This window comes from Geotrypetes seraphini, chromosome 2 (genome assembly GCF_902459505.1).
Source record: "Geotrypetes seraphini chromosome 2, aGeoSer1.1, whole genome shotgun sequence".
Taxonomy (NCBI): domain Eukaryota; kingdom Metazoa; phylum Chordata; class Amphibia; order Gymnophiona; family Dermophiidae; genus Geotrypetes; species Geotrypetes seraphini.
In genome coordinates this window covers 396,827,891-397,981,323 of record NC_047085.1, presented here as the reverse complement: position 1 = coordinate 397,981,323, position 1,153,433 = coordinate 396,827,891, and the positions used below count along the sequence as shown (strand labels likewise).

At 42.8% G+C, this 1,153,433-nt stretch overlaps 5 protein-coding genes across 13 annotated transcripts; 3 read left to right on the top strand and 2 right to left on the bottom strand.

Annotated features, from left to right (window-relative positions):
• Positions 1 to 146,822: 146,822 nt before the first annotated feature.
• LOC117354077 lies at positions 146,823 to 155,480 on the bottom strand. The gene is made up of 3 exons (XM_033930903.1): positions 155,288 to 155,480; positions 154,031 to 154,347; positions 146,823 to 148,042 (listed from the first exon to the last, which is right to left on the bottom strand). The coding sequence occupies exons 1-3, from the start codon at positions 155,297 to 155,299 to the stop codon at positions 147,754 to 147,756; spliced, it is 618 nt and encodes a 205-aa protein (XP_033786794.1). The 5' UTR covers positions 155,300 to 155,480; the 3' UTR covers positions 146,823 to 147,753.
• Positions 155,481 to 155,619: 139 nt separating this feature from the next.
• SP4 (Sp4 transcription factor) lies at positions 155,620 to 278,664 on the top strand. Of its 3 annotated transcripts, none has more exons than XM_033930900.1 (6): positions 155,620 to 155,784; positions 156,711 to 156,796; positions 157,169 to 158,702; positions 197,310 to 197,541; positions 254,561 to 254,760; positions 276,539 to 278,664. In XM_033930900.1, exons 1-6 carry the CDS (start codon positions 155,754 to 155,756, stop codon positions 276,784 to 276,786), a joined length of 2,331 nt encoding a protein of 776 aa, XP_033786791.1. In that variant the 5' UTR covers positions 155,620 to 155,753; the 3' UTR covers positions 276,787 to 278,664. The 3 variants fall into 3 exon arrangements, with proteins under 3 accessions (XP_033786791.1, XP_033786793.1, XP_033786792.1); XM_033930902.1 differs by lacking the exon at positions 155,620 to 155,784 and adding an exon at positions 155,810 to 155,983; XM_033930901.1 differs by lacking the exon at positions 155,620 to 155,784 and adding an exon at positions 155,996 to 156,371.
• LOC117355833 (xenotropic and polytropic retrovirus receptor 1-like) lies at positions 241,027 to 246,388 on the top strand. The gene is given in 3 exon segments (XM_033934893.1): positions 241,027 to 241,125; positions 245,205 to 245,403; positions 245,406 to 246,388. Coding segments are annotated over 3 exon segments (1,281 nt in total).
• Positions 278,665 to 295,437: 16,773 nt separating the features above from the next.
• Positions 295,438 to 892,434, top strand: DNAH11 (dynein axonemal heavy chain 11). Of its 5 annotated transcripts, XM_033930891.1 has the most exons (83): positions 295,438 to 295,656; positions 295,847 to 296,089; positions 316,641 to 316,784; positions 347,524 to 347,714; positions 353,138 to 353,324; positions 357,171 to 357,270; positions 359,986 to 360,197; positions 378,773 to 379,006; positions 380,393 to 380,560; positions 402,394 to 402,510; positions 405,109 to 405,246; positions 406,516 to 406,640; positions 429,919 to 430,105; positions 442,046 to 442,150; positions 444,156 to 444,551; positions 445,512 to 445,844; positions 451,542 to 451,796; positions 451,891 to 452,060; positions 469,079 to 469,301; positions 478,935 to 479,051; positions 480,747 to 480,833; positions 482,955 to 483,113; positions 485,776 to 485,859; positions 495,331 to 495,489; positions 502,163 to 502,285; positions 504,115 to 504,237; positions 509,439 to 509,663; positions 517,853 to 517,944; positions 528,190 to 528,316; positions 533,641 to 533,793; positions 538,157 to 538,390; positions 547,810 to 547,941; positions 554,488 to 554,648; positions 559,060 to 559,216; positions 562,189 to 562,334; positions 562,428 to 562,544; positions 564,179 to 564,317; positions 572,028 to 572,120; positions 596,496 to 596,690; positions 604,971 to 605,048; positions 605,812 to 605,944; positions 609,053 to 609,180; positions 624,754 to 624,902; positions 630,812 to 630,965; positions 632,203 to 632,334; positions 633,774 to 633,944; positions 636,195 to 636,399; positions 647,688 to 647,853; positions 650,143 to 650,245; positions 652,219 to 652,458; positions 654,606 to 654,767; positions 658,528 to 658,721; positions 661,986 to 662,148; positions 674,911 to 675,034; positions 679,642 to 679,784; positions 686,671 to 686,832; positions 739,377 to 739,610; positions 746,833 to 746,979; positions 749,092 to 749,205; positions 752,170 to 752,313; positions 753,635 to 753,817; positions 759,925 to 760,026; positions 764,141 to 764,275; positions 780,161 to 780,334; positions 787,246 to 787,481; positions 795,864 to 795,986; positions 810,146 to 810,350; positions 820,494 to 820,658; positions 822,398 to 822,538; positions 824,284 to 824,454; positions 833,361 to 833,483; positions 842,298 to 842,491; positions 845,326 to 845,474; positions 848,009 to 848,136; positions 850,629 to 850,856; positions 852,011 to 852,202; positions 868,929 to 869,048; positions 871,900 to 872,142; positions 883,612 to 883,794; positions 883,880 to 883,995; positions 884,268 to 884,380; positions 885,571 to 885,711; positions 892,155 to 892,434. In XM_033930891.1, exons 2-83 carry the CDS (start codon positions 295,859 to 295,861, stop codon positions 892,400 to 892,402), a joined length of 13,398 nt encoding a protein of 4,465 aa, XP_033786782.1. In that variant the 5' UTR covers positions 295,438 to 295,656; positions 295,847 to 295,858; the 3' UTR covers positions 892,403 to 892,434. The 5 variants fall into 5 exon arrangements, with proteins under 5 accessions (XP_033786782.1, XP_033786783.1, XP_033786784.1 ...); XM_033930892.1 differs by lacking the exons at positions 295,438 to 295,656; positions 295,847 to 296,089; positions 316,641 to 316,784; positions 347,524 to 347,714; positions 357,171 to 357,270 and having other exon boundaries at positions 353,187 to 353,324; XM_033930893.1 differs by lacking the exons at positions 295,438 to 295,656; positions 295,847 to 296,089; positions 316,641 to 316,784; ... (4 more) ...; positions 378,773 to 379,006; positions 380,393 to 380,560 and adding an exon at positions 398,595 to 398,727.
• Positions 892,435 to 892,775: 341 nt separating this feature from the next.
• Positions 892,776 to 1,045,526, bottom strand: CDCA7L (cell division cycle associated 7 like). 3 transcript variants are annotated; one of them, XM_033930899.1, is made up of 10 exons: positions 1,045,265 to 1,045,526; positions 966,739 to 966,885; positions 947,562 to 947,675; positions 941,971 to 942,330; positions 933,447 to 933,521; positions 933,167 to 933,355; positions 922,341 to 922,475; positions 908,907 to 909,056; positions 904,500 to 904,636; positions 892,776 to 893,904 (listed from the first exon to the last, which is right to left on the bottom strand). In XM_033930899.1, exons 1-10 carry the CDS (start codon positions 1,045,310 to 1,045,312, stop codon positions 893,874 to 893,876), a joined length of 1,386 nt encoding a protein of 461 aa, XP_033786790.1. In that variant the 5' UTR covers positions 1,045,313 to 1,045,526; the 3' UTR covers positions 892,776 to 893,873. The 3 variants fall into 3 exon arrangements, with proteins under 3 accessions (XP_033786790.1, XP_033786788.1, XP_033786789.1); XM_033930897.1 differs by lacking the exon at positions 1,045,265 to 1,045,526 and adding an exon at positions 997,556 to 997,713; XM_033930898.1 differs by lacking the exon at positions 1,045,265 to 1,045,526 and adding an exon at positions 997,556 to 997,713 and having other exon boundaries at positions 947,562 to 947,672.
• Between the last annotated feature and the right edge of the window lie 107,907 nt (positions 1,045,527 to 1,153,433).

Here is a 1,153,433-nt window from a genome sequence, read left to right as displayed (position 1 = left end):
CAAAATGATCTACCAACAATAAAATTAAAAAACACAAAGCACACTATACGCTGAGAAAATGTTAATTATCATTCCTATTCTGGGTTTTTTTTCAAAGAGGTCAAGGCAGATGACTCTATGCATTGTCACCTCAGTAACAACCATACAAAAATAGACAAATATACCCCCTTTCCTTTTTATTAAACCACAATAGCAGTTTTTAGCGCAGGGAGCTGCGCTGAATGCCCATAGAATAACTTATAAAATCTGTTTACTTACATTTAAAACACTATTATATAACACTCCTTCTTTTATTCATAAACTTCTAATACCTTACCATCCTACTAGAACATTAAGATCTACTGATCAAAATTTACTAACAATACCCTCATTGAAATTGATCAGTACAAGGCGACAATTTATATTTTCCATAACAGCCCCTCAAACCTGGAATGCTCTTCCAATTTTTATACGGAATGAACAAGATTTAGTAAAATTTAAATCATTATTAAAAACATTTCTTTTTAATGATGCTTTTAATTCCTGATTTAATGATGTTTTTAATTCCTGACTTTTTAGTTTTTATTTTTCCTAATGTGTTTTCCTATGTTTAATCTTTTATATAACGAATGTATTTCTTAACCCTATTTTTACCTAATGTTGTTTAATAAGTTTTAACCTATGTAAGAATTGTAAATCCCTGTAGTCTGGTTTGTCTGTCTGTTTACTCTCTTTTAACTAAATTTGGATTTGTACATCGCTTTGAATTAGAGAATGCGATTAATCAAGAATAAATAAAAAACTTGAAACTTGAAACTTGAAACCCAATGCTGCTCTTGACGCTCATAGGCTCCCTGCGCTAAAAAACACTATTGTGGTTTAGTAAAAGGGGGCCATAGTGCAAAATATAGACAGCATATATAAATTCAGACACATTTTGATCACTAAATTTAAAATAAAATCATTTTTCCTACCTTGTCTGGTGATTTCATGAGTCTCTGGTTGCGCTTTCATGTTCTGACTGTGCATCCGATCTTTCTTCCCTTCTTTCAGCCTGCATGCTTCCTCTCCTCCAGACCTCATTCCCTCCCCCAACTTTTTCTTCCTCTCTCCCTGCCCTTTCTTTCTTTTTTCTCTCTTGATGCCCCCTTTCTTTTTTTCTGTTTCCCTTCTGTCTCCCTGCCTGCCCCCTTTCTTGTTCCATACCCTCCACAAAGCCACTGCTGCCACCATCAGGGGAAACAGGCCCCAAAGCCACCACCGCAACCATAGGGGGAAACAGGTCCCAAAGCCACCGCCGCGGCTGCCCCAAGCTCTCTCTGCTTCCCACCGGGCCGACCAGCAATCCCCCGACGTCAATTCTGCCATCGGAGAGGAAATTCCACCCAGCCAGGCAGCAATTGGCTGGCCCGAACTTCCTCTCCAACTGCAGCCTTAGGGCAGGTGCACAGCCAGGGCGGACTGCCCCCCCCCCCCTTTGGTATGACACTGAAGACATGGCAGCGGCTCCTCTCACGAATCCCCACCTGCGTCGGAAGTCCGATGCAGTCGGGGATCTTGAGAGGAGCTGCCGCTGCATATTTCAACTTTAAAATACAGGCCACCGCCTCTTCCTCTCACCTCGTCCTCGAGTGAGCGACAGGAGACAGCGTATGGGCGACGCCACTGAAAATAGTGAGCAATCGCTCATGCGCTCGGCTTAGAGGGAACACTGCGAGTCGAGACATGTCATAACTTTTAGGTGTACCCATTTAGGCCAAGGAAAACCAGGCATAAATACCTGCTTCTAAGTTGTGTGCAGATCGGGCATATTCTATAACACTGTTCATAGGTTTTAGGAATGCCCACGATCTATGCATGCTTCTCCCTATCCATGCCCTGTTTTCAAATTCATGCACTGGAAATGGCATGCACTACTTTGTAGAACAGTCTATTGTAAACTGTGTGCTGCGGTGCAGTAGGGTGCCACGGCGAGATTCCGGGTGTGTTGCGAGAGGCACATCGGGTAGGCAAGTCAGCCGGTGCTTCTCCTGCTCTCCACACCTCCCCGCCAGCAGAGTCATTTCAGGGTTAACAAACTCAGGGCCCCATCTGGAGGGCCTCCACACATGAGCGGAAGCCGGCGTGATGATGTCACAGATGTGTGTGATGTCATCACATTGACATTTGCGCACGTGCAGAGACCCTCCAGCTGCAGCCTCGAGGTTAATGTGCCGTGGCCTGGAAAAGTTTGCCAGACACTATTATAGAATGTGCCAACTGGGTTGTGTATGTGGCTTCTAATTAATGTAAATTATCATCAATTAATAGGTGTTAATTGGCACCAATTAGGCTTGTTAAACAATTAAGTTGTGCGCACAAATTATCTGTGCATACTGATTTTCAAGCACAATTTAAGGCGCCATATACAGAATTTGGGGGTTAATGCACTAACACCCAAAACAGGTTACCTCATGTTAAAGATTTTTGTGGTAGTTTGCTTTTTATCACTTGTTAAAAAAAGACTAAGAGCTGGGATTCCAAATTGTAGGTCCCCTGTCTAGTGGTCCCCAACACTGAAACTTCAGAATGTTTTTCCACTGAAGTAAATAGGAATTGAAAACTTCCCTGCAACTTTAGGACAGCTGTTAACAAGCAGAGCTAAAAAGAGAAGAGCAACTAAACTAATAAAGGGTGTGGGGGACCTCTCATATACTGACAGACTGAAAAAGCTGGGGCTTTTCTCGCTGGAAAAGCGACGACTTAGAGGAGACATGATAGAAACCTTCAAGATCATGAAGGGCATAGAAAAAGTGGACAGGGACAGATTTTTCAAACTATGGGGAACCACAAGTACAAGGGGACACTCAGAGAAATTGAAAGGGGAGAGGTTTAGAACAAACGCCAGGAAGTTCTTTTTCACCCAGAGGGTGGTGGATACATGGAACGTGCTACCGGAGGATGTGATAAGCAAAAGCACGCTACAGGGCTTCAAAGAAGGTCTGGACAGGTACCTGGAGGACAAAGGGATAGAAGGGTACAGATAAGAGTAGAGGTAAGGTTATAGGGATAGGATTAGAGGTAATTTATAAAATTAATCAGAGACCACTGTTCAGACAGTGGGCCTGATGGGCTGCCGCGGGAGCGGACCGCTGGGCGAGATGGACCTCTGGTCTGCCTCAGCGGAGGCAACTTCTTATGTTCTTATGAGAAGTTAAAAAAAACCCAAAAAAACCCTACATTATTAAGCACACTGTCCTGCTTTGGAAGTAATTCCACAACCAGGTCTTTTCCAGGCATTTGTATAGAGCGTGCAGTAAACTAAAACTGCTTTTTATATAAATATGTGAGCTAAATTGGTGTTCAGAAATGTGCCATTGAGACGTGAGTAAAAATAGTGCCCTACAGATGGCGAACTTCATGTAACTCATCTTGAGGTGATGTAGGACTCAAAAGGCATGAGCTAAATCCAAATGAATCCAAAAACAAAACATGGGTTTAACACATTTTAGTTTAAATCTTTTTTATTAGTGACAAGTGAATACAAATCCAAACGCTGAATTAAGAACATGAGAATAGCCATTCTGGGTCAGACCAATGAGATGTCTAGCCCAGTATTCTGTTTCCACAGCGGCCAATCCCGGCCACAAGTACCTGGCAAAAATCCAAATCATAGCAACATTCCATGCTCCGATCACAGGGTAAGTATTGGCTGCCCCCATTCTGTCTCAATAGCAATGGACTTTTCCCCAAGATTTAACATGTTCTCTTTCAACTGTTTATTAATTTTATAAACATCATACAGAAAGTGCATAAAATATATTACATTAAAATCCATAAAAGCACTTCTATTCTATATATGAAACAATAAGTCCCTTATCCTCCCTCCCAACTCTTAATCTGGATACTTCTTTGGAATTTCAAAGTTGACAGGATCATATAAACCTTATTTAAAGATCTTTATATGTAAAGTTCCAATGGTCCTCAAATCTCCTTAAATTTCCTGGAATCACCTAATTCCTCTGCTAATGTTTTCTCATACCGATAATACAAGCAAAGAGTCTCCCACCAGAAAGGAAAATTTAATCAATCCCATTGTTTCCAATTCCTCATAATCATTTGTAAGGCAACTCCAGTCATAATAAGGGGAAGATGATCCTTATGTTTTTTAAGTGGACTCTTAGTCATGAGTGAGGTTCCAAACAAGATACAAGATTTAACATGTTACTATTTAGAGCAGGCCCCATGCTAATTTTTACAATAGCATGTGCGACTTGCAAAAAAAATTAACAAAATAGGTTCTAGCTGCTCCTGCCTTGTCTGCATTAAGGGCTAGATTTATCAACCTGTCCAATCAGGCCCGATCCGAGCCCGATCTGGGCAGGTCCGACAAATTCTGAAAGGAAAAATATGCAGATGGGGGCGATCAGAGGAATGCCCCCATCTGCCTGCACGGATTGCTGTTATGTCATCCACCCGCATGCGCAGACCATCTTCTTTTTTTCTAGGGCAGAGGGAAAGGGAATGTGAAACAGGTAGGTTTCAGAGAAAGGGTGTTTGGAGCCCGTGGTTTTAACCCGCTTAAGCCTGTGGGTTAAAACCATGGGCTTGCACCACAGGGAATCTAGCCCTAAGATATTGGCGGTGCTGGAGCAAGACGAGGGGCCTGAGAGAGACCGAGCGACGGGCGTAGGACTCGCCAGGACACTACTGTTCCCTCTTCTTAAGGGAGGGGTTTTGTGCGCACACAGGGTAGGGTAGACGAGTCGGGGCGGCAGGAGCAATTGGGCTGCAGGAGTTCGGGGCAGTCAGAAGTTAATAATAATAATAACAGTTTATATACCGCAATACCGTTAAGTTCTATGCGGTTTACAGAAGATTAGTAGAGTACAAGTTGAGTTGACGTACAAGTTGAGTTAACTTAAGGGATGTGGGAACAATGGGGAGAAAGGGCAAGAGAGGGGAAAGAGGGAAGTGGGTCAGCTGTCTAGATATTTCAGGAATAGGTGAGTTTTGAGGCGTTTCCTGAATACCTCATAAGTGGTGGACAATAGGAGTTGTTCTAGGTCTTTACCCCATAGAGCAGCCTGATGTGAGAGAAGATGCTCATGGTGTTTTTTTAGTTTGCATCCTCTAACCGGGGGAGAAACGAAGTGCGAGTGGGAGCTTCTCTTGTGTTTGTTGGCTGAGAAGGAGAATAGGTCAGTGATGTATTTAGGGGTTAGACCGTAGAAAACTTTAAAACAGAGGCAGGCGAACTTAAACTTAAAGATCGGGGCTGACAGGGCAGAAGCAGAGCGACAGAAGGCAGGGCAGCCAGAAAGGGAGTGATCGGCCAGCCCAGTCGGTGTTGCAGGGTTTTGGATAGTGAGTCGGGTCCCTGCCTCATTTGTATGTGCGGATCGGAGGATGGTCGGCAGAAAGGTAAGTGAATTGGGCCGGAGTCGCTAAGGGGTCGCAAACCGATTGGTATACGATCGGTTTGCTTGGTGAATCTAGCCCTAAGTGTATTATCCAGTTAGCATGCACTAATTGAGAATGTGCTAGCTAACTCTTCTACACCCATTCCCCACCCATGGCAGGCCCCCCTCCCAAAAATATTTATAATGTGCAAATAAATAAATAAAACAACCGTTTCTACACATGCATGTTAGGGCACAACACCCTTTGCTAAAAAGGCTCCTAAGTTTGTAAGTACATTTATTACTTCAGAGATGTATCATAGTTCAGTATTATTAGTTGTGCCCTGTATATTGTGCTCATCACATCTTCAAGGTCATTTAATTTGGAGTTCCCATTAAGTACTACTTTTCAATCAATTGACTTTGATGCTACAAGAGCTTCTGCCAATTTTCTTTGAACAAGTATTGCATAATTTACTCTTGTTACAACTCATCCCCTTTCCACAGCTGCCCAAAAGCAGCAGTCATGGTATTTCATGATATTAGAGACACCATGTAATTTGCAAAATAGTCTCCATGTACTTCTGTTTAAAGTGAAGGAAGCTGTTTATTACCAGACTTGGAAAAACAAGGGAAACGAGTGTCTGAGTTTCATTAAGACTGATTCAAATCATTTTCATCCTGCACTGGTACCTAACTCTTACATCTCAAGATTACACTATTCACACAGCCAAGGCATAAATACAGGATCATTGCACTCCCTTAGTTCAGCTATAATTAAGAGATATTTGCAAGATACGTTCCTTGAGTATTTAATTTAGAGATTTAAAGGGCTGAAGGGGAAGTTTACTATGAGTGACAGATATAACACATTTCAAAAACTGTTCACATGTTGGTATTATTAAGTAATCTGAACTGTGACTTTAAACTTGGGAATGAGGAAAATATAAGAACTGTGAGACACCTATTTTAATAAGACTTGGCTATCTCATCAGTCTCCATATTGGAATAAGACTGAAGGAGGGACTTTTTCTTGAGCAAGCCGTAGGGTGAAACATGTCAAATTGACATGTCCCTTCCCAAAACTCATGGACTTCCTGCCGGGGATCCCTGCTGAAGCCACCACTGCCGGGGATCCCTCCCTGCCTCCTTGTCTGCCTGCCCACTGCACCATCCCAAATCGCTGCCTGGCTGGCCCAGAACCTTCTCTCTGATGTCAGAATTGATGTCGGGGGAGGGCTTCTGATCTGGCCGCATGCAGTGTGTGAGTCGCTGCACGCTCCAAGGCACGACCCTGCGTGGAGTTGCTGCTGGGGGGGGTGGAGTGTTTCAGTTCCGTTGAGGTGGCAGGGTCAGCTTTGGGGGTGGGGGAAGATGCAGGGGATGGGCAGACAGTGAGGCAGGGAGGGATCCCCACCAGTGGTGGTGGCTTCAGTGGAAGGGTCGGCTTCAGGGGAGAGAGCAAGAACTCAACACAGAAGGAAGGGAAGGGGCATGAACTTTGGGGCACTAACTTGGGACATAGGAAGGAGGGAATAGAAAGGGAGAATTGATGGGCATGAGTATGTGAGTGACAGATGGTGCACATGGGGAAAGGAAGAAAGAAAAATTGGGCATTGAGAGAGACGAGTGAGGTAGAGATGCATGGGGAATAGAAGAATGAGAGGGAGAAATGCTGGATATGGTGGGGGAGGGCAGATTGAAGGGGATGTAAGGGGGAGGAATGTTGGACATAGTGATGAGGGAGAAATTTGGCATTGTACTGGAGAGGGGTGATAGAAGGAGAAATGGGCATGGGGCTGGTGGGCAGTGGTGAAAAATGCTGCGCATGGTCCAGGGGATGAGAGAAAGAAATGATGGATATGGCAGTAGAGGGGGTGGGAGAGATGCCTGGATATCTCAAGACAGATGGACAGTGAGAGAGAGGGAGACATATTGCCAATAGGGGTAGAGGAGAGAGGAAGTTGAACTCATGGAGGGACAGAGAGAGAGATGTTGGTTGGGGAAGGGAATGGGGTCAGGATTCGTGCAGGAGGCAGAAAGAAAGAAATATTGGAAATGCAACCAGAAACTCATGAAATCACCAGACAACAAAGGTAGGAAAAATAATTTTATTTTCAATTTAGTGATCAAAATGTGTCAGTTTTGAGAATTTATATCTGCTGTTTATATTTTGTTCTATATTTGTCTATTTTTCTATAGTTGTTACTGATTGCATATTTTAAAGTCATCTGCCGTAGCCTCTTTGAAACCCCCCCTATATAAATGATAATTAACATTTTCTCTGCGTACAGTGTGCTTTGTGTTTTTTTTAATTTTGTGGTTACCATAGTAACATAGTAACATAGTGGATGATGGCAGATAAAGACCCAAATGGTCCATCCAGTCTGCCCAACCAGATTCAATTTAAATTTTTAAAATTTTTTCTTCTTAGCTATTATGTATTAATAAGATTATATTGTGAGTATATGAAAAATGGATGGAAGAAATTGTGTTACAATTAGTACTATTAAAGGGATGGGATCAGGGGCGGAGCTTGGGAGGGCAGAGCTTGAGCGAGGGGTACTTGGTTGGTATTTGTTGGGCTTAGGGGGTACTTGGCTTGAAGAAGTTGAGAAACACTAATCTAGAAGAACCCCTACCCCAACATACAGAAGCTTTCCTGTTGGCTAGCTGGGGACAAGAGTGATCCCAGGACACTCCTGCCCTGTCATGACCTGAGTTCAAAATGGTGCTTCTGTCTAGCTGTTCTTTTGCGCTACTACCACTGTTGGTCAAGGTGCCATAGTGGGACTGGTGGTGAGGAGGGTATTTTCACTTTTAAAAAATACCATAGTACTGCCATAAGCACAGATAGAAGAACAACACAGCGGCAGAAGCAAAGGAACAACCCCCATTGCTTGAAAAGCAAGCCAATAGAGCAGACTTTCAGCACCCTGAACCAATTCCTAACTGGTTTACCTTTTGAGCAGGCCCTACATACACCCCCCACCCACCCCCCCCGTCCCCCATCCATCCAGAGCAACTGCAAGACTTACACATGCTAATTAAGGAGTCATAAAGCACTCTCTTTTAAGTTGCCTCACAAAACTACACTTGTTTTTCCTTTGAATTTATTTGCAATGTTCCAATATAAGACTATAGAACATTTTTACAGAATATATTTCTTGACTGGCACATTAATTACATGATGTAGATTGCTTAATTGGTAGGCCTACGTGACCCGAAGGACATCGCTACCCCACAGAGAACAATTCAGGCACAGGCCACAGAAAATGCAGACAACGGACTTTAACACTATTAGAAAAAGGAATATTGATTCTCATCTTCCTATTTCTAAAATATTTTTTAAAAAGTTTTAAAAAGCTGAAATATTTCTTAGAATGTCCTTTCATTTCATACAGCTTGAAATTCATTCTGGTATGTCTTTGAATGAAAGAGAACTGGAAATCACACGTTGGTATTTCGTATAACCTTTCAATTTATTCTTTTTTAACAGAAGCCACATGTTTAAATGTTCATATCACAATTAAGAATCCAGTTACATAGCTACCTGTCTATGTATATATATATACTGTATATGCTATCTGTGACACAATATTGAGAAGAATGTAAATGGTGTGAGATAATTTATTTTATAGCACATATTACACATTCTTGTTTTGCTAAGAAAATTAGGTGGTACATTAATGCTGAATTACTGTGAACATACTTATGACAGCTTATAGGAATAGCAAATTAGCTTATTATTAGTTATTATGATCAGTGTTATTACAGTGAATACCAAATGAATTAATAATACTGGGACACTTAAAACAAAGTGTTACCTAGTATTGTGGAATATCATGTGTAATTAAATGCTAAGGCCTCAATTTTGCAAACATCCTGAGTCATCCACCTGGTCAAATATGCAGAGGGATTCCACCCCGGGTGTTTTCTTTTATGCTACAAAAATTTGTGCTTGAGCCAGTCTGGAGAATAGTTAACTCTATCCATTCCCATGCATGACTTCTTAACACCTCCTGAATCTCACAGAATAAAGGCTTACATTTTAAGAATATAAGAATTGCCATACTGCGACAGACCAAGGTCCATCAAGCCCCAGTATCCTATTTCCAACAGATTTTATGCTGCTTATCCTAGGAATAAACAGTGGATTTCCCCAAGCCATCTCAATAATGGCCTAACAACTACTCTTTTAGGAATTAGCCACACCTTTTTTTAAACCCTGCTAAGCTAACTGATTTTATTACATTATCTGGCAACGAATTTCAGAATTTAATTACACATTGTGTGAAGAAATATTTTCTCCGGTTTGTTTTAACTCGACTACTTAGTAGCTTCATCGCATGCCCCCTAGTCCTAGAGTTTTTGGAAAGAGTAAACAAGCGATTCATATCTACCTTTTCTGCTCCACTCAGTATTTTATAGACCTCTATCATATCACCCATAGGTACAAGCTCTGTGAGTGCTGTGGGTGGCCAAGCACCCCCGATATTTTTGGGACTTCATGTGACCAGAGCCAGCATGCAGGCCAGGCATCTTTTCCCCTTTTGTCCATCTCCCTCCCTTCCCCTCACCATTCCTGTATCCTTTCAAAACTGAAATCTTCTTTTTCAGAGGGGCCCCAGCAGCCATTCTCATCTGATGCAACTTTCTGTTTCCACCTGGACAGATCGAGGCAGAGAGGGATTCCTGTGCGAATGTCGCTGTGCCAGGGCCCCTCTGAAAAAGAAGATTTTGACTTTGAAAGGAGACCAGGAAAGTGAGAGGTAGGGAGGAAGAGAGATGGACAGATGAGGAAGAAATGTTTGGACCGCGGGGCCCACCCTGGAGCTATTTTAAGTTAGCCCAAGGGTAGAGTGGGGGTAGAGAGGAATGAGGGCAGGGGAAAATGCAGACCAGGGGCAGAGGGAAGGAGAGAGAGAAATGCTAAGATGTGGGAAGTAGAAAGATGCCAGACCATGGGGGGGAGGGGAAGACCACAGTAGATGGAAAGAGAGGGAGGAGGTAGTGCACAACGATAGGTGTGGAAGGGAAAAGAGATAAAAGAAATGCTTCTTATAGATAGATGGGGAAAAGAAAGATGGAGGAGATGGTATACATGGATAGATTGGCAGGGAAGACATGGAAAAGTAGATAGATTTTGAAAAGAAAGCAGAAAAATGGAAGAAAGGTGAATGTTAAAAGTTAATGCCAAAGATTGATGTAAAACAAAACACAAAAGACCCCCTCTCATCAATACTGGACAAGTTTCTCAAATAATATCATCAAATAACATTTAAAGGCTTTTAAATATTTAAATGTGCTCATAAGCTCTTCAGCAAGGCGCCACAGCAGCGGTACAATGTCGCTGGAAAGGTGCTTGAATTTTAATCATAGCACATTGCATGGAGCAAGGATTCTCGCTTCTACTGGAGTGGCAAATGTTATGGCTCTACAAAAGCTGTTTAACAGTAGACCACTTATCTGAAAAGGTCAGTTCACGGCTCCAACACAGTCTGTGTTTCGTTATGCTACATCAGGAAGCCGGAAGAATAAGCTTTTTATATTGATTTTATTTGCAGTTTGCAGTACCTGAGTCCTTTAGTCTAAACACTTTATGTTGAAAAAAGACGCCCTGGGGAATGATACCAAACAGAAGCTGCAAAAAAAAAAAAACAGCCCAGCTGCCTCTGTTTGGTGCCGTTCCCCAGGGTGTCTTTTTTTGCTACTTTAGCTTGTCTGCGGTGTTCTTTGCTCACATGTTTAAAAACAATAAACTGTTTTCAGTCCAATTCTTTATATGTGAGTTTGCAAACCATTGGACCCCTGAGGAAGGTGTGTTCGCCGAAACACGGTAGGGTCCGGTTGGATTTTTACCACTGTATTTTTTTATCATTGTACTTTTTTCATTTAATTTTCATGTTTTTATATTTCAGTGTAAAATAAATTATCTCCGGAACATCTGTATCCACAGATTTTTGTTTTTGTTTTCATCAGTAGAAAAATAAAATCACCAGACAACAAAGGTAGGGAAAATGATTTCATTTTCAATTTAGTGATTGAAATGTGTCAGTTTTAAGAATTTATATCTGCTGTCCATATTTTACAATGTTCAGGAAGTAATTATTTTCTTTCTATTTCTATTTGAAAACACAATATTGAAGCACTACCCTCCCCCCCCCCCCCCCCCTCCCCAGCAGCAATACAGTTGGAAGACTTCTCCTCAGCTTAGAGAGAACAGTGCCCTTCCCCAAAGGTCCTTTCACCATCTTTTAAGAGCTACCAGCAGTATCCCTGGTGGTTCACTGGTCTCCACAATGATGACACTTCTGCTAGGGTGCCATTTTACCCAAAGAACTTGCAATCTGAGGGTACTGAAGCAGCAGCTCTAACCACTAGGCCACCTTCACTCCAAGAGACAGTGCCAGCAGGGCAGGAATAGCTAGGAATTGATCCTGCCTAGAGACCACTGGATCACCAAAGATACTGCTGGTAGACCCTTAAAAGATAAGGGGGTGTCTTTAGAGTGAGATTAATTAGAGGTGGAGAGCTTGATCTGTACGTAAGGGTGTGATTGGGGAGGGAGCTTGATCAAGGGGAGGGATCAACACCAGCCCTTTAGTTTCTGGTCCAGCAGCATCAGGCCACAGCTTTGAGGCATAGTACAATAGCCCCAGCTTTTAGCTTTTGTCTGGAATTATTTTATTGTTACACCGCAAGTCATATTCTGATTTTTACATAATAATAAGCTGCTCTAACATACATTCAGTGACTTGCCCAGGGTCACAAGGAGCAATGCAGGGTTTGAACCCACAACCTGAAGGTGCTGAGGCTGTAGCTCTAACCACTACACCACACTCTCCTCTAGTTGCAATGGTTAAGGGTCATTTAACAGCAGACCCGTGAGGAACAGCTTAAAGTATTGTAACTGGGAGGTGATAAGAGAGAGGTCAATGGTTCTAGTTCTAGCACTATGAAAACAAAAGAATTGATTTTTAACACGTTTGGAGAAAAGTTTAATGCTTCTTAGCAGTCTTGTGAATAAGAAAGGAGAATGGAAGAGGACCACAAGATTTTAGGCCTGGGGGACACTAAAGAAGAAACAATGCTTGAGAAAGGAGGTGGGCGGAGGAGGTTTAGGGGGAAGAATAAGAAATTGTGTATTGGCCCTGTTAAACTTGAAGTGACAGTGTTGAAGCTGTTATAAGCTTTGGAGTCCCAGCAAGATAAAATATCTCTTGTTTTAGCAAGCCAGAGTATTAATAGACTCAGTCTCCCACCATCCTACATTCTAAAGGGTGTGGGTTATTATATGTAAAGAATACAGACATTATTTTTTTTTCTAATGTGGTCTGGGATTTAAAAAAAAAACCACAAAAAAATCCCCTGTTAATTACTTCAACTGAAATTTTACATTCAGTTAAAAAGGCTCAGACCCGCTTTTGCTGTCTTCCTTTTTCTACCTTCTGCAGTTTATTATCTTTTGTGAGAGCATAATTCTGTAATACATGCATTTTAGTCAGACAGAATGGCCAGGAGCTGCTGCTCTGACAGTCCTGTTTCCGCACCAGACATTCTCTCCCTGTTTTTGAATATGTTAATTAAAAGAAAATGTCACAACTGCACCTAGAGAAGTTATTACTTCACAACCTTCTAAAGATAACCCAGTCTGCACTGTACCTCATTAGAACATTTATTCACATAGATATAACACTTCGTAACAATTCATATCTGTTATGGATTTAGTAAGACGTGAAGGCATAAGTGGATTTAATCAGACATGCAATTATTTTATGCCTACATCTCAAAATATGCATAAATGAATTTATGGTTAGTTGGCAATCAGTGGGAATAGTATTTATAAATATTGTAACATCTGCTAGCAACATATATTTGCAAAAGCAATACAAAAAGGTTGAAAATGTACTCAGCATTACCGTAAGTCTGTGCCTTCCTGTTATTTGTTTTCAGTCTTCTGCTTTCCAAACTATCATTTGCATAACTTCACTTTCAAGGCTCAATTCAAATTTTCTGTGGTCTTGCAAGAGCAAATTTTCATACAACAAGGCTTCCACCTTCTTCTACTTCTCGGTTCCTTTTTCCCCTCTGTTTCCCATTCCCTGACATTCACCTGCAATATTTGCACTGCTACGCTCTTTAGCAAGAGGCCTCATTAGACACTTTTGGACTCATTGAAAATAATGGGGATGATAAGTCAAATATATTGACCGTGGTATCTACCGTAATTGAATTTTAGGAATAAGTAAATACTGTACATAAAATACTATGACAATTTTCAAAGTTTTAATCTGTAACAAATGAAAGCCAGTCTTATCAATTTCAGACTTTATTTTGTAAAAATGGTGGAAGTCAGACGGTACAGACTATGTACAGGACTTTGCCCATTGCCCCCAAGAAATGCTTGCTTAGTTTGACAAATTTTGCTAATATGAATTTAGCACATGTATAAAATGAGGATTTGGTACGATTAATTAAGAAAGCAATTCCATGATATTATTATTAGCAGGACAAGATGAAGAGTTAATCTGCACTGCTGTATTTATGCATGCCTTGGCCACTTTTGAATCAAATGCTGAGCAGTTGTTTTATGCCAAACTGTTCACAAGAACAACAAAAATAATAACAGTGTTAACATAGGAAAAAGAGAAGAGATCAGAAACATAGCACTTTCTGCACAGTTTAATTTTTCACATGTCTATTTCTGGTACTTCACTGAGCACCTGGAATACCTTTTATTTCTACATTTCATTGTTCTGCAGCTATCTGCAAAACCCTTCTGAGACTTTGAAAAAGGCTTGCCTCCAGATCAAGAAGTTCTCTGCCATTCATGCATATTATTCCAGGGAGCAGTAACATTTATTATAGTTTATAATTTGACCATCTCTGAGATCTGCTGTCTGTAATCCAAAATGGTGAGTTAAAAGACTTGCTCAAGCCATACAAGTTATTAAGCTCTTTTGGAAACTATAGAGTGCCCTCTGTTGATATTAAACACTAGATAGAATAACATGACTTAAAACTATGCCTGCATAAATATACAGTATATATTTATGAAGTGACTATGGATATATATATGTATATATATTTATTTATTTATTTATTTATATAATGCATACAGAATATTTATTGCACAGAAAATCTTTTTAAAAACCAACTTTATTTTCCTGATTCTTCAAATGCTCAACACTCAGAAAAGAACATAAGAAGTTGCCCCCGCTGAGTCAGACCAGAGGTCCATCTTGCTCAGCGGTCTGCTCCCGTGGCGGCCCATCAGGCCTAGTGCCTGAACAGTGGTCCCTGATTAATTTTGTAACTTACCTCTAATCCCATCCCTATAATCTACCTCTACTCTTATCTGTACCCCTCAATCCCTTTGTCTTCCAAGTACCTATCCAAAGCTTCTTTGAACCCCTGTAGCGTGCTCCTGTTTATCACATCCTCCGGTAGCGCGTTCCATGTATCCACCACCCTCTGCGTGAAAAAGAACTTCCTGTCGTTTGTGATAAACCTCTCCCCTTTCAATTTCTCTGAGTGCCCCCTTGTACTTATTGATCCCCTTAATTTGAAAAATCTGTCCCTGTCTATTTTTTCTATGCCCTTCATGATCTTGAAGGTTTCTATCATGTCTCCTCTAAGTCTCCGCTTTTCCAGGGAGAGTGAGCCACACTGAAAATGGAGTAGCATAATATGTTTCCTATGGCTAAGTACAGTCGTATGCTACTTACAGAGGGACAAGGACACTAAGGGCTCCTTTTACGAAGGCGTGTTAGGGCCTTAACACGCAGAATAGTGCGCGATAAAATGCCGCGCGCGCTAGCCGCTACTGCCTGCTCTTGAGCAGGCGGTAGTTTTTCGGCTAGTGCTAGACCTCATCTGGAATATTGTGTACAATTCTGGAGACCACATTACCAAAAAGATGTGCTGAGAGTTGAGTCAATTCAACGAATGGCCACCAGGATGGTCTCAGGGCTCAAAGATCTCCCGTATGAGGAAAGGCTGAACAGATTACAGCTGTACTCACTCGAGGAACGTAGAGAGAGAGGAGACATGATTGAAACGTTTAAATATATCACGGGCTGTATCGAGGTGGAAGATGATATCTTCTTTCTTAAAGGACTCTCGGCCACAAGAGGGCACCCGCTGAAAATCAGGGGTGGGAAATTTCATGGTGACACCAGGAAGTTTTTCTTCACTGAAAGGGTGGTTGATCATTGGAAGAACTTCCACTTCAGGTGATTGAGGCCAGCAGCTTGCCAGATTTTAAAAGGAAATGGGATACACATGTGGCTCTCTAGGGGGCAGACTTGATGGGCTTTGGCCCTTTTCTGCCGACATCTTCTATGATTCTATGTTTCTAATAGCATGCGCTAATCCGGTGCATACGCTAAAACCGCTAGCACACCTTCGTAAAAGGAGCCCTAAGGTAAGGTCATATTTATTATCTCCCTTTTATGTTCAATGACCTTGCAAAATTTATCTCAGATCAGGCCATCTAATTAGAGGTACCCAATTGTAGAATTACTCCCCACAACAATATCAGGCAGTCCAAATGACTAAAAACACTGCAGGTCTGATAGTCTGCTGATGTAATTATTCCCAGATATTCAAAGCTGGGACTTGTGCAGGCTTCGGCTTTGACTATCTAGTTATTTTTAAGATGGCTAACACATAGCCGCTTAAGTTGATATTCATCACTTAAGCAAACTTGGATTACCGCACACAAATAGGACATACTTTTAAGCAGTCTTATTAATGCAGTAAACCTGGCCTCTTAAGGGTTGACTCCGCCTCCGGAACACCCACAACATAAGGACCTTTAAGTTCAGTGCTAACCACGATAGTCATCACCACTTAGCCAGTTAAGTGCTTCTCAATTTAAATAGCTAGTCCCAACTAAGCAATTTAACCAGTCAGTGGCTGGCTAAGTCACTTAGAATACCGGAATCTGCACTTTTAAAACATCAGTTTAAAAAGACCACCAATACGTATCTTTTATATAAGCAAATACAATAGCATGATAACATAGACACAGGTTAAAACCAGAAAAATATCTCACTCAACAGCAAAAAACATGAATCTGTTACTAAAATGTGGATAAGTCACATGCTTATGGACATGGTTCATAGTCAAATGCATGCAAGACAAAAGCACGTGGACAAATGGGTGCAGACAAGTGAGCGCAAGACAAGTGAGCGCCAAGACAAGTGGGCCCAAGACAAGTGAGTGCCAAGACAAGTGAGCGCAAGACATCTGAGCGCAAGACAATTCAGCGCAAATGATTTCTAGTAAAAAGCACGAGCATGACATTTGAGCGCAAGACATCTGAGTATTGACAACTGAGCGCCGGCCACGCGCTTTTGTCCCATCACCAGACCGTCAGGTTTTCAGGATTTCCCCAATGAATATGCACATAGATCTCAAGGAGGGACTTTGACACCCCTGTTATAGTGGGTGTTTTCAGTGGGCTCATAGTCAAATGGGTGCAAGACATACTGTTCTGATGCCCCTAGAGCAGTGGTCTCAAACTCGCGGCCCGGGGGCCACATGCCCGCCAGGTCCTATTTTGAGGCCCTCGGTATGTTTATCATAATCACAAAAGTAAAATAAAATTGTTTTGATCATAAGTCTCTTTACCTATAAATTATAATATTATTATTAAAACTTAGCCAAAAGGAAAGATTTATAAACTATAAAGTGTTTTATCTCATGCAAAATTGTCATTTCTTTAATAAGAAGAAATTAACTATTCTTTCTGTGGCCCTCCAAGTACCTACAAATCCAAAATGTGGCCCTGCAAAGGGTTTGAGTTTGAGACCCCTGCCCTAGAGCCTTCTTCCTATGCAGTGTCTCTATTCCTCTGATCCAAGCTAACCTGATTCATTCCTCTTGTCTCCCAGTTCATAGTCAAATGCTAATGTAACCAAGCCTCCTACTAGAGGTGTGTAACATTCAGTATTTTAAGTTTAGCACCTGTAATTATTTGTGTTTGTCTTGAAGGATATTTTTGTTCTATGAATTCTCAAAATGTGTTAAAGCTAATGGATACTTACATTTGCATAATAATCTTTACATGACAAAATATATTTTTTAAGTGTTTATGAAGTTCATTATCTCATTGTAGTTTTTGAGGTTAAAATAAAATAAATTCTGGACTCAGTAGTTTTATAGTAATGTATTTATTTCTGGTTAACTGTGTCATTTAACAAAGCATAATACAGTGAATATGTAGAATGGACAAAACAGGTCTCCCAGGGCAAAGTTAAATGCAATATAAGTATTAATGAACACAATTAAACATGACGTGAACAGTGAATAATAACATTGAAATGTTACCATATGACCACCACATAATAGTTTACAAATTAAATTATAGTACTGTTAAGCATTTTTGCACCAATGTAATTTGCTCAATGGCACTTATGAAGTTTTATTTATTGTTAGAAATACAAGTTGAAAGCTAGGTAATGAAAGGAAAGATGATAACTTAAAATGGTAAGGGTGGTGACAGACTAATATGTCTGCTCCCATTTGTCTTTGCGCTCACTTGTCTTTGCGCTCATTTGTCTGTGCTCATTTGTCTTGGCGTAGTTATCTTGCGCTCACTTATCTTCACGCATTTGTCCGCGCGCATTTGTCTTGCGCACATTTGACTTGCCACCTATGGACATTATCACAAAATTACCTTTTTTGTGACATTACTTTTGCAAAACAATTTTTGCATGTAGTTAAATTGTCCACTGCTTTTTTGCAGAGTTTTGCATCCCTGTCACTCATTTATATTTATTTTGTATAAAAACTGGAAGAAAAGCACCATATATACTTGAATATAAGTCGATCTGAATATAAGTCGAGACCCCCTTTCCCCCCCCCCAAAAAAAAGAGGAAAAATGATTGACTCGAATACAAGTTGGGTGGCTTAATATTCAAGTGTCCTGCCCTGTCAGGCTCTATACCCAGCACCCTCCCTGACAAGCTCTGCACCTAGCCCCCTTCCCTCCATCCCTCCCCTGTCAGGCACTGTACCCAGCCCCCTTCCTTCCTCCCCTCCCCTGTCAGGCTCTGCACCCAGCACCCTCCATGCCAAGCTCCGCACCCAGCCCCCTTCCTTCCTTTCCTCCCCTGTCAGGCTCTGCACTCAGCATCCTTCCTTCCTTCCCCTGTCAGACTCTGCATTCTGCCTCCCAGGCTCTGCCCTCTGTCCCCTCCCCCTCCTCCCTACCCTATCTTCATACCTCTGCCAAACCCTGGTGGAGGTGCAGCGGGCAGGAGCAAGCTTTCTGAACTCCTACCCCGCTGCTAACCGGCTGCGTGGATCCACTTTGTTCATCTCAGCGATTTGGTGCTGCTTCTCGGCGCTGAGCGACTTCCGTACTGGCTCCCACGAATTCTCTGCTGTACACTGTGATTAGGTTATTCCTCCTCATAAGAAATTACATTTAGAGTCTATGAGAACTAGTACTTTCTCATGCGTGGGACCTGTAGAGTGGAATAAGCTTCCAGTATATATCAGGCAACAAAAAAATTTGTGCAAGTATCAAAAAATTGTTAAAACGTCATCTGTTTTGTAAAATGAAGTATAATGGTCGATGCCTTTTATATGAACTGATAATTTGATGTCTGTTTTTATTATTATTTGTTTTAATTACGTATGTGTGGTTGTAATCCACCTTGTTTAAAAGCAGAATATAAATAATAAACTATAAATTATACCCCCCTTGCTAAATGTGGCAGGGAGGTGTGTATACCCCCTTGCAAGTATGTACTGTATTTGTTAAATGGATATTTACAGAAAAGCTATTATGCATATTGCTATAGCTTACATGGGAATATGTAAACCACTTAGGAGGAAATTCTGTATAAGACACCTGTTTCTGAGCCGCCTAAGAAACAGCTGAGAATCGCACACCAGCTTCCTATACAGAATTGTGTCTGCTCTAAGGGACAAATGCCCAACCCCGCCTAACTGGCCCGATTCTCTAACCGGATCTTACAGGTGCCGGTTAGAGAATCATGCCTGATCCTTTACAATCAGCTGATCGTGGCAAGGGAATCTTCCTGCCACAATCAGTTGAGAAGCTGTGGCAGGGAATCCCCGAGTCCCCTACCCCATGAACTTGGCTGGCAGGAGGGATGCTCAATTCATCCCACTACCCCTGAACCCCCCTTAAAGTTCCTCAGCAGGAGGGATGCCCACTCCCTTCTTCCACTGGCCCGTCAATTTTCTGAACCTCCAACACATCCCTTATTTTCCCAACACCCCCCAATACTCACTCAACATTCCCCAACACCCACCTGACACTCCCCAACACTTCCCAATGCTCAACCAACATTCCCCAATACACCCTCACACCCCAACATCCTCCCTGACACCTTCCAAACCCCCTCCCATACCTTTAAATGATGGCCGGCAAGAGGGATGCCCACAACCCCTGGCCAGCAGGCCTGTCTCTTCCAAAATGGTGGGTCTTCCCAGTGCATTCTAGGATGCACTAGGGAGGGGCCTAAGGCTCTAATTAGCCCAGGTGCCTAAGACCCCTTCCATAGGAAGGACCTTAGGCACCTGGGCCAACCGGAGTCTTAGGCCTCCTTCCCAGTACATTATGGGATGTACTGGGAGTGGCCTAAGAATCCGATTGGCAAGATACCAAAGGCCCCTCCCTTGGTATCTGGCCGGAGTCTTAGGCCACTCCCAGTGCATCCTAGAATGTACTGGGAAGGAGGCCTAAGAATCCGGTTGGCCCAGGTGCCTAATGCCCCTCCTTTACTTTGGGTGTCGAGGGGTGTCAGAGTGTGTTGGAGAGATGTTAGGAACTGTTGGATGGGTGTCGGTTGGATGTTGGGTAGTGTCGGCTGAGTGTTTAATTTAATTTTAATTTTAATTTATTTCTTATATACCGCTGTACCATGAGGTTCAAAGCGGTTTACAATAAAGATACATTAAAGATACAATAAAATAAAATAAATAAAGATAGGTACTTGGAAGTTCTCTCATTGTTGGGAGTGTCAGTGTGTTGGAGAGTGCTGGGGAGTGTTGGGGAATGTCAGGTGAGTGTCGGATGGGTGCTGAAGAGTGTTGGGTGTGTGTTGGGGAATGTCGAGTGAGTGATGTGGAGTGTTGGTTGGGTTTTGGGAAATGTTGGAGAATGTCGGGTGGGTGATGGGGAGTGTCCGGGGTTCGGGGGATCGACAGGGCCGGTGGCAGGAGAGAGTGGGCATTCTTCCTGCCAATTGGATGGGGGTGTTGTGAGTGTCAGGTATTCAGGGGATTGATGGGGTCAGCAGCAGGAGGGAGTGAGCATCCCTCCTGCCATCCAACTTCGAGAGGGGGAGGGGGCGAGTTCTCTGCAGCAGCCTCTCAGCTGATCACGGCAGTGAGATTTCTTTGCCATGATCAGCAAAGCGGCCACATCTATTTGAAATGTAGACCAGCTTTTGTTGGCCTACATTTCAGGCACCTATCACAACCCTAGGAAGACACCTAGGACCGCTTAAGTTGTCCCAGGGCAAAACTACACCGCTTAAGTTGTTCCAGGCAAAACTACACCCACGCTCAGCCTTGGGTGAGCTTAAGCATCCCTACACATCTCCCTCAACCACAACAGATGCCTACATAGTAGGCGGCCTGCCCCAGGGTGGTTTTTAAAAAAAAATGTGTCCCAATTGGCTGATTAGACAGCGGTAGGACGCCTACCACTGCCTACAATCGGGATGCTGTTTATAGAATTTGGCTTAGGCTGTAAGTGGTTTATAAATGCTAAAATAAATAAATATATGCATAAATATTAATGGCCAGTTTATAGAAATGCCCTTTTAGTTTGTTTGTTTGGGCTAGAAGTGCCAAAAACTGGAGTGTGTGGCTCAAACATGTATGCTAGTTTTATAAGCGCCCAATATTTGTGGCTATACATCTATAGTAGGCATGTGTTTTAATCAGTGCACACTATATATATTTCAACTGTCTTAGCAAATGTCACTGGATGTCTACACATATTTATTTTACCCAGCAGATTTATATGGGAAGAATAATAAAACTTTAAAAGCATATTGCACAAAACAATGGCAGGATTCAAATCTGCCTATAATAACAATAACAATAACAAACTTTGCCTAAAATGCCTGCTTCAGTGTTTCCAGGCATATGCTACAACTTGTTTCTGCTGTGACAGACTACATTGCACATTTCCTGATTCCAGCATTAAATGGTCTTAACTTTTATTATAGTCAATATAATACAAACTAGCCACCAGAGGGCAGTATCTTTTTACTGCAACGCCTAATTTCATGAATATATTTGTATGTACTTTAAGACTACAGCTTAATGAGCACTGTTCTTTTGCTTGAAATTCTGCATTTATATTGATGATACAATGAACTGCTAAACTTTGGGGAAGCTATAACAATGTGTCTAAGTCTAAAAAGACAGGGGGAAAAATTCCAGTGCTGGTTTCATTCTTTGCTCCCAGAACATTGCCTAGAACTGGATTAGAACAATTAAAACCAGTTTCTTTTATGGGTCTCCAATGAATTAAAAATAATGAAAGAGAAAACTATACAAAGTATATACAGGATGACAGGATTTCCACTTCTGAGCCCAAACTTAGAGCAACAGCATCAGAAGAATGTATTCACCTTCACAGACATTAATGGCATCCCTTTCACCAGCATTAGAATGACTCCCACCATGATTACCACAGAAAGAAATATCCACCAATAGTTCTGTGAACATTTCTGTGGCATGCATACTGGTGGCATGATTGACCACGGATTTTAATAGGTGTCCTACCACATGAAAAATGGAAAGTGACAGAACTCACCAGATCTTGCCTTTTATTAAAATGGGAAGTGTGAAAATGCAGAGAAAAGGATACATTTTGCCTTTTTTTTTTGTTTGTTTGTTTCCTCTAAAATTTCCCATTATTTATAAGGCTTTTAAAATTGTTCAGGACATACATAAAAAAGTAGGCACAAGGAAAATTGCAAAGAAGTACCTGGGATATGAACGTAAGAACATCAGAATAGCCTTATTGGGTCAGACCAATGGTCCATCAAGCCCAGTAGCCCGTTCTCACGGTGGTCAATCCAGATCACTAGTACCTGGCCAAAACCTAAAGAGTAGCAACATTCCATGCTACCAATCCAGGGCAAGCAGAGGCTTCCAAAATACCTCTCATATATAATCTTCAATGATCTTAAAAAATAGAGACAGTGATAAGTGTTCTACTATTACACTTATCTCCGACAAACTTATGCTTACAAAAGTTAATAATTTTAGTAAAGAGGAGAGGCTTCAGATCCCCGTGTGTTGTCAGTGAATTAACTCAACAACCACACTAGATAGGGAAAATACCTCATTAGCGCTCTCCCCCTCCTGCCTATTGGTATCACAAAAATGCTGAAAAATTCTTATATGATTCTTATAAAGAACTTAGCTCTATTAGGCAGGGAAATTCTTATCCCATTCACTTCCTTCTTGTTGTCGTTGCCTGGTCCATTCCCACCAATGTGAAGCTAGCTGGCGTTTTGCTGCGTAGCTGCGTCAGGGCCAGTGAAACTGACAAACAATCACCATTTTACAAATTAACAAATAGAAATAAAACAAAAATTGAAAATAAGAATATACCATTTTATTGGACTAATCCATTTTTCAATTAACTTTCAGAGGCCATAGCCTCCTTCTTCAGGTCAATATAGTATACTGCTGTTACATTATACTGTCCTGACCTGAGAAAGGGGGGTTTTGGTCTCTAAAAGTTAGTTTTAAAAAATGTATTAAAATTAGTCCAATGAAAAGATTATCTTATAAAAGTTTTATTAATACAACTACAATACTATTTTATTCTAAAGCAACAAAAAATCTTTTTTCTACCTTTTGTCGTTTCTGCTTTAATTATCTTGTCTTCACTCTCTTCTTTCTAGCTAGCATCTGTCCTCCCTCTGTCTTCCATGCAACATCAGCCCCTTCCACCCACTGTCTGCCCTCTCTCTCTGCCCCTTGCATCCACTATCCACCCTCTCCCCGTTCCATATGGCACCTTCACTCTTTCTTTGCTCCTTCCATAAACTGTCTATCCTGTGCCCCTTCTCTCCTTTGTACATGATTGATTTCAGCTCTGCCACCTCTCCATTTTTCTTTCTCCCTGAGCATCCATATGTTTTTAATACCTCTGTAATATGTACATTCTGCTCAACGTTGAAAGTTAGTCATAATGTCAGGACTGGTATATTTTAATTCATTTTGCTGTGTAAGAATGTTACATACATTTGGTAATAAGTGACCAAAACAAGCTCCATATTTTGGAAGCCAAACATTATATAGTCTCTTCTGTTCACTAAAGTTACTTATTAGAGAATGACACGGTGACAAAATTCATCACTGTTCCCGTCCCCGCGGATAACCGCGGGAAACCATCTTCATGTCATTCTTTAAGGAGAGAGGGAAGAATCAGAGTATGAATGGCCACAACCACTGACCCGCAAGCTTTGCTTTGAAGAATGCTGGTGTAGAAGAATTGAAGTTGAGATAGACACTACAGAATGACAGTCTCTGGTATCCAGAGCAGATATTGTGATGTCATAATGCCTCATTCCACCAGTGCCTAAGAGCCAATCACATCAGTGATGTCACAATGGCTTCATTATCCTTGGCTCACATAAGAATCAGAGTATGAATGGCCACAACCACTGACCCGCAAGCTTTGCTTTGAAGAATGCTGGTGTAGAAGGACCGAGGTTGAAATAGACACTAGAAAATGACATGGGATTATTTCCCGCAGTTATCCACGGGGACGGGAACGGTGATGAATTTTGTCACCGTGTCATTCTCTATTACATATGTCAGCCACACCCTGGATCCCAGTCCCGTCTCCCCCACCCCCCAATTACAATTAAAAAGCAAAAATGATTTACAAGCCAGTGAAAACATTCCCCCATTCCCTCCTCCTGCTAACCCTGAAATATTTTGATATTGGCAAGGTGTGCTGGACTGAACTCAGAAGTGTTCCCAGACTTCCTCCACTCCATTCCCTGGTATATATTCTAAGGAATAGAAAAATAAAAAAAGCAGAATCCCATCAGTGGCATAAGAATAGCCATGCTAAGTCACGTCAATGATCCATCTAGTCCAGTTTCCTGCTTCCAACAGTTGCCAATCCAGGTCAAAAGTACCTGTCAGAAACACAAAAAGTAGCACCATTCCATGCTATCAATCCCAGGCCAAGTAGAGGCTACCCAATATCTGTCTCTAGGAACTTGGCTAAACCATTCAAAACCCAGCTACTTTAACCACTGTCACCATATTTTCCAGCAACAAGTTCCAAAACTTAACTGAGTGAAAACAAATATTTCCATGTGAATTTGTACTTTTTGAAAGAATTTTAATAAATGATTCACTTTTATCCATTCTACCCCACTCAGGAGTTTGTAGACCTCAATCATATTCCCACTCAACAGTCTCTTTTTCTAAACTGAAGAGCCCTAACCTCTTTAGCCTTTCCACATGAGAGGAGTTCCATCCCCTTTATCTTTTTGGTCGCTCTTCATTGAACCTTTTCTAATTCTATCATATCTTTTCTGAGATACAGTGACCAGAATTGAATATAATACTCAAGGTAAGATAGTGAAAACCCCGGCAGCTCCCTCTGGGGTTCAGCGCTACCCTGATCCAATGCAGCAGCTAATTAGTTCAGGTCACAGCCTCAGGTAGTAAGTGGAATTTCTCCTGGGTCAGAGGACACTTCCTCCCAAACACACAGCAGTAGCATAAAACTTTGCAAAAGTCTCTGGATGGTGCGAGTCTCAGTGTACACCTGGTAAAGGAACACAACTTCACAAGTGCCAATTCAAAATAAATTAAATATTTATTGCACAGAAAGAAACCCAAGTGCTTTGTATAACATTAAAGTGCTTTCAACATGTTCAAAATTTCTTTGAAACAGAATTAAAACATTCTCAATTAAAGTGCAGTATTTGTTACTCTAATTAGAATATTTCTCTTAAAATCACTTTAAAACTTCTCCGTAGCAACTCTACTGCCATAAAGTGCTTTAACAGTTTGCCTTTGTCTCTTAAAGGTCCCACTTGAAAATTTAAAACTACTCAGAATCCTTTCAGGTGAGTACCCTTTTACAACACTTTCCCACGTCTTAAATTACTTATTTCCATGTACTGTGTCGCTGTGTAAACTATCCTGTCTTTTTGCCCACAGGTAATCAACAAGGAGTTCCTGTTTCTCCCTCTTTATCTAATGTGTCTTTCCTTGAAGCTCTGCCCAGTATTAATGTTTGTTTCTTTCCTTTGCGGGAATCTATCAAAAGGCTCGTCAGGTAAATTACTTAAAAGAGATAGGCAAAAATGTAATGTAAACTGTGTGCACACAGGGGGGGGATAAAAAAACCTTTAAATAAAGTAAAACCTTTGGTTTTCTTTAGGCCCTCAGATGCTAGCTTGCGTTGGGTACCAGGAATCTGCTGGACTGCTGCACTGGAACTGCATTGCTGGCATGGGGAAAGCCAGAATCTCAGGATCCAGATTACCTACTGTATTGTCTTAAATAAATAAAGAAGGCAAGACTCTCACTTCCTATGTATGTGCATTCTTTGGTGGAGAAACATAGTAACATACATAGTAACATAGTAGACGACGGCAGATAAAGACCCGAATGGTCCATCTAGTCTGCCCAACCTGATTCAATTTAAATTTTTTTTTTTTTTTTAATTTTAATTTTTTCTTCTTAGCTATTTCTGGGCAAGAATCCAAAGCTTTACCCGGTACTGTGCTTGGGTTCCAACTGCCGAAATCTCTGTTAAGACTTACTCCAGCCCATCTACACCCTCCCAGCCATTGAAGCCCTCCCCTGCCCATCCTCCACCAAACGGCCATACACAGACACAGACCGTGCAAGTCTGCCCAGTAACTGGCCTAGTTCAATCTTTAATATTATTTTTTGATTCTAAATCTTCTGTGTTCATCCCACGCTTCTTTGAACTCAGTCACAGTTTTACTCTCCACCACCTCTCTCGGGAGCGCATTCCAGGCATCCACCACCCTCTCCGTAAAGTAGAATTTCCTAACATTGCCCCTGAATCTACCACCCCTCAACCTCAAATTATGTCCTCTGGTTTTACCATTTTCCTTTCTCTGGAAAAGATTTTGTTCTACGTTAATACCCTTCAAGTATTTGAACGTCTGAATCATATCTCCCCTGTCTCTCCTTTCCTCTAGGGTATACATATTCAGGGCTTCCAGTCTCTCCTCATACGTCTTCTGGCGCAAGCCTCCTATCATTTTCGTCGCCCTCCTCTGGACCGCCTCAAGTCTTTTATGTATTTCTACCTATTAAAATAAAATTAAGTAAAATACCCTAAACTAAACCTCCCTCCTTGCATATCCAAAAGAACAGTTCCTTGCGTTCAAGCACTTCCAGCCTACACCACATTCAGCACTCTCTAGCTTCCCAGTCTATTCAAAATATACATTAAATTGAATGAAATTCCATTTTTCTATGTCACTAGAGCAGCACTGGAACATTGAGGGCTCCTTTTATCAAGCCGCGCTAGCGGGGTAAACGTGTGCCACTTTTCATCACGTGTTAACCCCCGCGCTGGCCTAAAAACTACCACCCACTCAAGGGACGCAGTAGCGGCTAGCGCGGCCGGCGGTTTAGCGTGCGGTATTACGCGCGTTAAACCGCAAGCGCGGCTTGATAAAAGCAGCCCCGACTTCAAATCTTTAGAGCCTCTGTAACTGAACTCAACAGTGTTCCTCAAGGTTCCGTGACAGCTCACACTTAAAACTTTCTCTTCCCATAGTTTAATTCACAAAATCAGTATTAGAAATAAACCTTCAAAGGAGATGTTAATTTAACAACTCCTTCTCAAAGGTTTTCACAAGTAGCTCCACATCTTTCTACAGTCCTAGCTTGAAAAGGACCCAATTTAAAGGTAAAACTCTCCCATTTCTCTTAACAAAAATGTTACCAGTAAGAAAATGTATTAATACTCTCGAGAACCTCCCTTACATTACTTCTTTTCAGATTAAAGCAAATTTAATGGTCAGAAAATTATTTTTACTATAAGTTTCTTCATTAAAAAAAAAAAAAAATCCCTTCCCCAAACTTCTTTTCACTAAAGAAATCCACCGTGGCAAAACTTTTAGAATTAATTAATTTAGATTAGCTCCCTCAAAACAACCTCTAAGTTCCTGTAACCATTAGGACCAAACAGTACCAACAACAAATCTCAGCTATTTTATCTAAAATCTCTCAAAACAGCAGTACAGACAGCCTCAATTGAAATCAAAACCCCACTGACCATTGCCTAAATGTAAAATTCCCATTTACTGCCTCAAATATTCCTCAAATCTGTACTCATCTTCTCTAGACAACCGTCAGCAGCCACCCAGCTCTAAGGAACATCTCAAATGCCAGAAAAACGTTTTTGGGGCTGTTGTTTTTTCCTTCTGGAACTCTCACATGCACACTCTTCTAAAGAACTCATGCACTCTGCTCACAAACACATTAACAGACACCCCTAAGCACCAAACTTCATAGCTTTCAGCAGCCTACCTTTACCCCTCTGACCACCTGTAATTATTCTCTGATCATTTACAGCTCAGAGGGCCCTAAAAATTCAGCTGCAGCCAAAATAAGGCTGTGCCTGTATCCCTCTCTCATGTCTCTGTGCATGAGAGCTACCTGAGCTCCCTCTTCTTTGTGCTGCGGTTCCACCAATAGGAGAGTGCGCTGTCCATATTTCCCCCTCCCCAGGTGGGTGATTTTTTTTTTTTTAATTTACCTGCATTCAGTAGCACCATAGAGCAATACAGATGCATTATAATATTTTTGGTCTTATTTGCCATCCCTTTCCTAATAATTCCTAACATTCTGTTTGCTTTTTTGGCTGCAACCACACACTGGGCAGAAGATTTAAGCATATTGTCTACAAAGAAAACCAGACTGATCCAATTAAACTGAACTTAGGGCTCCTTTTACGAAGGTGCGCTAGTGGTTTTATTGCACGCACCAGATTAGCGCTCGCTATAGCGCACGCTAGCCAAAAATCTACCACCTGCTCAAAAGGAGGCGGTAGCGACTCTCGTGTACGGCAATTTAGCTTACGCTATTCCACGCGTTAAGCCCCTAGCGCACCTTCGCAAAAGGAGCCCTTAGTCAATATCTATAACTGCTTATTTACAGCGAGTCGTTGGTTAACCACCAACAAATAATTTCTAAACATTGATATGTGTTTCTTCTGCTGGATCGCAGGACTCAGGGCCAGATTCCCTAAGCTCCTGCACCCTGAGTCCATCCCTTTCGATTGTGATCAAAATTAAGGGGTTTGAGGCATATGGATATACAAGCCTAGGGGAAGGGATGCAAAATATCTGTGTCCCAGCAGATCTCCAAGAGGTACATATCAGGGTGTAACAGCATGAATGGGATTTAGATTTAGGCCTGTGTCCAAACAGCCAGACCCAGGCACAGGGGTCTCTTATAGAATCAGGGTGCAAATGCTCACCTCTACATCATAATTTTAAAAAAGTTTAAAAAAAAGCCAGGAAACAGAAACAGGTAAATTCTAAATCCCTAATTCTATCAAATTATTGTATAAATAGAAATCATTGTGGGGGGGGGAGGGGAGGTACACTGCAAAATATACAATTTGTGATAAATTTAATCCAGATAGTGTGACAAAATAATATTCCATATAATGAAATGTGGGGGTTCGAGGTTTGCACAAACTAGTAATTATGGATTGGCTGGTGTTAATGAAATATTTGCTTCTAGTGGTACTTTTTAAAAATGATGCAATGGTTAAGTGGATGACCTGAAAAATTTTAATGTGTTGAATATCACAATGTTATACTAGAAAGGAAAAAGCATTTATACTTTTAGAAACTATTAACATTACCATCTATAATAAAATTATACTCTTTACCTTTTCTTGGTGAATAAAATGCACTACTGCCCTTATTGTGGAAAGATAGTGAGGAATCAAGCAAACCATTTCTGTTCTGAGACTGCCATAAACACTTTTCCTTCTCTATTAATAAAGGTAAAAATATATTTTGTATTAACTTATCTTTCAAACCATCAGTTATTAAGAAAGACTATCTGAATATGTAACAGATGTACAAGTGCACCTGGGGATGACTGCATTATATACAAAATTGTCATCACACACCTCATAATTACATTTCATCTGCTCCGGTGGGTTACACCTGTGGCTTACTGGCAAGGTACTTGATTCCAGTGTGGGAAATCACACGATTCAAAGGCAATCTGGCTTCATATTGTTCTTCCCCCCCCCCCCCTCCCCCATCACTTACGCTTTGTTTCTGCCCTTAAAACTATGCTCATGTTTCTGGATTGGGGGAGGGGGGGGTGTTTACCTCTAAACACAAACACATACCAAGCCCATATTTTGAATTGGCTACATTTTGTATTTTTAATTTTATGTCTTTTAAATGTAACAATAAAACATCTCATACCTTGATAAGGCAGAAAAAAAAAGGCTACAAACAGAAAAGGTTAATGACAAATCATCTTAATCCTAATCCCAAGGAAATAGTGAAACAAAAAAGAGGAATAAGGACCTGAAGCCTAACTATCATGCCCAAACTGAATCCCCCGACTGCAACACGCACTCCTGTGCTCCAAGGATGGCAGAACGTTATGGAGGAGGCGCTCGAACAATATACTGACCTGGAATTGGTCAGCTAGAGCCGTCGGGGAATTCAGCATCTGTAGAGAATCCCTTGATGACTCAACACTGGCATGAAGCTCAGGACACAGTACAAAGGTAAGGAGGAGGAGCCACAGTTTGTGGTCAGGGCTTTTACTGAATCCCTTGAAGGCCCTAACTGCATGCCTATCCTGAACAGATCTAAAAAGAAATTGGTTTTGTGATAGTCCAGTAAGGTCCTCCAGCATCATTCTCATGGTTGTTTTCAGCGTGTCCAGCCATCTGATTGCAGGTTGCCCTCTTCGCCTGGTTCCTTCAATCATCCCAAACATGTTGTCCTCCAGTGATCTTTCTCTCTCTTCTGACTGTGTAATCAAAATAAGAGTCATAACTCCATCATTTGGGCTTCGAGTGACATAGCCAGTTTGATCTCTTCCAGAATCAATGTGTTAGTTCTTCTGGCAGTCCACAGCATGCATAAAATGCTTCTCCAGCACTATTACTGTCAAAAATAAAATAAAATAAAATGCACGAGTACTTACCACCTCCTATTTAGGGGGCGCTAAGAACTTAATTCAGTAAAGGGTGCTAAAACTTAGATGCCAAAAGTTTGGGCACCCTGTGCCAATTCTATAATGAAAATATTGCACATAGTTACCATTTTGATGCGTTTTGATGCGTTCCTCAAAACACTATACTACAGTATAATCGCATTATAACGGACTTCAAGAGACCTGGAAAAACAGTTTGTTATATCCAGAGTTGCATTTTTTAAAAACTTTATTTAGGTCTACTTGAAACAACGTACAATCAAGGAACAACAGTCACTGCACAAGCATATCAGAAATATCAATAACAAAATTCAGCAAAACATTGGTATGGTACGAAATGATTGCAAAACCAGAACACTATAAGATGTTCTAAAGAATTATGTCATAATGTACTGGAAAGAAAAATATTCTGTCATTTTCTTCTGGGCTGCATTTTGCTACTGTATCACCGGCACGGCACGCGCCTTGTAGGCGGAGCCTGCATGTCCGTTATAGCTGAACAAAACTACAGCTAAAAGCGACTCTGGGGACCAAATTGTTTGTCCGTTATATGCAAGTCTGCTATGTGCGGTATTTTCTGCATGTTCATAAAGGCGCACGGCCAAGACCAGTGGACCTCATCCACTATAGATGATAGTCCGTTATAAGCAAGTCCGTTATAACGAGATTATACTGTAATCACATCCACAAAAGCTTATATTGGACTGATTAAATAGTCAAACACAGTACACAATTACTATAGCATTACATTTTAACTTTTTTCGTGGATCCTCAGATGGCTTAATGAGCTGGTTATCTCAAGCTCAAATTGTACGTATGTTTTCTTCATGATCGAGGTACCACACTCTCAATCAGAATCATTCCATGAGCACTTACACCGTGTCAATGACTGGTGTAAATGTTAGAAAGCTTAAAATAAACTGTCAGTATTCAGGGAGAATTCAGTAAAATTCTCAGTTTGTCATTATATCATTTTAAATTAATTTGTGAGTGATAGAGAGCCTTCAGTTTACTGTGCCATTTTTAGAAAAGCAGATGCTTTCTAATGGGAATCTTTCTATCTCGTCTGTTCCCCCATTTTCCAGAACATGCCCTTGACTGCCTCACTGTTGTAGTGGGTTCCTGAAGAGGAATTACAGTTTCCAAAACGGAGCTCTGTTGAATCTGAAGAAATCTACAGGAACATTGATTCTAATTTAAATATTGACTCAGGTAAGTGATCTCTATTGGATGAAATTTTGAACACATAAATTTGAAATTGAAACTGAATTGAATGTGTTTTTAAAAGGGAGCTTCTATGCCAGGGGTGTCAAACTCAGACCCACGGGCCAAATTTGGCCTGCAGAGTAATTAGATTTGGCCTGAGATTTGGCCCTCTGTTCCTTCCCTCCATCTTGGCTTCCTGGTCTCACATTAAAGCAGCCTGAAGAGGATCGCTGGTCAGCTGTAGCGATCCTAGCAGGCTGCTGTAGCCTCAGCAGCACGTTCCCTCTGCCACTGTCCCATATGTCAGAGGAAGGGCGGGTCTGAGGCAGAGGGAACGTGCTGTGGAGGCCAACAGCAGCCTCTTTGGATCACTGCAGGCTGCTTAAAAGTGAGCCCGGGAAGCCAGGATGGAGGGAGGGCCAAAAGGAAAGATGCCAGGCCTCCGGGGAAGGGAAGGGAAATGGAAGAGGAAGACAGAGATGGAAGATGGATAGTTAGCACAGAGAAAGAAGAAAGAAGGAGACCCTGGCAAGCGAGTTATCAGAAGACAACCAGAGCCTGGGACCAACATGATTTGAATAATGACCAGACAACAAAAGGTAAAAAAATAATTTTATTTTATGTTTTGTGATTACAATATGTCAGATTTGAAATGTGTATCCTGCCAGAGCTAGTGTTAGACAGCAAGCGTGAACTAGGACCTAAAAGAGAGGGAAAGTCTTTTTTATTTATTTTGTTTACATCACAGAGCCGGTGTGAGGTTGTTGAGGTTGTAACACTATACTTCTACTAAGACTAAGGGGTCCTTTTATTAAGGTACACATTTAGCGTCGCTAAATCTGTTAGCGTACCTTAATAAAAGGACCCCTAATTATCTAAATAAAAAATTCAGCCCGCGACTTAGCCTATGTTTTAGATTTCGGCCCCTTATGTGATTGAGTTTGCCATCCCTGTTCTATACTAAAAAAAAAAATTGCATTGGAAACTAGGATTATGAGACCATGTTATTAACTTATGACAGTATTTTGGGACTATTTGGCTATGTAAATATGGAAGTGGAGATTTTTTTCACAAGACTAATTTTTGAACACGTTAAAAATCAGAGAGGCCTGCTGATGTTCACAGTGGCCATCTCCTGGTGTGGACGGTCCAACAGGAAGGCTCCTATGAGAGATCATCTGTTTTTCTAAAAAAGGCACTGAAGGCTCTCTATCACTCACAAATTAATTTAAAATGATATACTGAGAAATTGAGAATTTTACTGAATTCTCCCTGAATACTGACATAAGAATTGTTCAAAGTGTTATAGTGATTTGTTTCAATTGTAGTGTTATTATAGTGTTTTTCATCATGAGGGGTTTTAATTAGTGGTGTAAATGTTATGCACGTAACTGACAGTACTCTATAACTTAGTGCCTAATTGCTTGGCATGGGCTTGTTGTGCCACTGGGGCTTGCACACATCTGAGAAGCTGAAAGCTATGCCGTCGGTAGTTTCACTACCAGCAAGGCCTCCCAAGATGAACAGGTTTCAGCGGAGATGTCAGATTAACAATGTACCACCCATCTGGGCAGTAACAGATTAGCAGTGTTGGAGGTGGGGGATCACATTTGATGTGACAATGGCAACATCGAATTTATACTGCGCAGAAGAAAGGCCTGGCAATCTACTTCTGTATTCTGCCACGAAAGCTTGATGATATCAAGTTGCTAGGACTCAAACACGAGTAGATTGCACCTAACAATAATTTAGCAGAGCTGGACACTGGAATTGGCACTAAGAACTCTTCTATATTGAGCATGTACCCTTTATTGAACAGTACTGATCTTTTCTGGCTCCCATTATTGAGCCAAAAAAAAAAAGAAAGTGGGGAGATAACTGTACACATCAACCTATGACAGTGTTGAGTTTCAAATCATTTATTCAATACAACACACATATAAATAAATATCAGTCCATATAACGTATCCTGTTGTGGGTCCTTTCAGACTCTCTTGCATCCGATATGGTCTATGTTTCAGCTATAACACTGAAGCCTGCATCAGGGGTATAGGTAAACAAATTAAAATAATACATATATGACATAAATAAAAACATTAAAAAATGTATTAATAACAGGTTACTAGGAAAGCTGGCAGATTAGTGACATAGAAACATAAAAACATGATGGCAGATAAAAGCCTAATGGCCAATCTAGTCTGCCCATACACAATAACCATTATCTCTTTCTCTCTCTGAGAGATCCCACGTGCCTAACCCAGGCCCACTTGAATTCAGACACAGTCTCTGTCTCTACCACCTCTTCCGGGAGACTGTTCCACGCATCTATCACCTCTTAAATTCATCCTATGCCCTCTCATTGCAGAGTTTCCTTTCAAATGAAAGAGACTCGACTCATGCACATTTATATTACATATTTAAATGTCTCTATCATATCTCCCCTTTCCCGCCTTTCCTCCAAAGTATACAGATTGAGATCTTTAAGTCTGTCCCCATATGCCTTATGATGAAGACCACATATGATTTTAGTAGCCTTCCTCTGGACCGACTCCATCCTTTTTATATCTTTTGAAGGTACGGCCTCCAGAATTGTACACAATATTCTAAATGACACCTCACCAGAGTCTTATACATAGGCATCAGTACCTCCTTTTTCCTATTGGCCATACCTCTCCCTAAGCAACTTAGCATCCTTCTAGCTTTCGCCGTCACCTTTTCAACCTGTTTGGCCACCTTAAGATCATCACATACAATCAAACCCAAGTTCCGCTCTTCTGTCATGCACATAAGTTCTTCACCCCCCTAAACTGTATCGTTCCCTCTGGTTTTTGCAGCCCAAATGCATGACCTTGTATTTCTTAGCATTAAATTTTAGTTGCCAAATCTCAGACCATTCTTCAAGGTTCGTCAAGTCTTTCTTCATGTTATTCACAACATCCGGGATGTCTACTCTATTGCAGATTTTGCTATCATCCACAAAGAAGCAAATCTTTCCCGACAACCCTTCAGCAATATAATTTATAAAAATGTTAAAAAGAACAGGCCCAAAACAGAACCTTGAGGCACACCACTGGTAACATCCCTTTCCCCAGAGTGATCTCCATTGATCATTACCCTCTGTCACCTTCCACTCAACTAGTTCCTGACCCAGCATGTTACTTTGGGACCCATCCCAAGGGCACTCAGTTTATTTATCAGACATCTGGGTGGAACACTGTCAAAGGCTTTGCTAAAATCTAAATATACCACATCTAGCGCACATTCTCTATCCACCTTTAAGCCGTGAACACAGAACAGAAATATTTGTTAAGCAATTCGGCCTTTTCTTTATCAGCTTCTACATATTCCTCCCCTTCACCTTTGAGTCTTACAATGCCACTTTTGCACTTCTTCCTATCACTAATCTATCTAAAAAATGTCTTGTCTCCCCATTTTACCGTGTCAGCTATTTTTTCTTTCATTTGCATCTTTGCTTTCCTGACTACACGACCACCTTCTCTTAACTTTTCCAGATATTTTTGCCTGCCTTTCTCTTTCTGCGACCTTTTGTAGTATATGAAAGCTAACCTCTTATTCATTACCTTCTCAGCTACTACTTTTGAGAACCAAAGCGGCCTTCTTTTCCTCTTACTTTCACTTACTTGCCTCACAAAAAGGTTTGTCGCCCTTACAATCGCTTCTTTCAGTTTTGCCCACCACATTTCCACTCCTTCCAGACATTCCCACCCACACAATTCCTTGATGTAAATCCCCATCTGAACAAAGTTAGTTTTTTTAAGTCTAGAACCTTTGCTTTTGAATGAGCTCTCTTTATACCCATTTTAATATTAAACCATACCATGCAGTGATCACTGGATGCCAGATGATCACCCACTGTAACTTCAGAAACACTTTCCCTGTTAGTAAGCACTAAGTCCAGTATGACCCCATCCTGCGTGGTTTCCATTACCAACTGCTGGAACAGTTCTCCTTGTAGAGAATCCAGAATCTCCCTACTTCTTGAAGACCCCGCAATAGGGTTACCCCAATCAACATGCTGCATGTTAAAATCACCTATTAGCAAGACTTCCCCTTTTTTAGATATATTCTGAATGTCTACTGTTAAATCTCTATCTACTTCTTCCGTCTGTGAAGGAGGCCTGTATATCACACCAATGTAAATATATTCACCATTCCTTCTTTCCAAATTGATGTACAGTGCTTCTTCCTAGCCCTGCTGATGCTACAATTGTGTGACTTTAATATGATATTTAACATATAACGCTGCTCCTACCTTAGATTTCCTGAACAGATTATAGCCCAGTATAACTACATCCCAGTCATGGTTCTCCGTGAACCACGTCTCCATGATCGCCACTATATCCAACTCCTCTTCTTCAATCACAGCTTCTAGATCCAGAATCTTGTTTCCCATACTTTGAGCATTAGTATATACTGCTTTTCAAACATTGCCCCCTTTTACCATCCGTGTAGAGGTATTCAGTGATTTACTTACCTGAGGGCTTATACTCATCCGGGAACTTTGATCACCCTGCCCCATCACTTCTAGTTTAAAGCCCTCTTCAGTAGATTATCCAGCTTGCCTGCAAAGACACTTTTTCCCTTTTTTGCACACCATCCCTGCTCACCATCCCTGCTCAGCAGCCCAGTCAAGGATCCAAAACACTCTTGACACCATCCACCTAGCATGCATTCATCTCCTGGATGCAAGCTTCTCTGCCCTGGCTTTTACCCTCGACAGGGAGGATGGACGAGAATACCACCTGCGCACCTGACTGCTTCACCTTCTCTCCCAGAGCCACAAAGTCACTTTTGACACATTTTGCAGGGATACCTGGCAGTATCGTTAGTGCCAATGTGGATGAGCAGCATCTGTAACATCTTGGATTTTGGCACCAGGTAGACAGCATACCTCTGATGACATCATGTCTGGTCTGCAGATGGCGATTTTCTTCTAAGGGGTAGAGAAGCATCCAACTACCACTACCTTATACCTCCTTGTGGTCACTGATCCAGTAATTTTTGGGATATCAAGCTTTGGTCCTTCCTCTCCTTGGGATGCTCTCATCTCCTCCACTTCCAGGACAGCATACCGATTCTTCAGTTCAAGGGTGGGGGAGTCACAGTAGCAATCTTGCAGTGTTCCGTAATCTGAGTCCAGCTGCCTTCCCTCAGCCTCTTCTTCCCCACTGCTGGAAATTTTTGACGCCTCATGAACCATTTTATCAATGTACCTCTCATTCTTGCGGATGCTTCTTAGTCTTGCCACCTCCTTTCTCAGTTTTTTTTTTTACTTCCTTCATGAGGGATTCAAGCTGAAGACATCTTGTACATGGAACTACTCCCTCTGCCTTGGTAACATTTTCTGTCTGCACAGAGACAGAAGTTGTAACCTGAGCAGCAGCTTTGGTGATATGATGTTTCCCAGCCATACTGTGGTGCAGAAGTACACCTGGAAGAAAAAAAAAAAAAGAGAGAAAGGGCAGAAAAATCCTACCAAAGTAATTCCCTATTCCTGGTAGGCTGGAGAGCCCATAAATCAAAAACCTTGGGGTCGGTGGGAGAGAATTAAAATAACACCAGAGCCTTTCCTCAACAGCTATTTGTGCCCTAATCTTATAATATAGAATTTTCCCCTATGCGCAGACTCTCCCTCCAAGTGCACCCCAACCTAAATATCAATGCTGGCTACAGGAATTATAAAGCTCGACAATGTCCATTAAACCATCACTGGACTTGTTTTGCACTGTTAGATAAACCTGAGGCTTTCCCTTGTGGTAAACCATTGTTCTTCCTGTGCTGCTCAGGAGCCAGATGAGGAGGTCAGTATCCTGCTTCCAGATCAGATGCCATCATGGTCCTGCCCCTTCCATTTTGTATAATTCTTTTCAACTTCAATAAATTGACTTGCAAACATTTTGTGCTTAATTGCACTACCTTTATCATAAAACATATATCTGGCCATTAATCTTTTAGGCTCCAATTTAAAATTTATTTAATTTGTTTTATATACTGCTCTCCCCAATGAGCTCAGAATAGGTTACAGGTTAAACATATATAATATACAGTCAAGATGGGCTATAGGTTAAATATACATAAAATACAGTCCAAACAGCTACAATATGTCTTGTTTACGATACAATGCGTATGTCCTAGTATGCCTTATACAGAGTGTCAAGTTCCAATATATATTTCTTTTTTTCTTAATCATATGGTAGTAGGCAAGGTATTAGGTGAAGAGGCGTGTTTTTATTGCTTTCCTAAAGTTCAGGATCCCTTCGAGGGATCTGATCTGTGGGGGTAGTTGGTTCCAATAGGTTGGTAAGAAATGGGAGTAGGATCATCTGGCATTCTGTAATTGAAGGGCATGGTCTAGGGGTGTTTGGAGGTGTGTTTCTTCCTGGGAGTGGCGTGGTCTGTTCAGTACAGATGGAGTAAGTTTGGTTGACATGTAGCCTGGCGCTATGTTGTGCAGGGATTTGTACGCTAACAATCAAGCCCTTAAAGACACAGCATTTGGCTGTGGGTAGCCAGTAGGTTGATGATAGATCCTGGGATACAGGGTCATAGGAATGAAGGTTCTTTAGAAGTATGATTGCTGCATTTTGAATACGTTGGAGACGATGTATATTTTATGCTGTGAGACCGTTGAACAGTGCATTCGAAGGCATAGAGAAGTTGGGTGAAATCAGATTCTGAGAAGTAGTTCCTTATTTTCCAGAGTTGTCGCAGGTAGGAGAATGAAATAGAGACCACCTGAGAGATAGATTGGAGAGAGATAGGTTGGAGAGTGATAGATTGGAGTCAAAGAGTATCCCTTGGCTGCATGCTTGGTCTTTTGAAGTTATGGTAGTTGATTCCCATAGTAGAGAGGGGCAGGCTCCAAAGGAGTTCCATTTTGGAGGCATTCAGTTGCAATTTGTTGATGGGCATCCAGTTTTTGATTTCCAAAACAAGTTTTTGAGTTCATGAGTTTCATGATCTGGGCCTTTGAGGTATCCATTTGTACATGTAGTCCCATGTGATTGTTCTATGGACCAGTGCCTACATTTGAGTGGAGTAGTAGCTTAATGGTTTTGTGCAGCAGCCTAGGAAACAGGGCAATTCCCACTGCAGCTCTTTGTGACTTTGGGAAAGTCACATAACACTCCATTGACTCAAGTACAAAAATAACTACCTTTATATAATATTTAAACCACAGAGTATCAAGTCCTATCCCCCTTATCTGTTTTAGTTGTTTCAGGGATATTCCAGAATATCAAATTTCTATGAAATAAAGAATGAGTTAAAGTAACAGAACACCTTTATGGTTGGAGGGGGGGGGTTAGTTTGTCAAACAAAGCAGTCTCTGCTCTTGCTTTCCCAAGCCCCCTAAGTGTTAATGCTATATAGGCCAATGGCCCTAGTGTCCCCCTCCATCCCCCATTCCACTTTTGCTTTGGGTTATTTCATCCCTGTAGTACAGTAACCTCCTGCAGCATGGACTGTAAGTTTAAAACGATTCCTCTCTATATATTAACAAACAGCCAAATGCAAAACTCTGGCTACTTTGAAAATGAAATTGGCAAGATGGGTCACAGCTGATGTGTCACAGAGCGTTTAAATGATATATGATAACTGTGAACATATGGACCTATAAAAAAAATAATGTATCTGCTCTTTTCTTAAACTGCTGCACTCCTGGAGGCTTTGTTTGACAGTTGTTAACAGTAAAAGCTCATATTAGTTGGCTTGTGCCCGAACTGTGTTTTGAGAGAGTTTTAATGTACTCTGCCATGGAGAAATTTACCATCTGTCTATCTTCATGAGTCACATTTGTTGAGAATAATATTTGAGATGATGCTGTCAACAAGACTCAGTAATTTGTAAATGAAAATTACTTATGCTGTCAGGAAAGTTAATCCCTGGAAGAGCTCAGAAAGAGAGAAAAAAAAAACAATGTATAAAAAGGCACAGAGTTAGAATATCACATTAATGTATGGCAATATTATTATAATGGCATTTTATTTTGATCTGTTTTTTTAAACATTTTCATGGAACTATTTGGGCTGTCATTGTTCTTTTAAACATTTGCTTAAACAGAAATTCAAAGGACAGCAATCAGAGAAAGAAGCCTGGGCATAAAATCCAATCTTCCCCCCCCCCTTTACTTTTTGATCCCTAGCAAAATATAGGAAACATTTGTTATGTTACAGCACATCATTTCACCTCTGTCCCAAGATTTCAGGCTTACTCAGTTTTCTCACTGCTAGTAACAAAATGGACTTGCAGGGATGTCCTCCAGTCAGGTTTTCAGGATTTTCCCAATGAATATACGTGAGATATTATTTGCATGCACTACCTCCATTGTATGCAAATAGATCTCATGTATATTCATTAGGGAAATCCCGAAAACCCGACTGGGTGAGGCTGAGGTTGGACACCCTTGTACTAAAGTATGTTGTGTGTCACAAAATCATTAATGCATGACTGTGCGCGTGGCTAGCAGAGGCAGTTGGAATTGGCGACATAAAAACTTTATTCTACATGCAGCGATAGTCAGTGAAAGTGGTAGTCAGTGACTCTGCAGTCAGAGAACAGTGATAAGTTTAAAGAATACTTCCAACCTCATATAGACCTTCTCTGCTATTAGTACGGCATAATACACAGCTGCCCGCCCCAAACCCTGGCCCTACAGGAGTTCCTCTATCAGGCTATTCAAGTCTCTGGCCAGCCTATAAGGTAAATCACAAGAAAAGGAAAAAGGAAAACCAAATCCTTTTCTTTTAAACCTGTATGGTTTTACCTGTATCCATGTCTTTTAATAGCTTCAAGTGACCCACTTCTCTCTCTTTGGCCTGCCTTCTGCACCTCTCTCTTTTCCTTAAGAACATAAGAACATAAGCAGTGCCTCCACCGGGTCAGACCATAGGTCCATCCTGCCCGGCAGTCCGCTCCCGCGGCGGCCCGAACAGGTCACGGCCTGTCTGAGTCACCAGAAGGGGCCCCCTTGCCACCTTGGTTTCCCATTGAGTTCTATCTTCCCATCGAAGTCCTAACCCTCCGGTCTTGCACATGCACGACCAGAGCAGGCCGCGACCCCTGGTTAGCTTTCTATACCTGTGTTACATCTCAGCACCTCTCTCAGTATCCCACGATCCCCCTATCCCTCAGGAATCCGTCCAATCCCTGTTTGAATCCTTGTACCGTACTCTGCCTGATCACTTCCTCCGGTAGCGCATTCCAAGTGTCCACGACCCTTTGGGTGAAAAAAAACTTCCTTGCATTTGTTCTGAACCTATCTCCCTTCAGTTTCTCCGAATGCCCCCTCGTGCCTGTTGACCCCTTCAGCCTGAAGAATCTGTCCCTATCCACCCTCTCTATGCCCCTCATGATCTTGAAGGTCTCTATCATATCTCCCCTGAGCCTCCTTTTTTTTCCAGAGAGAAGAGCCCCAGTCTATCCAACCTCTCGGCGTACGGGCAGTGTTCCAGCCCTCTTACCAGCTTCGTTGCTCTCCTTTGGACTCTCTCAAGTACCGCCATGTCCTTCTTGAGGTACGGCGACCAATATTGAACACAGTATTCCAGATGTGGACGCACCATCGCTCGATACAATGGCATGATGACTTCCCGCGTCCTGGTTGTTATGCCCCTCTTTATGATGCCCAGCATTCTGTTGGCTTTTTTCGAGGCTGCTGCGCACTGTGCAGATGGCTTCAGTGATGCATCCACCAGCACACCCAAGTCTCTCTCAAGACTGCTGTCTCCCAACATTGCCCCCCCCAATTTGTAGTTGAACAACGGGTTCTTTTTCCCTATATGCATGACCTTGCATTTTTCCACGTTAAAGCTCATTTGCCATTTGTTTGCCCAGTCTTCCAGCTTGTCCAGGTCCCTTTGCAGGTCCTCACACTCCTCCCTGGACCTAACTCTGCCGCACAGTTTGGTATCGTCTGCAAATTTTATAACCTCGCACTTTGCCTCCTTTTCCAGGTCATTGATAAATATGTTGAAGAGTAACGGCCCCAGCACCGATCCCTGTGGCACACCGCTCGTGACTCCCCGCCAGTCAGAGTATTGTCCCTTTACTCCGACCCTCTGCAGTCTACCCGACAACCAGTGCTCGATCCATCTGTGCACATCCCCTCCCACCCCGTGGTTCCACAGCTTCCTAAGCAGCCTTTCATGTGGCACCTTGTCGAAAGCCTTTTGAAAATCAAGGTAAATGATGTCTATAGGTTCCCCATTGTCCACCCGACTGCTTATTCCCTCAAAGAAGTACAGAAGGTTCGTTAAGCATGACCTTCCCTTACAGAATCCATGCTGGCTTGTTCTCAGTAGGCCATGTCTCTCGATGTGCTCGCAAATACCGTCCTTGATCATAGCTTCCACCATCTTCCCTATAATTGAAGTCAGGCTTACCGGCCTGTAGTTCCCGGGGTCACCCCTCGATCCCTTCTTGAAGATAGGTGTGACATTCGCCAATTTCCAGTCCTCTGGTACCTCTCCAGTTTTCAAGGATAGGTTGCAAACATGCTGGATTGTGCCCGCTATTTCTTGTCTTAGTTCTTTCAGAACCCTTGGGTGGATCCCGTCCGGGCCCGGCGATTTGCCGCATTTTAACCTGTCTATCTGCTTGAGGACATCCTCCTTACTTACCTCTATGTGTTCTAATTTTTCAGCCTGTTCCCCACTCATGAGCTCCTCTGAGTCCGGTATATTAGATGTGTCTTCTCTCGTGAAAACCGACGAGAAGAACGTGTTCAACCTCTCAGCTACCTCTTTATCCTCCTTAATCACTCTGCCTTTTATGTTTTCTATGGGCTGCTTCTTGGTCTCCTCCTCACCTCTCTTCCCCTGCCCCTGTGACAGCCTCAATGTGGCTGTAGCTATATGAAGGAGTCTCCAGCAGGGGGGAATGGCAATGTTCTATAAACTCCCTCACAATGACAAAATGCCAAATACTGTACACTGTTCTGTTTATAAAATTTGGCATGTTACTTTCTTTGGTTTGTCTCTATTATTTAACAATTGCAAAGCTCATCACAATATCTGTACAACAAAATAGTGAGCCTCATAATTATGTAATTCAGCTTATTAGCTATGTTGATATGACTTAACATCATGCAAAAAAGGCACACATTGAAAAATGTAGGGCTCATTTTACATAGCTGCAATAAAAGTTTCTACTGTGGGCCAGTTTAGTACTGAAATAGAAAAACAAGCTATTCTTAAGCTATATTTTGCTAATAAAAATGCACTGATTTGTGGGTAACAGCTATATATATTTCCAGATGTCTCTAAACAGACACAGTACAGGAGGAAACAGTTCTTACAACTTAAGATTCGTGTCTTGGCTGTGGGAGCTTTATTTTTTCTGAAGTTTCCATGTGAATGTTTGGTGACTTATCAGAATAACAAATGTTTTTTGTTGATCCAGCTCAATTAGAAATATTTCTTCAAGATACACCTAAATTAGATATATTACCTGTAACTAATGCAGAGGTTGAGAATGAGTGAGCTATTTAAAATATATTTTTGCCTGACATGAGAAGTTTATAATATTTATGATTTATCTATTTTCTTTTTAATTGTGGGACTCCTTCTGGAGATAATCAGCCCTAATAATGTGGACTTGATATATACTTTTAAGGTTGTTATTTTTATTTTGTACCTTTTTTTTGTAATTACCTGAAGTTGTTATATGTTGTAATAACTGAATAAACTGATAATAAAAAAAAGATATCCAGGCAGTCTAGCTTAAGTTTTTTTTTTTAATAATGGCCACAGGAAAGTGTGAAATTTGACATATGATATTTAGGAGCAACCTAATAGTTAGAGCACCAGACTGAGAATAAGGGGAGCCCAGTTCATATCCCACTGCAGCTCCTTTTGATCTTTATTTAAAATATTTAATTAAACGCTTATCCAGCAGTAGAAAGCGTTGAACAAAATTTAAAAATTACAGAAAGACAGATGTATCTGCAATATAAAACATATATGTTTTAAATTATTGGACAAACCAGGACTAAACAGACAAACACTAATCTTTGAAACAATAGGAGAAGGGGCGGAAATACAATTTTATAGAAAGAATATATAAAAGGAAAATACAATAGGAGAAGGGAATTAAAATCATGAAAATGATTAGAAAATTAGTGGCATGAAAATAAAAAAACATTTGGATGTGTTAAAGTAGGTAGCTAACTCATTAGCAATTATATGCATCCTTGAAGAGAAAACATTTTAAACTACTCTTAAATTTTTGCAAATTACATTCTGCTCTTAGATATAAAGGAAGAGAGTTCCAAGTCAAAGGGGCGGTTACTGAAAAAATAAGGGAGCGACGAGTGCACCCTCCACTGTTTTAGGTGAAAATTGAGATTTTGAGCCCTCCAGGGACAGAAAACTGCCCTCTGTCTGAACGTACATCACCTACAGGTAGTATATAAGGCATATAGGAGCGCTAACCAATTTAGTGTGCACTAACTGATTTAGAGCATGCTAATGATTAGTGTGCATTAAATACTAAGACGCCCATTATATTTCTATGGGCAACTTAGCATTTAGCACGCACTAAAGCGGTTAGTGTCCCTTGATAAATTCCCTCCTAAATAAAACATTCATGAGATTATGCATGACACTAGCCCATGCTATTGCATCAGTTTTAAGCTGTGTACTAATCTAAGTACCAAATCTGGATCGTGCTGCTACATATCCCCGAGAGCTGCACTATGGTAAAATCATTTTTAATTTGTCTGTAAGTTAATGTGCATTTTGTGTAAACTTAAGTATATTGAAATTGTTTGTTTGCACTATGGTAGTTTGGAAATTTAATAAAGATTTACCAAAAAAAAAAAAGACTGTGGCTATAGATGTCTTGAAAGATGATTTATTATTCGCTCTTCGCAATAAAAAACATAAAAATGCAAATATAAATCTATAGTACATATGTAATAGTCCAACCGGACCCTACACGGTCTGTGTTTCGGCGAAGACGCCTTCCTCAGGGGTCCAGATGATGTAGGGTACACAGATAGAACAGTCTAAAAACAGTGTACTTGTCTTAGAGCAGATAGACTTATATTTGCATTTTAATGTTTTTATTACGAAGAGTGAATAATAAATCATCTTTCAGGATATCTATATCCACAGTCTTTTGTTTTTATTGTTGGATTGTTCTCACTGTGGAATATTGGGTCTTCTTTTTCTTTTTTGTTGAGCTGCACTATGGAACATACCTGGATAATTATACAGTTATCCAAATATTTCCCTTTGAATATTGGCCTGTGCATTCCTTTCCAAAGGTGGAATGAAAACTACTGAGTATTCGGTATGTTCAAAATTCAAAGAATGCCAAGATACAGAAAGAACTTTCCTTGAAAATTTGTTACAAATTATGTTGTTTTGTTGTATACTGTTTAATACTATAGTAAAGGTGGTATCCTCTATAATAAAACCCTAAGCGCACATGCGCACTTAGGAGACCGTGAACCCAGCTGCCGTGATGTGTGCCTCCGTACGAAATTCGATTTGAGGCATGTGGGGCGGCTTGCGGCGCGTGGGGCAGAAGGAGGCAGAAGAAGGAGAATGCGACTGTTTTGTTCAGCGGTTTCCGCAAGCGCAGTAGAGCGTATGGCAGTTTCCCCATCAGTAGGAGCCTGCGGCGGTTTAAACATTGCCTTTCTTCCACGACGCTGCAACCCCAAAACCACTGCAGACAACCACGAAAACTGGGTAAAAGGTAAAATGAAGGGAGAAGGGGAGAAGGGGAGAAGGGCTACTGCTGGACAGGGGGAGCAGGGAAGGGGTGCTGATGGACAGGGGGGAGGTAAAAGGGAGAAGGGCTACTGCTGGACAGGGGGAGCAGGCAAGGGGTGGTAATGGACAGCTGAGGAAAGAGAGAGACAGAAAGAAAGACAGATAGACACATCTATTCTAGAACCCGTTATTGTAACGGGCTTAAAGACTAGTATCATATAATCTAATCCAAATCTAATATAGTATGAAATAACTGAGAGAAAAAAAATTATGAGAATGAAAAATAAATGCATCAGTTAAAAGCAAAGTAGCAGCTCAATCCGGTTTATGGGACATGGGTTAGAAAAAATTCTGCCACTGGATTGAAAAATAACCTAAGTCTCCACCCAGCAACAATTACCCTCCACTCCTTCCCAAACTCAGGAAGCTAATGTAGGTGGGAGAAAGAGTGACTAGATGGTGCCAGGTTGGGCCTTTTGGTTTAGTGCCTGTTATAAAATTACTAGCATAGTCTATTTTTTAAAAAAATGTATGCATTTTTAATTTACAAACTGAGCAATATCTCTTGTACAGAAAAGCCATTCAAGATAATGTCACAGAAGCAGACACACATAAACAGTAGCAAAGGGACACACCTAGGTGGAGTCACAAAACACACACAAACACAGGTACAGGGAGAGGGAGAGAATTAGAGCTTTGAAGTGAGAGAGGAAGGCAAAGATGGGGTTGTAAAGAAGGGGAAGGGAGGAGAGATGGTTTTATTAGTGGAGAAGGTCTTGGGAAGAAAGGGCAAGAAGACAGCAGGGTGGATAGGAAAAGTGCAGTAGAGGCTTCAGGGAAGTTTACTGAGAGCAGGAGTTAAGAGAACGAAGATGAGTGTTGACTAATCATGCATTGAGATGCTGCATAGCCACACTAAGCATCAGATTCAACTTCCAGGTCATAAGAGCATCTTTGTTCCATTCGCGTTCCTACTTATTGGAACTCGAATGCTGTGCTCAGTGTAACTTGGATGGTTCTACCTACTGTAACTACCCGCTATCAGAATATGTCTTGTCTTTCACCTATACTGTGTATGTACTCCTGTAAAGCGTTCTGGGCTCCTTTGGGAGGACGGGCTAAAGAAATGAATAAATAAATAAATATTTGTTTATAGAAGGTTTAAATGTGCATGTAGCCTTTTGGTCCAGCAACAACAGAAGAGAAAACCACCGATTCATGGAGAAAACAAAAACCAAAGAAAACTGTAGACAAGATGTTCCTGATGCAGGTCTTTATTCAAACGATTCAGAAATGCAATACAAGTCCAAATCCAATAAAAATTCACATATGCATAAAATAAGGACCCAACATGGTCCGTTTTTCGACAAACACGTCTTCTTCAGGGGGCCAATTTGGAAGTGTATGATCAGAGAGAGCAAGTGTGGCTATAAATCCAAAACGTTTGCTGCAGGGGCTTTCACTGTGTCGAGACAGACTTTTGGTGACATGAGCACACCTGACACTTATGGCATGCGTCAAATGCATATACTTTCCAAACCCGTTCAGTGCTCACCCATGCTCCACCCCAAACATGGCTGGCACATATTTTGAGTTTATCAAGTTTCAAGTTTATTAAAAATTTGTTATACCGTTTAATCAGACTTCTAAGAGGTGTACATTTGGCAATAATGGAGTAAAAATACGAATGAAAACAAAACAAAATAATTATTAATAAACCAAAAAGACAGGAATGACAATACAGACAAACGGGAACAAAAGGTATGAATTAGAACTGCAATATTGATAGGAAAACACGAAAGGATTGGGAATTAAATTATATTGTGTATAAGCATGCCCATTTTCCTTCCTTTTAGCATCCCACTCAGTGAGATCCCTGCTGAATGTGTATGTATCTTCATGAGCACCAATGGCATAGCGAGAGCGAGAGGCACCCGAGTCAGTAGCGTCGCATCCCTACCCTTTCCTTTACCCCATCTGCTCCTTCCTGCTGCACGCGCGTGTCCCTTCCCTTCCCCCATAATATTCATGGCGTGAGCTACAACCCCAACCTGTGGCTCACGCCAGCGTCAGCTCTTCTTCTAGGTGCAGGTCCAGGAAGTGACATTAGAGGAGGGCTGATGCAGGCGCGAGCAGCTGGTTAAGTTTGCTGCTCGCACCGCAAATGCTATAGAGGCACGAGGGAAGGGAAGCACGTGAAATAGTGCGGGGGGGGGCAGAGAGGAGGTTGGTGCCAGTGCCGGTGCCCCCACCAAGACGGTGCCCAGGGCGAACCGCCTCCCTCCTTACTATGCCACTGATGAGCACCATATATGTCCAGTGTGTCCGTCATCCTTCTATTGTAAGCTCTTTCGAGCAGGGGCCATCTCTTGCGTTTTTAATGTACTGCACTGCGTGCATCTGGTAGCACTATAGAAATAATCAATAGTAGTAATAGTAGTTGTATCTGCACAATCTTGGAGTGCATTTGGCACCTACTGTACCTGGAGGGTAAGATAAGCACAAACTCCTGCAATAAAGAGAACTTTGGATTCATTCCTGGACTCTGACAAAATAATGTTTACTATGGACTGATAGAGAAAACATTAGATACAAAAGCAAAGAAATTCACTAAGCAAACTTTTGTAACAAGATCCTATATTAAGATTAGCAAAATGTCTAACCGCTAGCATGTCATAGCTTGGCTTACTTTACAAGAATTTATTTCACAATCTAACCTAGCTTTAAAAACATATGAATTAGTTAGCCTTGCTCTTCCTTATGTCCAAGACCAAGGTCAGGCAGGTCAGTCCAAAGAATCAGTTGGCTCATGCTGAAGTTTCTTTTGCGGCTAGGCCCTTAGTCAATATATAGTCTTTTCCTCTCTATCAGCTTCTATTTTCCTTCTCCTGTCCTTCCTTCTCTCTTGTTTTTTTCTTCTTCCCTTCTGAAGTTTCTTCCTGTCTTGCAGTATGATGTGCACACAAGGCAAAACCCTAGTAACAGTCTCTCTGATTGGTTGTTGCATGGCACTTTGGGTCTTCCCCATACCATGCATAGGGATCTTGATGATATGAGCTGGTAACCATGCTTGGTTCCATGCCACTGAAAATAATGACAAGAATGTTGAAGGTCCAAAGTTTGCAAACCTAGTCTCTGTACTAAAGGTTCTAAACCCAATTCACTTCACATACATAGTCGAACATAGACCAGTGTGTCTTTATACCTTGGGTACTGGTCAAAACTGAAGTGAAATGAGTTCTTAGTAGGTTGCAATAGAGTTCATAACAGTAGCTTGGTACTATTCTGTCTGCATAAGCACACAAAGGATTGGTGGGGCTGACCTACATATCTTAGGGGCAATGTCTCCAAATGGATTAGTTACTTTTGCACATACTATGTATGACAATACTGAACTCACTTCTAAGCCAGGGTATGTGGAATATGATCTCATTCCCTAAAATTTACGGCCAACTCTCTCTGTAGTATTAGAGTTCATAAGATAAGTTACATGTATAGGCAACTTATACAGGCGTGCTTGAAAATTCCTTTTAATCAAGCCTGTAGCACCCAAAATGATGTAAAATAAATTTTCATCTACCACATTTTCTTGGTCTTGGACTGCATTTCTTGGTGCATGAGGATATTTTCCTTCTACACACAATTCACAGTATAATCACTTGGGCCTGATACCTCTATTATCAATACCATTCTAAGGTCTGTTTTTATCACTATATCTGGTTTCCTCACATCTAGCTTTTAATTGGTCTAAATAATGATTCTCTATGTGATCATAACCTCTTTATTCGCCATAATTCTCTTAAGTCATAATCCCAGTCCTTTTCTAATACAGTGAAGTTGTAATGTTTACAGTACACGCTGAGTTTTACTAAACAGCGCTAGGTTTTTAAGCGCAGGCCAGTGAGGTAAATGCTCCGATGCGCAGAGGAATTCTATGAGCTCGGAGCATTTACCTCACCGGCCTGCGCTAAAAACCTCCTGTGCCATTTAGTTAAAGGAGCCCACAGTTTCCAATGAATGCCTTTTTATGATTTTCTCTTTAGAAATGTTTTGCCATCAGAACTTTGCAGCCAGCTACATGATGAGTGACCATTTCCAGATTTTTTTTACTGAATCTTCAGATGTCTGTATTATTTGTTGTTTTTATGCTTGCTAGAAACAATTTTGTCCATAATCCACTGTCCTGGCCTGCAACTATCAATTCACGCTTAAGTTTTGTTTTGTTTTTATTATTATAGTAACACTGGCTTTTACAAAGCTGTGGTAGAGGTTTCTACCCTGGGCCAGTGAGGTAAATTCTCCAATGCCATTCAACAAATTACGTATAATTGGAAAAACTGGAGTAGATTAAATTATAATTTCTGATGGAATTCCTTATGTCATATTTATAAAATGGAAAGATTTATTGCAATACAGCGAGGATGTTTTAGGAAATTTCAAGATGTGTGGGAGCATAAGAACATAAAAAGTTGCCTCCGCTGAGGCAGACCAGAGGTCCATCTCGCCCAGCGGTCCGCTCCCGCGGTGGCCCATCAGGCCCATTGCCTGAGCAGTGGTCCCAGACTATCCCTATGACCTACCTCTACTCCTATCTGTACCCCTCAATTCCTTTATCCTCTAGGAACCTATCCAAATCTTCTTTGAAGCCTTGTAACGTGCTCCGGCCTATCACAGCCTCCGGAAGTGCGTTCCATGTATCCACCACCCTCTGGGTGAAAAAGAATTTTCTGGCATTTGTTCTAAACCTGTCCCCTTTTAATTTCTCCGAGTGCCCCCTTGTACTTGTGGTTCCCCATAATCTGAAAAATCTGTCCCTGTCTACCTTTTCTATACCCTTCAGGATCTTGAAGGTTTCTATCATGTCTCCTCTAAGTCTCCGCTTTTCCAGGGAGAACAGCCCCAGCTTTTTCAGTCTGTTAGTATATGAGAGGTTTTCCATACCCCTTATCAGTTTAGTTGCTCTTCTCTGGACTCCCTCAAGTACTGCCATGTCCTTCTTGAGGTACGGCGACCAGTACTGGACACAGTATTCCAGATGCGGGCGCACCATTGCACGATACAGTGGCAGGATGACCTCCTTCGTCCTGGTCTTGATACCCTTCTTAATGATACCCAACATTTTGTTTGCTTTTCTTGAGGCTGTGGCGCACTGTGCCGACGCCTTCAAAGTTGTGTCTACCATCACTCCCAGGTCTCTTTCAAGGTTACAAAATATTGTACTGATTAGATGACATTTTTTCCCTTAAATTTTACAGGTTCAATTATGAGGGGGGAGGAGGGGTAATTTTATTATTACATATTGTACAAGATATTTGATTATATAATAGGAAGAGATGGGAAGGGTGGGAGATAAGAGAATATCATTTGTACTATTGATGATTATTAAGTGATATACTTATTGTTAATTTATTTTAACATATTGACACACTTATTGTAAGTTTGAAAATGAATAAAGATTTAAAAAATAAAAAATACATTACAGCATAGTACTAAAAAGAAAACAGAACAATCAATCAATATCATGAAGGATCATGAAGGATTTGATTTTGTGTCTGGGCTCAAAAACAAATGTTAAATAGTTATGAGAACTTTAATCTCCACCTAAAAAAAAACCCAAGGTAAAAAAAAAAGAAAAGAAACTGAGACAATCTTAAAAACAGGTTAAGCCACTATTTATTAAGGAAAAAGGTTCCGACCTAAAAATGATCTAGAAAAACATAATTGGCTTTTGGTTATGAAATTAAACACTTACAGGGAAAGCATAAGAAGAATATTCTGTTTAGGACCCTTTTTACAAAGCCACGGTAGTGATTCTTCTGCAGCAAATGCACCAAAGCCCACAGGAATTGAATGGGCTTTCTTGCATTTGCCATAGCTTTGCATAAAAAGGGCCCTTAGAGCCAAACCACAATTCTTAAATTGCTATGCTAACTGCCAAATATGTACACACTAAGCAGGTGGTAAAAATGTTTTTTGAAGGGGCGTGCCAGGGTTGGAGTTCCTGTACTAAACACATAGCACTTCTACTTTCGTGTGTGCGCGCTAACAAGCTAGCACAGGAATACTGCTTGAGCCCTTACCACCTATAGAATGGGTGGTAGTAACTGCTCACATGGTCATTTTTTTTTTTTAATGTGCATGTGCAAAGGCAATATTGGCGCATGGCCATAAATACAAAAAAAAAATAAAAATTGAAAATTATCCTTTTACAGCTGAAGTAAAAATGGCTTTAGCATGGGATAAATTCATGTATGGTCTGAAGAAGTTCGACCCCCCTTTTACCGAGAATTACACTGACTTCCTGTGGAAGCTCATATAATCTTTAAATTGAGCTGTATCTATTACAAGGTCGCTTTTGGTCATGCCCCACTTTACCTAGTTGATCGATTTTCATTAGCTTCTCAAAGGAAATTTAGAAGATTTCATTCCCTGTTCGTATTTCCTCCCATTAAGGGCTGTACAAGAAATATCATGATCATGCTCTTTCATTTCAGGCAGCTTTCTATGATAAGGATTTTCGACACTTAGGGCTCCTTTTACAAAGCCACGTTAGCGGTTTAACGTGCGTACTAGCATGCGCTAAACTGCCGGCCTCGCTATACGCTAACGCCAGCATTGAGCTGGCGTTAATTCTAGCCACGTAGCGCGGGTTTAGCGTGCGCTAAAAAGCTGCGTGCACTAAAACCGCTAACGCAGCTTCGTAAAAGGAGCCCTTATTGTTTTCATCTCATTCTTATGTACATTTCAGAAAACAACTGAAAACTTATCTTATTTTCAAAATATCTTGTTGATTAGACCTGATTAGTTCTCATCCGGGAAGATATGAAAGCTGCTAATCAGGTGGAGAAAGCTTCAGCGAAGGTCAGACAAATGCTGGGTTGCATCAGAAGGAGCTTTATCAGCCGGAAGCCGGAAGTCATACTACCGTTATACAGATCCATGGTGAGACCTCACCTGGAGTACTGTGTCCAATTTTGGAGGCCACATTATCAAAAAGATGTGAAGAGAATGGAGTCGATAAAGAGAATGGCCACTAAGATGGTCTCAGGACTTAAAGATATCCCATATGAAGAATGCCTGATCAAACTGCGCTTATATTCTCTTGAAGAAAGGGGGGACATGATAGAAACATTTAAATACATCATGGGCCACATCAAAGTGGAGGAGGAAATCTTTTTTCTAAAGGGTCCCACGGCGGCAAGAGGGCATCCACTAAAACTTAAGGGAGGAAGATTTCATGGTGACACCAGGAAATACTTCTTCACCGAACGGGTGATTGATCGATGGAATGATCTTCCCCACTAGGTGGTCGAGGCCAGTAGCGTGCTCGACTTCAAGAGTCGATGGGACAAACAGGTGGGAGTACTACGGAGTTATGCTCAATCGATAGATACTCCAGGGAAGAAGGGTCCTTGAGTAGGCAGACTAGTTGGAGGGAGGGTTCTCGAGTGGGCAGACTTGTTGGGCCATCATGTCCTATGTTTCTATGTTCTATGTTTCTATGTTTCTATGTTTCACGGCCCCCTTCCTTTGTTATTATTTAATTTTTTGTAAACCGCATTGAATTTATGGTTATGCGGTCTAGAAATTCATTTTTATGTTATGTTATGTAAGGCTGCACTAAGGTCAACTTTTATCGCAGCTTACTAAAAGGGCTACTAAACTTTTAGCCACATCAGTTGCTCTAGATTAGAAGAGTAGCCTAGCGGTTAGTGCACGGACAAAGAACCTGGAGAACTGGCTTTAATTCCCACTGCAGCTCCTTGTGACTCTGGGCAAGTGACAACGCTCCATTGCCTCAGGTAAAAAAATAAGTACCTGTATATAATATGTAAACAGAAAGGCGATATATCAAGTCCCATGCCTTCTCTCTTTCCCTAGAAGATATGAGATCCTGTGAAGATTCCAAGAAATCTGTTAAATTAGTTATAGAAGGATTCTCACTTGGTTGGCCATTAAGCAAATTAGAAACACAGGAAACATAAAACACCTTAGAAATCACCATAGTATCAGAATTAGCCAATTGCAACACATCTTTCAATTAGTCTCAACAAAATCATAGGTGAGAGAAAATTCTTAGGAAAATTTAAAAAAACCCAGAGATTTCATGTCCTAAATAATTTTTTCAGGTTCTCCACTTGTTTATATATGGTTAAAGTATCTTTAATACAGGCTACTCTCACAGCCTGTACTGCTGGCACTTGGGCATTTAATTTCTGAATTATCTTCTCAGTTTGTTGCAACCTAAAGTCCTGAACATGCAGTTTACCATATACTTTTATATTACTGGACTTTTGAAACAAAATCCAAACATCCTTTAAGGTAGCATCCCTCAGACTCAGTATCCATTCTCTCCCGCTGGGAACACTGTATTAGTACTTTGGGGTTTTGGTCCCATATTTGCGAAGGGGTTATCTGTGTTCTGGTAGGAATGAATGTTGAGAAGCATAGAAACATAGAAATAGACGGCAGATAAGGGCCACGGCCCATCTAGTCTGCCCACCCCAATGACCCTCCCCTACCTTTCTCTGTGAATAGATCCCACATGTCTATCCCATTTGGCCTTAAAATCAGGCACGCTGCTGGCCTCAATAACCTGAAGTGGAAAACTATTCCAGCGATCAGCCACCCTTTCAGTGAAAAAGAATTTCCTGGTGTCCCCGTGCAGTTTCCCGCCCCTGATTTTCCACAGATGCCCCCTTGTTGCTGCGGGACCCTTGAAAAAGAAGATATCTTCTTCCACCTCAATGCGGCCCGTGAGATACTTGAATGTCTCGATCATATCACCCCTCTCTCTGCATTCCTCGAGTGAGTACAGCTGCAACTTATCTAGCTGTTCCTCGTACGGGAGATCCTTGAGTCCCGAGACCATCCGGGTGGCCATTCTCTGGACCGACTCCAGTCTCAGCACATCCTTACGGTAATGCGGCCTCCAGAACTGCACACAGTATTCCAGGTGGGGCCTCACCATGGATCTATACAATGGTATAATGACTTCAGGCTTACGGCTGACGAAACTCCTGAGTATGCAACCTATGATTTGCCTTGCCTTGGATGAAGCTTGCTCCACTTGATTGGCAGTCTTCATGTTCTCACTGACGATCACCCCTAAGTCTCGTTCTGCTTCAATTCTTGTTAGGTTCTTGCCATTAAAGGTGTAAGTCTTGCATGGATTATGGCTGCCCTGGTGCATGACTTTGCATTTATTGACATTGAAGCTGAGTTGGCAGGACCTAGACCAGCGCTCCAGTAGGAGTAGGTCGTGCATCATGTTGTCGGACATTGAATTTATGTCTGTTGTGCTTTTGCCCACTACATTGCTTAGTTTGGCGTCATCGGCGAATAATGTTATTTTACCTCGCAGTCCTTCTGCCAAGTTTCTTATAAAGATGTTGAATAGGATCGGGCCCAGGAAAGAGCCCTGCGGCACTCCACTGATTACCTCCGTCATTTCGGAGGGGGTGCCGTTCACCACTACCCTCTGAAGCCTACCTCCAAGCCAGTTCCCAACCCATTTCGTCAATGTGTCACCCAATCCTATAGAACTCATCTTGCTCAGCAACCTGCGGTGTGGTACGCTATCGAATGCTTTACTGAAGTCCAGGTATACGATGTCTAGGGACTCCCCAACATCCAGCTTCCTCGTCACCCAGTCAAAGAAGCTGATCAGGTTGGATTGGCAGGATCTCACCTTAGAAAAATCCATGTTGACGGGGATCCCATAGATTCTCCTCGTTCAGGATCGTATCCAATTGGGGTTTGATTAGAGTTTCCATTAGTTTGCACATATTGATGTGAGACTCACCGGTCTGTAGTTTGCTGTCTCCATCTTGGAGCCTTTCTTGTGGAGTGGAATGACGTTAGCCATCTTCCAGTCCAACGGGACGTTACCCGTACTAAGGGAGAGATTGAAGAGCGCGGATAGCGGTTCCGCCAAGACATCACACAACTCCCTGAGCACCCTGGGGTGTAGTTTGTCAGGCCCCATTGCCTTGTTAACCTTAAGCTTTGACAGCTCGCAGTAGACACCGCTGGGTGTAATCTCGAAATTACTAAACGGGTCATCTGCGTCAACCCTTGTCTGTAGCTGAGGGCCGAGTCCTGGCACCTCGCGGTTGAAGACTAATCAGAAGTATTCATTTAACAGTTGGGCTTTTTCCGAGTCCGCTTCTACATAGTCTCCGTCTGGTTTCCTAAGACGTACTATCCCGCCTGAGTTCTTATTTCTGTCACTGATATACCTGAAGAAGGATTTAGCTCCTTTCTGGATGTTCTTTGCTAGAGACTCCTCCATGCGGAATTTGGCCTCCCTAACTGCTGTTTTGACGGCTTTTGACTTGGCCAGATAGACCGTGTGCTTTGTGTACTTTAATTTTGTGGTTAACCATTGTGTTGTTAATAAGATTATATTGTGTGTCTATATATGAAAAAATGAATAGAAAAAGTAGTGTTATAATTAGTACTATTATGGGGGCGGGGTCTGGGGCGGAGATTGGGCAGACATGGGTGGGGTCTGGCCCATGCGTTAGCCCAGTGTTCTTCAATGGTCCACAAACCGGTGCCGGTCCACAATATAATTCTTTTATATTCGCCGGTCCATAGGTATAAAAAGGTTGAAGAACACTGGGCTAAACCATCGGAAAACAGTTTAGCGATGGCGTTAAACTTTTGAGAATCTGGACCTGAGTGTTATTTTGCCACCGTAGCTGAAAACTGTGTTATCTTATTTCATTAAGTGCTAATTTGCAGAAACTAAATTCTCTGTTTTGACATTGTTTCAGATTGAACCATATCTACATCATTCTCTTCTTGGTTGGGCTGAGAACCTTTCAGCACCCCTTTGTACAATTGAGGAATGGGAGAGGGTAGCATGCCAACATGCTGCTGTGTGCACCTACTGTGAGTTAAACAGGTGATCAATTACACACTACAGTAAAAGCACTAATTCTAAATGAAGTATTGCTGTGTCTGAGGATATGACATATGTTTTAATTGCTCTTAGAAGACACAGTGACAGGCTGTAAAAGAACAATGAAAATCTAAAATAAAATAAAAATACAGCACTTTTTATTCAGCAGACAAATGAAGAGATAGCTCATGACAGTCTGTAAAACTTTAAAATTAATATTTCTACTCCAGAAAAGCTTTGAAAAACTACAGACTTTGGAGGGCAAATGAAAATTATTCCATATTTCCATCACAATATAGCATATGATTATAAGGCCCATCCAGTTTGCACAAATTGTTAATTTTGTTATATCATATACCACTGGCGTCAACAATTTGATGTAAATATTAAACCTGCCTTTTGCACGTGTGCCTGCTAGCTGAAGAGAATTCAAGAAAGGGCGCAATGCAGTCAGAAACTAAACGGTGAGTTCAATGAGGCAACTTGTCTCAGGACTAGACAGCTGCATGGGAATGAAGATTTCGGAAATTCCACAGAACCTGTAGGAATCCTGTGGGGATGGAAGATGTTGCCATTGGATTCCCATAGGGATGGAAGAAATGGCAATGGGATGCCTGTGAGAGTGAATTCAAAGTTTCTGGTAATGCCAGAGTCTTGAAATGAACTGAGTGAAGCATTTGGAGTGGCAGAACTCTCATTGGTTGCTAGAGTCAGTAGGAAACAGAGGGCTGTGAACAAATAAGTAATAGCATCAACTCCTATGAGTGAGGGTTGGGATAGAGAATAATTGCAAGGGTGGGTGAAAATGGAATGGATCTTAGCAGGCTCTTACTTGTCAAGAGGAAGTCTTTAGTTGTGAGGAAAAGGGATGTTTACTGTCAGGAGGTGGGAGGAGCAATAACACCTTGCTGGGGAAGAAAGGTGAGGACATAGAACCATGTGCTGGTCAGTGCCAGTATTGGAAGTTATGTGAGTGCCAGCTGATATTGTCAGCACCTGAATAGCACAAGGGCAAAATGCACAAAACAGGATCACACGGTCACTAAGACTGTGCGAGTCGCCGTGAGCTGATTTTTTAGCTGATACTGAAACAGCGACCGATGTTCTAACAAGTTTGCATGCAAATGATTTATGCAGAGGTTCGTTGTAATCCCGCTCAATTGATCTCTTTGAGAGCAACTTTGACACATGTACAGAGCCAGTTTGGGAAAGCCCAAATAGCTGAGCGGCAGGGGAAGCCCCAAAGCAGTTTCCTGCCACTCAACTGTTCGTGGCATTTTTTTATTTTTTTTTAATGGCACAGATGTTGTATGTGTGTTACACATGAACAATATCTGCCCCGAGCCACCTCCTCCCCGATAATGGTCCCCCCCCTTCACCCTGACAACACCTGGTACCAAAATATAGGCAGGAGGGATGCCCACTCCCTCCTGCTGCCACAACCCGGCCCCCCCATGCTATCCAAACCATCTCCCAAAGCACTTCAATGAAAATCAGAAGGGATGCCCACTCCCTCCTGCCGCCATGACCCCCCACTCCCCCAACTGACCCCTCCAAACCGACCCCTCCCCTTCCCCACCTTAACAAAAATCACAGGAGGGATGCCCACCCCCTCCTGCCACCAGATGCCCCCTGGCTCCTTGAACCACTCCCACACACACCCAAATTTCCCCTGGATGACAGCAAGAGGGATGCCCACTCCCTACTGCCATTGGATGTCCCGGCTCCCCCTGAATCACACTCATACCCTCTGAACCTCCCCATACCTCAAATAAGGATGACAGTAGGAGGGATGTCCAGTCCCTCCTGCATGCAGGCTCACCACTCCAAAATGGTGGGCCTTCTTCTTTCCAGTGCATTCTGGGATGCATGGGGAGGGTCCTAAGGCCTAAAGCTGCCTAAGGCTGAGGGGATGCTGGCAGAGGGCTCCATAAAGTATTTCTTTAGTTTGATACCAGAACTGGGACCAATTTATGAGCTGGAGTCCCATAGCAAGCCAGCACCAGACACTCGTCTCACCCCTGCAAATAATGTAGAGCACACCAGGATTTAAAGTCTAAACTCCAACTTTACTTCTTCCAGTGAACAAGAAGCAGCACTCTCTTGAATAATGAAATTGAACAAGAAGCAGCACTCTCTTGAATAATGAAATATAAACATTGAAAAACAAAGTCCAATTCCAAATTCTCCCCTTAAACATTCAGTTGTGCAATCCAGATCCTAAAAAAATACCAGACTAAGAATCCACCTTGTTGGATGTATTCTGATCAGATGGAGGAAATTTCGAAAAGACAAATTTGCTGTCATCTCCCAGTCCTTAAATCCCCTCTGGATTCCAACTAGCCCTCCCCCATCAGAGATTCAAGCACTGAGGCCCATATGCATTAAATTGATGACCATCTAATAATTGTCGCTAAATCAGTGTGGATGGTTTAGTGACAAACTAATTTGCCGACCCAATGTTCCAAATGTCTCACTGTGAGATTTTCTGTGTTCATACATTCTCCAACTCTGCCATGCAAATAACCTCATTAGTTTTAAAATGAGGTCACTGATATTAAAATGAGCCCTTCGATCGATGGCTTAACATTGCAAAGGCATGCACTAAATTTAGCAACGGCTAATAACGATCCCAAAAAAACAACAGGTCTTGACTGTTTCCGACAGGTCTGCCATATTTCTTCTTTTTTTTTATGGGTACAGATGTGTGTGTGTGTGTGTGTGTAACACATGCACAATATGTACCCAATTTTTAAAAGGTTGTGCCCCCCCCCCCAATAATGGATGCCCTAATGACACCCCGGAACAAAAATGCTCCCTCTCTCCTGCCACCAGGTGGCCTACCATGGAATCAACTCCCAATGCTGTGACCCCATGCCATGAACTCCCCATGCCGCAAACCACCTTCCCTTTCCCAACCTCAAACTTTGAAAAAAATTAGCAGGAGGTATGCCCAAACCCTTCCTGCCACTGGGTCTCCCCCCATGTAACTGACCTCCCCATGCCAGGACCCCTATCCCCTTCCTCAGTCTCCGTACTAAAATAAATCAGGAGGGATGCCCACTCCCTCCTGCCTCAGCCCCTCCCCCCCAGCTCCTCGTACCTTATCTGAAGATGATAGCAGGAGGGATGCCCAGGCCTTCCTGCCCACAGGCCCACCAATCCAAATTGGCGAGCCTTCCCCTTCCCAGTACGGCATTCCATGGAAGTAGCCTTAGGCTTCTGAGCCAATAAGGGCCTTAGTCTCCTCCCTGTGCATTCCAGGAAGTGGAAGGCCCATTTTGGAGAGGCGGGTCTGTGGGCAGGAGGGACTGGACATCCTTCCTGCTGTCTTCTTCAGATAAGGTACAGGGGCGGGGCAGGTGGGGGGGGAGGAGCTGGGGAGCCGGGTGGCTGAGGCACGAGGGAGTGGGTATCCTTCCTGCTGAATTTTTTTTAAGTACGGTGAGTCAGCAGAAAAAGTCATGGTCACAGTGTTTTGGGATCAGGAAGGTGTTGTAACATCTATCTTCCAAGGGGCCAGTTTATGCAGAATACTACTATAACTTGCTGTGCTGATTAAAGGAGGCATTGAAAAAACAAGGGAGAGGAAAGCTGCCAAAAGGAGTTCTCTTTTTGCAAGACAATGCATCTGCTCACAAGGCTGGCAAAATGATAATGTTTGACATAGTTGGGGTTTCAGACCATTCACCCTACTCACCAGACCTTGTTCCATCTGACTATTTTCTGTTTCCAGACCTTAAAAAGAGTTTGAAAGAGCAACCATTTTCAAGTGATTTGGAGATGATTGCAGCAGTGGAGAAGTATTTCAGTGACCAGACATCAAGAGTATTTTTGGAAGGGTTAAAGAAACTTCAAACAAGATGTGTTAAGTGTGTTGAACTTAGGGGTGACTCCATATCATTCCCTTCTTGGTTAGGCTGAGAATTTTTCAGCACACCCTTGTACACAGGGGTAGATTCAAGAAAGAACTAGAGAGTTGCGCGGGGACAGAAATCCCACCTAGGAAAAGGGAGCATCATAAACACTGCAGTGAGCATTAGAACATTAATATACCCATTGTTAAACTGAAGCCAGATTAATACAGATTGATCCTGCACAGTCAACGCTAAAAGAAAACAGTCCTTTTCATACATACAGAACACAACCTCCCTACCTCTCACACTGGACCACTTGCTTCCTTGTCACCATCACTACACTCTCCCTAGCCCTGATCCTGTCACCATCATCTCTGTACCCCTTTATGCCTGTTCCTGTCACCAGATTCTCTCCCTTCCCCTTCACCCCTTCTAGCCTGCCACTTCAATCTCCCTACCTCTCTCTCTGCCCAAGGTGGAAGGCTATAACCTTGGCTGACCTGTCTGCCACCTTATACTCTAGCCACCTGTCATCCTATGCTCTATGTCACCATTGCCTCATTCTCCCTACCCCTCATGATGGTCATCACCTGTCCCTTTTGCTAGTTCTCATATTAGCCATACTGCCTGCTTGTCTCTGCTATCTTGTGCGCCCCCCTCCTCTCCCTGTCATCTCACTCTCTTCCTTCATGCTAGCTCTCACTCTTTATTCTCCTCACCCTGGCCTGCCTGTCACTTCCCTTTCCCTTCCCCCTAGCTGTCTCCCACAATCCCAAGCCCATCTCTACCTAACCTGTGGGCCAAATTGACTCTCCTCTCTTTCCTCCCCCACTTGTCATATGCATGCCAAGTCCCAGCACCCACCAAGCCTTTCCCCCTCTACCACCCCCATGAACCTGACCTCAGCAGAACCAGCCAGCTCCTGCGAAGTGGTTTGGCAGGGGGAGTAGGCCCAGCCAGCCACCCCAGTGCATAGGAGCTGCAGCCACCTTCACCACGGCAGCGGGGAGCCGTGGAGGAAGAGGTTCAGGGTTCTGCTCACCCCGCCCCCGAGATCCTATCTTCCTCCAGACCCAGTGCCCACACTTACCCCACAAAACTATGGCCAGCTCAGGTGAGGCCAGGGCAGAATGTAGCTGGGAGCCAGAGAGCCATCCTGCTCCTCGCTCGGGCGGCTGCACAAAGGCAACGAAAAGTGAAGCGCCGCAGCTCCCCAGAAGCAGCAACTCAGCCACCGGCTCTTCCTGCTCTGGAGCTCATCACGTAGGCAGTAAGCTCAGCACAGGCACAGCTCAGCACAGCAATGGGCCAATCACAAACGACCTTAGAACTCTGAGGTCATTTGTGATTGGCCTTTTGTGCTGCAGCTGAACCAATATGTGCCTGTGCTGAGCTTACTGCCTACGTGATGAGCTGCATGCCTACATGACATGCTGCTGATTCATCAGAACTTGGAGCTTAGTGCAGCGCCGGACAAGAAATAAGGTAGACCTCGAGTCAGAATAGGAACCCCAGTTCCATCCCCGTGGGAATCCTGTTGGCCTTGGAGGTGTCCCCGTGGAAGTCCTGTGGGCCTGGGAGGAGTCCACGTGGGAGTCCCATTAACTTAGGGGGGATCCCCGCAGGACCCACGGGATTCCCGTTCCCATGCAGACCTCTAGAAAGAACGCCATAATTTATCTTTTAGAGTGTAAGCTTGTTCCCATATTCCGTATATACATTTGTACTGGTACTTATGAGAAGTTATCTGACTAGTGTTATTGTTCTCTACCACCTTGTGTTAGGTGTCATCAACTCGTGTTCGAGTCCTAATGACTTGAGGAATTACAGATCTAAAAAGAAATCGGTTTTGTGCTAGTCTGGTAAGATCCTCTAGCATCATTTCCATGGTTGTTTTCAATGTATCCAGCTATCTGATTGCAGGTCACCCTTTTCACCTAGTTCCTTCTATCTTTCCAAACACTTTAGGCTATAATAAGGATATTTTTTGAAAGAAAAAAAAAAGCACCAGGATGATGCACGCTAAGGGTAAATTCTGTAATGACAATTGTGCACAGAACTGCCATTATAGAGTACCAGCTTTGTCCACAGTTTCGTGACTAACTTTAAGTGCAAGCATTTATGCTATGTCAAAGCCTGGTGTAAGTGCCCATGCCTAACTGTTGGCCCCTAACTCCTAGACACACCCCTGACACTTTCCCTTCTCTAGAAGTTGTACATGATAGAATCTGTGCACACAGCTTCTAGAATAGCAAATAAGGGCAGTTACATGTGCAACTGTTAATTGAAACATAGAATATGACGGCAGAAAAGGGCCATCGGCCCAACAAGTCTGCCCACTCTAAGAACCCTCCCCCTAAGCACTTCCTCGAAGTGAATCCACATGCTGATCCCATTTTTTCTTAAAATCGAGCACGTTGCTGGCCTCAATTACCTGAAGTGGAAGATTATTCCAACGATCAACCACCCTTTTGGTGAAGAAGTACTTCTTAATGTCACCATGAAATCTCCCACCCTTGATTTTTAACGGATGCCCCCTTGTTGCCGTAGGTCCTGTAAGGAAAAAGATGTCTTCTTCTACCTCAATACGGCCAGTAACATATTTGAACGTCTCTATCATGTCTCCCCTCTCTCTGCATTCCTCGAGAGAGTATAGCTGCAACTTACTTAGACGTTCTTCATATGGGAGATCCTTCAGGCCTGAGACCATCCTAGTGGCCATTCGCTGAACCGACTCCATTCTCAGCACATCTTTTTATAATGTGGCCTCCAAAACTGAACACAATATTCCAGATGAGGTCTCACCAATTAAAAGCCAATAATTGATTTAACTCCAATTAACAGCCAATTATTAAATTAAGTTGTGCGTGCAACTGAACTTATTCTGTACACTGCGGCTATGATTCTATAAAATCCATCTAAAGTTAGGCGCCGCTATCAGTGCCGATTCTATAAAACTTAGGTGCCCATTATAGAATCATGCTCAGTGTCGCCTAAGCTAACATTTAGGTGTCCCCAATTTATGCCAGGATTTTCTATGCCTAAAGTTAGGCACTGATATCAGTCTAATGGCACCTGATTCCCAAAGAGGCACCTAACTCAAGAACATGCCCATGATCCCACCTTAACCATGCCCACTTTTATTTGTAAATCTTTATTAAATTTTCAATGCTAATACCACTTTTAATGTAGGCGCTGTGGGCTAGGTGCCTACTTTTAATAGAATCAAGATTTTTCGAGTTATGTGCTTTTCAACTGAGTCCAATTAAGGCCAACTGTGAAGTGTTGAGTGCCAATATCAGCACTGATTAAGTCTATTGCTCAATTAAAGTAGGCACCTATTTAGGCAGGCTTTATAGAATCAGGACCTGCATGTGCATATTTGCAATCTAAGCATAAATTTGGGTGCACAAGTTTATAGAACTAGGGAGACAATCATTACATTTTCTATATCCCTGGTTAACATAAAATATTCACAGTATATCTTAGGAATGGAAAGTTATCCTTCATATTTCTACTGTGGCAATAAGCAAACTGAGGTCATGCTGAAAATATCATAAAATGCAATATTGGCCAATTGGTTTTATTATGCAATTGATGGCAAATAACTCATTGTGAGTAAGGTAGCATACAAACAATGTGAAGAGGTAGATATTCTGTTGACCCAACAACAAGGAAGTCAGCATAGTCCCGAATGTGCAGGCAGAGGGGGCTAAGTAGCAACATTTGGCTCTGTGTCTATGTGACAGGATGAAGGTTTGCAAATTGCTGGGAATTAGAACAAGGAAAGCAACAAATAACTTTTTTAATCTATTTGCTAGAACAGCTGAATAAGAACAGGGAAAAACAAAGCATGCAGGGTATAAAAAGGGGTGTAGCACATATAGAAATTAGGAATCTCTGGACCATATCACTGTGAAAGTGTTTGGGTTGTAAGACTCCTTGTGCAGAATATTATAGCTGATTTAGCTTCTCACAATAAGGCTGATACTTATAATTTGATTTGATTGATTTTAAGTTCAAATTACTAATAAAAATGGAATGATTTTCTGCATGAGTGCATCTATGTGGTTACTCTGTTGAGAGGGTTAGCAGCCCCTTCTCAATTTGTGACCCCAACGTGATTTCATTACTAGGTGGTGCTCTTGTATTTCTATTCATTTCAGTAAGTCTTGTATTTCAGAAAATCCTCACTGGATGATCATTTGGTAAACCTGGTCAGATGATTTAACTCCTGTAGAAGACATAGTGAGCATAGCCTGGGTAGACAGTTATCTTATACAGAAGATGCACATGGTATACAGAAGATGGTAAGATGCACATTTTATTTTTGTACATATTTGTAAGTAACTATCTTCCGTTTTGAAGGTTTTAGGTCCATATGCACTAAAACCAGTGATCGTCGCTAAACCTGTTTTAACAGCTTTAGCAATGATCGCATTTGCCGACCTGATGCAGAAAATGGCTCACCGTGTGGTTATCTGCACGATCGCTCATTCCCCGATCCAATCATGCAAATTAGCTCATTAATTTTGAAATGCCATATAAACTGGTAGAGCAATTGATGCTCTAATATGGCTTCTCGATGCACTAAAATAAGTGATCGCTTTTAGCAATCCAAAAAAAGCAACTAGTCAAGATCAATCGCTTACCTGTCTTTTTTTTTCTAATGAGCACAGATGTTGTGCATGTTACACATAAGAACATAAGAATTGCCGCTGCTGGGTCAGACCAGTGGTCCATCGTGCCCAGCAGTCCGCTCATGCGGTGGCCCCCAGGTCAAAGACCAGTGCCCTGAGACTAGCCCTATCTGCGTACGTTCCGGTTCAGCAGGAACTTGTCTAACTTTGTCTTGAATCCCTGGAGGGTGTTTTCCCCTATAACAGCCTCCGGAAGAGCATTCCAGATTTCTACCACTCTCTGGGTGAAGAAGAACTTCCTTATGTTTGTATGGAATCTATCCCCTTTTAACTTTAGAGAGTGCCCTCTCGTTCTCTCTACCTTGGAGAGGGTGAACAACCTGTCTCTATCTATTAAGTCTATTCCTTTCATTATCTTGAATGTTTCGTTCATGTCCCCTCTCTGTCTCCTCTTTTCAAGGGAGAAGAGGCTCAATTTCTCTAATCTCTCACTGTACGGCAATTCCTCCAGCCTCTTAACCATTTTAGTCTCTCTTCTCTGGGCCCTTTCGAGTCGTACTATGTCCTTCTTCATGTAAGACGACCAGTGCTAGATGCAGTATTCCAGGTGGGAGCATACCATGGCCCAGTATAGCGACATGATAACCTTCTCCGATCTGTTTGTGATCCTATTCTTAATCATTCCTAGCATTCTGTTCGCCCTTTTCGCCGCCGCCGCACATTGCGCAGACAGCTTCATTGACTTGTCTACCAGTACTCCCAAGTCTCTTTCCTGGGGGGTCTCTCCGAGTACTGCACCGGACATCCTGTATTCGTGTTTAAGATTTTTGTTACCGACATGTATCACCTTACACTTATCCACGTTAAACCTCATTTGCCATGTCGCAGCCCATTTCTTGAGCGTGTTTATGTCACATTGCAGGTCTTCGCAATCCTTCTGTGTCTTCACTGCTCTGAATAACTTTGTATCATCTGCAAATTTAATCACCTCGCTCGTTGTACCAATTTCCAGAAAAAAATTTTTAAAAGCACACCCCCCCCCCCCCCCGGCCGATGATGGCCCTCTCCGACAAACCAGCACCTGGAACTGATCCTCACCCCCACATGAAAAAAATGGCAGAAATGCCCACTCCCTCCTGCCATGGTAACTCTCCTCCCCTGCTTGAGAGAAAATTGGAAGGAGGGAAGCCCACTCCCTTCTGCCAATTGAGGCCCCCCCAACCGTTCCCTACCCTACCCTTCCCCTCCCCCAAGAAAAGGCAGGAAGAATGCCCACTCCTTCCTGCCACCGGATGCTCCCCCAAACTCCCTGAATCTCCGTACCTTTTCTGCTGGATGCAGGAGGGAAGCACGATCCCTCCACCTTCATGGCTCGCCAATCCAAAATGGCAGACCTTCCCTCAGTGCATCCTGATATACAGGGAGGGACCCAATACTCTGATTGGCTCAGATACCTAAGGCCCCTCCCAAGGGGCTCCTCTCTCTGTATCCCATGTGATGTACAGAGTGGGGCCTAAGGCCCTGAATGGCTCAGATGCCTAATGTCATAATAAATTTGGTATTTTCACCAATTTATTTAGCTAGTCATTAAATGTCATTAAACCCCAATTTCATAGCAGGCCATATAAGTTTGGGAAATTTATGAGAAGTTTTGTATTCATTGTATATACAGTACATTTTGATGTGCATGATGGATGTTTATTCTTATTTTTCTTTTGGGATTATGAATGAGAGCAACCATATAAACTCCCTGAGCACAAATGAGGTGAAACATATCATTGCATTGGAGCACATTATTACAGAACAGAAAAGAGGGTCCCATGTATGTTTGTTTCCACAATAAAATAAGTCTACGGTTACTTTTATTTTTCAAATTAGTATGTTGATTAGATTCTTAATTTTTGTTTTGGCATGATGATACATATGCTAAAGACGTTTTTTCCCCACAATGATGAATAAAATTTGCCACAGATAATTTTTGGATGGCTCGGATTTGAGTCCATGGTTTTTCCTTCGCACTTGTTTAACTTGTGAAGTATTTCAATTTTGCATTGTCTAGTAGTCTAATTAAGTAGTGATGATTTTGCAACATCCATGTTTAACCACCAGCACTTACATGTCTAGTTGACCACGCTCATAGAACTGCATGTATAAGTGGCAGCAATTACTGTTTAAAGCCGTCAAAGGTTTTGTTTAAATTTTTGAGCCATAAATTAAAGTACACCTCCTTGAAATCTCTCTATTCTGACCATCTAATAAAATAAAAGCCTAAGCGCGCATGCACACTCTTACCAGCGTGTTCCCGTTTTCCGTGTGCTGTAGGTCCCTGCAGGTAGGAGTGCGCATGTGCGCTACCACACATATCTCTCTCTCTCTCTCCCAAGGCGGATGTCGGCTTCAGGCGGCGCAGAGGCTGTCGGCCCCAGCGGCTGTCGACAGCTTCAGGCCACGGCGGCGGGCAGATGCGAGGTATGGGGAGCTGCTGGACAGGGGAAGAGATGGAGGGAGAAAAAGGAAGGGAGGCCTACTGCTGGACAGGGGGACAGGAAAGAGGTGCTGCTGGACAGGGGGAACTTGGAGGCGAGGAGGATGGCAGTTTGAGTGCAGAGCTCCTCTCCCTGGACAATCTGCCTGCTTTTGGGTATCAGCAGCAGTGGGAGATCAATTGCTTTTGTACCTAAGCAGCAACGGGACCAACCCACCAACCTCTGCAGTCCATTGGAGAGATCAATCTACCTGCTTTTAAATATCAGCAACAGTAGGAAATCAACTGCTTTTTTACACCTCAGCAGCAGCAGGACCAGCCACCACTACCAAGAGCCCTTTGCCCTGATCCAGCCAGGAATGTGAGCTCCTCCCTCTGCAGTCCATTGGAGAGATCAATCTACCTGCTTTTAAATATCAGCAACAGTAGGAAATCAACTGCTTTTTTACACCTCAGCAGCAGCGGAACTATCCGCAACTACCAAGAGCCCACAGATTCAGTCCAGCCAAGAGTTTGAGCTCCACCTCCCCCTGCAGTCCACTAGGAAGATCAACTGTTTTTTACACCTAAGCAGCGGCAGGACCGGCCACCACTACCGAGAGCCCTTTGCCCTGATCCAGCCAGACAAGTAAGCTCTTCCCCCAGCATTCCGTTGGAAAAATCAATATGCTTGCTTTTAAATATCATCAGAAGTAGGAGATCAACTGCTTTTACACCTAAGCAGCACCAAGACCAGCCGCCACTATCGAGAGCCTTTGTCCCAATCCAGCCAGACGTGTGTGCTCTTCACCATACAATTTGTTGGAGAGATCAATCTACCTGCTTTTAAATATCAGCAGCATTGGGAAAACAACTGCTTTTACACCTAAGCAGCAGCGGGTACATCCGCAACCACCAAGAGCCCACAGACCCGATCCTGCCAGGAGCGTGAACTCCTCCCCCTGCAGTCCATTGGAGAGATCAATCTGCCTGCTTTTAAATATCAGCAGCAGTGGAGATCAACTGCTTTTACATCTAAGCAGCAATGAGACCAGCCACAACCACCGAGAGCACTCAGACCCGATCCTACCAAGAGTGTGAACTCTTCCCCCCCTGCAATCCGCTAAGAAGATCGACTGTCGGCTCCGGGCGGCTTTCCCGCAGAGGAGAGAATCCTGCATTCACCGTGGACCTCATCTGGGGCAGCCTCCTTGGAGCGGCTGGGACATGGGCAGTGTGTCTGGGAGGGAATGCATGGATGGGAGAACATTGCAGGGGAGGAGACATAGGCATCCTGGGACTGTCGGCCAGAAGAAGTCCTTTCTGGATACGTCAATCGCTCCTCCTAAACTTACTTGCTCCACTTCATCACTGACGCTGACCCATTCTGCTTCTATTCCTTTCTCTCCTCTCTTCTACCTTCCAAAGTATTTAGATCAATGCTGTCTTTTTAAAATGTTTATTTTATTTTTATTTTTCCTCTAACTCTACTTTTCACTTCACTATTACCCTCCAGGTACTTTAGTTAGATTGTGAGCCTTCGGGACAGTAAGGGAATTTTCCAAGTACCTTTCTTATTTCTAATCTTAATGTATATTTTCTGTAAACCGCTTAGAACCTAACGGATGTAGCGGTATATAAGAAATAAATTACATTACATTACATTACATTACATTACATTAAAAAAAAGGAGAAGGGCTGCTGCTGGATAAGGGGAGCAGTGAAGGGGTGGTGGCGGACACAGGGAAGGTAAAAGGAAGGGAGAATGGATGGACAGCCGAGGAAAAAGAAAGACAGAAATACAGAAAGTGGCTAAGGAGAGAGAGAGAGAAAGAAAGAAAGAAACACACACACACACATATATTCTAGCACCCATTAATGTAACAGGCTATAAGACTAGTCTATACATATATCTGTAAACAGCATCTTTCTGAAAATGCCATTTACATATATAGGTGTTTTAAAAATGATTTCCTGTCCTTTGTACAATACAATTTGTCCCATCCTGCCTTCTAGCTCGTTCTACCCCTCCTACTCAGTTTTTTTCCCGTATCTGTAACCATTTTTGCACAGGATTAAGCATAGGATAGATCTGTCCTGTTATCTCCTGCTGCTACTATCTTTTAAAATTAATGCTGTGTACATTCTTCTGCACAACAGCTGAAGCACTGCCTGTTTTCTTATTTAATTTTGCACATATTATAGTGTATGGTGTCTGTCTGCTGCTTTTTATAATAAGTGCAAAAGAGAAACTATTATCAGGAAATAGAAAGAAAGCTCTTCAAATCTCAAGTGTCTAGCAATTCCACCATGTTTGTCTGTTGTAAATTGCCAGCCAAAATATCTACTACAAAGCAGAAAACCATAATAAAATAATGATGATAATAAGATTTCTCATTTGGTACCTTGAAAAGGGAATGTATGCAATTGATACTCAGAATTTTTCTGTCACTTTTAAATAAAAGAGGTTGATAATCTGCAAGTGGCAAAACAGCGTACAAAATACCAGCAGCTAGGTGAAAGTACTGTAGCAGCAATCAGTAAATGGCATCTTTAGAACATAAGAGTTGCTATACTGGGACAGACCGAAGGTCCATCAAGCCCAGTATCCTGTTTCCAACAGTAGTCAATCCAGGTCACAAGTACCTGGCAAGATCCTAAAACAAATGTGATCCTGCTTATCCTAAAAAAAAATAAGCAACAGATTTCCCCAAGTCCATCTTAATAATGGCTTATGGACTTTTCTTTTAGGAAATTATCCAAACCCTTTTTTTTTTTTTTAAACCTGTTAAGCCAACTGCTTTTACAACATTCTCTGGCAACAGATTCCAGAGTATAATTACATGTTGAGTGAAGAAATCGTTTCTAAATCTACTACTTAGTAGACTGAAAAGGAGCAAAGATTTAGCTCTGCCGTGAGCCCCCCAGCAACATTTCACACAAGAATTCTGTAGCTGGGGTGCTGTTACCATGCCACATCGTTACCTCCTGCTACTTACGGATGTAATGGCTTCCTATTCAATACCGGAACTCTGTGTGCACTTTCCCCTTAATGCTAGTGTCTTCTGCAGAAGTTTTACTTCTGTTCACCTCCAGCTGTTTTCTGTTCAAAACTGCCAGCAGTCTGCCTGCAATATCTGTAGGAGGAAGGTCATTTTGCAACATGCAGCCTAACTTAATGTTGCAGTTTTCAAAGAAATTATTCTCATGCTTTCTCCAGCAGGGCTACATGCACTCGTTTTACCAGAAACAAGCATGCAAACGATTCTGCCCTTGAAACACCTCTATTCATTCTAGGTAAAGAGATAGGTGAAATACTATCATATGAATGCTTTTACTAGCATATACTCTGGGTAACTTTATAATAAGCTATTTCCATGCATAAAACTCTCAAAATAGCTTTTAAAATGACCCACTTTATGGCTCCAAATAGGATAAAAAAGAAACATTTCACTCATGAATATTATCAATAACTGAATGTAAAGTCCATACAAAAGTTAAAGTTCACCAATTCTCAGTTCTTTCAAGGAATAAACTCATTCCACATCTGCAACCAGAAACATGACAACTAAAGACAGACTCCGGGGCAGGAAAAAAAAATGGTATCATTATACTTCTTTAGAACAGAGCAGTCAAAGGCAGTCCCGTGATTCAGACAGTAAAGGCCAGCCTCTATAAACACCGCTGTAAGTTAGACGACAGTAGATGTCCTATTGCCGCCTAACTTAATTGCTTTAATTGGTTTTAATCGGTGTAGTAATTGATCGCAACATTAAAAAAAATGATTAAAAACTCATTAAAATGTAGGTGTCGTAATTACATCTAAGCAGGCGTATACTGGCACCTAAGTTAGAACATAAGAATAGCCTTACTGGGTCAGACCAATGGTCCATCAAGCCCAGTAGCCCGTTCTCATGGTGGCCAATCTAGGTCACTAGTACCTGGCCAAAACCCAAGGAGTAGCAATATTCCATGCGGAATCCCCAAAGAGTAGCAAGATTCCAGAACTCAAAGAGTAGCAACATTCCATGCTACCGATCCAGGGCAAGCAGTGGCTTCCCCCATGTCTAGCCACTGCTAGCCCTGTATCGGTAGCATGGAATATTGCTACTCCTTGGGTTTTGGTCAGGTACCAGTGACCTGGAATGGCCACCGTGAGAATGGGCTACTGGGCTTGATGGACCATTGGTCTGACCCAGTAAGGCTATTCTTATGTTCTAACTTAAGTTCCAGTATACGCCTCCTTAGACATAATTACGACACCTACATTTTAATGAGTTTTAATCATTTTTTTAATGGCGCAGTCAATTACTACACCGATAAAAACCAATTAAAGCAATTAAGTTAGGCGGCAGTATGGCATGGTTAGGGGTGGAGATGACCTTAAGCACCATTAGATCTGATTCTCAAGAAAAACTTAAGCATCTGTAATGTAGGCCAGTAAAACCCTGGCTTATATTGCAGACGCCTAAGTTTTGTGGTAGGCGCCGTTAGCTGTGATTCTTTAAACGGCACCTAAGAGTGACTGACACACCGCCGGCGCTGTTTTTGTAGGCGGCTGCCAATTTAGGTGCCCATTTACAGAATCTGACCCTATTAAGTAACATATGTCATTTTAAAATGGCACCGTTAAGGCACCTACCGCTACCTATATAATATGTGCCGTAATCACACCTATGTAGGCACTTTAGGCTGTTGAATGCCACTATGGGTGTGGATTACACCAGAAGCGGTGTTAGGCGGCCTAAGAGCCTACATAGGCGCGATTCACGACATAAGACAGGCGTCGGAAATGTAGGCCTGGAAAAGCCCGGCCTACATTTCCGGCACCGATCTTTTATGGAGATGCGATTCTCTATATGGTGCCATCATGTGATTGGCAGTCACTTTTAAGGCAGCCATCGATATTGGCGTCCCATAGAGAATCCAGGCCAAAGTGTAGTTCAGTGCCATGCAGAAAACTCCTGGTCTGATTCCCTCCTAAGGTGCTCTGCTGCACCTCACTGCTGACCTGCTGCCTACATCTTCAGATTAGTGGGCTGTTAATTAGGGCTTTATAAAGTAAAATAAAGTCCTTTAAGCTTACTAGTTATTTGTTATGCTAGTTTAGGCTAACCTTAGCGACCTAAAAACACAGTATGGCTAAGAGTTAATTACTAGCTAATGTAGGTACCCCAATTAAATCTTGTATGCTCCTAATTGGGTGAAAAATCCTATAGAGCAAAGATTAAAACTGGGATGAGGGAGAGTGGGAATCAAACACTAACTTTAATAAGAGCTATGCTACTGTCTAACTGCTTTTTAAATTAAAACCAGTGATTTTAATGACTGCTTCACTAGGTGCTACGAGGAACTGCTTTTATTAATCAAACACTAAGCAGTCACTTTAATAACTGATATGCTAAGCTCTAACTACTTTAAACGGCAATGTTAATGGCTAAACTATACTATAAACTGCTTTTATTAGAACTGGGAACCCCCCCAGTTTACTTAATAGACATCGCGCCGGCGTTATGGGGGGTTTGGGGGGTTGTAACCCTCCACATTTTACTGTAAACTGAACTTTTTCCCTAAAAACAGGGAAAAAGTTAAGTTTTCAGTAAAATGTGGGGGGTTACAACCCCCCACACCCCCCACAACGCCCCCACAACGCGGCGCGATGTCTATTAAGTAAAGTGCGGGGGTTCCCCCCCATGCCCCCCCCCCGTCGGAGCCCTAAAAACAGTAATTTAGAGCGGCGCGCGCCTCCGTGCTGCGCTCAATTGTCTGGGCGCGCCTTTGTCCCGGCGCGCTTTTGACCTGACACCAGTCCTACTTAGGTGATTCATGAGGTCCAGTGATAAAAGAATGAAGGTGACCAATGATGCTAAGGACACTTGATTCTTCTATTAAATGATTCTGCTTTATTTTTCAATTATAAAACTTGACACGACCGTATTTTGTTTAAATTAGGAAATTTGTGTTTACTAAAAAGCAAAGTATTGTCTACAATGACACCCAGATCCTTTTCTACGGCACTAACCCCCAAGGTAGACCCTAGTATCCGATAACTATGATTCAGGTTATTCTTCACAATGTGCATCACTTTGCATTTGTCCACATTAAATTTCATCTGCCACATGGATGCCCAGTGTTCCAGTTTCCTAAGGTCTGCCTGCAATTTTTCACAATCTGCATGCGATTTAACAACTTTGAACAGTTTAGCGTTATCTGCGAATTTAATCATCTCATTCGTCATTCCAATTTCTAGAACATTTATAAATAAGTTAAATACTACTGGCCCCAGTACAGATCCCTGCAATGTTCTACTGTTTACTCTTCTATCAAATCAGGTGAAAGTGGGTAATAAATAATGATAATTAGACTAACTAGTGCTCTCAGTTAGAAAGAGTGGAGTTAGACTACCGTAATTATCACTGTTTACTCTTCTTCATTGAGAAAAATGATCATTTAACCCTACCCTCAGTTTTCTATCCGATAACTAATTCCCTAATCCACAAATGCACTTTGCCACCTATCCCATGACACTTTCATTTTCTCAGGGGCCATGAGGAACTTTGTCAAAAGCTTTCTGAAAATCTAGATACACTACACTACATCAACTGGCTCACCTTTATCCACATGTTTATTCACACATTCATGATGCCCCTTATGAGAGCTAGTAACTCTAATCCACACTTACAATATATATGTGTCATACATCTCGGGAATTATCTTTAGAATGTGGGGTAACACAGGGGTCGGCTCTATCGCCGATCCTATTTAATATATTTCTGAGTCCCCTCACAAGACTAATTCAGGAAATGGGAATTAGTACTGTACATATATTTATGCAGATGACATTTTATTGATTTATAGGTTACCCCCGCAAACATTAGATTTGGATCCATTGTGGCAATGTTTAAAAAGTATAGAAGGTTGGTTGGAAGGACACAAACTGGTGTTAAATATGACAAAACCAGTAGCATACTGTATCTCAGGGGATAAAGAAATGCCCAAAGTAAATTTATCCTTGGACCAACACTGCATTAAAATGGCGAATAGCTTTAGATACATGGAGATTATGATTGATTGCCATCTGAATTTTGAAGAACTGGTCTCTTCTGTGGTTGCTAAATGATTCGGTGCATCTCAGAGATATACAAAGTTTTCTAGATGAGAAATTTTTATATACCTTAATTCATGCTTTTGTTCTATCTAAATTGGATTATGGAAATTAGTGTATGCCGAAATAACAGCAGGGCAACTAAAACGTTTACAAACATTGCAAAATGCTGCAATTCGGATGTTATGTATTATACATATTAGGGATCATGTGACCCCTTTGTATTTGAAATTCCATTAGTTAACTTAGAACCTGATAGGGGGGGGGGCAACTGTTTGTTAGAACTCAGTCCATAAATACCAAATTCAGTCAAATAGGCAATTTGAATGAAAAAATGGTTATTTACAGGTATTTGTGATGATGTGAAATATTTCTCAGATTTTTATTTTGTTTGTTTGCTTGTTTTTTTAATAATCCACCTTTATCAAAGCGGAGTACAGAATAAACACACAGGGCTCCTTTTACAAAGGTGCACTGGCGTTTTTAACACACGCACCGGGTTAAATCTACCGCCTGCTCAAAAGGAGGCGGTAGCGGCTAGCACGCGTGGCAATTTAGCACGCACTATTCCGCACGTTATGGCCCTAGCGCGGCTTTGTAAAAGGAGCCCACGGTAAAATACACATACTACATACAAATACATCCAAAACAAGGATTTCACATTGCATAATCCAAATCCATAAAATCCACATAACTGCACAATCACCAGCTCATCTTTTCTATGACAAATGTCTGCAGCACAATTCTAAAATAATTACAAACTCAGCTAGCGTACTTCATAAGGCAAAGCAGGTAGCGTTTCAACAGGTTGGTTTGTTTTTTTTAACTCGCTTATCCTTCCCTGTTGCCTAATGTAAGATGGAAGTTTATTCCACTCTTCTGGTGCTCCCACCGTGGGCATCAAAGCAGTTTATACATTAAAACTTTATGAAAACAGAGTAAGCAAAAAGACAAGAGATTAGGATTGTGCAGGAGGGAAGGGCTATAGGAAGAGAAGAGTTCTGAGTTCTTTCTTAAAGGCTGTGAGGGTGGGATATCTGTTCCATATAACATTATCCCTGTGCATAATTTCTGTCCCCCTCCAAATTTCTGAGAGAAAAGGCCTGAGTGAATAGGCCGATACTTGAAATACAACTGCCTCTTAACATTAAGGCAGCACACCTTACCCAGCAGTTCGACGCAACCTTTCCCATTAAAGACAAAGAACAAGGAAACTGTACTCTACACTATGATTATCGTCATCCCCTGAGCTTAGGAAAGCACGTTAAAGCAGTTTCTCAATGATGACATTATCCTTCACTTTCATGAATCTACCACTTTGAGCACCTGCTTATACATATCTTTCTAACAGAACAGCTCTTAGGAAAGGGAAACCTAGCAGGCTCAAACACCAATTCACCAATGCATGTAATATCATCATTACTAGTAGTAGTCATGTATATATTTTATCAAGATTCAGTATTAAACTACTTTTGACAGTACTTGTAGATGCTAGATGCTATCTGTGAAACAGAAAGAAAAATGTGTGTTTAATTAAGCTAAACTATAAACTCCTCTAAGTTTGCCGAAAGGTGCTTAAAAAGATAGAGTCCTCTATGAGTGGGTTTTCAGTTTGATTCACTCTCTCACTAGTTCACTGTTGTGACTTATTTATTGTTAGTATTTCTGCACAGTTGATTTTGCACACTAGGGACGCCCGATGATGGTGTGCAGGCGGGGTAATTCACCTCCGTCTTTGTAAGTGGAAGCGCTGGAGTTTGTTCTCCCGTCGCTAACAACCTCACACTGAGAGCGCCCCTATTCTTCAATTGACATTTGGCACCTGTGTGGTTTGGTTTGTTAGGAGTGATTAGCTGATAGACACACTCATAGAGTCCTTATTGACATTTTTTGCCTCCTGTTTAATTAAGCTTGCATAAGATAATGTTGAACAAGCTCACTGGTTTTGGGGAGGACAATTTTCAAAGCAATCTAGCTGTATTTACATAGGATGGTGTACCAAGATTGCTCTGTCTGAAAAATGCCCAATTCAGTGAAGCACAAAGTATGCTTTGGTCCTCATAGTACAGTAGTTACCAAACCTGGTCCTGGAAGCACCCAGCTAGTCAGGTTTCAGGATATCTATAATGAATATTCATGAAAGAAATCTGAACGTAGTGGAGGCAGTGCATGCAAATATCTCTCATGAATATTCATTGTGGCTATCCCAAAAACCTGACTGGCTGAGGTGCCTCCAGGATCAGGTTTGGGAAACACCTGCCATAGTATGTGTAATTTTAGCCACCCAGTGGGGGGGAGGCATTCCCGAAGGTGCGTTTAGATCGGAGGAGAAAAAGAGTACATATCGATGACATTCCCAAAGGTATGCAGCCCTTTTGGCTGTCTATAAAATAGCAGGTGACAGTAAACAGACGCTTTCACTGTGTTTATTTTACATCAGTTTTGAAAAAGAAACCACACAGGCGCTTCCTCTTTCAAAATTAGCATACAGAACATGTGTCACACGTATCAGGTGCTTTGCACATACCATTTTGAGAATCATTTGTGTCGCAATCTAAGAAAAGGTACCAATTCTTAGTGTACGCTTACTTGAGAAACGAGGCGACAATGTCAGTTGGGTTCTATTTATCAGATGCAACAATTTGTTAACTGAAACGCTATATCTCTGGCAAATGAAATGATTGAAAGGTGTGGTTTGTTAGAACATAAGAGCTGCCATACTGGGACAGACCGAAGGTCCATCAAGCCCAGTATTCTGTTTCCAACAGTGGCCAACTCAGGGCCCAAATACCTCCTAGCTAGATCCTAAGGAGTAAAACAGATTTTAGACTGCTTATCCTAGGAATAAGCAATGGATTTCCCCAAGCCATTTAGAAAGATGTGGTTTGTTGCATTTGAATCAGCATCATCTTTTTTACAACTTGGTCCCTTTTCCTGGATTATGACACATTTGGTGATAAAGGGTGATGTTCACGACATGAAAATTTTATTTTAAAAGATTCATTTTAGTACCTTAAGGAGCAACAGAACAAATCTTAGTTTTAGATATTTGCAGCTCATAGACCAGTTACATTTTGTCCAGCCAACTCAAATATTGGTAATGATCCTCACTTTTATTGGATGATCAATTCAGTAAAATCTATTAAAGCTTTTCTTAGACACATTTTAAATCAGGGTAAATGTAAATGTCTGTCTGAATCAGGGCAACCTCAGTCACAAAGAGGACTAGGTATCCACCTAGGGCAACAACATTTAAGGTGTGTGGGGGGTGAGGTGACAGGAGAGCAGTATCTCACTTTCACCCTGTTCCCTTGCACCTAATGCCACTGCTGACATCAACATTGTGCAACCTCTTCCCGGGTTAAGGCTGCACACAGTGCAGGATTAACCAATAGGCCCACTAGGCACGTGCCTAGGGCCCGAAATGGTCATGGAAGCCCGATGAAGGAGGGCATCAGCATTGTTTTTTCCAAACAGCGATGGGCCCCTCCAGCATCGATCGGCAATGCGGGGCCCTCCCCGATCGGCAACGCCCCCCCCATCTCCCCCCAATCAATGGAAAGCAAGACAAGCAAGCAACACGGGTAAGAAAGGCAACGGGAACTGTAATTTTGCAAGCGGTGCTGCTTGCCCAAAGCTTCCCTCTGACGCAACTTCCTGTTTCCACCTGGGTGCATGGTGGGGTGGGGCGGGGCAGGTGGCCCAGTGTAATTGTGTGCCTAGGGGCCCTCGACGAATTAATCCTGCCCTGGCTGCACAAGGACACAACTCTTATATAAGGCTTAAGAACAGACCTGCATTCAAGGTCTGTCTCCCTCCTCCCTCCCAACAGGAAGTCCTGCATCAGAGGAGGAGTGGGGCAAAACAGCAGTTGAGTGCTGAATGCCTTTGCAACTCTGGCCTGGTAAAAGTTAAGGCAGCACCAACAAGGGCACAAGCCCACCAGAGGGAAGAGAAAGGGGAAAATACTAGATGGGGTGATAGGGAAGGGAAGATAAGATGTTGAATATTGGGGGGAGATTAGAGAGGGGAAAAGGAGATTATGTCCACCTGGTAAGATTAGGGAGTAGAAGGGAGAATGCTGGCCAACTGAGGAGATAGAGAAGGTATGGGGATGCTGGCCACCTATGCGAAGGGAAGATATGTACTAGCCACCTGAGTGGGTATGAAGGAAATGTTAATCACTGAGGGGCAAGGGAGGATAGGAAGAGGAAGGCGAGATGCAGCATTAACAGACAGGAGAGCTCTTCACCTGTTTCACTCGATTTTGTGAACCATTTGGTTCCTGATATTCTACATACCGAACAACTTCGACCCCTGAGGAAGAAGTGTTTTTCGAAACACAGACTGTGTTGAGTCCAGTACACCTTACAACAAGAACCAGTTTTACATAAGAACATAAGAACTGCCATCTCCGGATCAGACCATCGGTCCATCAAGTCCAGTGATCCGCACACGCGGAGGCCCAGCCAGGTGTAATTCTAGTCACCTATATCTCTCTATGCCTCTCGTAAGGAGATGTGCATCTAGTTTGCTTTTAAATCCAGGAACAGTGGATTCCACAATAACCTCCTCTGGGAGAGCATTCCAGGTGTCCACCATTCATTGCGTGAAGCAGAACTTCCTGATATTTGTCCTGGACTTGTCCCCCCTTAGCTTCAGTCCATGTCCTCTTGTTCATGTCACATTGGTCATTGTAAATAACTTTCTTTCCTGCTCTATTTTGTCGATTCCTTTCAGTATTTTGAAAGTCTTGAGCATATCCCCTCACAGTCTCCTCTTCTCAAGGGAGAACAATTCCAGTCTCTTCAGTCGTTCCTCGTATTCCAAGTTCTCCATACTTTTTATTAGCTTTGTTGCTCGTCTCTGCACCCTCTCCAGCAGTTTTATATCCTTCTTTAGGTTGGGAGACCAATGTTGGACACAGTATTCCAAGTGTGGTCTGACCATTGCTCTATAAAGCGGCATTATAACTTTCTCCGATCTACTCGTGATTCCCTTCTTTATCATGCCTAACATTCTATTTGCTTTCTTTGTCGCTGCCGCGCATTGTGCCAATGGCTTCAGGGTCCTATCTATCAGTACACCCAGGTCCTTTTCCTGTTCACTCTTACCCAGAGTTGCACCTGACATTCTATACTCGTGTTCCTTGTTCTTTCTACCTAAATGCATTACTTTGCACTTTTCCACATTAAACATCATCTGCCATTTTTCTGCCCATTTCTTTAACTGACATAAGTCACTCTGGAGTTTCGCGCTATCCTTCTGCGATCTGATTACCCGGCATAGCTTTGTGTCATCTGCAAATTTGATGATCTCACTGGATGTTCCTTCTTCTAGGTCATTGATGAAAATATTAAATAAGATGGGCCCAAGTACTGAGCCCTGGGGTACACCACTAGTCACTTTCTCCCAGTCCAAGAACTTCCCATTTATGCCCACTCTCTGTTTTCTGTTCTCCAGCCATTTGCCTAACCATCTTAGTATATCTCCCTCTATTCTATGGCTTTGTAGTTTCCTGAAAAGTCTTTCATGTGGAACCTTGTCGAAAGCTTTCTGGAAGTCCAAGTATATTATGTCCACAGTTTTGGGATATGATTATTTTTTTCATGTTTTTATGACTTTTATTGAATAAATTTCTGCACTTTGTACATTTTCTGCACTTTTGTTTTATTTTTTGCATGTAATGTTGCTGGGTACTTGTGACCTGGTTTGGCCTCTGTAGCTAGATGGACAATTGGTCTGACCCAGTAAGGCTAGTCTTATGTTCTAGAAGACATTGGACTATGAGGGGATGGATCTTTCAGCTGCCACTGGGTGAGGTGGGAGTTGTACAAGGTTAAATGTTCACTCTAAGTACCACTATAATTGAAATCATAGCAGTTAACAAAGTTGGGATGAATTCAATCTATTTTCAGATTATTTTGGAGAGAACATCTTGCCACTGAAATTTCAGACAAAACAATTGGGGTGATTCTCAATTCTCATCTTAATTTTGAGAGCTATGTTGCCCAGATTTGCAAAAAGATTTGGTTATAACGTCATCTTAAAAAACCTGTCCTCTTTTATACATACAGAATATAGACAGACCGTCACCAAATATAAAATAAGAAAAAAATAGTAATACCATATATACTCGAATATAAGCTGAGATTTTTGGACCAAAGAAAGGCCCAAAAATGGGACTCTCGTCTAATATTCGGGCCATCGCCTACCCGGCCCCCTCCTAGACCTATTGCAAGCCTCCACAGGGCCTGCCGCAAGACTTGTCTCCCGCCCCAGCCAAATCCAAAAAAAAACCAACTCCCCTGCGCACCCGACTCCCCAGCAGCCTCATGGTGGGTGAGACAAGAGGAATCTCTTCTGCCTCCTGTGCCTGCCAAAATTGGACATCCACACCTCCCTCCCACTTCACCCACATACCTTTTGGGTCCCATGTGGCCAGCCGGTGCACAGAGCAGGAGCGATCTTCCTGCCTTCCTGCTCCATTCGAGGCCGCTGGCTGATTCCACCGCCCCCGCGTTCCTTTCAGGTCCCTCGTAGCCAGCCGGTGCACAGAGCAGGAGTGATCTTCCAGCTCTCCCATTCCATTCGAGGCTGCTGGCTGATTGGTTGCTGCAAGTTCTGGGGGACAAAGTTGGGTCAGTTCTGGGCTGGCTTTGTCCTTGAGCCAGGTTTCCGAGAAGAACGCAAGGCCTAGGTCGTTGGTAGTTATCAATTCATTCAGTAGTAGTAATTTGTTGACTACCGATCTGGCATTGATATAAGTGCATGGTATAGGGATAGCTGCACTTTTGTATGCATGGTGGTGAGCTGTGAGGATGTGTCTCAAGTTGAGTGGGTTTTGGTATGAGAACTGGGTTTCTTTTTGTATGTGGGATGATTGCTGGGGATAGTGGAGATGGGATTGTAAGTTAGGATGGAGTGGTCTGTGAAGTGTGAATTTGTTTGCCAGGGGGTTTCATAGTGTCTAAGCATGTAGTAATTAGGGAACCATGCATTAAAAGGTTCTGCTGGTAGGTTGGCTGCAGTTAGGCTGGAAAGGGTTAGGAAAAGTATGAGTAGTGTATGGAGTCTCTTCATGGCTGTAATGTGATTTGTAATCTATGGAGTCTGTTGAGGCCTTAGGAGGAATTGGTTGGACTGGTTGTTGGGTTACCTTGCTAATATAGGATTTTCGGTGGTGGAATTTGGAAAGGAGGAAGAATATGTTTAGTTTTGAGTTCTTTCTTTTTCATGGGGGAGGTGTCTTATTCCTGGGGATGGTGGGGTGCTGTTTTCTGTTCAGTCCTCCTCAGTCCACATGAAGGGCCACAGAAAGGGCCCTTCAGCGGGGCCTGCCGGCAGGAGGGGCCCGCCTGTTTGTCGGCCCTTTAAAGGAATAAAGATCAGTCGGGTTGTGTCTGGGGGGTGGAATAAAAAGCCCCGAAGCAAATGATAATGACCACATCAGAGAAACCTCTCCGAATCAAGGTCTGGCACTCAAGAGCCATTCCGTAAGACCAAAGCGCTGGGGGTTCTCCATGGGAACTGAACCCTGAATGAGAAGATTGTGATTAAGAGGGAGCTTGAGCTTCCTGCCCCGCTGAACTAAACTAAACTAAACCTTAAGTTTGTATACCGCATCATCTCCACAGAAGTAGAGCTCGACACGGTTTACAGGAATTACTAAAGAAAGGAACTCCAATAGGAAGAAGAAGGGCTTGCTAAAAAGGAAGGAAAGAGGGGACTAAGTAAAGTGGAGAGGGAGGGAGTGGTTACATTTTAGAGAAAAGCCAAGTTTTCAAATGTTTTCTGAAGTGTTGGAGGGAGGACGAACTCTGAAGAGGGGCAGATAAGCTGTTCCACAGCTCGGTGATCTTGAAGAAGAGGGATGTTCCAAGTTTTCCTGTATGGGAGATGCTGAATTCAAACAAGATCCACATACCATGGATGCAAAACCAGTCTGGAGCTACCAGGATCACCAGGCCCATTTGAGTGGCTATGCTGCGAAATACTCAACCCATCATGGGCTAAGGTGGGAAGATGTAAAGGAGATCCTGAGTTGGCTAGGGCTAAACCAAGATGTCTAAGCCTAACTTCCTTGCTATGTTCTGTGACTGAAGAAACACTTGAATTTCAAATTCTTGGCTGAAGCCAACAAGTCTCCCTTCAGCCTGCCCCAATGATGCACAATGAGATAAAACACTTTATGCGCGAGAGACCACTTTCCCGATCCAGGACTTAGCAACTGAAAAAGTCTGCTTGCACATTTTCCACTCCAGCCATGTGTGCCATGGAGAGAGCCTGAAAGTGTAGCTCCACCCATTGGAATAGCATCCAACCCTCCTGGCTAAAGTGAGCACTTCTGGTGCCTCCCTGTCAATTCACACATGCCACTGCTGTCAGAAAACACCTTTATCGCTTTTCATTCCAGGGTGTTTTAGAGAGCTCTCAATGCCAATCATAAGGCTTTAAGCTCTAGCCAGTTGATTGACCAACCCTTTTGATGGGAAGTCCACTGGCCCTGGATGGAATGATCTCCACAATGAGCACCCCAGCCGGAAAGACTGACATCGGTCGTGAGAGTAATCCATTCCATGACTTGAAGAGGCATGCCCTTCCCTAGAGCTTCTGCTTGAAATTACCAGGGCTGGTTGCAGCATGCTGGCTCAGTCCAAGGAAGGGTCATCTGAAGAGGATGTTGCTAAGAGGACCAAGATAGGAGGGACTTCTTCAGAGGCTACATATGTGCCCTAGCCCAGGGAGGCCACCATGGATCCCAATACTTGAAGGTAATGCCAAGCAGTGGGGTTTGGAAGTGCCAAGAGATCCATGATCTGTTTCTGTAGCTTCCAGGTGTCATTGGGACTTCTTAGAAGAAGTGTTGGTGCGAGACCCTGAAGCCAGTTGGTGTCTGGTATTGCTAAAGCACTATCTGTAATCCTGAGAGTATCTCTGGACAAAGGAGCCCACTGAATTATGACAAAATCTGCATGAGGGATGAAAATTATTACGACTGCCCTGGAAGATGGCATTTGCCATCCTGGAGAGACTTAGGATGGTGGTCTGCCACACTAGCCATGAGGTCATCCAGCCCCTTGCTAAAAAGCATTTGTCCCCTGAAGAGGGGCCTGCTCAAAGTCACCTTAGAATCCAAATCTCCAGCCCAGTGGCAGATCCAAAGCATCCTGTGAGCTGACACTGCATAAGACCTTGCCTACAACCTTTATGAGGTCATACAAGGCATCTCCTACATAGTCCATGCCCTCCAGCCCTGCTGCAGCTTAATGCCCAAAGGAGCCACTTCAAACAGCTTCTTTAAGACCATGTCCACCCTGCGATCCTGGGACTCTTTAAGCATCACTCTTCCTTCAATAAAGAGGGCTGTGCGCTTGATAACCTGAGCCACTGCTGAATCCACCTTCAGCTGCTCAAACAGCTGCTGAAACTCTAGCACCATAGGATAAAGTTTAGACGTAGCTTTATTCAATTTGAAAGAACTCTCTGGCGTCTCCCACTGTTCTGTGACTACAGCAGTGAGATCTGGATGCACAGGTAGAAAGGACTTCAGAGCATTAGAATGGCTCATGACAGTGCACTGAGATGTGGAGGACTGGCCTTCCAACTTCAGTTCTTTCATGACATCCGTATTAAAATGGTGGACTGAGATCCAGGTTTATTCCTGCAGAGTACTCCCCCCCTTAACACTGAGACCCTCTTCAGCACACACAAAGCTCTCACTGGAAATTTTCCTTAAACAATACCTCTCTCCTTGCATGAACTCTAGATATAAGCTCTTATTTTCTTTCACTCCTCTGCTAGTAACTCAAACCAGAATATCCACATCTCACTCCTTACACTGCAGTCAGTGTAGAGGAATGGATATCTCTGACTTCTCACATGTACTTCATAAATGACACAAATTAAAACTCAGAGGTTCTTCGGAAAACACAAAACTACAGGCCCAGGCAGAGCCAAAACAAATTGATTCTGCCTCACAGAGAAACCAGAGGCAAATCCACACTGCCACCTAGAGGTCACTAGCTAATATATATTTTAGCAGAATTTTTGTAGCAAGTTGTTCAATCTGTACCTACGGAATGCCTCTCACCCCCTCATTATGCTAAGGTGGTATGGTCCCAATCATGACATTATAAGCTAGTGAGAGTCCTAAAGGGATCCCTTACATATAGGTGTGACCAAATTGTATTCCCTTGAAATTCATAAGGTCTAAGCAGATGACTGGAAACAGTGAGACAGCATACTGATCATTAGAACATGGATGTAGCCAGTGGGGTGCAGGGGGTGCAGTTGCACTCCCCCTAACCAACCAAAAATGATTGCAATGCTAAATACTTACAACAAGGTTTGCCAGGGCTTTTCCTCTGCCGCATCACTTCCAACATGACAGAGGAAAGGCCCTGACAGGGCTGGCCACAAGCAGCCTGTTTACATTGTTTCCTCTGCTGACCGGCCACCACTGCTGTTTGGGAGGGCCCACGGGTAAGAAATACTGGCTTCACATGAGGAGGGGGATTGACTGGAGGCCAGACTACATGGGGAAGGAAGGGGGTTGTTGGGTCAAGAGAAGGATGGCAGGGAGATGTCACCGGGGGTGGGGGGGGATGGAGCAGAGAATGAGAGAGAGTAGACCCACAGAAGGAGGAGGGGAGGGAAAGGTGAATGGCAATTGGGAGGGAAAGAAGGTGACATGGATGGTAGACCCACAGGGTGAAAGGGAGGGGAGGGGACAGAAATGGATGCTAGACCCATAAGTGGGGGGAGGAAGAAAGTGACCCAGACCAGAAAGGAGGGTTGGCAGGGAGGAAGACATGTGAGCAAGAGTGGGGGTGGGGTAGGGTGGGGTGAGGGGACATGGATGCTTTTATACTCTGGAAACTTGGTTGCGCTCAACAATGACAGAGAATTACTTGAATAGGCTGTGTATGTTTAATGTGCCTTAAACGCTGGTTAGGGAAAGAAGAATAAAAATAGAAAAGGAAGTTCTGGAAAGGCTTAGCGCAGATAGAAGAAAAATTATTTTAATGTAAGTTGAAAACTAAATTTAAAATAAAAACATTTTTTCTTGAACAAAAGTCTGCTTACTTAGCTTACACCCATGTATTGAAGCTCAAGTCCAATCCCAGTGTAGTTCTCTCACTGTAACATCATTTGCAACCCCTGACTCGGATCCTGATTATGCCCATGCATAAGAACATAGGAATAGCCTTACTGAATCAGACTAATGGTCCATCTAGCCCAGTATCCCATCTTCATGGTGGCCAATCTAGGTCACAAGTACCTTTTAAAAACCCAAATAGTAGCAACATTCCATGCTACTGATCCAGGGCAAACAGTGGCTTCTCCCATGTCTATCTCAATAGCAGACTATGACCTTTTCCTTCAGGAACTTGTACAAACCTTTTTTAAAACAAACTACATTAACCACTCTTACCACATCCTCTGGCAATGAGTTCCAGAGCTTAACTATTCTCTGAGTGAAAAAAACATATTTCCTCCTTTTGGCTTTAAAAGTATTTCCCTGTAACTTCATCATGTGTCCCCTAGTCTTTGTAATTTTTGATGAAGTATAAAACATAATCAAAATGTATCAAAATAATTGGGGATACTAAAGCCAATAGAAATTACCCTTCCTGGCACATAGTCAATGGAATTTGCTCAATATTGCAGGTGTTCAAGCACCCACAGTACTCGCATAGCTGACTGCCATGGTGCTGATATCATTTCAGGGCAAGAGCATCCTAATTGTGCAAAACTACCCAGAAGCACTAAAATGTCACATTAGTTTAGCCTACTTAGGTTAGCTAAACCACACCATGAGGAGAGCACTGCTGACATTGACGATCAAGTAAATTCTTGGAGGAACCTGGAATTTTGCCTACAACTTACTTGTCGACCATTATTGCCCCATAATGGAGGAATAAGTTTTGGATGCCATATCTTGCTAAGGATTTTAAAAGATTTGAAGCAGTTCAGAAGAAAGCAAAAAAAATGGTATTGGGTTTACACCAGAAGCATGTGAGAAGAGACTTGAAGACCTGAATATGTGTGCCTTGGTTAAAGTTATAGTTAATTTAATTTGCTATATGGCTTAATGATAGAAACAGGATGGCAGATAAAGACCAAATGGCCTATCCAGTCTGCCCATCCACAGAATCCACTATCTCCTCTTCTCTCTAACAGTTCTCTCGTGCCTGTCCCAAACTTTCATGAATTCAGACAGTCTTTGTCTCTACCACCTTTACCAGGAGACTATTCCATGCATCTACCACCCTTTCTGTAAAAAAGTATTTCCTTAGATTACTCCTGAACCTACCACCTCTTAACTTCATCCTATGCCCTCTCATTCCTGAGCTTCCTTACAAACAAAAGAGACTTGCCTCATGCATATTTATGCCACATAGGTATTTAAATGTCTCTATCATATGACAGGCGGACCTTAGGAAATTAGAAGATTGGGCATCCAAATATCAGATGAAATTTAATGTGGACAAATGCAAAGTGATGCACATTAGGAAGATTAATCTAAATCACAGTTACCGGATGCTAGGGTCCACCTTGGGGGTTAGTGCCCAAGAAAAGGATCTGGGTATCATCATAGACAATATGATGAAACCTTCAGCCCAATGTGCGGCAGCGGCCGAAAAAACAAACAGGATGCTAGGAATTATTAAAAAAGGAATGGTAAACATGACTAAGAATGTTATAATGCCCCTGTTTCGCACCATGGTGCAACCTTATCTGGAGTACTGCGTTCAGTTCTGGTCTCCTTATCTCAAGAAAGATATAGTGGCACTAGAAAGGTTCAAAGAAGAGTGACCAAGATGGTAAAGGGGATGGAACTCCACTCGTATGAGGCAAGACTACAATGGTTAGAGCTCTTCAGCTTGGAAAAGAGACGGAGTGGAGTAAAACGGGTACAAGTGAATTGATTTTTCACTCCGTCAAAAATTGCAAAGACTAGGGGACACTCTATGAAGTTACAGGGAAACACTTTTAAAACCAAGAGGAGGAAATTATTTTTCACTCAGATGATGTGGTAAGAGCAGATAGCGTAACTGGTTTTACATAAGAACATAAGAATTGTCGCTGCTGGGTCAGACCAGTAGTCCATCGTGCCTAGCAGTCCGCTCATGCGACGGCCCTCTGTTCAAAGACCATCACCCCAACTGAGACTAGCCCCACCTGCGCACATTTTGGTTCAGTAGGAACTTGTCCAATTTTGTCTTAAATCCCTGGAGGGCGTTTTCCCCTATGACAGTCTCCAGAAAAGCATTCCAGTTTTCTACCTCTCTCTGGGTGAAGAAGAACTTCCTTGTTTGTACGGAATCTATCCGCTTTCAATTCTAGAGAGTGCCCTCTCGTTCTCCCTACCTTGAAGAGGGTGAACAACCTGTCCTTATCTATGAAGTCTATTCCCTTCAGTACCTTGAATGTTTCAATCATGTCCCCTCTCAATCTTCTCTATTCGAGGGAGAAGAAGCGCAGTTTCTCTAATCTTTCGCTGTACGGCAACTCCTCCAGCCCCTTAACCATCTTAGTCGCTCTTCTCTGGACCCTTTCGAGTAGTACTGTGTCCTTCTTCATGTACGGCAACCAGTGCTGGACGCAGTACTCCAGGTGAGGGTGCACCATGGCCCAGTACAGCGGCATGATAACCTTCTCCGATCTGTTCGTGATACCCTTCTTTATCATTCCTAGCATTCTGTTCGCCCTTTTCGCTGCCACTGCACATTGCATGGATAGCTTCATTGACTTGTCGATCAGAACTCCCAAGTCTCTATCCTAGGAAATCTCTCCAAGTACCGCCCCGGACATCCTGTATTCATGCATGAGATTTTTGTTACCTACATGCATCACTTTACACTTATCCAGGTATGGACAAGTTCCTGGAGGAAAAGTCCATAGTCTGTTATTGAGAAAGACATGGGGGAAGCCACTGCTTGCCCTGTATTGGTAGCATGGAATATTACTACTCCTTGGGTTTTGGCCAGGTACTAGTGACCTGGATTGGCCACCGTGAGAATGGGTTATTGGGCTTGATGGACCATTGGTTTGACCAGTAAGGCTATTCTTATGTTCTAGTAATTGACTGCAGATAAAGACCTGAACAGTCTATCCAGTCTGCCCATTAGTATCTCCCCTCTCCCGCCTTTCCTCCAAAGTATACATATTGAGATCTTTAAGTCTATCCCCATGCGCCTTAGAATGAAGACTACCAGACATTTTAGTAGCCTTTCTCTGGACTCCATCCTTTTTATATCTTTTTGAAGGTGTACAGTAGTCTCAAGACTTCTACAAAAGACAAAGAAGATATAAATAACCCACAGTAGGCAGCCAAGCAGTCAACAAAAGTGGTAATCAAAAATAGGCACACATGAGGGTGATGAAATATAATAACGTCTGGAAGCTCTTTATTATTACAATTCATACATAGGACTGAACACAAGCTGTGTTTCAGCTAACAAGCCTTCATCAGGAGTCCTCATCTAGCTAATATATATACACAAATATAATACAATAAACTTATTATGAAACAATTATTTTATTTTATTGTTTCACAATATGTTCATTGTAATTTATTTATTAGGTGCCTGTGAGGAATACTGTCAAAGGCTTTGCAAAATCTAAATACACCACATCTAATGTACTCTCTCTAAGCAATTCTGTGGTCACCCAGTCAAAGAAATTGATCAGATTTATCTGACAAGACATGGCTCTAGTGAATCCATGTTGCCTCAGGTCCTGTAATCCACTGGATTCCAGAAACATCACTAATAATGTGGTATACAAAATAAAATCATCATGAAAAAAGAATGCCAAATGTTATAAGAATGCATTTATTATATAGCTATGGCTATTCCAATGCTGGAATGAGACAATATGCAACACTATATCAAAATTCCAGCACACACTTTTAATTACTTTCAAAAGTTATTTATAAGATTCTTTGATCCTCAGAGGGCTATTGAAATGCCTCTATAGGTTATACGAAATAATTGCAAAAACCTGATTGTCACTGGATCAGTTTTGGGGTTGTTTTTTTTTACATGTCCATGTTTCAAGAACTCTTTCTTCAGGGTTGAGGATCCCGATATCAAAATCTAAAGTGAAAAACAAAAATCTCGTAAGGGCAATAGCAAACACTGAGAATATCATCCTACTAAATCAACGTTAAACAACTTCTAAAAACTCTGCTAAGGACATATTGTTTCTATAACTTGTTGTATGTATTCTTCACAGATAATAGTAACTTACTATTGTACTTCAAAGGTAGTAGCTCCTTTCTATATGATTTCCTTCATTTGGAGTGTCTGTCGTTAGTTCCGGTGTCATATACTGATTGACAAACTGAAACAGTTCTGCTGATTGGCTCTGTTTCCCGCCAAGCCACACTTGTTGACAATTCTCCATAGTAACCAAATTCATGGTGGTGAAAACCGGAATACAATATAGAAGAGTCAGATTAAAGACATCCAGTCTATTTCCTCATTAAGTCCCTCGGGTGCCAGTGTGTTGAGATAGTACAGTGACGATTGGGTGTTTGCGATTATTTCGCATAACCGATAGAGGCATTTCAATAGCCCTGAGAATCAAAGAATCTTATAAATAACTTTTGAAAGTAATTAAAAATGTTATAAGAAAGCATACTCAAAACATATCAGCCAAGCAATTAGGGTTACTATATGGTTCCAGAAAAAGGAGACCCAAATATATGTTCAGGAATAATTAATTGCCCCAAGTGCACTAAACTGCAAACAGATATAAACTAATGTGCACACAAGTGATTATATAACACACACTTTCTAACACTTCTCAGTGCTCAGAGAACTGTTTTTAGCTTATGAGACCGCTGGGTAAGCAAAATTTTTTAGCCCACTACTGAAACGGCTCAATTCTCAATCATTGCACTGGTCCCTGTAGTATCTATAAGTATAATACTCTCTCACTTTTTTTGATCTTTTAAAATTACTTTTTGTCTTTTTAAATGCTCAACTTCAAAACAGACTTAACTTTTAATGCAGGGGTTCAACGGTCTCTGACGCGTTTCGCCATACTGCCTCAGAGAACCTGCATCAACACGAACTTAATTCTGCCCCCACCGTGTCTGTTTTTACTTCAACCGCTCTTGCTAAGGTCTTGTTTTGTTTAGTCCTGCATGTGAAATGGGGAACATTTCCAAAAATGCTACCCTGAAGGATCTGAATTTCAGCTCTCTACCTAAGAGCTTAAATTTGGCTTTCAGAACCTATGCAATTACTACCCAGTTGTACCAAGACAGCTGGATGCTCCCCAGCACTATTTAAAATCCTATCTACAGTAGGTGACGAGTTAGGTCCACCACCTTCACACTAGACAGGCAAATGACCAGACAATCCTCATGTCCACCAGCCATACAGCTATCTATGTGCCTAATGGTTGAATCACAAACTACAACAATTGTCCTAACCCTTCTATCCTGGGCAGAAGCCCCTCGAGACATACTTGGTATGAGAGGATATTGTATCCCCCGGTGGCCAGGTCCTGGCTACATGATTACTTCCTACTTAATCAGGGTGATGCTCTCCTTTAAAGTGACCTCCCTATTCCAAGGTGGTGCAGGAGTTGCCAAACTAGAGAGACTTCATTACAACTTCCTTGTAGGTTTCTTCTATGTACCTCTGTCTCCCTCAGCTCTTCCAAGTCTACTACTCTAGTCTCATTCTCTGAAAGCTAGGAGCTCTTTACATTGAGCACTCACATATAACCTCTTGCCAACTGAGAGATAATCACACATGTGACACACAGTGCTAAAGACTGGATAGCACCTTTCTTGCTACTTGACTGATGTCTGCATCTTAGTACTACTGTGGTGTTTAATTAATTAAAACTTGTTAAGGTACTAGGGATATTAGACTAATATAAAAAGCAGTGATATTTATGGTATATTGTATGATTTATTTAATGTTTGCTTCTCAGCAAGAAATGAAATCTAGTTAAAACTGTACTGAAAACTCTCCTCTTATTATCCCTAATTAAAATAATTGACTATAAATGATGAGATGTCCAAGGGATGGGCAGGAGTTGGGGTGAGGGGGGGGGGAGTGAGAAAGAAGACTGAACAAGATGCTATCTGTTAATACTGTAGGCTCTGACAGTTTAAATTTCTACCTCTGGTAAAAAGTTCAAGTTTAAAACTATGGGAGAAACTATGTTAACGAGTTAATAAATAAAGTTTGCTATTTTAAATTCAAACTATCTTTATCAATAAACCTACATTTTCTCTTTCATCCCCATTCTTTAAATCACCAAAGCACAGAGCCAAAATTTTCACTTGCCCATGGAAATGTCCTCTTCTCTCAGAACTTCTCAGAAAGGTTACCTATGATTTTTATTTAGGGCATCTATTTTAAAATTTTATGTTCCACATATACATTTCCTCTCTATAACGTTTTGATTCTTAGGTGCCAGCTTCAAACAGACCCTTTGGAAGTTAACACAGTAATCTGAATGCCCTAGTGGCCTTTGCAGTATCTTAATTAACACTTAATTCAGGTCAGTAGCACTGCTTGCTCTCCACCCCAAGAAATGTCCTTTTCTCTCAGAACTTCTCAGAGAAAAGATATGATATGATAAACAAATAAAAACGTTTCCAAAAGGAAAAACTACAGTAGATTACATGAAATGAAGTTGCAGGGAATTAGGAGTAGGGGGCAACATCAGGAAATATTTTTTTCATGGAAAGGGTGGTGGATGCATGGAATACCCTCCTGGTGGAGCTGGTGGAGACAAAAACAGTGCTGGAATTCAAAAGGTTGTGGGATAAACACAGAGGATCTCTGTATCTACATAGAGCGGCAGGTGCAACCCTATACAAAGGCAGGAAGGAAGTAACTCCTGCATGGAGTACTGGACAGACTAGAGATGCACCATAATGGTTTTTATCTGCTATTATTTACTATGCTACTTTGTTACTCTGGAAGTCATTTTGTAGGGGTTTAGGATGGGTTGTTCTAAGGAAGGAATCAGTCATAAAAATAGCAGCATGAAGTGATTTGTATTACAAATGTTATCATTTCCTTTAAGGGCTCAGGTACTTCAGCACACTTAGATTTTCAAACTTGTTGAGACGGAGTACAGGAAAAGGGTGGAGAAAAATAGGTGTGCTGTAATTCAGCTCTACACAGAAACTTGAAGGGCTTCAAAGCAACAGCATAAATCAGTAGAAACCAGTTATTTAGCATCACATTAGCAGGCATCTACACTCAAATAGGTCTACCTTTCAAAGAATCATATGTAAACAGCTGTCAATCAAGATCAATCAATGGCTTTTCAAATACAGGAAATGCTTCCGACAAAGAAGAGGAATATATTTTACTTGTGTTGTGGATGAATAAACTGTCATTTTTCCTGTAGTCTGTGGATTCTGAGGCCCACAAGTAATTTTCTTTCACTCCAGAAAGATCAGTTGTGTAGGAAAAATGAAAAAGTCTGATGGGTAGAGCATAGGCAGGCCCCCCTCCCCCAAGATTCTCACTGTCTGACTTGGAAGACCATGTTCCAAAAATTAGCATCACACTATTTAGTAAAATTCAGTATACAAGCTGTGCGATTTTAGTAAAAAATCACCTCCTTTTAGAGACATTCCCAAACTTTTAATTTTGAGGAAAAAAAATAAAGCACTGATAGTTCAAAGACCTTTCCAAATTACCAATTAAGTTTCAAGTAGATCTTTTCTACTTGCTGTTGTTAGTCTGATGCCTCAGACACAGGAGCCAATTTTTCAGAATGACTGGGGCTGCTCAATTCAGCAGGAACACTCATAAATAATCTATTCTAGAAAACCAACTAGTAGAAAAGTATGCACCATGTTTTTATGGTGTGTACATAACATAAGAACATATGAAGTGCCTCTCCTGGGTCAGACCAGAGGTCCATTGTGCCCAGCAGTCCGCTCGTGCGGCAGCCCAACAGGTCCAGGACCTGTGTAGTTGTCCTTTATCTATACCCTTCTATCTCCTTTTCCTTCAGAAAAGTGTCCAATCCCTTCTTGAACCCTAATACCGTACTCTGTCCTATCACGCCCTCTGGAAGCACATTCCAGGTGTCCACCAGGTGGGTGAAGAAAAACTTCCTAGCATTGGTTTTGAATCTGTCCCCTTTCAACTTTTCCGAATGCCCTCTCGTTCTTGTAGTTTTCGAGAGTTTGAAGAATCTGTCCCTCTCCACTTTCTCTATGCCCTTTATGATCTTATAGGTCTCAATCATGTCCCCTCTAAGTCTTCTCTTCTCCAGGGAAAAGAGCCCCAGTTTTTCAAGTCTCTCAGTGTATGAAAGGTTTTCCAGACCCTTTTATCAAACGTGTCGCTCTCCTCTGAACCCTCTCGAGTATCGCCATATCCTTCTTAAGGTACGGCGACCAATATTGGACGCAGTACTCCAGATGCGGATGCACCATCGCCCGATACAACGGCAGGATAACTTCTTTCGTTCTGGTTGTAATAACCCTTCTTGATTATACCTAGCATTCTATTCGCTCTCTTGGCGGCCGCTGCGCACTGTGCCAAAGGCTTCATTGTCTTGTCCACTGTTACCCCCAAGTCCCTTTCTTGGGTACTGTCACTCAATAGTATCCCTCCCATCGTATAACTGTACCTCGGGTTTTTGCTTCCTACATGCAAAACTTTACATTTCTCTACATCGAACATCATCTGCCATCTCGTCGCCCATTCCCCTAGCTTGTTCAGGTCCCTTTGTAATTCTTTGCAGTCCTCTTTAGTCCGAGCACCACTAAATAGTTTGGTGTCGTCTGCAAATTTTATTATTTCACACTTTGTCTCTGTTTCTATATCATTTATAAATATATTGAATAGCAGCGGTCCAAGCACCGACCCCTGCGGAACACCACTCGTGACCCTCCTCCAGTCCGAGTAGTGGCCCTTCACTCCTACCCTCTGCTTCCTACTCGCCAACCAATTTCTGATCCATCTGTGCACGTCTCCTTCTACCCCATGGTTCTTCAGTTTCCGAAGTAGGCGTTCATGGGGTACCTTGTCAAAGGCTTTATGGAAATCTAAATATATGATGTCTATGGGGTCCCCTTTGTCCATCTATTTGTTAATTCCTTCGAAGAAGTGCAGTAAGTTCATTAGGCACGATCTCCCCTTGCAGAAGACATGTTAGCTTGTGATTAGAAGTTTATTTCTTTCAAAATGCTCGTCGATGCTGTGTACTTTCCCAGTAGGCATGCACATGGGTGGAGATCAGGCAAAGCATGAATGGAGTATGCAACTACACAAGTAATTATAGTATTGTATAATTTACATATATTCTGGCAAATATCTAGGCATAAGCATTTATATCAGCCATAGGTAGGGTTACCAGATGTCTGGGAAAACCTGGACATGTCCTCTTTTAAGTCCCAAACGGACTTTCCAAAACCTGGAAGTTTGTCCAGGTTTTAGAAAGCCCTGATGAGCTCCAGCCGCATCTGGAGGGCATCTGAACATGGTCCTTCAGATGCAGCTGGAGCTTGTCAGGAAGAAGACAGGAGGTTTGTGGGGATGGGGATGGAGGTTGAACTAGGAGAGGCTGGGGCAAAACAGGGCAGAGCTGAAGATGGAACTGGTTGGGACCAGGGTGGAACAGGGCAGGGCCAGAAGCGGAACAGGGCAGGGCCATGTATTCGAAATTTTGTGGCCCAAAAAATGGTAACCCTAGCCATAGGGCTGGTATAAGTGATTGAGCTTTAAATGTAGGCATATTTTCTGCCACTAGTATTCTGTAGAGGAAAGTAGATACCTACTTTTCTTGATAGAATAGGTGTCTGCTTATCAGGGGCAGACTGACTATATGGGCAACTAGGCAATGCCCGAGGGCCCAGAGCAGTTGGGAGGCTAAGCATTTCCCACTATTTTCCACCAAGCTCATGGTCTGCTCTCAACTTGTATTGCCCCCTTCAGATATATAGAAACATAGAAACATAGAAACTGACGGCAGAAAAGGGCCACGGCCCATCCAGTCTGCCCACACTGACCCACCCCTACCTACCTCTATGAAGAGATCCCACTTGCCAATCCCATTTTGTATTAAAGTCTGGCACGCTACTGGCCCCAATTACCTGTAGTGGAAGGTTATTCCAGCGATCAACCACCCTTTCGGTGAAGAAGTACTTTCTGGTGTCACTATGAAATTTCCCACCCCTGAGTTTCAGTGGATGCCATCTCATTGCCGTGGACCTTTGAGAAAGAAGATATCTTCTTCCACCTCGATACGGCCTGTGACATATTTGAACGTCTCGATCATGTCACCCCTCTCTCTGCATTCCTCGAGTGAGTATAGCTGCAATTTATCCAGCCGTTCCTCATACGGTAGATCCCTGAGACCCGAGACCATCCGAGTGGCCATTCGTTGAACCGACTCAACTCTCAGCACATCTTTATGGTAATGTGGCCTCCAGAATTGTACACAGTATTCCAGATGGGGTCTCACTATGGATCTGTACAATGGCATTATGACCTCGGGCTTACGGCTGACGAAACTTCTTCGGATACAACCGATGATTTGTCTAGCCTTAGACGAAGCTTTCTTCACTTGGTTTGCCATCTTCATGTCTTCACTAATGATCACCCTACTTCAGCAAGGGCAGGTTGCAGCAAAGAGAAAGTTATAAGCTGGGTGTCAGGTAGCTGGCAGGAAGCACTACTGTCACCTTTCTGGTAAAGAAAAAGGTATTTGGGGGACAGCCCAGGAGCCATATTGCTCGGGACCCAGATCCCTATCAGTCTGCCCTGCTGCTTAGTCTCTTATGTTAGGCACCCTGTTATAGAATTACCTGATATTCATCCAGCAGAGGTGAGCATTTTGTTTACCCCTGCGGAGTTATTCCTGGATTCCAAGTCAGGACCTGTCCAGGCTTTGGCTTTGATTATCCAGTTATTTTTGAGCCAGTTAACACATAGCTGCTTAAGTCGATGTTCAGCACTTAATCAGCCATGAGGTAGCACATAAAAATAAGATGGACTTTGTCCCATTTATGCATTAAACTTGGCCACTTAAGCAGCCAAGTGCTGACTCTTCCCCTGGAATGTGTCCAACATAGTGAGTTTTGAGTTAGATTCTACCTGGTTAAAAATTAGCTGCTAGCCCCACCCAAAAGATTTAACCAGACAGCAGACAGCTAAATCACTTTGAATATTGGTTAGATTGTACTAAGTGAGACCAAAAAAATAACCCGCAGAGTTTTTTATTGTTTTCTCAACAAGCATTTGGAATTCCAATGTGAAATAGTATAGTCTTATTTGTTGTTACTATCAAAATTTATGTTCTAAGTGGAATGAGATTATCTTTAAACATAGTGAAATTACAGATTTTTTAGCATGACCACCCAGCAATTTTCACATGTTCAAAAATGTTTACATTGTAAATCTGCTGTAGCATGATTTGATTAATTTTGTTGGATTTAAAGTATACATTTTGATGGATTTAAAATAAAGCGTATTTCTGACTTTGACTTCTGAGAAACTCCAGCCATCTGCTGTAAGTTAAGCACCTTTCAGTGGAGAACACATGATGGCAGGGTGTGTTTGCCAGTATCCCCTCACACCACATTCAACTAAGGACAGTGTGAACCTCCAATACTCAGTATTGGGACACACTACATAGCAGATCCTAGACCACTCAAGGCTGAAATGATGACCATTTGCCTGGGATTCTATCAGCAAAGGCCTGCATTATTGTGAGTAACTTTTAACCCAGCTAAATTAATCATTCTGCTTTAGCAATATTTTATCTAGTGGCACATTTTTTCCTTGTTCAAAGATCCTAATTTGCAACTGCTCTACCCGCCTGCTTTTATAAGTAATTCTGCAACCGGAATTAGCCCAGTTGCCTTAGGCCCCTCCTGTGGGCGGGGCCTTAGGCACATGGGCTGGGTAAGTCCATGTGCCTAAGGCCCCACCCACAGGAGGGGGCCTAAGGCAACTGGGCCAATTATGGTTGGCCCAGGTGCCTAAGGCCCCACCTGTGGGTGGGACTTGAGATGACTGGGCCAATTAGGCAATAAGGCCTGCCATTCTAAGGATGGCGGGCCTGCCAGCTGGACGGACTTGGGACCCATCCGTCTGGCCAATGTTGTTAAGGTATGGGGGGTGTTGGGGGAGTGGGGGGGGCGGCAGGTGGGGGGTCTCGGGCTTCGGGGGGCCGAGTGGGGGTTCAGGGGAGGCAATTGGGGGGGCTGCATCTAGGGCAGGAGGGCCTGGGCTCCCTCCTGCCCTGATCATTGCTGGTGGGGTGTGGATTGCAGCAGAAGAGATGAGCCCCTTATTCCTCAAGCAATGGTTCCTAATGGACCAGGTGTCCCTTAGGCAACCCTTGCACAAGTGATCCCTTATCAGCCTAAAGATCGCTTACAGAATCACACAGTCCACTCAAAGCAGCAATTGCCAAACTCAAGGAAGTGCTGCAGATGATCTGAGACAGTCTGCCACAGGGACCAATTGACAAAGCTCTTAAGAACTTCTCAAAGTAACTGAAAACATAGTAAAACTGGGAGGTGGACACTTTGAGCATTTACAGTTACTGCAAAATTCTGACATATTAATTGTATCATTTGAATGATTTTATTTTACTGTGTTTTAGCATGAACATTTTTAACATGCAGAAATTGCTAGGCATTAAAACTAAAATGTTAGCCTTCTAATGCAGTCTTAGGAAAACATGCAAAGGTAAATCAGTCATTGTGAAGAAGGGGGATGGAGAATTTTCCCTCTAACCTGAAACATGTGGGATCAATTCAGAGATTCCAGCCAGACATTGTACAAGCCCAGAACCCATGTACACAAAGAATAATCACTAGGCAGCTGCCTACTTGGGGAGATTTAGTGAAGAGGAAGATAGTTCTGAGGAGTTTAAGCATAATCATGACTCTAATCCTAGTAACTTCCCCATGGGAGTAGTTAAGCCAAACAGAGCTATCACTGTTGGCAGTCACCAGATAAAGTTAATGTTTTAGAATTTTCACTGTGTTCGTGGGATAAGAGATGCTTGGGTCAGAAAAATAAATCCTGGCAGAGACCAGGGAGCTATGGCAAACACTAACAAGCTGAAAACCCCAAAGAAATAAAACAGAAGTACTATTTCAAGATCGGAAAGTAATTATCTCTTTTCTTTTCACTATATAAACAACAAGGTTAACTTAGGGTTTAAATTTTAAAAAAATAACAGCACTCTATATCACAGAAGCTGGATAATTTAAGGGTTTTCTCTACAAAGAAATTGTAAACCCTATTTTGTTTTACTAACAACAGTATTTAGCTAGCAAACTGATAGATTCACTGACACTTTACAGATGTTTTTTGGAAAAATCTAGCCGCTGCCATAAGGCAGAATATGAACTGAGGGCAAACATGGTTAATTAGTCTTCATATTGCTGGGTTTGTGCTATAAAATTTGAGTGATCAGGGGGGTGGGGGTGGATCTATCCCTCTTTCATCACAGTAAAGTGGAGGAGATATCTCTGGTCATACTAGACTAGAATGAAATATATCTTTATGCTATAACCTTTTAGTTCTTGAGGCTCCCCAGGTAGGAGTCTCTTGATTTTTTCCCAGGTAAAAGTTGTGCATTTGAAATTTTTTTTAAAAAAAGAATTAAAACCTATGGTCCCTGAGAAGCTTTTGGCCGATGGTCGTGTGAATTATCTTTAGTGGTGGATTTACAGTTCACCCACTAAAGCCTTATTTATAACTGACAAATTACCACTCTTTAAACTTTATGGTGAAGTGACCTGGTGAGCTTTGCATCTAATATTCTAGTGTATAAGCCTATGAATTTAAAAGCAAGTGTAAGAGTTCAGGAATGAACTATTTTTTGTATAGACAAAAATAAATTCTGGGTTTAAATAAAAATCTGAATATATTTTTACAGAAAGGCTGTATAATAAATGCACTGGAATCCCTGTTTAAGATGCAGTATGGTTGGGGTCTTATCCTGTCCACTAGGCTAGTTAAATTCATGAAAAATTCAAATGAATGCTGAAAACTGATTATGAACAAAATTGTCCAGAATGAAATAAATTAAATGATGCTGATAATAACAAGAATTATGGAGCAAAATATTGACTAAAGGAAGCTTAAATAATTACCATGTTATCTAATATTGGTTAGATGAGTGGGAGTTTGTTCTTTCCTTTGCCATCACAGAGGGGGCAATTGTCTGTACTCAATGAAGATGCACCTTTGGGATCATATACAGTTCAGTCAATTCTACTGTAAAAATATATGGGTTATTGTTTTATGGGTTGATGAAAGATTGCATCTTGAGTTCCACATCAACCACAAGAACAGCATCCCTTCTAGCAGGGGGTTGGCAGGTCACTCGCTGGGATGGAGAGGAGATTTTCAATTACCTTAGGTTGGAGTGTATATCAGCCTATTTACCTATATTGCCACCATAACCTGAAATGGCCTCCCTATAACCATCAGGACCAAGATGATCTACCTCAGTTTAAAAAAAACAACAACCTGAAAACCTTTTGACAGACATCTACAACCCAGCAATGGAACCTCTCCTCTAACCCAAGAACACCACACAATTATAGCAACCCTAGGATTACCAGATGTCAGGGAGAACCTGAACATGTCATCTTTTTAGAGGGGTTGGGCAGAGCTGGGAGCAGAATGGGACAGGCCACATGTCCTTTTTTTTTATAATGAGGAAATCTGGGAATACTAGGCAATCCCATTCCCATCAATTGTCCTATGCAACATAACAACACCACAAACTGAGTCCACTATCATCACACGTCCCTAACTAATCTTACAAGCTGTATTTTAGCATATTAATATCACAGAAACTCCTAATTTTTGTACAGACTTCTTGCTTGCAAAACGCCATAAACCTGTACCTGAAATCTTATGATGCTAATACTGCCATAAACTCTCCACCTCTCTGTGCAAATCTCTTGAACTTATACCTGAAATCTTTTAAGTAAACTCAATAAAAATACTAGTGAACCATGTAAATGTAATTCCCCATATCTTATATGGGTCTCTTTGATGTAGATCCTGTGTAATCTCACAAGATACACCCTGCAAATTATGTAAACATAAATCTCCATATTTATGTGTGGGCCTCTTCGGTTGTATTAAAATCCAGACTCGAAGCCCATTACTTTGAAGCTGCTTTCAATTCCAAACTCCAGCCCACCTGCTATGCACCAATATCTGTCTTATCATTCCCTCTGTAATTCCCCCACCTGAGCACAGTATATAGATGCACCTTCTTGTCCAGTTTGTCTGTCCTGACTAGATTGTAAACTCTTTTGAACAGGGACTTTCTCTTCTCTTTTTTTTTTAATGTACGGTGCTGTATATGTCTAGTAGCACTACTGAAATAATTAGCAGTAGTAAATTGTCCTCTACTGGATAAATTGTGATACAGAAACTCAGATTAGATTAGATTAGAAATATTAATAACTCATCATTGTAAAATATTCTGAGAGCAATATAGAATTTATATATTAAGAACATCTGGATTAGATGTTGGCTGATGAGAATTTTCTGGCACGTAACTAATTAAATTATCTACAGAGCATTCTTGATAGCTCTGAAGTCTTTGTACAAGCTTTGAAAAATTTAGAGGTTCTTTTACTAAGGCGCGCTAACCGATTTAGAGCACGTTAAATGCTAATGCGCCCATTATATTCTATGGGCGCCTTGTCATGTAGCACAAGCTAATCTTAAGCTCGCACTAGATTGATTAGCACATGTTAAATCGGTTAGCGCGCCTTAGTAAAAGGACCCCTTAGTGAAAGCAAAATTTTCTAGGTATATTTTGAGATTAAGTTGTGACAATTTTCCATATGGACAGCTCACTGGATAACCACTTCAATCCGCTAATGAATTGCTGCTAACACCATAAAGTACAAAAGTCCCAGATTCACCCACCAGAAATCTGGTAACCTTACTCTAATACTAGTACACCTGTAAATAGTCTTCAGACACTTAAAAAGTTAGTGCTGGCAGAAATGTCAAGCCTATAAAAGTCTCCATTAGAACCTATTGGGGGAAAAAGGAAGCGAAGGACTGCAAAGGGATCATGTGAACAAGACAGCAAAACAGGTTAACACCAACCATGAACATTTCAATATCTTTCTGCCACATTTTCTTGGCTTCTGATTGCATTTCTTAGCATCACAAGATCTCCTCTCTTTCCACACAATGTACATAACAGCTACTTGACACTGAAAGTTGCATTATTAATGTCATTCTCGTGTTTTTCTCCTCTGCTACTATATGTCTGGTTCTCTTGCAAAAGCTTCTCACTGGCTTCAGGGAGGATGTCCCAGGTGACCACAACCTCTTCATCCTTCACAGTTCTTTTAAAGGTGCAACCACAATGTTTTTCTGCCTTACTTTCAATGCTGGCTGTCAGTTATCTCTTTGGTCCTGCACTATATTTTTTTTGTGGGCTGTTGTGTGTTGATCTTTATATTACCTGTACTACTTGGATCAGCTTCATCTGTTACGAACAATTATAATAAACTTTACATCAAGAACATTGTTTCCACAGCCCGTCTTTGTTCTTGGTTTTTCCTTTGTTGTCCTGTGGAACTTCTTGGTGTTTTCGTTGTTGTGGACTTTTGCCAGCCATCTCATTCATAATACAATGTATTGGACTACTATTATCAATCTCTCATCTTTAGCTTTAGCATTAACCTCTCTATTACCATTCCTGTGTTCTAGGTTTGGTCAACGTGCATTTACTATCTGCTCTATCTTGTTTCCTGATCTAACTTGTTGAAGATATTTATGTGATTTTTTGTAAATTCTGTTATTTCCTTTCTTCCCTCATTGGTATATAGTTGAATTCTCCCTCATTCCTTCCACTTTTTAGAATGCTTGCCCTAGTGTATAGGTAGAGATGTTTAATTTCACACTTTAGCAGCTTCTGCATAGTTGATCTGTTGTTGCTATTAAGTTGTTAACTTTTTGACTGGAATCATTGATTTTTCATCCAGGTTTTGGTGAGCTGCTGAGCACAATTCTCTCTGTGTCCATGCTGAGGTCCAGGAGGGGGAAAGGAGAGCATGCTAAGGTCAGAAAAACTGGGGAAGCCTGGTATTGGTCCTGGGTGGGGAAGGTGATTTTGAGGACAAGTGAAGAGTAGAGTATTGGAGATGTGAGGGGAAGGAAGTGGACAATCATAAGTTTGGAGGGGATAGGAGAAAGACTTTACTGAAGATGTGTGAGAGAAGGAGTTACAGGATCTCCAGAATCTAGAAACAGAGAAAAATGAAGGCAGATAAAGGCCATATAGCCTATCTAGTCTGCCTATCCATGTCATCTACTATCCCTTCATCTCCCTTAGAGATACAATGTACTTATCCCAAGCGTTCTTGAATTAAAATGCAGTTTTGGTCTCCCCTGGGAGGCTGTTCTAGGTGTTCACCAACATTTATTTGAAAATGTATTTTCTGAGGTTACTTCTAAATCTATCCCCTTTTACTTTCATCCTATGCCCCCTTATTCCAGAGTTTCCTTTCAATTGAAAGACTCACCTCAGGCACATTTATGCCACATAGTTGTTTATACATCTCTATCATATCTCCCCTCTCCTGCCTTTCCTCCAAAGTATACATTTTGAAATATTGAAGTCTGTCCACTTATATTTTATAACAAAATCCATTGACCATTTTAGGAGCATCTTCAGGACCAATTCTAACCTATTTATATCTTTTTGAAGATGTGGTCTCCAGAATTGTACACAAGACTCTAAATGAGGTTTCAGCAGAGTCTTATAAAGGGGCATCATTACTAGAGCTGCTCAATTCAGGTAAAAAGCGTTTGATCTGATTCGATTCAATTTGGCCTTTTGAATTGATTTTTCGATTCAATTCAATTTGCTTTCAATGACACAGCATTTTTAAGTTTAAAGTTAAATCAATTGTATTGTAAAACTAAATAAGCCAGGTTTATAGAGATCAATCCTGCTCAGTCAATGCTAACAGAAAACCATGTCCTTTTCATACACACAGAACAAAGATACACCCTCGCCCAGTATGGAATAAGTAATCACAAACTAAAAATAGAAATATGTAGATAAAAGTTAACCAGCCAAGAAGCCAGACTCTGCATACAATGCAGCACCAAAGAAACAGTAACGCATACCCCCTAATACTGTGTAAAATATAAAGATAGCAGATGTAAATTTGAAAAAAAATGACAAATATCAATCACTACTTTACAAATTAACAAGTAGAAAAAATACAAAATTGGAAAATAAGAAAATACCATTTTATTGGACTATTCCATTTTTGAATTAGCCTTCAGAGGCCAAAACCTCATTCTTCAGGTCAGTACAGTAAACTGCTGTTACAGTACCCTGTCCTGACTTGATTAGTAAAAAATGTATTAAAATTAGTTTAATAAAAAGATTACTTTATTTCCATTTTATAGTTATAAACATTTATCAGTATAGCTACAATAAAGCAACAAAAAATAAGGGAGAGAGGGGACATGATCTGGGACAAAGGGAGAAAGGAGGGGGAGCACATTGGGACATGGGAGGAGCACGATTTTGGGACAAAGGCTGGAAGGCAGGGGGCACGAACTCAGGACATAGAAGGAAGGGAGGGGGCACTAATTTGGAACATAGGAGGAAGGGAATAGAAATTGAGAATTGTTGGTCATGAGTGTGTGAGTGAGAGGTGCACATGGGGAAAGAAAGAAAGAGGAAAACTGGGCATAGAGAGAGAGAGGAGTGAGGTAGAGATGCATAAGGAATAGAAGGATGAGAGGGAGAAATGTTGGATATGGTGGTGGAGACAGATTGAAGGGGATGCAAAGGGGAGGAATGTTGGACATAGTGATGGAGGGAGAGATGTGGCATTGTGCTGGAGAGAGGTGATAGAAGGAGATGTTGGCATGGGGCTGGTGGGCAGTGGTGAGAAATGCACATGACCTGGGGGATGAGAGAGGGAGAAATTTTGGATGTGGCAGTAGAGGAAGTAGGAGATATGCACCCTGGATCTCTCTCTCTCTCTCTATTTCCCCACTCCCTTTGCGGCAAGGGAAGGAATAAGAGAAGGACAGTGAGAAAGAGAGGGAGACATGTTGCCAATGGGGGTGGAAGAGAGAGGAAGAAAAGTTGGACTCATTGAGGGATAGAGAGAGATGTTGGTTGGGTGAAGGGAATGAGGTCCAGAGGAGAGAAAGCATGCAGGAGGCAGAAAGAAAGAAATATTGGATGCAAAGTCAGAAGGAAGTACAACCAGAGACTCATGAAATCACCAGACAGCAAAGGTAGGAAAAATGATTTTATTTTCAAATTAGTGATCAAAATGTGTCAGTTTTGAGAATTTATAGCTGCTGTCTATATTTTGCACTATGTCTATTTTTCTAAAGTTGTTACTGAGGTGACATTGCATATTTTAAAGTCACCTGCCTTGACCTCTTTGTAAAAAAAACTGAATATAAATGATAATTAACATTTTCTCTGCATACAGTGTGCTATGTGTTTTTTAATGTTGTGGTTATCATTACGTATTAATAAGATTATATTGTGTGTATAAGAAAAATGGATGGAAGAAATTGTATTACAATTAGTACTATTATTATCAGGGTGGGGTCAGGGGCAGAGCCTGGGTGAATCTGGGGTGGAGCTTGGGCGGGAGTACTCAGTTGATATTTGTTAGACTTAGGGAGTACTTGGTTTGAAGGAGTTGAGAAACTCTGGTCTACTGTACTAACCACTAAGCTATTCTCTCACCAAAAGCCTAAAGCCATCATTGCAACTTGTAGAACATTTGAATATATCACCAAGTGTAAGGGGAATAAACTCGTGAACTAGAGAACACAAAGAAACTGATAAATATATATATAAATGATCTCACTTGTGTATAAATAACTAATAAAGTTTTTTTTACTCATGCCATGTGCTCAGAATTATGTAGCCCAGCCAAAGATCAGAGATCCATATAGCTGGACCCACCATCCGATCACTGCATATGTGACAAAGCACAAACTAAACGTGATAAACAAAAAAAGAAAAAGGATTTTAAAGCTGGTGTAATTCCAATAATTTCATATATTAAAGGTGAGTTCACTTAGCTGAAGAGTCCATGAGGGTCCCGACGCAAACCACGTTTGGAAATTCTTTTTCAAGGAACCCAACACTTATCATTGAAGAATTGTTTAGAATGCAAGTCGTTATGGTGAGTATTATTCAAACCACCATCGTAGTAACTGTCAATGCGCCTCTGAATAGAACTTGCCAATTATTGGAATTACACCAGCTTTAAAATCTTTGTTATTTTTTTGTTTATCACGTTTAGTTTTTGCTTTGTCACATGTGCAATGATCGGATGGTGGGTCCAGCTATAATTCTGAGCACATGTTACGAGTAAAAAAACTTTATTAGTTATTTTTATACAAGTGAGATCATTTATATATATAGAACATTTGAATATGACAGCAGATAGGAAACATAGGGCTCCTTTTACAAAGATGTATTAGGGCCTTAACGTGCGGAATAGTGCGCGCTAAAATGCCGTGTGCACTAGCCGCTACCGCCTCATTTTAAGCAGGCGGTAGTTTTTGGCTAGCACACGCTATAGCGTGTGCTAATCTTGTGCACGTACTAAAAACGCTAGCGCACCCTCGTAAAAGGAGCCCATAAAATCCATCTAGTCCTCCCAAATTACTTTCTGTTGCAGTGCAACTTCAACTCAGATCTTTCAATCTTTCAGTCTTTGCTGAAACAGGGCTAACAGCTGCACTTCCCCCATTAACTTAGATCTGAAAAAAACAACCACACAAAAAATCTGTACTTAAAAGCTAACGGCTGCAGCCTAAAAATAAACATAGATTGGTATGTAGCACAATATTTCAGCACTGTACTAGAAAAATTGATACAGTTAGATAATGTGAAAGCGACATACAATCAGTAAAAGAAGTGGAGGGGCATAATCGAAAGGGACGTCTAAGTCCGTTTTCATCTAAGTCGCAAGTCGTCCAAAGTAAAAAACAGTCTAGGACACATTTTCGAAAAATACGTCCAAAATTTTTTTTCTTTCGAAAATCGTCTAATTATACGTCCTGCAGATCTGATCGTCCAAGTCGCTAAATCGTCCATCTTTATACCACATTTTCGTTCAACTTTTCGTCCAAGTCAAAAACGCCTAGAACAAGCCCTGTTGGACGTGGGAGGGGTCTGCAAAGTGATGGATTGAACACCCAGACATGCCACTTAAATAGTGGGGTACCTTACAGGGCACTGCTGTGAACGTCACAAAAAGGGTGCCATGTCTTCTCCTCACTACAGCTCTCTTATAGGTCATGGTGAGCCCCCCAAACCACCTCCAGAATCCCCTAGACCCACTTATCTACCACCCCAATAGCCCTTATGGCTGCAGGAACCACTTATATGCCAGTACAAAAGGGTTTTGGGGGTGTATAGGGGAGTGCACATGTTTCATTATCAATGCAGTGATTACAGGGGCTTATGGGCATGGGTCCTCCTCTGCATGAGTCCCTAACCCACCCCCAAGACGACTTAAGCTGCCTCTGTGCAGGACGACTAGGCTTTCCTATGCCAAGTTGCCAGGTGATGATGGTCTGGAGGCTGAATTTTAAAGGTGTGATTAATATTTTTATGCAGGTGGGGGGGGGTCAGTAATCACTGGGGTAGTGTGGGGGGATCTGTTTTATGTGTTTGCAATGCTTATCTGGTGACTTTAGGTGGGTTTTTGTGACTTAGACCATGTTTTACATGGTCTAAGTCACAACATCCAAGTTCCGTCAATCCTGGGCTGTATAACTTTCGGTTATACATGCTATACGACTAAGTCTAAGCCGGCCCACGTCCTGCCCAACTCCCGCCCTTGACACTCATCCTGAAACGCCCCGTTTAGCTTTGGTCATTCAGCGGCACTATGAAGGCCTAGGTCATTTTTAAATATGTCCAAAACCCGGTTTTAAGTATGATCGTCCAAGTGCTGACTTAGGCCGGTTTTTGGACGTTTTTCTCTTTCGATTATGAGCCCCTTAGACTTCACTTCAAGCTGCATTTCTTCATATTTATATAAAATATAATATATATTTTGTACTGTATGTTGGTTCTAAGAGCAAATTATATTTGCATGAAATAATTATTCCAGATTACTCAAAATTAGAAAATTATAATAACTGAAATATTTGCTACTTGTTTGATTACTCCTGTAGCCTCCTAACCTCCTAACCATTGAAGGTGACAAAAATGATAAAAGGGATGGAACGACTTTCCTATGAGGAAAGGCTAACGTGGCTAGGACTCTTCAGCTTGGAGAAGAGACAGCTCAGGGGTGGTTTGCTAGAGGTCTATAAAATACTGAGTGAAGTGGAAAGGGCAAATGTGAATCGCTTGTTTAATCTCTCCAAAATTACTGGAACTAAGGGACATATGATGAAGCTACTAAGTAGTAGATTTTTATTGACTAATAAAAAACTGGCAGAACCATAGGAAAACAATAGGTTACATAAGACAGCAAACATAGGGCTAGATTCACTAAGCAAACCGATCGTGTACCGCTCAGTTTGCGCTCAATTTCCAACCCAGGCTCGATTCATTAAGCACCCTCCAGACCTCATCTGCACTGTATGCAATCAGTGCATGCAAATGAGTAAAAATGCATGTAAATTTCTTAACGCGTCAATTCATGAAACCATTTCCTCCAAACCGACTGGCCTTTCCGTTCCAAAAAGTTACGACTGCTGAGGACCAGTCATTTACATCCTCGCCGGCTATTTCTGCCTAGCAACTGATGCATGCATGTTAAGAACCCCATCAAAAAATATATATCTACTCCTCCAAAAATCATAAATATATCAAAATTTTTAAATATATGAAAACCTTCATGTACATAAGCATTAGAAATAATTTTTTTTTTCTTTTTTGGAATGTGCATAGCGAGCGCGGGAGTGAATCTCATATTTGTAATGCGCATTGCAAAAAAATTGCAGATTAACCCTGTGCTCTCCTTGCGCATTGTACATTTCAAATATCAATTCCAAATAACCAAAAAAAACAAAAATCAAATAAAACTTTTATGGGACAGCAATCCCTCCCCCCTTCCATCCAGCTGGATTGTTGCGTGCATGTGACGGTAGGCGCATTCGGAGCCCACTAATGACATCCGCGATTAAACCACGCCCCATATCTACGTAGTGAATTCCTATAGCTAGTGCATGCGTTATGAGCTTCAAAACCAACCAGGATACAGTGCGCACATGCATTGATTGTTATTTCAGCGCTAATAGCGGCGTGTTTACGACTGGATCATTTGCAAGGACAAGCTGTACTGAATCGATTGGCTACAATGACTTGGAAACGGATAGGATACGAATAGGATAGATTTTGGGACTTTAGTGAATCCTGCCCATAGGCGGGAAATCCACTTAACAAAGCACTTCAGTACAAAGGCATGCGTCATTTACAGTCACCCACGAACCCCCACACCCAGGGCCTAAGTACTAGATTTAAAACAAACCGGAGGAAATATTTCTTCACTCAGTGTGTCATTAAACTCTGGAATTTGTTGCCAGAAAATATGGTGAAATCAACTTATGTAAAGAGATATGTGGGAAAAGAGGTATAATAGCTGGCCTACTTAATTTTTCCAGGCCTACCTAATGTTTCCCAGCACCATCTCTGCTACAACTTTTTCTTTTTTTTTTTCTAATCCAGTGGTGGAAGAATCAGGCACAGAACTGACACCCCCTTGGCTATTGAAGCTGAGATAATTGGGAAAAAGAATGTGTTGCTTGCAGCAAGATAAAGACTAAGCACTGAATCAAGACTGTGAGGAAAACACAGGCCTTGTTCTTTTCTGTTTTTCTTCTCTCCTCTTTGAAGCTTGGCCCCGACTCTCACTATTTCTCTTTATAATTAGCTGCTTATCATAAATAAGACTATCTTACGCTTTCTGACTTTTCCTCCCTTTCAAGTTCTCACTTGTTTTATTCAGATAAGACACGATAAACCTGTGTTATTAGCTGGCATGATACTGGGCCCCAATTTGGGCCTCATTCTGCAAGCTTCTCAACATTTGATTCACACCAAGTGGGTACATGGGTAGGGTAAAACTAGACATCTGGAGCATAATATAATAAGCCCGACATCTCTAGTGCCCAAACTCCTCTGCTCACTTGTCACTATAGATAAGGCATTATAATAAGCCATTACTGTATTAGCTTGCGAGATGCCCAGTTTAATTCTCTAAAAAAAGTCCCAGAATATTATTTTTGTTTTGTTTGTATTCCTTCCTGGTAAGACAAACCACATGACTAAGTCAAGACAGGATAAGGAGCCACCTGCAGCTGTAAGGAGAGTGCCAAGAATACATCATTCATTGTTCTTTAATTAAGAGCTCCAACATAGGGCTAGATTCTCAAAGCTTTAACGTCATCACTAAACTGTTTTCCGGCAGTTTAGCAGCCTGTATGCAGTTTAGCAACAGATTATCAAAGGGGCTTATCTTCCTCTTTAGCGAGGATTCTAGCAGTCTCTGACACTGACATGCAAATGGGATCTTCAACACTGAAATGAGCCCTCCGGTAGATTTTTTAAAATTGCCGAGCTATTTTCTAAAAGTGGCGTCGGCTTTTTGCTACAAAAAAAAGAGAGTGGTCCAGGGGTGCCAATCAGTGAGACTGCTAGAACACCCCTTGCCTTAAAATCCTGGCCACGACTCCCCCTGCAGCAGGAGAGATGCTCACTCTCTCCTGCTTGCAGCACGTTTAAAAAAGTCCTGCCGCGACCCCCCCTGCAGCAGGAGAGATGCCCACTCTTTCCTGCCTTCAGCACTAAAAGTTAAAAAAAAAAATCCTACTGCAACCCCCCTCCCCCCACTCCCTACCCCCCCTGGCAGCTGGAGAGATGCCCACTCTTTCCTACTGCAGTAAACTACCTGCAGTGACAGGACCCCGGACCCCCCTCCCCCTTACCTCAAGAGCTGAACCAGAGGGACGTGGACATCATCTTCTCAGAAGCAGCTACTGCTGCTGCATCATCTAAAATGGTAATTTCCCTCCCCGGTGTATCAAGGGATACACTGGATGCCTAAGGTCCCGCCTATGGGATGTCCAGGCCAATCAGAGCCTTAGGACCCTTCCCGATGCATCCGGGGAGGGGACTGAGGCTCTGATTGGTCCAGAGTGTTTAAGGCCCCGCCCATGGCCCTCCTAGGGGTAAGTGCTTAACTTTATACTCAGAATTTCACTAAAATCCTAAATTTAGAAACAGCAACAGGGATGGATTTAGGGCAAGAAAGGTAGGAACTTAGCACTAATTTTCAGCAATAAGAGGGTGCATAGTAGAAGCTTATTCTATCAGGGAACCAGGGAACCAACATTCCATGTTAGAATACTATTGTAACCTGATATCAATGTGCCTGACATTTAGGTGTGTGCATTTACATCAGCCATAAAGCAGCATGTAAGTGGAAGCCTTGCCTATTTCCTGCCCACAGTCCCCCTACGAACACACATTATGGAAGCTAGCAGGTATTTACAGAACAGTGCTTAGGTAGAATATTGACATGTATGCACATATGTGCACACATACACACATATATGCTAGTATTCTAAACATTTATTCTTGTAACATGAGTTTAAATGTTAGGACCTAAATCATAGACTTACCCTCTAAGCTCATAAATTAACTCAAATTTAGACAAATCAATGTCAGACATACCACTGAGCCCTATAATAAACATCCCAATACCCTAAGAACCCCCTTTTACAACACCAGCACAACCAATCCACCCCTTCCCTAAACCCTACCCCTTGGACCTTAAAACACCATCGAACTGAGTTCTACCCTTTTCCCCACTCCAAACATTCCTGTGACTTACTCAGGGGGTCAACATCAGTGGTTGAGTGGACCCAGGTGGCAACAATCCCCCTCCGCTACCACCCAGGTTGTTGCCCAAATCAAAAATGGCAGCAACAATCTCTAACAGTAACCTCACAGTACTACCACTAGGGAGCATTCCTCCATAGAAGGTTGAGTGCTCCCAGGTGGCAGCAATTCATAATGATGGCTGATGACCACTAGTGGTAGTCTCACAGTACTACTGATATGGGGCATTCCTTCATTAAGGTCCAGTGTTCCCAGGTGGCATCAATCTCCCCCCATTGTCACTTAGGTCAGCACCCTATACCAAAATGGCAGTACTACCACTTGGGGGCATTCGTTCATAAAACAAGTTATGGAATGTCCCTTAGCACTAGTATCACAAGACTACTGCTATGGGTGTTTCCACCATTTTGGAATTGGTGCTGACCCAGATGATAGCAAAGAAGTATTGCTGCTGCCTGGGACCATTTAACCACCAATGTGGACCCCTGTGTTAGATATGTTAGTAAATAAAACAGGGGAAACAAAACCACAAACTCAAACGCAAAAAGGCAAAGTGAAATTGTCCCAATCAGAATGGTGAGCACTAAAAAAGTGTCCTTCAACTCATCTGATGAATACAAATATCTTTATTGGTTCAATATCTTGTATATATATACAAAGACTCAACGACCCGACATGTACATGTTTCGGCCCAACCGGCCTGCCTCAGGATTCTTATGAGCCTTTAAAGGTTGTATGAGAAAATCACATGGGATACAAAGTAGCACACACTCTCTACAAAACGAGTGACTCTGGAGCATGGATAGCGGGTGAACGACATGAATGTGCTGTAAACTCTTTTTCGAGTTTACAGCACGTTCATGTCGTTCACCCGCTATCCATGCTCCAGAGTCAGAAGCTAGTTGAATGATACAAAAATGTGTAGTCTTGTATTGAGACTATATGAAAAGTGATATGTTCAGTTAATCACAGTAACTTCTATTAAAGCTGTTAAATGATTTTTGCCTTTACTTTTTTATTTACCCTGGTATATATTGCAATATACAGGAGGAAATGTGAGGGGGTACTTCATGTGATTAATTGCATGATTATAAATTTTAATCGTGATTAATCATGCAATTAAATTTTTAATCGATGTACATCCCTAACATATATACTATGGGGATCATAATCGAAAGAGAAAAACGTCCAAAAACCGGCCTAAGTCGGCATTTGAACGAACATTGTCAAAATACGTCCAAGTGCCAATAATAAAAACGTGTTTTGAACGTATTTCTAAGCGACCTAGTGCCGCTGAACGACCATAGCTAAATGGGGAATTTCAGGAGTATCAAGGGTGGAGTTGGGCGGGACGTGGGCCAGCTTAGACTTAGTCGTACTACATGTACTGTATAACCGAAAGTTATACAGCACAGGATCAATGGAACTTGGACGTTGTGACTTAGACCATTTAAAACATGGTTTAAGTCACATAAACCCACCTAACGTCACCAGATAAGCACTACAAAATATAATATAGACACCCACACACTACCACAGTGATCACCGACACCCCCTCAACCCCATAAAAATCATAATCACACCTTTAAAATTCAGCCTCCAGACCATCATCACCTGGCAGCCTGGCATAGGAAAGCCTAGTCATCCTGCACAGAGGCATCTTAAGCCGTCTTGGGAGTGGGTTAGGGACCCATGGAGAGGAGGCCCCATGCCCATAAGCCCCTGTAATCACACTCCCCTATACACCCCCAAAACCCTTTTGTACTGGCATATAAGAGACTCCTGCAGCCATAAGGGCTATTAGGGGGTAGATAAATGGATCTATGGGATTCTAGAGGTGGTTTGGGGGGCTCATCGTGACCTATAAGGGAGCTGTAGTGAGATGATGACATGGCACCCTTTTTGTGAAGTTCACAGCAGTGCCCTATAAGGTACCCCACTATTTAGGTGCCATGTCTGGGTGTTCAGTCCATCACTTTGCAGACCTCTCCCACATCCAACAGGGCTTGTTCTGTTTTTGACTTGGACGAAAAGTTGGACAAAAATGTGGTATAAAGATGGATGATTTTGCGACTTGGATGATCAGATAGGCAAGGACAAATTTTGGACGTATTTTTCGAAAATGTGTCCTAGGCTGTTTTTTTACTTTGGACAACTTGCGACTTAAACGAAAACGGACTTAGACGTTCCTTTCGATTATGCCCCTCCACATATATAAATATATATATATATATATATATATCATATGTTTCTTACATAATTGAAATAAAGTGGATTGGAAAAAAGTATATGTAGATGTCAGATGTCATGACAAACTAAAATTACATTAAAGTTTTGACGTCACAATCCCTCCACTGTAAAATACAATACACTAACTTATGAAAAAATACATTTAGAACATTTTTACACCATACCAGCACTAATTCACAGGAAACAACCTTATTCATGAAAAGGCAGCATTGTGAATATTACACTTGGCTCTAAAACACCAATACAGCATCTAGTGAGAAAAAAAATGGGACCGTTATAGATCTCTAACTAGAAATTACATGCTAGCAGAATACTGTGCCTTGGTCAGACAGACAGACCCTCAGCAGACATGTAACAAGCCACAGCAGATCAATAATAGAGACATAAAAGCAAAGAACATAAGAACATAAGAAGTTGCCTCCACAGAGGCAGACCAGAGGTCCATCTTGCCCAGCGGTCTGCTCCCGCGGCGGCCCATCAGGCCTATTGCCTGAAACAGTGGTCCCTGACTAATTTTGTAATTAACCTCTAATCCTCTAATCCTATCCCTATAACCTACCTCTACTCCTATCTGTACCCCTCAATCACTTTGTCCTCCAGGTACCTATCCAAACCTTCTTTGAATCCCTGTAGCATACTCCTGCTTATCACATCCTCCGGTAGCGCGTTCCATGTATCCACCACCCACTGGGTGAAAAAGAACTTCCTGGCGTTTATTCTAAACCTTTCCCCTTTCAATTTCTCCGAGTGCCCCCTTGTACTTGTGGTTCCCCACAAAGCAATGAACTGAAAACCTCAAGAAGTCAGATTTTGCATAAACGAGAATACAGCAACAGTAAAGAAATAGTAACAAAAATGCTAGATATTAGAGATGCGCATTTCCAAAACCTCCCAAAACTGTACAAGGAAAAATACTTGAACTCTAAATAATTGGCACAACAAAATACAAGTGCACCAATTCCTATGAGCTTCAGAGCAGCATTGAAGCATTTATTGCCCCGGACCATGGAAGAAACCTCTATCGTTGCTTAGTAAAAGGGAGGCCTAAGTATCACAAATTGGTTGTGGTTATCTTTTGCTGGTGAAAAACCTCCACTTACCCCCTCTTTTTCAAAGCCGCACTAGCGTTTTTAGCACCAGCTGCTGCAGTAATAGCTCCAACGCTCATAGAATTCCTATGAGCGTCTGAGCTGTTACCATAAAAATGCTAGTGTGGCTTTGTAAAAGAGGGGGTTATGTTTAAATATTTTTATTAAAGGTTTCAAGAAAAAAGTGCAAGGAAAAAGTCATAGCAGTGTAATCCAGAAACTCTCACATGTGCATAACTCAAACCCCCACCATCCCTCCGCCCACACCCTCCCCCCTCCCACCAACAACAGTAGTGTCAACATCCAACATTCTGACAAGTAGTGTGTGACCCCCTTCACAAGTTCAGCAATCGTCCATGGGCCTGAGGTGTAAGGTCCATCCAAAATCATTCCCAAATCTGACAGAAGCGGCGGCCTGGGCCCCGGACAAGGTCACCAGCCTGTCTCCGCTCCAAAGAGGCTTGCACTATCATCAAAGATCTCCACTGACTGTAAGTCGGGAGATCCTGTAATATCCAGTTTGTCAAAATGGCTTTCTTTCCCAAAAGCACAGTCCGCGTTATAAAAGCTGTCATCCCTTTCAATTTTGGTGTAGCAATAGTATAATAACCAAATAAGGCTCTGGGCATAGGAGACCAACATCTACCCCAGAGGGATGATATAGTTGCCCAGATCACGTCAGAATTGGAGAATCAAAGGACAAGTCCAAAGCATGTGTCCCAATGAAGCATGAGCCTGTGCGCACTTGGGACAATTATGAGTGAGAGTAATTCCCATCCGAGCTGCCCTTTCAGGGGGAATGTAGAGCCGCAGAACCACCTTCAATTGTAATTCCCAATGAGTAACATTGGCAGACACTCTCTTGATGGTTTTCAGCACCTGTTGTATCTGTTGAGCTGTCAAAGAGCACTGCAGGTCTTCCGCCCAAGAGGCCGCCAAAATGTCCAAGTTAGGTCCCGCTTGGCAATCCCGGAGGCCCAGTAAATGAAATTTAAGAGGGATCCTCTGTTGAGCTGATAGACTAAAGAGCTCAGAAATGTTCAACTGGCAAAGACTGTACATAATGTCATATCTGGTAATCAGCAAATATGTCTGAAGCTGGTAAGTCAAACGTACGACATAAAGTTGGAAAGGAAGCCAAGATTCTATCCTCCGAGTACAACTGAAATAAATATCAGAGGCCCTTTACAGCCCATCATTGAAATGAAACATTTTGTAAAAGAGGGGGTTAATATTTTATGTTATTTTAAAAATAATTTTGTGTTTGTACTCAAGAGGCTCCATGGGGGGAAGGGGGGCAATGGAGCCTCTGAGTACAAAGACAATTCAGAATAAATTATCTTGTTCTACCTTAATTAATAAATTCAGAATAAAATATCTTGTTCTACCTTAGGACCTGTTTTACAAAGCCGCGCTAGCGGCTGCAGCACAGTAACGGCCCCAAAGCCCATAGACATTTAAAGGGCTTCAGGGCTGCTGCCAAGCGGCAGCCGCTAGTACGACTTTGTAAAACAGGCCCTTAGTTGTCTGAGAATTTTCTTTTTCTTTTTTTTTTTTTTTTAATATTCTTTATTCATTTTCAAAATTACATTAAGTGTTAAATATATTTATTCAGATTAGCATTAACTACATCACTTACAAACAATCATTGATATATTACATAAAAACATATCCCTTCCCTTTTCCCACCCCACCCACCCTTATTTTATTTTTCTATTCATGATGGTCCAGCATCTATTTTTTTCTCCAAATTTTTGGGGATGCCCTTTCCATTTGATATTTCTTGTTTCCTTTGTTTCCATGTCCACCATTCATCTCACTTCTGTGTCCCTCCATTCAGTATCTGCTTAGTGCGCTCTATCTTTCCTATATATTCAATATCACCACTCTGTGTCCCTATCTTGCCCTCACTTGTACTGCCACTGTGTGTCCCTATCCCTTCTCCATTCAGCATTGTCAGTCTGTGTCCCTGTCCCTATGTTCTTTCCATGCCCTGCTTCTCTTTTCTGTATCTCTGTCCTTCCTCCGTGGCAATCTTGCAAGACTGCAGGAACTCACAGAAGCCATTTTTGATTGCCATTCTGCATAGGGCAGGAGCATAGGAAGATCACTCCTGCCCCACTTCACCACTGGACCATCAAGCTTTAAAGGTAAGGTATGGAGAGGTCCAGGAGGTAGAGGGAGGCGGGGTGGATTAGACTCAAGAGCCCTAAACCTGCAAATATGGGAGGGGGGGGGAAGATCTGTATTTAGATTTCAGCAAGGCCTTCAACATAGTTTCATAAATGTGACTTGTAGTAAGATTTATGGTCTACTAATCAGTTACATAAACAAGTTACGTGCCTGTCTTAGTTTTCTAGGGAAAACCACAATATCTCATCCAGGTTCCGCAAGCTTTGCCTACTGGTACATACCCAGAGTGCATCAGGGATCATAAACAGCAAAGATGTTTTCTTCTTTCATGGTTCAGGCTGGAATGATGGTTCAGGCTTTATGATGTCAGAGAGGCCTAACCTTCAGGTGCAAATAAGGAAACACCCCTACAGACTCATAAATAAACTAAGCACCCTATCTATTGGGTCCTAAAGTGACTAACTTAGTTAGAATCTGGTTAAGTTTTGGTAAATGGAATTCATGCACAGGATAAGGGCATTAACATTAGAATGTCACAGGAATCAGTCCTTGATCTGGTGCTTTTTAACATGTTTGTAGAAGGGCTGTTGGGTAAGATTTGCCTATTTTTGTAGGTGATACCAAAATCTGCAATAGGGTAGAAACTCTAGAACAGTGTCTCGCAAACTTTGCGAGCAGGTGGCACACTAAATTGGGGGGCTGTGGCTTGAGGACATCCAGAAGTGCGTGGACGTTGATGCAATGGCATCAACCACATGCGTGACATCATCATGTTGACTTCCACACATTCATGGAGGCCCTCCAGATGGGGCCCTGAGGCCAGTAGGGGGGAGGGGTGCTGAAAAAGAAAAGGTGCAGAGAGGAGAGGCGCTGGTGCAGGCTGACTGCCTACAGGATGTGCCTCTCACCATGAGGCACATCCTTTGGGCAGTCAGCCGGCACCAGCGCCTCTCCTCCTCCCTGGCGTCTGGTGGCACACCTGGAATCTTGTGAAGCACACTAGTGTGCTGCGGCACACAGCTCATGATACACTGCTCTAGAAGATACAGAAAGAACGAGAAGGGATCCTTACATCTTTTGTGTAGGAGCTATGGGGCAACACTCACCACCTACTGAGAGGCCAGCTGCAATTCTGAGATGTAAGTCAATCTATTTTTTTAAATGTTGACAGTGATGGCTGTCCCTCTGTTGTTTGATCACAAAATAGGAAGTGAATCAAATAAATAAAAAATAAAGAGAAACTTTGCACTGCAGGTATAGAACTAACCCCACCCCTTTTTACTAAGCTGCAGTAGAGGTTTCTACCACAGCCTGGGGCGCTAAATGCTCCAATGCTGCTCTGATGCTCATGGAATTCCTATACGCTTTGGAGCATTTAACTCTACCACAGCTTAGTAAAAGAAGGCCTAAATTTTCTACTTATGACACAGGCTATATTTTGTGTGTAGCTAGTGTTTCATTTCATGAAGATATGAGATCTTCATATATCTTTACAGCTTCATGATAAAAAAGAAATCCAAACATAATTTGACTACAAGGCCCAGATTTTGGTGCAGTCATATATTACTTCAGTTTATTACTGCAAACATCTTTAAGCAGGAAACCACATCAGGTGAATTCCAGCTTCCTGTTTTGCTCAGAGTTGCTAAAAGCTATCAGACTTGCTGCACCACCTTTACAGGAGACAAAAAGAAACCCTGACATACTTTTGTTTGAACTGAGAGGTTTTACATTATGTGTTATTATGATTTGTATTGCAATTCAGTCTGGAATCTTTCTAAGGGAAGATCCTCAGGTCTGGAATACTACACAGCATATAAATATGAAATTGAATTACATATAAAGACTGCAGCAGTTTATCATAGGAAATGGAGAAGGTTGTGTCTCATTTAGTGGCATATTCTTTAAAAATAATTATGGAATATTGGGACCAAATTTAAATTAACTCAAAAAATGGGAGATAGTTATACTACTTCGTACAAAACTTTATGAGATGAGAGCTCAAAAGCATTGATGCATTCAACAGATATACTAGTGGCCTAGGCTTCATTGCCTCTCAATCTCTCAGTGATCCACTCATTTAATCAAAATTGCTGCATTGCAAAATCTCAAACTGTTATCAAATCAAGCAATGTGTACTGAATATTTATATTATTATAAAGTTTTTCAACAATTGAAATTCAAAGGTATTCACCTTTTTTTAATATCTTTATTCATTTTCAAACCAAAAACAGTGAATACAAAAATTCATTTTCAAGTTATTTGAAAAACAGCACTTACATCCAACAATAAAATACTTAAGAATCATTTTCACTCCCCTCCTCCCTCCCCCCTCCCGATTTCAATGTATTCAAAATAATCATACATTAATACTTACAAACCATTAATAAACCAGTCCCTATACACTAACCTTCTCCCTTCCACCACCACCCCCTTCCCTGGGAAAAACCATTCAATTAGAATCAATAAAATTGGTCAATGGGCCCCACGTCAGATTAAACAATTTATTAGTCCTTTGCTCCAAAAAACATTTTCTCGTATCTATAACACAAGTATAACGAATTCCATCAAAAAATGAAATTTAATTGGTCACAATTCTTCCAATTTTTCATAATCATTTGGATGGCTACCCCAGTCATTATACCCAATAACCTGTTTTTATGTCTGTCTACTGGAGATGTATAAGACAACAACGTCCCATATATTACTGCTTCATATGATAGCGGAACCGCAGTCTCCAGAATCAGAGTAATATGCTGGGCACGATGGACCACTGGTCTGACCCAGCAGTGGCAATTCTTATGTTCTTATGTTCCAGAAGTTAAGTATCAAAGGACAATAGAACAACAAACGATCCAGTGTCCCTATGTCTAGATGACAGTGCCAGCATCTATTAGATTTTGAACTATCTAACTTTTGTAATCTAACAGGGGTCCAAAAACTTCTATGCAACAAAAAAACAAACAAACATGTTTGTCTCATAAATGCTGATGCTGTACATCTCATCCTTCAAGTCCAAATCCATGGCCATTGAGTCGCAGAAATCTGCTGCTTAATCTCAATGCTCCAAATATCTCTCAAGCCTGTTTTGGGTTTCTTATTCATATAATCAGATATTAATTTATACCACTTGGCTGCCTGATACCATAGCAAATCTGTCTGGAAGCATGGGCCCAGCAAGCTATACTGATTATTTAGATTTCGCCAATCAGGGAACCCCTTCTGAATGGCCTGCTTCAACTGCAACCACTTATATACTTGAGACTTTGAAATACCGAATGATTGTTGCAGTTGTGAAAAATCAAGCATTTTCCTATTGGATAACACATCATCTAAAGTACATATTTGAGAGCTGCATGGGAACGGGGACAACGGGAATCCCACGGGACCCGCGGGGATCCCACGGGTTCCCCCTTTGGGACACGGGGTCCCATGGAGACACCCCTTCGGGTCGCGGGATCCCGTGGGGACCCCCCTCGTGGTCATGGGGATCCCGCGGGGTTCGATGCAACTCAAGCCGCAAGGCTCGTCTTCTTTTCCTACCTGCCTTGATGTCTTCTATTTTCTGCCTGCTCTGCAGCATGTAACCGACCGGAACTCTTCCCCGATGTCAGCGCTGAAGCGGAGGGAGGGCTTTGCGTCAGTTACATGCCAGCATGTAGGAGAACGAGCCCTGCATGCTGCACATGACTGACGCAAAGCCTTCCATCCGACATAAGTGCTGACCACGGGGGAAGACTTCCAGTTGGCTACGTGCTGCACAGCAGGCAGGAAATAGAAGACATCAGGACAGGTAGGAAAAGAAGATGAGCCTCGCAACTCGAGCTACCTCAGAGAAAGTTGCTGAAAGGAAATTTGCTGGAAGATGAGGGCTGGACACGAACGTGGGAAGCAAACGTGGGACAGAAGATGGTCGAACATGGGAGGCAAACACAGGACACAAAAGGGGGGAGGGAGTGCGTTTTTGGACACAAGGCATGAACTTGGAAGAGAGGATGGAGAAAGAGAGGGAAAGAGGTGGGGGAGGGAGTGCGTTTTTGGACACAGAAGGCATGAACTTGGGAGATAGGAAGGGAGGGAAAGAGATGCTGAGGTGGGGGAGGGAATGCGTTTTTGGACACAGAAGGAATGAACTTGGGAGAGAGGAAGGGAGGGAAAGAGATGGTTGTGTACATGGGGAATGGAAGAAAGGAGATTTTTTGGTCATAGGGAGGGAGTGAGGTACAGATGAGAGGGAGAAATATTGTAGTGGAAAGGAAACAGTGGGACAGATTGAAATGGATGCAAGAGGGAGGAATGCTGGACCTAGTGGTGAAGGGAATGGAGGGAGAGATGTGGCATGGTGCTGGAGAGGGGTGATAGAAGGAGAAATGTTGGGCATGGGGCTGGTGGGCAGGGGCGAAAGATGAGAAAGGGATAAATGCTGGACTATGGTAGGAAGAACCAATGGACAGCAACAGAAGAATTTACAGAAGATGGGAAAGTGGAAAAAAGAAACTGGGACCAACTTTATGGAAAAATAAGTCTCCAGACAACAAAGATAAAAAACGGAATTTATTGATTAAAATATGTTAGCTTTGGGAAATGTATATAGCAGATGTCTTTGTATTGTGTTCAAAAGAAAAGGAAATGCATTTTTGGTTTTATTTCTAGTGTTGAAGTACTTGCTGATCCTTGCTGTGACTGGTGGGGATCCCCAAGCACCGCCAGCAGAGGACCTCCTCTAGAGACAGCCAGAACTCCCCTCCACCAAGCGCTCAGTCGCTGGCAGCATCCATGAGCCACTGAAGTGCCAGCATCTGTGACTCAAGGACGCTACTGCTGCCGGCCAAACTTGACAAAAGGGACCCCCCAGCCAACTGCAAAGGAAGTCCTCAGCTGACAGCTTGGGGGGGTTCTCATCATAAGAACATAAGAAATGCCTCTGCTGGGTCAGACCTGAGGTTCATCGCGCCCAGCAGTCCGCTCACGCGGCGGCCCAACAGGTCCAGGACCTGTGCAGTAAATTTCTATCTATACCCCTCTATCCCCTTTTCCAGCAGGAATTTGTCTAATCCTTTCTTGAACCCCAGTACCGTACTCTGCCCTATAACGTCCTCTGGAATTGTATTCCAGGTGTCCACCACACGCTGAGTATTTATATTTTATATTTACATTAGATGCTCTGGTAGAAACCCTTTTACAAAATATGTATTCTTCCCAATTAATATTTCCAAATTAATAAAGTGTCTTTGCTTATTTGTAAATGGGTCTCTACCAGAGCCTTTAATTCAGTAGTATAATTAAATGAAATAACTATTTCTGAAGTTTATAGGGACGGGCAGGGATGGAGGGGATTCCTCACGGGGACGGAAGGATTCATCACGGGGACGGGTGGGATTTTGGTGGGGACAGGTGGGATTTCTGTCCCCGCGCAACTCTCTAGTACGTATACCTGCCTGCAACCAATGTTTCCAGAGGATCTTAGACTCGCCAATTTGAATTTTGGAGTTCAACCACAAGGATTGACACGTGGATTTTCCTACTGGAATATCTGTTAAGTTATTAAGAAATTTTAAGGTGTTCCATGTGACAAATAAGATATTATTGTCCTTATAAATTCTAGGCAATTTGATACTTACCATATGACATAATCTTAATGGGTTAATGCAAGATCAAGAAATTCAAATAAATGTAATTGAACTAGAGACCTTGGATCTCAAGTACCTGCTAAGATAAGGGTAAAAAGATGAATTGAAGAAATAAATAAGTATATAAAGAAAAAGTTTGTATATAAAACAATGTAAACAATTTAAAAAGTGAACAAAAAAGACATACGCAAATAAGTTATTAGCCAAGACTCGTTCTAATGGCAAAATAACAGCGGGCACTTGAGATCCAAGGTCTCTAGTTCAATTAAATTTATTTGAATTTCTTGGTCTTGCATTAGCCTATCTTTAGGAAGTTAATAGTGAGTTTCACTGGCAAATAGAAGGGATTATAATCTTAATGGGGACATAAGTTGCCATTCTAAGTAAAGCCAATCAGGGAGATGTTCCATGAGCTCAGGAAGGATTCAATACATACCCTGACGCAGTATAAAAGTTTGATGGTATCTATAGAAATTTGTAAAATTTACCCCACCCTTAATTGGGTTTTACAAAGATACTAAAGCTATTCTAGCCATTTTACCTAGCCAAATAAATGTAGTGAGTATTCCATTCAATTTCTTATAAAAGGACTCCTGAAAATAAACTGGCAACATACTCATTTGGTAGCAAACTACAGGCAAAATCATCATCTTGACAGTTTGGACTCTCCCCCACCAAGATTTTTCATTTACTTTCATTGTATCTTCCAGCATTTTTTGAATCATAATTCTTTAATATTTATACCCTCTTCCTTCCAAAGGAAAGGGAATGAATCAAATAGTCCTTTTGCAAAATGAAAATTTAACGGAAGAACCTCCGATTTGCTCCAATTTATTTTATATGCAGAAAATTTTCCAAATCCGTCAATCAAATCTAGTAAATGCAGAATAGTAAATTCAGGATTCTTCAAATGAAGCAAGATATCATCTGCATAAGCAGAGACCTTATATTCCTGACCTGCATAAGGAATACCCTGTATCTCCTTTGCCTGTTGAATAGCCAATAATAAGGGTTCCAGAACAATGCCAAAAAGCAAAGGGGATAGTGGACATCCTTGTCTAACTCCCCTCTCCAGATGAAAACATTCTGAAAAAGTATTATTCATATATAATCTGGCAGAAGGGGAACTATACAAGATTTGAATCATTTGAATAAATCCAGATCCTTTACCAAACCAATCCGTTGCTTGATACATGAAGGTCTATTCTACACGATCAAAGGCCTTCTCTGCATCCAAGGATACAGAGAAGGTCGGATCTTCCATGGCTTTCATTAAATTTAACATGTGAAAAGCCAGCCTAGTGTTATTTGAAGAATATCTTTGAACAACGAAACCCATTTGGTGCATATCGATAATATAAGGGAGAGCCTTAGCTAAACATAAAGCCAATAATTTAGCCAGGAGTTTTCTATCTACATTAATCAAAGAAATAGGCTTGTAATTTGAAACCATCATGGGATCTTTATTTAGCTTTGGCAAAACAATAGTTAAAGATTCTGCCATAGTACCTAATATACAACCTTTAATTAGTTGTGACTGATATAAATTTAAAATATGAGATAGTAATGTAATTTGGAATGATTTGTAAAACTCCACAGTGTAATCCATAACCACCTGGAGAGGATCCAACTATAAGGGACTTCAACACTGTCTGAAGTTCTTTAAGTGATATAGGCAATTCAAGAATCCCTTTTATATGGTTGGGAATTTTAGGCCCCTTAATTAACTTTAAAAAAATCCAATCCTTCTATTTCGTTATTGGAATAAAGCTCAGAAGAATATAAAGCTTTGTAATAGTTCAAAAATGGATTTAAAATATTTCCAATTTGAGAATGAATGTTATCCTTCTTATCTTTAATAGCCACAATCTTTACTTTTCTTTTTTGGCTTTGAGCTAATTAGCCAATAATCTTCCTGCTTTATTCGAGTTTCCATAATATAGAGCCTGCCGAGAAAACAAATCTTTCATAGCCAATTGTGAAGAAATTTCATTATATTTATATTTAGCTTTCAAAAGGGCCTGCAATGTATTTGTTCCCATTTTGAAGCCAATTGTGACTCTAAATTCTTAATAATTTGTTCCAAATTAGAAAATTCCATTTTTAACAATCTCTTAATATGTGCCGAATACAAAATGATTTGCCCTCTCATAGTAGCTTTGAAAGCATCCCATAATATGCAATCCGCCTTGAACCGCAAGGTAAAGGCGAAATAGAAGTCACTAATGTAATGTAATAATGTTTCTAAAGAGATTTCCTCTGAGGTATTGAGTTGAAAGTACTCATTCATTTTCATTTGAAATTCCTCAAGAAAGTTTGAATCTGCAAGCAATGTATTATTGAATCTCCAAACAGGTCTACTACAGTCTTTTTCAGCAAATTGAAATTCAATCCAAACTCCAGCATGATCCGACAAAATGATCGGGTCTATGCTGGCTTTTGTAACCTGCTGAACTAATTGATCTGAAACAAAAATGTAATCTATTCTTGAAAACGATTTATGTACATGGTAGCAAGCATTAAATTCCCAAGCATTAAAATGAAGAATCTGCCATATATCTTTCAAATCACAGGACTGTATTAAATTCTCTAAACCCAATGATTTTAGTATCTTACTTGGTTGTTTATCCAACAATGGATCTATAACAGCATTAAAGTCCCCTGCTACTATTAAATTAGAAGTAGCCAGTGGCAGAATAAACTGCTGAAGAGTTTTGAAAAATTCAGTCTGATTTGAATTAGGGGCATAAAAATTAAGAAGTGTCAGACTATCTTTTCCTGAGCTCATGTCTACTTGAAGCCATCTTCCAATAGGATCCGCAGTCATTGCACCAAATGCAGCTGAGCATTTTCTATTTACTAGGATAGCCACCCCAGCCTTTTTCCCCTCTGCAGGAGCGAAAAAACAATGTTTTACCCACCCCCTTCCAGTTTGACCGCCTCATTTGGGGACAGATGCATTTCCTGTAAGAAATAAACATCAGCATCTTGACTTTTCAAAAAAATCAGTATTTTTTTCCTTTTTATGGGATGGTTAAGCCCATTGACATTTAATGAATAAACTTTTATATCCATTTTAATTGATTAAAATCTAATATCAAATAGATCTTAAGTTCCCTTTTAAATATTGTGACAGGGACCCCTGCACTGCGCACCCAGACCCTGAGATAATGGACTTTGAGCCTGAACCAGTGCAGGTTAGTCCTACCCCTGTGCCTAGAATAGGAGCCAGGCCAGCACAGCCTAGAAAAGAGAAATATTTCTATGCTGCTCCTTTTAAGTCCGGCCCTTTAAGAAGAGGCTCGAGTGTGTTTGAAACAGGGATCAGCTAGCTTAGCAAACCTGCACCTGAGTTAATGAGGGGGGAAGGGCGTAGGTTGAGAGAGCCTTTTTCCCACAGGAGAGCTCAGGCAGAGGGGGAGGAGCTGGGTAAGAACATGAGAGCTGAGAGCAGCTGGGATTCCTCACACGGAGGTGGAGATATCTGCATGGAGGAACTGCAGCCAGCTGAAAGTGAGGATTGCTTGTCTCACATGGACTGGGAGAGTTGCCCAAACGTAGAACAGCCATCTGAGACCATGGAGTTTTAATGGAGCAGCCTGGAACAGGTCAGAGTTTTGTTTTTGCCTCTGAGGATTTTTGTAAAGCCTGTTGCCTTGTTTAATGTGTTCTAGAGGGCCAAGTGAGCTCAGGACTGAATGTTTTGCCCTGCTGGGGAGGGGCACCTTAATAGAATCATAGCAGAAGCTTAAGTTTGGACTTCCTATGCTGGGACAACATGATTCAGTTTTCTCTCCCAAATCCTGTAAAGGTTTTTCCTTTTCTTCCAGTGAAGCAAGCATAAGGCAGTGTTGTTTGCTCTTGTTGCCCTGAACCCTGGCTTGGGGAGAAGACCGGGACATGGCTGGGCTGTATAAAATGAAATCACAGCTTTGCAGTTTGGCGGGTGGGCTAGTGAAAGTAAATTGGGACAGCCGACCCAGCCAGGCTAGTGGTGCACAGGCCCGGGTGCCACATAGCAGTGCAAGAGCCCAGTATTAGCAAAGAAGGAACTAAATAAATTGATAGTTTGTATTCTGGAAAGAATTAAAGAGCCTTATTGAACCCAAGGAGTGTTTGCTCCACCAGTGTAGTGGGGGAGGGGAGGAGAAGCCTTCCAAATCCAAATCCTTCAGGGGGAGGACATTATTGGGGCCAGTCCAGTCCTTGTGGATTACAAAAGGGATTTTTTTGTTCCTGAATTATGTTTGGACATTAGCCTGAGAACTATAATCCTGATAAGTATGAGTATTTTGAGGGTGAATGAAACCTGGATAGTAAAGCAGGTTGGTTTTTTTTTTTTCATTAAAATACTGAGACTGCTTGAAGTTTCTTTTTCTTCTGTGGGGAAGTTTGATGTTAAAGCCTAGTCCAATAGTGTGTATGGGAGGCACTGAAAGGGACAACAATCATAGTCATACATGGAACTGCTCGGCCAGGCGGAGCTACGGGGTGCCTAAACGGGGTCAGCCAGGAGTCCCCACCACAATATATAAATATATAAACTTTCCATACACATCCAGGACCCAAAATATAGAATACCCCCACCCTCACCCCTAACCCATCCCAACTTATAACATGACAGCTTGTATGCAAACCTCCCGGTCATGTGAAAACCAGCCTCCTCCAAGCACCCTAATTCATCTCAACATTAATCTTCAATATAACAAATAAAAACATTAAATTTTCTTAGCATATCTTATAAAAATATTCTAATATGGAAACTAACAGGAGAAGTAAATAACTCCATTCATAAAACACCCATTTCATAACTATCATAAGAAAATCAATTTAATAGAAATAAAAGAAAGACCCACTTCATTTTCAAATACCCCATATAAATTACTTTATATCATTCTAAAGAGAAAAATTTTTAATTCCTACCATAAAAATAATAAATATAATTTAGGTCATATTATATAGCTCAATAACTTAAAATTAATTAAAATACAAATTAAATCTATCATAAATAACATTCCCATTTTGACAAGTGCATCACAAGCAAATCTTTAGTATTAACAGAGAAACTGACTCCGCATAACAAATCACTACCCACCAGCTATGCATATATATAAACCTTAAAGCAATTTCTGTATATAAGGAAAGGCCAATTAAGGTCTCTTTCCTTAAGGAGCAGTGCGGACCACCAAAATTCACTCATGGAAAACCTTTACATGAATTATCAGCATGTCTATGACTAGGACCTAAACTTACATTTAGGCAATGCTTGTGCAGGTGTGGAAAAAGGCCAAGGTTGAGTAGGCTGCCTGAGGCAAAGACACGGAAAAAACAATTAAATACCGGATCATCAGTTATGAAAGAGTCTTGCTGATTCCTACAAAATCGGGGTAGAAATCCTAGATTCTTTACAGCTGATCCAATTGTTCCTGTAAACGATCACACTGATCATGCCACTACTCTCAAACCGTTCTTTTCATGTAGTGCTGGCAGCTCTAACACCTTCTCTCCTCCTTCCTATATGTCAGTCTGAAAGATTACACAGACATGACAGAAGAAACTTCCAGTGACAGTAATACAGAAGCCAACAGATAGCAGTGAGAGTTGAATGTGGTCTCGGTGGCAACGCTTTAACTATCCTACCTTGCAGAGTGAGGTATGGGAGATATAATATACAATAACAGAATTATCCAGCTGCTAAGACTGGCATCCACTGCCCATTCAGGCAAGAACAAAGAGGGGTGCCTCCTGCAAGCGAGTGTTCATGTCACCACACCAAGCTGAAACCATAGCCTACAGCACAGCCAAGATTTCTTCTGGCTTTCTTCTCTTGGGATTCATGCTGGTGCAGAGGAAGTCTCTTTAAAAGTAACACTTAAAGCTACTCCTACTCTCTGAGTATAACCCATGCAGGAAAGAGGCTGGCTGTTATATAGAGAGGTGAGTTCTGAGGCAGGCCCACTAATAATGTTAGTCTGGGTACTGTGGCCACTGGGCCCTGGACTAGGCTGATAGCGCCCTGAGTGGACCACAGGAAAACTGTGCTGGCGTGCTGCTCACTAAGGAGACAATCCCCACAGGCATAATATCAAATAAAACAGTCAAAAGGAAACCAGGTAATTAGTCAGAGTCCTATCCAGGGTTCTTTATTCCTCCAAAACAAAATCAGAATGGCAAACAAGAAACAAAAAGGAAAAATTCAAAGCAAAAATCCTGGTCAGTGAATCAGGATATACACAGTCCTTGTGCTATAACAAGTGCAGCACAGCTTTCTAAAGCTAGGCCTCACCTGGGCCTAGGCTTTACTCTAGAGATAGTTAATCTCACCTAGCACGGGATAATAATTTCCACCACACACACAAATTCAAAACAAGAAAAGTTCAGGAGGCCCTCAGCTCTCTGCTCCTGAGCTGGGGCAGGAGAACTGCCAAGTTTGTCTTCCAACAAATATCAAATATTCCCACCCGATATCTTGACAGACTTCTCCCTCTTAGAACATTTCTCAGTCCCTTTGAATTACTTTATTCGAAATAAGCATCATAATCTCACAAGGCAAAAACAAAACTGTGAGAGTTCCAGCAACAGTCCTTTATAACATTTCAGCTAAACAGCCCTGCCCCCACCTGGGGCCTTGCATTGGGCCTCACTACTGCTGTGAAACTAGGTAGCAGAAAAGAGAAAGAAAAAAACCAAAACAAAAAACTCTTCCTCTCTAAGCTGCAGGCTGCAACCCAAGCCCTGGTAATTGTCCATGCAAAACTACAAAACAGCATTCAAAAACAGTTCACTTCAAAACAGTGGCTTGCTTGGAAAACTTCACAAAAAGAAAACACAGTTTTTCAGTTACTAGCCTTGCAGGCAATACCAATTTCCATTGCTTCATGTTCTGGAAATATGTGTTCACAAACCTCCATAGCTTCCCCTTGAAGTGTGGCCTCAGCTTCCTGGCAAGGAGCTACATTCTCCACTTCCAAGGGTTCCAGGATATTCAGTTGCTCTGGTCTGGCTGGCTGCTGAGCACAAGAGAGAGGACACTTTCCCTTCCTTGTCCTCTCTAACTCTGAAGGGAAAGCAGCTGTCTTTTCAGAGGGAGAGCCAAGCCCTGCTCTCAGTGTGCCTGCACTCATCTGAGGCTCTCTGTGGATGTTTTGGTAACTACAGGGTTTTCTCACAGGAGTATTCTGTCTAAACCTAATACAAAGAATGCCTCGGAAAACTGGGATTGTTCACGCTCGAGAAGAGAAGGCTACGAGGGGGTATGATAGAGACTTTCAAAATACTAAAAGGATTCGACAAAATAGAGCAAGAAACATCGTTATTCACATTGTCAAATGTGACTCGGACAAGAGGTCATGGACTGAAACTGAGGGGCAACAGTCCCAGGACAAATATCAGGAAATTCTGTTTCACACAACGAGTGGTGGACGCATGGAATGCTCTCCCAGAAGAGGTTGTGACGGAGACCACCATTCTGGGATTCAAGGGCAAGTTGGATGCACACCTTCTTGCAAAACACATTGAGGGATACGGGTAAACAAGGTCTTCAGCAGGGAACACCTGGATTGACCTCCGCGTGTGCGGGTCGCCGGACTAGATGGACCTAGGGTCTGATCCGATGAAGGCATTTCTTATGTTCACAGATTTGGGAGCAAACCTAGCAGAGCTGGGCTGAGTTTCCATGTCCTCAGCTTCTGAATAGACAGATAGGACCTCATCTTCAGCAGAGTCCTCCCTAGTGTACTCAGGGAACATAGGCTGCTGGGCTTTGTGGGGCTTGGGAACAGCTTTCCTAGCCCTATTTCTGCCTCTACTAGGGTTTCTAGCTGGGAACATGTCAGGCACAGAGTCTGACTGGTCACAGCACCTTGTGCTTATTCTGGGCTCCGGACGAATTCACAGTGATAACTAAGGTCTGAGCAATGGGAGGAATCTCCTTAAAGCTAACAGTGACAGTGGAGAGCAATGTTGCACTTAGGGAGGTGATTCTGTGCTTTGCAGTCATTAAATACCTTCCCAAATTGGGGTTTCTTGAGCTTGCTCGTGCCATGCATCGATCTCTGACATCCGTGCTGACTAAGCCCTCATACACCCGATAATCCCTCAGCCATTCATCTCGTGCCTCAGATTGATAATTTTAAATGGGAAGGAACTATTCTCCCTCTCCCAAAGTCAATTTTCAACACATCAGTTCACATACCTCTCACTCCATTAGTCAGTCAAATAGCCTCCCAATCCTGTAACACATATAGCTGCAATCCCAACTCCCATTTGGAAGCAAAAAATTCAGCAAATTGTAGCAAAAGCACTTTCACGAATTGCTAAAAAAACCAAACCCAAATTCAATAAAATACATAGAACTATAACTCTTGTATAAAAATATTTGCTAAATAAAAGAAATAATCATTTATTATACTATTGTCCCTTGATACTTAAATTTTGGAGGTCCATATGGGATCAAGTGAACAACATATTGAAAAATCCAGTGGCATTAACGTATGACACCATTTTATTTGGTACACTGATGAGAGCTAAAAGCCAAATATCTAATCGAAATAACAAACTTCTATTTATAATGGCAGGGGTTGCCATACAGCTCATTTTAAGGAATTGGAGGAATTGGGATCGATTAAGTTACAATTTGTGGTGGTAATCTCTGTGTTACATTTTAAAAATGGAATGTTTCATGGCCATACAGCAAGGGCGTTGCAGAACATTTATGGATGTTTGGGAACCATTGGCTAAATTTTGTACGGAAGAATAATTGATTTTATTTTATAGACTTGTAAACATACACATCCAGGGTGGGTTGGGGAAGGGAGTTGCATTGGAAATTGATTCAGGGTATATATGGATAGTTTTTTGTGGGTTTTATTTTATTTGAGTATTGGGTGGGAGGGTGGGGAAAAATTTAATTGTATATTAATGTCTGAAAGTTTATTGTGCTTGTCTTGTGATATTTTATATATATGAATTACTTGTTGCACAATTGTAGTTTGAAAATCTAATAAAGATATTAAAAAGAAGAGAAAGAAATCTTCAGCAGTCTCTGAAGCCGGAGTATTTAAATACAGCTTAGGACATTGGATCTTGATAACTGCTGATGAATTCTTGAAGCTTAGCTGGCTCCTCAAAATGGGAAGTCTTATTATTAAAAGTAATCCTCATAGTCGATGGATACAGAAGCCCATACTTGACTCCCATCTGTTGCAATAGAGGTCTGAGCAACAAAAATTCCCTTCTCCGCGCAGCTGTTACCTTTGCAAAATCAGGTACGATGTGGATTTTGTGTTCTTGCCATTTAAGGTTTTGTAACTGTTTGGCCTTATTCAAAATGTCCAGTGCTTGCTGAAATCTTAATATTTTGCAGATAAGAGGTCTAGGTCCTGCTTGGTCTTTGAGAACTCTGGATGGGATTTTGTGGACCCTCTCAATTTCAAACGGATATTTCAAAGACAGTGAGAGGATCTTTGGCAGCAGGTCTTCTAGAAAGAAAATAGGGTTATTCCCTTCTGCCCTATCCAGTAATCCCAAAATCCTGACATTACATCTCTGGCTTCTGTTATTTGCATCTTCTAATTCCCTCGAGATGCAAGCTCTCTCTTTATTTGTAGTTTGAACTGAAACCAACCGGCCCTCCACCTCAGTCGCTCTGTGGTCTAAAACATCCGTTTTGGTTTTTTTCACAACTGTCAGCTGCTGGGACAGAGTGTGTACTTCTTCCTGCAGCAAATTTAATTTTGTAGTATTATCCTGTAGCAAGACTGCAATATTATTTAATTTGTCCATCAGTTGCTCAAATTCACATGTCTCCTTTAGTAGGGGGATTTTAGATGGGGTTGGTGGGTCAGGCTTGAGCTGCTTTGTATTTCCCACCGCAGCGAATGCAGCTTCCACCTTTGACTGCCTCCCTGAAGCCATTTTCAAACCTGTGATACTTAACAAGTGAATTTGCTCGTTTTTGAAGAAAAATCTTTCAATTTACTTCAAGTAATCAGCTTACAAGTACATATGGAGGAGGAGCTGTGGAATCACACGACCATCTTGGCTGCAGGCAAGCCATATTCCCCAAAGGTATTTATCTTATACTGTATACGAGGGTCCGCTGAAAAGTTCTCAGCCCAACCAAGAAGAGAATGATGTGGAGCCATTAAACTTACAAGTTATTGCACACTTTTCTTGACACTTTTTGGTTCAATGATATGAAATGAAAAGTGTCAAGAAAAGTGTGGAATAACTTGTAAGTTTCATGGCTCCACATCATTCTCTTCTTGGTTGGGCTGAGAACTTTTCAGTGGCCTCTCATATTGTGATGTCATAATACATGTCTAAGAGTCAACTTCCTCAGTGATGTCATAATGGCTTGGTTTCCCTATACTTCAGCCCATTTGCTAGATGCATGTTGTGACAAATCCAAGTCCGTTTCGGGTCTTGTCTTTAACAAACCCGAATCTGTCCTGGGTTTTGTCCCAGAAATGAAAAGAAAACATACTGAACCTAGATGTAAGAGAGCTGATCAGGTGGCATACCAATTGACAGAGCTAGCTTACTACTGCTCAGATAGTGATATGGCGTCAGAGGAGGCATGGCAGGAAAGGGATAGGCCAGAAAGCTGTACCCAGTTTAAACCTGTTCCTGCCCTGAGAGAGGTGTGCTACCTTTTAGAACTAGGGCTAGAAAGATCTCTGCCAGTAATCATAGGGAGCAGGCTAGTATGGGGGAAAACCCTTCCCCCACCCAGTCTGAGAGAGTGGCTCTCCACAGGATAAAACAAGTCTCCTCAGAACAGGAAGAAGGAGGAGGCGAACAGAAGAGAAGCAGCCAGGAGAGAGGCAACCAGCAGAGGAGAATAAGTTCCTCTCTTCCTGCTAGCGGTGGCTGGGGATACAAATTGGCTAATGGCTGAAGCAGAGGACCTGGGTTCTCCCTCTGAGCTTTGGGAGCAGGATCTTGAAGAAGACATGGACATTCAAGAAAGCCGGGTAGGAGTTGAGTCTTACCCCATAGCCATGGAAGTACAGTGAATCACTGGAGTTTTGAGTTCCCAGATAATCTGTATTTTTGTGCAAGAATTTAAGGCTCTCTTTAGGAATTAACTTTGCATCTTACCTTGAAACCTTGAGTTTTGCTGCCTTTAAACATGTGTATGATTTTCCAGCTACTTGCCAAGCTAGGCAATTACGTTACTCCTTCTCAGCTGTGGGTGGTTGCTACAGCAACGTTTCAGGAGGGAACTGATATAGGAGTCTTGCATTTAACCAGGACAGTGATTGTATATGCTAACTTCACTACAGGAAAACTTGAGATAAGTTTATAGTACCCATGCCTCTGTGCTAAAGTGGAAATAGTGTGCTTTGCCACTCAAACTGCTGGGAGGTTTGTTTGGTTTGTTTGTTTGTTTTTCTCTCTTGTCTGTTCTTATTCAGTAACAGAGCAAGTTCAAGCAGTGGTTATTGTGATGTATGAACTGTGAGTAAACCCTGCAGGGATAAAATATAACTGCTCTGGTGAAGAGGACTGAGTTACATTACCTTGATAAAGCCCAGAAGCAGGGGACTGCACTTAGTCTAGTGCTGCCAAACTGAAACACTCTGGATTGTGAAGTTTTGGATCTTTTTATATCATTTCATGAAATGTATGTTTTCCTGCAACTGCTAGCCTGAAGCCTGTATTTTGATTTATTGGGTCAGTGGCCAGAATAAAGTGATTGTTTTTGCCATATTTGACTGGATCTCATTCCCTGCATGCTCATTAGGCAGATACCTTGCCCGAATCAAGTCCTGAAGGGTCCCCTAGTAGCAGGGGACACACTGGATCAGAGGTTTTGTCATGTTCCCGTGAGCTCGCTGTGCATTCCAGGGGCGCGGGTGGGACAATGTGCTCCATTGAAATAAAAAGAGTCAAGATAAGTGTGGCTCCACATCATTCTCTTCTTGGTTGGGCTGAGAACTTTTCAGTAGCCCCATGTATTCCTTCCAAATGGTGTATTGCCACTATAAAAACTTACCCAATCTTTTTCCCCTTCACAGGCTGCACCAGTCACACTGCTCCTTTATAAGCTGTTCCAACCTGCCTGATGGTTTCACCCCTATCTTGGTTATTTCAGGAGATTCAAATTCCGAACAGAGAGCAAAGAGCAAACATCATGGCAAACAGCAAGTATCAAACCCCCCCCCCCCACACACACACACACTGTTTGCCCCTTGTTTGGAATTTTAAGCTCCTGATGAAGCCTGGAATAGGACTGAAACTACCAGGCAGGTCAGACCAGCGTATAAAGGAGCAATGTGACTGCTGTCACCTGTGAAGGGGAAAAGTTTTGGGCAAGTGTTTATAGTGGCAATATAACATTTAGAATGTAATACATACGATAAGTGTTTTTGAATTTCAGCTGTTGATGACAAACTTTATACTAATATAGATATACACATTGCTTGATTTGACCACTATTTGAGATTTTGTAATGCAGTGATTTTGATTAAACGGATGGACTGTTGAGAGATTGATAGGCAATGATGAAAAGCATTTTAGCTTGAAACCTGGCCTACTAGTATACTGTATGTGTGAGTGCAACAATACTCTTGAACCCTCATCTCACTGTATAAGTGGTTATCTCTTATCTTGAGGTTGATTTAAACATGGCTTGGATACAAATCAAGTGGATAATTGGAGTATATTCCACAATTATGTTTATAGAGTGTTCTTTAGGATAAGATTTGAAGTATGTTATGGCCAGTCCTACTACAGCAACAAGAAGGTTCCTGGAGTAGCCTACTGGGCGGTATAGTCAACCATAGAGATGGGGACTCGGGCCCATATCCCATTCTAACTACTACACTTATGGTGGAATATATGAGCCATCCAAAACCCACCCAAATCCCACTGTACCTACATATAAGTGACACTGTACTCCAGTAGGTTTTGAGTGGGTTTTGGAGGATTCACAGTATCCTTTCAGAGTGCTAAGGTGACATGTGTACCTGGGCCTTTTTATGTGAAGTTAACTGTAGTGCCCCCTAAGATGTCCCACTGCTCTGCTGGGATGTCTGTGTGGCCAGTCTATTAAAAATGCTAGTCCCTCCTACATCCCAATAGCTTGTTTTGTGTGTTTTTCTTTTGGATGTTATTTTTTAAAATGGTTCAAAAGATAGAAGTACCGAGGACAAGCACATCTGAGAAATGGCCTTTTTCAAAACAAAAATACAGTACTCCCATGATATTTGCGGGGGTTACATTCTCAGAGAGCTGAAAAACTGTGAATATCGGAAGAGTATTGTAATCGGCACTCCCCTCTCCTCCTCTTCCTTTCTTGCTCCGGCCCAGCCTGCTGTGTTTGGGGGTTTTCTGGAGCTCAGCACCCCCTGCCTTCACTCCCAGCCTAAGCTGCGCCGCATACCTGGTTGTGGTGGCCTTTGTCAGCGGCACCACGCATGAGCCGGGAGATAGATGCAAAAGCAAACCCCGGAATCTGTATGCGGGCAGCGCAAAGTATGGGAGAATGCACCAGAGAGCAGGAGAGGGGCTGAGCTGTTACTACACTGGCAGTGAGATGGTTTGCGTCTCGCCGGAGAAGAAATGCTTAAACCTACAGAACAATTACAAAGGAAGGAGGGTTTAAAAGAACAAACCCCCCCCCCCCACACACACACACACGAATTACTGAGTTGTGAATTTGCAAGGGTTTACTGTATAGATGTTTTTTTCTTTTTTTGAAAATGGTCATGTTCGTTACTGGATTTTTGTGTGTGTTCCGCAAAATGTCCAAATTCAGATTTGACGATCCTCATATCAAAAACGTCCCTCCACGTGTACTAGGGCTCTGAAAGTCATGATGCAGCCCTGTTGTATTTTATCAGAGAGACTGAATGCTATTTTCCTGCATCACACGTAGTAGCACATAGTTTGCAGGAGCATTGGAAACCAATTTTTATTCTTTCCTCACGCAATATCTAAGCCTTCACAGAGAAAAGTGAAGAAGTTTGTCATTATTTCTTTTGTTTGTTTTTGCACTGTGCAAGTGAATTATAGTAATCTACATAAAGAGCCTTGGAAAACAGAAAAACACTTCAACCACAAGACATAAAGGAAATAAAACATGACCATTGTTAAATGATGTTATTATTTTCTGTCCATTGACAGCTGTATCACAGTTGGAATAAATCAGTCAATTCCCCATTCTCCTCTACTATCTCACACATCTCATAATCATATGAAATTAAAAAGAAAGTAGAACAAAACAGAAGGAATACTAATTCCCTGCCAGCAAAAAATCAGCTTCATCAATCAAGCGATGACTCCTGCTCTCCTTACAGCACCTCACTAAGGGGACATTTGGCAATACCATCCAGGGACCTTTCTCAGTTTATCATTACAGGATACCTCCATATATCAGCTCTTCACCTTTCTGGTCAATGAAAGAACCTAAACTTTGGGAGGGGGAAAGGGGGTTGAGTCTGGATGGCCACAGTTTTCAAAAAACCAAGCATTTTAAGAAGGCCTAGATTCACTAAGTGCACGGATTGGATCCGATCCGTGTCCGGGAGGCTGATTCACAAATCGCCCTCATGCAAATGAGGACAATTGGAATCATGCCCCCAACCGACCGCCGGGATTGCTCTGTAGCGATCCCGACGCATGCGCAGACCATCTGTAGATGGTCTGCACATGTGTCGAAGAGCAGCAAATTTTTTAAAAAACTTTTACCTAGCCCAGCGAGCCCATGGTTTTAACCCATTTTAAACTCACGGGAGAAGGCCCGGGCAGCGCTTAGGGCAGAGAGGAGTGTCAGGGGCAGAGCGCTGCACAGGAGATTCGGGGCAGAGCAGGTTGGCAGGAGAAAAAGACAGAGTTGGGGCAAGGAACAGGAGAGGAGACTCAGGGCAGAGCAGGGCAGCAGGAGAATATCGTGGCAGAGAGTGCATGAGAGTCGGGGCAGAGAGCTGGAAAGTCAGGGTAGACAGCAGGCAGAGAGCAGGAGATGGCAGTTGGAAAGCAGTAATCGATTAGTCCCCAGCAGTTGCTTGTTTGTGATCGGCCAGCCCAGTCGGTATTGCACATTTTTTGTTAGTGAATCGCTGCCTGCCATCATTTGAACGTCATTCCCCCTCATTTGCATACGCGGATCGGAGGATGATTGGGACAGAGGTTAGTGAATCGGGTCAGAGGGGAATTGGGTCGCAAAAGGGTTGCAAACCATCAGTTTGCTTGGTGAATCTAGCCCAATGTAAGTTGATTGAGTTGTCAATATAAATTGAACTAATCTCTTGATGGAGCTAAGATAAGGAGTCTAAAAAGGGATACGGAGCGGGGAGAATCATGAGATGATAACAAGCTGAGTGAATGCTTTGAAGATTGGCTCTGGGCAGAATTGCCACAGAAAAAAAATCCCTATTTGCTCAAAATAGGCCACACAACTACACAGAATTTCATCTCTGAGGGTTCTTGGCCAATTTGGGGAAACAAAAGAAGAGGTGCTAAGTGAATCATCCACAAGTTATGTTGAGTAATTTGCAAAGAATGATGAAAGACAAACACAGGCAGAGGATAAAATGGCTACCAATCCTTACCCTATAAAAAGAAGCAGAGAAGGGAGAGTTTGTTTGTGAGAGGTGCTAAAAGAGGGGCTGTCTCCTACCTCCTGGAAAGTTCAGTGCTCTGCCTAACACCATCAGAGGAGGCGATTTCAGGTGCTGTTTCCCTGTGGGCACCCACGGAGACAGACGCTCCTATGTCAACGGGGCCTTTCACCTGCAGGTGAAAAGTGAGCTGCCACTGGGTGCACGGCCAGAGGAGCGTGCCCTGAGGAGCATGCCAGGCCCCTTAGGAGCACCTTTGGAGACACGGGAGATATGTAGAGTCTTTAAATTGAAGATGTGAGAACTTATTTTCCTTTTCTTTCAATGGGGAAGAGAAAAGTGAGGGCTGAAATTTTGACAGCTATCTTATCTGGCCCCTTGGATAGACTACCAACTAATGTGACTGGTCAAAATGTGAACACTGATTCTTTTTCAGGGGCATCTTTCAGCCCTTTAGAGTGTACTCCACCTACTCCTCAAAATATATCTGGAGGTAGTGACCCGACTGGGTCAATTTCTCTTCCAACAGGCTCTCCCGTGTAATTGGCATCTTCCCTATTGACTTTTGGGGAGATGCCTGAGGCCTTTTCCCTTCAGAATGAGGCCTTACTTGCACAGGAGCACCGGGAAGAGCCTCAGGATGTTTCCTTAAAAGATTTGTGGACGATTAACACTAGAGTGGAGGGGCTATTGAAGTCAGTGGTAAATCGGAATATTAAATTTTCAGAAGTAGTAGTACATAAATTAGAAAATGTGGATGATAATTTGAAAGTTTTGGAGAATGTATCATAACAACTAAATCCCAAATTACAACTTTACAAGCAGTTTCTTCTTCATCTGTTAAGGATTCACATCTTATTTATACTCGATTTGAACTCATGGAAAATATGTTGAGGGCAAAGAATCTGCGCCTAGTCAATTTTCCAAAAACTAATTTGTTAACATCTGATATTTTTGTTACGTAAATATTTTAAAGAAGTTTTGAAATTGACAGAAGCAGAAACAATGCTCATTGACAAATTCTTACTATATCCCACAGAAGAAAAAAGTTTCTGCTGATCTGGGAACAGATCAACTAGAACCAATAGAGTTTGATCTGATGGGTTTCCTGGAAGATTCTTAGGATACGATACATACTAGATCAACCCTATTGGTGACATGTGCAAGGGAAATAGATAAATCTTCAATAATGAAAGCTTATTTTCAAAACAAACATGTAAAATTCTGTGGAGATAGAGTTTTAATTTTTACAGATGTCACCAGGGCAACTCAGTTGAAAAGGAAGGCTTTTTTGGATCTGAAACCTAGAGTACTAGCCTTGGAAGCTACGTTTTATCTTAAGTTTCCATGTAAATGTATCTTGAAATTTAAAGATTGTGAATATATATTTTGGGATTTAGTACAGCTTGAATAATTTTTGCAATTGCATGAAACTAATAAATAATTTCCATTAGACCTGAATAAGAAAGGAGTTCGGTGAAATATTCAGGCACCATTGATAGCTGATTTGTTTAATCAGGATTATCTTTTAATTTCCTTGCTGATCAGGTTACTCTTCCATAATGTGGACTAGAGGTTTTGTAATTAGGAATTTTATTTCTTTTTGATTTGTCTGTAATATCCTTTCCTTGTAATTATGTTTAATAATAATGTTTAAATTCAATTTATTTATTTATTTATAGAATTTTACAATATTACCAAGCATATACATCTTGTACAGTAAAGTGAGATCAAACAATATACTAAACTAAGATTCAAAAGTTAAGATATACCACGATCATAATTCCATTTAATTAAAAAATAAAAATAAAAATAGATAAATAAAATAATAATAATCTAGCTAATCTCACACTAGTCCTCAATGTTTATTGGATCCAAGATTAAAGAGTAGAATAGGTATAATTCAAATTAATTAAAAGAAAATCCATGTCTTACTAAAGTGCAGGGAGCTAACTTTCCATGGATGCTGTTATTCCTTTTTCAAGACGTTTCACTGAGAGAGAACTAATCAATTGAGATGGCTCTGTAAAAATATACTTCAATGATAAATATCTAACCACACATTTACATGGATATCTCAAGAAGAAAATACCCCCTATTTGAGTCACTCCAAGTTTTAGGAGTAGAAATTCTTTCCTTCTTTTTTGAGTCTCTCTAGAGACATCAGGAAAAATCTGAATATGTTGTCCCAGGAAGTCTTTGGACCTATTTTTAAAGAAAAGTTTTAATATCCAATCCTTGTCTGGAGCCAAAGCGACAGACAACAAGAGAGTGGCTGGTACAGCCAATTCTCTATCTGATTGTTCCAGTATTGCGGAAATGTCCAATGACCTCTCCTGGGGTTCCTCAATTTTTTCTTCTTCTTTGGATTGGGGCTTGGCAGGAAGGTAATACACTCTTGTAAGAGGAGGTAAGGAGCTTTCAGGAATTTCCAATATTCCATAAAATATCTTTTCACCATTTCTCTAGGAGAAGTTGACAAGATCTTTGGAAAATTTATAAATCTCAAATTATTAATTCGACCATTATTCTCCTGCATTTCCAACTTCTTCCTGAGTATTATATTATCTTTAACCAACAGATCTTGATTTTGTTTCAAAAGCATTAGCTCCTTATTTGTATTTTGTGACTCTGTTTTAAATTGTGACATATCCTGCTTTAAGACATTTATTTCTTTTTTGTTCTTTTAATTCCTTATCCAAACTTTTTATTTGAGGATTTAGAGAATTCCCCAAATTCACTACCAAGTCCCATAATGCATCAAGTGTGACTTTAGGGGGTTTTGTGGGTGAAAAAAGTTGTAATGATGTAGTGTCTAAATGTTCTGAAATTAGCTTTACCTCAGTGGCGTCTTGTATTCCCCCAACCTCTGTTGTCCCGGTCGCAAGTCCTTGCAGAGAGAACATGTCACTCTGCGTTGTCATATTCGGCGAGCCCTCCATGCTAGCCTCTGGGAACAAAGAAGAAACCACCTCCTCGGGTGCATTCTGGTTCCGTGGAGAGCTAGCTGCTTGCGGCGTCGGTTGAAGGGGTGGCATCCTAACGTCGGGGCTAAGAGTGACATCGAGCTCAGGGGATCTCCCCACCGCACTACTCTCCGGCGGTGTCCCCAACGAGCTAGCACCCGACTCTTCTTGCTCCCGTTGTAGGCGTCGGAGAAAATCATCAATAGTAACCACTGGGGTTAAGGGTCGCCGGAAGGCTCCTCCGGCATTCCTTCCCCGTCTTTTCGGCATTGTTAAGGAAAATTTAGACGACGTCCTCACTGCAGCAGACGTGCAACGACCATCTTAGATCCAATTATGGAGAGCAGAGTCCGACTCAGGTCTATATACCCCAAATAAAAGTTACCCACAATTGACTCCCGGGCTCCTTGTGGCTCCTAAGGGGCTCCCAAGGGGCCTTGCGTGCCCCTTAGGGCACGCCCCTTCGGCCACGCCCTGCGGCTGCAGCCGCAACCGCAGCAGCGGCTGCTTTTTACGATGTTGGAGACGGACCCAGTGACGTCAGGGGTCCGTCTCTGTGGATGCCTGTCAACGCTGCCAACAGGAAAGGAAGCCGCTGCTGCTGGAATCCGAGACCAGCAATGAGTCTCACCACAACTGTCCTCTAGTCCGGTAACTGCTCCCAGGTTTACTGCAGCAGCGGCTGCTTTTTACGATGTTGGAGACGGACCCAGTGACGTCAGGGGTCCGTCTCTGTGGATGCCTGTCAACGCTGCCAACAGGAAAGGAAGCCGCTGCTGCTGGAATCCGAGACCAGCAACGAGTCTCACCACAACTGTCCTCCAGTCCGGTAACTGCTCCCAGGTTTACTGCAGCAGCGGCTGCTTTTTACGATGTTGGAGACGGACCCAGTGACGTCAGGGGTCCGTCTCTGTGGATGCCTGTCAACGCTGCCAACAGGAAAGGAAGCCGCTACTGCTGGAATCCGAGACCAGCAACGAGTCTCACCACAACTGTCCTCCAGTCCGGTAACTGCTCCCTAAATTCAATTTTTAAAAAAGAAGCAGAGAACTGATTTAGATTCACCTAGCAGTAATTGAGGATAAGTATTCCAAAATGCAATCTTCCGCAGATGAGATCAAGGAGGGTATGGAAAAGTAAACAGCTAGGATCCAGCGAATGGAAGAGAGGATCTTATGCCACGAGGACTGGATAACAATGATCAAGACAAGGTTCAGAAACCTGTAGAAAAGTAAACATCTGCTTAAACAGATCAATGGCCAAGAAAACTAAGGGGCCCTTTTACTAAGTAGTGCGGGTCCTTTCACACACTGAAGCCATTTTTAGTGCAGTGGTAAAATGGCCCCATTTTTCTCACTAATAGCCATATGCTAAGTTTCCCATTAGCATGAGAGTCCTTACCACCTATTTTGAAGGTGGTAAGGACTCATGAGCTAACCACATGCTAATTGGTTAGTGCCTAGCAATGTAGCTGAGCTAACTAATTAGCACAGAACACGCCTTCTCTCCACTCCTAGACATGCCCCATAGGGTTTTTAAAATAACAGACTACTGCGGTAAAAGTTCCAGTGCTCATAGGAATTCAATGAATGTCGGAGCTTTTACTGCAGTAGCCCACAATAAAAAACCCTAACACAGCTTGATAAAAGGGGGCTATAATAAAAGAAATAATCAAAATCCTTTCCATATTTAGAATAGAATTTTACTTGTGGAAATCCTGGCTTTGACCATTACCCATCCTCCATGAGGAGAAAAAATATGTGTGCTGTTCTACAATGCATTTATTTTCCCCCACATTGTAAATAGAAATTCATGAGGAAAGCAGAGGGAACTATGCATAACTTTGTGATAAATCTAGCTCTCCTCTGAGCTGTTACAAGATTGACTAGAAAGAAAAGTAAACCCCTATGCAGGAGAGCTGACCAGGTTAGCTCTGCTGAGTATAGTAGCACTAACCTCACTTGAACCAGTCATGATAAGCTAGATAGAAACTGCCAGGTAGAGCTCAGACAAGCTATAGTTCACTCTACCAAGCCTGCTTTTAGCTCACCTAAAACCTCAGGAGCAAGGAGACATTTCCCAGAAAGGCAGAGAACCAGCAGGAAGCTGACACATGAGCAGTCACAGCTGCAAAGGGAGCTTTCTCCCTTCCTCCTCTTCAGAGCAGGGAGGGGTGGCTTGGAGCCAGTTAAAACGAGGCAGCTCAGAACCAGACAGGAGGAGGAGGAGCAAAGAGGCTGAGAACAAGAGCCTCAGAGGCAGCAGGGTTTGACTCCCCAGCTGAATGCTGATGAGCGGGGAAAAGATTGTGAAATGGTGGACATTTCACAGGTGCCTGTTCCCACAACTGAGAGGCAGCTGGACAGCTGGGAACCCATGAGCATTGGTGTGTCAATTATTCCTGGTGGGAGATTGGTAGCAATGGACACAAGCTAAAAAAGGTTGGAAGTGTTTTGCTATTTTTGATTCTTACCTATTTCCTGAAAGTTTTGGGACTAAGTTTATTTTTGGTGTTCAGAATTGTTTAAGCTTCCCAGAGCTAGGCTCTGAAGAATTCATGCACATAGTATGGTGCTTGAACTGCCTAACATTTACAAACTAGGCAGCGCTTGTTTTCTCTCCTCTCCACACAGCTGGAGGCTAATTAGCTGTAGATAAGCTACTGCAGGAAATGTAAGCCACAGAGGAGCTCCGTTTGTATGAGTTCCCTAGCTGCAGGCAGTCTGTGTGAGAGCTTCAAGTTTAGCAGTTTCCTTTTTGGTTTTTGGAAGGTTTTATTTTTCATACAGCAAGTATTTTGTTTGCTCCTCTCTCCTGCTCTTTCACAGGAAGAGAACATTGTTAAAACTATCTTAACCATTTAAGGCTGGTGAAGAGGACTGAGTTAGAAAGACTAAAGTCCAGCCACAATTCTGGTGGTTTTTTTTTCTGTTTTTGAAATAAGAACCAGGCTATTGTTTGTGAAGCCAGTGTGGCCAGGTTGGCCCAGCGTTTTATGTTTTGGTTCCTGAACAAATATATTGAAAAGTACTGCATCCTGCTAACACCAGAGCAACCTGACCAAGGGTCAGAAATAAAAGTATATCTTTATTTTGGGACATTTGTGGGTGGGTGTGGTTTTCCTTGCCTACTTCACTGTGGCCATTTACCTGATGTTGTCACCCTAGGCCGGTGCCTAGGGAGCCTGAAGGATTCCGTAGTTGGAAGGACCATGCTAGGAGCAGTATCAGTCACTGTGCTTATCAGGAGCCCAGGTTGTGACAACTTTTATAATAAAAACTTTGTGCACTAATTTACAAGAAAGAGAAAAAAAAAGGTGGATGTTATCAATGTGGCTAGTCAAGTCAGTATAATTTACTATACTGGGTTATTTTAGCACAGGGTCTCATTCATATAATAACAGTAGCTCATCTTGATAACTTCCCCCCAAAATGTGTCCGACAATTTGAGTAGTTTGATTATTGTCCCTAAAGTGATAAAAATTCTTACATAACACATGGGACTTGCACTTACCTTCCCTCCTCCTCAAACTGAAATCCCCGAATGTGCTTTTCTTTCTCTAATCTAAGCTCACCCTGTCTTCCCTGTTGGCAAACACACACATACTTTTATGTACAACACTGTGTTTGTGAGCTGTGGTGGAGAGACATTTTTCCACAGAAGAGCTTTTCACCAGCATAATAAGTTTTGAAAATTACCCTCTAAATTTGTAGCTCATTACAATAAATTTGTGAAAAGTGGACTTAAAACATGTCTGCTTCTGAATGGCACATCCAGCTAGTTAAAAAGTGTCTCATAATATATGTAACACTGCCACAGTGAGAAATTTAACCTTTTACCTTGAACTGCTCATACTGTTTAACTTAATGGTGGAGACCATGTAAGTGCTTTAACAGTGTGAATTCCCATTTGTCCTTGACAAACGGTCCAAGATATCAGTAGGAGTCCTGCAGATGCTGAGAGCAGAGCAATCTTTTTGCACTACCTGGCAATGTTAGTTAGCTGACAATTCTTTGTCTACATCTCTAGAAACTATTCTGCCTATACCCCCATTCTCAGCTGCTGAATGGATGTTTTAGAAGGAGTCACAAGGCAATTTGTTTTTACAGCTGGCACTGCATTTGAATTATTTCTTTCCCTTCAGACTTTTGCTGCCTGGATTTGCTTGTGTTTCAGCATTTCTGTTTTTCAGTGACCTCCAAAACAACATACAAAAACAAAGTGCCTTATTAAATGGTGTTTGATATGAATAAGTAATGTTTTGAAGATTTTGCTGAACCATTGTGGAGCAGCTCATTTCAATGAGACTGTTGTTTTTCAACAGCCAGAAAGCCACACATAGCAATAATTCTTAAAAAAAAAAAGAAAAAGAAAAGCTCTGCAATACTCTGAACTGGAAATCTGCCAGAATAATTTTCCTTTTTGTTTTTATTCACTTCATTTATTAAATTTTACAAAAATACAAAGACAAAGTAATAAGAGTTAACTGAAGAAGAATAATACAAGATAAACAAGTTAACTCACTGTACATGAAATCAGCATAATATTATTAACTTTTTAAACCCAATTTTTATTTTTTTTAATTCTTTATTAATTTTTATTACTAAGAAAAGTGCAACACAATGTTCACATCAGTAATAATAAATAAGCACTTAAATACAATCAGTATTAGTACAACAATATATGCCCTCCCCCTCACAATTACCTTAAAGATCACCCTAAAGATACATCCCCCCTCCCCCCCGGATGTGTCTGAATTACACCAATAAAAGAAGGCTAAACGAACTATAACAATTGTACAAAAGATGTTAATGGACCCCAAACTAAGTTAAATATCTTAAAATGCCCTAAAATGTCAGCATTCATCTTTTCATACCTGTAACTTACACATAAGCTTGCCCGCCAAAAGGAAAAATTAAAACGATCACAGTTTTTCCAATTTCGAGTTATCTGTATGGTTACCCCAGTCATAATCAGAAAAAGCCGGCATTTATAACGATCCATGGGGGGCTTAACATACAGTAGTGTTCCACATATAATTACCTCATAAGTCAAAGGGATTGTAGATTCCAATATGAGGTTAATCTGTCCCCATATTGACTTCTAAAAGTTGAGTATCAAAGGACAATAAAACAACAGATGATCCAATGTCCCGATGTCTAGATGACAGTGCTAATTTTTAAAAACAATTTTTTATCTTTTAATAAATTGCAATTAGTAGTAAAATCTGAAGTATGAACTATACAAATGCTAACTTTATCAATTAGGACCTCTACATCTTCTTCACTTACAGCCTGTAGTGTAGTAAGAGCAGAATGAGGAAGAAACCAGTGGAGTTCATTTCTGTCCCTTAAGATTCTGCTTCAGCACCAGGCCTTCCTAAGTTAGGCCCAGGGATGGCTTACTGGAGGTAGGAGGGTTTGGAAAGAGAGGGGCCTGCTGCAGGAGGGGTGGGGGAGTCAGCCCATCTAGGCTCAGCTCCTGAAGGGGTACTTTTTTGATCAAGCATGTGGGGGGGGGGGGAAGAGTTTTGTTTATGGTTTCAATTTTTGTCACATCCTAGCAGCCAGTTTTGGTCACAGATTCGGTTTTGGCAGAAACTGAAGATTGTGAGTTCAGTTGGGTCTACATTTAAAACATAGCTCCTGCAACTGTATGGAAAAATACAATTCATGGTGATATCTGTATGCTTGAGAACAAGTGATGAACAAAAAAAAAAGGGTAATGAAATTCATCCAAAATAAGACAAAAATCAATATATAAAGGCAGATATTTTAAAGGACCCAGTACTTAAAACAAATCTCAACAAATATGTGAGTTATATATATTTATTCTCAAAAGAATAATTGTTACCATACAATTTTTTCTTCTATACCGCAAATTTCAGCTAGGATTCAATGCGGTTTACAAGATTAAGAACTGAGTTCATGAATATTGAATGATTTCGTTATAGGTCCAAGGAGAAAAGGGGGGGTCCTTAAGTTTTTTCTGAAGATGTAATACTGGCATTGTTGTCGTAGCTGGAGAGGGAGACCATTCCATACCTTGGGTCCCTGGTACGCAAACGTTGATTCATGCAGCTTCTTCCTAAGTATGTGTGAAGGGAGGAGGCTAGTTTGTACCATTGGTGTGTCCTTGCATTGAGGAAGGAGTGCATAACAGCAATATCTGGGCTAAGTCCTGCGGAGTTATCCACACAGATGGCTTTGTGGACCATGCAACCTATCTTGTATTATATTCTTTTCTTCATGGGGAGCCAGTGTAACTCCTTCAGGAGTGGAGAGATGCTTTTATATTAGCCCTTTTGGAAAATAAATCTACCTGCTGTGGTTTGGAGCAGTTGCAATCTTTTGTAATCGTATTCTGCAATACCGATGTACAAGGAGTTGAAGTAATCCAGGTATGGGAGGAAGACCACTTATGCGATTATTTTGAAGTTGGATTGGCTTAGCAGTGATCTGATCACTCTTAATTGCCCGAGTCTGAAGAAGAATTTCCTGACCAATGTGTTTATTTGGTCCATGCAGGTGAGATCTGAATTGAGGATCACACCTAGGGCCTTTGAGGACCGTTCCAGTTTAAGCGATTTGCCAGTCATCAGTACAAGGTCTGTGTAAGGTAATGTGCTGTAGTTCCCAAACCACAAGACTTTTGTCTTTAGTTTATTCAGTTTCAGGAAGTTCGCTGTAGATCATACACTGATGTCGTTAATCAGTCATCCTATGTGTGCTGTGGTATCGGCGAAGGTATCCTTAACAGGGGTTAGTATAAAGATGTCATCCGCATGGGAGAGCACGTGGGTTTGAGGATCTGTGAATCTCCTGCCAAGGGCACTTAGATATATATTACATAGTGAGGAGGATAGTGGCAAGCCTTCTGGGACACCGCAGGTAGCCTCCCAGATTTGTGATCTGTCGTTGTCCTTTCTTACCTTGTAGGCTCTGGTGGAGAGGAATTCTGTGAACCACTTCAGTATTGTGCCTCCTATGTCTAGCTCGTTGAATCTGTATAGTAGAAGCAAATGGTTCACATCATCAAATGCTGCCAAAATGTAAAATTGTAGAAAAGACTGTGTGCCTTTGCTTAGGTATGTTTTGGCCTTCAAGGTCAGCTTTAGTAGTAGTGACTCAGCGCTATGCATGGATGTTATTTATGAGCCCAATATAAAAAAAAAAATAGCTGTGCTCCTAGTTTAGGCTCCTACATTTGTGCCCTATTAAAGGTTCATAGACAAAACCGAGGAAGACAAAGGCGCGCGCCGACAACTGAGCGCAAGACGGAGGTGCACGCCAAAGAAAATGATAGTTTTTAGGGGCTCTGACGGGGGGATTTGTTGGGGAGCCCCCCCACTTTACTTAATACAGATCGCGGCGGTGTTGTGGGTAGTTTGGGGGGTTGAAACCCCCCTCATTATACTGTAAACTTAACTTTTTCCCTGTTTTTAGGGAAAAAGTGAAGTTTACAGTTAAATGTGGGGGGTTACAACCCTCCAAACCCCCCATAATGCGGCACGATCTATATAAAGTAAAGTGGGGGGGTTCCCACCCACAACCCCTCGTTGGAGCCCCTAAAAACAGTTATTTTCTTCGGCACGCGCCTCCGCGCTGCGCTCAGTTGTCCGCGCGCGCCTTTGTCTTACGTGGTTTTGACCTGACACCCTATTAAGTGCTCATTTTCATAGAAAAATAATGGCAGATAAAGGCCAAATGACCCATCTAGTCTGCCAATATAGATGTCCCAAAGTGCTGAAAGCGACATCTGTGTGCTTGGAATGTCCAAAAACTGATTTTTCAAACAGTCACACAATGTATAACAGATTGATATCTAGGGATGGATATGAGAATGTTCATCATGATATAAAAAGGAACAAGTGAAGCTGTTACCTGTCTTTTGTGACCCAGCTGTATTGTTGTTGAGTATAGGAGAATGGAGAGGTGGACTGTGGATTGCTTGCTGTCTCTGTATTACTCCTGTCAAAATTCTGCACCGCTGCAGAATTTCCACAGAATTGCACAGTCACGTAGAATTTACCATTTCTGATGCAGAATCTTCTTCCTCAGTGATGTCCCTCCCTAAAGCATTGCTTTAACGGGTCACAGCAGTGCACTGAGAGGCCTCCGAGTTAGCTGCAGGTAGCGTGTGAGAATTGTTCCCAATGCCACTGCAATGACTCACTGAAGCAATGCCTTAGGGAGGAAGAATTGCAAATTGGGGAGGGAAGGCGAGGAAGGAAATATTGTGCACATGGGAGGGAAATAAATGTTGGACATGGGTTGGAGAAGAGGAAGGAAGAGATGCAACAAGAGTTGTCAGTGGGGTAGGGGGATGGGGAAGGGAAGGAAAGATGCTACACATGAGGGAAGAGAGGAAGAAGTGTTGGACGAGGTGGAGAGGAAGGGAGAGATGAAACAAAGAGTTGTCAGTGGGAGTGGGGCAGGAAGAAAGGAAAGATGATACATATGGCAGGAGGAGAGAGGAAGAAGTATTGGACATCGGGTAGAGGAGAGGAAGGGATAGATGCAACAAAGTAGAAAGGGGTGAGAAAGGCATAGAAGGGAAGGAGAGATTTTTTATGTTTATTAAGAACTTTATATACTGCATAACAGCCTAAAAGGACCTAAGCAGTTTACAATACATAGTTCATAATCATCAAGAAAAGAACTCCATTAAAAATAGAAAAGGAAAGATTAAGAGCAAAAGTTAAAAAGGTTATCTTTAACAACTCTTCTTCTGAACCTTCTTCCACTGGATATGGGATTCCTCAAGGATCTATCCTGTCCCCTCTCCTCTTCTGATGGTGGGCTAATCTATTGGCTTCACCACTTTCGCATATGCCGACGATGTACAGTTAATTCACCCGATTGATTTGAATAACATTGGGGAAGATACCTCAATCAACCTAAAGCTTGAAAAAATCAAATCATGGCTCGATGCAAATATGTTATCACTCAACATTGATAAATCCAAACTTAAGATTTTCCCTCTTAAAGAGGGGCTAACTCTCCAGGCCCCCTTGAAACTTGAATCCCTTCCAATTAAAATGGTTCCCACCTTGAAACTTTTAGGAGTTACCTTTGACTCTAAATTTTCTTTCCATGATCACATCAGTATGGTGGTTCAGAAATGTTTCCACCGCCTCAGAATGATTCGCTCTCTTTCCAAACTCTTAGACCTTTCCTCCTTAAATACGTTAATCCATTCTCTAATCATCTCTTGTATAGATTACTGTAACTCCCTCTATAAGGGTATCACCAGAAAGGAAATAAGACGTCTACAGATAATACAAAACACTGCTATTAAAATTATTTATGGTGCTAGAAAATATGATCATGTTTCACCTCTTCTAATTGATGCTCACTGGTTACCGGTTGAACATCGAATTAACTATAAAATCTTGTTATTAACTTTTACTACTAAATCACTCAATCAACCAGCATTTATTGATCAACTTCTTACTCCTTATCACCCAGCTAGATTTCTTCGTTCCACATCGCAGAATCTTTTAATTGTTCCATCTCTCAAATTGATCAACACTTTGCGATCCAATAATTTTGCTGTTACTGCTCCTACTCTTTGGAACTCATTGCCTCCCCATTTGCGGATGGAACCCTCTCTTAAACAATTTAAAGCTAAACTCAAAACTTTTTTATTTGAGGATGCTTTTGGATAAAACTGTCCTTTTTAGGACTAAACAATTGTTAGTCTTTCCCTTCCTACTGTTTTTTCCCTTTTAAATGTACTTTATTTTAAATATTGTAGTTCTTCCCTTTTCCCTATTTGTGTGGAGTTTACTTTTCTGTCTTCAGTGGTCTTTCGTTTGTGTAATTTTTAATGATTTCCCCTTTTTATTATTACTGTACACCGCCTAGAAATTTGTATAAGCGGTATAACAAACTTTTTAATAAACTTGAAAAACATTTTTTTCATAAAATATCATAGCGAACATCAACAAAAACAATTCTAATAGTAAAACAATCGAATCTCAATGAACCATAATTAATACATACAGCTAAAAATTTTCCATTATAGAATTAATCATTACATAAACACAGATCACAGTCCCAAATTCTGTTCTATGTCAAGAAAGCCAATTGGAAAAAATGTGCTTTTAAATGTCTTTTAAAGTTTATATAAGATTCTTCTTTTCTCAAATCTATGGGCAGAGTATTCCATAACCGCAGAACTAAATAAAAGAATGCACAATCTCTAGATGATGCAAGATGTACTTTCGAAATGTGACAACTACCCTATTGTCATTCAGAGATCGTAATAAACGCCTTGGGGCGTAAAATAGCACCAAATTAGAAAGATATGAAGGCTGTAGCTGAAACAATGCTCTATGTGCTAACATTAGGATCTTAAATTTGATCCTAAATTCCATTGGTAACCAATGGAATTTTAACTACAAAGGTGTCACATGATCACGAATAAATGCCCGGCCTAATAATCTAATTGCAGTATTCTGCACTGTTTGCAAACGCTTCAACTGTCCTGACCCAATGCCTGCATATATTAAATTACCATAATCCAACTTTGCCAGTACAAAGGCATAAATTAATGTATGCAATGATTTCTCATCCAAAAATATCTCGAATGGCTCTAAGCTATCTTAATGCCCCAAAACCTTTAGCACCTGTTCCTGAAAATGTAAGTGACAATCTATTATAACTCCCAAATATCTGAAACTTATTTACTAGTCTTATACTGCAATTATTTAATGAAAAATCTAGTTGAGGTATTGCTTTATCTCCAGAGATACAACAGTCTATGGTCTTTAGAACCAGTTTATGATCACTCAACTATTCCTCTATTCTATTTAAGCCGGCTAAAAGAGGACCTAAATCTAACTTAGCAGGTGATAGTCTATAGACTAGTAAGAAGTCGTCTGCATAAATATATGTACTAATTCCTAGTTCCTGGATTTGTCTTGTCAAAGGGCTCAGGAAAATATTAAATAAAACTGGCGATAAGGGAGCCCAAGCCCTCCTGCCCCAGCGACCTCCCCCCTCACACAACAACGAACTGGGCAGGAAGGAGCCCAACCCCTCCTGCTCAGATGACCCCCCCCCACACTAAGATACGGACGAGGGATCCCAGGCCCTCAAGTCCCGACGCAGCCCCGAACCCCCGATTGGCCCAAACACTCCCTACCCGCGAGACTCCCCCACCTCTGACACCCCTGTACCTGTAAAAAAGTTGGACGGATGGATGGGTCCCAAGCCCATCCATCAGGCCCGCCATCCATCAAATGGTGGGCCTTAGGGCCTGATTGGCCCATGTGCCTCAAACCCCGCCCACAGTTGGGACCTGAGGCACCTAGGCCAACCGGAATTGGCCCAGTAGCCATAGGCCCCTCCTGTGGGCGGGACCTTAGGCACATGGGCTCAGTGGGGGGGGGGGGTCGCTGGGCAGGAGGGATTTGGCTCCCTCCTGCCCGGATCTTGTCGAGGTGGGGGGTGAGGGATCGCTGGGCAGGAGGGGTTGAGCTCCCTCCTGCCCGATCTTGTAGGGGGGTGATGCATCGCAGCAGGAGAGATTGGCTATTTGTTCTGCCGCGATAGCGATCCGAAGTGCCGCGGTTGATGGCACTTTGGGATCGTTATCGCGGCAGGAGAGATTGAAAAAAAAAAAAAAAAAAAAAAAAAAAAAAAAATATATATATATATATGGTGGACAGTAGGAAACAGATATGTTGGTTATGTCAGAGGGAGAGAATGCTGCATGGGGGGAAGGGGGAGAGATATTGGACCCAGGGAGAAAGGGAGGGAGAGAAAGAGAAGGGGTGGATAAGAGGGAGGGAGAAATACACAGAAGGTGGAAGGAGAGAAAGAGGGAGATGGATTCAGGAGCAGAAGGAAGTAGTAGAGAGATGCCCGACAATTGGAGTGAGAGAAAAGAGTGGGAGAAATGCTGGACCATGGGAGAGAGTACAGGAGGGAAGAGAGAAGAGACAGGGAGATGCCAGACTATAAGGGTGGGGAGGGAAGGAAGAAAGAGCTGTTGTTGGGCTATAGGGTGGAGGAAGGACGATGCTGCGAACCCTGAGGGAGAGGCCAGGAGAGGAATGAAGGGTTGGCAAGGAAATAGATGAGGGTAAAAATATGGTAATTAGGAGTGTGTTGAAGATGAAAAGGAATGAGCGAGCTGGTGGAAATTTGATAATTTAAAAGCGAAAAAGAACAGAAGGGTGAGAAAGAGATAAGAGCTAAAAAGAAATGATCGACATGTCAGAGGCAGGTGTAGTGAGAGAATAGACAGGAGATAGGACAAAAGACAAATGGACAGCAGCAGCTTGAATGGGCAGGAAAGCAGAAAAGAGAAACTGGAACCAACATAATGGATAATTAAAACAACCAAACAACAAAGGTAGAAAAAAAGCATTTAATTTTGAATATTATCCTTATTCCATTTAAAACAATTATCAAAATTATTGTTTAAATTTTGACAAACTTGCAAAATTTGTTATTTTTTTGTAAAGAATTTTGAATTTTTTTTTTCTTTTGCAAAATCAAGCTGAAGCGCTGGAAACGGGACCACAAAGACTAACATGAATAGGGATGGAAGAGTGGTAGACCCTGATCTATTTTCTGAAGGATGAATTTGTAAGGAGCTAGCTAAAACAAAAGTAGACAAAGTGATGGGGCCTGATGGTGTACATCCGAGGGTGCTGAAAGAACTTAGGGAAGTTCTAGTGGTTCTGCTGATTGACCTTTCCAATGAGTTTCTAGAGTCGGGAGTGGTACCGGAGGACTGGAGAAGGGTGGATGTGGTCGCTCTCCATAAAAATGGAAGTAAGGAAGAAGTAGGGAATTACAGACCAGTAAGTCTGACTTCTGTGGTAAGCAAATTAATGGAAATACAATTCGTTCCAGAAGCATACTCGTAATTCAAAGTACTCATATATCAAAGCATGTGTCCCCATAGGCCACAATGTAAACTGAAACAATTCGTTCCACAACCAAGGTTTACTATGGTGGCCCAGGGGTGGGTACCTGCCTGTGGGTGCTGCAGCCCTTGTAGCGTAGTGGCTTCCTTTCCTCGGGATCCCCATGCGGCTCTCCTCCCTCTTCGGCCGATGCCTTTTCCATTCACCAGCGCCTCCTGGCTTCTGATTCAAGCCGGCCGCCATCCTTCTGATGCATACGCAGGACCTCTGAACTCCCCCTTCAAGCCAGCGCCACTCCAACAACATGCGCACCACGTACAAAGCGTGGCTTTGTAAAAGAGGCCATAAGTCTTGAGATCCCACATGACTATCCCAGGCTTTCTTCAGATCAGACAGTCTGTCTCCACCACCTCTACCGGGAGACTAGCATATGGAATATGGAAGGGACATAACAGGAAAAGGCCTTTATAATTAGCTTTTGAAGGCAACCCCCTTCTTCAGATTAGAAATAATCAAAGTAATCTGCCCCTAGTCAGACTGAAATTCTTTCTAGCCCAAAAGATGTTGGAAAGAAATTTTGTATAAGAGTGAGAACATCAAACACTGTATTTCTTAATCACCAAATATATGTAAAATTCATGAAAATATTCTACATATTTAGCACAGAATTTTGAAAAAATTATCAAAGAATTTGCAAATTGGTAAAGAATGTTTAACAATCTGCCACAGAGATCTATATCCAGACCAGATTATTCATTACCTAGTGTGATTTGTAGACCGCTTTGGGTGAATCTCTTCATGAAGAAGGCAGTTAATAAATCCCAATAAACAAATATATTTATAAATTTGATAGGATTACCCAGTTTAAAAAAAGTGGAAAAGTATCTTGCATTACCGTATATATGTAACTAACATCTGACATTATCACGCTAGCAAAACTTCACTGAAACATCATGTGCATTTGGGCAGATGTACCAGAGAACTGAGTAGATGCACGGAAGCAATTGTAACTTCCCCCTGATGCTCTGGGCCAACAGGTGCTTAAAAGTTAAATGATTTGTAGATTAGAGCAAAAAAAAATGCAAAGCCAAGACGCGTTTTGTTATAGCTGCCTTGCTTTAGCCACAATCTTGCTTACTCGATTCCTATTTATCTTATCCTCGAAAATTATTCATACAGCACTTCCTTATTATAAAAAAAAAAAAAAATCCACCAAATGAGGTTATCTAAATAATATCCCAATCCTAACAACATAAATTAAATACACTGTAAGCTACCCAACTGTATTTGAACCTTAGAAAGTATAGACCCCCTGAGAATGTCATTCTCCAGAGTCAGGATTATTCTCCTGCATCCTACTTACATAAGGGTGCATTGGGGAAAGCGAGAGAGTGTAACAAGAAGGGAGAGAAAGGAAGCCGAACAAAACAACTATTCCCCTCCCTCGACCTCCTCTCTCTCTCGTTCCCCACTTATAGCCCGCCAAAAATAAGGCTTCCAAACACCACGTCCTTTTCTAGATCTCACCCCCGGAGTCGTCGGCCGAAAGAACTATAAGTCCCGGAATGCTCTAGCCAGCTACTTACCTCCTCCTCCCTTTCAGCCAATAGAAAGCAGTGGGAGGATACGTGCGTGTATCCGGTGGCTTCTACTAAAATATATTGAGGGGGAGGGGGGAGGAATTTATCAAGTCACCTTGGTGGTGGGGAAGGGAAGGGAAGGGGAGGGGGCGATAGATCAACTCCCCAAGAACTGTGATCCTCTTTTTCTTACTAGACACAGGGTATTTCCCCCACGACATCTTCCCGGCTTGTATCCTGCCCTCCCAAATGCGGGAGGAGGGACTTCCTCGGGCAGCAGGTTGCAGTGTGTTTGTGTTTGTATGTGTGCGCGCGCTCTCGAGGTGGGGGAGGGCGAGGGGCCGACACCAGGCGAGAGGCGCGCGGCGGTCACGTCCTTACACGCCCGGGCACAGTACCGGGGAGGAGACAGTGGCGGGCCGCACCGCCAACATCAGCCAGCTCCCCCCACAAGACAGCTAGAGCCAGCCGGCGGGCGGGTAAGCCGGGGGCAGGGCGGGTCTTCCCCGGGAGAGGGCGGCGGCGGAGGGAGGCGCAGGGGGCCGCTCCCCGCCACCTCCTCCTGCAGCCCCCGCGGCTTAGGGCAGCGAGAGATGGGCTCCCTGCGGCCGCTGATGCCGCCTCCTGTCGCCGCCCTGCCTCCGCCGGGCTGGGCCGCGCTGTCAATCAGTGCGGCGAGCCGGGTTCGTGGGCCGGGCTGCGGGTGGGAGCCGAGCTACGCCACAGCCCAGCGGCGGCCATGCGCGGAGAGATAAGCCGTCCCTCTGCCAGCCTCTGCTCCTGAGCGGCCGGCCTTCCCCCCTTCACCCACTCCCCTTCCCCCACCCCTCTCACTGTTTGTTTTTGATTAGATATGAGGGATGAGCGGTACGTAAATCTCCACCCCCTTTCTTCACCCCTCCCATATTTATTCTGTTGTCTTTATATTTATTTTTAACTGACATTTTGACTTTACGTTCTTCTTCTTTTTAAATTCCTCTTCCCCACTTCCATTTTTCACGCCCTCCTCCACACGCCCCCCCCTAAACCAGAATGTATGCATGAAAAGACAGCCTCCTTTCTGGGTGTTCCCTTTTAATCTATTGGGTTGGGTTTCAAACCACGTTTTGTTTTTAATCTTTCAGAAATGGATACTTTAAATCTTTGAAAAACACCAGATCTAGTATGCTTATGATTCTTATATAACTGTGACGTTATTTTTTACAGATCAAAAGGAGGAAGCTATGGCCACTGAAGGAGGGAAATCATCAGATGCTGATTTTAGTAAAAAATGCAAAACATCAGGCTCCCAGGTAAATCCCTCAGGTCTTGCAGCATTTAGGGTTAAGGCCCAAGTTTCTGAAGTGTAATTTGAACTATAGTTTGTAAAACCCAAACTTTCAAACCATTGTTCCACAAAATGTAATAATATATAAACCTGCAGTGGGAAACTATTTAGTTCACCTTCAGTGGTTACAATAAAGTTTATTATTATTATATAGCTGTCTTTTAGGTCAGAGCCTTTGTATTTAAAGTTGGGTTACTAACTTCCTTATTTTGTATTGGCAATTTAGAGTAATGTGCTGCATATGTATTCCGCTTCGGTAATACATTATGGCCATAAAGATTAACACAATTGTTATCTTCTGCTGCACCATTCCATTTTCCTTTTTGTCTCCAAATAGGATTCCCAGCCTTCTCCTCTGGCCTTGCTAGCTGCAACTTGCAGTAAAATAGGAACAACTGGTGAAAATCAAGCAGGTGGACAGCAACAGATTATTATAGATCCAAGTCAAGGTTTGTTGCAACTTCCAAACCAACCACAACAGTTAGAATTGGTAACAACCCAGCTTGCTGGTAATACCTGGCAAATTGTTGCTGCTGCACCTCCTAGTTCCAAAGAAAACAATGTCACTCAACCTGGAGTTACTGTTTCTACAAGTACAGCAACTTCATCCAGTGGTAATAGTGGGAACACGTCTCCGACAAAAAACAAACCTGGTAATTCACCTTCCACCCCTGGGCAATTTCAGGTGATTCAAGTTCAGAATTCAGGTGGTAATGTACAGTATCAAGTAATTCCACAGCTTCAGACTGTGGAAGGTCAGCAGATTCAAATCAGTCCTGCCAATACCACAACTTTGCAAGATTTGCAGGGTCAGATACAATTAATTCCAGCAGGAAATAATCAAGCTATCATCACAGCTGCAAACAGAACATCTTCTGCCAATATTATTGCTCAAAATTTAGCAAACCAAACTGTTCCAGTCCAAATTAGGCCTGGTGTATCAATACCATTGCAGCTCCAGACTATCCCTGGCACTCCAACCCAAGTGGTGACAACTTTGCCTATAAACATTGGAGGAGTTACTCTGGCATTGCCTGTGATAAACAATGTGGCAGGAGGATCAGGGCAAATTATTCAGCCCACAGATAGTGGGGTTTCCAATGGGAATCAGTTGGTGTCAACACCCATCACTACTGTCGGTACCATGCCTGAGTCTCCCTCCTCCACTTGTACAACTGCTGTTGCCACATCTCTGACCAATAGTGACACACTAGTGAGCTCTGTAGAGACTGGTCAATTTGCAAGCACAGCAGCTGGTACAGAACGTTCCACAGAAGAACCCCAAACATCTGTTTCAGATTCTGAAGCTCAGAGCACGAGTCAGCTTCAGTCTAATGGAATACAAAGTGTGCAAGATCAGTCAAGCTCACTTCAGCAGGTACAGATACTTGGTCAGCCTGTTTTGCAGCAAATACAAATCCAACAACCTCAGCAGCAGATTATCCAGGCCATTCCTCAGCAGTCATTTCAGCTACAGCCTGGACAGACTTTCCAGACTCTTCAGCAGCAGCCTTTACAGAATATTCAGCTTCAGGCAGTAAGTCCAACTCAGGTGCTCATCAGGGCTCCAACCATAACACCATCAGGGCAGATAAGCTGGCAAACTGTGCAGGTTCAGAATATTCAAAGCCTACCAAATTTACAAGTCCAGAATGCTGGGCTACCTCAGCAGCTCACCATTACTCCAGTGTCTTCAAGTGGTGGCACTACCATTGCCCAGATTGCACCACTAACTGTTGCTGGCACTCCAATTACTTTGAATGCTGCCCAGCTTGCTTCAGTGCCTAACCTGCAGACAGTAAGTGTCGCTAACCTGGGTGCAGCTGGTATGCAGGTGCAGGGAGTTCCAGTAACTATCACTAGTGTAGCAGGTAAGTTGTATTTTTTTCCTTTTTCTAAATTGGTTTACCTATGTTTGCACTAAAGGATTTGTTCTAGTTCTGTCAAATCTGTAAATTTTACAAGATTCATTTCAAAGAGTTTGTGTTACTGTTAGTCATTGACCACTTCAAAGTATAAAATAGGAAATAATGCAGAAATAGCATAGAATAGTAAACAAAAATCTAACTAGGGTAGCTGAATTGTATTCAACTTAAATTAGATTGTAGAAACAGAATGTAAATTCTAAAGCAGCAGTAGAAGTCCAAAAATCACGGTTTATATTCGAGTATATACAGTAAGTGAGGTTGGTTTAATTGGCAATTTGCTTTAAAGATTTTAACATAACGTAACCTAGTGTATCAATTCTTATACACCATGTCGGACCCAAAGGATCAGAACGGTTTACTTTTACTTAATATATTATTGATTTGGATAATTATTAGTGTCCAATTTTAAACAGAGCCTGGGATAGGCACGTGGGATCTCTCTGAGAGAGAAAGAGATAATGTTTACTACGGATGGGCAGGCTGGATGGGCCATTTGGCCTTTACCTGCCATCATGTTTCTATGTTATTAGGCTACCGCTGATAAAACATCCCTAATTGCAAAAAGTTGACACACCACCTCCCCTTTTTATGAAGCTGCGTTTAGTGGTTTTTATCACTGGCCGCAGTGGTAAAAGTTCCGATGTTTACTGCCGTGGCTGGTGATAATTCCTAACGTGGCTTCATAAAAGGGGGGCTAAATTAGGTCTTTATTCAATATAAACACCAGAAAAAACACACTTCTCATACTCTCTCACTTGTCTAATGCATTCTTACTCATGTTTAGCCTTTTCTGCACTACTGATCAACACTAAAGCACATATTTGATTCTACTATAAAAGATAACAAATAAGCTGTGGTACAAAAACACTGATAAAATACCAAATATTTTACCTTTAACTCCAATTTAATCCGCTTAGAATTGTAGATTTGCGGGTTATAAATAAATAAATAAATAAATAAGATAAAACCATCCTAAATTTACAAATTATATACATCTCTGAATAGAAGCCCTAAATATAATACAGCAGCCAGAGTTGAAAAATGGACTCAATGAAGGAAATTATAGCAACATAGCAGTAGGAAAATGGTGTTTACTTTTAATTAAAGTAAAATATATATATAAGGAAGGTCTCCTTCTTGACTCTGTACAGTGTCTGGTAACACTATAGAAATAATAGTAGTAGTTGTAGAAGGTATAGAAGAATAAGAAAAAAGAGTGAAGAAAAAAATGGGTTGACATTTTGAAGACCCTGACTAGTACACCTGTAGATGTTTGGATATTAATATTTTGAAATCCAGTTAATAAATGAGAACTTGTTTAAAAAATAATTTGTTGCTCCAGTTGCAGATATGTTGTACTGTTAAACTCCTTTCTGTTCTTCTGTTTTTAATGCTTTGCTTTCTTAAATTGTTTATTTGTAATGCCTTCGGGAACCACAGTTTCTAATGCTCGAACTAAACTTGGGATTGCCTAGTTACTGTAGCTAACCAGCAAGGCTTTGATAGCAGCCCCTTCTGATCAAAGTAAAGCTTTTCTTAAAATACAAATTTAAGTGTTTTGTTTTGTAGATCTCCTTTGCACTTTTAGACAGAAAATATGTCCTTGGAAAGCTGTTGCTAAGGAGGTAGAAGATATTTTCATCAAGAAAATACTAATATTGAGGTAGTTAACAAGTACAGGAAGCAAATTTATTTCAAGGTTTCAAAGTTTTTCATTTGATATTCTGAAATGAGCTATATGTTCTACTAGTTTCTTGTGGTGGATTTCTGACTTGGAAATAGATTATAATTAAGTTTACTTGTGTATATAATAATGTTAGTCATTACAGGGAATGTTATGGTATTGCACTGTTATTCATGCCTGAGATTTGTTCATTATCTCTGTTGCATATTTTTAACAAGCGTGAATAATTTTCTATATTTGCTTAGAGACAAGTGATAAACAGATTTGATAAGCACATATGCTAGCAGTAGAGTAGACATGGCACAAAAGCATGCCATGTTAAAACTCCAACAGCTATTATTACAGAATTACCACAAAAGAGCATGAGAACATAAGCAATGCCTCTGCTGGGTCAGATCTGAGGTCCATCGTGCCCAGCAATTTGCTCATGCAGCGGCCCAACAGGTCCAGGACCTGTGCAGTAATCCTCTATCTATATACCCCTCTATCCCCTTTTCCAGCAGGAAATTGTCCAATCCTTTCTTGAACCCCAGTACCGTACTTTGCCATATTACGCCCTCTGGAAGCGCATTCCAGATGTTCACCACATGTTGGGTAAAGAAGAACTTCCTAGCATTCGTTTTGAATCTGTCCCCTTTCAACTTTTCTGAATGCCCTCTTGTTCTTTTATTATTCGAAAGTTTGAAGAATCTGTCCCTCTCTACTCTCTCTATGCCCTTCATGATCTTGTAAGTCTCTATCATATCCCCTCTAAGTCTCCTCTTCTCCAGGGAAAAGAGACCCAGTTTCTCCAATGTCTCAGCGTATGGAAGATTTTCCATCCCCTTTATCAGATGCGTCGCTCTCCTCGAGTGACGCCATGTCCTTCTTAAGGTACGGCGACCAATATTGGACGCAGTACTCCAAAAAATTACCTATTTGTTATCAATCTTAGTATATTCTCTCATGCTCTCTCATTTCCTAGTCACTGTTCCCCTTTTGTGCTCTCTTCTTCACTCCCCCAAGTAAATCTCTAGTGCCATGTGTCTAGGGTTCTGTATCTCAATTCACAAGTTGCTTGCAGAAAACTGTCAATCATGTTTTCAACTCTGCCTCTTTCCAGGGAGCTGCTCCTGCCCCACATAGTTTTTCTTCAAGCAAGTTGCCCAGAAGTGTTTCTGATCTGCTCTACAGTTTATTATTTTGGGGTATTTTTTCTCATTGTTTGTTTGGAGGCTCTGTTCCCAGAGGTTCTCACTTGTTGGGACTTCTGCGTCGTGTCATGAAGGTATGCTGCTAGCAGGATCAGCCCTTAGGGACACCTAGCTAGCTAGCCTTCTTTTATATTTTTTTGAGCTCAAGGGCCATCCCCTACATAGCTGCTCACATCCCTGATTTACTCAAGGACTTGAGCACAGGCTTGGGTGTGATTGTATGTGATGATCTTAAGGTGGCCAAAAAGGTTGAAAAGGTGACGGCGAAAGCTAGAAGGATTATAGGTTGCATAGAGAGAGGTATGGCCAGTAGGAAAAAGGAGGTATCAGATGCCTCTGTATAAGACTCTGAGACCTCATTTAGAATATTGTGTACAATTCTGGAGGCAGCACCTTCAAAAAGATATAAAAAGGATGCAGTCGGTCCAGAGGAAGGCTACTAAAATGGTGTGTGGTCTTCGTGATAAGACGTATGGAGACAGACTTAAAGATCTCAATCTGTATACTTTGGAGGAAAGGCGGGAGAGGGGAGATATGATGGTCATTTAAATACCTAAGTAATATAAATGTGCATGAGTCAAGTCTCTTTCATTTGAAAGGAAACTCTGCAATGAGAGGGCATAGGATGAAGTTAAGAGGTGATAGGCTCTGGAGTAATCTGAGGAAATACTTTTTTACGGAAAGGGAGGTAGATGCGTGGAACAGTCTCTTAGAAGAGGTGGTGGAAACAGAGACTGTATCTGAATTCAAGAGGGCCTGGTATAGGCATGTGGGATCTCTCAGAGAGAGAAAGAGATAATGGTTACTGTTTATGGGCGGACTAGATGGACCATTTGGCCTTTATCTGCCGTCATGTTTCTATGTTTCCTGGCTCAGCCGGGACAAATGGTGGACCGGCTGAGTAGTCTTCCCCACCTACCTACATGGTGAGGTTTTCTGGGGATTGAGGCTCAGTCTGACCTCAATCTAACTGACAGCCAGAAGACTAGGTTTGTCTAGCGAATCTGTGAGCATTCTCTGTTTGTTCCAGCTGAAATCATATGCTGAGGCAGGCATTGCATGGCACAGTGAGTAAGGCTATTATAGCTTATGGGGAAAATTTGGGGGGGTTCCTTCAAACTCATTTTTGAAGGTTTCTGCAGCAAGAGCCTAAGCTCTCGTACCTCTAAAACCCCTTTCCCTGCATTTTTTTTTACTTTCAGAGAAGTCTCCACTGGTCATTTATGACGCGATTTTATTGGCAGTGGCCATCTTGGATTTTAAACAATTTTTTTTTTCTGAAGTCGCCACATTCCTCAAACCCCCTCAGTTTTGCTTAAAATTGACAGGGATGGACTCCTCAGTCCTTCTTACCCCAATATTATGCCCGGTTTGTGCTGAATGGCTGCCTGGGGAGCGTCCATATTCCACGTGTGACGTAGCATATGAGGGAAGGGGGAGCCTTGTGCTTAGCTTCCTCTAAGACCTTCAGGACTGGGAATCTGCAGGAGGTGTGTTCCCAGGAGAAAGTCCGATTCCATTCCACTTTTGTCTCGGGATGAAGTTCCTCTGGCAGAGTCCACCTCTTTGCATGAGAGCGGCAGTGGCAGCCCTGGATCAGGGGGAAGACCCTACAGTGTGCAGGCTGTTCAAACCTCTGCATTCTCGGGCATTATTTTCACCTTGCTGTGAGAATTTTAGCTGGAAATCCCTCCAGATTCCTAATCTTAGTGCTCAGTTATGAACAGCTCCGTGACTCAGACTACATTGTTTCCCTCACATCCACCAGACATCACCAAGCTGATCACGGACCACTGGGAGTTACCAGAAGGATCCCTGTGAGTGGTTAAGACTATGGCCCAGCTTTATCCAATGGCGTCAGATTTTCAGTAGCTCTTTGTTCAGCCGAAGGTGGACTCACTGATGGCATGGGTCACTAAATGAACCTCCCTGCCTAATGAAGGAGGGGTTATGCTGAAGGATACTCAGGATCACAAAGAGGACTTGATCCTCAAGTGACAATTGGAAGCTTTGGTTCTAGGGATTAAAGTGACAGCTGCATCTTCCTTTTTGGCATGTGCTTGCCACACTTACCTGTCTCAAGCCTCAGACTCGCAGGATGATGAGGTCCCCAAATGCTCCTATCTGGAGTGAATTATATAGCAGACACTCTGTATGATATCAGAGTTATGAGCAAGGTCTTAGCACATGCTTTTTCCGCCCAATGGATTCTGTGGATTAGACAGTGGATGGGTGACTCTGCCTCTAAAGCTATGCTAATCAGGCTTCCTTTTCAGGGGTAGATTCTCTTGGCAAGGGCCTAGATGACCTGATGGCCAGTGTTGTGGACCATCGCTCCAAGGCCTTACCAGATAGCAGATCCTGGACGGCCCGGAGTTTGGGACAGAGCAATTTTCAAGGCTCTTGAAGATTCTGTCCTTATGTAGGAGTGTAGGAGGCCAAGCGACACAGAGGTCCTTTCAGGGGTCATGTCAGAGGTTCAGTGGGGACAGGAGACAGCAAGCCTTGCACTTTCACTCCTCCTCAGCCCCTAAGAAAACACAATGATGCCAGGACAAGGACTGAGCACCCCCAGTTAGGGGGCAGGCTGTTGGCTTTTTGGTTGGTCTGGTCTCAGATGGGTGCAGACTGTTGGGTCCCAGACATTGTCCGGCAGGGATACAAAATAGAGTTCTGTGCCCCCCTACCAGACTGCTTTGTAGGTTCTGTGGCCAGCCAGATGAGAGAGCTCTCAAAATTTGGGCTGCAGTAAAAAGACTACTGGCTCTCCGGGCCTAAGAGCCAGTCCCGAGCACAGACTTGGACTTGGGTAGATAGTCCATATACTTCTTCATGCCAAAGAAAGGCTCAGACGACTGGAGGCCGATTTTAGTTCTCAAGTCGGTCAATGTGGCACTTAAGGTACTGCGCTTAAACATAGAGACCGTTCAGTCGGTTGTGGCAGTGGTACCGGGGGAATTTCTCACATCGCTTAATCTGGCGGAGGCCTATCTTCACATTCCCATCTTCCTGGGCCACAGGTAGTACCTATAATTTCATGTGTTGGAGCAGCATTTCCAGTTTTCCACTCTCTCCTTCAACCTGGCCATGGCACCTTCAACCTTTACCGAGGTGATGGTGGTGCTGGCGGTAGCACGCCTCCACAAAGCGGTGATACAGTTCAAACTCTTCTTAATGACCTACAAGTGTATTTGCTCTGCAGCTCCTCAGGATCTCTCTTCTCTCCCCACGCTCTCCCCTCCCCCTAACCACAAGGGCACTCAGATTATCAGGTGAGTCTCTTATCTATACCCTTCTCCTCTACAGCCAACTCCAGACTCCATCCCCGTCTGCTTTGCTGCACTGTATGCATGGAACAAACTGTATGTCAAGCTCCGTCTCTGTTAGTATTCAAATACAGACTCAACTCTTATTTCTTTGAAGCTCATTTCAATTCCAAACTCCATCCCACCTGCTAAGCACTAATATCTGTCTTGTCTTATTCTCTCTGTAATTCCCCCACCTGAGCACTGTGTATAAATGCATCATCTTGTCCAGTTTCTGTCTTGACTAGTTTGTAAGCTCTTTTGAGAAGGGACTGTCTCGACTATATTTTGATGTATAGTGCTGCATATGTCTAGTACCCTGCTTCCCTGAAAATAATACAAAACACGAACCCAAAAAAATGTAAAGGGAGGAAAAAATAACTGTAGCAAAACCTCCCCAACCCCAAGAAAAACAACCGACAAGGGGGAGAGACAAGAGAACTCTGACCACGACCTAAATTAACCTACAAATTATATAATGTGAAACAGGAAAACCCTCAGTAACACAGCCACCCGCTTGGGGAAAGGCTGTCACCGGCTGACACTCAGAAAGAGTGTAAACTGTGAAACATCCCCGGGTTTTTCCTGTGCAATCAATGAAGTGCACCCCCAAAAAGTGCTACGTGTGAAAAAAGATTAGTAAATCAAAAAAACACACAATGTAAATAGTCGAGAAAACTCTTGTCTCTACTCCTTGTCAGGGGGGCCAAACAAGGAAGGAAAGTGTCCAAATCTGTCCAAATCTGAACCAAGCCAGTCAAAAAATGGAAGTACTTAGCTTCTCTGAGCAGTAGAACAGCCAGCCGATGTGAGACATCATCCGTCCAACGGGACTCCGTTTCGGGGGTGTACACCCCCTTCTTCAGGAACAACTGGACTGTATTAGGACTGGTGATTCCTCCGACGTAGCTTGGAAAGTGAGGCAGAAAATGGCACTTAACGGAGGAGAACGCCTCCGATTTAAACTGCAGCCATTGATGTTATTGGATGAAAAAGTCAGATGACAAGCTGATTAAGGGAATGGGTAAAATTCCTAAACGCAGGAAAAAGATGCAACAAATGAAAAAATGCAAATTATCAGCACAATTAGGCCCCAAATATCAAATAAACCAAATTGCAAAGGGGAAAATATGTTCCAAAATGAGTCCACAAAAACTAGTACTTAAGATGCCATTCAATGTAGTCGTTATGTCCATTAGGGATTAGGGTCTGGAGTTCAAATATCCAATATTGTTCTCTTCTTTGTAACCACTTGACTTTGTTTCCCTGATAGTCCGCAAACACATGCTCAATGATGAACCAGCGCAGATCTCGAAATGTATGTCCATATTGAATGCAATGGGGGACCATGGGAGAGCTTAGTGATTGAGTGTTGATCCGTGATCTATGCTCTATTAACCGGGTTCTAACAGTTCTTTGAGTACGACCTACATAGATCATGGTACAGGGACATATGATGATGTAAACAGCCCACATAGATTTACAGGTGGTATCGGACTTCAAAGTGTACAATCTGCCAGTTTTAGGATGTTGCCATTGATTGCCCTGGATAGTAGTCTGACAGATGTCACATGTGTCGCTACATCTTGTATGACAACCTTCCCGTAAAGAACTGTTAGAACCCGGTTAATAGAGCATAGATCACGGATCAACACTCAATCACTAAGCTCTCCCATGGTCCCCCATTGCATTCAATATGGACATACATTTCGAGATCTGCGCTGGTTCATCATTGAGCATGTGTTTGCGGACTATCAGGGAAACAAAGTCAAGTGGTTACAAAGAAGAGAACAATATTGGATATTTGAACTCCAGACCCTAATCCCTAATGGACATAACGACTACATTGAATGGCATCTTACGTACTAGTTTTTGTGGACTCATTTTGGAACATATTTTCCCCTTTGCAATTTGGTTTATTTGATATTTGGGGCCTAATTGTGCTGATGATTTGCATTTTTTCATTTGTTGCATCTTTTTCCTGCGTTTAGGAATTTTACCCATTCCCTTAATCAGCTTGTCATCTGACTTTTTCATCCAATAACATCAATGGCTGCAGTTTAAATCGGAGGCGTTCTCCTCCGTTAAGTGCCATTTTCTGCCTCACTTTCCAAGCTACGTCGGAGGAATCACCAGTCCTAATACAGTCCAGTTGTTCCTGAAGAAGGGGGTGTACACCCCCGAAACGGAGTCCCGTTGGACGGATGATGTCTCACATCGGCTGGCTGTTCTACTGCTCAGAGAAGCTAAGTACTTCCATTTTTTGACTGGCTTGGTTCAGATTTGGACAGATTTGGACACTTTCCTTCCTTGTTTGGCCCCCCTGACAAGGAGTAGAGACAAGAGTTTTCTCGACTATTTACATTGTGTGTTTTTTTGATTTACTAATCTTTTTTCACACGTAGCACTTTTTGGGGGTGCACTTCATTGATTGCACAGGAAAAACCCGGGGATGTTTCACAGTTTACACTCTTTCTGAGTGTCAGCCGGTGACAGCCTTTCCCCAAGCGGGTGGCTGTGTTACTGAGGGTTTTCCTGTTTCACATTATATAATTTGTAGGTTAATTTAGGTCGTGGTCAGAATTCTCTTGTCTCTCCCCCTTGTCGGTTGTTTTTCTTGGGGTCCCTGAAAATAAGACAGTGTCTTATATTCATTTGGGGCCCAATAAAGGCACTAGTTCTTATTTTAGGGTAGGGCTTATTTTTTCATATACATGATCATCTCTCCCTTCCTTTTCTTCACCCCAGTTCTTCCTCTTTGCTTTCCCCCACATATGCAACATCTGTCCTCCCCTCTCACCCATCCCCTTATGCTTTCCCTCTGCAGCATCTTTTTATACCTAAATCCCTTCCATCCCCATGTGCAGCAGAACCCTTTGCCCAGCTTCCATTCTTCCCTCCCTCCCATCCCCCTGTGCAGCAGAACCCTTTGCCCAGCTTCTAGCCTGTGAGTGCTACTGGCCCGACGTTTCTCTGCAGCAAGGTATTTATGGTCATGGTCTGCGGGGATCGGTTGGGATGGAAGGATGGAGGGGTCAGTAGGGGTTCGGCTGTGTAGCGGGGGCGGGGGGAAGCGCAGCTGCCTACGACTAGGGCTTATTTTCGGGGGTAGGGCTTATATTAAGACCTACCCCAAAAATCATGCTAGGGCTTATTTTCGGGGAAATACAGTAGCACTATAGAAAGGAACCCCACTACATGCCCTTCTTTCTTGAATATATTGTTAATTTAACACTACTCGTTTTCTCTCTTAACAAGTTTTTAATCCATAACACAAGCCAACAAAAAATTTTTGGTGCCTTGGGTGTGTTTTTACCTGTTCCTGGGGTTATTTGGAGCGCTGATTCAGAAAATTGCATTGGATAGACCGCATCAGCTCTAGTTTCTTAGAGATGGTTAAATTGATTGATTTTTATGCCTTTGGGATAGTAGAGCCAAACATGAACATTGGGCAAAGAAAGATTGGCTTCCGAGGGAATATATGGTGGTTGAAGATTTTTCAGGATGCTTGCATCTTTGCATCCTCCTCAGGTTTCCAGTTCGTTCTTGGAGTCTCTATGTTTTGTGTTTCCCTTTTCAGTATTACTGGTCCTCAGGACAGTTCTTGTAGTTCTTCGGGAACTAAGGGACGTTGTTCCACTTACTGCATGGTGCCCGAGACGGGGGGCATTGGGCAGGCTGGATCCCATTCTGCTGAATTAGTTTCTCGGGGTTACACATTTCTGCAGACAACCTGGAAGTATATTTACATTTTCTCTATGGACTCCGAATCGGCACTTGGTTTGCCTGCCTCTCTTGGAGCAGGGCTTTCAGTTTTGGCACATGCCATTTCGCCTACCCAAGGCTTCACGAACGTTTTAGGTGATGTGGGCGGTGGTACCATTTTGGTGCTACCAGGCGATTCATCTAATTTCTTCTTGACTGCCTGATTGATTCGGACAACTTCCAGTCGTGCCATTTGACTGACACGAAAAGGGTGGTATCTTTTCCTCAGTTCTTTACACGTGCATCTTCGAATTTGCACAGCACTCTTTTCTCCTGTACTATTTATAGGTATATCGGGGTAATGTTTTTATTCATATAGGAGAGACGTGTTTCTTTCCGGAGACTTGGGCGTGAGGTCTCGATCTCAGATTGGTATTCTTCGCTTACCATGACCAAGAGTATGGGATTCTGTACAGTTTCTGGGATCCATATTGCTGACTCTACTGGGAACTTCGGCTTGCTTTCCCCTTCTTACACTACAGCAGTCGCTTTTGTTCCGGTGGTTCCCGGTATCTCAGGGCTCCAATTATTTGGTATGCTCCTCCTGCATCGCTCTGTATGATTTGGTGGCTCAGCGCAATTTCTCTTTTCAAGGCATGCCTCGGTCTTTGCTGGACTAGCTCATGACCACCGACCATCCCGGGCTGTCGGGTTGGGGGGCTCGGTGGCTTCCATCCTCAGCTCCAGGAGTCTGGTCTTCAGAGGCGACTCAGTACTTGTTCATTCTTCTACTCTTTGAGCAGGGTCAGGCTACCTTTCTGGAGCTTCAGATCATTCTTCCGTATTGCCGCTGAGGGTCCTGTTGGTCAGTATTAGGATGGGGGTATTTCTCTACAGCTTGGGCAGTAGGTGTTGTACTCAGTTGGCAGGTGAAGTTGGTCTGCTTCAATGGGTGGACTCTCATCTTTGTCTTCTGTTGGCAGATCCTTTTATGGATCAGGATAAGAGTTTGGATAGACTTTCTCTCCGCGGAATCTGAGCATTTCTTGTATGTTACAGTGTACAGCGCTGTGTACGCTCTGGAAAGTGTGCATGTTAGTAATAGTGTAATCTTCTGCATCCTGGATATTGAGATTTGTGGCTCAGGCGTTCTAGCTCTTTTTATGGACGTGAGATCTCTTTGACCTAGACCTCATGGCCTCGTCTCTCAATTCTAAGCTTCCTAGCTTCTTCAGCGGGCCCAGGGAGTGGGAGTTAGAGGGGGTAGCTGCATGTCTCTTTTCTCGCCTCTGCCTTCTCTTTTTCAGTGTTTTCCGCTGGCTGATGATGGCTTGGATTTGCCATCTCAAGCTCGCTTTCCAGGCACAGTATTTGTAGAATCTCTGGATTGGCGGCGCCATCCTTACTATGCGGATTTGATGAGTCTTTCGACAGCCAGACTAAGAAGTTTCCTGGTATCTCCGGCTTTGCTCGCCTAGGGTCCGATCAACATGGATATTTGTACTACTTTAGTATTACGACCTAGTTTTTTGAAAAATCTTGGCTGACGTGTAAGGGTTATGCGAAGCAGGTTGTTTCTTCTCTTATCCAGGTGCTACGGACGTCTTCTCCTGTGGCTTCGGCTTCCTTTTGGAGGTTTTTCTTTTCTTGGGTGCTTCTTAATGTTTGAACCATTCCAGAGTTCCTTTTTGGCACAAGTGTATTGCCGAGGGCTTAGCGTTCAATTCCCTTCAGCTTCTAGTGCCATTCTTGGCTTGTTACAAGGGCTAGGTATATTGCTCTTCGCTTACTTCTCAGCTTCATGTAGTTCAGTTCCTAAACAGAGTGCGGTATATTCATGCGCCTCTTAGAAAGCCCGGTTTGGAGTACAATCTTCACGTACTTCTTCTCAGTTTACCGAAGGCTTCATTTCATCCTTATCTTTTGGGACTCTAAAGGGCTGTGCCGTTGAACATGGGGTTTCTTGTGGCCATGGCTTCAGCTCTGCAGTTTTCTATGTTGCAGGCCTTGTTTAATGGGGATTCCTATTTCTGATTTCCGAAATATGGGGTATCAGTTCGGATGGTACCACTATTTCTTTCTAGGGGGGTGTCATCCTTTCTTTTATGTCATGCTCACTTTTCCTTCCTTCTTCCTGGGAGGAGAAATTGGGAGCAGTGCTTTTATTCACTGCATTTTTTGATACGTACGTAGCGTTCTCCGCGAGCTCGGTTTCTAACGACTTTTAGTTGTTTATATCTCCTTTTTGTATTCTTCAAGGGACGCCTCAAACGTATGGCGGCGTCCGAAGCCTCCATCGCTCAATGGGTCCAGGAGGACATTCTTTATGCTTGCTTGCTGGCAGGGAAGCGGTTGGCGAAAGAACTTCATGACCATTCCGCCGTAGCGATGGCTACTTCTTGGGCTCGGCCCAGAGGTTTTTTCCTTGGAGGAGATTTGTCTCGCAGCTAATTGGTCTTCCGAGAGTGCTTTCTCTCCACATTTCTGCTTGGATGTGGGGGCGCATGCGGTAGGGGCATTTTGTGCTTCTGTTGTTGCGGAGGCAGCGTTTGCTTCCCACCCAGATTGAGGATTGCTTTGCTACATCCCATTGGTCTCTGGATTCATCTGCTGCTGTTGCTATGGAAGGAAAAATTATGTTCTTACTTGTTAATTTTCTTTCCCTTAGACGCAGCAGATGAATCCAGAGCCCCATCCTTTCTGGATATTGTCTCTCGGTTTTTTCTTTTGCAACTTTCGCAGTTTGTTATTATGGCAGGTTGTTTTCTGTATTATTGCATTTTGAGATTTGTTATGGGAAAGAAGTTTTTTACATGCTATGCCTATTGCTGGTTACGGATGCTTGGGCAAGGAGCTATACTGGATAAACAGGAGGAGTGCCAGCCAATAGGACCACCTGTTAATCAGTTTCTCTATCTCCGCCTGCTGGTAGATATGAGCTATCCCATTGGTCTCTGGATTCATCTGCTGCGTCTAAGGGAAAGAAAATTAACAGGTAGGAACATAATTTTTCCATATGCCCACGCTTCCTTGGACCACAAAAAAATATGTGGGCATAAAGCAGGTAACGATAAAAAGTTAATCGAAAAAGAAAAAAACAATGAAAGGCTATAGCATAATCTGCGTTATTTTAACTCCATTAAACAGCAATTTTCTTCAGCTCCAGAAATGTTCTTAGCTTCTCCGGCTAAAAAAAGACATACTTAACTTGAGCATACTTTACAATGCACTTACAGGGGTACGCCAGTAAAAAAGACATCCCCAAAGCCTTGGTAACCTTAGTTACATCCAAGAATACCCATATCTTTTTTCTATAGTACAATTCCATTGACAAACGAAAATAAAGTTTCATAAAGGAATCCAAGTCCTGCTGAAAAATGAAAGAAGTCAGAAATGTCATTCTTATTGAAGAGTCTGAAATAGACTCCTCCAAAATAGCTGATATGTTATTAATGTCCAATTGCGGAGTTTGCGGTTTGTCTTCCTCCATTGTTTCTTGGGTTTTAGTGGAAAGTGGAAGATAATATATTTTATTTAACAGAGGAATAAGATCTGAAAGTACTTTTAACACTTCCACTAGATACTTCTTAAACATCTCATAAGCAGATGTCCCAGGTACTTTGGGGGACGTTCATTATTCTAACATTAAGTCTGCAGTTAAAGTTCTCTATGTTTTCAATTTTTCAATGAAGCAATATAGTGTCCTTAATCGCAGCTATTTTAAAATCCTGTAAAGATTTAATTTCTGACTGTACTTCTTTAATTGTATTTTTCACTTCAAGATTAGACTATTCCAAAGCTTTAGAGATGTCATCAATCTTACCAGCCAAGATTTTTACCTCTTCCGATGTCTTCAAAGCAGCCTTGTCCAAAAATAAAATATATTATCTTCCACTTTCCACTAAAACCCAAGAAACAATGGAGGAAGACAAACCGCAAACTCCGCAATTGGACATTAATAACATATCAGCTATTTTGGAGGAGTCTATTTCAGACTCTTCAATAAGAATGACATTTCTGACTTCTTTCATTTTTCAGCAGGACTTGGATTCCTTTATGAAACTTTATTTTCGTTTGTCAATGGAATTGTACTATAGAAAAAAGCACCTCACTGGAGGGGATTATCTCTCCAATGTTAATCTCCATCGGAAGAAGCTCATCTGCCCTGGACGCTTCCTCTAGGAATTCCCGGCTCAGCTTCAGCAACACTGTTGTTTCCCACTTCCAAGGCAGTTGCGTCTGCCGGACAGGGAGTTGAATCAATATGTGGAGGCGAAAGCGAGATTCCATGCCCCTGTGAGGTAAGGCCTTCTTTACCCTCTCCCATCGCGGGGCCAGTTCCGCCGATTTTTACGCAGATTCTAGGCAACAACTGCTCAATTGTCTGCTTCCAAGTTGGTGCAGGCGTCAAGGAGGTAGGCACCTTACCACTCCCTTTTCTCTTATGCGGCATAATTTCTTTAGCGTTTAAACACTCACAGCCACAAAAAGAATGGAAGCCAGATACCAAGGAAGATGGGATGCACACATGATGGCAGACTATTGTTGGAATCTTATGCGAGATTATCTTGGCAGATCCCACTTTTGGAAGTCTTACAAAAGGAGCTTCTTGTGTGTCGAATGACTGGAAAGTTTGTATCATAAACTTGTGCCTTTGATATGAAATAAGTAGATTTTCATGCTGTACACTTTTAATGTTTAATATGTTTCCTTCATGCTTGAAAGATATTAATTTAAACACTACATTAAAATATCTGGATTTTTTAATGGGCGAGCAGAGTGAAGAGTAGTATATGGCACATGTTCTGTATCTCAGAAACTAGAGCACACAGGAGAAAACTAGTGCCATTTTTGGAATCAGCAGGTCAAATAAACCTAGAAACAGGTCTTAACATTTGAGGCACCAAAATGAGTGTTGGCCAGTGTAATTGGACATTACTTCCTATTCCATGACATTCTAATTTCCTCAGAAGTTTTTCATGAGGTATCTTGTTGAATGCCTTTTGAAAATCCAAATACTGTATACAGTATCGGCTGACTCACCTTTATCCATGTTATTCACCCCTTTGAAGAAATGCAGTACTGTATTTTTCGCTCCATAAGATGCACTTTTCCCCCCCAAAAAAAGTGGGTGAAAATAAGGGTGCGTCTTATGGAGCGAATACCCCCTCCCCCCAGTACCTTTTTCTACTCCCGGTGCTTCCCTCACTGGACAGCTGCGGCAGTGACCTTTTTGGACTCCCGGCGCTTCTCCTGCTTGGACAACTGTGGCAGCGAGAGGCAGAGCGGCCAACAAGGCAGGTGTGAGTTTCTTGCGCGCCTGCCTGGTCCTTTGCCGCTGCGTGAATGGTTGCCGTCAGTTCTCGAGGGACCAGGCAAGCATGCAAGAAGCTCGCGTCTGCTTTGTTTGCTGCTCTGCCTCTCGCTGCCGTAGCCATCCAGCGTGGGAAGTGCCAGGAATCGCGGCGAGCTCGGCGCCTGTGTGGTGCAGCTGAGGAGCACACAGGCATGTCGGTCTCGCGTTGGTGGCCTTTCGCTTTCTGTCTTGTTTGCGCTTCCGGGAGTAGAGGCGCCGTATGGTCTCCGCAGCCTTCGCCGCCATGCTGATCACGGTGTACCTGTCCGAGGTCACCTTCTCCCTGGAAGTGGCCGCATTACCCCTCTGTGTCCATATACCACCCCTAGGCAGATGCAGCATTCCCCTTTTTGTCCCTGTTCCTATGCTCTTATCCATGTCCACCATCACTCCTCTTTTTGTATATCTCCCTGTGTCCAGCTTCTCCCCTCTCTTACTACCTTACACCAATGTCTCTCACATTCTTTCCTCCCTCCCTCCGCTATGTTCAATATTTCACTCACTCTTCCTTCATCCCCTTGGTTCAGCTTTTCTCTTTCCCTTCCCTCCTCTCTCTCTTACACCTTGAAGGTCTTGCACCTCTTTCCCTTCCCATGGGTCCCTTCTCTCCTCTGTCTTACTCCCTAAAGGTCCTGCATCTCTCTCCCTTCCCTCTAGCTCCCTTACCATGGGTCCAATACCTCTATCTCCTCCCTTTAGCACCCAGGTGTGGGTTTGGCACTTCTCCCTTTTCCCCAGCTCCAGTCCCCCACAACATCGGCCCAGCACCTCTTTACCTCCCCCCCATCCCCAACCCAAATCCAGCACGTCTCCCATCCCTTCAGCTCCAGCCGGTCCAGCCTCCCTATCATGGATCCAACAGCCACCCTCCCTCCCGATCACAGGTCAAAACCAGCAAAACCCCTCACCCAAAACCTGCGATTCCCCTTGGTCAGCCCCTTTGTACCTCCTGCCTGGGGCCTACCAGCCTCTTAGAAGCTTTGTCGATGAATAGGCAACATCACAGGCCTCCTCCAGGATCTTCCTCAGACTCCCTCCTTCTGATGTAGCTTCTGTCAAAACCAGGAGGGAGGCAGCTGGACCTCTGATTGCAAGGGGTGGAGGCTGGCTCCTCCAATGTCAGAGGGAAGGCTTCCAGCCTTGGCTGCAGGCCGCACATAGGAGCCGCTGCCCATGGCTTTGTGCTGAGAAACGACTGCAGCTAGAAGGAAGAGGGAGCTAGCCAGAAGGTAAACATCTGCTAGAGGGAGAATACGTACTTGGGGCACAGAATGGAAGGAGGAAGGGAAAGGGATGCGTTGGGACTCAGGAGGGAAGAAGGGAAAGAGGGTGCATTGGGACTCTGTAGGGAGGAAAGGGGCACGTTGGGTCTCGGGAGGGAGGAAGAGGGGCGAGTTGGGTCTCGGGATTGAGGAAGAGGGGCGCGTTGGGACTTGGGAGGGAGGGAGATTTGATTGTCTAGGTGTCTCCTGAGGACTGGATTGAGAACCCCTAATCTAGAGGCTAATTCACAACAAAGTTGTGTGAATTTGCTGATGGAAGTTGGCTCACATCTTTCACAGATGTAGACCGAGGGCAGAGGATAGAGAAAAAAAAATCAGTTAACCCCCAGACTAGGAAGTAATGATTAGAAGGGGAGAGACAATTGAAGACTTTGGATAAGTGACTTCTCAATTATGGGTCGTGTTTTAATGGCAATTTTGATTAAGTGAAATGATGGTGTTATATGGAGACTTCTATGGTCTGTAGATATTTTAAATTAATTTTGGAAAATAATCTGAAAGTTAGAAACTTTAATGTATCTTTACAGGCTAGCCTACCTTATAATTAGGCATAGTATAGGGATGGATATAATGACACTTTTTTTAAATGTATGTTAACTTCATATAACATTGTATGATTAAACTATGCCTTTTGCAATCCATACAGGTTTTCATATGCCAACATTTACTGTGTTACCATGAATGTAAACTCTTTTCTGTTATGTTTGCTATATTTTTGTTTAGTGTGGGTGTCACCTTTTTTGTTTTAGGTTTTTATCATTATTGCATCAGATCTTAGGTGGAATATAAATAAAATGAAAATAAATGCACAGTCTGAGCGTTAATGAATCTTTGATAGCGCTTTATTCCAGGCTGCTCTTCTGCATGGACAGTTGTCCTCAGAACATCTGTTACAGGTAAAAGTAACTGTATTTAACTGCTAGTAATCCTTATTGCTACGATGTAAGTGATATTTAAAAGGGTTTTTACATAAATCTCAAATGTAGCAGGCAAGATGCAATCATTTGCAAGTATTGTGTCACATTTCTAATTATATCTTAAAAGGTATAGTAAAATCCCTAGGCTTTTAGAGTTGCTGTTTAATGAGGTACACAGGCTAGTTATTAGAGCTATTGATAAAATCAAGCTTATATGTTCATCTGGGTTTTAACCAAGTGTTCACAAGGACTTGATTATTGTGCATGCTAATCTTGCAGCTGTCAATTTTGTTATCTAAAGATGGGTTTCTTAGCTTGGCCTTAGATATAACATATCTTTTGGAGGCTGTTGCTGAAATGCATATAGAGAAGCTCCCTGTCTGCTTCGATGCAAAATGTTCCTTAAGTTTGGATAGCTATTCAATGGATACTAGAGCTGTGCTAGTGGAAAAACATGCTTGATTTATTCCTTTATTTTGGTCACTGAATCAGAAGATTTTATGCAGTACTTTGAGGTTTTAACTGCAGTAAGCTTACTAGGCAACATGTTGAAATTGAAGGCTCATCGGGCGCACAGGTATTCCACCCTCAGGTAAAATCATGGTGAACATCCAGAAAATCCTAAAGCTATTATCTTAATTAACACAAAAAGACGTTTAAGTAATTTTTGTCTGTATAAAGGATAATTGTTTAGATAAACTGCAAGACTGTACCTGAGAGAGCTCTAGAAATTATGTTTGAATCAAGTTTTTAAGTGCATATAGCAAACATTTTAAAAATATGAAATCCATGGAAAAATCTGTTTTTCAGCTACTATGATTAGTAGAGATATTGGATGTTCTATAAGGAAAAATAAATTTGGGGCAGCTTCTGTATTCTGCAATTTAGGAGACCCAAATTTGATTATGTGACTATTCCTATCTGTGACTATTGATTCTGTGACTCTGTTCCTCTTTATTTATGTTGACATTGTACTTGAAATAGCTGTATATTCTTAGACCAGACTTGACCTTTTTTTGATAGATTTTGTGTGGTAAAAGAACATTGAAGTGAGATTATGCCATGTTTTAAACTTTTTCACTGATGGCTTTTTTTTTTTTTAATTTCAGTTGGATTTTATATTTTGCCCATTTTCTGTGCTTTGAAATTCTTATGTCTTCTTATTCAGTTAGAGACGGTATTGGAAAAATATTTAACTATGAGTGACTGATTTTCCCTGAAATTTTTGTTCCTTTACTTTATGCATATGGTACTGTTTTATTTTATTTTATTTTTTTTTTGGGGGGGGGATTGTACGGAACTTTTCTTTTCTCATTTGGTTTAAGATCCAGAATTAAAAGTTCTTTACCCAACAACATATAAATAAATATGCTGAAGTATCTCATTTGCTGTATGATCAGTTGTTTACTATTGCACACCAAAAAATCACAGAGTCACAAAAACAGTCTAGTTCAACTATTCATGAAGAATATCCTTATTGAGGACTGTAAGGGGTATCAGACAACCTGACAAACAGCATAGTTTGAAGGGAGAACTTCTTCATTTGCCCCTCGGAACCTCCTCCTCCGTTTTATCGTTTTTACTTTACTTATTGCATTATAAGTTATTTTTTGTCAATGTGAATTATCTTATCGTTTCATATGAACATATATAAGGTTACTTAGCTTTCAGCATTTAGCTTAAGATCAATCCCCTGAATGCCAACGCGTTTCGGATGTCTTTGTCAAGGCGACATGGGGAGCTGAAAAACCAAGAAACAAATCATTAGGGATAAGGCCTCCGACCAAACTATTAACAGGTTTTTAAAGTTTTTTAATATTTTAGGATGGCCCAAACCCACCCATTATTCAACATTACTTACATTCATAGCAAACATGCACAGCGTACCGCCAACCAGCTAGAAAAGCAAGCCGCGGCGTTCTGAATCTGGGATTTAAATACCCCTCCCAAATGACGACATATCCGGGGACACAAACTACATTACCTCATGACATTTAAAGAGAAAAGAACCTCTTTAAACCAAAGCTACCTCTATACCTATTAAGGAGACCCTAAAGTTAGACTTAAAGGTCAGCTTGGGCTAACCAGTCCGAAGATTCGTTTAACCCCTTAGGGGACATCGAGTCTAGTATGAACATCCACCGGAGCTCACAACGGTTAAGCCTCCGGACAGTGTTCCCACCCTCCCACCCTACATTAATATGGTCCATAACACGCCATTTAAGATCTTTAAGGGTATGGCCGCAGCTAATCCAATGACGGACCAGCAGAGAAGATTCAGTATGAGTATGCACTCTAGATTCATGCTCGGTCAAACGGACCCGTATGGGGCGAGTTGTTCTGCCCACATACAGCTTGGGACAGGGGCATTAAATAACTTAAATAACGTTATCCGAATTACATGTGGTGTTATGTTTGGTCTTATATATGGCCCCGGTACTGGGATGAGTCCAACATTCCCCCGGGATAGTGTACGCACACCACTGGCATTGACCACAAGGTAGGTGATTCCCACTCACGAGTAACGTTCTCTCCTGAAGTTTATGGTGATTTAACATTTCACCCAGGTTTCTTCTTCTTCGGTATGAACATAACGGTTGATCATCGAGAGTGGGAATGACCAACCTAGGGATATGCCAGTGCTTCTTCACAATTTTTGAAACTCGGTGGGCAAGGGTAGAAAACTCCTGAACAAAGGCCACCGTATCAAGGGAGTTATCGTCCCTACTCATATCCTGCAACAACCACTCTCTATAAGCATTTTTAGCTCTTTTATAAGCTTGTTTAACAGTGGCATAAGGATAGCCACGTTGGTAAAATCTAGTTTTCATCTGTTTTGCTTGAGAGCTAAAGTCATCTAAAGAGTGGCAAATCCTTCTCAGCCTCAAAAACTGGCTAATAGGTAAGCTTCTTTTCAGGTTCTCAGGGTGGAAACTATGAAACCGCAAGAGGCTATTGCGGTCAGTCTCTTTTCTATACAAAGAGGTTTGAAGATGAGTAGTCCCCTTCATAACCAGAATATCCAAAAACGGAATCTCCTGATGTTTTATAGTGGCTGTGAATTTGATGTTATTATCCAACCTATTCAACTCCTCTATGAATATTATCAGCTCTTCCTCAGTTGAAGTCCATATGCAAAATATATCATCGAGGAACCTCCTCCAGATTTTAACATTTTTGAAGCCCGGTAAAGGGTAAATCCGGCTCTCCTCCAAATCTGCCATAAACAAAGCTGCTAAGGAGGGGGCTAAAGACGCTCCCATGGCAATGCCATGCTTCTGCAAGTAGAAATCATTGTGGAACCAGAAATAACTTTTGGTTAACACCAAGGTGGCCATTTCCATCAAAATATCTAAAGATAGATGAGGTCTGATGGTTTGTTCCATACAGATACGCCTTATTAGAGCAAGGGCACTGTCCATGGGGATCATGGTGTATAAAGCCATTACGTCCAATGTAACCAGTATCCAGTGAGGTTCATAAGCATCCATTTCAGCTATTATTCTGAGCATATGAGTCGTATCTTTAATAAAAGATTTGATTGAGGAGACCTGCTTCTTCAAAAAAATATCCAAAAATTTGGACAAAGGCTCTAAAGGAGAGTTATGCATCGATACAATGGGGCGTCCAGGGGGGTTAAGTAGATTTTTATGAATTTTCGGGAGAAAATAGATGGTAGGAGTAACATAGAAACTGGGATTAAGGAAAGCTGCTTCTTTTGAGGTGATCATTTTCAGTTTATATGCCTTAGAGATCAATTTTGAAATAGTACATTTTAGTTCAATAGCTGGATCTTCCGATAACCGTTGGTAAAAAAGTGTGTCATCTAATTGCTGATGGGCCTCTCTTAAATATTGTTCTTTGGACCATAACACGATGGCTCCTCCATCAGCTCGGGAAAATATGACCGAAGTCTCATCCCGTAATTCCTGCAAGGCACTCCATTCGGCATAAGTCATATTGAACTGAGGAGACATGTGGGCTACTTGTTCTTCCATTTGTTCCACTTCAGACAGCACTAGATCACGAAAAGTAATCAAATTCGGGTGCAACGGGGATGCAGGGCACCAATTAGATTTATTAGAAATCAGCATCCCATCATTCACAGGCTGATGATCTTGAAAAAATGTCTTCAGATGCAACTTCCGAAGCAAACTGTATATAGATAACCGAGTATTAAACGCCTCATATCGGGCAGTTGGAACAAAGCCCAGTCCCAGATTTAAAACTGTTTCTTGTATTGGGCTGAGCTCTGTATGTGGGCAGAACAACTCGCCCCATACGGGTCCGTTTGACCGTGCATAAATCTAGAGTGCACACTCATACTGAATCTTCTCCGCTGGTCTGTCATTGGATTAGCTGCGGCCATACCCTTAAAGATCTTAAATGGCGTGTTATGGACCGTATTAATGTAGGGTGGGAGGGTGGGAACACTGTCCGGAGGCTTAACCGTTGTGAGCTCCGGTGGATGTTCATACTAGACTCGATGTCCCCTAAGGGGTTAAACGAATCTTCAGACTGGTTAGCCCAAGCTGACCTTTAAGTCTAACTTTAGGGTTTAAATTGTCTCCTTAATAGGTATAGAGGTAGCTTTGGTTTAAAGAGATTCTTTTCTCTTTAAATGTCATGAGGTAATGTAGTTTGTGTCCCCGGATATGTCGTCATTTGGGAGGGGTATTTAAATCCCAGAGTCAGAACGCCGCGGCTTGCTTTTCTAGCTGGTTGGCGGTACGCTGTGCATGTTTGCTATGAATGTAAGTAATGTTGAATAATGGGTGGGTTTGGGCCATCCTAAAATATTAAAAAACTTTAAAAACCTGTTAATAGTTTGGTCGGAGGCCTTACCCCTAATGATTTGTTTCTTGGTTTTTCAGCTCCCCATGTCGCCTTGACAAACACATCCGAAATGCGTTGGCATTCAGGGGATTGATCTTAAGCTAAATGCTGGAAGCTAAGTAACCTTATATATGTTCATATGAAACGATAAGATAATTCACATTGACAAAAAATAACTTATAATGCAATAAGTAAAGTAAAAACGATAAAACGGAGGAGGAGGTTCTGAGGGGCAAATGAAGAAGTTCTCCCTTCAAACTATGCTGTTTGTCGGGTTGTCTGATACCCCTTACGGTCCTCAATAAGGATATTCTTCATGAATAGTTGAACTAGACTGTTTTTGTGACTCTGTGATTTTTTGGTGTGCAGGACTTTTGAGATTATCTATTAAAGGACTATTTCAGTTGTTTACTATGTCATTTATTGCTTTTCTTGTTAGCATTGGAAGAAACCTATTTCACTTTTTAGGAGTTGGAGGACTTCAGAGTGAAGTGGTATGTTGTTGCCTGAAAGCAAAAGTATTATATATGCGCTTAATGTGAAACAGAAAATGAGAAGTGAAGTTTAATATGCTGACTATAAATGACCAATGTGTTTCCCTGAAAATATAAAAGTGTCTTATATTAAATGTGGGCCCCAAAAACACACTAGGTCTTATTTTCAGGATACGTACATGATCATCTCTCCCTTCCTCTCCTTCACCCCAATTCTTCCTCTTTCCTTTCTCTCCCCCACATGTGCAGCATCTTTTCACCCCTCTCTCCCTCCCATCTCCCTCGTGCAGCAGAACCCTTGCCTAGCTTCTATCCTTCCTTCCCTCCCATTATCCCTCTCGTACAGCAGAACCCTTGCCCAGCTTCTATCCTTCCCTCCCTCCCATCCCCCTTGTGCAGCAGAATCATTGCCCATCTTCTATCCTTCCTTCCCTCCCTCCCATCCCCCTCGTGCAGCAGAACCCTTGAGCACCTCCCTCCCCCACAGCTGAATCCCCAATGACCCTCCACCCTTCCCTCCCATCCAAACCCCGCCGACCGCAAGCAAGCCCTACATTATCCAAAGCAGCGTCGGGCCGGCAGCACTCTAAACAGGCTTCTTCGGCCTTGTCCACCGGGGAATTCACTCTGCCGCGTTACTGATAATGTCATCAGAGTGCAGTAGAGTGAATTCCCTGGCGGACAAGGCCAAAGCAGCCTGTGAGTGCTGCTTTGGATGAAGGTATGTGGGGCTTGCTTGTGGTCGGCGGGGTTTAGATGGGAGGGAAGATGGAGGGTCAGCAGGGTTCGGCTGCGCGGGGAGGGGGTGGTTTGAAGAGTTGCTGCCGGCGAATCCTGGGATAGGGCTTACATTTGGGGTAGGGCTTATATTAAGACCTACCCCAAAAATCATGCTAGGGCATATTTTCGTGGAAACATAGTATATTAAATTTTAACAGTAATATAATAGAGCATCAGAACATCTTGGTGTTCAAGACTCTTACAGCAGTGTACTGAAATATGTCTTTCTCATTTCATGCAAAATTTTCACATAGGATACTTTTTCTTTCAGGAAACAATATGGGAGAAGGTAAATCAATCAGTTTTGTACTCACTTGAAGTTGTAGCTGAGAGAGGTACTTGAAAGGTTTCTAGTTTTCTTTCCAAACTTTAATCTACCCTCATTCTCTCTAAGTAGATGTCTTCCACAAATGAGTAAACGTGGCTGCTTTCTATTTATAGTGGATTAAAACACTTTAGAAATTTTGTCACACCAGTATTCCTTGTCCCTTTTGATGTGTGCCCAGTAATAAAATACAAATGTTTTAGCTAATTTTTTTGTGTTCTGGCTGGCTTGAATTTGAAACAGCATACATATATATCCATATTATTTAAATTGAGAAAATTTCTGTATATTGAAAATTGCTATGGTTTTATTAGGTATGCGAATGAATATGTAGGCATTTTGACTTTCTTAATGAAAATGAGCAATGTTCATTGTTTGAAGGTACTAAAAGAGAATACGTTTAGAAGCAGAATCAATATCTAAGCCACTGCTCTCCAAACTTTTATCAAATATGACCATAGATGATGTTGAAAACATTAATTTTTCCTCTGTCATTCATTTCCTTCTCCCCCACTTTCAAAAACATGAAGGGGAACAGCAGCAGTAGCAGCAGCAGCACTAAGCACAAGATTCTGTATGCTAGTGTAAGTTTAAATCACTATTTTAGAAGACCAGACCAAATGTATTGAAATATTAAAAATTAGAAGGAATGTAAAAAGATTTATCCCAGGACAAGCAGGCAGCATATTCTTGACTGATGGGTGACGGCACCGACGGAGCCCCGGTACGGACAATTTTAGAGTGATTGCACTCTAAGAACTTTAGAAAGTTCTAGCTAGGCCGCACCGCGCGTGCGTGAGTGCCCTCCCGCCCGACAGAGGCGCGCGGTCCCCAGTTTTCTTAATTCCGCGGAGCTAAGAAGACGCGTGTTTCCAACGGCTGTTGGAAGTTTTTTTCTATTTCACTTGCCTTCCCGCTCGCGCGTATTTTTTTCTTCATATTTTATTTCTTTCTTTCTTTTTTACCCTTTGTGTAAAAAAAAAAAAAAAAAAAAATTATTATTTTTCATTTTTTTATCGAATCTGACCCGGCGGGGCTTGTTGGCACCATCGAAGCCTCGGGCTTCGATTTTGCTACAGCAGTATTTCCCTTCATGCCCCCGTCACCGGGTTTCAAAAAGTGTCAGCGGTGTGCGCGCCCTATCTCCCTTTCCGACCCACACAAGTGGTGCCTCCAGTGTCTGGGTCCGGACCATAGGGCTGAAACCTGCACCCGCTGTAGTTCTTTACAAAAAAGAACTTAAAAAAATCGACAAATTCAGCAGCGGATCCTTTTCGGTACCGCTATGGAAGTTGCACCGGTATCGACGTCGACGACTTCCTCCAAGTCGACTCCGACTACCTCGGCACCGCCAGATCCATCGTCGGTGTCGACTCCTGTAGGTAAGCCGGCTAAGAAGCCTTCCCCTACTGTTCTAGGCCCGCCAGTCGAGCATGCAGTGAGCCAAGTCCTGCAGACTGAGCGCCGGCCCCGTAAACGCTCCGCTCCCATTGAAGTCTCTGCATCGTCATCGGCATCGACTTCACCCGAGCGTCGAGCGGCACCGAAGGTACCGAGCAAGAAAAAACCGGTACCGGTGCCATCGGGACCAACGTTGGATGAGCGCATTGCCTCTATCCTCCAGGTCCAGCTTAAGCAGCAACTACAACAGTTGCTCCCGGCTCTATTGTCTCCGAACCTTCCAGTGTCGGTACCGACTGAGCCTTCGGTGCCGTCTGTCGAACAGCCTCTGTTATCGGCATCGACTGTTTCGGCACCGCAAAAATCTTTGTCCATGCCTGTTCTATCAGCAGAACCAAAACGGCGTGCTACTCCTACGGTGTCGGAACCGGTACTGGTCTCTGAACCCCGTACCGTACTACATTCCCCAGGTACCGTCTCCACTCGGTCTGGTAAATCGGTACACAAGACTAAACATACTGATACATCGACTCCACTTTCCCAGGGTCGTTTACAATCGGTACGGGACCCTGACTTGTGGGACGATTCAGATGATCCCCTCGGTACCGAGGAGGATTACACATCTGATGAGGAGGAACCATCGGTGCAGGATACTACTGCTAAGCCAGAGCACTCCTCCTTCACAAAATTTTTAAAGGAGATGTCAGACACCCTGTCTATTCCTTTAGAGTCTGACTCTAAAAAATCCAAGGCATTTTTGGATGCCTTGGATTTTGACCAACCTCCTAAAGAGTTTTTAAAGTTACCCCTCCATGACATCTTGAGGGAAACTTTTTATAAGAATCTGGAAACTCCTTTGACAATCCCAGGAGCCCCAAGAAAACTAGAATCTCTATATAAAGTGATTCCAATACCTGGATTTGACAAACCCCAACTTCCTCATGAATCCCTGTTGGTAGAGTCAACCCTAAAGAAGACTACAGGAGCCAGTATGTATGCCTCTGTCCCTCCTGGTAGGGAAGGAAAGGCCATGGACAAATTTGGAAAGCGTCTTTACCAAAATGCAATGCTGGCCAACCGTTCAAGTAATTACGCTTTCCACTTCTCGTTTTACCTGAAGCACCTCATTCAACAGGTAACCTCTTTTCAAAAGTATATTCCGGACCGTAAACTTCCTGCTTTTCAGCAATGTACCTCTAGTCTTCTGCAACTCAGGAAGTTTATGGTCCGTTCTATTTATGATACTTTTGAACTGACATCTCGTGCTACTGCTATCTCTGTAGCAATGAGAAGATTGGCATGGCTACGGACCTCAGAACTGGACGTAAACCATCAGGACCGGCTTGCCAATGCTCCTTGCCTAGGGGATGAGCTGTTTGGGGAGTCCATGGATACCACCACCCAAAAGCTCTCCGCCCATGAAACTAGGTGGGACACCTTGTTGAAAAACAAGAAGAAACCTCCTCCTCCTCGTCCATTCAGGCAACAACCTTCATACCAAAGGAGGTTTTCTGCTCGACCGGCGCAGTCCCATCCTCCTCAACCTCGCAGGCAGCGTCAGCAGCAACAACAGACTCGTCAACAACAGCAGCCTGCTGTCAAACCGGCTATTCAACCTAAGTCGACACAGCCCTTTTGACTCCTTTCTCCAGGACATTGCCAGTCTTCCTCCCTCGTGTCCTCTACCTCAGCCCATAGGAGGTCGACTACAAGTTTTTCTATCTCGCTGGGAAGCAATCACCTCCGACCAGTGGGTACTTGCTATCATCGCCCACGGCTACTCCCTAAATTTTCAGACTCCTCCACCTCTAAGTCTGCCAAAAGAGTCTGCTTCCAACAAGGCTCAATCCCTCCTCCTCGCTCAGGAGGTTCACTCCCTCCTTCTTCTCAATGCCATCGAACCGGTTCCTCTGGACCAGCAAGGCCTGGGATTTTACTCCCGGTACTTTCTTGTACCCAAAAAGACCGGAGATCTCAGACCAATATTAGATCTCAGAGATCTCAACAAATGTCTGGTCAAGGAGAAGTTCAAGATGTTATCTCTTGCCACCCTATATCCTCTTCTTTCTCAGGAAGACTGGCTATGTTCCCTCGATCTCAAGGAGGCGTATACTCACATTCCAATTCATCTGATGTCCAGACAATATCTGCGCTTTCTTGTCAATCAACATCATTACCAATACAAGGTGCTACCCTTCGGCCTAGCCTCCTCGCCCAGGGTATTCACCAAATGTCTGATTGTGGTCGCAGCTTATCTCCGCTCCCACAACTTTCAAGTCTTCCCTTACCTGGACGACTGGCTCATCAAGGCTCCTTCTCCTCAGTCCGTTCACAAAGCCACGGATCAGACCATTTACTTCCTTCGACTGTTGGGGTTCGAAATCAATCTACCCAAGTCGCACCTCATTCCGACTCAGCGGCTTCAATTCATTGGAGCCATTCTGGATACTGTTCAGATGAGGGCTTTTCTTCCTCTAAACCGCCTTCACACCATCCTTCATCTCTGTCAGCAGGTGTTCCAGCAACCTTCCATCTCTGCGAATCACATGATGGTGCTCTTGGGACACATGGCCTCCACAGTACATGTCACTCCCTTCGCACGTCTCCACCTGCGTACTCCTCAATGGACCCTAGCGACTCAGTGGTCACAAGCGACGGATCCTTGTTCACAACACATATCTGTGACCTCGTCTCTTCGACAGTCGCTTCTTTGGTGGTTGAAATCATCAAATCTATCCAGAGGTCTACTGTTCCATCTACCTCCTCATCAACTGGTCATCACCACGGATTCCTCCCCCTATGCATGGGGAGCTCACTTGAACGAGTTTCAAACTCAGGGGTTTTGGACCACCCAGGAAAAGAAACACCACATCAATTTCCTGGAACTCAGAGCGATATTTTACGCTCTCAAAGCTTTCCAACATCTCCTTTTTCCTCAGGTTCTTCTCATTTGCACAGACAACCAAGTTGCAATGTATTACATCAACAAACAGGGAGGGACGGGATCCCGTCCCTTATGTCAGGAGGCTCAAAGGATTTGGACCTGGGCGACTGCTCGTCACTTATTCCTGAAGGCAGTCTACATTCAAGGGGAACAGAATTGCTTAGCAGACAATCTCAGCAGAATTCTTCAACCTCACGAATGGACTCTCGACCCTTCGACTCTCCAGTCCATTTTCTCTCAATGGGGCACACCTCAAGTGGATCTTTTTGCAGCTCCCCACAACCATCAACTGCCCCTGTTTTGCTCCAGACTTTACTCTCCTCACCGTCTGGAACCCGATGCATTTCTCCTAGATTGGACCAATCGCTTCCTTTATGCATTCCCTCCTCTTCCGCTCATGCTGCGCACCTTATTCAAGCTCAAGAGGGAACAACCCACCATGATTCTCATCGCTCCACGGTGGCCCAGACAGCATTGGTTTTCCCTTCTACTTCAACTCAGTTCCAGGGAACCCATACCTCTTCCTCTGTTTCCTTCACTGCTTACACAGCATCAGCAAACACTGCTTCATCCCAACTTACAGTCTCTGCACCTGACAGCTTGGTATCTCTCGGGCTGACTCCAGCTCATGCTCTCCTGTCTCAGCCTGTTCGTTCTATTATTGATGCCTCCAGGAAACCGTCCACTCTTCAATGTTACCAACAAAAGTGGTCTCGCTTTTCTTCCTGGTGCCGGTTACATCACCACAATCCCATATCTACAGCAGTGGGACTGGTGTTGGACTATTTATTGTCCTTATCTGACTCTGGTCTGAAATCCTCTTCGATAAGGGTCCACCTTAGTGCCATTGCAGCTTTTCATGAGCCGATTCATGGGAAACCCCTCTCAGCTCATCCCTTAGTTTCAAGGTTCATGAAGGGCCTCTTCAATGTGAAACCACCTCTTAAAGCCCCTCCTGTTGTTTGGGATCTCAATGTGGTTCTTTCTGCGTTGATGAAGCCTCCTTTCGAGCCGTTGGCCTCAACGCATTTTAAATTTCTCACTTGGAAAGTGGTCTTTCTAATAGCTCTCACTTCTGCCAGGAGGGTCAGTGAGCTTCATGCGCTGGTGGCGGATCCACCTTTCACGGTTTTTCACCATGATAAGGTCGTCCTCCGCACACATCCCAAATTCCTTCCTAAGGTTGTGTCTGAATTTCATCTTAACCAATCCATAGTTCTACCTGTTTTTTTCCCAAAGCCTCATTCTACTCCAGGTGAACAGGCTCTGCATACCTTGGATTGTAAACGTGCTCTGGCTTACTATCTTGATCGCACCAAACCTCACAGATCATCTCCTCAACTATTCTTGTCATTTGATCCTAACAAGTTGGGTCATCCTGTCTCTAAACGCACTCTATCCAATTGGCTTGCTGCTTGCGTTTCTTTTTGTTATGCTCAGTCAGGCCTGACACTGGAAGGTTCTGTCACAGGCCACAAAATTAGAGCTATGGCAGCGTCTGTAGCTTTCCTCCGTTCCACTCCTATTGAGGAAATCTGCAAGGCTGCTACTTGGTCCTCAGTTCATACTTTTACATCTCATTATTGTCTGGATGCATTCTCCAGACGGGATGGACACTTCGGCCAATCTGTTTTGCAAAATTTGTTTTCCTAATGGCCAACCTTCCCTCCATCCCTCTTTTTGTTAGCTTGGAGGTCACCCATCAGTCAAGAATATGCTGCCTGCTTGTCCTGGGATAAAGCACAGTTACTTACCATAACAGGTGTTATCCAGGGACAGCAGGCAGATATTCTTGCGTCCCTCCCACCTCCCCGGGTTGGCTTCTTAGCTGGCTTATCCTAACTGGGGACCGCGCGCCTCTGTCGGGCGGGAGGGCACTCGCGCACGCGCGGTGCGGCCTAGCTAGAACTTTCTAAAGTTCTTAGAGTGCAATCACTCTAAAATTGTCCGTACCGGGGCTCCGTCGGTGCCGTCACCCATCAGTCAAGAATATCTGCCTGCTGTCCCTGGATAACACCTGTTACGGTAAGTAACTGTGCTATCTGGCATGGTTAAAAATTGAGGTGAAAGAGGGGTATTAGAACTAAAAGAACATTTTTCAGAAAAGGGATCTGAATAAAGGAAGCAAGACACAAACACCGGCAAGTTAGATGCAAAGCATTATGGAATATTAAAAGAGAATCTGTAAAGAAGATTGCATAAAGGCAAAAATTTGTGCTGAAAATTTTTTTTCAGGTACAATAGAAGCAGGAAGGTACTTGGGTGGATAAGGTCCATAGCACACAGACTAATTCTTTGCTTTGGTCTTCACTGAGGAAGTTGTGAAGGATGTCAAATGGTATTTAAAGGTGATAATGGAGGAACTGAAACAAATGTTGGTGAACCTGGAAGCTGTAATAAGCCAAATCAACAAGCTGAAGTGCAAAAATCTGGATCGGATGGTATACATCCCAGAATACTGAAAGAACTCAAAATTACAGATGTACTATTAACAATCTGTCATTAAAATCATCTAGTTTGGTATCTGAAGATTGGAAAATAGCCAATTTTTTAATAAAAGGAACCATAGAAATCTTGGAAACTACAGATCAGTGAGCATGATGTCTCTGCTGGTCAAAATGGTACTGTTATAAAGAATAAAGTTGTTGAACACAGACAAATATAGTAAATGGGACAGTCAACATAGGTTTAATCAAGGGAAGTTGTATCTTACCAGTCTAACATTTTTTTTTTTTAAGGCATGAATAATATGGATAAAAGTGAGCCCGATAAACAATGTATCTAAATTTTCTGAATGCTTTTGCGAAGTTACAGTATTCATGAGGCTCCTGAGAATTAAAATAAATAAATAAAAATACAGGAGGCTTAAGAGCTTGTTGAAAGCAGAGTAAGGTAAATGATCAGCACTTTTAGTGGAGGAAGGTGAATAGTGGAGTACCAATGGGATCTGCATTAGGACCAATGCTTTAACATATTTATAAATAAGAAATGGGAATGAGTGAACTGATCACATTTGTGGATAACAAATTGTATTGTATTGTACATGAGTATTAAGCGATTTACAAAATTAATACGGTAGGCACATTGAACTACCTCTCTGTCCCAAACGGGCTCACAATCTAATTAAAAGTGCCTAAGAGAAAAACAACATTTGTATAATAAAGATAAAATAGAAAGGAGAAAGAAGTGAAGAACACACCCAGAGTAATCTTCAGAACATTAGTAGCACTTACCCAAGAGATCCAAGAAACATAGAAACATGATGGCAGATAAAGGCCAAATAGCCCATCTAGTCTACCCATCCACAGTAACCATTATCTCTTTTTCTCTCTGAGAGATCCCACGTGCCTATCCCAGGCCCTCTTGAATTCAGACACAGTCTCTGTTTCCACCACCTCTTCCGGGAGACTGTTCCACGCAATAGAAACATAGAAACAAGAAGACTGTGATTACTTTGCAGAGAAAAGATAACAGTAGATCTAACAAATATATATATGTTACAATACCAGCATAATCTAAGCTAAAATGTTTAATATGAAAGATATAAATACAATAGCAAATAGAAAAAATAAAAAAGTAAAAATAAAGAAATAAAACAGGAAAACAAGATTAAAAATATAACCTAGCAAATAAAGTAGAATAAAATATAAATCAAAAATAAAATAAATTACAGTCTGTAGAAAAATCAAGCTTCAGTCTGGTCCAATAGAGCACCATCTTCATTCTATGCAGGGCCTTAAAACGAACATCACAGGCTAACAGATCGAACAGATATCAAACAGATGAGGAAGGCAAATTCTTGCCGAGGCCATTAGGCAAGGCCATGAACAAACACCGAGCTGAATCAGGAGGCAACTCTAGGCCAGGATCATCAGTCAAGGCCACAGCGATGGTAGCGGCTACAGAGCAGATCAAGTCCCTCTGCTGGCAAGAACATTAGTCAGCCTTCGTCGCAGAGCTAGGCCCCCGATGCCAGATCCTGCCAGTTGCCGCCACCAAAGCAAACTCTGCCTCAGTATGAAGAGCAAAGCTCGATGCTGTGTCATCCAACAATGCAACCAGCAGCAGTAGGAGAGAGCCAGCAAGAAGTAGGTGAATAAGCCCCACACCACATGCCAAACAGTCATGTCATATCACCAGAACAAGGGATGGGCCTGATCCTCTGATGGACATCAACAAACATGGCAGGTAGGTTAGAGGCTTTCTGCTGTTAACAGTCAAATAAGGCCCAATAAAGGAAATGATGACCAAAGCCTTTCATCCATTCAGATCAGATCAAAATAAACAATGCAACCTAAAAGTAATAGAGAGCTGAAGAAAAATAGAGTAAAAAACAAAACAAAAATAAAAAGGGGTGAGAGGCACCGTAGCACACCACCTAGTCAGGCGCCATGTTGAAAAAAAATTCAAAACTTGTTTGTTTATTTATTGGGATTTGTTAACTGCTGTTTCGTGAAGAGATTAACAAAGTAGTAGCAGTCCATGACGGGTTTTTACAGAATGGGTGGTAGATGCATGGACTAATCTCCTCGGTAAAGACAAAGGCTGTGTCTGAATTCAAGAAAGTGTGGGACAGACATGTGAGATCTCTTAGGGAGAGGTGGAGATAGTGGATGCTGCAGATGGGCCATTTGGCAATCTGCTGGCATGTTTCTATGTTAAGTGACTTGCCCAGACTTACAGGAAGGAGGCTGGGATTAAACTCGCAACCTCATGGACTGTGAGAACTTAAAGCAGGACCTTAGGAGACAATAAGACATGGTATCCAAAATGGCAGATGAAACTGAATGTGGACAAGTGCAAAGGAGGTTAGCGCAGAGAATATAACTCAAATTATAGCTATATCAATCTGCTGTCAGTGTTAGTGGTGGCAACAATTGCAAATTGTTTTTCTACAGCACAGTGGCATAGTGACTGAGGGAGCCTTAGGAACCTGGAACCCCTGACATTGGGATCAGGCCACCTCTAAAACACAATTGGAGTCACCACTGAGGAAATGGATTTAGGTGTCACTTTGGGTAATGCATTGAATCTTTTGCTCAATGTGTTGCTGCAGCCAGAAAAGCAAATAGGAATTATTAGGAAAGGAATAGAGAACAAAACAACACATATCATAATGCCTCTGTATAACACATAGGAATGGCACAATTACTCTGCAGGAGTAGTAGAATATTAATGTCTAGTTTGTGCTATCCCAATCCTTCTGGATTTAGGATGAAATGACTGGATTATGCAAGCTCTGATGCAGGTAGTAAATGTTTTATTGTACAGATTCGCCTCACTTAACAATTAGGTTGAAAGCACAAGCGGAAGAGCAAATGGCTAAATGTAAATAAGGAGACAATTTTTTTAGATATATTAGTGAAAGGAGGAAGATGAAGAATGGAACTGTGAAACATAAAGATGCTATGAACCGATATGTGGAGAATGACAAGGAAAAAGCAAACGTGCTAAACACATATTTCTGTTCTGTGTTCATGGAAGAAAATTCCTCTTAGGAATCTGAGCTCCCTCCAACTCTTCCGTAAACATCTGAAAACCTGGTTATTTTCAAAAATGTAACTCTTCCTCTCTCTGGTTACTCTGTCCTAAATTTTCTCTTCATTTTGTCTTTTCCCTTCACTGGAGTTCCTTTCTACCCTAACCCTTGTTAACCATGTCGAGCTTTGCGAATGTAGAGATGATGCGGTATACAAACATAAGGTTTAGTTTAGTTTAGAAGGACTGAGATTCTCTGGTAAAGTTGGATATGAAAATGGAGTAGATTCTGCGCCGTTCACAGAGGAATGTGTTTATGAACAACTTGAAAAATTGAAGGTGGACAAAGCAATGGGGCTGGACGGGATCCATCCCAGGATACTGAGGGAACTCAGAGAGGTTCTGGCGAGTCCTATTAAAGATTTGTTCAACAAATCTCTGGAGAAGGGAGTGGTTCCTGGGGATTGGAGAAAAGTGGATGTCCCTATTCACAAAAGTGGTCGCAAAGATGAATCGGGAAACTACAGGCTGGTAAGCCTTACTTCAGTTGTTGGAAAAATAATGGCAGTGTTGCTGAAAGAGAGGCTAGTGAAATTCCTAGAATCTAATGGGTCACAGCAGTGTTTCTCAACTTCTTCAAGCCAAATACCAACTGAATACCCCGCCCAAGACCTGCACCAAGCCCGCCCAAGGTCTGCCTATGACTCCACCCCCATAATAATCGTACTAATTGTAATGCAGTTTCTTTTATCCTTTTTTCATATACACACAATATAATCTTATTAATACATAATGGTAATCACAATATTTAAAAAACATAAAACACACTGTACGTAGAGAAAATGTTAATTATCATTTATATTCGGGGTTTTTTCAAAGAGGTCAACGCAGATGACTTTAAAATATGCAATGTCGCCTCAAATAACAACTATAGAAAAATAGACAAATATAGTGCAAATTATACAGCAGATATAAATTCTCAAAACTGACGCATTTTGATCTTTCTTTCTTTCTTTCTGCCTTTTGGCTTTCTGTCTTCCAGACCTCATTCCATTCCCCAACCAACATCTCTTTCCCTCTCACTCACACATTCAGGGCCAACAATTGTCCCTTTCTATTCCCTCCCTCCCTCCTTCCTATGTCCCCCTCACTGCCTTCCAGCCTTTGTCCCGCCCCCTCCTTCCCTCCCCCAAAGCTGCACCAAAGCCTGCCTGCCCCCAAGCTGACCCGCCACCGATTCTTTCTCCCTCCGGTCCACTGGCACCCACCACTTCATTTAGTTACGTCCCGCTGCTGCCGCAACTCCAGGAAGGGCCAGGCACTTGCAGTGATTGCACGCCATCGGCCCACAATCCTTCCTCCTGATGTTTATTCTGACGTCTGAGAGAAGGTCCGGGCCAGCCAAGCAGTGATTGGCTGGCCCGTACCTTCTCTGAGACATCAGAATTGATGTTGGTGGGAAGCCTTGTGGACCAGCGGTGTGCAATCGCTGCATGCAACTGGCCCTTTCTGGAGCTGCGGCAGTAGCGGGGGTAATTAAATTAAGTGGGCAGGCATCAGTCAGCCTAAGTACCCCCAACAGGCGGTCCGCTTACCCCCTAAGGTATCCGTACTGCAGGTTGAGAAATCCTGCCCTAGAGGAAAGGAGGAACAGGGGAGATATGATTCAGACGTTCATATTCTTGAAAGTTATTAACGTAGAACAAAATCTTTTCCAGAGAAAGGAAAATGGGATAACCAGAGGATATAATTTGAGGTTGAGGGATGGTAGACTCAAGAGTAATGTTATGAAATTCTTCTTTATGGAGAGGGTGGTTGATAGTTGGAATGTGTTCCTGAGGGAAGTGGTGGAGAGGAAAATGATGACAAGAGTTCAAAAAAGCATGGGATGAACACAGAGGATCTCTAATAAGAAAATAATGGTATATATTGAAGACCTAAGACCAGACTTGCACGATCTGTGTTCAGTATATGGCCATTTGGTTGAGGATGAGCTGGGGAGGGCTTTGGCTGGGATAGTTTAAATGGGCTGGAGTGAGCTTTGACGGAGACTTCAGTAGATGGAACCTAAGCACAGTACCGGGTAGAGCTTTTGGTTTCTGGCCCAGAAATAGGAAAAAAGACAATTTAAATTATATTAGTAATTTAAAGAGAGGGTATGGTTGGGCAGAATGGATGGACCATTTGGGTCTTTATCAGCTGTTGTACTGTTACTATGTAAGTGAATTGGTCGATAAGCGAGGAGCCCTATATTAATGCCCATGCTGCAAATTGTGTCTCCCTCCCTTCCCACTACACCAGCCCCAGGGTAGGCAATTCCGGTCCTCGAGAGCCACAGGCAGGTCAGGTTTTCAGGATATCCACAATAAATAGGCATGAGATAGATGAGCATCTCAAGCATGCAAGTCCATCTCATACATAGTCATTGTGGATATCCTGAAAACCTGACCTGCCTGTGGTTCTCGAGGACTGGAATTGCCTATCCCTGCTCTAGCCTTTCAGGTTGCTTGCAGCGGTTCCTACATGCTGCTGCTACTATTATTTATCATTTCTGTAGTGCTGAAAGGCATATGCAGCACTGTACATTTAACATTCAATAGACAGTCCCTGCTAAGAAGAGCTTACCATCTAATTTGGACAGACAGATAGGACATTTCAGGGTTGGGGAGTTTTTAACAGAAGAAATGATACAATGGGTATAAGTATCTTACAGTGAGTGGGAGTTAAGAGTTGAAAGCAGTTTCAAAAAGTGGACTTTTAGCTTGGATTTGAATACTGCTAGAGACAGAGCATGAGATATTGACTCTGGCAGCCTGTTCCAGGCATACAGTGCAGCAAGATAGAAAGGACGGAGTCTGGAGTTGACGGTGAAGGAGAAGAGTACAAATGAGAGGGACTCACCCAATGAACAGAGTTCCGGGGGGCATAGGGGGAGATAAGTGAGGAGAGAGATTGAGGGGCTACAGAGTGAATCCACTTGTAAGTCAGTAAGAAGAGTTTGAACTGTATTCAGAAACGGATGGGGAGCCAATGAAGTAACCTGAGATGGGTAATGTGAGCATGGTGGCTCTCGTGAAATATGAGTCGTGCAGCAGCATTTTGAACAGATTGAAGGGAAGAAAGATGGTTGAGTGAAAGACCTGAGAGAAGTACATTGCCGTAGTCTAAGCGATAGGTGATGAACTTGAATAAGGGTTTTGGTAGTGTGCTCGGAGAGGATAAGTCTGATTTTGGAAATATTGTAGAGGAGGAAGCGATGGGTTTTAGCGGTTTATTGGATCTGAGTGAAGAAGGAGAGAGAGCTGCTGGCAACTGACTTGAACATCTTCCCTCTGTAGCAAAACACAAATGCATCAGAGGGAAGGTTTCTAGATCAGCCACCAGCAGCGTGTAGGAATGTAATGTAATGTAATTTATTTCTTATATACCGCTACATCCGTTAGGTTCTAAGCGGTTTACAGAAAATATACATTAAGATTAGAAATAAGAAAGGTACTTGGAAAATTCCCTTACTGTCCCGAAGGCTCACAATCTAACTAAAGTACCGTTACTTTCCGTTAACTAAGGAACCGTTGTCGGCGGCCTGTAGCATACAGATTGGTCTGAGAGCTGGTTGTAAATCTGTGCGTTCATTGAACAAGTAAGTCGTTAAGTGAGGAGAATCTGTATATAACAAGGATCAGAGGTTATATTATATTAGAGGTTCCGTCTTATCGTAAAATAAAATTGGAATGTTTAAAAAAATCTTTACTCCAAGTTGTGGGACCTATTTTATAGAACTCATCTTTTGAAACTTATGCTGTTTCAGACGTTCAAATATTTAAAAAGGAAATAAAAACAATCTTATTCATGCAAGCATATGGTACTCCTTATTTAGCAAATCCTTCTTAGATGATGAATGTAGTACCTTGCGACAAATTTAAAAGAATGACTCGATTAAATGTATCTGTATGTCTATATTTGATTTATTATGCATGTTCCCTTGTGAACTGCCAAAAACTTTGGATTGTGCAATATAGAATATATAAATAAATATGTATAAAAATAAAGCTAGTCTGCAAAAATATTTCTCTGGCAACAATCACTAAATAGATCTGATTTGATAAAAGCAGTAATTCATGAGAGTTAAAAATTGTTTTTCCTTAGAGAAACTACACTTCCCCCTCCTGATTTGCGGTTTTAGGACTCGCAATTTTGACATGATTTCCTAAAACCAGAATCATCTCCACCTCCCAGACCTCCCCGGACCTTACCTGGTGGTCTAGCAGTTGTTCAGGGCAGGAGCGATCTTCCTACGCTCCTGCCCCGTGCAGATCAATCTCCAAAATGGCGGTTCATAGACATAATCGCGGAAGACAAAGGCGCGCGCTGACAACTGAGCGCAAGACAGAGGCGCACGCCGAAGAAAATTACTGTTTTTAGGGGCTCCGACGGAGGGTTTTGTTGGGGAGCCCCCCCCAGTTTACTTAATACAGATCGCGGAGGCGTTTTGGGGGGTTGTAAGCCCCCACATTTTACTGGAAACTTAACTTTTTCCCTAAAAACAGCTCTGAAAGTTATCCGCAATATTTCAATATTCACGGGCTGGCTCTGCCCCTAACCCCCGCGAATATTGAGGATGTGGACACCTGCTGTATTCTCTAAATGAGTCTCTTTATATAAATGCCTTTATAGTTAGCAGAATTCACCTAGAAGTATATTTAGTTGGGATTGCATCCATACATGCGCCTACACATCCTGTGAATGGCAAGCCAATCTTTTCCATTGTTCTAAAAATTTCTTTAATGTTCATATTGCTTTTCTATTTTAGTAGTTTGAGAATTACATGGATGTATGTTTGTTTATGCAGGTCAGCAGCAAGGACAGGATGGAGGACTGAAAGTTCAACAAGCAGCTATAGCTCCTGTAACAGTAGCAGTGGGAGGTATTGCTAATGCCACAATTGGAGCCGTCAGTCCTGACCAAATAACACAAGTGCAGTTGCAGCAAGCCCAGCAAGTTTCTGATCAAGAGGTGCAACCAGGGAAGAGGTTAAAAAGAGTTGCATGTTCATGCCCTAATTGCCGGGAGGGAGAAGCAAGGTAAACATAAAAGTTTCTTAGCAAATCTTTGGTTATACTTGGGTATAGTGCTTGACGTTTATAATTTTTATTCGTTTTTACAACTTACATCAAGTGTAACAAGAAATAACATTTGAATTGGAAAACATCACTTGAATTTCTATTAATATCATCTGAAGTTAATAAAATTTAACCTCCCTTCCCATCCCTATCACACAAAAATAATCATTTATTATATTATACAATATACATTTTAATAAAATATAAAAATATATATATAAAAAAAATACCATCCCTCCCACCCATCCCATCCTGCATTTCATATTATTAAGGGAAAATGTTTATTATTCATTACAAAAGTCTGTTAATGGTCCCCATATCTCTCGAAATTTACCAAAATATCCTCTCTGTATTGCTAATGTTCTTTCCATTTTATATAGATGACATACAGAACTCCACCAGAAACTGTAATTTAATCTGCTCTGATTTTTCCAATTGAATGTTATCTGTTATCTCCAGTCATAATAAGTAAAAGCTTATTGTTTTTTTGAAGAAATCTGACTTTTCGCTCTCATTGATATGCCAAATAAAATAGTATCATATGTCAAGGCCACCGGATTTTCTAACAACTTATTTATTTGGCCCCAAATTGATTTCCAAAAAGCCAAAATAAATGGACAAAAGAACAATAGATGATCTAAAGTCCCAGCCTCAAGATGACAGTGCCAACATCTATTCGACTTAGAGCTATCTAATTTTTATAAACGAACAGGGGTCCAGAAAGCTCTATGTAAAAGAAAAAAACAAATTTGTCTCATGGATGCAGACTCTGTACATCTCATCCTCCAAGACCAAATTCGTGTCCATTGAGACGCAGTAATTTGATGCTTGATCTCAATGCTCCAAATGTCCCGAAGACCAGTTTTTGACTTTTTATTCACAAATCCAGATATTTTATACCACTGTGCGGCCTTGTGTCCCAGAAAATCTCCCTGGCCCCCTGCCTACCTGTATTTCTCTGTTGCGCCATGCCTGCCTGTCTCTCCTTGGCCCCCTTCTATCTCCCCCCCCCCTCCCAGAGCAAAGCATGATTGTTTTCTGCCCCCCAGCACACCCCTCCAGCAGCCCCCTTTCCCTCTCCCCCTGTTGTGCCATGCCTGCGTGCTCCATGGACCCCTTCTGTTTCCCCCTGATGATTGCTGTCTGCCCCTCTCCCCCTGGTCCACTGTTGTGCAATGCCTGCCTGCCCCGTGGCCCCCTTCCGTTTCCACCCTCCCTCCATCCCTCCAACTGGAGCTGGTGTCAGTCTAGGACAGGGGCTGCATCGTTCACCTCTCGGCCCAGATCGTCGAGCAGGTTCTCCTGCTTAATGGCGGTGGGCGGGGCTGCAGGAAGACTGCGAGTGTGGCAGCAGCGGCAACCCCGGCTCCTTCTTCAGCACCATGTCGGGAAGATGGAGAGCGGCCTGCGAGGTTCACCTCGCGAACCTCAGCAGGTTCACCTCGCGAACCTCAGCAGGCCGCTTTGTTCTGCACACTCGCGCCTCCAGCTAGCGCAGGTGCCGTGAGGACTGGCACAGAAGCACACCTCACGCCACATATATATATATATATATATATATATATATATATATATATATATATATATATACACACACACACATTAACAGGTGCTAGAGTCTGTCTGTCTGGGGTTTTTTTTCTTTGTCTCTCTCTCCTTGGACACACACATATATATACATATCAACTATAATAAAAGACTAAGCGCGCATGCGCTGTTGAAAGATCGTGATTCCTGGTGGCGTGAGGTGTGCTTCTGTGCCAGTCCTCACGGCACCTGCGCTAGCTGGAGGCGCGAGTGTGCAGAACACGCCAGCGACTCCTCCCTCCCGCTCCTCTTCAAAGCGGCCTGCTGAGGTTCTATATATATATATATATATATATACACACACACACACACACACACACTAGTGTTTAAGCCCGTTACATTAACGGGTGCTAGAGTAGATGTCTGTCTGTCTGGGGTTTTTTTTCTTTATCTCTCTCTCCTTGGATGCTGTCTATCTGTCTGTCATTATTTCTGGCTGTGTCTCTCCCTGGCCCCCTGTCTGTCTGTCTTTCTTTCTCTCTCTGTCTCCCTGCCTGCCTGTATTTCTTTCTTGTGCAATGCCTGCCTGTCTCTCCGTGGCCCCCCTTCCTATGTCCATAGTGTCCCATCCTATGTCCTTAGTGCCCTCAGTGCCTCCTTCCAATGTCCTTAGTGCCGTCAGTGCCTTCTATGTCCTCAGTGGCCTCAGTGCCTCCTTTCTATGTCCTTAGTGTCTTTCTGCCTGGCCCCCTGTCTTTCTTTCTTTCTGTCTGTCTCTCTGCCTGGCCCCCTATCTCTCTGCCTGACCCCCTGTTTTTCTTTCTGTCTGTCTCTCTACCTGGCTCCCTGTCTCTTTCTTTGGCCCCCTGCCTGAATTTCTCTGTCTCTTCTGGCACCCTTCTGTCTGCCTCCTAGCACACCCCTCCCTCCAAAGCAGCCCCCTTTCCCTCTCCCCCTCCACTTCCCTGAGCAGTAGTTTTTTGTTTTTTTTTTTTAAATCAGCATGGTTATTTTTTACCTTATAGCAGCCACTGCACACCCTCCTGCCCATCTTCTAAGCAAAGCAGCACCACAACCGACACTCTCCAGCCCCTACTATCAAGAGAAAAACTGCCTGCGGCGCCGTTGTCAAACTGCAACCGCAACCGCGACTCTCCTGCCGTTCCTCTAGGCCAGGGGTGTCAAAGTCCCTCCTCGAGGGCCGGAATCCAGTCGGGTTTTCTGGATTTCCCCAATGAATATGCATTGAAAGCAGTGCATGCAAATAGATCTCATGCAGATTCATTGGGGAAATCCTGAAAACCCGACTGGATTCTGGCCCTCGAGGACCGACTTTGACACCTGTGCTCTAGGCGCAATGCCGCCGTTGTCAAACCGCAACTCCTGTCGGTCCGACAAACCACCAAACACAGCCGCACGCGCTTGAAGCTGGCCGCCGTTGAAAGAGCTTTACACTCGCGTGCCTCCAGCCACCGTTCGCACCTCCACCTACCGCAGGCGCCATGAAGTGTCAAGTAGAATATTGCCACAGAAGCATACCTCACGGCGCCAGGAATCACGATGTTTCAACAGCGCATGCGCGCTTAGGGTTTTATTATATTAGATATACACATACAGTGTTCTCCCCAGAAATTTTTTCCAGCTGGTTGACATGAAAAAGTAGCCGGGTGGGGCGGGATGGGAAATTTGGTGGTGGGGAAAATTAACCCGCTCTTTTACTAAGGTGCGCTAACATTTTTAGCATGCACAAACTCCCGTGCTATGCGGGAAAACTAACGCCAGCTCAATGCTGGCATTAGCGTCTAGTACGCGTGGTAATTCTGTGTGCGCTAAGCGCACGCTAAAACCATTTTCGCAACTTAGTAAAAGGAGCACTAAATGTGTACTATTTTTATTAGTTAATTATTATTTTCCAATGCTCAATATGACTTCATTTTTTAAGGTTTGACACTTGTGCCAGAATATTTTTACTAAATTTAAGAAGCATCCAATGCTAGAAGGGAATAATTAGATATTTGCCCTCTTTCAAATGGTATAGAGGTTTAAAAAAGCGAAAGGCTTTAATGAAGTCATTAGGTTCAATCTAGCCATTTATTTCTGCATGAATTTAAACAACTAAAAAAAAAGATAAATATAGCTCATCCAGTCATACAAGAATGGCTCTACAGTAGGAGTGGCCACACTTTTTGGGCTTGCGAGCTTCTTTTAAAATGACCAAGTCAAAATGATTTACCAACAATAAAATTTAAAAAAACACAATGTTAATTATCATTTATATTCCGCGGGTTTTCAAAGAGGTCAAGGTAGATGACTTTATGCAATATCACCTCAGGAACAACTATACAAAAATAGACAAATATACCCCCTCCCTTTTTACTAAACCACAATAACGGTTTTTAGTGCAGGGAGATGCGCTGAATGCCCTGCGCTGCTCTCGATGCTCATAAGCTCTCTGTGCTAAAAAATGCTATTGCGGTTTAGTAAAAGGGGGCCATAGTGCAAATTATAGACAGCAGATATAAATTCTCAAAACGGACACATTATGATCGCTAAATTGAAAATAAAATCATTTTTCCTACCTTTTTGTCTGGTGATTTCACGAGTCTCTAGTTGCACTTCCTTCTTCTGACTGTAAATCCAATATTTCTTTCTTTCTGTCACTTTCCTTTTCTTTCTGTCTCTTTCTTTCTCTCCCCTCCTGACTGCCTGTGTCTCTCTTCCCCTGCCCCCTCTTTATTTCTGCCTTTCTTTCTTTCTCTCTCTCTCTCTCTCCCCCTGCCTGTCTTTCTTTCTCTCTCCCCCTGCCCCCCAAGCCATCACGCCTATTTCTCCACTTCCCCGATTCTTTCTGTACCCCCTAAGCCACCACGCCGATTTCTCCCTGCTGCTTCCCTGAGCTAGGCCAGACACGTACAAGTGCCGGACTTGCAAGACTTCACACCTCTGACGTCAATTCTAACGTCGGAGAGGAAGTTCCAGGCCAGCCAGGCAGCGATTGGCTGGCCCAGAACTACCTCTCCGACGTCAGAATTGACGTTGGAGGTGAAGTCTTGTGAGTCTGGCACTTGTATGCGCCTGGCCTGGCTCGGGGAGGCAGGAAGAAAAAGATTGCAATGGCAACGCAATCGACTCACATTGCTTTTGCGATCTACTGGTCGATCGCGATTGACCATTTGGGCACCCCTGCTGTTATGGTATCCTGTCCTGACCTGAGGAAAGGGGTTTAGTCCCCAAAAAACTGCCTTATTTCAATTTCCTATTTATAAACTTTAATTAATACAGTTACAATACTACTTGATTCTACGTAAAGCAACAAAAAAATTTTTTTTCTACCTTTGTCGTTCCTGCTTTAATCATCTTCTTTTCGCTCTCGTCTTTCTATTCAGCGTTTGTCCTCGCTCCCTTCCATGCAACATCTGTCCTCTGTTTGCCCTTTCCACCCAGCTCTCTTATTTCTATTCAGCGTTTGTCCTCGCTCCCTTCCATGCAACATCTGTCCTATGTTTGCCCCTTCCACCCAGCCTCTGCCCTCTCTCTACCCCTTCCATCTACTGTCCACTCTCTCTCTGCCCCTTGCATCCACTGTCCACTCTCTCTGCCCTTTCCATCCAGTGTCCGCCCTTTCTCTGTTCCATATGGCATCTTCCCTCTTTCTATGTCCCTTCAATAAACTGTATATCCTGTGCCCTTTCTCTCTTTTGTACATGATTCATTTCAGCTTCACCCCCCTCCCCTATGCTGTGGCATCTCTCTCTTCTCCTTTCCTTCCTTTCTTCCCACTCCACCCCATGGTCTGGTATCTCCCTCCTCCCCTCCCTCCATATGCGCTGACATCTCTCCCCCCTTCCCTCCATGGTCTGGTAACTGTTTTCCTTTCCCTCCCTCCCATAGTCTTGGTGTCTCTTGCCTCTCCTCTCCCTTCCCTGGTCTTCCTTCTCCCCTCTCTCTCCCCAATTGGGTCTGCTGCTGCCGCACTTTTCTTCCCCTCCCCCCTCCCCAATTGGGTGCAAAAGCAGCAGCACTTCTCTTCCCCTTCCCCCTCCCCAATTGGGTATAGCAGCAGCTTTTCTCTTCTCCTCCCCCATTGGGTGCACCAGCTTTTCTCTTCCCCCTCCCCCCAAAAAATTGGGTGCAGCAGCAGAATATTTCTGTTTTCCCCCTCCCCTCCCCTATTCGGTACAGCAGCAGCATTTCTCTTCCCATCCCTCCCAGCTCATAAACCCGTCGGTAGAGTCGCTAGGCAAGTTGTAAGCTTCCCTCCATCGCTGACCTATCTTTCATAGGTCAGTGATAGAGGGAAACTTATAACTTGCTGCTTTTACTTGCTTCAGGCCTTTCTCGTTGCCGGGTCCTGCCTACTTTCTGTTTCCGCGAAGGCAGGACCCGGCAGCGAGGAAGGCCCGAAGCAAGTAAAAGCAGTAAGTTGTAAGCTTCCCTCCTGGGTTCTATCGTGTGCATGCCAACTTCCCTTCTCTTTTCTCCAAAACTTGAAGTTGCGTCCTGTGGGGGGAAGAGAAGCAAGCCGGCACGCACACGTTAGAGCCCCGGAGGGAAGCTTACAACTTACTACTTTTACTTGCTTCGGGCCTTCCTCGCTGCCGGGTCCTGCCTTCGCGGAAACAGAAAGTAGACAGGTCCCGGCAACGAGGAAGGCCCGAAGCAAGTAAAAGCATGCTGGCAAAAAAAAAAAGGCAGGCGTCAAACAAAATTTTCGGCAGAGAGTCAGCCTGGGAAGGAGCATCGGCAGCAGCAGAAGGCTTCGCTGGGCGGTCATCTAAATTAGCTGGGCGGTGCGCCCGGCTAAAAGGCCCTGAGGAGAACACTGTGTTGTGTGTGTGTGTATATATAGAGCAGGAAACACACAGTTTGAGGTAGCTGTACAAAAATCCAAAATATCGGGGACATGATATATATGGTATAGTGCTTGACAAATCCTGGGCACCAGGTTACCATGGGGTCTAGAAATTGGATGCTGGTGCCTTGTGTTTCATGTCCCCAATATTTTGGATTTTTGTACAGCTACCTCAAACTGTGTTTCCTGCTCTAGCACCACAATGCAATTCAGTATCTTTTAAGTTTCAGCCATGTGGAGCAAGACATTTGGGAAGTCTCATGGGACTTCAAACAGAGATACTGGTAAGCCTAAATTTCCTGTTCCATGTAGCTGAATCACAATATGAGAAAGGGAAGTAAGCTGTTCTGTGAATGTAGCCTGTAAAGTGAGGGGAATAAGTGACAATTCAGAGAGAGAGACTAGTGGAAGTGCAAGCCATGACAATAACATGAAACAAGAAAGCAAATTCCCCTTTGCATCATTATTAAGAGGGTGCTGTCACACAGCTTGGCAGCATGCTTTTGGAAAGGGAGACTACTGACTTCTGACAATGATTTGCAGAAACACCTTAAGGAACTGATTTACTAAAATTTCTTTGCTCATAAACACAGAATAGGAAAATAACTTTTTAAGTCAGTTTCTGAAAGAGTTACTAATGCTGATCTGGGAGGGGATTCTACCCTCCCCTTCCAAACTTCACTGGGGACAATATTGCATGGGTGAGAAAGGAGAAGCAAGAGAGATGTCTCCTCTGCTTGCACCTATGTTTTTGGGCTGGCTTCTAGATTTAATGAAAATCCTGGAAGCTTTGCTTGAATATTTTCTTTGACTAAATTAAGCTAATTAATAACTAAACTACTCTTTGGGCTCCAATAAAATGTGGCATCAGGCAAGGATTCATAGATTTTCGCCTTACCTGTTCAAACTTTATGACAAAAGCCATCTTCAGAAAAGCAAATTTGGAAGAAAAGAGCATTGGTGTCCGAAATATAAACAACCTGCGCTATGCAGATGATACAATGCTCATCACCAGCAGCAAAGAAGACAATCTGTATCTACTGAGAAAAGTCACTGCCGAAAGTCATAACATGGAATTAGAACTGAACATAAGACAAAGATCATGAACACAGAAAATGATGAAGATTTTGAGCTCAAAAGTGATAAAATAGAAGCTTTAAAGGATTTCAATCTCCTGAGCTCTTTTGTAAACAAAGAAGCAACTAGCAGGGAAGAAATACTCTGCAGAATAGTACTAGGTCGTTCTTCAATGAAGGCTCTTGACAAAGTATTCAAAGGCAAGGAAATAACACTCCAAACGAAGATCAGACTTGTCCACACACTCATTTTCTCAGTACAGTTCCCCTACCATATTTGCGATTTCAGCGATCGCAGTTTTGACTATGCAATTTTTTTTGACTGCCCCCCCCCTCCCCCGAGAATCACATCGACCAGGACCGGCCCCGGGACTTGGATCGGGGCAAGGTGGAGGAGGAGGCAATCGGAGGCACCTTCATGCAAGGACCTTACCTGGTGGTCTAACGGTGGTGCGGGGCAAGAGCCATCTTCCTACACTCCTGCCCCGTGCAGAGCCGTGCTGTGAGTTCCCGTGGTCTCATGAGACTACAGCGGGAGTTTCCATTGTAGTCTCGTGAGACCACGGGAACTCACAGCACGGGTGCACAGCACGGCTCTGCACGGGGCAGGAGTGAAGGAAGATCGCTCCTGCCATGCGCCACTGCTAGACCACCAGGTAAGGTCCAGGTGTGGGTCAGAGTCAGCCCAAAGGTTAGTCACAAATTTTCCTTATTCGCGGGCTAGCTCTGCCCCTAACCCCTGCGAATACAGAGTTGGAGTGTACCGTATTTTCGCGGATATAACGCGCACCTGTGTAAAACGCGCACAGGGGTATAGCGCGCAGAAATCACGATGATATGTACCAAAACTTTTCTATACCGCGCTCAGGCATATAACGCGCATGATGCCCGACGCTCCTTTCGCCCGCCCTGACTTTCCGTGCGCTGTCCCGACTCTCCGTTCACCCCCCTGACTTCCGTGCACTGCCCTGACTTTCCGTGCGCTGTCCCGACTCTCCGTTCACCCCCCCTGACTTTCCGTGCACTGTCCCCCCTTGAAGTCCTGTCCCCCTTGAAGGTCTGTCCCCATTCTGAAAGCCTGATGCCCCCCCCCCCGACGTCCGATACATCCCCCCCCCCGGCAGGACCACTCGCACCCTCACCCCGAAGGACCGCCGACTCCCCAACAATATCGGGCCAGGAGGGAGCCCAAACCCTCCTGGCCACGGCGACCCCCTAACCCCACCCCGCACTACATTACGGGCAGGAGGGATCCCAGGCCCTCCTGCCCTCGACGCAAACCCCCTCCCCCCAACGACCGCCCCCCCCCAAGAACCTCCGCCCGTCCCCCAGCCGACCCGCGACCCCCCTGGCCGACCCCCACGACCCCCCCCACCCCCCTTCCCCGTACCTTTGGAAGTTGGCCGGACAGACGGGAGCCAAACCCGCCTGTCCGGCAGGCAGCCAACGAAGAAATGAGGCCGGATTGGCCCATCCGTCCTAAAGCTCCGCCTACTGGTGGGGCCTAAGGCGCGTGGGCCAATCAGAATAGGCCCTGGAGCCTTAGGTCCCACCTGGGGGCGCGGCCTGAGGCACATGGGCCAAACCCGACCATGTGTCTCAGGCCGCGCCCCCAGGTGGGACCTAAGGCTCCAGGGCCTATTCTGATTGGCCCACGCGCCTTAGGCCCCACCAGTAGGCGGAGCTTTAGGACGGATGGGCCAATCCGGCCTCATTTCTTCGTTGGCTGCCTGCCGGACAGGCGGGTTTGGCTCCCGTCTGTCCGGCCAACTTCCAAAGGTACGGGGAAGGGGGGTGGGGGGGTCGTGGGGGTCGGCCAGGGGGGTCGCGGGTCGGCTGGGGGGGCGGTCGGAGGTTCTTGGGGGCGGGCGGTCGTTGGAGGGAGGGGGGTTTGCGTCGAGGGCAGGAGGGCCGGGGATCCCTCCTGCCCGTAATGTAGTGCGGGGGGGGGTTAGGGGGTCGTCGTGGCCAGGAGGGTTTGGGCTCCCTTCTGGCCCAACTACACAAAGGTACGGGGAAGGCGGGTGGGGGTGTCGTGGGGGTCGGCCAGGGGGGTCGCGGGTCGGCTGGGGGACGGGCGGAGGTTCTTGGGGGGGGGCGGTCGTTGGGGGGAGGGGGTTTGCGTCGAGGGCAGGAGGGCCTGGGATCCCTCCTGCCCGTAATGTAGTGCGGGGTGGGGGTAGGGGGTCGCCGTGGCCAGGAGGGTTTGGGCTCCCTCCTGGCCCGATATTGTCGGGAAGTCGGCGGTCCTTCGGGGTGGGGGTGCGAGTGGTCCTGCCGGGGGGGGGGGGGGGGGGATGTATCGGACGTCGGGGAGTCGGCCGGGCAAGAGGGCTTGGGCTCCCTCTTGCTCCGATCGTGGATGCGGGTGCGGGTGGGAGCGCGTGCGAGCGGTCGTTCGGGGTGGGGGTGCGAGCGGTCCTGCTGGGGGGGTGAATCGGGCGTCGGGCGGGGTGGGAACTATGTTTAAAAACTTTTCTATACCGCGCTCAGGCATATAACGCGCGAGGGGTATGCGCGGTACGTAAAATCACGTATAACGCGCGCGTTATATCCGCGAAAATACGGTAGTCACTTATGGATGCGAAAACTGGACACTGCAGAAACAAGACAGAAAGAAGATTGACTCTTTTGAACTTTGGTGCCGGAGAATGATTTTTTGTAAGCTGTGGACTGCCAGAAGAACTAACAAATCAGTTCTGGAAGAGATCAAACTGACTGTCACTCGAAGCCCAAAAGATGAAGTTACAACTCTTATTTTGGCCGCACTGTCAGAAGAGAGAAATCATAGGAAAATGATATTATATTTGGGAAGAATGAAGGAACTAGATGAAGAGGGCGAACTGCAATCAGATGGCTGGACATGTTGAAAACAACCATGCGGATGACACTGGAGGACCTTGAGCACGAGTTGATGGTACCTAACTCACTCACTCCTTGGGCTCCTCGCTTGGAGGATTTTTGAGGTAGTTGTAAAGAATACATTTGAAACATGTTTGCATACAGTAGAGCAGTGTTTTTCAACCGCTGTTCCGCGGCACACTAGTGTGCCGCGAGATGTTGCCTGGTGTGCCGTACGGTCAGGGCCGCCATCAGGGCAGTACCACCAGTCTAGGGAGAGGGGCGGTCCGCCCCACGTGGACAGGAGAGAGCTGGACGGGGGACCCGCGGAATTCAATACATCTCGAGCCGCGAGGCTCGTCTTCTGTTCCTGCCTGCCCTGTAGCTAACATATAGCCGATCGCAAGCGTTCCCCGATGTCAGCGCTGACGTCGGAGGGAGGGCTTAAGCAAAGCCTGCCCTCCGACGTCAGCGCTGACGTCGGAGAATACTTCCGTTCGGCTATTTGTGCGCGGCAGGGCAGGCAGGAAGCAGAAGACAAGCTTTGGAGGCTTGAGCTTCGTTTTGCTGAGAAAGTTGCAAAGATGGGCTGGGAGGCAAACACGGAACACAAAAGGGGGGAGGGAGTGCATTTTGGACACAAGGCATGAACTTGGGAGAGAGGAAGGGAGGGAAAGAGATGCTGAGGTGGGGGAGGGAATGGGTTTTTGGACACAGAAGGCATGGACTTGGGAGAGAGGAAGGGAGGGAAAGAGATTCTGAGGTGGGGGAGGGAATGCGTTTTTGGACACAGAAGAAATGGACTTGGGAGAGAGGAAGGGAGGGAAAGAGATGCTGAGGTGGGGGAGGGAATGCGTTTTTGGACACAGAAGAAATGGACTTGGGAGAGAGGAAGGGAGGGAAAGAGATGCTGAGGTGGGGGAGGGAATGCGTTTTTGGACACAGAAGAAATGGACTTGGGAGAGAGGAAGGGAGGGAATGAGTGTTTGGACACAGAAGGCATGGACTTTGGAGAGAGGAAGGGAGGGAAAGAGATGGTTGTGTACACGGGGAATAGAAGAAAGGAGAATTTTTGGTCATAGGGAGGGAGTGAGGTATAGATAGTGGCATACCAGGGTGGGGGGGGGGGGGCGGTCTGCCCCACCCTGGGTTTACGTCCCAAGGGGGTGCACAGCTGGCCACCCTCCAGTGTTGTCCCTAGGCCGGCAAACTGCGGCTCTTTAGCCACTTGAGTGCCACCGCCGCCAACGGTGTTGTTGGCGGTGGCAGCATTATAAAATACTTTCTTTGTGTTTATTTGAGTCCTATTCAAGAGAATTACTTTATATATAGTCATTATAGGCACAGAGTTAAATTTTTTAACATTTTCTAATGGTGGTGTGCCTCGTGATTTTTTTCATGAAACAAGTGTGCCTTTGCCCAAAAAAGGTTGAAAAACACTGCAGTAGAGGTTAATGCCTTCAGAAGACTTAAATGTTCAGTGTTTGTTTAAAGTGGTTATTAATGTTTAATTGTAAACCACCTAGGTTTACAATTAAATAAATAAAACAAATCTTGAAAACCTAACCAGTTGCTGTTGTACATGTGGCATTAAGATTTTGATTATGGGTTGACTGTTCAAAGGAATGATCAATTCTGATTTTGCATAAGAACAATAATCCATACAGATGAGACTGAACCTATCATGTCACAAAAGATTTATTTCATGGCCACTTTGAAAGTTTTAGGTAGGTGAAAGAAGCATCTCATGCTCTTCAGCTTTCTCCCTTGAGATCATGAGATAACATCTAGCCAGAAGGTTTCCATTGCCATTCTAAGATGCATTTATGCAGTGTTCAACCTTTTCCTTCTGGTGCAAAAGGTACATCAGATTTGACCTGTGGTTTATTTTCCTCTGTAACTGCAAGTTATGCAGAAGATGTCTACCTTTTTTTTAGCTCTGCTGCCTCCTTCACTGGGCTGTGCTATAGCTCCTCAGTCTTTCCTTCTACACACAAGCTAGAAGATATCTTTCTGATCTGCTCCGAGTGTATTTTGTGGTTTTTATCCATATTTGGAGGCTTTCATATTTGGAGGCTATCCATATTTGGAGGCAGTTCTCAAGAGGTCCCCAGCATCCCTGGGATAGCTCTGCCTGGGAGAAGACACAGCCTCTCTAAAGTCTGTAGTTTCAAGTTTATTTAAAAGTTTGATTTGATCACAATATTACAATCCAATGTGATTTACAAATACAATCAGGGTAAAAGTAAAAAATAATTAAGAATAAAAACCACACAATTAATAAAGGTAAGACACTACAGGACACGAGAGGAGGATAGGTTTAAATACAATTCATAGACAAATAAAATGAACATAGGTGTTAAGACAATAGGCTGGGAAAGAGTTACCCATTTAATTTTCTTTTAAATTTTTAGTAAGCTATAGGATGTTAGAGTTATTTGGAATTCAGGCATCTCAGTTGAAAGCATCCTTAAAAAGCCAGCTTTTCAGATGATCTTTGAACTTACTAAGTAATTTTTCTTCCCTTATATAAATTGGAAGCAAGTTCTAAGTTTGAGGTGCCGTAACAGAGAAGATCGTATCTCTCCTTGAATAAATGAATCTTAGTGAGGGGACTAAGGAGAGATTTATCCTCATCTTAAAGATCTTGTTGGAACGTAAGGGATTAGAAGCTTTTCTAAGAATGCAGGAGCTTTATTCATTACCAAAACCATACTATTCAAGAAATTTGTCAAATGATCTAACCAAACCGTATCAACCATTCCCAGATCCCGATGCATACTATGGCTATCAACCTTGTAATCTCCCTGGGAATGCCCAGGCTAATTTCTTGTTGTAAACCGCCTAGAACTGAAAGGTATTGGCGGGATAGAAGACATCAATGTAATGTAATGTAATTACCGTTTTGTGTGTAAGTAACGCTATTTTATATGTAATTCTATAATGTACAGGTAACCAATGTTTTTCCTTTAGGGGAGTCACATGTTCTAATTTTTTCCTTTTGGTAATAATTTTTATTGCAGTATTTTGTAGGATTTGTAATCTACGTATTTCTTTTAAGATTATTCCATTGTACAAGGCGTTACAGTAATCTATTTTTGACATGACTAATGAGTGTGTTAAGATATTCAATGATGTTTCTTCAAGGAATGAGGATAATGATCTAATCATCCGTAGCTTATAAAAATAGCTTCTAATCAGTGAACTTATTTGCTTGTGATAATTCAATTCATCCCAGGACAAGCAGGTAGCATATTCTCACGAATGGATGATGTCGCCGACAAAGCCCCGGTACGGACCACTTTAAAAGTGCATCGCCACTTTAAGTCTTTAGAAAGTTTGCGATAGCCCGAACCACACGTGTGAGTACCTTTCCGCCCAACGTAGGGCATGCGGTCCCTCAGTTTCTTAGTTTCGCTGCCTTCCTGCTCATTCGGCTTATTTTTTATTTTTTTAGTCAGTTTTTGTTTTCTTTCTTTTTTATAGTTAAAAAAAAATAATTTTTTTTAACTTTTTCGCTTTCGTGAGTTTGGCCCAGTGGGGCCTGTTTCCCTTCTTGCACCTCAACTTTTGATTTTGCCGAGGCCATTTTTCCCTCCATGTCCTGTCCTCAGACAGGTTTTAAGAAGTGCGGGCGGTGTGCTCACCCAATTTCCATCACAGATCTGCATCGCTGGTGTCTCCAGTGTTTGGGGCCGGAGCATAAGGCTGAATCATGTACTCGTTCCTCACTCCAGAAGAGGACCCTTAAAAATCGTCTGATTCAACAGCGTCTCCTCTTTGTTTCCGCTATGGAGGGTGATTCAACACCAGCGCCAACATCAGGGTTAACACCGAAATTGACATCGCAACACCCGACATCGATAGATTCATCTTCGGTGTCGCATGCATTGGGTAAGCCGGCTAAGAAGCCTTCCCCCACCACTTCGGGCTCCCAGGTCACTTCAGCAGTGAGCCAAGTCCTGCAGACCTTGAAGAGACCCAAGAAATGATCAGCTTCTATATCAGTGAGTGCCTCAACATCGGCCTCCTCATCGCCGGAGTGCAGATCGGCACCAACGGTACCAGCGAAAAAGCCAGTGGTACTGGTGCCCAAACTCAGGCAACAAATTCAACAATTGCTGCGAGAGGAGCTAAGGGAGCAGTTAAAGATCTTACTCCCTGTTATGGCGACACCGGCTCCTCTGGTGCCAGTCCGGTCTGAGTCTTCCATATCTGCACCGAAAGTTGTAGTCTTGGCATCAACATTGCAAAAATCTTCCTCGGTGCTGTCTGAGTTGCCTGAAAGCTCGATGTCGGAGACAGCTCGGCACCGTTCTTCTTCCCAAACATCTCTCTGAACGATGTCGGTCAAATCGGGTAAGGCTTTGAGGAAGATGGAAACATATGGAATCATCGACACCCAGTGCTTGACACTCACTCGAGGCTTGGACCTCCGGGGTGATTCTGAAGAGCGTGTTATATCTGATGAGGATGTCTCCTCAGATGAAGACTCAACTTCCATCTTCTCAAGAACCTTCTCAACGAATGGATAAGTTGTCTTTTTCAAAATTTTTGAAAGACATGGCAGAGACGCTTTCTATACCTCTTGAAGCTGACTCAAAAAAATCTAAACAACTTTTGAATGTATTAGATTATGAGCAGCCACCTAAGGAGTTTCTTCGGCTTCACCTTCATGACATCTTCCGGGAGACCTTTTACAAGAACTTAGAAATTCCTTTGACTCCTCGCAAGCTGGATTCGCTATATAGGGTGATACCCATTCCATGCTTTGACAAGTCTCAGCTCCCCCATGAGTCTCTCCTAGTGGAGTCCACACTTTAAAAATCTGCTGGAGCCAGTGTCTATGCTTCTGTACCTCCTGGCAGAGAGGATAAGGCAATTGACCGTTTTGGCAAATGATTATATCAGAATGTCATGCTTGCCAACCGTTTGGTAACTATGCTTTCCATTTCTCCTTCTATCTCAAGCATTTAGTTACCCAAGTGGCCACTTTTCAGAACTACTTACCTGATCGCAATATACCTGCTTTTCAAAGTTACATTTGGCTAGGTCTGTGGAAATGCGACACCTAGCCTGGCTCGCAGTCTTGGAGCTTGATGTTAACCATCAAGATCGTCTTGCTAATGCTCTTTGTTTGGGCGATGAGCTTTTTGGAGCTTCCTTAGATACAACCACCAAAAAGTTATCAGCTCACGAAACCAGGTGGGATACTTTGGTTAAAAACAAGAAAAAGCCTCCACCTGTTCGCCCTTTCAGACAACGTCATATCAGCGTTTGCGTTTGCAAAGCCTCTGCCGACTCCTGCTCAACCTCACAGGCAGAGGCAGCAACAGCAGCAACCCCAGCAAAAACAGCACGCTGCTCCACCTAAATCTACACAGCCTTTTTGACCTGTTTTTCAAGAGCATAGCCAATCTCGGCATTTCACATCCTTTGCCTCAACCCATCGAAGGTCATTTTCAGCTTTTCATCAGTCGTTGGGAGCTTATCACATTGGACTTATGGGTCCTCAACATCATTCGTCAGGGCTACTCTCTTCATTTTCAGACTCTTCCCCCAGACAATCCTCCAAGAGAGTCTGCTTTGGACCCTGCTCAGTTGTCCCTTCTTCTGCTGAATGCCATCGAGGAAGTTCCCCTCAATCAGCAGGTCCAGGGATTCTACCCCCGTTACTTCTTAGTCCCCAAGAAGACTGGAGGACTGAGGCCCATCCTGGATCTCAGAGCTCTCAACAAATTTTTATCAAGGAGAAATTCAGGATGTTGTCACTCACCCTGCTTTATTCTCTCCTCAATTAGAATGACTGGCTATGCTCCCTAGACCTCAAAGAAGCCTACACACATATCCCGATTCATCCGGATTCCAGGAAGTACCTCCGGTTTCAAATTAATTGCTGTCATTACCAATATAAGGTACTTCCCTTTGGCCTGGCATCTTCTCCCAGAGTCTTCACGAAGTGCCTAATTGTGGTGGCTGCCTCTCTCCGATCACACGGCCTTCAAGTCTTCCATTACCTGGACGACTGGTTGATCAAGGCTGTCTCATCTCAGGAAGTGGTCCAAGCAGCATCTCAGACCATCTCTTTTCTCCAGATTCCAGGATTCGAAGTCAGCTTCCCCAAATCACATTTCATTCTGACCCAACGTCTGCAATTCATTGGGGAAATCCTAGACACCACTCTCATGAGATCGTTTCTTCCTCCAGATTGACTTCAGATTCTCATCTGTCTCTGTAAGCAATTGCTTCCTCTTCAAACCATCTCTGCCAGACACATGATGGTTCTTCTAGGCCACATAGCTTCAACTGTCCATGTCACACCACTGGCAAGACTACATTTTCGCACTCCTCAGTGGACTCTGGCTTCCCAGTGGTCTCAAGTGATGGATTGTCTCTCACAACATAATCTGTGAAATCATCTCTTCTGCAGTTGCTTCAATGGTGGATGACCTCATCAAATCTATCCAGAGGTCTTTTTCATTTACCCGCTCATCACAAGATCATCACGTAAGATGCATCTCTTTATGCCTGGGGGACTCATATGGACAATCTGCAGATTCAGGGGTTTTGGACCGCCAGGGAATGGAAATTTCACATCAATTTCTTTGACTAATTTTATTACGTTATAATTAAAATTATGATTCTTTCTTTTTTTTTTTTTTCTTTCTTTCCGTTAGATTCCTTTACATATCCAGGGAGGGTGTGGGGTGGAATATTTATTTGAAAGAGTAAAATTAATTCTTTTTTATTATATTGATAGTATAATATATAATTTTATTGTTTATAATTAGGATAAGAAGGGGATAAAAATTGTTTAATGTAATAATTGTGATGATTACAATGTATTTTGATATAGTTTTTTTCTGATTCTTCAATTGTATACATTATAAAATTTGGAATGTCAATAAAGATTAAAAAAAAAAAAAAGAACTCAGAGCGATGTTTTATGCCCTCGAGGCTTTTCATCATCTTCTTTGCCCTCAGGTCCTCCTCCTTTGCACGGACAATCAAGTAGCAATGTACTACATAAACAAGCAAGAAGGCACGGACTCTCCTGTTGTGTCAGGAATCCCAGAAAATCTGGACTTGGGCGACAGCTCGCAATCTGTTCTTGAAGGCGGTCTACATTCAAGGGGAGAAGAATTCCCTAGCAGACAACCTCAGCAGAATTCTTCAACCTCACGAATGGACTCTCAACTCTGCAACTCTCCAGTCCTTCTTTGCTCAATGGGGCACTGCTCAAGTGGACTTGTTTGCGGCTCCTCACAATTACAAGCTGCCTCAGTTTTGCTCCAGACTTTACTCTCCTCTCCGTCTGGCAGCAGATGCCTTTTTCCTGGATTGGACGGGTTTGTTTCTATATGCATAAAAACATAGAAACATAGAATACGGCCCAACAAGTCTGCCCATTCAAATAACCCTCCCCTCTAAGTTCTTCTTTGAAGTGAGCCCACGTGTTGATCCCATTTGATCTTAAAGTCAGTCACGTTACTGGCCTCAACTACCTAAAGTTGAAGATCATTCCAACAGTCGACCACCCTTTCGGTGAAGAAGAACTTCCTAGTGTCACCATGGAATCTCCCGCCCCTGATTTTCAGCAGATGCCCTCTTGTTGCCGTAGGGCCTGTAAGGAAGAAGATATCTTCTTCCACCTCAATGCGGCCAGTAACGTATTTGAACGTCTCTATCATGTCACCCCTCTCCCTGCTTTCTTCGAGAGAGTAAAGGTGCAACTTACCTAGTCGTTCTTCATAAGGGACATCCTTGAGCCCTGAGACTATCTTGGTGGCCAATCGTTGAACCGATTCCATTCTTAGCACATCCTTCTGATAGTGTGGCCTCCAAAACTATACACAGTACTCCAGATGTGGTCTCACCATGGACTACCTCCTCACCACCTCGAGCTTTCGGCTGACAAAGCTTCTCCGGATGCAACCCAGCATTTGTTTAGCTTTAGATGAGGCTTTCTCCACCTGATTGGCTGCCTTCATATCTTCACTAATGATTACTCCCAGGTCTTGATCTACCACAGTTCTGGTTAAGGTCTCACCATTCAGAGTGTAGGTTCTGCATGGGTTTCTGCTACCAAGGTTGGGCATGGTATCTCCGCCCACTATGTTGCACAATTTAGCATCATCGGCAAATAATGCAATTTTATCCCAAAGTCCCTGAGGCAGATCTTGTATGAAGATATTAAATAGGATTGGACCCAGAACCGAGCCCTACAGTACTCCACTGTGCACTTCTGACTTTTCAGAGGGGGTACCGTTTACCACCACCCTCTGATGTCTACCACTGAGCCAGTCTTTAACCCATGCAGTTAATATTTCTCCTAGCCCCAATGAACTCATCTTGTTCAAAAGTCTACGGTGTGGGACGCTATCAAAAGTCTTGCTGAAGTCCAGATACAACACTTCTAGGGACTCCCCTTTATCCAGTTCTTTTGTTACCCCATCGAAGAAGCTGATCAAGTTGGATTGGCAGAATCTCCCCTTTGTAAATCTATGCAGGTGTGGATCCCTCAGTCTCTCGTCGTCCAGAACCATATCTAATTTGTGTTTAATCAATGTTTCCATAAGCTTGCACACTATTGACGTGAGACTTACCGGTCTGTAATTTGCAGTGTCTAACCTGCATCCATTTTTGTGGAGCGGAATGATGTTAGTTGTTTTCCAGTCTAATGGAACTTTTCCCTTGCCCAGAGAAAGATTGAAGAGCGCGGCTAATGGTTCTGCCAGGACATCTCTCAATCAGTGCTCCCTCTAAGCGGGCGGGTGGTGTGAGCAAAATTTTTTCCCCGTGCGCTAAAAATATCGGGCGCCAGCGCCAACTCGCCCGATTCTCCTCTCGCCGCGGCCTGCCATCTCCGTACGCCGTGCGCTGTGACGTGACATTGTGCGCTGCGAGGCAATATTTTGTGCGCCAGCGCACGCCAGCGCAGCTTAGAGGGAACACTGCTCTCAATTCCCTAAGCACTCTGGGGTGCAAATTATTTGGTCCCATGGCTTTATACACTTTGAGCCTTGACAATTCTTGGTAGATGCTGCTGGTGGAAAATTCAGAATTCCTGAATGGGTCTTCTGAGCTCTCTCTTGTTTGCAGCTGTGGGCTGGATCCTGGTGCCTCACAGGTAAATACTGAGCAGAAGTATTTATTCAGTAGTTCGGCTTTATCGGGGTCCGATTCTGCAAAGTTGCCGTCAGGTTTCCTTAGGCGTATTCCTCTTTCTATCACTAACATACCTGAAGAAGGATTTATCCCGTTTTTTAAATATTCCTAGCTAAATCTTCTTCCATCTTGAGTTTGGCGTATCTGACCGCCGTTTTGACAGTTCTAGATTTTTCTAGATAAGCTTCTTTGTCTTCTGGTTGTTGTGATCGTTTGTGGGATACAAATGCTCTTTTCTTCTGTTTTTATGAGTTCTGAGATCTCCGCAGAGAACCATTGGAGTTTGTTATTTCTCCGCTGTTTACTCATGGTCCTTATAGAGAGGTTGGTTGCTTCCTGCAGGGTAGATTTCAGAGCTGACCACATGACCTCCACATCATCTGTTGCAGCGCCTCATAGACTAAATTTCCCATGCTCTAAGTCAGTGCCCTTAAAGTTAAGGACCTTCGTTGACGTGTTCGACCTCGTGGATCCCTTCCTGAGGTGAAACCACACCATGTTGTCGCTGGAGGCCAACGCCTCACCTACCGAAACCTCTGTGATGCTATCTCCATTGGTGAGTATCGGGTCCAGAATTGCCGGATCCCTGGTGGGCTCCATTACCATTTGTTTGAGTCGTGTTCCTCATATAGAGGTTAGTAGCCTTCTGCTGCTGCTGCTGAAAGTTTATTCCAGTTTATATCTGGCATGTTGAAATCCCCTAACAGTACAGTATCTCCACGCAGAGTGAAGGTCTCAATGTCTTCAATTAATTCTTTGTCTATGTCGTCCTGTTGTTTAGGAGGCCTCTATACAATGCCCAGATACAGGCATTTGCCACTTCCCCTGGCAAGGTTCATCCAGAGGGACTCCCCTGTATACCTGACACCTGTGATTCTGGTAACTTTGATTTCTTCCTTGATATATAGTACAACTCCTCCTCCTCTACCTTCTCTGTCTCTGCGGAGTAAGTTATAACCCGATATAGCCATATCCCATCCATGGGAATCCGTAAATCAAGTTTCAGATATTGCCACCACATCTAGGTCAACACTCCTCATTTCCGTCTCTAATTCCAATATTTTATTGCCTAAACTGTGGGCATTGATGTACATAACCTTCCATACTTCGTGTATGCCCAGTCTGCGCGAAGATTTTCCCGCTTGACTTAGTATTCCCTTTATTTCCTTGTTTGAGTTAGTTCGTCCCTTCTGAGTTGGTGTGTCCCCTGAGGTACTGACTGTGGCGCAAGTACTTGCCTCAGACTCAATAATGAAATATTTACTTACCATACAAGGATGGTTACTTACCTTACCAGGATGAGAAAGGGTTCCCTCCCGCAACTCACCTAGTTTAAAGCCCTTTGGAGCAGGTGAGCCAGTCGTCTACCGAAGACATTCTTCTCTCTTCAGGTTAGATGGAGCCCATCTGATCCCTGTAGTGCCTCCCCATGGTCCAGGAAACCGAAGTTCATCTCCCTGAACCATCCGTGTAGCCATTCGTTTGTCTTCTGGATGCGATCTTCCCTGATTCTACCCTTACCTCTCACTGGAAGGATGGAGGAGAAGACTACCTGTGCTCCCATTTGCTTCAGCTTCTCACCCAGGGCTCTAAAATCTTCAGGTATTTTCTCCGGGGTGTTCCTGGCGGTGACGTTCGTCCCGACGTGGATGAGAAGCATAGGATAGTAGTCTTGGGGCTTCCTCTCATGTTGCGAACCTTATTCAAGGTCAAGAGGGAAGCAGCCACCATGATTCTCATTGCTCCACGGTGGCCCAGGCAACATTGGTTCTCTCTTCTCCTTCAACTCAGCTCCAGGGAGCCTATGCCTCTTCCAATATTTCCTACTGTGCTCATTCAGAATCAGGAATCGCTTCTACATCCCAACCTGCAATCTCTACACCTGACAGCTTGGTTTCTCTCGGGCTGAATTCATTTGTCTTACATCTTTCTCAGCCTGTTCATCAAATTCTTCATGCATCCAGGAAACCAGCCACTTGCAATGTTACCAACAAAAGTGGACTAGATTTTCTTTCTGGTGTCTTCTTCTTCATCATCATGATCCAATATCCTTTGCAGTGGAATTGGTGTTGGATTATCTTCTTAAGAACATAAGAAGTTGCCTCCACTGGGTCAGACCAGAGGTCCATCATGCCCAGCAATCCGCACCCGTGACGGCCCCATCAGGTCCACGACCTGTCAGGTTTTCTTGATTTAGCCCTATATCCCTCTCTACCTCTATCTGTACCCTTCAATCCCCCTATCCTTCAGGAATCTATCCAATCCCTCTTTGAATCCCCGTAGTGATCTCAAGTCTATATCTATCAGTCCATCTCAGTGCTATTACTGCTTTTCACATGGTAGTCGAGGGAAAACCTCTCAGTGCTCATCCTTTGGTTTCCAGGTTCATGAAGGGGCTTTTCAATATTAAACCACCTCGCAAGCCTCTACCTGTCTTCTGGGACCTTAATGTGGTTCTTTCCAGTTTGATGAAGCTTATTGCTCTCACCTCTGCCAGGAGGGTCAATGAGTTACAAGCATTAATAACAGATCTGCCTTTCACAGTTTTTCATCTTGACAAGATGGTTCTGTGTACACATCCAAAGTTTCTTCCAAAAGTTGTCATTGAATTTCATCTCAATCAGTCAATTGTTCTACCAGTGTTTTTTTCCCTAAACTTCATTCTCATGCTGGAGAAACTGCTTTGCATACTTTGGATTATAAGCGGGCTTTGGCCTACTACATTGACCGGACAAAGCCACAACGAGCATCTCAACTTTTCATCTCTTTTGATCCAAACAAGTTGGGGCATCCTGTTTCCAAGAGAACAATTTCCAACTGGTTGGCTGCCTGCATTTCATTCTGTTATGCTCAGACTGGACTGGCACTGGAGAGTCGTGTCACTGTCACAGCCCACAAAGTTAGAGCTATGGCAGCTTCTGTGGCTTTCCTTAGATCTACGCCCATTGAGGAAATCTGTAAAGCTGCCACCTGGTCCTCAGTTCATACATTCACTATTGTCTGGAATCAGATGGGATGGGCACTTCAGCCAATCTGTATTACAAAATTTATTTTCTTAGGCCAACACTCCCACCATCCCATCTCTATTAGCTTGGAGGTCACCCACTCGTGAGAATTTGCTGCCTGCTTGTCCTGGGATAAAGCACAGTTACTTACCGTAACAGGTGTTATCCAGGGACAGCAGGCAGATATTCTCACATCCCACCCACCTCCCCGGGTTGGCTTCTTAGCTGGCCTATCTTAACTGAGGGACCGCGCGCCCTACGTTGGGCGGGAAGGCACTCACACATCCGCGGTTCGGGCTATCGCATACTTTCTAAAGACTTAAAGTAGCGATGCACTTTTAAAGTGGTCTGTACTGGGGCTCCGTCGATGATGTCACCCATTCGTGAGAATATCTGCCTGCTGTCCCTGGATAACAACTGTTACGGTAAGTAGCTATGCTTTCTGGTCCAAAATGACCCCTAGTATCTTAACCTTTACAACTTCCTTTATTATTGTTTTGTTTATGTTTATGCAGGATCCTAGTTTATGTCCCTTCCTACATGGAAATAGCATGACCTCTGTTTTAGATGTATTAAGAGCTAATTTATCATGTAACCAATTGTAAATTTTCAATAATTTCTCATTGACTAATAAGATTTCTTCGGTTGAGCTTGAATCTAGGGGATACAAAAGTTGAACATCATCAGCATATGCAAATGGTGTAAATCCAATTGATTGACTAAGAGTTAACAGAGGAGCCAAAAATACATTAAACAATAAGGGTGATAAAATTGAGCCTTGAGGAAACCCAAAACTTGTTAAGATTGTATTGGAAGATGAGTTATTGAATATTACTTTTGATGAGCATTCCGAAAAATATGACTGAAACCACTGAAAGACATTATCAGTTATTCCTAAGGATCTGAGTCTACTTAGAAGGAGATGATGATTTATAGTGTCAAATGCTGATGATAAATCTAAGGCTATGAGGAGAACAGATTGATGATGATCCAAAAAGTAAAGAACAGAGGATGTCAGGCCTATTAGAGAGTGTTCAGTCGAATGATGTTGTCGAAAGCCTGTTTGATGTGGGTGCAGAGCTCCCTTTTTCTCAAAGAATTCAGAGACCGGATTAAAAACTATTTTTTCCGGATGAAAGTTAGTGGGATATTTCAAATTTCCTTTTGGATCTTTCGGTATTGGTAAACGATCTGGAAATGGGTACGACGAGTGACGTGATTAAATTTGCAGATGATACGAAGTTATTCAGAGTAGTGAAGACGCAGGGGGATTGTGAAGATCTGCAATGTGACATAACCACGCTCGAGAAATGGGCAGCGACATGGCAAATGAGGTTCAACGTGGATAAGTGTAAGGTAATGCATGTCGGTATCAAAAATCCCATACACGAATACAAGATGTCCGGGGCGGTACTTGGAGAGAACCCCCACGAAAGAGACCCGGGAGTACTGGTCGACAAGTCGAAGTCGTCTGCGCAATGTGCGGTGGTGGCGAAAAGGGCGAACAGAATGAAAGGAATGATTAAGAAGGGGATCACAAACAGATCGGAAAAAGTTATCATGCTGCTGTACCAGGCCATGGTATGACCTCACCTGGAATACTGCGTCCAGCACTGGTCACCGTACATGAAGAGCGACACGATACTACTCGAAAGGGTCCAGAGAAAAGCGACTAAAATGGTTAAAGGGTTGGAGGAGTTGTCGTACAGTGAGAAATTAGGAAAGCTGGGCCTATATTCTCCCTTGAAAAGAGGAGACATTCAAGATAATGAAGGGGATAGACTTAGTAGATAAAGACAAGTTGTTCACCCTCTCCAAGGTAGAAAGAACTAGAGGGCACTCTCTAAAGTTAAAAGGGGATAGATTCCGTACAAACGTAAGGGAGTTCTTCTTCACCCAGAGAGTGGTTGAGAACTGGAATGCTCTTCCGGAGTCTGTTATAAGGGAAAACACCCTCCAGGAATTCAAGACAAAGTTGGACAAGTTCCTGCTGAACCAGAACAAACGCAGGTAGGGTTGGTCTCGGTTAGGGCACAGGTCTTTGACCTGGGGGACACCGCATGAGCGGACTGCTGGGCACGATGGACCACTGGTCTGGCCCAGCAGTGGCAATTCTTGTGTGTAATAGTTGTGTTTCCGTTTGTGGGGGATGGTCCCGTCCTCCAAGGGAGTTGGAATGATTTTGTGAATGTATTTGCTGAAAATATTGAAGAATTTTTTCAAAATGCATGGTGGAAGCAAATCTGCATCTGTGCTTTTTATATTCATGTGGAACAGTTGTCGTAAATCAGGAAGTATTAACAGTGTAAATTGAGTGCATTTTGAAGTTGGGATAAAAGAATCTAAAGTATAATAATCAGGATCAGTGTTTGGGATATCTGAATTTTTTTCTTATCCCCTGTATTTTTCCTACAAAAGAGCTAGCCAAATCTTGAGCAGTTAGAGTATGAATTGCTCCCTGAGCTGGACATGGTTTGAATGTTGTTAGAGATTTTAAGATGGAGAATAATGTTGAAGAATTATTTGCTTTTTGAATGTGGGAAGCATAATAGCTAACAGGGCAACTCTCTTAACTGGGAATCTGTTTAGCTGACCTGCATTAACAACTGTGGAGCTCGAGGATTGTTCCCCCTAGATGCATGGTTTACTCCTGGTAGTTCTGGAGCTTGAGCCAGGTTGTTTGGCCCCGTGGCAATCCAGTGGGCATTAGCGGGTGCTGGCTGTATTTCCCTCCCCCTGATGACGTGTGTAAAGCCGTGGGGTTATGAGGTTTCAGTGTGGCTTCGGTCCAACTGGCAGCCCAAAGACTGAAACAGCAGAGGAGGTGAAGAGATGAAACAGCCTGTGGCGTTGAAAATAGGATAAATTAATTGAATAAGACGATTCAGTGTGATTTTGTGTTTTGGCCTTGAGGCTTGCATCAAGAGTCTGGTGCGTTGTTGGAAAAACAGGATCACAACATAAAATGTTGGTCTTAATAAAAACATTAAATCTCTAGAGAATGTCTCTAAACAAATATTTAGATATGCACTGTATTGCAGAAAACCCCCTAATAGCACAACCATGAAACGTTTCTATAAAGATCAGCATTTTATGTTGTGGTCCTGGTTTTCTAACAATGCACCAGACTCCTGACGCAGGCCTCATGGCCGAAACACAAATTGTATTGTCATCTTATTCAATAAATTTATCTTATTTTCAACGCCATAGACTGTTTTGTCTCTTCGTCTCTTCCGCTGTTGTTATCGCTTGTTCTGGATCTAAGATGAAACTGCCTTCAGTTTTTCATGTTTAGCCCAAAGATTGCAGCATTTGGACCCTTATACAATCTTGTCTGAGCCAGGAGTCTTCTCCATTATCCAGATGCAGTGTGAGCCAAAGCAGGCAAAGCACCAACATAAAACCAAGAGTACAGGCTATTATAGCCTATGGGAGAATCAGGGAGTCTGAAAATTGTTGTTTTGGGGGTTGAAGGGGTTGGTTTAGGGTCTCTCTCCCCCCAAAAAACCCCTTCCCTGAATTTTTTAATGTTTATATTGCTTTCCTGGGCCATTATTTGGCGCTTCCATGCTACCATGGTGGCCATCTTGGATTTTCCAATTTGGATTAAAAAGCTTCTTTCTGCCTCACAACACCTCAAATTTGCTTAAATTCGATGAGATGGACTCCTTAGGCAGTTTTACTCCTGATTCATTCCAGATTCTTTGTCTGAACTGTGATCTATATACACCATCTAGGACTGGTAGGGTTGCGCAAAGGTGGTAGGGTTGCGCAAAGGGGTTTACCCTCACAGAGTGCACCTTTCTCAAAGAGCCATGGATAAGCCCCCAGAGGTTTATTTAGAGATGAGCTGGGAAGACTGGGGGTTGAAGTTACTGCCTTTACTTCCTCAGAGTGAATCTTCATTTTTAGAAGACTCAGGCTGTTGGGCAGAGGCCAGTGATCAAGAGGTAGTGGTAGCCCCTGTTCTGGGAGAAGACCCGGCAGTGCACCATCCTTTTATGCTGGCAAATTTTCTAGAGTTTATTATAGACGTCTTGTGGGAATTAAAGTAGTACCCCCGCTGACCTCTGCTGCAGTGTTTCAAGTTTAATAAATATTTGATTAATCGCCTATCTTGATTGCTAAGCGATTTACAATATAAAATAACATGGTTAAGTGAGTGGCTCTAATACTTGGAACACTTTTCTTTCACATCCAGACATTATAATGCACTCGGAGAGCATGAGGAGGCCTCAAAGGACTCCTTGTAGGTTGACTGAAATCTGACAAAGCTGTACTCAATGCTTCCTGAGTTTCAACACTTGTTTTTGTCCTACCTAAGGTGGATATGTTGCTAGCTCAAGTTATCAAATGTACTACTTTGCCTAGTGAGGGTGTGGAGTAATTTTAGAAGAAGCACAGGTTAAGGTCCTGGCTTTGGGTCTAAAGGTGACAACTGTGACTTCTTTTGTTGCATGCATCTGCCATTCCAAGTGCATTGAGTCCCAGTGGTGAAGGATGACACATACTCCCAGTTCCTAATTTCAGGAGTAGATTGTTATAGATACTTTCTACAATGTTTTCAGAGTTATGAGCAAGATTTTTTGCTTATTTGATCTCTGCCCATGAAACATTAATGGATCAGACATCCATGACCACTTTGAGCAGACTTACATTCGAGGTTCAAGGACTGAACAATCTTATGACCAGTGTGGCAGATCGTCACCCGAAGTCCTTGCTAGATAGTAGCAGACGAGCCCCTGTAGGGTCAGGTTGTAGTTCCTTTTTGAGGTCCTCGATGATTCATTAGTCTCAGCAGGGTCCTCTGCCCAAAGATCATTTCAAGAATCTCAGCAGAGGTTTCGAAGCATCAGAAGAACTCAGCCCTGTAGTGCATAATCTGCAACAGTCTAAAAAAATAAATTGACACCAGGATGATAACCCAACCACCCTCTGATTGGAGAGAGGTTGTTGACTTATTGGGTGCTTGGGTGAGGATTTGTTTGGATCATTAGGTTCTGGACATAATAAACAGGAGTACAAGCTCAAATTCTCTCATCCTCTACTGGACCTATTTATGGATTCACCGACTGGCTAGAGTGGTCAGAGTCCGAGCAATGGTGAAACGGCTTTTGGATATTCAGGCCATAGAACCCATACCAGCCGAAGTATTGGACTTGGACTGATCTGTATATATTTTATCTTGCCCCCAAAAGACTCGGGTGAGTGGAGACCAATCTTGAGTGTGAAGTCAGTCAATGCAGTGCTGGAGGTGCGGTCATAGCTTTGGGGAGAATTTCTAGTCTCTAGATTTGACAGAGGCTTACTTGCATATTCCCATATTTCCGGCTTACAGGAAGTTATGGACATGTACTAGACAGACTTTTCCAGTTCCCTGTTCCATTTGGTCTGGTAAAGGCGCCTCACACATTTCTAAAGTGATGGTTGTTTCACAACATAACACAGTGATCCAGGTGCCTCCATGCTTGGAAGACTGGCTGCCCAGAATTCCAACCAAGCACGAGTAAAACACAGCAGTGGCACAGATTGTCCAATTGCTGTGGGACAAAGTAAAGCCAAACACAGGATGCAAGGAGCAAATTGACAAGAGCCTCTTGCCGCTCTGAAACTACTGTCAAGCCTGTTTTATCTATTTATTTATTTTTCCAATCATATCTAAATAGGCAGACCTCCTCAGGACTGACTTTAAGAACTCAAGGAGCCTAAGTACAGTTGAGGTCCCTGCCTGCCCTGTGCCCTGTTCCAGCCTACCACTAGACCACCAGAGGGGGGACAGGGTACAGAGCCTGGCAGGGAGTGTGGGATTGGGTGTAGAGCCTGGTAGGGAGAATTTGGTTCAGAATGGGGTTTTTTTTTCTTGTTTTCCTCTAAATCTAGGGTGCGTCTTATGGTCAGGTGCATCTTATGGATTGAAAATGTTATCTTTTTGAAGGTGCAGTTTCAAAAATTGTAAACTATTCTAAATGAGGTCTCGCCAGAGTCTTATACAGGGGCATTAATAACTCCTTTTTTCCTACTGGCCATACCTCTCCCAATGCACCCTAGCATTCTTCTAACTTTTGCTGTCACCTTTTCAACCTGTTTGGCCAACTTAAGATCATCACATACTATTGCACCCAAGTCCAGCTCGTCTTTTATGCATAAAAGATTCTTACCCCTAAACTGTACTGTTCTCTCAGGATTTTGCAACCCAAATGCATGACCTTGCATTTCTTAGCATTAAATCGTAGCTGCCAAATTTCAGACCATTCTTCAAGCTTCACTAGGTCCTTTCTCATGTTGTTCACCCCCCAACAGGAGTGTCTGCTGTATTGCAGATTCTGTTATCATCCTCAAACAGGCAAATCTTACCTGACAGCCCTTCAGCAATATCGCTTACAAAAATGTTAAAAGAACAGGCCCAAGAACCGAACCTTGAGGCACACCATTGCTAACATCCCTTTCCTCAGAGCGATTTACATTGACCACTACCCTCTGTCACCTTCTACTCAACCAGTTCCTGACCCAGTCCATCATTTTGGGGCCCATACTGAGGGCACTCAGCTTATTTATTAGATGCCTATGTGCAATACTGTCAAAGACTTTGCTAAAATCTAAATATAGTAGATTCTCTTTTAACCGGAACTCAACCACAGCTCTCAAGCAACCATAAAAATAACTAAGAAATGCTGTAATTCTTTAAATAAAAATGAAAATAAAATCAATTTCTGGTGGAAATTTAAGTGTAAACTTGGCACGCCACACTTGAGTACACCCACGCTTTGCCTACCACATGTCCGGTAGTTTGTCTGGAACAGTTTATGGTATGGCATAATATGGGGTATAGTATTAGTTAGGCCTGTTTTTATAGTAACTCTCAAGCAACCAGAAACTACATTTATCCAACATCTATCAATCCCCATGGGTGCTGTTTAAGTGAGAATCTACTATATACCTCTACAAACTCCCTCTATCCAAGTCTCTGGTCTCCCAGTCAAAGAAATTAATCAGATTTGTCTGACAGGATCTGCCTCTGTTACCTTGGGTCCTGTAATCCACCGGATTCCAGAAAGTTCACTATTCTCGATTTTAGAAGTGTTTCCGTTAAATCTGATTTTTGTGGTAAGTAAATTATCTGTAGTTCTTCTGTGGAGAAGGGACCACACCGTTCTTCTCCTATCCTCTGGTACCAGTCCCGATTCTAGAGAAGCATTGAAAAGATCAGCCAGTGGAGCCACCAGAACTTCTGTAAGTTCCTTCAGTACCTTCAGATGTACATCATCCAGACCCATCGTTTTTAGTTTAGCTAGCTCCTTACGAGCACAATCCTCTGAAAATTAATCAGGGTCTACCACACCTCCATCCCTATTTGTGTTTGTTTTCTGTGGTCCCGCTCCCGGTGCTTCAGATATGAACATAGAACATAAATATTTATTAAGCAATTCAGTCTTATCTTTCTGTTTCTATGTATTCCTCTCATAAGAATATAAGAATAGCCTTATTGGGTCAGATCAATGGTCCATCAAGCCCAGTAGCCCGTTCTCACGGTGGCCCATCCAGGTCACTAGTACCTGGCCAAACCCAAGGAGCAGCAATATTTCATGCTACTGATCCAGGGCAAGCAGTGGCTTCCCCCATGTCTTTCTAAATAACAGACTATGGACTTTTCCTCCAGGAAATTGTCCAAACCTTTCTTAAAACCAGCTACGCTATCCACTCTTACCACAACCTTTGGCAATGCGTTCCAGATCTTAACTATTCTCTGAGTGAAAAAAAAATTCCCTCCTATTGGTTTTAAAAGTATTTTCCTCTGACTTCTTTGAGTGTCCCCTAGTCTTTGTAATTTTTGACAGAGTAAAAAATCAATCCACTTGTACCCATTCTACTCCACTCAGGATTTTGTAGACTTCAGTCATATCTCCCCTCAGCCGTCTCATCATCTTGGTCACTCGCTCCTTCACCTTTGAGTCTCACAATGCCATTTTGCACTTCTTCCTATCACTAATATATCTAAAATTGTATTGTTCCCCCATTTGATCATGTCAGCTATTTTTTTTTTCCATTTGCATCTTTGCTTTCTTACCTTCTCAACCAGCCTCTTAATTTTTCCAGATATTGTTGCCTGTCTTCCTCTTTCTGTAATCTTTTGTAGTTTATGAGAACCAAAGCAGCCTTCATTTCCTCTTATTTTTACTTAATTTCCTTACAAAATGGTTTGTTGTCCTTACAGTAGCTTCTTTCAGTTTTGCCCACTGCTTTCTTACTTCCAGATATTCCCGTCTAGATAATTCCTTGATGTAATACCCCATTCTAACAAAGCTAGGTTTTTTTGGTGTTTTTTTTTTTTTTTTTAATCTAGAAACTTTCAATGAGCCCTCTCTTAATATTAGACCCACACTATGTTGTGATTGCTAGATACTAGATGATCACCCACATCAGCAACACTTTCTCTGTCTCTACTTTACGGAGAGGGTGGTGGATGCCTGGAATGCGCTCCCGAGAGAGGTGGTGGAGAGTAAAACTGTGACTGAGTTCAAAGAAGCGTGGGATGAACACAGAAGATTTAGAATCAGAAAATAATATTAAATATTGAACTAAGCCAGTTACTGGGCAGACTTGCACGGTCTGTGTCTGTGTATGGCCGTTTGGTGGAGGATGGGCAGGGGAGGGCTTCAATGGCTGGGAGGGTGTAGATGGGCTGGAGTAAGTCTTAACAGAGATTTCGGCAGTTAGAACCCAAGCATAGTACCAGGTAAAGCTTTGGATTCTTGCCCAGAAATAGCTAAGAAGAAAAAAAAAAAAAAATTTAAATTGAATCAGGTTGGGCAGACTGGATGGACCATTCGGGTGTTTATCTGCCATCATCTACTATGTTACTATGTTACTATGTAAGCATTAAGTCCAGTATGGCCCCATGTCGCGTGGGTTCCATTATCAACTGCTGGAACAGTTCTTGTAGAGAATCCTGGATCTCCCTACTTCTAGAAGATCCAGCAATAGGGATACCCCATTCAATATCTGGCATGTTACAATCACCTATTCTAGTTCAATAGGTGTGTCATTCTGGACGGACAGATAATCTCCCCATGCTCATGAGCCATGCAGAAGGAATCCATCTTTTCATTCCCTCCACTTTCACCATAGGGCTCCATTGTCCCCTTACGTTTTTCCTTCTACATATGAACTGGAAGGAGTCTTTCTGATAGGCTCTGTATATTTCTCTTTTTTTCCCCCAAGTTTTTTTTTTTCGCAGTTTTTGGCTGCTTTGGGTGCTCAGAGCTTACCACTTCGAGAGTCGAGCTCTGCCTGTGTGAAGGAGCAGCAGACTGACGTCTGCAGCTGACAGGCAAATTCCTCTGTGATACCTTTTAGCCAGCCTGCAGAAACTTTTGTGGCGCTCGGGATCTGGATCCCTAGTAGCTTTGCTAGATTGTTGAGTCACAGGGGCTTGAACGCAAGCTGTTGGGCACCTGTAGGAAGCTCAGCAGGGTTCTTCAGGTTACAGACTGCATTTTGCCTCCTCCCTTTCATGTCTGCAGGGATTAGAAGCTCAGTCAGACTTCGGTCCAACTGGCAGCCTGAAGATTCAGCGTTGGAGGAACAATCCAATTGAGGCAGTGATGTCTTTTCCTAGATCCAGCTCTAAGGCAGGCTGTAGCATATCTCCAGCATAGGTCACAGTGAATAAGGCTGTTAACAGCCTATGAAGAAAATCAGGGGGGGGGGGGTGTCATCAAAAGCTTTTTTTTTTTTTCTTCTGGTTTCTGCCCCTTCTCTTATGGTTCCCACCTCCAAAATTCCTTTTCCATTGGTTTTTAGTTTTAGTTAAGGCGTTCTGGAGCCATTTGTTTGCACCAAAATGCTGCCGCAGCAGCCATATTTGATTTCCCAATTTTTATTTTAATCTTTTTTTTAAGTTATCCAGAATCTTCAAATCACAAGTGGAAAAAAAATGCTTTTAACAGGATTTACATTTCAAAAAAATCAGTTCTGTACAGAGATAAGATGGGAGGCTTATCCAGAGCAAAGGGGACAGAATAAAATAAGCTGCAGAATGAGTGGTTACGTAGTGCGCCATCTTGGGAGAGGGAAGGATCAATCTGGGAATCCAGTGAACGTAGCGATCATGATAAGAACATAAGAATTGCCACTGCTGGGTCAGACCAGTGGTCCATCGTGCCCAGCAGTCCGCTCACATGGCGACCCCCAGGTCAAAGACCAGTGCTCTAAATGAGTCCAGCCTCATGGTGTGTAAGGGAGGGTAACAAGCCAAATATGATGGAACACCTAAATGCAGGGCCCTAAATGAGACAGAGAATCTTAAACTTGCATCTCTTTGAACAGATAGCCAATGTAGTCTGATGAAGACCAGAGTAATTGTAGGTAGATTATGGGTATAACAAAGTTACATGCATATCTCGTTGCTAGGATACACCATAAACACCTTTCTGGATTCAGCAATCTTTGCCTACTTATACGAAACAGACCAAGGCTATATGAAATATTTTATTATAGAAATAGAAAAATATAATTCATAAGCCAGCAGCAAATAAGAACTAATTATTGTTCACAAAATATCCGAATACATATATGAAACTCAGTACATAATTATCACACGACACTTGCTAGATAAATGAGTAACTAATTCTTACACACTAGATAATTCCTGATTAGCAGCAATCTAAAATAGCTTATCACCCCAGGAACTTCACTTCCTTATCCCATACAACAATATAATTCTTTTATATAACCCCAGCTGAAAATATAGATAATTTCCTTATCCTCACCATCAGATTAGGCCTTGGCAAACTCAGGGAGATGGAAGTCGTCTTCTTCTCAGCGCAGAGGATATGAATTCTCTTGATTAGGAATAAAAGTCCGTTGGTCACTGGAACAGCTGTAAATTAGGTTGTCAGCAACAGTTCCTTATGTAATGAAAAACCAGATCTGTTTCAAAAGCAGTTCTTTATTTTCACTCTCCTCAGAGAGCTAAGTCACAAGAGGTACTTTTCAGGTCTTAATTATTATAGAAGATGTGCAGAGAAAAACTATGTTAAGATGCAAGCTTCCTCACATCCTAGCAAAGACTATATAAAATCATAAGCCACCTTCTCCTTAGGTTTCGTCAGATGACCTCTCAGGACCAATCTGGAAACAGAACTTGGATCAATAGCCTTTCTGTGTAAAGTCTGGTACAGGCTGTGTAACAGAGGCGCCTTCGGAGATAAGAACAGCACAGAAGCAATGCCTCCCCCAAGATTCACACAGGTTGAGTATGTAGGCATAGTTGGATGTCCTTGACTAGAATACAGTTCTGGTACATACCCAGAATGCATCAGGCAGGCATAAACAGCAAAGATGATTTCTTCTCTTCTTGCAGACAATGGTTCATGCTGGAAATATAGTTCAGGCTTAGTGACGTCATAGAGGCCTAACCTTCAGGTGTGAAGAAGGAAACATCCATTCATAATGTGATCGTAACACTTGGCCTTACACTGGAATCTAGCAGCTGAGTTTTGCACTGTTTGGACAAAGCGAAGCAAAGAAGCAGAGATGCCATAGTAGACGATTACAATAATCAGTACAAGGGATAACAAATACATGCAGAAGTATGTGAATAGAATAGAAATCCCTGAGAGACCTTATAGAACAAAAATGTCAAAGCCAGAAAAAACCATTTACCTGTGACACCTGTGCTTCAAATGATAACTCTGGGTCAAAGATGACTCCAAGGTACTAAAAAGACTTCACAGGAACAATAACTATTCCAAAGAGATTAACTGATGATGTTGGAGTGGATAGCATGCCAGTAATCCAGCATGTAGTAGTTGTTGTAGTGTTCAATACCAAACCATGTGATGATAACCAAAAGGAAATCTAGACAAGGCACTAATGGTGTTGAACATAAGAGTTGCTATACTGGAACAGACAGAAGATTCATCAAGCCCAGTATTCTGTTTCCAGCCGTGGCCAGCCCAGGTCACAAGTACCTGGCAAGATTACAAGGAGAAAAACAGATTTTATGCTGCTTATCCTAGGAATAGGCAATGAATTTGCTCAAGCTATCTTAATAAATAAATGGCTTATGGACTTCTCTTTTAGGCAATTATCCAAACCTTTCTTAAACCCTGCTAAGCTAACTGCTTTCACTACATTCTCTGTCAACAAATTCCAGAGTTTAATTACCTGTTGAGTGAAGAAATATTTTCTCCATATTATTTTAAATCTACTACTGAGTAGTTGAATTGCATGCTCCATAGTCCTATTATTTTTGGAAAGAGTAAATAAGAGATTGATATCTACTCATTCCACTCCACCCAGTATTTTATAGACCTCTATCATATTTCCCTTGAGCCATTTCTTCTCCAAGCTGAAGAGCACTAGCCACTTTAGCATTTCCTTATAGGGAAGTCATTCCATCCCTTTTATCATTTTTATCTTCCTTCGCTGTTCCTTTTCTAATTCCATTATAACTTTTTGAGATGTGGTAACCAGAACTGCACACAGTTTTTGAAGTGCAGCCATACCATAGAACGATACAAGAAAAAATATTAGTAGCCAACTTTTGTATGGTGTCTTATAGTGCCTCCAAAGTCACTATATTTGGTCTCAAGTATAGACACTGCTTCCACAGTCATTACCAGTTCCCTCTCGAGACTACGACGGGAACTCCCCACAGCCATTTCCTATTGGCGATCTACATGGGGCAGGAGTGTAGGAAGATCGCTCCTGCCCCAAAAGCCTGCTAGACCACCAGGTTAGGCCTTTTTTTTTTTTTCTTTTTTTCATCCTCCCCCAAAAATCGCGAATATGTGAAATTGCGATTGCCGAAACTGCAAATGGGGAGGGGGAAGTGTATCTACCTTAATTAGTAAGTCTTTGGAGGAGTTTTTGATTGCGCTTGACTTCAAGGAGGCTTACATTTGTATTCCTATATAAACTATGAGGTTTGCCATTTTTAAATATTTTCAATTTCAGGCAATTCTCTTTGGATTAGCTACAATTTCTTTTTTTTTTTTTTGTAAATTGTTTATTAGTAATTTTTCAAATATACAAAACAAAAACACAGAGGTTAATCAAACAGATATCTACAATGTCACATTTTCTCCAACCTCTTCCCCCCAAATAGTAAAAAGATAAAGTTGTACTTGATTCTTCAGCACAATGCAAACAAAAATCATATAAATCAAAATAAACCCCCCCCCCTAACCCACCCCAAAATCAGCTTTCACATAGGGTTACACAAATGTAGCTAAACACTCAGATCATGAAGGACATTCACACCACCGAATATAAGGATTCCACACCTTAAAAAAGGGTGTAAGACGAGATTTTGTCAATGCCGTCAATTTAGACATACGAAAAATAAAATCTATTTTTCGTAGTAAGTGTAGTCGACCTGGGGGAAAGGCCTGTTTCCAATATGCCGCTAACAAAAGACGAGCAGCAGTAAAAATATAACAAGCCAGTTTATGTGTATTAGAAGATAATGGAACCAAAGGTAGATGTAAAAGAGCACTACCCATAGCTCGAGAAATCGTGGTATGTAAAATATCAGATAACAATTCAAATACCATATCCCAATATGGGACTACCTTCGGACAATCCCACCAGATATGAAGAAAGGTACCCAAACAACCACAGCGCCTCCAACATAAATTAGATACTTGAGGATACATAAGATGAAGACGCTGGGGTGTTAGGTACCATTGATATAGCATCTTATATCCATTTTCCACCAAAGAGCTGGCTATAGAAACTCTAAGCAGGCGACTAAACACCCGCTCCCATTTAATAATCGGTGGCACCGGTCGTAAAAGTCCCTCCCATAGAGATAGATATTTTACCGGGGAAGCTTGTTGTTGAATAAGAGCTTTATAGAATCTAGTAATACACCCCTTACCACTACTACCCATAATTGCCCATTCTAGGGTGGTTTCTTCCAAACAAATATCATCAAGAGCCCTGCGCCTAATAAAATCTATTGCTTGAAGATAGCGAAAATAATCAGTCGGCAACAAATCATAAGCTTCCCTCAATTCCAAAAATGATAATAATCGCCCCTCTTCCACAAAATCTCCCAAATCCATAAGACCCATTTGAGCCCAAACCCGAAAACGACAATCAGATCTTCCTGGTGCAAAACCCCACGCAACCCACAACGGGGTACTACGAAAATACAATCTAGAGGGGAAAAACCTATTACGCAACCTAATCCACATCACAAACGTATGTTGCAAAAAAGGGTTAGCCCCCTTAAACAATTGTCGAGCCTCTTCCACTTTTAACCAAGGGATCACCCGACAAAGCTCTTCCGATCCCAAAATTTTTTCCCCTCGAACCCAGCTTTTTGATCTATCCTTACACCAACTCAAAAAAGATTTCAGTTGAGCAGCCTCATAATAACGCCTCAAACAGGGTACAGCCATACCCCCCTGAGAGCGGAATTGATACAACACATTCCTAGGCACCCGTGGGGGTCGACTCTTCCAAATGTATTTAAAAATTTTTCTAGCCACCCCACGAAAGAAAGCAGCAGACAAAGGAATTGGTAAAGCCTGAAAAAGATAAAGTAGCTTCGGCAATACCATCATCTTTACACTTTGTATGCGACCAAACCATGATAAAGAGACATTCTCCCATCTATCCAAATCAACCCAAAGAGATTGTAGAATCGCTGGATAATTAACTTCAAACAAAGAGCAAAGCCGCGCTGGCACATTAATTCCTAAATAACGTATAAATTTAGATGCCCATTTAAAAGAATAAGTAGCTTTCAAAAAAGCACAATCCCTTGGATGTACTGACAAATTCAATATCTCAGACTTATCCATGTTGGTCCGAAATCCAGATACATCGCCATAGGCAGACAATTCACCTATAATACCCGGGAGAGTAACACAGGGATCAGTGACAGTAAAAATAACATCATCAGCAAACATCAATAACTTTGTGGAAAGTCCATTACAAACCATACCATGAATATTCTGCTGGGCTCGAACATGAGAAGCAAACGGCTCCATTACCAACGCAAAAAGTAGTGGCGACAGCGCACAACCTTGTCTTGTTCCTCTGGCTAACTGAAATGAATCTGTATACCCCCCATTAATCCGGAGAGCTGCTAAAGGCTTAGTATATAGAATCTGAATCCACATATAAAACTGTCCTCTAATTCCCATAGCTGATAAAGTGCTCAACAAAAATGGCCACGACACCCTATCAAAGGCCTTTTCCGCGTCAGCACTCAACAGCAGCGCTGGCATCTTTTCATGTTGTACAAACCAAATCAAATGAAGCAATCTACGAATATTATCATATGTTTGCCTCCCCGCAATAAAACCCGCTTGGTCATCCTGTACTAAATAAGTCATATAACATTGCAACCTACGAGCCAATATTTTTGTGAAAATTTTGTAATCAGTGTCTAACAATGAAATTGGACGATATGATCCACAAAGCATAGAATTTTTTCCCGGTTTCAAAATAAGTGTTATACCCGCCAATCTCCACGAATGAGGCAACTCCTTACCCATTTCCAGACTATTAAAGGCTCGAGTAAGAGGGCCTACAAGCAAATGTCTAAAACATTTATAAAATCTATTCGTAAAGCCATCTAATCCAGGTGCTTTCCCATAAGCCAAAGTGGAAATTGCCCATTGAGTTTCAGCTTCCGAAATAGGGGCTGACAGACACTCTGCTTCTTCAGTTGTCAATTTAGGAAGCTGTGTCTGTGCCAAATAATTATCAATTTGAACTTGAGATACATCTTGTTCAGGAGTATATAAATGTTGATAAAATGAAAGGAAAGCACCTGCAATAGATTCCGGCGTATAACAGGTTGAACCATCAGTGGCTGTCACCTTAGTAATCACATTCCTCAATTTTTGAGCTTTCAACTTATAAGCCAACTGACGGCTCGCCCGATTACCATATTCAAAATGTTTTTGTTGGACCGATTGTAATTGGACTGATAATTCGTCCAATTGCATCATCTGAAGTTCTTTCCGCACCTTATCTAGACGCGTCAGCAAAGCAGAAGAAAGTTCCCGCTTATGCTTTTCTTCTAGATAATGCAATTGTTGGCGCAAAGCTTCCTGTTTTCGCCCGCGTTCTCGCCGTCGATGTACTCCAATAGAAATAATATGACCACGTAAAACTGCCTTCATACCTTCCCAAAATATCAAAGGAGAAATCTCATCACTAGTATTAAACTGAATATAATCCTTCAAATTCTGTTCTATTCGAGACACTATTATAGGATCCGTCAATAGGCTATCACAAAATCGCCAGAACCGCCGCCCAAAGGAAGCCATATGAGGATGTAAAATAAAATATACCGCAGCATGATCTGACCACACACGCTGAGCAATTCCCACATCTGACACCTGGGAAAGTAAAGCCTTATCAATACCCCAAAAATCAATACGAGAATATGAATCATGTACTGTTGAAAAATAAGTATAATCTTTGGTAGTTGGATATAGATGTCTCCAAGGATCAATCAAATCCCAGGTCATAAAGAAAGAGTGCAATTGCTTTCTATCAGATTTTCCATAATGAATCGACTGTGACGAATTATCCAATCCCACATCGTAAGTCAAATTAAAATCCCCCCCTACTAATAAAGAACCCTCAACAACCCCTCGCAACACCTGGTCTAAAGTTACCAAGAAATCTTTTTGCTCAGAATTAGGAGCATAAATATTACAAAAAGTATATAGCACCTGCTGCAATTCAACTTTCAAAATCAAATAACGACCCATCGGGTCTCGTATCACCTGTTTAATCTGAGGATCAAGGTGCTTTGCAAAAAGAATCCCTACTCCATGTTTTTTAGACCCCTCCTCATTTGAAGCAAAATATATATGGGGATAACGAGGATGTTTCACTAGCGATTCATATTGAGGCTTAAGATGGGTCTCCTGAAAGAAACCCACCCCAGCCTTCAACCTATCAGCCTCTTTAAAAAGCAATTGCCTCTTTCGAGGTACATTCAGACCCCGTACATTTAACGTAAAGAAACTAATACCTTCAGGAGCCATTCATTCAAACATACCCACACGCAACCATACTCCCGCAAACAACCCTTCACAACCCAGAATAACAAACCCCATTGTAGAAACCAGCAGCAAGAAAGAAAAAACCCCTTCTCCATTCCCCCCCCCCCCACTTCCCTCCCCTCCCATCCCCAAACTAACCATAGGCCCTCCTCATGGTGGGCTAAAGGAGAAAGTGACATCCCAACATACCCCAAATCACACCAAACATATGAAAAATAGTACGAGAAAAGATCATATATGCCAATATTAAACAAGAACTAGCAAGAATCGCATATCTGTCAACCAAGAACCAAACAAAGCAGCTTAAAAATTCAGGTAGGTCCAGAGGCCGAGTTCTGCTCTAGGCCAGATCTCCGCTGCAGGCGCTTGCTACTAGTAGGGACCCGTTTCCAGCGCTGCGATGAAGCACCAGTTCCAGACGATGTAGTCGGCTCTTCCAAGGATGCATAAAGTTGAGCATCACGTAATATAGCTGCAGCTTCCTCCACTAAAGTAACCTTATGCTGTTGAGAAGCCACTTGAAAGGAAAGTCCAAAAGGAAAAAGCCATCGATAACTGATAGCATGGGATTGTAAGCAATGAGTAATCTCCCGAAAATCTCGACGCTTTCGTAAAGTAATTGCGGACAAATCTGCAAATAATTCCACTTTAGAATTTTCCCAGGTGATATGTCCCACTTTTCGAGCAGCTTGAAGAACTTGATTTTTAACTGGATAGCGTGTAAAACAGGCTACCACATCTCGGGGCCTATCACCTACCCGGGGACCCAGAGCCCGATGCACTCTTTCAAACTCGATCACAGGTATTGGAGCCTCTGGGTCAGCTGCCTGAAGAAAGCGCTTGCAGATTTCCAACAAATGAACCTGTAACTCCGATGCAGCCAAAGTTTCAGGAACCCCTCTAGCACGCACATTACTCCGTCGGCTGCGATTCTCACCATCTTCTAGGCGAAGTTGAAAATCTTCCTGTCTGCGTTCCAAATGAGCGCACCGCGCTTGCAGGGCCACTAGATCCGTATCATGGTCAATAACGCGTTCTTCGAACTCCTGCAGCCGAGCCCCCATATCATGCACTGACTGCCCAATCTTAGCCACCTCCGATTGTAAAGTGCTTTGAATAGAAAGCATTGTTGATTTTAAATCTGCCATCCATGCACGCATTTCCCCACATGTGGCCGATCGAGCATCAGACTCGGTATTCAGCTGGACAACGCCCTTACCACGTTGTGGTTCATCAGTCTCACAGGCCTCAGAAGTATCCGATGGCTGGTAAGCATAGGATTTCAAATCCGCTCGCCCTTTTTTCGAAGCCATCTGCTACCCGCTAGTTTTCCACACTCGATTATGCAAAAAGTGCAAGATACTAGCCTCGTTCCGCTAGCTGAAAGCTAAAAGTTTAGCGCGATTCGGAGGAGCTTCGATTTTAAGCCACCATCGCTCCCGATGACGTCACTTCCTCCCTGGATTAGCTACAATTTCAAAAAATCTTTTCAAAGGTCATGGGGGTAGTGGCAGCCTATTTTCAGCAGAAAGGATGATTGGCTGATCAGAGCTGCATCACTCCATGAGTATTCAATTGATGGACAGGGTGTTGAAGGTTCTGTGGTCTCTCAGGTGAAATTCCTTCTAGAGTGCCTTTGAGTCTTATTCAGCACAGAAAATCTATTTCCTGGAATACAGGATACAGAAGCTGCAGTCCCAGATTAGGCTACTCTAGAAGCATCAGCATCCTCAGGCCTGAAACTTCATGCAAATTCTAGGTTCGGTGACAGTGCCCATGCATGTGGTTCTGTGGGTGAGAGTACAAATGAGGCCTGTACAGAAATAGCTCCTCAGTTACTAGTCCCCATTTTCACAGGATTAAACATGTTGTCTTTCCTGAACTATCTGGATGAGGTAGCATAATGTGGTGGTTCTGTTCAGTAGTCTGGCAAGAGGATTTGGGTTTTTGTTGGCAAAAGCACCCAGCGATTATAATGAGTTACAGGAATATTTGGTTCTGTTATATACATAGGAGTCCATAATTTGCCTGTTGATTCTCACTTCCTGCGAAACTGCAGAATGGTATTGTTTTAACATCTAGAGCTCCTCCCTTTCTGCAGTGGAGAACTGCTCCCTCTTCGGTTTTTTTTTCTTCTGCAAACAAACTTGGGCGTGTTCTGATCTGCTCTTCTTTTTATTATTATCGGGTATTTTTTCCATCATATTTTTGAAATTCTTTGTGGCTTCGGTGCTTGGAGGTCTCTTTCTTGGGCTTACTCCATTGGGGAAAGGATGCAGTCCTGCGTGGGTGGACTGCTGCTCTCAGGCCAATCTCATCGAGTACCTGTGGAACCATCCTACTTTTTGTCCCTTCAGGAGCTTAGGGTCCGTCTCCCTGGGAGTGGCTTGCCTGCTGATTTCATCAGAGGCTTGAGTAAAGGCTGTGTGACCCCTGAGTAAGAACCCTCTGGGTGTTGTGGAGCCATCTGCATAGATCTTCCTCCCCCCCTCTCTTCCCAGTCGATATAGGAGGAATCTCGGGGGTGGGAGAGTTCATGGTCATGATCTGTCCGACCAGCAGCTAGAAGTATTCTTTCAACAGTCGAGGTCTGACAATTTCTAAAATCACTATTTTTTTTAATGTGGCTCCAACGTCCCTTTTTATTTTTTTTTTTGGCGCTTTTTTTCTTGATGGTGGTCATCTTGCATTTTTAGCAGTCTTTTTTTTAAACATCATTTTTTTCTGCCTCAAAACTGCTCAGTTTTATTAGAATCCACCTCTCATGGATGCCCCAGACATTCTAGTCCCAGATCCTGTGTTCTTTTGTGCAGAATTGCCGTCTGAGGAGCATCACTGTTCCATGTTGCTGTGGGATGCAAGAGGAAGGTGGAAAGCTTCAGGCTCGGCCCCCATTCAGTCCTCCAAGGCCTTGGAACCCCCAGAATCCTGGAAAATCTGGCCTAAGATGAAGAGATCCTGCTCAGATGTTCCGAGCAGTGATGGGGTGAAACGCAAGCACATGATGGCAGATGAATCTCCTCTTCCCCAGTCTAGGGTTGTGCAAGGAGCCTCAAATTCCCCGATGCAAAGCTTCTCTGATTTTGTCAGCCTTTTATGGAAAACCTACTTAATGGGACCAGGAAGTGCTGTACTGCCTACGGGTGTGCCGGCTCTGCGTCAGGGGAATCCTCCCATGCAGGCATCCCCACCTCATACCATGCCGGCTCCCAGCAGGACTGAGATGATTGGAGGTCCCTTTCCATGACTTTATTATCGCAGGGCTCTTATGTGCCGATGGATGATTTAGGATCCCTGATAAGATCCAGTAGCCAGGGAGTAGGAGAAGTGGTGGATCACAGTGATGATCCCCTAGTTTGTCACCTTTCCAGATCAGTTTCTGTTTCCCATGTCATATTTAACACCCTCTCTATGTTGAAGCTCAATGTCCAGCAGCCCTCATCCTTGCAGTGCTACATTATGTGTGGCAGTAATGCACAGCCACTTTTTTCCTGCTCATCCAGATATCGCCTCCTTATCACTGACCAACGGGAGACATCTGAGTTCTCTCTAAGGGAGGCCAAAGTTATATCTTTGCTCTCTTCTATGGCTCCGCATTTCCTACAGCTGTTTGTTCAGCCAAAGGTGGACTCCACAATAACCCAAGTGACCAAATGCACCTCCCTTCCTAATGAAGATGGAGTGATGCTAAAGGACGCACAGGATCGTAAGATGGATGTGATCATTAAAAGACAGTTTGAGTATCAAAGCTGCAGCAGCCTCCTTCATGGCATGGACCCACTGTATCAGATTGCAGGCTAGACCCTCAGAGCTTGACACTCATGTCCCCACGTGTTTGAGAGAGTGGATTATGTGACTGATGCTCTTTGTGACAGAGTCCTGGGTAAGGTTTTTGCATACACCATTTCTGCCCGCCAGATGTTTTAGATCAGATAATGGACGGGCAATTCAGCCTCCAAAGCCTCTCTCAGCAGAGTACCCTTCAAGCTCTCTTGGGAGATATGAAGTATGTTCAACCTAAGAGTAAGGTGCGGGTGAGGCCAAGATTTGAATTTTCTACTCTTGCTGAAGTTTGGCTACCAATGTTGACAATTGATGATAGGAGTATGCAGGAGGATTTAGAGTTGTGGCATTCTACTCTTGAGTTCTGCTTTAGATGAGGTAGCTCCTGAGAAAGAAATATATGTTGCATCAAACCATGGCTCTTTGAATTAGAGGAATGAGGTGCCACATGATGGCAAACAAGAATTGCAGAAATCAGAGAGAGCTTTGAGAAAATCTGAGGATCGTGAATATTATGAATCTTATTGTATTAAACTGATTTGAGTTTAAGTCATTATGTGAGACTATACAAAACAGTTTTTTCAGAGCCATGTAAAGATTGCAGTGGATAGACCAAGAGAGTTATTCCAGACATTACGTTATTTGATTGAGGGTGGTAATAGCTTTGAAAATGAGGTTAGAGTGGCAGTGGATGAGTATGCTAGCTATTTGATTGAAAAGATTGTGATGATTCGATTGTAGATATTACTCTTGCTGATTCAATGTTTGATTGTTCAGTCAGAGATTTAAAATGGGAGTATTTTCAGTCCTTGAATGTAGAGGAGGTTGATAAGGTAATCTCAAAAATTACTCCAACTAGATCCCTGCAGGATCCTTGTAATACCAAGGTTATGCGTACCTTAACTGATCAGATTGCTCCTTTTGTTACAAAGGTGGTTAATGAGTCTCTCAACAGGACATTTTCCAGAAAGTTGTAAACTGTCCACTGTAAAGCCAATCTTGAAAAAGAAAGATTTGGATCTTTCTTTGCCTGCTGGTTATCGACCAATCTCGATTGTATCTTTTTTTTGGTAAAGTGTTGGAGAAAATTGTTATGAAGCAACTTGATGCTTTTATTCAAGAAGTAGGATGCTTGGATTTCATGCAGTTTGGTTTCAGAATGGCCCATAGTGTGGAATTATTACTAACTTCAGTTGTTGAGACCTTGAGGGTGGGTCTCGCAAAAAAAAAAAATTCATACTGTGTTGTCTTTCTGGACGTGTCATGGGCTTTTGACAAGTAAATGTAGATTTGCTATTGTTGAAATTATTCAGTCTTGGCTTGAGAGGTGAAGTCTATTCATGGTTTACTTCTTATTTACATGGGCATTCTTTCATTGTTCAACATGGTCAGGAATTGTCCATAGAGAAAATAATGAAGAAAGAGGTGCCTCAGAGTTCTGCGCTGTCTTCATTGTTTAACATATACATTACTTTGGGAAAATTGTTTCGTTCCTTAAGAGTAGAATACCGCCTATATGCAGATGACATCATGTTCTTTTTTCCCATTGGGAATTTGCAAGAAACAGATAAATTTGAATAACTATATGCATGAAATAATGGTGTGGATGGGGCAGCATGGCCTGCAGTTAAATATGAAAAAAAAAAAACTGAGGTTTTGATTGTGTGGGATATTTGCAATGTGGGTAGCCCTACAATTCTTACTGTTATAGGCACACAATTATTGGTAAAGCCTGAGATATTGGTTCTTGGGGTATGGGTAGATTCTCAGCTTTCAATGAAACAACACAGCTAAAATGGTACAAGGAGGATATGCACAACTTCACATCTTATTTAGATTTAACCGATGCTCTTGCCTGTGGATTTTTGATCTGTCATTCAAGCTTTATTATTATCTCAAATTGATTACTGCAATCTTTTATATCTCGTATTGTCAAAGAAAACATGCAGACCTGTCCAACTTTTAATGAATTCAGTGGCTAGATTGATAATGGGCATTCCTAAGGTTGCCCATATTACTAAAATCTTAAAAGCTCTCCACTGGTTACCTGTTCAACAGAGAATTTGCTATAAAGCTCTGTCTGTCATTCATCAAATATTGTACTCCTCTTCTACTTGTTTTCAAAGCTTGTGGGATATCTATCAACCCGCAAAAAGTTTGAGATCTGAGGGAGGGATGTTGCTCATCAGTTTAAAAGAAAATGGGATTCGTTATGTTAAATCTAGAATATCAATTTTCTCATTTGCCAGTAAAAATCTTTGGAATTCAATTCTAGGTATAATGAGATTATGCAAAGATAGTGTGTCTTTAAGAAAATGTTAAAAACACAATTATTTGTGGATGCCTTTCTTTTAGATTTAAAGAATTCTGTATTGAGGAAATTTGTGGGGAAGACTTATTTGTTTACTACATTTTACAATGTGCTTGAAACTGTGGATGTAAATGTTTTGTACATCGCTTAGATTTAAGCAATTCATAAATTTTGACTAGTGTAATATGTCAAATGTGTCAAATCATAAATTTCTCTTTTAAAAAAATTGAAAAACTAATAACAAATGATAAACAATAGACAAATAGATATGACAAAAACAATTAGGTGAAATTATTACTAAACAATTACAAAATAGTTATGCATACACAGCAAACAGTAAAATTTTTCGCACTGAACACATTTCCATTGTGATCCACATTTCCTTAGATGTTGCATATTTTCTATTATGTCCTTTGGTTAACTTTTCCTATACATCTTCTCCTATTATTGGTACCAACCTCTTCTAAAATATGTTTTCCTTGTTTGAAGTCAAAGTGACATTATTTTCCTTTGGTGTAATTCCAAATAACTCTTTTGCGATTGAGATTCTGGAACTTGGCTGCGATGCGAGTGGCTGTGTGATTGCTGAGCTCTCCCCTTAAAGGCCTCTTAAGCTCAACTAAGTACTGTTTCCTTCCTCAAAAATCTCAGAATTTGTTAAATATGGCTACGGGAAGACAAACTCTTTTGGAAAATGCTTTTGCAGCATCAGTTTCAGTTAAGAGGTCAAAACCTGATCCCCCAACACCATCTAAAGTACCTCTGCCGAAGGATTCCACTGAACTTCTAGAGCAGCTGATTAGGGAGATGCAAAGCATTAAAGAAATGTTACAGAACAACTCTTATCAAGTTACAAAATAACTCAGTTACACTTAACAACGGTTAAGGATGAAATGGTAAATTTGGCAAAGCAGGTACAGGTCTCAAATGCTCGTCTGGAAAGCTTGGAGCACAGGATGTCTGAAGCTGAAGGAAGCTTGATTCAAACTCAGGAAGATCACAAAATTATCATGCGACTGACTAGGACCTCGAGGAAATGAACAACAGAGGCAAAAGGAACAATGTCAGACTGATTGGTCTTCCAGAGGGAGCTGAAGGTGCAGATACCATCAAATCCCTGGAGGATTTTATTCCTAAGATACTCTCTTTAATTTCAAGCAGCCGTTGGAATTTGAGAGTGCACACAGAGTACCATCACGGCAAATTAATGGTCAGAGTGGACCTAGGCCAATAATCTTTAAGGTACTAAGATTCCCACAAGCACTGGAAATTTTAAGGCCAAAGAGAAAAGGAGTTTAAAATGGCAAGAGGCACATATTCTATTCTTCCCTAACTTTGCAAAGGCCACAGCAAATACAAGAAATAATTTTTGCAGCTCCGCCCACAATTAAGACAGATGGGAGCAGTATACAGATTACTATACCCAGCGGTGTACACACTCTAACAAGACCATTCATTATGAAGACCTTGTGAAATTTCAATTTGCTGATGGGATATCATAAACTTCTGTCATTCTAACTTGAAAATTGAAGGATCATTTTTTTTTTTTAAATTTCATTTCATTTTTGGTTACAACACGGTTGATTTTGTGAGGAATAACAGCTGTTACTTATTTTAATTGGAGATGTTTAGGATTGGAAAATGGAAATGATTACTATAGTTACAGAAGAATTCCATAAAGAAACTGATATGTTTTTTTTATGGAAGTAAGATTGAATTTTTTAAACTTTATTCACGTTACTGGTTTAGAATGCTCTGACATCTTGCAAACCAGACAGGAATGGATTCTTTTACAGCTGCAGCTCTCCTGTTGCCAGAGCATTGTTATGCCTTTCAAGCCTCAATTTGGTTAAGCTCCACCCCTTCGTGTGCCGTAATGACATTGCAATATACTGGCATCGCACCGAGGTTGGGAAAGGGACCGGATCGCAGCGAGAGCATGACATCCGAAAGAATTGTTTCATTTTGCGGTAAGAGGAAAAATAAAAGAAACCTATTGGAGCTGCACCAGCCTTTTAGTTCGCAGAGCATCTTTCAGCGCATATCAATCCCGAGTGGAGGAAGCAGTTTATCCAGTATGAGGCTTTCAAAGAGATGCTGTATGCCGCTCAAGACCAAGCACCTTCTATAGTAGTTACAGATGAGGACACAGTAAAGAGATATTTTGCTAAGTTTGAGGAAAAGTTCTTCCAGACCTGTGAAAAGGAACTTGCCAAAATCACACTTTTTATTCAGAAAAGCTTGCAGAAACACAACATCGATTTGCTACCCTTCAGAATGAGTTGCAGTCATTGCTGGATGCTCAGCGGGAAAACAGTGGTATATCCACATTGCAGCAGCGCAGGAAGACTGTTTTCCATTTGTCACATGAAGAACGTGTACAACACAGAAACATCCGAGATCTGAAACTTGCCTTCAGTGAGTTCTACCTAAGCCTTATCCTGCTGCAGAACTACCAGAATTTAAACTACATAGGATTCTGTAAAATTCGGAAAAAACATGACAAAATTCTGGATGCACCACGTGGCGCAGACTGGCAGGTTGCACATGTGGAGGTGGCATCTTTCTACACTTGCAAGAAGTTAAATCAACTAATTTCTGAAACAGAAGATGTGGTGACCAATGAACTGGAAGATGGAGATAGACAAAAAGCTATGAAATGCTTGCGTGTCCCTCCCCTTGGAGCTGCACAGCCTGCCCCAGCATGGACCACCTTTCGAGTTGGCCTGTACTGTGGAATCTTTGTAATGCTGAATGTTGCTCTTGTTTTGACAGGTGCTGTCTGCTTTAATCACCAGAATATGTGGCCTCTAATGAGAATCTATTGGGGAGGCTTCCTTCTGATTGAGTTCCTCTTCCTCCTGGGAATTAACACGTATGGCTGGAGGCAGGCAGAAATAAACCATATTTTGATTTTTGAGCTGAATCCAAGGAACAACTTGTCCCATCAGCATCTCTTTGAGACTAGTCAAGAGAGGCTAATGGTAGAAATGGGCAAGAGGTTTCCACTGCAAAAACTGGAGAATGCCTGTTCTCTTCTGCATGATGTCAGCTCCTCTGCAGTCCTCTCCTGGGCTTCTGATGTCACGACAGCAGCTCTGTTTTGGAGTATTCCCAGCAGGGATGCCTGGGAAGACTTTACTTGTTTGTTGTTTGCGGAATGTGGAGTTTGTGCTGTTTGGAAGTTCCCTGGTTGTGGATGACAGGGGTGTTTGTGGTATGTTTATTTGAGATTGGTAGCTCCTGCGTTGTACATGGGGAATAATGGCTATACATTTATAATGCTCTGGCTTGTAATTCTTAAGGATGCATGGATAGATAGTAGTTGTGGGATGTTTGAATTGGCAAATGGTTATGGAGTTATTTGGGGTAGGAGTTTTTATTTTTAGGGTAGTTGTGAATGAAAAGTAAAAGAATGACTGGGTATGGTAGGGTGGTTGGTTACTGTGTGAATATAGTATTAAGGGCTCCTTTTACAAAGCCACGCTAGCGGGGTTAACGCTCGTGACTTCATCACGGGCTAACCCCCGTGCTGGCCAAAAATTACTGCCTGCTCAAGAGGAGGCGGTAGCGGCTAACGCGTCGGACGGTTTAGCGCGCGGTCCCGCCCCTCCTCTGACATCAGAGGCAGGATCGTGGAGGAAACAGCTCAAAGCAGTTTGCAAAGCCGCTATAACCACAATCTTCTTTGCAGGTTTCATTTATAAGGTAAACGGAGCGGGGAGGCCAGGAGGGAAGCGAGAGGCCAGGGTGGGAAACCGAACACAAGGGGGGCAACCGGATGCCGGGGGGGAGCCAACATCAGCACTTCCCAACTCACCCTCTCTCTTCGCCCTCTAAAGCAGGTGCAGCAGCGGCCGGCCAACAAGAGCAGCGCTGCCGCTCCTGCTTTAGGGGGCGAGGCTGGAGGGTCCGAATCGGGAAGCCAATTTTTTTTATGATGTAAATCGATTCGAATCGATTCACCCAAAGTGAATCGGTGAACCGATTCGAATCGGGCAGCACTAGTGACAAAGGCTGTTTGTATTTCATTGTTTACTGTTTTTTTTTTTTGTGCTGTCTTCAATAAAAACTTTTTAAAATAAATGGGGAGGATGTATTATTTGGAAGATTTAGGGTGCCTGGGGAGGATGGCAATTAGTAGTCTGTATGCGCACACCCAGGTTTTTGAGATATTTATTGGGAAGGGTTAGGGGAGGGAGGGGGGCTTTTAGTTTAAGATTAAAAATTAAATTTCGGCAAAAAAAGAAGTTGTATTTCCATTTTGATAGTACCTATATATATAAAAGGAAATGGCTTTAAAATTATACTCATTAAACGTAAATGGACTCAATCACCCTATCAAAAGGAAAAAGGCTCTTAATTTCTTGAAAAGCTAGCAAGCAGATATTTTATTTTATTCAGGAAACTCATATATATGCTATAGAGGTGGCCAAATTGGAGGGAGGTTAGGTAAAACATTGGTTTTTTTTGCCCCAGCAGTAGGTAAAAAGGCATCAATCCTGATTAACAAGACTGTCTCTGCTAACTTCGATAACTTTCGAGCTGATCCATTGGATAGATGGCTCTATGTTGATATGACTTCAGGAAAAGATACTCTTGACGCTTTTTAATATTTATGCACCAAATACTAATCAGGTAGATTTCTTTAAAACACTCCAACAAATTATTCTGTCACTGGCTACGACTAATTTAATTGTAGCCAGAGATTTCAATTCTGTCATGGATCCAGTAATTGATAAACAACCGAGTAGACAAATAAAATCATTAGGTCTGGATAATCTGGCACATACATGTGGTTTAAAGGATTTTTCATTTTAATGCTAGGGAATTTTCCTTTTGTTCCATAAGAACATAAGCAATGCCTCTGCTGGGTCAGGCCTGAGGTCCATCATGCCCAGCAGTCCGCTCACGCGGCGGCCCAACAGGTCCAGGACCTGTGCAGTAATCCTCTATCTATAACCTTCTATCCCCTTTTCCAGCAGGAAATTGTCCAATCCTTTCTTGAACCCCAGTACCGTACTCTTCCCTATTACGCTCTCTGGAAGTGCATTCCAGGTGTCCACCACACGTTGGGTAAGGAAGAATTTCCCCTTTCAACTTTTCTGAATGCCCTCTTGTTCTTTTATTATTTGAAAGTTTGAAGAATCTGTCCCCCTCTACTCTCTATGCCCTTCATGATCTTGTAAGTCTCTATCATATCCCCTCTAAGTCTCCTCTTCTCCAGGGAAAAGAGATCCAGTTTCTCCAATATCTCAGCGTATGAAAGGTTTTCCATCCCCTTTATCAGACGCGTCGCTCTCCTCTGAACCCTCTCAAGTAACGCCATGTCCTTCTTAAGGTACGGTGACCAATACTGGATGCAGTACGCCAGATGCGGACGCACCATCTCCCGATACAATGGCAGGATAACTTCTTTCGTTCTGGTTGTAATACCCTTCTTGATTATGCCTAGCATTCTGTTTGCCTTCTTAGCAGCTGCTGCACACTGTGCCTCGGCTTCATTGTCATGTCCACCATTACCCCCAAGTCCCTTTCTTGGGTATTCTCATTTAATAACATCCCTCCCATCGTATAGTTGTAGCTCGGGTTTCTGTTTCCCCACATGTAATACTTTACATTTCTCAACGTTGAACTGCCATCTCGTCGCCCATTCCCCTAGTTTATTCAAGTCCATTTGCAATTCTTCGCAGTCCTCTTTAGTCCGAGCTCCACTAAATAGTTTGGTGTTGTCCGCAAATTTTATTATCTCACACTTCATCCCTGTTTCTAGATCATTTATGAATATATTAAATAGCAGCAGCAGCCCGAGCACTGAGCCCTGCGGGACCCCACTCGTGACCCTCCTCCAGTCTGAGTAGTAGCCCTTCACTTCTACCCTCTGTTTCCTACCCGCCAACCAGTTTCTGATCCATCTATGTAAATCTCCTTCCACCCATGGTTATTCAGTTTCCGGAGTAGGCGTTCATGGGGCACCTTGTCAAAGGCTTTTTGGAAATTTAGATATATGATGTTTATGGGGTCTCCTTTGTCCATCCGTTTGTTAATTCCTTCGAAGAAGTGCAATAAGTTCGTTAGGCACAATCTCCCCTTGCAGAAACCTTGTTGGCTGGTTATCAGAAGTTCGTTTCGTTCAAAATGTTCATCAATGTTTTCTTTTAACAGTGCTTCCGCCATTTTCCCCGGAACCGAGGTCAGACTCACCGGTCTGTAGTTCATAAATCTTTTTCAAGAATTGATTATTTTTTTTTTTCGGATCATTTAATTCAAAAGGTTACAAAGGCTAGCATAGATCAGATCATGCTGGAATTTGTATAAAATATCAGTTTACTGAAGAAGATTCTAATAGACGTGTTTGGAGGTTTAGTAACGCAATGCTTGCAGATTCAAACTTACTTGAGGAAATTCAACTAAAAATGAATGAATATTTTCAATTCAACACCTCAGAGGAAATCTCTTTGGAAATTATTTGGGAATGCTTTCAAAGCTACAATGAGAGGGCAAATAATTTCATATTCGGCACATACTAGGAAATTGCTAAAATTAGAATTTTCCAATTTGGAACAAACTATTTTGACTTTAGAGTCATAATTGGCCTCGAAATGGGAATGAGACACTTTACCCTATTGAAAGCTAAATACAAATATAATGAGATTTTCTCACAATTGGCTAGGAAATATTTGTTTTCTCAGCAGGCTCTGTATTATGGAAACTCAAATAAAGCAGGAAGATTATTGGCTAATTATCTCAAAACAAAAAAAAAGAAAAGTAAATATTGTGGCCATTAAAGATGAAAAAGGTAAAATTCATACCCATATTGGAGATGTTTTAAGACAATTATTGGATTATTATAAAGCTTTATATTATTATAAAAGCTTTATATTCTTCTGAGCTTTATTCAAATAAAGAAATTGAAGGAAGATAATTTTTAAACTTAATTAATGGGCCAAAAATTCCCGAGTATGTGAAAGAAAAACTTGAGGCGCCTATATCATGTATAGGACTCCAGTCAGCATTGAAGTCTGTCAGAGCTTGATCTGCTCCGGGTAGTGATGGATTCAAAGTGGAGTTTTTCAAATCATTTCAAAATACACTATTACCACATCTTTTAAATTTATATCAATCACAACTGACTAGGGTTGTATATCAGATACTATGAAAGAATCGTTAACCATTGTTTTGCCAAAGCCAAACAGAGATCCAATGTTGGTTTCAAACTACAGGCTTATTTCTTTAATTAATGTGGATGGGAAAATCCTTGCTAAATTATTGGCTCTAAGAATAGCCAAGGCTCTCCCTTATATGATTGGTATGCACCAAACGGGTTTTGTTGCTCAAAGGCATTCTGCAAACACCAGATTGGCTCTTCATATGCTGAATTTAGCAAAAACAATGGACGATCCGGCCTTCTCTTTTGATGCAGAGAAGGCCTTTGATCGTGTAGAATGGACTTTCATGTACCAAGCAATGGATTGGTTTGGGATAGGTTCTGAATTTATTCAAATGATTCAAACTTGTATACTTCTCCATCTGCTAGATTATATATTAATAATACATTCTCAGAGCGTTTTTGTCTGTAGAGGGGAGTTAGACAAGGATGTCCCTTATCTCCTTTGCTTTTTGATATTGTTTTGGAACCCTTGTTGGCCATTCAGCAAGCAAAGGAGATATAGGGAATTCCATATGCAGGTCGAGAGTATAAAGTTTCGGCCTGCGCAGATGATATTTTGCTTCATTTGAAGAATCTTGAATCTATCATTCCGCATTTACTGAAATTGATTGATCGATTTGGCAAATTTTCGGGATATAAAATAAATTGGAGCAAATCAGAGGTTCTTCTATTAAATGTGCATTGTGTAAAAGGCTTATTTGATCCATTCCCATTCCTTTGGAAGGAAGAGGGTATAAAATATTTGGGTATCGTGATTCAAAGAACATTGGAAGACACAATGACAGTAAATGAAAAATCTTTATTATTGAAAGTCATTGAAATGTGTGAGCATTGGAACCCATTACATCTTTCTTGGTGGGGGAGAGTCCAAACCATCAAAATGATGATTTTGCCTTTAGCTTGCTATTAAATGAGTATGTTGCCAGTTTATTTTCAAAGTTCCTTTTATAAAAAATTAAATGGGATTCTTACAAAATTTCTTTGGCTGGGTAAAACTGCTAGAATAGCCTTAGTATCTTTGGAAAAATCACAATTGGTGTGGGGGGTGGTGTGTTAAATTTTCCAAATTTTTATAGGTATCATCAAGCTTTCATATTGCATCAGGGTATGTATTGGATACTTCCTGAACTCGTGGAGAATCTACCGAACTGGCTGATATTATAGTCATCTCATGTCCCTATTACGATTGAGTATTTTGAGTATCAAGCTGCCTAGAATATATAAGGACAATAGTATTCTTCTTTCCACCTGGAATACATTAAAATTTATTAATAATTTAACACCTATTTCAATACAACAATCCACGTGTCAATCTCTATGGTTAAACTCCAAGATACAAATCAGCGAGTCTAAAATCCTCTAGAGACATTGGTTGCAGGCAGGCATACTTAGACTTGATGATGTAATTTTTAATGGAAAACTGCTAAATTTATTACAATTGCAACAATCATTTGGCATTTCAAAATCTCAAGGTTATAAATGGGGTTCCCTGATTGGCGAAATTTAGAAAATCAGTATAGCTTGCCGGGACTATGTTTCAGACTGATTGGCAGGAACACCAGGCCGCCAAGTGGTACAAATTAATATCTTAATATTTGAATTAAAAAACCTAAAACAAGCCTAAAAGACATTTGGGCCTGGATTCTGTATAGGACGCCCGTCCCGGGCATCCTATACAAAATTGGAACAAAACCCGCTCAAAGTAAACCAGATTCTGTAACTGACATCCATGTTGCAGACGCCGGTTACAGAATCAGGTTTGTTTAGATGCGGCCGCTATGCTTAATCGCGGCAAGGGATCTCCCTGCCCCCTCCCTCAACGTTCGCAGCAGGAAGGTGTCCAACACCTGCCGACAGAACCCACTCCCTCCGAAGATCGCCGGCTGGAGGGTACCCAACCCCTCCTGCCGAACCCCTCCAATGACATGCACCACTCTCCTCCTTGGACCCCCCAATGGCCCCCCCCAAAGATCGCCAGCAGGAGGGTGCCCAACCCTCCGGCAGGACACCCCCCCTCGGGCTTACCTGCAAGTTGGCCAGACAGTTCTTCACACCGTCCGGCCAGCAGGCCCGCCTCTTTCCAAATGAGGTGAGCCCGCCCCTGCCCAACCCACAGGATCCTAGGTCCTGATTGGCTCAAGCGCCTAAGGGCCCCTCTTATAGCATTTAACACAGTTGCTAAACAGGTTCCAGACGGTTTAGCCTGCATGCATTTTAGTGGCAGATTATCAAAACGGCTTATTGCGGTCTTTTGTGAGCTTTCTAGCAGTCTTCGACACTGCCATGCAAATGGGCTTTTCAGTATTCAAACGAGCACTCTAGTGGATTCTTAAACATCACCGAGCCATTCTCCAAGAGTGGTGTCGGCTTTTAGTGACAAAAATCAGCAACTGGTTCAGGGGTACCAGTACAGTGCCAACACTGTTAAAAGTGTATTTTGACTGTGGTTAATGACAAAAAATAAAAATTAGTTTTTAGTTTTTTTGTTTTTTTAGTGGGTGTAGTAAAAGCATGCTTCTTGAGTGCATGCATTATAGCCCCCCTCTGCAGTGGGAGAGATGCCCACTCTCTCCCGTTGCCAACTGAAACAGCCCCCAACCCTCCTCAGTAGCGGAAGAGATTCCCACGCTCTCCCGCTGCCACACTACACCACCCTGCTTCTGATGTCCTCTGCCCTCTCCCCCTTACCTTTCTTTAGATGGCTGGCCAGAGGGATGCCTACTCCTCCGGCCAGTTGGCCTGTCTCTCCAAAATGGGCCTTCCCCTCCCCTGTGCATCCTGGGATGCACCGGGGAAGGGCCTGAGGCTCTGATTGGCCTTAACTAATCTGGGCCAATCAGAACCTCAGGCACCTTCCTGGTGCATCTCAGGATGCACTGGGAACGGGAAGGCCTATTTTGAAGAGGTGGGCCAGCTGGCTGGAGGGAGTAGGCATCCCTCCAGCCAGCCATCTAAAGAAAAGTAAGGGGAAGAGGGCAGGGGTCCTCAGAGGCATGGGTGTGTGTGTTGCGTGGCAGTGTGGGTCAGTGGGCATTTCTCGCTGCCAAGGAGGGTTGGGGGTTGTGTCAGTTGGCGATGGGAGAGCGTAGGCATTTCTCCTCTTGCCTGAGGGGTTTGCCAGTTGGCGGTGAGAGAGAGTGGGCGTCTCTCCCGCTGCCTGAGGGGTGTGTCAGTTGACGGTGAGAGAGAGTGGGCATCTCTCCCGTTGCCTGAGTGGTGTGTCAGTTGGTGGTGAGAGAGAGTGGGTATCTCTCCCGCTGTCTGAGGGGTGTGTCAGTTGGCAGCGAGAGAGAGTGGGCATCTCTCCCGCTGCCCCCTTCCCGTGTTGCTTGGCGGCGGGAGAGGGTTACTTGTGGTTCGAGTTTTGTTTGTTTGTTTTTCTTTCTTTATTTTGTTTGCCTTTATTCTGTACATTTGCCAATCATTATTGCCAGCGATGGGCACATACAAATTTAGCAAATCTTCTCTACTGTTTGCCGACCTCATTTACATGAGAAATTTTTTCAAAGTAACTCGCATTTTTTAAATCGCTACAAGAACACCTGCGACAGCGTCCCAACAGTATATTTGAGAATCTGGCCCTTGGTTTCTTATTCTTAAGTTCTTTTGGAATGAACCCCTTTCTTATCGTCCCAACAGTAGATCCCTTGTTTTGTCCAGTTAGTTAAATAAGTTTTGACATTCTGATAGCTTTTCTGCTTAAAAATGATATTGTCAAAGTGAAAAAATGCTGTGCATATTGAATATCATGCAATGTGGAATTTGGTATGGATTAGAGTTAAACATGAGCCTACAGTTGCTGAGAAGTGTAATTTTTTAGTTTAGTGGTTCTTAAACCTGTCCTGGATATGCATGAGGCAGATTTGCATGCATGTCATATGACTTATCTGTATGGATCATTGTTCTGGAGTGTGTGGCGCAGTGGTTAAAGTTCAAACTCATGCTGCTCCTTGTGTCCCGGTAAATCACTTAATCCTCCCCTTGCCCCAGATACATTAGATAGATTGTGAGCCTACTGGGACAGACAGGGAAAAATGCCTACCTGAATAAATTCATGTAAATCGTTCTGAGCTCCTTTGGGAGAATGGTATAGAAAATTGAATAAATAAATAAATAAAGTTCTGAAAACTACATTCCATAGTTCTTAAATTCTTGTTTCCTTTATCAAAATGAGACATAACATTTTTTTTTCCGTTTTTATTAGAGGAAGCAGTGAACCAGGAAAAAAAAAGCAGCACATTTGCCATATTGAGGGCTGTGGAAAGGTTTATGGTAAAACTTCTCACCTTCGAGCCCACCTTCGTTGGCATACTGGAGAAAGGCCATTTGTGTGTAACTGGATCTTTTGTGGCAAAAGATTTACGAGAAGTGATGAGCTACAGCGGCATAGAAGAACTCACACAGGTCAGTCATCTCTTTGACAATGTTTTTATATTCCTTTATCAGCTTTGAGGAAAGAGCTGACTTCTGCTTGGTATTAGAAAATCAAAACTAGATCTACAGATTGCTTATCTGCAGCACTTGAGGTAAGAAAAATGCATGTCCCATGACCTTGTTGTAGAATATCCATATGAAAACATATTAGGGAAAAGGACAGATTTCAAATATTTGCTAAACAGGAACAGTGGTTTATCTATGGAAGTTGCCTGTCATCTCTGTGGATAAAATTATGTATGTAGTACCACTGTACACAAATTAATTTTACTTGCAGATAGGGTACAGTTTAGGGGGTGAAGAACTTATGTGCATGATGGAAGAGCGGGACTTGGGTGTGATTGCATGTGATGATCTTAAGGTGACCAAACAGGTTGAAAAGGTGAGTGCGAAAGCTAGAAGGATGCTAGGTTGTATAGGGAGAGGTATGGCCAGTAGGAAAAGTAGGTACTGATGCCCCTGTATAAGTCTTTGGTGGAACCTCATTTAGAGTATTATGTACAATTCTGGAGGCTGCACTTTCAAAAAGATATAAAAAGAATAGAGTTGATCCAGAGGAAGACTACTAAAATTGTATGTGGTCTTCATCATAAGATGTATGGGGACAGACTTAAAGATCTCAATCTGTATACTTTGGAAGAAAGGCGGGAGATATGATAGAGACATTTAAATACCTACGTGGTATAAATGTGCATGAGTCAAGTCTCTTTCATTTGAAAGGAAGCTCTGGAATGAGAAGGCATAGGATGAAGTTAAGAGGTGATAGGCTCCGGAGTAATCTGAGAAAATACTTTTTTACAGAAAGGGTGGTAGATGCGTGGCACAGTCTCCCAGAAGAGGTGGTGGAAACAGAGACTGTCTGCATTCAAGAGGGCCTGGGATAGGCACATGGGATCTCTCAGAAAGAGATAATGGCTACTGCAGATGGGCAGACTAGATGGGCCGTTAGGCCTTTATCTGCCGTCATGTTTCTATGTTTCTATATGTTCTGTGGATAAGCATATTTTTGCATGGGAAATATCCATACATATAGTAGATGCAAACTTATGTACATACTATCTTAGTCAGTTTTTAGATGGAAATCTTTCCATTTGAAAATTGGTATAAAATGTCAGGAAAGGTATTTGCAAACTTTAAGTGCAATTTTCCAACTCTGCATGCATTCTTTGTTATTAGTGAATAAGTAACATTTTTATCAGTTGCTTTCAAATATTTTAATTAATAAAGGATGTTATTAATAAACTGTTACAATGTATCTAATAAGCAACTATAGTGTAACTAAATACAAAATTTTAAGCTAGCCATTACCTGTTCAAAATAGAAAACAAATGATTGATGATTATGCAAATTGTTTTCAGAAACATGAACAAACAGTTGAAGAGTAACATACTGCTTCCATATCCTCCATGTTTTATAATAGTTTAAATTCATTTATGCATATAGAATTACCCCTCCCACCATAAACTTCTCCATCTCTCGCCTCAAGCACCAAGAAGAATCACTAGTCCCCCCACTTCTAACACAATTATGATCTATCAGTGGACCCTCACACCTTTTACCATTTCACCAATAACCGTATGTGAATGGTTGTCGGGTTTTCCGTTTGATACATACAGTATAATTCAATTTAGTACACTAAAGCTGAAGGGAGGGAACTCCCACTTTCTTCCAGCAGGCAGCCAAAATTAATTTAGCCATATTCAAGCAGTAGTGTTCCAATTTAATATGCTCCTGCTTTACAAGATAGGGTTCTATATTTCAACTTGCAAGTTGCTGGCAGAAAACTGTCAGTTGTTTTCAACTCCACCTCTTTCCCAGGGAGCTGCTCCTGTCCCTCAGTTTTTCTGCAAGCAAGATGCTCAGAAGTGATTCTGATCTGCGGTGTGGTTTTATTATTTTGGGGTATTTTTCTCTGTTTTAGTTTGGAGACTCGGTGCCCAGAGGTTCCAACTTGTTTGGACCTGTACCTTGTAGAAGATAGACCCGCACCGCGGAAGTCTGCTGCTAGCAGGATCAGCCCTTGAGGACACTTAGCTAGCCAGACTGCTTTTATATTTTTTGAGCTCAGGGGCTGTCCTCTGCATAGCTGCTCACATCCACAGGCTGTTTGGCTCCTTCCTGGCTTAGTAAGGACTAACGGTGGGCTGGCTGCCTGGTTCTCCCCCACCCCCCACCTATTCACAGAGTGGTTTCCTGGAGGTTGAGGCTCAGTCTAACCTCAGCCTGACTGGCAGCGAGAAGACCAGGTTCGTCCAGTGAATCTGTGAGGCAGATTTCTTCCCCATTGATTCCTGCTGAAATCTTGTGCTGAAACAGACAGGCACCACATGGCGCAGTGAGTAAGGATATTGTAGCCTATGAGGAAAATTGGTGGGTGAGGTGTTTCCCCAAGAATAGAATTTAAAGGTTTATGACCATCAGAGACGTACCATGGGGAGTCCACCCCAGGTGTGGCCCATAAGAGGATGCTCTGGGCAAGGGCCAGTGTCATGATTTGACTCAGGAATTTCCAGTAGCAGCAGCATTCAGAATTTGCTGCTTTGCCGGTGTCAAGCCTTCCTCTCTGCTGGATTCTGCCTTCACGGAAATGGGAAGTAGGCGGGACTCAGCAGAGAAGAAGGCTTGATGCCAGCTAGAACAGGAAATTCTGAATGCTGCATTGTTGACTGGGGGATGACAAAGAAAGGGAGGGAAGTAGGGGGAGAGAAATGCTGTACCCAATTGGGGAGAGGGGGGAAAAGGAAGACCAAGGAAGGGAAAAGAGAAAAGGGAGATGCAGGAAGGAAGGAAGGAAAAGAGATGCCAGGCCATGGAGGGGGGAGGAAGAGATCCCAGGACATGGGGGGGGAGGGAAGGGATGGAGACAGAGATGCCAAACCAGGGAGAAAGGAGGAAGGGAGAGAAATGAAAGAGAGGACATACCAGAGTATGGAGGAGGAGGGAGAAAGGGAAGGATAGGAGAGAGATGCAAGGGCATAGGAGAGGGGGTAGAGAGAAAGATAGAGGGGGTGAAGCTGAAATGTATCATGTACAAAGGAGAGAAGGGGCCCAGGGTAGACAGTTTATGGAAGGAACATAGAAGGGAAGATGTCATATGGATGGGGGAGAGGATGGACACCAGATTGAAGGGGCAGTAAGAGAGGACAGATGCTGCATGGAAGAGAGAGAAAGGACAGATGCTGCATGGAAGGGAGAGAGAAGAAGATGATTAAAGCAGAAACGACAAAAGGTAGAAAAAAGATATACAGTATTTATATCTATATCTATCTATCTGTAATTTTTTTTTTCTTTAGAATAAAGTAGTATTGTAGCTGTATTGATAAATGTTTATAAATAGAAAATGAGAATAAGGTAATCTTTTTATTGGACTATTTTTTTTTTTTTTTAACTAGAGACCAAAACCCTCTTCCTCCGGTTAGAGGAGGGTACCATAACAGCAGTTTACTGTACTGACCTGAAGAATGAGGTTTTGACTTCTGAATGCTAATTGAAAAATGAATTAGTCTATTACTTAGTCTAATACAGTGATGTATCAAAGGGGGGAGGGGGGATGGCGGAGCGCTCTACCCCAGGTGCAGCCATAAGAGGAGACAGATGCCAGACCATTTGGAAGAGGGGGAGGGAGTGAAATTAAGGAGAAGGAGGGAGAGATGGAAGGGAAGGAGAGGAGAGAGATGTCAGGCCATTGGGAAGTAAAGGAGATGCCAGAGCATGAAGGGATAGGGAGAGATGGAAGGAGAAGAGAGGAAAGGGCATGGGGAAGGGAAGCAGATGTTAGAACAGGAGTGTCAAACTCAATCACATTAAGGGGCCGAAATCCAAAACACAGGCTAAGTAGTGGGCCAGACCCCGCCCATCTCCGTTCCATACCCTACCCCCATAATGGTACTAATTGTAGCACCATTTTTCCCATTCATTTTGCATATATATATATACACACACGCACAATATAATCTTATTAACAACACATAATGGTTAACTACAAAATTAAATTACACAAAGCACACGTATGCTACTCAACATTCATTCCTACCAGAACACAGATAACCCCTATGCAAATATGGGCCCAAAAACTAAAAGTACTAATATGAAACCCTAAGATTCAAGACTCTGCATTTAGTACAACCACAGAGAAAAAGAAACAAATGCATTTCTTCCTGAACAGTGCAAAATATAGACAACACATGTCAATTCTCAAAATTGACACAATTCAATCACTAAATTAAAAATAAAATCATTCCCCCGACCTTTGTTGTCTCCCACCCTCCATGCTGTTCCTCAGCTAGGTGCCTTCCCTCCAGCGGGTATCTTACCTTCTGACTGGCTCCCGCCTGGCTTTTTTATGCGGCCTATCGCCCCCAGTATTATCTTCTGGGCGGCTCCTTCCTCACTGCCACAATGTGCACAAAGCCGCGGGCAATGGCACCTCACACATCCCACACCTCATCCGGAAGCTTTCGAGAAGGCTTCTGGTTCAGGCACAGGACGCGCAAAGGAGCCACTACCCGTAGCTTTGTGCACACTTTGGCAGTGAGGAAGAGGGAACCGCCCAGAAGATAACACTGGGGGCAGCAGTGAAAATGCCGCATTGCACCGTGGGCCACACAAAACAGCCAGGTGGGCCAGATTCGGCCCGCGGACCTTGAGTTTCATACCTGTGTGCTAGAGCATGGGGTGAATTGGGGTGGGCGGGAGGGAAAGAAAGTAGAAAAAAGATGCCAGAGCATGGGGGAGGGAGTGGAGACAGAGAAAAATGGGAGGGATAGAGAAAGAGGGCGGATGCTGGATGGAATGAAGCATGAAGAGAAGATGAGGAAAGTAGAAACCAGAGATGATAAAAGGTAGAAAAAATATTTTTTTTATTGCTTTAGAATAAATTAGTATTGTAGCTATATTGATATAAACATTTATAAATAGAAAATGGAAATTAGGTACTCTTTTTATTGGACTAATTTTAATACATTTTATTACTAACTTTTGAAGACCAAAATCCCCTTCCTTAGGCAGTGGCATGCCAAGGGGAAGGGGCGGGGTGGGATGGTCCCCGGAAGCAGCTCCTAGGGGGTGCTCCTCCGATCCCTTTTTTTATATGGAGAGTGTTAAAAAAAAAAAAAGATGATTGACCCCATATGTCACATACCCTAGGTATGCCACTGCAGACCACAGAGTCTAGGGTCCCCCACCTCTAAAATCCATTTCCCTGTGATTTTATTTGCTTCAGGGAGGTTTCCACAGGCCGATTATGGCATGTTTGTTTTTTTCTGGCGGCAGCCATCTTGGATTTTCTAGTTTAATAAATTTTTATTAACGTTTTAACAGAAATACAGACTAAAGTGGGCCACCCACACATGTTCGTTCTTCACGGTAGCCCCAGCAAAACCAAAACAAGTCCCTACTGTCCCATCACACCCCCTCCTATACACACTTATATATTCAGCGTGTAGTTACAAGCTCTAAGAGACAAGTTATCAAATACAGGTGACCAAATCTGTATAAACCACCACCAAGCAGCTGCATAGACATCATTCTTCCACTCTGTCACTGAAGGGGCCTCCTGCTGTCTTCAATTACGTAGAATACATTTGCGTGCCAAAAGGAACAACCGCTCAAGCAAGTGGTTGGTAAAACTCTGCGTGCCCAGTATACGAAAATTAGAAAACAGAAGAACAGCCACTTGGCAAGGTAAGCGTTTATGTAAAAATCATGAAAGATAAGTCGCCACAGAAGTCCAGAAGTGCTGAACGGGCACGCAAGTCCAGAACATGTGATACAAGGCAACAGGTATATATTGGCATTTAGGGTAATGAGCAGTCAATGGGTGAACTAGAAATCATGGCCAAAGATGAGAACCTGGATGTCATAGCAATCATGGAAACATGGTGGAATGAAAGAAAACAAATGGGACATAGTACTACCAGGATACAAGCTCTACCGAAGAGACAGGACACATCAAAAAGGGGGAGGAGTAGCACTATATAAAGGATACCATTCACTCAACCGGAGTGGATGCAGCAGTGACAAAGGACCAACCGGAATCAATATGGGTTAAAATACCAGGAAGAAATGGAACCGAGATAAAGATGGGACTGTACTATCGCCCACCTAGACAAACAGAAGCAATGGATGAAGAACTGAGGGCTGAATTGAGAAGAGAATGTAAAAACGCAAACACCATAATTATTGGAGATTTCAACTATCTCGGGATAGACTGGAGCCATGGAGCCTCAAGATGTTCAAGAGAAATGGAATTCCTGGAGGCAGTACGGGACTGTTTCTTGGAGCAGCTTGTCAAGGAACCAACAAGGGGGACAGCTATACTGGATTTAATCCTCAGCGGGTTGCAAGGACCTACCCAAGAAGTGGAAGTAGTAGGACCATTAGGAAACGGTGATCACAACAAGATCCGATTCAAAGTGGAAATAGAAATGCCAAAGGGGAAGAGAACCATTTCAACAGCGTTTAACTTCAAGAAAGGGAGCTATGAGACAAATGGTAAGGAGAAAACTCAAGAACAGCTCCAGGAAAACACAGACGGTGGAGCAAGCCTGGACCTTATTCAAGGACACGGTAAACGAGGCGCAAAACCTGTATATACCCAGATTTAGAAAAGGGAGCAAAAAGAATCAAACAAAAGACCCAGCAAGGATAACTAATGAGGTTAAGAAGGTGATAGGAAACAAGAAAAAATCATTCAAGAAGTGAAAAAAGGATAAAACTGAGGAAAACTGTAAAGAGCACAGGAAACATCAAAAAGAATGTCACCGTGTGGTCAGAACAGTGAAAAGAGAGTATGAGGAGAGACTTGCCAAGGAGGCACGAAATTTTAAACCATTCCTTCGATATGTGAAAGGAAAACAACCGGCAAGGTAGGAAGTGGGACCCCTGGATGAGGGAGGCAGAAAAGAAGTGGTAAAGGAGGAAAAGGAGGTAGCAGACAGATTAAACACGTTCTTCTCGTCAGTCTTCACAAAAGAGGACAGAACCAATGTGCCAGAACCGGAAAAAACCTTCAAGGGGGATCAAGAGGAAAAATTATTATCAATAGAGGTGAGCCTCGAGGACGTACTGAAACAGATAGATAGACTAAAAACTGACAAATTGCCGGGATCTGATGGAATCCACCCGAGAATATTGAAGGAGCTCAGAGACGAAATAGCGGAGTTACTACAGAAGATTTGCAACCTATCCTTGAAAACAGGGGTAGTCCCGGAGGACTGGAGTATAGAGAATGTTACGCCTATCTTCAAAAAGGGATCCAGAGGTGACCCAGGGAACTACAGACCGGTGAGCTTGACCTCAGTCCCGGGGAAGATGGTTGAATCATTAATCAAAGACAGCATAATGAGCATATAGAAAGAAATAATCTGATGAGAACCAGCCAGCATGGTTTCTGTAAAGGGAGATCCTGCCAAACGAACCTACTGCACTTCTTCGAGGGGATTAACGAACAATTGGACAAAGGTGACCCCATAGACATCATATATCTGGACTTTCAAAAAGCCTTCGACAAGGTACCCCATGAGCGCCTGCTAAGGAAACTGTGGAACCATGGGGTGGAAGGGGAAGTGCACAGATGGATCTGTAATTGGTTGGCGGACAGGAAGCAGAGTGTAGGAGTAAAAGGACACTACTCTGACTGGGAAGCAGTCACAAGCGGTGTCCCTCAGGGGTCAGTGGTGGGACCACTGCTGTTTAATATATTCATTAATGACCTGGAAGTGGAGACGAAGTGCGAAGTTATAAAATTTGCAGATGACACAAAACTCTCCAGTAGAGTTGGAACTGTTGAAGAATGTAAAGAACTACAAAGGGACTTGAACAAACTGAGTGAATGGGCAAATAAATGGCAAATGTGCTTCAATGTAGAGAAATGCAAAGTCTTGCACATAGGGAAAGGAAACCCGATGTTCAGCTACAATATGGGGGGATGGTATTGGGGAGGAGCAACCTAGAAAGGGACTTGGGGGTCTTAGTGGACCAATTATTGAAGTCGGGAGCACAATGTGCAGCGGCCTCCAAGAAGGCGAACAGAATGTTGGGAATTATTAAAAAAGGAATCACTACCAGAACCAAAGAAGTTATCCTGCCGCTATATCGGGCGATGGTACGCCCGCATCTGGAATACTGTGTTCAATACTGGTCGCCGTACTTTAAGAAGGATATGGCGACACTCGAGAGTGTCCAGAGAAGATGATAAGGGGCATGGAAGGCCTCTCATATGCTGAGAGGCTGGAGAAACTGGGGCTCTTTTCCCTGGAAAAACGAAGACTTGGGACATGATAGAAACTTACAAGATCATAAAGGGATAGAGAAGGCAGAGAGGGGCAGATTCTTCAGACTGGAGGGGAAACAAAAACAAGAGGGCACGCAAGAAAATTGAAGGGAGACAGATCCAGAACAAATGCTAGGAAGTTCTTCTTCACTCAGAGGGTGGTGGATACCTGGAATGCGCTTCCGGAGGAGGTGGTAGAGCAGAGTACGATTTGGGGTTTCAAAAAGGGGTTGGACATGTTCTTGAAGGAAAAGGGGATTGAGGGGTATAGTTGGAGGGGTACTATAAAGGATAAAATGTCTTAAGTAAAGGATCACTACAGGTCACGGACCTGGGGGGCCGCCGCGAGTGCGGACTGCTGAGCACGATGGACCTATAGTCTGACTCGGCAGATGCGATTCTTATGTTCTTAATGCAATACTTACCCGAAATGCACGCTGAGGAGCCACATACAATCATAACAAAAACTTATATTGTAGTTCCTGTAAATCTGAAGAATTCTTCAACAGTAAGCGTAGCGCCTCTCCATCAATGACTGGATCGCCCTCCACTTCTTCATTCCAAGCTGCTGCTATTTTATCATAGTCAAAAGATAGAACCAGATTATTCAGACTCGTGTGATAAAAAGAAATAATGGCCTGAGTGGTACGACATAAGGAGAGAAGTTCCACCACAGAGTCTACTGCATCTTCAGTAATGGTTTCTCAAGCTAAAGATAGCACATAGTGACATACCTGACCGTAAGCCGGCCAATCTCAGCTATCCAAATGCAACTCAATAAGAGATTGCATGTCTCCCTCCACAGTGACCAGGCATCTGACAAATCGCAATCCACACTCCCCCCCCCCCCCCATGCCCGGAGATAACACTTGGACAGATCAGGATCCAAATCCAAATTGCCTGCTAAGGGGAGCAAGCAGATTGAACAAGGAGCCTACCGGAGTTGCTTACAAATCCAATGCCAAGCAAAATCAGATGTTGGCAAGCTGGCATAATTCGGTGAGGTGTTTTAGAATGCAAATAGAACAGCAGATGCACTGGAGCAACTATTTGCCGTTCCAACTCCAAAGGCATATAAAAGGAAGAATCCTTAGTTCAGTCTACTAAATGTCTCATCAAACAAGCAACATTATATCATCTCAAGTCCGGTAAAGCCAACCCCCCACCTCCCCCACGCCCGATAGAGCGGAATAACTGTTGAAACATACAGTGAAGCTTACGGTGGTTCCACAAGAATTTTTGCAAGGCAGCCTGAAAGAGTTGCAAGTGTCTATTAGTCAAATAGAGCGGAAAAGTCTGAAAGACAAATAGCCATTTCGGTAACAGCACCATTTTATAAAGAGCTATACGTCCCCGTAGGCTCAAGGGCAAGGGTGTCCATATAGTGAATAAGTCCAAAGATTTTTGCAATAATACAGTATAATTTTCACGATATGCTTCAGCCACCCTAATGGGAAGGAAAATGCTCAAATACCTCATTCTATGAGTTACCTTTTTAAAAGGAAAAGGAGAGGTGCAGTCTTCAAAATCATAACCCCCCCACCGCAAAAGCCTCAGATTTGTCCAGATTTAAGGTGAACTCGGAAACCCTCCCATGTTGCTGAATCAACTCCAACAGACGTGCCATAGAAGGGTGGGGCTGCGATAACATACAACAGCAAGTCATCCGCAAATACCAAACAGGTCACAGACTTACTCCCCACCTGCATTCCCCAAATTCCCCCATCAGAGCAAAGGTTCTAAAGACAGTAGAAAGAGAAAAGGAGCATCCCTCTCTCGTTCCCCTTCCCAACTCAAACATCAGATGATAACCCATTAAGTAAAACAGTAGACCATGGGGACTCGTACAACACCCACACCATATCCAGAAAGGGACCCCTCATTCCATGACATTCTAAAAGTCTGAACAAATAAGCCCAATGCACACAAACGCCTTACACGCATCCAAACTCACCAACAACCCAACCTGATGTTTTGTAGCCGCATGTCCCAGTACAGCCATTACCCTACATACATTCCAAACCGCCTTCCTGGCCTGAACAAAGCCCACCTGATCCATGTGAATGATCCCAGGCAACAGAGGGGCCAAACGCTGAGCCAGAATCTTAGCCAATAATTTCACCTTAAAATTGATTAACGAGATAGGTAATAATATTCCAACAGCGAAGGGTCCTTCCCAGGTTTCGGCAGAACAATAATAGTAGAAAGATTAGCATGTAATGGAAAGGACCCCCGCTGCGGAACCTGAGCAAAATACACTTCTAAAGATAAAGAAATATGATCCTGTAGCAGCTTATAAAATTCAGCTGACAAACCATCTGGATTCAGGGCTTTGTTCAAAGGGGCCCGCCGAATAGCCTCCTGAATTTCCGCTCCTCCCAGGGGAGCATGTAATACTTGTACGTTCTCCGCGCCCAAAACAGGAACATTCAAATTAGCCAAATGGGACTCAATCTGTTCTGGAGGGACTGTACGAGTCTGATATAACCGCTCGTAATATTGAGCAAACAAAGCCCCTAACCGCTTACCATCTGTAACCACAGTTCCCTCATGCCGCAAAACCTTACATACCTGAGGACCTCCCCTCGGAAGACACAAGCGAGCCTGTGCGATTTCCAAATTTATAAAAGTAGTAATCCGACCGAAGAAAGTACTCGTGCACCTTAGAATTAAGGGCCACCTTGGCAGCCTGCAAATCGTGCCGAGTCACTGCCGTACACGTCCGGATTCAAAGTTTTTTACACTGCTCGACCTGTTTTTCAAAATAAAGCACCTCCCGCACATACTCCCAATGTTTGCGTGCCACATAGGCAATGATCTCGCTCCGTAGTACTGCCTTGGCCGTTTCCCAAAGCAGCAATGAGTCATTCACATGCTGTGCATTATTGTCCACAAACTGTTGCCACTTAGACACCAACAGAGCCTGAAATTTGGAATCCCGATACAAATGGCCCAGAAACCGCCACCTCCTACCTCCCGCACCCACTAATACTCCCTGTAAGGTGGAAATTGGGGAACTATTACAATCCTTAGCTAACATGTCAATTAGAACCGGGCATATACCAGATGACTGGAGGATAGCAAATGTCATCCCAATTTTCAAGAAAGGATCAAGAGGTGAACCGGGAAACTACAGACCTATGAGTCTCACATCGGTCCCTGGGAAGATAATTGAAGCAATAATTAAAGATAACATTGTACAACATCTGGAAGATCACAACCTAATAAGAGCTAGTCAACACGGCTTCAGGAAAGGGAAGTCATGTTTGACAAATTTACTTCAATTCTTTGAGAAGGTGAACAAACACATGGATAATGGACAACCAGTGGACATAATTTACTTGGACTTCCAGAAAGCATTTGACAAGGTCCCGCACGCAAGGCTTATGAGTAAATTACTAAGTCATGGAATAGGAGGAGAAGTGCACAGATGGATCGGCAAATGATTAGAGAACAGAAGGCAGAGAGTAAGCATAAATGGGAAATTCTCGGACTGGGAGAAGGTGACTAGCGGCGTGCCCCAGGGCTCTGTTCTTGGGCCCATCTTGTTCAATATTTTTATAAATGACCTGGAGGAGGAGACAACATGCAATATAATCAAGTTTGCAGATGATACAAAACTATGTCGGGTGGTGGGCTCTCAAAGGGACTGCGAGGATCTTCAGAAGGATCTGAACCAGCTGGAAAAGTGGGCGATAAAGTGGCAGATGAACTTTAACGCAGACAAATGCAAGGTAATGCATCTGGGAAAGAATAACAAAGAACATGAATATAGGATATTGGGTGTGACATTAGCCAAATGCGAACAAGAAAGGGATTTGGGGGTACTGATAGACAGAACCCTAAAGCCATCGGCTAAATGTGCGGTGGCGGCGAAGAAAGCAAACAGGATGTTGGGCATGATTAAGAAGGGGATCACGAGTAGATCGGAGGACGTCATAATGCCACTTTACAGAGCAATGGTCAGACCACACTTAGAATACTGTGTCCAACACTGGTCACCATACCTTAAGAAGGATATAACTCTACTGGAGAGGGTTCAGAGGCGAGCCACGAAACTAGTCAAAGGTATGGAGAATTTGAGCTACAAAGAACGCCTCAGAAAACTGGGACTGTTCACCCTCGAAAAGAGAAGACTGCGAGGAGATTTGTTAGAGACTTTTAAAATATTAAAAGGATTTGATAAAATTGACCAGGAAACAGCATTACTGACATTTTCAGATGTGACACGGACAAGAGGTCATAGCCTGAAACTGAGCGGCAGCAGGTTCAGGACAAATGTCGGGAAGTTCTGTTTCACACAATGAGTGGTGGGTGATTGGAATGCTCTCCCAGAGGAGGTTGTGGCAGAGACTACTGTTCTGGGTTTCAAGCGCAAGTTGGATTCATACCTTCTTGCAAATCACATCGGGGGATACGGGAAATCTGGGTCTCCAATAAGGAACACCTAACTGGGCCTCCGCGTGTGCGGATCGCCGGACTAGATGTACCTAGGTCTGATCCGGCGAAGGCGTTTCTTATGTTCTTATATATCCAAATCAAAGCATGATCCGACAGCGTCAGTCTATCAATATGTGCTTTAGAAACTCTAGAAAACGCATCCTCCCTCACCAAAATATAATCTATGCGGGACATGGACGGATGCGCTCAGGCAACATGAGTATAATCAGAATCCAACGGATGATGAATCTACCCCACATCTACCAAGTACAAAAGCATACGAAAAGAAGCAAGACCCCTTGCCGCCCGTAAATTCCCAGCGGAAGAAGGGCCAGTCCTATCTACCTCAGGATCTATAGCAGCATTAAAATCATCCAGGATCACCAAGGGGAGGTGCATATAAGGCCCACAGGCCGCCACAACATCCTGAAATAACTGCATGTCAAAAAAATTAGCATAGATATTCATCAGCACCAGATCAGAGCCCTGAATATTAAGATGGGCCAAAACAAACCGCCCCTGCGGGTCCTGTTCAGTTGCTACCACTGCAATCGGCAAAGCTTTGCTGATCAAAATGGCTACCCCAGTACTGCGAGTCGTTCAGATGCAGAAATTACCTCACCGACCCACTGATGCTGCAGCTTCTTATGTTCAGCATCGGTAAGGTGAAAGTTTCTTGTATACCCACAATATGAACCCCCTAGCGACACAACATTTGCAAAATCTTTGAGCAACGGACAAAGGAATGAATCCCAGCCACATTCCAAGAGCCTATCTTTATATCAGCCAGCAATAAACCCAACAAAGGAATATGTCAGCCCTTGTGCAAAACGCACCCAAAAAGGGGGCCCGGCGCCCAGCCTTCGCCAAGCCCCCTACAACACTTCATCCCCTACACACATTCGACTATACCATACCTCCCAGAGCCTCACTTGCCATCATCACACCCCAACACTGTGTCCACCCCCCACCCCCACCTCTCCCACCACATCCCCAACCCTACACCCACACCCACTCTTGAGAGATCAACTCATGGCGCTCACCTCCCCTCAGTCAACAAAAAGTAACCCGGCACTCACACCACACAGAATCACACAGACTACACATCCCCAGCCATACTAAATCACACATCCGCAACTCTGCCTAACTAGCCAACAATGAAACAACTTCCCCTCAAACCAAACAAGAGGAAGGTAGAATGAGAGAAATCTCAACTGCCACCCAAGTAAGGAGCAGAAGACTCAGAGAACCCCCGATATCCAGGTCCCACCAGCATAGTAAAGTCAGGGTACTGGGTCAGTCGAAAGGGTTTGAGTAAAGTCCAAAGCCCCAGATACTGTCTCAAAAAACTTAGCTTGGCCAGCATGGTCAGTTCTCAACTTAGCAGGATACATCAATGCAAACTTCACCCATTTCTCCACCAGCAGCTGGCACGCCGGGGCAAATGTTTTACGTTGGGCCTGAACCAGGGCAGAATAGTCTTGAAAACAAATGCTGCATTTCGCTAAAACCTATTAACAAGCCCTGCAGTCTGAAACTCCATATAGTGAATTAAAGGACTGTTTGCATGAGTTCATCCTCCCATCCATATTCATCCTGGCAATCTTCCAATTCAATATATGATTGCCTCTTATCACTTCGCTAAAAAAGTGTTACCACAAAAAAAAAAAAAAAATGGTGTTGGGGGGGGGGGGAGGGCTTTCCTTTCCATTCAATAAAGGAACACCCTCCTCAAGTCTCCATGCAGTCACATGTATACCCTCCCCACACACCATAGTTCCCTCTCACACCAGCCTTGTTTTAACATGAGTGCATTACCTCCATATCAACTATTCTAGTGCAATGTGTCTTGTAGTCCTGAACGCTCGGGTTATACATTTGAAACCCACAAGTTGCTTGAAGACTAATATCACTTATCTTTCCACTCCACCTCCTTCCCAGAACTGCCCCCTCAAGTTTTTCTTCTGAAAGCAAGTTACTCAGATGTGTTTCTGATTTGATCTGCAGTTTAATTATTTTCAGGGTTTTTTCCTGTCATTTTTAATTTGGAAGCTCGATGCCCAGAGGTTTTCTCTTGTTAGGACCTCTGCCTAAAAGACGACACAGACTTGTATGGCGGAGATCTGATGCTAGCAGGATGAACCAAGTTTCCAAGTTTATTCAGTTTTTGATATACCATCTATCAAGATATACTGCGGGGCATCTGTCTAGCCAGCTTGCTGTAATATTTTTGGAGCTCGGAGGCCATCCCCTGAGTAGCTGCTCGCATACCTGATTTATTAGGAGATCAAGCACAGACTGTTTGGCTCCTTCCTGGCTTGGCCCAGATTAAAAGGCCGGTAGCATGGTCCTCCCTCTTAATGGTGAGAGTTTCCAAGGGTTGAGGCTTATTCCAACATAGGTCCGACTGACAGCCCAAAGACCAAGTTCGTAGTGAGAGCTTGTGAGGCAGAGATCTCCATTTGTTCCAGCTGCATTTCTGAGCACAGGCAGGCACAAACATGCATATGAGTCATAGATTGGATAACTTTTTCTATCAACAATCTTAGGATCAAACAATTAAATTTAACCAGATCTGTATATAGGTCACAATCTCTCCTATTCACTCTTAGACCTAGTTTTATTTAAAATATTTTTTAATTACCCTCCTGATGTTTCCCCTTAAATGTTTTTCTATTTCTTAAATAATTGTAGTTCACCCCCTCTTTCCTTATGTATCACTATATATTATGTATATCAACGGTACGTTTATTAGTATAAATTGTTTTATCTTGTCCCCTAAAATTATTATTATTATGTGCATTGAAAATATTTGATATTGCGTTTACATCAAAATTTTAATAAACTTGAAACTTGAAACATGCAAATAGATCTCATGCAAATTAATTGGTGAAATCCTGAAAACCCAACTAGATGACATTGGACAACCCTGGTCTAGAGACTCAGCTCCACTTTTGGTGGGCAGAAACTCATCTGCAGGCTCTCTTAGCCGCACACATTGTAGGAGTGGAGAATGTTCAGGTCAACTATCTCAGTCAGCTGATTCTCGACCCATGGGAGTGGTTGCTCTCTCCACAAGTGTTCGATGCCATTGTTCGGCGATAGGGGCACCCACTGATGGATCTCATGGCCTCAGCGACAAACAGGTGGATTGCTTTTACAGCCAAAGATACAAGCCCGGAAGCACAGGGTTGGACTCAGTCAAGCCATGGCCGAAGAAGGGCTCTTGTACGTGTTTCCCCTGTGTCCCATGCTAGGTTGAGTCATTTGCAGGATTGCAAGTCATCCAGGGATGGTTGTCCTAGTGGCGCCCGATTGGTCCCGCAGACTGTGGTATGTGGACCTAGTTTGCCTACAGAGAAACGAAGGCCTCAGATTGAAAGTTGTCACACCCATGCTCTATATGAACACCTTGAGCAGCCGGGTAGTGACATGTTACTTGCTTCTTGTGTGGTCCCTTTAGAATTAGGGTATCCTTTCAAGTTGGCCACCCCTAGGCGAATGCCTATCCTAGCTTATTTCCAAGGACTTTAAAGAACACACTGTTGTAAGAATGGCCTCGGTACAAAACATAAGCTTTATTCAGCCCCTGGCTGCAGGATCATAGTGCAATCCAGGTTTTCCTGGTAGCATGAAAATAATATAAAAAGAAAAAAAGGTTCATTCAATTCACCTGAACTCAATTACCTGCTCTGGGTTTGTTAGCTAAACCATATACAGTCCTCTGTACTAGAGTCTTACAGTTGGGCATATCTCCTGATGCCAGCACAAAATATAGTTCTTTAGCTTTTCATAATGTTCGATGGTAAAACATTTGAAATAAACAACTCTTTAAGTCAGAGCTACAGGAGAGACATTCATAGCAGTACTTAATCAAGCAGTATTGCTGGGCTACTGGTCCTAGTAGCCTTAAGAAGGAGACAGCAATATCGTTGTGGAGCCAGTGCTCTAATAAGCTACATAGTCCATTTGCTAGAAGTACTCAAGAGACAGTGTATGCTGTTTTCCAGCAGTGAAATCATTCTCCAGCTGGACTGGACTTTAACCACTTGTAACGGAACAGGTTTGCACTCGGAGTCTTTATCCCCGTTTCTCAGAGGCATGCAGGCTAATTGCTATGACATCAGTTCCCAGATGGGCTCTTTCACGGAGTCCTGAAACCAGGGAGCCTTAGGATTTACCAGGCTGAAACTATAATCCAGCGTTTTGGCTCAGTTAATCACAGTTTCGTGTAAAGGAAAATACTGTCCCTTTTCTTAGAGCATAGCAAACTATCATGTGGAAACATTGCAGTTCAGAAGTACATTCTTCTGATAGCACACAGTCAGTTTCCCACAGAAAGAAAAAAAAAAAATACCCCACTCTTTCACAGACTCACAGTTGAATCAGCTATTTCCATTTCCTCTGGCTAGCTTTCAACTATAGCACTACTATCTTCCAACACCATCGGCTCTGGGGGGAAGAATTCTGAAGGTAAGTTACCAGTCTGCTCTTCCTTCATTTCCCAGTCAGTGCTATTAAGCTGCCCTGCAGGGTCTGAGGCAAGTTCAGCCCCATTCTGGACTTCCTGCCTCTGTTCTCATCCTGCTGTTCCTGCAAATCCTTTCTCTCCTCCCCCCCTGCTCTCTGAAGAGCCTGGCTTTAAGCTGAGGGAAGGCACCATACCCCCTTAGCTTCTGTGGGGAGAAGGGCATTCCTTCCTCAGTTGTGCCGTTTCTCGGAGGGGAAACTGTTTGTCAGCTTTCTGCCTTACAGGCACTGGATAATAGAAAGGCAGATTCTTCTTGCTTGGCTTTGGGACTGCTTTAGGTAAGTCAAAGCTTTCCTGTTCTATTTCCATTTCTTGTTCACAGGTCCCAGGGTAGTCAGCTAAATTATTGTCCTGGGCACTGACTTGGTCAGCCCTTCTGCACCGGAGTTTGTATGCTTTCTTATATTTCCCTGTGGAAAACCTTGGGACTGCAGTAGGTTTGTCACAAGGTTCAGGTGGATCTCTTGACGCAAGGTCCAGTCTCCATAGAGAATCTGGAACACTTTGAGCTTGTAGCATGGCTCTTGAGTGGGTGGCCCTAGTAAGGAAGGGATACTTGTAGGTGGTTGTTTCCACTCTGCTTAGAGCCAAGAAGCTCTTGATGGTGGCAGCCTATGCCAAGACCTGGAAGACTTTCTTTCAGTGGTGTTCTAAGATCGATGTGGAGCCCTTACAAGCCCTAATCTTTGGTAGTCCTGGAATTTTTGAAAAAGAGACTTGAGAAGGACTTGTCAGCAGGGCAGGATTAATTCTTCGAGGGCCCCTAGGCACACAAGTACACTGGGCCCCCTTCCTCATTCTGACGCGCCCCGGTGGAAACAGGAAGCTGCGTCAGAGGGAAGCTTTGGGCAAGGAGCACCGCTTGGAAAATTACAGTTGGTATTGCCTTTCTTACCTGCGTTCCTTGCTCATCTTACTTTCCGTCGATGGGGGGCCCTGCATTGCCGATTGGGGGGGCGCATTGCCGATCAATGCTGAGGGGGCCCATTGCCGTTTGAAAAAAAAATACCCTCCTTCATCGGGCCTCCCTGACCATTTCGGGCCCTAGGCTCGTACCTACTGGGCCTATTCGTTAATCCTGCCCTGCCTGTCAAGTCAGATCTCTGAAAGTGCAGACAGGCATTTCATGCTTCTGAGCTTGTGGAAAGAGAGTGTCTCTGGCCTCTCACCCAGATGTGATTCTTTAAAGGGGGCTCTCAGGTTGCACCCTCCAGTGCATCGACTATTCCCATTCTGGAACCTTAATACTGTTTTGGAAGGTCTCAGTAAGGCTCCATATGAGCCCTTACAGGAGGATTCCCTCTTAGATCTGATGGTCAAGACGGTGTTCTTGGTGGTGATTACATCGGTAAGACAAGTCTTGAGTTACAAGCTCTTTCTTGCAAAGAGCCATTTCTTAAGATTACGGAAGCAGGGCTTTCCTTGTTCACGCTTCCGTCCTTTCTACTGAAAGTAGTCTCTGCCTTCCTTGTCAATCAAGCAGTCCGTTTGCTCATCTTTCAGCCTAAGGGATCAAAGAAAAAGGACAAAATATTGCATTTGCTAGACATCAGGAGAATGCTTCTTCACTACCTTGAAGTTATCTATGAGTTTTGAGTTTGTGATCATCTTTTTGTTCTGACCAGTTATGCTAAGAAAGGCAGGTCTGCGTCCAAGGTCTCGATCTCCATGTGGATTAAAATGGCAATTTGCTCTGCGTATGTAGGCCATGGTAAGCAGCCGCTGATCAAGTTGAAGCCCCACTCCATCAGAGGAGTGGCTACCTCATAGGCAGAGATTCGGGCAGACTCCCTCATGGAGATTTTGTAGAGCAGCGACATGGTCAACTCTTCATTCTTTTACTAGGTTCTGTAGAGTAGATGTGGCAACCAGGAAGGATGCTGTTTTGGATCCTCAATATTAAAGGCAGGCTCAGTAATTCGTCCCGCCTTAGTCTTAGAGGACTGCTTTGGTACATCCTTAGTGTTCAGGACTACTAGACACATTGCACTAGTAAGAAAGATTAGGCTCTTACCGCAATAATCTTTCTTGTAGATGTGTCTAATAGTTCTGAGGCTTCACCATGTGATGGGGTTTTGCCTGCCTTTGGTCTTTGTGTGTCTGTGTAGAATTTCTCTATCTCTCAGCTAAGCTGAAAAAAAAAAAAAAAGAAATAGCAAGTCTGAGTTTCTGCATCTTAGCAAGACATATGAGTAGTTACAAGCATCATAAATGTTAGTGCCAGTTGCATGCACTTTTGTATAATTTTGATTGTTATACCGTTATTTGTTTTAGATCTGAACAGAAGTATAGTGTTGGGAAGTTCTCCCTGTTGCCCTACTTCTGGTGATGTCTTCCATTACAGTGGTTCTTGACTGCTTTTGTACAAACTGAGGGGGCAGTAACAAGCCTGCTGGAAAGGAGGCAGAGTTGAAAGATGATTATCATTCTGCAAGCAACTTGTGGGTTCAGGACTACTAGACACATCTACAAGAAAGATGATTGAGGTAAGAACCTAATCTTTCCAGAAATGCTGTATCAAATAAAGGGTCATCATTCAGGCCAAGCAACTTTTGGCCCTCTTTATATTTATGCAGTCTCATTGGCTTGCTAGAAATCCAGAGGGGAGGCTCTGTGTACAGTATCTGTGTACAGTACTATCATGGCTCAATCATCCTTGGTTCTGTTGAACTGTCAGTTTCTCTAGGACTGTATGATTTTTGTTTGGTAAAGTAAATTCCACAGCTCTATTTGAACCAACTTGCAGATGAGAAGGTTACTGTAAAAAGCACATGTTGAGATCAGATAGCCTGAACACACAGGGCTGAAATGAGTGGCCATCCTCATTGAGTAGTCTTGGAATAACAGCACTCAGTAGCCCTTGTGTTGCAGTTTTGTCCTCTCTACCACCCCAAACATAGTCCCTCTCTGTACATAGTTCAAAAAACACAAAAGGATAACCCTTGGCAGGGACCCCTCCTCCCTCTTTAAGCACAGCTGGTGCATTTGACCAGTGGTGATGGCATTCAACTCTTTTCCCAGTTGAGCTTGTCCAGCAGCCAAACTTTCAAAAATTCATGCAGCTCTACATTTATATGTTCAGCAATGTTCACCAGCCAAAAGTTATATCAGTACATCTGATTTTTCTGTCTCATCTATTTTTGTCTGCTTGTTGCTACATAATAATCTTCAGATATGCCACATCTACACTGGCCTTGCAAGCTTCATCCTCCAGATCAGTCTGTTGCTCACTCCTCTACCACCTGCTCATGGAATGATTCCATTGGTAGCAACATCATTTCCATTTTATCATAAACCTTGTTAAACTTTCTTTCCAGAGCTTTAGCTACCACTGCTGATTTTATCCGACACCAGTGTTACTGTGTCAGCCATCTTTTTACCCAGGAACCTTGCTTATCTTTAATAACTTTAAACACCATCTTTAACCGTGACTCAATTCCATACCATGCCTAGAGAATATCCACTTTATATAAAGAACCAGTGAAGAGCTGACATGTCAAGCTTAAGGCTGTGAGCTAAGTGAGCCTGGAGTAGTGTGTCTGAGGTTTTGGGTAGAACTTTCAGAAGCTTGAGATAATTAATTTATATTCTAAGGGGATATACACTTCCCCCTCTGTATTCGCGAATTCCGTATCTACGAATTCGCTTATTCGCAGCTTTAGATCAAAAAACACATTTTCATTTTTCAGGCTATTTTAAGCCCTATAAGCCCCCCCGTAAGCCTTACCTGGTGGTCTAGCGGGTTTTTGGGGCAGGAGCAATCTTCCCACGCATCTGCCCCGTGCAGATCGCTTACAGGAAATGGCTCGAGAGACTACGGGAGCTTAAGGCAGCCATTTCCTGTGAGTGATCTGCATGGGGCAGGAGTGTAGGAAGATCGTTCCTGCCCTGAAAACCCTCTAGACCACCAGGTAAGGCTTAAGGGAGGGGGGCTTTCAGGGCTTAAAATAGCCGGGGGAAGCACTATATATACTTAACATTTTTTAATTTAGATATTATTTTAATGACCTTTCAAGGAATATATTAACTGTTCTAGGCAGTATAATGGCTCAGTGGCAGTGCTCCATGCTGCCATGCAAAGGATTCTTGGTTCTATTGCTGGATCATATCTTATTCTGGGACTGGAGAAGCTATGATGGCAGCATTCAGTCTTTGGCAGAGGGGAAAGGAAACCATAACCATGAATATGGGTGATATTTGTTAGCCAAACTTAAAACCCACAATATAAGACTATGGAATGAGCATTAGTGCATTGTCCCCAGTGACTGTTGCTACGATGTCCAGGAAAAAATGGGGGGAGAGGGGCTTTTAAAATTGTATAAAAATTTCTAGGCAGTTGTAAGTAAAAGCTTATAGTAAAGCACTGAGCTGAAATTTAAAAGGAGTAGGGAAGAATAGGCCAAAAATCACTAAATTGTATTCCTGTTGCTACAACAATATACTACAAGTTAGTGAATATTGATAAACGGGGAGAGTTTCATTCTATGTTTTTTTTTCTCCCATAGGTGAAAAGAGATTTGAATGTCCAGAATGTTCTAAAAGGTTCATGCGAAGTGATCATCTCTCCAAACATGTAAAAACCCATCAGAATAAAAAAGGTGGTGGAACAGCCCTTGCTATTGTTACCTCAGGAGATCTGGACTCTTCTGTTACTGAGGTTCTTGGATCACCTCGAATTGTTACGGTTGCAGCCATTTCCCAAGATTCTAACCCAGCAACTCCTAATGTTTCAACAAACATAGAGGAATTCTGAAAAATTATCAGTACTGGGACTACATTTTCTGCACTTAAATTAATATACCTTTTCAAGAGAAGGAAGTGGGCTGGTAAAGTGAATTACATTGCAGAAAATCATGTATAGATCTTGATTTCTGTAAGTATTCCAGGTTGGAGGGTGAGCATAAGAAGTGTACAACAGTGCAACAATGCATTTTTCTAAAATAAGATGGTGAAAACAAATATCTCAGAAAAACAATCATGGAATATTTGCTTTTATGTATACATGTATGTGGGTACATAGCACATGACATATTTTTAAACAAAATGTCAGCATAATGCAGGAATGATTTGGGGTTCAAATTATTTTTATTTGAATGTGCTCTTATTAAAAGCAAGCAGTGATGTTTATTTTCAGATTTTTCCCTCTTATATAATTTACAACCAGACTATAAAGACAAAACTTTCTTTCTTTCTGAGAAAACTTCATTTTGTAAGCATTTAATCTAAATTTGGCCATCTTTACTCAGATTTGAAAAATTTTATTTGGCATCTCAGTTGGATGCAGCTGTTGCAAAATAGGACAGCTTGAATAATTGTTAGCACTACATTATAGTAGTGTGTGCAATGACAATCAGTTAATTGAAATTGTTCTTTTGTGGGGAGAGAGGCTTGAAAATTTTATACATTATAGTAGAAAAATATTATCTATGCTAAAGGAGAACGTCAAAAAGTCCATGATCCTGAACTAAAAGAACAAACTATTGATACCTTAGATTAAGATACAAAACCAGTGTATTGCGTTTCTTTGCAACCAAAGAAAAGACTAATATTCAGATATTTTTAATTTTAAAAAGCACAACCTATTGGACAATAATTTTATGCATTTTCTTTTTACTTATATTCTGTATTGATTATGTTCAGTTCTGATGGGTTATCAAAAATGAGTAAGTATTATCCAGTATAACATGTCATCTTTCCTGCCTCTTGCCTGCTAGCCCTCTTTTGTTTTGATCATTTAACTGTCTACTACCTACTGAAAATCTGCTGAAAAATAAGAATAGTTGTCATAGCACTTATTTAATTATGTAAAAATTGAAGTTTAAATGTGCACTTTTAGCTTTTCTCAGCTTAATATGAGACTGTTTAACAGAACAGCCTCCAATGACATTTTAAATGTTCCAGAATGTTCTCATCCACGGGAAAGGATGGCCAAATCATTTAGATTTATTTTTTTTTTTACTCCATACAAATCTTATAATTGACTTTAACATATAACTGTTCTCCACAATACAAATTTTTTTCTGTATAAAGATCAATATTTTAAGGACAGCTAAACATGTAAATGATTTTCCAAGTTTTTAAAAAATTCTTTTGCTTCTTGAAAACTTATATTCCTAATACAAGTTCTTTATTAATTTTATAGTGTACCCTTTACTTTGAGGGGATAAATATTTCTGATCATTGTTTACACTTTGTACACCTTAGGCCAGCCCTTTGTAGCATACAAGCTGAAGGTCTTTGGTACTTTTAGTTTGAATAAGAAAGCTTTGAGATAAATTAAAATTTTACACTGTGGTTATAAAATTTCAAGTTTCTTGAAGGTTTTTTTAGACTTGTAAAAGTCTCTAATTTTAGTTTAATTTTGTATGTTTAATATATTTTATTTAATGTACTTTAACAGCTGATGAATATTAATTAAAACATCAGAACCAATTCAATGTTACAGTTAAAGATAAAACATAAGCTAGAATTATGTTTTATTGGAAATTATTGTAAACATTTGTGTATATGCATACAATACATAAATATGCGCGCATATACACATACCCAAACACATTATATCTATCATGCTGCACAATTGGCATTGCAAATTTTGTGATACAAAATAAAATTTCCTAATGTTTTAATCATGTTTTCTGAATGAAGCAGTAAATTTATTTTTGTTCACTAAAGGCACAAGCTTGCTACCTGACCGTTCTCCTTATGTACTGGACAATTAAACATTCATTTATAAATTATTTCTGATTGATAGTTAATATCTATTTATTAAATTCAACATGGGATTTTTTTTTTTGTTTATTACTATCAGTTTAAATACATTTCATTGTGCGAGCAGGTGCACAGTTGACTACAGGGATTAGAAATGCTTTGAAAGCATTTCATGCATACTATTAAAATTCCACTTTTCTGTCTTAGGAGGATTGTAAATGTCAGTGTCCTTTATTTGACTTGGTGGGATATAGCTGTTGTGAGTGATAGGGCACTGATGTGCTATAATATCTGATTTAATGGCATTTCACTGTTCATTCCCTTTGCCACTGTTTTAGTATTTTTGCGTTGTAATCTGTGCAGAGCTATGTATTTATCATATTACAATGTAAGTGTTTGAATAAGATTTTTGTTAAGCTATAGCTTCTTTGGTTAGTATTGTGTATGCGTGGCCAATTACTAGCAACTGAGTATTAGGTCATTTATCACATGCTTTCATAAGAGCAGTAATACCGGTGTGTAAACTGGGGGGAAGTTAATTTGTAAAACAAAGATAAGCATGATGTTAGGTCCTATTTTTCAATTTTATAACTGTTTTATTGGAACAATATTTGTATTTAAGTCTTCATTCTAATGCGTTGTGTCTTTTATGCATGTTGCAAAACTGTCATCCCATGTAAATTTATGACCAGCATATGATATGAAAAGATGGAAAATGTTTTGCAGAAATTCATTATGGCAAATTTTGTAGCAACTCACTTGAAAATTTTCTTAGATATCAAAGAAGAAAGTTTCCCACTTCTTAGAACCTAAGACATAGATTTTGCCAGCAAAGCCACAAAAGGCTTTAATAATACATTTTTACAGAATTAATTTGTATAAATTTCTTATGGGGGGAGATTGTACAGGCTGTTATTTTATTTTTTTTTAATTGTTATTATTTGAGAATAAAATGATGTACATGTTGTTACCTGCAATAAACATTTGCAAGTAACCTATTAAAATTATGTTGTGTTAAATGTTTATTTAATCATCTGAAGAGAGGGAAAGAACATCGAGATCCAGAAGAGCAAGTTTCATTTTAGTTAGTGAAAATGACATCCAAGTGAATTGAGTCTTGTTTCATCTACTACCTATATCCATTCTTTCCTTATTGTCCCACCAGACCAGTCCAGACACTTGAATAGCTGCTGTCCTGCCAGCAGGTGAGGACACAGCTAATAAGCTGTTATGTCATCACGTAAGAACCATACAACCCCCTGGCCAGCTAGTATTGCTCAGTCTCCAGCAGATGGTAGGCTTCATTTTCCCTTGCAACTTCTGGTGGTCTAGTATGACTGTATTTCCATTTCCTTAATCAGTCATATTAATATTTAATTTAAAAAAAATTCCTCGGGGGAATTTCTAGCTTTCTCAAAAGAAAAAAAAAAATTGGTATGGTGGTTACATCTGGATCCCCCAGGGCCCTCCACTACCCTCTCAGCTACCCATCCCTTTTCTTAATTGTTCAAACCTTTCCTCTGAGGGAAAATCTTGAGTACCTGAACTTAATTGCTACTTCTGCTGCAAAGGACATGAGTCCTGACAATAGGTGATATTTCCATACTTGCAAGTTGATTACAGAAGGATAAAATTTACATTCTTCAGCTCCGTCTTCACCTCCTGTTTTTTCCTTTTGCAAGCAAGTTGAGAAAGTGTGATTCTGATTTGCTCTGATATTAATTTATTATTTTGGGTCTTTTTATTCAAGTTTGAGGCTTTTTGGGGCTAGGTCACCAGTGACCACAAGCTCTCTACCTGGGAGAAGACGCACTCAGACTGGCAAGACAAACCTTGGGGTTCCTGTCCAGGATCTTGTGGAGATCTTGGTCCGTTCCCCTTAAAGCTAGATCACAACCTGAATTATTAGGTGCTTGAGCATAGGCTGCTTCGGAAAGACCCTGTTTAAAGCAAAGACATTGCCGGAGCTTCCCAGAGTTGCCAGAGTTCCTGGAGTCGCCAAAGACTGGTGGCACAGTGCTTATGGGTGCTTCTCAGGTGCAGACGTCATTTTCCCCATCGCATCTGAATTTTACCTCTCTAATTACGGAGCACTGGGAGGTCTCAGAGGGCTCCTTAAGGGGAGCTGAGACAATAACTAGGCTGTATCCCATGGCATCTAAATTTCAGCAGTTATTTTTCCAGCCTAAGGTAGACTCACTGGTAGCTCAGGTTACCAAGTGGACCTCCCTCCCTAGTTGACAGAGTGAGTCTTGAAGGATGCGCAGGACTGCAGGGTGGATGTAATCCTCAAATGTCAGATTTAAGGTGGCCTCTTTGATGACACATGCTTGTCTTAGCAGAGTCTATTAAATGTGCATATTACCATCTACGGGTACTGGGGTGAGGAGGGATGACAGCTGGTACAACTGCAACAGAGCCACACAGTGAGGAATTCTTCCTTGCTGTGTTCAAAAATACCTCACTGACCCTTTCCTGGTAACATAGGTATAACTCCCCATCCCAAGAATTTTAACTTGCTCTGGGTTGCCCAGCCCCAGACCTATACCTTACCCTAGCCTTGCCCACTTTAGCCCTTCAAACAGCTGAGTCACAAACTGCCTAGCCCTATACCAGTATTATTCCTGCTGCTAACACTGTCTTGTACTGCTGCTGTCCAGATAGGTAGCTTGGATCTGCCCACCTTGACAGACCCTGCCACTAGTTAACCTACCGATGACAGAGTCTCAGCGTCACTAATGCATGCAAGCTCTTGTGGCACAAAAAGCCACAAACCAAGTTTCACCTTCCATTGTCTCAAGTACGGTCTTAAATCGCAAGCCCTCCAATGTAACTCACCTTGAGCTACTATTGAAAAGCATAAGCTCTCTTGCAGTACAAAGGATAATTTCCAAAGGCACATGGAAATAGCCTTTAAAAAAAAGAAAATTGATCACATATATGCTAACTTTATGCTCACATAAGTTTATCGGCTGTGAGGAGGGTTTGCATGTTTTCATTTTTTTTTAAATTTTGAATGCATTTGCATAATTTTATCCTGTAAAAGTGTGTGACCTGAAAAGAATGGACATGTATAATTTTCCTGGAGTAATTTTTACAAGTAGAATCACCTGATATTTTCACTTTTAAAACCAAGTGTCACTGAGAAAAGTATACATGAACTTTGTGTGTAATTATAAAATCACACCTTAAGTGCCCAAGTGAACTCAAGTCTCTTGTTAATCAGGGTGAGGCATGAGACTACTGTATATCCAGCTTACCTAACCACTGACGTTAATTTGCTTATATCACAAGTAGAAATGCAAACAAAATAAAGCTGTATAAAATCAGTCATTCTGAAAACATGTTATGCTAGAAAGTATGATTGACTGTTGTATAATGAGTGTTTCTTTATGCTATTAAAATATTATGTTCTGATTGTTCAAAATCCCATTAAAGCTTTATCTAAATAGTCCTTTAATAACAGTGTGATAAAAGATGAAGTAGTCAGTTGTTCCAAGAAATTTCTCCTGGCTCATCAAAATAAGGGCTCCTTTTACAAAGCCATGCTAGCAATTCTGGTGCAACAAATGTGATGAAGCCAATTTTGTTTTCCGTGCCAGAATTGCTTGCACAGCTTTGCAAAGGAAGTCCTAAGATGTTTTCTTATACTATTGATCTATTGATGGTGCTAACTTTTTAAAAGGAGAGATGGCTAAATTTTTCCTCTTGGGTGTCTCTAAAAGTAAAATTTTACTTGCTTAGATGGAGTTAACGTCCAGCAATGCCTGTATTCAAGATGACTTTGTACACAAACTGATGCACAGTTAAAAATGCTTTTATGCTGCTTATCCTGAGAATAAGCAGTGGATTTCCCCAAGTCATCTCAATAGTGGCCTAAGGACTTCCCTTTTGGAAACTTATCCAAACCTTTTTGAAGCCCTGCTAAGCTAACCGATTTCACCACATTCTCCAGCAATGAATTCCAGAATACATTATATAAGGAAATATTTTCTCTGGTTTGTTTTAAATCTACTACTTAGTAGCTTCATTGCATGCCTCCTAGTCTTAGTATTTTTGGAAAGAGTAAACAAGTAATTCACATCTACCCTTTCCACTCCACTCAGTATTTTATAGACCTCTATCATATCATCCAGGAGCCATGTCTTCTCCAAGTTTAAGAGCTCTTTCTGCTTTAGCGCTTTCTCATAGGGAAGTCATTCCATTCATTTGTTGCCCTTCTCTGTACATGTTCTACTTCTGTATCTTTTTTGAGATATGGCAACCAGAACGGCACACAGTATTTGAGGTGCGACTACCATGGAGCAATACAAGGACATTATAACAATTTCATCTTTGTTTTCCATTATTTTCCCAATAATTTCCTAGAATTCTATTTGCTTCCTTAGCTGCTGCCACACTTTGAGCTGAGGGTTCAATGTATCCTCAACAATGACACATAGATCCTTTTCATTGGCAGTTATTCCTAACATAGAACCCAGAATCACATAGCTATAGTTTGGGTTCCTCTTTCCCACATGCATCACTTTGCACTTGCTCACATTAAATGTCATTTGCCATTTTGACTCTCAGTCTCACAAGATTCTCTTGCAATTTTTCACAATTTATTTATTTTAAAAATTTGTATACCGTTTAAACATGGTTATATGCATAATGCAATGAAACAAATAAAATCAAACAAACATGATCCTTTGAAAAATCATGTAAAAAGCCCAGCAGAAGAGTAAGCACAAAAATCAATTTCTAGAAAAATACATTAACAAATAACTGTTTTTAGTAGTTTTTTGAAATTTCCCTTGTCATAACATTTTCGTAATTGACTGACAAGTGAGTTCTGCAATTTGACCCCCGCACAGCAAAAAACCATTTTGCTGGTCTCAGCATATTTTAGATTAGCATTTGTTTTTAATAACGCTGAGTTCTTAGAACGCAGAGACCTAGATGGTAAATAGTTTGACATCTTACTCTTAAACAGTTATAATTCCATACAAGAACTGTTGGTAGATCATTATTACTTTACATTGAGATCTGAAAACAACAGGCAGCCAATGTAATTGTTGGAGATAGGGCAAAATGTGATTGTATTTAGATACGCCTGTTATCAATCTTGCTGCTGCATTCTGCACAACTTGCAATGCCCTGTATCTTGTTTTTGTTATTCCAAGATCAAGTAGATAATACAATTGTCTGAACAACTGTGTGGAAATCATAAGGAGACATTGGCTTTATATGATGCAATAAGTGTATTTGCGCAAAGCATGCTTGTAAAGTTTTTGCAACTTGCAAATTCATTAAGAGGCCACAATCTAACTTTACACCTAGATCTGTCATTGACTCACTCACGGGAAGAATATCATTAATAACCTTTAATTCCTTGGGCCATTTAGAATCAAGTTTCCCCACAAGCATAATCTCAGTCTTATCCACATTCAATCTCTGGCCCTGTTCTTCTGTCCATTCAACAATCTTACTCATGTATTTACTCAGTAACCTTTCTTAGTCCTTTCCCCACCCACACACTGGAAAGAAGAAGATAATGTCATCCATATAAATTTGATATTCAACTCCCAAGGATTGAAATTGGCCTATTTCAGCCATATAGATATTAAATAACAGCGCAGAGAGTGCTCATCCTTGAGGAACTCCAGTCTTTACGAAATGCTCATCTGAAATCCTACATCACTGCACACTTGAAATGAATGTCCAGTAAGATATGTATTGAACCATTTAAGAACAACATAGTTCATTCCAAGATTCAGCAATCTCAACAACAATCTATGGAGATTTACCGAATCAAATGCTCCTGATATAGCCAATGACACTAGACAAAAAGTTACATGTTGATCCATCCCTAAATCATAACGTATCCAGTAAGGAAATCAATAACAGTTCTACACTGTGCTTTACGGAAGCCAAATTGATTACAATCCAAACAATCATTCTGTACAAAGCTATCTAACTGAGAGAACAATTTTTTCTAAGACCTTACAATCCTCTTGCAATTTAACAACTTTGAACACCTTTGTGTTATTCCTATCTCTAGATCATAGATAAATATGTTAAAAAGCAGTGGTTCCAGCACAAACCCCTGGGGAACCCCACTATTTAAAATCCCAAAATACCAGCTCTACAAAAACTACAGGTAAAGGCTAAGTTAATTTTTTTTTACATGGAGGAAAAGCCTTGGAGGTGTAGTGGGCATGAGTGAGCTTTCCGCATTCCTGCCCCGCTAACCCGGTCACTCGCTTGCTGCCGTGAGTTCTAGCTTCAGCCGCTGAGCATCATTGTAATTAAAACTTCCCTATCCCCTAAAACCTCTTGTTTCTAATCAGTCTTAATTTGTTATAGTTTTAGGTTTACCCTCTTTATTTCATCTCACCTAAACCAAAAATTTTATTAGACCTTTCTAATTTTTTATATTGTAAACCACCCAGATACGTGTGATTGGTATATCAAGCCATGAATAAACTTGAAACTTGAGCGGTACCGAGTAGGAGTGCACTTTGCCACTGCTGCTCGGCGCTAAGCGGCTTTCTGAATGGCTCCTGCAAATTCTTGGGAGCCATTCAGGAAGCCGCTGAGCACCAGACAGCAGTGCCAAAGCGCGCTCCTGCTTGGTACCACTCAGTGGCTGAAGCCAGAACTCGCAGCTGCTACCCAACTGGGTTAGCAGCGGGGCAGAAAGCTTGCTCCTGCCCGCTATACCTCAACCACCAAGGATTCCAGTGGCAGAGTAGGTACAATGGACAGGGCAGGGAGGGGGGACAGGGTGCAGAGCCTGGTGGCCCGGTAGAGGCCTGCAATCATTCTGGGAGGGGATTGGGTGGGCACTGACCCGAATATAAACTGGGACCCCCATTTTTGGGCCCCAAAATCCCAGTTTATATTCGAGTATATATGGTAGTAGGTATGTTACTATGTATGAGTCTAAAAATGCTTAAATCACTGTCTAAATCATGTTGATCCCAGTCTTTGGGAGAGGATTGGCTGGGCACTGGAAGTGACCGTCTCGCACACATAGGGATGCTTATGGACGCCCAAGGTGTCCACATGCTTTTGAGACCACATGCTTTTGTAGAATCAGGTTATAGAAGTCCCACCGGATACTGTCCTTAGGTTCCAACTACTGAATTTGCCATTGAAGCTCACTCCAATCTATCCAAACCATCTCATTTGTGGGATTCAGACCGTGAAAGTCCGCCCATTCATATTCTATTTAGAGTTCCTCTGTTTATTCCACACTTTTTTATATTCCATCACCGTTTTCCTCTCTACCATGTCCCTCGGGAGGCATCCAACACCCTCTATGTGAAAAAGAATTTCCTAACATTATTCTTAAGTTTACTAGCCCTTAACCTCAATTTATGTTCTCTAGTTTTACCAATTTTCCGTCTCTGGGAAAGATTCTGTTCTATATTAATATGTTTCAAATATTTTAATGTCTGTATCATATCACCCTTGTCCTTCCTCTCCTCCAGAGTATACATGTTGAGGTATTCTAGTCTCACACTTTTTTTGGCACACATCCCCTACCATTTTCATCACTTTGCTCTGGACTGCTTCAAATCATCTTATATCCTTGGCCAGATATGGCCTCCAAAACTGAACAGAATACTCCCATGTGGTACCTCACCAATAACCTGTTGCTTTTTAATTGGTGCAAATTTATAAAATACTGAGTGGAATGGAATGGGTAGATGTGAATCACTTGTTTACTCTTTCCAGAAATACTAGGACTAGGGGAGCATGCAATGAAAGGGCCTCCCTGGAGGAGAATGGGGCATGTATACCATCTTTTCGTGGTTACACATTCAAAGTGGAAGCTACTAAGTATTAGATTTAGAAGAAACTGGAGAAATATTTCTTTAATATGTAATTAAACTCTAGAATTAATTACCAGAGAATGTAGTGAAAGCAGTTAGCTTAGCAGGGTGCTTTCGTACATGCACCAGGTGGTATGTTCTTCTAATTCAGCATGTTTCCAAAACCTTTAGGAAGTTTACCAACCTAATCGTAGGTTACAATCCGAGGGTGGTATGAGGCTTGTGAATGACAAGGAAACTAGAATTTACTATAAGAAAATGATGGATACCATGTTTTTCAGTAGTGGGTATAAAACTATGGAACCCACTACCTGGGGTTATGAGGTTATGTAAAGATCATATAAATTACAGGAAACAGTTGAAAACCCAACTGTTTGTTGATACCTTTATGTAATACATAGAGATGGAACACTGACCTATTTTGGCCATGCATTGACCCTATGGTTTGACATAGTGGATGCAGTAAGAAGTAAGCATTCCAGCTTGACAACTATGAAATGCAAATGTTAACTTTGTTTATTTTATGGATATTTGGTGTATTTTAATAATATGTATGTTTTGTACATCGCTTTGATTATAACCGGTTTATAAAATTTTTAAATAAATAAAGGTTTGGATACTTGCTAAAAGAAAAGCACATATGCCATTGTTAAGAGGGATTTGGGGAAATCCACTGCATAAAATCTGTTTTACTTTTTGGGATCTTGCCATGTATTTGTGACTTGAGTTGGCCACTGTTGGAAACAGGATACTGGGCTTAATGGACCTTCAGTCTGTCCAAGTATGGCAACTCTTATGCTGTTATGGATATCCTAAAACCCTAACTGGCTGAGGATGTCCCATGGATTGGGTTGAGAACCCCTGGCTTAGAGTGATCTAGTAGGTATGAAGATATCTTGATGTGGGCAGTAAACAAAGTGGGTGCCTTTTGAATCTTGAGACCATGTGGGGATCCTTTTGGCTTTGCAATAGTCTGATGCCATATAATGTAACAAGTGTCATGGCATGGAGGAGGTTAGATGCTGAGTGTCTTCCCTTCCTCTCCTTCAATTCATGTGTTCCTGGCCTGAGGCGCAGTTCTGGTAAAAGTTCCCATGGCTTGATAAATATGGGCTGAAAGGGCACCTAGTCACATTGCTCCTCCCTGTCAAATACAACTTTCACCATATGAGCTGGCAGGTCAGCTTAACATTGGGAAAGTGCTATGCACTATTCTCAGTTTGAAAAAAATACCGAGAACCTAGAGAACTGGGTTCAATTCTCACTGCAGCTCCTGTGACTCTGGGTAAGTCCCTTAACTCTCCATTGCCCTAGGTTCAAAATAAATACCTGTATATCATATGTAAACTGCTTTGATTGTAACCACATAAAGGCGGTCAAATCCCATTTCCTTTCTGTACACAGAAAAGATATTGCTTATTTAAGAAAAAAATAGTCTGATATAGAAAAAGTTATTCTGTAGAGTTAAGTCTCCTTTATTTTTTGCAAAACTTGTGGCACAAAGAGGTGCAATTAAGTATGTTTGTGGTAAGTGTCTATATATACAGAGTTTACATTACCTATGAATGAGGTTAATGAACTAGGAAAAGAAGTTATAAATACTCCTACTCATTTAATTATTCTTTAATATAATGGGGAAAGAAAGCAGCAAAACAATAACTTAAAACACCTTATTACAATCAGCTTCAAGCAATTGCATAACAAAGTTCTATGCAGTATATGAATTCTTGTTATGAACCAGAAAGAACTATCAGTGTATAGTGCAGTGTACCCAACTTATGCTCAAGAATACTTTTGCTGCTGAGAATAGATAAAGGCCAAGCCCATAAAAGACTAGTCTCTTATATTATTTTTAAAATTGTCTTTAAAATCATACAATGCATCTTGGGTCGTGTTTGTGTGTCAAACAAAAAATAGTGTTATACCCCAAACTAAAATAAAATCCTTCGCTGTAGGGATGAGGCTTCACACAGGACTCAGATTGGGATGAGACGCTCCTAAATGGAAGGCCTCTAACCCTTTTATTGAGTATCTTAACTCCCTTATTTACTTATCTAATGATTTGCAAGGTTACAGTTTCAACATACATTTACTTCGCTGATTACACCAAGGTAACTCCCTTGTTTACATATTTAATGTGATTCTCAAGGCTACCATCTCATGTGACATCTGAATACATTATAGAGGTTACAATAAAGTGATTCCCTTGTTTACACTTCTAAAGCTTACCATCGCATGTGACATTCTAAAGGTTACAATGCATGATCACCCTTAAGCTCAGCGCGTGACAGAGGCCTGCTTCGCAATGTCTGTCTGCTGAAGTATCTTTCCATATAAGGACTACTTAAGATAAGGGTTAATTTATGACAGGTAAGGGGGAGAGAGGGAAAGATTCACCATTCTTTCACAGGGGCTTAGAACAGTGTGCTGACCTTGCTCTGTTTCAGAACTGCATCCCTTCACTTCGCTTCAAACATTTTTTCAAAATGCCATTCACAATACTTTATTAAAGTCAAACTTACTGGTGGAACTATCATGTCATTCATGGCACATGCTTTAAGCGCTTCCCTTGCCCAGTTTCAAATATTGCTGAAATCACAGGAGCAACTTTGCACATTTGGAAAAAGATAATGAAAATGATTCACATTATAATAAGGTTCAGCAGCTCTGTTGGTCACCAATGCTTATCCTGCACTCTTTTAATGACCTATTTGCCACTGTGCAGATAAATGATGGATAGGTAGCAGGTGCCTACTGGGTGAAAAAGGAAGTGACTTAATACATACAGGTATGAATATCCATTCTTTGAAATTCTTGCATTGCTATGAAAAGATTAGGAGTTGAAATATTAATTTTACTGACTTTGAGGTTGGTGCCTTTTTTTTTTGGTCCTAGATCTTGGATCACCTGAAAGGGAGTGATTGTGGCAGTGCGACATTTATGCATGGTGGATGGAGCCATCCTTTGATTTAAGCATTTTTAAACAACTTGGGGCTACCTTTGATATGATGCTTAGTGGTCACTGGAGTTTCAAATTGCAACAATTATCTGCTTTTCACATAAAGCACAGTTACTTACCGTAACAGTTGTTATCCAGGGACAGCAGGCAGCTATTCTCACAAGTGGGTGATGTGATCCAACGGAGCCCCGATGCGGACGCCTCACAAGCAGTCTTGCTTGAAGAAACTCGAAGTTTCAAGTCGCCCGCACCGCGAATGCGCGCGTGCCTTCCCGCCCAGCGCAGGGCGCATCTCCTCAGTTCAGATAGCTAGCAGAGAAGCCAACCCAGGGGAGGTGGGTGGGATGTGAGAATAGCTGCCTGCTGTCCCTGGATAACAACTTACTGTAAGTAACTGTGCTTTATCCCAGGACAAGCAGGCAGGTATTCTCACAAGTGGGTGACCTCCAAGCTAACCAAAGTGGGATGGTGGGAGAGTTGGCAACTTAAGAGAATAAATTTTGTAATACTGTTTGGCCAAACTGTCCATCCCGTCTAGAGAAAGTATCCAGATAATAATGAGAAGTGGATGAATGAACCGAGGACCAAGTGGCAGCTTTACAAATCTCCTCAATCGGTGTCGATCTGAGGAAAGCTACAGAAGCTGCCATTGCTCTGACCTTATGGGCTGTGACTTTACTGGGAAGGAGTAATCCAGCCTGGGCATAGCAGAAAGAGATACAAGCCGCCATCCAGTTGGAGATGGTATGCTTAGAGATAGGACATCCCAACTTGTTCAGATCAAAGGAGATGAAAAGTTGAGCAGTTCTGTGCGGTTTGGTGCGTTCCAGATAGAAAGCCAAAGCACGCTTACAGTCCAGAGTATGTAGAGCTGATTCTCCAAGATGAGAATGAGGCTTTGGAAAAAACACTGGAAGAACAATGGATTGATTGAGATGAAATTCCGAGACAACTTTAGGAAGGAATTTCAGATGAGTGCGAAGAACCACCATGTCATGATGGAACACTGTAAAAGGAGGATCCGCAACCAATGCTTAAAGCTCACCAACTTGATGAGCAGAAGTGAGGCCAATGAGAAAGACAACTTTCCAAGTGAGATACTTCAGATGAGCTTTGTCAATAGGTTCAAATGGAGGTTTCATGAGCTGAGAAAGAACAATATTGAGGTCCCAAACCACTGGAGGCGGTTTGAGAGGAGGATTGACATGGAAAAGTCCTTTCATGAATCTGGAAACCACAGGATGAGCAGAGAGAGGTTTCCCTTGAAGCGGCTGATGAAAAGCAGCAATTGCACTAAGATGGACTCGTATCGATGTAGACTTGAGGCCAGAATGAGAAAGATGCAATAGATAGTCCAAAACCGAAGATAAGGAGGAATGTTGAGGCTCCTGATGATGAGAAAAACACCAAGGAGAAAATCTAGTCCGTATAGCAGGCTTCCAAAACATCCCTCACAGCTTGCGAAAACTGGAGAGGAGTTACAGTGAGAGGAACCAAGCTGTCAGGTGGAGAGACTGCAGGTTGGGATGAAGCAGAGATCCCTGATGCTGTGTAAGCAGCGACGGAAACACTGGTAGAAGGAAGGGCTCCCTGCTGCTGAGTTGAAGTAGAAGGGAGTAACAAGGTTGCCTGGGCCACCGAGGAGCAATCAGAATCATGGTGGCAGGGTCGAACTTCAGCTTGACTAGTGTCTTTTGAATGAGAGGAAATGGAGGAAACGCATATAGAAAGAGATTCGTCCAGTCCAGAAGAAAAGCATCTGCCTAGTATGGAATATGTAATCACAAACTAACCCCTCCCTCTTTTACAAAACTGTAGTGTGGATTTTAGCCACGAAGGTAACAGCTCTGACTCTCATAGAATTCTGAGCATCAGAGCTGCTACCACCACGACTGGCCCTAAAAAACGCTCCACAGTTTTGTAAATGGGGGGATAAAATAGAAATACATAGACAAAGGTTAAATTGAACCAGCAAGAAGCTGGACTCTGCATACAGTGCACCACAAAAACAGTGACACATGTCTCCTAAAGCAATAAATAATAGCAAATTTTTTTCTACTTTTGTCTTCTGTGGTTTCTGCTTTCCTCATCTTCTTTAACTCTCTTCCTTCCATCCAATGTCTGCTGTCTCTCTTCCCCTACATGGCATATTCTCTCCTTCTATGCTCCTTCCAGAAACTGTATGCCTCCCCCTTCCATCTCTCCTTTCACCCCCATTGGTCTGGCATCTCTCTCCTCTCCTTCCCTCTCCCACACCTCTCCTCTGCAATCCCTTTCCCTTTTTTCCCTCATTTTCCTTTTCAATTTATTTTCTGCATCTATCTAGATTACGTTCTTACTACCCTCTCATCAATGTCCTTTTTTACTGTCCACCTAAAGCTTGCCACCTTTCCATCACCTCTCCAGTATTTCCCTAACTCAATCCTTTTCTCCCCATCATGTGCCCTCCTTTTATTTATCACTCCTTCCATCATGTACCCTCTTTCTCCAACCCTTCCATCTAGTACCTTCTCCTCTCTCCACTTCCAGCCAGCGTCTGCTCCCCTCTTTCTCTCCTCCCATTTCCTTCCTGCATTTGCTCCCTTATCTCTCCCATCTGCACTTCCATCCAGCATAGGCTCCCCACTACCATCCAATGTCTGCCCTTTCTCTCTTCATCCACTCCTCTTCAATCAGCATCTGCCCCCTTTCTTTCCATCCAATATCCTTTCCCCTTATGTATCTCCCCTTTCTCTACATCAATTCCATCAGCACCACCCTGCCCCCTTTCCCTCCACCACTCTTCCATTCCAGCAGTCCTGCTCTTTCCTCTCCCTTCATGCAGCAAGGTCCCACGATGACCCGTCTGCTGGCTCTGCTCCGGAAGAAGTAAGTTATGTCGGAAGGGGTGGACCCAGAAGATGCAGGGAGTTGCGGCAAAGTCCCACAATGACTGAGTCTGCTGGGTCCACCCCTGTTCTGCCACGTGTTTATCTAGCAAGGGTATGTAGAAGTCACCTCCACCAAAGCTTCAGAGTAATATGATTCTTTATTGCATAAATATCAGATACTATACAAATAATGCAGATAGACATCAGATATTATACAAGATAGAGAATATCTATATACACAAAATAGAATACTTCACCATGTCACACCGCCTTCCAATACTGATCAGGAATCTGATTGATCAAGGGAAAGGACCCAGTCCATGGCACTCCCAAGGCTGCAGCAAGATTCAAAGTCCAGTCTGACTCTAAGTCTTATATAGCACAGAAAGTGCTGAATCTCTTACACACACAGACACTGCTGTTTCTGCAGTAACAACAGGTGTCTCCCTTATCTGCAAACTTTCACAGATGGAATGTTAACCGCTGCTCGAACCTTCCCTTAGCATGAGGACTCTTCCTTGGCAAGACATGAAACAGTATAAGATATATGACACAAGCTGATAACAACTTGCTCTCACGAAAAGGCTGCCTAATTGTCTGGCACAGATGTAAGGCAAGGATTGCAGCTAAAAAGCAAGCAGACATGAAGATTCACACCTATTAGCCAAAGTGTCCACCTATAACTGCCAAAGGCTGCCCTGGCCAGCCATGGCATAACAACCCCCTAATTTACTTCTTCTGGAGCAGAGCCGGCAGACGAGTCATCGTGGGACCTTCCTGCATCTCAGCGCGGCTGCCGACTCTGCTACAGAGAAAGTAAGTCAGAGGTAACGTGACCATTTATTTTTTTCATCAAAAGGGGACATCTATTAATTGATTGTGTATCCTTTCTTTCATTTCTTTCTTTCTGCACTCAGGCTCAACAATTGTCCCTTTCTATTCCCTCCCTTCTTCCTTTCCATGTCCTTAGTGCCCCCAGTGCCTCCATCCTGTGTCCATAGTGCCCCCAGTGCCTCCGTCCTGTGTCCATAGTGCCCCCAGTGCCTCCATCCTGTGTCCATAGTGCCCCCAGTGCCTCCGTCCTGTGTCCATAGTGCCCCCAGTGCCTCTTTCCCGTGTCCATAGTGCTTCCAGTGCCTCCGTCCCGTGTCCATAGTTCCCCCAGTTCCTCCTTCTCATGTCCTTAGTGCCCCCCATGCTTCCTTCTTATGTCCCCCCACTGCCTTCCAGATTTTGTCCATCCCCCCAAAACCAGCCTCCCTACCTATCTCCCTCCCTGCCGCGCTAAAGCCAGCCAGCTTCCCGCCTACATCCTTCCCTCCCTGCTGCGGGAAAAAAAAAGCCTCTCTCCTTCCTTTCCTGCAGTCTTACCTCCCCGCTGCTGCTGCTAATCGCCAACAAGAAGTCTTCTTTCCAATGTCAATTCTGACATCGGAGAGGACATTCCGGGCCAGCCAATCACTGCCTGGCTGGCCCGGAATGTCCTCTCCGACGGCAGAATTGAGGTCGGAAAGAAGACTTCTTGTCAGTGACTAGCAGCAGCAGCAGAGAGGTAAGACTGCAGCAGCGCGGACCAGGGGAAAGGAAGGAGGTGCATGTCCAGTTGCACGGTAGGGCAGGAGGACCCGGACCTGGCCGGCTGTGCACCCCCCCAAGGCATGCACCCGGGGTAGACCGCCTCCCCCCTTGGTACGCCACTGCTCTACAGTTTTGTAAAAGGTGGGGATAAAATATAAATATGTAGACAAAAGTTAAATTGAACCACCAAGAAGCTGGATTCTGCATACAATGCAACACCACAGAAACAGCGATGCATCTCCCCTAAAGCAATCTCTCCTCTTCCCTCTCCTACACCCCTATGGCCTGGCATTTCACTCTCTCCTCTCCCTAACCCCCCCCCCCCCAATTTCATCAGCATCTGCCCACTTTCTCTCCTTCCACCTCCCTTCCATACCACCCTGACCCCCTTTCTCTCCCTCCACCACCCTTCTATGCTCCTCTCTCCCTCCAAATCAGCAAGGTCCCGCGAGGACTTCCGGCTGCTGCCTCTACTCTGGAAGATGTAAGTAAGTTGGAGGGGGTGGACCGGCAGCTGCAGTCATTGCGGGACCTTCCTGCACTTCAGCGTAGCTGCCGACTCTGCTTTGGAAAAAGTACGGCAGCTGCCCTGAGGTGCAGGTGCCGATTAGAGCAGAGCGGGAGGTTCCGGACCTGCCCAGCCGCTGTGCACCTCCCTAGGGTTGGCAACCAGGGCAGTCTGCACCCCCTGCCCTTGGTATGCCACTGATGTGTCACTGTTTCTGTGGTGGTGTGGTGTTGCATTGTATGCAGAGTCTGGTTTCTTGGCGGTTCAGTTTAACTTTTGTCTATATATTTCTATTTTTAATTTGTAATTATTCCATAGTAGGTGAGGGTGTATCTCTGTTCTGTGTGTATGAAAAGGACTTGGTTTTCTGTTGGCATTGACTGTGCAGAATCTGGCTTGTTTAGTTTTACAATGTATTTGTTGGTGTTCACTACAGTGTTTAAGAGGCTGCCTTTTCTTAGGTACACTCTTGTGCGATATGTGGATTGTTACTAAAAATCATATTTTTCATATAGGGGGAGTGTCACATATGCTACCTACGCCACTAGGTAGAGGCAGGATTTTCGGAATACATAAGTGCACATGACGGTGTAAGTGAAAAGGGGAGGCATGAGTGTGTGCACAGTGAGCCCCCTAATCCATGCCTCTCTCTCCCGAGAAAAGAAAACCAAACTTCCCTTATGTGATATTGATTTGTCCTTTGTATTCCCACAAAGCCGGAATTTACCACGTCTAGTACTAAACGTTGCATTAAAGAGGAGGACGGAAGGTGGTTACTTCATCTGTTCTCTTGTGAGTGGTGATAAAAGCGCTGTAAATAGGACTGTCCATTAAGCGCGTGCACCGATTCTCACTGCACTGTCCGGAAGAAAGACTCCTACGGAAAATGGGCGGGAGCGGAGGAGGGAAGGGCCAACACTAGTTACTTTTTTTTTTTTTTTTTTTAATTCCCAAGGAAACAGGACGCCGCTGCACTTCCTGGCACCTCAGAAAGCGCGGCTGGTTCCGGTACTCTGGAGAAGGAGTATTGGAAACTTCAGGGGCGGGTAGACCAGACACACACGCTAAGTGCGAATAGTAAAAGGGCTAATTAGAGCAGGAAGGCACATTCGCTTAGCGCTTTTGGACCCTGGAAAGCCCTATAGCCCCTTTCCAGAAAAGTAGCGGAAGGGTTCAGGTAAACATAATAGCTCTCTCCGAGTGGATAAAGATTAACCTGGGGGGGGGGGGGGGGTTATTTATTTATTTATTTATTTTTTTTGGGGGGGGGTCCTTGCCGGGAGTAGGTGGGAATTAAAAGTAAGATTACATATTAATTCTAAGCTAACTGAATCTTGCATCACAACTTCTCCGCTTTTCTTCCATAGAAAATTGTGAGAATGGAGGAGGAAGAGGAGGCTGTGCATGTTCCTAGTTTTTCAGAGGATGAAAGGGTGCAGTTCGTGGGAAATCGGGTGCAGCACTTACTGAGACTCAAAGCGGACAGATGGAGTAAATTTATCGAAACGGAGGAAAACCAGAAAACTGTAGCCGAGTTTTTGGAAAAGAGCGACCTGTCTTTCTTGGCGTTTTGTATCACATCCGCAGGACTTTTAATAGCAACGCGGGAGGTAAGTGATGGTCCTTTAATTGTTTAGGCTCGAAGACTGTGGTGTAGCTTTACAGAATCCCGAGGAGAATGCAATGCCTTGGACTAATGATCTTCTGGTGGTTCCCACAAAAGATTAGTAGGGAGATTAGTTGCCTGCAAATAGGCAAGTTATCTTGGTGTGTGTGCCCGCCCTAATGAAATCAAAACATTATTTAGATGCTCTTAGTGATTTGTGTTAATTCAGTGACGGACCACGTTTCCTGCTTGCCTTTAAGGGCCTCGTGTCCGCCTGTTCACATTTTAATTCCCAAGGAATCTCCTGTTAACCAGGCTACTACTGTAAGGAAGAGTTTGCATGCTTAATTTGGAGTGGAGAGTAGTATCAGATGGACGAGCATTTCAGACTTCTCCCTCTCCCACACTCATATTGGATTGTTGGTTGTATAGAGAGTGAGGGAATCACATCTGTATCGCTACTCACACACTTTTGCTCTATTTTCTCTCTGATTTAGTGGTGGATAGTAGCAAAAAAAAAAAAAAAAAAGTCGTGGGGTATGATGTTCTCCCTTTCTCCTCCTCCTCCCCCACCACAGGGCCTGGGAAATAGTTAGAAGTTAGATTCTGTGCATTCCACCTTATTTTTGGTTCCATGGTTCTGGAAGATGTGATCTGTGAGCACCAGAACCTTTTAATGGAAACCATAGTATCTGGCTTCCTTTTCTTCCATTTTAAAGCACTGGGGGATCCAGAGGATGCTTGGGTAAACTACTAGCAGGAAAGAAAAGGGAACTGGATCTTGTATAGCTCTGGCAGCTTGATTCTTTGTATCCTATACTTGGAAGATCCAGTGCATATCCAACAGCTCAAAAGCCATATCCTCTGGCTGCATTAAGGCATGGACCCAAATTAAGGTGAAATGTTTAGCTAAAGATGTTTACTTAGTAGGTGCCCCCTGTAAACTTTCTTAACTTATTTCACTGCTTCTGCTGATAATTAGGGTTTCTCGGATGGCATATATATGGTTTTGTGAAGGCGGGTCAATGACCTGTGACCTGTGCTTCTTGTGACCCTGGGCAAGTCACTTAATCCCCCATTGCCCCAGGTACATTAGATAGAGTGTGAGCCTGCCAGGACAGATAGGGAAAAATACTTGAGTACCTGCTTGTACACCGCTTAGGTTATAAGTGGTATATAAATACTTATAAAATAAAAATAAAATAAAATAACTTTAGCAGAGTGTGAAACAATTTTACCTTTTTCTTTCCTATTTTACTAAAGTTCCTTTTTTTTTTTTTCTTTTATGTAGTTATGTTATAAATCTCCTAGATGGCTTATCTGGTAGGTGGTATATTGAATAAATGAAATCTCAAACCTTTCTAGTCTTATGTGTAAAAATAGGTGGTTATTTTTTGTGTTAATTAGGGCTCCTTTGAAGGTACAATAAATCTGTGTTTATCAGTGTTTGTGTGTCTCAGGTACTATGGGCTCCTTTTATCAAGGTGCACTACCGGGGTTAGCGCGTCGGACATTTCATCACGCGCTAACCCCCGCGGCACGCCAAAATACTAACGCCTCATCAATGGAGGCGTTAGTGACTAGCGCGGCAGGCGGTTGAACGCGCGGTATTCTGTGCATTAACCGCCTACCGCACCTTGATAAAAGGAGCCCTATGAGTACCTTTTCCAGTGGAATCTAATAATAGTGCGGAAATGGCATAAAAACTTGATTGAGAGAGCAAAGCTGACTGCAGGAAGTGCAAGTACTAGGGAAGTACTGATTTGCAGGTTAAGTACAGGTTGTTTAAGTACTGTTTTGGTATTTTACATTTTTACAGGTTGTTTAAGGCCCCTCCTATAGGAGGGGCCTTAGGCATCTTGGCCAATCAGCCTTAAGCTCCTACCTGGTGCATCCCAGGATGCACTGATGAGGGGAAGGCCTGCCATTTTGAAGAGGCAGGCCTGCTGGCTGGAGGGAGTAGGCATCCTTCCAGCCAGACATCTAAGTAAGGTAAGGGGGAGAGAGCAGGAGTCGTCGGAGGCATGGGGTGGGGGTAACAAGAGAGAGTGGGCATCTCTCCTGCTGCAGGGGAGGGGTGCGTTGCTTGGCGGCGGGAGGGATTGGGCATCTCTCCCGCTGCAGCGGAGTTATTAATATCTGTGGCACGGCAGGAGAGAGTGGGCATCTCTCCTGCCAAGCTTCAATTTGGATTGTTTTATAAAAAATTATTATTTTAATTTACATGGGGGGAGGGCTTAGCAATGTCAGGTGATTGTGTGAAGTGGCATGAGAGAGTAGGCATCTCCTGCTGATCATCAATTTGTGGTGGGTTTAAAAAAAATTATTATTTTAATTTGCATGGGGGGGGTCTGAGCTGTCAAACTTTAGTTTCCTGTCAGTGCCTGAGCTGATCAGGAAAGTAATAATAATAATAATTTTATTTTTTGTATACCGCCATACCCAGGGAGTTCTAGGCGGTTCACAACAAATAGATGAGTTAAATACAGTGCAGTTGAAAAAGAAGTACATAACAAGTCAATCGAAGGGTCAAACTAGTTTACATTGACAATTTAAGTAAGGAAGGGCTAATACAGAGCATATATGGTATTTACCGTAAAAGAGTTAAATAGAATTTGTGAGAAGGGGGAGCCAAGCATATTGTAAGAGAGGAAGGGACAGGGATTGTTGGGAGGGGGAAAAAGTAAAGAAAGGTAGGCCGTGTTGAGGGGGGGAAGAGGAGGATTTGGTCTGATGCAGAGTAGGGAATTCGATCTGTTTTCTAATGAGGAGAGGGGGAGCGTTAAGGCGGAAGAGGGGAGCAACATCTCAGACCTGTTGGTAAATTTTGGCTGCAAATGTGGCACAAGATTAGAGAATTACTCAGTGGTTATAGAGAATCATTCAGAGTGATCATTTTAATAATCATGACCTTGTACTACATTTGCATGGCAATATCGGAGACTGCTAGAAAACTCAGAAAGACCTCACTAAGCCGTTTTGATAATCCGCTGCTAAAACATATGCACCCTAAATCGGCTGGAACTGGTTTAGCGAGCACATTAAAGGCAGATTTTAGTTTTGAGAATCTGCCCCTCAGTCCTATGCTCTCCAACTATTGGGTGAGATGGGATTGTTACATTTTGTTTTTTCATATTCACAATAATTTTCAAAAGAAAACAATACTCAAGTAGCCACTGGTTATAGAAATACGGATAAGTGATAATACAAAAGAGAAACACAATTTATAAAAATTCATAATTCTGTATCCTTCATAGACTACTATTTCTCCAAAAGGGGGAGTGATGCCATAGAAAAGGAGTTCATTAGCAAGGAAAAAAGTGACCACCAAAGGCAATAGCACTAATACAGTAATATAATCTAACTATCTACTTAAAAAAAAATACTGTAGTCCTTAATGATCTTCTTTAAATTGATAAAGGCTTTCAATTGTTCTGGATCAAAGAAAATGTATTTCAAACCTCCCAGCTTTACCAAACACAAGGATAATTTAATCTAAATGATGCACCAACATTCAATGTCTCTTGTTTATAGGAGAGAAATAGCCTCCTGTGACAATAAAGCCTCATCTCATTATTGAAATCCTGCTCAAAAATGAAAGAGACAATTAAAGTGGACCTTTGTGCAGTCTCTGATTCAGAATCCTCTAATGTTGCAAAAAGGTTATTCAGAGCCAACCTCTGTTGCTCTATGGCAGGGCTGCCCAAGTCTGGTCCTCGCGATCTACTAATAGGCCAGGTTTTCAGGATATCCACAATGAATATGCATGAGAGAGATTTGCCTGCACTGCCTTCTTGGGATGAAAATCTCTCTCTCATGCATATTCATTGTGGATATCCTGAAAACCTGGCCTGCAAGTAGATCTCGAGGACTGGACTTGGGCAACCCTGCTCTATGGGTTGTACCAACACCATCCCCCTCTTCTACAAAACTGCGCTAGCGTTTTTTTACCACAGAGAGCTGCGCTGAATGGCCCTTGCTGCTCCCGATGCTCATTGAGTTCTTATGAGCGTCGGGAGCAGCGCGGGCCATAAAACACCTTATTTATTTAAAAATTTAAACCCCGCCTAAAACCTTATTCAAAGGCAGAATCATTTCAGAAGAAAAATGCAAAACTTCAACAAGGTATTTTTTAAACATGTCCATAGGCAATATTCCTGGATCCATGGGAAAATTCAAAACCTTGAGATTTAATTTTCTATTATAATTCTCCATTTGCTCTATTTTCCTTTGCAGTTGTACTTTATCTTTTATGAATGTAGTTCTGAATTCTTGGAGATTTTGAATTTCAGAATGTACTTTTTTTTTTTCCTTCTTTAATTTTCTATACCGTTCTCCCAGGGGAGCTCAAAACGGTTTACATGCATTTATTGAGGTACTCGAGCAGTTTTCCCTGTTTGTCCCGGCGGGCTCACAATCTATCTAACGTACCTGGGGCAATGAGGGGATTAAGTGACTTGCCCAGGGTCACAAGGAGCAGCGTGGGATTTGAACCCACAACCTCAGGGTGCTAAGGCTGTAGCTTTAACCACTGTGCCTCACTCTTACTGGAAGATTCTTGCCTTTCCTCTTCCACAGATTTAGTCAAATTATCTACTTTAGTAAGTAAAGAAGTTACCTCATTAGGAGACTTCTTAACTACCGAGGATCTCTATTTAGAAAATGAAGAATGTAAATTAAAGAGCTAAGGCCACTACTGGACAGACTTGTACGGTCTGTGTCCCATATGTGATGATTTGGTGTAGGATTGGGCTGGGGAGGGCATCAATGGGAACTCCACTAACTTGGAACATGAGGATGTTACTGGCCAGATTTTATGGTAGATATCCAGCAAACAGGATGGTTGGATAGGCTGGAGTGAGCTTGAACAGCAACTTCAGCATTTGGAACCTAGGGCAATACTAGGTGGACTTTACAGTCTATGACCCAGAAATATCAAAGAAGAGACAAATTAATTTAATCATGTATTTTTAAATGGGTATAACTAATGGGCAGACTGGATAGACCGTTTAAGTCTTTATCTGCTGTCATTTACTAGGTTACTATGAGTTCTGTGATAGCCTTCCAGATAGAACCTAGAGTAACTGCCACGTGAGGGTATGAAACAACCACTCCTGCTCCCTTGTTGCTCACAAACTCTCTGTGTCCACAAGTTGATACTTCACCCCATCTAGGAGAACAGCTTGGTATTCTGCTGTTCTTGCGAGAGAATCGCACTGAACACTGGGCATGCCGGAGGAGACGGCACCGAGGGAGATAAGCTAACATCAAGCTCCAAAGATCCAACTGCTCCTTCCAGCTGAACCAATGCAGAGAACTCCCTTGGTTTGATCACAAATTGTTGCCAATCCGGAGGCATACTTTTTGATCTTTTGCTGCACCAAAGGGTTTGTTCAGGCCAGGGAGGAAGTCACCCGAACAACTCCCTTTCTTTTTGTATGGGGCATATCTCAGTGAAAACTTCAGCAAGAAACAACAGTGCAAATGAAGAGAAGTAAAGCGCTCACCAGGTACGTGCCACCATCTTGGCCACTCCCCTGCACCCCTTGTTAACATTTTAAAAGTACTTACTGTAAGTAAATATACTGGTTTCAAAAGAAATGTAGTAAAGGTCAGGTCACATTACAATGACTCCAGTCTTATTTCTGTTCCTCTCTCCCCCCCACCTCTGTTTTTCTTATGTGCCCTATAGAATGTCCACTCCATCTACAACAAGCTTGTTTATATCTGTGACCTCTTTATTTCTTGAACTCTCCACCTGCTTGCACTAACTGAGACCTGGCTGTACCCTTCAGTTGCCACCCTGTGTCATGGAGGTTAACTTTTCTCACATACACCTCGCCCAGTTGGTCACAGAGGTGGTATTGGGCTGTTACTTTCATTCTCTAGTACAGTGCTGCCCAAGTCCGGTCCTCGAGATCTACTGGAAGACCAGGTTTTCAGGATATCCACAATGAATATGCATGAGAGAGATTTGCCTGCACTGCATTCTTGGGATGCAAATCTCTCTCATGCATATTCATTGTGGATATTCTGAAAACCTGGCCTGCCAGTAGATCTCGAGGACCGGACTTGGGCAGCCTTGCTCTAGTAGATTTCGACCTCTTCTTCCACTTCTGTCTCACTTTTTTTCTTCCTTCAAAGTCTATTCATCCGTCTACCTCTCCGAGTAGCAGTCATTTACTGACCCCCTTTCTTCCTTTCTCACTGACTTTGACTCTTGATTTTCCTTCTTTCTTGAACCTTCAACTCATTCCCTCATTCTTGGTGATTTTCACATTCACACTAATGACCCCTCCGACTCTTAGTTTCTAGCCTTAACATCCTTATTCAGTCTTGCTGTGCTTTACCACCGCTACACACCACAATGGCCACTGGATTGATCTTGTCATCTTCTCTAACTGCTCCATCACAAATTTCTCCACCACAGTTCTTCCTCTCTCTGACCATCATCTGATAACTTTCAGATCTACCTCTCTACACCAGAAATCTCTACAGTAATCCAGGCCCAAGTCTCAGCCTGCCTTTCTAACATTGCTGCCTGGATGTCCCACTGCCACTTAAAACTAAATATGGCCAAGACCAAGCTATTTATCCTTCCACTTAAACCTACCTCTCCTCTCCCCCCCCCCCTCTATCTCAGTGGATAACACTCTCATCCTCCCTGTCTCCTCCGCTCGCAACCTCAGGGTCATCTTTGACTCCTCTTTCTCTACCCAAATTCAACTGACCACCAAAACCTGTTTCTTTCCCTATAATATCACCAAAATCTGACCGTTCCTTTCTGGGTATTACATTACATTACATTACATTAGGAATTTCTATTCCGCCTGTGCCTTGCGGTTCTAGGCGGATTACAATATAGAAGATATCTGGACATTTCCAGTAGAATTACATTACAGGAGAAGAGTAAATTACAGGTAACAGTAAAGAATTACAATACATTCAATATCACAGAAGATGTTACATAGCAACTGAATCAAGTTACATCGGGTGGAGAATAAAGAATTACAATACATGAACTGTTACATGTTACATGAAGATGTTACATGAACTGAATCTACCAAACCCTTATCACTTTTTGCCTAGACTACTACAACTTGCTTTTCACAGGTCTTCCACGTAACCATCTCTCTCCCCTTCAATCCGTTCAAAATTCTGCTGCATGACATATATTCCACCAGAGTCGCTATGCTCACATCACCCCTCTCCTCAAGTCACTTCATTGGCTCCCTATCCATTTCTGCATACAGTTCAAACTACTCTTATTGACTTAAAAGTGCATTCACTCTGCAGCTTCTCAATATCTCTCCTCTCTTATCCCTCCCTTTACTTCTCCTTGGGAACTCTGTTCATCGGTCAAGTATCTCTTATCACTATCCTTCTCATCTACTGCTTAAGTCCAGAATATGCTTCTTCTCTCTTGCTGCACTCTGCACCTAGAACATTCTGCCTGAGTCAGTTTGTCAAGCTCCGCCTCTGCCAGTATTCAAATCCAGGATAAAACCCCCACTTTTTTTGAATTTGCTTTTATCTCCGAACCCCCACTTGCTTGTAAAGCTCCCATAGCCTGCAAAACTCCCTGAAGCCCAATTTGTTCTGTTTGTTTGATCAGATTGTAAGCTTTACTGAGAAGGGACTCTCTCTTGAATATTTTAATTTACTGCGTTGTGTAAGTCTAATAGCATTATAGAAATAAGTAGTAGTAGAAAGTCCTAGCCAAAACAAGTACAGCTCTTGAAACTACTTTTTAAATTACAAAGTAAAAAGTATTCTTAACAGGTTGGACCACAGAATCTAGTAAACTCTAAAATTAGAATGCAAACATTTACAGAAGTAAAATTAATGTACACTGAAAAATGATATGCATATAGTTACTGAAAAGTTTGTAGCAGTAATCATTTGATCATATAAAACACACACCCTCTACTTCAATCATATCCAGAAGCAGTAGCATAGCCAGACCTGACATATTGGTAGGCCCAGGTAGGAGTGCCCTAGTGGTTAGAGCCACAGCCTCAGCACCTTGAGGTTGTGGATTCAAGCCCAGTGCTGCTTCTTGTGACCCTGAGCAAGTCACTTAATCCTCCATTGCCACAGGTACGCTAGGTAGAATGTGAGCCTGCCGGGACAGAGAGGAGAAAAATGCTGACTCTTGACATTCTCTTTTGTTTGTTACGCATATTGATTGTATTGTACTGACTGGTGTTTGTACTTGTTATCTTTTTGTGTCTCCTTTTTAGGAGCACTTCTAATGTTGATGCTGTTCTTATATGATAAAACTCAATAAAATTTCTGAACAAAAAAAAACAAAACAACTTAGACAACCTCCATTGATAGGCGATATATAAATAATAAACTTGGAATATGGGTGGGCACTATGTATATACTCATAGGTATAAGTACTATTTCATGGGATACTACTAAATAATGCCTTAGAGTGTTCTTAATGACAGAGCACACCCCACCCAGAAAATCTACCAGCATGAAGTATAAAATATATTTTTAACTGGACATTGTAGAGCGCACTCTCACCCAGAAGCCCACCGCTATTAAATTTAAAACTTTTTCTATTTTTTTACCCTGATTACTTGCAGAGAAGTCTACAGTCCCCGATCAGTATTGGAAAGGAGGCCCAAGTTGGCTCCTAGCAGTTCCTGACATTGGCTGCGGGAAGTAGGCTTCACTCTAATGCTGCTGCAGCAGCTTCTGACTAGCATCTGGGGTTAGAGGATAAGTGCCTGGATTTTCCCAGCTGCACAGGATGGGGACAGCCATGCTAGCTAAGTTAACGGCAAACCCCGCTGCTGGAGCTCCAAATTCTCTGACTTTGCCACAGGTTTAGGAACTCACTGGAGAGGCTCAAGACCCAAGTTGTGCTGGATCAGTGCATGCTCTTCACAGGCAGTCAGTGAGCAGAGCCTAGAGGAGCTGCAGGCAGATAAATGTATGCCATCTTAAGAGTATGGCGCAGAGGCTCCTCCCCCCCCCCCCCAATGCCCAACTCTCGAGCAGCAGCAAACAAAGCAGGGTGTCGGGTGGGCTGCTAGCTTATTTGTTGGAATATTAGTATTAGGACATTCTTTTCCTACTCTTTCTCCTGTCCTAACAATGCATCTTGTTCCTGTCCTATAACATTCTCTCTTATTCCAGTACTGGAACCTTCCTTACACACACCCATATCTCTAAGTAAATAACTGAGACAATGAGAAACAATGATTCACCCAAGGTGTAAGAAGCGAGATTTGAACTCTTGACTCCCTTGGTTCTCAGCCTATTGATCAGATGGGACTTTCACTTTTTTCCCCCAAAATTCATCATGTCTTATCAGCTTTATGTCTCCTTTGTAACTGGCTCATGTTCTAACACACAGTATTTGGTTTCTCTTTTTTATAAGTGGGATCAGTGTTTACTAGTGCTGCCCGATTCAGGAAAAAAAAATTTGATTTGATTTGATTCAGCCTATTGAATCGATTTTTCAATTCGATTTTCCTGCCCAATTGGGTGGTTTTTTCCAAACATCCTGGTGGGTTTATTTTATAGCCTCTTCACCCCCTTTGCCCTCTCCTACCCACACTGGTCCTATGGTGTAAACAAAATAAACAAAAAATACTTTTCCTCTCTCTATTAAATCCTAGCTCACGTTTACGGTCCAACACCAGCTCTGGAAGGATACACATTTCAAATTTGACATATTGTAATCACAAAACAGAAAATAAAATTATTTTTCCTACCTTTTGTTGTCTGGTCATTTTTCCAATCGTGTTGGTCCCATGTTGGTCTGGTTGTCTTCTGATCAGGCTCTCCTTCTTTCTTCTTTCTCCGTGCTAACCATCCATCTTCCTTCTCTGTCCTCCCCTTCTGTTTCCCTTTCCTCCCCTGGAGGTCTGGCATCTTTCCTTTTTTTCATTTCCATCCCCCTGCAGCTGCAGCAATGGACCCCACCATCCACAGATCCACCATCTCTCCTTTTCTCATCTACCCTTTCATCCAGCATCTCTCTTCTGTGTCCCTGTTCCTATGCTCCCTATATGCCCAGCATCTTATCTCTCCCCATATCCAGCTTCTTCTTTCTCTCTTCCTTACCTCCTGTATCCCCTTCCCCAGGTACAAGCTTTCTCCTACTATCGCTCCTGCCATCCTGCACCTTGCCCACCTACTTTAGAACAGTATCTGAAGTCGCAAGATTGTTGGCGGTATATAAGAATAAAGTTGTTATTATTATTATTATTATTATTATTATCTGTCCCTCTTGTACCCTTCCCCTTGTGGTCTTGCATTTCTCTCTCCCTCTCCCTCTCTCCATTAGTCCAGCACCTCTCCTCTGCTTTCCTCCCCCTCTTTTTGGTATCTCTCTTCCCTTCACCCCAGGTCTGGCATCTCCCCTCCCTTCTCTTACTCCTTCCTCCTCCTCCCTCTGCACAGGCCTGCCTCCCTGCCCTGAAGGCCTGCTCCCCACCACGAAGACCTGTTCCCCCCCACGAAGGCCTTCTCCCCCCAGGAATGCACTTTCTCCCTTCCTCCCCGCGCGAAGGCCTGCTCCCCCCCCCCCCAGGCACATTTTATCCTCCTCCCTACCGTGAAGGCCTGCTCCCTCTGCGAAAGCCTGCTTCCCCCTGCCGCAAACGAATGCCTGCTCCCCCCGTGAACAAACGCCTGCTCCCTCCGCAGCTTGCACCTTCCCCGCTCTTACCTCCTTACCACTAATAGGGCAGCTTGCAGGCTCGCTAGTGTTATAGCGATCCCTGCAGCTGCCCGTGGTCCTCAGCGGCACGTTCTTCCTGCTTCGTCCTGCCCCTGCTCTGACGTCAGGGGCAGGATCGCGGCAGCGAGCCTGCAAGCTGCCCTATTAGCGGTAAGGAGGTAAGAGCGGGGAAGCTGGGGAGGCAAGAGCGGGCAAGCTGGGGGAGGCCTTTCTGACTGGCCCTCCCCCCTCAAGCAGGAGCAGCAGCGGATGGCCAGCAAGAGGCAGCACTGCAGCTCCTGCTTTAGGAAGGCACGGGGGAAGGGTCGGCCATTGAATCGGGAGGCAAATTTTTTTTTTTAAATTGAATCGATTCGAATCGTGAATTGGGCAGCACTAGTGTTTACCACATTCAGGAGGCCACTGCTGGCCAGGTTACATTTCCAGTTCGCGGCCAGATGCACTAAGAGGATCATTAAGACCACGTGGGTCTGCACCGATCTGATTTTTTTGGCCGATTCAGAAAGAGCTATTAATGCACTAAAACATTTGCATGCAAATGATTCACGCAGATGTTCCTCATAATCCCCAACGCTGCTGTCCGATTGACTGCAGTGAGAGCGACTCTCACTCATGTGCAGACCCAGCAGGGAAAGCTCCAAAAGCTGCCTCTTGCCATGTAGACATTCAGGAACCCTTTTATTTTTTTTATTTTTTAAATGGGCACAGATACTGTGAATGTTACACATGCACAATATCTGCCCCATAAAAAAAAGAAATAAAAACCCCCACCTCCGCCAATCATGGCCCTCCCCAACGAAGGCACCGTGAATGTCCCCCCCCCCCCCACACCAGCGAAAACAGCAGTAGGAATGCCCACTTCCTACTGCCATGCTGACCCCCCCCCTACGCAAAAGAAAATTGGCACAAGGGATGCCCACTCCTGCGTCCCCCTTCCCCCCAAACATCTCCTACCCTCCCCCCAAAAAAGGCAGGAGGAATGCCCACTCCCTCATACCACCAGAGGTCTCCCTCCACCCCCTGAACCCCTGTCCCTTTTTAGACACAGAGCAGGACGGAAGCTCAAGCCGTCCTGCCCATAGGCCCACTGCTTGGAAATGGTGGGCCTTTTCCTCCCTGATGTGATTCACAGGGCGGGGACTGAGGCCCTGATTGGCACAGATGCCTAAGGCTCCTCTCCTTGGGAGGGGCCTTAGGCATCTGAGTCAATCAGGGCCTTAATCTCCTCCCTCTGTATCCTGTGATATAAGGAGAAGTCTAAGGCCCTGATTGGAAGTGGGCATTCCTCCTGCCGTTTTCACTGGTGCGGGGGCAGTTTGTGGTGCCTTCATTGGGCTGTCATCGGCGGAGGGAGGGGTTGCTGCTTTTTTTTCTAATGTGAAATATGCACAGCATCTGTGTCTATTAAAAAAAAGGGTTGATAGGTAAGCGACTGGTCTTGACCAGTTGCTTTTTTGGATCGCTAAAAGCGATCACTTTTTTTTAGTGCATCGGGAAGCCATGTTAGATCATCAGTCACTCTACTAGTTTACATGGCATTTTAATGTTAATTAGCTTATTTGTATGGTCAGATCGGGAAATGAGTGATCGTGCAGAAAACCAGGCGGTGAGCCATTTTCTGCATTGGGTCGGCAAATGCAATCATTGGTAAAGCTGTTAAAACAGCTTTAACGATTGGGGGGGAGGGGGAGTCAAGATGGCGGATGGACTTTGGTTAGCATTCTGATAGTTCCAGCAAATTTTATTTTTAGTATGGCTTATCTTTATCTGTTTCAATTATGAAGGTTTTTAGATGTTTCCTCCAATGCCACATTCCAAAAGAAAGGGGATAGTGAAACATAGAAACATAGAAAATGACGGCAGAAAAGGGCCACAGCCCATCTAGTCTGCCCACACTAGTGACTCACCCCCTAACTTCCTCCATGAAGAGATCCCACATGCCAATCCCATCTTTTCTTAAAATCTGGCATGCTGCTGGCCTCGATTACCTGTAGTGGAAGATTATTCCAGCGGTCAACCACCTTTTCTGGTGTCGCCATGAAATTTCCCACCCCTGATTTTCAGTGGATGCCCTCTTGTTGCCGTGGGTCCTTTAAGAAAGAAGATATCTTCTTCCACCTCGATACGGCCCGTGATATATTTGAACGTCTCGATCATGTCTTCCCTTTCTCTGCATTCCTTGAGTGAGTAAAGCTGCAACTTACCCAACTGTTCCTCATACGGGAGATCCTTGAGTCCTGAAACCATCCTGGTGGCCATTCCCTGAACCGACTCAATTCTCTGCACATCCTTTTGGTAATGTGGTCTCCAGAATTGTACACAGTCTTCCAGATGGGGTCTCACCATGGATCTGTACAACGGCATTATGACCTCAGGCTTACGGCTGACGAAACTTCTACGGATACAACCCATGATTTGTCTAGCCTTGGATGAAGCTTTCTCCACTTGGTTGGCAGTCTTCATGTCTTCACTAATGATCACTCCCAAGTCTCGTTCTGCTACAGTCCTTGCTAGGATCTCACCTTTTAGGGTGTAAGTCCTGCATGGATTTTTGCTGCCTAGGTGCATGACCTTGCATTTTTTGGCATTGAAACTTAGTTTCCAAGTCTTTGACCAATGCTTCAGTAGGAGTAGGTCTTGCGTCATACTGTTGGGCATTGAGCTTTTGTCGAGCTGTGCTTTTGTTGGGCACTGTGCTTTTGTCTATTATGTTGCATAGTTTGGCGTCATCGGCGAATAATGTAATTTTACCTTGAAGCCCCTTAACCAAGTCTCTTACGAAGATGTTAAATAGGATCGGGCCTAAGACCGAGCCCTGCGGCACTCCGCTTATCACCTCCGTCGTATCGGAGAGGGTACCGTTTATCACTACCCTCTGAAGTCTACCTCTAAGCCAGTCCTTAACCCATGCAGTTAATGTTTCACCTAATCCCATCGAACTCATCTTGCTCAATAACCTGCGGTGTGGGACGCTATCAAACGCTTTGCTGAAGTCCAAGTACACGACGTCCAGGGACTCCCCTATATCCAACTTTCTTGTTACCCAGTCAAAGAAGCTGATCAAATTGGATTGGCAGGACCTTCCCTTTGTAAATCCATGTTGATGGGGGTCTCGTAGATTCTCCTCATTCAGGATCATATCTAATTGATGTTTGATTAGTGTTTCCATAAGTTTACTTACTATCGATGTGAGACTCACCGGTCTGTAATTCGCAGCCTCCGTCCTGCATCCCTTTTTGTGGAGTGGAATGATGTTAGCCGTTTTCCAGTCCAACAGGACTCTTCCTGTACTTAGGGAAAGATTGAAGAGCGCAGATAACGGTTCCGCCAGGACGTCATTCAACTCCCTGAGCACCCTGGGATGTAGTTTGTCTGGTCCCATAGCTTTGTTCACCTTAAGTCTTGATAGCTCATAGTAGACACTGCTGGGTACATGATGTTTCCGGGCTCTTTCGTCCTCTCTGATTCAGCAGACGTTGCCACAGATTCTAGAACAACAAACCACCGCCTGATATCTGGAGGTTGGGTTCTGCATTGGAGCCGAGCGAGGGATTGTTAGACTCCATAGAACAGGATATCTCTCTTTCACCTCCAGTGGTGAATGTACCACCTTGTCTAGCTGAAGCATGGAATTGAGTCCCATAAGAATGGTAAAGGAGACCCCGGAGTTGGTTCTTGACGGTGCTTCATCCCTAAAGGGAGCTGCAAGGTAAAGAGAACAATGAGGAGGCTGGAATACCAGCGTTGGAGACACTTCTTGCAGAAGTTAAGGAGCAAGCTACTCTTATCGTTAACTTTGTATTTGAACAAGATCTGGTTTCTGTTATGAGGATATACTTCAAAAAAGGTGTAGCTCCTTTTTGTGGTCAGAGAATTTGGATATATCCTGATGTGACAAAATTGACTCAGGAGAGACGGAGAGAATTTCTTGTAATGAGAGAGGAAACAAGAAAATGAGGAGCTACTTTTTTTTGCTTGCATACCCATGTAAATATTTAGGTTTGAGTTATGTGTTTTTCCTGCCTGAACACCTAAGATCTTTTTTAGATTTTAAGAAGTTAACCAGTGGTACTACATGAAAATGGTAAGGATAGAGTAGACAGAGATTAATCTATTTAAGCTTATTTCTCTCAAATAATAATTACTATAAAATCTCCCTATATTTTCTATCCCCCCCTTATTTTATAATGGTCTGAGGAAGAGCCTATATTCCATTAATTTGTTTCTTGTTATTATCTTTAATTGTGGAATTTGTATAGAAATGGGCACTGAATTGCTTGAACAAGTGTTGTAACTTGGAAAGTTTTGATAAATCAATAAAAATAAAATAAAAACAGGTTTAGGGATGATCACTGGTTTTAGTGCATCTGGGCCACATTGTTTATGCACTGTTAGAAACAGCAAACCCTTCCTACAGTCTCCTGTCCTCTATTTCTCCCAGCCACCTCTGTAAAAGCTCTTACCTATTACTTTTAGGTTCCTTTTCCTGAAAGAATAGTAGGCTGGATCATGTAGCTACCCCCACCCAAACCAAAAAGACAAAATTCACCAAAAGAATACTACAGGAAAAGCAAAGAGAAACCAGCAGAAAGGACAAAAGATTGCTATAAAATTTTTATTCAAAATTCTTCACATAAAGGGTGCAGTTCAATCAAATGCAAAAATACACAGTAGAAATATTGTGGTGTAGTCCCAACATGGTCCGTGTTTAGGTCACAAAAGACCTTCTTCCAGGGTCCTGTGTAAGTGTGTAAATATAAACAAAATATGTGTGAGAAAAGAGTGAAAATGGATGCAAGGTGAGAGGTTGCACAAGTGTGTAAAATGCTACCACTGAGCATGCTGTAAGTCAAAGGTGCCGATGATAACACATAACAAATGGGTGAAAGGAAAAAGACCAGAATATATATTTATATGTGTGTGACCAGTGTAGATCCATCGTATAGTGGGTGACACTGTGAGAACATATAGTATTAGTGTTAGTGAGGGTGGCGATGGGGCCTTATGGCAATTTAAACTGAAATGATATTGCCGAAATCCATGAGCAGACGGAAAATGGTGTAAAAAATATGGAAATCGAGTGTTGGGACGTAGTCCTAATAAGCATGTGGAACATGAGTGATGAAATAAACATACCGGTATGCTGTTGACAACAGGAATTGGTATGCTTTGAAGCAAACGAGGTACTGTGTACCGGAAAAAAATAGAGAAAAAAAAAATCCAAAATGTATATGAAATATCCAAAGATCTGTGACAGTTTGAATAATAAAGACAATGATGTCCAATTAATATCAAGAAAACACATGGTGGACAAACCCACTGTGGGGTGAAAAGGAGGGAATGGATCCTGTGTGAAATCGACTAGTGGTACAAGTGAACACCCCGCTAGTTTAAAAAAAAAAAAGGGAAAATCAGTTAAGGTGCTAAGAACTACCTGCAGTGTGACGGAGGTACTACCGTATTTTCACGCATATAACGCGCGCGTTATACACGATTTTTACAAACCGTGCATAACTTTGCGCGTTATACGTGTGAGCGCGTTATCCCCCCTTTTTTTTTTACATAGTTCCCCCCCCCTCCGACATCCGATTCACCCCCCCCTGCAGGACCGCTCGCACCCCCACCCCAAAGGACTGCTCGCACTCGAACCCGCACCCCCACCCTGAAGGACCGCTCGCACCCCCACAGCCTCCCCATCCACCCCCATCATGTAGAAGCTGCCTACCGTCGTCCTGCTGCTTCCTCTGCCGGCGGTCCTGCCCCTTCTCTTAGCCCTGCGTCTACGCTGCTTCCTCTTCCGGCGGTCCCGCCCTTTCTCTGTTGGGGAGAAATTGGGTTGCAAACCGATCGATACACGATTGGTTTGCTTAGTGAATCTAGCCCATAGTGAGATGTGAAAACTGATCCAAAAATACTCTGTAACAGAATTAAATTTAAAAATTATTATTACCCATTGGGTGTTCTCTATTGATTAGTCAAATTACCTGGCTGATTGGGTCACTGCTAATGCTCTTTCACAGGTTCTTGGTTAATTATGTCTGCTACTTTCCCATTGTGCACATAATCGAAGATACTCCACTTCTGCTTATTTTGGCCTTTTTATGGAACTTGTAAATGGTCCATCTAAGGACTGAAACTTTGGGCCTCTTCTGTCAAACTCCACTAGCAGTTTTCAGCACAGAGAGCCGCGCAGAATGGCCCGCGCTGCTCCCGACGCTCATAGGAACTCTATGAGCGTTGGGAGCAGCGCGGGCCATTCAGCATGGCTTACTGCGCTACAAACTGCTAGCGCGGTTTGATAGAAGAGGCCCTTTGTTTCCCAGATTTAATATTAGGATAGCAATTTGTCTATTCTGATAGGCATTTGGTGGTTGATCACATGATGCCTTTCGTGGTCCTCCTTCCATTCTTTGTCATCTATTGTCCTTCTATTCCCCATGACTATTCATATTTTTATTTCCTACAATTAAATTTCTGAGTTTGTACACCACTTCAGTGGACACGCAATTTAGCAAACAATGTTAACTATAACTACTAGAGGTCCCTGAATACAAAGGACAAAAGATCTTCTCTTTGTTCTGTGTAGTCATTCTTCAGTTTTTATTTCACTGTGAAGCTGGCATTTTAGTCAGGGTTGCACCCAGAAAGGGCACATAGACATACTCGAACTGTTGAAGCGTGACTTCTGTACATAAACAGACATCTGACCAGCCAATGCATTCCTGAACATTTAAGGGGCTGGATGGAGGGGCGGGCAGGATAAATTACATTACCTGTTGAGAGTTGACAGGAAGACTTGAATGGCCTAAAACTTTTAAGATGCAAGGGATCTGATGAGGTATTTTGGGAAGAGCTTCTTTAAGCCCTTTGGGGGACAGGAAAATGCCTACTGCACCTGAATGCAACTCACTTTGAACTAATGAGAAAGGTATGAACAAAATCCACAATGCGGTTCAAGATGTTGGAGATCGTGAGCTAGCTGTGTTAATACCTCTGTGCATCTTACATAACTGCCTAGCTGAGCAGCCAATCAGGCATAGACATTGCCAAAGGGTGACGATGTCGCATCCCATTTTCAATGCTGTACATCCACTCCTAGTTCTTCCAGTTTTTTGTAGTGCACCTGGCACTTTTTTTCCCTGTACAATCTAATGATGTTTTTGAACCATCGGGTGCTCTCTAGCAGAGGCGTAGCCAGGTTTTGTTGTCAGGGGGAACAGGCTTTTATAAAATAGGCACCACGTGTTGGTGTCGTCTAGGTAGCAGTGCCATTGTTCTTGTTCAGGTACTGTGACTTAAGTGGGCAATGATTAATAAAGGCTTCTGCTGCTGTGTTCTTCCTATGAGGAAACAGGAAGTTATATCAGGAGGTAGGATGCAGCAGAGATCCCGGGACTAGCCAGAGTAGACAATCTGCCTTCTTAACTACAAGTAAAAATACTCATATTGTGACCATCACCTCTGGAATAGTACACACACTCCTTCCTCTGCTAGACGCCCTGCTTTCTCTGCTTGTGTTTGTGTGCTGATTCTACAGGATGTGGAGACCATGTTTTGCAGGGCTGAGCTATTATGTGCTGCTTGTTGCATGCACCTCTATATTCTCCTGTGTGCTCACGGAGTTTGGCTGAAGATGGTGTTTCTCCCCAGAGTTAGGAACACTCTGGGCTCCTTTTTATTAAGGAGCACTAACAATTAGCTCAGGCTTTCCAAACTAGGAGGACCCTAGTTTGGAAAGCCTGAAAGGTTGTCTGAAGGCTTTTTCCCTTCATAGGGCTCTGTGGAGGCTGGCCCTCGTGGAGTGGAAGGCTCCAGACCTGGTTCTCAAGATTCGAACTGAAAGGATTTAGCCTAAAGACTGACTGTCCTCATTCCAGTAAGGATTCATTTTGTGCTTTGTCAGGTGCAAAGAGAAGCTAGCCATTTCATAAGGCAAGAAGGCTTAGTAGCTCTGATTCCTTATCTTCCATCAATCCTGCCAAAGGGGCCAAAGATTCCCAGTGAGATTAGTTGGGCCCCTTCTTTAGTGAAACTGATGGAAGGCAGGCTTTCTTTGTTTCACAATGAGTAGACCTCTGTCAGTGTGTCCTGGAGATGGTTTGGCTTGGCCCAAAAATGGGGGTCCTAGTTTATATTCGGGCCAACGCCCAGCACCCGCCCAATCCCATCCCAGACTTATTGCAAGCCTCTGCTGGGCCGCCAGGCTTTGCACCCTATCCCCCCTCGCTGCCCATCGTGCTTCCTCTGCCGCTGGAATCCCTGGTGGTCCAGAAGTGTAGCGGGCAGGAGCGAGCTTTCCACGCTCCTTCCCCGCTGCTAACCCAGTCGGTTGCTGCTGCAAGTTCCGGCTTCAGCTGCTGAGCGGTACCAAGCAGGAGCGCACTTTGGCGCTGCTGCTCGGTGCCAAGTGGCTTTCTGAATGGCTCCCACAAATTCAAAACAAAACAAACAGGATGCCATGGATACAGTTAGGGGGAATGGTTATTCTGCTGGCTAGGGCAGTGAGGAGTAGGGTTATGGATTGAAGGCTACCTAGGAATGTATCTGAAATTAAAGCGATGTAAAAGATATCAAATTATAGGAAGCATTTGCAATAACTGCTGCTAAAGGTGGTACAACCAGTCAATTTTAGGGGGCAGTTAGTTTTTCACATGGGTGATAAGGAGTTGGATAATTTGTTTCTTTAATAAATGAGGTAATTTAAATACTGTTAGGCGTTTACTTAGGTTCCTTTTTTAAACAAAAATGTAGATAATCAGAACCCTTTCAGTGTGACATACATGTAGTGATAGGGGAAATCAGAAGTGGGTGGGGTAAATACAGTACTTTTTATATATTACTGTATATGAATTTAGTGGTCTGTCATGATCTATTCTGTCATCTTTCCTTTTCTTATCTATGATTCTTATTTCTGGCATTTCTCACTTGCCGCTTCAGACATCAATGTGGAGTCCATACCTCGAGTTTACTTTTGTGACCTTATGTTTGCACAGATATTTTACTGTTTGTTGGCAGGCTTGAGGCCCTATGTACAATTTGATTATTTGATCATATACTTAGGGCTTCTGATCGAGGTGATCGAGGCAAACAGCGTGCAAGAATTTAAGAGCAAATGGGATGCCCATGTGGGATCCCTTAGAGGGTTAAGCCAAGGGAACCTGCCACCAGGAGTGGGATCCCTAAGACTTGGGGATGGGTCAGTAGAGTGGGCAGACCTGATGGGCTATGGACCTTATCTGCCGTCATCTTCTATGTTTCTATGGAATTTTAGGAATTTATTTTTGAGGTGACTACTTTCTCAGGGTTATACAATTGAGGGGGAGGGGGGGTTGTTTTGTTTTTTGTATATACATTATGTTGTTTCCCTTCCAACACTGGCATCATCCCTGTCTACTTGTCACAGTGGTGGGAGCTTGTGCCTTTGCTCCTGTTGTGCTTGGTTTCCACTGAAGGATTAAAAATGCATGAGCAGACATTTGTGTTTCTTGCAAGAATACAAGAAGTGCTGCTTCTTATACGCTAAACAGCCTCTGGTGCTGATGGCTGTGCCCAAGAAGAAACAGAATGCAATAGAAGCAAAGATATAAGCTCTCAGCACTGCAAAAGAACAATGCTGCAATGGCTCGCATTGATGATGCCTCTGGCAGTGATTGCATTGGAGTGAGACAGGGTGTTTTTTTGGAGGGAGGATTATTGTAACTGGAATCCCCAAATTACTTATTGGGAGTGTTTTTGTTGTGGTTTTACAGAATCTCTACTTATATCCCATGTTATATTAGTATTATGAAACTAGATATAAACCGGCATTTTCTCACTTTGCTTTGCTAATATATATTCTTTTTCCATTTAGGTTCCTCTTGATATAAAAAATAAAGTAGTTTATGTTATGAAGAATAAAGTCGAATGTATTGGAAATGATAATTACAAAAAAAATCTTACATTTGGGGAGTTATCTGGTGCAACGCTTGATCATGTGACTGCTGTTATAGATGAGGTAATGTACCATTTTTATGTAATACATTCTCATTTGAACATACATAAAGGGCTTTCTATCATTTGGGAGCAGTGTACTGCTTATAATTCATGGAAGCAAATTACTGTATTTTCACGCGCGCTATACACGATTTTACAAACTGAGCATAACCATGCGCGTTATATGCGTGAGCGCGTTATACAATTGTTTTCTGTCTTGCTGGCGCCCTCCTCCATCTTCCTGCAGCGTTCACTGAAAGCCGCAGTAGCGGCTTCCATGCGCCTCCTGTGGCTGGGAAGCGTTCCCTCTGACGTCGTGACGTCAGAGAAACACTTCTGGGTCAGCCGCAAGAGGCACATAGGATCCGCTGCCTGCGGCTTTCAGCGAACGATGCAGGAAGATGGAGGAGGGCGCCAGCAAGACAGAAAACACCGCATCACAATAGAATAGGCATTACAATAGAAAACCTGGGAAACAAAATTACTTCATTGGTAATTTCCCTGCTGGCGGCATTTGCTGATAGTTAAAAAAGCTCAGCTAATATTTCTTGTGAAGTCATTTTGCATACGAAGCAACAGTTAGATAAATAGGACTTAAACGCTGGCATGGATTATGAAAGTTCAATGAGGAGCATGCGCGGTATACGCGTGGGCGCGCTATACCAAAATTTTCTTACATAAATTCCTTGTTCCCGCGCGCTATACCCGTGTGCGCGTTGTACACGTGCGCGCGTTATATGCGTGAAAATACGGTAAATTTTTTTGAAAGGATCACTTTTGTGGGCTTGGTGTTCTTCTGTTGCAGATGATACGGATTCCTGCTCTAGATATTAAGTTCAGCTGCTGATTTTTATTTTATTCCATTTTGATTTAAGCATTTTATGACTCATTGCTTTTTATTTTCTGTTGCTTTTTAATTGGTTTATAAAATACTGAGTGGAGTGGAATGGGTAGATGTGAATCACTTGTTTACTCTTTCCAGAAAAACTAGGGGGAGGAGAAGAGAATGGAACTTGTATATACTGCCTTTTTGTGCTTATACATTCAAAGTGGAAGCTAAGTACCTTTAAAACAAACCAGAGAAAATATTTCTTTACTCAATATGTAATTAAACTCTAGAATTCGTTGCCAGAGAATGTGATGAAATCAGTTAGCTTAGCAGGTTTAAAAAAAAAAAGGTTTGGATAACTTGCTAAAAGAAAAGCCCATAAGCCATTATTAAGATGGACTTGGGGAAATCCACTGTATTTTCTTACGGTAAGCAGCATAAAATCTGTTTTACTTTTTGGGATCTTGCCAGTTACTTATGACCTGGATTGGCCAAGGGTTGGAAATAGGATATTGGGCTTCTGTCTGTCACAGTATGCAACTCTTATGTTGTTTTGTTTATTTCTTTGCAACTGGACTTTCCTATGATTTCTACGTATACACATTGCTGTGTGTCTTGATTTAGATTTGCAAGTAAATAATTCTCTGAAAATAACTCACTGTAGCACAAGTTGGTAACTTTTTTTTAATAACCCTTCAAGAATTCAAGTACCTTGAAGTACATAAAATATGTGTCTTCCTTCTGGATGGATCAGTAAGAATTGGCTGTATTAATGACAAGTAGGGCTAGGAGGTTTACAAGGAAATGTGACTGTGTGTCTTGGGCAATATTTCTCAGCATTTCAACCTTTTAAGCAGCAAATACACCGGAATGTCTCATAATTTTCACAGAAATACTGCAGTATGATGACCAGACCAAGCACTCTGTAAAGCTATCTGTTCTGCACTTCCAAAATATACCCTCCACCACACCCAAAAGTCACACATGCACCTCTATATATCCTTCACACACTTGGACATTCATCCCTGTTGTACCACCCCAAATATTCCTGGGGTCCTCGTATTGCTATATGCATGCATATACACACGAGATATGCATTAGACAAACACCTGTCCTAATACATCAATCATCATGGGGGGACTCCATCATCAGACAAGTTGACAGCCACATAGCGGGAGGAAGACACGATCGGCTGGTGACCGGCCTACTGGGAGCCAAGGTATAAGACATAGTGAGCCGCATCGACAGGATCATCGACAGCGTGGAAGAAGAAGATACAACGATGGTGATCCATTTGGGGACGAACAACGTGAGCAACAGGAACTTCAACAAGGAAGTACTGAAGGACCAGTTCCGGATGGTGTGAAGGAAGCTGAAGACCAGAACACAGAAGATAGCATTCTCGGAGATCCTGCTGGTACTCAGGGCCGACGAGAAGAGGCAGATGGAGCTGCAAGCAGTCAATGTGTGGATGTGGTGCTGGTGTGAGGAAGAAGACTTCCAGTTCATGTGCAACTGGACGACGTTCTGGGGGAAGAGCAAGCTATTTAGGAAGGACGGACTCTACCTCAGCAGAGACGGAATGAGGCTACTTGCAAGCAACATCAAGAGAGAAGTTGAGAAATTTTTTTAAACTAGGAAGAATGGGAAAGCCGACAGTCGACTGAGAGAGAGAGTCGAAGGTTCGGGAACCGGTATACCCAGAGGATACCGTGCAGGAAGATAGAGGGGAAGACTCACCGGATCACAGGTAAGACAGGTCAAAAAAGACACAAGAAGGAAGGAAATGCAAGAAAGGAACAGGCTGCTCAAGTGTATGTACACGAATGCAAGGAGCCTAAGGAATAAGATGGGTGAACTAGAAGCTATGGCACAAAAAGATAACTTTGACATCATCGGCATCACGGAAACATGGTGGGCCGAGGAAAACGTCTGGGACACTGTGCTACTGGGATACAAACTATACCGCAGAGACAGAGTGCCTCAAAAAGGCGGGGGCATTGCCATATACGTCAAAGAAGGAATTGAATCTACTGGAGAGAACACGCTAAAACTGACAAATAAGTTAGAGTCTCTATGGGTCAAAATTCCGGGAACAAATGGACTGGAAACGAAGATCGGCATCTACTACCGACCCCCAGGGCAGTCCAAAGAAATTGATGGAGAAATGATGGATGAGATTAAACGCAACTGCAAGGGAGACAACGCAGTTATCATGGGCGACTTCAAATATCCAGGGATAGAAACATAGAATATGACGGCAGAAAAGGGCCTATGGCCCAACAAGTCTGCCCACTCAAATAACCCTCCCCTCTAAGTTCCTCTTTGAAGTGAGCCCACGTGTTGATCCCATTTGATCTTAAAATCAGTCACGTTACTGGCCTCAACTACCTGAAGTGGAAGATTATTCCAATGGTCGACCACTCTTTCGGTGAAGAAGTACTTCCTAGTGTCACCATGGAATCTCCCGCCCCTGATTTTCAGCGGATGCCCCCTTGTCGCCGTAGGGCCTGTAAGGAAGAAGATATCTTCTTCCACCTCAATGCGGCCAATAACGTATTTGAACGTCTCTATCATGTCACCCCTCTCTCTGCGTTCCTCGAGAGAGTAAAGGTGCAACTTACCTAGTCGTTCTTCATAAGGGACATCCTTGAGCCCTGAGACCATCTTGGTGGCCAATCGTTGAACCGATTCCATTCTTAGCACATCCTTCCGATAGTGTGGCCTCCAAACTGTACACAGTACTCCAGATGTGGTCTCACCATAGACCTGTACAGCGGCATCACCACCTCGGGCCTTCGGCTGACAAAGCTTCTCCGGATGCAACCCAGCATTTGTCTAGCTCTAGATGAGGCTTTCTCCACCTAATTGGCTGCCTTCATATCTTCACTAATGATTACTCCCAGGTCTCGTTCTGGTTAAGGTCTCACCATTCAGAGTGTAGGTTCTGCATGGGTTTCTGCCACCAAGGTGCATTATCTTACACTTTTTGGCATTGAAATTCAGCTGCCAAAGAGTAGACCAGTGTTCCAGAACAAGTATGTCCTGTGTCATAGCGTCGGGCATGGTATCTCCGCTCACTATGTTGCACAATTTAGCATCATCGGCAAATAATGCAATTTTACCACAAAGTCCCTGAGGCAGATCTTGTATGAAGATATTAAATAGGATTGGGCCCAGGACCGAGCCCTGTGGTACTCCACTGTGCACTTCTGACTTTTCAGAGGGGGTACCGTTTACCACCACCCTCTGATGTCTACCACTGAGCCAGTCTTTAACCCATGCAGTTAATATTTCTCCTAGCCCCAATGAACTCATCTTGTTCAAAAGTCTACGGTGTGGGACGCTATCAAAAGCCTTGCTGAAGTCCAGATACAACACATCCAGGGACTCTCCTTTATCCAGTTCTTTTGTTATCCCGTCGAAGAAGCTGATCAAGTTGGATTGGCAGGATCTCCCCTTAGTAAATCCATGCTGGTGTGGATCCCTCAGTCTCTTGTCATCCATAATCGTGTCTAATTTGTGTTTAATCAATGTTTCCATAAGCTTGCACACTATTGACGTGAGACTTACCGGTCTGTAATTTGCAGTGTCTAACCTGCATCCCTTTTTGTGAAGCGGAATGACGTTAGCTGTTTTCCAGTCTAGTAGAACTTTTCCCGTGCCCAGGGAAAGATTGAAGAGCGCGGCTAATGGTTCTGCCAGGACATCTCTCAATTCCCTAAGCACTCTGGGGTGCAAATTATCTGGTCCCATGACTTTATACACTTTGAGCCTTGACAATTCTTGGTAGATGCTGCTGGTGGAAAATTCAAAATTCCTGAACGAGTCTTCTGAGCTCTCTCTTGTTTGCAGCTGTGGGCCGGATCCTGGTGCCTCACAGATAAATACTGAGCAGAAGTATTTGTTCAGTAGGTCGGCTTTATCGGGGTCCGATTCTGCAAAGTTGCCGTCAGGTTTCCTTAGGCGCACTATCCCGTCTGTATTCCTCTTTCTATCACTAACATACCTGAAGAAGGATTTATCCCCTGGAACCTAGGCACCTCCGGCTTTGCTAGGGAGACCAAGTTCCTGGATGCTGTAGGCAATTGCTTCCTGGAACAACTTGTCAAGGAAAATATGAGAGAAAATGTAATTCTGGACTTAATTCTAAATGTACTGCGAGGACCGGCACAAGGTATAGAAGTAGAAGAGATGCTGGGAAACAGTGATCATAATATGATTTGCTTCAACCTGGATGCAGGGGCGAAATATCGGTCCAGAACGACGGCCATGGCACTGAACTTCCGTAAAGGGAATTACGAAGGGATGAGATTCATGGTTGGGAAGAAGATTAAGAAGAGGATAAGCACTGTAAAAATGCTAGAGCAAGCATGGTCCCTTTTTAAGGATACAGTCACTGAGGCACAAAATATATATATACCATGTATCAACAAGGGATCCAAGAGGAAAAAGAAAAAAGAACTGGTGTGGCTCACTGTAGCGGTGAAGGAAGCGATCAGAGAGAAGACAACTTTGTTTAAAGAATGGAAAAGGTCAAAAACAGACGAAAACTGAAATAAGTACAAACAACCATCAACGCAGGTGCCACAATGCGGTAAAAGGGGCCAAAAGAGACTATGAGGAAAAATAGCCAAGGAGGCGAAAAACTTCAAGCCATTCTTTCGATTTATTAAAGGGAAATGACCCACGAAGGAAGCGGTGGGACCGTTGGATGACCATGGAATAAAGGGATTGATAAAGGAGGACAAAGCCATCGCCGACAAACTGAACACATTTTTTGCGTCTGTATTTACCGAAGAGGATATATACAACATACCGGAACCTATCAGGCTATATGCTGGAAACGAAGACGGGAAACTGACAGGGTTGACAGTCTGTCTAGAAGAGGTATGCAGGCAGATTGATAGGCTTAAGAGCGGTAAATCCCCGGAACCAGATGGCATCCATCCAAGGGTAATTAAGGAACTGAAAGGGACTATAGCTGAACTGCTTCAACTAATAGCCAATCTGTTGATCAAATTGGGAAAGATTCCGGAAGACTGGAAGGTGGCAAATATTATGCTGATCTTCAAAAAAGGTTCAAGGGGAGATCCGGGAAACTACAGACCGGTGAGTCTGACCTCGGTATCGGGAAAAATGGTATAGGCGCTGATAAAGGACCATATCATTGATCACCTTGATGGACACAAACTGATAGGACCAGCCAGCACCGCTTCAGCAAAAGAAGATTTTGCCTGACAAACTTACTACACTTCTTTGAATGAGTAAATGGGCAGATAGACAAGGGTGACCTGGTCGACATCGTATATCTAGATTTTCAGAAGGTGTTCGACAAGGTCCCGCATGAACGTCTACTTCAAAAAATTGCGAGTCATGGAATTGACGGTGAAATACTCACGTGGATTAAAAACTGGGTTACAGACAGGAAACAGAGTGGGGGCAAATGGACAATACTCAGACTGGAAAAGCATCACGAGTGGAGTGCCGCAGGGTTCGGTGCTTGGACCCGTGCTCTTCAACATCTTTATAAACGATCTGGACATTGGTATGACGAGTGAGGTGATTAAATTTGCAGACGATACAAAGTTATTCAGAGTAGTGAAGACACAGGGGGATTGCGAAGATCTGCAACGTGACATAATCGAGCTCGAGAAATGGCAGTGACATGGCAAATGAGGTTCAACGTGGATAAAGTAATGCATGTCAGTAACAAAAATCTCATACATGAATACAGGTTGTCTGGGGCGGTACTTGGAGAGACCTCCCAGGATAGAGACTTGGGAGTTCTGATCAACAAGTCGATGAAGCCGTCTGCGCAGTGTGCAGCGGTGGCGAAAAAGGGCAAACAGAATGCTAGGAATGATTAAGAAGGGGATCACGAACAGATTAGAGAAGGTTATCATGCGTTGTACCAGGCCATGGTACGCCCTCACCTGGAGTACTGCATCCAGCACTGGTCGCCGTACATGAAGAAGGACAAGTACTATTCAAAAGGGTCCAGAGAAGAGCGACTGAAATGGTTAAGGGGCTGGAGGAGTTGCCGTACAGTGAGAGATTGGAGAAACTGGGCCTCTTCTCCCTTGAAAAGAGGAGACTGAGAGGGGACATGATCGAAACATTCAAAATACTGCCGAGAATAGACTTAGTAGATAAAGAAGGTTGTTCACCCTCTCCAAGGTAGGGAGAACGAGAGGGCACTCACTAAAATTGAAAGGGGATAGATTCCGTACAAACGTAAGGAAGTTCTTCTTCACCCAGAGAGTGGTAGAAAACTGGAATACTCTTCTGTAGTCTGTTATAGGGGAAAACGCCCTCCAGGGATTCAAGACAAAGTTGGACAAGTTCCTGCTAAACTGGAATATTCGCAGGTGAGGCTGGACTCATTTAGAGCACTGGTCTTTGACCTAAGGGCCGCTGCTTGAGCGGACTGTTGGGCATGATGGACCACTGGTCTGACCCAGCAGCAGCAATTCTTATGTTCTTATGTACAAGCCCTCCGCCTATATATTTCTCCTTCTCCCTCGCCCCTTAAGTAAGGAAAATAACTTACACAGTTACTCGTAAACACCACACAAATACATTTCCAAGTTTATTTAAAATTTTCTATCCCGCCCTAGGGAAAACCTTCAAGGCGGCTTATAATCTAAAAACATGTTTAAAATTCACAATTACAAAAAATAATCAACACATTAATTACCATATTATACAAAACATAAAATCAACACATAATCCAAACAAATCAAAAAAGATTTCCAAAATTAACATCAATGGTATTCTTTTTTTTGTCTTTCAATATCTTCCCAGCAATACTCATTATGCCTGAGAATAGGCTTCAGAAAAAAGATAGATCTTTAAATTTTCCTTAAACTTATCCACTAAAGTTATAGTTTTTAGTATCAATGGTAGTGAGTTCCAGTATTTAGGACCATTTACCGCAAAAGTTGCATCTCTGACATGTTCGTGTACAATATCTTTCTAGTTGCTCATTTTATATGATCTGTAATCTAAGAATGTCCTTCTGACATAAGGCTCCTTTTATGAAGCCGCGCTAGCGGGGTTAACACGCGTGACTTTCCAAAAACTACCACCTGCTCAAGAGGAGGCGGTAGCAGCTAGCGCGTCCCGTGGTTTAGCGCGCACTATTACGCACATTAATCTACTACCGCGGCTTGATAAAAGGAGCCCATAGTCTAGCATAAAGGGAATTTCAGTAGTCATTTTGCTGAATAACGAGAGAATGCACTAGGGTAGGCTGTTCAAAGTGTCAGGAAATAACAGAGAATGAATTGATCTTATCGGGCGTAACTTGAAAAAAGTATTTTTCACTACCCTCGAAATTTGTGAAAGATATGGTAGCTTAGTATTCAAAATTACCCCCACTATCTTGGTACTAGTCATAAGTGGAATCGGGGTGCATCCTAGTTTGATTTCTGATAACAAAGTTACCGGATCACGGTTACTAAACAGTATACATGTAGATTTTTCTGCATTAAGTTTCAATTTCTGGGAATATAACCAATTTGCAATACACTTCTCCCTCAATAATCATGGGGGTTAGGGGCAGAGCCGGCCCGCCAATATTAAAAAACAGCAAATAATATTTGAGCCAGTTCTGACCCCCCCCTGCCTTCCCCCGGAATCCTGGACCTTACCTTAAGCTCTCTGAGACTCCCCGGAACCGTACCTGGTGGTCTAGCGGGCTTTCGCGGCAGGAGCGATCTTCCAACGCTCCTGCCCCGTGCAGATCACTCAAGAGCTCCTGTCGTAGTCTGTGCAAGGAGCTCCTTATGGCAATAGGTACACATTAAATCATTTAGTCTCAGCTGTGTCATCGTAGATCACAGATCATTTTTAACTCGACGTAATGCAGAAAAGCATCTCTCGGCTGTTGCTGTTGTCACAGCTATTGTATAGTATAAACAAAGAAGTTTGTGCACCTGTGGCAAGAGTGTCTTTGCCACAGGCACTGCATTCATTGCATCTGATATTGCTCTGATGGTCATTACTGTTGTTGGCAGCTCATTTCCAGACTCTCTCAAAGTATGTGGCAACATGTTTAACTGTCAGAGAATGACACATTGACAAAATTCATCACCGTTCCCATCCCCGCGGATAACCGCGGTAAACAATCTTCATGTCATTCTTTAAAGAGAGAGGGAAGAATCAGAGTATGAATGTCCACAACCACTGACCCTCAAGCTTTGCTTTGAAGATTGCTGGTGTAGAAGGACTAAGGCTGAAATAGACACTAAAAAATGACATGGGATTATTTCCCGCGGGGACGGGAATGGTGATGAATTTTGTCACCGTGTCATTCTCTACTGTGTATGCAAACAATCAAAAGCAAAATCGTTAGCATACAATTCTAAAGTTGTGCGACCAAAAATGACATTGTCTCCCTTATCCACAGTGAACAGAAGCTTCTCCAGTTCAACTGCCACATCAATGTCTTTCTGATCAAAACGGTGGGCCAGTTCACATATCAGCAGATCCAAAACTTCATAATACTGTCTTCTGTAATATTCTTCTGGGCTCTGAAAAGCATAGTTAGCTTGTCCCCCGTCCAGCCTTTTTGGGATTCTCATGTGTCTTGGGAGCACCGGTGCTTCAGTCAGATCTGTTGCATCCTCCACTACTGACTTGTAGAAATTTGCAGACGCTTCTTCTGACCGCTTCTGCAGTGTTATTTTCACTGCTGTCTGTGCATCCTGTAGTGTTGTATTAACTGCTTGCACTGATTTGGATAATTGTTCAGTGGCAGAGAAAACAAGATGGGAGAGATGCAGACCATAAAATGTATTGAATTTTTCTACCATTGCCAAAATGCCAGAAGCTCTTCTACCATATTCATCGTGTGACTCGTCACTGATTTGTGTCATGACAGTACAGAGAACACTATTATAGATTTTATTGCACTAGTGTGGACTGTCCATCGTGTTGGACAGAGGGTACGCAAGTTTTGACTCTCTGGGTTAAATTGTGTCTTCAAAGATTCAAATAAATGATTTCTCTTTGGAGACTGCTTGATAAGATGGGTCACTTCTAGCACCAAATCCAATGCATCTTTAATTACTTTACATTTTATTCCTGCATCTTGCAGGCACAGATTTATGCAGTGTGCCAAGCAATGGATGTGAATGGCCGCATGATTTTTCTGCTTAAATTGAGCAGCAACACCATTTATTTTACCAAACATTTTAGCTGCACCATTATAAGCCTACCCCCTGCACAGTGCCACTGGCATGTTGTTGCAGCATATCACAACATCGTTGAGCACATTATAGATGGTAGAGGCATATGTTTTAAGTATATCAACAAGGCCAATGAAATCCTCATGTATACTGTAATTTTCATCAACCCAGCGAAATAAAGTGACCAACTGTTCTTTGTTGCTAATAACCCTTGTTTCAGCTGCAAGAAGAGAGTAAATTCCAATCTCATGGATCTTTGTTAGCAATTTCCTTATGACATCCATTGTAAGGAAGTGAATTAACTCATTTATTATGTCACGGGACATGTCCCTTTTCATAGAAAGCCAGTGGTTAAGCTCAGGATTATCCTTACAGCGAAGTTGCAAGAGTTGATAAAAATTGCCATTTTCAGTATCATGACCCTCTGTTACTAGTCCATGTGCCATAAGGAAACAAAGTGATGTTAACTGCATAACTAGCATTTTTCGATTTGATTTTTGTCGAGCCTTCAGTTGTGAATCAAGCTGTGTAGCAATGGTTGGTTGATGCGACATAAATTTTTGCATCTGAGCTGTGGCTTCCTGGTGACATTGTGTTCTTTCATGGTCTTTGAAGCACTGGATGGCTTTTTTCCAATTTTGAAAGCACCATCCATTTTTTTGGACTTTTAGGCCTTTGCTTGAACAGAAACGGCACTGTGTACAGAACAGTTTGCCTCGTGTTTCACACAAAGTTAGCCAGCTGAACTCTTTGAACTAATTTGACTGAACTGATCGAGTTCTCTGTGATAATCCAGCTCCTTGCAGCTTTTTAGTACTTGCCAATACCATAAGATGTTCTGGCTGATTGGGTCTGGCAAGATCTGTGCAGCATTCACTGAAGCAGTCACTGACTGTAGCAGCGGTACAATCCAAGGAGGTAGACGGGAGTGGTTGCATTTTATCAGCATCATTAGGGAGATCTGGTTTGTCCTTTGCCAGCTCTGGAAGTGGTGGTGTTCCTTCATCTCTTCTGATTTGTTTCCTTTGGAAAAAGTCTGTAATGGGCTTGCTTCATCTCAATTTTTAAGAGTTTTCTGAAACAAAAAAATGTGGAAAAAACTGTATGCACTGGTCCTGGTTATTTAGAATATTATGTACAATCCTGGAGACCACACTTTGGAGTGGGTCCAGAGAAAAGCTCTTCAGCCTCCCCTCCCCGATGCTCTTCTCTACAGGCCCCCATGTTGGGATAAAACAGTCTGGCAGCAGTGAGCACAGTAGTGCTGAAAAGGATTCTGGACCTGGGGGCAGCCTGGTGGTAGTCGCAGCAGTGAAGTGCAGGAGGCAAGCAGATACTGCACAGAAGGCGATAGGAAGTTATACATCATAACTTCCTCTACAGAGTGACTCGGGGAAAAGATTTGTTCCCATCCAGTGAACTCCGTCCCTGCCCATCCCCGCAAGTAATCTCTTCCATCCCAATAAACTTCAAAAATAGTTATTTCATTTAATTATGCTACTGAATTTGAGGCTCTAGTAGAGACACATTTACAAATAAGCAAAGAAAAACTTGATTAATTTGAAAATATTAATTGGGAAGAATACATACTTTGTAAATGGAAAAAACAGATTAGCTTGTCAAAAGATTAAGAGATTGCAGTACAAAGAGGGACATATTCTAACTTTATAAAAATATGGGGGCCATTGGCAACATATTGTGGTGAATAGTCTTCGATTCTTCTCTTTTCCTTTTCTTTTTCTTTTTTCTTTCTTGTTAGCACACTGAAGGGGGAGGGAGTTGGGAATAATTTATACATAATATGTTAAAATATGCTATATAATATGTGTGTTTATTCTTACTGAAAATGGGATAAAGGGTGGGTGGTTGTGGGGGTTATTATATCACTAGAATATTATGTGGTAGAGATGTGCTATTGTGAAATAACTTGTATAGAATATTCTTTTGTGCACTTGTTGTTTAATTTGAAAATGAATAAAGAACGTAAAAAAAAAAAAAAATTCAATCTTGACTGGGGATGCTTAAAGATGCCAATGGAATGATTTTGAATGATCCAGAAAGAGTTAAAAACAATGGAAAGAATATACAGAAAATTTATACAAACAGAGCAATGAGGATAACATTGGGGAAATTGAACTGGAAACTGAAGTCAAAGAAGAACCAGATATTTTAAAAGAAGTCATAGCAGCGATTAAAGCTTTATCGAAAATGCATTTGGAGATTAATAATCAGAAGGAGCCATATATGCTGGGAGGTAAGAGGCTGATATGCACGGATGGGGAGAGTGACCTTGGGGTGATAGTGTCAGAAGATCTAAAGGCAAAAAAAACAGTGCGACAAGGCGGTGGCTGCTGCCAGAATGGATGCTGGGCTGTATAAAGAGAGGCGTAACCAGTAGAAGAACAAAGGTGTTAATGCCCCTGTACAGTTCGCTGGTGAGACCGAATCTGGCAAAGGACACAAAAAGGCTTGAAGCGGTCCAGAGGAGGGCGATGAAAATGATAGGAGGTTTGCACCAAGGAGGAGAGACTAGAAGCCCTGAATATGTATACCTTAGAGGAAAGGAGGGACAGGGGAGATATGATTCAGATGTTCAAATACTTGAAAGATATTAACGTAGAACAAAATCTTTTCCAGAGAAAGAAAAATGGTAAAACCAGAGAACATAATTTGAGGTTGAGGGGTGGTAGATTCAAGAGCAATATAAATAAATTCTTCTTTATGGAAAGGGTAGTGGATGCCTGGAATGCACTCCCGAGAGAGGTGGTGGAGAAGAATACAGTGATGGAGTTCAAAAAAGCATGGGATGAACACAAAGGATCTAGAATCGGAAAATAATATTAAATATTGAAGAACTAAGGCCAGTACTGGGCAGACTTGCAGGTCTGTGTCTGTATATGGCTGTTTGGTGGAGGATGGGCTGGGGAGGGCTTCAGTGGCTGGGATGGTGTAGATCAGTGGTCTCAAACTCATGGCCCGGGGGCCACATGCGGCCCGCCAGGTACTATTTTGAGGCCCTCGGTATGTTTATCATAATCACAAAAGTAAAATAAAACAGTTTCTTGATCATAAGAACATAAGATTTACCGCTGCTGGGTCAGACCAGTGGTCCAACGTGCCCAGCAGTCCGCTCACGCGGTGGCCCTTAGGTCAAAGACCAGTGCCCTATTTGAGTTTAGCCCAGGGGTGTCCAATGTCGGTCCTCGAGGGCCGCAGTCCAGTCGGATTTGCAGGATTTCACCAATGAATATACATGAGGTCTATTTGCATGCACTGCTTTCATTGTATGCTAATAGATCTCATGCATATTCATTGGGGAAATCCTGAAAACCTGACTGGATTGCGGCCCTCAAGGACTGACATTGGACACCCCTGGTCTAGCCTTACTTACATATGTTCTGTTCCAATAGGAATTTATCCAACCTTGTTTCGAATCCCTGAAGGGTGCTTTCCCCTATAACAGCCTCCGGGAGAGCGTTCCAGACCTCCACCACTCTCTGGGTGAAGAAGAACTTCCTTACGTTTGTACACAATCTTTTCCCTTCTAACTTTAGCGAGTGCCTTCTCGTTCTCTTCACCTTGGAGAGGGTGAACAATCTCTCTGTCTCTACTAAGGCAATTTCCTTCAATATCTTGATATCTTGTGTCTTTAGCTATAAATTACAATATTATTATTAAGACTTAGCCAAAAGGAAAGATTTATAAACTATAAAGAGTTTGATCTCCTGCAAAATTGTCATTTCTTTAATAAGACATTAGTTTTTTTTTTGAGGCCCTCCAAGTACCTACAAATACAAAATGTGGCCCTGCAAAGGGTTTGAGTTTGAGACCACTGGTGTAAATGGACTGGAGTGAGCTTTGAAGGAGACTTCAGTAGTTGGAACCTAAGAACAATACCGGGCAGAGCTATGGATTCTTGCCCAGAAATAGCTAAGAAGAAAAAAATTAAATTGAATCAGGTTGGGCAGGTTGGGCAGTCTGGATGGATCATTTGGGTCTTCCATCATTTTATCTTCCATCATCTACTATGTTACTATGAAAAACAAGTCACCTGGTATCGATGGTATTCCAATTGAATTAATAAAAGGCTCGGAAGGTGCTATTATGCCCTCACTCAACTGTCAACAGATTTCGAAGGAGAAAACATGGCCAACAGATTGGAGAAGATCAGTTTTCATACTTATACTGAAGAAAGTTGACGCCAAGGACTGTAACAACTACAGAACAATTGCATTAATTCCACATGCAAGCAAAATATGCAATATGTCTCCATCTCTCTCTCTTTCATTTCCTCCTTTGGTGCAAAGGGAGTGGGACAGGAGAGAGAGAGAGGGGTGGGGATCCAGAGTGCATCATTTCTCTATCTCATCCCTTGGCTCCTGTACAGCTTTTGTTCCCTTTCTTCCTCCCTATAGATTTTAATTTGACTTGTAAATGCATCATTTCTCTATCTCATGCCTTGGCTCCTGTACAGCATCTATTCCCTTTCTTCCTCCTATAGTTTTTAATTTGACTTGTAAATTGCTTAGAATCAGATAACTATATTATTCACATAATTATTACCTAACTAGTATTTTAGCCCGTTACATTAACGGGTGCTAGAATATATGTCTGTGTGTCTTTATTTCTGTTTCTCTCTCCCTCCCGCTGTCTTTCTTTCTGTCTCTCTCCCTGGCCCCCTGTGTCTTTCTTCTTTTCTTTCTGTCTCCCTTCCTCCCGCTGTCTGTCTTTCTTTCTGCTGTGGCTCCGCACACTTCTCTCTGTCACATCTAGCCAGGAAGGAAAGAGGAATGATGTCAGCAAGGCAGGGGGCAGCAGAGAGAAGCCTGCAGGGCTGCAGTAGGCAACGAATATGAATCTATGGCCATTGGTGACATATCATTCCAAAAACCAAAAAAATTCTAAATGTCTTTGATTCCGAGCATTTTGGATAAAGGATGTGAACCTGTACTCTGAAGTCTATGTATGAGACATACTTCTTTTGTTATATTAGCCAAGCTTCTCTAAGTAAAATTATGTCCATATAGAGTTTAATTTACAATCTGAATCGGAGGCCTCTATTTATCAAATAGAATCCAACATTTGAATCTTGCTAAATATCATCTATAAAACCTGCCTGTTATTTGTGTACCAACTGTCCCAAATTTCCACTCATTCTCTCTGCTGTGATCTTCGCATAAATCTTTATCAGCAGCCACAGCAGCAGCATTCCCTCCCCCCACACCACTTCCCTGTACAGCAGCAGCGTTTCCCCTACCCCCTTTCCCTTCCTGCGGTCTGGCCGGCTCCCTTAGTCCCTTACGCCCCCCCCTTCCCGCGATCCCCACAAACCTGCCGATTCCAGCAGCATCTGCAGCACTCTACACACGCTGCTTCGGGGCCTTCTACTGCCCTGATTTACTCTGGCACGTCCCTGATGACTGACCATTTAATCCTACTCTGTTTTCTATCTTTTAACTATTTCTTAATCCATAATAAGTCATTACCTCCTATTCCATGACTTTTTAATTTCCTCAGGAGTCATTTATGAGGTACTTTATCAAATGCCTTTTGAAAATCCAGATACACAATATTGACCGGCTCGCATCTTATTCTCATGTTTATTCACCCCTTCAAAGAAATGTAGTAGATTGGAGAGGCAAGATTTCCCTTGATTAAATTCTTGTTATTTTGTCTCATTAACCATTCCTATGTATATGCTCTGTAATTTTGTTCTTTATTATAGTCTCTACCATTTTGCCTGGCACCATTGAATTTATAAAGGGAGTCTGTGGAAAATTTTGATTTTGATATATGGAAAAAGTGGAAGTATTCCTCTTGTAAATAGGAAGTGATTGTGGTATCATGATCTCATCTAGTTACAGAATAAACCAAAAAATAAGTGGATAGCTTAATCTAAGTTATGTCTAAATGGTCTACAAAAATTAGACATAGAGGTATAACTATGGGAGGGCCTGGGTTGAGGGGTGAAGGTCGACTGTTCTCCTAAACTGCAGTGCTTTGGCTGGTGCGGATGCCCAAGTCTTGCCAGCTGAAGAGCTCTACTGCCTGAACTTCCTCTATTGTGAGGAAGTCGGTTGCATTCTTTCCACCTGCTGACATGGGTACTCCTTCTGCATTCTCAATTTGTGCACATGAACTAGCATGTTCAAGGAGTGCCATGCCATTGATGTCTTTAAGTTTGCACCAGGCAGGTCGGGCTGTGAATTTCTTCAACCTGAGAGAGAGAGAGTGAGCAGAGAAGAATGGGCAGTCGCCTCCCAATCCACTCCTGACTATGCCCCTGATAGGCAATAGTTTAAACCAACAGAAGTTTAGAAAAACAGGCAAACTAATTTTAAATCAAACACCAAACTGCTCTGTCCATAGACTAAATCAGAAGTGTGCAGCCTCATTATTGAGGGCTGCAAGCAGGCTGTCTTTTCAAGATATCCACAATGATGATTCAACTGGCATAATTGCTCTATCTCAGGGGTGTCCAACACGTCGATAGAAATCTACCGGTCGATCGCAAAGGCAACATGTGTAGATTGTGGAGAGACTGCGCAATGTAAAAACACCATTGCCCGGGATCTCTCCCTGCTGCTACCACACGACAGCTCCATTCAATCATACCCCACCACCACAGCAACTCCGAGCAAGGAAGGGCAAGGCGCGTGCAGTGATTGCACGCTGCTGGTCCACAAGCCTTCCCCCGACTTCAATTCTGATGTCTGAGAGAAGGTTCCGGGCCAGGCAATCGCTGCTTGGCTGGCCCAGACCTTCTCTCCGACGTCAGAATTGATGGGGAGGAAGGCTTTTGGGCCAGCGACGTGCAATCGCTGCATGTGCCTGGCCCTTTCTTGACCAGAGTTGTGGCGGAGGATGATTGAATTAAACTGTTGGGTGACGGCAACATGGGGGGCAGGCAGGCAGGCTTTGGCGGGGGTCAGCTTTGGGAGGAGGGGGGACAAAGGCTGGAAGGCAGTGAGGGGGAGAGGGCATGGACTTGGAACACAGAGGGAAGGGAGGGGGCTTGAACGTGGGACACAAGGAAGGGAGGGGGCATGAACGTGGGACACAAGGGAGGGAGGAAGGGGCATTAACTTGGAACATAGGAGGGAGGGAGGGAATAGAAAGGGACAATTGTTGGGCCTGAGTGTGTGAGTGAGAGGGAATGAGATTGTGCACATGGGGAAAGAAAGGAAAATTGGGCATAGAGAGAAAGAGAGAGAGGAGTGAGGTACAGGTGCATGGGAAATAGGGATGAGAGGGAGAAATGTTGGATATGGTGGTGGAGAGGGAACAGAGGGATAGATTGAAGGGGATGCAAGGGGGAGGAATGTTGGGCATAGTGATGGAGGGAGAGATGTGGCATGGTGTTGGAGAGGGGTGATAGAAGGAGAAATGGGGATGAGGCTGGTGGGCAGTGGTGAAAAATGCTGCACATGATCTTAGGGATGAGAGGGGAAGAAAAGTTGGACTCCTGGAGGGACAGAGAGAGATGTTGGTTGGGGAGGAGAAGACGCATGCAGGAGGCAGAAAGAAAGAAAGAAATATTGGATGCACAGTCAGAAGGAAGTGCAATAGAGACTCATGAAATCACCAGACAATGAAGGTAGGAAAAATGATTTTATGTTCAATTTAGTGATCAAAATGTATCAGTTTTAAGAATTTATATCTGCTGCCTATATTTTGCACTATATTTGTCTATTTTTCTATAGTTGTTACTGAGGTGACATTGAATATTTTAAAATCTACATTGACCTCTTTGATAAAACACGAATAAAAATGATAATTAACATTTTCTCTGCGTACAGTAAAGTAGCTCACAAGCCAAAAATGTGAGGGCACCCCTGTTCTAGACCAGAAATGCATGATCCTGATGCTCAAGTGCCACAAACAGTTTTTTTAAATTCCACTGTTGCCACACTATGCAAATTAACTTTGTTCTCAGACCAAACGATAAAGTTCTCAAGAGCCAGAAAATCTTCTATATGTCTACAGTGACTGTCAGTCACTTATGAGGGGCATTCAATAATTTATCTATCTGAGTTGTTGCGACATGTCTCAAGGTTACTCATGAATAGTTGTGGCTTAATGTAAGTCTAACATTCCAAGCTCATGTATTTGAGCTGCAAAAACCCAAGGAAACAGTACAGTTTAGGGGGTGAAGAACTTAAGTGCACTACAGAAGATCGGGACTTGGGTGTGATTGTATGTGATGATCCTAAGATGGCCAAACAGGTTGAAAAGATGATGGTGAAAGCTAGATGGATGCTAGAGTGCATAAGGAAAGGTATGGCCAGTAGGAAAAAGGAGGTATTGATGCTCCTGTATAAGACTCTGGTGAGACCTTATTTAGAATATTGTGTACAATTCTGGAGGCTGCACCTTCAAAAAGATATAAAAAGAATTGAGTCAGTCCAGAGAAAGGCTACTAAAATGGTGTGTGGTCTTCGTCATAAGGCGTATGGGTTCAGACTTAAAGATCTCAATCTGTATACTTTGGAGAAAAGCGGGAGAGGAGAGATATGATAGAGACTTTTAAATACCTATGTGATGTAAATGCGCATGAGTCGAGTCTCTTTCATTTGAAAGGAAGCTCTGGAATGAGAGGGCATAGGATGAAGTGAAGAGGTGATAGGCTCAGGAGTAATCTAAGGAAATACTTTTCTACAGAAAGGGTGGTAGATGCGTGGAACAGTCTCTCGATAGAGTTGGTGAAGATGGAGAAAGTGTCTGATTTCAAGAAAGCCTGGGATAGTCACGTGGGATCTCTTAGAGAGAGGACGAGATAATGGTTACTGCGGATGGGCAGACTGGATTGGCCATTTGGCCTTTATCTGCAATCATGTTTCTATGTCAGGAGAGTCTTTGTGTGAATCAAGTAAGAAACTACTAGATTTGGAACACCGTTCAGTGATAAATATTTCTTACAAAAAAGAAGGGAAAAAGCCAAAGGAGCTCCATGAACACATGACTGCAGTTTATGGTGAGTCTGCCCCATCATCCTACAAAGTAAAATTTTGGAGCAAGCAGTTTAAGTGGGTAGAAAGTCCATTGAAGATGGCCCTCACACTGGACGGCCTGTGGAAGCAACTTCCACAGAAATGTGCAAGAAAGTCAAGGATTTAATTTTGTCAGTTTCCTGAATAACTGAAGAATGGGATTCTTTGACAGGTCCATTTTGAAAAATAATTCATGAAAAGTTTGGCATGTTCAAAGTTAGTGCAAGATAGGTTCCAAGAATGTTGACACCATGTCAGACGAGGCTCCAGTGCTGTTGGGAGAACTTGGAGATGCTCCTTGAAGTGAATTTTTCATCTTTTGGTGACTGGAGATGAAATTTGATTCTATCGCAGAGATCCTGAGTCTAAAATAAAGTCAATGCAGTGGAAGCACAAGTCATCCCCCACCCCCAAAAAAGTTCAAGACACCTGGCAGTCTCATTGCAACTATCTTCTGGGATGATGAAGGACTTTTGCTTCTGGAGTTCATGCCACACAAGTCAACCATAACCAGGGAGAGTTATGCCAACACAATGATCACATTGTGGGAGTCAAGGAGAAAAGACAAGGAAAACTCACAGCAGGTGTACTGCTTCTTTATGACTGCGCTGGTGCACATGTCGTAACAATCACAGGCTGCCATCCAAGAATGTAGGTTTCAGCATCTGAACCATCTACCCTACAATCTTGACTTGGCTCCCTTGGATTATTTCCTGTTCCGAGTTCTGAAGAAATTTATCAGTGGATAGCAGTTTTCAAGTGATGAAGACATCAAGGAAGCTGTGACGTCCTGGTTTAAAGGTCAAACTGAAGAATTGTTTTCAAAGTGGTTAAAGTCATTGCAGGAAAAGTGGAAGAAGTGTATGGAGCTATCGGGGGACTATATTGTAAAATAAAACAAAAAAATTTTGAAAACTTTTTGTTCCTACTGAGGTAGATAAGTTATTGAAAGCCCCTTGCATGTTTGGGCAAATTTTGTTAAGCTTTTATATTTTGAAAACCATATCATTGTAGATATCCTAGATCAGGATGATATAACATTCTCAAATGTTAAACTGTGTATATAGAAAAAGACATTAGACCCAATTATTCAGCTGTTGTTGATCAGCTTTTTGCTAACCGCTGGTAAAGTGTGATATTCAGCGCTTAGGGGGAATTCATCAAAGGGTATTAACCACTAAAGATGCCCATTATATTCCTATGGGTGTCTTTAGTGGTTTGTGTGTGTTAAACACAATTGCAGTGCTAATGTGCTTTGTGTCCTTTGATAAATTTCCCCCCTTAACCGCCTATGAGTTACTGCTTAGAGATAGAACTGGCATTTATGCAGTTAACCTGGCTAATTAAATTCTGAATATCAGCATTTCGACCAAGTTCTGTCTCCCCCCCTCCCCCCTCTCCCAGAATGCCCCCCAAATGGCCTTTTTTTAGTTCATCGCTAACTGGTTAATTTTAGCGACACTAACCGGTTAGCTTTGATCAGGCAATTTAACTGGCCAAGAGACATTTCTGGCCAGTTAAACTGTTTATTATTGACTTATTTATGTCCAAGTTCTCAGGAGAGGTATGGAAAAAGTGATGAACAGCAACCCAGAAATATTATAATACCACTCCCATCTCTTTGCCCTCCTTAGAGGTAAAAGAATACTGTAGTTGGACAATATATTGGACTACAAAAAGCTTACAATTTCACTAACATCCCATAGTAAGATGCGGCACACCAAATATCGAAGCCAGGACAATAGATCGCCCCCGGACCCTCTAATCATACCAGTAACTGAATAATCTGTATCCTTCAAGGCTGCCCAACACAGATTAAGTCTCCCACTATATGATTAGCTAGATTTATCAGTTCCTCTTGGAGCAGTGCCATATGTGAATGCTTCCTCATTCCATCAGCTGGACAAAAACCATATAGTCAAGCCTTTAAGGTCTCATCTTAATTTACAAATTGTGAATTGGCTCTAGTAACTCACTGTGTCAATGTTAGAAAATGGCCAGATGCAAAAATGTAACAATTCAAAAAACAAACGAACGGGAAAGTGGGGGTTGATGGTGACAAAGAGGAGTCATATCTCTTGAAGGAAAGAGGCAAATCTGTTGCTTTTTTTCTTGTCCTTCCCATCACGCCCTTTATCCAATTCCATGTTTCCTAGGATATCCACCAGTTTCTATTTTTTTTTTTGTAATTCTTTATTGATTTTAAAACTTTGATAGTGCCAAAAACAAAATGATAAATCATACAAACTACATGAAAACACACTATTAAATATACAACTATTACATTAAACATTTATTTTCTCCCCTTCTTATCTTAATTATTAAAACAGTAATACATATGATATGAATTCAATATTATAATAAAATAATTTAACTCCTCAAAATACATTTCCCTCCCCCCCCCCTCCCTGGATGTGTAAGGAATCTAATAAAAAGAAACAACCAAGCAACATAACCCTAATTATAATGCAATAAAATTAGTCAATGAGCTCCATATATCATTAAAGGACTTACTATTCCCCAAACGTTCCGCCATCATTCTTTCATATTTATGTGATACACACAGTTACCCACCAAAAAGTAAAATTAATCCTATCACGGTTTTTCCAGTTGTGAGTAATCATTTGAACCCCTATTCCTTCAAGATTAGGAAAAGGCGACTTTTATGCTTATCTAAAGTAGTTTAACATGAAGTAGCTTACCACATATTATCGCCGCATATGACAAGGGAATAGATGATTCAAGATTAATTTGTCCCCAAATTGATTTCCAGAAACTAAGGGGTCCTTTTATCAAGCTGCGCTAGTGGGGTTAGTGCGTCAGACATTTCATTACACGCTAACCCCTGCGGCCGGCTAAAAAACTAACGCTTGCTCAATGCAGGCGTTAGCGGCTAGCGTGGCAGGCGGTTTAACACGCGGTATTAAACGCGTTAAACCCCTACCGCAGCTTGATAAAAGGACCCCTAAGTATCAGTGGACAAAAATATAACAGATGATCCAAAGTCCCTATATTAATATGACAATGCCAGCATCTATTAGATTTCTACCAATTTCTAATTGAAAAGTAACAGCATTTTTAAAAATTAAAACACAAACCAATCTGACATCTAGACCTAGACCTATCTCTTTTCCTTCCTTTGCCCATATCCTGGAGAGGGGTGTGAAGAAATGAAGGAAAGAGTCTTCCATCACCACTACTCAGTACTCTGTTACCATTAGTGAGAGAGAGGTAGGCCCTGCCAATTTCTCCTTTCTTTGTGACTGCTTTTGGCTGCAAGAAACTGTATTTTCAGGATAAAAGCTTTGAGGTATTTCCAGTTCCACTAATCTCAGGGTGAAAGAGAATAGCTTCAACTCCTGTGCACAGCCCACTCAAAACTCATCCTATACAGAGACTAGCTGACTCCATATATAGAATAAACTTTCAAAATGCAAACAAAATGGACTTCGGTAATATAACAGCTAAAAGATTCAGAGTAAATAACCTTGATGTGTGTTTTCCTGATTAATTACTCCTCTCTAGGAGTGATGTAAGCAGAAGGAAAATTTTAAGAAAAGGCGAGGGAGCTCAGTTTTTTTCCTTAGCCCATTTTTGTTAAATGTCACTTCATTCCTATCTATTCATTTGAGTTCTGTGTAATGTAATTCATTATAGGAACCATAGAGGTGCCTTTGAAAGGAACAAGCTGTGGGCTTTGAAGGTCAAAACATTAACTCCTTAGATTATACAGCAATACAATGTCTTGTTTTCAACTTCCAAAAGTTGTATGCTTAAATATAGTTGCTGTTTTAAGCAGTATAACGTATTCTTCAAATCTTTAGGGCTTTTCCTTTCATGATACATGGTAGTATTATATTTTGACTCTTATATACTGTTGTTTAGTATATAAAGTGCATAATAAAGTCCAAAAAAGTGAGTCATTTTGGAGTTACAGGTAGGGAACAAGTGCTGCTGTCAAGTGGATTTAAATGGTTTCTATGGAGAAGCAGTCTATTTATTCTTTAACTGGGGGGATAGATGATTAAAGTGATTTTGTATAACCTCCATTCATTAAATTCCACTTAATCAAATGATTTGTAAAGGGATTTGAGGGGAGAAGCCAAAATGAGCTGGTCATGAGTTCTGGGCACAAAGGCATGTTTCTGCTTGCCTGTCTTTCCTGACTCCTGATGGGGAAAAGGAAGGCAAAGATATGGGGAATGTCTCCAATCTCCAGTGAGACTTTGACAAGTTTGGCATCAGTGGAAGAATCTGGCAATATCCTTGGCGAGTTCTGCAGTGGTAGCGATACCTTTGGACCACAGTGAAGGAGGAATGTTTGTTTGTTGGAAGCTTCTATACTGCTGCTAATGATTGGGGAGTCAATTCAGAGTGGTTTGCATGAGCTTCAGTAATGGTGTTAAAATACATTAGCATCGGTAAAAGTGTTACAATACATGAGTTAAATATATTTATATTTTACCTATTTATACCACCTACAGTATGTACATATACTATGATTATAATTTCTGTATATCGTATATTCATCTTTCTTTATATTATTTGTGATTTCACCCTTTCGTGTTCCAAGTGGGTAGTAGTTTGCTGTTTCCTCCATGTTGCTTATTCTCCCTAATTGTTTGTTTATTTGCTAAAGTGTTCTGTGAAGAGTATCATCTTTATTCCTTATTTGAACTTTTTGGTGTTCTATTCCAGTTTTAATTCCCTCAGAAGGGAGTTCCACCACATTGGGGCCATCACTGAGAACATTCTTTTACTGACGCTTTTGTATTTGATGTCTGAAGGAGGGTATTCCTAGTAGGAATTCCAGGTTCAAGCGTAGGGCGCGAGTTGGTTTATGGTTGTCTATTCTGTTTGCTAGGTATTGTGGTTTTGAAAGATGAATTATTTTGTATGTCAGCAATATGATCTTGAATTTTACCCTGCTTTCAATCAGGAGCCATTGTAACTCTTTCAGTAGTGGGGTGGCACTCGTCTGCTTTGATTTTTCCCAGCAGAAATCTAGCTACAGCGTTTTATACTATTTGGATCTGCCTGATCATGTACTTTGGGATGCCCAGTAGGATTGCATTGCAGTAGTCAAAGATTGAGAGTACCAGGAATATTACTATGTTGGACATTGTTTAATTGGTTAGGTAGGGATTTAGTTCTCTGACCCAGTAGAGTTTGCCATAAGCATTTTTCATGATGCATTGGATGTGTATTGTCAGGTCTAGTTTTAGGTCTAGCCATACTCCTAGGTTTCTAACTCCTTCTGTAGATGTTTTATTGCATTGCCATTCAGAGTTGGTAACTTGGGCTGTTTTCACCTCATTTGTTGATTAGAAGTAGTTCTGTTTTTTCCCTGTTGACTACTAGTCCATTTGTTTGGAACCAACCAAAGATTTCTCTAGGCCTGTCTTGATTTTCTGCTTGGTCTTCACATCCCATTTCTTCAGTGGGATGACCAGTTGGATGTCATCTTTCTGTGGGCAGAAATGTCTTTTCTATTTCTAGTTTCAAAGCTTCAAAGCTTCTCGCACAGATTTCTCAGGTCACCATCTTCTCATGGCATCTGCTAGACAGTCCCTCAAACTGGCAGGAAGAGCTATGTGGCTCCTTCTAACCAGGAACAAATTACCTATTCTCCCAAACCTACAGAGTAGCAAATGCTATGTGGCTGTTGGAATCATCCCTGAAGCTCTCTTTAGGGATATGAGCTTTGTCTGATAACAATTAGGGTGCTGATTGTTTCCCATGGGGCGGCCAATGCAGCTTCTAGATTGCGTCTAGTACGTCTTCACTTTAAAGGCAGTAAGTTTTTGGCTAACATTGCATGGAGTTAGTACTGTTTTCAGAATTCCAACATACTCCATCTTACATCGCAAAGCTGGATTTTTTTGTGGGAAAGTTCCTTTCTTCTTCCAGAATTTACAGCTCTCGTCCAGCCATTCCCTGACTGTCTGCTCTTCAGTCTGAAGGGATCTTCACTTCCTCTTGTAACTCTTTATGCTTTCTCGTTAGGGGGAGACACTATGATGTCAGGTCAGGGAGCTTTGGGCATTTTTCAGGATGCTTGCAACTTTGAATCCTCCTCCCATTTCAAATTCTTTCTTGGAGTCACCATATATTGAGCTTCCAAAGGTTACGTTCGTGCGAGACCCCTTTTAAATGTTATTGGTACTTGGGGCAGTAGTTTTAGTTCTTCCCGAACTAAGGGAAGTTATTCCATTTACTTCACACTGCTTAAGATGGGGAATTAGCTGGATCTCATTCTGGTAAATTAGTTTCTCAGAGCTAGACATTTCCAGAGAAAAACTGTGAGAATATTTACAATTTCTCTATGGACACTGAATTAGCACTATCTTCACTTGGCTCTCATTGAGCAGCGCTATCAGTTTTGGCAGATGCCATTTGGCCTAGCCACGGCTCCACAAACATTTTAGAAAATGAGGGCAGTAGTGGCATTTTGGCGCAAACAGGAGATTCAGGTACTTTCTTTCTTAGACGACTGCTTGATTCAGATGTCTTCCAGCCAGGTCAATTTGTCAGACACAAACAGGTGATTTCTTTTATTTGAACTTCTTTTCTTCAATTCTTTAGATGTGAAACTTCAAATTTCCAAAGAGCTCTTTTCTCCTGTACTAATTATTGGAATATCGGGGGATATTGTTCACGTAGGAGAGGAATGTGTTTCTTCCCAGAGACTGGGATGACAGGTTACAGTCTCAGGTTTGCCGCTTTCTTCAGTCAACAAGAGCATGGGATTCTGTACAGGTTCTAGGATATATGGTGGTGACTCCACTGGGAATTTTGGCTCGCTTTCACGTGAGAAAGCTACAGCTGTCGCTTTTGTTCCAGTGGTTCCCGGTATCTCAAGGCTCCAATTGTAGTATCTAGTAGGCTCCTCAAGCATCGCTCAATATAATTGGTGGCTCAGCGAGATTAATCTTTTCAAAGGCATGCCTCGGTCTTTGCTGGACTGGCTCATAGTCACCAAACATCCCAAGCTGTCGGGTTTGGGGGCTCAGTGCCTTCAATCCTCAGTGCAAGGAGTCTGGTATTAAGAGGAGACTCAGTACACGTTCATTCTTCTGGACTGAAGCATGGTCAGACTACCATTTCAGGAGTTTCAGACCATTCTTCCGGAATGACGATAAAGGTCTTGTAGGACAGTGTTATGACAGTGGTATTTCTCTACAGCCAGGAAAGTATGTGATGTACTCAGTTGGCGAGTAAAGTAATGGTTCTACTTCAATGGGTGGAATCTCATCTTCCTCTTCTGTCAGCGCATCATTTTACAGGACAGGAAAAGGGTTTAGATAGACTTTCTCACCACAAAATCTGAGCGTGCGCCTTTCAGTGCTTTAGAAATAATAAATAGTAGTAGTAATAGTAAAATCTTCTACATCCTGGAAATTGGGAACTATTCGCTCTGGTGTTCCAGCTCTTTGTATAAATGTGATATCTCCTAGAACTAGACCTCATGGCCTCATCTCAAAATTCAAAGTTTCCTAGCTTCTTCAGCAGACGCAGGGAGTAGCAGTCAGAGGGGGTAGCAGTATTGCTTCTTTCATGCTTCTGGTTTCTCTTTTTTAAGTGTTTTCCCTTGGCTGATGATTGGATGGATTTGCAATCTCAAGCTCGCTTTCAGGGCACAGTAATCAGAGAATCTCTGGATTGGCTGCACCGTCTTTGCTATGCGGATCTGATAAGTCTTTCAAAGGCCGAATTGTTGAGATTCCCAGTATTTACAGATTTACTCACCTAGGGTCCGATCAACATGGATATTCGTCCTACTTTGGTATTACGACCTAGCTTTTGAAAAGTCATGGCTGATGTGTAAGGGTTATGCGAAGCAGGTTATTTCTTCTCCAGGCGATAGACGTCTTCACCTATGGCTTATGCTATTGTTTGAGGGCTTTTCCTTTCTTGGGGACTTCTCAACATTGACACCCTTCCAGACTTCTATATTATATATTCTTTCTTTTTTGGCACAAGCTTATTGCCAAGGGCTTAGCGTTCAATTCCCTTCAACTTCAAGTGGCAATCTTAGCTTGTTGTAAGGGCTAGGTATCTCACTCTTCACTTCTTCTCAGCTTCATATAGTTCAGTTCCTAAAAGGAGTTCAGTATATTTGTACACCTCTTAAAAAGCCATGTCCAGAGTACAGACTTAAGGTACTTCTTTGCAGTTTACAGAGGCTCTGTTTCAATCTTGTCTTTTGAGACTCTAAAAGGCTGTGACATTGAACAAGGTGTTTTTTGTGGCCATGGCTTCAGCTCGGCGGTTTTCTGAGTTGCAGGCCTTGTACGGTGGGGATTCTTATTTCTGATTTACAAATTCTGGGGTGTCAGTTCGGACAGTACCACAATTTCTTTCTAAGGTGATGTCATCCTTTCTTTTATGCCACTCTCACTTTTCCTTCCTTCTTCCTGGGAAGAGGAATGGGGAGGTGAGCTTTTCTTCACTGCGTTTCTTAAAAGTGCATAGCATTCTCCGCAATCTGTAGTTTTCTAATGACTTTTAGTCATTTATATCACCTCTTTGTATTCTTCAAGGGAAGTGACAAACGTATGGCAGCATCCAAAGCCTCCATCACTCAAAGGGTCCAGGAGGTCATTCTTTACGCTTACATGATGGCAGGAAAGTGGTTAGCGGAAGAACTTCATGACCATTCAGTCAGAGTGATGGCTATTTCTTGAACTCAATCCAGAGGTTTTTTTCCTTGGAGGAGTTTTGTCATGTGGCTACTTGGTCTTCCAAGAATACTTTATCTCAGCATTACCGGTTGGATGTGGGGGCACATGTGGAGGCTGCATTTAGTGCTTCGGTTGTTGCAGAAGCGGCGTTTGCTTCCCACCCAGATTGAGGATTGCTTTGCTACAACCCATTGGTCTCTGGATTCATCTGCTGCTGTTGCTAAGAAAGGAAAAATTATGTTCTTACCTGTTAATTTTCTTTCCTTTAGACGCAGCAGATGAATCCAGAGCCCCACCCTTTCTGGATATTGACTCGGTTTTTTCTTTTGCAACTTTCAAAGTCTGTTATTATTGATAGTTGTTTTCTGTATTATTATCTTTTGAAATTTGTTATGGGAAAGAAATTTTTTTAATATGCAAAGCATATTGATGGTTATGGAGGCTTGGGCAAGGAACAATACTGAAGATGCAGGAGACGTGCCAGCCAATAGGACCACCTGTTAATCAGTTTCTCTATCTCCACCTGTTGGTAGATGTGTGCTATCCCATTGGTCTCTGGATTCATCTGCTGCATCTAAAGGAAAGAAAATTAACAGGTAAGAACATAATTTTTCCATCTATTAAATGCCTTTCAGTGCTATAGAAGTGATAAATAGCAGCAGTAGTAGAAATAGTAGGATTTACAAATCCCTTTACTTGTAAAGTGATTGTGCAGATACTACATCCTCCACATTTAAAGTTCCCAACAATCCCTGTCATCTTTTACTGCTTCTGCTGGAGTGAGGATCTCCTTCAGCTTAATGTGTCTTAATAATGTTCCATATTTTCTTCAAAATTTTTGATATACTTGTATCCTGTACTGAATATTTTATGACAGAAGTACGAGTGTCATTTTCTATTTGATCTTTATTCTGGATATGATATATCATTGTCTATTTCTGTATCTTGCCTGTTTGTATGCCTTATTGAACACTTTCTCAAGGTATCCTCTCTTGATCAATTTCAGTTAAAAATTATTAGCTTGCTGTTTAAATGACCTAATGTCAGTGCAATTCTGTCTGATTCTGAGAGTAAGGCAAACTATCCATTAGATGTTTGGGATGACAACTTGAATATGACAAGAAAGTGGACAATACTAATGCAATAAATGCAAAACATTAGTCGTGAGAAGTTGTAAGAGTATCATAATAACTGTCATAATACAAATACATAATCAATGAAACATTTCCAACTATGAATCTTTGCTGTAAACAGGGAATGTTCCACTCACTCTTCAAATTTGTTCATATATACCTGTACATGTCCTGCAGGCCTCTTGTGCTTACTGAGCCAAAAATCTCCAGTGTTCTTTCTCCACACCCTCTTCAGATTATGTCCTCTTTACTTTTATCTTGGATTATCCCTAACACGTCTAGGGAAAAGTGGTATAGGGGGAAAGGGGATTGGTTTACATATATACAGGTACTTGTTTTGTATCTGGGGCAGTGGAGGATTTAGTGACTTGCTCAGGGTCACAAGGAGTAGCTCTAGGATTCAATCCAACAACCTCTGGGTACAAAGGCAGTAGCTCTACCACTAGGCCACTCATCACCTCTCTTTTTAACAAGTCTAGCAAGCTATCAGAGAAGTATATCCTCTTGCTTCTCCTCAAGCCTTCTGAACTCTCCTGGGCTCCCTTCACCATATCCCTAGATACTGGGTCTGGAAAAACTAGTCGAAGAAGTAGCAGTGGGCTGAAAATCCGGGGGGATCTGGTTTCAGTTCCCACTATGGCTCCTTGTGACCCTGCGCAAGTCACTTTAATACTCTATTGCCCCAAGTACAGAAATTTAGATTATGAGCCTACTAAGGACAGAGAAAGTGCCTGCATACAATAAATGTAAACTGCGTTGATTGTACCACAGAAAGATGGTATGTCAAAATCCATAACTCTTTACATGCATTCATACCCTTTATTATCACATTCAGCTTCAAAACCATCTTGAGGAGGAAAAGGGCTTCTGTTTTCCCTGCCATGAAGACAGTTAGGCTTCATCTGTGCAGAGATCAGACTGCTTTTATTCTTCTAGAAGTTAATCTTTGGCAGGACTTTCATCCACATCCCTGTACAGTTTCTTTAAAAGCCCTTGAATGGGAGTAAGTAACATTGGCTTTATAACATTTTTTTATCCACCTTCTAATTATAACACGATAGCCCTAATTCCTAGAAATCATTAGTGCAATCGGTGTATCTTGGCAGTTTTCAGCATATTTTAATGCAAAAGTATAGCGACACCTTTTTTTGTTGCATTTAATGTTGACATAATAGCAAAAACACATTGGATGTATTTTCTAAACTGAATTCCCTGTGCTGGTGATTTCTGGAGGGTCCATTTGCATATTCCAAAGTGAGAAAGTCATGAATGTTGTAATGAACCTGATTATATATTATACTGTGATTCTGATTAGGGGGAAAAGAAGCCTAGAAATCATCTAATAGATGATTCTTTGTTTCTTCTGAGACATACAGGATCTGTGTGATATTGTGCAGACTTCGATTAATATAAGAATAGCCTTACTGGGTCAGACCAATGGTCCATCAAGCCCAGTAGCCCGTTCTCATGGTGGCCAATCCAGGTCACTAGTACCTGGCTAAAACCCAAGGAGTAGAAATATTCCATGCTACCAATACAGGGCAAGCAGTGACTTTCCCCATGTCTTTCTCAATAACAGACTATGGACATTTCCTCCAGGAACTTGTCCAAACCTTTCTTAAAAACAGCTACGCTATCCGCTCTTACCATATCCTCTGGCAACGTGTTCCAGAGCTTAACTATGCTACTATTTTTTTTTTTTTTAAATCTCGGTTTGGGTAAATTGAGCTCACACTACCTGTCTTTAGTAATTTATGCTAAATTATATGTTGAACCAATTTAAATATTAATAGAACTCTGTGGTTGCTTATTCCCAGTCAACAGGCTTAAAGAAGTTTACATGGATTCTTAGCCTTTGTTGCACAGAGCCAATAGAAACAGAATGCAGAAGTGTTTTTTAAAGTTAATATTCTTATTCATTGTCTCTTCAGGTTTTTATGCCAGTCCTTTCAAACAGAAAGAATCATAGTTCTTGGCCACATTTCATCTCACAAGATATGGAGTACCATGTGGAGAACATGAGGAATAAGATGCATGTTTTGAAAGGCCTGATGTCTGGACAAACACTTCTCCCTATTCCCACAGTTGCTGCAAAGACTGACTTGTATCATTATTCTGACAAGTAAGGAATGATGACAGTATGCATATGTTTTTGCCAGTATTATATTTGTGAAAAGAAGGGGATGGAGTAATATAATTGTATGGATAAATATAACATTCATTGTTGCTTGGTATATTCTATTGAACAAAGGCCCAGATTCAATCGCTGCTGGCCGATTCTCTGGCCAGTTTTGAAACAGCGATTGATTTCACTGTCTTTTTTGCATGCAAATGATTTGCACGGTGGTGCAAATCATTTGCATGCAAACTCCCTGACTCAATTGCTCAGGGAGGGGCCTAAGGCACCTGAGCCAATCAGGGACTTAGGCCTCTCCCTGTGCATCACATGATGCACCGGGGTGGGACTTGAGTCCCGCATTGCGTCGCAGGAGGAACGAGCACCCCTCCTGTTTCCAACTTTTAAAGGTATGGGGAGGGGGAGGGGGTGTCTGGTGGCAGGAGGAAGGGGGTATCCCTCCTGCCGTTTGTTTGGGGGAGAAGGAGAGGAGCTGATGGAAGGAGAGAGTGGGCATCCCTCCTGCCATATTTTTAAGCGTGGGTGTTCGGCTGGCCGCGGGTGGGCAGGGGAGGAGGGATCCGATGGCACCAATGGCAGGAGGGACCGGGTATCCATTCTGCCATATTTTTCAGCATGGTGGGGGGAGCGTCGGGTGGCAGGAGGGAGTGGGCCTCCCTCCTGCCATTTGTGGGGGGGGGTGATTTTTTGACAGGCCTACCTGTCTTTTATTCATATTTTTTTTATTTTTATGGGGCAGATATTTTGCGTGTGTAATACATGCAAAATATCTGTGCCATGGAAAAATTTTTTTTTTTTAAACCAGCAGACGTGTTGATAACACAGTTACCGACAGATCTACAGCAGTCTGGTTTTAGGATAGTAAAACTCAATTCAAAATAGCCAAGCAAATGTTAGTGAATCAATCGCTTGGCTGTTTTGCATGGGGTTTTACTAATTTGCATGGGTTGGATCGGATTGGATTGGACAACACGTGGTGGGTCATTTAGTGAATCAGGTGGGTAGTAGCAGTTGTCGCTAAACCTGTGAAAACAGGTTTAGCGACAATCGCTAACTTTAGTGAATCGGGGCCAAAGTGTTGCACTTGTGCTTGAGTAATCCATATTTATTTTTTTATTTTCTCACATGTCTTCTACACTGTTTTTGCCATAGTAATAGCAAATGGCACAATGGCAAGTCAGCACAGCTTGTCCTACATCTCTTTACAATTCACAAGTTACAGGGACTGCTGGGGAAGACATACTGTTGAAACATGGACCATGTCGGATCCTCCTTAATTATATAATTTTTGTGTTATATTTTTATTTTAAATAGATTTTAATTTTTTGATTTTTTTTTTCCTCCTCTATATTCAGGTCCTTTTTTTCATTTCTAGCCATTTCCTATTCATTTAAACTTTTAGATTGTAGAACCTCTTTCTAAGTCTGACTATCCTGAAATCCTAGCCGTTAAAATTTCTGCACCAACATCTTTACTCATTCTACTCTGCTGTTACCTGCCATTTAGGACCAGTGGGACCTGTGCTATCAGATGATTACAGACATGACAGTTTGCTATCCTAACATTCTGGTCCTGGATGACTTCAGCATCCATGTTGGTACCCTGCATTAACCTAGCTCCAGAATATTTCTTTCATTTATAGCAGATTTGAACCTTCACACCAAGGAGGCCACACATTGGACCTTGTGCTATTACCTAAACATTTTACCTACTCTCCGATATCCTTCTATACAACTTTGATTCCCCTGGTATGAACACACTTCTGCTCATCAAATGTTATGCCTTTTGGGTCATATGGCATTGACAGTGCATGTCACTCTATTTGCACTTCTTCACCTCAGATTCCCACAATGGTTATTATCAACTCAATAGTCTCAAGCCACAGGACATCTGCTCCAATTCAAGTCACTTCGGACCTCCATCATTCTTTCCAATGGTGGATGGTTCCTCACAATCTCACTTGATGTCTCCCCTTTCAGCCCTCCTCACCATCAAAAATTTCTAACCACAGATGGCTTTGATTATGGATAGGGTGCTCATCGAGATGACATACATATTCAAGGAGTATGGTCTTGCATGAGAGAAACCTCCATATCAATCTTCTCGAACTATGAGTAATAGGCACTGCTCTACAAACATTCCTGAACAGTCTCTTTCATCAAGTAGTCTATGTTCTTTCCGAACAAATGAGGGGTACAGGTTCTCACTCCCTTTGCATGATGTGGAATTGGGCAATTGCTTGTAGCTTAATTTTCAAAGTGTTTTACTTAGCAGGGAAGAAAAATATCTTGGCAGAGATTTTAAGCAGACTTGTTCACACAACCATCTTGCATCAGATTTTCTCCTCATGTGGGACACTGGACATAGATTTTGTTGATTCTTTCAACAACAACAACAACAAACTTCTGTATTTCTAGTCTAGATTCTCTATCCCCAATCGCATTGTGTCTGATGACTTCCTCATTCATTGGGGGGGGGGGGCAGATTACTCTAAACATTTCCTCTGATTCATGGAATGGTCTCCTGGTGGAGATGAAGACTGTATCTGAATTTACAATAGTGTGGCACAGGCATGTCGGATCTCTTAGGGAAAAGAGAAGATAATGCATGGTGGGGAAGACAGACTGAATGGGCCATTAAGCCTTTATCTGCTGTTGTGTTTCTTTGTTTCTATAATACCTCTCATCGGGAAAACATTACTCAAGCTTTGCCAAGATTGAGGCACCATGATCCCCATAGCACTTCATTGGCCACATCAGGTTTGGTCTCAAAGATTCAGTCCAAAAGCAAAACCAGAAGTGTTCATTGTAATAAAACAATTTATTTATGTATTTTTATACTAGTCTGCTGTTTTTTGGACTGGATTTTACACATCAGGGTTAGTTCCCACTCATCCTAGAGCTCTTGTCCAAGAAATTATGCAAGTTGCAGTCATTTCCAACACTACTGATGCAGAGCCATGGATCACTCCTTCACCAAACTCCCGCTCATTAGCACTAACAGCATGGTTTCTTTCACTGAGCAAATAAATGCTTTCTGCCTCTCGGCTGCAGTATCTGCTATAATTGAAGTATATAGAAGACCTTCCACTCATTGCTATTAACACTTTAAATGGATCAGGTTTCATTCCTGGTGTGCATTGCATTCTCTGGAATTCGTAACATGTCCACTTCTATACATACTGGACTATATTCTCCACCTCTCCAACTCTTATCAAAAAACCAATTCAGTTTGAGTATACCTCGTTGCAATAAGTATGATTTATTCTCCCTTTGACCAGAAACCTCTTATCTTCATCCTTTGGTAGCGCATTTTATAAAATGACTTTTCCAAATAAAACCACTTATCAAGCCTCAACCTATTGCTTGGGATTTTATCATAGTCTTATTTGTTCTTTTCAAGTCTCTTTTGAGCTGCTTACATCTTGCTCTTTCAAAATTCTCACTTGGTTTTCCTCATTTTCCTTACGTCTGCACACCATATGAGTGAACTTCAAGCTCTTGTGTCAGATTCTGCATACACAAGATTCTACCATGACAGAGTAGTACTTCACACTCATCCAAAATTCCTACCCAAGGTCATCTTGGAATTTCACCTCAACCAATCCCTGTTTTTTGTAAAGTCACATTCACATCCTGGAGAGAGCACTGCACACCTTGGACAAAAATATGCTTTAGAATACTACCTAGAATGTAACAAACCTCATAGAGGATCCTCTCAGCTCTTTGTGATGTTTGACCCTAACAGACTTGGAGTTCATATTTCCAAGAGAACCATCTCCACTTGGCTCACATACTATCTCCTTTGCGTGTACTCAGACTGGGCTGTCCAAGCTATGGTTTCTTTGGTAGCTCATTTCTGCTCTGCATTCACTGAAGACTTCTGCAAAGCAGTAACTTGCTCCTCAATCCATACCAGTACTTCTCACTACTGTTAGGAACAAAACTCCAAAAGAGACAGTCAGTTTGGACAAGCAGTTAGAATCTTTTTACTTCCTGGGTGCCAACTTTTCATCCAACTCACTTGGGTTTTGCCAGGTTTATGTTTATATATCCATTGTCCAGAACCATGATCCTGGCTGCTTGGGAATTCCACATGTGAGAATTTGGTGCCTGCTTGTCCTCGAAGAAAGCAGATACTTACTTTGTAGCAGGTGTTCTCTGAGGACAGTAGGCTTATAGTCTGACAGTTCCATAACTAAAGTGCGCCGAACATTGGCATGCCGACAAAGACATGCCGACAATTGCACGTAGGGCGTATGCGTGCTGACTGTCCCACCACTTTAAACCAGTAACGTTACCGCTGTGAGGGGGTAATGGGGGGGAAGCCCCCCAGTAAATGTAGAAGTTCTTGTGCTCCCGTTTGGGGGGTTTGAAGGGGTGAACCCCCCCAAGTACACTAAAAACTTCCGTTTTCCATTAAGTTTTCGGAGTTTAGGAGTTTATCAGTGTAGTGTGGAGGTTCCCCCTCACACACCACCCCCCAACGGGAGCGCGAGGATTCATACATGTAGTGGAGGGGTTCCACCCCACCCCCCTCACAGTGCTAACGTTATGGGTTTAAAGCGGCAAGACCGGCGGTGTGCCTACGTCCTGCATGCGATTGTCGGCGCGTCTTTGTTGGAGAGCTTTTGTCTTGTGCTCAATTGGGTTACCATTCTCACGACCTGCCCACCTCTCCTAGTTGGCTTCTTAGCTTTTTTACTGAACTGATGGTTCTATGATCCAGTATCGGGTGGGAAGGCATCAACACCGGTACACGATATGGGCACTGCCAAAAGTTTTAAAGTGACAATGTACTTGGTAATGTTCATACCGGGTTCCGTGGATGACATTATCCACATGCAAGAATATATGCCTGTTGTCCTCAGAGAACATCTGTTACAGGTAAGTATCTTTACTATATATCCTCATTATGAATCAGACCAATAGACTAGATTAATAAATTGAAGGACATTTTAAAGCATCTGTTATACTTGTATCTATTAACATCTTTTTTGGGCCATTGGATTTGCATCTTAGTAAAATATATTTATGAAACATTTGTTAATATGTTTGTGTGTACATTGTAACCCACATAGATTGGTGTGATGTGCGAGATAAAAGTTTTTAAAATAAATAAATAAATTCTGTCCTTTCTCAGGCTTTCTCTGCTATGCCATTTGCCTTTTACATCTGCAGAGGCTGTTCCTTTTCTATTTTTGATAACACTTTTTTTCCAATGCATGTAAAAGGCCATACTGTAATTTACTTAGTCCTGTACCAATACTGCAAGTTGCTCAATCACTTTTTTGACTTGCCATTGATGTTCTGTATTATCTGACAATTCTATAACAAATTGTCTCCTGTGTGTTTTTCTTTTTGCCAACCTGTTGTTGTTTTATATAAAACTGGCTTTCATTCTTCCAGGCAGGAGTATGATAGGATAATTCTCCATGCATTTGAGTCTGTGATAATTCAGTGGGCTCAGCAGATAAGAGACATTGTAAGAAAAGATTCTTCACAGCTACTGTATCAGGGACACCATCTGGGTCCTGAAACTGAGCTCAACTTCTGGGAAACCAGAAAAGACAACCTCTTAAATATATATGAACAGGTGAGTTATTCTCAGGATTTTTAAAAACTCTTTATTTTTAATTTATCATGTAAATTTACAACAGCAACAGGGAGTAAACAATCCCCATAACAAAGGAAAAAGAAGAGATCAGTGCACATAGTTTCATCAATGCACCAATCTAACACAAAATCCCCTCCAACCCCCAAATATAAAGAAAAATAGTCACAATAAATGGGTCTTTCATCATTGAAAAGCCCCCTCATCACTGTTTAGAAAGAGGGTTCATGTTATATTTCAGTGAAGTCATTTAGATCATCTTGTACTAGCTATCCAATTTCTTCACTGTCAGTCGCAAGGGTGGATAAACCTGTTGCTTCTAACAAAACCCTTTTCCATTGCAAATGCAGGCAGTGTCTCACTTCCGGCTCACCACACAATTGTTTCCCACATACTCACCTTTATAGGACCCCCAGGGACCCCTGAAGAAGACTTTTTGTCGAAACGCGGACCGTGCTGGGTCCTGTATCCCTAGCGGACTAGGTACTTTAAGGCTTTTATGTGGATGAATTTATTTTTATGTGGATGATTTCAGTGTACCTTTGGAACTTTGACACTTTCAAATAAAGTCCATTTAGGAACATTGTCACTCCACAGAGTTTTTTTTTTTGTTTTCTCTGGATTTTCTTCTTTGTGGATATTTCGGGGTCAATTCCTTTTGTTTTTTGCTTCTAACAAAATGCCAAAGTCAAACATGCTGCCATCGTGGTCAAACATAACAGCAAATCTTCACCCTTGTCCAATCCTGGTAAAGGAATAGTCAGGAAGGCAAAAACCTGCAAGAGAAACCAAAATTAAGTCCAATGCCAAAAGGGGCTGGCCAAAGGTCATCCCCGACACATATGAAAATATGTATCAGGTAGTCTACAACCTCTCCAGCACCCTTTCCAGAAAATCCGTACAGTTTCACTACGGTCATATACCATTGACGCAATACTTTGTAGCCATTTTCAACAATAACTGTTGATCACCCCAAAGACCTTATTCTCCCAAGATGCTCTCCCAATCAGCCCTTGAGAATATTCTCCTCAGGTCCACCTCCCAAGCACACACATCTGAGAGTTGTCTCCCTCACAGAATTAAGACCGTGAAAGGTTTTATAAGTCATCCCCTTCTGTAATGTTGGGCCAGCAATTGTTCAAATGTAGATTTCCCTTTCATAAAGTCTTCCAAAATAGCAGCAGTTTGCAGATGTGTTGAAGATAGGAATACAAATCCTTAGAGAGCAACCCATACTTCTGATGTAGCTCCCCAAAAGCAAGCATTCTCTTCCCTAAAGAATCCAATACCTGCCTCCACCCTCCCTGCTCCCTCAAGTCGCCCATTGATAAAATACATCCTGCTCCCTCCATAGATCAAATTCAACATTAAATCATAAGGGTGTATACTGGGAATATTTTTCCTCCTCAAGCAGCCCAAGATTCAGTTGCACTCAAATGTACATAGTAAAATGGCTAAAAGAACCTGTAATATTTTGTATGATCTGGGTCCCGGGTTCTGGCCTCAGAAGCAGTAGGAAGTAAAATAATGATACAACAACTAGGTGGTGCAAAAAGTATATTTTTGGTATAGAAAAGAGGCTTATTATTACAAAGATATAATATTTAGCAGAGACATGTCATAGAGCTGTTTCTTTGCTTCTGCTTTCTGGTATGTATAAGAAGAAAGTGTGTCTGAGGAGTAGTGTGGATATGTATGTCTGTATGTGTATGTCTCTTCCTTTGTTCTGGGTAAGTCTAGTATTTATATCTTTTTCCTCTCATCCAGTATCTTCTGTAACACCTATTGGAATTTCTTTGATCTACTATCTCCTAATTGGCAAGGAGCTGTGACCCTTTGAAAAAATGGTTCTCAGAGACATGGAGCTAGATGCACTAAAGTCAGTGATCGTCTTAACGATCATCACAAAACCAGCTTTGATTGGTTTATCGACAATCACATTTGTCAACATGATGCAGAAAATGACTCACCGTGTGGTTTTCTGCACAATCACCCATTCTTTTATCTGACCATGCAAATAAGCTCATTAATATTGAAATGCCATGTAAACTAGCAGGTTCCCTTCAGGTGTCTGGAGAATAGAGAGCTGGTCTGGTTTTTGTAGTTTCCCAATATTTATAACATACCAAACCTTTTTTTTAATGGACACAGATGCTGTGTGTGTGTATTACACATGCACAATATCTGCCCCATTAAAAAAAAGAAAAAAGCTCCCCCAACAATGACGGCCCTCCCCTGACGCACTAGGGACTGCCACCCCCCCCAAAACACAGCAGCGAAAATGGCAAGATGGATGCCCACTTCCTCCTTCCATCTTGACCCCCCCTTCTGGCAAGAAAAATTTGACAGGAGGGATGCCCACTCTCTTCTGCCAACGGAGGCCCCCTGCGCCATCCCCCCCCCCAAAAAAAAGGTCAGGATGGACGCCTCCTCAGAGAGCAGGAGGGAGACTTTATCCCTCCATCTCCAAGGCCTGCTGATCCAAAACGGCATGCCTTTCTCTCCTCGGTGCATCATGTTATGCTTGGAGATGGACCTAAGGCTCTGGAGCCTTAGGTGTATGAGCCAATCAGGGCCTTAGGCTTGGGGGTGGGGGGAGGTGCAGGGGAGCATACGGTGGCAGGAGTGAGTAGGCATCCCTCATGCCATTTTTTTTGGGGGGGGAGAAGGGAGGGGATGGTTTGGGGGTGCTCCATTGGCAGCAGGGAGTGTGCATTCCTCCTACCATTTTTTCTCGTGCCGGGGGGGGGGGCAGCATGGCAGGAAGGAGTGGGTATCCCTCCTGCCATTTTCACTGCCAGGTGATGTCGGGGAGGGCCATCATCAACGGGGGGGTGGGGCGTTTTTCTTTCTTTTTTTTTTTTTTTAAATGAGAGATATTGTGCATGTGTAACATACCCACAGCACCTGTCCATTTAAAAAAAAAAAAAAGGTTTTCTGCCCTGGTTGAGTGCCAGGAGGCTGCTTTGGGGCTTCCCCTGCCGACTGCACATGTGTGAGAGTTGCTCTCACAGTAGGTTAGAATGGCTTACCATGGGATGTGTTTATGAGCTACTCATGCACTAAATAAGTGCTCACGTGGTAGTCTTTATTAATTCACTCAAGCTCCTATACTTAAATACACAAACAGTTGTTACTTTGTTTTCATCTGAATAGTTAAAATATTTTTCTTTTCATTATGGAGTATGTCAGTGATAGAAATATTCTTTTACATAATGTACAAATGACATGAAGGAATGTCAGGTATTACATAGTTTGCAGGCTCGCAATCACCAGAATATTCAAACCTTTACTGGATTCAAAATACTTATAGCTTAATTAATGCTGGGTTTTACTAAACGACAGTAGAAGTTTTTACCGTGCGCCGGTGAGGTAAATGCTCCAGTGCTCATAAAATTCCTATGAGTGTCAGAGCATGTATCTTGATGGCCCATGGTAGAATGCTCTACCGCCGTTTAATAAAAGGAGCCTAAGTCTATTAAAAATATTTTTCCTTTGTGAAACAAGAATATTCTGCATATTTCTGTTTGCTATGCAGAGAAACATGTCAAACCCACCTCTTTCTATATTTGCCAAGTAACATTAACAAGGGGAAATTTCTGTCAGGCTAATTGATGAAATAAATTTCATTGTCAAACGGTAAGCATTAATCTTTTTGAAAAAAATGAGGTAACTAATATGCAGGTCTCTTAACTGCTATATGTTGATTGTAGTGTTTTGTTAGTTGTAATGGTAGATGAATAATGAAATTAGGTTCTTGGACATTAATTTTTTATAGGGTGGAAAGCAAATTTTTCATCCTTACGTAAAATTATTTTGCCGTTCTAGCTCCAGGCTCCAATTATTCAGGAAATGGCTAAATCACTAGAGGACAAGAAAAGTAGCTATTACCCCACATTCAAGAACATTTTCAAGGAAGTAGAAAATGGTAAAAATGCCTTTTTCCCACTATTCTCTATTTTGTTGGGTTATATATGTGACAAAGGGTTTGTAATGCAGTACATTACTGCAGCGATTTGGAGTTTGTTTTTTTTAAGGAAATAATTTAATATTTTCCTTTTCTTCCCCTAGAGCAGTGTATTGCAAACTGTGTGTCGTGGCACACTAGTATGCCTCCTGAGATTTCAGGTGTGCCATGAGACGCTGGGGAGAAGGAGAGGCACTGGCTGACTGCCTACAAGACGTGCCTCTTGTAGTGAGAGGCACATCATGTAGGCAATCAGCCGACGCTTATACTCTCTGTGCGTCTTCCCTGCCGGCACCCCCCATTGGCGGCTCAGAGCCCGCCTGGAGGACCTTTGTTCATGTGTGTGATGTCATCATGGCGATGTCCACGCACTTCCAGATGCTTCAAGCCGCCGCCACTACGTTTAGTGTGCCACAGCTTGACAACGTGTACGGGACACTACCCTAGAGCATTGTGTGGCATCACTGAAGGCTTAGAATCCTTGACTATGATTCAATCAAAAGCAGTCTCTTTCCTTATGTCTACCAGCTTCTTTGCTTCTCCTCTGCTTCTCCTTCGTAGATCTGATAGTTTCCTCTTCCTTCTGTGCCATTCAGTTTTCTGCATCTCAAGTGACACTGCCTTGGAATGACTGCCTCCTGTAGTCTGTGGCTAAATCAGTTGCTTAGGCAACAGCACCCAAGCTATGATGTGAGCTAACTAGTAGGCACAATCCATCTTTCCTTTGCTTTCCAGAAGACCTTAGGCATCCAGAAGCTTCTGCCTCATGATCAACAAAATGGGCCATCTTCAAGTGCAGTATGCAAGGGCCTACTTAGGACAGGGACTCCAGAGTACATAAGAACATAAGAAGTTGCCTCCGCTGAGGCAGACCAGAGGTCCATCTCGCCCAGCGGTCTGCTCCCGCGGCGGCCATCAGGCCTATTACCTGAGCAGTGGTTCCTGATTAATTTTATAACTTGCCTCTATTTCTATCCCTATAACCTACCTCTACTCCTATCCCTATAACCTCCTATCTGTACCCCTCAATCCCTTTGTCCTCCAGGTACCTATCCAAACCTTCTTTGAAGCCCTGTAGCGTGCTCCTGCCTATCACAGCCTCCGGAAGCGCGTTCCATGTATCCACCACCCTCTGGGTGAAAAAGAACTTCCTGGCGTTTGTTCTAAACCTTTCCCCTTTCAATTCCTCTGAGTGCCCCTTGTACTTGCCCCATAATTTGAAAAATCTGTCCCTGTCTACTTTTTCTATGCCCTTCATGATCTTGAAGGTTTCTATCATGTCTCCTCTAAGTCTCCGCTTCTCCAGGGAGAACAGCCCCAATTTTTTCAGTCTGTCAGTATATGAGAGATTTTCCATACCCTTTATTAGCTTAGTTACTCTTCTCTGGACTCCCTCAAGTACTGTCATGTCCTTCTTGAGGTACGGCGACCAGTACTTGACACAGTACTCCAGATGCGGGCGCACCATTGCACAATACAGTGGCAGGATGACTTCCTTCGTCCTGGTCGTGATACCCTTCTTAATGATACCCAACATTTTGTTTGTTTTCCTTGAGGCTGTGGCGCACTGCGCCGACGCCTTCAGTGTTGCGTCTACCATCACTCCCAGGTCTCTTTCAAGGTTGCTTACCCCTAGCGGTTGTCCCCCCATCTTGTAAGTGAACATCGGGTTCTTTTTCCCTACATGCATGACCTTGCATTTTCCTATGTTGAAGCTCATTTGCCACTTTTTGGCCCACTCTTCCAGCGTTGTCAGATCTTTCTGGAGATCTTCGCAGTCATCCATGGTTTTGACCCTGCTGTATAGTTTGGTGTCATCCGCAAATTTAATAACCTCACATTTTGTTCCCATCTCTAGGTCGTTAATAAATATATTAAACAGGAGCGGTTCCAGCACCGACCCCTGCGGAACTCCGCTAGTGACCCATTGCCAGTCTGAGTAATGGCCCTTTATTCCAACCCTCTGTTTCCTGCCCGCCAGCCAGTTTTTGATCCATCGGTGGACCTCCCCTTGCACCCCGTGGTCCCATAGCTTCCTTAGCAGTCTTTCGTGTGGTACCTTGTCGAAGAGTGAGATAATAAAATTTGCGGACGACACCAAACTATTTAGTGGAGCTCGGACAAAGGAGGACTGTGAAAAATTGCAAAGGACTTGGACAAATTAGGGGAATGGGCAGAGAGATGGCAGATGAAGTTCAATGTTCAGAAGTGTAAAGTATTGCATGTGTGAATCAGAAACCCAAGGCACAGCTATACGATTGGAGGGATGTTATTGAATGAGAGTACCCAAGAAAGGGACTTGGGGGTAATGGTGGACATGACAATGAAGCCGACGGCACAGTGCGCAGCGGCCGCTAAGAGAGCGAATGGCTTCCTTAATTTGGGGGGAGAGAGGGTGCTGTTTGGATTCAGGAGAAGGGAGAGAAGAATGTCAGACGCCACTGAGGAGGGAAGAAGGGGAGAAATGCTTGATTATAAGCCCCCCTCTTTTTTAGGGGAAAAAGTTATCTTCAGATTTATATTCAGATGAGTTTAAATTTGAGTATATACGGTAATCAATAAAAAGAAAACCATTATGATTTTAGTCCTTTCATAAAAAATTCTTATTTGCATTTTTGATTTAATTTTTTTACTTCATATCCAATTTTCTAAATTCTGTTTCTTCTTTTTCTCAAGCGTTTATTGAAGCTGAAAATGTTGAGTTGTATCTGAGACCACTGAGACGTCATATTGAGTTTCTTCAGGAGACTGAATTCCCACAGATGAACACTTTAATTCCACCTTTGTTGCACACCATTTGCCTGATTTGGAGTCACTCCAAGTTTTACAGCATTCCTGCGTGGATTATAGTTCTTCTGCTCAAGTTTTGCAACCTGATCATTGACCAGGTAGCCAAGAGTGGGACTTGCAATGTTCAATCCTCAGTAAATAAGTACAAGTCAGTATATATTTATATTAGCAGTAAGAGATGGCATTCCTTAAAGTTAGCTTTGTGTAACAAAATTGCTTTGATAGTGTGTTTTATTTGTTTTACTGTCAGTTCCTGACATTGCTGTGATGGTCAATTATGCAATTGTAATCCATTTAGTCGAACTTTGAAGGTACTAGCTTTGTTGTAAATGAAATATGTGGTTCTTTGTCTAAAGATGAAAAGGTATTCTTTAGAAATACAGTACAGCAGAGCTTTGTGAAGTGCATTTTTGGAGAGAGATTATTTTAAATTTTTTTTTTTCTGATCAATTAAACGGTAGCTATTCTCTTCATCAAGCCACAAAATTGTGGTGATGAAATGTACTGTATTAAAAGGGAAGAGATACGATATTCTCAGACTACTAATCACCCTTCGTTCTTTTTTTTTTTTTTTTTATTAAGTTATTGTACTAGATATGCAGTATTTTTTCATAATCAGTCTGAGCTGTCACTATTGGCAAAATAATTCAGAAGATGAGTGTATGCTGAAGACGATATTACATTGCACGTAAACTGTATTTTACCTTCATATGTAGAATAAATATGCAAATTGATCTGTTGCTGGCATTTGAGAATTACTTACTGAAATGTATTCATGACTTTGTCAATCAGCACTATCTAGCTGCCCTCTTTCACAGTGTCTCACATCAAAGTAATTACCTGACATAGAAAAAATGCAATAAAAAGAAATAAAACAAAAGAGAGGAAAATAAGGCAATACCTTTTTTTCGACTAGCAGTACATTTTTGACAAGCTTTTGATGGCAGAGCCGTCTTCTTCAGGTTGGTTATGAGCAAGAGATGATTATATCAAAATATGTATATATTGTGGAACATGAGAAGCATTCTGATGACAGTTTCAAGGGAAAGGTAGGGGTTGTGGGGCAGAGGGTAGGCAAATACATATGTTGTATATCAAAGGCTGCAGCTTTCTTAACAGTGCTAGATATAGACAGACTTAAGACCATTTTGTAAGATCTAAGCAAGTCAAACGGTGTCCAACTTCAGTTGCTAAATACCAGGCTCAGGTTCGATTTATTTGATATACTGCAAATATAAACATAGTAAAATCTAAGCAGTTTACAAATTGAATTAAGAGAGAGGGAGGACATGCACAGCAACATAAGCAAAATAACGACATTACAAAAACATACAGAAACATGAAGGTAAATGGGGAAGGAAAGATTTATTGCAGGTTTCTGGGTCTCGCTACATCTTGGTAGAACCGATGTTTCAGGAAAGGTTCACAATATAAGGACAATGGGGCAAGGGACTTACAAAAAGGAGGGGAATGTAAAAGTAGTCTCCATTTTAAAATTCAGTCGTAAGAAGTTTCATATTTCAAGTTTTATTTTAATTTGATGAATCGCTTATTTAGATTTACTAAGCGAGTTACAACATTAATAAAAAAAATATAAACATATCATTTAAAATTTAAAAATGATGGGTTAGACCGACAGACATGCAGACTAATCAATATACAAGGTAAGGAGGGATAGAACTACAATTCAATGCTTTAAAGTACAGAAAAGAACCATAGATGGAAAGAACATTAGGGAGGGAAAAGTAGAAACCTGGAAGTAAAATCAAGGAGAAGTGTCTAAGTCATAGACTATACCAAGCAAAATAGGCTATAGCTATACTTCTGGCTAGACCAATCAAACCAGCATCTCACCAAAGTCTCTCATATGACCTTTGCAAGTAATACCTTGGTATCTCAAGTTTCTCCAAGTACAAGCAGCATAATATTCTCATGTAACATCATCTACATAGCCCAGTACAGACACTGCCAGTTGCACTGTCACTTTAAATCTTTAGGCAGTGCCCACATTTTACGTGTCTTGACTGATGGCACACCAGGACAGACAGTTCTAAATTTTCTGTGAAGCCAAGAAGTTGTGTCTTCAGTTTTTTTCTCAGCGCATCAAACTTTGAAGTCTTTTGTGCCTGCCTTATTTTATTCATAATTTTTAATTTTTATTTTCAGTTTGGCTATATTCTGTCAATTTAAAAATTTTTGGCCTTCAAGCCACTTCGAGGGAGTGTCAACATTTTTAAATATATTTTTCACTTGAGGTCCCCAGGCCATAGACACAAAAGACACAAAAATGCCCAGTGAAGAACTGAATAGACACTGAGTGAATCTAATATAATAAAATGATAGGCCGCGCATGCGCATTAAAAAATCGTGTTCCCTGATCCCGTCGCGGAAAAACGAGTGCGCATGCACACCTACAACGTCACCACAGCCTGCTCTCCACCTCGCACCGCTGCAGGCCCCACACTCGCAACTCACACTTCCATAGCAAAGCAGCAGATGAATCCAGACTAGTGGGTATAGCTCACATCGACCAGCAGGTGGAGATAGAGAACTGATTAACAGTTGGCCTTAAAGCCTGGTGTTCCGTCTGTTGATTCAGTTTTGCTCTATCTCCCAGCAGGGACTGAGCTAGCCCTCTAGCTCTTGGATTCTGATGCTGACGGAGATATTGGTGTTCGGTGGACTTCCTCTGTTGAGACTCTGTCTCTTCAGTAGGATAGGGGTGCCTGGCTGAGTGGTGCCGGCTTTAGGAGTTACACCTGGGCCCCCCCAGGTCCCTACTCCACCCTCCCCTCCGGGTGATTGAGGGTTTTGTTTGTCCTGCAGGAGTCTTCTTTCTTTCTCCATTCCAGTAAAAAAAAAAAAAAAAGACTCGACTTCCTGTTTCTGGCTGAGCTTGGCCATCTGTGCTTTGCTGGCAGTACACTTACCAGCTGTGTCCTGGCGTCTCGGATCGCGGGAGCAGAGGGGTGAGTGTTTTCCCTGCCTCGGGGCTTGGGTGTCGCGGGCCCGACTGTAGGGGCGGTTGGGGGCGGAGTCGGGAGTCGGCGGCGTTTGCCGCGTGTGAAAAAAAAAAAAAAAAAAAAGCAGCCGCGCTGAAAACGCGGCATGGCAACGGAGGCCGGTCAGAGGTGTTCGCGCTGTGGAGCGCGCAGGACACCGTCGGGCCTTTGCTCGGCCGAGTGTGAGCTGGCTCTGGCTGAAGGGGCTTTGTTGCAGGCGTGTGAAATAGCGATTTCCCGGGTCACAGAGGCACGGGACACTTCCCCGGCTCGCAAAGGTGAGTCAGAGCGGCGAGGCTCTTCCGGAGCAGGGGGAAGTTCAGCGGCGGTGGGGGAGGCGGGAGCAATGGCGGAAGTCGCGGCCCCGCTCCCCGGCCCGGAGCAGGGCGTTTCGGCGGCCCTTCAGTGGGGCTCTTTTTCGCCGGAATTTGTAATGTTGATGCACAGGGCATTTTTGTTACAGGGGGCGCAGCCCGCCCCGCCGGTGCCAGTGATCAAGGTGTCCCTTCCGGTGCCCTCAACGTCGGCGGTGGTGCCTGAGGAGACAGGCAAACCTGCTGAGGGCACGGTGGGGTCGCCAGCAAGGGCGCTGGGCGCAAAGAAGCGCAGGCTCGTGGCCGTGGAGGCCGAGGATACTCTGCCTAGATCCCCTTTTTCTCTTCCAGACTCGTTGGAGGAGGGGGAGGTCCTGGATTGGGATGCAGGGGATCCCCCGGGTCAAGAAGGGGATGACCCGGCCGCGCTTAGGTTATTTCATAGGGAAGAATTGTCTTCCTTGATTTCAAAGGCTTTACAGGGGCTGAATATTTCTCAGGCTGATACGGTCGTAGCAGGTAATCCCCTGATGGCGGGCACACGGAGACCTCCGAAGTCTTTTCCGGTGCATGAAGCCATGCAGGAGCTGATCTCGGCGCAATGGGATACGCCGGAAGCCAGTTTAAGGGTGGCAAAAGCCATGCGGCTTTTGTATCCGGTTGACCCGGCTGAACTGGATAAGTTTAGATTGCCCCGGGTGGATGCTTTGGTGGCCGCGGTAACCAAACGGACTACCTTACCGGTGGAGGGGGGAGTGACGTTGAAGGATGCGCAGGATAGGAAGATTGAATCTTCCTTAAAGATGTCCTTTGAGGTCGCGGCACTGACCTTACAGGCCGCCATATGCAGTTCTTATGCGGCACGAGCTTGTCTGCAGTGGTCGCAAGTGGTGTCAGATAATTTAACGGAGTCTGGTGGTCCTGTCCATGCGGAGCTGGCAGATTTGGAGTCCGGCTTGGCTTATTTGGCAGACTCTTTATATGATATTGTTAGGGCGTCGGCGAAGCAGATGTCTCTTTCAGTGGTATCTCGCAGATCCCTATGGCTACGGCATTGGGCGGCAGATGCTGCTTCCAAGCTTCGGCTGGTACGGCTCCCTTTTAAAGGGGGTTTCTTGTTTGGAGATGAGTTAGATAAACTGGTGAAAGATTTTGGGGATACCAAAACTCAGCGTTTACCGGAGGATAGGGCTAGGCCCCCGGTAAGGCCCTCAGCAGCGAGACCGCGCTTCAGGGATGTGCGGAGATCCAGGTCAGGTAAGCCTTTCTTCAGATCGGCTGCTGCTGCGTCCTCTGCTTCGAAACCACGGTTTCAGCAGAGGGGGTCCTTTCGTACGACGAGACCCTCGTCGGGGCAGTCCACACGTACCCCAGCCTCTCGCACTCCACAATGACGGGGGCGTGGCTCCCTCCGCCTTTCCCTTAGGGGGCCGGCTTTCGGAGTTCCGGGCGGAGTGGGCCACGATCACGTCAGATCAGTGGGTGTTGGACATTGTCCAAGAAGGGTACAAGTTAGAGTTCGCCTCGCCCGTCGTAGATTCTTTCTTGGTGTCCCCGTGCAATGGGGCGGCCAAGGGAGCCGCGGTCCGGTTGACTCTGCAGGGGCTGCTCGAGCTAGGGGCAGTGGTGCCGGTGCCCCCGGAAGAGGTGGGCACCGGTATATATTCCCTTTACTTCATTGTGCCAAAGAAGGGGGGGTCCTTCAGGCCGGTGCTGGATCTCAAAAGAGTCAACAGATTTCTCAGTGTTCGCCATTTCCGGATGGAGACAGTGCGCTCGGTTATTGCGGCTGTGCGACCGGGAGAGTTCCTCACGTCCCTCGATCTCAAGGAGGCATACCTCCACATTCCAATCTGGCCTCCGCATCAGCGGTATCTGCGGTTTGCGATTCTGGGCCAGCATTATCAGTTTCGGGCAATGCCCTTTGGCTTGGCAACGGCACCCCGCACCTTTTCCAAGGTCATGGTGGTGGTAGCCGCCTTCCTCCGCAGGGAAGGGATTCGGGTACACCCTTACCTAGACGACTGGTTAATCCGCGCCTCGTCCAGACAGGAGAGTGCGGCGGTTACTCAGCGAGTGATTTCTCTCCTACAGTCGTTGGGGTGGATTGTCAACTTTCCCAAAAGTTTTCTGTCCCCATCGCAGTCGTTGGTGCATCTGGGGGTGCAGTTCGACACGGCTCTGGGGAAGGTGTTTCTACCCCGAGACCGGGGGGAGAAATTACAGGCTCAAATTCGCCTACTTCTCGGGACGGCCAGACCGCGAGCGTGGGATTATGTACAGGTGCTGGGTTCCATGGTGGCGACTCTAGAGGTGGTCCCCTGGGCGCGGCACCACATGAGGCCCTTGCAACAGTCTCTGCTCTCCCGCTGGTCTCCAGCTTCTCTGAACTACAATGTGCGTCTCCCATGGAGTCGTCGAGCAGCTCACAGCATGCAGTGGTGGCTCCACGAGTTGCATCTGTGGAAGGGCATGCCGTTGGCCACGCCGGACTGGATAGTGGTCACCACGGATGCCAGTCTGCAGGGTTGGGGGGCCCAATGCCTGCAGGCGTCAGTGCAGGGGAGGTGGTCCGTCCAGGAGGCCCAGTGGCCCATCAATTTGTTGGAGTTAAAGGCGGTCAGGCTGGCGCTGCTAGCTTTTCAGTCACTACTTCAGGACAAGCCGACCAGAGTCTTTTCGGACAGTGTCACGGCGGTCGCCTATGTCAATCGCCAAGGGGGCACCCGGAGTCCGCAGTTAGCAGAAGAGGCAAGAAAGTTGTTTCGATGGGCGGAGAGGCATGTGCCGCTTCTGTCGGCGGCTTACATTGCAGGTCACGAAAACGTGCAAGCGGACTTTCTCAGCAGAAATCTTCTGGATCCGGGAGAGTGGGAGTTGTCTCCTCGAGCGTTCAGCCAGCTAGTCCGGCGGTGGGGCTTGCCGGAGATGGATCTCATGGCCTCGTCCCGCAATGCGAAGGTGCCTCGGTTCTTCAGCAGACGCAAGACAGAGGGTTCGGAAGGGGTAGACGCGTTAGCTCTCCCATGGCCTCCGAATTCCCTTCTGTATGTATTCCCGCCGTGGCCCATGATAGGGCGAGTGTTACAGCGCATCTCTCGCTTTCGCGGCAGAGTCATCCTGGTGGCTCCGGATTGGCCGCGTCGGCCGTGGTACGCAGATCTGATTCAGCTTGCGGTAGGCGAGCGGGTGACGTTCCAGGTAACGCCGGACTTACTGTCTCAGGGGCCCATATGGATAGAAGATCCGGCCCGCTTTGGTCTTACGGCCTGGCTATTGAGCGGTCGAGGCTAAAAAAGAAGGGCTATTCAGAGAGGGTGATCGCCACTCTGCTTAAAGCCAAGAAACTTTCGACGTCAGCCTCCTATGCGAGAGTCTGGAAGATTTTTGAGGCATGGTGCGGTCACCAGGGAGTGGCGCCCTTTAAGGCTTCTCTGCCGGCTATTCTTGCTTTCCTGCAGGAAGGCGTGGAGAAAGGGTTAGCCTACAACTCTTTAAAGGTTCAGGTGGCGGCCATTGCCTGTTACAGGGGCCGGGTGGATCGCTCGGCTCTCGCGTCGCAGCCGGACGTGGTCCGTTTCCTCAAGGGGGTGAACCATATCCGCCCGCCGGTAAAGCGTATTTGTCCAGCGTGGGATCTGAAACTCGTCCTTGGGAAGTTGCAGGGGGCACCTTTTGAGCCCCTATCAGCGGCCACGTTGAAAGATGTCACACTGAAAACAGTTTTTTTGGTGGCGATGGCTTCAGCAAGGCGAGTCTCGGAGCTGCAGGCGCTTTCGTGCAGAGAACCCTTTTTGCGTTTTTCGGAGACGGGGGTGTCGGTGCGTACGGTGCCGTCCTTCCTGCCGAAGGTTATTTCTTCTTTTCATGTGAACCAGAGTTTGTTTCTGCCTTCCTTTCGGAGGGAGGATTGGGGGAAACGTTTTGGGTCTTTACGGCTGCTAGATGTACGCCGTATGCTTCTCCATTATTTGGAAGTGACGAATGATTTTCGTCGGTCGGACCATCTCTTTGTAGCTTTCGCGGGTAAAAACAAAGGGGGGGCGGCGTCTAAAGCGTCCATTGCGCGTTGGGTCAAGGACGCTATTGCTTCGGCGTATGTGTTGTCCGGGAAGAAGGTACCGGAGCACCTTCATGCTCATTCCACTCGGGCTTTGGCGGCCTCTTGGGCGGAGTCCGGGGGGATGTCTTTAGAGGAAATTTGCCGAGCGGCCACTTGGTCGTCGACAAATACTTTTTCACAGCATTATCGTTTAGATGTGGCGGCCCGGGCAGAGGCGAGTTTTGGCGCGGCAGTGCTGACAGAGGCGGCATTGGCGTCCCACCCAGTTTGAGTTTGCTTTGCTACATCCCACTAGTCTGGATTCATCTGCTGCTTTGCTATGGAAGGTAAAATTATGGTCTTACCTGTTAATTTTCTTTCCTTTAGAAGCAGCAGATGAATCCAGAGCCCCTCCCCAAAGGCACTGGTTGTGTGTAGGGTGTTTAGTTGATTAGGTTTGTTGGGGCTATGGTTGGTAAGTGTATTATTTCATTACTGAAAAAAAAAAAAAAAAAAAAAAGGAAGGTACATGAAAGATACATGGGCTCAGATTAAGAAGAGAAAGACACATTTTCTACTGGAATGGAGTTTTGTTGCGGCTCATTCTCCTTGCGGGATGCTTGGGCAGAGTGCATAACTGAATCAACAGACGGAACACCAGGCTTTAAGGCCAACTGTTAATCAGTTCTCTATCTCCACCTGCTGGTCGATGTGAGCTATACCCACTAGTCTGGATTCATCTGCTGCTTCTAAAGGAAAGAAAATTAACAGGTAAGACCATAATTTTACCATCCGCTGCAGCCTAGCAACTCCGACCACAACCTTCCCCCCTCAACCGCCTATGCCGGCTCAGGCTCCCGCCGCAGTGGAGGGACGAAAAAGCCTCTGACCCCGTGGGACTGAGACAGGACCGAAGGCAGGGCTGCTCACAATCCAGATGCACCACTGGCTCATCACTCCCCCCAACTTCCAGCGGCCGCCAAACAATGCCTTCCTCCCTGCCATGATCCTCAAGGCCTGAACTGGCACGGACGGTTTGAGAATGAGGGAGAGAACAACGCAGCCAGATGGACCGCGGGAAGGGAAAGGGGGGGGAGGAGGGTTTCGAGGGAGCCGGCTGGCCGCATAAATTATTTTAATTTGAAATCTGCCGCCGTCGCCGCGGCTCCTCTCTCATCTTCCGACATAATATAAGTGCAGCTCATGAGAGGAGCCGCGGCGGCGGCTTTGAAAACGGCTCCCTTAGATCTTCGCTGCATTTTTTTTTTTAAATTTAAAACTGCCGCCGTGGCTCCTATCACGATCCCGGCCTGTGTCAGAGAAGGCTTCCAACGCAGGCCAGATCGTGAGAGGAGCCGTATAGGCATCTTTAAACTTAAAAAAAAAAATCCAGCAAAGAACTAAGGGAGCCGTTTTATTTCCATGCTGCTATGAAGGAACAGGTGAGGGGGAGGGAAATGCTGATGCACAGGGAGCAGGCAGGGGGAGAGGGAAAGGGGCTGCTTTGAGGGTAGGGGTGTGCTGGGGGCACACAGCAGTCATGGGCAGGGGATCACAGAACAGGCAGGCATGGCTCAACAAGGGGAGAGGGAAAGGGGGCTACTTTGGGGTGAGGGGTTTCCTGGGCCAGACAGCAATCATAGGGGGGAAACAGAAGGGGGCCACGGAGCAGGCAGGCATGGCACAAAAGGGGGCAGGGGCATTGGGAAACGGGGCTGCTTTGGGGGGAAGGGTGTTCTGGGGGCACACACCAATCATGCCGGGGAAGAGAAGGGGGCCACAGAGAGATAGGCAGGCATGGCGCAATGGAGAAATACAGGCAGGCAGGGCGCAAGACAGAGACATAGACAGAAAGAATGACAGACAGACAGCAGAGAAAGGAAAAAAAAACCAGTCGTCTACTCTAGCACCTGTTGCACAGGGTGAGAACGAAAGAGATGCTGATGGATAGGGGGTTGAAGAAAAGGAACGGAGGACTAATGTTGGACAGGGGGAGTAGGAAAGAGGTGATGCTGGACAGGGGGGAGGTAAAACAAAGGGAGAAGAGCTGCTGCTGCATAAGGAGAGCAGTGAAGGGGTGGTGGTGGACACAGGGGAGGTAAAAGGAAGGGAAAATGGACAGGGGGAGCAGGCAAGGGGTGGTGATGGACAGCCAAGGAAAAAGAAATGCAGAAAGAAAAAAAGCGGCTAAGGAGAGAGAGAGAAAGAAATAAAGACAGACACACACACATATGTTCTAGCACCCGTTAATGTAACGGGCTTAAAGACTAGTAGAAAAATAAAATGCTTATATAACAAAGGTAGAAAAAAATTTTTATTTTGAATTTAATAGTTATGCATTTCTAAAAGTTGAAATATTCTATCTCTGATATTTTGCATTTCAGTTTCTATTTCTCTAAAACTACTGTACATGTAGAGTCTGACATTTTAAGGTTTTTTGTTAATTTTTTTTTGCCTTCATATTTCTATTACTGAACTGAGGTCCCTTAGTCACACACTCAAAACACAGCCACTCAACAAATGTGAAACAAGTTGTGGTATTTTGTGAACACGTACTGTCTGCATAGAGATCTTGTTGTAGCATAACATAACATAATAACAGATTTCTATACCGCATAACCCTTAGTTCAATGCGGTTTACAAAAGATTATGCTATGAGTGAATACAGAGATAATGTAGTCTATTTGTGTGTGTGTGTGGGGGGGGGGGGTTGCTTCTCCTTAGGTGGTGTTTTAGGACCTGGTGTAATATTTATTGTGCTGCTTTTTCATGCATAATGTTGTTCATTGAGTCCTAGGAGTTAGTGTGTTATTGTATGGTAAGTTTCTAAATGTGTGTTTTGCACAAGTTTGTCTATAGTGTTTTGCAGTAGAGGAATATGTCCTTACTTAGGTGACATCAAAACTTTAATTTTAGTTTGTCTTAACATTGGACATGTTTTACCCTGCAGGGAAGGTTGCTAGCAGAAGAAGTTGTGATCTAGGAGAGAGAAAGATGACCAGGCAGAGGGGACACAAACCACAGACAAGAGAGGTGCTGAAAGAGATGGAGAGTAGGTTCTGTTGGATTGGCAAAAGAGTGGCTGAGGGAAAGGGGATCATGGTAGAGAGAACATAAAGGTGAGAAGTGGAGGAAGGAGTAAGACTAGAAGAAAGTGAGATGAGAGAAGCTATAGAGAGAAACCATGGAGAGACAAATTATACATGGAAGAAGAAGAAATGATGATGACATGAGAACACTGGAAGAGAATCCTTAAAAGAAGGAACATCAGGACAGAGAAAAAAAACAAGATCAAGCAGAGACACAGGACTGAATTTAAACTACTGACACAAAGGTTGGAAATTATATTTAGTAGAGATTTCTTTCCCAGTTGGACTGGATAGAGGCAATGACTATATTTGCCCTTCTTCAAATCTGTTGTCACCAGAATTAATGTTATTTCTCTGGAAGGCCATGGGGGCAGCAGGATGGGATTGTACCAGTATTTGATGCTATAGTCTGAAAAATATCTTGAAAATTTTGCTTTTCCGAGACAGCTTTGAAATACAGAGACCATGATATGATCCCTCCTTCAATAATAATATGTTTTTTTTCTCAGTCTTCAGACCAATGGTACATAAAGTAATTGCAACCACTTTGTCCACAGGTAAAATTCCAAAATCCTGGAAAGAATCAATTATTGGACCTAGTCTGCATCCATCGATGATGAAACAAACTATTGGCCAGTCGCCAATCTTTTGTTCCTTCCCAAGCTTATAGAAAAAATGGCTTTCAAATCAAATCACAGACTTTATGGAAAAAACACAGGCACTACATCCTAACCAGACAGGTTTTAGATCTAACTACTCAATGGAGCATTCATTGATTGGATTGACAACCAGCATTCTATATTTTTTGGACCACCATAAGTCTATTCTGCTTATTTCTTTGGATATTTCTGCAGCTTTTGACACCATTGATCATTCTCTTCTCAATAGACTCGCTTCAGTAGGGATCTCCGACCTCACACTAGATTGATTTCACTCATACTTCATAGATTGCATGTCTAAAGTGAACTTCACAATTCAACCTCCACATCCTTCCCTAATACTTTTGGAATACCGCAGGGCTCGATTCTATCACCTCTTTTCAATAGTTTCCTAGCTTCTCTAATGACACTTGGCCAATCAATTGGATTTACAATATATTCTTATGCAGATGACATACAACTCCTACATCCACTTGATACTAATAACCCTGAAGACATAATCACAATAAATTCAAAACTTGAACAAAATCAGTATGTTGGCCGTAAACTTCACTAAAACAAAAATAATGTTATTCCCATGGAAAAATGGTCTCACTTTCATAGATCCAATAAAGCTAAACAATTCTGTTGTACAAATGGTAACAACTGTTAAAATCCTAGGAGTAGTAATAGACCAGAAGCTATGCTATGACCAGATCAGTGCAGTAGTTAAAAATTGCTTTTGGAAACTATGGATGATCAGATCTATATCAAAGGTCTTAGAACCTGCTGCCCTTAATATCTTAGTTCACTCCCTGATTATTTCTAAACTTGACTACTGCAATTCCCCTTATAAAGGCATATCCCAAAAGGAAATAAGGTGTCTGCAAATAATCCAAAATCAGAGATAATTGGTAGTGAGGTAAATGCTCTCAAAATATACAAAATAGAGAGGTCAAAATCGATAACAAAAGTGTAACAGGAACCAAGATTTCTCAATATATGAAAGTCAAAAATGGATCTTAAATATAGGTATTAAGAAGTGAGGTAATACAATTTTCACATACACTCAGAATTGTGTAATCTGACCAAGAGCCTTGGCTCCTATAGCCGAACCCACCGTCCCATCACTGTGTATGACTTTAATGCAAATTAATAGTAAATAAGGCAACATGCTCTTTGAATGCTAACACACCTTAAAGCTAAGTGGAGTGGTTTTTCCTCTTATTGCCATTGAGAACAAATCTAGCATTCAAAGAGCATGTTGCCTTATATACTATTATTTTGCATTAAAGTCATACACAGTGATGGGATGGTGGGCTCTTGGTCGGATTACACAATTCTGAGTGTATGTGAAAATTGTATTACCTCACTTCTTAATACCTATATTTAAGATCCATTTTTGACTTTCATATATTGAGAAGTCTTGGTTCCTGTCACACTGCAAATAATCCAAAACACAGCAATAAAAATCATTACAAATTCAAAGAAATTTGACCATGTCACGCCACTCCTAAAAAAAAAGCTCATATCAGTTCCTCACAGAATTCCTTACAAACTAGCCATCCTAACATTTAAATTCGACAGACAAAATTACCAATATTTTTAGACAAGCTTCTTATTCCACGTTACTCCAAAGACTCTTAAGATCTACAAACCAGCAACTCCTTACAATTCCTTCTTTAAAGCTTGTAAATACGAGGCAAACAAAATCTTCTCAGTTACAGCTCCCCAGCAATGGAATTACTTACCAATTCTTCTTAGAAAAGAAACAGTATTAGAAAGATTTAAAAATTCCCTCAAAAGCTTCCTTTACACTGACGCATTTGAAAAATAATTAAGACCAAACCAACAGGTAAACATTACTCTATATCGGGGGTAGGGAACTCCAATCCTCAGAGCCGTATTCCAGTTGGGTTTTCAGGATTTCCCCAATGAATATGCATGAGATCTATTTGCATGCACTGCTTTCAATGCATATTCATTGGGGAAATCCTGAAAACCCGACTGGAATACGGCTCTCAAGGACCGGAGTTCCCTACCCTGCTCTATATGATCATTATCCTGTGACGTTTATAAATTAGTCTTTTTAGGCAATGCCTTATCCCTCCCCTTAATGTTTTTCCCTTATTTGTTTCTCTTTTTTAACAAAATTGTAGTTCTACCCTTTTACCAAAATTTCAAGTTAGTTTTGGTTTATGTCTGTCTCATATATGTTTCTATATGCCTATTTTATTAATGTAAATCGCTTTGAAATTTTTTTATAAGCGTTTTATCAAATTTTAAATAAAACTTGGAAACTTGGATGAATCTCAAATTGAAAGGGGAATAGAAAGTAACACCATCTCCCCTTTTTCACAAAAATCATTCCCTTGTTATGGGAGTCATTCCTTGATGGGAGACAGTGGTGATTAACTAAGTGGGCTCATTATTCTGTATTGTCCCAAGCAAATAGCATAGCAGCAGGAAGAGGTTTTAGGAGAGATGGAAGAAGATTAGAAGGCGGTAATGGGTTCACTGCCCTCTAACTATGGGCTCCTTTTACTAAGCTGCAGTAGAGTTTTTAGCGCGTGCTGCAGATAAACACGCGCTAACCCCCGCACTACATGGAAAAACTAATGCCAGCTCTATGGCGGCGTTAGCATCTAGTTTGTGCGACATTGTAGCACGCGCTAAGCATGCGCTAAAACCGCTAGCGCAGCTTAGTAAAAGGAGCCCTATGTGTTTCTTGGGTTGGCTTTCCTCTTGACTCAGCTACCGAGTCCTGGCTTGCCATTCTCACTCTCAGCACAGCTCTGCTATACGCTAGCTTTTAGGGTGTGTGACCTGTATGGCTGTGCAGGGCACCTGGAATGAGGGGGTACTGCTATACTGGTATGCCACCCCCATATCCTTCCATATCATGGGGGCCAGGGATAGAAAGGAGTGGGAGATAACAGTGCTGGGCAGCAAGTGGAGGAGAAAGAAAAGGATGTTTGGTAAAAGGAGAAAGTAAGAGGAATGCTGTGCTGGAGTTACCATTAATAAAGGAGGGGGGCATTGTGCCATAGCTATTACCACCAAATGAGGTGCTAATTTCCCATTTTTTTACAGAAGGCCCTCGAGTCAGAATATGAGTTGTATAGAGAGCCAAGGTAGACTGGAAGGCAGAGTGTGAATGTGGATCATACAGGTAGGACTTGTGGGTAAAAAGAAATGTTAGGGGTAGCACTGCAAGTTCCACCAGTTTTGCTTCCTCCCCAACTCATTATTAGAGTTTATGATCCTCCTAGCCCACCTACACCACATTAAAGCTTGTATATGTACCACCTGCTGTGCTGGGGGAAGATCGACGGTTGCTTAAAAGAGCATGTTTGGAACAAGGTATCTTTAAAAGATATCATCATAAAAAGGGAGGCAGAACATTCTGATAGTAAGATTGCAATACAAGCCATGCTAGACCAGGTTTCCTGATTTTAAAGATAGCAAATTATCCATGCCAGCTGCTGAGCAAATTATAAATAGATATGATAAACATTGTTTGAAATGTTCGCAAGCAAATGCCAGAAGCATAAGAAACAAGATGGGAGAGTTAGAATATATTGCACTAAATGAAATGATAGCTATAATAGGTATCTCTCAGACCTGGTAGAAGGAAGATAACCAATGGGACACTGTCATACCGGGTAAAAACTATATCGCCATGATAGGTTGGATCAATTTGGTAGAGGCGTAGCATTTTATGTTAAGGAGGGCCTTGAATCAAATGGAATGAAAATTCTACAAGAGCAGAAATACACCTTGGAATCCCTATGAGTAGAAATTCTATGTGTAAAAGGGAAAAGGATAGTGATAGGAGTGTACTACCATCAGCCTGACCAAGATGAAAGGTCAAATGCTGAAATGTTATCAGAAATTAGGGAGGCTAACAAACTGGGTAACACAATAATAATGGTGATTTCAACTATTCTGATATTGACTGGGTAAATGTAACATCAGGACATGCTAGGAAGATAAAATCAAAGATTGCTTAATGGAGCAGCTGGTTCAGTAACCGACAAGAGGCGAAGCAATTCTAGACCTAGTTCTTAGTGGAGCGCATAAATTAGTGTGGGAGATAATGGCACTGGGGCAGCTTGATAACAGTGACCATTACATGATCAGATTTGATATAATCCATGGAGTAAGTTCACCCAGGAAATCCAATACAACAACATTTAACTTTAAAAAAGGAGACGATAAAACGAGAATGGTAAAAATAAACAAACACACAACTTAGAGGAGCAGCTGTAAATACCATCTTGGAAGCTCAGACTAGATATATTCTGTGTATTAAAAAAGGAAGAATGAAGACCAAACAGCAGCCAGTATGATTAATGAGTGAGGTGAAAGAAGCTTTTAGAGCCAAAAGAGAATCCTTCAGAATGTGGAAGAAGAATCTGACTGAAAATAATTGTAAACAGCACAAGGAAAGGCAAGTCAAATGATAGGTGCTAATAAGGAAGGCAAAGAGATACCTTGAAAAGAAAATTGTGCTGGAAACGAAAACACACAATAAAACCTTTTTAAGGTTATATTAAAAGCAAGAAGCCAGGAAGAGAATCAGCTGAACTGCTAGACAACTGAGGGACAAAAGGGGCTTTCAGGGAAGACAATGCCAAAGTGGAGAGATTAAATGCCTTCAATTCTGATGAATCTCTGTAACACTGGAAGATGTTGTTGATCCAGAGGAAGGCTACTAAAATGGTTAATGGTCTTCATAAGGCATATGGGGACAGAATTAAAGATCTCAATATGTATACTTTGAAGGAAAGGTGTGAGAGGGGAGATATGATATACATTTAAATTCCTACATGGTATAAATATGCTTGGGGTGAGTCTTTCTTTTGAAAGGAAGCTCCAGAATGAGAGGGCATGGGATGAAGTTAAGAGTTGATAGGCTCAGAAATAATCTAAGGAAATACTTTTTTACAGAAAGGGTGGTAGATGTAAGGAATAGAGGTGGTGGAAACAAGCACATGGTGGGTCAGGCACATGAGATCTCTTAGGGAGAGGAGGAGATAGTGGATGTTGTGGATAGGCCATTTGTTTTTTATCTGCTATCATGTTTCTACAGTATGTTTCTATATTTCAGTGTCTGTCCCCTCTCTTCAGCCCTCCGTTCAGCTTCTACCCCTATCTCCTTCTCATCCAGAGTCTGTCCCCTCTATACTCCTTATCCAGGATCTGTCTCCTCTCTCTCCTCAACATCCAGCATCACCCCTGTCTCTCCTCATCCAATCATCCATCATCTGTCCTTCCTCTTCCTCTTACATCCATCATCTTCCCCCTTTCTTCCTCTCTCCAACATCTAGCATCTACTCCTCCTCTCCCCCTCATCCAGCATCTACCCCTTTCTGAATACAAGAAAAACAAACAAACCATGGAGCCACACTGTTCCTCCTCATGGCTGCTGGATCTGCTTTGCAACTTGAAGTGACATCGGAGGTGGGCGGGATCAGCAGCCACAAGGAGAAACAGGCTCCATGGTTTGTTTGTTTTTCAGTGTTCAACAAGGGCAGGATTGTGATGGTGGATTTTTGTGGGTGCTATGTCACCCATAGCTTATCCCGTGATCCTTGTGGTTTGGGAGTCCCACCTGTGAGAATATTATGCCTGCTTGTCCTCTGAGAAAGCAACAACAAAGGAGGACAAATATTATGTGACTCCTACTTTACACCCTGCAACAAATTAGCCCATCCTTCATGTCTGCAACCTACCAATAAATATCAGGAATTCTTCCTGACTTATGCTGCAATTTGCATGTGGAACTATTAGCTTCATGCACTTACCTTCCTGTCCCCAGTGCTAATAGGTAAGAAGGATGTCGGAAACTGGATTTTGCTGTAATTTATCTACAGCAGAGAGAATCCAGCCTGGCTGCCTTCCCATAACTTGAATAGACATGAATGCATTACCTATTTTCTTAATTTACCTAACTGATATACTGTACTGCTATTTCTACCTAGTAAATCAAGGCTATTCACAATGCTACTCTAGTATAAACAATTCAAATTAAAAAGAAAAAAAAAATAAATATAGCAGATTAAAAGAACCCAAATTGCAAACTTAAAATACAGTCCATGCATAAGGTAGGGTAGGGTTTTTATAGTTAGACACAGGGAAACTACTTAGAGTACCTGCTTACTATTCAGTGTATTTTAAATCACTTTGATATCTGTGGAGGAAAGGCAGTATATCAAATAAGGATAGCATAGAAACATGACAGCAGATACCCATAACCATTCTTAACACTGACTAATTTTTTTCTGTCTCCAGACTTTTTGAAGGAGCTAGGTACTGAATGTACTGCACTGCGGTTTCTGCAGAGCTTTTGGTACTGTGCTGGTAAGGAAGTACAGTGCATAACAAAGGAACCTAGAGGTGAACTTGGAATTTTGCAAATTGAATTAGAAACCTGTTGTTTATAGTTTATTACTTATATTCATTTCCACCTTTATACAAAGTGGATTGCAACAGTACATTCATAATTAAAACAATAACGTAACTTTCATAATACCACATACAACACAGTAAAACATCATCATTACATAACAGAACAAGTGTTTTCTTTATAATTTCCTGTTATATACAACAAAGGATACTGGTAAATGGAATTTCCTCTAAGGAAGGAAGAGTGGGTGGTGAGGTGCATCACGGATTTGTTGTAGGGTCCAGATATGTTCATTTATCATTTTCCCTTATGTCTCTTCTGAAGGGTGTACGCATTTTCTCTGTATCATCTCATATGGTTTATTTTATATATATTTTTGTTGCATTTCTCTTGACTGCTTCTAGCCTATACTATATATCCTATTGGGTATATGGTCTGCACAACGGAACACAATTTCTAGATGAGATCTATAGAGATCCAGTTGCTTCCCCTTTTCTACTGATTATACCTTTCCCTGTGGGCCTTAACATTACTCTTGGTAGGCCTCCACCTAATCATACTATATTATCAGTCTTGACAACCTGTCTGTATGTTTTCAGTGATGCATATTGGTTTATCTGTCATTCTCGCCTCCAGTTTAGATTTGTATTTTTGGATTTCGTTACCCCATATAAATGGCACCTTACCTACCAAGCACTATTACCTCTTCAGCTTACATGGATCATTTTTTCCTCTCTGCTCCTTCATTTATTTTTACTCTCTTGCAATCCCTAGTGTCATGTGTGAAAAAAAGCATGCATTTCCTTCTAACTCCTTAACATCATTGTTCAGAAATACTGTATATTGAACGGAACTGGCTCCAGAACAAATCCCTCATACATGAATCTAATCAGCATAGTTTCTTCAGAAATCATTTCATATACCACTAGCTTTCATTGTGGATCAGACAATAGGTTTCTAATTCAATCCACAATACTATAACTCATCTCTTGACTTCTTTCTTTATGCTTGTCCTTTGTGGAAATGCATCAAAAATGTTGCTGAAACTCCAGGGCCTAGCACCTCCAAGCCCTGTAGAAGTTAAAATAAGTAGATTCTGAAATGAAAGGTGTGGGACAACTGGGGGCACTGAATTTTATAATCTGATTTTTGTTTTTTTATAATGTTAAATCTTAGGCTATAAATTATCTCTCACCTGAAGATCTTCTTAAAGGAGACCCTGAAGAAACCTTGGAGCATGTTCAAGTAGCAGTAAATGTCTTCAGGACCTTCAAACATTCTTTTTGTAGCCATCGAGAAAATCTGCAAAAATATTTCACCATTAGCATGGAATTTAAACCTTGGGATTTCCAGTCCCAAATGGTGTTTGCCAGATTTGACAAATTTCTCAACCGCTTCATAAAGATTGAGGTATTTATTATAAATAGTTCTGCACATGCACTGTATATACTTTGTCTACTGTAAAGTACTCTAAAAACACTTATGCTTTCATTTGCTTACATAGTAAATTTGCAGTGCCCCACAAGTAGTTACCATGAATGCCAAATCTTTCAACTCCTTTTTTTTATTGCTTAATAATTTAGGCCCCCTTTTACAAAGCCGCAGTAGGGCTCTTTTAGCGCCTGCCACGGCAATATAAGCTCTTACGCTCATAGAATTCCTATGAACGTCTGCGCTAAAAAAGCCTAATGCAGCTTTGTAAAAGGGTGGAAGGGGTTAATTTATATTTTAAGTATTTTAATTATAATATTTAGGAGGTCTTTTACAGAAGCCATGGTAGTGATGTTGCTGTGGTAAATGCACCAAAACCTACCCAGTCCCTATGGGCTTCAGTGTATTTACCACAGCAGCCCTTAGTTTTTGTCAAGTTGAATTTATTTTCTCAGAAAAGATCAAAGGTTCAGGTCTTTATCTTGTAAGTCACAGTTTTCTAGATTTTCAGTACTGTTGAGAACTGTATTTACCAAGGCTTTTCTTTCATTTTCGGTTTTACTATGGGGAAAAAAATGAATTGGGTCCTAAAAGTTTTAAAAGAAAACTCTCTGACAGCTGTTTATTTTACCTCCACCTCCTTCAATATACTTGTCTATTGTATGTGTTTATACATAAATAAATATATAAATTGAAGGCTTTAAGGTGAGATTTACTGTAATTGTATCATCAATATGGGGCCCTTTTACTAAGCCACACTAGTAAATGAGCTTACCGTGTCCTGCTAGTGTGAGTAATTCCCACACACTAAGCCCATTTTCAGCATGGCCATAAAAGAAACATTTTTCTATTCAGTTTCTAGTTGTGTGCTAATGTTAGCATTAGTGCATAGCCGTTTAAAAAAAAAAAAAAAGAAGTTGACATGGAAGATCTTAGGATTTAGGATGCACTAAGAGCTCCTGCATTATGGACAGGCTAATCAGTCATCATGTTAGAGATGTCAGTATACTAGCTGAATAAGCCTTCCACACCCATTCTCTATCTCAACACGCTCCCTACCAGAAGAATAAATACCGTGTGCTTAGCATGTGCAGATAGCAAAGCTCGTAATGCAGAACGCTTTGGCATGGCCTGTGTTAGATCATTTTTCCTGCGCTAGGCACACGTTATTTATCACAACTTAAATAATGGACCCCATGTTAATTGATAGTATCATATTGTGTAGCCAACTTGAACATGTGTTGTTTTTTTTTTGTTATATAAAAGTGGAAAATCTGATTATTTTTCTCTATAACTACAAAATGTTCCATATGTTTATAAATATGTTGCTTTTCTTCCTTAATTCAGTTTTGCCATTTATTTTAGTACATATTTGGAACTATTTTGGAATATCAAAGGCTGGAGAAACTGGAGTTTGGTGGTACCAGAGGCAAAGCCTTAAATGAAAAGATCTCTCATCTGAATGAGGAGTTTACAACAAGCTGTAAGGTTTTCCAGGAGAGCACATACAACCCTTTGGATTTCAACAGTATGGTAATATTGCTCTGTTTTTATTTATATTAGCTATTTATCAGCAGTTGACCACGAGACGCAACAGAATATTTTTTTCGTACTATTGCTCTGTATACTAATTAACAACTGCACTTTTAGAAAATTTGTCTTGAAAATGTAAAATGTAATTTTCTGGAGAGAGAAATGAACATCAGAGTGAAGTTGTTATTTTATTATATCATCCAATGATAGTCTTTAAACTTAAATACAGCAGAAATTAGAGCATGAAAACTTTTCCATATCTATCTTTCTTAAAATTATCTGTGAGGTGTTTGTTTGGGTTTTTTTGAGAGCAGGGGCAACTGAGCATTTCTTTCCTGCCTTAATGTTCTCTCTTTACTTTGCAATCGTATGTATAAGTTTGAATGCTTTTTTAATATTTATCTGTTATATCAGGCTCTTATATTTGACACCCCTCTAAGAGTTCAAACAATAAAGTAATAGTTAGAGAGGCTCTGAAGTCTCTTAACCCATTGACCTCAGAAATGCCTAGGGGTATGTTCATAAATCTTCAGAGAACATACAGACCCATAGCGGCACCCATAGTCGTCATAGGTCCCTAAATTCTTAATTATTTTTATATTTATTCAATAGTTTATATAAGTATTTATTTGGTTATTTCAAGTATCAAAACAGTACTCATCTTTTGCTTTGTTTTCATCTACGCGGGTGAGGGTAGGCACTCCGACATAGACTATGTTTCGCCCCTACGGGCTGTATCAAGGAATCCCCCCTCTGCTGGCTCTAGCGTGGAATCAAAAACTTTTTGATTCCACGCTAGAGCCAGCAGAGGAGGGATTCCTTGATACAGCCCGTAGGGGCGAAACATAGTCTATGTCGGAGTGCCTACCCCCACCCGCGTAGATGAAAACAAAGCAAAAGATGAGTACTGTTTTGATACTTGAAATAACCAAATAAATACTTATATAAACTATTGAATAAATATAAAAATAATTAAGAATTTAGTGACCTATGACGACTATGGGTGCCGCTATGGGTCTGTATGTTCTCTGAAGATTTATGAACATACCCCTAGGCATTTCTGAGGTCAATGGGTTAAGAGACTTCAGAGCCTCTCTAACTATTACTTTATTGTTTTTAATATTTAGACACATTTTGCTCAAGTGATAGTGTCTCTTGAGGAGGGCTTGTCTGTCATCCTGCATGCATATTATTATTCGTTCATATAACCTATACACAGATAAAGCTAAGAAGATGGGTGGGAAGTGGCAAAAAGTCAGATCCTGTTGCCCCAATAGGATCAGGGGTGGCAATGATGGAACAAAGTGCTGTGGGGATCCTAACCCCTGTAACCAAAAACAAAAGGAAGCCTGCGGCATAATCAGTATATTATAACACCCTCCTACCAGTATATTATAACACCCTCCTATCGGTTCTGCATTGGTTGTCAATGGTGGCACAGGTGAAGTTTAAGTTTGGTTGCTTCCGTTTCAAGGCTCTGTTTGGTCTGTCTCCTAAATATATAACTGATCTTTTCTCTTTTGCAACCAATAAACACAGGAGAAATTTGCATTTGAATTTTGGTTTTCTGCCTGTTAAGAGGCTGCAAATTTAAAAAACATCATCAATATCTTCTGTCATATCAAGAAGCATTATGGGGTAAGGCCCTGGAACATCTTATTATGTTTCCTGATTCCTATGTGAAATTTAGGAGACATCTAAAGACATATTTGTTCTTGAAACATTTAGGGCTCCTTTTACTAAGCAGCGTTAGGGCTTTAATGTGCGCAATAGCGAGCGCTAAATTGCCGCCCGCGCTAGACCTTAACGGCAGCATTGAGCTGGCGTTAGGTCTAGCCGTGTAGCGTGGGTTAAGCGTGCGCTAAAATGTGTGCGCTAAAAACGCTAACGCCCTAAGGCAACTTAACTGGCGTGGATATTGTAAACCTGATCAACCAGATCATTATAGTATTATTTCCAATTATTTGGTTGTTTAATTTCTTTTCTTAATTTGTATTTTATAACTTTTTGTAAACCGCATAGAACTTTATGGCCCTGCGGTATATAAATTGATTATTAAATTTTTATTATTTGATGACCTCTCCCCTACATACATATTTGCTGAATTCCACTATAATTAATGCCTCCCTGCACCCCTATGCAATCATGTAAACCTCCACAGACTCTACATCCTCTTTTCAAAAGTCTCTGTTTAAAAAGTAACTTTTGTATCTTGATATATTCCAATGCAATCTCTTGAGTGTAATCCACTTTGGTCTATAAGGGAAGTTGACAGACTACAAATGACATATTACTTTACACCAGTTGTCTCAAACTCGAGGCCCTCACTATATTTATCATAATCACAAAAGTAAAATAAAACAGTTTCTTGATCATATGTCTCTTTAGCTATAAATTACAATATTATTATTAAGACTTAGCCAAAAGGAAAGATTTATAAACTATAAAGAGTTTTACCTCATGCAAAATTGTCATTTCTTTAATAAGACATTAACTATTTTTTTCTGAGGCCCTCCAAGTACCTACAAATCCAAAATGTGGCCCTGCAAAGGGTTTGAGTTTGAGACCACTGCTTTACACCAATGCTCATACTGCTTTAAGGGTTCCAGGTTTCCCCCTTGCACATATGCCCAGCATTTCTCCTACTCCTACAGCCATGCAACCACTCTGTGTCATATTCATACACCTCACTCAAAGCCACTCATTCTGTTATTGAATTGTGCTTTTCATGTAGTTTTCAACTTGCTGCACTCTAGTTGTATTTCTTGCCTTAGATTTTTATTTTCGTAGATAATCTACTGAACCTGATGCAGAACAGCTGTACATAATATTTGCCATTGAATTTATGTTTTCCATCTGATTGTTGGAAAATTAATATTTTAAGTTATATTTTTGTTAAGCTGTTTGTGTTTATTTTTCATAATTAACTCTCATTGCATTTACATATTAAAGCGGAACTTCTCCTGGAAAATTAATTTTTCCCAGTGTTAACTGACATTTAAAAATGGTCTTAAAGAGTTAATTAAAATGCAGCCTTGGTCACTTCTGGTAAATTGTAGGTTGTTGTTGCAACCTGTCATTTCCAATGCCTGGGAGAAAATAATTCAACCCTTGAGGCCTTGTAGTTTTGTATTGCTGATTCTGTGCCCAATATGTCGATAGAAAATTGTTTTCACTTCTTGAAAAGCTATAGCTTGTCTTTTGCTTCCACATCAGGTACAGTACAGACAACTGGAGCATAACTCCGTGTTTGGTGTATGTTTATTATCTTTCAAAGCACACTTCCTCAGCAAACACTCAGAAATTGCCTTTTCCACACCTTGTGTTCAATAAACAGAAATCTAGTAGTAAGTTCCAACAGCTTATTCTATCACCCTTGCTCATCTTTCATTTTTCCTTTTGTCATGATGAGGCAGTGCCCCATCATGAGCAGAGGAAGGTGGTCTTTCATATCATGTCTCATATAAAATACATTCAAATTCAGTATATTTGAAAGCAAAATACCATAACTTGGAGATCTCAGAGTAGAGACGCTGATTCATGTTTGTGTATTAAACCTGCTTGCTATACCGCCTTTTCTGAAATCAGGTCTAAGGGCTAGATTCACTAACCCTCAGATTCGTGTGCGATCCGTTTCCGTTTGCATGCAGGCCGACGAATTCACTAAAGGCCTGCATGAAAATGGAGACGATTGTTGGCACACTCCCAGCCAACTACACAGATCGCTAAAGCCCTGACAGTAGTGACAGGAAAAACAGCCTCCTGTCACTGCTGTCAGGGCTTCTGCCAGCTTTTTACATTTTTTTTTTAAATCGGGCAGATATTTTGTGTGTTTTATACACGCAAAATATCTGCCTGATTTTTTTAAAAAAATTAACCCCCCCTCCCAACAAGTAGGGGGAATGATTTTATTTTCAATTTAGTGATCGAATTGTGTTAATTTTGAGAATTTACATCTGCTGTCTGTATTTTGCACTGTTCAGGAAGAAATGCATTTGTTTCTTTTCCTCTGGGGTTGTACTGCATGCAGAGTCTTGCATCTTAGGGTTTGTTTGTATATATTAGTACTTTTAGTTTTTGGTCCCATATTTGCATAGAGGTTATCTGTGTTCTGGTAGGAATGAATGTTGAGAAGCATACAGTGTGCTTTGTGTAATTTAATTTTGTGGTTAACCATTATGTGTTGTTAATAAGATTATATTGTGTGTACAGTGGTACCTTGGATTACGAGCATAATCCGTTCCAGGAGCATGCTCGTAATCCAAAATGCTCGTTTATCAAAGAGAGTTTCCCCATAGGAAATAATGGAAACTCGCTTTGATACATTCCCCTCCCCCATGATTTGTCCCCCCCCCCCCCCGCAATCCGGCACCCTCCCCGACATGATTGGGCACCCCCCCACCGCTTATTACCGTCATCTGAGCACCGGCACCAGCATGTCCTGTGCGTTGGTGCCAGTGCCCTAAGATCGGCCTCCTCTTCTGCTGGGCCTTGAGCATCTGTGCATGCTCAAGGCCTGCGAGTTCACGTTCTCTTCGAGATAGAAGGTGAACTCGCAGGCCTTGAGCATGCGCAGATGCTCAAGGCCCAGCAGAAGAGGAGGCCGATCTTCGGGCACCGGCACCAACGCACAGGACATGCCGGTGCCGGTGCCCAGATGACGGTAAGAAGCGGTGGGGGGTGCCCAATCGCGGCCGGGGGGGTTGCCGGATTGTGGGGGGAGGGTGCCGGATCGCGGGGGGGGGGCTCATAAATCAAGCCACGCTCGGTTTCCGAAGCGCCGATTTTGCGAATGCTTTGCTTGTCTTCCAAAACACTCGCAAACCGGTGCACTTGTAAACCGAGGTACCACTGTATATATGAAAAATGAATGGCAAAAATGGTGTTACAATTAGTACTATTATGGGGACGGGGTCTGGCCCATGACTTAGCCTGTGTTTTGGATTTCGGCCCTTTAATGTGACTGAGTTTGACACCCCTGGTCTAGCTATTACCCTCCAGAAAGAATTGAGGTGGCCAGTACCAAGTTTTGTGAGGATCAGGCAGCTGGGGGAAGGGGGGTGATCAGTCTTCACCCAGGAACTGCAAAATGTTTCCATGGTCCCTTTGACATAGGCAATAATTATGCCCTTTGCTATTAGCCCATCACTGATGACATAGAAAAGGTGGGTAAGTGCTGGACTTTTTTCTCTGAAATTTTTTTTTACCAAAAGTCAACACTAGCAGCCTTATTACTAGCTATTTAACCAACCCAGAGAAAGCCTGACAGTTTTGCAAAACCTGACAGTTTTTGCAAGAGTCACTTATATTCATTTGGTTCTGATTTTCATTAAGTTCAGCAGCTTCTATTAGCATATATGTTTGCAAAAGTTAGCATTGGCTTATGGTGTCAGGTCAAAAGCGCTCCGGGACAAAGGCGCGAGCAGACAATTGAGCGCAGTGCGGAGGCGCGCACCGAAGAAAATTACTGTTTTTAGGGCTCCGACGGGGGGGCGTGGGGGGAGAACCCCCCCACTTTACTTAATACAGATCGCGCTGCGTTGTGGTGGTTTGGGTGGTTGTAACCCCCCAAATTTTACTGAAAACTTCACTTTTTCCCTGTTTTTAGGAAAAAAGTTAAGTTAACAGTAAAATGTGGGGGGGTTACAACCCCCCAAACCCCTCACAACGCCGGCGCGATTTGTATTAAGTAAACTGGGGGTGCTCCCCAACAAAACCCCCCGTCGGAGCCCCTAAAAACAGTAATTTTCTTCGGCGCGCGCCTCCGTCTTGCGCTCAGTTGTCGGTGCGCACCTCCGTCTTGCGCTCAGTTGTCGGCGTGCACCTTTGTCTTCCGCGTTGTTGTCTATGAACCTTGGCTTATATGTACCTGGAGCCTGAGTAGTTCCAACCATTAAGGCAGCAATATGTGCTAACACTTACATGCCCATTACATGCGTTAGCATTTAGTGCACCTTAGTAGAAGGACCCCATTGTGGTGTTTGTTATAAAGTTCTAAATTAGCAGCTTACCTCATCGGGAATGATTTATTATGACTATTTTTTTTAATAACTTTTTCATCATTACAATTTCACAATTGAAATAAGAAAAGGACAAAATGTAATCTTAATTCAATAATAAACATCAGTCAACAAAAAATTTCCTTTCAAGCCCACAATATTGGGAAAAACATGCTTATTTATCTCACAAAAAGAAAAATATTAGGTAATACAAAATGGGTAACAGAATCCATTATTAAATGGACCTTGTTCCCAGTCACAAATACAGGGTTTAAACATTTTATAAACTCCCTTATTTATAAGCAAACAGTAATCATATTGGGCTCCTTTTATCAAGGTGCGGTAGGCAGTTAACGAGGCATTAGTTTTTTGGCTTGCCGCAGGGGTTAGCGCGTGATGAAATGTCCAACGTGCTCAGCCCCGTAGCGCACCTTTATAAAAGGAGCCCATTGTTTCTTTAGCTAGAAGAAATTGTTGTAGCTGCGTTGGGTCCCAAAACAAAAATTCAATGTCTTGTAATCTAATGAGACACACGGAAACTTAAGAAAAAAAAGATGCCTCCAGAGCCACAATGATATATTATTTTATGTTGTGACGCAAATAGGATTATATTTTATAGTACTGTAAAATATACATTTTGCGGCCTCTCTATTCCTGAGGAAATTCAAAACCTCTATAAAATATAGAATTGACACTTAGGGCTCCTTTTACTAAGCTGCAGTAGCGTTTTTAGCGCACGCTAACCACCGCGCTATGCGGGAAAAACTAATGCCAGCTCAATGGAGGCGTTAGCGTCTATCGCTCGCGCTAAAACCGCTAACGCAGCTTAGTAAAAGGAGCCCTTAATCTGCCTACTTTGCAGGAATGAGAGGGATTTTCACAGAATGTGTGCTTCCATGGGTAGTGGCGCAAGTGCTTCCCCCTTCCACACTTGCCATGTTTGTCAACGTTACTCCTGGCTTGTGGAGACTGGTCTGTGTAGGCCCTGGGAGGAAACAGTGGCAAGAGAACAATAAATTCTGGCACTGTGTTGTGTATTGAGTAGCTCCTCTAAAGGAAAGGCTGTGCTGTTTGGGAGTTTGTTTGCTTTGTAAGAATAAAAAGACATGAAAAATTATTGTAAGGTATGTTTCTCTTCATTGTAGGAAGGTACTTAACTTAACATTGAGGCTGGTGAATTGAGAAATGAAAGAAAGGGGAACAACAAGACAAAGAACAAATTGACCAGCAAGTGACAAGGTTGACTTTTATATTTATAGACTTTTTTTTCAAAAGGGACTTTTTCCCATTCTATTCTTATGAGAAAAGTCTTTATTGAAAAAGGTCCTATGTTAGGATTTCAATCAGAGTGCGTTCCAGCAAGTCTGAACACGCCTGTCTTATTACCGTACTACACTAATGATTGTATTGTTTTTAATCTCTACGTTTTAAGCTTTAGTTACTCATTTAAATATCCTTAAATCAACTGAATAAACCATACGTCAGAGCTGCTATATTCCAATTACAGTATGTCGTTAACTTTAGGAATGTCACTCATGAATCCAAGAACGTCAGGCAACAAGAACAGAAAGATTGTTCTGAAAAAGAAATATATTCAGATTACTTATTAATTGCACACAGTCCTATAAACTTGAAAAGACACATGTTTGGACGCTCAGAATTGAGTTGTGTAAAATTACAAAATGAATGTGTGTAGGTATCTGGAATGGGCTAACGCAGACGTCCACTTGGCTTCCTATTGATAATGCATGATTCATTTGGTATTGTGGGATCCTTACCCGGTGATTCACAACATCATGATTTGTGATAGCATGTGTAGTGTGCTATATTTTGTAGTTTCTCCTTGTGATCTTCTGGTTATCAGACAAGGAATTCCACAGCACAATGGTAGAATCAAATTTTGTAACCTTTTGCTATTGCTGAAAAACTAGAGTAATATAGTGCTGCTTGCCCCCAAATCCCTGAAGCTCAATATAAATGTATTTTCTCCCAACAGTGTTACTTAATAGGCCCAGGGTATAAAGATACATATGCCTGAGGCTATTACTTCCCATTGAACACAGTTTCTCTGAAAGCAAGAGATTGATTTCCATGTCTTCAGCTGCTTCCTAGATAGCTTCTATTAGCTGAAAAGTTATTGCAGCCCAGGGGCCACATGCGGTCCCCGCCAGGTACTATTTTGAGGCCCTAGGTATGTTTATCATAATCACAAAAGTGAAATTAAACAGTTTCTTGATCATATGTCTCTAGCTATAAATTACAATATTATTATTAAGACTTAGCCAAAAGGACAGATTTATAAACTATAAAGAGTTTTACCTCATACAAAATTGTCATTTCTTTAATAAGACATTAACTATTTTTTCTGAGGCCCTCTAAGTACCTACAGATCCAAAATGTGGCCCTGCAAAGGGTTTGATTTTGAGACTACTAGTCTAGTTCAAGGGCTTTATTTTCTGCACTGTTAGCATTTATATATATATACTAGTCGTTAAGCCCGTTACATTAACGGGTGCTAGAATTTATGTCTGTCTGTATTTTTCTTTCTGTCTCTTTCCTCCCTCCATTTCCCTGTGTAGCGCTGTCTCTGCTTTCTTCCTCAGTCTGCACTCTCAAGCTGTAACATTACTGCTTAGCTTTTTCTCCCTGCAAGCATCTCTGCTCTAGCCCCCTGTCCTTCTGTGACTGTCTGTGTGTCTCTCTCTACTTGTGCACTGTTTGTTTGTTTTTTTCAATCTCTCTTTAGCTCCTGATCCCCTCTCACTGACCCTTGCCGACTGCATGTAATTCCGGTTAGGTTTCCATGGCAACCCTGCTCGCGGGTCTGTTCGGTAGGGCCGTTTTTTCGGGTCTGCCGGCGCCGGGTGGGGAAGAGTCCTGGCTCCTTTTTTGGTTTGGGCGCGTGCAGAGGGGCTCAACAGCGCACAACCACCTTTCCTTCCCTCCCTCCATCAGGTGCAGTGCAGCTCCACCAATGTTAAAAGCAGCCGCATCGAAATCAGAGGCCTGCCACTGCCGTAGCACGTTCCCCTCTGCCTTGGTCCCGCCCCTTCTCTGACATATGGGACCGCGGCAGAGGGAACGTGTTACGGTGGCGGCAGGGCTCCAATTTCAAAGCAGCTGCTTTTTAACATAGGCGTAGCTGAACTGTACCTGATGGAGGAAGGGAAGGAACGGTGGGGCAAATTTCGTCAACGGCAGTCCTTGTGCGGTTCGAGAGAGGGGGGGGGGGTGGAGTCGGTGACTTGCAGCGTCGCGTGCCTCCCACCCCCCCTTCCCTCCGGCTCCGCCGCCGATAGTCTCCACCTGCATTGCCCCTGGCGCAGCACTCACCGGCCCGTCGGGCGGGGAACGGAGGAACAGGTTCAGGGCTGCCAGGGGGGGAGGAGTGAGTCCGGCTGAGACTGGCAGGAAGAGGAAGGCGGAGCAGGTGAGCCGGCACCGAAAAAAACTTTAAAGAGCCAGCCAGACCGTGAGTGCGAGCTGTTGTAAGTTTGCATGTGCACTCTTGCCGGCCACGGACATACGGATCACGGAAGCACGCGGATTAGACTGCGCATGCGCCGCCTACGGTTTTATTATATAGATAGCTTTCCAGATGTTTCCTTTTTTCATTTTAACAGTTCCAATCAAGGATTTTATATATTTTACTTGCCTGCAGATTTTGGGTTCATAGACAAAGGCGCGAAAGACAAAAGCGCGCGCCGCCACACCGCTCTAAATTACAGTTCTTAGGTGCTCTGACGGGGGGTGAACCGCAGATTTTGTCTTCTAAGCCCCAATGTTCCTCATTTAATGCTATCCTCAGGTTTGCTGGTCTGTTCCAGAAGGTACTTCACCTTTTTTTTTTTATTATGTGAACACCATCTTTGCTCAGAAGTCCTTGAAATATCCAGTCAGTGTTTCTGTTAACTTGCAGTGCACCTCCAACTGTTTTCTAACTGTCTGGCATAATGTCAGACCTATTAGTTTGAACTACATTAGAGTGGGAGCCCGCCAGGACAGGGAAAAATGCTTGAGTACCTGAATAATTTGTAATCCGCATAGAATTATAGGATAGGCGAAATATAAATTATATATTTAAAAAATTACATACGGCCAATACTGTGAGACTGATTGGCCTTGAGCAGTTTGTACTACAAGACGGCTAAAGCGATGTGAGGAGTTAGGAAAAGGTTGGAGGCCTCCGCACAGGTTAATGGGAACATTGCATCTACCATTAAATATTATATACAGTATTGTAAAAAGCAAAGTCCCCTTTGACTATACATGTTCAAGCTGATATTTGCAGAATGTAGGCAGTTCTATTATTTTAAGATATGGCGATTTGTTTCTAAATGGTGTTTAAGTAATACAATTATCTTATTTTTAGATTTAACTATGGAAGATGGACTTTATGGCAAGCACTCTATTTTCTTACTGCTCAAGAGAACATCATATTCTTGAGTGCTCATAATTAAACATAATGACAATGCTCTAATTTGGGATCTTGTTTATAGATACAGGAATGAATGCAAATCATTCATAAACTGTTCTAAGATCTTTTTGTAGAATAATACTTTACTAGAATGTTAGGCAATGAGTGCAGTCTTTAAACTCAAGTGTTAATAAAATGATAGTAACACAGTGTAATCATAATTTTTGGCTTTGTTTTGTAAATTGCTTTCAAAATATATTTTTGTAGCCAGAAAGACGTTGATGCTGAAAGAGCTTACATAAATAAGCATATTAAAGATGATATAAGTCTGACCTGTTCAAACTTGCTAATATGCTGTCCTGAAGTGCAAGATGGCTTTTCCATGTACCATTTTCATTTTTTGATGGAGATAAGCAAATTAATGTCTCTATGCCTCAATGGTATAATTGTTGTATGATAATACAAAAATAAAGCACATCCTCTCCTGTGATAACTGACCCTAAGAACAATCACATTTTGTTGGCTCAGAATAAACTTGCCACTTCCTCTCTGGAATAAGGAGCTATGTTAAGTCCAGAGGAAGGAGCAAGCTGTCTCTAACGTGTAACCCATGAGTTGCATGTGGCCCCTGAAGTCCTCCATTGTGGCCCTCAAACATTTGGCTGAAATGTTCCTCAAGTCCTGCAGATTCATTAAATTAAATCTTGCCTGCTCGGAGAGTGCATTAAATGTCTGAAAAAAGGATTACCTTAGGCTAGGCATGGCCGAAGGGAGGTACATGCAATAGTTCATCTACTGGAGCTGCTAGGGTTTGCCGTCAATTACCAAAAGTCATATCTATGCCCATCTCAGACTCTAGAGTTCATAGGAGCTCTCTTAGGTATTACTCAAGGTTGAGCTTTTCTACTGCAGCAGAGAGTAAACCTAATTCACCTGTAAAATAATCTCCACCCTTCCATGTATAACTGCACTTCAGATGCTGCGCCTCCTGGGATATATGTCATCCATAGTATATGTCACTCCATTTGCACATTTTCACTTCAGAATCCCACAATGGAGTCTGTTGATCCAAGCTACAGGATACCTTGGGCCTCTATTACTCCCACCAAAGGTGGATAGTTCCTTGCGACCTTACTCAAGGTTGTCCCTTTCAGCCCCCTTACCATCAGAAACTCTTAAAAACAGATGCTTCAAAGTTTGGATGAGGTGCTCATCTGGACGGCTTCCACAATCAAAGAGTATGGTCTCACTTCAAGCAAACTCTCCACATCAATCTCTTTGAACTAAACTAAACTAAACCTTAGGTTTGTATACCGCGTCCAACAGTGCTCTAAAGACATTCCAAGACCAACTCCTCCAAGTATTTGAACCGACAAGTCGCCATTTTCTGTCAAACAAACAGGGAGTCGCGGGCTCATAACCCCTTTGCATGGAAGCAATCCAGATTTGGACTTGGGCGTCTGCTCACAGCATTCTTCTTAGATCAGTTTATCTGGCAGGGAGCAGACTCCTTCAACCCCAAGAATGGTCTCTCAGCATTACTATGTTGCATCAAATTTTCTCCAAATGGGGGACTCCATACATAGATCTCTTTGCTTCCCCCTCAATCACAAACCTCCTCTATTCTCTAGACTATATATCCCCAATTACCTGGAGCTGGATGCCTTCCTCTTTCACTGGGGAAACAGATTCCTCTATGCATTTCCTCCATTGCCTCTTATTGGGAGGACTTTACTCAAACTTCATCAGGATCGGAATAACTTGTGGCCCAGGTCAACTGTGATTCCCACTTCTCCTAGAACTCTTGACTCAGGAACCATGCCTGTTGGAACTGTTCCCAATGTAACTAACACAGAACTAGGGATCCCTTCTTAATCCCTGCCCTCGATCATTAGTGCTAACAGCATGGTTTCTTCCACCAAGCAAATAAATGCTTTCTGTCTCTCAGCTGCAGTCTCTGCTGTCTTTGAAGCATCCAGAAAACCTTCCACTCAGCGCTGTTACCGCTTCAAATGGATGCAATTTTCTGCATGTTATTCCTGTTGTACACGTGTCACATGTCCACACTCATCCATCCTGGACTACCTTCTTCACTTCTCTGACTCTGGCCTAAAGACCAACTTGGTTTGAGTACATCTCAGTGCTATCAGTGCATTTCACACTCACTTGGATAAGAAACCTCTATCCGTTAATCTCTTAGTATCAAGACAACAGAATTACCAAAGAAACAAAAGGTAAAATAGACAATATCGTATTCTAGCAAAAATGGATGAAAAAATCCACAGCCAAGAAAAAATCCTAACCATCAACAAATGGAATGAAAATGTCAAAGTACTAGAGAAAATATATCCTGAAAGAGTGAAAAAAAAGTAATAGAAGAAACTCCCCCTAGTTCACAGAACTACTGTCACCGAAACAGGAATGCAGGGTCCTAGAAAGGAAATGGAATAAACAGCAGAAGACAAAATCTCATGGAGAAAAAAGATCAATCACTACAAAACCCAAACAAAACTAGCCAAATGTAAGTATTATTTCAAACAAATTGGAAAAGGAAAGCCAGATTTGAAAAAATTATTTTAAATAAAACTTCCTAGCTAACCCAACTGAATTAATAACCAAATCAACAGATACCCCAACAGCAACTGAACTGGCAACCCTTTTCAAAGAGAAGTAGACCATATGTATCAGAAGTGACACTAACAAAGTCTGTACCAGGTTCTGTGGATGATGTCACTTGGAGAATACCTGCTAACAGGTAAGTATCTTTGCTTAATCCACTGATGTATCATATCACAGCTTGCAACTTCTGCTTTCATAACTAATTTATTTAAGCTTTCATCAATAGCCCTTTGTCTCTCCCAAAAATTTATTCCAGCAGAATAATTCTTCATCTCCTAAAAAACCCTGGGAGGGCAGAAGGGGAGAGAGTGATTCAACAGCAAATACTGTATATCCTATATAATAAAACACTAGCCGCGCATGCGCACTCAGACATGCGTGATCTGTGATCCCTGATCTGTGATCCGTAGGTCCGTGGTCACAGTGCGTATGCGGCAGCCAGATCGGGAAAGCACAGCACAGCTGGCGACTCCCCCTCCCGCCCTCACTCACTGCCCAAACCACCACCTTCTCCTTCTTGCCGGCTCACCCGCCTTTAAATGGAGAGAAAAGCGCTACACCGCGCTAACGCTGGCTTTGCCGTCTTCTGTCCACTGCGGCCCGCCCTCTCTGACTACTTCCTGTTTCCGCTAGGGTTGGCCGCAGTGGATAGAAGAGACCGAAGCCAGCGGCTGTAGCCGCCGATCTCTGTTCCTCCAGCTGGGGGGGGGGGTCTGGGAGGAGAGGGATTGCGGCCGCTCAGCGCCCCCACCGAGGAACCCAGCAACTTTCTGCTGCCCGGGACCCAAGTCATTTGCTGCCCTCCCTTCCCTTCCCGCGGGCCCGACTGGCGATTTCGTGTGCAGCAGTCTTCACACGCTGCTTTGGGCCCTTCCACTGCCCTGATTTGCTCTGCCGCATCTCTGATGATGTCATCAGGGACGTGCCAGAGTAAATCAGGGCAGTAGAAGGACCTGAAGCAACATGTGAAGACTGCTGCACACGCTGCTTGAATCGCCATGTGTAGTTGGGCCCGCGGGAAGGGAAGGGAAGGGGAGGCGGCAAAGGACTCAGGACTGCGTTTGTAGTCGCGACCGCGGGAAGGGAAAGGGGGTAGAAGAAACGCTAATGCTGCTGCACAGGGAACTGGTGTGGGGGGAGGGAAATGGAAGGGGGAGGGAATGCTGCTTTGGACAGACAGAGGGAGGAAAGGAGACAGAAAGAAAAGAAGAAAGACACAGGGGCAGGTGCACAGGGAACTGTTGTGGGGGAGGGAAATGGAGGGGGAGGGAATGCTGCTTTGGACAGACAGACAGAGGGAGGAAGGGAGACAGAAAGAAAAGAAGAAAGACACAGGGGAAGATGCACAGGGAACTGGTGTGGGGGGAGGGAATGCTGCTTTGGACAGACAGACAGAGGGAGAAGGGAGACAGAAAGAAAAGAAGAAAGACACAGGGGCAGATGCACAGGGAACTGGTGTGGGGGGAGGGAATGCTGCTTCGGACAGACAGACAGAGGGAGGAAGGGAAACAGAAAGAAAAGAAGAAAGACACAGGGGCAGGGAGATACACAGAAAGACAGACAGACAAAGGGGGCCAGGGACAGAGACAGACAGAAAGAAAGAAAGACAGCGGGAGTCACGTCAGGAGGGGTGCGGGATGCGGCAGAGGGAACTTTTCCAATGGGTGCAACTGGGCAGCTGTCGGGAACCTCTGATCAGGGGCAGAGCAAGGTAAGTGTATCATAGGGATAAGAAGGAGGAGGGGGGAGAAAAAGGAAGGGACGCCTACTGCTGGAGAAGGAAAGAGGTGCTGATGGACAGGAGGGGTGAAGAAAAAGGAACGGAGGCCTAATGTTGGACAGGGGGAGAAGGAAAGAGGTGCTGCTGGACAGGGGGGAGGTAAAACAAAGGGAGAAGAGCTGCTGCTGCATAAGGAGAACAGTGAAGGGGTGGTGGTGGACAAAGGGGAGGTAAAAGGAAGGGAGAATGGACAGGGGGAGCAGGCAAGGGGTGGTGATGGACAGCCAAGGAAAAAGAAAGACAGAAAGAAAGAAAGCGGCTAAGGAGAGAGAGAGAAAGAAATAAATAGACACACACACACATATATTGTTTATTGTTTAATTAGTTTTTTGATTAAACGCTTTATCGATTCTGCAAAGCGTTGTACAAAGCATTAAATAAAATAACATTTCAACAAACAAAATTACAATAAAACATACTTTCAAAAAAAGAACTACAAGACAAACTACTACACATACTAGGTTAATTAAGGACGAACGAACAGAAGACACACAAAGGAAAAAGGGAAGAAATACAATAGCTATAGTAAATGAGAGAAACATTAAGGGTAAGCACAAAAGGGCAGGAATTAATAGAAAAAAAAGAAGACTAAAATAACTTTAGTTAAAATCAGCTTTAAAAAAAAAGAATGATAAAACTTTAGTTAAAAGCATCTTTAAAAAGAAAACATTTTAAGTTGCTTTTGAACGTTTTTAAAGTATTTTCCGTTTTTAGATACAGCGGAAGAGCGTTCCAAATCGTAGGAGCTGTTACGGAGAAAATAGAGGTTCGACGTGTGCCAATTATTTTTAAGGAAGGGATAACTAGATTAGACTGGGATATGGATCTCAAAGATCTCGGTGGGTCATAGGGAATCAATACTCTATCTATGAAAGCTGGGGAATTAGTCTGCATAGTTTTGAATGTCAAAAGGGCTATCTTATAAGTTATCCTATGTGAGATTGGTAACCAGTGGGCGTCTTTTAGCAGAGGGGTAACATGGTCATACTTAGTTGCTCTGGAAATTATCTTGATGGCCGTATTTTGAATTAGCTGCAGACGTTTCAAATCTTTGTAATATATACCTTTTAAAAGCGAATTGCAATAATCTATTTTTGAAATTATGAGTGAATGAATCAAAATGTTGAGAGAACTGGTGTCAAGAAAAGGGGCCAATGATCGAATCATTCTTAGTTTGTAAAAACAGTTTTTAACCAGAGCACTGATTTGTGGACGGAAAGTAAGCTTATTGTCTATAAGGACCCCTAAGATTTTTATAGTTGAGGTTGTTATGAGTGGTATTCTAGCACCCGTTAATGTAACGGGCTATAAGACTAGTACTCGAATATAAGTCGATCCGAATATGTCAAGATTCCTATTTTCTCTCCAAAAAGGAAGAAAAATGGTTGATTTGAATATAAGTCGGGTGGCTTAATATTCAAGTGCCCTGCCCAGTCAGGCTCTGCACACAGCCTCCTTCCCTCCATCCCCTGTCAAGCTCTGCACCCAGCCCCCTCTCTGCCAGGCACTGCACCCAGCCCACTTCCCTCCCTCCCCTGTAAGTCTCTGCACCCATCCCCCTTCCCTCCCACACCTGTCAGGCTCTGTGCCCAACTCCCTCCCTCCCAGGCTCTGCACCCTGTCCCGCCTCTGTGTCCTGTCCATCGTACCTTCTCTGCCCATCCAGGTGGTCCAGAGGTGCAGCAGGCAGGAGCAAGCTTTCCGTGCTCCTGCCCTGCTGCTAACCCATTTGGTGAGTGGATGCCACGAGTTTGGTTTCTTCAAACGCTGAGCGGCATCGAGCAGGAGCTCTCTTTGGCACAGCTGCTCGGTGCATAGCAGCTTCCTGACTGGCTCCCGCAAATTCTCACCAGTCAAGAAGCCGCTCAGCGCAGAGCAGCAGTGCCAAAGCGTGCTCCTGCTTGGTGCCAGGGCCGGATTAACAGGTAGTCCCAGTAGGCAAATGCTTAGGGCCCAAACTTGTCAGGGGGGCCTGCTGAACGAGGGCAACCAACAGCGACTCAGCAATTTTTATTTCAGATGGTAACCGGCCCCAGCCCCAGCCCCCCTCCTCCCACTCCCAGTAGAGTCAGCATGGCGTGCATGGGCTCTTCCCACCTCCACCACACAAATCAGGGGGGTCGCATTGGGCCATCCTTCTACCTGCTCAGCATCTGCTGGTTCCCGCATTTGTGCTGCCATGGTGACAGTAAGATGCCAGACGGCTTGACGCCGCTGCACGCTGAGACTGGGCTGGGCTGCTTCAGCTCGCCCGTCTTCCCATGCTCGGGCTCAGTGTTTGAGTCAGAGGCCGATCTTTCCAGAGCCTGGCCTGCACCAAGACACGCTCCTAAGGCAGTACAGCTAGCGTGATAGTACAGCGCCTCTGGCCGAGGGCTATGTGGAGCACCAGGTGGGTGATGGCGAGACGCTGCAGGGCATCACGCTTAAGTACAGAGTGACGATGTAACAAATAAAAAAGCAAATAAACTTTTATTACTAATTGCATATTTTTGCGGAGAACTTGAGAGAGAAGGGGGCAGATGATGGAAGTGGGGACTGGGGGAGTGGGGAGAAGGGGGAGAGAGAGAGAGAAGGGGCAAGTGGAAGTGGGGACTGGAGAAGGGGCAGATGATGGAAGTGGGGAGAAGGAAAGAGATAGAGAAGGTGCAGATGATGGAAGTAGGGACTGGAGAAGGGGTACATATGATGGAAGTGGGGAGAAGGCAAATGGCTATCAGTTGAGACAAGAGGGGAGAGCAAATGCTGAATGGAAGAATACATACTTAATGATGCAAATGCTGAATGCAGAAAGAGAACACATACTGAATGGAAGCACACATACTGGATGGAAAGAGGGGATAAAGAAAAAGCATATGCTGGATGGGGGGAAGAAGACAGAGTTAGTGAGATGGTGGAGGGGTGAAGGAAAGGGTTGGCAAGCTGTGAGTAGCCACAGTGAAAAGAGGGAAACTGAGGACTGAATAGTAAGAAAAGTTTAATTTAGGTGGAGGCAGAAAATAGAGAAGGAAGACCAGAGAAGAAAAGGAAAGGGAAGAGAGAGGAGAGATATATGCCAGAGAATGGGGAAGGAGGCAGAGATATCAGATCTTAGTGAAGGAAATAAGAAGAGAGAGATGCTAAAAACTAGAGGAGAGAGGGAAGTAGAGATGGAAGAAGAGAGATGCCAGACCATGAGGGAACAGAGATACGATGATGGATGCCATACCAAGGGGGGGAGGGGGTAGAGATGGAAGGGAAAGGCAGACAGTTTCTGGAAGAGGCATAAAAAGAGAGCACATGCCATATAGGAGAGGCAGAGAGAGGAATAGAATGACGAGAAGATGAGGAAAGCAGAAACCAGACAACAAAGGTAGAAAAAAAAATTCTATTTGTTTTATTTATTTATTTTTTGCTTTAGGATAAATTATTATTGTAGCTGTGTTGAAAATCGTTTATTAATAGAAAATGTTTATTGGACTAATTTTAACACTTTTTTTTTACTAATACAGAGACCATAACTCATTTCCTCAGGTCAGGACAGGGATACTGTAACAGCAGTATAGTTTACTGACCTGAGGAAAGAGGTTTTAACCTCTGAAAGCTAATTAAGAAATGTATTAGTTCAGTAAAATGATGGGCACTACATTTTCTTCCTGCCATATTCCATGCCTCCTACCCAAATGCAAAATATAAAATGGTGGGCTTCCCAAAGCCCTGCCAGCTGAAGATCTCTTCCTCTAGGATAGAAGGGGGAATTTGTTCAGAGATGTTTGGAGGTTGCATAGAAGAAAAACTGTACACTGGCACTGGTTTGGTAATCTTTGTTGTTTGTTTTGAATTTTAAAATAAAAGAAATAAAGAAGTAAATAAGAAAATGGGGGTGGGCATGGTGTGGCAGGGGGCCCGGTGGACTTATGTGCCTAGGGTCCCTCGACAAATTAATCTTACTCTGCTTGGTGCTGCTCAGTAGCTGAAGAAACCATCAGCTTTCCCACCTGCTCCAAGACATGTGTAAATGCTGGCTAGCTGCTCATTATGACCTGGGATTTCCACCAGTGATCCAAGTGGTGGAAACACAGACCTCTGAGGTGTTTACCAACAACTCAGAACTCTGTTCAGAGTTTTACAATCCATCAAATGTGTGTAAGTACAAGGAAATAAACGTTTGTTGCAAAATTGGCACTTAATGCATAAACATGCTGGCACACACAGTACCATGGCTTCAATCAATCACGTAACATGCACTGTGTATGTGAAATTTTAAGGGTGTAAATCTCACACAATTGATCATCATTATAATAGTTAGGGGTTAAGCCTTGACAAAGCTGAGAAAGTGAAACATGTTGGCATGCAAATCTCTAGCCAGAGACCACATGATCTAAGCTAAGTATATACTTAAAGCATTTTTTAAAAAAGCTAATATAGACAAAAGTAAAAGTAAAAAATAAAACAGTTAAGATTTAGAAAAGGAAAAGGGACCCGATGACGAGCTGACTCGTAAAACTTAAAGCAATGAGATATTATTGAACTCTAAGTGGTGCCGCTGAGGATCCTGTAAAGAATTTCTATATATAAGGGTTGTAGTCAAATAGTGGATAAGTTTCACTGCTATTTTGATGATCAGTTGTGGCATCATAAAGGTCTGAGTAAAGTCTCTCTTTTTCTGGATGTGTAGATTTATGAAATTTCTGTTCACATTAAATGCCATAACAAATATATGTACAGTATATTTACCAATAAATATCCATATAAGTATTTTGCTAAAGAAGAGAAGAATTGAACACATCCCAACCTGAATGTCTCAAATGATATCTCAGTGATCGATGCAAATGATTTTGGTCTGCTATGCAGAAAACTGTATTTAAATGTATTTATTTATTTCAGAAATAGGAAGCTGCTACACTGCAAAAGTACACAAAGTAAATCATTGTGATTGTTTTAAAAACTGGCAAACAAAAATGTATTTATGGGCCACTTTTTTTTTTTTTTTTCAGCTGACGCAGTAGCAAATATTTGTGTGAAAATTTGCTGCCCAGCTCTTTGCCATGGGTGGCTAACATTTCATGTGAAAGGCCCAAAAACACGAGAGCAAAACGTGGATTAATATGCTAGCTACCCTAGTCTTGATATTGCACCAAGGGGCCCAGACTAGGATCCATGCGCCAGGATTCCTTTTGAAACCTTGAATCATAGGCCCAAATCTGATTAGTAAGATTCATCCTTAAGCAGTGAATATGACTTCATCCCTTTGGGGGCTGTAATGGCTGCCTCCACAGCATTCTCAGCTGATCAAGGTAATGGAGACTCAGGTTGAGGTTCACAACAAGTATCTTCCATCTATTGCTACTGGGCTATTCCCAAGAATATGCCTTAAGCAACATTATTTTGAGGACTTGGGATATATTTCTCCTTAAGCTATACTTTAGTCTGGATTCAGTAAATGGCACTTAAAATTTGGCACTGAAAAAAAACAGCGCCAAGTGTAATTTTATAAAGGGCACACAACCTTTAGAGAATCACACTTAGTGCCGATTCCTGCACCTAATTATAGACGCCAGACTTTATGCCTCTTGAAACCTGGTGTAAGTGCTGGTGCCCAAATTAGGCATATTCTATAATTCTGCACGCAGCTTTTCAGACTGCGCTGACACATCCATGGCCACATCCCCTTTTGAGTTGCACACTAGTAGAGTGAGGTTCCAAGCCTTGTAGAATAGCATACAGCCAGTTGTGTGTGCAAATTTTAACAAACATCGATTAACATCAATAATTGATTGTTAGCACTGAATGATCAATTAATCTGTACATGCAATTCTGGGTGATAGTGTATTTCCTTCTACACTCGAAGGGAGAGCGGCACAGTAGTTAAAGCTGCAGCCTCAGCATTCTGAGGTTGTGGATTCAAATCCATGTTGCTCCTTGTGACCCTGGGCAAGTCACTTAATCCCCCCCAAGACCCCAGGTACATTAGATAGATTGTGAGCTCACCGGGACAGACAGGGAGAAAAAATGCATGGGTGCCTGAATTAAATACATGTAAACCATTCTGAGCTCCCCTGGGAGAAAAATATAGAAAACTGAATGAATGAATACAGTCATTACAAATAGGTTGAATTTGTATATTATGAAGAGACAAAAGTAAGAATGAGCAATGGACTTCCAAAACAAGATGACCAGAAACAAAGTGTATTAGTTATGTGTGAGAAGTTGAACCAATAAACTTTTTGTTCCCAGTCATCTACTGGGTCCTCCTTGTTTTGGAAATCCATTGCTCACCCCCATTTTTATATCTTCTTGCTATTGCCTGTGTGGGTGGTTTTTCTTGGTAATTTGCTCCTCTTGAATTTATATTATGGGCTTTGTTTATCATCAGGGCTAGCTCTAGACCAGGGGTAGGGAACTCCGGTCCTTGAGAGGCATATTCCAGTCAGGTTTTCAGGATTTCCCCAATGAACATGCATGAGATCTATTTGCATGCACCGCTTTCAATGCATATTCATTGGGGAAATCCTGAAAACCCAACTGGATTACGGCTCTCGAGGACCGGAATTCCCTACCCCTGCTCTATAACATAGTTGCAGCTCTAGCACAGTGACTTTCTCCTTCTGTGTCTAGAGTCTCCATCTCTTTCTTTCCAATTCTTTGCCCAGCACTAGTATTCTCCTCTGTGTCCTCTCTCCCCCATATGATGTGGAAAGGGAGAAGGGTCCCAAGCATTGCAATGCTGCTTCCTTGTGACCCTGGGCAAGTAACTCGGTCCTCCATAGCCCCAGATATGTTAGCTAGATTGTGAGCCCACCAGGACAGATAGGGAAAATACTTGAGTATCTGATTGTAAAACCGCTTAGATAACCTTGATAGGCGGTATATAAAAACCTAATAAACTTGAAACTTAAACTTTTTGGTATACACTTGCAAGCCTCCAAAATGGGCCCTATTTTTATTTTACACTACAGGACAGTTAAAACATTTTTAATTGAGATATTCAAAAAAAATCAGCTCTTCATTGAAATTTTTTTTTCTTTTAATTTATCAGGAATTTGAAAAAGACTTCATTGATTTTAAAGACAAAATATTGGATTTTGACCGACGACTTGGGTCAATACTTTGCATAGCCTTCAACGACTGTTCTGGTTTGGAAGCTGTGTTCAAGGTATGATCACTATTAATGGTTTTTGTCTGTAGAAAGAATGCAGTGTAACAAATTATGCTGCTTTCTATCAGAGCTTAGTTTTGTTGACTATTTTACATACATTGGAGAATGCTTTAAAAATATCTCTTTATTTTTGTTTTTTAGTTTCATAATATTTCCTGTACTTTTGTGGTCGGTTGTAATTTGTTTCACTTTTGTCTCAGATTACTACCAAAATCTAAAGCGTAATGAAACAAATGAATGTCTGGATGCAACAATTTAAACTTAAATTTAATTCAGACAAAACAAAGGGGTCCTTTTACAAAGGCGCGGTAGCGGTTTAACGCGCGGAATACCGCAAGTTAAACCACCTGCCGCGCTAGTACCTAACGCCTCCATTGATGAGGCATTAGGATTTTAGGCTGCAGTGGGGGTTAGCTCGTGATGAAATGTCCGACGTGCTAACCCCCGTAGCACGCCTTGATAAAAGGAGCCCAAAGTTTTTTGTGGCGTCTTCTAGCAAAGTTCCTTTCAAACCTTTTATTACCATAAATTCAACACATCCAATGATTAAAATATTTGAAGTTACTTTAGACCAGCACTTCACCATGAAAACTCAGATAGGTGCTGTAGTACGTAAAGGTTATTTTACCCTATAGAAACTGTGAACTATTAGATCTTATTTTGAATTTGCTGCTTTTAGATTATTGGTTCAATCGCTTTTATTAAGTCTTCTTGATTATTGTAACATTATTTATCTGACAATTACTAAGAAAGAATTAGCAAGACTTGTATTAGTACAGAACACAGTGGTCAGAATGATCTATGGCTTGAAGAAATATGATCATCCTTTTTATTGTGAGTTGCACTGGCTGCCTGTGGAGGCTCGGGTGTTGTTTAAGTTGGGCTGTTTTTGTTATAAAGCTCTTTATGGTACAGCCCCCCTTTTATTTGGTTAACAGATTTTCCTTGGCTTCCTACAGACATATTAGAAGAACCCATCCTTTGTTTAATTTTCCTTCAGTCCAGGGTTGCAGAAGTAAAAAAATTTCTTAACCACACTTTAGCATCTCGAGCTGCCTTTCATGACAAAGAATTTTGAATTTTACTGCTCGCAGCTCCTTATAAAGATTTTAGAATACAATTGAAAACCGTTCTATTCTCTAAGCATCTGACTAACTAAATCACTTTATTCCATGTATTATGACTATTAGTAATCTTTTGTAAACTGCGTTTTTACCTTTTGTTGTCTGGTCATTTTTCAAATCATGTTGGTCCCAGGCTCTGCAACAAACGTCTTCTGATAACTTTTTTTGCCAGGGTCTCTTGCCCATTTGTCGTTTTCTTCTTTCTCCGTGGTAACCATCCATCTTCCATTTCTGTTCTCCCCTTCCATTTCCCTTCCCTCCCCTGGAGGTCTGGCATCTTTCCTTTTTTCTGCCTCTATTCCCATAGCTGCAGCGATGGACCCCCACCATACCCAGATCCACCATCTCTCCTTTTCTCAATTACCCTTTCATCCAGCATCTCTCCCTCCTTCCCTACTGGCTCTCCCTTTTGCTTTCTAACTACCCTCCTATCCAGTATCTCTATCCCCCTTATACCATCCCTTGTGTCCAACTTCTCTCCCTTTCTGTTCCTTCTCTCCCTAAATCCCATTGTCTACAATGTCTCTCCCTCTCCTGTTTTTAGATCCATTATTTCTTCTATCCCACCCCCATCTTCCCTCTCCATGATCTCCCCCAAGTCCATCTCCCCCCTCCACCATCCATCTTCCCTCTCCACCAAGTTCATTTCTCCCATCCATCTTCTCCCCATCTCTCCTCCAGTCCACCAACTCCCCCAAGTTCATCTCCCTTCTCCCTCCATCTACCTTTATTTTGACGTTACAACATGTTGCCGGTGGCGGTAGTTATTTAGCGATCCACTCCTGCCACCACTCGTTGCATCTTCTTTCCACTGCGGCCCGCCCTCAGTGAAAATTTCCTGTTTCTGCTTGGGCGGCCGAATGGAAAGAAGACGCCCGGAGTAGCAGCAGGGTAGTGAATTGCTTTTGCCTGGCCAGGGGGGAGAGGAGAAATGCTAACACCCAGGAAGGAGAGAGCCTTGCTGCCGCCGATCTGCACGCAGAGACCCGTTTGGGATTTCCCTCTGCCAACGGTCCTTGCTTCTGATGTAACTTTCGGTTTTGCAAAACCGGAAGTTACATCAGAAGCAAGGACTCCAGTGGCAAAGGGAAAGCCCGAACAGCTCTCTACCAAGGGGGCCGACGAATCGGTAAGTCCGATTTTCTTCAAAAACAAATCGATTCACCCGAAGTGAATTGGTGAATCGATTCAAATTGCTAATCGGACAGCACTACTCCCTAGTCCCTCTAAACAGTTGCCCACAACAAGCCTCCTTGCTATTTGGACAAATGTAGTGGAAAACTTCCAAATGCTGCCTGTTTGAAAATCGGGATTTAGACATTTTCAGCAGATGGATGTGCTTTTAGTGATTTTGAGTCATCTGCTTTGAAAATGAGCGCATTAGCTACCAGAATTCTTGAAAAGCTCAAGATGTCTGATTTGTCTACTTTATAAAAGACAGAAAATAACATTACCTTTTTTTCCCCAACAGTTATTGGCCATGTCTGGTTACTTTCTGGAAAGACCTGTTGTCATGGATAGTTTTAGTCCAAATTACATCATTTTATTACAGATGTTTGATGAAGAACTAGATAAATGCAAACAATTGTATGATGAGCACCTTAAGATGGTATGTAGTGAAGAAGAAATACAGATTTTTATTTTTTACAAGTTTCCCCAGTTTGAAATTTTTAAAGTCTTTTCTTTCATGCTTATTGATGTATTGAGGTAGAATGAGCTTTCTAAAAAGATCTGTCATTTGGAAAATAATTTGGAATGCTCACCCCTCCTTTCATTTTATACAAGGGATCTGTAGAAGGCTTTGAAAATGAAGGAAAAAAATACTGGTGTGCAATCAAAACTCAAATCTTTTACCAAAGGCTTCCTGACTATCTATGGTTACTTGATCTCTTTTGTGGTGGGTTGAAGAATAGAGGTAAAAAAAGACAAAATTGTTAGAATTCAGTATAATTCTTTTTCATATGAAATTAGTAAGAAGACTTTATTGTTGTTGATGTCTTGGCCTGGCTTTAGCACTTTCTTATGTAATTTCAATTCAAGCCATATCTAGCTCAGTTCACTTCCCTTCATTATTAATCTGCCTTTACAATTAATCACAGTAACAGACCTCGGCACCCTCTGAAATTCAGTATACTTATATACTGTGCCTGGCCAATAATTTAGTCTATTTTGCAATGACTATCAATCCTCTGTCTTTCTCTACTATCCTCCCCAGTGTGTGTGTTTATCACTATCTATGCATTATGACCCCCCTTCCCCCCCCTTCTCTGGCTGGTATGAGGACTAGAAACTAGGCTAAGGTATCAAACCAAATTTTGGGGTGGTATGTGCAGATATTTCTTACAAACATTTTTACATATAGCTTGGATCATCCTCTGTGCCTTGAGTAACAAAATCTTCTGGTGATGCAGCAGGGTTGCAGCTGCACCTCAGTTTAAAGTTCTAAAACCTGCACTTTGCCATTATTTGGATTTTTTTTTTTTTCAATGATTGAAAATCAGCAAATTTATATTCTGAATAAGTTATAAGATTACTAGAAGCCAGTGAAAAGATGACTTGCTTATACTTAGATTTTTAGCCGCTATATGGATAGCATCAAGTAAAAATCCATCTAAATGGCCCCATACTATTTATTTAGTATAAAGGCCTGCTAAATTGCATGTCTAAACAAAATGAATAGTATCTATTGTAACTTCATTACATATATATACAGTATACAGTGCCACTGAATCTACAAATTTAGCTTAAGCACCAGAAAACTAGCCCCAGACAAACAACTGACAATAAAATGGGTGTGACATAAAATGGATTGCTGAAACTTTAAAATTGCTTGCTGAAAGTTTGTGATTCTCTTGATTTTCTTATACCTAACATGCAGGTGAAAACTGGGAGTGAAATAATAAACAAGAATATGCCATTAACCTCAGGAAACTTGAAATGGGCAAAACAACTTAAAGAACGCATACAGAGATTCTGGTCAAATCTCTCATGTATTCACCACCCGTAAGTTTCTAATTTCCTTTCATAACAGAAATGATTTTTGTTTTGCTGTGGTCTTTATGAGCTAGCCCTAGGAGCCAGCTTTGTGGGTGCTTAAGCACCCCCAATAGTAAGTTGACTCCTTGAGTCTGTCCAGAAAATGGTAATTTCTGTTGGGTTTATCACCCCCAATCATTTTGAAAAGCTAGCTCCTATGGAACCAGTTGAAATTCCGTCATGGGCCATCATATGATTGCTTAAATGCTTTACATTCCTGTTTATATTAATCAGCAGTGCATATAATAATTTTATTTCTTATGTACCGTTATACCATAAGTTCAAAGCGGTTTACAACAAGTTACATACAATGAGAGTAAGAGATGTTTACAACAAGAAGTAAGAGATGTTTACAATGAGATACATACAATGAGTGTATGAGATGTAAGGGGAACAGAAAAAGTACTTTCTGGGATACAAATTGCAAATGGAAGAGAACCAAGATAGTTTGAATCAAAAGGAAGTATCTATTCAGAGATTGGGGTGCAGGGGAAAACAATTTGGGTGGAATACCTTTACAAATAGGAAGAAGGATGAGTTAATCTAAAATCGAGAGAATTGGGGATTGGGATGAGGATAGCTGAGGGGGATTGGGCAAGAATTAGGAATTAGAATTTGTTAAAGAGATGGGTCACTGAAAGTAATGTTAAATGGTATAAGTTAGAAAATGTATGTAGTGTACCAAATAGCTCTAGGCCAGTGGTCTCAACTCAAACCCTTTGTAGGGCCACATTTTGGATTTGTAGGTACTTGGAGGGCCTCAGAAAAAATAGTTAATGTCTTATTAAAGAAATGACAATTTTGCATGAGGTAAAACTCTTTATAGTTTATAAATCTTTCCTTTTGGCTAAGTCTTAATAATAATATTGTAATTTATATCTAAAGAGACATATGATCAAGAAACTGTTTTATTTTACTTTTATGATTATGATAAACATACCGAGGGCGTCAAAATAGTACCTGGCGGGCTGCATGTGGTCTCCAGGCCGCAAATTTGAGACCACTGCTCTAGGCCGTTGGGCATGAATAGGGTTATTCACTGCTTCCATGGACCTGTAGTTTTTTTTTTTTTTCTATAAGAAAAGCAGGATTACAGCTTCATTAATCAAATGGGGCAAACCCAGGACACATTCCCTCCCCTGATATTCAGCTGGCAGCATTCTGACCATCACCAAATGAATTAGCCTCTAGTATTCAGTGCTAGGCCATTTCCAGGCACCAGCACTGAATATTGGGGGCTGAATGTGGGTGGGAACACAAAAGCTGTCCTAAATTAGGCTGCTTAGCATCACAAGTGCTATCCCGCAGAGGAGAGAATCCTGCATTCACCGTGGGCCTCATCTGGGGCAGCCTCCTTGGAGCGGCTGGGGCACGGGCAGTGTGTCTGGGAGGGAATGCATGGATGGGAGAACATCGCAGGGGAGGAGACATAGGCATCCTGGGACTGTCTGCCAAGTCTCTTCCCTGAAGAAGCCCTTTCTGGAAACGTCAATCGCTCCTCCTAAACTTACTTGCTCCACTTCATCACTGACGCTGAAACCGTGGATTGAAGACAAAGTTTTATTTTATTTTTCTTTCCAGCTTATGATTTATCTTTAATCTTATCTATTGTTTTGCCTTTGTTTTGTTCTATTTCTATCATTTAAATTTCTCCAGAATTCTACTGTTCAACGGCTCCCCCTTCTGCTTCTATTCCTTTCTCTCCTCTCTTCTACCTTCCAAAGTATTTAGATCAATGCTGTCTTGTTAAAATGTTTATTTTATTTTTATTTTTCCTCTATCTCTACTTTTCACTTCTCTATTACCCTCCAGGTACTTTAGTTAGATTGTGAGCCTTCGGGACAGTAAGGGAATTTTTCAAGTACCTTTCTTATTTCTAATCTTAATGTATATTTTCTGTAAACCGCTTAGAACCTAACGGATGTAGCGGTATATAAGAAATAAATTACATTACATTTACATTACATTTACACCTGCATAACTATATTAAAATAACATATTTTCAAGTGCTGTGATCCCCCTCCTAGCCCCCATGGCTGCACTAAGTTTCACCCCCTCCCCCAAACCCAGTGCTCATAGTTATGCCTTCTAATTCCTGGTGATCCAGAGGGTCATTAGGGGCAGAAATTGCCCCTAGCGACCTTCTAGAGCACCAGGGATTAGAAGGTAGGCCCAGCCAGGGGTAGGGGGGAGATGCTTATCTAGAGCACTGGGGTTTGGTGAGGGGGCAAATATTTCAGGGGGTGGGATGAAACTTGGCTCAGGGGTGCGGTTGGGGGGGCGGGGAAGGAGGTGGATCATAGCACATGAAAAAGATTATTTTTTTAGAGTTATGTGGGTGCTGGCCTGATATTCAGTGCTGGCACCCACAACATTAAGTGGCCTAATTTAGGGCAGCACCCGCATAACTCTGGGCTACTCCCTAACACTGCCCCCATTACCACCCCTAACCTGCCCATTTGTTTTTTGAACAGTTAGAGGCAATATTCAGCAGCATTGCCTGGTTTAGTGCCGCTGAATTTCGACGGAGAGGGGTGTGTGTGAAGGGGGAATAAGCGCCCCCAGGGGATTTAATAAGGCAGGAACCTGCTTCATTTATGAGATTATGTGACATATTTAGTTGAAACGGCCAACCTCCTGCAATAGTAAATCTAGTATTATATGTGTATATATGTAGGACAATTGATTTGGTATAAACGTGTGCATATAAGTAGGATGATCAATGGGCCAGTAACATAAGTAGTATAATAGATTATGGCATAATCATGCTGGTATTAATAACTCTGTAATGAACACCACAGAGCTTCGTGTATTTCAGTAAACTGCCCATGTATTGTAATACCTCACAGAAGCTTTTTATAACTCTGTATGGTAACATCTCTACAGAAGCTCATGTAGCTTAACACCTTTATAGAAGCTCATGTACACCGCTCTGAATTGACTCCCTAGTCAGTAGTGGTATAGAAGCTCTCAATAAGCATAAACCCTTGCTTTATGTACTGCACTGATTGCTGGTAGAGATTCATATTCAATTTAAGATGTGTTGCTTTGAAGAATATGACCCGTATATTTGATGGGTCACCTACAACAATATAAACCTAGTCTTAAATTATGGTCAAGTGCTATCAGAAGTTTAGCGCTGCCTGCTATTAGGGAGTTTTGTCTTGATTGGATGCCAGTGCCTTGTTCTGATGTGGCGCCTGGGTTGAAGAAAATATTACTGGGGGGGGGGGGGGAATTTAAAGCAATTCAGGATTCTTACGTTTCGGAAGCAGTTGAAGACCTGGTTATTTGCAAAGTATTTTTCTTGCTTGTCTTAAAATTAGGATTAGGGAGGGAAGAAGGCTGTTTTGTGAAGGGTGTGGAAGGGTAAGATGATAAGTAAATTATTATTATTATTATTTTTTCACATATTTGTACTCCTGTGTTGTACTGGTAGAGATGTGTAATGGACTTTCTGGCTCCATTAGACTGATAGGCCAGCTGCAACAATTTCGTAAAGCCCTGAAAACTCTGCTGTTCACACAACATTTAAATGGCTTAACTATAGTATCAAAGATAATCCAGCTTTTTTTCTTTTATGCTCTCTTTCTTATGTAATAACTAGCTGATGCCCCGGCGTTGCACGGGTATTAAATTATAGCAATAACACTGTAAATGGATTCAAATAAAGATACTTTATAGTGGTGAATGAAATTATTTGTTTACAGCTTTATAAAAAGTACAATATTCAAATTATAATGTGAAATATTTGACAAAATGAATATAATACAACTAACACAAAACTTGATTATAAACAACAGTTTTAGTTTCACCTCCAGGAGCAAGAACATATAAATTCTTGGGTGAAGAGACCCCCAGAACATATCACCCCAGGTAGTGAGGGATCTGCATACCAAGTTTCGTTCAAATCGGTCAAGCCGTTTTTGATTTACTGTGAGAATGGCAGCTGTTTACATTTTTTTGAACATATAAATTCTTGGGTGAAGAGACCCCCAGAACATATCACCCCAGGTAGTGAGGGATCTGTATACCAAGTTTTGTTCAAATCGGTCAAGCCGTTTTTGATTTACTGTGAGAATGGCAGCTGTTTACATTTTTTCCATTGACATGAATGGGTGAAATCTGATTTTCTGTTTGTAGCTCCGCCCACGTGTGCAGGTGGGCCGCAAGACCCCCAGAACATATCACCCCAGGTAGTGAGGGATCTGCATACCAAGTTTCGTTCAAATCGGTCAAGCCGTTTTTGAATTACTGTGAGAATGGCAGCTTTTTACTTTTTTTCCATTGACATGAATGGGTGAAATCTGATGTTCTGTTTGTAGCTCCGCCCACGTGTGCAGGTGGGCCGCGAGACCCCCAGAACATATCACCCCAGGTAGTGAGGGATCTGCATACCAAGTTTCGTTCAAATCGGTCAAGCCGTTTTTGATTTACTGTGAGAATGGCAGGTGTTTACATTTTTTTGAACATATAAATTCTTGGGTGAAGAGACCCCCAGAACATATCACCCCAGGTAGTGAGGGATCTACATACCAAGTTTCGTTCAAATCGGTCAAGCCGTTTTTGAATTACTGTGAGAATGGCAGCTGTTTACATTTTTTTCCATTGACATGAATGGGTGAAATCTGATTTTCTGTTTGTAGCTCCGCCCACGTGTGCAGGTGGGCCGCGAGACCCCCAGAACATATCACCCCAGGTAGTGAGGGATCTGCATACCAAGTTTCGTTCAAATCGGTCAAGCCGTTTTTGAATTACTGTGAGAATGGCAGCTTTTTACTTTTTTTCCATTGACATGAATGGGTGAAATCTGATGTTCTGTTTGTAGCTCCGCCCATGTGTGCAGGTGGGCCACGAGACCCCCAGAACATATCACCCCAGGTAGTTGGAATTACTGTGAGAATGGCAGCTTTTTACATTTTTTCCATTGACATGAATGGGTGAAATCTGATTTTCTGTTTGTAGCTTCGCCCACGTGTGCAGGTGGGCCGCGAGACCCCCAGAACATATCACCCCAGGTAGTGAGGGATCTGCATACCAAGGTTCGTTTAAATCGGTCAAGCCGTTTTTGAATTACTGTGAGAATGGCAGCTTTTTACATTTTTCCCATTGACATGAATGGGTGAAATCTGATGTTCTGTTTGTAGCTCCGCCCACGTGTGCAGGTGGGCCGCTAGACCCCCAGAACATATCACCCCAGGTAGTGAGGGATCTGCATACCAAGTTTCGTTCAAATCGGTCAAGCCGTTTTTGATTTACTGTGAGAATGGCAGCTGTTTACATTTTTTCCATTGACATGAATGGGTGAAATCTGATTTTCTGTTTGTAGCTCCGCCCACGTGTGCAGGTGGGCCGCGAGACCCCCAGAACATATCACCCCAGGTAGTGAGGGATCTGCATACCAAGTTTCGTTCAAATCGGTCAAGCCGTGTTTGCGTGATCACGGCACATACACACATACACACACACATACATAACACACATACATACCTCCGATTTTATATATATATAGATAGATAACAATAATAATAACAACAATTTATATACCGCAGGACCGTGAAGTTCTATGCGGTTTACAATGATTAAAAATGTTACAGATTGAATGGAATAAACAAAGTACAGAATTAGTGATTGATAGTTCAAGAGATGGTTTGTTGAGGACTAAGATTGTATAGGTGGGTTTCCTAAGTATTTCAGGAACAGATGTGTTTTTAGGCATTTCCTGAATTCCCTATGTACTCTAGTCTTAATTACATGTGAACTGAGTTGAGCTGTTGGGAGATGACCCGGTATATAAATTGAAGACTAGATTAGACTAGACTAGATTAGATTGTAAGCACTAGCATTTTATAAGGAGAAGAAAAGGGACTGAAACTTGAATACTGCCTTTTTAAAAATATGTATCCTTCCGGAGGGGGGCGCTGTGGAGCCCGATTAGTATGGCTGCTTGAGACGTGTACTCCTGCTCATCATCAAGAATTTAGCAACTAACAAACTTGAATTCTGTACACACAATCTTTCAACTGACAAATTCTGATATCGGAAAATCTGCTTTATTGTCTGCTGATTTCATAGCTTTACTATGGCTGCTAGTAAAGTTGGAAAAAGACATAAACCGGAGCCTACCTCTCCTTCTAAAGCTCCACTTCCAACCTCTGATGAAACCGATTCCAGCTCTAAGGCTATAATGGATGAATTGAAATCTTTAAAAGAGTTGCTACTCGATACCAAGGCTGAAATCAAAGAAGATATAGAAGCACTTTCGTCTGAATTTATCTCTTTCAAAACACGAGTCCTTGTACTTGAAACAAAGATGGACGTCGCTACCAACAACGTGGCAGAGCTGCAGAAGCATGTGAAACGCATTACTGAACTTGAAAAAGAAATGGAAGATGCAAACAACAGATCTCGTTGCTGTAATTTACGTATTCTTGGTCTTCAGGAAGGGAACAATGATAAGGATCTACTATCTTACCTCATTGTCCTTATTCCAAAGGTATTGGATATAACTTTTGATAAAGATTTCGAAATTGAGAGAGCTCACCGCGTGTCCTCCCATCGGCATGGCGGCAACAAGTTCCCCAGACCAGTAGTTATCAAGCTCTTACGGTACCAGCAAGTCCTTGAGGTGCTGCAAAAAGCTAAACTCAAAGCTCCATTAATGCATGAGGGCCAGTCACTACTCTTTGTTCCTGATCTTAGTAAGACCACAGCACATCGGCGCAAACAATTACTGGCTTACCGACCTCAACTAAAGGCAATGAATGCAAGATTCGGCTTGCTCTTCCCTGCAAAAATGAGAGTAACCTACACAGTGGCGTACCTAGGGGGGGGCGGGCCGCCCCGGGTACCAGCCCTAAGGGGGTGTTCCCGGCCTTGCCGTTCAGTCCCCCGCCACCCCCGAAGGACCGCTCGCCCCACTGACCTTCCTGCACCACCTGTGAAGCAGCCCGCAGCAGGATCGCGAAGTCAGCGTCAGCATCCCTGCGCTGCTTCCTGCGCCGCGATCCCGCCCCTCCTCTGACGTCAGAGGAGGGGCGGGACCGTGGCGCAGGAAGCAGCGCAGGGATCGCTGACGCTGACTTCGCGATCCTGCTGCGGCTGTTCATAGGTGGTGCGGGGAGGCCAGGGGGGCGAGCGGTCCTTCGGGGTGGGTCGGGGCATCAGGCCTTCAGGGTGGGGCGGGCGGGCAGGCAAGCAGGCTTTCAAGGGGGAGGGGGTGACAGGCATGCAGGCAGGCCTTCAAGGGGGGACAGGCCTTCGGGGGGGGGGTGCAGACCTTCAAGGGGTGCAGGCCTTCAAGGGGGGCAGGCAGGCCTTCAGGGGGGTGCAGGCCTTCGGGGGGGGGTGTAGGCCTTTGGGGGGGTGCAGACCTTCAAGGGGGTGCAGGCCTTCAAGGGGGGGAAAGGCAGGCAGGCAGGCCTTCAAGGGGGGGACAGGCCTACAAGGGGGGGGGGGGACAGGCCTACAAGGGGGGGGACAGGCCTACAAGGGGGGGGGGACAGGCCTTCAAGGGGGGGTGCAGGCCTTCAAGGGGGGTGCAGGCCTTCAAGGGGGAGACAGGCCTTCAAGGGGGGGAAAGGCAGGCAGGCAGGCCTTAAAGGGGGGACAGGCCTACAAGGAGGTGGGACAGGCCTTCAAGGGGGGGTGCAGGCCTTCAAGGGGGGTGCAGGCCTTCAAGGGGGAGACAGGCCTTCAAGGGGGGGAAAGGCAGGCAGGCAGGCCTTCAAGGGGGGGACAGGCCTACAAGGGGGGAGAAGCTACAAGGGGGTGGTACAAGCCTTCAAGTGGGGGACAGGCCTTCGGGGGGGGGGGGTGCAGACCTTCAAGGGAGTGCAGGCCTTCGAGGGGGGTGGTGCAGGCCTTCAAGGGGGTGCAGGCCTTCAAGGGGGGACAGGCCTTCAAGGGGGGAAAGGCAGGCAGGCAGGCCTTCAAGGGGGGACAGGCCTACAAGGGGGGGGGAGAAGCTACAAGGGGGTGGGACAGGCCTTCAAGTGGGGGACAGGCCTTCGGGGGGGTGCAGGCCTTCGGGGGGTGCAGACCTTCAAGGGGGGGACAGGCAGGCAGGCCTTCAAGGGGGGGACAGGCCTACAAGGGGAAGGGACAGGCCTTCAAGGGGGGTGCAGGCCTTCAAGGTGGGACAGGCAGACCTTTAAGGGGGGACAGGCCTTTGGGGGGGGACCATGATTTAGAAGTACACGGAGGGAAGGGGGTGTTCAAAGAGAAATGCATATGCCAAACTTTGGGGGGGGGGGAAGAAATAATGGGTCTGAAAATAGAGGAGAGGGAGAGAGATGATGGACCATGGGATTTAGGGAGGGAAGGAACAGAAAGGGAGAGAAATTGGACACAAGGGATGGTGTGGAGGAGGGATAGAGATACTGGATAGGAGGGTAATTAGGAAAAGAAACGGAGAGATGGTGGACTCTGGGATGGTGGGGAAGGAGGGAGAGATGCCGGATGAAAGGGTATTTAAGAAAAGGTGGATCTGTGGAGGGAGATGAAAAAAAGGAAAGATACCAGACTTCCTGGGAAGGGAAGGGAAATGGAAAGGGAGGACAGAGTTGGCAGATGGATGGTTAGCATGCAGAAAGAAGGAGACCCTGGCAAGCAAGTTATCAGAAGAAAACCAGAGCCTTGGACCAACAAGATTTGAAATATAACCAGACAACAAAAGGTAGAAAAATTAATTTTATTTTCTGTTTTGTGATTATAACATGTCAGATTTGAAATGTGTATCCTGCCAGAGCTGGTGTTGGACTGCAAACGTGAGCTAGGATTTAACAGAAAGAGGAAAAGTCCTTTTTGTTTCTTTATTTTATTTACACCACAGCGCCAGTGTGGTTAGGAGAAGCCAAAGGGGGTGAAAAAGCTATAAAACCCACCAGGAGTTTTGAAAAAAATCACCCAACTGGGCAGGAAAATCGAATTGAAAAACCAATTCAATAGGGCTGAATCGAATCAAAATTTTTTTTTCCTGTATCTGGCAGCATTAGTTTGCGCTACTGTCTTAGACTTTAGGACCTGGGATTGGGGAGAGATGGCATCCTCAGTACTTTATAATGCAAGTGAAACGAGGATTTGGTCAGACTTTTGAAGGGTCTGCAGAAAAAAAATATTGTATAGGCCGGGGACATGAGACAGCAGGAAATGGGAACTTTTCTTCCTTCTATTTTTGTGAATGGAAAGGCTGAGGATGTTAGAGAGGTCAGTTAAAATATGTGCTTTATAAGAAAATATAATAATGTGTTTTATAAAGTTTATAGCATAGCTGGCCTACCCAGTGAGGTGTTCCTAGTGGTGATGGTGGCAGCGTGTCAATGTGTTGAGAGGAAGAGGTGGTCTGGGAAATTCTGCTGAGCAAACTCCGGGCCCATTTCCACCCCCCAGTTAGTCCACTCCACTCAACTGATTCACACACTGAGTGGGTCTTTGGGTGTTGTGTTGGGATCTCTTCCAGTGGTTTATCTCCTTCTAGTCCAAGGAAGGAAACTTTGTTATCCTTAGCATTGACCTACAGAATATGTTTGTAACAGCGCTGCTTGTGTGGCATTAGGCTATGTAGTGATCGAAAGAAAAAAAACAGACCTTTGCACATTTTTGCACTATATGGTGGGTGTATGAGGAGATTCACATTTCCTGCACAGCTAAGTCCATGTGAAGTTACCTTGTGCTGTATTTGACATCTAGCAAGGTCTCTGTTTGAAAGGAAAGATCTAAACTTAAAAATGAAGTGGCCAGAAGTTATGGTAAAAGCAGATAGTGTAGCTGGTTTTAAGAAAGATTTGGACAAATTCCTGGAGGAAAAGTCCATAATCTGTTATTAAGACATGGGGGAAGTGTCTGCTTGCCCTGGATCGGTAGCATGGAATGTTGCTACTCTTTGGGTTTTGACCAGGTATTAGTGTCCTGGATTGGCTACCATGAGAATGGGCTACTGGGCATGATGGACCATTGGTCTGACCCAGTTAGGCTATTCTTATGTTATGTTCTCATCTGTAGGGGCCTTTGTTTTCACTTCTTATTTTAATGTATTTTTTTTCTGGGAACTTATCAGTGTTTTTTATAATGGGAACAAAAATGGAAGAGAATTAATGTGTGTGGAATGGGGGGTAACTAATTTCTTCAGCTAAATAATTCAATCCACTTCAAACAGACATAGGAGAACTTGTGCACCATTCACACACCCTCCAACCAAAAACGTCAAAAGAAAAAAACTGTTCGACAACCTCCTAGCCATTCGAGCTGCAACACTCGACCCCCAACTCTACAACCAATTGATATCAACCACAGACTGCAAAACCTTCAAAAAGAAATAAAAACCCTTCTATTCAAAAAACACATAAAACCGAACTAACACAATCAGAACTGTCCCAAGCATCACCTGCAACTACTCCATATGTACTTCTAATGTCATGACAATTTAGACATAATTTATGTTATGTTATGTTTGGAATAATGGTTACATATATGAGGTTCAATAAAAGAAAATTTTCACTGCCTGTTTCTATTCTGACCATTTATTCCATTTCATGGTTATTGCAAAAAAAAAAAAATAAATTTTTTTACATGGGAGGGGAGGGGGGGGTGTCAAAAAATGATGGGCCCCGGGTGCCACATACCCTAGGTACGCCACTGAACCTACAACAACCAAACGAAAGATTTTCTGGAACCGGATGATCTTGCTGCCTTTATAGAACAAGCCTGTCCTACTCCCATTAATAAAGTGTGATTCCTGAACCCGTGCCTTGCTTCTTGACCCGCATGATTGTCTTGGCGTGTGGCTCCTTTCTGCTGCTTTCCGCTTGACTTCAGACACCATCGGACTTTGCTGTAATGTCTCTCAGTACTCTATTTATTGTTTACATACTCTGCTAAGTGCTGTCCCAGTATTTTTTCTGGACGAGCAAGATCAAGATCACACCTACTTTCACGTTGCCCTCATCTACACTAGCTGTTTTCTGCCATCGGATCGTCTTTCCCCGCTCACTAAGCTGAATCCCTCAACTGGTGATCTCAACCTGCCTGGACAATTAGTTTGATTCGTCTGTTTATTAGCCGGGTGGTTTTTCTCCTGCTGTCTTTTGCGTATTTGTTGTCTGTCTACTTCCCCCCTTATGTGTCTGCAAAAGCAGCTTTGTCTGCTGTTATACAAAACCCGATGTGTGCTGCAGGCTTATATTTATAGGTTTATTGTTTAATAGTAATATGGTGTTCCTGTGGTTGTGTCCCAGTCTCCTTAGATCTGTATCTTTGTGTTATTTATGCTTTTCTTTCTTTACTGTCTACTCGTTTTACTTTTGCTGTTTTCTTACTATTTCACTCTCAATGACTACCCTTTCTTCTTTGCCCTCCTCCATAATCAAAGCTTCCTATTACTTCTGCGCTATTGGCTGCCTCCTGTTGTCTCTGTAGTGTTTCCACGCCCACTTGCTTGCTTGCAAGTGTCCTTTTCTTATGTAGACTGTGTTCTTTCCACTCTTACTTTGTGTTATTGTGATTATAGAATTTCTGTACTGTTGCTTTTCATGCTGCTATGCCAGGCTTATAAATGCTGAGTGATCTTATGTAGTTAATCTCCTTGAGCACCTACAGTATTGGGTTTTGGTTCTGTTTTATTGCTTATTTCTTCTCCCTGTGTGACCTATCTTACACTCTGTTTCCCACCTTATTCTTAACTCTACTGAATGTTAATATCATGACTTCTCTCCATATGTCTTAAAATATTCATGTATCCTGGTACAATTTATTACACTTACAATTCTTGCTCACACACCACATAATTTCTACTTGCTTGCAGTGTCTGAATTGTCTGTGTTCCCAGTTCTTTTTTTTTGAGTTCAAACGTTTTTATTGGTTTTATGTATTGCTTCAGTTACAGAAAAGAAATAACAGGTAGATAAACATGAACACAATTCAGGGAATACATTTCAACATGTTATACAAGTATTAATAAAAAATAATAAGTGTGATGAGGATATCAAAAATCTCATTAGTAACAACTTCAATTATTACTACGTAATATATGTGCATAAGCAGATATCAGAATAGGTACAATTAACAAGGTTATATATGATGAGCATATCTACATACACCAGTTTGAAAACAAAAGGTCAATTGCCACAATAATCTATAAGAGGCTTCCAAATGATGTTAAATTTAGATAGTGTATTTGATCGTTCCGCAAGAATACGTTCATACTTTCCTATTAAGCATAATGAGTTCCACCACATGTGGAAATCTATTTTGGAGAGATCTTTCCAACAATATAGGACTGATTGGATTGCTAATGATATCATAAGCGTGAATAATCGAGACATAACAGAATTAATAGAGCCTGAGAGAGCTTGTTCTCTACCTATGATGATAGCATAAGATAGAGTATCATTTAGACCCAATATATTACTAATAGTTAACCATACTTTACTCCAATAGTCCTGAATTAAAGGACATGAGAATAATAGGTGTTCCATCGTTCCTGTAGTCTGTTTACAGGACCAACAAAGTGGGGATGTAGTGGGATTTATTTTGTTAGACAGTACAGGAGTCCATATAGCCCTATGTAATACGAAGAAGGTGGATTGTAACAATGAAGCAGATCTAATTGATTTAAATAATGTTGCCCATAAATCAGACCAGTCAATTGCATCCGAAGGTAAATTGAGATCTTTGATCCATTTCACCTCCATTTCCAAGGGTTCCAGAAATGAGGCTTTCTGAAGGAGTTTATACCAAAAAGAAGCTTTAGCTGTCTGGACAGGCAGTGAGTTTAGTAATACATATAGACCAGGTTCAGAAGTTCGGTGGAGTAGGTTCGGTAGTGAGTGGCTTATGCAGTGATAAAGTTGGTTCCACTTGAAATATTGGGATTTAGCTAAGTCACGAGAAAGTGATAGTTCAGGAAAGGGGATCCATTTATCCTTATTCAGAAGATCCCTCACTAGCCATATCTCGGTATTTTGCCATTCTTGCCAGACCAGCTGTTTGTCTGAAATTTTAAGCTTTTCATTGTTCCATAAGGGAATCAAAGAAGAGTCTGCCCATCTAGATGGAAAAGTAGAGTCTGCAGCATCAACAGCTGTTTTATATGCCAATAGAATTTTATCTGACCTATCAGATTTTGATAGTGAGGCCCCAGCCAAGAATTTCATTCTTTGTTCTCCATACATTTTATGTTCAACTATCCGCCATGCTGGTGAACAAGATTGCAGAGTATTATGGTGTCCATATGTCCATTGACGTAAAAGAAAGGCATGGTGATAATGTAAGAAGCTAGGGAAGTTAACCCCACCAGCATAGCGTGGGGCCTTTAATTTAGATAATGCGATTCGGGGCTGTTTGTTTTTCCATAAAAATTTAGTTAGAAGAGAATCCGCTTGCTTATATAAAGTAGGAGGCAAGTAGAAGGGTAGCATGGATAATATGTAATTAATCTTCGGAGCTAATGTCATCTTGATTGATTCGAGTCTTCCCCACCATGTCAGTGACAGGGGGGACCATTTTGATGTTGAAGATTTTATGATATTCAGTATGTGCTCTACATTGAGTTGAATGGTTTCATCAATGGTAGGGCCGAAAAGCACGCCCAAATATTTCAGAGAATTGGGAGACCATTTTACACCATGCGATGTTATTTCGGATTCAGACGCTGGACAATTTAGAGGCATTACCTCGGTTTTACTGGTGTTTAACTTGTATCCAGATACCTTCGCATAAGAGTCAATCAAGGAAAGTAAGTGAGGAAATGAAGCAGGCGTAATATAAAGTAATATATCATCGGCGTACGCCGATAGTTTAATTTCTTGTTGTTGAAGACCACATCCGCATATATTTGGATTTTGTTTGATATGTAACAGTAAGGGTTCTAATGCTAGGTCGAATAGTAGGGGGGACAGAGGACACCCCTGTCTTGTTCCACGTGAAGGTCTGAATGAAGATGACAGCGTTCCATTTATGAGAGTCCTGGTGGTGGGAGCTGTATAGAGTACTTTAATTTTAGCAATAAAGGAATCAGAGAAGCCATACCATTGCAATGCAGAAAATAAAAAAGGCCATTCTACACGGTCAAAGGCCTTTTCCGCGTCTAATCCAACTGCTAGTAGTTCAGTGTCCAAATCTTGTGCTTTAGTAATAACATGAGAGAGGATACGAGTATTATCATTTGAAAAGCGTCCATTGATGAAGCCATTTTGATCCGATGATATTAGCTTGGTGATTACACGTTGCAGACGGGTGGCTAGAAGTTTAGCGAAAATTTTAGCGTCTACATTTATCAAGGACAGAGGTCTAAAGTTAGTAATGTAGCGGGCATCCTTTCCAGGCTTTGGCAGGACTATAATTGTAGCTTCAGTGAAAGACCCGTGAATCTCTCCCGTTTCAATGAGATGTTCTATGAATGGCAAGTAGAAGGGAATCAGTACATCTTTGAATTCTTTATAAAATTCTACCGTCAGGCCATCTGGTCCAGGTGATTTTTTAAGTGCCATGGATATTAGGACCTCTGAGATCTCGTCAGATGTGATGGGTTCGTCTAATAAAGCGTTATCAGCTTCATCCAAACGCGGATGTTTGATCTTTTCCAGAAATGACGGTATCAGCATCGGAGAATCAAGTTCAGAGGAGTAAAGTGACTTGTAGAAATTCATGAATGCATGAGATATAGCTGTCGGTTCTGTAAGTTCATCACCATTTTCTGATTTGATAACAGTAATTTGGGATCTTTCCTCCCTTCTTTTTAAAAAGTTGGACAATAAATGTCCGCATTTGTTGTTCTCCGCGAAGTAGGATGCAGATTGTTGAAGTATGGCAAAAGAAGCTTTATTACTCAAGAGGGAGTTAAATCTAAAGCGGGCACGATTCAGAGAGAATAGTAAATTAGTGTCCATCGGTGATTGCTGATGTTGAAGCTCAATGTTTTTGATTTCCATCTCCATGCAATGTAAATCTTCTCTTAATTTCTTGTGTTTATTAGCTGTAAATGTAATAATGATTCCCCTTATAAATGCCTTGAAGGCATCCCAGCAACATGTCCAAGATGTCTGCTCAGGTGTATTAAACAGAAAGTACTCTTGAATGTGGTTTCTTATGGTATCACAGAAAACTTCATCTTGCAATAATGCATTGTTAAAGCGCCATTGTCTCGGAGACTTGATAAATGATTTTACTGTGATCTGCATGGTAATAGCCGCATGATCAGATATAGTTATTGGTAGAATCTCTGCTTCTATATCAGATGTCCTCAGGGAATCACTAATAAGAAAAAAATCAATACGTGAATATGAGGAATGTGGGGGCGAAAAGAAGGTGTAATCTTCCTCCCCTTTATGTTTGTGTCTCCATATGTCGAGCAACTTGGCATTATTTATGAGGTCCTGTAGTGCATACCATGAGCGGCCTTTTTTGTATGCGCAAGTTGATTTTCTATCAATCTTCGGATTTAGAACCATGTTGAAATCACCAGCTAAAATAAATTTTGAATATGCATCATCCAGAAGAGATTCAGAGATGGAATGAAAAAAATCAGGATTGTCCGTATTTGGACCATATATGTTAAATATGCAATAACTTAAACCAGCAAAGTTAATTGTAACCTTGACCCACCGACCATTGAGGTCACAAGAAGACGACAGGATAGAAATGGCATTAGTTTTCTTTATCAAAGTTATTACACCCCCTTTCTTGTCCACTGCAGGAGAAAAGAAAGGCGGTAATGACCAGGGTAATCTCACTTTGGCTGACATTGAAGTGTCCAGGTGCGATTCCTGTAGCATTATGATATCTGGCTGCTGACAGTCCAGGTAATTTAGGATTTTTTTTAATTTTACTTTATTATTAAGACCTTTTGTATTAAGTGACACTATTTTAAGAGACATAAAGATATTCAAGGAAACATAGGAAAAGGAATGCGTATGCAGTTAAATGGAAATTGAGACATATTAATGCACGTATTATTAAACAAATCGTTGTCATCATATAATATATACCTTCATCACTCAAAATTAGTATACCTCCTGAATAACTGTAAGTGACTAACAAGTCACAATAAAATAACTGTGTGAGAACGACTAAGAGAAACAGGATAGCAAAGAAAATCCCTGTGAACCCTCCACAGTGATTCTTATTCATATTAAATAAGCAAACACATTTTAAAACATAACACAGATCCATCCAACTCAGAGAAAAAGCACACCGTGATGTTACATTTTCAAACCTTAAACATGAGTAATCTTACATTTATCTTTACTGGTATATCACTTTGAGTGAATCACACCTGATTGATTGGAGTAGGAGAGTGCTGCTCAATAAAGGAGGCTAGTTCATCTGGTTTCAGGAAATCTTTAGTTGAGTTGTTTAAGGTCACTCTCATGCGAGCCGGATATAGCAGACCATATTTTGCATTCAGTGATTTTAATTGTGGTCTGTAGGAGAGTAGTTGCTTGCGACAAAAAGCAGTAGCTTTACTTAAATCAGGAACAAACATTATAGTAGCACCCTCATGCTTGACCGGAGCCTTGATCTTTGCTCTCTGCATGATATCCAATACATGCTGGTAACGCAGTAGCTTGATCACGACGGGTCTGGGCAGACGATCACCAGCAGCACGATGGGAAGGCACCCTATGTGCCCTTTCAATTTCAAATTCTCTTTGAAATGTTATATCCAGCAGCTGTGGGATCAGAGTTTCCAATTGTTTGATGAGATCTTTATCTCTTCCATTTTCTGGTAGCCCCAGTATACGAATATTACATCTCCTAGATCTGTCATTACTATCAGCAAGTTCTTTTTCCAGCAGGGATATGCGATTTGTCTGTCTCTTCAGCTCAGTTAGCTGGTTGGTAGCAGCCTCCATTTTGTTTTCAAGCAGACCGACACGTGTCTGCATCTGGGCAAAGTCAGCCGACATCACAGATAATTTTTCATTTATTTCTTCGGTGCTGGATTTGGTGTCTGTGACCAGCTCTTTCAGTTCTCGCAATTCAGCGAGAATCTCGCGGCTAGATTCGTCGGCAGACGCAGGCAGCGGTGCTTTTGAAGGGGAGAGCGGCTCTGGCTTATGCCGCTTCCCCACTTTCTTGTCCGACATCGTAGATGGAAGACGAGTTGAAAAAGAGGTGAGAGGTATCTTGGTATACACGGTGTGCGTTCCTCCGAGCAAGATTGAGCGAATTCCGTTATGTTGTTTGCCCGGTTACTGAGGGAAATCGCGGGAGCTCAGAGATCAGCTGCCATCTTGTTCGGGCTCAGCAGCGCCCCCCCTGTGTTCCCAGTTCTTACTTCATAGGAAGGTTTATGTGATCAACTTCTTCTTCACTTCATACATTGGCCCCGGCTGATAGTTTTATATATTATAATTTATTTATACTTTACCCCTTTAGATTCACTGCTGCTATATTGTAATTCATCTTGGGTGTTATTTTAACCCCCCTTACTTTGTCGTTCATGGTACAATTTACTAGGTCTTGTTTTATGTTACATCATATGTGTAAAAATTTCTCCAGTCTGGCATGATTTCAATATTTTTTTTAAAAAAAACCAACAAAACTTCATCAACATTATATTTGAAAAATGAACCCTAATACCTATTGGCTTTCATAGTATGGGATATATTGAGGGAAACTGGAATTGACACATGTTGGTGCCTTTGCTATAATTGCTTGCTCCTTATGGGCACCACTATTAAACCTTTGTTCTACCCTGGATTGTAGACAACCTGGGACACTCTCCTGTTGTTACTCATTGGCTCTTTAATACAGCCCATCAAATCTTCACAATGAGGATTCCATATAGTAGTGGTTAGGTTTTGGGTATACCACAACGTATTCCTCATACAGTTCCTAATTATTCTATAATCACGCAGTTCCGTGGTATAATTCCCCATACAGGAGATTGACTATGGTTGTCTTCACGATATGTCTCTAAATTCCGCTGTACAGCTTTTGTCACAAATGTACCATTGGCACCTTTCTTAATGATGTTGTACGAATGTATTCATATCTTAGTAGGTGCTGCCTAGACGTGTGACTATGTGCAGTTTATACCTTTCACATTATTATTATGTGCCGTTGGTTCTCCTCTTTTTGTCATTACAGGTATGTAAATGTTATGTTTCAACACAGCGGAGTTTTGCTATACAAGCATAGGCTCAAATACACGTCTCTGCATCATAGCGGTATCATGGATCATGTATCACATGTTCTCATATGCTTCTTATTCTTGTTATACATAATCCCAATTGTTAGTTCATCCTCATTACATATGGAAATATTTTGAGCGCTTGTCTCTTTGCTGCCCTACTGGTCTCGCAGTTTGTCTTTTCTTCCCCTCATTTAGCACTGTTTTTGCTATGATGACTTTGGTTATTAGTCATCATGTTTTTGTCACACAGAGCTCTGATGATACCTGTTTCTTGATGTATTGTGTTTCTGACACTACCCTATTGGTTTGCAGCTCCAGATTACTTGTAACTTGCTGTAATATAAAATCATTCTGTGATACTTGATGTCACTGTCAATAATATCTTTGAACACCAAGGGTCTTAACAATCGTATTAAGGCAAGGAAAATAATGACATAGTTGGAACAAGATTCTCCTGATATTATCCTCCTTCAGGAGACACACCTCAATTTTTCTGATGCCTTAAAATTACATAGAACTTGGGCCCACCCTGTGTTTTTCTCTCCTGCTATAGATAATCGTGGGGGTGTGGTCACTATCATTAGGAAAAATGTAAACCTATCTATAATTTCTTCCTCCTCTGACCTGAATGGCAGGTGGGTTAAAACGGTCATTCGTTTCCACCAACAAGTATATACCATTTTGAATATTTATAGCCCTAATGTGGACTCACCCTCATTTTTCTCTGAGATTTCTTCCACCTTGTTGTCAGATGTTGGTTCCGCATACATTATAGGTGGGGATTTTAATTTAGTAGTTGACCCAACCTTAGACAGGAAATCACAGACTCATTACAAGAAGCCTAAAGCATGGTTTTATTTGCAGAACCTGATTTCTGATCTTCACCTGATGGTTATTTGGAGAACAATGCATCCTAAAGATCAAAACTATACATTTTTCTCACACCCACATCTCTCCTACTCTAGAATTGACTTTTTTTCTTACCAGCTGCTCTATTAGTCCTAATGTCACCCACTCTGATATTCTGCCAATATTAGTGTCCGATCATGCGGCCATCTCAATGAAAATTGAGTGCGGCCCGCCCACTCCAATTAACAAACAATGGCGTTTTAATGCATCCCTATTACATGAGGAGGGATTTAAGGAGTTAATCACCAAAGAAATCAATGGATTTTTTCAGCTAAATCTACCTGAGCACACTACTTGGACTTGCCTCTGGGACACTTTTAAAGCGGTCATCAGAGGAGCCATTATATCCTTTAATGCTAAAATTCGCAAAAAACAGAGAAATGATATTACGTCCCTGGAAAATTCTATAAAGCAACTAGAGGGATCCCATCAACAAAATCCTTTGGACATCCCGTTATTACAGAAGCTTCACAAAACACGCATGCGCTTAAACACAATTTTATGCTCTAACTCTGCTACTGCGTTAATGCTACAATCCGCATCGTATTATTCGGATAACAACAAATGTGGCCACCTTCTGGCCTCATATCTCAAGAAAAAGGAAGAACGGAGCCATATTTCTTCTATAAAAACACGTACCGATGAGCTCACTGTGGATCCTGTTAAAATTGCTAATGAGTTTCAGACCTTTTATCAAAATTTATACATTACGGAACTTGTCAACGATAACTCTGATTTTTCATTTATGGACGATCTTGCTCATCCCACTCTATCTGACTCAGACTGCTCTAACTTGGCTGACCCTATTTCTCAGGAGGAGCTCTTAACCGCTATAAATGACATGGCTTTGAAAAAGGCTCCTGGTCCTGATGGTCTCACAATTGAATTTTACAAGGCATTTCATTCTACCCCATTTTTTACCCCATTTTTTAAAATTTCTCAATCATGCCATAGAAGATGGTTCAATATCAGGAACTTTCACCGAGGCCACTATAATTGTATTGCCTAAACCGGGTAAAGATCCACAGTGTGTACAGAACTACAGACCCCTATCTCTAATTAATACGGATGCAAAATTATACGCCAAACTTCTGGCCTCCCGTATGCAATCTGTCATCAAGCATTTAATTGCATCTGATCAATCGGGCTTTATTCATGACAGACAGTCATACAATAATACAAGATTATTCTCTTACATTATTAATCATCTCTACACTTCTGATCAAAAACTCGCTGTCCTAGCCTTGGACGCCGAAAAAGCCTTTGATCGTGTAGAATGGCCCTTTCTGTTTTACGTTCTGAAATGGTTTGGCTTTCCATCCGAATTCATTCGCATGATACGTGTCCTTTATACATCTCCTTCCACCAAAATCAACATCAATGGGGTTTTATCGCATACCTTCCATCCCACTAGGGGTACTAGACAGGGTTGCCCTCTTTCCCCACTATTATTTGACCTCGCCTTGGAACCTCTACTTCTAGCAATACGACACAATCCCTTGATTTCTGGTTTCAAAATGGGAGATATAGAAACTAAACTCGCGGCATATGCTGATGATATTCTCCTATTCGTTTCTCCTGATTCCATACCGCCTTTACTATCCACTATATCCCATTACTCACAGCATTCAGGTTACAAATTGAACAACAATAAAACTGAAATTATGGCCATAAATTGCCCTGAGTTACGCTGTGAAGCTACAGATTTCGGGTTTCACTGGTCAGACAATCTAATTAAATATCTCGGTGTATATTTTGGTCCCACTTTGGAAGAAACTTCTGCTTATAATGTTGAATATATTACATCCATGGTGTGGGATTGTGTCAACCGCTGGTCTCCTCTTAGCCTGACATGGTGGGGTCGGTTAGAATCCATAAAAATGATGATCTCCCCTAAAGTTAACTACGTTCTTAATATGCTTCCTTTTCTGCTACCAAAATCTTTTTATACCTCTTTGGATACCATTCTCTCGAAGTTCCTATGGAATATGAAACAGCCACGTATTGGACTACAGAAACTTAAAGCTAGTAAAGCTAATGGTGGGGTTGGTTTCCCTTGCTTCTATCAATATCACATCTCCTTTCTGCTCCGCCAATGTTCATCATGATCAATGAATTTAAACGATAAAGAATCACCATGTTGGCTCTTGCTTGAACAAGCTAAATACGGTATACAATCCTTGAATCTCATTGTAGATATGGAAGTCCCTTCCGCTTTCAAGTCAGACGCCATCTTCACTTCAGCTAAATCAGCTCTCTCATTTCTGGATAGCCTTATGGACGTTAAATGGTCTTCCTCTCTACATATCCCCATTTGGAATAATCCACTGATTAAAATACAAAACTCCACTGTTTCTTGGTACATTTGGCAAAAATGTGGGATTTGGTCGATTAAACATATATGTCATCATCACACCTGGTTGAGCTTCACAGAGTTGGTCACATTATATAATCTTCCTATTAGCCAACAATTTAGGTGGTTACAACTTACTCATTGTCTGAGGAAGGCTTTCCCTAAATTAGTGACTCTTCAGGAATCACCAGATTTGCTGACTTTTATGACTAAACTCTCAACACTACGCTCTAAAGGCGTAGCCTCTTTATGGTACAAACTAATACAATTGAAAAAATTTGTGTTTCACCCCATTAACTTCTCTAAGTGGTTTGATGATCTACATTTTATAGCAGATGACGATTCCTGGACAAAAATATGGTCTCACTGCTTTAAATCTCTTAAATCCTCCTCTCTGCTCCAATCGATGTATTTCTTGATACATAGGGCCACATGGACGCCTGTTCTCTCCAACAAGATTAATGCTAATCTACCTTCTACGTGCTGGTCCTGTGGTACTTCTACTGGTACTTTAGTTCATTTGCTTTTTTATTGCCCCTTATTCCAAAGTTACTGGGCTAGTGTTTGGCGAACTATCTCAGATATTTTTTCTATACAAACAGACATTGACTATTCTCTTATATTGTTTGGTAATTTTGAAGGCATTCATATGCATGACTATTATGAAGCCCAGCTCTTCCGCATTTTAACGGCGCTGGCTCTCCAGAACATCCTATATAGCTGGAAAAATTTGGCTAATGTTGAATATAACGTGTGGTGGAACTCTGTATGTTTAATAGTTAAATATGAAAAAATCAATGCTGAACGACGCAATGCTTACAAATCCTATTGTAATATTTGGTCACCTATAGTATCTTACTGTAATATGGACCTTAATGCATAAACTTGGCCTGCTTGGTATGTTCATTCTCATAATGTATGTATATTTTCCCATACTTCTAAATGTACTGACAGTATCATTATTTCTGGCTGATAGCTTACAGCTCGTTTATGACATATTGATGCATAATCCTTTAAGCTGCTCTGTATACAATCCCTACTATTGTTATTTTACTGCTCTGTTGTGACATGACCATTACTCGTTGTTTATTCTAAGCTTGAAAATAAATAAAACTTTTTTGAACTTAAAAAAAAAAATATGTATCCTTCCTTAGTGACAGCACAAATTGAACAAGGGTTACATTTTTTCTGGCCTCCCAATCCCTCTCTTATAGCAGAGCACACATTAAGACAAACATTCAGCCGAATATGGCTTCTTGAGGGCAGCAGTGACCGTGAAGACCTGCGCAAGTGTCCGAGGCTCGTTGCAATTTGTTAGTTCAGCTTCCTGGGTGCAACACAGCTAAACTTTAACTTGCCATGTGACTTATTTGGCAGTGCTACCGTTTTTGCCTGTGCATAATAGTGATCATTCAAAAAAGAAAATAAAGAAGCAATTATATTGTATTTAATCAAAATATATATGATCACTGAGCTAATGGACCACCTACAACAAAGAAAAATGATAAACTGTGTGGCATGTAAGTGAACACCCGCACAATGACATGCGATCCAAATGATAGAAAAACAGTGTGATAGATCTGAATTATAAAAAGTGTTATAGGTAAATAAATAAATAAGAAAGTGTGCAAAACTCACTCCTTTATTATAGTTACATTCAAAAGAATGTGTGTCTTATTAAAATGAGACTAAAATAAAAAGCAAGTCATAGAATCTTTTCCTTTCCTCTTCTAAGCATAAGGATCGGCAAGGTAAGGCAACAGCTGATATTTGTGTGATTTCTTCTGGCTATTCACTGGATAAATGTTGTCTTAGTCCTAAAGAAACTAAAACTCACTGTTTTTCTAGAAGCTTGGAAGATGCAGAAGTTTATCAGAAATATGTGGAGATGCTGACCTTACTTGACCAGTATGAAGATGAGATCTATGAAGGATGGATAGCTCAGGTTGATGAAATTTGCCAGTTTAATTTAAATCAATCGCTGATTAAACGCAATCCTCAAGATGGGTTATTGAGTGTGAATTTTGACTCCAAGGTATGATTTTTCTTGCACTAAGCGTTAATGTAATTTGTTTTTTTTAGACTATGATAGGTAACAGAGTGATGGCGGTAGAAACCAATGTTCTCCGTTTATCTGTAGGCAAAAGATAAGGATGAGTGTGTGTCTTGTCAGCCATGTACATTTTCTTATAGTGTCATGACCCCTGTTTCTTCTAGAGGAATTGCCTTCTATAAAATCTTGCCGCTACAAGAGGTTCCTTGAGAAAACTTTCTCTTTTCAGGCCGCCAAAATGGATACATGGCTCGGAAAAATGATGCTAGAAGCTTCTTCTTATTTAGATTTTAGGAAATTACTAAAGACTCAATTATTTAATAGGCTGATATCATAATGGTTTTACCTTTTCTCCTATTTCAACCATGTTTCCATTTTATTTTCATGTTTCTTACTTGCATGGTTTGCCTTTTTATCTTGATCAATTTTATTGAAATGTTTTTGTATCTTTTATTCTGATCAATTTTATTGAAATGTATATATTGCTTTTTATTGAATTTTATTGTGATTTTTATTGAAAATGTATGTATGTATTGTTTTTCTCATGCTGTGAGCCACTTAGATCCTCCCCGGTATGGCGGCATATAAATAAATAAATTATTATTATTATAAAGGGTTTTTGTGCCAAATTTCAGGGGTGGTGCTTCTCCATGTGTAAAGCCTGTTTTACATGTAAAAAATTTTAATAGAATTGGGTGACCATATATATGCATATAAAAAAGTATGCCACATAGCAGCAGAACAAAATCCTCACACACTAATCCAAATAGGAAGGGAGTGTAGTGAAGATGGAAAAGACCAGAAGTCAGAGTCCAGAGGATGTAAAAAGACCTTTTAATTTTATTCAACAAATCACATTAAATAGAGGATGGTCTTTGTTGCTGTCAATCAGTACATAAAGGGCCAAATTCTATAAACGGTGTCCCGATTGTAGGTGGTGGTAGGTATCTACCGCTGTCTAACTAGCCAATTGGGATGCACGTTAAAAAAACCCACCCTGAGGCAGGCTGCCTACACTATAGGTGTCTGATGTGGTTGAGGGAGACACGTAGGGACGCTTAAGCTTGCCAAGGCTGAACGTAGGCGTGGTTTCACCCAGAAGTGGCCTTGGGCGAGCTTAGTGGCACTAGGCATCTCCCTAGGACTGTGATAGGCGCCTGAAATGTAGGCCAACAAAAAGCTGGTCTACATTTCAAATAGATGTGACCACTATGCTAATTGCGGCAAAGAAATCTCACTGCCACGATCAGCTGAGCAGCCAGGGCAGGGTTCTCTCCCCCCCCTACAAAGTCAGCCAGCAGGAGGGATACCCACTCCCAAACCTCTATCCGACACTGTCCAAAGCAGGAGGGATGTCCACTTCCTCCTGCCGCTGACCCTGAAAATTCCCTGAATCCCTAATACTCTTGACACCCCCCATCCAATTGGCAGGAGGGATGCCTACTCCCTTCTGTCCCTGACCCCATTGATCCCCCAAACTCCGGACACTCCTCAACACCCACCTGACATTCTCTGACATTTCCAACACCCAGCAGACACTTCCCCAACATTCCCCGACACTCCCCAACACCCTCCTGCCCCCCCCAAAGGAGGGGCCTTTGGTATGTGGCCAGTCGGAATCTTAGGCCACTCCTAGTGTATCCCAGAATGCACTGGGAAGGAGGTCTAAGAATCCTGTTGACCCAGGTGCCTAAGGCCCCACATATGGGAGGTGCTTTAAGCATCTGGGCCAATCAGAGCCTTAGGCCCCTCCCCAGTGCATCCAGAATGCACCGGGAAGGCTCGCCATTTTGGAAGAGGTGGGCCTGTCAGCCAGGGGGAGTGGGCATCCGTTTTGCCGGCCATCTCCTAAAGTTATGGAGGGGGTGTCAGGGGAGTGTTGGGGAATGTCGAGTGAGTGGGTGTGTTGGGGAATGTCGGGTGAGTGTTGGGGAGTGTTTGGGAGTGTCAGGTGGGTGTTGGGGTATGTTGGGGGTTCAGGGGATCGACGGGGCTGGCAGCAGGAGGTGAGTGGGCATCCTTCCTGCCTTGGACATTGTTGGGTGGGGGTTTGGGGGTGACAGCAGGATGAATTGGGCATACCTCCTGCCAGCCAAGTTTGCGGGGGGGGGAGGGGGTCAGGGGGATTCCTGCCACAGCCACTCAGCTGATTGCGGCAGGGGTTTCCCTTGCTGCCATCAGCCAATGGGAAGGGATCAGGTGTGATTCTCTAACCGGCACCTATGACATGGCTGCTGGTTTGAGAATCTGGCTGGTTAGGCGGTGTTGGGCATCTGTGCCTTAGGGCAGACATGATTCTGTATAGAACGCCGGTGAGCGATTCTCAGCTGCTTCTTAGGCAGCTGCAGAAACAGGCATCCTATACAGAATTCCCCCCCAGATAACAGGAAAAACAAGACTCAATGCAGCTATGTTTTGGAAAATGTGCCTGCATCAGGTGTCAAATAGTCTTGTACATAGTTGTGAGCCTATGCACACAGACTTCAATGAAGCAGCGATATTGTCTCTTGCTGAATTTTAAAACACTCTCCCCTCTTAAGAAGCGTCCAGCATTTATTCTGCAACTGTTGCACTTTTACTCCTGACCCAGGCACCTTTCCCAAAACATGGCTGTGTTGAGTTGAGTTATTATGTATTGATTGACAGCAACATGGACTGCCCTCTGTTTCATGAGATTTGTTTTATACAGTTAAAAGTATTTTTTTTCAGCTTCTGGATTCTTTGACTTCCGGTCTTTTCAATCCTCACTACATTCCCTATTTACAAAAAAGTATGGACATGGAAAGTATGAGTTTACTTTTATATGATCTGTGTGCAGGAGTTCTGCTGGTTATTGTTTCATGCACAATATTACACTTTTTTTCAGAGCAAGTATAACATTTGTGAGTAGGCATTTACACATCATTGCGGCTCATTCTGAGAGCTTATTTTATAAAGGTAAATAGCTGCCTTAATGGCCTTCATAATATGAGTGCTTCTTGCATGTTTCACCTAAGCATTGCTTTGGCTCAAGTAGAGCATATAGGGGTCAATCCTATAAATGACACAAATAGCGCTGATAAAATTTCATGCTATGCGCTATTTTAAAAATTGCACTCAGGAAGAGGAGTTAAGATGGCGGCGGCACTTAGGCGGCTGAACTGACATTGATCCGATAGCGTTCTTTTTGCCTTAACATCCCTGTTTTTGAAATGCCGCACAGGAAGCGCAAGGGCAGCGTCCGAACCGACCCCACTGCGGCTAGGACATCCACTCCTGTCCAGCGCTCGATTTTGGATTATACCGCTGCCACCAATAACGCCAGAGGTATACCTGGAGGTACGCTCGGGCTGTCTTCATCAGAGAGAGCGGCTGGAGACTTGGAGCTGGAGGTTTCTCTCTCCCCTCCAGGAACTGTTCCTCCACCACTCCCTGCTGTAGTTGTGGCCCTGCCAGGAGGCCCCTGTGTGGAGGAAGAACCAGGGGAAACCCCGGATCAGGGGGCTGGGCTTGCAATAAATCCAGCAAGCCAGGGAGAACAGAAAGCCAGCTTGGAAACCGGCTTGTTAACACCAAAACCGGTGATGATTACCCTCGAGAGCATTTGGGAAGCTCTCAAGAGGCTGAACTCAACAACTAGGTCTTCACAGGAGATTGCGACTCTTGTAAGTACTGTGGAAGTTTTTGGAAAGTCTTTTCAAAAAACTAAAGAAGAATTTTCTAATGAAATTCAACAAGTTAAAACAACCATGATAGACATTCAGGCTGTTACTAATGACTTGATTAAAGAGAGGAACTTTTTGCTTAGATAAACTGAACAGCTGGAAAATTATAATCGTAGATTAAATATTCGTATACTGAATTTTCCTAAAACTTTTGGTGTGGCACCATTACATATGTTTAAAAGATTCTTGATTGAAATATTAAAAATTTCCCCAGATCTCATACCGCCGATTAATCAAATTTATTATTTGCCAACTAAAAAAGTTATTGGAGCTACGCCTGAATCACAGACTCAGCAAGATACTTCTCTAATATCACCGAGCTGTTGGAAACTACTTTATCTGAAAACACTGAGAGGGCTACCCTATTGATATCATTTGGTTTTGAGCAGGACCTGTACCCCATCACGAAATTATATTTTCGGAATTCACAAACTGTTTCATGGGAAAAAAGTTTGGATTTTCTCAGATGTCGCCAGATCTACGCATGAGCACAGGAAATTGTTTCTTGCAATGAGAAAGGAGACATTGGCTCTTGGTGGGACATTTCTATTAGCATACCCTTGCAAGTGTTTAATAAAATATCTGGGAGTCAAATATGTCTTCTTTGTACCGGAACAATTACGATCCTTTTTGGATCTGTAGACTCTGGTGAAATGGAGAATATCAGAAACTGTAGAACAGTAGTTATAATATGGTGTTATAGCTATAAAGCCTATTTTCAGATTATTGTATTGTATTGTTTTTCCTTTTTTGAGTCTCTCTACTCTATGGAATTCTCCTCCTCCAAGTTGTGGTCTGAGAAAGATTGAACATATTTTGTTTGTTAATTAATATTCTTAATTAACATTAGTGATGTAATTTCTTTTATACGTTTTCTTTCTGTTTTTCTTGAACAAGAGGATTCTTGTGAAGTAATTGAAATGTCAATAAAAAATAAAATAATAAAAAAATTGCACTCAGAGTTCAGTGCAGTTTATAGAGTAGTATCTAGTTCTGGGATCTATGCCAACTTTTAGATGCAAGGATTTATATCTAAATTACGGTGCAGATCCTATTCTATAAGAATGCAATATAAATTCCAGGGATGCCCCAAATTTGTCCATGCCCCCTCCCATGGCTGTGACACTCATTTTGGATCCGTGTGGATCCCAGAGACTAAAAATTTAATCCTAGAGCCTAAAAATTGAATTAATGCCAAATAGTGTTGATTATTATTAGCACCCATTTATTGACATTAATTAGCTTATTGTTCAATTAAATTGCATGCAAAAATTAGATCTATGCCCAAATTTCTGCATGCAATTTTTAGCGCCATATATAGGATTAGGCCGATACTGTAAATGTGTGAATGAAGGCTTGTGATGCTAGATCACTAAGCATCATGCTGTAAAATCAGGCCCTTGGAGGGGCATAATCAAAAGAAATGTCTAAGTCCATTTTGGGCCTAAGTCGCTAGTTGCTCAAAGTCGGCAGTATTGAAAGTCTATTTTCAAACAATATGGCCAACTTTTTTTTTTTTTTCCAAGAATCATCTACCTGCATGTCCAGCCGTTTAATCGTCCAGACCGCTAAGTCGTCTATCTTTATACCCCATTCTCGTCTAAAAATTCATCCAAGTCAAAAACGCATAGAACAAGACCTTTTAGATGTGGGAGGGGCCAGCAAAGTAATGGACCTGACACCTAGACTTGGCAACACGATAGTAGGGCACCTTACAGGGCACTGCTGCAAACTTCACAAAAAGGGTGCCACATAAACATCTCACCACAGATCCCTTATAGGCCATGGTGAGCCCCCCAAGCCCCCCAAAACCTATTAGACCCACCTGTCTACCATCCCAATAGCCCTTATGGCTGTAGGTACCACCTATGTGGCAATACAGTAGGGTTTTGAGTGGACTTACATTTTTCACCATGAATGCAGTGGTTAGAGTGGCTTATGGGCTTGTGTCCTCCTCTCTATGGTTCACAGCCCACCCCCCAGACTACTTAAGCCACCTCTGTGCAGCTCTACTAGGCTTTCAATGCCAGGTACTGATGTTCTAGAGCACAGTTCTTCAACCGCCGGTCCGCGGACCGGTGCCCGTCCTCAAAAAAATCTTGCCGGTCCGCGAAGGATTCAGACCCCGCTGCAGCAAAAGGTGCCGGCGTCAGCTGACGTGCAATTTCCTGTTGCTGTCGCTATGCCGGCACTCCTGCCTGCCACCACCGACTTCTCCGCACCCCCAGAAAAGCAGCGGCAGGTCTGTGTGTTTTTAACTTCGGCACACAGCTGCCCCTAGGCAGTATTTTAGCGTGGTTTCATGAGGCAGCTTCGGGGCCTTTGGTAGGCCGGCCCACATCGCATCATCGAAGCGGGCCGGCCTACCAAAGGCCCCGAGGCTGCCTCATGAAACCACGCTAAAATACTGCTTAGGGGCAGCTGTGTGCCGAAGTTAAAAGCACACAGAGTTGCTGCTAGCATACAGGGAACATTTGCTGGAGAGGGAAGGAGGGAAGGGAGAAGGACAAGGTAGGGGAAGAGGCTACTGTTGACAGGGGAGAAGGGAAAGGGAAGGGATGAGAATTACTGTTGGTAAGGGGAGGAGGAAAGGGAGAAGGGGTACTCCTGGACAAGGGAGGAGAAGGGGCTACTGCTGACAGGGGAGAAGGGAAAGGGAAGAGAGTTACTGTTGGATAAGGGGAGGAAGAAAGGGAGAAGGTACTGCTGGACAGGGGAGGAGGAACATTGGAAGGAAACAGCTGGCGGGGAGATTAGAGGAGGGGAAGGAGTCAGGATGGAATGGAGAGATCAGATGAGAGAAAGGAGAGAGACAGAGGAATGACAAGGTAGAGAGAGATTGATGCTGGGAAGGAGGGTCAGATGAAAAATAAGGAAAGAGGGACAAAGATGCTAGATCTGGTGTAGGAGAGAGGGGCATAGAAAGAACGCAGATACCGTATGGGAGGGGGAGGGGTAGAGGGCAGACAGTGGATGGAAGAGGCAGATGCTGGATTGAAGAGACAGAGGTCAGACGCTGGATGGAAGAGAGTGAAAAGACGATGAAAGCAGAAACCAGAGATGACAAAAGGTAGAAAAAAATAATTTTATTTCTATCTTGTGATTAGAATATATCAGATTTAAAATATGTATCCTGCTAGAGCTGATGTTAGACATAACTGGAGAGTGCAAAGCCCAGGCAGTGCATCTTTAGCTTCCAGCTGGCTTAGGGCTCTCTCTGACAGGAGGCAGTTGCCCTAGTTGCACTCCCCCTAACACCATTCCTGCCATGTGTGACTGCGGTATTCTGTTAGCATGATATTTGTGTAGCATTCTGTAATAATTTGGCTTATTCAGTTTTCTTGATAGTAGAGGGGATATATGTGAAGGGGAGGGGAGACGGGGTTTTTGTTGATCTTTGCCCTGTATTATTTATATTTATAAAATGAAAATTGTACAGAATATTGTTTCTCTTTATACTTTAATAAAATATGTTCAATATAAAATCATAACTATTTGAGGCTTGTGCGGATGGGATCAGATGGTTAACGGGCCGAGCTCGCGGGGACAGGGCGGCAATGGGGTTTTAAAAAATTTCAGTCTTATTAGTTTGCCGGTCCACGAAATAATTATTTTATTTCCGCCGGTCCATAGGTGTAAAAAGGTTGAAGAACACTGTTCTAGAGGAAGATATGTAAAGTTTTTATTTTGATTTTTATGGCGGTGGGGGGGGCAGTGATCACTGGGGAAATGTGTGTGGGGTCTGTACTTTGTCTCTACAGTGGTTATCTGGTCAATTTGAATATCTTCTGGGCATTTAGACCTGTTTTTACATCGCCTAAGTTGCTACGTATAAGTTCCATCTAGGCAGCCTCGTTGAACTTTCAGTTATACTTGCACTGCGACTAAGTCTATATCCAGCCCACATCCTGCCTAAATCCCACCCTGACCACTCCTCCTAAAACACCCCTTTTAGCTCTGGGCATACATCAGCATTGAAAAGGCTTACTTCATTTTTAGATAACAATAATAATAATAACAATTTTTTATATACCGCAGGACCGTGAAATTCTATGCGGTTTACAATAATTAAAGATGTTACAGATAACGTGGAATCAACAAAGTATAGACTTGGTGATTGACAGTTCTAGAGATCATTTGTTGAGGGCTAGGATTGTATAGGTTGGTTTCCTAAGTATTTCAGGAACAGATGTGTTTCCTGAATTCCCTATAGATAGTAGGCACGAGTAATTGTTCTAGGTCTTTACCCTACTGAGCTGCTTGATGTGAGAAAAGATGTTGGTGATGACTTTTAAATTTATAGCTTCTGACCAGTGAAGAAACAAAGTTTGGGTGTGAGCTTCGCAAGGGTAGGTCATGCCTCACAAACTTATTGTACTTCTTTGAGGGGGTAAACAGCCAGGTGGATAAAGAGGAATCCATAGACATCATTTACCTTGACTTCCAAAAAGCCTTCGACAAGGTACCACACGAAAGACTGCTTAAGAAGCTATGGAACTATGGGGTGCAAGGGGAGGTCCACCGATGGATCAAAAACTGGCTGGCAGACAGGAAACAGAGGGTTGGAGTAAAGGGCCATTACTCAGACTGGCAATGGGTCACGAGCGGAGTTCGGCAAGGGTCGGTGCTGGGACCGCTACGGTTCAATATATTTATTAACGACCTGGAGGCGGGAACAAAATGTGAGGTCATTAAATTTGTGGATGACACCAAACTATACAGCAGAGTTAAAACCACGGAAGACTGCGAAGATCTCCAAAAGGATCTGACGACACTGGAAGAGTGGGCCAAAAAGTGGCAAATGAGCTTCAACATAAGGAAATGCAAGGTCATGCATGTAGGGAAAAAGAACCTGATGTTCACTTACAAAATGGGGGGATCACCACTAGGGGTAAGTAACCTTGAAAGAGACCTGGGAGTGATGGTAGACACAACATTAAAGGCGTCGGCGCAGTGCGCTACAGCCTCAAGGAAAGCAAACAAAATGTTGGGTATCATTAAGAAGGGTATCACGACCAGGACAAAGGAAGTCATCCTGCCACTGTATCGTGCAATGGTGCGCCTGCATCTGGAATACTGTGTCCAGTACTGGTTGCCGTACCTCAAGAAGGACATGGCAGTACTTGAGGGAGTCCAGAGAAGAGCAACTAAGCTAATTAAGGGTATGGAAAATCTCTCATATACTGACAGATTGAAAAAGTTGGGGCTGTTCTCCCTGGAGAAGCGGAGACATGATAGAAACCTTCAAGATCCTGAAGGGCATAGAAAAAGTAGATAGGGACAGATTTTTCAAATTATGGGGAACCACAAGTACAAGGGGGCACTCGGAGAAATTGAAAGGGGACAGGTTTAGAACAAACGCTAGGAAGTTCTTTTTCACCCAGAGGATGGTGGATACATGGAACGCGCTTCCAGAGGCTGTGATAGGCAGGAGTACATTACAGGGATTCAAAGAAGGTTTGGATAGATTCCTAGAGGACAAAGGGATTGAGGGGTACAGATAGGAGTAGAGGTAGGTTATAGAAATAGTCAGGGACCACTGCTCAGGCAATAGGCCTGATGGGCCGCCGCGGGAGCGGACCGCTGGGTGAGATGGACCTCTGGTCTGCCTCAGCGGAGGCAACTTCTTATGTTCTTATATCTGTTGGTTGAGAAAGAGAAAAGGTCTGTTATATATTTAGGGGCTAAGCCATAAAGTACCTTGAAGCAAAAACAACCAAACTTGAATTTCACACGTGCCTCCATCGGCAGCCAGTGTAGAAGTCAAACTTCTTCAGTCCACAAAGTAATCTGACCGCTGCATTTTCTACCAGTTGCAATCGCCGCATATTCTTCTGGGGGAGTGCCAAGTAGGCGATGTTACAGTAATCGAGTTGACTCAGTATAAGGGATTGTACCAGAATTCGAAATGATGAGACATCGAAGTAAACTCTGATGGACCGAAGCTTCCAGAGGGCGAGAAAGATTTTTCTAATCAAGGAGTCTACCTGGTCTTTCATGGTCAGGCTCTGGTCCAGTGTTACTCCCAATACCTTCATAGTGGGTTGAATGGGATAACTAAGGTTATTGATGCATTTTCTGACCGCGAATGAATGGGCAGGAGAGGGCAGCTGGAGAGGCAGGGGAGAGCAGCCAAAGCACCGGCAAGTGAAGGAAATCACTCACGGTATGCTCAGACCGCCTCTTCCTGCACTAAAGTCGGGCCTCACCAATCAGGAGTTGCGTGTTAGATTTTTTAAAAAGAGCTAAGCTACTTAAGAACATAAGAATAGCCATATTGGGTCAGACTAATGGTCCATCAAGCCCAGTATCCTGGTCACATGTGGCCGATCCAGGTCACAAGTACCTGGCAAAACCCCAAATAGTAGCAACATTTCATGCTACCAATCCCAGAGCAAGCGGTGGCTTCCCACCCAGTATTATCACTGTAGTGGCTAGAATAGAGTATATATGTGGGGTGGGCGGGCCGCCCCGGACTCTGTCTTGCTAAGGGCAGGGCACCCCTCCTCCTCTCTGCCCCCACCCCAGCTCCTCTCCTTGCCACACATGCACGCATCTTGCCTTCCCTGGACCTTTTTTACTTCCCCGGCTTGAGGTTGCTGCCCATGTCGGCATCGGGGCTCCATCTGATGTCACTTCCAGGACCCGCGCCTAGGAAGTGACATCAGAGGGCGAGCCGACACTGACATGGGCATGCTGTTCACGCCAGAGAAGTTAAAAAGGTACCGGGAAAGGGAAGGCTGTGGCAAGGGGGTCAGGGAAGAAGACGGGAGAGGGGCGCCACTGCCCCAGGCTTACTACACCACTGCTCACCCTTACTACGCCACTGTGTGTGGGGAAGGATAGTGTGTAATGACAGAATGAATGAACTAATAGAGGACAATAATTGCAGCTTATTCTATAAAGGAAAATAGGAGCCTACTTGACTTTGTAGCATACTAGCATAACCAGGTATATATACTCTTTTTTATCAAAAACTCCATTGGCTGCCGATGGAGTCTAGAGTTTTGTTTAAGTTTTCATGCATTTGTTATAAAGCAGTTTTTGGTATATATTATTCCTCACTTTTCTCTGAGTTACTCTAATAAGAGTACACATAGAGTGCATCTGTTTACATATCCCTCCATAAAATCTTGTTGCTACAAGAGGTTCTTTGAGAGAACCTTCTCATTTCAGGCTGCTAAATTGAATACATGGCTTGGAAAAATTGTGTTAGAGGCAGCTTCTTATTTTGATTTTAGAAAATTGTTAAAGACACAACTATAGGTTCGATAGGTTGGTATCTTGCATTCTGTTTTAACATGTTCTTTCTCATTTTAATTTGATGTATTTTAACTTGATGTATTTTAATTTGATGTATTTATCTGCATTGTATGTATTAGCCTTGCTTGCTGTGAACCGCCTAGAACCTTCCGGTATGGCGGTATATAAAAATAAATAATTATTATTATATGTGTAAATGCTCGTACCTATGCTCGTGCCTTGATTCTGGAGATATATGTGTAAGTTATAGTATTCTCCAAGTCAGTGTCCCCCAAACTTTCTTAAAGCTACAGCACACTAAATTCAGTGCTGTGACTGGAGGGCATCCATAAACACTTGGATGTCGACGTGATGATATCAAGTGCATGTGTGACATCATCACATTGACATCCGTGCATGCGCAGAGCTTGCTAGTACTATGCCTGGGGGGGAGGGGTTGCTGGAGGAGGGGAGGAGAGGCACCAGTTGACTGCCTACTGCCTACAGAATGTGCGTCTCGTCGTGAGAGGCATGTCCTATAAGCAATCAGCCGGTGCTGATGTCTCACAGCACACCCCGAATCTCGCTGCAGCACACAGTTCACTATACACTGCTCTAAGTTATATGCATGTATGGTCCACCCGACTCCACTCTCGTGAACATCCACCTGCAAACCATCAAAAAGATATGTGTATAGTTGTTATAGAGTACCTTGTAGCTGGATTTTTGGCATATCCATGCATATGTATATGCTGGCATTCTGGTCATTTATGTACATTTCTATTTGCTAGTACCTTCTTTATACAGTTACCCCATATTTGCCAGATCCTACTTCTGATTGATCAGGAAAAAGAGCTGTCAAAAAAAAAAAAAAAAAGATGGAATTCTGTTAGCATAGCAGTAGTGAGGTTCTTGGTGCATAGACTCTTCTCTGAGTAAAGTATCATAATTTTAAAGCATTGCTTTTTTATTGCAGCTTGTTGCTATACTAAGGGAGGTGAAATACCTCCAGATATTGAATCAATCAAACATTCCAAATGTGGCTATAAACATATATCAAAACAGAGACACTTTTTCTAAGGTTTGTGCTTCCAATTTTTTTTTTCTTCAAAGTGTATTTATTTGTGCATTTGGATTCTCTAACTGTTTGTCATGATTTTAGGTGACAATATGTGTCCTACCACTGACTGGCAGCCAATCGTGACGCATGTTTTCTAAAATAACTAGGCGAGGAAGGATGCCTACACTGCAGGCGTCTGTTGCGGGTTAACAGAGATGCATAGGGATACTAAAGCACACCCAAGGCATGGCGTGGATGTAGTCCCCCCCTGGAGGTGGCTTTGGGCATGTTTAAGTGTCCCTACGTGTCTCCATAGACCCATGACAGATACCTGAAATGTTGGCCTGGAAAATGCTGACCTACATTTCCCATTTGTAAAAGTAGATGCCACAGCTGGCTAAGCTGATTGTGGCACAGGAATCCCCAAACAACTGAGCTAGCAGGACTCCCCGAAACTGCGGCTTCGGGAAGTCCTGCTTGCTCAGCTGATCGGGAGAAACTTCCCCTGCCTTAGGTCCTCTTCCTGGTGCATCCTGGGATACACTAGGAGGGGCCTAAGGCCCTGATTGGCCCAGATACCAAAGGCCTTAGGTATCAGGGCCTTAGGCCCCTCCTCAGTGCTTCCCAGGATGCACTGGGAAGGGGAAGACCAGCATTTTAAAGAGGTGGGCCTGCCAGCAGGAGGGAGTGAGCATTCCTCTTGTCGGTCTTCCTTTACAGGTATAGGAGAGTGTTGGGGTGGGGTGTTGGTGGTTCAAGGGGACCCAGTGGTAGATGGGAGTGGACATCCCTCCTGCCGAACTCAGAGTATGTGTGTTGAGGGGTGTCAGGCAAGAGGGAGTGGGCATACCTCCTGCCAGTCTGGGGGGGGGATGTTGGAGGGTGTCAGGCAGAGGGAGTAGGCATCCCTCCTGCTGATTTCGAGGGTGGGTGTCGTGGGTCCTCTGCCTGCCACAGCCAGCTGAGCTGATCTTGGCAGGGGAATTTCCCCCTTATCAGTTGAGCCAGCAGGACTCCCTGAAGTCGCGGTTTTGGGGAGTCCTGCTAGCTCAGCTGATCGGGGATTCCCGTGCTACGATCAGCTGATGCAAGGGATCCCTCAGCAAAGATAGGTGGCTGAGCCACCTATCTTTGTGATAATGCAGGCGCGATTCTCTAATCGGTGCCGGTTAGAGAATTAGTGGTGGTGATGGGGGTGTGTTTGTAAGGTGTCTGTTCCTTAAGATAGACGCAATTCTGAATCAGATGCCGGTGCGTGATTGACACACAATTCTTGGCCTCTTCATAGGCGGCAGCCAGGACCGGCGTCCTATACAGAATCAGGCCCTTTTAGTGTTGCTGGTATGGGAGAAAATCATGATGTATTTAATTAAAAGCATATTCTATGTTGTCCTTGGGTTCTGTTAACAAAAAGTACAACATGTAAATTAGATCCAATTTTTTTTTTTTTTTTTTTAAAACGGAATTTATTGATGTGTGGCTGATTTTCATAGCTAAGCAAATTTCTAGGCCCCCTGCAGACATGATTTCTTCAGGTTGCAAACAGGAAACATGTACAGAATATGTTGTACTTGCCTAATAAGTATGTGTTACTGCAAGCTTATCCAAGTTCAGTCCTAAAGGTCTACAAATAGGCCAGGTTTTCAAGATATGCGTAATGAATATGCATGAGAAAGGTGTTTATGTCCACTACATCCATTGCATGCAGGTTTCTTTCATGCATGTTATTTAGTGATATCTTGAAAACCTTGTCTGTATGCAGCCCTCAAGGAGTCAACTTGGACAAGCCAGTGTTAATAAATGGTTATAGATTTGAATCAGTGCTTCACTGATATGCTGTGTTTGATATTTAGTCACTCGATAGATCTTTAGTGTAGCAATTAAGCTGTGCTGTCTGTCATAAGCAATGCCATTTTGTCTGTGCCTTTTTGCCTCAGTAGCAAAACCCTTCTATAGTTTTTAATACCTAATTTTAATTTTTCACATTTTATTCTTTTTGCTGCTAAATTTGATTTTCTGGGATTAGTTTTTGAGAGGCCTTGACCTCATAGTTCAGTGGTATAACAAGATCAAGCAGACAGTTCTGGAAGTGGAATACCCTTTGATTGAAGATGACATGAGGGTTATTAGTGAGCAGCTGAAGGAGGCAGAGGAATCCCTCACGTGGAAGGAGGCAAACTGCTGGGATTACATTGTCAGAGTGAAAAATCTTGTGCATGACCTGGAGCAGCGATTTCAGCAGTCAAAAGACAATGTGTCAGTAGTGCAGCAAATAATGAAGAGGTGGGCAGAGCAAAGTTTGTTTTCAAAAAAAGATAACCGAAAAGACGCCTTGTTGACTCTGGAGGATAAAGGGGATAGAGTTGCTAAGAAATACAGACTGATACAAGAGGATGGCTACAAGATTCAGAAACTTGTAGAGGTAATGTCTTATTTTCTTTCAGTTCTTGAGCATGAATTGATGCATATTTAATAAACCTAAGTAGATTAGAGTACTTTGTTGATAGTCTTCATAAATCTATTCATGTATCATACTAATAGAGTACGTATAAAGCATGAATATAGGAAAACAGGTAACAAACGGACTTTGAGAAGAATTTAAAGTGTAACAGGTGTTCAGGAACAAAAGGTGCAGAGAGCTATGCCAAACAACCTTAAAATATCTAAAAAGGAATTCAAACTGAAAGAAAGCCTAAATGAGGAAAACTAACATAAAAATTGATAATTGAAGTAATGGTTTATGGTTTTAGTTGCTTAATATACTGCTTTCCATGGTATTATCCATGAGTCACATCAAAGCCATTTACAAAAAAATAAAAATTACAACATAAAGAGAAAAATGAAATTGAACTCCAGCGCTAAATAGAATAAGACTGGGAATTTCCTGTTCTTAGGTCTCATTCATACTTCTGTTCACAAAGATGTATTTTCCTACAGAAAGTATTCAGTTATGTTGTGAAAGGGTACTGTTCAATAAAAACCCTCTTGCCATATAAAGTCAAGTTTGCAAGCAATAGTTAAGAAGATTTTAACACTGGGGAGTCTCAGAACGCTACCCTGGTTCGTAAATCTCAGCGTAGTGTATTTCTTAACTGCTGCAAATAATTGTTTTAAGATTAAATAGTTAAATAATATAAATACTTTAAATATTGAACACTATTTTTCTTATTTTCCTATATTTCTTGTTAATTCATTTCAACTTATTCTTCTTAATCTTTTCTTGCAGAATTCATTACTAGTTTCAATTCATCAAAATTCATTTCTAACTGTTCATTTTGAAAGTTAGCTTAATTGTGTTGTTGCACTGCTCCATTAAGAAATCATAGGTTAAGTACTAACTATGACAACATATTTTTACATAATTACTTACTTTATTTTGCAGGAGAACATGAAGCTTCTGAAAGCTGATGTAGCCTTAGATTCATGGAAGATTTATGCAGAGTACATGGATGACATTGTGGTTGATGGTTTCTTTAACACCATATTGTGTTCTTTAGACTTTTTCTTGGAAAACACAGAGAAGTCTTTGAAACCTGCTCCATTATTTGAGGCACAAATGATTCTCAGTGCTCCTGAGATTATATTTAAACCATCACTAGACAAAGAAACTGGAGATGGTTTGTATGACCTTGTAGAGGAACTTTTAGGTGACATTTTCAAAATGTCTGCCCAGGTTAAACGAGTAGCAGTACATCTGGAAGCAGAAAACTATCAGGTATGTTGTTGTTGTTTTTCTTATTCATAAAAACTGTGGATAGTTTAATACTATTTTATGCTACAATGACAACAGGCAAAAAACGAAAGGCTGTGCTGTGGCTTACTGCCTAATGAGTTTCCCACGTACACACCTTTATAGGACCCCCAGGGACCCCTGAAGAAGACTTTTTGTTGAAACGCGGACTGTGTTGGGTCCTGTATCCCTAGCGGACTAGGTCCTTTAAGGCTCTTATGTGGATGATTTACTTTTATGTGGATGGAATTATTTTATGTGGATGATTTTAGTGTACCTTTGGAACTTTGATACTTTCAAATAAAGTCCATTTAGGAACATCGTCACTCCACAGAGTTTTTTTGGTTTACAATGACAACAGGCCATAAACTTTCCTTTCCTGCACTAGCTGGGTACTGCCATGGAGTGATTAGTTTTATGCAGTATTAGACCTTTTCTCTGAGGACAAGTGGTACCAAAAAGTTTTTCAAATTATAGTTTCTGGGCTTTGAGTGACCTCTTTTGCATATAGAAACAGAGGACACAGCTAATGTCCCAATGATCAGGACCAGACACTAGATTCAATAATTATGTGGCTCAGAGCCTGAAATGGTCTGATTTACATTGAGAGCTTTTCTTAAAACCTCTTGTTACCGTCTTTGACATGGAGGGGAAAACAGTTGATGTTAAATCAAAAGGCTCAACGACCTGGGGAGCTTGTATAAAAAGTATCCTGAAAACGATCAATGGTCCTGAGGCCAAAAATGAAGAAGTTGACAAAATTAAACCAAAATTGGTACAAATATAGGAACATGTTAAAAAACCCAATGAATTATGACCAAATGTAGTAAAAAGAAAGACAAGAAGTTACAAAAAAATATTGCAAAGTTTAATGCGCTGAAGATGCAACATGTCAGCTCCATGGAAAACAAAGAACAGATGGTCCTGTGAGTCGACATCGGGCAGGAAAGCACCAGCATGCATGTGGTCCGTACCAGATTCCATGGATAACATCACCCATATGTGAGAATATATGTCTGCTGTCCTTGAAGAACACCTGCTATTCAGGTAAGAATCTTTGCTATATCCTAGGGTGCTCAGCTAGAGAAATAATAGCAGAAAGAAGGTGATGACGATGTCTGTGTATGTTGGTGTGAAATTCTAAAGACTATACCTCCAATGGACTAGAGGAGGTCTATCAAGATGCTACACGGTTATCATCAAATTTGCTCTCTCTAGAGAGAGAGAGAGAGATTGTCACATCTAACATGATGCACTGGGAGTCCAGCTGCACTCACCAGCAGATCAGAGGGATTCAGGGAACTGGAACCTCAGGTGAAAGCATACAGAACAGCAATAGGCAGAATGGCCCAGCAGGTCTCAGACTTTGAGGCTTTAATTCTTCCAGGACTTAGGTGTAACAAAAGCTCATAATCACACTCTAGGCATGAAGTCAAAGAGGGGGGCAGGAAAACTGTATAAAAGCCTTTCTCTGTTGCACAGCTTTCACAGGAAAACCGGGACTGGAGCCCAAATGGAGCCGAGTCATAGGATTAAAAGACTCAGTTCATTCAAACAGCAAAGTACATGCCAAACTGGCAGGCTCCCAAATCCCGCTAGGAATTCCATTCCAAATTAATTACCCCTCAAACAGTCCCTAGGACTAACTTCCAGTCCAGCACAGTCTTTAAAGGGTTTTAACTTGCAAAACAAAGCAATAGTTCAAAGTTTTTGTCAGCAGAGCATAAATCTTCCAAACAAGAAAATTGAAGCCTACCTATCAGGCACCTTCATCCTGCCACCCTCCCATCCATGGATGGATCCCTGGTTTGATCTCTTGTTTGAGCTCAAAATGTTAGGCAAGAGATCCTCCCCTCCAGCATTGTACAACCAGCTAAACAAAGTTCTAGTCCATTCCAAAACCAAGCACAGTCCCAAACTTAAACCTCTGTTCCAAAAATTGTTCATCTAGGGCAAATGGGTACCTTTTAAGAGAATTCCAGTTTCTCTGCTGTCTTAGAACAGGCTCCTAGTTCATCTCTCTTTCTGCAAATGCGAGAGCTGTTAAAAAGCAGTACCACACACTTCCAGGTAAGTCTGGGAGTAATCAGAAGCTCTGTGCTTGAGTCAGTAAATGATACTTCTCCTAGAGGAGCTGGCTGAACTCATAGATACAGCTAAAAGAACTGCAGATCTATGAAAATTATCCATTTCCTAACTGAAATTTCTGAAAGAGATACGTTTTTAGTTGTCTACGAAAAATCAAACTGTACTATTCCTTAAATTTTAGCTGCCAAATTTCAGACCATTCTTCAAGTTTCATCAAGTCTTTCTTCATGTTATTCACACCATCCGGCGGGTCTACTCTAGTGCAGATTTTCATATCATCCAAAAAGAGGCAATCTTACCCGACAACCCTTCAGCAATATCGTTTATAAAAATGTTAAAAAGAACAGGCCCAAGAACAGAACCTTGAGGCACACTACTGGTAACATCCCTTTCCTCAGAGCGATCTCCATTGATCACTACTCTCTGTTGCCCTCCACTCAACCAGTTCTTGATCCAGCCCATCACTTTGGGACCCATTCCGAGGCAACTCAGTTTATTTATTAGAAGTCTGTGTGAACACTGCCAAAGGCTTTGCTAAAATCTAAATACACCACATCTAGTGGACTCCCTCTATCTAATTCTCTGGTCACATAGTCATAGAAATTGATCAGATTTATCTGACAAGACATACTTCTAGTGAATCCATGTTGCTTCTGGTCCTGTAATCTACTGGATTCCAGAAACTTCACCATTTTCTGTTTTAAAAGCGTTTCCATTAATTTGCATACAACAGAAGTTAGACTTACCGGTCTATAATTTCTTACTTCCACTTTTGTGGAGAGGGACCACTTCTGCTCTGCTCCAGTCCTCCAGTACCACTTCGACATTTTATGCTAATTCCCTCACAGGAGAAAAGAGAGAAATGGGGTGATGTTGGATAGTGCTGGGGGAGGTTCTTTTGAAATGACCAACGTGGCCTAGAGCAGTGTTCTTCAACCTTTTTACACCCGTGGACCGGCAGAAAAAAAAGAATTATTTTGTGGACCGGCAAACTACTAGGACTAAAATTTAAAAACCCCGTTTCCGCCCCCATCTCCGCGAGTCGGTCCCCACAAATCATCTGATCCCATCCACACAAGCCTCAGTTATGATTTTATATTGAATGTATTTTATTAAAGTATAAAAAGAAGCAATATTCTGTACAATTGTCAAATACAAATAATCTGTACAAATACAAATAATTCAGAGCAGGATCAACAAAACCCCTGTCTCCCCTCCCCTTCACATATATCCCCTCTACTATCAAGAAAACTGAACAAGCCAAATTATTACAGAATGCTACACAGAAATACCATGCTAACAGAATACTGCAGTCACACATGACAGGAATAGTTTTAGGGGAGTGCAACTAGGGCAACTGCCCCCTGGTCAGAGAGCGCCATAAGCCAGCTGGAAGCTAAAGAAGCACTGCCTGGGCTTTGCAGTCCCCAGTTATGTCTAACACCAGCTCTAGCAGGATATATATTTCAAATCTGATATATTCTAATCACAAAATAGAAATAAAATTATTTTTTTCTACCTTTTGTCGTCTCTAGTTTCTGCTTTCAATCTTCTTTTCACTCTCTTCCTTCCAGCGTCTGCCCTCTCTGTCTCTTTCTTATGTCCCCCCACTGTCTTCCAGATTTTGCCCACCCCCAAAGCCAGCCAGCTCTGCCACCTCTCCATTTTTTTCTCTGTCACCACCCCATCCCCTATGCTCTGGCATCTCTCTCTTCTCCTTTCTTTCCTTTGCACCCCATAGTCTGGTATCTTCCCTTCCCTGATTCTCTGGCATCTATCTCCTTTCCTTTTCTTCCATCTTTCGCTCCCCCTTCATGCTCTCACATCTCCCCCTTCCTTTTCCCTTAGTCTGGCATACCTTCCTCCTTCCCTCCAAGCCCTGGCATCTCCTTTCATTCCCTCCCTCATCTTCCTTCTCCCTCCAGCTGGGTACCGCAACACTCTCCCCTGCAGCTCTGGACTTCCCCACACCTGCTCTCCCAAAATTGCCATGCTTCGGTTCCTCTTTTTCCTTCCTCCCTCCCCCCGCGGGACCCTGCGGCACCATCAGCTCTTACTCCCTCTAACGCCGGCCCTGCAGCTCCGGACTCCCCCCCCCTTCCGGATCGCTATTATTTTAAATGTTATAGCGGCGGCGCTGTATCCATCAGTGGAGACGTCTAACCTCGGCCTGCCCCGGAACTCTTACTGCAGCAGCCGCCCGTCTAGGCAGGAACAGGAAGTCACTGTTGCAGTAAGAGTTCCGGAGCAGGCCGAGGTTAGACGTCTCCACTGATGGATACAGCGCCGCCGCTATAACATTTAAAATAATAGCGATCCGAAGGGGGGGGCAGGTGTGGGGAAGTCCGGAGCTGCAGGGCCGGCGTTACACCAATGAGAACAAGGGGCGGACCGCCCCCCACTTAATACGCCACTGATTACGGGGATCATGAAAGGAGCCGCCGCTGCTGCATCTTAGGCGATCAGGGCAGACCGCCACCGCCGCCGCTTCCTCTCACCTCCGCTCGAGTGAGCGACACCAGAAGAAGCATGAGCGACGCCACTGAAAATAGTGAGCGATCGCTCATGCGCTCAGACTCTGATAGTAGTTTTCTCCCCTCCCAGCAGCTCTTCTTACTTCCCAGTGCAGCGATTCACGAAGGCAGCCTCGGATCCTTTGTTGGGTCGCGCCGCCTCTGAGGAAAGAGGAAGTTGCATCATCAGAGGCAGCCGCGACTCAGCAAAAGCCCCGAGGCTGCCTTCGTGAATCGCTGCGCTGGGAAGTAAAGGAGAGCTGCAGAGAGGGGAGAAAGCCACTGTCGGAGGCTCCCCAAGATCTCTCCGGCCCAGCGCACGCTTCACATGTTGATCTTGCCGGCCCTGCGCGGACCGGCAGGAAGTTGAAGTGAGTCAATCTTGCCGGCCCTGCGCGGACCGGCAAAAATTTCCTGCGGACCGGCACCGGTCCGCGGACCGGCGGTTGAAGAACTGTGGCCTAGAGCATGTAGGAGATCTACCAAAAAATGTGGCTTATTTGTTCAGATCGCTCTAAAGACCAGACGTACAACTTTAAGAAAACAATGCATTTCTCCACCGGTAACTAATGGATCAGTCTCAACACAGGAGAAATATGATTAAAATAAAATGTTATACCTGTGAGCAATCTGGCTTCTTTTGGAGCCCTGCAATCAAGCTGTTAAAGTAATCCATAAGTATATGAACCATAGAAGCTATATCATTGTGATCAAAAAGGGCTTAATCCTCAGAAGCAGGCACATACTAATATAACAAGAATAAACAAAGGTAGAAATTTGACTACTAAAAGACAAACCTTGATCCAGCAAAAAGCCTTTGCCCCAACCATGCCTACATATGGGTTACATAAAAACATGTACCATCTTGTCCTTATAACCCTGCACTTACTTTTTGTATATAAACCCTGAAATAGTTTTACAAAGGCCCTTTTATATGTATAAAAAGGCCTTTATTTGTGAAAAATTCTTTATAAAATGTACTCCATACCATGTATTAGTATATGTGATATAGAAAACTTGCATTAAATGGACTCCTGTGTAATTGCATAAAATCAAAATCATTTTCTCTGTCTTTGTCTAGGATGATATGGATGGCTTGATAGGCCTTTCTGAGATTCGTCAGGAGATTATGGATCGAGTAGCAGAAGTCATCGATAAAGCGTTGGAGTATAGGAATTCCTTTGACTCATATTCTTACCTCTGGGCTGATGACCGGGCAGAGTTCATGAAGCGGTTTCTGTTAAATGGTCGTTTTGTCATTCCAGAAGAAATAGAAGCTCATGCTGATGATAGAGTGCCTGAATATCCCCCTACCATTGAGCAGTTCAAAGAGCAGGCAAGGAATTTAACACCCCCCCCCCCCAATGCATGTATCATAATTTAAACCAAAGTGATCGTTTTGGGTAAATTGTCTTTTCTGTTCATTGTAGATTGATATTTATGAATACCTTTATGTTCAGATGAGCAAGTCTGAAGATTTCAAAGTCTTTGAAAGCTGGTTTAGGGTGGATCTGAAGCCTTTCAAAATGAGTCTGTTAAACATAATTAAGAAATGGAGTTGGATGTTTAAAGAGCACCTCTTGAGATTTGTTATTGACAGGTAATTAGATTTTAAAATATATCACCTTGGGTTGTTTTTCTTTCTAATGTTTAGTGAAAGTAATCTTCCTTTGATTAGAGGAAAAATATGTCTAATAGGTTTATGCAGGATAGTTTACCTTATCTTTCTATAATAATAGTAGTTGCCTGTAACTGGATTCAAGGTTTCTATGAGAGGAATTTAGATTAAATAATTTTCTCTCTGTAAGCTCTTTATTCCAAGGTCCAGACCTCTCCCATCCCCCCACCCCCCTCTATCCCACACTTACCCTAAAAATGAAAAAGCTTACCTTTTTTAAAAGTTTATGCATTGCCATTGTCCCTTTCGATGGCTTCTTATTAGCTACAATAGTTATAGTGACAGTAATGATAGAACAACCAGCTTAGAAACACCAGTTCCCTCTTTTGCCATCTGTGGGGAAAACTAACAAAATATATTCCTGGCTGGATATCACACCTCTTCTTAGAGAGATATACTAATTTTTAAAAAGAAAACTTGAGTCATTTACAATCAGCATTAGCGTACACTGCCATGTGGCCAAGGGCCCCTGCAGTAGATAACGTGCATTGACCCTTTAAGTCCTTTTGGGTTCTTCCTGGGCTCTTATATGCCTTTTCTTTTATAGGCAAAAGAGAACAGAAAGGGATTCTCTGAAGGCCTCTGAAAAAAGGTTCCCTGCAACTAACTATTATTGAATAAAACTCGTAGCATGTATAAGAGGAACTCTGAATTGTCAATTATGTTTTAAGTCAGCCTAATCACTAGTTTTGTTAATAACATAATACAATAGTGTATCACATTTGTTCAATGTGCTCTGTGTGTTAGATGCCTGGATACATTTTTTTTCTTTGCTCTAATTAAATCTCTATAGATTGAATACATTCAAGTGTTTGGTAGTACAGGCTGCATTTTAAAATACTCTCTCATCACAGGGGGGGTGTAATGGTAATGTTGTAGTTGAGAACCAGCTACCAGCAGAGAGATTTTAAAAATGTTTCAAGCATGCTACATTATAATATTGTGTGTAATTAGTAGGCAAAATAGTTTTAGGATGTTACCAAATTTTATGATTCAAGAAGCAAAATATATAATACAGTTTTGTGTAAAGGTTTAGGCACCCCTTGTATAATGTGGTTTCACAGTTTCTCCTTAATCCACAGTTAAACATCTTTCAGCAAATTTTAATGCACAGTTATATTTAGGTTTAAAAAAAATATATAACAAGAAAATAGTTAAAAAGGAAGGAGCAAAGTTTGGGCACTCTTTCACTCACTAATTTTTAAGATCTGCTGTGGCAGATATAACAGTTTCCAAATCTTTCCTCTAGTCCAGGAGTGTCAAAGTCCTCCTCGAGGGCCACAATCCAGTCAGGTTTCCAGGATTTCCCCAATGAATATACATGAGATCTATTTGCATATACTGCTTTCATTGTATGCTAATAGATCTCATGCATATTCATTGGGGAAATCCTTAAAACCCGACTGATTTGCGGTCCTCGAGGAGGGACTAGTCTGTGACACCCCTGCTCTAGTCAGTTAAGAATCTTTGAATTCTACCTTTTGAAATTATTTTCCACTCTGGAGAGTTCTTCCAGCTCAGGCTTATGTTTCCTTATATGCCATAGAAACATGATACCAGATGAAGGCCCAATGGCCCAGCCAGTCTGCCTATCCACACCATTCACTATTTTCTCCTGCTCTCTAAAAGATCCCATGTGTTTCTCCCAAACTTTCTTGAATTTAGATAGTCCACATATCTACCACCCTTTCTGTAAAAAAAAAAAAAAGTATTTCCTTAGATTACCCTTTAACTTCATTCTATGCTCTCTCATTCTGGAGTTTATTTCAATTGAAATAGACTCTCCTCCTGTACTTTAATGCCATGGAGATATTTTAATGGCTCTATTATGTCCTTTCTCTCCCACCTTTCTTTGAGTATACATATTGAGATCTACAAGTCAGTCCCATACACTTTGTGACATGACAACCAACCGATTTTATAACCACCCTCTGGACATACTCCATCTTGTTTGAAGGTGCAATCTCCAGAATTGCACACAGTATTCTAAATGGGGCTTCACCGGAAACTTATACAAGGGCACTATCACCTCTTTTTTCTTGCTGGCCATTCCTCTCTATGCTCCTGAGCATCCTCTGTCTTTTGCTGTTATCTTTTCTACTTTTTGGGCCATCTTGAGAACATCAAATATGATTCCCCCCCAGTTCTACTCTTCTTTCATACTCAAAGGTATTTCATCCCCTTTACTACACTGTTTCCTTGGATTTTTGCAGCCCAAGTGCATGACCCTGCATTTTTTAGCATTGAATCTTAGTTGCCAATTTACGGACCAGTCTTCAAGTTTCACTAGATCCTTTCTCATGCTATCCACACCTTCTGGGGTATCTACCTTATAACAGAGTTTGGTATCATCCACAAAGAGGCAAACCTTATTAGACAACCCTTCCACAATATCATTCACGAAGATGTTAAATACAGATGGCCCAAGAACCCAATCCTTTTGGCACATCGCCAATAACATCCTTTTCTTCAGAGTGAACCCCTTTTACCACTACCCTCTGCCTCCTTCCACTTAACCAGTTTCTAATCCAGTCAGCTACTGTAGGGCCTATGCCAAGGGCACTTTTTATTTGTCAGTTGCCTAAGCAGAACCATGTCAAAGGCTTTACTAAAACCTAAGTATAACACGTCTAGTGTTCCCCCTAAATCTAACTGTTTGGTCACCCAGTCAAAGAAATTAACCAGATTTGTCTGATAAGACCTGCCTCTGGTGACATCATGCTGCTTCAGGTCCTGCAGTTCATTTGATTCTAGAAACCTCATAATTCTTTGCTTTAGAAGCATTTCCATTAATTTATTCACCACAGAGGTCATACTAATAGATCTGTAAATCCCAAACCCCTCCTTATTTCCACTTTTGTGGAGAAGAGCCACATGTACTTTTCTCTAGTTATCCAGAGTCACTCCAGATTCTAAAGAAGCATTGTAAAGGTTAGACAGCGAAGCCACTAGAACTTTTTTGAGTACTCTCAGATATACAGTATACTATCACACCCCATGGCTTTGTCTACTTTTAGTTTAGTTAGCTGCTTATGAACACAGACTTCTGAGAATTGGTCCAGGTTTACCATGCTTTATCCCATGTTCTTTTGGGTACTACTCCTGGCCCTTCATCCATGAACACAGAACATACATATTTGTTAAGCTGTTCAGCTTTATCCTTATCAGCTTCTACATATTCCTTCCCTTTACCCTCGCAATGCCATTTTGACACTTCCTCTTATCACTTACCTAAGAAATGACTTGTCATTGTAGCTCCTTTTCAACCTAACCCTGTAAACCGTGCCGAGCTCTACGCTTGTAGAGATGGTGCAGTATACAAACCTAAGGTTTAGTTTAGTCCTCCAATGTTATTGTATTGGCTATTTTTTTTTTCTTTCAATTGCATCTTTGCTTTCCTGATTGGCATGGAAGAATAGCATAATTGTTAATAAAGTGGCCTGAGAGCCAGGGTTCTAGTCCCACTGCATCATCTTGTGACTCTGGATAAGTCACTTAACCCTCCATTACCCAGGTAGAAAATAAGTACTTGTATATAATATGTAAACCGCTTTGATTGTAACCACAGAAAGGCAGTATATCAAGTCCCATCCCCATTACTTTTCTAGATTCCCTTAATTCTTCCAGTTATTGTAGCCTGTCTTCCTCTTTCTGTGATGTCTTATAATTGGGTGATTGCCTTCGTATTTGGGGATAGAGGGATATGGTATACCTTCCTCCATCCCATTGTCCACCGGCCCCCCATTACAGCTCGAGTTCTCAAGCAAAGTTCTGGGTGTCACCTTAGACTCTTCTCTATCCTTCAACGAACATCTCCAATCCCTGGTGAAGAAATGCTTCTTCAGCCTTCACATGCTAAGGAAAGTCAGACCCTATTTTCACCAAAAACACTTTGCAGTCCTAGTACAATCCATCATCCTCTCCAGATTGGATTATTGCAATTCTATCTACCTCAGCCTAACCAAGAAAAGCCTCCACAGACTTCAGCGGATTCAGAACGCCGCAGCTAAGCTTGTTTTTGCGAAAAGCAAATTTGATCACGTCTCACCACTCCTGTCTAAGCTCCATTGGCTCCCAGTAATCCCCAGGATCCACTTCAAATGTGCGTGTCTGGCCTACAAGATCCTACATGGCATCCTTCCTGCCGTTATCCCTCTATCCTGGAACTCCCCAACCCCTACTTCCTCCAGATCCTCCCAAATTTTTAAACTATCCTTCCCTTCCATAAAAGGTATTTCCCATGTAGGCAAACTTGGGTCATCCCTCCCCTTTAGAATCACTGAGATCTGGAATAACCTCACCTCCCCTCTCCGAACCTCAAGCTCCCTCCAACTCTTCCGCAAACACCTAAAAACCTGGCTATTCTCAAAACTGTAACACTTCCCCCCTCTTAGGCCTCTCACCTTCCCCCTTTACACCTAACTCTTTAATCTCTCCACTGTAGTTCCTCTCTCATCTTTCTTCCTGTAAACCGTGCCGAGCTCCGCATTCGTGGAGATGGTGCGGTATATAAACCCAAGGTTTAGTTTAGTTTAGTTTAGTTAGTGACGGGTTATTTGTGGGAAGTATCAATGTGTTTTATTTGTAAGTGATTTTTTTTTAGGCCTTTTTCTTATTTTTGTTATTTTTGGTATGTTTTTGACATTGTGAGAGTGAGAATGTGGGGTTGTGAATGTAGGGTTTGGGCCCATTAACAGGAGAGTGACTTCATTTCATTTAGAGAAGGGTTTTGGTGTACTCTGCCTGCAAAATATTAGGCATTTATTCTTCTTGTTATTTATTTGTTATTGTTTATTGTGGTTTGGGAGGGGACTGGAGGCCCTGATCACGAAGTAGTGACTCCCTCACTTTGTGCTACTTATGTGGTACAGGGTGGTATTTTTCAGTCTGGGTTTAATGCGGAGGTATAGAGTTTTGGGGGGTTGGATTAGGTTGTTGGATTGGGAGGTGGGGGGTTGGTTTTTGGGAATTGGGATGGGATGGTTTACTCTCACTGATGCTTGGGTTTTGTTTTTGTGGGATTTGTGGTATTGTTTGCTTCCTTTTTGGAATTTGGGGTATTGTATTTCTGATTCTGTTTCTTTCCTTCTTATTTTCGGCTTGTTTGGGGTGCCTCCCTTTGAGTTTCTTTCTTTTCTTTTGTGTTATGTCTTGGTGTATTGTACTAATGGCCTTGGGGGAGGCTGGGCTCCTGGGGTCTTACAATTACGATATTGCTGGGTTTTGAGTCCTTTTCTTTCTTTCCTATGGCCACTGTGAGTTTTCCTTTTAGGCTTGCTTCTTGGAATGTAGGGGGCATTGTGTCTCCGATCAAGAGGACTAAAATTTTAGCTGCGCTTCAGCGATATCAAGTTGATATTGCTTGTTTACAAGAAACTCGGCTCACTGATGAGGAACATCTTAAATTACGGCGTTCTTGGGTGGGGGAGGTTTATTTTGCGTCTTCGTCAGATGGATGTTGTAGGGGTGTGGCGGTGTTGTTTCAAAAATCTTCCCCTCTTGGTGTACAGGTACTTGACAAATCTCCGGAGGGTCATTATTTACTTTTGCGAATTTCGCTGGGTGACCGGAGTTATTTACTACTTGTGGTTTATGGTCCTAATTCGTTGGAATCTGCCTTTTTGCGTGACCTGGTTGCTTTTCATTCCCAATATTCTGGTGATCCTTTGTTTTTGGTGGGTGATTTTAATTTGGTGAGTGATCCTGAATTAGATGTCGGGGGTCTTCTTCCTCTACATTAAGGACTCAAGGGTGTCTTCTGGCTGATTTTTGTGACACTTTATCGGTGGTAGATCCATAGCGTCTCTTGCATCCTGAGACCCGGGATTATACTCATCTTTCTAGAGTTCATAATACATGGTCTCGTATCGATTACATTTTTGTGTCCATGGGTCAGTTTTCCTCTGTTTTGTCTGCGGAAATTGGTCCTTTGGCTATTTCAGATCATGCTCCAATTTGGATAGACATAAATTTAGATCCGACATATGTTCGTGCCCCTTCTTGGTGATTTCCTTTTTATTTAGCTCAAGATGTGGAGTTTCAAACTTTTTTGGAGACTCAATGGGAAGATTATCTACAAAATAATGCACAACATCAGGAAGATCCCATTTTGTTTTGGGAAGCTGCCAAGACTGTGCTTCGGGGTCATATTATTTCCTTTCTTTGTGCTAGACACAAACGTATTAATCGAAGTATCATTACTTTACAACGAGATTTGGGAGCAGCTAAACGTGCTTTTCAAACTGCTCCTTCTCCCGTTACTCGGGAACACTATCTATCTACTCAGGCTACGCTTAATTCGTTACTTCATTCTCGGTCTATGAAATGGGCGGCTTTTCATAAACATAGATTTTATAGATTTGGTAACCGACCGGGGCGGTTATTAGCTCGTCTTGTTGATACTCGGTTGGGCCGTCGACCGATCTTGACTCTTAGGAATTCTAGAGGGGATCAGGTTACCCAAACATCACAGGTGGCAGAGACACTTCTTAATTTCTTTTCTCGACTTTATGCAGCACCAGATGAGATTTCGGGGAATCTCATATCTGATTATTTGCATTCATCAGGTATGCCGCGTTTGGCTGAGGATGTGGTGACTCGTCTTAATGAACCCTTTCAAATATTGGAATTACAGATTGCCATTAAATCTTTGAGGTCGGGTCGAGCTCCTGGTCCGGATGGGTTTTCTGGTGAATTTTATCATATTCTCTCTCACCGTGTTTGTGGCCCATTACTTGATTATTACAATGCGGCTATCAATAGAGGTTCCTTTCCTTGTTATGCTAATGAGGCCTTGGTTACTTTGTTATTGAAGCCTGGTAAAGCAGCAGATGATCCGGGGTCTTATCGTCCAATTTCTTTACTTAATGTTGATTTAAAATTATTTTCTCGTATTTTGGCCAATCGTCTTGCGCCGCTTTTACCATCTGTTATACATGAAGACCAGATTGGATTTGTTCGGGGTCGACAATCTGTTCGCAGTGTGCTTAAGGTCCTCTTTGCACTGGCTCATTGCCAAGAATTGAACATTGATTCGCTATTTGTTAGTCTGGATGCCTCCAAAGCTTTTGATAGTGTTAATTGGTCCTTTTTATTTCCTACTCTTGAATATGTTGGGATGAGGGGATTCTACTTGAGAGCAATTTGTTCCTTATACTCTAATTTGAGGGCGTCTCTGTTGGTGAATGGTACTCGAACAGATTCTTTTCCTATTCTTAGGGGTACTAGACAGGGATGCCCTTTATCTCCTTTGCTTTTTTTGCTGTTTTTAGAACCCTTACTTTGTACTTTACGTCATACTGATGAGGTGCGGGGTCTTCGAGTTGCGGGTGAATCTTTGCAAACTTTGGCTTTTGCGGATGATCTATTTTTAATTTTGACTGATCCTGAAGTTTCATTGCCTTTGGCATTAGACCTTATATCTGAATTTGGTTTTCATTCTGGCCTCTCTTTGAATCTTGACAAATCTTTGGCTTTGCCCTCTTGTCAAGCGGTTCGTACTTCTTGGCGGGGTTCCTTCCCTTTACGGTGGGCGGAATCTGAATTGCGTTACTTAGGGGTATATATCCCTATGGATCTTACTCATCTATACTCTTTAAATGTTAGCTCTTTGTTTTCTGCCCTTGGATCGCGACTATAGTTATGGCGGGGTTTTCCACTCTCTTTGTTGGGTCGAGTTAGTCTTTATAATATGACAGTGGCTCTATGTTTTTCAGGTTCTTCCTCTCTATCTTTCTTCTAATGATGAAAAACGTATGGAGCGCATAGTACAGCGGTTTCTTTGGATGGGCAAGCGGGCTCACATACCTTATAGGAGAGCAGCCTCCCCTTGGTATAAAGGTGGCTTGGGATTATTGAATCTACGTTTCTTGATGATTGCATGTGGTATGTGTCTTATTAATGATCTTTTTAGTGGCACCTCAACGTTTACTAACACTTCTTTGGAACTTTCTTGCTTCACCTCTTCCCACTTTAGTGCGTTTCTTCATTCTTCTTTGCTTTCTAAATGGAAATCTGCACCCAGTGCGTTGTTACATTGCCCTCTTCGTCGGGCTTGGCACTGGGTTTATAGGTTTCATTCTCTTAATCCTATTGTTTCTCCCTTTTTACCATTGCATTATAATTCCTGTTTTCCTCCTGGGGTGGACAATGTTAGCTTTGTGCATTGGGAAGCAAAGGGGATTCGTTTTTTGTTTCATTTAGTTGATGATGAGGGTCGGATTAAATCCTTTGATCTGCTTTGTGAGGAATTTTCTTTACCTTGTACAGATGTTTTTGCCTATCTCCAGATTCGCCATTATATCTCTTCTTTGTCAAATACTCATCTTTTGGCTTCTTGTCGAGAATTATTGATGGAGGCCTTTACATTTGGTTCCCAACAGCCTGTTCCGTTGAAATTTTATCATAGACATTTGAAAGACGAATCCCCTATGCTTCATTGTCTAAAATTATGGGATGCATGGGTGAGAGATTTGAATATGGAATTTTCTGATGAAGTAATTTTGAATGCTATTAAAAAGCTGCCTTTGTATAGTAAATATACTATTTTTTGGGAACAACACTTCAAATTGACTCTTCGCTTATATATTTCTCCTCGGAGAGCTTTTTTGGCGGGGCTCTGCTCAACTGCGGATTGTCGGCGTTGTGGTACTCCAGATGCTGGTCTTGGTCACATGTTTTGGTCTTGTTCATTTATACAGACCTTTTGGAACGCTATTTTTCTTTTTGTGGATGACATCTGGAGTATTACAATTCAGAGATCAGCCCTGGTGTTATTTGGAGCCTCTTTACATTTTCATCCTCGTAGACCTGTAGCTTCTGCATTTCTTCATTGGATGGCTGCGGTTGCTATCAAGTGCATCTTGCTTAAGTGGATGGAAGTGGAGGCTCCTGACTATTCCCTTTGGCGTAGTTATATGATTACGTTGCTTTCTTGGGAGCGAAGAGGTATTCAGGACATTTCTTCATTGCCTGGACGAGCCTTCCAAAGAATTTGGGAGCCTTTTTGGTCTACATTATCTCCAGTGGCTCGTAGTCGCCTTTTGAATTGTTAGGGTATTATTCTTTTATGTAACTCATTTTGTTTGGCATCAGTGAGAGGGGAGGGTGGGAGGTAGGGTGGGTTTTTGTATATAATTTTGAGCTACCTTGTTGTTCTTTCTTTGTTCTTGATTTTGTATTTGCTCAATAAAATATATTTGATGATAATTTATTAAAGCTAACCTCTTTTCCCTTACATTTTCAGCTACTACTTTTGAAAACCAAAGCAGCCTTCTTTTCTTCTTACTTTTATCTACTTTCCTAACACAAAGATATGACACCATCTAAATAACTCCTTTCAGTTTTGCCCACTGTTTTTTTTCTTCCCTTAGCTGTTCCCATCCAACTAACAACTCCATGAGGTGTTCTTCATCTTGACAAAGTTAACTCTTTTGGAAGTATAGAACCATCAATCTTGAATATCCCTATAGAACATAAGAACATAAGAAGTTGCCTCCGCTGAGGCAGACCAGAGGTCCATCTCGCCCAGCGGTCCGCTCCCGCGGCGGCCCATCAGGCCCACTGCCTGAACAGTGGTCTCTGACTAATTTTACCATTTACCTCTAATCCTATCCCTATAACCTTACCTCTACTCTTATCTGTACCCCTCAATCCCTTTGTCCTCCAGGTACCTGTTCAGACCTTCTTTGAAGCCCTGTAGCGTGCTTCTGCTTATCACATCCTCCAGTAGCGCGTTCCATGTATCCACCATCCTCTGGGTGAAAAACAACGTCCTGGCATTTGTTCTAAACCTTTCCCCTCTCAATTTCACTGAGTGCCCCCTTGTACTTGAGGTTCCCCATAGTTTGAAGAATCTGTCCCTGTCCACTTTTTCTATGCCCTTCATGATCTTAAAGGTTTCTATCATGTCTCCTCTAAGTCGTCACTTTTCCAGCGAGAAAAGCCCCAGCTTTTTCAGTCTGTCAGTATATGAGAGGTCCCCCATACCCTTTATTAGCTTAGTTGCTCTTCTCTGGACTCTCTCAAGTACCGCCATGTCCTTCTTGAGGTACGGCGACCAGTACTGGACACAGTACTCCAAGTGCGGGCGCTGGTCGTGATACCTTTCTTAATGATAGCCAACATTTTGTTCGCTTTCCTTGAGGCTGTGGCGCACTGTGCCGACTCCTTCAATGTTGTGTCTACCATCACTCCCAGGTCTCTTTCAAGGTTGCTCACCCCTAGCGGTGATCCCCCCATCTTGTAAGTGAACATCGGGTTCTTTTTCCCAACATGCATGACCTTGCATTTCCCTATGTTGAAGCTCATTTGCCATTTTTTGGCCCACTCTTCCAGCGTTGTCAGATCTTTTTGGAGGTCTTCGCAGTCCTCCATGGTTTTGACCCTGCTGTATAGTTTAGTGTCATCCACAAATTTAATACCCTCACATTTTGTTCCCGCCTCCAGGTCGTTAATAAATATATTGAACAGAAGCGGTCCCAGCACCGACCCCTGTGGAACTCCGCTCGTGACCCATTTCCAATCTGAGTAATGGCCCTTTACTCCAACCCTCTGTTTCCTGTCCGCCAGCCAGTTTTTGATCCATCGGTGGACCACCCCTTGCATCCCATGGTTCCATAGCTTCCTTAGCAGTCTTTCATGTGGTACCTTGTCGAAGGCTTTTTGGAAGTCAAGGTAAATGATGTCTATGGATTCCCCTTTATCCACCTGGCTGTTTACCCCCTCAAAGAAGTATAATAAGTTCGTGAGGCATGACCTGCCTTTGCAGAAGCCATGCTGGCTCGACTTTAGCTGCCCATTGTTTTCAATGTGTTCCCAGATGCTGTCCTTAATTAGCGCTTCCATCATCTTTCCCGGGACCGAGGTCAAGCTCACCAGCCTGTAGTTTCCCGAGTCTCCCCTTGAGCCTTTCTTAAAGATGGGCGTGACATTTGCTATTTTCCAGTCCTCCGGAATCTCTCCAGTTTTTAAGGATAGGTTGCATATCTGTCGAAGTGGCTCAGCTATTTCGTTCCTTAGTTCCTTGAGTACCCTTGGGTGAATGCCGTCCGGACCTGGCGATTTGTCACTCTTTAGCCTGTCTATCTGCCTGAGGATATCTACCTTGCTCACCTCTAGTTGAACCAGATTTTCATCCTGATTTCCTTTTACGATCTCCTCGGGTTCCGGAATGTTGATTGTGTCCTCCCTTGTGAAAACCGACGTGAAGAACTCATTTAACCTGTCCGCTATCTCCTTTTCCTCTTTTACCACTCCCTTTCTGTCTCCATCATCCAAGGGTCCCACTTCCTCCCTAGCTGGTTGCTTCCCCTTGACGTACCCTGCCAGTCTTTCTTCATATTCTCTTTTTGCTTTCCTAACCACTCAGTGACACTCCTTTTGGTGTTTTTTATGCTCCTTTTGGTTGTCCTCTGTCTGGTCTTTTTTCCATTTTTTGAATGATGCTTTCTTATCACTTATCGCCTTTTTCACTGCATTTGTTATTCACACTGGGTTTTTTGTTCTATTTTTTTTTTTTTTGCACCCTTTCCTGAACTTGGGGACACACAGGTTCTGTGCTTCGTGCACCGTGCCCTTGAGTAGGGTCCAGGCTTTTTCTACGGACTCCATCTTCCTTGCGGTATCGTTGAGTTTCTTCCCCACCATTTTCCTCATGGCATCATAATTCCCTTTTTTGAAGTTGAGTGCTGTCGTTGTGGTTCTTTTCACCTTTGATGATCCAATTTCTAGCCTGTACTGGATCGTGTTGTGATCGCTGCTTCCTAGTGGGGCTAGTACCGCCACCTCCTTAGCGGGTTCCCCTAGTCCGTTGAAGATTAGGTCAAGAGTGGCATCTCCCCGTGTTGGTTCCATGACCAGCTGTTCCATGAAACAGTCCCTCATGACCTCCATGAATTTGGTCTCCCTCATGCAGTTAGAGTGTCCGATGCTCCAGTCTATTCCCGGGTGGTTGAAGTCCCCCATCACCACCACACTTCCGCTTTTGCATAACTGTCTCAGTTCGGCCTCCAGGTCCTGGTCGATTTCTTCCGATTGGCCAGGTGGGCGATAGTACAGACCCAATTTTATGTCCGCTCCTCTTCCTCCTGGTAGCTTAACCCATAGTGATTCCAAGTCATCCGCCCTTATTGTTGTTTCCATCCTGGTTGAAGGTATGGAATCCTTTATATATAGCGCTATTTCTCCACCCTTTTTGTGCGACCTATCTCTCCTGTAGAGTTTGAACCCTGGTAAAGCCACATCCCATTCGTTGTCATCAGTCCACCACGTTTCTGTGACTCCAATTATGTCTAGGCCCTTTGTGCTGGCCAATACTTCCAGCTCTCCCATTTTAGCCCTTAGGCTCCTAGCATTAGTGTACAGGCAGTGTAAGTCCCGGTTGTTCGCCTTTCATGCTAGTTTTCCTCTTGGTTTGGCACTCCTGGCGACCCCCTCGGGAGTTGCCAGTCCCCAAGCCTCGTCTCGGTCATCCTCCTCCTGTGGTGCGTCTGTTTCGTCCTCAGCCTGTTTCCTCATTTTTGGTTGTCCCTCTGGATTCCGTTGTTCTCTGTTAGTCCTGTTTGCCAGTTTTATTTGTGTCCTAGACCCCTGCAATTTGTCCTTAGGTCCTTCTTCAAAAAATTTCCACTCAGTCCTGAGTCCTCTTTTACAGTGTCCTCGTTCAAGGTCCTTGGCCCTGGGCATCTGCATTGCGTCCTTAGGTACTTTTCCCCAAAAATTCCCACTCAGCCCCAATCCCTTTTTTACAATGACTTTCAATAATAAGCCATGCTAAACATTCATCTCTTTCTTGTAAGTACTTCATGGTTGATTTTGAGATAAATTTCAGATTGTTGACTTGTTGAAACATACAGTCTCTCTTGGCCTCAGTTTCTTCGCTGTCCGTGGGACATTAGCTTTTAGGATATGTTGATATTTAGTTGAAAACCACAACGAAGGGAGTCTTAACTATACCAACCGTGGTGGTCAAAAGTGATGTTCATGAAATTTGAGGCTTTATTGATGTGACCTTGTGGAGATCTTGATTCTTCTTTTTGGTGTTGCTATTTAGTTGAATCCATTCTTTATTCCACCAAGGGTTAAGCCATCCATCACATCTAATTTTGGCTCAGGCTAGCCTAGAAGCAGTGCAGTATTAGTGCAACTGGTGGGAATCCCTAATACCTGCCAGCTAAAGACATCTGCAACGTACCATAACCCCTATCAGAAAACCACAACAGTCAGTTGCAGGGCTCTTAGCCATCAGTGGTGGCCCTCCATGTGTACTGTTCTTGCACATGCTCAGTGTAAGTGTGAAAACTGAGAATATGCAGGGTGCTGGCATCAATGGCTGGGAGTACTGCTCCTGAATGCTGTGGTCTTCCGATGGGGGTTTTGTGAACTGTAGATGGCCCGGATTCTGTATAGGATGCCCGGGACGGGCGTCCTATACAGAATCGGGCCTACACCCGCCTAAAATATACCTGATTCTGTAACTGACATCCATGTTACAAATGCCGGTTACAGAACCGAGTTACTGTAGATGCTGCCGCTATACTTATTGCAACAAGGGATCTCCCTGCCGTGATAAGTATAGAAGCCGCGGTTGTGGCTGCCAGCCCCCCACCCCCCACAAAGATCGCGGCAGGAGGGAGCTCAGCCTCTCCTGCCTGAGCAGCAGGAGGGAGCCCAACCCCTCCTGCCCGAAGACCCCCACCCCCAATGATTGCTGCAGGAGGGAGCCCACCCCTTTCTGCTTGAAGATCCCCCACCCCCTGACGATCACGGTAGGAGGGAGCTCAACCCCTACTGCCCAAAGACCCTTCCGCCTATAAGAGGGGCCTTGGGTGCCTGGGCCAATCAGACCTTAGGCCTTATTTCGAAGGAGGTGGGCCTGCCGGCCGGATGGTAGGAAGACCTGGCTGGACGGCCAAATTTCAGGTTAGTGGAGGGGGGTGTTAACCGGGGGGGTGTCTTTGGGCAGGAGGGGTTGGGCTCCATCCTGCCATGATCATCAGGGGGTGGGGGGTCTTCGGGCAGGAGGGGTTGGGCTCCCTCCTGCACCAATCTTAGGGGGGGGTTGGGGAGGTCTTCAGGTAGGAGGAGTTGGGCTCCTTCCTGCCACGGTCTTTGGGGGGGGGTTGGGGAGGTCTTCGGGCAGGCGGGGTTGGGCTCCCTCCTGTCATGATTGTCAGGGGTTGCGGAGTTGGGGAGGTCTTTGAACAGGAGGGGTTGGGAACCCTCCTGCTGCGATCATTCGTGGGGTGGGGGTGGGGGACTGTCGGCCGCTATACTTATCATGGCGGCCGCATCTGCTTACAATGTAGGCCAGCATTTTGCTGGCCTACATTGTAGGCATCTCCTGCTGGCCTAGGGAGTCGCGAACGGCCACCTAGATTCGCCTAAGGCTACGCCTAGCTTGCGGGCCTCCCTAGACTCTCTGGGGAGCTTTTAAAAAAAAAAAAAAAAATGTGCATCCTAATTGGCTGGCTAGACAGCTGTAGGACGCCTACAGTTGCATACAATCAGGACGCAGTTTGCAGAATCGGGGCCTAGATGTCTTCTGCTGGTAGGGCTTGGGGATTCACACTAGCTATGGTACAGCATTTTATTTTTAAGTTTGGTGGTGGGCAGAAAGAAAATATGTTATACCTATCCAGGCTACCCATTGTCCCATCTAAATATTGCCTGAATTATGATCACATGCATATCCTGTACTACTGGCTGCCATGCAGCCCCAAAACATGATAGATCCACTCTAGGGCTTAACAGTTGGCAAGGAGTTCTTCAGATGGTTCTGCCTTTATTCCCTGTGTGTATCTGGTGTAGTTTTGGCCAAACTATTCAGTTTTAAAGTTAACAACCTAAAGAGTTTCAGGATTATCAAGGTTTTCTTATGCTTACTTAGATGGAAGCCTTTTGTGATAGTCATAGAAAATATTTCTTTCTAACAGCTCTCCTATGCAGATCATTGTTGTATAAGTAAACACTGTGGAAAGCTATTCCAGTGTCAGTTAAATTTTTCTACAGCTTATGCACATTGATTTGTAAGTTCTGTTTAGCAAATATGAGCAGCTTTTAGGAAGTTCTAGCAAAGATTCTTTTTTTGTGTTTTCCAGATCTTGTCTTGATTTCAACATTTTCATGTATCTTCCATTTTTAAACAATTTAGAGACAGTTGAAATAGCTAACTAGAAATGTTTGGAGATTTTTTTTGTAGCCTCCCCTTGCTTTGTAAGAGTGAATCAGTTGCTTGAAAGAGCCCATAGTTGAAATTAGATAAGCAATGACATGCTGAGAGGTTAGAGGGGTAAGAGTATTCAACCATTGAACTGTCTTCACCCAAATAATTGAAGGCCTACCCAGCTCTACAACTTTAAAAAATAGTAATACAGGAGCTGGATTTATTTAAACTTTTGTACCTCTCATATTCACTTAATTTTCAAACTGGTAAAATCAGCAAAAAGTTGTTATGTTTTAAAGTTTACAGAAAAATATTATATTTAAAGTAATTCAACTCTAAAACACAGGATCCAATAGTCTTATACATTTTTTTTTTAAATATATATAATATATCACCTCTTGTTACTAAATTATAAGTGAAATGAGAAGTGTTCAGACCCACAACCAAGTGCTTCAATATAATGAATTAAGCAGAAGTCGCCCTCAGGACCATCATAGCAATCCCACGGTCCCGCACCACCCTAAATCAATCAAAAATAACAGTAAAAACACTGCAAATAAATGTATCTTTAATACTGGGCGGTTGTTCAATCTCAATCAGCCATTTTTATCCAGTTCCCCTCTACTCTAGTTTCGCTAATGTAATGCTTCATCAGGAAAGATAACGCTTTGGAGGAATTCCCTTCAGGTTATTCCTCTACAGCGTTATCCTTCCTGATGAAGTATTACATTAGTGAAACTCGAGTAGAGGGGAACTGGATAAAAACATCTGGTTGGGATTTTACTTTATCATATGAACAAAGCCAGAGTGTTGGCGGAGATTGAACAACCGCAACAGTATTAAAGATACATTTATTTGCAGTGATTTTACTGTTATGGGGTCCTTTTACAAAGCCACGCTAGCGTTTTTATCGCACGCACCAGATTAGCGCACGCTAGCCGGAAATCTATCACCTGCTCAAAAGGAGGCGGAAGCGGCTAGCGCATGCAGCAATCTAGCCCGCGCTATTCTGCGCGTTAAGGCCCTAGCGCGGCTTTGTAAAAGGAGCCCTTAGGGCGGCGCGGGACTGTATGAGTGCTATGATGGTCCCGATGGCGACCTCTGCTTAATTCATTATATTGAAGCACTGGGTTGCGGGTCTGAGCACTTCACATTTCACTTATAATTTAGTAACAAGAGGTGGTATATTATATATATATATTTTTTAAATTAATAGACTGTTGGATCCTGTGTTTTATAGTTGAGTTGAATAATTTCCACAGTAAAGTTTATTATATAAACTCCTACTACATTTTCTTTGTTTAAGGATGTTTAAAGTAATACCATGTGGAGATTGTCAACTTCTGTTCAGTTAAGTTTTCTTTTTTAAAAAAAAAAATCTTTATTCATTTTCAAAAATTACAACAAGTGTACAACATTCATTCAGAAATACCTTAATTCATCACTTGACATTCTTATTTGTATTATTCCAAATAAATAATTATATAAGAAACCCACCCCTCCCACCCATATACCAATAAATAATAACTATCAATATATTATCCGTCATAATCTCACCCCCCCCCCCCTTATCTTATCCAATATTCTGGTGTTTAAGATGTCTGATCACTAGAATAAATTGTCAATGGCCCCCAAATCTTTTTAAACTTATTATAATTACCTTGTTGCAAAGCAAATACCCTTTTAAGTTTTCATTGAAAGGTACTATTTGACCAAGAGTGCCTAAACCTTTCTATGCAACTTTATTTAGCTTGATAATTTTTTGTAATTATTACAGTCTGACTGATCTAGAAGAGTTTATAAAGGTGACAGATGCAGGACTTCAAAAGAAGGTGAATGAAGGGGACTATAGTGGACTTCTAGAGATAATGGGACACCTTCTTGCTGTGAGAGACAGACACCAAGCTACAGATGACCTGTTTGAACCACTGAGGGAGACAATTGCTCTGCTAGAAAGCTATGAGCAAAAGATGCCTGAACACATTTATATAAAGTTAGAGGTAAGATTAAAATATTAGATTACTATTGATGGTTCGTTCCAACTCCAATTGATTACTGAATAAGGGGACAGCTGGAGAAAGCAAAAGATGTGTTAGACAAAGGGGAAAGAAAATGAGGGGTGGCTAGAGGAAAGGGAGAGATGTCAGACCATGGGGGCAGGACTGTAGCAAGCTATGTGTGGGCAGTGCAGACTCAGAGAGCTCCAAAATTGTGTTCTGTCTATTGCTTTCCCTGCTTGACTGTGACACAGTGGATAGGATAGGAGCTTTAGGTGGCATGTCTCAAGGGGAGCATTTTTGTCCTGAGACGGTCCTGCACTGGAACGGAGAGGGAAGAGGGTGAGTATGAGAGAGATACTGAACTGCAGGGGATGGAGGGAAGAGGGGGAGAAAATACAGCTGCACAAACCTTGATGCTATGCTCCTTCATTGATTGTGTAGGCAGCCAACTGCATTTAGCAGGCTTTCACTTTCAATATATTTTTTGCCGTCTACACAACCCGGGAAGGAGCAAGGCATCAGGATTTGTGTAGCCACAACACTGGCTACTGTAAGGTTTAGCCCCCAAAATGTAAGGTTTTGGAGGGGTAACGTTGAAGCAAACAAGCCCCAAAGGGAAGTGAAATCAAATGACAAGCAGAGCTAGAAGTGATTGCACAAAGAATATATTATATAGAAATAGGCTTACTGGGTTACAGATATACAGAAAGAAATAGAAATAAGCTTTACAAATACAGAGTGGATTCAGAGACTGCTTGTGTGTGTGTGTGTGTGTGTGTGTGTGTGAGAGAGAGAGAGAGAGAGGACAGTTTACCTGCATACAGAGTCAAGAGGAAAGAGAGCGGGAAGGGGGAGGGGTGATGGTCCAGGCTTCAAGTTTCAAGGAGAGAGAGGGGGGTGTTGCAGAGAGGAGGCTTTTATAGGTTGGAATATTATTCTAAAATTAGAAACTATTGTATTTCCCAGTATCTTTTTGTTTATAATTTGTAAACTGTTTGAAACAATGGTTAGTTTAATTGATAAGGAAGGCGTGACACTTAAAGGAATGATGGATGGGATTAGTCTGTCTGGCTTCTTTGTCCCATTCAAGCAGCATACCTTCTTGATAAACAATCCAGTCCGGCCTGATGCTTAATGTATGTGAATTCTGTGGAGGAGCATTTAGCTGGGGCTAGTGTTCATCTTAAGTACCAGACCTTAGCACTAATTTAGAATCTCAGGTCTGTTACTCCCTGATACTTTAGATGTAATTTTCTGAGGGTGTATACACTGACATGCCCCAAGGTCAGATATAACTGATGTGATCTCCCATAGTCCTTTGCTGACATTGGTAAGGCCAGCAAGTTAAGGCTGGGCTGACAGTTACCAGGCTGAGTTTCCTGTGGCTGCTCTCTCCTCCAAGCCACTGCTTTGCTGACATTGAGGGGGAAGTGGAGAGAGAGGGGACATGGAATTATTGCACCATAGAGGTGGAGGAGAAAGGGGCAGGTCAGGGAAATGCTGGACTATAGGGATGGGGTGGCGGGCAAGGGTAGTATACCAAGAAACTGAATAAAGAAAGAAATATTGGACCAGAGGGTAGAGAGGAAGAGAGAGGGGCCAGAGAAATCTACTACTACTAATTATTTCTATAGTTTTACCAGACACATGCAGTGCTGTACAAAGTCACGAAGAAGACAGTCCCTGGACCATAGGGGTGGAGGAGAGAGAAAGGGGGGGCACAACAGGTCAATTATAGGCTAATAATGTGGGTGGAAAAAGATGCTGTGCTACAAGGATGTAGGAAGGAAGATGGAATGGAGATGCTTGGCATGGTATAACCATGTGGGAGAGACCATGGAGACTCTCAAGGAGATGAGTTTGTGTAGAATGGTGAGTACAGAGGGTAGAAATTTAGTAATGTGGGGTGGGTAAAAAAGAATGTAATAGGAAGCAAGGAAAGGAATGAAGTAAGAAAGAAATAGATTGAAAGTTGCTAGAAAAGTGAAATATAGGTGTAACAATGAAGAATGAGAAGGTGAAATTTGAGTGGGGAGACAGAGAAAGAGGAAATATGTCAGAGATGGAAGAATATAAGAGAAAGTGGAGAAAATTCAAATGAACAGTACACACTGGGAAAAGAACAAAAAACAAGACAAGAAAGCAGCAAAGAAAAACTGGGACTGATAATGCTTGGAAAAATAAAATTCCCAGATATTAAAGGTAGAAAAAATGTTTTATTTTGAATTTATTGGGTGGAATATAGCTTTGGAAAATATGCATCATGAATGTCTTTGTATTTTACTAGAAATGCATTTGTTCTATTTCTCCTATGTTGTAGTATCTGCTTAGTTTGATTTCTTGGGATTCCCAGTTCAATTTTTGTCTTTAGATTTCTGTTTCTAATTTGTGATCCCATGTTCTGTATTCGGTGAGGTTCTATCTGTTTTATGTGTGACCGAGGTGTGCTATTCTGTTTGCATGTTGTTTCTGTGTAGAACTCTGTAGCTGTCCACTTGTTCTGTTTTACCAGTAGTAGGTATATTGATGTTCTAGGGCAGGGGTGCCCAATAGGTCGATCACGATCGACCGGTAGCTCGCCAAGGCAAAGTGAGTCGATCATCCAGGACTCACTTTGCCTTGGTGATCTATCGGGCCGATCAGTCTTCCTCTCCCCGACGTCAATTCTGCCATCAGAGAGGAAGTTCGGGCCATCCAATCGCTGCCTGGCTGGGCGGAACTTCCTCTCCGACGGCAGAATTGATTTTGGGGAGAGGAATGCTGGTCGGCCCGAAGCAGGGAGAGCATGGGGCGTCGGCTTTGGGGCCTGTTATCCATTGGTGGCGTTTGGGTCCTGTTCCCCGATGGCAGCGGCAGTGGCAGTGGCTTAGGGAAGGGCAGGGAGAAAGAAAGAAAGGGGGCAGGCAGGGAAATAGAAGGAAAGAAGAGAAACAGAAAAAAAGAAAGGGGGCATGAAGAGAGAAAGAAAGGTCAGGAAGAGAGGAAGAAAAAGTTGGGGGAGGGAATGAGGTGTGGAGGAGAGGAAGCATACAGGCTGAAAGAAAGATTGGATGCACAGTCAGAAGAAGAAAGTGCAACCAGAGACTCATGAAATCACCAGACAAGGTAGGAAAAATGATTTTATTTTAAATTTAGTGATCAAAATGTGTCTGAATTTATATCTGCTGTCTATATTTTACAATATGGTCCCCTTTTACTAAACCGCAATAGTGGTTTTTAGCACAGGGAGCCTGCGCTAAAAACTGCTATTGTGGTTTAGTAAAAAGGGAGGAGGGTAGGTATTTGTCTATTTTTGTATGGTTGTTACTGAGGTGACAATGCATAGAGTCATCTGCTTTGACCTCTTTGAAAAAACCCCGGAATAGGAATGATAATTAACAATTCTATGCGTACAGTGTGCGTTGTGTTTTTTTTAAATTTTATTGTTGGTAGATCATTTTGACTTGGTCATTTTAAAAGTAGCTCGCGAGTCAAAAAAGTGTGGGCACCCCTGTTCTAGGGCCTTGCATAATATTTGTGGTGCTGCCTATTCATAGAAAGGATTAATGTTGATCAAATCATACAATTAATACTATTGGTATACTGTAGGTTTGCTACAGGTATGTTGAGTTAGGATTTTTTCAGGTTTTGTATTTCATTGTGCCAGGTAGTATGTTGCCATTACTCAGATGGCATGAGAATAAGAATATAAATAAATGTACATAGCTTGTAATATTTTTGTATAGCATCTTCCATGGAGAAAGTATACTAATCCTCAGACCTTGAAATACTCTCTTGCAAACTCCAATCTGATCAACTAGAAGATAGCCTAATTCTCACCTTATTCTACATTCCCCCCAAGAAATGGCCCACTGCTAAAGACAACTTCTCAGAATTCCTCCTCACCAACTCAATTACAGGTCCCTACAATCTTCTGATCGGGGATCTCAACATCCACCTAGATCAGATTGAACAGAATGACACAAAAGACCTCCTATCCCTCATCTCCTCTCTAGACTTTTTCACTCCGACTACGGTAAAAACCCACCACAAAGGTCACCATCTAGATCTAGTAACCTTTTCCTCCAAAGAACAATATAATCTCAAGATTCTTTGGGAACAAGCTACCTGGACAGATTCACTATGGTCAGACCATAGACTATGCAACTTCCACCTCAACTGGCAAACAAGACGCCACCAACCCTATCCTAAGACAGCAAAAAGGCCTAAAAAGGTGATATCCTCAAGAGGCTTTATCAACCCAGTGGAATTCTGGTCCTTCTATGACACCACTTCCAACCCTGACCCTGACTCCTTTACTGTCGACGACTGGACAAACGATAGCACACAGATCCTAAATTCAATGGCCCCCTTGAAAACAAAGAAAATGAGAAACAAAACTCTGGATGGCTGGTTTGATGCCGAACTTGGAGCAGTAAAACGGGAACTTCGAAAATTGGAAAGAATTTGGCTTAAATCCAATGACAACAAAGACAGATCCAACTGGAGAACAAAACTAAAAGACTACAAACATTTGATAACCACCAAACGCACTAACTTCTATGCCCAAAAAATCGTATCCCCTAAAACCGATATCAAAAACCTATTCAAAATAGTCAATCACTTTTACGATACTCAATCCCTTACCTGACCTTCCTCAGATGCACCCCCACCGGCCAATGACTTGGCCGCGTTCTTCAACAACAAAATTTCCATCCTCGGAGCCACCCTACCTATTTCCTCCAACAACCATCTGAACTATCTGGACATTCAGTCCCATGATGACGAAACCAGGGCTGTTTTTTATTGGAACAACTTCACCACCCCCACCTGGCAACAATTCTGCAAATTCTACTCAAAATACACCAAATCCCACTGCAAACTAGATAGCTGTCCACCAAATGTAATGCAAGCTGCCCCGATCTCTTTCAAAATCAAATTATATAATTGGCTCTCCTCCCAACTACAATTAGGCTCATTCCCGGTGGACCTAGGCCAGATTCTGATTACGCCTATCATCAAAAATCCCAAAGATCCCATCTCCCTCATATCCAATTACAGACCTATTGCGAACATACCCTTCTTTACAAAGTTGATGGAAGGTCTGGTCAACCAAGATTGGACAAATTCAATCTACTTGGACAAGATTGGACAACCTACTTGGACAAATTCAACATCCTAAACGACAACCAGTCAGGTTTCCGTCCTGGACACAGCACTGAAACCGTCATCGCTTCTTTGGTAGATTATCTTCACAACCTGTTCAGCCAAGGCTCAAGTGCACTAGTCCTACAATTAGATCTTAGTAGCGCCTTTGACTTGGTTGATCATGCCATTCTTCTGGATTGTTTGGAGTCTATCGGCCTCTCAGGCAAAGTGTTAAAATGGTTCCATGGTTTCCTAGGTCAACGCTCCTACCAAGTCTACAGTGACAATTCCCATTCCGCCAGCTGGGCCAACACCTGCGGAGTCCCACAGGGCTCCCCCCTGTCCCCCACACTATTCAATATCTACCTGGTCGCCCTAGGAAATCTACTGGAAAACTTGAAGATAAAATTCTACATCTATGCTGATGACATCACCTTAGTTTTCCCCATCTCCAACATAACCCCCGAGATAAACAACCTCCTAGCTTCAATCCTAACGCAAATCGAACTATGGATAACCGACTTCAAACTGAGGCTCAACTCAGATAAAACCAAGTTCTTCCTGGCAATTCCAAACAACAAAATCAAAGATACCTCAATCTCCCTGAATGGCCAAGTCTTTACCTTAACAAACTCTTTAAAAATACTCGGAGTGACTTTTGATCGCAACCTTACCTTCGAAGCTCACACCGACCTTCTGGTCAAAAAAAGCTTCGCCACCTTATGGAAGCTAAAATCCATCAGAAAATACTTTGACGCCCCCCTCATTCCGCCTGCTTGTGCAATCCTCCATCTTAAGTCTAGTCGACTACTGCATCTATCATCTATCTGGGATCTTTCAAAAAAACCACACAAAGATTGCAAATTATTCAAAACACGGCAATCCAACTGTTCTTCGGACTAAAAAAATGGGAACACATAACTCCCTATTACCACAAACTTCACTGGCTACCCCTAGAAGCAAGAGTGTTATTCAAGTTCGCCTGTTTCTGCTACAAATCCATCCTTGGCCCGGCCCCCCTTTACTTAGTACCCCATTTTATCCTAGACTGCCCATCCAAACTCACACGTAGAACCCACCTGTTTAGCTACCCTACCCTAAGGACCTGCCCTTACAAAAGATATCTAAATAGAACTCTTGCCTTCCAAGCAGGTCATCACAATAACTGGCTGGCCCACATCATCTCATGCTCTTCATCCTACTTAAACTTCAGGAAACTACTAAAAACTAATCTTTTCACCCGATTCATACCCTAAGACCCTATGCCCATCCTGGCCCTCTATCTCTCTATGTCCTTTACGCAGATTGTCTTTACCTTCTTCACTATACCATTTCATTGCCATAATTGTACCCATCTTTCTTTGTTTGTACCATTTTTTCTCTCAGTTGTACCATTTTTTTCTCTCTGTTGTACCATTTTTTTCTCTACCACCTAATTTTATCTGATTGTAACATTGTACCATTTTTGCTGATTGTCCAGCCCCTCTTCATTGTAAACCGCCTCGAACTACTATGGCTTTGGCGGTATATAAGAAATAAAATTATTATTATTATTAATTATGATCTGTATCTATTGGGGGGGGAGGATAGAGGGTTCTTATGAGTTAAATGTAAACATGCTCTGTAGCCACAAGAATTGCCATACTGTATTGCACCAAAAGTCCTTGAGGGTTATACACAAAGTATGTCAGGTATGCAAGCATTGACTATAAGGTATGGAGAACCACTGACCTATTCCAAAGTCTAAGCTTTATTATTAATTTGCAGAAATTGACATTGAACTCAACAAATGGGATTTTGTTTATAGGTGCAATTCTGAACATAGTATAGGCAACTGCCTTTCTGCCCTTGGACAGATTACAATCCCTGATCTAACATGTCTACAAAAATTCAAACTTCCATGAGGGCCACAGCCAGATGCTAGGTAATATCGCTTCTTCCATTTCTGTGGTTCCTGTTACTTATCTGAAAATAAGGCCTCAATGCGATCTCAAGTTCCAGTGGAAACTCGTATACAAATTAGTCTTTCAGCTCAGCTGCAAAATATGCTACAGTGGTGGTAATCTGTGCCCTAACTGACGACAGGTATACATTTATCAAAAGCTTTCTAAAAATCTAGATGCACTATATCAACCGGCTCACCTTGATCCACATGTTTATTCACACCTTCAAAGAAGTCAAGCAAATTGGTGAGGCAAGATCTCCCTCAGATGAACCTATGCTGACTCCATCTCATTAAATCATGTTTGTCTATGTGTTCCACAATTTTATTTTTTATAATTATTTCTACCATTTTGGCCGACACTGAAGTGAGGCTTACTGGTCTGTAATTTCCTAGATCTCCCCTGAGATTAAATTCCTTCTTTAACACATAGCAACCCCCCTCTCACCCCACCCCCACACACACACTCCAATTTGATCTACTTTATCATTGTGATATAATTTGTACCCTGGTAACACAGTCCCATTGTTTATTCTCTTTCACCAGGTCTCTCAGATGCCTATTTTATCTACCTCATCATTCAGTGCTATATACTCTAACTCTCCCATTTTATTTTGTAGGCTTCTAGCATTTATATACATACACTTCAAATTGTGTTTTTTCCTTGCATTTACAGGCTGCTGAGAAGTTGACGGGGATATTTTGTGTCATTTACTCTGCCTTCCTCTTAAACACTCCTGGCTTTTCTTTCACCATTATTGAAACCTCTCGATTGGTATTCCCTAAATATCCCCTAAATATCCTAAATATTCCCTAAATATTGGTATTCCCTAAATATTCCCTAAATATTGGTATTCCCTAAATATCCTAAATATTCCCTAAATATCCTTTAAGGATATTCCACACTGAACTATCTGCTTCTGGGTAACTACTCTATCTCCTTAAATGTTAGTGGAAGCAGCCTGGTTTCATTCTGGTTAAGGTAGAGTCTATTCTTTCAGAATAGGCTCCCCCCTTTCCCAGAAGGTTGCCCAGTTCAAAACAAATCTAAATCCCTCATCCCTGTACCCTCATCTCAACCACGCACTGAGAGTTTGGAGCTGTGCCTGCCTCTTGGATGCTGTATGTGGATCAGGGGGACATTTTTGAAAATGATACTATGGAGGATATGGATTTCAACTTTCTACTTTAGAGCCTAAAATTGGCTTCCAGAACCTCCCTTCCACATTTTCCTATATTATTAGTACCTACCTTTCCACCAGACAGGCAAGCGACCAGGCAATTCTCATGCCCTTCAGCCACCTAGCTATTTGCATGCCTAATGATCGAATCATCAACTATAACAGTTGTTCTAACTCTTTTGTCTTGGGCAGAAACCCTTGGAGACATATTCTCGGTGCAAGAGGATATTGCATCCCCTGCTGGTTAGGTCCTGGCTACAAGATTATTTCCTATTTCACCAGGGTGATGCTCTCCTTTTAGGAGACCTCTGTTCTCCAAGGCAGCACAGGGACTGCCAGACTGGAAGTGGGACTTCTCTACAACGTTCTTGTAGGTCTTCTCTGTGTACCTCTCTGTCAGCTCCTCCAAGTCTACTATTCTAACCTCAAGGGAATGGACTCATTCTCTGAGAACTAGGACCTCTTTGCACCGATCACACACATAACTTCTTGCCAACTGGGAGATAATCATACATGTGACACTCAGTGCAAAAGACTGGAAACCACTCCTCTTGCTGCTGGACTGCTGTCTGCATCTTAATATTAATGAGCTCTTTAACTAAACCTTGTTGAGCTGCTAAGAATATTAGACTAGTATAGAGAGCCTAGGATTTTATTGTGCGGTTTATTTAGTGTTTGATTCTTAGAAAGTTCTCCTGTTGTCATAATTAGAATAATTGGTTCTAAATTTGACTATAAGTGAAGAAATGTGGTGCCTAGGTATGCTTAGGCATCCTAGACGTAGGTGTCAGTATATTAGGCCAGGTTTTACTTGGCTTAATTTACCAGCACTTAACTCAGACACCTAGCAACACCTAAGTCAATCATGCCTATTCTCTGCCCCTAACCACACCTACATTTCAGAGATGCATTGGAGGGCACCTTGACTTAGGCATTGCTAGGCTTCCTAACAGTTAAGCGCCAAACTCTTAATTGATGATTTTAATTTTTTTGGGGATTGGCCGAAAACTGGCACGGTCTATTACCATGCCAATTAAGCCAATTTTAAAAAAAGTTGCACACAGATTCCAAAGATAGGTAAATAGGGTGGGGCCATCCCATGAATTATCCGAAAGACAAATCTACATATTCTAAACTTGCATCAAGCTCAGATAGGCAACCAATGAAGTTTCATTAAAAGAGAAGTAACCATCAAATATAAATCTTTCCGCTGTGTACTGAAGACGATCCGGGCACTCTTTTGCACACCCAGCATACAAAAGATTACAATAATCAAGAAAGGACAATATGTTTGTCCAAATCAAAATTGTTATGTCTTTAGCTTTATTTTAGGTTAAAAATTGACAAAGTTACACAAATTCTTACTTCCACTTGTTCTTTAAGGAATTGCCAGAAAAATGGGAGAACACCAAGAAAATTGCTGTGTCCGTTAAGCATGAAGTTGCTCCTCATCAAACTGCGGAAGTTTCACTCATCAGAAAAAAATGTGTTGCATTCGATGTAAGAGGATAAAAGTTCTTTAAAAAAATGAATGCATATGTGTAAAAGATATACAGTGGTACCTCAGAATCCGAACACCCCAGAACTCGAATGACTTGAAATCTGAACTTTTTTTTGTAGTAAATTTTGTCTTGGAATCCGAACGCCCTGCACATTGTATGTGTTTGTTTCTGCCCCAGAATCTAAATGCTGCTTTGGAATATTTGTTAATATTTTACCTTAATCCTGTGTATTTATGTTAAAATTTGAGTTTGTGGGACACAGGAACAGATTAATCCAGTTTCTGTTATTTTCAATGGGAAAAATTGTCTTGGAACTCGAACGCTTTGGAACTCGAACGGGGTTCTGGAATGGATTAAGTTCGGATTCCAAAGTATCACTGTATTAAGAATTGTGGAGCTTCAGATAAAGGAACGCTGGATAAAAGATGCTCTATTATCTGTGTTTGAATAAATAGTCAATATATTCTTGCACACATTCAGCACCTTTGATCCAAAGTTCTATTATCTGAAGACTCCTAAATTCTAGTGATCTCAAGGGCTTTGATTTGGGTTTAATTTGGGGAAAATTCCTATTTTGAAATATGAAGGAGAATATCTGTTTTTCAAAAGCAGTCGTTATTTTGAATGGCTGGGTCCTGACTAGTCTAAAAGGTACTCTCTAAGGCTTATTTGTGAGCATGATCTACAAGGCTAGTACTGTGGAAGCTGCAGCCGAAGACCCCCAACCATGGAAATTAAACTCCATAAAGACCTTCAAAAAAATGAGAGCTCACAGAAAATAAAAACAAAGCTTTGACATAGTTGGGTTGCTTGTCTACTTTAGTTATTGCAACAAAGATTGCCATTTGAGAGTGGCTCTTCACCCATAGAAAGTGCTACTGACTTTAAAACTAAGAAGCCCATGCTCTCTGTAGATGGAAGCAGACTAAGAACAAAGAGGTCAATAGTCAGAAGCTCTCAGTGTTATACTGACTTCTGCCGATGTTATTCCCTGAGCTTTGGTAATGAATATCCAGTTTTGTGGAGCTGGCTAATGCATAGCTGGTTAAGCTCAGTATTCAGCACTTAACCAACTTTGGGTAGGACAGCCTTTCATGTGGTCTCATTTAATCGGTTAACCTGGCTGGGTAAAGTGCTGAATATTGGCATGTAACTGGCCAAGTGCCGACACCTTTTTCCTGGAACACCCACGAAACAACCCGTTTGCAGTTTAGGACTAACTGGTTATTTTCAATGACACCAACCGGTTAAGAGATGTTGACAATGACCAGTTAGCCCTGAACAGGCGATTTAACCAACCGAGAGCTGTTTCTGGCCAGTTAAATTGCATTGTATATCGATACTACAATGTACATATAGTGCCACTTTTTTTTCAATATTCTTATTGTTTCATCATTTGCAAACAACTTTCCTCCTCTAGTCGAGGAATGGAAATAGTCTTTTCTGGGATGCAGCCTCTTTGTGCAGCTGTTTATCAATAGATCGCTCCCACACACAGACAGATACAAACAAACACGCTCCTTCCGGGTGCATGAAAAGCTCAGAGGATCAGGAGCCATGAACACATGATTCTTGTACTACACTTTGTAAAGCTGTGACTGAGCATGAAGCTGACAGTGCTAGCCTTTTTGTTTGTGTCTTTTAGTTCAGTGTCATGTGAAGTAGAATTTATTACCAATATTTCTTTCATCAGCTAAAGCAGACAAAATTCAGAGAAAGATTTAGGATGAATGCCCCCTTTTGCTTTGAAGCAGAAAAGCCATATGCACTCCTAGATAAGGTAAGGAAACATTCTTGGAAATATATTTACTAACAGGTCATTCATATCTGATGTGGCATATGCTGAGATTCTTTATTTGGCATATTTAAAAATGAAGACAACTCCTATTAAATCTTCTGGTGAAAACCTGACATTTTTCGTTATCAAGTTAGTACTACCTTTCTACATAAGTTATCTGCTTAACAATTTTGTTTCTGCCTCTGGGTTCTGTAAAGCAGTGTTTCTTAACCTTTTAGGTATGCATTACTTAGAACTATACAAAACAAACCAACACAGTGGAGAAAATGTTAGTGTGCAAATTTATTCAACAAATCATAAGATTTTGTGGGAGGGACCTTAAAAAAACCTGGGCCAATCAGAGCCTCATGCCCCTTCCCGGATGCATCGGAAGGATCCTAACATTCTGATTGGCCTGGAGACCTAAGGTCTCTCCTATGGGTGTCCGGGCCAATCAGAGCCTTAGGACCCTTCCTGTTGTATCTGGAGAAGGGCCTGAGGCTCTGATTGGCCCAGGTTGTATAAAGGGCCTTAAACAACTTGGGCTTCAGGACCCTTCCCATTGTATCCCAAGATGCACCGAGGAGGGGAAGGCACATTTTAGATGATGCAGCAGCTGGAAGTAGAGTGTTCACATCCCCCCGGCTCATCTATGCTCAGGTAAGGGTGATGGAGACATGGGAGGGGATCACTTGAAAGCAGGGGAGAGTGGGCATCTCTTCTGCTGCAGGGGAGGCAGTTGGGTTGCGATGGGGTGGTTGCGGCGGAATTTTTATTGCAGCAGAAGAGAGTGGGCAGCTCTCCTGCTGCAGTGGTGGTTGTGTCGGGATTTTTAGTGCAGCAGGAGAGAGTGGGCATTACTCCTGCTGCAAGGGGGCAGTCAGATCGCGGCAGGATGGTTGTGTCAGGATTTTTAGTGCAGCAGGAGAGAGTGGGCATCTCTCTCACTGTTGTGTTTTTGGGTGTTTTTGAAAGCGTTGACAGCATTTTTTTTGCGCATGTGCCCATCGCTATCACTAGCAATGGGCACATGCAAATTTATCGAATCTTTGCTGCTGTCTGCCAACCTCATTTGCATGCGCAGTTTCTTAAGAATGTCTCGGTTTTTTAGATTCGGTACCAAAACGGCTGCGTTAGCAGACCATCGCTTTGTAACGTGGGTTTTTGAGAATACTGGCCTCAGTCATTTCTTTACCCTCCTCCCCTTTCTAATCTCCTCCCTTGGTTTCCCTCCTCCCCCGAACAGCCAGAAAACTCCAACCAGAACAGCTCCAAGCCCAGCTCCAGCTACCTCAGCCTATCTTTAGTAGCTGTAGGGTCCCGAAGGCAGGAGTGAGGCCCACTCACAATCCAAAAACTGAATCCAATAACTGAATAGTTTGATGTGAGGATCAGCTGGCAATCAGTGTCCACTCCTGATGTTTTGAGAGAAAATCCGGAGAGAGTAAATGTGAGCTAAATGTTAGAAAAGGCCATACTACTTTGAAATGTGTCACTATGAGGTAGAGGAAGCTCCAATGAGACTACCCTGCTTATTGATAAATTAGTATTGTGTAGCTCAAAAATGGCCATAATCCTAAATTATTCAAAAAAATGCTAAGAATGTATGTATGGCTTATATAGCTTAGCTTAACAACCTTTCTTCAGAAGCCTCAGCTACACCCCCTCCTCCGCTGAATCAATTACTTTTAGCTTAACAACCTGAAGCTTCTGAAGAAAGGTTGTATTCGACGACTTCATTGTAATTATTTTCGCTGATTGTCCAGCTCTTCTTGTTGTAAACCGCCTCGAACTACCATGGCTTTGGCGGTATATAAGAATAAAATTATTATTATTATTATTATTAAGCTAAGCTATATAAGCCATACATACACTCGAAGCATTTTTTTAAATATTTATGTGCATAGCTACGAGTATAGCAATGTTATAAAATTGACCATCAGAGAGAGAACATAATCCTAAATTGGTGTATTTTTCACTGTTAATAAACATACGTTTAAAAAAAAAAAAAAAAAAGACATATCATATCTTCACTTGTCCTTTTTTCATGACTTTTTCAATATGCTATATAATCCAAAAAAAAAAACAACTTAAATGTAAAAATGATTGTTTCATCCACTAAAGGCAAACCAAGACTTGAAGACCTTGGAAGAAGAAATGGTGCATATGCAGGAATCTGCAAATCTCTTTGAAGTGGCAATTCCCGATTACAAGCAAATAAAACAGTGTCAAAAGGAAATAAAACTTCTCAAGGGATTATGGGATATCATTTCATATGTAAAGGTAGGAAACTTTATATTTTAAGTAAAACATTTGTTGTGCTACTTTCAGAACATAATTTACATGCGTTATTCTATTGAGACAGCTAAACAAGCCACAATAGGGTTTCTTAACATTTTTTGGTGTTGAGGCTGTAGCTTTAACCACTGTGCCACACTCTTCCTTATGCACCAGCTAGTTCAAGATGACATAATAGTACATAATTTGATTGCACTTAATAGTTATATTTATACCTGGATTTCTTTATAAGTACTAGAACAGTAATAACCATGGTGTTTGTTATAGCTAATCCTTGCACTAGGATGCCTCTGATAGAGCACTTCTTTCAAGCAAAAACATTCAGGGGCAATTCTATAAATTGGTACCTCTAGTTAGACATGCTGATGCTATGCACTGGGCACCAATTCAATAACAGCATCTGTGTGCCAAGATGGTATTAGAGAATACTGGTGTAAACCTAAATTGGCCTTTCTTAAATTTGGATGTAACCATTTATACCAGGTGAGGGTCAAGAGTAAGTTGGCATGCCTAATGTGCCGTACAAAGCATGCAATTTGAATTATTCTATAAATTCTGAGCAAAAATTGGCGACACACTCGTGCCCCTCCCTTGCTCTATTCATATAGTATATGCTTATATGTATGCTGTATCTCAAGAAAGATATAGCGGGATTAGAAAAGGTTCAGAGAAGAGTAACCAACATGATAAAGGGGATGGAACTCTTATATGAGGAAAAGCTAAAGAAATTAGGGTTCTTCAGCTTGTAAAAGAGACAGCTGAAGTCTACAAATTTTTGAGTGATGTAGAATGGGCAAAAGTGAATTGATTGTTAACACTTTCAAAAATTACAAAGACTAGGGGGCACTTGTTGAAATTACATGGAAATACTTTTAAACTAAACAGAATTGTTAAGCTCTGGAACTCATTGCCATAGGATGTGGTAACAGCGGCTAGTATATCTGGATTTAAAAACAAGTTTGGACAAGTTTCTGGAGGAAACGTCCATCACTTTCTATTGAGATAGACATGGGGGGAAGACACTGCTTGCCCTAGGATTGGTAGCATGGAATGTTGCTATTATTTGGATTTCTGCCAAGTACTTATGACTGGATTGGCCACTGTTGGAAACAGGATATTGGGCTAGATAGACCATTGGTCTGAATCGGTATGGCTGCTCTTGTAGTTACATAGAAACATGATGGCAGATAAAGGCCAAATGGCCCATCCAGTCTGCCCATCTGCAGTGATCTTATCCTCTCTCTAAGATAGCCGACGTGCCTATCCCACGCTTTCTTAAATTCAGACACAGTCTCTGTCTCCACTTTCTCTACCGGGAGACTGTTCCACGCATCTACCACCGTTTCTGTAAAAAAAGTATTTCCTTAGATTACTCCTGAGCCTATCGCCTCTTAACTTCATCCATGCCCTCTCATTCCAGAGCTTCCTTTTAAATGAAAGAGACTCGACTCATGCGCATTTATGTCATGATACATAGACAAAGCCACGCAGACAATTGAGGGCAGACAATCATGCGTAGGATGTCAGCGCGCTGGATTCAAACACTATTTTACAGTAGTCTGAGGGGGGTGTATGATACGTTTGGCTTTAAAAGTGGTAGTCCTTGAAAATGCCTGTAAGAGTAAGACGTGGCATGTTAGACACATGATCCCCCTGCCTGTAGTGCACTAACCCCCTTCCCCCTTTTTTTACAAAACCGTAATAGCATTTTGATAGCGCAGGCCGGCACGCTAAATTCTCCACAAAGTGGCATAGTAAAAGTGAGCTGTGCCCCTCCACCACCCTCTTACCTCCCCTTCCCCCCTTATGAGCATTGGAGCACTTACCTCGCATGCCAGCACTAAAAACCTCTGGTGCAGCTTGATAAAAGGGGCCCTAAATTAGTATCTGTTAAACGACAATTACTTCTACAAATCACAATACAAATTGTCTTTGTGTGATTTGTGGAAGCAATTACTGTTTTTCAAATGCTGATTAAATTTTTGTCCCTTGTTCTGTTTTGGCTCTTGGCGTCTGTCTTTTATCTGTTCTTCTTCCCCTTCATTAATGTTTGCAAAGGTTTGCCCTATCTTCTCTCTTCCCTTACATAGGTAGGACTTCACTGTCTTTGATAGCCACCTAATAAGAAAAGGAGATGAGAAGGTTTTTTTTAAATTTAGCTCACACCTTTTTTCAGCTGTTTCTCAAGGCGTTACAATTTAGGGACTGATGCAGTAAACTACCACAAGCAGAAGCACACAGTTAATGCAAGGTTGGTGACCACCGTACTGTGCACACAATGCATGTTAGTGCACAGCATAGTAAAATGTATGCTGTTAGATAAACCACCATGATGCTGATGATTTTTTGACACCATACAAATCATTGCAGTCTTATACTGTACTCTAAATGCTACTGGCAGCCAGTGCAACTTCTGAAGCCAAGGTGTAATAGCATATTTTGATGCTTCTGTAATCAGTCTGGCTGCTGCATTATGCACTATTTGCAATGCCCTATACCTTGTCTTAGTCACTCCAAGATACAGGGCGTTGCAATAGTCAAGGCAGACTTGCAGGTCTCCTCATTTATCTAGCAAGTCTCTTCTGCTATCCAGCAAAACTCTTTCTGAAAATGCTGTTCATGAGGTTTGATGTGCTTGCCATTCTAGAGCAACATTAATGACTGGACTGAAACTTGGTGGAGACAGATCAATGTAGAACAAATGGATGTGGAGCTCAGAAGATTTGTCAAGGTAGGTTACACAATTATCTTTGTTTTTTATTATTTTTATGCATTCTAATAACAAATAGCATATAATATGCATAGGGAAATAAAATTCAATTGCATTATTCAGAAATTAACAAAAGGCAAATCTAACAGATATTCTGTATAGAAAAAGGAAAAGTAATGACTTTTCTATAAGTCCACTGTTCTTGAGGAGAAGATCAAAAGGAAAAGAGGCTTACATACTAAAAGAAAAGTACAATCAATTATCCCAGGACAAGCAGGCAGCCTATTCTCACATATGGGTGACGTCATCGATGGAGCCCGGATGCAGAAGCCTCGCAAGCAGACTTGCTTGTAGAAACTAGAAGTTTTGAGTTGACCGCACCGCGCATGCGCGAGTGCCTTCCCGCCCAGAGTAGGGCGTGTCTCCCCAGTTCCCAGTTTTCCGCGGAGCCGAGAAGTCCGTCTTTGACTCTCTGCGTTTAACTTTCTCACTTTGTGCCTTCTCTCACTGTGGTTTGTGTTATTTTTCTTCACGAATCGCTGTATTTACTTTATTCTTTTATTTCTAGTTTAAAAAAAAAAAAAATTATTTCTTCCATTCTGCTGCCGGGGCAGGCCGCTTGGCCGCAGCCCAGGGGCTTCGACCTTGCAGCAGCTGTGTTTCCTTCTATGTCCCAGCCAGCGACAGGCTTCAAGAAGTGTAGCCAGTGTCAACGTGCAATTTCTCTTACGGACCCACACACCAGGTGCCTCAAGTGCCTTGGGCCACAACATCATCCAAAGTCGTGCGAACGCTGTGCTACTCTTCAACCTCGAACCCTTAAACATCGTCTACTTTCAGTGGAGAAGCTCTTCCAGATGGATTCGACCACTTCTTCGACTCCGAAGCTGACCTCGGTCTCGCCTTCGACCGAAGGCCCTCCTGCCTCCACTGCTTCAACCTTGAGCCTCATCAGACCTTCTTCGTTTGCAGCGGCTCTTTTCTCGACGACGTCTGCTGTATCTCCTTCTGTTTCCTCAGGTCAGATAGCTCAGCAGACAGTTCCACCGGTGGTGCTTAAGGTGCCTAAGACGTCTAAGTCGCCACTGCCTCGGTGGAACCTCCATCCAAGGCAGGTGGTCCGATTTCAGATGCGGATCCATCCTTACCGGCTTCTTTCCAGACCATGTTAGAGCAGCAATTTGTTCAGTTCCTTACCAAAATGGGACCGAAGCTAGCTACTCTAATCCAGCCTGGGCATTCTGCAGACTCCCGCGAGGTCAAGCCTCTTTCTATGCCTCAGTCTGAGTCTTCACACTCTATGCAGGGAGCATTCCTTCCATAACAACGACTGGAAGCTCTTTTTCAACTTGTCATACATTGTCTTTCCGCTCTTCCATCTCAGCGAGATACATGATGGTTCTTCTGGGTCACATGGCCTCCACAGTACACGTGACTCCTTTTGCCAGACTTCACCTCAGAATTCCTCAGTGGACCCTGGCATCTCAATGGACGCAAGTTTGCGACCCTCCTTCTCGACACATTTCAGTCACTCCTTTCTTGAAGAAGTCTCTCCGTTGGTGGATGCTCTCTTCCAATCTTTCCAGAGGCTTGCTTTTTCAAATGCCCCCCCATCAGAAGGTCCTCATGACAGACTTTTCGACCTACGCTTGGGGCGCTCATCTCGATAGTCTCCGTATTCAAGGCCACTGGACCAGTACGGATCATCAATGTCACATAAATCTGTTGGAACTCAGCGATTTTCAAGGCTCTCAACGCTTTTCAACATTTTCTTCACGACCAAGTGGTCCTCATCTGGACTTACAACCAAGTCGCTATGTATTATGTCAACAAACAAGGAGGGACGGGATCTGCCTCCCTTTGTCAAGAAGCTCTGAAGGTTTGGGACTGGGCAATCCGCCACAACACCTTCCTCAAAGCTGTCTACATTCAAGGGGCGAAGAATTGCTTGGCGGACAACTTGAGTCGTCTTCTGCAACCTCACGAATGGACACTCCATTCCTCCCCTCTTCATCACATTTTTTCACAGTGGGGCACCTCTCTGATAGATCTCTTTGCGGCTCCCCACAACTTCAAACTGCCTCAGTTCTGTTCCAGGATATACTCTCCTCACTGCCTCGAGGCAGATGCTTTTCTTCTGGAATGGAAGAATCTCTTCATCTACGCATTCCCTCCATTTCCTCTTATTCTCAAGACTCTGGTCAAGTTGAAGAACGATCATGCCACCATGATTCTAATCACTCCTCAGTGGCCAAGACAACCCTTCTACTTCAACTCAGCACCAGGGAGCCATACCTTCTACCAGTTTTTCCTTCTCTGCTTACACAGAGTCAAGGATCTCTGCTTCATCCCAACCTGCAGTCTCTACACCTGACAGTTTGGTACCTTTCAACGTAACTTCTCTTCAGTTTTCTCAATCTGTAAGAGATGTTTTAGAAGCTTCTAGGAAGCCTACCACTAGACAATACTATCACCAAATGTGGACTAGATTTTCTACGTGATATTTTTCTCATCATAAGGAGCCTCAACATTCCTCATTATCTTCTGTTTTGGACTACCTTTTGCACATCTAATTCTGGCCTCAAGTCTACATCTGTCCGAGTCCATCTCAGTGCTATTTCGGCTTTCTATCAGCCTATTGAAGGGAAACCCCTCTCTGCTCATCCGGTGGTTTCCAAATTCATAAAAGGACTCTCAATGTTAAACCTCCTCTCAAACTGCTTCCTGTGGTTTGGGACCTCAATGTTGTCCTTACTCAACTCATGAAGCCTCCATTTGAACCAATTGATAAAGCTCATCTGAAGTATCTCACTTGAAAAGTGGTGTTTCTCATAGCCCTCAGTTCTGCTCGAAGAGTCAGTGAGCTGCAAGCTTTAGTTGTTGACCCACCATTCACGGTGTTCCATCATGACAAGGTGGTTTTTCGTACTCATCCTAAATTCCTCCTTAAAGTGGTCTCAGAATTTCATCTCAACCAATCCATTGTTCTTCCAGTGTTTCTTCCCAAGCTTCATTCCCATCCTGGAGAATGTGCTCTTCATACTCTGGACTGTAAACGTGCTTTGGCCTTCTACTTGGAGCGCACCAAACCACACAGAACTGCTCCTCAACTTTTTGTTTCCTTCGATCCAAATAAGTTGGGCCATCCTATTTCTAAGCGTGCCATCTCTAACTGGATGGCGGCTTGTATCTCTTTCTGCTATGCCCAGGCTGGATTACCCCTTCACAGTAAAGTCACAGTCCATAAAGTTAGAACTATGGCAGCCTCAGTAGCTTTCCTCAGATCTACACCTATTGAGGAAATTTGTAGAGCTGCTACTTGGTCCTCGGTTCATACCTTCACTTCTCACTATTGTCTGGATACTTTCTCCAGACAATAGTGAGACAGTACTGGCCAAACAGTATTACAAAATTTATTCTCCTAAATTGGCAACACTCCCACCATCCCCTTCTGGTTAGCTTGGAGGTCACCCATATGTGAGAATACCTGCCTGCTTGTCCTGGGATAAAGCACAGTTACTTACCCTAACAGGTGTTATCCAGGGACAGCAGGCAGCTATTTTCACAACCCGCCCACCTCCCCTGGTTGGCTTCTCTGCTAGCTATCTGAACTGAGGAGACGCGCCCTGTGCTGGGCGGGAAGGCACTCACGCATGCGCAGTGCGGTCGACTCGAAACTTCAAGTTTCTTCAAGCAAGTCTGCTTGTGAGGTGTCCGCATCCGGGCTCTGTCGATGACGTCACCCATATGTGAGAATAGCTGCCTGCTGTTCCTGGATAACACCTGTTACAGTAAGTAACTGTGCTGTATTGAACTAAGGCTAGTACTGGGCAGACTTGCATGGTATGTGTCTGTATATGGCCGTTTGGGGGAGGATGAGCTGGAGAGGGCTTCAATGGCTGGGAGGGTTTAGATGGGATGGAGTAGGTTTTAACGGAGATTTCGGCAGTTGGAACCCAAGCACAGTACCGGGTAGAGCTTTGGATTCTTGCCCATAAATAGCTAAGAAGAAAAAATTTAAAAATTTAAATTGAATCAGGTTGAGCAGACTGGATGGACCATTCGGGTCTTTAACTGCCGTCATCTACTATGTTACTATGTTATAAGTTTACACCAAACGGGGTTCGTTGCTCAAAGACACTCTTCAAATAACACCAGACTGGCTTTTCATATGCTAAATTTAACAAAAGTAATGGATGATCTGGCCTTCTCGGTGTCCTTGGATGCAGAGAAGGCTTTTGATCGTGTAGAATGGACCTTTATGTATCAAGCAATGGATTGGTTTGGTATTGGTTCTGGATTTATACAAATGATTCAAACCTTGTATAGTTCCCCTGCTGCCAGATTATATATTAATAATAATTTTTCGGAATGTTTTTGTCTGGGGAGGGGAATTAGACAAGGATGTCCGTTATCCCCTCTGCTTTTTGATATTGTATTGGAACCTTTATTGTTAGCTATTCAACAAGCGGAGGAGATTCAACGTATTCCTTATGCAGGTCGGGAGATATAAGATCTCTGCATACGCAGATGATATTTTGCTTTATTTGAGAAATCCTGAAGCTACCATACCACATTTACTGGAATTAATTGACAGATTTGGTAAGTTTTCTGGCTATAAAATAAATTGGAATAAATCGGAAGTTCTTCCACTAAATGTTCATTGTTCAAAAGGTTTATTAGATTCATTTTCTTTTATTTGGAAAGAAGATGGTATAAAGTATTTAGGTATTTGGATACATAAAATGGTGGAAGAAACGATGAAAGTAAATTAAAAATTGCTTTTGGCAAAAGTTACAGAAATGTGTGAGCATTGGAACCCTTTACATTTGTCTTGGTGGGGGAGAATTCAAACTGTTAAAATGATGATTTTGCCTGTGGTTTGTTACCAAATAAGTATGATGCCAGTGTTTTTTCAGGGGTCCTTTTATAAGAAGTTAAACTGTGTTCTTACTAAATTTGTTTGCATAGAGAAAAAAGCTAGAGTTGCTATAGTATCTTTACAAAAAACAATTGCAGTGGGTGGGTTAATTTTCCAAATTTTTATAGGTATCATCAGGCCTATATTATGTGTCAGGGTATGTACTGGGTCCTTCCAGAGCTCAAGGAGCATCTTCCAGACTGGTTGTATTTAGAATGGCAATTCATGTCCCCATTGAGATTGCCGCATGTATTGAGTATTAAGTTACCAACCTATGTTAAGGATAATATTATTTTAATGGATACATGGAAAACTCTAAAATATATTAATAATCTATCTGATATTCAAATAGAGAAATCCACATGTCACTCATTATGGGTAAACTCCAAGATTCAAATTGGCGGGGCGAAGATTGTCTGGAAGCATTGGATGCAAGCAGGTGTACGTACTTTAGATGATGTTGTATCTCTTGGGAAATTGCTTGAGTTTTCACAATTGCAACAGTCCTTTGGTATTTCTAAGACTCAAATTTATAAATGGTGCAATTGAAGCAAGCTATTCAGAAAGGGTTCTCTGAATGGAGAAATTTCAAAAATTACTATGGCCTGCAGATCCTATGTTTTCAGACAGATTCCCTGGGGCATCAGGCCTCCCGGTGGTATAAATTAATATCTGACTTATTGAATAAAAAACTAAAGACAAGTCTTAAAGAGAGCATTGAGATCAAGCAGCATATTTCTGCAGCTCAATGGCCACGAATTTGGATTTGAGAGGATGAAATGTACAATGTCAGTGTCTATGAGACAAACCTGTTTTTGTCTGTTACATATAAGCTTTTGGATCCCTGTGCATTTACAAAAAATAGATAGTTCCAGATCTAATAAATGCTGGCATTGTCAGACAGATATTGGGACATTCTGGGATCTCAAAGTCCCTCCTTGAGGGCCGCAATCCAGTCAGGTTTTCAGGATTTCTCCAATGAATATGCATTGAAAGCAGTGCATGCACATAGATCTCATGCATATTCATTGGGGAAATCCTGAAAACCCAACTGGATTGCGGCCCTCAAGGAGGGACTTTGAGACCCCTACATTAGATCATCTGCTGTTTTTTTGTCCTCTGATACTCAGCTTCTGGAAATCGATATTGGGATAAATCCATGTAATACTTGATTCTGCAATTCCATTGTCATATGAGATGGTTATATGTGGTACCTTATTGTATGTTAAACCCCCATTTGACCGGTATAAAGGCAGGCTTTTCATGATAATGACAGGGATAGCCATCCAAATGATAACAAGAAATTGGAAGAGTTCTGATACTTTAAATTTTCCTTTTTGGTAGGCAAATTTGTGATCTAGTTACAAATATGAAAAAATGAATGCAGAATTTTTAGGGAATAATAAGGTATTTAAGTTAGTATGGGGCCCGTTAGCAGCTTTTATTACATCTATTTAAGATATGTAGTTATATATTTATGTCTTATATCTCTTTTAAATTAGGTTTTATTCCCATACACATCCGGGGAGGGGAGGGGAATACCACATATATATTTAATGTATGTTTACATCTCTGAGTTATACAAGGTTGGAGGATAATTTCTGTAGTTCAAAAGTGCTTTGCAATGGTTTGATATGTTTCAGATGTATATATTTATATTGCACTGTTCATATTGGAAAATAATAAAATTTATTTATTAAATTTTGTTCTTTAATCCAGTAAATCATTGTCCAAATATTAGAGTTAAATTTAATCTCTTGTAGATCTTGTTGAACTTCCTCAACTTTTCTCTCTAATTCAATTTTTTTTTGCTCCTGAGTAGTTAAACAAGTCTTATAGTCTTGTAAAGAAATATCCATAGTCAATTTATTCCCCAAGAAAACTTTTTTTAAACGAGCCACAGCCTCCCAGATTGAATCTAATGTAACATGGGTAGATTTAATTAATGGAGGTAGAAGGAGTTCACCACCAGCCTGCTGCTTCACTGATTCCACAGCCAAAAAAGATTCCAGCTGTTGGGCCTTTCGTTCTCCAAAGTAGTCTCAGGGCTTGTGTTTGCGGTGACATCAATTGATGTAGCAATAGCTGCTAAGTTCTCTATTTCTGGCAGCTTCATCGATAGCTCCGGCAGCTTTATCATGCCTGGATCAGAGGGTGGAAGTCTTTCCTCCGGGCTAAGAGTTACATCAAGCCCCAATAAGGCTGCCTCGTTGCCAGCACCGGAGATTAAAAGGAAAAGAAGCTTACATACTAAAAGAAAAGAAAAGCACAATCAAATACAGCAATTATATAGTCTATTACATTTTTATTTATTTATTTAATTTGATTGATATCCCATCTTCCCCAAGGAGCCCAGGATAGGTTACATGGTAACATATATAACAGCAAACAAGACACATAACAATTAACAAGGAACAAAAGACTAAGGCAATGAGGTACAGTGAGATGGGTCTAGTTCATTTGTTCTAGATTAGGCCCATATTCTGTATAGGACGCCCGGTCTCAGAAGCCGACGGGCATCCTATACAGAAATGGCCTAAAAATGGAGGTTTATATTCGGGTTAGCACTGACTCGCCCCCTTACCGAACTTGTTGCAGGCCTTTGGTGGGCCTGCAGTAAGATCTGGTGGTCCAGCAGTGTTCCGGGACAGGAGCAATCCCTCCCGTCTCCTGCCCCAGCCAACTTTAACAATTTTTATCTCCCTCCCCCCTCCCCCCCCGGTACCTTTTAAATCCCTGGTGTTCCAGCAGTGGGCCGGGACAGGAGGGATTCCTTTCATCTCCTTTCCTGGCCAACTTTAAACAAATTTTATCTCCCTCTCGCCCCCTACCAGTACCTGTTAAGTCCCTGGTGGGCCAATGGTGGGCCGGGATAAGAGGGATCCCTTATGTCTCCTGCCCCGGCTGACTTTAAACAACTATTATCTCCCTCCTGCCCCCTCTAAGTACCTGTTAAGTCCTTGGAGGTTCACTGGTGAACCGCGGCAGGAGCGACCTTCCTTTACTCCTGCCTCTGCAGAGCTGCTAGCTAATTGGAAGCCACTAAAGTTTTAAATTGTGGCCCTCAAACAGTTGGCTGAAATGCTCTTCAAATCCTTTAAATATGTTAACTTCAGTTTTGCCTACTTGATATAGTAACTGCAAACTGAATATTGATATAGTTACTCAAGTTTCTCGTTAATGAAATTTTCTACTGATGACAATCCAAAATAAAGTGTTGTAGAATCAGTATTAGTATTCATTTTTAATTTTTAATGCCCAGTCTGACCAAGCAGGTCAGGCAGTTTACAAAATTAGTAGTACACTTCTCCCTCCGTATTTGCGGTTTCGATTATTTGCGATTTTTAGCTTGCTGGCTCTTCCCCCCAAATTACATCAGCTTGCATAGAGAAATTTCTAATTCCAAGCATTTACAGAGAAAATCGTTGATTCCCAGCACTTTCTTCACTGTGTTTTGCCTCTCCTTCAGAAACAGGCCAGGTCTTCTACCATGTTATTCACGGTTTCACCATATTCATGATGGTTTTTAATAGAAAACAGCGAATAACATTTGAAAAAGTTATTTGCGGTTTTTATGTATTCGCGGGTCTGTTAATCCCCTATCACAGCGAATACAGAGGGAGAAGTGTATGTGTAAGCTTGAAGTCTTTATGGTGGCCCTCAGAGCTTTCTCATATTCACACTATGGCCTGTACATGAAAAAAGATGGAGAGTTCTGGTGTAAAAATTAGACAGGCAGGCAGAGATGTGCAAACACTGAAATATCTGGCAGGCATCATTAAAATATCAGAAGCTCACATTTTCCATACAATGAGAAACTCAAGCACTAAGTTCCACATGAAGTTGAAGAGAGTGCTTGAAAAGAATGTAGATAAAGCACACCTTCATTGAGATAATGGACATCTGGAACAGTCTTTCAGCAGAGGTTATGGGAGCTGCATGGGCAAGTGAGAGAATATACCAGAGATCTAGTAGGATCCACAGTAACACAGTAGACAGATAGGAGCATGCTAGATGATCCACATGGTGCTTAACCATGGACATCATCTGGGTATCTTATTCACAGATGTAATTTGTTATTTTCTGATAACCGTCTCTGTCAGAATCTGGGGATCAGAAGAGAAGAGAACATTGTGAAGGATGAATACAGGCTTTGTGCTGGTAGCCGTTTGTACAGTGGTTAGAGTTACAGTTGTAGCAGTGGTTAGAGCTACAGCATTAGCACCCTGAGGTTGTGGGTTCAAATCCCACGCCACTCCTTGTGACCCTGGGCAAGTTACCTCATCCCCCCAGTGCCCAAGGTACATTAGATAGTGTGTGAGCGCACCAGGACAGACAGGGAAAAATACTTGATTACCTGAATGTAAACCACTTAGATTATAAGTGGACTATAAATAAATAAAATAAATAAAAACAGTTCATATGGGATATGGATTGGTTAGAAGTTGGGACAAGATCACAAATGTGGGGAGGGAGGGCTGCATATAAAATAGATAAGGATAGCTAGTGATAATTTCAAGTTGTGTTGGTGGTACTAGCCATAATTTTTTTGTGTGTGTGTGTTTTGGCAGGAAATGATGTCATTGGAAAAAGAAGTTCGTCCCTGGGATGCCTACGTAGGTTTGGATTCAAAATTGAAGAACTTGATGACATCGCTGAGAGCAGTAACAGAATTACAGAATCCTGCAATCAGAGATCGGCACTGGCATCAACTAATGATGGCAACAGGTGTCAGTATTCAATGGTCTCTATTTATATACAGTCCTCTACAACCAAATTGCAGCCATATGATGTATGGAAGAAAATTTTCAAAATCTCTTGATCTAATCGGGGAATTTATTTTTCCCCAGCTTTCTTGAACTGCAGAAAACCAAGAGCAATCCAAAAATCAACCAATTTGAGTTGCTGCTGCTACTGCACATAGTAATGGGTTAAACAGCAAAGGTAAAAGTGTACCCAACTTCAGAGGTCAAGATGGAACAAAAAGCAGCTTGTGTCTTTATTACCAAAATCTAACCATCTATAATATAGAACTTTTTTTATTTATATAATTCATTTTCTATCCCATTCTCCCCCAAATGCTCAGAATGGGTCCTGGTGAGACTTGTTATAGTATAGATATAATCTATAATCATTTTTTAAAAATAGATTATGCTTTATTTATAGATGCCTTGAGGTTTTATGAATTGTTGCCCTGGCACAATAATAAAAGTCTTGAAAGACGCACAGGTTCTTTTTGTTCATCTTGACATAGAAACAGAGAAATATGACAGCAGATAAAGGCCAAATGGCCCATCCTGTCTACCCATTCGTAGCATCCACTATCTCCTCCTCTCGTAAGCTTTCTTTAATCCAAGCACAGTCTGTCTCCAACACCTCTACCGGGAGACTATTCCAAGCATCCACCACCCTTTCTGTAAAAATAAGTATTTCCTTAGATTACTCCTGAGTCTATCACCTCTTAACTTTAACCCATGCCCTCTCACTCTGGAGTTTCCTTTCAACAGAAAGAACTCACCTCATGTACATTTATGTCACATAGGTATTTAAACATCTCTATTATATCTCCCATCTCTCATCTTTCCTCCAAAGTAAACACATTGAGATCTTTAAGTCTGTCCCCTTATGACCTAGATCAATAATTTTAGTAGCCTTCTTCTGGACTGACTCCATCCTATTTATATCTTTTTGAAGGTGCAGTCTCTGGAATTGTACACAATATTCTAAATGAGGTCTCATCAGACTCTTATACAATGGATAATTTAACAGAAAAGTATAGGGGCAAAATAGGGGTAGGGGTTTCCTCTCTCTCTATGCACTATTCCCTTGTGCCTTTAGAGAAACATTTTATTTTTCTTCTGGTTTTATGAGAGTGCAGAGATTTCTGAATGGGAAGAGAAGACAGAAAATATAATGTAATGTAATGTAATGTAATTTATTTCTTGTATACCGCTACATCCATTAGGTTCTAAGCGGTTTTAAGAAAATATACATTTAAATTGAAAGTAAGAAGTAAGAAAGGTGCTTAATAAAATTCCCTTACTGTCCCGAAGGCTCACAATCTAACTAAAGCACCTGAAAGTTGATAAAGAAGTGAAAAAATAAAGAAGAAGATTAATGTTAAACATTTTAACTAGATAGCATAGATCTGATTAGTACTTTGGTAGTGGAAGAGAGGAGAAAAAAAGGAATAGATATAAAAGGGAGAACCGTTGGAAAATAGAACCTTGAAGAGAATTTAAATGAGGAGATATAACATAATAAAGGCAGAATTAAAAACAATAGATAATGTTAAAGAAATTCATAATATTACAAGGAAAATAAAGTAAAAATGAAAAATAGTGTCTTTAAACAAGATTCAGCGTTATTGATGAATTTGGAGCAGCAAGCGGTGTTGCTAGGATAAATAGGACACTCCTGTCCTGTAATCACTGTGCCAACCTTGGCCGACGAACAGCGGGACACAGGGCAGATCCCTGGATTCTATAGAGGGCATCCAAAAATCCGTACCCACATTTGGACGCAATCTAGAGAACTGCATGTAACCAATTAATTAATTAATATCAATAATTGGATACTAGCAAACAATTGTTGATGTTGGCACCAGTTAAGGATTGCATGCACATCTGACTATATGCTCTTCTTTAAGCCTGGATGCTCAGATACCATAGAATGCACACCAAAAGGGATGTGGCCATGGGAGGAACATGGGCGATTCAGGCGTGTTCTCAAAAGATGCATGCAGAATTATAGGGATCCACACCCAACTTGTGCACCAGGATTTACATCAGGTTTCAGCTATTATCAATCCTAATGACCAAAGTTGGGCATGGAAAATCCCCAGTAGGTGCTATTCTATAAAGGGTACTCATCCTACAATTTCCTTCTTTCCTTTCTTCAGTTTTCTATACCATTCTCCCAGGGGAGCTCAGAATAGTTTACATTAATTTGTTCAGGCACTCAAGCATTTTTCTCTGTCCCAGTGGGCTCACAATCTATCTAATATACCTGGGACAATGAGCGGGGGGGGGGGGGGGGGGGGGGGGACTAAGCAACCCGCGCAAGGTCACAAGGAGCAGCATGGGCCTGAAACCAAAGCCCCAGGGTGCTGAGGCTACAGTTATAACACCTGTACCACATTTTCAGTGTGGTAGGAGATAGCCTGGTAAATATTATCTGATGGAGATGGCAAACATAATTAACAATTAAGGTAAAACATAATGTGAGGGGAGATATGATTGAAGTCTACAAAATCCTGAGTGGAGTAGAACGAGTACAAGTGGATCAATTTTTTTCACTCCATCAAAAATTACAAAGACTAGGGGACATTCGATGAAGTTACAGGGAAATACTTTTAAAACCAATTGGAGGAAATTTTTTTCACTCAGAGAATAGTTAAGCTCTGGAACGCGTTGCCAGAGGATGTGGTAAGAGAGGATAGATTAGCTGGTTTTAAGAAAGGTTTGGACAAGTTCCTGGAGGAAAAGTCCATAGTCTGTTATTGAGAAAGACATGGGGGAAGCCACTGCTTGCCCTGTATCGGTAGATTGGAATATTGCTACATCTTGGGTTTTGGCCAGGTACTAGTGACCTGGATTGGCCACCGTGAGAACAGGCTACTGGGCTTGATGGACCATTGGTCTGACCCAGTAAGGCTATTCTTATGTTCTTATGGTATAGTGAGACATAGTGTGGCAAGCATAGTATGGCAGAACATAGCATGGTAAACATAGTATTAAGAAGTATGGCCAGTGAAGTAGCGAGGGTGAGAGGCACACGGGGCGGTGGCACCCCTTCCCTGCCCTCATCTCTGCACTCCCTGCCCGCTCCTTCCCCGAATCCCACCTGCCACGTGCGCCCACCTCCCGCTCATTCCCACATGTTGCACGCGCCCTCCTTCCCTTCCCCTGTGCCTCTAGTTGTTCGTGGCGGTCAACAACATACTCTTCACGACCCTGTCAGCTCTCCCTCTGATGTCACTGCTTATGCGTGGCACCCGGAAGTGACGTCAACAGGAGAGCCAGTGGGGTTGCAAATAACACATTGTTGACTGCTTTGAAGAACAACTTCAACTAGAGGTATGTTGGAAGGGAAGGGAGGTGCATGCGTGGAGGGGAAGAAAGGGAAGAGGTAGGGGGCAGAGAAGAGGAGAGGTGCTGATACCCCCACCAACATGGTGCCCTGGGCAGCTTGCCCCCCACCCCTACTGAGTATGACTGACACCACTCAGTATGACTGACATAGCATGATACAACTTGTCAAAAATGGTAAGGCAAGTGTACATGAAGTATAGCATGGAAGATATGGGACAGCCACATTGTGTGGTATATATGGTATGAAAGACTGAAGCATGGCAGACATAGTATGGTGAATATGGTGTATGCTGTAGTAGGACAAAGATGGGAAATGGCATGACAGAGTGTGGAAGAGCATTGTGGGAGAAAATATGGCATGGTCTTCTCTCATAGGGAACAGGGGATGAGGTGAGATTTATTGCCTTCCTGAAGTTCAGTAGACCTAGTGATCTGATTTACTGAATTTGGCCCGTAGTAAGGTTTGAATTTGAGGATGAGTGGTTAATTATGTTGTGGCAGGTTGATTGGTAATACATTAACCATGAGCCTAATAGTTCCATTGAAAGGAAACTGGTTATGGAACATTTGAAGAGTATGAAAGTCTTTATTGTATTATTCTCTTAACGAATACAGAAAGTTTCAGAAAGGTTGCATTTCACAATTTTTTTACCTTTTCTCACCAGCAGTAGAAGAGAGGAGTTGCAGTTATGATAGCTAAGCATATGTATGTTTTATTTTTCCTCAACAGTTAATAAAATAAGGAGAGATGTTATATTATCTTAGCCGAATATCTTAATGACATTAAAATCACTTTATTTAGGTTGTAACAATTTTTTATTGACATGAAAGAAAAACTCGCAAAAATGAACACAGCAACAACAACGGTCAGCACATAAAGAAGAAGCAGTGGTTGCATAAACAAAGATAACCATACACCAGCATGTCAAATATAACTGCCCAGAAAACACCCATCCACCCCAAAATCCCACCTCCCCACCCCCACCCCCCCACCAGCACCCCCCCCCACCCTCCCCCCAAAAGGAAGTGGAACGCCAGGCAGAAAAAAGAAAGGCATAAACCTAATTCCCCCCTCAGGGTCTGGATAAAATCACTTTATTTAATGTGCATGGGTCTGCAGAACTTTTCATGACACTGATACTAAAGGCACAGAGTGTACTCTATTTAGGAGGAGATGTTACCTACAGATATGCGTTGATCTAAGGATAGATCCCCTAGCCACTCTGTAATTAAGCTGCTGAAATTGTCTCTATAAGAATTGCACTTGATGGATATTTAATGTGAGAATCATTAATTGGATAGGGACTATATATTCTATTTGAGAAATGATTACTGGTTTATCCCAGAGGAAATGCAAATATCTTACATGGTATGCAATACTAAAAACAAAATTTCAGTTCACACTCTGATAGTTTTAACAGTAGCAGGGATTGAAGTGAAACCAGGGTCACATAAGAGGTCTATAAACAGGAATATCCAGAATTTGTGGAGGCTGTTAGTAAGGGATGAAATAAGTATCTTAGGTTTAAAACTGATGACATGCCTAGTTTTAGAGTTTGGGAGGCTGCCACAATAGCCAGGTCATACATATCCTGTAATAAACAAACCAATTGTGAAAAACAGTTCCAAAAAGATGAAAGAATAGATATGTATGGACTCCTGATGCAGTTGCTGTAGCCGAAACACATTGGGGCTCATAATCGAAAGAGAAAAACGTCCAAAAACCGGCCTAAGTCGGCACTTGGACGAACATTTCTCAAAAACGTCCAAGCGCCGATAATAAAACCGGATTTTGGATGTATTTAAAAACGACCTAGGCCTTCATAGTGCCGCTCAACGTCCAAAGCTAAACAGGGCGTTTCGGGAGCCGTGTCGAGGACGGGAGATGGGCAGGACGTGGGCCAGTTAGACTTAGTCGTACAGCATGTAAAACCGAAAATTTAACAACAGAGCTTAGACGGAACTTGGACGTTGTGACTTAGACCATGTAAAACCCACCTAAACTCACCAGATAAGCACTTCAAACACATAACACAGACCCCCACACACTACCCCCAACCCCATAAAAATTTTATTCATAACTTTAAATTTCAGCCTCCAGACCATCATCACCTGGCCGCCTGGCATAGGAAAGCCTAGTCGTCCAGCCCAGAGAGAGGTAGCTTAAGTCATCTTGGGGGTGGGTTAGGGACCCATAAAGAAGAGGACCCATGCCCATAAGCCCCTGCAATCATTGCATTGATACTTAAACATGTGCACTCCCCTATACACCCTCAAAACCATTTTTTACTGGCATATAAGTGGCTCCTGTAGCCATAAGGGCTATTGGGGTGGTAGATAAGTTGGTCTAGGGGATTCTGGAGGTGGTTTGGGGGGCTCACCATCACCTATAAGGGAGCTGTAGTGAGGAGAAGCCATGGGACCCTTTTTGTGAAGTTCACAGCAGTGCCCTGTAAGATACCCCACTATTTAGGTGGCATATCTGGGTGTGCAGTCTATCACTTTGCAGACTCCTCCCACGTCCAACAGGGCTTGTTCTAGGCGTTTTGGACTTGTTCGGAAAGATGGATGATTTAGCAGCTTGGACGATCAGATCGGCAGGATGTATAATTAGACGATTTTCGAAAGTAAAAAAAAGTTGGACGTATCTTTCGAAAATGTGTCATAGGCTCTTTTTAACTTTGGACGACTTGCGAGATGGACGTATATGGACTTAGATGTCTCTTTCGATTATGTCCCTCATTGCGTGTTGAGTCCGACGACTTGTCATATGTTTTTTTGACTTATTGACTGTCTTATTGACTTACATTGCACTTTTGCTTGATATTAAAATTTGAAGACCTGGTTCCTTCTACTCTTGCTTGTCAGATTTTGTTTGTGCAGGGGTGTCTGCCTCCTTTGTTTTTTTTGCCTGTGCTTCTCTTTCTTTAGCCATAATTAGAAAAAGAGCTGAAGTGATAAAATTGCTAGTCTGGAAAGCCACCATAAAAATAATCTCATGATGGTAAAACCATCACAGAATTAATAAAACTCAGAAAAAACCCGAAATAGGGAAAGTGGTCTTTTTCATCAAGGCTATTAGAAGATACTTTTACGAACAAGCCAATAAAACAAATTATTATGTTGGCAATTCAAGGGAAAAGTGAGTATAATTGTAGCTGTGAAGGGGAATTCTGTCAACTGTCCCAAACTGATAGTAGATAAACTTGCCCAGTTTCATTCTCAATTTTATACCTCACAGATATCTGCTTCACAAGAACAAGCAAAGGGTTTCTTTCTTATGAAGCAATATTTTATTTTTGTCCCATAGGTCAAGTTTTCAATGAGTGAAGACACAACTTTGGCTGACCTACTGGGATTGCAGCTATATAAGGTGGAAGATGAAGTTCGAAATATTGTAGACAAAGCAGTAAAAGAGATGGGTACAGAAAAGGTGGGTGGATCTAGTTCTCATTGCAGTTCATTGCTGACTTACAGTGTATTTTGGACTGTATGATTGTCATCAATCCATAAGAAAATATTTAAAGTTGTGGCCCTTGGTTTGTGAAATTGTCTTCTTTTACAATAGATACCTATTTCAGGTTCCCTAAGTTGTTAATAACTGTTTTTTTTTCATAAATATGTAACAATGTCAATTGGACTGTATTTGATAAAGTGATGTAAGCATTTTTATGTTGTAAACCATTTAGAGCAGTGGTTCCAAAACCCTGTCCTGGGGGACCCCCCAGCCAGTCGGGTTTTCAAGATATCCCTAATGAATATGCATGAGAGAGATTTGCATACCTGTTGCTTCCATTATATGCAAATTTCTCTCATGCGTATTCATTAGGGATATCTTGAAAACCCGACTGGCTGGGGATCCCCCAGGACAGGGTTTGGGAACCACTGATTTAGAGCAATTGGTGTTGATTGCACAGTATATACGAGGGGTGCTGAAAAGTTTCTCAGCCCAAAGAAGAGAATGACGTGAATACGGTTCAATCAATGATCTGAAACAATGTCAAAACAGAGAATTTCGTTTCTGCAAATTAGATAACACTCTTTTCAGCTATTCAGAAAACTAGTCAAAACCAACCTGTTTAACCGATTTGTAACCAAGAACTCTTAAAGCCTTTCCCCCGTAGTCTACTTACTTGTACTTGACGTCCCTACAATGTGACTTCCACTCTGTTTCTCTCCCTCCCCACAAATATGCATGTATTCAAAGACATCACTGTTATTCTAAATATTCATTGTATTCAAGGACTTCATTGTTATGTCGTCACTGACTGTCCAGCTCTTCTTATTGTAAACAGCCTCAAACTACTTTGGCTTTGGCGGTATATAAAAAATAAAATTATTATTATTATTACATTGGCAAAATAACACTCAGAATTTAGGAAGTTGGTTGGTTTGGCTGAGAACCTTTCAGCACATTCAGCACTTTTTAACCAGCCAGGAATAGTTCCTGGCCGGATAAATAGTGTTTGGACAGCTAGCCACTAATATTCCAACAGGAGATAGCTAACTATCTCTGTTGAATATTCATTGTTAGCTGTTAGCTGCAAATATTTAAGCACTGGCCAGCTAAGTTGAGTAGCCAAATTGTGCCACTTAAATAATTTAACCAGCCAGCACTGAATATCTACTTAGGGGGGAGTTCATCAACGGGCGCTAACCCCCCTCTTTTACTAATGCGAAGTGCAGGTTTTAATGCCGGCAGCAGCGGTAACTGCTCCGACGCTCATAGAATTCCTATGAGCGTTCGAGCAGTTACCACCGCTGCCGGCGTTAAAACCCACGCTATGTGTTAATAAAAGAGGGGGTAAGTGATTTAGCATACACTAATGATTAGCGTGTGCTAAATGCTAAGAAATCCATGGGGATATAATGAGTGTCTTAGCATTTAGCAAGTGCTAATCCATTTAGCAGCCTTTGATTAATTTAATAGTGGCAACCCCCCTCCCCCCTATTCTTTGCTGGTCCCCTGAAACGGCCCAGTCACCGTTGACTGTGGGAGTTAGCCAGACTGTCTTCCGCAGTCTGAATATCGGTCCCTATGTATTGCTTTTGCTTATGGTCATATAACATTGATCCTAAAATTCAAGACCTGCAAATAAAAATAATTCCACTTAATATTCAATTTCCTTAACTGAATCATATTCTACTCATATATTTCAATGTGGGTTTGCATTTCTGCCCAGATAAATATATATTTAAATGTTCTCTGTTTCTCAGCATACAGATGTGATTTCTTCAATTTTTTCTGCTGCTTACAATTAGATTCTTGCAGAGATCAGTCGGACATGGCTTACCATGGAATTTTCTTATGAACCGCACCATAGGACAGGCATATCTTTGCTAAAATCTGATGAACAATTGTTTGAAACTTTGGAAAACAACCAAGTAAGTTTAGGTTTTTAAATTCCTGATACTGTTCTTGTACTATACTGAACCATCTTTTAACCTAATGGCATTGCATTTCCTATGCCCATACTGCTAATTTTTCACAGTGCCCTAGATTCTGTATAGTGTGACCCGTGGTGCGAGCAACTTAAGGCTAGACTCACTAAGCAAACCGATCGTGTACCGATCGGTTTGTGAGCCCTTTACGACCAGATTTCCCTCCTGTGCTATTCACTAATGCCTGTAGCAATCTGATCCCGATTGTCCCATGCAAATTAGTAAAACCCCATGCAAAATAGCCAAGCGATTGATTCACTAACAATTGCTTGGCTACTTTGAGTCGGTTTTTACTATTGGCAAACCCACTCCCTCCTGCAAACACCCGACGCTGCCCTCCCCATGGGCTCCCCGCCTGACAAAAAAGTAAAAAAAAAGAAAAAGTTTTATAAAAAGTCGCGATGCCCCCCCCCATGCGCCGATGCCCCACAAAAGGCAGGAAGGTTGCCAACTTCCTCCTGCCATGTTATCCTCCTGGTCTGGCCGGGCCTAGCCCGGCCCATCTCCCTCCCTGTTTCTAAATCTAGTCAGGCTGGTTGGCTGGGCCAGGCCTACCCACCCACCCACTAATAAACAAACTGCAGGAAAGATGCCAACTCCCTCCTGCCACACCCCCTGGATACCCCCTACCCATTCCAAGCCCCCTTTCCAACCCCCTCTCTGTACCTAACGGAGCAGGAGGGATGCTCAACCCCTCTTGCTCCAATGACTCCAGCGACGACTCTGAGGCTTTAGGCCCCACCCAGGCGCATCATGTGATGCATGGGGCGGGGCCTAAGGCCCTGATTGGGAGGGGCCAGGGGCACCTGAGCCAATTAGGGACTTCCTTAGGGCTGAGCCTAAGGAAGTCCCTAATTGCCCCAGGCCCCAGGCCCCTCCCAAGGTGGGAACCTGAGCCAATCAGGGCCTTAGGCTCCTCCCCATGCATCACATGATGCAGCGGGGCAGGGCCTAAGGCCTCAGAGTCGTCGCTGCAGTCATTGGAGCAGGAGGCGATGAGCATCCCTCCTGCTCTGTTAAAGGTACGGGAGGGGGGTGGAAAGGGGGCTTGGAATGGGTAGGGGGTGTTCGGGGGGGGGTAGCAGGAGGGAGTTGGCATCCTTCCTGCGGTTTGTTTGTTGGTGGGTGGGTGGGCCCGGTGGCCTGACTAGATTTTGAAACAGGGAGGGAGGTGAGCCGGGCCCGGCCAGACAGACCAGGAGGTTTAACATGACAGGAGAGAGTTAGCAACCCTCCTGCCTTTTGTGGGGCATCAGCGCATGGGGGGTGGCATCGTGATTTTTTTTTAAAACTTTTTCTTTTTTAACTTTTTTGTTGGGCAGGGAGCCCATGGCTTTAACCCGCTTTAATCAGCAGGTTAAAACCACGGGCTCCCAGTGCGGGAAGGATAGGAGAGATTCAGGGTGAGAGGATGGTGGCAGGAGAGATTCGGGGCGAGAGCGGGAGAGTCAGGGCAGGCAGATTCGGGGCAGAGCTTTGGAGCAGCAGAGAGCAGGCTGCGGTGCCTGATCTCTCTTCCCTGCTTGCCAGACTCTCCTGCTCTCTGCCGCCGTTCCCCACAGTACAGGCCTGCTTTAAAACCACAGGCTTGCACTACAGGGAACGGCGGCAGAAAGCAGGAGAGTCTGGGAGCAGGCAAGAGAGATCTGGGCTGGGCTGAGCCCTGACAGCTGATCAGTGCTGATAATTGGCAATTAACAGCTAATAATTGATGCTAGTTGGCACTGTTTAGAAGTTGCATGCAAGAGCTTTCTAAGCACGTTCTATAAAGTGGTATATGTAAATTCTAATGCATGAATCTCAAAAGGGGGAATGGCTAGGTGAGGAGCATGAGCGGATCATGGGCATTCCCAAAAGTTAGGCATACTGTTATAGAATATGTCTGATCCATGTGTGCGGCATTTAAGCCTGGTTTTCATTGGCCTTAATGGGTGCACCTAAATGTTAAGTGTTGTTCTGACCGGCACCGATTTTATAGGTGCCACATAATAGAATTTAGGGTATATGTAAATAAGCATGTCAATCCTAAGTGGGTAACAAGTGAATGCTGAGCACCCTAAATATTGAATAAGCGCCTTCATAGTTTCCTGGTAGGGGTAATTGTATTGTATTTGGCACAGCCCATCATTTTAAAATGTTGCTGCCTATGATGTCGGTTTACTTTTATGCATAGTCATATAATTGCTTCATATGTATTTTGAGAAAAAAATTCTGCCAAACTTTGTTATAAAATATTCTCATGCAAACAGATGGTATAAGAAACTGGTGGCATTACATGATTCTGTTTGTGTTCATTGCTATACTAGAGTGGACCTCATTACCAATTTATAAAGCACATTATAGGTAAGACATTAGAGTAACAAAATTAAGGGACTAATTTAAAGATGGTTACACATAGGTCAGAAAGGTGCTTGATTATCATCTTAGCTAGGGTAGTAATAGATAAACATGTCCTTCTGTAATATATGCAGCCTGTGTCACTCCTTATGTATATATGACTAGCAAGTTAATTACTACTTCCATTAAAGGCCTGGTTGGAGAGCCAAACTTTCACCTGCTTCCTGAATTAGAAATAGGTTTTAACAAAAGACTTTCTTCAGGGAGGCATTCCAGAGTGTATGCACGGGGGGTCTACTCCAGAGAAGGCTTGTTAGAGGTATCACATAGTGTGATGTTCTTGGAGAGGGATACTCCTTTGAAGAACCTTAGTGACCTATGAGGTCAGTACAGGGAGATCCTGTTCTTCAAGTACTCTGGTCCATTTCGGTTAAGGCCTTGAAGACAAGACATAAGGCCTCTTACAAAGCCACGCTACCGGCTGCTCTGCGCTAATGGCCCCGAAGCCCATAGAGATTTAAAGGGCTTTGGGGCTGTTGCTGCGCGGCTTTGTAAAAGAGGCAGATAGTTTTAAATTTAGCTTTGTATTGCACTGAAGGCAGTGGATTTTTTTGCAAAAATGATGTGGTCACATCACTTACAACCTTCTGCTACTACTACTATTATTTAATATTTCTGTAGCGCTACCAGATGTTTGCAGCACTGTACATTAAGCACGCAAGAGACAGTCCCTGCTTGAAAGAGCTTATAATCTAATTATGACAGACACACAGGAGACAGGACAAAGGGTGAATCAATATATGCTGCTCATTAAGGGAAATACAAAGGGATGGAGAGGTAGAGATGGTAAGGGCTAGAGAGGCAATGAGAAACAGATTTAGTGTATTACAAGTTGGAAGGGTTAGGATCTTAACACAGCTTCAAAAAAGTGGGTTTTGAGCTTGGATTTGAATACCACCAGAGTTGGAGCCTGACGTTCTGATTCAGGCAGGTTGTTCCGGGCATACAGTGCAGCAAGGCAGAAGGGGCAGAGTCGGGAGTTGTCAGCAGAGGAGAAGGGTACAGACTAAAGAGACTTACCCGAAGAATGGAGTTCCCAGGGTAGGGTAAAGGGAGAAAGGTTGAGGAGCTGTAGAGTGAATACACTTCTAAATCAGTAAGAGGAGTGCTGAATTGTATGTGGAAGCAGACTTCTTTTAGTCTTTTTGCAGCATTCTGAATCAATTAGAACTGTTTCAGGCCAACTTTTCTGTTCATGTCACTACCCCCATTGCATTAGCACCCGTCTGCTCCTGCTACCTAAAAGTTAGCCCGCCTGCTTACATCAGCTTCCAAGCAGCCAGTTTCCCCCTCTCCCACCTGCATAGGCTCCCAACCAACCATATTCCCCCACCCCCACATTTGCATCAGCTGCCTTCCAGCCAGCTCTCCTCCACTCAGCTACATACTTTGACTCACTCCAGCAGTGATGGGTAAAAGAGCAAGCCCTACTCACTAGTACCTTCAAAATGGCACTGCTGACCTCTAGAGGTAGTCTCTTGGTACTACCATTTGGGGATTCAAGCTGCTTTGTAAAACACCTGCTATAGCAGCAGCAACTGGAAATTGCTCCTGCCCTCATCATTTCCAGGACCCATTTCCCTCTCTCACTCCATAGCTCTCCCATTTCCCATATCACTCCTTCCCTAGCCTCCTAGTCCCTTCTTTTTTCATTTACTCCCCATTATAGCCTTATGGCTTCTCCAAAAAGGTTCCAACATTCCCAGCATCTCCTCTTCCTCCATCTTTTATAGCCAATCATCTAACCTCTCTGTCTTCCCTCCCCACTCTTGTAGCCTGACTTCTCCCTGTTTCTTTGCCTACTGCCCACCACCCTCTCTCCATCTTTCTTTCCTCCCTCCCTCTGATCTGTATCTCATCTCTCCTTCCTTCCCTACCCTGTGATCCAACATCTGTTTGGGTCCAATGTCTGTTTTTTTCCCTTCCCTCTACCCCTCCCTCAAGTCTATTTTCATAGATTATTCCTGAGTCAGAGGACATAATTTAATTCTTGATCCAGGTTTCAAAGGATATAGAGAGGTTAAGATGTATGCAAACAGAGCATGTCAAATTGTTGAATCCTTAGAATTTAAAAGTTTGCAATAGTTAAGAGTGACTGAGCCTTTTCATTAAATTCAGACAATAAAGGCATGATATTCCTACTGTTTAGAATGATTTTTCTAGACATCAACCTTTCCCTCCTACTGTAATAAAGGGACATATGGCTATAGAAGTGGTTCTCAATCTTTTTTTCAGTCACAAGTTATTTATCTTCCAAGTCCAATGTCCTGTTCTAAATGCAGCAACTCAGTTCTTGACTGTGGAGTAGGAGGAGCACTTATCCCTTAATGCAACTGACATATCATTGTAAATTTGTTTGGTTGAGTTCCCATTTAGGTAAAGATATTTCTTCACCACTTGGCACTTTCTTGCAATGAAATTTCCATTGTTTTGCACAATTTTCACTTCAGAGTTGCAAAAATAATCAGGCTACAATTATGAACTTTAGGTCAGACACATACAAAACAACAAACTTTGATGTGATGAAAGTATTATTAGTCTCAAGTAAGTGAAGTAGGAAAAGCCAATGACTTATCAGCACCCCCTTGTATGAGATATGGAACAAATCAATCAATACATTTATGGGTATATATAGAATTTTACACAACTTTATATGGTCAAATATTCATTGTTCTCAGAGGGTGAACAATTTTCTTTGTCGTTATGCAACCACTGTTCAGACATACTCCATTTATTTGGTCATTTAGGTGCAGTTACAGGCCATTTTACAGAGCAAATATGTGGAATATTTCATTGAACAAGTCACCTGCTGGCAAAAGAAATTAAATATTGCTGATGCCGTTATTTTTATTTGGATGGAAGTTCAGCGTACTTGGTCACATCTAGAAAGCATCTTCATTGGCTCTGAAGATATCAGGAAACAGCTCCCTGAAGATGCAAAAAGGTTTGATGGAATTAATGCAGATTTTAAGGTAAGAGCAAGATGGATATGTTATACAAAGGACTGTTGTGCCAGTAAGGCCATTATTTTAGAAACAATCCGCATACAAATAACAGCATTTACATGTTTAAATACCAATTTCAGAATGCTGCTTTTTACACAGATTTCAAGGAAGTGTGGTTTGAGTCTGGCGTGGGTGGGAATAAAATTTATGCCTGTGTTTTTCCCATTTTACAAAGGGAATAATATGTGTGGGGAAAAAAGGTCTATATTGGGTTTTGTGCACCAAATCCTCGGCAAAAGATAAGTAGTTTTTCCTCTGTTAACTTGTGTTCCTTGATTGCATTGCACAGAGCTATTTTAAAACATAACAAAGGAGGTTTTTTGTGCCTATGAAGCATTGTTTGGGCTGGCCTTGAGCCGCTACGGTGACTGGCTTGTACTGTGTTTTCTGAGGCTTTTTCCTCCTTTTTACATTTGAATTAATTCTTGCATGTTATGTTTGGCTAGGTACTAATTATAGTGAAGTTCTCATTTTTAGTGAAAAGAGTTATTTGTTAAATACATTGGTTTTTGTGCCACTTAAAGGCATGCACAAGTGTTAGATAAGGGCTAATTTTGGCCAGAGCTTTACATGATGGGGTCTGTCTTTAATCCCATGTAGATTTTGTCCACCTGAAAAATTAAGCCAAATTAACAATGCTGTGCCCCTATTTAACCAGTCACTCTTAAGCATGTAGATTACTAAAATGGGACAGCTACACTTGGGAATTATAAAACCAACACTTTCATCAGCATCTGGGTCCATACTATTTAATTATAAAATCCTCTAAAAGGACATCAACCAAGCAAAAGAAGCATATGGTATATGCGTTATGAGAAAAGACCAGCTGTAAATTCTAAACATCAGAAGATACTATGAGCTGTTCTCCTGCTCCTGCCTTTTGCCTGCTCTCACCATAACTGACATCTCTAGGGCTCCCAGGCCACCTCTCTTCCTCCGGGGCTCGGCGTGTGAGCGAGCTCAGCCCCCCAGAAGCAGCCGGGAACCCTTCTGAACTGCGGCAGTTGAGCCGTTCGCCTGCTCCTGCCTTTTGCCTGCTCTCACCGCAGCTAACATCTCCAGGGCTCCCAGGCCACCTCTCTTCCTCCGGGGCTCGGCGTGAGTGCAAGCTCCGCCCCCCAGTAGCAGCCAGGAACACTCCGCTAGCTTCGGCCATGAATAGGAGCGACCCCCACGACCACCACCGCCATCGGGAGGCCATGGTTGGTCCGGACGGCACAGTCATCGAGGCGCCGCAAACGGTCAGAGAGGTGCGGGCGGTGCCTGTCCACAAAGGAGACAGATTCAGCGAATTTGGCATGCAGGAGGCGAGTGTGAATGTTTTAGACGAGTTGATGACCAGAGACACTGGATTTGGTGCTTCCGGTTTGCTGACAAGGATCGGATGACATCTGGAGAAGTTTGGCAGCCAAAGCAGTGAAGTCATTTCAAGCTGGACTTCAGTCTTGACTGTTTTTGTTTTTTATTTTTCACTTTCTTTTTAGTTTATGATATATTTTAAATCTCATTCATTGTTTTGCCACTTGTTTTTGTTTTTATTTTATTATTTAAATTTCATTTAAATTTCCCCAGAATTCTATAGTTTCAACGGTTCTCCCTTCTGCTTCTATTTCCTATCTCCCCTCTTTTCAACCTTTCAAAGTCTTTTAGATCATTGTAGTCTTATTAGAATGTTTATTTTCTTATTTTTCTCATCTATCTCTATTTTTATTTCTTCATTACTCTACTAATTGTCATTTCCCCAGGTACTTTAGTTAGATTGTGAGCCTTCGGGACAGTAAGGGAATTTCTAAGTACCTATCTTACTTATAATTTTAATGCACCCTATTGTCTATTTTCTGTAAACCGCTTAGAATCCTAACGGAATTTAGCGGTATATAAGAAATAAATTACATTACATTACATTACTATTCATTTTTTCAACGTAGCTTTTTTTTTATTTTTTTTTTTTAAAGGCTGCTCCCACTGTATGTGCTAGCACTTACATCTAAACAAAAAGCCTAATCAAAATTGAAAAATAATAGAGGAAGTTGTAATATTAATCTATATAGAAAAACCTGCCCTATGTCTCCTTGTTAATGTGTGGTAAAACTATATTGATACCCTCATTATGCATATATACCACTACATATACACTAAGGGGCTCATAATCGAAAGAGAAAAACATCCAAAAACCGGCCTAAGTTGGCACTTGGATGAACATTTCTCAAAAACGTCCAAGAGCCGATAATAAAACCGGGTTTTGGACATATTTAAAAATGACCTAGGCCTTCATAGTGCCGCTCAACATCCAAAGCTAAATGGGGCGTTTTGGGAGGCGTGTCGAGGGCGGGAGTTGAGCAGGACGTGGGCCAGCTTAGACATAGTCGTATAGCATGTATAACCGAAAGTTTAACAACAGAGCCTAGACGGAACTTGGACGTTGTGACTTAGACCATGTAAAACATGGTCTAAGTCACAAAAACCCACCTAAACTCACCAGATAAGCACTGAAAACACATAACACAGACCCCCACACACTACCCCAGTGATCACCAACCCCCCCATAAAAGTTTTATTCACAACTTTAAATTTCAGCCTCCAGACCATCATCACCTGGCCGCCTGGCATAGGAAAGCCTAGTTGTCCCGCCCAGAGGCAGCTGAAGTCATCTTGGGGGTGGGTTAGGGACCCATAGAGAGGATGACCCATGCCCATAAGCCCCTGTAATCACTGCATTGATACTTAAACATGTGCACTCCCCTATACATCCCCAAAACCCTTTTTTACTGGCATATAAGTGGCTCCTGCAGCTATAAGGGCTATTGGGGTGGTAGATAAGTGAGTCTAGGGGATTCTTGAGGTGGTTTGGGGGGCTCACTGTCACCTATAAGGGAGCTGTAGTGAGGAGAAGCCATGGCACCCTTTTTGTGAAATTCACAGCAGTGCCTTGTAAGGTACCCCAATATTTAGGTGGCAATATTTAGTCCATCACTTTGCAGACCCCTCCCACGTCCAACAGGGCTTGTTCTAGGCGTTTTGGACTTAGACGGAAAGTTGGACGGAAATGTGGTATAAAGATAGACGATTTAGTGGCTTGGACGATCAGATCGGCAGGACGTATAATTAGACGATTTTCGAAAGTAAAAAAAAGTTGGATGTATCTTTCGAAAATGTGTCTTAGGCTCTTTTTAACTTTGGACGATTTGCGAGATGGACGTAAACGGACTTAGACGTCCCTTTCGATTATTCCCCTCCACGTGGATATTTGTCAGTTACTGGAGGACCTTTATTCTATGCACCTAGGCGATTATTAAGATCATTGAATGATAACAGATTAGTGGCACCCCATATTCTAAAGGCTCATCTTGCCTCAACCAGAAATTGTGCATTTTTTAAATTTAGTTCCAATTTCATGGAATAGTTTGCCTGTAGAATTGAGAAAGGAAGAATCTTTCCAAAATTTTAAAACATTTAAAGGCACATTTTTTTCAACTGGCCTTTTTAAACTGAAGGGTTGTGAATTCGGGACTTCAATCTACATTTAAATATTATTATATTTTTAATTTTATTAATTAATTTTATTTAATTTTATTAATTTAGATTGTTATATAATATTATGTATTAGAAATGTTACTTTTTTCTTCTTTTCCTTTTCTTTTCTATTTAAATGGAGTTCTTTTCATATTTTTGATTGAATTATATTGTAAACCGCTTTGATCCTTTTTTGGCTGTATATGCGGTATATAAAGATTTTAATAAACATAAGCAGAATCAAGAAAGAGTCCACCAGGGCTATTTCCCACAAATCGTGTACCCAACACAGGTGCACAGTAGGTATGACCCTCACATCATGTTTATCCACAATATAGGTACACATGTATATTCCCAAATCAAAATAAATCATTCAAAAGTGGAGACTTGAACAACAATAATCACTTAAATCACCAAAGTGCTTTGTATCCCAAAATATCAATGAACTGTAGAATATAATATAAATAACAACCAAGTTTGTGCTTATCTTCCAAAGTGCGTTCAAAACTGATTGCCTGTAGGTAATCTAATCTAGGCTTTGGTTTATATATCAGGCCATCTTTCATTAGAGCTCTACTCGGTTTACAAGTAGTCAGGAGACCAGAATATACATAAAAGAAGGAGAAGTAAGGATAATAGAAATTAATTTAGTCTATCATAAAAGAAGATTTTGCAATGTTAGCGATTAGTAGATTGTGCAGGTAAACTAGTAGATTCTGCAGGCTCTGTGCTGTAGATCCTTTCATAAAATGCAGTTGAAAGTGAGCACATCCTAACACAAACATCTCAATTCATGTAAAATGGGACTCTTAAGGGGTTCATTCTAGGGAATACGTATTGGTTGTATGTGTAAATGATTAAAATAATGACATGCACGTGTATTTGTGTACATACATGTGTACATACATGTGTAAGTGCCAAAAAAGCACCTATGCATTATTCTGTATTTTAGAGGTAGGTGTACACATAGGTGGGCCTCACTTGCACGCACAATTTATAGAGTACTATAATTCACACTCTGCAGCATTTCTGTGCACACACATAAGCTGGCTCTATAAATAGTGTAAGGGCTTACATCTAAGTGCATACATGAAGATATGCCTAGTTATAATAGTGTTCTATAAAGGAAAGTAGGCATCTACTTTCTTTTATAGAAATGCCACCTAAATATAGATGGACAGGTTTTGAATCGCCCCAAAATGTTTAAGGGGCTGTTCTACTAAGCTACAGTAAGCACTAATGTGTGCAACCATAAGTGAAAATGCACTACCATAGTGTGCAGTCAGGCATCCTGCCGTAGTTTTTGTATGTGCTACCCATGCACTAAAAACTAACATTTAATTTTTAGTGCGGATGGAGTGTTGGGGGGGAGGGTAGAGTGTGCACAGTTATTACGGTTGCCAGATTTCCTCTTTGAAAAAAAGAGGATGCCTGACCCTGCCCAGTTTCACACCCAGTCCCGCCCCGTTCCGCCTTCAGCTCCCGTCCCAGTCCCGCGTTCCTCACCCAACCCTGTCCCCCACGAACTTCCCCAAGCTGTACGTAACATGCATGCGCAGGTGCATGTGATGTCATCACGGTGACGGCCACGCATGTGCAAAGACTTCCAGACGTGGCCTCCAAGCTCAGGATTTCCAAAACCAGGGCAAACTGCCTAGTTTTAGAAATCCCTTCAGGCGCTGTAAGTTAAGCGGTGTAGGTGCCTACTGCTGCCTAACTTAATTGCTTTAATTGGTTTAATTGGAGCAGCAATTGACAATGCCATTTAAAAACCATTTAAAAACCAATTAAATTAAATTTACTGATAAATGCATCCCCCAAATTTAGAGCTTGCCTCTTGCAATGGATCCAAACAACTCTCACGGAAGGCCAATTCCCACAAGACCTAGGGGAAATCATAATCACCCCAATACTGAAAGATCCCAAAGGACCAATAGACACCCCCTCCAACTACCGACCCATCGCCTCAATTCCATTATATGTTAAACTAATAGAAGGTCTGGTTGCCAAATACCTCACCAACTACCTTGAAGACCACAACCTACTCCACCCAACTCAATCGGGGTTCAGATCGAACCACAGCACTGAGACACTGCTAGTTTCCCTTCTAGATATAGCCAGACAGCACCTTAGCAAAGGAAGAAGGATGCTGATAATTCAACTCGACCTCTCTGCCGCATTTGACCTGGTCGACCACACTATACTTCTTCAGATATTAGAAACAATAGGGATCTCAGGCGAAGTATACAACTGGTTTCAAGGATTCCTTAAATCAAGAACATACAGAGTAAAAACAAAGGATCTTATATCGGAGCCTTGGACCAATCCCTGCGGAGTACCCCAAGGTTCCCCACTGTCACCCATGCTCTTCAATCTTTACATTTCCTCCCTCGGTACCCTGTTAGACAAACTCAAAGTAACTTCATTCAGCTATGCGGACGATATCACCATACTCCTCCCCTTTGACACACAAGACCCCACCAAATCAGGCATCCTGGAAAAAACTCTAGAAGCAGTGGAAAAATGGATGACAGAACACAAACTGAAGCTCAACCCAGATAAAACTAAATTTCTACTGCTTGAAAAGGACAAAACCCCTTCTATAACTGAGCTAGAAATAAAAACCACCAAATATCCCTTACAACCCACTCTCAAACTCCTTGGAGTAACAGTAGACAGAGGTTGCACTCTACAGGTGCAAATCAACAAAATCACACAAAAAGCATTCTTCACCATGCGCAACCTTCGCAAAATCAGAAAATTCTTTGAAAAAGAACAATTCAGACTCATAGTCCAATACCTAGTCCTAAGTCTATTGGATTATTGCAATATCCTCTACCTTTCCTGTCCCACCTACCTAATAAAACAACTACAGACCGTGCAGAACACTGCCCTCAGAATGATCTATTCCCTTGGAAAATTTGACCACATCACCAACGCCTTCCTAGACTCACACTGGCTTCCAATACAAGCCCGCATCCAATTCAAACTATACTGCATGTTATTCAAAACATTAAACGGAACGGCACCCACCCACCTAAACAACCGTCTAAACAGGAACCTCTCAACCAGACAGAGGAGAACCCAATCCCCTTTCTCCTACCCCCCTTTTAAAGGAACTAAACGCAAAAAGATGTATGACAACTTACTAGCAACACATGCAGCTAAATTGGATCCCACCATCACCAACCTACTGACAGCTTCAACTGACCTCAAGGCTTTCCGCAAAGAAATCAAGACCCTACTATTCAAGAAATTCACCCAAACGTCCTAATCCCTCCCTTTCCCCCTCTTACCCCCTCTTAGAATCATCTCATCAAAATTGCTTTAGACCTTACGCCTTCAATTGTATTCCTTTTACTGGAAAAGTCCAGCTATCTTTTTTGTTGTACTAGGTCCAACTTCTTTAATTGTATTTCTCTTCCTGGAAATGTCCAGCTATCTCAATGTAATCCACTTAGAACTGCAAGGTACAGGCGGAATATAAGCCTGTAATGTAATGTAAAAACCAATTAAATTCTCATTAAAAAAGTAAGTGCTGGAATCACATTTAGAGGTGATGCCTAGTAGCGCCTAACATTAACGTAGGCGTGATTATGGGCAGAGTTAACGTTAGGCACCGCTAGGCATGATTCTCCATCAAAGATAGGTGCTGGAAATGTAGGCCTTTAAAACCCTGGTAATCTACCTTTGATGGAACCCATGATTCTTCAAAAAGCGCTGTAACGTGATTGGCATGCGACCGACGCTGTTTATGGGAAGGTGCCGGCTGATTATAGCGCTGTTTGCAGAACCTGGCCTTTACCGCCTATAAAATAGGTGTCAGTAATTGCTCACGCAGTAAAGGCCTTGCACCAGTTTGGTCATTATTGCAGAAATAGGAAATTCAGCCTTCTACTGGCAGTGCTAAAAATGGCCTTAGCGTATGAGAGAGACCCGTGCTGAGGTAGTGCAGGTCACTTTTTAACGCTGCTTAGTAAAAGGGTCCCTAAATGCCTATTGTGTCTATATCAGTTGTGCTTTTTAGGTTTCAGAAAATCATAATGACAGTTTTAAATCTAACCCCCTCCTTTACAAATTCACGCTAGTGTTTTTAGTGCCAGCCGCAGCAGTAGTAGCTTGGACGCTCATAGGAATTCTAGGAGCGTTGGAGCTGTTACTGCAGCAGCTGGCGCTAAAAATGCTAGCGCAGCTTTGTAAAGGAGTGGGGGGGGAGGGGTAAATTGTACAGGTGACAGACATTCAAGCAATATGACCTAAACAAGAATGTCCAAAATTCCATTTTTTACTTTTTTTGTTAAAAAAAAGTTTTAAAATGAAGAGTGTAGCCACATCGTATGTTCGCTTATTCGATGACTACTATGAGTTTAATGATACTGGTATATAAAGCTTCCTTAACTTTTTCATTCTGGTTACCTACTGAAGTTAGGAAACAAATTCTCTTTTTCCTTTAGCATTTTTTCAGCATCTTCCAATGTATAATTCTTGAATCATTAATTTTGTGGATTTGAGTTAGTCAGTAGCCATAATTATTCCTTTCTCTCTTTTTTGTTTGTGCTGGGTTACTGTACAAGTTATTAGTGCTTGGTTTAGCATCATTAAATTGCATGAATAAATAAAAAATAATTTTTTATTTACTACAGGAGCTAATGTTTGAGACTGCCAAAACAAAAAATGTGTTAGAAGCCACAAACAAGCCTAACCTTTATGAAAAACTTGAAGCTTTGCAGAAAAGGTAAACGGTAACCTATACAATTATTGTATCTGCTAAAATAATGTGTAAATAGAATTAGTGTAATGCACACTGGAGTTAAGATCAATGTACACTTAAAATATTTGACTCTATGGGTGATCAAACATTTGGATATGGGAGGGGCTCTAGATTTAGTGTACTTGGACTTTAGCAAAGCTTTTGACGCGGTGCTGCATAGCAAATTGATAAATAAACTGAATGCATGCAGTATGGACCCTAAAATGGCAAACTGGATTAAAAGCTGGTTAAGTGGAAGGAGACAAAGGGTAATGGTAAATGGAGTTTGCTTGGAGGAAAAGGATGTTGTTAGTGGAGTACCACAAGGATCTATCCTTGGGCTGACTATTTAACATCTTTGTGAGTGATATTGTAGAAGGACTGTCTAGCAAAGTTTGCCTTTTGAGGATGATACCAAGCTCTGTAATAGGGTAGACACCCTGAAGGATATGGATAACAGGAAGCGGGATCTGGCGAAGCTTGAAGAATTGTCTGGAAATTGGCAACTAAGATTTAATGCTAAAAAATGCCACGCCAAGTACTTGGGCTGCAAAAATCCAATAGAACGGTAAAGTAAAGGAGATGAAGAACTTCTGTGCACAGAAGAAGAGCAGGACTTAGGTGTCTGCTGATCTCAGGGTTGTAAAACAAGTAGAAAAGATGATGGTCAAAGCCATGAAGATGCTTAGGTGCATAAGGAGTAAGAAAATAGAGGTGATAATGTCATTGTAAGTCTCTGGTGAGGCCCCATTTGGAATACTGTGGACAATTTTGGAGACTTCACCTTCAAAAAGATATAAATAGGATGGAGTCGGTCCATAGGGCTGCTATAAAATTGGTTAGTGGTCTTTATCATAAAGCATAGTAGAGTAGAGAACTTAATATATGTACTCTAGAAGAAGGACAGAGGGAATATGATAGTGATGCTTAAATATCTCCATGGTGTTAACGTACAGGAGATGAGTCTTTTTCAAATGAAGGAAAACTCTGGAAGGAGAGGGCATCAGATGAAGTTAGGAGGTGATAAGCTCAGGAGTAATGTAAGAAAATACTTCTTTACAGAAAAGGTGGTAGATGTGTTGAATAGTCTCCCAGTGGAGGTGAATGAGACAAAGAACATATCTGAATTCAAGACAGCGTGGGACACAGGCATATGGGATCTCTTATGGAGAAGAGGAGATAGTGGATGCTGTGGAGGGGCAGACTGAATGGGCCATTCGGCCTTTATCTGCCATCATGTTTCTTTGTTTCTATTGCATTTCATAACCATTAATTAAATAACAGCAAAAAAGGATGTTCTAGTCCACTTCAGTCATAGTTATGATGGGGAGAGGACAACTTCTGGTGCTGAATTGAGCCCCTTTCCTCCTCCTACCAATTGGCCCACCTCATCCCTTGCCTCTCAGAATAAGCAAATTAAAGCTATGACTATAAGTGTCATATAATTCAATGAAGAACACATAAAGGCTTGTAGTAGGGTCTGTAGTATAGTAAAATATAGAACTGGCCTCCATCTAATAATTGTTTTCTTCCCCAGTAAGATATTGTCCCTTCCTATTATATTATACCTAGCAGAGCTTCCATGTGCCATGGCATTCAGTAGTGTGAATATCACTTATTGAAGGAGTTTATAAAATCAATCATAATCGGATAGTGAAACATACAAAGGAGGAAGAATGGAGGATCAACTCAGTTTTTAGACAAAATAGAAGGACCGATTGAAAAGTAATGAGACTGTTTTGTTTTTTTTAATCAGATGAGTCCACAAGATCTGAACATTTTTCTTTTTCATGGTAGCATCCTTCACATTCAATACATTTTTGCAGTGTTTCAAAAATGATTCAAACATGTGTAGTAGACTTTTTTATGACATCAGTTGTAGCGCTATGGTTGTGACATTTTTCACTTCATCATTTGGAGAGAATTTCTTTCCCCACAGTTGTGTTTCCAGGGTCCGGAACATATCAAGAGTTTCATTACCACTTTTTCCAAGTTTAACACAAAATTCAATCTCGCACCTGTGGCATACTCTCACAGATATGTCTTCCTTGTCTGCCTTGATGAAACATACAAAGCTTTTCCTCTCACTTTGACCCAACAATGAAGACTATGGTAGTCCAACTGCGGATTCAGAAATGTTGATGTATGAGCTTCACAAGAATCAACACAGCATAGCCACGTCTACTTCTTGGAATGAAAAACAGGGGCAGTCTATTATTTTGGACATATCCTTATGGAAGCTACCATGGATTCCCATTCAGATACTTAGATCTAAATTGCCTCAAGCCAACCCATATCTGAAAGCAGTTCTCACCACCTGGTACATGGTTTGAACGCAGATGTTTCCTGAACATCTATATTTTTCCCTGACACCCATTGGTTTAACACCTAGCTTCAATTCTGGGGAGAGGAATGTATAAGATCGTAATGGGCTAACGTAGGGTTGCGCACCTTAGATCAAGTATGGGGAGACTTTGAAATAGTTTCATTTACAGTATTGCAAGAAGAATATGGGCTCCCCTGTAGAGACTCTCTTATACACAACTACCTACTTTCTTAAACAAAAACGGAAAAGGATTGGGACTTGTATACTGCCTTTTTGTAGTTTTACAACCACGCTCAAAGTGGTTTTACATGCAGGTACTTCAAGCATTTTCCCTATCTATCCCGTGGGCTCACAATCTGTCTAATGTACCTGGAGCAGTGGAGGATTAAGGGCTCCTTTTACTAAGCTGCGGTAGTGTTTTTAGCACGCACTACAGATTAGCACCCGCTAACCCCCACGCTATGCGGAAAAACTAAAGCCAGCTCTATGGAGGCGTTAGCATCTAGCGTGTGTTAAAACCACTAGTGCAGCTTAATAAAAGGAGCCCTAAGTGACTTGCCCAGGGCTATTTGGGATTTTGGCCTGGGAGAAACAAAACTGGAGAAGGCCCTGAAAACAGGCATGTTTTTTGAATGATGGACAGCTATTATAAAGTGTTTGAATGGCTGCTATGCAAACAGTTTTGAAAGTTTATACTACTATTCATTTGGTCGGGTCTGGAGGTTTTTGAGCCAATGAGGTTTCTACCCTTTCTAGTATGTCTGCTTAATACAAATAAATACTAAAACAATTAATGAGAAAACCTATTGTAATTGAGTGATCAAAGTCTTAACTCAAAATATACTAATCACTTCAAATATCTTAAAAAAACTTTTTTCTTTTTTTCTTTAAATATCTAAACTCAAGTGAATAAACACGGAGCCAGTTGTTAATGAGACAATCACAGCTCATCACTTTTTCATTCCACCGCTTTTCACATTCACTAATATTTATATAATGTATTCAGATATTTAAAAGAAAAAATAAAAAAGTTTTTTAAAAGATATTTGGAGTGCTTAATTCAAATAAAAGCAGCATACAGGCTTCTGAGGCTCTTTTCCTCCTTTCATAAACTGTAAGCAGATCACAGCAGAGAAGATTCTCCACTTTTCAGGAATATAAACATAATGAAAAATATCCCAGAGAGGTATTGACAGAATATATTTTTTTTCTCTCTTGTTCTTGTGTTTGTTTTTTGGAAGACAAGTCACTTAATTCCCTATTGCCCCAGGTACATTAGATGGATCGTGAGCCTGCTGGAACATGGAAACTGTTCTGAGCTCCCTGAGGAGAGCGGTATAGAAAATAAATAAATAAATGTTAGCTCCATCTTCTGTGCAGGATAGTGCAGCATCCTCATGTGTTGTATGGTGGCACCATTCTTTCCTCTGCATTGTGGCAGAGGTTTCATTCAGTGACATTGGCTCAGCAGGATCGTTACCCTTCTACGCTATGCAGTGGTGGTGGGCTGAGCATTGTCAGCAACCTCAAAGGCTCCGTAGTGGCAGCCGCCTTATCTACCACGATATACAATGCCAGTTCCAATTTGTACTGCTCCAAGGCAGCAGTTATTATGAAGTTCAGTGTATAACTTTTTCTGCATCATGTCAGTGCCGCTCTGGACAATACGGATTCCATTCTCTGGTTCTGTGTGGTCCCACTTCCACAGGGGTTGGCACAATTGTAGCAGCCTCAGATGCATATATGAGACTACTGTGTCAACAATGCTGCAACAAATAGTTGTATCTCGAATGTGTCGGTTTTTGAGTGCTGCTAAATAGCACTCCTGAGGAAGGCATAGGTTGCCAAAACACAGACTGTTGGGTCCTTCCCAACCACATCAGCTTTTGCATTTGAGATTACATTAAAAAAAAAAATTGTTCATCCAGGTACTTTGGCTCTATCCCACAATTGTCAGCTATAATCTTATGAGCATCATTCTTGGTTCTTTGAAATGCTGAATGTTCACAGGCTGTACAATACCCTTAAAGGGTGAAGTTCTTGGGACTATATTTTTCTTTGTTTCCATCTGTTGGTAGATGGACATAAACCATTTGTTCTAGACTGGGTTGGTAAGATTAAAGGAAATACAATTATCAGGTAAGACACAATTTTTCCATTTATTATGTAACTGTTGGTCTTACCCAGGCTATGCCTATGCGCTTTCTCTATGAGTACCTCCTTACATTTACATAGTATTCCTGGCAGAATTCTGTGCGACTGCACAATGCATAATTACTGCAGAATTGCAAAGTCATGCAGAATTTCCCTGTTCCCGCACAGAATCTTGACTGTCAGTATCTTTGGGTCGCGGTATCAGCAGCAATTCCCACACCCTGCTGGCCACTAACCCAGAAGTTTCTCCGCAGCAGAGGTTTCCAGGTTAGTGGCAGGCAGCATGTGAGAGTCACTGCCAATACTGCGACCCGAAGATGCAAGCCTTAGAGTACAGGGGAGGAGAGGAAGGAAAGTTGCTGGCACTGGGGGAGGGAAGGGGTGAAAGGAAGGAAAGTTGTTTGCAGAGGAGGAGGAAAAGGAGAGAGGAAGGAAAGTTTGTGGCACGGGGGAGGGAAGGGGTGAGAGGAAGAAAAGTGGTAGCACAGGGGGAGGGGGAGAAGAAGGAAAATTGGTGGCACAGGGAGAGGAGAGGGAGGCATGCATTGTAAGGGGAGAGGATGAAATTGTACATAATGGAGGGAAAGAAGGGAGAGATGGTGCATGGAGGAGATAGAGAGATTTGACAGGGCACCAGAAAGGGAGAGAAAGAGGTGTTGGACATAGGGGTGGAGAACATGGAGGTGGATGGAGAGGGAGGGTGATGTTGGATTCAGGAGCAGAATAGAATGATGGAGAAATGCCTGGAAATGTGAGTGAGTGAAGAAAGTGGGAGAAATGCTAGACCATGGGAGAGAGTGCAGCAAGGAAAAGATAGGGAGATGCCAGACTACAAGGGTAGAAAGGGAAGGAAGAGAGAGCAGATGCTGGGTTATAAGGGTGGAGGAAGGAAGACACTGAGAATGGTAGAACCCTCAGGGGTAGGAGAGGGTGGCAAGGATACAGATGAGAGTATAGATATAACAGAGGGTAGCAATATGGTAATGGAGGTACACTGAAGATGAAAGGGAATGGAGGAATGAGATGGGGAATGGGAGAGGAGATAGAAATTTGATAGGTAGTTGAAAAGTAAAAACAAGGAGAAGGGTAAGAAGGAGACAGAAAAGAGCTAGAAAGGAATGATCAATATGCCAGAGGCAGGTGTAATGAGGGGATAGACAGGAGAGAGGAGAAAAGACAAACGGATAGCAGGCATTTGAAGGAGAATTAGCAGATGATAGGAAAGCAGAAAAAAGAAACTGGAACCAATATGATGGAAAAATAAAGCATCCAGACAGCAAAGGGAGAAGAAAAACATTTTATTTTAAATGTTTTAAGTGGAATATGGATAGTAATTAGCAAAAATATTGTTTAAATTTTCACAAATAAACTTGCAGAATTTGTTAATTTTGTATGCAAAATTTTGAATTTATTTTTTGCGCAGAATTCCACCAGGAGTAACACAGTAAGGAATTTGCATGTATCATTTACAGAATAACACTAATGGCTCAGATAACGGTAACGGGAGAAAAGCGCGCGAGACTTCGACGCGCAGACAATTCGGTGTAAGACCCCAGCGCGCTGCCTTAAAAGATACTTTTAAAGAGCTCTGATGGGGGGGGGGTGTGGGGGTTCCCCCACTTTACTTCATACTCTTCACGCTGCCGTTGGGGGGTGGGAGGTGCAACCCCCCACATTATAGAGAAAACTTAACTTTTTCCTAAAAAATCGGGAAAAAGTTAAGTTTATTCTATAATGGAGTAACACTTATGCACATAAATGTATACCTACCTATCTAAGTGCTAATATCCTTTACTTACTTACATACGTAGCCTGCATGTTACAGAATGAGGGGGAGCTAAAGTAGACATTAACAGCTATTTGTGATATCTACCTGATATTTGCAGTAATTCCCTTTCTTCTGATTTGATACAACTTGTATGTTGTCATCTTTTACGTATGCTGTACTAGGCCTTGGGGACTTGTCTTCTTGGCCTTAAGTAGATAATTGGGGGAGGGGAAGGGGATTGTGCTAAGGGCAGTTTTGAAACTTCCAGGAAAAGCATATTTAAGAACATAAGAATAGCCTTACTGGGTCAGACCAATGGTTCATCTAGCCCAGTAGCCCATCCTCAAGATCAGTGATTCCCAAAGTGGGCGCCAGCGATTCAGGGGGGCGGTGATGGCCACAGGTGCATTTGGGGGGACGATGAATAACTGTAAGGGGGCGGTGATAGTATAAAAGAAAGAAGAGAAGATTTAGAAAAATTGATTTATGTATTCTGCTCATAATGTTTAACTTTTCTTTGAACAACGTACTGGACATTGGCTCGGTTCCCGCATACTCCCTCACTTGCATTGAGGTATGTGCAGTCGCGCACTGCTACTGTTCATGTGATGCCACTGAATTGCCGTTCCAAAACACATAAGCACTACGAGCATTGCTGCGGGTAACTGCTATTCGTGCGATTGGTCGATCGCAAGGCCAAAGCCTGGAACAGCAGCAGTAGTACTGGCTACTGGCAGTATTACCAGCAGATTTTGGAGCACGCTATGAATTAGGAGATTTCTCCGTAATTATTACGTGTAATATAACTCAAAGGTTAGATTGTTGTGATATGATATTGTGACAAGTTAAAGTTAACTTAACAAATAGTGTGACTATAATTGGTGAGTATTATTTATTTATTTTGTAATAGTTATATGCGCTTTACAATTAATAATATCATGTTTATTTATTTCATCAGTATTTATTTTAGTTTGTTTTTTACAAAAATATTTCAAAAAATTACTAAAAAATATTATTAAAAATACCCCCTTTACCCTTTGAACCTTGACCTCCCTCCCTTTTCGGCTCCACTACTAGGCTCGGTTTTAGGCATAGGGCCTACGCCTAAAACCGAGCCTAGTAGTGGAGCTACGCCTAAAATCGTCTACGCCTAAAATCGGGCTTGAATTAGACATAGAAGATTTGGTAAAAGATTTTGTAGAATTAAAAGCTAGGAAAATTCACTTTTAATTATGATTTATTTACGTTATTTTTTATTTTTGCATAATATTTATTTACCTTATTTTCTTAACGAAATATAATATTTTCTAATGCAATAAAAAAATTAAATTTGGATTTTCAGTATTTTTTTATTTTTGTTCAACTTAAAAATTAATTCATTTTTGTTTGGGGAGGCAAAGTTTCATCTCGCCTACACACAGAATTCAGTAGAACTGGGCCTGTTCAACGGCCCCACGGGTAGTTGTGACAGATAGGCAGGCCGGAAAACTGGCCCATAGGGTTCAAACGGTTAAAAAATTAATTTTTTCTACAGATAATAATGGCTCAACCAAAGAAAAAATGTAGACAATATAATATCGAATATTTGAAATATGGCTTTATTGAGTCGCCTGTAAACAATACATTACCAATGTGCCTGATTTGCCAGAAAGTTTTATCAAACGAAGCTATGAAGCCTTCCAGACTACAAGAACATTTGACTAAAATTCATGGTGATAAAAAAGATAAGTATTTAGATCAATGCTGTCTTGTTAAAATGTTTATTTTATTTTTATTTTTCCTCTAACTCTACTTTTCACTTCTCTATTACCCTCCAGGTACTTTAGTTAGATTGTGAGCCTTCGGGACAGTAAGGGAATTTTTCAAGTACCTTTCTTATTTCTAATCTTAATGTATATTTTCTGTAAACCGCTTAGAACCTAACGGATGTAGCGGTATATAAGAAATAAATTACATTACATTACATTACATTTTAGAACACTAAAAAAAAAATTTATCAAACAACCGACATTGGCAAAACTCTTTTCAACCGCAACCACACAATATGACGATGGCTTGCTAGCTTCTTACAATATTTCGTTAATAATTGCCAAATCGGGAAAACTTCATACTATTGGTGAAGAACTAATTATACTGGCTATAAGTGAATTAATACGTACTGTGCTACACAAGCCAGCATCTGATATTATAAAGAAAATTTTGTTGAGCAATAATACAGTGCAAAGAAGAATTGATGAAATGGCTCAAGATGTTGAAGATTTATTGTGTGGATATTTAAAAACATCTCGGTTTTCTATTCAGCTTGATGAGTCAACTTTGCCAGGAAATGAAGCTTTACTTTTAGCATATATGCGGTTCCCAAAGGAGGAACAAATTTGCCAAGAATTATTATTTGCAAAATATTTGCAAACTGATACTAAAGGAGAATCAATATTTCATGCATTGGATGAGCTTTTTAAAGAAAAATAAATACCTCTGAGTAATATCTTATCAGTAGCCACAGATGGTGCTCCAGCGATGGTAGGGCGCTACAGAGGTTTTCTTGCATATTTAAAAAAGGAGGTGCCGAATGTATCATCCATCATCAACATCTAGTTGCCAAAAATTTAAGTGCACGCCTACATAATTCATTACAATATGTAATTAAAGTTATCAATATAATCAGAAGCAAATCATTGAATGACAGATTATTTAAACAGCTTTGCATTGAAAACGATGAAGAATTTAATTGTTTGCTGCTTTATACAGAAGTTCATTGGTTGTCAAAGGGTGCCTGTTTAAATAGGTTTTATAAACTGTTTAACTCGGTGCTGGAGTTCTTGAAAGATAAAAATGATGCTTTACGATCCAATTTAATTCAATCCAAAAGTGATATTGCTTACTTGACAGACTTGTTTCAAAAATTTAATGAAAGCAATCTTCAGCTTCAAGGTGATGAAGTGAATATAATAAAAACAAAATCTGTTATTTCTGCATTTGTGACAAAACTTCTTCTGTACAAACGAAACTTTGGACGAGGGGAAATCAGCCAGTTCCCAAACTTATCAGGAGCAGAAAATAAAGATGAAGACATACTTTCTTATTGTGAGCACTTGGATGCTCTCCATTCAGATTTTAATCAACGATTTGATGATATTTTGAAAATGAACATACTTGATTGGATTTTGGATCCTTTTTCAAGTGTAAACACAGAAGAATTTCCACAGTTACAAGAAGAACTGATGGAAGTAACTACAAATGATGAATTGAAATTTAAATTCAAAAGCGGCTACCAACAATTCTGACTGCAAAAGGAGATCCCTACGGCTTATCCTGAAATATGGGCTGTAATTCAAAAGTTCTTAATTGCATTTCCTTCATCATATTTAGTGGAAAGTGGGTTCAGTGCGGTAACCAATTTATTAACAAAAAAAAGAAACCAATTGCAAATAATTAATCGCGGTGATTTAAGATTACTGCTGACGAAAATAGAGCCGAGGATTACTAAATTGGTAACAGCACACCAGGTTCATCCTTCTCATTAAGATGATTTCGAATGTTTTAACATTTTTTGTATTACATTCTATTCTGAGTTCAATAAATAGTTTCATAATTTCAAAGTTCAATGTTTCTAATTTACACCTTTCTTTACTATATTTTACGAAAAAGGTAGAAACATTAATACATATATATTTCCTATTAATTGCTATTAAAATTTTAAAAAAATTAATTTCCAGGGGGCGCTAAGTAATATTTTTTCTGGAAAGGGGGCAGTAGGACAAAAAAGTTTGGGAACCACTGCTCAAGATGGACAATCCAGGTCACTAGTAACCGGCAAAAACCTAAATAGTAGCAACATTCCATATTTATCTAGATGTGTTCAAAAAGTTGATGTTTTAATTAAAAAAAAATAATTTGGAGACTAGAATTTTTAGGATGATTGATAAGCTTATTATGTGGATATATAAATCACCTTTTGATTTTTTTATTTTTTTCATTTTAGACTCTGTCTTTGTGAAAAAGCTTTGGCTGAATACTTAGAAACCAAGCGCTTGGCTTTTCCTCGATTTTATTTTATTTCTTCAGCAGACTTGCTTGATATTCTTTCCAAAGGAACTCAGCCCGAAAAGGTTAGTTTTCTTTTGAGTTCTTATTGTGGTTGACCTGAATGCAAAATAATTTTCATGTACTATTTTCCACTCTATTATAAGGGAGTACCTCTGTACAACAGCAATTTTCATTTTAGGGAAAAAAAAGGCCTCAGAGATTGGAGCCATACGCATTAGTCTTCTCATAGACTTATTTGTATAGTATAGTAGAATTAAGCAACTCCGCTCCTACAATTCAGTCATTGGCCAAAAACCCTTTTATTATAACAAATTTAAAAAAAAAAAAAAAATTTTAGATAACTTATTATTTCTTTTTTTATTGTACTTATGTCCTTCTCGTTCTCTAGTAGTACTAGTACTAGCTTAGGACCCGTCCGGCCGGCCTACTTTTTCCAGATACAGGGGGGGTTAGGGGGTGGGGTCGGCGGGACGATTGGGGGGTTTGGGGAGGCAGTTGTGGGGGGGTCATCGTGGGCAGGAGGGCCTGGGATCCCTCCTGCCCATATCTTATGGGGGGGGGTCTTTGGGCAGGAAGGGGTTGGGCTCTCTCCTGCCTGGATCGTGTCGGGGTAGGTGGTGGGGTCTTCAGGCAGGAGGGATTGGGATCCCTCCTGCCCGATCTGATTGGGGGGAGTTGCATCGGGGCAGGAAGCCTGGGATCCCTCCTGCCCGATCCAATTGGGGGGGTGGGGTGGATCACAGCAGGAGAGATTGGCTATCTCTCCTGCCTGACGTCACTTCCGGGTGCCGCTCATAGGAAGTGACATCAGAGGGAGAGCCGACAGGGTCACGAGGAGCTTGTTGAAGTTGTTGTTGCTTGTGGCGGTGAACAACTAGAGGTATGGAGAAAGAAGGGGGGGATCTGGGAAGGGGAGGGGCGCCCCCGCCCCCTGAGTGCCTCTCACCCTTACTATGCCACTGCCTCAGAGTTCTGAGGCTGTAGCTCTAACCATTAGGCCACTTCTCCCTCCAAGAGGCCAGAAACTTTAAGCTGTTCTTTCAATATATTAAGGGGAAACAACCCACAAATGAACAGTGGGGCCGTTAGATGACCATGGAATAAAGGGAGTACTAAAGGTGGACAAAGCCATCACCGACAAACTGAACACATTTTTTGTGTCGGCATTTACCAAAGAGGATATATCCAATATACCAGAAAACCGACAGGCTATACACAGGAAATGAGGATGGGGAACTGACAGGGATGACAATCAGTCTAGAAGAAGTATGCAGACAGATTGATAGGCTTAAAAACGTTAAATCCCCTGGACCAGACAGCATCCACCTGAGGGTAATCAAGGAACTGAAAGGGCTTATAGCTGAACTGCTTCAACTAATAGCCAATCTGTTGATCAAATCAGGAAAGATTCTGGAAGACTGGAAAGTGGCAAATGTTATGCCGATCTTCAAGAAAGGTTCAAAGGGAGATCCAGGAAACTACAGACCAGTGAGTCTGACTACGGTACCAAGAAAGATGGTAGAGGCGCTGATAAAGGACCGTATCATCGATCACCTTGATGGACACAAACTGATGAGGACCAGCCAGCACGGCTTCAGCAAAGGCAGATCTTGCTTGACAAACTTACTGTACTTCTTCGAAGGAGTAAATGGGCAGATAGACAAGGGTGACCTGGTCGACATCTTATATCTAGATTTTCAGAAGGCGTTTGACAGGTCCCGCATGAACGTCTACTTCGAAAAATTGCAAGCCATGGAATTGAGGGTGATATATTAATGTGGATAGGAAACAGAGAGTGGGGGTGAATAGACAATACTCAGACTGGAAAAGCATCACAAGTGGAGTGCTGCAGGGTTTGGTACTCGGGCCTGTGCTCTTCAACATATTTATAAATGACCTAGAAATTGGCACGACGAGTGAGGTGATTAAATTTTGCGGACAATACAAAGTTATTCAGAGTAGTGAGGACATAGAAGGATTGCAAAGACCTACAAAGAGACATAAATACACTCGAGGAAGGGCTTTGAAATGGCAAATGAGGTTCAATGTGGATAAGTGCAAGGTGATGCATGTCGGTAACAAAAATCATATGCACGAATATAGGATGTCCGGTGCTATACTCGGAGAGAGCCCCCAGGAAAGAGATTTGGGAGTACTTATAGACAAGTCAATGAAACCGTCTGTGCAATATGCAGCGGCGGCAAAAAGGGCAAACAGAATGCTAGGAATGATTAAGAAGGGGTATCATGCTGTTAAATTGGGCCATGGTACGCCCCTACATGGAATACTGCGTCCAACACTGGTCGCCGTATAAGAAAAAGACATAGTACTACTCAAAAGGGTCCAGAGAAGATAGACAAAAATGATTAAGAGACTGGGAGAGTTGCCGTACAATGAGAGGCTAGAGAAACTGGGCCTTTTCTCCCTTGAAAAGAGGAGATTGAGAGGGGACATGATCGAAACATTCAAAATATTGAAGGGAATTGACTTAGTAGAGAAAGAGAGATTGTTCACCCTCTCCAAGGTAAAGAGAATGAGAGGACACTCGCTAAAGTTAGAAGGGAATAGATTCCGTACAAACGTAAGGAAGTTCTTCTTCACCCAGAGAGTGGTAGAAATCTGGAACGCTCTTCCAGAGGCTGTTATAGGGGAAAGCACCCTTCAGGGATTCAAGAAATGGTTGAATAAGTTCCTACTGGAACAGAACGTATGCAGGTAAGGCTAGACTCAAATAGGTCACTGGTCTTTGACCTAAGGGCCGCCCTGTGAGCGGACTGTTAGGCACAATGGACCACTGGTCTGACCCAGAAGCGATAAATCTTATGTTCTTATGCCTGTAGTCAGAATATCTGCAGGCAAGCAGACACAAAGATTAACTGAGCAAGAAGGTGCCTAAACATAATTGTGGCCTTCATCAACTGATTAAACTGTGTTTTGGTGACTTTTTAGATGTTTTTTCTCCATCTTCCAGTTGGTAATGCTGGTAGCAGTAGTTGGCCTTTATCTGCTAGGGTGAAATTAATCCTGGTAATATGGAGAGAGATCTATTCCAGGGTGAATAATTCAAGCATAAATAGGTGCTATAAATTATGTTTTTCATAAGGACAGATATAGAGCTTTATTTATGTTTTGCAGTCAGACAGATAATTGTTTCTTTTTTCTCAAGAGACTGAACAACTAATCCCTGCCAAACAGTTTTTATGTAAGTACGTTTTCATAACATGTTGTATCTGTCCTGTATCACTGACTGAAATGGCACTATAGAATACAGTTCACTTTACAAAATTAAAATTGTAACTGAACAGCTGTTGGCCTTGTAATTTAGTGACTCTTGCCTAATGTTGTCTGCTAATCCTTTTACCATGCTATCTAGTGTTTTGAGATGCACTGTAATCTTTAATATCCCTCCAGACACTTGAGTTTATGCTCTCCTGCCAGCAGATTGAAATTGAGAACTAATAACTTGTGATGTCACTACTTAAGTTTCCTGTATAGCCAATAGCCAGTCAGTTTTTCTTAGTCTCTAGCAAGTGGCAGAAAGAGCTATCCTGTGCTTGGTGTGGTAGGATTTGATTTTGTTGCTTGTCTGAGAGACATTTCATTTTAAAAAAGTGTTATTTTAATTACCTTCTTTGAACCTGGTTTTCTGTATGAGTGGAGCCATAGGAATGGTATACCTCAGGAATCTCAGACTCTTCCCTCACCCCCCCACCCCCCCAAAAAAGAAGTTATTTGGGGGTTCTGGAACTATTCGTGGCATGCACACACACATCATATTTTGTAACATTGGGGGCGGAGAGTAGGCATGCCTAACACTAAATTGGTTAGCGCAGCTACACTGCTGAGGTCTAATCAATTTGTGTGGTTAGCGTGTAAGCTCTTACCTCCTAGAAAATAGGCATAGTTAAGGGCTCACAAGCTAACAGCTTTCCGTGTCCGGGCTCTTGTCCAGCAGCAGAAGGGGGAAGCCATCGGCGCGATGCAGCACGGCCCCGACGTGGTCACCCAGCGGTGGATTGATGCCGGCCTGGAGGATCTCCTGATGCCTTCTCTCTCTCCCCCTCTCTTCGGTGGACTTGCACTCCTGCAGCTGCGGTGTTGGACACATCGAAGGGAAACTGGACTTCACTTCAGGGGGTCTGCTGTCGGCGGTGCCTGGCCTTGCCTGTCCAGTGACTGGTGTCATGGCGGTCTTCATTGGCGTGGTTCCTGGTCCTGTTTCTTTGGTAGAAACATAGAAGATGACGGCAGATAAGGGCCATAGCCCATCAGGTCTGCCCACTCTACTGACCCACCCCCAAGTCTACTATCCTAGCGGCCGGTTGACCTGGTTCTGCAGACTGAACTTACTATCAAGCCGCCTCAGAGACTTTTCTATCTCTTAAAGTTGTTTTATTTTTATCTTCTTTCATTATTTCTATTTTCTATTTCTTTGATTTTTGATCTTAGAAATGTATTGCATATTTTTATTTTAATCAGGTACTTTAGCTAGATTGTGAGCCTTCGGGACAGATAGGGTAATTTTTCTCAAGTACCTAATTTCATTTTAGTTTGATACATTGTAAACCGCTTAGATCAGTAAAATGCAGGAGCCGCATATCAAATCTTAAATAAACATAAACATAATAGAAAATGCAGTCATTTTACAGCTACGCTAAAAATGGCTTCTGCGCACAGGAAGCTCACCACTTACTCATAGCACAGGCCGCCTTTTAGCGTGACTTAGTAAAAGGGCCATTGTGGTTGCAGAACATTTATACCTGCAGAGCCTCAAGTGATACTACTCTTTCTCTCTCTCATTAAACAAATACACTTGGTTTTCCCTTGGGTTTATAGGTATTTTACTAAATGTTCTATGTTCAGTAAGTCTTTGGTAAAATTATAAATATCTAGACCTGAATACCCTTTTCCTTTTTTTACCTTAGATGACTTTTACAAAATTAGGCTTCTCACATGTCAGACTGTGCCAGCAAGCAAATATCCTTGGTTTAACTATGGATCTACACTTGTATTCCTCTAGAAACATAGAGGACAGTAATCAATGATATTTCTACTACTAGCACTTATTGTTTCTATAGTGCTATTAGATATACGCAGCACTGTACATCAAAACATAGAAGAGACAGTCCCTGCTCAAAAGAGCTTACAATCTAGTCAAGACAGACAAACTGGACAAGAAGGTGCTATACCATCTTTAGTTCAAGTGCTTCAGATCGGTTCTCATAAATACAATGTGTGTGTGTGTGTAAATTGATAAATATAAAATAATATATAAAAAGAAGATTAATATAAAATCAAATTTAAAAGGAATATACTATACAAAACATAAAGATAGCCAGTAAACAAGGAAAATGAGTCTTATACACATGATGTTACTTTCTTCTAGGTCACACGTCATCTTGTCAAACTCTTTGATAACATCGCCGATCTTAGGTTTCAAGAAAACAGCCAAGGGGAAACCACAAAGGTTGCACTGGGAATGTACAGCAAAGAAAAAGAATATGTACCATTCCAAGAAAACTTTAATTGCACTGGTCAGGTAATATTTTCCCTGAATTGAATTTCCCCATCCATGTTTTTAATGGTGCCATTATAAAGGATAACTGGCTTCTAAGCTTTTGAGTGGGCTGGTTAAGTGAAAAGGAAGTGATTTTATATCTAACTGATATGAAAAGAGTGATATATGGAAGGTGTTTTTGATATAAAGTGAAATTCCATTCACCTGTAAAATCAGTCTTGGAGATCGCTCTGAGGAAAGGGATGTTACCAATGGTGTGCTTTAAGGTTCTGTTCTTAGGCTATTCTCTTTAACATTTTTATAAATGATATTGCTGAAGGATTGTCAGGTAAGATTTGCCTTTTTGCGGATGATACCAAAATCTGCAATAGAGTAGACTATCAAAGATAGTAGACATGTTGGATGGTGTGACTAACATGAAGAAAGACCTGGCGAAGCTTGAAGAATGGTCTGAAATTTGGCAACTAAAATTTAATGCTAAGATATGCAAGGTCATGTATTTGGGCTGCAAAAACCAGAGGGAAAGGTACAGTTTAAGAGGTGAAGAACTTATGTGCACGACTGGGTGTGATTGTATGTGATGATCTTAATGTGGCCAAACAAGTTGAAAAGGTGACGGCAAAAGCTAGAAGGGTGTTCAGTTGCATAAGGAGAGGTATGGCCAGTAGGAAAAAGGTTACCTCATTGAGAATATTGTGTACAATTTTGGAGGCCGCACCTTCAAAAAGATATAAAAAGGATGGAGTCGGTCCAGAGGAAGGCTACTAAATGGTGTGTGGCCTTCATGATAAGACGTATAGGAACAGACTTACAGACTTTGGAGGAAAGGCGGGAGAGGGGAGATATGATAGAGATGTTTAAATACCTACATAATATAAATGTGCATGAGTTGTCTCTTTCATTTGAAAGGAAACTGCAATGAGAGGGTTTAGGATGAAGTTAAGAGGTGATAGGCTCAAGCGTAATCTGAGGAAATACTTTTTACAGAAAGGGTGGTAGATGCATGGAACAGTCTCCCAGAAGAGGTGGTGGAGACAGACTGTGTCTGAATTCAAGAGAGCCTGGGATAGGCACGTGGGATCTCTCGGCAAGAGAAAGAGATAATGGTTACTGCGGATGGGCAGACTAGATGGGCCATTTGGCCTTTATCTGCCATCATGTTTCTATGTCAGCAAAATGTCATCTGAAAATTGCCCACCTGATGTTGCATATCTCTTGTTGTTGCTTTGAATTTCTGTGGCCACCAAAATATGCTGTTGTGACTTGATTGCAGCTGCTCGATGCTATTCTTCCCCCCTCTTGCCCAAGAGGTGACAGCCTAGTCCTGTCATATTTCAGTCAGTCCATCCATATCCATAGATTTGTTGGGGTATGTGTATCCGTTGTTCTGTGATTCCCCATTTTTTACACTATGTAAACCATTTGGATGTCTTTTCATGGCTTGAATTACAGCACATAAATATGAAACAAAGGTATTTTTAAAAGCTGGAAGAGAGGAGGAGGCAGGAACATGAAAGTAGTAGTTTGGCAAAGCGGTCAGAACCTACCATCCAAAAATGAGCAAAATTGCTAGTCAGAAATAGTATGATGAGGAAAACAAATCTCTTAATAATGATGGTACACATGGATGGATGGAGGGGAGGGGAAGGGCAGAGAGAAGGAGGAGATGGTGCATGTGGAGAAATGGAAAGGGAAGACATGGAACAGTGGATAGATATGAGAAGGAAGCAGAAAAATTGAAGAAAGTTGAATATTAAAAGTTAATACTAAAGATGGATGTAGGACAGAAAGTGAAGAAGGAGAGAAAATCTCAAATGGATAAAAAGAACGTGGAAACATAGTTAAGAGCACAGACAGAAGGAAGTTCAACCACAGTCAGGGAAAAGATGATTAGAAAAATCACTAGACAACAATGGTAGGAATAATTATTTTATTTTCAATTTAGTGATTGAAATATGATGGTTTTGAGAATTTACATCTACTGTCTATATTTTGCACTGTTCAGGAAGAAGTGCATTTATTTCTATTTTTCTGTTGTACTAAATGCAGAGTCTGGTATCTTAGGGTTTTTTTTTTTGGTTTGTGGTCCTGTATTTGCATAGCATTTATTTGTGTTTTGCTTGTGTGACCAAAGCCAGGTGTTTTGGTAGGAATGAATGTTGAGAAGCGCTATACAGTGTGCTTTGTGTAGTTTAATTTTGTGGTTAATAATAATAATAACAGTTTATATACCGCAATACCGTTAAGTTCTATGCGATTTACAAAAGATTAGTGGAGTACAAGTTGAGTTGACGTACAAGTTGAATTAACTTAAGGGATGTGGGAACAATGGGGAGAAAGGGCAAGAGAGGGGAAAGAGGGAAGTGGGTCAGCTGTCTAGGTATTTCAGGAATACGTGGGTTTTGAGGCGTTTCCTGAATACCTCATAAGTGGTGGGCAATAGGAGTTGTTCTAGGTCTTTACCCCATAGAGCAGCCTGATGTGAGAGAAGATGCTCATGGTGTTTTTTTAGTTTGCATCCTCTAACCGGGGGAGAAACGAAGTGCGAGTGGGAGCTTCTCTTGTGTTTGTTGGCTGAGAAGGAGAATAAGTCAGTGATGTATTTAGGGGTTAGACCGTAGAAAACTTTAAAACAGAGGCAGGCGAACTTAAACTTTACACGAGCTTCCATCGGCAGCCAGTGTAGCTGTTTGAAGTATGGCGTCACGTGATCGAACTTCTTTAGACCGAAGATTAGTCTGACCGCAGTGTTTTGCATTAGTTGTAATCGTCGCATATTCTTTTGGGGGATTGCTAAGTAGACGATGTTACAGTAGTCGAGTTGACTTAATACGAGGGATTGAACCAAGATTCTGAAGGCAGAGTTATCAAAGTATGCTTTAATGGATTTAAGTTTCCAGAGGGTGAAAAAACTCTTTTTGATTAGGGAGTCCACCTGATCTTTCATGGTGAGGCATTGGTCCAGAGTTACACCCAGTATTTTAATGGTGGGCTGTATGGGGTAGTTATGTTAATCATTATGTATTGTTAATACAAGTTTATTGTGTGTGTATATATGAAAAATGGCATTACAATTAGTACTATTATTATGGTGTGGGGTCTGGGGTGGGGACTGGGGCAAAACTTGAGCACCCTTTATCATTTTGAAAAGTTGGTTCCTTTGGTTGTAAGTAACAGGCATCTTGAATAGATCTGGCATACTACCATTTGAGAGCAGATGTCTATTGTAAGCTAGTCCAAGTGAGGGGGACATAATCTGATACCCATGACATAATCATCATATTGACTTCGAGTGGACTGGAAAGTAGAAAGTACTTAGTTCAAGAAGACTGTTGTTTATACAATATGTGATAAAGTATCAAAGACAGTTTCAAGGTGGTATCAAGAGTTCTGACAACTTTGCAATAATGATGAAGGGTATAAAGAATTACATGTGTCTGTTCTGGAGCAACTTGGATAGATTTTAAAAACACTGCAGGCATTTTATCTTCCTCAAGAGAGAGGTTTCCAAAAGGGTTAGTTTTTCATGTATAATAACTTGTCTGGAACAAACTTTGTTCTTAATCTGGAGCATGCTGGAAATCTCAGTTTGAAATTTACTTTTAATGCTCATTTTAATACTTGTGTTGTGCAAAACAGAGCCTTCTTCTGGACTTCATAATCTCCGCTGCAAATTAAGCAAAAAAGAATTTTAGATCAGCAATTGTAAAGCATTATTTGATGATGGACAAACTTTTCTACTTTGAAAAACAACCCAGTAGCTCTTCTCTTGGCAAGTAGAGAGGCTGGGCTATATGTTCAAAATAACAAAATAATTCTTTGTTTTACATAATTGTGAGGGGATGCCACAGAAACCACTGATGATATACCGTATTTTTCGCTCTATAAGGCGCACCTGACCATAAGATGCACCTAGATGTAGAGGAGGAAAAACCAAGAAAAAAAAATTCTGAACCAAATGGTGTACCCTGTCCCACCTTCCTCCCCCTCGTTGTGGTATTTCCATGTTTTTACCCCCCCCCCCATACATTTTTAAATCCTGGTGGTCCCATGAGAACTGATGGCAGCCATTCAGGGAACGGCGCGGTCCCAGGCAGGAGCACGGAGAGCTCACTCCTGCTGATATACCGCTGGACCACCAGGATTTAAAAAGGTAATATTTACTCCATAAGACGTACAGACATTTCCACCCACTTTTGGTGGGGGGAGTGCGTCTTATGGAGCGAAAAATACGGTAGTTAAAGTGGAAAAGGGTATTGAATTTTATATTCTGTAGCAGTCATACAGCTTAATTTCCTGAAGTTTGTACATTTATCTTAGACTCTTAACATAGTTCTCATATAGTTTTTGATAATGCATCTTATTCTTTTCTCCTTCCCAAAAGGTAGAACTTTGGCTAAAAGGTTTGGAAGAAGCCATGTGTGAAACAGTGCGTCTCCACATCTCAGAAGCTGTGGCTACTTATGAGGAAAAAATCAGGGAACACTGGATTTTTGATTACCCAGCTCAGGTTGCACTTACAAGCTCACAGATATGGTGGACAACAGATGTAGGAATAGCTTTTGAAAGGCTTGAAGAGGGTTTTGAATCCTCCCTGAAGGATTACAATAAGAAACAGGTAATTTATGTGAACCTGGAATAGAATGCTAACAGTCTCTTTAAGAGTTATTTCAGTGCATTGAATCTTACTAATACTGTAGTATTCCCTGCAAGCAGATCCTTACCCTGTTTTCAGGTACAATCCAGCAGCTCTCTGTTTAATGGTACTTTTTTTTGTCAATGTATTCTTGTCCTTTTGAGCGTTCGCATAATTGGATCCTGCCTCTACACAACTACTTAGGAATTTTTCCCATTTTATAATGCCCTCCATCTAGTTCAGCCATCACCGTGGCTGCTGCCTTCTGGAACATTATGCATCTCATTCTATAACCTCAGTACCTAAATGTAAGCATTATTTGTGTACTAAGAGGGTCATTTTAGAAAAGGACATCTAAGTCCAATTTGGATGTTTCCTGCTAAACATCCAAAGTCGGAAACACAAAAACATCCATTTTCAAAAGCTGAACCTCTAAACATCTCAAAATATATATTTTTTGAAAATTGCCTACTTGGATGTCTAGGCCGATAGGACGTCCAACCCTAGGATGCCTAACTTTATACCCCATTTTTGACCCAAAAAATGTCCAAGTTGAAAATGTCCAAATCTAGACTATTTGGGCGTGGGAGTGGCCATCATTGTAATAGACTGGCCACACAGGCATGCCAACAGAGCAGTGTAGTATAATTTGTGGTAAACCCTCCAAAACTCATCCCCCTGCCCCCGTAATTATCACGGCAGGAGGAATGCCCAGTCCCTCCTGCCCGAAGCTGCTGCGACCCCCCTTCCTACCTCCAAATGTTCCCCGGCAGGAGAGATGCCCAATCTCTCCTGCTGCAATCCCCCGAACTCTCCCACAATGATCACTGGCAGGAGAGAAGCCAAATCATAGTGTTGTAGTGGTTTAGAACTCTAAATGTATTTCACCATACATATTATAAAAAAATTTACAGTTCTAATAACATCTCATTGTACAATAAAAATTACCATTATACTAAAAGAACCCTTTCTTCCAAACACCCGCCCCAGCTAAAATTATCATATAATTCCAGCCTACTTTGTAATCTGCTTAATATAAAATAATTACTGGCAGACTTTACATCAATGTGGGCAATATGAAAACTGATTTCATATGTGTCAGTTCTCAAACTGCTACTTAGTGGATTTAGATACCTGGTTAATTTTTAGCTAAACTTATATGGCTAGATTTTCTGCCAGTCAAAATCTGACTGGTTAAAATGAGCATACTGCTATTGTCCTGCAAATTGAGTACTAGGGGGCATAGCAGCCATTTTGTATCCCAGTGCAGTCCCAGAGGGAACACTAGACCACCCTGGAGATCCTGGATATGGACCTAGGTGGAGCTTGGGGGAGGGTCATGCCTGGGAAGGGACAGTACTTGTTCACAGGGTGGGGTTTGAACAGGCTGCTTGCCTGTTGAGGGCACTGTCAGATAGGGGACTGTTTGTAAAGTATAGGCGCTGTCAGGGTAAATGTTAGAAATGTGTGGGCATTGTCAGGAGGGGATCAGATCCATAAAATGGAGGGTAGAGGAGCATTGCTCTAGCAATAGCACTTTTGGACATTTTTTTTGTCTGTGTTGGCACTGCGTTACATTCTGTGGCAGACTGTATGATTGCTCTCCCACACTGCCATTGCATGTAACCCTGTACTGTGCCGTGCAGTAACTCTTTACTCTATATGTTAAATGCAGGGCAGATGGTGATCATGCCCCCTGCATGTAATGCACAGCCTTTGCATGTAACTGCATGGTAAGTGCAAAAGTCACCTCAGTTTAGTAGAAGGGCTCCTAAGTGTGCAAAATTATTATTTTGCTCAAATTTTAATGTAGCACTGAAAACGAATCAGTTACTGGTTGGTACCTTTTTTTTTGCATTTTTTTACTGTTGTTTTTTTACGTTTTTTTACATTTCAGTTATGAGATTGGGAAGGGCATGGGAACTTGCAGCCAGTTTCATAAAATTTTGTTCATAGGTTAGGTGAGAGATGGATCAGGAGTCCTGTCTAGTTATTTTCAGTCATGACTATTAAGAGGAAGTAGGAGGTGTGATGGGGGTGTGGGTGGGGTCGAGGCTCTGAGCAACTCTTTAGCACTTACCGTAAATTTGGCCCAACAGGTCAGGATTAAAATCAACTGTTTCTCCCAGAATTTGAAAGAGAAATGTAACAGCCTTGATCTGGCTGATGCCTATTCTCTTTGAAAATTATCAAAATAATCCCAATACAAAACCTCCAGTATATAGTGTGTTAACACAGTCCATCAACCATCCTAAAATTAATATAGAAAATACCATTGTAAACCAGTAAAGCAGTTGTCATCATGTTTACATCCTCATAAATGTGCTCTAGTATTGATAATGGGGTAACTTCTAAAGCATCTCTCTATACTGTTGTTTATAAGGTTAGAAAGACTCCTCCTGAATAATCAGACCTTTACAGGGTGTTTTTTTGGTTTTTTTGTGTTTTTAGATTTTTTTTGGGGGGGGTGGGGATGGGGTTGGTTCCCTATACAAAATAAACCTTCAGTTTCTTTTGTTTTCTAATCTGTACCTGCCAGTATGATGTGTTTTTGTTTCATAAGGGCCTGCTGGAACATTTGCATTTTTGCCTTTTTATAAGTAGGGCTCATGTTGTTTGAGTATGAGCGTTGGGGTTGTTATGATGTCTAAATTTTTTTAATATGTAGTATGCGAAACTGATCAATATACCATCTGGGATTCTGTTTTGTACAGGTGCAGTATCTGGCTGTAAATCCTTCTTGAATGAATAAGGCACATTTAATGTAGAGCCAGGTATATTTTTGTCGAGGAAGGGAGAGTTTCTTAGCTCTGTAGAAGATTTTAGCTGCAGAGCATCAAATTTGGATAAACTAGAATGGACTGGTATATGCATTAGGATTCCAGTTTTCTCAGTATATTAACCTGGCAGATGTTTACCAGAAACATTTCCCATAGGAATCAGGTTTTTGCTTTGTCAGGGGATCTACCTGGAGCATAATTAATAAATTATATGTTAGAAATCATAATACACAGAGGTTTGTCATCATTAGACTGCAGGTCCAAAAGTCAGGTAGTTGAGCAAGTCTAGGCAAAGAAGGCTGAAATGCAAAATTGTACACCATAATTTGAAACTATGAGGGGGCCACTTGTCAGCCTTTAGCAGAATGTGTCTGAAGGCCAAGTGTAATGATGGGAAGTTATATAAAGTAGAATCACTATTAGAAGGAAAATTAACACGAAAAACAAGGTAGGGCTAAAATTTAAATGATTTAAACTTTCAGTTGTTTTTAAAATTGAGAAAAATTGTCAGTTAAAAAGGAAAATGAAAATGTAATGTAATGTAATGTAATTTATTTCTTATATACCGCTACATCCGTTAGGTTCTAAGCGGTTTACAGAAAATATACATTAAGATTAGAAATAAGAAAGGTACTTGAAAAATTCCCTTACTGTCCCGAAGGCTCACAATCTAACTAAAGTACCTGGAGGGTAATAGAGAAGTGAAAAGTAGAGTTAGAGGAAAAATAAAAAATAAAATAAACATTTTAACAAGACAGCATTGATCTAAATACTTTGGAAGGTAGAAGAGAGGAGAGAAAGGAATAGAAGCAGAAGGGGGAGCCGTTGAACAGTAGAATTCTGGAGAAATTTAAATGATAGAAATAGAACAAAACAAAGACAAAAGGCAAAACAATAGATAAGATTAAAGATAAATCATAAGATGGAAAGAAAAATAAAATAAAACTTTGTCTTCAATCCACGGTTTCAGCGTCAGTGATGAAGTGGAGCAAGTAAGTTTAGGAGGAGCGATTGACGTTTCCAGAAAGGGCTTCTTCAGGGAAGAGACTTGGCAGACAGTCCCAGGATGCCTATGTCTTCTCCCCTGCGATGTTCTCCCATCCATGCATTCCCTCCCAGACACACTGCCCGTGCCCCAGCCGCTCCAAGGAGGCTGCCCCAGATGAGGCCCACGGTGAATGCAGGATTCTCTCCTCTGCGGGAAAGCCGCCCGGAGCCGACAGTCGATCTTCTTAGCGGATTGCATGGGGGGAAGAGTTCACACTCTTGGTAGGATCGGGTCTGTGTACTCTCGGTGGTTGTGGCTGGTCTCGTTGCTGCTTAGGTGTAAAAGCAGTTGATCTCCACTGCTGCTGATATTTAAAAGCAGGCAGATTGATCTCTCCAATGGACTGCAGGGGGAGGAGTTCACACTCCTGGCAGGATCGGGTCTGTGGGCTCTTGGTGGTTGCGGTAGGTCTCGCTGCTGCTTGTATTTAAAAGCAGTTGTTTTTCTACTGCTGCTGATATTTAAAGCAGGTAGATTGATCTCTTAAACGGGATATAAGGGGAGGAGCTCACATGCCTGGTTGGATCGGGGCAAGGGCTCCTATTATAGGCTGCTTAGGTGTAAAAGCAGTTGATCTCCTACTTCTGATAATATTTAAAAGCAAGCATATTGATTTTTCCAACGGAATGCTGGGGGAAGAGCTTACTTGTTTGGCTGGATCAGGGCAAAGGGCTCTCGGTAGTGGTGGCTGGTCCTATTGCTGCTTAGGTGTAAAAAACAGTTGATCTTCCTAGTGGACTGCAGGGGGAGGTGGAGCTCACACTCTTGGCTGGATCGGGTCTGTGTGCTCTTGGTAGTTGCGGATAGTTCCGCTGCTGCTGAGGTGTAAAAGCAGTTGATTTCTCACTGTTGCTGATATTTAAAAGCAGGTAGATTGATCTCTCCAATGGACTGCAGAGGGAGGAGCTCACATGCCTGGCTGGATCGGGGCAAAGGGCTCTTGGTAGTGGTGGCTGGTCCTGCTGCTGCTTAGGTGTAAAAGCAGTTGATTTTCCTAGCGAACTGCAGATTATGTCTGGCAGTAGGGTGTACTCAGATAACAAAAAGCACAGTTGATGTGCAATTTTTGCAAAATTCATTTCCATAAACATTCAGGCCCTGATTCTCCAAAAGTGCGTCCCGATTTTAGGCAGCTGTAGACGTCCTACAGCTGTCTAATCAGCAATCGGGATGCACGTTTTTTAAAAAAAATGCTCCCCAGGCAGGCCTGAATAATAATAATAATAACTTTATTTTTATATACCGCCAGTAATCTTGCGACTTCTAGGCGGTTTACAATAAAGGGTAACTGTAAATATAATACAATAAAGAGAGACTGTACATACGACGAATTAAAGAGTATAGCAGTGTACATCTGATAATACCGGCATTAATAATAGTAACAACAGCAAGAAGTGCCGTGCTGCTTACAAAGAATTAGAAATGTTCCATGAATTGAATGGAGTATTCATAGTTAGTGATTAGGAGTTAGGTTAACAATTTACAAGTTCGGGTATGTGATGGAGTTACCGGAGGGGCTGATGTCCTGGTTCGTTTCCTAGGTATTTCGAGAACAGGTAAGTTTTTAGGTGTTTCCTAAATTCTTCGTAGTTGTTTGTGTGTGCAATTAGTTTTTCTAAGTCTTTACCCCATAAGGCTGCTTGATACGATAGCAGTTGTTGGTGGTATCTCTTATATTTGCACCCTCTGCCTCGTGGAAATGAGACGGCACGCCCCTTCCCGGCCCATCCCCGCTAAATCTAAGGCCTGATTGCCCAGGCTGTAGAAGCCTGGACCAATCAGGCCTTAGGCATAGCGGGTCCGCCCATCCCCACTAATCCTAAGGCCTGATTGGCCAAGGTGCCTAGCCTGGGCCAATCAGGCCTTAGATTTAGCGGGGATGGGCCGGGAAGGGGCGTGCCGTCTCATTTCCACGAGGCAGACCCGTCGGTTGGACGGCAGCAAGACCCATCCAGCTGACCAACATTGAAAGGTTAGTTGGGGAGGGAGATTAGTTGGGGCGGGGGGTCGTTGGGCTTTCCGGCAGGAGGAGTTGGGCATCCTCATGTCGGCGATTACGAGTTTGGGGGGGAGGGGGTTCCGGGGTTCTGACAGGAGGAGTTGGGCATCCTCCTGTCGGCGATTACGAGTTGGGGGGAGGGGGTTCCGGGGTTCCGACAGGAGGAGTTGGGCATCCTCCTGTCGGCGATTATGAGTTTGGGGGGGAGGGGGTTCCGGGGTTCCGACAGGAGGAGTTGGGCATCCTCCTGTCGGCGATTACGAGTTTGGGGGGGGGAGTGGGGTCCGGGGTTCCGACAGGAGGAGTTGGGCATCCTCCTGTCGGCGATTACGAGTTTGGGGGGGAGGGGGGTTCGGGGTTCCGACAGGAGGAGTTGGGCATCCTCCTGTCGGCGATTACGAGTTTGGGGGGAGGGGGCTTGGGGTTCCGACAGGAGGAGTTAGGCATTCTCCTGTCGGTGATGGGACAGGCGGCCGCTATACATATTGCAGCAGGAAGATCCCTTGCTGCCATAAGTATAGCGGCCGCGTCTAATTTAACCCAATTCTCTAAAGACGCCGGTTACAGAATCGGCGTTTAGTATAGGACGCCTCTCCCGGGCGGCCTTCCTGGGGAGCATTTTTTTTTTTAAAACGTGCATCCCGATTGGCTGATTAGACAGCTGTAGGACGTCTACAGCTGCCTAAAATCGGGACGCACTTTTGGAGAATCAGGGCCTCAGTTAATACATTTGTAAAATATAGGAATATAGTGCCCAATATTCAAAAGGATTTACCGGTATATGTTTGAGGGATAATAATAATAAATTCTCTAGCAGTGTGTTTAAATTTAGATATCTATTCTATAAAGGAAAGTAGGTGCCTAGTTCAAATTTATTTTATATTCACCTACTTTTCTTTATAGAATGCTTGTGAAAGTGTTAGAAAATGCACTTACATTTAAGCCAAATCACTTATACTAGCCCCGTAGCTGTTGTAAATGCCGTCTCCTAGATATTACCCAGAACACACATACATTTGCAGTAATCTGTAATTTATGTGCTTATTTGTATGCCCCAAAGTGCACACTATGAAAATATGGCACATACTTTTTCTGTTAGTTCATATTCGTATTCTTTGAGGTCACTTACATGCATAAATAACTAGATTGCCACCTAAAACTAATAGGCTTGTTGAAGAATTATTCCCATAGTATTACTGAAAAATCTTACCAATCAGTCTGACACTGTCTGGATAATGTGGGGGTGGATTGTAGACACTCTGCCTTTGTCTACAGATAGCTAACAATATTTAGACAATTACGGATTGATTTTGCTCAACACACAAAAAAAATCAATAGATATACAAAAAAAGAAGAAAAATTCTGCTGAGCTTTAAAAAAAAAAGTAATATAAAGTCAAGAAAAAAATAAAAAAACCAAAATAGTTCTAACTAAAGCATAATAAACCACAAAGGTCCCATATCCTGTAATCCTCAAATTATAAACAAAAACAAGTATACCTCAAAATCTCAGCAATTCCGATTTCAGCCACAGAGACAGAACATACAGCACTCAGTTTGAAGTGTCTGTATACAAATGCATTTATTCACAAAAATATCACTACAATTGGCATCTAAGGGCTCCTTTTACGAAGGTGCGCTAGGGCCTTAATGCGTGAAATATTGCGCGCTAAATTGCCGCACGAGCTAGCCGCTACCGCCTCCTTTTGAGCAGGCGGTAAATTTTCAGCTATAGCGCGCACTAATCCAGTATGTGTGATAAAACTGCTAGCGCACCTTCGTAAAAGGAGCCCTAAGTCTTAAGCAGAGATAGACAAATCGGCAGCCCAGATAAGTTTTGGCTTGAAAGTGAAATATACCGATTTGTCTATCTCTGCTTAAGAATTGGATGCCAACTGTAGTGATATTTTGTGAATGAAAGCATTTGAATGGACTGAGTTTATGAGGATTTCTAAGAAGATTTTGAGTGTGGTGGTGGAGTTTTTTTTAGGGCCCATGAAGCCTTAACTGAGGCCCTTTTTTCTCCATTAGAGATTTTTTTCTACCACACACAGGCATCCCAGCTGTGAGAAGAGCAGTACACTATATTGCCTTTTGCATTCTCGTCTAAGCACTACAGTGTGGCTATCTGTGCAGTGTCTAGCATAATATCTTTTTCTTTTGGATGATTATAATTATGCTTCTTTTTCTGTGATATAGTATGATTTCAGTTACCCAACATTGACTGCTTCTTGGAGCAACTAGTCTGGGAAACAACAAGAGGTGGAGCTATTTTAGATTTGGTCCTTAGTGGAATGCACGGCATACCACAGGAGTTAACTGTGTTGGGTCCGCTGGGAAAATGTGATCATAACGTGATCAAATTTGAGCTGATACCGGGAGTGATGTCACAAAAGAAACCTACTGTAGAGGCATTTAATTTTCGAAGGACAACTATCATAAAATGAGGAAAATGGTTAAAAGGAAGCGAAAAGGATCAGTTACAAAGGTTAGGACTGTAAACCAGGCGTGGATGTTATTTAAAAATACCATCGTGGAAGCCCAGACCAGATATATTCCACGTATCAGCAAAGGTAGAAAAAAGAGGAAACGAGAGCTGGTGTGGTTAAAAGGTGAAGTGAAAGAGGCTATAAGAGCCAAAAAAAACATCCTTTAAAGTATGGGAAAAGGATCCGAATGAATAAGAGACAAAAGCACTGGCAAGTTAGATGCAAAGCATTGATAAAGACAGCTAAGAAAGAATATGAAGAGAAACTTGCAAAAGAGGCAAAAACTCAAAACAATTTTTTTAGGAACATCGGAAGCAGAAAACCTGTGAGGGAATCTATGGGACCGTTGGATGATCAAGGAGCAAAAGGGGTGCTTAGGGAAAATAAGGCCATAGCAGAGAGACTGAAGGAATTCTTTGCTTCAGTCTTTATGGAAGAAGATGTAAGAGATCTACCTGAACCAGAAATGGTTTTCAAGGGTAATGATGCAGAGGAACTGAAAGAAATCTCGGTGAATCTGGAAGATGTACTAAGCCAAATCGACAAGTTAAAAAGTGATAAATCTCCTGGACCGGATGGTATACATCCCAGAGTACTAAAAGAACTCAAACATGAAATTGCTGACTTGTTGCTAGTGGTTCTGGGCTCTTAATGATTGAGCTGCTATTATGTGCAGCTTCTCCTAAACTTCCTGCTGCAGACTCTGTCTCTCTCTCTGATATCCCTGCAACTCACAAGCTCTTAGTATGGGACCATCCCCCCAAGCAGCCCTCAGCATTTTTCTCCTGCCTCTCCCCTTTAGGTGCGCCAAATTTATTATTTTTTTCTTCATGTTACATTTGATTAGAAAATACCTTAATTAGACCAATATATATTTTAAGATGCAGTCTTTTCAGACTACAAAGGACTTCAGGGAAATAGTCCCAAGTGTTCTTGAAAGATCTGCATGAACTTGTCCTGCAGTCTTAATACTATTCAATAATCTTGGCAACAAGTAAAATAACTAAACATTTTGGCAAAAATTCCATGTATTAAAAGGCAGAACAAAATTGAGCCAGGGAGATGATTTTTTTTTTCTTGTTTCAGATCGCTCAATTGAATACCCTTATTACCATGTTACTAGGAGAGCTTTCAGCAGGTGATAGACAGAAGATAATGACCATTTGCACAATAGATGTCCATGCCAGAGATGTGGTGGCAAAGCTTGTAGCTCTGAAGGCAAGTTTGTAGCTTTGTATTTTGTATAATGGACTTTATTGCTTATTTTTAAACTTTTTTATATGTAAAACCAATTCACTTGCACCAGAAAAAGGTACTTTTAGAGGTTTTTTTGCAAACCAATTTTGCACATAAAATAGTGTTTACACAGAAAGTTGCACTTTTAAAATTGCCTAGGGGTATGCATACATAGAAGTATGAGTTTACATATATACTTTTATTTGATAGATACGTATATGTTCCCAGGGTAGAATTGTGACAGACAAATTAATGTTATAAAGCATAAACATGTCTGGTGCAAACCTAGGTAGAAAAGTTACACCTGTCCTGGAGTATGTGTAACTATGTGCAGGAACTTTTGGGGAGGCAAGTTTTTTTTAAGGCACACACAAGTGCATATGGTGCTGTGCACCTTCACAACCTAGGTGTCTTATTCTAAAATTATATTCAGTGGGTGGTCTTATAAAAGCAGAATGCATAAGTAGGCTAGGGGCTTTATATGATGTTGAACAGGTGTAAATGCAGGCAAGTAAAAAGGTGCATGGTATATTGCTTTAATAAAATATGAAATATGTGTATAGTTGGAAAGACACACACCTTTTCCAGATGTGTATATAGCTGGATCTTTAGGTGAAGCTAAGGGTAACCCCCAAGGAGGTACAAATAATTTAGAATTTGGGCTACAATTAATCTACTTTCAGGCCTTTACCAGCTTCCATGCAAAACAGGGAAAATATCAGGGAGTCCAGGAGCAATTTATATAAAAATACCCATTTATTGTGCACTCCCAAAATGGAAAAGAAGTATTACAACAGACAAATAAAAAATAAACACGCACATAATCCATAACAAAAAAGTTAGGTAATAACAAAAGTGTCAAGATGTCTTATAATTCAGGTCCTTTCACTCTGTCCTCCTGGCATCTATCCTGCAACAGATTCCATGTAGAATGTGTTCATCCCTCCTGCGCACTGCTCCATGGACCTTGTGCTGCTGCTTCTCCAACACTCCTCAGGGCAGTTCAGTTGTTTTGATCCTTGATGTGATCCTTATCACCTCTCCTCATTAGTGCAATCTTACACATAAGTATAGGGAACAATCATTTTCTCTCTCTTGTAGGACACATTCAACTTTCAGGCCAAGTCACCCTGGCCTTGGGTCCTACCCCTCTCTCTACACACAGATTTTTAGGTCAAAAAAGGGATTAAAATTAAATCTTACTGTTGCCCTGGACTAACCACCTTTTGATCAAATTTTGCCGGTACCCCTTTAACTTGTAACCCTAAGAACTACACTCCTTGAATGGGAACTATTTCTAGAGGGTTTGAAAAAGGTTTGGACAAGTTACTGGAAGAAGTGGCAAACAGTGGCTTCCCCCATGTCTGTCTCAATATTGAGACAAATACTAACACTCAAAATCTTACGGCACAGCAAACATAATCCTGATGAAGTACTCAGAGCCCCTCAAAAAAGTACAACCAAAATGCACGGGATTATTCAGAAACCAGGGTCCAGCACATGAAACAGCTTTCCCTCAAAAGGATCACTTCAAGGTAGGAGGAGCCATGTTTGAGCAGCCACGTTTGAGGAGCAGCCATGATGAGAAGCAGAGTTCCTGTTAAAGATTAATCACCTTCCATTGTCGGTGTGTGGTGTGCTTCGAACCTCAGATAAGTACTCCTTTATTGATGTGATAATCACCTTGAGGTAGGATCAGCCATGTTTGAGGAGCAATGTTTGAGCAGCCATGTTTGAGGAGCAGCCATGATGAGAAGCGTAGTTCTTGTTAAAGATTAATCGCCTTCACATCCTGAGGCAGCTAATGTTTGGCGAAATACTGGCCATCGTCGATGTGTGGTGTGCTTTGAACCTCAGATAAGTACTCCTTTATTGATGTGATAATCACCTCGAGGTAGGAGCAGCCATGTTTGAGGAGCAATGTTTGAGCAGCCATGTTTGAGGAGCAGCCATGATGAGAAGCGGAGTTCTTGTTAAAGATTAATCACCTGAGGCAGCTAATGTTTGGCGAAATACTGGCCATCGTCGATGTGTGGTGTGCTTCCAACCTCAGATAAGTACTCCTTTATTGATGTTATAATCTCTTCATGATGGCTTTATTCAGAAACCAGTAAGTTTGCATTGCACAAGGCTTTTTATTGGTAAAATATCAATCAAGGAGGTTTTTTATGCCAGTGACTTAACTTTACCCTGTGATATTTTCCACTTTTCAATACCCGCTTTGTCGGCTGGTGGAGGAGGGGATCTGAGGCTTTATCCTACCTTGAGGTGATTCTTTTGAGGGAAAGCTCTTTCATGTGCTGGACCCTGGTTTCTGAATAACCCCGTGCATGTTGGTTGTGCTATTTTAGAGGGGTTCTGAGTACTTCATCAGGATTATATGCTTGCTATGCCATAAGATTTTGAGAGTGTTGGTATCTGTTTTCATTTTTCTCAACATATTTGAGTTGTTCTAGTCAATATTGAGAAAAACATGGGGGAAGCCACTGCTTACCCTAGGATCAGTAGCATGGAATATTACTACTATTTAGGTTTCTGCCAAGTACTTGCGACCTGGATTGGCTACTGTGGAAACAGGATACTGAGCAATACCATTGGTCTAACCCAGTATGGCTATTCTTATTTTCCTCTCAATGATCAAGCTGCTACTTTGGATGAAGTCTGCTCTAAATAAAGTGACTCCCTCAAGGTAGTTCTTATTCCTCTCAGAAGAGAGAATCCCTAGTGCTATTCTGGATGCGGCTTCATAAAAAGAGCCATTAGATAATTTGTGTACATCCTTAGTTTAGCATAAGAACATAAGAAGTTGCCTCCGCTGAGGCAGACCAGAGGTCCATCTCGCCCAGCGGTCCGCTCCCGCGGCGGCCCATCAGGCCCATTGCCTGAGCAATGGTCCCAGACTATCCCTATAACCTACCGCTACTCTTATCTGTACCCCTCAATTCCTTTATCCTCTAGGAACCTATCCAAACCTTCTTTGAAGCCTTGTAACGTGCTCCGGCCTATCACAGCCTCCGGAAGCGCGTTCCATGTGTCCACCACCCTCTGGGTGAAAAAGAACTTTCTGGCATTTGTTTTAAACCTGTCTCCTTTTAATTTTTCCGAGTGCCCCCTTGTACTTGTGGTTCCCCGTAATCTGAAAAATCTGTCCCTGACTACTTTTTCTATACCCTTCAGGATCTTGAAGGTTTCTATCATGTCTCCTCTAAGTCTCCGCTTTTCCAGGGAGAACAGCCCCAGCTTTTTCAGTCTGTCAGTATATGAGAGGTTTTCCATACCTCTTATCAGTTTAGTTGCTCTTCTCTGGACTCCCTCAAGTACCGCCATGTCCTTTTCGAGGTACGGCGACCAATACTGGACACAGTATTCCAGATGCGGTCGCACCATTGCACGATACAGTGGCAGGATGACCTCCTTTGTCCTGGTCGTGATACCCTTCTTAATGATACCCAACATTTTGTTTGCTTTTCTTGAGGCTGTGGCGCACTGTGCCGACGCCTTCAAAGACGTGTCCACCATCACTCCCAGGTCTCTTTCAAGGTTACTTACCCCTAGCAGTGATCCTCCCATTTTGTAGATGAACATCGGGTTCTTTTTCCCTACATGCATGACCTTGCATTTCCCTACGTTAAAGTTCATTTGCCATTTTTTGGCCCATTCTTCTAGCGTCATTAGGTCCCTTTGCAGATCTTCGCAGTCTTCCATGGTTTCAACCCTGCGGTAGAGTTTGGTGTCATCCGCAAATTTAATAACTTCGCAATTTGTTCCCACCTCCAGGTCATTTATAAATATATTGAACAGGAGCAGTCCCAGCACCGACCCCTGCGGAACTCCGCTCGTGACCCCATGCCAGTCTGAGTAATGGCCCTTCACTCCAACCCTCTGTTTCCTGTCTGCCAGCCAGTTTTTGATCCATCGGTGGACCTCCCCTTGCACCCCGTGTCTCCACAGCTTTTTAAGCAGTCTTTCGTGCGGTACCTTGTCAAAGGCTTTTTGAAAGTCAAGGTAAATGATGTCAATGAATTCCCCTTTATCCACCTGTCTGTTTACCCCCTCAAAGAAGTACAATAAGTTTGTGAGGCATGACCTACCCTTGCAGAAACCGTGCTGGCTTGACTTTAGCTGTCCATTGTTTTCTATGTGTTCACAGATACTGTCCTTAATCAGTGCTTCCATCATTTTTCCCGGGACCGAGGTCAAGCTCACCGGCCTGTAGTTCCCCGGGTCCCCCCTTGAACCCTTCTTGAAGATGGGTGTGACATTTGCAATTTTCCAATCCTCCGGGATCTCTCCAGTTTTTGAGGATAGGTTACATATTTGGCAAAGTGGCTCTGCTATTACGTTCCTTAGTTCCTTGAGTACCCTTGGGTGAATGCCGTCCGGACCTGGCGATTTGTCGCTCTTTAGTCTGTCTATCTGCCTGAGGACATCCTCTTGGCTTACCTCTAGTTGGACCAGCTTTTCATCCCGATCCCCATTTACGATGTCCTCCGGTTCCGGAATATTGGATGTGTCCTCCCTCGTGAAGACTGACGTGAAGAACTTATTTAACCTGTCTGCTATCTCTTTTTCCTCTTTTACCACTCCTTTTTTGTCTCCATCATCCAATGGCCCCACTTCTTCCCTTGCCGGTTGCTTCCCCTTCACATATCTGAAGAACGATTTGAAGTTTGTTGCTTCCCCCGCCAGTCTCTCCTCATATTCTCTTTTAGCTTTTCTAACCACACGGTGACACTCCCTTTGGTGTTCTTTGTGCTCCTTTTGGTTGTCCTTTGTTTGGTCCTTTTTCCATTTTTTGAACGATGCTTTCTTGTCACTTATCGCCTTTTTCACTGCAGTTGTTATCCACGCTGGGTTTTTTGTTCGGTTTTTTTTTGCACCCCTTCCTGAATCTGGGGATGTACAGGTTCTGTGCCTCTTGCACCATGCCCTTGAGTAGGGACCAGGCTTTTTCTACAGACTCCATCTTCCTTGCGCTACCGTTGAGTTTCTTTCCCACCAGTTTCCTCATGCCATCATAATTCCCTTTTTTGAAGTTGAGTGCTGTCGCTGTGGATCTTTTCACCTTTGATGGTCCAATTTCCAGCTTGCACTGGATCATGTTGTGATCGCTGTTTCCTAGGGGTTCTAGCACCGCCACCTCCTTTGCATAATTTGTAATTTATGTGTGACCTTATAGACTCTGCCTATACTGTCAAAACTCTTTTCCTGTACATGTCTGCTGGCAAAATATGTGCTATCATGTTATATTGCATTTTTTACACTGGTCAGTGTTTAATAAATTAAAGACCACATACCATATATGCTCGAATATAAACCGGGATTTTGGGGCCAAAAAATTGGCCCAAAAATGGTGTCCTGGTATATATTTGAGCCAACGCCCCCTCCTAGAATTATTGTAGTCTGCCACTGCCAGGCTCTGCACTCTTCCCCCCTCCCTACCCTAGCCTCATACCTCATCTTCCGATCCCCGGTGGAGGTGCAAAGGGCAGGAGTGAACTTTCCAAGTTCCTGCCCCGCTGCTAACTGGTGAGAATTTTCGGGAGCCAGTAAGGAAACCACTCAGCACCGAGCAGAAGTGCCTCTGCTCGTTCCACTCAGTGGCTGAAGAAACTCGCGGCAGCTGGTTAGCAGCGGGGCAGGAACTCGGAAAGTTCACTCCTGCCCGCTGCACCTCCACCGGGGATCGGCAGATGAGGTATGAGGCTAGGGCAGGGAGGGGGACAGGGTGCAGAGCCTGGGAGGGAGGCAGAGTGCAAAGTCTGACGGAAAAGGAAGGAATGGTGCCTGACACTGGGGGGAGGGGTGTGTGTGTGCTGGGTGCAGAGCCTGACGGGGGGAGAGAGTCCTGGGTGCAGAGCTTGACAGGGGGGAGGTAAGGAAGAAAGGGAGCTAGATTCAGTGCCTGACAGGGGAGGGAGGGAAGGGGGCTGGATGCAGAGCCTGACAGAGCAGGGCACTTGAATATTAAGCCGCCCGACTTATATTCAAGTCAACCATTTTTCCTCCTTTTAAGGGGAAAAAGGAGGTCATGACATATATTCAAATCAAATTAAATTTGAGTATATACAGTACTAACATATGTGGGTACCTGTGCAAAAATAGCTTCATAAAATTATCCCTTTTATGGAAATTTAAAGTATTTGTGAATTCAAGTAAAACTAGAGGAATTTATACAAAATATAAATTGTGTTTTTCACATCTTCTAGTAATAATATTTCCTGTTAAACTGTAGTTTTATAAAAGTAAAGCTCATTAAATCCCTCTGTGGTCTGGTTCAAAAATAATCTGAAGTGACTATATTGGTTTTGTTTTGATATACAAATTGGACGTTTTACACTACACCTCATTTTCTCCACTCAGTTTTCCCTTTATATGCAGAAGCTGTGTTTTTACACTGTTCTAATTATCTAGGCTGATTTACAATTATGGCACATGGTGGAAAGAAAATATGGTGCATATAGATAACAGAGGGTTAAGTTATATGTGTTTAAAGTTCTTTTCAAATGGTTCTTGCTGTCATTTTAGGTTACTAATTCTCAAGCTTTTGCTTGGTTGTCCCAACTACGCCATGATTGGGATGACTCCTCAGAGCACTGCTTTGCCAACATCTGTGATGCCACTTTTCACTATTCTTATGAGTATTTGGGAAACACCCCTCGGCTAGTTATTACACCTCTGACTGACCGGTAAGAACCATATGTAATCATGTAGTGTTTTTAATGTGATCTATTGAATGCATATTTTATTTAAGTTATTGGTACTTTCTATACTTCCATTAACTGCTGTGTTGTAGATCAAAGCGATTTATAGTCTAAAATCCAACATAAAAGGAAAGGAACTACAAAGTCTTTGATAGGAAAAGTCAACTGAAGAGCATACAGGTGCTGTCATTCAATATCGACCTCAACAATTCATTCATGTGCATTGAATGCCCTTTGAAAGAGCCAGGTCTATAACTTTGTCTTGAACAGTTTTAACCAGAGTTCTCCCCTAATAGGCAAAAGCAAAGAGGTCATGTTTAATGTAGTACTTATTGTAGTCAGACTGAGGAATAAACTGATTGTCGCAGTAAGCAAGAAGATAATGATTTTGCCCTGTGATCCCTTGGACCTGCCTTTAAATAATAGTTGAGTTGTAGATAATTCCCTCTATACCTTGAGACAACTAATGCTAATCAGACCATACTTTTACCAACACCACTTTGCCTTAGTTGTACAACTGATGATATTACCTCAACTGGACTACTGCAACTCCATCTACATGGGAATCAACACCACTCTGATTCACAAAATGCAACTCATCCAAAACACCGCTGTCAGACTAATCTGCAATCTGAGAAAATATGACTCGATTACAGACTTCATCAGGCAACTGCACTGGCTACCTATCCAATCCCGAATAACCTTCAAAACTGCATGCATCATTCACCGTATACTTTACGGAAACTCTGCAGCGCCTCTCATCAAATTCTTCTCCAAGGCATGGTCTACTTCCCGCAGAACCTTCAACAGAATACTTCTAAATCTCCCTTCCACAAAAAAATCTACAATACAAACGTGTTTTCCACTCCATGCTCCCCTTTCTAGGCGTAAAAACTTGGAATGACTTTATTGAAATGACCAGGATGGAAGCTAACTATACCATATTCCGGAAGAAACTAAAAACTCATCTATTTGACACTTAATCACCTGTATCCTCTCCTCCCCCCTCCACCCCTTTTCCTACCCCCTCCTACCCTCCTCTTCTCTTCTCCTACTCCTCCTACCCCTTCTCCTTCCTCACCCCCCTCTTTAAGTCGCTTTGAGCCTACCTAGGTATGAGCAACGCAAAAATAGAAGATTAGATTAGATAACTAGAATCTTTCAGTTTTATATTGTGAGTGAAGACCATTTATGCATTCTGAAGGAAATGAAAAGTAATAAAAACTGCTTGAAATTGTTCAGGTAATACACATGTACATACAAAAGTTTATTATGTATGTCTGATTCATTTTTTTATGTATAAAGGCCCAGAAAGATTAGTGTTTCATTAGGCCTTCAATTAGGGGAAGAAACTCTATGTTTGAATATGTACTCTGCTTCTTCTAACCTTTGAGCTTGTGATATTGCTATCTACTTTCAACAACCATGTGATCCTCTAAGCAATTATCTGGGCATTTGAATATGAACATAATTCACTAGGGTTGTCCATAACAGTATGCAAAAAAGTCAACCATGTCAAATCTTGTCTCCACAAGGCTTATTTTTGTCCACTTGGTATGTCTTACTCATGTGTCAAATTTCAGCTTGATTAGACAATTTTTAGAGGCCACCCCAGCATGCACTGTTTGCTTGTGGGCTGCGTATGTAGATGATTGCACTTAGCAGCACTTGCCTTTTTTGATGACAGAATCACACCAGAAACAAAGCTTTGAATGTTGCAAAGCTTACAGCGTCCACCGTTACCAGGTATTCCACGATGTCTCATGCATATCGATGAAACAGCACCTGCGACTTGTAAAACAGAGAAAACAGTTAATTTTTGATCTCTTGGTTGAAGGAGGATCAGCAAAAAAGAAAATATTCCTAAAGAAACATCCCACAGAGTAGACTGATGATCCAGTTTTCAAGGAACTTTGGAATTGGGCATCCAAATTGACTGTTGTTAATGATGCAACAGAACAAGGGATAAGCCTCATTGAAAAATACAATGATACTTTGACAAAAGATGAAGAACAGAAGCAATTTGTTCTTTGGCTAGTGGCCAGCCACTGAAAGAAGTTTCCTTCCACATCAAAGACGGTTCTTATGTCATAGACTGCTGATTATTTGTTGAGTGCACAAGAATTACAATATACTGTTAAGCGTAGCGGCCATTTTTAAAAAACAGCAAGATGCGGCAACCCCTAAACTATGTCTAAATACAATTTTGTGTGTTTTTCATTCTTATATAAAATGTTAATTAATTTTGGGGGGACCACCACAATAATTCACTCTTAACAAAAGCAGGAGACAGTTTTAAAAAAAATCTCTAAATGCTTCTAGCTAGCAATTTCACTGCTAATGAATGGAAATCACATGGAACTGTTGTAGCCAAGGTAATTTCTGAAAGAAAATCTCTGACAGAACTGGCCCATAACTGATCAGATCTAAAAAAACAAACAAAAAAACCCACCAAACCCAAACCAAAAATGTAAATGACCTTTTGGAAAATTTAGCTAACACTGGAATGTTTCCCCCACTTCTCCTCACATTAGAGTAATTGTTCACTTGTCTACAGTATAATATTGCATACGTAACAATGATTTACATGGGAGAGCTGTCAGAAGAAAACCTTTTTTATGACCTCCTCACAAAAGGAGACAACAGAAAATTTTGAAAAGCCTGAAATGTTTGGAATAAAGTTTGGCCATAACTTTGTTTGACATGTGTGTAATCTGTTACACTATTGTGCATGCGTATTTTGTACACAACTTTGATCTAAAGCGGTAGGTATATAAACTTTCTAAATTAATAATAGGATTTTGTAGACTTCAATCATATCTCCCCTCAACTGTCTCTTTTCCAAGCTGAAGAGCCCTAACCTCTTTAGTCTTTTCTCGTACGAGAGGAGTTCCATCCCCTTTATCATCTGGTTGCTCTTCTTTGAACCTTTTCTAGCACCTCTATATCTTTCTTGAGATAAGGAGACCAGAATTGAACGCAATACTCCAGATGAGATCGCACCATGGAGCAATACAGAGGCATTATAAAATTCTTAGTCTTGTTAACTATCCCTTTTCTAATAATTCCTAGCATCCTGTTTTCCTTCTTGGCCACCGCTGCACATTGGGTGGAAGGCTTCAGCGTATTGTCTATGATGTCACCCAGATCCTTGAGTGCTGACCCCCAGCATCTGATAACTATGATTTGGATTATTCTTCCCAATGTACATCACTTTGCATTTGTCCACATTGAATTTCATCTGCCATTTGGATGCCCTGTCTTTCAATTTCCTAAAGTCTTCCGGCAGTTTATCACAGTCCATATGCGTTTTAACAACTTTGAACAGTTTAGTGTCATCTGAAAATTTAATCATCTTGCTCATAGTTCCAATTTCTAGATCATTTATAAATAAGATAAATAACACTGGTCCCAGCACAGATCCCTGCGACACAACACTATTTATCCTCCTTCACTGAGAAAAATGGCAATTCAACCCTATCCTCTGTTTTCTGTCTGATAACCAGCTCTTAATCCACTATTGAACATTGCCTCCTATCCCATGACTGTTTAATTTTCTCAGGAGCCTTCTGGAAATCTAGATACAGTACATCAATCGACTCACCTTTATCCACATATTTATTCACACCTTCAAAGAAGTCAAACAAATTGGTGAGGCAATACCTCCCTCGGCTGAACCCATGCTGACTGTCTAATTAAATCATGTTTGTCCACATGTTCCACGATTTTATTTTTTATAATTGTTTCCACTATTTTGCCTAGCACCGAGGTCAGGTTAACCAGTCTGTAATTTCCCGAGTCTGTTCTGGTCTTAGCACTATCTTAACACTATCTGAGCAGAGCTGGGGTGGAGTTGAGATGGACCCAGAAGTTGTTCATGATTAGAGAAAATCTTAACTCAATTAGTTATGTGGGTGCAGCAGTGAATAACTTCTGGGTGCTGCCAATGACCTGGATATTCTGTTTGGTGTTCAGATATGGTCCATTATTGCATACCTAAGTCTGAATATTGCTGCTTATTGAGTAAAGATTTGAAATATTTCACAATATATTTCACATTTTCTTTTAGAAAAGCAACCACCTTAAGTCTCTCTAGTATTTGATGTGTATATGAAAAGTTTATTGTAGAGGAATCAATTTGAATGAATTTCAATTTGATTTATAACTGAAATATTGCCCTTTGTGAAATATGATTGTAGGGACCCATATACTTTTTAGAGGATTATGCCTTGACTGCTTTTAGTTTTGCTTAACTACTATTACATATGAAGGAAAACTAAAAGTAGTCCATGCAAAAAACCACATATATAGTATTTAAGGATACTTTATATAAAGCATTCTATCAAACATTGTGTTTACTCTTATTGTTAATAGAAGGATGTTCCATTATTTATAGGTGTTATGTAACTCTAACCCAGTCTCTTCATCTAACCATGAGTGGGGCTCCTGCAGGCCCAGCTGGCACTGGTAAAACAGAGACAACTAAAGATTTGGGCCGTGCATTGGGTATTATGGTCTACGTCTTCAACTGCTCTGAGCAAATGGACTACAAGGTTTGTGTTGACCTGCAATCTTGAGAGCGCAAAGCATTTCTAGCAAGCTAAAGGTTACTCAGTTTTCTTGTGCGGTTTTGAAATAGCACTTCCTTTGGCCGAAGAACTTGATTCTGTGCAGCTTTTAGAAAGGAAGCAATTGTACTTCGGGAAAAATGTGCATAAAACTTTGTGTAATTATGCACTGTAGTATTATTGTTGTCCAGGAAAAACCTAAGAGCTCCTTTTATTAAACTGCGGAAAAGCTTCTTACCATGGGCCAGTGAGGTAAATGCTCCAACGTCATTCAATTCCTATGAGTGTTGGAGCATTTACCTTGCTGGCCTGTGGTATGAAGCTCTTCTGTAGTTTAGTAAAACCCAGTATAAATTTGGAAAAACTGTGCTCAAAGCCACTGATTATACAAAGCTCCATTTTTCAAAAAAAAAAAATTGCTATTATATTTGCTTAATGGAGCAAATTTCATAGTACAGTATTATAGCTATCACACTCAGGGCTCCTTTTACTAAGGTGCGCTAGCGGTTTTAGCGCACGCTTAGTGCGCGCTACAATACCGCACATGCTAAACGCTAATGCCTCCATAGAGCTTGTGTTAGTATTTTTCGTATAGTGCGTGCTAATCTTTAGCGTGCGCTAAAAACGCTAGCGCACCTTAGTAAAAGGAGCCCTGAGTGTGATAGCTATAATACATTTTATCCAAAATATCTAACAATATTTTATTAAATGAACCTTCAATTTCTGCACTTTATTGTGGAAAAAAAATAGAAATTTAACATATTTCACTCATAGCACACACTTTGGTGTAGTCATCTACCAATCAGACTAGTTAGCCATTTGGCCTTTATCTGCCATCGTGTTTCTATGTTTCTATCTACCAAGCATTCATGGCCTGTTTCTGTATAGTCTCAGCAGCTGCCTAAGTGACTTCTGAGAATCACACTTAGACGTCCTTTACAGAATTGTGCCTAACCCCACCTAACCACCCCGAATCTCTAATTGGCATCCATGTCACAGGTGCCATTTAAAGGATCATGTTGTCGCTGAGCTAATCACAGCAAGAGAATCTCCCTACCATGATCAGCTGAGCGACAGTGGCAGGGAACCAGCAAGCCCCACCGCAAGTCAGCCGGCAGGAGGGATGTCCACTTCTTCCCATCGCCACCCCCAAACCCCTCCACACTGTCCACGGCAAGAAAATGCCTACTCCCTCTTGCCGTAAACCCCAAAATAATTCCTGGCAGGAGGGATGCCCATTCCCTCATGCCGGCACCCACCCAACATCCCTGGCAGGAGGAATGCCCACTCCTTCCTGCCGGCACCCCTCCTGGACACATGACCCAGAACCCCCCCCCTCCACACACACACACACATACTGTACGTTTATTAGCAATGCCGGCCGGAGAGATGCCTATTCCCTCCAGCTGACAGGCCTACCTCTTCAGAATGGAGGGCCTTCCCCTTCCCAGAGGAGGGGCCTAAGGCCCTAATTGGCCCAGGTGCCTAAGGCCCCTCCAAAGGGAGGAGCTTTAGGCGCCTGGCCAACCAGATTCTTAGGCCTCCTTCCTAATGCATTTTGGGATGCACTGGGAGTGGCCTAAGATTCCAGTTGGCCAGATCCCTAAGGCACCTCCTATGGGAGTGGCTTTAGTTATCTGGTCAATCGGAGTCTTAGGCCACTCCAAGTACATCCTAGAATGCACGGGGAAGGAGGCCTAAGACTCTGGTTGACCCAGGTTCCTAAATTCCCTCCATTGGGAGGGTCCTTAGGCGCCTGGGCCAATCAGTGCCTTAGGCCCCTCCCCAGTGCATCCCAGGATGCACCAGGAAAGGGAAGGCTTGCCATTCTGAAGGGGCAGGTCTTCTGGCCAGAGGGAGTAGGCATACCTCTGGCCAGCCTTGCTTATAAAGGTATGGGGGGGGGTCTGGTTGGACAGTGGGGGTAAGGTTTTTGGGGGGATGCTGGCAGGAAGGAGTGGGCATCCCTCCTGCAGGGGATGTTTGGGGTGCTGGCAGGAGGGAGTGGGAATCCCTCCTGCAGGGGATTGTTTTGGGCTTTGCAGCATGAAGGAGTGGGCATCCTTCCTGCCGTGAAGAGTGTGGGGGGTTTGGGGATGGTGGCAGGAGGGAGTGGGCATCCCTCCTGCTAGACATCTTGCAATGGGATTCGGGGTTTCCCTGCCATGGCCACTTAGATGATCGTGGCAGGGAGATTTCCTTGATGCAATCAGTTTAGCAGTCGCGTCTTTTTGAAATGAAGGCCAACATTTTGCTGGCCTACATTTCAGGCGATTATCCCAGTCGTATGGAGACGCCTGGGGCCGCTTAAGTTTGCCTAAGGCCACCTCTGGGTGAAATCATGCCCAGGTTGGGTGAGGTTAAGCATCCCTAGGTGCCTCCCTGCACCCGTGACAGATGCCTACAATGTGGGCAGCCTGCCTTGGGTTGTCATTTTTTAGAAAATGTGTGTCCTGATTGGCTGGTTAGACAGCAGTAGGATGCCTACCGCCGCCTACTTTCGGGACGCCTTTTATAGAATTTGGCCACAATGTCTTTTAGGTGCCTATTATGGAATTTCTCCCTGAATGCTTGAGTGCTTGAAATGCCATTGGTAGATGATTAAACCAAAGGGTACATGTTTAGCTATTAGTGAAATATATTAAATTTCTGTTATTTTCCACAATCAAGTGCAGATATTGAAGGTTCATTTAATAAAATACGGCTAGATTTTTTTATCCTGACTGTCTCAAGACATTGAATACTGAGTGTTTGGAATGCCATTGGTAGATGATGACACCAAAGTGTACGTGTTTAGCTATTAGCAAAATATGTTAAATTTCTGTTATTTTCCACAATAAAGTACATATACAAAGTGACTTGGGTTTTTTTTATCGCACAAACTTTCTCTGAAAGTTAAATTTTGTCCATTGTCTTTCTGGAAAAGTAACCACCATTCATTTGAGACTGTCTACTAGTCCATAGGCAATATCTATAAAGGATTGGTCCAGACAGGAGCCTGGGGATGCTTTGATGAGTTTAACCGAATTTCAGTCGAAGTTCTCTCTGTAGTGGCTGTTCAAGTAAAAAGCATTCAAGATGCCATTAGGACAAAGAAAACAAGGTAAATATTTGTATATGTGACAGATATGATATGAATACAATCTTAGTTCAAAAGTTTTATTGTTTTCTTTTTCCTCCCCTCCCTCCCACTTAGGTTTAAATTCCTTGGAGAAAATATAAGTTTGAAACCATCAGTGGGAATATTCATCACAATGAACCCAGGTTATGCGGGTCGAACGGAACTGCCAGAGAACCTTAAAGCTCTGTTTAGGCAAGTAATGATTACTAGTATAGTTTATAATGTTTAATAATTACACAACAATGTTCAGAATGATTTATCACCTCTAGGTCACAGTCCTATTTGCCTCCTTAATAATATTCATTTACTGACTTGCATATGCTGTGAGCCTCCCCTTCCTTTCCTACTCAGAGCAGTTTCAGCATCTCCCTATCTTCTCCAGTGTGCATGCATAACATCTCTCCTCCCTTCCCTTACTGCAGACATGTCAAAATCAGGCCCGCGGTGTAATAAATTGTCCAGCCCGACAATTACCAATTTGCACTTAAACTGGCCTGCCGACAGACATTTTTTTTACCCAATCAGGTATAAGCGCCACATCAGCTGTAGGTTCACGCGCAGGATGCGTTGCGCCTCTCATCTCACGGCCGCCATGCTTTGCTCCGACTAGATGTCCTTTAATTTGTAGGCCGGGGCAGCAACTGTGCTCAAGCTGCGGTTGGCACGACTATGCTTTCTACTGCCGCCGGCATAATCACCGCTGCCACTGCTCTTCACAAGCGCCTTCCTCTGCCTTCACATGGTCCTCCCGGTGCCCACACTGCTCAGGTTCGCCTGGTCCTTCTGGCTGCCATCGCCGCTCAGGTCCACCTGTTCCTCCCGGATTCCTGGTCCTCCAGCTGCCTGCACCCTCCCGGCTGCCTGCACCCTGCCTGCCGCTGGCGTAATCACCACTGCCGCTGCTCTTCATGAGCGCCTTCCTCTGCTTTCACTTGGTCCACCTGGCTGCCGTCGCTGAGATTTGGCTCACTGTTTCTTCCCTCCCTCCATCCCGGCTTCCCGGTCTCATATTAAAGCAGCCTGCAGAGGATCGCTGGCTGGCTGTAGCAATCCTAGCAGGCTGCTGTGGTCCCATTAACTGGATTAACTGACTGTATTTTTAATAAAGACCTGCAACTTGGACATCGTTGTCTCCACAATGGTTTTGTTCCTGTCCTGGAAAATTGTAATGCCAGACTACTCTACAGTTCCTTGCAGCGTACCAGTATCTCCATGTATTAGTCTATGTAAATTTACTCCAATCTAGATTTCTTTTTTTCTTGTGGCTCATAAAAGAATACTAAAAGTCCCTCCACACTCTTACCCCTCTCTTTTTCTTTCAAGGATAGGGGGAAGCTCTGAGGCAGTAGGTTGCACCAGAGAAAATATTCTAGACTACACAGATCCCAAGAAGGGACAACACTGAAGGCTTTATTCCTCTTCAGTGCATCCTGTAACACCTCGTCATCATTCCCCTGCTGGTACAGCAAGCTTGTGGAGTAAAGCTGCATCACAGGGAAGCCAAGCACCTGACCCAGCATTTTCTACTGAAAGGCTTCTGATGCCTTTTCATATTACACTTGTATTGTCTATAATAAAAGAGCTTCTTTGGCCAAATCTGCTGTTTTTCATGTTGACTAGTTTTTGTCAAGTGAATTTTTACTCATGATTGTATACAATGTTGATAATTTACTAAATTGTATGCCAGTAAAAGATATAGGACTTTTAAATTGCTCTATGCCTATCTACAGCATGTTCCTCTCTACTAAACTACATCCTTTGCTAGGAACAATTTTGCAGAACAAAATTTGTTAATTTATTCTTTTCAAAATTTGTATTTATTTTAGACCCTGTGCTATGGTTGTCCCCGACACTGAACTAATCTGTGAGATAATGCTTGTTGCAGAGGGCTTCCTAGATGCACGACTATTAGCCCAGAAGTTTATTACTTTATACACTCTATGTAGAGAACTTCTTTCTAAACAGGTAAGTGTTAGCTAAACACATGGTCAACTTTTAGACAGTAGCGCAGCAGATAATATGTCTTAGAATTATAATGGGCTCTGGTTCAGATTTTCATGTCATTATTTAGAAATTAGAGATGGTGGGTGGATGGGGCAGGGAAAGCATCATGAAAGGTCTCAAGGATCTTCCTATAATGGTTGATTGGGTGTGCTGGTGTGAGCATTCAGAAGTAAGGATGATCAGATCTTGATTAGGGGTGTGTTGGTCTAAGCATGGATTTCTATTTGTTAAGGACTTGAAATGAATACAGACAATTCTGAAACCAGTTCTGACTTTTATGTACAGAAAGGCAGCTGCACATAAAGCTGGATTTTGCTTAGGATGTCTAGATTGTAAACCTCTAATGCTGGAACATCCAGAATTTCCTGAGTATTTTACAGAAGGATCTGTTCAGCATGAACCCTCTAGTAAAATACATATAAGGACACTGGCAAATATATATATGTTTGTTGGCGTGTAACAGGACCATTGTGTAAATCTGTAATAAAATATAAACAAATCATTGCCAATAAATTTATTTTATTTATTAGCATGCCAGTATGGAGGAGAAATAGTACAGAGCATGTACTAAGAGTTGTACCACTGTAATTTTTCTCTCATTAAGACAAAGAAACAGATCAATTTTATAGCATTTAAAAAAATAATAATGCTTATATTAGATAGTACTAATTACACCAAGACTAATTACAGAAAGTCCCCGTGTTATCTGCCTATTCTCTCTCATACTATGAAAGAAATCAAAACATCTTACTTTCTTACATCATTTCTTTCTCACTTGCTTTCTCCTAATTGCTCCATCCTTAGCCTGCTACACAAAAAAAGTATAAGATAAGGAAAAAAATCTGTTTTCTCTTATTTTTTATACATGAGATCTCAAATTAACTTAGTTCAGACATATACACATACAAACAGAACACATTCCAAAAATGAGCTGCATCATTCAGGGCTTTGCAGATACAAGCACTGTAAACCAGTAGCGTTGTAAGTGTGTGGGGGGGGGGGGGACGACAGCCCCAGGCGCCATCTTTGTAGGGGCTCCGGCACCTCTCCACCCCCACATGCCACACTTGCGCAACGTGACATAATTAGGCTTGAGGAATGGGCATCGACATGGCAGATGAGGTTCAATGTGGACAAGTGTAAAGTGATGCATGTCGGTAACAAAAATCTCAAGCACAAATACAGAATGTCCGGGGCGGTACTTGGAGAGACCTCCCAAAAAACGGGACTTGGGAGTTCTGATCAACAAGTCGATGAAGCCCTCTGCGCAATGTGCAGTGGCGGCGAAAAGGGCGAACAGAATGCTAGGAATGATAAAGAAGGGGATCACGAACAGATCGGAGAAGGTTATCATGCCATTGTACCGGGCCATAGTGCGCCCTCACTTGGAGTACTGCTTCCAGCACTGGTCGCCGTACATGAAGAAGAACACGGTACTACTCGAAAGGGTCCAGAGAAGAGCGACTAAGATGGTTAAAGGGTTGGAGGAGATGCCGTACAGCAAAAGATAAGAGAAACTGGGCCTCTTCTTCCTTGAACAGAGGAGATTGAGAAGGGAAATGATCGAAACATTCAAGGTACTGAAGGGGATAGACATAGTAGATAAAGACAGGTTGTTCATCTTCTCCAAGGTGGGGAGAACGAGAGGACACTCTATAAAGTTGAAAGGGGATAGATTCCGTATGAATGTAAGGAAGTTCTTCTTCACCCAGAGAGTAGTAGAAAACTGGAACGCTCTTCCGGAGTTTGTCATAGGGGAAAACACTCTCCAGGGATTCAAGACAAAGTTAGACAAGTTCCTGCTGAACAAGGATGTACGCTGATAGGGATAGTCTCAGTCAGGGCACTGTCTTTGACCAGAGGGCCGCCGCGTGAGCGGACTGCTGGGAATGATGGACCACTGGTCTGACCCAGCAGCGGCAATTCTTATGTTCTCTCTTCTCCACCTCTTTAAATCTTTGCCATTGTGAGCAACTTTTCCAGCCTGCTGCTCGCCCTGGCCTGGCTCCCCTCTGAAATCTCTTCCAGGTCATGGGGCTAGGAAGTGACATCAGAGGGAAAGCCTATGCCGGCGCAAGCAGTAGGCGGAGAATCTGCTCTTGCTGGAGAAGATTTAAAGAGGTATGGGGAAAGGGAGGACACGAGTGTTGGTTGGGGGGTGAGGAAGGAGAAGGGGGTGTCTCCTGCTCTAGATTCTCCATTATTGTAAACTACACATATGCCTAAGGCCCCGCCCACAGGAGGGGCCTAAGGCTCCCGGACCTATTCTGGTTGGTCCAGGTGCCTTAGGCCCCATCTGTGGGTGGGGTTTCAGATGCCTGGGCCAATCCGGTCCCATTCTGCAGCCAGCTGGGCTGCTGGATGGGCTGGCTTGGCACCCGTCCGTCCGGCCAACATTTACCAGGCATGGGGGGTGGGATTGGGGGGGTGGGGGACCATGGGGTTGGCGGGGGGTTGCGGGTCGGCGGGGGGGTCGATCGGGGGTTCAGAGGAGGGCGATCGTTGGGGGGGTTGTGTCGAGGACAGGATGGCCTGGGATCCCTCCTGCCCATATTACATTACATTACATTAGGGATTTCTATTCCGCCATTACCTTGCGGTTCAAGGCGGATTACAAAAGGTTAATTTAAAAACAGAGTTACAATGATTAGCTAGAGAGGTAGGTTGTAGATCTTATAGACATTTAGCGGGTTGTTGAGGGTGAGGTGGTTTGTAGTAGAGTTGATAGGTGGTCAAAGTGGAGGTTCTTTTGTTATTATTAGTGAGTAATGGGTAGATCGATCGTCAGTTTTGGTGTTACTAAGAGGTCGTGATGTTATTGCTGCTTCAGGAATTTCTTGAAAAGTGTGGTCTTTATTTCCTTTCTGAATGTCCTATAGTCTGGGGTGGTCATCAGAAGGTTGGAGATTTGGTTGTCCAGTCTTGCGGCTTGAGTGGCTAGTAGGCCGTCGTGTAGTCTTGTTCTTTTTACTTCCTTGATTGGGGGGGGTATGAATGGGGAGTGCGTTTTTCTGTGTCTGGTAGTGGGTGCTTGGATGAGGCGATTGTTCAAGTATGATGGGCTGTCTCCGTGTATGGTTTTAAATAATATGCAGTAGAATTTGAATTGGATTCTTTCTTGGATTGGAAGCCAATGTGAGTTGATGAAGGCATCCGTAATGTGGTCATGTTTTTTCAATGAGTATATGAGTCTCAAAGCTGTATTTTGGATTGTTTGGAGTTGTCTAATCATAGTTGCAGGGCAAGGAAGGAAGAGGATGTTGCAGTAGTCCAATATACCCAGTATTAGAGATTGTACTATAAGTTGAAATTGTGTTCTTTCAAAGAATTTTCGGACTTGTCTCAGGTTTCTCATGATTGCGAATGATTTCTGAATTGTTTTATTTATTTGTGGTTGCATAGTGCAGCATCTGTCTATGGTCATGCCAAGTAGTTTTATGGTGGTTTGGATGGGATATTTGATTGCGTTTATCTCTAAGTTGGTTGTGGTTTGGATCTTGTCATTTTCGAGAAGGATGAATTTGGTTTTGTCTTGGTTGAGTTTAAGTTTGTGATTTTTCATCCAGGTTGTGACTGTTTCAAGTGTTTGGTGAAGTTTGTCTGTCATGGTAGGTTTGGAATGATCGTATGGGATGAGGATGGTGATGTCGTCAGCATAACTATAGGTGGTTATGCCCAGATTGTCCAGATGCGTTCCTAGAGAAGCAGTGTAGAGATTGAAGAGGGTAGGGGATAGTGGAGATCCTTGTGGTACGCCGCAGGGGTTTGACCAGGATTCTGACTTTTCTTTGTTTGATTTTACACTGTAGGTTCTGAGTTTTAGGAATCCTTCAAACCAGGAGTAAACTTTATCTGAAATACCCACTGCGTCTAAGATCTGTAGAAGAATGTTGTGATCCACTAAGTCGAATGCCGCAGTTAAGTCCAGTTGTATGAGAAGCATCTTTTTTCCTGTACTAAGGTGTTGTCTGACGGTATCCATAAGGGAGCCTAGTAGTGTCTCTGTACTGAAGTTTGTTCTGAAGCCTGATTGCATGGGGTGGAGTAGGTTGTGGTCATCTATGTAATTGGTGAGGAGTTTGGCTACTAGGCCTTCTATAATTTTGACATATAGCGGAATTGAGGCTATAGGTCTAAAGTTAGATGGGTGGTTTTGTGGTGCTTTTGGGTCTTTTTGGATTGGGGTGATGACGATTTCGCTGAGGTCAGCAGGGAATGTGCCTTCTGTGAGCGTGAATTGAATCCATTGTAGCATTATGGTGCGGAATTTTACACTAGCGGTGGTGAGGAGATATGAGGGGCAATGGTTGAGGTCACAGGAGGCATGACTGTATTTTTTGTAGAATTTGTTGAGTTCTGACCATTGTATGTTGGGGAATTGAGTCCAAATTCTGTCTGCTGCAGTTGCCTCTTTTCCTGAAGGGTGGATTGTGATTGTGTTTTGATGGGATGGGTTAAGGATGAGAGTGGCTCTGGTGTTGGTAATTTTGTTCTTGAAGTGTTCTGCTAAGAGGGTGGGTGATGGTGGGGGGGTGTTCGTGGTGGTTGTGTATGGTTTGGTGTCTGTTAATTCTTTCAGGATTTGGAATATTTTTTTGGAATCTTGGGTTTCCGTGCCTATGAGATTAGTATAGTAGTTTTTTCTCTTATCCCTTAGTAGGTTTTTGTATTGTTTGTTGATTTTTTTCCAATCGGTTTTTGTTTGACCTTGGTTCTTTTTTCTCCATTTTCTTTCTAATCTTCTACACTGTCTTTTGAGTTGGAGTAATTCATTATCAAACCATTGGTCTGATTTCCTGCTGGTTCTGGTTTTGGTTTGTAGGGGGGCCAGATCATCGAGGATGTTGGTGGACACATTTTTCCAGTGGGAGATGAAGTTTTTTGGGTCGCAGTCTTGTATGGTTTCGTCTACTTTTGGCCAAAACGTGCTTGCGTGTGGTATATGTGGTTTTTTTTGATTGAGGTGTGTGTTTGGTCTTGGACCAGTTGATGTTGAAGTTATATGTGTAGTGGTCTGACCATAGGGATGGGGACCATGTTCCGTTAGGTGTTTGGATTGCTGGGTTGGATGGTTGGTGAGTCATGAATGCAGCAATGTCCAGTTGATGACCTTTTTCATGGGTGGTTTGTGGGTTTAGGATCTGGAAGGATAAGGCATTGAGGAAGGATAGACAGTTATTTGCAGGTGTGGAGGTTGTGTCTTCTAGGTGTAGGTTTAGGTCTCCTAGGATGAGGTTATATTCTGCTGTTAATGAGTTTTGGTAGATGAAGTTTTCAAATTCAGGTCTCACTGTGGTCCAGTTTCCTGGTGTTATGTAGCAGAGCAAGCAGTTTAGTGAGTTTTTTAGTGTTGGGTTTGTGAGGTGACATGCTAGGAAATCCATTTGCGGTGTGGATGTTTTTTCAATTATGTTTAGAGTTAGGGAGTTCTTGATTATTATAGCTAGTCCTCCTCCTCTTTTTTTTTCTCTGCAGGTTACTGTTATTTTGTATCCTGGCGGGCATACTTCTTTTATTCTAGGGTCTGTGTCTGAGGTTAGCCAGGTTTCAGTGAGGAATAGGCAGTCAAGTTTTTCTGTTTTTATCCAGTTTTTTATGTTTTCTGTTTTGGGTCCTAGTGCTCTGATGTTGACATAGGCACATGTAAGGGAGGTCGTGTCAGTCTGAGGAGTGTGAGTTGTTTCCGGGTATATGAGTGTTGTGGGAGATGGATGAGATTTTGTTTTCGGAGGTGCTGATCTTCTTCTCCAGGTAACAGTGATGGAGTGTTGATTGCTGGTGTGGTGGTTCGAGTTTCTTGATGTGAGTATTCTTCTGTTGGGAAGTTGGAAGTTGGTTGTACTGGAGGATGTGGTTGTGGTGGGTAAGTTGTTTGCTGCTGCTTTCCAACTAGAAATGAGGAGGATTATCAGAAGGGTGGCTAGTGTGTGTGTATGCAGGGAGAGCTTCATTTTTTGATGTCTGGTTCGGAGTGTTAGGTGGAAGGAATGGTTCTCCCTTTGAGTCCCGGCTGGGGGGTGGAGCAGGGCTCCCACGCCGGCCCGATCTGGCTGGTTTCTATGAAGTGGTGCGCTGGGTCGTTTTTAGTGTAGAAATGTCCTCCGGCTGGATCAGGGGGGCGGAACAGGGCTCCCACGCCGGCCCGATCTGGCTGGCTTCTATGAAGTGGTGCGCTGGGTCGTTTTTAGTGTAAAATGTCCTCCGGCTGGATCGGGGGGGCGGAACAGGGTTCCCACGCCGGCCCGATCTGGCTGGTTTCTATGAAGTGGTGCGCTAGGTCGTTTTTAGTGTAGAAATGTCCTCCGGCTGGATCGGGGGGGCGGAGCAGGGCTCCCACGCCGGCCCGATCTGGCTGGTTTCTATGTAGTGGTGCGCTGGGTCGTTTTTAGTGTAGAAATGTCCTCCGGCTGGATCGGGGGGGAGGAGCAGGGCTCCCACGCCGGCCCGATCTGGCTGTTATCAATAATATATTTGCAGAAGGTTGCAAGTGTATTATTGTAAGATTTGGGGGGGTTTGAGTTGGGGTGGCAGTCGGCTATGTGTTCTCCTGTGTCGGGAGGGGGGCGGAGCAGGGCTCCCACGCTCCTCTCCTTGATGCAGGGGGGGCCGGAGGTGAAAAAGTCTGCAAAAGTCGGCTCTCCTGTGTCGGGAGGGGGGCGGAGCAGGGCTCCCACGCTCCTCTCCTTGATGCAGGGGGGGCCGGAGGTGAAAAGGTCTGCAAAAGTCGGCTCTCCTGTGTCGGGAGGGGGGCGGAGCAGGGCTCCCACGCTCCTCTCCTTGATGCAGGGGGGGCCGGAGGTGGGGGGTGGGGGGTAGAGGGTCCGCATGGGCAGGAGGGGTTGGGCTCCCTCCTTCCTGATATTGTAGGGGGTGGGGGCGAGAGGCCAGGAGGGCTTGGGCTCCCTCTTGCCCCGAACGTAGTCAGGCAGTCGGATGCCGCGGGGCAAGAGGGCTTGGGCTCCCTCTTGCCCCGATATTGTCGGGGGGAGGGGGTGATGTGTCACGGCAGGAGAGATTGGCCATCTCCCCTGCCGCGATACGATCACTCCTCTACCCGAACTCCCACAACCCGTGGCAGGAGAGATTGGGTATCTCTCCTGCCGTGGGTCGTGGCAGTTCGGGTAGAGGGGTGATCGCACTGCGGTAGGGGAGATGAGGCATCTCTCTTGCCGCGATGGTTGCGGTGGGCGGGTGGGTAGGTTGCCGGGCCGTTGAACTGATCGCGCCAGCCGCGATCAGCTCAGCGGCCCCATTTTCGGCACTTAGACCTGTTTTGACTTCGTCTAAGTCAAAAAGGTATAAGTGCCGACTAGGCAACCTGCCTAAGGTTTTGGTTATACCTGCTGCAAGCCTAGGTGTAGGTCGGCCCACCTCCTGCCCACCGCCCGCCCTTTCCCCTCCTCTAAACACGCCTCTTTTCTCTCTGTGCGTTTAGTGGCAGGGGAAAGGCCTAAGCTGGTTTTAGATACGTCTAAAACTAGCTTTGGTTATAGGTACTTGGATGATCGGGCTTTTTGATCGTCCAAGTAGCCATTTAGGACACTTTTTAGACGTGTTTTTTTTTTATTATGAACCCCATAGGCTATAAGTGGTGTATAAAATAAGTAATAAATTCAACATTTGTCTTATATTTGCAAAAAACCAAATCACTATTATAACTTTAAATCTTAGGATCATTATGATTGGGGACTAAGAGCAGTAAAATCTGTCCTGGTTGTAGCTGGATCCTTAAAAAGAGATGACAAGAACAGACCTGAGCATCAGGTACATACAATGATATATCTATTAGAATTGAATAGAGAAATTGATGACTGTTATGCATACTATATCTATTAAGTTTTTCAAAAATAATTTCGCTTCATGTACATCATGTCAGAAAACATTCTTCCAACACATATGAAATTTTGGTATGATATCGCCAATGTGAATTTGTATTTAGAGGCAGTGTCATGACTGATCAGTAAACATTTTAGACAGAACTTTGAAAGTCATAGAAACATAGAAACATAGAAGATGACGGCAGAAAAGGGCTACAGCCCATCAAGTCTGCCCACTCTGCTTACCCACCCCCTGTCTATGCCCTAATGACCCAATTTCCTTATCTTGACCCTCATAGGGATCCCACATGGGTATCCCATTTATTCTTAAAGTCTGGCACGCTGTCTGCCTCGATCACCTGCACTGGGAGCTTGTTCCAATGATCAACCACTCTCTCTGTGAAGAAATACTTTCTGGTGTCGCCATGAAATTTTCCGCCCCTGAGTTTGAGCGGGTGCCCTCTTGTGGCCGAGGGTCCCTTGAGAAAGAAAATATCATCTTCCACTTCGACACGTCCCGTGAGGTACTTAAATGTTTCGATCATGTCTCCCCTCTCCCTACGTTCCTCAAGAGTGTAGAGCTGCAATTTGTTCAGTCTCTCTTCGTACGAGAGACCCTTGAGCCCCGAGATCATCCTGGTGGCTGTCCGTTGAACCGATTCAATTCTGCGCACATCTTTACTGTAATGTTGCCTCCAGAATTGCACACAGTACTCCAGATGAGGTCTCACCATAGTTGATCAATGATAACTGGTATCTAATGGAATAAGGAAAATTTCTGATATTACATATGTGTTAATGTAATAAATAGAGTAGCCAAGATTGAGTATGGGAAGTTTACATTTTTCTTTCATTTAAGTCAGTTCAATCAGTATTTGCTTGGAATGGTATAGGTTAATTGATAGCCATCACCTCTGCAGTGTGCCTGAACTCCTATGAACCCTGAGAAATGAACTTGTGCAGGTGATGATATTTCTGCAAAGCCACTAGGTTACCCATGATCTAGATTTGGAATTCTTAACCTGGGGGTCCATGGATGTGTTTCAGGAAGTCCTTGAGGGTCAGATAAAAATTAACATTTATATTCATTATGCAACCTGATACTGTTGATTTTTGTTGCAGATGATGAGAGTATTAGTAATGGTAGTAGAAAACGTAGTAGTAGTGGATCTGTTTTAATTTGCACAACAGGATTGAATTTCATAATTATAATGAGTGGCCATGCCAAATCCCTCCTGCCGGCACTCCCCAAACACCCCCTGAAATCCACCTGGACCCTCCCCCTTACCTTTTTGTAGAAGGCTGGCCAGAGGAATACCCAGTCCCTCTGGCCAACAGGCCCACCTCTTCCGAATGGTGAGCCTTCCCCTTTTGGTGCATTCTGGAGGGGCTTTAGGCACCTGGGCCAACCATGGGAGTGGCCTTAAGATCTGGCCAATCGGAGTTTTAGGCCACTTCCAGTGCATCCCAGAATGCAATGAGAAGGAGGCCTAAGACTCTGGTTGACCCAGTTGCCTAAAGCCTATAGGTGGGGCCTTCCTGAATGCACCGGGAAGGGGAAGGCCTGCCATTCAGAAGAGGTAGGCCTGTCGGCCAGAGGGAGTGGGCATCCCTCTGGCCAGCCTTCTACAAAAAGGTATTTGGGAGGGTCCGGGTGGGTTTTGGGGAGTAGGGGTGTTTGGGGGGGTTCCAGCAGGAGGGACTGGGCATCCCTCCTGCTGGGGATGTTAGTGGGGGTTGGTGGCAGGAGGGATTGGGCATTGGGGAATCACTAACGCTCAGCTAATGGGAAAGGGGGGAATTTCTCTGTCGCAATTGGCTGCTGCAGTCTAGGCAAAGATAGGAGGCTGAAATGTAGGCCAGGGTTTCCCAGGACTACATTTCAGCCGGCTATCTTGCTGTGATTCATGGCTGGGTAGCCGCTTTAGATCGCCTAATGCCACTTTGCTACTGGGCCGATTCCGGTTGGCCCAGGTGCCTCAGGCCCCACCTGTGGATGGGGTTTGAGGCGCCTGGGCCAATCAGGTCCTAAGGCCCACCATTCAACAGATGACAAGCCTGCCGGCCAGCTGGGCTTGGGACCCTTCCATCCGGCCAACTTTCTGAAGGTACGGGATGGGGTCAAGGGGTCGGAAGGGGGTCAAGGGGTCGGCGGGTGGGGAGCCGATCAGGGGTTTGGGGGGGCGATTGGGAGGGGGGGTTGTGCCAAGGGCAGGAGAGCCTGGGATCCCTCCTGCCCATATCTTAGTGGGGGGGGGTTCGCCAGGGGGGATGAACTCCCTCCTGCCCTGATCATTGTCGGGGGTGTCGGCCTTCGCCGGAGCAGGAGGGCTTAGGCTCTCTCCTGCCCCTATCGTTGTCAGGGTGGTGGTTTAAGTAGTCGCCGGGGCAGGAGGGCTTGGGCTCCCTCCTGCCCCGATTGTTGCTGGTGGGGGGGATTCTGTAACCGGTTTTCTTTTTAACTGACACCGGTTACAGAATCCAGCTTTTAGGCGAAAGACTGGCCCCTCATTTGCCTAAAAGCACTTGTTTTGGGCTTTTGGGACTTAGGCTTTTTTTAGGTTGATTATATAGTGTAAGTTTAGACTTAGTGGTGGTCTGGGTGTTTAAACAGCTGAACGTAGAGGCAGGCCATTATCAAAAAAAACCCTCCTTTTGGACATTTTTTTTTTGAGAATGGACATTTTCCCTGTTCTTCTTTCAACATTTAGGGCCTTAGGCTAAAAAGGGACTTAGACCTTTTTTTTGATTATGCTCCTCCACCTCTGTAGGATTAAATAATCTCCATACATCTGATACTTGTAAATTCTCTATAATGGTTTTAAGTATTTCTCTGCTCGTGGAAGAGGAAGCAGCACAATTACACTTCCTATCTATGTTCAGATCTAAAACTAAATTAAATTTGCTATCGCAAAATATAGGGAACTCTGAAAAAGGTAACAAAGAATTAGGTAAGGATAGAAAAAAAGAAGGGGGTCTAAATTAGGCACATAGACATTACACAATATAAAAATTTATTTTATCTTTGACAGTTATCCATCTTCTTTCAGAGTCTGTGACTTGTGAAATTATGTTACAGGGTACAGATATTTTATAATAAATGACAGCACCATTTTTCTTATTAATGACTGGGGAAACTGCAACAAATTTACATATTTTATGATTTAGTAAGTGAAAATGATTAGCATCCAAATATGTTTCCTGTAAAAACAGCATGTCATGTTTACATATATAATTCCAATTTTTTTTTTCCATTTCGAAAGGATTATTCAATCATTTTATATTTAAAGATAAAATATTAAGAGCAGCAGACATAAGAGAAAATTAGAACACAGTTAAGGTAATAGATTAAAGACATATATATCCATTCAGGAAGGTAGAATGTATTATTGTTGTCAATAGAAAAAAATAAATGTTCATGAATAAAACAATTAACTGTACAAACAAACCATAGCAGTGTAAGTGCCTTCATGAGAGCATCAAGAGGGTAGGCAAAATTCTATAGTGTATAAAATGAGCAGGGTTTAAAAATGCTTTGGATGATTTCATAAACGCGAAGTCCATAGGCCATTATTGAGATGGCTTAGGGAAATCCACTGCTTATTCCTAGGATAAACAGCATTAAATCTGTTTTACTACTTGGGATCTAGCTAGGTACTAGGGCCCTGGGTTGGCTACTGTTGTAAATAGGATACTGGACTTGATGGACCTTTAGTCTGTCTCAATATGATATTTCTATGTTCTTAAATTGGAATTAAAGTAAATATAGAGACCTAAAAAGAAATAAAGTACGAGGAGGTGCTGAAAAGTTCTCAGCTTAACTAACCAACTTCCTAAGTTCTTAGCATTATTTTGCCACTGTAGCTGAAAAAAAGTGTTATCTTATTTCGTTAAGTGCCAATTTGCAGAAATGTTTTGACATTGTTTCAGATCATTGATTGAACCATATCCACATCATTCTTTTCTTGGTTGGGCTGAGAACTTTTCACCACCCACTTATAATAGGACAAATATAAAAAGCAAAGACAAACCAAGAAATAAAGAGAGAGGATAAAAGAAAAGGAATATTAAAAAAAATTAAAATGTGGCTTGAACAAAGAAAAAGTTAATCAATACAAAATTTAAATATATTAGAAAAACCAGAAAATTGAAGTGAAAAGCCGAATTCAGAATGTCAGGAATTTTTCCAGTAGTTGAGCAGTGAGATGTAGTGTCTATATCTTCAAAACCCAGTTGTTCCAAGTAGTTTTGCAAAGCTTCTGGATCTTAAATGATTTTGTATTATTATTAAGCATGATTTTCCTATTAGCTGGGAAAAAACAAACCAAATTTGGCTCCAATATTTTTCAACCTTGGTGGCATGGTGAGTAATTGTTTCCTCGATTGGAATGTTTTTTTATGTGAGTCAGCAATAAAAAGAAAGTTATGACTTATGACTTTCAAATTTTAATGAAGCTTTGGCTTTTGCAGGTTGGAGAATTTGATAAGCATGTTGATAATGTAGAGATTTCACCATCACTAGATGAGGATATTTTGCATTTTGAATGATGAATGATGGAGATCGATGAGCGCGCTCAAACTCAAGGTGGGAGGGCAATTTGAGAGATCTAGAAATTTTAGGATCCAATTTTCAAGAAATTGTGTCGTATTATCTCCTTCAACTTTTGGGGGAAGACCCAAGATGCGAAAATTATTACGTCTTGAGTGATTTTTGAGATCTTCAATTTCATGTTCCAATATTTGTATGGATTTTAGCATGCGTCGAAGGGCCTATAGTTGTATATCACGTTAGTCGATTATTTTCCACCGCTTCAACTCTGACTGAGATCATTGTTAGTTGTTGCTTAATATTTAAAGTGTCCTTTAAGATCTGACAGAGATTCCTTTTTTTCTGCTGTGATCTCTTTAACTTGTCGAAATTCTTACTTTAAAGGTTAAAACTAAATCTTCAACACTGGAATCTTTTAGTGATTTACAAGTGAGGCCAGATAAGGTTTCCTTTTAATGTCTTGATTTTGTGTATTACTTGGGTCATATTTGATATGTTTTCACACAGCCATGAGTTAGAAAATTTAAAAAGCCCAAAAAATAGAAATGTAAATTCCATTCTGAAGGACACTTTAAAAAGAAATGAGAGGAGCCGAGCAAAAGCTCTAAGCCAACATCTTTGGTGCTGAGCACCAATCTATAATACTAAAAAAATCAAGGAGCAACTACTATAATAACTTGTGTTGAACCATAAATAATCAAAAAACTATCTCCACAAGTTTGAATAAATAAATAAATACAAATATAAAATGTCCTAATAAAGTGCAAAAGTGCTTTTCAGGTACTGTAAATATGCCATAAAGTGCTCAGTTTTTTGATCACCAATCTATAATGCCATCTGTGAACTAAGATGCCATTCTAGAATACAAGCATAAACCTGAATTGGTGCATCTAATTTAGGTGTGACCAGTTATGCCAGACTAATGGCAGGCATAAATGGGCATGCCTAAGTGTATCATGCTCTACCCAATAATTGCAATTACAGTGGTACCTCGGTTTACGAATGCACCGGTTTGCGAGTGTTTTGCAAGACGAGCAAAACATTTGCAAAATCGGTGCCTCGGAAACCGAGCATGGCTCGATTTACGAGCACACCCCCCCCCCCCCCGCAATCCGGCACCCCCCCCTGCGATCTGGCAACCCCCTTCCTCGAACCGGCACCCCCCTGCCACGATCCGACCCCCCCCCCGACACGATTGGACACCCCCCGCCACGATCTGAACGTGAATGTGAACTCGCAGGCCTTGAGCATGCTCAGATGCTCAAGGCCCAGCAGACGAGTAGGCCGATCTTCAAGAGTGCCCAGATGAGGGTAAGAAGCGGCGGGGTGGGTGCCTAATTGTGTCGGGGGGAGGTCGGATCGTGTCGGGGGGGTGCCCAATCATGTCAGGGGGGGTCGGATCGTGGCGGGGGGGTGCCGGTTCGAGGCAGGGGGGGTGCCGGATCGCAGGGGGGGTGCCTGATCGCAGGGGGGGCCTTCAAGGGAAGCAATGCCTGTTCTCAGGGGGGGAAACGCATCAAAGCGAGTTTCCATTATTTCCTATGGGGAAACTCGCTTTGATAAACGAGCATTTTGGATTACGAGCATGCTCCTGGAACGGATTATGCTCGTAATCCAAGGTACCACTGTATTTTATTTTATTAGGTATTTATATACTGCCTATCAAAGTTATCTAAGTGGTTTACAGTCAGGTACTCAAGCATTTTCCCTATCTATGCCAGTGGGCTCGTAATCTATCTAATGTACCTGGAGCAATGGAGGACTGAGTGACTTGCCCAGAGTCGCAAGGAAAAGCACCGGGATTTGAGCTCACAACCTCAGTTGAGGCTGTAGCTGTAATTACTCTTTCCTTCCAATTATACACTATAACACATAGATGTGACCTTATAGAGTACCGTGTTTCCCTGAAAATAAGACAGTGTCATATATTTATTTGGGGCCCAAAAAAGGTACTAGGTCTTATTTTCGAGGTATGCACGTGATCATCTCTCCCTTCCTCTCCTTCACTCCAATTCTTCCTCTTTCTTTTCTCTCCCCCACATGTGCAGCATCTTTCCTCCCCTCCCTCCCATCCCCCTGTGCAGCAGAAGTTTGCCCTGCTTCTATCCTTCCCTTCATTCCTCATGCAGTATAAAATCCTTGCTTAGCTTCTATCCTTCCCTCCCTCGAGCACCGCCCCGCCCCTACTGCACAGCCAAATCCCTGCTGACCCTCCATCCTTCCCTCCCCACCGACCGCAAGCGAGCCCTACCTTCAATCGAAGCAGCGTCAGGCCAGCAGCAATCTAAACAGGCTGCTTCGGCCTTGTTCATTGGGAAATTCAATCTGCCATGTTATTGCTGACATCAGTAGTAATGCGGCAGAGTGGAGTACAACGGGAACGCACGGCGGCCATTTTGATGACGGCTCTGCATGGAGCAGGAGCGTAGGAAGATCGATCTTGCCCTGTGTCATCCCTAGACCACCAGGAAAGGTCTGGGGAAGGTCCTGGATGCAGGAAGGAGGTGGGAGTGGACCAGAGCCGGTCCTAAAAGTTATTTGCTGTTTTTTAATATTCATGGGCCGGCTCTGCCCCTAACCCCTGTGAATATTGAGGGGGAAGTGTATAACCCTTTTTTCCCCTCTGTATTTAATCCCTTTCAGTTTGGTTGTTCTTGCCCTGTAACTTATTGCTGTGCTTTGAAGTTTAGCAGTCATGCATTCTGAATATTAACATTTGCTGCTTTTTCTTAATTAAAAAAATTAGTAGATAGAAGCTAGATAACAAGTCTATATCAGCTGCTTTAAAGAGCATTCATCTTTCTGATCCAGATAATATAAGGGAATTCAAAAATGACTTTGGAAGTAAAACATTTAAAATTAAAATTTTCACATATATTTTGAAATGAGCATACAAGGGCTTAAAAGACCTTGCTTTTATCACTTGGTTAGCAAATAGAGGGACTCAAAGCACAGCAAAATTAGATTAAAGAATGCTAAGTTTTCCCAGGTTATTTGGAATCACCCAATTTGAGAGGTACAAAATACCATTCCTTATTCAGCCTCAGAAACCTTAGGAATATTACAAATACGCCCATCATTAAAGGCTCATATTTTCCCCCATTTTTCCTATAACACTGAGGTTTTCATTTATCATAAGCTAGAACAGGCACTATGGCATGCTAATTTGTGGTTGCAACTGATTGTTTGATACTGCATTATTTTAATGCTGGATAATAAATTCATCCAACACTGAAGTAGCCAAGATGGGAAAATGCAGCCCTAATTGCCAATGACATTGGTATGTAGTGCATTGCTTCATGCATTTTATTTATATAATCAAATATATTTATAGCTTAACCCATAAGCTCAAGGCAATTTGCAGCCAAATCAAAACAATATCACAAAGGTATCATAACAGTTTAAAACAAGACAAAATACTTAAGTTAAAATATAATTAAATAGTAAAAATGCACTGATTTCTACTTAGCTACTGGCAGTGAAATAATAGTAAGAAGAACAATGGGTTGGAAATTCATAAAATAACATTTATGAACCAGCTGCTATGGTCATTGTAGTTTAGAGTGATTGAAAAATGATGCCAATAATTTTAGAATGTCTAAAATCACATGCCTTGCATACACAGTGGTCTGATTATGAGTCATCATGAAATTACTAGAAGTAAACTGTACTTAGTTCTTTATACTGATTCTGAGCTAGGTAAACTATTAGATATAGTCCAGTGATAGTCCACGTCGGGACGAACGATGTTACCAGGAGGGACTACAGCAAGAATGCACTGACTGAACAATTCAAGATCTTAGGAAGGAAACTGAAGATGAGGACCCAGAGGATAGCCTTCTCAGAGATCCTGCCAGTACCGAGGGCAGAAACGAAGAGGCAGACAGAGCTACAATCAATTAACGCATGGATGAGAAAATGGTGTGAAGAAGAGGGATTTCTCTTCGTGAGGAACTGGACAACGTTCTGGGGAACTAGACAACTAGCAAATAACGTCAAAAGAGCAATAGAGCAAGCTTTAAACTAAGTAGTAGGGGAAAGCCGACAGTCGACCTGGTATCGACGGTTCGGGAAACAGTACCCAGTGAGGGTACTGAGGGGAAAGATTTTGGGGAAGACACAAGTGGCAAGCAACAGAATATGAACAAACAGAATATGAACAAACAAGGGAGTCAGATGAAGCGAGAGGGGGAAAGGATGAACATACTGGAAGGGGAAGTCAAAACAGGACTGGATGATGAGAAAGAACAAGAGGAGGACACTAGGAACAAGCCACAAGGGGAAGGCAATAGGAATCTACCACAAAGAGAGGACAAAAGAGACAAAACTCAGGAGTTGGCAGGCCAGGAAGGGGACAGAATGAACCAGGAAATGCAAGGGAAAAGAGAAAGGAAGGGAAAATGCCAGGACTTGAACTGCATGTATACTAATGCAAGGAGCCTAAAGAACAAAATGGGGGAACTAGAAGTCATGGCCAAAAATGAGAGACTAGACATCATAGGGATCACGGAAACATGGTGGAATGAGGAAAACAAATGGGACATAGTACTGCCAGGATACAAACTCTACCGAAAAGACAGGACTTACCAGAAGGGGGGAGGAATAGCACTATACATAAGGGATACCATTCACTCAACCACTGTGGACACAGCAGAGACAAATGCCCAACTGGAGTCATTGTGGATCAAAGTACCGGGAAGCAACGGATCTGAGATAAAGATGGGATTGTTCTACCGTCCACCTGGGCAAACTGAAGCTGAAGATACAGAAATGGTAGCCGAGCTGAGAAGGGAATGCAAGAACCCAAACACCATAGTTATGGGAGATTTCAACTACCCTGGGATAGACTGGTGTCTTGGAAATTCAAAATGTGCAAAGGAAATGGAGTTCCTGGAAGCAATCCAGGACTGCTTCATGGAACAACTAGTCGAGGCACCAACGAGAGGATCAGCGACTCTGGATCTGATCCTCAATGGGCTGAAAGGCCCCGCGAAGGATGTAGAGATCATAGGACCACTAGGAACCAGTGACCACAACATGATTCAGTTCAAAGTGCAAGTAGGACTACCTATGGGAAAGAGAACCAAGGCAACAACATTTAACTTCAAGAAAGGGAACTATGATGCCATGAGACAGATGGTGAGAAAGAAGCTCAGAAACAGCTCCAAGGAAACTCGGACTGTGGAGCAAGCCTGGTCCCTATTCAAGGACACAGTAAACAAGGCGCAAAACCTATATATACCAAGATTTAGGAAAGGTTCCAAGAAGAATCAGACAAAGGACCCTGCATGGATAACCAGTGAAGTAAAGAAAGTGATAGGAGACAAGAAAAAATCATTTCAGAAGTGGAAAAAGGACAAAACTGAAGGAAACTGGAGAGAGCACAGGAAACAACAAAAAGAATGTCACCGAGTAGTCAAGAAAGCCAAGAAAGAGTATGAGGAGAGACTAGCCAAGGAAGCAAGAAATTTCAAACCATTTTTCCGATATGTGAAAGGGAAACAGCCAGCGAGGGAGGAGGTGGGGCCCCTGGATGAGGGTGACCGGAAGGGAGTGGTGAAAGAGGAAAAAGAGGTGGCTGGTAGGCTAAACAAGTTCTTCTCGTCGGTCTTTACAATAGAGGACACATCCAGTGTGCCAGAACCGGAAAAAATCTTCAGTGGAGATCAAGAGGGGAAATTATCATGCATGGAGGTAAGCCTCGAAGACGTTCTTAGGCAGGTAGATAGATTGAGAACGGACAAAGCTCCGGGCCCAGACGGGATCCACCCGAGAATACTGAAAGAGCTCAGAGATGAAACAGCACAGTTACTGCAGCATATTTGCAACCTGTCCTTGAGAACAGGGGTAATCCCGGAGGACTGGAAGATAGCGAATGTTACACCGATCTTCAAAAAAGGATCGAGAGGCGACCCGGGAAACTACAGACCGGTGAGCTTAACCTCCGTTCCGGGGAAGATGGTCGAATCAATTATCAGGGAAGGTATTAATGAGCATATAGAAAAAAATAATCTGATGAGATCGAGCCAGCATGGTTTCTGTAAAGGCCGATCATGCCAGACAAATCTACTGCATTTCTTTGAGGGGATAAGTAAGCAATTGGACCAAGGTGACCCAGTAGACATTATATATCTAGATTTCCAAAAAGCCTTTGACAAGGTGCCCCATGAACGCTTACTGAAGAAACTGTGGAGTCACGGGGTGGAAGGGGACGTGTACAGATGGATCAAAAATTGGCTGGCGGGCAGGAAACAGAGGGTAGGAATAAAGGGGCACTACTCTGACTGGATAGGGGTCACAAGTGGTGTTCCGCAAGGGTCAGTGCTGGGACCATTGCTGTTCAATATATTTATTAATGATCTAGAAACGGGGACAAAGTGCGAAGTTATCAAGTTCGCGGATGACACAAAACTCTCCAGCAGGGCCAGAACTGTTGAAGAATGCAAAGAATTGCAAAACGACCTGAACAAACTGAGTGAGTGGGCAAAAAAAATGGCAGATGAGCTTCAATGTGGAGAAATGTAAGGTCTTGCACATAGGGAAGGGGAACTCCAGGTACAGCTATACGATGGGAGGGAGGGTACTCGGGGAAGGCAGCCAAGAAAAAGATCTGGGGGTATTGGTAGATAACACAATGAAGCCGGCGGCACAATGTGCAGCGGCCTCAAAAAAAGCGAACAGAATGTTGGGCATTATCAAAAAAGGTATCACTACCAGAACAAAAGAAGTTATCCTGCCACTGTATCGAGCAATGGTGCGCCCACATCTGGAATACTGCGTCCAATACTGGTCGCCATACCTCAAGAAGGACATGGCAATACTCGAAAGGGTCCAGAGGAGGGCAACGAGGATGATAAAGGGTATGGAGAACCTTTCATATGCCGAACGGTTAGACAGGCTGGGGCTCTTTACCCTGGAAAAGCGGAGACTGAGAGGGGACATGATAGAAACTTATAAAATCATGAAAGGCATAGAGAAGGTGGAGAGGGACAGATTCTTTAGACTAGCAGGGACAACTAAAACAAGAGGTCATTCAGAAAAACTTGAGAGGAGACAGATTCACAACGAATGCAAGGCGGTTCTTCTTCACTCAGAGGGTGGTGGACACCTGGAACGCGCTTCCCGGAGAGGTAATAAGACAGAGTACAATTCTGGGGTTCAAAAAGGGACTGGATGACTTCCTGGAAGCAAAGGGGATAACAGGGTACAGATAGAGGTTTACCGTACATTGAGCGAATAGGGTATGGATATTTTAGGTTAGGTAGGAATCACTTTCAGGTCGTGGACCTGGGGGGCCGCCGCGGGAGCGGACTGCCGGGCACGATGGACCCCTGGTCTGACCCGGCAGAGGCAACACTTATGTACTTATATATATGTACTTATGTACTTATATATGAATCAATGAGTAGGAATATAAAGTAGACATTGTATTGCTGACTTTGATTGTAACCTCTTCGCTGATTGTCCAGCGCCTCTTGCTGTAAACCGCCTTGAACTTATATGGCTTTGACGGTATATAAGAATAAAATTATTATTATTATTATTATTATTACATTTAACTCACAAGAGGTAAGTTTTGTCACTTAAATATACGTTTCTCCTCCATGTCCAGCATACTCTTCTATTCTGTCTCCCTATTTCCTCTTACCTCCATAAGCTTCCCAGTTTCCAACATCTCCATCTCTCTTTGTACCTATTTCCTTTGACCCGTGTTCATCATCTCATTTTAACTCTATTCATGTCCTGTACCTCCTCTCCATCTTCATATGCCCCACCCTCTATGTTCACCGTTGTCCTTCCATATCCTTATATCCTCCACTGTTACTATTACCACTTATCTCTGTAACGCTTTCAGAAATATGCAGCGTTATAAATTAAACTTGTAAGAGATGATCCCTGCTTGATGGGTCTTGCAATTTCATTGCTTGTTCTAACTACATTTCAGGTAAAGCTAACTCTTCTGTTACTTTACTATAAACAAGGTCTCTGAAATGTGTATATTAGAAAGAGCCTAGCTGCATGAAAAACTGAGTCTAGAATTGTTCTCTCACTAGGTTTTCACCCTTTATTTCCGCTAGCCTAAGACAGTTGCCCATCCCTGGTATAGCCTGAGGTTTATCATATTATTCTCTCCTTGGAGGAAAAAACCTATAATGGCAGCAGGCTGTAAAAGAGACCGAGTTTGGGAATATTTTAATGAAGTTACTCTAACTATGGGTAAGGTGATAACAGTTTCTAGCATGGGGAGCCGCGCTGAATGGCCCGCGCTACTCCCGAAGCTCATAGGAACTCAATGAGCATCGGGAGCAGCGCAGTTCCCCACACTGGAAACTGCTATCGCAGTTTCGTAAAAGGAGGCCTATGTGTGCAAAATGTAAACACTAAAAAAAGAAATGCAAGGCCTGGTGGCCCAAATGAAACATCATGAGAAGTGCTTTGATGAAGATGACAAAAGGAACATGCTTGAACAGGAAGGAGCTTCAGGTTAGTAAATGTTTTGACTTTATCATATTTCTTAAAGACTGCCTTGAGGAACTGTTTTATTTGAGCAAAAATATATACTGCATGCTACCATCATTTTGATACAGTTGTTATGAAGAAATAAAGAGTTGAAATAAGCAAATATTATTTTTTTGGGCAGTATTGAGTGGCAGTGAATACAATGAGTAAACCATGTTTTAAAATCAAGTCTTTCTGACTAGTGATTTCAATCAAGATTTCAACTGATTTGATTTAAATCAAATCTATCCTGGAGTACATGCCCCTCTTCAGTCACACATGCACATACCTATGCACTCTTTTAATCTTTAGACACACACACATGCATGCATTCTTCAGACACGCACTCATTCATTAGGCACATGAACATTCATTCTTCATAGACATACATGCGTGCATAAGTCTCATTCTTCAGAGACACAAGCTCATGCATATATTCTTATTCTTCAAGCATGAGCATGTACACAGTGTCACATTTCAGTTAGAAACAGACATTCTTTCTAATCTGCTGCTCATGTGTTCATTCAGTCGGTGCCTTAGTCCCTAAATAGCTCTGCCCACCATCATGTGAAGTTCTTTTATTTTCTGGTAGCTCTGTTTCTGAGTTGGAAGCAGCAGCAGCCCTTTTACATTTTTTCCCACTCCTCTTACATTCCTACTCCTTTTCAGCAAGCCTTCCTCCAAGAACACTCATTGGTTTCACTTGCTCTCTCCAAGTCACCATATAGAGCTCAGTCTCCCCTTCCTGTGACTAGGTAGACTTTCTATTGGCTTGATCTTACCACAGTTTCTGCACTGGAAGTGGGAGGATTGTAGTTATAGAGGATAAAACTCTGAAAAATATCCAAATGCTTTAGCTATCCTTCTGCCTTTGAGATAGGGCTCAATTTTATACTGTGAACTGAAAAAAAACCACACCAGAATGTTTTTTGTTGTATCTTCCACAGAACTCAATTGATTCTTATGAAATTTAGTGCATCGTGTCCTGAATGAAGCTGATGTAAAATGTTGTAAATATTTCTCACTGCACCACAACATTGCCTTGTGAAAATGAATTGTTGCTATGGGATACGCACAGAAGCAGATGATAGCTTGTAAGCAGTCTCTGTATAAAAATGGTTTTCACTGCAGAAGACCGAATTCTGATAAAGATCTTGGTACTGCTAAAAGAAGTTGACAAATAATGAAAGAGTTCCCACAGAAGAGTTGGAACAAAAGTGGCCTTGATGTGTTGCTATGCAAGATCCGAGCAATGGGCACCATGGATCATAAGCCAGGCAACAGATGACCGAACTCAATTCACACACAAGAGCACATTGACGTTGTACATGATCTTGTACTGAGTCAGGAGGATACACTGCAAACACACCAAACTCGACAAATAACAAGAGAAGCAGGAATAAGCCAGACAACTGTGGTTAGGATAATTTGTGACGATCTGAAATTAAAGTGTCTTAAAAAGCGCCATGCCCAAGAGTTAACTTTACACAACAAAGACACATGCCTAAAACGGTGCAAGCAGCTTTTGACCAAGTACCTTGAGCATAGTGTCGGCTTCATCTGGTTAACAGATGAAAAGATATTTACAGTAGCTCCATTGAGCTGAAGTGTGAGGTTAATGCCAACTGCCTACCCAGACCTACCTGACCTTCAGCCAATCAGTCATAGTCTTGGTCACAATCTCAAAACTCGGATTCACAGATCTGTTCTTCATCAATCCTGGGGTTAAGATCAACGGTGCATACTACCGGGATGAGCTCTTAATACAGAAGCTGTTGCCAGCAATCCATTGCATGTTGGGAGACAGCTTAATCTTCCAACAGGACAATGACCCAGCAGGTCAGGCAAAGGACACTGATGAACTGCTACATTGGGAGACCCCAGACTTCATTGGTCCAGACCTCTGGCCTGCGCATTCACCAGACCTAAACCCAGTTGACTAACAGATCTGGGGGCTGAAACAGGAACGTGTCTACCAGACAGTGATATTACTACTACTATTTATTATTTCTATAGCGCTAAAAGGCGTATGCAGCGCTGTACATTTTAACATGCAATAGACAGTCCCTTCTCAGAAGAGCTTACAATCTAATTTAGACAGGACATTTCAAGGTTGGGGAGATTATAGTGGGTATAGATATCTGACAGCAGCAGGGTTGGGGAGATAATAGTGAGTATAGATATCTGACAGCAGTGAGGGGGAATTAAGAGTTGAAAGCAATTTCAAAAAAGTGGGCCTTTATCTTGGATTTGAACACTGCCAGGGACGGTGCACGATGTATTGATTCAGGCAACCTGTTCAAGTTTCAAGTTTATTTATTATTTGATTAATCGCCTATTCCAAATTCTAAGCGATGTACAAATTGGTAAAATACATTATCTAAAATATACATAAAATAGACCTACATAATTAACAAGAGGATAAGTTACAAAAAAAAAACTAATTAAGTTAAGACATGAATACAATAGGGAAGGTAGGATAGAAATACAATCTTGGAAAGGAAAGAGTCAACAATTAAAGGTTAAACACAACAGGAATGGAAAGACAAATAAATAGGTAAGATAAAAGTAAACATACGGCATACGGCGCCGTAAGAAAAAAGGGATGGAGTTTGGAGTTGGCAGTGGAAGATAAGAGGGGCTTGCCCAATGAGCGGAGATCATTGGGGGAGCATAGGGGGAGATGAGTGAGGAGAGATATTGGGGGGCTTCAGAGCAAATGCACTTGTAGATCAGCAAGAGGAGTTTAAACTGTATTCAGAAATGGACGTCAAAGACCTTAAACACACCTCATCTCTGTTTGGGCTGAGCCGAAGCAGAGCATCGTTGACAAGTCCATAGATCACCGGCAGCCAAGGCTGAGGGTGTGCTTTTGTGCAAAGGAAGTACACTTCGATCATCTGCTTAATTAAAACATTACAGAGTGGGGGGAGGGGGGGAGAAAATTCAAGATGGCATCTTAGCTGCACAGAGAGGTTCTGAGTTTGGAAAATTTTATTCTGCAGTACGCTTTACTTATATTGCTAAGATGGGTAAGAAGAAGAGGAAAGTCAGAACTTGACCTTCTGAGTCCTCTCCAATTCCCCTTTCCTCCATATATCGATTCGTGATCCGATTCATGATCCGCATGGCATGCTCCACCCCCCAACCCCCGGAACGGATGCTGGCGAAGAGGTGGCCCTACCTGCGCTCAATGTTACGCTGAACCTGGAAGAGAGACTTCTGCCTATAGATCCAGGCATTGAGTTGTTTGCCGAGCAGCTGATGAGCCCACAGGGAGAGAGCAATGCTGCGGATTGCTAATCACCAGAGGGGAGTGTTCGGAGCCCAAAAGGAGACACTGATGTGTGGGACACCATTATGGGAGCCGAGTCTGAGCTCCTCTTGGAGCTCGAAGGTGCTGTGGGTGGTCCACGGCCCCGAGAGAGCTCCAGGACTGTGGAATATGGCCAGCAACAAAATACTGGTGAGCACAGTGTTATACCTGTGGTCAAACCTTCTCATGTCATGCTAGATTCCATCTGGGATGCTGTTACGCACTTGTGGAAGATTTTCATTTTTAACAAAATTGTGGTGGATAATTCTTTGCAAGATGTTAAGACCAGAATTATCACTCAGGAAGCAAATACTTTGAGTTAGAGAAAAAAATGGAGGAAGCCCAATAAGATCTGAAAGAATGTAAATCTAATCCACTGATTTATAGTCAGGGGTTAGTGGGATTGAGAAATAAAGTGGCGAAAATGGAGAATTATACCCATAGGTTGAATCTACATTTTGTCAAGAATCCAAGAATATAGCTCCCATTGAACTGCTTAAGAAATATCTGATGGAAGTTCTGGGGTTCCAAAGGAAGCTGTGCCTCCATTCTCTTGAGTTTACTATGTGCTGGGGGAAAAACGACAACCTCAGGTCTAGGGAGATTTATCCATGGACAGTTTGAATGTCACTCAGTTATTGACTTTTTGAATAAGCTTTCACTCGCAGCAAGGCCGCGGCGTTTTGCAGTGCTATGAAGATTTGTACAGAAGTAACGTTTTGGTTGGCTGGCATTAGATCTTGTACTCCATTGCACACCCAAAGACTCCTGATGCAGGCCGGGTAGGCCAAAACATGTACATGTTGAGTCATTGAGTCATGTATGAATTCGCACAATTGTGGATGAATAAAGGCATTTGGATTTATCAGAAGAGTTGAAAGACACTTTTTTTGTGCATCATTCTGATTGGACAATTCCACTTTGGTTTTACTCAATTATTGGAAACATCTATAGAGGAAGAGACTACAAGATCTACACTCCTGGTGACATTCGGTTTTGAGTCTAATAAATACTGGGCGATGAGACTGTATTTTCGAAATAATGATAAATTGTTTTTGAGAGGAAAAGTGTGGGTATTTCCTGATGTCTGTGTGGATGCACAGGAAAAAAGGAAGCAGTTCTTGATGTTGCACCCTCAGGTATTATCCCTGGGAGCCCATTTCTTTTTACGTTTTCCCTGAAAATGTTTAATTCTATATGAATCAAATAGTTATTTTTTCTTTGATCCCAAACAAAGACTTTTCTTGAAAATAAGGGCAAAATATAGGTCCAGAGTATGGGTCCAAGGGAAGAAATTGGAGATTAGTCTAATGAGGAAGGCTGTAATTAAGCTTCAGCTGAGATGCCATTAATCTGTTTGTTTTATTTCTTAATTATGATGTGCCTCTTTTTCTTATAAATTTTCTCCCCTTTAACTTGAGGACTTATAGATGATTTAGTAATATAACTTTGTCTATGCATGATTTGCATAATTTAAGTTTGTATTATTATTTATGTTTGCAATAGCTATTTCCTGTTTCCTGAGGCATGTAATGTGTAATAAGTCCAATTAAAATTGAATAAATAAAGATTTTTTTTTTTTTAAAAGAAACATTACTTTTTTTACTTTACATTTTTCTGCAAGATACGCGATAAAACATTTTGGTGTTTTTATTTAGGGCTCCTTTTACTAAGCTGTGATAGTGTTTTTAGCGCGTGCAGAATTTTAGCGTGCGCTAAACCCATTCTACGTGGCTAGAACTAACACCAGCTCAATGCTGGCGTTAGCGTCTAGCGTGTGAGGCAATTTAGCGCACGCTAAGCACCTGCTAAAACCGCTATCACAGCTTAGTAAAAAGAGCCCTTAGTTCACAGTTCATTTTCACAAGGTAGTTTTCTGGTGTGGTGGGAAATATTTATAACATTTTAAATCAACTTCATTCAGGACACGACACACTAAATTTCATAAGAATTAACTGAGTTCTGGAAGATATGACAAAAAACATTTTGATGTGGGTTTTTTTTCCAGTTCACAGTATATATAGTCCACCTAAAACATCAGCGCTGATTACCGTAGTACAGCGCTAAGCATGATTCTATAAAAGTTAGGCGTACTCTATAGAATCACACTTAGCACCACCTATGTAGGCTTAGGCATCACAAATATCCTAACTTAGGCGCACTCAATTTATGCCAGGGTTTTCTTTGCTTAAACACTAATGCCTAATTCACAAAGAGGCACCTAAGTGGAAAACACATCCACAATCCACCACAACCATGCCCGCTTTTAGTTCTCTTTGTGCCATTTCTCCATGACTACCACTCAGTTAAAGTTATTGTCTTCCGTGATTGCTTCTAGACTTTATTTCCCATGCAATGGACAATAGTAAATACAACGTTCCTTATGCTTTCCCTTTTCCCCCACAAGTGTTTAATATTTTGCTTATCTGGAAGCTTTGACTTACTGCTTGTTCCATATCATTGATTTACTGCCATACATCAGTATGGCATACATCTGTCATATTGTTTAAAAAGCATACATCAGTCATATTGTTCTAACATGGTCACCCCTATGTGTACCCATGTTATTTGGGGTCTTTTAATATACTTGCTTTAAGGTATTAGGCCATCCTTCTTGTTGTAGTATTGTTTCTTTGAACTCCTTCAATATTCTGAAGCAGTTTTGTCAAACTGCAATTCTGGAGGGCTACTAACCAGTCAGGGTTTCAAGATATCCTTAATATGCATGAGATGTATTTAGAATTTGTATGATATTTCTGCATACAGACTCTCTGTTTTATGCAAATATGTATCTTGCACATTAATGAGGAGTATTGAGAGCTTGACTGGTTTGCAGCACTCCTGGTTTGCAGTTTGACACCCCTGTTCTAGAGTGTACACATATAGCTTTATCTATTGGTCCCTATTTAATTAACATTGCAGTCTAAAAACCACAGAGGTGCCCCAGCACTAAGTTCCCTTGACATGTACTCATTTCTCCCTGTCACTTTATTTCAGTATCTGACATTTTTTCTGCGTCAGGTGCTACTGCTCGCTGTACCAGCCATTTTCTGCTGGTGCAATAAATCTACCAGGACATCTACAGTCTGGAGCTGTCTGCCTGTCTATGCATTCCTTCCGGCTAAGAGAAATTATTAATGTACAAGAGCGGGAGAGGTTCCACTAGGTATAACCTCTGTGGCAGATATGACTTACCGCCCTTCAGATTTCATGTCCTAGCTCCTGCAGTATGTCTATACTGAAGTTGTCCACTGTGATCAGTGGGCAGCAGCTGATTTTGTTACCTTTAGAGAACTTACTAGTCTTAGATGGAACAAGAAAAGAGAAACTTTGCCAAGCAGCAAGAAAAGTAGGATATGTAGAAGACTCTGTCAACCCAAGCAAGTAAAAAGATTGCTGGAATGAATATAGAAGAACACCAGATTCATCTAGTGTGATATAACACTAGCTGAGCTGATGTTACCTTCTGGTAATATTTATTGGATGGTGGGGTGGGTAAAATTTGGGTGGGGGGGCAGAGGGTGAGGAGAATATATGAGATGATGTCAAGGGTCTGTAGAATAAGGATTGACAAGTATATAAGAGGAGGTAAGAAAGGGTTAATAGACAGAGCTTGCAAGAAAGAAAAAGGATTAGGGAGGTTTCTAAGGTGGTGGGGGTGGAACAGTCACAGGATTAGTTAGATGTTTGTGGCAGTTTGGAGGGAGTTCAGTGAGGAAGGGGGAAGAGTAGAGTAGCATTTTCAGGAAAAAAAAATATTCTTTTCAGGGTATATTAATTCTTCCTAGAAACATTATTCTTCATTGGGACTTAAATGAGTAAAGGATTTTTTATCTTGTTAACCTTCTCTGTGTCTGTGTTGTTAGTCAGGGCAGGCTATTTCATCTGTTAGGCTGCTCGATTTTGTTGCCTGGGGGAGAAGAGCCTGCAATGGAGAGCAGCAATTTGGGCTATTCTGTGGTTTGATGGCATGGCACCACAACAGTCCCCTATATGGAGCAGCAGTTAGCATTGGCCTGCCATTGGGTGAGATGTCTCTATGACCATGGATAGAGAGTGGGTTGGCTGTGAGGGAGATGGTGTGTGAAAGGTGCTTGCTCAATATTGTACAGTGTGAGAGAGAGGGACTTACCTGTTGGGGTTGTTTTGTGTGGCTCAGGGAGGTCTTTCTGTTGAAGTGCAATTTTGCTGGTTTGTTTCTTAGAAGGCTGGGTATATGGTGTGTGTGTTAGGGGAAAATACATTTGTTGGTATCTGTGTGGAGGGAGGGATCATTGAAGTAAAGTTGAGGGTTTGGTTTGTTTGTGCTGGGGAAATTAGACAGGCTAGATGGCACTTAAAAAAAAAACAAAAAACATACCTCAGGCTGGGCGGAGGATCCTGCTTCCTTTCTAAGGGTGCTCTTGGCATTAGATAAAGGGAGTGTGGTGGATTTGGTTTATTTCAATTTTAGTAATTTTTACCATTTTCATAGGTGTATTGTAAATACTCTGTGTTCTCGTTATGGGGGGCTCCACTGGGGCAGGAACTAGTTGGTCAGTAAGGTGTCAGTGGGTTGTGGTCCCAGGAGATGGTTTTGCTGAGGGGGGATCATCCCAGTAGTGTGTTTGAAGATTAGTTATTGGGCTTGTTCTTTTCACAATTTTGTAAACGGGATTGCTGTAAGGTTGTTAAGTAAGATGGTGTACCTGACCTGAGGATGAGCTTAAGGAAATTTGTAGAATGGTTTCCTATTATGCAGCTGGCATTTCATGCTCAGAAAAGCCAATTCATGCATTTGAGCTGCCAAACCACAAGGGCATGGGGCAGTTAAGGGGTGAAGATCTTGGTATATGAATGTGGAGTTAGGGTTGGGTATGATGGTATGTGATGATCTTCAGAAGGCAACTATGTTGTAATGGTGCTAGCAAAAGCTAGGCAGACAATGGAGGTTTGCTCTCTAAGATTTTGGTGAAACCTCATTGTAAATTTTGTGTACACTTAGGTTTGGGTCAGAGGAAGGCTACTACAAGGGTTGGTGGTCTGTGACTTATAGGCATATGGGAACTGAGTTCATGTTCTCCATCTGTATACTTTGAGGAAGGGCATGAAAAGGGAGATAATATGATGTTTAAATACCTATGTGGCCTAACTATGCATGACAGCAATTCCAGAGTAAGAGGGCACAGTGCAGCAGTGTTGGACTCTGCAGTACTGTATGGCACTATGTTGTTATAAAAGGCGAGGTAGATGCGTGAAATAGTTTAGAATTCCAGTAGTGTAGGAGTAGTAGATGTGTGGAATAGTTTCTGAATTGGAGAAGGCATAGGACAGGCACATGGGCTCTCTGGGAGAGAGGAAGAGTTAGTTATTGCTGTGGAGGAGTATACTGGCTGGGCCTTTTGGTCTTTATCTGCCCTTATGTTTTTCTAGGTGGCTTCGCTTGTGTCCTCGTACTGGGTTACAAGGAACTGCAAGGCGCTGGCTAGGAGCTGGGAGACGAACTGCTTTGTTTGACTCGTTTTCTGCAATTTTGGGCACCAGAGGTGAATTGCTCCTTTCTCATATGGAGCAGCCTTTTGTTCTATTAGTACTGTATGGTTTGTTTGTAGAATGAGTTTTGGGGAAGGTTCACTGGACATTTGCTTGTGTGGGAATTTTATTGAAGTTGTGAGGGTATATGGTACTGATGTTAGTCGTGGGTATGTGTGATACAGAGTCCTGGTGCTGGGTTTAGTCGTTTTTTTGTATGAGGGTCTGGTGACATTTGTTTGCAGTATTGCCTGATGTGTGCACTTCATGGTTTGTAGTGGTGCTCTGTCGGTTAGCCTTTTTGCGGCACTTGGCAGCTTGTCGAGTGGGTGAGCTGGCATTTTCTCAATCTGCTATTGTGTTCACAGGGTAGCTGCCGGGAGATGTTGAGTTGACTGCAGGTTAAATACAATTGCATATTCCCTGGCCACCTGCTTTGGAAGGATCAGGAATTTGGATTCTTTTGTATGTGTGTGCGGAGTAACAGGAATGTGCAATATCTTGTGTACCATTGGACTGGGGAGGATTGCCTTAACTGTTTCTGATTCTAGTGGGGCATGGACTTTGGCTGGGTATCTGGAGCATTTGTTGGGTGTGACTCTTGCTAATCTTTTTTCCAGCAAAGGCATTTTTCTTATTCTACTACTACTACTGCTTATCATTTATATAGTGCTGAAAAGCATACGCAGTGCTATACATTTTGACATTTATAAACGGTCCCTTCTCAGAAGAGCTTACAATCTAACTTGGACAGACAGACATGACATACAGGGTTGGGGAGGCAGAACTCAAGGTGAGAGAAGTTAGGAGTCGAAAGCACTCTCAAAGAGGTGGGCTTTTAACTGAGCCTTGAACACTGCCAGAGACGGAGCCCATCATAGGGATTTGGGCAGCTTGTTCCAAGCATACTGCACAGCAAGGCAGAAGGGACGGAGTCTAGAGTTGGCAGTTGAAGAGAAGGGCAAAGATAGGAGAGACTTACCAGCTGAGTGGATGAGGTATTTAGATTTGTCTGCTTTACTTCTGGTTCTTTTGGTGGGTTGAGACATTTGTTTAGCAATGGGAGAGGATTTCATACTGTCCATGAGGCGGGATCTGTTGTCTGCTGTCTGTGTTTTCCCTAATGCCCCCCCCCCCCCTTTTGTTTGGTCCTCTATGTTTCCTAAATAGAGTGTGTAAGGAGGATTGGGACATGGTTGCTACTAGTGGTTACTTGGATGGGTTAATGCTGAGCTTTTGGAATTATAAATAGCTTTTGGAGGTTTAGTGGTATCTCATGAGTTCGTGACAGCTATTTTCCCTGGACTTTCTTGTCCTGATGCTGTCTACCTTTCAGGCATATGTTTAGCCAATTTTATTTGGGTACTCTTTAGAATTTGTTGGAGAATTGTTTTAAAGCTGTTCACCGCAGCTTATGTGGTGGAGGAGCAGTGACAAGCTCGAAGCTGTCACCACTTGTGGCAGAAAATGGGGTTTGACCCAGATGGATCTGGGAGATGAGCAGTTAACAAATAAATGTAACACTCGTAGGCAACACCGCTGTGAGGAGAAGCATGGCATGGCGTCATCGAGAGTCATGTTTGGGGGAATGTTATAAGTTTAAAGACATAACGGGAGCTAGTTTTGACACCGAATAGGTCCCTGGGCATGTGTGAAATATGCATTAGGAGTTTGTTGGTTTTGGACACAGATTGTATTGCAAATTAAAATATTATTAAGATGGATAATAAAACTGCGGCCAAATATTTATTCCAATAAAATTGAGTTGTGTGATTATTGATTGATGGTGTTTAGCTTTCAATTGCAGGCGATGGAGTGCGAATGCTATTGTAGGAAAGACGCTTACATGAATAGCCTGGTGGTTTCCTATACCTAGCTTTATGTGCTTTTGTGATTGTAAAATCAACTTTATGCCCAGATTTCACAGTGTAGAACAGATTTTACATTCCATATCATATTTTTACAGCCATGAACTTGATAAGGTTCTGTTTATGTACTCATCTATGCAATGATGTTTTCTGACATTGAATTTTGTTATTATTTCACTACCATTTATGCTTCTTTGACCTCTATTTCTGTTTTTCCTTAGTGTTTTCTTCCTTATTTATCTGAGGAAAAAATATTGTAACAAATATAATAACTGGAAGAATACCCAAGTGCGTATCCATCTGTACTATGTGCTTTTGCTCCATATCTTTCTACGATTTTCAAAATGAACATTGATGATATAATGCACTTTACAGTTTACTTGAATATTCAGACTACGTCCTTAGTTCATTGTACAATATTCAAAATAGTGTAAAAATCTATTGGATTTGCTAACAAGGTATCAGTCTGCTTTTTTAAAAAAAACTTTATTTTCAGGTATTGGTGAAACTAGAAAGTAAAACACCAACTGGCTTAAAATCCTTATAGACATGACTTTTTAAGATAAAGTTTTGTTTTAGGTACTAATGCGAGCCCTAAGAGACTTCAACCTTCCTAAAATAGTAACAGATGATCTCCCCATTTTCATGGGCCTGATCAGTGACCTCTTTCCAGCTTTGGATGTTCCCAGGAAGAGAGACCTGCAGTTTGAACAGATGGTCATACAGTCCACCCTGGAGCTACACTTGCAACCTGAAGAAAGTTTTATCCTCAAAGTAAGAAAATAAAGAAAATACACCACTTTTGATTACGCCTCACTTTAAGAGTTTCTGTCACAGTAGCTGTAGTCAATTTACAGTAGACTTGAAGATTAAGTTACATTATTGTATTCCAGTGCTTTTTTTCAGGGGGTACTTGGGGGTACTGAGTAATAGCACCTTTTCTACTGTCTGCTAAAATTGACCCATGGTCCCCAAGTATTAGGGTTACCATGGCTGCAACCATAGACCCACCCAGTTCTATTCAACCCAACTCCATTCTGCCCGTCATGCCCCGTTCCACCCTAGCCTCGCCCCCAACCCTACCACCCTCAACCTGTTCTCTTACTCAGAGCCACATCAGCAGGGCATCTGCGCATGCGCAGTGTAGCGCAGCTGTCCCTAAGGCGTTGGCAGAGACTGGCACATAACACTACTTCAAGGCACATGTGCTTCCCCAGGAGGGAGGAAAACCATAGGTGAAATTTCCAGTGTTTTAAACCAAAATAGAAATGACACGGTAAGTATCTGATCCAAAAAAGAAAAGTTTTTATTCCACACTGTGGTCAAAAAAAGGAATATCATCAAAAACAGCATTATAGCATATAGTCCAAAATGGCCTTTGCAACAGAGTTCTAGTATCCTGGCAAAGCAGGGTCCTAAGGCTTGACTCACAGTATTGTTCAAAGGTTCAAACTATTGTGGCAGTAAGGCCTCTCCAACAAAGTTCATAAATCTGCTTCTTTCCAAAAGACAGCCTTAAAACAGTTCAAGCAAAGCAAAAGATTCAGGGTTTCAGCATTCTCCAAACACATTCCTCTTAAGATTTTCCTTCTCAGCTGGACAAAAGTGCAGCTGACCTTCAGCTCCTGTGAGCTGTAGGAGGGAGAATTAGCGAATCTATCTTAAGTTAACAGTTCACCAAATTCTTACACCTAAGATGTCTGGTGAATTCTCCCCAAATTCTCAAATACCTCCTCAGTGTCTCACATTAAAGAGGAAAATGAAGGGGAAAAAAACTTTCAAGAAGATCTCTACTTGGTTCAGTCCTTCTTAGCTCTCTCAGATTCCCCAAACTTGCAAGCCCCGCTGGAACTGCCACTGCACTCAGGGAAAAAGGAAACTTCAAAAAGGAAAAAAGAAACCCCAAAGCTTTCACAAAAACAAATTTTAGTGCTTCTGTACCATACCTAGCTAGTTAGTTTCACTAGCTCACACAATTTCACACTCTTTGTGTCCAAAAATAAAGCTCCCAAAAACTCCACACTGCCTTAGCAGAATAATAAAAGAAAAACACCTTTAAACCAAAAAAATAATCAATTCACTTCCATTGTCTCACAGTCCTGCTGCTCAGGAGTGCTCATAACCTCCATTGGTTCATTACCATTCTCCTGCTCTGGCAGCACAGAGTCCAGCATGGCAATGTCCTCTGGCTGTGCTGTATCAGGAGCTTCTCCAAGTGAGTCTATCTGCCTTCTCTCTGACTGGGGCTCCCAGTCTTCAAGCTTCCTGCATGTGTAGGCGCCCTGCCCAGTTCTGCGTGAGGGAGGGCTGCAGCTCTGGTCTGCTGAGCTCTTCTCATGCTTAGCCAGCAATTACATAAGTGTGGAATTTAAAGGGGCAAACCCTATTTCCTAAGTGAATTCCTGAAGGCATTTTTTGGCAGTTTATCAGGCAAACTCCTGCTCTCTGGCTCAGTATAGGGGTTAAATTCAGATGACCAGGTTCTAGACTTACACTGATCAGCTCTTGTTAACTTAGCATGTATGTGTTTAGCAGATTTACCTGGCGTAAGGCTGGTATTAGTGTTGGACTTGTGAAATACCCTCACCTTTAAACCATGACTATTCTTGAGTAGTGATAGTCTCTCCAGGGTGTCCTGCAGGCATGAAACCTATCAGTGTTGGTATTAAGATAGTGTACTACTGTAAATCTAAATGTTTGGAGGACTAAACTAGCTCACTTATTGAGGCATCTGTCTGCAAGATCAGAGGTTTAATGAAGTCCACAGCTCAAAGTACAGGACCTATACAGAGGCAGTCTTTAAGGTCCTCCATGGCATCCTAACTTGTCTTCTCCCACTGTAAGGTATCTGGTTTATCCTTATTCAGCATGTCTATAAGTACAGCTGCCCTTGTGGCAAACTGTGGGATAAATTTTCTGTAATATCCAGTGAGTCCCAGAAAACCCTGTAACTGTTTCTTCGTGGCAGGTAAAGGGTAGGACCTGACACATTGGACCTTGCCCACCAGTGGCTTCACCTGTCCCCGGCCTACTACATAACCCAAATACCTTACTTCCTTCTGTTCTGTGAAACATTTCTTAAGGTTAACTGTCAGGCCTGCACTCCTCAGTGACTTCAAGACCGCCGCGACAAGATCCAAATACTGGACCCAACTAGTTGAGTAGATTATGATTCATCAAGGTACCTCGCTAATGGCCCTTTCACATATCACAGCAGCCCTATGAAGGCCAAAGGGCATCCACCTAAACTGATAGAGACCAGAAGGAGTGCTAAAGGCCATTTTAAGTCTGTCACTGGGAGTAAGAGGACCTTGCCAGTACTACTTTGTTAAGTCTAATGTGGAGAAGAACTGGGCTTGCCCAAGACGGTCCAGTAGTTCATCCACCCAGGGCATGGGAAGTGCATCAAATTGGGAGACTTCATTCAACTGGCAGAAGACTATACAGAACCTAGGGGACCTATCTGCTTTAGGCATGATAATGGTCGGGCTGCACCATGGGCTCAGCAAAGGTTCAATTACCCCCAGTGACAAAATTTCCTCTACCAACCCCTAAACCAATTTTTTCCTCCCAACAACCTATATGGTTTGACCTATACTATCTTCCTTGGGAGAGTAGTTATGTCATGAGACACTACCTCTATGCACCCCGGTACCACTGAAAACATATCCTCAAAATCTTTCAGTATAGTCTCCAACTGATATACCTGAATATAGGAAAATTCTGTCCCTATGTTGATCCCTTCCTTCTGAGTCAGGTCAGCTATTTTGGGGCCCAAAATCCTCTTCCTGGCTCTGTTGGGCCAACAGCAATAGCACTTCTCAGTCCTTCCAAAGGTTCAACAGATTAACATAAGTCCCTGACCTGATAGTCCACTTGGTTCAGCTTTTTGACCACATTGGCTGGGCCCTTCCACTGGGCCAGGAACTTATGGTGATCGGTAGGCACCAAGATTAATTCCTGATCACCGAACCTGCGAATGTCTCTCACGAAACCTCCAATCATAACAAGCTTTTTGTCTTTTCTGGCTCCATTCCAAATTGGCTTTACCCATCTGAGTCACTTGGGCCAGCCTAAGTTTCAGCTGTACCAGGTACGAAGCTACATTTGTCTCCCTCCTCATGTGGGCTCCAGATTTCATTCAGAACAACCAGTGTTCCCCTGGGGTTTCTCCCAGCAGCATTTCAAAGGGACTTACCCCTAGGGAATCCTGTACCTTCTCTCAGGCAGCCAGGAGAACAAAAAGTATGAAAAGGTCCCAATCCTTCATGTTCCCATCTAGTCCCTTCTTAGATGTCTGGGTTGGATTTCTGATAAGATTTCACCTCTCATATCTTTAAAGACACTCAAAAGTGTCTTTGAATATATGAGAGGTGAAATCTTATCAGAAATCCAACTCTTTCATGCTGGCATATAGATGGAACTATCAAATAGATAAGTGCTTTTTCTACTTTCAACAGTTGTCTAAGAGACTGAGAATTTTATAGAATTTTACGTTTCAAATTTGTACAAGCTAAAAAATGTGGAGGATCATGCAATGATTGGGTGGTGAAGTGGTTGGGAGTTTTCACCTCCTTGAGCCCCTCTAGGTCTCTTAGCACAATCCTACCATATGTAAAGCTTTTGACCTAAAAACTATATATTTGATATTTATGGGAAGTGTTTTTTGATGTTATATATTGATTTTCTACTTCCTGTATTGATAACTTTCTGGTACAGTGATACCTTGGAATCCGAACTTAATCTGTTCCAGAACCCCATTCAAGTTCCAAATTGTTCAATTTCCAAGACAACTTTTCCCATTTAAAATAATAGAAACTACACATTGGTAAGCCTCACTTCGGTTGTTGGAAAAATAATGGAAGTGTTGCTGAAAGAAAGGATAGTGAACTTCCTAGAATCTAATGGGTTATAGAATCTGAGGCAGCATGACTTTACTAAAGGTAAATCGTGACAAATGAACCTGATTGAAGTTTTTGATTGGGTGACCGGAGAACTGGATCAAGGACATATGCTAGATGCCATTTACATAGATTTCAGCAAAGCCTTTGACACGGTTTCTCATAGGAGGCTCTTGAACAAACATGTAGGGCTGAAGTTAGGACCCAAAGTGGTGAACTGGATTAGAAACTGGTTGTCGAATAGATGCCAGAGGGTGGTGGTTAATGGAAGTCACTCGGAGGAAGGAAAGGTGAGTAGTGGAGTCCCTCAGGGTTCAGTGCTGGGGCTGATCCTGTTCAATATATTTGTGAGTGACATTGCTGAAGGGATAGAAGGTAAGGTTTGCCTTTTTGCGGATGATACCAAGATTTGTAACAGAGTAGGCACTGTGGAGGGAGTGGAAAACATGAAAAAGGATCTGCAAAACTTAGAGGAATGGTCAAATGCCTGGCAACTAAAATTCAATGCAAAGAAATGCAGAGTAATGCATTTGGGGATAAATAATAAGAAGGAACTGTATATGCTGAGAGGTGAGAGGCTGATAGGCATGGATGGGGAAAGGGACCTTGGGATGATAGTGTCCGAAGATCTAAAGGTGAAAAAACAGTGCAACAAGGCGGTGGCTGCTGCCAGAAGGATGCTGGGCTGTATAAAGAGAGGCGTTACCAGTAGAAGAAAGAAGGTGTTGATGCCCCTGTACAGGTTATTGGTGAGGCCCCACTTGGAGTATTGTGTTCAGTTTTGGAGACCGTATCTGGCGAAGGACATAAGAAGACTTGAAGCGGTCCAGAGGAAGGCGACGAAAATGAAAGGAGGTTTACCCCAAAATACGTAAAAGGAGAGACTGGAAGCCCTAAATATGTATACCCTAGAGCAGTGGTTCCCAACCCTGTCCTGAAGGACCACCAGGCCAGACAGGTTTTCAGGATAGCCCTAATGAATATGCATGAGAAAGATTTGCATCTAATAGGATTTCAGGCATGCAAATCTGCCCCATGCATATTCATTAGGGCTATCCTGAAACCTGACTAGACTGGTGGTACTCCAGGACAGGGTTGGGAACCACTGCCCTAGAGGAAAGGAGGGACAGTAGAGATATGATTCAGACATTTAAGTACTTGAAAGGTATTAACATAGAACAAAATCTTTTCAAGAGAAAGGAAAATGGTAAAACCAGAGGGCATAATTTGAGGCTGAGGGGTAGGAGACTCAAGAGCAATGTAAGGAAATTCTTCTTTATGGAGAGGGTGGTAGATGCCTGGAATGCACTCCCGAGGGAAGTGGTGGAGAGGAAAATGGTGATGGAGTTCAAAAAAGTGTGGGATGAACACAGAGGATCTAGAATCAGAAAATAATAGTAAATATTGAAGAACTAAGGTCAATACTGGGCAGACCTGCATGGTCTGTGTCTGTATATGGCCGTTTGGTTGAGGATGGGCTGGGGAGTACTTCAATGGTTGGGATGGTGTATATGGGTTGGAGTGAGCTTTGACGGAGACTTAAGTAGTTGGAACCCTAAGCACAGTATCAGGCAGAGCTTTGGATTCTTGCTCAGAAATATCTAAGAAGAAGAAAAAAAAATTTAATTTGAATCAGGTTGGGCAGTCATCTACTATGTTACTATGGATTAATCTGTTCCTGGGTCTCATAAACTCAAATTTTAACAGTAAATACACTGGATTATAAGGTAAAATATTAACAAATATTAAATACAGTACAGTATTTTCCTCACTGCACAACACAAAGGCCAAAATCATATGAGATGCTTTCACTACAACTTCTGACAATGAACTGAACGACGTATAGGTGGCCCAAACGCTGGGAAAACGTATGCACAAACACACACAAACAACGTGCAGAGCATTCAGATTCCAAAGCAGCGTTCGGATTCCGAAGCAAAATTTGCTCAAATTTTTCATTCGGATTTCAACTTGTTCGAGTACTGGGGTGTTCAGATTCCAAGGTATCACTGTATTTATTTTTCCCTGTTTTTTATTTTTGACAGGGAAAACTTTTGGCACATGGGGCAAGCTGTACAAAAATCAAATCACATTTTGCTGTACCCCCGGCCAAAAGAACGTACGCAACACCTGTCGAAGCATGATGTCGACTCCTTTATGCCCTAAAAGGGGATGATAATGGGCAGCCTATAAAAACAACCTTCCTAAATCCCATGGGACCATCAACTGCTCCTCCTGAACCCAGTCCCTCTCCACAATAAGCTCAGTAGCTGCGTCTATTTGAAATGTAGGCTAGCATTTTGCTGGTCTATATTTCAGGCATATATCAGGGCCTTATGGAGATGCCTAGGGCTGCTGAAGTTTACCCAAGGCCACTTCTGGGTGAAACCATGCCCACGCCCAGCATTGGGAGAGCTTAAGTGTCCCTAGGTGTCTCCCTGCACCCATGACAGACGCCTACAGTGTGGGTAGCCTGCCTCGAGTTGGTTTTTTTTTATATAGAAAAAGTGCATCCCGATTGGCTGGTTAGACAGTGGTAGAACACTTACCGCTGCCTATAATTGGGACTTCGTTTATAGAATCAACCCCTTAATGTGGTATTTTGATAAACAGTCAAACCATGGTTTACGAGTACCATGGTTTGCAAGTGTTTTGCAAGACGAGCAAAACATTTTCGCAAATTGTGACTCGCAAACTGAGCATTGACTCGATTTGCGAGTCCCCCCCACCTGTGAAGCAGCATCGCCCCTGCCCGCAAACGCCACCCCCCTTTCGAACTGGCATCCCCCGCCCGCCCTAACTGAAGGCTTACCCCCAATGTGGCACTGGCACGCAGCACCAACCCACAGGGGATGCTTGTGCTGGTGCCCGAAGATCCTGCCTCTTGCCAGAATGGGCTTTGAGCATCTGCGCAGGCTCAAGGCCTTCTGGCTCCCGCCTCTTTCTCAGAGAGAACGAGAGCCAGAAGGCCTTGAGCATGCGCAGATGCTCAAGGCCCAGTCCGGCAAACAGCACGATCTTCGGGCACCGGCACTGGCACCTCCTGTGGGTTGGTGCTACGTGCTGGTGCCATATTGGGAGTAAGCCTTCAGTTTGGGTGAGTGGGGGATGCCAGTTTGCGCAGGGGGGTGAGCGTTCGCAAGGGGGGGCAATGCTGATTCGCGGGGGGGGGTGGCGGTGTTTGCAGGGTGACGATGCTGGTTTGCGGGGGGTGGGGATGTGAAAGCACACCAGTGGCCTCGGGGGTGGGGAGGTCTTTTGGGGATGTGGAAGGGTGGAGCAGCACTGGTGGCCGGGGGGCATGGGAGGTGGAACCAATCAAGCAATTTTCCCTTACTTCCTATGGGGAAACTCGATTTGATGTATGAGTAATTTGGTTTACGAGCATGCTTCTGGAATGAATTGTGCTCGTAAACCAAGGTTCCACTGTATAGGTTGTTTTATTGAAATATTTATTAATTATACTTCAACAAGCATTCTTTAAAAATAATAAATATACTATAAAGTTATTTTGTTACAAATACCAAAATGTTGCACACTTAACTAGTAACTTTCCTTTTACTGATATTTAAATATAGCTTCTGATTTTAGGTTTTAACCAGATAAGGTGATACCTTTTTTATTGTACTAGCTTAATGTATTTTATATGATTAGCTTTCAAAACTAACACCGTCCTCAAATCAGAAACTAAATATTTTAACCAATAACACCAACAAAACACTCATGAAGCAAAAATGTTACATAGGTAATTTAATGGATAAATACTAGAAAAACACAATTTTTCTTCAAGTACTTTTTTCAATCCCTTTCTGGCTTTATCTTGTATTTTTTACTCTGTTTTTCTGCCTGCCTTTCCAGTGCTGACGATGCCTCAGTGACTCAAATGTACATATTTAATTCCACTGGAAAAGGTACCTGGCAATAGTACCTGCAGCATTGGAACACCAATAAACAATTTTTACCCACTCTAAGAACCATGAATTTGCTGGAAAATAAACATCTAAATTTACAAATTACAAACACAGAAGAATACTATCTTTACATATAAAGTAGCATTGTTTCCTACTGACCTGTATTGTTTAAGAGTGTGTTCTAGTGAAAGATTGTGCATTGGGGTCAGATATGAATATTATTACTCTGCTTAACCTGGCAGGTGGTTCAGCTGGACGAGCTCCTAGCAGTGCGACATTCTGTTTTTGTGGTCGGAAATGCAGGAACAGGAAAAAGTAAGGTATGTACTTTTTTCCGCCCCAATAAAATACTTTTTTTCATACCTTTTCCTGTTCTTTTGGGTCTCTAGTCCAAATCAGAACCAGTTCTAGGATTCTGGTTCCTTGAGCCCTCATTTGTAACTATTCATGAATTTTTCCCTCTGTAGTATCCTTCTCCCCATATGTAGTCTGGTCATAGCAGGGGACCATGCAACATGATAACTTCCAAAACCTTTGAATCATATGGTTATATACCCAATCCCTAAGGTGACTTGCTCCTCACCAGGGACTGTAAAGGCTACCAGAGAACAGAAGACTCAACTTTGAGATTGACGCAGAAATCTTTTACATGTCAGTGAATAGCACTGCCATTGAGCCATGAAGCCAGTTCTGTAATCTATTTTTTAAAGTGCATATGCTCACGCTTTGTCTTTTTCCCCCTAAAATCAACTTTTTCTTACTACATAGTAGAAAGTATATATGACCTTCTTTTAAAAAGAAAGAGATTGCTGTGCAATTTGTGTAAAGGAGAAAAAGCAGCAAATAAGGATCTGCTAATCTAAGAAGCTTAAAGATAAAACAGCTGAGAATGGTTTTTTTGTTTGTTTGTTTTTAATCTCTAAGCTTCTTAGGTTAACAGATCCTTATTTGCTGCTGTTTCTCCTTTATATACTGTAAATTGCACAGCAATCTCTCTTTTTTTTTTGCTTTAGATCCTTTTAATCGTTATTATTTTCCGCTCTTGGATTTGCTGACTAATACTCAGATCTTCATGCCTGACAGGTTCTGAGGACTCTGAACAGAACGTATATAAACATGAAGCAAAAATCTGTCTGGAATGATCTCAATCCAAAAGCAGTTACTACTGATGAACTGTATGGTTTTATACACCATGCTACTAGGGAATGGAAAGATGGTAAGTATATTGTGTTTGGTTTCTGACAATTCTATATTTTCCTACATTAATCTTTCACAGCATTCTTTGTGCTATAAACAGATAACATAAATATTCCGTGATGTGTTCGATTTAGGATAATAATACCAGTCACATTAAATTACATAGGGGTTAATATACAAATGTAGAGAATGACACGGGAACAGAATTTGTCCCCATCTCCGTGGTTAACTGCAGGAAACCATCCCCGTATCATTCTTTAAGGGAACAGGGAAGAATCAGAATTATGAATGGGCACAGCAAATGACCCTCAAGCCTTGCATTGAAGAATGCTGGTGTAGAAGGACTGAGGTTGAGATACATGGGATGGTTTCCCGCAGTTATCCATGGGGACAGGGGCAAATTCTGTCTCCCTGTCAAAATAGCGACTTAAATGGTCAGAAGAAGGCTCCTGGATGTTTAAATCATTGGTACTAACAGCTGTTATCCAGTGGCACTTAGCCACTTACTGCTGCTGAATATCCACAGGTGCCCTTTTATAGAATCAAGGTCTAACTTAATTATTTAACAAGCTTGATCGGCACTGATAACAATTGGCATTCCATAATTAGCTTAACTTAAATAAGTGCTAGGCATCTAACCTAAGGCACGTAAAAGAAAGTGGACATGGCTAGGGGTCGGACTGTGGACAGATCTTGGATGGATCTTGGGTGGTTTTTTTCATGTAGGTGCCTAAAGTGGACTTAGGCACCAGTATTTAGGGCAAGTACACATTGGCATAAATAGGAAGCACCTAAGGTTCAGGCAATTACGTCCACTTTAGGCACCGCTAGGCACAATTCTATGAACAGCCTTCCTGCCCCCAGCGAGAGAGGAGACAATATCCACATTAGGGTCAACGCCTGCTATATGCCATCCCTCCCCTCCCCCCCACACCTCTCATCCATAGAATGCTTCAGAAGACAAGACAGGACCAAGCAGCACAGATTCTCATAGCACCATACTAGCCAAGACAAAAGTGCCTGTCATCACAACTACCAATGATTGCTCAGACCTTATTACCCAGGACCAGGGACACACACCCCACCCCAACCTGGGAACTGGCCCTAGCAGCATGGATGTCAAAAGGCTGACTATCCCCCTTCCACATACCATCAGAGGTGATGGAGGTCATACTAGCAGCCAAACACCCATCAACAAGAAAGGACTATACACTCAAAGGGAAGAGGTTCCAGAATTGGTGCATCTCAGAAGGGAAAAACCTGAAATATGGAACTGTGCCAACCATCCTCTAATAACTACTCTCTACCTGTTCACCACAGGCCTCAGGACAACCTCCATAAAAAGTGCACCTGAGTGCCATTTTGGCCTTCCATAGCAACATATAAGATGGACCAATCTTGGCGAATGCACTGGTAAGCTTGTTGGGCTCCACAGGAATTTTTAGCACGATTTTTCTAGTGGCGATCATATTGGATTTTAAATTATCTTTTTTTTCTGAAGCCTTTGCCTCAAAACCAATCAAATTTTAACAAATATTGACAAGGATGGAATCCTCAGCATATGGTAACACCATTTCACGTGAACCTTGTGCGGGAGACTCGAGCTGAGCTCCATCCATGTCCTCCAGGGCTGGGGAACCACTGTGGGTCCAAGAAATGGGTAAAAAGTTCCATTTGGAGCCTGAAGTTCATGAAGACGTGAAGCGTAGATGTGTGGAGTCCAGGATTCATTTATCTCCCCTGCACAAGGATTCTCCCCAGAATTTGTAAATATTATGTTGAGAGCATTTTTAACAAGACCAGGGCAGGTGGCACAGCCTATGAGTACACTACCTTTAGCCCATGTAGTGTCTTCGCTTCCTGTAATTGCTTATGAAATAAGCAAGCCGAGCCCCATCTCCAGTGACCATTTGGAGCCAGACTGGCAGGATTGGTGGTCAGACTCCATGTCACTTTTATCTCAGGGCTCGGAGACAGTCCTGGAATAATCTGATTTCCTGTTTGGATCCGGTAGCCACGATACTTCTCTGGGCACTTGACCAGGGGGATGACCCTCTGATCTTCCGCCTCTTCATGTTGGTCTGTCCACCATTTTATAGCGAATGCTGTTAAAGAATTGAAGCTGTAGGCTCAGCCCTCCATCTCCTAGTTCATGGTCATGAGTGGCTCTAAAGCCCAGGCCTCCTTTTTTCCTGTGCATCTGGACATTACTGTCCTAGTTACAGAGCAGGGTCCTTAAGGATTGCTAAAGCCATGTCCAGACTCTATACTATGGCACCTGATTTACAGCAGCTGTTTAATCAGCCGAAGTATAAGGAAATCCTGTATTTCTCAGCCTCTGACTCCTTGGATGTTAGTGCATGTTGCACACAGCAGATTGGTTCTCTATTGCTGCTAGGTTTTTAATTCCTATTAATCAGTTTTTGGAAAGGTTTTTTATCTTTAGTCACCCTTCCTTTTGTTTTTTCCCTAAATGTTCTTTTTCTCTTACCAATTGTAGTTCTAGCCCTTCTTCCCTTCATTTCTGTTTGTCCACGTAACTAAAAAAAAAAAAATTGTCACTTCCCCGTTTTGTTTTTAATTGTTTTGTAACTTACTCTGATACATTATTTTGGTATTTCTCTGTACATCGCCTTGAAGGTTTGATTAGGCAGTATAAGAAATTTTTAAATAAACTTGAAACTTCATTGCTCTAATTTTTTTCTAAGTTAAAGAGCAGAACAGAATTGTATGATGTCTGTGGGGAAGTTTTCAGTATCCCTCCTTCTTTGTATTCTATTCCAATGGAACTTGGTTACTTTGGGACATAACTGAAGGGGGCACTCCACTGGTAATGTGGGAGGTGATGAAAGTATCACACTTCTGCAAAACTTTCACAGAAATAGATTGATCACCTAATGTATGAATTCCTGAGAAGATTAACAGAAAGAAGATTATCCAGGAAAGAACCTAATCTTTCTTTAAGCAATTTTACACAAACATGGGTATATTATGTGCTAAATTATGTATATATGGAACTGTGTAATTTCCTGGGATGTAATTATCAGTATTGCAAGTCTGTTTGTCTATTTTCATCTTTATTTCCTTATCTAAGCTTATTGTTTTCTATTGTATCCTGCATTCACAGGCCTTTTCTCATGTCTTCTAAGAGAGCAAGCTAATATAACCCACGATGGGCCAAAGTGGATTGTCCTCGATGGTGATATAGATCCTATGTGGATTGAGTCACTTAATACAGTGATGGATGACAACAAGGTGAGGAACCAAGAAGCAAACCCATTCATTTTATCTCTTTATTAACCATTAGGACCTTTTTCTCAGGTTACGTAAATACTAGCATCCGCTATAAAATGGTGGACAGACCAACTTGAAGAGGCAGCAGATCAGAGGGTCCTCCCCTTGATCAAGTGCCCAGAGAAGTATCGTGGCTACCATATCCAAACAGGAAACCAGTGTGGAACTCATCTAGAATGTGTCTGCGTTACCCTGGTTGCCTAGGGAGAAAGTGAATGTGCTTACATAAACAACAATTCAGCCACACTTATCCTCTCACCACCTCCTGAAAAAAAATATATAGAGAGAGATACACAGACACACATACATACATACATACATAACATAAGAACATAAGCAGTGCCTCCGCCGGGTCAGACCACAGGTCCATCCTGCCCAGCAGTCCGCTCCCGCGGCGGCCCAAACAGGTCACAACCTGTCTAAATCACCAGAAGGGGCCCCCATGCCACCTTGGTTTCCCTTCCTAGCCCTCCGGTCTTGCACATGCACGACCTGGGTTTCTATACTTATTTTCTGGTTAGCTTTCTCAATATCCCATGATCCCTTTATCCTTCAGGAATCCGTCCAGTCTCTGTTTGAATCCTTGTACCGTACTCTGCCTGATCACTTCCTCCGGTAGCGCATTCCAAGTGTCCACGACCCTTTGGGTGAAGAAAAACTTTCTTGCATTCGTTTTGAACCTATCTCCCTTCAGTTTCTCCGAATGCCCCCTCGTACCTGTTGTCCCCTTCAGCCTGAAGAATCTGTCCCTATCCACCCTCTCTATGCCCCTCATGATTTTGAAGGTCTCTTATCATATCACCCCTGAGCCTCCTCTTTTCCAGAGAGAAGAGCCCCAGCCTATCCAACCTCTCGGCGTATGGGCAGTGTTCCAGCCCTTTTACCAGTTTCGTTGCTCTCCTTTGGACTCTCTCAAGTATCGCCATGTCCTTCTTGAGGTGCGGCGACCAATACTGAACGCAGTATTCCAGATGTGGACGCATAGGCATAGCGAAAGTAGGTGGTGCCCCCCTGCGCCCTCCTCTCTACCCCCAGGACTTTTTCTCCAGGAACTTGTCCAAAGTTTTTTTTAAAACCAGCTAATTTAACAGCTCTTACCACAACCTCTGGCAACGCATTCCAGAGCTTAACTATTCTCTGAGTGAAAAAATATTTCCTCTTGTTGGTTTTAAAAGTTGCTCCTGCTGATGAAGATTTAAAGAGGTACATGGTGGGGTGAAGGGAGGGTGCGAGCAAGGCATGGGGGACAGAGATGTGCTGCTGGCTCCCTCACCTAGGCGGCACCTGGGACGATCTGTCCCCCTGCCCCTCCCTTACTATGCCACTGTACGTATATCATCTTTAGCTACCTTGTGGATTGAGAGGTAAGGAGCTCAACAAGGAAGTGCAGGAACCCCCACAAATACTCAGAAAAGTCACAGACTGATCTGAGCTAGAGGAGTACCAACACATAAAGTTTTGTTGGTGATGTCTTATACGGTTTGGCAGCATTCCCCTACTGTCTATGGAGAACCCATGTTACAAGTAAGCAATTTTGCTTTCTTACCCCAGGGATAAAACAATAACTTTCCTCATGTCTACTCTAATAATGGTTTGTGGATTTTACAACCAGAAAATTCTCCAAATCCTTTTTAAACACGGCTACATGAACAACTGCTTTTACCACATCCTCTGACAATATGTTCCAGAGCTTAACAATGCTTTTCAATATTTTCTTATATTTTAATGTGTTTCTAAAGTCTCTACGTAGCTTATATCAATCACAACTTATGTTTTTTCTTTTTCTTTTCCTTTTTTCTTTTGAAGGTAGCTTGTGACAAGGGAGTCCTATCTGTGAGGATGTATTGATCTTAGAGAAAACTAATGGCCTGATAGTCAGGATGCTTCTATCCAGACAAATAGTGCTGGTTGGCTGATAGTGCCTCTGAATATCTTACAGGTTGTTTCAGTGATACCTGGATAGTGCTAACCAGTTTGTAGGCAAAGTAGCTAATTATCTGGATAGCAGCAATATGCAGCCATCCTGTGTTCTTTGGGTAGTTATCAGAGAGATTTTGGATATCTGAGTAATACTGCTGGTCACTGCTTCATCTGGATATTCAGTGTTAGCCACTATCCATATGTTGGTGTGGAATATTTGCTGCAGCCAGTATTTACAAAAAAAAAAAAAAAAAAAAAATCACCCCAAAACCCAAAACTGACCACAGCAACTGAATATCAACGCACAAGTTACTTGTAGCAGAATACAAGTTCTCAAATGTTCAACTCCCCTTTGGAGTTGTCTCCTAAATTAGCTTTTCAAAGACTGAGGAAGTTCTGTATTACAACACAAGATAGGAGCCAGTAAACATGTGCAGTTGGTCTCACAAAGGCTTCCAGAACTTTCCCAGGTGGAGAGATTGTATTTGCTATATGGACTTCATCAGATGATGTGAGGATTGCATTCTGCTGTCCTTGGAGAGCTTCTACTATAGACAAATAACTTGGTTTTAATTCATATTGCTTCAGAGTAGGTGTTAATGCTCCATGAATCTAAATATAGGTTACTAGTCTTTAAACCCGTTACATTAACGGATGCTAGAGTAGATGTCTGTCTATCTGGGGGGGGGGTTTCTTTGTCTCTCTCTCTCCTTGCACACTGCCTGTCTGTCTGTAATTTTTTCTGTCTGTGTCCTTAGTGCCCCCTTCTCATGTCCTTAGTACCCCTTCTTACGTCCTCAGTACCCCAGTACCTCCTTCCTGTGTCCATAATGCCCCTAGTGCCTCCTTTCCATGTCCTTAGTGCCCCCAGTGCCTCTATACTGTGTCCTTAGTGCCCCCAGTGCCTCCGTACTGTGTCCTCAGTGCCGTCAGTGCCTCCTTCCCGTGTCCTTAGTGCCCCCAGTGCCTCTGTCCTGCTTAGTGCCCTCAGTGCATCCTATGTCCTTAGTGCCCCCAGTGCCTCCTTCCTATGTCCCCATCATTATCTTCCAGACTTTGTCCCACCCCCACCCCCGATGCCATCCTGCCTGCCTCCCATCCACCTGAGCAGCATGCTTCCATTTAGCCCCCCCTCGATGCCAGTCTGCCTGCCTGCCTCCCATCCCCCTGAGCAGCATGTTTCCATTGAAACCCCCCCACCCCCCTCTCGATGCCAGCCTGCCTGCCTCCCAACCCCCTGAACAGCATGTTTCCATTTAATAATAATAATAACTTTATTCTTATATACCGCCAACAATCTTGCGACTTCTAGGCGGTTTACAATAAAGAGAAGTGGTCTACAATAAAGAGAAACTGTAAATACAATAAAGAGAAACTGTAAATACAATAAAGAGAAACTGTACATACAGCGAATTAAAGGGTATAGCATTGTACATCTGGTAATTCCAACATTAATAATATTAACAACAGTTTGTGTGCTGCAAGACCAGGAAGTGCCATGCTGCTAACACAAAATTTAGAAATATTCCATGAATTGAATGGTGTGTTCATGGTTAGTGATTAGGGTTGGGGTTTATAATTTACAGGGTCGGGTATGTGGTGGTATTATGAGGGGGGCTGATGTTCTGGTTCGCTACCTAGGTATTTCAAGAACAGGTAGGTTTTTAGGTGTTTCCTGAATTCGCCATAGTTGTTTGTGTGTGCAATTAGTTTTTCTAAGTCTTTGCCCCATGTGGCTGCCTGGTACGATAGCAGTTGTTGATGGTATCTCTTATATTTACACCCTCTAGCCGGAGGGGAGACAAATTTCAGGTGTGTTTTTCTTTTATGTCTGTTGGTTGGGAATGAGAAGAGGTCTGTAATATATTTAGGGGCTAGACCATTTAATACCTTGAAGCAGAGACATCCTAGCTTGAACTTCGTGCGTGCCTTCGGAGTCTGTAGGAAGGGGTTATATGGTCGGACTTCTTCAACCCGAGAATCATCCTGACTGCTGCGTTTTGTATCAGTTGTAGTCTTTGCATTTGCTTCTGGGGGATTGTCAGATGGGTGATGTTGCAATAATCTAGGTGGCTTAGTATTAGGGATTGTACTAGGATTCTGAAGGCTGAAGTCCATTAAGGTGGAAGTACACCTTAATGGACCTAAGTTTCCAGAGAGTGAAAAACCCTCTTTTGATTAGGGAGTCTATATGGTCTTTCATGGTTAGTTCTTGGTCTAGTATTACTCCTAGAATCTTCATCGTTGGTTGAATAGGGTAGTTAAGATTGTTAATGTGTAGTGATTTTGTCGTGTTATGTACGTGTGGCGAGGCTATAAAGAATTTAGTTTTCTCTGCATTTAGCTTTAACTTGAAATCTGTGGTCCATTGTTCCATCATGTTTAGCGCTTCAGTTGCTGTGGGGGTGACTTCGGAGGGCGAGGTAGTAAACGGGATAATGATTGTGAAGTCGTCTGCATAACTAAATACTTTTACGCCTCGCTGTGTCAGCTGCGTACCCAGTGAAGCTATGTAGACGTTGAAGAGGAGTGGGGATAGTGGGGACCCCTGTGGTACGCCTGATGGGTTTCTCCATATTTTGGAGAGGTTACAATTGAAGCGTACTTGATAGGTGCGGGTCGTAAGGAATCCTCGAAACCAGTCCAGCACCTCGCCTCCGATGCCGATTGCGTCTAAGCATTGTAGTAATTTTTTGTGATCCACCAAGTCGAAGGCCGAGCTCATGTCGAATTGCATGACTAAAGCTTTGTGGCCCTTGCTGAATAAGTTGCGTATGTAATCTAGGATCGCTGCAATCACCGTCTCCGTACTAAACAGCGGTCTGAAGCCTGACTGGGTTTCATGTAGCAACGAGAACTGATCCAGGTAGTTCATCAATTGGGTTTGTACCAAACCTTCCATTATTTTTACGAAAAATGGGATGGATGCTACTGGTCTATAGTTAGTTACTGATGTTAGGGGTAGTTTACGGCTTTTTGGAATTGGGGTGATTATGATGTGACCATTTTTTGATAGGAATTTTCCGTTTTTGAGATTATTAGACAAGTGAGTCCATAGTGTTATTTTAAAGTCTAAAGGGGCTGCTTTCATTATGTTGGGAGGACAGGGGTCTAGGATGCAGTTTGATTTAGTGTATTTGTTATAGAGTTTTATGAAGTTATTCCATTCTAGGTCCTGAAAGGAGTTCCAAAACATGTCAGCTGGTGTTTCATTTTCGTGTATGTTGGCTATTTGCTGTTCATCTGTGTTGTTTGTTGGGCAGTTGTTCCTTAGGTTCACAATTTTTGAGTCTAAGTGTTGTGCTAGATCGTCTGCTGTTGGAGGTTTTTTGTCGTGCGGGGATTGACTGTGGTGTGTGGTGTCAAATAAATTTTTTACTAGATTGAACAATTCAGGAGTGTTAGTTCCTTTTGGACTTGTATTGGATATGTGTATTATGGATGAGTAGAATGTTTTCCTTTTTTCTTTTATCAGTTGTTTGTATTCCTTTATGTTTGATCTCCAATTGTTCCTGTCGGATATATCGTCTGATTTGTTCCAGATCCTTTCTAGTCGTCGTATTGATTGTTTCATTTTTAGTAATTCGAAGTCGAACCAGTTGTTATATTTATTTGAGCGGTTTGTTCTGTTTCGTTTAGGAGCTATTTTGTCTAAGATGGATGTGCTTGTTTTTGACCACTGTTCCCAGAATTCACCCTCTTCGTTTGTTTCCTCTAGCGCTTCGTAGTGGGCCCAGTATTCCTCTGGATTAATGTGGCCCCTTGTGAGATGTTCTTTTCTTGTCTTTGGGTGAGTTTTTTCTTTTGGTTGGTTCCAGATTAAATTGAAGTAATAGGTGAAATGGTCGGACCAGATGTCGTGGATCCAGATGCCATTCGATATGGAAATAGCGGGGTTTAGGATTTCTTTAGAGGACATAGTTACCAAATCTAGCTGGTGACCTTTTTCATGGGTTTGTGTGGATGAAGGGGGAATGAAGTTGAGTGAGGATAGGAAGTTTTTAAACTCTTTTGCGTCAGGATTGTCCTCATTTTCTAAGTGTAGGTTTACGTCTCCTGCTATAATATTGTAAGATGGAGTGATTGAGTTATGTAGGATGAATTCATAGAGGTCTTCTTTGGCCTTTGACCAGCATTTTGGCGGTACATAAAATAGGATACAAGAGAGATATTCTTCTAGGTCTTTGTTGCTAATTTTGCATGCTAGTGTTTCCAGTTGGTTGGTTATCTTGGAGTCTACTAATTTAAGTTCGAGTTCTTCCTTGTGAATGACTGCTAGTCCTCCCACTCTACGGTCTTCCCGATTTAACATGTGGATTTTGTAGTTATCTGGTATTAGGTCATTTAGTATTGGATCCTCTTCGGACAGTAACCATGTTTCCGTTAGAAAGGCAGGCTAGCTTCTTGCATTCAATCCAGTCTTTGATTAAGAAAGCTTTGTTCCTTACTGATCTGGTGTTGAGGTAGGTGCAGGGAATGGAGGTAGTTGTGATAGGTGTGGTGGGAGTATTGCTTTTGATGAGCTTTATCTCTCTTGGTCTTTTTTTGAAGGTACGGCGGGGTCTATTGTTACTTGTGATTATTTTAATATGATTTACTCTTTCTACCTGTTGGTTAATTAGGTGCCTAATGGGTGTGTCAGGTTCGTGAGCTGAGTGAGGCTTTAGATGGAGTGATATAACATTTTTAACGTTATTACATAGCAAATATATCAGTAGGATTTAACTCCCCCCCAATGCCAGTCTGCCTGCCTGCCTCCCATCCCCCTGAGCAGCATGTTTCCATTAACTCCCCCCCCCAATGCCAGCCTGCCTGCCTGCCTCCCATCTCCCTGAGCAGCATGTTTCCATTGAAAACCCCTAACCCACCCCTATGGCAGCCTGCCTGTCTGCCTCCCGTCCCCCTGAGCTGCATGTTTCCATTGAAACCCCCCCCTCTCGATGCCAGCCTGCCTGCCTGCCTCCCATCCCCCTGAGCAGCATGTTTTTAAACCCCCCCCCACGTAGACCCTACCCGGCACACCAGAAACCCCCGTTGACCCTCCCAGCTGACCTTCCCACCGCTAGATGGCCGACAAACCTCGCAGCTCTAGCAGCATCCCAGGCACAGTAAACACGCTGCTTCGCGGTCTTCTACTGGCCTAATTTCCTCTACCGCGTCTCTGATGATGTCATCAGGAATGCGGCAGAGGAAATTAGGCCAGTAGAAGACCGCAAAGCAGTGTGTTTATTGTGCCTGGGACGCTGCGAGGTTTGTCAGCCGTCTAGCGGTAGGAGGGTCGGCTGGGAGGGTCAACGGGGGTTTCTGGTGTGCCGGGTAATAATAATAATAATAATTTTATTCTTATATACCGCCATACCTGGAGAGTTCTAGGCGGTTTACATCAATTACAGTAATATCTGCGTTGACACGCAGATTTACAACAATTTATCAGATATAAACAATTTATCTGATTTATCAAATATAAACAATTTATCTGATTTATCAGATAAAAACCAATGTTAAAGCAGATTTACAGCAGTTTATCAGATATAGACAATTTATCAGATATAAGTAGTTTATCGGATATAAACAAGTGTTAACCAAACTTGACAGGGGATGGCGGGTGGTGGGAAGATAGGGAGAGGGAAACAATTCGAGGGAGGAGAAGAGCGGGGGGAGGGCGTGGGAGTGAGTAGTAATGTAAGTGGGGGGGGGGTTGTTAGGGGTCTTGTTTGCCGAATAGGTAGGTTTTGAGTGATTTTCTGAAGCCGAGGTAAGTGGGGGCCTCGAGTATCATTTGTGCAAGCCATGGGTTGAGCTTAGCTGCTTGGAAGGCGAAGGGTAGGGTCGGCGGGGGGGAGGGGCAGGGCCGCCATCAGGGCAGTACCACCAGTCCTGCATTCAGGGGCCCGGAGCTGACAGGGGGCCCGGGCTCCCCCAGAGTCCTAGGCCACAGTCTAGGAAGGGGGCGGGCCGCCCCAGGTGCACAGGAGAGAGCTGGACGGTGAACCCGCAGAGTTCAATACATCTCTAGCCGCGAGGCTCGTCTTCTGTTCCTACCTGCCCTGCCGCTCATATATAGCCGATCGGAAGTGTTCCCCGATGTCAGCACTGACGTTGGAGGGAGGGCAAAGCCTGCCCTCCGACGTCAGCGCTGACGTCGGAGAATACTTCCGGTCGGCTATTTGTGCGCGGTAGGGCAGGCAGGAAACAGAAGACAAGCCTCGCGGCTCGAGCTCCGTTTTGCTGAGAAAATTGCAAAGATGGGCTGGGAGGCAAACGCGGAACACAAAAGGGGGGAGGGAGTGCGTTTTGGACACAAGGCATGAACTTGGGAGAGAGGAAGGGAGGGAAAGAGATGCTGAGGTGGGGGAGGGAATGAGTTTTTGGACACAGAAGGCATGGACTTGGGAGAGAGGAAGGGAGGGAAAGAGATGCTGAGGTGGGGGAGGGAATGTGTTTTTGGACACAGAAGGCATGGACTTGGGAGAGAGGAAGGGAGGGAAAGAGATGCTGAGGTGGGGGAGGGAATGTGTTTTTGGACACTGAAGGCATGGACTTGGGAGAGAGGAAGGGAGGGAAAGAGATGCTGAGGTGGGGGAGGGAATGGGTTTTTGGACTCAGAAGGCATGGATTTTGGAGAGAGGAAGGGAGGGAAAGAGATGCTGAGGTGGGGGAGGGAATGGGTTTTTGGACACAGAAGGCATGGACTTGGGAGAGAGGAAGGGAGGGAGATGCTGAGGTGGGGGATGGAATGGGTTTTTGGACACAGAAGGCATGGACTTGGGAGAGAGGAAGGGAGGGAAAGAGATGCTGAGGTGGGGGAGGGAATGGGTTTTTGGCACAGAAGGCATCGACTTGGGAGAGAGGAAGGGAGGGAAAGAGATGGTAGTATACACGGGGAATAGAAGAAAGGAGAATTTTTGGTCATAGGGAGGGAGTGAGGTACAGATAGTGGCATACCAGGGTGGGAGGGGCGGTCCGCCCCGCCCTGGGTTTATGTCCCAAGGGGGTGCACAGCTGGCCACCCTCCAGTGTTCTCCCTAGGCCGTCAAACTGCGGCTCTTTAGCCACTTGAGTGCCATCGCCGCCATCGGGAATAGGCCGGCGCCGAGTTCTCCCTGCTTTTCCCTTTGAGGCCGACCAACTCTCACCACTCGCATCAATTCTGACGTCGGAGAGGACATTCTGGGCCAGCCAATCGCTGCCTGGATGGCCTAGAACGTCCTCTCCGACGTTAGAATTGACGTCGGGTGGCGAGAGTTGGTCGGCCCCGCGGGGAAGAGAAGCAGGGCAACTCGGCGCCGGCCTGTTCCCGATGGCGGCCTATTCCCCAGTGGCGGTGGCAGCATTTTCCCAATGGTGGTGGCATAGGGTAGGGCAGGGAGAAAGAAAGAAAGGGGGGGGGGCAGGAAGCCAGAAAGAAAGAAAGGGGGCAGGGTGAAACAAAGAAAAATGAGGCACGGAGAGAGAGAGAAAGACAGACATACAGAATGAAAGAGGGAATGGAGAGAGAAAGAAAGAAGGGGGCAGGGTGAGAGAGAGAGAAAAACAGACATACAGAAAGAAAGGGGGTATGTAGAGAGAGAAAATGAAAGAAGGGGCAGGGTGAAACAAAGAAAAAGTTTGGGGAGGGAATGAGGTCTGGAGGAGAGGAAGCATACAGGAGGCTGAAAGAAGGGAAGAAATATTGGATGCACAGTCAGAAGAATGAAGTGCAACCAGAGACTGATGAAATTACCAAAGGTAGGAAAAATGATTTTATTTTCAATTTAGTGATCAAAATGTGTTTGCTTTGAGAATTTATATATGCTGTCTATATTTGCACTATGGCACCCTTTTACTAAACCGCAATAGCATTTTTTAGCGCAGGGAGCCTATGAGTGTTGAGAGCAGCGTGGGGTATTCAGCGCAGCTCCCTGCGCTAAAAACCGCTATCGCGTTTTAGTAAAAAGGGAGGGGGAAAATTTGTCTATTTTTGTATAGTTGTTACTGAGGTGACATTGCATAAAGTCATCTGCCTTGACCTCTTTGAAAACCCGCGGAATATAAATGATAATTAACATTTTCTCTGCGTATAGCGTGCTTTGTGTTTTTAAAATTTTATTGTTGGTAGATCATTTTGACTTGGCCACAAAGATAAGGGGGAGGGAGGGGAGCTGCTGAAAGACATCTAGTAATCCTTGCAGGCTTGACTGTGCAGGGAATTATTTTTGTAAAAACATGTTTTGTTATGTGACTGGCATTATTTAGACTTTAATTTTTATGAATGAATAGAATGAAAATGATATAAATTACTTGCTTGTTTTTATGTGCGTGCGCTGAAGGAAAGTGGAGAGAGAGTGAGCTGAGGACACTGAAGGGAAATGGGGAAGAGAGAATGGGGAGAAGACGCTGATTTATAAATTGACAATTGTACAGAATATTGTTTCTTTTTTATATTCATCCATAGCTGCATGTTAATGATGTGCTCATATGCACTTATTTATCATCATAACATATACATCATCATTAACATGCAGCTGTGGATGTGTAAGGACAAGCTGAGGAGGATGGATGGGAAGGAAGGAAGGTGCACATATCAACATATCGTACATTTTTAACATGCATGATGCAGCTATAGGCAAGCTGAGGAGGATGGGATCATACAGATGTGTATGTTCAGATATGCGCTCAGATATGTAGTTTTTTCTGTTATATTTATTAAGCTTACAGTATTTATAAAAACACATTTAATACTTGTTACAAAAAATATTGTGCAATTGTGATCTACTTCTGGCCTACAAAGGTCAAAAGAAATCCTTAACTGAGATTTTACATTCAAAAGTGAATTATAAGCTACTAGCACTATTATTTATTAGTTATTCATTATGCAGATGTTTGTTAGTTTGTTATTAGTTCAGTATTAGACATATGTTAGTTTAGAATAGATAGGTATAGATTAGTTTAGTTTAGGTTAGGTTAGGGCCCTGCTGAAAGAGTCTACCTTGACGTGGTTGCAGGCTTACAAATCTTTTGGTCAAAGAGTGCGGCGACATGGAAGAAGGGGGGGTCGGGGGTGAAAGGGTGCATGGGGGGCCCAATAGGATTGCTCAGGAAGGGGCCCTGAAATTTCTGATGGCGGCCCTGGGTAGGGGGAGAGTCGCGGCGTGTTACCTGCCACCGGTCCTTAGATGCGCGCATGCGTACTCTTACCTGCCATAGCCCGACAGCTTAGCATTTTATTATATAGGATTTTTGAAAGCATCAGTGCTTTCTTTGGAGGTTCTTGTCCTTCTGAGTCATTAATTATTTTTTCAGTTGATTAAATTTAATTAATTACAATTGTGTAATGGTTACAATGTTGAAAATTTTTAGAATATAACACTTACCAGTTCCATCGACATGAATTAATTTTGGAAGTTTTAATATTTGGCACTCTGCATCATGCAGATTTTTTTCACAATGGTATAATCATGTCCATTGATGGGTTTAGTGGCACCCCTTTCAGAATTAGATAGCGGGAGCAATCACATCTCCAAAATCAATGTAGGCTGGGCCAGTGGAAGGAGGAGTCTAAATCTTATGCAACTGTGTTATACAGCTACTCATGCAGCAAGTACATTCCTCACTGCCATTGTAGGCAGCAGCAGTGACATCATTATAGGTTCCCAGGATGTGACCTATCTCTCCTGCCTCTTTCTACGACACTTGTTTTAATAGCAGTGTGGTAGGTAGCTCAGCTTAGTAATAGTTTTAGCAAGCTTCCCCATGCTGTCAATATGCTTCAACTCTGTACAGTTGGGACCAAGACTCTCAAAATTTAGAACATAAAAACATAAGAATAGCCTTACTAGGTCAGACCAATGGTTCATCAAGCCCAGTAGCCCAGTCCCACGGTGACCAATCCATGTCACTAGTACTTGGCCAAAACCCAAGGAGTATCAATATTCCATACTACCAATCCAGGGCAAACAGTGGCTTCCCCCATGTCTTTCTGAATAACAGACTATGGACTTTTCCTCCAGGAAATTGTCCAAACCTTCCTTAAAACCAGCTACGCTATTTGCTCTTACCACATCCTCTGGCAACGCTTTCCAGAGCTTAACTATTCTCTGAGTGAAACAATTTCCTCCTATTGGTTTTAAAAGTATTTCCCTGTAACATCAATGAGTATCTCCTAGTCTTTGTAATTTTTGACAGAGTGAAAAATTAATCCACTTGTACCCGTTCACTCAGGATTTTGTAGACTTCAATCATATCTCCCCTCAGCTGTCTCCTTTCCAAGCTGAAGAGCCTTAACCGTTTTAGTCTTTCCTCATACGAGAGGAGTTCCATCACCTTTAACATCTTTGATCACTCTTCTTTGAACTTTTTCTAGTGCCACTATATCTTTTCTGAGATAAGGAGACCAGAATTACTCCAGATGAGATCGCACCATGAAGCGATACAGGGGCATATAACATTCTTAGTCTTGTTAACCATCCCTTTTTTAATAATTCCTATTATCCTTTTGCTTTTTTGGTTGCCACCACACATTGGGCGGAAGGTTTCAGCACTAATCCCCAAGGTGGACCCTAGCATCCGGTAACTGTCATTCAGGTTATTTTTCCCAATGTGTATCACTGCATTTGTCCACATTAAATTTCATCTGCTATGTGGACATCCAGTCTTCCAATTTCCTAAGGTCCACCTGCAATTTTTCACAATCTGCATGTGTTTTAACAGTTTTTAACAGTTTAGTGTCATCTGCAAATTTAATCACCTCACTCGTCATTCCAATTTCCAGATCATTAATAAATAAGTTAAATAGCACCGGTCCAAGTGCAGACCCCTGTGGCTCTCGACTGTTTACTCTCTGTTTTCTATCCGATTACCAATTCCTAATCCACAACTGAACTTTGCCACCTATCCCATGACACTTTAATTTTCTCAGGAGCCGGCTCACCTTTATCCACATGTTTATTCACACCTTTAAAGAAGTCAAGCAAATTGGTGAGGCAAGATCTCCCTCAGCTGAACCCATGTTGACTCCGTCTCATTAAATCATGTTTGTCTACCTGTTCCACAATTTTATTTTTTATAATTGTTTCTACCATTTTGCCCGGCACTGAAGTAAGGCTTACCGGTCTGTAATTTCCTGGATCTCCCCTGGAGCCCTTTTTAAAAATCGGCGTAACATTGGACATCCTCCAATCTTCAGGTACTACAGATAAATTTAATGACAGGTTACAGATCATTAACAGCAGGTCAGCATTTTCATATTTAAGTTCTTTTAGGACCCTGGGATGTATACCATCTGGTCCTGGTGATTTATCACTTTTTTAACTTGTCAATTTGGCTTAGTACATCTTCTATATTCACCGATGCAATCATTGGGGGGGGGGGGGCAGGTTGCAGGAGCTGCTGAGCTGATCGCGGCAGCCGCAATCAGCTCAGCTGCCCCTATTTAGAACTTATACCTGTTTTGACTTGGTTTAAGTCAAAACGTCTAAGTTCTGACTAGGCAACCTGCTAAAGGTTTTGGTTATACTTGCTGTACGACTAAGTCTAGGTCGGCCCACCTCTCACCCTTTCCCCTCCTCTAAAAATGTCTCTTTTCGCTCTACACTTTATACTTATGCTGATGACATCCTTGTCCTCCTCGAGACAGACTCGAAGCTAACCAACCTCTCTGAGAACATATCCTCATGTATAACAAACCTCCAATCCTGGGCCCTCACCGTACAAATGAAACTGAACGAGTCCAAAACAAAACTTCGTTGGCTCAGCCCAAAATTAGATCAGCTACCCACCCTCATTCCACTCTCCTCTGGCACTACACTGCAGCTTGAGTTCTCTAGCAAAGTTCTGAGCATCATCATTGACTCTACACTATCCTTCAACACCACCTCAACTCCTTGGTAAAAAAAAATGCTTTTTCAGCCTTCACATGCTGAGGAAAGCAAGACCCTGCTTCCATCAACAACACTTTGTTGTCCTTGTACAATCCATCATCCTTTCCATATTGGACTATTGTAACTCCATCTACTTAAGCCTTAAGACTTCAGCGGATTCAGAATACCGCAGCTAAACTAATCTTCGCAAAAAGTAAATTTGACCATGTCTCCCCACTCCTGTCCAAACTTCACTGGCTTCCAGTAGTCTCTAGGGTCCACTTTAAATGCGCTTGTCTAACTTTCAAGATCCTACATGGCATCCTTCCTCCCCTTATCCCACTATCTTGGAATTCCTCGAATCCTAACATCACCAGATCCACCCAAAAATTCAAACTATCCTTCCCCTCATTAAAAGGCATATCCCATCCAGGAAAACTAGGTACATCCCTCTCCTTCAGAATCACAGAGCTCTGGAATAACCTTTCTACCCCACTTCGGAATCTGGGCGCCCTCCAACTTTTCCAAAAACATTTGTAAACTTGGCTATTCTCAAAAATGTAATATTTCCTCCTCTTTGTTATACTAAATCCCTCTAAACCTTCTCTATACTGTCCTGTAACCCTCATTGGAGTTCCTTCTTTATACCATTTCCTGTAATCCATGCCGAGCTCTACGATTGTGGAGACGATGCGATATACAAACTTAAGATTTAGTTTAGTTTAGTTTAGTGTTTATAGGTAAGGGAAAGGCCTGAGCTGGTTTTAGATACGTCTAAAACCAGCTTTGATTATCGGTACTTGGACGATCTGGCTTTTTGATCATCCAAGTACTGTTTTAGGCTACTTTTTGGATTTTTTAAAATTATTATGAGCCCCTTAGGGTTTGGGGGGGGTTCTTGCAGAGAATATGATAGGATAGACATAGGTAATTTTATGGTGCTGGGAGGTAGGAGTTGAAGACAGCATAAAAAAGTGGGCTTTTAGTTTGGATTTGAATACTGCCAGAGACATTGCTTGATGTAATGATTCAGGCAGTTTGTTCCATGCATACAGCACTGCAAGATAGAAGGGACAGAGTCTGGAGATGGCAGTGGAGAAGGGTACTGATAAGAGGGACTTGCTCAGTGAACGGAGTTCATAGTGGGGGGTGGGAGCACAGGGGGAGAGAAGTGTGGAGACATATTGAAGGGTTGTAGAGTCAGTGCACTTGTAGGTCAGTAAGAGGATTTTGAACTATATTTGGAAATGGATGGGGAGCCAGTGAAGTGACTTGAGGAGAGGGGTCAGTTGTGCAGCAGAATTTTGCATGGATTGGAGGGGAGAGAGATGGTTGAGTGGAATGTGTAATTTATAGTATTCTATCATTTACACGCATTCTGGTTAATATCTAGGTTATCAGACCTGGCCTAGGGAATCACCAGCTAGTTAGGCTTTCAAGATAACTTCAATGAGCCTGTATGAGATCAAATTCAATGCAGTGGAAGAAGTGGATACAAATTTATCTTGTGCAATTTATTGTAAATAATCCTGAAAGCCTGACTGGTTGGTGCATCCCCCAGAGCAAGTTTATGAACCACTGCAAAATGGAATACATAAATGGGTTCTGTGTAGTGTGTCTTTGTCCATGGACAAATCCTGCTATTTGGTGTTGTGGTATAAAGTCTAACAAAGTAAATAGAACTCTTTATTGGAATTCATGCTGCATGTATTTTTCAAGAAATTGGAATCCTAGTGAACTGGTTTATCTTATGTGTTTATGTATTGTTGTCATCTAGGTCCTGACTCTTGCCAGCAATGAACGTATTGCTCTTACTTCATCAATGCGTCTGCTGTTTGAAATACACCATTTGAAAACAGCTACTCCTGCTACGGTTTCCAGAGCAGGCATTCTTTATGTGAATCCCCAAGATTTAGGTTGGAATCCGTAAGTAAAATAATGTATTAAAAGATGCTTTAGAGTTAGCTTTGTTGTATACTGAAGAACTTAGATTTGTTTCCCAAGTTAGGTCTTTTGCTCTGCAGGCTAGCTGGGAAATGGAGGTGAAGCTGCTTTCATAGTCTCTCAGGGTAGGAAAGGAGAGAGAGAGTCTGTCACTGTCCAATAATGATTCCTAGTGGTCCATGTTAGCTGAGTTCTGAAAAGTCATAGCTTGTGGTCCCCATTGAGGACTTTCACTCTGAGGCAGGAGTCCTAATCTGTTTTGATTCCATCACTCCTTTATCTGATCAATGAACCTTCATACTCCCTTCCTAAATCATGGGTCTGCTAGTGAGTGACAGTTAACTGCTAGCATGTCACTAAAATTACTGTAGCAAAATAACTGCTCTAATAACACATTCACTCTGTCTAGAAAATTTCAATAAATTATCTGATTTCAAGATCTTTCTTTTTTTTTTTCATTTATAGCCCACCTATTGAACATAAGAATAGCCTTACTGGGTCAGACCACTGGTCTATCAAGCCCAGTAGCCTGTCCTCACAGTGGCCAATACAGGTCACAAGTAGCTAGCAAAAGCCCAAAGAGTAGCAACATCCCATACAGAATCCCAAAGAACAGCAAGAGTAACAAGATTCCAGAATTCCCAAAAAATAACAAGATTCCAGAATCCTAAATAGTGGCAAGATTCCATGTGGAATCCCCAAAGAGAAGCAGCATTCCATGCTATCGATCCAGGGCAAGCAGTGGCTTCCCTCATGTCTTTCTCAATAACTAGCTATGGACTTTTCCGCCAGAAAATTGTCCAAACCTTTCTTAAAACCAGCTTCGCTATCTGCTCTTACTACAATCTCTGGCAACATGTTCCAGAGCTTAACTATTCCCTGAGTGAAAAAATATTTCCTCCTATTGGTTTTGAAAGTATTTCCCTGTAACCTCATAGAGTGTCCCCTAGTCTTTGTAACTTGTGTCTTATCTGCCTCTGGCAGTGTTATGGTGCAAGGAATTAGAACAATTGCTTTTGCTTACTGACACTTATGGGGAATTTAGGAGACATCTAAAAACATCTGTTTTTGAAGTATTTAGCAGCTAATTCGTAAAAAATTTATTATGCACTGTTTTGATCATTTTAGTGTCTCTAATTATTGGCTTTTAACTTTTTTTGTTCTATTCAACTTCTTTTATTGTTGTTGTTGTTTTTTAAACTATTGTAAACCACATAGAACTTTACAGCCTTTATTATTATTATTATTATTATGTTACAGTTACTTGGTTAAGTGCTAGTTGGGTGCTTAGAAGTTTTCTATAACTTTAACATACAGGTTACTTAGTATATACATGCAAGGGGGTACTCACAGTGAGGCATGAGTGTGTCCAAGAATTGCACATGTATCTTATAAAATACTTTTAAGTTATTTAGGCATGCACATTTACACCTATTATTGACATGGGGTAAGTGGGCATGCCTAAATGTTGATGCTTGAATGCCAATTAAAACTAGTATTCTATATCAGAAACTGGATGCTGTCCAATTGTCATAGAATTTGTGCTCAGCGCACTTCATCTCGGTGCCTAATTTTTGGCACCTTTTATAGAATTACTCTCTGTTTAATGTTTAGGGTGTTAGGTATGCCTAAAACTATCAAATATACTGGAATATAAACCCGTTCGGGTATAAATCAAGATTTTTTATTCCCTAAAAGGGGAGAAAACTAGTAACTCGAATATAAACCAGGAGTTTATATTCAAGTGTTTAGCAACACCCCACTCCCTCCCCAGCCCTGATGACCCTCATTTCTTCCTCCACACAATCCCTGTCCTGCAGTTACTGGCATTTCTTCCTTCATACTCACAACCCTCCCTCCAGTGGCGTACCAAGGGGGGGGCGGGGGGGGGCGGTCCGCCCCGGGTACCAAGCCCTGAGGGGGTGCTCCCGGTCCGGTCCAGTTACCCCCCCCTGCGCCGGGTGTCGCGTCTGGAAACAGCCTGCAGCAAGATCGCGATGCCAGAGATCTTTGCCTGCTTCGACTGTTTCCTCCGCCACGGTCCTGCCCCTCCTCTGATGTCAGATGTCGCGCGATCTTGTTGCAGGCTGTTTCCCCAGGGCAGTAGCGTACCAAGGGGGGCGAGGGGGAGGTCCATCCCGGGTGCCGCCTTAGGGGGGGGTGCACAGCTGGCCCGGTCCCTATCGCGCTCCTACCCTCCCAGCGAAAGCAGCATCGGCGCCATTATCGAAAAAGGTAATGGCGCCAGGCCTTGGAGCACCAAGGCAGACCGCTTCTCCCCTCTCCCAGCCGAAACCCCGCTGACCATCCTATCTCTCTCCCCCCCAAGTGAACCTTTCTGACCCTCCCAGCGAAAGCAGCAAACCTCCCTCCAGTAGCGTCGGCTTTATCCTCCCTCTGCCGCATCACTGATGACGTCATCAGTAACGCGGCAGAGGGAGGAGAAAGCCGCGAAGGAGGTTTGCTGCTCTCGCTGGGAAGGTCGGAAAGGTTCACGGGGGGGGGGAGATAGGAGGGTCAGCGGGGGTTCGGCTGGGAGGGGGGAGAAGCGGACTGCCTCGGTGCTCCATTACCTTCTTCGGGCAGCAGCAGCGTTTACAATTCGCTGCTGTTGCCGGCTTCAGGCCTTGTTCTCTGCCGGGTCCTGCCTACTTCCAGTTTTCATGAAGACAGGACCCGACAGAGAGGAAGGCCTGAAGCGGGCAACATCAGTGAATTGTGAATGCTGCTGCTGCCCGATGAAGTTCAGGACATCAGGACATCGGGGAAGGAGCAGGGAGAAATCGGCTGCTGGCTTGGGGGTGAGGGTAGGGAAAGAATCGTGGAAGTGAAGAAATCGGCACGATGGCTTTGTGCAGGCTAGGGGGAGAGAGAAAGAAAGGAAAAAATAAAGAGGGGGGGCCAGGGGGAGAGAGAAAGAAAGGCAGAAAGAAAGAGGGGGACCAAGGGGAGAGAAAGAAAGGCAGAAATAAAGAGGGGGGTCAAGGGGGAGAGAAAGAAAGGCAGAAAGAAAGAGGAGGGCCAGGGGGAGAGAGAAAGAAAGGCAGAAAGAAAGAGGGGGCCAAGGGGAGAGAAAGAAAGGCAGAAATAAAGAGGGGGGTCAAGGGGGAGAGAAAGAAAGGCAGAAAGAAAGAGGGGGGCCAGGAGGAGAGAGAAAGAAAGGCAGAAATAAAGAGGGGAGCCAGGGGGAGAGAGAAAGAAGAAGGATCAGAAGAAGGACCAGAGACTCATGAAATCACCAGACAAAAAAGTAGGAAAAATGATTTTATTTTCAACTTAGTGATCAAAATGTGTCCGTTTTGAAAATTTATATCTGCTGTCTATATTTTGCACTATGGCCCCCTTTTACTAAACCGCAATAGAGTTTTTTAGCGCAGGGAGCCTATGAGCGTCGAGAGCAGCGTGGGGCATTCAGCGCAGCTCCCTACGCTAAAAACCGCTATCGCAGTTTAGTAAAAAGGGAGGGGGAATATTTGTCTATTTTTGTATAGTTGTTACTGAGGTGACATTGCATAAAGTCATCTGCCTTGACCTCTTTGAAAACCCGCAGAATATAAATGATAATTAACATTTTCTCTGCGTACAGCGTGCTTTGTGTTTTTAAAATTTTATTGTTGGTAGATCATTTTGACTTGGCCACAAAGGTAAGGGGGAGGGAGGGAGGGGAACTGCTGAAAGACATCTAATAATCCTTGCAGGCTTGACTGCAGGGAATTATTTTTGTAAAATCATGTTTTGTTATGTGACTGGCATTATCTAGACTTTAATTTCTATGAATGAATAGAATGAAAATGATATAAAATTACTTGCTTGTTTTTATGTGCGTGCGCTGAAGGAAAGTGGAGAGAGAGTGGGCTGAGGATGCTGAAGGGAAATGGGGAAGAGAGTGGGGAGAAGACGCTGATTTATAAATTGACAATTGTACAGAATATTGTTTCTTTTTATACTTTAATATAAACAATCCAAGGCTTGTGTGGATGGAATCAGGTGGTTTGCGAGGATGGGGACCGAGCTTAGGGGGATTAGTCCAATAAAATTGTATTTTTTTATATCTCATTATTTGTTTTATTTTTATTTGTTAATTTATAAAGTGGTGATTGTTATGTATCAGTTTTTTCAAATTTACATCTACTGTCTTTATATTTTGCACTGTATTAGAGGACATGTGTTACTGTTTTTTGTGGTGTTGCATTGTATCCAGGGTCTGGTTTCTTGGCGGATCAGTTTAACTTTTGTCTACATATTTCTATTTTTAGTTTGTGATTATTCCATTTTGGGCGAGGGTGTATCTCTGTTCTGTGTGTATGAAAAAGACATAGTTTTCAGTTGGCATTGACTACAGGACCAATTGACTGTGCGGGATCTGGCTTGTTTAGTTTTACAATGTATGTGTTGGTGTTCTAGTGCTCACTGCAGTGTTTAAGATGCAGCCTTTTCCTAGGTACACTCTTGTGGTGCGATATGTAGATTGGTACTAAAAATCATATTTTTCATATAGATGGGGGGGGTGTCAAAAAATGATGGGCCCTGGGTGCCACATACCCTAAGTACGCCACTGCCTGCAACTACTCCATATGTACTTCTAATGTCATGACAATTTAGACATAATTTATGTTTTGTTATGTTTGGAATAATGGTTACATATATGAGGTTCAATAAAAGAAAATTTTCACTGCCTGTTTCTATTCTGACCATTTATTCCATTTCATGGTTATTGCAAAAAAAAAAAAAAAAAAATTTTTTTACATGGGGGGGGGTGTCAAAAAATGATGGGCCCCGGGTGCCACATACCCTAGGTACGCCACTGCCTCCCTCCATAGTTTCTACTATTTTTCCCTCCACAAACACCCCTCCTGCATTTCTTCCTGCACCTACTGTGATTACTGGCATTTCTTTCCCAGGTCTTACCTCTTTCAACTGACGTTGGTGAAGTTATGCGCTGGACTAATTAAAATACATTCTCGATTAGCTTATGGAAGCAAACATCCTCTTATTAAGGTTAGGGCAAAATAAACAAAAGGTGGCAATACTAGAAACTATAAGTGATTCATAGAAAGCTCGCCAATGATAGTCTGAAGGAAGAAAGTGTGGGGGTGGAGGCTGATGGATGATCAGAAGGTGACAGGCAGTATAATTTTACAATTCATAATGCATTAGAAAGCCCTGATTTTTATCAGATTCAATGAATCCAATCATTTTAACTTCAAAAATCTTATGTGCCTGGATTACTTTAAAAGTGTCTTCTAACTAGAGACTGACACGGTGACAAAATTCACACCGTTCCCGTCCCCGCGGATAACCGTGGGAAATAATCCCATGTCATTTTCTAGCGTCTATTTCAACCTCGGTCCTTCTACACCAGCATTCTTCAAAGCAAAGCTTGCGGGTCAATGGTTGTGGCCATTCATACTCTGATTCTTATGGGAGCCAAGGATAATGAAGCCATTGTGACCTCACTGATGTGATTGGCTCTTAGGCACTGGTGGAATGAGGCATTATGACATCACAATATCTGCTCTGGATACCAGAGGCTGTCATTCTGTAGTGTCTGTTTCAACCTCAGTCCTTCTACACCGGCATTCTTCAAAGCAAAGCTTGCGGGTCAGTGGTTGTGGCCATTCATACTCGGATTCTTCCCTCTCTCTTTAAAGAATGACATGAAGATGGTTTCCCGTGGTTATCTGCGGGGACAGGAACGGTGATGAATTTTGTCACCGTGTCATTCTCTACTTCTAACTATCTTAATCTGCTTTGTGATACCTGATCATATGACTGTGTGAATTGATTCTTGTCTTAATCATCTGGCCTGTCTCATCGGTGTAGCACCCTTTGTCTGCATTGAATAGCCCCATGAGTAGTAGGATCCCCTTATATTTTATTTATTTTTGTAGTTATGTGGCTGGTTGGATAGACACAAGAACTCATCAAACTGAAAAGGCCAATTTGACTATTCTCTTTGACAAGTATGTGCCTCCGTGCTTAGAATATCTGAGAACGAGCGGCTGTAAAACAATTACTCCTATCCCTGAGAACAGCGTGGTTCAGGTAAGCACAATTGGATTGAAGAAAGTGTAGTCAAATGGATTTCACAGACTTCCAATTCCTTATCTGAAGAAAACAAGTCATAGGGCTCCTTTTACTAAGGTGCGCTAGCATTTTTAGCGCACGCAGGATATTACCGTGCGCTACGTGCTATAACTAACGCCAGCTTAATGCTGGCGATAGCATCTAGCGCACGTGGTCATGTAGCGTGCATTATTCTGCGCATTAATGCCCTAACGCAGCTTCGTAAAAGGAGCCCTTAGTACAATATTAAATTAGCCATGTGTCTGAATACTTCTGTATGCTGATGCATTTCACCAAAAGGTACACTAGCAATGTAAGCTACAATTGACTAGGAGTTTGTTTCTAACTATTCTTGAGGCAATCTGATTAAAATTATTAGGGTACATTCTGATTATTAAATACTTACATAATCTAGGTAGCCCTCAAGTGGTCTGTAACTCATCTGCAACCTATCAAATGTGCAGAAAGGAAGAGGTGAGCTCTAGTCTTATAAATCACAATTGCTAAAGTTAAACTACAGTTCTTTAACTTTTTAAGCTTGGTTTTGGAAAATGGTTTCAAGCTGGTTTTAAACTGCAAAATCTATTATTTTCATTTATCACCAGATCAGGTGAAAACAGTTGCTCCTTTGTAGTTAAGTGACAAATGACCTGCTAACAATCCATACAACCAACCACTGTTGTACTTTCCAATTCACATTTAATTTTTGAAACGGCAAGCTACTAAACATAATTTTCTGTTTTAACAGTTAAAATCCAGCAAGAGATTATTATTTTTACTTTGTTTTCATAAATGCGCAAATGTGAATGAGGATGAATAGAGGATATATGCATACATATATGGGGGAGTGTAGTGAACCAGTGACACTGTATTCTCGTCATGACATTTATACATTCATCGTGTGATGCCTAGGGACTTCATTATGAATGATAAAGAGGAACTCATTGTAGAAGTGTATACAGACAGACATCAATAAATCTTTCAGTTAGAAACTGTGCTCTATATCTTGATTAGTTTTTGTGTGTGTGTGTGTTCAATATTCTTATTGGTATATAACAACACAAAACAGCATGTCAACCAGGAAAAAAACAAAAGGAACAGCAATAGCAGATATTCCAAACAATTGACCTTCCTGTGCTGTACCTCTTCTTTCCTGTTTAATATTTTATGGCTAGTTATTTTTTTAATTTTTCATAATTCTTTCCTTTTTTTTTAGACTCTTTGCTGTCTACTTGACTGCCTGCTGGTTCCAGAGAACATAGCTCCTGACTCCTCAAAAGAACTTTATGAGATGTATTTTGTTTTTGTTTGCATATGGGCCTTTGGTGGAGCACTCTTTCAGGATCAGGTTTGTATGGGAAACAATAAAAGCATGAAACATGTAGGGCTCCTTTTACAAAGGTGCGTTAGGGCCTTAACGCGAGGAATAGTACGCGCTACATTACTGCGCGCGCTAGACCTTAATGCCAGCATTGAGCTGGCGTTATTCTAGAAGTGTACCGCACGATAATTTTGTGCGTGCGCTAAAAACACTAGCGCACCTTAGTGAAAGGAGCCCTTAATCTTTGAAATGCTGCTCCTGCATATTATAAGCACGTGAATAGAATAATCATGACCTTTTGGGCATTACCACGCTCTTTACCAAGCCTCTTTAATTCTCAAAATTCAGGTTCTGTCTGAGGCTGTAGTTAAATGTTAGAATGTTGATCCTGCATGTAATTAAGGAGGAGAAGAAATAATTGGATCCTCTGTATTATCCCAGATACTGACATACCAGCTACCTTCTTTGTAACCCCTGATAAATGTCCTTGTTCCTTATCCCAGGGCCAGGTTAAACATTGGGCAAACTATACAGTTGCCTAGGGAGATACTTTATGAGGGAGTAGCAGAAAGCACTTCGGTCAAAGTGAAATATATCCCAACAGCCAGACAAACTCAGTGAACTATCAATATGTGCTGTTAACTGTTTAATAGTTTAAAAAATGTGATGCCAAGTTATGTTTTTACAGGCCTAATCTGGGAGGGATGATATTGGAGTAATCCTAATTGCTGAGTTCTATTACAAAAATCGTGTTGGAAAGGGGTATGTTGGGGTGGGGAGTCAGAACCATAAACAATAATTGAGGGGACACAAGGCTGAAGATATGTCTATGGCACTTATTGTCCTTCCATCGGCCCTGCTTATCCCACCTGAATGCTCTTAATTTATAGCTGTGTCTATCTTCTGCTGACTCAGCAGCACCAATGAATAGTACAGCAGAGTGCCATGTCACGCACTGATCTGTACATTGTGCAACACACAGGTCAGTTTGTGAACTGGCACTCAGTGCTCCTATGATTGTTATCCATTTGTAAAATGGTTGTAAGATAATAGTGGGATTGTGCATGTATTTGAAAGGACATGGGAAATGTCATCCACATTCCCCATGTTTTATGTCATTTCAAACCCAAAACAACAGGGGAAAAAAATGCAAAAGTTTGTTTTTGTTTCCTGTGTCGTCAGCAGTGTGTACTGTTGCATAGTAATGAACACTGTTACTCAAATAATGCACAGTATTGACATCATTACCCCTGAAATAAAAACAAAAATTGGAGGGAAAAATCCCCCAAATTGAAACCCAAAAAAGCTCTTAATGGACAGGGGAAGTAAAAATTGAAAATTTGGGGCTTGACCTTTCTAGAAATTAGGTGCAATAAACTAAAGTATCATTCGAAACCTGAAATATCTCAGAAGATCCATATCTAGTATGCATTTGTTTAATTTATGTTTCCTTTTATTTTTTTAAGCTTATGGACTATCGAGCCAAATTTAGTTGTTGGTGGATCAAGGAGATGAAGACAGTAAAGTTCCCATCACAAGGCACTGTTTTTGACTATTATCTTGATTATGAAACCAGGAAATTCTTGCCCTGGATTGATAAAGTTCCTAAATTTCAAATGGACTTGGATACTTTACATGTACGGTAAAAAGATGTAGGAACACTTGCACTATCTGCTTTTCATCTTCCTTGCAACCATCCTATAGCATTCCCAGTTGAGCTGCTTTCTAAAATCCTATGCCTAGGACACCATAATAACCATTTTGCTCAGCTGCAACCTCATAGATGTGACAGGGCAATCCTCTTTTAATCAGTTTAGGGAGTACTAACATAATTATTATATGCATTAAATGGCAAAATCCTGTGTTATTTTACCCTAACATATGTAGGTTTACCGCAATGTATGCTACATAATAATGAGATATAAATGCATGCAAATTACCTCATTAGTATGAAAATAGAATAGCATGGCTTGTGTTTAAATTTGTAAGCTAGATTCTTCTTGGAAAACAATTCTAATTTTGAGCTAGTATTTTTTTCCTCCCCTGGAGCATCAAGCAGCTAATGCATGGCTTCGGTGCTCACAAACAACTATTTAAAGGGGCCGATTCATAACAGAAATTAACCCTATCCCATGATCTACCCCACTTCGACATTGCCCATCCCTACTACTATCCCAACTATCCCTGGGTTGTCTAGCAGGGAGAGGTACAAGAACAATCCTCTGTTATTCCTGCTTGAGGGAGAGACTGGGCAGTGTGGTTTATACAAAATTTGGTTTGTGTACATGTTAACAAATCAACTCAAGCGTGCCACAAAATTAGAGATTACAATGGCACCAATAGTGTAGCCATGGGAAAGGAGCCTTGGACCCCCTCTTTTTCTCCAGACACCCACTAAATTGCTGCACCATCTGTTGTTATGGTTAGTAGGGGGTCCCCAAGCCCTGCTAGCTGTAGCTTCCTCCACTGGTGGACTGGTAGTCTGTGGCTTTTTCCATGGGCTGCCATCCACTGCTCTATCCCCATGCATACGGGGTGGGGGTGGGATATCAGTGCAGTGAAGGCCCGTAGAAATGACCATCAACTGCCAGGCCACAGATGTAGGTCTGCTTTTGCTAGAGGAGCTTGGGGATCCCCTCTAGCTCTGATATTTGAGGACTGGGGGGGGGGGGAAACACATAAAGTAGGGTGGAGCAGAGAGAGTGAGCAGGGCAAAATTATGTGTCATCCCCTGCTTTGGATTCAGGCTCCCCTCCCCCCTTATAAAATTCAAGGTCTGGTTACACAACTACATGGCACTTTTTATTTATTTAAAATATTTCTAATCCGCTTAATAAACTAAGCGGCTCACAATATCACATTCAAAATATCATTAGACAAAACTCCATTCAAAAGAATCACCAGGCTTCTCTGTCTACATGGTTGCTGGCAGATGAGGCTGGACTCATTTAGAGCACTGGTCTTTGACCTGGGGGCTGCCGCATGAGCGGACTGCTGTGCATGATGGACCACTGGTCTGACCCAGCAGCGGCAATTCTTATGTTCTTATGTTCATATGAACTCTTCATTCAGGTCTAGGGCTCCTTTTACTAAGGTGCGCTAGTGGTTTTAGCGCTACAATGCCACACACGCTAAAGCCTCCATAGAGCTTGTGTTAGTATTTTTAATTTAGCGCGTGGTTAGTGCGTGCTAATCTTTAGCGTGCGCTAAAAACGCTAGCGCACCTTAGTAAAAGGAGCCCTTAATTTTGGCTAGTTATGACAACTAGGTTTTCTAAGAAATTATAATTATTCTAAAATCTGACATTCATATTTTTTTTTTTTATTATTTTATATTTATTATTATTTTATATTTATGACATTCATATTAACAATGTACACAAATAAGATATTGTCCAAAATTTCTTGCTTTGTTCTTATTACATGACAATAGTATTACATTTTGATTGTGATATGATGTACTCTTTGAAGAAGGGATGGAAATATGGTCTCTGTTTACATTTATGAATCCAGTAAGACAGAGTAGCAAAATTATGCCTTTCACAATAGTTATGGTTTGGTGGGAGAGTGTGACGCGGTGGTTAAAGCTACAGCCTCAGCACCCTGAGGTTGTGGGCTCAAACCCACGCTGCTCCTTGTGACCCTGAGCAGGTCACCTAATCCCCCCCATTAGATAGATTGTGAGCCCACTGGGATAGACAGCGAAAAAATGCTTGAGTACCTGAATAAATTCATGTAAACCGTTCTGAGTTCCCCTGGGAGAATAGTATATAAAATTGAATGAATAAATAAATAAATAAAGTCACTTATTAGGATATAGTTTTTGTGTCCTTTTTACTAGAAACATAATTTAATTTCTAAAATTTTCTCTCTTGGAAATGTTCGCAGGACATACTCGTCTATACTTCTGAGACTACATGTCTTAGGTACTTCACTGATCTTCTCCTGGCAAAAGGCCAGCCAGTCATGCTGGTGGGTAATGCAGGAGTAGGGAAAACTGTATTTGTGGGAGATAGACTGTCAGCCCTCTCTGAGAACTACATGGTGGCCAAAGTTCCATTCAATTATTATACTACATCTGCCGTACTGCAAAGTAAGTTAATGGTTTATTGCTATTAATCACTTGGATCTATTTGTAGGTTTACTTGTAGTATGTGTATGTTTTTATTATTTTGCATGTTTGTTGATATCTGCTTAGAACAGTGATTGGTAGAATATACATGTTTTCAAATATATAAATAAAAACTATACAGTACTTTGAAATACTATATTTCCCTGACTGATTTTAAATGCCAGAATAAAATGAAAGGGGCCACTATTTAAAGCAATTTAGCTGGTTGCTGACTAGTGAAATTGCTTGATTGGGGCTAGCCACTCGTTTTTATCGGCACTTAACCAGCTAAGTGCTACTGAAATTCGTGATTAGTGCCTAACTCAAAGCTGAGTATGATGGGGGCATTCTGAGGACAGAGTCTGCATTTGGCTGCTTAAGTGCTGATATTCAGCTCTTAAGTGGCCAGGTTTAGTGTATGAATGGGACTACATAAAAGTCTGTCCTATTTTTCTATGCTAGCCCATGGCCACTTAAGAGCTGAATATCAACTTAAGTGGCTATGTGTTAGCCTGCTTAAAAATAACCGATATTCAAAGCTGAAGCCTTCATAGGTTCTGGCTTTGAATATCCAAGAATAACCTCCAAAACTGAAAACAATACTCTTAAATGGGGCCTCGCCAATGACCTGTACAGGGGCCTCAACACCTCCTTTCTTCTGTTGGTTACTCCTTTCTCTATATAGCCTAGCATCTTTCTGACTACAGCCTCTGTCTTGTCACACTGTTTTGTTGCCTTCAGATCCTCAGACACCCCAAGGACCTTCTCCCTGTCCATGCATATCACTCTTGCCTCCCAGCCCATACGTCTCCCTCCGATTTCTACTCCCCAAATGCATCCACTCTGCACTTCTTTGCATTGAATTTTAGTTGCCAGATATTAGACCTTTCTTCCAACAGCACTAACCTTTAGGCCAATCTTCTGCATGGAGGTCTATTAAGAGCTAATTAAAAAAAAAAAAAAGATTTTAGTACTATGAACATCCAAAGTTCCTGAAGCTGTTTTATAGCCCTGTATCACTTGTTAGTTTCACATTTGGTGGAATGAGCGGTATATCAAATATGATTTTTAACTACTTTCAATGCCTTTAAGTATTTGAAACATTTTTGTTCCAAAACTTCAATCTCAGTACTCAATAATGGGATATTATCTTCTTGGTTCAAACTGATTTCACTATGTGTATATTCTAGATTAATTTGATTTAGTCTTTTTATATGTTATCCGCTATGAGCTAATTGCTGGCTGTAGAGGAATATAAATGTAACCGTATATCAGCCTTTGAGAAATTAAGGAGGTGACTTGCTGTAATCCCTCCAATGGACAGTTGCTTAATCAGAGCACCCTTTTGTAACCTTGATGTGCCAAGTGCCAGGTCTAAATAGCATAGAAACATGATGGCAGATAAAAGCCAAATGGTCCATCTAGTCTGCCCATCCACAGTAACCATTATCTCTTTCTCTTCCGAGAGATCCATCTTTTTGGATATGGATATCCCTTCCCCTTCTGAAATCAGAGTTGGATGTTCATATTATAGCTCCTTCCTAGTCCTGCCCAAAACAAACCGAAACCATGCTCTTTTGCCATAAGAACATACTACAGCTTTAGATGTTTATATCTTGGATTTATAAAATTGGGGTTTGGATATCCATGCAATATAACAAAAAGCCAAGTCTCTATTGAGGCCTAATCAAAGAGAAGGATACGGAAGAGATTAGTAAATTGTCTTGATGATCTAAGGTTATGATTAGGTACAGCTAAAGATCTTCAGACCTCTCTTGCCATGGCTGATGGATGCATACAACTATCAGGAAAAAAATTAATAGGGCATTCATTGTAGGAAGTTTCAAGTTTATTAGGTGTTTCTATACCGCCTATCAAGGTTATCTAAGTGGTTTTACAATCAGGTGCTCAAGTATTTTCCCTATCTGTCCCAGTGGGCTCACAATCTATCTAATGTACATGGATCTATGGAGGACTGAGTGACTTGCCCAGAGTCACAAGGAGCAAGGCTATAGCTCCAACCACTGCGCCACACACTCCTCCTGCTTTCTGAAATGAATATTGCTGCCTACTTTAAGTCTATGAAAGAGCATTTGAGTGATTCTGAAGTCTCTTGGAATATTGCTTGGACCGATGAGCCAAAACTTGAACTTTTCCGAAACAGTACGAAACGTTTTGTTTCGCAAAGTGCTGCAACCTAAATGTTAAGGCTGTTGGTGGATTTATCATACAGTGGGGCTATTTGTTGCATCAAGACCTGGACAGCTTGCCATTGGAATCCTGAATTATAGAGGAGAATGTCAGGCCATCTATGGACTCCTTTTACTAAGGTGCGTTAGGGCCTTAACGCGCGGAATAGAGCGCGCTAAATTGCCCCACGCACTAGACCTTAACGCCAGCATTGAGCTGCCGTTATGCTAGAAGTGTACTGTGCAGTTTAACGCGCAGTAATTTCGTGCGTGCGCTAAAAACGCTAGCGCACCTTAGTAAAAGGAGCCCTATCTGTGAACTCTCAAAAGTGGGTCATTCAGTGAGACAATGGCAATTAAAATTCAAGTATATATTCTAATACTACAAAAGAAGAAATTTCCCAGTTTTCAATTTCAGAAGACAAAATCTTACTGAGATGTTGTGGCAAGAGCTGAAGTAAGCTCTTCACGCAGAAAGCCTACAAGAGGGCAGTTCTATAAAGGGAAGCCTGTTTTTAGGCATCAAGAAAGCATTTATTTGGAGTCTATTCTAAATAATAAAGGAAGAACCTACTTTCCTTTACAGAGTACTAGTATTGCAACAAAACTGTATCATTTAGGCATGGCCACTTCTGCGAGCTAAATGGCTGGTGTAAATGCTCATGCCTAGCTTTCCAGAACAGATGCATACATTTATAATTTGTAGTGTGCCTTCTGTAAACTCCATCCATATGTGCATCCATTTGCAAACTATGTTGCCATGTTATAGAATAGAATGCTGTTAAATATTTGACATATGCACATATATGCTAGTATTCTGGAAATTTAAATATGGTCTTGACATCTAAATGCTAGCACCATCTTTATAGAATTATCTTCCAAATGTCACAGAGTTGAAACAGTTACCGTATTTTCACGCATATAACGCGCGCGTTATACGCGTTTTTCTTTAGCACTCTCCAGACCAGTAGAGGTTAACTTTACGATTGGGTATATATCTAATCATGACCAGCAGGTGGAGACTGAAAACAAAACTTTGGGACAGTATATCCTAGCCCCTCCTCTCTATTTCCCTCAGTCTTCTTTCAGTCTCCAGCAGGTGTTGAGTGATCTGTACCCATCTCCCTTGGTAGGGCTGTTGGAATTTGTTTAGAGGTTTATTGTCCCTGTTTTTAGCCGGACGGAGCTTGGACGGACTCTGTTTGGGGGTTCGTCCGACCTCGGGGGTGTCAAACCCGGCGGGTCACGAGCGGGGTCCCTCCCCCCACTTCCTCCACCTCCCCATATTTTTTTAGAGGAGCCTCAGCAGTAAGCCTTGCCCCCTAAATCAAGCAAGGCATATTGCTTCGAGAGCCTGTGGAGTCTGTTCTGTAAAAAAAAAAAAAAAAAAAAAAAAAAAATCCTGAGGTAGTGCTGGTCTGGAGGGTTGTATCCCTTTAAGAAAACTGTATTTTACTGTATTTTTTCAACTAACCGGCACTTTTTTTACAGCTAGGTCGCGTATGGAGCAATGAGCACTTCTAAAGGGAAAAAGTGCTCATTGTGCTCCAGACGCGAGGCACTCGCGGCCGGCCTGTGCAAGCGGTGTTCAGGCCGGTGCGGTGGAGGAGCTCCGTCGGCAGCGGCTGCAGGCGCCCAGAGCTCCCCGCCGATGGTGCCTCGCGAGTCGGCAGGGAACGGTGGAGAAGCCCGGTCTTCTCCGTCCGCCCACGGAGGGATTCCCCGAGCCGCCGACGGTCGGGTTTTAGAGGATTCCCTCTCAGCTGATATTTTGACAGCTGATGCCGGCTTGCCTGTTTTAGCGGCTGAGACTATTCAGGTCTCTCAGCCGCTGCAGGCTATGGAGGGAGCTGTTTTGGCGGGAAAGACGCCATCTTCTCTGTCTGGCCCCTCCATTTTGTCTTCCACCTCAGGTGACCTTCCCCCTGTTTTGGCTAAGCAGGGGCAGGTTTCTGCTGGGTCCCCTGCTGTGGCAGGGAGTCCCTTGGGACCCTCGGGGGGTTTTTCCCCTGATTTTTTCTTTTCATTATGCAAAGCCTATTTTCAGGCGGCTGGGGGTCCCGGTTGCGCCCAGGGGGTCTCGGGGGGTGGGGTTTCCTCCGCGCTCCCTGCGGCTTTGCCTCTCTCGTCTGACGTGACGTCCCCTCCGCCGCCTCTCTTGTCCAAGCGTCCGCGGGTGTCGTGGGACGAGGATTTGTGGTCGGAGGAACGTGTCGGTCTGGAGGAGGACCTGGACCCTTCTGAGGAATTCCAGGACCCTCTGGAGGGGACGGAAGCTGGCGGCGGGTTGTCGGGTTTCCCGTTCTCCAGTGACGAGGCGTCCGTGGTGCGCCTTTTTCAGAGAGATGAGCTGCCTGACCTTATTCAACAGGTTTCTTCGGCTTTGCGTTTTGAGGACGCGCCGCCGGAGACTCCGCGTGTGGGGGACCCTCTGTTACGAGGGATCCGTTCCGTTTCCCGCTCTTTTCCTATGCATCAGGATATTCGGGATATTATTCTTGAGCAGTGGAAAACGCCGGAGACGCCGTTTCGGCTGGCGCGCAGCATGGCTCGCCTGTATCCCATTCCTGAAGGGGATCGGGCTACGTTAGCTTCGCTAGTCGTGGATGCGGTGGTCTCGGCTATTTCCAAGCGGCATACCGTGCCTGTTGAGGGCGGTTCTGCCTTGCGGGACTCTGAGGAGCGCAAATTGGAGACCATCCTTAAGCAAAATTTTCAAGTCTCTGCCTTTGGGGTCCAGGCGGCTATTTGTGGGGGACTGGTCGCTCGCGCCGTGTTTCGGTGGGCGGAGCGGGTCTTGGATCGAGAGTCTGACGACTGGTCTCTGGTGGATCAGGAGGTAGCGAAGATTGAGATGGCTGCCTCATTCCTCTCGGATGCTCTGTATGACTTGGTGCGGATCTCGGCTAAGTCCATGGCTTTTGGCGTGGCCGCACGGCGTGTGTTGTGGCTGCGCGCTTGGGCGGCGGATGCTGCGTCCAAAGCTAAGCTTACTAAATTTCCCTTTCGGGGGTCGTTTTTATTTGGAGAGGACTTGGATAAGTTGATTCAGACTCTGTCGGACTCGAAAGTTCCCCGTCTGCCGGAGGACCGTGCCCGCCCGGCGTCTCGGGGTGGTGCGGCCCGGGGGCGTTTGCGGGAATTTCGCAAGTATCGCCCTGGGCGTGGGGCTGCTTCTTTCCAGTCTCCGGGGTTTTCCCGGGGTCGGTTCTTCCAGCGCATGCAGCCCGTCGGGGGGCCCGTCGGGGGGCAGGGAATCCCTCCGCCGGTTCCCCCGCTTCCCGTCCTGCACAATGACGCCTTGCTGGCGCCCCCCTTGGTTCCGGTGGGGGCCCGGCTGCGCGACTTTTTTCCCAAATGGGCCGAGATCACGTCCGATCAGTGGGTCCTGGAGGTGGTGCGGGACGGTTATGCCCTGGAGTTCGCCCGCTCTCTGCCGGATTTTTTCCTCGCTTCTCCATGTCAGACTCCTGGGAAGACGCTGGCGTTTCGCCAGACCCTTCAGCGCTTGCTAGATCTCAGGGCAGTAGTTCCAGTGCCCCCCCCGGAGTGGGGCACGGGCAGGTACTCCATTTACTTTGTGGTGCCCAAGAAGGAGGGGACTTTTCGGCCCATCCTCGATTTGAAAGGGGTCAACAGGGCTCTCAAGGTTCCCTCTTTCCGTATGGAAACGCTGCGGTCGGTCATTCTGGCGGTTCAGCCGGGGGAGTTTCTCACTTCTCTCGATCTGACGGAGGCCTACTTGCATGTTCCTATTCGGGCCTCTCATCAGCGTTTCCTGCGCTTTGCGATCTTGGGTCGGCACTATCAGTTCTGTGCGCTTCCCTTTGGGCTGGCCACGGCTCCCCGGACGTTCACCAAGGTGATGGTGGTCGTCGCGGCAGCCTTGCGGTCGGAGGGCATCCTGGTTCACCCCTACCTGGACGACTGGTTAATTCGGGCCAAGTCGTTGCAGGAAAGCTCCCGGGTGACGGCTCGGGTGGTGGAGTTTCTCCGGTCGCTGGGCTGGGTGGTCAACCTTTCCAAGAGTCGGTTGGTTCCGGCTCAGCGTCTGGAGTACCTCGGGGTGCTGTTCGACACCTCCTTGGGGAAGGTCTTCCTCCCAGAGGCCCGGGTGAACAAATTGCAGTCTCAGATTCGCCTGCTTTTGGCGTCCCGGTGTCCTCGGGCGCGAGATTTCCTCCAGGTCCTGGGGTCGATGGCGGCGTCCCTGGACGTGGTGAGGTGGGCGCGGGCCCACATGCGTCCTCTCCAGTATGCTCTGCTCCGAAGGTGGTCTCCCCAGAGGCACGGGATGGATGTTCCGGTTCCCCTGCGAGGCTTGGCGCGCTGCAGTCTGCGTTGGTGGCTCCGGACCCCTCACCTAGTTCAGGGGGTGGGTCTGGATCTTCCGCAGTGGACGGTGCTCCTTACGGATGCGAGTCTCCTGGGTTGGGGGGCCCAGTGCCTGGGTCACTCAGCTCAGGGAACCTGGTCCACGGAGGAGGCCTCCTGGTCGATCAACGTGTTGGAGACCAGGGCGGTCCGGCTGGCGCTGTTGGCTTTCCACTCCCTTTTGTTGGGCAAGTCGGTCAGAGTCCTGTCGGACAATGCCACGGCGGTGGCTTATGTCAATCGTCAGGGGGGCACCAAGAGCACTCTGGTGGCGCAGGAGGCGGCTCGGCTCATGGTTTGGGCGGAGTCGCATCTTCTGGACCTCTCGGCCTCTCACATTGCCGGGGTAGAAAACGTTCAGGCGGACTTCCTCAGTCGTCACTTCTTGGATCCGGGAGAGTGGTGTCTCGGCGCCGCGGCGTTTCAGTTGCTAGTGCGTGCTTGGGGGCAGCCCCTGATGGATCTGATGGCTACAAGTGGCAACGCCAAAGTACCCCGCTTCTACAGTCGTCGCAGGGACGGTCTGGCCGAGGGTCTGGATGCTCTGGTCCAACCGTGGCCAACGGAGGGGCTGTTGTATGTGTTCCCTCCTTGGCCATTAGTGGGCAGAGTACTGCTTCGCATTGTTCGCCATCCGGGGCTGGTGGTCTTGGTGGCTCCGGATTGGCCTCGTCGTCCGTGGTATGCGGATCTGGTGAGGCATCTGGTGGCGGATCCTCTTCCTCTGCCTCTCGGATGCGATCTTCTGACGCAGGGTCCCATTCCCATGTTCGACCCGTCTCCCTTTTGTCTTACGGCTTGGCTCTTGAAAGGGGCCGCCTGAGTAAGAAGGGATATTCCGACAAGGTGATCTCTACACTTTTGGGGTCCCGGAGGCTTTCTACCTCTCGGGCTTATGTACGGGTTTGGCGTCTTTTTGAGGAATGGTGCCGAGCGCGGGGAGTGGTCTCCTTTCGCGCTTCTCTGCCTAACATTCTAGAGTTTTTGCAGGATGGCCTGGATAGGGGCCTGGCCTGGTCTTCTCTTCGGGTTCATCTGGCGGCCCTGTCGGCTTTTCGGGGGCTGGTGACAGGTCAGCGTTTGTCAGCCATTCCTGATGTGATTCGCTTTCTTAGGGCGGCCAAGTTGATCAGGCCTCCCATAAGGCCCTCGATTCCCTCTTGGGATCTCAATCTGGTTCTCTCTGTTCTAGTGCGCCCTCCTTTCGAGCCGTTGGATGGCTGTTCGTTGAAGGACCTTACGCTGAAGTCGGTCTTTTTGGTGGCCATTACTTCCGCTAGACGGGTGTCGGAGCTACAGGCTTTCTCTTGTAGGGCTCCCTTCCTGGAGTTTTCGAAGGAGCGGGTTGTTTTGCGGCCTGTTCCTTCCTTTCTGCCGAAGGTAGTTTCTCCTTTTCATGTCAATCAATCGGTGGTCCTCCCGGTCTTGGGTAGTCGGGAGGGTTCTTCTGAGCAACGACAGCTGCGCAAGTTGGATGTCGGTCGGGTCCTCCATGCTTATGTGCAGCGGACCCGGGATTTTCGGAGCTCCGATCATCTCTTTGTGCTTCTGGCGGGTCCTCGTCGGGGGGCTGGCGCTTCTAAGGCTACTATTGCGCGCTGGATCAAGGAGATGATTGCTTCCGCTTATCTTCTGAGTCAGAAGCCGGTTCCGGAGTTTCTCAAGGCTCATTCCACTAGGGGTCAGGCGGCTTCTTGGGCTGAGTCGTCGCTCGTGCCTCCGGTGGATATTTGTAAGGCTGCGGTTTGGTCCTCCTTGCATTCATTTGTTCGGCATTATCGGGTAGATGTTCAGGCGCGTCGGGACGCGGTGTTCGGTGAGCGTGTTCTGGTATCGGCCCTTCGGGGGTCCCGCCCGTGAGAGGGACTGCTTTGGTACGTCCCAATCGTAAAGTTAACCTCTACTGGTCTGGAGAGTACTAAAGAAGGAGAAATTAGGTTCTTACCTGCTAATTTACTTTCTTTTAGCTTCTCCAGACCAGTAGAGGTCCCCACCCTGTCTGTTGTTGTTGTTGTTGGGGCTGTTGCGCGGGCAGTTTTTGGTTTTTGCTGCGGGTTCTAGTATTTTTCTAGGGCCGGGGAGAATTGAAGAACAGCGGCTGTGGCTCGGCTGGCTTAGCTGGCGAGCTGTGGGGACCTTCTTCCTTCGGGAATTTCTCCTCTGCATTTTCCAACAGCATTTTTGGGTATGTTATTTGTTACTCCTTTCGGAGTATTGTTTTTTCTCTCTGTTGTTTTCCAGTTCTTGGTTCTGCTTGGCTATTCGGCAGACTGAGGGAAATAGAGAGGAGGGGCTAGGATATACTGTCCCAAAGTTTTGTTTTCAGTCTCCACCTGCTGGTCATGATTAGATATATACCCAATCGTAAAGTTAACCTCTACTGGTCTGGAGAAGCTAAAAGAAAGTAAATTAGCAGGTAAGAACCTAATTTCTCCTTACCTACCGCGCATACCCCTCGCGCGTTATATGCGTGAGCGCGGTATACAAAAGTTTTAAAACATAGTTCCCACCCCGCCCGACGCCCGATTCACCCCCCCCAGCAGGACCGCTCGCACCCCCACCCCGAACGACCGCTCGCACGCGCTCCCACCCGCACCCGCATCCACGATCGGAGCAAGAGGGAGCCCAAGCCCTCTTGCCCGGCCGACTCCCCGACGTCCGATACATCCCCCCCCCCCGGCAGGACCACTCGCACCCCCACCCCGAACGACCGCTCGCACGCGCTCCCACCCGCACCCGCATCCACGATCGGAGCAAGAGGGAGCCCAAGCCCTCTTGCCCGGCCGACTCCCCGACGTCCGATACATCCCCCCCCCCCGGCAGGACCACTCGCACCCCCACCCCGAACGACCGCTCGCACGCGCTCCCACCCGCACCCGCATCCACGATCGGAGCAAGAGGGAGCCCAAGCCCTCTTGCCCGGCCGACTCCCCGACGTCCGATACATCCCCCCCCCCCGGCAGGACCACTCGCACCCCCACCCCGAAGGACCGCCGACTTCCCGACAATATCGGGCCAGAAGGGAGCCCAAACCCTCCTGGCCACGGCGACCCCCTAACCCCACCCCGCACTACATTACGGGCAGGAGGGATCCCAGGCCCTCCTGCCCTCGACGCAAACCCCCCTCCCCCCCAACGACCGCCCCCCCCCAAGAACCTCCGACCGCCCCCCAGCCGACCCGCGATCCCCCTGGCGACCCCCACGACCCCCCCACCCCCCTTCCCCGTACCTTTGGTAGTTGGCCGGACAGACGGGAGCCAAACCCGCCTGTCCGGCAGGCAGCCAACGAAGGAATGAGGCCGGATTGGCCCATCCATCCTAAAGCTCCGCCTACTGGTGGGGCCTAAGGCGCGTGGGCCAATCAGAATAGGCCCTGGAGCCTTAGGTCCCACCTGGGGGCGCGGCCTGAGGCTCCAGGTGGGACCTAAGGCTCCAGGGCCTATTCTGATTGGCCCACGTGTCTTAGGCCCCACCAGTAGGCGGAGCTTTAGGATGGATGGGCCAATCCGGCCTCATTCCTTCGTTGGCTGCCTGCCGGACAGGCGGGTTTGGCTCCCGTCTGTCCGGCCAACTACCAAAGGTACGGGGAAGGGGGGTGGGGGGGTCGTGGGGGTCGCCAGGGGGGTCGCGGGTCGGCTGGGGGAGCGGTCGGAGGTTCTTGGGGGGGGCGGTCGTTGGGGGGGAGGGGGGTTTGCGTCGAGGGCAGGAGGGCCTGGGATCCCTCCTGCCCGTAATGTAGTGCGGGGTGGGGTTAGGGGGTCGCCGTGGCCAGGAGGGTTTGGGCTCCCTTCTGGCCCAACTACCAAAGGTACGGGGAAGGGGGGTGGGGGGGTCGTGGGGGTCGCCAGGGGGGGTCGCGGGTCAGCTGGGGGGGCGGTCGGAGGTTCTTGGGGGGGGGCAGTCGTTGGGGGGAGGGGGGTTTGCGTCGAGGGCAGGAGGGCCTGGGATCCCTCCTGCCCGTAATGTAGTGCGGGGTGGGGTTAGGGGGTCGCCGTGGCCAGGAGGATTTGGGCTCCCTCCTGGCCCGATATTGTTGGGGAGTCGGCGGTCCTTCGGGGGGGGGAGGGATGTATCGGACGTCGGGGGGGGCATCAGGCTTTCAGGATGGGGACAGACCTTCAAGGGGGGACAGTGCACGGAAGTCAGGGGGGGTGAACGGAGAGTCGGAAAGTCAGGGCGGGCGAAAGGAGCGTCGGGCAGCATGCGCGGTATACCCGTGAGCGCGGTATACCAAAGTTTTTGTACATATCATCGTGATTTCTGCGCGCTATACCCGTGTGCGCGTTTTATACGGGTGCGCGTTATTTGCGTGAAAATACGGTATATTTAAAGGAATGGTCCAGAATTCATGAAATGCAATGTAAGATACTGATCAATAGCTACAGAAGATATTCAGCCAAAGTTACTTCTGGTCAAAGAAAAATGCCACTAAATGCTTGAATGAAGAGGTCCACATACTTTTTCACAGAAGGATACTTTTTTTTGTTATTGTTCAATCAAAAGTGATCCTTTTGGTCTGAATTATTTATGCAATGGCTTTCTCTTTTATCAGGGTTTCCATTAAGATCTAATAACATTTTGAGTATAAAATGCCCCAAAACCACAGGCTATCTTAAGATTTTTATTTTTTTTTTATCAGTGCTCTAATAGAAACTATTTATAGCATTGTTGCAATTTATTATAACCTGAAGTCTAATAACTTTTCAGGAATTCTTGAGAAACCTTTGGAAAAAAAAGCTGGCCGTAACTATGGTCCTTTAGGAAACAAAAAACTGGTTTATTTTCTTGATGATCTGAACATGCCTGAAGTAGATATGTATGGAACAGTTCAGCCCCACACTCTGATACGAGAGCACATAGATTATGGACATTGGTAAGAAATCCATTAAGTTTTATTCTTGATCACACTGTGATTATTTTAGATGTAATTATAATAGTATTATAAAACTGAGATTAGAAAATTGTGCTCTATAGAGTACAAAGAGGGGAAAATTCTATATAGGATGCCTGTTTCTGAAGCTGCCTAAAAGTGGATGAGAATTGCATACCAGCATCCTATACAGAATCACATCTGCTGTAAGGGACAGACACCCAACCCCGCCTAACCGGCCCAATTCTCTAACCAACACCCATGTCACAGGCACTAGTTAAAGAATCGCACCTGATCCCTTCCCATCAGCTGATCGCATCAAGGGAATTCCCCTGCCGTGATCATCTGAGCGGCTGTGACACCCCAGCAAACCTGGCCGTCAGGAGGGATGCCCAATTCATTCCGCCACCCCCCAAGCCCCCACCCAACATTGTCTGTGGAATGAGGGTTGCCCAGTCCCTCCCACTGCCACCCCTGAACCCCTTCCCCCTGGCAGTAGGGATGCCCACTCCCTCCTACCGCCGACCCCATTGATATCCCGAACACCTGACACTCCCCAACATCCACCAACATTCTCTGACACTCCCAACACACCCCAACATCCCCCCTCACACCTCCCGAACCCCCTCCCATACCTTTAGGAGATGGCCGGCAAGAGGGATGCCCACTCCCCTGGCCGGCAGGCCCACCTCTTCCAAAATGGTGGGCCTTCCCCTTCCCGGTGCATTCTGAGCTCTGATTGGCCAATGCACTGATTAACCAAAGGCTCTGTTTAGCCCAGGATTGGCCAAAGGCTGTGAGTGGCCCAGGCTTTGCTTTAAAAAGGTTGCTGACTCCTGACCTAATATATCACTCTGCATTTCTTTGAATTACATTTTAACAGCCAAAAATTAGACTATTCTGATTTTTTAGATCACTTCTCATGTTGTCCACTCCTTCTGGGGTGTCCACTCTTTTGTAAGTCTTCATGTTGTCTATAAAAAAGGTAAGCCTTTCCTTCTAACCCTTCAGCAATGTCACTCACAAATATATTGATTAGAACTGACCCCAATACCAATCCCTGAGGCACTCCACTACTCAACTTTTTGTCCTCCGAGCAAAATCCTATTCACCACCACCCTCTGTCTTCTGTCAGCCAGCCAGCCAGTTTCTAATCCAGTTCACCACTTTGGGTATGAACTTCAGCCCACTCAGTTTATTCCTGAACCTCCAGTGAAAAACTGTGTCAAAATCTTTGCTGAAATCCGAGTAGACTATATCCATCTTGTGTCCTCAATCCAAATCTCTAGTTACCTGCACCTTAACATGTATTTGCGGACACTAACACAGGGAAGGTACCATGTGATACTGTTCTCTTGTTGCATTTCTAAAAGTGCTACTCCAGGTTGAGGTTCTGGCAATCATATCTGTATTATTTACTGATGTCCATATGTGTACTTTACAGCAGAATCTGCATTCAGCAAAGCCTTTTGTAAAATAATGGGTGGAATTGATTATCTTGGATGTCTCAATCCTTAACGCAGTGATATTACGCAAAGGGGGATTTTCACGTACGTTAGATTAGCTCAATAAAATGGTTACACCTGCAACTCGTTTGGTGATATTTATTCTACGTGTTTTAGTGTTTTAACAAAATGACCGCATCACTTTGGACCAGTGGTTTTCAACCCAGTCCTCAGAACACACCCAGCAGATTTTGTTTGATATTTACCAGAATTATTATGCATGAGAACCATGGCATGCAAGTCTATATCCGTGGCCCGATAAATACTCACAGGACAATAGCGCCCTGTCAATGGCGCCCCATCAAATGCACACACTGACAAGTGCACGCAGAACAATGGCGCCCCGTCAATTGCACTCCATACAGCAGATACTATTTTGTCTTTTTGAGCGTTACGAAGTAGCCCTCTTTTATGAGGGGGTGGGGTGGAAGGGGATCCCCCCCTACACTTAAAATATTCACTTGGAATCTAGCACAATTGACAGAGCACCATTGTCCTGCGTGCACTTGTCGGGGTGCGCATTTGACAGGACGCAATTGTCCTGCGCGCATTTGTTGGTGTACCGTCTATATCTCATGCATATTCGTGGTGGATATCCTGAAAACCTGTTGAATGAGTAGAGACCCCTTACTTTAGACTGAAAAGCATGAAATTTGTAGTTTTAATTAGCCATGGCTAGGGAATGGGATCCTATTTCTTTCCTATACTGAAATGAAATGATTGTATATATGTAGCAGGGTGACATTCTGCTTTCATACTGATCAGAACATATTTTTGTTTCTCTAAGGTATGATAGGCAGAAGCTAACTTTAAAAGAGATTCATAATTGTCAGTACATTGCCTGTATGAATCCAACTGCAGGAAGTTTCTCTGTTAACCCTCGCCTGCAGGTAAAATATTGAATGGTGTTTTTCTGTTGTGCAGCAAACCGATTTAAATATTCATTAATTTTAAATAAATATTTATCACCTCTTCTATTAAACTACACTGGCAGGAACTCTATGAGCGTCGGAAGCAACGCGGGCCATTCAGCACAACTCAGCGCAGTTTAATAGACGAGGCCTTTAGTCTTGTAGTGATCACTGAAATTGACTAACTACAACAGTACAGGTACAAGATCCTTTATCTGAAATCCTTGGGATTAGGCATACAGTACTCCCCCCGATATTCGCGGGGGTTCCATTCCAGGAACCCCCGCGAATCTTGAAAAACCGCAAATATGGTTTTCAGCGGGGGAGACAGGAGAGGGCAGCCGGAGAGGCAGGAGAGAGCAGCTCCTGATTGGTGAGGCCCGACTTTAATGCAGAAAGAAGCGGTCGGAGCATACCGCAAGTGATTTTCTTCACTCGCTGGCGCTTCAGCTGCTCTCTCCTTTCTCTCCAGCTGCCCTCTACTGCGTGGTCATTCGTGGTCGGAAAATACTGTGAATGACTGGGACCGCGAATCGCCGACTGCGAATGACCAGGGGAGCACTGTATTTTGGTTTTTGGAACATTTTGGATTTTGGAATGGTAACGTTAAGTCAGAAAAAAACAGACCATAAGACCATAAAATTGCCATCAGACTTTTGAAATAAAGCAAACATTAAACACCTCAACCACTTCAGACACAAACATGTTCCAAATTATGGGACTGGAACAATACCTTCAAACAATAATGAAGTGTCGAATTTCGGTTTTTGGAGATTTTTGGTTTTTGGAATTTCAGATAAAGGATCTTGAACTTATACTTGTCTTTATATTTAATCCATAGGGGTCCTTTTACTAAAGCGCGCTAACATAACATAACATAAAAATTAATTTCTAGACCGCATCACCTTCAAGGTCTATGAGGTTTACACAAGATTAGTTAAAAATATACAAAGGATTAGAATAAGAAACTAAGAACCCAAGAAGATCCCTCCGAATGAGTATGGCATATAAATGATCCTACAGCCACTTCCTACCTCAGCTAAGGAACCGACTACCCACCTAGATCAGGTCACTAGACTCACTAATGACCTTCCGCAGAGCAGTAAAGACCTTCCTCTTCCACCAATCGGGCCATTAAAAACTGCCTCCTTAATATACTTCTCCTAGTACTCTTCACTATGACCAGTATGGTCTCTAGAATAAGCTCTGTTATTGTCTATTGTAACCTATTTGTTGTCATGACTAGTCTGTCTTCAAATGATTGTGAATGTCTACTTGCAACCCGTTCTGAGCTTCTGGGAGAACGGGATAGAAATCGAAATAAATAAATAACTTGGAAAATAAGTTAAGTCTTAAATTGTTTCCTAAAATATAAATAGGATACAGATATCAATAATAGAGATTTCAACTCCTTTTCCCATAAAGCAGCCTGATATGAGAGCATCCGGTTATGATGTCTCTTTGCTTTACAGCCTTTCACCGAATTTTAACCTTTTCCTATCGTAATTAATTTTACGTTACGCTGGTTCCAATCGTAATATCATTTACGGCTATTGTAAACATAATGTAAATAAGTCATAAGTCTGTAAATTCAAATATTTTGTGTTCCTGGCTCTTTATTAGTCCATACAGACTGTTTATCCACTGTCTTTGTCACTTTTGGAATGTCCCGTCATCCAGGACACACGATAGGAAAAGGTTAAAGGTGTAAAACAAAATAATTCTGTCAGATAGGAAGGAGCATCCCCAGCTAAGACTTTATAATACAAACAATCCAACTTGAAAATGATCCGCTAAACAATTTAGCATGCACTAAATGCTAAGGCGCCCATTATATTCTGTGGGCGCCTTAGATTTAGCATGTGCTAAATCGGTTAGTGTGCCTTAGTAAAAGGACCCCAAAGTGACTTATTCTTGGAGGGTAATAGTTCCTTTATTGTTTTTATCCTCAGAGACATTTTACAGTGTTTGCAGTTAACTTTCCTTCATCTGATGCCCTTGAAACAATTTATAGCAAGATTCTTAGTTTCCACTTCCAGGAGAATGCATTCAACCCATCAGTGGTAAAGAGTGGTCCAGCTATGATACAGGCAGCCATATGGCTCCATAAGAAGATGGTTCTGAATTTTTTACCTACAGCTATTAAATTCCATTATATCTTCAATCTAAGGGACCTCTCCAGTATCTTCCAGGTACAGTCATTGCCCTATAGAATTTTTCAAAAACATTGTATATCAAGTTTATTTTAAAAAATACATTTTTTTTATAATTTGGAACTTAAAGATTTTTCACATTGGCCCATAGAGGAAGACATCCTTTTATACATAGCAACTGTTTTGTGATTTTGCTGTTAGCCCAGTAAAACCTTTTTTTTCATTATTCACACTTGCCTCCTGTTTGCCTGATTTTGATTACATTTAAAAAGCCAAAACTAACATAAATTAATATAATCATAAACTGGGGATATGCAACTTTTTACTCTGTATATTACTACGCTATTCTGCTTTCAACTTCAGTTGAAATAAATTAGAATAAAAGGTGATAAACAGCAAGTGTTCCTAGAATTTCTCTTGAAATGAATGACATTTAAACTATAGAATACTACAGTTTTTTTATGATCAAATAGTTTTTATTGAGCTAAAAAATCCAGAACAAGTATAGCATATTCAGCATAGACAACAAGTAGTTCAGATTTAATAAATCCAATAAGAAGCATCCTCAGAGTGCCCCATACCATTTTTTTTTTATAACCAAGACCGCAGTTGCAATAAATTGCTACAAAAACCAGAAATCAGAATATTAACAATTCTTCTAGAGTGGTGGTTGACAAGAAATCATGTCTTGAGATCTATCAGCTTACTGCTGGCCATGTTTATTAACACATACTACAAACTATGTCTGCCATCTCATCTACCCCCACCTTTCTTCCTGTCTCCCCAACTCATCCATTTTACAGTCTCTTGCCTTGTACTTGCTTTTCCACCTCTCGACTCATGCATTCCATTTTCCCTCTCCAAATCTTCAGTTTGCTACCTTCTCTTCCTCCTCCTCCTTTTGAGTACTATTAATCAATGTTTTCCCTTCTGCTAGTGGATCTCCAAGTTCTAAGAACATAAGAAATGCCTTCGCTGGGTCAGACCTGAGGTCCATCGCGCCCAGCAGTCCGCTCACGCGGCGGCCCAACAGGTCCAGGACCTGTGCAGTAAATCTATATCTATATCCCTCTATCCCCTTTTCCAGCAGGAATTTGTCCAATCCTTTCTTAAACCCCAGTACCGTACTCTGCCCTATAATGTCCTCTGGAAGTGCATTCCAGGTGTCCACCACACGTTGTGTAAAGAAAAACTTCCTAGCATTCGTTTTGAATCTGTCCCCTTTCAACTTTTCCGAATGCCCTCTTGTTTTTTTATTTTCTGAAAGTTTGAAGAATCTGTCTCTCTCTACTCTCTCCATGCCCTTCATGATCTTGTAAGTCTCTATCATATCCCCTCTAAGTCTTCTCTTCTCCAGGGAAAAGAGTCCCAGTTTTTCCAGTCTCTCAGCGTATGAAAGGCTTTCCATCCCCTTAATCAGTCGTGTCGCTCTCCTCTGAACTCTCTTGAGTAACACCATATCCTTCTTAAGGTACGGCGACCAATACTGGACGCAGTACTCAAGATGCGGACGCACCATTGCCCGGTACAGCAGCAGGATAACTTCTTTCATTCTGGTTGTAATACCCTTCTTGATTATACCTAGCATTCTATTCGCTCTCTTTTCTTCTCCATATTTTGCCTTCATACTCTAATCTTATCCCTCATTGGACAACTGCTGCCTCCTTTCTCCACTGCACTCTGCAGCCACTACTTAGCTCCTCCTCCTCATACCTGGACCTATGTGACCAATGACACAGGTTGCTTCTTCTCGCATGACCCATTCAAGCCTCCACGGGCTGCCGATTCAAGCTACATCCTTGACTTCCACAGGCACCTTCTTGCTGCCTTTTTATGCCCCTTATGATTTAGACTCCTACCTCTCTTTATCTTCTTTCTGATGACTGCAGTAGTCTTTGTTAACTGTATTTTGAGAATCACTGTTATTTGGAAAGCAAAACACTGATGTAAACAAGATGGTGGTGCTTCTGCTTCATTCAAAGAAATGGACTGCAGAGATTAAATTTTCTATATCCTGCTACTTTATTTCTATAAAAGATATTAAATAAAGCAATGCAGATTAGGAGTGGAAGGTAGAGATTAAGAAAAACGTTTAGTTTGTAACATAGAAGGCACGAGACTTTCATTAGCAGCTCTCAATGCACATTATTTTGCTTAATGACAAATGAAAAAAATATTTTTTTTAGGGCTTACTGTTTGCCACACCTGAGTGTGTGAAACAACCCAGTGATCTTATACGGCTATGGCTGCATGAATCTTCTCGTGTTTATGGAGACAAACTAGTGGAAATGAAAGACCTTGAATTATTTCAGAGAATATTATTGGACACTGCACGCAAGTATTTTGAAGTAATAATGCTGCCTTGAATTGTCTATGGCTAAAATAATGAAAGAAATTATTTAACTTTATAACTTTATTTTTTATATACCGCAGTACCACAAACAGTTCAGAGCGGTTTACAGAGTAAGAGACTGTACATTTACAGCGATGATACAATGCGAACAGTATAGGTATTTTATACAGTAAAGAAACAGAGTAGATTTATCATACAGGGGACAGTACATATACAGCAGAGTTAAGTATGTAGTGGTGAGGCAGTGCGAGAGGCCAACTAAAGAGGTAGTCTTTAGTTATTTGGTGATGGGGGAGGTTCAAGAAATTTGTCGTAGAGGAAAGATTTGAGAGATTTCCTGAAGGATAAGTAACATGGGGCAGATGAAATAAGGGTGGTCAGGCAGTTTGTCCATCTGCCAGCTTGGTATGAGAGAGTTCTGTTGAAGTATCTTTTGTAGGTGCATCCCTTTGGGGAAGGGTAGGTAAACAGGTTGGTATTACGTGTGCTTGTGGTTTCGGGGAACACGAAGTGGTGAGACAGATAAATCGGTGATAAGCCAGTTAAGGTTTTAAAGCAGAGTATATATTCTTAATTGATCAGTCCCCTCAGGCTTGCCATGGAAGAATGAGGTCTAGATTCTATAAACTGTGCTTAAAAGGTGGCTTTTAGGTCTTTTATGACCTTTTATATCACTTTTTAGACATGTGGAGGGGCATAATCGAAAGGGACATCTAAGTCCGTTTACTTCCATCTCGCAAGTCGTCCAAAGTTAAAAAGAGCCCAAGTCACATTTTCGAAAGATACATCCAACTTTTTTTTACTTTCGAAAATCGTCTAATTTTACGTCCTGCCGATCTGATCGTTCAAGCCACTAAATTGTCTATCTTTATACCACATTTCCGTCCAACCTTCCGTCCAAGTCCAAAAACGCCTAGAACAAGCCTTGTTGGATGTGGGAGAGGTCTGCAAAGTGATGGACTGCACACCCAGACATGACACCTAAATAGTGGGGTTCCTTACAGGGCACTGCTGTGAACTTCACAAAAAGGGTGCCATGGCTTCTCCTCACAACAGCTCCCTTATAGGTGACGGTGAGCCCCCCAAACCACCTCCAGAATCCCCTAGACCCACTTATCTACCACCCCAATAGCCCTTATGGCTGCAGGAGCCACTTATATGCCAGTACAAAAGGGTTTTGGGGGTGTATAGGGCAGTGCACATGTTTCAGTATCAATGCAGTGATTACAGGGGCTTATGGACATGGGTCCTCCTCTCTATGGGTCCCTAACCCACTCCCAAGATGGCTTAAGCTGTCTCTGGGCTGGACGACTAGGCTTTCCTATGCCAGGCGGCCAGGTGATAATGTAATGTAATGTAATGTAATTTATTTCTTATATACCGCTACATCCGTTAGGTTCTAAGCGGTTTGAAGAAAATATACATAAAGATTATAAATGAGAAGTAAGAAGGTACTTAAAAAATTCCCTTACTGTCCCGAAGGCTCACAATCTAACTAAAGTACCTGGAAATTAATAAAGAAGAGAAAATAAAGATGGTTGAAAAAAGAAAAATTCTATGTGAATTTATAGGATGGAAATTAAACTGACAGTGAAGAACTGTATGAAAAATACATATGGAATTCAGTTAGAGAGGGTAGGTTACAATCTATTTATGGTATTTGTTAATGGTCTGGAGGCTGAAATTTAAAGTTGTGAATAAAATTTTTATGTGGATGGGGGGGTTGGTGATCACTGGGGTAGTGTGTGGGGGTTTGTGTTATGTGTTTTCAGTGCTTATCTGGTGAGTGTAGGTGGTTTTTTGTGACTTAGACCATGTTTTACATGGTCTAAGTCACAACGTCCAAGTTCCGTCTAGGCTCTGTTGTTAAACTTTCGGTTATACATGTTGTACGACTAAGTCTAAGCCGGCCCATGTCCCGCCCAACTCCCGCCCTCGACACGCCTCCCAAAACGCTCCGTTTAGCTTTGGACGTTGAGCAGCACGAAAGCCTAGGTCGTTTAGAAATATGTCCAAAATCCGGTTTTATTATTAGTGCTTGGACGTTGTTGAGAAATGTTCGTCCAAGTGCCAACTTAGGCCAGTTTTGGGATGTTTTTCTCTTTCGATTATGAGCCCTCTTATCTTTTTAGAAAAGGAGACCCATAGTGGAATTTGATTTTTTCTAAGAAGGCAACCAAAATTATTAAGGGGATGGAACTTCTCTCATCTAAGAAAAGGCTTAAGAGGTTAGAGCTGTTAAGCGTGGAAAAGAGACTACTGAGGGGGATATGAGTGGAGCAGAATGGGTAAATGTGAATCAATTGTTTACTCTTTCAGAAAGTACAAAGACTAAGGAACACTCCATGAAGTTACATGAAGACAATTTTAAAATGAATAGGAGAAAATATTTTTTCACTCAACAAATAAAACTCTTAAACTCGTTGTTGGAGGGTGTGGTAAGAGCATTTAGCATGTCTGGGCTTGATAAAGGATAGGACAAGTTCCTGGAAGAAAAGTCTATATAATCTGCTATTAAGACAAATATGGGGATAGCCATTACTTATCCTTGAGATCAGTAGCTAGATGGATCATTGGTCTGACCCATTATGACTATTCTTTTTTTTTTTTTATCTTTATTCATTTTTAAAACTCACAATAAGTGTAACAAAAAATACCATCATTTTATACATTAACATCACTTAATATATCATCAAATTCTAACTCGCATCAAATATCCCCCCTCCCTCATACCTAACTATTCTTATGCTTTTATAATTGGGTTATATAGCAAGACAATGATCTAAAACATAAAAACAAGTTTATATCTAAATGTCTGAGGATAAACAAAATTAAATATTTGAATTTATGTAGTCAAAGTCCTAACTTGAACCCAATAGATGCTGTGGCAAGACCTGAAACGAGCAATTCATTCATGAAAACCTGTGAATGTCTGAATTAAAGCAGTTCTGTAAAGAAAAATGGGCACAAATTACTCAAGAGTGCTGTGAAAGACTAATTTCAAATTATGGTAACGGTGGTACAATGAGTTATTAAATAATGGGTGATATGGATGTTAGATAACTGTTCCATATGATTTAATAATTTAAAGACTGTGTTATATTACATTTTTTTCTAAAGATCAGAAACCTTTCAATGTGACAAGTTATACAATAACAGGAGAATTCAGGTGGGGGAAAAACTTTTTCACATCACTGTAGGAAGCTTGATTTTTGTGCAGTAGCCCACTTAAATTTTGTGGCCGGCTGAATTATTACAGAGCTTAGTGGGAAAAGACAGTTGCTGGATTGGGTTTTTATCTGATTATAAGTTGGTAGGGAACCGATGAGGAAGCAAATAAAACCTGACTTGATTAAAGAGTGATATTGTTCAAGAGGTTGAAGTTGTTCTGTAATTGGCAGCTATGAGATGTCTTTCTAGTGTGGGCAGCAACATCTGGATGGGCTAATCAACCTTTTTCTGGCATCATCTACTATTTATATTGCTTCTTCTTTGTGCTGCTTCTCACTTTTTGCTATTTTTGTTCCCTTTTGGTCCTTCTTAGAAGTTTTCCCTTTTCTATACTTAAAATCTCTTTAGACTTTAACCCTGTTATTTATATCTGTTTTTTCCTAATTTTTCTAAATTAATTCATAATTTTGATTATCTGTTTGGCTTGTATTTTTTTCTCTAATATTGCCAGTCTTTAAGGAAAAGCAGAATACAGAGTAAATCCACTAACTATACTTCTTAATTTTGTGTCTTTGCACACTTAGAGTACAGAGGATTGTGTTCTTCTCCAGCATCCCTTCATATATTGTCATTTTGCAAATGGTGTAGGAGACCCTTGCTATATGCCAGTCAAGGAATGGCAAACTCTGAAAAAGATACTTGTAGACGCTCTGGAGAGTTACAATGAATTTAATGCTGCAATGCACCTTGTTCTATTTGAAGATGCGATGCAACATGTGTAAGTAGACCTGCTTATTTTCTAATATTGCCTTTGACAAAGCCTCCCTGAAGAAAAGATGGATGTAAGGATGGTCGCACCCCCCCCCCCAATGTAAGGTTGGTGGGGGTTATGTGAGGAACCCTTACAAACACCAGGTCCCGAGTTCAATACCTTCACAGAAGATTCCCCTGGAGTAGAATCAAATACAAAGACCACTAACAGTGTTTGTATAAAGAATAGATATATTGTGCGGAGATAGCAAGATTCATATAGTTACAATTAAGCATTACAATTAATGAGAGATATAAGTTTTACAATTACAAAGAATGCTTCCGTGCTCTTGTGCATGAGAGAGAATAGGTGCTGTGAGGACAGAGAGGGAGAGAAGTAGAGAGAGAAAGGCGGGGGGGGGTGATGTTCCCAGCTTCAGGTTCCAGAGATGGAGCAAGAGAGTGGGGTGTTGTGGAGAGGAGCCTTTTATAGATTGGAATCTTATTCTAAATATAGAATCTATTGAAGTTAAGCATCCCCATCGTCAGTAAACTGTCTGAAACAATAGTTAGTTTCACTGACCAGGAAGGGAAGTGAGGTGTGCTAGACTGGAGAAGAAAAGACTGGAGTCAAATGTAATTTCCAGTATTCTTCTGACAATATCTGTGCACCTGGATCCATAGACCGGTAAGCCTCACCTCAATAGTGTGTAAACTCATGGAAACACTAGTTAAATATAAATTAGATACGATCCTGAACGAGGGAAATCTCCGGGATCCCAGCCAACATGGATTCACCAAGGGTAGGTCATGCCAGTCCAATCTAATCAGCTTCTTTGACTGGGTAACAAGAAGACTGGACTCAGGAGAGTCCTTGGACGTCGTGTACCTGGACTTCAGCAAAGCGTTTGACAGCGTCCCACACCGCAGGCTGCTGAACAAGATGAAATCGATGGGATTAGGAGAGACTCTAACTGCATGGGTTAAAGATTGGCTTAGTGGCAGACTTCAGAGAGTGGTGGTTAACGGTACCTTCTCTAAAATGTCAGAGGTGACTAGCGGAGTGCCACAGGGTTCAGTCCTGGGCCCACTCCTCTTCAACATATTCATTGGGGATCTAACTCAAGGGCTTCAAGGCAAGGTAATCTTATTCGCTGATGACGCCAAACTATGCAATATAGTAAACGGCTATAATCTACAGGATGCTATGGAACAAGACCTGCGTACTTTAGAAAAATGGTCCTTGATCTGGCAGCTGGGCTTCAACGCCAAGAAATGTAAGGTCATGCATCTCGGTAACGGAAATCCTTGCAGAACCTACACCCTGAATGGAGAAACTTTAACAAGGACTACGGAAGAACGAGACTTGGGAGTAATCATCAGTGCTGACATGAAAGCAGCCACTCAAGTGGAGAAGGCTTCATCTAAAGCACGGCAGATGATAGGTTGTATCAAGAGAAGCTTCGTCAACAGGAAACCTGAAGTCATGATGCCATTGTACAGAGCCATGGTGAGACCTCATCTGGAATACTGTGTGCAATTCTGGAGGCCACATTACCGTAAGGATGTGCTCAGAATTGAATCGGTTCAGCGGATGGCCACCAGGATGGTCTCGGGGCTAAAGGGTCTCCCGTACGAAGAAAGATTGAGCAAATTGCAGCTCTACACTCTCGAAGAGCGTAGGGAGAGGGGAGACATGATTGAGACTTTTAAGTACATCACGGGACGGGTCGAGGTGGAAGAGGATATCTTTCTTCTCAAGGGACCCTCGACCACAAGAGGACATCCGCTCAAACTCAAGGGAGGGAAGTTTCGTGGAGACGCCAGGAAGTACTTCTTCACGGAGAGAGTGATTGAGCATTGGAACAAGCTTCCAGTACAGGTGGTCGAGGCACGTAGCATCCCAGACTTCAAAAACAAATGGGATACCTATGTGGGATCCCTACGAGGTCATGCCAAGGGATAGGGTCACTAGGACTTGAATTGGCGGGTCAGTAGAATGACAGTATAATTATTGTACTTTAGGGGTCAGTAGACTTAAGAGGGTGGGTAAATGGTGTGGGCAGACTTGATGGGCTATGGCCCTTATCTGCCGTCATCTTTCTATGTTTCTATGTTTCTATGTTTCTATGTTTCTATGTTTCTATGTTTCTATGTTTCTATGTTTCATTGTACATTCTAAGCTGTCCATCTTAAGCACCAGACATTAATACATCTTCTTAACACCTCTTCGCACCTCTTAGCTGCAAGTTCGTTTGTTATCTTTTAAGCATGATTTAATTAGGGCTGTTTGAAACAGTCTGCCTGGATGCTTTCTGTATGTGAATTTTGTGCATAAGCACTTAGGCCCTGATTCTACATAGTGCGTCCCGATTTTAGGCAGCTGTAGGCGTCCTACAGCTGTCTAATCAGCCAATCGGGATGCACGTTTTTTTTTTTTTAAATGCTCCCCAGGCAGGCTTTCTATATTGAAGGCGAGGCCCGCAAGACACCTAAGCTCGCCTAAGGGCCTTAGGCGGGCCTTAGGCGGGCCTTAGGCGAACCTAGAGTGTTCAATCCCACCTGCTATAAGTATACCGACCCCCCCCCCAACACAACTGATCGCTGGCAGGAGGGTGCCCAATCCCTCCTGCCAGAAGATGCCCCCCCGACACTACCGATCGCTGGCAGGAGGGTGCCCAATCCCTCCTGCCAGAAGATGTCCCCCGACACTACCGACCGCCCCCCCCCCCGACACTACCAATCGCTGGCAGGAGGGTGCCCAATCCCTCCTGCCGGAAGACGCACCCCCCCCCCCCCCCGCGCTAACAGCCCTCAAACCTCCCCCCAACCAAACTAACCTTTCCTTGTTGGCCAGACGGGACTTGCCCATGCAGCCGGCAGGCCCGTCTCGTCGAAATGAGGCGGGACCGCCCCTTCCCGGCCCATCCTTCCGAAGCCTAAGGCTCAGCTTAGATTAATCTCAGCATTATTTGTTTCTTTTTCTTAATTTAAACTGTCCTTTGTACATCTAGATCCTTTAAGTGGACTTGAGTTAAAATTTAAGTAATATAATGGAGTTTTCTTTTTGTTTTCTCTCTGAAAATATGGATATGTATTATTCATTTGTTTCTTTGATTTTTGGACTTTAATATGATGATCATGCTGTATCCTTAAACTTAAATTTTTGCTTTCTGTACAAGTTATACTTGATAATTATTTATAAAATGATAAATAAATAAATAAATAAATAAAAAAAGAAAAGAAATTATGATCCCTTTTATTATACATGGTATTTTCATTTCATCCTTAGGTGCCGTATTAGCCGCATCATGCAAGGCTCTCAGGGTTATGCACTTCTTGTTGGAGTAGGTGGTAGTGGCAAGCAAAGCTTGTCTAGACTGGCAGCATATATTGGCTCTCTTGAAGTGTACCAGATCACACTGAGGAATGGTTATGATATCCAAGACCTGAGGGTAAGCAGCTATCTGAGTTCCTGAAAATAATTACAGGCATTTATGGTATACAGAATTTGCAAAGGCACTTGGAAATAAAGATATTTGCAAAGCAGCTACTTGGTCCTCAGTTCACACATCTATATCTCATTAATGTCTAGAATCCTATTCTAGACGAGATGGTTGTTTCAGTCAAGCAGTGTTACAGAATTTATTTTCTTCCTAATACCCAACTCACCCACCATCCCATTGTGTATGCTAGGGAGTCCCACATGTGAGAATATGCTGCCTGCTTGTCCAAGGATAAAGCACATTTATATACCTTAACATATGTTATCCAGGGACAGCAGGCAAATATTCTCACATCCCTCTTATCTCCCCTTTTGGTTTCTTAGCTTGTTTATGAAACTGAAGAACCATGAGCCGACATTGGGCGGGAAGGCACATGTGCAGTCTCGAAGCTTCTTAAGAAGTTTAAAGTGATAGTACATTTTTAGCACTGTCTCTGTGGATGTGAGAAAAGGCTAAAGCGACTAGGCCTCTTCAGCTTGGAGAACAAACGGCTCAGGGGTGATATTATAGAGGTCCTTAAAATAATAAGAGGAGTGGAAAGGGTAGATATGAATTGCTTGTTCACTCTTTCCAAAAATACTAGGACTAGGGGTCATGCAATGAAGCTACAGTAGATTCAAATCAAACCGGAGAAAATATTTCTTCACTCTGGAATTCAATGCCGATGAATGTGGTGAAATCAACTTAGCAGGGATTAAAAAATGTTTGGATAATTCCTCATATATATAATATTCCTCATATATAATTCCTCATAACAGTTTGTCATGGACCCATGACTACATTTTTATTGTAAAGCATTTTTCTGTGACCTGTGGCTGAGAGAAATTTCACAAGAAAATAAAAATTGCAAGCAAAACCAAAAATTCAGTTTGTATTATACATCAATTGATTTATAAATCACTCTCTGTCATTCATAAAACCATATAAAACATAGAGCACAATAATTATTCCTTTCTCCGTACAACTGACTGAAATTTTGTCTTAGGCAAATTTGTTCAAATAATGTAGTTGGCAACTAGAAACCTTCACAGAATATCTGTCTGAAAGACAAGCAAGCATTTGACTAAAAAGGAAAAGCAAATGTTTTGGAGCAGATAAAATATAACTTGTTGTTTATATTGGTATATTTATCATCTTATGACCCGGTGAGAAAAATATGCAAAGAATCGCACATCATGGTTTTTGCAATCTCAAGTATTTCTTAAACAGTCACATGATGATTAAATTAATTTTTATGACATCTAAAAAATACATATAATAGTCTCACAGTCTTAGCCAAATTCACTTAAACACGCATGGCATTTAGGGCTGATTCTATAAATGGCTCCTAAATTGGCTGGCACCTAGAAAAATGGTGCCAGCTGCATGTCCATCACACGTAGGCCCCATGTACAAAATCGTGGCTAGTGGCACCTATGTAAAATCTTAGGCACCTGAAATGTAGCAGGGTTTTAAAGGTCTATATTTCAGGTGCCTTAAGTGGTGCCTAGGTCACGCTCTGCCCTTAGAGACACCCACTTAAGTGTTAGGCACCACTAAGAGCAATCATAAGAACATAAGAAGTTGCCTCCGCTGAGGCAGACCATAGGTCCATCCTGCTCAGCGGTCCGCTCCCGCGGCGGCCCATCAGGCCCATTGCCTGAGCAATGGTCTATACCTATCTATACCCCCCAATCCCTTTTTCTTCTAGGAATCTATCCAAACCTTCTTTGAAACCATTTAATGTTTTCTTGTCTACAACAGCCTCTGGAAGCGCGTTCCATGTGTCCACTACCCTCTGAGTGAAAAAGAACTTCCTAGCGTTTGTTCTAAACCTGTCCCCTTTCAATTTCTCCCAATGCCCCCTTGTGCTTGTGGTGCCCCTTAATTTAAAAAATCTGTCCCTGTCTACTTTTTCTATGCCCTTCAGGATCTTGATAGGCACCTATCTTTTATAGAATCAAATAGGTGCCTATCATCCAATTTTTTTTTTTTTTTACCATTTATTGAGGCTATTAAGGGTGTTTTACCAATTAAGTTAGGCAACCTTTATAAAATCAGTTCTTTATGGGCTCTCCTTTTGTTGAATTAAAATACTTAATTCAAATTTTATTTAAAAAGAGAAAGAAAGGAAAATGTAATTTAAATGAAATTATACAAATCTTGGAATAGCTGCTTATCGAAAGCGATAAGCAAAACAGTAAAATAAATCACTGACTACAAGGATAAGCAAAATGTGTTGTTCTGTAGGTAGATTTATGGGTATACTAATTAGCATAACATAAACCAGTCACGTGTATCTTAGTTGCTAGGGAAAACATAAATACCTTTCCACAGATTCTGTTATTTTGCCAATTTATACTAAGAATAGAGACAAGGACTATATGAAATATTTTATTATAGAAATAGAAAAATATAATTCACAAGCCAGCAGTAAATAATAACTAATTATTGGTCACAATGTCTCTGTACATACATATATCTCATTACATAATTATTACACAATAATCCCTAAGTAAATGAGCAAATACTAATTCTTACACTCTAAGTAATTCCTGATTAGCAGCAATCTAAAAATAGCTTATCACCCCAGGAACTTCACTTTCCTTGTCCCATAAACAATAGAATTCTCTTTTCTAACCCCAGCTGAAAATATAGATAATTTCTTTTTTTCTCACCATCAGATTAGGCCTTAGCAAACTCAGGGAGATGGAAGTCGTCTTCTCAGCGCGGAGGATATGAATTTTCTTGATTAGGAACAAAAGTCCGTCAGTCACTGGAACAGCTGTAAATTAAGTTGTCAGCAACAGTTTCCTCATGTGATATGAACACCAGGTCTGAATAAAAGTCCTGTTCCTTCACTCCCTGGAAGAGAGCTAATCACAAGAGATACTTTTCAGGTCTTAATTATTATAGAAGATGTGCAGAGAATCCCATGTTAAGATGCAAGCTCCCTCACACCTCAGCATAGAATAAAAATTAATTAGTCACCTTCTCTTTGGTTATTGTCGGATGACCTCTCAGGACCAATCCAGAAACAGAACTTGGATCAATAGCCTCTCTGTGTAAAGTCTGGTACAGCCTGTGAAACAGAAGCGCCTTCGTTAGATAAGAAAAGCACAGGAGCAATGCCTCCCCCAAGATTCACACAGGCTGAGCATGTAGGCATAGTTACATTACATTAGTGATTTTTATTCTGCTTGTACCTTGCGGTTCAAAGCGGATTACATAAGAAGAGAACTGGACATTTCCAGGAGGGTACATGACATTGGAGAATACAGATTGAGGGTATAGACTTAATAATAGAATGAGTGTATAGACATAATAACATTGGAAGATAAATCAGGTTACATTACATTACATAGTAAATTGTCTGTTTCCATATGTTGGTAGGTAATTGGTTTTGGTAGGTTGATTTAGGTTCCAGGTAGCTTTGTTGGCTTTTTTTTCTTTTTTTTTATTGGTCGATTGAGGGTATGGTGCCAGGGAGTGCACAGAATCTGGTCGGTGTAAGTGGAAGAGGCGAGGGAGATTAGGAAGATTGTAATGGTATTGAACAGCAGTGTTTTGATTTCTAGGGGAAGAGGAGAGGGAGATTAGGTAGATTGTATATACTTTTTGAATAGCAGCGTTTTGATTTCTTTACGGAATGCTTTGAAGTCAGATGTTGAGGTTAACAATCTGGTGATGGAGGGTTCGAGTTTGGCTGCATGCGTTGCTATGAGGTTATCATAAAGCTTTTTACGATGAGTGCCATTGAGTGGTGGGTATGAGAATGGTGTCAGTGTTCTTCTTGTTCTGGGTGGAAGGTTACGGTTTAGGCGATCGTTTAGATAGGCAGGTGCAGTACCGTTGATTACTTTGAAGATTAGACAGTATAGTTTGAATTGAATTCTGGCTCGAATCGGTAGCCAATGTGAGTCTAGGTAAGCATTGGTGATGTGGTCAAATTTTCCGAGGGAGTAGATTAATCTGAGAGCTGTGTTCTGAACGGTCTGTAGTTTTTTGATCATGTTTGTAGGGCATGGTAGATATAGGATATTGCAGTAGTCCACAAGACCTAGTACCAGGGATTGTACAATGATCCTGTAGTGTTCTTTGTCAAAGAATTTCCTTATTTTTCTTAAGTTGCACATTGTGAAGAATGCTTTTTGGGTAGTTTTGTTGATTTGAGTCTGCATAGTGCAGCATCTGTCTATCAGCACTCCCAGGATTTTGAGGGAGGTTTGGATTGGGTATTTGATTGCTTTAATTTCCAGGTCTGTTATGGATGGGTTTTTGTCCGTTTCAAGCATTAAGAATTTGGTTTTGTCCGAGTTTAGTTTTAATTTATGGTTTGTCATCCATTTTTCTACTTCATCCAGTATTGTTTCCAGGTGTCTTGTTGAGGTGTGGTCTTGGATTTCGAAGGGGAGGAAAATAGTTATGTCGTCTGCGTAGCTGAATGATGTTGCATTTAGGTTGTCTAGAGTGGTACCAAGGGAGGAGATGTAGAGATTGAATAGAATGGGCGAAAGTGGAGATCCCTGCGGGACTCCGCATGGATTTGACCAAGGGTTAGATTTCGTATCATTTATCTTAACTCTGTACGTTCTTGTTTTAAGGAATCCTTGGAACCAGTTGTAAACCACCCCTGAGATCCCTATTGCATCAAGTATCTGGAGTAGTATGGTATGATCAACTAGATCGAAGGCGGTGGAAAGATCTAGTTGAATAATTAGGATCCTGTGTCCTTTACTGAGGTATTGTCGGGCTACGTCCAGTAGTGTTGCTAGTAGTGTTTACGTGCTGTGGTAAGATCTAAATCCTGATTAAGATGAGTGGAGTATATTATGGTCAGCTAGGTAGTTGGTGAGGTATTGAGCCACAAGTCCTTCAATCAGCTTGACATATAATGGGATCGAAGCGATAGGTCTATAGTTGGTAGGTGTGTCTATAGGACCTTTTTTGTCTTTCAGTAGGGGTGTGATTATAATCTCTCCAAGTTCTTGTGGGAATTGGCCTTCTATGAGAGTGCTTTGTATCCATTGCGTGAGGCTGGTTTTGAATTTAGGGGAGGCATTTGTAAGTAGGTACGATGGGCAGTAGTTCAAGTCGCATGAGGTGTGGCTGTATTTTTTGTATAGTCGGTTCACATCAAGCCATTGTAGAGTTGGGAAGGTGGTCCATGTTCTGTCTGCAGTTATGGCTTCTTCCGTTGTGGGGGTTGTTATTAACTCATCGAGTGTGGTAGTTGAGTTGTTGAAGGTAGTTCTGATTTTGATGTTCTTGTGTTTGAAATGGTCTGCTAGTTGGGAAGCTGTTGGTGTTTTATTGCCTTGAGTGGCAAGGAATGGGTTTGTGTCCGTAAGTTTTTTTTACTAAGTTGAAGAGTGTTTTTGTGTCGGAGGTGTTTGTGCCAATTAGTTTAGTGTAGTATGTTTTGCGCTTTTCCTTAAGTTTGATGTTATATAGTTTGATTTGGGTTCTCCAAGTGGATTTGGTTTGGTCATTTCTCTTTTTTCTCCAAGATCTTTCAAGTTGTCTGCAATGCCTTTTTAGTAGGAGGAGTTCGGAGTCGAACCACTTGTCTGAGGGTCTGCAGGTTCTGTGTTTGTTTTTTTCTGGGGCTAGCTCGTTCAAGGTTGTTTCACTTAGGGTGCGCCAGTGTTTTACGAAGTCTGTAGGGTCAGTGGGGACGATTGCAGGGTCTACTTTATCCCAGAATGTGGCTGGTTCAATTTTCTGTCTAGATTTGAAGGTTGTTTTTTGGGGCTTAGATTTTATGTTATTTTGAAGCCAGTTGGATGTCCTTGACTAGAATACAGTTCTGGTACATACCCAGAATGCATCAGGCAGGCATAAACAGCAAAGATGATTTCTTCTTTCATTTCATGCAGACAATGGTTCTTGCTGGACAATGGTTCATGCAGGCTTAGTGACATCATAGAGGCCTAACCTTCAGGTGTGAAGAAGGAAACACTCCTACAGTTCTCACAATCGGGTGGCATAATTTGATGGAACCTATGTCAGGAAAGAAATAACAATGATGTCTAAACTTGAAGATTTTCTATCTCTGCTACGCATAGATGTGTGAGGATTCTCACACCAGTGGAGTTACATGAAGCTTCAGTTTATATTTTTTCATGGGTCCCTTCATGAATACTGTAACACATTTTCCTTTAAAACTTTTTTTTCACAGAAGATTCCTTAATTCTTTTGTACACAGCATCCACCTGCATTGGTACATCAAGCAGCACTGGTCAGTATTTTCCTCTATCTTGATTTCAGTTAGTGCAGTTGAACCATATTGATCACTGATACCCACAAATAGGGCCTGGTGTAACATGTTTTTTGAGAAGATGTGCAGATTTGCTCAGTGGGAATAGGCAAGAGTGATTGATTACTTGCATTTAGCTTGTCAGCAAAAATTTACTCCAATGAATCAGTAATAATTTACTCCAGTATACTTGGTATGCTTAAGGATTGCTCAGACTCCTGATGAAAGCAATTCAGTCAAAATATAGGCTTGTGTCGAGTCTTTGTGAATCTAATAAAGCTCTGAAATTTTTGTAACAAGAGTTACCTTGTGTTTTATCAGGCTTTTACCTGTCATCAGCTTCACTGTTTTTTTGCTTCATTGAGGACTGTGAAGACTTTCTTTCCCTTTTATGCATTGGTGAATTGTGCCTGACCACAAGCTGCATCAAATGTCAAATGATGACAACTATGGAATCTTGTGGTCAATAAAACCCTGACCTACATTTCCGGTCATGATTCTGCAATTGGCACCAGTACGTGATTGACATGAGACTGGCACCAGTTTTGGAGGTGCTGGCTGATACCGGAATTGGTTGCAGAATCTGGCCCTAAGTTCTTTGTTCAAATATGTCTGACCCAGGTGCATCATCTTTCGAAGTATTGACCAATGAAGAAGCAACAGATACTCAAGAAGACATTGATTCCACTTGGGGGAGGGGGGGGGTTCAGCATTGATGGAGGCCATCACTGAGTACTTGACTGAAGAAAAATGAAGTATTCCACTGTTTCAGCATTAGCATCAATAGATCCCAGTTTTAGAAGCTTGGTGAAAAGGGGTGAGATTTGATATGCTGCTTTTCTGTGGTTGCAATCAAAGCAATTTATATTTTATATATCCAGTAGGTACTTATTTTTGTACCTGGGGAAATGTAGAGTTAAGTGACTTGCCTAGGGTCACAAGGAGCTACAAAAATGTAGTCTATTCTTGAAAGTGATGCATGTCAGTAACAAAAATCTCATGCACGAATACAGGATGTCCAGGGCGGTACTTGGAGACACCTCCCAGGAAAGAGACTTGGGAGTTCTGATCGACAAATTGATGAAGCCGTCCGTGCAATGCGCTGCGGTGGTGGTGGCAAAAAGGGCAAACAGAATGCTAGGAATGATAAAGAAGGGGATCACGAACAGATCGGAGAAGGTTATCATGCCACTGTACCCAGGGCAGGATTAACTCGTTGAGGTTCCCTAGACACACAAGTATACTGGGCCCCCTAGCCCTGCCCCGCCCATATCCCACCCCCACCACACCCCCTGCCCTGCCCACATTTATTCACCTGTTTTCTTATTTACTTCTTTATTTCCACTTGTATTTCTTTTTTTTTTATTATAAAATTCAAAACAAATAACAAAGATTACCATACCAGTGCCAGTGTACAGTTTTAGTTCTATGCAAGACCCAAACATCTCTGAACAAAACCCCCCTTCCTTCCCTTCCCACCTTCTTGCCCAGGACTTTAACTCTAAACCCTTTCCATAAGTATATAAAAGTGTTAAAATGCATTGTAAAGCAGTAATACTATCCGAAACATAAGTCTATATTAATAACCAAGTTTGCAACTCCTCTCAACCTCCTCACTCTATGTTGTCCAACTGTAACCCATATATGTATGTATAAAAATACATACATATGGGTAACTACTCTAGTATGTTTCACTCCATGTATGTTAATTTGTAACAAAACAACAAGGCAAGCAGTCCACCAAAGAATCCAATGTGGAACAAAAGAAGATCGGCAGCCAATAAGGAGATTCAAATCAGGTATATTCAAGGTGCTCCCAGGAACCATGCCTGATGCATTTCGCCAAACAAGGCTGGTCAACGCTAACAGAAAACCATGTCTTTCATACACACAGGACACAGAACCACCCTCACCAAGTATGGAATAAGTAATCATAAACTAAACTCCCTTCCCCCTTTTTACAAAAGCACGGAAGAGGTTTTTAGTGCTGGCTGGCGGGCTGAATGTTCTCTGCTGTTCTGACAATCATAGGAATTCTGTGACCATCGGAGCAGTGCAAAGCATTCAGCATGCTGCCTTGTGTTATAAACCGAAGGAACGGTACAGTTTAGGGGTGAAGAAACAGTGGTGCATAATCCCCCAATACTGAACAAAATATAAAGATAGCAGATGTAAATTTGAAAAAAAAGAGAAATAACAAATCACTTTACAAATTAACAAATAAAAATAAAACTAAAAAAATGGGAAATATTATACCATTTTATTGGACTAATACATTTTTTAATTAGCTTTCAGAGATCAAACCCTCTTTCCTTAGGTCAGTAAAGTATACTGCTGTTACAGTATCCTGTCCTGACCTGAGGAAGGAGAATTTGGTCTCTGAAAATTAGCCAAAAATATATTAAAATTAGTCCAATAAAAGAATCACCATTACTATTTCTAAACATTTATCAACACAGCTAAAATACTACTTTATCCTAAAGCAATAAAATAAAAAATAGACTTTTTTTTCTACCTCTGTCATGTGGTTTCTGCTTTCCTCATCTTCTTGTCATTTGCTTCCTTCTATCCAGTGTCTTCTCCTTCCAGAAAATCTCTACCTCCCTCTGCCATCTCTCCTTCTACTCCCCTTGCCCCTCTTTGGTCTAGCATCCATCATCTTCCCTCTGTTCCCCCCATGGTCTGGCATCTCTCTCATTCCATCTCTCCTTCTCTCCCCCCTGTGGTTTTTAGTGTCTCTCTCTTCTCATTTTCTCCACTCAGATCTGATATCTGTCTCCTCCGTTTCTGGGAATTCTCTTCTCTCTTCCCTTTTCTTCTCTGTTCTTCCTTCTTTATTTCCTGCTTCCGTCTAAATTAAATTCTTTCCTACTATTCAGTCTTCAGTTTCCCTCTTTTCACTGTGTTTACTCATAGCTTGCCACCCCTTTCCTTCATCCCTCCTCTATCTCACTAACTCTATTTTCATCCCCCCATTCAGCATGTGGGAAAGCAGCAGCAATGGTGAGGAGGTGAGGGCCCCTCACTTCCTCACCGCTGCTGCTGCTTTCCCATATGCGCCTGAAGCTGACGGCATAAGTTCTCCCTGCTTCCATCATCTGCCCCCTTCTCTCTCTCTCCACCCCAGGCAATTTCATCAGTTATCCTGCCTCCCTCAGTGAATTACCTGGGGTGGAAAGAGAGAAAAGGGGGCAGATGATAGAAGTGGGAAGAACTTGTGCCGTCATCATCAGGCGCATGCGGGAAAGCAGCAGCAGTGAGGGGCTAGAGGTTATCTTCCTCTCATTCATGTCCTTGCACCCCCGTCCCTTGGTCGGTTCCACAATTTCCAGCATATCCCCTCCTTCCATTCTTGTAGCCCAGCATCTCCTCTCCTGACATCTCCCTGTTCTTTTTCCTTCACTATCTTCTATCCCATCTCTATTTCCTTCTGTCCCTCTCCCCATTATTAATCATCTCACCACCTCTCTCTTCCTTCCCCCTCAGGGTCGAAGATTGCTTCCCCTCTCTTTCCTGCTGTTCTCTCTCCCATCACCCTATGATCTAGCACCTCTCCTGCCCTTATCCAACATTTCCCCTTTTCTCCCTCCCTCTCATCCCCTGCTCCAACATACCATATTTCGACTGCCCTTCCATCTTCCCCTCCCCAGGCCTGCTGACTTCCACTCATTTACTGCTTTCTCCCGCCTCTGCCGAAGTCCAGCCCCCCCACAGCGATCGGCAACACCGGTCCCCCTCCCTCAATCGGCGAAACGGGGCCCCCCTCCTCAGTCGGTGAAACAGGGCCGGCGACTGTTTTCTCCTGCCGCTGCCGAAGCCTGTAAATAACTTTAACACACGCCGCGGGGCTCTAACAGTGCGCGTGCTGCCAACGGTTTCCTTCCTACTTCCTTCCCCCTCATGATGTAACTTCCCTTTTGGTTGATGGAGGAGGAGAAGGGAAGCCGGTAGCGTCACGCGCACTGTTAGAGCCCCGCGGCATGTGTTAAAGTTATTTACAGGCTTCGGCAGCAGCGGGAGAAAGAAGTCGCTGGCCCTGTTTGGACAATCGAAGGGGGGCCCTGTTTCGCCAATCGGGGGGGGGGGGCCCTGTTTTGCCGATCGAGGAGGGAGCCCGGTATTGGCAATCGCTGTCACCATCTGCAAATTTTTATGGGGGGAGTGGTCTGCTTCAGTGGACCCCCTTGACCATTTTGGGCCCTAGGCACGTGCCTACTTGGCCTATTGGTTAATCTGGCCTTGGCTGTACCTTGGCTGGTCGCCGTACATGAAGAAGGACACGGTACTACTCGAAAGGGTCCAAAGAAGAGCGACTAAAATGATTAAGGGGCTGGAGGAGTTGCCATATAGCGAGAGATTAAAGAAACTGGGCCTCTTCTCCCTCGAAAAGAGGAGATTAAGAGGGGACATGATCGAAACATACAAGATACTGAAGGGAATAGACTTAGTAGATAAAGACAGCTTGTTCACCCTCTCCAAGGAAGGGAGAACGAGAGGGCACTCTCTAAAGTTGAAAGGGGATAGATTCCATACAAACGTAAGGAAGTTGTTCTTCACCCAGAGAGTGGTAGAAAACTGGAATGCTCTTCCGAAGTCTGTCGTAGGGGAAAACACCATCCAGGGATTCAAGACAAAGTTGGACAAGTTCCTGCTAAACTGGAAAGTACGCAGGTGAAGCTGGGCTCATTTAAAGCACTGGTATTTGACCTAGGGGCCGCCACGTGAGCGGACTGCTGGGCACAATGACTCAGCAGCGGCAGTTCTTATGTTCTTATTGCAAATTGCTCAAGCTCATCTAGACTGATTTGGAGAGCTAATGTAATGAGGCTCCTCATCTGAAATCTTTGGTCCACAAAGAAAAAACTTTATAAGATCAACTTCCTAGAACTGAAGGAAATCTGAAATGCTATAAAGGCTGTAAGAGACTGGTTGTCCAACAAAATTATCCTAGTCCAAATAGCTGTGTTTTTATTAAATAACAGGAAGGAACCATCACATCAAGGAACTAGGCATCTCACATGAGATGACACTCAGGGCTACATACCTAGCAGAAAAGGACAACATCTTTGTGTGCACATTGAGTGAAGTCTTCATCCACATGAGTGGTCCTGAATAAAAGGATGGCAAACATACCTTCCTTTTACAAAACCATAGCATGGTTTTTAGCGCCGGCCGCGGTGGTAACAGCTCCGATGCTTGTAGGAATTCTATGAACGTCAGTGTTTTTACCACCGTGGCTGTTAAAAACCATGCCACAGTTTCATAAAAGGGAGGGAGGGATAATGTTTAATGAGTAGAGAACACTCACGGTAATATTTGTTTTCATCTCAGCTGAATAGGAAATTTTTCCATTTTTGATTGATAAACTAGCTTTGAATCCTTTCTGATAGTTTGGGGGCCTTATTTATTTATTTTAATATTTATAGACCGCTCATAGCCTAAGTGGTTTACATTCAGGTACTCAAGTATTTCTCCCTATCTGTCCTGGTGGGCTCACAGTCTGACTAATGTACCTATGGCATTGGAGTATTAAGTGACTTGCCCAGAGACACATAGGAGTAGTGCTGGGCTTGAATCTGCAACCTTAGAGTGCTGAGGCTGCTGCCCTAACCATTAGGCCACTCCTCCTCTAGTGGCTGACCTATTTAAAACTCAGAAAAGCTGTAATTCTCATAACCTCTTATTGGTCACGACAGATCCAGTTCCTGCTCCTGGGCAGGTTATGCACCAGGAATCAGGGACTTCCCCAATCTTAACCACTTTGAATTAGGAACACTGCTTCATCCCAACATCAGGTCCCAGGACCTTAAAGCTTGGATGTATAGAGGGTAACATAGTTAACAGTATGCTTCACTATTTTGTCCTGCAGCCTATCTCATATAATATCAATATTAGAAAAGAATAACATGATACTGGTGCATGGTTGCAATGCCTGGAACTTATAAAAGTATTTAAATAAGCTCTTCTGTGGAAGCTACTTGGTACAGTTTTTAGTAGGTTAGGTAGAGATGATGGAGGAAGGTCATTGATTATATGCCTTTCTGATACTTATTTATTTATATATCATTATATCCCAAGTGATTTACATTGGATAGTAATCAGGTACTCTAAGTATCTTCCCTATCTGTCCTGGTGAACTCACAATCTGATTATAGTACCTGGAACAATGGAGGATTAAGTGACTTGACCAGAGTCACAAGGAGTAGCATTGGGACCGAACTCGCAACTTAAGGGTACTGAGGCACCGGATGTAACCACTAGGCCACTCCTCCACTCACTTCTATTCCAAATACTAGCTTTACTTCATTACAGCTAAAAATCAAAATGCAGAGATACGTTGAACAGAGTGCATATAAATAGAATGGGGCAGATAGAAACAGCTGTATAAAGCTGCATACAGGTTTGTTGTTTTGGGGGTTTTTTTTGCATAAACATTTTAACCAAATATGAATGATCACCTTCTTTTCTTACAGTCTGATCTTGCCAATCTGTACATCAAGACTGGAGCCAAGAACATACCCACTGTGTTTTTGCTGACAGATGCCCAGGTTCCAGATGAGCGCTTTCTCGTGCTGATTAATGACTTGTTGGCATCAGGTGATTAGATCAACATATTTCTTGAAAGATCTTCCCCAGTGACAAATTATTTGTGGTTACAGTGAACTTTAAAAAGGGATAATTTGTCTTTGAGATGTTTACTTGGACAAATTGTTAAAAAAGGCCTGACTAACCTGAACCATATTTCATGTGTTCTCTGGGAAGATATGGTGACCTTTAAAGAGGCTGTTAAGCTTACACATGCCTCAGCCATAGAGCAGCAATGCTGCAAATGACAGACTGAGGTATGAATTTGCTGTTTGATTGGTCTGTCGGGATCTGTTGATTCGGATAGAAGGGCACACCTGCCATTCCACTAGTGTTATAGGATGGTGTAAGACAGGGGTGTTTTGGAAGAAAATGTGCTTGAATCCTTGGGACTAGCAAGGGTAACTTGAGACATCTGGAGTGTATGTAATAGAATGAAAAGGGAGAAGCATTCAAAATCAAGGAATATTTAAGCAGGAGGGGAAAAGTTTTGTAGTTATATAAAGGGCAATTCTATAACAAGCCGTTATATTTCCATGCCAATCACATGCCTAAATGTACAGAATACTGATACTGTCATGCCTAAGTCTATGTTTACCCTTGAAAATGTCATAGCGCTTATTTGTAAGGGGATATTCACATGGGTGAGGCCAAAGATGGGGTTGACATTTAGGTGGGCAACTTACAGAATATTTAGGGGTCCCTGATTTCACCAGCTCTATGGCAGATATACATAAAAGGCTCGGAAAGTGCTTTCATGACCCTCATTCGACTGTGTAAACAGATCTCAAGTACCTGGCAGAAATCCAAATAGTAGCAACATTCCATGCTACTGATCCCAGGTCAAGCAGTGGCTTCCCCCATGTCTATCTCAATAGCAAACATCAAGTTTCAAGTTTAAGTTTCAAGTTTATTAGGATTTTATATACCGCCTATCAAGGTTATCTAAGCGGTTTTTACAATCAGGTACTCAAGCATTTTCCCTCTCTGTCCCGGGGGGCTCACAATCTATCTAACGTACCTGGGGCTATGGAGGATTAAGTGACTTGCCCAGGGTCACAAGGAGCAGCGCGGGGTTTGAACCCACAACCCCAGGGTGCTGAGGCTGTAGCTCCAACCACTGCGCCACACACTCCTCGAGAAAGAGAAAGGGGATAGGACTTTTATACTGCATTTTTGGGTTCATAGACAAAACCGCCGAAGACAAAGGCGCGCGCCGACAACTGAGCGCAAAAAGGAAGCGTGCGCCGTAGAAAAAGAGTGTTTTTAGGGGTTCTGACGGGGGGTTTTGTTGGGGAACCACCCCCCCACTTTACTTAATACAGATCGCGGCGGCGTTGTGGGGGGTTGTAACTGCCCTCATTATACTGGAAACTTAACTGTTTCCCTGTTTTTTTAGGGAAAAAGTGAAGTTTTCAGTAAAATGTGGTGGGTTACAAACCCCCCACAACGTCGGAGCCCTTTAAAACAGTCATTTTCTTCGGCGCGCACCTCCACATTGCACTCAGTTGTCTGTGCGCGCCTTTGTCCTGGCGCGCTTTTGACCATTTTTGTGGTTATACGTTCAAAGCAGTTTACATATATACAGGTACTTATTTTGTACCTGAGGCAATGCCCCAGGGTCAAAAGGAGCAGCAATTGTCCAAACTTATTTTAAACCCAGAAATGCTAACTTTTGTTACCACATCCTCTGGCAATAGGTCCCATAGCATAACTATTCTTTGAGTGAAAAACTGTTGCAGCAACTGAGATAATATGTAGTGATCTAAGGCAGTGTTACCTCTAAGCTGCACGGCTGCGTGGCCGCGCTCCTTATAGCCCCACCTCACAGCTGGTGGGGTCAGGACCAACACCTTCTCCCTCACCACTCTCCTACCTTCTGTTACTGTTGCTGCTGCTTTCCCGAAGCAGTAGCTGCAATCTGAAACAGACTATGCTGGCTCTCGTTTTCTCTTCTTTCCACCTTTGTTAATACATAGAATATATCTGGGCTGGGCTTCCTTGATGGTATTTTTATATTTATACTTTTATTGAATTTTTCAAAAACAAGAACAGCAGAAAATCCAGAAGCAAGCATGCAACAGCCAACCCTTCCCCCCCCCCCACGTCCCCTACAAAGGAAATGTCATACTGTGTTTCTTCAGTACAAGGCAATATAATCAAATCCTGGAGACCAAACATCCCGTCCCCCCCCACCCCAGTAGACCAAAGCACTATTTTAATTGAGAGTGAGAAAAAGTATGATAAATAACAATCATCTCCACAGTGTACTTAAGTGAGACGGGTAAACCAATTTATATAGGGATCACATACCTGAAGGAAAGTGCCTGCCTGGCCACAGTGTCTCCAACACCGATCCGAAGTCTGGGGATACATTCTGTGCAAGTGTACTAGGGTGAGATGCCACTGGTGTAGCATCTTATATCCATGTTCCACCAAGGAACTGTAAATTCTGAAACTGCCTCTCCCACCACTGGGTTGATTGAGCATGCCACAGAAGCATAGATTTTACCAATAAACATACCTTAATTGAATTAGTAATATCCTCCCACCCACCCCAAATGTAAATATTCAAAGACCAAATTAGAACAGAAATAGCCCCCCCCCCCCCTTTCCTGGATGTGTACAAAAATAAACAAAAACTGATTCACAATCAAAGACCTACTATAGTGAAGCAATATAAGATGTCAACGGGCCCCAAACCAATTTAAATAAATTACTGTGCCCTAAACTATCGGCATTCATTTTTTCACATCTATAGCTTTAGCACAGACTTGCCCACCAGAAAGGGAAATTCAGACGATCAGAATTCTTCCAGTTTCGGGTAACCATCTGCATGGTTGTTCCAGTCGTAATAAGGAAAAGATGGCATTTATAAAGATCCACAGGGGGCTTTACATGTAATGATGTTCCACATATGACCGCCTCGTACGTCAGTGGAATTGATGATTCCAATATGTTGTTAATCTTGCCCCATATTGACCTCCAAAAGTTAAGTAGCAAAGGACAATAGAACAGATGATCCAGTGTCCAAATGTCTAGATGACAGTGCCAGCATCTATTAGATTTAGAACTGTCTAACCTGTGTAACTTAACAGGGGGTCCAAAAAGACCTATGTAACTGAAAAATTTTAAATAACATTCATGCCTGGTTTACAGTCCAAATCTTTGCCACCGACCCTTTTAGTTTCTTTTTAATCATTTCCTTATTTTATTGTTGCTGCCCTTTCAGAATCATCAGCAAATAGTACCTGGCATCTAAAAGACTGAACAAATTGTCCCACAGAATATGCCAGAATATGCTAGAAATTTTAAACAGAAGATAGCAATGTACTGCGTTTGTAATGGAGATGCAGGTACTTAAAACCTTTTTTTAGAAGAAGGTGCAATAAACATTACCCTAAAATCAAATAGATAACATATCAGCTGTCATATTGTTTGGGCCCTTTTCCTACCCATTCCTAAAAAACAATCTTCCCAAAAGTCTGTGCATTCGTATACTGTACATCTTTCTGATTTATAAAACTTAGGCCCCCTTTTCTTAAGCCATGGGAGTGAGTGTCACATGACAAATACTCAGACGCCCATTCAGTTCCTATGGGAATTGGAGCATTTAGTGTGTCAACCCATGCTATCAGGCTTAGTAAAAGAGGGGGTTAGACAGTTAATTTAATAGCTGATTGATCTTAAAATGGTAAATGCCATTCACAAACCTAGAAAAGACAGTAGGACAATTGTAGACAGTTGCCATGGGCAAAATCATGCAGTTATCATTGGGTTTACTTGCAAATTACTGGCAGAGCAATACAGAAAGGGGTTGAATGGGGATATTAACTCACGTAGTAGACATGGTCTCAGACTACATTAAAATGAATGGCAATAAGGTCATTACCAATATCCCAGCAATTTAGAGTGGGAAAAAAAGTTCTTGACTTGCACACAGCATGATAAATTTTTCACAAGGTCCAGGGCAGTATAAAAGGTTTGGTTAAGTCAAGTGAGTATCTAGTGGCACCCCCTCTCTTTCATTGGTCTGACTCCTCTGCCTCCAATAGCTTTCTGTATTGATCTTGGTGTCTAATGGCCCTCCTCCTTCCCCTTTGACCCAACTTTCTACTCTTGAAATTAAAAACATAAAAATACATGGCTGTCTAGTGGTCCACCTCCCATGTCTAACCCAATCACCCTTCCCCAAAACTAAAAAAAAGAAATTCTTGATGTCTAGATGACTCTCTCACTCCTGTCATGACCTCTCCCACTCCCCATCCTACCTTAGAAGAAGCAGGAATGGTGCCATCTTGAAAAATGGCAGTGCCTGACCCCACACAGTGACCTGTCCCAGTGCAGTCTAGTTGCAATCTGTCAAATAAGGGAATATTTTGCCTTATTTGATTGTCTATTTTACACTCGTTCTTCTTTCGAGATGACTGAAGATTTCTCTTATTATGTTGATGATGCACACAGTTTGTATTGGCTTCAGATACCTTGAAATGAAGTCAACTAGAAAAAAAAATCCTCTTTTAAAAAACATGATAGATTAAATTATACTTTGGATTATATTTTGCAAATATAAAACAGAAATTTTTGTTCCCCTTTTGTCATCTTTATTGTTATTCTAGGAGAAGTTGCAGATCTTTTTAGTGATGATGACATAGAAGATATAATTTCCAGTATTCGAAATGAGGTGCGGGGTCTTGGCACGAATGACACTAAGGAAAACTGCTGGAAGTTTTTTTTGGATAGAGTGCGACTTCAGCTTAAAGTAAGGCAAATCAGTTATTGCTTCGTAAACTATAAGCAGATATATGAATAATTGTAAGAAAGATGTTTTGCTGGATGCAGATTTTATTTGCTTTGAAAAATGGAATAAGGTTAAAAAGAGGGTGTAGTTTGTATTTTTATGCATGACATATCAGTCATGAGAGTAATAATGAGATAAATTAAATCAAAAATCTATAATTATATATATCTCACTCACCAGAGATGGGCTACACCCCCCCCCAATAAACATTTTATCAAAAAAGTGGAGAAAAAGCCTCAAAATTGATATCAGCAGCCAACCATCAAAATTGATATATGTTCAAATCTGCTTTATTTTCTATCATAGACAAAAAACTCCACCACCACTTAAATGCATTTATCAAAAGGGTGAAAAACCCATCACTGTGCACAGAAAAAGAAAAACTAAAAATTTTAACTTAGCTTAGGATCCATGGTCCAATCGCAGTGGCTGGAAACATCTGGCCAGACAAGCTGAAACAACGGCACTAACGAGATGAACTGACTAAAGACCATGTCACAAATTCCAACAAGTGCCTTGTTTCGCCACACAAGGGGCTTCCTCAGGGAATAAATATCAGCTGAAAACTGTGCTCCCGTTCTGTGCATGCCGGCACAAGAAACAGCCGTTGCTTAAAAGGAATATGAGCATTCTACTTCCGAACCGGGAGAAGAACAGCTGATTACATAAACTTGCTCGAAGCTGCCAACTCATCCAAAGAACGTAACCCACTCTACCCGCTGATTAAGCCCATTAGGCCATAAGGTGTCCAAATAGAAGATCTAGCGTTGCTCATGCTAATACAAAAGACGCTTCACATTACCCCTCCGCGAGGTGACAGGTACATGTTCCAACACAAAACAATTGAACTCTTCAAAACTGTGTCGTTCTTTGACACAATGTCGGGTAAGAATGTCCACTTCTTTTTTATGCACTATGTTGGAGCGGTGCTTGAACAACCGCATCTTAAAACATCTGGCAACCGCAGGAACACTGCCCACAAGGCCAAATAGGCCTTGATCTCAGGATTGGTTGAACGTTTATGATAGCAAATTTCAAAGCGGGCCAATTCGATCATCTGATTGATCCAACAGTCCAAATGGAGTCACTGGGGGACAAGGGCTTTTTTTGTTCTTGCCTGGTCTTCTATCTTCTTGCTGTATTACGTTTCTTGGTGATGATCGATGTAAGATTCTTTAGTTTGATATTGTGTGCTTGCTTGTATTATGCAAGCTGTCTGTTTCTCTTGTAGACTCGTTAATAAAAATGATTACAAAAAAAAAAAAAATCATCTGGCAGTGTGGCTAATATATGAAAGCCCACAAGGGCAAATTATTCCATAGACCACTCCCACTGTTTCGCACATGTATTTTGCTGATTCTCTAAACACTGTAAGAAATGAGTCGTGTCTTGTATGTAGGAAGGTATCTCCAAAACCATCGGGGCCAAAAACGTGTCAATATATTTACACACTCGTTCTAACATTGACCCCTGAGCTGACACAATCGGACGGCCCAGTGGATGAAATAAATCTTTATGCACTTTTGGTAAAAAATATATAACCGGTACCTTAAACATCCAATGTGTCAAAAAATGATACTCAGGTTTGGTCAAAAAACTGACCTTCCTACCCTCATTCAAAATTTCCAGCAGATTAGCAAAAATATTTTCAGAAGGATCCACTGGCAAATGTGAATATACAGAGCTATCATTCAGTTGTTGAAACGCTTGGGCAGAAAGATTAAGAATATTTGGCCCATGATGCAAACAGCAAGGTGTTTTTCTGATCAGCAGTGCAAAATAGCTTTTTCACACAACAGGAATCTCAATGACATACTATGTAAGGCTCATGTGTGGACTACTTATGAGGAGGGTAGGGTGGGAAATTTTTGTTGTGGCAAATGTACAGCTTGTGATGTCATGCAGGAGGGTATCATGGCATGGATTCCAGGTAGGAGAGCAGTGAAATTACGTTCCTGGACCACGTGCGAAACAGTGGGAGTGGTCTATGGGATGACTTGCCCTTGTGGGCTTTCATATATTGGCCACACTGCCAGATGTTTTAAGACGTGGTTGTTCGAGCACCGGTCCAACATAGTGCATAAAAAAGAAGTAGACATTCTTACCCGACATTGTGTCAAAGAACGACACAATTTTGAAGAGTTCAATTGTTTTGTGTTGGAACATGTACCTGTCACCTTGCGGAGGGGTAATGTGAAGCGTCTGTTGTATCAGCATGAGCAACGCTGGATCTTCTATTTGGACACCTTATGGCCTAATGGGCTTAATCAGCGGGTAGAGTGGGTCGCGTTCTTTGGATGAGTTGGCAGCTTCGAGCAAGTTTATGTTATCAGTTGTTCTTCTCCTGGTTTGGTAGCCATGGCCCGGAAGTACCCCCGGAAGTAGAATGTTCGTATTCCTTTTAAGCAACGGCTGTTTCTTGTGCCGGCGTGCACAGAACAGGAGCAAAGTATTCGGCTGATATTTATTCCTTGAGGAAGCCCCTTGTGTGGCGAAACAAGGCGATTGTTAGAATTTGGGACATGGTCTTTGGTTAGTTCATCTCGTCAGCACCGTTGTTTCAGCTTGTCTGGCCAGACGTTTCCAGTCAGGGCGTTTGGACCATGGATCCTAAGCTAAGTTAAGCTTTTTAGTTTTTCTTTTCCTGTGCACATTGAAGGGTTTTTCACCCTTTTGATAAATGCATTTAAGTTCAAATACTTGAAGGGTATTAACGTAGAACAAAATCTTTTCCAGAAGACATCATTTGAGGTTCAGGGGTGGTAGATTCAGAGGCAATGTTAGGAAGTTCTACTTTACGGAGAGGGTGGTGGATGCCTGGAATGCGCTCCCGAGAGAGGTGGTGGAGAGTAAAACTGTGACTGAGTTCAAAGAAGCGTGGGATGAACACAGAGGATCTAGAATCAGAAAATAATATTAAAAATTGAACTAAAGCCAGTACTGGGCAGACTTGCACGGTCTGTGTCTATATATGGGTGTTTGGGGGAGGATGGGCTGGAGAGGGCTTCAATGGCTGGGAGGATGTAGATGGGCTGGAGTAGGTTTTAACGGAGATTTCGGCAGTTGGAACCCAAGCACAGTACCGGGTAAAGCTTTGGATTCTTGCCCAGAAATAGCTAAGAAGAAAAAATTTAAAAAATTTAAATTGAAACAGGTTGGGCAGACTGGATGGACCATTCGGGTCTTTATCTGCCATCATCTACTATGTTACTAAGTGGTGGTGGAGTTTTTTGCCTATGATAGAAAATAAAGCATATTTGAACGTATATCAATTTTGATGGTTTGCTGCTGATATCAATTTTGAGGCTTTTTCTCCACTTTTTTGATAAAATGTTTATCGGGGGGTATAGCCCATCTCTGGTGAGTGAGATATATATATAATTATAGATTTTTGAGTAATAATGAGATACCATAGTATATTGTCTGAACCTATTTACCAGTGCATGCTTTTAAAGCAAAGTGAGAGGCATTACCAATTTATTTTGCAAAAATATTAGCTTACGAACACAAACAATTTTTTTCACAATTTTATGCTTAATTTTCAGAATTTGTTCACAGAGATTAATTTAATTTTCAGAGTTATTTACTTGAGGAAATAAATGGTGATTTATTTATTTATTGACTACCCAAAGAGTTTTACAAAAGCATAAAAGTGAAAAGTTATTGACTACCTTCCCCCCAGGGGAGTTGAAAGCATGAGAACTTATCTACAAAAATTAGAAGCTTAGACTAATACTTAGCAGTTAGGTTTTAATGCAAAGCAATGAGGTGTGATGTATTTGAGGTGCAGACATCTAAAGGAGCTGTACATGATAGGAAGTGAGAGAGTGATATGCAAGGACTTGAAAAAGAACCTCAAGCAATTGTTTTTCCACTTTAAAGTCCTCAGACACTAAGCCCCCTCTTTTACGAAACTGCGATAGCAGTTACTAGTGCGGGGAGCCACGCTGAATAGCCCGCCTGCTCCCAATGCTCATAGGAACTCATTGAGCGTCGGGAACAGCATGGACCATTCAGCGCAGCTCCCCGCACTAGAAACTGCTATTGCAGTTTCGTAAAAGGAGTCCTATCTATGTTTGGCTGCGTAGAAAGGACATAACCAGCAGAGAGAATGAGATGATAGTGCCTTGTACAAGTTGTTGGCGAGACCTTACTTGGAGGACTATATTCAATTTTGGAGGCTGTATCTTGCAAAGGACAGAAAAATACTCAAAGCCATTCAGAGGAACGCTACCAAAATATATAGGGATCTATGCCAGGAGATGTATGAGAAGAGACTTGAATATGTGTACCCCTTAGGAGAGGAGAGGCAAGGGAGATATGATACAGACATTTAAATACTTGAAAGATGGTAATGAATAAACCTTTGAAAGATCTATTTCCCTACTTAAAGTTGTACATTAGGGTATAACACTGGAAGATCCTATACCATATCATATAGTTTCTTATATCCTGCAATTTTCTACAAGGAATCATTGCAGCTTACTGTACAATAAGATTGGGATCAGTTATTATATTAGCAAGCAGATTCTAGATATCAGGTTGGGTGGAGATAAGTCATTATGAGGCGAAAATTCTTTAACATTCTTCTGAAGCTGTAATAGGAAGGAACTTGATGTAAGTATAGGGGTAGACTATTCCAGACTCTGGGGCCCAGGGATGCGAAGGTGGACTCAAATAGTTTTATCCATTGAACATGTTGAGCTGAGGGGAGGGATGGCTTAAGGTGTTGTGTTTTTCTTGCATTATGGAATGAATGAGAAATCTTGATTTATGATACTAGTCCATCAGAATTGTCTCTATAAATCACTTTATAGACCATGCAGGCAATCTTGACAAGAATTCTATTTTTCATTGATAGCCAGTTCAGATTTCCCAACAGTGGGCTAGCCATTTCAAATTGGCCTACTTCAAAAATTTACCTGGCCACAGTATTCTGAAGTAGTTGTAATCTCTTGTTTTCCTTCTTAGGGATTTCACAGTACAAGGAATTGCAGTAATCCAGCTATGGTAGCAAGATGGCCTGTGCAACAGTTCTAAAATTAGCTTGGCCCAGAAGAGATCGTATTGTTCTTAGTTGTCTTAGCCTGAAGAAGAGCTTTTTGGCCAGGGAATTGGTTTGATCTTCAAAAGTTAGTTGGGAGTTGAGGATAATGCCTAGTATTTTTGAGTTTTTTTTTTTTTCTATTTTGAGGATTTCACCAGTGGACAGTACCAAATCTGTGAACAGTAGTGAGTCATAGTCTCCAAGTCATAACTCTTTAGTCTTCTGTTTATTAAGTTTAAGGAAGTTCTTTTGTGTTCACATGCTCAGGTTCTCTATCATCTTCACTAGGTATTGTAGGGTTGCCTCAAAAATGTCTCTTGCTACACAAAGGAAGATATTATCCACATAAGAAAATGTGTGGAATAGAGGGGAGGAGAATATTTTTGCCAAGGCTGTTAAATGTTGAACAAGGAGGAAGACAGCAGGGATTCTTGAGGCACTCCACAAACAACAGTCCATTTTTGGAACCTCTTATTTCCTGTTCTTACCTCATAGATCCTATTTCCTAAAAATTTTAGGACTAAGCCCTGTATTGCAGTAGCTTTAATTCAAATGCTTTTCATTTATAGAAATCTGAAATTGATTTCCAAAAATGCTTTTTTAAAAAGGTTTGTGTGTGACTTTCCAAAACTCATCCATGTTTTCAGATTCAATGCACATAATTTTCTGACCCTACTTATATGTAAATCAGAAATATTTCAACGTAGAAATTTTTTCCAAAAGAGTGTTTCATTTTCATAAGATTTGGCTGTCTGAAAAATGTAATTAAGGAAAAGTGTGGCTTTTGAGCAGTGACAGCTCAACTTGAAAACATGGGCAGATAATTTGAAGAAGCTTCAAAGTACTCCTGTGCTAAGATTTTTTTTATTTATGTCATGGATCAGTCATAGTAAGAAAAATAAATTCTGAAACTAAATGGGCCAGTTCTCAGCCTACATACTTGTAAAGCATGCAAAAGCACTGGATGTGAATATATCACACTTATTTTCAGAGAAGGAAAGAGACTGCATGCTTTCTGTTTGAAAATTGCTTTTCACCTGCTCTTTTATGTGGATAGTTCAGGAGGATAAAATAACCTACGCGCTTGTGAAAATGTCATGTTCATATGTTGTTTTGCTCTCTGGATCTAAACACATCTCTAAGAATGCCTCCTTATGGTCCAGCTAAAAGCGTGCCCATTGTAGGAATCCATACCTACTTTTATCTGAACAGAGAACAGTTTTTAGCCTAGCTGTTTTATCTGAATGAATGGTTTTGAAAAATTTAGCTTGGAGCATGGAGCTAGCTGTTTCCTTTCTGAGAGAATGAGTTTCAGAAGCTTACCTCACCTTATTAATTCCTTCACATGCCAAAAGTGAAGTGAAGTCGCAAGAAGGCCCTTTAAAGAGCCTAGCCTGTTAACACAGAAATGTATGGAGCCATATTATGCCTGATTGTTCAGCTGTATAAGAGTGAACTCTGGCAGTATTGCTGGTGTAACAATAAGCTGTCATGCACTGTCCGTTTTGTATACATCAAAGATGTTTTCCTTATAATAGAAAACTGATAGTTTAAATTTAAGCTGTTTAAACTATATGAAATGGAATGATTTGCAATACCCTCCAACCCAATCCCCCCAAAAAAAATTATAGTTTAGATTTGTGCTCTTATCAGACTACTCATTTGATTTTTCTTGTTCCTCTCTGTAAATCCACTGGGGATGGCTCATTGCCATGGTTGACTGCATTCTTTTCTTTGATCCTCTGAACTTACTATGTAATTCTTTGCCCTCTCTATTCCCCCTCCTCTCTGTCTCTGCAGATCATTCTGTGTTTCTCTCCAGTCGGCTCCACACTACGAGTGAGAGCTCGGAAGTTCCCAGCCATAGTTAACTGCACAGCTATTGACTGGTTTCAAGAGTGGCCACAGGAGGCCCTGCAGTCCGTCAGCAGGAGGTTCATTGAGGAGACTGAGGGGATTCAGGTACAGAGTTTTTAGCTTGTCAATCATACCAGAAAAAAGGCACCCTGTTCCTGAAAGATCAATAATTCAAAAAGCTGAGAACAATTTACTTTTCACACACTTCTTCAAGGAAGATATTTAAGATCTGACTTAATTTACAATTTATTTAAAATGTGATATACCACCTAGGCCAATTGTGACATAGGTGGTTTATAATACAATATCTAAATTAATAAAAGAAAAAGAAGCCCATTTAAAATAGAAAAGACCTATACATTCTCTCAGAATCAAAAACACTCATAGCATTTCTGTGTGCTATTGGTATTTTAATATATTTTCCATTCCCCCAACCCCACTCCCAGACTGAATATTTAAAGATAAGTTAAAATATAATTTTTTTAAATTTTTTTTTTAAACTTTATTCATTTCATATCTAAAATCAAGTACAATAAATACATATATCAATTTAACTTTCAAATACACTTGACATCTTATCATTAAACCTTATAAAATACAATAATATTCCCCTCCCTATGAGGGGGGAGGGGGGCGGATTAATTATAATAGATTATTTTTTATGATTAAAATATAATTTTAATAATTTTTTTAATGCCTTCAATGTCAACTCCATCCTAATAAACCGTGACAATGATTTAAGAATGATCTAAGCAAAAGTTATAATCTTGTTGCATCCATGCCCAGAATCCCGTGAAATTTTTACCAAGTACAGTAGCAGTATTGTGATTTGTTTTGTACTTTACTGACAGTGGAGTTATATAACAGCCTCTGGTTTTTGTATGTTTGAAACTTACTGATTCTAGACATAACAAAGGCTGGATTCTATAAACGGCGCCATCGGCAGCCGCCTAAAATCGGCCGCTGATCATGCGTCAAACATGCAACAGCGCAGTTTCTAGAATCGCGGCTTCGTGAATGGTAAGCGCCAGAAATGTAGGCCAGGGTTTTAAAGGCCTACATTTCTGGCCCCTACCTTTCACGTGAATCGTGGCTATGAAGGTACTTTACGATGCCTAATGCCACTTCCGGTGTTAGCCACGCCTACAGTGGCATTAAGCATTGTAAAGTGCCTCTATTGCCACGATGAAGATACCGTTTTTCTAGGCACCAGTAGAATGACTTTTTCCACTTAGGTTAATCACTTAATTTAGGGTGCCTTCTAAGGTGCCTTTTGTAGAATATGGGCCAAAATGTTTTCAGCATGCTAGACATCAAAAAGAGAATTTCAATACCTCACATTTGTCATGTATTATTTTTAATTTATAAATGTGGGTGTACAGATTAAGTAGGATGTTGCAATAAAAAAAAAGAAAGAAAACACAAACTGAAATGAACCTAGAATTGCCAGACTGAGGTCCCTCAAACATCATTTCAACTAAAGTTTAATCTTTCTGAACTCTTTTGACTGGGATTCTACTTTGAAGGTCAGGTGCCTGAGTGGTAATAGCCATTTTAATAATAGCAGGATGGAGAATCGTGTTAATTTCACAGTCTGATGAGCCTTGAGGTGAGGGAAAATCTTGTAAGGCGAGTTACTAAATAACTGGGTACAGCTGAATTTTCAAAGTGTTTCTGTAAGAATGATTGTAGCAGGGAAGCTTTCTTCTTGAAATGCCAGATTTTCTTTTTTACAAAGTGCGTGAGGGAGGAGTTATATATGTACTTCTTAAACTGACTTTTTAATAGCTTCTAAACCTTAACAAACCTGTCACGAATATTGTCAAATTTTATACTTTTATACTTTAAGGCAGTGTCTCTCAAACTTTTTCGAGCTGGGGCACACTAAAGGTAGTGGCCATGGCTCAAGGCACCCAGAAGTGCCTGATGTCGCTGTGATGACATCATGCACATGCGTGACATCATCACGCCGACATCCACGCATGCGCAGAGGCCCTCCAGACAGGCCCTGAAATGCCAGTAGGGCACTATATTTTTAAAATTCTGCAAACTTTCCTTTCTATTACCAAAATTTACATAACCTTGCAAATGCCGAGTCCCTTTTAAACTTCTCTCTTTCCCAATAATATAATATTTACTATCAGTAAAAAATTTCTTCAAATTCTCAATATCATTATTCACATAATTATTTAAAGTAAAACACCATCTACTATAATTAACATTGTTTTTTACCACAATGTTCTTTTCCTTCCGGGCCTTCTTTTTCAGGGGGGGGAGGGTGGACACATGAAGTTTTACAAATATCAACTGAGTACCCCCAACCACAGACCTCCCAAACCCCACCCTATACCCACCTAAGCTCTTCCCCAGATCCCACTCCCTTTACTAATTGTAATGTAATTTTTTTCCATTCATTTTTCATATATACAGCAGATATAAATTCTCAAAACTGACACATTTCAATCCCTATATATAAAATCATTTTCCCTACCTTTCTTGTCTGGTGACTTTATTTTTCTGTGCTTTTAACTATGTTTCCAGGGCCTTCTCATTCACTGACTGTTTTTCTCTCCATCTTCACTTTCTGCCTTGCATCCATCTTTGGCATTAACATAACATTCAATATTTCCATTTTTCTGTTTTCTTCTCAAAATCTACTATCTCTCTCCTTCCCTCCCTATTTCCATGGTCTGACATCTCTCTCCTCCCCCATCCCAGTGGTCCAACGACATCTCTCTCCTTCCTTCCCCCTTTTCCCAGTCTGGCATCTCCTGTTCTCTCCTTCCCATAATCTGGCATCTCTCTTTACTACTACTACTATTATTATTTCTGTAGCACTACCAGACTCCCCTCTTTCCCTTCTATTCCCTGGTCTGATGTCTTTCCCATCCTTTAGTCATCTCTCCTCCTCCCCCCTCCCGTGTAATATTTCTCTTTCTCTTCCTCTTTTCTGCCCACTGCAATCCATCTCCCTTCCTTTCCTCCTTTCTGCCCCCCTCCCAGTCCAACATTTCTCCCTCCTTTCCACCAGTCCAACATTTTTTCTCTCTTCCTCCTGCATGCTTCTCCTCTGGTCCTCCTTCCCTTCCCCAACCAACATCTCTCTCTCTCCCTCCCCCTCCCCCTCCATGAGTCCAACTTTTCACTCTCTGCCCTCTCCCCCTTCACCAGAGTGTAACATTTCTCCTTCCCTCCTTTCTGTCCTCTCCATCCATCTTGCCCTCTCCATGAGTCATAAGAACATAAGAATTGCTGCTGCTAGGTCAGACCAGTGGTCCATCTTGCCCAGCAGTCTGCTCATGCGGACCAGTGCCCTCCTGCACACTTTCTCTCTCTGTCCTTGCCTCTTCCCTCAGTGATATCCCTCCTTCCACCCCTAACCCAACATACTCTCTTCCCATGCACCATCTCACCCTCCCCTCCTGTGTGTAGCATCTTTCCTTTCCCTCCCTTTCTGCTACGTCCAGCAACAACTCTTCTCCCTTCCCTCCTCCCCTGTCCAGCATTACCACTTCTCCCTTCCCTCCTCCTCCCCCTTGTCCAGCAGTACTACTTCCCCCTTCCCTGCTCCCCATGTTCAGTATTACCCCTTCTCCCTTCCCTGTCCAGCAATACCTCTCCTGTCACTGCTAGCGGCAGCTCACTGTGTGCTTTTAACTTTGGCACACAGCTGCCACTAGCAGTAGTTTAGCCCGGTTTCATCAGGCAGCTTCGGGGCCTTTGCTAGCGGGCCCGCTTCGATGATGCGATGCGGGCCGGCCTAGCAAAGACCTTGAGGCTGCCTGATGAAACCAGGCTAAACTACTGCTAGTGGCAGCTGTGTGCCGAAGTTAAAAGCACACAGAGCTGCCGCTGCTGGTCTGGGGGTGTGGAGACGAGGAAGACAGGAGTCCTGGCAGATACACGCAACGTGATGGTAGAAGTCAGCTGACACAAGCGCCCTGTGAGCCATGGCACACTCAAAATCTCAAAAGGCACACTAGTATTCTGCGGCACTCAGTTTGCGATACAGTGCTTTAAGGCAGGGGTGTCCAACCTTTTGGCTTCCCTGGGCCGCATTGTCTGAAAAAAATGTTTCTGGGGCCGCACAAACATGCAAACGCTGCAGCAAGACAGAGGAGGGAGCCGGCAAGATGGTAAACACCTAGGGGCAACAGAGGAAAACACTGCATTGCCCTCGACCGGGGCTACACAAAATACTTCACTGAGCCGCATGCGGCCCTCGGGCCGCAGGTTGGACACCCCTGCTTTAAGGCATCTAAAGGGCATCCTTCCTCTGAGTGCCAAAATGTCTTGCTGATCACAAATAAATTATGAAGTTCTAGAAATAGCACTTCCTTTCATCCCTTGTTTAAACTACAGACCTATCTAGGCACGAGATAAATATGTTGGATTTTTAGGCACAATAAATTTCTCAGTTTTTCTCAAAAAAACCTTCAGCTCAGTATTTATAACGTAAACTATAAATGTCTTTAATGTTCTTAAGCACAATTCTTTTTTTTTTTTTCTGTTCCAAAAACTATTAACTTCAGGAGCAAAGGGTTGAATTACCTTGAAGCAGACTGCTATGGAGAGGAAAGAAGGCATTTTATTTTATTTTTTTAATTTTTTGGGGGGGAAGGAGGGGGTTATTGTTTGAAAGCTTGTTGTATTTGTTGTTGATTTCTTTCTATAACTTATTTGCCCCCCTTTTTTTACTAAGGTGCACTACCCGATTTAGCATGCGCTAAATGCTAATGCATCCATAGAATATAATGGATGCATTAGCATTTAGGGCCTGATTCTCTAAAAGTGCGTCCCGATTTTAGGCAGCTGTAGGCATCCTACAGCTGTCTAATCAGCCAATCGGGATGCACGTTTTTTTTAAAAAATGCTGCCCAGGCAGGCCGCCTATATTGAAGGCGAGGCCCGCAAGACACCTAGGCCCTGATTCTGAATAGGACGCCCGGGAGAGGCGTCCTATTCAGAATCGGCCTAAACTAAACCCCGATTCTGTAACCGGCGTCCATGTTACAGACGCGGGTTAGAGAAACGGGTTAGATTAGACACGGCCCACTACACTTATCGCAAGGGATCTCTCTGCCGCTATAAGTATAGCGGGCCGCGGCCCCCTGACCAGGAGGGTGCCCAAACCCTCTGCCCGAAGACGCACACCCCCCCCACTACCGACCGCCCCCCTGACATTACCGACCGCCCCCCCCCCCCCGACAATATCTTTCGCTGGCAGGAGGGTGTCCAATCCCTCCTGCCCGAAGAGGCACCCCTCCCCCCTGGCGCTAACATCCCCCAAACCTCCACTCCACCAAACCTGTTCTTAGATGGGTCTTGCACGTCTTGAGCCGGCAGGCACGCCTCGTCGAAATGAAGCGGGCCCGCCCCTTCCCGGCCCACCCCGCCGAAGCCTAAGGCCTGATTGGCCCAGGCTCTAGAAGCCTGGACCAATCAGGCTTTAGGCATAGCGGGTCCGCCCATCCCCACAAAGTCTAAGGTCTGTTTGGCCAATCAGGCCTTAGATTAAGTTGGGATGGGTGGACCCGCTATGCCTAAGGCCTGATTGGTCCAGGCTTCTAGAGCCTGGGCCAATCAGGCCTTAGGCTTCGGCGGGATGGGCCCGCTTCATTTCGACGAGGCGTGCCTGCCGGCTCAAGACGTGCAAGACCCATCTAAGAACAGGTTTGGTGGAGTGGAGGTTTGGGGGTTGTTAGCGCCAGGGGGGTGCGTCTTCGGGCAGGAGGGATTGGGCACCCTCCTGCCAGCTATCGATATTGTCGGGGGTGGCGGTCGGTAATGTCGGGGGGGGGGGTGCGTCTTTGGCAGAGGGTTTGGCCACCCTCCTGGTCAGGGGGCCGCGGCCCGCTATACTTATAACGGCAGAGAGATCCCTTGCCGCGATAAGTATAGCGGCTGTGTCTACTTACAATGTAGGCCAGCATTTTGCTGGCCTACATTTTAAGCTTCTCCTCTACTAGGGAGATGCGTAGGGCCGCCTAGGTTCAGCCTAAGGCCCGCCTAAGGCCCTTGGACGAGCTTAGGCATCTTGCGGGTCTCCCTAGGCTCCCGGAGGCGCCTTCAGGCTTGCCTGGGGAGCATTTTTTTTTTTAAAACGTGCATCCCGATTGGCTGATTAGACAGCTGTAGGACGCCTAAAATCGGGATGCACTTTGGAGAATCAGGGCCTTAGTGCGCACTAAATCAGCTAGTGCGCCTTAGTAAAAGGACCCCCTTGGTTTGTACTGCTTGATCAGCAAAGTGGAAATCCTGAAAGCCAGTCATGACAATAATGTTTATACAGAGAAAAGGCTTTCCCTTGATTTTTTTTCCCCCCCCCCCTTTATTTCTTGTAGATTGAATAGCGCTTAACATTTGCTAAAGGTGGGCAAGTAGTAGAAATATGCCTGGCAAAAAATGTTTGGTTTACTTTTAAAGAAATTTCAGAAATGTTGCCAATTTTCTGTGTTTTGTGGCTTGTTTAAGAAACTAGTAGTATAAAATTTTACTTATACACAGAAAGTTGATTTATGGCACATTCATTATACAGCAGAATTTCTGAACCAAATGCAAGTTAATGGAAGCATATCCCTCACTAGTTAGCTGTTTTGATTTCTCATGTGTCATAGTTGCCATTTCGGGTTGTTTCGGGCACTGCACTCTGTTCCTGACTTTTCTAATGTGCTCTGTAATGGCAGATGAGCTGTGATCTAAAGAGTGACCATTGACCTCTGCTGGTCATGAGAAGACTTACAGCTGCTTTCGTTAGTCCCTTTCAGCAGAACTTGATGTGTACAGTTGTACAGCAATGCCTCCTTTAGGATTCTGAGAGTAGCTGGATGAAAGAAAAAAGGCAAACATGATTTTGGCAAAAAAAAAAAATTCCATAAAATCAGTATTGCACATCTGTGAATCAATCATTTTAATTAGTGAAAACACAAATGCTTTCTTACAGTCCATGAAAGAAAACTGTATGTAATTTTTAGGATAATAACAAGTCTTATTGATGCTCTAGCTAATAATATCTTTACTGGGGATGTGCATTTATTAGTACACATTCCATAAATTAGCATGCCTTAAAAATTTTATACCATCTATTTACATATCCTCATTATATATTATCAAGGAGTTTCTTTAACATCAACGATCTTCCAAAGTCTTCTGATATATTATGATTTACTTGAAAATTATATTGTTAATCCTTTCAAATGTCACTTTTCATTTCTCTTCATATAGTCTTATATTCTGGTTATGGGATATGACCTCAGTGGCTACTTCTGTACAGAATAAATCTGTTGAAAGTACAGAATTTCAGTGTAGCTAGCCTCCTCATTGGTCTTATCCCCCTGCCTACCACTCAAATCTATTTTTTTATCATTTAAAATGCTTTTAGTAGTCATAAATAACTTAATATATAACTTAGCTTTAAAGTGCTTGCAGTATTAAAACGAGACTCCAACATGAACCCATGTTTCGCTAGGCTGTTTCAAGGAGATACCCTAGGAAATATAACAAAAGACAATCAAATAGTTAGAATATCAAATATTCAACAAGCGTATCTCTACTCTAGCTTCTCTTACCATCAAACAGACTCGCAGCTAGTCTCTGTTTCATTCTAACATGGCGGCGGTGTCCTACTAGCTACTTTAAATATCCTGAGATCATGTGACTTTTTGAACCAATCATAACAGGACACCCAGCTAAGCCATGTAACAACTGTCAATGGTGCACTAGTAGCATCACTGGACCCTCTTGGGTGAACCCTAGGACAGGTAAAATATTTTTTGCTAGAGAACACTCTGATTGCAATAGCACATATATAATTTATATGATACTCTGACCTTGTAATATGATCTATATAGGTAGAAGTAGCCGTCAGATCAAGCTACATTTAAATGAACATAAATCACGTATACATACAAAAAAATTGCAAGCCCCAATGGTGGCCCACTGGCTAGAAGCTGGTCACAATATAACAGATATTAAATGGAGGGTTATAGATGTTATAAATGCTGGGTGGGAGGGGTGGTAACTTAGATTATCTTCTGAATTATTATGAGCAAAGATGGATCTTTGATCTAAACACTGTTAGTCTGGCTGGACTTAATAGTGAGGTTGAATGGCTGTCTCTGACCTAAGTTTTATAAATAAAATTATTCCAGGGCTTAGCTGGGTGTCCTGTTATGATTGGTTCAAAAAGTCACATGATCTCAGGATATTTAAAGTAGCTAGTAGGACGCCGCTGCCATGTTAGAATGAAACAGAGACTGGCTGCGAGTCTGTTTGATGGTAAGAGAAGCTAGAGTAGAGATACGCTTGTTGAATATTTGATATTCTAACTATTTGATTGTCTTTTGTTATATTTCCTAGGGTATCTCCTTGAAACAGTCTAGCGAAACGTGGGTCTATGTCGGAATACTGTTTTAATACTGCAAGCACTTTAAAGCTAAGTTATATATTAAGTTATTTATGACTACTAAAAGCACTTTAAATGATAAAGAAATAGATTTGAGTGGTAGGCAGGGGGGATAAGACCAATGAGGAGGCTAGCTACACTGAAATTCTGTACTTTCAACAGATTTATTCTGTACAGAAGTAACCACTGAGGTCATATCCCATAACCAGAATATAAAATTGTATGAAGAGAAATGAAAAGTGACATTTGAAAGGATTAACAATATAATTTTCAAGTAAATCATAATATATCAGAAGACTTTGGAAGATCGTTGATGTTAAAGAAACTCCTTGATAATATATAATGAGGATATAGTAAATAGATGGTGAATTATTTAGTTCCTCATATAAATAGAGAAAGATATTTGCCAAATATTGGATGTGTGATTCTTAAAAATTTTATACACAAAAAATCAATTTAAACTATGAATTAATGCACACGCAATCACATTTTTATACATTAAAAAGTTCTAATGTACATTCGAATATTTTTATTAACTAGACTGTGAAATGAACAAAAATTTTTTTAAACTGAGCAAATTTCCAAATATTTAGGGGCCTTTTTACTAAAGTGCACTAAGGGCCCGTTTTACAAAGCCATGGTAGTGATTCCCATATGGCAAATACAACGCAGCCCTTTCAGTTCCTATGGTCTGTGTCACATTTGTTGCACCAGGACTCACTACCATAGCTTTATAAAAGGGGCCCTAAGTTCTTGCACATAATGCGCCTGATTCTATATATCACTCCTAAAAAAATTGACACCAACTAGTGCAACTCTAAGGCCCTCTTTTACTAAGGTGCGATTAGCGCGCGCTAAATGCTAACGTGTGCATGTTAGTCTCTGGATGCATTAGCGTTTAGCATGCGCTAAATCGGTTAGCGCACCTTAGTAAAAGAGGGGGGAGGTGAGTGTGACGCTATAAAAGTTAAGTACACCTTATAGAATCATTAGCTCTGGCATGCATCATAACTTTTAAGCACACCCATTTAGGCCAAGGAAAATCTGGTCTAAATGCTTGAATCTAAATTGATCGCAGATTGGTGCGTAAGGTATAAATCATGCATAGCTTAAAAGAGCATCCACAATCCTAACCATGCTCCCTTTTCAGGTTCATGCATTCAAACTGATGCATAACATTTTGGGCAATGCCCATGAAAAGTTGCATGCATAATTTCCAATTAATACCAATTTACATCAATTATGAGGTGTTCATTGACAATTATTGGTGCTGATTAGGCTTGTTAAACAATTAAGTTATGCGCATAAATCAGCTGTCTGCACCAGTTTGCACACATAACATAAGGCACTGGGGTCGATTCTGTTCACCATGTTTTAGAAAGTCGATCAAAAAGTCACACACATAATATAAAATCTATATAAAATCAGACAACAAGAAATACATCTTTTCTTGACCACAACATTTCTCATTCTAATACAGAATAAAAAAAATTTTCAACACCCATACTTCATTTTACAGAATAGATACCATTTTAGTAGTCTTTTAAAAGTATTCAAATCCCCTTGTTGCCTTATATAGGCCAGAAGCTTATTCCATTCTGCTGGACCTGGACATTAAAAAACACTCACTCTAATTGTTTACAATCTTATTTCTTTCCTTGTTGATATATATAAATCACAGTGTCCAGCAGAATGTAACTTGTGAAACGGAGCTTAAGGCAAAATGTTATCAGTCAGATATTTTGGTGCCAGCTAGTGTATTGCCAAATAAATTAATAATAGTTTATATTGCACCCTGTATTCCATTTGTAGCCAATAAAGTTTAACATAGTAATGTGACACATGATCACATTTTGCCACCCCAAAAAAAGGTGGGATAATAGAAATTTGAGTAACCTGTAGAGCTTGCATGGTAGTTGCAGAAGCTCCCAAGAGTAACAAGTTGCAATAATCAAGGCTAGACAAAACAATTGCTTGGAGAACACGCTTATAATCATTCTCAGAGATATATAATCAGAAATTATTTAATAGTCGCAATTTGAAATATATCTTTCTTATCATTGCCTGTATATGTTCTTTAAAGGACCATTGCGAGTCAATGATTACACCTAAGTATTGAATCTCAGATGAAAATTTCATAAATGTACATAATACTTTAACAGGAGTTACAATATTCATGTCCAGATTCATTGACAGACACATTGCCTTTGTTTTTGCAATGTTCAATATCAATTATTAACATCCACCCATTCTTTTATTTCGGCCATGACCTCATGCATTGTATTAAGGATCCATCAATTGGAAAAAAAATTTGTATGTCATCTGCATATAGTCTGTATGATAGCTCAAGCTCCCACAACAACTTAAATAAATAAAGGAAGAAGATATAAATTAAACAGAACAGCCAAAAAGGCTGACATAAGAACATAAGAATAGCCTTACTGGATCAGATCAATGGTCCATCTAGCCCTGTGTCCCGTCTTCAATAGGCCAATCCAAGTCACAAGTACCTTGCAAAAACCCAAATAGTAGCAGCATTCCATGCCACCAATCCAGGGCAAGCAATGGCTTCTCCTATGTCTCTCTCAACAGCAGATTATGGATTTTTCCTCCAGGAACTTGTCAAAACCTTTTTTTAAACTAGCTACATTAATTGCTTATACTACATCCTCTGGCAACACATTCCAGAGCTTAACTATTCTCTGAGTGAAAAAATGTTTAAACGGTTTACAATAAATTAATTATTTTAAAAAAATTAAAACACTATTCAGGGCTTCCGTAAGAGGAGAGACTGGAAGCCCTGAATATGTATACCCTAGAGGAAAGGCGGGACAGGGGAGATATGATTCAGACGTTCAAATACTTGAAAGGTATTAATGTAGAACAAAATATTTTCCAGAGAAAGGAAAATGGTAAAACCAGAGGACATAATTTGAGGTTGAGGGATGGTAGATTCAAGAGCAATGTTAGGAAATTCTACTTTACGGAGAGGGTGTTGGATGCCTGGAATGCGCTCCCGAGAGAGGTGGTGAAGAGGAAAGCAGTGATGGAGTTCAAGGAAGCGTGGGATGAACACAGAGGATCTAGAATCAGAAAATAATATTAAATATCGATCTAAGGCCAGTACTGGGCAGATTGGTCTGTGTCTGTCTGTATATGGCCGATTTGGAGAGGATGGGCTGGAGTCAGTTTTGATGGAGATTTTGGCAGTTGGAACCCAAGCACATTACTGGATAGAGGTTTGATATTCTTGCCCAGAAATAGCTAAGAAGGAAAAATGTAAAAAATTTAAATTGAATCAAGTTGGGCAGACTGGATGGACCATTCGGGTCTTTATCTGCCGTCATCTACTATGTTACTATATCAAGTACAAGGAAGGAAACATTCAACTGACATAAAACAGAAGGTCTAAGGGGAAAGAAATACAATGGAATGAAAGAAAAATAGAAACATAGAAACATGATGACAGATAAAGGCCAAATGTCCCATCCAGTCTGCCCATCCGCAGTAACCATTATTTCTTCCTCTCTCTAAGATATCCCAAGTGCCTAATCCACACCTTCTTGAATTCAGATACAGTCTCTGTCTCCACCACTTCTTCCAGGAAACTGTTCAATGCATCTACCACCCTTTCTATAAAAAAGTATTTCCTTAGATTACTCCTGAGCCTGATCATCCTGTGCCCTCTCATTCCAGAGCTTCCTTTCAAATGAAAGAGACTCGAGTCATGCACATTTACGCCACGTAGGTATTTAAACATCTCTATCATATCTCCCCTCTCCCACCTTTCCTCTAAAGTATACATATTGAGATCTTTAATTCTGTCCACATACGCCTTGTGATGAAGACCATGCACCATTTTAATAGCCTTCCTCTGGACCGACTTCATCATTTTTATATCCTTTTGAAGGCACGGTCTCCAGAATTGTACGCAATATTCTAAATGAGGTCTCACCAGAGTCTTATACAGGGGCATCAATACCTCCCTTTTCCTACTGGCCATATCTCTCCCTATGAACCCTAGCATCCTTCTAGCTTTTGCTGTCACCTTTTCAACCTGTTTGGTCACCTTAAGATCATCACTTGCAATCACATCCAAATCCCACTCTTCTGTCATGTATATAAGTTCTTCACCCTATTGCTACTCCCTGGGTTTTGGCCTGGTACTAGTGACCTTGATTGGCTACTGTGAGAACGGGCTACTGGGCTTGATGGCCCATTGTTCTGACCCAGTAAGGCTATTCTTATAAATTGTACCATTCATTCAGGGTTTTGCAGCCCAAATGCATAACCTTGCATTTCTTAGCATTAAATTTTAGCTGCCAAATTTCAGACCATTCGGCAAGCTTCGCTTGGCCTTTCTTCATGTTATTCACGCCATCTGGGGTGTCTACTCTATTGCAGATTTTGGTATCATCTGCAAAGAGGTAAATTTTAACTGACAGCCCTTCAACAATATCACGTATAAAAATGTTAAAAAGAACAGGCCCAACCTTGAGGAACCTTGAGAAACACCATTGGTAATATCCCTTTCCTCAGAGCGATCTCCATTGACCATTACCTTCTGTCATCTTCCACTTAACCAGTTCCAGACCAAGCTCGTCACTAAGGGGCCCATCTCAAGAGCACTTAGTTTATTTATTAGACGTCTGTGTGGAACACTGTCAAAGGCTTCAAAGCTAAAATCAAAAGCAAATGCTAAAATCTAAATATACCACATCTAGCGCACTCCTTCTACTCAATTCTCTGGTCACCCAGTCAAAAAAATTGATCAGATTTGTCTAACAAGACCTACCTCTAGTGAATAAGGGGAAAACACAGATGGGAAGGAGGAATGTAAATTGCCGATTTTGAGTCTTTTTTCTCATACATTGTATGCATCTTTAAACAAGAATGATTTAAGTTGGATTGGAGGAGCACAATCAAAACAAATATCTAAGTTCGTTTTAGACGTAAGGCGCTAATCCCCCAAAGTCGGCAGCATCTAAAGTCCATTCTCAAAAAATACATCCAAAATCTTTTTTTTTTCCGAACATCATCTACTTGTACATCCAGCCATTTGATCATCCAGACCGCTAATACATCTATCTTTATACTACATTCTCTTCCAAAAAATTGTTCAAGTTCCAAATGGCTAGAATAAGACCTTTTGGATGTGGGAGGGGCCAGCAAAGTGATGGACTGGCCACCCAGATGTGGCAACAGATTAGTGTGGCACCTTACAGGGCACTGCTGTGAACTTCACAAAAAGGATGCCACATAAATATCTCACCACAACTCCCTTACAGGTCATTGTGAGCCCCCCAAAACCTACTATAACCACATTTCTACAACCACAATAGCCCTATGGCTGCAGGTGCCACCTATATGGCAGTACAGTAGGGTTTGGGGTTTTTTTTGTGGACTTACATTTTCCACCATGAATGCAGTGGTTAGAGTGGTTTATGGGCCTGGGTTCTCCTCTCTATGATTCATTAACCCACCCCCAGCCTACTTATGCTACCTCTGTGCAGCTCTACTAGGCTTCCCTATGCTAGGTGCTGATGTTCTGGAGGCAGGTATGTACATTTTGATTTTGATTTTGGTGGGGGGGGGTGGGGGTGTCATGATTACTGGAGGAGTATGTGGAGGTCTGTACTTTCTGTCTGCAGTGGTTATCTGCTCACTTTGGATACCTTCTGGGCACTTAGACCTGTTTTTAGATCACCTAAGATACAATGTATAAGTTACGTCTATGCAGCCTCATAAAACTTTTGATTTCTCTGCAGTACGACTAAGTCTAGGTTGGCCGAAGTCCTACCCAAATCCCATCCTCACCACTCCTCCTAAAATGCCACTTTCAGCTCTGGATGCACAGTGGCATTCAGAGACCTAAAAAGTCAGTGAATATGTTTAAAAACCTGTTTCGATTATTGGCATTTGGACGTCCAGTTTTTTAAATCGTCCAAGTGCCGATTTGGGCGGATTTATAGACATATTTGTGCTTCGATTAATTATGAGCTCCATAGCATTCCATAAGGAGGGGTCAGTAAAAGAAAACATGGATCCGCCTAGAACCGCAAGGCACAGGCGGAATAGAAATCCCTAATGTAATGTAATTTATGTGTTGTGTCATAGACAATTTGTCTCATTGAGGGAATGGACAGGAGATTTTGGTAATTTGACCGAAGTTTTCTTGGTGTCTTATGTGGGATAGCGTTAATAAGTTCTAGTCTCATTTTGAATATGAGAAAAAGAATTTTAAATGTTATACAGTGAAATAGAAGCAACCAGTTTGCGTCCATGAGAAGTGGTGTCATGTGATCAAATTTTTTGGCTTTATAAATGAGTTTTATTGCTGTGTTTTGTAAAATTTGCAGTCTTCTAAGTTCTTTCTCTGTAATACCTTGATATAGAGTGTTGCAATAATCAAGGTGCGAAATGACTAATGAGTGAATAAGCTTATGAAGAGAAGCAGGTTCCAGAAGAGATGAGATAGAGTGTATCATCCTTAGTTTATAGAAGCATTTTTGGACTACCAAACTTATTTGTTTGTGGTAAGTAAGTTTATTATCTAGGATTACGCCCAGTAGTTTCATAGTAGTGTCCATTTTTATTGGTGAAGATCGTTATTCAAATAGGAATGATTAAGTTTTTGCCATCATTGCATGGAAATAGAAATGCCTTGGTTTTTTTAGATATTTTAATTCAACCATTGGCTGATTTGTTCCAGTTTAAGATTGATTTATTAGATTTCCTCAGGAATATGAGAATTTAGAGGATATAGGAGTTAAAGATCATATGCAAATAGGAATGATTAAGTATTCACCATCATTGCATGGAAATAGAAGTGCCTTAGTTTTTTAGATATTTTTATTCAACCATTAGCTGATTTGTTCCAATTTAAGATTGATTTCTTGGATTTCCCCAGGATTATGAAAATTTTGAGAATATAGGATTTGAATGTCATCTACATAGGCCAGGGGTGTCAAAGTCGGTCCTCGAGGGCCGGAATCCAGTCGGGTTTTCAGGATTTCCCCAATGAATATGCGTTGAAAGCAGTGCATGCAAATAGATCTCATGCATATTTATTGGGGAAATCCTGAAAACCCGACTGGATTCCGGCCCTCGAGGACCAACTTTGACACCTGTGACATAGGCAAAGACAGTGAAGCCTATTGATTGTGCAATAGTCAGTAACAGAGCAAGAAAGAGGTTAAAGAGTATAGGTGAGAGTATAGAGCCTTGAGGTATTCTGTAGTTTTAAAAATAGATTTTAGATATGGAATTATCTAATTTCACCTGATAAGATCGATTTACAAAGTAGGAGGTAAACCAATTCAAAGCTGTTCCTAAAATTCCTATAGGTTGTAGTCTTTGTAGGAGTAATAAGTGATCAATAGTATCAAATGCTGCAGTTAAATCTAAGGAAATTAAAAGAACAGATTTCCAGTGATCTAGAAAGTAAAGGATCAAAGTGGTGAGACCTATTAATGAAAGTTCAGTAAAGTGATGTGGTCTGAAACCTCTTTGATTTGGATGTAGTGCATTAGTTTTTTTTCCAGGAAAAAGGATAGTTGATTGAATATAATTTTTTCCATGAGTTTTGCTAAGATTGGGACAGCTTGTACAATCTTCAGGAGGGGAGTTAGGTTGGTTAGGTTTTGAGAGGATAGATGTAAGTTTCCATCGATTGGGCATTGTTCCAGTTGAAAGACTTTGAAAGATCATATTATGAATGAAAGAAAATAGTAAAATGCCATTTAAGAACAACTGAGGGAATTACTTCTGATGGGCCCCTGGATATTTTCATAGTTTGTATAGTCCGTTCGATCTCAGACAGCGATGGTATTGAAAATTCTGAGAAAGTACTAAAAAAGCAGATGTATGTGACTGTTTGGTGAACCTGGTGATTGAGACGTTGGTGGTTGAGTAAAGATATTGCAAACTATTTTTATTTTATCTTCAAAATGGTTTGCCAGTTCCTGCACTGAAGGAATAACGGTATTGCTTAATTTTGGAATGTCTTGAGAAGTTACTCTGTAACTTCATTGAGTGTCTTTGTAAATCTTGATGCTGTAAAAAATCGATCCACTTGTGCCCATTCTACACCAATCAGGATTTTGTACACTTCAGTCAAATAAGAACATAAGAAGTTTCCTCCACTGGGTCAGACCAGAGGTCCATCGTGCCCAGCGGTCCGCTCCCGCGCCGGCCCATCAAGTCCATGACCTGTGAAGTGGTTTCTGACTATTTCTGTAACCTACCTCCACTTCTATCTGTACCCCTCAATCCCCTTTTCTTTCAGGAACCTATCTAGACCCTCCTTGAACCCCTGTAGCGTGCTCTGGCCTATCACAGCCTCCGGGAGCGCGTTCCATGTGTCCACTACCCCCTGAGTGAAAAAGAACTTCCTAGCATTTGTTCTAAACCTGTCCTTTTTCAATTTCTCCGAGTGCCCCCTTGTACTTGTGGCTCCCCACAGCCTGAAGAATCTGTCCCTGTCCACCTTCTCTATGCCCTTCATGATTTTGAAGGTTTCTATCATGTCTCCTCTAAGTCTCCGTTTTTCCAGGGAGAATAGCCCCAGCATTTCCAATCTGTCAGCGTATGAGAAGTTTTCCATACCCTTTATCAGTTTTGTCGCTCTTCTCTGGACTCCCTCAAGTACCGCCATGTCCTTTTTGAGGTACGGCGACCAGTACTGGACACAGTACTCCAGATGTGGGCGCACCATTGCCCGATACAGCGGCAAAATGACTTCCTTCGTCCTGGTCGTGATACCCTTTTTGATGATACCCAACATTCTATTTGCTTTCCTTGAGGCTGTCGCACACTGTGCTGATGCTTTCAGTGTTGTGTCCACCATCACCCCCAGGTCTCTTTCAAGGTTGCTCACCCCCAGCAATGATCCCCCCATTTTATAGTTGAACATTGGGTTCTTTTTCCCTACATGCATGACTTTGCATTTCTCAGTGTTAAAACTCATTTGCCATTTCCTTGCCCAGTCTTCCAATCTCGTCAAGTCCCTTTGCAGGTCTTCACAGTCTTCCTTCGTTCTAACCTTGCTGTAGAGTTTGGTGTCGTCCGCAAATTTAATAACCTCACAGTTCGTCCCTGTCTCCGAGTCATTTATAAATATATTGAACAGGAGTGGTCCCAGAACCGACCCCTGTGGGACTCCACTTGTGACCCATCGCCATTCTGAGTAATTGTCCTTTACTTCAACCCTTTGTTTCCTGCCTGCCAGCCAGTGTTTGATCCATCGGTGGATATCCCCTTGTACCCCATGGTTCCACAGCTTCTTTAGCAGCCGTTCGTGGGGTACCTTGTCGAAGGCTTTTTGAAAGTCCAGGTAAATGATGTCTATGGATTCCCCTTTATCCATCTGGCTGTTTATTCCCTCAAAGAAGTACAGTAAGTTCGTGAGGCATGACCTTCCCTTGCAGAAGCCGTGCTGGCTTGCCTTCAGCTGCCCATTGATTTCTATGTGATCGCAGATGGTGTCCTTAATCAGTGCTTCCATCATCTTTCCTGGGACCGAGGTCAAACTCACCGGCCTGTAGTTTCCCGGGTCACCCCTTGACCCTTTCTTGAAGATGGGTGTGACATTTGCTATTTTCCAGTCCTCTGGGATCTCCCCTGTTTCTAAGGAAAGGTTACATATTTGGCGAAATGTTTCTGCTATTTCGTTTCTCAGCTCTTTTAGTACCCTTGGGTGGATGCAGTCAGGACCTGGTGATTTGTCACTCTTTAGTCTGTCTATCTGACGGAGGACGTCCTCCCGGCTTATCTCTAGTTTGGCCAGCTTCCCATCCCGGTCTCCATGTAAGATCTCCTCGGGTTCTGGAATATTGGATGTGTCCTCTTTCGTGAAGACAGACGAGAAGAACTTGTTTAACCTGTCAGCTATCTCTGTTTCCTCTTTCACCACTCCCTTCCTGTCTCCATCATCCAAGGGTCCCACTTCCTCCCTAACTGGTTGTCTCCCCTTCACATACTTGAAGAATGGTTTGAAGTTACCTGCTTTCTTTGCCAGTCTCTCCTCATATTCTCTTTTTGCTTTCCTTATCACTCGGTGACATTCCTTTTGGTGCCTTTTGTGTTCATCCTGGTTGTCCTTGGTTTGGTCCTTTTTCCATATTCTGAACGATGCTTTTTTGTCGCTTATCGCCTTTTTCACTACATTTGTAATCCACACCGGGTTTTTTGTTCGGTTCTTTTTGCACCCTTTCCTAAACTTGGGGACGCACAAGTTCTGTGCTTTGTGCACCGTGTTCTTGAGTAGGGACCAAGCTTTTTCTACGGTCGCCATCTTCCCTGCGCTGCTGCTGAGTTTCTTTCCCACCATTTTCCTCATGGCCTCATAGTTCCCTTTTCTGTAATTGAGTGCTGTCGTTGTGGTTCTCCTCACTTTTGGTGTTCCTATTTCTAGCTTGCACTGGATCATGTTTCCTAGTGGCGCTAGTACTACCACCTCCTTTGCGGGTCCCCCTAGCCCGTTAAGGATTAGGTCAAGAGTAGCTTCTCCTCTTGTTGGTTCCATGACCAGCTGTTCCATGAAGCAGTCCCTTATAGCCTCCAGGAATTTTGTTTCCCTTGTGCAGTTTGAGTGTCCGATACTCCAGTCTATGCCAGGGTGGTTGAAATCCCCCATCACCACCACACTACCGCTTTTGCATACCTGCCTTAACTCGGCCTCCAGGTCCTGGTTGTTTGCTTCCGGTTGTCCTGGTGGGCGATAGTACAGTCCCAATTTTATGTCTGCTCCATTTCCTCCTGGTAGCTTAACCCATAGTGATTCCAAGTCGTCCGCCCTTACTGTTGTTTCCATCCTGGTTGAAGGTATGGAGTCCTTTATATATAGCGCTATTCCTTCACCCTTCTTGTGTGTCCTGTCTCTCCTATAGAGTTTGTACCCTGGTATGGCCACATCCCATTTGTTGTCATCAGTCCACCACGTTTCTGTGACTCCAATTATGTCCAGGTCCTTTGTACTGGCTATGACTTCCAGTTCTCCCATTTTGGCTCTTAGGCTCCTAGCATTAGTGTATAGGCAATTTAAGTCCTTCCTTGTTGATTTTCCTCGTGCTGTGGTGTTTCTGCCTATTCCCTCATGGGCTGTCTGTCCCCGTGCCTCTCTTTGTTTATCCTCCTCATGTGGTGTGCCTCCCCTTAGCCGCCTCTTTTCCAAGCTGAAGAACCCTAACCTTTTTAGTCTTTCCTCATATGAGAGGAGTTTACCATCATTTGGACTGTTGCCCCTCAATAGTGCTGTCCAATTCAGGAAAAAAATTTTTGATTCGATTCGATTCAGCCTATTGAATTGGTTTTTCGATTCGATTCGATTTTCCTGCCCAACTGGGTGTTTTTTTCAAACATCCTGGTGGGTTTATTTTATAGTCTCTTCACCCCCTTTGCCTTCTCCTAACCACACTGGGGCTGTGGTGTAAGCAAAATAAACAAACAAAAAAGACTTTTCCTCTCTTTTGTTTTGAAGATCAATTTTATCTACAAATTAAGGGAACCGCCATGGGTGAATCCATGGCACCAGATATCGCGAACCTTTATACGGGCATAATCCCTGCAGATCTTACACTGTGTGTCATCACTCTTTGAGTATTACATCCTTTAAACATCCAAGGACTGGTAGGCAATTTAAACTCAACTTCAGTAGCACATGTGACACAGACAGTGTTGTTTACATTATTGTGTGTCTTTGCAAATTATTATATGTGGGGAAGACCAAGAGGAAAACTAAAACACGCATTATAGAACACCGTAGCTGCATCCTCAGGGAGATCACCACGGCTCCCCTGGTCACCCATTGGTGGGAGATGGACCACAATATTGAATACCTGAAATTTTTCATCATCAGAACCTCCAGATCTGGACGGAGAGGTGGAAATACAGATCAAGCATTACTCCAAGCAGAGCAGAGGTTAATTTTTGAATTAGACACCATTGTGCCAGCAGGTCTTAATCTGGACATTGATTTTTGGCCCTTCCTGTGATTTGTCTACATGTAAGACCTATATGTTCACATATTTTGTTATGTTTACTATATTCTTTAGAAATATATTATGTGCATTACTGTATTGCCTGTACATTAAGCAGTATGTCACATGGCCTCCATATTTCATACTTCTTATAATCCATATCTAATGTGACGCTTATGGTTTTCTGTAAAGTTATCTATCGGAGGTCCAATTAGAGGTGTCAATTCATGACTATATAAATCTCTGAGCATATGACCGATCTTATTGTATTAGGCAATGTTATATGCATATCTTTACATTTATTGACTTTTCATTTCATGACATACTACTGTTGCACATGTTAATTTGGTCTCTAAATTTGTATTTTATGTGATTAACTTCCAAGCAGTGGCATACCAAGGGGGGGTGTGGGGGGCGGTCCGCCCCGGGTGCCAGCCCTGAGGGGGTGTTCCCGGCCTTGCCGCTCAGTCCCCCCCCACGCCCGAAGGACCGCTCGCCCCACTGACCTTCCAGCACACCTATGAAGCAGCCCGCAGCAGGATCACGATGTCAGCAATCCCTGAGCTGCTTGGGCGCTGCTTCCTGCGCCGCGGTCCCGCCCCTCCTCTGGCGTCAGAGGAGGGGGCGGGTACGCGGCGCAGGAAGCAGCTCCTAAGCAGCACAGGGATTGCTGACGTCGCGATCCTGCTGCGGCTGCTTCATAGGTAGTGCGGGAAGGTCAGGGGAGCGAACAGTCCTTCGGGGTGGGTCAGGGCATCAGGCCTTCAGGGTGGGGCGGGCGGGCAGGCAGGCAGGCTTTCAAGGGGGAGGGGGGTGACAGGCAGGCAGGCCTTCAAGGGGGGGTGCAGGCCTTCGGGGGGGTGCAGGCCTTCAAGGGGGGGACAGGCCTTCAAGGGGGGGACAGGCAGGCAGGCCTACAAGGGGGGACAGGCCTACAAGGGGGTGGGACAGGCCTTCAAGGGGGGGACAGGCCTTCAGGGGGGTGCAGGCCTTCGGGGGGGTGCCGACCTTCAAGGGGGTGCAGGTCTTCAAGGGGGGGACAGGCCTTCAAGGGGGGGACAGGCAGGCAGGCCTTCAAGTTGCGGGACAGGCCTTCGGGGGGGTGTAGGCCTTCAGGGGGGTGCAGAACTTCAAGGGGGGGACAGGCAGGCAGGCCTTCAAGGGGGGGACAGGCAGGCAGGCCTTCAAGGGGGGAACAGGCCTACAAGGGTGTGGGACAGGCCTACAAGGGGGTGGGACAGGCCTTCAAGGGGGGGACAGGCCTTCAAGGGGGGACAGGCAGGCAGGCCTTCAAGGGGGGGGTCAGGCCTTCAAGGGGGGGACAGGCCTTCGGGGGGTGCAGGCCTTCGGGGGGTGCAGACCTTCAAGGGGGGGGGACAGGCCTTCAAGGGGGGGACAGGCCTACAAGGGGGTGGGACAGGCCTTCAAGGGGGGTGCAGGCCTTCAAGGGGGGACAGGCAGACCTTTAAGGGGGGACAGGCCTTTGGGGGGGACCCTGGTTTAGAAGTACACGGAGGGAAGGGGGTGTTCAAAGAGACGTGCGTATGCCAAACTTTGGGGGGGGGAAAGAAATAATGGGTCTGAAAATAGAGGAGAGGGAGAGAGATGATGGACCATGGGATTTAGGGAGGGAAGGGAGAGAAATTGGACACAAGGGATGGTGTGGAGGAGGGATAGAGATACTGGATAGGAGGGTAATTGGGAAAAGAAAGGGAGAGATGGTGGACTCTGGGGTGGTGGGGAAAGAGGGAGAGATGCCGGATGAAAGGGTAGTTAAGAAAAGGTGGATCTGTGGAGGGAGATGAAAAAAAGGAAAGATACCAGACTTCCTGGGGAGGGAAGGGAAATGGAAAGGGAGGACAGAGTTGGCAGATGGATGGTTAGCATGCAGAAAGAAGAAAGAAGGAGACCCTGGCAAGCAAGTTATTGGAAGAAAACCAGAGCCTTGGACCAACAAGATTTGAAATATAACCAGACAACAAAAGGTAGAAAAATTAATTTTATTTTCTGTTTTGTGATTATAATATGTCAGATTTGAAATGTGTATCCTGCCAGAGCTGGTGTTGGACTGCAAACGTGAGCTAGGATTTAACAGAGAGAGGAAAAGTTCTTTTTGTTTCTTTATTTTATTTACACCATAGCGCCAGTGTGGTTAGGAGAAGCCAAAGGGGGTGAAAAAGCTATAAAACCCACCAGGAGTTTTGAAAAAAATCACCCAACTGGGCAGGAAAATCGAATTGAGAAATCAATTCAATAGGCTGAATCGAATCGAAATTTTTTTTTCCTGAATCTGGCAGCATTAGTTTGCGCTACTGTCTTAGACTTTAGGACCTGGGATTGGGGAGAGATGGCATCCTCAGTACTTTATAATGCAAGTGAAACGAGGATTTGGTCAGACTTTTGAAGGGTCTGCAGAAAAAAAATATTGTATAGGCCGGGGACATGAGACAGCAGGAAATGGGAACTTTTCTTCCTTCTATTTTTGTGAATGGAAAGGCTGAGGATGTCAGAGAGTTCAGTTAAAATATGTGCTTTATAAGAAAATATAATAATGTGTTTTATAAAGTTTATAGCATAGCTGGCCTACCCAGTGAGGTGTTCCTAGTGGTGGTGGTGGCAGCGTGTCAATGTGTTGAGAGGAAGAGGTGGTCTGGGAAATTCTGCTGAGCAAACTCCGGGCCCATTTCCACCCCCCAGTTAGTCCACTCCACTCAACTGGTTCACACACTGAGTGGGTCTTTGGGTGTTGTGTTGGGATCTCTTCCAGTGGTTTATCAGTATCTCCTTCTGGTCCAAGGAAGGAAACTTTGTTATCCTTAGCATTGACCTACAGAATATGTTTGTAACAGCGCTGCTTGTGTGGCATTAGGCTATGTAGTGATCGAAAGAAAAAAACAGACCTTTGCACATTTTTGCACTATATGGTGGGTGTATGAGGAGATTCACATTTCCTGCACAGCTAAGTCCATGTGAAGTTACCTTGTGCTGTATTTGACATCTAGCAAGGTCTCTGTTTGAAAGGAAAGATCTAAACTTAAAAATGAAGTGGCCAGAAGTTATGGTAAAAGCAGATAGTGTAGCTGGTTTTAAGAAAGATTTGGACAAATTCCTGGAGGAAAAGTCCATAATCTGTTATTAAGACATGGGGGAAGTGTCTGCTTGCCCTGGATCGGTAGCATAGAATGTTGCTACTCTTTGGGTTTTGACCAGGTATTAGTGTCCTGGATTGGCTACCATGAGAATGGGCTACTGGGCATGATGGACCATTGGTCTGACCCAGTTAGGCTATTCTTATGTTATGTTCTCATCTGTAGGGGCCTTTGTTTTCACTTTTTATTTTAATGTATTTTTTTTCTGGGAACTTATCAATGTTTTTTTTATAATGGAAGAGAATTAATGTGTGTGGGATGAGGGGGTAACTAATTTCTTCAGCTAAATAATTCAATCCACCTCAAACAGACATAGGAGAACTCACGCACCATTCACACACCCTCCAACCAAAAACGTCGAAAGAAAAAAACTGTTCGACAACCTCCTAGCCATTCAAGCTGCAACACTCGACCCCCAACTCTACAACCAATTGACATCGACCATAATCTGCAAAACCTTAAAAAAAAAATAAAAACCTTTCTATTCAAAAAACACATAAAACCGAACTAACACAATCAGAACTGTCCCAAACATCACCTGCAACTACTCCTTATGTAGGTACTTCTGATGTCATGACAATTCAGACATAATTTATGTTATGTTATGTTTGGAATATAAGAAAATTTTCACTGCCTATTCTATTCTGACCATTTATTCTGTTTCATGGTCATTACAAAAAATATTTTTTTCCATGGGGGGGGGGTGTGTCAAAAAATGATGGGCCCCGGGTGCCACATACCCTAGGTACGCCACTGCTTCCAAGTTCCATCTGTTGCTTACTAATTTGGGAAGATAGTTCCTGTCACATGGATTTTAATTTGGCACACTACTTTTTTAACATTTTACCCCTCATTGGCATTTTTCCGTTTCACATTCGCTTTATATATTTTGAAATTTGATTAGATTTGTCTCATCATACTATCAGTTTCCAAGTACTCTTTATTGTCTGTTTTTACTGTTTCATTCTTTCATGGTCACACCGTATCAGATTGCTTTTGATTTTGGTCAAGCCAGTATGACCCATACATGACCTTGGGCTGTCCCTTTCTGTTCATTTCGGTCTGCTCCATTGTACCCATTATCCCAATACTTGGGATTTAGTCTGCCCGTTCATTCTATGCCCCTATTTTTGTATTGCCTTCCCCATGTGCCTGTACATTAACTTTTGACTAATTCTTTACTTCATTCAATCCCACGTCTCGTCTCACGCCTCATAACTACATTTTGTTTATTGTTTGAGTTTTCATATTTTGATCTCAGCATACATCCTTCTACCTCACTCATGTTCTTATTATATTATTTAGCCCATCCATACTCATCCTATCATGTCATTGAACGGTAATTCAAAACTTTTCCTACTATTACAGTTGACACTTTGACATCATTACATCCCGGATAATTTTTTGCCATCCTCCTTCGGCGTGCTTTTACTTTGCTATCTGATCTACAGATTGCAGTGCGCTGTACAGGAGAGTTTTATGCCTGTTGATTACCGTTAAGTCCGCCTTTTCTTCTTTCTCCCACTGTGGATTTCGAGCATATTTAATACTCTTACGGTAGTGGTCTCTTTATTTTTATCTTCACGTGTGTCTTTTATTTATACATATTTTATTTTTATATGCCTCTTAGTTTCATATGGCTTCTAGTTTTCATACTGTCTTGTGCGGCCCGGTTTAGCTGATAAGAATTTCTTTTCTTTATTCTAATTTCGTTTTTCCCTTTTGTGGGCTCTGTGTAAGTGGGCTTATTTATATATTAATTCTCATTCGACACATTTGCCAGAAACACAATATTTGTAGTAAATACATGACTTGTTGCGTCCCTCCTCTTTCATAGCATTTTATTAACATCAATTACATTTCTCATGCATGTACACGCTAAGCACGTTCATTTATTTATTTTTATAAAGACTATTTTCAAGCATTTAATATATGCATGACACATATCTGGGCTTCTGAAAGTTTTTTACTCAATGCCATAAAGAGGTAATAAGATGTATATTGAGTAATTGACAACATTGTTATCTTTTTTGGTATCATAATATTCAATTTCCGTACGATTTGGACATTGCACTTCAAAAGTCATGAGCACTAATGCAGTGGATCATTGATATGCTATTTTAACGTTGCATATTATTCACTATTATTTCTTATATTGTTACAATACGTTGTATGTTATTAACTATGAATATCAATTTTCAAAATTTTTATATTGCTATGATATATGTCTTTGAAGTCTATGATGTTCAGGCATATGGATCATTACAATGTCATGATAGTATATTGTTAAGGTCTCCAATATGTACGCATTCCTTTAACTTTTTTTACAAGTAAGCATTGCTTAAGGTCTTAATTTTAAGATATTCCTCTCGTCTGTTGATAAAGATTTTGCTTAGCTCATCCATCCTGGTTTTCTGTTATTCTGTGTACTACCAGTAAAGTATGTATGGTCTTTTTGGTTGGGCTATTACAACACAGTTTTTTATCTTGGTTCTTCATCTAGGCTTCTTACCTGTTTTTATCTTGGTTCCTTTACCTTGATTTTTTATTTTTGTTAATTTGGTGATACTCACAGTTCGTCTTTCCTTTTTCTTTTTTTCTTTTCCTTTTTCCAGTCTTTTTCTCTATTTTTATTCTTTCTGTCTGATTTCTCGTAATCTCTTTAGTGTAATCCGTTATATGGTTTTCTCTAATGGTCTGTTATTGTTGATATTTTTTCACGTCAGATCTTTATCACTCATCTTTTGTCACTATTGGCTGCACATTTTCTTTTTTTCTTGTCTTATATCTGCTCATGATATTATCTTCTGTAGGACCCCTGTAGAAGGAATGTTTCTTCGAAACATGAACCTTGTTGTGTCCGGTCCACAGGAATATCAGGACCAATTGTTTTTGATACATTTTTGATGTGATACACGTACTTTGTTTTTAGATTTTTGTTTTTGTGATTTTAATAAATTCCTGTACCCTGTACATTTTCTTGCAGTACTGTTTTTGTTTGCTTTTGTTGTTCTTTTTACTGCAAGTCCTGTTGGTTTTTTGCTTGTTGTACCACATCTAAATAGTGACATGTACACATGTAAATGGTTATTTCAGAAAGCTTCTATTTACATGTGTAATTGCCTGTCACAGAGATTTCAAGAAAGCATGGTTTATATAAATGAAAAATTTGGGCAGTTCCCATTTTACAGTGGTAATAGAGATATCTTTAAACGTTTTCCCCATTGGTTTTTGCACAAGCTCAAAAGCATGCTTAGGATTCATAAAAGTCCTCATTTTGGCCAGTGTTTTTAAATGAGAGTTCAAGGGAATAATATTCCTTAATCTCTCATTATTATTATTGCCTCAAAAGCTTAAATAAATGCTTTCATGACTTCTCAAGTTAATTGGGGCCACTTACAGATACCAATTTGGAAACTGACCACTACGGAGGCAATTCTGTAACTGGGTGACTCTGTTTATGTGCTCTGAGGCTATGTAGTAGGGTCATATTCTATAACAGAACCTAGGCACCTAGGTTTCATTATAGAACACCAGCATAACCCAGTATTGACATGGATAAAATTTAGGTGCTCAAACTTGCATCTGCCATAGGGATCTGTACTGCGACTGATGCTATTTAACTCTATAACTCACTAATGGAGGATGAAGAGACTTAATTATGACACATAACCAATAACATAGAATCTCTTACATAAGTCAAAGATTAAGGATTAATGAGTTATATCAGAAGAAAAAGGGTCTCAGTAACCCCGCGAACCATCCACAAGGAATAAATTTTGTTTGCGTATGCAATGGGTTCCTTTGTCTATCATTGACCCAAAAAACCTCCTAATAGCTCAATATTTTTAAGACAGAATTTTTTCTTTTTAAATAAATTTTTCTTCTTATATTTTTTATTCATGCAAAACCTTAATCCAATAATTGCAAGACAGCAGAGTGGGACTTATCTTTATCTGCGCTTGCCGGCATCAAAATCTCACAGAACAAAATGACATCCCCATCCCCGACGGGACCCGTTTTGCCTGTTTACAAAGCTTTATCAAGGGTCTGGAATATAAAGGGGATATCTAAAAATAAGGAAAGACAGTCATTAGAATCATCATTATGCCCACATAGCTGAAATATTAATACAAATCAAAGACTTACTGTCTGTGAAAGAGCCACTGCTCAACGCCAACGTATATTTCTCTCAATGGAGATCAATTAAGGAAAAAGACACCAGCGTATGTTCTATTTAACTAGCAAAGCTAGCGCGGGAAAATTCAGCCATTTGTTTATAACAACCACACACGTGCAAAAAGGACCAGCATGTGAAGCAGCCAGTTGGGAACATTGCAAGAATGTTTACCATGGAATGATATATCGTTGTATGGAACTAAAAGAAAACACTCCAATTAAGCGCATTGTTTAGTCCTACAAGAGAGAGGGAACCTAATTTAAATATCCATTTGGCTTCTCTTTGAAGTAAAAGTCTTTCTTTATGTCCACCTCTTTCTCTGATATGTTCATCATCAATGCATAAACATTTCAATTCTGTGAATTTATGTTTAAGATCAAAACAATGTGACACCAAGGGTGCAGATATTTTATCTAATTTCATGTTGGACTTATGTTCAGTCATTCTTGTATGTAGAGATCTAGTAGATTTGCCCACATAAATTTTCGGCATGGACATATAATTAAGTAAACTATGAACGTGGTCTTGCAATTAGTGAACTGATGAAGAACATATTCTTTCTTGTCCATAGGGTTAATAAAAGATTTTGGCTGTAAAGTAAGATCACATATCGAGCAAGATTGACATTTGTAATGTCCTAATATATCACTTGGCCCGGTTTACATTCTTAGACTCGCTGGACTTAATAACTCTCTTAAATTTTGTTGTCTTGAAAACGCAATTATAAGGTTACAGTTCTGAAAAACTGTTAGAACGGACCACTGGCCAATATTTTCTGATAATATTTGATATTTCTGTGCAATTAGGTCCGAATTGCAGTACAAAAGTCTGAATGACATCCTCTGAGTTTTTCTTATTGGGAACCAACAAAAAATCCTTGTTGTAATATAATGCTCTTTTATAAGCCTTTTTAACAACATTTGGTGGATATCCTCTTAAAACAAACTTTTCCTGTAAATCTTTAGCTTGTAGTTTGAAAGATTGGATGGATGAACAATTTCGTCGTATTTTTAAAAATTGAGAAAATGGAAGACTATTTTTTAACCTGGATGGATGGCAACTTTTATACTGTAATAAAGTATTTCTATCGGTAGATTTGATAAATGTTGACGTTTCAAACCAATTTTTCTGCTGTTTAATTTTCAAATCCATGAAGTCCAATTCTTTGTCAGAACAGTTCATTGAAAACTCAAGACATTCATCACATGTATTGATCCACTTAATAAATGACGATAGTTGAGTCTCATCTCCCTTCCACAAGTTGATGACATCATCTATCTTTTCCATAGGTATATAGCTTTAGTGAATGGGGAATTTAGTATCCATTCTGTCTGAAATTTCCCCATATACAGATTGGCTACCGAGGGAGCAAATGTAGTTCCCATGGCAACTCCACTCACTTGTAGGTAGAGTTGTTGATTATACATGAAGAAATTTTCTTTCATGGCAATCCTGCTTAATTGTAACAAGAATTCTGTCAGTATCAAGACTGATCTTGATCTTTGTTCTAAGAATTCTTCTATAACTTTGAGGGCTCCTTCTTGGGGAATCGAAGTATAGAGTGATGTAACATCTAAACTCACTAATAAAAAAGGAAAATCTTCTTTTGGAATCTTCCCCAAGATATTGATGCCATCTGCCGAGTTTTTAAGATAAGACTGTAAATTTTTAATCTCCTCTTTGAGAAACACATCAACGAAGCAAGAGAGGGGTTCCAATAGAGAGTCCCTCAAAGACTTGATGGGACGTCCTGGTAGATTCATTGGATCTTTGTGAATTTTCAGCAAAGTATATAAAATTGGTGTAGTAGGTCCTTGTTTGTTAAAATATTTGTAATCATTGTATGTCAAAAAACCTTTGTCTAGACCCATCTTGGTCTGCTGTGAAATTCTCCTCTATAATTTTTTAGTTGGATCTAGGGCAGTTCTTTTATATGTAGTGATATCTTCTAATTGCTTCATAATAATATTGTTGTAGGTGTCAGCATTCTGTACCACAATTGCCCCACCTTTATCAGCTCTTTATCAGACTTTTAATGGCTCAAAATTGCTCTTTTGTTAGATTTGAAAATGATTTGACATCTTGCTCTGTAAGAGCTGTAACGTCATTGATGACATACTGTTTAAAAATGCCTAAAGCCACATTGATAGGCCAGGAGGCACCCAAGTCGAATGAGGATGGATGATGGTTCTATCTATATAGACATCCTCATACATGTTAAAATGTACCCTGAACTGAGGTTTACGAACAAACTTCTCTAAATCTATATGGAATTGGAGCAAATCAAACTTTTTAGATGGGACAAAGGATAGTCCTAGAGATAAAAGCTCCATTTCTGCCTTAGATAGATCTCGATTAGATAAATTAAATATTGCTGAATTGGTTGATCCACTGGTGCTTACCACTGATTCGTTTGACTTTGTGACCTCGTTGCTGATCTGTTTCTTTGACTTCTTTGCCTCTGTTCCCTCTCCCTCTCTGTTTGAAGTGTCCTCTGCCTCTTGGAAAAACCGAACTTCCCGATGATATTATAGAGGATGATGAACAAACTGAGCATGCACTTTGATCTGCCGACTGTATATTTTGGGATTATCCGCTGACGGCCAGATTTTTGTTAGATTGTTATTGGCATAATCTTGCTCATTTCTCTTAAATTTTCTGATCTTGTTTTTCTTTATAGACTCTTTAAATTTATTAATGTTGTCTAGCAATAATTGATGTTGTGTATTGAATTCATCGATGGTACACTGTTCTTTTAATTTCAGAAGGGATGTCTCACATTCCAATTTCTGAATAGCTACTTGCTTATTGCTTTGTTCTATGATGAGCAACATTAAGTCAAGGGAGCATTCGTTTAAGATTTTATTCCACTTTTCTTGGAATTCTTCATCGTTTCTAAAAACCTGGGGCTCTTTAAGAACTCGAAGGCCTCGAGGGATCCTTTCCATTGAGATGAATTGAAGAACAGGACCATCATGAAGACAGAGAGGCCTGCCAATTGTGTTTAAGAAACTTTGATTTTTATGTGTTAGACTGTTGTGCAACTCTCAGTTTGAAGCCTCTCTGACTAGATGATCATGGACTAATGAACTTACGAACTAACCAAGATCCAGTTTTGGATAAAAATAATCACAAAGACTGTAGTATGTGTCTGAAAGTTGGGACGTGAGTGTGAGTGTGAGTGATGGGAATTAGATTCACTGACTAAATTATTCTAATATTTATTAATAAATTAAATATTGGTAAATTGTAAAAGTACTGTAATGAAATGAACTGTGGGAGATAAGATTAAAATTGAATTGATTCAGATAATACTTGTTTGTATTAAATATTTAATAGCTGGTTTTAAGAATTTGAGTTATCCAATAGGCAGCTATTTAACTAACTGGAAAAAGAAAAAAACAAGCGTAGGCTTTAGGTTAATGCATATTCATTAGGGATATCTTGAAAACCCGACTCACTGGGGGTCCCTCAGGACAGGTTTGGAGCAACAGGTCTAGATGGACTATTAGTCTGACCCAGTAAGGCTATTCTTTTGTTATCTGGTGTAAGATCTAACAGACACCACACCCTATCTACTCAAGAGCAACTCCCCCCTCCCTCAGCCACCCTCTTAGCCACATTCTTCAAAAACAAGATCACAACTATCAGAACCATGTTCAATGGAATTCCTACGCACCTAGAAGAGATCTCAAATCCCCCCACAGAGAAAGAATCAATTGCAGCAGACAGAACCTGGTCCCACTTCTCACCCATACAATGGTCAGACTTCAACAAACTATATAATAAAGATAGCCACGCAGCCTTTGACCATAACCACTGCCCCCCATACCTTTTGAAAACATCCCATACATTATTCCACTCCGTGCTCCTACAATTGATACAAACTTTACTCATAGATGGACTTTTCCCACAAGACCTCAGCGAAATCATCATAACTCCGATACTAAAAGACCCCAAGGGAACAACAGACCAACCATCCAACTACAGACCCATAGCCTCAATCCCACTGTACGTCAAGCTAATGGAAGGCCTCGTAGCTAAAACCCTAACCTTATACCTAGAAAACCACAACTTACTCCACCCCAAACAGTCTGGTTACAGAACCAACTTCAGCACTGAGACCCTACTAGGAACACTCATGGACACAGCTAGACAACACCTCAGCACAGGCAAGAAAATACTGATCATACAACTAGACCTCTCCGCAGCCTTCGACCTGGTAGACCATGACATCCTCACTAGACTCCATAGGAATCTCAGGCAAGGTACTATCATGGTTTAAAGGCTTCCTACAATCCAGAACTTACAGGGTTAAAACAAACAAAGAAAAATCAGAACCATGGTCCAACCCCTGCGGAGTACCCCAAGGATCACCTCTGTCTCCCATACTCTTCAACCTATACATAGCCTCCCTCAGCTCCTGCCTAGACAAACATGGCCTAACCACCTACAGCTATGCAGATGACATCACCATTCTACTCCCTTTCGACCATCCAGCGCCTACCATGATAGGCACAATACTCAGAATACTTGAAACAACATGGATGACAGAACACAAACTAAAACTTAACTCCAACAAAACAAACTTCATCCTCCTAGAAAACAGCAAAACCCCAACCTTAACAAACCTAGTAATAAACTCGACCTCATACCCCATTCAACCCACGCTAAAACTGCTTGGAGTACTGATTGACAGAGGCTGTACCATGCAACCACAAATCAACAAAATAATAAAAACATCATTCGCAACCATGAGAAACCTAAGACAAATTCGAAAATTCTTCGACAGGAAACAGTGCCAACTTTTGGTACAATCTCTAATCCTTGGACTAATAGACTACTGCAATATACTATACCTCCCCTGCCCAGCGACCATGATAAAACAACTAAAAACAATACAAAATACAGCCCTAAGACTCATGTATTCGCTGAAAAAATACGACCACATCACAGAGGCATACCATGACTCACACTGGCTCCCAATATAAGCAAGAGTATACTTCAAATTCTACTGCCTACTATTTAAAGCAATAAACGGAGACAGCCCAACCTACTGGAACAACCGACTAACTCAAGCCACCTAAACCAGACACAAGAGAACCCACTCACTATTCACATACCCGCCAGCCAAAAATGTCAAACGAAGAAAACTATATGACAACCTAATGGCCACCAGAGCAGCAAAACTAGACAGACAACTCACCAATCTGCTGTCTTCGACCACAGATTGCAAGGCCTTCAAGAAAGAAACAAAAACCTTACTCTTCAAAAAAATACATAAAACCTATTTAACATGACCAGATCCCAAGCTTCACCTACTATACTACCTACATTAAAAGATATTGAACTCAGCATACGCAAAATTAATCTAAAGGGATCCCGTGACGAAGCTATGCCACCATTCTATCTTAAAAAATACTTTACTTGTTTAGGTCCCTTCATTCTCTCACTAATACAAAACAGCTTTCTCACTGCATCACTTCCTCAGCTTTGGAAACAATCCATAATTACTCCGATTATAAAAGATCATAAAATTACGCCTGATGAAATCTCTAATTATCGACCTATATCAAATATTCCTTTCATGGCAAAACTTGCAGAGAGTCTTGTTTTTGAACAAATATCAGACTTCGTGGAATCCACTAATGTTCTCCATCCTTACCAAACCGGGTTCAGAAAATTTCATAACACTGAATACACCATGATAGGTTTAATTAATAATATTCATTATTTCCATGAACACCATAGATCCGTAGTTCTAATTTCTTTAGACCTAACCGCCGCTTTTGATACCATTGATCATAACTTGTTACTTAACCGACTAGAATCTATTGGAATCATAGATCAAGTTCTTGAATGGTTCACTTCCTTTTTGTCAAGCCGTTCTTCCTTTGTTAGATTTAACGATAGTACATCCAAGAATTACTCACTAGAGTATGGTATCCCACAAGGCTCAATACTATCTCCTCTTCTTTTCAATATATTTCTTTCACCACTTCTAAACATAGCCCAATCTCTAGGTTTTACAGCTTTCGTCTATGCAGATGATATTCAGCTCATTCATCCATTGGATCCAGATAGTAATGATGACATCACAGCAATTAACAATAAACTTGTAACAATAAAAAATTGGCTAAATACAAATAAACTATCTTTAAATATTAATAAAATAAAATCGATGCTTTTCCCTTGGAAAAAAGATATAACATTAAGATCTCCAATCTCTATCAATAATACTGATTTAGAACAGGTCACTTCTTTAAAAATACTAGGCGTTTTGATAGATGATAAGCTCACATATCACGACTATATAAACCATATCGTTAAATCATGCTTTTATAAACTTCGATTGATTCGCTCTCTTGCAAAATTCTTACAACCAGAATCCATTAATATTCTCATTCATTCCCTAATAATGTCTAAAATAGATTACTGTAATTCCCTTCTTATAAACGTTACACAAAAAGAAAAAAGAAGGTTACAACTTATACAAAATACTGCTGTGAAACTAATTTACAAAGCTAAAAAATATGATCATGTTACCCCACTGCTGATTAAATCCCATTGGCTTCCGATAAGCCATCGGATCACCTTTAAATTACTGCTTTTGGTGTTTAAAGCTTTAAACTTTAATGAACCCCAATTTATTAACAGATGGCTTATCCCATATAGTACAACACGATCACTTCGTTCATCTTCATTTAATCTTCTTTCCGTGCCTTCAATTAAAATGATAGGAACTAGAAGACATGACATGTTCTCAGTTATGGCCCCACAATCATGGAATCTTTTACCACAATACATTAGAGAACTAAAAGACCTAACATTGTTTAAAAAAACGTTAAAAACCTTTCTCTTTAAAGATGCATATGGATCTTAGGACACCGAAAAAATCGATTATTTTTTAACCGTTACCAGGTTTTGTTTTTTTGTTGTTTTTTTTTCAATTTTGCCCAATTTTTTTTTTTTTTAAACAGTTATTATAACCCCCCTTTTTGTTCTTCCCTTTTATGTTTTTTCTTCTCTTCTATTAAATATTGTAACTATTCCCCCTCCTAACCACACATGTCTTGTATGTCTTATCCACAAAATTATTTTAAACTTATGTCTACACTCAGTTTGTTAAGTGTGTTAAATTTTAACTAACAACTAATTTGTTTTTATGTCAACATTAACATTGCACTTGTTTAATTTATTAATATATGTTATTATTATTGTACATCGCCTAGTAATTTAAATAGGCGATTCATCAAGAATAAATAAACTTGAACATGAACTTGAACTACTCCTTATCAAATCTAAAATGTTCAAATTACCCATTATGTATTATCTAATTTCATGACAATTTTATGTAATCTGCCTATATATGTCATAACATCATGACAATTCTTATGTAATCCGCCTTGAACCGCAAGGTAATGGTGGAATAGAAATCACTAATGTAATGTAATGTAAATGTGGGCACCTGAATGTGGCAGGGGTGTATGTAACATAGTAATGTGTAAGTTACAGTATATGTGTAAGTGGGAGCTTGCCTATGATCTGCCCCATATACACCTCCCTCCTAAATGTGGCAGGGGTGCATGTAGCTTATAGTAATGTTCAATCTACAGTGAGATTCATGCATAAGTGAGAGCTTGCTTATGACCGCCCCAATGTACACCCCATTGCAAAAACTTGCTATATAAGTTATGCAGCTATGGATAATGTATAGTGGATGTGATATACCGTCTTTCTGTGGTATAGCCAAAAGCAGTTTACATTTATTATATACAAGTACTGTACTTTTTCTGTCCCTAGTGGACTAACAATCTAAGCTTTAGTACCTAGATCAGTGGAGGGTTAAGTGACTTGCCCAAGATCACAAAGAGTCACAACAGGAATTGAACTCAGCTCTCCTGGTCCCCAGCCCTTTGCATCAACCACCAGGCCACTTCTCCATTATAATATTTGCAGAATAGCACTTAGGCACCTTTCTGTCACTTAACATGAGTATATGTGTGCATGCGAGTTTAATTGCTAATATTCTAAACATGTATGTATGTAGCACACACATGTACATGTGGGCAATTAGGTTATAGAATTGCCCTTCACACACCTCAGTGCCAGCACTTACATGTAGAGGTTATGAAATCACTATGTCCACATATGTCCATATATCATTGCTGGCATTTACACATTAACTGGAAAATTCTATAAACAGCACCTAAGTTAGGCACTAGTTAGGTTCCCTACTTTTGGCACAGAAATGCATTCTAACTGATGCAAGCCATCAAAACAGGGCTGAAACAGCAGATCGGTACAAAAATTACAGTTGCACGCCTAGTTATATAATAGCACTTAAGTGTTTTTTTGTGTAACTGCAAAGGGCGCATGGCCATGAAAAGGTCAGGAATGTTCTGGAAAATCGCACACAGTTTCTATAAAACAGTTTAACAGAATGCTGTGGATGTGTGGCCAACTTGCGTGTCAGGATTCACACCAGGGGCTCCTTTTACGAAGGTGCGATAGTGTTTTTATCGCACGCACCGGATTAGAGTGCGCTAGCCGAAAATCTACCGCCTGCTCAAAAGAAGGCGGTAGCACCTAGCTACTTTAACACTTTTTCCATGTTATTAAAAATCAAATAAAAACAGTTTGGCACTTCACACATAGGAATACCTCTGATTCATTTTGACTACTTTGAAATATTTTTAATGTTTTATGGTTGTTGGGGTTTTTGGTTTTGGTTTTTTTTTACAATTAGCTAGTATACAGGAATATATCTACTGGCTATACTGTATATACAAAAGCTCAAATTAGCAGTAATAACTTTCAATGCTGTGTGTTCCACTGAAGGGCTATTACAGGAAAATACAGCACAGTATTACAAAAAAAAAAAATCTTAAGATAACTGGCAGAATAAATAATTTATGCAAATGAAATTACTGCAATTAGTAGTTTTACAATGACCTTTTAAAAGCCACAGCTGTTAAAGTCAGGAAGTGCTGTCACTGCTGACCTTATCCTAAAAGAAAGTGACAAATTGAGAATGCAGGGAAGGCCAGTCATCAAAGAGGTCTGTTCGGCAACGATTAGGTTTTGCTGAAAACCAGCATGAATTACTACCAGCTGCTCTCAGGCTCGGCATGTCTCCCATGCTGTGCCATTTTGTTAAGCCTGATAACAATAGTTATTTTGCCCCATAGAGACAAGTTGTCTAGGGCCACTTCCAGCTCAACCAGAAACCACTGCTTCATTCTCTGGTTTACAAATGAAACTCTTGTTAAGAGTGCTTTTCAGAGCAGCTAAGCAGAAATCCCTCATAAGGATCATGGCTGGTCAGAGGCCAGTTACCCAGTGAGAAAGTTACATTTGAGAGAAGCAGTGTTTTTGTACAGACAAAGATGTTTGTGTGAAATAAAAGATATATTGAATTTCTTTAGATACCTCTTTAAGGGACAAGGTAATTTCTTGAGTCTGCAAAACAAATGATTAAACTTGGTTTTGTAATCCTAACAAGCTGTGCCAGAAATAGCCATATATAAGATATTTGTTTCCATTATCATGGCTGAGGTTTTTTTTTTAATGTATTTATTTATATACATTCAAGCAAAACAAACTTGAAATAAGAATCCAGGAAACTGGAAAGAAATAAACATTATAGAGAAAAAAATTTATATAACCTTTAGTACACAATAAGTGTAAGGGCTAATAAAGGTAAGTCACTACAAATCAGAAAACATGTTTATCCTAGAGAGACGGAAAAGGCCACCAAATCTCTGCAGCCTGCACTTGCAAATTAGGGGAATTAACCAACACCCCTTCCTCCCTTGCCACCAGAAATTATCTGCTTTTGAGCAAAGAAAATATACCCCCTCCTTTACAAAGCCATGCTAGTGTTTTTAGTGCCGGCTGCCACGGTAACAGTTCTGCCGCTCATAGAATTTCTGTGAGCGTCCAAGCTGTTACTGCCACGGCCAGTGCTAAAAACGCTAGTGCGGCTTTATAAATGAGGGGGATAGTCTTCACCACTAAAATACAAACAAAATTTAGCAGGAAATTTCAATAGAAACAGTTCCCTGCACTAGAATTCTTGACTTGAAAGACAAGAATTATTTTCTTCACTTCTGTGTCATTTGAGCCAAGTCAGGAAATATACGAATTGTAGATCCAATGCAAAAGACATGATTAACTTAGGTTTTCCTGTAACAACTTCCAGAGAATTCTCTAGAAAAACTGTTAAATTCAGACAGGAGAAACCCCTGCCGCATCCATAGGAGTAGATGATCCACAAGCTCCATGGGGAGTCAAATATTGAACTCTCACTAGGCATGGCATGTTCTCAGTTGGCATAGTTAATATTTCTCGAAAGTACTTATGTACCATCTCCCCTGGAACAACTAGTGGAGATCTAGGGAAGTTTAAAAACCTTATGTTAGTCTTCCTTATCCTATTTTTACATGTGCTCCAACTTTTGCTGCAAAACTTTCCTGTCTTTAATAATCATGAGTTCCAAGTTTTTAACCTCTTCTAATCTTCTTTCCCGATTCTCCAAACGCTCTTCATGTCTCAACATCTATTGCTCGTGAATTTGAGTCTTGGCTTGCACTAAGGGCTCCTTTTACGAAGCCGCATTAGCGGTTTAACGCGCGTAATAGCGTGCGCTAATTTGCCGGCCGTGCTAGCCGCTACTGCCTCCTCTTGAGCAGGCTGTAGTTTTTCGGCTAGCGCGGGGGTTAGCACGCACTAAAAAGTTGCGTGCAATAAAGCCGCTAACGCGGCTTCGTAAAAGGAGCCCTAAATCTAATCCTAAAGTATATAGGATTAGATTTTATAACAATTATGTTTGTATTGTTAAATTTTTATTTATGTTTTTTATGTAAACTGCGTAGGTTGTATGTGGTAAATAAATTTTTTAAGTAAATAATAAATATCAATCTCATTCTTCATTCCTACGAATGAAGCCTTCAGAGAATTATCCAGGGTTTTAATTGCTTCCCATAGGGCATTCATATCTATTACCGCTGATTTCTGCAACTCCCCGAACATAGAGCTCTCTCCTCTGGAAGAAAATGAAATCACAGCAGCCTTAGCTAAAACGCACTCCACAGCAGAACAGGCTCCCCGAAGAGATTCTGAATCCACTGTTCCTCCATTCTGAGGAGAAATGCCTCCCTCCCTTTCTCGTGGTGAGACATCCTCCCTCGAGGCCACAAAACATCAGCGATATGGGCGTGCTAAATGCTAAGTGAGGCCCAGCCCACCCTGAGGTCTGCCACCATTTGGGATTCCCCCCTCCCCATAGCAGAGACAGTGACCACACTTTAAGATTCAGGCAGTCAACTGAATCAGTACTCCAACAGGTGGAGGTTTCTGGGCATGGGTAGCTGCTTTCTGCTTCCCCATTGAGCAAATCATAGGGTGCAGCAAGCTGAATCATGTAAGCGAGTTGGAACGCTCCTCTCAAACATCCGCCTCAATGCTATCTTGGCCCTTTTTTATTTTTTTATACAATTGGAGGAGAGAGGAAGCAATTAAAATTAGTTAATTTATTTAGGGCAGTATTATAACTTTAATGCCACTTCTCATAGCAAGAGCAGTGAAACTTACGTCAAATTTTTTTTGCGACACAGATATTTTACGTCGAGCAACAGAGGCAGTTCTTTTCTTTTCAATTCTTCAGTGTCTGCTAAAGTCATACATTCCAGTTTAATTACAACAAATGTTTTTGATACTGAGGTTCCAATCTATGATATAGTTTACTTTGCAATATACATTGTGTTTATAATAAGACTCCTGAGGCAGATTACTTTGGCCGAAACATGTGGTGTCAAGTTATTGCACAAATAAAGCAGAGTTTTGAAATAAACAGGCACACTTGTGTTTTTGGACATCTCCACTGTTTGTTTGCCTGTTATCTGCCCGTGGAAGTGATTCTCCTGGTTTTGTTTGGAGTTAGCATAAAGACATTATCCCCTAAGAAAGCTGCCAAACTCTGCCAGCTAATAGCCAAGTAGAAGGAATGCATAAAGCACATAGCTCAGGCAACCTATGATGCTTTTGATGTGATGTTCAGGGCCTCTGCAACGGGTGTAGGGATGTACAGACTCAATTGGCTGCTTGCCTCAGACTTAGAACTGGAGGTTCAGGAGAAGCTGGTGGACATCCCATGCCAGGTAAGTTCTTCATGGGAACAAGATGGATAAGGTTGCTGACCTCATCAAGAAATATATTGATACCATTGGGTTTTTGTCCCAGCCCACACCTTCTCCTCATAGAGTTCTTCCACTCTTTCTCTCATCCCAGACAGCCCAGAGCTCAGAAATCCCAACTGGTTCCCCAGTCAAAGCAAGATGCAAGATTTTGACTGGCTCCAGTAAATGTAAATGTCATGGGTAACCTACTAGTAGGAGAGAGACTGAATTTTTTCCAGGAAAGGTAAACATGGAAACATGACGTCAGATAAAGGCTTTTGGCTCCTTGTAACCTCAGACTGGTGGGTTCTCAAAATAGTCCAGATAGCTATAACCTGCAATTGGAAACAATTCCTTCACATTGCCCACTAGGAGCATCAAAATTAACCTTTCAGCACTGGGAATTACTTACACAGAAACTCTTCTCCCTGCTATAGGTCAATGTGGTTGAACCTATGCCACAAGGGGAAGGAGGGAAGGGATTTTAATTCAAGTAAAACATAATGATTTCATCCTATCCTAGACCTAATGGCCTTGAACAAATAATATTCAAAATAGAAGTTCAGGATAGTTTCCCTGGAATCCTTAATTCCCATGAATCAGGCGCATTAAACAATTAGCTATGCTTTCGGGATGTAAAATGCCTATACTCATATTCTACTCACAGGGCGTATCTAAGATTCAAAGTAGGGAAACACCACTACCAGTTCTGCCTTTTGGCTTCCCATCAGCTTTGTGAGTATTCACAAAGGCCCAGATTCTGTAAATAGCATCCCGATTGTAGGCAGCCAACTGCTGCCTAACCAGCCAATCAGGACGCACATTTTCTAATTTTAAAAAAACCTGGAGCCTAGGGAGGCGCGCAAGCTTGCCTAAGGCTAGACGTAGGCGTGGTTTTGGCCTGGAAGTAGCCTTAGGCGGACCTAAGTGGCTGTAAGCATCGCCCTAGGCCAGCGAGAGATATGTACAATGAAGGCCAGCAAAATGCTGGCCTACATTGTAAGAAGATGCGGCCACTGAGCTTATCACGGCAAGGGATCTCCCTGCCGCAATAAGTTTAGTGGTCGCTCCTGCCTAGCAGCCCCCTCCTCTGAACATACGTGGCTGAAGGGATGCCCAGTCCCTCCTGCCCGGAAGCCCCTCCCCTGAATGAACGCGGCAGGAAGGCTGCCCAGTCTATCCTGCCCAGCATCCCCCCCAATGATTGCAGCAGCAGGGATTTCCAATCCTTCCTGCCAGAAACCCCCCACCTCCCGTACTTCGCCGGCAGGAAGGATGCCCAATCCCTCCTGCCAGTAACCCCCTGAAAGTTTGACCCACTCCCACACCCACCTGGCTTCTGAAACCGTGCATCCTGTACTGGAAGCTTGTTCCAATGCTCTATCACTCGTTCCGTGAAGAAGTACTTCCTGGAGACGTCAGGAAGTACTTCTTCACGGAACGAGTGATAGAGCATTGGAACAAGCTTCCAGTACAGGTGATCGAGGCCCGCAGTATCCCAGACTTCAAGAATAAATGGGATACCTATGTGGGATCACTGCGGGAGTCATACCAATAAATAGGGTCGCTAGGATATAGACTTAATAGAGCAGGTCAGAAGAGTTAAGGGGGCCAGTAGACTTAAAAGGGGGTCAATGGTATGGGCAGACTTGATGGGCTGTAGCCCTTATCTGCCGTCATCTTTCTATGTTTCTATCCTATACAGAATCCGGGCCAAAATGTCTCACAATACAACATTCTCCTCATTCTAAAACAGGTCACCTAAAGTTAGGCACCAAATTGTGTGCATAAGTTATACAATACAAGTACTTGCTCATGCAGTAGTGGTATTCTATAACTTATGCACTTCACCCCCAAATTCTGTAAAAAATACCATAAGTTGCACGTGCAAATCTGTGCACACAGCCAATTTGAATGTGCAACTTAATTGTTTTAACAAGCCAACTAGCACTGATAATTGACAAATAATAATTGATACTAATTGGCGCTAATTAAAGTTACGTGAACAACTTGGTAGGTGCCTTCTATAAGTGGTGCATGTCACTTCTAGTGCACAAATCTCCAAAGAGGATTTGGCGAGGGGAGGAGCACAGATAGATCATGGACATTCCTAAAAGTTAAGGGTCTCAAAATCAAAACTTTAAAATGTCCAAAAACCAGCCTAAGTCGGCACTTGGACGTCCAAGTGCCAATCATCAAAACCAACGTTCTGGACATGCAACAGCACTTCTAAGCTGCTGTGCATCCAGAGAGCAAAGGGGAATGTTGGCAGGCGTGGTATGGGCAGGAAGCGGGCGGGCTTCAACCTGGATGTACCCCAGCCTTAATCAAAGCTTTCCTAGAGGGAACTTAGATGCCAACAGTTAGACCTGTTTGAGTTGCGTCTAAGTTCCACAAAGGTTCCCAAACTGACAAGAAGACTACTGGAGGATTTAAGTCATGACCCCTCCCCCCTTACTCCCCCAGTGGTCATGACCCCCTCCCATCACCCAAAAAGCAAAAAAAAAAAAAAACCCAAAAAAATAAAGACGTCCCATCTGCTGATTGCGGCAGAGGAATCCCCATCAACTGAGCCGGTTTTGGGGATTCCTGGTGGCTCAACGGATGGGGATTCCTCCTACCAGGATCAGCTGAACCATGGAGCCCTACACCCCTCCCTCCGACATCCTCATGACATCACCATTGTAAGACAGCTTGAACAGTGGTCATCAACTTGGCAGCTGGGCTTCAATGCTAAAAAATGTAAAGTAATGCACCTAGGCAAAAAAAATCCACACAGAACTTACACACTAAATGGTGAAACCTTGTCCAGGACCACGGTGGAACGTGATTTAGGAGTGATCATTAGCGACGATATGAAGGCTGCCAATCAAGTAGAGAAGGCATCGTCCAAGGCAAGACAAATGATGGGCTGTATCCGTAGGGGTTTTGTCAGCAGAAAACCTGAAGTCATAATGCCGCTGTACAGATCCATGGTGAGACCTCATCTCGAGTATTGTGTTCAATTCTGGAGACCACACTACCGAAAAGATGTGTTGAGAATTGAGTCGGTTCAGCGAATGGCTACCAGGATGGTTTTGGGGCTCGGGGAACTCACGTATGAAGAAAGGTTAAAAAGACTGCGGATGTACTCACTGGAGGAGCGAAGAGAGAGAGGGGACATGATTGAGACCTTTAAGTATATTACTGGGCGTATAGAGGTGAAAGATGATATCTTCAGTCTTACAGGGCCCTCAGTAACCAGAGGACACTCGCTGAAAATCAGGGGAGGGAAATTTCAGGGTGATGCGAGGAAGTACTTCTTCACTGAAAGGGTGGTAGATCATTGGAACGAGCTGCCTCAGAGGGTGATTGAGGCCAGCAGCGTGTTAGATTTCAAGAGAAAATGGGATATTCATGTGGGATCTCTAGGAGAGTAAGAATCAGGGAGTGGGTCATTGGTATGGGCAGACTCGATGGGCTATAGCCCTTTTCTGCCGTCAATTTCTATGTTTCTAAGCCAAGATACATTAGGAGGGGGAAGCCCTGTTTGCAGCATGCAGCCCTATAGGCAGGAGGGAGTGAGCTTGCATCCTGCTGTTTGCTCTTCCGAAGGTACAGGGGGTTTCGGGGATGTGGAAAGGGGCCTAGAAATGTTGGGAGGATGTGAGGGGGCGGAGATGTTGGGGAATATATGGGATGTCGGAAGGTACGGGATGGCAGGGGAAGTACAGAATGTCAGGGAGATGTTGGGAGAGGTACGGCATGTCTGGGAGATGGGGGAGGTACAGGAGGTTAGGGAGATATCAGAAGTATAGGATGTCATAGAGATGTCAGGAGAGGTATGGGATGTCATGAGGAGGGGTGTAGGGCTCCTCGGTTCAGCTGATCCTGGCAGGGAATCTCATCAGCTGAGCTGCCAGGAATTCACGATACCGGCTCAGCTGATGGGAATTGGTGGGTATGTCTACAAAACTTGCTTTTGTACATTTTTCACATGGACGTTTTTATTTTTGAAAATGGGCAAAAAAGATAGAAGTCCTATGGACCAAAACTTATACCTAGCTCATTTTCAAAAATAAAAGATAGACGTTTGGCAGCATAATATGAAGAAAGACCTGGTGAAGCTTGAAGAATGGTCTGAAATTTAGCAGCTAAAATTTAATGCTAAGAAATGCAAGGTCATGCATTTGGGCTGCAAAAGCCCGAGGGAATGGTACAGTTTAGGGGGTGAAGAACATAAGTGCACGACAGAAGAGCAGGATTTGGGTGTGATTGTATGTGATGATTTTAAGATGGCCAAACAGTTTGAAAAGGTGACGTCGAAAGCTTGAAGTGTGCTAGGGTGCATAGGAAGAGGTATGACCAGTAGGAAAAAGGAGGTATTGATGCCCTGTATAAGTCTCTGGTGAAACCTCATTTAGATTATTGTACACAATTCTGGAGGCTGCACCTTCAAAAAGATAAAAAAGGATGGAGTCGGTCCAGAGGAAGGCTACTAAAATGGTATGTGGTCTTTATCATAAGGTATATAGCAGGGGTGTCCAATGTCGGTCCTCGAGGGCCGCAGTCCAGTTGGATTTTCAGGATTTCCCCAATGAATATACATGAGGTCTATTTGCATGCACTGCTTTCATTGTATGCTAATAGATCTCATGCATATTCATTGGGGAAATCCTGAAAACCCGACTGGATTGCGGCCCTCCAGGACCGACATTGGACACCCCTGGTATATAGGGACAGACTTAAAGATCTCAATCTATATACTTTGGAGGAAAGGCGGGAGAGGGGAGATATGATTGAGACGTTTAAATACTTATGTGATGTAAATGTGCATAAGTCAAGTCTCTTTCATTTGAAAGGAAGCTCTGGAATGAGAGGGCATAGGATGAAGTTAAGAGGTAATAGGCTCAGGAGTAATCTAAGGAAATACTTTTTTACAGAAAGAGTGGTAGATGCGTGGAACAGTCTCCTAGTAGAGGTGATGGAAACAGAGACTGTGTCTGATTTCAAGAAAGTCTGGGATAGTCACATGGGATCTCTTAGAGCAGGGGTAGGCAATTCCGGTCCTCGAGAGCTGGAGCCAGGTCAGATTTTCAGGATATCCACAATAAATATGCATGAGATAGATTTGCATCTCAAGGAGGCAGTGCATGCAAATCCATCTCATACATATTCATGGTGGAGATCCTGAAAACTTGACCTAGCTTTGGCTGTCAAGGACCAGAATTGCCTACCCCTGTCTTAGGGAGAGGAAGAGATTATGGTTACTGCGGATGGGCAGACTAGATGGACCATTTGGCCTTTATCTGCCATCATTTTTCTATGTTTCTGTGTTGAAAATGGACATTTTTCCTGCTGGGTTTGTGACGGCTTGCACAAAATGTCCAACCTCAGACTTAGGCACACTTTTGATTAAGCCCCTCTAAGCACACTGTTATAGGATACACCCGATCTGTGCACATGTTAGGCATAGGCATTTAGGCCTGGTATTCCTTGGCCTAAATGGGTGCACCTCAGTGTTATGCCATGTATGGTCGCCAAGCATGATTCTATTTATAGCAGGATCCTTTCATAGAATCTCACTAAGTGCTGTGCTAATCAGGCCCAATTTCTTAAGCATTATATATAGAATTTGGTCCTTAGTGTGTAAATACAAGGGTGCATTCATGAGGGGAGAAGCATGGGCAGGTCCAACATTTTCATGCATAACCTGCAGAACACTGTAAGTTATGTGTTGAATGGCTTCATTTTTAGATGTGTGGATTTACGAATGCAGTCAGTGTATTTATTTATTAGAATTTATTAACTGCCTTTATGAAGGGATTCATCCAAGGCGGGGTACAGCAGTTACAGTTTAACATAAATCTCATAATTTTGTTAACAGCATAACTATAGCAAAATGACCAAATACAGTATAAACATAAATACAATTAATGAGGTAAACTTGAAATCAGCAAATTGAAACTTAATAATAGACTACCATGAAACAGTATCAAAAATATATACATTTAACTGAAATTCAAATAGCAGAGATATAATACAATGTCAGCATAATACTTATGAAACATCTAATAAGCATGCATTAGAACATTCAGATAACATAGATATGAACTAATGCTTTTCTACAATACAACTTATCATACAGCCCAGGGACCAAGTGCAGATATATAGATAAGGACAAGATGGGTGGTACAGAGTCCATTGGGATAAATATATGGGTGGCTAAACTCAAGGCAAGTTCTTTATACAGTTAAGCAAGATATAAGGAATTGATACAAGTTATGGTGTGTGTAGCAAGCTAGTCCAGGTGTAAAAGAACATAAAAATTGCCATATTGGGACAGACCGAAGGTTCATCAAGCCCACTATCCTGTTTCCAAAAGTGACCAACCCAAGTCCCAAGTACCTAGCTAGATTCCAAGTAGAAAAACAGATTTTATGCCGCTTATCCTAGGAATAAGCAGTGGATTTCCCCAAGCCATCTCAATAATGGCCTATAGACTTCTCTTTTAAGAAATTATGCAAACTTTTTTTAAACCCTGCAAAGCTAACTGATTTCACCACATTCTCTAGCAACAAATCCCAGAATTTAATTACACGTGTGAAGAAATATTTTCTCCAGTTTGTTTTAAATCTACTACTTAGTAGCTTCATCGCATGTCCCCTAGTCCTAGTATTTTGGGAAAGAGTAAACAAGTGATTCACAACTACCCTTTCCAAATATTCTATAAGTAGACATGCTTAAAGGCAGGCGTGCAGGTGCTGACTTACATTAGCATTCCGTAAGAACACTTATGCACAGCCCACGTAATTCAGATACCTAACTTGTAGTACCCACTTATAAAATTGTCCCATGTAAGTCCTAAATACATTACATAAAAGAGATATACTTGTTACTTTCATTATTTTAATCCCCAGAAAGTGCTAAGAAAAAGATATTTAAGTTTCAGAAAAGACTTGCAGTGTCTCATTGTAAAAAAGAAAGTCTGAACCATAATCAGCTGTACAGGAGTAATTGTAATACTAAGGGTAAAAGTCAGACTTTTTCCTGCCTCATTGGCTACTCATGGTCCATTTTTCAAGGATTCACATTCTTTATTGATAGCATTAGTAAATTGTGTATGACTTTCCTAAGAGTTGGTGTAGCTCATTTAATTCATATTAATTGATTTTTAGGTACACCTTGATTAATTGAACTTGGTTCCTTTTGTACAGAATGCAATAAATAACCATTAAAATGAGCAAGATGTGACGCTACAAATTATAATGTTAACTACTCTAGGTGTCATAGAGGACAAACCAGAGCCATTTTAGTTTTGTTCCACCTATGTTTATCTCATAAGCACCCAAGATAAATTTTCATTTTAATTGAAAAAAATAATTAACTACCATTTCTTTTAGGTTCAAAGTGATTTCAGTGGACACAGGGCAAGGACATTTACATGTACAAAGCTAGAATCCTTGATATGGTTTTAGAATTAACTTCAGGTGATGTTTTTCAAGTTTCAAGTTTTATTAGGATTTTATATCAAGGTTATCTAAGCGGTTTTTACAATCAGGTACTCAAGCATTTTCCCTCTCTGTCCCGGTGGGCTCACAATCTATCTAACGTACCTGGGGCTATGGAGGATTAAGTGGCTTGCCCAGAGTCACAAGGAGCAGCACGGGGTTTGAACCCACAACCCCAGGGTGCTGAGGCTGTAGATCCAACCACTGCGCCACTGTTACTAGCAAATTTGAAAAAGAAACCATTTTTCCCTTAAACAGATTTTAACATGATAAGAAGTGAGATTCAATTAAACCTTTGCAATTGTTCATGTGCCTCTATCCCACTCTTGGTGGTTATTTTCTCTCTTCACATTTGTTGCCAGCTGCTAGGAGATTTTGTTTTCAGAGGAAGATTTATTTTTGCCATATTTGCTTAGCTGCTATTCCACTCGTATAAATCAAAATGAAAAACCCTGTGAACAACATATGAAAATCAACAAAATGATGCTTTCTTTCTGCACTTCCCTACTAATTGTGCATTAGACTTTTTGAAGGAAAACTTTTCTACCAGGGCTAATCTATTTCTAGGTCACTGTATGCTTATCTAGGTTCAAGGCGACTTACAAATCAGAAGTTTACATTGCGTTTAGGAGTTACAATAATGATATACAAAGTAAGCAGTATACTATGAGATAGGTACCAGAGTTAGAAGATGTAGCAATCATTCAGTAGAGGGGAGCATTGAGCTGTCATTAGAATTACATTACAGAAGTTTGAAGTATAATACAGTTGAGTTAGATACAAGTAGTTTGGTGCGATTATGTTATGTAGAGGTTGGGGAGGGAGCTCCTATGGTTTCTGGAAGGGTGAAATGCTGAGTAGGTTGCTGTGGAAGAGCATACTTGTTAAGTATCGATGGAGTATATGTACTCAAAAAGGAAAGTCTTCAATTTCTTTTGAAATCTGGGGTAGTTAGATTCTTTCTTGATAATTGTTGGAAGATTATTCCACATCTTGGTTCCAAGGTAGGTGTGTAGGGAGTTAAATATGTTCTTGTATTTTACACCTTTGGAAAAGGGGAAGGATCAATTGAAATGTTTTAGGTTTTCTGGATGGTATTGACCAGGAGTTGATGAAAAGATTTATAAGTGGCTCTGTGGAGTTCGCATATAGGATATGGAACATTACACATGATAGTTTGAAGGTGATTCGAGCATTAATAGGTAGCCAATGCAGTTTACTGTTGTAAACTGAGATGGAATCATATTTTTTTCAGTTTGAATATTAGTCTTATTGCTGTATTTTGTATCAGGTATAGTTTGTGCTTGAGGGGAGAATTAATACCAGCATAGAGAGAGTTACATCTGTGTCAGTATGGCAAAGTTATGATCATGGAAGAAGGATCTGATTAGAATTGTCTCATGTTATAGAAGGGGGGGGGGGGGGTTCTCATAGGTTGGACAGTTTCATTGCAGAGAAAATAATTGGCTAAAATAAATTATTTTTCTTTTCAAGGGAAGAGTTTATGCCGGCACTGATTTCTGACCATATAACTTTTACATGCGTGGAGGGGCATAATCAAAACATATGTATAAGACTGATTTGGACATAGGGCGCTAGTCACCCTAAGTCGGCAGCAGCAAAATCTCCATTCTCGAAAAGTATGTCTAAAATATTTTTTTTCAAAAATCATCTGTCTATAAATCTAGGTGTTTGATCGTCCAGACTGCCACTACGTCTATTTTTATACCACATTCTCAACCAAAAATTTGTCCAAATCCCAAATGCCCAGAACAAGACCTCTTGGATGTGGGAGGGGCCAGCATTGATATGACTAGCCAGCCAGACATGGCAACAGAGCATAGGGGCACCTTACAGGGCACTGTTGTGAACTTCAGAAAAAGGGTTTCACATAAACTTCTCACCAGAACTCCTTTATAGCTTATGGTGAGACCCCAAAACCCACTATACCCACCTGTCTACTACCCCCAATAGCCCTTATGGCTGCAAGTGGCATCTATATGACAGTACAATAGAGTTTTGGTGAGTTTGGGCTCACATTTTCTACCTTGAATGTAGTGGTTAGAGTGGCTTATGGTCCTGGGTCCTCCTCTCTATGGTTCACTAGCCCATCCCCCAGACTACTTAAGCCACCTTTGTGAAGCTCTACTAGACTTTCCTATGCCAGGTGCTGATGTTCTGGAGGCAGGTATTTACACTTTTATTCTGAAGTTTGTGCAGTGGGGTCAGTGAACACAGGGTGAGTGTGGGGGGTCTTTACCTTGTCTCTGCAGTGGTTATCTGGTCACTTTTGATAACTTTTGGGCACTTATACTTGTCTTTACATCATCTAACTCAAAAAGTATGTTTTGCCTAGGCAATCTCGTCAAGCATTCGATTATCCCTGCAGAACGATTAAGTCTAGGTCAACCCACATCCCACCCTAACCATTCCTCCAAAAATGCCCCTTTCTAGGTTGAGATTCAGAGGCCTAAAATGTTCCTGGATATGTCCAAAAAGCCATTGCAATTGGACGACCTGTTTTAGGTTTTCTGGATTATTGGCACTTGGACGACTTGTCTTAGATCATCCAAGTGCCGACTTGGGTGGGTTTTTAGACGTATTTAAGTTTCGATTATAAGCCTCATAAAGTTCTGTTGTTAGGAAAATAAGGTATAGAATAGGGATGTGCTTTTGTTAGTGCACAATCAGTTTGCCTACCAGAAAGTTGATATGGTTAAGTGAAAATCATGGGCATGATTTGCTTATTTTGGGCATAGGCGTTGATCTTTAAGCCAAGAAAACCGTGTTATAAATAGGGTATGCTTAAGATCCAGACGTCTACCTTCATTTAAGCCCACTTTAGGTGCTGCTAGGCATGATTCTATAAATGGCACCTAACCTAAGACTATATGCACTAAGCACTGCTTTCCTAGGCAACTATGGTTTAGGCACTGTTTATAGAATTGGGCCCAAAATCAATTTTTCAGACTTATGCTATCCCTTTGTCTTCTGCATATCACAGACACATTTCCTTTGGAATCTATGCTAGGAGACAAATGTATCTTGGGTTTCTTATGTACAGACACCTAAACAAAGAACACCTTTGTTGCCACAACACTCAAGACACACTAGGGTTGTGCATTTGTTAGCAAAAAAGTGGTTGTTACTGCTACTTAAAATATTTAGTGCATACTAAATCAATTTAACACAAATTAGCCTATGAATTAAAATATATTAAATCAGTTTGGGGGTAATTTTAAAGAATAGGTGCCGATGTATTTAGGTACTAGATTCACTCATGAATGCCAGTATTTCAGCTACATGCTGTTCTGTAATACACACATATCTTCAATAATGCATAGTTTACAGGTGGGTGGCAAATAGGTAGAGTCTGGAAAGAGCATGAGTGGGGAGGAGTTTAGTAACAAATGTGTGGAGTGCATTCATAGGCTCATAACATAGAATGTTATAACATATAATGCATGTCTTCAAAATCTAAGTTTGAAAAGCATTGTTGGCATCGTTAGGCATGGGAGGATGCCTCCACTTAGGTATTGCTAGGTATCCTAAGAGTTTGATGCCTAACTCTTAAATTGTTAATGGTTTGGTTTTGGTTTTTTTTTTGGGGGGGTTGATTGGCTGAAAACCAGCATGGTCAATAACCACATTGATTAAGCCAATTAAAAAATAAATGTTAGGTGCATATCCTAAATTTATGCATTGCGAAGTGGCTGCAATTAAAGTGCCTAACGGCACCTAATATACATGCCATTTATAGAATTCCTCAGTAACAATATAATTCTATAACTGGAGCCTATTCTGTAAAGGAAAGTGGGCACTTATATATGTTTAACTCATATAATATGTGCTCCGAGTCACTTTCCAACTCTTGTAGCTTTAACTTTATATATCATTTAAGGCCTCAGTTACACCACTTCCACCACTTAACCATATTCTTTTAGCGGGGAACCTCGGGTGTTAATTTATCATCGGCCTTAAATCACCAAATTAAGAATTTTTTTTCAATTTTTCATAATGATTTAGCCTAACTTTCATTTCTTAGGACCAAGTTAATTTAGAAATATAATTTTAACTTATCTCAGTTTGTAGCTTCACTGCTAACAATGGTTACAACCTGGGAGACATGGAGTCCAACATGTTTCACAATTGCTTTTTCAAGGAACTCCCAGTGCCGCTACTGTCATCTGGCTCAGAGGATTAGGAAGAGTCAAATGACAGTAGCGGCACTGGGAGTTCCTTGAAAAAGCAATAGCAAAACATGTCGGACCTCATGTCTCCCAGGTCGTAACCATTGTTAGCAGTGAAGCTTCAAACTAAGATAAGTTAAAATTATATTTCTAAATTAACGGTCCTAAGAAATGAAAGTTAGGCTAAATCATTATGAAAAATTGAAAAAAATTCTTAATTTGGTGATTTAAGGCCGGTGACGAATTAACACCCAAGGTTGCCAGCTAAAAGAATATGGTTAAGTGGTGGAGGTGGTGTAACTGAGGCCTTAAATGATATATAAAGTTAAAGCTACAAGAGTTGGAAAGTGACTCGGAGCACATATTATATGAACTGACTATTTTATAGCTCACGAGCATAAATGTATATGCAAAACTGACCATCTTAGAAAGAGCATATATATGTTTAGACACAAGCACTTGACAGCCATAGAGCCAGTTGTGGTTATGGGTGGATAATAGGCATGGTTGAGTTAGACATTGTTAGGCATCTTGCTTAGGCACCACCAAATTAGGCGAATGAAAAGTTGGCCTAATGGAAAGGCACCTATGTCTATGACGCCAATGCCTAAGTTTGCTTAGGTGCTGCCAGGTGTGATTCTATAAATGACGCCTAGTGGTTGATTGTCAACCACATCAAATTTATAGAATCTGACCCAAAGTGTACCCTAAAAAGTTCTCATGTGTTTTTAAAAAATTTATTAAACGAACTATGAATGAATCCCTCTTCCCTCAACCCCCCCCCCCCTAAATCCAAAGATTGGATTTTAAAAAACCCCAAATAAGCTGAAAGATTTTACCTTCTGCACATTCATGCAAACCCAAAGCTTCATTTTCACACAAACTTTCATATTCCTCACCCCCCTCCACAGTTGACCTCTCTTGCATACATAGCCACATTTACAGCATACAGAAATACAATCTCCTCATGTCTTATTAAATTAGCTCCTCTCCCCCCACTGTGGCCTTTTATACAGTTATTGAACTTTAATTTTAGAGGCTGCAATGCTTCATGCCTGTTGTACTTTTGATATTTGCAGTCAGATGTTCAGGAGTCTATCAGTGTCTTCATGGCCTATGTACACACCAGTGTAAATGAGATAAGTGCCAAATACCACCAGAATGAGAGAAGGCACAATTATACTACACCAAAAAGCTTTCTGGAACAAATATCATTATATAAGAACTTGCTGGCTAAGAAACGCAAGGAGTTGTCCCAGCGAATGGTGCATCTTATGAACGGCATTCAGAAACTGCAAACTACCACTGCGCAGGTAATGTTGGCATCATATACAGCTGAGGCAATGTGTGACTGTTATCATGTCTTCATTTAAAATTATTTTTTGCTGCTGTTGTGTAAGAGCCTGATTCTATAAACAGCAAGGCACCATTCAGCACGGTTGTCAATCAACTGCTAGGTGTCCTTTATAGAATTGAACCTAGCAGTGCCTGACTTGACATAGGCATTAGTAAGTGTCCTAATAGATGCCTATATATTAAACCAGGATTTTCATGGCCTAAGTTACTGGCACATAACACAGACACCTAACGACACCTTAGTCTTACCATGCCAATTCTCCAAAATGTAGACGTGGTTAAGTTCTGCGCACAAAATTGGCTAGGTGCTGTTTATAGTGTCAGGCCTTAATTGTTTACTGAACCATGCACAGAATGTATTTTTATGTTATTGATGTGCGCAGTCCAGCAGAATATTTAATTTAGAGTAAATCTGGAAATATATATAAGTTACTACCGAGATAAAGAATATAACATTTACATTTTCTGACAAGAAGTTTCTTTTCCAGTATCTATGTTCATGTTCATGCCAGTTGTTGATTGGGGTATCCCTATTGCAGGGTCTTCTAGAACTGTTAAAACAGTTGGTAATGGAACTCATGCGGAATGGGGCCATACTGGACATAGTGCTTACAAATGGGGAAAGAGTTTCTGATGTTACAGTGAATGATCATCTGGCATCCAGTGATCACTACATAGTGTGGTTTAATATTAAAATACAGTAGGTGTAGAGAAGGCTTGTTATAAAGTAAAAAAATTAAAAGTTAAAAAAATTAACTTTGTTCAGATGAAAGAGATTCCTGCCCAAGGACCAGATGGCATCTATCTCAGGATATTGAGGAGCTTAGAAGGGTTCTGGTGGATGATGGTTTTACCAAAGAAAAATCATACCAAACAAATCTGATTTATTTTGACTGAGTGACCAAACAACTGTACCAAGCCTTTGATTCAGTTCTTCATAGAAAACTCATAAATAAATTGAGTAGTATGAAGTTAGGACCCAAAATGGTGAACTGGATTAGAACTGGTTGACTGACTGATGACAAAGAGTAAAAGAGATTAGTTCAGAGGAATGAAAGGTGAGTAGTGAAGAGCCTCAAGGATTGGTAATGGAACCAATTCTATTCAATATATTTGTGAGCGACATTGTTGAAGGGTTAGAAGGGAAAGATTGTCTTTTTGTGGATGACACAAAGATTGACAGTCGAGTGGACAATATGTTAAGTTATCCACAAAACTTAGAAGACTAGTCTAATGTGTGGCAGTTAAAATGTAATGCAAATAAATGCAGAGTGATGCACTTGAAGATTAGGAATCCAGAGGAGTTGCATGTGTTAGAGGTAAGTGACTAATATCCAAGAACTGGCAGAGGAATGTTGGGGTGATAGCATCTAACGATCTCAAGACAGTGAACCATTATAACAAGGCTGTGAAAAAAGCCAGAAGGATGTTAGGCTGCAAAGAGAGAGGCATAACAAGCAGAAGAAAGGGTTAATGCCCACTACAAGTCAATGAAGAGGCCTCACTTGGAGTGTTATGTTCAGTTTTGAAGGCCGTATGTTGCTAAGGACATAAAAAGACTTGAAGTGGTTCACAAGAAGACAACATGAATGATAAGAGGTTTGCAACAAAAGACAGGGCGGTGAGGGATGCCAAAAAGGACTATGAAGAAAAAATAGCGCAAGAGGCCAAAAACTTCAAGCCCTTCTTTAGATACGTGAAAGGGAAAAAACCCGCAAAAGAGGCGGTGGGACCCCTGGACGATCAGGGAAGAAAAGGGTACATTAAGGAAGATAAACAAATTGCGGACAAACTAAATTCCTTCTTTGCGTCCGTCTTTACGGAGGAGGATACCGCAAAAATACCAGAAACTGTGAAAGTGTTTAGTGGAGTAATAGAAGACAGCCTCACCACAGTTGAAGTAGATTTGGACCAGATATACTACCAGATCGACAAACTTAAAAGTGACAAATCCCCTGGACCGGATGGAATTCACCCGAGAGTCTTAAAGGAATTGAAGGTTGAAATCGGAGAGTTATTGCAAAAACTCGCCAATCTGACAATCAGAACTGGACAGATACCGGATGACTGGAAGATAGCGAACGTCACGCCAATTTTCAAAAAGGGATCAAGAGGAGAACCGGGCAACTACAGACCTGTGAGCCTTACGTCTGTCCCTGGAAAGATGGTTGAAGCACTGATCAAGGATAGCATAGTCCGGCACTTAGATATACACGAATTGCTGAAACCCAGTCAACATGGGTTCAGGAAAGGGAAATCATGTTTAACGAATTTGCTTCAATTTTTTGAGACCGTGAACAAGCAAATTGATAGTGGAATGCCGGTGGACATAATATATTTGGACTTCCAGAAGGCATTCAACAAAGTTCCGCATGAAAGACTTCTCAGGAAACTACAATGCCATGGAATAGAGGGAGATATACACAGGTGGATAGGCAAATGGCTGGAAAACAGGAAGCAGAGAGTGGGCATAAATGGGAAGTTCTCAGACTGGGAGAAAGTGACTAGTGGTGTGCCCCAGGGCTCGGTACTTGGGCCGATCCTATTTAACATTTATATCAATGACCTTGAAGACGGAATATCCAGTGAGATCATTAAGTTTGCAGACGACACAAAGCTATGCCGGACAATCAGAACGCAGAAAGATAGCGAAGAACTCCAGAGCGACTTGTATCAGTTAGAGAAATGGGCAGAGCAATGGCAGATGAAGTTCAACGTGGAGAAATGCAAAGTAATGCATTTAGGCAGTAAGAATAAGGAACACGAGTATAGAATGTCAGGAGCAACTCTTGGTAAGAGCGAACAAGAAAGGGACCTGGGTGTACTGATAGATAGGACCCTGAAGCCGTCGGCACAATGTGCGGCAGCGGCAAAGAAAGCGAACAGAATGTTAGGAATGATAAAGAAAGGAATCATGAGCAGATCGGAGAAAGTCATAATGCCGCTTTATAGAGCAATGGTCAGACCACACTTGGAATACTGTGTCCAACATTGGTCTCCCAAACTAAAGAGGGATATAAAACTGCTGGAGAGGGTGCAGAGACGAGCAACGAAGCTAATAAGAGGTATGGAGAACTTGGAATATGAGGAACGACTCAAGAAACTAGGACTGTTCTCCCTTGAGAAGAGGAGGCTGCGAGGGGACATGATAGAGACGTTCAAAATACTGAAAGACATCGATAAAATAGAGCAGAAAAAACAAATTATTTACACTGTCCAACGTGACACGGACAAGAGGACATGGTTTAAAGCTAAGGGGGGACAAGTCCAGGACAAATGTCAGGAGGTTCTGCTTTACGCAGCGAGTGGTGAACGCCTGGAATGCTCTTCCACAGGAGGTTATTAAGGAATCCACTGTGCTAGGATTCAAAGGCAAATTAGATGCACATCTCCTTATGAGAGGCATAGAGGGATATGGGTGGTAAAACTACATCAGGTGTATACCTGACTGGGCCTCCGCGTGTGCGGATCGCCGGACTCGATGGACCATGGGTCTGATCCGGAGATGGCAGTTCTTATGTTCTTAAGATGAGGATCTGAATATGAATACTGTTGAGGAAAGGAGGGCTAAGGATATGATAGAGATATTTAAATTCTTCAAATGTATTAATATACAATCAAATATTTTTCAGAGAAAAGTAGATCTAGAGGGCATGAACTGAAATTGCAGAGTTGTAGACTTTGGAGTAATATTAGGAAACTAGTATCTAAGCCCATTACATTAACGGGTGCTAGAATAGATGTGTGGGCTTTTAGCACAATGGGGCGCTGAGGCGTTTCTTTCTTTCCTTCTTTCTGTCTTTCTTTCTCTCTCCCTGCCCCCTTTCTTTCTGTCTGTCTGTCTTTCACTCTCCCTGCCCCCCTTTCTTTCTGTCTTTCTTTCTCTCTCCCTGGCCCTTTTCTTTCTGTCTTTCTCTCTGCCCCCCTTTCTTTTCATCTGTCTGTCTTTCTCTCTCCCTGCCCCCCCCATCTTTCTGTCTGTCTTTCTTTCTCTCTCCCTGCCCCCTTTCTTTCTGTCTGTCTGTCTTTCTTCTTTCTCTTTCCCTGTCCCCTTTATTTCTTTCCTTCTTTCTGTCTTTCTTTGTTTCTGTCTCTGTCCCTGCCCCCCTGTCTGTCTTTCTTTCTTTTTTTTCTGTCTTTCTCCATGCCCCCCTGTTCTTGTCTGTCTGTCTTTCTTTCTGTCTCCCGTGCTCTGCAAGGGTTTCATTTCCTTTCCAGTTGGTTGGGAGGGAGGATTTGGCTTTTCTACGTTTTCCAGTTGGGGCAATTGCAGAGGTAGATGGGATGTGCAGAGTCCCTAGATGCAGACAAGATAGTGTTTAAGCCTATTACATTAACGGGTCCTAGAACAGATGTGTAAACTTTTAGCACAATGGGACGCTGAGACATTTCTTTCTTTCTTTCTGTCTGTCTTGTCTTTCTTTCTTTATGTCTTTTTTTTTCTCTTTCTCTGCCCCTTTCTTTTTTTCTGTCTTTCTTTCTGTCTCTCTCTCTGCCCCCTGTCTTTCCGTCTGTCTTTCTTTGTCTCTCTCCCTGCCCCCCTGTCTTTCTGTCTCTCTCCCTGCCCCCTGTCTGTCTGACTTTCTTTCTTTCTGTCTCCGTGCTCTGCAAGGGTTCATTTCCTTTACAGTTGGTTGGGAGGGAGGATTCGGCTTTTTTGCGTTTTCAAGCTGGGGCAATTGCGAAGGTAGATGGGTTACGCAGATCCCTGAGATGCAGGCAAGATGTCCGATCGCAGCTCTTCTCCCTCTTACCTCCGGCTCCTTGACTTCCCGGGCAAGCAAATCCAGTCATGGACATGCCTCACGACGATCATCCTCATTTCCAAACACCGAAGAGCCACGGTCATCTTCCCCCACACCCAGCGTCAACCGGAAGCACCCCTTTCCCCCTCCGTGGCAGGGGTTACTCGGCAGACGGAGAGAGGGCGGGAGGTGGGAGTCGCTGCCGTGGTGGTTGCCAACAGCTCCGGGATCGCAGCATCGCTGAGGGAGGGCAATGGAGAAAGTGCTGCAGGCACTAGGGGAGAGTTGTATTCTACTGTGCATACGGAGGCATGGAGCCACGCTAAGGGTTTTATTATTATGGATACTTTTTCATGGAGAGGATGGTGGATGCCTGGAATAGCCTCCTGGTGGAGACAAAAATAGTGACAGAATTCAAAAATGCTTGGGATAAATGCAGAGGAACCCTATATGGAAAGAGGATAAAATCAAAACAAATCTTAAATGACCTCATGGCTATTGATGTGTTATGAAGGGCAGGAGTGGTATTTGGCCAGCTACTTCAAAAGTTGGGAAGCAAGGCCAGTACTGGGCAAACTTCTATGGTCTATATCCCGAAAATAACAAAAAAACAGGTCAAGATCAAGTATGCATATTTTATATCACTTTTTTATTATATACTAAAGCATAACTGTAGGTGTTATATATCTCTATGGGGGAGAGGAAGACTGTTTAGTTGAAATTAGAGAGTAATATGTTAATTAGCAATATGATTGGATTGTTGGTTTTGTTGTTATAATGAATGTGACTATGCTGAGGTCATAATAATAAAACCACTCTTCAAACTATTCGTATGATTTTGTGACATTGTGGCATCATATAGAACTCTCTATATGTGATAGGCATGGTAGCAGACTGCTAACTGCCCTAGTTGTGATGCTAGTGTTCAATCAGGAAGGAGTGTAACTTGCACAGAGTGACTGGTGCAGCTCCGGCTGCCTTCGGCAGTCTAAATGGACCATGCAGGTCTTTATCTGCCATCATTTATTGTATTACAATACAGTAAAAAGACCCAGAGGAAAGCTAAGGTACAAAGGAAAAGGTACAGGTTTTAACAGTAGAAAAAAGAGCTGGTAGTGCCTTTGTACAGTAATTAGTGGGATCTCATTTTGAATGCTGCATGCAGTTTTGGAAGCCAACCTTCCAAAAGGATCTGGAAAGAATCGAGGTAAACTAAAGGACTACAGTCATAAATTGTGTGTATGTGTATATATGTGTACTTTAAAGTAAAGGAATATGATACAGGTATTCAGATACTTCAAAGGTATAAAGCAAAACAAATATTTTCCTTTCTTAATTTCTATTTATTTTTCAAGTATTCACATATACAATATGATTATCTTGAAGCAGGATTCAACTGCAAACCATAAAAGGAAAACCTCACAAAAAAAACATTTACAAGATTAAATTATATAGCTGAAATCCCTTATATGGCAGACTAGCCCCACCCGGTACATCCCAGGATGCACCACACAGGTAAGGTGCCACCATTTTGGAGATGACTGCGAGAGGCAGGAGTGAGTGGACATTACTTCTGCTTCATTTAAAAGTATGGGGAGGGGTGGGGGGCATCAGAGCAATATATTTAAGAAGAGAGAGAGGGGGGTCAGTCGGTCCCATCGGGGAAGAGGGTTGGTCAATAGACACCAGGGAAAAACTTTTTTAATTATGGGGGGGGGGGCAGAATTTGAGATGAAACAGTCAGATGGGAGGGGGGCCAGTCCTTCCGGGGGTGGAGTGGAAGGGAAGGGACGGGTATTATTTATTTTAAATTTTGGGGAGGGAAATGGAGCTGAAGCAGACTGCAGGGATTCTGTGCCAGCTTTAGACCTGGCTGTAGGTTTCTGGCATTGAGCTCCCATAGCAGACATCAGCAGACAGCCCCACCTGCATTGCTGCTGGCTAATTAATAGACTCTCTAGCAAGCATTTTAATAAGCCTTACCACAGGAGTAAACCTCAGTGCTGAAACCCTTTCAACATTAAGCGGTCATTAACAAGCAGGTAAATTTCTCATTAACTGCATGCTGCTGCCTGTGATAGCTTTCTACATTGGCCCCTGAGAATTTAAGCATACAGACCAGTGCAGTGTGCAGGACTGATTCACGTCCCACCTTTAGCCTACTAAGTTTTTGAGATTGCAGGTGGCATTCTTGAGGGTTTGCTTGTATATCACTGAGTGTACATTCAATGCAGTAGAACAACAGCGCCATAGAATAGCTGCTATTAACTTCCTATGCTTACAGTATGTTTTATTTTCAATTGTAAGTTGAAATCAGCTTAGCATTGTATACTGCCTTTTTAAAATCTACACATGCTAAGCAGTTCCTGGTAAAAACTTGCAGAGCAATGTTTCCAAAGCGATTTCTTTTTTTCTATTTTTTTTTCCACATTAGGTAGAAGACCTTAAAACCAAACTTGCATCTCAAGAGGCAGAATTGCAGCTGAGAAATCAAGATGCTGAGGCTTTGATTACTAAGATAGGGCTTCAGACTGAGAAAGTGAGCCAAGAAAAAGCCATTGCCGACGCAGAGGAGCAAAAGGTCAGCCTAATTCCACAATTCAGAGGTTTTGAGCTATGTTTAGCACAAAATAAACCTTTGTAGGTGAACAATTTTGAACAACTTTCTCTCCAGGAAGCATAAAACCTGAAGTATTACTATAGTTACACATGTAGCAGTATTACACACTGTGATTACCACTTGACCTTTCTTTACATTATGCATTTTTCCCACTTTTCAGCTCTTTTAATGATATGAAAGAACAATAAATACTGAGCTTATTCAGTCCTAGTGTGGTTGTAGATCTTAGCATCGGGCCTGTTTGTAATACGGGAAAGGTCATGGAATCATCTCCAAGCACTTCAGGATTCTAAAGGCTTTTGAATTCAAGGCAAATTGAACAACTCGGTTGTTAACAAGGTCCTTCTCGGTCTGCTATGCTGTTTGCAAGTTTTATGTTCTTTTTCCTATCTGGAATGTTTAAATGGGTTCTCTGGGTCAGGGCTGTTCCGGCATTCCTTCTTGGTTTCACATAGTATTGTTAGCACAACATGAGCAAATGATGGGGGTTTTTTAATTATTTATTTCTGGTTTTTCATATCAAAGAACAAAAACTTTTAAAAGGAAATATAATATAATTAACAAAAAATTGTGAATAAAGAAAAGAGACAAGGAAAGGTCAATGCCTTCCTAACTTCTCCCATAACATTATTATAATTGTAATCCACCATTGGAGGAGAGAGGAACCATTCACTCCCAAGAGAAGTTGAATCAGGAAAATATTAAAGGAAATTACAGAGATCAGTTTTATATAGCCTGGGTAACAGATTTCACAGTTGCGTCTGGGGTTCTTGAGACGGCCTTGCCTTCCCAAAAATATTGCAATTGATCGGGATCATAAAAAATATATCTTTTCGGATTGATAAGTAATGCAACATTTACAAGGAAAGCTCGGTTGGAAGGTAGCTCCTAAGCTCAAAACCGATTGACGATTCGTCAGAAATTTTTTCTGTATGCATTGCATCCACTTAGAAACATCAGGAAAAAATCGTTATCGTGTGGCCATGGCATGAGCAAAACTTGGTGTGTCTAATCAGGTAATGAATTCTTTATATTTAAGTCTAACAATCAGTTTGTGCATTTGGTTGCTCTGAATCTGAAACCAAATCTGTTTAAGAACCATAGGAAAACAGGAAAGAAAGGGCTAAAAGGGTCTAGGGAAGACATAGGCACTACCCAGATGGGTTTTCAAGATTTCCACAATGAATATGCATGAGATTGATTTACATGTACTACTTTCATTGTATGCAAACAAATTAATCTCATGCACATTCATTGTGGAAATCTTGAAAACCCAACTGGGTTGTGGTCCTCAAGGACCTTAGTTGCCCAGCCCTGCATCCAGCCTGTGTAACTTTTCCCTTCTCTATCATGGAGAGATCATATAGATTAAAAGCCCAAAGAAACGAGGGAAATGTTTTCACAATATTTTAAAGGCATACATGATACACATGAATTCAAGTTGACTGCACACAATATTTTGGTGTGTATGCTAATAATAATTTAATGATTGTATGGTCTGTTCTTGAAATCAACAGTATCTACAATAATAGTAAATAGGCAATAAGGAAAATAGGGAAAAAAGTAAATCGTAAAACTGTTTGTTAGCCCACAATAATAGTTGAAGGAGGAATAATCCCAATAAATCGGAGCAAATACAAGAAATCTCTTAAGGCATTCGGACAGACTTCCTGAAGTGAACCTAAAATTAAACTTTGAGCTTTACTCTTGTCTATTAACAGGGGTGCTTGCTGTCACCACATTATTATCCACAATAAACTAGATAACTGCGAAGAATAAAAGAAAATATATCTTGCTCCTTTAAAAGTAATCAGACATTTACAAGGAAATCATAATACAAAGGTAGCTCCCAGTTTTAATACCAGGTCTATTCTTGTTTTATTTGTTTTTGTGAACTGTTTTTGTTTTTTAATGAAATTATGTATGTATATTTTTGTGCACAGCCTAGAACTATAGGATAGCATAGTTAAGAAATATTTTAAATAAATAAAGTTATATTAAAAGACGCAGAGCCAGTGGATTAACAGAAGGGCACACCGATTTTAACTGGTTTATGGACCTTTCTATCATTAGGTTGCAGCAATCCAAGAAGAAGTGTCTCTACAACAGAAAGACTGTGAAACTGACCTAGTTAAAGCCGAGCCAGCTTTGGTGGCAGCCACAGCAGCTCTTAATACACTCAACAAGGTAAATAAAGCATAGTTCCAACAATGGTGGGGGCAGGGGGAATTAGTTTTTGTTTTAATTTTAGTCCAATATGCAAGCAACACCCAACTGTTATCTCAAAGCCGCGTACACAAAAAGTGTCAAAAAGTGCTCAGGACCACTGTTTGGTAAAAAGATCACCAGCGGGGTGAAACCCCCAAAAGCTGTGTCTTTTACTTTCAATCACTGCACTTGAATATCACTTTTTGTGGCAATAACAGTCCATGATTTAACATTCACATCTCTTGTTTAGTAACACTTAACTCAGATAAGTTTTTCGAATCCTCCAGGTTTGTTTTATTTTAAGAAAAACTTAATACAATTAAAGCACTGTGAAAACTGATTGTGATAGCAAAGAGGAGTACTTATACTCCTCTTTGCTATCACAATCAGTTTTCACAGCGCTTTAATTTTTAGAGATACCATTAAAGTACAGTTTTCACAGTGCTTTAATGGTATCTCTAAAAAGCCACCTAGTTTTAGGCAGGAGAAGGGTACATAAATGGTGGTATTCTAGTAATTTATGTGCATAAGTGGTCTCATATATTTATTTATTTATTCCATTTATGTGTCGCACATACCTATACAAGCTCTTGGCGACATTACAGAGGAAGGGGTTAGAAGAGGGTAGGCAGGACAATGGAGGGCAGGAAGATACAGGAGGAGAAGAAGATACAAGTGATTAGGTGTCAAATAGATGAGTTTCAGTTTCTTCCGGAATTTGGTGTGGTTAGGTTCCGTCCTGGTCATTTCAGTAAGGTCATTCCAAGTTTTTACGCCTAGAAAGGTGAGCATGGTGTGGAAAACACGTTTGTATTGCAGATTTTTTGTGGAAGGGAAATTTAAAAGTATTCTGTTGATGGTTCTGCGGGAAGTAGATCATGCATTGGAGAAGAGCTGGATGAGAGGAGCCATAGAGTTTCTGTAAAGTATACAGTGAATGATGCATGAAGTTTTGAAAGTTATTCGTGGCGGGATGGGTAGCCAGTGCAGTTGCCTGAAGAAGGCTGTAATAGAGTCATATTTTCTCAGGTTGAAGATTAGTCTGACAGCGGTGTTTTGGATGAGTTGCATTTTGTGAATCAGAGTGGTGTTGATGTAGTCAAATTGTGGAAGTATCGTCAGCTGTACAACTAAGGCAAAGTGGTGTTGGTGTATATATAATGCTGATTTGCAAATTTGATGGTTTGATGACGTGTAGTTTGTTGGCGGATATGTGCATGGGTGGAGTTTACTAAGCAGGGACTGTCTCTTGAATGTTTTAATGTACAGCTGTGTACATCTAGCAGCACTATAGAAATGATAAATTGTAGGAACAGTAGTATTGGTAAAGCACAAAGGTATGAGCATAAGTTAAAGAATTCTATATAATACTGTATTTTGTCTTACTTTTTTCTTGGTTTATTTATCTTTACACATCCAGGGAGGGTGGGGGGTTGGGTGGTTGGGAGGAAATATTGATAATGATATTTTAGGTAACTTGGTTTCATATTATATTATTTACTTGGTTCTTATGTTATTACTATATGCAAAATAATGTAATTATTGAATGATAGTTCTGTTATCCATATAGATATTAGTGTTATGACTGAATGCAATAATATACTGTTCTTTTATTTATATAACACTGTTCTTGTTTAAAAATCAATAAAGAATTATATATTTTTTTAAAAAAAGAATTCTATCATTTACATGCGTACCTGCTAACAGCTAGATGGCAGGCACTTATTCCAGCTAGAGGGCTGGTATAAGTGATTACTTCTGAGTGAATGCATGTTTTTGGACATTTTTCGCTAGTATTCTATAAAGAAAAGTAGGTCCCTAGTGCTATAACCAGTGATAGTAGGAAGTGGGCTGGAGGCAAGAAGGGAGAAGTAAGACACTGATATTTAATATCAAACAAAAGAATATAAGAATAGCCATCTGGCCCAGTATCCTGTTTCCACAGTGGCAAATTTAGGTCACAAGTAACTGGCAGAAACCCAAGAGAGATGTCTGGAGATGATATCTCATGATGCCAAGGTTGCAAAACTGTGAGAAGCACAGAGAGAAATATGGCTGCCAAAAGCACAAATAGAAGAAAAGATGGGGAGTGGGTACCCTGTTATAGAATTACATTCCACAGTCTGTGCGCTGATGAAGACTCTGCTGTTTTCAAAACATGAAGAATTGCACATAAATGAGTATGGTGCAGTGGCTTAGCTTTTAATTTTTTGTTTGAATTACTACATCAGTCGGAGATAAAAATAGCAAATCTTTCTCTGAGTTTGTGCATTCATCCCTCTGCAACAATTTGCTTCTAAGCTAAAAGGTCAACAAAGCCAAAAGCAAGTTAAATATCCAAATTAAACTTTACTGCCATAGGTATAGTTTGCCTGGTTACTTTGAGAGAGAGGGTGGTGGTGGGGTACAAAAGCTGCAAACACTCACGAACTATGAGAGGAGGGGAGATGCCTGTCTTTACTGCTGAAAGTTAATTATGTTACACTTTAAATTTGTGCAAATTTTAAGGAAGAAAATGCAATAAAAAAGCATTCTTATTCTTAGTGTTCTCTGTTCTCAACTGCCATCTCTGTTCCCTCTAGGTATAGCCATTCATCTGCCATATGTTGGTTTCAGGTTTACAGATTTAGTTCATCTTGAAAATCAAATATGTCATCCACAGCATGAAGGGTATTACCACATCATCACACTGTGCCTTAGCAACAAATTTTCTTGTGACAACAGTTAATAGGGCAGAGACAATGATACTGAGCAAGCTTAAGACTGGTAATATCTAATAAGCGTGTGACTGTGAATGTTTAATTGGCATGAACAGAATACTGTACTCTTCTCACTTTCCTGCTGTCTAGAACTGTTTTCTCCAATGGTTTTCTTTCACCATCCATATTTCAGGACAGTATTTTTATGCTTATCATTCAGGGGGTTTTTTGTGTTTGTTTTTAGGCAAATCTCTCTGAGCTGAAAGCCTTTCCAAACCCACCTGTTGCTGTCACCAATATTACTGCCGCAGTTATGGTTCTACTGGCCTCTAAGGGAAAAGTGCCTAAAGACAGAAGCTGGAAAGCATCAAAAGTGTTCATGGGAAAGGTAGAGTATGGTTGGTGCTTTCCATGATCATAGCCCAGTTCATGTGTCAGTCGTCAGTACAGTGCAACAGAAGTAAACAGGAATCCCAGTACATGTATATGTGCTCTTGTAATTTATCTGTGTTTAATTAAGGTACCATATAAAAAAATAATAATAATATTTAAGCAGAGCTGATTTTTACAGGCCTGAATTAGAACAGTTGCCTGCTGTGTGGTAACTTGTGTAGCAAGCAACCCTCCTGCAGCAGGGTGCAGGCAATGCCAAAAGGGATATACAAAAAAGACCTCCCCTCCCCCCCCCCCCCCCCCCCCCCCCCCCCCCCCCCGCACTTGAGCATTCTGATGAACTGGGGAAGCAGAATGCTTCACGACATTCACTGGAATGACACACAGAATTCACAGTTTACTCCAAAACTATGAAACACACCAATGGGAATCAAATAAGAAGCACCTATTTTCTTTTTTAGTTTTTAACATTTCAGTCGAGTCAAAATGCTTGTACAGTACTGAAAAAAAAGCCAATTCAAGAAGCAACAACCCACAGTAAGTGAACAAATAGAATACAGCAGTAGTCCTCAAATAGGATGCCATGATAATAAAGGGAGAAATTATAAAGCAACAATCACCTAGCTAGAATATTAGGTTGTACATTAAAGCAGTGGTATTCAACCCAGTCCGCAGGGACCACCTGGCCAGTCGGGTTTTCAGGATATTCACAATGAATATGGATGACAGAGACTTTGAAAACCCGACTGGCCAAGTGGTCCCTGAGGACTGGATTGAATACCACTGCATTAAAGAAAAAGGTTACAAATATCTATCCTAAAACCTAGGTTAAACTACTGTAATATCAAACACAAAATCAAAAAGGGAAGCCATACCCTCTTGGACACCATAAATGTGACCAAATGGGAAGGATTTTTTTTTTTTTAAAAACCAACTTAAAAGAATTTACTATATATTAGGAAATTTAAGAAAGATGCCTCTAATAGAGAACTCTCCGGTGAAGGAAGAGGAATTGATTCCTCTTTTGTTGAGTCTCTCTGAAAATGTCAACGTACATACAAATTTTACAATTTTAAAACAGTTTATCACAATGTTTGAAAAAGCAACCACTCTCTATTAACTCTACACTTGCAGCAGAGTAAAATGTTTTAATCCCCCTGGAATTAGCAGATTCTGAATCATTAATTCTCATACATGTTGCTAGATCAAAACACTTACTCCAAGAACATAAATATTAATGTTTGTAGGGACAGGAAGACTGTTAAAACATTTTTTTATTTTTGTAGTGAATGAAATGTACATTTTTCTCTTTGCAGATTGATGACTTTTTGCAAGCTCTAATTAATTATGACAAGGAGCATATTCATGAGAACTGCCTGAAACTGATCAAAGATCTGTACTTGAAAGACCCAGGGTTCAACCCAGATCTTGTTCGAACTAAGTCTTTGGCAGCAGCTGGTCTCTGTTCATGGGTCATCAACATAGTTAAATTCTATGAGGTATTAATTTTTTTGATTCTGCAACAAGGAGCAGTCATTAGATTTGCTTTGCTTTCCAGACAGTGCTGCATCTGTTTCAGGGGCTGATGCTCAACGCTGGGCACAAAAGAGCATAACGCAAAACCCATAATACCAAAAGAAATGCAAAAAAATATCAAAATGATGCTCATAAAAAAATCTTATGCAAATGATATGCATGGTTAATTGGCACTAACAAACTGAAAGCAAAGGGAGGACCATGCCTGGTACATGTGCATTGGGAGACTTTTTGTGTACCCTGGTTTTGACTTATCCACGAGTCCTGTAGACATTTTCATTTTTGGAGTGACACCCAGTGGACCCATAACCATATCCCTAAGGCAGGCCCCCTGGAGGCCAAAACACAGACCGTGTCGGGTCATCGATTGTTCTTCAACATAGGACATTTTATACATTGGACTTTTTCATGTAGTTTTATATGTATTATTGTTTAAGTTTATAAACACAAAATAAAGATTGACGTGGTCTATCTCACTCCCCACTAATTCTTCTTATATGTGCACAGTTTGCAATAAGTGCAGACAAACCTGGAAGTGCAAGCACACCAGCATAGTTCTTCTGCACTTTTATATATGAGCCTTTGAAAAATCTGCTTGTATTTTAATTTTTGAAAGACTCATGTTTAAGTACAGAAAAATAGGCACTCATGTTTGCTTTCACTTTTGGTTTTGCTCACATGCTTGGCTGTCGTTAGCAACACTCAAACTTGCACAGACTTCCCTCCACTGACAAAAGAAACCGAAAAACTAAGAAGAAATCTTTTCCTTAAAAACCTTTTACGCTGACGATAAATTTTTAGCATTATGAACCATCATTTTTTCTGTGCATTACAGCACTTTTGATTGTGCATTGGGAAGGAATTATCTCATCATCCATTTAAATGTATTTCAGTACATTTTGCAGTGATGCTTGGTGCACCTATTAATCTAATCTAATCTGTGTTTTATGAGTCACGCTATTCACTCAAATCCTTTGAACACTCAGCACACAACAGCATGCATGCAAATCAGGCGTTAACCACTTTTTTTTGCACTGGTGTTAGTTTTGAGCATCAGTCCCTCAGCAGGATAACTTTTGAATTAAATTATTTTATCAAGAGATAGCAAAATAAAGCACTGAAGAATTGAATTGTAACATCTTTTTAAAACACCCCTATTCATCCAAAAATACATTATTACAGAATCTTTGTTGAGAAAATGTCCTTGTCTCCCTAGCTAGATTTTAAATTGAGGTGGAATTAAGATATGCTCTGTTAGCCTTTGTGTACTGAATAATGACTACTCAAATTGCTGAAACCTTATCCAAAGCCTTTTAGGAATGCAAAAATAGCAACTGAGATCTATTAAGATGTGATTTGGGGGAGGGGGGGCCAGGCAGCAGCCTATGTGAACCCTTGAGAAAGCTAGCGATTCTGGTGAAACAGGTCCCGTCGGGCTGTGGCTGCTTGCAATATTTGAGATAAGTAAATTTGAAGATACATAAAACAATAATCCAAATGAATGTAGTCTTAAGAGAAGACTCGGTGGAGAAGATTGTATATAAAAATTAATATTAAAAGGAAGAAAGAATCATAAGAAATAGAAAAGAAATAGAATTAAAAAAAGGAAGGGGAGGTTTTTCAGGATCGGTGAATGAAACGTGGACCCTTGTCAAACTTGACTGAGGTTTATTCCCTGTCACCAAGCAAGTTTCTGAGATCCTATTCCTCCCCTTTTTTACACCTTATGCTTTGAACAGTGGGATCTTTTTGTTATTTTGGAATTGTTCCAGTGGGTCTAACTTACTATCTTTATTGTGTATTGAGATGTTCCTTGATCCTAACCTGAGTCTGGGGACCTCACAGTAAGCCTTTGGAAGGGGTTGATGGAATTATAGGTCCCCTTCTGCTGTTCCTTAAAGTAAAAGGCAACATCTGTCCCATGTGTCTTAGGACTTTTGAAACTGCAGCATGAAGTGAATGTGTTGTGTTGATGTTTATCAAAGGTGGGAGAAATGGTAACCTAACAATTTCCAGTTAGAAAATTTGCAGCACAGAGAAATAAGTCCCAACCACTTCAGACCTTAGCTGGAGGGTCAGGCAATAATTCATCAGTGAGCTGGCAGGAATAAAGGGAAGATGAACCACCTGGAATATCCCCTCTTCAGCCACACTTTTCCTCATTTGGACATACTCCTTCTTTCCTTCATTTGAAATTCCAGGGGAAAGTTTTCCATTGTAGTCCCAGAATGAACTATATTTCTTGGGGGGAAAGAGAAGAGGTACTGGTACCATGTTAACGGTACTCCTGCCCCTTTCCTTCCTCAGCTTCTTTTTTAGAAATTCATAAATGACATGTTTTCTAGGTTTTCTCTATTTGACTAGTCCCTCATTAAGGTCTTTGGCAAATATTTTAGCAAAAATTGAAATTTATTGAATTTGCATGAAAAATCTGTGAAATTAAAAAATGATTTTTGCTTCTTGCCCCACTCATATTAGACTTAGTCACCGTGACCTATTTAAGATTCCTATTGCTTAATGAATGAATGAATGAAGATTATCTGTTCATAGAGAGTAATGAAATAAGGACTTAACTTTAAGCAATATGCACATAAATTAATTGTCATCTGTATACTTAAGAGTTGATTCTAGTTAAACAACTGATATGCAACCCTGATATCTTTGCTTTGTTGGACAGGAAAGAATGACTGTCTTATTTGTGGCCTTTTCTGCTTTTCAGACAGTAGAAGCAGTATATGACTGGTCATCTGTGTAAAAGTGGAAGCAGACTTTAGATAGTACATGGAAAAGGGTAATGCATGCATCTACAGTAGGACAGGATATGGAGAATTCCCATATTATGAGATGTTCTGCCAAAGGTAGAGCCTCTTGCAAATAAATATACGACTGCATGTAAATGTCTCTGCACGACTCCACGTGCAGTGGCAGCTGCAATTTTGAAAAAGTACACATGGAAGAAAAAAAAAAAAAAGCCTTGGAAATACCCCCTGCATAGTTTCAAGCTTCTTTATTTTTGATATACCATCTATCAAAACAGGTGTCTAAACGGTATACAATATAAAAAAATTGCAAAAAACAATTAAAATAAATAAATATAATATTTTATCAAATATTTAAAAATTCTAGACGAATTTAGGTTAACGTACATGAAACAGAAGGAAAGTAGGGGAGGGAAGGATTGTTTAAAATACATTGAAGTAAAATTAGTAAAAAAGGGATGGTAAATGGGGAGTGGTAAAAACAGGGTGGGAATCATTTCAGAGGAAGCATTAGATGTTTCAAAGCTTCACTATGATCAAGGGATTAAGAGACGAAAGCTGATATTAAAGAGTAAAGGCATCTTTAAAGAGGAAAGTTTTAAGTTTGGCTTTAAATTTTTCAAGTGAGTTCTCTAATCGAACATCTAATGGGAAAGCATTCCACAGAGAGGGGGCGGTGACTGAAAAAATAGATTTGCGAGTAGTATCGTAAAACAATTCCCATATTGACGATATTGAGAGTAGATTTTGATTATTAGATCGGAGAGCCCTAGATGATGAGTAAGGGATCAGAAGTTTATCTATGAATGCCAGTTGGTTAGTTTTTTTGTTTTAAATGTGAGGAGGAGTATTTTATAGGAGAGGCAATGAGTGATAGGTAGTCAATGTGCTTTGCGAAGGAGAGGAGTGACATGGTCAAATTTTTTTGCATGATAGATACACTTGGGAATAGTACTTATTAAGGTTACTGCTCCCATATAGCCTGTAGCAATAGGGGTTCTTCCCCGACCCTGATCATACCTGCCAGCTTCCAGTCTCCCCTCCCCCCTCCCCCAGAACACATCCATTCTTTTCCCTGATGAGATCCAATCTCTCATCTGCCCTCCAAGAGCAACTTACTTCCCCCCCCCCCAGCCAGAACTCCCCCATCTCTATCCTTGGCCTTACTAGGATCCCTTCTGTTTAGTGGGAGCAGATGCAATGCCCATTTATTCCTGCTCTTGTATTATCACTAGTGATCAGGTGGGCATTGTTCTTAATCCCAATAAATGCAAAGGACCCCTGTAAAGCTGGGGAGTTGGGCAGTTGGGGAGGAGATTAGATATGTTGCAGGAGGAGTGGAGGGTATCAAAAGCTGCCAGGCATGATCAGGGAAGATGGAGGAGAGTAGACCTCAGCAGGCACTTACGGTAAATGCATGCCAGAGGGCAGGTGTAGATGGCAGTGTCTATTCTTTTTATTTCCGAGATGGGTAATCCATGTTAATGTTTTAGGCCCTCCAAACTCACTCTCTCTCCCCAATCCTATCATGCCTCGTGGTAGTGTAATGTGGTGAGCATCATCATGTGTAACTAGTCTCCGTTCTAAAGTGGTTTTTACATGTGTACAGTACTTCCACGAAATTCACGGGGGTTCCATTCCAGGAACACCCGCAAATTTTGAAAAACCGCAAATGCAGTTTTGAGTCTGTAAAAAGGCAGGAGAGAGCAGCTGGGGCGCCGGTGGGCGCAGTAAAGCATACCCAGTATGCTCCTGGGGGGGGGGGGAAAGGCGGAATCGGCTGTGCAGAAGGCTGATTGGCTGACCAGGGGGGGGGAGAGGAGGAGGAATTGGCTGTGCAGAAGGCTGATTGGCTGACCGGAGCGGGAGAGGAGGAGGATTCGGCTGTGCAGAAGGCTGATTGGCTGACCAGGGGGGGGAGAGGAGGAGGAATCGGCTGTGCAGAAGGCTGATTGGCTGACCAAGGGGGAAGAGGAGGAGGAATCGGCTGTGCAGAAGGCTGATTGGCTGACCGGGGGGGAGAGGAGGAGGAATTGGCTGTGCAGAAGGCTGATTCACGGACACATTCCCTGTATTTTCTGACCGGAAAAGGCAGTCAGAAAATACTGTGAACAACTGAGTTTGCAATTCGTGGGGGAACACTGTATTCCAATGTACACTTTTAGAACTGCTTTGCTATTTGCATATAGACATGCTTCTAAAATAAGGGGCGAGACATTTGTTTAAATTTTTTACTGTGACAGATCCTGGGTTTAGAAGGAGCCCATGATTGATATATGTCAGCCCTTGTGGCTGCCTGAGGCCTGGTGAATGCTTGTATGCTTTACCAAAAGTGCCTGTATATTTGATAGATATTTCTGAGGCTCGTTTTAGTAAAGATAGAATGATTTACAGGTGCCATACCCAACACAGCGTGTGGAGTTTGTCAAGTTGTAAATTTATCATTGGTATTGTATTTGACAAATGCATATTAAATAAGTATTTTGCAAGTAAAGGTTTTAAGGATAACCACAGTGAATATGCATGATATAATTTATCATTATTAGATTTAATAAACTGCCCTTTTTGCAAAATGAATCAAAGCAGTGTACAATAAAGCCAATTTTATAAAAGAAAATAAAAGCAGAACTCCATTAATAAAAGGAAAGAATCATCTGTTCATAGATATACCACTCACATCTTGGCAGTCCAACACTGTGGTTCCGCGTGCTCTCTTCACTTAGAAAATGAACTTAGCAAAAAAAGCCTTTTCAGAGATAAGTTTTCAATGCAGCACAGAAAAGAGAATACGATTATTCCATCCAAAGATGTTCCATAAAGCAGGTGCAACTGCATAAAAATCTGAATTTGTACGGATTCCAAATTGGCTTTAGAGGTTTAATTAAATTTGTTATACCGCTAAATCTTTTGGGCAAGTCTAAGCAGCATAATGCGTGTAAATTGATCTCGTGCATTTTTATTACAGGTATCCTGAAAACCTGACTGGCTGTGGGATACTCAGGACAGGTTTGCGAAGTCCTGTTATATAGATAAAAGAAAAAAATATCAGGGTTCTCTGTATAGAGCAGGTTGATGATTAAGCTCTTCCAGTTAATGTCATGCAAATGTCATGACTGTAAGTAGGAAAAATGTTTATCATGTTTGTCTAAAATTTGTTAATAAAAACCCAGCCATCTAGATGAGTTAATAGTCTCACTGCATCAACACATGTTTTCAGATGCAGTCAGTCAAAGGACATCAGTGATCCCAAAATCTTGCATCATCTTCCATTTTATTTCGAGTTCTCAAACAGAATACTTGGTACTTTCTAGGTGTATTGTGATGTGGCGCCAAAGCGTCTCGCCCTTGCCCAGGCAAACTCTGAGCTGGCAGTTGCGACTGAAAAGCTTCAAGTAATCAGGAAAAAGCTTGTTGTAAGTATATTAAATGTCTCTCTCTTATTAATCCCTTCAGATGCTGAAGTAGGAAATCACATTTTAAAATCATCTTTGCCTGAAAACTAGTGCAAAACACAAAAACGCTAAATTCCAGGTGGTTTGCGCTATTTTTCACATGACATGCATTTTCGTTAAATACATTTTGCAGTAGTAAGTCGGTGTGTAAAGCCTTTTCCTAAAAGTTTTTAGATGACAAATGGGCTTGACACCGTGTGAAGCTTGACACGCCCTAATAGAATATAGAATAGTGGCAGTTGCATATGTACTTAATTGGCTCTAAAAACAATCATAGTCACTAATTTGCAGTTAACATAAGAATAGCCTTACTGGGTCAGACCAAAGGTCCATCAAGCCCAGTAGCCCGTTCTCACAGTGGCCAATCCAGGTCCCTAGTACCTGGCCAAAACCCAAAGAGTAGCAACATTCCATTCTACTGATCCAGGGCAAGTAGTGGCTTCCCCCATGTTTTTCTCAATAACAAACTAAGGACTTTTCCTCCAGGAAATTGTCCAAACCTTTTTATTTTAAACCAGGTACATTACACATAAGTGCAGTTAGTTGCTATTCTATAAACTTACTAGCCAATATTCAAATGATTTAAGTGGGCAGGAGAGTCTCCTACCTGCTTAAATCACCTGTGGTTGCCTACCTCCCCGCTATTCAGTGGCACTAAACCAGGCGATGCCAGTTTCCCAGTCATGTCAGGCTTTTGTTTTACACTTATTTCCATATAACTTCATTGAGTATCCTCTAGTCTTTGTAATTTTTGAAAAAAGTAAGAAATCCATTTACTTTTTTCTGTTCTACATCAGTTGGGATTTTATATCTCTCCTCGACCGTTTCTTTTCCAAGCTGAAGTACCCTAACCTCTTCAGCCTTTCCTCATATGAGAGGAGTTCCATCTCCTTAATCATTCTGGTCGCTTCTTTGAAAATTCTGCTATATCTCTTTTGATATACAGCAACCAGAATTGAACACAATACTCAAGGTGAGGTCACACTATGGAACAATACAGAGACTTATAATATTCTTGATTTTACTTGCCATCCCTTTCCTAATAATTCCCAGCATTCTGTTTGCTTTTTTGGCTGCCACTGCCACAGACTGGGTGTAATATTTTAGCATATTGTCAATGACACCTAGATCTTTTTCTTGGGAGCTGTGCTCATAAAGGGGACCCTAGCATCTGATAACTATGATGTGGCATATTCTTCCCAATGTGTATCACTTTTCATTTGTCCAAATTAAATTTCATCTGCCTTTTGGATACCAGGTATTCCTGCAGTTTTTTTTTACAGTCTGCATGTGTTTTAACAAGTTTGAATAATTTTGTGTCATCTGCAAATATAATCATCTCACTTGTTCCGACTTCCAGATAATTTAAAATGGTAAAATGAGCAAGTACTTTCAGAAAAGAGTGGCAGTGTAGAAAGACTTAAATGAAATAGAAGAAAAATGGGCCAAACCACAAGGAGCTATAATAACAACAAATGTTTATGTCAGAAAAGTTAGATGAAATAAAATGAAACGAATATGGTTCTCCAAAGAATTGACTGAAAAAAATCAAGGCAAAAAGATTATCATTCAGAAAGGACTAAGGATCTTGGTAACAGGTGATGGCAGGGAACAATATCTAACAAAGCTGAATGAGATGAGGTCTCAAATTAGAATAGCAAAATTGCACACAGAAAAAAAAGATTTACGGCCTCTTTTACAAAACCGCACTAGCGGCTGCGCTGCGCTAATGGCCCCGAAGCCCACAGAGATTTAAAGGGCTTCGGGGCTGTTGCCTTGCGGCTTTGTAAAAGAGGCTGTTTGGGTCCTAACAAACAATCAGGGAACCACTGGGACAGACAGACTGTATAATAATCTTAAAAAAAAATTGAGATGTGGTTGAATGTTTGCCAATTACAAATCAGTGAATAAAATGTAGATTTTATACACTTGAGATAGAAATCTGAAGGAGCTGTGCAAGATTGTTCCGCATAGCATGTGCTTTAAACTACACTTAGGGGTGTTTTGGGCACAGTCAGCAAATAATGTGGTTAGATTGAATTTTAGGGGGGTAATTTTATAAAGTTTTTTCCACTAGTTAAAGCTGCTTTGCATGTAGAAATGGCCATTGTATAAACTTTTGCCCTGTGGCATAAGCATAGATATGGTGATTTTAAGTTTTTCCCTCCTCCTGATTTCCCCTATTATTGCATACATGTTACTGAATAGTTTCTGATCTTTAAACATAATGTAATACTGATTTAGGCAAAGAGAACCTAAATGAACACACAGCATGATTTTTAAATGATTATGTCATTTATTTAAGGGGCAGGATTATTTACCACCTTTTCCAGCAATAATTGCAATCATATTCTTCCTATAATTTGATATTAATTGAAATCTTATGCTCAGTATTCAATGGCAGCTAATAAAGCAAATAGAATGTTAGAAATGATCAGGAATGGAATGGAAAACAATGAGAATGTTATAATACCCTTGTATCATTCCATGGTGCAACCACATCTCAAATACTGTGTGCAATTCTGGTCACTACATCTCAAAAAAAAAGATACAGTAGAATTAGAAAAGGTACAGAGAAGGGCAACAAAAATGATAATGAGGATGGGACAACTTCCCTATTAGGAAAGGCTAAAAGTGGCTAGGGCTCTTCACCTTGGAGAAGAGACTGCTCAGAGGAAATATGAAAGAAGTCTATAAAATACAGAGTGGAATGGAACAACTAGCTGTGAATCACATGTTTACTCTTTCCAAAAATACTAGGTCTAGGGGTAATAGAATGAATCTATTAAGTTGTAGATTTAAAATAACCAGAGGAAATATTTTTTCACTCGTATAACTAAATTTTGGAATTCATTGCCAGAAAATGTGGTGAAAGCAGTTAGCTTAGCAGGGTTTAAAAAAGGCTTGGATAATTTCCTAAAAGTCTATAAGTCATTATCAAGATGGATTTGGGAAAATCTACTGCTTATTTCTAGGATAAGCAGCAAAAAATTGGTTTTACTTTTTTGGGATCTTACCAAGTGTTTATGACCTGGATTTGCAACAAGATAATGGGTTTGATAAACCTTTGGTCTGTCCCAGTATAGTAGCTCTTACGTTCTTATTTTCTTACATCATTGTTGAGGAATCTTAGCCTACTTTTCTTTACAAAGCTGCTTTAATTCACACATATTTGTAGGTTTCTGTGCATGAACTGCTCATTTCAGGTCCTGCCATAGCATCTCTAGGGGATCAAGTCAAAACAAGTGTAAATGTGTGCATTCACATTTAGATGCTGTTGAGGCTGGTTCTATGTGCCTATTTTATAAAATAACATTTGCATCCATCACATCCTTTAAAGTCTGTGGTCATTACATGCTGCCAAGTTGATGTCAGCTCATGATGACTCAATGATTAATTGTTCTGAGCTGTGTGTAGTCTTCATTTCGGTGGCTTATTGCTGATAGAGGGGCATCCTTAGCTGCCCCATTGCCAGTCTTCCTCTTTTGTGCTGACCTTCAACCTTGCTATCTCTTTGCATGATGCATCTGAAATATGAAAGTCAAAGTCTCAACAGTTGAACTACCAAAGAAAGCTTAAGGGTCCTTTAACTAAGGCGTGCTAGCTGATTTAGCGTGCGATAAATATTAGTGCGCACTAAATGCTAATGCATCCATTATATTCTATGGACGCGTTAGCATTTAGCACGCGCTAACTCAGCTAGCACGTCTTAGTACAAGAGGGGGTTGTGTTTGATATCCTGCAATACTAATTGATTTGGTTTTTGGGCAGTGGGTGGTCATACACTTTATTTTCCGAAGCCAATTTACCTGCAAACAAAGTTAGGTGCAAATATCCATGCATGCATTTCCACCATTGCGAAGGGAAAGAAGGCATGCATTTTCCCTTTGATGCTTGGTGTCAGTGGACTTCTAGTTAAGTTGATTTGAAAATTGATCTCTTTGTTTCAAAGAGTGCAAGTAAGTTGACGACATTTTTTTTGTTTGCTTTCTATAAGTGCACTGCTTCCATTCCAAATTTGTAATAAAATACATGACAGATTTAGTTTCTGTGCTTAAACTTTGATCTTGTATAGGATCTGGATAAAAATCTGAGCAGGCTCACCGTCTCATTTGAGAAAGCAACGGCAGAGAAGCTCCGTTGTCAAGAAGAAGTAAACCGAACTAACAGGACCATTGAACTGGCTAATAGACTTGTTCAAGGACTTGAGGTAAGCCAGCATTTTCAAATGCTAAAATGCAAATGAAGACATATTGAAAATTTGGCCTATTAGGCATAACACGAAAAGGGCATCCTACAAACTGACACAAAATACTGGCTTTAGAATTGATAAACTACAGAGGGCCCTATTTTCATTTTCTGTCTTCAGTAAACACATTAGAGTGGGCAGACTTGGTGGGCCCGTGGTCCTTTTCTGCCGTCATTTTCTATGTTTCTATGTTTTAAAACAGTAATGCAACAGTAGAGTTCATTTAGCATATATCTGAAAATACTGAGCTATAATTGTAATCATTTTAGCTACTGTTATTCACATCTCTTTCATAAACAATGTATCCCCTAAATTCAAAAAGATTTAACCGGGCAAGAGAGGTTCCTGATTTGCTAAATCATGCAGAGCAGGTCAAGAGAGAATATTCAGTAACACTTAACTGGACAATACAGCTGAATATTCCCTCTTACTATCACAGTACTGTCCAAGCAGAGCTGGGAGTTTTGCAGGCATTGGCAAAATTCAGTATTGGTGTCTCCATATCTAACCAGGCAAACAGAACTTTTACACAGCAGTCCTATTTTTGCCCAGTTAGCTATGCAGGTATGTGACTGAATAATACTCCTGGCAGAATTCTGCATGCTCAGAATTCCTCACCCCCCCCCCATTCCCCCCAAATAAGACACACAGAATTCTGCACATGTCCCTTCCCCATTCCTGCAAGCTCCGTCCTCGTCTGCACAAGCCTCGAGCACTTTAAAATCATAAGTGTTCTTAGCTTGTGCAGTTAGAACTGAGCTTACAGGAATGGGGCAGGGACAGCGACAAAATTCGTGGGGATGGGATTGGGAAATTGAGTTCCTGCAGGGATGGGGAAAAATTTGTCCCTGTGTCATTCTTTACACAGCAGTTCATAATCCTCCTTCTGTGCTGGCTTAGACCCGGCAGTTTATATGAACTACTGTGTCTCAAACTGTGTGCCCCCAAAGAGATTCCGGGTATGCCATGAGACAGTCCAGAATTTTGCTTTATTTTTTAAAATTCCCTTCATAATATCATATTGGAAACATCAATTCCACTGACATATGAGGCGGTCATATGTGGAACATTATTACATGTTAAGCCCCCTGTGGATCGATATAAGTGCCAGCTTTTCCTTATCATGACCAGGATAGCCATGCAGATAGTAACCCGAAATTGAAAGAATTTCCCTTTCTGGTGGGCAAATCAGTGCTCCAGCTATAGATGTGAAAAAATGAATGCCGATAGTTTGGGGTACAGTAATTTATTTAAATTGGTTTGGGGCCCATTGACATCTTATATTACTTCACTATAGTAGGTCTTTGATTGTGAGTCAGTTTTTGTTTGTTTATTTTGTTTATTTATTTTCATACACATCCAGGGAAGGGTGGGAGGTGGGGGGTGGGTATTTCTGTCCTAATTTGATCCACATTATTGCAAAGATGTGCTGAGATTGGAGTCGGTTCAGAGAATGGCCACCCGGATGGTCTCGGGACTCAAAGATCTCCCGTACGAAGAAAGGTTAGACAAACTGCAGCTATACTCGCTTGAGGAGCGCAGAGAGAGGGGGGACATGATCGAGACGTTCAAGTATTTCACGGGCCGCATCAAAGCGGAAGAAGATATCTTCTTTTTCAAGGGACCCACAGCAACAAGAGGGCATCCGTGGAAAATCAGAGGCGGGAAACTACGAGGTGACACCAGGAAATTCTTTTTCACTGAAAGGGTGATTGATCGCTGGAATAGTCTTCCACTGCAGGTGATTGAGGCCAGCAGCGTGCCTGATTTTAAGGCCAAATGGGATCGACACGTGGGCTCTATTCACTAGGCAGAGGTAGGGGAGGGTCATTAGGGTGGGCAGACTAGATGGGCCGTGGCCCTTATCTGCCGTCTATTTCTATGTTTCTATGTTTGAGTATTTACCCTTGGAGAGGATGGGAGAATGGGAGGGTATTATTAATTTGAAATGGGTAAGGTTATTGGGAAAATCTATATTTCTGTGTTTTATTGGGAGAAAATGGTTGGTTATGTATATTTGTAAGTTGAATGTGCTTTTATTGACTTATTATATATATGTTATATATCTGTATATTGCACTATTGAAGTTTGGAAAATCAATAAAGAATTTTTTTAAAAAAAATTCCCTTCATAAGTATACACTAGAATACGGCGTGTACGCAAGGGTCTATAAATGTTATGAGCGATTTTTCTTTGCTCCTGCCCCGTACAAAGTCGCAATTAGAAATGGCTTTGCAAGTTTCCAGGGCAGTCTTGCGAGATTTCCCCTGGAGCTTGCACAACCATTTCTGATCACAGCTCCGCACAGAGTAGGAGTGAAGAAAAATCACTTCTGCCCCACTTCAGGGTTCAAAAGGTATGTTGTAGAGGAGTCTGGGAGGTGGGAAGGTAGTGGGGTGGTTAACAGCTGGCCAGGACAGAATGCGGGAAGGATTGCTCCTGTCTCGGATCACTGTTGGACCACTAGGGCTTAAGGCAGACCTACAGTGGGCATCAGAGGCTGGGTGCAAAGCTGGGCAGGAAGGGAAGGAGGGAGGGAGGGCTGGGTTAAAGGCAGGGCAATTGACTATAAACCCCCTGGTTTATAACCAAGTGAACCTTTTTTCCCCTTTTTTGGGGAGGGGAAAATGTTACAGTTTATAATCAGATCAGTTTATATTTGAGTGTTGAGTATTGAGTGTATTTGAGTGTGTATAGTATTGAGATATTTAGATCTGTCCCCATACGCCTTATGATCAAGACCACTGCCCATTTTAGCAGCTTTCCTTTGGACTAACTCCATCCTGTTTATAACTTTTTGAAGGTATGTATGTATGCAATATTCTAAATGAGGTCTCATCTGAGTCTTATGCAAGGGCATCAATACCTCCTTTTCCCTACTGGCCATACCTCTCCCTGTGCACCCTAGCATCCTTCTAGCTTTCACCATTGCCTTTTCATCCTATCCAGGGCCGCCATCAGGGCAGTACTACCAGTCCTGCATTCAGGGGCCCGGAGCTGACAGGGGGCCCGGGCTCCCCCAGGGTCCTAGGCAGTGTTCTAAGGCAGGGGCGCCAGAGCTCGCCAAGGCAAAGTGAGTCGATCACCCAAGACTCACTTTGTCATGGCGATCTAATCTATCGGGCCGATCAGTCTTCCTCTCCCCGACGTCAATTCTGCAGTCGGAGAGGAAGTTCGGGCCAGCCAATCGCTGCCTGGCTGGGCGGAACTTCCTCTCCGACGGCAGAATTGACGTCAGCGAGAGGAAGACTGATCGGCCCGAAGCATGGAGAGCATGCGTCGGCGTCGGCTTTGGGGCCTGTTATCCATTGGTGGGTCCTGTTCCCCGATGGCAGTGGCAGTGGCTTGGGGAATGGCAGGGAGAAAGAAAGAAAGGGGGCAGGCAGGGAAACAGAAGGAAAGAAGAGAAACAGAAAAAAAGGTCAGGGAGAGAGGAAGAAAAAGTTGGGGGAGGGAATGAGGTGTGGAGGAGAGAAAGCATACAGGCTGATAGAAGGGAAGAAAGATTGGATGCACAGTCAGAAGAAGAAAGTGCAACCAGAGACTCATGAAATCACCAGACAAGGTAGGAAAAATGGTTTTATTTTAAATTTAGCAAAGTGGAGGCAGTATTACCACAGTTTTCAAAGGAATTTGCCCAAATAACTTAATAGTTAACTGGGTAAATTCCCAGAGATGAAAACTTCCCTTCACTTACTATGCACAGTTCTGAATTTATATCTGCTGTCTATATTTTACAATATGGTCCCCTTTTACTAAACCGCAATAGTGGTTTTTAGCGCAGGGAGCCTTTGAGCGTCAAGAGTAGCGCTGGGCATTCAGCGCAGCTCCCTGCGCTAAAAATTGCTATTGTGGTTTAATAAAAAGGATGGGGGTATATTTGTCTATTTTTGTATGGTTGTTACTAAGGTGACAATGCATAGAGTCATCTGCCTTGACCTCTTTGAAAAAACCCCAGAATAGGAATGATAATTAACATTTTCTCAGCGTATAGTGTGCTTTGTGTTTTTTAATTTTATTGTTGGTAGATCATTTTGACTTGGTCATTTTAAAGTAGCTCACAAGCTCAAAAAGTTTGGGCACCTCTGAGCTAGAGCGTTGAAACTGTGTATTTCTATTTTATCCCCCCTTTTACAAAACTGTGGAGCGTTTTTTAGTGCCAGCCGTGGTGGTAGCAGCTCTGATGCTCAGAATTCTATGAGCGTCAGGGCTGTTACCACTGTGGCTAAAATCCACACTACAGTTTTGTAAAAGAGTGAGGAGTTAGTTTGTGATGACATATTCCATACTAGGCGAAGGTGTTTTCTGTGTTCTGTGTGTTCGAAAGACATGGTTTTCTGTTAGGATTCACGGTGTAGGATTGATCTGTGCTGGTCTGGCTTGTTTAGTTTTACAATGGGTGTATTGATGTATTGCTCACTGCAATATGTAAGATGCTGCCTTTTCCTAGGTACTCATGTGTGACGTGTGGTTTGTTACTAAAAATCATGTTTATCTTACAGATGGGGGGGGGGGTGCCAAAAAATGATGGGCCCCGGGTGTTACATATGCTACGTACGCCACTGTATGTAAAGATACCAGAAAGCTGGCATAGCAAAAACTTTAAGTAAATTGTTATTCTTCTAAGTTTTGAGTATTTAACCCTCCCACAATCTCACGGGCACTCGTTTCAAGTTTCAAGTTTATTGAGATTTTGATTTAAACGCAATATCAAATATTTTCAATGCGTATAACAAAAATAAATTTGGGGAAATAAATAAAACCATTTGAACAATAAACATACAAACATATCCATAGATGATTAAAATTACATAAGGAGTACAAGGATAAACTACATTTGTTTAAAAATGCGTTCTCCGTGCCTGCTCATAAATTTGTTGACTGGAAGGATCCAGCAATGTGGCCAGATGCCATTCAGGACAAAGACAGAGAAAGAATTGTGCAATTTGGATTAATGATGGAAGATGATTTAAAGCAAATGGCACAGTCTATGAGTAAAGATCTTGACGGACGTTCTTTTTATGAATATCTCCTCTATGCCAAATCACCCAATGGACGTGAGAAGATTTTACGGGACTGGCTTAGGTGGAGCATTAGCAGAAAAGTATGTGTGTATTCTGCCCATAGAAAAAGGGGGGGTGTCGGGGGGGGGGGGAAGGGGTGCGTGGGGGGCCCAATAGGATTGCTCAGTAAGGGGCCCAGAAATTTCTGATGGCCCTGATCCTATCTGGCCACCTTAACATCATCACATACTATCACATCTAAGTTCTGCTCCTCTTTCATGCACAAAAGTTCTCTCCCTAAACTGTATCGTTCCCTTGGGTTTTTGCAGCCCAAATGCATGACCTTGCATTTCTTAGCATTAAATCTTAACTGCCAAATTTCAGACCATTCTTCAAGCTTTGCTAGGCCTTCCTCATGTTATCCACACCCTCAGGGTGTCTACTCTTTAAAATTTTGGTATCATTCACAAAGATGCAAATCCTACCTGACAACCCGTCAGCAATATCACAGAAATGTTTAAAAGAACAGACCCAAGAAGCAAACCTTAAGGCAGTGGCGTACCTAGGGTATGTGGCACCCGGGGCCCATCATTTTTTGACACCCCCCCATGTAAAAATTTTTTTTTTTTTTTTTTTGCAATAACCATGAAATGGAATAAATGGTCAGAATAGAAACAGGCAGTGAAAATTTTCTTTTATTGAACCTCATATATGTAACCATTATTCCAAACATAACAAAACATAAATTATGTCTAAATTGTCATGACATTAGAAGTACATATGGAGTAGTTGCAGGCAGTGGCGTACTTAGGGTATGTGGCACCCAGGGCCCATCATTTTTTGACACCCCCCCCATCTATATGAAAAATATGATTTTTAGTACCAATCTACATATCGCACCACAAGAGTGTACCTAGGAAAAGGCTGCATCTTAAACACTGCAGTGAGCACTAGAACACCAACACATACATTGTAAAACTAAACAAGCCAGATCCCGCACAGTCAATTGGTCCTGTAGTCAATGCCAACTGAAAACTATGTCTTTTTCATACACACAGAACAGAGATACACCCTCGCCCAAAATGGAATAATCACAAACTAAAAATAGAAATATGTAGACAAAAGTTAAACTGATCCGCCAAGAAACCAGACCCTGGATACAATGCAACACCACAAAAAACAGTAACACATGTCCTCTAAAACAGTGCAAAATATAAAGACAGTAGATGTAAATTTGAAAAAACTGATACATAACAATCACCACTTTATAAATTAACAAATAAAAATAAAACAAATAATGAGATATAAAAAAATACAATTTTATTGGACTAATCCCCGTAAGCTCGGTCCCCATCCCCGCAAACCACCTGATTCCATCCACACAAGCCTTGAATTGTTTATATTAAAGTATAAAAAGAAACAATATTCTGTACAATTGTCAATTTATAAATCAGCGTCTTCTCCCCACTCTCTTCCCCATTTCCCTTCAGCATCCTCAGCCCACTCTCTCTCCACTTTCCTTCAGCGCACGCACATAAAAACAAGCAAGTAATTTTATATCATTTTCATTCTATTCATTCATAGAAATTAAAGTCTAGATAATGCCAGTCACATAACAAAACATGATTTTACAAAAATAATTCCCTGCAGTCAAGCCTGCAAGGATTATTAGATGTTTTTCAGCAGTTCCCCTCCCTCCCTCCCCCTTACCTTTGTGGCCAAGTCAAAATGATCTACCAACAATAAAATTTTAAAAACACAAAGCACGCTGTACGCAGAGAAAATGTTAATTATCATTTATATTCCGCGGGTTTTCAAAGAGGTCAAGGCAGATGACTTTATGCAATGTCACCTCAGTAACAACTATACAAAAATAGACAAATATTCCCCCTCCCTTTTTACTAAACTGCGATAGCGGTTTTTAGCGTAGGGAGCTGCGCTGAATGCCCCACGCTGCTCTCGACGCTCATAGGCTCCCTGCGCTAAAAAACTCTATTGCGGTTTAGTAAAAGGGGGCCATAGTGCAAAATATAGACAGCAGATATAAATTTTCAAAACGGACACATTTTGATCACTAAGTTGAAAATAAAATCATTTTTCCTACTTTTTTGTCTGGTGATTTCATGAGTCTCTGGTCCTTCTTCTGATCCTTCTTCTTTCTCTCTCCCCCTGGCTCCCCTCTTTATTTCTGCCTTTCTTTCTCTCTCCTCCTGGCCCCCCTCTTTCTTTCTGCCTTTCTTTCTCTCCCCCTTGACCCCCCTCTTTATTTCTGCCTTTCTTTCTCTCCCCTTGGTCCCTCTCTTTCTTTCTGCCTTTCTTTCTCTCTCCCCCTGGCCCTCCTCTTTCTTTCTGCCTTTCTTTCTCTCCCCCTTGACCCCCTCTTTATTTCTGCCTTTCTTTCTCTCCCCTTGGTCCCCCTCTTTATTTCTGCCTTTCTTTCTCTCCCCTTGGTCCCCCTCTTTCTTTCTGCCTTTCTTTCTCTCTCCCCCTGGCCCCCCCTCTTTATTTTTTCCTTTCTTTCTCTCTCCCCCTAGCCTGCACAAAGCCATCGTGCCGATTTCTCCACTTCCACGATTCTTTCCCTACCCTCACCCCCAAGCCAGCAGCCGATTTCTCCCTGCTCCTTCCCCGATGTCCTGATGTCCTGAACTTCATCGGGCAGCAGCAGCATTCACAATTCACTGATGTTGCCCGCTTCAGGCCTTCCTCTCTGTCGGGTCCTGTCTTCATGAAAACTGGAAGTAGGCAGGACCCGGCAGAGAACAAGGCCTGAAGCCGGCAACAGCAGCGAATTGTAAACGCTGCTGCTGCCCGAAGAAGGTAATGGAGCACCGAGGCAGTCCGCTTCTCCCCCCTCCCAGCCGAACCCCCGCTGACCCTCCTATCTCCCCCCCCCCCCGTGAACCTTTCCGACCTTCCCAGCGAGAGCAGCAAACCTCCTTCGCGACTTTCTCCTCCCTCTGCCACGTTACTGATGACGTCATCAGTGATGCGGCAGAGGGAGGATAAAGCCGACGCTACTGGAGGGAGGTTTGCTGCTTTCGCTGGGAGGGTCAGAAAGGTTCACTTGGGGGGGGGGAGAGAGAGATAGGATGGTCAGCGGGGTTTCGGCTGGGAGGGGGGAGAAGCGGTCTGCCTTGGTGCTCCAAGGCCTGGCGCCATTACCTTTTTCGATAATGGCGCCGATGCTGCTTTCGCTGGGAGGGTAGGAGCGCGATAGGGACCGGGCCAGCTGTGCACCCCCCCCCTAAGGCGGCCCCCGGGATGGACCTCCCCCTCGCCCCCCTTGGTACGCTACTGCCCTGGGGAAACAGCCTGCAACAAGATCGCGCGATGCCAGAGATTTTTGCCTGCTTCGGCTGTTTCCTCCGCCGCGGTCCCGCCCCTCCTCTGACATCAGAGGAGGGGCAGGACCGTGGCGGAGGAAACAGTCGAAGCAGGCAAAGATCTCTGGCATCGCGATCTTGCTGCAGGCTGTTTCCAGACGCGACACCCGGCGCAGGGGGGGGGTAACTGGACCGGACCGGGAGCACCCCCTCAGGGCTTGGTACCCGGGGCGGACCGCCCCCCCCCCCCGCCCCCCCCCCCTTGGTACGCCACTGCCTTAAGGCATACCATTGGGAACATCCCTTTCCTCAGAGTGAGTTCCATTGACCAGTACCCTCTGTATGCAGAATTTTCAAATTTGGGGGGCAGATTTCCGCCAGGAGTAGAATATCCACCATACCTTCAGAACTTTGAGGTATCGCCGTTGACCTGTATGTTCAGTGCCAGTGCCTGGATATGGCCAAGAACTGAATATCTGAGCCTGAGCAGCTGGCAAAGGTCAGTGTTTATAAAAACACTGACCACCGCTGACTCAGTATTGACCCATTAGAATTCAACTACCTTAAAAAAAATCTGCTCTGAATTTCAGAAGAGCACTGTAACAATATTTTAAGCATTTTTGAGTACATTTTTTAAAAAATTACCAGGAAAGAAACATCCCTATAAGCAAGCCATCCCTTGCAAACACAATAAAATTACACCGTGACAGCATAAGCAGCCTGTAGTTAATGAGCAGAAAGACTGAATAATCCCTCAGGTCAGGATCCAGGAACATTTTGTCCGCCTACCTTGTGCATAACCCATATGAAAACTGAATAGCTTAGTTTCCTCTGCTTTGCATTTAAACCACAGCATTCAGAATGATCATAATCTAAACTATCTTATCTGCCAACATAGCAGGGGGAGAAAATAAAGGGATCGATATTCAGTCCATGGCAGTAAATGGCTTGTACATCACTCACAGCCACAGGCTGAGTTAAACCTAGATGTTCAATTCCAGGCAGTAGAGTAGTAAGGGGCAGGAGTGCCCCTTCCCTGCCAAGTGCATGACCCTTCCCTTTCCCTGTACCCCTCTTGGATGTCACTTCCTACGTGTGGGACCCGGAAGTGATGTCAGAGAGAATGCCAAAAAGGCAAGCTGGGACTGAAAATTTCACCCCCCACATGCGAACTCCTTTTTTTAAAAATTAAACAGACACCACATATACTGATGATATACGTGTGATGAAAAAGCAATAAAGGTATTTATCTCAATGAAATGAATCTAGACCTATTTAAATGGCCATTCTGACTTGTCATATTTCATAAACTGACCTTTATTTTTATTAATGTAAGGACCATCTTCACTTTAGGAGGCTTTTTATTAAAGTTCTTTAGGCAATTAACATGGAGGTTGGCGCACAGCTTGCATTATTTCTTTAATCATTGCATGCTGATTTGTCTGTTGAGGGCATTTTGTGTTGTGGCTGTAACTAGGTAGAACATGGGCAGAAAATGGGCCTGGAGGGCATGCTACAATCAGTGGGTCACACATACCACACACTGACTGACAATTGTACAGTTAGTGCGAGTCCACTAGGAGGCGCCAAGTACATCTGTGTTAGAGAAAATTTTTTCAAGTCTCCTATTATGGTGTTATAAGTTTTAATTGCAGTAGTAGTTAACTAATAACGTCATAAAACCATGCAATTATGAAAAACTCAATTAGTTTTGATGTTCACTTTTATGCTGTTTCAAGGATCATCGGAGTTTTAATGCAGTAATCCTTCATCAGTTTTTTTTAGAAATACTGCTGCAATCATCATAGTTCCTTTTTGTGTATCTTTCATATAAATATTCTTTTGATTTTTATATTATTTCAGTACTTTAGAATTTTTTAATCAATTCTTGGACACTTATCTCAGTAAGCTGAAGTTTCGTTGGCTGGGGACTTTTGCCGACATGTTTCGCCCCGCAGCTGTATCAAGGCTGTCCCCTAAACATGATTAAGAAAGCAATGTTTATTACAACATCCTGCTTTGTCGGGAAAAGACGACAGAGCTGAAGCTAACAGCTGTGCCTTAGAAAATTTGTTCCAGTTATTTGAGATAGGTTTTGGTTGGATATATTTAATTCTGGACAGTACTCGAAATACATTTGTATGGGTCTCATGCCAGCCACAAGCTATACATTTTTCTGTGAACTGCTATGATGTTTTCACTATTGTAGCCTTCATACATAAGTTTATTGGAGCCCGAAATTCAACAAATTTATCAAGCTTATAATACTGAAGAATTTTCTCTATTTTTGAATGATTGAATTATATTTATGTTGTGGAGTTTTTTCCTTTCCAGTGATGATACAGGTTCCTTTGGGTACCTTGTGGCCCAAGAACCTCTGTATTGAGGTTTGTTTTCTCCACAATTTATTACTTTTTATGATTTAACTTTTTTGTTTGAATGATTGTGGCTGCTTCCTCCAATACTTGTTAACAGTGTTTTTTGTTTTTTTTTTAATATATTGGTGTTTGCTATCAGCTATATCACTCCACTCACTTTGGATTTTTGTTAGTGTTCTGACATATTATCATACATTTATTACTTATTAAAGTTCTCATCTTTATACCTATAACATTCCGTCCCACCATCTAGCCCGAAATGTTCTCTGGACAAGATGGCGGCAGCGTTTTTTTGAGTTACATGACATGAATAGTCCATGCTGGGACCCCCTTATAAGTGCTACGTTAATTTTGCACTTACTGCACGTTAATTACTTGTGCTAAGACACAGTAACTGCAAAATCTAATGTGCTTTAGCAAAATGATCTCTTAATAAAATAGTTTACTAATTTTCTGAATAAATTAATCTGGGATGCTCCTTTGCCTCAAGACAACATCTGGAAGATCTAGAAACCAAAGTGAGAATACTTAACCTTGTCTGTTCCTGAAACCATTTGGGTTAACAACACACAAAATTGCAGTTTATCTTTGGATTTTCTGTAGTGGTAGTAAGCTGTTGGCTAGGAAGAAAAAATATTTAATAGAATTAATTGAGCGTCAATCCTTTTTCTTGGTGAATAAATATTTTTTAACTAGAAGAGGAGACAGTTAACTTCTGAGAAGCTTCAAGACTGATGATTTTGCCTATAAAGCATTGACCTGAAAGCTCATGCGTTAAGTTTAATAAATCAGGCAGTTTATATTTAATCATTAAATAACTCCGAGCTGAACAGCTGTTCAAAATTAGAAACTGGTCACCCCAGCTAAGATGATATTACAGGCAATCTATAATGCATTAGAATAAAATTATAGTGATTTTTAACTGTCTGAAAATTTATTGCACTTCATGTTCCAAATCTTAAACCCTTGTTAGCCTGTGTCACTGGTGATTTATGGTGCTTGAGTGGTATGGTGAAATTATTGAATATTTAAATTGATGATTATTTCATGATTAGTAAAGCTTCAAATTTCAAAGCTATTTTAGAGAGTGAGAGAGTGCATTTTGTTGTTTATGACTTACCAACCCAAGACAAAAAGGATAAAGAATGGATAAATCAAATGAGACTTATGTAAATTAATGGATTTGTTGTTTATTTGACTTCAATCAATGATATAAGAGATAATCTAGTGGGTTTCATGTGAGCTACCAGATATTTCCAGTATCATATATCTGCTTATTTTTGTTATTTAGAAAAAAAAACCTGCTGATTTTCCTGATGACCCTTTCAAAGATAGGATGTTTACAGTAAATCAAGCCAGGTTTAATTAGACCTTGATGATGGAAGTAACTCAAAGGCCATGTGCACAGATCATCACAGAAGCATCCATTTCTCTGAGCCTTGCTCACCACTTTTAATGAGGGGTTTGCAGCTTTACTGAGACATTTTTGAGTCTTTTCTACTGGTGGAGATGTAGCTGTTTTCTTATACCGCGTCACCTTTCAGAGTTTTGTCTTCCCTATTTCTGTGAAGTATTTTTCTTTCTTAAATTACTGTAAGCAGTTTGCCCCCCTCAAGAATGCATGCTAAGCACTATTCTAAAAATAGCTCTCCAAGCTGGACGCCATTTATAGAATAGTGCTTAGCATCTGGATCCGCACCCAATTTTGGACAAAAGCATTTACACCAACTGAACCCTGGTGTAAATCTCCATGCCTTAATTAGGCATGGCTACCCCAAATTCTACAATGCTGAGTTCAAATCTTAGAAATGCCCCTCCCGTGCCCATGCCCTCTTTTCAGACCCTTGCAGAAAAATTTACATGCACATATTCATAGAATGTTGTTGCTGTTGGCTCATGCTCGAGTCCTAGTGACTTGATGAATTGTGGATCTAAAAAGAAATTGGTTTTGTGCTGTCTGAAAAGGTCCTCCAGCATCATCCCCATGGTTGTTTTCAATGTGTCCAGCCATCTGATTGCAGGTTGCCCTCTTTGCCTGGTTCCTTCGATCTTCCTAAACATCATGTCCCTTTCCAGTGATATCTCTCTCTTCTGATGGTGTGACCAAAATAAGACAGTCGTAACTTCATCATTTGGGCTTTAAGTGACATAGCCAATTTGATCTTATTTATTTTGTTTTCTATCCCATCCTCCCCAAGGAATTCAAAATAGGTTACAAGCTAACATACATAATATGGTTTACAGGTTGCAATTTGTCATAGTTCGGGTGCAAGGTTTTTCAATACAAGTTTTTATCCTAACGCGACAATTACCAAGGATTATGTATCAATGCACATTTCTTTGTAATTTATTGGTCATGGGCGGGGGAGTTAAGTGAAGAAGCATGTTTTTAGTGCTTTCCTAAAGTTGAGGAGTCTTTCAAGGGATCTAATCTGTGGGGGCAGTTGATTCCAATGGGTCGGTATGAAGGAGTAGGATTACCCCCAAAGTGTTTAGGAGCACTGTTGCCTCTAAACTGAGAATTGCTGCCATTGGGGAGGTTCAATATTATGTTTTCAATTGCTAGGGAGAGGCAGGTTCTCTGGAGTCCTGCAGAGCTTGCCTGTTCCTCACACACGCAACCCCCCTCCAGTACTTATAGTTGTTCACCGCCACAAGCAACAACTTCAACATGCTCCTCACAACTGACGTCACTTCCGGGTGCTGCACATAGGAAGCGATGTCAGAGGGAGAGCCAATGGGGTCGTGAGGAGAAAGTTGAAGTTCTTGTTGCTCATGGTGATGAACAACTTGAGGTACAAGGGAAGGGGGCGCACACTCAAAGGGTGGAGCGGGGGTGGGCAGAGACAAGGGTGGGGGAGAGGCGCCTCTCACCCTCGCTACGCCTCGGCCCTTGCTACGCCTCGGCCCTCGCTGGCAGGACTGAAAGTAGAGGACTCCTGCTCAGCTTAGAGCAGGGATCTCAAAGTTCCTCCTTGAGGGCTGCAATCCAGTCGGGTTTTCAAGATTTCCCCAATGAATATGCATTGAAAGCAGTGCATGCACATAGATCTCATGCATATTCATTGGGGAAATCTTGAAAACTCGATTGGATTGCGGCCCTCAAGGAGGGACTTTGAGACCCCTGGCTTAGAGGGAACAATGTTTAAGAGCCTCCTCCTACCTTTCATGTTACAGTTTTCTCTTATTGTCTCATGGATTATTACGTTGGGCAAGATTTCCCCTGCCCTTCTGCATCTCATTATCAGTCTGTTTGTAAGGGGGGGGTTGTTCTCTTCTCTCACTAGGGTAATATCAACCACCTTGACATCAGTTTGATCATCATAAATAAATAATAATCCAAAAACTGCCTCTGCTCCGAGGGCTGGTGAGTTGTCTCTTCTGATAAGGAACATCATGGGGCAGCATCTTTTTTTATCTCCCAGGACCTGAAGGCTCCTCCTCCTTACTGAATCCAGGACTAACTGGCCCCAGCATAGGGCGGATCCAAACCAAGATCCCCAGTTCTGCAGTACAATAGCATTGCGACCATAGCCTCATTTCTTATAAACTTATTCTGTTTCCAGTTCCAAAATTCTGATTTGATATTGTCCTGCTTGCTGTGTTTTCAATTATCTTGCTTAAGCCTCTGTTCTGAAGTGTTCTTTAACCGGAGAAAATGATTACCTCTACCCAACTATTTATCGTGTATATTTATTTATAAAAGTTTATGTACTGCATTCTCAAGTTGAAGTTTCCTGGTTTTATTTCCATTACTTATTTATACTTCATTCAAAATATACGAGTAACATTTTTCTGGCCTAGTTTTAGTAACAGGATGTTTTCTTTCATACTTTGGAAATAAGCAGATCTAATCTGAAGAAGGGTTGCCTTCAAAAGCTCATCATAAAATGAACTGAGTTAGTCCAATAAAGAAGGTATCACCTAGTTTCCTTTTTTTTTTTTTATTTCTTTATACTACCTTGGAAAGTAGACTAACATGGCCACCACACCATTTCACTTTCATACTTTGTAGCCCTTCTCCAGACTGGTATCAATCCACAAAAAGTTTTAGCTTTGAAGAAAGGTAAATTGCTTTTTAGCTGTCCCATCAAGATATCTATCTAGTAAACTTTGCATCTAAGTAGTCTTTTTATACAAAGGACCTAAAAATGCAAGTAAATTCTTGAGAAGTTTCTAGCAACGTGCAGCTCATCATGTGCACCCTTCTTGGAAAAAGCCATTAAAATCCCATTTGCCAAGTTGGTGATATACTCAGGACCATGAGAGAAATAGATGCTAGTGCTAGTGCTGTGATGATCCCCCCCCCCCCAAAAAAAAAAAAAAAAAAACCAACAAACAGTGAGCTTCCAGAGTTTCATGGCATACATGCTGGAGAAACTAGGAAAGATTGGAGAGGGATGTGATTTTGAAGATGGAGGGCAGTATATTGAAATTCACATGTGCTTTCTTCCTCTGAATTATATTTTTCTAAAATACAATGCTGAATTTGTTGCTAAATATGGAAAGTCTTACCCCCTGTTTTACGAAGCCGCACTGCAACGGCCCCGAAGCCCTTTAGATATTTATGGGCTTTTGGGGCCATTACCACAGTGCAGCCGCTAGCGCAGCTTCGTGAAACAGGCCCTTAATCTAAGCCAGCAATTCATGATCCAAGGTTATTTGCTCCAAAGCTTCTAAGCAAAAAGCTTTTGGACACGCATGCTGCAGAGAAAGAAGTTTTGAATTGTTCTTTTTTTTATTAAGCTCTTATGACAAATATTTTTTCACAAATTATTCCTCATTGCTGGTTTAGAGTAAAAATGCTTTACGCTAGCCACAGATCCAGCACTATATTGTCATCAAAATAATGTTAATACACATCTGTCACTGTGCATCATTGATTTTTTTATGTTTATCAGTAGGAAAGTACAACTGAGGGGAGGAATGAACATGTAAATTGCATATTAGTGCAATAATTTGAGGCAATTTATAGTGTGATCTTGGGTGATATAAAACATTTTTCTCTTTTCCTTATCTTGTAATTGCACCAACTGATGATTTAATGAACGTCTGTGGCCTTTTTTAAGTACAGCAAGAACTGTATAAGAACATAGCTGTGCCCTAACAATTTATGCAAGCACAATTTTTCTCTTTTAGTCCGAAAAAATACGCTGGGGTGAATCCATTAAATATCTTGAAGCACAAGAAAAGATGCTGTGTGGCAATGTCCTCTTGACTGCTGCTTTCGTGTCTTATGTTGGATCGTTTACAAAACCGTATCGCCAGGAACTGGTAGAATGCAGGTGGATCCCTTTCTTAAAATCTCAAAAGGTAAAGCTTCAAACTGCAGAGAAATAATGTGGAAATGAAAACTACTATTGTCTGTTTTTGTCACGATGAGCAAAGAATTCATAATGACCCTGCAGTAAACAGAGAACCTTCTCCAAGAACAAGCAGGATACTAAATCCTCACAGGTAAGTGATGTTATCTGACAGAACCTGAATAAGAAGTAAAGATCTCTCCAGCTAAAGACAGTTCAGGAAAAGTTTGAGAGGCTATCCACGCATACATGCCAGCTCCCACCTTGCAGTGTTATGTTGGATCTCATTTTTTCCATTAAGCCAGTATGATGTGCCACTGCTTTCTCTTTTGTATTTTTTCCGAAAACTGAATTTCCTTTCTTATGTATTTTGTCTGCATGAACCATTCTCTTTCTTCTCTTACCATCTCAAGTTGCATTTTTTTTGGACGCTTTCAAATTTTCGTCCTTTTACATACATTTCGCTCCCTTTTCTATAACCTGGGCATCCCAACTGGGGCCTTTTCCACATCGAGTATTTTGTTTTTGCTGCACCCATATTTTTCAGCAAAGAAAAGAAAACGCCTAGTAGATTTAGAAAGTGCTGGCAGGATGACCAGACCATATTCATTGCAGATACTCAGAATTATTGTTTGCAGGGCATGAACCCACTCAATGTCATCACTGTCTACAGATGAAAAGAAGAAATATTCCTAGCTATGAAAAGTAGTGTGAAAAACTCTTTAGTACTTTAAAGTCTGGTCCATCCACATCTGCACTGGAGACATTGATTTCAATGGGTTCAGAAGCTGCACCAAATGCTACAGATATGTTGATGTTCAGGATACATTTCATCACCTTCAAGGCCAAATGTTGATAGAACCCATCAACTGATTCATCCTTTTCTTCATTGATACTGAGGGTTCCCAATAGTAAGCAAAGCCTCAGAAGCACTGACATTGAGAGTACTGAGGTAGTACCTATTACTGTATCTGAAATATGCTCTCAGAGGAAAGTCTGTTCAGCCTTTTTAATTTTGAAGGGGACATATCACGTGTCTGATACTAGTCCCTTGATACACTTAGGTGATTCAGGAGAGCATGGTCTCTCCTACTACTCTCCTTTCAACCTTACCTTTGTATCGCTGGTGTGCCGAATTAGGCCAATCAGGAGAAATGTGTCCAGGATGATGGTAAGAGAGCTCTGCTAGGGACATGGTATAAAGTAGAATTGGAAATGACTATCGCTAAAGGGTACAAGGTAGGAGAAATCTGCAAGGTCTGGCATTTTGAACAGACAATTATTCACCTCTTTGCAGAATACGTAAACGTGCATCTGCATCAAAAGCAGAAAGCATTGGGGTTTCCCCAGTGGTGTACTGATGCTGAACAACAAAAGAGGTATAACGATGGTTTCTATCAGAAAGCAGGTGTGTTTTTGCATGAACCCTGCAAAACTACAATTCGTAAAACTGTTCTTAAACTCTTTTTGGAGGAAGAAGAAATCTACCTACCACAATCATTGTGAGAGACCCTGATGAGTTGTACAAGTACCTGTTTTCCCCTCAATATGACATGTCTTCATGCAGTCTTATAAATGACACAGCTTGCATCACTTGGAAGCACACAAAGGAGCGTTGTGTGCTATCAGGTGATAACCAATATCTTCATATTCTCTCTCACAACAGCACATGCCCATCCAGAGCTGTACAAGCTTCTTGATGTGTTACAAGAATACAGTCTTTATCATGACATAGACTCTGTGATTTTTGAGAGTAAGGAGGGTGAATAGAATCCTACATTGGGTGATTATATAGGTGAATTAATGAGCAAGAACCTTAAGGGTGCACATATCACAGAGTTTGTCTTAACTGGCCCCAAAACCTATGGGGCTCATAATTTTAAAAAAAAGTCTAAAAAGTGGCCTAAATGGGTACTTGGATGATCAAAAAGCCTGATCGTCCAAGTACCCATAACCAAAGCTGGTTTTAGACGTATCTAAAACCAGCTTAGGCCTTTCCCATGCCTCTAAACGCATAGAGCAAAAAGAGGCATTTTTAGAAGAGGGGAAAGGGTGGGAGGTGGGCCGACCTAGACATAGTCGTACAGCAGGTATAACCAAAGGTTTAGGCAGGTTGCCTTGTCGGCACTTATACGTTTTGACTTAGACCAAGTCAAAACAGGTATAAGTGCCGAAAAAGGGGCCGCTGAGATGATGGCTGCCGCCGCGATCAGCTCAGTGGCTCTGGCAACCTGCCTACACCCCTGCAATAATCGCAGCAGGAGAAATGGCTCATCTCTCCTGCCGCGATAGCGATCTTCCCTCCCCCCCCTCTGACATGACCGGGGCAGAAGGGAGCCCAAGCCCTCCTGCCCGAAGAACCGCCACCCTCCCTGACACGATTGGGGCAGGAGGGAGCCCAAGCCTTCCTGCCTCAGAGACCTGCACCTTCCCCGACACGATCAGGACAGGAAGGAGCCCAAGCCCTCCTGCCCCAGTGACCCTCCCTACCCCCACCCCCACTAAAATACTGGCAGGAGGGATCCCAGGCCCTCCTGCCCTGACGCAGCCCCCTCACATCCAGCCCTCCCTGAACACCCCCTCCCCACCCGCCGACCCACGAGACCCCCCGCCGATCCCGCGACCCCACCCCCGACATCCCCCCTGTACCTTAAGAATGTTGGCCGGATGGACAGGTCCCAAGCCCATCCATCCGGCAGGCCTGCCATCCTCAGAATGGCAGGCCTTAGGGCCTGATTGGCCCAGGCACCTCAAGCTCTGCCCACAGGTGGGGCCTTAGGTGCCTGGGTCAACCGGAATAGACTCCTCCTTCGCCTAAAAGCTCTTGTGTTGGGCATTTGGGACTTAGGCTTTTTTTCATTGATTGTATGTGGTAAGTGTAGACGTTGTGGTGGTTTAGGCATTTAAACAGCTGAACGTAGAGACAGGCCATTATCAAAAAAAACTTCCTTTTGGCCATTTTTTTTGAGAATGGACATTTCCCTGCTTCTTCTTTCAGCATTTGGGGCCTAGGCTGAAAAGGGACTTAGACTTTTTGTTTTAATTATGCCCCTCCACGTTTATAGATTATGATGAGACCTGCATGAAGGCATAAGAAATCACACTGATCAATGAAAATCAGTGAGAAAACACATTTTTGCAGTCAAAAGAAGCTAGTTTGGGATTTTGACCTGAGAGTACCAATATCCATCCCACATAAAGGGATTGCCAGGAATAAAGACCAATGGCTCAAAGAGAGCCATGTGCTTAAAAAGATTCAGACATGTATTGGTTCAAAATTGTAGTATGTTGCTGTATGGCTACTGATCATGTCCACACAATTTGTATATTGTAATCCAAATCACTTTCTTTAAAAAAAAAAAAAAAAAAACACTTGCGCTTGCTTGTTAAAAACTGCTAACCCTGTATAAAGTAATGTTTTTGCTCTGTAATTAATTTCATTTTTTTTAAAGTTTGCTTACATCTAACTTTTTTTCCAGTTACAGTAATAACATTCGGTAGTGGTGAAATGCTTTTTCCAAATTCCTGGAAGTTGTCATATATTTCTTTGACGTGATCTATTTCCCTTTTCTGTCGGACTGTTGTCTGCCGAGTTGGGGAGGGTGTGTGTGTGTCTATGTTGTGTTTGGTTAAAACACGTGGTGGTAGGGGGTGCCTGTAGAAATTGGATATGTATGCTTAATCCATCCTCTTCGGCTGAATGTCGAGCCCATAATGCTTTGCTCACATTTAATGTCACAGAAGAGAAGGCTATGTATTTTGTATGTCTGATAAATAAAGAGCATTGTGTTTTTTGGAGCCTTAACTGAATGTTGGATTTGTAAGTTGCTGTTATTGGAGTGACCAAGTGAACAGTCATATAATTATCAAAAATCACTGGCTCTTATGATAACTTCTCATTCCTATCTCTTTCCTCTTTACCTTTACATCTCTTCTCTTCCATATCCCACAGCTCCCCAATAACCCAGTCCCTCTTACTGTCATTCTGAAATTAACAACTTTCATCCTTCCTCTCATTACTATGGAAGTCATAGCAAAAGCAGCATATGGTTGTGCTAAGCAAATGCCTCCATTGCTTATAGTTACACTTCTCCCTCAACCACTCAAGAAAAAGCGCATGGTGGTGGTGGGGTGCCTATAGAAATTGGGTATGTTTGCTTAATGCACCCCTGATTTATTGACCTACCTGTACATGCTGCTACTATCATCAATCAGACTTCTAAGGCGGCTAGTAGGGGGAGATGGTAAAGTGGACTTTGTTTCAGTTTAGTCCACATTTAACCCTTCTATTTGCGCTAATCAAAGTGGGAAAGCAAAAGTACTGGTGGTAAATTATGCTTGAATTCCATCTCCACCACTCTGTGACCAAAAGCATGCTTCAGTCTTAACTTGTACCTTGCATGACTAGTTTTGTACACCAGGAGTCCCCAACCCAACGGAGACTCACTCAGTGAAGGGCTACAGCAAAATGGCTGCCTCTTCACTGAGGACAGAACGCTAGGCGTGCCCAGCATGTCTTTTCCCTTCTCTCCGTCACGCTGAAAAACTGCCAGCCTCGGTGAACTGTGGCAGATGGAAAGCAGGAAGGGGAGCTGCAGGCAACGTTATTGAATCACTGCAGAGGCTGGCAGTTTTTCAGTGTGATGGAAGGTGAGTGTGATATCGGACTGGCGTGGAGAGAAGGGTCAGAACATGCTGGGCCGAGGAGGAAGCCTCCTGGACTAACTGGGTTAAAAAAAAAAAAGTACGAAGGGGGATATTAATTAAGAAGTGCCAGATTGGGGGGAGAGCTTATGGGGCCAGAAACAGAGGACAGAGAGAGAGAGAGAGAAATGGTGGGCAATGGTCTGAAGATAAAGAAATTGGACCTGGGTTGGTGTGGAGGAAGAGGGAAAGAGATACTTGAAGTGAGAACTGTTGGAAAATAAAGGAGAAATGGTGGACCTGGGGGAGGAAGACAGGTAGGCAGTGGGGTGAGATGGGGGGCAGTTGGAAAGAGAAAGGGAGAGAAGTTGGATCTGGGGTGGAAGAGAGGAAGGGAAATGTTAGGCCTGGGTATGGAAGGGTGAGAGAGATGCAGCATCTCTTTTATTTTTCTTCCTTCTCATTGTTCAGCATCAAGGGGGGGGAGAGAAGAAGAACAACAGAAAAGAGCAGGATGTTGGATCATGGGGAGAGAGGAAGAGAGATGGGCCCATGGGAGGGCAGGAGGGAAGAGAGCTGGGGATGCTAGGGGATGAAGGGAAAGGGAGATATAGTCTGACCAGTGGAGAGAGGGAGGGGGTTCTGAAAGTGATGAGCCATGTGGATGAGGTCAAAAGGGAGATTACTAGTGAGAGAACAGTGAATACAGTGGTAGAACTGTGGTAATGGGGAATAGATAGAAGGAAGTAGGAGGCTGGGAAAGGATGGAAAATGGGAGAGCTAGGGACTGAGAGAAGATGGAGAATTGAGAGGTAGCTGAACATTTAAAAAGAAGAAGGGTGAGAGAGGGCAATATTTGAGTGGACAGAGACAAAAAAGGAAAGAAAAAGTTAAGAAAGCTGAAAGGGAAAAATCAATACGTTGGAGACAAGCATAAGGAAGGAATGGAACAGTAGAGAAGAGGAGAAAAATAGACAGCAGACACTGAAAGAGAATTAGTAGAAGATAGACAAAGAGCAGAAAGAGAAACCGGGACCAAGATGATGGAAAACCAAAATGACCAGACAACAAAAGGTAGAAAAAATAATTTTATTTTCTATTTTGTGATTACAAAATGTCAGATTTGAAATGTATATCCTGTCAGAGCTGGTGTTAGACAGCAAGTGTGAACTAGGACCTAAAAGAGAGAAAAGGTCTTTTTTTAATTTATTTTGTTAATATATATTGTGTATAAAACTGCCTACGAACCCCCCCCCCCCCCCTTTACCGGTCTCTGGAAAAATTTGCTTCTATAAAAGCGGTCTTTGGTGTCAAAAAGGTTGTGGACTACTTAGATCTGTTTGCTAAAAATTTGGCAATACAACAAGCATCAGTAAACATTAACATAACTGCATTTTTTTCTCTAAGGCATTCAACAATTTTCTTTCTTGAACTGCTACTGCTATATTGTGTTTATAAAATGTGGGCTTAGAGAGAGTGGTTAAAGCTACAGCCTCAGCAAACCCACACTGCTCCTTGGGACCCTGGGCAAGTCACTTAGGGCTCCTTTTACTAAGACGCGTTGGGGCTTTAACGGGCGGAGTAGCGCGCGCTACATTGCCACACGCGCTAGATCATAACGCCAGCATTGAGCTGACGTTATTTCTAGAAGCGTAGCGCTAAAATTGCTAGCGCACCTTAGTAAAAGGAGCCCTTAATCTCCCCCATTGCCCCAGGTACATTAGACCAGTGATTCCCCACCCTGTCCTGGAGGACCACCAGGCCAATCGGGTTTTCAGGCTAGCCCTAATGAATATGCATGAGAGAGATTTGCATATGATGGAAGTGATAGGCATGCAAATTTGCTTCATGCATATTCATTAGGGCTAGCCTGAAAACCCGATTGGCCTGGTGTTCCTCCAGGACAGGGTTGGGAACCACTGCATTAGACAGTTTGTGAGCCTGCTGGGACAGACAGGAAAAAATATTTGAGTACCTGAATAAATTCATGTAAACCGTTCTGAGCTCCATTGAGAGAATGGTATAGAAAATTGAATAAATAAATATTTTTAGAAGTAAAATATGCCAATGAAAGACTTATTAAAAGTGGTAATTCTCACCGCTAAGACCGAGGTAACTAGCAAGGTTATTTTCAAGCAACTGATTTTCACAGGCTTGTTCCGTCGGAGGTTTAGGAGTTCAGAGTGCGTGAGTTCCGTTACCATGTTCTTACTGCTGATCTCATGTCCTGGTCCTTTCTAAGCTTGCTGGGTCATTGTATTCCTCCCTGACATGCAGGTTCCCATTCCAATCAGCGAGGACCTGGACTTGATTGCTATGCTGACCGATGACGCCACGGTAGCAACGTGGAATAACGAAGGGCTGCCCAGTGATAGAATGTCAACAGAAAATGCCACTATTCTCACAACCTGTGAGCGCTGGCCGCTTATGATCGATCCACAGCAGCAAGGCATTAAGTGGATAAAGAATAAATACGGAGCTGACCTCAAAGTCATCCATCTAGGACAGAAGGGGTATGTGCTTTTTGGGATCATTCTTTGCATGCGCAGGTCTAAAATTTGCCCTGGATTTGATGAAATCTTTTTGATGTTGAGGACTGAAATAACATAATATTGCTAGCTGTTCATTTATATCACTTTGTGATAAAATACTAGGAGCTCAGATAAGTTGTTTTTTTTTTTATTGTGCTGACTGTACTGAGATGTCATTCAAACTGTAATAGAATGGTTTTGGTTACCTTTGTTCACTATTTATGGGGACAGAGTCATTTTTCACAGTCACCAGCATGTTTCTGTAATATTGTTATGCACTGTGTTTTTTTCACTGCTCCATGAAGACTTTTCACATCTCTGCTTCTTCCTTTCAAATATCAGTCTTTTACCGAGAGCTGCTGTCTTGATCATTATGGTCTTCATATTGCAGGGCACCGTATTAATCACGCAGTTGTATATTGTAGCAAATCAGTATTACAGAAGGTGTTCAAAGTGTAAGAGCTGAATTTGTATCACATCCTGAAACTGTGATTGTCCTCCTGACCATCTGATTTCCACACAAATAAGAAGCACCATCATTACTACTCTGCCCACCATACACTTCTCCCTCCATATTCGCTGTGATAGGGGATTAACAGAACCACAAATACAGAAAAACCGCAAGTAACTTTTTCATATGTTGTTCACTGTTTTCTATTAAAAACCATCGTGAATATGATGAAACCGCGAATAACATGGTGGGAGAGGCAAAACACGGTGAAGAAAGTGCTGGGAATCAGCGATTTTCTCTATAAACGCTTGGAATCAGCGATTTCTCTATGCAAGCTGATGTAATTTGGGGGGGAGCCAGCAAGCTAAAAACCGTGAATAATCAAAACCGCAATTACTGAAACCGCGAATACGGAGCGAGACGTGTATATGGAAATAGATTTGGTTTAAGTGAAGCACTGCTTTCTGACTGCGAACTGCAGCACAAATGAACAGATAGGTACAGAAGAAGGAGCAACAGTCCAGAATGAATTAGTAAGAGAAAGATCAGTAAAGAAGATTATGGGATATTAAAACTGGTATTTGAAAGTGCTTTAACATCACAGAGTAAGGTACGAGTCATCAGTCAGCTAGCAGTTCCCATATTTTTCATACAGCTTTGGAACTATAGACTGACTTCCTAAATCTCTTGAAAACTTGGATGCATGAACAAGAAAACTCTACCAAGAAGATAATTTATAAAACCAACATATGCCAAGGCTTTGTATTCATAGAACCAAAGGATGATTGGGACCTATCAATTATATGTATAGCACTAAATTCTATAAATGGCACCCATATTTGGGCACCTAAAAAATAAACACTGTTCTATAAATGATGCTTGAAGTTGGGCGCCATTTCTAGAATAGCACTTAGCGCCATGATCCAATAGGCATGAGGATTTACACCACCTCAAAACTGCCTAAAATAGGCATGGATCTGCCTTATGCTGTGACACTGCATCAAATTCTAGGAACGCCACTGATCTGCCCAGGATCCTCTCAAGGCTATGCCCCTTTTTGAATCTGCACATAAAATTTACCCCCATATCTTTATAGAATACTTACTATAATGCTGACACTTCCACACTATGCCAGACTATTCCATGCTATACCATACCTAGCATATATGATCATTCAGAGTTATGCATTGTCCTGCCAGGCCATGCACTCTCATGCATCATAATGCACTGCCTTGCTCTGTTATGTGCTGCCATTCCATTCTTCGTACTGTCAGGCACTATAATGTACTGCAGACATGTCAAACTCTGACCCGCGGGCCAAATTTGGCCCGCGGTGTGTTAAAAATTGGCCCGCCAGACATTTTAAATTTTATAGTAAATCTGGCCCACCGGCACGAACTGCTGCCACCGCTGCTGCTCTTCACTCGTGTCTGCCTTCACCTGGCCTCCTCTTCAAAGCAGCCTGCTGAGATTCACCAGCCGGCTGTAGCGAACCTCGCAGGCCGCTGTCCACCTCGGTAGCACGTTCCCTCTGACGCGATCCCGTATATTAGAGGAGGGGCAGGATCGCATCAGAGGGAACATGCTACCGAGGTGGACAGTGGCCTGCAAGGTTCGCTATAGCTGGCCGGCGATCCTCAGCAGGCTGCTTTGAAGAGGAGGCCAGATGAAGCAGACGCGAGTGAAGAGCAGCAGCGGTTCGTGCCAGTGGGCCAGAGAAGACCAGGAAGCCAGGAGAGTAGGAACGGAGGGGCAAATCTGAAGGTGAGATCAGGAAGAAGGGGGAAAAACATACAGGCCTTTGGGATAGGAGCGGGCCCTGGTGTAGAAGTACCCGGCCGGACTGAGTGGAGAGTGGGGTGGGGAAGAAATAAAACAGAGAAGGAGAGAGGGAAGGAACAGAAAGAGAGAGAAGTTGGACACAAGGAATGGTGTGGAGGTGGATAGAGATACTGAATAGGAGGGTAGTTGGGAAGAAAAACAGAAAGATGGTGGACCCTGGGGTGGTGGAGAAGGATGGATAGATGCTGGATGAAAGGGTAGTTGAGAAAAGGACAGATGGTGGGGTCAATGGCTACAGCTGCGGATATGGACACACAAAAAAGGAAAGATGCCAGACCTCTGAGGGAAGGAAGTGAAATGGAAGGGGAGGACAGAGATGGAAGATGGATAGTTAGCACGGAGAAAGAAGAAAACGACCCTGGCAAGCGAGTTATCAGAAGACAACCAGAGCTTGGGACCAACAAAAGGGAGAAAAATAATTTTATTTTCTGTTTTGTGATTACAATATTTATTTTGTTTATACCACAGAGCTGGTGTGGGGTTGGAGACGTTGTAACCCTATACTTCTACTAAGACTAAGCCTTAGTCACGTAGGGGTCCTTTCATTAAGGTGCGCATTTAGCACGTGCTAAATCGGTTAGCGTGCCTTAATTAAAGGACCCCTAATTATCTTAATTAAAAATTTGGCCCGCGGCTTAGCCTTTTTTTCAGATTTTGGCCCCTAATGTGATTGAGTTTGACACCCGTGATGCACTGTCAAGCTATATTAGTTACTGCAATGTCAAACCAAACTCATAACATCACCACCCCTTACTGTATGAGGTCTTGTCCTGTCATATCTTATTAAATATTGTCATGCTTTTTGAGTACTATCATACTCCCCTATGTATTGCCCTATCATGTCATGATCTACATCAGTGGTTCCCATCCCTATCCTGGAGAACCACCAGTCAGTCAGGTTTTCAGGATAGCCCTAATGAATATGCATGGAACAGATTTGCATGCCTGTCATCTAAGAACATAAGAACATAAGCAATGCCTCCACTGGGTCAGACCTGAGGTCCATCGTGCCCAGCAGCCCGCTCATGCGGCGGCCCAACAGGTCAAGAACCTGTGCAGTAATCTTCTATCTATACCCCTCTATCCCTTTTTCCAGCAGGAAACTGTCCAGTCCTTTCTTGAACCCCAGTACCGTACTCTGCCCTATTACGCCCTCTGGAAGCGCATTCCAGGTATCCACCACACGTTGGTTAAAGAAAAACTTCCTAGCATTCGTTTTGAATCTGTCCCCTTTCAACTTTTCCGAATGCCCTCTTGTTCTCCTATTTTTTGAAAATTTGAAGAATCTGTCTCTCTCTACTCTCTCTATGCCCTTCATGATCTTGTAAGTCTCTATTGTATCCCCTCTAAGTCTCCTCTTCTCCAGGGAAAAGAGTCCCAGTTTCTCCAATCTCTCAGCATATGAAAGGTTTTCCATACCTTTTATCAGACATGTCACTCTCCTCTGAACCCTCTTGAGTAACGCCATATCCACATGAGATTTTAAGGTACGGCGACCAATATTGGACGCAGTACTCCAGATGCGGACGCACCATCGCCCGATACTATGGCAGGATAACTTCTTTCTGGTAGTGATAACCTTCTTGATTATACCTAGCCCATGTGCTTAAGGCCCTGCCCACAGGAGGAGCCTAAGGCTCCCGGGCCTATTATGATTGGCTCAGGCGCCTCAGGCCCCACCTGTGGGCGGGGTTTCAGCCGCCTGAGCCAATCCAGCCCCATTCTGGAGCCAGCTGGCCTTCCGGACAGACGGGTTTGGCGCCCGTCCGTCTGACCAACGTTGAAAGGTACGAGGAAAGAGGGGTGGGGGTGGGGTATCATGGGGTCGGCCAGGGGGTCGCGGTTCGGCGGGGGGCGATCGGGGGTTCGGGGTGCGGTCGTTGGGGGGTAGGGGGTTGTGTCGAGGGCAGGAGGGCCTGGGATCCCTCCTGCCCGTATTGTAGTGGGGGGTGGGAGGTAGGGGGTCGTCGGGGCCAGGAGGGCTTGGGCTCCCTCCTGGCCAGATCCAGTCGGGGGGGTCACCGGGGCCAGGAGGCCTTGGGCTCCCTCCTGGCCAGATCCAGTCGGGGGGATTCACCGGGGACAGGAGGGTTTGGGCTCCCTCCTGGTCCGATCGTACTTGGCGGGGGGGGTACGATCGCTGGGGCAAGAGGGCTTGGGCTCCCTCTTGCCCCGATATCGTCGGGGGTGCCGCGGTTGCCGCGGGGCAAGATGGCTTGGCCTCCCTCTTGCCCCAATGTGTGTATGGGGGGGTGATGTATCACGGCAGGAGAGATGCCTCATCTCCCCTACCGCGATGCCATCACTCCTCTACCCAAACTGCCGCAACCAGTGGCAGGAGAAATAGGGCATCTCTCCTGCCGCGGGTCGCGGCAGTTCGGGTAGAAGAGTGATGGCATCGCGGTAGGGGAGATGAGGCATCTCTCCTGCTGCGATGGTTGTGGTGGGTGGGTGGGTAGGTTGCCGGGCCACTGAACTGATCGCGCCAGCGGCCATCAGCTCAGCGGCCCCTTTTTCGGCACTTAGACCTGGTTTGACTTCGTCTAAGTCAAAAAGGTATAAGTGCCGACTAGGCAACCTGCCTACGGTTTTGGTTATACCTGCTGCACGCCTAGGTGTAGGTTGGCCCACCTCCCGCCCACCTCCCGCCCTTTCCCCTTCTCTAAACACACCTCTCTGTGCGTTTAGAGGCAGGGGAAAGGCCTAAGCTGGTTTTAGATACGTCTAAAAACCAGCTTTGGTTATGGGTACTTAGACGATCAGGCTTTTTGAACGTCCAAGTAGCCATTTAGGACACATTTTAGACTTTTTTTTTTTTTTTTTTTTTTTGAACCCCATAGTCAGCTAGGTTTTTCAGGATATCCATAATGAGTAAGCATGAGATAATCTTCCGTGCACTACCTTCATTGTATGCAAACCTCTCTCATGCTTATTCATTTTGGGTGTCCTGAAAACCTGACTGGCTAGGTGTGTACTAAGGAATGGGTTGAGAACCCCTGTTCTAGATGTATACTGCAGCAAGGTGGAAGGAATCAAGTCTGCACTTGGTGGTAGAGGAGAAGGGCTCAAATAATAGTGATTTACCTGATATGTGTAGATCCCTAGAAGAGTACAGAAAAAGTTGAGAGGAAAAATAATGAGCTCACTCTGAAGAACATTTGCCTATAATAGTCTGCCAAAGCTGATTTCATACAAGGATTTCCTTCCAGTTTACTGATGCACTCGCAAAACAAGACTGTGTCCCATCCCTTATTAGGGATAAATGAAATCACCTATTGGTCATTAAGAGAAATTTGTACTGTATGCAGAAATAGATAGGGAGCTAGTGAAGTGACTTTATAAGAGGGGTTGTGTGTGCAGTAACACTGGATGATAAGTCGTGCATCAGAATTTTGAAGATTGAAGGGAAGAGAGATGGTTCATTGGGAGACCTGTAAGGAGCAATTTGAAATAGTTTAAGTGGGAGGTGATGAGAGTGCAAGTAAGGGTTTTAGTGATGTGTTCAGAAATAAAGGGACAATTTTGGGTGATGTTACAGGAAAATAAATGACAAGTATTACTGCAAATTGTTGGATATGTGCATAGAAAAAAAAAAGAAAAAAGAAGAGTCAAAGATGAACATAAGGCTACAGGCTAAAAGGACCAAGAAGATAAAACACTGTTTTCCATATAAATGGAGAAAGTTAGAAGTCTAAGGGGGAATACGAGAGGCTTTGTTTTGGCCATGTTAAGTTTCAGATGGTAGTTGGGTGTTGCCTGGAAGATCTTTTGAGAGTGGGATACCCCCCTGATAGATTTTTGCTACTTATTTCAACAGTAAAGACCCTCAGTTCTGTCTCAGATCAGGATCAGACAGCAGACTAGTCTCAGATGTCTTTCTCCTCCATTAGAGAAAGATTCTTCTGTATGTATATCCTGCAATGTCTCTCTTAGCAAATCTCTCTTGAAACTCAAGCAGGATCAGGGAACCATGGTTCTAATTGATTCATATTGGCTACAGCTAATCTAGTTCCCTCTACTTCTGGATCTAGCTTCCAAAGATCCATGTAGATTGGAGTGATTTCTGACCCTCATAACTAAAAAAGAAGGGTCTTTCTTATATTCTGACCTCAAGGTCTTAGCATAACAACTTAGATATTGAGAGGTTAGAAGTAGAATATTTGAACCTACTGGAGGAAGTCTCGCAGATTCTCCTGGCCTCCAGGAGAGATTTCACTAGGAGGTCATATAGTTTCAAATGGAAGAGGTTAGATGTCAGATGTGAGGGTGAAGCCCTAGACCTCTATTCATGTCTTGCACAAAAAATTATTGAATACATTCTATACTTATCAGTCAATTGTTCTACCAACATTTTTTCCAAAGTTGTATTCCCTGCCTAATGAAAACGCAGTGGACACCATGGACTGCAAGAAACCCTTGGCCTTCTATCTAGTGCAGACTAATGCCCATGGACAGTGTACCCAGTTTTTTGTTTTTTTTAATCCCTAACAGGATGGGGCTGCCATTGGTAAATGCACTATTTCTAATTGGCTAGCAGACAACATTTCTTTATTAATGTCCAGACCAGGCTGATTCTAGAAAGTCATGTCACAATTCACAGTATCAAAGCCATAGCTATGTTAGTAGCCCACTTGAGATCATCCTCCATCCTCCATAGAAGAGTTCTGCAAAGCTACAACGTGAGCTACAGTCCACGTGTTCACATCTCAATGGGACTCCCAACGCAACAGCCAGTTTGGTCAGACAATCCTTCAGAATTTATTTGTGGTCTAGAATCCAACTCAACTACCCCAGGCCCATGTTTTTTCTTTTCTAGGTTGTCTGCAAAAAAAAAAAAAAAAAGTTTATTTTTGTTAATTGTTTTCAAATTGGGTTTTGTTTGTTGCAGAACCTGATTGTATTCCCCTTTTTTTAATACAGCTTGGTAGCTAGGGATTCCCATTAGTAAGAATATTATCATCCTACTTGCCCTCACAGAAAAAGATGTTTTTACCTATAGCAGGTGTTCTCTAAGGAAATTAGTATTAATATTTTTACTACCCCACCTTTCTCCCCTTGGAGTTGAATTCTATCATCTATTGTACTGGACTGAGCTAGTTCTGTACTACAATGTTGGGTAGGAAGACGGTGGGTGACAAGATGCTTCCAAGAACTTCTGAAAGATCACTGGAGAATGCTTGCTGTGTTGGGCTCTATCAGATGATGTCACTCATCAGAAAGAATATTCATCCTGCTTTACTTGGAGAGCACCTACTACAGGTGAGTAACTTTGCTGTTCCTTTTAATTTTTTTAACAGTAGGAGGTTTCTTGGGTCTTTATCCCCGTAAAATTAAAATTGAAAAGAGAAAGCATAAAGTTTTTGTTCTCTTGCAAATTATTATACTGCTATCCATGTTCCTGGATTTGGATTATTGGATTTGCAAAACTAACTCATTCCCTCAACACCAGTGAGCAGAATGGGCACTACTACTCAATTCTTGTTTCACCACTATCCATGGAACTTTACTGGCTGTTATTCTAGTAGCAGGTTCTCTACCAGCTTTAGGTTCTGGTGAAAACTGATCATTATAACCTGTTCATTTGGTAAATCTAATCAATTTGAGCATTTTGGTTTAGTAATGATATGGGACAGTAATATAGCTGTAATCTCCTCCATGCAGATGTCCTAGGTCTGTAAATCTTGTCTCTATGCATACTAATTAAATAACAAATTTAGCATTCTCAAATTGTAAAACTTAACCATGTGTACAGTTTGTAATTTTTGTGCATGTAAGAAATCAATGACTTGTTTCTTGTATTCTTTTCGGGAGATGAGCTAGTGGGTGGTGTAGATGGGCAGACTGGATGGGCCATTTGGCCTTTATCTGACATCATATTTCTATGTTTCTATTTCTGGGATTACTTGAAGGCTAAAACATAATTTAGATTTAACCCATAAAATGAAACCAAATATTAACAGCATTTTTAGTTTTATTATAGATTGATTGTCATATTTTTTAAACAGGTTTAAAAGTGCTGATTTATTATGCTCATGGGGTGTAATAAACTTTGTGTTTTTTCCTGTATGTAGGTTTCTAAGAACCATCGAAAATGCTCTGGCCTATGGTGATACCATCCTAATTGAAAATTTGGATGAAATGATGGACCCAGTTCTTGATCCTTTGCTCGGAAGAAATACAATTAAAAGAGGAAAGTATGTATCTTTGGGAGAAAAAATAATCAGATGTTCATTCTATATTGATACTGGCAATATGTGGCTATGAGGCTTTTCCAGTTGCCTGGTACTGGCTAGTTGAACAAATTTAAGTTCATTTCTCAGTTTGTAGCACAGTTCTTTATATTTTATCTTATTTCATAATGTTTTTACATACTGTATACAAATTAATAAAAAAAACAATCAAAGCAGTATACAAATAACAAACTCCGCCCCTCCCCCCATTCCTGCATCATGTGCTTCATACATATTATGCTGACTATAGCTTTTCTGAACAGTCTTTACCATAAATCTCCTCAGGTTTTGTACTGAAAAACAAGGACTCCTCTGAATAGCCAAGCACTGTTGAACTTACTCTGAGTTATATTGGCAATTGTATAAGGCTCCCATTCAGTTAACCCTTACTTCTGTAATCTTAGTATTATCAAATATATAACAAAAGTGGAATAAAAAAAGATTAATTTATTAATTTGTCAATTCAGTTGTACTGATAGATAGTTAATGAAAGAAGGCAAACCTCAGACCGTACTGCTGTGTCTCATAACAGCCTATAGCTATTTGACAAATGCAATATAATGGTTTCAATCATTGGTCCACCTCCTTCTTAGTATTATCAGCCAAACTCTGTAGTTCTTGAACAACTTTCTTTAATAACATGAAGTAAGAAATAAACACAATTGATGACTTCAAGGCAGTTCAATTTTCACAGAATCTTCTCATTCTATCAGCCCATCCTATTCAAGGGGAAGCTGGGAGTGTGTCCACACACCTTGTGGAAAATAACACTGTTCTCCAGAATCAGATATAGAACCTAAGTTGTGTTAGATTGTTAGAAATAAAACCTGGTAAGTGAACAAGGTTAAACCCCAGTGAACCAGGTTTGTATGCAACCCATGCGGTCTACAAATATGGCACTGTTCTCTCTCAAACTGAAGAAGGGCTTAAGCTCTGTAGTTGCAGCCTAGCTCTCTGGGAAAAGCAAATCATTCTGGGGATTTAAGTCCACAGAGCACACTTTACTTATACATCTTAGCATAAACACTTATACTTGATTATACAAGAACTGAGAAAATGCCCACATAAAGTAGGGGCAGAACACATATTGATATTGAAAAGCTCAGTACAGGTCATTTAGACATGGTATCACTGCACAACAGGATTTTGGCTATCTAATGAAAAGTTGGAGACAGAGACTATGTCTGAATTCAAGAAAGCCTGGGATAAACACATGGGATCCCTTAGAGCAGTGATTCCCATCCCTGTCCTGGAGGAACACCAGGCCAATCGGGTTTTCAGGCTAGCCCTAATGAATATGCATGAGAGAGATTTGCATATGATGGAAGTGATAGGCATGCAAATTTGCTTCATGCATATTCATTAGGGCTAGCCTGAAAACCCAATTGGCCTGGTGTTCCTCCAGGACAGGGTTGGGAACCACTGCCTTAGAGAGAGGAAGAGATAATGATTAGTGCAGATGGGCAGATTAAATGGGCCATTTGGCCTTTAGCTGCCTTCATGTTTCTATGTTTCTAATTGGTGGCCTTTGTTCAAGTCAGGTAAGACATTTTCTAAGTGAATAGGGTCATTATAAGATATATTGATTCCTAGAATAGCTAACCAAGCATTTACAGGAAAACCTAAGAAACTTGCACTCAATGCAAAAAAATCAGAGGTTTAAACAATAGGAATATCATAGGAAGATGTACAGCTTGTGCCAGTCAGAAATTAATGCATATCCTCTCACAATGTGTTCCATGCTGAAAAAAAAGATATAAGTAATATAATTTTTTTTTTTTTAATCTTAAAACAAAAAGTAACTAATAAAGTACCATGTGTACAGATGATATCCTTGGATGTCTTAAGAAATGCTGATATGTCAACTTTTGCTAAGTACAATATGGTCCAAGCTATCCTCAAGCACCTCTTAAATAATTCCTAAGAAGTTCTAAGGGGGGAAGGGGGCAACAAACAAAGTCATTTGGAATTTTTAAAATCTCAAAGTCATAGCTCTAACCAAGTTCTTCATTGATTCAGTCATGTTCTGAACCAACAAGCTGCTCTTAAGTGTAGGTCTAGCTTAATGGTTATAGCAATGGACTGAGAACTAGGAAAACCAGGTTCAAATACTATGTCACTCTTTCTGATCTTGGGCAAGTCACTTAACCTCCATTGTCTCAGGTAAAAACTTAGAATAAAACCCTCCAGATCTGCCGTACCTAAATGTAACTCATATTGCGCTGTTACTAAAAAGGTGTGAACTAAATCAAAAAATCTCCCTTCCCTCCCTTAAATTTAGTAGTCCCCATAGCTTGCAGCAAGGTTTTAACATTTTTGTACACCGCCTAGAAGGTTTGATTAGGCAGTATAAGAAATTTTAACTAAACTTGAAACTAGAAACTACCTAATACTCTCAGTTAAGAAGTTGTGCTTCTATCTAGCCCATCTTCTTATCCTGATCCCCAAACTTAGAAATGCTTTTCTTAGAAAAATCTCCCAGCTCAGTAATTGTTCCGTATATCCTGTAACGAAATACCATCCCTTACTTGCAGAAAAAATACAAAACTGAGAGCAATACAACAGTTGCAAAGGAAAGTATCACAGCATGAGACACTCTAACCCAGGGGTCTCTATTATACCCAATAGTGGTAGCAGGAGAGGGGTCCTAAATCTGAAATTAGAAAAGTTTCTGAAGTAGATGAACAAATTAAAATACTGGGAGGTGCTTCGACAGTAGCCAAGGGTGTAGGGTCTGAACACGTTAGTTCAAAAAGTCTTGCACAATGCCAGATCTCCATTCGCCAAACTTCTCACATTAGCCTTCTGTTTCCCCTTCATGAGCATCAGCTTCTATCTCTTCTCTTTAATGGCTCCAAACAGATGTCCCCTTTGGACTGCCCCTTCGGACACACATCCTCAGCCACAAATCCATGTACCCTCTGCTTTTCACTGCTTCAGTTCAGAGATGATGATGAGATCAGTTGGGATATGATCATGCTTAACGCATGTCTTTTCGCAACCTCTTCCACTGGACCCAGCAGCTAAATGTGGTAAACCCAGTGGCGTACCTAGGGTATGTGGCACCCGGGGCCCATCATTTTTTGACACCCCCCCCCATCTATATGAAAAATATGATTTTTAGTAACAATCTACATATCGCACCACAAGAGTGTACCTAGGAAAAGGCTGCATCTTAAACACTGCAGTGAGCACTAGAACACCAACACATACATTGTAAAACTAAACAAGCCAGATCCCGCACAGTCAATTGATCCTGTAGTCAATGCCAACTGAAAACTGTGTTCTTTTCATACACACAGAACAGAGATACACCCTCGCCCAAAATGGAATAATCACAAACTAAAAATAGAAATATGTAGACAAAAGTTAAACTGATCCGCCAAGAAACCAGACCCTGGATACAATGCAACACCACAAAAAACAGTAACACATGTCCTCTAATACAGTGCAAATATAAAGACAGTAGATGTAAATTTGAAAAAACTGATACATAACAATCACCACTTTACAAATTAACAAATAAAAATAAAACAAATAATGAGAAATAAAAAAATACCATTTTATTGGACTAATCCCCGTAAGCTCGGTCCCCATCCCCGCAAACCACCTGATTCCATCCACACAAGCCTTGAATTGTTTATATTAAAGTATAAAAAGAAACAATATTCTGTACAATTGTCAATTTATAAATCAGCGTCTTCTCCCCACTCTCTTCCCCATTTCTCTTCAGAATCCTCAGCCCACTCTCTCTCCACTTTCCTTCAGCGCACGCACATAAAAACAAGCAAGTAATTTTATATCATTTTCATTCTATTCATTCATAGAAATTAAAGTCTAGATAATGCCAGTCACATAACAAAACATGATTTTACAAAAATAATTCCCTGCACAGTCAAGCCTGCAAGGATTACTAGATGTCTTTCAGCAGCTCCCCTCCCTCCCTCCCCCTTACCTTTGTGGCCAAGTCAAAATGATCTACCAACAATAAAATTTTAAAAACACAAAGCACGCTGTACGCAGAGAAAATGTTAATTATCATTTATATTCCGTGGGTTTTCAAAGAGGTCAAGGCAGATGACTTTATGCAACGTCACCTCAGTAACAACTATACAAAAATAGACAAATATTCCCCCTCCCTTTTTACTAAACTGCGATAGCAGTTTTTAGCGTAGGGAGCTGCGCTGAATGCCCCACGCTGCTCTCGACGCTCATAGGCTCCCTGCGCTAAAAAACGCTATTGCGGTTTAGTAAAAGGGGGCCATAGTGCAAAATATAGACAGCAGATATAAATTTTCAAAACGGACACATTTTGATCACTAAGTTAAAAATAAAATCATTTTTCCTACTTTTTTGTCTGGTGATTTCATGAATCTCTGGTCCTTCTTCTTTCTTCTCCTGCCCCCCCCCCTTTCTTTCTCTCTCCTCTGGCTCCCCTCTTTATTTCTGCCTTTCTTTCTCTCTCCCCCTGGCCCCCCTCTTTATTTCTGCCTTTCTTTCTCTCTCCCCCTGGCCCCCTCTTTATTTCTGCCTTTCTTTCTCTCTTCCCCTGGCCTCCCTCTTTATTTCTCACTCCCCCTGGCCCTCCTCTTTCTTTCTGCCTTTCTTTCTCTCCCCCTTGACCCCTCTTTATTTCTGCCTTTCTTTCTCTCCCCTTGGTCCCCCTCTTTCTTTCTGCCTTTCTTTCTCTCTCCCCCTGGCCCTCCTCTTTCTTTCTGCCTTTCTTTCTCTCCCCCTTGACCCCCTCTTTATTTCTGCCTTTCTTTCTCTCCCCTTGGTCCCCCTCTTTCTTTCTGCCTTTCTTTCTCTCTCCCACTGGCCCCCCCTCTTTATTTTTCCTTTCTTTCTCTCTCCCCCTAGCCCGCACAAAGCCATTGTGCCAATTTCTCCACTTCCACGATTCTTTCCCTACCCTCACCCCCAAGCCAGCAGCCGATTTCTCCCTGCTCCTTCCCCGATGTCCTGAACTTCATCGGGCAGCAGCAGCATTCACAATTCACTGTTGTTGCCCGCTTCAGGCCTTCCTCTCTGTCGGGTCCTGTCTTCATGAAAACAGGAAGTAGGCAGGACCCGGCAGAGAACAAGGCCTGAAGCCGGCAACAGCAGCGAATTGTAAATGCTGCTGCTGCCCGAAGAAGGTAATGGAGCACCGAGGCAGTCCGCTTCTCCCAGCCGAACCCCCGCTGACCCTCCTATCTCCCCCCCCGTGAACCTTTCCGACCTTCTCAGCGAGAGCAGCAAACCTCCTTCGCGGCTTTCTCCTCCCTCTGCTGCGTCACTGATGACGTCATCAGTGATGCAGCAGAGGGAGGAGAAAGCCGACGCTACTGGAGGGAGGTTTGCTGCTTTCGCTGGGAGGGTCGGAAAGGTTCACTTGGGGGGGGGGGGGAGAGATAGGAGGGTCAGCGGGGTTTCGTCTGGGAGGGATGAGAAGCGGTCTGCCTCGGTGCTCCAAGGCCTGGCGCCATTACCTTTTTCGGTAATGGCTCCGATGCTGCTTTCGCTGGGAGGGTAGGAGCGCGATAGGGGCCGGGCCAGCTGTGCACCCCCCCTAAGGCGGCACCCGGGACGGACCGCCCCCCCGCCCTCCCTTGGTACGCTACTGCCCTAGGGAAACAGCCTGCAACAAGATCACGCGATGCCAGCGATCTTTGCTTTCTTCGGCTGTTTCCTCCGCCGCGGTCCCGCCCCTCCTCTGACGTCAGAGGAGGGGGCAGGACCGTGGCAGAGGAAACAGCCGAAGCAGGCAAAGATCTCTGGCATCGCGATCTTGCTGCAGGCTGTTTCCAGACGCAACACCCGGCGCAGAGGGGGGGGAAATGGACCGGACCGGGAGCACCCCCTCAGGGCTTGGCACCCGGGGTGGACCGCCCCCCCGCCCCCCCTTGGTACGCCACTGGGTAAACCCAGCAAATGTTGACTCCTTCATTTACAGTGGTAAGAAGACTGACCTTTCCTCTTAAACAGGGTTTTACATCATCGAAGGTCCTCTTTACATACTGTATAAATCAGCTTTGGATAATATAATAAAAAATAAATAAATTCAGCCATTGATATTACAGATAAACCTTATTCATGGATACAATCATCTGCTAATTAACATTTTAGGGCAAATTCTATAAGAAGCGCCAAAAAAAAAAAAAAACTGCTTTATTCTTTATAATATATTTGTATCTACCCCCTTTTTCCTGGAAGGGATTATTTACTTACTTTGTTCTCCCAGTTGTGGACTATATATTAAGTTGGAAAATTTTTTTGTGTATTTCAATGGTATTGATGGTATTTTTTCTAATTTTCTTTTCAAAGTTAATTCTTTGTTTGTAATTAATTGATAATAAATTTAAAAAAAAAAGAAGCGCCCAAAAGTTAGGTGCCTAATTAGGCACTGTTCAGTGCGATTCAAGTAAAATTGGGTGCTGTTTAATGAATGGAACCTATTTTGGAGGCGCCCAAGAAATAGGCCAGCTCTAGGCGCAACTAAATGTTAGGCGCCTAGCTGAGCGCTTAAGCACACTTTAGAGCAGTGATTCTGCAACAAGGTGCCTAACATGTAGCCACACCCACGCCTAACATGCATAGAGCCACCTAAATTTTTAGAGGCGCCTTGTTACAGAATCTCGCTTTCTTGATAGGCGCCTATGTTTCAATCAGTGCTGATTAAAAAGCTTAATTGAGCTTGTTATTCAATTTAGATAGGCGCCTATCTAGATGGGCGCCTCCAAAATAGGTGCCTAACTTTAGGCGCTGGTTACAGAATTTGGGTCTTTTGGTAAGTTATTCATAGAGAGCACCATATGTCATGCCTATTCTGCTTACTAAGTAGCCAAACTATGTGAGATATAATTAATTCATTTTTAAATAACAATAACTAGATTTAGGGAGAGAAGTTAACAACATGAGCTGCCGTTAAGAAGTGTTATTTGATTGTTAACTCTAGTTATTAGTAACTAGGTCTCATTGCATGAAATGGGACCTACTGTAGCTCACATTTTAACTTCCCATTTAAATATCTAAAATAAGAAAGCAGAAGCTTAAATGGTTTCAATAATCATATAATTCAATGCACAACAAAAGTAGCATCTTTGACATACCAATAAGCAAATCACAAGGACTATGCTCTAAGGGCTCCTTTTACGAAGGTGCGTTAGGGCCTTAACGCGCAGAATAGCACGTGTTAAAATGCTGCGCGTACTAGCCGCTACCGCCTCCTCTTGAGCAGGCAGTAGTTTTTCGGCTAGCGCACTAACACACTTTCATAAAAAGAGCCCTAAATCTCAGAGTAAAATTTAGTTCAAGCCAACCTTTTTATAGAATAAATCAGGTCAGAGACTGATCTAGTTGTAGTTTTGCCCACTGCATGCATTGAGTTGCCATTCTTATTTCTCTGTGGAAGTAAGATTAAATCTTCATGCCAGCTCAGCTTCGTTGGATTTACCTATGTGAGGCAAAAACCTTAGAGATGGAAGACCAAAGGAAAAATGACTAGAAGCAACCATCTTGACATCAAAAGAATTCTTTTTGATTGACTAGACCAGTGGTCTCAAACTCGTGGCCCGGGAACCAAATGCGGCCCGCCAGGTACTATTTTGAGGTCCTCGGTATGTTTATCATAATCACAAAAGTAAACTAAAACAGTTTCTTCATCATATGTCTCTTTAGCTATAAATTACAATATTATTATTAAGACTTAGCCAAAAGGAAAGATTTATAAACTATAAAGAGTTTTACCTCAAGCAAAGTTGTCATTTCTTTAATAAGACATTAACTATTTTTTTCTGAGGCCCTCCAAGTACCTACAAATCCAAAATGTGGCTCTACAATGGGTTTGAGTTTGAGACCACTGGACTAGACCAATTCATATCTGAGGCAAAGGGGAATACAGGTCAACTGATGGTGTACAGAGTTGGAAAGAAAGAAAGTTAAATAAGGAATTTATAGAAAATAAAAGTGAATTAAGTAGAAAAGATGATTGTTAATATATTTTTCACTACTCTATCTTTTCATTTTGTAGTTATTTTTTTAAAATGTCACATATGGTAACCATAGTTGACAATTTCATAGTAAAATTACCGTATAGTAGTGCTGGGACAGTTACATTTGAGACTGCAGTTCCAGATACTTAAAAGAATCCAGCATGTTCTTGATACATTGTGTAGTAAGTGAGGCAGGTATTTATTTTTCTTCGCATAATAAAGAAAGACTGCAGAGATACTACTGATAGATATAGTGCAGTCCAACAGTTGAAGTTCATTAATAATTGGAATGTTGTGGAGTATGAAGTAATGAATACTAATTACTCCTTTCATGTCTGACAGCACCCTGTGGACCAATCCATCAGCCTAGACTTTAATTTGGTTCTAGTAATGGTTCTATCAATAGTACATTAATTCTGTGTTGAAAAGATATACAGTTGAACCTGACCCACACAGTAGACACCACTGTCATAAAATGGCCACATACTGACAACAACTAGGTAATTACAAATAATTAAATCCACTGAGTTTTAGACAATCCTAATTTTAAATAAAATATATCTTATGATATCAGTCGATGGAAGCAAGCATAACTGTGAAAGACTCGGTGGCTTGCACCCCTTTGAAAGCAAATTTACTGGCTTATTTATTAGAACTTGCTGATCTGTGAAGCATCTTCATAAAATTATATCACCCTGTGGTTTGAGTTTATTGTTCATCTTAAATCTGCTATTAGATGACAAATTTTCTGAAAGCTTGCATGCATATTGCTGAAGCTGCCCATGTGAGGCCACTCTTTTATCTTGATCTTTATTTTTCTTTTAAAAAAACACATTTTAGACCAGAATGCTTTTATTCCATAAGATCTTACCAACCACCATTTGCAAAAACAGCAATTCAAAGTCACACATCTGAACTACTACCAAAAATGAATACGCAAGTCAAGCTATTGAATAAGCCACCAGAGCTAATTATAACATAGTAACATAATAGATAACGGCAGATAAAGACCTGTAAGGTCCATCAGTCTGCCCAACAAGACACATTCATAACATAAAGTATGATGTGATACTATATATGCATACTTGATCTGTATTTGCTTATGCAGTTTTCAGGGCACAAACCTTAGAAATCCCCCCAGCTGTAGCCTTGTTCTTCATCCACTGAGGCTACCATCAAAGCCCCACTTCAGCCCTTCCAAATCTCTCCAGCCATGATCGGGGCATAAACCATAGAAGTCTGCCCAGAACTGGCCTTTCTGTCCAGTCACGATCAGGGCACAAACTGTAGAAGTCTGCCCGGCACTGACCTTGCTCTTCAACTACCGAAGCTGAATCTGTGCTAAAATGGCATCATTCTAGTCAATTTTGTAGATGGACTAATAATATTTTAAGCAAATTGCTGGCTTGTCTGTCCCTTTGTTTTGTATGTTTTGATTAGATATTATATCAAATAGGCTGAGATGTGAAGCATATCCTATATAATAAAAGCCAGTATCTGTTCTTCTGTCTCCAGTCACCTGCATGAGTTGACTGGCAAAAACTGCCTTGTTCCTAGTCTTTTAAAGAATATGAGGGTAATTTTACAACAGGGCATCTATTTTGGTGCTATTGTATAAAAACATATTAACATCTATGTGACTGTAAAATACCAGCACAAATCCAACAGCGACAGAGCCTACATTCAAGATGCAGTCATTTCATTCTGAGTTTGTAGCAGTTTTCCATTTTGTTATACCACATAGATCTGAAGGGTAATGTGGTATACAAATGTTATGTTATGTTATGCTTGAGAGCAGTGCAAATGCTAGTGCATACAGGCAGTCCCCGGGTTAAGAACAAGTTACGTTTTTAAAGCTGTTCTTAAGTCAGATTTGTATGTAACTCGCAACTTGTGGATTTTAAGATTCTTGCTGCTTACCTCTGCTCCCAGTTGACATAAGGGCCATAGTGTTCCCTCTAAGGTACAACATGCACACCCACACACTGTTCTTAATGTGGCCCTGCATCATTCCTGAATCTGCTACAGGAGAAGTGTAGGAGTCTATGCCACTGGAAATACTGCTCAGTGAAATCAAATGAAGCCGCAACTGAGTTCTTAAGTACGAGTCGTACATAAGACGGGCGTCTGCAACTCGAGACCTGACTTTACATGCATACTACTAACCATTTCTATAGCACTACTAGAGGTACAGAGCACTGTACACATTATATGCAGGTACCTGTCCCTAGTGGGCTCACAGTCTAAGCTTTGGAGTTGTAGTGGGAATCAAACCCAATATTGCATGTAAACTGGGACCATCCAACTCTGCATGCCTATTGTAAAGGTTCTTACCACTTTGAACCACATGTACTTTAGGCATGACCTAATAAAGTCCATTTATTTATCTAAAACAGAGATTTAGATGCAAAAACTGTTAAGAATTATCTATTATTTATGTATTTTATTTAAAAGAATATTTATATATTGCCAATCAATATTTTCTCACTAGATTACAGATAACTTGTGATATTCAGTATATAATTTGATTTAGTGTTGACAATTGAGGCAATTCTATAAATTGGCAACTCACTTTAGCCTCCCCCCCCCCCCCCAATGCCCTGTGCTTAGTGCTAATTCTATAATGGCATCCTGGTACAAGATTCCATTTATAGAATACTAGTATAAGTCAGCATTGGCACTTCCTGTGTTTAGGTACACCCGCTTACCACATGTCAGTGACAGGCATAAGTTAATGTGCCTAGGTATGCCAAGTGACACAGGTAATTTATATTCTATAAACTATGGGGCTCATAATCGAAACAGAAAAACATCTAAAAACCGGCCTAAATCGGCACTTGGACGATCAGTAACAAAAAATGTCCAAGTGCCGATAATCGAACAGGGTTTTAGACATATTTCAAAAAGGGGCATTTTAGGAGGAGTGGTGGGATTTGGGTGGGACGTGGGCCATCTTAGACTTAGTCGTACTGCATGTATAACCGAAGGTTTTACAATACTGCCAAGACGAATTTGGACGTTGTGACTTAGGCCATCTAAAACCAGGTCTAAGTCCACAAAAGGTATCCAAAGTGACCAGATAAGCACTGCAGACACAAAGTACAGACCCCCTCACACAGCCCCAGTATTCATTGACCCCCCCCCTAAAAAGCATAATGACAACTTTACCTATCTGCCTCCAGAACATCAGCACCTGGCAGCCTGGCATAGGAAAGCCTAGTAGAGCTGCACAGAGGTGGCTTAAGTGGTATTGGGGGTGGGTTAATGAATCATGGAGAGGAGGACCCAGGCCCATAAACCACTCTATTCACTGCATTCATGGAGAAACATGTGCACCCCCCAAAAAAACCCCAATCCTTTTGTACTGCCATATAAGTGGCTCCTGCAGTCATAAGGGCTATTGGGGTGGTAGATAGGTGGGTCTAGTAGATTTGGGGGGTGTTTTGGGGGGCTCAGCATGACCTGTAAGAGAGCTGTTGTGAGATGTTTATGTGGCACCCTTTTTGTGAAGTTCACAGCAGTGCCCTGTAAGGTGCCCCACTACTCTGTTGCCATGTCTGGGTGTCCAGTCCCTTACTTTTCTGGCACCTCCCATGTCCAAAAGGTCTTTTTCTAGGCATTTTTGACTTGGATGAAAATGAGGTATAAAGATGGACGACTTAGCGGTCTGGACGATCAAATGGCTGGACGTACAGCTGGATGATTTTTGGAAAAAAAAAATGCTGGATGTATTTTTTGAAAATGGATCTTTTCCCATGTCCGACTTTGGATGACTTGTGAGTTAGGCCAAAACGGACTTAGATTTTTCTTTTGATTGTGCCTTTCTAAGCGTGTAACTGGAAGACAACCAGGGCCTGCCCATGCTCTACCCATTTCTGTGCCCTCCTTGCATTTTGGCACTTTAAAACAGTGCCTAATACACATAGGCCCCTAATCATTGATTAATGGCACCTTTCATGCACCTAAGTGATACATATCTTAAGGTTTTTGTCAATATCTCATTGAGAGGAACTCAGATCCTGTGGAATTAGTCAACTAGAGATTCAAGTAGCCATAAATAAATATCAAACTAAATCCACTTATTCCAATATATCTATCTTCTTTCTTTTAAAAATGTGAGGAAAAGGACCTTAGAAACCAAAGAGCACAGAAATGAAAACTTACCCCTCTTTTATAAAGACCAATAGTGCTGGCCGCTGCAGTAACTGCCCCCGAAGCCCATAGGGATTTAAAGGGTTTTGCTGCACAGCTTTGTAAAGGGGGGTTGTAATTTGCTATTAAAAACAAGTTTCATTTCTCTTTCATTGGCCTAAAAAAAACCCCAATGTATTTTAATGTGCTGTTTATGTGAAACATAAAGTTCCAAATCAAAATATGGCAGTGATCATAAACATTAAATATATTTGCCACATAGAAATTCAGTATTCAGCACTGATCTAGCTACTTGTTTATCTTAAGGTACCATTTTATAGAATTACCCCAAATTTGTTTAAAGTCCTCATCACTATGGGGTCTATATTAAAGTTTTCTTTCCCATTGTATGTTTATGTGACATTGCATAGTAAATGTGCATTGAAAAGAACTTAAGAACATAAGAATTGCCGCTGCTGGGTCAGACCAGTGGTCCATCGTGTCCAGCAGTCCGCTCACACGGCGGCCCTTAGGTCAAAAACCAGTGCCCTATTTGAATATAGCCTTACCTGATTACATTCTGGTTCAGCAGGAACTTATCTAACCCTTTCTTGAATCCCTGAAGGGTGCTTTCCCCTATAACAGCCTCTGGAAGAGCGTTCCAGATTTCTACCACTCTCTGGGTAAAGAAGAACTTCCTTATGTTTGTATGGAGTCTATCCCCTTTTAACTTTAGAGAGGCAGTAGAGTGGAATAGTTAAATAGGTACCAGTTGTTTAACCTTTTAAGCAATTCAAAAACAAGAGGTCATTTCATGGAACTCGTGACCAATAGACTGAAAACAAATTATTGAAAGGTTTTGGTTTCTTTTTCTATTGTAGTACATAATCCGCTGTTGAATCTGTTGCTGGAAAATGTGGTCAAGACTATAAAGTAGCAGGATTCAAAAGAGATTTGGACAAAGGTTTTGGAGAAAAGTCCATAGAAACTTAGACTTAGATGAGCCATTGCTCATCCTTGGAAATGAAAATAAATTTGTTTTTTGGGGATTTGTTATTTTTTTATTTAAAAAATTTCTATACCGTTTACAACTAAACGGTACTCTTGGCCCAGTCCGGCCACCGTCAGATACAGGATTTTGAGCTTGATGAAGCTTCACCTGACTCAGCATGACACTTCTTTTGCTTTAAGCTAGTCATTGGCTCTTAAGTCAGTCTGTTTTATTCTAACTTCATTATAAACCTAGATAGGGATGGAAGAAACAGTTTAGTACATTTTTGTGGCTGTAATATCAAACACTGTGCAGCTTTCCTGCACAGAATGCCATTGAGTTATAACAATAGTGTTTGATAATGCTGCCACAAAAGTTTGTACCTGTTTGTATTTTCAAGGCTGTATGCTCTCACTTAAGTGTTATAGGACCCTAAGATTTTGACTCCTGATGCAGGCTTCTAAGTGCCAAAACACGACCCCTTGTTGAGTCTTAGATTTGTGGTAGACTCTTTAAGCCTATTATTTAGTAAAATTATTGTTTGAACCTCTTCAGGCCTCTTCTCCCATTTTTGGGGAAGATCATTTATCTGGCCCTACTTTTCTTGATTATTTCTGTTACTGTATCATGATATTCCTATTAATAGGATTCAATTTACCTGTCTCCAAGTTGACCTCACTGATTGTATTTATGCTTATACTGTATTTGGTCATTTTACTATTGTTATTCTGTTAATAAAATTGCAAGTTTTATATCAAGCTATACCTACTGTACACTACTTTGGGTGAATCTCTTCATAAAGACAATAAATCCCAACAAATAAACAAATTTGTACAGTTTTAACAGCAAATATTTCCTCTTTTTCCTCATATCTTTACGTACTGACCACATAGTATGAAAAATGTTATACTCTAAAAGCACTTGTATTAATATTTGTTAGAAAAGATCTACAAGGTGAACCCTAAAATGCTGGCACAGTACCATTTCCAAAGAAATATATCATTCATTTTTTTATTACTTATTTTCAGGTATATTAAGATTGGTGACAAAGAATGTGAATTTAACAAGAATTTCCGTCTCATTCTTCATACAAAGCTTGCTAATCCTCACTACAAACCAGAATTGCAAGCCCAAACTACCCTCATTAATTTTACTGTCACCACAGATGGGCTAGAAGACCAACTGCTGGCTGAGGTGGTCAGCATTGAGAGACCAGATTTAGAAAACTTGAAGGTAAAAGAATTATGTAAAAAGTGTATTTTTTCCCCTTAAGGTTGTAGATGACCAATGATTGTTTTTCTGCCTACAACATTCTAAAGGTTTTCTAATATTGCAGTTTTCTCATGAGAAAATTCATAGGCCCACCTTTAATCAATAGTTGGGTTGTTATTTTAGAAGTACTGTTCAAAATTTGGATGTGCATAAACCAGCATTTAGATATAAATATTGCATACATCTTTAAAGCCTGATTTTAGAAAGCTGGGATTTACTGTACATGTCCAAAGCATGAATACATGCATACTGCAAGAGATGGGATCTGGGTGTGTTTTGGGCAGAACTAGAACAGCTAAAATATACATTTGCAGTCCACTGACATCAACTTCAAGATTTATACCTGTTCACAGAGACATCAAAGGTATATAAGGGTGATTGTGTTGTATAGCATCTTAATCTCCCAGTGTTTTTGACCTCCCTCTCCCCAAAAGTAATACTGGCAAATGATATGAGGCACTATGACAACTTGGAGAAATGTAGACATGTACAAAAGTGGAAGTAAGGAAGAAGTAAAGAACTACTTATAAGTCTAACTTCTGTGGTAAGGACCCATTTTACAGAACGGTGCTTCAACACCCATTAAAATGGACTTTGTAAAAGAGACCCTAAGTATATTAATGGAAATGCTTTTAAAACAGAGAATAGTGATGTTTTCTGGAATCCAGTGGATTACAGAACCGGAGGCAACATGGATTTACTAGGGGCAGGTCTTGTCAGACAAATCTGACTAATTTCTTTCACTGGGTGACCAGAGAATTGAATAAAAGGGGAGTGCTAGATGTGGGTGTATATAGATTTTAGCAAAGCTTTTGACAGAGTTCCACCCAGACGTCTAATAAATAAACTGAGTGCCCTTGGTATAGGCCCCAAAATAACGGACTGCGTCAGGAACTAGTTGAGTGGGAGTCGACAGAGGGTAGTGGTCAATGGAGATCACTTTGAGGAAAGGGATATTACCAGTAGTGTGCCTCAAGGTTTGGTTCTTGGGCCTATTCTTTTTAACATTTTTGTATGCAATATTGCTGAAGGGCTGTCAAGTAAGATTTGCCTCTTTGCAGATTATGCCAAAATACATGAGGAGGGGAGAGGGGGAAGGGGATGGAACTTATATACTGCCTTTTTGTGGTTACACATTCAAAGTGGTTTATATATATATATACAGGTGCTTATTTTTGTACCTGGGGCAATAGAGGATTAAGTGACTTGCCCAGGGTCACAAGGAGCAGCACTGGGATTGACCCCACAACCTCAGGGTGCTGAGGCAGCAGCTCTACCACTAGGCCACTCCTTACCTCCAAAGACCTAGCAAAGCTTGAAGAATGGACTGAAATTTGGCAGCTAAGATTTAATGCCAAGAAATGCAAGGTCATACATTCGGACTAAAAACCCAAGGGAATGCTACAGTATAGTAGGGGGTGAAGAACTTTTATGCAAGAAAGAGAAGCGGAACTTGGGTATGATGACAGGTGATGATGTTAAGGTGACTAAATAGGTTGAAAAGGCAATGGCAAAAGCTAGAAGGATGTTAGGGTGCACAGGGAGAGGTATGTCCAGTAAGGAGGTATTGTTGCCCCTGTATAAGACTCTGGTGAGATCTCATTTAAAATATTGTGTACAATTCTGAGGGCCGCACCTTCAAAAAGATATAAACAGGATAGAGTCAGTCCAGAGGAACGCTACTAATATGGTCAGTGGTCCTCATCATAAGGCATACGGGGACAGACTTAAAGATCTCAATATGTATACTTTGGGAGAAAGGTAGTAGAGGGAAGATATGATAGAGACATTTTAAATACTTATGTAGCATAAATGTGCATGAGGTGAGTCTCATTTGAAAGGAAGCTCCAGAATGAGAGGGCTTAGGATGAAGCAAAGAGGTGATAGGCTCAGGAGTAATCTAAGGAAATACTTTTTTTACAGAAAGGGTAGTAGATGCATGGAATAGTCTCCAACCGTTTCTAAATTCAAGAAAGTTTGGAACAGGCATGTGGGATCTCTTAGGGAGAGGAGGAAGTAGTGGATCCTGCAGATGGGCAGGATAACCTGAATATGTTGTTATTCTTACTTTATATGTAAACTTCCTGGAAATGTCCAGATTTCTTCTAATTTTGTAATCCGCTTAGAACCGCAAGGCAGAGGCGGAATAGAAATCACTAATGTAATGTAATGTAATGGATGGGCCATTTGACCTTTATCTGCCATCATGTTTCTATAAGATATACATATATATGTTGCTATGTTGACCTTGTTGATATTTTGAACGTCTTTAAATTATCAATCTTCATCAATTTGGAATACACTACCTGGGCTCTAGTGGGCTCTAGTACCAATTGTTTGAACCGAAGGGAGTACGGTTCAAACAATTGGTACTAGAGCCCAGGCCATCCTGGACTTGGTACTTACGAACGGGGAAAGTGTCTCAGAGATCTCGGTGGGAGAACTGCTAGCCACCAGTGACCATAACATGGTATGGTTTAACCTTAGGAAAGGCTTTCCTAGATCACAAACAAAAACAAGGGTACTCAACTTCCGGGGTGCTGACTTCGCACACATGGCAGACTTCGTCCATCAGACGCTTCAGGTTCAAGAAGGAACGGATAATGTGGAGGTTATGTGGTCAACCTTGAAATCGACCCTTCATGAGGCAACTATCCGCTACATAAAATCAGTAACTAAACAACAAAGAAGAAAGAAACCCCAATGGTTCACTGATAAGGTCTCGCGCCTCATCAAGGAGAAGAAAAGAGCATTTCTCTCGTACAAACGCACCGGGGAAAAAGAAGCAAACATTGAATACAGGACAAAGTCCGCAGCGGTCAAAACAGCAGTTAGGGAGGCCAAACTTCGAATGGAAGAAACTCTAGTGAAGAACATCAAGAAAGGGGACAAATCATTCTTCAGGTACATTAGTGACAAGAAAAAGAACGCAAACGGGATAGTACGCCTTAGAACACCAGACGGGAATTATGTGGAAACAGATTCTGAAAAAGCCAAACTACTGAATGATTACTTCTGCTCAGTCTTTACCTGCGAGGCACCAGGGCACGGGCCACAGCTGGAAGCAAAGCAAGGAAGACCCATTTCAGAACTTTGAGTTCACACCAGCTGATGTTTACAGAGAGCTGTCAGGACTCAAGGTGAACAAAGCCATGGGACCGGACGAGTTGCATCCAAGAGTGCTCAGGGAACTAGGAGATGTTCTGGCAAAACCGTTAGCCATGCTCTTCAATCTCTCCCTAAGTACAGGGAGAGTACCCCTGGACTGGAAAACAGCAAACGTCGTTCCTCTGCACAAAAAGGGTTGCAGAGCAGAGGCTGCGAACTACAGACCAGTGAATCTCACATCAATAGTGTGTAAACTCATGGAAACTCTACTTAAAGGCAAATTAGACTCGGTATTGGATGAAGGGAATCTAAGGGATCCCTGTCAACATGGATTCACCAGAGGCAGGTCATGCCAATCCAATCTTATAAGCTTCTTTGATTGGGTGACAGGAAAGCTAGACTCAGGAGAGGCTCTGGACATAGTATACTTGGATTTCAGTAAAGCTTTCGACAGTGTCCCACACCGTAGACTATTACACAAGATGAAATCGATGGGGTTGGGTGAGAAACTAACGACATGGGTCAATGATTGGCTGAGTGGAAGACTTCAGAGGGTGATGGTCAACGGCACCCTCTCTGAGACCTCGGAGGTGACTAGCAGAGTGCCGCAGGGCTCAGTCCTGGGACCATCCCTTTTTAACATATTCATAGGGGACCTGACCCGGGGGCTTCAGGGTAAAGTATCACTGTTTGCCGACGACGCCAAACTGTGTAACATAGTAAGTGAAAGCAACCTCAAGGACAGTATGACGCAGGATCTGATCACGTTGGAAAACTGGTCCTCGACATGGCAGCTGGGCTTCAACGCTAAAAAATGTAAGGTCATGCATCTCGGCAGCAGAAATCCATGCAGAACATACTCCTTGAATGGAGAAACGCTAGCTAGGACTTCAGAGGAACGGGACTTGGGGGTAATCATCAGTGCAGACATGAAGGCTGCCAAACAAGTAGAGAAGGCTTCATCTAAGGCAAGGCAAATGATGGGATGTATCAATAGAAGCTTCGTCAGCCGCAAACCTGAAGTCATAATGCCACTCTACAGAACCATGGTGAGACCTCATCTGGAATACTGTGTGCAATTCTGGAGGCCACATTACCGGAAAGATGTGCTTCGAGCTGAATCGGTCCAGCGGATGGCCACTAGGATGGTCGCCGGACTCAAGGGTCTCTCATACGAAGAAAGACTGGGCAAACTGCAGCTCTATACCCTGGAGGAGCGCAGAGAAAGGGGTGACATGATTGAGACATTTAAGTACGTCACTGGTCGTGTCGAGGTGGAAAAAGATATATTCTTTCCAAAGGGACCCTCAGTCACAAGGGGGCACCCGCTCAAACTCAGAGGGGGGAAATTTAGTGGTGACACCAGGAAGTATTTCTTCACGGAAAGGGTGGTAGATCACTGGAACAAACTTCCGGTGCAGGTGATCAAGGCCACCAGCGTGCTCGATTTTAAGAATAAATGGGACATCCACGTGGGATCCCTACGAGGGTCAAGTCAAGGTCACTAGCACTCAGACTCAAGGGGGTGGGTTAATAGAGTGGGCAGACTTGATGGGCTGTGGCCCTTTTCTGCCGTCATCTTCTATGTTTCTATGTTTCTATGAAGATATCAGGATGATTAATGATTATACAAGTATGATGATTAGGAGAGCACTGAAGACATATCTATTTAAAAAAAATTATATTAGATAATTGTAATTGATATGATAGTGGAACTTTACCAGGGCTTAATTATGATCCTTAGTGAATTGTGCAGGTAACTGCAGAATATAAGTGTTATAAAGTGATGTTTAATGTAAAATGAGGGCTACTACCATATGCAGCTGGCACATAAATATGTCCATTCCTGCATGCATTTTAGAAAAGGCTCTATGCTGGCAGATCTTTTTTCTAAAATACTAGTAGAAATTGAATGTCCTAATCTGGCAGTCTCAATTCCAGTTTTTAAATTCTTTTTAAGATCTGCTTTCCCATCAGTGAAGATGACATCATCTGCTGCAACACCTTTTGCAAATAACGCTGTTAACATGCAGTTAAGTTCTAGTAAATATAGGCTTAAGTGCATCTCCATGCACTATCCAGTCTGCCCATTCATGCCATCTCCTATTCCTTCATCTTTATGCCATGGTATGGGGGAGCAATCTGGACATAGGTATGGCGAGTGAGGTGATTAAATTTGCAGACGATACGAAGTTGTTCAGAGTAGTGAAGACGCAGGGGGATTGCGAAGATCTGCAACGTGACATAATCAGACTCGAGGAATGGACATCGACATGGCAGATGAGGTTCAATGTGGATAAGTGTAAAGTGATGCATGTCAGTAACAAAAATCTCATGCATGAATACAGGATGTCCGGGGAGACCTCCCAGGAAAGAGACTTGGGAGTTCTGATTGATTAGTCGATGAAGCCCTCCGCGCAATGTGCGGTGGCGGCGAAAAGGGAGAACAGAATGCTAGGAATGATTAAGAAGGGGATCACGAACAGATCGGAGAAGGTTATCATGCCGCTGTACCGGGCCATGGTGTGCCCTCACCTGGAGTACTTCGTTCAACACTGGTCGACGTACATGAAGAAGGACACGATGCTACTTGAAAGGGTCCAGAAAAGGGCGACTAAGATGGTTAAGAGGCTGGAGGAGTTGCCATATAGTGAAAGATTAGAGAAACTGGGCCTTTTCTCCGTTGAACAGAGGAGATTAAGAGGGGACATGATCGAAACATTCAAGAGCGGACTGCTGGGCAAGATGGACCACTGGTCTGACCCAGCAGCGGCAGTTTTTATGTTCTTATGTGAAGTAGGACTAGAGCAAGGCAGACTTATACAGTCCATTTCCTGAAAATAAGAAAGAAAAATCAGGATCAACTATGTGTATTTTATATTATATTCATATCAGTGCTATGAGCGTGGGTACTTTGTATCTTAATAGGAAAGGAAAAGACATCTTAAGGTTGAAATTAGCAAGTAAAATATTGTTAGTAATAATGTTGACTTGTTAATTTTATCGTGATTGATAATGAGTGGGACTGTGCTGTAGCCATAACAATAAAACCACTCTTCAGATTATTGACATCCTGTTGAATATTGTGTGCTAGAATTGCACTATGCAACTGCCCATATGGGGTTGACATGGTAGCGAATTGCTGATTGCCCGGTTTGCCATCCAAGCGTTTTAATCATAGAGGAGCGTAATCTGCACAGAATTGTGGATGCAGCTCAGGCTGTCTTCTTGAGCAGGCTGAATGGACAGTGGAGGTCTTTATCTGCTATAGTTTTCTATGTTACTATTGTACATCAAGAGCCAATCAAGTATAATCTGAAACAAATATCTCCAAAAGCATCAGAGTATAGCTGTCAATCGATAGTGGAGATTAGATGGAGGGGAGAGCACAGCATTAAATTCCTTCAGGAATCTTATGCATGTTGCTAAATCTTCTTGCACATTTCAGAGTTCACCCTGGTATGATGTTGATCTCACAATGAAACTTTTTATTGCAAGTGTGAGGCAGCAGAAAACTCATCCCATAGAAACACAGGATGCAAATGCTTAATGTCCTATCAAGGACCATGTGTGTATTGGGAGGTTGCTTTCTTTGCCTTATGCCTTATGATTCAAGGATGAAAATGTATCTGTTTTGTCTTGGGGCAGCCTAGAGACCACAGAGAAGGAGTTGCATTCTGTCCTAAAAAAGTGTCCTGGGAACCTGTCATATTCTGCCAAATATAGTTTATACTGCACCGCAATATAAAATATGCCAAACAGAAGCAAACAGAATGATACATGGGGTCCCATGCTATGTACAAAACAGAACATAAGTGTGTGGCACAGTGGTTAAAGCTACAGCCTCAGCGCCCTGAGGTTGTGGGTTCAAACCCACACTGCTCATTGTGACCTTGGGCAAGTCACTTAATCCCCTCATTGCCTCAGGTACATTAGATAGATTGTGAGCCCACCGGGACAGACAGGGAAAAATGCTTGAATACCTGAATAAATTCATGTGAACTCCCATGGGAGAACGGTATAGAAAATTGAATAAATAAATTGAAATAGTTTTCCAGACTTGATTCACCTGGGTTGTTTGCCCTTAACAAGGATATAAGGAAACACTAAATAAAAAGGTGATTTTTAAGTATGGCACCAATGCAGTTAACATTCACCTTGTTTATTGACACCTCCTTGTATACTGTAATATGTTATGTATAAGAACATAAGCATCGCCTCTGCCGAGTCAGATCATAGGTCCGTCGTGCCCAGCAGTCCACTCCCGCGGTGGCTCCCCAGGTCAGTGACCTGTAAGTGATCCTTTACTTAAGACATTTTATCCTATATAGTACCCCTCTAACTATACCCCTCAATCCCCTTTTCCTTCAGGAACTTGTCCAATCCCATGGATTTATTTTGAAATAGATTGTAGATCGTGTCATGTAGATTATGCTGTCCTTGTACAGGTGCAGCTGGAGTGCAGTTTTTTTGTGTCATCTTTCAAGCAAGTCCACCCCCTCATGCTTTTGCAGTAGGATAATTGCAGTGCAGTAATGTAATATACTCAGAGAAGGCTTAGCAGTTCTAGCTTCGGTTTCCACTGGGAGGACAGGCGAAAACCAGGAACCCTCTTTTTCAAATCCTATTTCTAACACTCATTGTGACCCTGGGCAAGTCATACTCTCATTGTTTATGCCCTGATTGTAACCTTTTTGGCTCCAGACTGCATTGCACTCAATATTGTCACAAAGACTGGCAGAATCACTTCAAAAGCAAAAAAAGAATTCATAGGACCTAGAATAAGCTACATACAGTATGTTTAAATGTCATTAAAATTTTATCACTTTACTATATAGTGGAGAAACTTTATTGGCAGAATGCATATTTGGTACAAAGACTGGCAAGCAGAATGACTGTCCTGAGAGTAATAGGCTACCTTTTGAGTCAGGCTATGAGTACACTAACCCCAAAGGAAAGGGGACAACCCTTGTAATTGGCGTCATTTTTTCCAACAACTGCCCTGATGTGTACTGCAGTGGTTCCCAGACTAAAAGGAAGATTCTCAAATGGTGGTAAAATCCAACGAGCCACTGTCGCGGTCGCTACTATAACAATTTCAAAAAAGTGAGTCATTCTTTAAAAAAAATGCGCATGCAAATGAGGTTGGAGGAGGATCACTAAATTTGCATGTGCTGATCACTGGTGAAAGCAACCAGCACATGCGTAGAATAAATGCACAAATAAAAAAAAATAATAAAAAAGACCCCCAAAGATCAGCAGGAGGGATGCCCTCTCCCTCCTACCACCAACATCAAGCAGCCCCCCCATGGCAGCGAGAGGAATGCCCACTCCTTCCCGCCACTGCCATTAAGCACTCCCCCCCCAACACCCTTCCTGGCAGCAGGAGAGATGCCCACTCTTTCCCACCGCCAAGCAACTCCCCTGACACACCCCTGTGGAGGCAGGAGGATGACCACTCTCTCCCACCACCCGCCTCTTCAAAATGTTGGGCCTTTCCCTCCACGGTGTATCCTGGGATGCACCAGGGAGAGACCTAAGGCTCTGATTGGCTCAGATTACTAAAGATACCTCCCATAGGAGGGGCCTTAAACAACATGGGCCATCATAGTCTTAGGTCTCTCCCTGTGCATTCCCAGGATATACCAGGGAGGGGAAGGCCTGCCATTTTGAAGAGTCAACTTACTGTTAAGACTGGAAACCCCATGTGGAATACTGGGGTCTGTGAGTGCACACTGACTGACAAGCCTTCTGCAAATTTCTGCTACACTTGTGCTTCCACTGTGTTGCTTTGAGTAAGGGGAGGAGAAGGTGGATTGAAAAGGAGACCTGCTATTTTGTTTTCACCTTAAATGTGTGTAACCCTGGTCTCGCTCATACTCAGTCTTGGACTGCCATCTAGCTTTTTGAGTTGGGTGCCCGCAACCAGGGCTAGCAAAAAGAAAGTCAAAGTTCAAACTGGGTGAAATCCAGTGCCAGGACAAGTCCTGGTAGGCCAGAGGACAGCCTCCTCTGGGTTCATTCACACCAACCAATCTGTCACTCAAGTGAAATGATTCAAGCTGAAACTGTGGTGCAATTGATTACTCAGACTTTACTTGATTCTCCATTTGTAATTCCAACTGATAATTATTTACATTTTGAGGTCAAAATACAGAAATTAGTAAAAGCTATTATAATACAGTCAAATCTTTCATGCCTTCATCATGTTTTCCAACCTATTCATACCAATCCTTTAATTTCCTTAGTAAGCCACTCCAGGTCCCATTCTCTTCCCTCAGCCCGGGACTATGCTATCTTCCCGCCAAATTGTAACAATCCACTGAGGCTCCACATTTAGTGAAGTTGCTTATTCTTCATTTACCCACGGAAGTTGGTATCCACACTAACAGGCTCTGTCCCCCTCCTAGTATCATACCTCAAGTGAAGGGTCCCTCTGTATTACTGCTTAGCAAGCCATTTTGGGTCTCACTTTCTTTCCTCAGCCAGGGCCACCCTTTCTTCCCCACCAAGCTGAAACAGTCTTCTGCATGCTCTGTTAGCAAATCACCCACGGATTCTCACCCCACAGACTGAGAACACTCCCAGGAGTCTCCCTCAGTACTGTATGCTCTGGAGGGATAACCAAACACCCTGCTGTTTCTCAGCTGAACCTTTTTATACACTTAGCCCCCTCCCTCTTAGGTCAGGATCCTCCAACTTCTTCCTCTTAGCTGTCCTATCCACACTCAGTGACTCCCCAAAGTGACTGCACCCTCTGCTCTGTAGCAGTGGAACTCTGGAGGGTGGGGGTGGGGGTGGGGGCGTCTCCTTTGGATCATGTGAATTTTTAGTTGTTAAAGAGGATAAAGTTTTGAGAAGCATCAATGTAATGTATTATATAGTGCCCTGATTTAGGATAATACACAAATGCAGAAGTAACATAAGATATTAGAGAATCAGGGTTCAATTTAAGGACTTTGAATGGGTTTGAACAAATTGCTGTTTCTTTTCCAGTCTGTACTAACTAAACAACAGAACACTTTTAAGATTGAACTGAAGCGCCTGGAGGAGGAGCTCCTGATTCGCCTGTCGGCTGCAGAGGGCAATTTCTTAGGTGACACAAATCTAGTGGAGAAACTTGAAACAACTAAGTCCACAGCAGCAGAAATAGAGCACAAGGTAAAACCACAGTATTTCAGAATAATAAAGTGACGTGAAATTTTAAACAATTTAAATCACTCAAAACTGTAATTGATATTATTTTTCTATGACTCTCATAGAGGTCAGAATTGATTATAAGACTTTTTATAACCATCAGCACAGAAATATAGAAAACAATTACAATTCAAGATCTTACTGCCTATCTAGTCTGCTCATTCATACCAACTAATCACTCAATCCTTTGACCTCCCTTCGAAATTCTCTGTGATTGCCCCATGCTTTCTTAAACTCAGGTGTGTGTGTGTGGGGGGGGGGGGGTTATTCCTCACCTGAGTTAAAGAAATATTTCCTTACATTACTGCTGAGTCAGTTCCCATGCACCTTCAACCTATGCCCTCTCATACCAGAGCTTCCTCTTAACTGAAAGAGAAGTGCCTCCTGTGCATTACAAGAAATTTCTCTGTCAGGATCTCACCTAGGCAGCAGCTTAGATGGAGTGGTGGGGCCCAAACCAAGGTAGAGTATGAAGCAAGAACTAGACTCAAAGCACAGAAGAGTACAACTCTGTATTAGGCAGTAGAATAGCTGGTATAGGTAAACACAGGGCAAGAGAACTGTTGTACCAGCAATGTTATATCTGTCTGCCTATGACTCTCCTTATATATGATTACCAAAGAGACATACCTCATTCTGGTCCAATGGGCTCCTCTGATGGAGGGAAGGGAAAGCATTTCTTTCTGGCACTGGAATTTGAATTACAGCTAAATGGCTTTTTTCTTTGACCTTGGGTTACAGCTAAGTGGCCTCTGTTGCAAGTCCTCCAGTCTATAGTACAAAAAATCACAAAAATACTGAAAAGCTGAATATAAAATACGCCCCCCCTCAGCCTGCTGACTTTAGGACCTGGTTTATCCAGCTGAATTGTATGGAACCAGGCCACAAAGGTCCTTTATATGGTTGTTTTTGACAAGTTCCCAATACATCTTCAAGGCCATATCCCTTCCAGTGTACCAAGTAGTAGAGCTGGATGAGGATATAGTTTGAACCAAGGATAGTCTGTATAATATATTCAAAATGACCCTAGATATTTACTAGCCAGGGAGTCGCACGTTGCTGATCCAGAAAGGAGTTTTGTTCATAGGGTTTCAATAAAGCCCACATGGAACACTGGGTAGATGTGAAATTTAGTTGAGAGTTGCCAATGATTTATTTGCTTATGGTTTACATAAGGTCCCATGAATCTTTAATCCAACTTACCACACAGGAAGGGCTACACATGCTCAGATCTTTACACTCTAGAAGCATAATTTTAACCCCGAGCAGTTGGATGATGCCATTCATTTGTGTGCCTTAATCATCCTGTCCACAGAAAGCACTTTACAGGTGAAGAATATTACTGTATTGTTTATATAATTGCTCGAGCGTATAATTTTTATTTTTTTTAATCTACACTGCATTTGGCTTGCTGGCTATACTTCCATCAAGTGTCCCCTGATGAAGGCATTATAGATGCCAAAACTTGGATCCTTGTTGGGACTTTTATCAATATAATAACGCTGATTGGTTGTAAAGAACAGCTCTCTTGCCTTTTCCTTGCTTTTGGTTTTGTTTGTCTTTCACAAGGCAAGTACTCTTTGTTTATTTAATCATCCTGTCTACAGAAAGCATTTTACAGGTGAAGAATATTGCTGCATTGTTTATATAATAATTGCAATAATATAGTTTTTCCAAATTTTATTTCTGTTACTATCATGCAGGTGATGGAAACAAAAGAGAATGAAATAAAAATTAATGAGGCCAGAGAACATTATAGACCAGCAGCTGCAAGAGCCTCTCTTCTTTATTTTGTTATTAATGATCTCAGCAAAATCAACCCCATCTATCAGTTCTCGCTGAAGGTAATGCTGCATTTGGTAATCTGTTGTTTAGTCTAAGAGCCACTTGACTTAATTTTAGCAAATAAAACTGAATTCGGCTGCATTGAAACATCAAATGGTAAAATGTACTGTATATGCAGATGTGACTGAGCTGAGCCCTGGACACCGGATAATGTCATTTGTCAATGCAGTTTTGTATGGAAGGAGCATTGGTATCATTCAGGGACAGTGTAAATGAGGAGCAGGGAAAGAGTAGGTTTAGAAGTCAATGGATTTTCAAGATGGGTGTTGATTTATGAATTTAAAAAATTTGCCACCTTCTCTGGAGGATTAGAAGGGAAAAGCATTGGACACAGAAGTAATGAAGAGTAGTTTCTTACACTCTTGTTTTGCTCATCCCAGTGTTTGGAGCACATTAACAATGGTGAATAGAACAACATTTGGTTGACCAGTGGAATTTTGGCTGGTTTGCCTGCTTATGGCTTGTATATGCCAAAACTTTAATCTTAAACTGTGGCGTAAACTTTCTACATTTGAGTTGTTATTTGTTTAGTACAATCCTACTCTGTCCACAGCGGGCCCAATATACAGCCTGCAGCGATCAGCGTTTTGTTGACCAGCACTAAACCCTGCTATTCAAGAAATGCATCAAGACAAACGTAACACTGCAGGAAGCATTTCAATCTCCCCCAGATCCCACAACCTTCTAACTAAATTATCTATCTTGTAATGACCCTGAAACAATGTAACCTGCTCTACTTTGTAACTCTCCTGGAAATGTCCAGATAACCTCTTGTGTAATCCGCCTTGAACCACAAGATAATGGCGGAATAAAAATCACTAATGTAAATTCAGTGTTTGGCCATGTCTAAGCATTGAATTTCTGGCATTGAATTTCTGGGTTTACAAAACCAGCTAACACAAAGCCAGTTAAATGTGATATTCAGCACTAAACCAGCTATGGGTTATTGCATAAAGATAGGACTGATTTTTATGCAGTACTATTTATGCAGTTAACCTGGCTGTTTAATTTCTGAATAACAGCACTTAACTGGCCAAATGTTATGTTATGCTAAAATCTAATCTAATGCTTAGTTTTGTATACTGAGACTTCAATCCAGGAAAGCTCGACTCGGTTTACAATGATTAAGTTAGGCCAATAAGGGCATATAGAGAATTCTCAAGAAAGATTAGTCAATCGTATCCCACTAAATCCTTGCAAATCGGAGTTCTAGGCGGGTTACAAGCAGCATATTGCTACATAGATTTATATATAGAATTATACATGTTACATAGAGTTATACATGCTACGTAAAATAATTCATGCAATCTAAGATAAGACATCTAAACAAGTAAAATTATACTAGTGAAAAGACAGAAAATAATGACAGGACATAGGGACTTTAGAATGAGAGAAGACCTTGTCTAATGCATTAAAGCTAGGTGTAAAGTAGGTAGAAGTGAAAGCAGAAGGAGGATAGCAAGGGAGAAGACAAGATAAACCAGTGGTCAGTCTAAGACTATGGTATCTTTAAAAAAGAAACCAAAATGGAGGAAGGCATCAAATGTCCTTCTTAGAATTTTAAAATGTTACATTTCAGTTGTTCCAGGTGCAGGTTCAGAAGCACGACAAAACAAAACAGTGATGTATCTCTACAGAATCAGTGTTGCAAGTACATTTTAAGCAAGGTTGCAAACTAGCTCTGAAACTCTTTCAAATACTTTTCTATGAATTTTAAAAGACTCATATTCTGAATTTTTCCAAGGCCTTCAATTCAGTTTTCCATAAAGCTATTAAACGGGCTGAGCAGTCTGAAGATGTCAATGAGCGAGTATCCAATCTGACAGAATGTATTACTTATTCTGCTTTCCTGTATACCAGTCGAGGACTTTTTGAGAAGGATAAACTCACCTTCTTGTCTCAAACAGCCTTTCAGGTAAAGAAAATTATATGGCATACTAATATTTTTAAAGTCTTGACTTAAGTATTGTATACTAGGGGCCTGTATACTAAGCTGCACCATGTATTAATGTGGCAGTTTAGGGCTGGCTCAACCTGTGGACTAGGTGAAGCACTGGCTGATGGCTCTGTTGATAAAGGGTGCCAAAATCCCAATAAAGCAAGTGGGGGAGAGGGGAGGGAGGGATGCTAGAATGGGATCCTGGATTTTGACACCATTTATCACATGGAGGGGGGGGGGGTGAGAAGTAGCTATCAGATGTCAGGTGAAAGAACACCAAGTTCAAAAGTTGGCTCAGGGTGCCACAGTCCCTTGAGCTGGCCCTGTGGCATTCAGTGTGGAGTGAGGCAAAGAATTGGTGAGGAATGGGCAGGGAATGTGCCTTAGAGTTAACATGTGACTGAATTAGCCTGATGGTATATCACAGTGTCCCACAGACATTTTGATGCCGTAGTACATTAAACTCCAGCTGTGGACCTGAGTCTATTTCTACAGGGGTTACTGACAGATGAGAGGTGCCAGCACTGGCTGACAACTCACTGCGAGAGGCATGTCCTGTAAGCAGTCTGCCAGTACCAGCGCCTCTCTTCCTCGCCGGCATCTCGTGGCACACCTGGAATCTGCCACAGCACACAGTTTACGATACACTGGTATATCAGATAAGAACAATCAATATGGGATCAAATAAATAGTTTGTTAGATAATCCGGTGGCATTATCCTATGACATCATATTTTTTGGCAAATATCTAATAATAACAAGCTTCTACTTATTATGACAGGGGTTGCCATACAACAGATTACAAATAATTTGAAAAATTGGGATAGGCTGAATTATAGCTTTTGGTGGAACTCTTTGTGTCACATATTTAAAATGGAAAGGGTAATTGCCATGCAGCAAGGAAATTTTAATAAATTTCAGGTTATTTGGGAGCCATTAACAAGATACTGTAAAGACTGAAATTACTGCATAGAATAAATATTAAATTTTTTTTCTCCCTTTTGTTCATACACATCCAGGGTGGGGTGGGAGGTGGGAATATTTTATGATTTCTTATGCTTATGAATAATTATTGGGTATAAGGGAGGGGGGATATTTGGTGCGAGTTAGAATTTGATGATATATTAAGTGATGTTAAAGTATAAAATGATTGTATTTTATGTTACACTTATTGTGAGTTTTAAAAATGAATAAAGATTTATAAAAAAAATTAAAAAAGAACATAAGAATTGTCAACTTGGGGCAGACCAAAGGACCATCAAGCCCAGTATGCTGTTTCCAACAGAGGCCAGCCCAGGACCCAAGCACCTACTTAGATCTCAAGTAGTAAAACAGATTCTATGCTGCTTATCCTAGGAATAAACAGTGGATTTCCTCAACCCATCTCAATAATGGCCTATGGACTTCTCTTTTAGGAAATTATCCAAACCTTTTTTAAAACCCACTAAGCTAACTGATATCACCACATTCTCCGGCAATGAATCCCAGAGTTCAATTACATGTTGTGTGAAGAAATATTTTTACCTGCTTGTTTTAAATTTCTTACTTAGTAGCTTCATCGGATGTCCCCTAGTCCAAGTATTTTTGGAAAGAGTAAACAAGCAATTCACATCTACCCTTTCCACTCCACTCATTATTTTATAGACCTCTATCATATCACCCCTAAGCCATCTTCAAGCTGGAGAGCCCTGGCCACTTTAGCCTTTACTCATAGGGAAGTTCATCTAAAGCTGGTAAAATCTCTAAACATTCTAGGCATCACTATTGATGATAGGCTCTCCTACCATGAACATATAAGTAACATTGTCAGATCCTGTTTTTATAGATTGCGTATAATTCGATCAATTGCTAAGTTTTTAGAGCCAAAATCACTTAACACATTGATTCATTCATTAGTTATTTCGAAACTTGACTACTGTAATTCTCTATTAATAAATGTTACCCAGAAAGAAAAGAGATGTCTTCAGATTGTTCAAAATATTGCCATCAAACTGATACATAATCGCAAAAAATTTGACCAAGTTACTCCACTCCTGATCGAATCACACTGGCTACCTATTACTCACCGTATCACCTTTAAAATCTTACTTTTAGTCTTCAAAACCCTATCCTCGAACGAACCCCAATTTATTAATAAATTACTTATTCCCCATAGCTCATCACGCTCCTTAAGGTCCATTAATCAAAAATTTTTAGCAGTTCCATCACTGAAAGTTATCGGAACCCGCCGTCATGATATTTTTTCTGTGATAGCCCCACAATTATGGAACACCTTACCTCAGCATTTAAGAGAAGAAAATGACTTGAATCATTTTAAACGTTTCTGAAGAGCTTCCTTTTTAAAGACGCTTTTAATTTATAATCACATCTAATGATTATTGTCTTTTTTTTATTTTATTCCCCCTTCCCATTGTTCTTACCATTCATGTCTTCTTTTCTAATAAATACTATTGTAGTTCTGCCCTCTTTTCCTTATGTATCTGTTAGTTTGTATGTCAATCTGTCAAATGTATGTAATTTACTGTAAAAATTAGTATATTGTAAAAATTAATATATGTGTATACCTTTTTTATTTTATTATGTAAATCGCTTAGTAAATTAAATAAGCGATTCAATAAGTTAAAAATAAATTTGAAACTTGAAACTTGTCCCATCCCTTTTATCATTTTTGTCACCCTTCGCTGTACTTTTTCTAATTCCGCTATATCTTTTTAAAGCATAAACTATAAGGTGGCAAAGTTAATGCCACCTGAATAGATGCAGCTGACCACATCATATTCTGTAGCATGTAAGTCAAAGCCCTTGCTTCCCTTCCCTTTTCCCCCACTGCTCTTTCCTTTCAAATATTGTAGTTGCTCCCTTTTATCCTCTCTCTATTCTACCCCATCTCTGTGTGCTACTATCCATTCTATTTTCTTCATTTCCTCCCCTTTATATGAATTGTTTTAATTGTATACTGCTCAGATTCTCCAATAGGCAGTATATCAAAACTGTAATAAACTTGAAACTTGATCTACCATTCATTAATACATAGTAAAGAACTTTTTTCTATTAACTGAGTGGTAAGATGTTGTGAATACCTCCAACAGTTTGCAGTAAAAAAATACAAAACCTCATTGTACTGACTTTAAATTAAAAAAGCATTAAATTTAGCTGTTAGCCTGTGGTAACTGTAAAATCTTAACCCACTTCACTAAATAGGCACTTTAATCATTTTTAAAACCACCACCAAATGGGGAACTGGCCTTACAGAAACAGACTGTACATAACACAACTACTATCCCGCTCTGTTCCTTCAGCCAATGCCCCCTTCCTGATGACGCTGACTCGTCGAAGGGAGGCTTATTGATTTCATGTACACGGGGGCGTTCAGGGGTTATACTGAAAAAGCGCAGGAGATCAGAGTAACACTGCCCTTTTACTACCATTCTAAGATAAATGGTTCATTGAATAACATCATTGTGAACATTTAAAGTGATTTGCATATTGTTTTTTGAAGGCGAGAAGAGGAAGGTTTAAAGTGCTATGATGGTCCCCATCTGCAACTGGCGCTTGTACTTTTATCAGTACTTTATACTACTTATCAGTTGGTGAACTGAGCACTTTATTTAGCAGTTGTTGCATTTTTTATATATATATATATATATATATATATATATATATATCTATAATAAAACCCTAAGCCGTGCATGCGCACTTCTACTTGCGTGTTCCGTATGTCCATGGCCTGAAGAAGTGCGCATGCACGACTACAACTGCCCCACACTCGTGGCCCTGTTTGCATTCCAGTGGCAGCAACTGAGTGGTGGAGAGCAGCCCCGCTCCGCCCATTGACCCTCCACAAACCTCCCGGCTCCAGCGGCATAGGCAGCACTATAAACACGCTGCTTCGCGCCCTTCTACTGCCGATTTCCTCTGTCGCGTCTCTGATGACATCATCGGAGACAGATGCGGGAGAGGAAATCGGCAGTAGAAGGCCACGAAGCAGCATGTTTAAAGTGCTGCCTACGCGGCTGGAGCCCGAAGGTTTGTTGGCGGTGGGAAGGTCAGAAGCAGGCCAGATCGAGCAGGACAACGGCAGTAAAAGAAGGGGGAGGGGCTGAACGGAGCAGGCCAGATCGCAGTAAGAGAAGGGAAAGGGGGTGGGGGAAAATGCTGCTACTGCTACACAGGGACTTGGAGGGGAAGGGAAATACCACTGCTGCTTCTGCACAGGAAAGGGGGTGGGTGGGATAGGAGGGAAATGCTGTTGCTGATGCATAGGGAAGTGGGATGGAAATGCTGCTGCACAGGGAAATGGTGAAAAATGACAGACAGACAGCGGGAGGGAGGGAGACAGAAAGAAAGAAAGAAAGACACAGGGGCAGGGAGAGGGACAGAAAGACAGACAGAGAAAGGGGGCCAGGAAGAGAGAGAGAGTCAGCGGGAGGGAGACAGACAGACATATATTCTAGCACCCGTTAGTGTAACAGGCTTAATGACTAGATAATAAAACCCTAAGCGGCGCATGAGCACTCCTACCTGCATGTTCCGTATGTCCGTGGCCGGAAGGAGTGCGCGTGCGCGCCTACAACTGCCCCACACTCGCGAAGGGAGAAGATACAGAAACAAAGAAAGACTGACATACAGTCAGGGAGAGAGACAGTAAGACAGGGGGCCAGGGAAGAGACAGAGACACACAGGGGGACAGAGACAGAAAGAAAGGGGGGCAGGGAGAGAGATAAAAAACATAAAGTAAGAAAGAAAGAAACGCCTCAGTGACCCATTGTGCTAAAAGTCTATTCTAGACACATCTATTCTAGCACCCGTTAATGTAACGGGCTTAAACACTAGTATATATATATATATATATATATATATGGAGGGGCATAATCAAAAGGAACGTCTAAGTCCGTTTTCATCTAAGTTGCAAGTCGTCCAAAGTAAAAAACAGCCTAGAACAAATTTTCGAAAAATACGTCCAAAATTTTTTTTTGTTTCGAAAATCGTTTAACTATACGTCCTGCCGATCTGATCGTCCAAGTCGCTAAATCGTCCATCTTTATACCACATTTTCGTCCAAATATTCGTCCAAGTCAAAAACGCCTAGAATAAGCCCTGTTGGATGTGAGAGGAGTAGCAAAGTAATGGACTGGACACCCAGATATGGCACCTGAATAGTGGGGTACCTTACACGGCACTGCTGTGAACTTCACATAAAGGGTACCCCATAAACATCTCACTGTGGCTCCCTTATAGGTCATGGTGAGCCCCCCAAACCACCTCCAGAATCCCCTAGACCTACTTATTTACCACTCGAATAGCCCTTTTGGTTGCATGAGCCACTTATATGCCAGTACAAAAGGGTTTTGGGGGTGTATAGTGGAATGCACATGTTTAAGTATCAATGCAGTGATTACAGGGGCTTATGGGCATGGGTCCTCCTCTCTATGGCTTAAGCAGCCTCTGTGCTGGACGACTAGGCTTTCCTGTGCCATGCTGCAGGTGATGATGGTCTGGAGGCTGAATTTTAAAGGTATGATTATGATTTTTCTGGGGTTGGGGGGGTCGGTGATCACTGGGGTAGTGTGTCTTGATTATGTATTTGCAGTACTTATCTGGTGACTGTAGGTGGGTTTTTGTGACTTAGACCATGTTTTAAATGGTCTAAGTCACAACGTCCAAGTTCTGTCGATCCTGGGCTATATAACTTTTGGTTATACATGCTGTACGACTAAGCCTAAGCCGGCCCATGTACCACCCAACTCCCGCCCTCGACACTCCTCCTGAAATGCCACGTTTACCTTTGGTTGTTCAGCGGCACTATGAATGCCTAGGTTGTTTAGAAATATGTACAAAACCCGGTTTGATTATCGGTGCTTGGACGTCTTTTGTTTATGATCGTCCAAGTGCCGACTTAGGCCGGTTTTTGGACGTTTTTATCTTTCGATTATGAGCCCCATAGTATTTTCAATTATTTTTTACAGCATCGAGTGTTTAACTTGTGGAGTATTTTTCAGTATTTATATTTTAACACAAATATTATATTAAATAACTCCTTAGTGTATTGAGTTCTTCCAAACAATAAGAACATAAGAATAGCTTTACTGGGTCAAACCAATGGTTCATCATGCCCAGTAGCCTGTTCTCATGGTGGCTAATCCAAGTCACTAGTACCTGGCCAAAACCCAAAGGTCAGCTGACTACAGCATAAGTGCAGAGAGTTACTTCAGAAACCTCAAGTACATCAACATCTGACACAAATACTATATTTTTTGCACTATAAGATGCACCTGACCATAAGATGCACCCTAGATTTAGAGGAGGAAAGCAAGAAAAAAACATTGAGGTTTAGCATGTTAAGTTTTGCCCATGGTATGCTCTAATCAAGCACCCTTGCCTAGGCTTTGAACTCTGTTGCAGATGGTGGGAACTGATCTGCTGAATTGGTTGCCACAGCTTCAATGATAAAAGTGTGTGTGGGGGGGGAAGAGCCAAGACAAAGGTTGACTGGGCTAAAAATTTGTTTCCATCTAAAAAGTCCATCACCAGCGTTCTACTCTAAGCTCTACCGTAATTTGACTCGATAGTTTGTATGAATAACAGGAACGAGTCCAACCCCCAAGGTCGGGTATACTCACAGGTGATGCTAAACCAGCAGCCAGCACAGGCACTCCCTCATGCTCGCATCCTCTCATTGGCTGAGCTATGTGGGCATTGCAACGTTCACACGTGAGGGAACAGACAGAGCACACACATGCACTAGAAAGTGAGCGGTGGTAGCGTTGGCAGGTTTGGGTAATGCACCAACGCATGCTCGCGTCCTTAGCCACCGCCTCCTTCTTCCCCCATAGGCTGCTACAGTATAAAAGCCGAGGGGGCGCGTGCTGCCATTACTATCACAACAAAGCCAACCTTTTGGCTTCCCTGGGCTGCATTGGCTGAAAAAAATGTTTCTGGGGCCGCACAAACGTACAAATGCTGCAGCAAGACAGAGGAGGGAGCCGGCAAGACGGTAAACACCCGGGGTCAGCAGAAGAAAACACTGCATCGCCCTCGACCGGGGCCGCACAAAATACTTCACGGGGCCACATGTGGCCCTCGGGCCACCAGTTGGACACCCCTGACTTAGACCGTTCTTATTTCCATAAATAAAAATCTTGATGCAAGAAAATTGGACATTGTTGTAAAGGAGAAAAACATAAGAACAGTAATGCTAATACAAGTGACAAGTGACTTTTCTGTGCTATGTGCAGAGAAAGAGAAGACCCTCAAGTACCAAGATACATAATCAGAGACCAAGAAAGTATGGCAGAAAGATAGCACTTTTTATCCAGCCAGGAACGGCTTCTTGCCGGTTAAATAGCATTTGGCTGGCTAATACTCATATTCAGCAGGAGATAGCTGGTTGTCTGTATTGGATGTTTGTGGTTAGCGGCTTGCCACTCATATTTAAGTGCTGGCCTGCTAAGCTTGTAGGCAAATTGAATCGCATAAAGAGCAGTCCTATCTTTGCCTGCTATAAACTTAACTGGCCAGCACTGAATATTCACTTAAGTGGTTAAGTTAGAGACAGCCACAAAAAAAAAAAATAATTAAATTAAATATTCAGTGCTGGTCACTGGAAAGGGCCCGGTATTGGATATCCGAGTTGAGCGCCAATGTCAGGTGGATACTACACTGCCCAGAATAGCTGAATATCGGGCCCAAAGAAATTATTAGTATTGCTTTCATTAATTAGTTTCCTATGCCCAACATAAAAGAGAATATTTTGCTTTCAAAATTTATTACCTAACATATAAAAATATTTTTGAGGCCAGAATGGTGCTTGACTTTCTTTGCAACTTGTGCAGACGTGTTGCAGAAGAATGTATGGATGAATAAATGTAAAGGAGGAGCAAAGTTGTTAGAGCAGTAGACTGAGAACTAGTATGGAAGGACACGTTCAAATTCTACTGGCATTTCTTGTGACATTGGATAAAGCATTTATCTCTCCATCACCTCAAGTACAAACTCAGATTGGAAGCCCTCAGAACAGTAGTTCTCAAACCTGTTCTGAGGGACTACCAGCCATTTGGCTTTCTAGGATATCCAAATATTCATGAGAGCGATTTGCATATAATGGAGGTGACAGGCATGCAGATCTGACTAGTGTGTTCATTAGGAATATCCTGAAAACCTAACTGGCTGGTGGTCCACAGGATAGGTTTGAGAACTCTACTGCTCTAGAGACAGGGAAATGTCTACTGTATTTGAATATAACTCACCTTAAACTACAACTGAAAAGATGTGAGCAGCTGATTTACAGAGCTGGGAAGAAAGATGAAAAAACATAGCAGTAAGAGGAAAGGGAGCAAACAAAGCAAGAAAGGGGAAACGCAGCGGCATTAGCAACTTGAGAGACGTGGATACCAGCAATTCTACAATAAACAACTCTTTTCACATATAAATGCCCAAGTCTAAGTTTCACTATTATTCAATACATCACATCGTTATGTTTACATATAAACGGGCCAGAAATTCTACACCATCTTTAGACCCCCCACCCCCAAGTATGAGTCTGTCTGCCCTGGACTTGAGAAAGAGGAGACGGAGCTATCACTTTTTGAAGAGCAGTTAGGGTGTGGAAAAGAATATGGGCAGGGCTGAATTTGAAGGATTAGAAAAGAAACCAATTGAGGGACCTGGGTGCCTGGAATGTTTTCACAGGCAAATAATCCTGATGTGTTCTAGACGCCCTACCCATCTAAGATAAAGAAAACAACTCCTCTCGCTATACATTTGTTGATTTTCCTTTCACACTAACTCAATCCATACCTGTTACACAGTAAGTCCCATATGTAAATAGTGAAAGTGTGTACAACTAACCTTAATGACCTTTCCTTAATCTTATGCCCTGTCAAGATTCTTCTGAGGAATAAAGAAATTGAGCTGCATGAACTGGATTTCCTGCTGCGATTCCCAGTTGAACATGTTTACAAGAGCCCTGTTGACTTTTTGACTACTCAGTCATGGAGTGCTGTTAAGGTAATTTTGAAGAATGTTTCTGCAATTGCTTTGCCATTTGAAAATCCAGCTTGGCTGACTGTATGATTTTAAGGCACTTGTAGCAAATCTTTTAGGCAATTTAACTGTAGTGGTAATAAAATGCAATATACTATTGTGTTTTAGTATAATAAGCTAACTAGTCCCTTTTCATAGATTTATTTTGCAGTGTGTGAAAGCTGCTAATTTTGGATTTGCCACAATTTGAATCTTAATATATTAAAACAGTAACAACAGCGAACCCTTAGAGAGCTTTACAATCCCTCGTTAATTTAAAAGCAGATTGAAAAAAATAATAAAATACATTGTATTGCAGTCCAACACTTTTTCTCTGGCCAGTATTAGAGAATATAGTATTTAACAATTTGATGGTTTATACTTATTCATTTAAATAGTTTCTGTCTTTGCCGTACGGAACAGAAAGCAGTGCTTCTGATCTGAATTAGGTGTTAATTAAGGTTCTGGGAGGAAGGTTAAGTAGCTGTAAAGGTTACTGCGCTAACTTCAAAGGGTCTGTTTGTAACAGTCCCTTAAAAATCAAACCTATAGAGAGAGAGGAAATGTTCAAGGTAACATTCTTTCTGAGAGGAGAAAAGAGGAGAAGAGGACATTTTTCTTTCTGAGAGGAGGAGAGGACAATTCTCTGGGTAAATATAAATTAATTTGCTCTGAGCTTTGATAATTTGGGGGATAAAAGCTAAATTATAGGTTCTTTTATATAGACAGTTTAGATCTTAAAAGAACAAACTTTACTTTGCTAGTTTACATAGTATAAAAGCCTTTTATAGTTTTACAGTTTTTAAGCTTTACCTTTCTGCTATAGTCTCTTGCATGCATAGCAGGGTCTGGCTTAGTCTTCATTCCTACCCAGCCTCTCCACTCCCGCCCACCCCTAGCTCATAATCTTTATTTATAGTAAATTATTCTACTTAGGACAACAGGACAACATATTCTTATTACATTTCATTACTTGCTAAGAATCAAACACTAAATAAATCATATAGTATAAACCTAAGGCTCTCTCTACTGGTCTAATGTTCCTAGAACTTAATAGGGTTTAATTAATCAGTACAAAAAATAAGATGCAGACAGTAGTCTGGCAGCAAGAGGGGTACTATCCAGTCTTTTGCAGTGTCACATATATGATTATCTCCCACTTGGCTAGATGCTATATGTGTGTGCTTGCTGCAAAGAGCTCCTAGTTCCCAGAGAATGTTCACTTGAGGCTAGAGTTGCAGACTTGGAGGAACTGAGGGAGTCAGAGAAGCACATAGAAGAGACCTATAGGGACATTGTACAGAAGTCCCACCTCTAGTCTGGCAGCCCCCGTGTTGCCTTGGCGAAGAGAGGTCTCCTAAAAAGAGAGAATCACTCTGGTAAAGTAGTAAATAATCCTGTAGCCAGGACCTGCCCACCAAGGGATGCAATATCCTCTCGCACTGAGGATTGTCTCCAGGGACTTCTGTCCAGGAGGGGAAGGGTTTGGAAAACTATTATAGTTGGTGATTCAATCATTAGGCATGTAGATAGCTGAGGAGTTGGTAGGTGTGAGGATCGCCTGGTTACTTGCCTGCCTGATACGATGGTGGTAGGCCTCACATGTCACTTAGATAGGATTTTAGAAAGTGCTGGGGAGGAGCCAACTGTCTTGGTACATGTAGGTACCAATGACAAAGGAAAATGTGGGAGGGAATTCTAGAAGCCAAATTTAGGCTCTTAGGTATAAAGTTGAAATTTAGATCCTCCAAAAATGCTCCCTGTTCCATGCACAGGACCCAAGAAGCAGGAAGAGCTCTGAAATCTCAATGCATGGTTGAGACAATGGTGCAGGGATGAGGGATTTAGATTTGATAGGAACTGCGTAGTCTTCTGAGAGAGGGGGGAGCAAATTCTGAAAGGAAGGACTCCATCTTAACCAGCACAGAACCAGGCTGCTGGTGCTAATGTTTAAAAAGAAGATAGAACAACTTTTAAATTAAGATGGGGGAGGGGAGCAGATTTAGGGAGTTCCAATAGAGAGGTTTCAATAATGGTGAAAGAAAGTCAAGAGTGCTTAAGAGGAAGGCAAAGTAAAGGGCTCAAATCATACCTGTCATCTTCTCAGCAGCCTTTGAATACAACAAATACACAATCTGAAGTGTCTGTATACAAATGCTAGAAGCCTAAAAAATAAAATAGGAGAGTTGGAGTATATAGCACTGAATGATGAGATAAAATATAATAGGCATCAATGGGACCAATTTTCCCTCTAAGCTGCATGACTGCACTGCCATGCACCTTTTAGCAGGAGACTGCATAACCATTCAGCCTCAACAAGTTGGTGAAGTCGGGACCAGCATCACTCCGGTACCATTCTTCCATCTTATGCCACTGCTGCTGCTTTTCCAAAGCAGCAGTGGAAAACTAAAACAAACAGGTTGCGGGACCTTCCCATACATACCCGTGGCTGCCGGCCTGCCTTCTCTGATGTCATTTCTTTTTCTGGTGCAAAATTGACAGCCACGGATATATATGGGAAATCAGCAGCAGCAGTTGAGATGCTAGAGAGCAGATGCTGGTGGAAGAGGGTTGGGGAGAGAGAGGGGATGACACAGTTGGGAGGAGAGAGAGGGGATTGACACTGGTGGAAGTGGAGAGAGAGGACGCAGAAGCTGGTAGAAATGGTTTTATTGGGGAGAGAGAGGGGGTAGCTTTTGTATACCGTAGAAGTGGGAAGACATTCTAGATACAACAGAGGAGAGAGGGCAGATGTTTGGGAACAGAGAGGAGGGAGATGATGGAACCGTGGAAGTGAAAGGAGAGATGCTGGATGGAAAGTGAGGGAGAGAGAAGGGCAGCTGTTATATGGAAGGGGAGAGATATAAAGAGGATGGAAATATTGATGGAAGAGAGAAGGGAGATGCTGGATGGAAAGGGGATGGGGAATAAGCTGTAAGGAGGAAGATAGAAGCCTGCATGGAAGAGGGGATAGACAGGAGGGAGATAATGGAAGGGGGAAGTGAAAGAGGAGAGAGGAGGCAAACTGTATGGAATGGGAAAGAGATAAAAAGGTGCATGTCCAGTCTATGAGAATTAGGTCAACTTAAGGAAGTGGTCAATGTAGGGAGGTTCTACTGTATTTTTGGAAAGAATGAACAAGTGATTCACATCTACCCTTTCCACTCCACTCAGTATTTTATAGACCTCTATCATATCACCACTGAGCCATCTCTTCTCCAAGCTGAAGAGCCCTAGCCACTTTAGCCTTTCCTCATAGGGAAGTCATCCCATCCCTTTTATCATTTTTTTTTTTTTTTTTCCTTCTTTGTACTTTTCTTAATTCTGCTAAATCTTTTTTGAGATATAGTGACCAGAAGGCGCGGTGACCAGAATTTGCAGTGCAGCCACACCATAGAACGATAAAAGGGCATTATAACATTTTCATATTTATTTTCCATTCCTTCCTGATAATTCTTAACATTCTATTTGCTTTCTTAGCCGCCATCTCACATTAAGCTGATGGTTTCAACGTATCCTCAACAATGACACCTAGATCCTTTTCAACAATGACACCTAGACTCCTAACATAGAACCCAGCATCATGTCGCTATAGTTCGGGTTCCTCTTTCCCATATGCATCACTTTGCACTTGCTCACATTAAACTTAATCTGCCATTTTGATGCCCAGTCTCTAGATCATTGATAAATACTGCATGTTAAAAAGCTGCGGTCTAAGAACAGATCCCTGGGGAACCACACTATTTAATCAAACATTTAAGCAAAAAACTGAAAAATCTTGATAGTGAAAACCACCTATAGCAAGTCCACAGGTGTTCAGGAGGAAAAGCCTCACAGCCCCATTAGGGAGGAAGTCCTCCTTTAACTGGAAAGGGCAAATAACCTCACAGGCATAAAAACCTCCGTTTGACCACAAGAACAAGTGAAATAGATACACAAACAATTAATAGTTAAGTGTTTCACAGGCACAGTTCATTCAAGGCAGTTACTGTGCCAAACATTAAAGAAGTAACAATAAACTTATCTTGAAATGTGTGGAAAAACAGCCAGGCTCATATCCCCATTGACGATGGCCAAGTATTTTGCCTCACAGCTGCGTCAGAGACTGAAGAAAGCAGAACCTGCAAAAAGAAGAACAATCAGTGCTGCAAAGAAATGTGTGTGAAAAATACCTTTCTCCAAAATGCTCATAATCACTCAGTGGCGTACCTAGGGGGGGGCGGGGGGGGGGGGGGCAGGGGGGGGGGCGGGCCGCCCCGGGTACCAGCCCTAAGGGGGTGTTCCCGGCCTTGCCGTTCAGTCCCCCGCCACCCCCGAAGGACCGCTCGCCCCACTGACCTTCCTGCACCATCTGTGAAGCAGCCCGCAGCAGGATCGCGAAGTCAGCGTCAGCATCCCTGCGCTGCTTCCTGCGCCGCGATCCCGCCCCACCCTGAAGGCCTGATGCCCCGACCCACCCCGAAGGACCGCTCGCCCCCCTGGCCTCCCCGCACCACCTATGAACAGCCGCAGCAGGATCGCGAAGTCAGCGTCAGCATCCCTGCGCTGCTTCCTGCGCCACGATCCCGCCCCTCCTCTGACGTCAGAGGAGGGGCGGGACCGTGGCGCAGGAAGCAGCGCAGGGATCGCTGACGCTGACTTCGCGATCCTGCTGCGGCTGTTCATAGGTGGTGCGGGGAGGCCAGGGGGGCGAGCGGTCCTTCGGGGTGGGTCGGGGCATCAGGCCTTCAGGGTGGGGCGGGCGGGCAGGCAAGCAGGCTTTCAAGGGGGAGGGGGGTGACAGGCAGGCAGGCAGGCCTTCAAGGGGGGACAGGCCTTCGGGGGGGGTGCAGGCCTTCAAGGGGGGCAGGCAGGCCTTCAGGGGGGTGCAGGCCTTCGGGGGGGGGTGTAGGCCTTTGGGGGGGTGCAGACCTTCAAGGGGGTGCAGGCCTTCAAGGGGGGAAAGGCAGGCAGGCCTTCAAGGGGGGGACAGGCCTACAAGGGGGGAACAGGCCTACAAGGGGGGGAACAGGCCTACAAGGGGGGGGACAGGCCTTCAAGGGGGGGTGCAGGCCTTCAAGGGGGGTGCAGGCCTTCAAGGGGGAGACAGGCCTTCAAGGGGGGGAAAGGCAGGCAGGCCTTCAAGGGGGGGACAGGCCTACAAGGGGAGGGACAGGCCTACAAGGGGGGGGGACAGGCCTTCAAGGGGGGGTGCAGGCCTTCAAGGGGGGTGCAGGCCTTCAAGGGGGAGACAGGCCTTCAAGGGGGGGAAAGGCAGGCAGGCAGGCCTTAAAGGGGGGACAGGCCTACAAGGGGGGGACAGGCCTACAAGGGGGTGGGACAGGCCTTCAAGGGGGGGACAGGCCTTCGGGGGGGTGCAGACCTTCAAGGGAGTGCAGGCCTTCGGGGGGGGTGCAGTCCTTCAAGGGGGTGCAGGCCTTCAAGGGGGGGAAAGGCAGGCAGGCAGGCCTTCAAGGGGGGGACAGGCCTACAAGGGGGGGAGAAGCTACAAGGGGGTGGTACAAGCCTTCAAGTGGGGGACAGGCCTTCGGGGGGGTGCAGACCTTCAAGGGAGTGCAGGCCTTCGAGGGGGGTGGTGCAGGCCTTCAAGGGGGGACAGGCCTTCAAGGGGGGAAAGGCAGGCAGGCAGGCCTTCAAGGGGGGACAGGCCTACAAGGGGGGGGGGAGAAGCTACAAGGGGGTGGGACAGGCCTTCAAGTGGGGGACAGGCCTTCGGGGGGTGCAGACCTTCAAGGGGGGGACAGGCAGGCAGGCCTTCAAGGGGGGGACAGGCCTACAAGGGGAAGGGACAGGCCTTCAAGGGGGGTGCAGGCCTTCAAGGTGGGACAGGCAGACCTTTAAGGGGGGACAGGCCTTTGGGGGGGGGACCATGATTTAGAAGTACACAGAGGGAAGGGGGTGTTCAAAGAGACATGCATATGCCAAACTTTGGGGGGGGAAGAAATAATGGGTCTGAAAATAGAGGAGAGGGAGAGAGATGATGGACCATGGGATTTAGGGAGGGAAGGAACAGAAAGGGAGAGAAATTGGACACAAGGGATGGTGTGGAGGAGGGATAGAGATACTGGATAGGAGGGTAATTAGGAAAAGAAACGGAGAGATGGTGGACTCTGGGATGGTGGGGAAGGAGGGAGAGATGCCGGATGAAAGGGTATTTAAGAAAAGGTGGATCTGTGGAGGGAGATGAAAAAAAGGAAAGATACCAGACTTCCTGGGAAGGGAAGGGAAATGGAAAGGGAGGACAGAGTTGGCAGATGGATGGTTAGCATGCAGAAAGAAGGAGACCCTGGCAAGCAAGTTATCAGAAGAAAACCAGAGCCTTGGACCAACAAAATTTGAAATATAACCAGACAACAAAAGGTAGAAAAATTAATTTTATTTTCTGTTTTGTGATTATAACATGTCAGATTTGAAATGTGTATCCTGCCAGAGCTGGTGTTGGACTGCAAACGTGAGCTAGGATTTAACAGAAAGAGGAAAAGTCCTTTTTGTTTCTTTATTTTATTTACCCAGTGAGGTGTTCCTAGTGGTGATGGTGGCAGCGTGTCAATGTGTTGAGAGGAAGAGGTGGTCTGGGAAATTCTGCTGAGCAAACTACGGGCCCATTTCCACCCCCCAGTTAGTCCACTCCACTCAACTGATTCACACACTGAGTGGGTCTTTGGGTGTTGTTTTGGGATCTCTTCCAGTGGTTTATCTCCTTCTGGTCCAAGGAAGGAAACTTTGTTATCCTTAGCATTGACCTACAGAATATGTTTGTAACAGCGCTGCTTGTGTGGCATTAGGCTATGTAGTGATCGAAAGAAAAAAACAGACCTTTGCACATTTTTGCACTATATGGTGGGTGTATGAGGAGATTCACATTTCCTGCACAGCTAAGTCCATGTGAAGTTACCTTGTGCTGTATTTGACATCTAGCAAGGTCTCTGTTTGAAAGGAAAGATCTAAACTTAAAAATGAAGTGGCCAGAAGTTATGGTAAAAGCAGATAGTGTAGCTGGTTTTAAGAAAGATTTGGACAAATTCCTGGAGGAAAAGTCCATAATCTGTTATTAAGACATGGGGGAAGTGTCTGCTTGCCCTGGATCGGTAGCATGGAATGTTGCTACTCTTTGGGTTTTGACCAGGTATTAGTGTCCTGGATTGGCTACCATGAGAATGGGCTACTGGGCATGATGGACCATTGGTCTGACCCAGTTAGGCTATTCTTATGTTATGTTCTCATCTGTAGGGGCCTTTGTTTTCACTTCTTATTTTAATGTATTTTTTTTCTGGGAACTTATCAGTGTTTTTTATAATGGGAACAAAAATGGAAGAGAATTAATGTGTGTGGAATGGGGGGTAACTAATTTCTTCAGCTAAATAATTCAATCCACTTCAAACAGACATAGGAGAACTTGTGCACCATTCACACACCCTCCAACCAAAAACGTCAAAAGAAAAAAACTGTTCGACAACCTCCTAGCCATTCGAGCTGCAACACTCGACCCCCAACTCTACAACCAATTGATATCAACCACAGACTGCAAAACCTTCAAAAAGAAATAAAAACCCTTCTATTCAAAAAACACATAAAACCGAACTAACACAATCAGAACTGTCCCAAGCATCACCTGCAACTACTCCATATGTACTTCTAATGTCATGACAATTTAGACATAATTTATGTTATGTTATGTTTGGAATAATGGTTACATATATGAGGTTCAATAAAAGAAAATTTTCACTGCCTGTTTCTATTCTGACCATTTATTCCATTTCATGGTTATTGCAAAAAAAAAAAAAAAAAATTTTTTTACATGGGGGGGGGGGGTGTCAAAAAATGATGGGCCCCGGGTGCCACATACCCTAGGTACGCCACTGTAATCACTAAACTTTTCAATCAGCACTCCTGTGCTCAGTGCTTCCCACACAAAGATGGCTGTTGAGTGTTTGAGCTGGAATCTTGAGACTCCTCCCACCTGATGACATCAATTCAGACTAGGGCCAATCAAAGGCTCAAGAGAGGTTCTCAATAGAAAAGCCATTCAAAAGAATTAACTTTACAAAGAAAAATCATAGAAAAAAAACATTTAAAGAAAATCCATTTAAAGAAAATCTTCAGAGAGAGAAAAAAAACCTTAATCGATGGGACAGAGAAGAGTGCCAGAATTTTAAAAAGTGGCACCATTTTATTAGTGCGCACTAAACGCTAACACGTGCATGTTATCTGATGGACGCGTTAGCGGTTAGCGCATGCATTGATATAGCGTTTGCTAAATCTGTGCTAAAACACTTAGGGCTCCTTTTACAAAGGTGCGTTAGGGCCTTAACGCGCGCTAGCCGCTACTATCTCCTTTTAAGCAGGTGGTAATTTTTCGGCTAGTGCGTGCTAATCTTGAATGTGCGCTAAAATCGCTAGCGTACCTTAGTAAAAGGAGCCCTAAGCGCGCCTTTGTAAAAGAGGACCTTTAAGTTTCCTATTTAAAATAAAAATTGTCAAAGGATTCATGGAAAAGGGTGGTTGCTAATCATAGTGGTGTTAGCTTCCTTTGTCTGTCTTATAAGGAATAGGATATTCAGGCTGGCAGTCAAGGCTGACTGATAGCTATCCAAACACTGTAGGCCCTTTATTATTGCACAACCACTTAAACAAAAATAGCCAGTTATGGCTAATTGAATAATTATTGTGCAGCATCTGACTATCAACAGAGGGGTTTGGGTTGCTTAGGGTTTGAAGCTTGGTTGAATAAAGTCATGTAAATCAGTCTCTAAAATGCTTTCAACACAATCATTTTATGCACCCCCTGGTGTCTTAAAGGCCATTACTGTGATGGATGAATTTCGAGGTTTGGATAAAGACATAGAAGGATCTTCCAAGCGATGGAAAACACTGGTCGAATCTGAGTGTCCAGAAAAGGAAATGTTTCCACAGGAATGGAAAAACAAAACTTCTTTTGAGAAGCTTATCATACTGAGAGCCCTCCGTCCAGACAGAATGACATATGCTGTCAGGTATTGGTCTCTAGTTTTGTTTAAATTAGTTGTAGGCAATGCAGTATGCAAGTTAGAAATATATCACTATTGGCTATCTGAAACAAACTGGACTGCATTGAGAAATGGATCTTCTATAGCAGTGGTCTCAAACTCAAACCCTTTGCAGGGCCACATTTTGGATTGGTAGGTACTTGGAGGGCCTCAGAAAAAATAGTTAATGTCTTATTAAAGAAGCTAGTGTTTAAGCCCGTTACATTAACGGGTGCTAGAATAGATGTCAGTCTGTCCTTCTCCTGCCCCTCTGTCTCTTTCTTCCTTTCTTTCTGTCTCTCTCCCTGCCCCGTCTATCTTTTTTCTTTCTGTCTCTCTCCCTGCCCCGTCTATCTTTTTTCTTTCTGTCTCTCTCCCTGCCCTGTCTATCTTTCTTTATTTCTTTCTATCTTTCTTTCTCCCTCCCGCTGTCTATCTTTATTTCTTTCTTTCTATCTTTTTTTCTTTCTGTCGCTCTCCCTGCCCAGACCCTCACTGAAGCCGCCTTCCAGCGGTGCCAGCTAAGGGATCCCTTGCCCTTTCCTCAATCCAGCTGTGGTCAGTTGCCCGCACACTCCTGGCGGGGGAGGGGAGGGGTTCCTTTAGCTCTCGTTCGCTGAGGTGGTGGTAGCCCACCCCATCCATGCACTCTCTCTCTCCTACCTGCACTCCAAATGCCTGCTTCTCTCACCCGCCCAAAGCCTCTCTCTCTAGTGGCTATCCCATGTCTCTCTTCTCCTCACCAACCCAGGCCCCAACTCCCAATCAGGCATCTCTTTCCACTCCCACCCAACTATCATTCTCCTCCTTGTCCTCCACCCTCATCTCATGATTGATTCCCTTGCTCCTGCCCCCAGCTGACCATCTAACCTGCCGGTTCCTTCTTCGGACAGATGGGAATGATCTCCCTCTCCCCCCTTGCTCCAGGGGAGTTTACTTTGAGGGGGGGTCACAGTTGCGGGCATCAGGAATTTTTGTTGTTGCAAGCTCCCCTTTCCCCCTACATGCCAGTGATTGTTGGGGGGTTTTTTTTGTTTTTTTCGGCAGACAGAGAGAGGGCGGGAGGGGGGAGTGGCTGCTGTGGTGATCTGGCCGACTCCCTTGCCGAAGTTATTTTTCAGTTTAAAGGTGCCGCGGCGGCTCCTCTAACGATTCCCGCCTGCATTAGAAGTCTTCTCTGAAGCAGATGCGGCTCGTGACAGGAGCCGCGGCGGCACCTTTAAACTGAAAAATAACTCCAGCTAGGGAGCCGGCCAACTGGCAGTTCACGTCGGAGCTTCGGTCTGGCCTGCTCCCTGCTCGCCTTGCCGTATTGTATTTTTTAGTTGAAAGACGCCACAGCGGCTCCTCTCATGATCCCCACCAGCATCGGAAGTCCAACGCAGGCGGGGATTGTGAGAAGAGCCACCGCCGCGTCTTTAAACTAAAAAATACAATATGGCAAGGCGAGCAGGCCAGACCGAAAAACAGGACGAAAAACAGAACACTAAGCGCGGGTCCCTACAGCTCACAGAAAAAAGGCGCACGCAGTGGGAGTGTGCATGCGCGGCTTAGGGTTTTATTATATTAGATAACAAGTTTGCATGAGGTAAAACTTTTTGTAGTTTATAAATCTTTCCTTTTGGCTGTCTTAATAATAATATTGTAATTTATAGCTAAAGAGACATATGATCAAGAAACTGTTTTATTTTATTTTTGTGATTATGATAAACATACCGAGGCCTCAAAATAGTAACTGGCAGGCCGCGAGTTTGAGACCACTGTTCTATAGTGTGAATACCACTATTTTAAATCTTAGGTGCTACCTACAATGAGTTTAATTGTACTTTTATCTTTATTTTGCAAGCACAACAAAATTCCCCTGTGTTATAATATGATAGATATACATTTTTTTGACCAATAAATGTTGTTGCACTCTTCCCCCCCCCTCTTTTTACAAAAGCGTAGCGCAGTTTTTAGCACTGGCCACAGTGGTAACATCTCCAATGCTCATAGAATTGTTACCACCACGGCCAGCACTAAAAACTGTGCTACACTTTTGTAAAAGCGGGGGGGGGGGGGGGGGGAGGGGGGAAGAAAGAGAAAATCATTTTAATGTGTATTGAGGAAAAATTAAATGGATATTAAATCTTCATATTAAAATAATAAAGATTTTTAGTATTATTAATATTAATAATTGATGGAAGGGGGTTGGGTATAATTGTGATTCTATTTATTATTTGTTTGAAATAGTGTATTCTCTAATATTTTGCTATTTTCAATTAAATGTATTACACTACTGTAATTTAATAAAATAATAAAAATGTTAAAAAAAACCCCAAACCATTGCACTTTTTAATGCTATTCAGAAACATAAAATGGAATCGGATGTGCAGTCTGTAAGCAGCAGATGACCAATTTTGGGGTTATATAGATTTAGGGGCTCCTTTACTAAAGTGCATTCAGATTTGTAGTTAATGCAGCTTAACGCATATTAGCTGCAAATCTAACATAGAAATTAGTGGAAACATCATTTACAGAATCTAGTCTTATGTACCTAACACACTTTAGTAAAGGTACCCCTCAGTCTCTTCAATAATATTAATGTTTATTACTTCTAATACATTGTTTATCCATATAGTTCTGTATAATATAAGTGGCGTTTCTCAAGAAATTCAATTATGTGAATTATAATACTGAGAGCTTAGGTATTTTGCTGAAAGTAACACAGCAAGTGGATTTCTTAGGCATAAATATTTAGTATTTTTATTTGCAGCTATTATTCTAAGGGTAAAGTTTAAGTATTTTAAACAAATAAAAATATGCACATTGAATTTCTACAGAAATTTTGTTGAGGAGAAGTTAGGTTCAAAGTATGTTGTTGGCAACCGGATGGACTTTACCAAATCCTATGAAGAAAGCAGCCCGACCACACCAGTGTTTTTCATTCTTTCCCCTGGAGCAGACCCTTTGAAAGAGATGGAATCACTTGGTAAGTCTTCTAAACTGTGGGTTAATACACCAAAAACAAATATTTTGTAAGAAATAAAAGCATATAAATCATGATTTTCATACTGTTTTATCCCTACATTTTGTATCAAAAATTAAACAAGATTATAGAGAAGTATATAAAGTATTAAATTTGCATTCTTTATGAAGGTTTATTTGTATGCAGTGTGCCAGTGTGCATGCATAAAGGGCCAAATTCTATAAACGGCATACTGATTGTAGATGGCCAACTGCTGCCTAACCAGCCAATCGGGATGTGCGTTAAAAAACCCCCAAACATCCCAAGGCAGGCCGCCTACATTGTAGGTGCCTCCAGGAGCCTAGGGAAGCACGTAGGCCCGCCTAATCTCACCTAAGGCTACTGCAACCTGTCCCCCACCTACCCACCACGAAGACTACAGGCAGGAGGAATGCCCAATACCCTCCTGCCAGAACCCACCACCACCCACCTCCCAAACATCACTGGCAGGAAGGATGCCCAGTCCCTCCTGCCGGAACCCCTCCTGAACATCGCCAGCAGGCAGGATGCCCAATCCCTCCTGACAGAACCTCCCCCCACTCTCCCTCTGAACATCACTGGCAGGAGGGATGCCCAGTCCCTCCAGCTGGAACTACCCCCCCTCAGGAACATCGCTGGCATCCCTCCACCCCGTAAAGTCACCCCCCCGGACCCCATCAGCCCACCCCCCCCCGGAACCCCCTCTACCTTATAATGATGGCCAGCTGAAGGCATCCTTCCTGCCTCCAGCCAGCAAGCCCACCTTCACACGAATGGCGGGCCTGCCCCTTACCGGTGGAATCTGGCCAATGGGAATCTTAAGCCCCTCTCGCAGTGCATTCTGGTGTGCACTGGGAGTGGCCTAAGATTCCGATTGGCCAGATCCCTTAAGCCACTCCCTGTTAGTTAGATCAATGCTCTCCAAAAATTATGAAGTCAGTCCTATTAGACTGCCAGTTAGATTTATTTAACTGGTTGTCTCATATGTTGGAAATAAGGGTAATTCCATCATCCAGCGGTCATATCATCATTGCTCCCATAGTCAAAAACTTTAAAGAATCTACTTCGTTAGTTACCAACTATAAACCAATTTCATCTATCCCTTTTTTTGTTAAATTAATGGAAGGATCGGTCCACTCTCAGTTACTGATCTATTTGGAGCACCACTCACTTCTACATGAGTCTTAGGTTTCTGCCCTATGTATAGCACTGAAACTGTTTTAGCTGCTATTTTAGATTTTCTAAATAATTTGTTCAGTAAAGGCACCAGTGCACTGATACTGTAATTCAATCTGAGCAGTGTGTTTGATCTAGTAGATCATAACAAAATTACTAGAATGCATAGATGCTATTGGCATTCAACATAAAGTCTACAACTGGTTTCAGGGATTTCTTTTATTGTGTTCTTATCAAGTTCAATTTGATGATGTTTGCTCCGTTAAGTGGAATAGTCCATGTGGTGTTCCACAGGGTTCTCCGTTCTCTCTACTGCTTTTCAATGTATATCTATCCTCACTGGATACAATATTGTGTAATCTTGGACTCAAATTGTTCAGCTACGCTGATGATGTTACTATCGTAATTCCGACTTCATCGTCAATCTCAAGTATTAGTCATATAGTTGTTGAGGTATTCAGGGTCATTGAAAATTGGATGATCGAATTCAAGTTGAAAGTTAATCCAGAGAAAACAAAATTTTTCTTTGCCTCTCCACGTCAAACTCAAATGGAGACCTCTTTGATATTAAACGCAACAACTTATCCAATTCAACCCATAATTAAGATTCTAGGGATGACCCTAGATCAGAATTTAACTATGAGAAATCAGGTTGATTCCCTTGTATGAAAAGATTTCCTCATGTGGAAATTGTGCAATCTGAGAGCCTATTTGAATGTCTCATCCTTTAAATTATTGGTTCAGTCCTTGGTACTGGGTCAGTTGGACTATTGTGACATTGTTTATTATGCAGATATTTAAAAAAAAACCTTTCAAGAATGTGTATTATCCAGAATGCAGCGGTTTGAATTACGTTTGGTTTGAAAAAGTTTGACCATGTTACTTTTTATTGGGAGCTACACTGGCTGCCAGTTGAGGCTCGCGTGATATTTAAGTATGGATGCATTTGTTACAAGGTTTCAATCGGTCTAGTACCCAATTATCTTATAGATTAATTTCTCTTTGCAAATCTAATGCATTCTCAAAGATGTCATAGTTTCTTTGTTTTACCCTCAATTAAAGGTTGTAAATTTAAAAAGTACCATCAACGTCTTCTTTCCTATCAATCTGTGACAAGAATTTTAAGCTATAGATATTGACCTCTATTTCTTATCAACACTTTGGGAAACAATTGAAAACCTTCTTATCTAGGTTTCTGGGGAATTGATATTCCATGTTCAACTGTATGATTATGTAACTTTTTGTAAACCGCATAGAACTTTACGGTTGTGCGATATAGAAACGATTTTTATGTTATGTTATTGTATAATTACAGAGGTTTAACATAGCTCTTATCTTCCTAGGCAAAAAACTTGGCTTTACTATTGATTCTGGAAAATTCCATAATATATCTCTAGGACAGGGCCAAGAGATGGTAGCTCAAGAAGCACTGGACAAAGCTTCAAGACAGGGTCATTGGGTCATTCTTCAAGTAAGTGTAAACCAGTGGTATATGTATTTAATAATTTATAAATTACGCCAAATAAATGAAAATAAGCACTCATGAAAAAGATAATTATATTTCACGAAATAAGTTAGTTTCTGATAGCTGCTAGAGGTCATAACTATCATTTTAAACCTGAGAGCAGGAATGCCGAGGGATAACTCCTGCCCAACCACTATACCATTAGAGAAAGCCCCGGTAAGTGCCTAGTGCTAGGGGGAGGAGAGTCAGATGACTCTTTAGGGAGGAGCAGAGGCTTGATGCTACTGCGAGCTGGGTGATGGGTAGGGATGGTTATTGAGCAGGAAATCAAGGTGATTTACCCCTAATTCTATAACAGGGTGAACACATTTATGCACCAGTAGGGCGCATAAGTGTACAGAATACTGCCACTTATGTGAGTACATGTATAAGTATACTTCTCCCTCCAAATTTGCGGGTTTAGAAATCACAACTTCGGTTATTCATGAGTTTCTAAACTCTGACCCACCCCTGCCTCCTGGACCTCTCTACTCTGTACCTGGTGCGGCCCTCGAGTTGGGACTTTGACAACCCTGGTCTAGGGTATACATATTCAGGGCTTCCAGTCTCTTCTCATACTTCTTCTGGCACAAGCCTCCTATCATTTTCGTCGCCCTCCTCTGGACCGCTTCAAGGCTTGGCAAGTGCCAGAAGTGGTATTAGGTGTCGTAAAGAGCCTCCATAGTCACGCTTCACAAGAAAGTTAGGCACTGGAAATGCACATCTGTCCCCCACCTACCCATTTCTTAGCCTGTTGCTTTAATCCAGTGTATTGTAAACTGTGTGTCTCCTGAGATTTCTAGTATGCCGCGACACACTGGCGAGGAGGAGAGTCATCCAGGCTGGCTGCCTGCCTACAGGACGTGCATCTGCGCCAGCCGACTCTCCTCCTGACCAGCGTCTCTCCTTTTCTCCCTGCACCTCCTGGACTCCTCCACTGGTGGGGTCATGGCCAGATGGGCCTCCGCGCATATGCGGATGTCAACGTGATGACATCACGCACATGCGTGATGCCATCACATCGACGTCCAGGTGCCTTCCAGCCAGGGCATTGAATTTAGTGTGCCATCGGCCGGAAAGTTTACGAGACACTGCTCTGATCAATCGGCTGTTCTCCTGTAGGTTTATTGAAGGGCGTTAGGGTTTGGAATTAACATGAATTTTAAGTGCATGTTAACTGCAAATCTAATGCTATTCTTTTTTGAGGGTAAGTTTTATGCAGATAGTGCGCTAATATAGTCATTAATGCACAGTAACTGCCTATTGCGCTAGCAGAATAATGCTTCCATGCCCCTGCCATACCTTCTCCCAGAAAAATTTCCTAAAAGAATGCCTTAACACTGTGATAAAATACCTTTTAGCATGCATTAAGGGCCTGATTCTCTAAAAGTGCGTCCCGATTTTAGGCAGCTGTAGGCGTCCTACAGCTGTCTAATCAGCCAATCGGGATGCACGTTTTTTAAAAAAAAATGCTCCCCAGGCAGGCCTGAAGGCACCTCCGGGAGCCTAGGGAGACCCGCAAGATGCCTAAGCTCGTCTAAGGGCCTTAGGCGGGCCTTAGGCTGAACCTAGGCGGTCCTACACGTCTCCCTAGTAGATGAGAAGCTTAAAAATGTAGGCCAGCAAAATGCTGGTCTACATTGTAAGTAGACGCGGCCACTATACTTATCGCGGCAAGGGATCTCTCTGCCGCTATAAGTATAGCGGGCCGCGGCCTGTCCGATCGCTGGGAAGAGGGTGCCCAATCCCTCCTGCCCGGAGACGCACCCTCCCGACACTACCGACCGCCCCACCCCCGACACTACCGACCGCCCCCCCCCAACATTACCGATCTCCCCCCCCCCGACAATATCGGTCGCTGGCAGGAGGGTGCCCAATCCCTCCTGCCCGAAGACGCACCCCCCCGGCGCTAACAACCCCCACTCCACCAAACCTGTTCTTACAGATGGGTCTTGCACGTCGAGCAAGCAGGCACGCCTCGTCGAAATGAGGCGGCCCGCCCCTTCCCGGCCCATCCCGCCAAAGCCTAAGGCCTGATTGGCCCAGGCTCTAGAAGCCTGGACCAATCAGGCCTTAGGCATAGCGGGTCCACCCATCCCCACTTAATCTAAGGCCTGATTGGCATCCCGATTGGCTGATTAGACAGCTGTAGGACGCCTACAGCTGCCTAAAATCGGGACGCACTTTTAGAGAATCAGGCCCTAAGGGCTTAATACCCTTAAGTAAACATACCCCTTAATTAGATATTGTATAATATGGTTTTTAAGTTTGCTAATACAAATTAAATAGTACTAAAATTAATTGGGTAATGTAACAAAAATGTCCACACTGAAAATTTGCATGTGAATCCATAATGTGCATACATCCTATGCCTATAGTGAACTTGACTGCATCCTACATGAAACAGGTAGAAAATATTCAATTGTCAAGTGTTTCTTTTGTGATTGTTACTTCCATAGAATATACATCTAGTGGCCAAGTGGCTTGGAACCTTGGAGAAACTGCTTGAAGAATACAGCAAAGAGAGTCATCCAGACTACAGGGTTCTCATTAGTGCTGAACCAGCTCGATCTCCTGATGAACACATTATTCCTCAAGGAATACTAGAAAATTCTATTAAAATTACTAATGAACCTCCTACTGGCATGTTGGCTAATTTGCATGCTGCTCTCTCTAATTTTGACCAGGTGAGAAAAACATACTATACTTGGAAACTTTGAGTTGAAATTTAGAAGAAGCCCAATTTACCAGTGACTGTTTATAAAGAACTTGCAGAATTTATTTACCCTTCTCACACATCTGCTTCCCAACAAGACAAAGGGGCATTTTATAAAGTTCAAATGAGCCTTGTTGACTTCATAATAAATGTAGTCACATTCTACATTGGTTTCAACAGGAAATGTGTGGCTCAGTGGTTAGAGCTATAGCCTCAGCACCCTGAGGTAGTGGGTTAAAATCTCATGCTGCTGCTTGTGACCCTGGACAAGTCACTTACTCCCGCATTGCCCCAGGTACATTAGATAGAGTGTGAGCCCACCAGGACAGACAGAGGAAATGCTTGAGTACCTGGTTGTAAACCAGTTAGGCTATAAGTGTCGAAGTGGAAGATGATATTTTCTTTCTCAAGGGACCCTCGGCCACAAGAGGGCACCCGCTCAAACTCAGGGGCAGAAAATTTCATGGCGACACCAGAAAGTATTTCTTCACAGAGAGAGTGGTTGATCATTGGAACAAGCTTCCAGTGCAGGTGATCGAGGCAGACAGCGTGCCAGACTTTAAGAATAAATGGGATACCCATGTGGGATCCCTACGAGGGTCAAGATAAGGAAATTGGGTCATTAGGGCATAGACAGGGGGTGGGTAAGCAGAGTGGGCAGACTTGATGGGCTGTAGCCCTTTTCTGCCGTCATCTTCTATGTTTCTATATTAAGTGTTATATAAATGATAAAATAAATTTTAAAAAACCAAATCAAAATCCAACCCATATTGAATTCAGATTAAATATTTGCAAATCACTTTTGCTTTTGAGGTGTCCTTACCACTGACTGGAAATAGATGTTAAATTGAAATGTAATAATGACGACAGATTGGGTCCAATTCCATTTATTATATAGACTAAATTGGTTAAAAGCTTGGATGGCCAATAAACACTGGATTAGTCTGACAGGGAATATGAATTTGATAAATGATGCTGAAAGATGCCCCGTGATACCTCATACCCATTTTTAGTCACCCTGATTCTCCCTTGCTGAATCTGATCAGTGTGTTTCTGTAGGAACGTTACTATATCAACTGTATTTGTGTACTTTAATGTAAATTGTTCTCTCCTCTGCTGCTTTAGGATACGCTTGAGATGTGTGCCAGAGAAGAAGAGTTCAAAAGTATTCTATTTTCTCTATGCTACTTTCATGCTTGTGTTGCTGGGAGATTGAAATTTGGACCTCAAGGCTGGAATCGAAGCTACCCTTTTAACACAGGAGATCTCACTATCTGCGTCAGTGTCCTCTATAATTATTTGGAAGCCAGCACAAAAGTAAGTGTTGTTGTTCAATTAACTGTAAGTTGACCTTACTCTGGCATATTCTTAACCTTGGGGGCAAAAGAAGACATATAGGAACCTAGGATACGAAAGTACGGGAAGGCCACAAGCCTCTTTTGCTCTGCACAATTTCCTTTCCTCCTTTAATATGTAATGTAATGTAATGTAATTTATTTCTTATATACCGCTACATCCGTTAGGTTCTAAGCGGTTTGAAGAAAATATACATTAAGATTATAAATGAGAAATAAGAAGGTACTTAAAATAATATAGCAGATTTTGATTATTCTCTTGTTCCCGTCTGCCAAGGATCATTTGTGCGTATTTCATGCATTCGATCATTCTAATATTGTATTTATCTCTATATAAATTTGCTCTGAAACCATTGTTCTGTTAAGTAATGAAATAAGTATTTAACTGGTAAGTGAAACATGAACCAAATTGAAGCTTCTATTGATAACATAAACTCTTGACTTCACGTTTGGCATCACTCAAACCAGTTCCTCATTAGCAGCAAGAAAAAAAAATGTCCTTCATTATGTTAACAAAAACAGTGGTTTACATGTGCATATATGGCAAATTCATTAGGCAGGTAATGAAGCATTTGCACAAATGTAATTACATATAGCAATTCTGACAGTTCATAACACTGCATTAATAATCACTACAATTAGTTTTGATGATGGAAGCAATTTACAGCACGTCACACATATAAATAATGGCGCTTTTCCTGCATGTGTCATTATTATATATTAAGGATGCCACCTTCTTGTGACTTTCCTTGCAGTATTCCCCTTGAATTGAAATTAAGGTTGGAGGAATGATAGTTTTAAAGGTGCAATGCATGTAGTTTAAATGCACTGAAGGTTATTTCTCCAATGAACGAATGTTAAGCCTAAATATCAGAAATGTCGATGCAGTATTTAATAACATGGAACAGTGTTTCTCAGCTCAGTCCTTGAGACATACCTAGTCCCATTAGGTTTTTCAGGATATCTACAATGAAAATGCATGAGATGGATTTGCATGCACTGCCTCCTTAGTATGCAAATCTGTCTCATGCATATTCATTGTGGATATCCTGAAAACTTGCTGGAACTAGAACGCAAGGACTAAGTTGAGAAGCTCTGGTATGGAGAAACTGTTGTACTAACATCAAACTTGTTGCTTTCATTACTCGTTTATACAATAGAATTCAACAGTTCAGTTTGAGCATTTTAGGGCTTGATTATTAAGCTGTGTTAGGAGTTTAGTGCAACTTTTAACTGTGGTATAATAATATGGAATTCTGTTTAGCAGTTAGTGTATGTAAATTATTGCATTACACAGCTCAGAGGGTAAGGAGAGTCAGGGCTTTAGTGAGCTGCAGTATGTACAGGCAGGGCAGCTGCACAGGGCGCAAGGAAGGCGGGAGCCTTTCCTGCTTGGCTGCGATGCAGTGAACAAGATAGGATCTCTAGGGTTCATGCTGCATGGGTGCTTTTCCAGCTCAGGGAGGTTCTGAGGACATTGCTTTGCAGTTAACACAGAAATCGTTATTTCACATTAAGGGGATAATTCTGTGTATTTAGGTGCCTAAAGTGTGCCGATGTGGCATCTATTATATAAAGAAAAATAGGAACTTACTTTCCTGTATAGAATACTAGCATTAGAGCTTTATTTATTTTTAAAATTTCTATACAGTTTTATTCCAACACAGTTTACAATAAAGTTAAATACATAAAATATTGAAACAGGTCAGAACAGATAAAAGCAAAAAGATTTAATCCTTGCAATAGGTCAAATGCTCAAATAAATGCATGAACATATAATTGCGTTTTCAGCAGTTTCCTGAATGAACTCCTATCACCACATTCCGAATTGGGCCAACAAGGCCATTCTACAGTTTTACTCCTGCACATGAAAAGGTCATAGCATTCATTTCCACATACTTGGGTTTGACCTTTGTTTTCAACAGTGCTGAATTTTCAGAACGCAATGATCTTGATGGTTGGTAACCAGATATCAAACTCTTAAAAAATTCGGGAATCATGCCATATAGAAATTGATATTACAAAAACTCAAAAAAAGGGAAGAAACCCAAACAGTAGAAAAACTAATCTTCCCTAACCCTGAAACAAGGGTGATTAAATGTGTACTAGTGCACCAAAAAAATGTGCTAAAAGTGCAAATAATAATCAACAAAAATGGTAAAAGCTGTCTCTGCCTCTCATCCAAGGGTACAAAAGCGACCAAAATCAACCAAAAAGGCAAGGGCGAGAGGAACAAGCCGACAGTCTAAAAAGTACATAAGAACATAACATAAGAACATAAGAAGCGCCATCTCCGGATCAGACCTTCGGTCCATCAAGTCCGGCGATCCGCACACGCGGAGGCCCTGCTAGGTATACACCTGGCTTATTTTATAGCCATAATGATCAATACAAGTGGAATTGTCCAATAAAGATAAGGTGCAACAAATAAAGATGTCTTTCAAACCGTCTGGACAATCAGGTTATTCTTTATTCTTCCAATAATACTCGACCCGACATGTACATGTTTCGGCCCTACGGCCTGCGTCAGGAGTCTTGGAGATCTTTGAGTGTAAATAACCTCTAGTATGGACCACTCAAGAAAACTGTATAAATCAGAACGCCGTCATGTGAATGCTGGCTGTAAAGAAAAATTCCACTTGTATTGATCATTCTATCTTTTGTGGATTTGTTTCCCCTGTGTTTTGCGTTATTTTATAGCCAACCATATCTTTATATGCCTCTCTCAAGGAGATATGCATCTAGTTTGCTTTTGAAGCCTAGGACTGTCGATTCCGCAATAATCTCCCCTGGGAGAGTATTCCAGATGTCAACCACTCTCTGTGTGAAGCAGAACTTCCTGATATTAGTCCTGAACTTGCCCCCCCTTAGCTTCATTTCATGTCCTCTTGTCCGTGTCAAATTGGACAATGTAAATAGTTTTTTCTGCTCTATTTTGTCGATTCCTTTCAGTATTTTGAAGGTTTCGATCATATCCCCACGCAGTCTCCTTTTCTCAAGGGAGAACAATCCCAGTGTTTTAAGTCGATCCTCATATTCCAGTTTCTCCATACCCTTCACTAGTTTAGTTGCTCGTCTCTGCAACCTCTCCAGCAGTTTTATATCCTTCTTTAAGTAGGGAGACCAATGTTGGACGCAGTATTCCAAGTGGGGTCTGACCATTGCCCTATAAAGCGGCATTATAACTTTCTCTGATCTACTCGAGATTCCTTTCTTTATCATGCCCAACATTTTATTTGCCTTATTTGCCGCTGCCGCGCATTGTGCCGACGGCTTCAGGGTCCTATCTATCAGTACACCCAGATCCCTTTCTTGTTCACTTTTTCCCAGAGTTGCACCTGACATTCTGTACTCGTATTCCTTATTTTTACTGCCTAAATGCATTACCTTGCATTTCTCCACGTTGAACTTCATCTGCCATTTCTCCGCCCATTTTTCTAACCGACACAAATCGCTCTAGAGTTCCTCACTGTCCTCCTGCGATCTGATTGCCCGGCAGAGTTTTGTGTCGTCTGCAAACTTGATGATCTCACTGGATGTTCCGTTTTCCAGGTCATTGATATAAATATTAAAAAGGATCGGCCCAAGTACCGAGCCTTGGGGTACACCACTAGTCACTTTCTCCCAGTCGGAGAACTTCCCATTTATGCCCACTCTCTGCTTCCTGTTTTCCAGCCATTTGCCTATCCATCTTTGTATATCTCCCTCTATGCCATGGCTTTGTAGTTTCCTAAGAAGTCTTTTGTGTGGAACTTTGTCAAATGCTTTCTGGAAGTCCAAGTATATTATGTCCACCGGCTTTCCACTATCAATTTGCTCGTTCACGGTCTCAAAGAATTGGAGTAAATTCGTCAAACACGATTTCCCTTTCCTGAATCCATGTTGACTGGGTTTCATCAAGTCATGTGTGTCCAAGTGCTGAACTATGCTATCCTTGATCAGTGATTCAATCATCTTGCCGGGGACAGATGTAAGACTCACAGGTCTATAGTTGCCCGGTTCTCCTCTCGATCCTTTTTTGAAAATTGGCGTGACGTTCGCTTTCCTCCAGTCGTCTGGTATCTGACCAGTTCTGATTGACAGGTTTGCAAGTTTTTGCAGTAACTCTCCGATTTCGACCTTCAATTCCTTCAAGACTCTCGGGTGAATTTCATCCGGTCCAGGGGATTTGTCACTTTTAAGTTTGTCGATCTGGTAGTATATCTGATCTAAGTTCATTTCAACTGTGGTGAGGCTGTCCTTTATTTCTCCGTGGGTAAAGGCTCAAGGCAGCCAAAGGGCTTATCCAAACATGTCCGTCCAACGGAATTCCATTTCAAGGGTACAACAGACCCCCTTCCTCAGGAACCAACCGCTGAGTGCTGTAGTCCAACTCACTCAGACACCCGCCAGAATGGAATAGAAGAAAGCTGGACCCGGCGGAACGCCTCCACTAATACCTGCAGAGCAAGTGACGTCATCACGTGTAACGTCAAGCCCAGGAAAAACCCAGGAAATTCAAAAAGTATATTAAATCTGTTGGAAATTAAAGATGGAATTAAAGTTAACGTTAGATGGCACAATGCCACTCAATATAGTCGTTGAGTCCTAAAGGATGCACTGATTGTAGCTCAAAAATCCAGTATTGTTCTCTTCATTATAAGCGAGTCATTCTGTCCCCCTCAAAGTTCTCAGCAATCTGTTCAATGATACTTCATCGTAAATCTGTAAAAGAATGACATTGTTGAATGCAGTGGGGGACCATAGGGGAACTCATTGATGAGGTGTTTATCCTACTTCTATGCTCGATACGACGCATCCTAATAGTTTTCTGGGTGCGCTCTATGTATACCAACTGGCATGGGCAGATAATGATATAAATAACCCAGGTAAATTTTCAATGGGTATTTGCCTTGAAATAATATGTCCTATAAATCTAGGGATGAACCCATGACTCTCCTTCAATGGTGATTTTACAAATGTCACACGTCCCACTGCATTTACTATGTCTGCCCCTGTGATCCAAAATGCTCATATCCGATGTGAATTTGGAATGGATCACATAATCAGCTGCATTCTTAGTACGAGAATAAGCGATACAAGGGTAGTCCTGAAAAGTAGGATGTAATTGTAGTACGTGCCAATGGCACTTGATGCTGTGAGCGATATTAGCTGCGTGGCCAATCAGGGACTCCCTTAGACTCCACCCTAAGGAAGTCCCTGATTGGTTGGAAGTCCCAAGGGAGGAGCCTGATGCACCTCAGCTAATCAGGGCCTTAGGCCCCTCTCCATGCATCAGATGATACACTGGGGTGTGGCCTAAGGCCAGTATTGCATAGCGGTCCTGCAGAGCAGCAGGAGGACTTTGCACTTCCTCCTCCTCCTGAAGATCAGATCACTGGAGGCCTAAGGATTAGGAGGGACTGGGAACCCTTCCTGCTCCCAACGATTTTCAAGGTATGTCTGCTCCCAACGATTTTCAAGGTGGGTCTGGCCGGCCAGGCCTGACAAGGCCCAAAAAGGGATGGGCTGGTCGGGGGTGCAGTGGGACGGTTGTGGTGGAGGGAGGAGCTGGAGGGAGGCCTACGAAGCAGGAGGGACTGAGCACCCCTCCTGCTCCCGACTTATACATACGGGGAGGAGGGGTGTCGGGCCGGGCCGGTGGGTGGGCAATTTTTGACTCTCCTGCTCTCTGCCGTCCTTCCCCACAGTGCAGCCCTGCTTTAAAACCATGGGTTTGCATTATGGGGAAGGGCGGCAGAGAGCAGGAGAGTCGGGGGAGCCAGATAGTCAGGGCAGGCAGAGAGCAGGAGAGGCAGGGGAGGCAGAGAAAGCAAGGGAGCTAGAGAGAGAAGAGTTGGGGCAGAGCAGTTTTTTACACAAGCGACTGGTCCTCACCTCACATGGGAGAGTGTGGCGCAGTGGTTAAAGCTACAGCCTCAGCACCCTGAGGTTGTGTGTTCAAACCCACGCTGCTCCTTGTGACCCTGGGCAAGTCACTTAATCTCCCCCATTGCCCCAGGTACTTTAGATAGATTGTGAGCCCGCCGGGACAGAGAAGGAAAACTGCTTGAGTACCTGAATAAATGCATGTAAACTGTTCTGAGCTCCCCTGGGAGAACGGTATAGAAAACTGAATAAATAAAGAACAAGGGTCATGTAATGTTATAGTAGGAGTTAATGATTTCAAGGTAGTGAAAATTTCAGATAAAGAGGCCTGGTTGACTGTTCTCAGTATCGAGTTGCATAAAATGAGGAGGATGCATTTTGATATTTCACTAAATATTTAGAAGAAAATCACAAGAAAACTCTTTATCATACTGCATAACTCTTCTGATCAGTTCCAAAAACAGTGTCTCCTACAAACATCAATAAAACACCACAAAGGTCACATTTCTATTACAGAAAAATTATTTTTTTAATTGTTGTTGGGAACTTTCCTATCTAGTAGTATGTAGAGTTCTTTTCCAATATGTGATTTTATTTAAAATTGTAAACTACTTAGATTGAATTGTAATAAATCTGCAATCTACACTACTATTATTCATTATTTCTAGAGGTCTATCAGACATGCACATTGCTGTATAGAGTCACAAAGGAGACAGTCCCTGCTCAAATGAGCATACAATCTGATTTCTGATTTCATCGTTAATTTTTATCATTGTCATGAATGAATTAGACAAGATGAGTAATTTGATCAGATAGTTTATTACCAGACTTGCTAGCAGTCTGCTTATTACATGGTAAATAAAATATTTTATTTAGCAGGAGAACAGATTAAAATGAGTTTTCAGACTTCAGTTAAGATATTTCCTAAACAATTCTTTTGGATCTATAGAAAGAAACCTGGGGAAATTCAGTACACTAAAATTATAAAATATCTCAAGCTGTTCACTAGATGCTCCAACTTCTAGAGCTCCTTTTACGAAGCTGCGTTAGCGATTTAACACGCGTAATAGCGTGTGCTAAACTGCCGGCTGTGCTAGCTGCTTCCGCCTCCTCTTGAGCAGGCGGCAGTTTTTCGGCTAGCGCAGGGGTTAGCGCGTGATAAAAAGTCACGTGCGATAAAGCTGCTAACGCGACTTCGTAAGAGGAGCCTTAATTTCAATTAAGAAGCACAGTCTTGTATAGTGTCTATTTTTATCTCTTGCAAATTTACCATTGATTTCTCCAAATTAAAATTTTGTAACAAATGATTTTTTTTCACAGTCTCTCCAATTTCAAATGATTGGTTTTTGATCTCATCAAGAAACTTTTCAGCTTGATCCACCTTTTCACTCACAGTTAAGTCTAGTAATTACCTACCAAGTTATATTCAGCGTAACCACAGACTGATTCTTCATCCTCCTCAACAATGATACAATACATCTGTTGTACCAACAGATTGATCAGAGCTTTGTGAGTCACATAATCCCAGGCCTCAAATGTGGCCTGCTTGAGCCTCAAAACTGCCTCCAACCAGGTTACCCTGTCTCAAATAGGGAACATCCATGTAACTCTGGGCAAGACAGCTTCTACCTGCTGCCTAGTGTCCGAGGAATCCAGCATGCCTAATCTTCTTTTCCTCAGAATTTGATATGGTAGGCTGAGGAAGATTTCTTTTTTTGACAAAGGCAGTATATAAGAGCCTTCATAATATTAAGAACAATGATAACTGTAAAATATTAATGATATCTGAAATTAACAAAACTTGTGAAATCACTAGCTTACACTGAATAATACCAAGATTTTCAATATACTATGGGGCTCATAATCGACAGAGAAAAAACGTCCAAAAACCGGCCTAAGTTGGCACTTGGACGATCATCAGTCAAAAACGTCCAAGTGCCGATAATCAAACCAGGTTTTAGACATATTTATAAATGACCTAGGCCTCCATAGTGCCGCTGAATGACCATATCTAAACGGGGCCTGTCGGGAGGAGTGTCGAGGGCGGGATTTGGGCGGGACGTGGGCAAGCTTAGACTTAGTCATACTGCATGTTTAACCGAAAGTTATACAGCACAGGATCGGCGGAACTTGGACATTGTGACTTAGACCATTTAAAACATGTGCTAAATCACAAAAACCCACCTGCAAACACATAATACAGACCCCCAAACATTACCCCAGGGATCACAGACCCACCTCCCCCACCCCATAAAAATATTAATCACAACTTGAAAATTGTGCCTCCAGAACATCATCACCTGGCAGCCTGGCATAGGAAAGCCTAGTCATGCTGCACAGAGGCGTCTTGGGGGTGGAGGAGGACCCATGCCCATAAGCCCCTGTAATCACTGCATTGATATTGAAACATGTGCACTCCCCTATACACCCCCAAAACTATTTTGTACTGGCATATAAGTCATTACATTACATAAGGGCTATGGGAGTGGTAGATAAGTGGGTCTAGGGGATTCTGGAGGTGGTTTGAGGGGCTCACCATGACCTATAAGGGAGCTGTAGTGAGATGATAATATGGCACCCTTTTTGTGAAGTTCACAGCAGTGCCCTGTAAGGTACCCCACTATTTAGGTGGCATGTCTGGATGTTCAGTCCATCACTTTGCAGACCCCTCCCACGTCCACCAGGGCTTGTTCTAGGCGTTTTTGACTTGGATGAGTTGGAAAATGTGGTATAAAGATGGACTATTTAGCGGCTTGGACGATCAGATCGGCAGGACGTATAGCTAGACGATTTTCAAAATGGAAAAAAATTTGGACGTATTTTTTGAAAATGTGTCCTAAGCTATTTTTTACTTTGGACGACTTGCAACTTGGATGAAAATGGACTTAGACGTTCCTTTCGATTATGCCCCTCCACATTTCTAATGTAGTTTGACACAATTGACTTTAAACACAGAAGTGGAACATATTTTATTTTCAAAACAGGCAATTTGCAGACCCCAAAGAGCTATAATATTATGTAAGCAATAAAACCCAACAGAGCAGGCATGAGCTTAAGGGGAAATAGTCACTGAAGAGTTCATTGAGGGTATATAATGTCACTGAGATTATCTTAGCTGCCAGTTTAAGGATCTAACTACTAATTCATAAAGAGCATAAAATGTAAATAAATTATTTAAAAACTAAATTACAGCCACAATAATCCTAAACAAGTAGCATATCCAAAATGTGAACTTAACTGCAGCTAATAAGCCACTTTTTAATGAAAAAGTTGTCTGATGAATATCAGTGCAATGAAGATTTATTGCTTGTGAGAGTCACTCTTAAAACCCTACCCCCATTCACACACTCACAATGAATATTTGTTCTTCTTGAAATGCAAATTATTTGTAGATTCCCAGTTCAACTTTATGAGCCATTAAATGGAATATTACAGTCTGAAGACTTTCCTTATTGCTCAGTTGAAGCCAATTTAAGAGGAAATGCATTAGAGGTTTAGGTATTCAAATTCAAATAAACTTGTAACAAGTACATTAGAATAGCTAAGCTCTTTGTCTTGTTCTGTTCTGTCACACGCAACGTAAGAAGACTATAATTAAGTTTTTACAGAGCTGTTGGGAGGCCCAAGCTGCCCCTGAGGGCACAAAGGTTCCTGTCTTGAAATGCATTATCATAAACTGGCATGTTTTGCAACCCAGAAGAAGCAAAAGGGGTAGCAAAGAGAGGTTTCTGATATTTTGGAGCCAAATAGAAAGGGGATACAGGAGATCCTGGGATTAAACATGTTATAAGTCATTAACCACAACTTTCAATAAATGTCATTCTGACCTTAGCAGCACGGTGAGCACAAAGGGATTAATATTCATATTTTTTCTTCTCTGAATCTTAATTTCATCTAAAATACAAATCAAGTCAAATATTGCTTCTCTAAGAAAGCAAGTAATCCATGTGTGATTTTACTTTTCTATAAAAAAAAAGGGCCAGCCTCTCATATGCAATGTGTGAAATGTATTGCTGTGTCTTTAACTAATATTTGTTATCCAACATTTTTTTGAGATTTCAATGAATATTACAATCCTGCATGTGGGATCAATCGGAGAGAAACACCGGGATAGTCGGAAGCAGCATGGCTTTGTCTGGTAGTGCTATAGAAATAATTAATAGTAGTAGCGTTCCCTCTGTCTTGTTGATTTTCCAGAACTGGAAGGGAGGAAGGAATGCCACTGGGGCCAGAGGTGGGAGGGAATGGAGGAAGGGAATGCTGCCAATCTTGCGGGAGGGAGGAAGGGGGACAGATGCCAGACATGCCATGGAGGAGGGAGATTACACCAGATCCACAGGATTAGGAAAGAGGCAGGAAGAGATGCTATTCCCATTGGTAGATAGAGAGGCTAGGTGAAACCAAACCAGACCCAGGGGATATGGGGGGAGAGAGAGATGCCAGACTCAGATGATGGAATGAAAGGGAGAGATGCCAGACCCCACCTTGGGGTATTGAGATGCCAGACAAGGAGGTGAAGGAGGAAGAAGAAATTGAGAGAGATGCTGGACTTGGAGGGGTGGAGGGTAGAGAGTGAGATAGACTGTTAGACTGTGGAGGAGGAAGTGTGTGGGGGGTGTGTGAAGAAAAAAAGCAAGAGAGACTGTACCGGGGAAAGATGCTGGACCAATGGAGGGAGGGAGAGAAAGAAATGGAGAGGAAAAGATCCTGGACTGCAAGGGTGAGCAGGGGAGCGGAATGGAGAGATGGTGGCCTTAATAAGGAAGGATGGGACAGGGACAGGGACACAGAGAAAATATGCTAGGAATGGAGATAGTCTAGAGACAAGGAAGCAGAGGTGCAATGCTGGTCAGGAAGTGGGATAGAGATACTAAGATGGCAGATGATGAACATGTGAGGAGGATTGAGACAGGACATAAAGGATAGGACAGATAAGGGATGCAGAGGGAAGATGGGTGATGGACATGGAGTGAGAAGACATATCAAGGATAGAAGACCTTGCAAGAGAATTAGAGAAAAACAGAAAAGAGACACTGGGACTAAAGCAAATGAGAACAGAAAATGTTCAGACAACAAAGGTAAAAAATTGATAGATAGATAGATAGATAGATAGATTGATTGATTCTGGAGCCATATGGTAACCCTATGTAAAGAAATTAAGGATAATTCAGAACACAGCTGTTCGATTGAGTTTTGGTTTAAAAAAGAACGACCATATTAGTCCATATTATTGTTTACTTCATTGGCTGCCTTTGGAGGCAAGAGTATTATTCAAATTTTCCAGTATCTGCTTTAAGCTGATATTGGGATTGTCTCTAGCTTACCTTTTCCTCATTTTGTGTTCCATAGACCATCAAGAGAAACTAAAAACTTCTACTTATTTGCTTATCCAAAAATTAATGGGTGTAGATATAAAGCCTTCTTAGATAGGACCCTAGCATTTCAAGCTGGTAGGCAACAATCTTGGTTAGATAAATGTATTTAGCAAGCTATGTTATCCTATTGCGGTTTTTGGAAACTAATTAAGACCACTTTGTTCAATAAGTTTATTACTTAATGAGAGTTTTACTATTGAAATTGCATTTTACAAATATTTGTATTTTTTTACTATATTATTGTATTTCGCTGATTGTCCAGCTCTTTATAGTGTAAACCGCCTTGAACTTTTGGTTATGGCGGTATAAAAGAATAAAGTTATTATTAACAATGCACCTTCATAAAAAGAGCCCATAGTTATGTTTCTAAGCTCACAAAGATAACCAGATGTGATTGTTGCAGTTGTCTGGGTCTCGCCAGATGCAGCGAGACCCAGACAACTTCAGCAATCACGATGCTAGCCGCTGAAGCCTAAGAAAACACAACCAGGTGTATTCCAGCACATACCCAGTTATGTTGCCATTTGCTTTGAAACCACTCATATTTTCTGAATTTATTTGGATAGAATGAATGTTTATGCTGCACACACGTGGCACATAAATGTCCATTTCTTCTGTATTTTAGAACAGCCTCTATGTCAGCAGATTCTGTCCTAAAATGCTCATAAAACGTGAGACTTGTATATCTCACTCCCATCTTGTATGGCCTGTCTATGATGTTTTCATAAATCACTGGGTATCTGTTTCTTTCTTTATGCTAATGATATTTAGTTACTCTCCATTGTTGATTCTGTTTATTTAAAGCTTAATTCAGATAAAACTGATGCAATCTTTTTCTAGAAACAAATCCCCCTCTTTGCCATGTCTGCTTGCTAGTCTGGATTGCCCAATTCCTTTGAAGATTTCTGTGCAGATTCTGGATGTTACCATAGATAGCCATCTCACATTTAAGCATATTTCTACCATTTAAGCATATTTCTACTCTGGTTATAACAAAAAAGTCTAATTTCACTTTCCATCAGATTTGCTCTCTTTGATCCTTTTTGGACCCCAAATTTCTGTGGCAGTTACTTCATTCCCTTGCATTCTCTCACTGAGAATATTGTAACTCCCTTTACGCTGCCCTCTCAGCTGTGCAAATGCATAAAGTTCAGCTAGTTCAAAATACTGCAGTAAAGCTTTATAGTGTTACTTCTCTTCTTAAGCAAAACACTAGCTTCCTATTCAGTATCATATCCCCTATAGAATTCTCAAGATTCCATCATTTATCTTGTAGTGTGACTGGCCCTAGGCCTAATTTAGCTCACATCACCCTACTTCCAAAGCCGGGGAAGGATCCCACGCAGGTTGGTTCTTATAGATCCATCTTTTTATTGAACCAGGACGTCAAGTTATTGGCCTCAATTTTAGCGGCTCGGTTAAATCTCTTTTTACCGCAATTGGTGGGCACAGATCAGGTGGGGTTTGTCCCTCAGAGGTATGCCTCTATGAATCTGCTCAAGGCCCTCTCCGCCCTGCATGAACGCCGAGGGGATGGAGGCACTTCGGCAATAGCTGGATTGGGTATGGAAAAAGCTTTTGACAGTATCTCCTGGCAGTATTTATTTTGGGTTTTGCCGAAGTATGGATTGATGGGGAACTTTGTGCACTGGATTCAGGGCCTTTATGACAGGCCCACAGCTCATCTACTTATTAATGGAGGTCTTTTGTCGCCTTTTGAACTCTGCCGGGGGACACGCCAGGGATGTCCTCTTTCGCCGCTTCTGTTTGTATTGGCATTGGAACCCTTGGCCATTAAGATACGCACTTGCCCTGATCTGCGAGGGATTAGGGTGGGGTGCACTGAGTATCGCCTCACTCTCTTCGCCGATGATATCTTGCTCTTTCTTGACCAGGCTCCCATCCATTTGCCGATCGCTCTTCGCTTGGTGGCGCATTTTGGGGTTCTTTCGGGCCTTCAGGTTAACTGTGACAAGTCTGAGGTATTGCCTCTCGCGGGACTTGGCTGGGAGCCGTGGCATGCGCGCTTACCTATCCCGCTGGTGCACAAGCCTATGCGGTATCTGGGTATCTACCTTCACCCGGATCCCCGAGTTCTATATAGGGCTAACATCTTGGATGCCATCAAGAAGATTGGACTCCTCTGCGAGGCGTGGAGGGATCTTCCATTGTCGCTATTCGGCCGGGCTGCTCTCATTAAAATGGTTCTTTTACCTAAAATTCTTTATCCATTACAAACAGTGCCTTTTTGGATCCTGCAGCGAGACATTGGTAAGCTTCGTTCCATCTTTACCACCTTTTTGTGGCGTTCTCTTTCGGCCCGTATTAGTTATGCCAAGTTGACCCTACCTAAAGGCCAGGGTGGTCTGGGCCTACCTGATCTTAGAGTTTACAATGTGGCGGCTCTTATACGCTTTATTCATGAGGGGGTTTCCGGCTCCGCTCGATTCTCTCCTCCGGGATGGATGACTGATTGGTGTGCGCCTTTTAAGTTTTTGACTTTGTTGCACTCTCCTCGGGACCCCGTGGTAGGGAGAGGGGGATTGCCTTCCAAGATGAAGTTTTTGAAGCTGTTTTGCTTGGCGTGGCGGTGGTGGCGCAGGGTTCAGGGCAAGACACCCCTGGCGTCCCCGTTTTTACAGCTGATGGGCAATCCGGCTTTTCCTTCTGGATTGGGTTGTGGCACCTTTACAGCTTGGGCTTCCCGTGGGGCCTGTACCCTTTCTGAGATGATGGATGCTGGATCTGGGGCCTTCGCATCCTTTGCGCAGTTCAAGGAACGTTGGGCCGTTCCAAATACTCAGTTTTTTGCTTATTTGCAGGCCCGTCATTATTTTGACAGCCTATCCCAATCACATGGATCGGCATGGTTGTGTGGGACTCTGGATGAATATCTTTTGAGCATACCTGCTCCGATGGGGTCGCTCTCTGTTTGGTATAAACTCGCTGGAGCTGCTCATCGAGAGGGCCTCTTGACCCCTTTGCGGAACCAGTGAAACCGTGATCTTTTTACTTCCTACACACCCGAGGCCTTCCGGGAGCTTTTTCGGGTCCTTCAGGTCTTTGTGCGCTCGGCGGCTTGGCAGGAGACACAGATCCGGGTTCTCCATAGAGTCTATATTACTAAGCAACGGGGAGTGCGGATGGGTTTGTGGGACGATGCTTTGTGTAGTAAATGTGGGGGGAGCCCTGGAATGCTCTTGCACTTCTTTTTGGAATGCCCTCAACTTACCTTGTGGAATACCTCTTTCGCGCAGCTTCACTTGGTCTTGCAGAGGGATTTGGAGTGGGATTATAAAACATTGCTATTGGGGGACCAAACCTTACTGGAATCTCAGGGACTCACGGAGCCTCAGCGGCGTTTTGTTTACCTGATTTTCTTGGCGGTCAAGCGTACTATTTTATTGCACTGGACGCGGGAGGAGCCCATTCCACATGACAGTTGGCTAGACCAGCTGTCTGATCTGGCTAGCTTTGAGCTTCAACATTACCGGCACTCGTTAAATCCTGAGCGACTGGCCTATAAGGCTCTCTGGAATGTGTTTCTGCAGCTATCTTTGGTTGCCCGGCATAAGAGTCAACAAACATAGTAGGGATGACTGAAAAAAAAAAAAGGAGAAGGCTGAATTCTGAGAGTATCGTTTATTATAAGTTGAAGCAAACAAATTTGTGCAAGCAGTGATCCTACGTCCAGTGGTGTAGAAAGCGGGGGCAGGGGTGGACTGATCTGGATGCTGTTTTCTTGGGGAACGCCAGCTCCTCTCCCCCCTCTCTTCCCCCCTCCCCCCCACTGGCACAAGCAGCATCTTCCACTTGCTGCTCGCACCGACCTCTACTCCCTTCTGACATCACTTCATGGTCACAGTGGAAGATGTTGCTAATGACGGCGAACATTGCAAGAGGTGGATAGGGGCGCTCAAGCGGTGAGGAAGATTGGGGGGGTACAAGGCAGGGTGATGCAGGGCACACCACCCTGGGCGCCAACCTCCCTCACTAGCCACTGCCTATGTAAATTTTAGTAACATAGTAAATGACGGCAGATGAAGACCCAAATGGTCCATCCAGTCTGCCAAAAATATACACTCCCTATAATTTAATGATTTAATTTAAATTGTTCTCTTTCTTAGATATTTCTGGTCCAGAAACCCAGAGCTCTGCCTGGCACTGTGCACAGGCCCCATCCACTGAAGGCTCTGTCAAAACACAGTCCAGCCTATCCTCAACTGAATGGCCATATACGAGACACAGACCGTGCAAGTCTTTCCAGTACTGTCCTTAATTACTACCACTACTGTACTATTAATTATTTCTATAACATTACTAGATGTACGCAGCTCTGTACAGTCACAAAGAGTAAGAAAACAGTCCCTGCTCGAAAGAGCTTACAATCTAAACAGGCAAGACAGACAAGGGAGTGGTTAATCAGCTGGCTGGGTTGGAGGGCTGAGGAGTAGGGTTAAGGATTGAAAGCTATATCAAAAAGGTGGGAGGAAAGGGGCTTGACAGACAAACTTGGGTAATTTATTCCAGGCATAGGGGGCTTTTCTGATTAGAGATCCTCTGTGTTTATCCCATGCTTTTTTAAAATTCTGTCACCATTTTCCTCTCCACCACCCCCCTCAGGAGCGCATTCCAAGCTTCAACCACCCTCTTCGTAAAGAAAAATTTCCTAACATTACTCTTGAGTCTACCACCCCTCAACCTCAGATTATGCCCTCTGGTTCTACCATTTTCCTTTTCACTAGAATGTAGCAGTCTAGATGGGCCTACACTTATAAATGCTATTTGCACTTGGAGAAGTTAATTATGTATAGGAGGTGATGAGGGATGGGAAGAGGACATGTCCTGGGCAGCCTGCAATACAGATGTGGATTCCCAGTTTCAGACTGAGAATCAATGTCTATACTGAAAAAGATGGATGTTCATATTTACAGCTGCCTTAGACACATAAGTGCCAGCTATAAATGGCAGAATTAAATCTGACATTTGGGGTTCCCCAATCACCTCTTCTGACAAACAGTTCTCCCACTTGCCCCCCCTCCACCCACCCATTGCAACAAACTCCCCCTCTCCCCAAGAGCCAGAAGCATCCATCCTTATGTGTGTACAATCAGCCACCATATGCCATCCTCCTCTCACATCCCAAAGTTAAAATTCCTAAGAAATGCCCCCAGTATACTCCCCAAGTTTACTGGGGATCCTTTAGGCCTAGTGGGGTGGAGCAATGTCCACTTGCTCTCCCATTAATGATTAGGTTTCTCATAAAGGTCACTGAGTCTTTCAACGTCTGATTTTCAAGCCAGAACTGCTTCATTTTAAAGTGTCTAATTCCTAATAGCTCTAACTTCTCTGAAACAATAATTATGTAAAATTATGGATGTGCTAACATTTCACCTTACTCTTTCATCAGTGGAAATAAAATTCATTTAATCTTTTCATCTATAGGTTCCTTGGGAAGACTTACGCTATTTGTTTGGTGATATTATGTATGGTGGACACATCACAGATGACTGGGACAGGAAACTATGCCACATGTATTTAGAAGAGTTTATGAGTCCAGCAGTGGTAAATATTCTCACATTTTGTTCTATTTTAGCACAGGTGCCATTTTATGCTGAGACCTAGGGGGTCCTTTTATTAAGGCGTGCTAACCGATTTAGAGCATGCTAAAGATTAGCGTGGGCTACATGCTAAGGCATCCATTATATTCTATGGTTGCCCTAGCATTTAGCACACGCTAAATTGGTTAGCACACCTTAATAAAAGGACCCCCTCATTACTAATAACCCAGGTTAACAGTAGCCCACATTGATAAATTCTCCCCTTAATGTGCTTCTTTCTAAATTATTCTGCTCTACTTCTCATTCCAAAATACTACTTATCCATGTCCCTAAAAAGATAAAGGGTAGAACATATTTATGGAGCAGTGGTAATATGATTTTTTTTTTTTTTTAATTCCAACATAAATAGAAAAGATGGATAATAAAATTGAAACTTCTATATAAACACAAAATAATTTTTCCTATAAACTCTAAACATAATACTATAGATGACTCATCTCTGTTCTATGGCCAAGAGCAAAATTTTGGGAGAGGGCCCCAAAGCCTGCTGATAGGCTAATGACCCAGAAGAAATTGATCTGGTTGCCCTTCCCTCTAATGCCAGGATGAATTGAACAATACTAAAAGGAAATGTTGGTGTCTAAGAGAGGGAACGCAAGAAGACACAACCCCATATATACTTACAAAAAACAACAACAAAGAACTCTTATGTAATCTACTGCTAAGAAATGCAAGGTCATGCATTTGGGCTTTAAAAACCCGAGGGAACGGTATAGATTAGGGAGTGAAGAGCTTATGTGCACGACAGAAGAGCGGGACTTCGGTGCAAATTGTATGTGATGATCTTAAGGTGGCCAAACAGGTTGAAAAGGTGACGGCGAAAACTAGAAGGATGCTAGGTTGCATAGGGAGAGGTATGGCTAGTAGGAAAAAGGAGGTATTGATGTCCCTGTATAAGACTTTGGTGAGATCTCATTTAGATTATTGTGTACAATTCTGGAAGCCACACCTTCAAAAGGATATACAAAGGATGGAGTTGGTCCAGAGGAAGGCTTCTAAAATGGTATGTGGTCTTCATCATAAGGCGTATGGGGACAGACTTAAAGATCTCAATCTGTATACTTTGGAGGAAAGGTGGGAGAGGGGAGATATGATAGAGATGTTTAAATACCTACGTAATGTAAATGCGCATGAGTTGAATCTCTTTAATTTGAAAGGAAACTCTGCAATGAGAGGGCATAGGATGAAGTTAAGAGGTGATAGGCTCCAGTGTAATCTAAGGAAATACTTTTTACAGAAAGTGTGGTAGATGGAACAGTCTCCCAGAAGAGGTGATGGAGACAGAGACTGTGTCTGAATTCAAAAGGGCCTGGGATAGACACGTGGAATCTCTCAGAGAGAGAAAGAGATAATGGTTAGTGCAGATGGGCAGACTAGATGGGCCATTTGGCCTTTATCTGCCATCATGTTTCTATGTTTACTGGAATTTCATGAAAGGACATAAAAAAGGGAGGGTTTTTAAATGACTAGGGATATGAATTTATTAGTATGTCTTAAAAAAAAAAAAATGATGCCTACAGCCTGGCCTCTCTTAGTAGATCCACTCATACCATTGAAAGCTAAGCAGGCTGGTGAGGTAAATGCTCTAATGCTCATAGGAATTGAATGAGCGTTGGAACATTTACCTCTGTGGCCCGCAGTAAAAAGCTGTACTGCGGTTTGATAAAAGGATACCTTAATTTGCGAAGGCAAAGAGGTGCCTTTTTCCAACTTTGAAATAAGCATCTCATTATAAAACAACCTCTGAAATGTACACAATGTTGGCTGTTTATTCATTTTTATATTACATATATGTAAATATGTGAGCAGTACACTCATGCATTTTCAAAACACAACTGAAAAAGTCATTCATCTAGGAAAACTCCACTGGTGAATATTAAAATTCTTCCAAATTGTTTGATGTATAGAAACTGGAATTAAGATCTTGGGTGTTATTTTAGATCAATATTTGACCATGAAAGATCAGGTAAATGCTTTAGTGCGAAAAGTTTTTTTAGACTTTGTGGAAACTACGCAGTATAAGATCTCATTTTGACACTGCTTCGTTTAAATTGTTGATACAGTCTTTGGTGTTGTCAATTGGACTACTGTAACATCATTTATTTAGCTGGCCCACAAAAGAATTTAACGAGGTTGCGTATAGTCCAAAATGCTGCGGTCCGCCTGATTTATGTTTTGAAAAAATAAGATCATGTGAGTCTTTATTATCGAGAATTGCATAGACTTCCAATGGAGGCCCAAATCAAATTTCAGTATGGTTGTCTTTGTTATGCTCTTTGGCATGGCACCGATCTATCCAAATTATTTTCCTTTGTTCAATCTAAATGTCCATGGAGTTCACATAGTCAATTTAATTTTCCATCTATCAAAGGTTGTTGTTATAAAAAAACATCTTCAGTGTCACTTTCTTACCAGGCAGCTTGCTGGGATAAGAAATTAAAACCTCTATTACTGAGCTTGGAATCTTATCATTTTCAAAAGCAACTAAGACGTATCTGTTTGCTAACTAACCAAATCTTCCTAATCTATGTTGTCTTTTTTAATATTTGTTAACCACATTGAACTTATTGGAAATGATTTGCTATGTTATTGGGTTATCTCTTAACATTGCCCTCCATGATACCACTTTGCAATTATCATTGCTGCACTCTTGATCTTTTTGACATTGCTACTGATTAATTAGACCTCTTTTCCTCCGTTGTTTGGCTTCGTAAATGTGTAATACCAATATACTGCACAATGTAGCAATCAGCTAAAGCTTAGATTAATGATTTTTTTTCCTTAATTTGTGAAAGCTTGAAGGAGAATTCACACTGGCCCCAGGATTTGTTGCACCACCTAATTTGGATTATGTTGGCTATCACAAGTACATTGATGATATGCTGCCGCCTGAAAGCCCAGTGTTATACGGACTCCACCCCAATGCAGAGATAGAATTCTTGACGGTGACTTCTGAGAACCTTTTCAAAACCATTTTGGAAATGCAGCCCAGAAATTCATTAATTAGAGAGGGATCAGCACAGACCACAGAGGAAAAGGTAAAGTTTCTCTACTACCTTGTGAATGGAAGGGTGTTCTTCACACAGAGCTTGTCTCCTTACCACAGAAACTCGTTTTCCAGTGATGGGGTGCTGCTTTCACATTGACATCTTATGCCACACTATGTTCAAGAGCCATAGCTCCTATAGTCGAACCCACCGTCCCATCACTGTGTATGACTTTGATGTGAAAGATAGTAAGTGAGGCTACATGCTCTACTGATTAATAACTTTGTTCTCAATGGCAATGAGAGGAGAAAATAACCCCTCCACTTAGTTTTAAGGTGAATTAGCAGGTCCCTAAAAGCTAAGTGGAGGGGTTGTTTTCTCCTCTCATTGCCATTGAGAACAAAGTTATCGATCAGTAGAGCATGTAGCCTCACTTACTATCTTTCACATCAAAGTCATACAGTGATGGGACGGTGGGTTCGACTATAGGAGCTATGGCACTTGGTCGGATTACACAAATCTGAGTGTATGTGAAAAATTGCTTTATATTTTCAACATTTATATTCAAGCCTTATTATTTGATTTATATATTGAGAAGTCTTGTTTCTAGTTATATTTTTGTCATTGACTTTGACCTCTCACTGCTGTATATTTTTGAGAGCATTTTCCTCACTTCCTATTATTTTTGACACACTATGTTCAAGACCAATACTCGTATAAATTTTCATTGAATCTCATCGGTGTTTTCTATCATACATGAACATAAGCTAAACCTGTTATTTAGGGGCTTTTATAGTAGCTATCTATAAATATATAACATTATCCAGATAAAAACAAAATTGATTAAGTATGCTGTACTACAAAGAGTGAAACCAAATGGTGGGTTCCAGAGAAAGGATCCAACAGTACAATCACACCCAACTCTTTATGAAGTGCTTTGTGTATGAAGCTTTGGGTGGCATGCTGAGGTTGCTATTAGGGGCATTTTTAAAACACCAAAGCATCCCAATAAGCAAATAAATCGGCACTTAGACATTTTGCTTGCCAAAACGACCAAGTGCCAATAATAAAAACAAAGAATTTAAATGTTTTGTGGGATGTTCACCCAGCACAACGTCCAAGTCTAAAAATGGCATGTAAGAGGCATGTTTTGGGCAGGAGTTGGGCGGTCTTTGGGGCAGGTTAGACTTAGATGTTTTGTGGCAATAATCAGACATTTTTCAGGATGTCCAGGACGGAACTTAGACATTCTGAACTAGACCTCTTTTAGAAGCATCTAAGTGCCAAAAAGGGAAACAAACTGACTAGATGACATGAAAGTATTACTCCCCCACACACTCCTCCAAAAATCACTCCCTTTCTCATCCCTCAAAGATCTGAATAAAACATGTGTAGAACAGCAGCACCTAATATGGGAAAGCCTAGTTGAAGTCCACACAGGTGTCTTAAGTAGCCAGGTGGCCGGGCTAGTGAATCATAGAAAAGAAGAGTCAGGCCCATGAACCACTTTAACATTTATGGTGAAAAGTCAGAGCCCACCAAACACTAACCAAAACTCTACTATACTGCCATATAAGAGCCACCTGCAGCAATAAGGGCTGTTGGGGTGGTAGACAGGTGGGTAAAGTAAGTTTTGGGGGAGTTTTGGAGGGCTCACCATAAATTATAAGGGGATTAAAAGTAGATGTATATCTGACACCCTTTATGTGCAGTTCACAGCAGTGCCCCACTGCTATGTTGGTATGTCTATGTGGCCAGTCCATTAGAATGTTGGCTCCTCCCAGGTCTAAATGGTGCTGATATGGATAAGAACATAAGAGTTGCCGCTGCTGGGTCAGACCAGTGGTCCATCATGCCCAGCAGTCCGCTCATGCGGCGGCCCTCTGGTCAAAGACCAGCACCATGAGACTAGCCCTACCAGCGTACACCCTTATTTAGCAGGAACTTGTCTAACTTTGCCTTGAATCCCTGGAGGGTGTTTTCCTCTATGACAGACTCCTGAAGAGTGTTCCAGTCTTCTACCACTCTCTGGGTGAAGAACATTCTTACGTTTGTACGGAATCTATCCCCTTTCAACTTTAGAGAGTGCCCTCTCGTTCTCCCTACGTTGGAGAGGGTGAACAACCTGTCCTTATCTACTAAGTCTATCCCCTTTAGTACCTTGAATGTTTCGATCATGTCCCCTCTCAATCTCCTCTGTTTGAGGGAGAAGAAGCCCAGTTTCTCTAATCTTTCGCTGTACGGCAGCTCTTCCAACCACTTAACCATCTTCGTCGCTCTTCTCTGGACCCTTTTGAGTAGTACCGTGTCCTTCTTCATGTACGGTGACCAGTGCTGTACGCAGTACTCAGGTGAGGGCGCACCATGGCCTTGTACAGCGGCATGATAACCTTCTCCGATCTGTTCGTGATCCCCTTCTTTATCATTCCTAGCATTCTGTTTGCCCTTTTCGCCGCCGCTGCACATTGTGTGGACAGCTTCATAGACTTGTCGATCAGAACTCACAAGTCTCTTTCCTGGGAGGTTTCTCCAAGTATCGCCCCAGACATCCTGTATTCGTGCATGAGATTTTTGTTACCGACATGCATCACTTTACACTTGTCCATGTTGAACCTCATCTGCCATGTCGATGCCCATTCCTCAAGCCTGATTATGTTGTTTTGCAGATCTTCACAATCCCCCTGCGTCTTCACTACTGCTATAACTTCTGAATACTACTGAATAACTTCTGCTAATTTAATCACCTCGCTTGTCGTACCTATGTCCAGATCATTTATAAAGATGTTAAAGAGCACGAGTCCAAGCACCGAGCCCTGCGGCACCCCACTGGTGACACTCTTCCAGTCCAAGTATTGTCCATATACCCCCACTCTCTGTTTCCTATGCTCCAGCCAGTTTTTAATCCATGTTGAATATTTCACCCTTGATTCTATGGCTCACAATTTTCCGAAGAAGTCATTCATGCAGAACCTTGTCGAACACCTTCTGAAAGTCCAGATATACAATGTCGACCTGGTTGCCCTTGTCTATCTGTCTGCTTACTCCCTCGAAGTGCAGCAAGTTCGTCAAACAAGAATTTCCTTTGCTGAAACCGTGCTAGCTGGTCCTCATCAGACTGTGTCCGTCAAGGTGTTCAATGATGCGATCCTTTATCAGCGCCTCTACCATCTTTCTCGGTACTGAGGTCAGACTCACCGGTCTGTGGTTTCCCGGGTCTCCCCTTGAACCTTTTTTGAAGATTGGCATAACATTCGCCACTTTCCAGTCCTCCGGGATCTTTCCCGTTTTGATCGACAGATTGGCTATTAGTTGAAGCAGTTCAGCTATAGTCCCTTTTAGTTCCTTGATGACCCTCGGATGGATGCCATCTGGTCCCGGGGATTTATCACTCTTAAGCCTATCAGTTTGCCTGCATACCTCTTCTAGACTGATCATTAGCCTTGTCAGTTTCCCGTTTTCACTTCCAGCATATAGTCCGATTGGTTCCGGTATGCTGTGTATATCCTCTTCGGTAAATAGACGCAAAAAATGTGTTTAGTCTGTCAGTGATTGCTTTGTCCTCCTTTAGTGTTCCCTTTATTCCTTGGTCTTCCAACGGTCCCACTGCTTTCTTCGCGGGTCATTTCCCCTTGATATATCGAAAGAATGGCTTGAAGTTTTTTTGCCTCCTTGGCTATTTTTTCCTCGTAGTCTCTTTTGGGCCCTTTTACTGCCTTATGTCACCTGCGTTGATGTTTGTGCTTATTCCAGTTTTCGTCCATTTTTGATCTTTTCCATTCTTTAAATGAGGTTTTTTTTGTCTCTGAGCGCTTCCTTAACCTCTAGTGAGCCACACCGGTTCTAACTTGGACGTTTCTGTGATCAAAAAAGGTGAATAAAGTTAGTTGTCCTGGCAGTCTGGACATTCTAATGGCCAAGACATCCAAGTAGGCGATTTTCAAAAAATATATATTTTAGGACATCTAGCAGTTCAGATTTTGAAAATGGATGTTCCTGTGCTTCCAACTTTGGTCGTTTTGCAGGAAATGTCCAAAGTCGAACTTAGACATCCTTTCAAAAATGCTACTTCATGGCTGTTTTGTTGTTGCTTTGTTGTAATTTGGGAAAGTTATACTGTATGTCTAATTTGTCATGCTTTTTTGCTTCATGTTTCAAGGAAGGATCAGGTGGGAGAATGTTAACACCCTCTTTCATGTCTACATTAAAAATCTTTTATTTAGGCAAAAGAGCATGAGACATTTCTTTGCTTATTATGCAGAGATTTTCATTGATCTTAACCAGATTCAAGCTAAGTATTTCCTGCTTTAGCCAGGGCCCAGGTGTCTTAACCCCTATGAGGTCACATTCTAGGAACTTGGTCTTCAATTCCAGTCCTTGAGGGCCACCAATGTCAGGTCTGCAGGATACCCACGAGAGAGATTTGCATACAATCAAGGAAATAAGCTTGCAGAATTCTCTCAGGGATATTCATTAAAACTATCCTGAAAATTCTTGGATGGCTCAAGGGGTTGTGGTGCCTTGAACCAACATTTGCTTTGGTACCCCTATCTTTGGACAAATCCTATGGTATGAACCACACAGATATCAGAACTTATATCACAAGAATGGCCCCACATCAGAATAAATCTAGTGTTATAGCTTAAATGTTTTTGCTTACTCAATGTTTGGACTTAAAACTATTTCACACATTTAGATCCCAGAGATCATCCCCCTCATAAATGAGCAATTCCTCAGGTTCCATTGTTGCAGTCATGTTCTTCCTTCTTATCTGTATTCATGCAGACTCTGTACCTTCCATCTGAGACTACCCATATTGCTTCAGAGAGCAAGTCCAGCAGTAGTATCCAGTGAGATCCAATCATAGCCAATAGGAAGAGAGCAAGCAGTGGAAGGCATCAGTCACTTCCTGAAGTAGAACTACAAACTAGAGAGTTGCGCAGGGACAAAAATCCCCCCCCCCCACAGTATTCCACCCATCCCCCCCCAGAATCTCCTTCGTCCCCGCAAGGAGCCTTTGTATTTCCAAGGTGCACATTGTGGTATGGGGAAAATACTGGAGAACTTGGGATGAGGGACTGTTAACTAAAGAAGAAAGGAGAGAAGAGGCTGCAATAATGAGGAAGGGAAGAGTGACAAAGCACAGTTACTTACCGTAACAGATGTTATCCAGGGACAGCAGGCATATATTCTCACATGTGGGTGACGTCATCTACGGAGCCCCGATGCGGACAGCTTTTTCAAGCAAACTTGATTGAAGATTTTAAGTTTGCTCTGCTGCTCCACGCATGCGTGCCTTCCTGCTCCACTAGAGGGCGCATCTCCCCCTCGTGGTCTCCAGTTCACTTAACCAGCAAAGAAGCCAACCTCGGGGAGGCGGGCGGGTTGTGAGAATATATGCCTGCTGTCCCTGGATAACACCTGTTACGGTAAGTAACTGTGCTTTATCCCAGGACAAGCAGGTATGATATTCTCACATGTGGGTGACCTCCAAGCTAATTGAAAAGGGATGGAGGGAAGTTGGCAATTTAGGCGAATAGATTACACAATACCGATTGGCCAAAACGGCCATCGCTCCTGGACAATGTATCCAGGCAGTAGTGGGAGGTGAAGGTATGAACCGAAGACCACGTGGCAGCCTTGCAGATTTCCTCAATGGGTGTGGATCGGAGGAAAGCTACGGAGGCTGCCATCGCTCGGACTTTATGTCCCGTTACTCGACCATACAGCGCGAGACCAGCCTGAGCGTAGCAAAAAGAAATACAAGCAGCCAACCAGTTGAACAAAGTGCGTTTGGAAACTGGGCGACCCAGACAGTTAGGGTCGAAAGACAAAAACAATTGTGGGGCTGTCCGATGAGACTGAGTGCGTTGGAGATAAAAGGCCAACGCTCACTTACAGTCAAGCGTGTGTAGCGCCGTCTCTCCGGGGTGAGAGTGGGGCTTGGGGAAAAATACTGGCAAGACGATGGACTGGTTGAGATGAAAATAGGACACCACCTTAGGCAAGAACTTAGGGTTAGTGCGGAGGACCACCTTGTCATGATGGAATACAGTGAAAGGTGGGTCCGCCACCAGCGCCTGTAGCTCGCTAACTCGTCGAGCGGAAGTGAGTGCGAGCAGGAAGATCACCTTCCAAGTGAGAAATTTCAGATGGCATTTGTCTAATGGTTCAAAAGGGGGTTTCATGAGTTGAGCCAGGACCACATTAAGATCCCAAACCACCGGGGGAGGTTTGAGAGGAGGGTGGACATTCAAAAGACCTTTCATGAAACGAGAAACTAAGGGATGGAGTGAAAGGGCTTTTCCTTCCAGGGGTTGGTGGAAGGCAGCAATTGCACTAAGATGTACTCGAATGGAGTTGGTCTTCAGGCCGGAGTGAGAAAGATGGAGCAAATACTCCAGGACCAAGGGGACCGGGACCGACACCGGGTCCTGGTCGTGCGAGGAGCATCAGGACGACAATCTGGTCCACTTTTGGGAATAGCAGGTTCTAGTCGAGGCCTTCCTCGAGGCTTCCAGTATTTCTCGAGCTTCTGAGAGAAGGAGGGGTAACTGAGTTCGGTTGAGAGGGCACGCCCTTGGAGGATTGTCTGGAGCAGAGCCAATCGCCCTCGTCCTCAAGAGGGTAGAGAATCGGTAGGGAAAGCATCCGGAACTTTTTCCGCACCATAAATTTGTTGAGCCGCCTCAAGTCTAGGATTGGGCGCAGGTCTCCCGTCTTCTTTGGTACCAGGAAGTAACGGGAGTAGAACCCTTTTCCCCGTTGATCGGGGGGAACCACCTCCACTGCCCGTAGGCGAAGCAGTTCTCGAGCTTCTGAGAGAAGGAGGGGTAACTGAGTTCGGTTGAGAGGGCACGCCCTTGGAGGATTGTCTGGAGGGATTTCCCGAAAGTTGAGAGAGTATCCTGATGAGATCACGCCAAGGACCCATGCGTCCGAAGTGACTTGTTCCCAGCACGGGTAGAAGGTTCTGAGGCGTCCCCCAATGGGAAGGAGGCCTGGGGCTGTGGCGGAGGGGGGCAGCCCCCATCCGCTTATCCCGTCAAAAGGACGGGGATGGTTTGGTTGTCGCAGGTGGCTGGGACTTGGGCGGAGCCCGATGGTGAGCTTGCGAGCGTCTGGGTGGAGGCCGTGAGAAGGCAGGGGTAGACTTTTGAGGGTAGCGGCGAGGAGGGGCCCTGAATGGCCTGGACGCTGGTGGTTTTGGTTTTTGCCGAACGAGGGAGGCAAACGAGCGTTCGTGCTCCGAAAGGCGTTTCGTAGCTGCCTCGATAGTGTCATCAAAAAGTTCTTTGCCCATGCAGGGGAGGTTAGCCAACCGGTCCTGTAAGTTGGGGTCCATGTCGACGAGGCATAGCCAGGCTAGGCGGCGCATGGCGATAGCGAAGGCTGCCACTCTGGAGGAAAGTTCGAAGCCATCATAGGAGCAGGTTAAAGGCTCCTTGGCGTGAGGCCGGCAGGTCGGTCGCAAAGGCTCCCAATAGTCCAATGAGATGTTTCAAGTAGAACGTGATGGTGAAAGTGTAACTTTGTACCCTAGAGGCCATCATAGAGTTCTGGTACAGTCTTCTGCCGAACTTGTCCAGGGTCTGACCCTCTCGAACTGGGGGGACCGCCGCTGAGACCCGGGAGGGGTGAGCCTTTTTCAGGGAAGATTCTACCAACAGCGACTGGTGGGAGAGCTGTGGTTGCTCAAAACCTGGGTATGGTACTGTACGGTACTTGGACTCCATTTTGGAGGGGACAGCTGTTACCATATAGGGGGTCTCCAGATTCCTGAAGAAAGCCTGTTGGAGTACCGGATTGGGCGGTAAGTGAAGGGACTCTCTGGGCGGTGACGGTAAATCTAGTTCCGCCAGGTATTCTTTATAGTATCTTGAGTCGGACTGGAGGTCTAAGTCCAGAGCGTGGCCCCTGTCCTGGACAAAGCGAGTGAAGGAGGGGGCGAGACGTTCCCGGTGCCCCGCGTGGGGACAGTGAACGAGACCTCCATCGGGCGGAGAAGGACGGGGAGGCTTCCCTCGAGTATCGAGGTTCATGCTCTGACCCGTGCTCCGAGACCGGGGAAACACTGTGGCAGTGTTCCGGGGTCGAGGACCTACGTCGTCTCGAGGAGCCCCTCTGAGACGATGCCAGGGTACGGGGTACCGATCGATGTCGAATCGGTGACCTCGACCCGGACTCCCTCGGCGAAAGCCTGGGACCTTGGCTCAGATCCCCGGTCCGAGGGGGAGTTAGAAGGATGTGAGGGTTGGAGAGTGATAACTCAGTCATCTTCAGTGGTCCTGTACGGGGCGTCGGGGAATGGCCTCGTGGTGTGGGAGAACTCCGGGCCTTCTTAGAGGTACGGCGGTTCGAGGTTTCGGTTGTTTTAGCGCGACGCTTTGCCCTGCGGCGGTCCGAGGAGGGAGAGCGTCTCGGGCGCATTGGGGAGGAATCCGAGGAGGATGGAATGCGGCGAAGCTGGCGCACTTTGCCCCGAGGGGGCTCGACGCGAGGCTCAGGCTGGTCCGGCGCACGCAAGGTCGGGGCCGGTTGTAGATGGGCAAGTGCAGCGGACAGCTCCGACGAGATCATCGCCCGGAGCAGGTCCTGGAAACGGGCATGTCCGATGCCTCGGTGCACTCCACCGGGGGCGACCTTGTATCAGAGTATTCCCGTGTGGTGGAGGCACGGCCCGAAGGCTTGGAAGGCTTCGCCGGGGCTTAAAGCATGGGGCTTCCACCATGCGTTGCCGGTGTTCCCGAGGCTGGCTTCTTCGCTGGTGCGGAACCTGAAGGAAGAGGAGACTTACCCGGGGCCAAGGCTTTTTGCTATCCCGAGGTCTTCGGGGTCGAGTCTCAAGGTGGTGCCGAGGTATTCGGGGCCGAGGTCAAGGCCGGAGCCGACCTCGAGGCCGAGGTAGAGGGTTGGTTGGCGGTGAAAAGATCCGCCATGCGGGCTTTTCTTCGACAAAGGGCCCGGTTCTGAAAAGTAGCGCACTGGGGGCAGGAGTCGGTTGGATGAGCGTCTATGATGCGGGTCTGTGATGGAAAGAAGCCACTCGCACCGGGTGCACTTTTTAAAGCCGGTCAAAGGCCGGGACATAGAAAAACGAAACTGGCCGAGGCCAAAGTAGCCACGCGGCCGCGGCGATCCAGAAGCCTCCGGGTCGGTCCTAATGAAGCAGGAACAGATAAAATTAAATAAAAAAGGCGCACAGCGACTAAATCGATAAAAATAAGAAAAAATCGCGGTGCTAGAAGGCAGTTGGGGCAGAGCCTAAAAAAACACGTCTTCTAGGCTCAGCGGAAAAATTTGAACTGGAGACCATGAGGGGGAGATGCGCCCTCTAGTGGGGTAGGAAGGCACGCATGCGTGGAGCAGCAGAGCAAACTTAAAACTTCAATCAAGTTTTCTTGAAAAAGCTGTCCGCATCGGGGCTCCATAGATGACGTCACCCACATGTGAGAATATCATGCCTGCTTGTCCTGGGATAATGTGCTCTCCTTGCTAGTTCATGAGGATAAGAAGTGAGGGCACCATGAGACAAACTTCCCTTGGTGCTGGCTCATATCAGTGAGAACAAATCTTCTATGTGATAAACTTGGTTTCTATCTAACCCTCCCTTTTACTAAGCTGTGGTAGAGATTTCTACTTCAGCCTGGAATGCTAAATGCTCCGACGCTCGTAGAATTACTTGGAGCGTTGAAGCATTTAGTGCCTCAGGCTGCAGTAGAAACCTCTACTGTGGTTTAGTAAAAGAGGGCCTAAATTTCCAAGTTTATTTGTTACTTATATACCGCCTATTGATGGAAATTTCTAGCAGTTATTTCATTTTTCCCTATCTAGATGACTAACGAATATGTATGAGATGTATACAGTATATGCAAATAAATATGTGAATGTGTCACAGCCCACCCTTCCCCTCCCCCCCCAAAAATGACAGGTCAAACTATACCTATGCATATATATCCTGTAACTACTACAGTCAGGCCAAGCTCCACTTGGAACCTTGCAGATTTTGTACTTTGAAGAGTATTTGCTAGAGACTTCCTTGAGGATCCAGGCCAAGGACAATTAAAGTGTGTTACTATACTGAGAGGCAATAAGGTACACAGTGACCCTGCAGTAGGCCACATGAAGACATTATTACTTTTATGGACTAGTTTTACATTGCCTTTTTCCTTCAACCTGTAAATGGAACACAGTTTTAGAATAATACAAATTATGCCCATAATTTGTTTAATTAGCTGATAACTGAAGTTAACAGCCAATAATTGGTGGTAATTGTCACTAATGTTCAGTTATATAACTGTCCTTGGTATGCTACAAATTAAGCACACAAAATTCATAGGGCTAGACTCACTAAAGATAGCAACTCAATCGCGGTTGGCCGATTCTCTGGCCAACTTTGAAACAGCGATTAGTTCACTATGAAGTTTGCATGCACAAAGTGAGCGGTTGAGACATGCGCAGAGCCCTGACAGTAGTGACAGGAGAAGCAGATTTCTGTCACTGCTGTTAGGGCTTCTGCCGGGGGTTTTTTTTTTTTAATGCCACAGATATTTTGCATGTATTACATACGCAAACTATCTGTCCAATAAAAAAAAATGAAAAGCCCCCTCCCTCCCCAAACCCAAAATAATGGCAGGAGGGATGCCCACTCCCTCCTGCCACCAAACACCCCCTGCCACCGAACTTAAATATGGCAGGAGTGCCCACTCCCTCTTTCCACCAGACACCCCCCTCATTGCTTCCACCACCAAACTTAAATATGGCAGGAGGGATGCCCACTCCCTCCTGTCACCAAACGCCCCCTTGCTACTGCCGCCGCAAATGAACTTAAATATGGCAGGAGGGATGCTCACTCCCTCCTGCCAGCGGAGGCTATCCTCCCTCAGTCCCCACCTCCCTGTTACCTTTAATCAGGAGCAGAAAAAGTCCCTCCTGCTCCTCCGCCGGCTGCCACCGGCTGCAATATCTGATGCATGGGGAGGGGCCTAAGGCCCTGATTGGCTCAGATGGCTCCCTCTGTATCCTGGATGCAAGGGGGGGGGGGGGGAAGCCTCTGACACTGATCAGAATGTAAGGCTATGACTGCTCAGACCTGTCAGTAAATTTTGGCCACAATTGTGGCACTACGAGGTTAGGGAATCATTCAGTGATGATAAAATGAGCACTCCAAGCAATTCTCTAATATTAATGACCTCGTTGTACTACATTTGCATGGCAGAATTGAAGACTGTTAGGAAACTTGGAAAAGACCACGGTAAGCTGTTTTGATAATCTGCCGCTAAAATACATGCACACTAAACCAGCTGGAACCGGTTTAGTGAGCACATTAAAGGCACGTTTAAGTTTTGAGAATCTTCCTCTGAAATATTTGTGCTGTAGGAGTAATCTTATACTTAGCCAAGGTGCAGAGAACAAGCTATGCTGTTGGCCCATTACACACAAGGGTTGAGATCTATTTATCTAAATGAAAAAAAAGCTGTATTTAAGTTTCATTGTACTCTCTCTCTGTATTTCCCACCTCAGATTAAAAATACACTGGATAGCATTTTAGAGAAGCTTCCAGAAGAATTCAGCATGACAGAGATAATGCAGAAGACAACTGATCGGAGTCCTTATATTCTTGTTTGCTTCCAAGAATGTGAGAGAATGAATATTCTAATAAAAGAGATTAGCAGATCACTTAAAGAACTAGACCTTGGTTTGAAAGTAAGAAGTTTATTATTGTGTCTAAGCTTTCCAAGCTAAAGACCACTGAAAGGTACCTACATAAAAATCTGTCTTTGTGATCTAGGGAGAGCTGACTATGTCCCCTGATATGGAAGCACAGCAGTCTGCTCTTTACTATGATAGTGTTCCAGAAACTTGGACCAAGCTTGCTTATCCATCAACTTATGGATTAGCACAGTGGTAAGTTATATTAACAAAAAGTAGATATTGGCACTTTATAAGGTATTATATGGTTAAAAGGTATTATATGGTTAAAAAAAGAAAATCAAATGTTTTGTGGCTCCCAATCCTATTCATGTGCTTTATATACCACCTTGTATAAATAGTTTGAGAACTAAAGCCCATCTTAGTTTTACATAGAGCATTATCACTGGATACCGAAACCAGCTCAAAAGATGCACTTCAGTCAATACATTTCAGATAAGTAAACCATGAAGTTTTCTTTGATACAGGATAAATGATCTCCTCTTAAGATGTCGAGAGCTTGACACATGGACACAAGATCTGGTGCTTCCAGCAGTAGTATGGCTTCCTGGTTTCTTTAATCCTCAGTCCTTCTTGACAGGTGGGTACTGTCACTGAAAGTTCTACTTGGTTGTCATATATATAAAGTTCTACTTGGTTGTTGTATAAATAAGAAATGTATTTCTTCAGGATTTAACTCCATAAGAGGGAAATGAGCAATACATTCACTTTAATTTACAAGTAAAGTTGTGTGCAGCTTTATGTACCAAATGGTCCATGAATATATTTCAATGAATCTGTAATTGAACAGAAACGGACACAACCTCTGCTCGGTACAAAGTTAAACACAATGGGCCCAAATTTCAGACTCTGGGAGACAGCCTGACTACCTCCTATGGTTGGCAACGAACCCGGAAATTCAATGCTGGTGTCATATCCAGTGACTGGCCTTGAATTTCTGTCATACAGAATCCTTAGAGTATTGCGGTAGCACGAAAAAAAAGTGTATGGGGGGAGAGGCTTTCATTGCTGTGGTCCTAGATAGTGCCGCAACTGTAAAGGAAAATAAAATTGTGACGTGTTTAAAATGAATGGCTTTGTATATTTTTAAATTTTAAAAATATTTTGTTAAGAAAGGTAGCACATTGGCACCACTTCAGACCTATAAAAAAAACCCAGCGCATCAGAGTAAAATTTTGATTTTCATTGATTTATAGCTTCTCAGAAGTCTAATTTCCCTGAATATTGATGTATGTTTTCTTCCAAAACCAGATCACGTCAAAGGTACTGCAGAAAAATAAAGGTAGTAGGCCAGTGCCACTCCAGCTGCAATGGGGATAAGGAAGCATGTTTAGAAAGATCCTAGTAACCTGACAGAAGAACCATGGTCACTTCTCCAAATTTAATAAAGAAAAAAATAATTATTATTTCTTGAAAACTACAGAACTCAATATATGTAAAAACAAACCAAAACACCCCAAACCCTATGCAACTAGAAAAATAAATTCTGATACTTGTGCTCATCTGTCTTAGAAAACATCTGTGTGGTCATTGTAGTTTTTAGGGCTTGAGAAAATCTAGCTTCAAGAATAAACCCATGTATACACAAAGTTATGCGTTTGCAGTGCAGTAGCTTATTAACTTTTCTGTAGAAAATTACACACAAAAAAACCCCTAGAAATGACCACAATTTTTCAGTAAGGTTGTAATCCACATTAATCAGGCTGTTTCTTCAGGTTTTCTAATTATTCATTTGTAGTATTGTGATGGGAATTTTGTTCTTTACATTAGCAATAATGCAGAGCATAGCACGTAAGAATGAGTGGCCTTTGGATAAGATGTGTTTGACTGTGGATGTTACCAAAAAGACTAAAGAAGATTATGGCCATCCTCCAAGGGAAGGTGCATACATCCATGGACTATTTATGGAAGGTAAATGTCTTGTTCTTATAAAATAAATAGTTGTTTCAACAACTGCAGCTGTCAGGACAGCACCAGCTTAATCTTAATATTTTTCCTTAATCACTTTTCCTGACCCATATGACATAGGTCAGCTGCCATATATCATACAATAACTTCTTTATGTGAACTATCAATGGTTGCCTCAACTAGAAACGTGCGTTTTTCTACTTAGTTCCAATATTGTGGAACAATTTACTAGAAGAGTTAAGAAAGGAAGAATCATTTCAAAACTTTAAGAGGCATCTAAAAACACTTTTTTTTTTCAAATGGCTTTCTCAAATTGAATAATGGAATTGGGACTGCAATCTGCATTAATTTGTATTTATATATTTTGATATTTTATATAATAGCTATCGTGGATGTTTTAGAAATGGTAATTTCTTTTCCTTTTTTCTTGCTCTTTCCTATCCTATATTAATGAAGTTTTTTTCTTAAATATGATTGAGTTGTGATGTAAACCAGTTTGATCCTTTTTGGCTATATAGGCAGTATAGAAAGATTTTAATAAACAAACATAATGTAGACATTTAAACAGATACAACTAACTAATGTAAAGTATATCGACCTTTGCTTATGTTGGGAGGTCACCCAACACCAAGATATCCCTAATGAATATGGATGAGGCAGATTTCCATGTCTGTCACCTCTTTTATATGCAAATCTGCCTCTTGTATATTCATTAGGGATATCATTCTGGACAGTAGGATATTCTCCCCATGCTCACGAGCCATGCAGAAGGAATCCATTCTAGGTTTTTAATTCCTCCTCCATCTCCAGAGGGCTCTGCTGCCCCCTTCAGTTTGTACCAAAGCAGGTGATAGCCTGATCTAGGAACACATAAGAAGCAGGGGTAGGAAGAGACTCCTCGAACTCCAAATCTGTTCTGTTCTGAAAGTATAACAAACATGTTAAAACATTTTAACTGAACAATCGAAACAACAAAATAACCATACCAATCAGAAATGTTTCTGGAGCTCATCCCCCAATGTGTTATAGCATTAGATTATTCTTCATACCCTTAAGGTCTGACTATCATCAAAATCTCAGTTTTGACTCAAGCTTCTTTACTGAAACAATAGGCAGGCAGAGTAAGTAACTGACAGGGCAAGATTCCAGAATGACATACCAATCTACTAGAAAAGATATTAACAAGGTAATATATTAATCTCTTTTTCTAGTGCAATAGGTGTGTCATTCCGGACAGTTGGGACATATGAAAGCAGTCCCAGAAATCCAGGTTGAGACCTCTACACCTGCTTGTAACTCTGAGGACCCAAAGACGGTATCCTCCTGTGCAGCCACATCCACGCTATAGAACTTGGAGAACATATGCAGAGTGGACCAGGTTGCTGCCCTACAAATCTCCCTGGGTGAAACTGGCGAAGCTGCCGCCCATGAAGAAGCCATGCTTCTTGTGGAACGTTTTTAAGGATACTGGCAATTGCTTGCCAAAAAGCAATATATATACTGACGAGATGGCCATCCATATCCATTTTGAAATGGTAGCCTTAGATGCTAGCCTACCGTGTTTAGCCTGACTGATGAGCATAAATATATGGTGCATTGGTGATCTCTAGATAATGTAGGAGGACTCTCCTCGCATCCAGCTTCCTCAGAATCTGGTCCCTATTCTTTGATCCTGTGGTATAGAACGCTAGTAATCTTACCTCTTGATTACATGAAATGTCAAAACTACCTTCAGCAATAAAGACGGGACTGTGTGCAAGGAAACTCCCACCTCCTTGATCTTGAGGAAGGCCTCCTTGCTTGATAGGGTCTGCAGCTCCAAGATTCATCTCACTGATGTAATGGCCATAAGGAAAATGGTCTTGGTGGTAAGATTCAACTAGGACGCCTCCTGAATAGGCTCATACGGAGCCTGACTGAGGCCAGGCCATGCAAAACCACATTAAGGTTCCACGACGGAAACGGTTGTCTTACAGATGATCTGATCCTTAGTGTCCCCTTTAAGAATCTGGCTATGTCTAGATAAGAAGTCAAGGGAACTTCACGTCCACTAACTCTGAAATACAAGAGGCCTGCCACTTGGTCCCTAAGTGACGCCATTGCAAGGCCTTTGTCCATGATCAGAGCACCAAATAGCTCCACCTTCTCGTACACCAGTATTGAAATGTCTCCCATGCCTTAGCGTTGTGGAGACTGTTGTAGGCTTCTTGGCCCTGAGGAGAGTTGGCCTGCGAGTATCTTTTGCACTCTGCTGTGCACTCAAAAGTCATGCTGTAAGATCAAAGCAATACAGATCTTCTATGACCACTGGGCCCTGAGACAGATAAGCTGTACCTGAAGAGACCCTTGTCCCTTTGAAGCTGCCAATCTAGTACTTTGAGGACCACTCTCCCTGGGTGATTTTATTCTTTGAAGTATCCACCCTATCACAGGCCAAGAAGAAAACACATACAGGAGCTCATTCATTGGCCATGGCTTGACTAGGGGGTCCAGGCCTTCACTTCCAGGCTTTTATCTTCAAGTGAAGAAGTGGCCTATCTTCTTGTTCCTCGCCGTAGCCATCAAATCAAAAGTTGGCTGACTCCATTGAAGAACTGGATGGACTGGAATGCTGCTGCAGATAATATCCATTCTTCCGAGTCTAAGGTCTGTCTGCCAAGGTAATCGGCCTGGACATTGTTCACTTTCACTAAATGTGCCACAGAGATCTCATGAAGATATACCTTATAAGTGGGCTTCCAGGCTCAGCTGCGCACTCTTGGTGACATACACCACTGCTGTAGCACTGTCCAAGAAGACTTTGATAACCTGACCTTCCATACTCTTCTCCAGCTTCTGTAATGCCAATCAAATATCTTGAAGTTCCAGTCTGTTGATAGATCACGTTCTCTGGGAGGCCAACCACCGCTCCTGGACTAGGCATCCATTGCAATGGCCTCTCCAGCCACACAGGCTGGCATTCGTTGTGAGAATCACCCAAAGTTATTCTAAGGGGCATGACTCGTAATAATGACTGTGGATGGAGCCACCAACTCATATAGCAGTGGGATTCTGGAGTCCATGGGAGAGTCATTTGAAGAGAGTCTGTTTATGGGGACCACTGAGATAGTAATGCATTCTGGAGAGGACGCATATGAATTGTTACCCAAAGGACCACATCTATAGTGGCTACAAAGAAGCCTAGTACTTGGAGGTAGTGCCATGCAAACGAAGCTAGCTTGGACATCACGTCCATTATCTTAGCTCAAATGCCTCTGAAAGCAGGCCCAGCCTTTTACCATGTTGAATAGTATTCCAGGAATTGGGATGGAACCAGTTGGCTCTTTTGAAAATTCACGATCCAGCCTAGGCTCTGCAAGAGCTGGACCACTTGAGCCATTGGTTGTTTCCCTTCCTATGACAGAGTTCTCTGATCAGCCAGTCATCTATATATGGATATACTTGCAATCCTGCCCTGTGGAGATGGGCTGCTACTACCATCATTATATTGGTGAATGTATGGTGTGTTGCTGCCAACTCAAACGGCAGCACCAAGAACTGATAATGTCTCTCCAGCACATGAAATCTCCTGTAATCCAGAAATATAAAAATGTACAGGTAGGCTCCCGCCAAGTCTAGGAAGTTAGAAATTCCCCTGGTGCTACCACTGTGATGACTGACCGCATGGATTCCATGCAAAAGTGTGGAACCTTCAGGGTCTCACTGATGTGTGTGAGATACAGAATGGGCTTCCAATCCTCTGAGCTTTTTTTGGGCACTAAGAAGTATATGGAGTATCTTCCCGAGTCTGATTCTTTGAGTAGCATTGGCTCCACAGCCTGAATTTCTACAAGTATCTGTAGTAAGACTCTGCATGACTTTTCTGGGTACCCCACCGAGGAGATCCACAAACCAGTCTGTTAAGGGATGGGCAAACTTTAATTTACCCTCCCCGAATGATCTTCAGCACCCAGCAGTCTGAAGAAGTCTGTATCCACACCTCAGCATACGCTGAGAGCCTTCCTCCTATCATCAAGGGGGAAGACTTCAGCCCTCGCGTCATGGCATTTTCTTGGAAGTTGATGTAGGATGAGAACCAGAGGCTTGGCTTCATCTAGGGTCCTATAAATCTCCATTTTGATCCCTGATAAGATCTCTGAGATACGGCTCCTCCTAGAGTACTGTTGAAAGCACCTGGAATTATGAAAATTAGACTACCCAGAACTCTAGAGGTTTGCAGTCTGATGTTAGGCAGCAATTTTGGCTGGCAATATGCCACACTGGCCATCAGATCATCCAGACTCTTTCTGAATAACATCTGTCCTTTGTGAGTCTTCTGGTAGTAGCCTTGGAGGTGAAATCTCCCATCTACTGTCTGATCCAGAGCATTCTGCAGGCTGAAATAGAATAAGCCAAGACTTTGCTCATGACTCTGATGATGTTGTAGAGAACATTAGCCATATAATCCAACCCTGCTAGCATCAGCTGGGGCAAAGGCTTGCCCTCTGTCAGGGTAAGCCTACGCATTTTGCTATGACAACAGCATACAACAAAAGAGGCTGCTTTGATTCCCAAGGACAAAGCATTGAACTGCCTTTTTAGGACCACATCCACTCTGTAATCCTGTAGTTCCTTTACTACTATGTCTCCCTCACTCGTCAGGGATGTGCACTTGGTTACCTGAGCTACCAAGGAATCTACCTTAAGTTGAATAAACATTTGTTGCCACTCCTTTACCACAGGATACAGCCTAGTCATTGTTTTGGCTACCTTTAAACAGCCCTCAGGAGCATCCCAGTGCTCCTTGACTAAAACACTCATATCAGGATGCCAGAGAAAAGACATGGGCTGTACTCTCACTCCACTCAGGACCGAGTGGAAGAAGTCTGCTGGGAGTCTAACTATAATTCCCGCAGGGAAATAATGAGCTCTAATAGTGCCAAAGGCTTGAACAGCTGGCATACTATGGGATCTTCCACTTGGTCGAGGGTCACCACTACTTCTTGCATACTTACTCCTGTTTGTGACCCTATATCTCCCAGCAGGTAAGACTCCTCTATGACAGCAAGGGCCAACAGACTGATCCCTTGCCTTCCAAGTCCGTATCATAAATGTCCACAGGATCCTGGTCAGCCACTGCAAATGACCCTAATGTACTCTGGGAGCCCAAGCCCCCTTGCGCGAGCCCTGGCTCACTTACATACCCCATATAAGGATCCCGGCTATCCAAATAAGCTCTCTATATCAAATTAACACATTCAGGAGAAAAGACTTTACTAGGCAGCACTGAGTTCCCTTTAGGCTACTCCAACTTACGTCTCTTGGGAGCCACAGCTTCCACACTCTTATACTTAGGTATGCCACTGTTCAAAGGCTCCGGGAGGGATTTTCTCCTAGTAGTCAGGCCTCTAAAAGCTCCTAAACTCTAGAGACCAAAGGGAAGGCTAAGCCCAATGCTCCTGCCCTCTTCATGTGCTGCTACAACATGTGGTGCAAGGGCACTCTTCTGGCATCCAACCAGCACTAATCTAGCATGAATTAGGGATAGAAGAGCCTAAGGACTCTATCCCTGCCAGTTTTGAGGCAACACGAGGCGATTAGAAGGATCTGGGGAACTTTGAAAAACAAAAAAAAAAATTTCAGGAAATTTAAAATGGATGTCACAGCAGCATTTTGTCACCCAAAAACAACTTTACTAAAAGTAAAAAAAACTCATAAAAACAGGATTTTAGAAATGGTAGATCCCACAGGATGTGGCAGAGACCTTCAAAAATAGGTTTTTAAGACACCCCCCCCCCCCCCAATTTTGCCTTTACTCACTGTAATGTGCTCTGAAGGTATTGCAGTCTGCCTCAGCTGGATCTGGAAGAAGAATCCCTGCCTCCATCAGCCATCCCTCCAACCATTGAGATCTTCAGGCTGATCCTCAACCCCCCATGGAACCGCACACACGAGGGGGAGGTGATAGGCGAAATCATAGCCGGCACCCTATTCAGGCCCACTGAGCCTCCTGTGTTCAAGTCTGAATAATTCAGTAGGTGAGCTAAGCTGCTAGGGATATGGACTCCGAGCTCCACAAATTCTTCTGCAGGCTGGCCAAAGAGGTCCCTAAGGGATTAACATGCTAGATGCAGACCAAAGTCTGCTGTTTCTCCACACAGGCAGAGCAGATCAGAAAGACATCTTCCGGCTCGCGGGCACAAGGAAAAACTGAAGGAGGAAGCAAAGCCCTCTGGAGGAGGAGTTGTTGAAAACCTGGAATGGATTCCTTCTGCATGGCGAGATATGCTACTGTCCAGAATGACACACCTAGTGCAATAGAATAGACATTTCTTTTCCTGGTTTTTGTTAATATGCGCTATCAATAAGAAATAATGTACTAAAAAGTTCTAAAAACAAACTTTTTACTGGAATGTTGTTTAATTTAAAACACATCTTATTTTTACATGCATATTTTTGTGTTATAGGAGCAAGATGGGATATCCAATCTGGAGTTATTGCAGAAGCACGCCTGAAGGATCTGGCTCCAGCAATGCCTGTCATTTTTGTGCGAGCTATTCCAGTGGACAAAAAGGAAACAAAAAGCATATATACTTGCCCAGTTTATAAAACCAAAAGCAGAGGGTCCACATATGTCTGGACATTTAATCTTAAAAGCAGAGATAAGCCAGCTAAGTGGATACTAGCAGGAGTAGCTCTTTTATTCACAATTTAGCAACATTATTACATTTTTGAATTTTTTTTTCTCTACCTCAGACAAACTGATTGCCCCGGTTCCAATCATTGTGAGAAAATACATGTTTTACAACTCTACCACAGAAAGTGTTTCTCTTCCATCTCAAACTGGCTGCCGCCTTGCACATGCTCTCTTTCTGTGCAATTATCCATTTCCTCACTTATATTACGAACAGAAAATAGCCAAGTAAAATGTGCCAACACACACCACAAAAATGTAAAAGGAAGCTAAACTCACTAAGCAAAATCAGGTGTTATAAAGGAAAGGAAAAAGAAGCAACAAGTGAATATTACACAGATACCCTTACGGTTCTCAGTCTTATAAAATAAAATTGCCAGGCTTTTTTTTCCCCCCCCCCCCAGAGATGTTTAACTAAAAATTGCTAATTCTGACACTCGATAGTGCTTGTGTGTGTTGATATTAACTAAGACTTGTTTTCCTTAATGATTTTGATATATATGCAGCAAAATAACCACCTCTAAAAATGGAATGTGGGATATAACTGCAATCCTTGAGGAGGAGTAATTAGGGATGACAATTCACGTAAGGGTATTTCTCATTTTTCTTTTTCCAGTAGAAATCTGCAATTCCTATACTCTTCATCAATGGCATAAATTCCAACCAAGCAACCCCTGAAGGACGGGGCCTTATTTTTATCCACTCATCTATCCTTCCTTGCCCGAGTGCCCTTTCAGATAAATTTGCTTGGGAGCTCTACCTACAAACTGCTACCACTGCATTTACTAGCTGTATAGAAACTACATAAAAATGACAAACTTAGATTTATAATATACAATAAATGTGTGAGAAAGCCAACACAACAAAGTAATTATTCAACTTATTTCCAGTTCTACAGTGCTGTTTAGTAAATTATCAAGTTAGTATGGCACTCATGCTTTACTTCATAATATTTTAAAAGTTTTAATAAGCTTTTTGGTGGCTTTCACACTGAAGGTTAATACAGGAAATACCCTTCAGAGCTGCTCCACAATTTGCTTAGTTTACAACACTGATGCCAGCCAAACTCCCTTATCAAACGGGAATAATTTTTTTTTCTTGTTATGGATAACAGAACATGGTAGATCACTTTAGTTTCATGATTTTATAAAAGCATCCGATTTATGATGATAATCACAAAATCCTATTCTTTTGCTAGGCACAACATATCCCTGCTTTTGGAAATGTGTATTATGTCATTTGAGCATACTATGACTGCAAAATATCTTTAAAATCACTTTATACAGTAAAATATATATACATATGGCAGATTCCTCCTTTAATTCTTATTCCCAATGAACTACGGTAACTGTACAAGATCAAAAAACTTAGCCATGACATTACAAATATAACAATGCAATAATCTCCTTTCTCAATTACTTTACATAATATAAAATATTTTAAAAATTTTAACTTGTCTTTGCTATTTGTGTCTACGTGTGAACCAACGGCTTCAGTCTTCTTCTACCAGCTGCTTCTGTAAGCTACAAAATGAGAGACATATGTTAGAAAACGATTTACCATTTCACCATCATTAACACAAAGTCATCTGGGAGCAAGATCAGTTGCAAAGGTAGCTCATGACACAATCGGAGGCTTAGACAGCTAAATAAAAGAAAACTGCTAAGTGCGCTGACTGGGGCTGTACCTGGATTTTCAGCAGCACTGTCTTGGGCAAGGCTACTGAAAGTCATTGCAGAGCAGCCCAATGCTACCCAGACACTACCAGGATAGTCCTTATGCAACCTTGTCAGTTATCTACCGTATTTTCACGCATATACCGCGCACCCGTGTAAAATGCGCACACGGGTATAGTGCGCGGGAAACCAAAATTTATGTAAACAAATTAATATATAGCGTGCACATGCGTATACCGCGCATGCTGCTCCCTGAATTAAAACCTCCTTGTGACGTCCCGACTGTCTTCTCGCGGCCCCAAATCCTCTGCCCCAAATCGCGGCCCTGCTTCTGCCTTGACGTCCCAACTCTCCTCTCGCTGGCCTGCCCCCTTGAAGTCCTGTCCCAACCCTGAAAGCCTGATGCCCCACCCCAAAGGACCCCTCGCACCCCCCCGTCTGATTCATCCCCCAGCCTCCCCTGCACGGAGAAGCAGCCTACCATTGGTTCCTGATGCCAGTGAGCCCTGCTGCTTCCTCTGCCGGCGGTCCCGTCCCTTCTCTGAACCCTGAGCTGCTTCCTCGGCCGCGGTCCCGCCCTTTTTCTGATGTCGGAGAAAGGGCGGGACCGCAGCAGAGGAAGCAGCGCAGGGCTCAGAGAAGGGGCGGGACCGCTGGCAGAGGAAGCAGCAGGGCTCACTGGCATCGGGAACCAACGGTAGGCTGCTTCTCCGTGTGGGGTGGGGCTGGGGGATGAATCGGACGTTGGGGGGGTGCGAGCGGTCCTTCAGGGTGGGGCATCAGGCTTTCAGAGCTGGGGGATGAATCGGACGTCGAGGGGGGGGAACTATGTAAAAAAAAATTGTACAACACGCTCACGCATATAACACGCATGGTTATGCTCGGTTTGTAAAATCGTGTATAACGCGCGCGTTATATGCGTGAAAATACGGTAGCTAGTGGCGATATTTAGTTGCTAATAGGATAATTATCCAGATAAAGTTAGGGAAGCAAAAATCTGGTTAGCTAGCCGGAAGCTGGGCAGAATATCAACAACATCTGGATAGTTTGGTGGTCACTGCCCGAATATGAATAGTCAGCCCTGCCTACTATCCACTGACTGGCTTGGCCGATATCAGCCAGCAAGATTTTAGAAGTGTGCATTCAAAGTTGACTTTGCTCCAATTTACTTTTCAGCAGACTGATGCTTAGTCTAATGCTTTAATTCATCTCAAGCTGAGCAGGCTTTACAGTTTGCTACAATAAACACTAGGGATGTGCATTTGTTAGTAGCACCCATTCAACTATTTTGGTGCCTTAAAAATTTCAGTGTGCAGTCAATTGTATGCGGGTAACCCTAAAAAGTTAATATGCACAAAACTGATTTTTGCACTTTAAAAAGTTCTAATGCAGGGGTGGGGAATGAGGGCCACAATCCAGTCAGATTTTAAGGACTGTCCCAATGAATATGCATGAGATCTATTTGCATGCACTGCCTACATCAGGGATCTCAAAGTCCCTCCTTGAGGGCTGCAATCCTGTCGGGTTTTCAGGATTTCCCCAATGAATATGCACTGAAAGCAGTGCATGCACATAGATCTCATGCATATTCATTGGGGAAATCCTGAAAATCCGACTGTATTGCGGCCCTCAAGGAGGGACTTTGAGACCCCTGGCCTACAATGTATGCAAATAGATCTCATGCATATTCTTTGGGGAAATCCTGAAAACCCGACTGGATTGTGGCCCTTGTTCCCCACTCCTGTTTCAATGCATAAAAATGTGCACATTAACATATAATTTATGAAACAAATTGAAAAACATGCCTGAAATGAAAATTTCAGAAAATAAACTGACAATTTTTAGGCTGTGCACATCTTTAATACATGCATCCAAACATCAAGCAATAGTCTTTCACTCAAGCTATTTGCCTGCAACAGTAAACAAACCCAACTAAACTAGATTTTCTTGTAAAAAGCAAGAGCCATTGAAAACGTTTTTCAGCAGGTATCTAGGCAATAAGTTATCTAATTTGACCAGCCAACCACCATATTTAACATTGGATTCATATCTTTTTTTATTTTAAAATTTTTGCTTAACTTAGAAAACAGTTGTAATATGCTTTTCTTTTCATAAGACAGATCAGCCAAGCCTTTTTAAACTTTTAACATAGCTCTACCTGGATTTGTATCATTTTAACATTACTAGGGGAATACTCCAGAGCAAAGGTTCCCTCTCCTTAGCCCTTCAAATTCATCTGCTTAGGTACCATTCACAGGTGAAAAGAGTAGTCCACGTAGCTTATATGTCTGGGATGGATTCAACCACCAAGGTATCTCCGACATCTAGTGCCTTTTATGCTGATATCCAAGGTGCAGTTTTGATGGCTCAGAGCAACAGCAGTCCATCTGCAGAGCCCCAAGTGTTTTCCCTCCAAGTTTAAGCAGTACTGCTTAAACTTGAGTAGTGGCATCACTTCACCACCAGACCCATCCTTTCACCCAAATAGCCTGAAAGTGACATTTTCAGGTGGGGAGGGAAAAGCAGCAACCAATGCATACAAAGACAGCTAAACCATGCATATACTCCCCATCCCCCCATGTCTACTTCTACTCATGAAACATTCACTTTAGAGTGGAAGAACAGCTAGAGAATTTACCTATATCATCCAGTTAGCCTATCTGGGTTTAAAGGTTTAGACAAATTCCTGGAGGAAAAGTCCACTATCTGCTATTAAGACAAGACATGGGGACAGCCACTATATATCCCCGGGATCAGGATCCAGGACTCTTGCTTCTTTTGTGATTCTGCCAGGTACTTGTGACATGAACTGACCACTGCTGGAAGCAGGATACTGGACTAGAGTGACCATCATTCTGATCTATTTCAACAGTTCTCATGTTCCTTCTGCAACCCTCAACCCAAATAATGGAGGGAAGAGGGAGAAAATAGGTTTGTTCTGTAACTTTACAGAGATGTAATGGAGGAAAGAGAAATGGAAAATATGGTAGTAAGAGCAGGGGAGGGATAACTCATGTGCATCCATAACTAATTCACAAAATATGCACTAACTAGAAATTCCTTTTAGGCTGGTGTGTCCCAAGTACTGGAGTTGGAACTTAAAAAAAAATGGTGTTTTCTTTTAATATCTGATCCTCTATGAGAAATTGAAAATGTTTAAAGCAGCTGTCACTGTAAAGCACAGTTACTTACCATAACAGGTGTTATCCAGGGACAGCAGGCAGATATTCTTAATGCATGGGTGACGTCACCGACGGAGCCCCGGTACGGACCTTTTTAACTAGAAAGTTCTAGTTGGCCGCACAGCGCATGCGCAAGTGCCTTCCCGCCCGACGGAGGAGAGCGTGGTCCCCAGTTAAGATAAGCCAGCTAAGAAGCCAATCCGGGGAGGAGGGTGGGACGTAAGAATATCTGCCTGCTGTCCCTGGATAACACCTGTTATGGTAAGTAACTGTGCTTTATCCCAGGACAAGCAGGCAGCATATTCTTAACGCATGGGTGACCTCCAAGCTAACAGAGAGGGAGGAGGGATGGATGGCCATTAGGAAAATAAATTTTGTAACACAGATTGGCCGAAGTGTCCATCCCATCTGGAGAAGGCATCCAGACAGTAGTGAGTAGTGAACGTGTGAACTGAGGACCAAGTGGCAGCCTTGCAGATTTCCTCGATGGGCGTGGAATGGAGGAAAGCCACAGAAGCAGCCATAGCTCTGACCCTGTGGGCCTTGACAGCACCTTCCAGTGAGAGACCGGCCCGAGCATAACAGAACGCAATACAGGCAACAAGCCAATTGGAAAGCATCCGTTTAGAGACAGGACGACCTAGACGGTTAGGATCGAAGGTCAGAAAGAGCTGAGGGGACGAGCAGTGAGCCCTGGTACGGTCAAGGTAGTATGCAAGGGCACGCTTACAATCCAGCGTGTGCAACGCATGTTCCCCAGGATAAGAATGGGGTTTAGGGAAAAAGACAGGCAACACAATGGACTGGTTGAGGTGAAAAGCCGAGACCACCTTGGGAAGGAATTTAGGATGGGTACGCAGAACCACCTTGTCATGGTGAAAAACAGTGAAAGGTGGGTCGGCAACCAGTGCATGCAGCTCACTAATCCTCCTGGCAGAAGTGATGGCAATGAGGAAAAGCACCTTCCATGTTAGAAGTTTGAGCGAAGTTGTGGCAAGAGGCTCAAAAGGGGGTTTCATGAGGGCTGATAAAACCACATTATGATCCCAAACGACAGGAGGAGGCTTCAGAGGTGGTTTGACATTGAAGAGGCCTCTCATGAACCGGGAAACCAGTGGATGAGCCGTGAGAGGTTTTCCGAGGATAGGCTCGTGAAACGCAGTGATGGCACTGAGGTGGACTCTGATTGAGGTAGACTTGAGGCCAGCGTCGGACAGAGAGAGCAAATAGTCCAGTACAGTTTCCACCGCTAATGAGGTGGGATCGTGATGACGCAGTAGACACCAAGAGGAGAACCTGGTCCACTTCTGATGGTAACATTGGAGGGTGGCCGGTTTCCTGGAGGCATCCAAAATACGACGGACAGGCTGAGACAGATTCTCTGGAGAGGTCAGCCCGAGAGAAACCAAGCTGTCAGGTGGAGCGAAGACAGATTGGGATGCAGTAGAGACTGACGTTGCTGCGTAAGTAGAGTAGGAAACACAGGAAGAGGAATGGGCTCCCTGGAGCTGAGCTGAAGCAGGAGGGAGAACCAGTGTTGGCGAGGCCACCGAGGAGCGATGAGAATCATGGTGGCCCTGTCCCTGCGGAGTTTGGCTAACGTCCGCAACATCAGAGGTAGTGGAGGAAAGGCATAGAGGAACCGATCCGTCCAGTCGAGCAGGAATGCATCTGGGGTCAGACGATGAGGAGAGAAGAGTCTGGAACAGAACTGGGGTAGCTGATGGTTGTGAGGCGCTGCAAAGAGGTCCACCTGCGGAGTGCCCCAGCGAGCAAAGATGGAGTGGAGTGTTGAAGGGTCCAGAGTCCACTCGTGAGGTTGAAGGAAGCGGCTGAGATTGTCGGCCAGGGAGTTCTGTTTGCCCTGGATATAGACAGCCTTGAGGAAGAGATTGCGGGCCATGGCCCAGGTCCAGATGCTGAGAGCCTCCTGACAAAGGAGGCGAGATCTGGTGCCGCCTTGCTTGTTTATGTAGTACATGGCGACTTGATTGTCTGTGCACAGGAGAAGGACCTGAGGGCAGAGGAGGTGCTGGAAGGCCTTAAGAACATAGAACATGGCTCTGAGTTCCAGGAAATTGATGTGATGTTGACACTCCTGAGGGGTCCAGAGTCCCTGGGTGCGTAGATCTCCCAGGTGAGCTCCCCACGCATAGGGGGAGGCATCCGTGGTTATGATCATGGAGTGAGGGGGTAGATGAAAGAGTAGACCCCTGGAAAGATTTGAGGAGTGCAACCACCATTGAAGAGATTGTTGAAGAGACGATGTCACAGAGATGGGATGAGAAAGAAGATCCGTGATCTGTGACCATTGGTTGGCAAGAGTCCATTGAGGTGTCCTGAGGTGGAGTCGCGCCAGAGGAAGCACATGGACCGTCGAGGCCATGTGGCCCAGGAGGACCATCATCTGTCGGGCAGGAATGGAGTGATGAAGGAGCACCTGACGACAGAGGTGGAGCAGGGTCCGTTGACGGTCGGAGGGGAGAAACGCCCTCATTAGTGTGGTGTCGAGAACTGCTCCAATGAACTGAAGTTGCTGTGTGGGAAGCAGATGTGACTTGGGGTAGTTGATCTCGAACCCCAGGAGATGGAGGAAAGAGATGGTGTGATGAGTGGCTTGTAGCACCAGTGGAGACGTAGGTGCTTTCACCAACCAATCGTCCAAGTAGGGGAACACCTGGAGGTTGTGAGACCTGAGGAAGGCCGCCACCACAATAAGGCACTTGGTGAACACCCTGGGCGATGAAGCGAGGCCAAAAGGTAGCACCTTGTACTGATAGTGACGATGCTGTATCTGAAACCGTAGGTAGCGACGTGAAGTCGGATTGATTGGGATGTGAGTGTAGGCCTCTTTGAGGTCCAGGGAACATAGCCAGTCGTGTTGAGAGAGAAGAGGGTAAAGCGTGGCAAGGGAGAGCATTCTGAACTTCTCCTTGACCAGACACTTGATGAGGTCCCTGAGATCGAGGATGGGACGAAGGTCTCCTGTCTTCTTGGGAACCAGGAAGTAGCGGGAGTAGAATCCCTGACCCCTTTGGTCCGGAGGCACCTCTTCGATGACATTGAGAAGAAGGAGGGATTGGACCTCCCTCAGGAGGAGGGGGGTTTGGGAAGAGTGAGAAGCAGACTCTACGGGAGGATTGTCTGGTGGAAGAGTCTGGAAGTTGAGAGAGTAGCCGTGGCGAATGATGTTGCGGACCCATTGGTCTGATGTGATGACCTCCCAACGGCTGAGGAAGATTTGGAGGCGACCTCCAATAGGCTGAGGAAGAGGCAATGATGATGGGAGACTGGCTATGCCCTGGAGGAAAAAGTCAAAAGGGCTGAGATGGTTTTGACGAAGGGAGAGGCTTGGCAGGTTGGTGAGACTGTGAGCGAGCCTGAGATTGATGCTGTTGACGAGGTCGGCAAGGCTGCTGTTGAGGTGGGTTGAGAGGTCTGGCCGAGAACCTGCGTTGGTATGAAGACTGCTGTCTGTAGGTGCGAGCAGGTGGAGTCTTCTTTTTAGGTTTAATCAGAGTGTCCCACCTGGTCTCATGTGCTGAGAGTTTCTGGGTTGTTGAGTCCAGGGACTCTCCGAAGAGTTCATCACCCAGGCAAGGTGCGTTAGCCAGGCGGTCCTGGTGGTTAATGTCCAGGTCAGAGACTCTCAGCCATGCCAAACGTCGCATGGCCACCGCCAGGGCAGATGCGCGAGAGGTGAGCTCAAATGAGTCGTAGATGGAGCGAACCATGAATTTCCTGAGTTGGAGGAGGCTGGAAATATGTTGCTGGAAAAGAGAGACCTTGCGTTCAGGAAGGTATTTCTGTAAGGAGGAGAGCTGTTGCACCAGATGCTTCATGTAGAAGGAGAAGTGGAAGGTGTAGTTGTTGGCTCTATTGGCTAACATGGCATTTTGGAAAAGGCGCTTACCAAATTTATCCATGGTTTTTCCTTCTCTGCCAGGAGGGGTGGAGGCATATACACTGGAACCCTGAGATTTTTTCAAAGTAGATTCCATCAGGAAGGACTCATGGGGCAATTGAGGTTTATCAAACCCTGGGATTGGAATAACCCGGTACAAGCTATCCAATTTACGAGGGGCTCCAGGAATCGTGAGGGGAGCTTCCCAGTTTTTATAGAAAGTTTCCCGTAAGATGTCGTGGACGGTCAACTTCAGAAATTCTTTGGGAGGTTGCTCAAAGTCTAGGGCATCGAGGAAAGCCTGAGACTTTTTAGAGTCGGACTCCAAGGGAATGGAAAGAGCTGCTGACATCTCCCTAAGGAATTTGGTGAAAGAGGATTGCTCTGGTTTGGAGACGGTGTCGGTCATGGAGGGTTCTTCATCGGTTGATGAAGCGTCCTCCTCGGTACCGTGAGGGGAGTCTTCCCACAAATCTGGGTCCCTAACGTCGGGGTGCGTACGTTTGGACATCGGTGTGGAGGGCTCGGCATGGCGGGTCTTTGAAAGAGATTTGCCTGAGCGCACCGAGGCGGTACCGGGTGAGGAAGACAGATGTCGTTCCTGGGACCGGACAGGATCGGCAGCATCACGGGTACGTACTGTAGGTGTTTCTGCCAAGAGCACCGGCATGGAAGTATTAATCGGTACCGAGGGGGTCGACACCGATGGGACAGTGTGAGGCTCGGACCGGTCTTGTACCGGAAGGTGCGGTGCCAGCAACAGTTGTTGGAGCTGTTGTTGCAGCTGCTCCTGTAACTGTGTTTAGAGTATGGCCGCGATGCGGTCGTCCAAGGGAGGCACCGGTACCACTTTTTTCTTCTTCGGTACCATAGGTGCCGCTCTTCGCTCCGGCGATGAGGAGGCCGATGATGAGGCACTCACCAAGATCGGAGCGGAGCATTTGCGGGGCCAGTGCGGCGCCGGGAGGGCCGGTGTTGCAACCGTGGCCGGAGGGCGCTCAAGGGAAGAAGGAGGCTTCTTAGCCGGCTTACCTGGGCCCAACGACCCCGAGGAAGGGTCCGGTGGTGTCGATGTCGTCGGTGCCGACTTTTGTGGTGCCGTCGACGTCGCAGCCGGTTCCATGGCAGATCCGGTACCAAACAAAATATTTTGCTGGATCTGCCGATTTTTCAAAGTACGCTTTTTAAGCGTAGCACAGCGGGTGCAGGTGTCAGCCCGATGCTCTGGACCCAAGCACTGGAGGCACCAACTGTGTGGGTCGGTGAGGGAGATCGGGCGTGCACACCGCTGGCACTTCTTAAAACCCGGTTGAGGGGGCATGAAGGGAAACACGGCCTCCGCAAAATTGAATCCGGAGGCCTGTATGGTGGCAACAGGCCTCGCCGGGGCCGGCCTGAAAAAATAAAGAAAACTCGATGATTTTTTTTTTTTTTTTGAAAACAAAAATAAAGGGAATCCGATAAGAAAAAAGGAAAAAAGTGAGAAAATACGCGAGCGGGAAGGCAAAAAGTAGTTTTTCAACGGCCGTTGAAAACACATGCGTCTTCTTCGCTCCGCGGAAACGAAGAAACTGGGGACCACGCTCTCCTCCATCGGGCGGGAAGGCACTCGCGCATGCGCGGTGCGGCCAACTAGAACTTTCTAGTTAAAAAGGTCCGTACCGGGGCTCCGTCGGTGACGTCACCCATGCGTTAAGAATATGCTGCCTGCTTGTCCTGGGATAAATACCCTATTTTACTGTGGTAAATGGTCTACATCAGTGGTTCCCAAACCTGTCCTGGAGGACCCCCAGGCCAGTCCGGTTTTCAAGATAGCCCTAATGAATATGATGGAGCAGATCTGCAATCCTGGCATCTCCATTTTATGCAAATCTCTGTCATGCATATTCATTAGGACTATCTTGAAAACCCGACTGGCCTGGGGGTCCTCCAGGACAGGTTTGGGAACCACTGGTCTACATTAAGGCTATGGCCAAGGCAAAAGTTAGTGTCAAAATGTGAAATCTGAAAGGGAGAGGTCTTCTCTTAAATTATGCCTTACTGACTTCTTTCCAGAGCCTCAGTATTTATTATAATATTGGACCATTTCTACACCCCCCTCCCCCTTTGAAATGATTCCCAGTTAAAGTAATTTTTTTTCCATAGTATCTTAGTTCATTTAAGGGAGAACAATGCTCAACATTCAACCATATCAATGATTCTCAAACATATACACTGATATACAGCTCCAAAAGCAATCTGTCAATTATTACTTCAGTACAGAGACACCTGAGAAGCTGTAATTAAGTGAACTTTTATCCAGTGGAAATGGGCTGAAACTAAGTCACAATCATAGCTATGCTGCAACAACCACCTTCAGTCACTCCTTTGAAAATCAATGGAAGTGAAAAGAGTCTCATGCAACTACTGCTCCTTCTATATACCACTGTAAATCATTTCTATAGCACTAATGTACACCTGCAATGCTGGGGGTACAAACACACAAGAGAGTCTCTGCAACTGAAAACTGCTGACTCTCTGCTCCTTGAGGTAGTAACGGGAGGAAGTGTCACTGTGATTCCATCTTAAGATGCTGGCTTTAAAATGTTTTTGGTGGCATGTGCGGCCATGTAACATCCAATCTTGAAGTGGTCTTCCATGGGCTGCTGGGGGCCTTCAGACGAAAGAAATCAGCGCACCAATCTCATTGGAAGAGTGACTAGGGGTAAGAAGGGGGCTCCTATGGGTGGTTTACAGAGGGAAAGTGATTGCTGGATTCAAATGTGGGGTTCAGTCTTGTAATAATTTAATATTGAAAAATAAAGTTGCACACTGATTTTCATCTAGATCGGGTGAAACAGAGGGTTCATAGACAATGGAGTGGAAGACGTCAGCACGCTGACAATTCGGCGCAAGACAGAAGCGCGCGGGGGAAAAAGTAATTTTTAAAGAGCTCCGATGGGGGGTTTGGGGTGGCAACCCCCCCACTTTATTGGTTAGTGTTTGCGCTACTGTTGGAGGGGGGTTTAGTGGGTTGGAAACCTCCATTATAGTGAAAACGGAACTTTTTCTGATTTTTTTGGGGAAAAGTTCCGTTTTCTCTATAATGTGGGGGCTTTCACCCCCCCCATCCCCCCCCGCAATGGCAGCGCGAACACTAACCAATAAAGTGAGGGGGTTGCCACCCCAAACCCCTAGTCGGAGCTCATTAAAAATTATTTTTTTCCCTGCGCGCTTCTGTCTTCCGCCGAATTGTCGGAGCGCTGGCATCTGGCGCGCGATTATCCCATCACTGAAACGGAGTAGACAATTCAGAAACCCCAAAAACCTGAATAAGCAATGATTTCTGCTTCTGCTCAGTTTGATAGGGACCTTACCTTTCAAGATATTCTTTGACATTGTCATAACCATAAAACTTTGCCAAATGAATAAGCATTCCTGTGGCACAACGGCCATCTCGCTTACGGCAATAACTACAGTTGCAGATGCCACGGCAAGGAGGACAAATCCAATCCTGAAAAATAAATGGAAAACAGTTTGTAGCCATGGGCAGATTTATGCAAGGGGTGAGGAGTATTTTTGTGCATAAATCTCCCCCAACTAATTCCTAGAGTTCCATAGTGTGTGTGGCAGTTGGCTTACAGAAAGAGGTGATAAATAAAAACAGGATGATCTGAACTTGCGACCTGTATCTTTGAAAAACAAACAAACCGACTTATCTGCACCTGGATTACCAAGGGAACATGAGCATACATGCAGACAAGTGCTGCCCAATTCACTGATTCATGCTAGTGAATTTTTTTTTTTCCTGAGAAAAAAATCAAAATCAAAAATCACTCACCGATTCAGTGACCAACCCCCTCCCCCCGATGAGACCAGGCTTCCTAAAGCAGCAGCAGTGGCCAGCCAGTAAAGGCAGCAGTCTGTCCCACCACTGACAATGCAGCAAAGGGAAGTCCTGGTGGAGCAAGCTGCAAGCAACATGTTCACAGCAGTGCCTCTGCTGGACAACCACCTCCACTGCTGCTTTGGGAGGCCCAAAGGTACGTCAGAATGATCTCACAGTGGGGGACAGGAGGGAGGCATGGAAAGCTGCTGCACAAGAGAGGGAGTAGCGGAAGAATTGTTGGACATGGGAGGGGGTAGCGGAAGAATTGTTGGACATGGGGTGGAGCAGAGGAAGGGAGAGATGCAACAAAGAGGTAGAAAGGGGTGAGAGGGAGAAATCTTTCATATGTTGGAGGGGAAGGATACATGCATGGAGAAGAGAGAGCGGGAGAAAGGTTGGACATAAGGGGAGGGCAGGGAGAAAGAAATGTTGTACATGATAATGGAGGGGAGGAATAGAGATGCTGCATGGAGGGGAATAGAGAGGTTTGACCCTGAGCATAAAGCAGGGAGAGAGAGAGATGGTAGACAGTGGGAAAGAAACAGAAATGTTGGATATGGTAGTGGTACAGGGAAGGTACAGAGATGGAAGATGGATGGGGGGCACGGAGAAAGAAGAAAACATCAAATGGGAAGGGAGATCCTGAAGAGGAAATTAACAGAAGACAAACAGAAACCAGAGACTGGGATCAACATGATTTGAATAATAAAATGACCAAAAAGTTAAAAAAAATTATTTTCTATTTTGTAATTATATGTCAGATTTGAAATGTGTATCCTGCCAGAGCTGGTGTTAAGACGGTAAGCGTGAACTAGGATCTAAGAGAGGAAAAGTCTTTTTTGTTTATTTTGTTTACACCACAGCGCTGGCATGGGGTTGGAGAGGGCAAAGGGGTGTGGGGTGGGTGTAGAGGCTATAAAATAAACCTCCCAGGACATTTGAAAAAAAATGATCAATTGGGCAGGAAAAGTGAATCGAATCAAAAAATTTTTCCCTGAATCGGGCAGCACTAGTGCAGACTAGCAGGTTCATCTGGAACTGTCAGGGTTTGCAGCTTACATTTCTGAATTTTCTCCTCCTGTGGGGACACCATTCTACCATAGGCACTGGAACAGGGGGGCCTCAAGGGCCATGTTCCCCCCCCCCCAAAAAAAAAAAAAAAAATTTGCAGTCAAAGGTCACAGGAGTTATGGCTCTTCCAACTCCCTCACCTACTTCTTCCCTGGCCACTGTAATTAAAGTGAAGTGAGCCTGCTGCCATCAGTCTGTCCCACATGTCTTCATTCTGCACCATCCCACCTACATTGGAACAGGACGTTGCTGCAGAATGACGATTTCCAGGGCAGGCCGACGGCAGCAGGTTCACCTTGTCACTGCTTGAAGATTCAAAATTACAGCGGCTGGGGACGAGGTAGGTGGGGGTGTCAGGAGCTGGAGAAAGCAAGAGCACAAGCGAGCGTGCCACAGGATTCTGTTAGGGTGCTGGGAAGGACAGATGCTGCATGGGCTGGGGTCTGGGAAGGCTGGGAAAGAGATGCTGTACGGATGGAGTGGTGGGAAGGGAGGGAGAAATATGCTGCCAGTAGGGGGGCGGAGAGAATGGTTGGACATAGATGTGTGGAGCGGGAGGGAAAGATGGTGCACATGGGGAAAGGAAGAAAGAGGGAGAATTGTTGGACATAATAGTAGTTGGGAGGAGGGAGGTAGAAATTTTGGATGTTGTGGTGGAGAGGGAAGGGTGGGACAGATGAAAAGGGATGCAAGAGGGAGGAATGTTGAAAATGGTAGAGTAAAGGGAGGAAGAGATGCAACATGGTATTGGAGAAATGTTAGGCATGGGGGTGGTGGGGAGGGGCAAAAAGGTGCTGTACAGGAGCCAGGGGATGAGAGAGGGAGAAATATTGGACTAGGCAGTATAGGGGTTGGGAGAGATGTGCCCTGGATTCCTCCACACTCTCTCTCTCTCTTTTCCTACTCCCTTTGCAGCAAGAGAGAGACGTTGCACATGGGGATGGAGGAGCGAGAAGAAGAAATGCAGAAAAAAGAGAAACTGGAACTGACGATGGAAAAATAAATCTCCAGATAACAAAGGAAAAAATTATTTTTAATTTTTTGATTGAAATACAGTATGTTAGCTTTGGGAAATGTGTATAGCGGATGTCTTTGTATTGTGTTCAACAGAAAAGGAAATGCATTTCTGTTTCTCTCCAGTGTTACTCGCCAAGTTTAACTTTTTGAGGTTCCAAGTTCAAATTTTTTCAACTTATTTTTGTTTCTAACTTGTAAACCCCCCCCTGCTCTGTATTTGGTGAGGGCCTGGCTTAAAATGTTTATCTGAAATGTCTTAGGCTCATAAAATTGTATAAAATCATCTTTCTGCTTTGAGCGGGAAGATGCGGTGAAGAAAATTAAGACTGTGGGGATGGTAGACAAGGATGAAGAATGCGGGGATGGTGAATAGACAAGGATGAAAAATGCAGGGACAGTAATGGGACAGCGAAGAAAGAGGCACTTCACTGTGGGGATATGAAGGGATGGAGATGAATCTTTGTCCCCTCAACACTTTCTAGTTGGAAGGAGCTTCTGAGTACGAGATGATCTGAGCAAAACGTTCCAAATTAGCAAGGTTAAAGTAGTTTACAATGGTGCCAAATGCCCATTAAGTGCATATGAGAGGCCAGTCTCAAAATGCTATTAAGTGGAAAACCTAGTGAAAGCCTTCCCTCTCGTTCATCTCTGCTTCCCAGCTTAGTGCTAAACTGCTGTAATGAGTGTGCTTATGTAATGAGTAGGATTTCTGAATAGAAAAGGGAGAAACATTCCTCAAAATTTAGGGATTAACTAAGGACAATAATTTCCCTCCCACTGCTAGTACAACCTATAAAAAAAAAAGTACTGTATATACTCAAATATAAACTGACCTGAATATAAACAACCAGGGGTGGGGAGGGGGGTTGTGCATGTTAATATTCAAGTGCAGTGCCCAGCCCAACTCTGCTTCCAGCCCCCCCTCCCTCCCTGCTAAGCTCTTCACCCTGTTTGCCCTCTCTCCCAGGCTCTGCATCCAGCCCCTTCCCTTACCTGCCATGCCAGTTTCTGAACCCAGTCCCCCTCCCTAGCTCTGCATCCATCCCCCTTTAATCTCCCTCCTGCCACACCCTCCCCTGCAAACCTTTTAAATCTCTAGTGTTCCAGCAGTGGGCTGGGACAGGAGGGATTCCTTCTGTCTCCTGCCAAGGCCGATTTTAAACAACTTTTATCTCCCTCCTGCCCCCTCCGCGTACTTAAGTCCCTGGTGGTCCAGTGGTGGGCTGTGGCAGGAATGACCTTCGTTCGCTCCTGCCCGTGCAGAGCCGCTAGCTAATTGGCTGAGTTTTCGTATGCGCAGACATTGACATGACGACATCAGGCATGTGCATGATGTCATCGCATCAATGTCTGAACATTTCCAGGTGTCCTCCAGTCGTGGCCGCGAGATTAGTATGTTGCACCTTAAAAAGTTTATGACACACTGGTGTAACAGAATCTGGGCGTCCATATGTCATTTCAGAATTTGTACTCAGCACACTTCACTTAGGTGCCTAATTTGTGTCAACCAGTTAAGGAGTGGAGGAGTAGCCTAGTGGTTAGTGCAGTGGCCTGAAAACCTGGGAAACTGGGTTTGTCCCACTGCAGCTCCTAGTGACAGGGCAAGTCACTTAATCCTCCACTGCTCCAGGTACAAAATAAAAACTTGTACATAATATGTAAACTGCTTTGATTATAACCACAGAAAGGTTGTATATCAAGTCCCATTCCCTTTCATAGAATTGCTCCCCAAATGGAACAAAGCCAGGCTCTTATAGTGAGTTCAACAGTATGTCTAAATGAAAGATGGAGAAATTTGGATACCTACAGCATCTAAAAGTGCTGCTTTCACATCTTCACCATAGCGATTACGAAGGCATGGTCCACAAAACTGTCCCCTCACCCCTCCACAGCCTGCATTGCGACACACTGTCTTGGTATCAATAGTCTTCTGCCGACACTGGTGACATGTGCTACCCTGAAAACAGAAAGGGGCAGGAAAATGTACCACACAATATATCTGAAAAGAAGCATTTGTCATTTCCCAAAGGATTAATTAAATTTCAAAAGGTAGATGTTTTCCCATCATCACCATGGTAATGTACTGTAAGAGTTGCCCAGCACAAAGTGTTCTTATCCTGAAATTTACAAATACTAAGGAAACACAAGACTGAAATGGTTCAAATTATTACTGTTCTTATTACAAGCTCTCAAGATTACCTTCTGAATATTGCGGTACTCCAGCATGAAAAATGGATCCAGTCCAGGAACTTTCACTAGAATGCTGTGATAAGACAGTCTCTCTAATTTATAGGATCAATAGTAAATCCCTTTGGTTCATGTGAATTCTATCACAGAACCCAATCGTCATAGGATCAATAGTTTATATATATTTTTGTATACTTTTTTATTTTTATATATTAGCCATGTTTTATTTATATATTAGAACTATTTAAAACTTTTTCCATAATATTACTTAGCTTGATATTAGTACGTAGCCAGTATTAGGGACCGCCTCTACCAACATGCACATGTTTCAAGTTAAACTTTTCATCAGGGTTGAGGCTCCCATAGTTAATCTGTTCCTCCTGTGAAGATAGTGCCTGTTGGTTCTTTGCTAGAGAGATTTGCTCCCTTCAGTAGCTTGGAAAACTCTGAGAGCTAGTGGCTGCCTCCCTAGCCTGGAGGACACACCTTTTTCTCCAGTCACTCTGGCTTGATTACTTCTAGACACAGCTGAGGCACTAATAAAGCACAGTTACTTACCGTAACAGGTGTTATCCAGGGACAGCAGGCAGATATTCTTAACGTATGGGTGACGTCACCGACGGAGCCCCGGTACGGACACTTTTAACTAGAAAGTCCTAGTTGGCCGCACCGCGCATGCGCGGGTGCCTTCCCGCTCGACGGAGGAGAGCGTGGTCCCCAGTTAAGATAAGCCAGCTAAGAAGCCAACCCGGGGAGGTGGGTGGGTCGTAAGAATATCTGCCTGCTATCCCTGGATAACACCTGTTACGGTAAGTAACTGTGCTTTATCCCAGGACAAGCAGGCAGCATATTCTTAACGTATGGGTGACCTCCAAGCTAACAGAGAGGGAGGAGGGATGGTTGGCCATTAGGAAAATAAATTTTGTAACACAGATTGGCCGAAGTGCCCATCCCGTCTGGAGAAGGCATCCAGACAGTAGAGAGTAGTGAATGTGTGAACTGAGGACCAAGTGGCAGCTTTGCAGATCTCCTCAATGGGCGTGGAGCGGAGGAAAGCCACAGAAGCAGCCATAGCTCTGACCCTGTGGGCCGTGACAGCACCTTCCAGTGAGAGACCGGCCCGAGTATAACAGAACGCAATGCAGGCAGCAAGCCAGTTGGAAAGCGTTCGTTTAGAGACAGGACGACCTAAACGGTTAGGGTCGAAGGACAGAAAGAGCTGAGGGGACGTGCGGTGAGTTCTGGTACGGTCAAGGTAGTATGCCAGGGCACGCTTACAGTCCAGCGTGTGTAACGCCTGTTCCCCAGGATGAGAGTGGGGTTTAGGGAAAAAGACAGGCAATACAATGGACTGGTTGAGGTGGAAGTCCGAGACCACCTTGAGAAGAAATTTAGGATGGGTACGCAGAACCACCTTGTCATGGTGAAAAACCGTGAAAGGTGGGTCAGCAACCAGTGCATGCAGCTCACTAACCCTCCTGGCAGAGGTGATGGCAATGAGGAAAAGCACCTTCCATGTAAGAAATTTGAGCGAAGTCGTGGCAAGAGGCTCAAATGGAGGTTTCATGAGGGCTGAGAGAACCACATTCAGGTCCCAGACGACTGGAGGAGACTTCAGAGGTGGTTTGACATTGAAGAGGCCTCTCATGAACCGGGAAACCAGTGGATGAGCCGTGAGAGGTTTTCCGAGGATAGGCTCATGAAACGCAGTGATGGCACTGAGGTGGACTCTGATTGAGGTAGACTTGAGGCCAGCGTCGGAGAGAGAAAGCAAATAGTCCAATACGGTTTCCACCGGCAATGAGGTGGGATCGTGATGATGAAGTAGACACCAAGAGGAGAACCGGGTCCACTTCTGATGGTAACATTGGAGGGTGGCCGGTTTCCTGGAGGCATCCAAAATACGACGGACAGGCTGAGACAGATTCTCTGGAGAGGTCAGCCCGAGAAAAACCAAGCTGTCAGGTGGAGCGAGGACAGATTGGGATGTAGTAGAGACTGATGCTTCTGTGTAAGTAGAGTAGGAAATACAGGAAGAGGAATGGGCTCCCTGGAGCAGGAGGGAGAACCAGTGTTGGCGAGGCCACCGAGGAGCGATGAGAATCATGGTGGCCCTGTCCCTGCGGAGTTTGGCTAACGTCCGCAACATCAGAGGTAGTGGAGGAAAGGCATAGAGGAACCGATCCGTCCAGTCGAGCAGGAATGCATCCGGGGCCAGACGGTGAGGAGAGAAGAGTCTGGAACAGAACTGGGGCAGCTGATGGTTGTGAGGAGCTGCAAAGAGATCCACCTGCGGAGTGCCCCAGCGAGCAAAGATGGAGTGGAGCGTGGGAGGATCCAGAGTCCACTCGTGAGGTTGAAGGATGCGGCTGAGATTGTCGGCCAGGGAGTTCTGTTCGCCCTGGATATAGACAGCCTTGAGGAAGAGACTGTGGGCCGTGGCCCAGGTCCAGATGCGGATGGCCTCCTGACAGAGGAGGGGAGACCCGGTGCCGCCTTGCTTGTTTATGTAGTACATGGCGACCTGGTTGTCTGTGCACAGGAGAAGGACCTGAGGGTAGAGAAGGTTCTGGAAGGCTTTGAGAGCATAGAACATGGCTCTGAGTTCCAGGAAATTGATGTGATGTTGACGCTCCTGAGGGGTCCAGAGTCCCTGGGTTGTGAAGATCTCCTAGATGAGCTCCCCACGCATAAGGGGAGGCATCTGTGGTTATGATCATGGAGTGAGGGGGTAGATGAAAGAGTAGACCCCTGGAAAGATTGGAGGAGTTCAACCACCATTGAAGAGATTGCTGAAGAGACGATGTCACAGAGATGGGATGAGAAAGAGGATCGATGGCCTGTGACCATTGGTTGGCTAGAGTCCACTGAGGTGTCCTGAGGTGGAGTCGTGCCAGAGGGAGTACATGGACCGTCGAGGCCATGTGGCCCAGGAGGATCATCATCTGCCGAGCTGGAATGGAGTGATGAAGGAGCACCTGACGGCAGAGGTGGAGCAGAGTTTGATGGCGGTCGGAGGGGAGAAATGCCCTCATTAGAGTGGTGTCGAGAACTGCTCCAATGAACTGAAGTCACTGTGTGGGAAGCAGATGCGACTTGGGGTAGTTGATCTCGAAACCCAGGAGATGGAGGAACGAGATGGTGTGTTGAGTGGCTTGTAGCACAAGCGGAGACGTAGGTGCTTTCACCAGCCAATCGACCAAGTAGGGGAACACCTGAAGGTCGTGAGACCTGAGGAAGGCCGCCACCACAATAAGGCACTTGGTGAACACTCTGGGTGATGAGGCGAGGCCAAAGGGTAGCACTTTGTACTGATAGTGATGGTGCTGTATCTGGAACTGTAGATAGCGACGTGAAGTCGGATGGATTGGGATGTGAGTGTAGGCCTCCTTGAGGTCTAGGGAGCATAGCCAGTCGTGGTGAGAGAGAAGAGGGTAAAGCGTGGCCAAGGAGAGCATTCTGAACTTCTCTTTGACCAGACACTTGTTGAGGTCCCTGAGATCGAGGATGGGACGAAGGTCTCCTGTTTTTTTGGGAACCAGGAAGTAGCGGGAGTAGAATCCCTGACCCCTTTGGTCCGGAGGTACCTCTTCGATGGCATTGAGGAGAAGGAGGGATTGGGCCTCCCTCAGGAGGAGGGGGGTTTGGGAGGAGTGAGAAGCAGACTCTATGGGAGGATGGTCTGGTGGAAGAGTTTGGAAGTTGAGAGAGTAGCCGTGGCGAATGATGTTGAGGACCCATTGGTCTGATGTGATGACCTTCCAACGGCTGAGGAAGAGTTGAAGGCGTCCTCCGATCGGCTGAGGAAGAGGCAATGAAGGTGGGAGACTGGCTATGCTCTGGAGAAAGGAGTCAAAAGGGTTGAGACGGTTTTGATGAAGGGAGAGGCTTGGCAGGTTGAGTCTGTGGGTGAGCCTGAGGTTGATGCTGGTGGCGAGGACGGCGAGACTGTTGTGCAGGCGGGTTGAGAGGTCTGGCCGAGAACCTGCGTTGGTAAGAAGACTGTTGCCTGTAGGGGCGAGCAGGTGGAGTCTTCTTTTTAATCAGAGTGTCCCACCTGGTCTCGTGTGCTGAGAGCTTCTGGGTGGTCGAGTCCAGGGATTCTCCGAAGAGTTCATCACCCAGACAAAGTGCGTTAGCCAGGCGGTCCTGGTGGTTAATGTCTAGATCAGAGACTCTCAGCCATGCCAAACGGCGCATAGCCACCGCCATGGCAGATGCGCGGGAGGTCAGCTCAAATGAGTCGTAGATGGAGCGAACCATGAATTTCCTGAGTTGGAGGAGGCTGGAAATTTGTTGCTGGAAGTGAGGGACCTTACGTTCAGGAAGATATTTCTGTAAGGAGGAGAGCTGTTGCACCAGATGCTTCATATAGAAGGAGAAGTGGAAGGTGTAGTTGTTGGCTCTATTGGCTAGCATGGCATTTTGGAAAAGGCGCTTACCAAATTTATCCATAGTTTTTCCCTCTCTGCCAGGAGGGGTGGAGGCATATACACTGGAACCCTGAGATTTTTTCAAAGTAGATTCCATCAGGAGGGATTCGTGGGGCAATTGAGGTTTGTCAAACCCTGGGATTGGAATAACTCGGTACAAGCTATCCAATTTGCGAGGGGCCCCGGGAACAGTGAGGGGAGTCTCCCAGATTTTATAGAAAGTTTCCCGTAAGATGTCGTGGACGGGCAACTTTAGAAATTCCTTGGGAGGTTGCTCAAAGTCTAGGGCATCGAGAAAAGCCTGAGACTTTTTAGAGTCGGACTATAAGGGGATGGAAAGAGCTGCTGCCATCTCCCTAAGGAATTTAGAAAAAGATGATTGTTCTGGTTTTGAGGCGGTGTCGGTCATGGAGGGTTCTTCGTCGGTTGACGAAGCGTCCTCTTCGGTACCGTGCGGGGAGTCTTCCCACAAGTCTGGGTCTCTAACGTCAGGGTGTGCACGTTTGGACATCGGTGTGGAAGGCTCGGCATGGCGGGTCTTTGAGAGAGATTTGCCCGAGCGTACCGAGGCGGTGCCGGGAGAGGAAGACCGATGTCGTTCCTGGGACCGGGAAGGGTCGGCAGCAGTACGGGTATGCACTGTAGGTGTTTCAGCCAAGAGCACCGGCATGGAGGTATTAATCGGTACCGAGGGGGGTCACCGATGGGACAGTGCGAGGCTCGGACCGGTCCCGTACCGGAAGGTGCGGTGCCAGCAACGCCGGCAACAGTTGTTGGAGTTGTTGCTGGAGCTTCTCCTGTAACTGGTTTTGGAGTATGGCCGCGATGCGGTCATCCAGGGGGGCATCGGTACCGCTTTTTTCTTCTTCGGTACCATAGGTGCCGCTCTACGCTCCGGCGATGAGGAGGCCGATGAGGCACTCACCGATATCGGAGCGGAGCGTTTGCGGGGTCGGTGCGGTGCCGGGAGGGCCGGTGTCGCAACCGTGGCAGGAGGGCGCTCAAGGAAAGTGGAAGGTTTCTTAGCCGGCTTACCTGGGCCCAACGACCCCGAAGAAGGGTCTGGTGGTGTCGACGTCGTGGATGCCGACTTTTGTGGTGCCGTCGACGTCGTAGCAGATTCCATGGCAGATCCGGTACCGAATAAAAGATTTTGCTGGATCTGCCTGTTTTTTAATGTGCGCTTTTTAAGCGTAGCACAGCGGGTGCATGTGTCAGCCCGATGCTCTGGACCCAGGCACTGCAGGCACCAATTGTGCGGGTCGGTGAGAGAGATCGGGCGTGCACACCACTGGCACTTCTTAAAGCCCGGTTGAGGGGGCATGAAGGGAAACACGGCCTCCGCAAAATCGAATCCGGAGGCCTGTATGGTGGCAACAGGTCCATCACTTTGCAGACCCCTCCCACATCAAAAAAGTCTGTTTCTTGGCATTTTTGAGTTGAACGAAAAGTTGGACAAAAATGTGGTATAAAGATGGACGATATCAGGCGGCTGGACGTATAGATAGACGATTTTCGAAAACAAATTTTTTGGGACATATTTTTGAAAATGTGTCCTACGCTGTTTTTTTGCTTTGGACGACTTGCAACTTAGACAAAAACGGACTTAGACATTCCTTTCGATTATGCTCCTCCATGCGATTGATATCCATCCTAATGTAAACAGGCAGATTATTCCAAATTGTAATGGCAGTGTAGACAAAAGAGGAATTGAGCTGTCGTTTATACCGTATTCTTCTAATCTGTGGAAAATGTAGTAATAAAGTACCACATAATCTGGTAGAATAATGCAAATGAGTAAAAAGCAAAATAAGATTATCTGAAGAGTCAGTCTGTAATATACGATGAAGCCGATTTAAACTTAATTCGCCTCTTAACTGATAACTAATGGAAGATTTTTATACGCTAATGCAGCACTTTCATACCTGAAAGGAATGCTGCGGTGCTTATTCACTTTTTTTTAGTTTAAGGATTACGATGTGGTTTCTGATGGGAAACCATGCCTAGATTCCATTTTAGCCCTACTCCGACGCAGCCTGACGAGGTGAAATGTGGCCACATTGGGTATTCGTTTTAAATAAATTGTGTTTCGCTATTTGCTAGTCTGCTTCTTCTTGTCTTCTGCTGTAAGTGTTTATAGACCTGACTCTCAATATTCTGCATGTCTACAAGTTTCCTTACAATTATACCACTCAATAATCTCATTATACCACCCAATAATCTTGTACCAAATTTCCCCCTACCTCACAACTTTGACTTCTATTTCTAAGCTTTGCACACTCATTCCCAAAGCTTTCCGTTAGTTTCCAAGTTTATTAAAAGCTTAATTTTATCGCATTATCACAAAGCGATGTACAAATTATAAAACAGAATATGACAAAAGAATATGTTTTGGTAGACAAAAGACTTAACAATAGACAAACAAATTATAACATGAAACATTTAGGGTAGTGGGAGGGACTACAATTTGTAAAGAATAATAAACATGGAGGGAAATAAAAATAGGATAGGTCATATCTAACATCAACGGTCTTGTAGCTTTTTATGAATCGAATGCGTCCTTGGAAAGAAAACATTTTTGTTTTCCTTTAAATCTGTCAAGGCTGGTTTTCCTCTCTTACATAAATTGGCAATGAGTTCCAAGTTTGAGGGGCTGTCACTGAAAAAATAGTGTCCCGTCGAGTATTAATAGTTCTTAAGGAGGAACTGAAAGAAGATGTTTATCCTCTGATCGTAATGTTCTTGAGGGCGCATAAGGGAGTAAGTATTCTTTTGAGGAATAGAGGGGCTTTGAACATTTTGACTTTAAAGGTTATTAAGGCTATTTTATAAGTTATTCTATGGTTTATTGGCAGCCAGTGGGCATTCTTTAAGAGTGGTGTGACTTGATCAAATTTCTTCTTTTTGATGATGATTTTTATTGCTGTATTTTGTACTATGTACCTATTCAAAAACTTTTCACCCTTTTTCTCTATGCTAATCTCACAGGTTTAGGGGCTTCCCAAACTGTGGGTCAAGAACCCACATAAGGCTACAAAACCTATATTTAGTCATGACCAGGGCAGGCTAGAAAAAAAACATAAAAATTGCCATGCTGGGACAGATTGAAGGTCCTTTAAGCCCAGTATCCTGTTTCCAACAGTGGTCAACCCAGGACCCAACTACCTAGCTAAATCCAAAGTAGTAAAACACATTTTATGCTACTTATCCTAGGAATAAGCAGGATTTCTCCAAGACATCTCAATAATAGCCTATGGAATTCTCTTTTAGGAAATTATCCAAACCTTTTTCAAATCCTGATAAGCTAACTGATTTCATCACATTCTCCAGCAATGAATTCCAGAGTTTAATTACACGTTGTGTGAAGAAATATTTTCTCAGGTTTGTTTTTAATCTACTACTTAGTAGCTTCATCGTATATCCCCTAGTCCTAGTATTTTTGGACAGAGTAAACAAGTGAGTCAAATCTACCCTTTCCACTTCACTCAGTGTTTTATAGACCTCTTATCATATCACCCCGAGTTGTCTATTCTCCAAACTGAAGAGCCTTAGCCGCTTTAGCCTTTCCTCATAAGTCGTCCCATCCCTTTTATCATTTGTCACTCTTTTTTGTACCTTTTCTAATTCTGCAATATATATTTTTTGAGATACGGCAACCAGAATATGTTCTCTTATTTTGTTCTTTATAATAGTCTCTACCATTTTGCCCAGCACTGTCAGACTCATCGATCTATAATTTTCCAGATCACCTCTGGAACCCTTTTTAAAAATTAGCGCCAAATTGACAACCCTCAAGTCTTCCGGTACTATGCTGGATTTTAAAGAAAAATTTTCAAATTACTTGTTAACAATAGCTCTGCAAGTTGCAGGTTTCCAGTTCTCACTGCATCTTGTCAGGTAGAAACCAACGTTTCAGCCACCATGCTGTGGCTTTCTTCAGGGTATGCTCTGAAGTCTGCAGTTTGACTTTGTAAATAGTGGGTTCATTGACCTGATTGGGCACAGGGCAGTACACCAATTTGAATTTTGGCGGGAAAGTCAACTGGTCAGAAATTTGAATTTTGTTGTGAAAGTCCATAAAATGGAAAAGTCTCTGGTAGGTTTAAAGATGCTCTCCCTGATGCCGAAACCCTGAGAGAACATCTAACCCAGCTCCACAAGGACAACATCTTTAAACCTACCAGAGAAATTTTCCATTCTATGAACTTTCACAACAACCTGAGAATCTTATGACATCATACTAAAAACCACCCACCCACCCCCCCCTCCTTTTAATTTGAATTTATGTGGTTTGCATCTTTTTCTCACACAAGTTTTTTTTACAGCGATACCATTAGGGTAAGTCATTTATCTGGAATACTTTAGTAACAGCTATCTTCAATGTAAACATTTTTGTTTCATAGTCATGTACGTTGATGATCATCATAAACATTTTTTCTAGCATGTCTAGCTGTAGCAAAATGCATTGATGATGGTGGCAATACGATATCTCTTTTAAATAGGCCACATCACCATGTATTCTTATGTTGAACCATGTAGGTTTAAATCAGGGGTGTCCAACCTTTTGGCTTCCCTGGGCCGCACTGGCCTAAAAAAAATTTTCTGGGGCTGCACAAATGCGCAAACGCTGCAGCAAGACAGAGAAGGGAGCTGGCAAGACGGTAAAAACCCGGGGGCAGCAGAGGAAAACACTGCATCGCCCTTGACTGGGGCCGCACAAAATACTTCACAGGGCCACAGGTTGGACACCCCTGGTTTAAATATTACTCTTCTAAGCATTTTTGACCATATGGGTGGGTCGATGGAAGCACACACATTGTCACCTCTTGATGAAACAGAGGATCATATACTCTGTTTGACTTCGCAGATTTAATTTTACTAAATATGAAGTGTCTACTATAGATCTGGTTCAGTATTTGACATCAGAGGGAAGCCTTCCGGGTCAGTGAGGGATCCCAGTTACCTCTTTCAGGACCATCCAGCTGAATAGCTCCTTCTGGCCTTCAGCTGCACAGGGACACTGTACATGGCTGACCTGGAAGCCTTCTTTCCGACATCAGAGGAAAGGCTTATGGGTCAGCCACATTCAGTGTGTAAAAACTTCTGGCATATGAAGGTGGAAGAAGCAAAACAGCAGGATGACCCTGAAGGGAGCGAATGCAGCCCTGGAGCTAGCAAGTAAGGGAGAGAGGAGACATGATAGAGGAAAAAAAGGGAGAGAGGAGAGGGGGAAGGAGCACAAATTTGGGACAAAGGCTGGAAGGCAGAGAGGGAATACAAAGGGAGAATTGTTGGACATGAGTGTATGAGTGAGAGGGAAAGAGATGGTGTATGTGGGGAAAGGAAGAAAGAGGAAAATTGAGCATAGAGAGGAGTAAATTAGAGATGCATGGGAAATAGGATGAGAGGGAGAAATGTTGGATATGGTGGTGGAGAGTGAACAGAAAGACAGATTGAAGGGGATGCAAAGGGAAGGAATGTTGGACATAGTGATGGAGGGTGAGATGTGGCATGGTGTTGGAGAGGGGTGACAGAAGGAGAAATGGGCATGAGGCTGGTGGGCAGTGGTGAAAAATGCTGCACATGATCCAGGGAGAGGGAGAAATGTTGGATATGGCGGTAGAGGGGGTGGGAAAGAAGCACCATGGATCTCTCTTTTTCCTCTGCAGCAAGGGAGGGAATGAGAGAAAGACAGAGAGAGAGAGACAGAGACAGAGATGTTGCCCCTAACCCCCGCGAATATTGAGGGAGGAGTGTACTCTTTCTCCCAAATAGGAGATTTGCTTCAAATTATAATATAGCTTCAAAACCATCTCTTTATTTTGATGAAATACAAAAGACACCATTAATGTAGAGCGACCCGCCAGTTCCATATCAAATGATTCCAGTAGAGCTGATACTTCTAATTCGTCACCAACTTCCTTCATTTCTTTTCATATCCTTTTCAAGAAATATATTTTTTGCAATGGGGGAACATTCGATTCAGGAAGCTTCAAAGTAGTAATCAAAAAACTTTAAAAAAAACTTCCATTGGAGTCATGAATTTATTTTTTCAGTATGTTTTTGGAGTTCAGTCTCAAGTTGTGTAATTTTTGCTGGAAGATTTAAAGTTAATGATATGAAGTTGGTACATACCAAATGAAGATTTTCAGTTGCTGCCAATGTAACCACTGAGGGTTTAAGGAGTGGCTTGAGTTTGAGTAAATAAGACTGCTCTCGTTCTGACCGTAGAACTCCATCTAGGCTCGTGTCTCCCCCAAACTCACCACCATTCTTACTCAGTGCACCTTCCCTGCTTGGTTTCGATGATGCTGAAAGCATTGAGGCTTCCCCTTCAGGGTTTGCGGTCAGAAGCAAATCCTTCACCCTCAGCAGTTTCCAAGACCCCTCCACATGAAGGTTCGTCACTGCCGCCTCTTCAAGAGCCGGGGTAGGGTCAGGTCCCAATGAGCTCAGCGAAATTTCATCATCCAAGCTAAGCCTTTCCTGCAGCTAAGCAGCAGAAGTGGCTGAAGTCGCTGAAGGGACCTAAGCTGTGCCTTCGACCTAATTGACCACACCATCTTGTTGAACTGTCTTGAATCACTAGGCATCACAGGAAACACTCACAATTGGTTCCAGGGATTCCTCGAACTCAGATCCTATCAGGTACTCAAAGAAGACAAATTCTCCTTTAGCTGGAATAACAACTGTGGACTACCCCAGGGCTCCCCGTTATCGCCGACCCTATTCAACATCTACCTCATCTCATTGGGACACCTGCTACAGAGCCTAAATCTCAACTTCCACGTTTACGCTGACGATATCACTGTTGTGCTACCACTATCCAATCTGTCGCCAGACTTCATTAATCTCCTAACCAATACCCTAAATCAAATAGAGCTTTGGATGAAGGCCTTCAAACTAAAACTGAACACAGAAAAAACTAAATTCTTCCTGGCATTTCCCAATGAAAAGATAAGACAACACGATTCATGTGAATGGCTGAGATTACGAAATTGACCAAACTATAAAAATACTAGGAGTTACCCTTGACAGACACCTAACCCTGGAAAAGCATACAGATCTAATGTTCAAAAAAAGTATTTCAGCTCCAAAAAAGTATGGAAGCTCCAAACCATCAAAAAATTCTTCGATGAATCATCCTTTCGATTATTTGTACAATCATCCATGTTGAGTACGCTGGACTACTGCAACATCATATATCTGGGAGCTTATAAAAAGACACTTCACAAGCTAAGATTAATCCAAAACACTGCAGTCCAACTCATCTTTGGATTAAAAAAATGGGAACATATCACCCCATACTTCCAAATACTCCACTGATTGCCGATGGAATCCAGAATACTCTTCAAGCTTGCCTGCATCAGCTACAAAGCGGTCTTTGGGATGCTACCAACTTACCTCACCTCCCAATTCTTCATCAACTGCCCAAATAAGAGCTCTCGTAGAATAAACCTCTTTAATTACCCATCTCTGAAATCATGTCACTACAAGAAGTTCCTGGACAGAATGCTATCATTCCAGGCAGCTAAACTGAACACATGGCTTGCAAAACCCATACTCAAGGCCGTGTCTTACGCTGACTTCAGAAAATCACTGAAGACCTGTCTCTTTAACGCAATTTGAGTTCTCTTCCTCTGGCAATTTTGTATCCCTGAAAGTCCTTTCTCTCCCCATTACTCCTCTTATTCCCATTGCATGTATATTGCTGTAAACCTCTCTTATTCTCAGTACATGTATCTTCTTGTAAACTGCTTTGAACTCATGTATCCTATTGTAAACCGCTTTGTACTTCTGTATCCTGCTCCAAACATTTGTTTTCTTGTTGCAAACATCTCGTATTCTCATTGCTTGTATCTTCTTGCAAACCGCTGTAAACATATGTATCTTGTTGTAAACATATGTTTCTTGGTGTAAACATCGCATTCTCTCATTGCATGAATCTTGTTGTAAACCGCTTTGAACTTATGGTATAGCAGTATATAAGAAATAAAATTATTATTATTATTAATTACCGTCTGGTGAGGTGTAGATGTTGCAGACAGGAGTGGAGGGTTAATCCTCTGCCTCCCTCTTCTTTTAGGCATCAGAAAAGTAAGTAGAAACGACTTATTCCAAGAAAATTGTACCACCGAAGCTGGAGCCTGTACTTACGCACCCTGCTCTGTCGCCTTCTTACCTAGGTAGGTGTGGCAGAGAAAAGACTCCACTGGCAGTCAGCTCTCAGCACTCTCTCTGCCACAACCCACTGTGGTGTGTAGGATCCTTTGGGGGGGAGGGGGGAGCTGCAGCAACACTGACCAGGGCATGAGGAGAGGGAACTGGAGCACTGCACCCTGGAGGTCCACATGGCAAGGCTCCACAGTCCAGGCTGTGGACCAAAGTCTGTCATTTAAGTAACTCTGATATACAGTATTCTAATATCTTGTCACATTCCCATAGGACCTTTTCTTTTTTTAATCAGAACTCACATCCCAACTAAACCTATAGGAAACCTAGGGAAACAAATTACCTTTATTCTCCAAGGTACTCTCTACTTTTCACAGACTTTGTTGCATAATATAAATTCATACTTTTTTTTTTTTTACATATCCATGACATATGATAAATATACTTGCCAAAATTTTATCATATATTTTGTCTTTTACTGTAACTGCAATATTTTCCAAATCTTCATCAGTAATATCTTCCACAGGCCGGACACGGGAATATTTATTAGATGACCTTCTTCTTTTGTGTTCCTCACGTTCATCCTGTCAAAACAAAATGGAAGTACATATCACACAAAAGGCTAAACACACAATTTACCACTGTTCATGTACAGTAAAACACCAAAAGGTGTTCTAGAACTTTTTTTTTTTTTTTTTACTACATTTTATCTTTACAAGATAAAATAAAGCAAAAAGAAATAGCCAATGTTACAATCAACATATTACTATAATCTCATCCACATCAAGGGAATACCTGACTAGAGATATAGTCACCAGTAATAAATAATGGAGACAAATTAAATTTACAGAACTATTTTTTCTCTTCCTTAACTGCTTCAAATTAATTGAATTTTTTTCCCCCAAATTTTTATGTCTGAAAAAACTAAGCTGATTATGTACAACAAATGTTTTCTGGAAGTACAGGAGTGGTCAAGCAACAACTCGTGACGCTTAGAAGCACATTTTCAAGTGCTTCCTTGTAAAAAGACAACTCTTCCAGAGGTTGTGATAAGCCAGAGCACAGTACAGGGGTTCAAGGAAGGTTTAGATAGATTCCTAAAGGATAAGGGGATTGAGGGGTACAGATAAAAGCAGAGGTAGGTTATAGAGATGGTAAAGAAACCACTTCAGAAGTCATAGACGCGATGGACCTCTGGTCTGACCCAGCGGAGGCAATTCTTATGTTCACTGCATGTGGGTAGGACTTCCTGCAGTACCAGAGGTCCACACAGATGCTACAGTATATTTAGTAGAAGTAGTATACAGATGGAAGTGGTTCATTCAAAAGCAATAGTCCTAGATCTCAGCAAAACTAATTTTGTCAAGATGAGAGGGTGGGGAAATACCCCAATGGTAAGTAAATTAATGCAAACCCTGCTAAACAAGAGAGAGTGCACTTTCTAAAATCCAATACATTACAGGATCCGAAGCAACATGGTTTCACTAAATGTAGGCTTTGTCAGACCAATTAGATCAAATTCTTTGGCTGGGTTGGATCTAGGAAGAACACTAGACGCTCTTCCCAGATCTAACCCAGTCAAGGAGAAATTAGGTTCTTACCTGCTAATTTACTTTCTTTTAGCTTCTCCAGACCAGTAGAGGTTAACTTTACGAGTGGGTATATATCTAATCATGACCAGCAGGTGGAGACTGAAAACAAAACTTTGGGACAGTATATCCTAGCCCCTCCTCTCTATTTCCCTCAGTCTGCCGAATAGCCAAGCAGAACCAAGAACTGGAAAACAACAGAGAGAAAAAACAATACTCCGAAAGGAGTAACAAATAACATACCCAAAATGCTGTTGGAAAATGCAGAGGAGAAATTCCCGAAGGAAGAATGTCCCCACAGCTCGCCAGCTAAGCCAGCCGAGCCACAGCCGCTGTTCTTCAATTCTCCCCGGCCCTAGAAAAATACTAGAACCCGCAGCAAAAACCAAAAACTGCCCGCGCAACAGCCCCAACAACAACAACAACAGACAGGGTGGGGACCTCTACTGGTCTGGAGAAGCTAAAAGAAAGTAAATTAGCAGGTAAGAGCCTAATTTCTCCTTCTTTAGCACTCTCCAGACCAGTAGAGGTTAACTTTACGAGTGGGACGTACCAAAGCAGTCCCTCTTACGGGCGGGACCCCCGAAGGGCCGATACCAGAACACGCTCACCGAACACCGCGTCCCGACGCGCCTGAACATCTACCCGATAATGTCTAACAAAAGAATGCAAGGAGGACCAAACCGCAGCCTTACAAATATCCACTGGAGGCACGAGCGACGACTCAGCCCAAGAAGCCGCCTGACCCCGAGTGGAATGAGCCTTGAGAAACTCTGGAACAGGCTGCTGTTTCAGAAGATAAGCGGAAGCAATCGTCTCCTTGATCCAGCGCGCAATAGTAGCCTTAGAAGCGCCAGCTCCCCGACGAGGACCCGCCAGGAGGACAAAGAGATGATCGGACTTCCGGAATTCCTAGGTCCGCTGTACATAAGAACGAAGGACCCGACCGACATCCAACTTGCGCAGCTGCCGTTGCTCAGAAGAGCCCTCCCGACCACCCAAGATCGGGAGAACCACCGATTGATTGACATGAAAAGGAGAAACAACCTTTGGCAGAAAGGAAGGAACAGGCCGCAAGACGACCCGCTCCCTAGAAAACTCCAAGAAGGGAGCTCTACAAGAGAAAGCCTGCAGCTCAGAAACACGCCTAGCAGAAGTAATGGCCACCAAAAAGACCGCCTTCAAAGTAAGGTCCTTCAAAGAACAGTCGACCAAGGGCTCGAAAGGCGGACGCACCAAAACAGAGAGAACCAGATTAAGATCCCAAGAGGGAACCGAGGGCCGTAGGGGAGGCCTAAGCAACTTGGCCGCCCGCAAAAACCGAATCACATCAGGAAGAGCCGACAAACGCTGACCTGACACCAACCCTCGAAAAGCCGACAGGGCCGCAAGATGAACCCGGAGAGAAGACCAAGCCAGGCCTCTATCCAGGCCATCCTGCAAAAACTCCAGAATGTTAGGCAGAGAAGCGCGAAAAGAGGTCACTCCCCGCGCCCGACACCATTCCTCAAAGAGACGCCAAACCCGCACATAAGCCCGAGAGGTAGAAAGCCTCCGGGACCCCAACAGTGTAGAGATCACCTTGTCTGAATATCCCTTCTTGCTAAGGCGACCCCTTTCAAGAGCCACGCCGTAAGACAGAAGGGAGACGGGTCGAACATGGGAATGGGACCCTGCATCAGAAGGTCGTCTGAGAGAGGCAGAGGAAGAGGATCCGCTACCAGGTGCCTCACCAGATCCGCATACCACGGACGGCGAGGCCAATCCGGCGCCACCAGCACCACCAAACCCGGATGGTGAACAATGCGAAGAAGTACTCTGCCCACCAGCGGCCAAGGAGGGAACACATACAACAGCCCCTCCGTTGGCCACTGCTGGACCAGAGCATCCAGACCCTCGGCCAGACCGTCCCTGCGACGACTGAAGAAGCGGGGCACTTTGGCGTTGCCACCTGTGGCCATCAGGTCCATCAGGGGCTGCCCCCAAGCCTGCACTATCAACTGAAACGCCTCGGCGCCGAGACACCACTCTCCTGGATCTAGGAAGTGACGACTGAGGAAGTCTGCCTGAACATTTTCTACTCCGGCTATATGAGAGGCCGAGAGGTCCAGCAGATGGGATTCCGCCCAAACCATGAGCAGAGCCGCCTCCTGCGCCACCTGAGTGCTCTTGGTGCCCCCCTGACGATTGACATAAGCCACCGCCGTGGAATTGTCCGACAGCACTCTGACCGACTTGCCCAGCAACAGGGAGTGGAAAGCCAACAGCGCCAGACGGACCGCTCTGGTCTCCAACACGTTGATCGACCAGGCGGCCTCCTCCGCGGACCAGGTGCCCTGAGCTGAGTGACCCAAACACTGAGCCCCCCAACCCAGGAGACTCGCATCCGTCAGGAGCACCGTCCACTGCGGGAGATCCAGACCCACCCCCTGAACTAGGTGAGGGGTCTGGAGCCACCAATGCAGACTGTAGCGCGCCAAGCCTCGCAGGGGAACCGGAACATCCATCCCGTGCCTCTGGGGAGACCACCTCCGGAGCAGAGCATACTGGAGAGGACGCATGTGGGCCCGCGCCCACCTCACCACGTCCAGGGACGCCGCCATCGACCCCAAGACCTGGAGGAAATCTCGCGCCCGAGGACACCGGGACGCCAAAAGCAGGCGAATCTGAGATTGCAATTTGCTCACCCGGCCCTCTGGGAGGAAGACCTTCCCCAAGGAGGTGTCGAACAGCACCCCTAGGTACTCCAGACGCTGAGCCGGGACCAACCGACTCTTGGAAAGGTTGACCACCCAGCCCAGCGACCGGAGAAACTCCACCACCCGAGCAGTAACCCGGGAGCTTTCCTGCAACGACTTTGCCCGAATTAACCAGTCGTCCAGGTAGGGGTGTACCAGGATGCCCTCCGACCGCAAGGCTGCCGCGACGACCACCATCACCTTGGTGAACGTCCGAGGAGCCGTGGCCAGCCCAAAGGGAAGCGCACAGAACTGAAAGTGCCGACCCAAGATCGCAAAGCGCAGGAAACGCTGATGAGAGGCCCGAATGGGAACATGCAAGTAGGCCTCCGTCAGATCGAGAGAAGTGAGAAACTCCCCCGGCTGAACCGCCAGAATCACCGACCGCAGAGTTTCCATACGGAAAGAGGGAATCTTGAGAGCCCTGTTGACCCCTTTCAAATCGAGGATGGGCCGAAAGGTCCCCTCCTTCTTGGGCACCACAAAGTAAATGGAGTACCTGCCCGTGCCCCACTCCGGAGGGGGCACCGGAACCACTGCCCTGAGATCTAGCAAGCGCTGAAGGGTCTGGCGAAAAGCCTGCGTCTTCCCCGGAGTCTGACATGGAGAAGCGAGGAAAAAATCCGGCAGAGAGCGGGCTAACTCCAGGGCATAACCGTCCCGCACCACCTCCAGGACCCACTGATCGGACGTGATCTCGGCCCATTTGGGGAAAAATTCGCGCAGCCGGGCCCCCACCGGAACCAAAGGGGGCGCCGGCAAGGCGTCATTGTGCAGGACGGGAAGCGGGGGAACCGGCGGAGGGATTCCCTGCCCCCCGACGGGCCCCCCGAAAGGGCTGCATGCGCTGGAAGAACCGACCCCGGGAAAATCCCGGAGACTGGAAAGAAGCAGCCCCACGCCCAGGGCGATACTTGCGAAAATCCCACAAACGCCCCCGGGCCGCACCCCCCCGAGACGCCGGGCGGGCACGGTCCTCCAGCAGACGGGGAACTTTCGAGTCCGACAGAGTCTGAATCAACTTATCCAAGTCCTCTCCAAACAAAAACGACCCCCGAAAGGGAAATTTAGTAAGCTTAGCTTTGGACGCAGCATCCGCCGCCCAAGCGCGCAGCCACAACACACGCCTTGCGGCCACGCCAAAAGCCATAGACTTAGCCGAGATCCGCACCAAGTCATATAGAGCATCTGAGAGGAATGAGGCCGCCATCTCAATCTTCGCTACCTCCTGATCCACCAGAGACCAGTCGTCAGACTCTCGATCCAAGACCCGCTCCGCCCACCGAAACACGGCGCGAGCGACCAGTCCCCCACAAATAGCCGCCTGGACCCCAAAGGCAGAGACCTGAAAATTTTGCTTAAGGATGCTCTCCAATTTGCGCTCCTCAGGGTCCCGCAAGGCAGAACCGCCCTCAACAGGCACGGTATGCCGCTTGGAAATTGCCGAGACCACCGCATCCACGACTGGCGAAGCTAACGTAGCCCGATCCCCTTCAGGAATGGGATACAGGCGAGCCATGCTGCGCGCCAGCCGAAACGGCGTCTCCGGCGTTTTCCACTGCTCCAGAATAATATCCCGAATATCCTGATGCATAGGAAAAGAGCGGGAAACGGAACGGATCCCCCGCAACAGGGGGTCCCCCACACGCGGAGTCTCCGGCGGCGCATCCTCAAAACGCAAAACCGAAGAAACCTGCTGAATAAGGTCAGGCAGCTCATCTTTCTGAAAAAGGCGCACCACGGACGCCTCGTCACTGGAGAACGGGAAATCCGACAACCCGCCGCCAGCTTCCGTCCCCTCCAGAGAGTCCTGGAACTCCTCAGAAGGGTCCAGGTCCTCCTCCAGACCGACCCGTTCCTCCGACCACAAATTCTCGTCCCACGACACCCGCGGACGCTTGGACAAGGGAGGCGGCGGAGGGGACGTCACGCCAGACGAAAGAGGCAAAGCCGCAGGGAGCGCGGAGGAAAACCCACCCCCCCGAAACCCCCTGGGCGCAACCGGGACCCCCAGCCGCCTGAAAATAGGCTCTGCATAAAGAAAAGAAAAATTCAGGAGAAAAACCCCCCGAGGGTCCCAAGGGACTCCCTGCCACAGCAGGGGACCCAGCAGAACCTTGCCCCTGCATAGTCAAAACAGGGGGAAGGTCACCTGAGGTGGAAGACAAAATGGAGGGGCCAGACAGAGAAGATGGCGGTTTTCCCGCCAAAAAAGCTCCCTCCATAGCCTGAAGCGGCTGAGAAACCTAAATAGTCTCAGCCGCTAAAGCAGGCAAGCCGGCATCAGCTGTCAAAAAATCAGCTGAGAGGGAATCCTCTAAAACCCGACCGTCGGCGGTTTGGGGAATCCCTCCGTGGGCGGACGGAGAAGACCGGGCTTCCCCACCGTTCCCTGCCGACTCGCGAGGCACCATCGGCGGGGAGCTCTGGGCGCCTGCAGCCGCTGCCGACGGAGCTCCTCCACCGCACCGGCCTGAACACCGCTTGCACAGGCCGGCCGCGAGTGCCTCGCGTCTGGAGCACAATGAGCACTTTTTCCCTTTAGAAGTGCTCATTGCTCCATACGCGACCTAGCTGTAAAAAAGTGCCGGTTAGTTGAAAAAATACAGTAAAATACAGTTTTCTTAAAGGGATACAACCCTCCAGACCAGCACTACCTCAGGATTTTTTTTTTTTTACAGAACAGACTCCACAGGCTCTCAAAGCAATATGCCTTGCTTGATTTAGGGGGCAAGGCTTACTGCTGAGGCTCCTCTAAAAAAATGTGGGGAGGTGGAGGAAGTGGGGGGAGGGACCCCGCTCGTGACCCGCCGGGTTTGACACCCCCGAGGTCGGACAAACCCCCAAATAGAGTCCGCCCAAGCTCCGTCCGGCTAAAAACAGGGACAATAAACCACCTAAACAAATTCCAACAGCCCTACCAAGGGAGATGGGTACAGATCACTCAACACCTGCTGGAGACTGAAAGAAGACTGAGGGAAATAGAGAGGAGGGGCTAGGATATACTGTCCCAAAGTTTTGTTTTCAGTCTCCACCTGCTGGTCATGATTAGATATATACCCACTCGTAAAGTTAACCTCTACTGGTCTGGAGAGTGCTAAAGAAAGGCTATTTACAAATAAACTAAGCACCTTTGAATGGACCTTGTAGAGATCAAATGTGTCAGAAACTGAGTGGGAACTGACATAGAATATTAGTAAATGGCAGTCAGTCTGAGGATAGAGGTACTACTAAGCTGCAGGAATTGATCCTTGGTCCTGTTCTTTTCAACATTGCTGAAAGTCCTTCTGCAATATTGCTTACAAAACAAAAGTAAATATTTGCCTCTTTGGAGATAATACCCCAATCTGCTACAGAATAGACACCCTGGATACCATGAGGAGTGATCTAGTGAAGCTTCATGAATGGCATACAATATGGCTGCCAATATTTAATACTAAAAATATGCAGACTCATACAATTAGGGCTGCAAAGACCCAAGGAAGAAGTACAGCACAGTATTGGAGCAAAGTGCTTCTGTGTCAAAAAGAGTAGCTGGACCCGAGACTTATTGTATTCAATGAGCATAAACTGGTCAAAGAGGTAAAAATATGACAGCAAACGCCAGAAGAATTCATGGATACAAGAAAGATAAATGGTCAGCAGAAAAAAAATAGAGTGCGCCGACAACACCTCTGTATAAGTCTGGTGAGACCTTGCTTGGAGTATTTGTGCAATTCACAAAGATATGAACAGAATGAAGTCATTCCAGAGAGTAGCTACTAAAATGGTTGGTGGTCTCTTTCACAAAGCATATAGGGACAGATCTAAATATGTAAACTTGGGGAGAAAGGCAAGAAAGGGGAAAAACAGATGTATCTCCACGGTATAAAAGGAACTTCTTTTCATGAAATGAGGTCTCATAGGATGAGAGTAAAAAAAAGGCAGAAATAGATAGCAGTTTTGGCTGAAACAGACCCCTCTCTCATTCTTCCCAGACCAAAACCACCACCCACTCTCTGCTTTCCCTCCTTCCACCAAACATAATCACCAATACCCTCCCTTAACCACTAGGCCCCTTCCTGGGCCTACCTTAGGTGCACTGGTGATCTAATGACATAACTGGGATAGAAGCGATTCACAGTTGCTCCTGCCTATGCTGGCTCCAATCTCAAAATGGCTACCATTACCACCTGTGGCAATTTTGCGGTAGCCATTCTGGCAATGGAGAAGGCAGGGGCAGGAGTGACTGAGAATCACTATGGCACCTAAGGTAGGTCCAGGAGTGCGGAAGGGAGGCTGTGTGCGATAGCAGGATGTGGGAGTATGGGCAGATTTGATTTGGGCTAAAACTGAAAAGACTGATTTCAATCAGTTTTGATTACAGCATATTGCCTTTTGGGATTTGAAGGGAAATGGTCCAGCTTTATTTAAGAGCCTAAACCACTATGTGCCAGAGGATGAGCTCCAGTCATCTTAGGATGCATTCCTAAGAGTATTCTATAAACTGGATGAGGGAGACCAGGAAGTGAGTGGTGAAGGAGGAAAAAGAGGTGGCAGACAGACTAAACATATTCTTCTCGTCGGTCTTTACAAGAGAGGACACATCCAACGTGCTGGAACCGGAAAAAATCTTCAAGGGAGATCAAGAGGAAAAATTATCATGCATGGAGGTAAGCCTCTAAGACGTACTCAAACAGATAGATAGATTAAAAACTGACAAATCTCCGGGCCCAGACGGAATCCACCCGAGTATAATGAAAGAGCTCAGAGACGAAACAGCGGAGTTACTGCAGCAGATTTGTAACCTATCCTTGAATACAGGGGTAATCCCGGATGACAGCGAATGTTACACCTATCTTCAAAAAAGGATCAAGAGGCGACCTGGGGAACTACAGACCAGTGAGCTTGACCTCAGTTCCGGAGAAGATGGCCAAATCATTGATCAAGGACAGTATCAATGAGCATATAGAAAAAAACAAACTGATGAGAACAAGCCAGTATGATTTTTGTAAAGGAAGATCATGCCAAATGAACCTACTGCACATCTTTGAGGGGATAAGTGAACAACTGGACAAAGGTGACCCCATAGACATCATATATCTGGATTTCCAAAAAGCCTTCGACAAGGTACCTCATGAGCGCCTACTAAGGAAACTGGAGCCACGGGGTGGAAGGGGACGTGCACAGATGGATCAAAAATTGGTTGGTGGACAGGAAACAGAGGGTAGGAGTAAAGGGACACTACTCTGACTGGAAAGGGGTCACGAGTGGTGTCCCACAGGGGTCAGTACTGGGACCGCTGCTGTTCAATATATTCATTAATGACCTGGAAACAGGGCCGAAGTGCGAACTTATAAAATTCGTGGACGACACAAAACTCTCCAGTAGGGTAGTTGAGGAATGTAAAGAACTACAAAGAGACCTGAACAAACTGAGTGAGTGGGCAAAAAAATGGCAGATGAGCTTCAATGTAGAGAAATGTAAAGTCTTGCACATAGGGAAAGGGAACTCGATGTATAGTTATACGATGGGAGGCAACCTAGAAAAGGACTTGGGGATATTGGTGGATATAACAATAAAGCCGGCGGCACAATGCACAGCGGCCTCAAAGAAGGCAAACAGAATGTTGGGCATTATCAAAAAAGGTATCACGACCAGAACAAAGGAAGTTATCCTGCCACTGTATCGGGCGATGGTGCGCCCTGGAGTACTGCGTCCAATACTGGTCGCCGTACCTTAAGAAGGATATGGCGATACTCGAGAGGGTCCAGAGAAGAGCAAAAAAGATGATAAAAGGCATGAAAAACCTTTCATATGCTGAAAGGCTAGAGAAGCTGGGGCTCTTTTCCCTGGAAAAGCGGAGACTTAGAGGGGACATGATAGAGATTTATAAGATCATGAAAGGCATAGAGAAGGTGGAGAGGGACAAATTCTTCAGACTAGCAAGGACAACAAAAACAAGAGGGCATTCAGAAAAATTGAAAGGAGACAGATTCAGAACAAATGCTAGGAAGTTCTTCTTCACTCAGAAGAGGTGATAGGACAGAGTATGATATTGGGTTTCAAAAAGGGTTTGGATGATTTCCTGAAGGAGAAGGAGATTGAAGGGTATAGATAGAGGGTTACTATACAGGATATTAAATGATTAGGGAATAAAAGATTTAGGTAAAGGATCACTTACGAGTCTTGGACCTGGAGGGCCGCCATGGGAGCAGACTGCTGGGCACGATGGACCCCTGGTCTGACCCGGCAGAGGCAATGCTTATGTTCTTAGGCACATAATCAGAGAGGTAGATTTGCCACTTACAACTTAAGGCTAGAATATTTAAGATTATGATGCCTACAAAACTTTATATGTTCTTTATTAAAAAAAAGAAAAGAAAAAATACTCCCACCTTAGCTTACAGGTAATTAGTAGCATTATATCCTGTTAATTTTAGGGATTTTTTAAATGTTTAAACTAGGAGATGTACTACTTACTACAATTAAGCTGAATTAGGACAGATGGATGGATTTGTGAGTGTTTGTTAACAATATAGATGTGGGTCACCTCAGTATTATATTCTCTTGACTTATTGTTGTACATCCTGTATTTTTACTGGTTATTTTAAAATCTTATTTTAATACTGTGTACTGTTTCAGGGTGTTATGTTGGTTTTATTGACGTGTTGCTGTATATATTTTCTCTCTCATTTTATTTTTGTATTATGCACTGATTTGGGGCAATTGTGTGTCCTGAAATGTTGTTTATCAATGTATTAAAAACTAAATTACTTGGCGAGGTTGTTTTTTTTTTTTTAGAAGAAAAAAAATATTCAAACTGACTTTCAAATGAAAGGTCAACTATTTAATAAATGGATCTTAGCCATTCTGAATATAAAAATGTTCTACAGGCCTCTCTTCCTTTTATTAAAGAGCAAAAAGGCAGCTTGCATCTCTAGACTAAACTTAAAACTGGATAAATACCTCATTTAGGGTTCTCTTTAGGAGGTTCCTTCTCCTGCATCTGTCCAGATGTTCAGCAAATCTGACTGCAGACACAGTAAAATTCTCCAGGGCAAAGTTCTCTGGTGGGCGGGCACTCCTAGTGGGATTAGTGCGACGCTCAATCTGACCTCCTTCTGTGAACACTTTCCTAGGTGTCTTCTTCTGTTTCTAGAAAGGCATCAAAGAAAGTCTACATTGTGATCCTTCTTTTTCAGAGGCTGTGAACAGAGCTAGTTTGTTTCAGTCAATGTTAACTTACAGAAGGGGTGGCACTGCACATTTTCACTGGAAACAACTCTGGCATGGAGTTCAGTTCTGCAAATAACTGGGCAAGCTGAGAAAGAAAATGAATATTAAGCATTGTATTCACAAGACCTCCATTACTGACAGTACAAGAAACTAGGCATATATATCTTATGTAAAATAATCAGTTCTTCCATGAATGGCCATCATTTTCCAAATCAATGAGGAGAAAATGTAAAGAAAAAAAAAATCAGAACTTGAATTTTTAACTAGGGTATGATCTGAATCAATGAGGTCATACCAGCATAGATTTTATAATATTTATGATTTTGAGATACTGTATTGTATCATAGTAAAATGTGAAAACATATGTATACTATTTTGCTGTATTCATTTTTTGATCTTCCTTGTGCTCAAATGTGGACTATCAAAATGCCATTACATAAAGCTGTAGCCAGCTTCGACTGCAGCTGTAAGACAGGTACCATTTTTTTTTTCTTTTTTAATATGGACTTGTGTGTGTGAAGGGTTGAAAATTAATCTTTTGTAGTAAGGAAAAGATAGAAGAAGCTGGCTTGGAGAAATATAAGCTTGTGAAAATAAAATGTATGCCCTACCCTGAAGGATTGAGAAACTGACTAATTTATAAATGCCAATGGTAAGAGAGCGAATGCCATCCAAAAGTTGCTCAGAAAAAGTGAAACTCTGAAGGGAGGTGGATACCTTCCCTTGGTAAAAGAGTTTACCATCCAATCATTGCATTGCTTTAAAGGACAACACTCTCTGACCAGGTAGAACTTCAATTGTATAACAAAGATACTTAATCGACAAAAAACTGTTCAATATATATGAGAAAATCTCTTGCTTGCACTTATCTGTGCAGACTTGAAAAACTGTAATGTAAGGGCTCTTTGGAATCTTCAAATTTTGATAAACGATCATCTCTTGGGAAGTTACATTTACACCAGTGTGCAGCATTGTATTGGGTCTCCTGAAGCAGCTTATCGAAACGGGGCCACGTTGAGACCCCAGAGCCCTTACATTTACAGTTTTTCAAGTCTGCACAGATAAGTGCAAGCAAGAGATTTTCTCATATATATTGAACAGTTTTTTGTCGATTAAGTATCTTTGTTATACAATTGAAGTTCTACCTGGTCAGAGAGTGTTGTCCTTTAAAGCAATGCAATGATTGGATGGTAAACTCTTTTACCAAGGGAAGGTATCCACCTCCCTTCAGAGTTTCACTTTTTCTGAGCAACTTTTGGATGGCATTCGCTCTCTTACCATTGGCATTTATAAATTAGTCAGTTTCTCACTTACATTACATTTATTTCACTGACTAGTGCATATACATTTCCCTGTAAGCCTTTTTTGACGTAGTTCTACCCTGAAGGATGGCAGAATAAAAAAACACCTTCAAGAACTGTCTCTGCAGTAGATTTCCTTGCCCAACTTATTCTAAGCCTACCCTTCAATTGAGTAATAAATGGTAGAACTAATCTAATCTAAACCTTAAGTTTATATACCGCATCATCTCCATGAGAATGGAGTTCGACACGGTTTACAAGAACTTAAAATAGTGGGTAGAGAAGAAGAAAAAGGATTACATGAACTTATGTGTAGAAGGGGGGGAGAGAAAGGGGGGGAAGGATAGAGCTACAATTTGCTGAAAAGCCAGGTTTTCAGTTGTTTGCGGAATAACTGAAGGGAGCTCAGGTTCCGCAGCGGGGTGGTGAGGTCATTCCAAAGACCTGTGATTTTGAAGAGAAGGGATTTTCCCAGTTTGCCTGAATAGTGGATGCCGCGTGGAGAGGGGAAGGCTAGTTTAAGTTTAAGAACAGTAGTTATACGCAGGTATTGCACAGAGGACAAAATGTGGGAAGGAGAAATTAGGTTCTTACCTACTAATTTACTTTATTTTAGTTTCTCCAGACTGGTAGAGGTTAATCTTTACGAGTGGGTATATATCCCAATCATGACCAGCAGGTGGAGACTAAAAACAAAACTGTGAAATAGTACATAAGAGATACCTTCCCCCCCCCCTATTCCTATCAGTCTGCCGAATAGCCAAGCAGAACTAAGAACTGGAAACAGAAATAAGCAATACTCCGAACAGGAGTAATAACTAACATACCCAAATTCTGTTGGAAAGGAGGAGGATACCAGAAAAGAGAGATACCAGAGGAGAGGAGAGATACCAGAGGAGAGATACCAGAAAGAAAATGTCCTCACAGCTCGCCAGCTAAGCCACAGCCGCTGTTCTTCAATTCTTCCAGCCCTAGAAAAATACTAGAACTGCAGCAAAAGACAAAAATTGCCCATGCAACAGCTACAACAACAGACAGGGTGGAGACCTCTACCGGTCTGGAGAAGCTAATAGAAAGTAAATCAGCAGGTAAGAACCTAATTTCTCCTTCTTTAGCACTCTCCAGACTGGTAGAGGTTAATCTTTATGAGTGGGATGTACCAAAGCAGTCCCCATCACGGGTGAACCCCCGAAGGGCCAACACCAGAACACGCTCACCGAACACCATGTCCCAATGCGCCTGAACATCTACCTGGAAGTGTCCGACAAAGGAATGCAAGGAAGACCAAACCACAGCCATACAAATGTCCACTGGAGGCACAAGTGAAGACTCAGTCCAAGAAGCCGCCTGACCCCGAGTGGAATGAGCCTTGAGAAATTCCGGAACAGGATTCTGCTTCAGAAGATAAGCGGAAGCAATAGTCTCCTTGATCCAGTGCGCAATAGAAGCCTTAGAAGTGCCATCCCCCTTATGAGGACCTGCTAGAAGGACAAAGAAATGATCTGATTTCCTGATCTCCTGGGTCCTCTGCACATAAGAGCGAAGAACCCGACCGACATCTAACTTGCACAACTGCTTCTGCTCAGAAGAGCCCTCCTGACTACCAAACACCGGGAGGACCACTGCCTTATTGACAGGAAAAGGAGAAACTACCTTTGGCAGAAAGGAAGAACAGGCCGCAAGACAACCCACTCCCTAGAAAACTCCAAGAAGGGAGCCCTACAAGAGAAAGCCCGCAGCTCAGAAAACACATCTAGCAGAAGAAATGGCCAAGAGGACTGCTTTAAAAGTTAGGTCCTTCAAAGAGCAGACGCCAAATGGTGCAAAGGGAGGGCGCACTAGCACTGAAAGAACCAGATTCAGATCCCAAGATGGAATAGGGAGGCTGGAGCAATTTGGCCACCTGCAAGAAGCAAATCACAGCAGGAATGGCAGTCAAACGCTGACCTTACAACAACCCACAAAAGGCTGACAAGGCTGCAAGCTGAACCCGGAGAGTAGACCAAGCCAGTCCCCTGTCCAGGCCATCCTGCAAGAACTCTAGGATGGTAGGCAGGGAAGCGCAAAAAGAGCCCACTCCACACGCATGACACCACTCCTCAAATAGACGCCAAACCCTCACATAAGCCCGAGAGATAGACAGCCTCCGGAACCCCAAGAGAGTAGATATTACTTTATCAGAATACCCCTTACCTAGGCAACCCATTCAAGAGCCAAGCCGTAAAACTGAAGGGACCCGGATCGAACATTGGAATGGGACCCTGCATCAGAAGGTCGTCCAAGAGAGGCAGAGGAAGAGGATCCACCACTAGATCCACGTACCACAGTCATCGAGGCCAATCCAGAGCCACCAGAACAACTAGACCTGGATGGCGAATGATGCTGATTACACTGCCCACTAATGCCCACAGAGGAAACACATACAACAACCCTTCCGTTGGCCATGGTTGAACCAGAGCATCCAGACCTTCAGCCTGACCGTCTATGACTGAAGAAGCGGGGCATTTTGGCATTGCCACTCGTGGCCATCAGGTTCGGACCACAAGAATGCACTATCAACCGAAAGGCCACAGGGCTGAGGCACCACTCTCCGGGATCTAATGTGTGACGACTGAGGAAATCTGCTTGAACATTCTCCACCCCGGCTATGTGGGAGGCCGATATATCCTGAAGATGCGACTCTGCCCAGAGCATGAGCAGAGCCGCCTCCCGCGCTACCCGAGTGCTCTTGGTGCCTCCCTAACAATTGACATAAGTCACTGCCGTGGCATTGTCCGACAGAACTCTGACTGACTTGCCCGACAAGAAGGAGCGGAAGGCTAACAGCGCCAGACGGACGGCTCTGGTCTCCAACACATTGATCGACCAGGACGCCTCCTCTGTGGACCAGGTGCCCTGAGCTGAGTGACCTAGACACTGAGCTCCACAACCGAGGAGACTGGCATTCGTGAGAAGCATTATCCACTATGGTAGATCCAGATTCGTCCCCTGAACAAGATGAGAGGTCTGGAGCCACCAATGAAGTCTGCAGCGCGCCAAGCCTCACAGAGAACAGGCAGAACCAAATTGTACCTCTGGGGTGACCACCTCTGGAGCAGAGCAAACTAAAGAGAACGCCTGTGGGCCCACGCCCACATCACTATGTCTAGGGAAGCTGCAATCGACCCCAAGACTTGGAGGAAATCCTGTGCCTGAGGACACCGGTATGCCATAAGGAGGCGAAACTAAGATTGCAATTTGCTTACCTGGGCCTCTGGAAGGAAGATCTTCCCCAAGGAGATGTCGAACAGAACTTCAAGGTACTCCGGATGCTGAGATGAGACCGACTCAGGGAAAGGTTGACCACCCAGCCCAGCGACTGGAGAAACTCCACTACCCGAGCCGTAACCCGGGTGCTCTCCTGCAACGACTACGCCTGAATCAGCCAGTTGTCCAGATAGGGATGCACCAGAATGCCCTCTGACCATAAGGCTGCCGCGACGACCACCATAGCTGTGAAGAACGTCCGGGGAGCTGTGGCCAGATCAAAGGGAAGCGCACAGAACAGAGAATGCTGATCAAAAATCTCAAAGCGAAGGAAGCGCTGATAGGAGGCCTGAAAGGGAACATGCAAGTAGGCCTCCGTCAGAGAAGTCAGGAACTCCCCTAGCTGAACCGCCAGAATGACAGACTGCAGTGTTTCCATGCGAAAAGAGGGAATTCTGAGAGCCCTGTTGACCCCTTTTTAAATCTAGGGTGGGCCAAAGGTCTGCACACCTGAGGGGACACTGGAACAACTGCTTTGAGATCTAGAAAGCGCTGAAGCGAAAGGCCAGCATCTTCCACTCTGCCTGACACGGAGAAGCTAGATATGATTTGGCAGAGAGCGGGCAAAATCTAGAGCATAACCGTCCCATACCACCTCCAGGACCCACTGATCGGACGGGATCTCAGACCACTTTGGAAAAAAGGTCGCGCATCTGAGCACCCATCGGAACCAAAGGGGGCACCGGCAATGAGTCACTGTGCAGGACGGGCAGCGGGGGAACTGGCGGAGGGATTCACAGCTCCCCCCCCCTGAAAGGACTGCATGCGCTATGAAAACCGACCCCGGGAAAACATGGAAGCCTGGAAAGTAGCAGCCCCACTCCCAGGGCAATACTTGCCGAACTCCAGCAAACGCCCGTGGGCTAGTGCCACCCCGAGACGCCAGGCGGGCATGGTCCTCAGGTAGGCAGCGCACCTCAGAGTCCGGCAGAGTCTGAACCAACTTATCTAAGTCCTCTCCAAACAAAAAAGACCCCCGAAAGGGAAATATGGTAAGTTGAGTTTTGGACGCAGCATCTGCCGACCAAGCGCGAAGCCACAAGGTACGTCGCGCGGACACTCCAAAAGCCAGAGACATAGCTGACGTCCGCACCAAGTCATAGAGAGCATCCCAGAGGAACAAGGCAGCCATCTCAATCTTTGTCACCTCCTGATCCACTAAGGACCAGTCATCAGACTCACAATACAGGACACGCTCAGCCCACTGAAACACGGCGTGAGCCACCAGCCTTCCCCCCCCCATACACAAATAGCCTGGACCCCCAAGACAGAGACATCAAAATTCTGCTTAAGAATTGTCTCCAATTTACATTCCTCAGAGTTCCGTAAGGCGAAACCGCCCTCAACAGGCACAGTATGCCGCTTAGAAATTGCTGAGACCACTGCATCCACCACTGGCGACTTTAAAGTAGCTCTATCCCCCTCAGGCAAAATTATGCCTCCCACGTATTCCACTGCGCCAGTACAATATCCCCAAAATCCTGATGCAGAGGAAAAGAGCAGGAAACAGTACGGATCCCCCTTAGAAGAGGGTCTCCTACACACGGGGTCCCTTGGTGGTGCTTCCTTAAAATGTAGCACCGAGACCTGCTTAAACAGGCCTGGGAGTTCATCCCTCTGAAACAGGTGCACCATGGACGCCTCGTTGCCGAAAGGCGGGAAACCCAACATCCCGCCGCCAGTGGCCGTCCCCTCGGGAGGATCCTGGAATTCCTAAAAAGAGTCCAGGTCCTCAGCCAGGCCAACATGCTCCTCTGACCACCAATCCGCAACCCAAGGCACCCACGGGCGTTTGGACGAGGGAGGAGGAAGAGGGGATGCCAAAAGAGAAGAGGAAGGCAAAGCCACAGGGGGTGCAGAGGGAAGCCCCCCCTCTGAAACCCTCCCCCATTTGCACGTGGACCCCCAGCCGCCTGAATTGTAAATCAGGGGAAAAAAACCCCGGGGGTCCCATGGGACTTCCTGCCACAGCAGGGGACCCAGCTGAAACCTGTCCCTGTGTTTCCAATACAGAGGGAAGGTCACCTGAGGTTGCAGACAAAATGGAGGGGCCAGACGGAGAAAATGGCGAAGTTCCTGCCAAAAACAACCCCCTCCTGGGCCTGTAGAGGCTGGGAAGCCTGAACAGTCCCAGCCGCTAAAGCAGGCAAGCCGGCATCAGCTGTTAAAAAAAAAAAAAAAAAAAATCAGCTGAGAGGAATTCCTTTGTACCCTGACCGTCAGCAGTCAAGGGAATCCATCTGTGGGCGGTGGAAGAAGACCGGGCCTCCCCACTGCTCCCTGCCGACTCGCAAAGCACTATCGGCAGGGAGCTCTGGGTGCCTGCAGCCGCTGCAGCTCCACCAACACACCGGCAACAGATTTCAGGCCGTCTGCGAGTGCCTCGCGTCTGGATCAAATTGTGCCCCTCTCCCCTGAGAGGGCTCAATTGCTCCATATGCGACCTAGCTAGAAAAGTGCCGGTTAGTTCAAAAATACAGTAAAACACACTGACTGACACTATCTCAGGATTCTTTTTTTCTTCAGAACAGACTCCACAGGCTCTCAAAGCAATATGCTTTGCTTGATTTAGGGGGCAAGGCTTACTGCTGAGGCTCCACTAAAAAATGGGGGGAGGTGGAGGAAATGGGGAAGGAACCCCGCTCGAGACCCGCCAGGTTTGACACCCCCGAGGTCAGACAGAACCCCAAAAAGGGCCCACCCAAGCTCAATCAGGCCAAAAACAGGTACTAGAAACCCCAAAACAAATTCCAACAGCCCTACCAAGGGAGATAGGTACAGCTCACTCAACTCCTGCTGGAGACTGAAAGAAGACTGATAGGAATAGGGGAAGGTATCTCTTATGTACTATTCCACAAATTTGTTTTCAGTCTCCACCTGCTAGTCATGATTGGGATATATACCCACTCAAAGATTAACCTCTACCGGTCTGGAGAGTGCTAAAGTTCACCTTTCCTAAGGTGATATGCTACTCCCTCTCCTGTCTCTATCTTACGACACTCAGAAAAGAAAGACAAAGGAGCTGATATTCTGAGTAGTTTAAGTGATTGGGGAAGGCTCCTGTCTGTTAAACCTTGCTGAGCAGTATGTCCATGTATTTTCAGCGCTTCACTATAAATGTAGCTATTTTCTTAAGAGCTTTTAATAAGCTCTCAACATATCATTCCCCAGGACTTCAGTGATACCACTTGGGACTCCATTACTCTCATAGCCCGAAGCTTTAAGTATCTGATCGTCACTGGTCCATTTTATTTGAAAGATTCAGCTTTTATATTTTTTGGTTACTTCTCTCTCTCTTTCTATGCTGAGGTCCTGGGGAATGATATGTTGAGAGCTTTTCCCAGTTTAATGTTTAGATGTATTTTCAGCAGCATTTAACCAAAAAGTGATTCTGAGATTCTAGTGTGACCAGTCAGTGCTGGGACAGAGCCAAAGATATGCAGGCACTGGTGATACTCATAAAAAGTGGTCCCATCTTTATCTGGTTAGGTATGAATATACTAGACCTGATATCAGTCAACATCTGCATAATGTCTGGTTCCCCTGAAGGTCCAAATATTCAATGCCAATGGCTGGAAATAGTTTGGCAACTTTAAAATAGCTGATCACTGTGGGCTGAATGCCACCTGGGAAATATTTAGCAATTGACGAGAAATTCTGTGACAAAAATCAGACTTCTCCGGCAGCTAGTCACAGGTGAGAACCATAGCGCCTCTTAAATACAATGGGATCAAAGGCGTAGTTTGGAGGGGAGAAGGATAAGGAAGTTATTTTGGTTGTGACAAAATGGGAGAATTAGCATCTCCAACATTGGAGGGGGTGAGGAAGGAGCCTCCATATCCACCCCAAACTATTTCTATGACTGGGAGAGATCTGCACTGAAATGCAGCATGAAACAATGTTTTGAAATCGCATCCCAACACTTACCATAGTTTTGTTTTCCTTAATATTCATTGCCCTTTTCAGCAAAGCACTGGAGGTCTCTTCTGTCTCACTGTCATCTTCCTCTGAATCAGATGCAAAGGAGACTGTTTTCTTCCTCTTTTTGCTACTTTTCCTGTTTCCAAGGCTTTGAGGCTTATTGGTTTTCTGTCCCAACTTGGAGTATGATGGTTCATTCCTCTTCATCATCCCCACTGCTGCCTTGTTTATGGTCTTAATAGGAAATCGAAAGGCAACCTGCAGACCAAAGCTGCTTCTCTTCGATGGAATTTCACTTTCCTCCTCTTTTTCACTTTGTGAGATATCCAGGCTGCTCTCTTCATCACTTACTTCTGATTCTGTAAGCTAAATGAAGAGGAAAAAAAGCCCCCAAATATTCACTGAATCTTCCTGGAATAATTTAACTATATTTAAGTATACATGTTAAACAGCTGTGGAGGATCTGTACATTCAAGTTTTTCTTTCAGAAAATCTGAAAGCATCAAATGTCTATGGATTCCTCAGTCCCTGCCTATATTAAAAGGGCAGCATCAAGGTAGGTGGCCAGGCAGATACTGAGCTGCCAATGAATGGAGTTACTGGGGAGGTAGTAAAGCAGTGCGTTTCACCCCTTGGGAATGAGCAGGCAAAGTGTCAAAGTGTCAGCACTGCTACCCTGCCGCTGCCACCAAACAGCCCTCAGCATTTCCTGTGACCACTGTGTTCCTGGCACTTGTCCACTCATACTTTAACCTGCATGAGCTGCTTCTGCTGCTTGGGGACTTCCATTTATGCTGGGCAAATTAATGGACCTGCTGCCTGCCAAGCTGTCAGAGACCTGCTGAATTGTAGTTTCAACTGCTGATGCTGTGTGGGGCTTCTACCCTCTCATCATATGAGGAAGTGCCCCCAATCAGTACCAAGACTAGCCATGGGTATCAGTTCTGGAGAAACAAATGTAACGTGTAGTCTCTAGAGGCTACCAAGAGCAGTAAGAGCTTTCTTTATGCTCAAGGCCTGTAGTGATGCAAGTGCAGCTATTGGATGATGGCAAAACAAACCCCCCTCTTCTATTAAACCGTGCTAGCAGTTTGTAGCGTAGAGAGCCGCACTGAATAGCCCGCGCTGCTCCCAACGCTCATATGAACATAAGAAGTTGCATCTGCCGGGTCAGACCAAGGGTCCATCGCGCCCAGCAGTCCGCTCCCGCGGCGGCCCATCAGGTCCATGACCTGTAAGTGATCCTTTGTCTAAAACCCTTTGATCCCCATTTTTCTTCTATCTATACCCTTTCATGATCCTATCTCTACCTCTATCTATATCCCTCAATCCCCGTATCCTTCAGGAACTTGTCCAATCCCTCTTTGAATCCCCTTAATGTGCTCTGTCCTATCACATCCTCCGGAAGCGCATTCCAGGTGTCCACCACCCTCTGAGTGAAGAAAAATTCTATGAGCATCGGGAGCAGTGCAGGTCATTCAGCGCGGCTCACCGCACTAAAAACTGTTAGCACCGTTTAATAGAAGAGGGCCAAAGTTCAGCTTTAAAGAGGCACATAAGGTTTTTTGGGGGGTATTTTAGAATCTTTGAAAATTCATTCTAAAGGAAAAGTAAACGTATACACAGTAGTTAAGATAATAAGGTCACAGAAAACAGAAGAAAACAAACAGTAGTCAAATTAAATTATTATGCTCTAGTCCACAGTTCTTCAACTGCTGGTCCGCGGACCGATGCCGGCCTGCAGAAAATTCCTGCCAGTCCGCACAGGACCGGAGAGATCAACATCTTTAATTTCCTGCCGGTCCGCACAGGACCGGTAAGATCAAGGAGCTGTAGTTTGCGTTGGCCCAGAGAGATAACGGGGAGCCTACGACAGCCATGCTTTCTCCCTTCCCAGCGGCTCTCCTTACTTACAAGCGCAGCGATTCAGGAAGGAAGCCTTGGAGCTTTTGCTGAGTCGGCCGCCTCTGATGATGCAACTTCCGCTTTCCTCAGAGGCGGTGCAACCCAACAAAGGACCCGAGGCTGCCTTACTGAATCGCAGCGCTGGCAAGTAAGGAGAATTGCTGGGAGGGGAGAAAGCTGCTGGGCATGGTAAAAAAAAGGGGACAGTTGCTACTGGACCTGGAGAGGAAGAAGGAGAGATGCTGCTGGGAAGGGAGGAGGGAAAGGAGTCTGGGAAGCTGCTGAGCAAGGGGAAAAAAGGGACAGCTGCTACTAGACCTGGAGAGGGAGAAGGAGAGATGCTGCTGGGAAGGGAAGAGGGAAAAGAGTCTGGGAAGCTGCTGGGCAAGGGGAAAAAAGGGACAGTTGCTACTGGACCTGGAGAGAGAGAAGGGAAAGGAGTCTGGGAAGCTGCTGGGCAAGGGGAAAAAAGGGACAACTGCTACTGGACCTGGAGAGGGAGAAGGAGAGATGCTGTTGGGAGGGGAGGAGGGAAAAGAAAGGGAAGAGAGTTACTACTGGACAGGGGGAGGAGGGAAGGGAGAAGAAAAAAGGAAGGAAACAGCTGGCAGGGAGATTAGAGGAGGGGAAGGGGAGAGACAGGAATGAGATTGGAAGGGGGATCAGCAGAGAAATTGAGAGGGACAAAGATGCTAGATCTGGTGTAGGAGAGATAAAAATGAAGAGAGCAGTGAAGCTGGAATGAATCATGTAAAAAGGAGAGAGGGGGCATAGGCTGGATGGAAAGGGAAGAGGGACATAGAAAGAAGACAAATACCATATGGAAGGGGGAGAGGTCAGACAGTAGATGGAAGGGGTAGATCCTGGATTGAAGAGACAGAGAGGGCAGACACTGGAAGGAAGAGAGTGAAAAGAAGATGAAAGCAGAAACCAGAGACAACAAAAAGGTAGAAACAAATAATTTTATTTCTATTTTGTGATTAGAATATATCAGATTTGAAATATATATCCTGCTAGAGCTGGTGTTAGACATAACTGGGGACTGCAAAGTCCAAGCAGTGGCTTAGGTTTCTCTCTGACCAGGGGGGCAGTTGCCCTAGTTGCACTCCCCTAACCCTATTCCTGCTATGTGTGACTGCGGTATTCTGTTAGCATGATATTTCTGTGTAGCATTCTGTAGTAATTTGGCTTATTCAGTTTTCTTGATAGTAGAGGGGATATATGTGAAGGGGAGGGGAGACAGGGGTTTTGTTGATCCTTGCTCAGTATTATTTGTATTTATAAAATGACAATTGTACAGAATAATGTTTCTTTTTATACTTTAATAAAATACATTCAGTATAAAATCATAACTGAGGCTTGTGCAGATGGGATCAGATGGTTTGTGAGGACCGAGCTCACGTTAAATTTCAGTCCTAGTAGTTTGCCGGTCCACAAAATAATTTTTTTTTTTCCGCCAGTCCATAGGTGTAAAAAGGTTGAAGAACACTGCTCTAGTCCACTTCAAATGCGAAGGGACTAGCATAAGGAAAAAACAATTAGAAACTTACAGGAGCAATCAAGCTCCTTCTCTTCATAATACATTAGCCCTAGGTGTTATTGAAATATACCAACCCAAAACTATCTATAAAGAAAATAATAAGTTAAACCTGCCAATCAGCTAAACATGTTTTGCAACCAAACAGGATCTGAAAAAAATATAAATTTATATTCTCTATAACTAAATATTTACAAGGAAATTTCAAAATGTAAGTTGCACGTAGGGAAAGTATACTGTTTAAATGAAGAAAAAAAAATTACAGTGCAACTGGCTCTAGTCACATCTGGAAACACCTACACATGGTGATTGACAAAAAAGAAAGTTAATTTTTATTCTTAAAATAAATCTCAACTTAAAGCTAGATGAACACATGAAAAAGCTCCACTTCAGGCTAATTTATCTAGGACCAGATAAACAAAACAGATCCTTCTCTGATGATTGTAAAGATCTCTCTGGAGAATATTTGACTAGTTTCTTAGAAAACGAGATCTCTTCTAAGGTCTTCTGCAATTCCTTTAAGGCCTAATTTACCGAGACTGCTTTTCCATTCCATGGTCAAGGCATTTCTTTTGAAAAGTCTACTCTATATCTAATCATCATTTTTCCTTTATAGGAATGTTTGACACATCCAATGAAAGTCTTTCTTCCAGGATTCACACAAATCCAGAGCATACTTACAGATACCTTTTCAAAATGTAACATCCTCAAAGAGATCTAAAATTCAACAGGATCAGTGTCACCAATTTCTCTTGATACATTATCCACCTTCTCAGCTCAGCAACATGGTACAGTAGTAATCTCCAAATCTAACCTAACAGTGGGCTTTGCACCATGACAAGATTGGTTAGTCTTGAGCACAAATACCCAAAAGAGAAGGGTGGAAAGCTTCATCTCGACAAATCAACATTCACAGGGAATGTGGCCAAAATTTGAGACCCTTCTTCACATCAGCCACTTAAAACTCAGTAATCTTTGTACTAACTCTGTACTTATTCAGCCGGACAATCAAGTGGCCAAGATTTGTATGAATAGACAAGGTAACAGGCTCTCACTAAGTTACAAAAAGGATTATAAAAAGGTTCAAACCTATCTAAGTATTTTAGAATACTGAAATACTTTTAGAATACTGAAATGCCCCTGGTTGTCCTAGAGTCAGGAAGCAGATACACCAACCTGCAGAAACAGTAGTGCACCCAACAGGCATTCACTCCTTGTCCTTTCTTCCTCACAACCTTCTCAATTGTGCAAAAAAAGAAAGACAAACAGACAGTGAAGTAGATGTTCCTATCTCAAGTAAGCAGATTCAATGCTTCTGTCTCTGCTCCCTGCCAAGAGATAAGAAGCCAGAAATGATCAATGCCCAACAACTGTTTTGCTCTATTTCCACAAGATACCTGAAACTGGCTCACATTACCAAACCTGCTCTGTTCCAATAGGGGAGCAAGAACCTATTTACCTTGCAGGTTCTATTCCACTTCCTCAGGGCTCAGAAGAAAAGGTAATACAAAATGTCGTTTCAGGCTTAAGCCTTGGGCAACAGCTACAAAAAAGGGGTTGAAATTGTACAAATTTGGCATTTCTGCTCAAGAATCTCCATCATTAAGGCCATATCTGAAGCACTGAAGGCTATCATTGCTGCTTATAAGTTTCAAAGTTGTGCTGGTTCTTCCTCATTTTATTCTGTTCTCTGCACTGTTGTACCCGCTTCATTATTAGCTTTCTCATCTCTGAAGAACAAAAAAATAATGGAGGGGACAAGAGGAGTTGGATTGAGAGCAAAATGACTGTTCTCTTGATTTGTTTGCTCCAGGTTCACCCATTCCCTCCCTCTGCAGGTTGCCTGGAAGGAAAGGCGTGGAGCCAAAGTCCCCTACAGTTCTGGCTCTAGAGTGTGAGAAGAAGTCACCACTTATGTATTTGTTTCTGTCATGTGAGCATAGTTAGCATGTTCCAATTATATACTGTAAAGCATTTTTGAATGCTCATCAAGAAGTGCTCTTATAAACATCGTTAATATCCTGATCCTGTTCTATGTAAAACATTACAGAAGGTCCTTCTGACTTACTAGAAAGAAGCTGAAGAACAATTTGGTAGCAACCTTGCATTGCTCAGAACAAATCAGCTTTGAAAATCCCAGTTAGTTCATATTTACCTCTGTTTCACTTGGCAGAAATCCTTCAAAATCCTCACTGTCAGATTCTGTGTCTTCTGCAAATATCTTCTGCAGCTCTTCAGTGAAGTACCTGGACTGCAATCGAAGAGTCTGCTGAGCAAGGACAAAGAGAAAGAAAACTAGGTACATTAGATAGATTGTGAGTTCACCAGGACAGACAGGAAAAAATGCTTGAGTACCTGAATAATCTCATGCAAACCATTCTGAGCTCTCCTGGGAGAACGGTATAGAAAATTGAATAAATAAATAAGAATAAAAAAATAAATAAGATCACGTTAAACATCAATCAAGACAAATACAAGAGAACAAAGTGAAAAGATATTGGGCATGTAACTAGTGGCTAAAGTAATACAGTCAAACCTCGGTTTGCGAGTGTTTTGCAAGACGAGCAAAACACTCGAGCAAACTGTAACTCGCAAACCGAACATTGATTCGATTTGCGAGCCCCTACCCGACCCAACCCTGAGCTGACTGACACCTGACCCCGGGAACTGGCAGTATTGCTCCCCCCGAGGCCACCAGCGCTACTCCCTCCCTTCGCAATCGCCTCCTCCCCCCACCTTCACTGATTGGCCCTGTCCTTACCCGTACGCCACCAGTGTTAGAAAGTGCCTGCCACCGGTTTTCTGCTGGGTCTTGATCATCTGCACATGCTCAAGGCCTTCTGGATCTCACCCTCTCCGAGATTCTCATGAGATCTCGAGTCTCATGAGAATCTCGGAGAGGGTGAGATCCAAAAGGCCTTGCACATGCGCAGATGCTCAAGGCCCAGCAGCAGCCTAGCAGAAAACAGGCAGACACTTTCTAACACCGGTGGTGCACAGGTAAGGACAGGGCCAGTCAGTGGGGGGGAGGAGGCAATCGCAAAGGGAGGGAGCAGCGCCGATGGCTTCGGGGGGGGGGGGGGAGCAATACTGACGTTCCCGGGGTCAGGTGTCAGCTCGGGGGTCAGGTCAAGTGTCGGCTCAGGGGTCGGGTAGAACAAATCATCTGAGTTGCCATTATGGCCTATGGGGAAAGTTGCTTTGCTATAGAAGTACTCTGGATTGCGAGCATGCTTCTGGAAAGAATTATGCTCGCAAACCAAGGTACCACTGTACATAAGTAGAACTCTTGAATAAAGAGGCTGATATTCTAAGGCACTTACACAGTCAACAGGTGCTGCTAGCCGGTAAGTACTGGTGAGAGGAATATTCAACAGCATTGGCCAGACAGTGCTGCTGAATATTTCCTCTGATGGCACTATCCAGAGAGGAGGACTTTGGGTGGAGCTGGAAATTATCTGGTTAGCAACCATATTAAGATTGTTAAATGGACAGCTAATAGGATAAAGTCAGGACAGTAAAATGGGTATCATAGCTATCTGGTTAGCAGTCCAAATAAGGCCACTAACTGGACAGAGCATCAGGGTCAACACTAAAATTGGATATTCAGCATTGGCAGTTCAATATCCAGACTCTTTTTAGCTGAAGTGGCCACTTCCACTGATAAGACAGAATTGGTTACCAATAAAATACCAAAATACAATATAAAATTCTCACAATGACACAAAAATTACTTAAGAATAGTATTCCACTTCTGTCTTCTGACTCTCGGGTCTCTGCATGATGGACAACTGCATGTCCCATTGCCTCTGTTAACGCACCTTGACTCAACTTGTCAATGTACTTTCTTCTGCAATGCACCATTGCTCTAGAGTACCTTACCTTTGCCACTAGGTACAGAACACTCCTTTTGTACGTTTAAAGTATCTTTAATAAGAAAATCTGTGCTCATGGAAGAAAATCCTGGAGAAGGATTACAATTGAGAACCGAGTGGATACTGCACTGTTACTACTACTAATAATCATTTCTATAGTGCTACTAGACATACGCAGTGTTGTACATCAAAACACAGAAGAGACCGTCCCTGCTTAAAAGAGTTTACAATTTAGTCAAGACAGACAAACTGGATAAGAAGGTGCATCAGTACTCATGGAAGAAAGTGTTTATGAACAACTTGCAAAACAGAAGGTGGAAAAAGCCATGGGACCAGACAGGATCCACCCCAGGATGTTGACGGAGCTCAGAGAGGTTCTGGCGGGTCCTCTTAAAGATTTGGGATTGGAGAAGAGAAGATGTGGACCTCTTCACAAAAGTAGTCACAGAGATGAAGCAGGAAACTACAGGCCAGTAAGCCTCACTTCAATTATTGGAAAAATAATGGGAAGTGTTGCTGAAGGATAGTGAAACTTCCTAGAACCCAGTGGGTTACATGTTCCGAGGTAACATGGTTATACTAAAGGTAAATCATGCCAGATGAATGTGATTGGATTTTTTTTGTCTGGGAGACCAGAGAAATGAATCAAGGATGTGCGCTAGATGTAATTTACATAGATTTCAGCAATGCCTTTAACATGGTTCCTCTCAGGAGGCTTTTAAATAAACTTGATAAGCTGAATTTATGACTCAAAGTGGTGAACTGGATTAGAAACTGGTTGACGGACAGATGCCAGAGGGTGGTGGTGAATGGAATTCACTCGGAGGAAGGAAAGATGAGTAATGGAAAGCCACAAGGATCGATGTTGGGGCTGATTCTGTTCAATATATTTGTGAGTGTCATTGCTGAAGGGTTAGAAAGTAATACTTGCCTTTTTGCAAACAATTATCAAGATTTGTAAGAGTGGACACACCGGAAGGAATAGAAAACATAAAAGATCTGTGAAAGAAGAATTTTCTATTTGACAGCTAAAATTTAATGCCAAGAAGTGCAGAGTGATGCACTTGGGGAGTAGAAATCTGAGGGAGCCATATGTGCTAGGAAGTGAGTCCTTGGAGGTGACCGTGTCTGAGGATCTGAAGGTGACGAAACAGTGTGACAAGACAATGGCTGTAGCCAAAAGGATGCTGGGATGTATAGAGAATCAACTAATTTCCCACAACAAATAAGAAGTCTTTTGCTAAAGTGAGGGCTGTATAGAGACGCATAACCAGCAGAAGAAAGGAGGTGCTGATGTCCCTGTATAGATCATTGATGTGGACCCACTTGGAACACTGTATTCAGTTTTGGAGGCCGTATCTGGCTAAGGATGTAAAAAGACTTGAAGCTGAAAAAAGGAAAGCGGCAAAAATGGTATGGGGCTTGCATCAAAAGACATACAAGAGACTGAAAGAGCTGAATATTGTCACAGGGAAACCTCAGTGCTCCATGTTTCAAACCCCAAAGTGGCAAATGCTGACAATAAGCCCACTGCTAAGTCCAGACTCTCACAAGAAAGGAGGCAAGAATAGACTATCCAAAAGTAGAATATGAGGAGGATGTGTTCTGAGAATGATATATTTGAAGCTGAACCAATGGATTACAATGGAAGTTATATTGAATGTATTCCTATGGAGAACTGATTTAAAGTAGGAAAGGCTACAATATTGAAATAGGTGTGTTTTGCCAGAAGGAATGTTTGGAAATGGCCAAAATGTGAATAAAGCGCTAATATTATTTCTTTGTGTAATTATATCAGTGGCAGTGGCTCTGAAGTTGCCCCTCCAAGGTCAGGTAACCTCAAACTGAATGCTCGAGCAACAACGAAGGTTCCTGCAGCAGCCTTAACCACCAGAGTCAAGACCTCAAACTGCCTTTTGAGCAACATGTCCAGCCTGCAATCCTGTTGATCCTTGAGCTGGGCAGGGATGTGTGCTTTGACACCTGAGCCACCAAGGAGTCTACTTTAGGTATAGCAAAAATCTGCTGGAACATAGAATATAGCTTGGACATTGCTTTTGCCTCCTTAAGGGAACCCTCAGGGTTCTCCCGGTGCTCATAAATCAGAACTTTCATATCCACATGCTACAGAAAGGAGGTAGGCTGAGAGCGGATACTAAGCAAAGAACATTGGGTAGTAGGCTGAGGAGGACCAATTTTGAGCTCCTTCAGAGACTCAATAAGAAGGTCCGTCAGGGCAGCAGACTTGAGCCATGGTTTGCATCAGCACTTACTCCCTGATCTACCTCAGCCAGAACCACATTATTCTTGACTGAGGTTTCACGCTGGGAAAGAGGAAAAATGTCCAGATCATCCTCAGTGATCCTATCTGACCAACTGTCGGAATCCAGGGGAGACACAGGTCTTCTTAGAGAAATGGATGCGGGATCACGGGAAGGCTGGTCGCTTACTAGCTGACCCAGAAGGTGTGCTAGTGCACTGACATAGGCTTGCCAAAGGCCCTGGGATGCACTGGGAGTGGCCTGAGGTCTTGAGTAAATCAGGGCCTTAGGCCCCTCCCAGTGCATCTCAAGATGCACTGGGTGGGGGAAGGTCCACCGTTTTGAAGAGGCAGCCCTATCGGCAAGAGGGAGTGGGCAGCCCTCCTGCCGATTTTTCATGCAAAGGTACAGGGGGGTGGGGGTTGTCAGACTCAGCAGCAGGGGGATCAGTGGGTGGGATGGAGGAATCAGAGATCTTACTGCTAGTTAAGCTAATCGCTGCAGGGGAATCTGCAATCAGCTGAGCCAGCAGGACTCCCCAAAGCCACGGTTTTGAGGAGTCCTGCCAGCTGAGCTGATCAGGGATTCTCCTACCACATTACAGTCTCATAGTGAGCAAGAGGATAAAAGAGGTAGGGGAAAACACACAAAAAAGTAGTATGATGCATAATGAGTTTTAGAACAATCCAATTATGATTGGATCTGGTTTGCAGAAAGGCATGGGTGAAATGTCTTAAGATTGTTTTCAAAAATGTAAAAGCTGAGTTCAGTCCAATGAAAAAGGAAGGGTATTCCAAAGAGAGGGAACAATAATGCTGAAGGCACTATTTTGAAGAGTATCGAGCCATTTATGATGGAGGCAGGGATTGAGGGATCGATCCTCTAAAAGAGTTATTATCATGGCAACCTCCATTTCTAACCTTTTAGCCTGCAAGAAATCTGTATCCATGTGTCCCATCTGCAGAACTTGGGGGTGGGGGATAGAGACATACTTTACCCTTCCTTTTGCATGTACTTTCCCCACACAAAACAAATATGGCCTGTTTACCTGCTGTTAATTTGCTGTATGTGTGTAAATGTGTAAACAACATTTCAAGTTCCTGGAGGAAAAAGTCCATAGTCTGTTATTGAGAAAGACATGGGGGGAAACCACTGCTTGCCCTGGATCGGTAGCATGGAATGTTGCTATTCCTTGGGTTTTGGCCAGGTACTAGTGACCTGGTTTGGCCACTGTGAGTACAGGCTACTGGGCTTGATGGACCATTGATCTGACCCAGTAAGGATATTCTTATGTTCATAAATATGAAAACTGGCCTGTGTAATTTGTAAGCGAGGGAAAAGTACAGCATGCCTATGTTAAAAGGCAACGCAACTCTGGATTTACCTCACCCTCTCTACAGGAAAGTATTGGAAAGGGTGATAAGGGAAAAAGTTTACAAAACATGAACATTCATAATGCAGTAAAAGAAAGCAGCCAAGTTAGATAAACTTAAAGTGTTAACAAATATTTTATCACAAGCAAAACAGTAGTGACAAATTATCTACACTTCAGCAAAAGCACTCGGTAGTGGTACCACACAAATCATTTACAGATTCATTTAAACTGATAAAGCATTGTATAAAAAGGAAAGAGTATCTAAAATGGATTTATAACTGGCGTACAGACAGGAAACAGCAGGTGTTAGGCAAATTATACCATGTAAGGTCAAGAAGTAACAAGTTAGCACTGAGACAATTTGAGGCTTTTTTAAGTCAAATCCATAACTGACTGAAGATCTTAAAAGCAGAAAAATAATACCCTATGAAATTTAAATTAGCTATGGATAAGTGGCAACAATTTCACTGACAGAAGATTACACTGAAGCCACAATATTGGCTGGTGGGTGATTTTGCCTTAAGATTCATAGATGCTGGAAACGGCTAGAGCAGTGTCTCTCAGTTCGGTCCTGGAATACCCCCTTGCCAGTCAGGTTTTCAGGATATCCACAACGAATATACATAAACTTGATTTGCATACACTGCCTCCATTACAGTGCTCCCCCGCAAATTCGCGGTTCGCAGTCCCAGTCATTCGTGTTATTTTCTGAGGGCAGCCAGAGCGCCAGCGAGTGAAGGAAATCACTCGCCGTATGCTCCGACCGCCATGATGCTGCTCTGATTCCTGTCAGCATCGCTCTGTACTGCTGTTGCCTACATCCAAGTTGTGGCAGAGACAACAGTGGAATAACAAAAGGGTCATGCCATAAAAGGTAGGCTTTTATGGCACCTTGATCTATCAAAGGAGTCACCAACTTGTGGTATCTGTAAAAAGAATGACGCCCTTTCTGAGCCACCTCATAAGCAGTGTTATCACGGTTATTAGCGGTATATAAGAATTAAATTAAATTAAAATTAAATCAGCCTCGGAGGACCAGGCTGCCAAACCATGGCTCAACATTTCCAGGCATATCTTAAAGAGGGTCAGCAACTATACTAAATGGGAGGATGATCTGGCCTCATCTAAATACAAATCCCCTCAAGTATTACCCCTAATCAAGCTCTCCCCCCCAAACAAAAACCCACCTCTTAATTGAAAGGACCTCCAATATCATTGACCCCCCCTCCAGGCCAAGAAACCCCCAGGATCTATCAAAACCCTCTCTAGGCCTTGGGGAGGGTTCATGACCTGGGGGAGAGGGTCTTCTGATATGTGTGTGTGATTGAGGGGGGAGGGGTGCATTTTCTGCCTCAGCTATTTAGCAGAGTTGCTGGTACCTTTAAGATACACCCAGGAACATCAGGCCTTGGCTGGGGTTATTTTACCAGTTGTGTCGTTTGTGGTGGGCACTCGGTGTTTAATGCAAAACATGTTATAGTATTTACATAGTAATAAGTTCCTTTACATACGTATGCATGTTTTACATAATACATACTGCAGCATAACCTAATTACTGCTGTATTAAGAGTGGCAAAACAAGCATTATAGCCCTTTACCAAATGTTAAGGAGCAAATAATGGTTAGTGCACCCCTCAAAAGTTAAAAATAATATATAAAAAATATCTTTGTAGCCTGCTACCCAGGTTTCAAGCACTGGGAAAGAGACTATCATTTAGCTGGCAATGCTGAACAAATGGAAGGCCTGGAGGCTCTGCAGTGGGGAGTCAAACTATATGACTGGCTGGTACCACAGAGTAGTTGGAAGGTTCTGGAGTCCTGCAAAAGACAGATTATAACCAGCTGCTCTGGTAGCTTTGGGATGAACAGAAAAGGGCAGTTCCCCAGAAATAGTTATTTGACGATCAGAGCTGGAGGCACAGAGGGGCATTGAGAGGATTGGGTAGTTGAGGGTGGAAAGGCCATTGTTTGTGTCAGGGGTCAGGAAGAGGGAATTTAAACTTGGAGGCCAGGAATTAGAGACTCCCAGACCTAGGATACACTGTGCTGCCAACATAATTAGCAGCTGCACTTATCACCTCCAGCTACCATCATCGCCAAAAATTAAACTGATTTCATGTGCATTCATAGTTCTTTCAAAATATTTTTAAAAATCATCAAGCAAAACTCAATTTATTATAATTTATTTGTAAACCTGAATAACAATTCAGGAGTCATCATCCTCCCTATCAAGTTTAGAAGCCTATAGCACTGCAAGCTCATTTTTACAGGGGAACTCCCTACAGAGTTTCCCTTTGTACTTTCATGCAAATGCAAAGAATGTTGACAAAAGCATCCCTGGGAATTTAAAAAATGAAATCCCCTGGGCATACCTCTGCTCCCTCCAGCAAATCCTGCCTCTTATTTTTCTGCAAGACAAACCAACACATGCTGTGGATGGGTGCATATATACTTTACTCATAACTAGTGAGAGAGGAGGTAAATTGTCCAAATGGGCCTTTTACATAGGTATAGGAGCATGATTTAGAAGGCTTTCCAAGTAGAATGACAAGGTGACAGAATTCATCACCATTCCCGTCCCCACGAATAACCACGGGAAACCATCCCGTGTCATTCTTTAGTGTCCATCTTAACCTTCTACACCAGCATTCTTCAATGCAAGGCTCGAGGGTCAGTGGTTCTGCCCATTCATTCTTCCCTCTCTCCTTAAAGAATGACACAGATATTATTTCCTGCAGTTATCCACGGGACGGGAACGGCGATGAATTCTGTCACCGTGTCATTCTCTATTTCCATACTAAACCAACAGCATTAAAACTTATTTTCAACTTATTTTTTGTTGTTAAAAAGTCTTCAGAGTGTGCCACATCACCAGCCAAATTTCTAAGGCTTGTTCAGCATATTGGCTTGTTTTTCCTCATCAGACTTTTTTACTTTTAAAGTGCTCCGTGCAATTCATTTACAGTAAAACCTTGGTTTGCAAGCATAATTCGTTCCAGAAGCATGCTTGCAATCTAAAGCACTCGTATATCAAAGCAAATTTCCCCATAGGAAATAATGGAAACTCAGATGATTCATTCCACAACCCAAAAACTTTAATACAAAATACTATACGTACTCGTATTGCAAGACCTCACTCTTTTAGAACAATGACTACACTCCTGCAGCGTCAGAGAGAGAAGGACCATCAGCTCAGTTGTGATGTGTGTATGCTGTATGTACTTGTATTGCAAGACATTGCTTGTATATCAAGTTAAAATTTAATCAAATGTTTTGCTTGTCTTGCAAAACATTTGCAAACCAAGTTACTTGCAATCCAAGGTTTTACTGTATATGTGAAACCATTTGATAAAATTTATACATGCTTCAACATTTCATACGTCTTCTTATTTTGAATAAAAACTTTAACGGTGATTTGTACTTGGCTTCGGCAGTAACTTTATCCTGCTTTTAGCATCAATCCTTAAATGTCGGGTGGGACCTGTCAGCTCGACATGTTTCGCCCAAAAAGGCTTTTTCAAGAACGAGTCCCCTGTAAATTTAAAGCAAGATGGTAAACGGCTTGCAATATCTTTTAAAAGTATACACTTCAATCTCACAATTCAATTACCCCTTTTATTCTGCTCCGCAGCATCCCAACAGAATATCTTTAGTTTTCGCTTCCTTAAATGAATGAATCGTAATGTACGTCATTGATGACACCAGTGGAAAGAGGAGGATTTTACATTAAAGCCATCCATTTGATCATCCCCAAGATACATAAGAATATCCAATGCCCCCCCCCCCCCCCCCCCCCCCCGGGGAGACCTATAGTGTCCACAAAAGGATCTGTGCTGGAACCACTCTCCCAATTTATAGATCACTTTCTTCAGCCAATCACGATGACTGTCCCTTCATATATAAAAGATTCTTCTCATTTCATTAAAATGTTACAGGATTTGGATCAGCTTCCAAATATTATTATTCTAGCCACCTTGGACATCACTTCTCTTTATACAATGATACCGCAATCAGCAGAATTGGAGACTATTAGATACCATCTGGAGGTGAGGTAAGAACCTTGCATAGCTACTGAATTTTTTATTCAATTGGCAGAGAATGGTGATTACCCAAAATTATTTTTGGTTTTCTAATCATTTTTACTTACAAACACAGAGGGTAGCGATGGGGGCCACTTTGGCTCCTTCGGTCGCTACCCTATTCATTGCCCAGATGGAAAGAGATTTAATTTTCCCAGACTCATCCTTCGGCCCAATGATTTTTTGGCACCAGTTTCTAGATGACATATTTTTTATATGGAATGATACAAATGACTTTTTGATAGACTTTGGGAGGTGGCTAAATAATTTGAATCCTCAAATCAAATTCACCATGTCACTGCTGTAGAGAAAATAGAATTTTTGAACATGCTGGTTTACAAGGAACAAAATATCTTAAAAATTACATTATATCGTAAACCAATGGAGAAAAATACATTGTTACGTTTCTACAGTCACCATCCCCAGAGATTGAAAACTAATCTCCCTGTTGGACAATTCCTTCGTTTAAGAAGTTTATGTACAGATGATGATTAATTTCTTAGGCAATCTAGAGTGCTGGAAGAAAGGATAGCCCTGAGTGGATATCCAAAAGAGCACATTAAAAAGGCTTTTCTTAGGGCTAAATATTCTAATCAGGATCTTCTTTTACAGGAACAATCACATGATGTAGAGGAAAGATTGGTATGTGTTATTCCTTATTATGATCTTTCACATGTACTAGTTAAAAGTATGAAAAAATACTGGCATGTTCTTCAAATTATACCAACTTTCACAGAATTCCCTATGAGAGATTACAACAGAGGTCAAAACTTGGGGGAAAGACTGTCAAAACACAGATATGAAGTAACCGGGAGAGGGACAGAGGATGGGAACCACAGTAGATGTGGACGTTGCCAGTGGTGTGATAAAACCATTGAAGGAGGTACATGGACTCTTCCTAACAGGGACATATCAATTAGAGCACAGAGCCAAACTATTAAATCATTAAATGTAGTCTATACTAAAACATGCCCCTGTGGTCTCATCTACATAGGTAGGAGCAGTCACCCGATTCATATCAGGCTAAATGAACATAAGTCCCGTATTATCACTGGGAATGTCCAAGCTCCGTTGGTCCAACATTGGTTGGATAAAGCTCACACTATGAATGAAATTCAATGGCGGGTTATCGATTGTATAAAAGGAGGGTGGAAGGGTGGTAATTGTGAAAAACGTCTTAATTACAGTGAACAACGTTGGATTTTTGCTCTGAACACTGTAACCCCTGGTGGATTAAACCTTGAGATCGAATGGATGACTAATGTAAACTCCTCCTCTTTCCACTGGTGTCATCAATGATGTACATTATGATTCATTCATTTAAGGAAGTGAAAACACACCATAGCCATCTTTTGACTAAAGATATTCTGTCAGGATGCTGCGGAGCAGAATAAAAGGGGTAATTGAATTGTGAGATTGAAGTGTATACTTTTAAAAGATATTGCAAGCTGTTTACTTGCTTTAAATTTACAGGGGACTCGTTCTTTTGAGTGAAACATGTCGAGCTGACAGGTCCCACCCGACATTTAAGGATTGATGCTGAAAGCAGGATAAAGTTACTGCCGAAGCCAAGTACAAATCACCGTTAAAGTTTTTATTCAAAATAAGAAGACATATGAAATGTTGAAGCATGTATAAATTTTATCAAATGGTTTCACATATATATGAATTGCACGGAGCACTTTAAAAGTAAAAAAATGTCTGATGAAGAAAAACAAGCCAATATGTTGAACAAGCCTTAGAAATTTGGCTGGTGGTGTGGCACACTCTGAAGACTTTATAACAACAAAAATAATTTGAAAATAAGTTTTAATGCTGTTGGTTTAGTTATGTGATTAAGTGATAGCATATGCAATTGTTTGGCTATACTGTATATTTGCACTATTAGTGTATTCTCTATTTCCAAGCACGAGCCTGTGAAAATTAGACCTTATGAACTCTCTAGAACAATGCTACTGTTGGGGAAAGCAAAGAGCGTAAGCACTGAGTGGACAGACAAAGATCATCCTCTCATCCTCCTTCCCTCTGGCTTAGGGACGAGGTTCATTCCTTTCATGGTGTGTAGAAAAACAACCCATGTGGAGACATTACCTCAGTCTCTCCAACATAGAAGACCCTCTACGATTTTATTTTTTTGGATCAACCAAGATCTCAGTTTCCTTATGTCCCAGGTAGGGAGCTCTGTTCCTTGCAGCATAGATTGTTACTCATTCCAGGAATACAAATTATTTGCCCAAAACTTTAAAACTTATTACCTGGCAAACTGCAGCACGAAGACGATTACTTATTTTTCATCCTTCACAATAAAAGTGGGAAAAAAAAAAAAGTCTTGCTTTGTGAGCAGGCTTTTCTATTCATATCTGTGAAAATCTAACTGGGAATTGGGGAGAAGGGGTTGCAATTTTTTTAGAATGCTTATCACACAAAGGAAGGAAGTGTAATAAAAAGGGTTGGGGAAACAAGAAAGAATAATAGAGATAAGAGGCAGGATACACATGATATTGGGGGAGGGGCTCCTTTGCTGAAATATATTTTGTAACTCAACTAGAGCTTCATAGTTCAGCAAGTAATCAAATGTATATAAATAAATATTCCCCTGCTTAAAAGCAGCAGAACCAAAACTGGCATAGCGAATTTGCAGACCTTTAAAATGTTTCCCTCTTTCCCTTATCAAATAATCTGAAGCACACACACATTCTAGACTGATAGGACAAGACACGAAAGGTTTTGTACAGAGACCAGGCAAACTCTAGAGCAGTTTCCTGTAAACTTTGTCGAGCTGCAGCACACTAAACGTAGTGGCTGCGGCTCGAAGCATCCGGAAGTGCACGGATGTTGATATGATGATGTCACACACATACATGATGTCATCACATCAATATCCGCGCATGCACAAAGGCCCTTCAGATGGGCCATGAGCCGCTAGTGGGGGGTGCCGGCAGGGAAGACGCGCAGAAAGGAGGCATGGTGCCGGCTGATTACCTACATCATTCAACATCCATGATATCCAGCAACACACTACAAATCTCACGAACTACTGCCACACTATTTCGATATTGTTCATTCTCTAGAATACCTTTAAATCTAAGATTACATCTCCTAGATCTATTTTCAAGATCTTCCACTTTTAATTGCAGTTTGTGGATAAGGCTAACATGGGCCTTCACCAAGCCCCGAGCCCCGGGCCATGTGATCCTCCAAGGCTGCAACCCGTGTTCCCAGCTTGAGCCTTAATTTCACCCAGCACTGTTTTCACATCTTGATGAACCCTAGTCACCTTCTGCTTGAGGTCTTACAACCAGGCACTTGGCATTCTCACTGTAGCACCCTCGATCTCTTCACCTGCACTTAAGCATTCCTCCTCTTCGGAGCCAGAAGACTCTGGTGCCATGTTTTTCCCTCTCTCGGCACAGCTCCAGATAAAAACTTTTTGCTTATCTCTTGTATCCGCTGCAAAGCAAAATTTTTCAAGCTTCTTACATGTAGCCATGATAAGATGCTATTTGCACATCAACGGGATGGATCTTCACTCAGTGAAAGGAGCATTTTTAAAGCTAATAACTCACAACCATGCAGAGCTCTGAGATTATGCTGCCATCCTGGGCTGTGGCATCACTTTCTTCCTCCCATGTCATTCTTGATGGCATCTAGCCGATGGGCCTTTGGTCTCCCCTGCTTCCTTTTACCACTGACCATTCTGAGTAGCACCTCCTTTTCTAGTGAATTTGGCCTCATCCTATGTCCAAAATATGTCAGTTTCTGTCTGGTAATCTTGCCTTCCAGGGACAACTTTGGGTTTATTTGATCAAGAAATCCCTGTTGGTGATCCTAGCTGTCCATGGGATTCACAGAAGTCTTCTCTGGCACCACAGTTAAGAGACATCAATTTTTCTTCTAACTGCTTTCATGAGTACAGTATCCATGTCTTGTAGCCATATGCTGTGATTGGAAACACAATGGCAGTGATCAGTCGTTTGATGGTGATTGAGATGTCCTTGCACTTCCATATTTGGTCCATAGGCTAACTTGACTGAGATGTCCTTGCACTTCCATAATTGGTCCATAGGCTAACTGATGCTTGATCTCCCATTGTCGAAGTGCCACTGCGATCAATGAGGAACCCAAGGAAAATAAAGCTGTTAACCACTTCTATTTCTTCATTGTTAATCTTTATGTGGACTTTCTTGTTGGCGGTAGTCATCATTTTGGTCTTCTTGATGTTCAGGTAAAGTCCCATCTTCTCGCTTTCTTCTTTCAGTTTCAGGATCAACTTCTTGAGGTCCTTCTCACTCTCTGCCAGCAGGGTAATATCATATCTGTGTATCTCAGATTGCTGATGGTTCTTCCGCCTATTTTCACCCCAACACTTGAAGCATCTAAGTCTAGCTGCCTCATGATTACTTCTGCACAGAGGTTGAAAAGGAGAGAGGATGCATCCTTGGCTTGTACCCTTTTTGATTTTGAACCATTCTGTATCTTCATACCTGGTTTGCACTGTAGCTTCTTGCTAGTGGTAGAGCAATTTGATTAACCTGATCAGGTGTGTTATGTTAATCAGGTTTTCTATTTTGTCTTTATCTATTCAGTTCAAGGTCAGATTACATTACAAGAGGTTAGGTCAGTTACCCAGGAAGTTACAATGGACAGTTTGACACAGATATTCAACAGAGTTACTAGCACAGGTAGATCTGTACAGTTATTAATACAGTTAGGTCATAGTTACAAATACATAGCTATAAGTTCAAGTAGGCCATCTTTGCCTCATCGTTATGCCCCAGGAGTTGTCTCTATTTAAATTACTGTGGGCCTTGCGGAGGCTATTTTTGGAACTGGGAGTTAATGTGGATTTGCTTTAAACAGAAAGGTATGAAACCTTACTTTGGCTTCTTATTTCTAATAATTTTTTTAAAAGGAGGGGGTGGAAGGCCGAATCAAATATAAACTGAGGCTAGAAACTTGGGTTATCATTGTAAACCGATCTACAAAGACTACATATTTTTGCTATAAGTTTTAATACATTATTTAACTTTACAATATCTCATTTTAACCTCATTGCTTCCCTGATATAAACCTTAAAAAAAATAAATAAATAAATAAATGTTGTATGTAATACCACACAAAAGACTGAGACATAAAAATGGATGAAAGTCACAAATCAAAGATAAAATCAAAGGTGCGCTAAGCGTTTTAGCGCAAGCAACGGATTAGCACGCGCTAGCCCAAAATCTACCACCTGCTCAAAAGGAGGCGGTAGCAGCTAGCGCGTGCTATTCCGTGTGTAAAGGCTCTAACGCGCCTTCATAAAAGGAGCCCTTAACATATAGTATAGCTGGAACATATATTTATTGTATTATATTCTGTAATATTTTAAATTTAAGAATAACCATAGATCAAAAAATAAAAATAGTACTCTGTTCTACATCTGGCGAAACTTAACCTCAAAAAACGACTCCACCTCTCCCCTCTCCCCTCCTTCCGCAAACGACTTAGCCAAATTTTTCAATGAAAAGATTTCCACCATAAGGAGCTCTTTCCCCTCAGCAGTCTCTTACAATTCTCTTCCTCCCAATGACTCAAACCCTATCCCAGCAGATAGATCCTGGACGACATTTGAACCCATATCTGAACCCCAGATCTCTAAACTCTGCCTCAGACTGAAATCCTGCAAATGCATCTTAGATCCTTTCCCATCCCACCTTTATGAAAACATTCCTGCACAGGCCATCTCCTCCCTTACGAGACTCATTAACTCTGCTCTACTATCAGGCTTGTTCTCCACAAAAATGGGCCACATTGCCTTGTCACCTATTCTGAAAAAAGCCGATCTCGACCCCTCCCTACCATCAAACTACCGTCCCATAGCAAATATCCCTCTACTTACCAAACTTCTAGAAACCATAGTTGCTACCCAGCTCTCCTCCTATCGAGAGATTCTCCATTCTTCACCCCTACCAACATGGCTTCAAACCCTGCTTTAGCACTGAATCCCTCCTAGTTTCCCTAATTTCAAAGGTACAACAACTACACTCACGTAACAAATTCGCTGTCCTACTACAATTCGATCTTTCCGCTGCTTTTGATGTCGTCCATCACAACATACTACTTTACCAACTTTCCGAGATTGGAATCGACTCCACCGTCCTAATGTGGTTCTCAAACTTCTTACGCTCCCGTTCCTACACCGTCAACACAAATGGCACTATGTCCACTCCTTGGACTCCATCTTGCGGTGTCCCTCAAGGATCACCCCTTTCCCCTATTCTCTTTAACATCTACATGTCCTCCCTGAAACTCTTTCAACTATCCCCCCTGGAAACAATCTACACTTATGCAGATGACATCCTTGTCCTCCTTGAGACTGACCAGAACCTCACCAACCTCCACAAAAACATTACAGCTTGCATAATGAGACTCCGTGCCTGGTCCCTCTCGGTACAGATGAAACTAAACGAATCTAAAACAAAACTACTCTGGCTCGGCCCAAAATTCGAACACCTGCCCACACTTTTCACACTACCCACAGGCGATACACTACAGCTCGAGTCCTCATGCAAGGTCCTTGGTATCACTATCGATTCCTCTCTCTCCCTCAATGACCACCTCAACTCCTTGGCAAAATCATGCTTTTTCAGCCTTCACATGCTGAGGAAAGCTAGATCCTACTTCAGCCAAAAACACTTTGCCATCCTTGTCCAATCCATCATCCTCTCCAAACTAGATTACTGCAACGCCATCTACTTAAATCTATCAAAAAAAAAGTATTCTAAGACTCCAGCTAATCCAGAATACTGCAGCCAAACTGATCTTCTCAAAACGCAAGTCTGACCATGCCTCCCCACTCCTTGCCAAACTTCATTGGCTCCCAATAATCTCCAGAATCCATTTCAAATGTTCCTGCCTGGCTTTCAAGATCATTCACGGAATCCTGCCTCCTCTTATCCCACTGTCTTTCAACTCCTCCAGTCCTGACTCCTCCAGAACTGCCCAAAGGCTTAAACTAGCCTTCCCCTCTCCACGCGGCATCCACTATTCAGGCAAACTGGGAAAATCCCTTCTCTTCAAAATCACAGGTCTTTGGAACGACTTCACCACCCTGCTGCGGAACCTGAGCTCCCTTCAGTTATTCCGCAAACAACTGAAAACCTGGCTTTTCAGAAAATTGTAGCTCTATCCTTCCCCCCTTTCTCTCCCCCCTTCTACACATAAGTTCATGTAATCCTTTTTCTTCTTCTCTACCCACTATTTTAAGTTCTTGTAAACCGTGTCGAGCTCCATTCTCATGGAGATGATGCGGTATATAAACTTAAGGTTTAGATTAGATTAGATGGAACATATATTTATTGTATTATATTCTGTAATATTTTAAATTTAAGAATAACCATAATACTGCTAGATAACTACTAAAATAGCATGCATTATTCATGTTACACTATAGAGGTAAAGCACAGCATTTAAGAGCAAACACAAATCAAAGACATGAAGCTGGAGCAATAGAACATAGCATAAAATTCAGCAATGCCATTACTGTGTAGGCAACAGAGAAAACGTTGGCACATGCACAAAAATATTTTCCTAGACTATCAATATTCCTTCTTCCTGCTGAAGAACATTTTGGGGTCCTTTTACTAAGGCGTGCTAGCCGATTTAGCATGTGCTAAATGCTAAGGCTTTTAGCGCGCGCCTTAGTAAAACGACCCCTTTGTGTTAACTAAAAGCTTAATTGCTGAAGATCATATCCTAAACTTTTGAAATTTTGGGGGTAGTCATATGCAGGATTTTGGAATCTTGGAAAAGTCCGAGTTCCAAAGTCCTGAATAAGAACTTGGCATGGGGAATTGAGAAATTGTTATTTATCCTGAATTTGAAAAGTATATGTTGATGGTGAAAATATGCCTAAGAAGTTGGAGGTTTCAATAATACATTGAGTTGGTAGTGTGTTCTTTGGTTTTTTTCCTTTCTTGCTTTTGAATCAAAACTCATTGTTCCAAGAGAAGATGGAAGAATTACAGAAACAAATGGCGGAATGGCGGAATTGCAAAGAAGAATGGAAGAAATGGCACAGCAACAATTTGTACAACAACAACAACAAGCTCAATCTTTTGAAGTTATGATTTGTGTTGCTGGTTTACGCCAATAGCTGTCTTATTTACTAAAGTGTTTACGAGCTGTGCTGAGGCTTAATTTGAACATATACAAGTTTTAATGGTATGTTTTGAGAATAACAGTTCAGATTATGCAAACCCTTCAACTTGCTAAAGAAAATTTGTAGCAATGGGCTTGGATTCACCCATGCCCAATGGCCACTTCAGTGCTACCACCTCCCCACCCGATGATCGGCACATCTGTCTCTCCCCCCGGCCGACCAACACTATTCCTACTGGCACAGTTCTTTTCCAGTCTGAAGCTGAGGCCAATGCTGGGGCCTTGCACATCTGCGCATGCTCAAGGCTTCTGCTGACTCCTTTCCGAGATGCTTGGTGAGGATGGGAACCGGCAGGCCTTGATCATGTGCAAATGCGCAAGGCCCCACTACGGCTTAACTCACAACATTGGTCGCAAGCTGCAGACCGGAAAAGAACAGTGCTGGTCGGCCAGGAGGAGGGACAGATGTCATTGGGAGGGGAGGTGGTAGCACTGAAGTGACAGTAGGGCAGGGATGAAAACAAGTAAGGTTAGTGGGTAATAATAATAATAATAACAACTTTATTCTTCTATACCGCCACAATCTTGTGACTTCTAGGCGGTTTACCGTCAAGAGAGCTGGACATTCAGCGAATTACAATATGCAGATAGTCAGAGGAAATACAGAGAGCAGATACTTTAAGAAAGCACGGATATAGAAATACAATTTGTTGAGCAAGAGTATAAGATATACAGTTTGGTAGGTAATGTCCGAGAGGACCTGTTTGGAATAAGCCGCACATTTCAGAAAATACAGCGAGAGATGAGAGGCCTGAAGTGCTGGTCGGGTGGGGTCAGGAACAGAAGTGCTGCTTAGCGGGGGTGGGGGGATAGATGTAATCTTCAGAGAGAGGGAGGGAGGGACTGAGTGAGGAAGCAAAAAAGATCAAGGCTCAAATATAAACAGAAACCCCCATTTTGGGGCCATTTTTTTGGCCTAAAATCTCAGTTTATATTCAAGTATATACAGTAGTAGTACATCAGGGAATCAAAAGCCTATTTTAATGCATTTTGAACTGTCTCTATCAGGGGTGTCCAACCTTTTGGCTTCCCTGGGCTGCATTGGCCAAAAAAAAAGGTTTCTGGGGCCGCGCAAACGCTGCAGCAAGACAGAGGAGGAAGCTGGCAAGACGGCAAACACCCGGGGGCAGCAGAGGAAAACACTGCATCGCTCTTGACCAGGGCCGCACAAAATACTTCACAGGGCCGCATGCGGCCCTCGGGCCACAGGTTGGACACCCCTGGTCTATATTAAACAGCACAATGTGAAAACATACAAGCTTTAGGCACACAGGAATACTGCATAACACTCTGGTAAAGCTGAATTTTCTTCTGACAGGAGATGAAACAAACTAAACTTAGGTAAAAGCTGCAAGAACTTGTGCAAACTTTTTCAAACATCTTATATCAGCGATTATGTTTTTACATGCAATTCTGTACAATATCCTATGGTGTTTTGGATGTAAAGCTCAGTTTACATCAAATCAACTGCTATAGTCCAATCTTCAACACAGCTGTCAAGAAATTCTAAACAGAGAGATACAGAATGAAACATCCTTACCCTTCCCTCTGAGCCCAAAGAGTCAAAACTATCACAGCTATCCTCCGATGACCCAGTCTCAGTCTCGGCAGGAACAGGGTCTTGAAATCCAAGAAACTCTTCATCATCACTGGGGGCATTAAAAATGTCAGCCACTTCCTTGGGGACCTGTTTCAGAAGAACCAAATGCATAGAAAGTCAAAATGCAGCTGAATCCAAATAAACATTTTGGAACCACAGTCTTAAGAAGATTGAATGATAAGTATTAGTACATGATTCTCGGTATGTGTCATGTTAGGATCCTCGGTATGTATCAAGTTACACTGTAACCTGTTAACTGTATATTATGTATGTTACATTCAAAAAAATTCAAGGAGTTAATGAAATATAATTACTTGTGTTAAATACTGAATACTAAAACATATCCACAAGTTCAATCTCCATTCAAATACACAAAAAGCGATTATAATAATAAATAAAGTGCATCAAGTGTTAATAAAGTGCTCAGTCACCAATGATTTTATCCTTATGAACATTTCCTTATAAGTTATCAATTGTATGGAAGGCAGGTTGAGGGACTCTATAGTGCAATGATGGTCCCTCAATACAACAAGCGCTTGTATTTTTAATGGTACCTTTGCACTTTTTGATTGGTGACTGAGCACTTTTATTAGCACTTGATGCACTTTATTTATTATTATAATCGATTTTTGTGTATTTACATAGTAACATAGTAGATGACGGCAGATAAAGACCCGAATGGTTCATCCAGTCTGCCCAACCTGATTCAATTTAAATTTATTTATTTATTTATTTATTTTATTTTTTCTTCTTAGCTATTTCTGGGCAAGAATCCAAAGCTTTACCCGGTACTGTGCTTGGGTTCCAACTGCCGAAATCTCTGTTAAGACTTACTCCAGCCCATCTACACCCTCCCAGCCATTGAAGCCCTCCCCTGCCCATCCTCCACCAAAAGGCCATACACAGACACAGACCGTGCAAGTATGTCCAGTAACTGGCCTAGTTCAATATTTAATATTATTTTCTGATTAAAAATCTTCTGTGTTCATCCCACGCTTCTTTGAACTCAGTCACAGTTTTACTCTCCACAACCTCTCTCGGGAGCGCATTCCAGGCATCCACTACCCTCTCCGTAAAGTAGAATTTCCTAACATTGCCCCTGAATCTACCACCCCTCAACCTCAAATTATGTCCTCTGGTTTTACCATTTTCCTTTCTCTGGAAAAGATTTTGTTCTACGTTAATACCCTTCAAGTATTTGAACGTCTGAATCATATCTCCCCTGTCTCTCCTTTCCTCTAGGGTATACATATTCAGGGCTTCCAGTCTCTCCTCATACGTCTTCTGGCGCAAGCCTCCTATCATTTCGTCGCCCTCCTCTGGACCGCCTCAAGTCTTCTTACGTCTTTCGCCAGATACGGTCTCCAAAACTGAACACAATATTCCACGTGGGGCCTCACCAATGACCTGTACAGGGGCATCAACACCTTCTTCCTTCTACTGACTACGCCTCTCTTTATACAGCCCAGCATCCTTCTGGCAGCAGCCACTGCCTTGTCACACTGTTTTTTCGCCTTTAGATCTTCGGACACTATAACCCCAAGGTCCCTCTCCCCGTCCGTGCATATCAGCTTCTCTCCTCCCAGCATATACGGTTCCTTCCTATTATTAATCCCCAAATGCATTACTCTGCATTTCTTTGCATTGAATTTTAGTTGCCAGGCATTAGACCATTCCTCTAACTTTAGCAGATCCTTTTTCATATTTTCCACTCCCTCTTCGGTGTCTACTCTGTTACAAATCTTGGTACCATCTGTAAAAAGGCACACTTTTCCTTCTAGCCCTTCAGCAATGTCACTCACAAACATATTGAACAGGATTGGCCCCAGCACCGAACCCTGAGGGACTCCACTAGTCACCTTTCCTTCCTTCGAGCGACTTCCATTAACCACCACCCTCTGGCGTCTGTCCGACAGCCAGTTTCTGACCCAGTTCACCACTTTGGGTCCTAACTTCAGCCCTTCAAGTTTGTTCAACAGCCTCTTATGAGGAACTGTATCAAAGGCTTTGCTGAAATCCAAGTAAATTACATCTAGCATATGTCCTCGATCCAGCTCTCTGGTCACCCAATCAAAAAATTCAATCAGGTTCGTTTGGCACGATTTACCTTTTGTAAAGCCATGTTGCCTCGGATCCTGTAACCCATTAAATTCAAGGAAGTACACTATCCTTTCTTTCAGCAACACTTCCATTATTTTTCCAACAACTGAAGTGAGGCTCACCGGCCTGTAGTTTCCTGCTTCATCCCTGTGACCACTTTTATGAATAGGGACCACATCCGCTCTCCTCCAATCCCCAGGAATCACTCCCGTCTCCAGAGATTTGTTGAACAAGTCTTTAATAGGACTCGCCACAACCTCTCTGAGCTCCCTTAGTATCCTGGGATGGATCCCGTCTGGTCCCATCGCTTTGTCCACCTTCAGTTTTTCAAGTTGCTCATAAACACCCTCCTCCGTGAACGGCGCAGAATCTACTCCATTTTCTCGTGTAACTTTGCCAGACAATCTCGGTCCTTCTCCAGGATTTTCTTCTGTGAACACAGAACAGAAGTATTTGTTTAGCACATTTGCTTTCTCCTCATCACTCTCCACATATTTGTTCCCAGCATCTTTTAGCCTAGCAATTCCATTTTTTATCTTTCTCCTTTCACTAATATATCTGAAAAAAATTTTATCTCCCTTTTTTACATTTTTAGCCATTTGTTCTTCCGCCTGTGCCTTCGCCAAACGTATCTCTCTCTTGGCTTCTTTCAGTTTCACCCTGTAGTCCTTTCTGCTCTCCTCTTCTTGGTTTTTTTTATATTTCATGAACGCCAACTCTTTCGCCTTTATTTTCTCAGCCACTAGGTTGGAGAACCATATCGGCTTCCTTTTTCTCTTGTTTTTATTGATTTTCTTCACATAAAGGTCCGTAGCCATTTTTATCGCTCCTTTCAGCTTAGACCAGTCTTTCCACTTCTCTTATGTCCTCCCATCCTAACAGCTCTTTCTTCAGGTACTTTCCCATTGCATTAAAGTCCGTACGTTTGAAATCTAGGACTTTAAGTATCGTGCGGCCGCTCTCCACTTTAGCCGTTATATCAAACCAAACCGTTTGATGATCGCTACTTCCCAGGTGAGCATCCACTCGAACATTAGAGATACTCTCTCCATTTGTGAGGACCAGATCCAATATCCCTTTTTCCCTTGTGGGTTCCGTCACCATTTGTCTGAGCAGAGCCTCTTGAAAGGCATCCACAATCTCCCTACTTCTTTCCGATTCTGCAGACGGAACATTCCAGTCCGCATCCAGCAGGTTGAAATCTCCCAACAGCAGAACCTCCTCTTTCCTTCCAAACTTTTGGATATCCACAATCAGATCCTTATCAATTTGCTGCGATTGAGTCGGAGGTCTGTAGACTACACCCACGTAGATAGAAGTTCCATCTTCTCTTTTCAGAGCAATCCATATCGCTTCTTCCTCTCCCCAGGTCCTTTGCATTTCGGTCGCTTGAATGAAGATTGAACTTGTGGATTCAAGACAAAGTTAGACAAGTTTCTGCTGAACAGGAACGTGTGCTGGTGGGACTAGTCTCAGTTAGGGTGCTGGTCTTGGACCAGAGGGCCGCTGCGTGAGCGGACTGCTGGCCATGATGGACCACTGGTCTGACTCAGCAGTGGCAATTCTTATGTTCTTATAGTATTATGTATGCTAGCCTGTAACCCATTCTGAGCTCTTTGGAGAGGATGAGATAGAAAATGAAAAATAAATAAATAGTGTAAGTTTGCCAATGAGTGTGGTGCCTTTTGCAGACAAATTATACTCAGCTAATCTTGCTGAATGTATTATAACACATTGCCTATGTGTGAAAGCCAAAGAGACACACGTTTCTAACCTATTTAACATACAATTTCTTATATCCCGTAATTTTCTACATGGAAACATAGCAGTTACGACCGATTGTGGTTACAATTAGTCAATGGTCACAAGATTACAACTCAAAAGACAATGTAGACAACTGGAAAGAAAATGGAGAAAAAGCGACCAAGAATCCACAAAAACAGCATGGATAGCAACAAACCGAAAGTACAAACAAAAACTGAAAGAAAAAAGAAGGACATACTACTCGAAACAAATTGGAGATGGACCCCAAGACTCAAAAAAGCTATTCCAGCTACTAAAAGTCCTCACAAACACAACACCATAAATAGAGAACAACAATAAGCCCCCATCTACAGCCACCCTTTTAGCTACCTACTTCAAAAACAAAATCGCAAATATCAGAGCCTCTTTCAACGGAACACCCTCACACAGAGACATAATTTCCACCAACAGAAAAAGAATCAGTCGCAGCAGATAGAACCTGGTCCCATTTCTCACCTATAGAATGGGCAGAGTTCAACAATCTTTATAATAAATATAGCCATGCAGCCTATGACCTCAACCATTGCCCCCCATACCTACTGAAAACATCAAGCACATTATTCCGCTCCCTGCTTCTACAATGGACATACTCATCACTACTAGAGGGTTATTTCCCACAAGAACTCAGCGAAATCATAATAACAGATATTAAAGGACCCTAAAGAAGCAACAGACCAACCATCCAATTACAGACCCATTGCCTCAATCCCATTGTACATCAAATTGATGGAAGGTCTCGTAGCCAAAACTTTAGCCTCTTACCTAGAAAATCACAATATACTCCACCCCACACAAGCAGGATTCAAAGCCAAATACAGCACAGAGACACTTCTAGGAACACTAATGGACACTGCAAGACAACACCTCAGTACAGGCAAGAAAATCCTGCTGATACAACTAGACCTTTCTGCAGCCTTCGACTTGGTAGACCACGACATGCTTCTACAAACTCTCGACTCAATAGGAATCTCAGGCAAAGTACTTGCATGGTTCAAAGGATTCCTACAATCAAGAACTTACAGAGTCAAAACAATGCAAGAAAAATCAGAACCATGGTCCAACCCCTGCGGAGTTCCCCAAGTATCACCTGTGTAGGAGTATCACCTACACTATTCAATATATACATAGCTTCCCTCAGCTACTACCTGGATAATCTTGGCATAATTTCATACAGCTACGCAGTTGACATCACTATTTTCCTACCCTTCGACCAACCAGAATCCATCATGACAAGCACAATACACAAAACCCTCGAATCAGTTGCAATTTGGATGACAGAGCACAAAATAAAACTTAACCCTGACAAAACAAATTTCATCCTACTAGAAAAAAAACAAAACTCCAACATTAACTAATCTTGTAATAAATTTGTTCTCATACCCGATATATACACTAAAATTGCTTGGAATCACAATTGACAGAGGCTGCACCATGCAACCCCATATGTATCTGACTTCTTTCTATGCCCCTCTTCCCTGTCCATCCAGCCTGTTCTTCCTCTCTCCTTTTTACATCATTCATTCCAGCTTCACTGCCTTCTTCATTTTTATCTCTCCTACACCAGATCTAGCATCTTTATCCCTCTCTCATTTCTATGCTGATAACTACCACCAGTGACTGATCTCATGTAAATTTGGCGAACCTCCGCAAACCTCATTTGTATGAGTGGTTCTTCGAGAATGACTAGTCTTTTATTAATCGTTAGATTTATGGCCACTACAGCAACCAGTCAGATTTTACAGGCGATATTAGAGAATCTGGCCCTTAATCTGAAACAACAAACAAACCCAACTTTAACAAAGAATTCATTCCGGGTCTTGAAGGTAAGATTTGAGTCTAGGATAAAACATAGGATAGAATTTAGATGTTTTTTCAATCATAAGATTCTCTCATGTGGCTAGTGTTAGGGTCTGATTTGAAAGGGGGTCATGATCACCAAACCAGAGTACTTTAGTCTTTAGTTTGTTGAGTTTGAGAAAGTTTTTCTAAGTCCACGTTCTGCATCCTCTATGATCTTTGCTAGATAATGCAAGGTGTCGTCAACAGAGTTCTTGGCTAAACAGACAAGAAAAATATTATATGCATAGGAAATGTTTGAATATGGAGGATGGCAGAAGTTCCTTCCAAAAGGTACTCATGTATAGATTAAATAAGAAGGGAGACAGTGGGAATCCTTGTGCTATTCCACAAAAATCAGCCCATTTGTGGGGCCTATCACCTCTATGCACTTTGTAAGTCCTATTTTTTAGGATTTCTGTAAACCATTTTAGCAGTATTTCTTGTAGTCCTAGTTCACTCAGTCTTATAAGTAGAAGGGAATGGTAGACTGCATCGAATCAGCCGAAATGTGAAACTGTAGCAAAACTGTCTGTATGCCTTTGCTTAGATAAGATTTTGCTGAGTTCAAGTAGCATTCTTTTGGTGCCATGTGTTGCTCTAAAGCTATGTTGTGAACTATGAAAGCCTTCTGTATGGTTTATAAAGTCTGTTCAGTGTTAACACAGAGTTCTAGTAATTTAGCTAGCCATGGTATTCCTGTGACAGGCTTGAAGATTTCGACCTTAGTCAAGTTTGACCCCAATGCTTTAGGTATAGGGGGGTCAAGGCAATGGCCAATAGTGTCTCTGGATGGATACCTCCTTCTGCAGAGACTGATAAAATCTGTCAACCAAGATAGAAAACCTGAAGGGGTAGGTTGTTTGTTTGGTGGGGGGATTGGGGGGTTAGCATATTTGCTGGGCAAACATTTTATGCTATATGTTATATTAGGTTTTCTATTCCACTTTTACCTATTCGGTTCAAGGTCAGATTACATTACAAGAGATTGGGTCAGTTACCCAGAAAGTTACAATGGACAGACTGACGTGGACATTCAATAGGGTTGCTAGTACACGTAGATCAGTATACTGTAACTATTAATACAAGTACAAGTAGGTCACTGTCGGTTCTTTGTTTTGTCCTGGGAGCTGCATTATGATCATGTCCTGGGAGTTGCATTATGAACACGTCACCGACTGCTATCGTCAACTGCATTGGCTTCCGGTTAAAGCACGGATTAAATTTAAGTTCGGTTGTATTTGTTTTAAGGCATTAACAGGTCTAATCCCAGAGTATCTTATGGAATCTTTCATCATTACAAATTCTAAACATTCTAGAAAATCTCACTCACTATTCTCGTTCACTTCTGCAAAGGGATGCAAATATAAGAAATTCCAGGAACGATTGCTGTCCTTCCAGGCAGCCTCATGGATTAGGGATCTGACTCACATATTCACATTCACACTTTCAAATTCGTATCAACTATTTTGACGTGCTTTAAAGATGCATCTTTTTACAGAATCTTTTGGAAGTCAGATCCTGGTTGTTTATTCATTTGTATTGCTAATCTCTGTGAACCGCATAGAACTCAACAGTATTTGCGGTATACAAGTGAGTTGTTATGTTATGTCATTAGACAGTTTAGGAATGTTTTACAATTACTATTTCAGTTACTTCAGGGTTGGCTCCCTGTCTTGGTACAGAAATGCTTTTAGAAGTTTTCTGAACCTGAGGTAGTATAGTCACAAAATCATAGTGTAAAAGGTACAGGCAGTCCTCAAGTTACAGATGCCCAACTTAAGTTTGACTCGTACTTAAGAATGCAGTTGCGGCTTCATTTGATTTCACTGAGCAGTATTTCCGGTGGCATAGACTCCTACACTTCTCCTGCAGCAGATTCAGGAATGATGCATGACCACATTAAGACTAATGTGTTGTTGTGCATGCTTTACCTTAGAGCAGGGGTGTCAAAGTGGGTCCTTGAGGGCCGCAATCCAGTCGGGTTTCAGGATATCCCCAATAAATAAGCATGAGATCTATTTGCATGCCCTGCTTTCATTGTATGCTAATAGATCTCATGCATATTCATTGGGGGAAATCCTGAAAATCTGGCTGGATTATGGCCCTTGAGGATCGACTTTCACACCTGTGCCTTAGAGCAGGGATCTCAAAGTCCCTCCTTGAGGGCCGCAATCCAGTCGGGTTTTCAGGATTTTCCCCAATGAATATGCATTGAAAGCAATGCATGCACATAGATCTCATGCATATTCATTGGGGAAATCTTGAAAACCCAACTGGATTGCGGCCCTCAAGGACAGACTTTGAGACCCCTGCCTTAGAGGGAACACTGGTTAGGGACAGTTGGCCCTTTTGTCAGCTGGGAGCAGAGATAAGCAGTGAGAATCTTAAAATCTACAAGTTCCGAGTTACATACAAAACTGACTTAAGAACAGCTTTAAAAATGTAACTCGTTCTTAATCTGGGGACTGCCTGTAGTTGGTTCCAGCATTTTGCTACTTGATATTGGATAGATAGGGTAATTTGTCTGGTAGACTTTATACTATTGCATGCTGGAAATTTTAATTGGAAAAGATTTCTGATGGAATATCTGTTGGAGGTACCCTGGAGTAGGACAGTCAACTCTGTTAGGATCTTAAAGGCAGCGATGAAAAATTTAAACTTGATCCTTGCGGTTATCGGCAGCCAATGCAGTTTCATTTAGTAGGGTTGCAGGTATTCTGATTTCCGTAGTCCATATACGAGTCTTACCGCTGCATTTTGAGCTAGTTGTAGGTATGATAGTAACATTTTAGAGCAAAGAACTAGCATTATATTACAGTAGTCTAGTCGAAATAGGATTAGGGATTGCACTAAAATTTAGAAAGCCTCCATTTTGAAGTATTTTTTGACAGATCTTAAGCTTTCTCATCACAAGGAAAGATTGTTTTATTGATTATACATGGCTTTTCATGAATAGGTGGTTATCTAGTTCTACTCCTAAGATCCAGGATTGTAGTTCTAATGGAAAGTCTATGTCTACTGTAATCCTTAGAGCGCAGTGTGGGTCAGTCAAGGGTCCTAGCCAAAGGAATTTGGTTTTGTCCTTATTTAGAGGCGGTGGGTAAAGATCCAGTTTTCTATAATGCAGCCACATTTTTTGACAGCGGTGAAGGTATTGACTAATTCAGCCGTTACAGGTAGTATGATAGTCATGTCATCCGCATAGGTAAAATGCAAGATCTAGGTTGACTCCCAAAGATTGCATTAGGAAGTTGAACACTGATAGTGAAACTGGGGATCCTTGGGGGACCCCAATTGGAGAGTGCTAGATATCAGAAAATTCTCCATTCTTACGTACCAAATAGTGCCAAGTGGACCAAGAAAGGACCAGGACACTGAAATCAAAACCGTTAAAGTTCCCATATATTTGAAGTCTACTAGGTCAAATGCACTGTTTAGATCAAATTGGATTAAGATTGAATTGTGACCCTTGCTTAGTAGTTCTTTGCTATATGTTACTAGTGCTGCAACCACCATCTCAGTATTGTGGATTTTTCCTGAATTCCGATTATGAAGGGTGGAAGATATTGAAGAATTGTAAGTAGCATTCGAACTGTTCTGTTACATATCCTTCCATCATTTTGATGAAGAGGGGGATGGAATCTATTGGCCTATAATTGGTCACATCAGAGAGACTGAGTTTTAGGTTCTTGGGTAGGTGTGTTAAAATAATTCTTCTTTGATTTCCAAGTGTATTAATATAGGTTGAAAACCGTCTGGGTAGCTTACAATCTAAAATCAAATTCCAAATAAAATCGGGTCACACATCAAACATATAAGGTTAAGAGCTGAAATGCTATTATAGAAAACTAGGGAGGAAAATACAATTAGGATCAAACTTGCCATAAAAACCTGATGGCAGATAAAGGCCAAATGGCCTATCTAGTCTGCCCATCCGCAGTAACCATTATCTCTTTCTCTCTCCAAGGAGATCCCACGTGCCTATCCCAGGCCCTTTTGAATTCAGACACAGTCTCTGTCTCCACCACCTCTTCTGGGAGACTTTTCCATGCACCTACCACCCTTTCTGAAAAAAGTATTTCCTTAGATTACTCCGGAGCCTATCACCTCTTAATTTCATCTTATGCCCTCTCATTGCAGAGTTTCCTTTCAAATTAAAGAGACTCGACTCATGTGCATTTACATTATGTAGGTATTTAAAGCCTATCATATCTCTTCTCTACCGCCTTCCTCCAAAGTATACACATTGAGATCTTTAAGTTTGTTCCCATACGCCTTAGGATGAAGACCACATACCATTTTAGTAGTCTTCCTCTGGACTGACTCCATCCTTTTTATATCTTTTTGAAGGTGTGGCCTCCAGAATTGTACACAATATTCTAAATGACATCTCACCAAAGTCTTATACAGGAGCATCAATACCTCCTTTTTCCTACTGGCCATACCAATCCCTATGCAACCTAGCATCCTTCTAGCTTTCGCCATCACCTTTTCTACCTGTTTGGCCACCTTAAGATCATCACATACAATCATATCCAAGTCCCGCTCTTCTGTCGTGTACATAAGTTCACCACCTCCTAAACTGTACCGTTCCCTTGGGTTTTTGCAGCCCAAATGCATGACCTTGCATTTCTTATCATTATATTTAAGCTGCCAAATTTCAGACCATTCTTCAAGCTTCGCCAGGTCTTTCTTCATGTTATTCACACCATCTGGCGTGTCTACTCTATTTCAGGTTTTGGTATCATCCACAAAGAGGCAAATCTTACCCGACAACTCTTCAGCAATCTCGTTTATAAAAATATTCAAAAGAAAGGCCCAAGAACAGAACCTTGAGGCACACCACTGGTAACATCCCTTTCCTCAGAGCGATTTCCATTGATCACTACTCTCTGTCGCCTTCCACTCAACCAGTTCTTGACCCAGCCCGTCACTTTGGGACCCATCCCGAGGGCACTCAGTTTATTTATTAGACGTCTGTGTGGAACACTGTCAAAGGCTTTGCTAAAATTTAAACACCACATCTAGCGCACATCCTCTATCCAATTCTCTGGTCACCCAGTAAAAAGAAATTGATCAGATTTGTCTGAGAAGACCTACCTTTAGTGAATCCATGTTGCCTTCGGTCTGGAAATTGTATAATTTTTTTTTTTTTTTAATGAAATGCATCAGTATAGATACTAAAAATTGTTGGGGAGGAGGTTTGACTTATATAAATTAAAGTCTGAAATACTCTGGCCGTTTTGGTCAGAGGTGGTGACATGTCAAAAGGTGGAAAATTTCTACTCATTGTTTTCACATTCCTAAAAAGATGGCGGGGGAGGGGGGGAGGGAGGTAGGACAAAATGACCTTGAGGAACTGTTGCATCTTGTCTCCAAGTGGCTAATATGTTCCAGGTGCAACCCATTCCAGTTTTTAACTGACGCAGTACACCTGTCAAATCATAAGGCATGAGTCCTGAAGGGAGCTCTCCCCAAATAGACAAAGTTGCAAACACATTTTCACACTTTCAAAATATCAGTGAAAGTTATCTCTTCCCTGAAAAGCAAGTGGCCTAGGAAGAGAGGGGGACATCAATCCAAAGCCTTCTATTAATTGTCACTCTGGGGAAAGCTGCTACAAAATAGAAATTTCTTTCACTGTGTGCATGTGTTCAGAAGGGTTAAACCTAGCGCACCACAGTAACATTTTAATGACTTAATGGATGAACCTGTGCGAGAAGCTGTTAGACTTGTTACAATGAATAAAAATTGCTTTCAAAAGCAACTGCATTAGCTCTTTATTTTTTGTCATTGTACTGCTGGGCCACGTAAACGCTGAGTGCTTGAGGCCAAATGCCTTCCCTCTGTTGAGTCTACTGCTTCCGATACTCTACCATGGAGCTAGCTTTATGGGGGTGTAATTACCGATTAGGAACAAAGGGACAAAAAAAACCACATTCCTGCGTACTGATGGGCAGTGATTAAAGTAGCATGCAGTAGGATTTCAAACGACTTTCTATTTTCTTATCTTTCAAAAGAGTTTTGGGACTCCCCTGCATGATTTTTGAGAGTCTCATTAAATTGTTCACAAGTCCCCTCTGGTTAAATTGCTCACATTTTAATAAGAACAGAGAGGAGGGATTCAGATTAAGTGAAGGGGATGTGGAAACTTAGAATGTAAAAGCCACTTTCTGAAGGGCACTCTGACTGATGGAAGGTCTCGAAACCATAGTGTGCTATTTGAAGCTGTGTACATCTGTTTCAAGAAATTTCACTTCACTCAAGTAATTCTGAATTTATACATTCGAGCATGATCTCAAAGTACTCTGTAATTAAAAATAATGAAGAAAAAAAACATGAAAATCCTTCTGTTATGTTTATTACTAATCAATCAATTTTATCTGGACAAACTGCAGCTGCAAACAAGGTCTTCAGCTGAACTTCAGTCAGTGGCAGCGCAGAGACGAGAACTCGCATCTTCCAGAGTCCTTGATCTAAACTGCAATCTATGTGCAATTCAGGGAAGGGGATTACTAACTTCCAAATCTCCCTTCCAAAAAGGAGTACTACTTTTTTTTAAGACAGGTTCTTTGATTCATACCCATTTCTGGAGGAGGGAAGACCGAGCTTAAAAACAGCACACTAGTTCCAATCAAACTAAATCTAAAGCCATCCCATTTCCCTCTTCTCCTACTCCTTGCCCAGCAGCCTATTTAGGAGAAAGTGCTTTCCATTTCTTCTGCCAAAGTGATGTTCCATTAGCTAAGAGTGAAAAATAGGATCTATTATCCATTTTAACAGTACTGTACAGTTATCAACAGCTTGTGAGGAAAAGTGTAGAAAGGAAGTAGAATTTGCACTGGGAATGGGGATCAGATTGAACGTGGCTAACAATTTTGCATTGCCACTATTTTTTTAATATTCTGCAATACCCAAGAGATTAAGCATCTTAGGAAATCACAAAAAAGGACAAAGAAACAGGCATATCAGAAGACGGCAGATATAAAATGAAAAAAGAGGAAAGACTTGTTACTGGTAATCTAATAGCATTACAACAAAGCATCTTCAAACAAAGAGAAACTTTCTTCTCACCCAGTAACTAGGTTGCTCAGTCAGAGCTCAACCTTTAACAGTCCTGCTGAGATGTATTATATAGAGGACAACCTCTATATAAAAATACTTAGGTCTACTTCTCCAACTCCATTTTTCAATTTTCTCTTAAACTAAGTAATCCACCCCATAGCTTCACATCTTTATACCACCTTTTTAAGTGAGCTTTTAAACTATTCCTATGACACTCTTAAAACTACCTATTTCAGTAGACACAGCTATGAAACACTTATTCACCTCGGACAAGTTCTTTAGATTCTTCTGATTAACTCCGAGAAACCCAATCAGCAGCCAGAAATTGAATTCCTTTAGTTTGAACTGTTCTGGTAGAACATAAAAGTAGTTCCCTTCCTTCTTTTCTTTGACGTGGACGTTTCCTTTTTGCTGATAACATCCTTCTTCTAAAATTAACATTTGCTGATACTGAATATCTAACATCTCTGGAAAAGGTGTGCTAGATGTCAAGAATGTGCATGTCTCACTCTCCTCCCCCCTTCCTGGCACTGCTCACATCGTTTCTGACCATGCTACAACTAGCCTTGCAGAGTAGGCCTTACAACAGTTAAAAAGCAGCACTAGAAACAAATACATGCATTTACTGTAATTATTTTAACAACTTAAGGTTTAGAAACCAGACCCTTCCTTCTACTTACCTCCAAAACTAAATATACTGTAGACTCCATAGAACATAGAGAGTGTCCTTTCAATGCTCTCTTGTTGCTAAACTTCATCAGTTTGCGGAACAAGTACATTGTAAATTGGCTGTTTACTGTTTTAAGGACTACAAAGAAAAGGGACAGCTGCCATGAAGTTACTGTTCAGCCAATGGTAATCAGTGCTCCTGTTAATATTGACCAACACTGGCTAACTGAGATCCAGCTATTTAGTACCAGACCATGTCTGGGCACTAGCACCAGATATCTGGGTAACTGATTGCACCTAAAAATTTGGAGGGAGGATACAGATGATATTCAGTGCCATACCCTTATAATCAGTCAACATTAGACTTGCCTTTTCTGCAGTCCTACATGCCTGCTTAGCTACGTGACCACCTGCATAACTCCAGACTCCGCCCCAGACCAATCAGGGCCTAACTGGATTTTCAGTAGAAATCTATAGTTAAATGCCACTGAAAATTAGAGGATGACCTGCTTATCTGATGAATGGGTGGGCGGTCATGGAGGGAGTGAGGCACTGCATCAAGGGAAGGGAGAGAGGTGCTGCATGGGGAGCATGAGGCAAGAAAGAAGTATGGACTGGGGGAATGGAGGATAAGTAGTGCTGCATCAGAGGAAGGAGGATCAAGGAGGAAAAGAGATATTGAACTCGGGGAGGGAAGGGGGAAGGAAGGGGATTGAGGGGATTGAGGATGAGAAAAGAGAAACTGGAGGCATAGGGGTAGCGAGACAGATACTAGATATGAGGGATGATTTGGGAAAAGAAGAAGAGAGATACACTGGCCTGGAAGCAATAGAAAGAGACCAGGATAGAGCTGAGAGGGTAAATACAGAAAAAGGAAATGGGAGACTAGGTAGTATTGGAAGACAGAGGTTTAAGCTTGATTTTAGGATTTTTTTGTGCTTGTTGCATTTTCTTTAAAAATATCTTACAAATGTATTGTGATGAATCGCTAACGGTGTCAGGTCAAAAGCGCGCCGGGACAAAGGCGCGCCCAGACAATTGAGCGCAGCGCACCCCGCCGCACCGCTCTAAATTACTGTTTTTAGCGCTCCGACGGGGGGGCGTGGGGGGAACCCCCCCACACTTTACTTAATAGGCATCACGCCGCGTTGTGGGGGTGTTGTAACCCCCCACATTTTACTGAAAACTTCACTTTTTCTGTGTTTTTAGGGAAAAAGTTCAGTTTACAGTAAAATGTGGAGGGTTACAACCCCCCAAACCTCCCATAACGCCGGCGCGATGTCTATTAAGTAAACTGGGGGGGTTCCCCAACAAAACCCCCCGTCGGAGCCCCTAAAAACTGTAATTTAGAGCGGCGCGGTGGAATGCGCTGCGCTCAATTGTTGGCGCGCGCTTTTGTCTTTCGCGCCGTTGTCTATGAACCATCGCTAACACATAGCCCTAATGATAATATATTAAAGGAATTCATCCAGAATTTCAGTTTGAAAAAAAAAAAGTTTGAAGTTATTAGGATTCTTAATTTCTAGCACTCTTTAAGACTTCCAAATTAATGCACTAGTAGAAGCTGTTTAGATATTTCAGCATTTAGGTTGACAGTAAAAGGCTCTGTACTATCTCAATTTGACTACTGCAACATCATGTATATAGGTGGTCATAAATATCTTGTAAAAAATAAAAATAAACACTACGTAATACAGCACCTCATCTTATTTTCTCACACACACACAAAAAATTCATATAGGTTCTCTCCTTTGCTGGTTTGACTGCCCAGGTTTCCAGTAGAGGCACACATCCAGTTCAAATTATGTACTACAAGTATTATATTTAATACTATTTATGCAATTGTTCCTTTATACATATACATTAAAACAATTGTTCGACATTTCCTAGGGTCAAAATAACTTTGAGAATGATCGTTATTACAGTTTCCAAATCCTAAGGGAATTCATTTGATTACCGTATTTTCACTCATATACCGCGCACCCGTGTAAAACGCGCACACGGGTATAGCGCGCGGGGAACAGAAATTTATGTAATAAAATTTTAATATAGCGCACACACGCGTATACCGCGCATGCTAAAACCTCCTCCCGCCTACTCCGAACCAGCATCCTCTCCCCCGCTTGCGTCACCCCCCTCCCCCGCGATCCTACATCCCCCCAGCACCGCAAAGACAACTCTTACCCGATTCGACACTGGCACCGGCACCAGCACCAATGCACAGGATGTGCCAGTGCCAGTGCCCGAAGATCCTCCCTCGTTGGGTTGGGCTGGGCTGGGCTGGGCGGTGCGAGAGAGATCCTCCTTCTTCCTGTGCCGGGCTGGACTGGGCTTTGAGCATTTGTGCATGCTCAAAGCCTTCTGGTCTCGCTCTCTCCGAGATTATCTCGGAGAGAGCGAGACCAGAGCATGCGCAAATGCTCAAAGCCTAGTCCAGCCCGGCAAAGGAAGGAGGATCTCTCTCGCACCGCCCAGCCCAGCCCAGCCCAACCCAACGAGGGAGGATCTTCGGGTACTGGCACATCCTGTGCATTGGTGCTGGTGCCAAATCGGGTAAGAGTTGTCTTTGCGGTGCTGGGGGGGATGTAGGATCGTGGGGGAGGGGGGGTGATGCGAGCGGGGGGGGGGAGGGAGGATGCCGGTTCGTAGGGGGAATGCCGGATCAGAATGAAAAAAAAAATTGTACAACGCGCTCACACATATAACGCGCATGGTTATGCACGGTTTGTAAAATCGTGTATAACGCGCGCGTTATATGCGTGAAAATACGGTAAATAATTCTTTACTGGTTTTGCCTATGCAGCTGCCGTTAGAACTGGTGGAGGGGAAAGTGTTAATGATGCTACATTTTAGCCACTGCCAGCAAATATTTTAAAAATGCATTCAATATACAGTCATGCAAATGGTTATTAAATGCCTTCAGAAATTTTGTACACCGTGCTATTGAGCACCAAAAACCTCCAGCTAGCCAACAAGTTTCTCATATTTCCAGTCAGGAAGTTTGATAAGAAAATTTCACACATTCAATTCCCACAGCTATCATATTTATGCAGACAAAGAATGACCATGGCTTAAAGAAAACTGCTGAATAGACTTGGGGAAAGTATGGTTAAAACAGGAAGCAAGGTCATTAAGAGCGCAACTATTTCAAAAATAATACACTTCAGAAACAAAAACAAGGACAGAAACAAGATATACAAAGCCAGACAGAACAAGCTCAATAAAAAAAAAGTACCAAGAACTGGGCAATGTAACACTTAAAGCATTCTAGTATAGCACTGCTACCAGAACACAGGCTCTATCATCATAAATTTACCCATTATAACCAGGGCTGTGGAGTCGGTAGATAAATGTTCTGACTCCTCAGTTTTTTGTACTTCAGACTCCGACTCCAGGTACCCGAAATTTCCTCCGACTCCTCGACTCCACAGTTAAAATGGAATGTCAAGTTGAGAGAAATGAGCATTTTCGACACCACCTTCTTTTTGCTTTTAATCAAGGTTCTAAGGCCTCAGAAGTTGCTCGCAACATTTGTGCTGTGTATATAGTGGGTGCTATAGCTGAAAGAATCGCTCGTGATTGGTGTGCCAAGTTCAAAAATGGAGTCGGTAGGTAAATGTTCCGACTCCGACTCCTCAGTTTTTTGTACTTCTGACTCCGACTCCAGGTACCCGAAATTTCCTCCAACTCCTCGACTCCGACTCCACAGCCCTGATTATAACCCAGAGAAGTATGCATCAGAAAATGAAAAACCTTTGCATATATTCATCACACGTTAAGTAAATGTAAAATTAGAAACTGCACAGCCGCATTTCCTGAAGCAGGCACATATGCCCTTGCCCGAGGCACCATTTCTAGGATATCTGTCATAAAGTACAACAGCTGGAGATAATCCAAGGCTCAAGAGGCTTCCCTGGCACAGAACCATTACTCCTGGGCCAGCAACCTGGAGCATTCGCTCCTCTTTCAGCAAGACCAAGCAAACCTCCAGATATCCTTTTCTGAGGGAACCAAATGGCTCTTGGAATAAGTGACCAACCCAGCCATAGTTGACCTCAAAGCCCCTGCTGAGTCTGCCCGGATAAGTCAGTTGTCCAGGTATGGGTAAACCTAGATCTCTTATCTGAGGTGAGTTGCCACCACTGTCACAACCACCATGACACTGGAGAAGGTCTGCAAGGCTGTTGCCAGTCAAAAAGAAGGGCTCTAAACTGAAAGTGCCCGCCTGTGACAAAAGCGCAGAAAGGGCTTGTAATGCTCTGGAATGCCAATATGCTGATACTGTAAGCCTTGAGAAGGTACAGGGAAGCGAGAAACTTGCCTGGCTAGACTAAAGCAATCACTGAGCACAGAACCTGAAATGAGGAGCTGACACCCTTGAGTTCCAGAATGTGTCTATAAGAGATCTTTGAGGGGGGGGGGACTACAAATAAACAGAATATTGTCTCTAGACAACCTCCTGAGGAGCACATGTTCCATCACTATTAGGTCCTGCAGGTACTGGAATGTTTCCTGATCCATGCCTTCTCTTGAGGGCAGATCCACAGAAAGGTGTCACAAAGGTGTTAAAAACAGGTTCTGCAAATTCAAGAGAACACCCTAACAGCACCATCTCCAGAACCCACTAGTCAAGAAGTAATATGGACCCACTTGGGGTAAAATTAGGAAAGGTCAACATAGCGGGATCCAAAACAACCTGAGTACTCTTTCCTGAGAGGTAGAGGACTGCCTCCCACAATTTCTGAGTTTCACAAAATCTGCCTCTCTGAGTCTCCAACTGACCTACAGAACACCTTCCAGAACAGGAATGCCCTGCATCGCTCAACTTTATTCAGCTTCTGGAGGACCTTGGAGAGGGGAGAGAAGCCTATGGGTTGCTCTCTAGAAGCTACCGAGAGAGCACCTCCTCCAAGCCCTTTGCCAATTTAGAATCAATTGATCTGACTAATTTTTTTGAATCCTCTCAGGAGGATATTGCTACAAGGGTAATTCTTTAGGTCACCCTTTTGACAGAACAAGAGAAAAATTAATATATTGAAGCTTTATTTCCAGAGAAAAGATGTTCAATTCTGTGGTCAGCCAGTCTGCATTTTTTCCATATGTGGCTAAGCCCACACATCTGCCTTGATATTGAAAGGCAGGGTAATAGGGTTCTGAGAAGTTTTCTTCCTTCAGCTCCCCTGTAAATGTGTGATAACACAGAATGCTACAAGGTATATTTACTTCGATCCTACCCAGTTTGAAAGGTTAGTTAATTAGTTAGTTATCATTGACTCGTTTTCGAGTCCTAGTGACTTGAGAGATCAGTTTGAGCTTGTCCAGTATGGTCCTCCAGAGTAATCCCCATGGTTGTTTTTCAACATGTCCAGCCACCTGATTGCTGGTCGTCCTCTTCAACTGGTTTCTTTGATCTTCCCAAAAACATAATGTCCTTCTCCAATGATCTTTTGCTTCTGACAGTGTGACCAAAATAAGATAGTAGTTACTTCATCATTTGAGCTTCTAGTGGCATAACCAGTTTGATCTCTTCCAGAATTGACTTGTTAGTTCTTCTGGCAGACCACAGCATACATAAAATCCTTCTCCAGCACCAAAGCTCAATGAGCCAGCCTTCTTTTTGTCTTGTTTCCATAGTGTACAGCTTTCGCATCCATGATTGACCACTGAGAAAATGAATGCATGGACAACTCTGATCTTTGTTTGGAATGTTATTTCCTTGCCTTTGAATACTTTGTCAAGAGCCTTCATTGAAGAGCAACCCAGTGCTATTCTGTGGAGTATTTCTTCCCTGCTAGTTACTTCTTTGCTTACAAAACAGTCCAGGAGTTTGGAATCCTTTACAACTTCTATGGCATTCAATATCAAAATCATCATTTTCTGTTCATGATCTTCATCTTGTTTATGTTCAGTTCTAATTCCATGTTATGACTTTCAGCTTTGACTTTTCTAAGCAGATACAGCATGTCTTCTTTGCTGCTGCTGCTGCTGATGATGATGATGATGAGCATTGTATATTTCAGCCACCAACTTTTGAAACCAACACTCATCTTCCAAATTTGCTTTTCTGATGATGGCTCACCATAAAGGTTGAACAGGTAAGGTGACAAGATGCATCCTTGCCTGACACCACATTTTATTGGAACCCATCAGTGTTGCCATATTCTGTTCTCACTGTAGCTTCTTGAGTTTCATAGAGGCTCTTTATCAACTGAGTTATGTGTTTAGTTATTCCCATTTGTGCTAGAATTCTCCATAGTTTATCATGATCCACATAGTCAAAAGATTTGCTGTATTAGATGAAGCAAAAATATAGGGGTTTTGATGTTCTTTGCTCTTCTCCAATATCCTAACATTGGCAAAAATGTCTCTTGTTCCTCTACCTTTTTTTGAACCATCCTGAATTTCGGGTAGTTCATCATAAACATACGATTCAATTTAAAAAAATTGCCATAGCCATTTTTGTGCAGCAGGGGAATATGGAACCCTTCACCTTTCCTGGAGGTACATGGAAAAATGATGTTATTACCTGTTAATTTTCTTTCCTTTAGACGCAGCAGATGAATCCAGAGACTAGTGAGTAGTGCTGCCCGATTCACAATTCAAATAGATTCACCGATTCGAGCTGATTAAATTAAAAAAAAAAAATAAAAAAAAATAAAAAAAAAATCAGCCTCCCGATTCAATGACCGACCCTTCCCCGTGCCTTCCTAAAGCAGACAAACTAAATTCCTTCTTTGCGTCTGTCTTTACGAAGGAGGACACCTCAACAATACCTGAAGTGGAGAAACTGTTTACAGGAGAAATAGAGGACAGCCTCACCACAGTTGAAGTGAACTTAGATCAGATATACTACCAGATCGACAAACTTAAAAGTGACAAATCCCCTGGACCGGATGAAATTCACCCGAGAGTCTTGAAGGAATTGAAGGTCGAAATCGGAGAGTTACTGCAAAAACTTGCAAACCTGTCAATCAGAACTGGTCAGATACCAGACGACTGGAGGAAAGCGAACGTCACGCCAATTTTCAAAAAAGGATCGAGAGGAGAACCGGGCAACTATAGACCTGTGAGTCTTACATCTGTCCCCGGCAAGATGATTGAATCACTGATCAAGGATAGCATAGTTCAGCACTTGGACACACATGACTTGATGAAACCCAGTCAACATGGATTCAGGAAAGGGAAATCGTGTTTGACGAATTTACTCCAATTCTTTGAGACCGTGAACGAGCAAATTGATAGTGGAAAGCCGGTGGACATAATATACTTGGACTTCCAGAAAGCATTTGACAAAGTTCCACACAAAAGACTTCTTAGGAAACTACAAAGCCATGGCATAGAGGGAGATATACAAAGATGGATAGGCAAATGGCTGGAAAACAGGAAGCAGAGAGTGGGCATAAATGGGAAGTTCTCCGACTGGGAGAAAGTGACTAGTGGTGTACCCCAAGGCTCGGTACTTGGGCCAATCCTTTTTAATATTTATATCAATGACCTGGAAAACGGAACATCCAGTGAGATCATCAAGTTTGCAGACGACACAAAACTCTGCCGGGCAATCAGATCGCAGGAGGACAGTGAGGAACTCCAGAGCGACTTGTGTCGGTTAGAAAAATGGGCGGAGAAATGGCAGATGAAGTTCAACGTGGAGAAATGCAAGGTAATGCATTTAGGCAGTAAAAATAAGGAATACGAGTACAGAATGTCAGGTGCAACTCTGGGAAAAAGTGAACAAGAAAGGGATCTGGGTGTACTGATAGATAGGACCCTGAAGCCGTTGGCACAATGCGCGGCAGCGGCAAATAAGGCAAATAGAATGTTGGGCATGATAAAGAAAGGAATCTCGAGTAGATCGGAGAAAGTTATAATGCCGCTTTATAGGGCAATGGTCAGACCCCACTTGGAATACTGCGTCCAACATTGGTCTCCCTACTTAAAGAAGGATATAAAACTGCTGGAGAGGGTGCAGAGACGAGCAACTAAACTAGTGAAGGGTATGGAGAAACTGGAATATGAGGATCGACTTAAAACACTGGGATTGTTCTCCCTTGAGAAAAGGAGACTGCGTGGGGATATGATCGAAACCTTCAAAATACTGAAAGGAATCGACAAATTAGAGCAGAAAAAACTATTTACATTGTCCAATTTGACACGGACAAGAGGACATGAAATGAAGCTAAGGGGGGGCAAGTTCAGGACTAATATCAGGAAGTTCTGCTTCACACAGAGAGTGGTTGACATCTGGAATACTCTCCCAGGGGAGATTATTGCGGAATCGACAGTCCTAGGCTTCAAAAGCAAACTAGATGCATATCTTCTTGAGAGAGGCATATAAAGATATGGTTGGCTATAAAATAAGCCAGGTGTATACCTAGCAGGGCCTCCGCGTGTGCGGATCGCCGGACTTGATGGACCGAAGGTCTGATCCGGAGATGGCGCTTCTTATGTTCTTATGTTCTTATGTAGGAGCTGCAGCGCTGCCTCTTGCTGGCCGTCTGCTGCCACTCCTGCTTGAGGGGGGAGGGTCAGTCAGAAAGTTCTCCCCCAGCTTTCCCACTTTTACCTTTAGGCTAATACGGCAGCCTGTAGGATTGCTAGTGCTATAGCGATCCCTGAGGCTGCCCGTTGTCCTCAGCGGCACGTTCTCTCTGCTACGGTCCTGCCCCTGCGACTATTGTAGTTCTTGCTTTTTGTTCTTGTTTGTCTTTTTTAAAAGTCTTGAGAGCTATTGTTAGGTTACGCATTGTCAGCATAAACTTGTATTTTTCGCTGAAGTATGTTCTATGTTTTTATGATTTTGTACACCGCCTAGAAGGTTGATTGGGCGGTATAAGAAATTTTAAATAAATTTGAAACTTGAAGGGTAGTTGAGAAAAGGAGAGATGGTGGATCTATGGATGGTGGGGTCCATTGCTGCAGCTACGGGAGGATGGAGATGAAAAAAAGGAAAGATGCCATACCTCAGGGGAGGAAAGGGAAACAGAAGGGGAGGACAGAGATGGAAGATGGATGGTTAGCATGAAGAAAGAAGGAAAGCCTGATCAGAAGACAACCAGACCAATATGAAGTCATACTGCCGTTATACAGATCCATGGTGAGACCGCACCTGGAGTACTGTGTCCAGTTTTGGAGGCCACACTATCAAAAGGATGTGAAGAGAATGGAGTCGATCCAGAGAATGGCCACTAGGATGGTCTTGGGACTTAGAGATCTCCCATACGAAGAGCGTCTGAGCAGACAGCACAGTTACTTACCGTAACAGTTGTTATCCAGGGACAGCAGGCAGATATTCCCACACATGGGTGACGTCACCGACAGAGCCCCACAGCGGACAGCCTCGAAAGCAAATTTGCTTGAAGATCTCGATCTTTCGAGTACTGTACCGCACATGCGCGCGTGCCTTCCCGCCCGAACTAGGGGGCACATCTCCTGAGAGGATCCTCAGTTCAGATACCTAGCCAAGAAGCCAACCAGGGGAGGTGGGAGGGTTGTGGGAATATCTGCCTGCTGTCCCTGGATAACAACTGTTACGGTAAGTAACTGTGCTTTATCCCAGGACAAGCAGGCAGCATATTCCCACACATGGGTGACCTCCAAGCTAAGTAAAAAGGGATGGAGGGAAGTTGGCAATTTACGAAAAAAGATTTTGCAAAACAGATTGGCCAAAGTGGCCATCCCTCCTGGATAAGGTATCCAGACAATAATGAGAGGTGAAAGTATGAACCGAGGACCAAGTGGCAGCTTTGCAGATTTCCTCAATAGGAGTTGATCGGAGGAAGGCTACAAATGCTGCCGCCATCGCTCTAACTTTGTGGCCCGTCACTCGACCTTGCAGAGGAAGACCAGCCTGAGTATAGCAGAAAGAAATGCAAGCAGCCATCCAGTTGGAGATGGTGCGCTTTGATATAGGACGCTCCAACCTGTTTGGATCAAAGGAGATGAAAAGTTGAGGAGATGTTCTGTGAAGTTGAGTGCGTTGGAGGTAGAAAGCCAAGGCACGTTTACAGTCCAAGGTATGAAGGGCTGCTTCTCCAGGATGAGAATGAGGCTTTGGAAAAAAGGCAGGTAGAACAATAGACTGATTGATATGAAATTTTGAAACAACTTTAGGTAAGAATTTAGGATGAGTACGGAGGACCACCTTGTCATGATGAAAAACTGTGAAAGGTGGATCTGCTACCAACGCTTGTAATTCACTGACTCGTCGAGCAGATGTGAGGGCGATCAGGAACACAGCTTTCCAAGTAAGATACTTGAGGTGAGCTTTGTCAAGCGGTTTAAAAGGAGGTTTCATAAGTTGAGCTAAAACAACATTGAGATCCCAAATCACTGGAGGTGGTTTAAGCGGTGGATGGAGATTTAGAAGTCCTTTCATAAAGCGAGAAACTATAGGATGTGCAGAAAGAGATTTTCCATCCAGAGGCTGATGAAAAGCAGCGATAGCACAAAGATGGACTCGAATAGATGTAGTTTGAAGTCCAGAATGTGACAAATGAAGCAAGTAGTCCAGAACTGATGTTAAGGAGGACGATATAGGTTGCAAGTGACGTGTAGAACACCAAGTAGAAAATCTAGTCCACTTCTGGCCATAACATTGTCTAGTTGATGGCTTTCTGGAAGCAAGTAATATATCTTGAACAGACTGAGAAAATTGAGAAAAGTCTGTTATGCAGAAAGGTACCAAGCTGTTAAGTGTAGAGACTGTAGATTGGGATGAAGCAAGGATCCTTGACTCTGCGTGAGTAGAGAAGGAAATATTGGCAGAAGGAGAGGCTCCCTGATGCTGAGTTGAAGTAGAAGGGAGAACCAAGGTTGCCTGGGCCACCGAGGAGCTATCAGAATCATGTTGGCATGTTCTGACTTCAGTTTGACTAGAGTCTTTAGAATCAGAGGAAACGGAGGAAAGGCATAAAGGAACTGATTCCTCCAATCCAGTAGAAACGCATCCGCTTCGAGACGTTGAGGAGCGTAAATGCGGGAGCAAATTTGAGGCAGTTTGAAGTTGAGGGGTGATGCAAACAGATCTATCTGCGGAGTTCCCCAACGAGCAAAGATTTGGCGAAGAGTAGGAGAATTGAGCGTCCATTCGTGAGGCTGTAGAAGACGACTCAATTTGTCCGCCAAATAATTGTGTTGACCCTGAATGTAAACAGCTCTAAGGTAGAGGTTGTGAAGAATTGCCCAATGCCACAATTTCAGAGCTTCTTGACATAGGGAATGAGATCCCGTCCCTCCTTGTTTGTTGACATAATACATGGCTACCTGGTTGTCTGTACGTACAAGAAGCACCATGTCGTGAAGGAGATGTTGAAAAGCTTTGAGAGCATAGAATATCGCTCTGAGTTCCAACAGATTGATACGACACCGACGGTCTGCTGGAGTCCATAGACCCTGAGTGCGGAGACCGTCCACATGAGCTCCCCATGCGTACATTGACGAGTCGGTATTGAGGACTTTCTGATGAGGAAGAGGGTGGAACAGAAAGCCTCTTGAAAGATTCAAAGAGAGCATCCACCAACAGAGAGACTTCCGCAATGAAGGAGTTATGGAAATCAGTTGAGATGGTGGATCCACAGTTTGCTGCCATTGGGATGCCAGTGTCCATTGAGGAATACGAAGGTGAAGTCTGGCAAAAGGAATCACATGAACTGTAGAAGCCATGTGACCGAGCAGAACCATCATCTTTCGTGCTGGAACGGATGGAAGGTGGAAAACTTGTTGAGAAATCTGAAGAAGTACGGCCTGACGTGGTTGTGGAAGGTAGGCTCTCAGATTGATAGTGTCCAGAGTTGCTCCTATGAACTGGAGAGACTGAGAGGGAGTCAACTGAGATTTGGGAAAGTTTATGTGAAATCCCAAACTTTGAAGAAAAAGAATAGTCTGTTGGGTCACTGCAATAACCCCTGAAAAAGAGGGAGCTTTGATGAGCCAGTCGTCAAGGTATGGAAATACTTGGAGACCCTGGTTGCGAAGAGCTGCAGCCACCACCACCAGACATTTTGTAAAAACTCTGAGAGAAGAAGCCAACCCGAAGGGGAGAACTCGGTACTGCAGATGAAGGCTTCCTACTTGAAATCTGAGGTACTTGCGAAATGCTGGATGAATAGGGATATGAGTATACGCTTCTTTGAGATCGAGGGAACACATCCAATCCCCGTGATCCATTAAGGAATATAAAGTTGGCAGAGTGAGCATTCGAAATTTCTCTTTGACTAGATATTTGTTGAGAGCTCTGAGATCAGGATCGGTCAAAAATCCCCCGTCTTTCTGGGAACTAGAAAATAACAGGAGTAGAATCCCAAGTTCCTTTGGGGAAGAGGAACTTCCTCCACAGCTCGCAGGTGAAGCAGAGCCCGAGCTTCTTGAAGAAGAAGGGGAAGGTGCGACTGATTGGAAGGACACTCTCTTGGATGGCGATCTGGAGGCACATGAAGCAACCGAAGAGAGTATCCCTCTCGTAGGATGGTAAGCACCCAGAGATCTGATGTAATGAGCTCCCACTGGTGATAAAATGTGGAAAGACGACCCCCTATGGGGAGGGGAGAATTTGGAAACAGAGAAATTGGAATGCTCAGGCTGAGACTGTCAAAAAGACTGAGCTGGTTTGGTGGCAGCAGGAGTCTGAGACTTTTGCTGGCGCTGTTGTTAAGGAGGACGACGAGGAGGAGGCCTGGAAAAAGCAGGAGTCGTTTTCTGAGGATAACGACGTGGAGTCTGTTTAAAACCTCTAGTTGGTGTAGGTTTAGGTTTAGGTCGAATGAGGGAAGCAAAAGAGCGTTCATGTTCTGAGAGACGCTTGGTAGCTGCTTCAATAGAGTCATCGAACAATTCGTTCCCCTGACAAGGTAGATTCGCCAATCGATCTTGAAGATTGGGATCCATGTCAACAATGCGTAACCATGCTAAACGACGCATGGCTACAGCAAAGGCAGATACTCGAGACGAGAGTTCAAATGCGTCATATGAGGCTTGTAACATGAAGAGTCGTAATTGAGAAAGAGTCTTGAGGATGAGTTTGAATTCCGAAAGACGAGTTGTGGAGATATCCAGGTAAAAAGATGGTAATATCTTCAGAAAGTGGTTGAAGTAAGATGTAAAAATGTTGCTATAATTAAGAACGCTATTTGCCATCATGGAGTTCTGGTATAAATGACGACCAAACTTATCCATAGTACGACCTTCTCTGCCTGGAGGAACTGAAGCGTAGATTTTGGAAGGATGAGCTTTCTTTAAAGATGATTCTACTACCAAGGATTGATGAGAAAGTTGAGCTTTTTCATAACCCTTACATGGAACAGTTCGATAACGTGATTCCAATTTAGATGGAATGGCAGTGATGGAATAAGGAGTTTCCATGTTACGAACAAAGGTTTGTTTGAGAACAGGAGTCATTGGCAAACGTAGTGACTCTTTAGGTGGATGAGGATGCTCCATATCTGCTAAATATTCAGGAGTATATTTAGAATCTGAATGGAGATCCAGTTTGAGAGCTTGTCCCATATCAAAGATAAATTTTGCAAATGAAATGGATTTGGAATCAGATGCTTCCTCAGGAGACACACTGAGAAATTTAGGAAGTGCTGAGTAGGAAGGAGAAGCCTCTCTAAAATATGGTGAGAGTGGTTCTGACTCCAGACGTAGAGTTACAGAAGAAGCTGTACTATGTGGTGGAGTAAGAGAATGTTTTCTCTTAAGACTCCTGGATGGAGAAGTACCAGGTGTACGTGGTACCGAATGAGTCGAGGTCTGAGGTGAAATGTCTCGACGAGCTGGTTTCGACGGTGGAGTCTTTGGTCGAGAAGGACTTCGAGTCGATGCTCGATGGTGTCGGGATTCGTGCTTCGATTTTGAAGAATGAGGCAGAGAAGTCTCGGTATCCAAAGCAGATGACTCCCTCCGAAGCTTGGAAGCAATATGTCTCGAATGCTTCGACCGGTGCTTCGGAGGAGGTGATTCCGGAGAAGAATCAGATGAAGGTATTCTCTTCGGTGTCCAGGATCGGCCTCGAGATACTGGAAGCTCCGGTTGGGTGACAGGCTGATCCATCCGAGGCAAGGTCGAGGATGGGACCAATTGAGCCACTAAAGAGGAAATCTGAGTGGTCAGTATAGATTTTAGCATGTCCTCTAGCATCGGCACCGAGACAGAAGGTTCTGATCTCGTAGGTGCAGCAGTACGCTCCGAAGAGGGCGACCTCGAAGGTAAGTATTCCCTTATCTTGGAGGTACGCTTGGAAAATGGGCGTGCAGAGGACTCTGGTGGCTTCTTGGGTATGGTACCTGAAAGAGAACCCGGAGACTTACCCCCCATGGAAGATTTCACCGATGGCACCGTCTTCGAGGGAACCGAAGCAGGCACGGTCGAGGCCTTCGAGACCGAAGCTCCAGCCGGAACTTGGGTCGAAGCCTTCGAGACCGTGGTCGTCGATGTTGTTGTAGTCGAAGCCTTCGAGACCGGGGCAGCCGCCGAGGTCGAAGTCGAATCCGAAGGTTGCTCCATGTCTCCGAAAAGTTGAAAAAACTGGGCGCACCTGTGTCGAAAAGCCCGTGGAGTGAGAGTGAAACAACAATGACAATCTTCCGGGGAATGGGTTGGACCCAGGCACTATAGACAGCGGCAGTGGGGATCAGTGACCGAAATCACACGATTGCACTGACGACAACGTTTAAACCCGGTGAGAGGCCGGGACATAGAAAAAATAAAGTCCGTGTCGAACGGAAGGAGCAATTGGGCCTAGGCCCAAGGCTCACCGGCCAGACAAGAAAGAAAAGAAACAAAAAAATGTCTTTTTTTTTTTTTTTATTATGGAAAAAGGAGAAATAAAATAGAAGAGCACAGCGACCGAACTTTACTGAAAAAAATTTTTTCTTCCTTAGCAACAGCAGCAGATGAATCCAGAGACTAGTGGGATGTAGAAAAGCAATCCTCAATAAGAGTGGGAATCAAATACCAGCTGCACAATAACCTAAGCACCAAAAGTAGCCTCCGGATGTGATATCCCAACTGACCGGTAATGGTTAGAGAAGGTATTCTTGGCAGACCAAGTAGGCGCACGACAAAACCCCTTAAGTGAAAACCATCGCTCCGATTTAATGGGCATGAAGGTCGTCCGGCAATCGTTTCCCTGCCATCCAACAAGAGGAAGCAATGGCCTGTTTGAATCCTCTAGCATGAACGCTTTGGATGCTGCCATACCTTTGTTGCGTCTTGCGAATAAAGAGAGGATTTCAACTTCGAAAGTCATTAAAAACCTGCATATAGTGTGGAAGTAACCTACCACTTCTTGAGCAAGGACTGTTTTCTTCTTCTTTGGGACTTTGTGCAGTGTTGCGTGCGTCTGTTAGCACTATAGAAATAATTAATACTAGTTTAGTAGTAAGTTTCTAACCTAAGTTGGAGAGGTAGAGTTCCATAATGAAGGGCTAGTAACTGAAAAGACTGAAGAACGAATGAAGTCGTATACAACATATCTAAATGAAGGGATGTAAAAAATGTATTTTTTCCAATTAGCCTAGTCATAGCTCCTTCCCGTTCACAGGCCAATTGTATTAAAATAAAGTTCTAATAATGCATATAGTTTGCAAACAGCAGACACTATTTGCAAAGCATAAGCACTTTCAGCCACAGCCACGTGGGAAGCAGAGCCTTAGTTTACACACCAGGAATTATAAACCATTTTTGTTTCCACGCCCCTTCATCTGCTCAATAAAACCCTTCTTCAATACATCCACAAACAGCTACATAAGAGTTAACTTTAGCTCTAACAGTACCAACATGTTGCTAAAGTTACAGTAGTATACGGTTATACCACTGTGTCAACTGCCTTCACTGTCTAGAAAGTTCCAGTATATTAACTCAATTTCAATGCCCTTTTCTGCACCCCCATTTGACTTCTTCCTGCACCACTGGCTTAGAAACCCTGGCTTATACCATTTAGTTCACAACATTCACACTGGTCCCTGCCAAAAATCTTGTCCAAGATATGTAGCCATCTATACAGGAGATGAATACACAGTCAAAACCTAAGATGGAAGCACCCCTTTTGTTTTTAACTTCTAAATCCTTCTGATTTTTAAAGCTGCAACTTTAGCCCAAAGCTTAACTTTGCAGCAGAGGCTAAACATACAGAAAACGGAACAAGAAAGCCTGTACCAAAAGCACGGTAGCCATCCCAGAACAAGCCACAACACCATACAGGTTAAGAAATCTAAACTTTCTGGCTCCTACTCCAGCCCTTCTATGGAATTCGAAAGAAGTCAACTTTTAAGAAAGTTATATGGATGTTAAAATAAGCAAATCATCCCTCTGGATGCTCTGTTCTGGAAATGCCCTAGTTCCTCCAGAGTTTGTTTTGTCTTTACTTATGTAAAAAAACCTATCTATGCATTTGGTTTTATAAAGAGTTGCTGCGCGGGAAATGGAGAGAGCAGATTTATACAGTACCTTGAAGATGCCAAGCACGTGACATAAGATTTTTTTTTTTAAAAGAAGAATTAAGCTACATGTCAATATGACGTCCCAGAGACTCATTTACAGCTTTCTATTCATATCACAAATCTCTACTTTTAATGTGAGAGCCAGGATAGCTATAGGACAAACAAGCCATGTACATAAAAAATAAGATCTTTTTTGTTGATCGCTTGAAAGATATCACAAATGTTATAGATCACGAACTTTCCTGGCCTCAACTCTTACTCAGCCTACTTCTCGACACAGACTCTAATTTAAAACAAAACTTAAGATCTGAAGGAAAAAAAAAAGTTAAGAAGTTTGAAATGAAATTAAAGATCAACAATTTTTTTTTTTTTTTAAAGTCTCCTGATTTTTCTGCTCAGGATTTCCTCCACCTCAAACTACAGTTTAACTTTACATTCTCTCGCAATCCCCCCAGGCTATGGAAAATCTGCCAGGTTTTGTTCAGAAGAATATGCAGAGTTCAAATCTCGGAAAGGCGGTGCAGTGAGAATTATTCAACTTGTCCCTGCAGAGCTAGTCCCAAGAACTTGCGCACACAGAGCCAGGTCATACTATCAAAGAGCCAAGGCCAACGCAATCAATATCGACTGGAATAGAAGGTTCTTAGAACACTATGCACGGCCAGACATCTACACGTTCATGGAAAAGGAAAAATAAAACACCTTGCCAAAGAATATTAGTGCACAAGACCTAAACACGTGCTCTGCTGTTTCCGATCGTGCCCTGACCAGAAAGCATGGCACGAGCAGTGATTCACAAACACAGCTTGGCGCTGTGGAATACACAACAAACTCCCAAATCTCACCTGCACCGTCCCCGGCGGTAACTCCATATTCACTGCAGCCATGCGCTCAGGGAATGAATGAGCAAGAGGCGGGGCGAGACGGCGTTGGAACGTCGCCGCCGCCGCTCTCATTCACACAGGGGAATAACGCCCGACCTGTGGTAATTACACTACCCCTGCCGGCCCAAATGCCTGCAAAGAAGTACGAGTTCAGAGTCTAGGAAAGATTTATCCCGTGACTTATACTAAGAAGCCACCCGGGCTACAGTAAACATGCAGTGATTAGGTTAAAGGTTTAATGACACCCCCTCCCCTTTTCCTGCTTCCCCTAGCTCTTGAGACTTGGCGTAAACCAGAGTTTGGCGCGCGGGAAAAGTGAATGGCGGGGTTGGATTTACAGTACAACTAAAGTGGCCGAGTAGGGCTGGAAATTGAAATGCTTTATATCGCTTGATTGTTATTATCGTATTAAAATTTGCTGCTGTTATGAGCTTTGTGATGTATATACACAACGTGTTGTTGTTTTTTTGACAAATATATATATTGAGAAATGTTGGTTTAGGATCAATGTCTACCTCTGGCAGACACAAGATGTCAGGGGCCAAGAGTAAAGATATGACTCCAGTGGCGTAGTAAGGGGTGGAGGACAGACCGCCCTGGGTGCCATCTTTGCAGGGAGCACCGGCACCTCTTCAGTTCGCCCCTCCCCCTGCATACCTCTTGAAATGTTTCCTGACACAAGCAGTATCTTATTTATTTATTCAATTTTCTATACTGTTCTCCGAAGTGAGCTCAGAGCAGTTTACATTAATTTATTCAGGTACTCAACCATTTTTCCCTGTCGGTTCGGGGGGGGGGGGGGGGTCACAAGGAGCAGCATGATTTTGAACCCACAACCTCAGGGTGCTGAGGCTGTAGCTTTAACCACTGCGCCACACTCTGCATCTTCTGCTTGCGCCACTCTTGGCTCCCTTCTGATATCACATCCTGGTCGCAGCAGCAGTTGGAAGATGCTGCTGGTGTGATGAACATTTCAAGAGATATGCAGGGGGTGGGGGTGCTCAAGCAGTGGGGAAGAGGAGGGTGCATGGCTCAGTGATGCTGGGCGCCACTGCCACAGGTGCCAACCTAAACTAAACTAAAACTTAGTTTTATAGATCGGGTCATCAACCAAAAGGAGCTCGATTCGGTTAACGGTAATGAAAACATAATACAGGAAAACAAAAGAAGGAAATCTAAATTAAAATGGTTAGTTTCCAAAATGCTTAGCAAACAAGATAGTTTTCAGGGCTTTCCGGAATAAAACGAAGGGGCCTGAACTTATTAATGCAAGTGGTAAATTATTCCAGAGCTCTGTCAGTTTGAAAACGAAAGAGTATCTGAGTCTCCTGATAGATCTATTTTTATCCCTAAGAGAAGGAAATATAAGTTTTAATTTTTGAGAACTTCTGGCGAGATGGGATCTATGCACATTCCAGTCTAACCAGAGTAGTGAAAATACCAATTAGGAACTTAAATGCAATTCAAATGCATTTGAAATGAATTCTAAGATACGCTGGAAGCCAATGTAATCCTTTGAGCAATGGAATTACGTGATCAAATTTACTACCAAAAATAAGCTTAACAGCCGTATTCTGTATCAGCTGGAGTCTCTGCAAACTGACCTTTGAAAGACTCAGGTACATTATCAAGCCTTGACAGTATGATTGATTGAACCAAAACAGAGAAGTGTTGCTGATGAAAAAGCTCTTTCACTCTTCTCAAAATGTGAAGGCTGAAAAAACACTTTTTTACGAGAATTTAATTGATCCTTAAATGTAAGTGATGAATCGATTACAATATTCAATATTAGTAAGGAAAACTCAATTTTCAAAGATTCTCCTGAGTCTAAGATTACAGCAGAAGATTACAGAGAATCTAAATTTGGGCCAAGCCATAAGAGCTTATTCTTGGCGAGGTTTAATTTCATGTGGACCATCATTGCCCAGGACCGAAGTTTGGCAATACAATGGTTAATATTGGGTGTCAGATTAACAAGATCTGGGTCAACCTCAAATAATATAAAGATTTCATCAGTGTACGTTAATAAAGTTTCTTGAGTATTCAAATCATAGTATTTCAATGTACTCCTGTAGATGTTAAATAAGATTGGAGACAATGGAGAGCCCTGGGGGACACTACAAAGGGCTCTCCACGATTATGAGTTAGATCCTTCCTATTAACTGAATAAGAATGGGAAGATAGAAATTTGTCAAACCACTCCAAACAGTCTGATCAGTCTGAAAGCAGGTAATGCAGAATATTATGGTTGACTACATCAAAAGCTGTAGACAGATCGAACTGAAGTAAGATAGCATGCTTCTTACATGAAAATAATTGTTGGATCAGGTTTCAGGTTTATTTAAAAATTTGATATACGCCTTATCAAAATTCAAAGCAGTTTTACATAATAAAAACAAAGAATAAAGAGGGCATAAGTTAAAAACAAAGTACAATTATTATTACAGACGATCAAACGCACAGACAAATATTAACATACCGATACAAAATGGAAAAGGGCAGAAATACATTTGTATAATGAAGAAGAGAGGGAGAAGGATCAAAACAAAAGGGAGGGGAACAAAAAAATAAATAGTCTGGTATTTTGTAAGATAGGTTAAAATGATTAAAAAATGGCAAGGAACAAATGATTAAAAAATGGCAAGGAACAAATTTCCATTGCAGTCCTTAGAAGGACTGTTTGAGAGGAGAGAGATCAAGAGTTTCTGTACTGAAATTCGAGCGAAACACATGCTGAAAAGGTAAGAGAATAGAAACATCTCCAGATAGTGACGTCACTGTATGACTCCCATTCGTGGTAAATTACCTCCATGTGCATCTTCTCACCTTCATGATCTGAGATTAGCTCTAGCCTGTTTCTTTCCATTTTACCTCTTCTCCTTCCACCACAATAGCTTCTGAACTCTTTTTCCTCCTGATATTGACTCCCCAACCTCTCCCTTCACCCCAAACCAATAAACTCCTCAACACCACATCAATCACTTTTCTTAACCCATTACCTCACCCTCCCTTTTGTCTACCACCCTCTTCTCTGCCCTAAAACTTCAATACATTCTCCCTTTCATTCAGCCATCCCCATTCTCCCTGCAAGCATTTTGCCTGTGATGCAGCAGGTTCTCCCTTGCTTCCCCTTCTCTCACCCGTATCTTCTTGCTTCTTTTGCTCTCTGCTGGGAATATCAACCTCAACCCTGGTCCTCCCAACCAACTGCCACCCTAGTCATGTGAATCACACCGCAATGTCATCAATTTATTTCTATCACCCTCCTCCTCCCCTCTTCTCATGTGCCCTGTGTAATTCCTGCTCTGTCTCCAATAAGCTTGCCTACGTCCACAACCTCTTCATCTGCTTGCACTGACAGACCTGGATCTGCCCAGATGACTCTACCGCCCTGTGTCATGGAGGCTACCTGTTCTATACGCCTTGCCCAGCTGGTAATGGCCTTGGGCTACTGCTCTCTCTTGCAGATTTCAACCCCTTCTTCCACCTCAGTCTCACCACTTCTCTTCCTTTGAAGTTCACTCTATCCATCTTTTTGCACCTCTGCCCTTCCACGTAGCTGTCATTTACTGACCTCCTGATAAGTCTCTCTCTATCTTCATTCTTCAATGACTTTGACTCTTGGCTTTCCCTCTTTCTTGAACATTCATCTCCTCACATCCTTAGTGATTTCAACATTCATGCTAACAATGCCTCTGACTCATATTTATTTGTTTGGACTTATATCCCGCCTCCCAGAAGAGCTCAGAATGGGTTACAAGTTTAACAGGGTATACATAATAAAACATAACTGGGTATTGTGATGTAGATCATGATAGTACATTTTAGATCATGACATGATAGGACAATACAGAAGGGAACATGATAGTACTCAAAAGTATGGCAATGCTTATTAGGATATGACAGGACAAGACCTCATATAGGGTTGTGATGTTATGAGTTTGGTATGACGTTGCTGTAACTAATAGAGCTTGACAGTACATTATAGTGCCTGATAGTATGAAGCGTGGTAAGGCAGCACATAACAGAGCAAGGCAGTGCATTATGATGTATGACAGTACATGGTATGGCAGACAATATGTATAGGAGCATGGCAGCAACATAGTACATGGTCTGGCAGAACATTAAATAACTGAATGATAATATATGTTAGGTATGGTATAGCATTGAATGTCTGTGTGGAAGTATCAACAATGACAGTGTGTAACAGTACGTGAGATAGCAAGATATGTAACAGTGCATGATAATATGTGTTAGGTATGACATGGTATGCAATGTTTGGTAGGGCATGGTAGTATCAGTGATGTTTGATCTTGTTTCGTAGATAGTGGTATTTTGACTGGAGCTATTTCATAGAAGGTTAGAGGAAGAGGTGAGCTTTTAATGCCTTCCTGAAGTTCAGTAGTCCTTCTAGTGATCTGATGTGAGGTGGTAGTGTTATTAAAATTATTATTAAATGAAGGGAACTCCACCAATAATATATATCCCTCTCTGGCTTAGAGCTATATATAATAAAGAACTATTAATTTGGGGAAAGTTAGCTTGCTTAATTAAAACTTAGCTACCGTATTTGCCGGCGTATAAGACGACTTTTCAGTACCTTAAAATCCTCCCCAAAGTTGGGGGTCGTCTTATACGCCGGGTACTGTTTAGAGAGCTGCACGGGGACGCCCCTAGGGTCGCGGGGATCCCGTGGGGACGCCCCCTAGGGTCGCGGGGATCCCATGGAGACGCCTCCGAGGGTCGCGGGGCTCCTGCGGGGCTGGATGCTCAGTCTTCTGGATGTACGCGGCTCTTCTTCTCCCTACCTTCTCTGCTTGCAGCACAGAGCCGAACGGAAATCTTCCCGACGTCAGCGCTGACGTCGGGAAGACTTCCGTTCGGCTCTGTGCTGCAGGCAGGGCAGATAAGGAGAAGGAGAGTAGCCTCGCGGTTCGAGTGGCTACCAAAGGAGAGGAGCGGCCCGCCCCGCCCCGGTTGCAGCACAGCCGGCCAGGTTCCCTTACTTTTGTGGCACTTCCCCGACCGACCGATAACAGCCCGGGTCCGACAATCCTCCCTGCCCTGTAGCCGCGAATCTAAATTACCTTCTTACAGCAGCTGTAAGAAGGTAATTTAGATTCGCGGTTAAGGGCAGGGAGGTTTGTCGGACCCGGGCTGTTATCGGTCGGTCGGGGAAGTGCCACAAAAGTAAGGGGACCTGGCCGGCTGTGCTGCACCCGGGGTGGTAGAGAAGGTGTGCGGAAGAAGGGGTAGTCTTATACGGCGAGTATATAACAAAACTCTATATTTTAACTAAAAGTTGGGGGGTCGTCTTATACGCCCAGTCGTCTTATACGCCGGCAAATACGGTAATTAAATATCAAGAACTAAGACTCAGAACATTTATAAGCAAACTGAAAATTTATTTAAAAGCATTAATCAATCAGGTAAAGCTTTTACAGATGGGACCTTTTGAGCCAAGACAATAGGTTTGCACAAGACAAATGTTGCTAAAGCAGAAGGATTAAGTTATCTGGATTCAAAAAGTTACTCACAATGTGAATAGTCCTTAAAATGGAGCAGAGGCCACACGGCCTAGTGAAGAAGCATGGTGATCCAGGGAGAAGAGTTGTAGCTTGATCCAGGCTGGTTCCAGAGGGAGAGAGTGTCTTCCCTCCTGAGAAAGAATTCCACTTCATATTTATAGGGTTGAAACCTGTTCTAAATCCTAGGTCTCTGGACCCATGATGCATAGCAGTTGTCCCATCCCTGAGGCTGACAGGGCATCACATCCAATCATGGAGCAGTCTTTCAATTCCCTCTATTTCTAGGTGATGTCATGATTGAATTACAAATCATGTCCCAATACAGAGTGTTGTTATTTGTCCTTGCTGATTGTGGTGTGAATCTATGTCTGAATGGTTTAAAATGGTGTGATGAGCTTCTATTGTTCTTGCTGATTGGAGTAGTCCAGAGATGAATTTGGCATGCAGGCCTTCTGTTTGATCTTGTAGTCCAGAGATGAATTTGGTGTGAAGGGCTTCTGTTTGATCTACATCCTGTTAAAGGGCTAGATTCATGAACCTGCCTGATCGGGACTGACTCGTGCCCAATCCAGGCAGGTCCAATGGATTCCTCAAAGCCTAATATGCAGATGGGGCGATCAGAGGAACGCCTCCCACCTGTCGGCACGGATTACTAGTGTGCGAACCCAACACATGTGCAGATCATCTGTAGATGGTCTGCGCATGCGTCTAAACCCATCTGAGCCACAACTTTTTTTACTTTTTAGCCCAGCGAGCCCGTTATCCCCAAAGAGCTCAAAACAGGTTACAGGTTAAACATAGATAATATACAATTAACAGGATATGATTTGCCATAATTACAGTACAAGTTATACGATACAAGTTTTTATCCTAACTCGACATATACTAACCCCCTCTTCTACAAAGCCGCATTGTAACGGCCCCAAAGCCCATAGAGATATAATGGGCTTTGGGGCTGTTGCCGTGCGGCAGCCACTAGAGCAGCTTTGTAGAAGAGGAGGTAAGGGTCTAATATACAGTTTACAGCAGTATATCTCAAATTGTGTGCCGGGGCACACTAGTGTGCCTCCTGAGATTCCAAGTGTGCCGTGGCACACTGAGGAGGAAGAGAGGCGCCTCCCATGGCCTTTCAATCTCACCTTTAAAGCTAATTACAGCAGCCTACAGAGGATCGCCGATAGGTTAAATGGTTTTATTTTCAATATAGTGATTGAAATGTGTCAGTTTAGAGAATTTATATCTGCTGTGTATATTGTGTGTATATGAAAAATGAATGGAAAAAATTGCATTACAAATAGTAAAGGGGATGGGATCTGGGGCAGAGCTTGGGTAGGCCTAGGGAGGTCTGTGGCTGGGGGTACTCAGTTGATATTTGTTAGACCTAGGGGGGGCACTTAACTTGAAGTAGTTGAGAAACACTGCTGTAGGCAATCAGCTGGCGCCAGTGCCTCTCCTTCTCTCCAGACCTCTTCCCTGCTGGCACCCCTGCTGGCATCTCAGAGCCCATCTGGAGAGCCTCTGCACATGCGCGGACGTAGATGTGATGATGTTACGCTTATGCGTGATGTCATCACGGCGACATCCGCGCACTTCTGGGTGCCTCAAGCCGTGGTCACTACCTTTAGTGTGCCCTGGCTCGAGAAAGTTTGAGAGACACTGGTTTACAGGTTACAAATTGCCATAGTTATCCTTATAATAGGTCCTAGCTTCAACTGGTAACCAGTGAAGCTCCTGTAGATAAGGTGTAATCCTATCACTTTTCTTCAATGTGAAAATTAGTCTTATAGCTGTATTTTGATCCTCTATTTAGGCCCTGTATAAATAAATCTTAAATTTATCAGATAAAGGGGCATTGCAAGACCTGTTAATGATTGGTTGTGTTTCTATTGCTAGCTGTGCTTATCCTCTCATAGCCTTTAAAAGTGTCAGGTGTAAAATTTTCTAACACTGAACACTTATGTGCATGTGTGCCATCTTTTAGTCAAAGACACAAAAGAGATCTTTTTTTTTTTTAATGGCAGAAGAATGAGAACTTGCCAGGTGAAATACATTTCTGTTACCACAGATAACACTGAAAGATGGCACAATCTCATTATTGACTGAATGTTGCATCCTATTTGTACAGCAGAGCCCATCTACTAAGCCCAGTTTTTATAGTGCTCATGAGTGTCGTTTTTCTAGTATAAGAAAAAAGAAAATGGCTTTGAGGTTTTATATGACAAGACTGAAAGGAAAAAAAATGCATATACTGTATATAAAGGAAGAATGGCTCATTTAAGCAACAGGAAACTGTTTCCTTGATATGGAACCCAGATGATCTAGCCTTTTTTAAAAGCTCCATATCTTGCATTTGGCCACATCCTTTTAGTTATTAATAAATTAGCCAAAGATTGCAAAACTTTCCTACTTGACCAAAAGTTTTGCCAGCGTCAATAGTACTCCATTTTCTAACATTTATTTTGTGGATGTGCCTCTCTCCTGTCTCCCGACGTGTTCTGGCCTGCTACTTTGGACTCGAGTGCCACACAATTAGTGAGCCTAAGCAAGCACACACCAGTCGAAGACAACAGAAAGCAAAGCATATGAATTTGGCAAGCCTACCGTTTGATCACACAAAAGAAAACATGCCAACCTATTTGAAACCTGTTCAATCAGCACTGAATAGATAAGACAGAAAGGAGGCAAATGTTCAGCCATCATCAAGACAACATTCTGTTCCCTGCATTCCTTACAGCTAATCTAACCTGCTGAAGTTGTGCTTTGTAATTCATTGCAATGAAAAAACACAAACATTCTTACTTGGCATATGTTCAGCTTGGAAAAGACTACCTAATTGATAAGCTGTTTATAGTCGTGAGCAAATCCTAAGACCATGATACTAGGGGCTCACTTGGCGAGACTGAGGCTGCTTGGGCAGCAATGCAATTAATGGTCTAAAAATGTCAATAATAGTTTCAGGTGTTGGTTGAATAAAAAGCAATAGGTATTTATAATATTAATTTCCTCACTGGACAAACAAAATTCAAAGAAACAGAAAACCTGACTGACTCTCTTAGCTCCATCCCTCTCCACCTCTTTGCTACAATGAACTCCTTACTCAAGGTCCCAACAACTCCGTCACTCTCCCCCCAGACTATGGCTGTGTACTTCTACAACAAAGTTCACAAAATTAACCTTGAGTAGGGTTATAGACGTCCGGATTTACCCAGACATGTCCTCTTTTTAGAGGGCATGTCTGGGCGGCTTTTCCGGGTTTTGAAAAGCAAATCACGTCAGGAAGGGCATCTCTGCACATGCGCGGGTGCCCTCCCGACTGAGACGAGCAGGTTGAGGGGGTATGGCTAGGGGCGGGGCTGAGGCATGGTGTGGGCGTAACAGGGCAGGGATGGGTGGAACTGGATGGGCCTGGGGGTGGGTCTAGAGCAGGGATCTCAAAGTCCCTCCTTGAGGGCCGCAATCCAGTCAGGTTTTCAGGATTTCCCCAATGAATATGCATTGAAAGCAGTGCAGGCACATAGATTTCATGCATATTCATTGGGGAAATCCTGAAACCCAACTGGATTACAGCCCTCAAGGAGGGACTTTGAGATCCCTGGTCTAGAGGGTTCGGATTTTACATATGTAAAATCTGGTAACCCTAACCTTGAGTTCTCAACCGAGCCACCTTCCCTAGCCTGCTCTAACAACCCTCCCACCCCCACCCCCACCCCTTGCTACCTTAACTTCCTTTCCTGAAATTACTGAGGAGGAAACTACACATTTTCTTTCCTCCTCCAAACTCACCACCTGCTCCTCTGATCCCATCTCCACCTATCTACTTACCACTCTATCTCCTATTGTCATCCTCTCTATCTGCAATATCTTCAACCTATCACTCTCCACTGCAACTGTGCTCTACACCTTCAAACACGCCATTGTTACACTATTAAAACAACCCTCACTGCACCCTACCTGCTCTTCCAACTATCATCCTGTTTCCCTCCTCCCCGTCTTATTCAAGTTGCTTGAAAATGCTATCCACCGCCATTGTCTTGACTTTCTTTCATCTCATCTCAAGCTATTCTTGATCTGCTTCAATCAAACATTTGCCCTCTTCATTCTACAGAAACTGCCCTTACAAAAGTCTCCAATGACCTGCTCCTGGCCAAATCCAAAGGCCTCTACTCCTGTGATTCGTAACCTTTTTAAAGTTACGGACCCCTTTAAGAATCTGATGAAAGCTATGGACCCCTTTCCCCAGAAATATTCACAAAAAGACAACTTTGCATGCAATGAATATAACATACTTTATTTATCAAGATTTGATTGTCTCATACATATATGACATACACAAAGTATTATTAAACTTTACAGTAAACAATCTAAAAGAAACACCCCTTTTTTATGCAAAAAGTAATGGCCATTCATTATAATTATGAAATACAATTCTCTTGTGCAAAACAGATCCACTATTACTACATTTTCTACTACCATTACTACTACTACTATTTATTTATTTTTTTTATATATTTTAGTATTTATATACCACTTATAACAGTGGTGTACATTCAGGTACTCACAAATTTTTCCCTATCTGTCCTGGCAGGCTACTACTACTACATCTACATCTACTTTCTTGTTATCTGCAAGAAAAAAAAATCAACAGTGCCAGGCTGTATAGTGAATATAACTGTTAATTTTTATCTGACCCTCGTGGCCCTCTGAAACCCTTCCATGGATCCTAGGTTAAGAATCCCTGTTCTACTCCATCCACATCATTCTTGATCTATCCGCAACTTATGACATGGTAAATCACCACCTATTCATTGATATGCTTTCTTTGCTTGGTTTTCAGGGCTCTGTTATCTCATGGTTTTCTTTCTATCTTTCCTATCACACCTTTAGCGTATGCTTTGGTGGATCCTCCTCCACTGCCATCCTGCTATCGGTTGGTGTACCTCAGGGCTCTGTCATGGAACCTCTTCTTTTTGCCATCAAAAAGATTGGCCAATCAGACCTTAGACTTAGTGGGGATGGGCGGACCCGCTATGCCTAAGGCCTGATTGGTCCAGGCTTCTAGAGCCTGGGCCAATCAGGCCTTAGGCTTCGGCGGAATGGGCCGGGAAGGGGCGGGCCCGCTTCATTTCGACGAGGCTTGCCTGCCGGCTCAAGACGTGCAAGACCCTTCTAAGAACAGGTTTGGTGGAGTGGAGGTTTGGGGGGGGTTAGCGCCGGGGGGGTTGCGTCTTCGGGCAGGAGGGATTGGGCACCCTCCTGCCAGCTATCGATATTGTCGGGGGGGGGATCGGTAATGTCGGGGGGGGGCGGTCGGTAGTGTCGGGGGGGGTGTCTTCGGGCAGGAGGGATTGGGCACCCTCCTGCCAGCTATCGATATTGTCGGGGGGAGGGGGGAGATCGGTAATGTCGGGGGGGCGGTCGGTAGTGGGGGGGTGCGTCTTCGGGCAGAGGGTTTGGGCACCCTCCTGGTCAGGGGGCCGCGGCCCGCTATACTTATAGCGGCAGAGAGATCCCTTGCCGCGATAAGTGTAGCGGGCCGTGTCTAATCTAACCCGTTTCTCTAACCCGCGTCTGTAACATGGACGCCGGTTACAGAATCGGGGTTTAGTTTAGGCCGATTCTGAATAGGACGCCTCTCCCGGGCGTCCTATTCAGAATCAGGGCCTAGGTGTCTTGCGGGCCTCGCCTTCAATATAGGCGGCCTGCCTGGGGAGCATTTTTTTTAAAAAACGTGCATCCCGATTGGCTGATTAGACAGCTGTAGGACGCCTACAGCTGCCTAAAATCGGGACGCACTTTTAGAGAATCAGGCCCTCAATCCTTACTTGTCTGACATTGCTGCCTGGATGTCTCACTGCCACCTAAAATAAAACATGGTCATAGAAACATAGAAAATGACGGCAGAAAAGGGCCACGGCCCATCAAGTCTGCCCACTCTAATGACCCACCCCCCTAACTTCTTCCTCTAAGAGATCCCACATGCCTGTCCCATTTTTTCTTAAAATTTGGCACGCTGCTGGCCTCAATTACCTGCAGTGGAAGATCATTCCAATGATCAACCACCCTTTTGGTGAAGAAATACTTCCTGGTGTCGCCATGAAATTTCCCGCCCCTGATTTTCAGCGGATGCCCTCTTGTGGCCGTGGGTCCTTTACGATAAAAGATATCATCTTCCACCTCGATACAGCCTGTGATATATTTGAATGTCTCAATCATGTCTCCCCTCTCTCTACGTTCCTCGAGTGAGTATAGCTGCATTTACTCAGCCTTTCCTCATACGGGAGATCCTTGAGTCCTGAGACCATCCTGGTGGCCATTCGCTGAACCGATTCAGCTCTCAGCACATCTTTTTGGTAATGTGGCCTCCAGAATTGTACACAATATTCCAGATGAGGTCTCACCATGGATCTGTACAACGGCATTATGACTTCGGGCTTCCAGCTGACAAAACTTCTACAGATACAACCCATCATTTGTCTAGCCTTGGATGAAGCTTTCTCCACTTGATTGGCAGTTTTCATGTCTTCACTAATGATCACTCCTAAGTCTCGTTCTGCTGCAGTCCTAGCTAAGGTCTCACCATTTAGGGTGTAAGTTCTGCACGGATTTCTGCTGCCAAGGTGCATGACCTTACACTTTTTGGCATTGAAGCTTAGTTGCCAAGTCAAGGACCAATGTTCCAGTAAGAGTAGGTCCCGCGTCATACTGTTGGGCAATATGCTTTTGCTTACTATATTGCAAAGTTTGGCGTAATCGGCGAATAATGTTATTTTACCTTGAAGCCCCTGAGTCAGGTCTCTTACAAAAATGTTAAATAGGATCGGGCCCAAGACCGAGCCCTGCGGCACTCCACTGATCACCTCCAACGTTTCGGAGAGGGTACCGTTAACCACAACCCTCTGAAGTCTACCGCTTAGCCAGTCTTTGACCCATGCAGTTAATGTTTCACCTAATCCCATTGAACTCATCTTGCTCAATAACCTGTGGTGTGGGACGCTATCTAAAGCTTTACTGAAGTCCAAGTACACGACGTCAAGGGACTCCCCCATATCCAGCTTTCTTGTTACCCAGTCAAAGAAGCTGATTAGATTGGATTTGCTGTAAGATTCAGGGATAATAATTACAGACCTGAGGTCAGAAATAGGTTGGATTGGCAGAACCTTCCCTTTGTAAATCCATGTTGATGGGGATCATGTAGATTCTCCTCGGTCAGGATCGTATCTAATTATGTTTAATTAGTGTTTCCATAAGTTTACTCACTATTGATGTGAGACTCACCGGTCTGTAATTCGCAGCCTCCGTCCTGCATCCCTTTTTATGGAGTGGAATGACATTAGCTATTTTCCAGTCCAACGGGACTGTTCCTGTACTTAGGGAAAGATTGAAGAGCGCGGATAACGGTTCCGCCAGGACATCACTCAACTCTCTAAGCACCCTGGGGTATAGATTGTCTGGTCCCATGACTTTGTTCACTTTGAGTCTTGATAGTTCACAGTAGACGCTGCTGGGCGTAAACTCAAAATTCCGAAATGGGTCTTCCGAGCTTCTGAGCTCCTTATCTTTCCACCTAACACTCTCTCCTCTTCCCTATTTCTGTGAGCAATGCCCTCATCCTCCCTATCTCGTTGGTTCACAACCTCGGGGTAATCTGACTCATCTCTCTCCTTCTCTTCATCTATTCAACAGACTGCCAATTCTTTCTCTACAATGTCGCTAAAATCAGACTCCTCCTTTCTAAGCGTACTTCTAATACCCTTATCACCTCTCGCCTAGGCTATTGCAACCTGCTTCTCACTGGCTTTCTGCTAAACCTTTACATTACATTAGTGTTTTCTATCCCACCAATACCTTTCAGTTCAAGGCGGTTTACAAAAAGAGTTGGCCTGGGCATTCCCAGGGAGCTTACAGAGTTGATAGATAGAGTGAGCTTACACGAATTGACGACTAGCATGAGCGATGGGTTTTGGGGAAGGGTTTATAAGGTTTTTCATTAGCTCATTTGACCAATTTTTTGAAAAGTATAGTTTTCGGTTCTTTCCTGAATTTTTGTAGTTGGTCGTCTTGGACAGTAGCTTGGTCAGTAGTTTATTTTCGCTGCTCTGGTGGCTAGTAGTTCGTCATATAGTTTTTTGCTTTGTATGACTTTTGTTGGGGGATGGGTGAAGAGAGCCTGTGTTCTCCTTTGTCTTGAGGTCTGGAAAAAAGGGGCCAATCCACAAAAGTTTGCTTGGGACCACAAGAGAGGCTAAAGTGATCCTGGTTAATATAATGATCTAGATTTATCAGTGCTATGAAAATGATAAGTAGTTGTAGTAATATTCTATTTGAATGTACAATTGTTTAAGGAAAACAGCTAAGCCAGTAAGGCAGACCAGAAATTGTGTGCTTGGGGATCCTGAAGAGGGAGATAGGAAAAGCATGCTTCAACTATGCCTTGCAATGCATAAGAATAGGGAGACAGATGTCTTCCTTGTTCGCAATTAGATGCGCACATGGCAGGGGACACATAAAAATGAAAACAATGTGTTCCACAACCTTGATTAAACCTCTGTGTCAATCAATAGTGATCCTTATATCTCTCATTGAGATAATTCTGTATATTGCTGCTGTTGTGCCAACTAACTTGCTTCTGTTTTAGAAGTTTTGATGGGTGCTACAATACGCAGAATCAGTTTAGAGGAGGAAGAGTTACTTTGGATACCTTGCGGTAGATATGATATAGTGCAGCCTGTTCATAGCAATGGCCCTCTGAAGTACTCAGATGAGACACATTAAAACTGATGAGCCCTCACTTCTTTCCCATTTGCATCCCATAAGCAGAGCTTCTTTCAAGGTGCCCACCCCTCTTAGCGTGTAGCACTGGCTGTAAAGAGAAAATACATGGTCTGGAGGTTGGAGCACTGAACTGTGACATGACAAGAACTTCAAAATCAGTTCTAACCCTCCATGTGACTTTGGGAAGATACTGTGAAGTGTGTGTGTGGGGGGGTGTAGTAAAGCTTTTATATGTATGCTTCAGTTGCACTAACTCCTAGTGACCATTCAATGAGAGATCCACACTTGTGTGTGACTGGGGTGGCAGGGGTAGTATGATATAGGAGTGGTTTGCCATCTCTTGCACAGGGTCACTTTTCCCAGAAACTGTACAGCACAGGGCCCAAGACCCAAGATGCTGCTATGGGATTTTGAACTTGGGTCTGCCTTACAAAAAAAAAAAAAGTTTGACAATATCCACAGTTGGATAAAACTGAGTTACTTCAGGGGACGGAATACTTGCACAGGGATTTCAGATTTACATCCCCATGCACGCTTTAAAATTCTTACTCAGCACCTAGATCACACTGGCACAAAAGTGCCTGCATTCCCCTACCAGGGACACTGGGAGTTTCCCTTTGAAAATCAGCTTGCAGACCCCTAAGCACATGAAAGGCAAGCGCTGTGAGAAATGCGTAAATAGCTTTCCCTGTCAACCAGTTTAAAAAGCTCATCAAGATCTAAATAAAGTAGATTATGGAAGCAATTCACAATAGTGCACTAAAATGTGTGCAAAATGCTGAGTGGTAAATGCCATTCTATAATGGCGTCTTGTCACCCATATGCCATTATAGACTAGAGCACAGTTCTTCAACTGCCGGTCCGCAAAAAAATCTTGGCGGTCCTCGAAGGATTTGGGTCCCCGTCGCAGCAAAAGGTGACGGTGTCAGCTGACGTGCAACTTCCTGTTGCCGTCGCTATGCCGGCACTCCTGCTTTCCACCACCGACTCCTGCCGCGTATGTCTCCGCACCCCCAGACAAGCAGCGGCAGCTCTGTGTGCTTTTAACTTCGGCACACAGATGCCCCTAAACAGTATTTTAGCGCGGTTTCATGAGGCAGCCTCGGGGCCTTTGGTAGGCCGGCCCACATCCCATCATCGAAGCGGGCCGGCCTACCAAAGGCCCCGAAGCTGCCTCATGAAACCACGGCTAAAATACTGCTTAGGGGCAGCTATGTGCCGAAGTTAAAAGCACACAGAGCTGCCGCTAGCCTACATAGAGGAAACATTTGCTGGAGAGGGAAGGAGGGAAGGGAGTAGGGGTGCTCCTGAACAAGGGAGGGGAAGGGGCTACTGCTGGCAGGGGAGAAGGGAAAGGGAAGGGACGAGAATTACTGTTGGATAAGGGGAGGAGGAAAGGGAGAAGGGGTACTCCTGGACAAGGGAGGGGAAGGGGCTACTGCTGGCAGGGGAGAAGGGAAAGGGAAGGGACGAGAATTACTGTTGGATAAGGGGAGGAGAAAAGGGAGAAGGGGTACTCCTGGACAAGGGAGGGGAAGGGGCTACTACTGGCAGGGGAGAAGGGAAAGGGAAGGGACGAGAATTACTGTTGGATAAGGGGAGGAGGGAAGGGAGAAGGGGTACTCCTGGACAAGGGAGGGGAAGGGGCTACTGCTGACAGGGGAGAAGGGAAAGGGAAGGGACAAGAATTACTGTTGGATAAGGAGAGGAGGAAAGGGAGAAGGGGTACTCCTGGACAAGGAAGGGGAAGGGGCTACTGCTGACGGAAAGGGAAGGGACGAGAATTACTGTTGGATAAGGGGAAGAAGAAAGGGAGAAGGTACTGCTGGACAGGGGAGGAGGAACATTGGAAGGAAACAGCTGGCAGGGAGATTAGAGGAGGGGAAGGAGTCAGGATGGAATGGAGAGATCAGATGAGGGAAAGGGGAGAGACAGAGGAATGATAAAGTAGAGAGAGATTGATGCTGGGAAGGGGGGTCAGATGAAAAATAAGGAAAGAGGGACAAAGATGCTAGATCTGGTGTAGGAGAGGGGCATAGAAAGAACGCAGATACCATATGGGAGGGGGAGGGGTAGAGGGCAGACAGTGGATGGAAGAGCCAGATGCTGGATTAAAGAGACAGAGGGCAGACGCTGGATGGAAGAGAGTGAAAAGACGATGAAAGCAGAAACCAGAGACGACAAACGGTAGAAAAAAATAATTTTATTTCTATCTTGTGATTAGAATATATCGGATTTAAAATATGTATCCTGCTAGAGCTGATGTTAGACATAACTTGGGAGTGCAAAGCCCAGGCAGTGCGTCTTTAGCTTCCAGCTGGCTTGGGGCTCTCTCTGACCAGGAGGCAGTTGCCCTAGTTGCACTCCCCCTAACACCATTCCTGCCATGTGTGACTGCGGTATTCTGTTAGCATGATATTTGTGTAGCATTCTGTAATAATTTGGCTTATTCAGTTTTCTTGATAGTAGAGGGGATATATGTGAAGGGGAGGGGAGACGGGGGTTTTGTTGATCCTTGTCCTGTATTATTTATATTTATAAAATGACAATTGTACATAATATTGTTTCTTTTTATACTTTAATAAAATATGTTCAATATAAAATCATAACTATTTGAGGCTTGTGCGGATGGAATCAGATGGTTAACGGGACTGAGCTCGCGGGGACGGGGCGGCAATGGGGTTTTTAAAAATTTCAGTCTTATTAGTTTGCCGGACCACAAAATAATTATTTTATTTCCGCCGGTATGTAGGTGTAAAAAGGTTGAAGAACACTGGACTAGAGCATATATCAGTATTTAGGTGTGAGTTACTTATGTCTGGTCTATGACAGATATAAATGTGCATGCCTAAATTTTGCACTTAAGCATGTAACTTATAGTATTCTATAAGTTATGCACTTAAATGTGGGACCTGCCCATGTCCCACCCAAGTAAAAAACACAATTGCAAATATGCGCTATGCACATTGGAGGGTACTCTATAGATGACACCAAGATATTGGCACTGGGAAAATAAAGCAGCACAGAGCACTATTCTATAAATGGTGCACTAGGTTGAATGTCATTTATAGAACAACAGTTATAAGAGCCCATGTCCACATCGTAAGCTGGGTGCTGGCATTTATGCCAGCTGAAACCTGGTGTATATGCCAGTGCCTACCTCTGGGCATTTTGTTGCAGAAATGGAGCTATTTTAGAATCCAATGTGTAACTTTTGGGAACCCTCCTGCCTCTCCTTACCATGTCCCCTTTTAAAATGTATACTAGGGGATACAGGTGCATGGGGTTATAGAAAAGGGCATAGGGAGATATGTGTGCAATGAATTAACATCAATTAATAGCAATTGATTGGCTCATCAGCTAATTCATTTGCATGCACTGAAATTTTGGCAAAAGGGAGTGGGGATCCTTCTTGCCAGCTTCTACAATGAGGCATGGGGGAGGGGCTGGGAGGGTTTCTTGAGCTGGGGATTCTGAGGTGACCCACCAGACCACCAGGCTTGTCTTTTGGGGTCTTATTGGTGATGTGGTGGAACTTCATGTAGGGTGGGGGAATGAGGGGGTGAGTCGGGGGCTCCAGGTGGCCTGGATGCACAACTGGGTTGCTGAGGCAGGAGGGAGTGGGCATCCCTCCTGTTTCTCTGAGTGCATTGCTGTTGTGGGGGCAGTCATCATCGTCGGGGGATCAAGGTTGTCATCGGGCGGGGGAGGGGTGCGATGGCTGTGGTCAGGAGGGGGGCCGGCATGACTTTTTTTTTTTAAACGGAGACAGATGTGCGTAGGTAACATGCAGAATATCTGTGTCCATTTAAAAAAAAAAAAAAAAAGTTTCCTGCCCTGAAAAGCTGAGTGGGAGGAGACTGCTTCAGGGCTTCCCCTGCCTCTCAGCTGTATGGGCTTCCCCTGTCGGCTCTGGGCAAGTGTGAGAGTTGCTCTCACAGCGATTCATCAGCGGGATTGGATGGGGATTATGACAAACCTCCGCTCAAATCATTTGCTTGCAAACGTTTTTGTGAATCAATAGCTCTTTTGGAATCGGCCAAAAATCAGACCAACCCTGTTTAGTGCATCTAGGCCGCAGTGTTTATTTAGCAGGGTTCCCAAATAACTCCACCTAACCATGGGATTCAACAAGAAAAAAATTGTAACAATTTATTAAATAGAATTAGATGAGGAGCATTAGGTGAGCTCAAGTGGGTACTAATAGTTAGATGGTATTAAGCAGCTGATACAATATATGGACTTTATGGTAAATTAGAAAGGTAATCTATACTTGTATGCTGTTAAAGTTTACTCTCTAAAGCTGGCAAAAATTCAATTTAACTTCTATGAATTACAGACTATTTCATATGTATATACCCAAACTCTAATTATTGTTTCATTCCCCTCAGTAATTCAGCTACTGGAACTAAATTTTGCAGCTAACAACCTTCAAGGACTAAAGCTATTCTTCTTCACATATAGCATATAGTTTTTTCCATAAGACTGTGATTCTTTGTTCTCAAGTTCTTCTAATCTTCTCTTACATGTATCAACAGGTTCATATTCAATCAGGATTCCTTCGGGTAAGTACAAGTCATACAATAAACATATACAAATAACTACTAAGATCTGAGGTTTGTTTCATTGGAATAAATCTGGCCTATTACAGTAGATTTGTGTGCACACAATGTTACTGGTTTAAGGGAGTCTCTGATAACATTGCAGCTGTCTTGCATTGGGTACCATGTTCCTTTGTGTCCATGTCCCCATGGGTGGTTGAGATCAACTCTCATATTCAAGAACTCCAGAGTGCCTACCTACTAGCGGCTAGCCTAACTAAACTAAATCAATAGAGAAAAATCCTGACTCCATGTCCTCTGCATGAAGGCACCCTGGGCTCAATGAGTAGATGGTTTGTCAGTGAAGCCATATTGACTAGCTAAGTACAAAATGAAAGATAATCAAGAGGGCTCCTATCTAGTCCTCCTAACAACAGAGACTCCTTTGCTCTTCTTTCATTAGCTTCTCCCAACTGTCCTACATTCACTACTTCTGCTGACTGGCTATCCACTAAAACCTCCAGAGGCAGTCTCTTAAGTAAACTTTTCAGAGGCAGGCGTCAAGAAGAAGGGAGGGTACACTCACAGAGGAAAGCTTCCAGGATCTGCAGGTCCTTTAATTCCAGGTACAGGCACTCACACTGGCAGGCTTTGACTGGTCTGGATGGACACACGCATACATGGGGAGTTGGGCTGAGACTGCTTTTAGACCCACCTTGGCTTACACGGGCTCCACTTTCTCCTTCCCTCACGCTATGGGTTCCAGCTTGCAGCTCTCCTTCATTCTCCCTCTAGGGCTTGCCTATAGCTCTCTCTAGTGACCAGGCCTTCTGTCTCTTCTGTAGCATGGGTCTTCCCTCTCTTTCTCTCTCCACTTCCTGCAGCCTCCTCTTCAGCCTGGACCGCTCTACCTCTTACAGCATCTATCATTGGCAGGGGAAATCAGCTGGCCTACTATCTTCCCTGCAACCTGGAGTTGACAGCTGTGGCTCACGACACTTCCGAGTCTGCAAGAGGGGGGTTTAGGCTGCTCTGCTTCTTCACTGCCGGATCTCTCTTGGGCCGGCAGCCTGCACCTCAGGCCTCCCCCCATGTTGGTGACTCCCCGGGGGCAAGATAAACTTTTCTCTATTTATACTAACTTCATTGCATGCCCCTTCGTCCTACTGTTTTTGGAAATAGTAAACAAGCGATTCATGTCTATCCCCACTCTTGGAAATTTCCCTTCAAAGTCTCAACCATGTAAACAACACCCTAATTTGTAATTTTCCTGGAAATGTCCAGTTATCTTCTTTTGTAATCCGCCTAGAACTGCAAGGTACAGGCGGAGTAGAAGTCACTAATGTAATGTAATGTAATATCTACCCATTCCACTCCACTCAGTATTTTACAGACCTCTATCATATCTCCCCTGAGCTGTCTCTTCTCCAAGCTGAAGAGCCCTAGATGCTTTAGCCTTTCCTCATAGGAAAGTCATCCTAGTCCCTTTATCATTTTGGTCGTCCTTCTTTGTACCTTTCCTAATGCTTCTGTTGGGCTCATTTTCACAATAGAAAAATGTCCAAAAAGTGGCACAAAGGGATGATGGATGTTTTTCTTGCCAAAACATCCAAATCACTATTTTTGAAATCCATTTTATAGACTGTTATCTATGCTGTTCATCTACAGTGCATCTCAATCTCAAGGAGACAGGCTTGTGATTTGGACATTTTTTTGCAATAGTGGAACACTGAAGATAATGTCCAGGGCAAAAGTTGGAGGATTGAGGCTAAACCTGTTTCAGTAACAAATAAGTGCCAAAAAAGGTGCCCATACTGATCAGATGACAACTGGAGGATTAAGATATGACCTTCTACACTCCCCCAGTAGTCATTGACTTCCCTCCTACTCCCCTCCCCCCCAAGATGAAAATGGAACAGTACATACCAGGCTGTATAACAGCTTCAGATATTATGGCCGGTCCTATTAGAGCACCAAGCAGGTTCTTAGAATAGCCTAGTGGGCGGTGCAGTGGACTATAGAGAAGGAACCCAGGCTCATATTCCACTTTAACTATTACACTTGTGGTAGAACATGTGAGCATTCCAAAAGCCCCCCAAAACCTACCATACCTACATATAGGTGATACCAGCAGGCATAAGGACTATTGTGATGCACAATTGGGTATGGTAGGTTTTGGGGTGGGTTTTGGAGGCGAGAAGTATAATTGGGACATTTTATGTCCTCCCTAGGGTGCCTCACTCCACTGCTGGGATGTCATTTTTGCCAGACTACTAAGCATACTGGGCCTTCCTACATTCCAATGGCCTGTTTTATGTGTTTTCTTTTGGACTTTTTTTTATGGTTCAAAAAGATAGACATACTGAGCACTAGCATTTCTAAGAAATAACCATTTTGAAACAAAAAATAGATGTTTTCTTGTTTTGAAAATGGTCCTGTTCGCTACTGGATTTTTGGATGTTTTTTTGCAAAAAGTCTAAATTCAGATATAGATTTCATAACAAAAATACCCCTCCACAGAATTGCAAACATTATTTGAAGTGCAGTCACACCATGGAGTGCATTATAACATACTAATTTTTGTTTTCCATTCTTGTTCTGATAATTCCTAACATTCTATTTGCTTTCTTATTTTATTTTAGTACACGTTTTAACTATACTGCGTATTCACACTTTTATTGGGTGCTATGCATCTCATTATAACATCTGATGTAGAGTTAAAAGCTAATGTAAAAAAAAAAAACTTCTGCAAATTAACACAGGTTTTCAGTACACTCTATTGCCTTGAATATGTTGGTGGATGACAGTTCAGTTAGTATTTTTACAATTCTGATAAATTTGGATAAATATCGGCTTCCATTCACTAAAGTCCTTTGTAAAGAATTCAACTTTTGGAACATCTTGCCAACAACACTAATGTGAGCAAATCTGAGTGGCTAATTACCTATAAGTGGCCTTGAGAACGAAAATAAAAGCATGGAGCGGCATAATAAAAAATAAATGGCTAAGTAACTAGTCTTCCAAAATTAGCAGCGTCCAAAGTCCATTCTTTAAAAATACATCCAAAATAATTTTTTTTTTCAAGAATCATCTACTTGTACGTCCAGCTGTTTGATCGTCCAGACCGCAAAGTCATCTATCTTTATACCCCATTCTCGTCCAAAAAATCGTCAAGCCTAATATACCTAGAAAAAGACTTTTTAGACATGGAAGGGACCAGCAAAGTGATGGATTGGACACCCAGACATGGCAACAGAGTAGTGAGGCACCTTACAGGGCAATGCTGTGAACTTCACAAAAAGGGTGCCACATAAACATTTCACCACAACTCACTTTTAGGTCTTGGTAAGCCCCCCATAACCTACTATACACACCTGTCTTATGGCTCTTATGGCTGCAGGTGCCACCTATACGGTAGGGTTTTGGTGGGTGCACATTTTTCACCATGAATGCAGTGGTTAGAGTGGCTTATGGGTCTGGGTCCTCCTCTCTATGGTTCACTAGCCCCCCCCTTCCCCCCCCCGACTTCATATGAGACCACTGTGCAGCTCTACTAAGCTTTTCTAAGCCAGGTGCTGATGTTCTGGAGGCAGGTATGTACTTTTTTATTCTGATTTGTATGGCGGTGTGAGGGTTCAGTGATCACTGGGGGAGTGTGGGAGGGGGGTCTGTACTTTGTTCCTGCAGTGGTTATCTGATCACTTTGGATAGCTTCTGGGCACTTAGACCTGTTTTCAGTTTGCTTAAGTCACAACCTTTAAGTTCTGTCTAGGAAGTCTCGTCGAACTTTCGATTATCGCTGCAGGGCTTTAGGCCATCTTCCTGTTCTACTTAGCTGCAGGACGACTAAGTCTACGTTGGCCCACATCCCGCCTACCTCCCACCCTAACCATACCTTCAAAAATGCCCCTTTTCGCTCTGGGCGTACAGCAGCACTGAAAAGGCCTAAGCTGTTTTTAGATATATCTAAAACCTGTTTCAATTATTGGCACTTAGGTCATCCATGTACCGATTTAGGTGGGTTTTTAGACGTATTTCCATTTCGATTATGAACCCTCAAGTGTTTTCAGAATATTTTGGCTAAAGTACTGTGGTAGCTATGTAAGTCCACTTTTTAATAAATATCATCAAAAAATGGAAACTAAGGTTATAACTTTTTATTGGACTATGGATGAACTTAATACATTTTTTGACTGGTTTGCAGAGCCAAAATTTCCTTCCTCAAGTCAGGACAGAATATTTTGAAACTCTCATCCTATTCTGTGTGGACATGCTTATCTCTCGCTCCCAGAAGCAAACATTAATACAGAAACATGTCATGCTGTATAAAAAATATCACTCCACTGCCAAAAGCAGGATATCGTTTGAACCACAAAATGCAAAAAAATATCCAGAAAACCAATAGCCAGGTTGAAAAAAAAAATACCTTTGATCCAATATACATGTATATATTTTACTTTCAAATGTAATATGGGAAAACAATCCTCATGAAAAATTACGATAATCTTTTAGGCTTGATCCATTCAGATCTGAGATCCAAATAATTAGCTGATTCTGATGAAGAGAAATACTTAAGGGTCCTTTTTACTAAGGTTTGATAAACAAAATGGCCTTAACGTGCCCTTACACAGGTTTTTCCTATTTTCTATTTTTTTGTATTAATGGCCAAACTAATGTTGTCATTAATGTGCAGGCATTTTTTTAAATTACTGTGTGTGTGTGTTTAGGGGCTGATTCTATAAATGGCACCAATGGTGCCTAACAGATGTCTATCAAATCTAGGCACCATTTGCAGAATCGCTCCTACTGGCACCTAAACTGAGTTAGGATGTACGCAGGTGAGGCTGGACTCATTTAGAGCACTGGTCTTTGACCTGTGGGCCGCCGCATGAACAAACTGCTGGGCAGGATGGACCACTGGTCTGACCCAGCAGCGACAATTCTTATGTTCTTAGGTGCCAGTAGGCATCTCTAACTTAGGCACCAGTATATTAGGCCAGGGTTTTCCTGTCCTAAAATAACAGCACCTAACTCATACTACACCTATACTCCACCCCTAAGCACACCTACTTTTCGGCTAGGCACCACACTGAATTCCACTTGAAGCTTAAATTAAATCAGCTTTTAATGGCGTTTTCAATAATCATTAAATTAAGTCAATTAAAAAAATTAACTTTCATGCAGAATTCGTCTAGGGGCCGCCAATCTAAGCACCATATATAGAATCAGGCCTTACTGCCACCCATTTTGTAGGCATTAAGTGCTCAAGTTGTATCCCTACATTAACCGGTTAGTGAGCGGCAGTATACATGGTGCTAACTGGTGTCTTACTCCTTCTCCCTGGAGTCCACACAGTTCCTGGAGTATCTGGGCATCCAGTTCAACATAAAGGAGAACAAACAAAGCTCACATGACAGATCTGAGACTTTTGGGACAGGCCAACACCGACAGCTTGGTGCTGGGATGGGATCAATGATGGCAACCATAGATGTGGTCCCTTGGGTGAGGGCGCATTTATGCCCTCTCCAGGCTGCACTGCTATCACGTTAGTCTACTTAAACAGAAGTATTGCAGATGCCTCTATTTTGGGCATCAGAAGCACATCGCAGTCTGAACTGGTGGCTGGAGCCACAGTCTCTATTCTGGGGAATGCCTTTCACATCTCCTCTTATGTTATACTGATGACAGATGCTAGCTTTTATGGTTGGAGAGCGCATTGTGACGGGCGTCTGGTCCAGGGATGCTGGTCGGTATCTCAGAGGAGGTAGTTGAACAACTGTTTGGAGATGAGGGCCATTCAGCTAGCCCTGAAGGCGCTCAGGAATTGTCTGCAGAACTAAATGGTGTCTTCTCCAACAAAGGAGGCTCAAAAGTTGTTTCTGTGGGTGGAGATCCATTCCCAACTGATGGAATATCTTGATCAGTTCTCTCTCTTGCATGAAACTCAATCTGGTTTTAGACCTTTGTTCAGTACTAAGACGGTAATTGCGGCTATCTTAGATAATCTGCGTCTCTTGTTTAGTAAGGGCCTTAATGCCCTGATCATGCAATATGATATGAGCTCTGCCTTTGACCTAGTTGACCATGGGAAAATGCTACAATGCCTAGATGCAATTGGCATTAGGGAAGAGGTGTTGGACTGGTTCAAAGGCTTCCTTATGTTCCGTACCTATCAAGTACGTTTCAATTACGATCTGGAAGGTCCGATACCTGGAGCAATCCATCTGGCGTACCGCAAGGATCACCACTATCCCCATTGCTTTTCAATGTCTACATGTCCTCACTAGGTGTGCAATTGACCCAGCTGGGGATAAAAGTATTCAGTTACGCAGATGACTTTACGATCATCATTCCATTTACTAACTCTCTCTCGGAAACAACTCCCAAGGCATTAGAAGCATTAAATTTGATGGAGCAATGGATGACTGAATTCAGACTGAAACTTAATTCAGAAAAAACAAAATTTTTTGTAGCTTCGCCACACCCGCATCAACAACCTTAGTTATCCCATTCAGTCCACTATGAAGGTATTGGGTGTAACACTAGACCAGTGCTTAACCATGAAGGACCAGGTAGACTCCTTAATCAGAAAGGGTTTTTTCACTCTCTGGAAACTTCGATCAATTAGAGCAGGGGTAGGGAACTCCGGTCCTCGAGAGCCGTATTCCAGTTGGGTTTTCAGGATTTCCTCAATGAATATGCATTGAAAGCAGTGCATGCAAATAGATCTCATGCATATTCATTGGGGAAATCCTGAAAACCCGACTGGAATACAGCTCTTGAGGACCGGAGTTCCCTACCCCTGCATTAGAGCATATTTTGATATGCCAGCATTTAGAATCCTGGTACAATCCCTGATACTGAGTCAACTTGATTACTGTAATATAGCCTATTTAGCAATTTCCCAAAAGAACTTGCGACGATTACAATTAATGCAAAATGCGGCGGTCAGACTAATTTTCGGGCTGAAGAAGTTTGATCATGTGACACCTTACTACCAACAGCTACATTGGCTACCAATGGAGGCACGCGTGAAGTTTAAGTTCGCCTGTTTCTGCTTTAAAGTATTATACGGACTAGCCCCCAAATACATAACTGTCCTTTTCTGCTTCTCAGCCAATAGACATAAGAGAAGTTCAAATTTGATCTTTGTTTCCCCTCCAGTTAGAGGATGTAAACTCAAAAGACACCATCAACACTTTCTCTCACATCAGGCAGCATTATGGGGCAAAGATCTAGAACAAGTGCTTACACTTAGGCCTACTACCTATGGGGAATTCAGGAAACGCCTAAAAACATATCTGTTCCTGAAATATCTAGGTAGCTGACCCATACAACTCTTTCTCCTCAATAACTGATCCCTTGAGCTGTTAATCTCTAGCTTCCACCATGTTAAGCTCAATCTATTTGTACCTTCTTTTAATCTTTGTAAACCACATAGAACTTCACGGTCCTGCGGTATATAAACTGTTATTATTATTATTATTATCCACATGTTGGCTTTCTCAGTAGCACATGTCGCAGTAGTATGCAGAACATTGGCCTCTCACCCAGATGTGTCCAGATTTTGAAGGGAGTGTTACATCTGCATCCTCCAGTACATCAACCATTTCCAATGTGGAGTCTCAATTTCATCATGCAGGCCTTCACTGCTCCATATGAGGCTCTGGAGGAAGCATCTTTGATGGACCTAACAGTCAAGATGGCATTTCTGTTGGTGATCACTTCAGTGTGACGAGTGTTGGAACTGCAAGTCTTGTCCTGTAGAGAGCCTTTTCTCGGGATTTTGGAGAATTGGGTAGTTCTGTGTACAATCCCCTCTTTCTTGCCCAATGTAGTCTTGAGTTTCCATGTCAACCAGGAAGTACGGTTACCTACTTCCATGCCCTTGAATCCACAAAGAATTACAAAATCCTGAAACCAGAGATCATGTAGGTAAGTAATACCTTGACTACTCCAGTGAGACCAATAAATAGCCTTATTCCTAATTCATATCTTAGTAGGGTAACCAGATGTCTGGATTTCCTTGGACATCTCCTCCTTTTCAAAACCCAGACAAAGTGCCGGGTTATGAAAAGCCGTCTGGACCTCCGGACATGTCCTCGCAAAATAAAAGGCACTACCTCTTAATATTAGAATTTGCACTTCGTCACCATCATTTAAAACTCTAATCACAGTCTCCCCAATAAATCATCGACAATTATTTAGTGGAATAAATGTTTGGCTGCAGCTTTATTCATAACCCCAACTTTAAGCAGTTTAACAATTAAATTAATATATCTTTAACATCCCCAAATCCCCAATACAGCTGTACAAACCCACTCTTTCCCCATCCCCTCCCCCCACGAGCCACTCAGTGACGAAAGTAGCTCATCCCCTCTGGAAAATCCTTGCCACTTACCCCCATAGCATGACCCACAGTATCGTCAGGTAACACACCCCAACTCATGGCGGTGACGCCTATGAGTAATCCATTTTCATTTTCCCCCATCACATGTATGATAACTCAAAATCCAGCTACATCCCAACAATATCCCCCATGTTTTAGGCACAAATCCACATTTTCTGCAGCGACCACCCCCACCCCACCCCCATTTTCAACAACTGATCCCAACCACCCCAAACAACAGGAAGGGAGGGAGGGAGGGATACACTTCTTCCAAAACCTCCTCCCTCACAACCACCCTCACCCCCATAAACACAACTGAATAAACCGCCAAAATTCTTCTTCCCCAACATTCTAATCTCTTCACAATTCCATCCAATCACCACCTTCCCACTACTTTCTTGCTCCTCACCAATCATTTCCCACCAATTCTATTAAATCCTTCATCTTCCTTTTTTTTTTCTAACTTACCATCCGTCTCTTTTCCTCTTCCCCCCACCCTTTCCGCTATTGTCATTTGTCTATGGTTCCTAAGCTCAACTAATGTTATGTCCCTGACAGACTAAAGCTGTCAAGGCTCTCATAAAAAGGGAGGCCCACACGCACAGAGATAATGGAATTGAATTTAAATTTAAATTTCAGTAATTGGAAGCGCAAAACAGATGAGGTATTATTAGCATACCTAGCCTCTAAGTCCTTAATCTGTCTTTCCAGTTCTAAGAGCATCGCTCTCTGAGCTTTATGCTGCCATGCAGTGTAACTAATAATCTCCCCACGTAAATAAGCTTTACAAGCGTCCCAAATGACATGATGAGCAGTATCTGCTGTAGTATTAAAGTGAAAAAACTCAGAGGTCCACCCCTCCATGAGCGTACAAAAGTCTGAATCTTCCAGTAATAAGGAATTAAATTGCCACGCTTTGTTTGGTGACGTGGCATCTAGAAGCATCAAATCAAGAGTAATAACCACATGAGCTAAGATATGTAGGGGCTCAGTAGTCGAAGTTACTATGGAAGATACAAGTTTAATATCAACAAAAATATAATCTAGACGCATATACGTGTTGTAGGGTGTAGAATAGAACATATAATCTAAATCTTTGGGATGCAAAATACGCCATGAATCTACCATTCCATAATCAGAGGCACAGTTACTCCAGGTACCATGAGAGCGGGAAAGTTTATAGGAAGCCAAAAACCCTCTGTCCAATACAATATCCATAGGCATGTTGAAATCCTCACCCACTATCACATGATCAATATTAGCATGTGCAATTTGATAAGCCATGTCTGCAAATTATCTAGAATCATCTGAATAAGAGTCATAAATGTTAAGGAGAATAAAAGTTTGGGATGCCACTGCAATAATAACCTTAAACCATCTTCCATGTGTATCAGTTGAATGCGTAAGCAATTTATAATTGAAGTGTTTAGACAGTAAAATAGCCACACCTCTCTTTCGTCCTTCTGCAGCTGAAAAATAACATTCCTTTATCCAATCCTTACACAATTTAAGAGAAACTTTAGTGGATAAACGAGTCTCCTCTATAAATACAACTGAAGCCTGGAGATGTTTAAAATATACCAATATTTTTTTCCTTTTAATAGGGCTTCCTATGCCTTTAACATTCAAGGAAACAACCTTATAAGGCATCATAGGAGACAAAATTATATACAATAATTAAGGAGAAAATTAAAAAGCAGAGGTCTGAAAAGGCATAAAGAACAGCAACAATAGTTCACCTAGTAAACACAGGAATTCAGTTCAAGACACATCCATCCATTCATCAAACTCATACATACCAACAAAAAAACCCCTACCCTATCCCATCCCCACATACACTTCCACCCTCACTCGCAGCCCCATGCTGCAATAAGCCCTCCTTAGTATCACCATAGTGGAGGCGAGAGAACCCCAATAAAGCGATTAGAGCAACCCCCCGACCACCAAACATGTTGAACTTAAAGAACAATAATGGATAATGATTGCCAATTCCAAAATGCCAACACATGTAAAATTAGCTTAAAAAGCACAGAGAGAACACAACCCCCGCAGTTCCAAAACTCAGCGTACAAAGTAATAAGTATAATCATGCGACAGACCATCCCAGAAATTAAGTAGTCATTCATAGGAGAGATTCGTGTTCCTCAACAAAATGAAGAAGTTGATCTGGTTCAGTATAGGTTTTGGTATGATTCTGGGATGTGATTTTCATATGAGCAGGTGCTAAAAGTCCATAGCACGCCTCTGTAAGGATGAGCCTCCCCCCCCCAAAAAAAAAAAGGTAAGGTTTTGGATGGGTGATGCTGCAGCAGACAAGCCTCCAATGATGTATGGTGGCGGCCTTACAATCCGTCAGGTCCTGGGTTCAATACCCGCATAGAAGGTTCAGTAGGAAGTGAAATTAATGACAAGGACAGCCAGGAGTGATTGCATAAAGAATATAATGTGCAGAAATAGGCTTAATATTACAGAAAGGCAATGTTTAGAGAGATACATCAAGCATATACTGGGCTACAAATGTACGGAAAGAAATAGAATAAGCTTTACAAATAGACTGCTTGTGTGTGTGAGAGAGGGAAAGGACAGTTTACTTGCATTAATGTGTGTCTGGGTAAGTGAGAGGCTGTTTCTGTGAGAACACAAGGAGATGAGCCAGAGTCCAAAGGAAAAAGAAAGAGAGAAAAGGAAGGGGTGGTCCAGGCTTCAGAGAGAAAAAGTAAGCCAGGGTCCAGGTTCCAGAGAGAGAAAGGATTTCATCTCATATTTATAAGTTTGAGACTTGTTCTGAAAATAGAATCTATTGATGTTAAGTATGCCTATCTTTTGTAAACTGTTTGAAACAATGGTAAATAAGGTGTGTGGGGTAGAGAGAGTGGAGAAGAAAAGAGAGAGATTACTGTTAATTTCCAGTATCACTTTGACAGTGGTTTCTGATTAACTATAACTATCTGTGCCAGACCATGCAGCTGGAGCTCTTAAGCACAGACATTAGCACATCTTAACACATCTTCAGAACCTCAGGTCTGTGCCAGGGTCTTTTGTTACTTTTAATTTAGATGTAATTTAGGCATCCTGAGGCTGCTGGTCTATCTTTACTGACATCACCCAAGATCAGATATGAATGATATAATCTCCCATAGGCCTTTGCTGACATTGGTTAGGCCAACAGGAAATAATGCTGACAGCTAGCAATGTAAGCCTGGGCTGACAGTCTCTAACACCTTAAGCTGAGGCTGCATAGCAAGGAATTCCTTCCATTTTTATGCAGTCTCCTTCGCAAAATCTGGTAAGATGAAAATCAGATGAGTCTGCCAGAAAATCTTGTGCTTCTACCGTATTTGGCTTCTACTTGTTGATAACGCAATATTTTTAACACAATAGCACGTGGCTTCTGAGATGAGGAAGCTGTGTGAACTGGAACCCGATACACCTGCTCTATTTCAAAGGGGTGATCAAAGGAGATATTAAGGGTAAGGGTTTTGAACCAAAAGAAGTATGAGAAGAGACTAGAAGAGCTAACTATGTATACTCTGGAGGAGAGGAGGGACAGGGGAGATATGATACAGACATTTAAATACTTGAAAGACATTAATATAGAATCAAATCTTTTCCAGAGAAGAGAAAATGGTAAAATTAGAGGGCATAATTTGAGGTTGCAGACTCAGGAGCAATGTTAGGAAATTCTTTTTCATGGAGAGGGTGGTAGATGCTTGGAATACCCTCCCAAGGGAAGTGGTGGAGAGGAAAATGGTGATGGAATTCAATAAAGCATGGGATAAACAATAAGTTTCTGTATTTCCACGTTTGATTTCCCGTATCACTTTCAATCATCAGTTTCTCAGCTATATGAGACATTGTGATTGTGAATCAAAGGCTCCTGAAGCAGGCCGTATTGGCCAAAGCACGTGTGTGTCGAGCCACCGCACAAGCCTATGATTTGTCGAATAAAATTGCACACCATTGTTCTCGAACCTCCACTGTTGTCTTTTGGTTTTGATTGTGTGTGGAGGTTTTTCTCCTGGTTTTTGCTTTTAAACTCTTCTGTTTGACAGCAGCCACTTCCTCATTCTTTCGCACCAAACCAACAGCATTCCACTAGGCACAATCTAAAAGTTCAGAACTATTCTTCCAGCAAGTTAAAATTTACTGAATCGCTAAACCCATTATTACATCAAATAACATAGCCTCTGCTTTATTTAACACTGCAGCCAAGGCCGCAGACCACAGAACAGCCAGTCTGTAAGTTAGTGGAACGTTAAAATTTAAAAATAGCTAAAACTCTTTCCCATACTGATTTCCAAAACAATTGCACACCTCTAGGCAACAAGACCAACAACCCCCCCCCCCTCCCTTTGATTATTTGAGATGTAGAGAAACTGCAGACGAACAGCAAAGAAATCAATCTAGAAAGTTTGTTTTGAAAATAGTGAATTAGGATGGTTTGGTGAGAAAAATATTCATCTGCCCCTTTATGCCCCTTTTTGGACATCTTTCTATTTTAAAAATGAGTATGCAGGATTTTGCAGAATTTTAAAATATTATGCACTTATTTTTATTGTGCAGAATTCCCCCAGGAATACAAAAGCAGAGCTTGCAATAGGCTTCAGTTGTCCAAATGAACCTTCTGTGGGGCACGAGCTTCATCTGACCGTCTAGTGATACCCCTGATTGGCAATTTGAAGTTTCCCAGGGCATAGTCAGAAGCATGTACATTTGCTCAGCAGAAGCATCCTACCACCAGAAAAGTACACCACAGGAAGCCACTCAGGCAGCAGCATCTTATCTCATCTTAGGTATGTTATCATTGCTTAGCATAAGGAAAGAGCAGCAGCACTGCAAATTGCCAGCATGTCTGTTGCAAGCAGAGTTTGGATGCAGCATGGCTGCCATCTACTGGAATCACAAGAACACCACTGCACAGGTCAAAAGTATAAATAAGATGCAGGTTTCCTCTTCACCCTTTTCTTATGTTTTGTAATTCTTCGGTTATTGTAATATAAACTTACTTGTAGTATAAACTTACTTTTTTATTCAGGCATTTCAGTGAAATGAAAATGGTTTCTATTTTGGAATATTCCTGTATTATCCTGGTCCCAAATAAGTTTTGTTATTAGCATTGCTGTAACTGAAGATTCATTGTGAATGTTTATTTAATTATTTTGGATGCTTTTACTGTAAGTCGCCTAGGTTTTTAGGCATATAATAAATATTTTAAATAAATAAATAAAATAATCATTGTCATTCCTCTCCAAAAGTACTATATCTAACCCGCATTACAAAACCAGAGCTTGCAAAAAGAGGGGCACTTTTTTTTGGGGGGGGAGGGGGGTTGCAACAGAGTGGTGTTGAGCTAGGGTTACCATATGGCTCCAGAAAAAGGAGGAGGGATTGAGACATCCGGGTTTTACTTCCATTGCTTTTAATGGAAGTAAAACCCAAATGTCTCAATCCCTCCTCTTTACTTCCATTACTTTCAGTGGAAGTAAAACCCGGATGTCTCAATCCGTCCTCCTTTTTCTGGAGCCATATGGTAACCCTATACCAGGGCTGCCCAAGTCCGGTCCTCGAGATCTACTGGCAGGCCAGGTTTTCAGAATATCCACAATGAATATGCATGAGAGAGATTTGCCTGCACTGCCTTCTTGGTATGCAAATCTCTCTCATGCATGTTCATTGTAGATATCCTGAAAACCTGGTCTGCCAGTAGATCTCGAGGACCGGACTTGGGCAGCCCTGCCCTATACAGTTGAGCCCACCTGCTCTTTGTCTGCTTTTGTGACCACTTCAGTTATGTCTCTCCTTCAGATGTGGGATCAAGTAGATTATATCTGTTTCATTGCTATATTTAGATGTTTCTGTGATAGTAAATATAAAGTCTATGACTTGATTTGGTTTTGCACTATGTTAAAAGTTCAGTATTGCAAGAATATGTTATCGGTGCATGAATGAAACATCCTATAAAGCATACATTCAGGAATTGCACTTTTAAGTGACAGCCATGGCTCTGCTGGGCAATTTTATTTTCAAACTTTAATGCTTTTATCCAACATTAGGTGTAAACATGGGTGGATATTTAAACACTCGCCAGGGTGTTTTTAAAATGCTGGCCACGGTATCTAAATCTTCTGTATATTCAACTCTGATAGTGAACGGCAATGAAAATATATATGTTATGTTATGTTATTTATTTATTTCTTATATACTGCTAAATCCGTTAAGTTCTAAGCGGTTTACAGAGAAAAATACATTAAATATACAATAAAGGATACAATAAAATAAGATGAATTAAATAAAGAATGGGTACTTTGAAATTCCCTTACTGTCCCGAAGGCTCACAATCTAACTAAAGTACCAAGGACAAACAAAATTAGCAAATAGTAGATAAGAAAATAAAGATAGCGGAAATGAGATATAAAGCATCCTAACAAGAATACATATAACTCTCAAAATCATACTGTTGAAAAACAAAATGTACATACCAAAATAATAAAGTAATAGAAAGAAACTAATTAAATAGAAAATAATTTTAAAAATTAATCAAATATAGAAATATAGGAAGGAAATAAACATTTGAAGTGAGGAGAAAAGAAAAGGTAGAGGACGGCATATGAATAGAATGGAATGAAAAACAGTTAAGCAATAGAATTCTAGGAAAATTTTTTCAATGAAAAATAAACAAAAGAAATAAAAAGAAATAGAAATAATATACATAATAGGACAAAGTCAGGAAGGACTTGATTTTATTTCCCTCAGTCATCAATGTTATCGTCTCTAGAGCTTTAGCTGTTTCAGCTGGGCAACCGCCATCATCGAGGTTTGCACATCAGCCTTGGGATCACTTTTTTAAAGCAGAGAGAAGCATTTCTCGATTTTCTGGATTACTGTTCATTACATTCAACAGCTCACAGATCTTCCAGCTTCGATTCTCTGCTCTTTGGTTAGGATAGTGCAGTTCATTCAACCCTTGAAGATATTGTAACTCACAAACAGTGATCCAAGTCGGCTGTGGGACGTCTGACGCTGTAATACTCCGGCAAGATAAAAAAGTCATTCTCCAGACCTCCCATCCTGCTGGTGTCGCATTGCCAGTAGGGGATCCGAGTTTGTTTAGCTGCAGGGAGATTATAGTCCACGCCTACCATCCCAGCCACGGCGCCTCCGCCTCGACAACTGCCTCCATTCGGCGATTCAGTCACCCTCCGCCAACCTCGGCAGCACTCCCTCTCCAACTCAGCATTAGCATCACTCGTTATGGATCGGTCGCCAGGCATAGCACAGGATCGCCAGCAAACATCAGGAGAGAAAAAAAGGCAAGTTGTCAGGCACAACTCAGGATCGCCAAAGGTGCAGGAATACCAGGTGAGAATGAGGCCTTATTGACAGACTAGGAATAACGGTCTAATCTGAAATGTCAAATCAGAGTCCATAAATGGAATGATAACCAGAGTAAAAAACAAAGAAGATACAAAAATTAACACAAATAAGATAATACTTAAATAAATTAAATAAATAAACAGAAAAACAGCAAGAAAGAAAACCAAAAATAAAAGAAATAAAAGAGAGCAAAGGGAGACAGCACAAATGGTGACTTAATTGGCTGCCATCTTGTTAGAATATATGGGGCCTTTTAACTAAGCCGCGGTAAATACTAACGCATTTTACCACAGCAAAAAAAAATGGCATACCGCAGGGCACGCGCAGGTATCCCACAGTGATTTTGCCAGGTGTGTGTGCTATCCATGAACTACAAAAAAAAAAAATTTGAGGTAAGAGGTATGTCTGGGAGTGGAGAGTGGGCACATCTATGCAAATCAGTTAGCATGTCAGCGTTGCCATGTGCTAACCAATTAGCACAGGTTTAGTGCATGAGTCCTTACTGCCTACAAAACAGGTAATAGTAGGGGCTTGTGCGTTAATGGCCATGCATTGATGGGAAAATCAGTACGTGACTATTGATGGCGCAAACTGAAAACTGGCCATTTTCCCGCTGCATTAAAAATTACCTTAGTACATGGGAAAGAACCATAAGGGCACAGCAAAGGACGTTTTTTACTGCAGCTTAGTAAAAGGGCTCCTTAGAGAACTGACTTTTACTAGTGTTACTGACAGTGGGGATATTTCAGCTGTTTTCTGCTATATGGTTTAAGTTAGGACAGTCTAGGCCTAAGTTTATCCACATACTTTTATGGACAGTGGCTGAATATTGCCAACTTTCCATTGGGTTACTAGAATTCCCATTCTCCACATTCATTCTGCCCCAGTGCTGCCTATTAAAAGTCATTTTAGAAGGCCTATTTTGCTTTTAAGGCACGCATAAATTGGTACTTAGGGGTGTAGTTGTCAATGTGAGTTACTGTTAAGATATTGGGGGAGGGGAGTTTACTACTAAACTTATGCTGTTTAAACACAGGTTTCATTTTATGCAATGAGATATACTGTGGTTACTAATAACTGGAGTTAACAGTAAAATAATGTCTTAAACAGTAGCCCATGTTCATAACTCCCCCCTTTAAATCATATTTATCTTGCTAAGTGTCTAAGTTCCCATTTTACAAACTTGGGATATGCACATCAAAACCCCCAAATGTGTGCACTTGGCAAAGGGTGTGGTCTGGGCTTGTTTTGGGTGGGAGTAGGGCAGGCCTAAAAGCTACGTATTTGTTTTCCACTTCAGAAGGGGAATAAAGGTCAATGTCCTAATAGATTGACAGCAGGACTTATACCTGATACCAAGCATATTTAGTTTTTGGCAAACTGCTCCTATTGGGGTCCTTTTATTAAGGCACGCTAAATGCTAAGGTGCCCATAGAATATAATGGATGTCTTAGCATTTACCGCGTAATAATCTTTAGTGTGCGCTAATTTGGTTAGTACGCCTTAATAAAAGGACCCCACTGAGCTGCACTGCACTGGAGGGATCAGAGGAGGCTGCCCTCTTGATCCCCCAGAAGTTTCTGCTAATCCCACATCCCATACTAAACTGGCAAATGATACCAGTCTCTGTGACAATTTCAAGAAAATGCATTATTCATACTTTAAAAAAAAAAATCTTTATTAGTTCTAAACTGGTTAAGAGAAATGTGTATGTGCTGGTTTTCAACTCGTCAAAATTTTTGACATCTCGGATTTTTTTAAAACAGATGTTCATGCTTCAATCATTTGTTACCCCCATAATTAATACTGTGAACAAACTACTGTGTTTGAAATCAAACTATAGGTCAAAACTAACTATAAAAATATTCAATAACTGCAGTCACTTATCTTAATAATTTAGTTGCAGCAAACTGTCGAAGACTGGTAATGCAAAAAGAGAAGTGATAGGATTTTTGGAGCCGATTCTTGTCAAGCTGCCGAAAGCTAGACTATAATGGACACGTTAGCATTTAGCGTGCGTTAATATTTAGCGTTAATTGTTTTAATTGGTGAAAAATGAGGCCGCATCATTTAAAACCAATTAAAAGGTGATTTTAAAAAATAGCTAAATATTTATATTCATATCACAATATTAATAAATTAAATATTGCTCAGACCCACAACCATTAGTGTTCAAGTGTAAAAACACACAACACCGACTGCCGCCAGACCATCATAGCACTGTTCATGTCTGACGGCAGCCGGTGTTGTGTGTTGTTACACGTGAACACTAATGGTTGTGGGTCTGAGCACTATTTAATTTAATTTATTAATATTGTGATATGAATATAGTTATTTAGTTATCACAATTGGATGTTATTCTGATCCCTATGTTCATTTATTTAAAAAATAGCTGCCATTAAGCAGCCTCCCCGATTGGCGCCTATCGCTCTGGTGGCTAGCAGCACATAGTGATGCCAAAACCCAGAAGGTGGCATGGTTAGGGGCAGCGCTGGACTTTGGCATCACTATGTTCTGCTTGCTTCGATTCTGATGTGACTTTAGGCAACGAAAATGTAGGCCTCTGAAACCCTGGCCTACATTTCTGATGCCTAGGATCCTATCAAGCCACGATTATGGAAGCAGCACCTCTTGGTGATTGACTAGGGTTGACACATTTTTTCATTGAAAAAAGAGGACACCAGGCCCCGCCCCATTCTGCCCCAGTCCCGCCCCATTCTGCTTCACACTCCGCCCCATTACTCTACAGCCCCGCCCCCACATGAACCTCCCCAAGCTCGAAGGCTGCATTTGGATGTTGACGCACTGACGTTATCACTGTGATGGCTGCACATGCGCAAAGACTTCCAGATGCAACCTCCGAGCTCAGGATTTCCAAAATCCGGACAAACTGCCAGCTTTTGGAAATCCCTCCAGGCACCTGGACAGTCCTCTAAAAAGAGGACATGTCCGGGTTTTCCCGGACGTATGGTAAAGCACAGTTACTTACCGTAACAGGTGTTATCCAGGGACAGCAGGCATATATTCTCACATGTGGGTGACGTCATCTACGGAGCCCCGATGCGGACAGCATTTCAAGCAAACTTGATTGAAGATTCAAGTTTGCTGGCTGCACCACGCATGTGTGCCTCCTGCTCCACTAGAGGGTGCATCCCCTCCTCGTGGTCTCCAGTTCACATATCCAGCAAAGAAGCCAACCCCGGGGAGGTGGGCGGGTTGTGAGAATATATGCCTGCTGTCCCTGGATAACACCTGTTACGGTAAGTAACTGTGCTTTATCCCAGGACAAGCAGGCATGATATTCTCACATGTGGGTGACCTCCAAGCTAACTGACACGGGATGGAGGGAGGTTGGCTATTCAAGCAAATAGGTTACGTAAGACCGATTGGCCAAACCGGCCATCGCTTCTGGACAGTGTATCCAGGCAGTAGTGTGAGGTGAAAGTATGAACCGAAGACCACGTGGCAGCCTTGCAGATATCCTCGATGGGCGTGGACCTGAGGAGAGCTATCGAAGCTGCCATCGCTCGGACCTTATGTCCCGTCACTCGACCGTGCAGCGCGAGACCAGCCTGAGCGTAGCAGAAAGAAATACAAGCAGCCAACCAGTTGGACAGGGTGCACTTGGAAACTGGGCGCCCCAACCTGTTAGGGTCGAAGGACAAAAACAATTGGGGGGCCGTCCGATGAGATTGGGTGCGTTGGAGGTAGAAGGCCAACGCCCTCTTGCAGTCGAGAGTGTGAAGCGCCACTTCTCCGGGATGAGAGTGGGGCTTGGGGAAGAACACAGGTAGAACAATGGACTGGTTGAGATGGAAATCAGACACCACCTTAGGTAAGAACTTAGGGTGGGTGCGGAGAACCACCTTGTCGTGATGGAATACAGTGAAAGGTGGGTCCGCTACCAAAGCCTGCAGCTCACTAACTCTTCGGGCAGACGTGAGTGCGAGTAGAAAGATCACTTTCCAAGTGAGAAATTTAAGGTGACATTTATCCATGGGCTCAAAGGGGGGTTTCATCAGTTGAGCCAGAACTACATTGAGATCCCAAACCACCAGAGGTGGTTTGAGTGGCGGATGAACATTCAAAAGACTTTTCATGAAACGAGAGACCAAGGGATGGAGTGAGAGAGCCTTTCCTTCCAGGGGCTGGTGAAAGGCAGCAATCGCACTAAGGTGCACTCGAATGGAATTGGTCTTTAGGCCCGAGTGAGATAAATGAAGCAGGTACTCTAGAACCAAGGACACTGGGACCGACACCGGGTCCTGGCGGTGAGATGAACACCAGGACGAGAATCTAGTCCACTTCTGAGAATAGCAGAGTCTAGTCGAGACTTTCCGAGAAGCCTCCAACACTTCCCTGACCGACTGAGATACAGGGCAGGGATTCAGGGGGAAAGAAACCAAGCAGTTAGATGAAGAGACTGAAGATTGGGATGTAACAGTGAGCCCTGACTCTGTGATAGCAGAGAGGGAAAGACAGGCAGAAGTAGAGGTTCCCTGGCACTGAGTTGAAGTATTAGGGAAAACCAAGGCTGGCGAGGCCATCGAGGGGCGATGAGGATCAGAGTGGCCCTTACCGACTTCAGATGGACCAGCATCCTCAGAATCAGAGGAAGTGGCGGGAACGCATAAAGAAACTTCCCCTCCCAGTCTAGGAGGAAAGCATCTGCCTCGAGGCGGTCCGGGGAGTATATCCTCGAGCAGAAAAGAGGCAGTTTTTGATTGTCGGGGGAGGCGAACAGATCTATCTGTGGGGTCCCCCACGTGTCGAACACCTGTTGCAGCACCTGGGCATGCAGGGACCATTCGTGTGGCTGGAGGAGGCGGCTGAGCCTGTCCGCCAGGCAGTTTTGTTCTCCTTGGATGTAAATCGCTCGAAGGGAGATGTTTTGGGAGACCGCCCACTCCCAGAGCCGTAGAACTTCTTGGCAGAGGGACCAAGACCCCGTCCCTCCTTGCTTGTTTACGTAGTACATCGCCACCTGGTTGTCCGTACGGACGAGAACCACCCGGTTGTGAAGCAGGTGTTGGAAGGCCACTGCGGCGAGGTAGATGGCCCGGAATTCCAACACGTTGATATGGCAGCGACAGTCCTCTGCGGACCACAGACCTTGAGTGCGGAGACCATCCACATGAGCCCCCCAAGCGTACTCCGACGAGTCCGTGGTTAGGACCTTGTGGTGTGGAGGGGCGAGAAAGAGCAAACCCTTGGAAAGATTCGAAGAGTCGGCCCACCAACGGAGCAATCTTTGCAAGGAAGGAGTCACTGTCACGTGGCGGTTGATCAGGTCACGATCCTGTCGCCATTGTGATGCCAAAGTCTACTGTGGTAACCGCAGATGAAGGCGAGCAAGCGGGGTAACGTGGACTGTGGAGGCCATATGGCCGAGGAGCGCCATCATCTGTCGTGCCGGGACCGAGGTCGATCTCGATACTTGTCGGCTCAGATTTACCAACGCCTCCTGCCGCTGAGGGGGGAGGAAGGAATGAAGACGGACCGTGTCCAGCACGGCCCCGATGAATTGTAAGGACTGAGAGGGGCACAGCTGGGATTTTGGAAGTTTATCTCGAACCCCAGACACTGAAGCGAAGTAATAGTCTGTCGGGTCGCTGAGATAACCCCCTCCCTGGTTGGGGCTTTGATCAGCCAATCGTCCAGGTATGGGAATACTTGCAGACCCTGGGAGCGCAAGGCAGCCGCGACCACTACGAGGCACTTCGTGAAGACTCGGGGGGACGAGGACAGGCCGAAGGGGAGGACCCGGTATTGCAGGTGGAGGTCCCCCACCTGAAAGCGGAGGAATCTGCGACAAGCAGGGTGCACCGGAACGTAGGTGTAGGCCTCCTTCAGATCGAGGGAGCAGAGCCAATCGCCCTCGTCGATCAGGGGGTAAAGGATCGGAAGGGAAAGCATCCGAAACCTTTCCCTCATCAGAAATTTGTTCAGGCGCCTCAAGTCCAGGATCGGGCGCAGGTCTCCCGTCTTCTTCGGAACCAGGAAGTATCGGGAGTAAAACCCTTGGCCCCTTTGATTTTGGGGAACCAGTTCCACCACCCGCAGGCGAAGGAGGTCCTGTGCCTCGGAGAGGAGGAGGGACAGCTGCGCTCGATTGGGAGGACATGCACTCGGTGGGCTGTCGGGAGGAACCTCCCGAAAGTTGAGCGAGTACCCTGATGAGATCACGCCAAGGACCCATGAGTCCGACGTCATGGCTTCCCAGCGAGGGTAGTAGGCGTGTAGGCAGCCCCCGATGGGAAGGAGGCCAGTTGGAGGTGCGGAGGGGGCCCGCCCCCGTCCACTCATCCCGTCAAAAGGACGGAGACGGCTTCGCAGGCGCAGTGGGCTGTGATTTTGGTGGAGCCCTAGAGTGAGCCTGGGGGCGTCGCGGCGGCGGTCTGGAAAAGGCCGGAGTAGACTTCTGGGGGTAGCGGCGAGGCAATCCCCGGAAGGGGCGAGAGGCTTGCGGTTTAGGTTTTTGCCGGACAAGGGATGCGAAGTAACGTTCGTGTTCCAACAACCGTTTCGTAGCTGCCTCGATGGTGTCATCAAACAATTCCTTCCCGACGCAAGGGAGGTTAGCTAACCGATCTTGCAGGTTAGGGTCCATGTCGACGAGCCCTAGCCACGCCAGTCGGCGCATGGCCACCACAAAGGCTGCGACCCTGGAAGACAGTTCAAAGCCATCGTAAGCGGCATGGAACAAGTGCAGTCGGAGGTTGGAAAAATCCTCGAGGAGGAGGCCAAACGCCGCCTGACGAGGGGCCAGAAAGTCCCCCGAGAAGGAAGCCAGCAGCCCAATGAGGTGTTTCAGGTAGGAGGAAAAGGTGAAAGTGTAGTTCAGGACCCTAGAGGCCATCATAGAGTTCTGATACAAACGGCGACCGAATTTGTCTAGTGTCCGGCCTTCGCGTCCAGGAGGAACCGCCGCAGACACTCTAGAGGGGTGAGCTTTCTTCAGAGAAGACTCCACCAGTAAGAATTGGTGGGACAACTGTGGTTGCTCAAACCCCGGGCAAGGCACGGTTCGGTACTTAGACTCCATTTATGATGGGACCGCCGTCACCATGTAGGGAGTCTCGAGGTTCCTTATGAGGGTCTGCCGGAGTACCGGGTTCAGCAGTAGCCGGAGGGACTCTCGGGGCGGGGAAGGCATATCCAGCTCCGCCAGGTACTCCTTGGAGTACCTCGAGTCGGATTGTAAGTCCAAGTCAAGGACACGTCCCATGTCCTGGACGAACCTCGTGAAGGAAGGTCGGTGGGATCCCGTGGCCCCTTGTGGGGACGGTGACCGAGACCTCCGTTTTGCCGAGAAGGAAGGGGAAGCCTCCCTCGAATAGCGAGGTTCTCGTTCGGACCCTCGATTCGATGCCGGGGACGCGCTATGGAAACGCTCCCGGGTCGAGGACCTGCATCGCCTCGAGGAGCCCCTCGGGGATGACGCCGGGGTACGGGGTACCGACCGATGTCGGGTCGGGGACCCCTCCCCGGACTCCCTCGGCGAAAGCCTGGAGCCTCAGACCGGAGCCCCGGTCTGAGGGGGAGTCAGTAGGAGCTGTGGGTTAGTGAGAGACAGCTCGGTAACCCGTAGCAGTCCCCCCGATCGGGTCGAGGGGGAGCGGCCTCGAACCGGAGGCGAACTCCGGGCCTTTTTAGAGAGGGGCTTCGATTTTCGTTTCGCTCCACGGTGCTCCGCCGGGGACGCGTGCCTCGAGTGCCTCGGAGAGGAATCCAAGGAAGAAGAGAGGCGGCGAAAACGGTGTGCTGGTCCGGCGCATGCGAGGTCGAGGCCGGTTGAAGGTGAGCCATGGCAGCGGAGAGCTCCGTTGTGATCATTGCTCGGAGCAGCTCCTGGAATACCGGCACGGACAGCATTGACGGCATGTCCGAGGCCATGGTGCACTCCACCGGGGGCGATCTCGATTCAGAGCATTCCCGAGTGCTGGAGGAACGTCCCGAGGTCTTCGGGGGTTTTGTCGGGGCCGTGGGCAAGGAACTCCCGCCTTGTCCAGCCATTGTCCCCGAGGTTGGCTTCTTTGGAGGTATGGAACCTGAGGAAGGAAGAGGGGACTTACCCGAAGCCGAGGACTTCTGAGAGCTCGGGGGTCTTCGAGATCGAGTCCCAAGGCGGGGCCGAGGTACCCGAGGCCGAGATCGAGGCCGGGGCCGAAGCCGGGGCCAATCTCGAGGCCGAGGTCGAGGGTTGATCGGCAGCAAATAGGTCCGCCATGCGGGCCCTTCGTCGGCGGAGCGCCCAGTGTTGGAAGGTTGTGCACCGGGGGCAAGTTTCTGTTGGATGATCGGCCCCCAGGCAGAGGATGCACCAGCGATGCGGGTCTGTGAGAGATAGAAGACGCTCGCACCCGGTGCACTTTTTAAAGCCCGAAACGGGCCAGGACATAGGAAGTCCAGGTGACCGCGGCCAATCAGGCCACGCGGCCGCAACGACCCGGGAGCCCCCGGATCGCGAGAAAAAAGCGTGAAAAGCGCGAAGAGCAGGAAGAAGAAAAAAATTTTAAACGCACAGCGACTTTTAACGAAGAAAAAACAACAAATCGAGGTGCAAAGAAGGCACTGGGGCAGAGCTAAGAAAAACGTGTCTTCTTAGCACAGCAAAAAAAAAAACGAACTGGAGACCACGAGGAGGGGATGCGCCCTCTAGTGGAGCAGGAGGCACACATGCGTGGTGCAGCCAGCAAACTTGAATCTTCAATCAAGTTTGCTTGAAATGCTGTCCGCATCAGGGCTCCGTAGATGACGTCACCCACATATGAGAATATCATGCCTGCTTGTCCTGGGATAACCCTATGATTGACATACAGCAGTTGCCTGTTTTGTAAGTGCCTGCCATGGCAGGTGCCACTTCCAGAATCAGCCCTTTTCTTTCCATAGTGCAACCAAAGTAGTTTACATATTACATACAGTATAGTAGGTATTTACACTTATGCAGAAAGTAAATCAGGGCCAAAAAAGTCTTCAAAACTTCTGTCAAGATGTGACTATATTTCAAGGGGTCATTAGCTGGATGGGAACATCTGGGAGGAAGTAGAAAAGCAGTGGACAAAAATGAGATATTGTAAGGGCAACACACCCTCTGATTCTCCCAGCAAAACTTACTTGTTGTTCCAACGCTTCATGAGATGATGTCTGGCATAACATGCAGCACCATTTTCTCAAGGCCCTGAACTGTGGAATAAACTCCTCCAGCATCTTAGACTACAATCTTCATTACAGCAATTCAAAATAGACTTTAAAACTTTCCTATTCTCCAATGCATTTTCCTAGTCCTTAGCCTTGCAGTGAGCTGGATGCAGGATTGTGCCAAAGAGCACCTCCTAATCGTGTCATCTTCTCCCTCTCTCCTGACATTGTACTTCTCTCCCTCCTTCCCTTACTGTTTGTCCTTTTTAAAACAGTTCTAATATTACTTTTAGACTGTCAGCTGCTCAGACATATCCACTGATGTGAGGGATAGTAAATTATTTAATAAACTTGAATATTAGGAAGGTAGATAAAAGCAAGAGGTCCCTATGGTTCTTATAAGAAGCAGTCCAGGGGCAGACTTGGAGGTGGAGCTAGGATAATGATCCAGTTAATTTAGGACAGCAAAAGGTCTGTTCTAAATCGACAATACTGCTATCCATATATCACCTCTGAATATCAGCTATACCAGGGTAGCTCTCAGCAGGGGCCAAATACCTGGATATTCAGTACTGGTACCCAAATAAGGGCAGGATTGAATAGATAGACATATTTAAGTTGGCAGTGGTCACTGTGTAATGAAATGCTGACGGCCACCGGCTGAATATTAACCAGATAATTAACTACCCAGGGCAAAGGAACTGTGACTGAAGACCTTCTGAGCAAAAACTGATCTGACTTCCCTCTGCCTGCCTCAACATTCCCATCCTCCCAAAACCTGCAGGGTGAGAGCTATATTCAATGCATTATTTGTAGAATAATCTGTATAATCTTGCTTTCAGTTTGCATGTAAACTCTGGTGATCCCCAGCATAGTACAGAGCGATTGTATATACTCATTTTTCCATACCAAATAATTGTAATTGTAGTTTATAGTAACACAATAAATATTAGTGTGAAGTGACTCCTTTCACTTCTAGATTGGTATTGTTATTTTTATAATTGCTCTTTTTCAACAATAATAGTCTTTATAATAAACTGCAAGCTTATTTGTTCCGTCTTGTAAGAATTATTTAGTTTTACTTGTGAGTCTTATTGTTTGTCTTAGCATTATTACCATTCATATGGCTAATCTGGTACCATTATATTTAACTGGAGGTCTGACTGTGTTTTATGTGTGATGGAAGTGAGGTTTTCTGCAGCTGGTGTGCAATTTCTGTGTAGGAACCTGTAGTATCTGGGAATGTTCTGCTTTCCCAGATATTGGTGCTCTTATTCTAGGATCTGTTGTAATATTTTCAGTGCTGCCCTTTCTCAGAGAAGGATATTGCTTTGGAGTCTTAGGGGTTAATACTGTTGTGATATGGTAGACATTTTCTATAGGGAATTCATTGCTTGCCCTGTGCTCCAGAATCTCATGACCAAAATGCAGAAACATCAGTGCCACATGCAGAGAAGGCAACAAACCATGCTGCGGAACTGGCCATGATATATGAGGGGCCCTTGAAAAGTTTTTAGACCAACCAAGAAGAGACTTACAAGTTTTTCAACGTTCTTTTTCTGGACACTTTTCATTTCAATGATATGACAGGAAAGGAAAAGTGTGGAATAATTAGTAAGTTTCATGGCTGCACATCGTTCTCTTCTTGGTTGGGCTGAGAACTTTTCAGCAGCCCCTCGTAAATCAGCCTTTTGCAAGGTTTAGTTCTCAAGGGCTGCAAGCTGGCCAGGTTTTCAGGATATCCCTAATGAATACCATGGAAGTATTGGGTATGCAAATCTTTCTCATGCATTTTAATTAGGGATATCCTGAAAACCAGATCAGTTTGCAGCCCTCAGAGGCTGAACTTAGACAAGCCTGATACGGTTAAATGCTACTTCAGCTTGCCAACATCATATCTAATTTGCTGTATTAAGTATTTCTAAGATTGCACCCACAATGTATTAAGCTACCATGCTAAAGATCATACAGGAGGGTGTGTGAAAGGGTTATGCGATATGGAAGGGGCACATGAGAGGTGAAGAAATTCTGCAAAATGCTGGCCTACATTGTAAGTAGACGCGGCAACTATACTTATCTCGGCAAGGGATCTCCCTGCCGCAATAAGTATAGCGGCCGTGGCCGCCTGTCCCCCCTTCCTGATTGCCAGCAGGAGGGTGCCCAACCCCTCCTGCAAGAACGCCACCCACCTGACACCACCGATTGCCGGCAGGAGGGTGCCCAACCCCTCCTGCTGGAGAACGCCCCCCCCTCTGGATCCCTCACACTAACGCCCCCCCCCCCCGCCACGCTAACACTCCCTGATGACCCCCTAACCTCCCCCCCCCCACTAACCTCTAATTGTTGGCCATCTGGTCTTAGGCTTAGGGGGGATGGGCGGACCCGATAAGCCTATGGCCTGATTGGTCCAGGCTCGTAAAGCCTGGGCCAAATCGGTTAGCACACCTTAGTAAAAGTGGGCCTAAATATCTTAAGAAAATCTGTAAAACTTATACCAAATAGCCCACATTAAGGGGAGTTATAGAGGGTTTAACCCCCCCCCCTTTTTACAAAACCGTAGTACAGTTTTTAGTGCAAGCTTTTAGTGCCAGCTCCAACGCTCATAGGAATTCTATGAGCATCTGATTTGTTATCGTAGCAGCCAACACTAAAAACCGTACTACGGGTTTGTAAAAAGGGGGGTTATTGAAGAAAAATGTAAAATAATGAAATAATTTACCAGTTCACTTTTTAAACAGTGTTTAAATAAAATCAAACTTCAGACTTTCAACTCCTCCACCACAAAAAAATCATTTCTAACCTCCCCCCCCTAATCTTAAGAAACTTTTCTAACCTCCCCTTTTGCAAAATCGCGCTAGCCACAGCAGTAACAGCTCTGACACTCGTAAGAATTCCTATGAGCATCGGAGCTGTTACCATCGCAGCCGGCACTAAGAACCACACTATAGTTTTGTAAAAGGGGAGAGAGGGGAGGAAATGTGAAGCTTCCAGGAAGATGTTCAAGTTATCCTGATGGCAGACACAACATTTACAGGGACACATTTTAAAAAGTTTAGGGCCCTTTTACTAAACCGCAAAAGAGCTTCTTACCGCAGGCTGGTGAGGTAAATGCTCTGACATTCATTCAATTCCTATGAGTGTTGGAGCACTTACCTCGCTGGCCAGTGATAAGAAGTTCTTTCGTGGTTTAGTAAAACCCAGCATTAAAAAATAAGCTCTAGGCATCAAGGTCAGAAAAGGCTTGCATTGCATCTGGGTAGTTTCTGAAAAAACAAATTCAGGGCCTTACATTTATCTCAGTCTGGGGAAAAAAAAAAGAGACCAGGAGAATGGAGCAGGAAAAGATAACATCCTGAGAATTTTCAATGAACTTAAACAAATCTATCCATCCGTCTACCTCAGAATCCACCAGTCTTTGCCAAGGATATACTGTAATAAAAATTAGAAATACTTATATTTTCCAAGTTAGAAATTAACAGTAATTTAGACAAGTGTTTTTGCAACGTCAGGTTCAGGTGCAGGATGTGCGTAGGAGCCTCTGCCCACAGCTTTGTGCACTGCAGCACTGAGGAAGAGGGAACCGGCTGGAAGACAATGCCGCATCAATCGCACCGTGGACCAGCGGCTGAAGAGCACTGTCTGGGGCCCAATACACATGCCGGCCCTGTGGACCGGCAGGAAATTTCTGCAGACCGGCATCAGTCCACGGACCGGTGGTTGAAGAACACTGCTCTAGACTTGCAGAATAAACAGATTGGGCCTGAGTTTCAAATGCTGCTATTTTATTAGTAAAGGAATCAATCTTACTGTAAGTATTGAAATTTAACAGCTGAGTCATCTGTAAATGTACCTACATGAGAAGCAGTAGTTGGAAGAAAGTTTTCAGTCCTAGTCACAATCTGACAAATTTCCACTAAAGACATACCTGAAGAAATATCAGATGGACCAGGAGAAACCTCTGAGGATGAGACATCACCTTAATTTTATGGGCATGAATGGTCCCCAGCAAGTCATTTCAGTCTGCTACAATTATGATACCACCCACCGAAGCCTAAGAGAACATAAAGTCATTTCAGTCCTTTCCAACCCAGCTAGGATGATGGCACTTGAAGAAGCCTCCCCACTGATATTAAGAATAGCAGGTAGGGAGGTGGAGTCCTACCTTAAGAACCAATTAGAGATAGTAGCTATTGAACCAATTAGAGATGGTAGTAGTTGTTGGGAAAAACCCTCACTAGAGATTTCCCTGTGGATGTCTTGTACCCCTGGTACTGACTCTTTTTCTCGGCTTCTATCAGTGACCCAAAGGCTGATATCAGGAGCATGAATTAGACACACAGACACAGGGTTGGTATCTAAAGCATACGTGCGTAGTCATATGACAGACATACTGTTTGCACAACAGGGCGTTGACAGTTTGTGGTGAGCCGATTTCTCGGAAAGACAGATGAATCATGAGTACAATAATAGAACTCACGGAGGCGTGAATGAACAGCACATTGCAACACGTAAAGTACAGATTTCAACCCTTGAATCCCCTCTTAAGAATCAAGGTGTTCTCTAAACAATATGATTCTTCATTTTCTGTTTCTTGTTTTTGTAGGAGAGCAGGTACGTGGTGTAGTCATCACTCGTGGGTGCTGGTGCTTCATACATCGTACCTTGCACAACAACTGACTGTATGCAATATCTTCGGGCTAATGGAACGGCACAACCACAAATAAGGAAGAGTGATAACAACACAATAAGAATGACAGTTGCCAACTGGACTAGCGCTTGCTTCCAATTACCCAACCAACCAAAATATTGGTCCCAAGGATTGTTAACACCAGAATTACGCTTGAGCTCTTCGGATAGGTCAGTAAGTTTTCTTATGGCTAGGGTAGTTTTACCATTAGGACCTGTGTTATCTGGGATGAAAGTGCAGCATGTGTCAGTTTTTGGGATAACTGCACACACGCCGCCCTTTTCGGCAAGTAGCATATCTAAAGCAATTCTATTTTGGAAGGTCATGGTGGAGTCCGCTTGCAGCTGTTCTGCGAGACCCTGTAAAGCGTCACGTGTATAATTAACAAAGCGTTGTTGATTATAATAGATATAATTAATCCAATCCACATTTTTGCTAACCGTTATGATTGGTATTAATGCTTCAAACCCCGCAGCTACTTGATCTCGGGCTTTAAATTCATCAGGGACCCCTCTTGGTATGCCAATAGCGTCTAGATACACATGGGGATCAAAGTTACCTTTTAGTTCCCTTCGTTTTCGTGCCGGGGTTGGGGTTTTGGGGTGTTCAGTGTCTGAAGAAATGTGAACTCCCATTATGACTTTGGCTAAGGTACATTCCCCCTTCCACTGTCCCGTGAGTCTGGAACGAATTCTCATATCTCCACATACCCAATAAATATCGCCCAGAGATTGGGTCATATTCTGCAGGGCGTCACTGGATATGTTCCCATAAGAGTGACAATATCTGGGGCCTAGGTTTCCTAAATCTTTTCCTACAGAAGAGCCGTTGTAGCAAGTATAATTCCCAGGATATACTTGTAGGTTCTCACCAGGCCTGGGGGTCTTAGTTAAAATGGGGTATCTGTTTTTCCAGTTTTCACAGAGGGTGCTATTAATGGTGATGTTTGTGTACAGGCTGAAGAGACATCTAGCGATGTCATCAGGAAGGTTCAGAGGTACGGTACCAAGGTGTGGGCGGGCTGATCCACAAACGTAACAATTGGATTTATTATGGGACATGGCAGTGTATTTCATCCACTCTAACCATAAGTTAATGTTGGTCATTCCTGTTTCTACAGCAAAGGTATCTTCAAAAGTAGGATCCGAGATAGCTATCATATCGTGTAGGGTTTGTGTGTGTGTGGTAATAGGGGATTTACAGGGGTCGCGGTAAGAGGGGGGAAGATTTGTCGATATGCCTCTGCGTTGCTAGCCATATCCTTGAGGATAATCGTACCCCCCGGTCTATCTGACCCCCCCCACACCCACTTTCTAATGATGTATGTCCCCTGATCATCTTTGGATGGGTTTTCAATATTTAGTATTACTCGATAATAAGTTTTATCATTACCAGTGCGGGTTTTTACTTGGGTATCTTGTGGGGTACTTTCAGATAAACAGATACCTGCCGAGGTAGGGGGGCTGTCTTTCCACCGCAAAGTCATTCTAGAGACTAGTGATTTTCCATTTATATCTTTTCTTTCAAGGGCCGAACTCGGTTTGTATCCCCAATCAGTTCCGGTGTTCCATCCTACAGACCCCCAATAACCGCAGTTCTGCCCCCAGTATGAGTCTGTCACACACATATATATTTCTGGTGCTTGAGTCAGACGTTCATGGCATTGCCTGATCGGGTCGGGACACGGGGCCATCTGACAATAACTGAACATATACGTTGCCACATGGGTGTTAGATGAATTATACCAAAAGGTAGTGATGCCCTCGGATTGGGAAACGGCCACCTCCCCCCGTGCCAGAGAGATGGTAAACAGGGATACAACCAGTATGAAAAAAATATTAGTCTCCTCCTGATGATTCCAGTGGCTCCTTAATAGGTATGGCATCTTTCTTCGATCGTGGGAGGTCAGTGCTGTCTGCACCCGTTAGTACCTCTGTGGTCAGTTCCGGTATAGTTGACACCCGCTTTATCCTGCTGGCATGTATCCATGCGGGGGAATCGTCTGTTAGTACAGCTGTCCTGGTAACTGCAATCACCGTAGTGGGGGGACCATAGGCGAGGTCCTGAGGTTTCTTAGTCTTTCCCAGCTGTCGGATCACCACCAGGTCTCCCGTCTGGAAGGGGTGTGTAGGTTCCTGTGGAGGAGAAAGAGACTTGAGAGCAATTTTGTCTGAATTTTCACCCATAATTTTCAGTAGGTCCCTGACATATTTTTCCCTAATGGAATCAAGGTCGCCTTCCTGCACTATCATGGGCTGATTTGTCCAAGGAGTGGGAAAAGGTCTACCCATCAATATCTCGAAGGGTGATAATTTCAAGTGCTTGTGGGGTGTCATCCTGATCTCGGCAAGTACAAAAGGCAATACTTCTTTCCATCTTTCAAATGTACCTGCAGTGGCCTTTCTTAATTTGTCTTTGATCGTCCTGTTCATTCTTTCTACTACCCCCGAGGATTGTGGGTGGTAAGGTATGTGAAATTTCCACTGTATTTGCAGCATTTTTGCAATTTCTTTACAGAGCTTTGAGGTAAAGGCCGGGCCCCGGTCAGATTCAATAACTAAAGGGCATCCCCACCTTGGAATGACATCTCTTGTGACGATTTTCGCAGTGGTTTTAGCATCTTCTGATTTGGTGGGGAAAACTTCGGGCCATCGTGAAAACATATCTACAATGACTAAGGCATATTCCTGTCTACCTTGTCCTTTGGGAATATGAGTGTAGTCAATTTGCAGGTGGGTAAAAGGAGTAGTTGGGTATTGGAGATGTTGGTGAGGGGCCTTATGTGGGTCGGTGGGGTTTGCCCTGAGGCAGATCAAACACCTAGAGATGTAATCTCGGACTAATACTTTCAAATGTGTAATGTAGAAGTGTTTTGAAATGTCGTCTGTGGTATGTTTGATGCTGCTGTGACCTATACCATGGAATTGTTCAATGATCAGTGGGGAGCTGTGCTGTGGTATGCATGGTTTCCCCTCTTTGCAGATCAATCCAGTTATTGGATTTTTCTGCAAAACAGGATATATCCAATCCTGTAACTCTTCTGGTGTAGCGTGTACCTGTAGTTCTACTAACATGTGAGTGTTAGGACAGGAGGGCGGTGCTACAGGGAATAGTGCAGTGACCTGTGGAGAGAGGTCGGTGTCCCTCGGGAGGAAGGAGTGTGCAGTGGCCCTGGCAGTGGCGTCCGCCAAACCATTACCTCTGGATATGTCATCTGTTTTGTTAGTATGTGCTCTGCAATGAATCACAGCTACTTCCGATGGTAGGAGAATGGCTGACATCAGATCATGTACGAGTGTAGAATGTGAGATAGGCTTTCCGTCAGCAGTGACAAACCCCCTTCGTTGCCATATGCGCCCGTGATCCCAGACCACACCATAAGCATATCTGCTGTCTGTATAAATGTTTACGGGCTTCCCGGCAAAAAGCTGGCAAGCCCTGGTTAAGGCAATAAGTTCTGCTGCCTGCGCTGATTGCACAGGTACGGCACTGGTTTCAAGTATGATGTCAGGTAATGTCACAACTGAATAGGCCGCAAGAAAGGTATGATCATCTGGTCTAAAGCAAGAGCCGTCAACAAAAACAGAAGGTGCGTTTGGGAGTGGTACAGAACTTAAGTCAGGTCTAGGTGATGTATCATACTTAAGGGTGTTCAAACAGTCGTGTGCCTCTGTCACCTCATCTGCTGCTGTTTTAAGTCCTAAAAGAGCATTGAGAATCGGTGCCGGTCCTGCCGTGCAGGATGAATATTTCACTTGAAGTGAGGGGTTTGAGAGGAGCACGACTTCATATCCTGAGAGCCGTTGTGCCGACATATGTTGGGTATGTAACCCTTTCAAGAGTGAGAGGACATTGTGGGTGGTGTGCAATACGGTATCATGTCCCAGAGTGATCACAGTGGACATCTCTACCATCATGGCCGCAGCCGCTAATGAACGTAAACAGTTCGGCATTCCCTGGACAGAGATAGGCATAACTTTGGAGAAAAAGGCACAGGGTCGTAATTTACCCCCGTGGTCCTGAGCAAGAACGCCCGCCATGGTTTTACAATTTTGTCGTGCAAACATGTGAAAGGGTTTAGCATAATCGGGCAGGCCCAGTGCGGGACCTCTCATCAAAGAACATTTCAACTGATCATATGCATTGTACATTTCATCATTCCATCTTATGATATCGGGCTCATCCTGCAGGGTGGCTCTCCTGAGGATGTTATCAAAGTATGAGCAATCGGGTATCCATTGGCGACAGTAGTTTACCATACCTAAGAAAGATAACATTTCCTTCTTGGTAAGCGGGGTGACCAGGCCCGCAATGGATTTAACCCGTGAGGGGCTTAACCTTCGTTCGCCCTGTGAGAGGACGAAACCCAAATATTCAACACTTGCTTTACACCATTGTAATTTGCTCAGTGACACCTTGTGTCCACATTCACTTAACCATTGCAACAGAGATAGACCATCCGTTTCACCATCTTCCCGTGACATGCTGCACAACAACAAATCATCAACATATTGTAAAAGAACTGAACCTTGGCGGGGGTTCCAGGACTTCAACGTAGCCTGTAGGGCAATGCTGAAGACAACAGGTGAGTCAACAAAGCCTTGTGGCATACGTGTCCAAGTCATTTGCTGCCCCTCAAAAACAAAAGAAAAAAGAGGTCTCGTGTCCGGGTGTACGGGAATGGAGAAAAATGCATTCTTTAAATCAATTACAGAAAAGCAAGATGCTGTAGAAGGGATGGAAGAGAGTAATGTGTTCACATCTGGTACAATAGGAGCTATGGGCACTATTAGATTATTGATTGCACGCAAATCCTGTACAAACCTTACTTGGCCGTTGGCCTTGGCCACAGGATTAATAGGGGTACAATAGGGTGACACAGTTACTTCCAGAATTCCTTTCTGTAAGAAATCCTCAATCATAGGTTTTATACCTTTGACCTTTTCCAGGGACAGCTGGTACTGTTTCTGATAGACAGGGGACGCCCCCTCTTTGAGGGTGGCACTATACGGTGTACAATCTATATAACCCGTGTCATAGTCACCCTGTGACCAGAGACTCTCGGGCAACCCAGGAAAAGGCAGATCTGGCGGGGTTTGTAAGACAGGCATAGCCCAATAATGGTCTGGTGATACTATCAGGATTTTGTCAGACGTTATGTCCAACCCGTGGTTATTTGTACAAATTGAGATGCCGAGGGCGATGATTAAGTCTCTACCCAAAAGGTTCACTGGGCAATTTGGGATGATAGAGAAACAATATTCCAAAATCACAGAACCCTCAACCCCCGAAATGGGTAACGGGTCTGTCTTAAAGGTTTTGGTAATTACCCCATTTATTCCCATGGAAGGAGTGGACTTTCGCAGAGGACCATGGTAGATGTCTCCCCCTATCACACTGGAGGTTGCTCCGCTATCCACCATAAAAGCAACCAACCTACTACCAATTTTAAGCAAGATAAAGGGAAGATTTTGATGATCGTCAGTAATCTGTGTGAAAGCCGGGGTTTGTCCTTCAGGGCACCATCAGTGGCCCTGTCTCTGATCCCATCCTATGGGGAAACGGGGCTGGATGTCAGAGGGTCTACCCTCCTGTTGGTTATTATTACGGTCATTGTAATAGTCCTGTCTATCTTGTCCTTGGCCTCTGTTGTCGCGCCTATGGTCATAGTCTTGGCCCCTACTATTTTGGCCATCTCTATCTCGTTTTGGTAGGGACCTGCAGTCTCTAGCCCAATGTCCCTTCTTACCACAATTGAAACAACAGTCTGCGCGGCCATTTCCCTGTTCCCTCTGTCTATTCTGTCGTCCCCTATTATTATCGTTCCTACTTTGTTTCCCCCGAGGGTTCGTTCCTCCCTTTGTATCCTGGAACCCTGTGATATTGGGCTTCTTAATATCAAAACAGCCTGCTGCCTCTTTTTCGAATAAATGTTTCTCGAAATCAACTATAGTGTCTGAGGTCCAGGAGGAGACCAATTGTTTCACAGGAAGATTATGTTTGTCAGTTAAGTTTGAGATAAAGGTGGAAATAATGAGAGAATCAGCGCTTTGTACACTAAGGCCCGCCTCCATTTTCCAACATTCTACAAATCTCTTCCAGAAATCTGTTACGCCCTCTGAGGGCTTTTGCTTGCAGGCCACTGCAATAGGAAGGGATGACTTTGCTTTGAAAACTGTTGTCATTTCTGCGCTAATCTCTGCCCACATTCTTTCAAGTTCGGCCGGGTTGTTCATTACATACTCACCGGCAGTTACACTGTCTTTTGTTACTTGGCTTATTGTTTTGACATGGTCCCAGTCCCAATTCGTATGAGTACCGATTACACCGTCAATAATCAGGCGCATATCTTCTTGGGTGAAATACCGGCCTTTACAGGCCTTTTTTAAGTAAGTCACTGTGCCTAGTGGGGCGTTGGCAGGTTTTGGACAATGTTTGACAATTTTATCTAGTTCGTTTAGGTCTAAAGCCTTTTTTACTATCATGTCCCCTACCACCATGAAAGGCAATTGAGGTTCAGGCTCTCTGACCCTGCTTGTCCCCATACTCCTGGTCCTCCCCGCGATCGGTGTCCTATCCATGGACCTGTGGGTATTCATGTCTTCCCTCTCATTGCTTTGTACTTCCTCTAACTTGGGCATGTCTGGGTCGTCTGCTTCTATTATTTCTTCTGATTTAATACTAGGTTTGTGAACTACCCTGCCGATGGCTACGAGGTCATCGTCATCGCTGTATTCGGCCTGATCAATAGGCAGAGACGGATAGAGTGATTTAATCTTTCTGGGATTGGGAGTGGAGGTTGGCGGGGCGTAGGGAGGAGGACGAATAGTGGTTCGGTGTGGTTTGGTACGTACATACGAGAGAGCGGCTGGAACAATGGGTAACTTGGTCCCAGACTTGAATTTCTGTCTTTCCAGTCTGTGACATTGTTCTGCCTCTTGTTTCCTAACTTTGGATGTTTGGCCCCCCGATTCCTTTCATGCCAATGAGGAGCAATTTCAAGCCACTGTATGGCCAGACTTCTTCGTCTTTGAGACACAATCCCTTGACCATATCCATATGGAATGGGTCATTATCACCTGTTCTAGGGAAAGGATTTACACTCCCAATGCCCTCGGTCCACCCAGCCATGTTATCTACCCATGGGACCACTAAATACGCATCAGTATCGCTACATCTTTTCACATAGTCCATACAAGTCTCACCATCAAAAGGCGTTGGAAAATCTTTGGACTTATGGGCTCCCATTCCTCTTACAATTAGATATAGAAAATAGTTGACCACTTACCAAGGTCCTTTAAAATTTCAAAGATTAGCGAGGCTCACCAACTCTCGCTAGATCTTAGTTAATATTCTAAATAATAAGTAAAAATTACTTTAAACAACAATACCAATTATCAAATAAAGAGAGTAGAGAAGAAAAAAAAAAACATGCAAGGAAAAAAAGGTAAGAGGCACCTGATAGAAGCCGATATAGAAGCCAATTCTTATACGCCTCCTTGGGCGTTCTGTGTTCCCCTAGACAGCAAAAGGTCCTATTAATGTTCCCTGAACATAGGTGACTTCACACAAAAAAAAATTTTTTTTTTTATTATTACGTCCCCTGGACGTCTTGTGTCCCCTGGACACGGTGACTCCCATCAGCGTTCCCTGAACGGTTTAGGTAGTCTGTGTATACTGCAGTATATCCACTGTATCCCTGATACAGAAATTCAGAAAGATCATCCACTTGTATCAAACCTATGTAAACCCGAATTCTTGGATCGGGGATCGGTCAGAGCCCATAAAAGGGAAGATAAAATTCTTACCTTGGGTGGGGTGACCCCACGATCCAGGACGAGCCCCCAAAATTTGTTGGGAAAAACCCTCACTAGAGATTTCCCTGTGGATGTCTTGTACCCCTGGTACTGACTCTTTTTCTCGGCTTCTATCAGTGACCCAAAGGCTGATATCAGGAGCATGAATTAGACACACAGACACAGGGTTGGTATCTAAAGCATACGTGCGTAGTCATATGACAGACATACTGTTTGCACAACAGGGCGTTGACAGTTTGTGGTGAGCCGATTTCTCGGAAAGACAGATGAATCATGAGTACAATAATAGAACTCACGGAGGCGTGAATGAACAGCACATTGCAACACGTAAAGTACAGATTTCAACCCTTGAGTAGTTATTGAAGTTAGAACATGTTTATCTATTGGGCCAACAGCTTTAGGAGTAGAAGCTATCAAGGGTTTGTTATTAACTTTCTGTTTGCTCAGAGATCATATGAAACAAAGAAAAAACACAACTACCCACATATGAGCAGACCAATATCAACTTAACCCATTAATAAATCATATTATGTGGATTCTTTAAGCCACAAGCAAGTGGGATGCCAGAGGGTCACATGGATAGCATCCCTTTGATGTGGCTGCCTGTGATGTCCATCTAGGCCAGTATCGTGCTTCCAGAAGTGTCATCCTCCGATCCATGCATGCAAATGAGGAGGAACGGCATTCAAATGTAGGCAGGCAGTGATTCACTAAAAATAATGAGGGACACCGACTGGGCTGACCAATCAAAAATAAGCGACTGTTGAGGACCAGTCGCTCAGGTCCTTTCCGACTGCCCTGCCTTCTCTGCTGTCTGCCCCAACTCTCCTGGAAGCCCGTGGTTTTAACCTGCAGGTTTAAAGCAGGTTAAAACCACGGGCTTGAAAGTGAAGTTTAAAGAAAAAAAAATCTCTGCTTTTGTAAGCATATGCAGACCATCTACAGGCAAAGAAGATGGTCTGCACATGCTTCAGGATCACTCACTAGTGATCCGTATGGTCGGAGGGGGTGTTCCTCCAATCGCCCCCATTTAAATACTGACCCGTTGTGAATCAGTCAGCCTGCTATGGATCAGGCGCGATTGGCAGGTTAGTGAATCTATCCCTAGGTCACAAGTACCTGGCAGAATCCCAACAGTAGCAACATTTCATGCTACCAATCCCAGGGACAGCAGTGGCTTTCTCTATTTCTTTTTTAAAACCATTTTTTAAATTAATTTTTCAAACATTAAATATAAGAAGACCAAGGTTACCAAAACTCCAAAATTATCATTACATACTGTGAATCTTCATTATGTGGCTTATTCAAAAAGAAGTACTCCTGGTCCCATATTATCCCCAAGTATTATCCAAACCCTCCCCCTCCCTCCCTGCCATATAGTAATCCAATCTTGCTTATTTCAGAGCTTACAAGCAAAATGCTAACATTATTTATTCCAAATTCAGTCTCTAAGTACTTTTGGAGTTCTCCATTTATATTTCAATAGCAGACGATGAACTTTTCCTCCAGGAACTTGTCCAAACCTTTTAAAATTCCAGATAGTCAAACTGCTGTGACCATATCCTTTTGACATGAATTCCAGAGCTTAACTATTTGTTGAATGAGTTAAAAGATAAAACAATTAATTCATGTTTACCCATTCTATAGCACTCAGGACTTTGTAGACCTCTATCGCATTCTCCAGGAGCCATCTCTCTTTTAAACTGAAGAGCCCTAACTTCTTAAGCCATTCCTCATATGAGAGGAGTGCTATCCCCTTAATCATTTTGGTTGTCCTTCTTTGAACCTTTTTAAATTCTGCTATATCTTTTTTTGAGATACAGCAACCATGGAGCTCAGTACTCCTTGCTTTGACTCATCATGGTTTTTCTTGTATAGAACAGTAGGCTCTATTATTTCAGTTTTATAAACTGCCAACTCCAAAATTGCATGTAGCGATGAACAACATAAATATAGTATACACAAATCCATATTTAAAGCATGAAAAATATTTCTAGACCTGAAGAAAGAAAACTACTGCATCATTAACTTGTTTTCCAAGCATTAAATTATATAGTCTATATGTGCTTTCATTACAATTTGCGTATAGTTTTGCTCAGAGAAGATATTTTCCATTTTGCATCTTTGCTAACTGTTCTTTCTTCAATATAATTAATCAAATCACTAATGAAATATCATATTTGGAGATGAGGCTATAACTTGCAATTACTATACGTATTTTAGCAGGACATTTGAGTATGCCAACAGCTATAATGCGGCCCTCTTGTTTTATGACAAGTTACTATTTTCTTGTAATGAGAGATACAGTTCATCTTACTTATTAAGTTTAATTACACAGTCCTACACATTTGACAATAAACAGCTCTTTCTCTGATGGCGTACAGGAGGTTTCCTTAGAAACCAGTTGCTGATAAATAAAGTCACAGTTCTTAAGATGACTTGGTGAATGTTGAAAAATGCCTTTATACACATCAAAGCCATAATAATAGGCTTCGTTCATTTTCAGGAAAAAACTGAGGTGAGGGAAAAAGGAAAGAGCATATGGAGGAGAAATAAGTTTTTGTGGTTTTATTGCGTGAAGAGTAGAATTATACAGTGTATGATCCAATAAGCAACGGACAATACCAGCAATCATATGTGCTTGTGGATGATCTTGTATGAAGTCTGAGGCCTCTGAATGAAAGATTAACTTGAAGGCTAAAGCCATTTAACATGTACTGGGGTTATGCATTAGGGGACAATTCTACAATTGGGTGCCTCCTGTTAGAGCCCCGATGCTAAACAGTGAGCACCTATTTATGACAGCATCTGGATCCCAGATTTCATTATGGAATACTAGTGTAACCCAGCATTGGCACACCTTATATTTAGGTTTCCACAGTTACACCAGCAATAGAGTATAAATGTGCTAAGGGTGCACATAACTCACAATATGTATACTATAAGGCACAGGTTCTCATCCAATGCGTCACCATAAATTTGACATACAGCACCCTTGTGTTTTTCTTAACATGCATGTGGTGGGTTTGGGAGAGTTGAAAACCAGGAACTCAAATACTTAACTAGTCCCTACTCCTGTCATCAGCCCCAGCTGGAAATGTCAGGCCTATGGCGCATCCCTCTCATCCACCTCAGCAATCACCACCATTGCATCAGTATTTCTCTTGCATCATTGTCAGCAGCAGAGAAATGATATACAAATATGTTTTATTGAAATTTGACATACCGCTCCAGCTTTAACATAACATAACATTGTGCTTATTGACCGCGTAACCAGAAGTTCAACGCGGTTTACAAAAAGTTATAAATATAAACATGTTACATAAAATAAGATAATTCATTAAGCAGTTAAATATTTAGAATAAAAGATAGGTCTTCAATTGTTTTCAAAAGTGTCCATAAGAATGGGTAGTAAGCAACAATATTCAGAATTCGTTGTCATGAGATGCCAAAGTATGATTAAGAAATTTCTTACTCCTACAACCCTGGACAGATGGAAAATTAAACAAAGGATGAGTTCTTCTACTGTGTCTGTATGATGCTAAAGTAAATCTATTGACTAATAAGAAGGGGCTGTACCATAAACAGCCCAATTTAAACAACACCCGGGCTTCCATTGACAGCCAATGCAATTCAAAGTAACATAGAAACATAGAAATAGACGGCAGATAAGGGCCACGGCCCATCAAGTCTGCCCACTCCAGTGACCCTCCCTATCTATCTTTGTGGATAGATCCCACATGTCTATCCCATCTGGCCTTAAAATCTGGCACACTACTGGCCTCAATAACCTGAAGTGGAAGACTATTCCAGCGATCAACCACCCTTTCAGTGAAGAAGAACTTCCTAGTGTCACTGTGCAGTTTCCCGCCCCTGATTTTCCACGAATGCCCCCTTGTTGCCGCGGGACCCTTGAAGAAGAAGATGTCTTCTTCCACCTCGATGCGGCCCGTGAGATACTTGAATGTCTCGATCATATCTCCCCTCTCTCGACGTTCCTCGAGTGAGTAGAGCTGCAATTTCCTTAACCGCTCCTCGTACGGGAGCTCCTTGAGTCCCGAGACCATCCTGGTGGCCATTCTCTGGACCGATTCCAGTCTCAGCACATCCTTGCAGTAATGCGGCCTCCAGAATTGCACACAGTACTCCAGATGCGGTCTCACCATGGATCTATACAGTGGCATAATGACTTCAGGTTTTTCGGCTGACGAAACTCCTGCGTATGCAACCTATGATTTGCCTTGCTTTGGATGAAGCTTGCTCCACTTGGTTTGCAGACTTCATGTCTTCCCTGACAATTACCCCTAAGTCTCTTTCTGCTTCAGTTCTTGTCAGAATCTCGCCATTTAGGGTGTAAATCTTGCATGGATTTTGGCTTCCCAGGTGCATGACTTTGCATTTTTTAGCATTGAAGCTGAGTTGCCAGGACCTAGACCAGTGCTCCAGCAGAAGTAAGTCATGCACTATATCGTCTGCCATTGTTTTTTTTGTCTGATGTGCTTTTGCTCACTACATTGCTCAGTTTGGCATCATCTGCGAATAATGTTATTCTACCTCGGAGCCCTCCTGTCAAGTCTCTTATATAGATGTTGAACAAGATCGGGCCCAGGACGGAGCCTTGTGGCACTCCACTTATCACCTCCGACATTTCGGAGGGGGTGCCATTTACCACCACCCTCTGAAGCCTACCCCCAAGCCAGTTCCCAACCCATTTGGTTAATGTGTTGCCCAAACCTAAAGAACTCATCTTGCTCAGCAACCTGCGGTGTGGCACGCTATCAAATGCTTTGCTGAAATCCAGGTAGAAGATGTCCAGGGACTCACCAACATCCAGCTTCCTCGTCACCCAGTCAAAGAAGCTGATCAGATTGGATTGGCAGGATCTCCCCTTAGTGAATCCATGTTGGCGGGGATCCTGTAGATTCTCCTCATCCATGATCCTGTCCAATTGGCGTTTGATTAGGGTTTCCATTAGTTTGCTCACTATTGAAGTGAGACACACTGGTCTGTAGTTTGCCATCTCTATTCTGGAGCCTTTCTTGTGTAGTGGAATGACGTTAGCCGTCTTCCAGTCCATCGGGACGTTACCTGTACTAAGGGAGAGATTGAAGAGCGCGGATAGCGGTTCCGCCAAGACATCACCCAACTCCCTGAGTACCCTAGGGTGTAGGTTGTCAGGCCCCATTGCCTTGTTGACCTTGATTTTTGACAGCTCGCAGTAGACACTGCTGGGTGTAAATTTGAAATTACTAAACGGGTCTACTGATTTAATCCTTGTCTGTGGCTGAGGGCCGATTCCTGGCGCCTCGCGGGTGAAGACTGAACAGAAGTATTCATTTAACAGTTGGGCTTTTTCCGAGTCCGTCTCTACATAGTCTCCGACTGGTTTTCTGAGTCGTACTATCCCGCCCGAGTTCTTTTTTCTATCACTGATATACCTGAAGAAGGATTTATCTCCCTTCTGGATGTTCTTTGCTAGAGACTCCTCCATGCGGAATTTGGCCTCCCTAACTGCTGCTTTGACGGCTCTTGACTTGGTCAGATAATCTACTCTGGAGTCCTGTGTCCCTGATTGTTTGTAAGAGATGAATGCTTTTTTCTTCTCTTTGATGAGGTCCGAGATCTCCATAGAGAACCACTGTGGCTTGTTGTTCCTACTCCGTTTGCTTACTGATTTAACATAGCGGTTGGTTGCTTCCTGTATGGTGCTTTTCAAAGTTGACCACATTTCCTCCACGTGGTTGGTGTCTGCTTGGATTTATAGCGCCTGGTGAACGAAGTCTCCCATGTCTTGGAAGTTTGTGTCCTTGAACTTGAGAACCTTGGTCAGTGTGGAAGATTTCATGAAACCTTTCCTGAGATTGAACCATATCATATTGTGGTCACTGGAGGCCAAAGTTTCACCCACCGAGACCTCTGTGATACTGTCTCCAAATTTCTTCAGGCCGTAAATCATTCTGATCACTGTATTCTGTATTATTGTAAGTCTTGCTAATTCTTTCTTGGTGACTTTCAGATACATAATATTACAGTAATCGAAAAAAAAAACTCAGTAATCTAAAAGCAGTAAATTCAAAATAAGATCTAATTGTTCGTAATTTCCATAATGTGAAGTGGCATTTACGCACTACAGCATCTATCTGAGCGTGCATTGTAAGATGCTGGTCTAAAATAACTCCCCAAATTTTAATTATTTGATGAATTATATACTGAGTTGAGTTTATACTAATAGAAGGTTCAGAAGAAATATTACTAGCAGTCGCCATAAAAAACTTTGTTTTGCCGGTGTTTAGTTTAAGTTTAAATTTTTGCATCCAAGAATCCATAGTTCTAAATGGTTAACAGCGTTATAGGTTTTTTCCTTTGTTCACTGCGTGTGTCACAATGCAAGAAAGGCTGAGAACCACTGTTATAAAGTATATATGCAACTCAGAGCCCCACCTAAGCTCTGCCCACATGTACACGCCCCCCTCCCCTTTGCATTTGCGTGCTATAGCATTTAGCATGCCTTTATACAATAGGGCAAAGTGTCAGTCGTTGAGATCCACAACCCAGTCGGGTTTTCAGGTTTTCTACAACGAATGTGCATGAGATTTAGTTGCATACAACGCATCTAATGTACACAAATAGATCTCATGCATTTTATTTGGGGAAATCCTCAAAACCCGACTGGGTTGTGGACCTCGAAGGCTGACATTGAGCACCGTTGCAATATGGCTTAGGGTGCTTATGTGCATATACACATAACAGCAAGTGCCTAGTTCTAGACTTGTCCTTCTGAACCTGGGTTAGAATGCATGCCAGAATTGTGAAATAACATAGAAACATGATGGCAGATAAAGGCCAAATGGCCCATCTAGTCTGCCCATCTGCAGAAACCATTATCTCATTCTCTCTCCAAGAGATCCCACGTGAACTATCCCAGGCTTTTTGGAATTCAGACACAGTCTCTATCTCCACCACCTCTTCTGGGAGACTGTTCCACGCATCTACCACACTTTCTGTAAAAAAGTATTTCCTTATATTACATGTTATGGAAATAGAGAACTTAGCTCCCCTTTTATGAAACCATGTAGGCTTTTTTATCACTAGACGTGGCAGTATTAGCTCTGACACTCATAGGAGTTCTATGAATGTCGTAGCTAATATTGCCACGGCCGGTGATAAATTAAACCTAACATGGCTTTGTAAAATGGGGACTTAGTGTGTAAAAGAGGGACTGCAGTATGTAAATTAGGCTTCAGTAAGCACCCAGAAAGCAGGTTATGGGGCTCATAATCGAAACAGAAAAACGTCTAAAAAACGGCCTAAATCAGCACTTGGACAATCTAAAAGACAAGTCGTCCAAGTGCCGATAATCGAACCGGGTTTTAGACGTATTTAAAAACGACCTAGGCCTTCACAGTGCTGCTGAATGACCAGAGCTAAAAGGTGCATGTCAGGAGGAGTGTCGAGGGCGGGATTTGAGTGGGACATGGGACGTCCTAGACTTAGTCGTACTGCATGTATAACCAAAAGCTTTATAACACTGCCTTGACGGAACCTGGACATTGTGACTTAGGCCATCTAAAACCAGGTCTAAGTCACAAGAAGGTATCCAAAGTGACCAGATAAGCACTGTAGACACAAAGTATAGACCCCCACACACAGCCCCAGTGATCAATGACCCCCCCCCCCACTCTTATCACTACATTAATGGGGAAAAATGTGCAGCCCCCATAAAAAACCCTAACCCTTTTGTACTGCCATATAAGTAGATCCTGCAGCCATAAGGGCTATTGGGGTGGTAGACAGGTGGGTCTAGTAGATTCTGGGGGTGTTTTGGGGAGCTCACCATGACCTATAAGGGAGCTGTTAGGAGATGTGTATGTGGGACCTTTTTGTGAAGTTTACAGCAGTGCCCTGTAAGGTACCCCACTAGTCTGGTGCCATGTCTGGGTGTCCAGTCCCTTACTTTTCTGGCCCCTCCCAAGCCCAAAAGGTCTTTTTCTAAGCGTTTTTGAGTTGGATGAATTTTTGGTTGAAAATGGGATTTAAAGATGGACGACTTAGTGGTCTGGATGATCAGATGCCTGGACATATAGTTAGATGATTTTCGAAAATGGACCTTTTTTCCTGTGTCCGACTTTGGACGACTTGCAACTTAGGCCCAAACGGACTTACACATTTCTTTTGATTATGCGCCTCCACGTTCTCATTGCCTGCTACTTACCATTAACCTGATTAAAGGGTAAAATGTACCACTTTAGGCTGGGTATAAGATTTTAATGCACTCTTTATTGAAAGAGCACAGTTAAATGAAAACATTGTGCTGTAGAGATGGAGCAGGCATGAAAGAGACAGCGGAAAACCTTATACCTGATAACTTTCAACAGTAACATACCTTCTTGCATTCTTTTTGGAAAAGAAATACACCAGCACATTCCACTTTTATTACTTTATAAAGGGTTTGATTTGTACACAGAAATGAAGTAGAATTGTGGGGTAGGGGACCAGGCAGGCTGGTCAGGGGCTGAAGTAGGGACTCGCGAGGCTATTCTCTGCTCTGCTCTAGGTTCATCCCCTCAGCTCAAAGGAAAATTGGAAATACAGAATCTGCTTATTTTGAAAGCAATGGCGCTGTACCAGTCATGTTGTTGACACTATAATCATTTTAGGGTTCATGTTTAGGTGTAGTACAACTAGATTTAGTCCAGTAAGTCTTAATTTTGGATAAAAGTACAGATGATTTGCACAAAGGGTTTACCCATAAGATATTTGAAACAGGCACAGGATTGGCTAGTTTGTATTCACACTTGAGAGAAGCTGTTGAATAAGGGCTTTGAAGACAGAGTTAAATAAGGAAGTTCTGGATACTGAACGGCAGTCAAGAAGCATAATGGTTACTTAACAAACCATTTTCTACAAAGCTCAGTCTCCTGCTGGCTAACTCGGTACAGCATAAATCCACAGTGGGGCACCCAACATTCAAACAATTACATCAAATCATGTGACTAACTCCTAAGCAATTTACCTTGTGGGAAAATCCCTAACTTATGAGTACTGCTCTTTTAATGGGTCTGGGATTTTATTTTTGTCACAGTAGGGGAGGAAATGGATGTTATCACTGCTAGGTATGAACAGAAAATGCTGTACAGCATGTTCTGCTTAAATGATTAGGGAAAAAAAGACTAGATTTTGAAAGCATGTATTGTAAACAAAAGTTAGTGTGAATTATGGGATAGAATATATTTAAAGAAATGATACTTAGATGAATGAACTCCTAACAGAGCCTCAGTGAAGACCGCAAACAAAGGCTTTTCTTAGGAAAGTGGTGTCAGAGGAGGCCAGTAATGAAATCGGATATGCCACGCACCTAAGTACAAGATCAATTTTACCAGATTTCTACTCAATTATTTACTTGGCATCATAATAATGACATGATAAAGGAGATAGTTACATACCAGGCAAATTTTCCAAGACACTGTTACAAAAAAATCTTTATGGACATCAGCAAAAAATTCAGCAATCAGAAAACTAAATTCATAGTGTCTTGTGATGATAATTCATCCTTGGAGAGCTATATACTGACTGGCCAAATATGAGAGCTATAATAATCAGCTTTACAATTTTTGTAGCACCCACGATACGAGTAAACATGGGTTAGCCCCTATGTTAAAAAAAAACAACTTACTGAGGTCCACTAATTTTCCATGGAAACACACCATGTTCAGAATCAGATGGTGGCAGCAGTTTCTGTACCATAAAAAATCAGTTCTTCTGACAGTAATTTCTTGTAAGAACATACAGACATATTTTGCATAAAGCGAATGGTAAAAAAAAAAGACATGATGCATGGGTCTATTTTTGGCTCATGTCATTTCAAATAAAATTATCTGAAACCTACATCTTTCCATTGTTCTCTTATATTTAATATGCGTATTGATGCATATCTGTCTTCCAACCTATTACTTTTTTCTTGCTGATTTAGATCTTTCTTGTGTTAATCTCCAAGTCTCGTTTTTGAGATACAGAATAGATGCTATGATCTTGCATTAACTCTGCCACCCCCTCCACACACTGTGAGCACCAAGGGAGACGTAGAGAAGTTAGATGCAGGTAAAATAGCATCTAAGCTAGCTCAGGTCCCTGATAAACTTAAGCCCAGTTCACAGCCCAGACTTGTTCAGAGAAAAAAGGCACAGCAAGAAAGTACCTTACAAAATGAGTCTAAGCAGCCAATTTCCTATTTATCTTTTTCTAATCCAGGGTCCAGTAAGATAAGATCAGGCTTGGAAAAACATTTTAGGCTAGGATAGATTCAGGGGCTACTGTTAAATAGGACAGGTTTAAACCAGCACACAACACTCAGGAAGTCTCCTCCAGTTAGGGAGAAGCCCTCATCTGTGGTTGATTTTAACTTCCCTAGTGGAGGGAGGCAAAGGGAGGGAGGAACACACAGCAGCAGCAGGACCTGAGACCTGGAATCAAACAGGTTTGGTCTGGAGAGCAAATACAGCTCCAGAAAGAAAGCAGAACAAGCAGCATATGGAATCTCAGGTAGAATACCCTAAAACAGGAATTCAAGATGAAAGCATGTTGAGGTGTTCTGAAAATGCAGGTTATGAATGAGGAAGAATTCATAGACTTTAGTGAAAATAATTCAGATTATTTACCCTCTGAAGGTATGATGAAAATGGGCAGTGTTTAAAAGAGTGAAAGTTTGCTAACTTGGGAAAAGTAACATGTCCAGGTTTAAAGCTGTGCAGTTTAACTTGTCCTACTGAAAGCTAGGTCTAAGATTCAAAGGTATCATTTTGGGGAATGACCTGGCAATGTGAAGTCTGTGTTCTGCTGACAAACATAGAAGCAGTACATTTAACCAAAGGGGTGGCAAGTCAAATGCGCGCAAGACAAATGCACACAGTCAAATACACGCAGACATTTGAGCGCAGGACAATTGTGCGTGACACAATTGCACGCAGGACAATTAGCCGCAAATACAATCACACACAAAATAACTGAGCACAACACAATCGCGCGTAAAACAATCACACGCAGGATAAATGAGCGTGAGACAATAACACAAGAGACATTCGCGTGCATGGACAAGACAATCACACAACATAGAAACATAGAAAAATGACGGCAGAAAAGGGCCAAAGCCCATCAAGTCTGCCCACTCCAGTGACCCTTCCCCCATGAGTTTGCTCACCAACCTCCTGCCCTTACCTCATTAGAGATCCCACATGAATATCCCATTTATTTTTGAAATCTGCCACGCTGTTGGCCTCAATCACCTGCCGTGGGAGTTCATTCCAATGATCGACCACCCTCTCAGTGAAGAAATACTTTCTGGAGTCCCCATGAAATTTCCCTCCCCTGATTTTCAGCGCAAGCGCAAGAAAATCACGCACACGACGTACTCGCGCCTCAGAAATCTACACATGACCAAGGCTGGATGTAACGGGACATCACTTTTATATTGCTGGGTCACGTGAGTGCATTTTCATTACTATTGTTAAGTAGGCTCTTTTTATATGTGGTGAGAACAGCACGCTCTTCTTTTTCTGCATGACTTTGTCTGCTACAGGTATTGGTCTGGGACGGGTGAGTGTTATCTCACTAGAACTTTGTGTGTAGCAGGTATTTGTCTTGCGCGGATTTGACTTGCCACCAGTGAGAACGTCACTACTTCCACATTTCTACATTTCCAGGTATGTTCATATTAGCATGTCCTTAATTTAGAACAGGGCTTAATGTTTTTAAAGCTATATAATATGCACGCTAGAGAAGCGCAAGATAAACACGTGCAGTAACAATATTGCGCTGTGTAAAAGCGCGATGGGAGGTATAGTTATATCGGAATATATTTAATTTGGGTAGTACACAAAGGAGCTTGCTGGGTTAGAGCTCTATACCTGTGCGATCTGTTCTCCCTGCTTCCCCAACGCTGGGGGGAGGGGGAAAGGCTTCTGTGTCCAGCGTTTGTACATGCTAGGCCTGGTATAGGGGAAGCAGGGAGAAATCATCAGCGGTTGCTTGTGTGTCCATGCGCATTTGGCTTACGCACCATTGTCTAGCGCGATAATAGCCTGCGTGCATGTGTCAGCGCATATTTGTCTTGCGCGCTATTGGCTTACACGATATAGACCTGCGTGCATGTATCCTGCGCTTCATTGTCTTGTGCTCAAATGTCTGTGCAGCCCAGAGGGTATTCAGTCTGGAGGGGTTGGAGTGCACAAGGGGCTTAGAAGATTGTGAGTCAAACAATGGCCTGATGTTACAGTGGCCTGATGACTTCTGTGATCCAAGCCCTAGTCCGAGCCCTTCTGATAAAAGAAACAAAAATAGGAAACGCCATTGAATTTATTTAGCTTATCACGTATTCCTGAGAACATGGGGACTTCTCAGGGTACAAGTGAGGGTCAGCCTTTAAGGGTGGGGGAATGTGACAAACCCAGCACCAGCTCTAGTTTTGGCCCTGGTAAGATCCGGTGCAGAAGAGCTGACCAGGTTGATTATGGCGGTCAACTCTTGCCCCTACATTCAGAGTAATAGTGGTATGGGGCAGAGGCAGGCAGACTGTCAACAGCAGCCGTCAGGCTATAGGGCAGCTAGAGAAGCTACAAGGAATTTAGCTGCACCAAGTAAACCCAGGCAGAGAAAGGCTGATTTGGAACCAAAGCCCATCCCCCATTACAGGCTGAAGGGGATTGGCTCTGAGTTGCTTAAGAGCAGACTGATGCAAGCAGCAGGGAGAGGAGCGAGTGACCAGTGTGAGTCACTCCCACAGCCCTAGGCAGGACAGGAGCCGTGGAGTCAGGCAGCAGAGCCAGAAGTTCCAGATTGGCCTATGCAGGAGGTGGAAGAGTTCCTCCCCACCTCAGGCTTCCAGTTTCCTAATGGTGTGGAAAGCATGGAGGTACAAACTGCTGGTCCTGTGATAGAGAGCCAGGCAGAAGCCATGGACATTGAATGAGAAAGAGAGAGAGTGAGTAACTGTGAAACAGTTGGTGGTTTTTATTTTTTCTCTCTCATGCTTTCTTTCTGTGTGAGAAAAAGCCTGAAGAATTTGCTATGTGTTTGGGCTTTATTATGATTTTTGGTTTAAGTACAATACTTACCTGAATACTGACTACTGGATTTACTTAAAGCCAAGTTTGAGCAAAAGAACCTAAAGGTTGAATATTTAAGTTTATTTTTGAACTGTGAAAATCCTGCTGTGGCTCCCGGTTCCTGGGAAGCTAATTAGCTTATCTCCCTCCAGTGGCATACCTAGGGTATGTGGCACCCGGGGCCCATAATTTTTTGACACCTCCCCCCCCCCGCCTCCCATGTAAAAAAATATTTTTTGTAATAACCATGAAACTGAATAAATGGTCATAATAGAAACAGGCAGTGAAAATTTTCTTTTATTGAACCTCATATATGTAACCATTATTCCAAACATACCATAACATAACATAAATTATGTCTGAATTGTCATGACATTAGAAGTAGTTGCAGGTGATTCTTGGGACAGTTCTGATTGTGTTAGTTCGGTTTTATGTGTTTTTTGAATAGAAGGGTTTTTATTTCTTTTTTGAAGGTTTTATAGTTTGTGGTCGAGGTCAATAGGTTGTAGAGTTGGGGGTCGAGTGTTAGGAGGTTGTTGAACTGTTTTTTTCTTTTGACGTTTTTGGTTGGAGGGTGTGTGAATGGTGCGTGAGTTCTCCTATGTCTGGTTGAGGTTGATTGAATTATTTAGCTGAAGAAATTAGTTACCCCTCCATTCCCCACACACATTAATTCTCTTCCATTTTTGTTCCCATTATAAAAAACACTGATAAGTTCTCAGAAAAAAAATACATTAAAATAAGAAGTGAAAACAAAGGCCCCTACAGATGAGAACATAACATAAGAATAGCCTAACTGGGTCAGACCAATGGTCCATCATGCCCAGTAACCCATTCTCATGGAAGCCAATCCAGGTCACTAGTACCTGGTCAAAACCCAAAGAGTAGCAACATTCCATGCTACCGATCCAGGGCAAGCAGATGTTTCCCCCATGTCTTAATAACAGACTATGGACTTTTCCTCCAGGAATTTGTCCAAACCTTTCTTAAAACCAGCTACGCTATCTGCTTTTACCATAACTTCTGGCCACTTCATTTTTAAGCTGAGATCTTTCCTTCCAAACAGAGACTTTGCTAGATGTCAAATACAGCACAAGATAACTTCACACGGACTTAGCTGTGCAGGAAATGTGAATCTCCTCATACACCCACCATATAGTGCAAAAATGTGCAAAGGTCTGGTTTTTTTCTTTCGATCATTACATAGACTAATGCCACACAAGCAGCGCTGTTACAAACATATTCTGTAGGTCAGTGCTAAGGTTAACAGAGTTTCCTTCCTTGGACCAGAAGGAGATACTGACAAACCCCTGGAAGAGATCCCAAAACAACTACCCAAGAGCAACACCCAAAGACCCACTCAGTGTGTGAACCAGTTGAGTTGAGTGGACTAACTGGGGGGTGGAAATGGGCCCGGAGTTTGCTCAGCAGAATTTCCCAGATCACCTCTTCCTCTCAACACATTGAAACGCTGCCGCCACCGCCACTAGGAACACCTCACCGGGTAGGCCAGCAATGCTATAAACTTTATAAAACACATTATTATATTTTCTTATAAAGCACATATTTTAACTGAACTCTCTGACATCCTCAGCCTTTCCATTCACAAAAATAGAAGGTTCCCATTTCCTGCTGTCTCATGTCCCCGGCCTATACAATATTTTTCTTCTGCAGAGTGCAGACCCTTCAAAAATCTGACCAAATCCTCATTTCACTTGCATTATAAAGTACTGAGGATGCCATCTCTCCCCAATCCCAGGTCCTAAAGTCTAAGACAGTAGCGCAAACTAGTGCTGCTAGATTCAGGAAAAAAAATTTTTGATTCGATTCAGCCTATTGAATTGGTTTATCGATTCGATTTTCCTGCTCAATTGGGTGCTTTTTTCAAACATCCTGGTGGGTTTATTTTATAGCTTTTTCACACCCCCCCCCCTTTGGCTTCTCCTAACCACACTGGCGCTGTGGTGTAAATAAAATAAAGAAATAAAAAGGACTTTTCCTCTCTCTGTTAAATCCTAGCTCACGTTTGCGGTCTAACACCAGCTCTGGCAGGATACACATTTTAAATCTGACATATTGTAATCACAAAACAGAAAATAAAATTAGTTTTTCTATCTTTTTGTTGTCTGGTTATTTTTCTAATCTTGTTGGTCCAAGGCTCTGGTTGTCTTCTGATAACTTGCTTGCCAGGGTCTCTTTCTTTCTTCTTTCTCCGTGCTAACCATCTCTGTCCTCCCCTTCCGTTTCCCTTCCCTTCCCCGGATGTCTGGCATCTTTCCTTTTTTTGTCTCCCTCCACAGATCCACCTTTTCTTAACTACCCTTTCATCCAGCAGCTCTCCCTCCTTCCCCACCACCCCAGGGTCCACCATCTCTCCCTTTCTTTTCCCAACTACCCTCCTAACCAGTATCTCTATCCCCCCCCCTCAACACCATCCCTTGTGTCCAACTTCTCTCCCTTTCTGTTCCTTCCCTCCCTAAAAACCATGTCCATCATCTCTCTCTCTCTCCTCTATTTTCAGACCCATTATTTCTTCCCACCCAAAGTCCGGCATATGCACGTCTCTTTGAACCCCTCTCCCTTCCCTCCGTGTACTTCTACACCAGGGCCCCCTCCCCTGAAGGCTTGTCCCCCCCCTTAAAGGTCTGCATCCCACCCCTAAAGGCCTGTCCCCCCCCTTGAAGACCTGCCTGCACCCCCCCGAATGCCTGCACCCCCCGAAGGCCTGCATCCCCCCGAAGGCCTGCATACCCCTTGAAGGCCTGTCCCCCCCTTGAAGGCCTGCTTGCCTGTTCCCCTTGAAGGCCTGCCCCCCCGAAGGCCTGCACCCCCCCCGAAGGCCTGCATCCCCCTCGAAGGCCTGCACCCGCCCCCGAAGGCCTACACCCCCCTTGAAGGCCTGCCTGCCTGTCCCCCCCTTGAAGGCCTGTCCCCCCCTTGAAGGCCTGTTCCCTCCCTGGAAAGCCTGTCCCCCCCCTAAGGCCAGCACCCCCCCCCCGACGGCCTATCACCCCCCTCCCCGAAGGCCTGCCTGTCCCCCTTGAAGGCCTGTCGTCCCCCCCGAAGGCCTGCACCCCCCCGAAGGCTTGTCCCCCCTTTGAAGGCTTGCCTGCCTGTTCTCCATGAAGGCCTGTCACCCCCCTCTCCACAAGGTCTGCCTGCCCGCCCCACCCTGAAGGCCTGCTGCCCCCCCCTACCTCGAAGGACCGCTCAGCCGCTCCACCACCACAAAGCACTGCTTATTCCTCCGGCCTCCCCGCTTCATTTCTCTGGGGAAACAGCCTGCAGCAAGATCGCGCGATGCCAGCGATCTTTGCTTGCTTCGGCTGTTTCCTCCGCCGCGGTCCCGCCCCTCCTCTGACGTCAGAGGAGGGGCGGGACCGTGGCGGAGGAAACAGCCGAAGCAGGCAAAGATTGCTGGCATCGCAATCTTGCTGCAGGCTGTTTCCAGACGCGACACCCGGCGCAGGGTGGGGGGACCGGACCGGACCAGGAGCACCCCCTCAGGGCTTGGCACCCGGGGCGGACCGCCCCCCACGCCCCCCCTTGGTACGCCACTGTCTCCCTCAGCTGTTTGTTTTTGCCTTCCATGAGGTAGCTGAAGAAACGCTGGGCTGTTTGCAAGGCTGTGCTGTGGCTTACTGCCTAATGAGGTATCTAAGATTGTTTGTAACAAGGGTTTGTTCTGAACTTTGCCTGACTGCTGAAAGACAGCTGTTTCATGCCTCTAACACATATTGCTGGGAGAGAATTTAACTTGTGTTTGAACACCATTATAGAGTGCATTTTTGAATCAGAGTACAAGGTATCAGCCAAAACCACCTGTATGAGATTTCTGTTTTGGTATTTCTTTATTTTTGCAATGGACTTTGTTTTGAATGAAATGCTAAAGTGACTTTGTTTTATGTTGCACCTTTTTGACCACTGAGGTCAGAATAAACATCTTATTCTTGCTTGAAGAACGTGGTTTGACTGGTGGTGTTTTAAAAACCCATACTTACCTTGTTTCTCCCAGGCCTAGGCAGTCGCCTAGGTCCAACTGAAAAGTCCTGAAGATACCCCTGGTTAGAGGGGACACGCCAGAATCCCAGTGTATGTCACACGATAGCTCTGCGCTGAGGAGTGTTGGTGACACCTTATATACCACCGTGACTGCTGATACAGACTTCTATGTAATATAGCAATACCATTTATGAAACCACCCTGTGAGATTTACAAGACATGGTGCAACATTGTATGGCATAAAGCAAGCAGGTACAAGGAGTGTTGAAAACCTGACACAGATAGTGGGGAAAAGTACATGCAAGAGGATAAGAGCTATGTACCTTCCTGAGCGTGTTTACTAAGAAAAATACCTACGTCATAAAAGATATTTGTAATAAAACTTTGCTGTATAAAATCAAAAGAGAAAGGAAGATAAAAAATGGTATTTAAAAGTAATCCATATACAAAACTGGTGAACAACACTGCTAAACTGTGAAATGCTGTAAAAGAATTTATTTTAGATGATTTTTTTTTTTTAAGAACTTGCTTCTCTTTGAGTCTATTTTGCTATTGTTACCAAGGCTTGTTCTGTGCTTTTCTTTCTCCTTGTTTCCAAGTTGTAGAAAGGGCAAGTCTATAAACCAGTACCTAATGCTAGGTGCCAAATACACGCTAGGTTATAGTATACTAACATGATTGGTGCGAGTAGTTCACATTTATGCGTGAAGTGCCAGGTACTATTCTGTAAAGTGTGCACCAGATTTGCTCAGTGTGCATATGGGCAGAACATTTATGGCAAGAATTCCACAGGACAAATCTCTGATATCACTGTTATATCCTCTTTCTTCAGCTCAAGAGAAACGCAGAGTTTTAAACTAACTTTTTCTTCACCTCAGCGTGTAAAGTTATATGAATCCACTTTCGCATCCCAAGGCCCTAATATCTGAAATGGCCTCCCACAACACCTGTGTCAACCAGACACATATTACAACTTTAGGAAATGCTAAAGACTCATCTCTTCCCTTCAGACCTATAACTGCAAAGCAAACACATATATAAACCAATAATAATAATAAGTCAAAATTTTAAAACATTTCTGGTCAGAAATCTTGTTGCAATCTCCATTGAATCCTTGCCAAAACTTCTGGTATAGAAGAAAATGTATGGTATAGTATGGTATGGTATGAGAGGACCATGAGTGTATCACCACATGATATACTCAACTTATAAATACTTTCAGTTGTGTGTATTGCATGGTGCATTTAAACACGTCAAGTTATACCAGACATTGACCTACCTTAAGTGGCAAGCTGAAATTTCAGTGTACCAACAAACATTTAATAAACCTAGTGGCTGAGAAAATAAAGGCGAAAGAGTTGGCGTTCATGAAATATAAAAAAACCCAAGAAGAGGAGAGCAGAAAGGACTACAGGGTGAAACTGAAAGAAGCCAAGAGAGAGATACGTTTGGCGAAGGCACAGGCGGAAGAACAAATGGCTAAAAATGTAAAAAAGGGAGATAAAATTTTTTTCAGATATATTAGTGAAAGGAGGAAGATAAAAAATGGAATTGCTAGGCTAAAAGATGCTGGGAACAAATATGTGGAGAGTGATGAGGAGAAAGCAAATGTGCTAAACAAATACTTCTGTTCTGTGTTCACAGAAGAAAATCCTGGAGAAGGACCGAGATTGTCTGACAAAGTTACACGAGAAAATGGAGTAGATTCTGTGTCGTTCACGGATGAGGGTGTTTATGAGCAACTTGAAAAACTGAAGGTGGACAAAGTGATAGGACCAGACGGGATCCATCCCAGGATACTAAGGGAGCTCAGAGAGGTTGTGGCGAGTCCTATTAAAGACTTGTTCAACAAATCTCTGGAGATGGGAGTGATTCCTGGGGATTGGAGGAGAGCGGATGTGGTCCCTATTCATAAAAGTGGTCACAGAGATGAAGCAGGAAACTACAGGCCGGTGAGCCTCACTTCAGTTGTTGGAAAAATAATGGAAGTGTTGCTGAAAGAAAGGATAGTGTACTTCCTTGAATCTAATGGGTTACAGGATCCGAGACAACACAGCTTTACAAAAGGTAAATCGTGCCAAACGAACCTGATTGAATTTTTTGATTGGGTGACCAGGGAGCTGGATCGAGGACATATGCTATATGTAATTTACTTGGATTTCAGCAAAGCCTTTGATACAGTTCCTCATAGGAGGCTGTTGAACAAACTTAAAGGGCTGAAGTTAGGACCCAAAGTGGTGAACTGGGTCAGAAACTGGCTGTCGGACAGACGCCAGAGGGTGGTGGTTAATTGAAGTCACTCGAAGGAAGGAAAGGTGACTAGTGGAGTCCCTCAGAGTTCGGTGCTGGGACCAATCCTGTTCAATATGTTTGTGAGTGACATTGCTGAAGGGTTAGAAGGAAAAGTGTGCCTTTTTGCAGATGATACCAAGATTTGTAACAGAGTCACCCCACAGATCAGGATCCCTTACTTGGAAGCTGCGGTCTCGGGACTCCGGTATGGAGGGTTCCAGGTGTCGAGTTTTGTGTGTTGACTTACCCGACCTCTGGGAAACGGTACCGGAGTGGAAAATATGAAAAAGGATCTGCAAAAGTTAGAGGAATGGTCTAATGCCTGACAACTAAAATTCAATGCAAAGAAATGCAGAGTAATGCATTTGGGGATTAATAATAAGAAGGAACCGTATATGCTGGGAGGAGAGAAGCTGATATGCACGGACGGGGAGAGGGACCTTGGGGTTATAGTGTCCGAAGATCTAAAGGCGAAAAAACAGTGTGACAAGGCAGTGGCTGCTGCCAGAAGGATGCTGGGCTGTATAAAGAGAGGCATAGTCAGTAGAAGGAAGAAGGTGTTGACGCCCCTGTACAGATCATTGGTGAGGCCCCACTTGGAGTATTGTGTTCAGTTTTGGAGACCATATCTGGCAAAAGACGTAAGAAGACTTGAGGTGGTCCAGAGGAGGGCGACGAAAATGATAGGAGACTTGCGCCAGAAGACGTATGAGGAGAGACTGGAAGCCCTGAATATGTATACCCTAGAGGAAAGGAAAGACAGGGGAGATATGATTCAGACGTTCAAATACTTGAAGGGTATTAACGTAGAACAAAATCTTTTCCAGAGAAAGGAAAATGGTAAAACCAGAGGACATAATTTGAGGTTGAGGGGTGGTAGATTCAGGGGCAATGTTAGGAAATTCTACTTTACAGAGAGGGTAGTGGATGCCTCATGCCTGGAATGCGCTCCCGAGAGAGGTGGTGGAGAGTAAAACTGTGACTGAGTTCAAAGAAGCGTGGGATGAACACAGAAGATTTAGAATCAGAAAATAATATTAAATATTGAACTAGGCCAGTTACTGGGCAGACTTGCACGGTCTGTGTCTGTGTATGGCCGTTTGGTGGATGATGGGCAGGGGAAGGCTTCAATGGCTGGGAGGGTGTAGATGGGCTGGAGTAAGTCTTAACAGAGATTTCGGCAGTTGGAACCCAAACACAGTACCGGGTAAAGCTTTGGATTCTTGCCCAGAAATAGCTAAGAAGAAAAAAAAAAAAAAATTTTAAATTGAATCAGGTTGGGCAGACTGGATGGACCATTCGGGTCTTTATCTGCCGTCATCTACTATGTTACTATGTTAAGCAATTATTCTATAATGGCTTAGGTATGCCTACATATAACAGTATAACTCACAATAATGAGATCTACATATAAAATATAACCAGCACCAAAGAATGATAAGAACATAAGATTTGCTACTGCTGGTCAGACCAGTGGTCCATTGTGCCCAGCAGTCAGCTCATGTGGTGGCCCCCAGGTCAAAGACCAGTGCTCTGAGTCCAGCTTCACCTGCGTACATTCCAGTTTAGCAGGAACTTCTCCAACTTTGTCTTGAATCCCTGGAGGGTGTTTTCCCCTATAACAGACTCCAGAAGAGCATTCCAGTATTCTACCATTCTCTGGGTAAAGAAGAACTTCCTTACATTTGTACAGAATCTCTTCCCTTTCAAATTTAGAGAGTGCCCTCTCGTTCTCCCTACCTTGGAGAGGGTGAAGAATCTTTTATTTGCTAAGTCTATTCCCGTCAGTATTTTGAATGTTTCAATCATGTCCTCTCACAGTCTTCTCATTTCAAGGGAGAAGAGGCCCAGTTTCTCTAGCCTCTCATTGTACAGCAACTCCCCCAGTCCTTAACCATTTTTGTCCCTCTTCTCTGGACCCTTTCGAGTAGTACTATGTCCATTTTCATGTATGGCGACCAGTGTTGGACGCAGTATTCCAGGTGGGGGGCATACCATGGCCCAATATAACAGCATGATAATCTTTTCAGATCTGTTTATAATCCCCTTATTAATCATTCCTAGCATTCTGTTTGTCTTTTTTGCTGCTGCCGCACATTGCACAGACAGTTTCATTAACTTGTCTACAAGTACTCTCTTTCCTGGGGGCTCTCTCTGAGTATAGCACCGGACACCCTGTATTCGTGCATATGATTTATGTTACCAACATGCATCACCTTGCACTTATCCACGTTGAACCTCATTTGCCATTTTGCGGCCCATTCCTCGAGAGTATTTATGCCTCTTTGTAGGTCTTCACAATCCTTCTGTGTCCTCATTACTTTGAATAACTTTGTATCGTCTGCAAATTTAATCACCTCACTCATCATGCCAATTTCTAGGTCATTTATAAATATGTTGAAGAGAACAGGCCCGATCACCGAACCTTGCAGCACTCCACTCATGACACTTTTCTAGTCCGAGTATTGTCCATTCTCTCTTTCCTATCTGCCAACCAGTTTTTAATCCACGTGCAGGGCCGCCATCAGGGCAGTACTACCAGTCCTGCATTCAGGGGCCCGGAGCTGACAGGGGGCCCGGGCTCCCCCAGGGTCCTAGGCCACAGTCTAGGGAGGGGGCGGGCCGCCCCAAGTGCACAGGAGAGAGCTGGACGGTGAATCCACGGAGTTCAATACATCTCGAGCCACGAGGCTCGTCTTCTGTTCCTACCTGCCCTGCCGCTCACATATAGCCAATCGGAAGTGTTCCCCGATGTCGGCGCTGACGTCGGAGGGAGGGCTTAAGCAAAGCCTGCCCTCCGACGTCAGCGCTGACATCGGAGAATACTTCCGGTCGGCTATTTGTGCACGGCAGCCAGGAAACAGAAGACAAGCCTCGCGGCTCGAGCTCCGTTTTGCTGAGAAAGTTGCAAACGCGGAACACAAAAGGGGGGATGGAGTGCATTTTGGACACAGAAGGCATGGACTTGGGAGAGAGGAAGGGAGGGAAAGAGATGCTGAGGTGGGGGAGGGAATGGGTTTTTGGACACAGAAGGCATGGACTTGGGAGAGAGGAAGGGAGGGAAAGAGATGCTGAGGTGGGGGAGGGAATGGGTTTTTGGACACAGAAGGCATGGACTTGGGAGAGAGGAAGGGAGGGAAAGAGATGCTGAGGTGGGGGAGGGAATGGGTTTTTGGACACAGAAGGCATGGACTTGGGAGAGAGGAAGGGAGGGAAAGAGATGCTGAGGTGGGGGAGGGAATAGGTTTTTGGACACAGAAGGCATGGGAGAGAGGAAGGGAGGGAAAGAGATGCTGAGGGGGAGGGAATGGGTTTTTGGCACAAAAGGCATCGACTTGGGAGAGAGGAAGGGAGGGAAAGAGATGGTAGTGTACATGGGGAATAGAAGAAAGAATTTTTGGTCATAGGGAGGGAGTGAGGTACAGATAGTGGCATACCAAGGTGGGGGAGGGTGGGGGGGCGGTCCACCCCGCCCCACCCTGCCCCGGGTTTATGTCCCAAGGGGGTGCACAGCTGGCCACCCTCCAGTGTTCTCCCTAGGCCAGCAAACTGCAGCTCTTTAGCCACTTGAGTGCCACCGCCGCCATCGGGAACAGGCCGGTGCCAAGTTCTCCCTGCTTTTCCCTGTGAGGCCGACCAACTCTCGCCACTCGCGTCAATTCTGACATCGGAGAGGACGTTCTGGGCCAGCCAATCGCTGCCTGGATGGCCTAGAACATCCTCTCCAATGTTAGAATTGACGTCGGCTGGCGAGAGTTGGTCGGCCCCGCGGGGAAGAGAAGCAGGGCAAACTCGGCACCGGCCTGTTCCCGATGGCGGCAGTAGCAGCCTATTCCCCAGTGGCGGTGGCAGCATTTTCCCAATGGTGGTGGCATAGGGGAGGGCAGGGAGAAAGAAAGAAAGGGGGGGGACAGGAAGCCAGAAAGAAAGAAAGGGGGCAGGGTGAAACAAAGAAAAATGGGGCACGGAGAGAGAGAGAAAGACAGACATACAGAACGAAAGAGGGTGTGGAGAGAGAAAGAAAGAAAGGGGGTATGGAGAGAGAGAAAAAGAAAGAAAGGGCAGGGTGAAACAAAGAAAAAGTTTGGGGAGGGAATGAGGTCTGGAGGAGAGGAAGCATACAGGAGCTGAAAGAAGGGAAGAAATATTGGATGCACAGGCAGAAGAATAAAGTGCAACCAGAGACTGATGAAATTACCAAAGGTAGGAAAAATGATTTTATTTTCAATTTAGTGATTAAAATGTGTCTGCTTTGAGAATTTATATATGCTGTCTATATTTTGCACTATGGCCCCCTTTTACTAAACTGCAATAGCGTTTTTTAGCGCAGGGAGCCTATGAGCTTCAAGAGCAGTGTGGGGCATTCAGCGCAGCTCCCTGCGCTAAAAACCGCTATCGCGTTTTAGTAAAAAGGGAGGGGGAAAATTTGTCTATTTTTGTATAGTTGTTACTGAGGTGACATTGCATAAAGTCATCTGCCTTGACCTCTTTGAAAACCCGCGGAATATAAATGATAATTAACATTTTCTCTGCGTACAGCGTACTTTGTATTTTTAAAATTTTATTGTTGGTAGATCATTTTGACTTGGCCACAAAGGTAAGGGGGAGGGAGGGGAGCTGCTGAAAGACATCTAGTAATCCTTGCAGGCTTGACTGTGCAGGGAATTATTTTTGTAAAATCATGTTTTGTTGTGTGACTGGCATTATTTAGACTTTAATTTCTATGAATGAATAGAATGAAAATGATATAAATTACTTGCTTGTTTTTATGTGTGTGCGCTGAAGGAAAGTGGAGAGAGAGTGGGCTGAGGACGCTGAAGGGAAATGGGGAAGAGAGAGTGGGGAGAAGATGCTGATTTATAAATTGACAATTGTACAGAATATTGTTTCTTTTTTATATTCATCCATAGCTGCATGTTAATGATGTGCTCATATGCACTTATTTATCATCATAACATATACATCATCATTAACATGCAGCTGTGGATGTGTAAGGACAGGCTGAGGAGGATGGATGGGAAGGAAGGAAGGTGCACATATCAACATATCATACATTTTTAACATGCATGATGCAGCTATAGGCAAGCTGAGGAGGATGGGATCATACAGATGTGTATGTTCAGATATGCGCTCAGATGTGTAGTTTTTTCTGATATATTTATTAAGCTTACAGTATTTATAAAAACACATTTAATACTTGTTACAAAAAATATTATGCAATTGTGATCTACTTCTGGCCTACAAAGGTCAAAAGAAATCCTTAACTGAGATTTTACATTCAAAAGTGAATTATAGCTACTAGCACTATTATTTATTAGTTATTTATTATGCAGATGTTTGTTAGTTTGTTATTAGTTCAGTATTAGACATATGTTAGTTTAGAATAGATAGGTATAGATTAGTTTAGTTTAGGTTAGGTTAGGGCCCTGCTGAAAGAGTCTACCTTGACGTGGTTGCAGGCTTACAAATCTTTTGGTCAAAGAGTGCGGCGACAGAGAAAAGTATGTGTGTATTCGGCCCATGGAAGAAGGTGGGGTCGGGGGGGGAAGGGGTGCGTGGGGGGCCCAATAGGATTGCTCAGTAAGGGGCCCAGAAATTTCTGATGGCGGCCCTGTCCACGTGAGTATATCACCCTCGATTCCATGGCTTGCAATTTTTTGAAGTAGATGTTCATGTGGAACCTTGTCGAATGCCTTCTAAAAATCTAGATATACGATGTCGACTGGGTCACCCTTTTCTATCTGCACATTTACTCCAAAGAAGTGCAGTAAGTTTGTCAAGCAAGATCTTCCTTTGCTGAAGCCATGCTGGCCGGTCCTCATCAGTATGTGTCTATTAAGGTGATCAATGATGCTGTCCTTTATCAGCACCTCTACCATATTTCCCAGTACTGAAGTCAGACTCACTGGTCTGTACTTGTCTGGATCTCCCTTTAAACTTTTCTTGAAGATCAGCTAACATTCGCCACTTTTCAGTCTTCCTGAATCTTTCCTGATTTGATCAACAGATTGGCTATTAGTTGAAGCAGTTCAGCTATAACCCCTTTCAGTTCCTTGATTACACTTGGGTGGATGCCGTCCGGTCCCAGGGATTTATTGTTTTTAAGCCTATCAATCTGTCTGCATACCTCTTCTAGAGTGAACGTCGTCCCTGTCAGTTTCCCGTCTTCATTTCCTGTGAATAGCCTGTCGGCTTCCAGTATATTGGATATATCCTCTTCAGTAAATACAGACGCAAAAAATGTGTTCAGTTTGTTGGCAATGGCTTTGTCCTCCTTTAGTCCTCTCTTTATTCCCTGGTCATCTAATGGCACCACCACTTCCTTCACGGGTCGTTACCCCTTAATACAGGGGTGTCCAATGTCGGTCCTCGAGGGCCGCAGTCCAGTCGGGTTTTCAGGATTTCCCCAATGAATATGCATTGAAAGCAGTGCATGCAAATAGATCTCATGCATATTCATTGGGGAAATCCTGAAAACCCGACTAGACTGCGGCCCTCGAGGACCGACATTGGACACCCCTGCCTTAATATATTGAAAGAACGGCTTAAAGTTTTTGGCCTCCTTGGCTATTTTTTCTGCATAGTCTCTTGTGGTCCCTCTTACCTCCTTAAGGCACTTGCTTTGATGTTGTTTGTGCTTTTTCTAGTTTTCTTCCGTTTTTGTCCATTTCCATTCCTTAAACGAAGTCTTCTTGTCTCTGATCGCTTCCTTCACTGCTACAGTGAGCCACGCTTCTTCTTCCTCTTGGAACCCTTGTTGATACATGGTATATATAATTTTGCGCCTCTGTGACTGTGTCCTTAAAAAGGGACCATGCTTGTTCTAGTGTATTTACAGTGCTTATCCTCTTTCTAATCTTCTTCCTCACCATAACTCTCATCCCTTCATAGTTCCCTTTTCGGAAGTTCAGTGCCATGGCCATCATTCTGGATTGATTTTTTTGTTCATGTGTCTAGGTTGAAGTGGATCATGTTGTGATCACTGTTTCCCAGCGTTCTTTCTACTTCTATACCTTATAGTGCACAAATAACAGAGAGGAAAGGGTCTCAGTAACCCGGCAAACAATCCAATCAGGATAAATTAGTTTGCGCTATCAGGGTTCCGGTATCTTTCATTGACCTGAAAAACCTCTCTGTAAAGTGCTTTAACTTATCTTAATTTTTCTTTTTAGCTTTATAATTTAAGTTGTGTGATAAGTTAGGAATAAACAACTTTTTTTTTTAAACTTTATTTAGTTTTTAATGTCAACAAAAAGTGCAATACAGTTTACAGACGAATAATAATAATCAAATAAGCACTTATAAACAATCAGAATCTATACAAAAGATAAAAATTCCCTCCCCATCCATCATTACCATCGGGAATAATACCAAAACAAAAGATATACCCCCCTCCCGCTCCCATCCCCCCTGGATGTGTGGGTGCAACTTTAAAAAACAAACAAAAAATTTTAATCCAAACTTATCTTAAGTGTTTTTGGCCAAGTTCCCTCTGCATTATAAACCAGTCAAGGTTTGTCTTATCCCTGATGGGACCCGTTTCGCCTCAGATAATGGCTTTTTCAAGGGTCAATATTTACCAGGGGATATTACATAATTGCTACATAAATTGACACATACTACATAATTGCCACATAAATGTTATCACCCATTTTATAGACTTGTTCCCTGGTTCTTTCAAAATGCAGCTCCATAAAAGATGCCCTTCCGCGTGTATTCTACACCGCATCAGGTACATACGGTACATCTATTTACACCTTCTTTAAAGCAGGTGTGGATTTATGTAAGAACATTTATGCATTATTGGAGTCTGGTTGAGTTCATGATTACCTTGACTGTGGAATTCACTTTCCACTGCAACTGTTCCTGATGTCTTCAAACATGCTGTAGTTACACCCTTCCTCAAAATACCCTCACTACACCCTACATGGCCCTCCAACTATTATACCATCTCCCTCCTCAACTTCTAATCCACGCTACTTGAACCTGCTGTCCCCTGCTATTACCTGGACTTCCTTTCATCTCAAGCTATTGTTGACTCACTTCAATTAGGCTTTCGCCCACTGCACTCCACTGAAACTGCCCTTGCTAAAGTCTGCAATGACCTGTTCCTGCCCATATCCAAAGGCCTACACTCTATTCTCATCCTTCTTAATCTATCTACTACTTCCAACACTATTGATCACCACCTACTCCTCGATAGGCTGTTCTCACTGGAATTCCAGGTCTTTGTTCTCTCCTGGTTTTACTTCTTACCTCTCCCATTGCACTTTCAGTGTATGCAATGGTGGATCTTCCTCCACTGCTATCCCATTATCAATCGGTGTACCTCAAGGCTTTGTCTTGGGACCTCCCCTTTTCTCCATCTATACCTACTCCCTTGGTGCACCTCATTTAGAATATTGTGTACAATTCTGGAGGCCGCACTTTCAAAAAGATAAAGGACAGAGTCGGTCCAGAGGAAGGCTACTAAAATGGTGTGAGGTCTTTAGCATAAGGCGTATGGGGACAGACTTAAAGATCAATCTATATACTTTGGAGGAAAGGCAGGAGAGGGGAGATATGATAGAGATCTTTAAATACCTATATGATGTAAATGCGCATTAGTCAAGTTTCTTTCATTTGAAAGGAATCTCTGGAATGAGAGGGCATAGGATAGAATTAAGAGGTGATAGGCTCCGGAGTAATCTAAGGAAATACTTTTTAACAGAAAGGGTGGTAGATGCGTGGAACAGTCTCCCGGAAGAGGTGTCTGAATTAAAGAAAGCAGCTAATTAATTTTAGTTTAGCTAAAGAGGAACTTAAAGTGACTGTATAACTTTTCTAGAATAGGGTAGCTACTGTTAGAAAGTGGGCTGAGGTAAATGAGTGGGGTGGCAAGCTTCCATATTTTTCTTTTTTTTCCTTATTGAATATTTTCATGTATCTTGGATCCTATTTCTTCTTTATTGTGGACTGTTTAGGATTCTATTTTCTTAATTTTGATTATTAACTGAGTTAGGGTCCTTTTACTAAGACACGCTAACCAGTTTAGCACGCACTAAATACTAAGGTGCCCATTATATTCTATGGGCCCCTTAGCATTTAGTGCACGCTAAATCAGTTAGTGCGCCTTAGTAAAAGGACTCTTTAGTTTGCTGAGATTTCTTTATAATTGATATATTGAAGTGATTGTTAAATTTGAATTAATAGAAAAATAAAAGTAAAAACAAAATACATAGGCACCTGGTATATGAAGGTTGAGGAGCCTAAGGGCTTCTTTTACAAAGGTGCGCTAGGACCTTAACGCGTGCAATAGCGCACGTTAAATTTACGAGTGTGCTAGCCACTACTGCCTCCTTTATAGGAGGTGGTATATTTTCCGCCTACTGCGCATTATAGCGCACGGTAATTTTGTGTGTGCGCTAAAAACCTTAGCGCACCTTCGTAAAAGGAGCCCTAAGCCTCCTCCGCCCAACCATGACCTTCCCCATCTCCCTCTTGCTGACACCCTCACCGCTTCTGCTGTTTCTTGAGACTACTACCAGCAGCAAACCTAAGAATTATGACTTACTCCACTGTACCCTAGTCATGCCCTAAATCTGCTTTTAACACTGTTCATTTTAACCCATGCCCATCTTAGCCCCACCCACCCTAGCCTCCTAAACAGTTGAGTCACTGGCCGCCTATGAGCAAATACATAAAATAAATAAACACAACAGCCAAATTGATAAGGGCAGAAACTGTGTCCTTAATAAAGCAACATCCTTAACATATATTCATAATATATTGTTTGATCTTTTATGGTTCAGTAGAGAATGAAAGGTTAAAATATACAGTACTTGAATTGTTACAAGTTCAAAGTTATGCAACAGCATTCTCTTTACTGTAATGACCTTGTGTCCTATGTTTCTTCCTATATGGACAGCGAGTTTTGGATCTGTTTCAGTACAATTTTTGGCAAGTTGATTATATTGGAAAGGGGGTGACGTGATTGTAGATGAGCAGGCATGCCTTCATTCTGTATGAGCGTCTTAGTCTGTTTTTCTTTGAGACACATGCTTTATTTGAGTGTCTTAAATAAGAGTTTCATTCCAAAGGGGTGTTTACAGAGCATTCAACATTTCAGCTGATAGCAGCCTTCTTCAAGATCACATGGGCCTCTTGCTTACATTAGGCTCTGAAAAGGGACACCTGTCTCAGCAGGTGTCTAGTTAACTCCTTCTACTGCAGCAGAATGAGAAAATTACCCTTAGATGAAGAAATGGAGTGCACTGCATGTAGAATCTCACTAATTTTGACTTATTCATAAAAAATTAGTCCATATTGCATCACATGGCTATCTATTTACAATCATATTAACTAATTTCCATTTGCTAACAACCCATTATTCTGTTATTACATTGTCCTTAGGATAAAAGAGGTTGCTTTTCAGATAAAGCATTAAGGCAGGAGTAGGATAAAGTATCCATAACAGAAATAGCCACCTATCTTCAATGCCTAGCACCAGAGACAAAAGAATATTTGGCAATATATGTGCTTGTAGATGGTGAAGGCTCCCAGTGGCTGCTGTCTTCTGTTTTTTAAAATCCCATTTCTGATTACTCGCAATTGGAAGAATTGGGATCACCATAGTTTTCCTTTTTGGTGGATTTTTAAGAATCTAGCCTAAGTGCGCAGTAACCCTCAAGTGGTCTATATACTCTCACCCAGCTATTTTGAAAGACTTGCCTAATGCTGCCAGCACTCTCATGAAATTGAAGGAAACCCACACTCTCACAAGTGAGCTGCTCAAGTGAGAAAAATCACACTGTTATTAGAATGTTAGCAAAGACAAGGATTCTAGATTTCTAAGTCATTCCTAGTACATTAAGCCTTGTGCCTGAGGACCAGACATATGGCTTATTAAAATGAGTTCAAAATACAAAAAGTGGAAGGACCACAAATAGACGGAATGAGCAGGAGTCCAAAATCCAGCCAGGATATATGGTATGTACACCTTCTTACTCCTATTTTTACTTATTCTCTGGTTTTACTTTCTGATTTTTACATTCTCACTTCATCACATATAGGTTTTTACCTCACAGCAAACTTTTAATTCTGGTTAGCAATTCAATTTATACCCCTCTTGTAGTTTTAGATTTACACTTCACAACTTAAATATTTGTTCCTTATACTTTTCACTTTTTTCAGCATGATTCATGCGGTGGCATACCAAGGGGGGGGGGGGGTGGCAGTCATACGGGTGTTAAATTGCAAGTGGACTGTGAAAAATTGCAAGAGGACCTTCTGAGACTGGAAGACTGGCCGTCAAAATGACAGATGATGTTTAATGTGAGAAAGAGGAACCCGAACTATAGTTACATGATGATGGGTTCTATGTTAGGAGTCACTGCCCATGAAAAGGATATAGGTGTCATTGTTGAGGATGCGTTGAAGCCCTCAGCTTAATGTGCAGCGGCAGCTAAAAAAGCAAATAGAATGTTAGGATTATCAGGAAAGGAATGGAAAACAAAGATGAAAATGTTATAATGCTCTTGTATCACTCTAGTTTTACCCTACCCATGAACCCACTTGGTGTGAAAACAAATGTTGAAAAACTTGCAGAATGAGGCCCAAATTGGGGCCCAGTATTCTGCCAGCTAATAATACTGATTTATAGTGAGAATTGAAAGGGAGGTAAAGTCAAAAAGTCTAAGGTAGTCTTATTTATTATCAGCAACTAATTATAAAGAGACCAAGCTTCAAAGAGGAGAAAATAAAAAACAGAGAACAAAGTCTGTGTTTCTTTCTCACAATCTTGGTTCAATGCTCAGTCCTTATCTTATAGCTGATGATACATTCTCTCTCCCAATCATCTCAGCTTCAGTAGCCAAGGGGTATCAGATCTGGGCCTGGTCCTTCAGCCATAGAGGTTAAAAGAAGAATGGTTGTCGCAGAGATATTTCTGGGAAAAATTAAAGTAGGCCAACTATGATATTAAGCTATTATACCTCTTTTCCATATCTCTCCTTAGAGGGTCAAGAAAGTGATCCCAGCGGAGATAATACAAACATTCAAGAAGAGATACGGCAAGTTTTTTCGAAGTTCAATAAAGAACTGTTAACTTTTATAGGGACAAGGATATAAATAAAAATCTAACAAATTTCAGCACCCGATTTGGGGAGGTAGAGATTCATCTAGATACATACGATAAGGATATGATACATTTATAAGAACAAGTGTCTAATTTGCAGCACAGTAAGGAGGATTTACTGCTGAAACAAGAAGATTTGGGAAATAGATCCCACCGCCAAAGCCATCGGTTCTATGGTTTTCAGTAAATGATAATGGATGTACAATGCAGGGAAGTTACTTTGCAATTGTGCAGTAAATTACTGCAAAATAGCTGAACTGCACCCCCACCGAGAGAACAGCTTCTTGAGCGGGTACATAGTGTGGCAGGACTCAGAGAATGGAACCTCCCTCATGATAGTCTGCTTTCATAGCTTCACAAATAAAGAGAGGATACTTTGAGTAGCGAGAAAGCATGAAGACCCCATACTATGGGATTCTCATAAGACAGAAATGTATTTGGATGTGTTGCCCGTGACATTCAAACGTCGGAAAGAGTACCGAAATTGGACTGAAATTCTTCAGAAGCAAATTCGGTACAGTTGGCTATATGCCACTAGATATATCTTTTGGAAAAGCTGGGAAACAATATCAGGTCTGCACCCTGAAGGATCTGCCTACCCGATTTGTGGAGGCTGGACTACCAGGACCCAGGCTTTTGGCAAGTTGCAATGAGTACACAGAGGGACTAAGAGCCAAGATAAGTTTGTTTGCTTCTTCAGGTCCATAGGTAGCTTGTTCCATTCATAAGATGCACTCACTGAAAACACACCAAATCTGGCCTTATTCACTCTCCAGCAATGAAACTTAGGAACTACTAAGTCCCCCTGCAGTTGCTGATCACAGAGTGCAATATTTACTGCGATATCGTTGCAGTTTGATCTTTGGGCTGCATTTTGGTCGATCTGGGAATAGGTAGTGTAGTGTTGAACTGGTTTCAAAACCTCCTGCAAAATCAATCGTATACAGTAAAAGTTAAAGATGTACCGTCACATTTTTGGACTCCAGTTCCTGGGGTTCCTCAGGGCTCACCATTTTCCCTGATGGTCTTTAACATTTTCATTTAGTTTGGTTAATTTAGATGAAGGTGAATACTTGTATTCATATGCAGATGACATTTTCATTCTACTGGAAGTAGATTCAGGTATGTAATTTTGTCTCACTAAACTTGTGAAGTTAATTTAAAAAAAAGTTCAGCATTAGGCTAACAGATTCTGCTTGAAATTAAATTCATCTAAGACCAAAAGAATTTGGTTTGATATGCAAGACCAGCCTTTTCCTAACAGTGCAAGACTTTTAGGGATCCTTTTACTAAGGCGCGCTAACTGTTTTAGCGCACGCTAAATGCTAATGCGTCCATAGATTATAATGGACAAGGTAGTGTTTAGTGGCTAGCACATCTTAGTAAAAGGACCCCTGTGTTATTTTCAATACAACAGATAGGCTACTAATTGAGCATACTTGCAAAGTATTGGGAGGGGGGGAAGGTGTTGTTAGATTCTATGTTGACACATCAACCACAAATGAACATAGTCAAGAAATGTTTCTTTACATTTAAGTAGCTAAGATCTGTGTGGCTGTTGTTTGAATGGTCTTTTTTGCTATACAACTGAATATATCATACTATCAAATCTCGATTATGGTAGTTCCTTGTATGCTGGAATTACAGCTAACTTGCAGAACAGATTGCAATTAGTAATGAATACGGCTGCTCATCTCATTTTTGGGACATCTAAATTAGAGCATGTGATGCCACTTCTTAGATTCATTGGCTCCCGAGTCCCGATTCAAGAGAGAATACATCTTAAAATTTCATGCTTTGTAAACTGATCTTATATTTATACTGTATTTCTTTCCTGATAAACTAGATCAGAGATTGTCCTGGAAGTTTGATTTAATGTTTCCTTCCTGTAAAGCTGTTTGTTTTAAGAAATTTTAGAACAGTTTTTTTCTAAGCTGCAGCTATTTGGAATGTTCTCCCAACTAAGCTTACATAGAATTATTGATTCTTATATTCTGTTTTGGCCGATCTTTGTCCTGAATTAGTTCTTCTATATTTTATTGTGTTGTTTTGTAATTTAGCTAACGTGTTCCAGTTAAAGCTGTAAACTACTTTGGGACCTAATTTTAGGGTAGAATATACTATAAAAGTGCAAACAAGTAGAATAGAAAAGAAGGCTGAGCAAGCAGCCACACAAGTCTATTGTTCTGAACCAAAACCTTTACTTTTCTTTCACTTGATAAGGTATCAGAGAACAGTCATTGCAGGACATGTGGTCAAATATTTACATACTTTCTCCTCACAGTTACAGAGATCAGCTCACTGGAAAGACGAAGATTTTGTTCATACCAGGTATTGAACTTGGTATATTAACTGTCATCAGTGCTGTTTTCAAATGTCACAGAATTATGCAGACTTATCAGATGGCAGACACCAAGGCTCTGTAAGGATGTTGTTATTAGTTCTTATTAGACAGCATTTCCCCTCTGCCCAGATGACTAGAAAATGAACACCTGTATGATATAGCAGGTACATCAGAATGAGCTCTTTCTCCTTCCTTGGGACTTTGCAGGGGTGCACAAGTTCCTCAACCTCCACACAACACAAATCAACAACCATTTTGGTTCTGGATCTTGTCCCTAGTCCTCTGAATTCTTGCTCTATAGCATGTGCCTTTGTGTTCATAATCCATGGGCAAGGAAGGATCTCCCTTAGGTTTACAGGTCAAAGGCAGAAGATAAGCCCACTTTATGCAACCTAAATTGTTTTGGGTCTTAAGTACTCAGGACGGGGCCTACTGCTGCCACCAGACCCTTCCTCCTGATTATCATTAGACATTCTTATGTTTTTACCAACTTCTTTTGCTGTACCTTGATAACTTCCCCCTCTAGATTCAGTAAACAGGCCACAAAAAAAGCTTGGTGTCTTCCAAATCAGCCCTTGCACATCAGATCAAAGCAGCTATTGAGGTGACATACATTTCTTGAAACATGCAGATATCAAGGGGCCTCTGGACCTACTCTAGCTGATTTGCAATGCTGATGTTTTGTCTAGACTTCCTGAATTGAATGATATGGTGACCAAGAAAAAAAGACTTTAACTGCCGAATATTACAATAAAAATTTATTTTGCAAACAGAATGCATTAAAAATCCAACAATCCCACTGCCCTACTTTCCTAAACAGCCACTTAATACCCCATTGCTCTCCAAGAACATTACGTCCAAGCAAGCAAAAATTTACTGTCAGTTCTCTTATTAAAAACTATTAATACTAGATGCAATGAAATCTTCTCAATCACTGCTCCCCTATTATGGAACTCGCTTCAAACCCACCTTAGAGAAGAAACTTTTTTAGACAGATTCAAGTGTTCATTGAAAACCTTTTTATTTAAGGACGCGTTTGAAAGTTAAAATCATTAATCTAATCCTGTTCAAACAGAATAATACCGATTCCTGGCCCTTTACCACATCCTCTAAAAGATTTTTTGATTTTGTTGTATCCCCGATTCCATTAGTGTTATCTCTCCTATAAAAATTGTAGTTCTACCCCTCCCCCTTTCCACCTTGTTTCTGTTTTTAAAATGTCCACCATATGTAAATCTGTTTTATTTTTAATTGTTTGGTATTCTTATTTCAATGTATTCCGCTTAGAAATTCTTTTTATAAGCGTTTTTATCAAATTTTAAAATAAACTTGAAAACTTGAAACTTTAAAAAGGTACAAAATTAGGGCTCAAGTCACTCATTTGACCCACAAAGAATTATTTGGAGACTTTATAGTCCGATGTTGAATTAAAATGGATGTAATAGCTATAAAAACATGTAATTGGCTTTGCAAAAAAGTTGTCCAAGCTCAAAAGATGTGGAAATAATGGAGAGTTATTTGCTGCTCACAAATGGATTATTATTTTGAAAGAGTAAGGACTAGAGCAGTACCTCTCAAACATTTTTAGCTCCGGCACACTAAACGGAGTAAGGGCTCCTTTTACGAAGCCGCATTAGCGGTTTAATGCGCCTAATAGTGCACGCTAAACCGCCGGCCGCGCTAACTGCTACCGCCTCCTGTTGAGCAGGCAGTAGTTTTTCATCTAGCTTGGGGGTTAGCGCGTGATAAAACATTGCGGTGTGATAAAGCCGCTAATACGACTTCGTAAAAGAAGCCCTAAATGTTTTTCATGGCACAAAATTGAAATTATAAAATTGCAAAACCAACAGAAAATTAAATTTGAGAGTTATTTTTTTAAAGTTCTTTAAGCTATGTATGGGTTAATTAAAACAACAGTGAAAATAAAGTAGACAGAATAGAATTGCTAATTAATGCAATGGATGTGCTTGTTTTTGAGTGCAAATTAACTTAAAATGTGGCTCGATAGTTGACAAGCAAACACGCATTTCATCATCCACCATCTGCAGTTGTTCTCTCTTTTTTTTTCTGTCAGAGCTGAAAATCCAAGTTCACAAAGATAAGAAGATCCAAACGGTAACAAAACCTTGATTGCTTTGTTGATCAAGGTAGGATAATTACTGCATTTAAAAAAAAAATTAAATTACTTGCCATTAGTTTTCAAGGACCAAATACTGTCAAATAATGATGCTTGTCTGGGCGGTTGTATCCTTACACACAGATGTTCCTAACATTGACAGACTCTTGCATATATGACAAACGTAATTTATTCTAGTGCACTGTATACTTATAAAGGGAATTTTTAAAAGTAAAGCAAAATTCAGGAATCTCTGGTGGCACACCCAGAATCTCTTCGGGGCACACCACCGTGCCATGGCACACAGTTTCAGACACACTGGACTAGAAAGATGGAAATGAATTTTTGCAACTAGTAGTTCCTAATGTATAAAGGAGAGAAGCCATAGCATTACAAGAGAAATAACAAAACATGCTTTCCCCTGAAGAAATTTCCAGCAGAGACCCACAAGAAAGTAATATCTCTGGACTTAACCAGCGTCTAAGCAGGGGTTACAGGTTTAAAGTTGTTCTTGCATTTCATAGTGGACAGAAGGAAGCTGGAAGAGGAGGAGAGTGTCTGCAAAATTCTGTATAATAATAAGAGATAAGGCCTTGGCAATAGAATTGTACTGCTCGCACCTTTGAAACCAGCCCTAATTCAACTATTTTTCTATGTGCCACCATCTGTCCAATATCTGCCATGCCTTTTTCTGTCCGACAGACAGTAGAATAGCTGGAGAATTAACAGAGGGCTCTGTCCTTCACAGACAATGAGAAGAATCACTATGCAATCTGCACAGGTTGTGTGCATGAGCCATCAGCATCCATCAGTGTGTACTCAGGAAACAGAATGAATGCAATACTGAGATCCTTCATTACTGATCAACTAGACAAGGCGCTTAATGGAGCAGATACTGATAGCTAACAAGAGAATTGAAAATGAATTTAGACAAAATGAAGTTATTATATGCAGAACTGGCATGTCATAAGCAATGATGGCCGATATTAGCACAAAGCATTACAAGTGGTTGCTTAGGCCAGCTGGTGGCAGCAGAAAGGGGCCGGATGGACAGAGCAAGCAAATGATAGCAATGAAAAATATTTGAAAGAGACAAATTCTAGAGAACACATAGCAAGTTTGCTTTCAAAAGAAGTGCTCTTTATACAGTATATTGTGCCCAAGAAGGGTGCTGTACTGCACAGATGCCCAAATAATAATATTCAGAACAAAACACTTAGAAATCTTCTCTGTCACAGTGCCTCAGCTTTGGAATGTATTAACTTTGCATTTAAGAGATGAAAAAATGCACGACCATTTCAAAGGCAAACTGAAAAGCCACCTATTTAAAAATGCTTTCCTATTATAGCTTCTTCTTCGTGAAACATCCATTATCAAATCCAAAGCTCTGCTCTCTTTGCTTGTTTTTACCTTGAATGTCTCTCTATCTTATAACACATGTACTTTCTCCCCTCCTCTCCACCATGTTTCAGTTTGTTTTGTCAGCCCATATTGGAAGTTTATTCATTATGTAAATGTGGTTTTAAAACTATATTTTTTATCACTGTACTTCGCCTAGAAATTTTTGATAGGTGATTATATCAAATTTTAATAAACTCGAAACTTGAAAAGAACCTTCCTGCTCCACGAAATTGATTATATTTGTCATGGCACACATTTGAGAAAAAGAGGAGAAATCTATTTATTACAGTAAAATGGTTAAAAATGACAGGACAAGAAATGAGAAGGGCCAGAGCTTAACAATGAAATATCAAGATGTGATATTTTTATAAATGGAGAGTGGGTGACAGTATCTAAATCAATAGTTTTATTTTCTGAAATACAGAAGATCAAGTAACAAAGGCTTGACATATAGAGATAATAAGCTACGGGTGGTTGTAGTAGGTAAAAACAAAACAATATAACAAAACATGACTATCTAGGATACTATCACATTAATACAGCTCTTAGGGCCCCTTTAACAAATCTGTGGTAGCAATTCCCACATGACATATGCAACACAACTCATTCAGTTCCTGTGGGCTTCGTCACAGTTGCCACATAAGGAATTTCTACTGTGGCTTTGTAAAAGGGGTCCTTAGTAGTGATTACTATGTCAAATCATGTATATTAGACTTAGAATAAAATAGTTAAATATATATGTATTTTGCCAGCATCCTTATATCTTTTATTTATCAATAGGCTCCACATTCAGAAGAGTCTTTTACCCCCCCCGCATCCTCTGGCATGACTATCAGGTTCACCCTTATCTAATTGGGCCTCTGCTCCAGCTACCCCACATTCCATCCAGCCATGTCATATTATCTCCAGTGGCGTGGCGAGGGTGAGAGATGCCCAGGGTGGTGGCACCCCTCCCCCACCTTCTTCTCCGCTCTCTGCTCCTTCCTCAACCCCCCCCACCCCGGTCAAGTGCGCATTCCCCTTCCCATGTACCTCTTTAACTTCCCTGGCATGACCAGCATCACCAACTTGCTGCCCATGCCGGCGGCGGCTCTCTCTCTGACGTGAAGTCAGAGGGAGAGCCAATGCTGGTGTGAGCAGCAGGTTGGAGTTACTGCTCACGCCAGGGAAGAGCTGGAGGTACGGTGGGGGAGGGGGAAGGCACGCATTGGGAGGGAGGAGTGGCAAAGAGCAGGGGGTGGATGGAAAGGAGGGGTGCCGGCCACTGATGCCCGTTTCCCTATTTGAATCGATTCACCAATTCACTTCGGGTGAATTGATTCGAATCGATTTGTTATGCCAAAAAAATAAACTCACCAATTTGTCAGCTCTCTGAGACCTGTTCGGGCTTTCCCTCTGGGTCCTTCCATCTAATGTTAACTGCATCGAGCTTCCTTTGGTTGAAGATCTAGTATATAAGGTTAAGGGCTCCTTGTACTAAGGTGCGCTAGTGTTTTTAGCGCGCTGAAGTGCTGTGCGCGCTAAACCCACGCTAGGTGGCTAGAACTAACGCCAGCTCAATGCTGGCGTTAGCGTCTAGCGCGCACAGCAATTCAGCGTGTGCTAAAACAGCTATCACAGCTTAGTAAAAGGAGCCCTAAGTTTTTAATTTAGTTTAGTTTAAGAGTACTATGCCCATTTGGCAAACTCTCTTAACACTCACCGTCTCTTTGCTGCACCGAATTCCCTCCTTATAAGCCTTTACCTCCAAAGCCCCTTTCACTTTCTGCCCCAGATTATGGCTATGACAAGACTCAAAAAGTTAATCTCCACCAGGTCACCTCCATCTTTCCTTCCCCCACTTCCCCATTTTTAAAAAAAATTCCTTTAACACCTGCCACCCTTTCTTCCATGTCTGAAATCGCAGAGAAGGAAATGGCACATGTCTTCTCCTCCAAGCTTACTATGTTCCTCTGATCTCATTCCCATTCATCTACTCAGCGATATCACCCTGTTACCATCCTTCCATCTGTCATATCCTCAACCTATCACTTTCTCTTTGAGGTAGGCTGGTATCAAGGGGGTTCTCTACCCTACCATTCAAACTATACAGGGTGAAGTATGCATGGGGATTTCAAAATTAAATTCCCATGACTACTTAAGGACAACCCCACCCCCCACCCCAAACACACACACACACAGCCCACTGCTTTTCTTTTCTTTACAACAGAGGTCATTTTTTAAAAGACCTAAGCTTGTAGAACCTCATGCTCAAGTAAGCTCTTACAAAATTGTCCAGGATTATGAAAGCATAAAACTTTGGTACAAAGAAACACTGTACCTACTTATACATACATATGAGTGAATACAGTATATACTGTATATAGTAATTCCTGAGGGTGGAGAATGTGCAGATAAGAGCTGAAATTGTCACATATGCATATATTTTATATAATTTGTTCATGTGCATTTATTCTTATATGAACACACATTTACATCTGCCATGGAAGAGGTGAAAGCCTGTGTGCCTACTTTCCCTGGGGTAGTTTTAGAAAGGCAAATAGACACATATGTTGCCTTAGTAAAATATACACCTACAAGAGATGAGAAAGAAGTTAAAATTGCAAACAAGGGCAGGTGTGTTCTCTTGTGTTGGTCCAGAGGAATGGACCAGGCTTCCGCAATATATACAGCAACAGGGGAATTTGAAAGCATTTTAAAGATTGCTAAAATGCCATCTGCTTTGCAAAATTAAATATGGTTGAAGAATGAGGGACTACATTTGTGGCTATGAGAATGCATGCTGTGAACATTGATGTTTAATTGCTGTTTATCGATGTATGTTTTTAAGTTTTTATATTGTATTTTTGTATGGTTTTTCATCTGTAATGACATTTATTGTTTATTGATTTGTATTTCGCTTTGTATAAGGCAAATAATATATAAAACACACAATACAATACAATGTGCCTTTCCTGCCTAGTTGCCCTGTAATATACTGTACATATTTGAATATAAACCAAACAGAATGTAAACCAAGATAGCATTTCCCCCCTTTTTTAAGGGAAAAATGTTACATTCAAGTGCTGCCCACCTGTATACCTACCTGTCCCCTCCCCCTCCTCGTGCCGGCCTCTCTGTAGATCCACCTTAAATCCCAGTGGTCCAGTGGTGAGTTGAGCCAGGATAGGAGCAATCCCTCCCTCTCCTGAGGTGAGGTGTCAGGTCCTGTCCCAGCTATCAGCAGGTTGTAGAATCGCTATGTGCCTTGGCTAAAAAAATGGCTGCCGTGAGCCTCACGAGGCTGCTATGGGAACTCACGGCAGCCATTTTTTCAGCGACACTGCACAGGTAAGAGCGTAAGAGGATCGCTCCTGCCCTGACTCATCCTGCTGGACCACCAGCGACTAAGGTAGGCCCGGGCGGAGTTCTATGCAACTTTTCTGAGGCAGGAAGGGAGGAGGTGTGCAACACCTCACCTGGGGGGGAGGGAGAAATCGCTCCCATCCCAGCTTGGCTCACACCACTGGACCACCAGGATTTAAGTTGGACCCGAATATAAACCGAGACCCCCATTTTTGGGCCATTTGTTTAGCCCTAAAATCTCAGTTTACAGATATATTTGAGTATATACTGTAATTATCCTCACTGGCCATAGCTTGTATATAGTTCCCCAAAGGGTTTTGGTCCCATGGGTTAATGGCCATTTGCATGCCAAAATTCCTTGCAGCATTTTGGACCCGATTCCATATATGCCGCCAAAAAAAAAAATCGGCACCAACTAGTTTGGCGCTAAGTGTGATTCTACAAAAGTTAGGCGTACTGTATAGAATCATACTTAGTGCCACCTAAGCGGTATTAGGCATTGCCAGGTGTCCTAAATTTTAGGCGCATTGTATTTATGCCAAAGTTTTCTTGGCCTAAATGTGTGCACCTGTTAAGTGCACAACTTTACCTCAGTCAAAAGCAGGCACCTAACTAAAACATGCCCATGATCTGCCTCTAACTACATCCACTTTTAGGTAGGTTCTCTGGGCAAGGCGCCTAACTATTAGAGAATAGCACCTACCAAGTTAAGCGCCTGTCAATTCTACATGAGCTGTCATTCATACATGAGGTGTTAAATGCCAATTATTGATGCCAATTAAGCTTATTAATTAAGTTAGGCACCTATATCAGCTAGGCATTCTGTTGTAGGCTTCTAGCTTTACATAGTAACATAGTAATATAGTAGATGACGGCAGATAAAGACCCGAATTGTCCATCTAGTCTGCCCAACCTGATTCAATCTAAAAATTTGTGGGGGGGGGGGGGTTCTTCTTCTCCTTAGCTATTTCTGGGCAAGAATCCAAAGCTCTGCCCAGTACTGTTCTTAGGTTCCAACTACTGAAGTCTCCATCAAAGCTCACTCCAGTCCATCTACACCTTCCCAGCCATTGAAACCTTCCCCAGCCCATCCTCCACCAAATGGCCATATACAGACACAAACCGTGCACGTCTGCCCAGTACTGGCCTTAGTTCTTCAATATTTACTATTATTTTCTGATTCTAGATCCTCTGTGTTCATCCCACGCATTTTTGAACTTCATCACCGTTTTCCTCTCCACCATCTTGGGAGCGTATTCCAGGCATCCACCACCCTCTCCGTAAAGAAGAATTTCCTTACATTGCTCTTGAGTCTACCACCCCTCAACCTCAAATTATGTCCTCTGGTTATACCATTTTCCTTTCTCTGGAAAAGATTTTGTTCTACGTTAATACCTTTCAAGTATTTGAACGTCTGAATCATATCTCCACTATCCCTCCTTTCCTCTAAGGTATACATATTCAGGGCTTCCAGTCTCTCCTCATACGTCTTTTGTCACAAACCTCGTATCATTTTCGTCGCCCTCCTCTGGACGGCTTCAAGCCTTTTTGTGTCCTTCGCCAAATAAGGTCTCCAAAACTGAACACAATACTCTCAAGTGGGGCCTCACCAACGACCTGTACAGGAGCATCAACACCTTCGTTCTTCTACTGGTTATGCCTCTCTTTATACAGTCCAGCATTTTTCTGGCAGCAGCCACAGACTTGCCGCACTGTTTTTTCACCTTTAGATCTTCAGACACTATCACCCCAAGGTCCCTCCCTTTAGGTGGCCTTGATAGAATTTGTTCATTTGTGCTCACTGACGAGAGCAGAGTCCTAAAGCAGTACTGTAGAAATAGAGACACAATTGCACACAGGGACTGTGAGACCCTGTTTCCCCTAACTTGAAGAAGGTGGTTCTAGCTTTCAGAAACTATTAAAAATATATATATTAAGAAAGTCCAATTAAAAAGGTATCATCTTTTTATTTGTTTTATTTCTATTTATTGATGGAATTATGGCTTACTTAAACTGTATAGAAACACCAACCAAAAATTGTAAACCAAATAATAATGACACTTCACTATCAAAGCAGACACTAATTCATAGAAAAGAGGAAAAAGGCCTTAGAGAATGACCTGGGGACAAATTTGTCCCCGTCCCCACGAGTTCTGTCCTTGTCCCTGTTCCATTCCTGCAAGCTCTGTCTTAACCACTCAAGCCTCAAGCACTTATGATTTTAAAGTGTTCGAGGCTTGTGCAGATGAGGACAGAGCATGCAAAAATGGGGCAGGAATAGAGAGATCCTACGGGGATGGGGAAAAGCCTGGATCACAAAATTTCAGTGATAAGGACCTTACAGCATATCTATCATCTGTCAAAACGTCCACTGGTTTATGTGTATGTAATTGTGAAGCTGCACTGCAACAAAAATTCAAAATTCTATCTAATTATTAATGTAATTGAACAGCAGCAGCAGGTAACTGATATATTAAACAGTAGTGGGAAATGCCTTTAAACCCAACTGAGCAGTCTATTTCACATTTAAGCGTCTTCAGAAGCAGCTACATCAAGCACCCAACAACCTAATTTCATAGCAGCATGAATTTAGTGTCTGCTTTGATAGTGAAGAGTCATTATTACTTGGCTTACAATTTTGATTTTGATTTCTATTTATTACCTTCCTTGTGCAATAGGCTTAGCACTATCGGATCTGAAGCTTCCAGTTCCATTTCCCTGCTGCTATCCATTTAGGGAATTATTTTATAACTAGACTCAGGAGTAGAAAGTATATAGCCAATTCTTCCTGTCCAGGCTGGGCTGTATTTGCAAAGTGAAAGTTGCCAAGTTAATTTTCCTGCAAAGGTGTGCATGGCGGTGGGGCAGGGGAAGGGTAGATTCTTCATGGCAGGAGACAGGGGGCATCCCTCCTGCCATTTGTGGGTCAGCACTTTTGTCGTGAGAGGTGCACATTTGTCAGGGGTTGTTGGAGGAGGGCCGGCGGTGGGGGATTAAAATTTTTTTTTTAATGGGACACATATTTTGTGTGTATAATACACGTAAAATATCTGTGCCATTAAAAAATTTTTTTTTAAAAACCAGATTTCAGCACCAGTAAAACCCAATGCTAAATAGCCATGCGATGTAACTGAATCAATCACTTGGCTATTTTGCATGGGATTTTACTAATTTGCATGGCCGGATCGGATCAGAAAATGGCCGATTGAGGGTAAAAACATGCGGTGGGCCGTATAGAGAATCGGGTCGGTTAGCAGCGATCGTCGCTAAACCTGTTAGCGACAATCGTTGACTTTAGTGAATCAAGCCCGAAATAAAATGACACTGGCATAGAGATTGCCTCTGTTCAGGGCTGGTAAAAGTATGCACATTCAAGGGAAGTTAAAAAAAAAAAAAGGCCTATTGTACCCATGGAAATGATTTTGAAAATTACTCAGGACTGCTTTCATAGTTCTACAACCTTGTCCTGGAAAAAAAACTCTGCTTATTCCCCCCACCCCACAGTTTTTGGTTTGAAGTTGCAACACCTTCCTGTTACATGACAGAAGGAATCTAATCAGGTCACCCCCAGTACATCGCCGCGTGTTGCTTTTGATGGGAAGGCCTAGCAAGACAGATGAATTATGAAGATGGAGGCTGTCAATTATGCTCAGAACCTTGGCACCAAAAAAGCTATATTCCAGATTTTTGAGCACAAATGACTTTACATTCAAGCAAGCAAATTAGCCATAAAATAAGGGGACGGGATGGCGGGGTTAAGACCAAAATATCCCAAGAAAGAATAAACCGAAAGATAATAAGCGCCAATCTGGCGCTGAATGCCGCCCAAGACACCAATTGTTTCAAGTCACGACAAAAAGACAGCTGAGCTGCTCGTCTTCTTGGATCCAGCGCCACGGATGATTGCCTGCGATGAGTATCTTCTCTCGCAAATAACAGGTTTTTTTTTTTTTTTTTGGTTTTTTTTCGGTCTTTAATTTTCTGCTAAATTGGAAGCTAACTGCTTCCCCACATTGTCATCGGAACACCTGCAGCTGGGCTGCATCCGCGCGCGCACCATTTCTTTGAGGTAAAACAGCACTCCACTTCCTTCGGCGCCTCATTATGCTCCCGTCTTCCCTTTCACTGCGTCGCGGCACTAATGAGTCAGGCAGGCTGGTCAGTCATTAAGTGACAGGCAAATGATACTGTAGGCAACGTGTGACTAATCGGTCTGAACAAATGAAATCACAGACTTGCCTTTCCCATCATTCATCTCCCAAACAATAGCGATGCGGCGCACAGCAGGTAGCTCGGCTAAAAACCAGCCTTGTAAAACAAATTTCCTGCAGCTGTTTAAGCGCGCGGCCACCGATTTAACGGCTGAGCTGCTATACTGCGCCCAGAGGAATGAAAGGAGGCTCGGGCGGGGGGAGAGAGGGGCGGGGGGAGTTAGCCCTCGCGCATACATTACAATAATTAAGGGGTTGGGGATTTTTTTTTTTTATTATTATTGATATGTTTTTCATCTTTCTGGATCCCGGGAAGGACTATTGCATTAGGAAGCCCACCTCCCCCCCCCCCATTCCAAACATGCATAATTGTTCCTAATAATGAAACGAATGAATGTCGCAAATGTAAGTGTTGCAGTCTTCAAAGGTCCGCGTTGTTTTCCCTAATAATTATTTTGATCGGGATGCCATAAATTAGTCCTTTTCTGGAAATGCGCGGTTCTTTTTACATTTTGCACAATTCCTTCCTGTTGCTCTTGTCACTTTTCACAAAGAGGAGACCAAAGGACTGTTAGCTTCGGAGATTAGACAAAGCAAGTGAGAAGTTTAACATGGAGAGGGGATCAGGCCTCCCCTTTTTTCACATGTTAATAGGATTTGCATTTTCCCAAATCTTTATAGGTAGCCAGTGACTCTCTTGTTTGGGGTAGAATGCAGATTCGGGGCACAGTTTTAAAAGACAATAGTTCTACAAAACTTGCACCTACTTTGGAAGTAACACAAAAATCCTGCAGAAAACATATGCCTATAAGTACACCTTGCTAATATAGATCCAATTGGGGAAAATAGAATAAATCCAAATCCTACACAGAAACTAAACACTAGCAAAATAGCTCACCTATTACTCCTGCAGAATGCACACAAAGCCTCCAGTACAAAGTGATCACAAATTTAGAAACAGGTATGGTGAGAAATCTTCATGTTCTACTTGTTGCTGTCTGGACATTTTATTTTAATAATTGGATTAGTTAAACCTAAGGCTTAGTTTAGTTTAGTTTAGTTTCTTCTTCCTGCTTTTCTTGGTTAGGTCTTCATTAAAGGTTTCTCTCCCCCCCCCTCCCCGATCTTGGGTTTGTAGAGCTTCTGGACCAGGGGAACCCTCTTGCTGGTGGTCTTTGGTGTGCTGAAATATGTTTGATGTGCCAGGATGTAAATGAAATGGATTGAGGTTCTCAAAAGCTCATGCCTTACTAGACTGGTTAGTCTATAATGTAGAAAATTAATACTATATATAAATAAGCAAAATTTAAAAAAAAAAATAAAAATATATATATATATATATATATATATATAGTAAAGATGACTATGATAAAGACAACTGCAACACATCCATCCAAAATGTGGAGAAAGAGAGAGCTCAGAACCACTTATGCCCTTACAACTCAGCACAACAAAGTCATGCAAATGGGGCTAATCACAGTCACTGGTCTCTGAAAAATTTCCACATATCATAAACTTTCAAAGCATTGATCTTCATATAATAGTGCTGGTGAGCCTAATTTGGGGCAATTTCTTTTTGTTTTTTTATAAATTGTTGGTTCAGAGAAGAATATTTGCCAGTGCCCTTGAAACAGCTAATATGCGAAACAGGGCCGCTGTTGGGTCTGGCTGAAAAAAATTTAATGGCCGATATAATGCTGAAATAAGTTCTTGGATAAGTTTAATATCTCTCTTTATATTTTGAAGCGGTTTTGTGGATTTTTGAATAAGTTCCAAAATATTAAACTTATATTAAATCAACAATTTATCAAAAACAAAAAAGAAGTTGTCCCAAAATAGGCTCACCAGCATTATTATATGAAGATCAATGCTTTGAAAGTTTATATGTGGAAATTTTTCAGAGACCAGTGACTGTGATTAGCCCCATTTGCATGACTTTGTTGTGCTGAGTTGTAAGGGCATAAGTGGTGAGCTCTCTCTTTCTCCACATTTTGGATGGATGTGTTGCAGTCGCCTTTATCATACATAGTTTTCTTTAAGTTATTTGGGGATTTTAGTCTATAACGTGCCACCTGTATCTGTCAATTTTGTTATACCAGTCTAACATGGTTACCCTCTTTTTTTTTTAAATTAAGAATCTACATAATATTGCCCTCTTCAGATAATTTGTTTCACTCAATGTGTAGTTAAGCTCTGAAATTCATTTCTGGAGGATGTGGTAAAAGCAGTTTAGAGATGACAAACCGCTTTATTGAGTTCAGCTGAAACTGTTTGAAAGCTTTTGGCCGAAGACAAAACTAAAGTTGAAAATACAAGTTTTGTGTGAATGTTAACCAGTGAGGGCCACTGGAGATTATAGGAGTTAGTAACCTATAATCCTCTGCTAAACACACAGTATCAAAGCTAAAATATAATAATTTAAGAATATAAGCATTGCTGTACTGGGATAGACCGAAGATCCATCAAGCCCAGTATCTTGTTTACAACCTTGGCCAACCCAAATCACAAGAAGAAGAAAAGAAGGAGGAAAAGGAGAGAGAAGAGAAAAGGAGAAGAAGAGAATAAGGTGCTGGTTGTCTGTGTATTTTATGGTTTGTACTTCTTGTATTATGGGAGTTTTTGTATGGGAGGTTTTTGTATTATGGGAGTATGTACTGTTGATGGTTTATGTAATGTTTGATGTAATGTTATAGTTTTTGTATGTAAGTTTGTAACCCACCCTGAGTAAGGGCAGGATATAAATGAATAAACAAACAAACAAACAAGAACCTGGCAAGATCCTAAAAGAGTAAAACAGATTTTATGCTGCTTATCCTAGAAATAAACAGTGGATTTTCTCATTCATCTTAATAATGGCTTCTGGACTTTTTTTCAGAAAATTACCATATATACTTGAATATAAGTCAAGAAATTTTGACTAAAAGGGTATTAAAAACCCAGGGTCATCATTTATGAGGCTGAAAAAAACACCCCTGAACCTTGTTAGCAGCACGATCTCTTTCCTGCCAGCCCTCGGGTTCAGCATTTCAAACCCCACCTCCCTGGCTGTGCAACTTCCAAAGTATCTTCTTCAGAACCTTGGCAGTGCAGTAGTCCTCCTAGGCTCCCTGCTCCCTGCTTGAAGTTCAGAGCACTCTTTCTAATTCATTTGGCCAAACAGGAAATTGAATCAGAGGGCTGGGATGGATCATAAAGAGTCCTTTGGGGTAGGAAGTAGTCAGTCAACAAAGTTCAATGCACTGCCATAGCTTTAAAGAAGATATTGGGGGTATGTGGGCTGGCTGCCGCCTGGGATCTCTCCCTACCTGCCCCCCCTCGCTGAAGCCACCGCTGCCACAGATTCCTCCCTACCACACTCCCAAAGCTGACTCTGCCACCTGACATGCTCCATTCCCACGCTCCATTCCCACTGCAGCAACAACAGGGATGAGATGGGCCAATCGCTGCCTGGCTGGCCCGGAATCTTCTCTATGTCATCAGAATTGACATCAGGGGGAAAGCTTGTGGGCTGGCCGCGTGCAGTTGCTACATGAGCCTGGCCCGTCCTGTCTCTGTTGTTGCTGCGGTGGCGGCAGCAGTGAGGGGGTGGCAGGGTCAGCTTCAGGGGTGGAGCAGGGAGGAATCGGCAGCGGAGGTGGCTTCAGTGGGGGGGGGGGGGGAAGGCAGGCAGAGAGAGAGGAAGAAAAAGTTGGACTCCTGGAGGGACAGAGATGCTGGTTGGGGAATGGAATGAGGTCTGAAGGAGAGGAGGCAGAAAGAAAGAAAGAAATATTGGATGCAGTGTCAGAAGGAAGTGCAACCAGAGATTTATGAAATCACCAGACAACAAAGGTAGGAAAAATCATTTTATTTTCAAATTACTGATCGAAATGTGTCAGTTTTGAGAATTTGTTTCTGATGTCTATATTTTGCCCTATATTTGTCTATTTTTTCTATAGTTATTATTGATTGCATATTTTAAAGTCATCTGCCTTGACCTCTTTGAAAAAAACCTGAATATAAATGATAATTAACATTTTCTCTGCATACAATGTGCTTTGTGTTTTTTAAATTTTGTGGTTACCATTATGTATTAATAAGATTATATTGTGTGTATATGAAAAATGGATGAAAGAAATTGCATTACAATTAATATTATTATGGAGGTGGAGTCGGGGCGGAGTTTGGGTGGGTCTGGGGTGGAGCTTGGGCAGGGGTACTCGGTTGGTATTTGATAGGCTTAGGGGCACTTGGCTTGAAAAGGTTGAGAAACACTGCTTTAGAAGGTATTTGGGCAGGGCCGGTGTTAGGGGGGTAGCAAACAGGGCAGCTGCCCTGGGCCCCAAGGCTCTAGGGGGGCCCTAGTGGGTCAGCATATGTCCATCCCCTTCTATCTGCACCAGTCCGATGTCTACCTCTCCTGGTCTCAGTGTTCTCCCTAGCACCGCCTGGCTGTCATCTCGGTCGCGAATCCTGCTGCTGTCACCGCTACTCAAACATATTTAAAAACCCCTCTCACTGGCTTGGGGATTCCCTGGGCTGACTCAGCACAGCCTGAAGAGCCGCCAGAAGTTCAGTGTTCGACTCCCGCCTCAGCCTGACTTTTATTTTTTTTAAAAGCACCAGCAAGCGACTTGAACCCATGCTCTGTGGCTCTAATGGTAACACTGTACATGCTGGCTTCCATTTTCTCCTCCGAAACTGGAAGTTATGTCCCAAGGGGGGGAGAGCTTGGATAGTTTCTGCCCAGAATACCAAATAAAAGGGGGGAAAATCCTTTATTTAGCAGACTGATCCCATTTGGTGCATTCTAGGATGCATTGGGCAGGATCAGGTGCCACCATTTTAAAAGATGACAGCATGGAGGCAGGAGCAAGTAGGCTGCTCCTGCATCTTTCAAGATACACGGGTCGGGGGGGGGGGGGGAGTGCAATGGAAGGGGTTAGAGGTGCCACTAGACACCAGGAGATGTTTTTTAAGTTGAGAAAGTTGGCTTGGGGGTGGTAGGGGTGCCAATAGACACTAAGACTTATTTAAAATCAGGGATGGGAGAGAAGGGGGTTGGGTGCTGTTAGATAACAATGATTTTTTTTTATTGTCACCAGTGAATTTTATTTTTATCATCGGGGATTCTGGGGTCACCTGGAAAAGGGAGAGGGTACCACTAGATACCAAGGACCAATGTAGGTTGGCAGGCAGTCTGGTTGGTATGGGGTAGGAAGGGGTGCCATTAGACACGCACTCCTCTCAAACAACCCTTCTATAATGCCCCAAACCTGTCAAAAAAATTCTCACAGAAGCCATCTTTTTTTCCTTTGCATTGTGGGGGAATAGATAATGACCACATAAGCATTCGTTTTAATACAGTGTACATCCATGTTTATCCTATCCTATGAGTTAACAGCTGTGTTCAATCTCTTTCTGTATTGCTCGGCTAGTACTTGCACTTTAACTATGTGGTAACTACAGTGTGACTCATAATTGTTTTCTGCATTGGCTCCTCAAAGAACAATCCATGCATATTTTCACTTACAAGGAGGGCAGTGACTTTTCTGATCTTATCTTATTGACGCATTCCTTTCAGTCTGACTCAACATACTGCTCAATGTACACACTTCACTGGACATTTTTTTAGATTTAATTATTACTTCTCTTTTAGTTGTCCTACCTCTCCTTTCCATATCCCATGAACCGATCATCAACTTCTACTATCACTGACAAAAAGTTTAGTAAAATAGGCTCTCTCAATCTCATGCAGTTTGTTGAAAATTTGATCCTGTTCCATCTGATCAGGAATCGCTCTGTAGATGATCAGATCTTAACTTGGCACTTTGTTATGAGTTTCATATTGGATAAAGTAGCTCCCTAGGTGCATTACGACTGTAACGGGATCTGTTTATACCAACGGTCTCAAACTCAAACTCATTATAGTTTATAAATCTTTCCTTAATTACTTCTGATAATTTAAGCTGTACACAGCTGAAAGCAGTGCAACACGCAGAAAATGAAGTTTAGATAGTTTTCCACTTTCTGCGTGTTGCCTGTGTATAGATTCTAATCTAAAGTATCAACTGCAAGAGACAAGATTTTGGTGTAGTCCTCTAGGCTTTTTTTGTAGAGGGGAAAATCAATATCCAACTTGTGCCTGGAAAACTTGTGCCTAAAATGTCTGGTGGTCGCATCCGCAACCGCCTTCAGCTCTCACCTCCTCCAGCACCGGACACTGATTGTCCTCTCCACTCCACCTCACAATTGCTTACAGATGCAGGAAAGTGCTTGCGTGAGGTTACAGCAGTGAGGCGGGCTACGTTCCAGAACAATGGTAACATACTGAGGGCCTCAAAATAGTACCTGGCGGGCCGCATGCGGCACCTGGGCCACAACTTTGAGACCATTGGTTTATACCTTTCAGGCGCTATGCTTTATATGTACATATATGAGAGGTGCTTGGGATTTAAAATTGGCTTTATTTTACTCAAATCAATAGTAACACAGATCAACGATCTTAATTTAGGTCAGATTAAAGAAATATTTAGAAACTTACCAATACTGTTCTAAAAGAGTCTGATTTAAAACAGAATTTCACTGTAGCAGCATTTCTCACCTCTGCCCAGGAAGAGACTGTTGTCTTCCCCCCTTCCTGGCAAGGCATTTTTCTCCATGGCACATCTTTCCAATCCCTCTGCAGGGCTGGAAGCCACCAGTTCTCTCTCACAGTCTCCTTCTCCTCTTCATTCTCATTCTTTTCCTTGTTCTTCCCCTTCTCCTTCTTCTTAATAACCAGGAAATCCATTTTTGATTTGTTTCCATAGCCATTGGGTGTTGACAGGCTAACATGGAAGTAATGGAGCTTGGCAATTCCTGATTGGTCCATCTTGATGGGGATTAAATCATGGGAATTGGTCCTATAATGCAAAGGTCCACAAAAGGTTAATTCAACCAGAGAAAAAAACCATATGGATAGATGGCTTAATTACTACTGAAATGAAGGAAAGAATCTCAGAATTGCCACTCTAAGGATCATAATAATATCATCCATATAAGGAATTGTGGCATGGGGTTTCTTTCATTGATCCAAAACCTTCATATATTAACGTGACTTAATCCGTCACTCATTTATAAATAAATAACTTTACCACTCAGTTATTTTATATTTTTCCAAACTTTTTTTTTAAACTTTTTAAAACATTTTTTGTATTTTAGAATCAAAACTGTGCAAATAGCATTAACATTTGTGCAAAAATGCAAGGAGTTAGAGAATGACATGGGGAAAAAATCTGTCCCCGTCACCGCCCCGTCACCGGCCCACCATCCTCTGCACCGCCCCGTCACCGCCGTTCCCTTCACCGCCCCGTCACCGTCACCGCCATCCCTTTCACCGCCCCGTCACCGCCACTGCCATCCCATTCACCGCCCCGTCACCGTCCCCGCTGCATCCATATAAGCCTTAGTACTGTAATATTTAGCTTATTCCTTTCTTATAAATCAAAGTTCCTGCTGCTGAACTAGAGAAAGAGATGTTCAGCTGGCAGGGCTTTGTTTATAAATTTTTATCAACACAACTAATATACTATTTTATCCTAAAGCAAAAAATAAATAAATAAATATAATTTTTTTTTCTACCTTTGTTGTCTGGTTTCTGCTTTCCACATCTTCTCATTGAATTCCTTCCATCCACTGTGTGTCTTCTCTCTGCGTCTTCCATTTGCTGTTACTGTGCCCCTCCCTTAACCCCCCCCCCAATTGGTCTAGCACCCATCTTCTTCCCTCCGCTCCCGCATAGTCTGGCATCTGTCTTCTTCCCACTCTGTCTTCCACATTTCCCTTCGGGGTCTGTTCCTCTCCACCCTCCTTCAATGTCTGTCCTATTCCTTTCCACCACCACCCTTCCCTCCCTCCTTTACCATCTGTTCCTTTCTACTACCCTTCAGCTCCTCTCGCGTGGCCTATCTATCTACCTTCCTCCCTCTTATTTTCATGGCACGTTACAATGTAATTTGTGCAAGCCACTGGAGCCTGCGAGCTCGGTCCCTGTCCCATCCCCACAAATCATCTCACTTCTGTGCTCCTATTTTCCCCATTTCTAATATCTCCTCTATGTATCTGCCATTGCCCCCCCTCTGTGTCCATATACCATCCCCATGGCATGTCCCCTTTATGTCTCTGTCCCTATGCCCCATGCACATAATTTCCCCTCTTTCTGTTACCTTCCTGTGTCCAGATTTCCCCTATCTTCCTCTTCCATACCAGTGTGTCTCTTCTTTTCAACCCCATCTAGCTTTTTTCCCTCTTTCTTCCCCCCCCCCCCCTGCTTCTAGCATCTGGCTCACCTGCCAGTCCTTCCCTTTCTTTCCTGCTGTGGGTTTTTCTTTCCGACTTCATCCACTTGGCCCAGAATCCTTTTCCCTTTCACTCCCTCCTTCCAATTTGAGCCGGGAACACTAGCGATCGCACGGTCCCCGCAGCTCACACCCGCCTGCCCAATCGATTCTAGTGTTTAGCCAGCTCTCTCCCTTCTCCTCACCTTAGTTTGTAGATTTTCTTTTTCGGCGACCCGCACGCGCGGCTGCTCAGTGTTCAATCTTCTGCTCTGCTGCAACTTCCTGTTTCCGATTGCGTCAGAGCAGAAGATTGAACACTGAGCAGCCGCGCGTGCGCGGCTCTCTGATAGCGTGCGGGTCGCCGAAAAAGAAAATCTACAAACTAAGGTGAGGAGAAGGGAGAGAGCTGGCTAAACACTAGAATCGATTGGGCAGGCGGGTGTGAGCTGTGGGGACCGCGCGATCCTTCATGCCTCACTGCGGGGACAAGACCATTCACCGCCCCGCGGGCGGTGAATGGCCTTGTCCCCGTCGCCGCAGCGACTGCTAGTTTTCTTCCCCGTTTTCGGCGGGTGACCCGCGGCTAAAATGCGGTGGCCGCGGGTAAACCGCCACCGTGTCATTCTCTACAAGGAGTCAAGATTGTGCATAATAGCTGTGCAAAAGGCAATATAACTTATGTAAAAAACTTTAAAGCCTTAGCTAAGCACTTATCTTTCAACTTGACGTTAGCTAGTAGAGCAGCATAGTAGTACCGCCGCTTTAGCCCCGTGTATCGTATCCAATGGGAACCCATTTCGCCGCTATCACACGGCTTCCTCAGGGTTTGTAAGATACGGGTTTTAACATTACCAGTCAAAGTGTTGTATTTGCACAGTTTTGAATCTAAAATACAAAAAAAGTTTTAAAAAAGTTTGGAAAAATATAAAATAACTTGAGTAGTGAAGTTATTTATTTATAAATGAGTGACGGATTAAGTCATGTTAATATATGAAGGTTTTGGATCAATGAAAGAAACCCCATGCCACAATTCCTTATATGGATGATATTATTATGATCCTTGGAATGGCAATTCTGAGATTCCTTCATTTCAGTAGTAATTAAGCCATCTATCCATATGGTTTTTTCTCTGGTTGAATTAACCTTTTGTGGACCTGTTAATTTGTGGTTAATTTTTCTTTTTTCTATTACCTATAATGCAAAGGCCAGGTCAACTTAAACATACACAATCCATTCTCTGATAGGCTTATTAGAGGGGAGTCTTATCAGAACTGCCCTCCGACCACCTTCATGGGTGTGCATAATTGTCCCAGATCATTATGACCTAAATGGCCTTCTATCACAGTTTTTCTGTCCCATGATCTCTCCTAGAATAAACAATCTAGCTCTATATTGCAGTGATTTTTAGTATACCAGCTTGGATCAATAATGCTGACAGCTTAATTTTCTTTAAAAAAAATACAGATCAGGCCATGTCTGGACAGCTATGTAGCAAAGCCCAAGTTTAACCTAACTTCCCTATAGTATATAAGTCCAAAGGTACCCCAGGACCAACCTTAACACTTATACTCACCACCAGTATTCCCATCCTGGTTTCATTATAGCCTTTGTTTTCAAAAATAGCAACTTGTCATTCTGGAACAAATCTCCAGCTGTATGATTTTGCTACAGCCTTTAAAAAAAAAAAAGGTTTCCGACATCTATGCTACACTTCCTTTCTCTACACTACCTGTTCTGTTTCATCCTCTTCTGAAAGAACTTATAATTTTTTTTTTCTTTTTCCACTTTCCAATTACCCAGTCAAGCTGAAATCACTAGAATAATTATTTCCTCTAATTCTTCTACAGCTCTCTCTAATCCACTCCTCGTATACTTTCTGAAGCAGATATATTCTTCTTTCCTACCTATCTACATTCCATGATTGCTGCTAGTCTTTCCTCCAGATGTTTTTCTCTTCATTGGAAAAAATGCTTATTATATTCCCTCACTTACAGAACTCTAATTCATATGCATCAGACCCGTTAAACTACCGACCAATTTCTCAACTGCCATTTCTCTCCAAAATCACTGAGAAAATCGTCACAAGCTAGCTAATCTCTTTTCTTGAAAAGGTGAATGCTTTACATCCAAACCAAACAGGATATAGACCTTAGTTCTGCTCTGAGCACTCTCTATTTACTCAATCTCCATATTTCACAAGATCAAGGAAAAGAGGTATTGCTTATCTCTTTATACTTTACAACCACATTTGACACGGTCAGTAATTCTATGTTGTTTACCCATCTAACTGATTTGGGGATCTCTGGGACTGTATTAACTTGGTTTTCTTCCTACTTGAAAGACTTTTGCAGTCATCTGATCCAGTGGATTTTCAGATGTAGTTATTATCCCAGGACAAGCAGGCAGCATATTCTTGACTGATGGGTGACGGCACCGACGGAGCCCCGGTACGGACAATTTTAGAGTGATTGCACTCTAATAACTTGGAAAGTTCTAGCAGGCCGCACCGCGCACGCGCGAGTGCCTTCCCGCCCGATGGAGGCGCGCGGTCCCCAGTTTCTTAGTTTCCGCGGAGCTAAGAAGACGCACTTTTCAACGGCTGTTGAAAACTTTTTTCTCTTTCGCCTTCCCGCTCACGTAAACTCGTTGGGAAATATTGTTTCCCTCATTTTATTTTATTTTCTTTGTTAAAAAAAAACAACAAACTTAATTTGTTTTTCTTTCATTTTTTCGGTTTCGCCCCAGCGGGGCCTGTTGCCACCATCGAGGCCTCGGCCTTCGATTTGGCTGAAGCCGTTTTTACCTTCATGCCCCCTCAACACGGGTTTAAGAAGTGCCAGCGGTGTGCACGGCCTATTTCTCTCAAGGACCCGCACAACTGGTGCTTACAGTGCCTGGGTCCCGAGCATCAGGCTTCCACTTGCACCCGCTGTGCCGCCACTCTTAAAAAGAGAACTTAAAAAAATCGCCAAATCCAACAGCGATTATTATTTGGTACCGAGATGTCGGATTCACCGGCACCGGTTCCGGTTTCGGCCCCGACGCAGTCGGCACCTACTTCATCGACACCGCGTGATACCGCGCCAGCGTCACATCCCTTAGGTAAGCCGGCTAAGAAGCCTTCCCCGCTGGAGCGCCCTCCGGTCTCAGTGGTAGCGAGCCCAATCCTGCCGACCTCGAGGCGCCCGCGGAAGCGCTCCGCTCCGATTGAGGTAAGCCCCTCAACATCGGGTTCCTCTTCGGAGTGTAGAGTGGCACCCAAGTTACCGCAGAAGAAAAAAGCGGTACCGGTGCCTTCACTGGACGAGCGCATTGCCGCCGTCCTGCAGGTACAGCTCAAAGAACAACTATAGCAGCTGCTACCTGCTCTTCTGACACCGAGCCTTCCAGTCCCGGTCCGGTCTGAGCCTCCGGTACCGGCAGTGGAGCAGCCTCCTTTGTCGGCATCCACCTTGTCGGTACCGATGCATACTACTTCCTCGGTATCTATGCCGGTCTTAGCGCCGGAACCGAGATCCTTACACCAGGCTGTTCAAACCTCAGCGCTGACACAGCCTATAACATCTCCCGGTACCGTTTCACAGAGGTCTGGTAAGTCGATGCATAAAACTCGACACCTAGAACCCTCCACACCGGAATCCCGGGACCACAGTTTTCAGGTGAGGGATCCTGATCTGTGGGGTGATTCGGAGGACCCTCTCCTCTCGGAGGGAGAGTGTTCATCAGGGGAAGAGGATCCTTCTGGTTTAGATCCCTCCTCTAAACCTGATTCAACTTCTTTTACCTCTTTTCTCAAAGAGATGTGTGACTCTCTCTCTATTCCCTTGGAGGCTGAATCCAAAAAATCCAAGGCATTTCTAGATGCTCTGGACTTTGACCAGCCTCCAAGGGAATTTCTCAAACTGCCTCTCCATGACATATTAAGAGAGACATTTTACAAAAATCTAGAGACACCCTTGACCATTCCAGGAGCTCCCCGCAAACTGGACTCCTTATATAAGGTCATACCTATTCCAGGCTTTGACAAGCCACAACTCCCCCATGAGTCTTTACTGGTAGAATCTACTTTAAAGAAATCCACGGGGGCTAGTGTATACGCTTCTGTCCCTCCTGGCAGAGAAGGTAAGGCCATGGATAAGTTTGGCAAGAGGTTGTATCAAAATGCGATGCTAGCAAATAGATCAGGGAGCTATGCTTTCCATTTTTCTTTTTACCTTAAGCATCTCATTCAGACTTTGTCATCTTTTGAGAAATACCTCCCTGACCGTAAAAGATCCGCCTTTCGCCAAACTTCTTCATCGCTCTTACAACTGCGCAAGTTCATGGTCAGATCAATCTATGACACCTTTGAGCTGACCTCTAGGGCCATGGCTATGTCGGTGGCTATGCGGCGACTGGCCTGGCTCAGAGTTTCAGAACTCGATGTCAATCATCAAGATCGACTGGCCAATGCACCTTGTTTGGGGGATGAGCTGTTTGGAGAATCCATGGACTCCACTACTCAGAAACTCTCAGCTCATGAGACTCGATGGGACAATCTCCTTAAGACAAAGAAGAAGACCCCACCTACCAGGCCTTTTCGCCAGCAATTGGCCTATCAACGTAGATTTGTGGCTCGTCCTTTACCTCAGGCCCAGCAACAACCCAGGCGTCAGAGGCAACAACAGAGGCAAGCTGCTAGACCAGCACAGCAGCAACAGCAGGTGAAACCTCCCCCTTCACAGAAATCAACTCAACCCTTTTGACTTGGTTCTCCAGGACATAGCCAGTCTCCCTCCTTCTGCCCATCTTCCGCAGCCCATAGGAGGACGCCTTACTCATTTCATAAGCCGTTGGGAAATCATCACCTCGGATCAGTGGGTCCTCAATATCATCCGCCACGGGCTACTCTCTCAATTTCCAGACTCTTCCTGCCCAAAGTCTGCCAAGAGAGTCTGCTTTGAACACTCCTCAGTCTTCCCTCCTTCTTCAAGAGGTTCAATCCCTCCTTCTTCTGAACGCCATAGAGGAAGTTCCTCTAGATCAAAAGGGGCAGGGATTCTACTCCCGTTACTTTCTAGCTCCCAAAAAAACAGGAGATCTCAGACCCATTTTAGATCTTCGCGATCTCAACAAATGCTTGGTAAAAGAGAAATTCAAGATGCTTTCTCTGGCTACTCTTAATCCTCTTCTCAATCAGGGCGACTGGCTATGTTCCCTAGATCTCAAAGAAGCATACACTCACATACCGGTCAATCTGGCCTCCAGACAGTACCTCCGCTTCATGATCAACCATTGTCATTACCAATACAAGGTGCTACCCTTCGGTCTTGCCTCCTCTCCAAGAGTGTTCACCAAATGTCTGATTGTGGTGGCTGCCTTTCTACGTTTCCACCACCTTCAGGTGTTTCCTTACCTGGACGATTGGTTGATAAAGGCCAATTCTTCTCAGACAGTACTCCAGGCCACCAACCAGACCATCCTGTTTCTACAACTTCTGGGGTTCGAGATCAATCTACCCAAATCTCATATTATCCCCACTCAGAGACTTCAATTCATTGGAGCAGTGCTGGACACAGTCCTCATGAGAGCATTTCTGCCGTCCAACCGTCTTCACACTCTCCAATCTCTGTGTCAGCAGGTGCTTCATCAACGCTCCATCTCTGCCAAGCAAATGATGATACTCTTGGGTCACATGGCCTCCACAGTTCATGTCACACCCTTCGCACGTCTCCACCTGCGCACTTCTCAATGGACCCTAGCGACCCAGTGGTCCCAAGCGACGGATCCTTGCTCACGACACATATCTGTGACATCATCTCTTCGTCAATCTCTACAATGGTGGTTGATATCCTCAAATCTCTCCAGAGGTCTTTTGTTCCATCTACCTCCTCATCAACTTGTCATCACCACCGACGCCTCCCCTTATGCCTGGGGAGCTCATTTGAACGAATTCCAAACTCAAGGACTTTGGACAGCCCAGGAAATGAAACATCACATCAACTTCCTGGAACTCAGAGCGATGTATTATGCCCTCAAGGCCTTCCAACATCTTCTCTTTCCTCAGGTCCTCCTGCTGTGCACAGACAATCAAGTTGCGATGTACTACATCAACAAGCAGGGTGGGACAGGCTCTCGCCTCTTGTGCCAGGAAGCCCAGAAGATTTGGGCTTGGGCCACAGATCACCATCTATTCCTGAAAGCTATCTACATTCAGGGAGAACAGAATTCCTTAGCGGACAAGCTCAGCAGAATTCTCCAGCCTCACGAGTGGACACTCGATCCTTTCACTCTACAGTCCATCTTCGCTCAGTGGGGCACTCCTCAGATAGACCTCTTTGCAGCTCCTCACAATCATCAGCTGCCCTACTTCTGCTCCAGACTCTACTCTCCTCACCGTCTGGCAGCGGATGCATTTCTCCTGGATTGGTCCAATCTCTTCCTGTATGCTTTCCCTCCTCTGCCTCTCATGCTCCGGACCTTGTTCAAGCTCAAGAGGGAACAGGCCACCATGATTCTGATTGCGCCACGGTGGCCCAGGCAACATTGGTTCTCCCTTCTACTTCAACTCAGTTCCAGGGAACCTATTCTACTTCCACAATTTCCTTCTCTGCTTACACAGCATCAGGAGACCCTTCTGCATCCCAACCTCCAGTCTTTGCACCTGACAGCCTGGTATCTCTCGGGCTGACTTCGAATGATACTCTTTTGTCTCAGTCCGTTCGTTCTGTTCTGGATGCCTCCAGGAAACCTGCCACTCTGCAATGTTACCATCAGAAGTGGACACGGTTTTCTTCCTGGTGTCTTCTTCATCATCATAATCCTACGTCCCTTGCTGTGGAGACCTTGTTGGATTACCTTCTTTCTTTGTCTGACTCTGGTCTCAAGTCTACTTCCATCAGAGTCCACCTCAGTGCTATTGCTGCTTTTCATGAGCCAGTCCATGGGAAACTCCTTTCAGCTCATCCCTTGGTCTCCAGATTCATGCGAGGTCTTTTCAATGTGAAACCACCTCTTAAAGCACCTCCTGGGATCTTAATGTGGTTCTCTCAGCCTTAATGAAGCCTCCGTTTGAACCTTTGGCCACGGCTTCTTTCAAATTTCTCACTTGGAAGGTTCTCTTCCTGATTTATCTCACCTCTGCCAGGAGGGTCAGTGAGCTCCATGCACTAGTAGCAGACCCACCTTTTACCGTCTTTCATCATGACAAGGTGGTTCTGCGTACACATCCAAAGTTTCTCCCTAAGGTTGTCTCTGAATTCCATCTCAACCAATCCATTGTTCTGCCTGTCTTCTTTCCGAAACCTCACTCTCATTCTGGAGAACAGGCTCTGCATACTTTGGACTGTAAGCGGGCTTTAGCTTACTATTTAGACCGTACTAAGCCCCACAGATCATTCCCTCAACTCTTTCTGTCCTTTGATCCGAATAAATTGGGACATCCTGTTTCTAAACGTACGCTGTCCAATTGGCTCGCAGCGTGCATTTCTTTCTGTTATGCTCAGACCGGACTGACACTGGAAGGTTCTGTCACAGCCCATAGAGTTCGAGCCATGGCAGCATCTGTGGCTTTCCTCCGTTCCACACCTATTGAGGAAATCTGCAAGGCTGCTACTTGGTCCTCAGTTCATACTTTTACATCTCACTATTGTCTGGATGCATTCTCCAGACGGGATGGTCACTTCGGCCAATCTGTTTTGCAAAACTTGTTTTCCTAATGGCCAACCTTCCCACCATCCCTCTTTTTCTTAGCTTGGAGGTCACCCATCAGTCAAGAATATGCTGCCTGCTTGTCCTGGGATAAAGCACAGTTACTTTATCCTGGAGGAGTGTGTGGCGCAGTGGTTGGATCTACAGCTTCAGCACCCTGGGGTTGTGGGTTCAAACCCCGCGCTGCTCCTTGTGACCCTGGGCAAGTCACTCAGTCCTCCATAGCCCCAGGTACATTAGCTAGATTGTGAGCCCACCGGGACAGAGAGGGAAAATACTTGAGTACCTGATTGTAAAACCGCTTAGATAACCTTGATAGGCGGTATATAAAATCCTAATAAACTTGAAACTTGAAATACTTACCGTAACAGGTGTTATCCAGGGACAGCAGGCAGATATTCTTGCGTCCCACCCACCTCCCCGGGTTGGCTTCTTAGCTGGCTTATCCTAACTGGGGACCGTGCGCCTCCGTCGGGCGGGAAGGCACTCGCGCGTGCGTGGTGCGGCCTGCTAGAACTTTCCAAGTTCTTAGAGTGCAATCACTCTAAAATTGTCCGTACCGGGGCTCTATCGGTGCCGTCACCCATCAGTCAAGAATATCTGCCTGCTGTCCCTGGATAACACCTGTTACGGTAAGTAACTGTGCTATCTTCCCTTTGGAGTTCCGCAAGGATCAGTGCTCAGATCAGTCTTGTTTAATATTTTCCTTGCTCCATGGATATTGTGACCATATGGCTCCAGAAAAAAGGGGACGGATTGAGACATCCGGGTTTTACTTCCATTGAAAGCAATGGAAGTAAGGAGAATAGATTGAGACATCTTGGTTGCTTTCAATGGAAGTAAAACCCGGATGTCTCAATCCGTCCCCTTTTTTCTGGAGCCATATGGTCACACTATCCATGGACCCTCCTACTTCAGACTATGGGTCTAACCTTCTTCATATACTCTGACGATATACAGTTATTGTTTACTTTTGACTCCAGTACATCATCTGCCATTTCTGAAGTATCTGATAATCTTGATACAATTGTGAAATGGTTTGCCGAGAATGGCTTAAAGTTAAACACTTTCAAGACAGTTGCTTTAAGATTCACTTTCTGTTTCACTCTCACTGCTATATCTTCCAAGTTCTGCATACTAATTCAGCCTCAGCATTCTGTTAAAATCTTTGCTGCCACGTTAGATGATAAAGGGGCTCCTTTTCCAAAGAGAAAACATCCCCAAAAGTGGCACAAAGTGGCAGATGGACTTTTTTTTTTTTTTTTTTTTGCCAAAACATCCAAATCACTATTTTCAAAACCCATTTTTAAGATGGTTTTCTATGCAGTTCGTATGCAGTGCATATAAATCTCAAGGGGGCATATTGGAGGTATTTTCTAGGAGAGGCTAGGGTGGACTTATGATTTAGACATTTTTCTGTGATAATGGAACATTGTAAAAATGTCCAAGATAAAAAAAATAGGATGTTTTATGCTGGACTTATTTCAGTAAGAACTAGGGCCCAGATTCTCTAAATGGTTCCATTTTTTTAGGTGCTGGTAGGCACCCAAGCTCAGTAAAAAGTGCAATTTCACTGATTTTCAAGGCATCTACCAACACCTAAAAAATCAGCAATGAAATCACGCCTCCATAGGCTCTTTACAGTACCTAATACCACTGTAGGCATGGCTAATGCCAGAATTGACATTAGGTGCCATAAAGTACCTACGGAGGCATGATTCACATCAAAGATAGGCACCGGAAATACAGACCTGGAAAACGTTAGCCTACATTTCTCATGCCTAGCTTTGCCAAAGGTGCAAATATCTAACCGGTGCCATCGCATGATTGACATGCAATTGGTGGCTGCTTTTAAGGTGGCCGTCGACAATTGCAGCAGTTAAAGAATCCAGGCCTAAGTGCCAAAACTGACCAGAAAACAAAAGCAGCCTTCCAGCACATGCCTTCACCGCAGATGTGCAAGAGGCAACAACATGGATTCCCAGAAGGGGAAGCATCTAATTGACACTATACAGGGCGATCTTCGGGTGGTGTTGGATTGGTTCCCTGGCACGACGCTAATGTGGTCGGATATTATTCCCTGACCACGTCGGCTGGAGTCCCGGAGGTGGACCAGGGGTTAGTGCAAAGTCAACCGTCAGGTTGGGCATTGGGTGGAGTCTGGAGGGGGGTTCAACTTAGACACGAGTGGATGGATGTTTCCTGTTCGGTCTTGTTCGTGAGGGATCGCGTGCACTTGTCTGACGTGGGCAGGGATTTGCTGTTGGACGATTTCTTGATGGGTTGTGAGCGTTGGGCACTGTCTTAGTCGCAGCTGTGTTCATTGGGGGGGCCTATAATAGCATTACAGGCCCTATGGCGGTATCCCGAGCTACTGGCTGCTGGGCTCATCAGGGGATGAGCGGTGGGCCGGCTGGGAGCCGTGCCTGGTAGGTCAAGTGACCCAGGATAATGGGGCATGTGGGAGAATGCCACCCCTCAGATCCTTGCTTCCATGGCGGGGTCAGGGGCCATAAATTGGTGTACAGTAGCTCAGAAATTTTGTGTTTTTCATGTTAATACGCTTTTTATATGTTTATTTTAACAATCTGTAATTTCCAATAAACAGGGCTGCGGCTAATTTTCACCATAATAAGAGTTGTGTTTTTGTTAGAGGGAAAAATGTCGTTGGGTGCATTGTAAAGGGTGGAGCAGGCCTATCCAGGTTCCGCTGTTATAAGTTGTGCGCTATACAATGTATACATGGATCTATATAGAATAGAGCTTAGCAAGAGGTGCTCACGAATCAAAAATGTTTCCAGTTAATACCAGTAATTGATCATTAGCACCCAATTATTAGCCAATTTAGTTATGCGCGCATCTCAAGATAGTATGCAATTTTGCATAGATAAATTTGCATGCACCATTTATAGAATCTGGCCTTATGCAACTTTGGGCTATATTTACTAAGCCCACCAATCATGCCTCGACCACTTAGTGACCCCTTTGCAACCCCGACCCAATTCACTAACCTTCCTCTAGAGCAGTGGTCTCAAACTCAAACCCTTTGCAAGGCCACATTTTGGGATTTGTAGATACTTGGAGGGCCTCAGAAAAAAATAGTTAATGTCTTATTAAAGAAATGACAATTTTGCATGAGGTAAAACTCATTCTAGTTTTTAAATCTTACTTTTGGCTAAGTCTTAATAATAATATTGTAATTTATAGATAAAGAGACATATGATCAAGAAACTGTTTTATTGTTCTTTTTTGATTTTGATAAACATACCGAGGGCCTCAAAATAGTACCTGGCGGGCCGCGAGTTTGAGACCACTGCTCTAGAGCATATGTGCATCTGATCCAATCCACGCATGCAAATGAGGGGAAACGGCATGCGAAGTAGGAAGGGTCTTGATTCACTAAACAACCGACTGGACTGGCCGATCGAAAATAGAAGCGACTGCTGAGAACCAGTTGCTCACATCCTTTCCTGCTCTCTGCCGCCCTGCCTGCCTCTCTGTTCAAGCAGCACACGTCTCCAATGGCAGGACAGTTTCTACAGGTGCTCTCAAAGCAAAAACAGAGGGAAGTGAGTGCAACACCACTTGTAACGCTACCTGGGACTCCTGCAGTAGAGGGCAGCATTAGCCTTTGTGTGAGCCCATGGTTTTAACCCGCAGGTTTAAAGTGGAGCAGCACTACAGTCTGTTCCAGAACAAGCCACAGTGCAGCCCTGCTTTAAACCCACAGGTTAAAAGGAAGGTCTCGTGAGTAACTGGAGGGTTTTTGAATGCCAGAATGACTAGACAGAGGGGGGAGGCGCTGGTCTGCTGCGCTGGGCTCAAGGAGGGAAGAAGGAGCGCGCGGACATCCTGCAGTCAGACATCCTGCAGCCATATCTGTTTTTTCCAACTCGTCCTTGCGTTGGTCTGCACATTCGTTGGTTCGCTCTGCAGCGATCCATGTCGTCGGTGTGGGGCATGCCTCCATTCGCCCCTATTTGCATGATGATACGTTGTGGATCGCTCGGCCAGAAAGACATGGCCACGGATCGGATACGCAAAAGGAGGTTAGTGAATCTGGTCCTTTGATGTGTATGTTACAGAATAGTGCCTAGCACTTTAGTGTGAAGCTGACAACTATTGACACCTCTGATGTGCGTATAAATATTTAGGTGTTATCAGTTCAAAGAATTTTTAAGGATGCAATTGTAGCAGCTAAGCATTCATCCCTCTTAGCTTTTATTTTGTATATTTTGCATCAGAAGATGTACTTTATTGAAAATCTCATCAAAAAGCTGTTACTGCAGTTCTTCATAGATCTGTGATTTTATCATTTAAAATTTTATGACTTTCAATTATTCTCAATTAAGTGTCTTGTATCAAATCTCATATCAAAAGACCATCTCAAACTACCATTCTTTTGTAATAACTTTAAAAAAAAGATAACTTATCTTGAATGCATTCTGAAACAGTCACGCCACCTTCTGACATGACATCATGTATAGTATTTATAGACACGTCAAAATTAGAGGGATTTCTTCAAGGGAAGATGATGACTTTATGGTGGGGGTTTGAATATTGGAGTCTATCAGTTAAATAATAGATGCATTTCTTTCTTTTTTTCTCTTTCATTAGGGCTTTAGTCTCCTTGTAGTGTAGATTAAACCTAGATCATATTTCTTTTAAGCTCCTGACTGCCTTAAATTCCTTTACTTTGGCTCACCTTGAAAAAATAATTTTTACAGCTGGCTCTAATTGTCTTGGTTCCTTTCACTGTGGCTCACCAGGTGGGTGGTGGGTGGTGGTTGAGTGGGTGGGTGGGTGGAAAGCTCATATGATATCTGCAGCTACTTTTTGTTATTTTTGTTGGAGAGTTTTGGGGAGGGTGGGCATATTTTGATGCTCCTAGCAAGAGAAAGCTTTGGGCACTTCAGAAATGTTTAGAGAGATGTTTGGATGTAGAAAGGGATGGCAGTGCAGTGAAACTATTTTGTAATTTATATCCCTGTTTATTTTCTCTTGTATATAACTTTGTAATTGTGTATCCTTTCTTTTTTTTTTTTAGTCCCTTACCATGTCTCTACTTTGTGACTGATTATTCTCTCACTGTCATAGGCAGTCAATGCAAAAGACTGCTGGAGGAAGAGATTCAAGTCTGCTTCTATACTAGAGACTTTTCCTGGTTCCAATTGGGAACGTACAGCACAGTGGTCAAATTTAGCTTGTGGAGGAGAAGATAGTGCAGAATTATGCATCAGTTGTCGGTGTTATATATAGAGAGCAAATAGGTGAGAAGAGCATCACAAAGATGAGAGAGGAGGGATTAGTGTTAGAAAGAGACAAGAAAAACTTTCCAGTTCTTTGATGCCAATGTACTAAGGTGCACCATAATTTGAGAAGGTGGGTTCACTTGTTAAAATTGCTGTTAGAGCGTGTTAACTGGTTTGACATAAAGTTGAAACCCATTTTCCACATGTAAAATTATAGACTACTAGTGTAGCCCAGTACTAGCAGAGTGGAGGAGTAGATTAATGGTTAGAGCACTGGCCTACAGAGCTGGGTTTGATTCCCATTACAGCTCCTTGTGACTGTGAGAAAGTCATTTAACTCTCAACTGCTTTGAGTGTAACCATAGATAGGGAGTACAAGTGGTCCCCAACTTATGTTAGATGTCCAACTTATATTAGACTTAGTTATGAACAAAGGTCTGGCGGGTGCGGCTTCTCCATTCCTACCCTCTCAAGTAGGCCTTCTCCTCCTTTCTTCGAACTGCACTTGTTTCCTCTAAAAGCCGCAGGCAGTGGTTCCTACATGCTGCCTGTTTTTGAATAGGAAGCTTTCCCTCTGATGACAGGGCTCCTGGAGAAGAGACAGCTCAGGGTGATATGATAAGAGTTCTATAAAATACTGAGTGGAGTGGAAAGGGTAGATGTGAATCACTTGTTTACTCTTTCCAAAAATACAGTGGAACCTCTGGTCACGACCATAATTCGTTCTGAGACTTTGGTTGTGACCCGATTTGGTCATGACCAGAACCTAATTTCCCCATTGGGAATAAGTGAAATGAGAGTAAATAAGTGAAATGATAGTAAATGATTATACCATAGAATGCACAGTGTAATAGTAAACAAAATGTAAAAACCTTGAATAACACTGAGAAAACCTTGCATGAGGTTGCTATTTTAAGGAAGTGTCCGGCTCTGCGATGGAGGGACATTCTGCTTCAGGTGTTTTCTCTCTTGTGATTTCTTCTGGGTTAGGGGTTACTCTTTTTCTCATCCATTTAGCTGGTGAACCAGACTTCACCAAAAACCGATCTAATGTGACTTGTCTTTTCCTGCGCATCAAAACTTTACGGAAATGAGAGACAATGTGATCATTCATCGTGTTCATCACTCTGTTCATGACAGCTTTGTTGGGGTGGTCCTTCTCAAAGAAAACCTGGCACTCATTCCATTTTTCTATGACGGCTTTTAACATATCAATTCTAATCTCCTCCTTTTCACCTTCTTCCTCTGATTGCTCCTAGGTAAGCACCTTATGCTGCTCATGCTGGAGTTCAGCGAGTTTGTCTGCTGTCAGCTCCTCCTCATGATCCTCGACCAGTTCCTCGATGTCCTCACTATCGACTTTAAGACCCATGGTCTTGCCCATGGACATGATCTCCTCCACAACAGGGGGCTCAAATCCTTTGAAATCTCGTTCAGCTACGCATTGAGGCCAATGTTTCTTCCAAGCTGAGTTCAAGATCCAGAATGTGATGTCTTCCCAGGCTTTGTTGATGAGGTTGATGCAATGAACAATGTTGAAATGGTTCTTCCAGAATTCCTTCAGGGTCAAAGATGTCTCCTTGGTTACATTAAAACACCTGGTGAATAGTCCTTTAGTGTACAGCTTCTTGAAGTTCGAGATCACTTGCTGGTCCATGGGCTGCAGAAGAGGAGTCGTGTTGGGGAGGACGAACGCAACCTTAATGAAGTCATACTCAGTGTTCATATTGTCAACAAAACTTGGAGGATGTGCTGGTGTATTGTCCATCAGAAGAAAGCACTTTTCAAACAGATGATTTTCCATAAGGTATTTCTTAGCAGCGTGAGAGAAAGCCTTGTGAAGCCATTCCAAAAACAAGTTCCTTGTGACCCAACACTTCGTATTCACTCTCCATATCACAGGCAGTCTGGCCTTGTTAACATTGTGCTGCTTGAATGCATGAGGGTTTTCTAATTGGTAGATGACTAGTGGTTTAATTTTTAGATCGCCACTTGCGTTTGCACACAGCAAAAAGGGTAAATCTCTCCTTCATTGGTTTGTGGCCGGGCATCGTCTTCTCCTCCTGGGTGATATAGATCCTCTTTGGCGTCTTCTTCCAGAACAATCCAGTCTCGTCACAGTTAAACACTTGTTGCAGGATGTATTCTTCAGTCTCCAAGAATTTAGCAAAATCTTTTGCGAATGCTTCTGCAGCAACAGAGACAGAATTAGCAGCTTCTCCATGCCTTACCACACTACAAATGCCACTTCTCTTATGAAACTTTTCAAACCATCCTCTACTGGCTTGAAATTCATCACTTTCTCCACTCGAAGAACAGTATTTCTGCCGCAAATCACTATGTATCTTCCTGGCTTTCTCACATATATCGCCTCGCTTACACTTGCAGGCATGGGTGGGGATGGAGAGGATCCTGACGGGGACGGGTGGGGACGGAGGGGAACCTGGCGGGGACGGGTAGGGACAGAGAGGATCCTGTTGGGGACAGGTGGGGATGGGTGGGATTTCTGTCCCCGTGCAACTCTCTACTGCCGGTCTGTTTCAGTTTGTTGTTGCTGCTGATGCTTCAGGAAAGCAGCAGCAGAAGTAACAATAGACCAGTGGTCTCAAACTCAAACCCTTTGCAGGGCCATATTTTGGATTTGTAGGTACTTGGAGGGCCTCAGAAAAAATAGTTAATGTCTCATTAAAGAAATGACAATTTTGCTTGAGGTAAAACTCTTTATAGTTTATAAATCTTTCTTTTTGGCTAAGTCTTAATAATATTATTGTAATTTATAGCTAAAGAGACATATGATCAAGAAACTATTTTATTTTACTTTTGTGATTATGATAAACATACTGAGAGCCTTAAAATAGTACCTGGTGGACCGCGAATTTGAGACCATTGTAGTAGAAGGTGTTGGTCCTTGCTCCACTGGCTGCATGGTGGGGCTAAACAGCTGCTTGATCTCCTGTTATAAAGTGTGTTGCTGTGTCCCTTCCTTTCTTCAGAAAACCCACACTAGGTTTCCCCAGTAACTCAGGGGTATGGGGGCTTTGGTGAAGATGCACATTCTATAAGTACACAGAAGGGAAGCTACACTCAATTACCCTATGAGTTAGGCCCAGATAAAATACTATTACATTAGTGTAGGTGAGTTAGTATGAGAGAAGCAACTGTCTTTTCCAGAGTACTAACATCTAAGAGTGGATGAAGAAATGTGAGCAATAGAAAATAGATTGCCTCTTACAAAATTACCCTTCGTGTGGTCAGTTAAAGAAGTTAATGAACTACTGTCTTAGTAGATGATATGCTTAGCTAAAAGTCTCGGATGTTCTGATAATGTTGTGTTACCTGTGTGTTCAAATAAATACCTTAAGACCCAGTAAATGAATTCTGATCAGCCTCCCTTGGCAGCATGAATATCTTTTGTGGAATTTCATCTAGAAATGGGAATCCAATCAGTGACTCGGGTGGAAATTTGCATTCTATTAAATGTTATAGATTATTCTGTGTTTCATATTGTTGTACATAAGAAAAGTATACTGCTCCTGTTTTTAACTCCTTGTACTTGTTTTACAGCCAGTAAGTGTTGAAGTAGATTATTTTACATAGACAAGAAAATTCATGAAGGTAAGTGTAGGAACACATCCTTGTGATGATTCTCTACCATTGGACCAACAGAGAACTTGATGCCACTATATTGATATCATGATAGGAGAGAGCCTTTTTTGCATTTGGAAAGAAAGTAGAAGCATCTGCTCTTATTGCACTATGTCACCTGCTGCTGCTGATACCAAAAATAAATACTGAAAGTATATTGGTGGCTGGAGATAATGTGCACCACAGTTTTGCTGACTTGTATCATTAATCCAGCAACATACAGTACATAAAACATAAAAACATAACATAAAATTTTATTTATATATTGCAAAAGCCTTTCAGTTCTATGCAGTTTACAAAAATGTTGGACTGACATAACATTGGTCGTCTAACAGTAATTTTATATTGAGAAGCTAGTATTGGAGAGGTTACTAGAGTTTTGAGAACAGTAGTTTCCTAAACTGCATGTAGGAGGAGGAGGTTTTAACCAACTGGGCCAATTCTCTGTCTTTGGATGGGGTTTGATACGATAAGAGTCAGTACCTTCTGATCTAAAGTGCCAAGATTGCAATCTGCCCTATTTGCCTCTTATATAGGACTGGTGCTAGGGGATCTGAGGAGTCAGTGGATTGCTTCCATGAATGTCAGATATGTAAACATGTAGAAACAGCAAGACCAATAAAGAAACAGATGGTGATTAAGAGGTCACTCAAGTTGAACTTCCCATTGGGAATAGAGGAACCTAGAAGAGCCCAGTTACATGGAACAGTTGAAAGTGACATATATAACATGACAGCAGGAAAACAAAGTAGAACTCATCCAATCTACCCTTTTGGACAACCTGCTCAACTCTATGATCCCTTCTTTTCCCTCAGAAATCCTCTGTACTTGCCCCATGCTTTCTTGATTTCAGATGCTTAAGTGAACTTGGTAGAAGCCTGCCATTATCTTTTTTTTTTTTTTTTTAATTCTTTATTCATTTTATAACTTACATCAATATTAATATTAACATTATAACATAGATAATTTACTTGAGATTGTACAATTAATCTTTATCAAATTAAATTTATCCCCCTCCCTCCCTTCATTTTATATTTCATAAAATCATTTTCTTCAATAATAAAATCCCCCCTCCCCCCGCCCTATTTTTCATTTGTACTAAACAGGGAAGAAAAATCTATACTTAATCTTTACAATAGTCTGATAATGGCCTCCATACATCCTGAAATTTATTAAAATTTCCTTTTTGAATGGCTAATGTTCTTTCCATTTTATAAATATGGCTTACTGAATTCCACCAAAAACTAAAGTTCAGTCTATTCCAACTTTTCCAATTATGTGTTATTTGTTGTATGGCAACTCCTGTCAAAATAAGCAATAATTTATTATTATTAGAGGAAGCCTGCCATTATCAATGGAAACATGTTCAGAAGATGTTATTCTCAAAACTGTAACACTTCCCCCCTCTTAGGCCTCTCACCTTCCCCCTTTACACCTAACTCTTTAATCTCTCCACTGTAGTTCCTCTCTCATCTTTCTTCCTGTAAACCGTGCCGAGCTCCGCATTCGTGGAGATGGTGCGGTATATAAACCCAAGGTTTAGTTTAGTTTAGTTTAGAAGAAGATGAGGATGCTATTCAAAGACATGTCCTGTTGTGATTGTATATGAAAGGGTTGATGAAGGTGCATACTGATGTTAGAGGAGGCAGAAGGCCTAGAGTGAGACAAACCCCCTCTTTTACTAAGGCGTAGTAGCCGATTTAGCGTACGCTAACTGATCTAGCACGCACTAACCAGTTTAGTGCGTGCTAGCAAAGCTAATGCGCCCATTATATTTTATATAACCACATAACATACATTTAGAAGAAGAGAAAAACTAATACTTATGTGCACACAACATTAATAATTTATTAATCAACCTTACTTTTTTCATAAATATTATAAATATATTAAATATACCACCCTCTGACTTATAAGAAACACCTATTTCAATAGACAACCCAGGCAAATGCCCTTGTTGCCCCGAAAACCTGGATAATGAGTTCCACATTGTCCAGTGTTTTATTTAAAATGTCCTTGCCAAACTGGTGCTTCATGGATTAAACTCCTGCTTTCATGATAAGATCTTGTTCTCTCTTGAATAACAACTGGCAGAATGCTCAAGCCAGCCCAACACAATCTTGCATTTTGCCACACAGGCGTCCTCAGGAGCTGAAGCCACTTCAGGTTTTCACTTTATTTTTCTCTCTGTAATCACATTTGTTAATCATACAGCAACTGCAGCTTAAGCTCAAAAACCACGTCTCCCCTCTGGAAGGAATAAACCGAATGCGTTAGACGCGTTAGAATTTAGCACGTGCTAATCGTTAGCACATGTTAAATCAGCTAGCGCACCTTAGTAAAAGGACCCCAAAATTATTAAAGGAGATAGCCCTTAGTGACAGCTAAGCCCTTAGTGACTGCTGGGTAAGTACGGCAAGTGAAATAGTGACACAAATTGCCAGTGCCACGGAGAATGAAAAGTCTGGCATTTTGGCATTTTCCCCCAATAGATGGAGTGAACAAAATGTTATCTGGAAAATCCTTTTGCAGAAATTATCATTATGCTCCAGCTGTTTGAAAGACCTCCCCCCTCTACAAAACTGAAACAAGTGGGCAGCTGCTGTGAGTAATAAACTGATTGCATACATATTACCATACTATTTCTTACACTTCAAAAACAAAAATGCCAAAAGCTTAGGATGCTATAGAGCAAGAATAAATTGCTGGAGGTCAAAGCCAGCAAATACACCTTTTCTCATCTAGATAATCGTTTGTTTTTATTCCACCTACTTAATGCCATTCTTCAAGCAAACACTTCTCAAGATAATGAAGCTTGGTTATTTGTTGCAGATAGCTGCAAGGCAAACTTAGGGCCCCTTTGATGGTGTCGACGTACTACTACTACTACTACGTTTATTTCTATAGCACTACATTAAACATGCAAGAGACGGTCCCTGCTCAAAAGAGCTTACAATCTAATTATGACAGACACAGTGTACAAAATGGTGAATCAATATACGCTGCTCATGTAGGAAAATACAAAGGGATGAAGGGATAGAGAGGGTAGAGCAATACAGCGGGAACGATAAACATATATGGTGCTTTACCAGTTGGTAGGTTTAGAACTTAAATGTAGCTTCAAAAAAGTGGGTTTTCAGACCGAATTTGAATACTGCCAGAGATGGAGCCTGACGTATCGAGTCAGGCAGGTGTTCCGGCATACAGCACAGGAAGGCAAAAGGGACGGAGTTTGCAATTGGAGGTAGAGAAGAGGGTAAAGACAAGAGAGACTTGCCAGATGAACAGACTTTCTGAAGTGGAGAATAGGGAGAGAGAAGAGAGGAGAGATGTTGAAGAGCAATAGAGTGAATACCCTTGTAGGTCAGTAAGAGGAGTTTGAACTGTATGCGGCCAGGGAGCCAATGAAGCAACTTGAGGAGAAGGGTAAAGTGAGCATCATGACACTGGTGGAATATGAGGTGTGCAGCAGAATTCTCTATAACACTGCCAAAATTTGACCCTTCCTTTCTGAGCACATTGCTGAGACCCTCATCCATTCTCTCATCACCTCTCACCTAGACTACTGCAACCTGCTTCTTACTGGCCTTCCACTAAACCATCTCTCTCCCCTTCAATCCATCCAGAACTCTGCTGCACACCTCATATTCTGTCAGTGCTGCTATACCCCTCTCCTCAAGTCACTTCATTGGCTCCATATCCATTTCCACATACAATTTAAACTCCTCCTGCTGACCTATAAGTGTATTCACTCATCAGCATCTCTCCTCTCTCCCTATACTTCTCCCCAGGAACTCTGCTCATCAGGTAAGTCTCTTTTATCTGTACCCTTCTCCTCTACCACCAACTCCAGACTTCGCCCCTTCTACCTTGCTGCACCGTAAACCTGGAACAAACTGCCTGACATGGTACATCAAGCTCTATCTCTGGCAGTATTCTTCTATGCTGCTGCTTTCAATTCCACCTGCTAAGCACCCATATCTGTCTTATCATTCCCTCTGTAATTCCCCACCTGAGCACTATATTTAGAGGCACCTTTTTTGTCCAGTTTGTCTGTCATAACTAGATCGTAAGCTCTTTTGAGCAGAGAGTGTGTCTTTCATGTTTTGTGTACAGCGCAGTGTATGCTTGGTAGCGCTATAGAAATGATAAGTAGTAGTAGTGGCTTAGTAAGAGGGGGGGTGGTCCACCCCGGGTGTCATCATAAGAACATAAGAATAGCCTTATTGGGTCAGACCAATGGTCCATGAAGCCCAGTAGCCTGTTCTCATGGTGGCCAATCCAGGTCACTAGTGCCTGGCCAAAACCCAAGGAGTAGCAATATTCCATGCGGAATCCCCAAAGAGTAGCAAGATTCCAGAACCCAAAGAGTAGCAAGATTCCGGAACTCAAAGAGTAGCAACATTCTATGTTACTGATCCAGGGCAAGCAGTGGCTTCCCCCATGTCTTTCTCAATAACAGGCTATGGACTTTTCCTCCAGGAACTTGTCCAAACCTTTCTTAAAACCAGCTACACTAACCGCTCTTCCTAAGGGCATGGAACCCCTCCTCCTCTCCACCCCCTCACTCCTCTCTTTGCCGCGCTTGCTTTCCTCGTACCTTTTTTACTTCCCTGGCATGAGGTTGCTGCCCGTGTCGGTATCAGCGCTCTCTCTGATGTCACTTCTGGGACCTGCGCCTAGGAAGTGACATCAAAAGGTGAGCTGACACCAATGTGGGCATGCTGCTCATGCTGGAGAAGTTAAAAAAAAAGGTACGGGTGAAGGGAAGGGGTGCGCGCGCACAGAAGGGGGGCCGGGGAACAGGGTGGGTAAGTGGCACCACCACCCTGGGTGCTGCTGAGTAGTAGTGGTATAAATGGCTAAGCAGAAGACTTGCACGAAGAAGCAAAGATGACATCAGATGCATGTGTGACATCATCATGTCAACATCTGTGTGTCCTCCAGCTGCTTTGAATGAACTCCAGATAAGCCAGAAACAAGGGTATACTAGGATCGACATTTATGCATGACACTGTACCAAGTTGGCATTAGTACAGAGAATTGCTTGACTATTCCTATTAGTACACATTTCATATTGTTGAAAGCTAAAAATCCATTAGACAGGTATAAAACCAGACTTCTTATAATTATGACTAGGGTTGCCATGCAAATGATCACCAGGAATTGGAAGAACTGGGACAGGCTAAATTTTTCCTTTTGGTGGGAAATTTGGGGCTCTTTTTACTAAGCTGCGATAGTGATTTTAGCGCGCACTAAACCCACTCTACGGGGCTAGAAATGACACCAGCTCAATGCTGGCATTAAGGTCTAGCATACGTGGCAATTCAGTGCATGCCAAGCATGCGCTAAAACCGCTATCGCAGCTCAGTAAAAGGAGCCCTTTGTGTCAATGTTAGAGATATGAAAAAATGAATTTGGAAATATTTGGGCATAATAAAATATTTTACACAACATGGGGTCTATTAATGGAATTTGTTAAATCTGATTAATTGTATAAGTTTTTAATTCCTATTTGATTTTCACACACATCCAGGGAGGGTGGGAGGGAGGTGGGGGGAAATATATTTTGTATTGTATTATTTGATTGGATGTAAGTGCTGTTCACTGTATTACATGTTTAAAAAATTTTTGCACTTTGTATTCGAATTGAAAATCAATAAAGAATTACAAAAAAAAAAAAAAAGTACATATTTCGTATTGCAGTTTAATACGGTATTTCTTCACCACTACAGAAAGTGTTGGAGGGAGAGAACATAACCAAAAATACTATTACTGTATATTCCAAACTTAGCAAGAAGCCTTCAAAACTCTAAGACAAACAAAGCATTATAGCTTCTTATTTTTTTGTGTTCTTTATAAAAGTTGGTCTTTTTTGGCATTTTTGCCCCTTTTTCTCTCAAGCCATGACATGCTCTAATTAAGAATCTTTTTGGTCTCTGATCAGTATTGTCTGCTGTGTAGTTGGCTTGCGTCACACTGAATTATCTCACTCTGTAGTCCCAGTGGGCTCCCTGTGGAGTACAACAAAAAGACCCAGAAACACTTTCCCCTTCCATTTTCTCATCAAGAGAAAACCCTCTCTTTACCGAGTTAAAAGGTGTGTTTATGTGTGCAATAGATATGTACAGTACAGAGTCAAGATGTCACTTTAGCAGATTGACAATACATCTTCATTTCATCTTGTTTTGCATTTTTATTTTACATCTTCTGTGGAAAAGCTTTCAAATTGGTCAGGTATGCAAATGGGTTAGAAGATTCTATGGCAATATGCATAGTTTTAAAGCTTAGACTCATGTTAACCCTTTGCTTTAAACTACAGCCTGCAAGGCCAGACCATATAATGTATAAAGCTTGCAAATCTGATGATATGGGAGAAATTCAAATTCTTGGGGCAAGCTTGTGTCTTTTGTACAGAAAGGAGATACCAATTATAAAATATCCTATACAGACTTATTTCTAGTCTTCCATCCCCCTTCTCCTTCTCTACTAGGATCGGAATCTGCCACTATAGCTGAGATCCAAAAAGGGTTGGCGGGGGTGGGGGGGGAGTCAGATATACCCTTATTTGAGGAAGTTTAGTCATCATCTTCTAATAACTTCTATTATTTTTCCAAATTTTCAAGATATACAGTATATATATTCAGCAAATTACAGCATAAATGTTAGAAATGTTGAACAACCATCATTAAGAAATACAATATAACCAAAAGAATCATAACAACACTTTAGCCCACAATATTGGGAGAAGCCAAAAGAAAATAATTAAAAATAAGGAAAAAAAGAACTCAAATTTCTAAGTGTCCAATGCTCTGCTATTAGCTGGTTAAGGTATCTCAGTGGGATTGTTAATTATCACATGATTTTTCCTTGCGATTATAAAATCCAGCAATTGTTTGGAATCAGTAAACATAAAATTTTTCCCCTCAAAAATAACAGACCAGCGACAAGGAAATTAATAACTTTTTTTATGTTAGTACTCTAGGCTAGAGCGGTCTCAGTTGGTTTCTTTTTGGTTTCTAGAAGTTACTTTGGAGTTTAGTCTGAGCTCTATCTAATCTTTTGGTTTGTACCACCGAGTGTTTCTTTTCTTGCCATTGTTTGTGTCCCCTGAAGAAGGTGTATTTAAACGTCGAAACTAGGATCCTTGTTGGGGCTATTTTACTAATAAAGACTTTGGGGTCCTTTTACTAAGGCATGCTAGCCATTTTAGTGCACGCTAAATATTAGCACATGCTAAGCGCTAACGCGTCCATTACCATCTATGGACGCGTTAGCGTTTAACGCATGCTAAAACAACTAGCATACCTTAGTAAAAGGACTCATGAGAATCTCAGAGAGGGTGAGATCCAGAAGGCCTCGAGCATGCGCAGATGCTCAAGGCCCAGCAGTGGCCCAGCAGAAAACTGGCGGCAGGCACTTTCTAACACCGGCGGCGCACGGGTAAGGACAGGGCTGGTCAGTGGGGGGGGGGGGGGGGGGAGGGGGGGCGGAGGAGGTGATCGTGAAGGGAGGGAGAAGTGCCCGAGGCCTCGGGGGGAGCAATACTGCTGGTTCCCGGGGTCGGCTCGGGGGTCGGGTGGAACCAATCATCTGAGTTTCCATTATGGCCTATAGGGAAAGTTGCTTTGCTATACGAGTACTTTGGATTGCGAACATGCTTCTGGAACGAATTATGCTCGCAAACCAAGATACCACTGTAACTCATAACTTTGAAAACATAAAACTAGGGAGCACTTATGCAATGATGTGCAATAAAGAAGTATAGTGCCACCATTTCTGGACACTGAATGAAATTCAGTGGAGCATGACATGAGAACAGCCTGCTAATGTCAGGCTGGGAGCCTCGACCCTGTTGAAAATTTTGAAACCTGGCATGTCGGTGGAGGCGCTCCCGTAATGCACTTTAAGAATAAGATGTCCTTATGCATCTTCTATTTATTATTACTAAGTTTGCACAAACTGATGCATTTGCACTTAATATATAAGAAGAAAAAGTTTTAAAAAATATACAAAAAAAGGATCCATTGAAGATATTGGCTCATATTATCCTTTGAACTCTAAATAAAGGAAAGTAAGCCCTCTGAGGATTCTATACACTTTAGAAAAATATTCAGTGGTTTATAAGATAGTACTATGAATATGTTTTGATATGCTGGGAAGATTTGGTGATCTATGAATATTTGAAAAGTCCCAGATGAAGTTTAGCTAAATAGTGAACTGAGACCATTTCTGTAACGGCATTAAACTGTACCTAACCAGTTATAGTAGTACAAAGCTGCTTTGGCATGCCAAAACTTAGGCATCACACCTCATACCAGGTCAATGGCTGGCATAAGCTGACACTCTTAGGTGCACCTTGCAGTGTGCACATGCGATATTATTCTATAAGGTGCACGCATTGCTATGTAGAACGTGCATGACATTCCCGTGGTCAGCTCGCTGGTACAGCTCATTTGCTACTACATCCAGGGCAGGATTAATTTGTCGAGGGCCCCTAGGCACACAAGTACACTGGGCCCCCTGCCCCGCCCCACCCCACCATGCGCCCAGACGGAAACAGGAAGCTGCGCCAGAGGGAAGCTTTGGGCAAGCAGCACCTCTTGCACAGTTACAGTTCCCGTTACTTTTCTTATCCATGTTGCTTGCTTGTCTTACTTTCTGTCGATTGGGGGGGGGGGCGCTTTGCAAATCGATGCTGGATGGGCCCATCGCCATTTGGAAAAAAACAATGTTGCTGCCCTCCATTGGGCCCCCCTGACCATTTTGGGCCCTAGGCACGTGCCTACTTGGACTATTGGTTAATCCTTCCCTGACTACATGCCTTGCAACTAGAATGCCAATTTCATAAAATAGTGTCTAAAAATAAAATAATCAACACACTGGAGTTGTTGAACCTTCATCTGTCTCTTGCCACGTTCAGGACAGAGACCGTACAAGTCTGTCTGGCATTGGCGTCCATTCTCTCATGATGGATTTGGCCACTCTTTGTCTCTCACTGTTTGTAGAACATTGGCCTTAGATTTCACTATTCTTGCCTAAGGTAACACCTCAACAACCATGTTGCATTTCCATCTTCTTTCTATTTAAACATCCCCTGTGTCTATTCGATGTATTTTGGACTCTACCACCTCTCTCAGAAGGGTGTTTCAAGCATCTGCCACCCTCTCTGTGAAAAGTATTTTCTGACATTACTCCTGAGTCTTCCTCCTGGCAGCCTCCATTCATGTCCTCTAGTCCTACTGCCTCTACATCTCTGAAAGAGGTTTGAATATTAATATCTTTCAAGTACTTAAAGGTCTGTATCATATAACTCTTTCTCCTTTTTTCCAGGATGTACATATTCAAGTCCTCCAATCTCTTCTCATATGTCTTATGGCACAAACCATGTACAATTTTCATCGCCTTCCTCTGAATTGCCTCAGATCTTTTTTACATCCTTGTAGAGATACAGCCTCCAAAACTGGACACAGTACTCCCCACCAAAGGAGTAAAGCCTCACCAAAAGGCTGGTGCAGCCATGGGAAGGGCATGGGCGGATCAGGCATGCTTCTGGAATTTGTGCACTGTTTCATAAGGGAGATCTGCACCTAGTTTAAGTGGAAGAATTTACACCAACTCTGAGTACTGCTTATAGAATAATGCTAATTTTTATCGGCACTTTACAGAAGTGAATCCTTAACACACATAACATCTTTAGTGCTTAAATGCAAGGGGGTGTTCCACTAAAATATTATCAGTTATATGCATAGAGGGGCATAATAAAAAAAAACATCTAAGTCCCTTTTTGGCCTAAGGCCTTAAACATTGAAAGTAGAAGCAGGGAAAATGTCCATAATAAAAAAAAAACGTCCAAATGGAGGTTTGTTTTGATAATGGCCTGCCTCTACATTCAGCTGTTTAAACGCCCAGACCACCACTACATCTACACTTATACCCCATAATGAACCAAAAAAATGCCTAAGCCCCAAAAGTCCAACACAAGGGCTTTTAGGAGAAGGAGGAGCCAGTCCTTTGCCTAAAAGCTGGATTCTGTAACCGGTGTCTGTCAAAAACAACACCAGTTACAGAATCCCCCCACCTTAAAACGATCCGGGCAGGAGGGAGCCCAAGCCCTCCTGGCCCGCGGCACCCCAAACTCCCGACTATGTTCAGGGCAAGAGGGAGCCCAAGCCCTCTTGCCCCGCTGACTCCCCGACAGCATCGGGGCAAGAGAGAGCCCAAGCCCTCTTGCCCCGCGGCACCCCCCGATTACGTTTGGGGCAAGAGGGAGCCCAAGCCCTCTTGCCCCGCCGACTCCCCGAACCCTCGACAGCATCGGGGCAAGAGGGAGCCCAAGCCCTCATGCCCCGCTGACTCCCTGAACCCTCGACAGCATCGGGGCAAGAGGGAGCCCAAGCCCTCATGCCCCGCTGACTCCCTGAACCCTCGACAGCATCGGGGCAAGAGGGAGCCCAAGTTCTCTTGTCCCATGGCACCCGCGGCATCCCCCGATTACGATCAGGCCAGGAGGGAGCCCAAGCCCTCCTGGCCTCTCTCCCCCCACCCCCTACACGATCGGGTAGGAGGGAGCCCAACCCCTCCTGCCCAGGCGGACCCCGTATCCCCACCCCCCACTACAATATGGGCAGGAGGGATCCCAGGCCCTCCTGTCCTTGACACAACCCCCTCAACAACTGCCCCCATGCTGACCCGTGACCCCCCCACCGACCCCATGACCCACCCCCACCCCCCATACCTATAAAATATTGGCCGGACAGACGGGTAGCAAACCCGCCCGTCCGGCAGGCCAGCCGGTTGCAGAATTGGGCCGGATTGGCCCAGGCGTCTGAAACCCCGCCCACAGGTGGGGCTAAGGCACCTGGGCCAACCAGAATAGGCCCGGGAGTCTTAGGCCGTTAGGGGGGGGGGGTTGTGTCGAGGGCAGGAGGGCCTGGGATCCCTCCTGCCCTTATTGTAGTGGGAGGTGGGGGGTAGGGGGTCCACCTGGGCAGGAGGGGTTGGGCTTCCTCCTGCACGATCGTGTAGGGGGGGTGGGGGTGAGAGGCCAGGAGGGCTTGGGCTCCCTCTTGCCCCGATGCTGTCGGTGAGTCAGCGGGGCAAGAGGGCTTGGGCTCCCTCTTGCCCTGATGCTGTCGAGGGTTCGGGGAGTCGGCGGGGCAAGAGGGCTTGGGCTCCCTCTTGCCCCAATGTGTGTGGGGGTGGTGATGGATCGTGGCAGGAGAGATGCATCATTTCCCCTACCGCGATGCCATCACACCTCTACCCGAATTGCCACGATCCGCAGCAGGAGAGATAGGGCATCTCTCCTGCCGCGGGTCACAGCAGTTCGGGTAGAGAAGTGATGTCATCGCGGTAGGGGAGATGAGGCATCTCTCCTGCCGCGATGGTTGCGGTGGGTGGGTGGGTAGGTAGGTTGCCGGGCCACTGAACTGATCGCAGCAGCCACCATCAGCTCAGCGGCCCCTTTTTCGGCACTTAGACGTGTTTTGACTTCGTCTAAGTCAAAAATGTATAAGTGCCGACTAGGCAATCTGCCTAAGGTTTTGGTTATACCTGCTGCACACCTAGGTGTAGGTCGGCCCACCTCCCACCCACCGCCCACCCTTTCCCCTCCTCTAAACATGCCTCTTTTCTCTCTGTGCGTTTAGTGGCAGGGGAAAGGCCTAAGCTGGTTTTAGATATGTCTAAATCCAGCTTTGGTTATGGGTACTTGGACGATCAGGCTTTTTGATTGTCCAAGTAGCCATCTAGGACACTTTTTAGACTTTTTTTTTTATTATGAACCCCATAACATAGAACACTTAGGTGCCCACTCATTGTGCTGGTGAAAATGATCATACCTCACTTTAGGCACATCATTAGGAGAGAGAGTGTGTGGCACAGGGGTTAGAGCTACAGCCCCAGCACCCTGAGGCGGTGGGTTCAAATCTCTCACTGCTCGTTGTGACCCTAAGTCACTTAATCCCCTCATTGCCCCAGGTACACTAGAGTTTGAGCCCACCGGGACAGAGAGGGAAATATAAAGCACCTGAATGTAAACCACTTAGGATATAAGTGGTATATAAATAATAAATACTAGTGTTTTATACCAGTATCCTGGCATAGATGCCATTTCAGAACTGGTGTGCCTAAGCAGAAGTGCCCACGAGTGGAGTGCCGCAGGGTTCGGTGCTTGGGCCTGTTCTCTTCAACATATTTATAAATGACCTGGAAATTGGTACGACGAGTGAGGTGATTTAATTTGCAGATGATACAAAGTTATTCAGCGTAGTGAAGACACAGATGGATTGCAAAGACCTGCAACGTGACATAAACATGCTCAAGGAATGGGCCGTGACATGGTAAATGAGGTTTAACGTGGATAAGTGTAAGGTGATGCATGTCGGCAACAAAAATCTTATACACGCATACAGGATGTCCAGTGCAGCACTCGGAGAGACCCCCCAGGAAAGAAACTTGGGAGTACTGGTCGACAAGTCAATGAAGCCATCCGTGCAACGTGCAGCGGTGGCAAAAAGGGCAAACAGAATACTAGGAATGATTAAGAAGAGGATCACAAACAGATCAGAGAAGGTTATCATGGCATTATACCAGGCCATGGTACGCCCCCACCTGGAATACTGCGTCCAGCACTGGTCGCTGTACATGAAGAAGGACATTGTACTACTCGAAAGGGTCCAGAGAAGAGCAACTAAAATGGTTAAGGGGCAGGAGGAATTGCCGTATAGTGAGAGATTAGAGAAACTGGGCCTCTCCTCCCTTGAAAAGAAGAGACTGAGAGGGACATGATTGAAACATTCAAGATAATGAAGGGAATAGACTTAGTAGATAATGACAGGTTGTTCACCCTCTCCAAGGTAGAGAGAATGAGAGGGCACTCTCTAAAGTTAAAAGGGAAAAGATTCCATACAAATGTAAGGAAGTTCTTCTTCACCCAGAGAGTGGTAGAAAACTGGAATGCTCTTACGGAGGTTGTTATAGGGAAAAGCACCCTTCAGGGATTCAAGACAAGGTTGGATAAGTTCCTGCTGAACCAGAACTTACGCAGGTAAGGCTAGACTCAAATATGGCACTACTGGTCTTTGACCTAAGGGCCGCTGCTGGAGCGGACTGCTGGGCATGATGGACAACTAGTCTGATCTAGTAACGACAATTCTTATGTTCTTAGTTATAGAACTGTCTCCCAAATGTCCAACAAGAAAAGGTTGGAAAACTCTTACTGCCTGTGATTTGCAAATCATCATCATTTGTAAACATCTAATCTGGAGAAACTGCAGAAAATAATAAATATCTGACTTGATTGGGGAACATTACTCTTTTATTAGAAACCTGTCTGGTTGTCTCTTACAAAATATCTGATTGCTTAGTTCATATATTTTAATAGATTATTGTGTTTTAGAAGGAGAAAGACCTCAGAAGCTGCAGGCAACAACGCTATCCCGGAGCTGTGAAGGAGAGAGCTGTCAAAAGCACTAGTTCCCCTGCACACTTCTATCAAAAAAACCCACAAAACTTGAAAGCTGCTGTTCCAGACAGCATACAGTAAACGTAGGTCTGAAGCTCCCACTAGTGGCCAGTGTTAGATTAAACCATCCCAGAAGCTTTCGTTTCCATCTTACTGCTAGACTCTGCTCAGACAGTGTAGCACTGAACACTTTATCTAACTGAACATTTTATATCAGATAGAGAAACAGAAAAAAGGGAGCTCATTCTCTACAAGGTGTAAACTAATTATAAATGCAAATAACTATGGTGAATTTAGGAAACACCTAAAGACATACCTGTTCTTGAAATACCTAGGTAGCGAATCTACACAATCTCTCCCATCACAATCTCCCACCTCAATCCCCCCCCATCACAACTGTTCCCTTAACCTGATAGCCACTATTCTTCAACTATGTAAGTTTTACTCTATTTGTAGCATCTTTCTAATCATTGTAAATCGCATAGAACTTCATGGTCCTGCAGTATATAAACTGTTATTATTATTATTATTAATAAACTACAGTGACTTACATTTTACTATTTCTCTTCACATAAAGGTCTATGCAGGATGGGGGGTTTTTTTGGTTGTTTTTTTTCAGCATCCTGTACTTAATGCAAAAATATTTACCCAACTTGTGGCACATTCCAGTAGAACAAATTAAGAGTAAAACAGCTTCATAGACAAACCTTAGAGAAGGGAGTCAAAGGGTATGTTCTTCTACAATCTCCATAGTTAAGCCAATTTATTCTGTCTAAGAAATTTATTTTTAACATAAAAATAAACATTAAAAAGTAATCACTAATGTCACTATGATTCAGTAGCACCACTTAGTGGTTTACCAGAAAATTTTCTTTACTTTTAAAATTTTGGTGCTATTCAATTTCTAGCATACTCTAAATCAGCCCTAGACTAAAAATGAGTGCTTAACTATTTTCTATTTTAACTAATGTAATCTCTTCCTGCATGTATCAGTTATAGGCAAGCCTCTTGCATAAAATATAATGTATTTGGTTAGTGGGTTCAGGTCAGGACCAGTACTCACTGGGGTGGCCTTGGCATACTATCTTTATTCTCCACTGTCACATAATAAGAGTTGAGGCCAGAACTGGGGTTCTGAATGAAAAAAAGTTGACTTAAAATTGTCTTTAAGTAAAAGGGACAAAATATAATAGCAAAACTACAAGCAAAAGCAGAAAGCAAAAAAAATATACTATCAAACATTAGCAGTCTCCTAGTTCTTTCTTCAGAATTTTCAGCTCCTGTGAAACTATTTTTTATCGTTTATTGTGTTCTCTATGCTATACATTCTCTGAATTTGTTTACTCCAGACAGGTGCACCATGATGTCTCCTCCTGGTAGATTCCAAGGACATCCTTTGGGTCCCTTCAGGCTTAAGATCCTCTGTTGTTTCTCTTGTTCTCCTACTGCTTCACTCCTGTATCACTACTACTTCCTCCTTAGGAGCTGCAGCGGGCTGACTCCCCATTCCAGATTACATCTTTAGACAAGTGCAGAAGCCTCAGGAACCCTGTCATTGTTCATTGCTCTCCTGGTTTAAAGGCTGTACTAGCCAAAGCAAAACAAAACACAACAGAATCAAGTCTAACAAACCTGTAGCAACCACCAAAGCTTGCCAAACAAGATAAAAAGAACTTAGACACCCAAACACTGCTAATTCTGATTGGGTTATTTATATTTTTCATTGGTCAAAAATCTCATTGCTTGTTTTGTTTGGTCTGGGTGATCCCCCCAAAAAGTTCTTATGTGGTTAAAAAAAAAAAGCTTAATATATTGATTGCAAACCACAACAATTCCAGTTGGCCCAGGCACCTAAGGCCCCTCCTGTGGGCGGGGCCTTAGGTGCCTGGCCCAATCAGGTCCTAAGGCCCACCATTTGTCCAACGGATTTTAGGTAAGGGGGTGTCGAGGGTAGGGTGTCGCGGGGTCACCGATTGGGGGGATGTCATGGGGTTCTGGGGGGCCAATTGGGAGTTCAGGGGGCGGTCAGGGGGGTCATTATGGGCAGAAGGGGTTGGGCTCCCTCCTGCCCATATCAGTTGGTGGGGTAGGTCGCTTGGGCAGGAAGGGTTGGGCTCCCTCCTGCCTGTATCCGATCGGGGGGATGTGTGGGTTCATCAGGGCAGGAGGGGGTTGGGCTCCATCCTGCCCATATCCGATCGGGGGGGTGGGGGGTTCATTGAGACAGGAGGGGTTGGGCTCCCTCCTGCCCATATCCAATCAAGGGGTGGGGATTCATTAGGGCAGCAGTGGTTGGGCCATGGGGGGGGGGTCACCGGGGCAGGAGGGCCTGGGCGCCCTCCTGCCCATATTGGTTCGGTGGGGGGGAGGTGAATTGCGGCAGGAGAGATTGGGCATCTCTTCTACAGTGATAGTGATCCCCCACCCCCCCGAACTTTGGCACTTCGGGGGGAGGATCGCGGCAGGGGAGATGCCTCATCTCTCCTGCCGCAATCGTTGTGGTGGGAGGTAGATAGGTTGCCGGGGCCACTGAGCTGATTATGGCAGCCACAATCAGCTCAGCAGTTCCTTTTTGGCACTTATACCTGTTTTGACTTGGTCTAAGTCAAAATGTATAAGTGCTGACTAGGCAACCTGTTAAACCTTTAGCTTATACCTACTGTACGACTAAGTCTAGGTCAGCCCACCTCCCGCCCTTACCCCTCCTCTAAAAACGCCTCTTTTCCCTCTAGGCATTTAGAGGCAGGGGAAAGGCCTAAGCTGGTTTTAGATACATCTAAAACCAGCTTTGATTATCAGTACTTGGACGATCTGGCTTTTTGATTGTCCAAGTACCGATTTAGACCACTTTTTAGATGTTTTTTTGTTTTGATTATGAGTCCCTTAGAGTATACAGTATAACACTGAATGATGAGGAAGATAAAATAGGCACCTCAGAGACCTGATGGAAGGAGGACAATCAATGGGACACTGTGTTATCTGGGTAGAAATTAAATAGCAAGGATAGAATAGATCAAATTGGGGGGGGGGGGTTGCGATAAATGTTAAAGAGGGAATTGAATCAAATAAAATAAACATTCTGTATGACATAGATAGCAGTGTAGAATCCATATGGATAGGAATTTCATGTATGAAGAGAAGGAATATAAAAGTAGGGTCAAAATGAGCAGACAGATGAAGAAATGTTTTCAGAAATTAGGAAAGCCGGCAAATTGGGCAACAGTATAATAATGAGTCATTTCTATCACCAAAATAAAATAGAAAACAACATGTGCTAGCACTAGTTTGGGGAAGCTCACCACATTAGCATCCTAACAAATATTTTTTAAACCTACTCCAGCATTCATACACAAGGAAAAACAACAATTTAAATCTGGAGAGAAAAGGATCTCAGTTCGGCTTAATGGATCTTTAAAAAAAAAAAACTCCACACATTTATATCAATTCTTCCATCAATCTTCAATTCACCGTTTACATATTTGGTCAATGACTAGAATCCTCAGCTTCACCCAAACCCAACAGGAATAGGTAATGTCAAAGTTCCACAGTATCAACTTAGCATGCAGAAACACCCGACTTAGCTCATTGCCCTGCGATCGGTGCCAAGTTTGGGGGTGTGGTTTGTGTGTATTTAGTTCATGGCTCTGTGGCGTCTGTTGAGCCCAGTCGTTACTTCAGGGAAGATTATTCTTGTCAAAATTAGTTTTCTACCAAGAGTGTTTGCAGCCTATTATTTGCCACCCCTGACGCAGCAGGATTGCGAAACTGAGATTTCTTTGTCGGATGAAGGAAGGCTGGTTCCCGGAAGCCTGATTGCAGTGTGAATGGCAATGATGAAGGGCCCAAAGTGAAAGGAGTTGGGAGTCTTTGGAGAAGAACATCGAGTGTAACCTCCTCTGCATGCAATGCCGAATCAGGACTCATTACAGCTAAGTCATATTTTTTGAATGTGCAATAATAAATGCAATAATAGAATATCACATTACAATATATCTCACCATCAGAAGGCATAATAGGTGAGTCTCCTCCCCCCCCCAAAAAAAATAATTCATTGGTTAAACAATAAGACAAAAATTCCATATTTTTTAAAAAAACGTACGTTACAATGTTTTACTGCTGCAATCTCTGCATACGGAAAAAGATGTAAGAGATCTACCTGAACTAGAAATGGTTTTCAAGGGTGATGATGCGGAGGAACTGAAAGAAATCTCGGTGAATCTGGAAGATGTACTGAGCCAAATCAACAAGTTAAAAAGTGATAAATCACCAGGACTGAATGGTATACATCCCAGAGTATTAAAAGAACTCAAAAATGAAATTGTTGACCTGCTTAGTGATCTGTAATCTGTCGCTAAAATCGTCTGTAGTACCTGAAGACTAAAATGATTAGGGCTCTTCAGCTTGGAAAAGAGACAGCTGAAGAGAGATATGATTGAAGTCTACAAAATCCTGAGCAGAGTAGAACAGGTACAAGTGGATCAATTTTTCACTCCGTCAAAAATTACAAAGACCAGGGGACACTCGATGAAGTTACAGGGAAATACTTTAAAAACCAATTGGAGGAAATTTTTTTTCACTCAGAGAATAATTAAGCTCTGGAACATGTTGCTAGAGGATGTAGTAAGAGTGGATAGCGTAGCTGGTTTTAAGAAAGGTTTGGACAAGTTCCTGGAGGAAAAGTCCATAGTCTGTTATTGAGAAAGACACGGGGGAAACCACTGCTTGCCCTGGATTGGTAGCATGGAATATTGCTTGGGTTTTGGCCAGATACTAGTGACCTGGATTGGCCACCGTGAGAACGGGCTACTGGGCTTGATGGACCATTGGTCTGATCCAGTAAGGCTATTCTTATGTCCTTATACTTATCTACTAAACATACAGCATTCCACCAAGCACACTCAGAGAGTTTAGAACTATTCTTCCAATTAGCTAAAATATGTTGAAGTGCCATTCCCATTAATATATAAAATAACCTGGATTCATACCTATTCAAAATATTAGAAAGGATCACAGAATGCAAAATAACAATTTCATATATAAGCCTATCATCTCTTAACTTCATCCTATGCTCTCTCAATCTGGAGCTTCCTTTCAAATGAGACTCGCCTCATGCACATTTATGCCACGTAGTTATTTAAAATTCTATCATATTTCCCCTCAAAGTCTGACCCCCATATGCCTTATGATGAAGACCACGTACCATTTTAGTAGCCTTCCTCTGGAATGACTCCATCTTAATTATGTCTTTTTGAAGGTGTGGTGTCCAGAATTGTAAATAATATTCTAAATTGTGGTCTTACCAGTCTTATACAGGGGCATCAATACCTCCTTTTTCCTACTGGCCATATCTCTTCCTATGCACCCTAGTATCCTTCCAGCTTCCAATGCTGCCTTTTCAACCTTTTTGGCCACCTTACGATCATCATTTACCATCACACCCAAGTCCCGCTCCTCTTTCGTTCACAAAAGTTCTTCACCCCCTAAACTATACCATTCCCTTGGGTTTTTGCAGCCCAAATGTATGATCTTGTATTTCTTAGCATTAAATCTTAGCTGCCAAATTTCAGACCAAACTTTTGATAGGTCTTTCCTCCTGTTATTCACACTATCAGGGGTGTCTACTCTATTGGAGATTTTGGTATCATCCGCAAAAAAGGAAAATCTTACCTGACAATCCTTCAGCAATATCGCTTAAAAAAATGTTAAAAAAGAACAGGCCCAAGAACCGAACCTTGAGGCAGTAGTGTAGTGAGGAAGGAAGGTACCTGGGGCATTGGTGCCCAGCATCACAGTGCCATGCACCCCTACATTTCCCCATCACTCAAGTGCCCTCCCCCCCCCCCCCACACACACACTCCTCTTGAAATTTTCGCAGGCAAGAGAAGCATCTTCCACCGCCTGCCGGCTTCGGCTCCCTTCTGACATCACGTCCTGGTCCTGCAACCAGGAAGTGACATCAGAAGGGAGCTGAGGCTGGTGCAAGCAGAAGGTGGAAGATTCTGCTTGCGCTGGCAAACATTTCAATAGGTACACATGGGGCGCAGAGAAGGAGAGATGCCAGTGCTAGCGCCCCTGCCAAGACAGTGCCTGGAGCAGTTCACACATCCCAACACCCCCTTACTATGCCACTGTCTTGAAGCACACCACTGGCAACATCCCTTTCCTCAGAGCAATCTCCATTGACCATTATCCTCTGTCACCTTCCACTCAACCAGTTCCTGACCCAGTCTGTCACTTTGGGGCCCAAACCAAGGGCATTCAGTTTATATATTAGATGGCTGTGTGGAACACTTGCAAAGGCATTGCTAAAATCTAAATACAGCACACATCTAGCACACTTCCTCTATCCAGTTCTCTGGTCACCCAGTCAAATAAATTGATCAGATTTATCTGACAACCTGTCTCTAGTGTACTTTCACATGAGTCAGCATTTATAAGAGGTTGTTCTTATTAATACATGACTAAAATACTGCATTAATAGCACCTAAGACTAGGCAGTTCCATATAAAATGATTTCCAAACTGTTCACATTCACCAAGGTAGTTGTGAAAGCCTTAAATAGATTGAACAAGTTGTTACTATTAACTGCACTTGGAACTTCATGCCACTAGAGGTCACTAATGCCTGATAAATACTAAAAACTGAACTTCATGTAAGATACAGATATGAATTGAACCAAACACACCTTATGAATTGAACCAAACACCCCTTATGGAACATAATCTTTATTGTATTCTTTCTGTATGTGTGTAATCATTGAAAGTAGCAAGAATATAAGAGTTGCCATACTAGGATAAACTGAAGGTCCATCAAACCCAGTATCCTGTTTTCAACAGTGGTCAATCCAGGACACAAGTACCTGTCAAGATCCCAAAAGAATAAAACAGATTTTATGCTGCTTATCCTAGAAATAAGCAATAGCTTTTTCCAAGTCCATCTTAATAATAGCTTATGGACTTTTCTTTTAGGAAATTATCCAAACCTTTTTAAACCCTGCTAAGCTAACTGCTTTCACCACTTTCTTTGGCAATGAATTCCAGTGTTTAATTACAATTTGGGTGAAGAAATATTTTCTCCAGTTTGTTTTCAATTCACTACTTAGTGGCTTTATTGCATGACCCCCTAGTACTAGTAAAGAAACTCTCAGGCCCAGATTCTCAAAACTTTAATGTCGTCGCTAAACTGTTTTCCAACGTTTTAGCCTGCATGCATTTTAGCTGCAGATTATCACAACAAATTATCTCTGTCTTTAGCGAGGTTTCTAGCAGTCTCCAATAATGACATGCAAATGGGCTTTTCAACATTGAAATGAGCCCTCCAATGGATTCTTAAAAATTGCCAAGCCATTTTCTAAAAGCGGCGTTGGCTTTTAGCTACAAAAATAAGCGACTGGTCCAGTGGTGCCAGTACAGTGACTGCACTGTTTTAAACCCCGATATGTGAGTGTCAGAGACTGCTAAAACGCTGTGCTGTGATGCAGTGGGAGAGATGCCCAATCTCTCCCTTTGCATCATAGCATCCCCGCCCCACCCTTAGGGGTGGGGGTGGAGCAATGGTCCTTCCCCCCCACTCCTGCCTCAGTGATGGCGTATCCAATGCACAGAACTGCAGAAACGGTCGCTCAAATCCATCTCAAAATGGTAGCCCTAACAATAGGCTAGCCTTTGATGGCAGGACCCACTAGACAAGCAGGTGGTCTAAGACCCAAAACTCGTTGGTTACCTCTAAATGATCAGAAAAATAATATAGAATACTGCTAATACTGGACAATACACATCAGTATTGCAAGCCCATCCTCATCCCAGTTTGTGATTCACTGCTGTGCGTAGGCTCCGATTCTGAGGCCATAGCCCTTCAAGTTTGTTGGGCTTGCAATACTGATGTGTATTGTCCAGTATTAGCAGTATTCTATATTATTTTTCTGATTACGATATATACTGCTGGGGTAACTAGTTTTAGGTTGTATCTCTAAATGATGCCATACAAGCTTGTGCTCAACCAGAGACCACAGCACTCGGTCCTGGGCCTGAACCCAAAGAGACAAACGCCGTAAGGCAAACTGCCCGATTCACATATAAAGCCCAAACCACTTTCGGAAGAAGAAAGGAGCCGTACGCAAGAGCACCTTGGTATCTGCAATGCTCTACCCTCCCGCAAGACCGCACACTCCTCCAGCAGTACTGGAAATCACTTCATCACAAAGCAGACCAGAGGTTCATTTTTGTGTATTCCTAGATTTTTGGCTAATGATCTTACTACAATCCACATTGACTATAAATACAGTTGCAGTTGTGATTGCCATGTTAATCTTCTTGGATAAGGGATAACAAACAAGTTGTGAGACCTTTTTATTGGATAAGTGTTTCTTTAACAACTTTCCTAACTTTTCAAAAGTTATCCTGTCTTTACTGGGTCAGTGGGCGTAGTGGCATAGCGAGGGCGAGAGGCGCCCCTTCCCTAGACTTAGTCGTACTGCAAGTATAACCGAAAGTTTTAACGAGTCTGCCTAGATAGAACTTATACGTAGCAACTTAGGCAATTGAAAACCAGGTCTAAGTGCCCATAAAGTATCCAAAGTGAAAAGATAACTACTGTAGAGATGTGGTACAGACCCCCATAAACTCCCCCAGTGATCACTGAACACCCCCCCCACCGCCATAAAAATCGTAATAAAAAGTTTACATATCTGCCTCCAGAACATCAGCACCTGGCTAGGAAAGCCTAGGAGAGAAGCACAGTGGTGGCTTAAGTAGTCTGGGGGCCTCTCATAGAGAGGAGAACCCAGGCCCATAAGCCACTAACCATTGCATTCATGATGAAAAATGTGCACCCCCAAAACCCTATTGTACTGCCATACAGGTGGCAGTACCTGTACTCGCTGATTGTAACTATTCTCTGATTGTCCAGCCCTCTTTGTTGTAAATTGTATTTCCTGACTCTCTGTTGTATCTGTATTCGCTGATTGTCCAGCCCTTCTTTGTTGTGAACCGCCTCGAATTTGTACGGCTTTGGCAGTATATAAGAAATAAAAATAATAATAAAATAATAAGGGCTATTGGGGTGGTAGACAGGTGGCTATAATAGGTTTTGGGGGTGTTTAGGGGGCTCACCACGACCTATAAGGTAGTTGTGGTGAGATGTTTATATGGCACCCTTTTTGTGAAGTTCACAGCAGTGCCTGTAAGGTGTCCCACTACTGTGTTGCCATGTCTGGGTGTCCAGTCCATCACTTTGCTGGTCCATCACTTTGCTGGTTCTAGGCGTTTTTGACTTGGATGATTTTTTGGACAAGAATGAGGTATAAAGATGGACAACTTAGCGGGCTGGACGATCAAACAGCTGGATGTATACTTAGACGAATTTTGAAAAAAAAATATTTTGGACATATTTTTCGGGAATGGACTTTAGACACTGCCGACTTTGGGCGACTAGCGACTTAGGCCCCAAATGGACTTAGACGTTTCTTTTGATTATGCCCCTCCACGTGTCTAAATCCTCTTGCATACTAAGTCTGTGTAGCCTTTTTAGAGTTTTATTACAAACACGTTATCATAGAAGCAAGCAGTTCATGTTTTAAGGATGGTTATTTATATTTCTATTATTAGAACACAAGTGTTTTGTCCGAATCACTCAGCAACTATTTCTCTGGCATTTGAAGTTTTGCACATCTCCTTTGGGTTCCTTGAAACAGACCCTCGAAACATGGCCCATATTGGGACCTGCTAACACACTTTAAAGCTAAGTGGAGTGATTTTTCCCTCTTATTGCCATTGAGAACAAATCTAGTATTCAAAGAGCACGTTGCCTTACTTATTATTATTTTGCACTAAAGTCATACACAGTGATGGGACGGTGGGTTCGGCTATAGGAGCCACGGCTCTTGGTTGGATTATACAAGTGTGAATCTGAGTGTATGTGAAAATTGTATTACCTTATTTCAACATCTATATTTAAGATTCATATTTGACTTTCATATATTGAGAAGTCTTGGTTCTAGTTACACTAAATCCTCTTGCATACAACTTTAAAGGGGGTTGGGCTAGGGAGTTTAAAAAAATTATACGTCAAGTGGTAGAATAGCAGCAAATCCGCACCCAAATACATAGAATTGGGTGCTGGTGTTTATACCAGGTTTCAGCTGGTTAAGTAATGGTGCCTAAATTTGAACACTGGAATGGGATCAAAACACTATTCTACAAACTCAAAGCACCCTTCATAGAATAGCACTCCATACTGAATTTTTAAGGCACCCAAATCTGGGTGCCATGTATTAAACCCAGGCCTATGTATTTAGTGCTACTATATGTGTTTAAGTTTCTCTGCACAATGAGGAGGTATTGTTATGGGGAAGACAGGACAAGGCTATCACTTATGTACATAGTTTTGCATTTTAATAAAATAACCCCCTTTTACTAAGCTGCGGTAGAGGTTTCTAGCAAGGCCCGGAGCGCTAAATGCTCCAACACTCATAGAATTCCAATGAGCTTCAGAGCATTTAGTGCTCTGGGCCTTGGTAGAAACATCTATTGCGGCTTAGTAAAAAGAAGGTAAGCATACGAGTTTAAAATGAAAAAGGACAGAAAAAGTTCAATTTGTGTGCATTGCTTCTCCCAAGTCAATTTTTTTTAAAGGAAAAAATTTCTTGTTGAAAACCAGTGTAAAATGTGCAAGGTTGAAACTACCTGCAGACATAGAGGAGCATAATAAAAAAAAACGTCTAAGTCCCCTTTGGGCCTAAGTCCCTAAACGTTCAGCCCAGAAGCAGGGAAAGTGTCCATAACCAAAACAAACGTCCATGTTTTGATTATGGCCTTCCTCTGCCTAAACGCCCAATCTCCATTACGTCTACAAGTACCCCCCACAGCACGTCTACACTTTTTAGCCATAATGAAACAAAAACACGCCTAGGCCACAAACATCCAACAGAAGGGCTTTTAGGCGAAGGAGGAGCCAGTCCTTCGCCTAAAAGCTGGATTCTGTAACCGGTGCCTGTCAAAAACAACACCGGTTACAGAATCCCGCCCCCCACCGATCCAGGCAGGAGGGTGCCCAAGCCCTCCTGCCATGTCAAACTGTGACCCCCCCCCTCCCGACACGATCGGGGCAAGAGGGAGCCCAAGCCCTCTTGCCCCGCCGACTCCCCAACTCCCCGACAATATCGGGCCAGGAGGGAGCCCAAGCACTCCTGGCCACGGCGACCCCCTACACCCACCCCGCACTACATTACAGGCAGGAAGGATCCCAAGCCCTCCTGCCCTCGACGCAAACCCCCCTCTCCCCAACGACCGCCCCCCCAGCTGACCCGCGACCCCCCTGGCCGATCCCCACGACACCCCCACCCCCCTTCCCCGTACCTTTGGTTTAGTTGGCCGGACAGACGGAAGCCAAATCCGCCTGTCCGGCAGGCAGCCAACGATGGAATGAGGCCGGATTGGCCCATCTGTCCCAAAGCCCCGCCTTCTGGTGGGGCCTAAGGCGCCTGGGCCAATCAGAATAGGCCCGAGAGCCTTAGGCCCCTCCTGGGGGCGGGGCCTGAGGCACATGGGCCCAACCCGACCATGTGCCCAAGGCCCCGCCCCCAGGAGGGGCCTAAGGCTCCCGGGCCTATTATGATTGGCCCAGGCGCCTTAGGCCCCACCAGTAGGCGGGGCTTTGGGACGGATGGGCCAATCCGGCCTCATTCCGTTGTTGGCTGCCTGCCGGACAGGCGAGTTTGGCTTCCGTCTGTCCGGCCAACTAAACCAAAGGTACGGGGAAGGGGGGTGGGGGTGTCGTGGGGGTTGGCCAGGGGGGTCGCGGGTCGGCTGGGGGGTGGTCGGAGGTTCTTGGGGGGGGGGGGCGGTCGTTGGGGGGAGGGGAGTTTGCTTCGAGGGCAGGAGGGCCTGGGATCCCTCCTGCCCATAATGTAGTGCGGGGTGGGGGTAGGGGGTCGCCGTGGCCAGGAGGGTTTGGGCTCCCTCTTGCCCCGATGTTGTGGGGGGGGGGAGTGATGCATCGCGGCAGGAGAGATGCCTCATCTCCCCTACTGCGATGCCTTCACTCCTCTATCCGAACTGCCGCGAGTCGCGGCAGTTCGGGTAGAAGAGTGATGGCATCGCGGTAGGGGAGATGAGGCATCTCTCATGCCGCGATGGTTAGGTTGCCGGGCCGCTGAACTGATGGCGCCAGCGAACATCAGCTCAGCAGCCCGTTTTTCGGCACTTAGACCTGGTTTTATTTCGTCTAAGTGAAAAAGGTCTACGTGCCGACTAAACTGTATTGTTCTCTGACATCAGAGAAAGGGCGGGACCGCCGTCAGAGGAAGCAGCAGGACGACGGTAGGCAGCTTCTACATGATGGGGGGGGTGGGGAGGCTGTGGGGGTGCGAGCGGTCCTTCGGGGTGCGGGTGCAAGCGGTCCTGCGGGGTGAATCGGATGTCGGGGGGGGGGGGGAACTATGTAAAAAAAAAAAGGGGATAACGCGCTCACGAAAGTATGGAAGCAAAATAGCTTGTGCGATGATCCTAAAGTTAGTGTGGCTTAAAACTGACCAAGGAATTAATCTGAATATATAATAACACCTAATAGCAAAATAATGGAAACAATTATAAAAAATACAATTCTGGAACATGTAGACAAACATGACTATAATGGGAGAGTCAGCATGGGTTCAGCCAAGGAGGTCTTGCCTCACCAATTTGCTTGACTTCTTTGAAGGTGTGAATAAACATGTGGATAAAGGTGAGCCAGTTGATCTAATGTATCTAGATTTTCAGAAAGCTTTTGACAAAGTTCCACCTAAGAACTCTATTTTAGGTATTTATATACCGCCTATCAAGGTTATCTAAGCGATTTACAATCAAGTACTCAAACATTTTTCCCTGTCTTAGTGGGCTCACAATCTACCTAATGACCCTGGGGCAATTGAGGATTGAGTGACTTGCCCAGGGTCGGAGCAGTGTGAGCTTTGAACCCACAACCGCAGCTGAGGCTGTAGCTCTAACCACTAGGCCACTCCTTCCTGAGTAAATTAGAGTCATGGGATAGGAGGCAATGATCAGTTGTGAATTAGGAACTGGTTATCAGACAGAAAACAGAGGGTAGATTTTAATGGCCATTTTTCTCAATGAAGAAGGTTAAAAAGTGGGGTTCCCCAGGGGTCTGTGCTGGGACTGCTGCTTTTTAAACTATTTATTAATGATCTAGAGAGGGTAATAACTAGTGAATTACATTTGCTGATGACACAAAGTTGTTAAATTGCAAGAGGAAAAATTGTGAGACTGGGAGACTTGGCATCGAAATGGCAGATGACGTTTAATGTGAGCAAAGAGTGGGAAAGAGGAACCCGAATTATAACTATGTGATGCTGGGTTCTATATTAGGAGTCACTGCCCAGGAAAAGGATCTAGGTATCGTTGTTGAGGAAACATTGAAACCCTCAGCTCAATGTGTGGTGGCGGTGGCTAAGAAAGCAAGCAGAATGTTAGGTATTATCAGGAAAGGAATGGAAAACAAAGATGAAAATATTATAATGCCCTTGTATCGCTCTAAGGTACAGTCGCAGCTTGAATACAGTATGTAGTTCTGGTCGCCATATTTTAAAAAAGATATAGCGGAATTAGAAAAGGTGCAGAGAATGGCAACAAAAATGATAAAAGGAATGGGATGACTTCTCTATGAGGAAAGGCTACAGCGGCTAGGGCTCTTCAGCTTGGAGAAGAGATGGCTCAGGGGTGATATGATAGAGGTCTACAAAATACTAAGTGGAGTGGAAAGGGTAGATGTGAATTGCTTGTTCACTCTTTCCAAAAATACTAGGACTAGGGGGCATGTGATGAAGCTAAGTAGTAGATTTAAAACAAAACGGAGAAAATATTTTTTCACATGTGTAATTAAGTTCTGGAATTTGTCGCTGGAGAATGTGATGAAATCAGTTAGTTTAGCGGGGTTTAAAAAAGGCTTGGATAATTTCCTAAAAAAGAAGTCCTTAGGCCATTATTGAGATGGCTTGGGGGAAATCCACTGCTTATTTCTAGGATAAGCCGCATACAATCAAAATCTGTTTTACTACTTTGGAATCTAGCTAGGTACTTAGTTGGGACCTAGGTTGGCCACTGTTGGAAATGGGATACTGGATGGCCCTTTGGTCTTTCCCAGAATGGCAAGTCTTACATTCTTATTAATATATTATTTTTACAAAGTAACTTGCCCAACACTGGTTAATGGACCTTTAATACATATTAAGGAGAATTAGTGCGTGCTAAATTCTAAGGCTCATTTTATACATATGGGCTATTACGTTTTTAACGCACACTAATTCCCTTAACACGCATTAAATCCTAATGCTCCTTGATAAATCCCTATGGGCGTCAGAGTGATTACAGCAGCAGCAGCTGCTTCTGCAACTTTGTAAAAGGATCCCTAAGTTTGGCTGTATATAAGACAACAAATTTAAGAGCCTAAAACGGGCACAGATATGAGAGCTCGTTTTTTTTTGTTAATTTTAGGTCCTATGTTCTTTCAGTAGGATAGTGTTGCATTCTGATTAAGTAAAATATTACCCCAAGCATGCAACAAAATAAAACTCAGATATGCAAAGTAAAGGCAAGACAGGTGGGTTAGTACCTGTGTCTCCCCAGCTGGACCACAAGATAGCCTTTGGCTAACCATAGCTTTAGTGGGGAGCAAAAGGCTTGAGACACACATAGAGGGGGGGGTAATGAAAATAATTTTTACATAATATGTTATAATATATTATACAATATGTAATGTATGAATGAAAAGTAATAGAAGGGAGGGGGAGAGAGAAGGGATAAAAAAATATATTTAGAACATAATGTATTAGATATAAAAGTGTTATTGTATATTCATCAATTGTATTTTAACATGTTGTACACTTTCTGTAAAATTTGAAAATAAAAAATAATATAAAAAAAAAAGTAGTTACATTCTCAGCCCAGGCATCTATTAGTCAGTAGCTCAACCATACATACAGCTTGTGATCAGTCTTTGAGCAAACAAAACATTTCATTAAGGACTAATGATTGCAAGAGACGACGAAAGACAAGACACATTCCACTTTCTTCCCCAATTATCTTTTATAAAGCAATATAAAAAGAAAACATGTGAAAAAGCAAGATAACAGTTAACTTGTTTTAACCTTGTATTGCTTGGCATTTTTACAGATAAATTATTGCTTTCCAGCTTGGATAAGTACATAAATCAATAACATGTACAGGGGAAGACAAGCAGGATATACGTGATAAGCAATTCTGGTAAATCAACAGACAGGCTGTTTCACACCTACCAGGCCCAAATGACAAAATCAAAATGGCAGGAAAATACTAGCTGTGGTCCCTGAGAAGTTAGGCAAAGACCTCACTTTTGAGGTTCCTTTTTATTTTTATTGTTAATATAAGCTAACGGTGTCATAAAACTCTCAATTAGATGTAACATGGCAGACAAGTGTTCCTGGTTTACTACAGAACACTGGCCCTTTCCTGACAATCCTTAACAGAGTTAACAATAAATAAGCTAGATAAATAAATATTACCCTATTTGGTATTTACAGCAAGATTTTTTTTTCTTTTTTACAGCAGTAAACTTTCATTTTCATCTGCCATTGTATTTTTGGTAGTACATGGTGGCATGCCGCAAGGCTGCAACAACAACCTAGTCACTATTTACAAATTTGGCTGAAATCCAAAGGACCTGGCCTAAAATGCACTGAGAGTTTGTTACAGCAACACAATAACTAAACGGCTCCCGATTAATCACAATTCCCTCCCTCCACACAGGCGCACAGGTTGTTTAAGTGCTGCTACATTTCATGGGCAGCTAACACACATACACCCAAACATTTTAAGATTTGCCGTTTCCAAGTAAAACGATGAAGTGGTACGGAGAACTGCGTGAGACAAAGAAGTTGCTGTGTGAACATTCTTTTGGGGAGGTCGGATGGGAGGGAGACAGACTTTACAACAAAAGCACGCCTCTCGTATAATCCAGTTTCCTTTTGTTATCATCTGGGGTTTTTTTTACTTAGGGGGGTGGTTTAGCATGATTTCAGGAGTTATAATACAAAAGGGTGATGGAAAGTTCTCAGCTCAATCAAGAAGAGAATGGACGTGAATATGGTTCAATCAATGATCTGAAACAATTTCAAAACAGAATTTTGGTTCTGCAAATTTGCACTCAACAAAATAAGATGACACTTTTTTCAGCTACGGTGGCAAAATAACACACAGAATTTAAGAGCCTGCTTGGGCTTAGAACTTTTCAGCACCGTCTCATATTGTAGATGATAAAACTAGGAGGTAAATTTATTCTAATTC

Excerpts from the sequence above, each read along its gene's own strand:
- CDCA7L (XM_033930897.1), bottom strand. The coding sequence starts at position 997,666 with ATGAGAGCGGCGGCGGCGACGTTCCAACGCCGTCTCGCCCCGCCTCTT. Across the intron at positions 942,331-947,561 it reads TTCTGCCAAGTGAAACAGAG|CTTACAGAATCAGAAGTAAG; the intron begins GTAAATATGAAC and ends CTCTTCATTTAG. Across the intron at positions 933,356-933,446 it reads TGTGCAGTGCCACCCCTTCT|AAACAGAAGAAGACACCTAG; the intron begins GTAAGTTAACAT and ends ATGCCTTTCTAG.
- LOC117354077 (XM_033930903.1), bottom strand. Across the intron at positions 148,043-154,030 it reads GCTGCAGCACCCACAGGCAG|ATTCAACGAGCTAGACATAG; the intron begins GTACCCACCCCT and ends TCTACTATACAG.
- DNAH11 (XM_033930891.1), top strand. The coding sequence starts at position 295,859 with ATGGAGGAGGAAGAGGAGGCTGTGCATGTTCCTAGTTTTTCAGAGGAT. Across the intron at positions 559,217-562,188 it reads CTGAGCAAATGGACTACAAG|TCCATAGGCAATATCTATAA; the intron begins GTTTGTGTTGAC and ends ACTGTCTACTAG. Across the intron at positions 795,987-810,145 it reads AATACAATTAAAAGAGGAAA|GTATATTAAGATTGGTGACA; the intron begins GTATGTATCTTT and ends ACTTATTTTCAG.
- SP4 (XM_033930900.1), top strand. The coding sequence starts at position 155,754 with ATGCGGGAGGAGGGACTTCCTCGGGCAGCAG. Across the intron at positions 155,785-156,710 it reads GGGACTTCCTCGGGCAGCAG|ATCAAAAGGAGGAAGCTATG; the intron begins GTTGCAGTGTGT and ends TATTTTTTACAG. Across the intron at positions 156,797-157,168 it reads GCAAAACATCAGGCTCCCAG|GATTCCCAGCCTTCTCCTCT; the intron begins GTAAATCCCTCA and ends GTCTCCAAATAG.